Below are 1,067,980 nucleotides of genomic sequence, written 5' to 3' on the forward strand. Positions count from 1 at the left end.
AAGAGAGGATTGCCCTCTGGACCCATGAACACCCTGAGGGAGATACATGCTGAGGAGTCCATGATGTTCCTTGTAAAGTGTAGACGGATATTGAATTCTGTGTCCATTATCAGACTCCACATTTGTACAGAGTGATTGTGAAAGCGCCGCATACACCCAGTTCCAGGTATGGCTGGCTTATCAAGTATTCCCAGGGGAGAAAACCTTAGATTCGGATGCTACCTCTGCCTCCTGATTGAGATTCAGGGTAGCATTTTGTGTTCACAGGGCCATGGACTTGTGCCAACCTGATTTATTTCTGTCTACCCTTAGCAAAGGAGTTGGCTTAGCTTCTTCCGCTGGTAGGAACTGTCTAATCTTTGCTTCCTCTGAGAGCAATGGGAACCCTCCAGATGCAAGACTCCTAGGGCCTCTTCAGACATTATCTTTTCCATGTGTACACCTAACTAAGTGCAGTGTGAGCCCAGAACTGGCTGCAACTTTTTGTTGTGTGGCAGAGTTTATGGACATGTACTGTGTGAAACTATTGCTCGCCAAACACTTGGCTAGGTGGGAGGGCCTCTGCAAATAAATGTGCAAAAGCATAGCTATTCATATTTCCAGACTTCCTCCCTGCAATCCCTTGAACTATGTGAATTTGCTGCTTGTGATACATGCATGAAAAGAACAGGCTCTACGGCTGACCTACACCCATAAAACAGAGCAGACTCTAAAGTAAATATTTTACAATTTATATACTGCTTCTCTAGATAAACATATTCAAGGCAGCGCACAGCATACATTTCATCAAAACAAAATCACTTCACTACTCCTGGAATCTCGGATCTAATTGACATGTTTTTAGGGGGCTGCTTCTTTAATTTACAGGACCCTCTCATTGCCACTTTGTGCTCCTTTGCTGGAAAGGATGGAAGAGAAATTGAGTAAATAAATCAAAGAACCATAGAATGATAGAATTCTACAGTTAGAAGGGACTCTGAGGGTCATCTAGTCCAACCCCCTGCAATGCAGGAATCTCAACTAAGCATCCACAAAAGATGAACATCCAACCTCTGATTTAAAGCCTCAAATATCCACCACCTTTTAAGGAAGTCTGTTCCACTGTCGAACAGCTCCTACTTGTCAGAAAGTTATTCCTGATGTTTAGTCGGAATCTCCTTTCTTGTAAATTGAAACCATTGTTTGGGTCCTACCCTCCAGAGCAGGAGAAAATGAGCCCAGGACACCCCTATGGAACCCCACTTGTCACTTTTTTCCAGGATTACGAGGAAGCATTAGTGAATACTCTTTGGATTCAGTTAATCAACTAGCTACAAAGCTACCTCATCCCGTTGGCATCCCCTTTCTCCACAATAATATCATGGGGGATTTTGTCAAAAGCCTTGCTGAAATAAAGATGCACTACTTCCATAGTGGTCTAAACCACTGAGCCTAGGGCTTGCTGATCGGAAGGTTGGCGGTTCGAATCCCTGCAATGGGGTGAGCTCTTGTTGTTCGGTCCCTGCTCCTGCCAACCTAGCAGTTCGAAAGCACGTCACAGTGAAAGTAGATAAATAGATACCACTCCGGCAGGAAGGTAAACAATGTTTCCATGCGCTGCTCTGGTTTCACCAGAAGTGGCTTAGTCATGCTGGCCACATGACCCGGAAAAACTGTCTGTGGACAAACATTGGCTCCCTCGGTCAGTAGAGCGGGATGAGCATCGCAACCCCCGAGTCGTTTGTGACTGGACTTAACTGTCAAGGGTCCTTTTTTTTTAACTTCCATAGCATTCTTACTCTATCAAAAAGAAGAAGAAATGAAAGTCATCTGGCATGACTTGTTTTTGAGAAACCCATGCTGGGTATTAGTAATCACAGCATCCTTTTCTAAGTGCTCACAGACTGACCTTTGAATTATCTGTTCTAGGACCTTTCTTGGTATCGATGTCAGGCTGACTGGTCAGTAGTTACCTGGGACTTTTCTTCCCCCACCTTTTTGAAGACTGGGACATTTGCCTGCCTCCAGTATGCAGCGACCTCACCTGTTTTCCAAAAATTCTCAAAGATTATAAAAAAGGCTCTGTGATTACATCTGCAAGCTCCTTTAGTACCCTTGGATGCAGCTCATCAGGCCCTGGAGACCTGAATTCACTTAAAGTAGCTAGGTTTTCCATTACCACGTCATTTCCTATCTTGGGCTGCAGGGAGTGAGCTCCTTGCAACGTTTATTCTGTTATTACCAGGTTGGGCACTGCTCTGCTTTTGGGTGAAGACAGAGGAAAAGTAGGTGTTGAGCAGTAAACTAACGACGAGACGATTCTCCTCTTTGCAATTCTCAGCTGCAGCATCTCCTGTGTACCTTGAAGTTGCTGCACTAGAGGTTTATGGGCTCACACGATATTGCTCATCCAACTAAACAATGTATGTGGGTGGAATAAGAGCTATGTGAACTAGCTCATGGAAGTGTACCAATTCAACTGTGTTTGTTAAGGACTCCAGACATTATATGATCAGTGTGTTCTTAACAGCCCTGCCTTGCCAGGTCTTAAGTTTTACATCTCCTTTGTGAGATGCTCTGTTGCTCCAGGATATTAGATCAATATTGACTCAGGGGAAGACGTGTCAGCTTTTGAATCCCCAAACCAACATGCACTAATACTACGAGCTTTTCCTCCTGGCCTCATGCCAGTTTATTTCTGACACTTCCTGACCTTCCTCTCCCTGTGGGATTACACAATATTGTTGATGCTCAAAAGATTAAGACACAGAAGTCCAAATAGACATGCACTGACAACGTGGCCAATTTTGCTTAACCGAGCAGTAACTTCAAGTAACTTATTTGGTACAATAGGTTTGCTCATGAATAAAAAATATTAACCTCGATAGCTTGGAGCACAAACCACTCACTATTTTGCTATTCCCATGAGGTTTGCCTGATAGTTTCCCAATGAATTGTGTCTTTGGGAAAAGGTGTGCTATAGACCTCTATACCAATGAGCAATCTCTTAAGCTCTCTCTTAAGGAATCACTTCATTTCAGGAGTGATTTAAAACTGTTAATCAAGAAAGCTACTTTATGAATCTGTTTTATGGCAAAGCCACTGCATCTTTGTGAGATTAAGGAGGGGCACCAGTCATTAAACCCACAGTGTGGTGATGGGAAAGGAGCTAGATCACCTCTAGCATGTAGGAGTTTTCATCCACTGTAACATACTCACTTTCTTCTTAGGTATTGGTGAAGACAGTTCTTGTGATGAAGAAAAAAAGGTTTCAAAACTATACAGAATTCCTCCAGTTTTGAGCTGAAATTAGCAGGACATGTCGTATTTGTAATGTGCTTTGGACCAATTTACAGAAACAGCACCATTCTGCATCTGAATATATTCACCTCGGGGGGGGGGGGAGTGCTTTTGATGAGTGCATGGAAAAAGAGAAGGGCTTTTGGCTTACTTTTCAAAGTTGACAACAGGCTACTAACAGCTTACATGTCTGTGGAGCACCTGGAAAAAATGATTTATGGCAACTGGGGTGCATGGTCCCTCAAGTGGCCTCAATTAGACTTCAAAGTTACTGTGAAATCTTACCGGTTGTACTGAGCAACAATTCTGCCCTCTGGTAGAGAGCCTAGCTGATGCTGAAGTCTGACTCCAGTTTCTTGGTTCACAGGCCAAGGCTACTTTCCAACGTGCGTACAAAAACAGACAACATGAGATCAACTTCTTTGTATAAACCACACAAATTCTTAGGCTTAATTTTGTGCAGCATTTGGCCTAATTTTATTCAGGTGTGGGGGAAGGGAGGAAAGGCAAGTGGAAGGACTAAAATGGTGGTGGACTAGGAAGGGATGAAACAGGTAGGAGTGGTGGAAGGAGAAGGGGGAAGCTCTCCACAAGCAAGCAATTTAGACCTCTGGCAAGAGCAATCTGTCATTCCCTTGGTAGCCCACTGAGCAGGAAGAGGGAAAGAATCATAGAATCATAGAGTTGGAAGAGACCACAAAGGCCATCCAGTCCAACCCCCTGCCAAGCAGGAAACACCATCAAAGCATTCTTGACATATGCCTGTCAAGCCTCTGCTTAAAGACCTCCAAAGAAGGAGACTCCACCACACTCCTCGGCAGCAAATTCCACTGCCGAACAGCTCTTACTGGCAGGAAGTTCTTCCTAATGTTTAGGTGGAATCTTCTTTCTTGTAGTTTGAATCCATTGCTCCGTGTCCGCTTCTCTGGAGCAGTAGAAAACAACCTTTCTCCCTCCTTTATATGACATCCTTTCATATATTTGAACATGGCTATCATATCACCCCTTAACCTTCTCTTCTCCAGGCTAAACATACCCAGCTCCCTAAGCCATTCCTCATAAGACATCATTTCCAGGCCTTTGACCATTTTGGTTGCCCTCTTCTGGACACATTCCAGCTTGTCAGTATCCTTCTTGAACTGTGGTGCCCAGAACTGGACACAGTACTCCAGGTGAGGCCTGACCAGAGCAGAATACAATGGTACTATTACTTCCCTTGATCTAGATGCTATACTCTTATTAATGCAGCCCAGAATTGCATTGGCTTTTTGTAGCTGCTGCATCACACTGTTGACTCATGTCAAGTTCGTGGTCTACCAAGACCCTTTTCACATGTACTGCTCTCAAGCCAGGTGTCTCCAATCCTGTATTTGTGCCTTTCCTTTTTTTTTACCCAAGTGTAGTACTTTACATTTCTCCTTGTTAAAATTCATCTTGTTTGCTTTGGCCCAGTTGTCTAATCTGTTAAGGTCATTTTGAAGTGTGATCCTGTCCTCTGGGGTATTAGCCACCCCTCCCAATTTGGTGTCATCTGCAAACTTGCTCAGGATGCCCTCAAGCCCAAGAAAAAGAAAAAGAAAAGGTACTGGCCCTGCTCACACTGAAGTATCCAGTCCTGCCCACCAACAGCATGCAACCCTTGAGCAAATGCAACCCTTAAGAGAGAGAAAGTTATGCACCCCTGCAATGGAGGATGTCCCAATGTGAGCAAATGGGGAAATCAGTGCAAACATGGAATTCTAAGCATAAATTCTAAGCATGGAACTATATACAGTATTATCCAGTACTGGCAAAAACAGCTTGGTGGTGACAATTATCAGTGGATGAACAATCCAGGGGAAAATGCTTTGTTACCTCACACTAATCTCTTTAAAGTGCAATTTCAGAAGCTGCACTTTAGAAAAAGAAAAGCCATTTTTTTTAATATAAAAAAAGCACAATTCAATGTATTGCAACCAACAAATTTACCAGAAAGTTGGTCCAGATATGAACCCATCAACACAAAAGGACAAACTCCCATAGAACCTTCTCCCAGCCATTTGAGGGAATATGTTTGCCATTTCTATGTTACATTTTTAGGAGGGGTACTGCTGTTTTATTGTTAAACTTGGCGGACTTTTTTTTTTTTACTGCATATGTATATTGCCTAGAGATGTTTTCTATCAAGCAACAAATCAAATCAAATTAATAATAGAAAATAAATAGATGGCACCAACCATTTCCTTCAGGATTTTTACATGCTTCCTGTGCTAAAGATGATGAACAGACCAGCAGCCTTTATTCATAATGCAAGGAATAATACAAATGGCTTGCCATAAAGCTGATTTTCTATCGGAGACACAGAATAGATTCTATCTCTGTGCATCATTATCCTTTAATATAAAGCAAAATATTACATTTATATTAAAGCCCGCCATTGTCATCAATGAGCCTTGGATAAAATCCTAAATCTCCAGACTTTCCGGAACTGATAAATAAAAGCATACACAGAAAAATCCATCCACATCTTGATCACAGCTGCTGTCAAAACAGTCGGCTGCTCTGGAAGGGTTCCTCCGAACCAAACATAATTGAGCAAATTCCATAGTTATGATATTATTTTCTCAAAGTATAACACTCTCGCTCAATGGATTGGAAACATTCATGAGAGTATGTGGAATCCCGTTAATTACCATACTTCTGGAATGACCATAGAGGAGATAATTAGAACTTTCCACAACAGCTAGGGCTCCAATCCAGAACACTCTTACTAGGAAATAACTATAACTGAACTATGGTTTGAGCTTACACTTTCCTCCAACCCAATATATTACAATGCTGTATTCAGTATTTACACTTATTGCTTGTTTACAATTAAGTTGTGATAAAAAGAAGGAAATAGGAGAAAAGGGGGTGGGGAGTAAGAGAAGGGGAAAGGGGAAATGAAAGTGCAAACACAGCAGTTTGCTTATTCCATGTGTAGCTCAAGGGAGCTGTGACAAATTGTCTGAAATGTGACCCCCCCCCCTTTTAATCTTAATGCAGAATATAGCTGCTAATACTAGGTCGTGGATCCAGTTTTGCAATATTATCTATTTCAGGGGTGGCCAACTCCCAAGAGACTGTGATCTACTTTCAGAATCAAAATCTGGCGGTGATCTACCCCCATTTTTGGGGGTTCAGCTCAAAGTTGTTGAGCTTTTCTTAGGGAGCAGGAAAGGGGGGTGACCAGATTTGGTAACCTTTGGGGGGGAGCACTGTCCAAATACTTTTCTTATGGGGGACAACAGTAACTTTTAGAGATTTATTGGGAGAGAATTGCATAAAAGCACTCACAAAACTGTACACCGCACAAACTCCTTTACCCACTCCATTAACCTACCTATCGAGATTTCTATAAAAATGCATGCCTTCATCCATTGTTAGTGTGACACCTGCATCACCATTTTGGTAACCAACTGTTCAATATCAGATGAGTACTGTGTCAGGGCCAGCCTCAGGGAATCCTTAAAGTGCTCATCTGTCATGTTTGAATGTTGCTCTCTCTCTCTCCCCCCCCCCCTCAGCTAGGGGCACCCATCCACCTCTCTCTCTCTCTTTTTCTCCCCCACCCCCTCAGCTAGAGGCCCCCATCCACCTCTCTCTCTCTCTCTCTCTCTCTCTCTCTCTCTCTCTCTCTCTCTCTCCCCCCCCAGTGGCTCAAAGAAACAGGGACATGCCTAATCTATTTGATTCCTAACCATAGCTGCCAAGTTTTCCCTTTTCTCGCGAGGAAGCCTATTCAGCATAAGGGAAAATCCCTTAAAATAAGGGATAACTTGGCAGCTATGTTCCTAACCCACTCTTCATCATAATATCCCAGGGTGGATTACAACAATACAATCTTACAATGAAAAGAAAGTAAAACAGGTAAAGTGGTTTATACAATTATAAAAACAAGTAGAGGAAATACAAACAAAAGCAGTACAGTACAGCATAGTTTAAACAAAATAGTATTTGTCATGTCATTGTGATTCTGGTGAACCATTCCCTGTGTTCATCTATTAAGCTGAGCATTATCTTCTCTTCAGTGGTGTCACATCAGAGCAGGAGTTTGGGGCAGGTGTCCAGGGCCCCGAGTGCCTGGCTTACCATATTTTGCAGGCAGTGAAATAATACACATAACCATCTAAAGAGGCCTCCCCCAAGGCCGTTAAGTCCAGAATCTAAAAATTACCGAAGTACACCACTGTTTCCCTTCAGTCCCCTCACAACCATCTATCTAAACAATAATACATTACCAAATGTGTTTGAGCTGCATCCATTGTGAAATTAAACATTTTAAAAAGCATTAATCGGTTTCCTAAGAAGTCCTGCTTCTGTAGTCGGGGTTCTTGACTCCAGAGCTCCCAATGTGTATACAGTGATTCGTTCTGGAGCTCTCTATAGAGTTGTTGTTAATGCCTTGATACATTTTTCTTTTGTTTAAAGCATTTCTACTTTACTCTTTAGCTCAAAAGTAGCAACAGCCCTTGTTTTCAAGCTTACCATCTCAAAGACATGCCATGCAAGTATATTAGGTTTGTTCCAGAGTTTCCTCCAATATCTATTATTTAAACACATGCCTTGATTTTCAGCAAGATAATCCCTCAGTTTCTTGTTTATGAAATACATTTCATAAATATTTGGCTATAGTACATAGCACTAGATCATTAAAAAATAATAATATTGGGAGCCACAGCCATTAATCATGCACAAATTAAAGAGATGGAATCAGATACTGGTTTAGAATGGCTGCTAAGTACTAAAAACACATGATACAATGATGCTTATCTAATAAAGAACTTAGACCCTTTTGCAATCACAGGTACCACCAATTAAATGAATCAAAATAAGCTGTTGCACAATCACCCTCATCAGGCTAGGAATATATTTTAATAAATAGCACTATTGCCACATTTTAGACTACTTTAATGAATAGCTTAACTAGCAATGCATCAGAAGACTTAAAAATATGGTTATTATTTATTATTTTAAGCTATTTCCCATACTCATGTATAACTTCAAATCATTCAAACAAACTATCCGCAGCTCACGTCTGGATACAATTTCATTTTGCAGTGAATTGCTGCCAAGGCAAACGGTATTGCCCAACCCATTCTAAACCTACCCTAACTCCCTTTATGAGTTTATTATTTAATGCTGCTGCAGAGCTCTGAAGAGACCCAAACAGGAAGCGTCTGGGTGTTTTCTGCTCCTAGAGTGGGTGGGACAGAGTTCTTCAGAGAAAATAAGAATATGAGCTGCCTGCAGATCACATTGGGCCAGTTCCTCAATTTCCTCCAAGAGTTTAGTTTCCTTGGATACTGAAATGATTAGTCAACACTATAATACTATCCCTTTAGACCTGTGTTCCTTTAATTGTATTGGAAAGACCTTGGGTTCTACAAACACAAAAACATGGGGCAGAGGAACACGTACACATCCATGCACACAAAAGTCCTGTTTCTGGAGCCTGGTGCCTAATGCTGACAAGTTGCAGTTCAGCATTCAGCTCAGTGACTATATGCTGCATTTGCTCTTTCAACTCTCCATCTCCAGGAGACAAACAGGGCTCTGATAGTCCTTTGAGAATATGCCAGGGAAGAGACCATACTCACATAAAATGAATGTCCTATCACATTGCAAACTGTGGGATTTTGGGGTCCCATTAGTAGAATGTTCCTTCTAAGAGAAAACACTGGTGCATTTGTTTCTGAAGTGGTCTGCTTTGTGTGACTTTACCCACCTAATTTTCATGGGAGACATTTGTGGGAAGTAATATCTACATGAAAAAAAAACCTCAAAGCTTGTATCATGCCAAAGAATTATGAATGTTCTCATTTTTAACTGACAGGAGGACTCAAAACATTTCCTATATTTTCCACAGGTTGAATCCAGAGATATACACACCTAAGGGAACTAATGGAACCTGCCTTTTCCTGCTCCTCCAGACCCTTATGCCATAAGTCACTCCATTCAGCAATGTCCCCTGGATCTCATTAAAGTCTTTTTGGGAGAGTTGCTGGCAGGGAGGAAAGCTTGTTCTCAGCAGTCCAGTGCACTTATCTTTGGATCCAACCGCATGTATAATCTATTTTGAAAATCATTGATTCTTGCTTTCATTCACAGTGTTTTATACACATAGTCTTTTTATTATCTGCATTTTCAACATGGGTTGTTGTATACTTTTGAGCCCATTTGAACTTTTGCTGTAAGTTTCGCCTGAGCTGCTTTTAAAGAGACATTATTCACAGAGCAGTTTACAAAATACACATTAAAATATAACCATGCATTTATTGTCATGACACGGGGACTTTACCCCCATGGAATCAAAATGAACCTCATAATACAGATAAAAGGGCAGAAGTAAAGGTGTAAAGATAAGTGAATATGCTGTTCTTATTTGGAGCACAGAAGGGGCTCCTGAACCCTAATTCAGTTCAGTTCAATTCAGGTCTGTTCAAACATATCTAGTTATTTTCTAAAATGGACCCTGAGTCTACTGTGTCAATATGCACATGCTCATATTCTAATTTATTGTTTGGACGAGCAGAGAGCAACATAGCTTATGTGTACCTTGTGATAACCAGTTTACTGAACCTCTTAAAAGCTGTTTAAGGTAATAATTGACTTGTTGTTGTTGTTGTTGTTGTTGTTGTTGTTGTTGTTGTTGTGTAGTCATTGTTTAGTCGCATCCGACTCTTTGTGACACCATGGACCAGAGCACACCAGGCACTCCTATCTTCCACTGCCTCCCGCAATTTGGTCAGACTCATGTTCATAGCTTCGAGAACACTGTCCAACCATCTCGTCCTCTGTCGTCCCCTTCTCCTAGTGCCCTTCATCTTTCCCAACATCAGGGTCTTTTCCAGGGAGTCTTCTCTTCTCATGAGGTGGCCAAAGTGTTGGAGCCTCAGCTTCAGGATCTGTCCTTCCAGTGAGCACTCAGGGCTGATTTCCTCAAGAATGGATAGGTTTGATCTTCTTGCAGTCCATGGGACTCTCAAGAGTCTCCTCCAGCACCATAATTCAAAAGCACCAATTCTTCGGCGATCAGCCTTCTTTATGGTCCAGCTCTCACTTCCATACATCACTACTGGGAAAACCATAGCTTTAACTATATGGACCTTTGTCGGCAAGGTGATGTCTCTGCTTTTTAAGATGCTGTCTAGGTTTGTCATTGCTTTTCTCCCAAGAAGCAGGTGTCTTTTAATTTCGTGACTGCTGTCACCATCTGCAGTGATCATGGAACCCAAGAAATAATTGACTTATTAATTATCAATTCTGCATCTATCAAGTATCATCACAATTTGTCATCTTTCCGCAGGGCCTGCAAGACAGAGCTGTTCCGCCTGGCCTTTGGGTTAGACTCAGCTTGACCACTGTGTTTTCCTCCCTCATGGCTTGGATTTATGGAATACTTGAATTGAGGCTGCACTTTAAATTTTAATACTGTATTTTAATCTGTATTTTAATTAATTGTTTTTATGTTTTATTGTAATTCTGTTGGTGTCAGCCGCCCTGAGCCCGGTTTTTGACTGGGGAGGACGGGGTATAAATAAAAATTTATTTATTATTATTATTATTATTAATGTTGGCCTGCAGCAGCTCTATACTGAGGAATAAATATTCCAGCAAAGCAGGAAGATCGGTCAATTCATTTTATTGTTACTATTAAACATTTTGTAACTGATATGGAAAAATCAATGGAAATTTGCAGATATTTTTGCTTGCCTTTTGTAATCTGAGAGGAATTTCCTTTAACTCCAACTGTAAATGTCCCTTATACATACCCTCTCTGTTACTTATCTTTGTCTCAAAGCTTTGTGCAGCATTATATTTTCAAGAAGCAAAGTTCTTTCCTGCCATGTTGACAAACCTAATCTGGACTCAGATTAACAGCTGAGACAGCAAATGTAGTGATGAAACCATAACAGGGTACTTATTCTTTAGCACAAGGTCTACTTACAGGAAGCACATCAAAGAAATGTACCTGCTTCTGGATTCAATTCCTATTGCTGTGCTTCCCAGCAAGACAGCAAGCAAGAGGAGCAAGATGCCAGATCAAAGTGCTAAAAAAAATAAGGAACAGGTTGTAAGACAGTAAAAAATGATTGCATCAGAATATTAAACACTACTTTCTTAGGTCACTTCTACACAATTGGGACTCAATTGCACAGCATCACCATCAGATTCCACAATTAAAGTAGATTTGGTGCTTTTGCACAATAAACCCATTTTTTAAAAAAATAAATAAATTAAAAAAACACTTTTTGAAGCAAATAAATTAAAAAACACTTTTTGAAGCAAATAAATTAAAAAAACACTTTTTGAAGCAAAGAAATTGATGGGGAAATGCACTAGAAATTGTGCACTGAAATTGCTTGATGCAGTATCTTATAATTTCTCCCACAAATCAGAACGAATGGTCAATAAACAGGGACATTATATAACCCTCCCTGCAAACTTTGTGCAAACAAATCGGAATGCTAAATAAACAGCAGTCTGGAAGTGACCTTAGAATACACTGTCTTTGTAATGTAACAAATTAAAGCTTTTTGTAGTTGTTATTGTTGCAGCTACAGTGCCTCTCAAAAACAAAACAAAACTGGCAATGCTACAGTGTCACCCTATTTCGCTACAGGATGCAGGCGTCTGTGGCAGACTTTAGGCTTCAAAATTTCAGCTGTGCCCTGTGCGACACCAAAATTTGGCACCCCCACCCCCACTTGCTTTCCATTGCTAGTCATTGTTGCAGCAACCGGCCCAGCGCAGGCGAATGTAATGGAGATCAAGGTGTATTGGGATGTGCGGACCTACACCTGAGCACCCGCAATTAGTATGTGAAGAGTTAATTAACCTGAAGGTATAGGGCAGTTATTATTATCATTATTTATTGAATTTGCATACTAACGATGTCCTAAGTGTGAGTTCGTGTACAAATTGAATAAATAAGAAGAAAGTCCTGTCTTAAATCCTCGTCAATCGACAAGTGTGGATGAAGTCAGGTGAATTCCTTTGTTAGGTGATGCCTGGTGGGGGATTAACCATTAGCGCTTCAAACCCTCCAGATGTTTTGGGACTACAACTCCCATCATCCCTGACCACTGGTCCTGTTAGCTAGGGATGATGGGAGTTGTAGTCCCAAAACAGCTGGAGGGCCAAGTTTGCCTATGCCTGCACTAGCGCACCAAAAGAACTGCCTATTAGAATGCAAATAAATAAAGGAGGTGGAATCAGGAGAGATAGGCCCAGGAAATGATTGTATTTTTTTTTAATGTAGTATACACACTAACAATTGGGAAACACTTGCCTGCCAGCACTCCAACTGCAGAACAGCCTTTACCAACGGTGTTGTGGACTTTGAAGAAGCACGAACTCAGGAGGAAAGAAAGAAACGAGCTAAGAGGAAGGCACGTTTGGCAAACCATCACCGTGATCAACTCCCGCCCGGAAACCTATGTCCCCACTGTGGAAGGACATGTGGATCCAGAATTGGCCTCAACAGTCATTGTTAAAACCGTGTTTATGGAAGACAATCTTACTCAGCTACGAGTGATTCCCAAAGAAGTATGTATGTGCCTGGAAGGCCAGCGTGGGTGGCAGAACAAAAAGTGATGCTGCTGCTGCGCGCCCCTCCAAAGAAGACTGAAAAGTTGTTCAGGTGTGTCAGAGAAGCCGTCCCTCGCCTCCCTTGTGCCTAGTTTCCCGGGAGGAACCTGGGCAATCCCGCTGCAACCTCGCAGCAAGAAAGCGAGGGTGGCGGTAAACTTTCGTTAACGAGATACGGATCCGCCCCTAAACTAATGGGTCACTCGCTGCTGGCCTGGTTCGAGAAGCCGCAGAGCTCGCTTAACTCGCGCAGTTCATCGATCTACTTCCCACAGGTTGTTTGCCTAAACCGGTGGCGTAGGGAGCGCGCTGGCTGCGGCCTTGAAACTATCCCCAAAGGCCAGCGAGGAAAGACGCTCTCTCTCCTCCCCACCCACAATAAGTTGAACTTTCCCCTGAAGGAAAGAAGGGAGCGCCGGGCTAATATCCTCTCTGCTCTTTGCCGTGGGCTCGCGCCTCTCCTCAGGAGAGAGAGAGAGGGGGGAAAAGGCGGTCGGCGTCGTTGTCAGCAGCAGCTGCACAAACAAGGCGAGCGCAGCCAAGCTATGGCGGCTTCTTCGCCCGCCGCCCCTCAGCGGGCGCTCCCCGCCTCCCAGCAGCTCCGCGGCCTCTTCTACGCCCTCACGCCCAACGAGAGCTCCTTCCGCGCCGTCGAGGAGGTGCCCGATTACGTGGACAAGGTGAGCCAAGCGCAGCCCGGAGGAGAAGGCGGCGGCCTCGGCCTCGCTTGGCTTTTTTACCTGAGGGGGATTAACTGCTGCCCATCTCTTCCCCTCCCCCCACTACGCTCGAACCCCAAGGCAGCAACGGCGGTGGCCTGCTGTGTTTTGGGCTGTGGAACACACGTCCTGGAAACTGCTCTTGGGCTTCCTCCTCAGGGTTGAGGAGGAAAAAAGGCTTTTTTGGGGGGGAGTGCTGGCGGAACTGTTCTGTTTCGTGTGGGGCAGCCCTGGGGCCCTAGGAGCCAGGGGACCTATGTGTCTTTGCCCCCCCCAATAAAATATTTGAGCCCCCCACCCCAATTAATGGACATCGCCAGCACCATTTTCCTAGAAAAAGAGGGTCCAGATTTCTCCCTTGTTCCCTTAGAATGGCAATGGCGCCTTCCAGAAAAAAATGGTGCAGGGGGGGAGCCCTGGGCATTGCTGTTCACATGGTGTCTTATCTATTTTTCAGGGTGGGGATTACGTGCCCCCCCCCAGTATTTTATTCAAGTTGGCACCGGTGCCTATGGTACACACTTTGCATGTAAAAAGGCCCCAGGTTCAGTCCTCGGCATCTCCAGGTAGGGACTGGGAGAGACTCCCATGTCCGAAACCTTTGAACAGGGCAGACAATACTGATATACCGTAGGCAGCATGGGTGTAGCCAGGATTTTTGTTGAGGAAGACAGTCGGGTCACCCCCTAAAGTTGACGACGTTTTGTGGGGAAATCACAGGTAAAAAAATACCACCACCACCCCGTAATGTTTGGTTGGTTGGGGGGAAAACCTCAGTTATTTGAGTACTTTGAATGCTTTTCAATGGCTTCGCCCATGCTAGGCAACCCACTCTTCTGACTGGGCCTAAGGCAGCTTCCTGTGTTCCAGGCCCTGACTGTGGCCTGAAATGAATTGGAGCTTAACGTTGCAGAGAGCTGGTTGGCACCAGGTTTCAATAAGAATGATCTAGGAAATTCTGAGGAAGCCCAAATAAAATGGGGAAACAAACATGGACTGGCATTTTAATACCAAGTGTTGAGTGAATGCTGGGGAGAAAGTATTATTACTGTTTACCTCGCCTTCACCCCAAAGTCCCAGGATACAACATTAAAACACAACATTAAAAATACTTTAAAACAGGCACGTCCAACAGGTAGATCGTGATCTATTGGTAGATCATAGGGTGTTCCTGGTAGATCTCTGGCCACTCAGTGACCTACCCCCCCCAAAAAAAAGCTCTACAACTTGGGCTTTCCAAAAAAGCTCAGCAACTTTTGCTTCCTAGCAAAAAAAGTGGGCCATCAGATTAAGTTCCACTACCGGACTGGGGATTCAGGACCCTCAACTGTTTTATATAATCAACTTTTGATTATGTTCTGTGTATATCACAATGCTCATTTAGTTCCATTCATTCATATATTCAGTTCCATTCATTCATTTGCTCCCTAAAAAAAGCTCAACCACCTTGGCTTCCCCCAAAAAGCTCAACAACTTTGATCCATCCAACAACAATGGGTAGATCACTACCAGTTTTTTTACACTGTGAGTAGATCACAGTCTATTGGGAGTTGGATGTCCCTGCTTTAAAACAAATTACAAGCACAGAAATAAGGTAGGTCCTAAAATATTTATATCTCAAGTGTCAAAAGCCTGGGTAAAGTTAATCTTTACTTGGAGTAGACCCACTGAAATTAATGGGCATAAGTCATGACCATTAATTTCAGTGGGTCTGCTCTGAATAAAAGTTACAGTAGTTTAGGACTAGCCCACCGATAAGATTGGACTATTGGTTTGCAATTACATCCCCAGGTGGGAAGCAATGCTAATTGCTGTATATTCATATACAGTTGCACTTTTATGTACTGTTGTTGCCCTGAAATAGAAGCACTTTTCAGATTGAAACGGGCTATAGATAAGGTCCCATAGTAGTAGAACACATGATTTACATTAATGTCTCTAGATCCTGACATGGTTACTTAAAGTAGTAGTAGCTAACATTCTCTTGGCCCAAGAGATGTATGAGGAATGGAGGATATCTTTTTGAAGCGCTGCATGGGCAACACATGTGTGTGTACACATATGCACACTGCACTGCACACTGCACACACACAGGCAGGCACAGAGCAGAAAGGGTGGTCACATGCAGATGTTTTCTCTTTCATGCAACATGCAACATGCAGGCAGACTTCATCCACCTTACCACATCCCCCTGCAGGTTGATCTGATGAGTAGGAGAAGGTAGTGATCTTCCCATCCACCCCTGCTCACCAGATAGCTTGCTCTCTCATCTCACTATATCATTTATCTACACCAGTCCTAGTTCAGGAATGACATTCTGCAATGGGGATTCAGTTTCCCCATGAAAGGAGAAAAAAATGTTAAAGGGTAAGGGCTTGGGAAAGTTCCCTGTCTGAGATCTTGGGAAGCTGCTGCCAGTCATACGCCACCCAACAGTGGGTGAGCTGGATCAATGGCCTATTTGTAAATTCAAACCTGCTTTTCCAGGGTTCTTAGTCACTAGAAAACGTGAAATATATGAATAGTAGGATCTATACGCACATTGAGTTGAGAGTGTGGCCGTTGGGAGTGATAGCATCATGTATGATCCTCTCCTCTCCTAGAATGAGATTTGGATATGGGAACCTAAATTCTACATCTGCTATGAACTTTTGTGGAAAATTAGATCCCTGAGTCTACTCAGCCTCAGCAGTATAGCTTGCAGTGTGGAATAACTGAAGTACCTATGAACCACCAGCTCTAAATACAGTTGATTCAGAAACAATACACCGATAAAGTCTTTTGCTTCAGAGGAGTTTTTAACAGTGTAAAATATTGAAAGTTGACATGTTTTTAAAATACCATTTGCTTCATAAATGTCATGTTCAAGTTAGGATTGGTTTCACACATTCAGACACTCCACTTGATCTCCTGTCTCTAGATGACTCAGCTATATGTGTGAATTGTCTGTACTGAAAATACATTGTTACTGAGTTTTTGATGTAATACAAAATTTAAAAAAATCAACCAACAACAATATTCCTGCAAAACTACATGGCACAGAGGTAGCTTATATATGATCCTTTATGATGCTAACTTGAGCGTAAATTAGACCGAGTTGAATGGGATGTGTTCCTAAACAAAAGAGAACAGAATTGTGTTGTCATCATCACTTGTAAGAATGTGTAATGCTTATCCAAGCATGTCATTTTTACAATATGCAGATGCGATGATAGCAAAAATAATGTGTTTTCAAGTTTAAATCTTTACTAGAAAATAAGCACTCTGTTGTCTTTTATTATTGACTATCTTGTTTTTGTGTTTCTTTTTCATTTTAGGCAACTCCATGGTTCATTACCCTGATTCTTCTAGAGTTTATTGTTAAGTGGGCTCAGAAGGGATCATCAGCTCGGGTCAATGACAGCATAGCGTGTCTCTCTGCAGGGGTCCTGTCTCGACTTCCAGAGTGAGTCCTCTCAGTTGCGTTGTTTGGCTGATTCATGTTTAGGGGGAAATAATCCCCTATAGCAAATACTACCTTCACTAACACAAAAAAGCTAGTAGCTTGGGTTGGATGTGAAAGTACAGTGTGAAATTGTAGGCATTTAGCTTCTCCTGCTGCTGCCACTGCACTGCAAGGAAACAATCCAAAGCTAGGCTTGTGGTTTATTCTTCTCCACTTGTCGTACGCTAAAAACAGACCTTGACTACTGCTCATGTTTTGTTTGGACAGAAACAAACTATGAGCCTGTGTTTGGATGTAGTGTTAAGCCAGACCATAGTTTGCTTCTTGGCAGCGCAGCAGCGCCAGGAGTGTGGAAGGAGCGAAGCACCTACTGCTTAAGCAGTGAGCACATTAAACCAAAGTTTATTTTATTATGGGTTAATGTAACATACAGACTAGGCCATTGAGGCATGCAACTGTTAATACAATATGCAGTTTTGCAGGAACTGGTTTGCCACATCTGCATCTGAAAGTATTTGTAAACGACTAAATAGGCTAGACTAAATCAGGGGTTGATAACCTTTTTGGACCATTGGGCACATTTTGAATTTTGAGAAAGTGCTGTGATTGCCAGTCACAACATGGCTATCATGGAGGACATGGCATGACACAAAATGCCTGCCATGGGGGATCCATCGTTGTTGCTGGAAGCTCCTGTGGTTGCAATGGTGAGGGCTGCTTTTTATCAACTTTGGCTACAATGAACTGGCTGCATTGGTATCCTTGAGACTATATTACTGCAATAGTCTATGCGGGGCTTCCCTGAATATTTGAAGCTGCAGTTAGTGCAGAATGTAGCAGCTGGGTTGCTGAGTGATGTGTCTGGCCATGGCCATGTAACACCATTGTTAAAAGAACTGTACCAGTGTCCAGATTTGCAGCTGACCCTAGTTTAAGGTTTAAGGTTTTTACTTGTTTAAGATATTAACTTAAAAGACCCTAAATAACTAGGGCCCGGGTTATCTGAGCAAACACCTTCTTCCAACACATATCTGTCTAGTCACTAAGTTCATCTACAGAGGCCTCCTGTTGGGCCACAGCCTGCAGACATCCATCCGGCATTAATGAGGAAAAGGGATTTCTTTGTGATGGTATTGACTTCTGGAATGGTCTTGCTCTAGAAATAAATCATGCACCAACAGTAATGCAGTTCTGGCATGTGCTGAAAGCTTTCCGAAGGAATCCATTCCACTGTCGAACAGTCTTATTGTCAGAAAGTCCTGGTGGTTAGTCAGAATCTCCTTTCTTGTAACTGGAATCCATTGGTTTGGTTCCTAGTCTCCGGAGCAGGAGGAAACAAGCTTGTTGCCCCTTCCATGTGTGACAACTCTTTAGACATTTGAAGATGACTATAATTTCTCTTCTCAGTCTCCCCTTTTCCAGGTTAACATACCCAGCTCCCTCAACCATCCCTCCTAAGGCTTGATTTCCAGACCCTTGATCATCTTGGTTGCCTTCCTCTGCACACGTTCCATATGCTGCTTTCCTTGCATGCTTTGTTCAAATTAGGTACTACTACTTTAGTTCATAGTTGACCTTACATCTGAACCAGCAAATTGATTTGTGCTTGCTATGCACAAGTCATGGTTTGATACAGGGAGCCTATGGCCCTGCAGTTGTTTTTGGACTCCAGCTTCCTTCAGCCCCAGCCAGCTTGGCCAATGGTTAGGGATAACGGGAGTTGTAGTCCAGCAACATCTGGAGGACCAGAAGTTCCCCATCCCTGTATTAAACAGTTGACCAAACATTATCCCTTGTTCTAGATGAGTTATGAATACCAGAGGGGGAAAGCTAACAGGATTAAAAATTAAAACATTCCTTTGTCATTTTTTATCCTAAAAAGCAAGCAAACAAAAAATAGCAAGTTCCTTCCATTAGAGCTTCAGGCAGCCTCCTCCCCCCCCCCGCCCCCGGCAACAAATACATAGTAAGGAAGTTTGACAGAAACTGTTAAAATAATATTTCAGCAGAGTTCACTGTATCTGGGGAAATAGTAGTGTAAATCATTAACAGCTGAGGGTTAGATTAACGCACTATTGATGATATCCTCTCCTAGGGACTAATTTTCATCTTCTCGGCTAACAGGAGAAAGTTTCCCACTTCCTCGGAAAGCATGTGATTAGTATTAAAATGGTGACTTGCAATACATCAAAACTGTGGTTGGAACAGATCTTCAGACATATAATCAGAATACCTTTTTAGTTGCTGTGAAGAAACTTGAAGCCATGGATTTAAAATTTAAGTACTGTATGTAAGGCAACTTTTAAATTCTCTTAAAAGGGGGAAGAATATTGCGGCTGCAATCCTAAAAACTTATAGTAAGTAAGGTCTATTGGACACAGTGGGAATTGCTTCCAAGTAAGAATTGAACAAAAACAAAGAAGCATAGTAAATTGCTTAAGGATAATATAAGAGACATTTAAAATTCATGTAAATGTAAAACTTTAAAGTTTGTTAAAATCACTTTAGAAATGGAAACTTGGGATTGAAACCTTCAAGCTCAGTTCTTGTGAATAAGTCTCACTGAACTCGATGAAGCTGTTCCCTTCTGTAAGTAGAGGGTTGCCAATCATATCAAATTCTTGCTTGTAGATAGTTCTGAAAACCTAGACACTAAAAAAATTACAAATAAAACTTGCATTAAGTCTTGAAAAGTTTTCAGTGAACCAAGCAAAACAATAATCATTTCTCCTGAAATAACTACTGGTATATATATGCTAGATATGAATATCACCTACAGTTCATGCATTATTTCTTATATTGGTTAATTTCCCCCCCATGAAATTAAGAAGTACAATTAAATGTTCACAATAACTCCTAAACTCAAGTCTCATTTATTTGAAAGGAATGAACTTCCATGGAAAAATAAAGGATTGCAGCCTGCAATGAAGTGTCAGAAAATACTTTTCAGTTGGTTTGCCAATATACTTTTGTATATAGCCTGTACACTTAATATTGGTTTTTTTAGCCATGCCTGCAATGAAGATTTCCATTTCTAAAACCAGAACAAGATATAGTTAATGCTGTCAATTTAATATAACTCTCCACACTGTATTGACTACAGAAAGAGGGGAGATTCCTATTGGAATTTTTATTATGTGTGATTCTACATCTTCCTTTGTTGATAACCTTTAAAATTATGCAGCTGTTCCATATTCATTTTTTAAATAGCTGAAATTCATTTAACCTATAAGGGCTGCAATTCTTTATACACTTACTTTGGAGTATATCCCATTGAAAAAATTGGTACATACTTTTGTGCTGGTTGGAGCTTTTTTATTTTTAAGGGAAACAGCACAGATTTAAAATAACAATAAGGAAGCATTTACTAGGGTCTGCTAATAGTCTTCAAAACTGCAATTTTTGTGAATTGCTCTTAGCCTAAGGTTACTTTATAGCCAGTTTTGCATATTGAGGGTAGAAGTGGATCATATTTGTCTTCCTGAGCGAAGTCAGGGAATAGAACTCCCGCTCCTTCCTTCCCCTTTCCGCCACCTTGCGGAAAGTTTGGCTTTGTATTGGAGTGTGAAAAGGGAGAAAAAGCCCTGACTCTAGCATGTCAAGCATATTTCAACTCGATTTGTGTCAACTCTAATAAGTTGGTTGACAGAGTAATAAATTGGTTGTCAGCTCAAGAGCTGGCAACTTTCCAAAAAATAAAGAGGGGATTTTAGATTGCAGGCAAGCTCTTTTCCTTTTTCAACCTGAGGTTTCCAAAGGCTGCTGCTTCTCCCTCCTTTTTCGTAGAGAAAACATTAGGAAATCTTGTTATTTTACATTTTCTAGTCGTTTTCCCATGGAGAAATGTAAATTACAATTTTAAAGTAAGTCTGCAGACTTAATTATGGTGTGTGCTGGTGACTTCTAAGCAATTTCAATTGGTGTGGCCAGCTTGTATCTTTGTAAACCACATTGAGGGTTTTGTTTTGTTTTTACAATCAAGAGGTATATACATTTTATTAAATATTATATTTCCCTTGTGCTGAGGAATGCTGTCTGTTGTTATTAGACGAGAACAGTGTGTGTGTGTGTGTGAGAGAGAGAGAGAGAGAGAGAGTGCAAGAGCGAGATTTCGCTTCATAATCGGAACCAGCAGAACATACGTAAACATGGTAAGCATAATTTGTTAAAGGGCGGCTGTCTTTTTAATTCTGTGTTATGCCGTGCTCTCCATGGCAGCCGTTTTGTGCCCCACAGCAGACACAAGATTCACAATGTGCACACTTAATCGAAAAAGGTTGGCGCCCCCTTGTTATAAGTGGATTTCCTATCTCATATTTTATCTGTGTAATAAGGTATCTTCTGGATTTTAGTCTTTGAAGATCCAACGTTTCCTAGTAGCTCCCTTTCCTTTATTCCACAAAACTAGATAGCAATTTATGGATTTTTCAGACATTATTTATCTAAGCGTTTGCAGAATCACATATAAGGCTACATTACTCCGAAACAGGTAGAAATTAAAGCCAAGTTGGAATGTTAGTGAATTTCCTCCTATTTTGCAATGAAAATTTGTCAGAGCTTCTGATTTTAACCATCTTTCTTGGAGCAAGTGCCATTTACGTAAAAGAGTTTAGTTCCAGATAAATAATCAACTTAATTAGCCTCCATTTTTTTTCTTGAAACCCTTATCGAAGGGGGGAGTGGAAGGTTTTTTGTTTCTGGAAAAAAGAGAGTAGGCATTAAATAACTGCTAGGTTGTTGGCTTTCATAAAATATCCAAAAAGACATAAGTAACTGCTGATGCTTTTTGTGATACAATCAATTATTTTTACAATTCTAGCTATTATGTTTCATTTTTTTGTAATCCAATGATGAATGAAAAATATGCAGAATTTACTTGCGTGACTTTTAAAAATAAAACAAAATCATTTCTTTGCAGTTAGTCTGAATTTTACACTCTGGCTACAACCCATGGAAAAAAGGACTCAAGGGCAAAATGAAAGTTCATAAAAATGGAGGAAAAGTATCTGTTCATATTTCTGGATATGCTGCAAAAGCATTACATTTCTTTTATTAACAAGGCCAAAGTGAGAAAACAGTATCCAGTGGCCACAATCCAACACAGAGTCAGGCACTCTTAAGCCCTTTTGATTCAGTGGTGCTTAAGTCCATGTAACTATTCACTGGATAGTGGCCAATAAATGTTAACATTGTGTTGCTGGATCCCCTCCCCCCCCCCTTTTCATTTCCTGGGCAGTGAAATGATGTTGAAAATACTTTTTTTTTGTTCCCTTTAGACTAGCATTGGTTCTCTTCTCGCCAGTTGTCTGTATGATTAAGAATTTAAGCTAAGACTTGCGAATGCCTCATGCTATAAATTGTAAAAATATGGTTGGTCATATAAAATCATCTTTAACAATATCTGAAGAACAGGACTTTTATGAAAATTAAACATCTTCCAGGTGTTTTGCCTTAGAAAATGGCAGGTTCACCTACCATTGAAAGTTGCATGGAAATTCTCGGTCCATCAACTGCCAAAGTGAAGTTAAACAGATATCTTGAGTGGAAAATCAGGACAGCTGTTGGAGGGCTATGAGTGAGACACAGGTGGACTATGACAGCCAGAGGTGAAAGAGGGTCCTCTCATTCTCTTTCTGAATTCTTTTTGGCTTTTGGAATTGTAACCAGGAAACATTGCCAATGCATTTCCCAAACAATAGTTTAGTGTTAACACACTTTGATCATAGTGATTCTTTGTAGCTAGATGAATCAGGTGATTTGGGGTCAGTTTAAGACCCCAGAACCACAAGAGCAGCCATCTAATACTGCAGACTGCATTTATTTGTTTTGCTTGTCATTTTTTTACTCTTTAATATTGCCTCTGCTCATTGGGTCACTGCTTCTGTAGATTCAGTTTGATAGGGCCCTGTTGATTTGATTTTGAATAATTTATCTTCACTTTTTTTGCATTCCTCATGAATTTGTGTTTATTGCTTCAGCAAGTGTTCTTTCACTGCTTTTCTACAATATTTATATATTTACTGAATTTATATCCTGCCTTTCCTCCTGAAGGAGCCCAGGGTGGAAAACAGATGCACAAGTCAAAAACAAAAACACTCTTAGTCAGTTAAAACAGTCTAAAACAATTATAGTTTAAAAAGTACTCCATCAAATGATCTCAGGGAGGAACAGTATTCTTCAGCCACCAAATATTGGAATGTTTTCAAATTCCTCCTGCACATGAGTAATGATGCAGACCTACAACTCACTAGAGAGGGCATTCCACAAATGGGGAACCATCACTGAAAAAGTGGTGCAACTGAGTAATGCAGGTGGCAGCACTGCCAAAAAGGCCTCACTTGTTGATTGTGGGGTTTGAAATGGTTGAGAGGAATCTTTTAGGTTCTTGGGTCCCAAGCCATTTAGAGCTTTATCTGTCTCATTTGTCACTGCCTCCACATACTTGTCCAACACAGCCTTTTCTGATTCTGATGGAATGGAAAGATAGAGCTGTGTATCATAGGCATACTGATAACACCACCCTCCAAGTCCCCATATGACTGTGTCCAATAGTTTCATATGATGTTAAATAACACAGAAGACTGAATGCACCCTGAATGCATGGAGTCAAGCAACAATCTCCTAGTACTTGGGAGTAAGCCATATTCAACTTGCTTTAGAGTAACTTTCTTCTGAATAAATGTGCATAGAATTGGGCTGCATGTTGAACTCAGAAATTTTCTTCTGAACTATGCCTTCCAAATTTCAGAGCTTTGTCTAGAACCATTGAACTGGCAATGTACATCTATGTGTGGGACAACTATAGACTTCTGGAACTGCCATGGGACTCACCGTGGACATGGTATTTGACATTCCTAGGAGTAGATTTTGGTTACTACTGGTTCCACCGTATGGCTCATGGTAAGACTTGTTTTGTTTTTATTTCTTGTATATTTTTATTTGGTATCTCAAGGGATGCTGATGAAAGCATGCTCAGTTGATGCTGCCAGGAATGTATTAATCTTCTCTTTAACAAGTGCTCCACTGTGAATGCCATTTTGGCCCTGGGGACTGTCATCCTGTCACTCAGGACCAGAGTAATTGTAGGCAGAGTATTTATTATTATTATTTATTTATTTATACCCTGCCCATCAGGCTGGGTTTCCCCCCCACTCTGGGTGGCTTCCAACAAATATCAAAATACATTAAAATATCACAGATTAAAAACTTCCCTAAACAGGGCTGCCTTTAGGTGTTTTCTAAATGTCAGGTAGTTGTCTATCTCCTTGACCTCCAATGGCAGGGCAGTTCCACAGGGCGGGTGCCACTACCGAAAAGGCCCTCTGCCTGGTTCCCTATAGCTTTGCTTCTCGCAGTGAGGGAACCGCCAGAAGGCCCTCAGTGCTGGATCTCAGTGTCTGGGCTAAACGATGGGGGTGGAGACGCTCCTTCAGGGTGACTCTGTCGGGCAATAGACACTGGGGAGAAGTAGTGACAACAGTCTACCTCTGCTACGCCCCCTCAGCATGTTTGCAGGCTGTTTTCACTCTCCTGAACTGATAGTGATGCTGCTTGTCTTGCAGGCACCCCCAAACTCGGCCCTCCAGATGTTTTGGGTCTACACTTCCCATCATCCCTGACCACTGGTCCTGTTAGCTAGGTATGATGAAAGTTGTAATACCTAAACATCTGGAGGGCTGAGTTTGGGGGTGTCTGTTCCAATGCATTACAGACAGTACCATTGGAACAGGAAAGTTGAGAGGCAGGCAGCCCTGGCTACAAATGTCAGATGCCAGAAGGCATATGTGTGCATTGTTCTGCTCCTATTACACATGCTGGTCTTGCTGCTGCTGCATTTGTTTGAGGAATGGTGAAATGAAGTGAGATGTTCAAGGACAGAGCTTTGTGTCCCTCAGCTGTCTTCAGCTGCAGTAGAGGATGTTCTCCTTTCCATAGCGTTAGAAGTATGATTCACATACCAGTCCATTTCATGTTTCCATTTCAGTTCATGGAATGGAAGGGACATTAGTTTTTTTTAGGCAGCAAAATGTTTTGGGCTAGACATGACTGGATGTAGGCAAGTAGACTGAAACCTCAGAGGCAAGACACAGGCAGGCCAGAAGCTGCGAATTATAAGGTTTGTCTATGTGAGTGAACTACTGCGAAGAATAACCAAGTGTAGCTGTTCGCATCTAGGGCAATCCATCAGGTCAGGGGCTATCCTCCATTCAGAGGGGTTTGGTTCCCTTTACTCGGAGAGTTCGATTGGGTCTTTGATTTGGGGGAACACTGGGCCATCGCTGTAGGGGATAGTTCAAGGCCTTCTAGCGGGAGAAAGCGATTGTAGGTTTCCACCTCAGCATGGGCCACTGTGAAGATAAGGACTTCACTTGTATGGAAAATCACTATATTTTGTGAAACTCCCCTAAATTGTTGCATTATCTTTATTTACTTGATTAAAATGCACCAGTAAAAAGTTTCAAAAATGTATTGGCATTTCCCTAAGAGTGAAGCCAGATGTAATCTTATGAGAGCAGCGTGGCCTGTGTGGGAGTGTGTTCAATTTGAAGGTTTATTTCTTTTCTTGAGTTAGGTAGCTGGGGTGCCCATTATGCTTCTGGTTGCCTGGTACCCACGCTGTTGCCAAGAAATCTCTTCCCCTTACCTCCATTAATCTTTGGAGCAATTTTGCACTTAAATATTTTCCTCTTTTTAATTAGCAAGGCAAAGATGAATGAACATATATATATACACACACATGAAATTAATTTAAAAATGAGAAAGATTGGCAGCCTTCCTGGAGCATGAAAGGTAGGGGCTAAAACTGAATGGCCATATAAACATTTAATTTGCTGTTATATATGTTTGTATTTTAAATACTAGCAGTCACCTTTAAAGTCCAAAATGGCCTGGGGTGAGGTGGAACATATGAACTTGCATGTAGTTTAAGATTTGCTCTCTGGCTCATCCATTCACAAAGATCTGATTGGTAGTTATCAGAAATGGGGCATTCTCCTTGGTGACATCACAATTGTGAAATTCTCTTCTCATGAAGATCTGACAAACTTTTTGGGGGGGGGAATCAGGCATTATTTGCTTTTTTTTACCTTGCTTTTTAATACCTCTGTGCATTTCTACTGTCTTATTTGATTTCCAGCATTGTTTAACATGTTTCTTTAAATGTAAGCCATTCCAGAACATTGGTTTGAAAAGGAGGGTATACATTATTTAATAATTTTAGGCCAACATGCCTAAAAAACGGGACCCAGGTGGCGCTGTGGTTAAACCACTGAGCCTAGGGCTTGCTGATCAGAAGGTCGGCGGTTCGAATCCCTGTGACGGGGTGAGCTCCCGTTGCTTGGTCCCAGCTCCTGCCAACCTAGCAGTTCGAAAGCACGTCAAAATGCAAGTAGATAAATAGGAACCGCTACAGCGGGAAGGTAAACGGCGTTTCCGTGTGCTGCTCTGGTTTCCCAGAAGCGGCTTTGTCATGCTGGCCACATGACCTGGAAGCTATACACCGGCTCCCTCGGCCAATAATGCGAGATGAGCGTGCAACCCCAGAGTTGGTCACGACTGGACCTATGGTCAGGGGACCCTTTACCTTTTTATTTGATTTCCAGCATTGTTTAACATGTTTCTTTAAATGTAAGCCATTCCAGAACATTGGTTTGAAAAGGAGGGTATAAATTATTTAATAATTTTAGGCCAACATGCCTAAAATTTATAGGTGAACCCTTCTGGAGTTAGCGTGAACTTTTGTATTTCCTTCAAATGATAGGAAATAGAGATTTCTATTCAAAGGGGAAACATTATGAAATCCTCAGATGTGTGGAAAACATTGCTGCAGACTTTAAAACCATAAGGACAGGTAGGAAATTATGATGGGCTGTTGAACTGAGTGGAAGGGTGGGGTGGCTCTTGCCGCGGATGAGAACGCTTTTGATGGAAAAAGGAATGGGGTCAGAATCAGGCTAGAACAATGCTGGGAGGGTTTTTGAATTAAGCAGCAGAGGAAGGAGGTGATCGGACATACAGCAATCCTATGGGGAGGAACTCCAGACTTCATTTAGAGAGAGGGGTGGGTGGGAGACGAGGAAGTGCATGGGAGATGAGACAATGCTAAGGGGAGGGAATATTCATCATAAGGGGTAGCCAAATTCTTTGTGTGGGTGTGAGAGAGATGGGGAATATTTTTCATCAACAACAACATTAACTGTATTGGCAGCACTAAGATGTCCATGACTTCCATTATGAAAAGCTATTAAAGTACGTCTCATACTGAGCACATAATCCTATCCACCAAATTTGCATTGACAGAGAGGAAAAGAAAATCTGTTCACTTTTGTTGGGGGCGGGGGAACAACTGCCCTTGAAGAGAACACTGTTGAACTCCTATTTTAAAATTATAATTAGACCATTTCATTGCAAGCAATACGATTTTTAAGGTTCAAACTACATGTGACACTCGGTTGCATGATTCTTTCCCCAGATGATTTGTTTCTTTAATGCAAAGCAGCCTTGGAGGAGGCTGCGATCAAGAGCAGGGAGAACAGTAGGGGGGTTGTTTTAACTCCTATCCTTCCTGCCATTAGTCTGCTGAAAATCCTCCCCCCAGCTGCTTTCCCACCTGTGGGGAGAAAAGAGATTAGGTCCTGTCAGGGAAAGAAGCACACAACTATGCAGTGACAGGATGCATGCATGGTTCATTCTGAAACAGCCTGCTCACTACTACACTGGATGGGTGCCAATTCAGCAAGGTACAAGAATCTCGTGCCGTAATAGCCACACAGAATAGAGAATTGTCATATTTACACTATGGCTGAGGAAACTCTCCAGTTATGTTCTCCAGAAGTGTTCTATTTTGGGCAGTTGTATAGGTAGAGGACCACTGTCTTGCTAGTGATTAAACTAGCAAGCAAAGTGGGAAAACAGCAGTGAAAAGGAGGTTTTTAGTCAGTTTGGGGCATCCAGCACCATGTGAGATTGGCAAGATACAGTAATGGCTACTTGTGTTTTGCAAACTTTCAAAGGACGCAGGAGAGCAATGCCCTTTAATGACAAGCCATTCCATGTGAAGCTGTTGAAGAGCAGCAATGTAAACTAAAATTAATGTTACACTAAACGGAACTTTTTTTTGTAATTTGCTTTCAGCTAAAAAACCCCCAAACAAACCAGAAAAGAGACTTTGAACATGTGAGCCATTGTGAAAAACCTTAATGTGCAACCCTACACCCTAAACCTTAATAGATGGCTTTTCAAATTTTAGCAGACCCAACTATTTTAACTTTCCTAATTCTGAGGCTTTTAAAAAAGGTGGGAAAGCTTTCTGTAGAGGGTGGCAGTATAAGGTTTCTCATCTACTGTAGTTACCTTGTTAGTCTTGCGTAACTTTTGCTTGGTTAGATACAAATACAGTATGTGATGCCTTTCCCCAGTGACTAAACATTTTTATTTTAAAGGTGCCAAAATGCTTTTTAGTTCAAGAATGGCAGTGTTTTCCCCAGGATACTGGAGTGTTTGTTAGGTGATACAAAAATAAAAATGGATAAAACAGATTTATTCCTCTGCACTATTCACTTTTTTTTTTAAAAAAAATAGCCAGTAGAATGAATAGACCCATTCTGGTGTTTTCAGAATTGGTCTAAGGCCTATTGTTATGTTTCACCATATGAATTGGATGAACTAATCTTCCCCCAGTTGCCTGTGAGCAAATAAACTTTTGCAACATTACTGAGGAAAATTTCTAACCCGTATGTGATGCTGTTAAAAGTCAACTTTTATTTGGGTATATCTGAATTTCCCAACCTGTAAGCCTCCTGATTTGTTAGGCTGCATTCATAGGTCACATTTTCTGATCCTCTAATGTTCAGAAATTTAAACCATAGTTTGAAAGATTGGGAACAAGCACTGTACTTATGTGCTTCCCCCCCTTCCCTCCTTTTATGTGCTAAGCTTGATAGAATACTTTCTGGTTTGATCAAACCTCAATCTGTCATTATGTCTGGCAAGTTGCGATAAGAGTGAGTCTTCCAAACTAGGGTTGCACATGAGAAGCTCCATGTTGGGCAAAAGATTCTTGCATTGCAGAGCGCTGGACTAAATGACCCTTGTGGTCCCTCCTAACTCTAAAAAGGTAAAGGACCCCTGGCAGTTAACTCCAGTCGTGAACAACTCTGGGGTTGCGGCGCTCATCTCGTTTTACTGGCCGAGGGAGCCGACGTTTGTCTACAGACAGTTTTTTCCGGGTCATGTGGCCAGCGTGACTAAGCCACTTCTGGCGCAATGGAACACCGAAACCAGAGCAGCGCACAGAAATGCCGTTTACCTTCCCGCCAGAGCGTTACCTATTTATCTACTTACACTTTGACGTGCTTTCGAACTGCTAGATTGGCAGGAGCTGGGACCGAACAATGGGAGCTCACCCTGTCGCGGGGATTTGAACCGCTGACCTTCCGATCGGCAATCCCAAGGCTCAGTGTTTTACACCACAGTGCCACCCGCGTCCCCCTCTCTACAGTTCTATAATTCTGTGATTTGGAGAGAAACACTCAAACCGTGAGGGCAGCATAAGCTGCTGTTTCAAGTGGTGGCAAAGTCGGCCTCCCACTTGGTATTTTTGGTTCTGCTTTGTTTTTAAATAAAATAAATTCTTGGCCATTTAATCTTCCCCCACCAGAACATTTGGAAAATTCACTCTGCTAAAGTTGTGCTTTACAGGGGAATGGTGGACCCCAGAAGTGTGTGTTTGAGGGAGGAGATAATTTAAGCCTGATTTAAAATAATGTAACCTTTATTTTAAAAAGTGGCATTAGTATCTGAATTGTCTGTGCTGGACTTTAAAACTTAGCTACATAATAAAATCAAATGCATCAGTTGTATGGCCCTTGTAGTTTAAATGCATCAAGTTAAACCACAATAAGAAGACTTCAGACTACTTATATTTATACTTACTGGCATCCTAGGGAAAAAGGTAAAGTTCAGTTTATAAAACCTGGGCAAATAAGGATGTAACTTTTTCTTTTCTCCCTTGGGCTGAATCTCAGCTGAAATAACTGACAATTTCTGGACTTGCAGGAGGAAATGATGAGCTAAGATAAATATCCAGATGTTTTCTGGCCAGATGGATAATGTTACATTGTGGAAGACAATGGTATACCTGTGTCTCCTGACAGGAAGTTGTAAACACACACAACCTTTTTTTTATCTCTGTAGTCTTGATGAAAGTTTGTCTCACTTTTTTAAAATATAGGTGTGCAAATTTTTATAACTGAACCTACCATGGTTCCAAATAAGAAATCCTTGCAGTATGGAGGCACAGTCTTGAAATGGTGATTGCATCCGTCGAAGCTAATTTAACGCTCTCTGTGCATTGTTTTCAGTTCACTGGAGACTTGGCTTCCAGAAGTGCTTTTCCAGCATTAGGAAATAGGTGTGCCATCTCTCCCCTTGCTTCCTAGGGTCTATTCTCATGTTTCAGGTTATTTATGTCCCAAACTGCAAACCTTGACTTCTCACCTGTCCATGCCAATTCAGCCCCCCCCCCATTTGTTTGGTTACATTTCAATCAAATTATTGGAAGTAATATTAAAAAGTAATGGTTTGTATCCAAAATTAGTCATACTCATCATAGACCCATTGAAATGAATGAGCATAACTAATTTAGGTCCATTGATTTCAGTAGGTCTACTATAAGGTAATAGTGGACTACAACCCTATGTAAATTATTCAGCAGTGTAAACTCATATTAACTATAGCTTCTCAACTCCTAGAGAGCCACATATCCTGGTTTTTCATGTAGATTGGATGCATCCAGAAGGTAGAAAATAGTGTTGAGGTGAAATGGAGGGTGTTTTTAACAAAAAACAATCACTTTAGACCAGGCATCCCCAAACTGCGGCCCTCCAGATGTTTTGGCCTACAACTCCCTTGATCCCTAGCTAACAGGACCAGTGGTTGGGGAGGATGGGAACTGTAGTCCAAAACATCTGGAGGGCCGAAGTTTGGGGGTGCCTGCTTTAGACCCTTAAACAAGCACCCATTTTTAGTTAATTTCATGAAGTGGCTATGAATAGGATGAAGGTGTATGTCTGTGCAGATTAAGGGCTCTGTTTTCTGCCATCAGTCTGTCTTGATTTTCTGACATCAGGGATAGCCTTAGCTCAGTTGCAGAGCCATCTGCTCTGCCCGTCTTTAGCAAAGATCCACCCAGCGACCCCAAATTAACTTTTATTGAGCTTTGTTTGGTAGGGGGAAGCTGTTGACCTTTTTTTTAGGGGGGGGGGCGAACTCAAAGCTGTTGAGCTTTTTTGGAGAGAGGAAATCCCGCACCTGTAACAATGACACAGTTTTTGTTTCCTGACACATCGGCAATATTTGATGCTACAGAGTAACAGAGGAGGGGGCGGGGACTTTCACTCCATTGCTTTTCACTGCCACCGAATGAGAGGTATACAGAATTTGCTGCCCAGGTGCCGCACACCCCTTGCACCCCCAGGTAAAGATGGCCCTGGCAGAAGGTCCCAGATTCAATCCCTGGTATCATCAGGTAGGGCTGGGAGAGACCGCCGTTTGAAATATCACTGCTAGTCAGAACTCAGCTAGATGGACCAGTGGTCCAATTCAGTACAAGGCATCTGCCTGTGTTGCTATGGTTACACGATTTAGTGATGTCATGCTGGGTATGATAACCCTGATTGACTGGAATTGCATAGTCAGCAAGGAGGAGGAGGGGATTTTAAATATTGGTGCCAAAACAGCGGCTGATTGAGGCTGTAGATGACAAGGAGCAAGGGATAGATGGAATGGTGCTATTTAAAATTGAATTATGTTTATAAACCACTTAGAGATTTATTTTTGTTACAACTTAGCAGTATCCAATTTCTGTTAAATAAATATAAATAAATAAATAGGAAAAAAACCAAACAAACTTAGTACAGCGCTGAAGAAGCTTAAAAATCCTAGGGACAGAATTTTCATGTCCCCCTCTAAATTGTTTTATGGATAGGTCTGTAGAAAGCTTTTTTTAAAAAATAGGGAGTTTCCAGCTCTTTAAAATGTGGAGCTATTTAGCTATTTTAATGGTTAAAGGCATGAGCACTTGCAATTGTGCAAAGTGGCCTGTTTGCTCCATTTGTCCTGTCACTTTGTATTCAACCATCTCTCCCATGGGATTGAAGAGATATATCATCCTAAATCAAATTAAAAGGTGTTTCAGTTTGCTATTCTGAGCCACGTAGAAAAGTGTTGTTCATCTGTTGCTAGTGAATGAGCATTGTGCCTCCAAAATGCTGATGCAAATACGATGCTGCACCATTGAAAGAAAAGAGATGGGGAAATTCAAGAGGAGGGGAAGGAAGAGAGAAGGTGTAGGAACCTAAACAGTGCTTCTGATTCCCTTATCAGAATTAGATTGGGCAACATTATGCCTGCAGTAGTCCTGGGTCACTGATTCCTACTACGGTAGTTTCACATCCTCCATTTTCTTCTTTTTATCCCATTCTTCTTTTCCTGTAATCACAGGAGGATTGCAACATGTAGTCTAGGAAATCTTGACTCTTGAATTGTTATCTGCTAACCAATAAAACAAGCACTATTTTGTGTCTGGTTTCCCACCACCTGTATTCTTGGAAGAGAAGCTAGGTATCATAAAAGCAGAATATGTATTATAGTTGTATATACAGTGCATTGGATTTTGAGATTCTTTGCAGATTCCCTGATGCTTCTGTTAAACATGTTAAAAGTTGGGGGGGGGGATTGAGTCTCCCCACTCCCACAAAGCTACATTCTAGACAATATCTGTAGATCAAAACGTATTTTAAAAATAATAAATCATACATAAAATTGGTACTTGGTCAATAGAAGGTTATTATTCATATTACTTTTGTTTATCCCACATTTTGATAATACGGTATCTTGACTGATACCATCTTACTTGATAGTATACTATATTTCACCCATCTAACAGAAGACATTTCCATATTAAGTATGGAATCACAGGATCATTTGTTTGTATGAATGTATGTATGCACTACTCATATGTCCTTTCCCAAGACTAGCATGTACCAATGTAAAAATATTTTTTTAACCTGCACTTTCATTACAGCAGATAACTGTGTTTTTAAACCCATTATAAATTGGTGGAAACAATGTTTCCCATTGAGTAAAGCATTTAGATTAGTTCTGAGCTCTAATTATGGGCATACACTTTACTTCCTTTGACTTCCTTAGGATTGTATAAAGTACAAAAGTTGATCTAGCAACTGATTACAGTATGAAACATAGATGGTGTAATTCACAGAATCATATCAACACACAATAATAAAGGTCTCCCTTTATAGAGAGCCCCTCAAGATCTACATATGATTCTATCCTAAACAGCCATGTTATTAGAGCTTATTATTAAAAGAGATGCATATAAGGCATCTGGCAGTATCGATTTTAAGGCTTTAGTGCACAATAGCACCAGGAATCTAAAATTAAAACTGTTATTAGAAGCAGTTGAAAGGATGCACTGAGCTGAAGCTGTGCCTTGCAATCTTGGCTATTGTTATATTATTGCAGAGTCCCACAGGCAAGCCTAACATGAACAGTACAGAAACTTCACATCCTGGCTCTTTTGATTCTTTTGTCCGCCCTCCAACCTGCACGGCCAGGAACCTTCAGTTGAGAAAGATTTATGAAGCCCTCACTAACAGGGTCAACCCTGTTATATCATCAGAGGGATCCTTCTTAAAAATAATAACATCCATCCACAGCTCTGTAGGGTGGCCTTTCTTGGCATCAGCATTTTGTGTTTGTCTTAACAATCTGTGCACACAAAAGCTCACCCCCCACTCCCTTAACTCCAGTGAGAATGTCTATCAATTCTGTTAGGCACAGTAGCTCAGGTTCTTGTTATCTGTCAGCCCTGTGTCATCTGAGGTAACTGATATGTCGGAGAGGTGCTGTAAACTTCAAAGGGGTAGAATTGTGCATTCTGAGGAGACATGCTTAGATTTAGAGGTTTCCACATCAGAAAATATAAACAGAAGGAACCAACCACTTAAGAAAAGAATTTATCTCTCACACTTAAAAACCACTCCTGCAAATAAGCATGTTATAGTTAGCGTACATTGCAGACATTCCAAATTGCCGAACAAGCTTAAATATTCACAGATGTACTACAAGACAGAAGTATTTTTAAGATAGATAATATGTAAATGATGGATCATCTCTCTCACAGTGACCTTTCTTGCAGTTCAAGCTTAATCGTTCAGCTGAACTAATCAAAATGCGTTGTTGTTCATAAGAATGACAAAATAAATGAGGATATTATGTTTTCGTATTGCTCCCTCATAGACAATGGCCTTTTATTTACTGTGATTTCATAAACTGCTTCTTTGCAGTCAGCCTTTCAAACTAATTATGTCTCCTGTGTTGGGAGTTTAAACAAAAGAGAATATATTCCTGGGTACTTAGCCAGGGATTTTTGGAGAGTTAATACTCCCACTCTTCTTTGTCAAGTGCCATGGGGATTTCTAACATCCGCACAAAAGACAGGAACTTGGTTTTATGCCTTAAAAAGTGGATGGATTTTTTTCCACCACATAATCTGTACTGCAATTACCAATAAAAAAAGTAATATTTAAGTACTATAAACTGAACAATCTGCAAGCAGGTCTCTCTTTTTTTAAGTAAGACATAAACCCTGAAGTAAAAAAAATGAAGAAGAAAAAAGACACAGGGAATTTACATCAAGTTTCACAGTGAATATAGAAATCACCAGAATGGGTAGATGGCCAGGTCCTAAAGGCTATAAGAAAGGGCAGGGGAAGTGTATATGTTTTTGAAGCCCAATCCCTTAAGCATTGTAGGCCATGTTATGTTCTTTCTGCTGTGTGTTCTGTGGCTTCTGCAGAGTGTGCACCTGAATGAAAGCTCAATGGGTGTTCTGGGGCACATACCTTATTGGCAAGTATATCATGCCAGTCACGCTGATCTGTGAGCTGGGCCCCATGAACTTTAGCCTTTAGCTTGCCAAAAGGACACTAGTCCTTTGTGATGGGTGTGAGTGCATTTTGTGGTAATTGTCGATTTCTGTCCTCCTTTCCTACCGTAATTCAGTTTGTCTTTATGCAGGTCTTTCGTATTACTCTTCATGTTCTCAACTGAGAAACCAACTTCTGGAAATGCACCAAAGTTTTAACAATGTATCAGGAAGGATTCTGTAATCCATTTGCTTTTGTTTTTATTTTTGACTCTTCACTCACTTTGCAAATGTGTGAATGTGAAGAGCATTTTATGTATGCAAGTATAATGACAGTTTAATTTATTTAGCTTTTTCTTTTTCTTTTTAGTCCTGGTGGTTGTCTTTTGAATGACTTAGGACCAAACTAGATAAAAAGTGATGTGGAATCGCATGTTGTGTATCTTGGTGGGTTTTTTAAAGTGTTTTTTCTTCTTCATTTATACAGGTGAGCTATTAGGTGCCAATAAAAGCTCGAGGAGCTATTTTCATTGGGAATCTGTTGTGGGGAAAGAATTAAATTTCCGTACCCTGCATATCAAAGTGCTGATCATGCTCCTCTATTGCTGCCATTTAACAGCAGATATGTGAAAAGCATATTTGACATGGTGTCAGGGCACCCCCGCAATATGTGGGGGCAGGGGGCTGTGCGCGCCCCCAATATTGAGGGGGTCTCCAGGCACCCTCCTCGTGCCCCAGTCTCCACCCGGCAGCCCAGGAACTGGGTCAGGGCTGGGAAGAGTGAGGGAGATATTTGCATTCACTCGTCCCAGCCTCTTCCCAGCAGCCCAGGAGCTGCCAAACTGTATTTATGCTTGAAATTTTTAAAGCAGGGATCTGCAGCAGTAAAAATTAAATATAGATGCAAGAAATAATAATAATTACCATACTGAAAAGACCCAATAAATATGTGCTACTGAGTGTCTACATTAAGGCTGTTGCATAAGAGCTAGAGCATAAGTTGTGTTTACTATGGGGAAACCGCTGAAAACTCTCGATGGAGAGTTTACTGTCAACTTCTAGTGGGGACCTTGAGATTCTCTATGGTACTACTCTGCAGCCTAGGGAGGTGGAATGGAGAACTTTCTCTGAGGAGGACCTCTTAGATGACATTCCTTTTGCATATGTAATGATTAAAACTGACTCCTAAAATGGTTCTTGCTAGTTGCAGTTTTTATAAGTTACTGGTATTAAATTTGCTGTCCAATTAATTTACTTGATAAAAATGTTTTAAAGTCAGTCAATTTTACCAATGAATCAACTAAGCATTTCAGCCCTAATAGGAAGCTATATGTCCACAGGGTTTTTCTGCTGTGTTGCTCATCTTTTAAACAATTAAGCAACCAAGAAGAGCCCTTTATGTTATTTATGCATCTTGTAATCAGACAGACCAGTTAAGCCAAACTGCTTGGATTCATGCTGGTTAGTCCTCTGAAGCCAAAGGGATTAAATCCATTTTTAAACAGATCAGTTTGACTGTGCTAGTAGACTAGATTATGAAACATTAAGTTCTTAAAGCATACCATCTTAGCATAAAGGAAACAATTGAGACTTAAGTAAATAAAATTTTAAAAAACTGATCTCGTGAACCTGGCTTTTAAAATTGGCACAGGACACCAAGCAGCATTGCCATTTGTGTTGACAGTCTGTGATGTGACCAGAGTCCCAAAATCCAGTGGTTGTTTTGCTTGGCTCAGTTGAAGCATCACATTCCTCAGGCTTTTGCACCCCATTGACTGTACTGGTGACAAGATCTTTAAGTCACTCAGCAGACTGAAAGTCAACAGCTATTACACATATTGCTCACATGTGCAAAACTTTACAGTCTGTTTTGTCAAGCATTTCTTTTTTTTCAAGAGCATTTTATTTTTTTAAAAAATAGATAGCAATAAGCAACTTCTTTTATTTCGTGCTTGTTTGTGTCTTTGTTTTAAAATTCATTGTCAGCTAAATAGTTACATCTTGCACTTCTAAAAAAACATTCCAAAGGTGTCTGCTGAGAGAACTCTACTGCTGGAGGAGTCTACTGCTGTATCAATCCAGTTTTAGTATATGTGCTGCTGGAGTGAACATGGACTGCCTTCTTTGGAGTCAACGTCCCTCTCTCAACTCAAAATTCAGGAAGCATGTAACATTTACAATATTCATGTCAGCAGCAGAAAAATATATATAAGAACAATTAACTTGAATTATTTCTTAGCTCTGGAGTAATGTTAAAATTATACAATACTATTAATTTGATGAACATCTCAATTATTTACAAACCATTGTTTGTATGAAAGGAGTTGACAATAATCAGGCCATGACTGCCTTAAATAGGTGGTATTATCTTTGGCAGTGCCAACTACAGTATATGTGAATTACATAATCCAGACATATAATACCAAGTGATGGACTCATCTCCTTCATCTCATAGCATACTTCAAATCACCTAGGTCACGGGTGTCAAACACAAGGCCCGGGGGCCAAATCCGGCCCGCCAGACCTCGTCATGTGGCCCGCCGAGCGCCCCAGCCAGCGGGACCCAGCAGCGGGACCTTGCTGCTGAAGCGCCGCACCGACAAAGCGCCGACAAACAGCTGGGGCCGGGGGGGTAGAAAGGCGGCCAGAGCAGCGCTGCGTGGCGCGCCCCGAGCCACAGCAGGAGAAGGAGTGCCGCACGGAGAGTCCCGAGCCTCTGCGACACAGCAGTGCTCTGTAGCACTTTGAATCCTCCTCCTCCTGCCACGGCTCGGCGCCTGGAAACGGCTGCTGCTGCTGCTGCTGCTGAAGCACAGACAAAGCACCTAGCAGCGCCGTGTGGAGGAGGAGGAGGATTCAAAGTGCTACAGAGCACTGCTGCGTCCCAGAGGCTCGGGACTCTCTGCACGGCGCTGCCGGGCACCGACCCGGCAAGCCGCCACCTCCTCCTCCTCTTGCCTCACCTCCTCCTCCTCCTGCCGCGGCTCAGCCTCATGAACGTGAGCTCAGCAACGGCTCAGCCTCACGAACGTGCAACTCTGAGGCTTTACGCACTTCTCCTAAAACGGACACCCGCTGCCTCACGCTGCACGGGAAATGCTTTTTGCCCCTGGGTCCCTTCGCGCTCTTTTCTGGCGCTGAATCAAGGCGGCAACCCCCCCTTCCCTTTCTTTCTTCCTCTCTCTTGTTCTTATTCTTTCTTTCCCTCTCCTTCCTTCCTTCTTTATCTCTGTCTTCTCTCCTCTTTCTTTTTCTTTCCTTCCTTATTCCTTCTTTCCTACTCTTCTTTCTCTCACCTCTTTCCTTCCTCTCTCCCTCCTGCTGCCTCTTTTCTTTCTTTGTTTCTTCCTTACTTCCTTCCTTCCGTCCTTCCCATCTTTCTTCCTCTCCCTCATTCTTATTCTTTCTTTCCCTCTACTTCCTTCCTTCTTTCTCCCTTTCCGTTTTCTCTCCCTCTTTCTTTTTCTTTTATTCTTTATTCCCTTCCTTATCCCCTACTCTTCTTTCTCTCCCCTCTTTCCTTCCTTCCTCTCACCCTACCACTCCCTCTTTTCTTCCTTCCTCCCTCCCTCCCTCCCCTCCCTCTCCTCAGAAACATAGGATGCTGCTTTATACTTCTGGCCCTTAAACCCTGGAACCAGGAGAGGAGCTCCAGTGAGTCAACCTCAGTCAGTCCCTTTGGTGAAGGGTGGTGGCTCACTGGCAGAACATCTGTCCTGCATGCAGAAGGACCCCAGCATCTCCAGGTACTAGTAGCTCTGCAAAGGTCCTGCATGAAACCCTAGCAAGCCTCCACCACCCAGTGCAGTTACCAAAAATCATTTTTCAATAAATTGTACAATAATTTTACATTTGAATATCTACTTGCCATTATTCTGACTATGTTTCTGCTTTCAGAGCTAGTTATTACTTACATTATTACAAAAAACAGTAATAATTGAATGCAGTGACAATAATTTATGATAATAAAGAGTGGACACATAGTCCTACAGATACAACCGGCCCTTTGAGGGTGACCAAACTGCTGATGCGGCCCCCAATGAATTTGAGTTTGACACCCCTGACCTAGGTGATGATTTGCACCTCTATGTAGAAACTTGTTTGAATGAATAAATTATTCTTACTAGACTGAGACACTTGACAACACAGCTGCTTTTAGAAAACACATGTGTGTACTATATGTACATTACTAATTGCATATTATAATTATAATTATTACTATTTGTTAAATTTGTATACCGCCCTTCATCAGAAGATGAACCAGGGTGGTTCACAACAGATAAATACAAAATGAGAATACAAAATACATAATAAAAACAAAAACAAGAAGAAACCAATAACACCTCTTCAATGAACACTTTATAAAAGCCATATAATGTTAATCAGCCAAACGCCTGGTTGAAGAGAAACATTCTCACCTGGCACCTAAATATGTGTAATGAAGGCAGCAGGCCTCTCCCTGGGGAGAGCATTCCACAAATGGGGAGCCACTACAGAAGAGGCCGTTCTCATGTTGCTACTCTCTGACTTCTTGTGGAGCAGGCACACAAAGAAGGGATGATGATTGCAAAGTCCAGGTTGGTGTCTATGGGAAGAGGCAGTCCTTGATGTATTGTGGTCCTGAGCCACTTAGGGGTTTATAGGTCAAAACCAGCACTTTGAATTGGGCCTGGAAACTAAGTTGCAGCCAGTGCAGTTGGGCAAGGATCGGTGCAATATGCTCAAATCACCTTGCTCTGGTGGGAAACCAGACAGCCTAATTCTGCACCAGCTGAAGATTCCAAACCATCTTCAGAGGCAGCCCTACGTGAGGTTATCAGAGCATAGACAACACAACAGTAGTTAGGCTATCCTTGCTCAGAGAGCAACACAGCTGAGCGACCAGTCGAAGCTGATGGATGCATAGTCTTGGCAAAAAGAGTCATATGATGACTTTTTTCCTCATAGGTGAAAAAGGTATTTGTGGTAGAACAGTTAATATTAAAACCTTTGACCATTAATCAAAGTGAAGGCAGTAGAACTTCCTATGGTAAATCTAGGGCAATTGTTTATTTGCCTACCTGAATGTTCAATATTATTTGTATATGTTTTTCCAAAAGGCACGTGCTGGCAAAGTGCCAATTTACCAGCTTTTCTCTTGTGACAAGTAATTAAACATTATACTGGTTATTACTAGGTATATTTATCTTTCCTTCACTAGAATTGGGCCATTTGTCTTCTGAAAGGGGCAGCGCCTGCACATTTTTCTAAGTGACATTTTTTAATTACCAGTCCAACATTTTCCACCCCACCCTGGGTGTTGTCCCCCCCCCCCCAGAAGTATGTTCTGTGACTTTAGTGGCATTCCTTTTCAAGAAAAGTGAGCATCATATTGCAGACTGAATATGAACTCTGAGCAAGGAGGTTTATGCTTCAAATCTTTCATCAGCTGTGAATTTGCTGAATGCCCCTAGACAGTTTTGACATCATGTCAAACAATAGTTAAGGAAGATTAACTATGGTTTTGTGTGTTACCTGAATTGACAAAACATAATTTAAAATCACTGCCGCTGCTGCTCCTTCAGGGACCACTGCACCTAAATTGCTGACCAGACAGAAAGTGATAACTAACTAGCAGCTTCCATGGTCTACCTTAGAAGTTCACACCGTGGTTTGGGTTGTAAGCTATGGTTAGTACAAACTATGGCTTGGTGTGATACCTGAATTGAGCCACTGTCTCTGACTGTCAGGAACTGTCAGGGTTCTGTGGAGTGGGTGGAAGAGGTAGTGGGGTCAGAGGCTGATACAGGCACACCGACAACTTCAGTGTAGGAGAAGTTGCAGGTTGATTGCACTCACACTACCAGACAAGCATACTTAAGTTTGGGGTGTAGGCATGGCCACCTGTTGCTCCTAAAGTCCAGCTCAGCGCACAAGCCTAAGGAGGGGTGGCAGCTACCTAGCCACTAGAAGCATGTATGCGTGTCTTCAGTGCATCTCAGGAGCTGCTGTAAGTTCATACATTGTCAATAAGGAATTAAACCGCTGGTCATTTTACCTCCATGGGCTTGGTGTGCTCAGTACACTGGCTCAGTCTTAATACATTTAAATTTAGTAATGGAGATAATAATACTTACCTACCTCACCGGGTTGTTGCGGAGATTTTGAAGTCTGTGTCTGTGTCTGTGATTCTCTCTTGGACATTCACAAACAATAATAAAAATATAGGATGATTAATGGTAACAGGATAGATTATACTGTTAATTGTTTTAGCTGCAATGCTAGACAGCTGTAGCAAGGTAGGGGTGTGTCTTCATAAAGTGAGAAATAACTATTGAAAATCTCTGACTGTCATCAATCACCTTGTGGAGTGGGGAAAGGGCTTTTTCAAACTAGCATGCTGGTTCAGCTGGCTTGTCTGCTTGCGTACCTGTTTTTCCCTAGTCTGCCTTATACCTATCTAAAACCTGTTTCTTGAAGCACTCTGTGCCTGCTGTGTGCTAACTGTCTTACGCTGCTATCTGATTAGCATTCTAGGAATGGCCATGGAACAGGAGGGATAGAAAATGTGAGGGGTGACAGGGGATGAAACAGACATAGGAAAGATTTCTTGAAAACTTGGCATTTTGTTTTCATTTGGGAGTAGAGCAAACTTGGCATTTTGTTTTCTTTTGGGAGTAGAGCAATCCCTTATTTGCCTTTAAAATTATGAGAGATTATAAGCCTCCCTTCAGTTTAAGGCCACTGGCCAGCATACACTTTTTAAAAAATGCAGCGCAGGAAACTTCAGCGATAAAATAGCAACATCCATTTGGTAAACCTTGACATGAACCATAGAACAATTAAAATGAACTAATTTTCTTGAAATGCTGGGGATTTGTTTGTTTTTTAAGACTTTGTCCAGTGCCAAGTGGGTATCAAAGCAGAAACTGGGCAAGCTTCTCAGGAAGGTAATTCCGAATGAGTGCACCACAAGCAAGGAAGTCCTCATAACACCAGTTAATTTTCTTGGTGGAACAATAAAATGCATTTAAATATTTTGCAAGAAAAAAGTGAACTGAAGGGTTGTCTGGGCTGTCTCATTGTCCCCAAATTTTTCTCAGCTGTTCTCTTCTTATATGCTTGGCTGTTATTTTCAGCAAGATGCACAATAGTGAAAGGCACAGAGACTCTTCTGTGAATGTTTTTCTTTTTTCCTCTTAAAATTTTGATGCCTCAGCATCATCTCTTTCTTCTTGGCAGTGCACCACGAGCACCAATCTGTTTATACTCTTCTTCCCAGCCAGTGTAATCGAACCCCCATTATTTTCTTCCTCTGAGAATTGTTAAGTTCATTTGTTTTAACTATTTTTGAATTGGCCTCACTTAGGAACTCACTCTTCTGGGTTGCCCTTGAAGTCTTAAATCCTACTTGAAAGCACCACAAATGAGGCAACCTTCCTGCTTACTTCTTCATCATAGCTGAGAGTTTTGGCTGGACAAAGAATTAAAATGAAGGGGAGCAGGAACATTCTGTGGTATGTGCACTGCAAATATTTTCCTAGCATATTTTATGAACTATTGGCTCCTTAATTTCAACTCTTCTCTCAGCAAGGTAGCCTGAATAGCTCGGCAGGGACATTGCAGTCCTACTAACACATTTAGGTTTGTGTTTTGTGTATCTCGGATCTCCACGTCTCAGCCCAAGAGCCCAGGAATGTTCTTAACCCTAAAATGCATGTTCAGTACTAGACTGTGATTTGAAAATGAAAAGTGTGTGTGTGGAGTGCCTTTCCTACCACTAACACCCATCATTCACCATCTTATTTGTTTAAAACTTATTTATTTAAAACTTTTATAAAATGCTCAATGTTTAAAAAAACTGATTGTTGCTGAACACAGAAACGTAAAATAGTATCGTTAAAACAAAAATATGCATAAAACGCCTGTTTTCAGTATGGTACCACAAGTATAATTTCCCCAGATGACTTAAGTGATCTTACAGGTTTATATAGGGACATGGCAGTCTTTAAGGGCATGATTTCCAAGCATGGCCGATTTAGCACCTGTTACTTTAGAAACTAATACAGTGGCACCTCGCAAGAGGAATGCCCTGCAAGACCAATTTTTTGCAAGACGAATGCGTCTTGCGATCTGATGGTGACTTGCAAGACGAATTCGTTTTGCAAAAAATTCATCTTGCAAATCGTGGTTTCCCATAGGAATTAATTGAAATGTAATTAATGCATTCCCATGGGCAAAAAAAGAAATTTCAATGCATTCCTATGGGAAACTGTGATTCGCAAGACAATTTTTTTGCAAAACGAATTGACTCACAGAACGAATTAAATTCGACTTGCGAGGCATCACTGTAGTTGTTTCTGTGATGTGATGCTGTGTTATGAAGTACAGGCAGCGATCATTTTACGTGGGTCCAATGTGTCCATATTGCGCATGCATACATCACCATGGACCTGGAAGTGGCCCAAAAATGTGGTGGGGCAGGTTTACACACAGTCTATGTATGCGATGACTCTGAATGCACCCCCCCCCACAGAAACAGGGAGTTGCCTGTACTAATAATGCTGCTTTGTATATCATGGATATTCACATACAGGTCTTTTCTTCTTCTTCTTCTTTTTACCACCGCGGAGGCTCATGGTCTTTTTGGTTAATGGATTGTCTCTTTAATAGTGATGATATTTCAGTTTGCATAGGAAATGTAGTCATTCTGAAATATGAATAAATATTCAGAATGACACATTCCCATGACTTTGATTTGTATTATAAATGTGCTAATAATATTCTGCTATGGACCAAGGTTCATACAAATTGCTGTGGAATTTTTCCCACACTTGGAAAATGTTGGCCACAGTATTCTTCTAGTATATTAAGCTTTTGGAATTCACTTCTGTTTCCTATTTCACAAACATTAGTCAAGTTTTAAAAGAGATAAGAGTGGAAATAGTGTGCAAAGATTCAGTTGAAGCAGCCACGAGAAAATGATGGATAGATACTGTGTAAGGTTATTATTTTGTGTGCTGCATGGTACACCAAACAAGGTAAAGGTAAAGGACCCCTGGACAGTTACTGTAAGTCCAGTCAAAGGTGACTATGGGGTGTAGCGCTCATCTCTCTCTTCAGGCCAAGGGAGCAGCGTTTGTTCACAGACAGCTTTCCGGGTCATGTGGCCAGCATGACTAAACCACTACTGGCACATGGAGGACTGTGACGAGTGTCAGAGTGCACAGAAATGAAATTTACCTTCCTGCCACAGCGGTACCTATTTATCTACTTGCACTGGTATGCTTTTGAACTGCTAGGTTAGTAGAAGCTGGGACAGAGCAACAGGAGCTCATCCCATTGCGCAGATTCAAACTGCCAACCTTCCAATTGGCAAGCCTAAGAGGCTCAGTGGTTTGGACCACAGCACCACCCATGTCCCACACCAAACAACACTGATACAGCTTGAGGAAATAAAGTTGTAAATGCATGATGCCTTTGCGTTCATGATGGAATGGTGTTTCCAAAGAAGTGTTATTTTGAGTGGATAGGGAAATGTACAGTACTGAAAATAATAGGTCTCCGAAATAATCATTGCAATTTCTTCATAGCATGGGTTAGTCCCAGATGCATTACAAGCCATCCTTATAAGTACAGATGTGTGGTGAATATGCAGAGCAGTTCTAACCTCCAATTCAGCCCACTGGAGGGAGTTAGGATGTGGCAGAGGCTTCGCTTTGCAAATAGGGGATCTCACTTTTCCAGTGATGGGTGCTCAGCTTCTTCAGCTTCTAGAAATTAGCCTGATCAGTCCTCTCTCCTGTACCAGCCTGTACTGGCATGCTGAAAATCAGCAGTTTCACTGCCCCTTCTCCCAGAGGCATACATAGGCTTTCCAGCACCCTTGGCAAGGAGCTGTATTGGTGATTCTGAAGAATCTATGGACAAGAAACTCAAAAAGTTAGCTTTTTGTTTATTTTCACAGGCTCCTAGGCACTAAGAGCCACAGTGGTGGTGCAATTTTTCTGCCCCCCCCCTGGGTCTGCACCCTTCACTGGGGTCAACCTAGCCAACCCATAAATTCACCCCTGTCTTTCTCCTCCTACCCTGGCTGATATGAGTGGTAGGACTGGCTCTGTCACTCTGCTCAGTTCCACTGCTCCTGGCCAGAAATAAGGATTCTAAGATAGCAATGCAATCCTATGCATGCTTACTTGGAAGTAAATCACACTGTTTTCAGTGGGGCTTAGTCCCAGGGAAGTATGCACAGGATTGCATTCCTAACGGTTGGATCAAATAGCTTATAATAAGCTGTTTAAGGAGGGTATTTTCTATTTTCTGTCTTTAGGTAATGCCTATAGAATGACTAGAACTAAAATCTGCCAAATATCCTACCAATTACAGTAATTGATTGTGTATGTGGTCAAAATCAATGGGGGGTTGTACCCTCACTTTCCCCTCCAGAAACAGGGCATCCCGTTAAAGGGATCCATGAAGGAGTTGCTTCTGTTCATTTGCCCAGATGATGGCTTGGGCTTCAGCGCTTATAGAGGTGGCAATCCCTGCGGGGATTCCCCTATTTGATGTAAGTCATAGGAATCCCTGCTGCTGGGTTGAACCTGATGTCATTGCCAGCAGGCGGACAAGAAATAAATGATTACCTATTGCCTATGCCAAACCTCTTCATCTGTAGTCAATAAAGTTGTGGCCTGATTTGATCCCATTCAATGGCATGGTGTCTTATTGGTAGCTCATCTGAGTGGAGGGGTGGGGTGGGACAATGACTAGAACTAAAATCTGCTAAATATCCCACCCAATAATTGATTGTGTATGTGGTCAAAATCAGAGTAGCATCAGATTTATGTGTTGAATGGGAATAAGAGGGAAAAAAGAAACCAGGGAAGCAGGAGGAAGAGGGTTGGATCTGGCACCAATATAGGAAATAAAAAAGGAAGAAAAATACAATTAAAAATCAAAATGAATATTTATTTTTTATTTTTTTGGGTTTTGTAAACAAGAATAATGCTATACAAATAGGTATACCAAGTTTTCTCATGTCGTATGTATATCACAAAAATAGCATAATGTGGAAAAAAATCTACAACATATGTTTCATTATTTAATGTGATAGCTGTGGCATCTCCTGTCTTCAGCCACATATTCAGATCTGTCGCGGACCACCTGAATAAAGTCCACAGACCACTGGTGGTCCACGGACAATACAGTCTGGGAACCCCTGACTTAGACAAATGTGAAATAATCCTGATACACTTTGTCTGTTGCCTTTTGAAAGATGTTTGGGAGCATATTTTCCTACAGATTTGAAATTGTGACACTTAAGTTAAATTTGCAGCCTTTGTCATCAGTACCCATGACAGATGGACAAATTTCAGCTTGATGGGTAAAGTTGGAGAGTTATGTTTCATGACATTTCTGTGACTCATGTTAGTCATGACTTAATATATTGTATTGAAGAAGCAAAATCCTTTTTATTTTTCATTGCGGAGATATAGTTTGTCTTTGTGTCATATGCAACCTCACCTAAAAAATAAATAAATCGAAGAACACAACCATTTGTGTTATAAGTGTAAGGTTTCTTCTTTCTCTTTTGCAGTGGTGCATTATTTATGTTTTAACTAGAGTACACTTGATAGGAAGTGGAAGTCAGAGCACTGATCTCTTGTAATTTGAGTCAAAAATTGTCAACAGATAAATTAGTTGTAACTTTTCGCAGCTGAATAAGAACATTAAAAATATTGGTAACAGCGAAAGGCCATTTACTATACTTGCCAGTATTATTTCATGTTATTCTAATCTCAAACACCTGCATAGGCTACCTCTTTCCATCTCCACCCCTAGATCCAAAGCACTCAGGTCATCTTTCCTGAACACATTTATAATCATTGGCTTATTCTTGCTGTCTAGGTTGATACTTTAGATGTCATGAGATTTATTGTCATCTGTTAATGGCAATAAAAGTATTCTCAATGCTTCAGGTCTAGTATTTTCTAGGGCAGGACCTGACACACAGTAAGTTAGAGTCCGTAGTCAAAGGATTTATAGGACGGGTTAACAAGATGCAAAAAGGAAACTAGAGAATTCCAATGTGGGAGTAGAAAAGAGAAGAAGTTGAAAACAATAGTGCATTATTTGCCAGGGTTCTCAACGCCCCACTCCCCCCCCCCTAAAAAAAAGTTATACACAGGCACACAGAATTTACCATTAAGTAGAAGACTCCATTGGTATATCAGTGCCATTACTTTCATTAGCAGCTGATTATAAAAATGATGGCATTTATGTACATAATGTACAAAATTGGGGAAGGACCACAGTTCACTGGTAGAGCATCTGCTGTCCCAGGTTCATTCCTGGCATCTCCAGGTAGAGACTGGAAAGACTCCTCACCGAAACCATGGAGAGCCACTGCTAGTCAGTGTAGACATTACTGGGCATGATGGATCAATGGTCTGATTCAGGTTAGCCAGAAATCCCTTGCTATCCCTGTCTACTCAGCCATAAAAACTCAGCCATACATCCTGACCATTCGGTCCAGTCGTGACCGACTCTGGGTTTGCGGCGTTCATCTCGCATTATTGGCCGAGGGAGCCGGCGTACAGCTTCTAGGTCATGTGGCCAGCATGCCAAAGCTGCTTCTGGCGAACCAGAGCAGCACATAGAAACACCGTTTACCTTCCCGTTTACCTATTTATCTACTTGCACTTTGACGTGCTTTTGAACTGCTAGGTTGGCAGGAGCAGGGACCCAACAACGGGAGCTCACCCCGTCGCAGGGATTTGAACCACTGACCTTCTGATCGGCAAGCCCTAGGCTCTGTAGTTTAACCCACAGCGCCACTTGCGTCCCCTGCTCAGCCATACATCCCATATAAATCAATGATGCTTCCTTCCAGGTAATTTGGGTTAGGATTCCACCCTTACTGTAACTTCTCTATCAACTTTCCTTTTACCCTCATTTTTGGGAAGTTCTCTCTTTTGAAGTCAAATGTAACTGTCAGACTTCTTGGCAATTGTTCATTTTCATATATACTGAATATAATAGAACTAATTGATTCAATAGCATTTACGTCCCCTACCAGGTCCTGTGTTCCACTCGATATTACCGTAGGTTAAAGGTCACCAGCTGTTTTAGGGCACATCTACAAATTTTGTTATGACCGGAATGCACCCAGTCTATGTTAGCATGACTGAAGTCACCAATTACTAAAACATTTCCTCAATTGGAAACCTCCTTGATTTAATTATCCATCTCATATTCGTTTTTCAGAACTTTACTATGAATATTCAGAATAGACTGTGTTGAAACAAAATTAAAAAATTCCTTCCAGTAGCACCTTAGAGACCAACTAAGTTTGTCATTGGTATGAGCTTTTGTGTGCATGCACACTTCTTCAGAAAGCTCATACCAATGACAAACTTAGTTGGTCTCTAAGGTCCTACTGGAAGGAATTTTTTATTTTGTTTTGACTATGGCAGACCAACACGGCTACCTACCTGTAAATAGACTGTGTGTTTGCCATGTGCCAGATTTCCCCCCCATGCAATATGTCCTTTAACACAATGAGTTCCCTTGGCTTAAATTGTGGAAAATTGTGGAAAAAGCATAAGTAGTTCTCTCCTCCCCAGCCCCATATTAAAATTCAGGGGATTGAGGGGGCTGGATCTCCTACAAAATAAGCTTGTCTGTTTTTTCTATCCATACATACTCTTGAAGTGAAATTTCTATACAAAGAAAGTGGTATGTAAATAGCCTTTCTTTTTTAAAATACATGTAAACTAAACACACACACACAATTTTAAACACACAAGCCAAGATTTGAAGAGTTGCATTAGGTGTGTCCATCAGCTTAGGCATTTGCAATGGGACTTAACACAACCTTTCAAATAGTGGGCCCTTGACCCAAATTGCAAACGACTTTTGAAAGCCCCTTTCCCCATGATATGTGGGGATGATGTTCAAAGTAGATATGGGAACCCAGATGGTAGTGTTAGAAACAGAGATATGAAAGCTAGAAGTTAAATGGCACCTTAAACCTAGGTTATGGGCGCCACAATGGAGTGTCTAGGCACACTTTCTATAACAAAAATACAAAACTGAAAATGAATGAACTGCAGCTAAAATCTTATGTTCATTTTTCACATAGTCTAGTCCTCATCTGAAGAATGCAAAAAACAAACCCATACTTACCGTACCCTGCCCGCCCCCCCTAATATTCTTATGAGGGACCCTTCTCTAGTCTTCAGGGAGTGGCTGGAAGTGGGGAGGCAGAAAAAAGCGCCTCCTTTTCTTCCAGCGGTGGCAGTTTTAATCTGAAATCTTAGGCTCAGTACTGCACCCAGAGCTCAGAAACTGCTCACATTAATGAAATTCCCTGTCGCAAAATGCATCTAGAACAATGGGAGTTTCGAACACTGCCAGTTGGGATGTAGAACTAGGTGAGATGGTTTTCTAGATCCTGACCAAAACTTATAAAGTGTATGGCTGACCAATTGTATTTTATTTTGATTCTCTTTTTGAGTTTGTAGAAGTAATATCAACATACCTTAGTTAATATCTGCATTTTATTTATTTTGTTTACTCTTGGCGTACTCTAACTTTAATGTTCCCCTTTAATGTGTGCACATTCAAAATTTTGGACATTGTGGGAAAAGGTTTCACTGGCAACCATTCTTGCCATTAAAAGTGTTTCCCATCTGAATATCAGCTGCCAAAGTATGTGGTATCCAGCAGAGCAGGAGGATGAGGACATAGTTTGCAATGAAGCTGAACAGTTTGCACTTCCTAGCAGTGACACCAAACATCAATCTTTATAGAGACAGCCCAGAACACAGGAAAATAAGAACCCTTTACAAAAAGAAAAGAACAAAAGGAGAATTATCTTCTCCCTTTCATTCTCATTCCAGTTGTTTCCTCTTCAGATCCTTTCAGAACGAAATATATTCTCCCAGTGACATTTCAGATTTTTATTAACGCAACTTGAGTTATAAATGTATGCACTCCACAATGTAAAAAATGCTTTGATTTCTTTAAATGTTGGCTTTGCTGTTGATATTAGTCTATGGAAATGTATTCTTGGACTAGTAGAGGAGGAGGAGCCCAGCTGCAAAAGTGCCATCAGAGTGCTATTGTGTCTACATGGGCTTCTGATTTCACAGCATCTGAGGCTGCTACTTTAAACTTTTAGTAAGGGTTTGAGGTGTTGCAGGGAAGCTCATCTCCTGTTTGTTTGTTTGTTTAGTTTGGTTTCATTCAATTTTGTCCGGTAATGGGAACAGTGTTCTTCTCAGCATGTGAGTAACCTATTTTGAAGTGGATTCTCCCAGAAGGGAGAAGCTGCATGCTTTGCCTGCAGTTGTTCAATCATAGGAAATTAAAACAGATTCCTTCATCAGTTGCTGTCTGGTTATGTGTTTTTAATTTTAAGTGCTTGTGATCTTTGTAAAATACATGTGTAGGTTAGGGACTTTTGTGTGGGAGGGACCCTATTCCTGCCTTGTCTCTGTTCTTCTCCACTTCAATTCAGGGACATAGGAAGCAGCTGCATATTGAGTGGTACCATTGGTGCTTTTAGCTCAGTATTTGCTGGCTGGGATTTGGGATTCTCCTTGTCCTGTTCCTTCTGCTCCAAGAATGTGTTTCATCTTTCCTTGTGCATGCCAGGGATAATGTGTTGAACTTGGTTCAGGAGTAGGAAGATGTCATCATGCACTGTCCAAAACCACCTTTCTTATTTCCCTTTCCTAGCTGCCACCTGGGTTAGAGCTTCTTTAATAATATGCCCTTACCTTGAGCAAGAAAGGAGGTATTGGCAGAGAGAAGGCTACATGGCTCTCTGTGCTCTGTCACTGCACAAAGCTGCCTGCCTGCCCCCTTTCCAAGGGGTGGGGCTGTAACTCAGTGGCAGGACATCTCATTTGCATGAAGGAGGTCCTAGTTTCAACCCCCAGCATCTTCAAATAAAGCTGACAGAGACCCCCCCCCCTAGTCTGAAACCCTGGAGAGCCACTGCCCACCAATATGGATAGTACTGAGTTAGAGGGACCAGTGGTCTGACTCACTATAACAGCTTCCTGTGTTCCTACTTCTCAATTGCTCCGTGCTTCAGTATTATAAAACAAAATGTTGGAGTGTGATAGAAGAATTGATGTTTGTGAAGATGGATGGACAGACGGGCCAGAGATGCTACCAAAATTCTTCAGAAATTTTTGGTGGAAATTTTGGTGGCTTTGGTGATGTTTGTCTCAAAGAAGAGGAGATCATTAGAATTCCTGAAATTATTTGCTCATTTTTATTAAATGCCAAATAAGAGAAGGCTTTCTGACTTACCAGCGCTAAAGAACTGTCACTAGGAACATGGCCCATGGAAGACACGTGGTAAAAGAGGGTTCCCAAACAGAGGTTTGCCCCCAAGCCCAGTTTTCACAGGGGTAGCTATGAAAGGTAATCACCTAGCAAAGCGGTGGATGAAATCTTTGTGAAGAAAGGTCTGAGCTGCCCACCATTTCTCTAAGTCAGGATGTCACATGTCTCCTGCCAAGTCTCTTCATATGCAAGATGGGTACTTAAAATGCCTACATGAAGAACATGAGGAGAAAGAGCCAAGGTTCTCCAGCCCATGAGAGGGGAACGTACCTCCCAACACCAGGGTATCCAGGTCCCTTTCGAGAACCAGGGTTCCAAGCTGAGATCTTCTATGAAGCTGACCAGCCTTGGTGATTCTTTGTGAGTAAAATTGAACAAGGAGTGTAGTGAATAAGCAAGTTCAGTTTTAGAGCCACAGTGCTCAGGTTTATTTTATATTATGTTTTGACCTTCTGCTTCCCCCCTAAAAGGTTTCTTAATTTGGCTGTGTTGGTTGCCAGTCTCAGCGTTTTGGGATCCCTACATGCCTAAACACTTGGCATTCATGCTACTGGGAGTTTAGGATTGGAATTACAATCACACTCTTCTGAGGTCTGGGAGTGACTCGGAGAGAAGTGAATGTTGCCACTACACTCCAAGTAAACCACAAAGGTGCAAGTTGAACTGAGTGCTAGGGCACTGGTTCAGAACTTTTTGAAAAGTAATTGCTTTAGAGTTCATCCAAGGTTCCCTTCCATCTGGGGCTGAAAGAGTAATTGGGAGGGTGGTGGCAGTAATGCCAGAGAGTAAGGCCCACTGGCAGCACTGCAGGGCTGTTGTGTTACAGTTGGGCAATGAAGTGGGTGGGGAAAGCTCTCTTGGGCACTTCTGTCTTCATCACAGTCTTGACTTTGCTAGATGGGTGCTTATTAGAGCCTTGCATTGGATAGGAAAAGGAAGTGAGTTATTTCCAATTGTGCAAAAAAGAATTTGTTTCATTTCCAAATTTGTCTACAGTGGTATCTAGTCAAGCTCACCCATCACTAATACCACCACCACCCCCCAAGCCTCAATATGATGCTTACTAACTAATACAAACAAATCAAAAATCCTATTGAAATAATGTGGCTTTTTGGACATGATTCAACTTAAAAAGCATGAATATGTATTACTTAAAAAATAAAGCTGTTGTAGACTTGAAGGGCAAAATCAATATGGATTACATCCTCTTAACATAGGCTGTGTACAAGATACCTTCAGATTTTACTGCAGGAGGGCTTGGCTGTCTCTATTTTTCCTGGACGAGGCCTGCACTACTTTTTGCTTTGGAGATTTCTTCCCACATTGCCTCAGATCAATGGTTTTTGTTTTGAATTTCTAGAATGCTTGTGGATCTTCTCTGTGGGAGTGATTGCTTTGCTATTCAGATGGTATGGCAGAAGACCAGGCAGGGGTTTCTGGCACACGTACATATCTTTGAGGCAGGTTTTGCACTAGCTTGCTATAGTTCTTGGCATGTATATCCTGGGAACATTTTCACTGATTTTTCTATTTGATCCTAAGTTAGCCCACTCACTGAATCATTTACAGACCACACAAGGTTATAAATTTTTGAGTGATGGGAATGAGAATGAATGGAAAAATCATATTAGAGAAAGAAAAATCAGTAAATTGCCAGTTTCCCCTAAAATAGTTCATATATTAATACATTTTTCCTTCAACATTATGCAGTTGTGTTAAAAGCATTTAAGGGCAAGCTATGTCACAGAGCCTATGGCTTGCCGATCAGAAAATCGGTGGTTCGAATCCCTGTGATGGGGTGAGCTCCTGTTGTTTGGTCCCAGCTCCTGCCCACCTAGCAGTTTGAAAGCACGAAGTGCAAGTAGATAAATAGGTACCGCTTTGGCAGAAAGGTAAACAGCATTTCCATGTGCTCCTCTGGTTCGCCAGAAGCGGCTTTGTCATGCTGCCCACATGACCCGGAAGCTGTACGCTAGCTCCCTTGGCCAGTAAAGCAAGATGAGTGCCGCAACCCCAGAGTCATCCGTGACTGGACCTAACGGTCATGGGTCCCTTTACCCTTTACCTTTTGTCAATATGATACATTTACGTGCAGCTCCAGACCTTAAAATGAGGATATGGGGAGAAGCCAACAATTGGCATTGGATCACAATGGATTTCAACCCTTATCCTTTACTACAGCCAGCCTCCTACCTGAACCCACCAAATGCCTTACTCTAGCAGTCCTTAACACAAAAGCTTGGTAGTGGAATATCTTGGCAAGCTCTCCCATAACATTTTTCTTTTATTGCAACAAAAAAGGAGGAGCAGCTTTGGTGTGTTCTGCTTCAAGTTACCCTATGGGGTTGACTGCTGGCTACTTGTTTCAGTTGATTAGAGGGCTGGAAGAAAATATTAACACACTGGATACTGAAGGAGCAGAAATGAAAAACAAGGAAGTTTAAGTTATTTGGTTTTTTTATTATTTAAGAATGTATCAGTTGATTTTTGATACTACATCGCAATAATGACATACTTAGCAACATTTTAATACAAGGAATGGAAGGGGCACTCTTCAAGGTAGTATACCAAAGGCTCTTTCAAACCTTGTGCCACTCTCATCTCTGAAAGTTGGGACACCTAGAGAAGTGCTCTAGTAGCAGATCTTGGAGTTTGGGCAGGTTTTTATAGAAGAAGGCAGCTCTTTAAATACGCTGGTTCCAAGTTATTTAGGCTCTGGTGCATGCCAGTAATTTATTTTTCAATGACTGGCTGACCATTATTAAGGGGAGAGAGAGAGAGAGAAGAGAAGAGAAGAAGAGAAGAGATGAGATTTATGCGGCTAGTGTATCTGGATTTTGCATGTGACTTTTTAGTTCATTTGTTAAAGGAAGACTATTACGGAAAAATTGTATTTGAAATTGAGTCTTTAACCACGTGTAACATTTGTAAATGTGGAAAGTTGAAAATAGTAGAATGAAATGTTAATGAAATTACGTTGTAGTTTGCAGTGGTGTAACTATTTCCTTTGTCTTGCTGGAAGAAAGTGTGTTTGTAATTTGCTTAAATTCCCCTTCCCTAGATTCAATGTTTTTATTTTTGTTTTTGATCATGGGGAGAATAAGTTATGTTAGTTGATTGACACTGGTGTGCTTTCTATCCTTGTAGAGACACCTTTTGTATTTTACAATGTGTTGGCTACAGCTGTGTATTTTGTAGTAATAGATAAAACAGGCTGCCACCTGTGTCTAGGGCTGTCCAGGAATGAGTGTGACTGTTAAAATTCTTCTAGGCGTGATCACTGCTCTTCATTCATTACTTAATCTTAACTGTTTCTTTTTAGAAAGGAATTCTATATTGCAAATACATAGCAGAGTGAAACTTTGGTTTAGCGCACATTGTCAATATATTTGATTAACATCAGTATTTATCCTGCCAGTTAGAGCCTGATGGATTTTTTTTATTTCATTTTTCAAATAGGACACGGTATATATTCCTCAGGCTAATCATTAGTGTTTCTGTATACATATACAGCTCGACACTTGGCATATATTTCAAAATGAAAATAGATCTAATATATATGTATAGACAACAATATAAAGTACTACTATTTTCCATGAAACCACATCTGCTCCCAACGTAATTAAATTGTTCATCTTAAAATAAGAGCTTGTATTACAGTTAACTTTCTAAACTCAAGAGAGTTATACTGGCCTTTATTGGTTGCTTTTGCAAATTCTTCTCTCAGAAATAGGTCTTTAAAATGAGCTTTTAAAAGACAAGTCCACCTTGGTATATATTTTAATCAAATAATCAAACAATATATGTTTTTAAGGTGGAAATATGTTTATAAGGTACAGCAGTGGAAGTTTTGATGGCTATTCTCATTGATCAGTGGGTTTCCTCTTAAGCAGTAGGAACCTTTTTCTGTAAAAATAGCAATCAGAGGCTCAGTGTGAACATAGTTCTGTCCCACCTGTGCAAGAATTCTGGGCTATGTTTTTTAAATTACTCATTTCCACAACCAACTGTTTGATGTATTTAAGACAAAGAACACGATTTGGCATTGTTCTCACTGGTTTCTTACTCTTTAATTGAATACTTGAGCTAGTAATAAAATGGACTTCTAGTAATTATTTTTGAATACCATTTAACCTTAAGTTAAATGAATGTAGAATGTAAAAATCATCATGGATTCTCTTCCTTGAACTTTTCACAATGACTGAGGGAAAGAAGCAAGATCCAGTTACTGTACTGTGTTTGTACAGCTGTATCTCATTGAGTCAAGGTTTGTGTTACACACAGTTTGTGATAGGAAGTATATGCTTTTAAAACAACTAAGGAGACAGATCTTTAACCTCCACCCTTTTTAGATTTTTTTGTTCGCTCATTTAGCTTCTGTCATGGTCCTAGGAAGTATTTCAAATACAAATTATTGCACAGTATTGTAGTTTGCACGAATAACTCATCCCCTAGTGCACTCATTAGGAAGGGTGGATTAAGATACTCATTTCCCTGAAGAATTGGTTTAAGATACTGTGTGCTTCAAGAGAAGATGAATTTTCAGAAACGATTTCTCAGGTTGCATGTTAGGGATATTTTCCTGATGGGCCAGTTAAATAATAGTTTTTCAGTACTGCTGATGTAAGGATTTTGAGAAGCTGTGAACACAGTCTGGGATAATTTAAGTTGCATCCTATATTATTAGCAGGTCATAATTTGTTGGCTGTCATATGCTAATATCTAACTTACAAGTAGTTTGCAATTTCTCTGGTGTCTTGGAATGAATGACCTGAAGATTCATTAACATATTGGATTTGGTAAATTTGATCTTACGGGTTAATCATCAGTCCTAAAATACTTTTGGCAGTAGAAGATACCACAGCATTGATGTTCATAATCATATACTTATATAGTGAACAAGATCCCAATTTTTGCCAAATGTAACTTAATTGTTTAAACAAAAGTTTACCTTCCCATTGTTACTAAGTAGAGTTCATCTGGCTGCCATCCAGTCAACTTTCACATTATCAGCAGATTTATGTAAACTTCATTCTTTGAAACACAGGTGACCTAAGATTTGTTTAATTTTAACAAGACAACTACTAGACTCCACCACCCACTTTCACTTTATGATGCATTCAAGACACTCCAAAGAGCCTCAGGCTATACATCTGATGGCCATGAAAGAATTTGTCTTTTCAGTTCTTCTTGCCAAATTCCTTCTCAAAACTGTCCCAAAATAGACATAGATATCTAAAATTCATAGCAACCAGGCTACCTAGACTATTTTAAAGAAGACAGGGTCCTGATATATTTTGGCTATTGATAGTGAGGCAAGGGGCATAGATGCAATCAGTATGCATATGGATGGCTGCTGATTGGTGGGTGCCTGCTTCTCCATCTCCTTAGTAGAATTGTAGGAGTGGAGGCCTTGATCAGCCAACCAGGCACTTAATCATCAGCTGAGGGCTTCTGACCTCATTCACCATTACACTTAAGAATGGAAATAAACAAAACAAAATGAACAACCCCCATAATTCAGCCTGGACACTAAGGTCCACCTCCTAGGTTCTTCTGGAAGTTCCCTCACTGTGAGAAGTGAAGTTACAGGGAACCACACAGAGGGCCTTCTTGGTGGTAGCGCCCTCCCTGTGGAATGCCCTCCCATCAGATGTCAAGGAGATAAAGAACTACACAACTTTTAGAAGACATCTGAAGGCGGCCCTGTATTGGAAGGTTTTTGTCGTTTGACATTTTATTATGTTTTTATATTCTGCTGGAAGCCTCCCAGAGTGGCTGAGGAAACCCAGCCAGATGGGCGGGATATAAATAAAATTATAATTATAATTATAATTTTAATAATAATAATAATAATAATAATAATAATAATAGTAAATTATTTATACCCCGCCCATCTGGCTGGGTTTCCCCAGCCACTCTGGGTGGCTTACAACAGAAAAATGAAGTAAAATAATCTATTAGACATTAAAAGCCTCCCTAAACAATTATAAAAATTATTATTAATTATGCAAAATGTGTAAAATTCTCATGATATCCCTTGACAGCAATATTATGTTCAGGGAATGATATAGAAAAAAAGATTACAAGTAATCAATCAATAAGATTTTATTCGACCGTCAGTCAGAAATAAACATTTATTCATACAAAAATTAAAACATCTAAAGATTACAAGTAAAGCATTACTACATAATAATACACTTACTCTAATTTAGCTTATATTTACTGATAAATAAGATTATATCTAATTGTGCACACAATCTCCCAATTTCTCTTAAAATATGTCCTAAAAACCCTCCCAATCCAATTTCCTCCCTTTACAGTTTATTTCTGTACGTATTACTTCAGCTCTTTATATAGGTAACCTTTCTCACTTATATTAACCCCACTGAGGGGTCCATTAGATATTCTCTCAATCATGTGGGAGCCACTTAATTTCGAGCAGTACCTACATAAGTAATTTGAATTATCAAGGCACTTGGGCAGGGTGATTGCTTCTTTCTTAAGAACCAATGAGACCTAGAGTGTTCAGGTCATTTCTAGTGCAATTATATGAGCATTTCCTCAAAAGTAAATATTGCTTTATTCAATGGGTGTTCAGTGCATAGGATTGTAGCCTCAATCATTTTCCTAGCTGATATCCTATGATCCTGAGAGAATGTCTAAAGGGATTCTAGAATTAGCTGATTTTGATGTATAAAAGGGGACCAGGACAGAGACACCGAGTTCTGCCCAACATTGGGGGAAGGGTTCATTGTTTGCATGTGACATTAGATTTGCGACACACACATGTGACATCATGTGCATCGTGAGGAGGCTGTGAGGCTCGCTGCCACTACCCACCCCCTCGCTGCCCACCCCCTCAAGATTGGAAGGAGCTTAGCTCTGTTCCCACATAATTTGGGGGCGAGATTGAGGTGTCCTCAGCTCCATGGAGTTTGCACCTATGGACTATGATAACTGATAATATGTTCTCAAATCTTACATATCCAATCAATCACTGTCCTCTGCAGGTGAGCACCCCCTGCAGATACCACCTTCTCAGGAGGTCAGTTCCATAATATGTCCTTTGTTTACTGGTCTTGGCTCCTTTGAGAAGAAGGGTGGGATATAAATTTAATTAATCACCATCATCATAATTTCTGAAATATGTGTATCACATGCTAATTTTTTATTAATTGTGATAGTTACTTGATTATAGGAACAAAATGCTTTCTTCTCTATTCCAGGGCTCACATGAATTATTTGTCTTTTCAGAAATTAATTTATTGTGGGCAGGACACCAAGTTCATCACAGTTCTGAGGACTATAATTTATTCACAGCATTAAGGCAATCCATCCTGCAGAAGTATGCATCTTGGGTATGTTGCATAAAAGTTACACTGTTGTGCAATAAAATAATGGCTAAACACGTGCGTCAGCCATCAACTTTAGGGATATCAAATCTATGACTTAAGCTTTTTTCAAAAAGTAATTATTTATTAAAATGCTTTATTTACTTTAAACTTCCATTTAGATTCTGCTTTCTCTATATCTTAAAGATTAATATATTTGACATAAGTAAATAAAATGAATTCGATACTTAAGTGCAATTGTAACATTTCTATTAACTAAAATTATAAATGTTGAATTAACAATGAATTAATTGATTTGTACATAAAGAGAATTGTTTTAAATCATCTTGAAAGCCTATATATATATATAGTGTGTGTGTGTGTTCTAAATAAAATGTCCCAAAACTACTTTGACAGGCAAGCAAAATTCTTACATTTTGCCCCAGTCTAGGAAGTGATATCTACATGTAGGAAGGCAGGAGGCTTTGCTCTTAAGTTCCTTTGCTCTAAAGTCCCTTTGGTTGATTGGGACATTTATAATGTGTGGTGCTTCTGTGTTAATAGCATGGGTGGATGCCCATAACAAATAGTCAGGGCTGTGCACGTGGGTCCTAGCACTGGATTAGGGGCTGTAGTTGCTACACTGTTCAGGTGCTTGGTGCTTCCAATTCACACACCGTAAGTCACCTAAAGTTAGGAAGTGAACCTTCCTTTTAAAATGTAACTAAAAATGTACTAATACATAGCCATAAAACCTGACTAGCCTTGATCACCAGCCAAAATTTATGGTTGTCACTGACCATGTGCAGTGGAAGGATCTTTGCTGTGATGTCACAGTATTCAGAATGCATTTGAACGTGCGAAGTGATTGTAAATGCAAGTATCTGTTCTCCTCACCTGGCTCTGAGTTTCTGATGGTGGGGTTGCCCCTGTGAAAAGGCTCAGAAAGCAGTAAGTTGAGGTGGGGGGGGGCTTTGATCCTCTCTGAGGTTAAAGACATATGGAGCCCAATCCTATGCATGTTTACTCTGAGGTAACTTCCCCACTAAGTACAGATGAATTTATTTCCATATATAATTCCCAGGCTGCAAAGAATTGCAACTTGAGTTTCATTTCTTTGTCCTACATTAATGTGCATAATTTCTCTTAACTATTTAACATGATTTACTACTTACTTTGAAAATTCTGCCATTCAGATTCTATTCATAAGAAAAAGAATTAACTGCCTTGTGGTAATTATATATGAGCAAATAGTATGTAACAGCACTGCTGAGTCATAGCTGCCAAGTTTTCCCTTTTCTCGCGAGGAAGCCTATTCAGCATAAGGGAAAATCCCTTAAAAAAAGGGATAACTCGGCAGCTATGTGCTGAGTATTTACTTGCAGTCAAACTAATGAAGAATGACATTAGATGATTTTACAAAATAATACTAGTTAAGAAGCGAACATATGACTAATAGGAGATCTCTGGCTTCTGTTTCATAGCAAATGTTTGTGGTCTCCAGAGATGGGTAGCCTGCCATGTTCAAACAATTCCAGTTGAGATGCAACAGTGGGTCTTGTTTTGGATAAATTTGGCCATCCCAGAATGGAAACTAATTAGAATTGCCACAGCCTTTCCCGTGCTTTTGGGGAAAAAAGCAACGTGCTGTAATTTAAGCATTTTGCATCTCACTAGAATACCTTCCTAAATTCTTTACTTAGAACCTCTTTGTGTTACAAGTGCAGTGAAATAAGACTTGGTTGGATACAAACCCAACTGCTGACTTTTCTGTCATTGAACGTTTCAGATTTTCACCTGATGACATTAATTGAGTGGAGACACATGAATAGTTGGAAAAATATTATGGACATTTCCAATCCACTAGGAATTCATCCTTAGAATTTTGGCTGGTTAGCAGTTCCATGGCAGAACAGCAGTGAAGGGAACAATTGAGTTAAGCAATTTAAAATAATGAAACGTGGCAACCATTTTAGTTATAGCACATCTTTATCCATACTAAGTTTCAAGAAAACATATTTCAGAGTATGATGGTATGTATCTAATAACCAGAATAGCAACCAAGGGAATTGCAATGGGTACATTTTCTCTTTGCTGGCTTCTTCCATCTTTGTTATCTCAGGCATGTCTTGAATGTGGAGTTTCCCATAATTCTTTTATTAGATGAATAAAATTATGTCTATTATAATTTGGTTGATCCATTTGTGAACTTGTCTTCCTTAATTTTCAGATATTCTACTTGCCCATGGCTCTTTTTATTCCTCCCTCAGTGTATGCTGTTCATCTCCAGTTTAATCTGCTTTACCAATTCTGGATACATACAGAGGTAATTTAGGATCTTAAGCAATGCCTAAACTCTTAGTCTGGAACTGTGTCTTGGAAATCTACTGGTAGCTGATTTATTGTGTAACAGAAGTATTTTTCTGATTTCTTTAAAGAGAAACATATGCTCCCTTTATTCCTTATTCTCTCTCTCTCTCTCTCTCTCTCTCTCTCTCTCTCTCTCTCTCTCTCACACACACACACACACACACACACACACACACACACAGAGGCCATTTGGTCCCAATTAGTTTAAAATATTTTAACTTCAGCATATCAAAACAACGTACTATTTTATTACTATATTTTTACACTTTTTAATTTAATTGCTGCAGCACAGATAGGCTTTATATCTGAGAAAGACATATCAATGAAAAGATTTTCAATGATAATCAGATCATTTAACAATTAAAATCATGACCAAATTTTGTTGTTGGCCTCCATTGTCCTAATGATTAACTGCTCATGAAAGTTTCGTGTGAACATTGTGTGCATTTGAGCACATATTTGTTAGTCTCCTGTGTTGATAACTAATTACTCATCATGCTGTTTTGTAAACTTTGTTTCAAGGATGTATGTGCTGATCAGAGCCAGCCTGATGTAGTGGTTAAGAGCAGTAGACCCATAATCTGGGGAACCGGGTTTGTGTCTCCGCTCATCCACATGCAGCTGCTGGGTGACCTTGGGCTAGCCACACTTCTTTGAAGTCTCTCAGCCCCACTCACCTCACAGAGCGTTTGTTGTGGGGGAGGAAGGGAAAGGATATTGTTAGCCGCTTTGATACTCCTTCGGGTAGTGATAAAGCGGGATATCAAATCCAAAACTCTTCTCTTCTGCTGCTGCATGCAACAAACTATTTTGAATAGCCGTCACCCCATTAATCCTAGAATAAATAATTATCCTATACCACAACTGTAGCATATTACATTACAAAGCACTTAGTTATTTTCAGTTACGTAGCTCACAGATTGCTGTGAGGAGGCCATACATAGTTATACAAACGCTTTCTCATCCTGTTTTCAGGTTTCCTGTGCATATTGCTTTGGCTTACTTGCTGTGCAGTTACACTTGGCCTTTTATGTATAATATAGCCTCAGCTTTTAAAATATTATAAATCTGAAGGTTATACTACACTGGTCTGCTAGTTATAATAAAATACCAAAATCACAATGGGCTGTTAGGACAAATAAAGCAGTCCTGCTTTTTATAAAGAAAAGGGTCCAGGTGTTATTGTGACAGAACTAAATGTAATTTTGTTCAGATGTTGCTGTTTGACAGATGTGAATTCTACATTATATTTAATTAAGTGTTCTTCCATTACAAAATGCCTCTCTCATCTCAAGGCTACCTCTATTGCAACATTAAATTATGCGTTGCTGCCCTGCATGAAATTCCCCCAAAGAAAATATTTAGTTTAGATAAAAGATGCTCCTAAATTTCTAAAATAAATGGTATAGTTGTTTCTCTCAAAATTACTGATATAATAAACAGAAGGGGGCTTTGAAATACAATACTTTAGGAGCTGAATCAGATGCTTAAAAGGCTGAGGGAAAGTGTTTATTGATAGTCATTTGAAAAAGACAACATGATAGTGCTTTTGTAACAACCAAAAAGAGGAAGATGTAGGAGGGAATTGCATAAGGCTCAATTGAACCTTTCAACTTGGTTTCTGTTGCTGGTTTTTGGCAAGGTACATACATTCTGCAACCTGCTAACTAATACTTGGTATAGGAGGCCCATGCATGCCTTCCATAGCAGCATCCAAACATCATGCATGCGTGCATATGGCTAGTTCTTCTTGAATCAATTGTCAAAAGGTTGTTTTGATTTGGCATGGGAAATTTATATAAATGCATCAAAAGCAGAATAACAGATTCCTGGTGCAGAAATATTCATTTTAATATAATTTCATTTCATTTATAGAGCCTTCCACAGGCATAGGCAAAATAAAAACCAATACATTTATGTTTAAAGAATAATATAGACTGTAACAAATAATGCTTTATGGATGGTGTGCACCTACATAATATTTGCTTCAGATCCCAATTTGGCACATAATGGAACAGCATAGAATTGAGGTCTGACGTAATTTTTGTGGTCATTGCTCAAGCATCAAAATTTTGTTAATTGAACTTCAGCCCACTGCTATGCATGTAAATAGTTTATTGGGGGTGGGAAAAAATGAAGGAATTCACTTTCTAATTGAAATAATTCCCTCCAATTGTAAACTTGACCTTTTGATCACAATGGAGCTGTCCCTCAGCACTTTCTCCCCTCCTCACTCTAGCAGCCTCCTTAAGTTTAAATATAAAAGCTTCGCTTTCACAAAGCTGCTCCATTCCCTAAAGCACTGGGTTTGGAGAATGCTGATAAAATCCTTCCCTATGATTGCAAGCTAGACCTGTCAATCACAATACTCCTACACCCACCCACAATCTCCTCACCAAGTTTAATAATTTGGCCATGACAAACTGTGAATAAAATAATTCAGATAATCCTGAATTATATAGTGTTCTTTATATAATTAGGTATGAAATGCTAATGAAATATGCCTATTTCTTTCTAAAAGCCATTGATTAGTTTAAAATAGTTCTAATTCAGTTTCTTTGTAATTGCACACTTTCCCCACCAAGTATGTCGAAAGGTTTGTTTTTTATTCAATTAAAATCCGTATCTAGTTATGTATCACCTGTCTAAAGAAAAGCTTGTCCAATGGGAATTAGAACCTTTCACTGAAAATTATTGGTGAGATGTGTGTGTGTGGGGGGGGAATTGAGTGACAACATTTTGCCTTCAAGATAATTTATTATAAACAGATTTCTTGAAACCCTTGTATTTATTATATAAACAGTTTCTAAGCCTGACTGTCCATTAAAGCTAGGCTTTCACTTCTTCATTCCTATAGTGCAGTTATATCAGAAATTCAGCCTCCCCCCCCCCAATTGCTTTATGATCCCTACAGGCCTGATTCCTTTAGCTTGTTTTAGTTCCAAACCAAAAATATTATTGTTTCACTTCTCAATGTGGAAATTTGGAAACCTCCATATTACATGCTTACTGGAGTAGAAAACTGCCTAATCAGATAGGAAAACAGTTGGCGATGAATAAATCAGGGTTTGCCGAAAAATTCAAAGTGCTAAGGCGGGCAGACGAGCGCAAATCCTAGGGGTTCTGCCTTTCGCCAGCTTCCCTGTAGAGAATTCACATGACATATATGGCCACCATGCCCATCTGTATAAATACATGGGTGGGTTGTCTTGAATTAACACAACAACTTTAGTAGAAAAAGCAAATCATGCTTTTATTTTTATGTTTCCTTGCCAGATGGTCTCAAATATGGATTCATATTCCACCTTGCCTTTGGTGTAGTAGTTTATAGTATTAAGGAAGAACAAAATAGTTGGCTCGGTTCAACCGAATACAGCAGACCATGGCCCTAACCCCACCTGGCATTTTCATTTGTTTTTATATGTTAAGTTCCTGAACAATTCCATTGTTGGTTACATTGCAGGCTACAGATATATTATGAAGAACCAAAGTTTAGGTAATAATATGCGTCACAGGTAACACCGTAGCTACTTTACATATGCAGCCAAGAGTAGCACGGGTTGTCTTTACCAACAGGTGGGCTATTATTCAGGCCCAGTAAAGTTGGCAGTATAAGTGGTGCCACATAGACTCCTCTTATCTGACCCAAGTTCTGGGCACCACAATTTAATAAGGGTATTGACAAGAAGGATATTGACGGGAGTTGATCATGGTGTGGATTTGGCAAGTGTGCCTTCCTCTTAGCACGTTTCTCCCTTGCGTCCTGAGATCGAGTTGCTTCAAAGCCCATGACACCTTTGGTAAAGGCTGTTCTCCAACTGGAGCGCTCGCAGGCCAATGTTTCCCAGTTGTCAGTGTTTATGCTACATTTTTTTAAAGATTTGCCTTGTGACAGTCTTTAAACCTCTTTTGTTGACCACCAGCATTATGCTTTTCATTTTTAAGTTCGGAATAGAGTATTGCTTTGGAAGACAATAATCAGGCATCCACACAACATCACGAGTCCAATGAAGTTGATGTTGAAGAATCATTGATTCTGGTGATCTTTGCTTCTTCCAGTACACGGATATTAGTTCGCCTGTCTTCCAAATGATGTGTAGAATTTTTCAGAGACACCGTTGATTGAATCTTACGAGGAGTTGGAGATGGCGTTTATAAGTGGTCCATGTTTCACAAGCATATAGTAAGGTTGGTAGTACAATAACTTTGTAAACAAGCATTTTGGTTTCCCTGCAAATGTCCCGGTCCTCAAACACTCTGCACTTCAATCGGGAGAAAGCTGCACTTGCAGAGCTCAGGCGATGCTGGATTTCAGCATCAATGTTGGCCCTTGTGGAAAGGTAACTGCCTAGGTAGGAGAAGTGATTGACATTTTCCAACGTTACACCACTGAGTTGGATTTGTGGTGCTGCAACGTTATTTTGTACTTGTTAGTGCAGCACTTTGGTTTCTTGGATGTTGAGTGATAATCCAAGCTTTTCGTAAGCTTCTGCAAAGATATTTAGGATGGTTTGGAGGTCATCCTCTGAGTGTGTGCACACTACGTTGTCATCAGCATACTGAAGCTCTATGACGGAAGTTACGGTAACCTTAATTTTTGCTTTAGTGCAATACTAGTAGTTACTACATGAGTATTCATAACTGAAGATGCATCTTTTTGAAGAACTATGAAGAACTTTTGTAGCTTTTGGAATTGTAAGTTTTAAGGTTGATAAATAGCTCATTGTTACCATTTGAGTGTCAAAGCATCAGTATTACATTTCCTTTCCCTGTGTACGAATTGGGGATACCATAGTCCCAGTGCAGCAACGAGTGACTTGTACATAGGAACAAACTTCTGAACACGTCTGTCCATCATGGAAACTACCTTGCAAATGCAAAATGGTGCTGCTGTGGGGAGAGGATGCATATCCTTCACCCAAGGGTATGTGAGAGCTCACTGCCAAACAGATGTTCAGCATTTTCAGTTCTGACAATATCAGTCACCTGTTTGGGTGGGATGGATTCCAGCTTTCCCAACCACCACCACCACCTCCAGCAGGTGGTCAGGGCTGACAGCATCAAAATTTTGTTCGTTGGCAATGAACTGCAGCCCACTGCTATGCATGAAAATCTCTGGATTAGGGCCAAAACATAATATGACCCTCTTCAAAGGATTAATATTGCAAGCAGTGATGTTAGCAGGGATGGGGGAAAAAATCATTTAAAAAATCTACTTAGATCAAAATGTGCAGTTCTAGCCCACTTCTAAGCTTACCCAAAACATATAACTTGGTTCATAGTACTCCTCACGTTGGGAACCCAAATATGATATATTTTTACAAAACTGTTTCAATATTTATTTTAAAAACAAACCAAAACTAAGCGGTTGAAGGTTAGGTGTGGTCTTTTAGAGAAACCACTATGAATCAAGCAATGCCTCTATTATTTTATCATGGCTTCAATCTTGTTCTCACCTGAGAGTATGCCCGGTTGAATTCAATAGGACTTAATTCTGAGTAGACTTTTATGGGACGTACAGTGAATCTAACTAGCTGTCGCCTTGTTTATAGCTGTAGAACTCTCTTGCTGGACAAATGATGGAAGTTGAGCTAGCCTGAAATATTAACATTTTTCTTAGGTGGCCTCTTAGGTGGCCTTTTGGGGCTTGGAGATATTTGCTGGCAGTTTTTGTGGAATTCAAATGTGAAAGCTTGTGCTGTTTTTGGCTTTAGAATAAAAATTAATAGTCTGTATTCTATTGTCAGTCTTTTTGGAGTCATTTTATACAAATCTGTTGTCTCTAAATAAGCATATTCATTCAACATATATAATATGTGCATAACTAAGATGCATCTGGAAAAATGAGCAATTGTCTCATACAGTAGCTGCTTTACTGATGGAGCAAATTGCATTTAGAAATTACTGATCACATCTTCAAATTAGAGGGGGGGGAAACACCCATGTATAAAACATCTCTTCTGCTGCATTAAAGCATATCTTTGAGATCAAAAGTTCCATTCATGATGGAAATGATCACATTCTTATTATTTCTTTTTAACAAGGTGATAGTTTTCAAAGGAGTCCTTTGTTTCTATGGTTTTTTAAATGTGTGTTGGGTTTTGAGCATGGCTGACACCGAACATAAACTGAAAATGTGAGAGCGGTGGAGATGACCTAGGGCCAGGGAGATGCAGCTTCTCACTCAGCCATGAAGCTTGCTGGATTACCTTGGACAAGTTACCATCCCTCAGCCTAGTTTACCATACAGCAGGGATGGGAAATCTATTGTTCGGGTGCAAAATACAGCCACCCAGTCTTTTCTACCAGGCCCTCAAAGCTGCCTCCTGGCCACACCCCTCTCCAGCTCTGCTTTATACCACAAATATTTTGCATGGCTGGAATGTGTCATTGAACTCTGATAAGCCTCTTGTCTAGGTAGAGGATATTGAAGCATGTGCACAGAAACTAGTCTACTGTACAAAGGCAAACTTTACATTTGTTGCCTTTCCCACCATTGGCAAGTGGCCCTTGGGAGGTTGCCCTAAAGGGAATGTGTGGCCTATGGGCTGAAAAAAAATTACCCACTCCTGCCTTACAGGGTCATTGTGAGAGTAAAATGGTTTGGGTCACACATACATTGCCCTCTGCTCCCTGGAGAGTAGGATGAAATGAAAATGTAAGATTAAATTGCAATAATAAGATAAAACCCTGTCTTATGTGAATACAGGTTGTACTCAGTGAATCTTACACATCATAGCAGCTTTCTCATCTTCTCTTATGAATATTTTGTTCAGCATGGCCATTGACATTCAAATTATCCCTCTGCTCTGAATTTCTCCTATGGCATCGTCTACCTTTTCCCCCATTAACAAGATCATTGTTTTTTTCAAAGGTTATTAAGAATCTCGGTCCTTTGGAGTTTCTTCTCAACACACCTAGTCACCACAGAGTACATCATGGTAGGCAATATTAGTTATGTGTTCGTGTTTGTACTATTTTTTAAAATGTTGTTTATATGAAGGAATGGAATAGCAGGAGCAGTTGTAAATGAGAATTTTTCTATTACTATCTTAATAGCAGTTCTATATCATTTTAGATTCCCCCCCCAACTTGTATTTTTACATCTCACATAGTAAGTCAGGGTTATCCTTGATATTACTTACCGGTAGATGTTTGTGCCCCATTAACTTCTGCCATAAATATATCAACAAGCTTGTACTCAAATTGTTCTCTTGTTCCTCAGCCCTAACCGCATGTGACAATGTCAGTGCTATTGTAACATCATATTTTGTGATGTGGTGCTATCACAGTTTTATTTTGAACTTTTAATATTTGATTAATAATATATAAAGGCATTTCAGAAAGTCACTCCATTTTATTACATGGTATGTGAATAGCCATTTTGTTACTTTCCAAAACATTTCCTGCTTCAAAGACTGAAGAAAAATAAAGGAAATATCTTGCACGTTATTTAACTTACCATAAATCTTACAAAACAGCTTAAATAATTTTTTACAGTGCAACACTACTATTCAACAGTTCCCCCCCAACAAATGTATCAAAAAGTAACCCCAAATGTATTTCTATTATTTTTGTAAGCATGTTTGAAAAATGTCTTAAGCAGCTTGCAGTATATAACCCAGAGAGATGTTGTTAGAAGGGAAATGACACAAGAGGTTTTAAAGAAATGCTCAGAATCATGGCCATGTTATAATGAGTTTTGAGTGTAAGGAAATTTGTTTATGAGGAAATGTATGTCTAGAAGCTTATTTAAAGGGGAAAAAAAGATAAACACAATGTATTCTTCAAAGGCAGAGACAAAGTTTGTTTCAACATTTCTCCCCAAATAGGAAGAAATCCATACTGCATTGATAAGAACTATGGTGGCACACTGATTATTTGGGACAGAATTTTTGGTACGTGTAGTTAATTATTTTTCTTAACATTCGCTTTGCAAGTGGTGATTTTATTCTCAGCTTTTTTTCCTTCCCTGCAGGGACATTTGCTGCAGAAAATGATAAAGTTGTATATGGCCTAACACATGCAATAAACAGCTTCGAACCTTTCAAGATTCAGGTAGTCCTTCTGTTTTTCTAACCTGCTTGTATGCTTTAATATTAAATTTTTTTGTGTGGGTTGAATTCAGTGTGTTTCCTATTGTTCCTTTGCTTTTATTTGATTGTTTTTGGTTCATTGACATACATAAGAATTAAGCTAGTTTTAGTCAGCCTCTAGTAGGGTGGGGAATTTTAAGCTTCAAGTATTCTCATTAACAAAAGAAAGTGCCCCTGCACAGAAATGTCACACTGATTATTCTATCATTACAGTTCCATCATTGTATTTATATATGGAAAACATTTTGGAATACTCCTGGATTCTGCAATAAGCTTTCTGTCCTGTTCAAGGGCCCAGGATGGGGCCCAGGCAAGCCAAGACTTGGTCTTCTGGAGGACATCCCAGAGGTAAGTATAGCATGAATTTCACTTCTTGGTTCTGTAAATTCTGTTTCCATAAGGGTTCAGTCTTATGCATGCTTACCTAAACACAAGCCTCATATTTGTGGGATAGAAGCGGGATCCTGAGCAAACCTACACAGGAACACTCCTTAAACCCAACTGAGTTAAAAAAAAAAAGGATCTCCCATATTGCCATACTGCACCCAGGTAGGACTACCACCACCTCATGCTCAAGGTAAGACCTTAGTCAGCTTCTAGGAACTTTCAACTGTCCCCGCCTCTGGTTTGAGCAGCAGCCCAACAGTTTAGTCCATCAAGACAACACAAAGCCCTTTCAGCCTTACTAAAAGCTCATTGCAACCCCTTGTGTACAATCTTTTTCTAAGCACTTGATTACACAAGGTTCTGATCTTCATGGAAAGTCGGTTTGCCTTCCTTGGGCTGGTGGCTTTGCAGGCAGGCACCGTGTCTTCCCTATGAACCAGCCTATTGCTGGCTGGATTGTACTCCTGCTGCCAAATTGGCTAGCGGCAGCAGGTATGCAGGGGGCATTACCTGGGCATGGTGCCAACTGACCAACACCCAGGGGAAGGATAAATACCCAGGTGGCCAGGCTGTTTGGCCTCTACCTCTGCAAGAAGGATCTCAGAATGGAATGCTGCTTCAGTGGCCAACCACATCTGTACTTACAAGGACAGGGTGGTCCTAAGAACAGACCCCTCCTTCATTCCAAAGACCTTTCCACAGGCATCAAGAGACCTTTTGCCCATCACTCTCTCTAACCCCACTGAAAAGGTGTGGCACCCCCTAAATATGTGCAGGGCCCAAAGACTCATTATTTCCAATATTTCCAAGACTCATTCATTAGACAAACCAATTCCCTATTTGTATCCTTCTAATCCTCAGGTTGGGCCAGAGGGTATAATCTTCCACCCTTTCTAGTTGGATTAAGCTTCCATTTCTACAGCCTATGAAGTCACCAGCATCAAATTACCCCTCATTCATCTAGAGTGGTGGCAGCATTGGCAACCTTCTCTAGGAATGGCCCCCATTCTTGAAGCTTGCTGGGCATCCACATGTGCTGACCCTAGTTCCTGTACCCCTCACTACAAACCAGCCTGTAGTAGGCAAGTACTATGTAGTGTGCTCCCTTCATCCTTGGCTGCCAGGCCCTACCTTACTAGTCATGCTCAGCTTTTGAACATCCCACCTGCGTCCAGTACACCAGCACAGGATATAGGTCTATTGGACTCACCTGAGTGGTGTATCTCTGTGCTGGTATCCTGGACACAGGACCACACCCTAGGTTTTATCTGTTTGTCTGCCTTAGATTTAATTACATTTTTTTCCACACACACTGCATTAAAGTTATATTCTTCAGAGACCTTCTTAATATTTTCCCCTGACTTCTGTCCCTATTGTAAAATGATGAAGTGCTTCTGGGAACATCAATAGTGTTTTTTTAATGTATTTTTTATTAGAGATTTCTTGGTTTACAAAAGTATGTGCAATGTCTCTTTTTTCAAGTTACATTTTCTACAGATCAGTTTCATTTGTTGAGACATTAGTGCAGGGGTCAGCAAACTTTTTCAGCAGGAGGCCGGTCCACTGTCCCTCAGACCTTGTGGGGGGCCGGACTGTATTTTGAAAAAAAATATGAATGAATTCCTATGCCCCACAAATAACCCAGAGATGCATTTTAAATAAAAGGACACATTCTACTAAAGTAAAAACACCAGGCAGGCCCCACAAATAACCCAGAGATGCATTTTAAATAAAAGGACACATTCTACTCTTGTAAAAACATGCTGGCCGGGTTTAGAACGCGATTGGGCCGCATCCGGCCCCCGGGCCTTAGTTTGGGAACCCCTGCATTAGTGTTACATTAGGAATAAAAGGGGTAAAGAGGTGGAGTTAAATGTTCCTTCCTGCTTTGAGCACTAGGCAGTGCTAATCAAAGCTGGGCCGCCCATGATCTCCTTAGTCCTAATAATTGGCATTTTAGACCTCAACACCTTTATTCAATTGATTTCGGTGGAAAAGATTTTAAAATATGTGTTTGTAGTATCTGGTTTTTTTAGACAACAGTTTTGAAACTCTGGGAGAAGTTAGAAATCTGAAATGTTCATCTGTGAAGAAATTTTGCATATGTTCTATATGGAAAATAAATATGTTACCAAAAAGTGAGGGAAAGGGAGAGTAGAACCTAATGAGCTAGTATGTGTGCAAATATTGCATTCCATTAAAAGAACAATGGGGAAAAATGACCATCTAGATGTAATAATAATAATAATAATAATAATAATAATAATAATAATATATTGTACCCCACCCATCTGGCTGGGTTTCTCCAGCCGCTCTGGGCAGCTTCCAACAAAGATTAAAATACATTAAAAATGTATATATTGAATTCCAGTTTCCATCAGTCACTCCTAACATTGCCGATAGTCAAAGATGATAGGAATTATAGTCCAGCAACATTTGGATAGCAACAGGTTGCCCACTCCAGCCTATAAAATAAATAATTTGCGCAGATTAAAGGTTTCAGCTGCACTTCTATTTAAAATAACAATAACAATAAAACACGATGAATAGTGAATTTTAACTACTAAATGCAAAAATGGAAGAAAAGTTAATTTGTGATTGAATAAAGACTCTGATTTGTTTGTTTCATTTTTAATGTAGGTTACTGGAAAGGAAGTTCCCTTCAGCCCCACATTACCAAGCTACCTTTCTGTCTATGCAGTTACACATTTCATCTTAATGCTGGGATTTTATATTGATTTGTTTGCTACAAAATCTGTAAGTATAATTTACACTTATTTAAATAAACTGTTTTGTGATACTTGAAGATGGTGCAGATACACTGCAAATAAAGTATGTTTCTGTTAAAACTGGATGCATGAAACTAAAAACACTGGCGAATAGTATAATTATTTTTATGGTTATCTATTTTGTGGGTCAAGATGGATTTACCATATCTTAATGTGAACATAATTTTAATGTGGTAAGAGATTTCTCATTTTTACTGATAGCTCCATCCTGACATCCCCCCCATCTTCTGTTTTATCCTTTACTCATTCCTTAAACAGTGTAACCCCCTCCCCCCACAGTTTCCACAATGGACTGCATAAAAGTTATCGTTTCAAGACCCCTGTCCTAGGCATGATACAGAAAGTCAAGCTAAACTGAAGGCTGAGCTCCAGGAGCACTCTAAAACTCCAGAAGGAACTATCATAAGAAGAAAGCATTTATGTGAATAATATAACTTGGCATTTAACTTCAATATCAATTTTCCACTACACGGAGTTATGAAATGCCCATAGACAGAACTGGAACCATTTTTACTTGGCTATGTCACAAATGTGGCATTGATCCATAAATAGACACAACTGTTTTCCTCATTTTTAGTCATATGTTCCATTCCATAATAGCAATAATGCACTTGAGATTGTGCAGAATTTTTCTCAAATTATTATGTTTGGTCTGATATACATGTGTACACAAAGTTTTAATGCATTAGCTTTGTTTTCTCAGTCTGAAATTATTTAATTATAGGAGATAAGAAATAACAAAAAAAGCTTTTTCCCCATAATAAAATATTTGGTTAGATCATTCTTTCACTAAGAGGTTTAACCTGAACCCCAGCAAAATGAACTTGATTGATTTACATATTAATGAGAGGTGCATTTTGCTGTTGGTGTCTGAGACAGTGACAGCTTTGTACCTTAATGTTCACTCTGACCAGTTTTATTGTTTTTCCAAATTCTTTTTCACACCTCCAATTTGTTTCCCCAAGGCAATACTAAGTATCAGTTGGTTGGCTTGAAAATTTCTCAACTATGTTGTATTTTTTAAAATCACTGTCTTTAATAAGATTATAGCGCTGCAACATAGATAAATCCATGAGGTTAAATAAAAATATCTATTCATAACTCTTTAGACCGGGAGAAAGAACCTCTACCTATAGGCCAATCCGGGCCCACCAGTGGGTCCAGTTTGGCCTGTGAAGCCATTTCCCCCAAACCACTCACATCAATGCATATGGGGTTAAATAAAATGTTGGCTGTGCATGCAGTCAAGGCATCACTGCCAATAGGAAATAATACGATTGGTATTTAGCTGAAGCATAGGTCTATATGATGTCATTGGGTCACCGGAGCCTCTCCCTAATATGGACCACAGTATAATTTTATTCCAGTTTTATTTTAATTATTTATTTTGTGGCCGTATTGGCCATTAGATAGGCTGACGGTTTATAGGGAAACTAGTATTTTCTTACTCCTTGAAACTCCTATGACTGTTTGAACTTGGCAAGTCTGCAAAACTGATTCGTGGGCTGCCCCCTTTCCCAAAGAGTCTTTGCTCCTGATTATGGTGGAGTCATAGCCCAACATAGTGACCCCATGATGCCATATAGATCTATGCTTCTTCAAAGATTCCAACTAAACATCAGGAATAACTTTCTGACCGTAAGAGCTGTTGGACAGTGGTGGACTGTTGTTCCTTGGAGGTTTTTAAGCAGAAGTTGGATGACCCTCTGTCATATATGATCTGTCAGAAGTCCCTACCAGCATTAATGAGTGACTCTCAACCCTTCAAATAAAGCTCACCAAAAACCAACAGGCTACTATTATAAGCGTTTATGCACCAACACCGATGCCGATGAAGACATTAAAGAAATTTTTAACTCTCAGCTGGATACCGTCCTATCAGAGATGCCTAAGGAAGATAAAATTATCCTCCTGGGTGATTTTAATGCAAGAGTTGGGCAAGATTTCAATCTGTGGCCTGGGACTATTGGGAAAGAAGGAGTTGGCAACAGCAACCAGAACAGAATCTTACTTTTGACGGTATGTGCACCGCACAACCTTGTTATTATGGTACCAACACACTCTTTCGACAGAAAAATAAATTTAAAACTTCATGGAGGCATCCTCGGTCAAACCACCGTCACCTCTTAGACTATGTTATTGTCCCTGCTAAAGATCGATGTGATGTGCTCCTTACCAGAGCTATGACAAGCGCTGACGACTACTGGACAGATCACCAACTAATACACTCCACGATGGCTATCAAGATTATACCTCAACGCAGGCTTCAAGGAAGGAAACCAAGGCGCAAAATGAGCACTCAAGCTCTTCAAGATCCCATTAAGTGGGATTGCTTCTAAATGACTCTTAAGGACCATCTGTTTTCAGAATTTCCTGATAACATCGAGGAACACTGGACCAAGCTAAAAACATCCATTATTGCAGCCTGTGAACAAACTATTGGATACCAAACCAAGAAACACCAGGATTGGTTTGAAGAGAATGACAGTGAGATTAAACACATGATTGACAAGAAAAGGAAGGCCTTTCAGATCTGGCAAAGAGATCGAAACTGTGCCACTAAGAAAAAAAACCTATGCCAACGCTAGAAGAACCAGAGAACTAAAAAACACCTGATGGATAAATAAAGCTCAAGAGATCCAGCACATAGCTGACACTCATGATGCACAGAGTTTCTTTAAAGCCACAAAGACCATCTATGGGCCAATAAATCGTGGCATATGCCCCCTACGCTCAGCAGATAGTACCACACATCTAAAAGATGAAGAAACTATTGCACTGCGCTGGAAAGAACACTACCAACATCTCCTTAACCGCAACTCCCCCGTAGCTGCTGAGGTCCTTTCACGAATTCCACAAAAACAAGTTAGAGATGAGCTTGCAGTATCTCCAAATCTGGGAGAATTGTGTACAGCTATTAACCAAATGAAAAATAACAAAGCCAGTGGACCTGATGGGATACCTGCTGAAATCTTCAAAGTGGGTGGAATTTAATGAGAAGTGGTCCCAGCAGACTTTAGGAATGCCAAAATTATAAATCTCTTTTAAAAAGGTGACAGAACTGATTGCAGAAACTATTGAAACATCTCTCTATTAGCTGCGGCTGGCAAAATCTTGCAAGGATCTTAACAAACTGTCTCTTAACGATATCCAAGGTGACCCTTCCTGAATCCCAAAATCTTCAATCTGAGCAGGCGGAAAGCAAAGAGTAAGGTTACCGTAACTTCCATCATAGAGCGTCAGTATGCTGATGACAACACAGTGTGTGCATGCTCAGAGGATGACCTCCAAACCATTCTAAATATCTTCGTAGAAGCTTACAAAAAGCTTGGCCTGTCGCTCAACATCCAAAAAACCAAATTGCTGCACCAATAAGTACAAAATAACCCCTCTGCAGCACCACAAATCCAACTCAGTGGTGTAACGTTGGAAAATGTCGATCACTTCTCCTACCTAGGCAGTTATCTTTCCACAAGGGTCAACACTGATGCCGAAATCCAGCATCGCCCGAGCTCTGTGAGTAGGGCTTTCTTCCGATTGAAGTGCAGAGTGTTTGAGGACTGGGACTTTCACAGGGAAAATAAAATGCTTGTTTACAAAGCTGTTGTACTACCAACCTTACTGTATGCTTGTGAAACATGGGCCACTTAAAAATGCCATCTCCAACTTCTTGAAGGATTCCATCAACGGTGTCTCTGAAAAATCATGCACATCACTTGGGAAGACAGGTGAACTAATATCAGTGTACTGGATGAAGCAAAGGTCACCAGTGTTAAAGCAATGATTCTTCAACATCAATTTCTTTGGACTGGTCATGTTGTGTGGATGCCTGATGATCGTCTTCCAAAGCATCTACTCTATTCCGAACTTAAATTGGAAAGCATAATGCTGGTGGTCAACAAAAGAGGTTTAAAGACTGTCTCAAGGCAAATCTTTAAAAAAATGTAGTATAAACACCAGAAACTGGGAAACACTGGCCTGTGAGAGCTCCAGTTGGAGAACAGCCTTTACCAAAGGTGTCATGGACTTTGAAGACACTCGAACTCAGAACGCAAGGGAGAAATGTGCTAAGAGGAAGGCATGCTTGGCAAATTCACACTGTGATCAACTCCCGCCTGGGAACCAATGTCCCAACTGTGGAAGTATGTATGTATCCAGAATTGGCCTCCACAGTCACTTACGGACTCATTGTTAAAACCGTGTTTATGGAAGACAATCTTACTCGGCTATGAGTGATCACAGAAGAAGAAGAAGAAGAAGAAGAAGAAGAAGAAGAAGAAGAAGAAGAAGAAGAAGAAGAAGAAGAAGAAGAAGAAGAAGAAGAAGAGTTGAAATCCCTTCATTGCAGGGGGGTGGAGTAAATGACCCTTGAGGTCCCACCCAACTCAGCAATTCTATGAATTCTTTATTTGCATTTAGTCTTTGGAATTTGTCATTCTATCATTTCTTTCCATCTTTGAGTATAGCTAGGGTCTCATTTCTCCTTCACCATAAAATAAAATTGTATAAGAGACAGCTTTTTTGACAACCTTTACTCTTTTTGCCTATATTAGTATTTCAGAAAATCATGTTATTAATGCATCCCTTTGAAGTTTAAGCCAGTTATTTTTAAAATCCCTTAACTGGAAATACTCAAATATGAAAAAGAATGTTTTCATCATAAGGGCAAGTTGTTTAACATGGTTGTCCTCAAGCTAGTCAATATATTTAGTTAACCCTGCTTGCTGCCAGTTGACGAACATCATTTTAAAAAAACCCACCATTTTTATTAATTTGAAGATCAAATAATACTGAGGCCATTGGGAATTGTGGCAGGCCTAAGTGATTTTTACATTTGGCTCATATTTTCCACAACACTGGGATAATACAACTTACCCTTTTGCCTGACTTCCTGTCTTTAGTTTCCTTCCACATAGAAGCCTTTGGATTTAAACACATCTGCTCCAAATCTTTTATATTTCCTTGTCCCATTTCTTGATACCAGTCCATTTTTTTTTCAAACTAGCAATTTGTATGCAAATGTATTTTAAAACCTGGATTTAATTTTTGTATGAATACTCTACCAAATTTAAATGTGTGTGGGCTATAGGTCAGTGGTAAAGCACATGCTGTGCAACTGAAATGTTCCAGGGTCAATCTGTGGCTTCTCCAGGTAGGCCTTTGAGAGAGCTCTGCCTAGAATCCTGAAAGCAGCTGCCAGGTAGTATCAGCGGTACTGGATAAAGTCGACTAGTATCAAGCAACTTCCTGCATTTCTATATACAGTAGCCTGGATCCACAGAAGCTTCCTTCAGAGGAAATACCCACATGCTGTCTGGATCCCATCGAGTATGTTAAGGAAGCTGCAAGAGTTTAGAACATTATTATTACTTTCCTGATTTATAACATTTATTGATCTCCTTTTTTTACTATGGTAATTCAAAGTGATGTGCACTATATGAATAGTCAAAGGCAAACCTTGAAATGCACATAAAAAGACAAGCCCATTTTTTAAAGTTACGATTCAATAGGAATATGCATCAATAGGAGTATAGCATCTAGATCAAGGGAAGTAATAGTACCACTGTATTCCACTCTGGTCAGGCCTCACCGGGAATACTGTGTCCAGTTCTGGGCACCACAGTTCAAGAAGGATACTGACAAGCTGGAACGTGTCCAGAGGAGGGCAACCAAAATGGTCAAAGGCCTTATGAGGAATGGCTTAGGGAGCTGGGTATGTTTAGCCTGGAGAAGAGAAGATTAAGGGGTGATATGATAGCTATGTTCAAATATATAAAATGATGTCATATGGAAGAGGGTGAAAGGTTGTTTTTCTCCAGAGAAGTGGACACGGAGCAATGGATTCAAGCTACAAGAAAGAAGATTCCACCTAAACATTAGGAAGAACTTCCTGACAGTAAGAGCTGTTCAACAGTGGAATTTGCTGCCAAGGAGTGTGGTGGAGTCTCCTTCTTTGGAGGTCTTTAAGCAGAGGCTTGACATCCATCTGTCAGGAATGCTTTGATGGTGTTTCCTGCTTGGCAGGGGGTTGGACTGGATGGCCCTTGTGATCTCTTCCAACTCTATGATTCTATGATTTAAAACATTCCACTCACTTGAGGCCACAGATAATTAAGAGCCTGGTGAAAAAGAAATGTTTTTGCCAAGCAGTGATGTAAACATAACTACCACTCATGAAAAGGGAACTGCTGATGCTCTGGGATATCATATTTATGAGAGAAGTACTTTTGCTTTAAAATCACAGAATACAGTAGTTTAAAGTTTATTTGAATTAGTATGTAAATTTGAAAGCTTTCTCCCTTTTCGACACAACAAAAATCCCACTTTTTGTTCAGTTTCTGTCAATAATCACACTTCAAAAGCTGTGCCTAATTTATAACTGGGGATCCTGCTGTGGTTCCAGAGATCATCCCCTTCCCCTGGTTAAATACAAATACTGCAGTATATAAATTCTCGTTTATTTTATATGTTCATGCTTCATGTGTATTTTGTTTGGATTGGAGAGAGAGGATTCTTACACTGCCATTAAAGTGTAACAGTCACATTCCTTTCCCACTGCAACTTGCAAACGCTTAGATTAGTGATCTAAGTTGTTTATTTTATTTATTTTATTTTATTGGCGCAGCACCTAGAAAATTAACACAACAACTGCCAAGTTCCACTTTGCGGTTTGTACATTTCAAATATAAAAGCGGAACGTAAATACAGGAACAACTCTAGTGTGTGTCTCCTGTATGATTAGATTGTAAATAGAAAACTATACGTTATAGATGCACATTTATATAACACAATGTTTAAAATTTATATACATCTACCATGTATTTTGCTTTGATATTAACTAGAAATGCACAGGCTATTCCTGCTGCTCCTGACTTCTAGATCTCCTTGCTCTATCTAACTGTCACCCCTTCTCCATATCATGCTTCTCGTTTCTTGAACTTTTTCCCTCCCAACAGCACTTGGCCTATTCAGTCTTCAGGGCACATTGTGTAAGATGTCAGGTGTTCACATATCTTTAATTTGCAAACACTTGATAATATCTACAAATGACTCCCATGACTGAATATATGTGCAAACATATTGTAGTTGAAAAATTGTCTGTATGAGCTATTGCGTGTTTAGACCCCACAACCACCCCCTCAGGGAGGAATAAAAACACTACGACACGTGATATAAGGTTAATGTTATTGGACAAATTTAGGCCACAACTTTATTGGTTACAGAATGTGAGGAGTACTGGCTTAGGCATTGAGTAGACCAGGCTATATCTGACCCCTGTGTGCAGGAAGTCTGGTAGGGTAAACCACTGATAGGAGGAGCCCCGTCGATGCAAACCAACTCAAGCTCCCCCCTTGGTTCCCGGAAGGGTTGTGGCATGGCCATAGTCCCGCCCCGGGCTTTGGACAAGATCCACACCCCCGGATTCCTTTAACGGAATACACCTAAGCATAGAGGGGCAGGCGATGGCCAGGCCTCCCCTCCCCCATCAGAAGGTCACCCAATGCCTACCCACCACAACGTCCCCACCCCCCGGAGGGGAGTGGGTGGTCATGTGGTCCACTGCAACCCCACCCCAACGGGAAGTGGAGTGGGCTTCACATTACACATCTTTATACTTAAGATTTCAATTAGTATATTGACTTAAGAGTATGAGCTGTGAGCCAAAATGTCCCTGATTCAGATCTTGCACTATTTCCCAGTGTCAATCTCCTCTTGCATCGTAATGGGATAAATAAGGATGACACATCCTCACAAATCACCCTGTTAGGGTTAGCAGCTGAAACATTCATTATTATTTATTTAAGCCAACAAAGTGTATCATTCCAGTGTTGTTACTGAGAAAAAGAGAGGTTTCATATTTGCATAGTATTTCAATGTATATTAAAAACTCTAAATGCTATTTACAGTAATAACAATTTATCAATGGGATTTACTCACCCTGTGTCTGGAAACAACATGGTTTATGGGTCACCAGTGAGAGATAATATAGTACTGTATCTTTAAATCAGTTGCTGTTCAGATGTGTAGGTGCTGTTCAGATAAACACATGGAGCCTGGGAGTGGGGACAGTGAGTATGATCTCTATCTCTCCCTCCATGTGTCACCAAGCCACTCCACAGGGCTGCTGTACCTTTCTTTTCTCAGGACGTTTTCATATCTGTTTTATTTTAAACCAGAACGTTGTTGCTTAGGTTGCAGGTCAGAGTAACTCTGCTTTCATTAAATGGGAGTTTGCATGGTAATTTACTAGCCACAGGATTTCAGTTTTACATAGGGAGGTGATTATATTGGCTTTGAAATTGGCTGGCTGCAACCAGAGTCCACTAAAGTCCAGAGCCAGTTCTAGCACATTCTTTAGCTGTATTCAGCACTCCTAAATGAAATAAGCCATTGGGGAGAAAGAGGCAAGACAAGAATGGCTGGGGGGCGGGGGGAGCGAGCGCTGAGCACAGTACTCTTTCATTCTATGTTTTAAACAAGTAGATAGTTTCTCTAGAAAATGTATTTTTTTTATGTTGTAACCTGCCCTTCCAAAGGACCACATGGTTCCTTACAGCAATAGGTAAAGGTAAACGTACCCCTGACCGTTGGGTCCAGTCGCGGACGACTCTGGGGTTGCGGTGCTCATCTCGCTCTATATGCCAAGGGAGCCGGCATTTTTCCACAGACAGCTTCCAGGTCATGTGGCCAGGCCAGCATGACTATGGCCAGCTTCTGGCAAACCAGAGCAGTGCACGGAAACACTGTTTACCTTCCTGCTGCTAGGTTGGCAGGAGCTGGGACAGAACAACTGGAGCTCACCCTGTCGCGGGGATTTGAACTGGGAACCTCCTGATTAGCAAGCCCTAGGCTCTGTGGTTTAGACCACAGTGCTACCCATGTAAAAACCACAAAAGTAATGCAAGAAATTATGAAATTGCATTAAAAACAACTTGGCAGCACCTCCCAAAATTGAGCTTAAAATATCTCACACAATCTTTTTTGCTTCATGGGAAAAAGCTATACATTGAGATTTAACTTGAACACATTTCTCTTTTTTATTTTTATACAAAATGATGAGTTATTGGGGAGGTTTGCCTACTGGCCAAAATGCTTTTTGAGAAAACAACAAAAAACAAAAAACAACAAAAACAACAATGTGAAGTACTGTTACATTAAATTTCCCTCATTTTTCTATCTTGAAGTGAAGCAGTAAATCTGCGGTTTGATAGTTTGTCCTGGGAAGAAACTGGTTAGATTGTGTTTTGGTTTTTTTTAAAGGCAGTGAATCTGTTTTCTAGGTTTAAAAGGAGTTAAAACTTTTGGTTAAAAATCCCTGGGGGTGCCTTTTGACTCTTCAGTAAAACAAAACCCACTCAGAAATAGCCTGGATCTTGTGGTTTGATGTGTTCTCCAAACATGGACAAAAGGACTTCTCACTGCTATTAAATTTGAGAATCCTGTCCAACAGCATCCTTCCCTCAGATGCCTTTGAGGGGAAGGGATCACTGTGAAGGCTGTGGTATTCTTTCAGGAAAACTTTTTATTGAGCTCAAAAAGCTCCTAGTACAGCTTCATGCATTTCCATCTACTATTGAGCCCTGCAGTCTGAATTAGAAATCTCAGGCTCTACTATGAAGACTAACATTATAGGACTCTTCCATTGCAGTTTATGCTTCTTCTTTTATTTTTATTTTTTAAGGTAAATGTATTTAAGTTTCGGGTGGAATCACCCTTGGTCAATAGATTGGTTATCCCGTGCTTTTCCTCCTTAAAAATAATATCAAAAGCAACTGCTTTTGTTTTCATATATCTTTCCCCTTCGTTTTACATGTGGCAGAATTAGAAACAGAGAAATCGGCACAAGTGGCACTTCCACAGGTGAAGATTCCTGATTTTTACCGAGGATTGGGGGGCCCTCTAGTGGAATGGCACTGGATGTGGCACAAAAATCAAAGGCAGCATATTGCACGATATCACTGTGCGAATTTCTAGGGAAATAAAAGCCTTGGGTGCTGTTGCTACTAAAGTCAGCAGGAAGAAGTAGATATATAGCAAGCACGAGCAGTGAGTGTGGTGAGGCAGAGCCACTTTTCTGGCACTGGAGTTGCTGCAGTTTACTACCGTAGGACCGGGTTGATGGCAAGGCACTGGCAGAGCGAATCTGACATCCCCTCTTGTTCATCCGCACAGCAGCAGTCTCCAGTTGAACAGCAGCAATGCTGGTGTTATGAGGGTGGATTTGCAGCTCTGCCCTACGCCACCAACTGCTGATGGGAAGCGAGGAGCAGAAATGAAGCAGAGATTGAGTCTGAGCGAGGAAAAAGTAAACTGAAACATAAGCACGCAGAGAGAGTGCTGCAGGGTGTATAGGAAAAATGGAAACATGGTAAAAAGACTTGTGGCAAAACAAAGTGGGAGTAAGAAATGGGGGGTGCAGAAAATTTGATGGCATGTGGGAACAGAGAAAAAGGAGGTTAGGTAGAGGCAAAGAGAGAAAGAGAAATGGAAGAATATACACTGAGCTTTATAGAAAGAAGAGAGAGGGGACAGTCTAACTGTGAAACCTGTGGTGGCCATCCATGGATGGGCCAGTACCTCCTGTGGCTCCTGCAAACCAGCACCTCTAAAACCCAAGAGGCTGTTTGCTCTTCTTGCTTAACATGAGAACCTAAAAAGAGCCTGCTAGATCACGCCAATGGCCCATCTAGTCCAGCATCCTGTTTTCACAGTGGCCAATCAGATGCTTGTGGGAAACCCTCATGCACTCTCCCTTCCTGTGCCTTCCAGCAACTGACATTCAGTCGCACTGCTGCCCCAAACTGTGGAGGCAGAGCATAGCCATCATAGCTGGTAGCCACTGATAACCATTTCCCTCCACGTTTTTGCCTATTCCTCTTTTAAAGCCTATCTAGGTTGGTGGTCATCACCGCCTCCTGTGGGAGCGAATCTCATAGTTTAACTATGCACTGCTTCCACTTTCCCTTCTGTTCTGAACAGAAGAGAGATGCAAAGAGCTTGGCTCAACATTCCAATGACGCTTGCTAATCTAAGGTTGAAGACCACTGTGTGGTGGTCTGTAGAGAACAGAGCGTTCTATGGGGTTACAGGGGTGTTAACCAAATGAGTTGAAATGTAAGAAAATATCATTGTGTAGGTAACCTTTTGGTGTGGCCCTCTCCAATTAATGTAAATGTCGTTCTCAAAGTCATGAGTTGAGCAGTCCTGTCTGAAAACATCAGGGCATTACAAAAGAATTGTGTGTGTCTCTGTTCCCTTCCTTGATGTAATCCTTATACCATTATTTGCTGGCAAACTGTTGCTGCTGCTGTTCCTAGTCTGACTGGGGAGGCAGAAAAATGTGCCACTATATATACATCAGGGCCCTAAGCCAGTAGTAACCCTGTCACCTTACCCTATTTGCTTAATCTCTGTTGAGAATTCAAGTCCTGAATCTTTATATCTATATTGAATGGAATATATCTAAACAAATGTTCCATTGAAATCAGATATTTATGCTCCCCTGATTCTAGGTCAATATATTGAATTGTTAAGAAGCAAAGGCATAAATGTGAGTTCATGAAACTGTGATAAATTATCTAACTGGCTTCATTTTTCTTTTCTGTTTTTCTTTCCCCCCCTTTTTATAGGATAGTGTTTTCAGTTGCCACTGCTCTCTAGGGAGCCAAGATTGGAAAATACAAAGATGTAATGCTATTAACAGTTTGCAGGGGGCGGGGAGCAGATATGTGATACAGTATTTATTTAGAAAACAGGTCTACTTCTTTGGTTCAGGTCGTTGAGGGTTCAAATAATTTCAGGAGAGGAAACAATAATAATGGTGAAGGAGTTATTTTCAAGGCTAACATTGTGTGAAGAACAATTTGGGAGAAAATATCAAATTTTTGTAACCTTCAGCCTTGAAACATAATGACATTAAGAGGGAATGGAGAATCTGTAGTCGATTTTTAGTTGTAAGATTCAAAGTATCAAACTACTCTAAAAGCAGACAGTAACAAAGTAATATAATTGAGAGTGAAAGTTCAGACTGCCTCACTGGTAAGTTTAGAATTCAATATTCCTCCAGAGAGTTAACCTAAATGAGTAATTTGTCTGCTTGTTGGTTTAACAGACGTTATCACAGGTAACTATTCTCATGAGAGTTGGCTACATTATCCTGACACTAACCTCCATTGGATTCCTTATAGAGCAAAGGTAAGTAATTGTGCATTTCTGTATGTTTTATATTGCAAATGCAGCCTCTTGGGTTGGATTCAGAGTGTCACTTCAGTGAAAAGAAAGAGGATCCTGCTGGAAGGGAGGAAGTTTTTGCCAGTTTTCCCTGTTCTCCTTATGGGAACTCTAGTGTCCCCAACCCTTTGGAGCAGCTTTTCAGGTTGAAAGAGAAGTCAGTGAAGATAATCTCCCTAGCCCTTTTCTCCAGGAGGAGTGCTCCATGGGTGGAAATCCATTTATAGAAACCGTGGATTGCCAAAATTGTTTCTTACAATACAAAAATGTGACAATGGTGGAGGTTTAGAATTCCTTTACAAAATGTGCATTAGTGCAGCCTAGCCAATGTGTGGCTCTCCAACCACTCCCAGCCAGCTTTAACAGCACTCTATTCTCTTTGTTCACAGTTTAACCTTATTTTGCTTCCCGTATATCTCCTGACCTTGCTGTGGTTGGAATTGGTTGTCGTATTCAGAGCCAGGAAAGAATTTCCCTGTATTGGCCAGTCTAGAGGTTTTACCTTCCACCTAGGAAAATGTCACGACTTTTGGTGGTTAAAGGCATAGGGTGGAATCCTAGTCTTCAAGCATAGGGTGAAGTGGTGCATCACCCAGTATTGATCCAGTGGTGTTTTCAGGGTACCCTGAAAAGGGGTCTCGGTGGCTGTCCTTGTCCTGAAGTCAAGTGTGGAGCAGACAGGCCATAGGACTTCCAGCAGCGGCCATAGATCAGTAGATCAGTTTCTTGGGAATGCCATAATCCTGGCACATCCTCTAGCAGGAGGCTAGAATGCATATGCACCCAATGCTTGAGCTAAAATTCCACCTACATTTGTAATCAATAAAGTTGTGACCATTTTTAACTCGGGCCATTGTTGTTTGCCTGAGTTTTTAATCGTATATTATGACACTGACCCTGGGGGAGGGTGACACTGTGACTGGGCCCACAATTGATGTTTTAGAAGGGTAATTGAAATTCTTCTTTACTTCAAGGATACATGCCAACCAAACCCTGAGCTGGTGAACTAAAAATAGACCTTACAAATTTCAGTTCTTTATTTTTAGACCTGAAGCTCCCTTCTTGGAATCTGTCCGCTGTTCCACTTTCCTTGTCCTGCACAAACTTGGTTACTTGAAAACTTACATTGCACTTCTGTCAATGACATATGAGGTAAGGCAACGTAATTTATCATATAGTACATATATTTATTTTAAGAATAAACTTTATATGTTTCTGGACCTCAGAGGTTTGCAATATTTAAAAAGTGCTTGCAAGCATAACAGAGTGTAGTGAGCACCATGAACCAGATATGATCCTATTTATTTTATTTTATATCCCACCTTTCTTCTGGTGCAGGCTCAAGCCAGCTCACAACATAATTTAAAGCAGCTACAACTAAAAACACAACACATACAAAGGTTAAAAAAAGTAAGTAACCGCATTGAAAACACTTTAAACCATTTAAAAGCACACACATACAGGCACACAAAAGCACCAAACCCACCCTCTGAAGACACTTCCACAACAGCCAGTTAGTAGCCAAATGCCTGTTGGGTGTTGCGGGGGGGGAGCCTTTGCCTGATGACAAAGGGAGAACGGAGAGAGACCCAGGCTGGCCTCCCAAGAAAGAGGGTTCCACCAAATGTGTCCTCACCAAATGTGTCTAAAGGTGGCAGGATGGAGAGAAAGGCCTTGTCAGAATACAGCAGTTGTATTTTGCTTTGGCTTTAGCAGTAAGCACTCAAATGGTGTACAGATAACACTACTTACGAGATTTGTATGCAATACGATAGAGTCATAATTGCTCACGGTACATGTTGATCTTTTTCAACCTGCTGATTGATTTTGTTGGTTTGTATGATAACGCTTCAAAAATACATTTGACCACACATCATTTGCAAGACAGGAAAGCTGATTGTGTAGCTTGGACAGTAATGATTTTTATCATTCAAATATTAGTATCATCTGTGTATATATGCTATTCTGTAGCCTTACTCATCTCTGTAGTAGGAAAGACTTTCATACCCTGGGTATTGGTTGGGATGTACAGCTGTGCTCTCCTGTCAAATGTAAGAACTGCAAGCCACTCCATAGCCAAGCCTACTCCCATGCTGTATAAGATGTTGGAGGAAGGAAGTGAAGGAAGGAAGCTCCCATGAAGCTTCATGATAAAAAGCCTTGTCAGCACACCTAGATCTAAATAAATTCAAGTTGAGCTTGTAATATTAATTCTCTCTGTTATCTTTGCTAAAGAGAAAATCCAGCCATTGTGGACTAGTAAGATGGACTTTCTTGACAAGACAAGAGCCCTGGGGGTAATAATGCCCCTTGGAGAAAAGAAATCATAGTTGAACCTTACATTCAGTAGATTAAGTTAGTTTCCACTTAGGTGTGACAGAGTCATTACTGACTTTAGCCTTAGCTGGTGTGTGAGCTGGCTTCACCACCATCAACTAAAGATGATGATGTATGGTTCCAGATGCTCTGGCCAATTGACCGTAAAATTGCTCTGCATTTCTGGCAGGGCAGCCAAGTTAGAGCTTTTAAAATCTCCATGCCTGAAGCTCAGCGCCCACTGTTTGGAAGCTGCTCATTATTCTTCTCCTGCCCCCGATCTGAGCAAAAGAGAGACTTCTGGAATCAATTAGAAATGTCTGCCCTTGATGAGATTTGCACGTGAGTTTGGAATTGTGAGGCTTTGATAGTGTCAGCCAACAGCTGCAGTTTCAGGTGGTAAAATCAAGAGAAGAATTTTTTACAGGGCTTAATTACAATCACTATATATTTATAACTAGTTGAGGGACACTAAAAAAAAGTCAAGTTTGAAACTGTCAAGCATATTGTTGAAGATGAGACTTCATTACTTCCATCACAGGAAAGTAAACAAAATGTTTGTTGGAAACTTGTGGTTGTAAGACTGTGTTGTGGCTGCAAGAAACTGGAAATGATGTTTTCTGCAGTTCTTGCTGAAAAAGAAACATCTGGCAGTATTTATGTCATTCCTATTTGACAAGTTGAGGCAATAATAAGCGGTGATACACATTTGTGTACAAGTGTAAAGTACAGTCTTTCTCAGATAAATATAATCGGAAAGTAACCCTTTCCCATCCAAGAATCTATGTATTAAATGTAAATATTTTAAACATGTTATATTTACAGGGTTGTATCCAATGCTGTCCATGTACTCCTCCTGCAGAACCCTTCATCCCCTCAAAATTTGCTCTGGAGGGTAGGGAACCTGCTGGAGCAGATTTTGCAGTGTGTGTTGGGGGCTGCAGGGGGAAGGACCAGAAAGTTGAAGTTCTGTTGCTTGGGTGGAAGCCCACTTGCGCAATGTTGAATTTTGCCCACAGTAAGTAACAATTCATAGAAGCTGTTACTAATCATCTTGATTATATTTACCTTTGTCTTCTATTGTGCTTGCATTTACTAAAATAAAAAGGAAATTATATCTGTATTTTGGAATACATTTTTCATCTATTTAAAATATGCAATCTTGACTTTGCTCAAGTGGTGCTTTCATGTCCTGAAAAATTAACACCCACACTTCACATAACATTTTTAACTAGTAGTGAAAATTCTGCAAATATGATCTGATTGTCAGATAACAACTGCATTTATTAGGCAAGAGCTTTATATTTGCCCTGGTGGGTGGCCACCTTCTGTCTTAAATAGAATGGAACCAAACTTCTGTATAATTGTTTTAACTTCTATCCTTCTTACCAGCTGAAAACAAAATGTTTTTCTAAAATAATAATAATAAAAAATCACTGAAGCAAGCTAGTTAAGTTTCACCGAATGTCTATCTCAGGCACCCCCAAACTTCTGCCCTCCAGATGTTTTGGACTACAATTTCCATCATCCATGACCACTGGTCCTGTCAGCTAGGGATCATGGGAGTTGTAGGCCAAAACATCTGAAGGGCCGCAGTTTGGGGATGCCTGGTCTATCTGAACAACAACTAGAAAAATATGGTGCTCATTCAAGAAGGCTAGCAGGGATGGTTTTTTGTTGTGGGGACCACTACAGAAAAGACAATGCTTCTCAACTGCAGTTTTTCCTTCTGTGGAGAAAAGGATTGGGTATTTTTATCTGCAGCTTAAATTCACTGTATTTTTACATATGACTGTGGTACCCATTACAAATGACAGGCATGGGAGGTTCATACCCAAGGGTCTTATAATCTAAAATAGACACAGGTAAGCAACTGGTGGATGTGTGTGCGAGAGAGGGGAGAGGGAGAGGAAGGTATGGGTAGTCCAGGGAATAATATATACTTATTTTAATTGCATGTGTTTTGCTTTGTACAATAAGATATAGGGACCAGCAGTTTCTCAAGTTCATGCTGAATAAAGGAGAATCCAGGGTTCTTAGCTTGATTGTAGAAACTAGCAATGCAGGGGGCCAAAAATACATGGCAGAGATCATAGGAGAATTTGTGATCCTAAAGGTCAGTATTTCCTTTGGTGTTTCAGTGAGTACATTGTCCCAACTTTCTGTTTGCCCTCAACTATGTGTATCAGTGGGGCTGGGCTGAATGTTCCATCGCATATTCCTGTTAGCATCCTATCATTCTGACTTGCAAATGCCCTGGATAAAGATGGTCTGTAGGTCCAGTTCCATTGTACTATTGATGTGGTAGAGCAGGCATCCCCAAACTGCGGCCCTCCAGATGTTTTGGCCTACAACTCCCATGATCCCTAGCTAACAGGACCAGTGGTCAGGGAAGATGGGAATTGTAGTCCAAAACATCTGGAGGGCCGAAGTTTGGGGATGCCTGTGGTAGAGTAACAGGTTATTTTAACTCATCAGCTTCATATGGTGACTATTATAGGTGCTTCTCCATGTGATGACAGGTAGAATCTATCATTTCAGTCACCTTGTCTGTTATCATGATGTAGAAAGTACCACCTATCACCACATAGGGATGCTTGGTTGAGAGTATTCACACTTGCCTTGTGATGGCTTTACAAATGTGAACTGGACCATAGAGTGTAGTTCTGGATCATAGAGGGTTGTGAAACAAACCTTAATCAGATCTAATGTGCTCATTACAAATTAAGGTTTGTAATATAAAAAATGTAAAATGTCGTTGCTGAATCAGTGGGAACCTGAATATTATTATTATTATTATTGTTATTATTATTATTATTAATCTTTATTTAGATTCTTTAAAATATTACAAAATACGAACACAAAAAATACAGAAAAGTAGGAAATAATAACAAAAACATATAAGAACAATAGCAATAATGAAATTCATAAAATTTCAGTCAAATAACATTAACAATATAAATGGCGGAAAACCCACCAAAGCAAAAATTTACAAAACGGACAAATATAACAAGAAAAAATAAAAAGATAATAATTTTGGCTTTAATTTCATGATACCTGCTTTCCCCCTCTTTTCTGCTTTAGAACACTTTCCTAGAATGTTGGTTCCAAGCTGTTTTTTTTAAATTTTGGTTCCTTAAACTTTTTTTATTAAAAAAATGTTTATTTTACTAGCACCACTAAGAAGTTTTAATTCAGCATTCTAATAGTTTTTGAGACCTTAAGACCATTATATCTAAACAGAAAGTTTTATTGCTTCCCTCCTTTAAGTTGATCCCTAAGTATAAATTGTGGCACGACTCCTTTCTTTATGCAGATCCCATGAAATAGATAACTTATGCCTCTTCTTCATCCTATTACTTCTTGACTAAAAGATTCATCATTTGTGAGGCTTTCAAGAGCTATTAATATCCTCCAGTATGTGCTATTACTGCCATCAAGTGTAATTATATCATTTTGCACATATAACTTTTCACATACTGTAATTTCCCAGGTATGACATCTCCCTTACGATTTCATCTTATGTGTGGTATTCAACTCATGCTATTAAAACAATCCAGACTTTTAAGTATTCTTGCTCTGTAGTATGTGGGAGGGTGTACATGTGTATTGGATAGGAAAAATAGAGGTTGTACATATTTTAAAATAGGGAAATCTGGTTACTTTAATTCTGTTTTCCCCCAGCGAAAACATCCTACCTTAGTAATGAAGAACACAAAATTGTCCGTTGGGGGGGGGGAACATCCTGAAAAACTAAAAATATTATCCAAAGACATTTTAAATCACTGTTAAGTCAGGGTGAGCTCCCATTGCTCGGCCCCTGATCCTGCCAACCTAGCAGTTCGAAAGCATGACAAAGTGCAAGTAGATAAATAGGTACCGCTACAGCGGGAAGGTAAACGATGTTTCCATCTGCTGCTCTGGATCGCCAGAAGCGGCTTTGTCATGCTGGACACATGCCCTGGAAGCTGTACACCGGCTCCCTCGGCCAATAGAGTGAGATGAGTGTCGCAACCCCAGAGTCGGTCACGACGGGACCTAATGGTCAGGGGTCCCTTTTACCTTTAACTTTAAGTCAGGCATGGAAAGAACGCAAGAGTAGAAATGGACATCAAGGCAAATCATAATAAAGGAAACCAAGTTCATCTTACTAACCAATCCCTTTAAAAATGCCTATTTTGTTTGCAACTTAGTTCTCTAAAAAAATTACAAATTCTCACTTATGCCTTCTGTCATAACCTTCTATCATACTCTTACTCACCTTTTATCTGAACCAAAAAGCCCCAGGTTTTGTAACCTTTCCTTGTAGTTTCTCCATCGCCTTGATTGCTTTGGTTGCCCTTTTCTGGGATGTTCCCAAGGAGGACATAACTGCAATCTCTCCTTTAGAGGTATATTCGTTTTGAGGTAATAATACTGTATAGCTATCAAGACTATAGAGTTGTTAGATATGGGGATAAGTGACAAACTCGCCTAGCTCAGTTGGTAGAGTGTGACACTCGTAATCTCAGAGCCATGGGTTTGAGCCTCAGTTTGGGCAAATAATTCCTACTAGATTGGGCTAGTTTATCCTTGTGGTATCTTCATAGTCAACCAAACCTGAATGGAAAGGTATTGGGTGCATTAACCCTTAGTAAATAAGAGTCAATAAGAGTCAATAATTATTTTTCTAATAGTGCTGCAGACTAGGATGTATGTTATAGGCTACTATAATGATTGCCTATTGGACACCAACAGAAATTTAATAAAATAATGCTTTGCATTTTATTTCCCTCAGATCTGCATTCTCCATGGCTGTAACAGCCCAATAGAATTTGTAATGTAGCTTGTTTTTTATTTGTATTTATGAAAGTTCATAATACAGGGAATTTCAGACTTTTTTGCATTTGCATGCAGATATATGCAAAATAATACAAGTTGATTTAATCTGGATAAGCTAGTTTTTTTATTAAAAAAGTTAATTTATTAGCTACTTATTAGACATTGAAGCACCACCAGATGCATTGGGTTATTTTAAACATTTATTATAATGTTTTTCCTATGATGTGGACCCATTAAAATAGCTGTAGCGGTTTCTCTGTGGATTAGTAAAAAATATTTTGGAAATTCTTGCATTCAGTGTAGCCATCTATTTTAAGTAAAGAAAAGAAGGTTGTTAAGCTACCAGTGAGAAGTGTGAATATTGTGATTGGCCACTGTGCCTAAACCTGTGGACAGGTATAATGCAGAGTGTAAATGAATTGCTACTGTATAACCTTAAAACTGCAGATGTGGAAGCTAAAATAATATTTAACTATTCATGGTATAATGAATTCTTGCTTGGCGGCTGGCATTCAAAGTCTATTTGAAAGGTACTGTTGGCCTGAGATGCAAGTGATTTGGCAGAGGTCTTGCCTAATATATATTCTCAGAGCCTGTCTGCGCAAGGATGCTGGCAGTTTTAGTGTGATTTCTATTCCAGGAGACAAGTTTCTGTCCAAGGCAACATTTGAGTGACCAAATACTTTCCAGTGGAATCTGGGCACTGCAAAATTTCCGGAACTAAGCCGAAAGATTGCAGAGCTTGCTAAACTCTCCCCCCACCCCTTTGCATACCAGTGTGATGGTGAAATATTTCCAGCTGGAGTACACTGTGGTGAAAGGCTGTAAATTGAACAGACTATTTATCTTGTTATATTTTACTGGTGTTTTAAATAGCACTGTATCATTACTAATCAACTATAGTTTATTATGATTATGATTATCATTATCATAATTATTATTATCATTACAACACTATGACAAAAGGCATCTACAATACCATAAAACACATCTTACCTCTCAATCTTTTGTAGAAAATCATCATATAGGTAAAGGCAATAGGCATCAAATCACTTCTCATCAAACCAGCAATCCTCAGACTAAACCAGATGTAAATGGAAAAATTTCCTTAAGAAATCAATTAAGAAAGGGATGGTTTTTGCTAGTTTACTTATCTTCCCCCAAGCATTTTCAAATCTGTTTTACAAATGCAGAGTCTACCCTTTTTGACAGGCTGTTTAAATGTAAAAGCAACTATATTTCCATCTCCATTTAAAAAAACACCAAAAAACCAAAACAAAACAGACTTTTCATTATGATTCATGACACTTTGGGCTAAATTAGAGCCAGCAGTTACTGTCAGGCTGTTCTTGCCCTACGTGAGTTTTGAGTAAATTAGGGTTCTATAAATTATAGCCGTTTTGTACCATTGTTTAACAAAGCACACATGGAAAACACAGCACGGTTGAGTTGTAATTCAGCTTTAATGATGCAACACTTGGTTCCAGTCAATTGTTAGAAGGCTGTGGTAGTGTTACTTTAGTGCTTCAGACGTTGCATGTTCCATAACAATTACAGCCCAGCTTTCAGTAATGGCTGCTGGCGGATTATCCACATGTGAAGTCATAGCAATTTTGAAAAAAGAAGTAATAAAAATGCACCTGCCTTGTAGTGGAAAATGAGACTTTAACATCTTTGCTTTGAAGTTGGGTGAAGTCTGTGGTATTAACTAACAGATACTGGTATTATGATGCAGTAATCCAGCCCCTCAGGGGAGTGCAGGGATTTGTAACACAAAAAAGCTGCTATTTTCTAGTCGCCATGACAATCTGAACGAAGAATGGAAATAATGAGGTGATGATAAAAACTAGAAGGGTGTTAGATATAAAGTTGGGACTATGTGGAAAAATCACTGTACATTTTAGTTTATCTGGCTAGTCCAGGGCCAGTCCAATTTTTGTCAGTAATATACGTTGAGCCCGTTTGCTTATCTGAAACTAGAAAACATACGATGTGGCAGTCTTGCTGAAGGTAAGCAGCTCTTTGCCTGGTAGGTGCCTGGACGGCAGACTGACTTGGAACCCCATGTTCACTTCATTGAGCTCAGTAGGGAGGGGAACCAGGATATTAATGTAATAAATAAGCATAGTTGCAAATACATAAATTGGGAACCTCTTTAAGACAAGCTTCTTTTTATACAATGAATAGTATTGCAATAGGCTGCTTTACACGATTAAAGGCTATTTTGTTTGTTAATGTGTACCAAATTCTTGGGCCTTAATCTACAGTATCTTCATGCAGAGTAGTTCATCACAGGCCTAGGGGGCACTGAGACCATGGGGGCCAAGACATGAGAACAGGCAATAATCGCAGGACAAACATCTTGGGATCATTGATTACAGATGTCAGTAGATTTTGGAATACGCATTGGGTGTATATCCTGATTCCTGAATCATCCAGCATGTCTGATGGTTGAAGGTTTGGCAGGTCAGTCTTGGGTTAAGGATTGCCCCATAATGTACATCATATTGGGGTGACCCCCTCCAAGAATACAATTTTTTGAGAGTACTATGCCCCATCAGCCCCCACCTGAGTATCTAGGCAGAAGCACCTTGCCCTGGACCCAATTCCTTGAAGTTGTGTGTGGGGCTCTCAACACGCACCCACCCACTCCACCTTGACTGATGATCCAACCCAATGCTTTATATGCCAACGAGTTGTGACAATTGCTATGAGGTAGTCAAAAAACCCAGACTGGCCCAATTTGTCTGGATCCAGGGAAATGAAGTATTCCCTCTGGTCTGCTCCCTAAACCACGCCCCCAGTCACCCATAATTGTCTGCAACTGCAGGCAAGCCCCAGCAGCCCGTGGAGGAGGAAGAGACATTCTCCCCCTTTCACAGAGGGACTAGAAAACCACCGTGGCTCGGCCACGCCAGACCACAATTGCCACCCCCTGCCAGGCAGATGGTAAGTGGTTCTTATAATTCAGTAGTAATTCTCTGTAGTAAATGTATGGTGCTGCTTCTAATGTAGAATGGCTTGCTTCATTTTGAATTCCGCATATTATATCTACCGACCTGTGAATTCTCCCTTATCAAGAGACTTCACTGATCTCCTTTTCTCCCAATTTTAAGTATTCTCTCCCATGTTTACTTTACTTTGAATTTCATATTGACATTTCCTAAGTGATATTATTATTAGTGAAGTCAGACCTAGAGCTGAACTTAAGAGATCACAATATAAAACACCACTATTTTTTCCTGTGAAGTCTGGCACAGTAACAACTCCTTCTTCCTAGTTTGTCTAGTTAGGATTTATATATATCACCTTTTCCTCCAAGTACTGGTAGGTATTCACATACAAATCCCATATTGTAATGCCCTTAGCTCTGCAACAGTTGATACATTCACAATACCTAATTCAGCATGTGTTGTAGCACCTGGTATAGCTCTTATTCAGCGCCAGAAGTTTTCAGACGAAAACATTTGGCCATATTCCAAAAGTGTATCGATAACTTTAGGTCTATAATTCTGCTCCATTTGATAAATAAACTACTGCAGCTTTGAAAGTGTTCTTAATTCTGGGTATGTCTTCTCTCCTTTAAAACAAGTATTGCTTAAATAATCACATAGGTCATGCATTGATAAAGATAAGCATGCATTGAAGGAAAGAATGTAACTTTAAAAAGCAGACTGAAATCACCCTCTCTGCATTTTATGCTAAGTTATGTTGATGTGTAAAATTCTCTGGAAACAATTTTTCCTTCTGCTATAGAAGGATCTTTTGGCTCAGAAATGTCTTTCCAGTCTTTTAATACTAACAACAACAAGAAAAAAACCATATTGAAGTAGTGGTTGTCCTGTTTGTATAATGTTCTCCATTTCTGGCAGCATCGGGGTGGGGAGGTGGGAGTAAAAGTATTAAACTTTAACTTTTCTTAACTGACTCTCACATTTTTTCAGTCAACATATATCTTCAGCTGTATAGTCACAATTGTAAAATAATAATGTTATACATACAGATAAGCCATTTTGTCAAAATTCCAAATCTCTACTTCAAACCCACCTTCTTGAAGAGACATAGTCCTGTCTATGAAGTGTTAGGCCAGTTGTAAGAAATAAGAAAATGGCTGTGTGTGCACTTTTAATTTACAAACAATAACATTTGATTAACAAATTACTGTAATGTTTTCTTTTTTGTGTTAATTGATTTATGCTTGAGAAGCTAAAGGGCAGAAAGCAAATGACAAAACAGTCTTCACAATCTATTCTGGAGCTGCATAAATTGAAATCCACTTTCACACACACACCAAACATTGGAATACTATTTTTTCCTAATTATTGCAACCTTCAATCATAACTATATTTTTTCCATTACCTCTTTGTATTTAATTTTTGCAACTTCAGTCTCTTATTTCCTGTTTCTATTTTTCCCCCCATCTCAATTTCCTCTTAATAAGAAACAATTTCTTATGGGATTGTATTCTCCAGGCTTCCTTAACAGTTATTTCTTTCTGCTTAGTAGTATTCCTCAAAGTCTGTAGTCTGGTGTTAAGCTCAATTAATTTCTTCCCATGTCTGTTTCCCAGCTGGAATTCTTGTACTTCTATACTGCACTTCCCCTTCCTACTATTAATTTTTTTAAAATCATTGTGACATTACAGCAGAATGATTATAGTACCGTCAGGTTAGGGGGTCAACTCATTTTACATAATGCTTCGATTTGCTTTGTTACCTTCTGCATATCCTGTAATTTCGTTATGTTGAAGTAGTATTCAATGGTACCTTGAGTTACAGACGCTTCAGGTTACAGACTCCGCTAACCCAGAAATAGTACCTCGGGTTAAGAACTTGCTTCAGGATGAGAACAGAAATCGTGTGGCGGCAGTGGGAGGCCCCATTAGCTAAAGTGGTACCTCAGGTTAAGAACAGTTTCAGGTTAACAACGGACCTCTGGAACGAATTAAGTTCTTAACCTGAGGTACCACTGTAGTTAATCTTCATTTCAGGCTAGTCTGATACTGGTTCATACTTCTTCCCAATCTCTTATTTAACACACTTTCTTCCATTTTTGTATTACAGTCCCTCAAGTTCTTTCAGTACTTGGCACTTAAGTCTGCCTATTTCCATCAGTGTTACCTCTCAGCTAAAGTCTGATTATAATTAATCACTACTGTCAGGCTTGTGAGATGAAATAACATCAGCACACTTTACATTTCATATATACGAGCCAATGGAAATCCTGCTTCCTCTCAAGTGCTGCTTTGCATGACACCACTATGGACTTGGGACATAGCCCTCATCATGGTAGTGGTGGTGTTTAGTCATTAGTTAAAAAGTTAAAGGGAACACTGACCATTAGGTCCCGTCGTAACCGACTCTGGGGTTGCGGCGCTCATCTCGCTCTATTGGCCAAAGGAGCCGGCGTACAGGTTCCAGCTCATGTGGCCAGCATGACTAAGCCACTTCTGGCAAACCAGAGCAACGCACAAAAAAGCCGTTTACCTTCCTGCCAGAGTGGTACCTATTTATCTACTTGCACTTTGACGTGCTTTAGAACTGCTAGGTGGGCAGGAGCTGGGACCAAGCAACGGGAGCTCACCCCGTCACGGGATTCGAGCTGCTGACCTTCTGATTGGCAAGCCCTAGGCTCTGTGGTTTAATCCACCATGCTAAATAGATATTGGACTAGAAAGGCCTATAGTGCATTCCAGTGGGATTCTTCTAATGCTCTCTCTTATTCAGCATCCACAGGGTACCAGCACAACCGCTGATCATGTTGAAGTGGCAGCTCAGTAGTTAGTTCTTATCAGCAATGGGGAACATCCAACCTGCAGCCTTATTAGGTCTGTGAGGCTGCTTTCACCAAACCACACCTATCTGCCCCACACTGTGTGTGTGTGTGAGAGAGAGAGAGAGAGAGAGAGAGAGAGAGAGAGAGAGAGTGAGAGTGAGAGTGAGAGAGAGAGAGAGAGAGAGAGAGAGAGATGTCAGGTGTTGGGACAGGTGAATACATGACTGCAAATGAACAATCAAGTTTTCTGATTGCGCCTTGGCAAATGGGACTTGCTCTCAGCTCTTTGGCGCTAACAGAGAGTCCATTTGCGGTTGTTTGCTTGTAGGTGTGGCTTGGATTCAAACTGTCTCTGCAGGCAGACATTTCCCCCTGCGAAATAGCTTTGCAGACAGCTTTGCTAGTTTGCAGAGGGAAAATGTCACTTGGTGGCTTTGTTTGACTACAAATCGTGCCTGGAAATACACAATACAGGGTTCGTTGACAACCCCCAATCAGCTGATCGGCGCTGACAGCAAGCCCCTTTGAAGTTGTCACCTGACATTACAATGTCAGGTGAATGACTGTGTACCTGTCAAAGTGATCCCTGAGGAGTGGGAGAGGTCAGGATCCAACCCACCCCCTGGATCCAGTTCCCCACCTCTTTCCTAAACTCCTAATTGCTAGCATATCAGTTCACAGGCAGTTGGCGACCCTGTTTAAACATTTTAGTAAGTGGTCCGCAAGGGCAACTTCAGGGTGACAGACACTATTATTACAGGAATACAGATTTAATACTTGCTATATGGCACCTTAATATACTGTGACCTTGAAGCTTTGGTGTAATCTCAAATGGTCAACAGAAAAACCCTTTAAATAGGTTTTGTTTCTGCAGCAAGCCAGCTGTGGATCCTGGTATTTCTCTCTCTCCTCAATGCATTATCTGTTGGCTGGATGACAAGAAGGTGTAGACAAAATTTATGGGAATTAAAGAGTGAAATAAAAGTCTAATTGGAAGGCTGACCCAAAGTAGTTCCATAGTGTATTGCACACTTGTACAGCTGTCCAAGATAGGTGTATAAATAAAATTTTACACTACATTTTGGCAATATATAAGTAAATTGTCACAATAAATTATACTCTCATTAGCATAAGTGTAGAAATCTATTGATAATTGAGATAAATTTAATGTGTACACTGGGTGCTGTGTTAACAAGTTAGCTACCAACAATTTCTTTGTTTTTTTTCTGTTCACCTTAATAAAGGAAAATAATTTTCGGTCTGAACTTTATTATACATAACCGCTTACCAGCCCAAGGGGAAAGAATTCCTGCATTAAAGCTGGAGCCTAAAATTCCGCTGCCTCAGCTCTTAGGAGGATTTGAGAATATGAAGAACTCCGCCTGGAAGGGAGGTTGGAGAAGGGGAAAACAACCATTATATGAGTCCTGCGGGATTAATAAATCTTCCTGTATTCCTTGGAATCCTTTGAACTAAACTTCGAGAGAAGCAATGGAGACAAAGGTCTTCTGGAGCTTTGTTTCCAGGTTGCATCCCTAACACAGAAATTCACTTGGACAATTTTTATCTGTAAACTCTAAAATGCTTTGTGTGTTAACTTCTGAACTTTTAAAGTCTGGAGACAACAATTATATGAACTCTTTTTGAAAAAAAAATGCAGCTCATTAGTAATTTAATACTTCAGTGATATTGCTGAATGTTATCCGATTGGCAAGAATCAGACTGTTCCCTCTGACCATAAAGAAACACACACAATGAGAGGCTGTTTTGCATGCAGCCCAAACAACGGACTGTAAGTATGTGAATAGTGCACCCGGTGGCATCATGGGCAGCCAAGACTGTAGATCAGGCATAGGCAAACTCGGCGCCCCAGATGTTTTGGGACTACAATTCCCATCGTCCCTGACTACTGGTCCTGTTAGCTAGGGATGATGGGAGTTGTAGTCCCAAAACATCTGGAGGGCCAAGTTTGCCTATGCCTGCTTTAGATCCTGTGCCCTGCAAAATGATAGATTAGGCTGATTTTGATACCAGAGTTTTACAAACTTAGTTAAGGTTTATGTTATTATCCCACCCTAAAGTTGAGAATTTGATACATGCATGTGTGTGCACTGTCCTGTTTTTGTTTTTTTTAAAACAAATGTGTACCTTAGCAGGCTATTCTACAGCTATAACTGAAAAATTCATTTTTTTAACCTTGAAATGTATGAAATGTTCTCATTTTTTTCCAGGCATCATAGGGTTACTGGCTTGGGTTTAAGCTCCTCCCGTGATTATGAAGGGAGGGGGGGTGATCTCCCACCCTCTCAGCCAGCACTCCCAACTAGGTCAAGTCAGACAATCCTTAGAATTGCGTGTGTTAAAGAGCAGCCTAGAGGAGCTCTCATAGCAATGTAAAAAAGCCTTACTAATATAATCTGTGCAACCTGTCCAAGGTGTGGTTCGTGAATGTCTGGCGAGCAAAGTGGCTCATAAGAATGCAGAAGATGGCCATCCCTAGTCTAAATAAAAAAGGACCATTTGAATCTGTGTTGACGGAAATAATTTAATTTGTGAAATTATTACTATGGTGGAAAAGTCAAAAGAAATATTGGTAATGTCCATTAGCTTTGGAAAGTTCATTGTACAGTGGTACCTTGGGTTACAAACGCTTCAGGTTACAGACTCTGCTAACCCAGAAGTAGTACCTCGGGTTAAGAACTTTGCTTCAGGATGAGAACAGAAATCGCACAGCGGCAGCGGGAGACCCCATTAGCTAAAGTGGTACCTCAGGTTAAGAACAGTTCCAGGTTAAGAATGGACTCTGGAATGAATTAAGTTCTTAACCAGGGGTACCACTGTAAATCTAAATTAATGATAATGAAAATACTTTTTTAAAAGTAGCAGGTGATTTTGTTTAAGCTACTTCTTTGAGCAGATTTCTGCTGCTGCTTCTTTTTCTGTAATGCAATAAATTAGCAGGAAACCATCTCTTTATTCATAGAATTGTAGAGTTGGAAGGGACCACAAGGTAATTTAGTTCAACTCCCTGCAATGCAGGAATCTTTTATCCAGGGTGGGGCTCATTGCTAAAGATTATTATTGCACTGCATTTCTGTGTAGAAACCAAAATAGAGAAAAGCAGCAATGAGGATGTGTGTTAGATTTGTTAAAATTTGTAGCTACAAATTCAAAAATGGAATTTTGGATAAAAACTCATCCCAGCAGCTCAGACTCTTGTAGTAAGTCAGCTGCTTGTACAAAAAACTCCCTTTGCTTCAGCAAATTTTCCACATGTTCCTCTAAATATTTGTTGTTGTCATTCTTAGATTAACAATGTGAATGAGAACTTGTGAGAATATATAACTGTATCCCTACAAACAAAAACATATGTTAAGGATGACTGTGTTTACCCAGCTTTAAAATAACAAACATATTCTGCCTATGAGCAACAACACATATTTGAAAGCACTGTTGAGCTGAAATGTAGGAATGGAAACCAAACAAGAACTGGCCCAAGTTTGAATCGGTTGATGGAAATTTTGTAGAAATTCTAGCTTTGAGCCAAGAAAATTAAAATTCTCGTGTGGGTATTGTATATGACTGTTTTGATTAGCCTTCTTCTCATTACTTGGGTGGTTAACAGCAAAAAAAATTTTGTGAGATAACTTACTATGTATTAGCAATAAAATCCCAAAGTTTTAATCTCCACCCTTTAAATGTTCAACTCTTTATTCATTGCTAAATATTGTTGCGCTGCATTTCTGAGTAGAAACCAAAACAGAGAAAATCAGGAATAGTGTTGTGTGTATTTCATGGTATTGGACTAGATGACCCTCAGAGTCCAATTCCATGATCCTATGAAAAAGGGATTGTGAGGCCTTTATACAAAATACTCCTTTTAAATTTGGAAGATCTACCTACAGCAGGCATAGGCAAACTTGGCCCTACAGATGTTTTGGGACTACAATTCCCATCATCCCTGACCACTGGTCCTGTTAGCTAGGGATGATGGGAGTTGTAGTCCCAAAACATCTGGAGGGCCAAGTTTGCCTATGCCTGACCTACAGCATATGAAGCTGCCATATACGGAATCAGGCTGTGAGTCCACAGCCCAGCGTTGTGTGTTGAGTGATTGGTGATGTTGCTCCAGGGTGTCAAGCAAAGGTCTTGCCCACCCATCTGACATCTTTTTAACTGGGACTTGGATTGCAAGGCATGTATTCATTCTCTTACTATGAGCTTTCCACATATATTTCAACATGTGTTGAGGTTACCAAAATATAGCTGATAATTTCTCCGTCCAAATCTGATAAGAAAATTTGCAGCTTCCTCAACATATGGAAATGATGAAAAGTCATTTTTTACTATTGTTGTAACCATGTTATTTATTCACTATTGGGCACTGTAAGTATAAATGTCCACAGTGCGTATGAAGAGCTACTTAGCTTTTTTGAATGCACAATGTGATTGCCTGCACTCATGGGAAATGAAAGATAACAGAAGAAAGTGCCTATGAGACAGCTGCCAAGGGTACTAGGAGACATTTGTTTTTAGAGTGAGTGGTTGATGGATTCACCAATTTCCTGATAATTGCCAATAGAATGTCAATACACAAGGAGTTGTAATAAAACTAATCAGGATTATAGTTTTTCCAAGGTAGATGTTGTGGCAATGGGCATGTCGCATTTCACACAACTTACGTCACATATGCCAGAAAAGTGTCATGCTTTGAAAAGAGCACGTGGGAGACTGAACTGACTCCTTTCCCCTTATTTCAATACCATCTCACTCCTGTAATGGAGACAGAAATGGAGAAAAATATATGAAAAAGTGACTGTAAGGCACAGGAGTGGGGAGGGTTCAGTTACCCCCCCCCACTCATGTTAAAAAGATCACACCCTCATATATGAAAAGGAACACATATCCATTATTGCCACCATCTTGCCCCTCCCTTTAGGGTACAAAATTATGGGGCCCATACCCATTTCAGAGATTTTCAGGATGTTGTTACAATGGATTAAGCTTTCAAAAATCCTATTGCCAATGCTGTTATTCCCCCCCACACACACCCTCAGGGGTGCCAAGAATGGGGGCAGAAACTAGTGCTATCACCCTTGTTGGCTTCATAATGATGGGACATAATGTTATATATTACAAAGCTCTAAAATTCATGAGGGATTAAAAGCTCTTTCTTACCCTAGATTAAAATATGCCCTTAGTGAGTATTCAATAAGTCTGTGCATCTTATTTTCTGAATTAGTGTGAGGCAGTATTTGACATAAGCATTTGTGGAAATAAATCGTTGTCACTACTCTGATGGTCAGAGCTGGAACACAAGGCTCATGGGAAGGAATATTAGGACTTGGTTCAGTCTACCTCCTCTGACTCATGACACATGTAGTTCTTAAGGAATCTGGCTGATCCAAGACTCAAACTTGTGCTTTACATGAGTATAGGATGTTTTCTGGCTGTGAGCTCATCCCTCACAGGTGTGCATGGTTGGCCAAGAGAATTTGTTTATTATTTGTTAGCATTTTTCAGTTGCAAGTTCTCTCCCCCCCCCACAAGTTTTCTACTGCAGAGCCAATTGCTATGTGCTAGCTGTACTGCATCAAATGCATATATATGAATGTTTGCCCCAGAGAGGGAAAGGGGAGAAAATTGTGTGGCTTGCATTTTAATGTAAACCTACCAAATTCACACTTCCTGAAGCAATATATGAACCTTTTTCAAAATTTGAATTTCTCTGAATTTTACAAGGCAGTTCTCCAGCCCAAGAATGTGTACAAAAATGCAACAAGTGACTGTAAGGCACGTGAGAGCCATAGATAATCTCAGGAACAACCCAGACATTATAATTAAAGAGGTGGACAAGGGTGGATCTGTCATCATCATGAACAAAACAGATTACATCCAGGAGGCTCACAGACAACTTTCCAATACTGCCTTTTACATAAAATTGGACTCAGACTCCACACAAGAATACAAAAAAGAACTGTACAATATTGTTAAGGAGCTACCCCCACACATACAAGAACAGATCCTCACAAACACACCAGCGGAACCTCGACCAGGAACTTTCTATCTTCTACCTAAAATACACAAACACAAATGGACATAAATCTGACATCAGGAATCACAAGACAGAGAAACCAGTAGGAGAACACTTCAATCTCCCAAGACATTCTATACAAGATCTCAAAGTAGCTGTCTTATTACAAAAGAATTTCAGAAATAGATTGGAAAGAGAAGTCCCTGAATTTCAACTTATTACCAAACTTAAAACCATGGAGAGACCTGGTCTGAATCAAGACATCAGATTCTTATCTCATTATACATGATAAATATATTTTTAGCCATCTCACCCTTGCTTTTTCCTGTAAGACCAATTGCAGTCATTAACAGTCATCAACAGGTTTACCACTCCTATCAGCCAATCACCCATTCCCACCACCCTTCTGAGTAATACCCCTCCCCACCCTCCCACTATATATATGGGTCTGGTGACTTCTGTTTCAGTGTATCTGAAGAAGTGTGCATGCACATGAAAGCTCATACCAATGACAAACTTAGTTGGTCTCTAAGGTGCTACTGGAAGGAATTTTTCTATTTTATTTTTATTTTACAAAAATGCAGTTTGTGAAGCACACACAAGAACGCATATATTAAGGAAAGTAATGTACAGAAATCATCCTATTAAAGAAAGATTGCTTGCAAAAATGCATGTGCTAACCATAATTGCATCAAAAGTGCATATGTTAACAGAAAAGTGTATGAAACTGTGTATGAACTTTCATATGGACTTTTTAATATATGCAGGAATGAGGTGAACTGGACATAAATTTTGAAAAATGAGGAACTGAGATTAGCAGATTATGCAATCCTTAGCAGTGGAGCAACTTCTTTAAAAATGGCAGGTTTTCCCTTCTTGACTATATGATCCCAGCTAAACGGGGATCACATTGTCAGTATAATGACATCATAGTAATTGGTCTCTACAGCCACAGCAGGCACTGTAACCTTCCAACAGTTTGACTTCAACCCAAGACAGATGCCAACAACAGCAACACCTAAAGTACTCAATTTGGTGACACAATGATGTCACAAGAACAAGTTAGACAAAGGGCAACATTTCTTGCCTTTACTCTGAATTGGCTTCATGCTAATGCTGTATAGTGAATCAAATCTGGTTACATAATGGTGTACAAGCCATTGACAGCAAAATCGTTTTTTTACTCTGAACAGGCAAGCACATTTGTTCCTGTTGAAGTCCTCCCCACTCACTGAAAAGGAGAGAATAACTTTTAGCAGCTTTCCTACAAAAAAACCATATGTGTGTATGGTACACACACACACACACACACACACACACACACACACACAGCATTTTGGGGCTCAGCTCTAATCTATAAAGTATCTGTCATTTGTAAGAGATAGTTCTTACACTCCTAGCTTAATGCCAAGGTAACTGCCATCTATATATGATTTAAAAACTCAGGCAGTACAGTAAGCTTAATTCAGTGCAAATGACAGCATTGTGAGAAGGCCTCACTTTTTAACACTTAATTTGTTACCCTATTGTGTGTTTTGATATCCAATGTACATACTGAAGAAAGATGTGATTACTCAGTAACAAAGCTGCCAAAATGCTGGACCTTTTGCTTACTGATGGAAAAGAATTGTATTCAGTGGAACCAAGCCACTGAGTTATTTTTGCCAGGAAATAGCTAGCTGAAAGTTAACTAACACAGAATAAAACAGAATTCGGGAACTGAATAATAATAATAATAATAATAATAATAATAATAATAATAATAATAAATTTGTTAGTAAAGACTGGGTTCTTTTCTATTTTCTGAAGATGTTTTACAGCATCAATAGTATATTTTTTTCTAGTTTAATATTCTATTTTAGATGTTTAGGGGTGTTAGAGGAGAGGGGGTGCTCCTTCTGGGATGGTTTATGTTGGAGATTCATTCCCCATGTCTTCTGTCATGGGATTGTTGTCTATCACATGACGGTATATGTTTTCATTCTACAGTGGGAAGTGACGAAGACAGGATGTTTGTGTTACTGTGTTTCCTGAAGTGGGACTGATGTCCTTTGTTCTTTTTCTTTGCTGCCTGATGCTAGAGAGAGAGGGAGCCATGTTGCAGTGCTCTGAGTGTATTTTATGTAAATAAAAGTAGATTAGCCAAAATGCTGTGCTACTGAGTTTTGTTATGCAATTGTGAACCCTCTGCAGATCCCTGAGTGTGCTGATGTCAGTTGGCATCAGTCTCTGTCATGGGCGTACCCAGGATCAAAACTAGGGGGGGCAAGGGGAGGGGCCAAGGCACGGAAGGGGAGGGGCCACAAAGTGGGCGGGAACGGCGAACTCGCGTGCCGCCGGGCTGTGCCCCTCCCTAGAAGCAGGGCTGGTGGGCGGAGGCGGAGCCCAGCCCAGCGGAGTGCGAGTTCAGCGTTCCCGCCCGCCGCGCCGCGCTCTCTGGTTCCCCGCCGCGCTTGGCCTTGCCAGAGGGCGCGACGGGGAGCTGGAGGGAGGGCGCAGCGCGGCGGGTGGGAACGGCGAACTCGCGCTCCGCCGGGCTGTGCCCCTCCCTAGCAGCAGGGCTGGTAGGCGGAGGCGGAGCCCAGCCCAGCGGAGCGCGAGTTCAGCGTTCCCGCCCGCCGCGCCGCGCTCTCTGGTTCCCCGCCGCGCTTGGCCTTGCCAGAGGGCGCGACGGGGAGCTGGAGGGAGGGCGCAGCGCGGCGGGCGGGAACGGCGAACTCGCGCTCCGCCGGGCTGTGCCCCTCCCTAGCAGCAGGGCTGGTGGGCGGAGGTGGAGCCCAGCCCAGCGGAGCGCGAGTTCGGCGTTCCCGCCCACCGCGCCGCGCTCCCTGGTTCCCCGCCGCGCTTGGCCTTGCCTGAGGGCGCGCCGGGGAGCTGGAGGGAGGGTGCGGCGCGGTGCGGCGGGAATGGCGAACTCGTGCTCCGCCGGGCTGTGCTCCGCCTCTGCCCACCAGCCCTGCTTCTAGAGTAGGGCAGCTGCCCTAACTTGCCGCATGGTGGGTACGCCCTTGGTCTCTGTGATGTTCGGGCTGGAGAAACCTTTTGAAGCTCCTGAACGATCTACCGGGAGGGAGAGAGCATGCCAGTCAGGCATGTGTCTCTGCCAGGGTCCTACTCATGAGTAAGACATCCTAACAGTTTATCCACCTTTGGTCACCACCCTGCACTCAGCTCTCACCTGTGGCTCCTAGAAACTGTCAGCACATAACATCAACCACATTTGGGGAACGGCTTCAACTGGCTGACTAACCCATGTGAGAATAGCCAATGGGTCTCAAACCCTCAGTGAGTTAGGGACTTCCCCGGTATGTGACAACAGGCTCTGGTGGGTTGAGCAGATGAGAGACTAATAGTGAGTCCAATGGTCAAGAAGATGCTTCTGCATGTATTGTACAGGGAAGTGAGGGGCAGATAGGGATCATCAACCTGGGAAGGTAGCCCATATAGGAGAATGAAAACTCTTATCATAAACATCCTCCACCTTGCAGAATATCTTCAGGAGAAGAAAAGGCTAAGGAGTAAACCCTATACAAATCCAGTGTGGAGTCCCTGAGATAGTCCCTGAGACAGCCAAGCATATTGGAGCACATCAGTGAGGCCATGAGAGGAGTCTTTTGTCATCTGGGCAGCCCAGGACCTCCATGCACACTACGCAGGGAGATCACTTTGGTGCTGTTAATATAGTGGGTTGACTGTTCTGTTTTTATCTCACCTTTCTTCACCAAGTGTGCTCAGGGCAATTTGCAGTGAAACAATAAACAATTTATAAACTGCAAAATCATAAATACAACCCAGCAGTAAAAGCAGCAGTTAAAAGCAGCAGTTAAAACATCAGATGGTCTCTCTCCTCTACCTAGCTTCATCTTCAGTGGGTGGTGAAGTCATAAACCTTTCATAGAGGTAGTAGTCCTGAGTTTTTACAAATCAGACTTGCCTTATAATGTGGCAGTCTATATCAAGAAACTTTGAATGACAGTACCAATATATTTGGCTCTTCCCCTTTGCTTTCTTACATGGAAGTCTTTAGAAACTGATAATACCACATTTCTGTTTTGCATGATGAAATAAGATATTCTCACGCTCCTTGCCTCCAAAAGACTGATAGTCCTAAATTAGAAATCAACAGTCATGAGTCACTACAAATATATCTGGAAAGTTGGGGAGAAATGGTTTTTCTTCAGAACTTGATCTTTCATCAACTGGAAGTATCCAGAGTTGATAACAAAAGAGAAGGGATAACAAGTTTCAAAGGTGGACAGCAGAATTTTGAAAGCATTAATCGACCTGTCAGCCATATACAGTTGACAGCTCTGCATATGCCTCCTCATTTTAAAAGAGCAGTAAGTTGTCCATACTCGTGGGTCTAGATTTTGATTAACAAAATTTACAAATTAGGTGAGCAAGGAATAAAAGCACAATAAAAACATAAAATTATTAATTGCAATCTGAATAGCTTTCTAAAGTGACATATAAGTAATTGTGATCATGTTGATGTTTGTTGTTGAAAATTGTGGCATTTTGAGCATTACTCAAATTTAAAGAAGTACTCCAATGTCAGCAATGTCCCATCTTCGAACAAGTAAAAGATGAGTTAGTTGGTGAGGGATCCACCAAACCACTTGTGTAAACAGAAGGTACTGTTGCACAAGATAGTATCTGATTTCCCTCTCCATCTTGCATTGTGTCTCACACTATTTTCACAATGTTCCAGATAAGCCCCCAACCCTGAGGATCAGTGTTTATGGTTTAGCATGAAGGAAGAGTAAGGAAGGTCCTCTTGTTTGTGCAGACCTTCTCTCACAGTTCTCTGCATTCCTTGACTTGGTCTTTCCTTCCAAGGTGAGGTTAGCCCCAGAAAATATTAGCCGAGGCAATGCACCTCCTCTTGCCCCCTGTAATGGAAGTGCCAAACTGCTTTTTACACGTATGATAAGCCTTGACTAATCAGTTTCAAGCCTTGCTTCAGCTGACTCTTTGAAAGCTCGACATTTGTTTAAATGAAAGCACTGTTCTAAAAACTTTCTTTAAATGAAAACCAAGCCCGGCTAAATTCACGTGAGCCAAGTTGCTCAGCTACATGCCTGCATATCATATCTCAGCAGCTGTTACTCCTGAGCAGATTACCCAGAGAGAGTGCAATGATAGCATTAGTATGAAATGTAGCTGATGAGTGATGACTTATTTCACAGCAGTACATGATTTATGTTTTAGACCCAAAAGGCTACATATGGCTCTTTAAGTTTCTAGGTGCACTCAAACCTAAGATTCGGTTGTTCACTGTAACCATGCTGGCAGTCATGACTTATATGGAAATTATTTTTAACCTGTGGTGGAAATATCGACCCGTTCCCCCGGGTGTGCATGTGTTGTGTTATGTCTGTTGATGGCTTGCCAGTGCATAGTTTCACTAGTACTGTACTCTCTGATGTGCTGTTAAGGGAAGCAGTTGTGCAAGATGATTATATTTATATGATGCACATGTTGCTCCCGCTGCTGCTTTTTGAATACAGTTCTCTAAACAATTTCTTTGGCGCTGTGGTCTAAACCACAGAGCCTAAGGCTTGCCTATTGGAAGGTTGGCGGTTCGAATCCCCGCGACAGGGTGAGCTGTTGTTCGGTCCCAGCTCCTGCCCACCTAGCAGTTCAAAAGCACGTCAAAGTGCAAGTAGATAAATAGGTACCGCTCTGGCGGGAAGGTGAACACGATTTCTGTGCGCTGCTCTGGTTTGCCAGAAGCAGCTTAGTCATGCTGGGCACATGACCCAGAAGCTGTCTGTGGACAAACGCCGGCTCCCTCGGCCTGTAGAGCGAGATGAGCGCCGCAACCCCAGAGTCGTCCGCGACTGGACCTAATGGTCAGGGGTCCCTTTGCCTTTACCTTTAAGGAGTTTGAGGATTGCACTAGAGAGGTTGTCGCACAGTCTGTTATAGCAATCGTTATATGCCCATGTAGTAAAATGTATATTACCCATGAAAGCATGCCATCTTATCTAGAGCAAATTAACATAAGAGATTTCATAAGCAGACTTGCTCATTATGGATAAAGCAGCCTAGTTATTGTTTGAAACAAAAACTGAAATAATGGGCTAATGCTGCCAATTTCTACAAAAGTCCAAAAAGAAAACAATAAGAGAACCATATACAAACGCTGACACAGAAGCCAAAACCAAACGTTTCTTTTTGTACTAATAATACTCGATTGAAACTTGATTGAATCTTGTGCCCTTGCGTGCTGCTTGTATTGTATTGGACTATTAGTTATTGTTTGAGGCATTAGGGTGCCTTGAGCAAGTCCTGCTGGCAGTTCTGTTCCTTAAAAAACAAGACAAAACGGTTCCAGACTGCAATTTTAAGGTTGAAGCTTTTTCTAGCAAGCAGAAACTTCCAAATAGGGTCTTATTGGGTCAGTTTCAAATTCCCTCCATAGAAAGATTGCACTCTTCTCTAGCATCGTTTTTCTTCGAAATGGAATTGACGACCTGACACTTTGCCGTTGCAAGAGTAGTTCCAGCCTGTATTGATTAGAGGACTCTGAAGCCTGATGCAGTCAACTTCAGCAACAGCAGTCTTTTGTCAAGGAGAGGATGCAAGAACTGGATCTAGTCACACATCCCTTCTTCATCCTAATAGTTGATAATGGTTTTGAATACTCTTGACTCCACGGTATGAATGCCAGTTGCCAGAAACCATAGGAGAGAGGACTGCTGCTGTGCTCAGGTACTGCTTGCAGGCTTCCCATGGATATCTGGTTGGTCACTGTGAGAACAAGATGCCGGACTACATGGACCACTGCCCTGATCCAACAGGGCTGTTCTTATGTTCTTAGTTAACACACATAAGCACTAAACAACTAGGACATGTTATATGCAGAAACATGAATCCAGGCCACTATTGCGGCTTGAGACCCTCGTACCTACGGGACCGCCTCTCCTGGTATGCCCCGCGGAGGACCTTAAGGTCCATAAACAACAATATTCTGGAGATCCCGAGCCGTAAGGTGGCTAGATTGGCCTCAACTAGGGCCAGGGCCTTTTCAGTATTGGCCCCAACTTGGTGGAATGCTCTTTCAAAGGAGACCAGGGCCCTGTGGGATTTGTCATCTTTCCGTAGGGCCTGCAAGACAGAGCTGTGCCACCTGGCCTTTGGGTTGGATTCAATCTGACCCCTGTGTTTTCCTCCCTCATGGTTTGGATTTATGGACTACTTAAAATGAGGCTGCATTTTAAATTTTAATATTGTATTTTAATCTGTATTTTAATTGTTTTCTTTTCTTTTATGTCTTATTGTAATTTTATTGGTGTTAGCCACCCTGAGCCTGGTTTTGACTGGGAAGGGTGGGGTATAAATAAATAAATTATTATTATTATTATTATTATTATTATTATTATTACTTGCACATGTGGAAGGCTGGTTGTAGCTCAGTAGCTGATAACATGCTTTGCGCAACAAATGCTCCAGTTTCTCTTTCCATTATTATTATATCCTCACAACAACCCTTACAGGTAGGTTAGGCTGAGAGACAGTGACTGTCTCAAGGTTACTCAGTGAGCTTCATGGCTGAGTGGAGATTTGAACCCTGATTTTGCAGGTCCCAGTCCAACACTTTAACACTAAACCACATTAGATCCTGTAGATTGTATTGGGTGCACTTTCAAATGAATAGTGTATATGGACTTTTCAGTTTTTAAGGTGTTGTTTTTCATATACATTTCTCCCCCCAAAAAAACCTTTAACTACTTAGGACATGCTTTTCTGAATGGCTGATGGATATCACTAATTTGTAATGACAGACAGTAATTATAAAAGGAACAGGGGTAAAATTGTTATAGAACTGATAGGAATTTATTTAGTTGGTGACAGAGAAGAATTTCTTGTACAAATAAATTTATTCAGATGAATTAGAATACAAGCTAAATAGAAATGAATAAATCCATAGTATTTTGCCATTTAAGATTTATCATTAATGAATCATGGAAATATGAAAATTTACCATTGTAAACTGACCACTTAACTGTATTACGGATCAAGTCAGGCTTTCAGCCTTGTAGTGATTTTGTTGATCACACTATATTTTTTATTCCACAGTTCAGTTTTAGGATAACAATAAGAGTTTTCAGTGTTTTTCATTCTGGGAGTGAATCTCCACAGCTGGATAGCTCTCCAATGTGAAATGATCCCAGAAGGGTATGTTTCCCATTAACCAAGTCTCCTGTTCCAATTCTTCTGAATAATTAATATTTCAAGAATCCCCTTGTGGTCTTTTTTAATCCATCCTCAGTTTTGATATCTAAAACCTGACTCCATCTTAGCTACTTGAAACCCAAACCCTTGTCAACATGGCATAAAAAGAATATTCAAAAATGTCAAAGTCTTTCAACTTCACCATATTGAACTGAAATAGGTGTCAAAAAAAATTAACTATGCTTATTTGACATCACGCTCCAGCATGCGTATAAAATCTGGATGCAAAAGAATTAATTTCTGGAATAATGTGATGAGAAACACACATTATGATGGATACAGATATTTGAATAAGATTTAATTAGGACAGGGCAAATCAAAGTCACCAGGTGCTTTAAATTTACTACTACTTGTATGGTCTTTATATTCCCACATGGATTTTGGATAGGACTGAGCCAAAAAAGTTAATGTCTCTTTGCAAAACACCCACCCATGAAAAAGGGGAGCCATTTCATTGATCTTTCAGGAGGACACATGCACAGAGATGAAAATATTTACCTCCTTGAAAGTAGCAGCCAAACTGATGTCAAGGTCACCATAATTCTCTGCTTCTGTCATGTGTCTTGCTAAGAGATGGAGAGGTGTTGCATTTTCACAGCTAAGAGTGATTTTCCTCTCCCCCAGGAGAGTGCTGCTCATCAGAAAAAATATTAATGCCTCCTGAAATGACTTTTTATATAAAAGCCAAACACCAAATACATTTGGTTCAGTTCTAATTTTGAGCACATTAAGCTGAATTCACCAGAAAATACTGAAAGGGTAAGGAAGAGGTCCCCCTCTCAACCCAGAATAAATACCATTTGGGGAATCTCTTTAAAAAATTGAGACATTGTGTGCTTTCTGTTATTGCCAAAATACTGCTGCATAGACTCTATAAAGGGTAAGACACACATATCAGTGTCAGGCACAAACACATTTTTGTAGGAGCCTTCATGCCTCCAGCTGAGGGACAGATGGAAATATGGTAGCTCTCACTGATCTCTTGTTTATATAGTAAGCCCCCCTCTTCTAAATTATTTTAAAACTTTTGTCTTGGCCCTGACATTTTTTGGGGTTTCTTCCACTTTCACTCAACCTCAATCCTTTTCCAAAATACCAAAACATAAAGGCTGAACGTTTCAGCTCAACACTAAGCCTCAGTGAACTTCAATTTACAGTGGTACCTCGGTTTAAGTACACAATTGGTTCCAGAAGTCTGTACTTAACCTGAAGCGTACGAACTTTCCCATTGAAAGTAATGGAAAGTGGATTAATTCATTCCAGACGGGTCCGCAGAGGACTCAACCTGAAACATACTTAACCCGAAGTATGAGTGTAATTGGTTCTGGAAGTCCGTACTTAACCTGAAGCGAACTTTCCCATTGAAAGTAATGGAAAGTGGATTAATCCGTTCCAGACGGGTCCTAGGAGTACTTAAACTGAAAGTACTCAAACCGAGGCATACTTAAACCAAAATATGACTGTACTAGTGAATCACCATCAGCCTTCCTTTGTGTTAACATACAGCTTGTCCTAGCCTGAGCTCTCCTGAGCTCCACTTGGAGCTGTCCGAGGTTCTACTCATGTTTGCACACCTGCCTATGTTGAAACCTCTGCTGGGACCTGAACTTAGGATCAATCTCTGGCTTGGGTTTTACCCAAACCTGGCCATCTTTGCTCCCTGGACCTAAATAATCTGTTGCAATAAGGGCCTTTTGCAATTATTTCCCACAAACTCATAAGCAGTTTCTCTTAGCTAGCAAAGGTTGTTGTTGTTGTTTAGTCATGTCCGACTCTTCGTGACCCCATGGACCATAGCACGCCAGGCACTCCTGTCATGCACTGCCTCCCGCAGTTTGGTCAAACTCATGTTTGTAGCTTCAAGAACACTGTCCAACCATCTCGTCCTCTGTCGTCCCCTTCTCCTAGTGCCCTCAATCTTTCCCAACATCAGGGTCTTTTCCAGGGAGTCTTCTCTTCTCATGAGGTGGCCAGAGTATTGGAGCCTCAGCTTCACAATCTGTCTTTCCAGTGAGAACTCAGGGCTGATTTCCTTCAGAATGGATAGGTTTGATCTTCTTGCAGTCCATGGGACTCTCAAGAGTCTCCTCCAGCACCATAATTCAAAAGCATCAATTCTTTGGCGATCAGCCTTCTTCATGGTCCAGCTCTCACTTCCATACATCACTACTGGGAAAACCATAGCTTTAACTATACGGCGTCTTTTAATTTCATGACTGCTGTCACCATCTGCAGTGATCAAAGAGCCCAATAAAGTAAAATCTCTCACTGCCTCCCTTTCTTCCCCTTCCTATTTGCCATGAGGTGATGGGACCAGTGGCCATGATCTTGGTTTTTTTGATGTTGAGCTTCAGACCATATTTTGAGCTCTCCTCTTTCACCCTCATTAAAAGGTTCTTTAATTCCTCCTCACTTTCTGCCATTAAAGTTGTGTCATCTACATATCTGAGGTTGGTGATATTTCTTCCAGCAATCTTAATTCCTGCTTGGGATTCATCTAGTCCAGCCTTTCGCATGATGAATTCTGCATATAAGTTTAATAAGCAGGGAGACAATATACAACCTTGTCGTTCTCCTTTCCCAATTTTGAACCAATCAGTTGTTCCATATCCAGTTCTAACTGTAGCTTCTTGTCCCACATAGAGATTTCTCAGGAGACAGATGAGGTGATCAGGCACTCCCATTTCTTTTAGAACTTGCCATAGTTTGCTGTGGTCAACACAGTCAAAGGCTTTTGCATAGTCAATGAAGCAGAAGTAGATGTTTTTCTGGAACTCTCTAGCTTTCTCCATAATCCAGCGCATGTTTGCTATTTGGTCTCTGGTTCCTCTGCCCCTTCGAAATCCAGCTTGCACTTCTGGGAGTTCTCGGTCCACATACTGCCTAAGCCTGCCTTGTAGAATTTTAAGCATAACCTTGCTAGCGTGTGAAATGAGCGCAATTGTGCGCTAGTTGGAGCATTCTTTGGCACTGCCCTTCTTTGGGATTGGGATGTAGACTGATCTTCTCCAATCCTCTGGCCATTGCTGAGTTTTCCAAACTTGCTGGCATATTGGGTGTAGCAAAGGTACAAAGTGACAATACAGAAGTTCTCTGGGAGAGGCATTAAGCAGGGCATCTGATGGATATGTAGTATGATGTTTGCCATGTGAATAAAACCAGAAAGCACATGGGTAAATGATTTTAGTAATCACCATATGATGGCTTTTCAAATAATCTCGGCTCAACAATGGCCAACGATGATCAGGTTTCAGCGTTGGGTTGCAGATGGAACACAAAATGAGAACACTGTAGCAGTATGATTTAGCAAAAACTGTTTTCTATATAGTAGAAGGGAAATAGTCAGTTGCTCATGTCTGCTATTGAATTGGGTAGGCCATAGATGTGATTGGCTTGAAATTATTTATGTGGTAGAGAAGCTTGTAGACCATTTCTCAAGAATGTTTGTTTGTCACATTTGAAAAGAATCATAAAATTGTAGAGCTAGAAGGGACCATGAGGGTCATTTAGTCCAACCCCCTGCAATGCAGGAATCTTTCACCCAGCATGTGGCTTGAACCCACAACCCTGAGATTAATAAGACTCTGAGCTATTCCAGCTGCAAATGAAGGTTAAAACACCCCTGAGAACAATGCTATTGGGGTGTGTGAAATAGTTGCCCCCATGCCCCCTTAGCTTTTTTAAAGTTTAAAGGAAAGGCGGAAACACCATTGCCACGTCATTGAAAGTAAGCACCACCTTTCAAAGTCATGCAACTTCTGCCACCTGAAAGTGGTAAAAAGTTGCAATACCTTACGCCTACCTTCGTAGGGAATGAATGGTACCACAAAGAGTGGGGGCATTATACTTAGTCCTAACTGTAACTAGTATAGAAGTTTATAATCCTTTTCAGAAGAGTGTTGTCTGGGTGTGGGGGGGTAATTTTAAAAAACAGCTGTGAACCCATACATAATTTAACATCTACTTGTTTTCTTTCGATGTGAAACATTTGGTGCAATAAAGTGGTAATGCATTGATTTCATCGTACACTGATTTTTCCAAGTTTCACTTTCTGACTTTTAGCACTGCTACTGGCGTTCATATCTGTATAGCTCTAGGCAATCTCTGCATGCTCCCTAACAAGAAACACACATTATGGTTAAGTAGCAGAGGTGAGCAACATACTTACAATGCAGGTCAGGCACGATCACTTGAATTTTTTACGAGGGTCACATCTGCTCCCTGGGTGGGATGTGACCTTTCCTGTTAGAAAAGGAATGACCACAGATGTTTGCCACCTCTTGTCTAAATGGCTTAGTTCTCAGTCCCCTTTCAATATTCCTTAAAAGCATTCAGAACAACAGAAGCTGGAAAAAGTGGCCAGCATGTAGAGATCTAAATATGGGTATTTTAAAGCCATAGATAACCTATTCTGAAATTAAATTTTTGCTCAGGGTTTAAGGATGGGATTGAGCAAGTAATGTCACCAGATAGTTTTGCTAAATTGTTTTTATTCATTCTGTTAGACACCTGAGGATTTCACTGAAGAGTGTAGTATAAATATTTTAACCTAAATAACCCAAATTGATTTAAAATCCATAAGGCGAATGGCCCATTTACTCCAGCATCCTGTTTTCACAGTGGCTAACCAGAAGCCTATGGGAAGCCCAGAAGCAACACCCAAGCTCAAGAACACCCTCTCCTCCTACATTCTTCAGCAGCTAGTATTCAGCAGCACACTGCCTTGACCATAGAGGCAGAGCATAGCCATTGTTGCTGGCAGCCATTGAGAGCCTTGATTTCATGTTTATATTAGCGGTATGTTAATATATCTGCTGTCTTGCAGGACATCTTCAAGGGAAGGAAAAAAACTGGAGTGGTGTCTCTAAGATGGTTGGATGGTGTCTTGTACACCTCCTTCTGGCAATTCCTGAAGCCAAGCTGGTGCCAAATGTATTGCTCTGCTTTCCTTTGGGCCACATCAGCAAGGCTGAGAGACAGGTCTTGTCGTCTGGGCAGCCCAGGACCTCCATACACACTGTCCAGGCTTGCACCTGGAGAGGTCACTTCAGTGCTGTTAGCATAGTAAAAACAATGCAGAAGGTGGCAGTTATGAGTTCATCAGTCTTTGCAGCCACAGCAGGCTCTGTGATTCACCCCTGGAGGCACACTCCATTGTATCTTGAGACAGACAGCTGCCAGCAGTGACAGTAACTTAATACTGTATTTTTATAAACCACACCTCTGCTGGAGGAGGTGCACTGGTTGCCAGTATGGTAGCAGGTACAGTTTAAAGTTTCACCTTTAGCATTTGAAACCTAAACAAGTTTGGGCTAGGTTACATAAGGCATCTTACTGGCCACTATGGGAGCATCATAGGCCTTTGGCATGATCCATCAGTGTTCTCCTTCTGCTCTTATGTTCATAGTGCTGGGGGGAAATGGTTTTCTATATGGTAAAGCTGAGATGTCATTCCTCTATTCCAAAACTTCTTTTCAGTGGTTTCTACAATTCTTTTCTTTTGTATTTCCTTAGTCCAAAATGTTGAGGAGCTTCTTCAGCGTCCATACATTTTAATAATTTTCTGAACAACTAAACAAGTTGTTCCTTTCCATTTATACTGAGCATCAATTTTCTCCTTTCTTTTTCGTTTCTTTTTTTTTAAAAGTTTCCATCAGTTTGGCAAAGTAAAGGTTAGTTTCATCCAACTTTTCAAACTGGGAGCTGGTCCAAAAAACTGAGTAGTCAAAAATCTGTTAAGTGTGTTGATGCCGTATTACCTGATACTTTTGGCCTTAATTTAAACAGTTTATGCAGTCGTTTACAAATTCTCTCTGTTGTTTTGTTTAAGTTAAAGTTAAAATTTTTACTTGACATATTATCCACACAACTGAATGGATTCTGTCATAGTCCCTTTCCTACAGACCATATATCTTTAGGCACTGAAGCCAAACAAATAAGTACAGTTGGCTCTTATATCCCCAATATGAATGTTCTCCATTCTCTCGAAGATTTCAAGTTAATTAATAAAGCAATCCTGAACATTTCCAGAATCCTCATCCTCTGCAAAGAATAGCCTTTATTTCACCTCATCTGTTTTCAAGTTACCTGAAAGTGAGCGGGTGGAAAAAGTGAATCATAAAGACATCAGACATGCATATGAGCATTAATAATACAACTGGAACTGATCAAAAGTAGAAATCGTCAAAATAGTCTTTGAAGAAAAGCCGCTCCAACTTAAGACTCTCTTTGCACTTGTGAATAAACATTTTCATGGATTGATTAATTAGTCCTGACCAAATAACAAATGAGATGTAATGTTAACATTTTTTAAATGAATATTCTCTTCTGTATTTTAAACAGGAAAAGTTAAATATGCCACACTCATTGTCTATGATCCAAAGAACTGCAGTTAGGTTTCTTTGTGGAGTGTCGAAAGCAAGGAATTGTGAACAAAAATTATTCCGTAGCTTACAATGAGATATCCCTTGACTGTGCTTGGGAAACTCAGACTGTAGTTTGGAAGCACTGTGTGCAAATTCATGAATTCATCATGGGTTAGAGCTCTGAACAGAAGCAGTCCATGGGCTACAGTGAATTGTTTTGGTAGTGTGGTTCCCTATTTACTCATTAAAATATCAAATTTGGATAGTCTTATACCTTTTATATCTTAGGGCTTATCCACAACTCCATTTGCCACTCCAGGGAAACATGATCTTTAGGGCTGAATCCGAACAAATGTCTATCAGTGGATTGCTGTTGTAAGAGTGGGTTTTTCATGGGAAAGTGGCAGGGCATAGGCAAAGCTCTGAAACTGCTCAGACCTGTGCTTTCTAGGCACAGGACAAGTAGCAATGTGGACGAGCCCTCAGTGGAACAAGAAATAAACAGGTTTTCTGACTGTGGGAGAGACAAGTATGGAGGAAAATATCAGTCTGTTTTAAAACGGCCCTAACAAGTACTGAGTATCAGAATGCCAGGAGGCGTTGAGCGTCATGTCCTTCCAGGAGGTATCGTGGTGGACTAGTTCTCTTGCCGAGTGTGTTGCTTAATGATAGCCAAGACATAAACCTTGGTTATCACATTCATTCTTGTACACAACTCAACTCATTCACTGAACAGTGCCACTCTTGTTCACAGATACCGGTACTGTGATTCAGCAAAGCCCCTTACTCGTGAAAGTATAACTCTAGTTAGCTATTGTTATTGTCTGCACAATTTGCTGTGCTCAACTCCTATTGATGTTAAGTGATGAAAATGTTGCCTTCCTTTAAAAACAACAACAAAGAGACAGGATTCCTACTCATTCCAAGATTAAAATTTCTGCTGCGTTCTCTGCCTTACCCCCCAATCTACTTTAACAGGAGGTGGAGTGATTTGCAGGAACATCAACTGCAGAATAGTTACCTTTTTGTATTGAAGATATTACAATAGCAAACCAAAGTAACTCTCATTCCCACCAGTCAACTAATTAACGTTTAACAGCAGGGACAGGAAGTCTGTTGGCATCTAGATGTTGAACTACAATTTTCATTGTCTCCGACCATTGGCCATGATGGCTCCGGCCGAAGGAGTCCATCATCACCTGGAGCTCCCTGGTTTATAGCCTGCATTCACTGTGAGTCACATATGTAAAGATGCCGAAGTGGCTCACTCAATGAGGGAGAGCAGCAACACCTTGCTTCCCTGCAGGTGTGCCACTGCTGCTTGGCAAATCCACACCGTGATCAACTCCCACCTGGAAACTAATGTCCCCACTGTGGAAGGATGTGTGGATCCAGAATTGGCCTCCACAGTCACTTACGGACTCATTGTTAAAACCGTGTTTATGGAAGACAATCTTACTCAGCTACGAGTGATCGCCAAAGAAAGAACTAGGTGGAGGGGGGATTAGGTGATGGGCAGGGCACTAGTAGGAGCACCTGATTTGCTCTGCCATGAGGAGACCACATTGATCTCCCTGCTGACCTAGCTCTCCTCATTAAAGTGGCAGCAACACACCTTTCAATAAACTAGGTTGAGGGTCCATTCCTCCAGGTGAGCCACTTATGTACAAATGTACACATCCTTTTAAAACAGCACACTTGAAAATGCCACACTGCCCCAGTGCTCCCCAAATCGAAGATTGCTAGCCTCTCAAAAGGCTAGCCATAGTTGTAGGCAATTATTCACAGAACAACTCCCACCAAGCATACTAGAAATCTCTTAATCAAAGGACCCCTGAAGAGATCTCTAATGCATACTAAAACGAAATGCACAAAAAATAAAAATAAATCAGGAGGAATGCAACATCATTCCTTGCCACTAGAATAGATGGATTATGGAATTATTCTACAAATGGGCCTTGGCAAGCAGCCAGGTCAAAAATAAATGTCAGTTATCTTGAATGAGCAGAAATCCAAATCCTGCTCAAGCTGCTCTGCCATAGGGTTTCCCTAAATGCACAGTGTAACTGTGAGATGACTGCATCTATAAAATGACAGATGAGCACATAATCCAGGAGTTATTTCTCATTTCCACTTGCTAGCTGTATTAAAATCCACCCCAAATAAATTATGTTTTCTCCAGCTTGAAGTCTTAAGGGATCACTGCAACGAAGCTAAGTGTATGAGATTAAGGGAGAAAGTGTTGGTGACAAAATGTCCTGGGAAAGCGAGAAACAGTTTCTTTCCTCGCTAAGAATTTGAGCCCGTATAGAAAGACTAGACTCCCTAGAACAAATTTTGAAGCCATGCTAGGTCAGAAGGAACTCTTCTGCACTATAGGGTAGTGTTGTTCCATGTAAACAACCTTTGTGAGCAACATTCCATTTTCCTGGGCTCAAAATGACTTCATGCTAAACCAAAATCCCAGACCTGATTTGAGCAGATGCTACCACTCAGTCCACTTCAGAAAGGTTTTTGGTGGATCCACAGTCTATATTGGGGATGGGGTCCTCTGCTCCTCCAGATGTGTACGAGTTCAATGTCCATCAGCATCAGCCAGCATGGCCAATGGTCAGGGATATTGAGAGTTTTATTCCTACAACATCTGGAGGGCTACAGGTTCTCCATTTCAGCACTGCATGCTCATGATGAAGTATACACAATCTCTTAGCATATTTTAACCCAGTTTTCTAAACAAGTATATTGATTGTCACAAAAGGAGGGTCATGTGAACTGGCCCTTGGCCTTACTGGAAGGAATGGGTTGCTGGCTGGCACTGGCTTTGTTTACTTTGATTAGCTCAAATTAGCTTTCAGGCTTTTAAAAGAGTTTTCCTTTTAGATATTAAATGAGTTTTCTGTTTTAAGTCTGAAGGAAAAGAGGATTGGAAGGGGTAACTGAGGGTGAAGGGAACCTTTGAACCATTATTTAAAAGCAGAGTAAGGGAAATAAATCTATGTGTGTAGCTATGCCAATTTCTTGCAAATGTTTTCAGCCCAGTCTCTGTAGGATTCCTCTTGACACCAGTATAACCTCCCACCTACTTCATTCCCTCTTCCTTAGGAGAATAATTGTTGTTTATCATCTGGGTAAGATTCAGATTTATAGGTCATGGAAAGTATAAACTAGGGTTTCACCTTCCACTGCCCTTCTCCTTTACTTCCTCCTTCAAATATTGGCCATTGCAACTAAAAACTGTTTTTGCATATAATGAAATTCGCAAGTGCACTGGAGGAAGTGTACGTTTTCAACCCCCAAAGTTTCAATAGCAGCTTATTCCTTTAAAAGACAAATTTCAGAAGGCATATGTTTGAAAGAAAACTGGAAATATAAATACAGGAAATGAGTGTGTGACTGTATGACTGAGTTCATAAATGGGCCCCCTTTTCTTATTAAAGTGGACTTTTACAGTAGGGGGGGGAAACAAACCCACCTACTTAACTGCTCATTGCTACTATGAAATAAATCCATAGTTTATATCCAAAGTTCTACTTTTGATAATTCATTTTTCAAGCATACCCTGTGAGAGGTATGTCCGTTCTTGTCAAAATAATGTGATCCATTCAAAAACTACCTTGATTCTCACTCATTAAGAACCTTTTAAATAGAGCAGTACAGGTACTCAAACAACATACTGTTTCAGAAAGAAATGTTGGCGACGCCAGAAGATATTGTTGTTGCAAATGTGACTTTTTTTGAGGAAAAGTGCACAATGGCATTTGGTTCAGTTTGGGGGAAGGAAGCATCTGAACAGAAATGCAAAGAAAAATGAACTGTTAGCAGTTTTCAATCAGCTAAAATTATATATATATATATATATATATATATATATATATATATATATATATATATATAAAATCATAATATCAGTCAAGCATCAGCAACCATGCGTAGTTAGAACATAGGAAGCTGCCTTATCTAACTCAATATTGTCTACACTAACTGGCAGCAGCTCTCCAGGATTTCAGGCAGGAATCCCTCCCAGCCCTATCTGCACAGTTATAACAACGGCCAAAATGACTTCACTGTTCCCTGAAGTGTAGCTACCAGTTACAGTGGTACCTCGGGTTAAGAACTTAATTTGTTCTGGAGGTCCATTCTTAACCTGGAACTGTTCTTAACCTGAGGTATCACTTTAGCTAATGGGGCCTCCCGCTGCCGCCATGCCACCGCCGCATGATTTCTGTTCTCATCCTGAAGCAAAGTTATTGACCCGAGGTACTATTTCTGGGTTAGCAAAGTCTGTAACCTGAAGCGTCTGTAACCCAAGGTATAACTGTATTTCAAGAACATGTGAATCATAAAATAACTTTTTATATAAGCATGCCTTTTGTGTTTGTGCACTATGACCACAATACAATCATGCCTTTTTCATCTCTAAGAGCCGCAAACAAATGCACTGACTAGAAGGAGAGTGGTGTGGGAATAAAATCACTGGGCTAGATCTATAGGAGTGGCAAAACGGTATCTGCAAGGCTATGTGTCTTGTGGTTCTTGGGTAATGGGAAGATCTGGACATGTGGCTCAAAAGCTGCCATGTGGTTGATAGCCTGCTCACGCTGCAGTCACAAGTCAGATAATTGGCAATGGTGCTAATCAGTGGTGCCCAGGAGCAGGAGATCAGGTTCAGACTTCGGTCTGAATGACTGGTTGGTTCTGTCATACATAACCTCACTAGGATCACAGTGAAGTAGCAGCGAGTTCTTCTGAAATAAAAGCGGCATAAGCTCTTTTCAGTTTTGACTCCCTAGTATTCATTGAATGTGTTTAGGCATGAATGAGGCTATGTTGCAGGCAGGATTTCCATTCTCTGCACATTCAGCTGAACATATGCAAGGGACTCTTATGGAAGTGACAGCTCAGGGCCGCAATATCTCAGGGCCACTTCTCCCCATGACTCTGCAAACTGCCCCAGTGCAGTCATTGTCTGAGGCCCTTCTTTGTGTGCCCCCTCCACTGCGGTGGGCCTTTTCTGCAGTGACTCCCCACATATATTTGCATATCTTTAGGCGCCAGGCAAAAATGCTTCACTATAACCAGGCTTTGGCTGATTAAACATTGTATGGCCTTTTGAATGTGTTTGTGGGAGGGAAGTTAGTGGTTTGTTTTATGATGTAGTTTTTGTTCTCATTTAGTATTTTTTATGTTGTGAACAACCGTTTGCTCTTCAGATGAAGAGTGGTATGTCAACAAAAATAAAATTGACTGACGGGTGTCTCTCAAAATCTTAAAACCCAGGCAGGCTTGTATGGGAGAATGTGGTCTCTTAAATAACCTGATCTCAAGTTCTGTTTCTTCCTCTGAGGCAGGAATTGCAACCTCTCAGTGACCCTTGATCTCCTGGCCAATAGCATAGGCCAGAGTATTTGCTCCTTCTGCCCTGCACTTCCAGCACAAGTGGTGATCAGAGCAGAGTCTCCCTTGAACTGTTAGTGTTCATGTCTTTCAAAGTATCATTATTCAAAGTGTGTTGTGAAAATTAAATGCATAATTTGGTACAAATTGCAATGAACTTATCATCTACCCTGTTTCTCCGAAAATAAGCCGTAGCCATAAAATAAGCCGTAGCAGGATTTTAAAGCATTCAAGGAATATAAGCCATACCCCGAAAATAAGACATAGTGATAGGCGCAGCAGCAATGCCGGCCACGGCAGGAGGAGGAGGAAAAAATAAGACATCCCCTGAAAAGAAGTCATAGTGGGGGTTTTTTTGAGGAAAAATAAATATAAGACAGTGTCTTATTTTCGGAGAAACACGGTGTTGATTACTGTTGGAAAATATATACTGTGCTCTATTTCTTTCTTTCTGTTTTGGAACAAATTTATTATAAAATGAGAGAATACTGAAAAAAAAAGAAAAAAAATTGTTAGGTAAAACAAAAGAAAAGCCTTCTTTCCAAATCAGCTGCAAAAGTATTGCCTGAAATACTAATTTTATCATATGTAGATAACACCGAATCAGCTGTATTGTGGAGAGCACTTTTTTGAATGTGTTCCATTTTCCCGTATCTCTAGTTGTGGCACATGATAAAATTATCAATGAAGCATCCTAATTGGATCCTGAAGCAAAGGGATGTTGCCCTATGAATCATTTTATGTTTGTGGGAGGCAACTTTGGAACTAACAGAGTAGGAATGAGAGCCAGATGTTTTCTGGGAACCTGGCTGGACTGTAGACTGTGTGCATTTCCTAACATAGGCAGCCATATGGAAGAAAAGGTTGGAAACATCCCATTACAAGTCATATATCACCCATTTGACAGCAAGGATTTCAGCTTGTTTTTATTTAAATCATGAAAGCAGCTGTTCAGCTGTCCAGCTGTATTAAATTTAACCCCTTTCCCCTAGCAGAATGAATGTAGTAATTTATGCAATAGTAGCCAAACAATTTGGTGGGTGCAGAACAAAAAACATGTTAGGAGGACCCCACATTTACTCATGCTCTATGACAGTGTTTCTCAACCTTTTTTGGGCCAAGGCACACTTGTTCCATGAAAAAAATCACGAGGCACACCACCATTAAAAAAGTTAAAAAATTTAACTCTGTGCCGCCCTATATTGACTATATAATTATGACTGTAAGAAACACTTGCCAATTGCTGTGTTGGTTGCAATCTCCTGTAATAAGGCTTCACAAGCCACTGATTTCTCTGCCAGCACAATCCTTTGCTCAGCAAGTTTCAGGTTGAGCTCATCCAGCCACCTTCTTTAAGTTTGTCTAAAACCACCCTCCCGTGGTGGTGGCTGTTGAGAGCTGCGCTCGCCCCGCGTCGTGACCTGGCTGGCTTCCTTTCCGGCGGGTCAGCGCTGCCTATTGGCAGCCGCCAGGCACGTGACAATGCAAATCGCCCTTCTTGTCCCCGCACGTCGCGGCACACCAGCCAGCGTCCCGCGGCACACTAGTGTGCCGCGGAACAGCGGTTGAGAAATGCTGCTCTATGAACTCACCTAAAATTGTTGTGATTGGTTATGTCTGTTGCCAAGTTATGCTGAAGACCAATAGGAATCATCTTTATATCAAGAATACCACCAAATATTAATGCCATATATGGTAAATATAAATAATTATAATGAAAACAAAGATTTAAAACCATCTTTTCTTGAAAACTGGAATCGTGAATAATTTTCAGCTTGATGTCAGTTGGAAAACCCTGTGCTTTATACATGTTCTGTTTATCAACTGCACTTACTCAGCTGCCAATACTATTTTTTAAGGCACGTTTTTCTTTTTCTCTTTATCTGTGTGCTCTTGCTCATGCAATGTTATCTTTGTGATTTGATTATCTTTCTTTACATATTTCTGTTTCCTTATACTGTGTGTTCCTTTCTGTCCTTTTCATGACCTGTTTTTGCTTCTGGCCATTTGGTTTGTTGGCTTTCATTGTAGAGTAGTACCATATTTCTCGCTCCATAAGACACACTTTTCCCCTCCTAAAAACGAAGGGAAAATGTGCATCTTAAGGAGCGAAGGCACTGGACGGCAGCGGGATCCCTCAAGCGGAGGGATGCCTCTGCCGCCGGAGCCATGGCTCCCAGCGGAGGGATGAGCAGCCCGAAAGCGTGCTGCTCCCTCTAACACCGCCACTGCTGCCAGCAGCATTGATTCAGAATATTTTTTTTCTTGTTTTCCTCCTCTAAAAACTAAGTGTGTCTTATGGTCGGGTGCGTCTTATGGAGCAAAAAAATGTGGCACTTCGCAGTGCAGTCCTATGCAAGTGTTCAGTGGGGCTTTTCTCATGAGTAAGTTTTAAGTGTGTCCCTGCCTTCACCACTAAGAAGGAGACAACAGTGTGTGCAGCTTCCCTGTCAATGAAGGGTTGTTGTTTTTAATTGGCATATCAGACTTACGTGTACTTCTAATGGTTTCTTTCAAATGTGTTACCTTATTAGTTTGCTAACAAATAAGAAATGTTGTGTGATACATAGAGTAGATACGGACTTTAATTTCCTATGCGGGAAAAGTATTTAAGTGAGATCCCAAAGAATAGTATGCTAGAGTGATAGTTCTGGCATACTAAATGTCACCCCCCCACACACACACACACAACTGATGCTGTGAAGTATGTGTTTTATCTCTTTTGCCACAGTATTTACCTTTAGAGATCAAAGGTTTTGTGTTGTGGTTGCAGATTGAGGCTAGGCTGCGTTTCCTTTGTAACACCATTTTTTATGAAGTATCATGAGGGGGCATTGTGCTTCCCTTTCAGGATCCTTCGTAAAATATTTGGCCTTGAAAGCAATAGGGAATGAGCTGATCTCATACTTGTCTCTGCTACTTCCAGCTGCTAAGTTCACTAAGTGAGCAGGCAGGCAATCTCCTTATTAAGAGGTATTCCAAGCTATGAACAATTTAAATCTGCAGTTGAGATTGCTATTACAGATGACATTCTGCCGTCTCAGTTCTTTGCTGCTCAGTGCTAGGCACCATCTTCAAATACACAAGAGTTGCAGTGGCTAACCCTTTTTTGGGGTTCACCATTCACCATTGGCCAACCTTCTGTGGGAGTGGGAGTGGCCACCCCACACTGTGTATGCCATAGCTGCCAAGTACCCTGTTTTTCCCGGGAAATCCCCATATTTTCTTACCGTTTCCCCCTGGTCTCCCGAATGGATTTATATCCCGTAAATCCCCCGGAAAGCAGTTCCTGCCGGCGGCCATGTTTCTGGTGCTGCTCTGACCATGTATGGGCACCGGAAATCAGGTGGCGCCGGCATCGAAAGTCGCTTCTACGCATGTCTGGAAGTGCGTAGAAGCGACTTCTGGTGCTGCAGACATTTTGGAAATGGGCACAGCGGCGCCGGAAGTCACTTCTACGCACTTCCGGACATGCGTAGAAGCGACTTCTGGCGCCGGGGCCATTTTGGAAATGGGCAGAGCAGCACCAGAAGTTGCTTCTACGCATGTCCGGAAGTCGCGTAGAAGCAACTTCCGGTGCCACGCCGCTGCTGGTCCCGGAATTTTCAATCCGGAACTTGGCAGCTATGGTGTATGCACACTTTAGCATTCATGGAGTTACACAGGGTACTTTTTAGCAAAATCATTGTTCATAGCCTACAGATCCTTTGACTGTAACAGGTTTACGCTGTTTGCTAAAGTAGATATGGAGATGAACATTGTGCCTGGTTCAGCAGTAGCAGAGCCCTAGAAAACATAAAACCGATCTGTTCCAAACTTAGCTTTTTTACACATGAAAATTTTGTTCAGAAATAGTTCGTGTACAATAGTATTTTTCTGGAATTCTGTATGAGTTTTCTCTCCCACCTCCAGCCACTGGCTCAGATTTATTCACTGTTTCTTGATGTTTTTGGTCCAAGCTACTTCCCCCTCAACACCCCCCCTCTCTCACACACACACCCTTTTGCATGGAATTTTGGTCTGGGCTCAATCCCACCCATACACAGGTTAAAAAACATTGCAAAAAATAAAATCATATCAAGATGTTTTTAAAATAAAATATATTAAAAGTGAAGAAATTATTTATGTATAAGCACCTTTATATATGTAACATTGATTAGTGGTATATGCTTGCAAGTCTCAAGTAGTAATGAAATTTCTTTTAATCTATGAGACAAAAATCTCATAATTCCTCTATTGAAACTTGTGTTACCATTGTATGGATTAATTATAATGTGGCATTGAAGTGGTTCAGATTACATCTTCATGCATTTATTGTACACAGCCACTTAAAAGAAGTTCGAGTGTTTTAAAATTCTTCAAAAAGAAACATGCTGGTTTTTTAAACAAACCCCCCCCCCCCAATAAACAATATCATTTCTGTAAGCATAGGTGACAGAGGAGTAGCCGTACTTGTATTTATGCCATTTAAGCTTGAAAATGTACCTGCATGTTAATAAATGTTCTAAATTGATATCAGTAATGCTTTTAAAACCAAGAATTTGATTGTAGCGGCTGCAAATCAGTTATGGACTGAAAAGAACAGAAAAGGGTCCTATCTCAAATGTACTTTTCGTTAACATACAAAGCAGTATTATAGTGAGCAGAGCTAATTGCTTTGGCAGACAACAGCTATCCAGGTATCCCACAGAGATCTTTGACATTGCCGTTGCCCGATGCCTAACCTTTTTTTTTTTGGTACAGACGCCAGAAATAAGGCATGGGACCTTCTGCAAGGAGAGCATATACTCTACCACTGAGTTACATCCCATCTCCTATTTTTTGATCCTACACCCTAGAATCCCAGAATTGTAGAGTTGGGAGGTTCTCCAAGGGTCATCTTGTCCAACAACCTGCAATGAAGGAATCCATGACCTTAATACTAGACATTAAAAAAATAAATAAATAAAAAATGGCTTGATCTTTCCTGGTAGAGTCAGAATTCTGAAGAGGAAAGATAAGCAGCTGTGGTGGTTCCTTCATGTGGTATTGAGGCAGGCTCTGAATGTTGAGCCCAACCGCTGTAAATGCTTGATGTGAATGCACTGATTTTGCAAATGTGGTTTCCAGCCACTTTCATTGATAGAATAGTTGAAATTTATTGAATTTTCTAATAATATATTTTTGCTGTTGCTTGTTGTAGTGGCAGGGGAATAAAACACCTGAAGAAATAAGAAACTAGTTGTCCTATTGAGTCCTCTGCTCCATCAATAAAATGTTGGAGAATTTCTTCTCCCCCTGTATGAATTTAGTGACCTGATCTCTGTCTTCCCATCTCTCTATACAGAAATAGGGTGGGTAATTTCAGGAAGTCACTTGTCCAGCTGTCTTTGTTGTTATGCTTTGCAGTGAGTGGTTTACAATGTATGGTGAAAGAGTTTGGCAAGCAGTGGATCTGCATGGTAGACAGCTATAGACGCAGCTCCTTACAAATTGGAACCGTTTCTACATTACTGAGATTTCAAGCAGCTCTTAAATGCTTATTAGCGTGAATTGGGCCTGATTTTATAATCAAAGGCTTTAGCCTGGTTGCAAAATTTCTGCTTGAGAATGGGAATGTTTGTGCATACTTACACCTTTTTAAACAATAGCTTTAAGTGCCGGGGTGGGGTGGGATGCTTTTGACTCCCCCCCCCAGTGTTTATGCAACCATTACCTGTGTTTTCAAGGCTTATTTAAAGCAGCTGGGCGCCTGGTGTTTTCTTTGCCCTTTATTGGAACTCTTGCCAGAACAGGTAGTCAAAAAACGGAAAGTGGGGGGGGGAATTCCGGCATCTGCCTGTTTTCTCTCCCTCTCCTCTCTCCCTCTCTCAGGAACACAGCTGTAGCTTCCATAGGAAGCACTCATTTTTCCCATCAGCCAAGTCTCTGCGTACCCTTGGGTCTACTTTTTGGCACAGCTCGTCAAGTAGGATGCAGTTTATGGCTTAGAACTTATGAGAGAAAGCATTCGGGCGGTCCCTTTCCCTGGCAGAACACCGAGAGCAATTCCCCAAGCTGCAACACACATGTGAGCATCTGACCTCTTGTTAGCACACCATGGGAGAGGTTAACAATTGTTGAGACTTCAGGCATCCCTTTGACATAGAAGCAAAACAATAACAAGCTTTGCCAGGATACAACTATATGCTTGGGGGGAGAGAGAGCTGTGCTTGGTTCAGTTTGGTTATAATGTAAGTGGGGGTGGGGGTGGGGAGGACCCAGATTGATCATTTTAAGCTAGTGGGTAGAGACGCAAAAGTATCACAAGAAAAAGAAGGGGCCAGCGTACTACTTTCAAACCACCCCTCTTATTTATATAATTTGTTTCAGGCAAAAACTGCAGTTGGCTTGTCCGTATGTTACTGTGGTTCATTGTTTCCGATAGGTTGGCCAACGTGAGAACAAGATGCGGGGAGAGATGGGCCTGATCCAGCAAGGCTCTTATTACACTTGTACAGTCACCTCTTTACAAAGTATCATATTTTAATAAGGTGTTATCCCATAGCTGTTGAATTCACCAATGCTGCTACCACAACATCCTGCATAAAACAAACACGAATAGCTGGCTAGCTTCGAGAGATGAGCTGAAATTTATCAGAAAGATAATCTTCTGAGAAATCTTTTGAAAACCTGCTTCCTTGGAAGATGAACATTTAGCTAAATATTCTGCATTTTGTGTGCATGATGGCCACCATTTTTCATAATGCCCTGCAACAATGCTGCTTCAAAGGCACTGGGAGCTGGTGTGTGTGTGTGTGTGTGTGTGTGTGTGTGTGTGCACGCACAAAATGGTGGCTATTCTGCCAACATAGGAACTCCACAAAAAGAAATGAATAAAGAATGGGGGGGACTTTCTGGTGCTGCTATTTATTGTGACCCCCTTTCCCAGAAACTTTTGGATAATTTGCTGCATATTCACCAAAATGTCCTGACTCAATTTTGCTGTCCAGGTATACTGTGGATGCTGTGGATATTTTTGACTGCTGACCTCTCCCTATTTTCATCTAATATGATCTCCGTTCTAGCACAGGTGTATGGTACTTTAAGTGAGTCATAGGTTGGGGCACTAAGGGATGGCAATGCCTTCCTTTCTTTGACTTTTGTATTAACCTTGAAAAATCCATTGCAATAGAACACAGGTTAATGGTCTCAAAATTGTATCCAATGGTGTTTTTTCTTCAATATATAATGCATTAATGATTTTTCACATTAAATATGTTTGCCATTGGACTATATTAACATTGGACTATAGGGCATTGAGAGCCAGTGTGGTGTAGTGGTTAAGAGCGGTAGACTCGTAATCTGGGGAACCAGGTTCACATCTCCGCTCCTCCACATGCAGCTGCTGGGTGACCTTCGGCTAGTCAGACTTCTTTGAAGTCTCTCAGCCCTACTAACCTCACAGAGTGTTTGTTGTGGGAGAGGAAGGGAAAGGAGAATGTTAGCCGCTTTGAGACTCCTTAGGGATATCAAATCCAAACCCTTCTACTCTTCTTCTTCTATATTGCTGATATTGCTGACAGGTGCCAAAAAATGAGAAGAAAATATGTTGTTGGATGTGTATTCCATGGACTTATGTATGTTTTCTTATTGAAGGTTGTGATAACAATAGCCAGTGTGATAATCAGTTACGATTGATGTAATTGTATTTAAATGTTTTTGATAGCAGTGTCAAAACATGCAAAAAGTTGAAACATGAATTGCATATTAAGGCCACCTTTCTGAAAGATAAAATACTTTCACAAGAAGCAGTGTTTGGGGTTTAACCACTCAAATTGCTGTTAGCACATATTAGCTTCCACCTATTTCTAAACTGTACATGATATAAGAAGCCTTGTTTCCCCATCCCGCATTATGATATTGAACAGATTTTCCCTGTTTAAACTATGCTAGAGCTTGGAATCAAATCAAATGGTTGGCAGATTTTTATGTTAGAACATGTATTCAGGTGGAGAGCATTTTGTCCTTGTGTGTTATGTAAGAGCTCGTGCCTTAATAAAAATAGTGGAGAAACTATATTTTACAGTTGATAGGAAAGTGTTAGCTAGTTCATCTTTTCCAGGACCACCAGAGGGCAGTGTTTAACATTGCAGGAATAAGAGTCTCCTTTTATTTTCCCCCCTCCTTGAAGTTTGGTTTTAGGATAAGAGGCTTTTGCGAAAACTAAGGCTGTGTGTATTCAACCATTAGTTTTAAGTGCACAGTGACTGTGGGCAGCTACAGACTATGAACTGGTTACAAACTATGTACTACTACTATAAATAGCTTCGGATCATTTGAAAGAACTATTTGTGCTAGTATAGAGTTGGGGGCAGGTTTATTGCGCAGCGGGGATATTTGTATGGCTATTTCTGCATTGCCAGCCTGATTCAGAACTTTGCTGGTGCTTCTGTGCTCACACAGAGTTCTGAGGTATCAAGGAGGTATCAATAGGTACCCTATTCACTGTAATCTTGGTGACAGCTCTGCGTGACTAGAATATGACAGCAGGGCTGACATTTTTATAAAAGAGAATTCCCTATGTGTGTAGCAGCTTTGCCTGTGCATTGGCACTCCTCAACCAACATCTTCTGTATGAACATGCAAGCATGCTAAGATATTTGGAGATACCATAGGCCTGTGTTGAGTTTCCATCTTTAGAAGATTCTTTTCTTCTGCAAACCTTAGGTATGATATCAGGTATGATGGGTGTTGTATTCCAACAAGATCTGGCACACAGCAAGTTGGGGAAGACAGGCCTACAGTGGCTGGCATTGGTTCTTGGGGTTTCAGATAGGAGTCATTCCCAGCCCCTGGGATTGAACCTGGGATGGGCATGTGCTCTATCACTGACAACCATACCTGCCAAGTTGCTGTCAGAGAAATAAGGGACCGGGCCAGAAATAGCAGACCGGAAGTAGCGCTGCTGCCATTTTGGAACTGGGCGGAGCATGTTCAGAAGTGACTTTTGATGCTGCTTTGCCCAATTCCAAAATGGCCACCGTGCCAGAAGTCGCACTGCAGCCATTTTGGAACTGGGCAGAGCAGCATCAAAAGTCGCTTCTGAGCATGCTCCGCCCAGTTCCAAAATGGCCGCCACGCCAGAATAACAAAATCCATTTTTTCAGCTAGGAACAGCTGGAAAAACGGGGATTTCCCAGGAAAAACAGGAGACTTGGCAGCTATGCTGACAACAGAACATTCATAGAGGCTTTTAACTATCATGTTGGGAACGTAGAGCAGGAGGCAATTAATATGTATAAATTATGCAAGGTTGCCCACTAAGTCCATGATTTAACCAAGACTTGATTCCAGACACAGGCTGCCCTGTTTTGAAGAACACATGTGGCAGAGGATTGAGTGCTTGTTGGGCCAAGCTATGGAAAGCTACGTGAGCCAAAACCAGTACTTCAAATCGAGCCTGCAAAATCAGTGTTGATCTGGGGCATGTGCATAATACACTCCAGCAGCCTACTCCGTTCCAAGGGGTTAGTGGTTGTGTTCTGCTTCAGCTGCAGCCCGCTAACCAACCTTGAAGGGCAGTCTTGAGGTTACGAAGGCATGAGCAATGGGTGGATGTTTGCATTCCATCACCCTTTCTCCTGGCTGTGCTGTCAAGTTTCTTCAGGATTGTCATGCTAAATTAGACCCAGAATCCATCTTAAAAACTGGAAAGCAAATCTTACTTTGCAGTATGATCTCGACTCATTACTAGTGTAGCGCGCCTTCTGTACTGAAGTCATAAAACCTTGAATGTGCTCGGCTTTGAATACGACATGCTTTTGTTTTCCTTTTTAGATGAAAATCAAACAGATTCCATGACACGAGGCATCTCATTCTTTTATTTAACACGCTCCCCCTCTAAACGCTCGTCACATTTAGAAACACACAATAAAGATGGTAATTCTTTTGCATCACCACATTTGGGGGGGGGGCACAAATGCACACTTTTAAAGGATTTCCCCTTCACATAATAATAGCTATCAGAATCTCAACTGAGAACACTTCTTGGGATTTAACAACCCACAGTTGTGCCTTAGGACCATGACCATCCAGTCATTACTCCCCTTAAAGAACACTGTGGTTTCGGCACCATTGTAGAAATGTTCTTTTTAAAATGAAGCCTATATTTAAAACCGCCTTATATTTAATGCATATTTCAGAAATGTGGTGGGATCTTTCTTTGATAAATAGTTGCAGGAGCATATGCAATTATAGCTACATAAAGAGATTTAAGCACTATGAACAGCTTTGATTTTTATTTTTTTTGCACATAGCCTTTCTCTGGATAAAGACAAGCACAGAAAATTGTGTGTTGAAGTGTGTGTGCATGGAAAATTTTCCACCCTTGCAGTGAAATAGGAGTGGCACTTTTGCAACTGAGAGAGAGTAGGAACTCACTGGATTGCAAAAGTGGCCCCTTCATTTTGCTGCACACACGAGCCGTTCCCATAGCTGCCAAGTTATCCCTTTTTTAAAGGGAAATTCCCTTATGCTGAATAGGCTTCCTCGCGAGAAAAGGGAAAACTTGGCAGCTATGGCCGTTCCAGCCAACTGCTGTTTGTTAAAGATTAACAGAGCTGGAAGGCATCTCAAAGGTCATCTAGTGCAGCCTTCTCCAACCTGATGATGTTTTCAACTTCAGCTTCCATCATGTCTTACCATTAGCCAAGCTGGTTGGAGCTGATGGGAGATGTCATACAAAACATCTGGAGGATGAAGGTTGGAGGAGACTGCTCTAGTAGAAACCTCTGCTGTGATACTGCAGCAGCCATCATAGGTGGCCTTTCAGTCTCTGCTTAAAAACCTCTAGTCTAACGTAATAAACAATTATGTCTAATGTCATAAATTGACAGCATGCCTTATTCTATTCCTTGGTTTAATTTGTAATAAAAAAAATTGAAATGGAGTTCTATCTCTCTCCCTCTCTCATATACTACAGGTGTTGTTTTCACTCTGCATTGCTTTTTGGGGAATACAAATGATGAAGAAACTCACCTCAAGCGTAGCAAAGCAGCACTGAAAAGAAATATATCCGAATCTCCACATTAGGAACGCAAGAGCCTTTCTAGATCAAACCCAGAGGTCCACCTGGTCCAACATTCAACAGTGGCCTATCAGATGCCTATGGGAACCCTTCTGACTTATCATCCCCAGCAACAAGTATTCAAAAACTAATACTTGGGGTAGTGCATGGCTATTGTGATTAGTAGCCATTTAGAGCATTTTCCTCCATGAATTTGTCTAATCTCCTTTTAATGTGTCCATGTTGCTGGCCATCATTACATCATATGGCTGTGAATTTCCATAATTTAACTGCACTGTGTGAAGAGGTACACAAAAGTTTATATACCTCTACCATGCCTGCCTTTCTCACCTCCCCCCCCCCAAACTAAAAAGGCTCACTTGTTGTAACCTTAATCCATAGAGGAGTTATTCCAGACCTTTGCTCATTGTAATGGCTCCTTTTCCAGCTCTCTGTGATCTGGTGACAATTATTGCATGTTGTATCCCAAGTGTGGTCGCATCATAGATTTTTCTCTCTCAAGCCTTTATTGGCATATGTACAACATTCCAGTAGATTTCTATAATGATTTAATAGATTTCTATAATGATATCATGATTATGAGAGTATTATTTTCCTAATGATCCCTGACATGAAATTCGCATTTTTCACAGCTTTTTCCACACTGTTCCAACATTCTCATCAAGCTATTCTCATCAAGCTACGTTCTCATCAACCCAAGATCCCTTGTCACCCAGTTTGGAAAGATATTTCTGGAGCTCTTTTGCAATCCCTTTTTGTCTGACCACCCTGAAAAAAATTGGTGTCCTCAGCAAACTTGGCCAACTCGCTGCTCGCCCCTTACTCAAGGTCATACCGGTAATTATAACTAAAGTACATTCCAGAGGTGTGGTAGAAATCTATGGAGTTGGGGTTTTTTTAATGTTCACTTACTGCAGTTTTATTTTTTGAAACAGTTAAGAAGCCTTGAATTGTTTTTTTTTAAAAAAATTCAGGGTGTTGCAAACCTTCTCATACATAATGTAAAAGGAGTACTTTGCATCAATTCCACTCATGTGCAACCATATGTGTAAAACTTTTGAACAATTGATGAAACTCATAAATGGCCTGCCTGGGGGAAAAAACCTAACTATTTTTCTTCTGACATAGTACAGTCACTACACCGGTAGTAAGTCATAGATGGACAAATTCCACTGATTTTTTTTTATTATTATTCATTATTACGGTCGAGGACCAGCTCTTAGAAGTAAAATAAAATAAAAATAAAAATAAAACGGATCCCTTTGAAAAAAAACAGTTTCCGGGAGCATAACGTATAAAAGTCGCTTTGAACAAGATTTAAAAGAAAATTAGTAATTATATAACAATGCTAAAAGTTTAACCCTTAAAATAGTGGCTGCAGAAAGCTGAGCCTAGCTCGCTCAAGGTGCCATTGAGGGAAAAATCAGATGGGCTGGGAAGAAAGTCTGTGTCTGCATATTTGGGCACAGAATCTGGCGACCGCCCTGGTTATTTTCAGGTCTTTGCCTAGCAAGAGCAGGTTGTATAATTGCTTTTCCGGGAGGCTTGCTAAGCTCACCAGTATGGGATCCAAGATCTCCCTTCGAGCTTCTTCATATAGGGGGCATCTGAAGAACAAATGCTCAGGGCTTCCTATTTCCCCTAATGGGCATACACAGAGTCTTTGGGCGTATGGGATTCTTTTGTAAAGCCCCTCCAGCACAGGCGTGGGCAATGCCGCGCTTCTGGCAATTCCACTGATTTAAGTTGACCTTATGTATTAATAAACCTATTCCCAGCCAAATTACATTACCCATGCAATGGATTGCGCCTTAAAGCCCATTAAATCCCATAGGGCTTACTTCTGAGTAGTCAGACATAGGAGCATGGCCAGCTTTACCATTTGGCACAGTGAAGAAGCTGTCTCGGGCCTCAAATGCTGGAGGGAACTAAGTTGTGTCCATCATGTGGTGTGCCCTACACCCACCAAATTAGCCTGGTTCTTTGATGGGCGGTATCCTTTTGCCCATGTTGAAGATCCAACTTTTGTTTGAATTGCCTTTTGTACATGGCAGAGGGAAGGTTTTGCCTCGTCCTTTGCCTCAGGAAGCAAAATGTCTTGGGCTGGACCTTGATAGGGTTACACAGTTAAATATTTTTATTTCTACCTGCGTTGCTGAATAAATGCTTCTCCAATATCAACCTGCCCATACACCAGAAGTCTCTTTGGAGATCCACAGTTCTACCCAAAGACACCTCCTATCTGAAAGGGACCCTAAATAACCACAACCCCTCCACTAGGTCCAACCCTGTAAACCAGATGCAGCCAATGTGATGCCTTCCAGATATTGTTGGAACACAATTGACATAATCCCTGACCATTGTCCTTGATGGCTGGGACTGATAGAAGTTGGAGTTTATCAACATCTGGAGGGTACCATGTTAGCTACCTCTGCTTTAAGCAGTCTTGCTGCACCATTCAGACACCAATTCCTGCTCCACACTTCTACCTTCCTCATAGCCCTGTCCCTGATGACCTCCTCTGAGTGCCTAGGGCCTGCGTCAATTTCTTTTTGGCACCAGCAAGTACTTTAAATATATATATATATCCCAGACCTTTTAATATCTGATGTGATTTTAATGCTGCCACTTTATCGGTTGCTTTGATAGCTGCTCTGTTTGTGTGTTGATATGATTCTATTGTTTTAATTAATTTTAAAAACTGTATTAATTTATACAAAAAGTTGTTTGAGTGTATAAATAAAATTACTGAATTATGCTGGAACATCATAGACTTTTCCAGTTGTTTAGCTTCCTTCTCATGAAAACAAATAGTTGTAACTGGAAAACATCATGCAACTCAAACTATTAAGATTCCCCCTCTCTCTAGAAATATGCATGCTTTCCAATGTAAATTAGGAGCTAAGAATAAGCTGGCAAAGAAGGAATTTTCCAGGAGTGCTTATTGAGTCTTTTCAGGACTGTTCGTACCAATCTTCATCCACTGAATGGACATGTCAGAGTGATTTTGGTGGTTTGATCTGCCTTGTTTCAAAACAACCATCTTCCATTGGAAAGATGCCCTTAGTAGTTAATAGCATTTATTCTCCTCAAGAATGGTGTAATTTCTATTGCCAGGCTTAAGGATAAGTGCTAGTTCACCGTGGTTCTAGATATGATCTGTAATATACTTTCATATGCTCTCTTATCATCCTTGCTTGGATGTCCCTTTTCTTACAGGTCTGAAATGTGGCCAGTTAAATCCTGATGCACAAACTGCGCTTCCTGGACTTTATATTACACACCATAATGGATGGAGGGAAATGTGGTTAATGCAAGCCTCCCTAATTCACACTTCCCCAAACAACACACAAACTGAAACATAGCTAAATATGTACAGAGATGTGTATGTATGGGGAAAGTGTGTGTAGAAGTGCACGTATTCATGAAAATAACATGCAAAAAATTATCACATTTGAGGGAATTTATTGCAATAAATTGTGCAAATTGAGAGAAATCCATAACAAGCATGCACTGAGAGAGCGAGATAGAAGGAAGGTTGGCCTGCTGCTTTGCCCATGGAAAAATGCTTATGGGTTTTTTTTTTTTGTGCTGATATATAAAAATTACAATCAACTGATTTTGGTGAAGTGAGATTGGAAAAATGAGAAACTGAAAAGAAACTGAAATAGACAGATTTTGTCTATTTATACAGTAATGGCGCTCACAGTAGGGAGCAACCATTGAGCTAATCTCATCATTGCTGCAGCTAATCTGGATGGGCCAGGGTGACATGGAGTTCAGGGCTTCATGGGTAAACTGGCAGACCAGCCCTTCTGATGTGCCAGCGCAGCCCTGACCTCACTGCCACCCAGCCTCTGTCTTGTCCAGGTAAGTTGGAGTGATCCTGGTGTCAGGGTTGCCCCATGACTCGACTCCATGACACCAGATGCTACAGATACCATAGTTAAAAAGGTAAAGGGACCCCTGACCATTAGGTCCAGTCGCAGATGACTCTGGGGTTGCAGTGCTCATCTCGCTTTACTGGCCGAGGGAGCCAGCATACAGCTTCCGGGTCATGTGGCCAGGATGACTAACCTGCTCCTGGCGAAACCAGAGCAGCGCACGGAAATGCCGTTTACCTGCCTGCCAGAACAGTACCTATTTATCTACTTGCGCTTTGATGTGCTTTCGAACTGCTAGGTTGGCAGGAGCTGGGACCGAGCAACGGGAGCTCATCCCATCGCAGGGATTCGAACCGCCGACCTTCTGATCGGCAAGCCCTAGGCTCTGTGGTTTAACCCACAGCGCCACCCGCGTCCCATACCATAGTTAGGAGGACCAAATTTTGCTTTTACAGTTCTGGCATATCTGGGTAGTGAAAGGTGGCGGATAGAAAACAATTGTATGAAATAAAACCGCACTTGAGTCATGTTTAAGTCAGATATGAGAGCAGCTACATAGCTTTCCTCAAGCCACAGACTGCATTTTTGCACATTTTGTGCCATCTTCATGGGCAACTGTAGGAAACATGTCATGTTTTGACATGTCTTGGACTGACACTTAAGCTGTTCTGTAAGGAAGTGAATAAGAAAGAGCCTGCATTCACTATTTCTGCAGGAAGAATAAAACTCATGACAAAAGTGCAAAGGCAAACCCTAAAATAAGACATCTTAATTTACTGGTATTTTTTATAATCAGTGGAAAGCTTGGCTCAGCCTTTTGTCGTCTATACTCAGCAGGGAAACATGGAAGCAGACTGCAAACTGATGACAGGCCTTGTGCAGTTAACTTACGATTTTGAGCCATACTGAAAAGTGCTAGACAATTAGCTTGCTGTCTCACCCATCCACAGCCCACATGAACCTCCATGCTGACTTTAAGATTGCTTATTTTATTTTCCTTTTTTTGCCCTTGGGCCTTTCTCTTTTCTTCACCTAGGGAAAGTGTTATATTTTGCATTGAGATCCTGGCTTAAGACTCAACTCTTTCTCTGCATTTCCTCCAAGCAAAAGCAGAACATATGATACTTCCGACTGAAAGGGTGTGCTTGTTTTTCTCACCAGGAAAGGTGCTGGGAGAAAAATCTGCAGCAATCAAGAGAGAAAGTAGCTTCCTGAAGTAATACATCTTTCTTACTTCATTAGTTGCAAAATCATCAGAGCTAAGATCAGCATGGCAAGGGAAAAGAAAGACTCGAGTCTAGGTAATGATTTTCACAATGCATTTTCTGTCCATGTGAACGAGTCAAAAGAGTCCCATGATATATACTCATCTGTACAACTGTAACATATGACAGCCACAGATGCAGAAAGCAATTATTGTGATTGCATGACATGCAGATGTTCTTAAGTGTCAAAACAGTGGAATGTGTCCAGAGAAGCCTATTCCTGGCCTCAGAACCGGTTGAGACCTCCTTGCAAGAGCAGGACCTCAGACCAACATTATTGTTTGCCCTAGCACCTGGCAATTGGCAGTATAATGGTTCTGAGCATGTAGGTTCCGAGCATGTAGCATGTAGTATACTGTTTGTTTAATATACATAACCTCCATCAGTATATATTTAATAGATTGTTAAAGCCATAAATGCTAGTAGCCTTCTCCACAGCTTGTGTCAAAGAACGTTAAAAGTTAATTGCGTGCCGAGGTACCAAGAAGACCCCCCAATAACTCACACCAAACACCATCATTTTAGTTTAAGGTTTTTTGGCATTAAATTTGGCCACAACTTTATTAAATTACAAATCAATTGTGAGTGGTTGCTTAGTTATCCAATATCCGTACCCCTTGAGCAATTTATTTGAACCAATGACTAACCGCCGCAACCTTACAAGTTGTGACTAATTGCAGCATGGTAGGCAAAAACCACCTGGTACCAGCCAATCAACCAGGTGACAAAATTCCTACCAGGCCCCTGAATACAGGCGACCCCATGACAGGCACTGCAAGTTCAAAGCAAAGGGCCTAAACATAGCGGAGGGCGGGTGGGAGATTCAATGTGAGCAGCAAAGAGGTGGCACAAACTGCTCCATAGCATTATATACCATCTTGGCTGTCAATCAAGCAATTGCAACAAGCAAATTCCCCCAGCAACAGCCATTCCCACCAATCACATCCCAGAGGTCATCAAGACTGACCCGCCTCCAACAGCCCTGGGTCTTCGTGTTAACCCTTCCGCAACCCATGTTCTCTCCTATGGTGAGAACCTGCTTTACATGATTGAAGAAGTACTTGCTTTTTCTCTGCCCTGAACCTACTGTGTATCAATCAACTCCCAAGTTCTAGAATTCAGACAGAAAGTAAAATTTCATCTGCATTATTCATGATTCTGTAAACCTCTATCCATCTTACTTTTCCCCTACGTTAAAAGCCCTTATTTGTAGCATTTTGCTTTTGTTGTTGTTGCCAAAATGACTCTCGTTCCCGATGCATTTGAAAATCACAATGGCCACTTCCCAAACAAACAATACTTTGGCTGCCATGATAAACAAGTACAACTCTCTTTTGTAGGTTAAACTCCAGTATCGATATCAACAAAGTACATTTCTAAAAACAGTCCATAAGAAGTACTGAAGTTAATTAACAGGGACAGTTGAAGGTTGAATAATTGGTCTGTGCCTGGTTTTATGCCAGTTTCAGATGTTTTCAGTCACATGTTTGTTCTACCCCATTTGAACATAAATCTACCAAAAATATAATATTAAATCTGCATGAAAAATATAAAAATGAAAATATATTTTTACTGTACTTTTTTGTCAAAATAGACATTTCTTAATATACTCAAGTATAAGCCTACTTTTTGAGCACCAAAAATGTGCTGAAAAAGCCGCCCTCGGCTTATATTCAAGTGAGGCAGGCGGCGGCGGAGAAAGGCACAGGACCGGGGGTTCAGAGAAGCGCTGTGCTGTGACTCTCCAAACCCCCATCCTACGCCTGCTCTGTGCAAAGCGGTGGGGAGGGAGAAGCAGCGAGGAAGGGATCCTTCCTCGCCGTTTCACCCCCCCACCCTGCTGCCGACAGCTGAGAAAGGCATAGGATGGTATTTATTTTTAATTTTGAAATTTACCAGTAGCTGCTGCTGGTATAAGCCCACCCTTGGCTTATACTCGAGTAAATAAGTTTACCCAGTTTTTTGAGGTCAAATTAGGTGCCTCGGCTTATATTCAGGTCGGCTTATACTCGAGGATATACGGTACCTTTTCTCCCAAAATATCTATTTTTGTATGTGTTCTGATTTTTTTTAAAAACAAACAGACAAACAAAACCCCACACTTTTGAGCTGAAAACTGTGATAACCTTTGGGAAAGTGTGTGTTCCAATTTTCTGATCCATATATCATCCAGGAAGTGGGTATCAGGTAAGTTCATATCAGAATATGCAACAATTTGGTTTTCTCAAGCATCCCTAGTAGGAAGTTAAAGTTAACAGTGACCAACTAACAATGTTGCTAAGATGTTATATTTCTGAATGCATCATATTATCATATACGGGACCAGCATGTGAAAAGGAAAACTTAGGGTACACATTAAACACATTATTCCTTTCATGTGTATCCATCCTCTGTATTTCATTATTTCAGCACTGTCCTTCGGTCCCTTTCATGTTTCTCCCAACTTAATCCTGCTTGCCTTTCTGCTAGTTTCTTCCATCAATCATTCTCCCTCTGCTTACATCTCAAGAAGTGCCTTTGCTCATTTCAGAAGATGCTTTCTGGCTGTGCTCACTGAGGACAGAGGCGACAGACATCCCCAAAAAGCAGTAACATCAGATTAGTTTAGACCAGGCATGTCAAACCTGCGGCCCTCCAGATGATTTGGACTACAATTCCCATCTTCCCCAACCACTGGTCCTGCTAGCTAGGGATCATGGGAGTTGTAGGCCAAAACATCTGGAGGGCCGCAGGTTTGACATGCCTGGTTTAGACTAAAAGGAGGAGGAGGAAGGGGAAAGGAAACCTGCCATGGATCATTTCAAAATCAGGACTTTGACATGTGTGATTTTATTACCGCAGGGTTTCACACATACTCGTACCCTTTCAATAGGAGTATTGTGTCAGTATATAAATTGCCAAAAGTGTTGACCAGGAATGTGAAGAAAGTTGAGGTATAATTTGACACTGACCCTCGGGCTAACTTGTATCTCCTTGTATGTCATCATATCTCCCTCTGGTCTCTGACTTGTGCAGAGGAAAAGAGCTTGCTAGAATCACAGACACTATCAATCATACTGTGCTGTTGCCCCGCTGTAGACTTCTGCTTCTCAGTCTTACTGAACAATATTCCCTCTTTGACCATGATTTAATAGGATTCCTATAGCAAACTCAGCTCTTCTCTTTTATCGTGCCTGGAACAACAAGGGAGGGCTGAAAAAAGAGCTGTACACCAGCCCAAGATTGTGGGGGGACGACAACCATAACTTTATTTCAAATGGCAAACTGTTTAGTAACCCCATTGCAGAAGCAGGATATGAAGAAGAAGAAGAAGAAGAGGAAGAAGAAGAAGAAGAAGAAGAAGAAGAAGAAGAAGAAGAAGAAGAAGAAGAAGAAGAAGAAGAAGAAGAAGAAAACACTGATACAGAGACCGTTCTAGTACACCCATGAAAATTACTGAACCTTGGTCATTCCTGTAAACTTTAATAGGCCTACTCTGTGTAGGACTAGCATTGGATGTGACCTTGATTCAGTCTACCAGTTGGTTATCTACCTAGAGAAGCAGAATGGCATTGGAATGAGGCCAATGCACATTGGGCATGGCTCTCCTTTGCCAGTTCCCGTAGAGAAGCATCTGGTCTGAGCCAATGTCAGGATTTGACATATCTTGACACTTGCCAAGGACCACTGCCATCATGGCTGGGGGGGGGGGCACAGCCAATCTGCGGAGCTGGCTCCTCCTCCTTTCCATTGCTTCCTGTTCACCTGTCTGCTTCCCAATGAAATGAGCAAGGAGAAGCAGGAATAAACTCTGAGCACCTTGCTTTCACTTTGAGAGGTGTCACTAATGGGCCTAAAGAGTAGCAGTTCTCACCTCTTAGGGGAAGAGGGGCCACATAAGAAAGGGAATCCAGTGAGAACATCTTCCCCAGTGGACCCCCCCCCCCAAAAAAAATCTTGAACCAGTGCTGCTTCTGACTCCATCTCCAGACACTCAATGCATCTGGTTACGGTACTTGTAGCACTGGGTATCTTTGACATCAGTTGTGCTCCTCTAACTTATTCTTAAATGCCCTGGGCCCTGCCTCCTACAATGTGTCACCATACTGAGCAGCTCCTGGCATGCACAGCCAAATTAGAAGAATATCCAATGTTCCTATCAAGCCTGCCCAATGTTGCCAGCCAGATATGTCCCAAGACAAGCAAGCAATGCTTCTGAATACATCTGGGTGGCCACCGTGAGATGCTGGACTAGATGAACCATTGGCCCGATCCAGCAGACTCTTCTGATGTGCTAATAATAATAATAATAATAATAATAATAATAATAATAATAATTTATTATTTATACCCCGCCCATTTGGCTGGGTTTCCCCAGCCACTCTGGGCGACTTCCAACAGAAAAATAAAACACAATAATCTATTAAATGTTAAAAGCCTCCCTGAACAGGGCTGCCTTCAGATGTCTTCTAAAAGTCTGGTAGTTGTTTTCCTTTTTGACATCTGTTGGGAGGGCATTCCACAGGGTAGGCACCACCACCGAGAAGGCCCTCTGCCTAGTTCCCTGCAACTTGGCTTCTCACAACGAGGGAACCGCCAGAAGGCCCTCAGTGCTGGACCTCAGTGTCCGAGCAGAATGATGGAGGTGGAGACGCTTATGATAACATCCAATGACCACATCAGCAATTAAACCACACACCTCTACCAGTTCAATTGTAACTTACTAAATTGGCAGAGCTATGTAAGTATTGAAGGAAAAACATACTTAGATGGTTGAACTGAATTTAAGATAAGCACCTGGCAGAAGGAGATGTCAGACGTTGTGAGCATACATTAACTAGACAGTAGTAACACAGGAGTGCTGTTCTCTGATCTCCTGCCTGGTCAGAAAAACCAATTAGGAGATCAGTGTCAAATGCTACCTGGAGAAAATTGGGAAGGTGGGGTATTATCGGTGTGATACTGAGAAGTTTTCATACTGTGAAGAAAGTAGAGCCACCTATTATTACTATCCAGAAAATGATCCAATTTGAAATTTTCAATTATGCCTCCCTGCTGGGATTCCTTGATTCCTATAACAACATGATGGTCTGGGCAACTTCTGTGTTTTTAACTGTTCCTCAGCTGTCCACACAGCAGTTCCCATGATCAAAGTTGTACAAGAAGCTTTAAAAGAGAAGAAGGGAGAGTAATTTGAGAAGAAACACTTTTTTGTGACTGCAGTATTGGCTTTAGGAGATTTTCAGAATTAGACATTTCCTGCAACTTATGCAGATTATGCAGCTGGTATGCATTGAGTTTTGCTTTTATCAGCTATTGTTGCAAACCATAATTTTAAATACAATTCCAAATAAATGGAAAGTATGATCCCAACTTAGGAGGAGGAGGAGGAAGAGGAGGTGGCTTTGGAAAAGAGGAGAGGATTTCGGTGCAGTGTGGGAGAAACAGCTGCATCATGTACAGCAGAGACCACCAGTAGTGCCCTTGGAGAGTGCCTTGTGTGAAAAGGGCATGTGGGAGGATGACAGCTGCAAGAGAAGGACTGGGTGTAGATTGTGGGTTTGGGAAGCCAAATACATAAACAGTTCAGGATGGGAACACACCTCTAGCTTCTCCACTGGAATCTATCTGGGTGTCATCACGAGACAGCTTTGAGCTGTAAATTATCAGGCAAAAGGAACACTCTGCTCCTGGTTTACCTTGCCAAATCCATCTTTGTGTAAACATGGAAAATATCCCCAAAATATTTGCTGTAATATTTTGTGCAGCGTCGGCAGTGGGAAATAATTGTGTAAGCTGACAATTCAGGTTTCAGCAGAAAGGTGGTCCTTTAGGATTTCTCCCATGTACAGTGGCAGAAGGATCTTGGAAGGAGAAATCACCCCCATTCCACATGTGGCTGAGTCGCTCCTCCATTGCCAGACATGACCTCCAATGCTCCAAGCTCATTGAGCAAAGGGCCTGGATGCAGAAATGCCCTCTCCCCTCCTCCTGACCAACAGGAAAGTAATAGCTAATTGGATATCTGGATCTTGTGTTTGCATCTCATCCACTGTCTGTTTATTTTATTGAACTATCTATCAATCTATCTTGCTCTGGAATATAGATCCTGACCCGTTTTTGACACATACACAAAGCAACATTGTCCCCTCCCCCCAAAATTAAAAGTAACTAGGTTTTTCTGAAAAGCAGCAATCAAATATATATTACAAACAAAACAAGAGTATGGAAAACTATGGTAGTATGGTGTGTATTGGCCATTTGCATTTTTGAAAAATGTTTTGGTTTCCCCCCTTTTTTACTTACATCTGTAATGGACTGCCACCAAATCATTATCAAGCCTTTATTTGGGTCTGAATTACCTAATGCAGACAAGGCTCTTTGATTGGCTTCCTTCCTGACAATATTCTTCTGGGTTCTTTTTTATTTCCATACTGACATCTATTGGAGCTTTTAAGAACATTCCTTTGCAATGTAAGCAATTATTCAGTGCAGGAGATGTAGTCTCCAGTTTAATAAAAGTCTCAGGCAGAGCAATTATGTTTGAAAACAAATGGAAAGATTACTTTTCAGGCAACTGTCGCTCCCCAAATATGAATACAAAGTAACACGAAGGCCATTCTGCTTATTGAGCTTCTAAATATACAACTAATATTAACACCTCGAAGCATTTTTAGTACTGTACATGCATTTTTAAAATATATATAACAAAGTCCTATGGTGTTGATGGCATGGTGTATCTGAATTATATCATATTGCTATGGTTCCCAAATTTTTGAGAGCTGAGGCACCATCCTTCTACAAATTTAAACTGGACAGATAACATGCTTCACTACCTAGTGCTTTTGCATGAATCATTGATATGAACATGACTCCTCTGACACAACAGGTAACATGAGGACAGGAGTTCTTGTGCTGTCTAACAGGGATTCCCATCATGATGTCTGTGGGCAAAGGTGCACCCATAGAGGTCTTCCCAGGATCTTCTCTCACCCCTCATCCCACTGAAAATAGCATTGAAAGTAGCCAATAGAATAGGCTGCAATGTGTGCTTGCTTGTGGTGTGTAGTGCCCACAACAGTTCACAAACATGCACAGTGCCTACTCTTATGACATTTCAACACCAGACACAACTTTTATTTTTTTTTATTCTCCCACAGTGATCCCAGGAACTCTTTCCAGTAGGTCTTGCCCCAGTGAGGCAGTTGTGAGAACTGAAGTTTCCTGTTTTCCCACCACTCTCTAAGGCTCCTCCTCCAGCAGCCTAAGGCTCCTTCGCCTTGTTTCTCTTTGCTTTGCCCTCTTCATTCCTCTTTGTGGTCGCAGGTGAAGAGGGAGATTCCTTGGCTTCTTCAGCAGCCTGTTTCTTGACCCCCACTCTGCTTCTACCTCTGCTTCTGGACTACTCTCTGCCACAGCCTCTTCCTGCTCACTAAACCCTGTTACCTCTTCAGCTTCCGATACCTCCCCCTGCCAGTCTGCTCCTTCTTCCTCTGACCACTCCTCGTCATCCCAACACCAATCCCCAAGTTCTGAGCCTTGTTCCTCTTGGGGTTCCCCAACTGGTGCCTCCCACCACCACTTGGCAATCCATCCAGTCTATGCCAGCCTCCTTGGTGAGCTCACATGAGCCTTTAATTTTTTAAAAAAATTTTTTACAGCATACAAGCATACCCCAGCATGTGGCTGGCAAAATCTTGTCTCAGTAATATAACATAATGGTCAAGTTCCTGCTTTTCTCCTGCCAGCAGCCATCCTGGCTCTAAACAGATATTAAACGATAATAAGATCTTTTACCATTGCCTAATTCAATATCGTTCCCAACTACTTGATTTTGATATTGTTCAGAACTACATTCATCATGGGGCATTATTTCTATTCAAATCCTTTGCTTTTCATTATATTGAATTAATACTCATTACATAGCCTATTCCTCTGTCGATCCCACTTGCCAAATCTGTCAAGATTAGTGCATAAAATAGTGACAGTCCTCTGAGCCTTAAGAACTCCCCCTATTTTTGTACCATTTGCAAATTTAATGATCCTGCATGTAGGAGCTTTGTCTAAATCCTTGTATAAAATATTCAAGAGTGTCAGAGCTAATCACGAGCCCAGTGGGACATCACTCCTCACTGACTCACTGTGCTTCACCGCAAACTCCCGTTCTTGTTCTTTTTCCTACAGTGTATGCTAAGTGGCACCTCATTTCTCCTACTGACATTTCACAAGCAAACAACTGAAGTCACAGGATTACAGAAAGCGAAAATATCCTAGTGTGACAAATATTAGTAACAGGAACCAAAGCGGCTCCTAATAATTTTTTTTAAGCACCAAATTCTCAGCCTCAGGTGTATTTCACAGGTACAATTTAACTGTCTTCAGAATTTATATCCTGTCACATGTTACTCCTTGGGGTGCATTCCATTGTCTCTCAAGACAGACAGATTCCAACAACAACAACAACAACAACAACAACAACAACAACAACAACAACAACAACAACAACATGTTACTCGCTTAGGGCAGGGGTAACCAAGCTAGTGCCTTACTGATGTTCCTTGAGTACAGCTCCCATCAGCCCCAGTCAGGGATAATGGGAGTTGTAATCCAGGAACTTCTGCAGTAGGGGGTTGTTGCAACTAGTGCTGGGCCAAAACCACAAGAGCACTGAGGGTTTTCTTGTCCTTTCTTCTCATTTTACTTTTTTTAAAAGGATTGCCATCACTTAACTAGGTGTCTCATCCACAGCTGTTTAAAAAAAATAAAAGGAGGGAAGAAACCTAGTCTTGTCTCATTTTTTTTAAAGAAAAAAATCGAATCCCCTCCCCAAAGGTCTTAGAACTTCACACTCTGAAACACAAAGCAGGTTATCCCATAAAGGAGAGCATGGGTTGTGGAAGGGTTAACAAGACATCCCAGGGTAGGAGAGGTGGGTCAGTTTGGATGGCCGCATGTGTGATTGGTGGGTGTGCTGTTGCTGGGGAGATTTGCTTGTAGCAAGTGATTGATTGACAGCCTTACCCTATATATGCTTAGAGAGCAGCTTTCAGTTCTACTTTTGCTGCTCGCAACGAATCTCCCGCCTGCCCTCCTCTAATTTTAGGTGTTTTTGCATTGACCTTGCTGTGCCTCTCATGGGGTCGCCTGTTTTGGATCAGGGGCCTGGTAGGAATTTTGCCACTTGGCTGATTGGCTGGTGCCAGGTGGTTTTTTCCTACTACGCTGCAATAAGTCACAACTTGTAAGGTTAGCGGTTAGGCATTGGTTCAAATTGGATGGTTGAGGGGTACGGATTTGGTTGGGCCTGCCCCTCATGGTTGCTGCTGCCTTTAGGGGTATTCCTTTAAAGGAATCCTGGGGCTATACATGTAGTCCGTGTATCCCCGCCAGGGGCCAGGGCCACGCATGAGCCTCAGGGAACATCTGAGGGATGAGGTCAAGGGCGTGGCCCCTGCCCAGATCTCTCCTGGTAAGGATGCTTACCTACTTGCTCCCCTACTAGGCTAGTGGGAGTCAGATCTGTCCCAGGCGGGGGACAGACGGCAAGAACCAATGCCTAAGCAACCACTCACATTCAGTTGTATTTAAAGAAAGTTGTGGCCAAATTAATGCCAAAAACCTTAAACTTAAAATATTGTGTGAGGTGTGTGTTGTTGGGGGGATGTCTTGGTACCTCGGCATGCAACAGATATCTCACTCTAAAGTTTCCTTTGTGAAGGATTCCCTTTTACCTCCAAGGCATTTTAGCTTTCATTGTGGAAGATCCTGTTGCAATCCCACCACTACCACCCAATTGTGCAGATGTGGATTTCCTTCCACTGCCTTATCTTTTGCTGCCACCAGCCATTCCTGCTTGGTCTCCTTCTGAGCCAGGAAGTCTCTCCTCCCTCCTCTGTAGGGAAAGGACTAGAGGGGTCATAGAAGGAAATGAGAACGATTTGTAAAGATAATATTTTTTAAAGCAATAATAATAAACTGGGAACATGGAGAGGGAGAGGCTAAGGCAAGAAAGATGTTAAAGGAGGAAGTGAATATAAAAAATAGGACAGTGAGATGAACAAAACTCAGTTTGGGAGTTGGCAAAGGTACAAGTTAAGTGTAAAAGGAGAGAGGGAGAAGAAATGGCAGGAGATGAGTGAAATATTTTTAGAAGCATGTGGGGAGAGGAAAAACATAAAAAGTTTTTGTCTCTTAAAGTGTTTGGTGCCACAAATTCTGCCTAAAATGAGGAACCTGGATTATAATTCTTCCAGAACCAGTGTCTGTACTTGGTTTGAGGAAAGCTGAACTATGGATCCTCCTGCTATAAACAAATCACTGTTACAATTAATTTAGCCATTTCCAAAGAAGGGTTGGGCATCAATAGGAAATGATGTCAGTAATTGCCTGCTAATTATGTCAGTCTCCATTTCCACTTCCCTTGGCTGTGCTGCTGGCTCCACCCGTGCACTATTTTGTGAATGATGTGAATGATGGACCTCAGACATTTTTAGGCCTCTCAAGTGGGTCCCAAGGGTAGAAGGTTTTGGAATCCCATGTCTGTTTGACCACCTGTTACTTTCTGACATACTGTATACCAGTCATCTTTAAATAATAGACAATGAGTAAAGACAGTATGCTCCCACTTGGAAATAAGTGCCTGACCACTGTCCCCTTTTTATTTCACTGTCCAGTATAAAAACAGTTAATGTTACAATGGCACAACTGCAAACCTGCTAGGCAATACTTCCTTTTCTACAACTGTATCAGCTCCCCTCTTTCTTGGCAGATCACAAACTGTAGGCTGGTGAATTCCTGTGGTGCCAGAAGGACGGCAACACAGGAGCCAACTCCTTGGAGCTGAGGGGTCTTTGCCCCCTCTATTAAAATATTTGAGGGGGCCACCCCCCAGAGTTGATGGGCATTGCCATTCAAAGTGTCTTGTGATTGATTATGCAATTGGGGGGGGCCTTGCCTGCCCCCCATATTTTATTTAAGTTAACACCCCTGGATAGTAACATTTGTGTCAGTTGCTTTAGAAAGTTTAAGGTTATTCCTTCAAAGGGACATTCAGTTCTGAAACACATTGAGCTACACTAAATGCCAATAGTTGGCACTATGAAGGGCACGCATTGACTTTCTGCGTGTACCCCAAATAATCAGGGTGATTTGGGTCAAGATCTCACATTTCTGACTCAGATCGTGCCATTAACAAGGTGTGCCAAGACAGGTCAGGGAGTCCCTATACTTTTGAGTAGCTCTGTTGCCTGGGCTTTTCCAAAACTTTAAAAACACAACCTTTTATTTTCTGAGTAATAAAACCAAGCGAACTGGGGAAACACCCAGAGCTTGAGAAAGGAGGAGGTGGGATCTTTAACTTTGTCAAAAATGGTCTAGCTATTAATCACAGTGAATTATTTCCCCAGTGCACTCCAGTCACAGTGATTTCAGGGGGGGGGGATGTTGAAGTAAAGAGAGTTGTCCTTCAGATGGGTTATCATTCCCCTCAGAGTTTTGGCTGTATATATTTCATTTTAAATATGAATCACATTTGAATGCCCATATGCATGAGCAGTCACAACTATTAAACTATGCACACATGCCTGTCCTTTCAAAACCTTTTCCTTGGTTTCAGTGACATTTCTGTGAGATTCTCAAGAACACTTCTATCAGGGAGCAATAGTTAAATCTGCTCATGAGTAATCAGCTAATATCAGAGACCAATCACCATTGCTTTACTCTTTATTTGTATTAATGGAACTAATTAATTAATTAATTAATGAAATTTATATACCACCCTTCATCAAGAGATCCAAGGACAGTTCACAGAATAAAATACAAGATAAAACACAAGTAAACAATTAACCCCAAACAACAAACAATAACCCACCCTCCCTTCCTACAGACACATTTAAAAGGCTATTAAGCAGCAAAAAGGTCTCGTTTAAAGGCCTGCATTAGACTTCTAGCCATTCCTCCACCAATAACTTCTTCATTTCCTTATCAACAGCATTCAAATATTATTAAATAAGAGAGCCGGGCAAGCTGTGCCAGTTATATGCTCTGAAACAAAATGGATGAGCTGTAGTTTCAAGGGTTTTGCCCTTGCCAACATGATACAAGGTTTTGTATTAAAGGGTAGTTAAAAACGCATTCAGTCATCATGACCAAAATGACCTCTAAAATATACAGAGGCCAGCACAAGAAAAAAATGTGTGCTACCCAAACTTTTATCTGGTGAATGGAAGCAGCCGGGAGCTTGTATGACTCTTGTATTGCAGTTGTACAAAGGTAATTGGGGTCATCCAGCAGTGATGTATCTTCTCCACAAATCTGGGTGATTGTAATTGAAGATTAAATAATGCACTGTGGAGGGATTACTCATGTCTGTGGCAGATAATTATACTGGCTGAAGTAAATAGCCTGATACATCAAACTGAGGAATTGATTAGTAATAAGGAATTAGCCTGGGTCTATCACGCTTTGAAGCAGTAGCATCTATACCTAGCCTGAATAAGTATTTTCAATCTTTCTTCCGTAACCTTTAGGTGTGAAGTTCCTAGAAATAGACCTGTACTTTATGAATGATTCTGAGCAACAAACACACACTTAATTATGCAGCATACTCGGACATGTCAGGATAGTTTATTGGTCTAGTCTAACAATTAATATGTCTTGGGCACTGCTTGTATTTTCCCCCATTCAGTTGCAAATGCCATTTTTGGCATAAAAAATAATAATTAATACAGTGTATTTCAAAGGTCAGGTTGATAAAATCAATAAATTATACGGCTAGGATGGTAAACTGAAAATATTCCTAGCAGCAAACGGATTTATTGAGTTTTTTCAATGGCAAAATTTGTCAGTCACAAGTTACTATTATGTCCAGATAATAGGACTCATTCTCACATGCAGGTATATTATATGCAATCTCCTTCCTCAGTCTAACATATAGTATAGCTGAATGTGTCATCTCCTTCCCTTGACTAATATTGTGTGGAAGAAAATTTGAAGGCTATGCAAACAGACTTTAATTATATTAGCTCATGTACCTTGTATTCCCCCCCCCCCTGTACAGTGGTGCCTCGCTAGATGAATTTAATTCATTCCATGGGTCAATTCATATAACGAAAAATTCATCTAGCGAATCCCATAGGAATGCATTGAAATTTTTTTTAATTATTTTTTGCCCATAGGAACACATTAATTGAATTTCAATGCATTCCTATGGGAAACCACAATTAGCTAGATGAATTTTTCACAAAATGAATTCGTCTAGCGAGACAACCTCTGCTAGAAAAATCTATTCGTTAGGTGAAAAATTAGTCTTACAGGGCATTCGTCTAGCAAGGCACCACTGTAAGGACATATTGTTGCATGCCACCCCAATCTCCGAGTGCTGCGAGATTTCAGGGGTTCCAGGCACTTCCCCAGGGCTTGTGTTTCCTTTTGGAAATGAGGCACGGGGGAGACTGTGGTGTCTTTAGTATGTATGGTTTATGTAGACATATATACAACCTGAGTCTGTTATGTCTGTTCACAGCATCAACACCCCCAAAAGGTCTTGCTTTTCCCATAGCTGCAGCCTTGGGATTCCAGCAGAGACTCAGCATGGCTCTTTGTCTCTCAGTTTGCAGATTCGCTTCTAGGTCAATTCACCCTTAACTCTCCACCTTTAACTCTGGCTTTTGTCCTTCTCATTACCTGTGAGTTGAAGGAGGGACCCCAGCCATTCATATCTCCCACAGAGCCCCTTCCTTTGTTCCCCTTACACTTCACCAGGAGGCTAGCCTGGTTTGATTAACCTTTAACACTTGCTGGATCCAAGGATTAAAAGTCTGGCACCCATCTTAACACCTTATGCCTTGACTGAATTCTAACCCTTGCTGGATACAGGGCACTAAAATAAGAAAATCAAACGAATAAAACAATTCCAAAAATGCATGAAAGTAACAAGTTGGGCCTGGGCTGTAGGAAGGTTTCTCCTTCAAGTTTTACATTTACACATAATCTATTAATGCTAATTTCTTATCATGGCCTAGCACACACAAGGAGCTTAGTAAAAATTGGCATTCATGTCTTCTTCCAATAAATCTCTTAAGGATTGTCTAACAATCTTCCCTTCAAAGGTGAGGACTATGTCTCAGGAGCTTAGAGTGTGATGTGCAAAGAAGCGGGGAGCCACCATTTTGGGCAGAACTAATTGTTATCCATTTACTCTGGAGCATGGGTAGGCAAACTAAGGCCCAGGGGCTGGATCCGGCCCAATTGCCTTCTAAATCCAGCCCGCGGATGTTCTGGGAATCAGCATGTTTTCACATGAGTAGAATGTGTGATTTTTTAAAAAATGCATCTCTGGGTTATTTTTGGGACATAGGAATTCATTCATTCATTCCCCTCCCCCCCCAAAAATAGTCCGGCCCCCCACAAGGTCTGAGGGACAGTAGATCGGCCCCCTGCTGAAAAAGTTTGCTGACTCCTGCTCTGGAGAGTTATTTTGAAAGCAATTTCAAGCTCTCATTGTTTTTTTTAACCATCCCATATTCGTCGATGTCATCTACAAATGTCTAGCTATCGATTTTATAGGTATTTGCAAGATCAGTACCTTTATCTACCATAATTGTACCTTGGATTTGATGGAATATTTCCTACCCATAATGACATGGTTAAATTTCTGTTTTCTGTCTCAACAAAATCAAGAAGACATCTTTTTTAAAACCAAAATGTCACAAACTACCCTCCTGAAAAAGATATTAACGGGCCAAATTGAAAAAGAAGTGCTACTTTAGATGTTCTGTTTCTTTCTAGCCAACCAATTAAAACATGGCCTGAGGCTGAAAGTCTGTATGAATATAAGGCACTTGGAAAATAGCTTCTACCTTTGATGTCAGTCAGATTCAACAACATGCTGAACTTCTGCCAAAAGAGTAAAGAACAACAAGATGTACAGCAAAACACCATGTCTAGCAAAATAACACCAACAAAGGAATGGCATATACAGCTGGCCTTTTTGTTGAATATGGAGGACCTTCTCTGCACCTTCTAAAGCTATTTGCACCTTTGTGCAGTGTGTAATCAGAATGGTGGCACTTTTCATCTGCTTGGCTCAAGTGTAAATAGTCTACTTTGAAAAGTAATCAAGAACCAGATCCCAGAAGCAAAGGTCTGCTAAGTCTATTGTAAACAAAAAAACAAACAAAATCAGACATTTTGTTCCAAGATTGCTGGAACAAGCCCTATTCAGACATTAATTATCTACCTGAGCAGGGTTTAAGAGTGGAAAGAAAGCACCTGTCATATCTCAAATATATTTGCACCATGTTTGACATTTGCACAAATAGTTAACATACTTTAAGCACTAACAGAAGTGTCATACTTCAGTCGATCAATTGTACTTACAAGAAATGGTTTCTGCTTTCAAAAAAAAGAAAAGATAGAAAAAAGATGTCAATCACAGAGGAGATTTTAATTACTGAGCCGAAATAAAACCCTATGTCGCCATTCCATCATTTGAATGGGGATTGTGTTTGAAGATCCTGGTGGATTGCGCCATTTAGTATTACTTGCAGAAACCTCAGAACTATTCTAGCAAGACGAATGATCAACATATGAATTAGCCTATTTGTTTTGCACTATAACCATCTGCAGAATAATCTGGGATTATTCAGTCTGTCTCAGAGGACTGCATGAAAGGATATCATGTTTAGATTTGCATTGAAGTTGGTGTACTTTTATGCAAACCAGAGCGCAGCAACATACATTTGGAGATTGATTTTAGCTAGAGCTGAGTCAACACTATCCCTCATTTTGTGTTTGTTTTTCAGTAATTTTTTGGTAATTTTTAAAAATGTGAACACATTTTGTTTCAGTGCTGTTCTTCTTGGAGCTATTTTCCTCCTTTGTTATCCTTGTCCCCATTTGTCCACAGTTCCCTGGGATACTCCAGTTCCACCATCCTGCTAAGCCACTTACACAATCCCTTCTCTCAGCCCTGCAGAGCCTGAATTCTGCTACCTGCTCCTCCGCCCATCAGAGCACCTCCTCTCAACCCTAATAGCTAAATGCAAACTCCATGTTCTGAAGCAGTCTGTCTCACGTTAGCAGTTGTTGGGAACAAACAGCAAAAGGGTTGGGGATGTTGCAAATTCCCCAGAGAAGTTTGGTTGCCAACACTTCTTGTACTATTTTGCTCATGTAGTTGAAGTTGAAGTCGATCTGGCTCAGAATTCAGTTTTTCATCTCCCATAATGCTTGGAGGCATTCTAGATTGAGTGACATTTGCCTTCTGAATAGTGACATGATAATCTAGCAGCTCCATGTTTAGAATGTTTATTTACCCCATTTATTGGTTTCCCAATAATACAACAGTATGAAGCAGCACTAAAATAGCTGTAATAAAATGGAAAGGGGGAAAAAACTTAGCAAGCAAAAGACAATGCAACCCTCTGCAAAAACAAACAACCCCCAAAGAGTAAACAAGCCAAATTAAACAACAAAATGCAGAATTAAAAGCAGTCCAGTTGGTCAGCAATAATGGGAATTTTAATCCAGCAATATCTATAGGGCACCACATTGTCTACCATTATTTGACAATGGTCTTAAGGTTCAGCATCTCACATTGGTTTATATGGAGGTCCATCATTCAGATTTCTCTATAGCAGAGAATAATCCCTAGAAGCAGAATAGGTCTTTACTCTAGTAGGAGAGTGCATGCATTGCATTCAAGAGGTCTCAAGGTTCGTCTACAGGTTTGTTTGCTGAGGCTCTAGAGATCCATTCTCAATCAGTGTTGAATATCTAGCAAAGCATCAGCAGCATTCCAGCCATTTGGTAGAACTGTTAAATATAGTCACTGTTCAAAAATATTGCTGGTGTTTATAATACTTCCATGTAATTAAATTATCAAGGTTGAACTCTCCAATAAATTATGTGTGCTGCTGTTTATTAAGGGAAGCGTTGAGACCACAGGTGCTTGGTCGTGCAGCCAACAGTGTAGCATATTTGTAAGGACATGGTTGGTTGGCATCTGTCTGTCTCGGGAACAATGCAAGGGTGCGTCTTCGGGGGTGAAGTCAAATCATTAGACAGTTACAGCATGGCTATGACTGTAGAGACTGATATGGGAAATATGTCTTTTGCTGCAGGTGGGGCAGATGAAGGTGTCCAATTGTGCTGATGCAGGTGTTTCCTCTTTCTGCTCTCCTCCCAGCGGTCATTCTCTATGCAAAGAAATGGTTAAAAGGTAAAGGGGCCGCTGGCCATTAGGGTTGTGGTGCTCATCTCACGTTATTGGCTGAGGGAGCCAGCGTACAGCTTCCAGGCCATGTGGCCAGCATGACTAAGCCACTTCTGGCGAACCAAAGCAGCACATGGAAAAGCCGTTTACCTTCCCACTTGGAGCGGTACCTATTTATCTACTTGCACTTTGATGTGCTTTCGAACTGCTAGGTTGGCAGGAGCTGGGACCGAGCAACGGGAGCTCACCCCATTGCGGGGATACGAACCGCCGGCCTTCTGATCGACAAGCCCTAGGCTCTGTGGTTTAACCCACAGCACCACCCGCGTCCCAAAGAAATGGTAGGCAATGATTTATTGACACTATATGTAATTCAGTTTTGCAACTAGCTACCACAAACTGTGGTGGTCTCTGGTTTAAATGGTTTTAAAAATGAACAATGCAAATTCAATCAGTATAGTTCTAGAGGGCTGCATAGCTGTCAAGTTTTCCCTTTTCTTGCGAGGAAGCCTATTCAGCATAAGGGAATTTCCCTTAAAAAAAGGGAGAACTTGACAGCTATGGAGGGCTGGAACTGTGCAATAAACATGCTGTGAATGGGCTTAGTTGGGAACCAGAGAGGGGCTGGTTTTGTCCTCCTGCTTCTTGTACTTAGGTTCTGCATTCCCTAACACAGAGATAGAGCCAGATGTCATGAAAATACAACTCCTATTAGGCCCAGCAAGTATGACCGATGGTTGGTGTGATGGAAGTTGTAGTCAAATACCTGAAGGTCACCACATTGGCTGTTCCTGGCCTAAGGCATTTGTGGCGGAGCTATGCAAGGAAGAGAATGGGTCTATCAATGTCTATTAGCCATGTGAACAAAAACAAAAAACAAACCCCTCCAGACGCACCATCTCTTTGAATATCGCTGTTTCAGGGGCAAACAACAGATGGTGTATGAGTTGCAATTTATATTAATCAGCCTTCCCCAAATTGATGACTTCTAGATGTTCTGGATTACAAATCCCATGACCCCTGGCCATTGGCCACACTGACGGTGGCTGATGGGAATTCAAATCTTAACATTAGGTGAACAGCATAGTGGAGATGGGGAAGGTTGCATATGTTCCAAATGGCATGGGCAATTTTTAAAGGACAAATGGGAAGTTTTTCTAGGAGAGGTTTGGGCTGAATGGTTGAAAGCACCGCTTAAAGTGAAAAGTACAAAGCAGGCTTTTATTTTTTAGCTGCATGAAGTATGTGTGGAACAAATAAAGAAAAGTGCTTTTCAGCCTTGGCTGTTACATTTTACTGAGAGGGGATTAACCACCCACTACCTACAGTTTCTTCTGAGAATAATGCAATGTGAGGATTGGCTTAAATATAATCACATCAAGGGCTTCTGAAGGCCTGGTTATATTCCGATAATGAACAGATCACCTGGAAGTGTTTCATCTGCAGATAAGTATCTGCAGATAATGTTTTCAAGTGTCTTGTGATTTGTACCCACTTCCCTTTGGTTTTTAGTAGGTGCCTGGAGTGACCTGTGCTTCTGCAGCTAGGTTGGTATCCTTTCTGTACTGGGTGTGTAAAGTATCCCCTTTCTCTTATCAGGAAATCGCACAGTAGCTTCTGCAGCTCCAGTGAATCTAAAACACATATAGGATGCCATTCAAGAAGCCCCGAGAGTCCCTACCGTCTCTTTTATACATATGCTTTCCCACAATGCTGCTATACTGTACTGGAAGCATGTAGCAGAACAGTACCATCTGGGTTATATTTCCTAGTGCCAGCATAAGGTCAACAGACATGCGTTTTGGCTGACGTCAGTATCTTACTGCCTGAGCCTGTGAATCATTTGAAACAGTTTGGGAAAACATTTGCAAAATAGGAATTGCATCACAGACTTCAGAAAGTCCCTCACCAATCCACTTGCACACCTTAAGCCAGTGGTTCTCAAAGGGTGTGGCAGGAGAGGATGGAAACTGTGGCAGTAACATTCAAGGACAATCAAATAAACATTTGAACATTTCAGTGGAGTATAGAATAATATTGAGCCTGATTTGTTTGCAGCAAAGCTTGTCTGGAAGTTATACAATGTCTGATCTGTTTATTGAGCATTCATAGCAATTTATTTGCACAGAGGTTATGTGAGTCCCACTTTTTATTGAGCATTTGTCCAGATTTGTTCATGCAAAGGTTTTATGGCTGATCAACCAATTTAACGCTTTCTGGTGCATTTTCTCATCACTTTCCTTACTGCGAAAAGCCTGGTTGCTTTGAAGTGGGTTTTTTTGTGTGTGTAAGTGCTTTAATCTACTTTAATTGCACATATCTAAATTTGTTGGAATGCAATCGATTCCCTCCTGCAAAATAGAAACAGGCTGGAGGTGACCTGAGTCATCAGTTTCAGCAGGTTTTACACTTTTGTGCTTTTTCTGCAGTTAAATATAATAGTTGTGGCCGTGCAGTTAAATAGAAACACCCTTCAGCTATTCTAAACTCGAAATAGCAGAGATCACAAATGTTTTAAATGAGGTCTACTTTTCCTACCCAAAATATTCAAACTGTGAGAAGTGTCCTATTTTCACAGTGCCTGTTAAGAACAAAATATGAGACAAGGAAAAGAAGTGACTAGAAACCTCCAGAATACATACCACCAGTGGTATCCGGTCCCCAATAAATTAACCCCTTGACAGGGGAGGTTACTCCCTTCTGGTGTGTACCATTGTGCTGCTAATGTCAGATTTTAAAGCCCTGTTCATGCATTACTCTTGTGTAGACAATTTATAGTTTCAAGCTAGAGGGGTGCTGTGCTTCTCGCCTTCCACATCACTACTTTAGCTTGACCCTCTGAGCTTTCTTGTCTGTAAGGGGATCCCTTTGCTCGAGCTGCTACTCCTCGTTATCTGGGGCACACAGTTATTTGTGATTCCTGAATGCATGGAGTCCTTAAGTGTGAGCAATTGCATGGGCAAAGGGTTTCATTTGCAGATGGCCATGCTCAAGGCATGGTTGTTGAAGGGCAGAGCTAGTGTGGCAGCAATGGTAACTGGACAAGGAAAGGAAGAAGAAGAAGAAGAAGAAGAAGAAGAAGAAGAAGAAGAAGAAGAAGAAGAAGAAGAAGAAGAAGAAGAAGAAGAAGAAGAAGAAGAAGAGGAGTAGTAGTAGTAGTAGTAGTTTGGATTTGATATCCTGCTTTATCACTACCCAAAGGAGTCTCAAAGCGGCTAACATTCTCCTTTCCCCTTCCCCATAACAAACACTCTGTGAAGTGGGTGGGGCTGAGAGACTTCAAAGAAGTGTGACTAGCCCAAGGTCACCCAGCAGCTGCATGTGGAGGAGTGGAGACGAGAACCCGGTTCCCCAGATTACGAGTCTACTGCTCTTAACCACTACACCACACTGGCTCTGCATGGAAATAATGCATGGATGGGACTCTATGGTCTGCCATTAACACCATAGCTGCCAAGTTATCCCTTTTTTACAGGGATTTTCCCTTATGCTGAATAGGCTTCCTCGCGAGAAAAGCGAAAACTTGGCAGCTATGATTAACACTACAATACTATACATGTCCACTTGGAAGTGAGCTTCATCCTAGGTTAGCAACTATAGGATTACAAACTTGACCTTGAAGACCAATACTATGTTGTTTTAGGACCCCACCACCACCACCACTGAATTTTTTATTTATTTCAGCAGTCCAACCCAGACATACAATTTAGTTACTTATATATTCATTTTAGCAGTTTTACTGAGTGTTTCAATGATGATTATTTTGTGCATAGTGGTTTTTAATAGTTGAGAGTGGCATTCAGCTGTGTTTTAGCTACTATTTTATGATGTACACCAGATTGAGAGCTCTCTGATTAAGCAGTTTGGAAATCTTTCTAAAGAAATACAATAAAAAAATAATACTGGAAGCTGTACATCCACAAGTATTTGCAAATTCTCAAGTTGATCTTCTGCTGAAGACAAAGGAGAGGTGGGAAGGAAGTTGAAATATGTGTTTTTTTCTTTTGTTCGATATTGAAGACATTGGTTGTAGTTAAATAGCGATGAGGGTTCAGGCTCTTGAAGCAAAGCTCACCTGTGCACATAAATGTTGTGAAATCCAAAGAAGCCGTTTCTAATTCTTTTTGGTTCGAGGCTGAATTTACAGTTCTCTTATTCCCAAGTCATGCACAAGAGTTATTGCATGCATGACAAACATTCAAAGTCACTGTGCTTTCCACTTGTTTGTTGTTATTATTATCCCCCCTCCTCACATCTTGCACTTCTGGGGATGTCTGGCCCACTTTAGGCTAAAAATAACTCTGCTGCTGCTGAACGTGACTGAGTCATCGCCCACGAGTTCTCAGCTTTGCAACACAACCTCTCATCTTTCAGCATTTCTCTGCAATTGCAAGAAGGAAGAAGCTGGTTGCAGGGAGAGCACTGCTTCAGTGAGATTTCATGTGTAGAGGCACTTTATACAGAGAAAACAGAATTGCATCTGCCTTCTTCTGTGGCCCTGGATACAGCAGATACACACTTAAGTGTGCTGTGCAGACAGTTACTTCTAAGCGGTATTGATTAAGGGCTGTCAAAATGCCTGTCACTATGATGAATGGAATGCATGTGGAGGGCTGCCTTATATGCTGCAGGGATCCAGAGTGTGCGAGGTGTGTGTGTTTGTGCACTCTGTACACTCACGATGTAATGCACTCCTCTGTGGGGCCCCAGTACAAAGAACTGATGATGGGCAGCAATGCAGCGATTGTGGCAGAATTTGCTACCGCTTCAGTGGGGAAGCCCCCATATGCAGTCCTTCCAACCCATTGTCAGAGAGGGAGGCAGCAGCATCCCATGGTTCTTCAGATGCCCTCCCATGTTGTTCAGGGTTTCTCCGGACAAGAATTACAGTTTCAAATGGCTCATCCTGAAGACTTGGGGAAGAAATAAACTTCCTGATATAGCTCTGCTAACCACTTTGGCTTTTTGTTTTAGCCCCTGCTAAATATAACCACCATTCAAAATTGGGAAAGGAGTACGACAAGGCTGTATATTTTCTACCTGCCTATTTAACTTATATGCAGAATTCATAACGCGAAAGGCTGGACTGACTGAATGAATCCCAAACCAGAATTAAGATGGCAGAAAGTGAGGAGAAATTAAGGAACCTTTTAATGAGGGTGAAAGAGGAGAGCGCAAAATATGGTCTGAAGCTCAACATCAAAAAAAAAAAACAACAACCAAAAAAACCCCTAAGATCATGGCCACTGGTTCCATCACCTCCTGGCAAATAGAAGAGGAAGGAATGGAGGCAGCGAGAGGTTTTACTTTCTTTGGTTCCATGCTCACTGCAGATGGTGACAGCAGTCACGAAATTAAAAGATGCCTGCTTTTTGGGAGAAAAGCAATGACAAACCTAGACAGCATCTTAAAAAGCAGAGACATCACCTTGCCTACAAAGGTCCGTATAGTTAAAGCTATGGTTTCCCCAGTAGTGATGTATGGAGGTGAGAGCTGGACCATCAAGAAGGCTGATCTCCGAAGAATTGATGCTTTTGAATTATGGTGCTGGAGGAGACTCTTGAGAGTCCCATGGACTGCAAGAAGATAAAACCTATCCATTCTGAAGGAAATCAGCCCCGAGTGCTCACTGGAAGGACAGATCTGAAGCTGAGGCTCCAATACTTTGATCACCTCATGAGAAGAAAAGACTACCTGGAAAAGACCCTGATGTTGGGAAAGATGGAGGGCACAAGGAGAAGGGGACGATCCAGGGAATGAGATGGTTGAACAGTGTTCTCGAAGCTACCAACATGAGTCTTACCAAACTGCGGGAGGCAGTGGAAGACAAGAGTGCCTGTCGTGGTCTGGTCCATGGGGTCACGAAGAGTTGCACATGACTAAATGGCTAAACAACAACATCAAAATGTAAGCACGGGCTTGTGGAAGCATTATTTTACATGTTCGTTGTTTTTAAAAACACATGTGCAATTTTATGGATTTTGATTTGAACTCTTCCAGATTTATGTTGGCACAGTAGAAATTCCAGGGCTCCAAGTCCATAAACAGTTAAGGGAGAACAGTAAAAACTATATTCATATTGGCCTGGTCCACATATACTCAAACAATGGTTTGCTGAGACTGCACTGCACTCCTGATCTTTTGTACTCCTGTGACATGCTGAGCTAATCCAACGTTTGGCTTAGCATGTTATCCTAACCTGAGTTTGCGCTTAGGAACCAACTTGGCTGCAGCTCATGGTTAGCAAGGACAGATATTAACCGTGAGCTTGAGTTTGGGCAACCTGCTAAGCCAAACCTTGACTTAGCACAGTCTGGCTTAGGAATCAAATAAAGACGAAGGAGGAACAAAGCAGCTGCAAGCTCCTCTCTGGGAGTCTGTATATTTGTGCAGCCCTGGTAAGCCATAGTTTGGCTAAGCAAGTTATGTGAATAAATTCATTGTTTTATTTCAAATAAAAAGGAACTAAAAAAAAGAGAGAGTCAGTTGGGTGGCATTTGTGTCAAATGTATTGTTTGCTCCTAAAGTAGCTTCATAGGATCAGATGATTGATTCTTTTTATTTTCCAGCTCCAGTTCTTCCTTGCACATATCTGCAATGTGAGTCTAGGGAATACAGCTTGGTAGAATAAATGAAAAAGCCTGATGCTTCAGTATTGGTGCTGAAAAATTAATTTTTATTGCTGGTACAGTTGTATCACTGCAGAAAGTTACGCTCTAGCAAAGCCAGTCCTCCTGCAATATATGGTTCTACATGAACAAATCCTATTATAGGGATGGGTAAATTGCCCAGAAGGAGATTTCTCTGTGTTCAGGATTCCTGCTATTGGAATTTTGCAACTACTACCCAAAGTTGACCATGGAAACAAGCATACACCATCATCTTGGCAAGTTCTGCAAGCAACTTGAGGCCAAGCAACTGAATGTGGGCTTCTAGTCCACTCTGTCTGACCTTTGTAACAATCCCCAGGCCACATCCTTCACAAGCCCTGCTTTGCTCTCTCTTTACTGGAACATGTCTTTGAACTCCAATAATAAACACCATCTTCAACTCCTCGGAAGATTCCATCAACGGTGTCTCCAAAAATTTTTACACATCACTTGGGAAGACAGGCAAACTAATGCCAATGTACTGGAAGCAAAGATCACCAGTGTCAAAGCAATGGTTCTTCAACATCAACTTCATTGGACTGATCATGTTGTGCGGGTGCCTGATTTTCGTCTACCAAAGCAACTACTCTATTCCAAACTTAAAAATGGAAAGCGTAATGCTGGTGGTCAACAAAAGAGGTTTAAAGACTCTCTCAAGGCAAATCTAAGAAAGTGTAGTATAAACACCAACAAATGGGAAACACTGGCCTGCGAGAACAGCCTTTATGGAAGACAATCTTACTCAGCTACCAGTGATCGCCAAAGGAGGAGGAGGAGAAGGTCCCTTGCTTGTCTGGATGGAGGACAGAGATTGGTGTGTGAACATGTGTAGATGCTAACCTAGTGTACAAAGATAAAATTTGCATTTGTTGCTCTACTGCCATGCACATGGTACTCTGAAGGTTGCCCAGAAAGGAATGTGGGCGGAAAAGGTTCCCCACCCTTGTCTTTAAGCTTTTTTTTTTTCACTTCAGCAAGTCTTTGGTGAGCAGTTCAAAGTGTCCCTTAAGCATTCTGATGGTTTGCAATGTCAGAAAACACAACCGACTGTCCAGATATTTGTCAAAGCCCCATATAGAAACAGACACTGAGAGAGAGATCCATTAGTTTCCATGTGGAAACTGCTGCATATGCGTGCTTTGGAGAGGGGACAGTAGGCTGCATAAATATTCACAGGCACATCAAGGTGTATGCAACTCTCTGCAGTTCTCTGAACTGGGGTGGCAACACATGTTTTTCACTGCAGCCAGTCAAAATATCCCTGTGTTGTTTGTCTTCTAATCAGCAGAGTGTATTTGCAGTTGACCGAGGCATTTTAAACCTGACAAAATTACACTGCTGAACTCGCAGAAGATTTACTCTCATTAACAATGTAAGCTCTACAGAGGAATTTCACTGGGAAATTCTGTCGGTGGGAAGAACAGAGGATAATTTAAGAAGATGAGTTTTTAATGAGTTGCAGCTAAGCTGTGCACCAAAGCCAAATTTGAACACGTTTTGTAATTATTTCCATTCTGTTCTTTAAACCCAGGGAAAAGAAACTAGTTATGAGGTGAAACCTCCAGAAAAAAAAATGTTGTCTCAGCAGGGAAACATGAGCTTATTGGACTCCAAAGCACAACCCTTAATACATCGAATTTATCTCCTTTGTTACTGTCCATGGTACTGCTTCTATTTTTCCCTTCTGCACCTAAGGTCACATCCACACCACTGCCATTTGTTAAGCATGCTGGGAAGTGTAACTCTCTGAGGGGTAAACTACAGTTCCCAGAATTCTTTGGGGGATGCCATTTTCATTCAATGTGCATTCAGTGAACTTTAAATGTATGGTGTGGATGTTGACCTCAGAGCAATTTTTTTTGGGGGGGGCACTGTGGAGGAGCCACTACCACTTCCTACCTACACCCTGCCAACTTTTTGCAGCTGCAGTAGCAAGTGTGTACAGCAAGGTGGCTGTTTCCCCCCCCCCTTCATTTTCTTTAAATAACATAAAATCCCTCCCATTGATGTCAATGGAAATTAACTCTGCCATAGATTCCTTTTTACCCTTCCAAATTTAATATTCAAATTCTGTCTGAGGTTTCCTGTTTTGCAACTGGAGCTGTCTGCTTTACAAGATCTTGGAAATATGCAATTGAAGATGTGCAAAGTGCCATGTCTTTAAAGACAGCAGGATGAGACATTAGTGAGATTTCTCATTTCTCTGTAATAAGCTCAATTTTTATTAGATTGCACAAAGCACTGAGGCACTTGTATGGTAGTATAATGGAAATTGAATTAAATCAGTAGGATGAATTGATTTGGTTTCAAATGTTACAAGTGAAATCCTGGTTTCATATCGTTTTATTCCACTTGTTTTGCTGTAGGGCACAGGATAAAACTAGAGTCATGTGCAAACGAATACTAACAGGAATTGTAGCATGATACCTTTCTAGAAATCTTGGCTTTCTGTTCTTCCTAGTTAACACCAAGCATCAGTTTTAGAATTTGTTCTAGCCACAACTGAAGTAAACTATAGAGCACAGGTAGTGAAGGTGGTGCCCTTCAGGTGTTGCTGGACTACAACTACCATTAAGTTTTACCATTAACTTCTTCTGAAGAAGTGTGCATGCACACGAAAGCTCATACCAAAATAAAAACTTAGTTGGTCTTTAAGGTGCTACTGAAGGATTTTTTTTATTTTGTTTCGACTCAGACCAACACGGCTACCTACCTGTAATTAAGTTTTGTTGTTACTGTTTTTAGATTTCATTTTGACTCCATATGGGGCCCAGTCCATGAAGAAATGGCTCCTACTGTACTAATCTCTCTGTGCACGTCTTCGTGTTCCATTTTTAGAAGTACATTATGTGTATACAAAATAGAAAGCCTTCACTGAGTGAGGAATGCCTTCGTGATGAAGGTATATCTGGCCCCAACTCTGTTTTTGAAGCCTTTATTCTTTGCTCGGACATTTTAGATATTTTTCGTTAGCTGAATGGTTATATTCTCCTTCGTTTTAATATGTTGTTGGTTTGTATGTTTCCTTCACCCAGCTCAAATTCTCTCTTAATCTGTTCAAACACTGCCCCTGCTCTCTGCTTAACAGAGGTTAGCCCACATGAGATTAATAAATGGATGATCTTGCACTGAGAAAGAGCAATTGCACCTTATATCCATCATCTGACCTCAGGTGGTATCATTTTACACTAATAAGGAGCATCTTATGAAATACTTTGTACAATATATAATATTTGCATTGTCTATCATTCATATGACCCATTTGGGGGAAAGGGTTCAGTTGCAATCTCTGTATGTTTGTTGAAATTGTGAAAAACAGACTTAACATTAATATATATGAGATCAAGACAAGGACTAGGGAGCTGCTGCAGAGACTGCAATAGAAATTCAATTCTCTGTACAGTGGAATTGAGAGCAAAGCCTGGTCCTCGAGCAAAACGGATTGCTGTTCTGCATTCACAGGGCAAAGCTTGTAAGGGTCTAGTGCATTTCAAATTGCATTGCAATTTATTTATGCTTCAGGGCAGTGCGTTGTCTCAGAAAACAAATCGTTTACTTGTATTGCTGAAAGTTATCTTGAGAAGCAACTGCAAGTTATACAACTTGACTGATTCTAGTCTAAGCTGTTTAATGGTACATTTAATGTCCTGGTTTGTAGAAACTGCATATCTAATATTTTTTCCAGATCAATTAATTCTCTGAGCAAATGAGAATTAAATTATCTAGTCAAGCAGCACATCTTCTTAAAACTTATAGTTCTTATGCTCATGTATCCTGCCTCACAGCCAACACATGCAAACAGTGGCTCTTACAATTAAGTAAGAAAGACATCATTAGATAGATAGTTTATTACGGCCATAGACCCATATTCAATACCGATATACATCATACAACAAAGCAGTAGAAAGACATCATTATTCAAGCAAGTAATTGTGTCTGCTGCAAGTTTGCACCAAGTTCAGGATTTGCAGAGTTCATTTTTTTCAAAATTGTTTGCAAAATGTCACACAAGTGATCATTTTCTGTGAATATTCATTGGACCATGATGCACTACTAGGCTGTTTCAAAAAAACTTTTTCATAATAGCAAATCCTGCTATGTTTGTTTCAATTTAGGCAAGTAATCTCCTTAATAAAACAAGTTCATTTATTTAGAGTCAATATCTTCTGCCTTTTGATTTCTTTGAGTTAAAATGGCACCAATTTCTAGGGAAAGTTTGTGTTTATTCATGAAAGATCACTGTGTCGGGGGTGCATGTCTGAAAGCATGCACTGTACCTTTCCCCTCCTTGAGAACATCTGTTCAATGAGAGGGGGGCAGTAATTCTAATAGAAATATAATTGAGGATTCCCTTCCACTGGTTAACACAACATTGCAGGCCTGCTTTAAGGTTTGCCATCCACTGACACAGTCAGCCACTCTACATTGCATGTAAACAATGTTTCCGTGTGCTCTGGTTTCCGTCATGGTGTTCCATTGTGCCAGAAGTGCTTTAGCCATGCTGGCCACATGACCCATAAAGCTGTCTGCAGACAAATGCCAGCTCCCTCAGCCTGAAAGCGACATGAACACCACAACCCCATTGTCGCCTTTGACTGTACTTAACCATCCAGGAGTCCTTTACCTTTTTTTTTTTAACCTTTATTGCATGTGAAAGGGGCTTCCTGCATTTGCAGAGAGGTGGAGAGAAAGAAGCTTCACTACCCTATGCCAGTGTTGTGCAGGATCCAAGATGGATCAGCTGCACAAACCATCTCCATTGCTCTTCTTGCCACCTGTGCTCCCCCAATAAAGTAATGACTTTTTCCTTTTCTCTCCAATCAGCACTGCCGTACCCTGAAAGTCGAACGGAATCCGCTCCAGAAGTCCATTTGACTTCCAAAACATTCAGAAACCAAAGAGTGGTTTCTGATTGGCTACAGGAAGCTCCTGCAGCCTATCAGAGGCCACGGAAGCCCCATCAGACGTTCGGGTTCCAAAGATTGTTTGCAAACTGGAACAGTCCCTTCTGGGTTTGTGGCGTTCGGGAGCCAAAACGTTCGAGAACTAAGCTGTTCAAAAACCAAAGTACGATTGTACCTGTATTTGGAATCTGGACATCTCCACCAGGGTTCTTCTAGCCCCCTCCTTCCTTTCCTGCCTTGCAGTTCCTTCTATGTACCCACCCCTGCAGTGGTAACCATTATATGGCCAGAATTCAAGTTATGAAACCCATGTCGAGGTTCTTGGAAACAATTATGAAATTTTACACAGGGACAGTGCGAAGGGCATCAAAATTACAAAAGAGAAAGAGCTGCAAAGAAGGATGGGCTCAATAATTCAGGAAAAACCAACAAAGCAAGATGATATCTCAAATTACTTTCCTATTCAGGAGCCATGAATCAGGAGTTCAGGGATCAGGCAAGACATTCAGAACTGGACAGAAGCAATGAAGATGTCCCAATAGTTTCCATGCCCTGCCCACCAAGCTTTGAAAGATGAGGCGTGGCAAGCTCACTTGCAAAAATACATTCACTTTGTGGGAATGTTGAGGTTGCAAATACGTGCTACTTCAGGGTGGGCAACTCTGCTCCCATCTGTGAAGCTGGTGCCTGGTTCTAGGCAACAATTCTGCCTCTCTCTGTTCAGGCAGCTGATCATTTTTTGCCACCTCCTCAGTTGCCTCCCTGCTTAGTTGCCCACAGCCCTTCCCAGCCTCCACTGAGACTTTCCTCTCTGCTAGAAAATCAGGGGAGGAGCTGGAATCACTGCGCCTCCTTCTGATATTGCTGAGGTCAAGGTGCAGGTGGGAGAGTCCCCTCCAACAACCTCAGTTCCTATCAGTCAGCACTCCATTTGCTGCTTTCTCCTCCTGTATCACAGTCTCCCAATGCAAGCCTGATCCTGACAGTACTACAGGGCTTCTGACACTCAGCTGTATCGATCATGACTCAAGCATATTAAGTTTTGCTTGATAAAATTAGTGCAATGTCCATATTATTCCATTTCACCTGAAGGCTATGGAGGACTTCATAAAGAATTTAGATGATAATAATAATAATAATAATAATAATAATAATAATAATAATAATAATAATAATTTTTATTTATACCCCGCCCTCCCCAGTCAAAACCGGGCTCAGGGTGGCTAACACCAATAAAATTACAATAAAAGAAAAGAAAACAATTAAAATACAGATTAAAATACAATATTAAAATTTAAAATGCAGCCTCATTTTAAGTAGTCCATAAATCCACCACAAAAGAGGAAAACACAGGGGTTAGACTGAATTCAACCCAAAGGCCAGGCGGAACAGCTCTGTCTTGCAGGCCCTGCGGAAAGATGACAAATCCCGCAGGCCCCTGGTCTCCTGTGAAAGAGCGTTCCACCAAGTTGGGGCCAATACTGAAAAGGCCCTGGCCCTAGCTGAGGCCAATCGAGCCACCTTATGGCTTGGGATCTCAGAATATTGTTGTTTGTGGACCTCAAGGTCCTCTGCGGGGCATACCAGGAGAGGCGGTCCTGTAGGTACGAGGGTCCCAAGCCGCATAGGGCTTTAAAGGTCAAAACCAGCACCTTAAACCTGATCCTGTACTCCACCAGGAGCCAGTGCAGCTGGTAAAGCACTGGATGAATGTGATCCTGCGGCCGGGACCCCGTAAGGAGGATCACATTCATCCAGTGAAATGGAGCAATTCAGAACATGTAGTCTACCTTTTCAATCCTGCAAAAATTGTCTATTTTGTTCTTTAGAAAATTTTGTTTGTTGGTTTGTTGCCCACTGTGTCCAAACAACTCTATAGCTTTTGACATGAGACAAACTAGGCATCTTACCTTTTATTTAATTTAATCTTGTGCCCTGCGGAAGATTTTATTTATAGACAGCAGAAGGTGAAACAAAATTGCTTATGTGCATTTCCCTTAATGGATCAGTGACACCCTAGGTTAAAAAAAGCCCAGTGAAACCAAGTTCACAAATCTGATTAAAACTCAATGAGCATTTAATGCCACATAAAATGCTTTGATTTATTCTCAAATCAGAATTAGTTTCAATCCTTGGCTAGATATGATAGGTTAAAATTTGAAAAAAGAAAGCTTGCTGTGACACGCGTGATGAAGTGTTAATCCTGAAATCTGATCCATATTTTTATTTTAATTCATTTTGCTTCCCTGAGGAAACAAGGTTTCTAGACCCTTACCACAGTTTTTTAAATGCCTTATTAGTGAAAACACAAACATCCGGGAAAAGCCATGAACTCCACAGTTGCTTCATCTCAACGTAATGACTGTGCTCGGTTACAAGATGGCTGTATACCAAGAAAGACTGAAATGAAATTACACGACTTAACACTTAGAATACAACTAGAGGGTTTTTAAGAGGGTTATTTTGTTATCTTTTGTTATCTACCCTAACCCTAACCCTTTCAAGCCGAGGAGGGGAGGTATGTGACAAAGATGCCCTTCAAAATACTACAGCAATTTATCAATTCCTTCCCTGTGTGTAGGCAGGCCTTTCTGGTTCAGAATGTAAGGACAGACATAGCAGTCCGTTCCATGTCAGTTTCACATGTACTCAATCATATGTCTGTTTTGTCCCGGTTTTTGAGATTATTATTATTTTAAATACCAATATATTGTGGCACATTTTTTATGCATTCTTCCCCCAAAATATGCATTTTTGAATTGGTTGCCAATGCATTTTCCTCTAAAATATTCATACAGTGGTACCTCGACTTACGAATAACTCGACTTACGAATGTTTCTACTTACGAATGGAGCTCCGTCCGCCATCTTGGATGCGGTTTAGATAGGATTTTTTCGACTTACGAATTTTTAGATAGGGTTGCTTCAACTTACAAATTTTTCCTCCCAGTGCATTCCTATGGGATTCGACTTACAATTTTTTTCGACTTACGAATGTGCGTTTGGAACACATTAAATTCGTAAGTCGAGGTACCACTGTATTTGTATTTGGCCTGTGCATAGCTGCCCCATTCTGCCCCATGGTCCTGAGCCAGGGGTCCCTAATCAGGCTGACCCATCCTAAGCTGGCCCATGGACCACCATCTCTGCCCAAATTGAACATACATAACTACATAATCGCATGAGCACTGTTCCAGAGTATTTTTCATTCGCATGTATTGGTTAATGAAGAAATTACATATCTTTTTACTTATGAGTGTTGAACTAATTGGCTGATGAAGAATTCAGCGAAACAGTAGTTGTTATCCGGAAACACTGTTTAGCAGAGATCAGAATTGGACATTTGCTGATTATACAAAGCTTCACGGGTTGTTTTCCACCGGGTAAAGTCTGGCACCGTGATTCATTTAAGGACTTTCAGAGACTTCAGTTTGTTAGTTTTGATGTTTTGAATCATTCCATGAAGTTTTTTACATTGTAATTGTTTCTGGCCACCGTGTTGCTTTTGATATTGCTAATTGAACATACAGCTGGCAGGGGAAGTAGACTGAGGTGTCAGTAGAGTTTAGGAGGAACCCCAAAGTTCGCAGAAGTACAAAAAACCTTTAGGGGTGGGAAAACACTAAGGGGGACAGATTTCCCCCATATAGTCCAATCAGGACTGAGCATACTCAGTGAACATGGAATGCTGTCTTACTGTTGAGGAGGGAGAATAGAAACATAGGATGCTGTTCATGTGCTGTGTCAGACCATTGGCCCTTCTAGCTTGGTACTGTCTCCATTTACTGGTACCAACTCTCCAGGGTTTCAGGCAGGGTTCTCTCCCAGCCCTACCTAGGGTTGTGAGAGATCAAACCTAGGATCTTTTGCTGCTCTGCCACCATTCCCAAAGGAAAACTTGGGTAGGGGGATAAAATGTAGTATCCTGGGAAAGGACATAGATAGCTGGCTGGAAACCTGAATGAGAAGCCTCTATGCTGCAACATTTTGCTTCAGCCCCCACTTTTGGGGGTCTTTTTTTAACCCCCTGCTTCACAAAGCTGAGTGCCTGGATCTGTGTTCCTCCCTGCAGCCCATTCCACACACTCTCTGTATGCTAGAAATGACAATTCCATTGTTGCGAGTTATCCCAGGGTGAAATGTGAATCAAGAGTCCCTAATTTTGCTCTCTCTCACACTTTTGATTCACCACTTGAGCATGTAAACAAGTCAGAAACTGAAGTGCATCAGAGGTGGCCACCCCAGGATAAAGGATTATGTAAACAAGCCCTTCAAGAAACCATGTACGACATCAGCCTCTGGGCAAGCCTTTGGTGTTTATGTTCCCTGAATCAATCTTCCTTGCTCTCTGAATAAGCGATTTGAAATAGACTTTAACAATAATATGTAATTTGTAAGCTCAGTAAAATTGCTGCCTCCTGTAATGAGTTCTTCTCAGTAGAAATTCTATTTCCCAGGAAGCAATTTTATTCTTTTTATATAACACTTCGCCAGTGATAAAAAAGGGGTATAATTACAGAATTGAGAGTACTTGAAGTTCTGGCTGTATAAAAGTGACAAAGCTTGTAAGATGGTGAGAGTGCATGCTCTGCTTTGATGGAGTTTGAAAATAATGACGAGGAGGACAAGAATTATACAAAAGGCCATTGGCTAGATTTGTCCTTGTTTGGCTTATTTTTAATGCACCAAATCTAGTATTCATTTGGGATACACATGTGGTAGATAATCTTGTTTCTAAGGTATTCTCTATTTGAATTTCCTATGTCTTTGGGTTGTTTACGTATCAATTAGTGAACAAATGCATCAGTTCACACCTTCAGGACCATGGTCCCCAGGAAAGGGTCCAATAGTGCAAGATGTAATTATCTTGCTTAAAGGAACCAGGTTTGAGTCTGGTCAGTTCTAGGTAGGAAATCACCTTGATTTCCTACATGATACTGAGTTCCATGATGGAAGAAAGGCAGGCGGGTAGGTGGGTGTCTCTTTGTGTGTGTTACCTTTTAATTAGGTCCTCAGTGAAAAACAAGTTCTAAATTCAGAGTATAAGTAATATGCTCCAGTAAGCCAGAACAGTAAGCCAAAGAGCCAGAACTGAACCAAAAAGAAAGTGAATTTGAAGATATATTAAGCAAAACTGACAAATACTGAACAATTGTAAATACGCACATTCAAAATAAATAGTAAATGATGTAGAACTAATAAAACAGCAAGAGCACAATGCAAAATAAACAGTACATGAAAAGGTTTACATAAATAAATGAAATAATTGCAACGGAGCCTACTACATGCACTAAAAAATAAAATAAAGCCGATTGCACTTGCTGCTTAAGGTATATAATAAATTATAAATGGAAAATGAAATATAAGAAAGCAATTATTTTCCTAGCACCCTCCTTCCAGTCCAGCTAACTTAAAGAGCAAACGCAAGTAATGGGTACCACTATATTTTGTAAAATCCTTCTAAAGCATGATGGGAAAACTTGCTGGTACTTAAGATGTTAAAGCAAAATACTGACATAAGGACTTTGTGCAGTAATGAGTCAAAGATTGTTGGAGAGAGGTTTCCACTGGAAGATTATAGATGGGGGGGGGAGATATCCAGTTCATGTCCTACGTCCTCATTTTACCTTATCATTAAATAGGGGGGGGGTTTCCCCTTGAACAGCTGCTTCCCAGTTTACTCAGAGACATAAACTCTGAACAGGAAGCATGTAATATGAAAAGATATCCCAACATATAAACTCATCAAATTAATGGAATGTTTCATACCTAATTTTTAAAAAATATTCTGTGTTGTTCCAGCACAGGCTCAGACAAGTCACAGAGATAAATTCTTTCATTTTCATTGCTTTTAATTAGACTAGGGAGTAAGCAAAAGTCACAGATCTGGGGAACCCTTTGGTGCTGCTATGAGAGAATTGTCAACTACTTAGTTGCCCAACTTCAAAGGATGATATACGGAAGTAGTTCCTTCCATTATTATAGGAAGTTACTTTTGTCAGAAGAAGGAAACCCCTGGCTCCATCCAACCTAACAGAAAAAAATTTGATATAAGAAGAGCATAAGAAGAGCTAGCTTTATTAGACCAATGACCCATCTAAGCCAGCATCTTGTTTTCACAGTGCCCAACTAGATGCCTGCAAATGGGATAGTGTTTTGCATTATTAGTGTTTTACGTTAGTGTTTGATGTGATATTTATAGTATATGTCAGGCTTCAGGAAATCCGATCCCTTCCCCTCACGGCAGGCTGCCAGCAATAGATAGACAAGAAGCTCTTACCAATGTCTTTTATTCAATGTTCACAGAGAGAGGCTTAGAAATGCTGCCTCTTTGGGTAATGGAGTTGCTCCGAGTAATCTCTCCCCCCCCCCATTCCCTTTCTCAGTCATCAACAGCACCACCACCCTTACAGTGGTTCCTTAAGGCCATTTGCCTCTTCGCTTTCTGCTCTCCCACTTTCTCTGCCCGCTGGGTTCTGGGAGAAGGGGGGGGGTCTGGAATGCTTTCCAATGATAACGTGTCAGCCAGCTGCTCTGGCTCTGCTCCTCCCACCTCCTCTACTTCCATTATTTCCCAGCTTTCTCCCTCTTCTATATCTGAGGCATGACCTTCTACAAACCACTGTTGTAAATCTATACTGTCTTCCTCACCTCTGGAAGGTTCAGGAGGAGGGGGGGTGGTCTCCACCATTCCTCCTCAGTCCAGTCCCTAACATCATACTGCATTAGGGGTCTACTTTTAGTAACTACCTGTGAACAGAGCTCACTGTAACTTGCATGCAACAGTTTCTCTATATGATGTGACTGCAGTCTTTATCGACATGTGTTTGTCCCAGGGTATAGTCTGAAGGCATAGGAGACCACCACTTTGCCCAAGCTAAGGAGGTTTGTGTCTGATCTCTGCTTGGGTGGGTGACCACCTAGGAACCACATTCGACTCTGTGGTAGAACAAAGGCAGGGTGGAAATGTAAGCAAATAAATCAATATGATTTCACTGTTTCCCTTGAAGAAAAAATTGTTGTGAAAGCCATGTTCATGTAATAACAGCCTGCTGGATGAGACCAATAGCCCATCTAGTCCAGCATCCTGTTCTCACAGTGGCCAGCCGGATGCCTGCGGGAAACCAGGGAGCAGAGCATAAACACAAGAGCAGCCTCCCCTCCCATGGTTTCCAGGAAGTGGTATTCGGAAGCATTACTGCCTCCAACTGTTCTCTCACTTTTTCACGTTGACACATATACCCCTGTGATCCCAGGCAAGGCAACCACATTTGCTATGGGATGGGGCCACCACCACACTTAATAATACGGTGGTATGTATTGTGAGGCATGTTGCTAGGAAAAGAAAGGGGGAAAGACACACACTTAATTTGATGCCTTTCCATAGCATGCACCACATGTATCACATTCACATTCAGTTTGCACTTTAAAAGGAAATGTCAGCCAGTAGGGGCTGCTTGTGATGACCCAGATTTATAGCAGGTTCATGCGTAGCTACACTGAAGACCACAGCTTAGTTTTCCTCTATTTGCCCGTCTTTACAGTATCATGCAATTGAACAAGAAAGTCTTTTATTCTACTTCCCACTGTGCACTATAATATATGCAACCTGAATTACATAGGTTACATCACAGAGATTACTGATAGTTTGCTTTTGAAAAAATAATGTCACCAAAGATTGCAGAGACAAATATGCAGCCCGGGGGGGGGGGGGGAGCACAAAATAGCAATATGCTGGTTAGTTGTCAGATAATTCCCTCCTCACTGTATTGATCTTTGGCACTATCCACGCATCTCATCTCTTTACACTTAAGCAATCCCAGATGGGCTTTCAGCTGAAAAACCTGTGAAGCATTAACTTGCTTAGCTACAAGAAAGCGTTCTTGCCCAAATCCATTAGTCTCATATGGAACAGAGATTAACCTGTGATTTACTTTGACTATGGCTGCAAAGGTGTGGTCAGTTTGACATTATTGGCTTCCATTTTCAAAGGGCATAGGGCAAAACTTCATTTTAGGTGCCAGCAAAGCGTGTCTTTCTAACATCATCATCATCATTATCACCATCATTGTTATTTTATTTTATTATTATTTATGTATCACGTCCTATGCAGCATCTTGAAGCAATTTCACAATACTACTACTTCTTCTTTCTTTGGCGATCACTCGTAGCCGAGTAAGATTGTCTTTCATAAACACGGTTTTAACAATGGGTCTCTGTAAGTGACTGTGGAGGCCAATTCTGGATCTACACATTCTTCCACAGTGAGGACATTGGTTTCCAGGCGGGAGTTGATCGAGTTGATCACGGTGTGGATCAGCTCATACAATACACAAATGTATGTGTGTATATTTTTCACCTAGATAACAAGTTACACTCTTTTCTTTTGCTTAGTCTATGGGTATTTATTCATTTGTGCTTTGGCCTTGCCAGTGAGCTGCCACATGGGAGCATTTCTATTTATTTATTTCATAAAATTTATACACTGCTTGATTGTAAAAACAAAGCAGAATATAAAACAAGAAAATCAGGAGTCCCCACACAGATTCTTAGTTGTATTGTTCAATAGGCACCAATGTTGCTATTTCCAAACGGTATTCAATCAAATACTGGAAAATTCATGTTTCACAATTATAGTTCATTGGGAGGTCATGTGCAAAATGACCCCAAAACTGGATTTTTTGCAGTAAGGAAAGTGACAGGAAAAGACACTTGATGTATGGGATAACACTTGCTTGGAAATAATGTCATCTAACTCTCCCACAAACGAAGCAGAATTAAATAGCTAACACTGTCTACTCAATAAACTGGTCATCTGCAAGTACCTATAGTGTCTTACCCAGGTGATATTTGCTTCTTAGAATGGGAGAGAGCCTGTCATCTAGTCTATCCTCTTCCCATTCCCACTCAGCTTATGCCAACCCATCATTATCTATTAATCAATTTACCCTTGGCGGTAAAAGGGCACTGAACTGGCTACGTGCCCAAACATTTGTGGCAGCAATGACCTTATTGATTTTTCTGAGTGACTCACTTTCATGGAGGCATCCCGTACAGGAAGTTCTTGATGCCATAGATCCTTCCCCTTGGCCTTGGAGAATTCTGGACAGAAAAGGCTAGTGACAGAGGCCAATAGGTTCTTCTGTTAGTCATCTCCAGGGAGGCAGCTAAATGCCAAAACACACATTTGGAGAAGCCATGAGGTATGCCTTTTTTGGAACAATAATATTATAAACAACAAGTGATATTTGCAGATACTAATGCCCCTTAAAAATATATCTCTCCCTGTACATAAAAAATGGAGAATAACAACTTAGATGTTTTATTCTGAGATGCTGATAAGGAATTTCTAATTTACTTTTTGAAAACTTGGCCAGTATGATAGTGAATTTGTCTTTCCTTTTAATCAGGCATCCCCAAACTTCGGCCCTCCAGATGTTTTGGACTACAATTCCCATAATCCCTGACCACTGGTCCTGTTAGCTAGAGATCATGGGAGTTGTAGGCCAAAATATCTGGAGGGCCGCAGTTTGGGGATGCCTGCTTTTAATGTATCCAGTGTCCCTGATATTTGTGCAGTGGTTTTTTAGAGAAGAGAAATCTAAAGAATTACCAATTTCCCTTTCTTGGGCATGATTCTTGCATGACCAGTCACAGATCATATCCAGGACCTCTTGGAGGAAACTGGTTTTCTAGATCCATCTCAGTCAGGGTTTTGGCCCAGTTTTGGCACAGAAACTGCTTTGGTTGCCCTATATGCTGACCTCTGTTGGGAAAGGGACAAGCAAAATGTTTCCCTGTTAATTCTCCTTGACCTCTCAGTGGCTTTTGATACCATCAACCATAGTAACCTTCTGGAATGGCTGCCTTGAATTATGGGTAGGGGCACAGCTTTGCGGTGGTTCTGGTCTTACTTGGATTGTCCTGTCCAGAGGGTGATGCTTGGGGAGTGCTCTTCGGTCCCATGGAGCCTTCAATGTGGGGTTCCTCAGTTTTATCCTGTACTGTTTAACATATAATGAAACTGCTGGGTGGGATTATCTGGAGTTTTGGAGTACTTTGCCAGAAATATGCTGATGACATACAGCTCTTCTTATCCTTTACATCTGCTGGTGAGGCAGTGGGTGTGCTGGACTTATTTTGCCTTAGTAATGGACTGGATGAGAGCTGAGAAACTGATAAGACTGAGGCACTGTTAGTGAGTGGTTCCCTCAACTGGATAGATGGGATGTTGCCTGCTCTTGATGTGGTTACACTCCCTCTGAAGTAGTGGGTACGTGGTTTGAGGGTACTTCTGAATCCTTTGCTATCGTTTGAGGCTTAGTTGGCATCAGTGGCACAGAATGCCTTTCATCAGCTTTGGCTGGTCGCTCAGTTGCACCCCTATCTGGACAGGGATATCCAAACTTATGCTGTCTATGCTCTGGTAACCCAGAGGTTAGATTACTGCAACATGTTATACATGGGGCTACCTCTGAAGTCAGTTTTGGAACTTCAGCTGGTGCAGAATTCAGAGGCTAGGTTGCTCACCAAGGTAAGACAGTTTGAGCATATTACACCGATCCTAGTCTTACTGCACTGACTTCCGATAAGTTTGCAGGCCCAATTCAAAGTGCTGGTTTTTACCTATAAAGCCTTAAATTGCTCAGGACCACAATACCTCAAGGATTGCTTCTTCCCATATGAACCACCTCAGACCTTGCGATCATCATCTGAGTCCCGTTTTTGTTTGCCTCTTCCATGAGAGGTCCAGAGGCTCACTGTTTGTGAAGTTTTCTCCTAAGGGAGGCTTTCCCGGTGCTTTCATTACATATCTTTTGGCACCAGGTGAAAATGTTTCTTTATAACTAGGCCCTTGGCCAGTTCTACGGTCTTTTAAATGTGCTTGGGGGGGTTATTGTTTTATTTTTGTTTTATTTTATTGTTTTATTTTTGTTTTTGTTTTATTATGTATTTTGTGTTCTCATATTGTATTTTTATGATGTGAACTGTCTTGTATTCAGATGAATGGCGGTATAGAAAGTTAATAAACCATCATCATCATCATCATCATCATCATTATCATCTTGGGTCTGGTTAGCCAAACAGTATTTCAACATATTTCTAATACCCCCACTTTTTTTAAAAAAAGTATTTGTACGTTGCAGTGTTGGGGTTCTGATCTTGGGTTGAGATCCATACAGGAAACTGACACTTCCTAAAGATGGTGTGATTGTTTTCAGTACATTGGTACCTCGGTTTGCAAACACAATTGCTTCTGGAAGTCTGTACTTAACCTAAAGCGGAAAGTGGATTAATCCATTCCAGATGGGTCCGTGGAGTACTCAACCTGAAGCATACTTAACCCGAGGTATGAGTGTAATTGGTTCCGGAAGTCTGTACTTAACCTGAAGCGTACTTAACCTGAAGCGACCTTTCCCATTGAAAGTAATGGAAAGTGGATTAATCCGTTCCAGACGGGTCCGCAGAGTACTTAAACTGAAAATACTCAAACCGAGGCGTACCTAAATCGTGGTATGACTGTACTTGTACACAATCCCAGCCATCAAGCTACATGCAGAAGCAGCAGAATTGTAAGTCAGCCTTAACACTCTTAGAAGTTTTCCTTCCTGTCTTGACTTCTGTGAGTTTCTCTGTGGCTTTATAGCAAGCGGTGACCTTCCTGTCTCAATGTCATGTATAAGTGCTTATATTGCAAAGACAATAAAATACTCCCATGTTGACAGAAGCAGAGGCAACCCATTGCGTTCTACAGAGATGGCTTGTATTCACTAGGAAAATGTAGCTATTTTTAGATGCTGATGTATTCTTTTATGAGCATTGTTGTTTATTCTTTGATAAAAGAATCTCTTCATTATGAAGAGAAATAAATAATCAGAAACATTAAATAAGTTAGAATTAAGAGTCAGGGCTTTAGTATTCACTATTTTCATATTGCTTCCTAAATGCAGCACACCATAATTCAGAATTAACTTACCAAGGTTGTTTACGTTTTCTCTGTGCCACTTTGCAAACCCTGAACCATCTTGCTTTGGTACAACCTTCCTCCTTGAATTGGGAGAACCAACACTGTATCATTACTGAAGATAAAATGCATCATTAGCCTATGCAGAGCTATTACGATGATTTATGAATTACTCCCTGCAACTTTCCTAATTGTCACAACATTATTTTTCTTTTTGATGGCTACAGCAGGCAGAGCACTTATTTGTAAGCCTGATTCATAACAATTCCTAGATCTTTACTGAGTGCATATATGCATTTGAAACTCAGTGAGAGCAACTTAGAGTGAAGAAATCATGGGGAAATGGGAACCACCCATTTCAGTGTTGGGTGGTGGTGAGCACCTGGTCCTTCAGGCTCAGAGAACGGTGTCCATGAGGATGCAGGCTCTGTCCTTATAGGCCATGGTGATCTGCGAGTTTCTTCTGAGAGTTCTTGTCCAACCACTTCAGGTGCAATGGTCTCTCCATCTTCTGCACTCAGCTCTGAGCCCTGACCCAGACCTAGCTCCCCAACTGTTGCCCCCACAGTATCCCTGCTTTGGTGTCCAGATCACTACTAGATACAGGAGTCATGACTTTATCTTAATTTCTTCCCTGTTACATTATGGCAGAACCGTGGAAATGTAGGCCAAATGCAGCCCTCTAGGCCTCTCTGTCTGACTGTTAGGGCGCCAACAGGTTGGCATGCTGAAGGTGGCAGTCAGATGCAGATGGAGCCTAGGTCCAACAGTCCGAGCCAGGAACCAGCCGAGGTCGAGTATCAGTACCGGGGGTCAGGAGAAGCTAAAGTCAGGAGCAGTCTACGTCAGGAACCAGCCGAGGTGGGTATCAGTACCAAGGGCCAGGAGAAGCCAAAGTCAGGAACAGAAGTCAGGAACACTGGAATCAGGAACAGGATGAGAAAGGACAACTACGCACTACAGCACAGCAGTTGCAGGTGCTGGCAAGGGAAGCAGCCGGCCTTCCTTAAGTAGCCGACTCATCACCACACCTTTTACGAGCTGCAGTTGCCTCCCCAATTGTTCCCTCTGTTTCTCAGCTCTACGCTCTACAGCTGTGAAGGGAGGAGGGGAGGGGGCCCGCCAGCTCCTCTCCTCACAAGGGCCTGATTCTGCCTCAACTCCTTCCTCCTCCTGCTCTGGTCTTCCCTCTTCCCTATCTCGTTCTTTCTCTTCTGAGGAGTGCTGCCACCAGTCTTCTCCAGGTATGAATTCGTCCATTTCCCCAGACTCTTCCTTGGTTGCTGCTTCACCTAGGGGAGCTTGCCACCACTCCTGCTCATCTGGCGCAACTGGCCCTTGGGATTCTCCCGAGGCCACACCTCTCAGAAGCCCTGCTCTGCGCCCTCCTGGAGTACGTAATTACCCCTGCTGGAATGTGCCCTTGAGCTGTAACAATTGCATCTCTTGCTTGTCTGGGGGATGGAAAGATACAATTGCGTGTGCAAAAAGTTCTGGCTTTTGTGTGGCTGGGATAGAGGCTACTGCACAAAGATAAGAGTAATAAACATTTCTTTTCTGTCCACTTGTATCTGTGTTCTTTGCCGCATTGCACAGCACATAGTTAAACTATGGAATCCACTCCCACAGGAGGCAGTGATAACCACCAACTTGAGTGGCTTTAAAAGAGGATTAGACAAATTCATGGAGGACAGCTCCTAGCCACAATGGCTGTGCTCTACTTCCACTGTCAGAGGCAGTGCGCCTCTGAATACCAGTTGCTGGGAACTGCAGGTGGGCAGAGCGCTGTTGTGAGCTCCTGTCCAGCTTGCAGGCTTCCTACAGGCATCTAATTGGCCACTATGGGAACAGGATGCTGGACTAGATGGGCCATTGGCCATTGACTAGATGGGTCATTGGCACTTCTTATGTTCTTATGCCTTTTGCCCTGTCCACCACCGGCATGTGTCCCGTGAAAGCTTCCTGATAAAGACATTTGACCCATGGGAAGAAAAAGGCCCCTGACCCCTTGCAACTCCATCTCACCTCTCCATCCCTAAGTAATGTTTCAGTCCACATCATTTTCGTCCTGCACTCCTGATAGCTTGCTCTTTCTCCCCATCAACTAATGTAACTGGTCTCATTATATAAGGTTGCAATACTGTATACCACTTCATTGATTGATCATGTTCTGCACCTCAGTGTTTGAAAAGCCCTCAAGATTCAACATGAATCAGTAAAGGTTGTTCAAATCATACATAAATGTATGAATGATTCAGCAGGGATTCCAGGTAAGAACTGTTGATAAATAATCATTAACTTCGCCTGGAATTAATTAACTGAATTTATGCATATGACTGAGCAGCCATTGCTTCTGTAATTCCTCTATATGTTGGCTTGATCTGTGAAAACATTTACCTGTGTTCCTCCCTGCATCCCAAATCCCTAGAGGGAAGGGAAGGGGAACACCACAATAAATTACTGGAGAGCAGAATATAAAAATAACACACTTATTGAAAAAGCTCAATGGCAAAAGAAAGGATTTCAATAGCTTCCAAAATATCCTTTTGAATAATTTGTTGTTATTTAGTTGTTTAGTCGTATCCGACTCTTCGTGACCCCATGGACCATAGCATGCCAGGCACTCCTGTCTTCCACTGCCTCCCGCAGTTTGGTCAAACTCATGTTCGTAGCTTCGAGAACACTGTCCAACCATCTTGTCCTCTGTCGTCCCCTTCTCCTAGTGCCCTCAATCTTTCCCAACATCAGGGTCTTTTCCAGGGAGTCTTCTCTTCTCATGAGGTAGCCAAAGTATTGGAGCCTCAGCTTCAGGATCTGTCCTTCCAGTGAGCACTCAGGGCTGATTTCCTTCAGAATGGATAGGTTTGATCTTCTTGCAGTCCATGGGACTCTCAAGTGTCTCCTCCAGCACCATAATTCAAAAGCATAAATTCTTCGGCGATCAGCCTTCTTTATGGTCCAGCTCTCACTTCCATACATCACTACTGGGAAAACCATAGCTTTAACTATACGGACCTTTGTTGACAAGGTGATGTGTCTGCTTTTTAAGATGCTGTCTAGGTGTGTCATTGCTTTTCTCCCAAGAAGCAGGCGTCTTTTAATTTTGTGACTGCTGTCACCATCTGCAGTGATCAAGGAGCCCAAGAAAGTAATAATACAGTACTGCATATCTGTTTTAATGATGTGATTGAGGGCAGGGAATTAATGTCCATACACTAGTTCCTCTTGGCTCATAGGAACAGAAGCAGGCCATTCCTGGATCAGTCCATAGGCCCATCTAGTCTAGCATCCTGTTCTCTCAGTGGCCAAATAGGCATCTATAGGCAGTCCAGGAGTAGGACCTGAATGCCACACTGCTCTCCTCACACGTGATTGCCAGCAACTGGCACTGAGAAGCATAATGGCATCCAAGAATCAAGCTAAGTTAGCTTCCTCTGGAAAGAGGATTTACAGGATAGGGGCACCTCTCTTTGGGTTCAAAGTTTGTGGGGTGTTTAGAAGAGCTTCATCTTTGCTGCCCTTAACTAGAAAAGAGGAAAGGACAGTCAGTCAGTCATGCTGGTACAGAATACCTTTGAACTGGAGTAAGTTTGGGATTTTCTCTCCCGCCAACTCCCAGCCTTTACTCTTGTAATAATGACACGTGTACAGTTTTTGTATCCAATTTCACCCCCTCCTCCCATGCTTGTGATGAGTAAGGATGGGGGAGCAATTTGGTTCAATCTGCATTTAATGAGAACCTACCTAATCTGCACTTCTTAAAAAGAAAAAGTGAACTGAAACATAGCCAATTTGAAATTTGCAGTTATGCGTCGATGTACATATGAATGCCCCCACCCCCAAACCCCCAAAGTTTATAGAAATGCATATGTCAGGGAATAGTGTGTATACAAAGGCATATATTTATGAAAATGTATTCTATTAAGGGAACTTCCTTACAGAAATGTGCCTATTAGGAAAAATGCACAATACTGATAAATGTTTATGAGGGCTTTGAAAAGAAAATAGAATGTTGGTGTGGAAATGTGGCAAACTGAACTAGAAAAATGTGAAACTAAAGTGGGCGGATTCTTCCATCCGCAATCCTAAACATACACATACATTATCTGCCCATGTAATTGTTGCTTACAGTTTTTTTACATGTTATAAACTGCTCTAAGAAGCTGGGGGGGGGGTGGATTTGTGACTGACACAAAAGCCAGCCAGTTGTAGATGGAACTGTTGCTTTAAAGCAAATTCCCAGAGGAACTCTGGCCAAGGAATATTGGTCATATGCCTAGAGCCTGGGAGGTTAGTTCGCTGTAGCCTAGGCTTAGGAGAGACCTACTAACACTGGTTAGGCAGTTGTTGTTTTATTCAATAAATAGTTGACATTCTCCATATCACTGCTGCAACTGTTTCCTGACCGAAAAATACTACACAGCCCATCTTTCAATAACGTAGAGGTGGCTTTGGGATTGGGGTGAGATCTGACCAACTAGCATTGTATAAATCCAGCTTCAGTTGAGAATCACAACGACTTTTTTTTTCTTTTTGCTGGAGCCTGATCTACATAAGAAAGCTGGTGTATGCCCAAAATGTACTGAGTGCACCTCATTCATTGGCTCAGAAGACTGAAAGAGCATCATGAGCATCTTTTGGATTGTGGTTAAGCATCTCGTGTGACGGCTATTTTGTAGTGATGTACTTGCATCTCTCTCAAGGTTAAAGTGTTTTTTGTACCCAAGGTTCACTCACAGAAACCCCATTTTCTCATCCTCACTGCCACATCTTTCTGCCTGTTCTTAAAGGTAAAGGGACCCCTGACCATTAGGTCCAGTCGTGACCGACTCTGGGGTTGCGGCGCTCATCTCGCTTTATTGGCCGAGGGAGCCGGCGTACAGGTTCCAAGTCATGTGGCCAGCATGACAAAGCCGCTTCTGGCGAACCAGAGCAGCACATGGAAAAGCCGTCTACCTTCCTGCTGTAGCGGTACCTATTTATCTACTTGCACTTTGACGTGCTTTCGAACTGCTAGGTTGGCAGGAGCTGGGACTGAGCAACGGGAGCTCACCCCGTCGCAGGGATTCGAATCGCCGACCTTCTGTTTGGCAAGCCCTAGGCTCTGTGGTTTAACCCTGTTCTTACCCAGCAGTTAAACCTGGGCACATTCTCTGTTGTGTTCTGCCTATAGGTCTTTTTCAAAAACAACAACACATTATTAACATCTTTCCATATTTTTGTTTCATATGAGATTCCCATTCTTACTAAAGACAGTTAAAGACGCATATGTGTTTCAAACTGTCAGTTTTTGAATTTAAACTGTCAAGAATTTTGCTATGCCAGCATTCCGTCATCACTGCGCCACTCAGGCTGCACATTGTGTGGGTGTGTGGGAGACATTTTGTCAAACTGGGGAAGTGCACAAACAGTGGAGATGGGTGGTATGAATTGGAATTCTGGAAGCGACAAAGAAATTGAGTAGTGAGAGATTTAGTGAAACCATCTGTTGATGCTTGTCTCTTAAATTGTTTTTTCCCCCTAGCCTGAAACTCTTGAGTATCTCCAGGATGTCAGGCTCTCTAGATCACATTTTAATTTCTCACAAATGCCTCCCCCCCAATGTCAAGCATCACCCTGAGGAATTATAGGAAATTTAGAGAATGGCTAGATGTACCCTGCTTGGGCTGCTGTAAACACAGCTTGGTAGGCCCCATTCACAGAAGGGGACACCCATTGTAGGACTATTTGGCTATCTTCTCAAAACTGAATAGATACCACTTAAATAATTAAGGTAACAGACTTGTGAGAAATATGTTTACTAAAAAAGTCCATGGCCACAGATGGAGCAGGTAAATGAACAAGGCAGTGTAAGCAGCAGAGTTGAAACTCACGGAGGACATCCTGTCCAGAAGTCCAGCAAAATTGAGAGATGGTCATGTTCTAATGATACCCATAAGGGAAAAGGCAAGCTGTTTTACTTGAATCATTTAGATAGGTTTTGGTGATAACCTCTTTTTTTGCCCATTATAGCTTGCATGGGAGGATCCCCTGCTAAGCATCTGAACTATCTCAGAAGCACAGTGCAAAATTCTAGTTGCGTATAAGACGACTGGGCGTATAAGACGACCCCCAACTTTTCAAGTTAAAACATAGAGTTTGGGATATACTCGCTGTATAAGAAATACGACCCGGAGTATAAGACGACCCCCGACCTTTGAGAAGATTTTCCTGGGTTAAAAAGTAGTCTTATACGCAGGAATATACTACATTTTTATGTCGTTTTGTCTCAACTCTGCCCCTCACTCGCTAACTTGCTTTTCCAGCCACTAACTTGCTCTCACTCAAGTGTTCTCTAGAGATCACATTCCTCACTAACATAATGTTTAGCTCAGCCTTGCTGTCTTGGTCTCACTGATTATAACTAGCTCTCCCAACATTTCAGTTCCCTCCAGGTTTATCTCCTTACAAAGCCCTAGTTTCCACAAAGGCCTCTGGCATGTCAGCCAGGAGAGAACATGTCACAATGGACTGCATGTCCCTGTTACTTGAGGAACCTTGCTTGACAATTGACATTGATCTTTATATCAAGCTTAGATGTTTATGGCTTTTAAACTACTCAGCCTGTTATGTGTTGCAGACATATTTTATCAAGCTGTATGATATTTGTCTGCCCCTGCTAGCTAAGCCCACAATTAAAGGTAAAGGGACCCCTAACCATTAGGTCCAGTCGTGACTGACTCTGGGGTTGTGGTGCTCATCTTGCTTTATTGGCCAAGGGAGCCGGCGTATAGCTTCCAGATCATGTGGCCAGCATGACAAAGCCACTTCTGGCAAAGCAGAGCAGCACACGGAAATGCCGTTTACCTTCCCGCTGTAGCGGTACTTATTTATCTACTTGCACTTTGACGTGCTTTCAAACTGCTAGGTTGGCAGGAGCTGGGACTGAGCAACGGGAGCTCACCCCGTCGCAGGGATTTGAATCGCCGAACTTCTGTTCGGCAAGCCCTAGGCTCCACAGTGCCACCCACGTCCCTAGAAGCCCACAATTACAGCTGCCCAAATTCTATCCCACCCCTCCATAGAAGCCCTCCTGCACCAACGTGTGGGAAAGGCAGTGTGGTTGCTCAGAAGGGAGCCTTGCTAGGCTCAAATCCCCAAGCAGCCATGAATGCATCATGGGTACCTTCCTTACAGCAAGGGTAGTTGGGAAAACTTGCTGGTTTGATCAGTCACGGCTGAGGGATATGGAAACACCACAGGTGCATTTCTTGCAGTTGAAGCTGACTGGGATCTTGGCATTTTGGAGATGAGGTATGCTGGAATGGAGATGAGGTATGCCTTCCTACTATAAAACAGACACACAGAGACCCCTTCCTCTCAGTCTTGGGGTTCTTGGCTTCCAGGCAGAATTCAGGTTGTTGGTGTTGACTTTTAAAGCCGTAAAATGTCCAAGATACCTAGGAGACCACTTTCTTGAACAAGGAAGGGGCCCTTTTCTGTGTCTCCTTTGTGGGGAAGGCTCCTTTGACTGGGACCAGAGTGAGCACCTTCTCACTGGCCACACCCAGTATGGAGCGCTGTGCCCCATGGAGCCCAGGGTTTCCCCTTCTCTCTTCTTGTTGTTCAGTCTCTTGTTTTAAAAAGAGGGCAAGAACACCAAGTAACTGTACTTCCATTTTCTTTACATCTAATTATTTTAGAGGTTTTTGGCCTTGATGTTTCGTCTGAAAGAGATTGTTTTATCTGTGCCTGCCTGTCTCTGTTCTCTTAGATTCTGTTGCTAAATTTCTGCCCAGGGTGTCTCTTTCATGACCAGCGTTCAGGTTTTCAGAGCTGTGGGCAGTGTCAATGGAGGCCTCAGATTCTAGAGTTGCTCTTGGGTCTAGTACTAGCATCTCAACTGTTAAGTTTCCATTTTCTTTTTGGTTTTCAATTTGTTCTGCCAAAAACCCTCTCTTCTTCCTCCATGGCTACTTTTTGCTGCTCAGAGACCTCCACCTCCATGGCCTTTTTGCCACTCAGGGCCTCTTCAGGAGTATCAGAGGCAGATGGCAACTGGGGAACAATTGAAGATGAAGGACTTGGGCAGGTCCCTTGATGTAACCGACCTTTACCCATAGGTCTTCTGAACATTGAGAGCCAGCTCTTGGCCTTATTTTCTGCATGTTCTGCATTTGGGTTTGATATTGGGGTTTTCTTGAGAAATGGTGATCTAAGCCGCTTTGAGTACATGTCAGAAAGGCAGGGTGGAGATCTATCTATCTATCTATCTATCTATCTATCTATCTATCTATCTAAATGTAAAATGTCCATGTTTGTGTGTCTCCACTTTTCTCCAAAACTGCTTGACCGATTGCATTGAAATTTGAACACAATGTCACATGCGAATACGCGAGTGTTTGTATATACTTAGATTGGACAGCTGTCACACCTGTGACAAGTTAGTACATGTTTTCTAGAAAAACATGTCAAAGCAGCTGAGGATGCCTCAGCTGCTGCCATTGGCTGCAGACTATCTGTGACATCACAAAAGCTTGGCATTGCACAGCATAGCACAGCATAGCACAGCCAGGGGAGCAGGCCAGGCCCAAGATGCACATTGGGTGTGCGGGTGGAAGAGACAGAGGGGTCAGGTTGACGAGTGCCATCACACGGGTGGAAGATGACCAGAGATGACCAGAGAGACGGGAGGGACCACAGAGAGAGAGGTGTCATGATGTCTGGGGTGTGGTATGGGGCTGGGGTGAGAAACGGGGGCACTGAGTGGAGGTGGGCCGTGCCTTTGGGGAGGAGGAATGTGTTGGGGTGGCGGGTGCCCTCATGTGGAAGGAAGATGACGTCATGCGACGGGAGGATCAGAGACAGGGGTGTGCAGCTGGGGTGGGGAACGGGAACACTGAGTGGAGGAGGCCCATGACTGAGCCACAGCAACGCGTGGCCGGGTACAGCTAGTTCTTATATATATAAACAAGAGGAGTAACTGCCTCTTTCTGTGAACCATTAAGATGCGTCTTGAATTCTGATTTGCACCCGAATTGGCAGTTTCTAACAAAGCTCTTTTCTGTGAGACTTTAGGCCAGGCTGGGGTGGGGGGTGGAGGTGGAATCGGCCTTGTTAGCTTATGAAATAATTGGTCATGCTGTCAGTAGAGCCTTATTTAATATCAAAGCAGAGGTTGTCTTTGGTGGATTCATAAGATAGCAATTTGTGGTCGTAGTCAAGGGGAAACTGCCAGATGCAATCTACTTGGTCATATGTCTTGTGAAACATAATGGATTTCAGGGGGAGGAGGAAGCGTGGAAATAAAAGGGGAAACTTTGGCCAAGGAAGTGCTTTGCTATTTTTGTTTGCCAAAAAAGTAAAATTGTGGCGTGTCTTTCTTTATGGCCAATAATGCATGCTTCCCTTCTCTAATAGCAGCTGCTCAGATGTGGTTATTTCCAAGGCTCTGCCTGGGACTCGTTTTAGACACCATCTCCGGCATGGTCCTTTTTCTGAACAGCGTGGCTGTAGGTTTATCTTGGCAGTTTTAAAGTCTGTCGGAGAAGTTTTCATACAGAGCAATTGAGTTTGCCTGCAGACTTGAACATGGCTTGAATGAGAATGACTTACTCTCAGCGCCTGTACTTTATAATCCTTAGAGGTCAAAAAGTATCATTTCTCTGCTTCACATCAAAACCGCTTATTGTTTAGAGGATGGGGCAGGTCTGATTTATTCCTTGTTGAGTGTGAAAAACTTCAAGATGACTACAAGAAATGAAAAGTCTAGAGGGAAAATATTTAGCAAGCCTTTATTCTCAAGTCTGAGTGTCAACGGATTCCCTGTCATGGAAAAAATTATTATTATTATTATTATTATTGCTTGTGCTTCACACAAATTCACACAAAGGTATAATAACAGTGCCGGCTGAAAGTTGAGATCAAAGCAGATGTTGAAGCCCTATCCCACTGAGCCCACTAAGGTTTTGACAACCATTTTGAAGATTATTGTTTTTTTATGGAAGAGGTTGCATTTCTGCTCATAGGTAAGGCATGTACCCTGTTTGACTTTCGGATTCTGATTAACCTTTCCCGCTCGGTTGGTGTGAATGTCAGTGCTGCTGTCTTCACCTTGAAGTAGATGATTTGCAAACAAATTCAAACAGGGATCCACCTTCCATTTGTATTTCAATCTGTCCCCTCACCTCTTCCACTCTCATCCTGTAAAACGAGATACAAAGCCATCACTGGGGAGCTTTCTGACAACTTTTACTACTTTCCAATTGTTAAATTTTATTAATTACACAAAATGTAAGCATTTAGTACAATTTATACCTAAGTAATTAAGTATAATGTGATGTTTTGACGCAACACATAATATGAGTGGTGTTTTATTGTTTATTGTTTATGTTTACTTGTTTAGTACACCGTTTGCTTAATTGTTCCATATAATTTGTTCAAAACCATTGGTTTTTCATGTAAATTATCAACATGTTTTATCTTAAATAAATAAATATTGCAGAAAATAATAGTATGCAACTATTATTGCTCTACATAAAACCTAAAATTTATGTTTATTAGTTCACAATTTAACATACTGAGAATAAATGAGTCAAATTCCTATGTTTTCATCACTTGTAGTGAGGCAAAAATTCAATCTGTAGGAGCAGGGTCTAAATATTAACTGATTTGTCCCAAATTTGAAATTTGACTATGTTTATACCATACGCCTGATATAAGATGAAGGGAGGAAACATTTTCCAAAAAAAGTTTTTTTATGACCCACCCTAACCCTGATGCCTATTATCTCTCATACATACATTTAAATGTTTTATTTATTTATCTAATTGTATGGGAGACTGGTAAATTGGGGCTCGAAATGAAACATTTGATTGAAATGCCCTTTTGTAATAATATTGAGTCTAGATCTGGCAGAGGAGTGTCCAAATCGGAGCAAAACACAAAATGTACACTTCTCCATCCTTTTAAAGCACACACGTTGATAGTTCCCTTTAATTAATGTATGCCCACAAGCTCTGCTTGCGGGTTTTTCTTCTTCTGCCCTGTGATCTCTCCTCTGCTTTGTGTAGCCAGCGCTAATGCTGCTAATCTGTATTCAGTGAGATCCATTTTCTTACATAATCACTTCTGGCCTTTTTTATATGGCATACCACAGAGATTATTCTTTTCTTGGAACAATTCTAAGTATCTGTAATGTGGAGATGTAATTTTGCCACCCCCACAAACTCCCACTTCCTGATTCCCACCTCTTGGGCTTCAGTACCAATAATTACAAATAATTTGCCCTGAATTCTAGGGAAGACTGCCAAAACGACCCCAGAATGGGCAATACAATACCTCGAAGATTAATTCAAGGACAAGCCTTCAGAATTTTCTTACCTATTCAGCTTGCCGATTTTCGCCTCAAACCTTTTCTTGTTTGGCACTTCAAGGCCATTGTGAACGTTATTACAGTGTCATCCTTCCTGAGAAGTAAAATATGTGCACACAAAAATACAATATAAATTGAATGAAATCTGTTAAGTTAATGAAATAAATATTTCCAACTAGAAAAACCCATTTTCATCAATAATTAAGAAATCAAACAGCAATTGAGAAATCACATAGACCCTTTAAGAGCTGCTGAAGAATTATGTTCTCACGTGGCATTTCTACAATTAAAACTGAGGACAGAGGTGGATTTAAGGCAGTGTGACCAGTTCTGCTGCACTAGGGGGCAACACAGTGTGTCACAACAATGATGTGGTGAATTGAGCAGAACGGAAGGTAAGAGGCAGGAGGTATGATGGAAACGTTTGTTTTGCTGGGCAGGTTGGGTCTCCAAGTGTTTTCTTTTTCCCTGCCAGCAAACGGTTAACGAATGGCAGCCTCTGATTGGCTGGGGTTCCAGGAGAGGGAGTTGAAAAGGAGAGGATTTTGAAAGACAGTTGGTAGGTTGGGATAGAGGTTGGCAGAATAGGTTGGGAGCTATGTAGGGAGAGAGAGGAGAGAGAGTTGGTTCTGGGTAGAAACATCTACTCTGAGGAATATATCACAAGCTAGAGAAAGGAGACTCTGAGCTTAGTGTGAAGGAAAGTGTGTGGTGTCCCATAAGAGTAATTAGGCCAGGAATTAACTGAGAGGCTGGCTGAGCCAGGAGAAGTAGAAGTTGTGAAAATAAAGTCTACTTATGACTTATTCCCATCAGGAGAGGAGAGATTCTTCTACAAAAAGAGAAGACTCCCAGTTAAGAGGGGTGTGGATATCCCTTGGGTCTGTTACTTGGAGTACCTCTAAGGAGGGTGTAACTGACAGGAAGTGCCACCTTGTTTGAGAACCAAAGTATTAAGTGGCAACAGCTGTGCAACAACTGAGAAAGAACTGAAGTGAAATAACATTATAATCTGAAGTATCCTATGTTTTGCCCATTTTGTGTCATAAACTTCCTTTGTTAAATAAAATCTCTCTTGTTTATTTGATCAAATCCCACCCGAGACTCCAAATTATTAAGTTTTCCCTCACACAAGTCCCCCACAAGAAAATCTGGGGTAGTTTGTAGGAATTTGTGGGATTGGTGTTCTGTGAGGTGGGTGCACTATATTTAAGTGAGGGCGGGCCCAACCCCACCAGGCAGGGCCGGCCCTATGGCCAGGCTGGGTGGTGCAGGGCGCCAGGGGGGGGGGGCGCTGTGCAGCTGCGCCCGGCCGCCCGCCACGTTGGGAAACGGGGCAGGGTGGGGGCGCCGGAGGGATCCGTCGCACCACGGCGCCAGGGCGCCAAATATACTTAAGACGGCCCTGCCACCAGGGGAAAAAATGCTCTCCGGGGGGGGGGCACCAAATGTTTGCCTCTCACACGCTGAAATTTGAAAGACAAAAGTCCACCCTTGCTGGGGATTGTTTCATTTGCAAAACATTTACTTCAACGGTTCTTACAGGATTACTGTACCAGAGTGAGCCTAGCCCCTGTTCTGTTGTGCTGGAGGCGGTTTGGATGGCATGGAAGAAGCCCAGCTGGCAAGGAACATCCCAACACTCTTATCCAAATGGCAGGTGGAAATGACCACCAGTGACACCCCTGCTGGTTGTAGCATTTTAAAGGTGGGGAGGGGCTGGGCTGGGCTGGTTCAGCAGGATCCTCAGCAGACTCTGCTGCTGGGAATGGGCCCAATCCAGGCATCTCCACTGCACCAGCCTGCCAGACATTTCCCCTCCCTCCTTACTCTACCACCTTCCATTCTGACTGGCACTAGGGCTAGGCTCTGAATGCAGCATTGGCTGCCATTCACTACCATGGCTGGCCAAGATGACATCTTCGGTAATATTTGGGGCAGTGTGCCTTCAAATTATTTCTTTACTCTGTGTGTGTGTGTGTGTGTGTGTGTGTGTGTGTGTGTGTGTGTGTGTAACATAGATAGCATATTAAAGAAAGTGAGCATTATCTCATTCTCAAGGATGGGTAATTTGTGATCATCTACAACTCCCAACCTCCCTGTTCATTAGCCATGCTAATAACTGGCCACAGGTTCTTCATCTCCCGAGTATAGTACTGAGGTATGGCTCCTATCTTTATTGTGTGGGTATTTTGTATGTTGACATATCACACTGTTTGCAGTTGTGTTGTTGTTTTCTGATTAACAGCTAGCGACCATGCATAGTGTTATGGGAGGTGGGGATTTAATCCTTTACCCCTGTGAGAGCCTGATTGGAATTGTGTACACACACACGTGGGATGGAGGAGAAATAGGATCCAGCATGCATTTAAAGGTGAATGCATCACATCTGCACTTATGTGAACTGAAAAACAGCTATCTTTCACATTTTGCACTTACTTGAATTTTGCAACACTTTTCCAACCAGTCTGAAAAATGTATATACTGTAACAGGGAAAACTGCATTAAAATAACTGTGCTAGTGAAAATAACATACAAAAATCCATTATATTATGGGAAATTGCTTGCTATCTTTCTCTGTCTCTCTCCTTTCTTGCTTCTTTTTCTTTTTTATCTCTTTTTCCTTTCTCTTGTTTCTTGGCGTCATATGTTTGGTGTCTTTGTTAAGGTCTAGGGATTGAGCTCATAGGGGTGGTAGATAGTTGAAGGAGAGTGAGAGGCTGGGAAGAGAAAGGAAGGACTTCAGTTGAGAGCTGGGAAGGGCTGCTACCTTCTGTGGGTGGTGGGGGCTGAGAATTGCCTTTAGGAGAGGACTTGTTCTCTTTGTATATTTTGTAGCTCTTATCATATTGTATTGTGAAAAACTTTAATAAGAATCCTTTTTTTAAAAAAAGGAATTTGCTTGCAAAAATGTGTACAACATAAAAACAGGTAAAATGTGTTTATTAGGAGAAATTTGTATGAAAATGCTGATGAATATTCATGAGGGTTTTTAAATTTTAAAAATTTGCAACTCGCTGCAAAATTGGAAAACTGAATTCAAGATAACCTCCCCTCCCATCCTTCACTGACTATTTCTTAACCAGGAATCTGTGCAGTCCATTTATTTTATTTCATGAAACATTGTATGCCACCTGCTCAAATCTAAGACCTGCACGTGGTCTACGAAAACAAATATTAAAAACAATTTTCATGCTTTTTCAAAAAAATAAAAAATAAAATCTGTAATTTTAAAACAATTATACTTACCGAAATAAAATGTTTTAAATTGTATGCTAAAATTACATGGCTGCTAAAATTGCTTGCCTGGGTAGGCTGGCGCGCGCGCACACACACACACACACAAAAATTAGCATGAGCTAAAGACAATACAGGTGGCGCTGTGGTTAAACCACTAAGCCTAGGGCTTGCTGATCAGAAGGTCGGCGGTTCGAATCCCTGTGACGGGGTGAGCTCCCGTTGCTTGGTCCCAGCTCCTGCCAACCTTGCAGTTCAAAAGTACATCAAAGTGCAAGTAGATAAATAGGAACCACTACAGCGGGAAGGTAAACAGCGTTTCCATGTGCTGCTCTGGTTTGCCAGAAGCGGCTTTGTCATGCTGGCCACATGACCTGCTCGGCCAATAATGCAAGATGAGCGTGCAACCCCAGAGTCGGTCACGACTGGACCTAATGGTCAGGGGTCCCTTTACCTTTTTTTAAAGACAATACAGTGAAGGCTGTAATGAAAGCTATTTGACAAAAGTCATATCTAGTTTGACTCTAAGTTGAATGTAACTTTCTCCCCTGCAAGTATAAATAAGACATCTTTACTTTAAAGCAAGTCTCAGTGTTTGGAGTTTTTTTTAACCAGGTAATCTTCAATGCAATCCCGTAAGGTCTACAAAGATAAGTCCCATTGAGTTTAATGGGGCTTATTTCCTAGTAAATGGGTTTGGGATTACAGTCTAGATATATATACCATAGGAGTGCAGCCTTAATGTAGGATTGCTCCCTGTTGGCTCGCCAAAATAAAGCACTCATGAGATTCGGCTGTTCTTAAAAGTGCTTAATTTGGGCTTGATCTGGGCAATATTTGCATTTTAGTGGGGTTATGCGGGATTAGTTTCATTTTGCACTATTCTAGTTATACTTGCGGCTGTCAACTGTTAGCAGAGCTATATGGTTTCATTAGGTGTGATAATAAACCCCTGGGTAGAAATAGCAGTGCTGTTACCTTCTAGCCGCCACAATCAAAGCAATGCTTAATATTTCCCAGTGCAAACACTGTGCAAAGAGTATAACTTTGGCCCTGGGCTAGGCTTTCTGTGTATGTGGATGATATTAATAGAATCTACAGTAACAGAATATAAATTTTGGGGCTATACCAGCAGCATGTTCTTGATAATATTATTGAGTATGAGTTAGACTTTTGACTGCTGTGGGATTTGCAACCCTGTAATAGCCCTGGAACTACTGCCTTTGGGATTCTAAGGGTCCAAAGCTTGATCATATTTATAACTATGTCACCTCTGCACTGCCACTGCTCTGGGGATTCATTGACTCTGGAACAAACTGGATGTGACAAAAATATGTCTTTGCATCTAACTTGCAGGGTTTTGTGTCCGTCCGTCCCCCACAAATTGTACCATGGTGTGGGTGTGGCTAACAAATAACAGAACCAGGGTCATCATGAAGAAGGAGTTTAACTCTCCCCCCCCCCCTGCTTCAATCTGGAGAAAAATCTCTTCTCTGAAGGTGCTGTTTGTCTGGGTGATTTCTCAATAAAGCCAAGAGCAGATTCTTCTCCCCACAATACAGTACAAGCTTCAGAAAAATGATTTTCCTCAGAGAAGGACAGGCTTAAATTCCCCCTCTAGGCTTGCTACAATCGCATTCATTCTCTCTCTCTCTCTCTCTCTCTCTCTCTCTCTCTCTCTCTCTCTCACACACACACACACACACACACACACACACACACTCCAATGATGCAGTTTGCCTTTTAAAAATGTGTCTTCCATGTGCATTTTAGCACATTTATACCCTTCTGTTTTCAAAGTGATTTACAGTGCAAGCCTATAATGTCTACTCAGAAGCAAGCCCTATTGAGTTCTACAGGGCTTGCTCCCAGATAAATGCATCTATGAATGCATCTTGGTTGTTTGTTAATGTTTCAAATGGCTATTGGTCTAGTTGGAAGCACGTTCTAGATGGCTAAGAAAATGAGTGACTTGCAGTGTGCTGGACTTGGAACACGTGAGTATGAAATCACATGGTAATATAAATTAACAGATATCTACACATAAAGAGGAAGCAGCTGGACTCTTTCGAGCCATGAGGAATGTACAGCGGTTCCACAAGTATGACCTTCTTCACCTGTGTCAGGGGAAGGGGTGGGCAGTCACGAGGTACGGGAGAATCCTACACTGTCTGGACTATGCCTCAATAGTTTAAAAAGTTGTGAAACAAACAAAAAACAGCAACAACCACCCCCCTCTGTAACCAACACATTGGTTGCTTTATAAATTCAAATTAAGGTTCCTTCCTTTGGGGCATACTTTATCAGGAAGCTACTACAGAATATCTTTTTTCCATTGAATACCTGTCAGTCTCTGATGACTGCAAAGTGATATAGACTCGTTTACCACATTTCACAAACTCCTGCCTTGTGACTGGATGCAACAGACAAAGCAGAGAGGAAGAGCCTTTCAGTATTAGCTTACCTACATGGTTGTTTATCATAATGAAGAAGGGTTGCCATGCCAACATGAAGCACAATGCTGCCACTCCTTTAAGTTCTCCCCTCTCCTGAACTCTTGCCCACACATTTGTTCACGCTGAATAGTGAGTACTAGTCATAATAGCTGTAATTACCTCCAGCACTAGACCCAGTGACTCTAAATGCCAGTTGGAGTGGAGCACAGGACATAAAGTAACGTGCTCATGTCCTGCTCCCCATAGACATCTAATTGGCTGCTGTCAGAGCAGAATGCTGGACAGAATAGTCATTTGGTCTTTTCCAGCAGGGTTTTTCTGACAATTAGATGCATATTTGCCTACTTTCCCTTGTCATTGCTATGTCTTTTAAAAACACAACTTATTAAAGAGCAGAGGCGGTCTTCTGGGATAGTCTGTTTAGATCCAAGACTGGCCCAACCTGACTTGGGGTCTGATTTTCTACTGTCTACCCACCCTTCTCTTAAATTTTTTGTAACATAACATATAACATATATAACATATAACACAACACATATCACATCACATCACATAAAACATAACATGGTGATGGTGCTATCTGGACAACAACTCTTAGGTAACAGTATGATAATAATCCACCAGCTGAAGACCAATGTTCTAGGAGAAATCTGGGCCAATGGACATGAAGTGTTCAGAAGAATCTGCTTGAACAGGTCTTCCAGCACAGAACACACAACTAGATTGCTTCCATGGATATGAAAAACAATCGAAAATGGAACCACCTATAAACTTATTGTTGTTGCAAAATTGGGTGAAATTTGCAGGCATAGTAGATCCTTCAGAATGCATGAATGCTGCCAAATTTCAGAAGTACAGCAGAAGTGGTTTTCCTGTTAAGGACACCTTTACAGTTTGAGTTGCTTAAAAAAGGATTCACGTATTCTGCCCCATTGTTTCATAGGCAATTTGTATGAAAATATAATGCATGAGAGAAGTCTCCTTAACTCAGAAATCTGCCAAATTATAGAGGGTTTTTTTATTTAAAAAATGTGCTAGGCATCTTTAAGGTTGATTTGTGGGGTGGGGGAGAATTTATAGTTTTGAGGGCAACAATTTTATTATGAAAAGGACATGCAGCATAGAGTTCCTTCAGAAAGTAACTCGCAGAAATTTCAGAAGGATGTGTGCCAGGGACTAGGGAGTCACAATGAATGGGAGGAAAAGAGCTTCAAGCTCCTATCCTGTGCAGCTGGCACCAGAAGTCACAGAAATTAAGTGCAGAGTTGATTTCACAGACATGAATGTCTGGGCATATGTCACAGAAGCAGAAGAACTTTAATGCCCCTCATTTTCCAAGTGTGCATCACTTGCAGAACTAACAGAGAACAGAACAGTCAAGAATAAGGTGATAAATTACTTCAGCATTCCTTTTCCCTTTAATAGAAGACTGTCGGTCACAAAAGAGTTCTCCCTGCCTTCTCTCCCCACCCTAGTGTATATGGCAAGCTTGGGGGGAAATTCAATTTTTGCAAACCTGCCATCTGCAGGGGCTTTTAAACATCTGAATCACCCTGAAGCACTTCAGAAATCCTGAAGTTAGTGCAGCAGGCTTCAGAGAGATTCTGCTTCTGCTCAAAAAAACCACATATTTGTTCAAAATGGCCCTGCTCCAGTTCTTGATTTGGGATTTGTCCAAATCTTTTGTAAAGCCATAATATATCATGGATCAATGTGGCTGCCTGCATTTTCCAACTCTCTCTGACAGCATAGATCTGGACTTCAAAAATGTTACCACCACACCACTGATGTCCATGCCCAACCTCTGGAATCACCATGTGGAAGACCATCTGGTTCATTCACATTTCCAGTGTGCCATGAAGATGACGTTGTTTAAATAGGTTTCTAAGGGTATGTCGAATGTACCCGGATGCTGTTGATTCCAATGTTCTCTTTGCAATATCTGCTCATTAGGATTTCTGCTGTTTTTATTATTACATTTTTTCCCACTGTTGTGATACTGCATCTCATTTTTTAAATATTCTGTTTGCAACCTTGGATGCCTAAATGACAGAAAGGCAAGGTGGAAATATTTTAATCAACTGAATGAGTGAATAAACAAACAAACAATCCTGTAATCCTCATTGCTTTTCTAGTGTACGAGACTGATCTGTGATGAAGCAATGAACAGCCTTCACTAGACTACCTAATTAAAGTGTCTAATGAAGATGGAAAGGAGAAGCTAAGATATATGACCTTCAGTTTTTATCCCCTTAAATCAAAACAAAGTCCTACAATCGTGTGCAATTACTGCACAGTTATAAATTCCAGCCAGATGAGATATTGTTTTCAGTTAGTTTCTCAGGATCTGGGTACCTGGTGTGTAACCTTTTCCCGTCTCAAAAATTAATATTAGCACAATGTAACAATAGCTAGAGCTCCTCAATGAAATTGTATAAAAATAGAAATTAGAGATGGGTGAGCTTTTAAAAGCTTGTCTTGGATTAGTTTGCAATTTACCTGAGATCTCCACCCCCCCAGAACACACACACACGCACACACACACACACACACACACACAGTCTCAAGAAATTTGTACCAGTCAATCCAAGGATTTAGCAAATCCCGCCCGGCAATCCCATTTCCTTTGATCTTTCTCCTTATCCATCATATAAACTAACACAGTGCAGTTGCATTGGGGAGGGGGGGTCCTATTGGAACAAAATATAAGAAGGGGAGTGATCATCCTCTTGCTGAGGATCAGTGAGGAGCAGGTCCCTTGACTCCTCAGATTTCACCCCTGCTTTGTTTTCTCACTGTGCAAGTAGAACATATTTGATCTATGGGAGGACATAACTTTGCAAGAGCAAAGCTGGCAGTTCTATAGTTTAGGTTTCAGCTTGAGCTGGAGAAGACTGTGAGGGCTTGTGAAGATTGCCTTTTCTATGAGATACATTTTAATGACCAAATTGAGTACTTTTCTGAGTCGGAGTCAGGAGAGCATCTCAAGTAGTTAGCATCCTTTGGAGTAGATTTTGAAATGTTTTGGTTCATGAAAGGTTTATTTGGGTATAAATTCAGACATGGGGGTGGGGGTAGAAATATGTGGTGATTCAGTTTCCTTATTTAATTTTATATAAGGAAAGAAATAATACAATACAAGTATGGTATTACACTTTAAAATTGTCTGTAATTATTATTTTTTATGCCAAATAGGTGGGATTTCCAAAAGGGATGCGGGTGGTGCTGTGGGTTAAACAACAGAGCCTAGGGCTTGCCGATCAGAAGGTCAGCGGTTCGAATCCCCGTGACGGGGTGAGCTCCCATTGCACGGTCCCTGCTCCTGCCAACCTAGCAGTTCGAAAGCACAACAAAGTGCAAGTAGATAAATAGGTAGGAACGTAAACGACGTTTCTGTGCGCTGCTCTGGTTCGCCAGAAGCGGCTTAGTCATGATGGCCACATGACCTGTGTTATGTACTGAGCTGAATCCTAGAACAATAGGATTCAGAATCAGCGGGAGCTACCCAATCCAACTCCAGGTGGAAGTGAATCCGCAACCTGATTGGCCTGCTGGAGCAGCCAATCAGGCGGCTGGCAGAAGTGAATCTGCTACCTGATTGGCCTGTAGGAGCAGCCAATCAGGCTGCAGGCAGAAGTCAATCCACAATATAATTGGCCCACAGGTGTAGCCCTGAAGTAGCCAATCACGCAAGGCCCATTGTGTAAATAATGTATATAAGCAGATGGTTTTGGGAAAAGAGCCATTTTCGTCTTCTCTTCTTCTCCTTGATGAATATGAGCTGAATAAAGAGCATGAAATTCACTCTCGACTCCGAGTATATTTCACTGGCGACGAAGGTGGGATCCTGCTGAGCTGACCGCCACCACGCACTGCACCGCAGCACCGCCACCTGCTGCACCGCTGCATCGCACCGTGCATCCAGGCTTCAGCTCCAGGACCCAAGGAACCCAGAATGGCAACCGACAGCAGCTTCTTGCCATTCAAACCAGCATCAGGAGACTGGGAAGGGTACGCCGCCCGTTTCAACTTCCTCCTGCAAGCGAAAGAAGTCACCAACGATGCCATGAAGAGGGCGACATTCTTCAGCGTCTGTGGAGAGGAGACGTTTGAAATCGCCCGGGCTCTCCTTGCACCTAGAGATGTCGCTACCGTCTCTTACAAAACAATAATGGAACGGCTGAAGGAGCACTTTTCACCACAGCCCTCGGTGGTAGCTTGCCGAAATGCCTTCTACGCAAAGCGGCAAGCCCCGGGGGAAACCATAACTGGGTTTGTGACCTCCCTCCGCCAAGCCGCCCGGTTATGCAACTTCTCAGAGTTGGAGAACATGCTTCGTGACCGCCTCGTCGGTGGCCTGAGGGACGAGATGTTGCAACGACGCCTCTACGCCAAAAAAGACCTCACGTTCCAGATTGCTCTGGAGGAAGCCCTGGCAACCGAAGCCGCCGAGAGGTCAACGCAAGAGGCACGACCGGCCCCGCCATCCCAACCGAGGGTCTACCACGAAGACCTCACCGACGAATCCGAATCTGACAGGGAGGAAGTACACCGAGTACAGCGGCGCACTCAAGCAGCACACACACCACAGCAGCCTCGACGAGAAGGAGGGAACTGTGCAAGCTGCGGGGAGAACCACGAGAGGAGGACCTGTCGTTTCCGCAACGCAGAGTGCAGGCAGTGCAGAAAATTGGGACACATCGCCCGGGTGTGTCGGGCTCGACTCACCCGTCGACAAGCATCAGATGACCGACCCAGGAGCCCCAGGTCACACGGCACCATGCACCAAGGCAACTCGACGGAGATCACGGACTACCAGGTATTCCAGTTGCCCCATCCCAGCACAGAGAAAATTTATATAGAGGTACAGATAGAGGGAGCCCCATGCCGCATGGAGCTGGACACGGGTTCAACTCTATCCATAATCTCGGCCCGAACATTAAGGGAACTGTGCCCTAATGGGGGTCCCAAACTAAGGCCGGCCCCATTCACCCTCCGGGACTTCCAGAAACGTAAGGTCCCTACAATGGGGGTGGGGACCTTCAGGGTGCAATATCGAGGGCGAAAGCAACAATTGGACTTGCTGGTAGTTAAGGGCCCCTACGTTAGCTTACTGGGACTGGCATGGTTTGGACCTCTGGGGCTAGCCGTTACCGGGGTGAACCGCACTAGCTTACAAGTGGACGTGGACGCCATATGCAAAGAGTTTCCAGGGGTTTTCGATGGGGCATTGGGACGATATACAGGACCCCCCATTGCCCTACAGCTAGACCCCGCTGTACGACCCATCAGGCACAAGGCCCGCCGGGTCCCGTTCGCCCTGAAACCCCGCATAGACGAGGAATTGGACCGGCTCGTGGAGCAAGGAGTGCTGGAGCCGGTGCCCAACGCCCCCTGGGAAACTCCAATTGTCACACCTGTCAAGCCTAACGGTTCGGTCCGCATCTGTGCAGACTACAAATGCACCATAAACAAGGCTCTCACGGCCCATGCATACCCAGTGCCAGTGGTCAGCCATGTCCTCGCCACCCTGGCTGGGTCAAAAATCTTTGGCAAACTGGACTTGGCCCAAGCGTATCAACAGTTGCCTGTGGACGAAGCCACAGCAGAGGCTCAGACGATTGTGACGCACAGAGGGGCATTCAGAGTTAAGCGGCTGCAATTTGGCATTAGCGCGGCACCAGGCATATTCCAGAATCTAATGGACTCTCTCCTTAAAGGGATTCCTGGCGTCACCCCCTTCTTCGATGATGTACTGATCGCCGGGCCCACACCAGAGGAATTTGAGGACCGCCTCCGCTCCGTCCTGCACCGTTTCCAGACGGCGGGCCTCAAGGTGAAGCGGGAAAAGTGTTTACTGGGAGTGCCGCAGGTGGACTTTCTGGGATTTAAGGTGGACGCAGAAGGGGTCCATCCAACCGGTGACAAGGTACGGGCCATTTGTGAGGCCCCAGCGCCCAAGAGCAAGCCCGAACTTCAGTCATTCTTGGGACTATTGAACTTTTACCATGCCTTCCTTCCCCATAAGGCAGCGGTAGCGGAGCCCCTACACAGACTCCTAGATAAAAGGGCCCCTTGGGTGTGGGGCCAGCGACAAAGGGCCGCATTCCAGGCAGTCAAGGACTTGCTCGTCTCAAACTCGGTCTTGGCACACTTCGACGAGAGGCTGCCAGTGGTGCTGGCATGCGACGCCTCTCCCTATGGCATCGGCGCTGTCCTGGGACACCAACTCCCGGATGGAAGAGAGGTGCCGGTGGCATACTTCTCCCAGACGCTTGCTGCAGCCGAACGAAACTACTCACAGATTGACAAGGAGGGTCTGGCAATTGTGAAGGGCGTAAAAAAATTCCATGATTTCTTGTACGGGCGGCCCTTTACCATAGTGACTGACCACAAGCCGTTGCTTGGCCTGTTTGCCCCCGAGAAGCAGACCCCCCAAGTGTTGTCTCCACGTGTCCTCAGGTGGTCAATTTTCCTTGCCGGCTACCAGTATGCACTAATCCACCGCCCTGGGAAGGCGATGGGCCACGCAGACGCACTCAGCAGGCTACCACTACCAGAAACAGGCCCCGACCCAGCGCCTGCGCAAGAGGTTATGACCCTGGAGCTGCTTCCCGACCGACCCATTCAGGCACAAGAAGTTGCGCACCATTCCACAAAAGATAGGGTCATCTCCCGGGTCCTGGACTGGGTGTGGCGAGGATGGCCCAGCAGCAGCCCCGGGCCAGAATTCACTGGCTACACAAACCGCAAACATGAACTGTCGGCCCACAAGGGGTGCCTGTTATGGGGAAGCAGGGTTGTTGTTCCCCAGCCCCTCCGCAAAAGGGTCCTCACAGCCCTACACGAGACACACCCAGGGTTAGTGAGGATGAAGGCCCTTGCCAGGAGTTATGTGTGGTGGCCGGGGATTGACAGAGAGATAGAGGCCTGGGTCCAACACTGCCAGACCTGCCAAGAATCCCGCCCGGATCCCCCAAGGGCCCCAGTCCAGCCCTGGGAGTCCGCCCGACATCCATGGTCACGCTTGCACGTGGACTTCGCTGGCCCCTTCCAGGGAAAAACATTCTTCATAGTGGTGGATTCCTACACCAAATGGCTGGAGGTCGCACTGGTACCATCCACTTCTACGGCGGCAGCCATCCGGGTACTACGTAAGCTGTTTGCGACCCACGGGCTCCCTGACACCCTCGTCTCGGACAATGGAACCGCATTCACGTCAGAGGAGTTCCAGACCTTCACAGCGCAGAACGCCATCCGCCACATCCGCTCAGCACCATTCCACCCTGCCACCAATGGCCAAGCGGAGCGCATGGTGCGGACCACCAAGGACAGCCTCCGCCGCATAACACAAGGGGACTGGGAATACCGCCTTGCCGCATTTCTTCTAGCACAGCACAGCACCCCAAGCACAACGACGGGCCGGAGCCCAGCTGAACTACTCATGGGCCGGCGCCTTGCAACTAGACTGGACCGACTTCACCCCGACAGAGCTCAGGATGAGGTAGTGGTGGGGAAAGGCAGGAACCCCCGGACATTTGTGGCCCAGGACCCAGTGTATGCAAAGAATTTTGGGGCAGGCCCAGCATGGGTACCCGCCACAGTCACCAAGGTGACCGGTCCCGTGTCGTACGAGGTACTAACGGAAGGGGGGCAATGTTGGCGCCGCCACTGCGACCAGCTACGGCGACGATTCCCAGGAGGAACCCGGGAGGAGAGCGGGACAGAGGGGTCCCAAGGGGACAGCAGGGCAGTGAGGCCTGTAGAGCGAGAGGGGTGGGCAGGGGAAGCAGAAGCAGTAGGCACAGAGGGGCGCCCCGAGGCTGGAAGGACACCGGAACCAGAGTCACAACCTAGTGGTTCAGTGGCGCCAGACCAGACAGCCCCGGCACAGCCAGCAGCCTCGGAACACGAGCCAGAACCAGAACCCCTGACCAAGGAACACCCCAGGCCACAACGCACACGGAGGCGGCCAGCAGACCTTGGGGACTACGAATGCAACTTCCCGGGCAGGACTGGAACTTAGAGGGGAGGGGTGTTATGTACTGAGCTGAATCCTAGAACAATAGGATTCAGAATCAGCGGGAGCTACCCAATCCAACTCCAGGTGGAAGTGAATCCGCAACCTGATTGGCCTGCTGGAGCAGCCAATCAGGCGGCTGGCAGAAGTGAATCTGCTACCTGATTGGCCTGTAGGAGCAGCCAATCAGGCTGCAGGCAGAAGTCAATCCACAATATAATTGGCCCACAGGTGTAGCCCTGAAGTAGCCAATCACGCAAGGCCCATTGTGTAAATAATGTATATAAGCAGATGGTTTTGGGAAAAGAGCCATTTTCGTCTTCTCTTCTTCTCCTTGATGAATATGAGCTGAATAAAGAGCATGAAATTCACTCTCGACTCCGAGTATATTTCAACCTGGAAGCTGTGCACCGGCTCCCTTGGCCAATAAAGTGAGATGAGCGCCGCAGAGTCATCCACGATTGGACCTAATGGTCAGGGGTCCCTTTACCCTTTAGGTGGGATTTCCATGAATGGAAATAAGTCTGTTTATTCATGGAATAGCCGCTTCTATGAATGGAAGGGGCACCGATCTTGCAGAGTCTTCCATGAACAAAAGCTGAGGCAGGGATAGGTTTTACTGCTTCTTCTTGCAGCTGCCTGTGCCATCTTCCACATTGTTCCAAAGGATTCCCCCAACATATTTTTTTCAGGAGATGGTCGAGGTCTGTGTGCGGAGACGAAGCAGAGTCCTTGTTCCTTGAGCAATACTCTGAATCCAACCCAATGGGCAAAAGGTTGGTAGGTGAAGCCAGCAGGGACAGTGTGGGGAGGGGCTTGCTTGCAGGGCCCCACCCTTCCCTCCATGCATTCTGAGAATGAATGAAGGGAAATGCCTGAACAGGCATGCAATGGCAATGAGCCAAAAACACAGACACTTTTTTTCTTTTTTTTTACTCCAGAACAAGCAGAAAATTTATGTTTTACCCATTATCTCACTTTTGGTCTTGACCTTGTCTGAGACCACTTTTGTTGTTTTCATCATTAAAATAGGCTTTGTTCATTCTCTTAATGCCAACAGCCCATCTACAGAGTGCCCTCTATGTATCCTAGCGAGGAGAGCAAAGGGATGACAGCTAATGTAATGCCCAGTTTGGTGACTTTTGACTGCTGAGCACATAAATTTAGCCTCTTGCAGTCAGATCAAGCAAACACAGGGGGAAGCAGTTTCAGGGTAATTTACAGCCAATAGGACAGGGGAAGGAATGTCTTTTACCATTTAGAGAGAGAGTAAAAGATAGAGATTTATGGTTTTGGTCTTCAGTGTCAAGGGAAGTGAGTCATGAATTCTCCATCATGCTGAATTGCTTTGAGATCAAACTTGCTTTAGGAGACTGTGTCCATCTGTGGGGCCAGGTGGAATTTATACACCTAATGACTCTGAACAGGTATGCACCTTGTTTGCATTTTTTAAAATCATTGTTATATCAGGAGTCACAACTACACCAGGATGAAAAAGTTGGCTATATGATTATTCTTCCTTTTGTAAAATTTCTCCTCTACTGAAACCAATGGCACTGCTTGGAGATAATTAACCACAGTAGTGCCAAGCTGTCGCTGTCATAGTCAAGGAGCCCGATCCTGGGACCTCTTAGAGCAGGCATGTCCAACAGGTAGATCATGATCTACCAGTAGATCACTGGATGTCTGTGGTAGATCACTGGTAGATCATTGGCTCTCCCCAAAGATGCTGAATAACTGTGGCTCCCCTAACAAAAAGCTCAACATTTTACTTCCTGAAAAAAACTCAACAACTTTGATCCAAACCACCCCAAAATGGGCCTTCCTGCTTCCTAAATAAAGCTTAACAACTTTGACCTGAACCCCCCAAAAGGGGGTAGATCACTGCCAGTTTTTAACTCTGTGAGTAGATTTTGGGAGTTGGCCACCCCTGTCTTAGAGGAATGAAGAGACTCCAGAGTCAAAGGACCCAGGGCTACCTCTGACCAGTATCTGCTCCTTGCCCCACCAGAAGTCTCAGTTTGGGAGCTTATCATTATATATCACCAGCAAAAGAAATATCCCAAGTAGCCATTGGAGACTAGCCCATTAGAGTGAATGGGGCATTGCCTCACCAGCCTCACGTTGCCCTGGTCTCAGCCAGGGGCGAACGAAGGCTAACCGACACCCAGGGCAGGGCAAACTGCCAGCTGTGCACGCGTTGCACCGCTACGTAGGGTGCATGTGTGGCGTCGCTATGTACAGTGCATGCGTGTGACAACGTGCATGCGTTGTACGTAGTGGTTTGCCGCTGGTGCCACCCAAGCGCCGTACAGACAGTGGCGGGATCCTCCACTTGCAGCTGCAGCGACGATGGAGGGATCCCACCGCCGTCTGTATGGCGCTCGGGCACCGCCAGTGGCAAACCACTATGTACAGTGCATGTGCAGCATCGCTGCCTACAGCACATGCGTGTGACACTGCACATGTGTTGTATGTAGCAGTTTGCTGCTGCCTCTGCTTGAGCACCATATGGACAGTGGCGGGATTCTCAGCTCGTGGCTGCAGACACAAACAGCGGATCCTCCACATGTGGCGGCGGTGGCGCAATGACTGCTCGCACCGCCGTGCCCGAGGCGGCGAGGTGAGCACCCCGCAGGGTGTCTTCTTGTCACTTTCCCAGACATGTCACCCAGGACGCACTGCCCCCACCCACCCCTTTGCAACACCACTGGTCTCAGCTGCCTGCCTTTTAAAAAAAATTTAATCAGTTGGGGTGGCTCTGCCTTTTCATTTGACTCTAGTTTCCACCTACTGTTGAAGGGGCCTTCTAAGAACATTTGCCTGAACATGCTTAGAAGTCTCCTTGCAATTGGAATCCCTGATAACACCAGATCCCCAATTATAAGAAGGCTTCTAACAGGGCTCTCCCCCACCAGAATTTGTTTTTGGCACTTCTCAGGTGGGTGCCATTGCCATTATAAGAGAACAAGGTGAGCTCCAGCACCTCTTTTTCTAGAAAAACAGCACTGGATTCTAAGCACATTCAGACAAATGTGCACAATACTGGAAAGTTGAGGGGGGAGGTGGAGGGAGATAAGGACACTTGACGTGGGGCTGGTTTGCTCGCATCTCCTCCCTGGGCTTACCAACTTTACATCCACATTCCTGTATATGCATAAAAAGGCTTCTATCTGATGATGGAGCCCAAGAAATTATTCTCCTCAAGTTCAGGAAGACGAAAAAGTATCAGTCAACATGCTGTTACCAAAGGTCTCTCGCTTATTAGTACCTTGAAGATGGCTGCTGACAATTAATTAAATTAATCAGATACTGTTTTGCCTTTGTCCCTCAAAGCGCATACTGTCTTTCAATAAAGTTTCACTGTATTTCCCTTCTGTGACACTTTTATTGATTGCCGTCCTTAGGTACAACACTCGCTTTTCATCACCAGTCGTTCTTTTAAGGTTCTCTCACCCCCCCACCACCAGTTTAGCTTTTTAATTGATTCAAGATCTTCTGTTATGCCTCAGAATACAAAACATATTTTAATTACTCCTTTTCTCTACATAATAATACTGAAAAAGCAACTTGCCTGAATAGAATTACTTTTTTTTTGAAATAATTTTTATTTGATTTTGCAAGTGTACCAAATACATATCCATATTTAGAGATTTCTCCGAATCTAGACTTCCCACCTTCCCCTTCATGGGTCCTATTATAAACCTTTTCAACTGTGTATTATTCCATCATCCAAGTTTTATGTCTCACCATTTTGTCCATAGTAATTTCTACATTACATTACTGTTATTGCAATCCTGCTAATGTTTTCATCTGCTTACAGTGGTCTATCAAGCAAATTGTAAGTTTCCCCATTCTTTATTAAAGTTATGGTCTTCTTGGTTCCTGAGCTTTATGGATAGTTTGGCCAATTCAGCATACGGTAGTCTAACAGCTTGGTTTGCCATTCTTCTCTGGTAGGGAGAAGGAAACAAAAACAAATATTTTAATCAGTTTTTGAAACATAAAAGCTAACCTTTCTGCTGTGATTGTCGAAGCAATGCTGTATTTATTCATAAGAACGTAAGTTGTGCCTGCTTGATCATCAAGTTCCACAACCTGTTTTCATAGTGGCCACTCAAATGCCTTTAGGAAATTGGCAAGCAGGGCTTGAGCACAACAGCATTTTCCCCTTCTGTGGTTTCCAGGAACTGGTATTCACTGGTATGACTATGGAGGCCATTGATAGCGTTCTCCTCCATTATTTTCTCTAAGCCATCTAAGTTGGCAGTCATCATTGCCTCCTGTGGGTGTGAGTTCCATAGTTCAGCTATGCACTGTCCTTTTTATGTGTCTCGACTCTCCCAGCACTTAGCTTCATTGGATTCCCATGTGTTCTAGTGTTACAAGAGGGAGGGAAACTTTTTGCTGTCGGCTTTCTCCAGGTGAGTCCCACCTCGTTCAATGGGGTTTCCTCCCAGGTGCATGGGCAGGTGTGCAGCCTACAACACAATGCAAACTCTGGCTTTATAGTTCATTCGTTCAATGGGGTTTCCTCCCAGGTGCATGGGCAGGTGTGCAGCCTACAACACAATGCAAACTCTGGCTTTATAGTTCATTTTCGTTTCTGTACGGGAATTATTAATATAACCCTAAGTGATATACTTAACTCTAATACTTAAATAAGTTCCGTTTTTGTTTATCGTTAACCGTCATTCAACAACACATTTAAAATGATTGATTTTCTTATCTTCAATCAAGCTTCTGCTTCAGTAACCTTGAAGTCAAGACAAGTTTCCCCAAGGTTGTGTCCAGTGAAAGATTCATTCCCCAGCCTCTCTGGGCAGCTCCCAACAGAATATTAAAAACAGGATAAAACATCAAACATTAAAAACTTCCCTAAACAGGGTGGCCTTCAGGTGTCTTCTAAAAGTCAGATAGTTATTTATTTCCTTAGCATCTGAGGGGAGGGTGTTGCACAGGGTGGGCACCACTACTGCCTTGTTCCCTGTAACATCACTTCTCACAGGGATGGAACCGCCAGAAGGCCATCGGCGCTGGACCTCAGTGTCCAGGCTGAACAATGGGGGTGGAGACGCTCCTTCAGGTATACTGGGCTGAGGCCGTTTAGGGCTTTAAAGGTCAACACCAACACTTTGAATTGTGCTCAGAAACATAGACTGAACCATGCATGTCTAGTGTATACCACAAGATGCAAACACAGCCCAAGAGCCAATTCACAGGAGACTTGGTACATGGGGAGCTGCCTTATATTGCGTAAGACCATCAGTCCATCTAGCTAAGTAGTGTCTGCATTGATTGCAATGGCTCTCCAGGGTTTTAGACAAGTTTCTCTCCCAGCCCTATCTGGGGATTGAACCTCAGAGCTTCTGCATGAAAAGTGGAGCCTCTACCACTGAGCTGCAGTCCTTCCCCTTTTCAAACCAGCATTTCCAGGGCCTGCACAAGACATTTTTCTGTCTGATGCAGAACAAAAAATGACACTTCCAAGACAAAATGCATGATAGCCAAGGCTGGCCAGGTTGTTGTGTTCTTGAGACAGAAAATCCCACAGACGCTTTTATCCAGGGAGTAAAAATCACAACAACTGTAAATGAAAGAATTCACCATGTGCTGCCCTTTCACGACACCCAAATTCGTCTGCCTGAGGCACCTGTCTCAGTCTGCCTAATGGTGAAGCTGGTCCTGAGTGTTTCCCTGTTTCTCCGAAAATAAGACACAGCCATAAAATAAGCCATGGCAGGATTTTTAAGCATTCAAGGAATATAAGCCATACCCGGAAAATAAGCCATAGTGATAGGCAGTTTAGCCTTGTAGGTTAAACTGTACCATACTTAATAAAAATAAGACATCCCTTGAAAATAAGCCATAGTGTGGTTTTTTGAGGAAAAATAAATATAAGACGGTGTCTTATTTTCGGAGAAACACGGTTCCTATTTGTGATGTCACATTGACGCACATTACTTCCATTCAACGGTCAATATCTTCATTCTCCGAGAAATTCTGTGCCCACCACCTTCTAGTAGTTTGAAAGAGGCCAAATCCCAGGAGGAGAATTGTAATGAGATCATATTTGGGTGTGGGAAATTAGAAATGGCAAACAATAATGTCCGTACTCAGGATCACGAATGTTCAAAGGAACAGGAAAACACACTCAGTTTCTGTTAAGAAATTATGCAGTTGTTTCTTTCAAATTCCTTCCGGCTTCCATGTTCCACTGTATCACTGCAAAGGTTTCTCTCCTGTGATAGGCTAAATTTATGTTTAAATCCCCTGAGTCATTAAGGAAGTTAAGATGCCATTAGGAAAGGTCCCCCACCACCACCAAGCACATTTAAACATCAGATTTAAGCAACACTACAGAGGCAATTAGACCTGGCCTACAGCGCGTTAATTAGTTGCCATAAAATGAAAACAAGCAAATAAGAACTATGAGCCAGAGACTAGTTGGCATTTTGTATCTCTCTCTCTCCACCCAGCTCCACCTTCCCAGCCATGGAACTCCCCAGATGCCCCTAAAACTCAGAGCTGTTTAAAGAGAAAGTGAACCTGATGAATGCACACAATTTCTCACAAGTTTCTCCTTCTGTAGCATTCATAGCAAATGTCTGCACTTTCTAAAGGCTTAATTGAGCTTTTAAAAGAGAGGTCTACAGTGATGGCGATATTGTAGAGTTTGGAAAGTTTGGAAAAGGGAAACCCAAATGATCAAGGGGATGGAGCAATTGCCCTTTGATGAAATGTTGCAGTATTTGGGGCTTTTTAGTTTGGAGGAAAGGCAAGCAGGAGACAACGTGGAATAAGTTTATGTAAAATTATGTACGGCATGGGGAAAGGAGATACAGAAAAGTTTTCCTCCTCCTTTGAACATGTACCAAACAGTGGAGGTTTCAGAACAGACAGAGCAAAGCACTTCGTCACACAGCGTTGTTAAAATATGGAATTTGCTCTCACGGGAGACAGTGGAGACTACCAGCTTGGATGGTTTTAGAAGAGAATTAGACAGATTCTTGAAGGATAAGGTGATCAATGGGCACTAGCCATGATAGCTATATTCTGCCTTCAAGGTTGGAGACAGTCTGTTTCTGAATACCAGTTGTTGGAGACTGGAGGATGGAGTGGTGCTCTTGTGCTCAGGTGCTGCTTGTGGGCTTCCAGTGGTCATCTGGTTGGCCACTGTGAGAACAGAATGCTAGACTGGATGGACCATTTTTTATGCTCTTGAATGAAATAGGAACATGCACACACAAGTAGCCTCTTCTAAGTTGGTGTGATCTTCCAGTGGTATTGCCATTACAGTAGACCATGGCATGGATGCAGAAGCAGCATTGTAGCAGGAGAGGAGAAGTGGCAGTGGCAAGGATGGGTGACAAATGGTTGTCTGAAAGTTGTTTAACTTTAGATTTCTGAATATAATCTTGATTGGCATAATTAACAAGTTTCTCCTTCACAGTAACCATATGTTGTTACTTCAGTTTCTATTTCTGTAGCTAAGTGGCCTGTTGATTTGCAAGCAATTCTTGATTGCTTACTTCCTTTCCTGTCCCTGTCTATAAGTGAACATAAAATAAACAGTTAACAACATCCTAGGTAGCATAACGTTTTTTGCTTCACAAGGAATTGATATATAGATAGACGGGCCATTGCACACATAGCAGCTAACGCCCAAATCCATTTTGTGCTGCAAATGCCAGACATAGTAAACATACGGTATTCTATGGGCCAGTACCCTCATGCAACAATCCCTTGTCGGCTTTTGGACTCTAGTGCTTGGATGGAGCATCTATGCTTGCATAGGCTTGCTCAATGACTTTAATAGGAGAAGCAGCTCTGCTTTGCCAAAAGGTTGCTGCCATCTCAGCAGCAAGCAACATGGAAGCCTAAATGGAGGACATCAGGGGGAGGAAGACTTGAGGAAGTTGATTTGGCCATTGATTCTCATACCTACAAGGCTGCCTGCATGGCCTGATGAAGACCACAGTTTCCACCTCTATCACTGCTGACAGCACTGCTAGATAAGTGTCAGGAGGAAAGGGTGTGAACTTTCTATGGTCTGAGCCAAACTTCTAAGAGCAGACATCCCCAAACTGCAGCCCTCCAGATGTTTTGGCCTACAGCTCCCATGATCCCTAGCTAACAGGACCAGTGGTCGGGGAAGATGGGAATTGTAGTCCAAAACATCTGGAGGGCCGAAGTTTGGGGATGCCTGTTCTAAGAGGCTTGAATTCTGCTCATAATTAACCTAGACATTCTCAGCTGGAAAAGTTTTATGTTCCTGTTTTTCAAAGAAGTATCTGTGCAGAATCTGTTAACATCTCCACAGGGTAAACAGTAGCATCTCCTTGTTTGTCAGGGAATTATTCTTAGGTCAAATCTCTTCACCACAGATGAATAGGAAAACATTGCTCCCTAATAGGTTTCCTCTTCGCACATGCCATGCAATTTCTGCTCTTTTTAAAATTCATTGTCTGCTGTATTGTCCAGGCATAGTCTAATAAATGGATTCATACCCACAAAAAACTGCAATAAGTGATTTAGTAAATGGATTCATATCCACAAAATACCATTTGTGCAATGTAAGATTTATGGCAGCTGTGATGTAAAATATCTCAACTGTATTTTATGGAGTTGTAAGTTGCTTTGAACATTTCTCACACTTCTCTGAATTTTGCAATGCAGTTCTTTAACCAAATAATGTGCACAGAAAGCCATGCACTAGGTGTGTGCAAGAATGCGTGCATTCCTGAAAAATAACAGACAAAGGTGCATTTAGGGAAATTGCTTTACAAAAATGTGTATGGTCAGCAAAATCACATACAAAGATGTTTATATTAGGAGAAATTCACATTAAAATTATTACAAATATTCATGAGCATTTTTTAAAATGAAGATGGAAATGTGGAAAACTGGATTTAATGCTGAGAAAATGAGAAATTAAGAGAAACTGAAATTGACAGATTTGTCTCACCCAGCCTCAATATTATCAGTTTTGGACTTGAATGCAATTCTGGCTACTTTCTTTCTCCCTTTCTCCTGCAGCTCTTCCAGTTACTGCTGTCATAGCCATTTTAAAATCATATGCACTGTAACTACCATAGGTCGATTGTACTGAAGCTGAACTTTCAGCTAGTGATGGGGAGGCTCGTGAAATCACTAATTATCTTGTCCAAATGCAAATCTGCCCACATTCTAAGACCAAAGACATTTTGCCTACTGAAGCAGATCCCAAATGCCTCACACCAGAGCCAACACGTTAAAGAATCTTGATGCCTCATTCAGACACACTGGCGCCTGCTTTCATCTGTCTCTCCCTCATGGTGCCTTTTGAATCTGATTGCTTCACTCTGCCAAATGCCATCTTGTCAAGCTCAAAAAGCAAAACGAATGGCACATTATTTCCCACAAAGGTCTTTTTTCACTTGGAATGACGAATGAGATGTGTTTGCTTGTTTATTCATATATATATATTTTAAAATTGAATACCATCAATTCATATGAAATATTAAGGAAGTGTACCACAAGTACAATATCACATAAAACGCCACAAAGGCAATACAAAATCATCATTAAGATGACTGACTAATCAAGAAAATTCAAACAGTTACATAGGCTTGTTGGTATAAAAGGGTTTCCAAGGGAAGCATGGTTCTGCACATGCGCTGAACTCTTTAGCTCAAGTCGCATTTCAGCCAAAATGCTGACCTCCAAATGCTGCTCACACAGCTACAAATACCAGAGTGGTTTAAGGATCAATCCCTCTTCCCAGCAAACTCTGGGAATTGTAGCTCTGTGAGGGGAATAGGCACCTTGTAATAACTTTCAGCACCCTTAACAAACTACATTTCCCAGAATTCTTCCATGCCTGTTTAAAGTGGTATCATAGTACACGCTCGGGTTGCAGACGTGATCCATGCGGGAGGCACGTTCACAACCCGCAGCGCTCGCAACCTGCGCCTGCGCATGCGCAGGTCCCGATTTGGTGCTTTGTGCATGCGCAAAGCGCGATTTAGTGTTTTTTGCACATGCGCGTGCACACCGAAACCCAGAAGTAACCCGTTCCGGTACTTCTGGGTTTGGCACAGAGTGCAACCTGAAAGACGCAACCTGAAGCAGCTGTAACCCGAGGTGCCGGATGACTGTATTTTAAATCAGTGGTTTTCAACCAGTATGTCATGGCACCCTGGGGTGCTTTGAATGATGGTCAGGTGTGCCACAGGCAACACGGGCCTCTGTCCCTCTTCCTTTCCCTTCTCTGATGCCCTCTCGCATCTCTGCCTCCCAAAGGCTTGGGTAGCTGTTTGTTACAAGCTCCCCAGGCGAATGGTGCCTTTAGGGCTGGTGAGGTAGCTTCAGAGTGAGGGAGCCCAGCCAGCCAGTCCACCAGACCCTGCTGTTGGGAATGCACGGGCAAGTGGGAGTCCAGGCCGGCCGGCGCTGCGCTGGCCTTTATTGTGTTTGCTTTGTGGAAGGCCTGTCTGGGAGTTGAGAGCCCGGTGCTGATGGGGAGCCTTTCTGCCCTTCAGACAGAGGACAATTCTATGACAGGCCTTCAAATGGAGGACTGTCCTTGTTAAATGGCAAATTCAGCCACCCTGGCATTCAATACGTATTGCATTTCATTTGCCTCACACCCACACACCCACACACACCCATTTCTTACTTTCCTGTGGAAGTTAAACAAAAAAAAATTTCATAATATTCATCGTTTCATAAAGAGCACACCCCTTTAAAAAGAAAAAAAGAAAAGAGATCACAATATTTGTATCAAAAGCAAGCAAAAGCAAATCTGCTCGTGCTTTCCAGTTCCTTTCTAACCAGAAGACAATGGGATGAGGTCAAGGTGCATTTCTTCCTGCTTCTGTTCTCAGGTGGTGTCTTCTGGGTAGACCAGAATTAGGGAGAATTGGGGAAACTGTTCTTAGCAAGTTGAGAGCATAAATCACATTACAGCTTGGACCATGCTCACAGGTGGGAACTGCTGCAAGTAAGGTGAGAAGAATGTGATTTCCTGGAACCTGACCTCCTGCAAAGTCGCCAGCTTTAAACAGGATGGGAAGCATTTTAGTGGGTCTTAAGGCAAGTCTAATATTATCTTGATTTGGTCCCTCGACTTGGCTCTTTCATATTACATATTGCTCCTTAAAACACCCTTGCAGTAATTCTTAACCTGGAGGCTCTGTCACCTCTCATTTGTGAATATGGTTGTGCTGCCAGACATTAAACTAATGATATCTTTAGGCATTTATTTAAGCTGGCAGGTAACAAACTCCACTTGCATACACAGTTAGCAGGTTTAAAAGAGCCATGCAAGGAATTTCTCCACTTTGTCTTCCTCCTGTGCTTCCCTCTACTCTTTACAGACCCCTCCCCTCTGTCAAAAGAGACTCCTAGAAGTTAGAGAATTTTTTTATACTAATAATTATTATTATTATTATTATTATTGGCGGGGAATGGGGGCTGTGAAGCAATGTGACAACCTGCACATCCATCCATTTGCTGTCTTGGATAAACAAACTTGGAGAGAGCAGGCAAAAGTATACTAGTTCCATCCACATCCACAGTTCCCTGATTCTAGAGTTCTACATCATACAGTAGTCTTGGACTCTTGAGGAGGCTTCCCCTGTGCTGACGGCCTTGATTTTGTGCGGGGTAATGAGGGTATGAGCTGCAGTTACTCTACATGGCTTCTTTCTTTAACCAAGATTATTGTTGGCATCCCTCTGTCGCAAGAGACAATGGAGTGTGCCTCTGAGGGTGAAGTCAAACCGCTGGAGAATCACAGTGCCTGTTATGGCTGCAGAGACCAGTAACTCATAATAGCTGCCTCCCATGTTGCTTTTCCTGCATTAGCAGCAGCAAAGTGACTTCTCTGAGGCGTTAGCCCTGGGCAGTGTATATGGAGGTCTTGGGCTGCCTGAGCAGCAAGACCTCCCCTCTCAACCACACTGATGTGGTCCAAAGGAAAGCAGAGCAATGCATTTGGCACCAACTTGGCTGCAGGAGTTGCTGGAAGGAGGCATCTTAGGGACTCCACTTCAGATTTGTGTAGGCTTTACTCCTTAGCCTTTTCTTCTTCTGAAGTTGTCCCACAAGGCAGCAGGTATGAATTTAATCCCAAAGCCTTTCTGGTGAATGAGAAGGCAGCAGAGGTTTAGGATTAGAGTTTTCCTCCCCCTAGTTGAGCTAAACTCCCAGGTTGATGAGCCCCATTTGCCCTCATTTCCCTCTACAGCATCTGCGATAACTGCCTTCTTGACTGTTGGACCTACTATTTTTCTCATCTGCTCAATTCACCAGAGCCTGTCTTTGCATACTGGGGACGTCCCTAATTCACTGAGGGTTTGAGCCCCACCTGGTTTAGCTGACCAGTTGAAGCTGTTTCCTGGGGTGTGGCCGCTGTTGGATGCTGACAGTTTCTAGGAACTGAGTGCAGGATAGGGACCAAAAGTGGACAAACTACCCCAGAAGGAACACAACATGTCCCCTTCCAGAGGTGTTAGGTAAAGGTAAAGGGACCCCTGACCGTTAGGTCCACTCACGGACAACTCTGGGGTTGCGGTGCTCATCTCGCTTTACTGGCCGAGGGAGCCGCCGTACAGCTTCCAAGTCATGTGGCCAGCATGCCAAACCAGAGCAGCGCACAGAAACGCAGTTTACCTTCCTGCTGGAGCGGTACCTATTTATCTACTTGCACTTTGATGTGCTTTCGAACTGCTGGGTTGGCAGGAGCAGGGACCGAACAACGGGAGCTCACCCCGTTGCGGGGATTTGAACCACCGACCTTCTGATCAACAAACCCTAGGCTCTGTGGTTTAGACCACAGCACCACCCACGTTCCTCCCTTAATACCGTATACACCCTTTAGCCAATATGGTGAGTGCCTAATTGGGCATTCAAAAAGGAAATCTGGTAAGGGTGTGTGTGTGTGTGTGTGTGTGTGTGTGTGTGTGTGTGTGTGTGTGTTTATAATAGAAAGATAGGTACATATATAAGACTTTTTTGAACCCACCAACCCCAAACTATACACTCTAAAATTCAAATCATATATTGTATAGCTTGATAAATCACCAAATCATGACACACTGCTTTATAAACATTGCAAAAAATCTATTACATTTTCACACCTTTCTTTTGCATTGTAAATATATTAAGGCTCAAAGTAGGCACTATAAAATGCCTCTTTGTACTTAACATGCAAAGTTGGAGAAGAGGAATTATCAGGATCACAGCAGGCAGAAAGGCAACCCTTTTCTCCCTTGCTGAGTCTGGTTTGGCCTTAATTCTGGCTCTCTTCCCCCACCCAACAAAAAAAAGAAACACCTCTTGTGGAATTGCTACTTTTATTGTGTTTGCATCTTTTGGTATCAAAGCAGAAGTAGGCAGGGAATTGGAAGACTCGGACCCACATCTAAATGCATATACTTTGAAGCCAGCCCTTTTGATTTGTAAGGTCCTCTTCCAAGGATCACAGCCCGAGGTTTGAACTCATTAACGTTTACTTGGTGCTTTCAAGTGAATTTTGTTCTGCTCGGCAATGCAGAAAGATGCTGCTGCAGAAAGCACAGGGCTGAGTTATTATTTTTAAATCATGAAACAGCAATAAGCCAACCTCTCTTAATTGAGGAACACATCTCTATCATTGAGCAAATAGTCATCTCTCTTTTGTAGTCTTGCCAACCAGACATGTCATTAAGCATTTTTTTATTATTATCTCAGCCTGCTCATCCTGTGAGAATTTTCTTCTTGCACTATCATGAATGTCTAACATATGCTAGGTCCAACACAGCTGAGATTTTTTCTTTGATAGATAAGTGTTGGGGAAAGATCTCTCTCTCTTTAAGAAGCATACTAGATGGCCAGTGATGAAACTGCTTTTTAAGCATTATTTTTGAATTGGCTAGCTTTGTGAATAGGCTTAACAAAATTAATTTATCCTGGGAAGCAAGTGGGGTGATGGGTGAGAATACATGCATGGCAAGGAATTGTGCAGCAAGGATGACTCAGCATTTGGGGAAGATGTCAAGTGGACAGGACTGGATTAACCAGTAAGCAAAATAAGCATTTGCTTAGGACATCGAGAGAAGGAAGGGGGCACCACAGACCTCTAGTAGGACCAAGTAGCTGGAGATGAGAACAACCTCTGCCTAAGAGTCCCTGGTCTGGATGGGCACTAAAGGACTAGATCAGGCATCCCCAAACTGCGGCCCTCCAGATGTTTTGGCTTACAACTCCCATGATCCCTAGCTAACAGGACCAGTGGTCAGGGATGATGGGAATTGTAGTCCAAAACATCTGGAGGGCCAAAGTTTGGGGATGCCTGGACTAGATGGACAAACAGGAACACAGAGAGCTGCCTTGTACCAAGTCAGACCATTGGTCCATTTATCTTAGTGCTGCCCATGCTGAATGGCAGCAGCTTTCTAGTGATTCAGAGAAAGGATATTCCCTGACCTAACTGAATGTACTGGGAGATCAAACCGGGGGGTCTTCTGCATGCCTAGTAGCTGATCTATCACTGAGCTATGTGTCTTCTCCATAGCCTGACTAGTATAAAGAATCTCCCTACTTCTTTGTACTATTTTGGGATGTTGCACCATGTGTTGCGGTGAAGTCTACGCAGCTGTCGAACCAGCTTAATGTCACGGGATGTTTTTAAACATTCTACCTTCAAGAGAAACCCTCTCTGCAACATTCATTCACAATTCTAGTTTCTGTGAAGGGTGCAAGGGGTGGCTTTATTGGTGAAAGAGCCTGTGCGCAGGTGGTCAAGAACAGAGATGGGAAGGGAACCTGTAGCCTTCAATATGTGGCCCGCATGGGGTGAAGCTAGCAAGCAATTGCTTCACTAAAAACTCAGCTCAGCACAGAGCCATTCAACTGACTGAATCAGGTTGGTTGTGTGAAGCGGTTTTTACTTGCAGGCCTTTGTCTACCATACTTCTTTTAATTTTTTTTAAAAAAATCTAATATGTTTGTAAATAGGCTTTTATGCCAATGGTCTAATGAGGAGTTTGGTTGATTGCAAACTAAAACTTATATTATGTAGTCACTGATGTGAGTGATGTTGCAGCCATAGGTATAAATTAATTTATTTTAATTATTTTGTGTCCCAGCACAGAGACAAATTCATCTCAAGTAGTGATCAAGCAGAAGGGTGTTACCACATTTCTTCATCAGAGGGCAAATGGACAAATTGAGCAGGGGATCAAATACTTCCCCCCCTCACTGTATATGAATGAATACAGTCATACCTCGGTTTAAGTACGCCTCGGTTTGAGTATTTTCAGTTTAAGTACTCCGCGGACCGCCTGGAACGGATTAATCCACTTTCCATTACTTTCAATGGGAAAGTTCGCTTCAGGTTAAGTACAGACTTCCGGAACCAATTACACTCATACCTCGGGTTAAGTACGCTTCAGGTTGAGTACTCCGGGGACCCATCTGGAACAGATTAATCCACTTTCCATTACTTTCAATGGGAAAGTTCGCTTCAGGTTAAGTACGCTTCAGTTTAAGTACTCCGTGGACCGCCTGGAACGGATTAATCCACTTTCCATTACTTTCAATGGGAAAGTTCGCTTCAGGTTAAGTACGCTTCAGGTTAAGTACAGACTTCCGGAACCAATTGTGTTTGTAAACCGAGGTACCACTGTAATTGCATACAAGCCTAGATATATGGATGCAATCCTGCTCATTCCCAATGGAGGATCAGGTGTAGCAATCTGCTCCATCCGTTGGTGCATCCAGAAATCCTTAATTTAATCCTGGTGAGAGGCAGGGATGTGCTGTGCATTCATATAACAGGGCCATGGCTTTATGCTGCCTCATAAGAAGCAACAAAGGTCTGAAAATGGAAATTCTAATGAGCAGGATGAGGAAAGGGGAAAGGGGCCAGACTAGGCTGGCCTATGCCTCCCTCACCACAAATGTAGAGGGACACTTCTCACCATCTGCCACTGACTGGGCAACAAAGGGACGTATTGGGGAAGAGAGAGGACTCTACTTCCTCCTCCCATGCCTGTTGCATCTTCATTGCTCTCATGTGCGGACATTCACTCCCTGCCCTCAGCAGAGAAAGAGCAGGACTTCAGCCTGTGAGAAGTGAGTTGATTTACAAATGTTGAATCTTGTAGTCAGAGTCAGGCACTTAGATCTGACCACATGACCTCGCTGAGTGCAAATGAAGCCACTTCTGAGCGAGGGCGGGCCTTTCTGCATTAGTCCCATGGATCATTCCAGCCAGTCGGCAAACATATTGTGAGCGGGATGATGTCATAAAGCTACATCACTGAGTAAAAACAAAGCCAGTGCAGGAAGCATTGCCCTCATTCTGAATAGGTAAATATTTACGTTCCTTTGAAGGAATCACTAAAAATTTGTGGAAAAGGCGGTGTTTTCTGGCATTGCCACAAAAAAAATGTGGCCTCCATTTTGACTTAGATCTAGTTATAGTTCTGGAATGCCAATTATGTGTTTTTTTCTTTGTTGTTGTTGTTTTGGGTTTTTTGTTAAAAAAAAACTGGCTGGGCATGTATTCATGAATGAGGGCCACTAGTTATTTGCGGGAAATCACATACAGAACGCTGGTGATAAGGCCATGTGGTGAAGTCTAATTAGCATTTTTGTCATCCATTGGTAATCTAGTTTTCTGTAAGGAAATGTATCTGCAATAGTCACCGCTGATAGCTTACTATCACACATCAAATGAAATTATCAGCCTCACCTCTTTCCCACAGAAAATGTGTTTTTTTTTATAAAAAAAACTGCTAAAGGGGGATGGGAGTGGAAATGCTACTTGCTACTTGTACAATTCCCTTACCACTGGTGATTTTCAATGCAAGCATCAGTGCTCTAGAACTTCCCATTATATTTTTATGTAGAACTACAGCCTTATGTTCAGTAAGGAGAGAGAAAGCCGAAATACAAGGAAGATCCATACAGTGCTTCTTAATGCGGATATTTATAGAGATATGAATTTCCCCACATTTGAATGAGATAAAGAAAAGCTTGTAAATATTTAATTGGGTTAGTAATAAACACTCTTCTTCTATTCCATAGAGCTTTTGTTCTTAAAATGAGGATTCCTCCCCACACACAATTTGTTCTGCATCCATATGCAATAAGGGGAAGGCAGTTTGCATGTGAAACTGTTACTACACCCGTCTGTTGGTAGAGTACAAACCCCGTCTCCCCACGTCCCTAACAGAATCACATTTTTTTTTCCACCAGCAACTTCTGAACAGATGCCAAACCAGCATGTTTGTAGACTACAGTGATACACATGCCATCGAAATCACAAGTGCTTCTCTCTCCACCATCCCACTGCTGCCAGGAAACAAGCCAAGATCTGTCTTAGGGTTATGTCAAAATCCAAGATTGTGCTTTGTTCCTCTCCAAACCATGACCCCTCTTGGCTTGCCGCTCATGGCTTTTTTTTTGAGAGAAACAAGCCATCGGGCACAGGATCAGATATAATGCTCAGCCAGACAATAGTTTATTTTCAAGCAGCACAACAGTAGCAGGAATAGAGATGAGTGAAGCTCCTGCAGTTTCAGATAAGTACACCAGCATGCACTTAAGCTTAGCTTAACAGTCGTTTAAGCAGATGTACTATTGAGGCCATACTCATTCTAGTGTGTTTTCCAGAATATTAGAAAGTAGAATGATAGTGGTTCCAAGGAGAGCATCTCAAATACACTTCAGTAAAACAACAGCAACCCCAAAACTCTCAGTATTCTCAGTATTATGATAGAAATGTTCAAGTAAAGAAGCTGGGGGAAAGTAGGTTAGTATACCCTTTATGCAGCCATTAGGAATGAAAAACTAGTTCTCATTCAGTCCTCGTAATGAATAAAGGCAGACGAGCACTGACTAAATAAGTATTTGAGATGTCTTTGATAGAAAGCAGGAGATGGGGGGAAATCTAGTTAGTCATGGCAAAGAAATAAAGACTCTGAGGGGAAAAAACAAAAAAGACAGTGGGAATAAAGAGCACTGGGGCAAGCTGGAAAAAGCCTGAGAGGAAACGTCAATGTACGGAGCAGGATTGAGAAGATGGGGTCAAGGGGTTGAGTAACCAATCCAGTTTATATTTAGCTACCCTTGATTTGCATTTAAATATACAAAGCATACAAATGTGGTTTTCTTTCCCAGTTCAGACATTTTGACACCCCCCAACTGGCTGTGACACGCACTGTGATGTGGTAGAGCATAGTCGGGCAACCTGTGGCCTTTCACAAGTCATTGAATTTCATCTCACATCAGCCCCAGCCAGCATGGTCAGTGATAAGGGATGGTGAGACTTGCAGTCCAACAGACTGATGGAAGGTCACAGGTTTCCTACCCTGTGTTAGGGGATGTGGCGGCACAAAGTTGAGTTGTGGTGGCGGCACCAATGTTTGGACAAAGGGGAAGCCATGATTGAAAACGTAGCTGCTTACTCCTTGAGACCTTTCTTGACAGGCTAAAACTGCGGTGGAACCAGTCCCTTTTGATTTAGAGAATCTTATTCAAAGGAACACAACTTCACGCTTGGTGCTTTCAAATGCATTTTGTAATGCAGAAAAAGATGACTAAAGAAAGGCTCCAACTCTCTTATAAAGCTAAGATAATACTTAAATGAATGAATGAATGAATAACCCATCTATTAGTTGAGGAACACATCACTATCAATGAATAAAAGGTTTATTTTATCATCATGCCAAACTTGTTATTAGGGATGAAAGAAGGCAGCAACTTCCATTCCAATCCATATTGGTTATAATCAACACTGTTTCCATTCTGCTGCAGTTTGGTTTCCATCAAATACCACCTTATTTGACTGTCTGCTATGACAGCATTTCCCACAATTTCTGCCGTATTTCTGTTTTACCATACTGCATAGATCAGTGTACTCACAAGCTCATCTGATAAACCCTGCAGAAAGCAGTTGCTGCAATGTAAATGAAACATCAAAACAATCTGAAAAACATCATTAATTAGATAGTGTTTGTAGATATCTTTTGGATGAAACATTGTGAGCAAATACTGATTTGTATTCATTTGACCAATTTTTGTTCCTGACCATAGATGAACACATAAACCACGGCATTTTCTGCTTCTGTTTACAGCTGAATTTCCTGACATCCCTATGTGTCATTAACTTTTTTTTTCTCAGCCTGCTCCTCCAATGAGTTTTTTCTATCTATCCCAATATTTTGAATGAATAACATATGTTTGGTCTAACACATCTGAAATTGTTCTTGTGGCAGATAACCAAGATGAGTTAAGACAGAAATATTTTTTTTCTGAACAGATAAATGGTGAAACCAGTTCATGGAACATGACATATAACTAGTGATGGCGCCAACATTTGAAAGAGACTCATCATTGTGAAGTTACAAGCTCATCTCTTGGTGTCACTCATGCCTAGCCTTGACCCCACTACCAGACACTGAGTCGTACACAGGACAAACCTGATAGCCTACAGACCAAGGACTTTGGAGAGCAAGCAGGATCCCCTGGAACCAGTGCTGATGATTCTTTTGTGGGATCTTCCTGGGTGATACCCATTGAAGAAGCATTGTGACTGCTGGAAGAAGAGACAGAGCCACCTCTCAGCTCTCAAGAATGCCAACACCACAAGATCCAGGATGAAGAGTGATGAGGTAGTACGCAACTCAACAGTAGGGATGTAAGAAGGCATTGTTTTCCATTTGGCTCTTCATTTGTCGCATGCAGGACCGTTTCCATTCTGCTGCGGTTCATCTTCCACCAAAAGCTACATTATTTGTCTCACTGTCGTGAAATTACATAATTTACATAATTCGTTGCATAAGTTACATTGTCAAGCTGTTATTCCACTCCATTCATTTCGGTGCAAAGGAAACGCAACACAAAGAGTATGTGCGCGTGCAATCAATCATATATCATTTACGAATGGAAAGCAACAAAAGCAGTGAATACTTATCATATTCACTGCATTGATTTCTATTCCAGACACTGGGGATCTGGGCACCCACAAAAAATTGTTGAAGGTGCTTGGCACCCACACCGTGGGGCCTCCGGCGCAACTTATGGGGCTCCCAGGCACTACTGTGTCACATGCGACGTAAGGTGACATCATGATGTCACGTTACATTGCACGCACCACTGGGCACCCATAATTTGGGGCCCAAGTTGGCACCCCTGATTCCAGACCTAGGACGTATAAGCAATCACCAGCAGTTTCCACTCTTGTTTCAGTCAGAATTCTCTGACAATGCTATTCACCACCCATGGAGGTCTCTGTGAGACTTGGGGTTCACCATGAGAACAAGCAATAATTCCTGGAACAAATTCAGCACCAGTAGCTGTGACTAGGATGTGGTATAGGAGGCCATAATACAGGTCCTTGACTTCTTGAATCTGAACCTAGTTCCTCTATTTAGAGTCCTTTTGGCATTGACCTTGGATGGTCGCTTGTCCTTGCCTTGGGATTATGCTCTGGACTTGGACTGATTCCCTGTGCTTGACTTGGGTTGTTTTAAACACACCTGTGCCTTCATCCCAGCTCTCATTGGTGAGTGTTTTGGGTAGGAGGCTCAAACCACCATGGACTGGAATTCTGGTCCCTGAAGGTAGCTGCTGGAGTATGACAGCTGAGCCACTTCTTGGCTGATCCAAACTCCAATGAAATTAAGGCCCCCTCAGGAAAAGCTTACGTATGTCATAATTTCACCACTACAATTATATTCTCTTGTAGCTGTGGCAACAGGAAGGTCTCAGTTGCATATATAAGCCTCGTAGGCAGAAATGCTGCATTTTAAAATGTTTAAGCCTGGGGGATTCATAGAATTCTAGAGTTGGAAGGAACCCCGAGGATCATCTAGTCCAACCCCCTGCAATGTAGGAATATGCAGCTGTCCTACATGGGGTTCAAACCTGCAACCTTGGCATTAGCAGCACCACTCTCTAACCAACTGAGCTATCCAGGTGCAAATATGCAATGTTTTCCATGTTGTGAGGGACAGGGGATATCGCGAAGTCCCTCCCCTCCTGAGTTCAAGCCCGTCCCCGAGCAAAGGGGAAAGCAGGGAGAGTTCCGATTCCAGTGGGGAAGCAGGAAGTCGTGTCCGAGGCTCAGGCAAGGTAGAGGAGCCAAGGTCCCAGGTGGGACAGGAAGGGGCAAGCAAGGGGGGAAGACCCATCCCCCCAACTCCAGAATTACGCAGGAAGAGGAGGGGCAAGAGGATGGGTCTGCCAAAGCTTTTGTGTTGGAGAAAGACGCGCCAAAAGCCATTAGGAGGTTCTGAAACCGACTGACAACATCGCTCCGTGTAAATAGCAATGACTTGAGCACTGTAAATACGCAGCACCAATAAAAGAATGAAATGCAGAGCTGCGTAGCGTCGTTACTCTGAAGTAGTCCACTCCGGCCACTGTGACAGCAACCTCCTAATCATTTTTGGGCTACTTTGGAGTTGCCGGGATGAGCGTGTCAGAGGCGGAGAAGTGGCGGCAGATCGCTGAGCAAGCCCAGCTAGAACTGCAACAGCTGTCGCTGCAGGCGCAGGGAGAATTGAAGGCAGCTAAAGAGGAGACTAAGAAGGTCCAGGACGACCGGCTACAACTTGCGGAACAGGTGAGAGAGCTTCAGGAAAAAGAGCAGCATTTAAGGGCGGTGGCGGTAGACCTCCAAAACAAGCTGGATGCAGAGAAAAACAAGGCGGGAGGGGCACCCCAAGTCCAAGTGCTGCCAGGAAGGAGAGCCGGGACCCTAGTAAGCAAGTTCAACGGAGACCCGAAGGAGTTTCAGGGCTTTGAGACTGAGATTGTGTATGCTCTTGAGCTGCACCACGATGAGTTCCCTGATGATGAGCACAGAGTAGCGTTTATTGTGGAGCACCTTACAGGGGCGGCCAGGGAGTGGCTAAGACCGTTAATTGCAACAAGGAATCCTTGCATGAAGAATGTCAAACTGTTTCTAGAAGGTTTGAAAACGATGTATTCGTCCGATAGTCATATGGACCAGACTAAGGAGGAACTTCATAATTTACGCCAAGGAAATATGACAGTTCGCGCGTATTGGGCGAAATTCACCATGCTGGTGCACAGATTGGGGTGGGATCTGGAGTCGGCCCCGATGCAAGCGGCGTTCTACTTGGGGTTGCATGAGGAGGTGAAGGATGAGCTCTCGAGAGGTCCAAAGCCCAGTAATATGGATCAACTGAGCAAAGCGGCTCTGGCGGTGGGGGTGAGGCAGGAATCCAGGTGGAGCGACAAGCAAGCAACGCGCGCAAAGCGGGCTTGGTTCCCACGGTCGCAGGAGAAGCCACTCCCTCAACAACCCTTTCAAGCCACGCCTGGGGCCAGTCAGGACCAGGAACCCATGCAGATTGATAGCGCGCGCGCGCGGGCTTTTCAAACCCCAGCGGCGCCAAGGCGCAAGGAGGGAAGGGGTGGGAATTGCTTTCTCTGCAACTCCCCCCAGCATCTCGTCAGAGACTGCCCACATCGCAGGGAGTGGCAAGGAAAGGCGGGAACGGTTGTGCCCTCCCCCACTGACGCAGCACCACAGCAGGGAAACGGGAAAGCCTGGCTGCAGGAGACAAGGGGCGGCAGCCAGGCACAGTCAGCAGACAACAGCCCCAGCCCACCCACCCGCACAGAGAGGAGCAGAGCCAGCCCACCCCTCCCAGAGCAGGAGTGGTTCTAGAAGTGACGCTCACGCTCCCAAATGGCTATCCCCTGACAGTCCTCGCCTTAATTGACAGTGGGGCGTCAGCGAACTTCTTCTCGAGGAACTTTGCAGAAGAGCACCAGATCCAGCTTCTGCAGCTGGATTTTCCTCTGCACGTGGCAACCATTGACGGCAGAGAGCTGCTGGGAGGGGCCATCACTCATCAAACCCCCCCCATGAGAATGACGGTTGGAAGGCACTCAGAGACACTGGCATTCAACGTCACCACCATCTCAGACCCCCCAATCGTTTTGGGCATGAGCTGGCTGGCGCGCCACGACCCCTCCATAAGTTGGCATCAGAGATGCATCACTTTTGGATCGGACTTTTGCCTGGAACATTGCATGCAGCACCAACCAGGGGAGGGGCCTCCGATAGCCACGGTGGCCACCATGCACGTCAAAGGGGGTGAGGCGATACCCAAACCATACTGGGACCTGCAGGAGGTCTTTAGCGAAGCGGAGTCCGACCACCTGCCCCCACACCGGCCTTTTGACTGCCAGATCAACCTGGTGCCAGGGGCAACTATACCCCCAGCCAAGCTGTACGCCATGTCAGACCAGGAACTGGAGGATCTGCGCGCTTTCATCGACAAGAACCTCAAGCGGGGGTTCATCAGAGAAAGCAAGGCAGCAGGGGGCAGCCCGGTCTTCTGGGTGGACAAGAAAGACACGCAACAGCGCCGTCTTGTGGTGGATTTTAGACGGCTGAATTCGGTGACAGAGCCAGTGGCTTTCCCCATGCCCAGAGTGGATGATCTCCTGACAGCGGCACGCAGGGGCAAGATTTTCACCAAGCTAGACCTGAGGGGGGCGTACAACTTGATCAGGATCCGGGAGGGCGATGAGTGGAAAACCACGATGTTCACGCCTCTGGGCTCTTTTGAATATCTGGTGATGCCCTTCGGGTTGCAAGGGGGCTCAGCATGCTTCCAGGCCTTCATGCACCACGTCCTGGGGTCCCTACTCTTCAGGAAATGCTTGGTCTTTCTGGATGACATCCTTATTTACTCCAACGACCCAGTGCAGCACGTGAAGGACGTCAGGGAGGTGTTACAGCGCCTGAAGGAGAACCACCTGTATGTGAAGCTGGAGAAGTGCAAGTTTCACACCAAGGAGGTGGACTTCCTGGGCTACAAGCTGTCAGACAAGGGGCTAGCGATGGACAAGGACAAGGTGCAGACCATCCTGGACTGGCACAGCCCCAGGACGCGCAAAGATGCCCAACGCCTACTAGGCTTTGCCAACTTCTACAGGAAGTTCATCAAGAACTTCTCTCGAGTTACGGCTCCCATCACTGACTGCCTGAGAGGCAAGCAGAAGTTCAGGTGGACACCAGAGGCGCAAGCAGCGTTCGAAAGCCTCAAGAGGGTGTTCGCCTCAGACCAGAACCTGTTCCACGTGGTTCAGGACGCGCCCCTACGCATTGAGACAGATGCTTCTGATAAGGCTGTGGGCGCCATTTTGTTGCAACTGGACGCCAACAGAGAGTGGAGACCCTGTGCCTTCTTCTCCAGGAAGTTGACCCAGCCCGAGCGAAACTACACAGTTTTCGATCGGGAACTTCTTGCGATCCACGCGGCGTTCCAGCACTGGAGGCACTTCCTGGTGGGCGCCAAGCACCCCATCCAGGTGTGCACAGACCACAAGAACCTGGAGTTCTGGAGAACTGCCAGGGTGCTCAACCAGCGGCAGATACGGTGGGCAGAGTTCTTCTCGAACTTCAACTTCTCCATACACTACATCCCGGGAGAGCAGAATGTCAGGGCGGATGCCCTCTCCCGCAAGCCAGAGTACATGGAGGAGGAGGCGCCACCAGCCCCGAGGCACATTTTCCCCCCGTCGGCATGGTCCTGCGGAGCAGCAGTGGTGAGCGAGGCAGAACTCACAGCACTGACGGCAGCGGATGAATTTGCCAACCGCATCTTCAGAGAACTGAGAGGGGGGAGGGAGCAGGCAAAAGACTTTGCAGAACGCAGAGGGCTGCTTTTCTACAAGGGTGCGCTGTACCTACCCACCACCCAGCTTCGACGTACGGTCCTCAAGCAGATGCACGACAACCCAACAGCGGGGCATTTTGGAAGGGACAAGACCACTCACCTAGTCATGAGACACTTCTGGTGGCCAGGGGTGAGGGAAGATGTTCGAGACTATGTAAGGGGCTGTAACACCTGCCAGCGGGCGAAGGTGGTCAGAGCAGCGCCGCCAGGGTTGCTGGAGCCCTTAGCCACGCCACACAGGCCGTGGGAAGTGGTGTCCATGGACTTCATCACAGATCTGCCTTCGTCCAGGGGTAAGACTGCAGTGTTGGTGGTGGTGGACCTCATGTCCAAAATGTGTCACTTTATACCGTGTGCCAGGGCAGTCTCGGCAGAAGAGACAGCCAAACTGTTTGTTGATCACGTTTTCAGACTGCATGGATTACCTTTAAGGGTTATTTCGGATCGTGGCCGCCAATTTGTTTCCAGGTTCTGGCGGCGGCTCATGAACCTCCTGCAGGTGGAGGTCAGCTTGTCAACGGCTAGACACCCGCAGACCAACGGACAAGCGGAGAGGGTCAACGCCATTCTGCAGCAGTACCTGAGATGCTACGTCAGCCAGCGGCACACGGACTGGGTGGATCGCCTGCCACTAGCAGAATTTGCCTACAACAATGCAGTGCACGTCTCCACAGGGGTGTCGCCCTTTAAGGCCAATTACGGGCGCGACCTCAGATCTTTCCCAGAGAGGGAGGGGGAGGAGGAGGAGGAGGGCCCGCAGGCTGAGGATTGGGCAAAGGAACTGGAGACGGTGCACCAGCAGCTCAGAGAACACTTGGAGAGGGCCAAGGAAGCGTACAAAAAGGGGGCAGATCGCCACAGGCGACAAGGGGAGGTCATCAGGGTGGGGGACAAGGTGTGGTTGTCCTCGGAGGGCCTTCCCACCAGAGGGAGGTGCAAAAAGCTGGCACCCAAATGGCTGGGCCCCTTCACGGTCACGCAACAGGTCAACCCGGTGGCATACAGGCTGGCACTGCCAGAGGACATGAGGGTGCATCCAGTGTTTCATAGATCGCTGCTGTCGCCGTACAGGGAAAGCAGCAGGCTCCGAGACAGCGAACAAACCCCCGAGGGAGGGGGGGAGAGGGAAGGCAGGGAGCAACTCAATGAGGCCACGGCCATCCTGGATTCAAGGTGGGGGGTGGGGGGCCTGGAGTACCTCATGGCATGGGAGGATGCTCCACTGTCCCAGAATGAATGGGTCCCCGCCACTCAGATACAGGAGGAATTCTTGGTGGAAGAATTTCACGCCCTCTTTCCCCACAGACCCAAGCCCTGGCACATGGAAAGGGAGGGGGAGGAGGAGGAGGCACGGGAGAACAGCTCACCATGGCGCTGGGAAGCGGAGTTTGAGGAACCAGAGGATGAGGTATGGGTGTCGCCAAGATCCACCCAGTCAGAGGAAGGAGCAGATTGGCAAAACATTTTTACCCCCACCAGCTCTGACGCCACGGACTTTTTGGGATTCCCGTCCTCCCAGGCGGAAGGGGGGGGCTCGCAGGACTGGGGGGAGGTGTTCACACCAACGGGCTCGGAGAGCACCGAGTTTTTAGGCTTCCAGTCGTCACCGACACCTGGGGGGGGCCTGGGGAGGGGTGAAGGAGAGCTTGGGAGGGGGGTGGATGTGAGGGACAGGGGATATCGCGAAGTCCCTCCCCTCCTGAGTTCAAGCCCGTCCCCGAGCAAAGGGGAAAGCAGGGAGAGTTCCGATTCCAGTGGGGAAGCAGGAAGTCGTGTCCGAGGCTCAGGCAAGGTAGAGGAGCCAAGGTCCCAGGTGGGACAGGAAGGGGCAAGCAAGGGGGGAAGACCCATCCCCCCAACTCCAGAATTACGCAGGAAGAGGAGGGGCAAGAGGATGGGTCTGCCAAAGCTTTTGTGTTGGAGAAAGACGCGCCAAAAGCCATTAGGAGGTTCTGAAACCGACTGACAACATCGCTCCGTGTAAATAGCAATGACTTGAGCACTGTAAATACGCAGCACCAATAAAAGAATGAAATGCAGAGCTGCGTAGCGTCGTTACTCTGAAGTAGTCCACTCCGGCCACTGTGACACATGTGAAACAAGAATAAAATCTGCATAAATTAGCAACTTATTTCTGGACTGGAATATGGCTAGCACCCCTAACTGTACATGCATTTCCCCCTTTATATTCAGGTACCTTTTCTTGACTTGAAATTGTCAGAATTTAGCTTTTGTAGGTAAGTGAATAATAGGCATCCATTACTAACTACCATATTATGTACAGTGAAAATAATGGTGACAGAAAGAAGAAAAAGGTATTGCCAGCAATATATTATTCCTTCAGGAAGAAATACCAAATACAATAATTAGTCTACTCCCTTGAAAAATTGCCTACTTGTGCTTCTGGTCTCTCCCCAATCCTTTTTATTAGCTTGATGCAAGAATTATTTAGTGGTATTCTATAAATCATGCTCTGCAATATTATCCAGAAGACAGAACCACAGCACAGATGTTGATCATATTGTAGAGAGGCTTCTCTTAAGATCGATAGCTGCTCAAAACAGAATATTTTAGAGTACAGTGATTCAGCTGTACTTCTATTGATGCCTCTGAATATAGCTCTATTTGCCACTTGCTCAGAAGGCTCTTAAATTGGGCTTGGTTCTTGAGGTGGATGACAAATTGCAAATATGGAAATGAAAGTACTGAATAGGACTTTGAGAAAAGGTGAAATTTGATTTAAATTGGGAAACAACTTCAACTGGTACTTTAATACAAAAGACTTTCTATGGAATTATCTAGCAACCGACAATAAGCTCTGTGTTGTTTATCCCTCAACAGCTCTCTGGCTCAGAAAGAGAATAAGCTCATAAAGATTCTCTCCTCCCAACTTTAGCTTTTTATAGACCCAGGATTCTTTTAGATGACTTTGCAGAAGGCTGCTAGGGGTACTTCTGCTAGTTTCAACGGGACATGGTTAGTTCTAGTTCTCCTTTCATACGCCAGATCAAGCAACGCAGAAGTGTAGTAAGTCTCCCAGTGGCATGGACCATTCTGGCTGGAGCTGATGGGAGTTGGGAGCATACGAATGCCCACAGGTTTCCCCATCCCTGTGTTACAATTCTAATCATCTGCTAGTAAGATACAAGAAACACACAGCCAATTATGCCTTTGAAAATCTCTTTAAAATACATCCACTGAATAATATTTTTCTTGTGCCATTGCAAATATACTTCTGCATTGCCAACATGCCTATTAACTTTTGTTGCTTAGGGAAGGCAATGTGATTAGGATTACAGGGAAGAGCAGTCACCCACGGTGGGATATTTTTATTTGCTGTATATATACGGTTTGTATTTTGCAAGTGCCACGTGTTGTTCTCTCTCTCTCTCTCTCTCTCTCTCTCTCTCTCTCTCTCTCACACACACACACACACACACACAAAGTTGAGTCCAAGACATTTCATTGCCTTGGATAAAAGAGAAGCTGGCATCCCCATTTGACATACACAAGCTGATCAATCTGTAGGCAGCATTTTCCACCACACCTAAATGGCTGTAAGTTACACAAAGCAGATCTCCCTTTCCCTTTCTCTGTGGCTTCAAAATTTCCAGAGATGCTACATCTCTCCAAGGGATGTATAAGAAACAGCATTCCTATACGTGAGCAGGGATCAGATCCTGCAGCACTCTACGATTCCCACAGGCTCAAGTAAGATACCTCCTTGCACTGCTTCATCAAACTTTCCTGACCCATAAGACAAGAATCTCTACAAGGCAATGCACCTCCTTTCCACTTCTTCCCAGCAATTCAGGAGGATTTCATGGCTGATGGTACTTGGAGGCTGTTGAGAAACGGAGGAAATTCAAAAGGGGCATACATCTGCTGTCTCCCATTTAGGGTTATTCACCAGTATAGCCAAGAAAGCTTTGTACAAAAATCGGGTCTGAAGCCAGATTGAAATGGGACCATATAATCAATGAAAACTTGAGCTGGCCAGCCATAAGAATCAAAGATCAGAAAACATGTGGCTCTTTTACAGTCTGTGCCAAATATCTGATCCGCATCATCAGAGGGCAATAACTGAAACTAATCCTAGCAATGAGCCAAGGCCTTGGTACAGACTCTGTCACCAAACAGGAATTTTAAGTGTGAATGTATGTGAGAGATTTCATCTGCAATGTGTTTTAGCAAACATGTCCGCACAAGTTGCTGAGCCATCGGGATTCTCTGCAGAAGGCCTAGGCATCACTAGGCCGTGAAATATTTGGGGAAATTCTGCTGGATGACACTATGCAGACGCAATTGTACTAAGTCTTCGTACAATAGATTAAGGCTGTGCACACACCATACCCTTCAAAGCACATTCAAAGCACATTATTTTCTTCAAAGAATTCCAGGCACTGCGGTTTACCCCTCACAGAGTTATAATTCCCAGCAATTCTTAACAAACATTAGTGCGGATAATTCTTTGACCAGCGAAATGTGCTTTGAACATTCTTTAAAGGGATACTACGTCAGACACTTCTTAGAGCAAGTTTTTAGATTTCGGGTATCTAACAATTAAAGTTTGGCAACTTTTATTTAAAAAAAAAACCCTGAATATCAATTACTGGGGAGCAAAAGCATGCTTTGGTTGTGGGTTTCCTGGAACTATGTAGCTGGCTACCGTGAGAAGCAGAGGGTTGGATGAGATGGCCGCTTGGGGTGCATTCAGATGTTAGTTTTCTTATCTATAAGGCTAGTGCTCCTGAACCAGTAATGTTACTTTTACTTTGCATGACCTGCTACATTATCGAACTGCGGCTTGATAGTAATGCACTGCCGTGCTGTGCTGAATTTTATTCACACCAGTGGGTGTGGTGTGAGACGACAGCAGATGTCATTGGACACATGTCACCACCCTTTATGAAAACGGCAGGAAAGAACTGTATGATGCAATAACACCCCACATTTCATCACATGGCATGATCCATGAAAATGGCGGGAAAATTTTGCATGATTTTCCAGCATCTCATGGTTGCAAATGGATACCCCACCCCACCCCAGAAGCAGTTGATACGGAAATGAGTGTTAAACTTCCACTAGATTCCACTCAATTTTATGTTGTGTGAAAGATCACATAAATTGTGGAAGTGAGCTGATCAGGAAACACAGGGGAAATGGAAAAAAGTGCTCTCGGAATGAAGCCTTGGTGTTACCCAGCAGCCTTCCTATGTTCTTATTTTTCATTTTAACAGAAAACTTTAAAAGGTTCGCTAATAATTGTAGTATCTAATCTGAACAAAGATGTGAGGAGCAATGCAGAAATGTCTAAACACTGAAGGAACATTGTGTAGCATTCCTTTTGGAATCAACAATTTTATTTACTTATTTTTAGCCAAATTGACGTGCTCCTTGATGTCACTGTCACTATGACAACATTATGATAAGAAAGGACTAGTCACTCTAGGCTACCTAGAAAAAAAGATTTGTCATCTACATTTTTGCATAAAAGAATAAGAGCTACTGTGTGAGCGTTTATTGACTACAATGCTGGGTGCCTCGTGGTGAACTGCAGCAGTGACTGCTCGGAATAAAAACAAACAAACCTGCTTTTTGTGAGAGGTAAAAATCTATTCAACCTAACTGTTGTTATTATTTTTACTCCAAAGCAATCACAAGGGAAGTCAAGGACAAATATTGCCATTCTGTTGGATGCTTGGTTTTCATTCCCCAAAATGCAATTTCTACATTACTGTTCAAGCTAATATTCTGTAGAGCAAGGTTGGGGAACTGAATGCGGCCCTCCAGAACTCTTTATCTGGCCCTTAGTACAATCCCCAGCTACACAACCTCTCTTAAGGCCGTGCTCTTCACTGGCCCTGCTCAGTGTCCTCCTTGAATGTTTTTGCTTGGCTGGAAGATGTCCTTGAATGCTTACTTGCCTAGATGGAAGGTGTGTGCGAGTGCATGGGGAAACTAACTGTACAAAAGCAAACTTTGCATGCATTGCTCCACCAATTTTTTCTCCTTCCCTGCCCACCACTCACATGTGCCCCCCTGGAATGTTTCCAATAAGGGGATGTGGCTGTCAACGTGAAAAAGGTTCCTCAGCCCTGGTGTAGAAGATGTTTGAGGAGATCTAAAGCCTGCTTTTGTAACAACTGTGGAACTGAACATTGATGATCTTAGCTCAGGTATTTTTATTCCTTTTTTAAAAAAAAAAAACCCTGCACTTCAACCTCTAATTTCCTTTTTATTTTATTTATAGCAGGTTACAATATTAACTTTTAATGTGTGGAATCAGAGTCATTAAAGTTCTAATTTAAATTCAATTTTGCAACCTCAGGTTCTTTCCCCCTCTTTTTAAGTCACATCCCCCCCCCCGTGTTAAAAATATTATAATTGCGCTGGCAAAAGTATATTCCACTTCAACTGCAGAATCATCCTGCTCCTATTCTGCTTTCCTACGGTGGCCTGCCAACATTATGACACTTGCTTTTTAGGAATATGCAATGTGATTGTGGCATGGGAGTATGATTATATACATGCTGTTTTCCCTGGCACTGTTTGAATTCTTACTGAATCTAAGCTGAGTCCCAGCCAGCATTGTTGGAGGGACTGTTTATGTCTCTGCATCGGCTGTCTCTTACTGCACAAGCCTAATTAGTTAAATATATCCACAGTGTGCTGACTTGCTTTATCTTCTTGACTTACTTGTTACAGAAAGGAGATAAATTATCAATGAAGGGGAGGGGGGAACCTGACCCTCTTGTTGCCATTAAAAAATACTTTAATGGCAAATATATTTAGCTGGTGGGAAGCACATTATGGTCCCATCTGTTGGCAAGAGGCCACTGGGAGATTGCACCTGCTTCCTCCCAAGGAGACATCATGGCAAGGAGAGAACCATTTGACTCTAGCTCTTGGTCAAAGAAGGAGCAGCTGCAGGGGGTTTACTTCCCTCCTCCCTGCCAGAAAGAATGCTTCCCATTGCCATATGGTTGGCCCGTGTGTGAACAAGAATGCTGGACTGGATAGGTTTTTGGTACGATCCCGCAGGGCTGCTCTTAAGCACTCGGGGACCTTGGACCATTGGTCCATCTGTTGCAGTATTGTCAACATTGACTAGCAGCAGCTTGCCAAGATTTCAGACAAGGTTCTCTTCCAGCCCTAACTGGAGATGCTAGGGACTGAACATAGAATCCTAGAATGATTGGATCGTAGAGTTGGAAGGGACCTCGGAACCTTCTGCATGCAAAGCAGATGATCTACCGCTGAGTTACGTCCCTTCCCACTCTCTGCAAAGTGTCATTTGACCTGGGACTGCTGACTCAAAAGGAAGTGTAGTTTGTCCTCGTTGATTAGCCTGTCGACTAAGGCCCTCCAAAACAACACACATGTGTGGGGTTTTGTTTTGACTATTGCTGTTGTGAGGATCACTTTGAGGATCATTCAACTGAAAGGCAGGCTATAATTCAAAATAATAAATTAACTGTGCAGTCCTATATGAATATATAGGAGACCATATAACACTGGTCCTGAAAGACCTACATTGGCTCCCAGTACGTTTCTGAGCACAATTCAAAGTGTTGGTGCTGACCTTTAAAGCCCTAAACAGCCTCGACCCAGTATAAGTGAAGGAGTGTCTCCATCCCCATCGTTCAGCCCAGACACTGAGGTCCAGCTCCGAGGGCCTTCTGGCAGTTCCCTCACTGTGGTAAGTCAGGTTGCAGGGAGCCAGGCAGAGGGCCTTCTTGTTAGTGGCCCTGTGGAATGCCCTCCCATCAGATGTCAAGGAAATAAACAACTATCTGACTTTTAGAAGACATCTGAAGGCAGCCCTGTTTAGGGACATTTTCAATGTTTGATGTTTTACCATGTTTTTAATATTCTGTTGGGAGCCACCCAGAGTGACTAGGGAAACCCAGCCAGAGGGGCAGGTTATAAATAATAATTTATTTATTTATTTGAGCCTGCTGGATCAGGCCAGTGGCCCATCTAGTCCAGCACTCTGTTCTCACAGTGGCGATCCAGTTACCTGTAGGGAAACCCACAAGCAGGATTTGGGCCCTTGAATACTGTCCCCCTCCTGTAGTTTCCAATAACTGGTTTCCAACATGTTTGCTTAGACCTGCCTGTTCCCAGTTGAGTGCTGACAACGTTGCAGGGGAAATAATTCAATTGTCAATGAAAGATGAAATACTTTATCTCATATGGAATCAAGTGATGTTTTTGCCCAATCTGAGCTTGCTTTATTTATTTCACCTTTGCGGAGAGATTATTTTGAGTGAGAAATAAACATGCTCTCTAGGGCTTGTCATTTCTTGTACGTTCCTCCTTATTAAACAAGCAATGGAGTCATTTCAAAACTACAACTAAAAATAACAATATACTATAAACTTCAGGTGGTTTGTAAAGATTGGATTACGGTGAAGATTCAGACAGTACCAAGTGCTGTTTCAGCAGAGCTGGGGAAACTAGAAAAACAAAAAACAACTAGGTTGCAATCCTAAACTGCTTTCCTGGAAGTAAGTCTTACTGAACTCAATGAGGTTTATTTCTGAATAGGCGTGCATAGGATTGCACTGTTAATGTATATTCTCTCTAGAGTGAAATGCTGCGTCGGCAATAGGAGTATCAATGCAAGCTAGTTGTCATACGCTGGTCAGTATTTCAAATGATTGCTGTTGCTACAAATTGAACCTATAAGTAAGCCGCAGCTTACCATGAGGGCTAGGTTACTTTCTATATGCTGCGACAAAGAACATGCAGAACTCCTCCTTGCTGTTGTTCTCACACAACTTTCTCCAGAGTGACCCTTGGAGCCAATCCTCAGTGGCTGAATCGCTTCCTTTCACTCTGATTGGCCCCAATCAGCATAAAAGATGAGAAGGCTTCCCTGTGGTTGAAACTCTTCCCTTTCATGTTGATTGGGCAGCTTTAAGATGCTGGAGACAAGGACCTTGCTAGGACTCTGCTGCAAAAACACTAAAGGGTCTTTCACCTCCCCATGACCCTGGATCATTGCACCTCTTATGTTTTGTCATTGCATCCATCCTCTAAAAGCAATAGGGAGGAGGAGGACCATCCGTGCTTACAATGTACTTTGGAGAGTCCCCACTTTTTGCTGCTGGCGAGGAAGGTGGGAAGTCCCTGAGATCATGCAGAATGCTGTGTGCAGTGCCTTGGATTTTGGCTTACTCCTTCCCAGTGTGTGGGGTACAATTGTATAAATAAATGTCTTGAGATTGGTGGTATCACGCCTGCTCATATTTCTCAACCCCTCATCACCTCAGGACTTGAAAAACAAGTGAGACATTGCCAAATGCAAGAGGTCTATCATCATATGGTTATTGGGTCCCTTAGGTGGAAGATATAGAAATTCAACAACAGTTGGAACCTTGCATAGTAAATTCCTAGAAGCAGAGAAATGCAGAAGGCAAATTCTCAACTGAAGGGATCTTGAGATGGCTTGGTCTCAGAGATAAATTCCTCAGTATGGCTTGGAATGTTACCTTGCCAGTCACAAAGTAGTTGCCAGAAATTGTTGATAGAAATAACTAATTATCGTACTTTTCCGACTATAAGATGAGGGTTTTTAATTTTAAAAATTGCTTTAAAATTAGCCCTCGTCTTATGGGTAGTGCAGAGGGGGGTTGGGCGATTGGTCTTAGCCGTGAGCAGGAGATTCTCAATGGCGATACTGTGGGGGATTGGTGGCTGTGAGAAGGGCTGCAGGCTGTGAGAAGGGCTGTCACTGCATCAATAGGGCAGCCGTTTTGCAGGTACATGTCTTCGGCAACGTGTGCAATTGTCAGCAGCGGGTTAATAATTTTTGGCATTCCCCTCTCCCCCCAAAAAAGCTCAGCAACTCTGGGAAATCCACATCCTCCCCCAAAAAAGCTCAACAACTTTGGGCAATCCTCCCAATTTTCTTAATTTTGAGTCCCCCAAAATAGGGGGCGTCTGATACATGGGGGCATCCTATATACAGAAAACTACGGTAACCCCCCCCCACAGAGCGATCATAAATTTGCATTCCCATTTACCGACTGATATGGGCATGGGGGCCCTGATGCATGTACAGGACACCTCATCTCCTAGGACAGGTTGTTGGACTTCAACTTCCGTCATCTCCAGCCAGCATGGCCAATGGTAAATGATGATAGGAGTTAGATGATAGGTTGTCTAAAAGCATCTGGAAGGACTCGGGTTCCCCATCCATGCACTAGTAAAAACACATCTCTAAGTGCATTCCTTCATTGTATGCAGAAGCTCTATATGTCTGTCACACAGGTTGGCTCAAAAAGCGCCTTCAGGTTGTTTGTGTCCGCCATTTTTGTTGGATGTCTATTGTAGCACCCCTGCTGAGTGCTGAAAGTTCCTTACCAACTGCATGATGGAGATAAGCATTGAGTTGAATTAATTAGCTATTTCGTGTACAGTACTTGAAAACATTGAAATAACAATGTTTAATTAATGGGGGAATCAGAACACTGTGGGGGAGTCTCAAATGTACTGATTGTTAAATCTAAAGAAAGAACACCATTTAATTTTAGACTTTAAGCAATTATGTGGACCATGAAGCAATGCTGGAGTTTCTAGGTTGCTGCTTGCTAACATGTTTTAGATAAACACAGATATCAGGTGTTGAAGTCATCTGGCAAGTTCTTAGCTTTAACAAAAGTTGGTGTCAGCTGTTGGGGACAATTAAATAAGGAATCACAAATTATAAATGGAATTAGAATAGGGTAAAAAAAACAGCCTGTTTATTTTGAAGATCAAGAATGAATGAAGAAAGACCCAACTTAAGCTTCTTCTAAGTCAATTCATTGAATTATTATTATTATTATTATTATCATTATTATTATTATTATTATTATTATTAGCTACAGGTTTGGGGCTTTTTTGATGCTTGAGAGTCCCATGGACTGCAAGAAGATCAAACCTATCCATTCTTGAGGAAATCAGCCCTGAGTGCTCACTGGAAGGACAGATCCTGAAGCTGAGGCTCCAATACTTTGGCCACCTCATGAGAAGAGAAGACTCCCTGGAAAAGACCCTGATGTTGGGAAAGATTGAGGGCACTAGGAGAAGGGGACGACAGAGGACGACATGGTTGGACAGTGTTCTCGAAGCCACCAACATGAGTCTGACCAAACTGTGGGAGGCAGTGGAAGACAGGAGGGCCTGGCATGCTCTGGTCATGGGGTCATGATGAGTCATACACGACTAAACAACAACAACAACAACAACAAAGTTTACAATTAAGCACATTTAAAAGCAAAGGGCAGTTTGTGCTTCATGTGGGTATTGCAAAGCAGAACAGTTAAAATTTGTAAAAGCATTTTTCATATTAAAAGTGCTGTTGGAATACTCTCATGGTTCATTTGTTTGGCTGATCTGCTGTCACCTGTGTCTATTGGGAGGGCAGGGGGCGGGGAGGCCAATGATAGGTGGAGCCAGAATGAATAACAGGCAGAACCAACTCATTCTCATTTTGACCCTGTCTTTGTCTCTCTGCGGGCTTTTACAAAATCAACACTGAGTTTAAGGAGGAGGGAGCCAGCAGCCAGGGCCACTCCCTGGGCAGCTTGTGAGAATGAAGGGTGGTTGAAAGCACATTGAGGATGGTGGGGCCGTGTCTCATTCCTCCTGACAGAACAAGCTCCGCCGTCCATAAAGAAGGAATATTTCAGAAAATTAAAGAAGTAAATCTCATCTCAATAGACATGGTACACCATTCTAGGGAAAAGGGGATGGTTTGAACAATATTTTTTTTAATGGGTTGATGCACAAATTAGTTTCCCGTTGGGAGAATGAACCAACCTTCCTTTCTGCCAAGGCCTTTTCTGAGCAAAATATCTGTAATGGAAGAATTACCACCACCCCCTTTTTAAAAGGAGCTACAGAGAAAAGGGGGGGAATATGACACCCACTCACAGACTAGCTCAGTTAAGTGCTAAGCATTCTTATTTTCAGAGACGCTAAAAAGAAATCCATTCCCCCCCAGAATTGATTATTTGATCTGTCACTTCCTTGACAAAAGTGACAGGAGATTTAAAAACTATTGATTTCTCTCTTTTTTTATCATCTAAGCATAATTAGAAAGAAAAATGTATGATGTGGAATTTTCCCATATTTGTGTCTAACTAAAAAAGGCCGAGGGCTTCTTTTCCTGCTGCTTAAATATCTCATTGGAGATGGACAAGGTGCTTGAAACACGTCCAGCAGTTCTTTACTGTCGACACTGGCACCAGCTGTCTAGGATTTCAGTTGTGTTAAGTATAATTGGTTTAATTCATACAGAAATTGTGAATGCCTGTGTATTTCTGAAAGAGCTTTAATATGAGGATTTCCCATGGGCTATATTAAAGCCAAGAGAGGGTCTCTGAACTCCTTGATAATTAACTATTGTTTTCTGCTAGCTAACATATGAATGTTTAACCTTAGATTACATGAGAGGTATTGAATTGAAATTTTGCCAACTCGGAATGGTGGTGGCTGGGGTCATTATTCTGACTCAATGAGAGTGAGGACATAAATGAAGCTCTCCAGGTAAACTGCTTAAGGCAGAAGAGACAGACCTTTGCTTTTGAGTCTGTTTGGAGTATTTCATATGGAGTGGCATATTATCTTATGGAAATGTTTGGATGCATCATTCTGTTTTGTTCTGAAGAAAGTTCTGCAAGTAAAGTTTTGAATAATACCTAATGGGTCTGGGCACTGCTTCATTTCCAAAATGAGTCAGTTTTCATTTATCCAGTCACTTCAAAATGCACAATATTAATATCTGGTTGAACCTGAAGATGCCACGAATTGAACCTGGGGGGCTTCCTACATGCAAAGCTGTAGCTCTACCAGTGAGCTTTGGTCCTTACTCAGCCAGCATTTGTCAAAATGTTGTTGAAATGCACTGTAGTGTCGTAACAGCTGAGCAGCCAATTGCCTGTGTTAAAGTACACCAACACCACCTCGTTTGTGGTAGTAGTGACTCACTGAAAGGCTTTTGCTGATTCTCTCTGATCATTAAAATGCAAGAAGAGCACAAAAATACTATAATTTGAAGCTTAAATGTATGACACTGCACTGCCTTTTTTTGCTTGCCTGTATTTGGGGCTAAAAAGGTTAGATTTCTATAAATAGCACACAATCCAATAATCGGTAGAGTTGTCTGTCTTTTGCTCCTGGGAATCTTCGGCATTTTCTTTTCTTGATACCAAGCTCAGGAGCTTTAGTTAACAACAATTTGGAAGGAAGAAAATAAATCCTGGATTGATTGCCTGCCACTTTGCATTTCTTTCTTAAATTTGCCAAGCATTTGCAGCATTGTTCCATACCAAAGAATACCCAGTTCCCTTGGAGAGGGTCTTGGGGTCTTGCATTAAATCATGTGTGTGTGTTTCATTGTATGCAAATTATCCTTACAGGCAAATCTGTGGCCTTTCCACATGCCCAAGAAAGGGCTCTACGGAGCTTTCCTAGCTTATAGGTTATTGCTTTGATCCTCAATGTGCTTATGTAGAAACGAATTCCACTGAAATAATTTGACCTCTGATAGTAAGTGGCCAAAACGGATGGCTGGCAGGTACTGGCATATGTGACACCAGAATATGTGCTGGCTGATGAACCTTTGCTGTCTCTCTCATTAAGGTCTTTGTGGCTGGGTTGTTCTGAAACCAGTCACCTCTTTGAATCTGAAAAGAGAATTTGGTAGCACATTTGGTGCCTATGGGAGCTTTCCTACTGGAGCTTATAGCAATTTATGAAGGCTGTGACTTAGTGGTAGCTCTGCATGCAAAACACCCCAGTTTCAATCTACTGGTAGTGCCGGTAGACCCGTTTCTGAAATTCAGGAGAGCTGCTGCCAGCCAGTGTAGGTAATGCTGAGCAGGATGGCCAATGGGTCTGACTTGAAATAAGGCAGCTCCCCTTGTTCAAGGAGGTGGATTCTTGTGAGGTCCACAGCAGAAGAGGACCAGGCAAACCACCCTTCCTGCAGTGGTCCAGCTGGCCACCCCTCAGTGCATTAATTATCATTTTTGTTAAAAGAAAAGAAAAGAAAGAAACACTGTCATGATTCCAAGTGATATATCTTGCCTTGTTTGTTCCTGATAGTGCTATACTTGCTGTTTGAAAATAGAGTGAATTGGTTCTTAGCCTCTGGGTGTTGGTCGAAGGCTCTTAGATGTCCTGTGACAGATGGGTGTTCCTAGGAAGACATTCTTCTCTTTCTGCCAGGACATGTCTATCTCTACTACTGGTTTGCCTTTTGGACAGCTATAAATAAGACTTCTAAGACTCGTGTGGCTAGTGAATAAGTCTCAACGATCTTGAAAGCAGCCATATAATGAAAAGCAATTAGAGATGACTAATGTGTGTGCATCAGAGATGGTATGCTATAAAGGCTTTACAAAATTGTGCTTTTTCTTTTTAGTTGAGAACTATTGTGCAGTCTGCAATGAAGAACATTCCCTCCCCCCCCTAATGTTAATTGCTGTACTGGGCAGGGGGCATTATTTTTATTGAGTACTGGTGAGGAGTTAAACCTCCTTTTCTTGGCATGTTGTGGTGCTGATGAACACACACTTTGTGTTAAAGAACACAAAAGCAAGCACAGACAAAGCTCCATGCTGACCATTTAATGTAATGTGTAGTTGGGCCCTAACCTAACCTTGAAAACCAAACCCTAAAAACTAACATTAAGCCAAGCAAACAGGATACAGTGGTACCTCTACTTACGAATAACTCTACTTACGAATGTTTCTACTTATGAACGGAGCTCCGTCCGCCATCTTGGATGCGGTTTAGATAGGATTTTTTCTACTTACGAATTTTTAGATAGGGTTGCTTCGAGTTATGATTTTTTCTCCCAATGCATTCCTATGGGATTTGACTTTTTTTCGACTTACGAATGTGCGTTCGGAACACATTAAATTTGTAAGTAGAGGTACCACTGTAAATGGGTGCATGTTAAAATGCTAATAAACATACAAGTGAGGTCACTGCCAAATGCCCTATTCTTCTGTGATAATTAAAGTCTAAAGGCTGTTGTGCCCCTTTCAGACTTTCAGATCCCATCTATAAATGCATATAACAGGAGTCATGTCTGCTGTCCCCACTTTGGACCCCAATGTGTTGATCAGCTTTGTGTACATTTTGTACCTGTGAAGACTCAATTCAAGCAAGGTCCCTGCTCCCCCCCTTTTGCTTTGCATGCTGATTGCAGCATCTGGGCTTGATGAGGTATGTGGACCTCACCTGTTCTGAACCTACTCGAGCTGAGGAATCACACACCTCCCAGAGCTAGCCACTCCCACCCCTCACCTGGCCAGCTAGAGCTGGGCTGATGCTCTTGCCTGTCTCAGCCCCCTAGAGCAGGCATCCCCAAACTTTGGCCCTCCAGATGTTTTGGACTACAATTCCCATCATCCCTGACCACTGGTCCTGTTAGCTAGGAATCATGGGAGTTGTAGGCCAAAACATCTGGAGGGCTGCAGTTTGGGGATGCTTGCCCTAGAGCAGGCATGTCAAACATGCGGCCCTCCAGATGTTTTGGCCTACAACTCCCATGATCCCTAGCTAGCAGGACCAGTGGTTGGGGAAGATGGGAATTGTAGTCCAAAACATCTGGAGGGCCGCATGTTTGACATGCCTGCCCTAGAGCATCCCTTCCAGTGCTCCCTATGCCTCAGAGCCTGCCATGTTCATGGAGACAAGGGCCGTCTGGCACTGGTGGTGGGTCCTGCTTCTCTAGTTCCTGTCCACTGACTCCCATCCCCTCACCATCCTGCATCACCCTGTAAGTACTTCCTACAGTACACCAGCCCTTTCACTCCCATCCCCAGCTTGCCCCAGTATGTCCCAGTCCTGGCTACACCCCTCTCTGGGATCTTCCTCCCACCCACCACCCACCCCATTGTTCTGACAGTTCATGGCAAATAGACCAATCTTTGATCAGTTTGAGTCAATGGAGCAACAGCCAATGGCCTTCCCCAACCTGGTGCCTTCCCACCATCAACTCCCACCATCCCTGGTCATTGGCCAGGCTAGCTGAGTGCACATTTCAAAGGACAGCTACATTTCATTTTGCGTATTGTTCAAAAAATGCAAATTAGTTAGGTTCACATTAAAATGCAAACCAAACTGAATTTCTGCCCCATTGCTACTTCCAGCTGAGCCTATGCTTGTACAAACTGTCTGTCCCATTTGTACCTTACAACATGTAGGGCACACATTGCATGGAAAGAGACTACATGGATCCAGCTTGCACCCATGTATGATCTATTCAAAAATCCTAATGAAGGTTAGAGTCAGGGGCAGCAGCTGCAATCTTGCTCTGTCCCCCTAAGCCTGATTTGTATGTACCATGTCATGTAGGCCTTATGTTATGGGCTAATCGTCCATACTAATGAACAATGCACAATAATCTATATCTTTTATACATATTTGGCTGCTCCTGTACTTAAAAAAAATGTTTCAAAGAGTCTTTGTGGGGCATTGTTGTTCTTAAATGTACTTTTATTTTAAGGGAACTCTCTGAACAGTACTGGCCTTTCTGATTTGATTTGTGATATCAATAGGTTTTTAAGCACAGAGATTGACATTAGTGCATTTGAAGAAAGGTTAGTACATGTTGGAGGGCTAGAAAAGCTATTGCACTCTCTGTTTTCATTTTTAGGATATCAGCTTACAAATTGTTGTCCAACAAACCTGCCTTTACTGCACATAAGTAGGCTATAAATAGTCCTCCAACTTAGAACAGTTTTAAAAATGCTATTGATTTGCATAGAATGGTGATATTGGTGGGTGCTCCAATTTGATATACAGTGGTACCTCAGGTTACAAACACTTCGGGTTACAGACGCTTCAGGTTACAGACTCCGCTAACCCAGAAATAGTACCTCGGGTTAAGAACTTTGCTTCAGGATGAGAACAGAAATCGCGTGGCGGCAGCGGGAGGCCCCATTAGCTAAAGTCGTACCTCAGGTTAAGAGCAGTTTCAGGTTAAGAACGGACCTCTGGAACGAATTAAGTTCTTAACCAGAGGTACCACTGTATTTCATAGGGTGATCCTTAACCTTGATGAACCCTGCCAAATAATTAACCAGCAGATGGGTTGATGCAAGATTATTTGGCAGTGTTCATCAAGGTTAAGGATCACCCTATGACATATATCAAATTGGGGCAGCCCTCCCTTCGATCACCATTTTTTTGGGGGGGGATCTATGGCCCATCAGCTGCAATCTGGGCATCCTGACAGAAGCACTTTCCCCTGGATCCCTTTAATGGGGTACCCTGATTCCTTGGAGTGGAGATCATATGTAATTGGCTTCCTGGTGTCTGGGTCTGGAGGGTGGTGGTGCCTATGGTAGCCCTCCAGCAGGTTGCATACATGGAAGTAATAACAGGGGTTGGGGAACCCCCCTGGGGAAAGAATGTGGTTGCAGCTACATGCAAGGACATGGTCTTGGCGGCTAACCCCCATTTCTTACGGGACATGGAGTGCTGCAGGACATCTTTCTCCCATTCATGAGGTGCGAGCCCACCCCAACCTGTGACCTAAAGGCTTCACAAAAATTCCATGTCCCTAGAGTATGCTGGGAATGTGGAAGGAATAACGGGACAGTAATACTCTCTGCATCACGGTGCGCCTCCAAGTGCCCACAGGATCTCGGGAAAGGGCTCTGGCTGAGCCCCGGGTGCCAGAGCTTGAAAGCGATCATCCTGAAATCAGGGCAGAGCTTATGCTCTGCTGCCATTGGAACAAAACAGCAGTTTTGGAACAAAACTGGCTGAAAATAATATACTAGACTGCAAATACCGGAGCATCAACTGAAACGGAGGCCTGAGTGTGGCTCACTTTTATAGCTAGGGAGTGGACCAGAGGGAAGAAGTTCCCCCTCTGGTCCAAGCATGGCTGCTGGAGAAGGCTGCGCCAAAGTTGGAAGGTCACCTACCTGCCATAGGCTGTGTCAGCCTGCAACTGGCAGTAAACACCCACTATTTCTTTAAAGTCACTATGTTCTTATATTTATATTAAACCTGGAGAAGGGATAATTATGAGCTACGTATTTGCAAATATGCTTCCTCTAGGTGGGAAAAAAAACACCTCCTGAAATAATTATGGCGGGAGAAACATTATTATTTTTAGAAGCGACAAATCATTAGTGTACTTAATTATATACTTGATTATTGTGAATTTTAGTCCAGAAATTGGATTTAAGTTCATACATCTGTTAATGGGCATTTAATCAACATGCAGTTCATGTTGGGTTTTGACAGGGTCCTAAAGTCCTCCTCTTTCCCAAAGCCTAACTGATGCTTCCTCAGCTTTGGGAGAGCTTTAGGACCCTGCCAGAGCCTCCTGCCTCCTGCCCAGTGCCTCCCTTAGCTGACTTTGGGAAGGCAGTGCAAAAACTGAGGGGGCGTCAAATTTTGGCCTTGCTCACCCTATGTGTGACAAGGCAGTGTGCGGCCTGTGGGTTCCATGATGAAGTACTCTTGCGGCCCACTTGATATGAAAACGTTGGACCTCCCTGGGTTAGATGGTTGAGTAATATCCCGGCAAGACCCAGTATCCCACTCCTGTCTGACTCATACACCATGGCAGCCACACTTCATCCAACTTGGGCATCCTGAAGGGCTTCCCCCCTCCATTTACCTTCCACTCAGCGCTTGAGAAAAGTGTCAAGGGGCAACAGTCCTGAGTTCTGGTAGCACCGAACTCTCTACCTTGTAAGAGTTCCATCCTGAGGCTAGCTAAAGCCAAATTGTATTAAGGCGAGGGAAAAGATCCCTATGTACCATCCTAACAACCAAGAAACAGGATTTTTATGTATTTTATTGAATGGTCTCATCTTGATAAGAAAAGAGACATATGGGGTTGCCGAACAGTGTCTTAGCACCATGGACAGCGATTAGACAACAGCAGGGGTGGTGTCTTCTATGGTATTATTAATTAAATTAAATTAATTAAATTTGTATCCTGGCCTTCATCCAAGGATCACAGGGTAGTTTAGAACATTAAACCACACAAATACATAACATAGTAACAAACAAAAACGAATACCCCCACCAGTTTAAAAGGCCAGCTATTGTTCAATTAGCGAAAGGCCTGGGAGAAGAGAAATGTTTTGCCTGGTGCTTGAAGATACATAATGAACATAATGATGAATGCTCCAGGTGAGCCTTCCTTGGGAAGAGCATTCCACAAGCTGGGAGCCACCACAAAAGGCCCACTCTCATGTTGCCACCTTCCATACCTCTTGTGGAGGAGGCACACAAAGAAGGGCCTCAGATGATGATTGCAGGGTCTGGGTTGGTTCATATGGGGTAGGGGTATCATCACTTGTTGGATGGCTTACCACCTGTTGTGGAGCTTACTACAATACAGGAGCTTCCCTGGGAAAAGGAGGTGGCCATAAGGTGCAACTCCATGCATCTTGGTGTATATTTCATGGTGTGTCTCATGTTGTGTTGGCAGGTGGGAGCTTCTACCATAAATATATAGCCCCCTCAACGGTTGTATTTTCAGTACTGGTTTGGACCCTCAAGTACTTTTTATAACTTGGTACAAGTAAGCCATAATGTGGCAGGTGGCCTAGTTTTTTTAATGTTATGCAATTGTTTTCCATATTACCATGATATCTGAGAACAAAATAGAACCTTTTATCAATGTTCTGTAATACATTTTAATCAGCTTCTAGAATAGTGTTTAGCTTTCTTAATCTTTTTTAACAAGGCTCTTCATGTCAGAGTGCTCACATTTTTATTTCTAAAAGCATGGTACAGAGTCTTTAAATTGGGATAGCAAATATGTGAAACGCTAATTACAGTTAACGAGAATTGCAGAGCATGTAAATAAAAGTGTTTTCCATTTAGACATCTTGAATGCAGATTCCATAAGCCTATTTTGCAGCCTTAAGAATATCTGTGGCAAATGTTTGTTTATTTATTTATTTAAGCATCCCATTCATCAGTCCCCAATAACAATCAATTTCTCCCAAAAAGGAAAACAGATTAAACATCACGATTCCAATGAAGCAGGAATCAATAAAGCTGCAAACAAAAGAACTCTAAAAACAAAACAATCATCCCGAAACAGAGAACTAAAGAATAAAGCATTACAATAATAAATTAATAAAGAAAGAAAGAAAGAAAGAAAGAAAGAAAGAAAGAAAGAAAGAAAGAAAGAAAGCCAAAGGGGTAAATTTCATAGAACTAAACCACTGTGTGAAAACCCCAATATAATGAACAATATCTTAAAAGAGAGAGAGAGAGATTATTTTAAAGAAGTCAGAGAAAACAAAATGGGGTTTGCCTGATGCTGAAAATACATTTAGGTAGATGCCAGACTGGTCTGTCAGGGGGGAAAGCTAATCACTCTATGACCAAGAGGGCAGTGTTTGTGTCTGTTTAAGTAATCAGAGGCTTGGTAGGTGCGTGCAAAAGATTTCAAGGACAGTTTGATGTCCATAGGCACCACGTTGGCATCCCCAAGATTCCCTGCAACTTCCTAGAGACTGAACTAGGTGGCCTGCATTCCTTACTTTCCAATGCTCCTTCCCAGAGTTAGCTCCACTGAAGATAATAAACCTTTCTTCTGAACAGACATTAGGATTGCACTGGTTATGGAGAACAAGGCTCTCAACTGCTACTAGCCACAATGGCTATATGTTCTTCCTCCACTGCCAGGGACATTAGGCTTCTGAATGCCAGTCTGCTGGGTACTGCAAGTGGGAAAAGTGCTCTTGGGCTCACATCCTGCCTGCTAGGGTTGATCTACTATGAAACTAATGAAAATTAAGCTTCAGGGCCCCTAAACCTGGAGGGGCCCCAGAAGCGATTTTAGTCCACTATGGGTCTAGTTCACCTAATGTGAGTTGCATGACTCACATGGATTTTTGTTGTTGCCTAAAGTCTGGGGATGTGGGTGGCGCTGTGGGTTAAACCACAGAGCCTAGGGCTTGCCGATCAGAAGGTCGGCGGTTCAAATCCCCGCGACAGGGTGAGCTCCCGTTGCTCGGTCCCAGCTCCTGCCAACCTAGCAGTTCGAAAACACCTCAAAGTGCAAGTAGATAAATAGGTACCGCTCTGGCGGTAAGGTAAACGGTGTTTCCATGTGTTGCTCTGGTTCGCCAGAAGCGGTTTAGTCATGCTGGCCACATGACCTGGAAGCTGTACGCTGGCTCCCTCGGCCAATAACACGAGATGAGCGCCAGAGTCAGTCACAACCCCAGAGTCAGTCACAACTGGACCTAATGGTCAGGGCCGGGGTCCCTTTACCTTTAAAGTCTAAGAGTCAGCAGCGGAGAAGTTGTAAAGTTTGGTGATCTATCATGGAACAACCCCCATTGAAGAAAGGGTTACCCAGACCTTGTTGCTGGTTGCAAAGGGGGGGCATAACGGTTCACCCCCCCATGTAGCTCTGCCACTGTGCCTTGCTTCCCACACAAGGGTGCCAACTTGAATAAAATATTGGAGCGGGGAGGTACACCCTGTCCCACATAATCACTTGACACAACACACACACACACACACACACACACACACTTGAATGCCCATCAACTCGAATATTGGGGGGGGGATGCAAAGGGACCTTGACCCCTAGGAGCTATCAGGCATAGGCAACCTTGGCTCTCCAGATGTTTTGGAACTACAACTCCCATGAGTTAGCTAGGGATCATGGGAGTTGTAGTTCCAAAACATCTGGAGAGCCAAGGTTGCCTATGCCTGACTGTTGGCTCATATGCGAACAGGATGCCTGCTTAGAAGGCTCCAGATGATTCCATCATCTCCAGGTGAGGAGGCTGCGGCGAGCACGCGGCGTTTCCTCGCAGCACCTGGCGGAGGAGCAGCAACAGTGGCGACCATTCGGCGCCTGCCTCCGCCGCCCCGCGCCTCGCAGGCGGCAGCCCCTTCCGCGCCGCCCGCGGGAGACCCGGCGGCCACACGGCGCGGGAGACTCCGGGGCCCGCGTCAGCCCTGCTCCGCCGCCTCCGTGTCCTCGCGAGGGAGACGGCGGGCGCGCGGGCGCGGGCACACACACACGCGCTCTCCCTCTCGCTGCCCGGAGGAAAAGCGCCTCATAAGAAGCCGAGGCAGTGGTGAGAGGGGAGGAGATCTTCTGCGGCTGGCGGCCAACAGGTAAGGAAGGCAGTGGCGGCGGCTGCGTTTTGGCGCGCTGGGCTGAGAGAGGAGAGCGTGGTGGTGGAGGCGTCCGCTTGGCTGTTCCCCAGCCCGGCTGCCCCCGAGCGAGGGGGAGGCTGCGGCGGGGCGTCCTGCTCCCTCGACGAGGACAGCCTGTGGCGCTGCCCCTCATTGGAGGCTTCCTGCGCCGAAGCGGCGGCGGCGAGGCTAGCAAGTGCCTGCTAAGTAGGACTTGGGGTGCAGATACATGTATGTATGTGTTTGTTTGTTTGTGTGTGAGAGTGAGAGAGATACGGTCGGGGCGCGCGCGCTATGGGCGCGTGAGACTCTGCTGCTGCAAAGCCGGAGCTTGGATGCTTGCTGTGTTTCTGCCTAGTTGGTATTATCTCCTGTCTTCGCCATCCCCACCCGCACCCCAAAATAACAACCCGCGCTATCCTGTAAGCGAGGCGCATGCAATATCCTCGGTCTGCATTGCACCTGCAGCAAGTTAGCAAAATCCCTGCCTAGGTGGCTGGATCGATTGCAGCGTCAGGGAGGCTTGGGGACAGTCTTTATTTATCTCTCTGTGTGTATCCGTGGCTGTTTGTTAGGCTTTTGTTTTTCCCCCTTCTTCAGTGTATGCATGTAAACATGCCAAGGGAACCTTAGGAAGAAAGTTGTAGCGAGCAGCCTTGATGCTCTTCCATTCATATCTTCCTAAGTTCTGCCCTTTTTTCCAGCTCAGTGAGTCTACTCTATTTTTTTCTGTGACGTTGCGGGTGATGTCATACGTGTCATGTTGGTTTATACTGGGTTTATATATGCTGCATTGGTGATACAAGCATTTTTTAAAAAAAATATAAAAATGTGTTTTGTCTGCAGACAGAAAGTTCTGCAGTGGCTGGTCACTAGAAACTTTACTTCATTTAAGGTGGCAGATTCTCCTCCTCCAAATGACTTGGGGAAATGTGATGCTTGCTCAAAGTTATATGGCTGCTGTATACAGTCCTATGCCAAAGCGAGCCTCACTGGGTTCATTGGAGCTTACTCCCAGGTAGCTATGCATAGCACTGGAGCCTAGCATTACAATCTGCACAATTCAACTTTGATTGTACATCTTCCAGAGGACCTAGGCTATTAGGTGACTAACAAATATATTTAAAAATGAGAATTGGTCTGCAGCCCTATACAGACTAATCTAGGAGCATGTATAAATGAACTCAGTGGGACTTGCAGTGTGAATCAGAAGTATATCCATTTATGGGCAATTTGTGTTTTGTGCTAGTAAAAAAAATAAGAAAATGAAGGATCCTTATTTAAGATATTTAATTTGTTGGTTTCTAAAAGGTGATGCACCTGCTAGGCTTTCTTTGCACTGTTAAAATTCTGCGAGGTTGAGTTCTGTGTTGGTTTTTATGTGTTATTGAAAACAACTAAGAAAACAAACAATGGGTTTGAATTCAGACTAATGGTGTAATACTGACCCCATTTATCTGAGGGTAAGCCCCATTGAATTCATTTGGTGAGCATGCTTTAGGCTCCGCTGGAAGTAGTCCTATTTTGGGCCCTGTTGACAATGAGACCTAAGCGCAACAGAGGTAGGGTTTATAGCAGGCATCCCCAAACTTCGGCCCTCCAGATGTTTTGGACTACAATTCCCATCATCCCTGACCACTGGTCCTGTTAACTAGGGATCATGGGAGTTGTAGGCCAAAACATCTGGAGGGCCGCAGTTTGGGGATGCCTGATTTATAGGGTTTCCTGTAGCTTTCACTATTTCCTGTAGCTTTCAATATTTACTTTGAAGTAAGGCCTGTGGATTTCACTCAAGCTTATTTCCAAAGAAGTGTACGTAGAACTGCAGACCAGGTCTGGTTTTCACTTAATATTTCAGTCATCTTTTAAGTAGAAGTTACCTATGAAAACGTGCAATTGGAATGTGTTGTGAAGCCATGAAGCAGAGGACAGTGCTGTTTCTGAAGGACACAGAAACAGATTTTCTGCTCATGGGTTCTGGGACTGCGAAGGATTTAAACAACTGGTGTTTCCTCTCCTGCCTCCTGTGTACTGGTCCATGTCCATCTAACTCATTATAGTAGAAAATGACTTGCAGTGGCTCCTCCAAGATTTTGGATAAGATCTCTCAGCTGTACCCGGAGAAGCCATGGGTTGGATCTGGGACCTTTTGCATGCAAAGCAGATGTTCTACCACCGAGCTATGCTCCTTACCCTAAAAGAAGGTGGGCATTTATCAGTATCTTAAATTCTTGTTTAATTACATTTTGTAAAAATGTGCTTTTACATACAGTAAACCCACCTCACAATGGCCTCAGTTGTGTGTTTTAAAAATCAGTATCTGCCCAGTGTGAGCTTAGAATAATAGAATTGTAGAGGTGGAAGGGACCCCAAGGTTCATCTAGTCCAGGCATCCCCAAACTTCAGCCCTCCAGATGTTTTGGACTACAATTCCCATTATCCCTGACCACTGGTCCTGTTAGCTAGGGATCATGGGAGTTGTAGGCCAAAACATCTGGAGGGCTGCAGTTTGGGGATGCCTGATCTAGTCCAACCCCCTGCAAAATGGTCATGCACTTTGCATTTTGTGAAATGCCAACTCAGAAATTCTGGTGTGCCTAGCCCTCCAAAAATAGCATATGTAAACTGACAGCACCCCTGAGCAATATTTTTATTCTTTAAAAATATTTCTGAGCTTCATAGTGTTGGTGACTCCAAGCACGGGCAATTAAAATGAGGTGCTTTTAACTTTCCATAGCCAGTATGGAACACATTGTGATAACTCTGTGTGATGCGTGGTTCCTCTTTAAATTGTCTGAAGATTTTATAATTGTGTGATGTGTTAAACACATGTGCTCCAAGTTAGTAACATACAAAATTTTAATACAGCTGTATTTAACAGGTATTTATTTCTGTGTCTCCTTGCTTTAATTAATGCAAATTGCCACAGTCTGGTGAAAGGCATCAATACTTCCATAGCCATTTCACATGAACCAATGCATGTGAAGATTTTTACCCTCTTAGTTCATGCTTATAGTGTGTTCCCTGATGGAAGCGTTTACTGAAATACTTGCTTAGTCAGAAGCAACTGAACTGTACATTTCTCCATTTACCAGTAATGGTTAATATTGTACAACTCTTACATCTCAAGCCTATGAATGTCTACTCTGAAGTAAGCTCTGCTGAGTTCAATGGGGCTTACCCCCAGGAAAGTTTGCATCGGATTGTACTGTAGCCTTTAAAATCCAGTCTTCAGCAATACTTTTTCCATATGTTGTCTGAAACAATGGCAGCATTCCAGTATGGCTCCTGAACTCTCCTAAGGACATAAAAACAGTCATGCTGGCAAAGACCAAACAGTCATATAGTACAGCATCCTGTTTCTCAAACACCCTGTTCCAACTCTGGCCCTAAAGCAGGCTACCAGAACAATGGCACTCTCCTGCTGTTCCCCAGCAAATGGTATTCACAGGCATACTATACTGCCTCTGATCTTGACTGGTATCCAATGATACTATTATCATCCACACTGTTTTCTAATTTCTTTTTGAAGCCATCTAGGTTAAACATGAATCATAAAGCTTGAAGGGACCAGGAGGATCATCTAGTCCAACCTCCCTGCAATGCAGGAAACTTTCATCCAATGTGGGGCTCGAACCCACGACCCTGAGATTAAAGTGTCTCATGCTCTGTGGTTGATGGCCATCATCATATCTTGTGGTACTAAACTCCATAGTTGAACTATGCACTGTGTACATGGTCTTTCATTTTGTCTGTCCAGCAATTACAGGTTCACTGGTTGACCATGGGTTCTTGTGTCATGAGAGAGGGATAATTTTCTCTATCTGCTGGATCCACACCCTGCATAATTCTATTGTTGTTTCCTCCACCCTGTTTGCTTGCCTTTTTTCTCAGCTCCAAATATAACCATGCCCTTTGGAGAGTTCTTTGGTCCTCTAATCACTTTTGGTTTCCTATTTCTGCCCATTTCCCAGCTCTACAATATTACTTTTGAAATGCAATGTCCAGAACACAATACACTGAGCGTGGTCCCAGCATAGATTTGTTGGCCCTTTCCTAATTATCCCCAGTACGGAATTCACCTTTTTTCACAGCAGTTGCACACAGGGTTGACATTTTTATTGTGCCCATGAGATGTCTTTCCTGGTCGCTTACAGCAAGCTCAGATCCTATCTGTATATAGAGAGAGCGTTAGGATTTTTATTTTTATTTTTTTGGCTCCAGTTTCTCCATTGGCTGCTTGGAACAACATTTGCTGTTTTAATGCCGTTCACCCAATTTGGATGCTGCTTTTGAAGCTGCTCAAAATCTTTCTCTTTTCACCACCCTAAATAATTTGGGCTGTGTATGCATGAACATTTACTCTGCCTCCAGTGTGCTCCCACCACTAATCTTTGAAGCTGTGAATACAGAGCCGGCCGGCCTATGAGGCAGAGTGAAGCAGCTGCCTCAGGCGGCAGAAGCACAAGAAGCAGCGCCCCATCTGTCCCACCACTATTGCCAGTGGCGGAACACTCTTTGGGAACACTCTTTGCTTCTCCCCCCCCGCCCCCATTCTGCGTCAAAGCACTGCAGAATACTCCCCCAGGAAGCCTAAACGGGGTCAGGGCTTGGGGGGCAGGGAGCAGCACAATCAGGTAGTGAAGGATGGTGGGCTGCTTCTCTATGTACACATACATGAAATATCCTGTCGTTTCCTGAGAAATACTACTGTTTGATGCATTCCCCCTCAAAACAGTTTCCATCCAATATTAAAATGTATGCCACTTTGACTTCATAGTTAACCTGAAGTGTGTACATTTGAGGGATCCCATTGCACATGTGCAGATGACAGTGAATGGACAGGCAGCCCATAAATCTCTCTCTGTGTTGCTGGTACCGGGAAACCAAAAGGGTAATAATATGCATTGGGTGAAGACATCCTTGCGTCCTCTCTGGTTTGTACAGCAATGTGCAACAGTGGTTTGAAGTGCAGCAGGGAAAAGCAACCTTGCTGTGTTTCAAGCTGCTAAAGTGTACCTAGGCTTAGTGTTATTAGTAAGCTTGGCGCATCTCAGTGCTCACATGATCTCATCTCATTTACAAAAAAGTTTGGGAAAACCAGGGGGTATTCAGAGACAGTTTGTGAAAAGGCATGAGGGTGTGCTGCTTAAATCAGAGAATCAGAGAGGTGGAACAGACCACAAGGGCCATCCAGTCCACCCCCTGCCAAGCAGGAAACACCATTAAAGCATTCCTGACATTTGGCTGTCAAGCCTCTGCTTAAAGACCTCCAAAGAGGGAGAGTTCACCACACTCCTTGGCAGCAAATCCCGCTAGGCACACCCAAGTTTTTGGACATGCTTGAGGTATATTTTTACAAAGGTTGCATGCTATGCCCAATCTCTGCTGAGTGATGCATTAGATTCCAGGGGGTTCCAGGCGCTCACATGGGGGCTGTGTTCCCGTTGAGAAGCAAGATGCAGCAGAGTCTGTAGTGTCCTTAAGAAATATGGTTTAATTACACATATTTGTGCCTGAGTTTAGAAGAAGGAGGTGCAGATATTACAGCATTGTCATCTCAAGAGCAGCTTGTTCTTCATAGCAGCCCAGCACTGGAGACAGAACCATTCTAAGCATCATTCCTTGTTCCTGCTTCCCGGCCAGCTCTAATGTTCTGCCCTTCAGCCCCTGCATTATGTTCTCCCTTTTCATTCCTTCTCCTTCCCAGAACACCTAGCCAAGCCCAACACCCCCCCTTTCTGCCTGCTCACCCCTTTTTCTAAGCCTTGAGTCCAAGAGGCAAACTTTCCTGAATGGCCTCAGGCCCCTGCCCATCACATTGCCATCCCTTGTTTTGCACAGACCCAAACACCTTTCTGGATGAGTAGATGCCTGGCCATTGTTTCACAGTGACTTACGTTCAACCACCCCAGCCAGGCTAGTTTGCATAAGCTAAACCTGGGAATTTCCATGGCACAGTTCAGGAGAACTGCGACAGCCTGTATCTTCTCTTCAATGTTCCAAATATGAGCTAAATCCTACCACTGATTAATTCCTAACATTCACTAACAGACTCTTGTACCCTAGCTATTGCACTATCCCCTTCTGAAAAAGGCATCCGACCAACGATGCAATACAAGAAATAAAGGACAGAAGAAATCAGATTTCTGCGAAGACACATACGGAACAGTTAGTAAGGCATTTGAAAAGAAACCTAGTTTCAGCACAACCTTAGCTCATTTCCAGGCAATTCCCAGCTCCCCTGGAATTTTTCAGGCTTTCCCCTTGGAGTACACTCTGGTCAATTCAGCATCCTAATACAGCTTACCTATTCACCCACATTGCCCTAATGGTGGGTTTCATAAGCCAGGATGCAAGCCTTGTTGCCAGTTGTCTCACCCAAAAGCCCTTCTCCATTGTTATCATCATTTCTTATCAGAACAATTCCTAAACTCCTGTATCCCAAAGCACTTTTTAAAAAACACACACTGGAAAAGCCCCTAAATATCCATCGCTATTCAGTTCTCCGTTCCCCATGTCAAAATGTTTACCGCCAGGGAGGAAGAAAGGGCAGTGGTGGAGTTCTCCCATAGATGTATGAAATCCCAGGAAATTTGGTGGTAAAAGAAGGTCCACGTAACATTTGCAATCAAGGAAGGGGCTCCAAAGGAAGACATATGTGGGAGTGTCTGCCACCACCTGTCATTTCTCCTTCCCCAACGTAAGGTTTCTATGGGTTGTTGTTTTTGTTTTACATTGGGAAAGGGAGAGGAAATGAATGGAAAAGATCAGGGAGGCCTGCTCATTGTGGGCTGTGCTTGCCACAGTTCAGCTCTCAAGAAATGATTCAAGAGTGCTTGACTGTTATGGGAACTCCTCAATATGTAAAGGTCTTTACACACCAAGTTTATACCCAGTGCCCAAACTTTACATCTGATGTCAGAATTGTTGAGAGGGTCAAAGATGAAGGAGCTGCTGCAAACATCTTTTTAAATTTTTTATTTCTGTAATACCATCTACTGTTAGAAAAAGGTGTTGCTAGGTTTTCATTTCATAATGTATGAAGATGAAATGGCAACTGTAAAATAAAAAAGAATTGCTAAATTGGCAGTTGCCCAGATTATTGACTTTTTTTAGTAGTTTCTAATAGATCAATACAAACAAAAGAATTAATGAAGGCATTCCACAAGCAGGCAATTTTGTTAAGAGAGAAATAGAGTTGCATTTTTAGTCCATAAAATGTCTCTGTTCTGCAAATCTATCTAAAATGGTTTTGCAGGACTTATTTTAATAATAAATTATTATTATTATTATTATTATTATTATTATTATTATTATTTGTACCCCGCCCATCCAGCTGGGTTTCCCCAGCCACTCTGGGTGGTTCCCAACAAAGATTAAAATACACTAAAATGTCACACATTAAAAACTTCCCTAAACAGGGCTGGTTTCAGATATTTTCTAAATAGTATTTTGCAGTTCAGTTGGGGGGGGGCGTACTTAGGTTTAAGATAAAGTATGTGAGCATTTTTAGTAATGGGTCCATATATATGTAATTACTCTATTCACACACACACACACACACACACACACACACACACACACACACACACACGTAGGTGATGCATAATATGTAATTGAGAATAAAAGGGAACTTATTACCGGTAATAGTTTGTCCTCATTAGTGCTGCTATTCAGTGTCAGTTGTTGGCACATTGTAACTCTCTTTATTATGCTGGACATGAATGTCCCCATTCCATTTTTAATTAGAGAAAATCCTGTTCTGTTTGGACAAGTTTAAAGGCCCTGTTTTCATATAGTGTTTGTTTTTTTCCAAAATGTACAGTGTTTTGTAGAAAGTTCTGTTGCTGTGCATTGGCAAACTGGTGTGGTTTTTTTTTGCTTTTAAAATCTGTGCATGTTTACCCAGAAGTAAGTCCTACAGATACTTGGAAAAAGTAAGAATAACCACAGTGACCTGCATTTTATCTTTTTCTGCAGGGGTTTTTTGTTTTTTTAAAGCTGAAATTAGAAACTGCAAATTACATTGCGGGAGGGAGAATCTGTGACTTGCTGTAAATGTACAAGAGTGAATGTGACAAATTTCATTCAGGGTTTCCAGCAGCCCAGACTGTTGTTTTAATATTTCACTTCTACAGCTGTACTGACAGAATGTTGACTACATAAGCAAACTTTGAAATAATTAAAGCTGTTATGTTGACAGCTAAGCAGCCAACGTGATATGTATCCCGTGTCCCTAAAGCTGGTCCTGATGTATTTGCGAATATATTATTAAAAATTGGCTTCCAGCATTTTGATACTATTCATTTCTGATAGCTCTCGTTCTGTTGCAGAGTCAATGGAACATGGTTTCAAAGAGAGCTGAGTCAACACTGTGGCCTGGGTCGGTCATGCATCTGGCATCCTTGTGGACCGTATGAGGCTGTTGACAGGCTCATGATCTGGGGCCCATGTGGAGAGCCATGTGGTTGATGTAAAAATGAATAATAATGATGCAAACATGCAGATCCAGGGCACCATGTTTCATACAAACATACTGTTCTAACTAGCCCTGTATTTTGTGATGTTGTACCAATATCACCATGGGACGTGGGTGGTGCTGTGGGTTATACCACAGAGCCTAGGGCTTGCCGATCAGAAGGTTGGCGGTTCGAATCCCCGGGACGGGGTGAGCTCCCGTTGCTCGGTGCCGGCTCCTGCCAACCTAGCAGTTCAAAAGCACATCAAAGTGCAAGTAGATAAATAGGTATCGCTCCGGTGGGAAGGTAAACGGCATTTCCGTGTGCTGCTCTGGTTCACCAGAAGCGGCTTAGTCATGCTGGCCACATGACCCGGAAGCTGTACGCCGGCTCCCTCAGCCAGTAAAGCAAGATGAGTGCCGCAACCCCAGAATTGTCCACGACTGGACCTAACGGTCAGGGGTCCCTTTACCTTTACCAATATCACCACAAGCCAGGCAGGCACAGAAAGCCTTCTGAACACTTTTTTTAAAAGTATTTGAGGCTTTTCTGGGCTATTTTTTTAAAGCACATTGGTTGTGCAATTCTTGTATGAGGCCACAACATCTTTCCTCAAGACAGTTCTCTTGTACTATAAATATCTTACCTTCTGAGCACATAAATTGCAATATTCTCTTACTGGTAAAAGGTGATCAGTTATTTTCCCCTCAGCTGTTCATTCTCTTGTGATCATGGGTATTGTGTGGAAGGAGGTAAGTTAAAGATGTTTGTCAATGAGTGCCCAAAACATAACTAGTGATGAATGACACAACTCCCTCCACCCCCCCCCCCATATCCTTGTCATTTTAGTTGTACATCAGCAAGGGATGGGAGTGCTGATTCCATATGAAATACCTACATGATTATTTAACTGCAACCAGGCCACGTAGAAGTCATACTCAGAAAATAATAATAATAATAATAATAATAATAATAATAATAATAATAATAATAATAAATAAATAAATAATTTATTACTTATACCCTACCCATCCGGCTGGGTCTCCCCAGCCACTCTGGGTGGCTCCCAACAGGGGATTTAAAATACATTAAAACAACAGTTAAAAAACTTCCCTAAGCCTTCAGATGTCTTCTAAATGTCAGATGTAGTTGTTTATTCCTTTGACATCTGATGGGAGGGCATTCCACAGGGCGGGAGCCACTACCGAGAAGGCGCTCTGCCTGGTTCCCTGTAACTTTGCTTTTAGTAGTGAGGGAACTGCCAGAAGGCCCTTAGCACTGGACCTCAGTGTCCGGACTGAATGATGGGGGTGGAGACTGGATTAATTGTAGTTTCTGGGTCACCTTCAAAGGTAGCCCCACATAGAGCGTGTTGCAGTAGTCCAAGCGGGAGATAACTAGCGCATGCACCCCTCTCATGAGACGGTCCGCAGGCAGGTAGAGTCTCAGCCTGCGTACCAGATGGAGCTGATAGACAGCTGCCCTGGATACAGAACTGACCTGTGCCTCCATGGACAGCTGTGAGTCCAAAATGACTCCCAGGCTGCGCACCTGGTCCTTCAGGAGCACAGTTGCCCCATTCGGGACCAGTGTGAGTCCCCACACCTGCCCTTCTCCTGTCCCCCCAAAACAGTACTTCTGTCTTGTCAGGATTCAACCTCAATCTGTTAGCCACCATCCATCCTCCAACCACCTCCAGGCACTCACACAGGACCTTCACCACCTTCACTGGTTCCGATTTGAAAGAGAGGTAGAGCTCTCTTTCCGATTAGAAAGAGGGGTAAAGTGTTTCTTGCCAATGGAAAGTTTCTTCTAAAGAATTATTTCAACAGAGGAAGAAAACTGGTTGGAGTCTGTTACTTTGTGAGTTTTTTGTGATACAGTGGTATATAAATATATGTATAAATAAATAAATAAATAAATCACTGTTACATAGTAAGTGTTTGAGGAATTAAATCTTTCCTAAGTCATGTACACAATGGTTTGAGCCACATTTCTTGGATGAATGCATGGGTTGCAAATTAGTTGTCCACTTGATTTTGCACTTCTTTGAATGCCGTGACAGTTCTTGGCGGTTTAAATAAGCATTTACATATGTAATTTGAGGGGGAAAACCTTATATTTAAGTAAGTACATATTTAATTTGTATCACATATGTATATGTATTTTAAAAATCAGAAAGCAAATACTTATGGGTAAAACCATGCGCAATGAAAACACAAATATTGTCCATTCCTAAACCATCTACACAGGAAAGCTAATTCCTTATTGAGTTTCCTGGCAGAAGGAGAGGATGTAAGGCCACTTTCCTCTCAAATTATCTGGGTTAGCTTTTCTCCTAAGCTTCCTTGAGCAGTCAGCCCGTGTAAAATTACCATTCCCCAATCATCTCTCCTGTTTTATCTGAGAGTAAAATACTCTACTACAGTTCTTATTTTTGCAAAGAAATGGTTGCCATGGGGAAATAGTCAAGGTGCTCTCCTGATCCTTTATTGTATATCACATGAATAGCTTAATGCAGTAGAAAGTGACTAATCCTAGTCATTTTTCTTCTCCGCCTAGTGCATAAGAGCTGGAATACAGTCTGTGATCTTAACAGTTGCATGTTGGAACTTCTCCTGGATAGCATACCATACCTGCCAAGTTCCGGCCTGAGAAATAAGGGACTGGACTGGAAGTAGCAGACAGGAAGTAGTGCTGCCGCCATTTTGGAACTGGGCGGAGCATGCTCAGAAGTGACTTTTGATGCTGCTCTACCCTGTTCCAAAATGGCCGGCGCACCAGAAGTCACGCTGCAGCCATTTTGGAACTGGGCAAAGCAGCATCAAAAGCCGCTTCTGAGCATGCTCCGCCCAGTTCCACAATGGCCGCTGCGCCAGAATGAACCGGGAAAAAACCAAAAAATCCGTTTTTTCGGCTGGGGACAGCAGGAAAAACGGGGGTTTCCCGGGGAATACGGGAGACTTGGCAGCTATGTAGCATACTGCATTTTGCATTGAAGGTGAGGGATTGCCTGTTTGAGTGCATGTGCAAAATATAAGTTGCCCGTTCACACAAAACAGCATGTTTAAGAGAAGGGTTCTAGTTTGCGATATGAAGGAATAATTTTAATGGGAGGAAAAGAAAATTTCTAAGCTGACACAGGGTCAATGTCGTAAGCGAGCTTGTTTCTATTATATACAGGACTTTTCAAGTGGCATTTGTCTTGAATTGTGATGAAGCAGACTCTGCAACACAGTTTCCCATGATGCCTAGCTAAGAGGACCAGTGGTCAGGGATGATGGGAATTGTAGTCCAAAACATCTGGAGGGCTGGTTTGGGGGTGCCTGGTTTAGAGACAATAGGGCTAGTGCTTAAAACGCTCTGACTGTACAGAGCTAGTAGCACAAAGATAGCACCCCCAGGGAAGCTGTAGACCAGGCACCCCCAAACTTCGGCCCTCCAGATGTTTTGGACTACAATTCCCATCTCCCCCGACCTCTGGTCCTGTTAGCCAGGGATCATGGGAGTTGTAGGCCAAAACATCTGGAGGGCCACAGTTTGGGGATGCCTGTTCTAGAGCAAGTGAGCGTTGCCCCACCTTAAATCACAGTCCCATAGTGTCTGGACTGGAGTAAGTCCCATTGAATTCAGCGGGTATAGGACTGAAGCCCTCATCAGTTTGTTTTAGCTTTGTGAAATTTGAACTGTCCATCATTAAATGTTCCATATTGCACCAAAGGCTGGAAGCACAAAATCTCATATTGGGCTTGCAAAAACTACTAAAGCATCACATGAAGTTATCATGATGGATCAGTATGAATTTCTTTCTTGGTTAATATTGCTCCAGATACCATTACCGTTTGGTGAGCTTTTCTTGTCTCTGTGATGAGAAAAATAAACTTGACGGATGATCCAGTATTTGAATTGCACAAGATTGAATTCTTTCTTCAGAGTGGATGAACATAAGGTCGCAGGCATGCTTTTTGTCAGTGACAACACAGGAAGAAAATCTGAAAGCTCTCCAAACAGAATTTTGTGGCTCTTAAAATTGCAGTGATAATTCTTTTAGACTAAATATTCCTGATGGTCACATACAAAATGGACATATAAATGAAAAATGGTGAATATAACCAGGATATAATAGCAGTATGCGTCTATGGGAATTGTTATCTTTTCTATATTCAGGGATTAGAGACTTAACAAGCGATTAAAGTTTTAAATTAGAACCAGCTATTAACAGTGACTGCATTTTTACATGTTCTACATTTGTTTTGACAAGGGGTTGTTGTATAACTCTGATAGGATAGTCCATGTAAAGGAATGAAACTCGGGGATTAAGAGAGAGTTCTTATTTTTGCATTCCCCACCCCACCCCACTCCACAAGATAGTTGAGTTTCCCAAATATATGCTGCATGTACTGTTGCTGCCAATATCTTTTAGTTTGGTACCTAGCTTGCCTTATTAGTCAAACCATACACCTACACCAATCCTGCAGTCATGCAAAGTTTCTGTTAAAACTGTTCTATGCAGCTGAACAGAAAGTATTCACCTCCTTAACTTGTTTGATGGAAGAGAGGCAGGGCCCATCTAAGACAGTCTGCTAAAAAGTTGCAAGACGTTCTGAAGGAAAGGACAAATGATGTCTCCTGCCCCATTTGCCACATACAGAAGCTGACTGGAATGGCTGTGAAATGCTTGGAAATTAAACAAAGGGTCTGCTGGTTTCTCTTTAAGGTTTCCAGACTCAAAAGAGAGCAGGGCAATTAAAGGCACAGAAGTCCTGTCCTCTATTGAGTCTGGCAACCCTAGTTGTGTGTGTGTGGTTGTTGTTGTTTTTTTAAAACACACCATAGTCCAGGTGAAACAAATATAATGCAGGAACAGGTTAAAAGACTCAAGGTGGTGGTGGGGAAATATTTGCTTGGAGTTGAAATGACATCAAGCTAGGCTCCAGATAAGTCGTTTTGAAATGACATCAAGCTAGGCTCTAGATAAGGGCATTTTGTAGCCACCACTCGAAGGGCTGCCTCCCTAGTTGCCATTTCTCACACTTCACCTGCCAGGGGCACTCTTGGAACTCCTTCTTGCTTGCTTTGAAAAGAAGGTCTCTGGTTTTGTCCCAGATTTTGTATCTACACCAGTCCTAATTATGGTTAATGCTAACCATCTTAACCAGGCATAGGCAAATTCGGCCTTCCAACTGTTTTGGGACCACAACTCCCATCATCCCTAGCTAACAGGGCCAATGGTCAGGGATGATGGGAACTGTAGTCCCAAAACAGCTGGAGGGCTGAGTTTTCCTATGCCTTATCTTAACCATGGTTTGCACACCCTGATGACTGTTAACAATGGTTAGTTTTGATGCAGATGTAATGTGAGAATCCAGGGGTAGCCAACACACAGTATCCTCCAAATGCTCACAGAATCACAGACTGTAGAGTTGGAAGGGACCACAAGAGTCCAACCCAGTGCAATGCAGGAATCTTTCACCCAATGTAGGGGCTTGAACCCACAACCCTGAGATTAAGAGTCTCACAATCCACCGCCTGAGGACTACAGTTCCTGTCAGCCCCAGGCTGTAAGATCGGGGATTATGGATGCTGCAATTCACAACATCTGCAGGGTAGCACATTTGTTACCTTTGTACAAGACTAGGAGATTGTGCACTATTTATAATGGTGGCAGCATATTGTACGGTACGGAGTGAGTCACATCCATGTTATTCAGAATGCCATTTTATGGACACGTTATGGATATACTCTTTGAATTTCTGGAAACGGATTGTCATATAAGTGACTCATGGCACTTATAAGAGAGGGATTTGATTACAAAGAACACTGATTCTTTCTATATGCCCAAGTGATCTTTGGACTTGTGTTTTCAAAGAGCAATCTCCCATGTTGCATGGAAAACTTTGATTGACACTAATGAAGTTTTCAAAAGCATTTTTAGTTATGGCCTAGGAGCCTGCTGTTCCAAAAGAAGAGTAAATCAGAAATTATGCTTGGCACATTCAAACACATCTCTTGGATCCTGGCCATTATGTATTATCAGAATTGTAGCAGAATTTTATTTAGCTAGTTTAATACTTACAGCATAATAACCTGCAAGATTTCTTTAGAACTGGAAAGTATTGTAAAACTATAGTAATGCATAAACCCCAGTTTCCTACTGAAATCATTGTAAAAATATTTTATGTCCTTATTTAACTTCTGAATAACTTTTTTCCTGTATTTATAGTTCAGCTGCAAATGTAATGAAGTTTGAAGTAATATAAGCTGTTAAATGTTTTCATGATGAGTGCAGTGTTTATTGCTTGATAGATTAATGTCAGCTAGGCTGACATTAGGGCTGTAATCCATGAATAAAATCTACAACTTCCAGAAAAATATATATCTACTTTGTTTCTTAGGGACCGAAGCTGAACTGTTTCACAAGATCTGTATAAATTTTGAAGGAGCTAATGCAGTCATTTATTTTTTGACAATTAAAAAGGGGCATATCTTTAATCAAGCAAAACTATAAATTGAAGCCTGGCAGTTTTTGTTTGGAACTTGCCTGGAGTTTTGTTTCTTAGCCACAAGTAATTATAATTTTCGGGGTTGAAGTTTGGACATATACTTTTTTCTTATAGAATACTTTAAACATATCAACATAATTTTGGCTTGAATTAAATTAAGTAGTCTAAAACCCCATGTCAGCAATGAAAGAGCATGTGCTACAATTCCCTTCCTGAATTCAAATGGTGTCAAATATGCTCACATTTGGTTGGAATGTTTCCAACGACCAGGATCTAAAGAGCTCCTTTAGATCCTGGCATGCCCAGTGGGCTTTTTCTTCTTCTTTCTAACCTTGGCATTCATAGACTCCTGCGCTGTATCACAACCTGCTTTTGAAGTTCCAGGTGAGGTTTGCTGCTGCTGGTCAGACTTCCATTCAAGAAAAAGAAATCCAAATCTTCCTTGGGCACATGCAACTAGTCACACAGTCCTCTGGATTTAGTCCAATGTTTTTTTAGCATTAGCCTGCCAGTAAACTGTTTTGTTTCATTCCTAGAAAGCACAATAAGGGGGGGGGGGTGTTTTCCTATGGTGTGCAATGAACCTCATAATTTCTTGGGCAAATGAAAATGATTCATGGTGCTGCTGCTGCATCTGCACTGCGCGTCTTATCTGGCTGTTTACCATTTTCGCATTGGCTTCCCTTTGTTCTAATGGAGTAGATGTCTGGGAAAAAAAACTGATAAGTGGAGGCCGGGCTTCATGCCTTTTTAACACGCCCAGGCTGTGCCGAAAATTAAATGAGTCATCACTGAAATATCAATAGCTGTAGCAATGTGAGTTGGAAAATGATATATACTGTTTTGGTGGTCAGTTGGCAGGTGTTGCGGGCAAATGGGTGGTACAGATATTAGGATGGGGATCTTCCTATTTATTTTGTTAGTTCATTTAAAGGATTTTCATCGCGCTCTTCAGCTGCATAAGGCTCCCAGGGTGACTTAAAGGTAAAAGTAAAGGGATCCCTGACCATTAGGTCCAGTCGTGACCGACTCTGGGGTTGCGCGCTCATCTCGCATTATTGGCCGAGGGAGCCGGCGTATAGCTTCCAGGTCATGTGGCCAGCATGACAAAGCCGCTTCTGGCAAACCAGAGCAGCACATAGCACAAACCAGAGCAGCTGTAGCGGTTCCTATTTATCTACTTGCATTTTGACGTGCTTTTGAACTGCTAGGTCGGCAGGAGCTGGGACCTAGCAACGGGAGCTCACCCCGTCACAGGGATTCGAACCGCCGACCTTCTGATCAGCAAGCCCTAGGCTCAGTGGTTTAACCACAGCGCCACCTGGGTCCCACAGTCTAAATGGCATGACACAAAGGGAAAAGGGATTGTGAGGGGCTTCACCAGGGTGAAGGCCCCAGCTGTAACCTGGTGGGTGGGAAGATACCACTGGCCGTAATCAGTTCAGGTAACGAATCAAACCTGCAAGGTGCTTTGGGGATGAGGGCAGGGCACTGGCCGCTTTGGATCTGCTGCATCCAAACCCCTTGTGGATCCCTCAACGGGCCTGATCCTCGGACTCCTTGGCTTTGCTAGCCTGGTGCTAGCATACCAAAAGCTAGCAAAACAACTGCTATCCCCCATCATCCACTTTGGCTGGCGTGAGCGAAGCTTAATATTTGGCAGTGGGGGGTCTGCCTCTCTGCTCCTCCCTATGGGCTGTCCAGTTAATCAGTTTAAAAATGCCACTGGGAACAGATAATTGACGCTGGAAGTGCTAATGAGGAAGAGGGGATGGTTTTGTATTGATGGGTGGTTAAGTGCACCACCCAGTGAAGGCAACCAGTGCTGTTCTCTTTGCTGTAAAGTTACAAACCCGCTCCCAGCAGCTGTAACAGTACACTGCATTGAATCTTTTTTTTTCTTTTCTAAAGGCATAAGCATAAAATTTCCCACCTACTGCATGACTAATGAAGCTGTAGGTTTATACAAAGAAGTGTGTTCACAGCTAATAAAGCTGAAGACCTTTATTCGGAGCACCCCAGTATTGGACGTTTCATTTTCAATGTTTTCCAAATGAAAAAGCGGAATAAAAACAAACATTTTTTTGATGTCAACTGATATTTCATACAATGCATCTTTTTATGTGTGTAATATGAAGATGCACACTCTCTTGGGAGATCTCAGCCCTTGATGCCCTGTTTTCCCCTAACCCTTTTCATGCTACTGTGAACCAGTTAGCTCCCAGCATTCAAACTGTAAAGAGCATTGACATAATTTGTAATAAAAGCATAGAGAAGGTGAAAGAGAATTGCCAGAATCTGTAGCTATTCTGATCTGGTGGGTAACCTCTTCCAAATGTGATATTGAGCAGCCAAAACAAACCAACTGAAGGTTCTCCTTTTGGATTGTGTTTTTCCTTTGCTTTGTTGTTTCAGTTCATGTTAAGGTTGTGCATCCCTGTCCTAAGCATTGCTGCCACCAAGGCTGCAATCCTGTGTCCACTTCCCTGAGAGTAAGCTCTATTGGATTCAGCAGGACTTTCTTTTGAAATGCGTAGGATTGTGTTGTAAATCTACTTGCAATGCTGTAGCATTGTTGTGTGATCGCAGCCCTGTAAAGTTGGCCATTACTGTTATCCCCACATTCTAGGTTCCTGGCTAAGAGACAGTGACTTCTTTAAGACCTCCTGGTGTTTTTTTATGACTGAGTTGACATTTGAACCAGTCATCTTTGGATTGTTGCTATTTCTCTTAGCCACTGTGCAACACCATCTCTCTGTCTAAATCAGGCATCCCCAAACTGCGGCCCTCCAGATGTTTTGGCCTACAACTCCCATGATCCCTAGCTAACAGGACCAGTGGTCGGGGAAAATGGGAATTGTAGTCCAAAACATCTGGAGGGCCGAAGTTTGGGGGTGCCTGATCTAAATCAACTCTGGTCACTCTGAGATCAGTGGTTTAAGAATGTTTTTCACTATTTTAGATTTTTTTAAAAAAATAAATAAATCATGTGCTTGCCACGCTTGGAATCCTTTGGGAGGAAGGGCAAGGTACAAACTAAATAAATAAATTGTAAGGATGGATTCCTTGCTCACATGAGTGAGATCAGCAGAGTGCCCGCCTTTGCAGCTTTAAACTTGGAAGCTAAGACAATGTTGATTTAAGCTTCTAGAAACAATAATCCATGATGCTTTAAGGCAGACTGGATTTCTCCTGGTATTACCCCTTTTCTCCCCCTTAAAAACAACAGCCACACACTCACTGTTGTGAAGAAGTAAAAGTAGTATTTACTTACATAAAATGTAAAGCAGCAGTTACAGTAGCAAAATGAAGGCAGGTTTATAACTAATATCTAAGTTAGAAAAGTACAGAATCTGAGTTCAGAATGGTGCCTGAGCTGCAGAGCTCAGACATGCATGTGTGGTCAGCTTCAATGCATGGTGAAGAAAAAGAGAGGTGCCCAGGCCCAGCTTCCTGTCAACACAAACAAAGGAAGTGATCTCAGAGTTCTCTCCAGCAAATTTTATAGGGAAGCTCTGAGTGCCTCAGCCCTTTCATGTGCCTATCTAGCAAAACGTGAATGGTTGGTTTGACTGCAATAATGTCCCACATAAATAATACCGTAAATAGTGAATGTCAGAGTTTTCCTCTGTTGTAGTTGTTGGGGGCCTTATGCCTGTGATGGAGTAAAAACTGGTTGAGGCCACCCACCACTCTCTATCATTTTCCCTTCTTACTCTCCATCCAGACAATTGACAAGAGGTCTGAACCGATAACTTGCAGATACTTTTTGTCCTCCTTTCATCACTTTACAGTATTTTTTTTCAGCCGAGGGCCTTACACTGTTGCCCTCAGCACTTGAAGCTTGTTTATTATAATTCTACAAGATTAATTAGTGTCTAAGTAATCTTGTGGAAGAATAATAAACAGGACTATGATGCTGGGAGCAACAGTTGATTAATTCCCATTCCTTCTTCCAGAACACACACACACACACACACAAGAACAAGTGTTCTCCGACAAATGGTTCTTTATGTTAGGGTAAGACCCCCGCCCCCCAATCCCATGTGCATTGCATAGTGAAAGCAAGTCCTTTCATAGAGATCCCTTTATTGCTCCAGAAGTGCACATGCTTTGAGGCAGTGGTGGGGAATTTGTTTCTATTTGAGGGCCACATTCCCTTCTGTCCAACTTTATGGGGGCCACATGGCATTAGTGGGTGAGGCCAGTGGACGGAACAATGAATGTAACTTAAGCAAGAGATTTTGTCGGAGTTCAATGACACTAGGCCAAAAAAAGAAAAGAAAAGAAAAGGTGTGTGAATCAGAGCCAGTGAGGGGGGTGACCTGGGGAAGAATTGCATTGGAAAAATGCCAAATGCCAACCAAAGGGCTATGGAGGGGGCAAATTTGGGCCTGAGGTTCTTCAACTCTGATGCAATATGATCCCATGGGTGAGTGCCCACCAACATCTTTGTTGCTGATTTCTGCCAACTGAAGTTTCCAAAGGATCTTCAGAAGTTTGTCCATGCACAGTGCATTACAGTAAGAGTTTGAGGAAACAGTATGTAATGTGCAGGGTTAGAGCTTGTTATGGCCAATATCAGGCATCCCCAAACTGCGGCCCTCCAGATGTTTTGGCCTACAACTCCCATGATCCCTAGCTAACAGGACTAGTGGTCGGAGAAGATGGGAGTTGTAGTCCAAAACATCTGGAGGGCCGAAGTTTGGGGATGCCTGGCCTATATGAAAGGAAAGAGGATCCCAACAAACAAGCTGTCATCAATCCAAGCAGAAGTGCCGGTGTAAAGGCAGCTTGTCTTATCGCTGGTTAAGGAAGGAAAAGGTCCCTGGATGCACGCATTGCACTGTGCTTCCCATGCCAAACATTGTGAACCCCAAATCCACGCAGGCATAGGCAACCTTTGGCTCCCAGATGTTTTGGAACTACGACTCCCATGATCCCTAGCTAACAGGGCCAGTGGTCAGGGATCATGGGAGTTGTAGTTCCAAAACATCTGGGAGCCAAAGGTTGCCTATGCCTGCTTGACTAGGGTCTCTAGTCTGTGGTTGCCAGAAGCGATGAGCAGTGGCACATATCCCTATTTCACCTTTTCTGCCTTCAGTCTGTTCTGTCTATTCTTTTCAGTGGCATTTTCTCTTACAATAGATACACTAAAAGTTACAGCCAGTATCTGAAGTATATTATTGTTCCAGTTATAAATGTTATGTATAATGAGTGGATCCGAGAAGAGAGATCGTATCTGAGAGAAAACATTTTTCTTACAATAGCAGAATTAAAAAGATACAGAATATGTTTTCATTACTATGCAGGGGCACGTATACAGATTACAATGGAAGACTTTTTGCTGCTTTATATTTTAAATCAGACATTCTTTCAGATTAAAATAAAGCATTTAGAATTCTGAAAACAAGGTCCTTGAGATTTCTTGTAGAAAGCTCTTGAATTAAGTATTCACTTGTATGACTCAAAGTAATATCAAGTCTGAAAGATAATTCGATTTAGCTTTGTCACCCAAAAGGCACTCCCAACTGGAAAAGGAAGGAGCTTTTGTGTGTCCAGAATTTTAACTAGCACATCTTAAACATTTTTAAAATAATTAGCATGGGTGCGGGGTTTTTTTAGAGTGAGAGAGAGACCAAAAATGTAAAACATGAATTAAAATATCCACTGCAGTGTTTAAAACATAATATTAAATATTGTCTTTTTAAACTACCGAAAATATACTAATGGTTTGGATCCCAACTTAATCATACTCAAGCATACAGGTGAAACTCGGAAAATTAGAATATCTTCAAAAAGTGCATTTATTTCAGTAATGCAACTTATTTTTTATTTTTATTTTAATTTTTACAAATGCTTTCTTTTGGAAATTCCACAGTAATAAAATAAATAGTTACAATAATACAAAAATAAACATTGCTATGACATTTCATTAATTACATTCCATTTATAATTGACCCGCCTATTGACAAATAATTACAATTACAACAAATAAAGGCTTGACATATCTTGCTTTTCATGTCATGCATCTATCTCATATATTTGCTTCACCTTTTAAGTTGCATTACTGAAATAAATGCACTTTTCGACGATATTCTAATTTTCCGAGTTTCACCTGTATATTCATTGAAATAGGTGAGTAAAATCTCATTGCTTTCAGTGGGTTTGGCTTCAACCCAAAGCTCTTATTGAATCTTCCTTTCATGTACTCTAGTGGATCAGCTTTCTTAAACAGATGAATAAAATGAATGTGTGGCTGTCAGGCGGTCTTAGGATTGTCCATTCTCTCCATGAAAAACATCTGAAAGGAGCTTTATGTTTGTTGAGTTGACTCCTGAAAAACTTTTGCGGGTGTGTAAGAGTTTTAAATATTTTTTCACCTCTCCCCATTCCTACTAAAAATCTGTCAAAAGTTCCTTCCTTCCTTCCTTCCTGCTTCATGTTGGGATCTCTCAGTCATAAAATGTTCTTCCAACGTTCTAAGACCTTTTCTCCTTTGCAGTTAATTCGCCAGATTTATGATTTAAGCTTCTAATGGTTCTATTGTTCTCTACATCATTGACCCGTTGTTAGACAAAGTAGTACATGTAGCTTGAATACTCCCTGCTGTGCTGCTTCCTTCCTTGAGCAGGAAGACAAATTATATAGGCGCTGGCTTACCGTTGTGTCCTAACACGCACCTGTGGTCCTTCTTCCCACTGAACGAACTTTGATTGAGAAGCCAAATTTAAGGTAATACAAAGTCAGCTGCTCAGTGGTTTGTTTTCTTGCTCAAGGATGGGAGGAACAAAGTGAGGAGGGATTGAGAGGGGTGCACAACCAAGCAGCATGCTCACCGACTAATTTGGCTAATAACATGCTTTATGGTCAGTGGTATGTGTAAATCATTTATATCTAAATATGTTTATGGTCTGTGATGACTTAAAGTGATGACTGGTTTACACACAGCATCATCATCATTTTACCAGACAAGAGCGTCTGTCCTATTCCTTTTTCTTTCTCTGGGCTTACAATAGCTTCTTGATCAGCTATTGGCATGAATGTTGATGCTGATTTGTTCAAATGAAATCTCTTTTATTAAATTGCTGAAGCAGGCTGTCACTGAACTCCGCACGCTGACATTAAAGCTCTGGAATGTAATAGAATTAGCAATCCCAGTAGTAGCTTTAATAGCATTAAGTGTTAAGACAACAATAAATTACATGGGACATCTATTTAAAAATAAGCTGGTTTTCAGAAAAATAATTCACCGTAACCTGAAATGAAACCTGCATGATTTTATTGAAAGTTCCATTGTGAACTTTTCCTCCTTTGACATATTAATTAACCAGAAACCATCCTCAAATTTTAACTGTAGACGATTGGCAGAATGAGCTGCACTGACTGTAGATCTTTCTTTTTCCTTTTTCTATGGCTTGCTATAATCAGAGGAGAAGAGGTTTGGGGCACCAGCAGGCATCCCCAAACTGCAGCCCTCCAGATGTTTTGGCCTATAACTCCCATGATCCCTAGCTAACAGGACCAGCGGTCGGGGAAGATGAGAATTGTAGTCCAAAACATCTGGAGGGCCGAAGTTTGGGGGTGCCTGGTCTACAGCTTCCCAGGGGTGCTATCTTTGTGCTACTAGCTCTGTACAGTCAGTGCGACGTGTCTCTTTGTTGTGTACATGCCTGGCATAGGAGAACATTCTGTCATAACTCAGCATAGTTACGTTCAGTGCATACCTGCCTTCCCATTGTGGAGGTTGCTGGTGGTAACAGAGGGGGATAAGGCGGCAGAGAGGGAGCCACAGTGTGATGATAATAGAATCCTAGAATTTGAAAGGATCCTGAGCATCATCTAGTCCAACCCTATGTAATGCAGGAATATGCAGTTATCCCATGCAGGGATTGAACCTGCAACCTTGGCATTATCAGCACCATGCTCTAACCAACCGAGCTATCCAGGTGTGTTAGATTGATTCTGCCACTGTGTCTGTCCCACACTGACCTCCCTACCCCACTCCCCCTTGGCTGCTGGCAGTGAAAAATAAATAAATGAGAAAATGCACATTAGAAAGGCAGGTGAGCAGTCAGTGCCTCCCCATCATGCTCTGCGCAGCTGACTGCTTTGAGTTAGTATTAGTGCCAACTTTAAGTAAATACAGACGGAGACCAGCAATAAAGCATTGCAGTGAATCACCAGGTCCATTTCTATTAAGGACTCCAGCCAGCCCAGGAATTTTGTAGCAGGGAAAGGGAGGCGTTCGTAAACGGAGCCATTCGCTCCTCGAAGGCACGCTTTTGCGCGTGTGCAGAGTGCCGATAGAGCGCTTCTGCATACACACATGCTTCGCAGAAGCGATCTGCGCATCTGACACCATGCAACCCGGATGTAAACACTTCCGGGTCCGCAGCGTTCATAAACGGAGGCGTTCGTAAACAGATAGTTGTAAACCGAGGTTCCACTGTATCCTTTTTTTTTTATTTCCTTCCTCTTGAAAGAAGTGCAGGGCAGGAAGCAGTGTTTTTCATAAACTCATGTTGCATATCGCTCTCCAGACCGTGGCTACAGCTGCAAGTGTCCTTGCTTGTTCTCTTTCCACCAACTCGCAATATGTACTCATCATTCCACAGGTCCTTGAAGCAAGTGAGCTTGCCGGGTCATTAAAAAAAATTATAGCAATTTGCAGGCTAATATCCTTTTGTGTACTTGAGTCCCTCGAGTGCGCAGAAACCATGACCTTATGATTAGGTGGCGCTGTTTCACCAGCAAAATGATAGGCACGGGATCACACAAGTTCATTGTTAGAAGGATGATGATTCTTACCTTGCTGACATTTTTGTGGCTTATTTGCAGTGCTAGTTATGTAGTTTGTATGTGCAATTTTCTATTGTAACCTTTCAGGTTCTATGTTTTTTTATGCTACCTTGGGCAATGTTCTATTTGAAAAACGAAAGATAAATCCAGTAATAAGATCCCTACATCCACTTTTGGGAGACAACTAGACCACTGGTGAGTTTCAGCAAAAGAACTACCATCATGCAAATTTAGGTCCCTCAATTCATGTTTGGGTTAAAATTGGGTCTTGGGTTTGAAACGGTTGAGGATTGCTGACCCTGACTACTGAACACTGGGCAATTGTATTATGTGCGAGTATGCATGGGACTGTTGCCATAGCTGTGGATTCCCTGCAACGGTTACCAGATGCTCTTCCGTAAACTAACTTTCTTCATTTTTATGACAGAGCTCTTGTGCCTTTGTAACAGCAGCATGGTTGACGGAAATCCAGTGGGTGAAGCTTCCTTAAAGATGCATCTCTATGGGACAGAAAGCACCACAGATTGAATTTCTGCCTATTATGTGACTTTTGCAAAGGCTCAAGAGTCCTCCTAAAGACTTCACTCATACTCTGTCCCTTGTCTCCAGCCCTGCGGCGGATGACATGCAACATCATGCTTTAGAATGGGGAAATCTTTTGACCATTATTGTTCACCAGAATCCCTTTCCTCTGAAACTATTACAGTTCATTTGTTCGTTTACTGCAATTTTTTTTACATTTCAAAATAATTAACAACTTGTCATATGAGGGGGAAATATGATTTAGGAAGCAAAGGTGCCAGCTGAGCTGAGAGAGTGCTTTATTCTGCTTGCCAACTAATTAATGCCAGGTTTAGATGCTGAATCCAGAAAATAAAAGTCTCCAAGGGAACTCCTTCAGTAATTATTGACTTAGGTGCAGTAGGATCCTTGTTTTAATAAAACAATTGGGGGAAAGTCTAGGATAAGAGAGGATGAAAGCTTCTATTGAAATGCATCCGTATTACACCTTGAGGGTGAAATGCTCTAAAATAGTTTATTATAACAGGGAGTATTAGGTGGGGTGCTTGGCATAAGGGGCATGAATTCCACTGGGACGCAGTCCTGGAAAAGTAGCACAGAGATTTGAAGAAAGTTCCTATCACAACATGTACCGTTCTAATTCTTAATCATCCTTGTCTGGTTTATAGGTTATGTAAGCTTTTACTTCTGCTCTGCAAGTTATTGAGCAGTATGTCATGGATATTTTCCAGCTCACATTTTTGTATATAAAAATACCTTCCTATCCTTGTTGAAAGTGTGTTTCCTCCTAACACATTGCAGATTTAACTTGCATTCTTAAACCTTTTTGAATCTTAACGGTTGTATCTGAAGTAGCACTGCCTGAATGTTCTGTTAGTGCAAGGATTACTGTGTGTGCAATCAAGTTTCTATATAGGTTTAAAATGTATATTTGAAGTTGTGGATATAAGAAGCCATCGGTTTCCATTCCATCCTGTTTGCTGCATGTACCATTGCTTCTGTTCCGCTGCACTTCAGTTTCTGAAAAGCTATGTCATTCATCTCACTGGCTGCTGTGGTGGAATTTTACATAATTATAGGGAACCCAATGCAAATGGGGGGGGAATGTCATGTATTGCTTGCAGACTGACAACAATGAATGCCAATCATAGTTGCTGGATTGATTTCTCTTCTATATATGGGATGAGTCAGAGAACACAGGCAGTTTCTGTTTGAATTCTTCAACATCTGTAATTTGAAGCCCCAAGTAAATTGTTACGTCATTTGATGAGTATATAGCAGGGTCCAGTCTTACTCTTGTCCAGAGATCCTAGTTTCTTCTCATGCAGTGTGTGAAACTTGTTTGGCAGTCATGACATTAGGGTAAAAATTTCAGCCCTGATCTTCAGCAGTGTTGACTTCTGAAAAGTGTAACTTAAAAGTGTACCTAATAAAGCATAAAACTTTGCAGGGCAACTAGCTGCATAAAGTCTGGCAGTTTCCCTTGTCTAAAGCTGTTGGTGGTTGTGGCAGACAAAAATGATTTGCAATACTTGTGGAAAGTTTAGGAATATTTTAGCATATATCATCAAAAGCAGCACATGCACATTTCTGTATCTCCTAATTGTGGCTTTTATTTTTCTTTTAACAGTGTTTTCATATACCATCAGTGCCAGAAGCTTCAGAAAATTGGCACCATCTAAAAGTTAGTGCAGATTGATTTTCTTCTTCCTGGATATCTGATAATTTGAGAAACTAAACTGTAAAAACTGCTTGGGGGGGTATTTTGATTACCTCCACTTGAAGCAGACAACAAGACTGGTATGTGAACTGCACTTTGTCATCATTATGATGAACACGGAGAAATGGGCAAACCTCAGTCCTTCGGAATTCTCTCAGCTTCAGAAGTATGCAGAATGTAAGTACTCAATTTTTTAAAACTTTTATACTTCTGTATATTTGTATCAAATGTTCAGCTATGTGAAAATGTAAGACATAAAAGTGTCCAGATGCACTTTGCTGACATAACAATTTTTTTGTAAGTAAACATATTTATCTATCTATATATATATATATATATATATATATGCAGAGAGAGAGAGAAATTATTCAGGTGTGTGTGTGTGTGTGTGTGTGTGTGTCTGTGTGTACTTGGTTTTTGAACAGCTTAGTTATCGAACATTTTGGCTCCCGAATGCCGCAAACCAGGAAGTGACTGTTCCGGTTAGCAAACTATTTTGGAAGCCGAACGTCCGACGGGGCTTCTGCAGCTTCAGATTGGCTGCAGGAACTTCCTGAAGCCAATCAGAAGCCACGCTTTGGTTTCCGAACATTTTGGAAGTTGAATGGACTTCCGGAACTGATTCCCTTCAACAGGGCCTTCTTAACCATATCTGGCGCCCTGGTGCCAAGATCCCTCCGGCGCCCCCCGTGAGTGGGGCGGGCAGGAGGGGCGTGCGGGGAGCTGAGAGGTGCAGAGGAGGCAGCCCCAGGCTCACGCTCCCTGCGTGCCTCTGGAGAGCGACCTGAAGCCTCTCAACAGCAGAGGCGCGCGGAGGCAGACACCAGTGTTTGGCGCCCCTTCCGCGCCCCTGATGGCCCTAGTGACGGCCCATAGAGGCCCAGATCTGTTTTCTGTGCCTACATTTTGGTTAGGTTGTTGTTTCACTGCAAGTGGCCATTGATCCAGTGATGATTGGCCTTCCTTGAGCTCAAGAGGCTATGTGCTGAGTCTGAAAATGATAGGTAGAGTAGCTCATGCATTCATACCTTTGTGCTTTTCCAGGGCGAGATAAAAAGAAATCTTAAATTTTCTACGATCTCTCTGCTGCCTGATTAAAGTTTTCAATAAAACCACCAGCTACCATACTAGGGGCCAGGATATTTTGTACTCTGGCAAGTAAGTATGCCCAGAGGGTAGATGACTGTGTATCCAGAGGCTTTGCAGCTTAATATGAAGCAGAAAGAAAGAAAATCTGGAGTAGAATTTCTTTGTTGAGAGACTGCTGAAAATAGAGTCCTGCAAGTCCGCTGGTTAGAAACCTGTGGCTAGAGGTCATATCATTGGGGTGTGTGTGTGTGTGTGTGTGTGTGCGCGTGAGAGAGAGAGAGAGAGAGAGAGAGAGAGAGAGAGAGAGAGAGAGAGAGAGGAATAGAATGGCAGTCTTGGGGGGAAATAAAGAAGATGGTTCTTTATGCTACGACATTGGTAGCTGCCTAGAAACCTAATGGGGAAACAGGATCTGTTGGGTTTTAAATGTTGCAAATTTCTATCTTATATTCAGCCTCCATGCATATGTAAATAAAACCATACATCATAGAAATGCTATAAACCTGTCCTCTTCATTTCAAGGAAACCAATTTTGGGGCACAATGTGGAATCCCAGAATCATCTTGATGGCTTTCTTTAAAAAAAAAAAGTGTTCTGTTTCTAAAATTTGGTTTGACTAGGATAAAGTTGGCTCTTTGACATTTTGTTCAGAACACTGGTCAAAATTTGATCCAGCCTTGAAATTCAATTCAAGACCAGCTAATGTAAATGGAAAAGAAACTGCTATTAAAGTGACTGAATGACGTATTCTAGGTGCAGTATATGCAAAACCTTTTAGCTCTTTCTCACTGGAAACTTTTGAAGCTATTTTTCTCCCTCTCTCCTAACAAATTTGACATCACACTTCATTCTGATCTAACCATTGTGGTTGCAGCATATTAACGACCCTCGGAAACAAGGAAAGATATATGAACCCAGCACTATTGTTTATTGCAAGCAGCCTGTTAACTCTTTTTGTATAATATAAGAAATTTCTGAGATGCAACTGATATAAATCCCACCAAAGTGATTTGTTTTCAGCCCACATCCTCTCACTTTGGGTTAGCACTTTTCATACCTTGCATCTATCCAGTTTGCTGTGTAGACATTTTCGCATGGCATACACATAAATGAAAGTACATAATAAAAACTCTGCTTTCAGAAAATGCAATAGTCAGACTAGTTTACGGCAGAGAAAAAAACACTTTCTTTTTTTATGTCTTGTATTAGGAAGGTTTGAGGTTCATTTTGCAATTTTTTTGCTTACCTCTCCATCCCCACTCTTGTTAATTAAGTGAGGGGGCTGCTTGCAAATACAGCCATTAACTGGAAGAATTCTTATTTCTCCCTTTCCTTCAGTATTTTAGAGTTCCACTTGATGTGGGTGGGATTAGAATTCAGATTCTTAATTCAATAAATTGAAGTCATAGCAGTGGCAACCTTTTTGCTTTTAAAGAGAACTTGTTACCTTTTGTGCACTGGGGTGGGGGCATATTTTGATGGACACTTGCTTTTTCTGTACTGTACATCCAGAAAGTACCAGCACATACATCACAGCACAGTCCCAACTGTGTCTACTCAGAATTAAGTCCTCTTGAATTCAGTGAGGCTTACTCCCAGATAAAGGGTGCGGTGCGGTGGGGGGGAGGTTAGGATTGCAGCATAAATCATTTTGAAAATAATATTGGAAAATTAGATTGCAAACCTGTCAAAAAAATAAAAACAAACGTTATGCCCTCACAAAACCCCATAGGTTTGGAAACGGGATATAGATTATATAAGAAGGGAGTAAATTTAAAACTACTTACTTGATTTTTGTTGGTTTATGAATAATTGATACTTAGATTGTCACAATCCCTGATTTTCTGAAACTTGTACTTCTACTCAGTAAATTGGTGGTGTTTATATCAACAGAATACAAAGCAATTTGTAATATTAGGTGTCTCCTGGTATTGGCTGCTATGTCCCCCAAAAGTTGTGAAGTCCTTTGAAGCAGCATCCTATGAAGTACAAGGAAGGTAAAATCAGGCATTGTGTGTACACAGTTGTACATTTGCATCCTTGTGGACACACACTGCATTTGAAAACTAGATAGCATAATTTATTTAAATTCCTATGCATCGTACAGACTTATGGTGTCCATGTTTTACAAACCAGTTCTAGATTTGTAAGGTGCCATTGATAGGGAGTGTTTATTTAGGTTATGAGACTTCATGGTTCTGTATACTGAATCAAGAATGGAGTTCATTTTTAGTTTAAACGAGCCTTCCCCAGCCTGGTGGCTTTTGTGTATTTTGGACTACAACAACACCCATGGTGGTTGAGGCTGATGGGGGTTGTAATCTATAACATCAGGAGGGTAGCAGGCTGGAGAAGGCTGACCCTGATCAATTTCTTTCACACGTGTAAGACTCACAAAAACCCCTACCTGGGACTTTGACCTGCATGCTGTGCGCAAGTTTCCCCTAACGCAGCAAGCCGCAGCACTCTGTGTCTGCAATTTTCATTGAGAACATGGAACAGAGAGGAAATGTTCTTTTCTCCCCCAGCACCACAGTCTCCGTCTGAACTGCTTTTGCTGTGGCTGCCGTTTGCCTCGGCCACTGGCCTTTGAGTATAAAATGCAAACACGTCTAAACAACTAAGCATTGAAACTAAGAATTAAAACACCAGCTGTTGCAATTTGTGTACAAGTATAAACACAAGAACACTATGAAGCAGATAACTGAGAAATATTGCAAGTCATGAAAATATTCATGCTCTAGTACAGTATTATGATTCTAGGGCATTGTCACCAAATACTTAGAAAATCTGTTCCAAACAATTCCACTCATGACTTCTGTGATCCATTTTACATTTTCATGTACAGGTAGCTCATGAATTTTATGTTCCAGTTTACATTTCCCACCACCTATTAGTAACTATATATTGCTCTTCTTTTTAGATTATAAACTCATTGGCCTCTTCTTCTTCTAAGCTTGCTATTCCTCATTTGTGGTTCTGAAATCTTAATAGTTTCCTATAGGGTCATGATGCTAGGCTCCTTGTGATCCCCATGCCTCCTGACCTTGCTTTTCTACCAGACAACTCTGATGAAGGATGGGACTGAGAACTGCTATTTTTTTCTGGCTGTTCTTGGAAAAACCTATTTTTCTTTCCAGGACTTAAAAGGGTTTTGCTTCAATATTGGATATCATTCTGTTGGTACTCTATATTGTGCATAGTATTGTAGTAGTATGATTTAGGCAGCAATAAGTAGCCTTTAACTGCTGGGAGAAGCATTAATGTTTATAATTCAGCCTATTCATGTGTTGTTACTCATTAATGTTTATCTAATCTTCTGCTAGTCTGCTGGTTTTCCTTCTGTTCATTTGGAGGATTGAAATTTTGACTGTTTGTTGAAAACAGGCTTTGGTTTGGGGGTGCACGACTGATTTAAATATACTTTGTATTCCTTGTTTTGTACAAGATGAATAAATTGGTGGCATCCGTCATTGTTTCTGCAGATTCTACAAAGAAAATTAAGGATGTTTTGGAAGAATTCCATGGTAATGGTGTGCTAGCAAAGTACAATCCTGAAGGGGTAACTTTGTCTTTCTTATCTAACTTTTAGATATTTGCAGTAGTTGATTGAAATTAATGTTTTGCATTCTGCAGGATTACTTTTTCTGCTCTCTTTTCAATTTCTAAAGTTGCCTGACACTTTGTACTCCAGTTGATGTAAAGTTGATGACTCTGGCAAATCAATAGCCCTGTGCAAAGAGCTGCAGTCTGGGTTTTGGCAGCTGGTCTCTACCCGCCATGCATGATTTTTGCTTTGTGAACTGAATAAACCTATGTGGATTCTGTGCCCACGATTTTGGCAAGACCATGCAGCGAGGCCACATGCATATAACTTATAGGCAGGTGGTGTCTTGCATACAGAACCTAAATGTGGCTGTGTGGCAGTTTTGAGCCATATCCTGATTGTGGCCATGTGTGCAATATTTCATTCAATTCCTTACATGTAAAATGGGAATGAAATCAATGGATGGTTGTAATGATGAGTGTGAGATGCTGCTGAATCCCCATCCCCTTTAGAACTATAGAGAGAGATTCACCTTTGTCAAGTGAGAGAAATTGGGCAGAGCTGGGTGTAATGAGATCATTAAAGGTAGCCTGTTCACTGGGAAATTTCAGTACAAATATAGCAGTTCCTTGCACACCTACATTAAAAATGGTGGAAACAAGCAATCAGAACTTACCCATTTGGGGTCTTGTTTCAGTTGGACCCTTCAATCGTACTCCTGCAACATTAGCGATTTTCAGACCCACACCAGACATGGTAACTTGTGTCTTCCTGATATGCTAATTCATATGCAAATGAAGTGACATTGCTACGTGGCCAAAAAGGGGGCTACCCAAAGTTTATACCATTTGTTAGTTTGTGCTAGAACGATTTCTTTGTGCTTATTACTAACTACATATAAAGAGACTTATTATCACTTAACACATTATTATTTTCTGATCTTCATAGTTGTAAAAACACTTTCAGCTAAAAATGCTTTTTTTTAAGAACAGAAATTCAGAATTGCTGGACGGTATTACTATTATTTATATATTTTTCTTTTCTTTCATGCACTCCAGAAGCAAGATATTCTTAAACAAGTAAGCATCGGTGGTGGTTTTTTTGTTTGCTTATAATGTATCTGGCATGTTACTGATTTTATGGAGCTTTGCAGAAGCACTCAGACTTCAATGGCAACCTTCATTTTAATAAAACTCTTGATACTTTTTTTCTAGTTGCATGCACCTCTGCAAAAATGATACAGTTACAGAAAATGTAGAATATTGACTTAATGGTTACTTCACTTTCATACTGTTCCACCCCACCCCCACCGTTGTTTGTTGGGAAACTAATTAATAGACTTTATTGCCACTGTTTTCTGAGAAAGATGAAGACACACACGTTTTGTTGGACTCTGCAAAGACAGGGTCTCAGTTGTGCTGTCATATACATGAACTTTCATATACATGAATCCTGTTAAGATTGCATCCTTGTGGTATGTACAGAACAGCTCTAACAACAACAACAACAACAACAACAACAACAACAACAACAACAACAACAACATATTTATTTATTTATACCCTGCCCATCTGGCTGGGTTTCCCCTGCCACTCTGGGCGGCTTCCAACAAAAGGTTAAAATACAATAGTCTGTCAAACATTAAAAGCTTCCCTAAACAGTGCTGCCTTCAGATGTCTTCTAAAAGTCTGGTGGTTGTTTTTCTCTTTGACATGGGGTGTGAGGGCGTTCCACAGGGTGGGTGCCACTACTGAAAAGGCCCTCTGCCTGGTTCCCTGTAGCTTGGCTTCTCACAGCGAGGGAACCACCAGAAGACCCTCGGCACTGGACTTCAGTGTTATATAGAATAAGTAAACCTATTCTTAAAATAGCATTCTGTGCACATTGGAATACTCATGGAGACCAGGATTGGACTGTGTGTTATTTATTTTACAAAAGAGGTGGATATTATGTATATGAGCAATCAGATTTTCAGAATTTGCATGAAATGCATTATCATCTACTTGCCTAATTATCCTTATAAACTCCAGTCACAGAATAGCAGGAGAAGCTTAATTCATGACACTGGGTCATATAGATATTGTTGGAACTATAGACTAGTGATTCATTGTCTTGGTCCATATTTTGTAAAACTGTGGCTTTAAGCTGGTGTGTCTGACCTGTTTTTGTCAAAGTCCTTATCTGTAGAATGAGATGTTCTTCTATCCTGTCACCTGTGAACTTCCTTGTTCATAATTACCCCCTAACTTAGAAAGGTCTCTTGATAGTAAGAGAGATTGGCTCCTATTTTTGGGTCCCAAATTTGAGGAGTACGAACTGAGCTACACAGCTGCAAATAAAACATTTCAAATGTGTTGTAAAGTGAAATATACAAATGTGACACTAGATGGTGAAAGTGAGCTATGCAAAATTCAATGTATGTTTTGAAACTTTTTTAAAAAAGCATTTTCACAAGCTTTTTTTATATGTGTGTAGATTCCACCTAAGAGTGTGGGAAAGAATAGACTAAGTTAGAGCAATAGAAATATATTTCTTTGTATACAGTCTTGCATGTTTTTGAACCTCCTCTGGCTATTTTCACATTGTACGCCTCCAGAATGAGGGGCTATGTCCTTTGTATTTGTATACATACTAGACATCAGCCTCTTGGATGGAGTAGACACATGCTTAAAGGAACTTTATAAGGATGCTTCAACAAAATATATTGTGCATCCTGAAAGTCATTGTGCATATATCACTCTTATTGACATGCTTAATAATCTCTAAATTATTCCAGACATGATTTTTTGTTATGGGTGTCGTAAATGATTTCAGTATGATACACCACCCCTCTCTTCTCATACTGTTTTCATTTATGATGATGGTGGCTATGCATTTGTCGGACTATGTAGGGCAAAAGCATCTTGCTTGCTTTCCCTTGCAATTAGGGAAAAGAGGTATCCCATTATTTGTAGCTGTTTGCATATAGATATTGCAATTTATTTTCAGTGTGTTTGCCATGACACATAGAGCAGAAGTGTGCGGGTGTGTTTAGAGGACAGTGTGGACTAATAATTCTTACCTCACATGGTTCCCACAAGCTTGGTGACGCAGGGACATAATAAAGTATTCTTGACCACCAGCTGTAAAAATGAATAAGCTTACCTCTCCCATTAATACTACTCTCAGGATATTTCTTCTAAGACATCACAGATGCAGAGTCTGCCATTTCATTAGTTTTGTATTCTGGTGTTGTGTACTGCATTCTTTGCCTTCATACAAATAAGAAGTTGCTCCTTCCCAGACTGGAAGAACTTGCACTTTTAATCTAAATGTATGTAAAACAGATTGCTCTTTTCTAATACTGTTGTCTAGAAGACCAGGGATGAAATTTGTGTGATGGAGAAGTGCTGCACTTTTAGCATCAGTACTTAATAAGTTTCCCTCCCTCCACAAATCAGCATCAACAGTGTTGATCCATAGACAGTTAGGAGTTTGACTATTGCTGGAGAGGCAGGATGTGTGTGTCTAGAATTACATCCTTGTCATTGAGTTGTGTGAGTCAACAGTGATGCAGGTGGCGCTGTGGTCTAAACCACTGAGCCCCTTGGGCTTGCCGATCAGAAGGTTGGCAGTTTGAATCCCCACAACGGGTAAGCTCCCATTGCTCTGTCCCAGCTCCTGCCTAGCGGTTCGAAAGCATGCCAGTGCAAGTAGATAAATAGGTACCGCTGTGGCGGGAAGGTAAACGGCATTTCCATGCACTCTGGCTTCTGTCACAGTGTTCTGTTGTGCCAGAAGCGGTTTAGTCATGCTGGCGACATGACCCAGAAAGTTGTCTGTGGACAAACGCCAGCTCCCTTGGCCTGAAAACGAGATGAGCCCTGCAACCTCATTGTCACCTTTGACTTGGACTTAACTGTCCAGGGGTCAAAAATTCCTTCAGTAGCACCTTAAAGACCAACTAAGTTTTTATTTTGGTATGAGCTTTCGTGTGCATGCACACTTCTTCAGATACAGTGAAATGGAAGTTTCCAGGCACTTATGTAGAGAAGGGGTGGGGAGGGGTGGGGATGGGGAGGGGGGATCACTCAGAAGGGTGGTGGAAATGGGTGATTGACTGACTGATAGCTGTTGATGACCGCAAACGACTGCAAATGGTTTTGCATGAAAAAGCAAGGGTTGAGATGGCTGAACAATCCATCGTATACAGCCAGGCCTTACGTTACAACCGCATCTGTTCCAACTCTACAGACAGAGAATCTCACCTAAGAGATCTACAGCAAACCTTTTTAGAACTAAAATATCCACCTGATGAAGTTAAACAACAGATCAACAGAGCCAGACAGATACCTAGAGAGAACCTGCTGCAAGACAGACCCAAAAAAGAAAATAACAGAACACCACTAGTCATCACATACAGCTCCCAAGCTAAAACAGTACAACGCATCATCAGAGATCTACAGCCTCTCCTGGACAATGACAGCTCCCTCTCTCAAGCTCTGGGAGGAAGACCTTTCATTGCCTACAGACAGCCACCCAATCTTAAACAACTCCTCACCCACAATAATACAACCACCAGACTTAACATGGACACTGGTACCAGAGCCTGCAATAAACCCAGATGCCAACTTTGCTGCCACATACACCCAGACAACACCATTACTGGCCCCAACAACATCCAACATACCATCTCAGGACTATTTAATTGCTCATCCTCTAACATTGTGTATGCCATCAAATGCCAACAGTGCCCTTCAGCTCTCTATATTGGACAAACAGGCCAAACCCTACGCCAAAGGATAAATGGACATAAATCTGACATCAGGAACCAGAAGACAGAAAAACCAGTAGGAGAACACTTCAATCTCCCAGGACATTCTATACAAGATCTCAAAGTAGCTGTCTTACTACAAAAGAATTTCAGAAATAGACTGGAAAGAGAAGTTGCTGAATTGCAACTTATCACCAAGCTCAAAACCATGGAGGGACCTGGTTTGAACAGAGATATCGGGTTCTTATCTCATTATACATGATAAGCGATCTTCAGCCATCTCAACCCTTGCTTTTTCATGCAAAACCATTTGCAGTCGTTTGCGGTCATCAACAGCTATCAGTCAGTCAATCACCCATTTCCACCACCCTTCTGAGTGATCCCCCCTCCCCATCCCCACCCCTCCCCACCCCTTCTCTACATAAGTGCCTGGAAACTTCCATTTCACTGTATCTGAAGAAGTGTGCATGCACACGAAAGCTCATACCAAAATAAAAACTTAGTTGGTCTTTAAGGTGCTACTGAAGGAATTTTTTTATTTTACTTCGATCCAGACCAACACGGCTACCTACCTGTGTCCAGGGGTCCTTTACCTTTTACCCTTTGCAATAGCAAAAAAGGCTAATGCTACCCCAGGCGGCAGCAGCCAAAGTATACTGTCCAGAGCAAGGGACGTAATGATACCGCTCTATTCTGCCTTGCTCAGACCACACGTGGAATACTGTTTCCAGTTCTGGGCACCACAATTTAAGAAGGATATTGACAAGCTGGAACATGTGCAGAGGAGGGCAACCAAGATGACCAAGGGTCTGGAAACCAAGCCTTAGGAGGAACAGTTGAGGGAGCTAGGTATGTTTAGCCTGGAAAAGAGGAGACTGAGAGGAGATGTGATGATAATCTTTAAATATTTAAAGGGCTGTCTCATGGAAAATGGAGCAAGCTTGTTTTCTCCTGCTCCAGGTGGTAGGGCTCAAACCAATGGATTCTAGTTACAAGAAAGGAGATTCCGACTAGACATCAGGAAGAACTTTCTTTCAGTAAGAGCTGTGTGACAGTGGAAGGTTGGGAGTTTGTGGACTCTCCTTCATTGGAAGTTTTTAAACATATGACCATCTGTAATGGATGCTTTAGTTGTGATTCCTGCATTGCATGGTGCTGGAGTGAAACAACTGTTATCTCTGGTTTAGACATAACATTAAGGCCAGGGATCATGGTTTGTCTTGTCCTCACTAGTATGTGGAGGAAACAGACAGCTCAGATAGCTGTGTTCACTGTGAATCATTAAGTCTGGTTTGCTGTGACATGAAACTGGGTCAATAAAAGAAATATAGAATTCAGTGTCAGTTGAAAAATGGTCATATGTGTGCACAACCCATGTGTAATAGAGGCCTTGTGCCTGCAATGATCTTCATATATTTTTAGAAATTTATGTGCCACCTTTCAAAACAAAATATTACGTTTCATCCTAAAATACTCAGATATAGATAATTCCCCGTCTTCTTCCACAGACAATTGACTTAGAAGGATTCAAGTTATTTATGAAGACTTTCCTGGAGGCTGACCTCCCAGAAGAATTTTGTGAGCACCTATTTACCTCATTTGGCAGCAAAATCCCTTATAGTAGTCCTATGGTAAAGACTAAGCCTCCGCTCCTTCCAGGAGGTAAGTAAATAGATAAAATGTGGTTTTCGGCTGTCTTTGCTATTGTTATTACTGGACCTATCATTATAGTTTTGGTTAAGGTCAAGGATTTAATGAAAAGGCTTTAATACTCCTTAGTGACTCACATCTTTTAGGAATGACTCAGCCTTCAGCTAGTGGGAGAGGGAGAAAAACAGCAGTCACAACTTTCATTTGGGCAGAGAGGGATAAAGGGTCAAGTCAGGAGCTTTGCTGGAGTTAGCCGTACTGAATGTAGTCTTTAACAAATACATGTTTGAAATGTTGTAAGAGGAAAAGCCATTGTTCGGGGAACAATTTGACAAGGGAATGGTTAATACCCCCAGCTGATTCTCCAATCCAAACCACTCTCCTTAAAGCAATGTTTTCAGTGGAACCAGGACATGTGGTTCAACCCGCAAGATGCTCAGTGGACAACCTTAGGTCCAAGTTTCATAGGTGCTTCCCAGTATTTTATTCATCTACTCTCCTAATATTTTTACATGCGGCCCCAATCTCCATGAGCGGTGCGGGATTCCAGAGGCTGCAGGCACGCTTACCAGGGTCTGTGTTCCCTTTTGGGACAATGAGGCACAGCAGAGACTGTGATGTCTTTATGTTATATGGGTTTTATTTAGACATATGTACAACCTGACCCTAGATGCCGGGATTGCAGAGCATTCACATCCTATGAAGGCCTGGCTGCCCTCTCGAGGGCAGCGTTGGATCCAAAGGACAGTGAAAGGCCTTCCTCTGTGTCTCTTCGCTCCAGTCTGTTTTCCCCTGTTCACATGGAGTTCTGCCCCTCCTCCTCCTCCCTGCTAACCGACACTAGGAGCCCCCCCCCACAGCCTACACAGCTCAAAGTTGAAATGCTAAACCTGTGCTTTGCATCTGTCCACTCCCCCTTGCCTGGCACTCTTGCCCTCTAATGGTTTCCTTGATGGGCCACCACTGGCCTTTCCAGCTAATGGGCCATCCAGCTGGCATGACAAGTTGGCTTGGCTTGTCAGCATAACAATCCAGAGGGGGTTCTGTATTTAGCAACGTTTAATCAGAACTTGATTAGATCTGGCGTTTACTACATCCAGGTATTATGGGGTGAATCTGGCACCCAGGAATTTAGGTGAATCTGGCCCCACACAAACACACAACGTTATTCATTAAGCACTGAAGGTTACATGGATAGAAGGCCTCTGCATTTTCTATTGAAGCACAAGGGCTTCAGTATACAGCTTAGTTCTTATTTAGGCTCCCCCCCTCCACTTCTAGCACTCAATGCCTATTGAAATTACTGTGACCAGATTGTATTTGTATTCCTGCCGTGGTTTGTACAAGGACATTAATTGTCTTGTTTTTGTTTGGATAATGTGCTCTTCGGGGGATTGCTGTTAATTAATATGTACTAGGTTTTGTTCCTTGTACTAAGCAAATAAATGGTGTGTTCTAAAAGGGCTTTTTGTGTCCAAATTGCCTTCAAAGACAAAAGTTGCACATTCAAATTACACTATGCTGTTTTTTTAGAAAAGTAACAGCAGGTAAGTTTCCATGAAGGTGCAAATATTCTCAGAGTTAACCTGAGGAGCAAAGAACCAGTAGTATAGTACCGTTAATTAAAAACATTTGGACACCTAACAAAATAAGTGAGAAAGCTTTTGATTCATTTAAGCAAATCTCTCTCTCTCTCTCTCTCTCTCTCTCTCTCTCTCTCTCTCTCTCTCTCTCTCTCTGTGTGTGTGTGTGCGCGCGCGCGCTTATGAGCATGGTGAAAGGCTCTAGTTTGCAGTTTTTATAATGGGGAAACCTAGCCTTCTAACAGCTCTCAGTTCCCAGGATTATTGGGGAGAAGTAATGACTGTTTACAATTGTATCAGTGGACTCGGGTCTTTCTGACTCTCCTCTCCATCCATCTACACTTGCACTTAACCCAGCCTTCCAGAACTATCCCTGTTCCTTCTAAGGAGTTTAATGGCAGGTTACTTTCAACTGATGCTTTCCACCAGGCTAAGGAGTTAAGGCATCTTTGGTGTTTGGGGCAGCTGCTATTCTCTTCCTCACATTTGTATCTGAAAAACTGGTGGGAATAGCAGAACACAGAATACCGCATTGTCTGTACTCCCTTTTTGTTATCCTAGCAGAACTTTATCCTCTTGTTCTCCAACCTCCCTCCACTCTTCTGCCACTTTCTCAGTGTCTAACAAGAAAGAAAAGCAGCTACTGAAAAGATTGCTCTGTTGCTGTTTTCCTTCCTTCTAATGGAAATGCTGGCAGTTCACTTGGGTAGTGGGGGTGAAGAGGGGGCTGGACTGTGGAGGAGAGGCCCAGATCTGTCCCAAGGAGGCAGTGGTTCTCCACTCTAGGTTTTGCCCATCGTTGGTACAAAAAAAGGTAACAAGTTTCACAGATGCTACAGGGAGAAATAAGTTTTTCTGAGCAGGAAATCCAATGTGGGAAGTCGTTTTTTAAAAGTTCTGTTTTATTGGTAAGCATTTGTTATTTTATTTTTTAAAAATGTGAATATTATTTCAGGCTTGCGAATTACTAAAAGCATGACACCATCTCGCCCACCACCTTCCACTTTGCACATACCAGAAGTTATCCAGTTGAAAGATATTGTTTGTTATCTTTCCCTTCTTGAAAGAGGAAGACCTGAAGACAAACTAGAATGTATGTAGTACATGTAAAGTATATAAATGCTGGTTGTGTGTGTGTGTGTGTGTGTGTGTGTGTGTGTGTGTGTGTGTGTTTTAAATTCAGTTAACCAATGGCAGTTATATCTAATTGTTGCAAATTTGAGGTGTAAAAGATGTTTATGACAATTTGTTACAATCTCCTTTCAAGGTTTATTGACCGATATATGAGGATACAGTATCTATAATGTGACTATATACAGTAAATTGATTTTCTGAAGCTTTGCTTTCAGCTTTCTCTCTTAGGTTTTATAAACTCAAGTGTGTACCTATTTATTTGGATCATAGAGGAGGTAAATAGAGAGGTTTTACTCAGAGTACACCCATTGGACCCATTTCAGTGGGTCTACTCCGAGTAAAAGTTAATTGAATTCAATCAGTTATGAAAATTCAAATGCCAGAATGTCACAAATTTCCCACTTTTTTAAAATAAAAAATGTAACATCAGTATTTGATCGTGGCCCATACTCATCAATGTGATCAACTTTAACATGAAAATGACGTGACACATTTTCACAAACCCTGCATCAGCTGATGGTAACTGTGTGTTTGTTTGTTTTCAGATTTTTCAGATTTTGGCAGTTAACATACTTAAAAGATGTGGGATTAATAAAACCGATTTCAGCTCATTTTGTAGAAAAACTCTCAGAGGCAAGGGCTCGACCATTAGCACCTGTGCTATTTATTGTGAGATATCCAATGCATGTCATATTCATAGTAAAGGGACCCCTGACCATAGGTCCAGTTGTGACCGACTCTGGGATTGTGGCACTCAGTTCACGTTATTGGCCGAGGAAGCCGCCATACAGCTTCCAGGTCATGTGGCCAGCATGACAAAGCCGCTTCTGGCAAACCAGAGCAGCACACGGAAACACCGTTTACCTTCCTGCTGTAGCGGTACCTATTTATCTACTTGCACTTTGATGTGCTTTCGATCTGCTAGGTTGGCAGGAGCTGGGACCGAGCAACGGGAGCTCACCCCATCGTGGGGATTCAAACCACCGACCTTCTGATTGGCAAGCCCTAGGCTCTGTGGTTTAACCCACAGTGCCACCTGTGTCCCAGTCATATTCATAGTGGACCCATTTAAATCAGTTGACTTAAATCCATTGGTTTCAATGAATCTCCTCTGATTACAACTTGTTGGGTATCACTCATTATCTGTGGCTGTTGAAGCAGTTTGTTTTCCAGGTGATGTTTTCCAGATTTGCTACCTGTAGAATGGAAATGATCCAAACTCAGTTGGAACCCAAAGATGGATCATTGTTCCATTAGACTGCAAGTACGGTTGAGCTCATAATGTCATTTAAATGCAGAAAGCAACTCAAAGAGAGAGGTGGCCGTACCTGCAAAATAAACCCATTATGCAAATCTGTGGACCAAAACGTTCAGTCTATCTAGTTAAGCCCTTTGGGGTCTCGACCTTCTCCACCTTTAAGAGTGTGTAATATTGATTGATTTGCTCTCCTTTCATTAAAAATCTTGAATGTTTTCAGGTCTTTGATGCACTTTGCAGCAGTATGAGTTGTTAATAACATTTGCTGTGAAATTGTAGACAGTAGGCTCTATCTGCTGGAGATTCAGGTTCACTGCAAGCTGAGAGATAAGAGTCCCCCCCCCCCACTCTTGTCCGGTTTGTAAACTACATAACCTGCCTAAGGATGTCATGTGAAGCACTTTATTTTCTGAAGATCATGACGACTATTTCATTCATATGGATCCAACTGTATAGTCTTCTTAGTGTGATCCTTTCTGTTATATTTTATTAAAATGCGTGGTGTACGTGTACATGAATGAGAGGTGGGTGGATGGATTTCTAAGGCCTGGTTTGCATGCCCTGCGGTTTAATGTGCATGAGTGCTTCCCTTCTCCCACCTGACACATTGGCTGTGCCACGCAGGGGAAGAACAAACCAAAGTTTGGCTTGTGTTGTTGTCTGAACCTAGGCTGCTGGTTTGCTTCTCTCTAAATATAACATGAGTGGCAAGCCAAGGTTTGTGTTTGCCTTATGCTACTTCTGACTTGTTTGTTTGTGGCTGCCTGTGCGGCCCAGTAGGAGTGGGAGAGAAGCAAAGCACCTGTGCATGTTAAGCCAATGTTTATTTTATTTTATTTTATTATTTATTTTATTATTTATTTCATGTTTGTTATGTTATGTTGTGTTGTGTTGTGTTGTGTTGTGTTGTGTTGTGTTATTTTACAAGGGTTTTAACATAGAATGCAAACCGGGCCTAAGACTGGTTCACAGAAACGGCTTTCCTTCTGCACACATGGACCCCACGCTGTCCCCTGGTTATGGATTTATGGAAATCAAAGAATGTGTGTGCTAACCACTCTCAGATACAACTGGCCCATGAAGCCATGTGATATTCGAATGTGGATATTGGCTATACCTGTAAATTACCCAGTTCACATGTGATCCACATAAATTCATTTTCTGTACAAAAATATGATTTTTTTTAAAAAAAGAAATAAGTTGTGAGGGGAAGTAAGATGCGCACACGTCTCCAGCATACATACGATAGGTGATTGCAATGATTGATCTAGTCTGGTTTTTCAAGGAGAGGGTATAGCAGGCATCCCCAAACTTCGGCCCTCCAGATGTTTTGGATTACATTTCCCATCATCCTTGACCACTGGTCCTCTTAGCTAGGGATCATGGGAGTTGTAGGCCAAAACATCTGGAGGGTCGCAGTTTGGGGATGCCTGGGGTATAGGGTGGGGAAGGGAATTGATACCTCTAGTGAATATTTCCCAGGTTGGGCATTTGCTGTTTCATTACAGATTCTTGCTTTTAAAATATTTAATATTTAAATATTGCTGAAAACGGAGTTGAAATATATGTGGTTGCCCTCAATCAGAAAAAGATGATTGGTTGATTCGGGTGAAACCTTAAATCAGGGCTGTGGAAACTGTGGTCATTCAGATGTGTTGGACTGCAGCTCCCTTCGCCAAATGTTGCTGCAAATGGTGGCAGTATGTGGGAGGAGGGTAAATTCTACCATTGGTTTTAGTATAGCTTAATTCTGAGTAGCGTTCTGATCTATTGATGATGTAAATTAAAAATACGAGCTCATTGCTTTCTTACATAATGGTTTTAATATTTTCTTTCTCCTTAGTTATGTTTCGCTTGTATGACACAGATGGGAATGGTTTCCTGGATAGCTCGGTAATTTTATTAATTCATAGCAGCATTTGTTAATGTTGTAATGTGACAGAAACGGAAAACTTGTAAGAATTTGCAGGTGTTTGTGTTAAATACACAGCAGATAGTTTCATCGAAATTGCAGCTGTAGAGTTTGATCCCGACTAAGCTGTTTGCACTTTGTGGGTCTTGCTGAGTCATAACTGATGTCAGTGGGAACTAAGTCTCGCTGAGCAAATCACTGAAGTGATCTCACAAGATCACTTTGTGAGGAAGTTCTTTCCACTTGCTGAACCTTTTAAATTTAAAACAATGTAAGAAATCCATGTAAATGAAACAGGGATTTGTATAAGCAAGGCAAGAAAATAAACAATTTGGTCCATTAACCAACAATAGTTGGTTTTCTAGTGGCAGCTTGGAATGAAGCACTTAAGTTGTATGTAGTTGTGCAGAAAAAAATAAATATTTGCTTCCATGACTCCACAGAGACAGCCATGTTTATTTGCACAGTTGTTTTTTTCCTGAGAGCAACAGTACATGATGTTACTGTTGGTATATAAAGCTCTCAACAGCTTGAAACTAGTTTACTTGAAGGATTACCTCACCCCATATATGCTTAGATCTATGGAACTGGCTTTTAAACAAGAAATGGATCTTTCTGTGTGGTACCATCAATACTTGCCAATCCTGCTTGATTCTGTAGTCCCTTTCTGCTTTCAGTCGTGTTCCAGCATGAAAATTCTAAAATGTTATTTCTACAAGATGAGTTAAAACATTTTCAATTAAATTTTAAAATACTTGTTTAGTTTGTGTTAAAACAATTCAATTCACTTCATTAAATTTAAGGAGAGATGTGCATAAATTAGCAAGTATTTTTGTAAGTATGTTTAACAAGGATCATGTATCTTTCTTTCATGCCTAGGAACTGGAAAACATTATCGCTCAGATGATGCACGTTGCAGAATATCTTGAATGGGATGTCACTGAACTCAGTCCAGTAAGCATTCCTTCAGGTCAATGATTTAATTAATAATGAAAGTATCTAAGGACTGCTTTGAATAATTTTATTTAAGGTTAACGTTTTGTTTGCTTGCTTATTTAAATCATTGCCATAGCACTTGTTATATAAAAAATATGTAGAAGAAGAGTTTGGATTTGATATCCCACTTTATCACTACCCAAAGGAGTCTCAAAGCGGCTAACAATCTCCTTTCCCTTCCTCCCCCACAATAGTTTTATGCACATAAAACTAAAACTGCAATGCACATATTGCAAAATATTTATAATAAATTGTTATTTATTTTAAAAAGTCATTAATACAAGTTGCTAACGTATACTGAAATGAGTGCCTTATCACGACACACTTCTCCGCTCAATGCCACTCATTCTCTTGACTCTTACCATGAGTCCACCCAACCACCTATCTCACGAGGGTTCCTGGAACCTGCTGACCTAGTCTCTAACTCAAGGCTTGCTTTTATGGGTAGGCACCAAGGGGGATGCAGCTGCCTCAGGATGACCACAGCTGTTTCTCATTTAGCCACTCTAGGATGCATCACATTTAGTTTTATGAGTTTCCCATGAGGACCAAAGAAGGGCAAATAGGACACCTCTCTGCTCGCAGTCCTTTCTCTGACCTCTGCTTACCTCTCCTTCTCCAGCTGCTGTACTGTTACAGCAGAGTGGCTTGAAGTTAAACCTCTTGGCTTAATGTTGCCACAGACGGCAAAGTAATGGGAACTTAATTCAGCATCATTTATGACTGGAGAATGGTCCTGAGTGGTTGAAGCAGCAGCTTCTGCCTGCTGCTGTCATATTAAAATGTGGTTAACTTTGCCATGGACAAAGGTTTACCCCATTTGAGGTCTTAAAATAAGATGCAAGGTATTTTTTAATCGCACAAACACTTTATCTCTGAACTTGACAAGTGCCTTCTGTTGCATTTAAGTTTTAGAATCTCCTGATGAAAAGACTGCCTGGGTAGAAAACAAAACCCTTGCTTACTTATCAAACCTTTATTAGGCATTTTACAAATAAAACCATAAAAGAGAAAATCACATATAAGAGCCTTGATATATATATATATATATATATATATATATATATATATATAGGCAGCAGTTGGCTACATAGACTGATTATATATATATATATATATATATATATATATATATATATATATGTGTGTGTGTGTGTGTGTGTGTGTGTGTGTATATATATATAGAGAGAGAGAGAGAGAGAGAGAGAGAATCTGTGGTTTTCCCTGTTAACCTGCTCCTTGGAGGACTGCTACTAAAAACTCGGCTACCCCCGCCGTTACCCTTTGGTCAACGTCAGATAGGCAGAATCCCACACTTTCATCTTGCTGGGGTTCCAGACCAACCCAAAGAGGGGACAGCACATGTTGACGGAGCGTATTATACAATGGACAATGAAAGAGAATATACTCTACAGTGTCCGGGACATTCATAGAACATCTGCAGAATCTCTTGTTTCTAGGAATGTTTTGATATCTTCCCCTGACAAATGCCGAGGGAAAAACATTTAGACGGGCCAACATAAAAGCCCTACGTTGGGCCAAAACCCTTGCAAGGCCTGCTCAGGGAATAGGTACAGCAAGTGACTCATTAAGTGTGGCAAAATATACAGGTATATTTTTAGTTACAGGTAGGTAGCCGTGTTGGTCTGAGTCGAAACAAAATAAAAAAATTCCTTCAGTAGCACCTTAAAGGCCAACTAAGTTTTTATTTTGGTATGAGCTTTCGTGTGCATGCACACTTCGTCAGACTTCAGACTTCCAGTCTGTTTCCCTAACTACACCCTTTTTATACAGTTGATAGTTAAACTGTAAAGAGCTGTGATTCAAAAGGGAAGAGGAAAATAATTATATTTGAATTTGAGTTCCTTTGTGCTATTACATAATGATGAAGTGCAGTGGTCATGACTGTAGGGAAGAATCCACTGGCAACTGGGTTTAGCTGAGCTAATGGAGTGGAGACCACACTATCATACCTCCCCTTTAGATGCAGCCTGATGGAAAGGGATCATGCCCTTTGTAGAGATCTGATGCTCTCAGATGACAGCAGGCCATAATTTTCACAAAAGCACACCTTAACTGTGTCTAGGTTTTATCTCCCCTTTTCCTTTTTTTTTTACTATTATAAGGAAATTAGGAGTAAATTTACTATTATAAACAAATATTTACTATTATAAACAAATCAGTTTTTTTTAAAGCGATTTTTCAAAACTTCCCTCTTTGCTACTCAGAATTTCAGCGATAGAATTGAAGGAAGCACTACTGGGAGATGTAAACGACGCTAACGTTGTTTTTAAAAATGGAGAAACAAAACAAAGCAAATATAGGTTAAAAGGCTATACTGTTCCATATTCTAATGTAAAATTGTCTCAAGTGAGAAAAGACATTTTCGCTTTATGAGCTATGTCACTTTCTATTTCCATGTGTAGTAAGTGGCTCTCAGCTTTAATGCATTCTTCCTTGGTGCCATTTACTTTAATATTTGGTTTCCTTCCTTTATTCTATCAGATTCTTCATGAGATGATGGAAGAAATTGACTATGACCATGATGGCACCGTTTCCTTGGAAGAATGGATCCAGGGCGGGATGACTACAATCCCACTCTTAGTGTTGCTTGGACTGGAGAGTGTAAGAGCCACCAAAAAGATAAATCAAAGGATGATTGAACCACAGCCCATCATATCATTTCTCTCGTGTCAGTTGGTGTAAACCCAGCATGTGATTGCTTTTTTTTGTTTGATTGTTTAAGCCAAACCCTTAGTGGGCACCTCCGGGAACGTTTTAAGGGACTAGGTATTCCTTTTATCCTGGAAATCTGAAAATAATGCATGATAGGGTGGCTATAAAAAAAGAAGGGCTCTACTCTCTCCCTCTTCTATAGAGCATTAAAACAAATAATAGGATGCTTTGTATGGCAGCAGTCTATGCCTAACTGACAAGTGTTGTTGTGGGTGGGGTTTCATCACTCTTTCTGACACAGAATTTTATTGTTGTGAACTGCTTTGGAAGCTGAAAGAGTGTCTGGATATGGGAGCTAGATGCAAACACTCATGAAGAATTGCCCAGTTTGGATAGGCAAAGGGTTAAAACCTGCCTTCCCCAAGCCCATGGTCCTGGTGTCAATCATTCCCCATGGTAGTTCTCTTTAACAGGAAAAAGGAAGAATGCAAAAGCCAGTCATGTGACTAATGTATTTCTGGATTGCTTCCTCGATCTCTTACCTTGGCCACTGAAGCTTCTTTTAGCCCCTCTCATTTTTTTCTTTTGAAAATACTACCTTAAAGTGTTGGCCATGCTTAGCTTTGGAACCACTGGCTGTATAAATTAATACAGCCCTCAAAAAAGTTGGCATTCTATAATTTCTATTTGTTGTTGTTGTTGTTTAGTTGTTTAGTCGTGTCCGACTCTTCGTGACCCCATGGACCAGAGCACGCCAGGCACTCCTGTCTTCCACTGCCTCCCGCAGTTTGGTCAAACTCATGTTCGTAGCTTCGAGAACACTGTCCAACCATCTCATCCTCTGTCATCCCCTTCTCCTTGTGCCCTCAATCTTTCCCAATATCAGGGTCTTTTCCAGGGAGTCTTCTCTTCCCATGAGGTGGCCAAAGTATTGGAGCCTCAGCTTCAGGATCTGTCCTTCCAGGGAGCACTCAGGGCTGATTTCCTTCAGAATGGATAGGTTTGATCTTCTTGCAGTCTATGGGACTCAAGAGTCTCCTCCAGCACCATATTTCAAAAGCATCAATTCTTCGGCGATCACCCTTCTTTATGGTCCAGCTCTCACTTCCATACATCACTACTGGGAAAACCATAGCTTTTACTATACGGACCTTTGTTAGCAAGGTGATGTCTCTGCTTTTTAAGATGCTGTCTAGGTTTGTCATTGCTTTTCTCCCAAGAAGCAGGCATATATAATTTCTATATAATCCATTAAAAATGCAGCTCTCTTACTGAATTAACAACTGTTTTAGTTTGGAAAAACCATATAAGTAGAAGGAAGTAAATATTTTTAAATGCCTTGAAGAAAAATAATGTTATTGTGAAATAATTATCCCTACCTTATTTTTCATTCACTTTTTTATTATTTCCCTTATTTAGTTCATGCTCTTGCAGCTTCTCTGCAGGCATAGTTCTTACTGGGATAAATGGGAGATTTGCCTGCAGAGCAGCTGCAAAATTGACTAATAATAGTAATAATTATTATTATAATTGCATTTTTATGCCACCTTTGGTACTACAATTAGGATGCTGAACAAAACAATTAAGATACAATGCCATTACATGGATTGATTAACTAGATCATATTTACATAATGCAACTATCAAAAGTTGTTTTCTTTAATGTGCTATTTGTAAAAGTCATTAGAAAACAAAATTCACAAAAACTTAATAATTAATTTCTGTTATACTAACCCAAGAAGTCTTTGATGCCTTCTAGTTTCAATGAACCAAGTCTGCACTTCCCTTTTGGTATCTTTAGCATTATGAAATATACTTATTCTTTACTTAGATTGCCTTATACCAAGGGCTACAGCCCAGAGGGTGGGATGCAGGAGGCGCTATGGGTTAAACCACAGAGCCTAGGACTTGCCGATCAGAAGGTCGGCGGTTCGAATCCCTGTGACGGGGTGAGCTCTCATTGCTCTGTCCCAGCTCCTGCCAACCTAGCAGTTTGAAAGCACATCAAAGTGCAAGTAGATAAATAGGTACTGCTCCGGTGGGAAGGTAAACAGCGTTTCCGTGCGCTGCTCTGGTTCGCCAGAAGCAGCTTAGTTATGCTGGTCACATGACCCGGAAGCTGTACGCCAGCTCCCTCAGCTAGTAAAGCGAGATGAGCGCCACAACCCCAGAGTCATCCGCGACTGGACCTAATGGCCAGGGGTCTCTTTACCTTTACCTTACAGCCCAGAGGTAGAGCATATGTATGCTTTGCATGGGAAAGGTGTCAGGTTCAATTCCTACCAAAACCAGTTAGGTAGAGTTGCCATATTTCAAAAAGTAAAAACTAGGACACCCCAAAGGTTGCTGAGGTTTTTTTTGTTTGTTTTTAGCACTTTTAAGGAAAACCCAAAGGTTGGTGAGCTTTTCTTTTTACAAAAACACATTCTTTTGGTTTGCTTCCCTAAGACTGAGGACAAAGCGCCGCCTTTCGGAAATTCCCCCTGGACATCAATTCCGCCTTTGAAATCCCTATAATGTCCAGAAAAATCTGGACATATGGCAGCCCTACATGGTAGGGAATGGTAAGACTTCTGTTGAAAAGTCTGTGTAGGTCAAGGGATGGGGAACCTGTTGCCCTCAATTAATTTTGGTCTATAATTTTCATGAATTCCACTGGTGGGAACTTGCAGCCCTGCAGATGTTGTTCAACTCCAATTTATAATAACATAATAATAATAATAATAATAATAATAATAATAATTTATTATTTATACCCCGCCCATCTGGCTGGGTTTCCCCAGCCACTCTGGGTGGCTTCCAACAGAATATTAAAATAATCTATTAAATATTAAAAGCTTCCCTAAACAGGGCTGCCTTCAGATGTCTTCTAAAAGTCTGGTAGTTGTTTGTCTCTTTGACATCTGATGGGACGGCGTTCCACAGGGCGGGCGCCACTACCGAGAAGGCCCTCTGCCTGGTTCCCTGTAATTTGGCTTCTCGCAACGAGGGAACCACCAGAAGGCCCTCGGCGCTGGACCTCAGTGCCCCAACCAGCATGGTCAGAGATGATCTGAAGGGCTGCATGGGTCTCCTCTCATTTTTGTAGTGCTATGATTCTCAGTTCTCAACCTGAATTACAGCTGGGGGGGTATGAACCCCTAATGTTTTGCTGATGGGCACCACTCTGTCTTCAAAACAACCCCTTTGCGTTTGCCTAAAGCTCCCGCTCCTGATTTTTTATTTTTTAACTTTGTGTTTGTGTTTGGCAGGGGGACATTGCCTACTTTCTGCTCATGTTTTACTTGCTTCTTGCGGAGTTTATTTCTTTAGTGCCACTCAGAACCTCTCCCAATCTATCTTCAGTGAAATGGGTATTTTGTGGTGCCCATGACAGCTTCTTAGATTTCCCAAGTGCCCCTAGAGCAAAAGGCTGGAGACCTCAGATGTACGTCAATCATTTTCTCAGTGTACCTCCTCCTCCTCCTTGTTATTACTATTACAGTGGTACCTCGGTTTACAACCACAATTGGTTCCGCAAGTCTGTACTTAAACTGAAGTATAGTTAACCTGAAGTGAACTTTCCCATTGAAAGTAATTGAAAGTGGATTAATCTGTTCCAGACGATGAAAAACACCCCCTAAAACAGCAATTTAACATGAAATTTACTGCCTAATGAGGCAATTGATCCATAAAATGAAATCAATATAACAGTACAAAATGAAAATGTGATTTTTTTTCTTACCTGGGCTGATGATAGTAATTGTTTGGATGGGGGCTCAGGGTCCTCTTCTACTTCGGAGTGCTTCCGTGGCTGCGGCCCAGTCGTGGACACTCCGATGCCTTCCGGAAGGCCGGTCTTTCGCTCTGATGCCTCCCGGAGGCTGGGCCTTCGCAAAGCCATGGGAGTGCTTCTGTGGTTGCAGCCCAGTCACGGACGCTCTGATGCCTCCGCAAAGGCCCACTCTCCCGGAAGGCATCAGAGTGTCCGCGACTGGGCCGCAGCTACGGAAGCACTCTGATGCCTCCACGGAGGCCCGGCCTCCCAGAAGGCATTGGAGCGCTTCCGTGGCTGCGGCCCAGTCTCAGACGCTCCAATGCCTTCTGGGAGGCCGGGACTTCACCCCGGGCCTTCACGGAGCCATGGGAGCGCTTCCGTGGCTGCGGCCCCGATGCCTTCGCGGAGGCCGGGCCTTCACACCGATGCCTCCTTTGCGGAGCCATGGGAGTGCCTCCGCAGCTGCAGCCCAGTCTTCAGACCTTTGCGGAGGCCTCCATAGGCCTCGGACACCTCGGTTTACTTACTTCCGGGTTACAGTAGTTCGTAAATCGAAAATTCGTAAACAGAGGTGTTCGTAAACCGAGGTTCCACTGTATTGTTAATTTATTACCTGCCCTTCTCCACATCGGTGACAGGTCATTTTTCAGAAATGACTCTCCTTTGTCCCTGTTCACAATTTTTTCACTATGCATATTTTTTAAAAGAAAGGTATATACTATATGGCTGGATGATTTCTACCCGGTTCACCTTACTCAGGCCATTTTTCAGAGCTCTGAATCCTCCTCCTCCTCCTCCTCCCTTGAAAACACATATAAAAATATATCAATGTGAGATACAAAATCTCAGTTAAAACGTAACAAATAAAACTGCACAAGAGACATGAAACAAACAAGTGCAGAATGGGTCGTGTGACAAGAAGGTTATGAAAAAGCTAAATCAGTTTAATAACGCTTGCTGAAATATCCAAGTTGGTGTACAAAACACATTATAGATGGTGCCAGCTTGATTTCATTAGGGAAAGAGTTCCTTTACCCCTGGTGCAACTAAATGCCTAATTTCTTGTTGAAGACGCCAGGCCTAGTCACACTCGCTTCAGCAGCAGATTGCAATGAGGGCAGGGGTGTGAGAAATAAGGCTGTTTTTAAAATACTCTGGCCCCAGGTTCTTTAGGACCTTAGTAAGACCCTGAAAATCCGGCTGCATACCTTCAATAAGGGCCGTTCTCCCTGTTAGGATCTCCTACTCTCAAGTAGGACCCTGGCAGACACACATGCCCAACTGGCATGTTCCCTCCCTCCAGCCGATCGTTTGGGATCTTCAAAAGCTTTCTTCAGCCCGAACATAACAGCGACTAATGCCAAGAAGCATTAGCACACTTAGGGATCTGCAGAATTTGCACAGTTGCATAACAGAACTCAGCAACTCAGCATTTTGGCTAATCTACTTTTATTTACATATAAACACACAGAGAGCACTGCAACATGCCTCCCTCTCTCTCTAGCATGAGGCAGCAAAGAGGCAAGAATAAAGGACAATAGTCCCACTTCACGGCACACAGTAACACAAACACCCTGTCTTCGTCACATCCCACTCTGTGGAATGAAAAACATACACAGCCATGTGATAGACAACAATCCCATGACTGCAGACACGGGGAATGAATCTTCAACACTCCCAACAAAGGTGGTGTTGGTTGCTAACACCCGAAAAACAGGCTGCAAACCTTCCAAACCAGTCTTGAAAGGCAATTCCACAGAACGGATTACAATAGCATATCTGTGAGGTTACGCATGTTTGAGCCACTGCAGCCAAGCTTATTCTGACCAAGGAACACTTGCAGCTGATGCACCAGCCAAGGCTGGTTAAAGGCACTCCTTTGCCACTGAAGTCGCCTGAGCCTCGAGTGAAAAATTATTCCCCCCCCCATCCCTGCTGGTCCTCTTCCTCCTCAAAAGGCCATTCAGCCAGCCCTCACAACACTGTTGCTCTCTCTGTGTTGATTAACTGGTGCAGGAGCAGCAGTGGTGGGAGAGGGGGCAAACTCTCCTTTTGGCAACCCATCACTGCTGCCACGTAAGCCTAACTCTACCCATCTGCACCCATCAGAGGGCAACTCTGCTTCCAAGGCCATTATGTGGGACTAGCCATACATTAGAACTGGCAATCTACTAAATTTTGTTTTCAAGAAGGTTGAATGTACTTATGAGATTTCAGCTACTTTGTCACTTTTTCAAACGATGGGTTCTGCATATCTTAAAAGCTTGCACACTCTAATATGCATGCAAGGTTTTGTTTGTATGTTGCCTTTCAAGCCAGGGTTTTTTCTTCCCCTAGAAAAATGGGTACTGCTACTCACCTTGAAGTTGTTACAATAAGTGCCACACTTAAATAACAACAAAAGAGGTGCCAGTACTGCCTATTGTAATGATTGCTGAACGTTACATTATTTGATTGCTTATTTTAAAGCTATGTTTTATTATCATATTTTTGTATTGCATTAGATTGTTATAAGGTTGTTTTGTATTTCATTAGATTCTGTTTCTTCAGCTTGTAAACCGCTTTGAGTATTGTATGATAGAAAGGCGGTATACAAATTAAAAGTGATGATGATGATGATGATGATGATGATGATGCCTACCCCCTGAGTACCCCCTTGAAAAAAACCACTGGTTCAAGCCATGCTTTTAAGGCTGCTTAAAACATGAAAAAATACTTTATTCCACCACAATAAAAGTAGTCATAAACAATAAATAAAATACCCAAAAATCCACAACCAAACTGAACAATATCCACATTAATCATAAGATCTATAATAAAGGTGCAAAAATAATATCAATAAAAGCAACAATTTCTGCCCAACAAAACTCTCTAAACAAATACTCGAGCCCAACCATTTGTTCAGCTTTTGTAGCTGGCGTAGGTCAGGACCCTACCCTCCCAGGTCAGGCGGGAAAATGTCTGCAAGGCAGGGAGCAGGTCTTCCAGGACTTGCAGCCAAGATGAATTGGCTTAGTAGAAAAACGACACCATGCCTTTCCCCCTAACTATAAAAGCACTGCTTTTTGGAGTGTGCTCAGCCATTGTAATTTGTGTTCCCTTTCCCTGGCACTAGATGTCAGAGTTGCACTGCAATTGCTTTTTCTATGTAATCCAAGATGTGATTTTTAAAAGCTTCATAACACTTGTCCTTGTAACTTGCAATACTATAAGTCCTATGAACCTACTGAGTTTTAAAATTAACCTTTAAAACAAAATATATGAATGAATAAGTAAATATGTAGCTGATGAAAGTTTACATTCAATGTACAGTATAGAGAGTTGTTGCGGAATTGGTCCGCAAGCAGATGAAGCAGATATGTAAGATTGATGCCAGAGTGATTATCTCAATGCATTTCTCCTTTGTACCTCCACTGGTACACTTTGGGCTTGTTTTGCAGGGTATATATGCAAATTAATACAAGAATGCACAATTTATCTGATGCTTATAAACAATATTGAAAACTTCAAAATCCCTCATTCAGCTTAGGCAGAATGTGTGTTTTTTATTCCAGTTTTAAAACGAGTGTAAAATGGAAAATGATCTATGACGATCTTAAAAGTCTGGAGAGTATGTCAACAAACTGTAGGATATTTCTGCACACAGTGAGATTTAGTGAGGTTTCAGTATGAAATCCTGTTTTCTGGAGAAAGATTTGCTTGAAGGCAGCTTTATTGCTGTTCTTTGGATTTCCACAGGAGGGAGTAGCTTTAATTCTTTCTGGAAACTATTACAGAAACCGCTTTGGGGAGCTGTTGCAAAGTTCCCACTCTTGAGCAAACATGGAACTTTGTGAGTGCTAAGAGTTTCTGTATTACGTTAGAATGGTTTTCCCCACCCTGTTGGCTTTTGATTTTTCTCTTAATATGGGACATTGCTAAAAGGATTTTCTCATTCCCTTTTCTCTGATGCATACACACTAAATAAGAATAAAATAAGGGCGGTGAGAGGGGAAACTGCCTTACCAATTCCACAGCACACATGCCAAGTTTATTTTATTTTATTTTTTACATGCCTCCTTTCATTGCCGCCTTCATTGGTAATTATGCCAAGGTAGGGTACAACATAAAATAACCATCAGTAAAACAAAAAGCAGTTCTCAAAAACAACAGCAAAAAGAAGCAACTGAAAACAGTGCAGCAAGAAGGCTAAATATTCTGAAGCAACCAGAAGCCAGTGAAAATTGTTTTAGCTGTCCAACCTCTTTGCAGAATTCAGTCAGCTTTGCAGACAGTGAGGCACACAACTAGTGAAATAGTGTAACCCATTTTTCTTCCATTTGTACCCATCTTTACTGTTAGTACTGATAGTACTGAAGTCCATGGGAAGTGTGTTTTTCCCTTCCTTGTTCGCCACCTGCAGTCCATGCACAGATACCTTAGCACTTTGATCCAAGCTGGTGTTTATGACACAGAAACCATAGTTAAGACCGTGATTAAGTAAAGATACAAAAACCAGCATTATTGCATATGGAAAATTGGAAAGAGGGAGAGAGAGCTGACAACCAGAAATAGAAATACGGAAAAGAAAAATGGGTGAAATCTTCTTTTTTTAAAAAAAAATCTTACTTATTATTTTTTCACAAAGAAAAAAAAACTTTTCAAATTTTAACATAAACCATGAGTTACTTTATCAATTCACTTCCTGTCCTCCCCTTCCATGGTTTCCATATTGACCCTTAAATGCTGCATATTTTGCCTATACTATTTAACACATTCCATTTAACCTATTTATCTTAATAATTCCATGCTGTTGCTCATATTTCAAATCCTGCTCTTGCTATAGTATTTCTTTAAATACTCGATAAAAAGTTTCCAGTCCTCAATGAAATTTTCATCATTTTGTTTTCTAATCTTTGCTGTTAATCTTGCCAGTTCAACATACTCCATCATTTTCCAAAGCCAGCCTACTTTTGTTGTAACCTCTCCTTCTGAGTGAAATCTTAACTGTTGCTAAGTCTTCTTTCTCCCCCCCTTTTTTTGCCTGTCACCATGAGGTTCAAGGGTGGACTACAACAACTGAAAGCACAATATTAAAAATAAGTTAAAACAAATGACAGTCAAGAGGATAGGGTGGGTCCTAAGAATTTGGTATGGGTAAAAGGAAGTTGGTGGGTGACTTGTGAGAATTGCTCAACGTAGTCCTACGTATTTTATTTTAAAACTCATTTATGGTGGTGATATAACAACATGACTTTTCCATTCTAGAAATTATTTAAGTTACAATTACACATAATTATATGTTAACAGCTAAGGTGGCTGATATTTGGCAGCTAACCAGAGCAAAAATCGAATATGTTATTTTCCGAAAGTGCACTGTATTTATGTAATGGGATCTGTGGATCAGTTGCAGGCTGTAACTGAAGTATTTTAATTGGCAGAACACCCACATTCAAGACTTGTTTGTTTCTCTGATAAGGAAAATGCCAGCTAAGTCGCTCCATATGTTCTGTTCCAATGGAGGCGAAATCACATGTAATGACCATTCTTTTGAATAAATGGCAAAAATTAAAACTACTGTGCAACTATAAATATATCTTGATTATGCATTTTATGTTATTTTTTAAATAAATATATTTGAGATATCTGTTCCCCTTTCCTTTGGGGGGAGGGGGGGCTTCTTGCTGATGAATTTGAATTCAGGTGCATTCATCTAGTGATAATCTTTCATGAACCAAAAGCCAAGCATAGGAAAAGATGATTAAAGGAAAATGCCTTGGCATAGCAAGGGCTATATGTGTTCACAGCCCTAGCTGGAGAAGAAATCTATGCATGCAAAAATATATATAAAGAAATGCATGTCATTCCAGACACAATAACAATGCAGGAAAGGTTGCATACATGTTGCTTGGGCAGATATTCATTTTATGAACTTGAAAGGATGGTATTACAGTCTTAGCCATAGGTAAAAAGGTTCTGGAAATGCAACTCTGAGCTTAAAACCCAACCCCCAAACATGCCTGTTTGAAAGAATTGTGTTTTGATCTCTTGCAAATTAATAAATGAAGAAGCAGATTGTCTTTTATGTTCTTGAGTCAATTTCAATTTTTTATTGGCACTTATGGGTTTCACTGTTTATGCCATTAAATGAAATCCATTTCTTTTTATGTCTTCTGCAGAATGTGAAGGATGATGGGCAGCATGTATGGAGGCTGAAACACTTCAACAAACCTGCCTATTGCAATCTTTGCTTGAACATGCTTATAGGAGTAGGCAAACAGGGCCTCTCCTGCTCATGTGAGTATACGTCCCGTTTAGCTCTGATCGTGCTCTAAACGAGATCCAGCCCTGTTCATCATCCTAATCAGGACACAGATTTTCATTAGACCAAGAATTTTCAGGTGTTGCCCTGCTTTTATGCCAAAGTGTAGAAAAAGAGGCAAACATATGAGACTCTTCTTTAGACGGTGGCATCTATTTTTACTTTCCAAAAATTCAAGGTAACTTTTGAGACAACAAACTGAATAAAATTGATACAAATCATGGCGTGGGTGTCCTAGGATCCTTGAGAATGAGTGACTACAGTCCTTAGGCACCTCCCTTTGTCGCGGCTGCAATGAGAAGTTTGGAAACTTTTGCTTCCATTTTGTATTAATTTTATAATATAAAATATTATGCATACAGTGGTACCTCGGTTTATGAACACAATTGGTTCCAGAAGTCTGTTCATAAACTGAAGCGTTCATAAACTGAAGCAAACTTTCCCATTGAAAGTAATGGAAAGTGGATTAATCTGTTCCAGACGGTCTGCGGAGTACTCAAACTGAAGTGTACTTAACCTGAAGCATGGGTGTAATTGGTTCCGGAAGTCTGTTCATAAACTGAAGCGTTCATAAACTGAAGCAAACTTTCCCATTGAAAGTAATGGAAAGTGAATTAATCTGTTCCAGATGGGTCCGCGGCGTTCGTAAACCGAAAATTCGTAAACCGAGGTGTTCATAAACCGAGGTTCCACTGTAGAATATAAAATACTGTCATGTTGTCTGAACGTGGACAAACTGTAGTTTATATTAGCTATGGTTTGCTGAAACAAGACATCTTAAAACCATAGTGTATGAAGTTGGCTTGATTAAACTACCCTCAGTTAAGATAACCTATAATTTCCCCCCGGTATGGATGACATACTAACTGGCAGTTAATAGAAGCAGAAAATGGGTAATATAGAGAAGGATGTGTGCTCTATACTTGCAGTGGCTAGTTCTTGTAATCTTAACCCATGACGTAGTATTATGTTAGAAAATGGCTTCTCTGCTCCAAGGAGAATTTTGCATCTGGAGAAGATGATTTGCCAGTCACTCCCAAAGGATTAAACTCACAACTGCTTCCTGCTTTATTTTACAGTTTATGCCAGTGCTTCTGCTAAGAGAGGATTGCTCTAGTCTGGGGCAAGTCAAAAAAGAGCATGTGCCTCTGATAGCAACGACCCATGCCTTTCTTTGGGAAACTCAAGCCCAACATAGAAAATAATGTCAGTATAGTTAAAATCATTCAGCTTGGATTTTGAGTCCCTCAACTTGATAGTACGGCACATAAGACGACAGGGCGTATAAGACGACCCCCAGCTCTTCCAGTTAAAATATAAAGTTTGGGATATACTCGCCATATATGAAATACGACCCGGTGTATAAGATGACCCCCGACTTTTGAGAAGATTTTCCTGGGTTAAAAAGTAGTCTTATACGCAAGAATATACAGTATTTTGTAGATGCACATGCTTGTCTGCAATCCATACTGTTTGCCTTGATTTACCTTTGTTGATTATCCCTCATTTATTCTAGCTATAAGGTTTTTTGTCCTCCCCTTTTCTGTTCTGTTCTTTGCAGAAGGGGGGAATAGGGTTCTGGAGGATACATTTGGGGCCGCACAACCCTCTGTGGCCAATCAAGTTGCTCCCTGCAGTATATTTGATTTATAGCTGGCCCTCCCATTGGATGTACATAATAAGTGCAAAAGCGTGGTCAGAAAGCCTTGTACATGGCTACCCTTGAAGATAAAACCTGGGAGAAATGGTGCTTTTGTTTTGAATGTGGGTGAGCTTTTGACTACTGAAGTTAGCATTAGTCCTCCTCATAGCAGTAATGTTATCTGCTGAGTCACCAGAAAAATATCAAGTTTGGAATCCATCTGATGCCCTTGTGCTCACAAGATGACTGCTGCTAACAAAAGGAGAAGGAAGGTTCCCTCTCCCCCCGGAGCCCCCAGAGCCCCTGAGATTGGCTCCAGAGGGTTGGGAGGCCTTCCAGAACTAATTGTTGGGTGGTATGGGAGCTCCAGTGGGTAGCAGGGAATCTCCTGATTTAGCAGAAACATCGACTGGATCAAAATGCTTCCATGAGCACAAGAGCATCAATTGGATTCCACTCTTGAGTCAGTATTCCATGAAACCATTTAAGCTTTATTGTACCAATAAAGGCTACAAAGTGCAGAAAAGCGATGAAGGGCAAGAGGGGAGAAGCTTTTCTGGGGAATGGAAATTGGCAAGGTGAATGATAATTGAACCTTGTGCATGATAAAATGAACAGATTTATAATGATTTCTATCTGGAAAGAAGACTACCCGAGGTTGATAAATCAATAGAGGGAATAACATAAACTTGCTGCTTTTTGCATTTGGGTTTGCCAGCTGCTCTCATGCCTATAGTTGGTAAAATATAGATATTTCCTTCTTGGCAATGACACAAACGCATTTGGCAGGCATCAATTTGTCTTCAGTATCTGCCCCTCCTTCAATTTAGGAACTATTGTTGACAAGGCAAGGGCTGATTCAGTTAAGCATTTCCTGCTCAGCCATTGAGTAGTCTTAGATTCTTACATTGACCATACTTGTTATTCGTTCATTTGTTTTATTTGTATGCTGCTTTTACACACACACACACAAAAAACACCAACAAAAACCGCTCATTCCTGCTCACAACAAGCAGGGATGAATTTCGTACAAACACTACAAAAACAAAGTATCACATCTCAATACTATAAATATTGAATTACAAGATTACATAAACAACATATAGCATCCAACAGCAAAAAATAGCCATTTCACCTTAGTCCTAGAAACACTCCTCCCATGATGTTGCTGATATTAAGCAATATTTCCTTTATTTTATGGGCTTTTGTGCTTCAGTGCAAATTGCTAGATTTGGATTTCCATGCTCCTGATACAAATAATGAATTGCCTTTTGATAACCTTAGTTATTCAAAATGTTGTTGTTGTTTAGTCGTTTAGTCATGTCCGACTCTTCGTGACCCCATGGACCATAGCATATTTTGAATAGTTATTCAAAATAGGTTTCTATAAAATTGTGTCAATAACTACATTGTTGCATTTTCAGTTTGTAAGTATACAGTCCATGAACGTTGCGTTTCGAGAGCACCAGCTTCTTGCATCAAAACATATGTGAAATCCAAAAAGAATACTGAGGTGAGCCACCATTATTGTCTTCACTGTGTTTTGGTGGGTTTCCAACGTCAATTCAAAGTGCTGGTTTTCATGTTAACACCCTAAGCAACATAGGAACCCAAGGTACAAACCTGCCTGATCTTATAAGGTAATCTTCTAAGCCTGTTGTTGGGTACTCCCTCACCCTGTGAGGACAGTTGGAGGACTAGTAGCGAGGCCTATTCAGTGATAGCATCTCCTATGTGGAATACCTTCCCCAAGCAGTTTTTTGGAGGGTGATTTCATCAAAGCTATTTAGGTGTCAGGTCAAAACCTTAAAATTTTACAAGACTTTTGATTGATAGCTTTGTTGTTGTTTTATTGTTTTTGTGGCCTGCTTGCTTGTTCTTCAATATTTGTTGACTTAAGGGTATTAACTGTTCAGTTTTATCAGTACTTTATGTGGTTCCTCTTAATAGTTTAATGTTGCTTTGCATGCTTTGGTAGAGATGTGGCTCTTTGGAAAGTGTCTTTTTTAAAAAGTAAAGAAAGGAAAGATTTTACTCCTGGCTGCACTTTTCTTTCCTAGGTCATGCATCACTTCTGGGTAGAAGGGAATTGTCCATCCAAATGTGATAAGTGCCACAAAACTGTAAAATGTTACCAAGGATTGACTGGGTTGCATTGCGTCTGGTGCCAAGTCACAGTGAGTGCCTTCGATTGATAATAATGGTTGTGATTATGCAGGCTGATGTACCACAGCATTTCCTACTGGTGCACATGTGCTCCCTGAGGCTGTGGCTAAGGGGCTGGGGGGAAAAGCTAGCACCAAAGAGTGGGGTCCTTATTCTAACCTGGGTCTGCCTTTGTGTGCATTCGAGAATTTTAAACGCTTAAAATGCACAAATGGTCTGCATGGAAGTCAATAGAGTGTGAATGCTGAATTGGGCCTCAGAAGAGGTTGGGGGAGAACCGATTCAAGTAGATTGGTTGGGAATCCAAATCAACCTTATTGGTTGTAGAATGGCTTAAGTGTGCATTAATTATGGTAAAGTGGCCTTGCCACTAAGGCGGTGAATTAGTGTGACAAGTTTTAGATTGTGGGGTGAGCAAAAGACACCCACAATAAAGCTTCAGTACTTGGAGGAAATTGAAAATTGATACATTTTTATTTTGTTGCTAGGAAACTGCCAGAAAAAAGTATTACTATTATTATTTTTTACAGTAATGATTAATATGGACAGGGTTTCAATAAAATGCCAGTCACTTTTAAATTCAGAAATGCCATGGCCAAATTATCCTTTGCTAAAGGGTATGTAACTGGCAAAAGGTATGTCTTACATACAGTGGTACCTCGGTTTATGAACACAATTGGTTCCGGAAGTCTGTTCATAAACGGAAGCGTTCATAAACTGAAGCAAACTTTCCCATTGAAAGTAATGGAAAGTGAATTAATCCGTTCCAGATGGGTCCGCGGCATTCATAAACCGAAAATTCATAAACCGAGGTGTTCGTAAACCGAGGTTCCACTGTACTTTAAAAAGATAGATTGTACCTTTATTAGTACTTACAAAAATAAGGATATGAATTACCTAAAGAAAAAAAGAATACAGACAAGGGAACAGTGATAGGGAAGATACTCTGCCCAGGGAATGAGACCACCTGTTGAACCAAATATTCGTGCACTGCCTATAAAGTCATGTTATATAACAACATAATCTTATGTAAGTGCACTCAGAAGTTAAAAAAAAACCATCAAATTCAATGGGGTTTATTCCTAGATAGCTAGGATTATAGCCTAAATTAAAAACCTCTAATCTGAAAGCTTAATTGGCTAGGACATTGCCTATAAAACAGGTAAATCTGATAACAAAAATGTTGACATGAAACAGTGCTGATTGGAAAGGAATGTACCAACTAAATTATCTTCCCCATGTTGGTGTAGTAGTTTAAGAAATGTAACCTGTAATTCTACCACATTTAACCAGGGAGTCAGTCCCATTGAACCCAGTGGAATTTTATTTTGACCAAGCTTTTTAAGGATTGCACTGATAGTACTTGTTTGCTTAGACTGCGATCCTAATCTCTGGGAGTAAGCTCTGTTGAATCCAATAGGATTTATTTCTGAGTAGACATGGTTAGGATTGTTCAGTAAAAGCCTAATTTCCAGAGACCTAGCTGTGTTAGTTCGTTGCAGCAAAAACACGTCATACCTGCAATTTGGGATAACACTTCATGTATCCGATGAAGGAGGACTTTAGTCCATGAAAGTTTATGCCATAAAAAAACTTGTTAGACTTTAAAGTGGCATAAGATTCTCTGTTACCAAGTTTCAAAGGTTATTTGATGTTAATAGATCATTGTTGTTTTGCTATTACTTTGTAAGTATCATCTTTTTCAGTTGGTCAACTTTGTAAAAGTTAGTAACATGACTTTTACATACATATTTACTAAGTAATGCTTTCTGTGTGAAATCAATCCCAGTGCTACTTATTCATGTTATATTTGAGTTTTGTACTTTCATCTAAAATTGGTCACCTTCAAAGTTTAATTATTATTGTTTTTTTACATCGTAACAGCTCAGTGTATTTCAGCACACTCACATTGGCCGACTCCTGTGACATTTATATTCTTAATGATATTTTTTTTTCCCCTCTCTCTCTCATTATAGCTGCATAACAAATGTGCATCACACCTCAAACCTGAATGTGATTGTGGCGTTCTGAAGGATCATATTCTACCACCCACATCTATCTGCCCTGTAGTATTGGTAAGTTCTTGTTCATCCATTTCAAAAGAGCTCTTCTGCATTAAAGGCATCTTAAGGCTACAGGAGAGCTTCAAGGCTGCTGTTACTACAGCCTTGTGCTGACAGCACAATCTAAACAAAATGCTAACTCACTAACGATAGTATGTTGTATTTCCCTCTTCCTTTATGTAACTGAATGTCTTCTAGAATGGATGCTGTAATTGAAACTGATTCTGGTTTTATCACTTAGTCATGCTGAATTTACCAGAAATTGTATAGGTCGAATACTTGCACATCCTACTTCTTTTATAGATCTAGCTTCCTAGAATGATGAAGTTATTCTTATGGGCACATTTTGCTTGGGATGCATGTTATATATCTGCAATGCTAAGGGCTCTGATCTCCACCGGAGGTTACCTGGAATGATGGCCTTGGCCTTGCAGCAAGCAATGCATCAACATTATATGTTTTATGCTGCTAGACTGAGCAGTAAATTTACCCGTCTACAAATATAATTACTCAATGAAAAGGGCAATACAGATGCTCTGTGAAGAGCGCTACGAAGAGCTTTTGAGACGGACCTTCAAAGCTTATATGTCAATAGAGTTGTGCAACCCTGTCGCAATCCTCTCCACCCGGAGGGGGAAAAAAGCTTGTTTGATTTGAGCGATGATGTCTATTGAACACTTCTGGAAAAATACAGGTATTTGTAGGATAGGGGGCCTTGGGAGTAGTGCCGTGTTTCTCCAAAAATAAGACACTGTCTTATATTTATTTTTCCTTAAAAAAAACACATGGTGGCTTATTTTCAGGGGATGTCTTTTTTTTATTAAGTATGGTACAGTTTAACCTACAAGGTTGAACTGTCTATCACTATGGCTTATTTTCGGGGTATGGCTTATTTTCGGAGCATGCCTTATTTTTTGGGGGGGGTATGGCTTATTTTCTGGGTATGGTTTATTTTCGGAGAAACACGGTAGTAACAGAAGAAGCAAAATAATCTTGTAGGACTCTGGTGCTCATAATTCCATATAACTGGGGATCTGTCAATGCCCTAGCCTGACTCTGACTTCTGAAATTTGTGCAGGCATCAGCCTTTGATTTTGCACTCCAGAGCCATGTTAGGTGTGATCATGTTTTTTTAAAATACTACAATAAACTGAAAAATCGTGTACTCTACTAAATAGGGTACATTCTCAGAATTTAAAAAACTACAGTGGCACACATCTTAAGCTGATATGCCCAGCTCAGCATTTCTTTAACCATAAATTATGTTAATGGTGGTCTTTCTGAATACAATTGTTTTTCTTTAAATAGGCTTCAAAATTTAAAAATCGTGATGTTGCGAAACTACACTAATGAGAAATGTAAAATTTGCAAAATTCAAACTTTATGCCACTATTTTCTCTAAACAATGGCTTTTCCTTTACTGTTGTTGTTTTTTTTTTAATGAAAATTGGGTGGTAAATTAGAATGGGTAGCATTCTTGGGCTGTTTTTTTCTGTTGATAACCTGCAGCAGTCACTTCTATAAGTTAACACTGGGTAAAGAAGTACTGTAATGTGTGCCCCCCCCCAATTGCTTTGTTGATGATACACTTACAATTGCTTTTCTCCCTTTAGGGCTGGTTTAGATGTAACACTAAATGTTACATCTGTAGCATTATGAGAATAAGCCACAGAGAGCCTTAGTCTCATGTGCTCCCCTGCCCCCCCATCCTTCTCTGGCAAAGCCATGATGAGTTTAGAAGCTTCTACTTTAGATTAACTACAACTTTCCACTTCATCCACACCTGGACAAGCTGTGGTTAATCTTTACTATGATTTGTTAATCCAACTTCAAACCATGGCTCATGTTGCTGTATTCTTTCAGCTATAGTTCACCTTAAAGTTTAAGGTTTAGATGACCACTAAATACAATGGAAGGCGGGGGGGGGGGACATGCAAAACTTAAGTTTCGCTGTAGCTCATTCTCGTAATACTAAACCTGGGTGGTCGATGTGGTTTCCGCTAAGTGTTGCTGGACTCCAACTACCATCAGCATGAGCCAGCCTGGCCAGTGGTCAGGAATGATAGGAGTTGTAGTCCAAGAACCTCTACATTGGTGGAGGAAAGGATTTGAGAGAGTTGGCATTTGGGGCTTCTGACTCCACTTCTGCCTGGTTTTTGGATGTGGGCAGGTCACTCGCTTCTGCCTCATTCAGCAGTCTGTTTCCAATAAAGACCAACAAAATTACTCTGGGAACCTTACAAGCAGAACATGAGAGAATGCAGTTTCTTTGTTTGTCCCCAGCGAACTGATATCCAGAGCTATACTGCCTCTTGTAGGTCTCAAGGATTTTGAGTTGGGCATCTGTGGTTGGAACTTAATGGATGAAACCTTTTGGAGGCACTATGCAATTCTGAATGCCTGTTAAGAGTTATCTGTATTTGGGGCAGCATTTAATATGCCTTTACAGTGACATCATAATTCTGTTCATCATTGTGGAAAAGGATCCATTCACCAGCTTGGATCTATGAATTTGAACAAATGGCCAAATCTGCACAATATGTTTTTTCACAGTAGGAAATTCAGCTTTTAATCTTGGTTTTATCCCACACACATTTTGTTGAATAAGCAGTATGTGTTTGTTTGGTTCAAGTATGAAGGGGATTCTTCCCCCCCCCCCCACAATAATGTAGGAGATAATACTTTTACATTGTTGCTGTGGAACTCTTTCTTGATCTTAGGATCTTTCATTCACAGCCTAGTAACATTGTGAGTGTCTACAGATAAGATAACTTGAAGTAATGATCTTAATGGTCAGTTTTCTATGTGAATAAAATTCTGCTAATGAAGAGGCTAAACAACTGAGTTCCAATATACCTTTAATATTGTGGCTTATCCCATAGCATCATAACTTACTACATTGTTTGTCCCATGTATGTAGACATGTGTAGATACTCATCTAGAACTCTTCAAGAATAAATGCAATAACAGTACTAGGTAAACTTGTATCCCATAATAAATATCACTCTCAGAAAATAGGATTTCATGCTGGATTGTCTGGTGCACTTTGCCATGACAAATTATTGTCGCTTTCCTCACCCCCCACTTTTTAAGGACACCACGTTATCATGAATAGCCTCACCTCAACACATGGTGGGCCCAGGTCCTTCCAAATTTGGATGTGCCCTTTTATTGGCTTAGATTGCTGACTGTCACGACGCATCCCAGATAAGGAAGGCATACGTGTAATAGTTAACTTTCTATTGGCAAGAGAAACACTGACAGCAGCTTCCATTGTGTTCCACACGCTTCTAACATCTAGACACCTGCCCACAGGTCTGGGCCCAATGGAGCAGTTGCAACAACAGGGGGGGCCCTCCCCTCTTCCAGCTTATATATCCTCCTCTGATGGGTTGCATGCCTGCGACCTGAGACTTCTCCTGCATGGAAGTCTTCGCTGCTGCTCCTCCTTTTCAAGCCTGTCCTGGTTCTAGGAGACAGTGGTGCAGGGGAAGGTGGGGAAACTACTGACCCATCCCACTCCCTCCTTCCCCAGCTCTTGCCTTGCAGGTGGTGTGACACCCCATAAATCACTGCTCCCCTCTCCTGGGTTACTCCCCTTGTCCCTTGCCTTTGCCACAGACTCTTCGGATCCCTGCCCTCCTTTTTTCCTGCCACTCTCTTCCTTCTCCAAAATGTACTCATGTTGGGAGATGAATGGCACCAGTAAGGTGTCTGTCTATCTGCCTGCCTAAGTTTGCCTCTCTCCCTGTCTCCTTCCTCTCTTTGTCAAAGAAAACGCTGCAACAGCAGTATTTCAGGCCTCTTAGAAGTCTTGGGAAACATTGTTCTCTAAAGCTCCTGAGTCCATGGAAATTTTTTAATACTTCCTGGCAGTTATTGTGTGGCCAGTTACTAATGCATCTCATTTTTGTGCATTTGGATTTTCATTTTAGGTTTGTTCTTGCTGCATTTTATTGTATTATCTGTCCATTGCTCATGTTAATGAACAGTGTTTAACTTTTAGTCTGTGTGATCTCCAATTTGTATTGCTTTTTGGAGCATGGAGTGAAGATATAGTCCAGGAATTTTTTGATATTTCTCTTTTCTTGACTTTCCTGTCTTATCCAGAATGTTGTTGTCTTCCATATAAAATAAAGTTTAATAGACTCTGGAGTGCATCTTAGCCTTGTTCATTGTTCTCATCTTCACTCCAACCATCGAAAACAGAGTAATACTTCTGAGTCTCCCAGAAGGAATACTAAAACAGGGAAACTTTTACCTTTGCAGAAGTTATTCAAGAGGAACTCTGTACCTATGTGCATTGATATATTTTATGGTGATGTTTGTGACTGAAATTAAATGATTTCGGTTACAATCTGTGCATGTAGATCTCATGGTACTCTTAATAGATGCCAGAATCAGTTTATAGCTGCCCTCTTATTTCTGTAACATGTTAATTAATTCACACTGATCAAATAAATGTACATTGAGATTTGTTTCCTAATGAGGGTGCATTTAGAAGAAAGGGTTTTGCATCCTTCTGATATCCTGTGGGTAATTATATTCTAATTATATGGTATGGAGGATACTATAACTCAGTTCTGAAATTGTTCATTGGATCCAATTAATTGCATGCACATAATGAAAGTTCACGATGAGGTTGACGGGCAGTGAGTTTAAGGAAACCTTTAACTCAATTTAATCCTAGCTTTTGTATTACAATAGAATTAGATTATAACAAGGTTAGAAGCAGAGTATTGGCATGAGGTGGTTGCATGCAAGAAGAAAAAATATCTCTGCCCCTTACTATGGCTTATTTTATATGATTCTGCATATGCAACATAAATGCATGCAGTTTCAGTATTTAGATACATACTTGCTCAACTTTTTACCAGTTTGTAACAGTACTATTTTGTGAATAGAATCAGTAACAGATTACTAATACTTTCCTGCTCTGTATTATAAATGGCAGATGTCCATTTAACAAACGACAAAGATGGGGACCTCTCTCTCCACCTGCAAATAATAATGTAATAATAGGACAACTGTACTCCTGATTACTGGAGGCTTGGGCAGTACTCCCGCCCCCGTTGTTGTTGTTGTTGTTGTTGTTGTTGTTGTTTGTTTTACTATCATTTAAATATTTTAAAAGTTGGGTTTTTTGTTTCTGTAAGCCTGCAATTTAGGATCGCACCTAAAGCCAAAATCTCATATAGTCAGAACAGATTGGGTGCAATAGCAGGTGGGATTGCAAAACTCATTTTCCCCAGAGGCCAGCCTCCTTTCCAAATTTGCCAAGCGCATGAAGCTGAATGTGTACAAGTTAAATGTAAGCTGTGAGCTTACTAGGTAGACAGATAGACGGAAGGATAGATGGACCGTTTTTTTAAAAAAACAACAACCCTGTACTATGCTTCCAAATATTACTTCAGATTTGCTGTGAACCAGTGCCTCTGCACTGAAAAGAGCTCACTTTGAGGACTCAACCTCTATCTAAGCAGACTAAATATACAATTGTAGTGTTGTATAACACACAATGGATGCAAGATTGAAACCAGACACAAAATCCTTTTCTCCTTCATCCCATGGTGTTCAGAGTATAGTTCCTTTCCAAGCAAAAACTTCAAAAACTGAAGTATAAGAGTGTTCTTATCTGCAGCAAGAGCTATTTTTTTGTTTCTTTTTCATGTCAGATTGAAATTAATAACTGCCCCCCAGAGGAAGATGCATTTTTCAATTAACTACCATTCTCAGCTCCATGTTGGGCATGAAGAGGATGATAAATTGTAACTGGCACTATTCACTCATCCTAAATTTTACCTAGGGTTGTCAACTCTGTAAGTATCAAGTTTCCTGGGCAAAGGGGAACCAACACTTTGACAGAGATTGTGATATAATGATCTGTGCTGCACATGTAGCTGGTATGCTGTCAGAGCACTGACTCGATGGTAGAAGGGTTAACTGCTTTGAGGCCTTGAGGTGAGGGCTGATTCATAAGTCACTGAAGAGATGTGGGAACTGCATTCCCTGTGGTTTGGTCATGCAAACTTCTGTGAGTACCATGGGCATGGTTCTTTGCTCGTCCTGAGTCTCCTAGTAGCTCTTTCCAGCTTAAGCAGATATGATGGCGCCTCATAAATAACTTCCATGACAATTCGTGTTTGAGGATGATGAGCCTTTACATCAACAAATGCAATTTGATAGAAGTTGATATGCAGGTTCATGAATCATCATGTTTGCTAACTCTTACTCTTGGGTTCTCCAGAACTTTCACATTACACAACAGTGCAGCGAATAAAAAAGTTCCCCAAAATTATGTACAGCAGTCAGTGATGTAGCCAGGGGCCAAAGTCTAGGGCCCCCAATGACTATCCTGAAACCAGATATGACGAGGCAAGCGGGTTCAGTGTCAGCAGCTGGTGCCATGTGGGCATGCTGGGTTCTACTGGGGCCTAGGATCTAAAATTTGCTAGATGTACAACGCATCCCAATGTGCGGCAGATGCTGCCCATGTGGATCTGGGGAAGTGGAAACTATTGGCCACATACTTCTGCGATTCAGCTGCTACGAGGAGGTGTGAGGCAAGCTCATCCACATGACGCTGGCTGAGCGTCCTGGACGCTCAGACAATTTCTATATAGAGTGGCTTCTTTCAGATGCTAACTCTAATGTGACAGCAAAGGTAGCCAAGTTCTGTGCTAGAGCCATAAAAATCCGAGCCAACCTAGTTAGTAGTGCCCAAAAATTTCAGGACACAGCCAAAGATGATCAATTGCTACCATTGCTCCCAAGCAGTGATACCTTCTTTTATCTAATTTTTTTTGTAATGGTTAAAGTGGTTTGTATTTATTGTTTATATTTTGGATTGTATTTTGGATTGTTTTATGTATATATGTGTATGCTGGTCGAGAACCGTAACAATAAACTAAACTAAACTAAAATCCTAGATGTACCTCTGACGACAGAACACTATTTGGAAAGAACAAAAAGGAAGCAAAGGGTTGTGAGCTGTGTTGCTAAAGGTTGAAAGAAGAATGGGAAGTTATTAGAGTCCATGAGGAACTATAAAAATAGAGTTTGGTCACTTGCTAGGAATATGCTTTAGCTTATACTACCTGAGGATGTGGACAGATTGTTTGAGAGCCTGAAATAATATAGCAGCACCCTTGACCCTTGACCTTCTGTGCAATGAAAGGTGCAACAGGAGGGAATCTTTGTGCTTGAATCTTGGAAGTGGCTAATCACTCTTCAGGCTTGGTATAATTGCTTTAACGGAAGCAGTGTTACTATCCCTTATGAAAAAATGCATTTTATACACAGGGTATTCAAAGACAACTGGTTCAATGTTCCATTTAAAGTATTAGTGTAAACCGTCCATGTAAACATTACTGAGCCTTATGATCATTTTGAGATCCCCTCTGGTTAGTCACTAGCAAGGATTCAGTTACTAGTAGCGATGCTTGAGGAATTCATTTGTTTGCGAGTTTCAGTATAGATTGACTTGATTTCCACATAAATTTTTGTGTGGATTATTATTATTATTATTATTATTATTATTATTATTATTATTATTTGAATTTATATACCACCCTATGCCCGGAGGTCTCAGCTTTAATAATAGATTAATGCAGTAAGAGGATGGAAAGGACTTATGCATGAACCTATGCAAAGCCAACACAGACTAGAAATAGACTGACCAAACCATCCTCAGTTGTCTGATATAAGAGGCAGGGCATTTTCAGTGGTGGCACCAACCTTCCTACCTGGGGGTATCTGCCAACCACCATCTCTTCCCATTTTCAAGTGAGCAGTGAAAATATTTTTGTTCTGGAAGCCATTTTATGATGAGTTTTTGCTTTATGCTGATGTTTTGGATTGTATGGTGCTGTTTTTTTATTGCTTTTAAGATTTGATTTTTGTTAATTATCTTTATCTTATTTGTGAAAATTTTTATATAAACACAATGCATCCACATTACTTTCCTGTAATGACTTGACTTGTAATGGAAACTGCTTTACTAGCTCAACAAAATGGACACACATTCAAATTTTCTTTGCAGGAATTGTCTTTAATTAATATTAATATTGTAGCTGAAACTGTTTTTCTCCAACAGACTCTACCTCCTTTAGGAGTTTCGCTTCCTGAGGTGCGTAACATAAAAGTGTTAACAGATGCAAATAAAAGTTGTTTGGTGTTTTGACTTCCTGCCATAAAGTACATTTTGGGGCTGGCATAGTAGTTATGGCAGTCTGTATTTCTTGCAGCACTCCAAAAAGCAGAAGACCTGCACATTACATATTAAAAGAAGACTTTTTTTTATCAAAGGATAGACTACCCTAGACTGATCCTAAATTACTCACAGTTGAGATTAGATCGGAACTGTTGAAGTTTTAAAGGTCGTCCAGGGTTGATAACAGGGATAAGCAAGCCAGTAAGTTCTGCTTTGTACAGTTTTGGCAAGGACTCCATTCTGTTCCACCAAAGCTCAAGTAGAGTGTGATATCTGTAATGAATTCTGCTATCAGTGTGTGCAGAGACAGGTCTCTGCCCATGCTTGGAGACAACAGAGTGGCAGTACTGACATTCCCTGAGCGTGATGGAGCCTTCACAGCAAACAAGGTGTGAACAAGTGTGGTCCTTTGAACCACTCTGGACTGTTCCATATCTATTCTGAGACCACCCTAGTGGGTGGTCTTTTTTGGTACTCCGGGAGCTCTTCACAGACTAGGGTAGAGCTTGAGCAGCCACAATAATGTCCTCCAACCATATTAGACCTTGCCTTGTGAATACTGAACATGAGATATGGGTACAGCATGACATAGCAACTCACTTGGTTGTGCCATGCCTCATACGTTTCTGGAACTGGTTTAGGTCCTGGTACGTGAAGAATGCCCTGGATCCACTCAATGAATTCTGTCCCAGCCAAAAATCGTAGTTCCGATGTGGATTCTGGTTTGGGTGGAGCTCTGCTCTATTTCTAGGCAATTTCATAGAATCATAGAGTTGGAAGGAACTCTGGGGATCATCTCGTTTAACCCTCTGTGATGTAGGAATATGCAACTGTCCCATACAGGGATTGAACCTGCAACCACGCTCTAACCAACTGAGCTGTCCAGGTTGAGCTATTGATAGCTAATAGGTGCATGAAGATCCTGTTCTTCAGAACTTTGCCTTCAGCATATTATAGAGGACCTTTGTTCTCATTTCTGGGACTTTATGAGTTGCATCACAAATGTTCCTGTGGTTTTTAGAGAATTTGAAATGGTGATGTTTAGATAATATGGTGGAGGAGAGGGGCAGAAACAGATTTCCCCTCATGTCTGTGTGAAATGGATTTTTTAAGCCAGCAGAGAAGACGTATACAGTCTTCCTGAACAAAATTCACTGGAAGTTTACACCATCAGCTAAACATCACTTTGGAAGAGCATCATCTGATTCTTCTGCCTTAACAAGATGAACACAACATTGTCATAGCAGTAAGAGGGCTGAACAACCTCTACTCCTTGAACATAAACAACATAAAATAGAGATCCGGTATAATGGTACAATAGAATCTTTGTGTTGTAATGTCATTGTGCAAACTGGGACAGACCTAGAGCAACTCAGTGTATGTTTTTATAATTCCTATAAGGCCTATAAGGCCTTTTCTTGTCTGCATCAACGTCCATTTTATGCCCATGGGTAGAAGATCAACAGTTGATTGGACTTGTGAATGGGAGAATCCCGAGCAAGGAGAAGTTGTACTGGTGCATTCTCTTAATCTCTAACACTATATAGAATAACAGGAATAGGATATTGCTACCTAATCAGCCTCTAAGGGTGGCAATCAGGAATCCAATGTCCTGTTGCAATACTTTTTGGATTTTCCCCCCTAGTCTAGAAGTTCATGGAGGAAACAGAATACCTTCACGTTGCGAGCCGTCAAAATGTGCATTAGTGTTTTATTGAGTAACTTTCACTCAGCATTGCCTGTGTCCATGAGACAAAATGATTACAGCCGCATCAATCATTTTGTATACCCTAATAAAATAGTCATAACTAGAACATATATGCTACCCAGAAAATAAATATCTGCATTTTGCAGTGTCATTTATTTTCAATAAGTGTCAGCTTCACCTCCATTTTTATATAAGAATATCGCACAATCGCCCTGGGATTTTACATAGCTGTTGTTTTTGAAGGACATGCCAAATGTTGTTTGATCTCCTTATTTCAAGGTTTTAATATTTCAGTCCTGTAGTTCTACTGAAGAATTCTAACTGCAAAAGACAAACAAAAACCCTTTACTTAGGCAATGTTTACATCATCCCTTCTATTGAGATACTTGCCATTTCAGGCAAGTAAGATGAAAAGAATCTACAGGTAGAAATAACCTAGGATAAACAGATAAGGATTTAGCCAGCCAGCAATTATGCAAGTTATATGGAAAAGTGAAACAATGATCTAGGAGTTCAATGAGGAGGAATAAACATTGATTTTTGTATTTGAAAACTGATTTGCAAATGTCACCTTTTATAAAAATAGTTGACACCCATTGCAAAGTATCACACCCCTAGGAAAATCAGCAAGATAAGCAGTGCTGGAGATGTGATAATGTTAAGGGTGACTTCCTCCGTGGTGCCCATTCTAATCCCATTCTAAACATTTTCCTAAGAAACCTTTGAATAGGAATGTGCTAGGAATTGCTTTACCTTTTGGATTCTGTAGTGATCTTGATTTGATTCTTGGGAGAGATAAGAAACAGATTTTATTTTTTAAAAAATAAAGCTCCCAAGGCAGCTTACGAAAGTTAAGAAACAATAAAATTATATACAATAAAGAACCTGAATACATATTTTACTTAAAGATATATTTCAGTGGCCAAAAACCTAGTAGCTGAAAATTGGCTTCAGAACAAATCGACCTTAGGCTGCAATCCTAAATGCATTTATTGGGGGGGAAGCCCCATTGAACAAATTGGAGTTCACTGCCAAGCAAACATGCACGAGATTGTATTGCACATTAAGTTAAGTTAGCTTGTTAAATCATAAACACTTAAGGAACCTTCCACTGCATGAAAAAATAAATATTTATGAATTATCAGTCAGAATGCTATACACATGTACAGTATGTACAAAACTATCTGTCCTCTGTGTTACATTTAGAAGGAATATAATATTCTCCTGAGATTTCAGGTGCCTTTGGTTTCTCTATTTGTAATTTGTTCTGTGCTTCATTTGTAGTTTCTGAACATTGGAATAGAGGGGCGGCAAAGCGCATACTTGCAGATAGCGCTTCTTGTTAGCAGGCACACCTGATTTCCCTTTAACATAATAGGGGCCCAACTTAAAGTGAACTTATTCAGACTGAAGCGACCACCATAGGTGATTAAAAAATGTCACAGCCTACCATTTTAAAAGACAACATAGCAAAAGATGACATACCTTTTTGTGATGTTTATCTAGACCTGCATGGATTCTGGGGGGGCCTCAATATGATCTATATATTACTATTTTTTTTTTTTTTTGCAATTTTACCACCAGACTTGGTTCTTTTCTTTCTCTCTGCAGCAGCAGCAGCAGGAAAAAAAATCTGTCAGTGTTCCTTACTTTGCAACATTAGTTCTTTTTCTTTCTCTCCCCTCCCTCCCACCCCATCCCCGTTTTAAAAGCTGTAAATTGATCACGACAATTACGAATATTATTTCTGGCAGTCTGCATTTTTTTTCTGTGTTTATATGTGTTTTGTTACTATGAAGCACAACACCTGCACAATTAATTTAGTTTAACTTAACGACAACAACAAGAAGCCAGTAGCATTACTGCCTACATCTGCATACTTTCCTCATGAATGTGCCTGTAGGAATATTTTTAGCAGCACAAAGTAGAGGTGTTTAATTAGTAGAGCAGGGGTAGCCAACATGGTGCCCTCTAGATGTCATTGGACTCTCAACTTCCATCATACCTGACCATACGTCAGGCTGGCTTTGACTTATGTGAGTTTGCACCCAGCAGTTTCTGAAGGGCAGCATATTGGATTCCCCTGCTCTCCTCATTGGAGCAGTTAGCTCTTGAATTGTCACTTCTTCCTTTAGGATATATATAGTCAAAGGAGGGACGCAGGTGACGCTGTGGTCCAAACCACTGAGCCTCTTGGGCTTGCCAATCGGAAGGTCAGTGGTTCAGATCCCTGCAACGGAGTGAGCTCCTGTTGTTGCTCTGTCCCAGCTCCTGCCAACCCAGCAGTTTGAAAGCATGACAGTGCAAGTAGATAAATAGATACCACTGTGGTGGGAAGGTAAACAGCATTTCCGTGCACTCTGGCTTCCATCACAGTGCCCCATTGCACCAGAAGCGGTTTAGTCATGCTGGCCACATGACCCAGAAAGCTGTCTGTGGACAAACACCGGCTCCCTCGGCCTGAAAGCGAGGTGAGCGCCGCAACCCCATAGTCGCCTTTGACTCATAGCTGCCAAGTCCGGATCGTAAAGATCCGGGATCGGCAATGCGCGCACGACCGGAAGTTGCGTGACGCAACTTCCGGTGGCACTTCGCCCTTCTATGGGCACCAGAAAATGGTGGCGCCAGCGCCGGAAGTCGCTTCCGCGCATGACCGGAAACACGTAAAAGCGACTTCCGGCGCAGGCGCCGCCATTTTCTGATGCCCATAGAAGGGCGAAGCGCCACCGGAAGTCGCGTCACGCAACTTCCGGTCATGCGCGGAAGCGACTTCAGGCGCCGGCGCCGGCATTTTCTGGTGCCCATAGAAGGGCAAAGCGGCACCAGAAAAATGGCCGCCAGGAAGAATCGAATTTAAGGGACAATGCCGGGATTCTCTGCCAAACGGGAGACCGCCGGGAAACGGTGAGAAAAAAGGGGGTTTCCCGGCGGATACGGGATACTTGGCAGCTATGCTTTGACTGGACTTAACTTTCCAGGGGTCCTTTACCTTTACCTTTCATATAGTGAAAGACGATCTGCAAAAGCTTTCAAGTCTAATTGGGATTGGGAGACTGGGATTGAATGGCACAGAATATTGACTAGGCTATTTATTTTTTTCTGTTTGTCGAATTAATCCTCAAAGAACAGTGAGGGTAAGGAAGGTGACAGAAAAGGTGCTCCTGGTCTTGAGTTCCTTCGGCAGACTTGATGCCCAGCATTCTTGTCTCCTATTGTGCCTGCCAAATTCCTTCAGCCGTTATGGGAATAGGACCTAGGCTTCAAATGTAAGCCTTTGAAAACTCGGGGAAGTGAAATCTGGTTGTCCGATCTGCTACCCATCTGCCTGGACCACCATCTGCTCAAATATTGCTGAAGACCAGAATGTACTGGTCACAAGGGGGTGGGAAAAACCAAGGGATATATAGGGTAGCTCTGTGGACTTTGCAGTGTAGGAGGCATTTTTTTGGCTTTTGCAACTGAGGAATGAAATTCCTGAGGTGCACACTTCCTTACTGTGGTTCCATGCTGGCTTCAGCAGTGCTCCATGCTTTCCTGCCAGTTGTGTGGCTGTAAACACTGGAAGATTGTGTAGCTATGATTCCAAGTCTTTTCCTGTATACGGTAGTGCCTTTCTCCTAAGCCTCTTTATCCACAGTTGCTGAGGAGGTGACATATTTTCACCTGGGAAAATGCTTCTTAAAAGCATTTGTATGTAAGAAATAAAAAAGATTCACCACTTGGAGAATGTTTTCCTGCTTTTTGCATGCATTCAGTCTTAACTTTGTATTATCCAGATAGTCCAAATTTGGTTTTAGGGCTGAAATCCTGTACACACATAGCAACTTTGTATTAACTTTGTATTAGCCAGATAGTCCAAATTTGGTTTTAGGGCTGAAATCCCATACCCACATAGCAAGGACTAAGTCCCATTGAGGTCAATGGCACTTACTTCTGAGTAGACATACAGTGTAACCTCGGTTTATGAACACCTCGGTTTATGAATTTTCGGTTTACGAACGCCGCGGACCCATCTGGAACGGATTAATTCACTTTCCATTACTTTCAATGGGAAAGTTCGCTTCAGTTTACGAATGCTTCAGTTTATGAACAGACTTCCAGAACCAATTACACCCATGCTTCGGGTTAAGTACACTTCAGGTTGAGTACTCCACGGACCCGTTTTTAACGGATTAATCCACTTTCCATTACTTTCAATGGGAAAGTTCGCTTCAGTTTATGAACGCTTCAGTTTAAGTACTCTGTGGACCGTCTGGAACAGATTAATCCACTTTCCATTACTTTCAATGGGAAAGTTTGCTTCAGTTTATGAACGCTTCAGTTTATGAACAGACTTCGAGAACCAATTGTGTTCATAAACCGAGGTACCACTGTACATAGGATTGTGTTGTAGCTAACTCAGATTAGTGAGGTTGTAATGTAACAAACCCTTTTGAAAACTTCAGATTTTGGGTAAAGCAGATTGCAAAAACAATTGTGCCTTTTAGTAGTTGTTCGGTTTTGTTTTTTTAAAAAAAGAGACTGGGGCAAAAACGCTATTTATATATCTCCTTTTTCAATAAGAATCATACCGCTTAGATGACCTCATTATTATTACCAACTTCATACCATTGCATTAGCCCTTATTGTGACAAAATACAATATCACCTATCTATTTATTATGCTTAGATACATAAATAGATGTATATGAAGTTGGGCTTCATTTAATGCTTTGATTGCAATCACTAAAGCAGTATTTGAATGTATAGGGCTAGAATGAGAGTCTTCAATTTCCACCATAGTAAGATACTATAATGCACTAATCTGCTGCTTCCAACCTCCCTTTTAGGAACGCCAGGCAACTGTGAAAAAAGAAAATGATGGTTCTCAACAAACAAACAAACTAGGTGATCGGAACAAGATGCAGAGAGCAAATTCTGTCACTGTAGAAGGGCAAGGCCTTCAGGTGTGATTACTTCTGTTGTGTTTAAAATTGTGTACAGCTACTCTTCCAACATTTTCCCATGTCGCAGAATGAGTTTGGCCCAATACAGGGGCCCCAGCATAAAACTGTAGCATCCGGTTGCACATTTCAGATTACCCAATTACAGGGCAAAATTTAGAACAGGGGTGGAGAGTCTGAGTGAACGCTCTTATATAATGATAAGATGCGCCAGGATCTCTACCTGCAACATGGTTTATGAAATCATACCATTGTCTTGCTCTGCCTTTACACAGAACAAAATCGCCTCCAGGTGTCTCCATGTTATCTTCCGTTAGGAGTGAAGAAGGCACTAGACTGGTAACATTGAAGAGAACATTTTCTGCAATGGAATATAAACGCACAGTGAAACTCTTGGCAGATTCTCCAGTTCCTTTCTAGGAATGCCATCTGCACAGGACTTTCAAGCCTGCTTTTCAAAATTGGTAGAACATTTTGCTTTTAAAAGCCCAGTAGGTGAGAAGGCAAGTCATTTTCTGGCTGTCATTCACATCTGCATTAGCATATATCCTGATCAGTTATATTTCATTCCAGTTGCGTGATTGGGTTTGGAACATTTAACAAAAACTCAGCTGTTATATTTAACACGAATAAGTTCAATTGCATGGGTTATTCCCTACACACACAATAATTTGTAAAGACCTGCACTCTGCGTGGCTGAATCATATACAATACAGGGGTGACATCTTAAAAAAAAATATCCGTACAAGAACTCCCTCTCCTACCTCAGACACCTCTCTTAAGATATACTAGAAGCCAGCAGGTTGCAATATGTTTGTATGGGATTAAAACGTATACTGTATCCACATAGCTGTTTATTATTATCTGAGATATCAGTAATGATTCCCTGTGTAACTAGTACATGATTTAAAGCCAACATGTGGGAGCAAACAGAAAGGATCTCCGAGCAAAAAAGGGAAGTGGATTTAGCATTACACATAATCCTATAATGGCTTGTGTTTTAATACATGAAATATAACAATATAACTAGATGTTCAGTTTAAAGTGGATTCCGTGCTCCTGTGGCAGTGTAAGGACTGGTGAATTCGAGTAGTTTCTTAAATGTGTTTCTAAGCTTATCCTGGCATCAGAGTAAGGAAAAGATAACATTTCCCAGATTTGCTGCAATTTTTTAAATTAAAAAAAACCAGTATGTATTACAGAAAGAAAAGTTTTAGAATATTCATTAAGATTTTTATGCTGTTAAAAACATAGTCATATAAGACTATGCAGGCAACTCAGTGGCAGAGGAGATTGCTACTTAGGTACAACTATTATTAATCATAGTTAAGCACATTCATCTTATTTCTTTCTAGCTTAACCAGCATAATGATCAGGATTATTATTTCTAATTAGAGGAAGTAATATATCATGTATAACCTTAGGATGAGCCTCATTAATTAACCTGAATCCATAGAGACTTTTAAGAGGCATTCCATCTTTGTCACAATGAGAACCATTGGTTTATCCTTCATTCACAGGAACAAACACCCCTGGAATTGGACTAAATAAGTAGAATTGATTAAAGCTCTAGATGAGCATTAAAGATATGACAGCTTTTGATAACAGGCTGTAATGTTATGCTATCCATGCAGAAACATATGAGACTCAATTCATAGGCGTTCCCACCCCCCACCCCCCGGTTCAAACAGATAATTGCCTGGGGAGCTGAACAAGGTCCTGAACAGTCTTTCCTTAATAGCAGAGAAGTGGAAGTTACAGATGTTGTAGGGCTTAAACCCTGTTAAAAATTTAAACTTTATTAAAAATTTACACCCGTCAGCCAAGAGTGCTAGGGTTAATAACCTAACAGAATTGCAGCCATGAACAATGGCTTGGATCCTGAGAACCATCTGAAGGGCCAAGATGCATTCTCCCTTCAGAACCCCACATCCCATCCCATAGTGATCAGAAAGGTTCCTTGGTGCTATGCAGAAGCTTTCTAGGGGGGTATAGGGGCAGTGGTAGGAGGGAATGAGAAGAGGGAGTGCAAGAGATGTGGGGCCCTAACCGATTGTTCCTGAGGAGCCACAAGAAATTATTGACTAGACTATGTAGGCACCACTCTAAATCAAGGGGACGGGCAGCTCAGGAATAGGGGACCTGTGTTGTTGGCAATCATTCTGAATTAAATATTATTATTTATCTGAATTAAATATTATTTATCTGAATTATTTATTATTTATCTGAATTAAATATTAGTATTAGTATTATTAAATATATACCAGACTTTAATATCTTTAGAGCAAATCATCATAAAAATTTTCAGAATGTACAAACACTTTAATTGAGGTCACAGGTGAATATAAGTTCCCTGAAACACAGAAAGGAGAAGAAGAAATAATAATAATAATAATAATAATAATAATAATAATAATAATAATAATAATAATAATATATTTTTCTCCCAGCCATCTGGCTGGTTTTCCCAGTTGTATTTACAGCCAAACCAGGCAATGAAAATTCTAAGCCTATCCTAGACCGATAGCACTATTATGCTAGAAAAATTAAATACATTTTGATGGATATACACACGGTATACATATTACTGGGTGTGAGTTATGAAGGGATCTTCAAGTGCACTGTTTGGATTTTTTTTTAAAAAAAAAACTATATCTCATGGATGCTTATAAATTACAGTCTATTAGTTAACAATGACTGTATGACTGGCAATATGTCAAGTTTGGGGTGGTGGGAGCCCGGTCTACCTACAGTAGCCATTTGGTCAACAAGAATATAAGCAATAGCATGTGATTAAACTAACAAAGGCAATAAGGGTTAGAGGAAGAAGGCAGCAGGATAATAGATTTTTCAAAAGATGTAGTTCAGTGGAAATACATTACTGGGGGAAGTATAGATATGGTAAGTATTAAACTAAGTGTTAGTTTGATAGGGTGGATTGAGAGCATAACTCAACATAGTTACAAGGTAACAACATGAGTATTATGAATAAAGTATTTAGGATCATTTTGAATAGTTATTAAAATTGGGAATCAATGGTGTTAAAGTTGCACTAAAGAGCTGATTTAATATTATCCCGTCATTACATTAAACTCTTACTATATTAAAAACCATTACATGGTGATGTGTCGGATGAAGTAGGGATTTTTTAAAATAAAACATATATTTATTAATATTATTGTAAATTAAATGTCTATATTGCCCTTCATCTGAAGATTACAGGGAGCTTTACAGTACACAAACAAAAAAATACATAATAACAAAAACAAAAACCAACCTCACCAGAAACATTTAAAAGTCTCAACTAGTGTAACCTTGTGTTAGGTTACATTTCACTTACATTTTAACAAATGTTTTAGCGATGAGATAGTGTCTCTCTCTCCTCTCTCTCTCTCTCTCTTAAACACACACAAACACGAGTCGATATAAGGAGAATCAGAATTGAAAACTCGAGATTAATGGGTTTCTGTGGTAATTCTCTCAACTTAGATTACACCTTCTCGGGGTACTCATCCGCTTCTAGTTTTCGTCAACCCTAAGAGCGGTGGAAAACAAGGAGAAAGGTATGTATTTATTGCTCATGATAATGTTTTTCTGTGAGGAAGTCAATTATTTGTGTTAATACTTGAGGGGAAAAAACCGTGTCTTACATTTCATCCTCCCCTTCCACCTACCACTGATTATGTGACCCAGTGTATACATTACTAGCAATAAAAATGAACAAGGACAGTATCAAATATATAGATTTTTTTGTGATTATTTTGCTAAAGACAAGTCTTCATTCACAGTCCTACTGAAGTCTTCCTCCCTGCCCTACTGAACAAGAAGGTGGGATGGTGACCAAGGAAATAATCTGCTACCGTTTCAAAGCCAAATAGTTTCCTAAGTAAAATGACATGATTCAGTATTTTAGGTTTTATTGCAGTCAAGCAGTATATCAACCTTAAAAAGTAACAAAGAGAAATGAAAGGAACCTATTAAGACTAAATGTTGCTGGTGGAAGTCCTGGAAATCATAAACTTCGACTGCGTACATACATTTAAAGCACGTGTCTCCCCACAAGAACTCCTAGGGTCTGTTGTTTGCCCTTCACATAGCTACAATTCCCAGCACCCTTAACAGACTACAGTTCCCATGATTCGTTGGGGTGTGGAAATTTGCTTTAAATTCCTGGAGTGCACACAGCCTTGATTTCCTTAGAACCAGGAAGCATAAGCTTAGAAAGCTGCAAGGGTATCAAAAAAGGTCTACGTGGAACCACAAAGAAGCATCTCTCACACCCTGGAAATGCAGGGTGGGCATCTTATTTGCATTTAATTCTGAATTCTGGATGTGGTTCCTGGGAGGAATTTTGGCCTTGCCCAAGGCAGAGCAAGATCGGTACAAGGGTGAATGAGTTAAAGCACTTTTTGGTGCTTTAGTGATCCAGACTTTTTTTTAAAAAAAAATGCTGTAGACAAGCATGTGCTAAAAATAAAATAATGCCTATATACTTATCATATAAGGAAAATGTCACCATGTGTGGGGAAGGGAAACCAGCTTTACAAAAACAAAACATATCTCTAAGGGAAATGCATGGAGTGGGATGATGAGGGTTTTTATGACTAACAGGTTTAAATTGTAATGAAGGGTCGTGATTTTACCAGTGCTCTCCAACTCCAGTGTTTAGTGAAAGGAGGACAGCTTTGTAAGAGTTAAATTTATGTCTCCAAACTCTAAGGTAGATGCCAGCTTGGGGGGAGGGCAGAGAGAGAGAGAGAGAGAGAGAGAGAGAGAGAGAGAGAGAGAGAGAGAGAGAGAGAGAGAGAGTTATGTTGTGACTGACAGGTCAAGGTTGTAATGCCACAAAAATGGCAGGTTGCATAAGAATCGGGATGGACCTTCCACTCTAGTTGTCTTGCAGGTACTTCCAAATAAATGTTTCTCTCTTTGGAAGACTTTATTAAATAGATTAGCTTAGCATAGCAACCCTTTTCTTACTCCAATAGAAGACAGGGAAAGCACTGATTATTTGTGGAAAAGTTCAGTCCTGTTAAAACCCCAAGCATATCCACCTGTCAGAAGTCTAGTTTAGTCATCGTCATTGTAGTATTTCATCCATCCACGAGACAAACCCAGTCACCCTGCACTGACTTCCCCCTTCCTTTGGATCACGTCCAGGCCAAGAATAGTGCAAGAGTTTGGTTTCCCAAGGATTTGACTGGCATTAATAAACATTTGATAAATGATCAGGCTGTTCGGATGTGGCCAACTTACAAGAGGGTGCGACTTAAATAAGGCATGCAGCTACGTATCTTTTTTCTGTTTTCATGCATTATAATATTCTTATATGCAATCATAAAGGTTAAACAAACACACACTAGTTGATGCAGCTCAGGTGGGCAAGATTTTGTTTAACTCAAATATCTTGGTTTAATTTAGGATTACCAATTGACTAGCTAATAGGGCTTGCTAAATATTTCTCTTCTCTCCCCCCCCCATGCAGAATTTACAGAAAATTCCAGTATCTTTTGAATCCTCGTCAAGTTTACAGCCTTGCTGGAAATGGGCCAATGCCAGGGTAAGTGTCATCCTAAATGTCATCAAATCAAACATTAGCTTTTTTTGCGGGGGGGGGGGGGGGGGATAAATGCAGCATATTATTTTCAGTGTATTGGCAGCATAAATTTAACTGCAGAAGCAATGCATGGAGAGCGATGACACCCATAACTTGTGTGAAAGTTGCAATTTGTCCTTAAATTTCACTAACTCATAGTTCCTTTCCCTGTCTAATTCTTTTACTTTATCAGCATGCAGATCACCTTTTTCCTGTACCCTGAATTCCCCCCCCCCCATCAGTCGATTGGCTCTTTTTGAAATCTATGCCTTCTACCCCTCTATTCTTCTTGCTTCTCTATTCCTTCTCCTTCCATTACCCTGCCTCTCATTGTTTCTTAGCATCTTACTTCCTGGGCAAATGTCTCTTTTATTGACTGAGTTTCCCTGATTCCCATTGATGGAAGGTGAGTGGTCCTATAGCTGGGGAGGTGACTGAGTTATAGTCCATTGAAGAACCATGTCTCCTGGCTTCTCTAGTGAGGGCTGCTGTGGGCATGAGCACCTCTTCTCAGGCTCATCTGCATCTTTCCTAGAAAACAGAGATCTTGCCGCTGTGGTGCTTCCCCTGATGGCTACTTGTCTGGACTACGGTACTGTGTTACAGGCAGAGCTGCCCTTGAAAGCAGTTCAGAAACATTAAGTGGCCCAACATCTAGTTTGATGGGCAGGTGTTAGCTCCCAGGGGCATATAAGTCCCAACATGACAAAATACTGCATAATAATAATAATAATAATAATACTTTATTATTTATACCCTGCCCATCTAGCTGGATTTCCCCAGCTACTCTGGGCGGCTTCCAACCGAATATTAAAAACAGTACAGCATCAAACATTAAAAACTTCCCTAAACAGGGCCGCCTTCAGTTGTCTTTTAAAATTAAAATAGTTGCTTATTGCCTTGACATCTGCTGGGAGGGCGTTCCACAGGGCGGGTGCCACTACCAAGAAGGCCCTCTGTCTGGTTCCCTGTAACCTCACTCATTACTGTTTTCTAATTTACTTCAAGGCTAAATTGAAGATATTGGTTCTTGCTCTTTAAAACACCAACACCCACCCACACACCATACAGCATGTCTGAAGCTCTTACTATAAAATGACAGCCCCACAGAAGCCAAAGAAATTCCTCAGGATTACTGAGATGCATTACGTGGAATAAGTTTATGTTGTGGAGTGGCAACCACATGAAATAGCAGCTTGTTCTGTCACCCAGGTGACTTAAGTATACTCCCCACTGCACTTTGTGGGCCTTACTTCTGAGTAGATGTGTGCAGGATTACACTGTGAATATATTTTTTAAAAGGTTTGCAAGGATAAGGTGTAGCGTACAGCCACAAGAGGGCAGTGTGCAGCGAAGACTAAAATTTGAAGCACTTTCCCATTCTCGGTTTCTGCATTTAAGAAACTGTGTTTAAAGTCCAACTTGTCTTAGAAAAGTTAGGGAAGTGACTTCAAGAAATTTCTGACTAATTATCTAGCCAATATTTCATGGGTTGTTGTTTTTTTTAAAAAAAAATCTTACAAAAATTAATATAATTCTCAGTTTCCAATAAATATCCATATCTGCAATTCTGTTGTTCTTCTAGCTGTACACAAATATCTTTTTGCAGGATGTGTTGCAAATCTGCTCAGTTCAGTGGGAACCATCTTGCAAATAATAAGTCAAAGGGTGGGTGCCACTTTCATACACAACTGTGCCTTTGCCCTACACCTGCTAGCTGCTTCCCTGCCAGTAAAAGTGCTGTCCCTTTGGAGCCTGGCTGAGAAACACAGTTTGGTGTTTTGGCAGCTCCAAACAATGCCTGTCATGGGACCACCCTCAGAGACCTCTCGGAGACATCTTCAGCACACACAAGCATTGGCTGCAATGATCACGTCTTTTTCTTGTGTTGAAACAGCTCTGCTGGATTCCCGTAAGTTTCCAAAGGTAATTCAAGGTGCTAATTCTAACCTTCAAAGTGTGTCAGTCCAGATGACCAAGCAAATCTGTGGCTAGAAACACTTCCACTAGATGAGTTGATTGTCAGTATTTGGCCAGCATGTCTCAGAAATTATTATCAATGATCCAGAGTGTAACTTGCATGGCACAGAGGCAGGGCTGTCTTAAGCATGTCGGGCGCCCGGGCGCCGTGGTGCGACGATCCCTCTGGCGCCCCCCCCTGCCACATTTCTCTGCACGGCTGGCGGGTGAGCGCAGAACAGCGCCCCCCTGGCGGCCTGGCGGCCTGCACCACCCAGCCTGGCCGTAGGGCCGGCCCTGCACAGAGGAGGAGTTACAGTGTGGTATACTGAGAGCTATAGCAAGTGCGTGGCACTGTGGTCTAAACTACCGAGCCTCTTGGGCTTGCTGATTGGAAGGTTGGCGGTTCAAATCTGCACGACGGGGTGAGCTCCCATTGCTCTGTCCCAGCTCCTGCCAGCCTAGCAGTTTGAAAGCACAGTAGGGCAAGAAGATAAATAGGTACTGCTGTGGCAGGAAGGTAAACAGTGTTTCCGTGTGCTCTGGTTTCTGTCGTGGTGTCCCGTTGCACTAGAAGCGGTTTAGTCATGCTGGCCACATGACCCGGAAAGCTGTCTGCCAGCTCCCTCAGCCCGAAAAGTGAGGTGAGTGCCACACCGCATAGTTGTCTTTGATTGGACTATGGGTCCTTTACCTTTACCCTTTTTACCTATAGTGAGAACTAGTGTGGTATAATGATTAGAATGTTGGGCAAGGACCAAGAGAGCAGAGTTCAAATCCCCACTGTGCTATGAAGCTTACTGGATGGCCTTGGGCCAGTCACTCCTCTCAGCCTGACCTACCTCACAGGGTTGTTATGGGGAATAAATGAGGAGGCAGAACCATTTAAGCCACCTTGAGCTCCTTGGACAAAAAGGTGGCATATAAAGGCAGCAAATAAATAAATAAGTGTGCTGCCAGTGGAGGTGAGTGAGGTTTGTCTTCTGCATCTTGCTGTTGAGCAGGTCATGTGTATTAAACTCTCTTTGGGGGGCTTATTAATGCTTTGCCTAAGACAGAAAGGCTAGTAGGTCTCTACTTTCCTGGGTCATTCAGGGAAAATAAAGGGCAATGCATTCAGTACTTTCCAGTCTTCCAGTAAAAAGAAAAAAGAAAAAGCCATGCTTTTAGTATGCACACTTTGTAAGTTTGAGAATTTGTGAGGCCAAAATGAACCCTTCAGTTAATATTCTGAGTTGATATTTGAAAATTAGTAATGAGAAAAGTAGTGTAAATTGGAGAAACAATGCAGGCTCAACAGCTGAGCCTAAATATGAAAAGTGCAGTATATTTATAAAGAGCCACAGTTAACAAGGTGATGTGAAAATTGCCATTCTGATACACTGCACAATTTGTAATGAGCACTTGTTTTTACCCTGAAACGAGTTTCACTGTTCAGTGGTTATGTCTCTCTATAGGAGCCATCCAGCTCTGTCAACAACTGCTACTGTAGATTTAATTATGCTGAAGCATCTGAAATTCAGTCATTATTCGCCTTCTAAGTAAACAACAGTTGTGCAACTGGTGGAGAGGCCACCATTTTTCCTAGAAAGATTCCATAGTCCGCTCTTGAAATGTCTATGCTTGAAATGTCTAAATCATGCCGCTTTAAAATCTGGCAATTGGATCCTTCGTTGTTGCATCTGTGTTAACTTATTAAGAATGCTATATTTGTGCAAATTAAGTTTTATCATTCAAAGCTTATTTCTGTCCACTGGGAAAGATACACAAGATTGCAACATTAAGTTGCTTATTTGGGTCCTGTCTTTTCCTTTGTGAATCTACTGACCTTTTCATGCTGTGTATTGCCTTGGATGAAGAATGGTTACTCTTGACACCATTTCTGCTCAAGGCTTTAATGCATATGTCAGAGTGGTACATAAATCAGGTTACAAAGCACAGGTTCAACACGTGCACTAGAGGTTAGCACATGTGGCTAAGCAACCAACCAACCATTTCCTTATTATGAACAAGTATAACTGCTACTTTTAAATTAAATATCTCTTTTCTTCATTGCTTGTAAAATGTTCTCCTTATTCAGGGGTTGGCAACCTATGGCCCATGGGGGTTATTTAACCAGCCCATGGACCCCCGCCGCCTGCTCGGTCAGCTCCCGTGTGCCGTGCTAAACCAGCGCTGAGCAGAGCGAGGACCATCTTCCGCGACGCTGGCCAGCTTCCCATTGGCTGCAGGAAGCTCCTGCAGCCAATGGGAAGCTGCACACACCTCCTCCGTGCCAGAAACAGTGTTTGTGCATACACACACACACACACACTCTCTCTCTCTCTCACTCTCTCCAGCCCACTGTGGCGTCTGCAGGACCATGAACCAGCCCAAGCTACAAAAAATTTGCTGACCCCTGTCCTTATTCAACCAGGGATGAACTTCCCTGAAAATTGGAATTCAAGTATTGATTAGGGCCCATATTATAAAAATTGTTCACAGTCCACCTCACTACTACTATTTCAACAATTATCTTCTTAAGCCTGCGACATGCATTTCTTCATAAATTTGTAAGCTATGGCCAGTATAAATACATTTGTCCTTGAAATGTATCTATTTCTAGTTTATGCCTGCAAAAATATTGTCAGTAAATTATGGCTGAGCAGGTGCTGGCCTATATCATGTTCATAGCTAGTTTCTCTCTTCAGAATGAGTAGTGATGTTACCTCTCATTATTCCTCCTGTCATTGATACTGATTTCTTTCCATGTTCTATTGTGTTTGTCATTAACAGATAATAAATGGTGCAGAACTGGAAACTTATGTAACTTATCAAGTGTGTTTCACTTAGAATGTGTACAGCCCAAGTAATTTCACCCAAAAAACCAACAGTTTATTTAACAGAAGTAATTTATTTTTCTTTCACTGTATCTGTCATCTCTATTTTATGAGCATACTAGGCACTCGTGAAATTTATTGATGGAAACACACAATATACCAGTAGTTCAGATATATATACATGTGTGTATCTTGTGTGGTTACACATGTGCATTTTTGAATAACAAATGAATTGCTGATCTACATTTCAGCTTGGAACTTTATCATCCAAGTAATCTGCTGTAATAATTCTTTTAATTAGTTTTTATTAAAGATTTTCTCATGTTACAATACAACCAAATGAACAAGGAAAAGTGCATATAGCATCTCCATTTTTGATTCATAAGAGTCTTTTTCACAGTTTGCTTATGTTTTGTATGAAACACTATTGTCAAAGACATCATGCAATTGGGGAATAGAGATGGGAGGGTAATGTTCTTTTGTTCTAGTGCATTGTGTTTGTGTAGGGTATCATGTCAGCATCAGGTGGGCATGCCCTTTATTGCACATTTATTCATTTACATTGGCATTGCAATAGTTTGGAGGGCCCAGTGCCTGGCTGGTTGCAGTGTGGTTTGTTTGCATGCATGAGGTGGTGGTGCTTGGGTCAGATTAGCAATATTGATTCATATTCTGTTGGGGGGGGTAGGTCATTGCCTTCTTGTGCTCTGTGTGTGATAAAGGGGGAACCACAATGAGTTGAAGACATCCTTTGTCCTCGTGCAAATTAAATTTTGTTGATTAACTTTTCTAGTGCGGCTATTTCCCATACATTTTAAGCATTTTTGAAAGCATTGCTCATTTTGTTAATTAAGTTAATGTAACTTCACTATATAGCCCACAAAGGCCCCTATGTTCCTAATGTGGAGACAAAATGGTTATGACTCAGAAGCAGGATAATGTTCCATTGCATGCACTGCCTGGTCCAGTCTACAGATCTCCAAGTACAGTGGTACCTTGGAAGTCGAACAGAATCCGTTCCGGAAGTCCGTTCGACTTCCAAAACGGTCAAAAACCAAAGCGTGGCTTCTGACTGGCTGGCAGGAAGCTCCTGCAGCCAATCAGAAGCCGCAGAAGCCGTCGGATGTTTGACTTCCAAAAATAGTTCGCAAACCGGAACAGTCATTTGCGTGTCAAGATCCCGCAACCACCCCCTCAAGGAGGAATAAAACACTAGGACACAGGAGATAAGGTTAATGTTATGGGGCAAATTTAGGCCACAACTTTTTTGATTACTGAATGTGAGCGGTATTGGCTTAGGCATTGAGTAAAGGTAAAGAGGCCCCTGACCATCGGGTCCAGTCGTGTCTGACTCTGGGGTTGCGGCGCTCATCTCGCTCTATAGGCCGAGGGAGCCGGCGTTTGTCCTCAGACAGCTTCCGGATCATGTGGCCAGCATGACAAAGCTGCTTCTGGCGAACCAGAGCAGCACACAGAAATGCTGTTTACCTCCCCGCCGGAGCGGTCCCTATTTATCTACTTGCACTTTGATGTGCTTTCGAACTGCTAGGTGGGCAGGAGCTGGGACCGAGCAACGGGAGTTCACCCCGTTGCAGGGATTCAAACTGCCGACCTTCTGATCAGCAAGCCCTAGACTCTGTGGTTTAACCCACAGCGCCACCTGGGTCCCTATAGGCATTGAGTAGACCGGGCTATATCTAACTCCTGCCCGTTGTGCAGGTAGTCTGGTAGGGTAAACCACTGGTAGGGTGAGCCCCATCGATGCAAACCAACTCGAGCTCACCCCAGGATTTCCGGAAGGGTTGTGGCATGGCCCTAGCCCCGCCCTGGCTTCGGACAAGATCCACACCCCCAGATTCCTTTAATGGAATACACCTACACATGGAGGGGCAGGCGATGGCCAGGCCTCCCCTCCCCACCAGGAGGTCACCCAATGCCTAACCGCAAAACCTTATAAAGTTGTGATGATTGCTACGCGGTAGGTGAAAACTAAATGGCCTGAGCCAATTTGCCAAGTGGAAAAATTCCTACCAGGCCCCTCGACGGCGACCAACCGAGGTCCATAGCAAGGTCAATAAAGACAAAACCTGCAAGAGGGTGGGAGATCAAGAGCGCGAGCCAAGAGGGAGCCTCTCGGCTCGCGCGGCTGATTAAACGGGGCCCGGCCACGCCCCCGGCCAGCAGATTGGCTGACGGATGACGTGGCTGGGACCCCCCCCCGGGCGGCGTGGAACAAGTCCCCGCCCCCCGGAGGGGAGGGGGCGGTCACGCGATCCACCGCAACTCCTCCCCACCGTGCGGTGGAGCGGATTTCTGGGTTTGCGATGTTCGGGAGCCAAAACGTTTGGGAACTAAGCTGTTCAACTTCCAAGGTACGACTGTATTAGCATATAGTTGTATGCTGAAAAAAAGCCTTCGGGTGAGTATCTGCTTGCATGTAGACTTCCATGTTTTCAGAGCACTGAGTCATGTTGGTGTTCTGGTTACTTGGAAGCCTACACCCAGGGTGCTGCTTGTGCCAGGCTCAGGGCCAGGAGCTCCTAAGTTGAGGACAACAGCACAGCTTGTGAGTAACGTGAAGGGGGCTTGTGTTCCATTTGTTTTTATTTGGCTTTAGAAATCATTTGAAAACTCTTGCAAGTCAGCCATAGGTTGCATAGATCCCTCTCTGAAAAACGATGTTCTTTACAGCTACTTGGCATCTACATGCTAGTTAATCTTCATACATTAAAATATAGTTCCCAGGAGATGAATATTTTACTGCTCACCATAATAAACTGCATGTTATAATGAAACTAATTTTATTGGATCACTTTGCAGTAATTAGCATCTTATGACTGGTTCCCTTATAGCATAGCCCGTTGTATCTGAGAATTATATTCATCATGAAGCCAGTGCTTGCAAGCTGAGCAGAGGTAACTGCTGTGCAAGTATTCTGTCCACAGAGCATTGAGAGAACAAGGTTGTGGGTCATAACTTCACACACGTCCTTTCTCTTTCAGGTTGAATTTTTTCCGAGATGTGGCTGACTTTCGAGTATTAGCATGTGGTGGAGATGGAACTGTGGGGTGGATTTTGGACTGCATAGGTAACGTGCCATTTTTGAGCGATGAACTATATTTTTTGAACCTTTATCAAAGGTCTGCGATTTGAGCTTTATGTACCCTTGAGTCTTGGGATTCATCAGAGGTAGGGAAACTTCCTCTGCTCCTTGCTAAAGTAATCAAAAGAGGGGAGGCTGCAGAAAGGAAGTTGGTTAGGAGTGTTTGGGGAATTTTTGAAAGAGGCAGTTGAAGTTCTAACTTAAGCTCTCTAACCATTTTCACATATTGTTTATAGAGAATATCTCATTTTAGTGCTGATCCTCTTTCATTACACTGGACTTTGGGCAGTATTAGAGCATATGCCTCATTAAAATTGGCTCTCTTAATATGAAGAAGTATAGGAGTACTCTTTTTCTATGTCACAGGAACACTGGAAGCTGGCTCATAATCAGTAAGACCATTAGGGTCAGTTATTTGTGTCCTGTTGTGGGAACCATCAATACAGCTTTCCCGACAGGTCTGAAAGTCCCCATTTTAGCCAGAATCTTGAATGCCTCCCCCTCCACACACAGAGAGATTAATTTTATTGAGCTGTTCATTTCAGGGTTTCTGATGCTGCCACTGACCTTCTATATAAAGTTTTTGTAGAGAAGGTCCACCTATGGAATGTTCTAAGAAAGCAGATTCTTGAAGCAACTTAGAACTCCCATTCAATCACTTTGACCTTTGGAATAGACAGTAGGTTGTAGCCAACTTGAGTAGCCAACTTGGCACAGACCTATTGAAATGAATGAACCCAAGTTAGCCATGTCATTCACTTCAATGGGTCTACTCTGAGTAGGAGTAGTATTCGCTGCAACCCCATGAAAGCACACCTGAACAGTGTGTATAGGCGGGGGGGGGGGATACTCTCTAATTACTCACTTCAGAAAGGAAGCGTTTTCTTTTTAAAGTTGGATATGGAACATATATGGAACAGTTTAGAGGTGTTTTTCTTTAACAATCAAATGGTATATAGATTTTATGAAATATAAAATAAACATATTGGGTTGATCTGTTCAATAATTACCTTATAGAGAATAGCAATTATCAAAAGATGGCCACTTTGAACAAAAAAGTTGAAATATTATCTTCTTTGCTTCTTTTCGAATATGAGTCAGAAAGTGCCAGAGCTCTAGAACTGTTTGATTCTCCCACTGAAATATGAAGCACTGGCAGCTAGTCAGTGGCTAATAGGCTATATGCCAAAAGTGTCTAAAATAATAAATAATGGAATAATGTATGAGAATGGCAGTTGCAGGAAAAATGATAACTCATTTAATTTGGAAGGCTGCTTTTTTCCTTCAGTAATACGGCCTAATGGTTGAGTCAAAACATTATCTGACCACAATATTTATGCAATTAAATACTTGCTTGATCTATACATTGGCTCATCTGCTTTTTACCATTTAACAGTATCTACTTCTTTTATCCACAGAAAAAGCAAATTTGATTAAGCACCCTCCAGTTGCTATTCTTCCCCTTGGAACTGGGAATGACTTAGCCAGGTGTCTGAGATGGGGAGGAGGTAAATAAAACATTATTTCACTTGCTAATATGTAGAATGAATTTCCTTTGTAAAGGTATCTTGCATGCAGTTCTTTAACCACCGTTTGTGTTTTAAGGGTATGGAATATATATTTTTTCCTCCAAAGCAATGCAATCAGGCAGTGGCTCATTGGTTTAAACATGGCAGTTCTGGTTGCATTTAGCATTGTCACCTTGATGTTTCCTTCTCAGTGCCTGAACATCACAGTCATGTCAGCCAATAAACATTGTTCTACTCTGGTAGGAGGGGTAGGGAAAGCTAGGAATAGACAGATCCGCCAATTTCGGTTTCTCTCACTTTTCAGTCTCAAGTTCAGTCCTCCCTTTTTCCACATCAGTTTGATTTTTTGTTAACGAAAAAGCTCCATGTGAAAGTTCATGTGTCTTTTTCTGTGAATTTAGCCCACTGTACGCTCCTTTTGGTTTGCCAGTTTGCCTAATATGCACGCTTTTAAAGATCACCTTTCTCTAATGTAATGCATTTTATTTTTTGTACATGGTTTTCAGTGATAGAATCATTTTGGCCACACCTTTGCTTTTGCGTAAGCGTTTTTTTGCTTGCAAAGTTGCATTGCGATATTTGGAGTAGTGTCAATTTCAAAAGATAACTTGTGTTTCACTTCATGTAGTGGTCCAGAATGTGGCAGTCAGCTACCAAACCAAGCCAATTTCTCCATCCTTTTAACATACAGCCAACAATGCCTTGCATCTTCTTCTGCAGTCATTGTTAGAAGTTTGGGAGTGGAGTGTCCCCGGGAACTGGAATAAAAGTAACCTGACTTTGCCCCACTTTCTGAGCACAAGATCTCACTTGGTTTCACAGCTGCATGTCAGCACTTATACTACTGCATGTAAGACAAACCCATAAAATCAGAATGGCAGAGGAATGAGTGATATTATTCTGTAGTGATGTCAGTGCAACCTGTGCTGATAACATATTAGGGAGAGTGAACTTGTGGACCAAGGCTTTTGGTTCCGTCTCTGTATATTCATCCAATCTTCTGTACAGGCTCCGTACTATACTGGATGAATATGGAGAGGTCAGGGATTGAGCTGGCGGCTCCAAACCTTCACAGGGCTAACAGGAAGTTAGCAATTTCTATGAGTTTATAATCATGAAACTTCTAAATAGCAATTATTTTTTACCTTTTAAAGCAGGATTGAACATAATATAAAGCATTGTTTCCCCCCGTGCCCCACAATTTAGAAACAAAAGCTTGTTTCTTTGCTCCTGGCCTTCCTGAAAAAAATGATCCAAAGTTTAGTGCTATTTTTTGTTCATGAATGTTAAATACCAAGTCTCAAATCATGCAATGCTAATATATTGGATGTTTGTTTGTTGTTTAGTTCTTTCCTTCTTTTCTCATCCTGCAGTAGATTTCAGACAATCAGTCTTCTGGTGCTATCTACCAGGATTCCTGGAGGCAAAGAATAAATAAAACCCACACATTTCTTTCTAGATCCAGCACTGTATAAAGGGGAGGACAGTAGAAACTTACACAAGATGCCATGAGAAAGATATTGTCAAGGAAACAGGAGGCCTTGTGATTATGTAAGTTATACCGCTTTAAGGTGTCAAAGCAGTCTGTAAATGGCCTTAATTGAGCTTGCCTACATTTCAGTCTCCAGAAGACTCTTCTGGATCCCTTAGATTTGAAATTTGGTGTCTAGTATTACAAAGGGAGCACCTGACACTCTTACATTGCTGAAGTTAAGCCGGTGAGAATATGATCAGTTCCTGCATGGAAGATTTATGAAAGCTGCTCTGAGCTTCCTAAACAAATGAGGATAAAAAAAATACAGTCATCGATAAATGAAAATTATTTCACCCATATCTCTTTCTCTAACTATGTCTTCAATGCCAACTTCCAAAAAGTCTTCAGCTTTTTGTTCGTTCTCCCACCTTCACTCTTCCGCTGCAAGTTCATAGCTTTAACTAAGTGGTGTCTTTTACATTTGGACTGTTTCCTCTTCCTCTGGTTCCTTTGTCCAAGGCTTGAAAGTCCCGCATACTAGCTTTGTTTGGTTGTAGCTTTTTGACACTCTTGGTTAGCGTTCACACTTTCACACCATGAACTTTGTACTCAATGTGATCCCGCCAGCCTATGCACATATATTTTGGTCTTTTTCTAGCTTCACTAGTATTGGTATTGAGAATCTTTGCTGCAATGCAAAGAAAGCCCCCACCAATAAGGTTTATCCAATTTTGTGGTAACTTTTTGATCACGGATATATCCAGTTTGAATGGGAAAAATATATTTCTCTCTTGGTTATCTTCAGCTGGTCTTGAACTCATATCTTAGAGCCTGAATGATTCTTCTTAGTCTGTCTTGTTCCAAATATCTTTCTTCCACATCTTGCTGTTTTACTTGTGTAATGTTATAGATCGTGTTCTAGGAAATTATATGAATATCTCAAAAAAGAATTCTTTTCAGAATCTGCTGGTTAGCATGAAAGGCTTAATCACAAACTATTGCAGTTGTAGTACAATCAAATTATTCAAAAAAATGTGTATTATTATTATCATTATCATTATTTAAAAATAATAATAACTGGAGTTTTCATCAGAGGTCCTAGCATTAAGCTTAGAGTTGGATCAGATTTTAGCTATGTCTTTCATGTTGCTGTCTTAAATACCTTTTCTTTAATGATTTTCCTTTTGGAAATGTAGGCTATGTAAACTTTTGGTCCCAATCCAAGAAAAGCTGGTTGTGTTAAGCCATTCTGAAAGCATTGGTACATTAGTCAAAATAATCTTGTCTCACCGATTGCAATCGGCCTTAAATATGACTAGATTTCTGTCGTAATTAGGATCATCACCTGTCTGTGTAGTTGATCCACATTTTCTTTCTTTCTTTCTGAAACTCACTACAACAGCAGCAAAGAGCTCTTGTATATTGATGATGATGATATTATTATTAATTAATTAATTAATTAATTATACCCCGCCCACCTGGCTGGGTTTCCCCAGCCACTCTGGGTGGCTTCCAACAGAAAAATAAAATAAAATAATCTATTAAACATTCAAAGCCTCCCTAAACAGGGCTGCCTTCAGATGTCTTCTACTGTATTGAGTTAACAGTTAACCTGAAAGTCTCATAGGTGTAGCCCTCTGGGTTTTTTTGTACTCCACAGGCAGACTGACTCAAAATTATGAAAGCTAACCTTTCTGGGACTTTGATATGACTTCAAAAATACCCACCCAATCTCACCTGAAGTATCTCTTATCTTGACAGGCATTCTCTGCATGTAAAAAGAATATTTAATTTCTATATCAGCTATAAACATCCTTCTATGTGTGAGTGATGAAAGCTCACATGTGCCACTTGTATTTCTTAATCTCTTATTTACAGAAGCCCATTGTAATCCAAACTGTAAATATTTCACCTTCTTCCACAAAAGAATGGACTTTGTAAGAAGAACCCTACTGCATCAAGCCCATCTAGGGCAGCATCCTGTTCTCATGTTGGCCAGCCAGATCCCTGTGGGAAGCCTGCAAGCAGGATCTGAATGCAACAGCACTCTTTGCACATGCCATTCCAAGCAACTGGTATTGAGAGGCTTCCTGCCTTGAACTGTGCAGGGAGAACATAGCCATCGTGGCTGGTAGCCGCTGAAAGCCTTAATCCTCCCTTATCCAGAGGGGAGATAATCTGCCTGTATATATGCATAGCCACTTCATGCAAGGACTATGTTTTCAGGCTTTATGTGAAAGCCGGTATGCTGATCAAGCTGCTCTGCCAGACAGGTAGATATGCCAGCAAGAGGAGAAAACATTTATCAGTGTATTTCATAGGCTGCCTAACTGGCAGACTCCTTCCTTTTGGAGCTTCTTTCCGCTTCCTCTGATTGTCTGGAATGTTCTGCAGAATGGGAGAAAGTAGGGGTGTGCCTAACAATGCAAGTCTGCACAATGGTGATTCATTTTGTCACCGTCCCTCTTCTTGGACCTCCATCATTGAACTCTGTTACTTCTTTCTTTATGGACTGTCCACTCTGGACTCGCACTTAACCACTTAGAAAGCCGTCTGTTTAGGAGGGAAGAATACAATTAGCCCTCAAGTTCTCTTCTTTTCACTATTCTTTGCCTCCTTTTCCCTGGTAGCTGATGCCACAACACTGATTTTTCCCCCCCTCCTGAAACTTTTCCATAGGATTGGAGAACAGAAGGGAGGCCAACAAATTTGTTTGCTGGTGAGTAATTTTCCCTTCTCAATGGTGCAAACTCCTGGCATGGATTATGAATTATTAAACAAATAAACCTGTAACAATTTTACAGAATCAACTTCATTGCTACTGGATGCATTGCTCCGCAGTACTAATTTATTAGCTTATAGTAAGACGATAAGATCTCATTATCTTTGAATGGAAAAGGATTGATTCCCCCCCCTCCTGTTTATCAAACAAGCATGTGTCATTTTATTTATTAGATTTATGTATATGCCGCCCTTCATCATCTCAGGGCGGTTCACAGAATAAAACAGTACAGCTTTGTGCCCTCATAGTAAAAGAAAAAAGAAAAAGGCAACCTTTCAAACGCTATAGACATATGATGGTTATCACATAGTTGCAGCCATAAATTTTGTAACAAATCTCAACTGATGAAGGACTTTTAAGTAGCGTGATTACTGACACAATAAAATCTATATGGAAAGATCTTCCTCAGGTTAGACTTCTCAGCTTTCTCTGATCTTATTAAATAAGGCGTTTCTGCTTAATAGTGACATGCATTTGCTCCTTTTGAAAGCTAGCTACAACTAATAAAGGCAATTTATTTAATATATTTATACCCTGCCTTCCTCCCAAGTTGGGAATTAAGGTGGCTTATGTTTGAAAATACCAATTATAAAATACAAAACAGTAAAAACAAACTTTGCTTAAAAACAAAACAAAATGCCCAATGAAAACACATTGCACCGTGTTTAAAACCAGCTGTTGAAATGCAATTTACCAAGACAGCAACCCAGTGATCAACTCTGCCTGCATGTTGGCTTCCAAAGGCCTGTCTTTGGAAGGACTTAGTAGGAAGGACTTAGCCTGCTAGCAGAAAGATAACAAATCTCACCTCTCTCGGGAAGGAATTCCACAATATGGGAGCAGCCACAGAGAAGAATGAAATATTATGGGCTACGGAGAAGATGGCGCGTAGTGCTACCTTACCTCTGTGCTGAGCCCATGAGACTGCTTCAAGGGGGTTTAGGCTGTTCTGGGGAATGTGCAGGAAGGGTAAAACCACCCATGAACTTACCCTCAAGCCTTTATTTGATTCCCTCTCACCTCCTCTAATCGCACACCTCAGTACCTTATCAGAAACCCACTCTTATTTTTTAAAAGTGTTTTTCCATGTGACATGCAGGAGCTGATATGTAGGATGTAGAAAGCCCCAAATCCCTTTTGGTGCTTTAGGAAAGAAATAGTCTACTTGGCAGGCATGTATATCCAATGACAGGATGAACTAGACTGTTCTCGGCTATGCTATTGGGCACCTTGACGAATAGTCACATATAAAGGCAATAAATAGAAATTGTAAGTGATTGTTAATTTAGGTTCCACGAAAGAAGGGTGAGCCATTTTACATTAGTTTGGTGGAAAGCTGAAGTTGTTTTTGTAGTTCCTTGGCCTGGAGCAAAACCATCACCAGGTTTGAGTTGGGTTTTTGTATAGTGTTGCTGATAGCAACTGCTCTGTTATAGCTTTCAGCAGCTGCTGTCACTTCTACACTCACACACCATGGCTGTCGGGCACTGTAATAGTCAAGAAAACTAGGAGCCACTGTCTCCAAACTGTGCTGGGTGGCTGTCATGTGCTGTGTTTTATGTTATGCAGGCAGCGCTTGGATCCCAGGCCATTATAATACCACAGGTAAGGTTGTGAGGAGGAAAGGGTGGCTGGTGGCTCCATTACTACAAGAGCTGGACCCACGTGGCCACGTGACAATGGACGTTGGCACCAGTTCTGTAAGGAAATGGTAGCTCGGGCATGGTATCAGCCCTGCAGGGCTGAAGAAACTTCCATATTATGCTAAAACTGACCCGGGTTTCCACGATTTAAATGCATTTTTTTTCTCTTGTGAAATGCTGCATGGTGAGATTGTGGTGCTTAAACTTGTGTGAGGAAATAAAACGAGCAGGGCAAAGGCAGTCCTGTTTAAAAGTCGGTGTGTATGCATTTTTGCAGGGTATGAAGGCGAGAATCTTCTGAAGATCCTAAAAGATATTGAGAACAGTACAGAGATCTTGCTTGACAGGTGGAAATTTGAAGTCATACCTAACGATAAAGATGAAAAAGGAGACCCAGTGCCTTACAGCATCATCAATAATTACTTTTCCATTGGAGTGGTAAGAATTGTGCTTATTCTTCTGTGGTTTTTGTTGTGTTTTGTTTTTTTTTCTGTTCTAAGTCACTGTTCAGAATTGATGCTCAGAGTGAGGGATGGCTGCACAGATAATTTATTTTATATACAGTTTTGTCTAGAAAAAGGAATACATAAATGAAACAATTTGCATAAATTTATTTACATAGTCAAAATAGAATTATTTTCTCAAGCTCTTCCACCTGTTCATGTATGGGCAATATAATCACACAGTTCCTAATGGCTCATATGAAGAGCTGTAGCTCTAAATTAGTGGTGCCTATACAAATATAAACTATGAATCATTCATTAACACCTCTTAACTGTCATGTTAGTAAATATTCAGACTTTCAAAGGCACACTGCTGAAAAAGATTTCTTAAATATATTCTTTTGTTTTAATGGACAGAATTAGGCTTGCTTCCATACGTTACTTGATAAAAAAGCTGCAATCTATTTATCGCTTCCCTGAATCCATTACTGATCTTCTGGATGACACAGAAACCAAATAAATAGGGTTAGCACTGGGGGAGGGCCATAACTCGGTGGTGGAGCTCATACTTTGCATGTAGACGGTCTCGGGGTTCAATTCCAGATAAAACTGGGGGAAAGTCCTGTTTGAAACCTTGAAGAGTTGCTCCTGACAGTCAGCATAGACTGGGCTTCCCAAATGGTGGTGCACAGACCACCCGTGGTCCACAAGATTCATTCAGGTGTTCCACAGCATCCCTGTAAAATTGCAATTAAAAATCACGCAGCTCCTAGCTCCATGCATTACAATTGCGACAACAGGCAGAAAAAGAATTAAGTGGTTTGCCGGTTTGCCTCAGCAAATTTCAAGTGGTCTATGGGGCAGGGGGAAGTGTGGTGACCACTGAAGTCAACAGTGCTAAAGTAGATTGATCAATGAGGTATCTTGTTAGAATTATATTGATGAGTGAAGAATACAGAATACATTTAACACAGAACCACTTTTGTTTGGGATGAAATTATAGCTATGGGATTCTCAGCCATTCATAGAGCTATACTACTTACTCATTCTTTTGAATTTGCATTTTGAATTTGCATTTGTAATATCTTGCTAATCTATCCAGTACTCAACCCAGAGTGTACTAGTTACACCAGCTCCCTCTTGTTTGTTCCTAGCAGTTTTGTAACCAGAGGTACACAGCCTGTGAAAACTCTCATAATTTTGATAGCTGAAATCCATTGACAAACTTATTTCCGCAACCCTTAAAATCCTTTCTCCAAGCCACTTAAGCTAGTGACTATTGCCATGCCTTGTAACAATTAATTACAAAAGTCAGTTTTGGGCTGAACTTAAAAAGTTCAGCTGGTGCAGAATGTGGTGACCCAACTCGTCCAAAGGCGGGGAGCAGTTTCCCATACATACAAATGGGCACCTGCAATTCCTTGTCTATTTGTGAGGAGGGGAGGCAGCAACCCCACCCCACCCCACGTGAAGAGACACTTTATTTCAGATCATGTATGAACAGGGGTTAGATAATACGGCGGCAGAACAGCTTATAAATCAAGATAAACCAACCATAGAAACAATTCAGTGAGAAAAACTAGAGTTAACAAGAAATGTTCTCTGGATTCTTTGAGAAGCATGCCTTAAGTCTTAACATATATATTTTTATTTTTTAAAAAAACTGGTCTAGCATATTGAGAAAAAAATCATTGTAGTACTGCTGATGAATAGAAATTTGTATGTATTCTCTTAAAAGTTATTATCATATGGTAGCAAAGGTCTACGGCAAAGACAAGTGTACTTTTACAACACCTAATATATTACCATCCAAATGCACTATCAAATAGAAATTTGCATGGTCCTGATTTAATATCCTTCAACTATAGCCAGTCACTAAGAGCCTCTTATTCTGCCAATAGGGAAAAAAATGACTGCTTAGTTCACATAATCATAAATTTGGCGTTGTTATGGGTCTAGCTCCCCTTCACAATCCTCTTAAGTTTTTAGCCTCATGTTTCATTCCATAACTTTAATATATTCTTCCAGAATGGGAAAAGAATCTGAGCTACAACAACTTAGGATCATAACTTAATCTTATATTAGATGAGGATTTATTACCATCACCCACATGTACTACAAGCAAATACACTGGTGTTTCTGACACTAAGATGGCAATGCAGACTTGTAATTGATGCTCATCTAAACGTGAAGGCAGTAAATCAAAGTGATACCCAGAACAAACAAGAAATACAAGGCAAGGAAGAGGAAACCTTTTAGTACACCTAGTCCTTAAAAAAAAATCAGCCTATATCTAAAATATAATTAAAAATTATATTTCAGCCTATTTTTATGTACTTGTTCAAAATACTTATATCCTGCTTTGAACATCAGAATACCATCAAAGGGACTAATAATAATAATAATATATAAATTATAACAAAATTTGCATCTGCAACACTTAAAAGCATTGAAAAATGTATTGGAAGTCTAAACTTAAGCAACAAAAACAGCTTAACATATATTTGCAGGCCTGTGTCCCCAAACCCTGTTGTAATCACCAAGTTTTCAGTCCTCACAGAAAAACAAACTATGATAGAAGCTGGTCCTTGATCATTTTGTTTATTCCATACATTTAAATACTCCCCGTAAGCTAAATGACTCCCAAGCTGAAGTGTAAAGTAAGGGTAGAATCTGCAGTGTCAGCGCACATGATTGCATCTCATCTTCAGACTTTTCTGTCCGAAACTGGTTGTTTAGAGCTGTTCCGGTCTGGTTTTAGGCCGGGTTTTGGAATGGAAGCTGCCATGGACTGTGAAATGAATAGTAGGAGCCCTACCTTGCTGACTCTCCTTGTTCTCTAGTGTTTTCAATATCATAGACCAAGGTATTCTTCTAAGCCCAAGATGGCTAGAGAGCCAGTGGTAGAGCATCTTCTTTATGTGCAGAACGCCGAAGGTTCAACCCCAAGCATCTCCAGGTAGAGCAGGGAGAGAACCCTGTGTGGAACCAGGCAGCAGGCAGAGTCTTATCTCCAGTCATAGCCATGCAAATGTTTACCACTAAAACAGCAAACGGAGGCTTATTTCCAGTGTTAGTGCTGTGGTCCATCAAGGGTTTGCTCCTTGCAAATACTCCTGTGGTTTTGTTTTTTTGCATATGGGCTTTGCTTCAGAATGAAATCAGCCACATTCTTAGAGCTCTCCTGAGCTTGTTGACTTAGAGAGCCCTGGGGTCACCCTGTGCTCATCTTTGCATTCTGCATAGATCATAGGAACAAGATCTAAGCAGTTGAATATTTTATTTAAACAGCACTACAGAATACTGCTTTGGAGTGCCTCTGCATTTTTTGTGGGGGAGGGGGATACTGAAGCTACATGAAGAAAAGCAAATGTTCAACTGCAAATTCAGAATTATACAGAGACCTAAAAGCTTGGATGAATGTAACTGTCAGCTAGGCGGTGTATAATTAGCTTATAGTTATGTTAGTCCATATATACTGTTAATTATTTATGGCATTATTTTCTCTATACGAGATTTGTAATTCACTAAGTAATGATTAACAGTTCATCATGGTGCTGTATTAATAATAATCTACCATAACTGTGATACATTCTCATATTGATAATATTATTTCTAACACTCACTGAAGTATAACACTGTGAAGTATTTCCTCCCATGAATGTCTTGTTAAGGATTTTCTGTTTAAATATTGGACAATACTGTATAGGTTAATTCCAGAATGTCTGTATTGTGTGTCGCTTTGTTTTTGATTGCATATAACCTTTGATGGTAGATTTTATTTGGCACATAATGTAGTGATAAAAAAGGTAAACGTACCGCTGACCAGTAGGTCCAATCGGATGACTCTGGGGTTGCGGTGCTCATCTCGCTCTATAGGCCAAGGGAGCCGGCGTTTGACTGCAGACAGCTTCCGGGTCATGTGGCCAGCATGACTAAGCCACTTCTGGCGAACTAGAGCAGTGCACAGAAATGCTGTTTACCTTCCCACCAGTGCGGTACCTATTTATCTACTTGCACTTGACGTGCTTTCAAACTCATAGGTGGGCAGAAGCTGGGACTGAAAAATGGGAGCTCACCCTGTCATGGGGATTCGAACTGCCAACCTTCGGATCGGCAAGCCCTAGGCTATGTGGTTTAGACCACAGCGCCACCCGTGTCCCTTAATGTACTGATAGACACAGTATAAATAAGGAATTCTACAGCTCCTCATGTCAGATATTGTATTCCTGTTGTAAGAGCAAAACACAAGTAAAGGTAAAGGGTAAAGGGACCCCTGACCGTTAGATCCATTTGCGGACGACTCTGGGGTTGTAGTGCTCATCTCGCTTTACTGGCCGAGGGAGCCAGCGTACAGCTTCCGGGTCATGTGGCCAGCATGACTCTGGCGAACCAGAGCAGCATATGGAAATGCCATTTACCTTCCCGCCGGAGCGGTACCTATTTATCTACTTGCACTTGACGTGCTTTCAAACTGCTAGGTTGACAGGAGCTGGGACCAAGCAACGGGCGCTCACCCCATCACAGGGATTCGAACCGCCAGCCTTCTGATTGGCAAGCCCTAGGCTCTGTAGCTTAGACCACAGCGCCACCTGTGTCCTGATAACACAAGTAGTAGAGCCCTATTCTGGATCAGACCAAAATCCAGCATAGTCCAGCATCTTATTAGTCCTCAGCAGCTGGTACTCGGAGGCATAGTGGCTCTGATCATGGAGGTATTTTAAAGCCAATATGGCAATTAAATGAACATGGGTATTTCTTTATTTCGTCATGAGTTTGTGATTCCAGAGATTTTTCTTATTGTCAGTTTGAGGTATTTTCTCCCCTTGCGACACTATACATATATTGGGAAAACTTGCCGTCAATATTTGATGCTGGTTTCAATTGATCAGGGTGCACCCATGTCATAGTACCTGACCCAAATTTAAAAATATGGTTTTTGTGTCAGTTATTTGAAAGGAAGATGAAAAGAATGAATGAAGATCATTCCATGTGCACATCTGGTCCATTATGATGGTGCAATACCAAGGCATCTTTTGTTTCCCCTGAATGTATGAAAGGACAGACTTCTTCCTTTGATGGGAATTTGATTCCCTTGATGGGAATTTGCTCAAGAGCTCTGGGTGAGTGTGGGAGCACATATGAAGCCTGATGGGTGAGTGTGGGAGCACATATGAAGCCTTGTATCTTAGCTTGGTATTTTAGATTATCCATTTATGAACTACAGCAGTAACTGTTGAATACATGTCTGTCCAAAAGGAAGCACTTACCCACTAAGCCCAACCATTTCTATTCTGAGAAAGAAACAACCCAGCTTTTGATCCTCATTTTCATTTTATAGTTCATATTTTATTATTTGTTTCAAAAAAATATATAGTGAGAGAAAAGAAAATATGAGCTGGCGATGTGATGTTAAAAAGCTATAGGGAACCCCCCCCCCAATGTATTATATAACTCTTTGAGATATTTTCTGGAACCAACTATTTACATTCTCCTTTCATTATCTACCTTTGAAGAATGGGTGCTGATTTTTTAAGAGAGAGAAAAAAACCAAAAACTTGACAATGGGGATCTAATGAGAAGAAATTATTTTCTGAAAGGCAACTGTGATCATTTTTGAAGTTATTAGATTAATAAGTACAGGCTTAGTCAATGACATTTCTTATCTTAGGAGGGTTATTGACATTTTGATATGAGACAGAGAGACCTTTAATGAGATCTCAATCAAATGTAATATTTAGATAATGATACATGAATTCATAAATACTAGTCAAATAAAAATGCTGTAGTCCATTTTGGCCTTCACCTTATGGGAATCAGCACAGGCCACAAGATTAACAAGATCATGATTGACTATTATACCCTCTCACTTTAACGCCTAATTATGTCTGGCTAATTGTATGAGATAATGTTTGAAGCTGAATTTAACAATGTAACTTAATCCATCATCCAGACAGATTCCCTGGGAAAAGATACTTACCACACCAGGTATTAATAATTGCTGCCAGTGTTAAATGTATAGTGTTCGATAGTGTGGTTATATTCAGTACACTTTCAACCCAGGCCAAGTGATTTCAAAATCTCTGAAGACAAAACCCTCTCCTGGAGTTAGCTGAATGATACAGAGTGATAAAATAAAGTTATCTTTGCACCTTTACTGATTTGCATTCTGGGAGAGGAGGCAATATCTGGATGTGAAAAGCAACAATACATGATTGGCACCACCAACATGGTTGTGGTATTCCCTTTGGTACAGCATAGCGCAGTGATGGCAAACCTATGACACGCGTGTCAGACGTGACACGCAGAGCCCTCACTGCTAGCACGCGCCTCATTCGTGCTGTTGTTGTTGTTGTTTTTCCCCATTTGTTCTCCCGCTCCTCCTACAGCTTGTCTCCGCTAGAGCTTGTCTCCGCTGTTAAAACCCAGATCCCTTTTTGTTGTTGTTTTTGGGAGCCAGAGATTGGCTTTTTAACCCCTTCTGTGCTGTTTTTTCTGCCGCTTTGGCAGACTATGATTGGGTGTAACAGCGTTCATTTGTATCGCTGATGGAGGTGAGTAGGTTTTTTGGGGTTTAGGGGTTGTCTTCCTATCACCTAAGGCATTTGAGAGGGGAGTATCATTTTCCATAATGGAGTGTAGATTGTTGACAATATGTTGTCAATTCAGAACATTATGTGTCACAACAGAAATTAAATTCTACTAGATATTATGGAGTGGGATGTTGGGGTTTTTGTTTTCTTTTGTTTTGTTTGAAGGAGCTTCATGTTTGCTTTTGAAGTCTTAATTCGACCCTCTGATTTACCTTGAGATAAGTTGCTGTTCCTTTAAAAGGAAAAGAAGTACTGCAATAAGGAATAATAAAAATAAACCATTTCTCACTCCCACAGCAAGTGGTTACAAGTACTACCACCTGGCATCTTAGAGAAATATGATAATAATAATAAGCATGCTTTCTTGAAAAAAATATCAGTGATTTGATGCATGTCAAGAATAAGCAAATCCATACAAGTCAATCTTGACTTGATTATATACAGAAACAAAAAGAAGACGCGTTTTTGCCCCATGTTCAGAGGACAGTTTTTAAAAATATGATAAAAAAACCATTGTTTTGCAATCATTCTTTCAAAAGGATTCATCTTATTTGGCTCTAAATGCCATTTCTAGTGAATATTCTCTCTTTCTCTTCCCTTGACCAGGGTTTCGTTCCAGTGATTTTTTGCATGCTGAGGAAAAAAAGTTGATTGAAGCCAATTAGCTTCATGTTGTATTTTCCCCATTGCAATCTCACTCTTGTTTAGAAGTAAGCTTCAGATCTGGTAGTTTTTCACCTACCCTCCTGGTTTTTACGATCTGCTTTGGTGCCTTTGCACCAGGTTTCCTCTCTCTTTGGGAAGAATTATCTGATGGGGATAAGAGCCCAGCCTTCTTTCTGATTTTCCTGACCCTATGAGTCTCACTCCTCAGGGACATCTGCTTTTTGTCATTAGTGAGTGCATGGACACATCAACGTATAATCAGAAAATTGAGTTGCGAGTGAGAGTTGCCCAGTAAAATTAGTTGGTTCCACACTTCAGTAGGGCCCAAGCATGGAAGAAAGAAATAGGGGGCATTTTGGTGGGGATGCCCAGGCTGCAAGTCTGCTATGATGAGGAGAAAATGTTAAACCAAGATTGTAGAATTGACACAAACCCAAAATCCTCTATGTGACACTATGTTCCAGTAGGATCATGACAGAATCTCAGGCAGATATACAATTGGAAATAGTTTAGTAATGGGTTGCCAGGCTAAACCAATAAAAGACATTCATGTTCACAATTAATTTATGTTTTTGCATAACTCCTTGTATATGGATTGCATCTCAACCCTTAAGCAGCAGGCCTCTAGTGATTAGTACTGTATGAAACTAAAGCAAACAGTATTTAGTTACCAAGAAGATCTCCTGTCATTCCTCCTCATTCCTTCTTCATTTAGTTTGATCATTCCTCTTTCTCACTACATCTTTTGCCCTCAGTTTTGCTCATACCTATGCCCATATGGGTTCCTACAAAATCAGCAATACTGATTTAAATTAGACTTTCAAATTTGTTCAAAATAGTTAAGATGCATTAAGTTATAATGTTAACTGCTAATGTAATTCAGGTTGTGCAAACTAGACTGAATTGGTTCTGAATCAAATTAATACATCTCCTTGGTGTGGATATGGTTCCAATTCACACTCACACTGCTAGTTCTATTCAGACTTTTTTTTTTGCTGACAGTTCACATGAATGCAATAACTAAACAATGGCCTGCCATGCTTGCATGAATCGCCAGCAAAGAGTGTGTGCCTGTATTCATCAATGAACTTGGTGAAATGTGAATTTCTTTGATGCGGCTGCATTCAATAGTCTTCTCCATGTGGAAAAGTTTCAAATGCCTGAACTATTTCTTCCTGTTTGGTACATCAGAAAAAGGGTACCACAATCTGACAAGTTTGAGGAATTTATGTGTACTAAATAGAAATGACTATACAGTATGCAACTTTCCTTGTTCTCCATGCAAGAACACTCTTTGTATATTCATTAAAATTAGGACGGAACCTGAATAAATTATAGAGAGGCTGTGGTGTAACGATGATGACTTTGGCTTGCCAAACTCTGAGGCATCTCAGGAATTTGCAGCTTGCATAGTAAAGAATATATCTTCAGCATGCCCCTCCAAGTCATGACAGAGGGGAGCGTTCAAACACTGTAGCCTGCCTGTTCAGGTTTCTTGGATTGCTCTCTGAAGGCTTGCATACATGGTGCAATTCATGGCTTCAAGTCATTGGCTTGAACCTGCCAGATTTATGAACCCTGTAAGAATTTGCTGTGGTGGTCCAGTACTTAACTGCACCAGCCACAACATTCCCCAATGATATATTTCCTCTTTATACCTGGACACCCTAGTATCTGACTTAGATGATAAGATTTCTAGCAGTGGTTCCACTAACTTGTTTCTTCCCCAAATAAAGGTTTAGCTGCTACTTTATATGTAAGTTGTTGGAGACTAGCTACTTTCATAGATGGCACATAACTGGTGGGGACATATGGCTTTAATTAAGTACCCTATTCTAGCTCCTTCTTAGGCAGCTATCCACATGGCAAACGATATTTGTTGAACACAAATCAAGTTTCACAGCTGTCTCTTAAAAGAAACTGATTTAATGACATAGGTTGCTTTTAAACACTCTGTTGGGTTACGTTTTAGAACCTTAGGAGATGAAGCCAACAGAAAAAGATGGGTAGGACACATACATTAAATATCATATGGTTCTCTTCCCCCCTCCTTCTTTTTCTTACATTTTAGTCTCCTTGAAGTATTATTTTCGAAGAAACAATTATGCAACAGTAAATGTTGGCGGGCAGCACTATGAAACCGATATGATTTTTAAAAAAATGTTCTTGTATTTTCTTAATTGATCAACCCAAATGTGGCTTTCACAAATAGATAAATTACAGTTCTTTGGAGCTGCTTGTTAGAAATTTGTTGAAATTATTTTTAACGTGTGGAACTCAAGCAATAAGATTGCTTTAGCAAGATTGGCCAATGCTGTGACTTGTAAGTAGAATTTGACTCTTGAATTCAAAGGGAATAGTATTAAAAGAAGGGTCAGGTATTGCTGTCCAGCAGAAAAGTAAACATGAGGAAGGTAAAGATAGGAATGCCTTTGTAGGTTGTTCATCATAATTATTGGGCACATGCAGAAGGTTGGCTGAACTGAGCTGCTTGGTAACAAAAAATGACTCCTTGATAATTCCTATTTCAGCTTCTGAAAGTCAGGTTAAATGACACTGCATAAAAGTACATTCAGAACAATATGTCTAAAGTAAGTAATTCAGTATAATGCTCTATAATATATTTTATGCATGGTTTTTTGAAGGGGGTTGAAGAACACTGCCTTAAAGTGACATGGTAGCAAATCTACCTTCCAGATTATAGAAGTCTTTGATACATTTAGCAGGCATTATTTTTATAAATTATAAACAAATTTACCTGGAAGCTGTGAGCTCCCCCCCCCCGCTCCCAAATCGCTCCACTGTGTATCATCTCAAGTGATTTATAGTTTGACAGAAACCAAATTCAGTGTCACATCTGACATAGCAAAAAACAATAATTTGTATGTATTTTCAAATTGGAAATTATAAATCTGTGAGATAATGTAATTTTTAATTGGTGTGAAAAATGCAGTAATTTAACTGTGAGCACCAAAGTGATTTTGTGTCAAAACATGCCTCCATTGAGACTTCTTCTGAGGCTGTTGCTCTTAGAAGTATCATGGTTTCTTGCCACCTTCTTTCCTGTTATTTCTGTTTTTAATATTAATTTTGTTTAAAAGATTAATATTGCACATGCCAGCAGAGCTTCCAGGGTGATTTACAAAAAACAAGACAAAATTACCCAAATAAAATATGATAACATGTTTAAAAATAGGAAAAATATATATTGTAAAGCTGGTGTGTGTGTGTGTGTGTGTGTGTGTGTGTGTGTGTGTAAATGTTTTTATCTACTGTTACTGTGATCCTTCCTTTGTTATTGCAGTCAGACCCAGTTCAAGCAATATTAATGTGGGCATTGTTGCTGTCCACTGTCACCTCCCATGCCACCTTGGTAATGTCCCAACTTCTGCTTTTCATGGGCCACCAGATGTACAGGGATACACCTTGTCAGAACCGGGGATGAAAAGCCAGCTGGCTTTTCTCCCCTCTCAGCCTCTCTCAGCCTTGCTACTGCGGAGATCCATCAGTCATCCTCCTCTGACATGCGTCTGTGGCTCAAGCTGCTGTGCATGCAATAGCACACATTACTCAGCAGAGTAAACACACAACAGATCAGGCTCAAGGTGTGGATACTGTACTAAACTATGCATTTATTCTACATAAATCAGGACAAAGAAAAGCATGGCCTCTCTCCTTGTCGTTCTTCTCGGAGAGAGAGAAAACAATAGCAATACAGAGCGGGTGTTCCTCTCAAGAGACTCCAGCAATCTGTGCTGGAATGAAACAGACATGTGACAATGTAACAATCCTACATATCTGCAGCAAAGGGTGGAATGGAATTCCCAACACACCTGACACCACTGTTATAAACCCAAGGGAGAGGATACTCTGTCATTGGAAGTATCTACACTACAGTGGTACCTCAGGTTATAGACCAGGCACCCCCAAACTTAGGCCCTCCAGATGTTTTGGACTACAATTCCCATCTTCCCCGACCACTGGTCCTGTTAGTTAGGGATCATGGGAGTTGTAGGCCAAAACATCTGGAGGGCCGCAGTTTGGGGATGCCTGTTATAGACGCTTCAGGGTTACAGGCACTTCAGGTTACAGACTCCACAAACTCAGAAATAGTACCTCAGGTTGAGAACTTTGCTTCAGGATGAGAACAGAAATTGCACGGCGGTGGCGTGACGGCAGCAGGAAGCCCCATTAGCTAAAGTGGTACCTCAGGTTAAGAACAGTTTCAGGTTGAGAATGGACCTCTAGAACGAATTAAGTTCTTAACCCGAGGTACCACTGTATTCCAATAATCTTCCTAATGCAGACACACAGAGAGAGGGGGGGATAGGACAATAACCAGTAGGCTCAAATTACAGGAAAATGGGCTTGGACTAAACATTAGAAAGAGCTGTACAACAGTGAAAAAGGTGAGCTCAAAGTGGTGGATTTCCCTCCATTTTTAAGTCATTTTAAAGAAGAGGCTGGATGGCTACCTCTCAAGGATGCTGTAAAAGTGGATTTCTTTAATCTGCCAGAGGTTAGACATGGGGCCTTTGAGGTTCCTTCCAGTTCTGTGATTCTATAGTCTGACACATATTTACAGTCTTTAGAGTGTTCTTACACAGCGGAACACAATGTCTATATAACTTCCAGAAAGATAGCTGACTGTTCTTTTCTTTTTTTGTAACCAGAACAATGGAGTCTCACGGCACCTTAAAGACTAACAGATTTATTGTGAGAGTGGGCCTTAGTCCACGAACGTCTGCGTAGTTTAAGTGTAGTCATTCCTCATAGTGTGTGGAAGATACAGCTCATAATCTTGGCAATCCCTTTCAGCCCTGGGATTCTATAGATGTACGTTCTGTGTTCAAAGACCATCTGTGGGTTTAAAATTATGACTGCACTATTTCTTGATAATATTATGTCATCTTGGCTCTTTGTCATATGACCATTTCATTTGTTAGCCTTTTTATGTACAGAATCTTTAATGTGAGCCCTGTCTCATTCAGCAATTTGGATACTGTTGATTTTTACAGGCGGTAATTGCTCTGTTTCTGCAAAGCTCACAGCACCGCAGAGGCTGCTGCAACCGTTGCTAGAGAAACATTCCTGCATAGAAGTGGTCAAGATTGGCGTTAAGGATCCAAAAACATTAATAAACAGGAGCAATTTCCTGATGAATATGCTGAATATTACTGGGAAATATCTTTTAAATGTTTCAGAAATGAATTGTGATTTAAGCGTTCGTGTAAACAGGTTTATCTTATATTGAAAACAGATGTTGGTTCTTGATCACTCTTTTGTTCAGTTTTAGCCAGATGTACTTGTAGAGCCAGATGTACTTGTAGAGGGACCCAGGTGGCAACCACAGAGCCTAAGGCTTGCCTATTGGAAGGTTGGCGGTTCGAATCCCTGCAACGGGGTGAGCTCCCGTTGCTTGGTCCCAGTTCCTGCCCACCTAGCAGTTCAAAAGCACATCAAAGTGCAAGTAGATAAATAGGGAACGCTCCGGCGGGAAGGTAAACGGCGTTTCTGTGCGCTGCTCTGATTCGCCAGAAGCAGCTTTGTCATGCTGGCCACATGACCCGGAAGCTGTCTGCGGACAAACGCCGGCTCCCTCGGCCTAAAGAGCGAGATGAGCGCTGCAACCCCAGAGTCGGACACGACTGGACCTGATGGTCAGGGGCCCCTTTACCTTTACCTTTTACTTGTAGAGCTTAGGGAACAAAATTACAGTGAACTGTTGCAGGTTGTTGTTTTTTAAGGACCTTTCTAAGAATTTTACTATGATCTTTATCTACACTTGATTATAGATGAGAGAAAAGGTACTTTCCCTTGAATATATTGCAAAAAAATATGTTCAAACCATTTTGGCATGTGTAGTAGGATAATAAAGTGCAGACTGTCTTAATCACCAGGCTTTATTTAATATTAATATGCTGTCATTAGCTGTACCTGTTAAAATACATGTCATTTTATGCCATTCAGGAGATTTGCTATCAAATACTAGACCTTAAGCAGATGCAGAAGGTCCTTAATTAACCATTAGATTGCTGGGCTGAGCTCTGAGCATTTCTTTGAGCACAGTATGCAGACTCATAGGGTATTGTAACTCTAAACAGAAGCATGCTTACTCTTGCAAAAATAAGGTGCTTATTGTGTACATATTCCTTTTAATTTGCTTCATCAAGAATATTGCTTTGGAAGCTACAATATCCTATTTGTATAGTAAATCAATATGTGCCTGATTTCTTTTATGGGGTATACAAATTTATTATCATGTGCATACAGAGTGGATGATATTCAACACTAGTTATGCTTCAAGTAGACCCACTGAAATAAATGAGTCTACTTTTAGTCTTTTATATGACTTGGTTGGATATCACCCTGTGAAACTTAAATGGCATATCAGGCCCAAGCTTATAAAGATCAAAATTTTAAGGCTTATTGTGCTGAAGGATGGCATGTATTTGCATGAAAACCACACTTTTCCTCACCATATCTGCACCAGGTATTTGGTAAAATGTTTAACTACTTGGGTATCATGGTCATCTGTGGGACCCCTGTAGGCATATGTATCAGTGCAATGGTTCAGAATTAAGTTGTAAATTTCTAAACATGATATAACTCGTAAATCACATGCAGTATTTCTTAAATTTTGTTCAGTTAAGTTACATAGGCATCACCAAGTGCAACCTGAGCAGCAGTGATTGACAAGGCACTACAAACTAATCTTATACTAATGTGATTGCTAAATATATCAAACCTTAGCAATGGAGCCTTGTGCACAAGGGGGACAGATATTTGTGTTGCTACCCTAATACCATTGCTGAGAGGCCCATGTTTTTGAGTAAGCACCAGTTCATGTAATGCCAAACCATAGTTTAATGTGATGTACATGAACAGGCTCAAACTTCTGGCTCACACACTTCCTCCTCTTCTTGTTGTTTCTCAACATATTTATGAGTTATTGGCAAACAATAGCTTGCTATTTTCTCTGAACGGGACAAACCGTGATTTGACTAAACTGTGGCTTGCCGAGAACTGAAAAGTAAGTTTAGAAATGTAACTATGTAGGGGGAAGGTGGGAACCTGAGACTTGTGTACCATTATGTTTATAGCTTTGGCATTGCATATGAATTGGCATTCTTTCTCTGGCAACCTGCCAATGATCATTATTCAAGGTAGAGAGAAAGAGAGAGGGGTGTTATTCTGCATCTTGTGTAGCTAAAGTCTTCTAAGTATCATTATATTTGAGAGGGGACCCTCCTAAACGCTGGAAATTAATAAATTGTAGGATTTTGATTATTTGGGATATGAAGGGAAAATACCAGTTTGCATTCGTAGGATTTTGATTATTTGGGATATGAAGGGAAAATACCAGTTTGCATATGCAAAATGACCTGGCCCAAGCTAGAGCCATTAAGAAACAATACAGGGCCATTGAAGGCCATTGGCAATGCAAGGAAATTGTCCTTCCCCCTCTGCCCTGAGGCAGGAGATTTGGAAGGTTGCTGGGGTAACTCATAGCTGCCAAGTCTCCTGTTTTCCCCGGGAAATCCCCGTTTTTCCAGCTGTTCCTAGCTGAAAAAACAGATTTTTTTGTTTCCCCCTGGGTTATTCTGGCGCGGCGGCTATTTTGGAACTGGGCAAAGCAGCATCAAAAGTCACTTCTGAGCATGCTCCTCCCAGTTCCAAAATGGCGGCAGCGCTACTTCCGGTCTGCTATTTCCGGCCCGGTCCCTTATTTCTCTGACAGCAACTTGGCAGGTATGGGGTAACTGAGCATGATGTCACAGGAAGAGTTTGGGACCTTTGTCATGAGGCTTAGGATAGCTGAGAAAAAGGGCAGATCCTTTGTGGGCAGGCTGAATGAAGGCAGCTTGGTGCTGTGGGGAACAAGACCCTCTTGGGTTGACCATGTTGTAAGATCTAGATTCCCTCCATTTAAATTCAGGTGTAAATATGTGAATGAATCATATATCTTAAAGCTACAACAGTCACGTCTTGCTTCTCAAAGGAACACAGACCCTGTATGAGCTTCTGGAGCTCCCCCAGAATCTTACCACGACTTGGAAACTATTGTGGGTGGTGTCCAGCTTATGTAACAGTATTGTACATATGCCGAAAGATAAGATAGTCCCAGCTCAAAGGTTCATAATCATGATACAAAAGGAAATAAGAATGAAGTGGAAGAAGCAAGCAATGGAGCAGCTATTCCTTCACTGATGTTCTTGGGAGGTAAGAGTGTAACCTCCTAGTGAAACCAGGTTATGTCTCTCTTGGCCTCTGTAGTCCTTCTTCTTTGGTGACCTGGCTGTTGCATCTGTGGAATGTTGGATGTCTGGGACCTTGGGAGATATCTTCCCTAGAGGTATCCAGGGACTACCTGAAGCAAAAAACATGTGCTTCAGGTAGTCCCTGAAGCACATGTTTTTGATCAGCCAAGGTGGATATTCCTCATCAGGGCTCAGGTGACAATGCAGTGCCTCATTCTCATTCTTAGAATTATCCCCTTCTTATACTGCTTAAATCCCCATTACTCCAGGAGTCAGGAAACAGAAGGAAGGAAGCATGCAGAGCTAGTTATTCAGGTCTTGAGTAGAGCTATTCTCAGGTGACTGGCCCCGATAAGTTTTTGCTGACTTTATTGTTCTGAAGGGTATTACAAAGTGAGGCTGACGATCTGCTACAGAAAACTGCAAGCGATAAAAGTTAATTATAATCTTCATTTTTTACAAGGAAATATCCCACACACAGAAACATATTTTATATATAATTTGAAAGTTAATCCAGTTTATAATGATTATTCATTATAAGCATAAGCCTGATAGATTAGGATGGACAACTGTTTAGAACTTCATGGCTGGGAATAGTGCCATCTCTACCCACAATTGATGCACATACGTGGCTATTTGGCGGTCTACCTCATCCCATCTGCTCACATGGCATAGTGCCGGCTTACAAATTGGTTAGACCTGTGCCAACAGTAATTGATGTAGTTATAAATACAAAAGATTGCATGTGCCATCTTCTGGAACAAGGTTCTCTTGTGGCCCCTGCAGTAACGTGGCTCTGAACTTGGTGGTATCTTCAACCCATCATATGAAAACTTCATAGATGTATGATATTTAAAATCTGAATATTCACATTGTGAATCCTTAGGATGAACATGCATGTAATATAAACAGGGAGGCCACGACTGTATAAATGCATGGTCAACAATGCTAATACTAACATCTGCCTGTGGCGAATCAGGTTTTTTTTTTTAATTCACTGGCATGTCATTCTCGCCACTCCCTGTATCCTGTCCTGACTCCTTTGCTGCTATGATTTCAAATAGTGTGCTCATGTAGTTTTCTCTTTTGCTGAAGGAGTAGGGATGTTTCCTCTTGTAGGAGCTCTGTATGTGTTTTGGAGTGAGCACACAGCTCTGGATTGGGATCATGCCTTTAATAGAAAACACACACACACACACACACAGAGAGAGAGAGAGAGAGAGAGAGAGAGAGAGAGAGAGAGAGAGAGAGAGAGGGAGAGAGAGAGAGAAACTCACCTGCAAGATTTGTATCAGGAAAAACGAATCTTTTTTTCTACCTAGCTGATCTAGACATTGTGGGTGTCTTTGGTTGACTGATTAGGAAATAATGAAATCGGACAATTGGACTAACCACCAAAAGTTCACAACGATCTGTTTCTCCGCTCAGAGGCTTAGAACCGAATTGGCATGTAGAATAAATTTGATTTCTTTTCCTGTGTTTCCTGCCCCCCCTGCAAGTAAAATCTTAGTGGATGTGGTAGAAATTTGTGCTCTTGCGTAAATGTTCGGCTGCAGCCAGAAAGATCCTGGATGTTATCCCAGAATGCAGACTAACACAGGCTGTATTGACTTCGACACTAAGGGGTTAATAACCATGGAATTACTTTCCTTTAGGAAACTCCCCCCCCCCCCGAATGTGAATGTTCAGTCTGAGCATGCTTAGTTGAGTCAGTGTGACATCACTTATGTGGGTGGATTTTTCATATTTTGGTTTTGTGGGAGGCATGATATTTATCTCACTGTTAGGAGAGATGTTGCCAATGTCCTTTATTTTAAGATATGAAGAAGCAGCGCTGATCGTCTTTCTTTTCCTCAAAGGATTTGTAGATTCAGTTAGGAAGTTGTAAGGAAATATCTTTTTAAAGAAAAAGGGAGGGGGAATAATCTGATGAATTATCATACATCTGACCGTGTGGATAGTGTCATTTATATAGTTTGGTCACTGGACTTCGTTGCATCGGGGTGGAATGAGAAGTTACTTGTTGGTGTTCTGCCGTGTTTAAGAGAGAGAGAGCTGGACAACAAGCCATCAGCACCACACAGCTATGTCCCTACCTGATTCCACACTAATATCAGATATGGTGTTAGATGTGGGGCAGGTAGGCATGGCTCTGAGAAATAGACCTTGTAGGCCAAATTGGGACCTGTGCCAGGTTGAATTTGGCCTTTTGAGTCAGAGGGTTCTACCTTTGATATATAGTCAGGATATGAATGCATGTAATATCATGAATAGTAATGTTTCAACAGTGATGAAGCAGACCATGGATATTACCCTAGTGCAGCAATGTGGATATTGAGTGGGTCTGCTGATATTTGCAAAATGTTTATTTAATACTCGATGGAGAAAATGATAGTTAATGTTTTGTACCAATTTTTAAAAGTAAATTTATTTCAGGTTTATTTAAAGGGGTCATTTTGTGAATTTGGTTCTTCCTGGCCAAGTATGCCAGTTTTTACCAATACTGTTCCAACTTCACATATGCACGCTGAGCATTAAAAGAGGGGTTTGGGGGTAGATGGCCCCAACCTTTTCCCCAAGCCCCTTATTCATAAGAAAATGTGAATAGCGCTATTCTTCAGAGGTCCCTTAAACATTGGGGGGCTGATCTGTGTTGCCTCATTCGAAGGAATAAAAGTTTGCTTTTCATCTTTTCATCCTTTAGTCTCCTTCTTCTTTTTGAAAAGAGAATGGGATTCTTCATAAATCGATTAGCACAAAGTATCATTTATAAGCTAGAAAGGGTGGCTTTTCTGAGCTCTACTAAATTCATTTTTAAAAGTCACTTTGCTGTAACCATGTAAACCTATCTAACCCTACACTGTTGTTAAAACCAACTTAAATGGTCCCTGATAAGAAAACAGTCAGGACTATCCATTCAGCCAGAGATGATCTGAACTCCAGCTGATTGTCCTAGCAGCTGTGTGACTTCATTACCATTAGAAAGGCATACAGCCAAGCCAGCTGGTACCCAGAGAGGCTGTTCAATATACATAGCATGTCGGGTTTGTTGGTTTACGTATCAGCATTATAAGAGGAGCTCATGGAAAATAAAAGAGAGTGGAAAACACTATTCCCATCAAGGCATATTCTGAATCTGGCACAGAGTCTCATTGGGACATTTTACAGTACTGTATATTATGTTTCAGCCCTTCGTTAAATGGAGACAATGTTAAAATTTGCATTTATGTAGATTCCTGATACAGATACATACTATCTCAGTTAATAAAAAGTCTTTGCTCTATATTAGACCATTAAGTTACCGCTTCTGCTGATGTGAACTTAGATACAATCAGTCAATGCTTAATTTATAAAAAGTGATCTTTGCCATGTTTTTCTGGACAGCCCAATCCTTAATTGTAAATATCTGGCTACAGGATATGATTATTCAGTGGCGAGAATGAGGCACACATGCTCAGAAGCTCTTATTTTTCATATTTATTCCCATTTTCCATGGATTGCTCCATTATCTTTCATTGAGTGCAGAGTAAAGATTCTGCATGGGGCCAATTTGGGGAATAGGAGGAAGCCATACCCAGACCTCATAAAGGTGGTCCTCATTCTGATTTATCTTCTTCAGTGTAAGCTGATGTAGTAAAATAGCTACAGAAATTGGCATGGTGTCAGAGAAATGCCAAATTTGATTCTGCCATGGCGGAATGCTGTGGGTTTTCTGTAAGTTGTAGGCTTTTTCACCCAGTTCAATATTATTCCTGTCCCAGAGTGGTGTACTGGTTAAGAGCGGTGGACTCGTAATCTGGTGAACCGGGTTCATGTCCCCGCTCCTCTACATGCAACTGCTGGGTGACCTTGGGCTAGTCACACTTCTCTGAAGTCTCTCAGCCTCACTCACCTCACAGAGTGTTTGTTGTGGGGGAGGAAGGGAAAGGAGATTGTTAGCCGCTTTGAGACGCCTTAAGGGGAGTGAAAGGCAGTATATCAATCAAGTCCAAACTCTTCTTCTTCTTCTTAACTGAGACTTCACTAATGGAGCTGTTTAATTACATTGTATGTAAACAGAAAGAAGTGGTAATTTTTGTAACCACTACCAGAAGACTTGAGTATTTTTCCAACTTACAAAGAAAGCTTTGCAGGACTCACCCATCTCTACTTTTTCACTGGACATCTAGGTGATGCCACCGAATCACTATACAACTATGCTTTCCTTATACTTCAGAAAATTCAGTTTTGTGTACAACCAAAGGTCCTTGGGCAGCTGTCGGTAGGCTGCATGTGGCCATGGCTGGTGCTGGTGTTTGGGCCATTCAGTATCTCTTATTCTTTCCCTCCCTCTCTCATACTCTTGAGCAGGCATGTCAAACCTGCGGCCCTCCAGATGTTTTGGCCTACAACTCCCATGATCCCTAGCTAGCAGGACCAGTGGTTGGGGAAGATGGGAATTGTAGTCCAAAACATCTGGAGGGCCGCAGGTTTGACATGCCTGCTCTTGAGGAAGGAGTGAATGGGGAGGTCTGGGTGGAGTATGGTTTACATGGGGATGCGGTGTGGGGATTACACCCCCACACCCCCACACACTTTATCCTCTTCATCAGTCATGTTCTCCCCAGTCTGCCAAACAGCAATTTTCTGGACTGGGGGAGTTCAGTTTACATGGGTAAGGTACTGTGTGTGGAATGTCCTGTCCCCCGTCCCATCCCCCCACACCACCCTTGCCATGTAAATTGAACTCCCCTCCCCCTGTATGGTGGACAGAATCCCAGTTTTTGCAAGGGAGAAGTTTGTAGGATGGAAAGGTGTTTAACTCTTTCCACCCAGCCACAGCTAATCATTTCCCACTCCTTCTCCTGTGCCCTGACTTACTTCCCAGGTGGGGGGTTCTAAGGTGTGTTTGCCAGTTAACTGGTGGTGGTTGGAGGAAGTTGTGGAAGTGGCATGATTAAGCACAGATCCAATTGGGCTGTCAATTTGCCCCTCAAATGTTGCTTTGTGTACACACAGGACTGATAATCCGAGGTTTGCTGTAGCTCAACTCCAAAATGTTCTGTCTTTTTTGGGGGGGGGATCCAAGAATTTAGTTGGATGCATTAACTAATGACTTTACTGTATAAACTTTGTAAAATAATAATAGTAAAAACAGTTTATATGAAGTAAATAATAATAATCCTGCATATAGCATCAATTCAACTTACTTCATTACCATCATTAGAGCCAAACCCACATACCAAATTACATTAAAAAATAATTAAATATCTCTGTGTGCTTTGTTGGGCTTTAAATGTTTAAATTTATTCCTCCTAAACCGAATGATATTAGGAGCGGGGACTTATGGCTCTTGTAGTTGATAATAAGCAGAACATTTAATTGTGAAAGTTGAAGTTGAAAATGCTGATTCAGTAGTTGGGAAAAATACATTTAGGTTAAATATTAATTTAAATGTCCTCAATAATGGGTACCTATGCTATTTAAGGAAGTAATTATGCCACAGTGTAGTCAACAAGAGTATTGATTAGAATTTAATTCACTGCAAGAAGACTCCAATCATTCTTAAGAGAAGTTTTTTCCTCCTCTTTAGCAGTATACTGAAGCTTGTCTCTTTTTTGGTTCTTTTTTTTCCCTTCGGTGGTCAATTTAGTAACAAGTTTGCAATTAATCATTTGCTGATTGCAATGAATGGTCTGTCAATAATATGCAGCTCACGCTGCTAAAAGGGTTATACAGTGCTTTATTGTTTTCCTTTTGTCTTGGGAACACTTTGTCTAGCTCTGTTTCCTAGAATGGATTTTGAATAGATGTTTTGAAGTAATGCATGCCAGTTTTAAAGAGACACCATGGACTGATTCGGCGTATTAATCAAAATAGGCACTAACTTTTTATTTTGGCAATTCAGTATACGGACATCTGTTGACTCCTAATACGTGAAGTTGGACACTCTGGCATTACTGAAGAGTTTCATTATCTTAAATGTCATAACATTTGTTTGAATTACTCTGTGTAGGTTTCAGATGCTGAAATTATAATCTTGAATTGCTCAACAGATTTCAGTATCCTTTGAAAAATGCATAAATGGGAGCTTGTTAAGGGTGCCACCTCTCTAATTTTTAATTTATGCAACAATAGCAAAATTACTGCAAACAAGTAATATCCCTAGATTTTAAAATAGTTAAAGGGAGCTCTACAGCACTTTTATACTAACTAAAACCATTGGTTTTGAAAGGAAGAAACTAATGCTAGTAATATTTTAGACAATAAACAGATGAAGAACACATTATGCTCAATTTCCAGTTCATAATTCATAAATTATAGTCATTCCAACCCTTTCCGTGATATTGCTTGGGGAAAGATTAGAACTTATTTTGCTCCAGCATGCTGTGGTTCTTACACTTACGATGTCCCTCCAAGGAACATAGTTAACAAAGAACTTACACACTGTCTTGGGAAACTTAATTTTATCCTTCTCTGTCTATAGCAGCCAGGTTCTGACCTTGACAGAACCACACTATCAGTTTAACCATTGATTCATGACCTCTTATGTCAGGGTTTCCGAAACTTGAGCCTCTGGCTGTTTCTGTACTACAACTCCCATTATCCCTAGGTAACCAGGACTAGTGATCAGAGATGATGGGAGTTGTAGTCCAAAAACAGCCAGAGACTCAAGTTTGAGAAACCCCGTCTTAAAAGGAATGTTTATAAAAATGTTTTTGACAGTTTTTTGAATTAAAAAAAAAGACTTCACCAGGGCTGAGAGAGTTTGGTTTGACTTGTAATTGGTGTGGCTTTTCCAGAGAGAGATTCCATTTCCACAGTTCAGTGACCTCCCTATTTAAAGTCATAGCCATCCCTATTTCAGGCTGTGGGCATTATTGTTGCAATTTGGAGGGGCTCGGGAGTGGATTCACTTAGCAGGATTACAGTACGGGTTCCATCATGGCATGGTCTGAGATCACCTGCATCACTGCTTCAGCAGACTTTGCCAGGCTGATCCACAGGCACAAAACCAGGCCGTTGCGGATAATCTTCCAGCTTTATTTGCCCTCCTGAGACCTGATAATAACTGCAATCTACCTCACAGAGTTGGTGTGAGGATATTAAAAAGATATAGATTGCAAAGCAATCTGAGTGCTAAAATAACTATATACATTATTTACTTCTGGTTATGTTAATAGAACAAGCGTTGAGATCAGAATTTCACCTCCGTTCTCCAGAAGTTATTGTGTTTTTATAGGCCAGGCCTGTCACACAGCAAGAATAACATGGTGTCCAAAGTATATCTGCTATGAATTATTTGTGCTTATAGCACAACACTTTGTTATCATAATTGAAACCCTACATGGCTATTAATATTATATAGCACTTCGAGCATGTAAAGTGGTTTACAGCCCTTATTTCATTCATCAATGTAAGGGATAGGGTGATTATGATGATGAAATTAAAGTGACTATAAAGCCGTGGGAAAACACTGCTTAAGGCCAGCCGGTGAATATGACCCAACATAGATTTAACCATGGAAGCCAGTCTTCCCCAGAACGACGAAATTCCTGCTCACTTCCCTTGTTGATGAAGAGTTAATGTGTACCCATGTTAACTTACAAACACCAATCAGGTTTCCTTGGAAACCATTATTTGCATTATTTGTGTAACTCTAAATAGGAATGTCAATTTTTGTTCTATCTGCTTCTGATTTTAATAATAATAATAATAATAATAATTTATTTGTACCCTGCCCATCTGGCTGGGTTTCCCCAGCCACTCTGGGCAGCTTCCAACAAAAATTTAAAATACATTAAAATGTCCCTAGTGGGCGGGTGCAGCGCGCAGCACTGCTTCCACATGGCCTTGCCGTGCAGCGCCCTCCTGCCAGCCCGGCGCCCTGGCGCCCCGCATCACCAAGACTACCCCTAGAGTCGGGCCTGCACAGATTAAAAACTTCCCTGCACAGGGCTGCCTTCCCCACATTCCTTTTATTTTTGGTAATCCTCATGAAAATTCTTCAGCGTTTTAGACTATCTCCTAATATACACAGTTTTGTGTTTAGTTTTGACTAACATACACTTTTTGTGAGAAATTTGGCTTTGAATGTGATCTAAATCAAGTTTCTCCCCCATCCCTGCTCTAAAGTAGAGCTACCAAAAGAAGCCTTGGACCCATGGAGTATCACCAAGGAGTGGGCTGGGAGGCTCCTAAAGATATTCAGGCGTGGGCAAGTCTGTATGGGATATGTTCCCTCAGGTATTCTGTCCCCAGGTTGTCAAGGCTTTAAACGTTTGCATTTACACATTGAATTGTGTTTGGCAATCCTTGGGTGAGATCATCTGAAGATTTGAACAGAAAATGTAATCCGTGTGTCTCAGCGCCACTACCTCGGTTTAATACCTCGGTTTAAGTATGCCTCGGTTCGAGTATTTTCAGTTTAAGTACTCCGCGGACCCGTCTGGAACGGATTAATCCACTTTCCATTACTTTCAATGGGAAAGTTTGCTGCAGGTTAAGTACGCTTCAGGTTAAGTACGGACTTCCGGAACCAATTACACTCATACCTCGGATTAAGTATGCTTCAGGTTGAGTACAGACCTCCGGAACCAATTGTGTTTGTAAACCGAGGTACCACTGTACAAGATAGGCTGAGGATTTTGCTAATATAAGTTGGCTCTTTGCACTGCAAGTGCAAACCCAGATTTACCTGCTGATTTTGATACAATACATCAAAATACTCTATTTTAAAACCCCTATTAATTCATTTGGCAGTAATAAATAAATAAATACAGGCCTAGCTTATTGAAACTATCTTTTTTCCCTTTTGAGCAATCTTGTCATTGAAGGCAATAGATTCTACTGTTAATGCTTTAAAATCACATTATTTTCAGGATTCAGGAATGGAAAGCTTTTGTGAATATATGTTTGAAATGTTTTTTCAAATAACTTGTGAATTAATGTCTTTACATGACATAATAGAACGTGCCAGCTAAATAAATAGAAGTAACATTTTACTTCAAAATATTCCACTGTCAAGATGACAAAAATAATAAGTGTCTCTTTTGAATACTGTAAGCTGGGTATTAAGTCAGTGGGAAATGTTTTTGCCTATCTAAATCATTTAGTCAAAACAGATATTCAGAAAAGTGTTTCAGCAGGAAGATGCATGCAAATCATTTGTGTGGTATAACACTTATTACAAAGTGCAGGTATTTTCACAACTTAAGTGCTCGACTTTAACCCTTCACCCATCCTCTCTATTCAACAATTTTTATTTATATACCCAGACCCATAAATTATTCTCTCTCTGTGGTCTAGCTAATTTAGCCAATCCAGGTATTGAGAAGCCATCACAAAGTTTAATCCTCCCCATCTTTAGAATCGGCAGCAAATATTTGCTAGTGATATACTGTACACAAAACCTTTTGCCTTCTGCAAAAAACAGATCTCCATTTCAGGGAACTTGCGGGTCATGCAGAATAAAAGTGAAAATCGTTTCCATCTTCAAAGTGGCAGTTTCTGATGCATGGCATGGCTCTATCACACCTCCCACTTTTGGCAGAACAATTTAAAGGGAACAATGCCTCATACAATTCCTACTGCAGGGGTGGGTAAACCTGTGCCCCTTCAACACCCATTATCCCCAGACAGCATGGCTTATGGTCAAGGACGATGATAGTTGTAGTCCTGCAACTATCTGGGAGGCCACATGTCCCCCACCCTTAGCAAGCACTTTGCCAACAATAGCACTCCCATCACCATGTTAGAAACCCTACACAGGTAGTAATGCCCCTTTTCAGACTGATGGTGCTCATACGTCAGCTGGGGTGTGTTTCCAGAACCTTACTTTAACAGTTGTGAAGGGATACTTTCATCCATTGTATCTGAGGCAGCAGGGAGACCATAACCGTTTGTCTAACATATACAGCGGTGTCCTCCCGCAGAGGGGATTGGCCTGTGTTTCTCCCCAGTCTCTGCCGCCTGAGCTGATAATCTCACTTTGCCCAATAGTAGGGCAGGCCCTGTCTGTCACAACAGGTGCATCTGAATACTATATACAAATAAGCCATCCTTTGAAACTTGCTAAGTGTCTACTTGAGTGGATCGAAAGCATTCCACTTCCTGTAAAAGCTATACAATGGGTACGTTCCCCAGTCGAAGCAAAGTCTCTGATTCTTTCTTGAGTTCTATTCTTATGAATGCACATTCTTCTTTGTCAGAGGCTTGGCAAGACAGCCTGGTTTTTAATTTTATGTATATTTATTTTACAAATGTTGCCATAGCAAATATTTGTTTTAAAAAAGAAAGTTATTGGAACGGATTTTAACAGTTTCCACTTTGAGGATAAAGGCAAGAAGATAGCATATTAGCTAAATTCACTGGAGGGGAAGGGGAAAGAGCAGAAATCTTCTGCTGCTACATTTTCTAGGAAATATTCAAAACTGGTTGAAGAACTTACAATATAGGCATTAAGGCAGAAATTATGTGTGATTACACTTCAGTCTTAATCTACATCTGGCAGCTAAGTGAGTCCATTGAAACTTAATATTTTGGCACAGTTTGCACATCATAGTAAACTCACTCCCCCTCTAGTGTTGGTGGGAGCCATAAACCACAATCCCTGATTTAGCAGTCTAGCCAAACCAAAGATTGTGGTTAGTAATAGCAATAGTTTTTAATTTTCTAGTTTAGCTGTAACACAACAAAAACAAAAAGAACATTCAGAATTGAGCCACCAATTTAGCTCTAAATTTCCTGGCTGCCAGCACAGATAAAGAAACATGCAAACTAACAGTTTTCATTGTCAGATGGCGAAAAAAACATACAAACTTGCTAGGTGTAAGAAAATTCTTTCTGAGACTAAACACAGACAGATACTTTTCATGATGATCCTTATAAACATAGCTGCCAAGTTTTCCCTTTTCTCGCGAGGAAGCCTATTCAGCATAAGGGAAAATCCCTTAAAAAAGGGATAACTTGGCAGCTATGCTTATAAACAACATTTGAAGCCACGTGCTTGAAATGTTTGGTGTGGGTATGACCAGAGACAAGTTAAAATGTCTTTATTTTCCCAAGCTTTAAAATAAAATATCACTTTTACTTCTGATTATTTTTAATAAATAATTTGCATTTTACTGATTTTTGCTTTTATTGGTTTAAGGGTTTTTAATACTATGTTAGTGTTGCTGTGAGTTCTCTTGAAGTTCTTTTATATTGAAAGATGGGATATAAACATTATGAACACGTGTAGTTTGCTTAGATACCAGCTACTTCTGTTATAAATTAAATTTTACTAATTCATTTAATTACCTGTGCCAAGCCATTTTGTCATTACTGATCTAATTTAAGTATCCCTTTGACAATAGAGTATATTTATGCACATATATTATCTTAGAACAGGTATCAGGAAGTTAGCAATGACAGTAAAATTATATAAAGAATCATTTTAGTTAATACATTACTCTCAAGCCCACCTTTTAAATGCAGAGTCAATAGTTCTGCAATCCATTCTCTAAGCTCTTACTGCACAACTTAGTAACGGAATAATGCTTTGTAATTTACATTGTTCAGAAACATTTCACTCTGTTACTAAAGGGTTTTATTTAAATGCTCACAGATCTAGGCTAAGGCTTTTTGCTTTTGTTGTCAGTACCTATTGTTACATTTATTGATGCTGCTGCTTACAAAATTATAGGTTGTAATGCTGTATAGAGGGGATCTGGGTGGCGCTGTGGGTTAAACCACTGAGCCTAGGGCTTGCTGATCAGAAGGTCGGAGGTTCGAATCCCTGTGACGGGGTGAGCTCCCGTTGCTTGGTCCCAGCTCCTGCCAACCTAGCAGTTCGAAAGCACGTCAAAATGCAAGTAGATAAATAGGAACCGCTACAGCGGGAAGGTAAATGGTGTTTCCGTGTGCTGCTCTGGTTCACCAGAAGTGGCTTTGTCATGCTGGCCACATGACCTGGAAGCTATACGCCAGCTCCCTCAGCCAGTAATGCGAGATGAGCGCCACAACCCCAGAGTCGGTCACGACTGGACCTAATGGTCAGGGGTCTCTTTAACTTTACCTTTAAAGCTGTATAGGCTCCCAACCCCATTTATGAAGCCCTATCTCTGTTGTGCTCTGAAGCCCCACTTTGCACCTATTTTCATCTTGACACCTAGCGATGCCACTGGGCAACAGGATGATTGATGGATCAGCAGCACCCCCAAGATCAAGAGGTTTTCTGGTAAAGGAGATGGTGCTTCTGTGGACAATAGCAACACACACACACACACACACACACACACACACAACCTCTTGGTCTAGCCTGGTACTGGACCGGGCATCCATGATGGGCACAACCATGCGCCTAGTTCCAATTAATCTGCCAACTGCGCTTTGCAAAAATGGAGGTTTCTGCTGATCCAAGTGTTCCCCATCTCTGCTATAGAAGAAACCTTGCTTCCTTATGAACCATCATCAGAGGTCCTCCTCCTGGTGCCACCAGCTTGAGGGTCAAGCAGGAATAAAGCTTTCTTAGGGGTGGCAGCCCGATTCTGGATCTCCTTCCTGAGGGATATTTGCATAGTACCAATCCGGTTATATTTTAGGCACCAGGTTGAAACAAGTTCATTTGTTTCTCTCCTATCCCTCTACCTAGGAGGCTTCTTGCGCCTTCATAACGTGCCCTGGGATTTAACAGTGGTTTGAATTTCGTTACCACTTAAGAGTTTTAGTGTGATTCATTATATTCTTATGGCGCACTTTTTTATTTTTATATGCAGAGAAGTTTTTGCGGTGTACATTTTGGCGACTTTCTTTTTGGAAGCTATTTTTCTTGCAGTTTCGCTAATTTCAAAGGTGGCGCGTAAATTCCCTAACTAAATTGTGCCCAGAGAGTCTTTTGTCTCGTGTGGTTAAAAGAACCTCAAGAATATTTCGCAATATTTTGCATTTCAACAACAAACGAGACGTCTGCTCTTCTTTTTCTCCCCTAGGATGCTTCGATCGCTCACAGGTTTCATATCATGCGAGAAAAACACCCAGAGAAGTTCAACAGCAGGTGAGACCTCATACACATAAACCTTACCTAGCAAGAGTGGCTGGTTTGTTTGTTTGTTTTCAGATGGCGAAGAAGCATTTGCCATGACAAAGAAGGTTATGATTTTATCATGAATGGAATAGTCTCACTGGCCGCAACATCAGTACACCTTTCATTAAGGTGTGTCCTCACCAGCATTCTTGTCACTTTTCATTTCAGTTTCCTCCTCACTTCCCTGGAACAGATCTTTGCATGTACCCATTCACAAATATTGGCTTGTTTCCTCCCCCCCCTTCTGGAAATGTTGAATTGGATTCTAATTCTTTTTAGTCCTTACAAATTGTATTGTGCCCATGCACAGCGCATGAGAAATGAGAGCCAACTTGGGAGGGGGAAAGAGAAGGATGGGATTTGAGTTAGGATTGTGAAATATCTAAGCTCCAGGATCTTGAAATGATTGTGATTAGCTTCTTCTATAGAAATATGTATAGCTGACCAGCAAGACATCTCGGTGGATGCTGAGCTGCAATGACACAGGGTCTTTATAAAGGGGTTGGGGGAGAGATTCAAGTCAGCAAGGGGACCAGCAGGTGAAGTGTGTCCTTAGCGAGCAGGTACCTCTGTAAGAAAAAGGTACAGCATTGTGTGTGGAATAGAGAACTCTGAGGATGTGAAGCACAAACAATGACAGATCCAGCATGCTTTCTTTGTGTCAGTATCAGTAGCAGATTGCGTCAAACGCTTTCTGTCCATATGAACGTTTCACATATAGGGTCCCCCCCCCTCTAGTAAAATCAGTTGTTTCCCAATATTGTAACCGAAGTAGGTACCATTCTAAATAACAAACTGCTCTGGCATATAAAACGCTTGCCTCTCAAGACCAGCATGATAGAGATGATGATGCACTGTGTGGTATTTGAAGATCTCTGAGTTGACACTTTGCCATTAGGCATTGCAGAACACTTATTAGGCAGCTGCAGCTGTGAATCCTTATGCTTTGCTTCTACTCACATACTTGTGTGCTGACAGGAGCCTCTTTCATACTCATCGCAAGAGCCACTGAATGCCGATTTACAAATATAGTCCTGTCGTTAGGAATCCTAAAAAAATAAAAATTGTAAAATCTGCAAAAACGAAGCTTTACACATGTTCCTCGGGAGGGGTTGGGAGAGTTGTTCACATGAACTGTGCTCCAAAGGTTATTTATATAAATATAATATGAATTATATTAAAATTAAATAATAATAATAATTTATTATTTATACCCCACACATCTGGCTGGGTTTCCCCATTTGGGATCGGAGGTAGGTAGGAAGTGTTAATAAATACACATAGAGTTTCTCATTTGGTTATTTTTTTCTTTTCCCTGTTTTTCTTTGGGAAGTGGGTGGGGATTTTGTAACAGAAAGCATGATCTTAAAAAGCAGACTTGGCAGACTAGCCTACCCCCCCCCCAGTTGTCCAAAATGCTGTGGTGAATGAGGCTAGCACTCATGGGAATGATGTCTTAAATCAGGCATCCCCAAACTGCGGCCCTCCAGATGTTTTGGCCTACAACTCCCATGATCCCTAGCTAACAGAACCAGTGGTCGGGGAAGACGGGAATTGTAGTCCAAAACATCTGGAGGGCTGAAGTCTGGGGATGCCTGTCTTAAATTAAGGGAAAAACACAGGGGAGACAAACCTCAAGGCCCAGAAGACAAATGCACCTCACCAGGGGCACCAGCTCTTAGGAGCTGAGCCCTTTTGCCCTGCCCCATATTGGGGGGAGGGCCGGGGGCCCTGATGTTCAAATAGCACAGAGGCGAAGCATGGAGCCAGCCATGGCACAGCTCCAGTGGCCACCTCCTTCCCCCAGGTTCGAATCAGCCTCCCACCAGCGGCAGTGCCAAGAGGAGGCGGAAGAAACCCATTGAAACCCCACAGTTGCCATGTTCTTGGCTCCAGGGCCGGCTCTTCGTAGACCCCCGGTGGCGCAGTGCACCATGGCGCGGGGCTGGTAAGGTGGGCGCCGGCCTGGCAAAGAGGGCGCCGCGTGAAAACCAATTGCGCCCTGCGAGGGCGGAGCGGGCGGCGAAGCGATCTCCGCCCCTCAGCACCAGGGCGCGCGATCTGCTCAAGACGGCCCTGCTTGGCTCCTTCTGACATCCTGTTGTCCTGTGTGAGACGCTGCTCCCCCCATAGCACCTCTGCACCTCGTACCCCTGCCAGCCTCTCTATCTGGCTTTCAGCGCTGTCTGCCCGTCATCCTGCTCTCCACACTCCTTCCTGGCACTGCTCCAGGCTCTCTTTAAGAGCTTCTGTCTGGTTGGAATGTATCTTTGAACTGTGACAATAACCCCCTTGCTTGCATGGCTGGATGTGTGTTTGTGGAATCCCTTTCTGTGGCCCTGCCCACTTTCGCCATGCTCTTCCCGGGACATTTCCTGTGAGAGAATGCCATCCTTAGGCTGAAAGGGGCTCCCCATCTCTGCTCTAAAGTAATGCTGTAACATATTCACTATTTTAATATTCCAGTGGTTGCTCTTTTTACTATTTTCACTGAGTTTTCATTGTTTTTATTGTTAACCACCTGGGAGGCCTACATTCAAGCAGTGTATAATGACATTAGATAAATAAATAGATGTTTTATGAGATACATGAAGAAGCCAGATGGACAAAGAATCTGAAGTAGGGCAAATGGGTGTGGTTTCTTCAGCAGATGTAGACGAAGCTGGAATTGTGGCAATACAAGGTTTTCGGGACTATGGGAACATGTTCCTTGAAGTCTAGCACCACCCATGTGCAACTGTATACTGTTAGAAGTTCCTGTTTTACAATGGCACATCTCCAAAATGGTTATCTCAAGAATTATTCTATAACCAGAATGCAGCTTTGGGCTAGCCAAGGTCAGCCTAAGTGCCTGCAGAGACAAATGGCAGAAGCTATCAAACACTTGGCAAATGCTGGATTTCTAGCCTCTTAATAGTGAAGCTGGTTTATTAGGGTCCTGCTGCATATTTTCAGCAGTTGGCAATTATAAGTTATAAAAAGCTCAGCTAATCATATGGTTTCAGCTCAGATTCCATGTCACAATAAATCATATGCCATTAATAACATCTGCTAGCCGTCTCACCTTGAAATTCATCTATATTTCAAAGAACCTGATGCCTCTAACATTATCTTAAGGAAATTAATTGCAAAAATATATAGTCTTACTGCATATACTCTTTGCTGTATAGCTACTGGGAGAATTTGAGTGTGAAATTATCTAGTACTGGGATAATTCCCATAATGAAAGGTTGTGCAAAATAACTGTCAAAGTTTAATTTGCTGTGGAACGACTACATTATGTTTGCCTATTGTGAAGACACTTCTTATGTAAAAACACTTTAAAGAGGAGAGCAGGGTTTACGCACTCTCTGGCTTGGTTCTCACATCAGGCCAAACCAAACCATGGCTTAGTGTGAATGTGCAAAAAATCTGGGCTCTGGGAGAGGAGTTTGCAGTTGCCTTATTCCTCACCTATCATTTTGCTACTGTGCTTTGTTGAGCCAAACCACAGGCTGGCATGGCATGTCATCTGAACACAGGCTTGTGGTTAAGGTCTCCTGGACAAACCATGAGCCAGAAACCAAACCTTGGTTACAGCTTGTGGTTTGTCTGGAGAGCCATGAGCTTTGGTTTGGATGACATGCTAAGCCAAACTATGCCTTCGCTTAGCACAGTGTAGCAGCAGAACAACAAGGGTGGAGTGAAGCGGCTCAGTTCTTTTCTCTGGAAACCTGCATACTTGTGCATTTGTGCTAAGCTATGGTTTAGCTTAGTGTGATGTGTGAACCAGGCCTCTGTCGTGGATGAACATTCCCATCAGGTAAAGCCCATCCTGTTCCTCATGCTGAAAGACCCAAAACATTTTATAGAAACAAATGTCACCTTCTGAACTCTTGTTGTGATGAAGAAATACAGCACCCCAAATGTAAATGCATCATCTTGGAAGTAATCGAACTTGCTTCTAAGTTAGTAAGATGGCAGGCAGAGTCCGAAACTCTTTGCGTTCTGATTTTTCTCCTATGTAGCTGATTGTTGTGGTCTTGACATTTTCTGTCTGTCAGTGATTATGGCCCTGTCTGGTGCCAATATCTGCCACTTAACATCTGCTGACAGTCTCATTTAATAACACCATTTACTTAACCATCTTGGAGGCCACATGCATCAAGTCATCGACTAAAATATACATAAAGTATGATAAAGTCTCTGAGCCACAAGTATGGAATTTAACTTTTGAGGAGAAGAAAAAGATAAGACAAACGGTACCTACATCATCATCCTGACCAGGTTCCATGTTTTGAAGTAAACCTTATTTTGTGTTATATATTCTTTTAGTACTAAGGTAGATGAGGCCTTGGACTTAATAGTGTTGCTTCAGAGTTTAGGGCTGGCCTGTGCAGCAATAAGCGCAATTAATGCCTGTGATCCTATAGGATATGCATCTTGCATTTTATAGTGTTTCTAAGATGTTGCCGTCTTAGTTTGTGATTTTAACAGGAAAATGTCAACCATTCTTCATTTCCATGAATAGCGCCAATCCAGTTGTATGCATGAACCACCATGGTACAAGTTCAGTCCGGTTTCCACTTTTGGCATGTCACTTGACTAGAATTAACTTTTTTTTCCTCCCCCCCCCCCAAAAAAGTTTGTAGCAGCATAACAAACTCTGTATTGTGCTTGTGCTGGGCCATGAACACATTGTGAACCCTGACTTAAGGAAAATGGTGTTGTCTATTTCCTCTGTTTCTTTAAAAAAACCACATATCTAGCTGTTTGGTTTTGTTAAAGGCTTAAAAACAAACAAAAAACAGTAGTGGTAGATACTCAGTAGTGGTAGGTAGGTACAGTAGATCTGTACTCATAACACCATGGCCCATTGTTTAGCTTTGCAAAGAATGTGAAGGGTGAACATGGCCCACAAATATTTGTGCACCAGTCAATTATATTTAAATTGTCTAGAGAACATAAATAGCACGCAGGCCTGTACTCACCCATTCCAAACCACTCATACATATTCGAGGACATTAATGCAGTTTCTGTTGAATTCAGCTGAAGTTTTTAATGCAGTTGGAGACTCACCTGTTTGTCCACCTTAACTTTAGGGGTTACTTATGAAAAAAAATCTAAGAAGGGATAGAAAATTAAACCTATAGCTTTAAGCTATTCTTACTTGGGAGAATGGTGATGCTTCCTAATCTCTAGAAGAGGACCAGAATTATTGTGTCGGTGACTGCCTTTCAGTGTACCCTTGAAATAATAGATGTCAGCTTGACAGGGCTCTGCTGTCAGCATAGGAGAATCACAGTCTGCACCACAGGCTGACAAATCCAGGCACTCTTTAATGTTAAGCATCTTTCCCTGCTGAGTTGAAAAATTGCCCAGCATACACTCTGCAAGTACAAACTGTTGATTCAAAACAGATCCATATGCTATAGGCCAATGTCAATAAAATCTAATTTTCTTCAAAAGATGTCAGGCAGGCAACATATTTTCATTACATGGATTACTTTGAGTACTTCAGAGTCACTGTCCCCATACCCTTCACAGTTAACCCAGGATGTTGAAGTGTCAACTGTGTATCATTTTATTCATTAAATCAATGGCTGTTCAGTAGTCATTAGTTTCTAAGTCCAATTTAAGTGGCATTTGATAATCTTGAGTAAGAAGGAACAGCTCATACAAGTATGCAGAAACCTGTTGTTGTCGCTCTCTTTTTAATGAACTTTGCCTGTATCACCCCCTATGGTTAGGTTGATGTTAAAAGGGTGTTAAAGGATGACAGAATTAACCTGCTCTAAAAGGAAATCATGAGGCTTGGAAGATCGCGGTGCTGGCACAGTATACATACTGACAACTTAATAAGTCCAACAGCTATTATTGTGCTGATAACTTATATATAAAGGTAAAGGGGCCCCTGACCATCAGGTCCAGTCGTGTCCGACTCTGGGGTTGCGGCGCTCATCTCGCTCTATGGGCTGAGGGAGCCGGCGTTTGTCCTCAGACAGCTTCCGGGTCATGTGGCCAGCATGACAAAGCTGCTTCTGGCAAACCAGAGCAGCACACGGAAACGCCATTTACCTCCCCGCCGGAGCAGTCCCTATTCATCAGAGTAAATAGATCAGAAGGTCCGCCAATCAGAAGGTCGACGGTTTGAATTCCCATGACATGGTGAGCTCCTGTTGTTCGGTCCCAGCTCCTGCCAACCTACCGGTAGCAGTTCGAAAGCACCTCAAAGTGCAAGTAGACAAATAAGTACCACTCTGTGTGCTGCTCTGGACCAGAAGCTACTTTGTCATGCTGGGCACATGACCCGAAAGCTGTCTGCAAACAAACGCCAGCTCCCTCGGCCAGTAAAGTGAGATGAGCACCGCAACCCCAGAATCGTCCGCGACTGGACTTAACGGTCAGGGGTCCCTTTAACTTTACCTAAATAAAAGGGCAGAAGCACCATCAGTGGACCACAAAGGACAAGCACTTCCCATCCATTTGCATCAACAGAGCACTTTTTCAGTCTACTGATCTTTAGCTTATATGCAGCCTGTAGAAATCTGGAATCTGAAAAACTGGGGAAACCTTAAGTTTACTTTATTTTCCACGGTCCTCCTTATACAGACAGATCAGAGCCTCATTTTAACATGTAAATTCCTGCTTTTTGCAAAGCATTCTTGTTTATAGAGCTGTCCACAGAGGCAAAAACACATTATCTAGCATGTCATCATTCTTATACTCTTCCCCCTTGCCTTTAAGCAGAAGAATGAAGTGGAGGCGGCTAATGCATAGCCTTTTAGAAAGTGTATCTTCAACATTTTAGAAACCATTTTTCAGTTCCTGCTTGTGACAATTCATTTGAATTGCTTGTGTTGTTTCTTAACATGTATCACTTTTATGCAAATAAAACTTTGTTTTGACTTGATCACAGTTTGCATTTTTAGAAGTAGCATCATTCAGTCATATTGTTTTTCATGCCTTTGCATTAGGATGCTCGCATAACTAAACACATTTACATCTCATTCTTCAAAGTAGAGGATTGTGTTTGTGATACAGAACATTATCAAGATTGCAGACTTCCAGTGTAATTCACCGTCTCCTTAAACAATTGTACTAGTATTTAAACTGGCTTATTCCCATTGAACTGTTTAGTCTGCTGCTGCTGCTGTTACAACTGCTGTGGCACAAATAAAGCATTTTCTTATCCCTGACAAGCATGATGAAGCTGCCCCTCTTGTCTCCAAACACATCTATCATACCTTGTTACTGTGTTTTGCCATTGCAATCTTGTCAGGTACTAATTAAAGGGACATAGCTAGTCTAAGGAATCCTGGGCTGAGATACAATAGGTCAGGGGCAGGCAACCTAAGACCTGTGGGCTGGATGCGGCCCAATCGCCTTCTAAATCCAGCCCATCTTCGGTCCAGGAATCAGTGTGTTTTTACATGAGTAGAATGTGTCCTTTTATTTAAAGTGCATCTCTGGGTTATTTGGGGGGCCTGCCTGGTGTTTTTACATGAGTAGAATGTGTGCTTTTATTTAAAATGCATCTCTGGGTTATTTGTGGGGCATAGGAATTCATTCATTTTTTTCCTTCAAAATATAGTCCACATGGTCTGAGGGACAGTGGACTGGCCCACGGCTGAAAAAGGTTGCTGACCCCTGCAATAGGTCATCTTCTGACCTTCTGAAATCTTTGTCACCTCAACCACCACCACCCTGCCGCCACCGCCAAAAATAAATAAATCTGTGCCATGTTGGCTTCTTCCTCAGTCTGCGGACATCAAAGCTGAATCACAGACCTGGCACATGCAGTTCGCCACAAGTTTTTTATCCTCTCTAACTTCATGATGCACTTGCACATATATTATTGGGGATTAACTCATACATATTGTGAACTCATGTGAACTATTGTGAACTCATGTGAACTCAATATGAACTCATACATATTGTGATTCATCAGCGCTAGCCCATGCACATCACTGAGGCAGAATAAAAGACAAAAACATTGGTGAAACACAGTGCAAGTGGATTGCATGTTAAGACTTATTTTTGTATTGTGTTTTATCAATACAGTGGTACCTCGGTTTATGAACACAATTGGTTCCGGAAGTCTGTTCATAAACTGAAGTGTTCATAAACTGAAGCGAACTTTCCCATTGAAAGTAATGGAAAGTGGATTAATCCGTTCCAGACGGTCCGCGGAGTAACCGTTCATAAACTGAAGCGAACTTTTCCATTGAAAGTAATGGAAAGTGGATTAATCCGTTCCAGACGGGTCCGCGAAGTACTTAAACTGAAGCGTTCATAAACTGAAACATGGGTGTAATTGGTTCCGGAAGTCTGTTCATAAACTGAAGCGTTCATAAACTGAAGCGAACTTTCCCATTAAAAGTAATGGAAAGTGAATTAATCCGTTCCAGATGGGTCCGCGGCGTTCATAAACCGAAAATTCATAAACTGAGGTGTTCATAAACCGAGGTTCCACTGTACATACACACGTACATTAGGCAGAAGGGTGGAAAGATGAGAACGCATAGTTTCCATAAGAATGGAATATTCGGCACAAAGTCTTGCTAAGAAGAGTAATTCAAGGCTGTGACAGAATATATCTTCTTTTCCCATAGTCTCAAAAATTGGCTTTGCGAAAAACTTCAGACATCAGTTTTAATAACAAAATCTCTTGTCTGGTTATAATATCCGGGCTCCATTATAAGTGACATATTGCTTCCATTTTATGACTTTCTGAAGAGTTTGCAACTACTGTACAGGTACTCGGAGATAGCAGACTGTTAAATAGTTTCAATGTTGTCCAAATAGTTACCATTTTTTTGTATTCAAGAAGTATTACTTGTGTCATTTACTATCGTATCCTGTCATTCACTGCTTGGTAAACTGCTTTCTTCCTTTTGTTTTACATGCTAAAAGAAGCTTGTGGTCATCTCATTTATTTTTTTAAAAAATGCTTGCTTTAGAAGACTGATAATTAGCTATGCTAGATTTGACAAATCTGCCATTCAGTCTTTTCTAGAGTAATCATAGTTTCTCTAAGTAACTTCAGATTGAGAAGCAAAGTATACTGCTTCTACTGTATATTTATTGAAAAGATTAGGGAGCTTGAGGAATTTGAACTTTGTAGATTCCTGTGCAAAATAACCTGATTCACACTTATTGAACCAAGGTGTGGATAAACTTAACTCTCCACATTCCACTCCAGATTTTGCACTTCTCTTAAAAGGTGCATTTAAATAAAGAGGTGTTAACTGCAAAATAAAAAAATTCCTTCAGTAGCACCTTAAAGACCAACTAAGTTTATATTTTGGTATGAGCTTTCGTGTGCATGCACACTTCTTCAGATACACTAGAAACAGGAAGGTGTTAACTGTTTTTCAGCAGGATGGAATTATGCAAAGGTGTCACAGACAGGAAGTAGATGTGTTCATTCTTCAGTAAAATGTTCTTTCCTGAATACAGCACTGTTGACCTTCTTAACATGCAGAATTGTGTTTTGCCATGGTTCTTCTGGAGTGGATCCCACATATACTAAACCATGTGCAGAGGAATAAATGCATTTCACGGTGGGATATACACAGCATTCATGCATTACATGTGCCACCTGCATCAAAATTACTCATTCAAGGACTGCCCCTAATTAAACCTGCTCTATCTTTTGCAGAGATCAAAACATCATTCACATCATTTAGGATATTTGAGTTAATCAGTCTTCATCTGTTGAAATGAATATGATCTGCAGAAGTTAGTAGAGCTTCCATCTTTGCTGGTTCTAATTTGACTAGACACACAACCTCAAAGGAAATTACTTCTGTTTCTCAGCCTCCACATTTGATCATAGTGATACTTCACAAACATTTCCTCTCTAACCCTAAGAAGAAGAGTTCTGGAATTGTTGCCAGGTTCCAGACTATTTGTGTGTTGAAGCTAGAAAGCTATTCCCCCCTCCCCAATTTAAATAACCATTAGGTATATTAGTTTTACTTGGCCTAATTTTTTATGGTTTCTTTGGTCTTGTTAAATTTTATCTGCTATTTATTTTTGCCCAGTGTCCCTTATTATATCCTCATGTGCATAATTCCAGTTCACAGGCCTGGTGAAAACAGCAAGCCTTCCCAGCAGATCTTGCCCCAGTGAGGCAGTTGCAAGGACTGAAGGTCCCCACCCTCCCCTGGTTCCTCCCCAAGCAATCTGAGCTTCCTTTCTCTTGCCTGCCTCTGCGGTGCCTTCTTCATACCTCTGTGGGTTCTGAGCAACTGGGGGGAGGGTCGCAGCAGAAGAGGCCTCATATCTGCCTCTTGCCCCCCCTCTTCTTCAGCCTCCTCTTCTGCCTCTGATTCTGGACTGCAGTCTGCCACAGACTCTTCCTGCTCACTAAACCCTGTTACTACTTCAGCTTCCGGCACCACCTCCTCCCAGTTTGCTCCCTCTGGCCACTCATCATCATCTCACCACCAATCTCCTGGCTCTGAAGCTTTTTCCCTTGGGGGTTGCCTAGCTGATTGCCCCCCCCCACTCCTCTGCATCCAGCCAGTCCATGACAGCTCCTTAACTTCCTTGAACTCCCCTTTTGTTCTGACTTCTCTCCCCCTCCTCATTCCTCTCACTTCTTCTGCTCCTTTAACAGACTTTAGTGTCATGCGAAATAATAAAGCTGAAGGTTTCAAGTACGAGCCAGGATTTCAGTTTTTATTATAAAGTTAAATCAATAGCTACTTAATGCCCTTGGTTTAGTGTTTTAATAAAATAAAATAAAAACTGACAAGCTGACAGACCTGCAGGAAAATGCTGTTAAACCATGTCTGTTGCATGAAATTTAAAGTCTCTCTCTATTTGAGTAGTATTTTCTTCAATACATTATGTCCTTTGACAACTTAGAACAGAGAGCCACCCCCTATAAACTTTGAAGAAATTCCACTGAAGTCAGTGAGCTTGAGGATCCTGAAGTTCATTTTTTAGTGTGTATTCTTTAGCATTTGTCTATGAACCAACAAAAGCTTGCTTCACGGTTGAAAAAAACTCTGACACATGTCAGTAACCGATATGACCATATACGGTCTAAGGGTACACCAAGGAACAAGGGACATATATCTCTTTTGGAGACAATATTAGATTTTCTCATGGAGGTAATTTTAGAGAAATGCCTTTGCACATAAATGAGAATGTAAACTTGCCATTTGCAGGCTTTTGCCATCTCAAAAGTAAAGGTATTGAGCAGTCCGTAGCATGCTATTTGCAATTCAATATAGAACATGTCTGCCTCTCTGGCCGTATAGGAGGAATATTTGTATTTGTCAGACAGGTTTTGTGGTTGGGTATGTCTCTAGTTAGAGCAAGATTGGGGGACCTGTAAATTGTGTTGGTCTCCAACTCTCAAGAGCCCTGAACCTTGATGACAGTGGCTGGGGTCGATGGAAGTTGAAGTCCAGCAACATTCAGAGGACCACAGGTTCTCTATCCCTGAGCTAGAGCTACTTAGGCATGTGGCCAACAGACTTTATTATTATGGCCAAGGAAGGAAAGGGTGACACCCGTCAGTGGGTATCTAGTTTTCAGCAATCAGGTTTCAATGGCAGAGTCCTCTTTGTTTAGAATCACAAAGTAGTCATTTGGGCATCAGTAGATACCTCAGTTAGAGCACTACACAATTACCCATTTGCTTGTCTATCTGTCTCTTCTGAAAAGTAGTAGGCCATTAGAGGGTAAACCAAGACCAGCCCAAGCCATTTTGGCACCACAAAATGGTGCGTCCCCCCACCACCAGGGAATAAGGGGTGAGTAAAAACATCCGGAATGAGCAGCAAATAAATATCCATATCAGGAACAAGAGTGGGAGGAGGAAATCAGCAGTGCCTCCTATTCACCAAGAGACTGCTGTAGAGGCAGCATAGGGAGGGGTGCTGAGGAGGAGGCAGATCTGGCTTCAGGGAATGTGCCACAGCCATTGCTGTCACTGTGCCAGCGGCAGGGAGCAAGACATTCCTTGGATTCCATTGCTCCTGTGGATCTTGCTGCCCAGCATGGTCGCCTCATCTTCCCTTATGGGTGGGCCAGCCCTCAGGTAAACTTACTCCTGTCCTTATTGTCACTTAGAAGAACATCTCCATTCAGATCATTCTACACACACTGGAAGAGAAAAGGAAATGGGGGTTTGCAGCCTGTTTTTGTTCTGGTCAATATTTATTTATTCCTTCTATTCCTTAACCTGCCCTTCATTCACCTTAAGTTACCAGGGTGGGTTGCACAGGCTAAAAATATGATAGAAAATAAGAATCAAGTCATAAACAGCAAACAATAAAAAGGATAACAATTAACAATAACATTTAGAGGAAGAACAATTAAGAAGGTATATTTCACATCCAAGGGCCAGAGTAAGTAGGTGCCTCTTAATTAACCTACAAAAGGTGTAAAACATCAGTGCCAAATGCACATCTGTGAAAAAGCAGTTTAACAGTTTTGGAGCCAAAACTGAGCAAGAGTGTAGTGGAAGGAGAGCTGCCCTCCTCTTCTTCTTCTTTTCCTCCAAGGAGGCTGATATGGGACTAAAGGCATCAGTGTACCTCTTTAGGCTTCCTGGGGGTCTTCCCACCTCCCTTATTTACTTTTGGCATTGCATATTGATGTCTGTTCACATTCACTGGTTGCAATTAACATGACAGGTCACAATTTGGGTTAAAGGAGCGCTTCTCCCTCCCCTGTTGCTCTATTAGATCAACATTTGAGTTAGATGAGAATTCTTCCTTCTATTTTCCTGTTTATCATAATTTTAAAATGTGTTATGTTGCCCATTCTGGCTGCAAGCCCTCCAAGGCCACACCTTCCTCCTCCCTCCCTCCTCCTCCTCCTCCTCGAAGGGATGGGGCAGGAGAGGTGGACAATCAACCCTGCACCCTGTGTTATACTTGGTTGGGTCATTTCTAGCATGTGGAGACAGAAGAAGCTGGGAGAAAGTGTGCTGGAAATCTGCTGACTGACAGACGCGTAAATTACGCCTCTTGGGAGATCACTTTTTTACTACTATGTTAGGCATAGAGGATTGGGATTCTGCCTTCTGTCCCTGTTATACCTATGTGGCCTTAATATTACGGTGTGAAGGCTGGTGCTGGGGATAGCAAGGATCAGAGAGCGCTCTCTGTTGCCCCATTTTCACACAATGAGATATTTTTTGAGAATTTCATTTACAAAGGGATAATGGTTATTCTCTCTGTAAGCATAACTTTTAGGAATGTGCCTACACCTGTTGTAAAGCAATTGGCTCTAATGAAACATCCTTCACATTCAATGGAATTTCCTGATTCCTTTGAGCTTTGTGTTTTTTACCTTTTTTGTAAGACATGGCAATAATCCTCACTTTTAAAACAACAAAGAAGTGTAACCAGCAAAAAAAAACCCCACCTATTTTAAAATGTGCTTCCTTGCGGGCAAGTCTGATCTCGTCGGCATCTACAAGTAACATTTGAATCTAAACAAATTTTTGATTTTGCAAACTAGGTTCACTTTGCATTTTACACATTATGGTGTTCCAGAAGCTTCATATTGACATAATGAATAAATGAGAACGACAGACAATATTCTGATGTCCTGAAAAAATATATGTTTACTCATGCACATTTACATTATTATATTACTTTGTTTTTTTTTTCCTGTGGGGAGGGGAGGAATCTAGAAATGATGAAGAGTCGGCTTCTTGTGGTTCTGAGCAATAGAGCAGTCATATATTACATTATAATAGAAAACTTTGGAGAGGTTTTATGTAGCCTAACAAACATAGAATCATAGAGTTGGAAGAGACCACAAGGGCCATCCAGTCCAAACCCCTGCCAAGTAGGAAACGCCATCAAAGCATTATTGACAGATGGCTGTCAAGCCTCTGCTTAAAGACCTCCAAAGAAGGAGACTCCACCACACTCCTTGGCAGCAAATTCCACTGCCGAACAGCTCTTACTGTCAGGAAGTTCTTCCTAATGTTTAGGTGGAATCTTCTTTCTTGTAGCTTGAATCCATTGCTCCGTGTCCGCTTCTCTGGAGCAGCAGAAAACAACCTTTCTCCCTCTTCTATATGACATCCTTTTATCTATTTGAACACGGCTATCATATCACCCCTTAACCTTCTCTTCTCCAGGCTAAACATACCCAGCTCCCTAAGCCGTTCCTCATAAGGGATTGTTTCCAGGCCTTTGACCATTTTGGTTGCCCTCCTCTGGACACGTGGTTTAAGCTGATTAAAGCAGAGATAAATGTCTTAAAATGAATACCATTATATGTAGTGGTGCCATTTGATGTAACATGGAGATGAGATGAAGTTGTTTGAAAGTGCAATATTCAGTTTGATCTCCAAAGCTCATTAGAATACCTGGAAGAAAGACCACCCAGGATTCTCTGCTCATAAATGTGAAATGTTTGGGGGAAACTGAGAAGATTAACATCTCAATATATGTTCACACTTGGTTATAATTACCTTTATATAATAGCTTAATGCACCATATTTGACAGGATTTCACATATATTTTATAATTGGGTACGAAGCTATCTTAAAGTGATAAGTGTAGCCTATCATGAATGTACCTTGAAAGGTTACTCACCAGATCTCCAAAAAGGTTTCACTCTTGGACTTTTATACTGTTCTTCTTTCAAGGACCAAAGAACTTGTACTGGGATCTGCCTCTATTGTAAAGTCTTTTAAAGGGGCATGTTCCAAAATTATATGTGTACTCTTAACTCTTGAAGTGGTGTTGACATATAATGTGCTCTAGCATCTCTGAGGCCAAAATGTATCATGTGGTGCCAACTGAAGCTTAAATGTCAGCCAGGGGCCATTGTTGTAGACTGGATACAATTGGGTGTAGATCAGGCATCCCCAAACTTCGGCCCTCCAAATGTTTTGGACTACAATTCCCATCTTCCCCGACCACTGGTCCTGTTAGCTAAGGATCATGGGAGTTGCAGGCCAAAACATCTGGAGGGCCGCAGTTTGGGGATGCCTGGTGTAGATGAAGCTCACAGAATGGCCTTTTCTCCCCATCATTGTGAGGCAATATGAGAAGAACTGTGCTGTGGAAATGTTTTGTAGATTATTAGTAATTATATATTGTTTAGAATCGCCATTAGCACTAATGTTGCATCAGTTAAGTTCAAGAGAAGAGTTTTAGCCCTCAAGTCTATAGCCAATTTTTCTTCGCTCACCGTTTTAAAAATGCATTATCCACTGAATAGTGCTGAGTACACACTACAGAAAGAAATACTTTTAGCACGTGCTAAATTGCAGTTAAATGTAATGTAAAATACATACAGAACATTTTCTCCTTTACAGGTTTAGGAGGAAAATAGCCTTAATTAGTACTTAATGGTTAATACTTAATAAACCATTAAAATGTTGCAATATTAATTGTAAGATGCAGTGGTAGTGAGGACCTTCAAAGACATGGGGTGAAGGGAACTGGTAGCGTCCTTAATATAATGAAACTTAACCATTTTATTTGTAAAGAAAAACATTATTTAATAAAATGACAAGCTGTCCCACTGTAGGATACACTAATTTGCTTTTAAAACTCTGCCTTGTACTCCATAAGAAGGTGATAATTAGGTTTGCAGATTAGAATAGCTTAATCAGACCACTTGTCTAGATGCTTGTTAAAGTACATTTTCCCCTTCATATAAGCCTCCTAATAATTAAAACCAATGTTTAAAAGTCACTCGTTTTCAGCATCATTTTTAGAACACAAAAAAATCCCCTAATAATATGCTGTGCCATTCTTAAGCTTATAAAACTCTTTAAAAGGTTAATATTTGAAAAAGAATATGAGAAGTGATTAAGTGAGAAGTTTAGGCATTGCAATTAGATTGGTAAAGCACCTATAATATAAAGCAGTACTCATTCATATCCTGATTTAATTTCTTTCACTGCCATTATTAGTTGTTCCACTTAACCTTTTTTATATAAAAAAATCACATAAAATTATCTCGCATGAGTAAATTAACACTCATTTTTTGATGTCTCTGCACATGTGAAATGTTGTGCCAGTATATATGTACGTAACACCAATTTTCTAATTTTAAACAAAGCTGAAAGGGACAGTCGGTGAATCATTGCATGTTAAGTCAGTGCAGGCAGTGTACCTGATTGCAGTACAAATAAAGCCAATAGATAAAATAACAATGAATGTGCAATGAATAGTTCAAAGTCTAAACAATTTTAGGTTTCTCTGGTTGTCACAGGATTAGAGCCGCATCTAAGGGTTTCTGAGTTTCTTCTTAAAAAGAAACCCAAGTCAATTTCCTATACTTTGTGTTTTCACAGCATTAAATACTTCTTTACTTGAGTCCAGGAAGGTTGTTGTTGTCGTTTTTAAATGTGCAGTAGACTGACTCAGTTCACTTCAGTGAATAGTTGTGTGTACTCTGAGCACCTACAGACAAGTTTTGCTGCTGCTTCTTCTTTTTGGACAAGACACAAAATTGGTTTCCCACAAAAGGAAATCTGTCAACAGGAAATACTTTATAGTGAAGACTTCCTAGTATGCCAGAGTTTCTTTTATAAAGTCACCATGTTTCTATTCTGATGTTTGATGTTAGATTCGTAACACATTCCTGGGAGACCAAGAAAGGTCTTGAATCAGTGTCTGAGAGTGGTGATGGATTGGATGTCGGCTAACAAATTGAGGCTTCATCCGGACAAGACAAAACTGTTCTTGCTCAGTAGAACTGCTTTGTTTTGATCAAAAATCAGGTGTACAGTTTGTTTGTGTGTGTGTGGGGGTGTGTGAGTGTGTTTACTCCCAGTCTTGCTTCTGAATGATCAGGGCACACCTGTGGCCAGGAGTTCTTTTGTACACCTCAAGCTGGTGTGCTAACTTCCTCCAGTCCTAGAGGAAGCATATTTCGCCACAATTATATTTTGCCTTAGTTTCACCAGGATTCAATTGCTTAGCGTGCTTGAAATGGCCGCCGGGCATGTGTAGAAGTAACTTCCGGTGCCACTCTGCCCGATTTCCGGTGCCCACACATGGGAAGAGGCTCCCAAAATGGAGGCTCCCTGGCAGGTAGGAAATCTGGGGGATTTCCAGGATTTTTCTCCATTCAGGAGAACAGCGGGAAACAGATTAAAATCTGGGGGTTTCTCGCGAAAAACTGGACACTTGGCAGCTAGGGGGTGGGGTGCCTTTGAGTATTACAGTGGTATCTTGAGTTACAAACGCTTTGGGTTACAAACTCCGCTAACCCAGAAGTAGTATCTCAGGTTGAGAACTTTTCACAGCCTACTTCCATCAGAGCTATTGTTAGTGGGAACACAGGCAAGGACAGCTTCTCTGCCCCAGGAGATTTCTAAAAACTTTTTGAAACAAACAAAGAAAGAAACCATAAGTAACAAACACATGTAAAGAATTACAGTACACAGAAGTCTTGTTTTGTTTGGTGTGCAACACTATGTTTTGAGTCTTTATTCTGTTTTTCAAAGAAGGAATGCGAATAGCAATACATTACTACATCTCAAGATATCAAGTGAAGCTGGTCTTGAGGTCCCCAGTTTCACTGGTGATTGACCATAGAATGAACCCATACCACTGTCCTACGAAATCACATTCCATGTTTGTTTGTCTTGTTGCTTGCATTTGCTATGTCAGTATTTCCATTAAGGCATATGCCCCAGGAGATCTGGCTGACCCCTTCCTTAATGGCATGTCAGGTGAAAACTTCACTGCTTGTTCTGGCAGGCCGGTTGGCCTGACCAGTTCCTGAACTGCTATCCACCAGCTTTTTAAAAAGTAGGTTTATCTGCTCTTCTTGTTCAGCTTAATATTATATCTGAAGAAGTGTGCATGCACACGAAAGCTCATACCAAAATAAAAAACTTAGTTGGTCTTTAAGGTGCTACTGAAGGAATTTTTTTATTTTGCTTCGACTCAGACCAACATGGCTACCTACCTGTAATTAATATTATATGGTGTTTTTAGACTTCCGGTTTGTCGCCCGATCTGGCCGGCGGGGTTTGTCTCGAGCTCCGAGACAGCCTGGCTTCGCTGAGGGGGGGGGGGGAAGGCTGCGAAAGCGCCGCAGCGCCCCAAAAGAGTTCCAGATCGAGAGTTCTGGAAACAAAGCTCCGGCGGTGCCCCATTTTTCAGCGACTCCCCGATCCTCTGGTGAGCTCTAATAAGAGTCCCGGAGAGAAAGGGTTGCAGTCGCGGGGGCCATTTTGGAGAACAGCGTTACCTCAGCGAAGTGAAGCTTCGAGTCCGGTGGTGGTGAGCGGCAGATTCTTCTAAATTTTTGATTTGGAAAAACCCGTGAGTAAAGTTTGAATATATAATATTGGACTGTAATTCGGTAACGGGAGCAAGGGGAAAAGAACGGAAGTCACCTTCTCCCACTGATTGATGCAAGAAGCAGTGCAATTGAAATGATGACCAGTCTCAGCGAAAAGCAGCTTATTATATGAACTCCTTCAGAGATTAAATGTAAAGAATTACCTCCGGTGGCAGGGTGAAGGAGAGAGACTTATTTTAAAGTTGATATTCCCTGCACCTTAGGAAAGGGAGAGCTTCTCCCTGCCCTGAAATCGGCAGCCCGGAGAGGACGGTAAGCTGACTGTGAAGATGGATGCCAATAAGGATTTGATACTTAAAAACCTTTTGATTGAATGTTTGAAACAATTTTAAAGTTGAAGTTATATACTACGGACAATATACAGTTTCCAGTTTGGATTTGCAATAATACATCTTTTTTGTAAACACCCCCTGGCTCTCAAGCCTCGCGCCATTCTCAGCAAGCTGGAACAATGGCAACAAAAGACTGCACATCTGCGTTCAAGGACAGAGTGATAAAACTCTTATGGGAATTTAGAATAGAAACGTACAAGACTCAGCAACAATTGTTGGAAATAAATCAAGATCTACAGGAGCTCAGAGAACGGGACTTACCAGAGGAAAAGGAGCAAGATTTGCAAAAAGAGGACTTGGTTAAAGAAGGAACACAAGAATTACAGGAAAAGGTTTCAACCGAAAAAAAGGCACAAGACGACGAGCGGCGGTATGAACTGAGCGATGGGGAAAAGGAAAACTTAAAGAACAAAGATGGATCACAGGAGTCAATAATGCAAGAGCTACAGGAGAGACAGAACACCCATGAGAAAAATGGCCAGCAAAGAAGAAAAGAAGACTGGGGATGGGGAGACAGAGGGGGTTGGTTTTTGAAACAGGTTAAAAAGGGGGTGGGTTGAAGGAAGATTGAATATCAATTTTTGAGGACAGATAAAAAGGACTGATAACTGGACTGACGACTTTGGAACTTACTGGACTGGAAGGGAAAGGCCGTGATCGGGGCGGGGAGGGGGAAAATTATGATTTTTAATCTGTGCAAATAAGAATAATAAAGAGAAGCTTTGGAGGATAAAAATAGGCAGGTCAAAAATAAAAGTAATGAGCAGATTTGTTTATGAAAAAGATTTAGAAAGATCAAGCTAGTTTGATTAAAGAGGATTTAAAAAGTGGGACAGTTTTTTATAATATAAGGTTAATTTTTTCTTGTAGAAATAGAATGGGAATAAGAATAAGAATACTGTTAAATAAGAATTGAAAATGGAAATCGGGATAGGGGGGAGGTTGGGGAAGTCATTTTTCTTTCATTTTTCCTTTTTTTCTTCTTCTTTTTTGTTTTGCTTTTTTCAGTTTGGAAATTGGCTGGATGGATGCCCTCCTCTTCGTTCCCTCTCTTGGAGTCTCCTGGTGGCAGGGGGGGGATTCTGGGGTGGGAGGGAGGGGTGGGGGAGAAACCCAGCCATAAAAGGAAACACTGCCGGCTGCCTGCCTTTCGGGGGTCCCTCTGGTGGGAGAAGAGGGCCCTGGGAGGGTGGGTGGAAGCCAGTGGTAAACATGTAATGTTGTATCTTTTGTTTTTGTTTTTGTTTTGTATAAAATCAATAAAATATAATTTTTTAAAAAAATATTATATGGTGTTTTTAATGTTGTCAGCTGCCTTGGGCATCTCAGAAATGGGACAGAAAGGTGAGAGACAAATATATTTAAATAAATAAACTCTATTCAGGTGAAATTTGTTTGTCGAAATTTGTTTGCATGCAGCTGCAGAAGTTTCCACTTCTGCCTTTAGACAGAAGGAGAAGGAAAAAATGTCATAGAATTATTTAAATGCTTGAACAATAGGTTCAGGAATAGTAAAGGTTAGAGGCTCTATCAGGTCACTATATCTTTTTTTTTTTTTTGACTGCCTGAATTCTAAAGCATTCTCAATATTAACCTTTTGAAAAGGCAGAAAGAAGTGGTAGATGATTAGGAGATACTTAATTATCTGTTTCTTTAAGGTAGCTACGTTCTTGCCCGACCTCTTAAAGCTGCCAACATTTTCATAAAGCTGCCAGGGAGAGAGAGAGGGAGAGTTCTTATAACTATCCGATTGCACAGCCATAATTTGAGATAAAATAATGCATCTAGCTATGCTGTCATCTATAATTCATGGGCACTTATGAGTGTAATTCATTGAAATTTCACCTCTGGCCCAACCTCTGCAGCTCCAGGAAGCAAGATTCATAACACATTTCTTTATGGTTTTATCCAAATCATTATATGAGCCTTATAGGGGGTATAGGCAGTAAATCATACAAAACAAACAGAGGGCAGGTGTCTGGCATAAACCCTGAGTCTTTTAATAATGGAATCCGTGTCTATTTATTTATATATATTTTCTTCTCTCTCTTTTTGGAATACGGGGGAGGGGAACGAGAAACAATTGAGTTGGCCTCCTGCTAGGCCTAAGGTCTCCTTCAAATGTCAGCTGTTTTCTAGGGCTCTGAAAAATTGAAGAGCCTTCTCCTCTTGACCTACTAATACATCTCAGTCATAGTTCGCTGAGAAGCTGTGACAACATGCACACTGATAACAAGGCATGCTGTTTGATCCCTATATTCCTAATATCTACCTGTACAAGCATCTCATGGAGCAAGTCTGGTCGGCAATTGGAACTAACGTGAATTAACCCAGGCCACGTGGGCCATTTGTCCGATTTTTACCATCCACCTGCATAATTCACCAAAAGTGGGATCCATTAACCAAAGCCCGGACTATATTCGCATGTTGCGTTTACAGGGTTTTGGCTCTTACTCTGGAGGAAACCCAAACTCTGCTCGCCCTCGTCAAAGTGCATCACAGACCCATCAGGACCATCAACAGCAGCATAACCGGATACCATTGAAAGATAGAGGACATTTCTGTTGAACTTACCTCTCCATCTTAAGGCCAAACTTCCACCTGATGCTAAACAGGTTACAGCAAACTTTATTTTACTCTTAAAAGCAGGTATGGCAGCACACACACACACACCACTGGATGAGGGTCAGGAATACAACATGTTGGAAGGGAAGGCAGCTAATCCTTTCCTCTCCTGCCATGGCCATAACCCTGAAGCTACTATTGGGGGGGGGGGGTGCGCAACACAAAAACCCTGAGTTATCCGTGTCACACACATACCTTTTCTCTGTGTTCCAGAGATGCTCTTTCAGGATGCAAATTATGACAATTATCTAGCTGGGAAACATATTTAGCAGGTATGCAATCAACATAATAAAGCTAGTCAAATAAAGATTGCCTGTGGAATCATATTTGACAAATTAATTACAATTTCCTAATGAATATATATTTTTAAAGAATTTGTTGTGCGTTTAATTCATTTGGTTGACTACCGGTACCTTCTACTGCCGTCTGTCCATCTCTTCACATTGTTTGCTACCCTGCTAAATCTTGATTCCCATCTTCTTTTTATTTCCATTTTTCCCTTTCAGCAATCCAAGCCTTTCATCTTGATCAGACTTAATGCTAGACCATAGTTTAGTGATAATAGTTAGTCTGCTTTTGCATCACCGCTTCCTTTCCCCAACAGCGCCTCAGCTACATTAGTAAAAAAGCAACTGTTTGAATGTGTGATGAACATGCAACACCAGGTGGCTCCAGAGAGCAGAAAAAAAATCTACTCAATTTTCCATAGTGTTTTTTTCCCTTTTTGTTATAACGATCTAATTTCTGACTTATTTATAGCATTTTGTTGATGTATGTCGATCCACCCCAGGTGTGAAGAGGCAGTTGGAAGCAGTTGCTTTCCTTTCTAATTAACCACAGTTTGTATTTGGCTTGTTTATGCAAACTGTAGCTCAAACTAATCACAGTTTGTCCTTCTAACAGGAACAGTTTTTTCCCTTGTGCCATTAAATTGTTAAATTTGTAGATGTATAGCTGAAGGGGAGGTCAATTATGGGTGGGTTTCTTTGCTTATTTGTATTGTGAGTGGAACAGTGTGTGTAAGTCTACATTGCAATGTAGCCGAAACAAATCCTAGTATGTTCGAAAATGTACTTGGCCAATAATAAATTATTATTATTATTATTATTATTATTATTATTATTAACTCAGGCTTCCTAAACCTCAGCCCTCCAGATGTTTTGAGACTACAATTCCCATCATCCCTGACCACTGGTCCTGCTAGCTAGGGATCATGGGAGTTGTAAGCCAAAAACATCTGGATGGCCGAGGTTGAGGAAGCCTACTCTAACTGTAGCTAGAGGGGGCTGCTAGAAGGGGCAAAGAAAAATGGGGAGCGTTCAAGCCCATTGCTTATTCATGTAGCACTGAACTCTGCAGTTTAACATTATCTCCAAATGGAACCATTTTCTTTCTCTATCCTCTTTTCCACTCCCCCCCTTTGGTTTTAAATAGCAAAAATATATATGAAGGGCCACACCATGTACATGATCATTTTTATGTATAGCCTCATAAATAAATTTGTTGAAGAAACACTACTGAATTACAGTTCATCTGCTGCCATTGCTAATCACTGTTCTATGTGTTTTCTGGAACAACAAACAATGCCTTTCTTTTGCTGTTCAGTATTGCTATGCTAAGCTCCTTACATCAGATGTCTTTTGCTTGTAATCATTGTTTCATCAACTCAGCTGACAGTCACCATTGTCTTTCCGCATCCCATTTGAAACAGCAAAACATCTCCTCTTACTGCCATTCAGCTACTGATTAAATCAAATCTCCGCTTATATATGTGAAAGCAAATATGGACCGCATTTCTTCTGTCCATGTTTCATGCATATACAATATAAAAACTAGAAAGAGTGTGCGAGAAAGGATTTAATTTTCACTTTATCCAGTTCATACAATGAATTTGATAGGTATTTCTTAGTACAAGATAAACTTTTGTAAGCTAAGCCCATTAATCATGATTGGGCCCGCTCTACCTACAGCTGTGCAGACAAGGCGAGAACTACTGTGGTATAGTGACTGGGATGTTGGATTTGGATAAGAAGAACCGCTCCACACTCAGCCATGAATGGTCTTTGACAAATTACAATTTCTTGCCCTAATCAACTGCACAAGGGACTCCTTTTCATGGAAGCTGAGTTCTGCTTGCAGGAGGGCTGTTTCTACTCCTGGAGGAGAACATGGGACACAAGCAGGGGCAGCCATAGCTGCCAAGTTTTCACTTTTCTCGCGAGGAAGCCTATTCAGCATAAGGGAAAATCCCTGTAAAAAAGGGATAACTTGGCAGCTATGGGGGCAGCCTTGCACATAGCTGTCAACCCTCCCCTTTTTTGTGTGGGAAACTCCCTTATTCCAAGCCACAGCTGTCAGCCTTCCCTTTTATTGCTGGAAATTCCCTTATTCCAGCGCCTTGCTATCCTGGATTGTTAGATATACTGTAGACTGTCCCCGGGACAGGTGAGGCTGCTGATCCCTTATTTTCAAATCTGAAAGTTGACAGCTATGGCCTTGCATGAGGCAAGGTGAAGCTATTTGTCTCAGATCTTACCCCCACCGCTGCACCGCTGCCAGTCTCTGCCAGGGCTTCAAGCACTGCTGAAACATTGTCCTCACTGCTGCACCCACTGCACCTCACTTAGGGCCGTCTTGAGCAGATCGTGCGCCCTGGTGCTGAGGGGCGGAGATCGCTCCGCCGCCCGCCCCGCCCTCGCAGGGCGCAATTGGTTTCCGCACGGCTTCGCCGCATGGCGCCCTCCTTGCCAGGTCGGCACCCAGCTTACCAGCCCCCCGCCATGGTGCACTGCGCCACTGGGGGGCTACGTAGAGCCGGCCCTGACCTTACTGCTGCATTGTGGTTGCAGCATGGGTGCGGCTGCAGGTGAAGATACAGTTGCAGTGACGGGTGGCAGTAGTTTGGGTGCAATGGTGGGGCAGGGAGGGGGCGCGGTGGGAACCAATTTATGGGGTGGGGCAGAGGCAGTGTTGTTGGGTTTTGCCTACAGCAGCAAAATATCTCAGACCGGCCTTGAATGCAAGGTGAGTACAGTGGTACCTCGAGTTACAAACGCCCCAGGTTACCAACTCCGCTAACCTGGAAGAGTTACCTCGAGTTGAGAACTTTGCCCCAGGATGGGAACGGAAATTAGTGAAAGCATGCCTCTAGTTAAGAACAGTTTCAGTTTAATAACGGGCCTCTGGAATGAATTAAGTTCGTAACTGTATTGGTATTAGTTGGGGATCTGAAGATCTCCATCATGTATGGGGAAGTTGCTAATTTACCCCCCTCTTCCCAGAGTCATAGGATACTCCAGAGCCATGCTTAGTATAGAATGAGGGACTGCAGTCTAGGGAGAAAATCATTGTAAGATCAGGAAGACCTCTGCCAGAGAGAGCTGCCTTGACTCTGCATGAATGGTGTACTGGACTATATGGACCAATAGGGACGTGGGTGGCGCTTGGGCTTGTTGATCGGAAGGTCGGAGGTTCGAATCCCCGCGACGGGGTGAGCTCCCATTGCTCTGTCCCAGCTCCTGCCAACCTAGCAGTTCAAAAGCACGCCAGTGCAAGTAGATAAATAGGTACTGCTGTGGCGGGAAGGTAAACAGCATTTCTGTGTGCTCTGGCACTCATCACGGTGTCCCGTTGCACCGGAAGTGGTTTAGTCATGCTGGCCACATGACCTGGAAAGCTGTCGGTGGACAAATACTGGCTGCCTCGGCCTGAAAGCAAGATGAGCACCGCAACTCCATGGTTGCCTTTGACTGGATTTAACCGTCCAGGGGTCCTTTACCTTTACCTATTATGGACCAATGCCTAGAATTCACTGAAGGAAGCTTCATGTGATAAACTGTTCAATTTTGTTCTAAAGCAAAGGCGGACCCAACAAAAGAATATTCTGCAAATCTCTCAGGCTGCAGTCCTGCACAAATAATTTGTGCATAAGTTCCATTTGAGTTTTAAGTATACTTAACTGTAAAGGAAACTGCATCCTTAATGAGTAGATTAGACTTTGCAAAGCCAAGGAGGTTTGGAAAATGGAACCAAATGTAAGATGCCCCTTATCTATAAAAGGATGTTTGAATGCTAACTTATAAAAGACCTGTTGATTTGACCGAGCAATAGATGTGACCCTTAGGGCCTATTTTCCACTTATACAAATGGAATGTGTATACAGCCCCTGAGCAGCTGAAAAATATTTTGCCTGTAAGTTTCCTAAAGCTGTTGCATTCATTTCGGTGGCTCAGGAGTAAGTGCTTTTATTACTCACTGAAGCATAGCTGCCATAGCCCTTAGAATCTGTCAAATGTCAAGATGATGCAAAATATAACATTTGTAAATAATGCATCCAGTCATAGTGTGCATTTATAGGGACTCATTCATTCTTTATTATGACTATAAATACTCTATTATATGTATTGTACTTGCATTAAAACAAAATATGTATGCCTTCATGGCATTAGGGTAAATGTGTCCCTATGTAAATTTACTAAGTTGCAGTGCAAATGCAGAAATAGATTCTGCTGGTATTAATAATGTTAATTATTTTATTGTTATTAAAATGTTTATAATACTTCAATGTTTAAAAAAATCCTCAAAGCTGATTATAATGATTTTTTTTTTTTTACAATAAGCCCGAGCATGAATAATCCTAGGCAGATCAGAAGATGACACATTTCCCCCCAGAAAGCATGGATATGGGAGAGCAGATTTAATAACAGCACTTGGTGCTTCAAAAGGTTGTGATTCCATAAGAAAATTCTATCTATAAGCCAACTCCAGCAGCAAATTTGATGTAGAATGCAATCACATCCAGAACTGATTTAATACCATGTACTATTTCTTATGACTCTCAAATCTTTCCATTACCAGCGAGTTTATTTTGGATCAGAACATGCACATTTGTATTTGATTTTTCAAACACAAAATCAGCAAAAAGCTGGCTCCAGCAAATGACTGGTTGCTGTTGCATAATGGCTAACATCCAGACAGTCATCTGTTTGCCTGCAAAATGCTTTCCTTCACACACAAGTAGCAGCTACTATTTTCCTTCTGGTGGCAACTCTTCGTGGTTCATGGGGTCCTGCTTAGGACTCTTCTTCCTTAAGGGCCACAGCTCAGTGGCAGACCACCTGCTTTGTAGGTTTAATCTTTAGGAGCCTCCGGGTAGGGCTGAAAGAGCCCTGTCTGTAAACCTGGAGAGCTGCTGTCAGTCAGTGTAGACAACACTGAACTAGATAGATCAATGGCCTGGCTTCGTGCAAGGCAGCTTCCTATGTTCCTAACCTTGGTGTGGGGCTCAAGATGTTGCCCCTGGGGGTGAAAAGCTGAACAATTCTAAAGAGAGCAACATGCATATTTAGAGAGTCTCTAGGCCCACGATAATCCTAACACAATGTTTTTTTGTAAGTCATATAGCTCAATTTAGACAGCAGTGTAATACAGGTGATTCGATCTATAATGAAGCAGTTTATGCCAGTAAATACATTATCAAGTAATGGCATTGACAATCAGCATTCTTGTCAACCCAATCTGTCATAAACAAACCACTAATGAGACAATGAAAATAATTAATATGGTGTTAATGGGCAGAAATGTTTGTAATTATTTCCTAGATATAGTCAGTGAGCTGGATGAGTGCAAGCAGTTCATATATTGTTATGTAGTTGTTGCCTATTTGATGTAAAGCCTAATTTATCCCAAATGGCTCAGGGTAAGTAAGAAGTGCAAATTACAATATACAATATACAAATTTACCATTCTTGGGCAAGGTGATTGAGCGAGTGGTGGCTGAACAACTCCAGGCACGCCTGGAAGAAGCGGACCATTTGGATCCCTTCCACTCAGGATTCAGGCCTCATCATGGGAATGAAACTGCCTTGTCACACTGGTCGATGATCTCCGGCGGGCTAGGGACAAAGGTGAGAGTTGTTTCCTAGTTCCTAGTTCTCAGCGGCTTTTGACACCATCAACCATAACATCCTTCTGGACCATCCAGAGGGGTTGGGAGCTGGGGGCACTGTCATACAGTGGTTCCGCTCCTTCCTCCTGGGCCGTGTTCAGAAAGTGGTGGTGGGGGATGAGTACTCAGACCCCTGGGCTCTCACTTGTGCGATGCCTCAGGGTTCTGTCCTCTACCCCATGCTTTTTAACATCTACATGCGGCCACTGGGAGAGATCATCAGGGGGTTTGGGCGGGGTGTTCATCAGTATGCGGATGATACCCAGCTCTACCTCTCTTTCAAATCAGAACCAGTGAAGGCAGTGAAGGTCCTGTGTGAGTGCCTGGAGGCAGTTGGAGGATGGATGGCGGCTAACAGATTGAGATTGAATCTTGACAAGACAGAAGTACTGTTCATGGGGGACAGGAGGCGGGCAGGTGTGGAGGACTCCCTGGTCCTAAACGGGGTAACTGTGCCCCTGAAAGACCAGGTGCGCAGCCAGGGAGTCATTTTGGACTCACAGCTGTTGATGGAGGCACAGGTTAATTCTGTGTCCAGGGCAGCTGTCTATCAGCTCCATCTGGTACGCAGGCTGAGACTCTACCTGCCTGCGGACTGCCTCGCCAGAGTGGTGCATGCTCTGGTTATCTCCTGCTTGGATTACTGCAATGCGCTCTATGTGGGGCTACCTTTGAACGTGACCCGGAAACTACAACTATTCCAGAATGCGGCAGCTAGACTGGTGACTGGGATCGGCTGCCAAGACCACATAACACCAGTTTTGAAAGACCTACATTGGCTCCCAGTACGTTTCCGAGCACAATTTAAAGTGTTGGTGCTGACCTTTAAAACCCTAAACGGCCTCGGTCCAGTATACCTGAAGGAGTGTCTCCACCCCCATCGTTCTGCCCGGACACTGAGGGCCTTCTGGCGGTTCCCTCACTGCGAGAAGCAAAGCTACAGGGAACCAGGCAGAGGGCCTTCTCGGTAGTGGCACCCGCCCTGTGGAACACCCTCCCACCAGAGGTCAGAGAGATAAACAACTACCTGACATTTAGAAAATACCTAAAGGCAGCCGTGTTTAGGGAAGTTTTTTATCTGTCATGTTTGATGTATTTTAACGTTTGTTGGAAGCCGCCCAGAGTGGCAGGGGAAACCCAGCCAGATGGGCGGGGTATAAATAATAAATTATTATTATTATTATTATTATTATTATTATTATTATTATTACAGTACTTTTTTGTTTGGGGATCTAAGTAAGAAGTGCAAATTACAATATACAGTACTTTTTTTGTTTTACAGTATTAGCTAGCTTATTTTCAACTATTTCAAACTGTAGATCAGTTCTTCATATCATTGGGTTAAAATGCTTGCTTTTAAGTGAACACCAATTTTAAAATACCATTAAACTTTGCATGGTTTTTATAAACCCTACAGTTTTGAGGGTTTTTTAAAAGCTATTTTAAGTTGAGTCTGTTTTGAACTTTTATGACACATGATATGATCCAGTCTAATGGCTATATCCTGTGTTTCTGTTCTGCTAGCGCAGCAGAGTTGCTTTCTCTGCCTCTCTCCTCTCCTGCAGCCTCCCGCACACCTTCAAAACTGGAGGGTATTTCTCTAAACCAGGCATCCCCAAACTGCAGCCCTCCAGATGTTTTGGCCTACAACTCCCATGATCCCTAGCTAACAGGACCAGTGGTCAGGGATGATGGGGATTGTAGTCCAAAACATCTGGAGGGCCGGAGTCTGGGGATGCCTGCTCTAGGAGTACAAGGTACATAACACATAGTAGGATTCAGTCCAGGCCTATGTTGAAAACACTAATATTTAAACCACAGATAAATTACCCATATAATTGTCAAATTTGACATTGGGGAAAAGGATGCCTGAATTCAGGTTTTTTTCTACCCTGCTCAAAAAATCAAGTTTAAAACTCTTAGTTCCTTCTGATAATATTTTTGGCCAGCATTCATGGATGGAGTGCCCATATGTATGTCCAACTATAGGAAATTTAGGTTTTTCCATACTACAGGACCACAAAAGTTCATCCAGGCACAGAGGCCTTCTACGTGTACAGCTTTTTGGTCCAATGGCCCAGATCTCTATCTCCTCACAGAGCCTTATGGGCCAACTTCAAGTGATGGGCAGGAATTCCCTGTCCATTATCTGACATAACCTGTCAAAGCTGGCCCTAGGAGTGGGGGGTGGGGGAGGAGATAGTTTGAAGGGCTTGCTCAGACTAGTACTTTCCAAATGCCTAACAAACAGCTGATTGTCATGTGCTTGGGGAGCACTATGCACAGGGTTGAGCAAGCATTGCAAGCCTTGGGAAGTGTTGAGCACAGGGTTTGCCAAGTGTATTGCACAGTGCTTCCCAAGAGCCTAACAACAACTGGTTGTTAGGTGCTTGGTAAGTTCTTTGCAAAGGTCTTTGCAGCAAAGCTCCAGACTTACCTGCCCCACAGGTAGCGCAGGTAGTCATGGCTTGCCGCAAACAGGCTCCTGAACTAAATGGGGAAGTCTGGTGGGCCAGCTTTGGCCCATGGGCCAGAGGATCACCATCCCTGATATACAGATTGCCCTTGCAGGAATGAGGCATGAAACTTTTTGAAATACGTTTTGGAAGGATTTCATGCAAGTCTTTCAAGAAAGGAGTCTGGGGAGTGACTGATGGACTTGTTATTACTTGAATGTACCTCATAAACCGCTTTTAGATGGATTCAGTTTCCAAAGAGGCTATTATGTGATGATCTCTTCGGTCCTTTTCTCAAAATACTACAGAAATCCTATTTACACAACCTTCTAAAGGGCGGGGGGGGGGTTTAAAACCTCCTTCTATAAGGAAAGCACAGTATGCCTCCAAGGTTAAACGTATTCCCTGGACAAGATCACAACTACACTGTACTAATTTAACTTTTATACAAGTACAGCATAAAGGTTTGGGGGCTAATGAGAAAACAGTTGCAGTAGCCATTTGTGCTATCTGATTAAATCTTTGCACAATTTAATTATAATTTGATTGCTGTGAGAATGAATTTCCATCAGCCAACTGATAGCCACCATCAGAGAAAGGTTCACAAAGATTTAATACCAGTTGTTTCTTCTGGTATTTAAGTCTATTTAAAGTATCACTTAAGCATTAAATGCTTTTAACTGAGGTTTAACACTTTAAACTCAGATTTATTTATTTTTTAAAAAGTTTATGTTCTGGTGGTAAGCAAAATGAAAAAGAAAAGCTGTATGTTTGCCAGAAAATGGTTCAATTCTTTAGATAAATAATGCAAGATAATTTTATGGTTTCAGGCTTTTTTACTAATACTGGAATTATTTTCAAAGAAGGTTTTGCCTCTCCACTTAAGGCACCTTAGGGACAGTAGATAATGATGTTTTCCTTTTACGTGCAACAAAAGAGAGTATTTCTCTGCAATCAAAAGGCCAAGGCAGAGGTTAATACTTATTGTTCTATGGAGAGGCACATGCAACTCTTAGGAGCATATTATCACTCGTCATGTTGGCAGGGAAAAATATGTAATTATTGCTTTATTAGGAGACTCCAAAGAGAGTTGCTGAAAATCTCATTTCATTCAAAGTTTCCAGTTTTCCGTGCAACTTAGGAGGAGCAGCACGCAGGCACACAGAACTATACACAATTCATTTGTCCGTGCTAATTGCTAACCCTGCCTCTCCAGAGTGGAGTGGAAATGGGAAGAGATTTGAGATGGCCTTCATTAAATTGCAACCTGTAGCACTACCTTTTAATGGCAAGTTACTATTTGTCTACAGAAGCCTATAAAAGTGAAAACCTGCCTTTGCCATGCCACCCCAATGTACATTCTTGTAGGCTTACAATGGCATTGCAAAATAAAAAAAATCCTTCAGTAGCACTGCAATGGCATTGCAGTAAAACACAAGGTTTCTTTTCACATGACATGGATAATTATCCATGATGTGAATAAATAAGAATATAAGAAGAATTCTGCCTACCAGTTTGGTTCTCACAGTGGTCAATGCGGTGCAAATGGGATGCCTACAAGAAGGAACATGAGCAAACACGAGGTAACAAATAGCCAACATGACTAACAGCCATTGATAGCTGTGAAGGTATGCTGATGGGTGATGTTGCACCCTATGCGGCTGACCAATGCACAGCTGAGGCTAAGGCATTGGAGCCGGAATACTGGGTGAAGCAGAGTTGTTGAGAGCATCCAGAAGATTGAAGGCCAGTGCCAGAGAGCTTCCTCTCTTGGTACCAGTGGGAAGCAGGAGGAGAAGGGGGCCAGGGTGAAGATGAAGAAGACAGAGGAGACAAAGGAAAAGTGTGAGAGAAGAAAGAGACACGAGCGGTTATGACCAAGGAGGGAGAGGGGCCATAGCTGCCAAGTTTTCCCTTTTCTCACGAGGAAGCCTATTCAGCATAAGGGAATTTCCCTTAAAAAAAGGGAGAACTTGGCAGCTATGGAGAGGGGCACAGATTACAAAGGGAACGAAGGCTGCCACAAAGAGCATCCTGAAAGTGAGGAAAGATAAGAGAAGTAGAAAAGAGGGTCTGTAGGCTGCCAACCACAGGGATGGGTTAGTGAGAAGGGAGGGAGGGCAGATAGAAGCAGAAACTGTGCAGGGGAAAGGAGGAGTGAGATGCTGAACTGGTCAGAAACATGAAATGAAAACAAAGAAAATGGTATCCAGTGATAGAAAGGGTAACCAAACTCTTGGTGTAAGGTCCCCACAAGCTGCTTCTCTGAAGAGAAAAGATCACCTGGGGTTCTGAGGATTCATGGGACCTTAGGTAGGTAGGTAGGTAGGTAGGTAGGTAGGTAGGTAGGTAGGTAGGTAGGAGCTGACGATAGTATTGTACTTCCTGAATTTGTCCAATTCTCTTTTCAAAGCCATCCAAACTGGTTGTCATTGCTTCTTCTTGTAGCAAATTCCATTTAACTATGTACTTCATGAAGAAGTTCTTCCTTTTGCCTGTCCTGAATCTCCCAACATCCAGCTTCCTTGAATATTGTTATTATTATTATTATTATTATTATTATTAACATTATTAACATTATTATTAACATTATTATTGACAGTAACAAACAAAACCAATACCCCTCACAGTTTAAAAGTTTAAAATTAATTGTTTAATTAGCCAAAGTCACTCATTAATGACCCGGGTTCTAGTATTATAGATTGTAGGTTGTAGTATTATAGATTGCAGGTTGTTCTAATTGATTGTGTATGAGTCACTCTCGGAGCCTTTCTGGCCGAAGAGTGGGGTACAGATGCTCAAAATAAATAAATGGGAGAGGGAGAGGAAAAAAAAACCTCTTACTTACTTTTACCACATCATTTTCTCACATGCATAATTCTGTAGGCCTCCAGTCCATCCCTTTTCATTTGCCTTTTTTTTCCCCCTAAACTGAAAAATCTCCAATCATTGTAACCTCTCCACGTAGGGGAGCCACTCCAGGCTCTTGATTGGTTTGGTTGCCAAACTGAGGAAACTGTCACACAGTTCAATTAAAAGTGACTGCCAGGTGACAGCTGTTTACATGTGGCTTCCCTAAATAGGAAGATAGTATGCAGTGGCTACTACATTGGGGTGGAGATTAAAAATAGACCGTAAGGATGGATAATCTAAATCATAAAGTTCTTTTGCTTGAATGACGCAGCTTTTAATGGTCAGGTGCAAGGTGCCTGAAGGATAGGCATGCAGTAGTTTTTGGGAGGAACACTCTAGTCACAGTAATGCCCTTCTCCCTACCGCTGAAATGGACAGTTTTACAGCATATGCTTAAACTTCAAAATAAAACAAGCAGCACGCAAAGGCACCAAATTCAATCCAGTTTCAATCAAGTATTATTAATCCAAAGAGAAAACAATAAGAGAACCATATACAAGTGCTGACACAAGAGCCAAAATCAAACGTTAAACAGATAGCATGTACAAATTAAAGGCAAACCAGTCTTTATAGTCTTTGAGGCTATCTAGCGGTCAGCAAGTGGCAGCAGGTCGAACGAGGTGTCAATGGTAGTAGACAGGCTGCCGGCGTTTTTTTGCCTGTTTCGCCCATATGACGGGCTTCTTCAGTAGTTCTCCTTGTACTTTTATGTTTAGTGCATTCACTGGTGGTATAAACCAGGTCTTATTAGTATTCGAATTAAGACACTAATATACATATAAACAGAACAAATATCAAAAACAGTACTTACAATTTGTATGAAACCACTTATCTTGGCTTAGGCCACAATGCTCAGGTGTTTTTTCAAAAGGTTCTCTCATTTACATATTCACTGGTAATACAAATCAAATTCTAATTATTGTTTGAAATAATACAGTAATACAATTTCTAAAATACATGTACACAAAAAGAGATACTTACATTTCTTGTATTCAGAGTATTTTTGGTTTGAGCATGTATTGACTAAGCAAATATCCTGTGTTTGGAGCACACTTATATACAAAAAGTTGGTTCACAGGTGATAATAATTAAAGATGACAATTAGGAGGGGGCAGAAGAATGTGAGTACTGATAACACTTACAGTATCTCTATGATTACTGTATGTTATACTGCTAGTGTGTTCGTTTAAATGAATACAGAAAGGTCAAGATCTGAGTTTAAACCGTCCGGTTGTAATGTCTTAAACATAAAAATCAATTTAGTTTCTTGTTGTCTCAATATTTTTAGGATATCCTGCTTGTGGTATTTCTTGGGTGTGTACTGCCATAAGCCAAAAAACATTAAATCGGAGTCACTGTGTTTCATTTGTAAAAAATGAGGTGTAAGAGGGGCTTCCATCACTTTATTGCGGATGCGTGATCTGTGTTCTCCTATACGTACCTTTAGTGCCCGCGTGGTGCTGCCTATATACAGTTTGTTGCAAGGGCACCGTATGCAATAAACTACGTTCTTGGAGTTGCATGTGGTCATGGAGTTGATTTTAAAAGTGAACTGCATATGTTCACTTTTTATTTCTTTTACTTGTAAACTGTAGGGGCACATATTGCATATGTTCACTTTTTATTTCTTTTACTTGTAAACTGTAGGGGCACATATTGCATGAGCCGCATCTATAGAGATACTGTAAGTGTTATCAGTACTCACATTCTTCTGCCCCCTCCTAATTGTCATCTTTAATTATTATCACCTGTGAACCAACTTTTTGTATATAAGTGTGCTCCAAACACAGGATATTTGCTTAGTCAATACATGCTCAAACCAAAAATACTCTGAATACAAGAAATGTAAGTATCTCTTTTTGTGTACATGTATTTTAGAAATTGTATTACTGTATTATTTCAAACAATAATTAGAATTTGATTTGTATTACCAGTGAATATGTAAATGAGAGAACCTTTTGAAAAAACACCTGAGCATTGTGGCCTAAGCCAAGATAAGTGGTTTCATACAAATTGTAAGTACTGTTTTTGATATTTGTTCTGTTTATATGTATATTAGTGTCTTAATTCGAATACTAATAAGACCTGGTTTATACCACCAGTGAATGCACTAAACATAAAAGTACAAGGAGAACTACTGAAGAAGCCCGTCATATGGGCGAAACAGGCAAAAAAACGCCGGCAGCCTGTCTACTACCATTGACACCTCGTTCGACCTGCTGCCACTTGCTGACCGCTAGATAGCCTCAAAGACTATAAAGACTGGTTTGCCTTTAATTTGTACATGCTATCTGTTTAACGTTTGATTTTGGCTCTTGTGTCAGCACTTGTATATGGTTCTCTTATTGTTTTCTCTTTGGATTAATAATACTTGATTGAAACTGGATTGAATTTGGTGCCTTTGCGTGCTGCTTGTTTTATTTTGGACTTTTGAAGAAATTGGCAGCATTAGCCCATCATCTTTGTTTTTGTTATGCTTAAACTTCAGCTATTGAAATTGAAGGGTCGTTAAAGTACTTAACACGGTCAGGATCATGCCAGTGATTAATTGTTGATATTGTTGAAATGTCCTTTGCAAACAGCAATCTTCTACCTATATTAAGACAATCAAGGAGAGCTATACAAGCTGTAGGGTGGAAACCCTATAGACAGGTGCCTCTCTTTGCTGGCAGCCTCGGAGTAATATGACAGTCAATCTAAATGCTTGCAAGATTGACATGACATTAAGATGGCAGTTCTGCACCATAAAGCTTTTGATGGAAAAGATGAGTACTGCCCTTTCTGGAGTTGCTTGGGAAATGACAGATTGTCAGAATTAAGTGCCATGTCATTCAGGTAACAACAAAGCAAACACTGTGAAAGCTTTTCATGATAGCGAGGTCTTCGGTTCAGGACCTGTTGCTACACCTTGCAAATGTATGTTAATAGCATGCTCTCCAAATAATTGTCCGGGGAGAAGGGTGTACAAAAGTGTTAGATTTTAGCCTTTGCTGACACAAACAGGTCAGCTTGCAGCATACTTTAAAAATATGTGTCTATTTTGATGGGCTTTTTGCTAGGAAATAGGAATAGTTATTGCCCTTGCTGCTTCTAATCCAAAGGAAAATAAACCGCAAGAACCTGCATGTTGTTACCATTGAATATGGGTAGAAATCTGTAAGATGGTAATGTGATCTTTGCTGCTTGGATTGCAAGGAATGGAAGAACTTTGGGGGGGGGGATGTGAAGAAGCCACATAATTAGGTTCTTCTAGCCAGTCATTTCCAAGAGTGGCAATCACACTCTTGCTGTACTGCAACATTTTTGATCATTACACACAGAGAGAGAGAGAAATTACTAAAATCATAGAATTGTTGAATTGGAAGGGACCACCAAGGTCATCTAGTCCATAGATTGTATCTGATTTTCCCTGGAAGGATTTAATGTGTTCCCTTGCTTTGATGTAAGTGGCCTATTTCGAAGAGGGGGGGGGGCAATAGCCTTAGCCAATAAGCACTTGTTTTTCATGCAGCAATCCCTAGCATCTCAAGTTTTTTTTTTAAAAAAAACTTCAGGTGGCAGGTGAAGGGGCATAACTCAGTAGTAGAGGTGTGCTTTGCTTGCAAAATGGCTCAGACTCACTCCTTGGTACCTCCAGGTAGAGGTGTCTGAAATCCTGGAGAGCTGTGGCCAGTCTGTGTACATAATAATCAGTGGTGAACGGTGCCGCTTGGCTGCCCAGGGCGACACCCCCTGGGGGCGGGGCATTGCTCCGCAGCACGCGGACATCATGATGTCACGACACACGCACCAGGACGAACTGCACATGTCCACACATGCACATGTCCGGGTGGCCGACGTGCTCTGAAGCAAAGTGCGCTACAGAGCAGTTTGCCGGCGCTGCCGCCTGGCAACCCGCTCCGTAGCGCGCTCTTTTTCTTCCTGCTTGGGTGGAGGAGGCGAAGGGCAGGCCAGGGGCACTGCCCCCATGCGAGTGGAGCTAGTATGGAGCTAGGGGTTGCCTGCCCCCTATGCCCCTCCGTTGTTATGCACCTGATAATAATACTGAGTTGGACAGACCCAATTGTTTGATTTAGTATAGTACATTACGATTCCAGGATAAAGTGAGCAATATATTAATGTACTAGGGTTTACGCATGCAGAGAGAGAAAAGGACAAGAAAGGGTTAATTATGATGTGCTGGTTAATTTTAGGTGTGTTTGTCCTGCACCTGCAACTAGTTAAGTGTGAGAGTGACTCAGCACAATCTACCCTTGTGTTTGAGGCAAGTTTGCTCTTGCCTGGAGCCTAATCTGTGTTGGAGTGCTTCAGGGAGACTGTATGCTGCGGGGAAGGCTGTACTGTATACTGCAAGTGTATGTAACTGGTAAGCTGAGGAACTGCATTATACTATCAGTAAAGGAACTGCCCAGCCCCAAACTGTCTAGTGCTTTTCTGTTCCATTGGCACATCCTGCTGGTGTTTTGCATGGGCACTCTGCACACGCCCCAACAGTTTGTGCTAGATCCTTCTCATGCTTAGATGATCACTACGTGCAGCTACATGATGACAAGATAGATGTCTTGATTAGGCATGGAGGAGAATTTCTTTTGGTCCTTAAGTAGGAGTCATGCGCAGGTTTACCTGCTTATACAGAGGAGCTCACGTTTCAGTTAAAATGCATAGGAATGCATTTGCAACCGATTGAAATGAATGCTTTTAAGAAGTGAATCTTTGTCTAGACTTTAGCCTTGTATACCTGAAGAAGCGTCTCCGCTCTCATTGTTCTGAAGGTCTTCTGGCTGTTCCCTCATTGTGAGAAGTGAGGTTACAGGGAACCAGGCAGGGGCCTTCTTGGTAGTGGCGCCCGTCCTGTGGAATGCCCTCCTATCAGATGTCAAAGAGAGAACCTTCCATAGACATCTGAAGGGAGCCCTGTATTGGGAAGCTTTTCATGTGTGATGTTCTGTTGTGTTTCTGTATAGTCTGCTAGAAGCTGCCCAGAGTAGCTGGGGCAACCCAATCAGATGGGTGTGGTACAAAAATATTATTATTAATTTCCTATTAATTTTGGCAAATAAAAGAAACATAGAGTAGCAACAAAAGGCTAGTTTAAATTTCAGGACTATTTTTATACTGTTCTTGTGTTAAGTACATTTTCTTAAAAGTTAAGTTTTGTGTATATGCTACATGTGCCTTCGAAGCTGTGTTATTAGCCTAACTTGAATGAGGGGCTGTTGAAAATTGCATATGTTTTATCATTATAATTATCACCATAAATCAAGGACAACACAAGATTTGCCTTTGTGTTTAAGAGAATCAGCTTTTTATTGACTGTCTTCCATAATTAATAGCATTTTACTCTGTTTTTCTCTAAAGGTTTAGTGTGAGATCATTTTTTAAGACACTAAATGACCTTGACAAAAATGAGGAATCGATAATGCGTTGATTAGCAGTCTGTTTGCTGTAATATTGGATGTTTCCCCTGTCGTTACTTTTTCCTGTTGCAATTCTTACAGAGGTTGAAGGTCACTGCTACCTCCTGGTTATTCTGCTTTCCATAAATGGTTGATCCTGCTCAGTTTAACACTGATGGATTCACTCAGCTATCTGTATGGATTTTCTTAGTGCATCTTTAATCTATTGTCTTTTTGCTCTCAAGGTTATCCTGTAGGAATATTCATCAAGCCTGTTATCAAGAGGAAATAAATTGTTGGGCATCATGAAACATGTTCTGATGCCAGTCTCACCTGTCGATCTAGAGTTAATAAGATAACTGCACTTCAGATTTAGGACCGAGAAAGGTTGATTCTATCATAAGCCCAACTAAGGTGCAGACCTCAGAAGGGGCACAGGAGATAACTAGAGCATGCATCACTCTGGCGAGACAGTCTGCAGGCAGGTAGGGTCTCAGCCTGCGTACTAGATGGAGCTGATAGACAGCTGCCCTGGACACAGAATTGACCTGTGCCTCCATGGACAGCTGTGAGTCCAGAATGGGGCACAGTTACCCCATTCAGGACCAGGGAGTCCTACACACCTGCCCGCCTCCTGTCCCCCACAAAGAGTACTTCTGTCTTGTCAGGAATCAACCTCAGTCTGTTAGCCGCCATCCATCCTCCAACCACCTCTGGGCACTCACACAGGACCTTCACCACCTTCACTGGTTCTGATTTGAAAGAGAGGTAGAGCTGGGTATCATCCGCATACTGATGAACACCCAGCCCAACCCCCCTGATGATCTCTCCCATCGGCCGCATGTAGATGTTAAAAAGCATGGGGGAGAGGACAGAGCCCTGAGGCACCCCACAAGTGAGAGCCCAGGGGTCCGAACACTCATCCCCCAATCACCACTTTCTGAACATGGCCCAGGAGGAACGAGCGGAACCACTGTATGACAGTGCCCCCAGCTCCCAACCCCTCTAGACGGTCCAGAAGGATGTTATGGTCGATGGTGTCAAAAGCTGCTGAGAGATCCAGCAGAACTAGGAAACAGTTCCCCCGGATTTCAGTACCTACCAGGGAGGCTCCTTCTGCACATGTCTGGACATGCGCAGAACCGATTTTGGGTGCTCTGCCCATGTCTGGGCACCGGAAATCGGGCAGAGCGGCACCGGAAGTCACTTCTGAGCACGTCTGGACATGCGTAGAAGTGACTTCCAGTGCTGCTCTGCCCTTGTCTGGGCACCAGAAATCGGGCAGCGCCGTCACTGGACGTTGCTTCTACACATGTCTGGAAGCGACTTCCGGTGCCGCGCTGCTGATCCCAGATTTTTCTAACCGGGAGTTGGAGGGTATGGTCTGTACAGGAGTCTGACTGATGCTGAAAGAGAAGGAGACACAGAGAGGATCGACTTCCTCTCTGTGTTGAATCCAAAGCTATGAAACCTAATAGGGAGGCAAGATCTGTGGGCGAGTTAATGCTGTGAGCCCTTCTATCGTGTGCTCATGTTGTATATATGGGTAAATAAAACCATACAGCTGAAAGACACCACAGGCTCCATAGGCTTTCATTTCGAGGAAACCAAACTGGTTAAGCGCTGATACTCTTGCCACTACGAGATTGGGGTGCACACAACAATATGTTCTCCCTGATCCAGTCATCCATTCCAGGCACAGAAGCCCATAATAAACTTCTTTCCCTTCACTGCTCTCACACAGAGATCTTCCCTTCTAATTTCAGTATATCCAAGTATATCCATGTGTTGAAATTAATGCATGCAAGTGATAGATTTGCATCTGACCACACACACACACGTCTGGATGTGGGCAACTTTTTTTTTTTTTTTTTAGGGATATAACTCATTTCATTTTTGCTAAAGAACACATGACCTTAGAATCAGGGTTTGCTTTCTGTTGTTTACTTATACATAAACTTATCTATAAGAACGTAATAATTTATCGTCTTAAAAGTGTTTAAGTAAAAACATTAGATCATACCAGCTGCACACATCTTAACAGCAGTGGCAATATAATTATGCTGAGACTGAAGAAAATGGGAAAGTTTTATCTGCTTTTGCACAGAACAAAACTTTGCATGTGGTGAAAATATTCTTTAAAATACGATATTCAAATGAGATCAGAAACAGAAGATTGGATCCATGCTTTTGAGGCAGGGGACAAGTCCTGAATTTTATTTAAGTACCTCAGGATTTTAGCCTCCATCTGAAGCTATTTTATGAAACTTGGAAAGATAATAGATACACATTGTATTATATAGTTTTCAGCAAGTCTGTGTTTTTTTTTGGGGGGGTGACAGTACTCACTGATACAGAATATCGGTACCTCTTTTATCCCCTGCCCATGGAAGCCATTTTGTGCTGGCACCCACAGCACTTTTTTAAAATAATAATAATAATTGACCTTTTTACAGGATCAGTTACATTTGATCAATACGGTATATGAATACTCCCCCCCCCTTTTTTTTACCATCAGGCATGCTATAGTCAGTGTGGAAAACCATTTAAGTGGAGATATTAAATACTTAGCCATTAATTTGCTGGTTCCATTAGCTAGTCTATTAATTCACATTATTTATTAACAATATGCATATGCTGCCCAGAAACAAAGTTCTCTGCCTCTGTTAGGCCTTGTAAGGGAGTGCAATCTTGAGCTGTGATCCCAGCAGCCAAGCTTAACTTCAGAAAAGCCTGGCAAACTGAGCTACCTTCTTCGAGGGTACATGGCAGTATTTAATGGGTCACCTGACTGACTGCTCTTATCAGCTGATCCCTATAAAGCCCTAGCCTTCAAATGTGTTCCGTATTCTGATTGATTAGTCTCACTGGAGAAAGCTCAGGCTCCCTTGCCCTGTAATGCTGCCTTTTAAAGCCCAGGCCCATGCGTTCCTTGCCTCACGCTAACTTCTTCTGGGCCTTCAGTGGTAGCTTCTGCACTGTTACCTCTTGCAATTTGCAACCCCAGCCTGACTGCTTGAGGGCCTGACCCTGATAATTCTTCAAGGAGCCCAAGAGAAAAGATGTTTGAGGCATTCTCATCAGATTAGTACCTCAAAGAAGAAAAAGGCACCAGGGGGCTACAATGCAGATGAGACATACTGATGTTTGGAATATTTTTGTGACCATTCTACCTAGTTCCAGGTAAGGAAAAGATGAAACATTGCCGTGCAACTTCCTTGCAAGTTTTAAATAGAAGAAGCAGCGATTTCTCACTGCTAAGCTGCTACTTCTTTTCTTCTTCTTTTTTAAGGGAGGTGCAGATCTCCTAGAGCAGGGGTGGCTAACCTATGCCCATCCAGAGTTCATTTGACTACAGCTCTGATCATTCCTGAGCATTGACCACGCTGGGTGGGTCTGATGCGAGTTGGAGGCAAACAAGCTCTATCCACACCAGCAGAACTTTGTAGGAGACCTGGAGGTGCAGAAGTCATTTTGCCCGTAATAAATCCGGCCATGTCAAAGTGCCCTAAAAGTTTGCAGAACTAAGGGGGGGGATGACTGATTAACAACTACCACTGAGCCTAGGGCTTGCTGATCAGAAGGTTGGCGGTTTGAATCCCTGTGACGGGCTGAGCTCCCATGGTTCGGTCCCTGCTCCTGCCAACCTAGCAGTTCGAAAGCACGTCAAAGTGCAAGTAGATAAATAGGTACCGCTACAGCAGGAAGGTAAACGCCATTTCCGTGCGCTACTCTGGTTTGCCAGAAGCGGCTTAGTCATGCTGGCCACATGACCCGGAAGCTGTACGCTGGCTCCCTTGGCCAATAACGTGAGATGAGCACCGCAACTCCAGAGTCGTCCACGACTGGACCTAATGGTCAGGGGTCCCTTTACCTTTACCCTTTACAACAGGCATCCCCTAACTGCAGCCCTCCAGATGTTTTGGCCTACAACTCCCATGATCCCTAGCTAACAGGACCAGTGGTCGGGGGAGATGGGAATTGTAGTCCAAAACATCTGGAGGCCCGAAGTTTGGGGATGCCTGCTTTACAATAAAGAGAAGCTATTGACAGTAAAAGCACTCAATGGCTTTGTCAACTGGTACTGAACTCCTTCTGCTTACATAGAGAATGTATATGCACAGTGAACGTAAGTACTCAGTGTCACGGCCTATAACTATCTCTGGCTAAGAGCACAGGGTGTCTAACCATATGAGGGCTTTCTTCTCTGTCCTAGGCAAGGGGGAGGGGAAATCATTTTGGTCCAGCAAACATCTGGTAGCTAAACTTAAAAAGCACTGATTGGTTCTGACAGCTGTCTGCTTCACAGCAGTATTTAACCGGAAATATTTGAAACAGATTGATATGAATAATGAACAAATTGTGTGATGTATGCGTGACAGAAATAAACAGCGCCACGATTTAGCTCATTAATGTAGAAGTAATCCTGTATAGAAAATCGGGGATTTAAACCCCTGACACCCCCCCCCACACACACACACTACATTTGCCCATTTCAATAATCCACCAGCAAACGGGACTTTAAAACAGTTCCTTCTGCAATATATTGCAACTGTTTCATTATGAAATAAGTTGAATGGGATGTCATCATCTCTTAACTTCAACAAGTGCAGCTGATGGATGTGGCCCATTTAAATGTACAACAAAGAGCTGAACTAGATAACGAACTTATTATTACTCTCTGTGGATTATAGGTTAGTCCCAAAGGAGTGTAGTAAGCCGGTGAAAATCCATATTTACTGGCTAAACAATGGCCAGAAGGCTGACTGGAGATATTGATTTACTTTCTAGGCCTTTTAGGCCTTAATGGTAGAGAAAAGCTGAAGTGCTGTTTACTTTTCTGCCAGAATCGACCAAACAACTAGCCCATTTTTTTACAGACTTTTGATTGATTTCGCTTAGAGGAATTAGAGGTGATTTATTTTTAAGCTGAAAGCAACTCATAAATATCTCCCACTGCACAGGTTTCCTAAGAGTAAATGTTAAAGAGAAAGACTTACTGAGAAATTCTTTTGTCGCAAATCAATGTCAGCAGGTAGTATTCTTTGCTCACTTCGGTACGGTGGTGGACACCTATTTCCAAGGAGCAGTCAAGAGTGCAATTGCGCTACATGAGATTCCATGCTGTTGAAAAGTTTTGTGAACTATTTGTTTGGATTTGAGGTAACAGCATCCTGCTGCTTTTTGAAAGAAATGTAAACTGTGGCAGTATAAATACATGCGCCAGTGAAGAGCAGTTTATCAGATGCATACATTTTTTTAAGAAATGTGACAGTCATACTTGGAGCATCAGAAATTTGATGTGGCTCCCACACAAACACAAACATTTCTTGACAGAAAGGGAACTGAGTTGTGGAAGGAAACAGGGTTATAGGATCCCCATCCCGCCCCCCTTAGAACTTCTCAAGAAGGAGAGTTGATCTCATGGTACAAAGCCAGTGTCCCAGATATTTTGCTTTGACCACAGACAGGTAAACCTGGAAGGAGGATTGCCTGTGACATTAATTGAGAGCAATCAAATTTAACATCCAATATTTGTTCTATTGTTTTGTAACAATGTTTTGAAACGTGGTTTTTAGACTATATCTGAACTAAATATCACTTTGTAACTTTAATTTCTAGGAAGAGTTAAATATTGCCTAGGTCAGAAGTAGACTAATGAATTCCATGTGGCCCTGCCTTACAGAGAGGCAATTCATAAAAATGCTTTGTACATTTTTGATTCTGAAATACAGTAAGAATTATGCAGTCGGATCCGGCAGCCAGGATTTTCTTCATAGAAACCTGATCATAGCCCTATGGAGAATTATAATAATAGCTTCATTAATTTAAGTAAAAGTCTGTGTCAGGTCTGCGTTAGCATAGCAGGATATTAGAGGTAAAGACAAGGAAAATTGTTTTATTCCTCTGACATAATTTAAAAATGAAGTGTGAAGTTCTATGACCTTGCTATAAAGTTAATAAGGTTCTCTGTTATAAGTCACACAATTACATAGATTTTATACTGTGCTTCATTGATTTCCCCCAAATGCATCAGAGCTAGTAGTTCCAAAGCTGTGTACGGATTTTTCAGTACAACCCTGTGCATGTTTACTCACAAGTCCCACTGTAGTTTGGATTGTGCTTTAGGAATGCAGCCTTCATTATTTAATGTACAGTGGTACCTCGCAAGACGAATGCCCTGCAAGACGAATTTTTCGCAAGACGAATGCGTCTTGCGATCTGATGGTGACTCGCAAGACAAATTTATTTTGCAAAAAAATCATCTTGCGAATCGCAGTTTCCCAAAGGAATGCATTGAAATTTAATTAATGTGTTCCTATGGGCAAAAAAAGAAATTTCAATGCATTCCTATGGGAAACCGCGATTTGCAAGACAAATTTTTCGTAAAATGAATTGACTCGCGGAACGAATTAAATTCGTCTTGCGAGGCACCACTGTATATGTTGCAATGGATTTGAGCTAAAAAGAGAATGTCCAAAAGCATTCACATGAAGGCATGAAGACCATGCCAATAGTAATAGCAAGAATTTGTGATTCCGTACATCGGCTGGTCAGTATGAATAATCTCCAAGAGAATGGGGAATCTGCACAAACTGACCATGTCAACCTGGTTGCATTTGCCCTGGCTGGCTGCTATAGCTGCTCTCTACTTTGAAACTAAAAAATACCTTGCCCAGACAATACACAAAATTTGTATGGAATCGATGTAGATTAACGAGATCTGTAATCAATTCACATTGTTAACTATGTTCAATATTAATGAGGCAATGATCAATATTAAGAAGGCAATTGAGTGGTCTGTTTTGTTCAGATTATCCGTGCATTCATTTGGTGCACAATTGCCAGTTGCACAGATGCACAACTTCTATTAAGCCATATATAATCGCAACTCTCGTATTAATATACCACTGCTATGTCAGCAGCTGCTTATAGAACTGTGAAGCCGAGAAAATAAGCAAAAACTGTCAGGAAAAATATAAATGTATATTTAGTGCAGAAATCTACACAATCAAATGCGAAAGGCAAAAACATTTTTATTCTTTATTTTTTTTTTTTGGTATCACCCCTCCACACCCGCCCGATGTCTAGCATTTTCATCTACCGTGCGGATAACATTTTTTTCCACAAGACACTAATAAGCATCTGACTGTGATTATGAATAGTGGCATTTGCTTTTGAAGATAAAGCATCACGGATCAGAAAGTCTGTTCACTTAGGCGGGAAGTCTCTTGTAAATTATTATCATTCAGATATCACACTGCTGTGTAATTGCTGGTTTTATACCAGGTGCTGGTTTTATACCAGGTGCTTGAGGTAACCTCTTGTTAATTTATGCCACTTGAGAGTATCACGTTTATATAATCCTGATAAAAGATATAACCTTCGGGGAGTTTAACAAAGCAGCAGAGTGCAGGTGCATCCTAAATTGTATTTTTTCAATGTAATCTTTAACTTCAAGGCACATTCTAGTTCTTAGTTATCTTCTTTTTTTAAAGAGTAATAGGGATAAATTGGAAGAGTAAAAGTTTATGCCAGAAGGATTTACAGGTTTCTTCCTAGGCCGACAAAACAGGGATGGAGAGCATGTGGGCTGGTCAGTTTTGTAAGACTAGGGAGCAGGCAGCTAAAAGAAGTTTTATTGGAACATTTGAGAGGGTCGGCAAACTTGAATTCCCGTCTCCCTTTTTCTTTTGGATCCTATCTTTCAGGTTATATGCCTGCACAGTAGCATATGTATGAACAGGCAACTAAGATTATGGAGAGCAGGATCCAAACTAAATTGATGTGAAACTTTAGGAATCATCAGCATAAGCAGGGTTTTTTGTGATAGTATTGGCATGTCTGGAATACTGGCATGTCTTCTTCTTCTTCTTCTTCTTCTTCTTCTTCTTCTTCTTCTTCTTCTTCTTCTTCTTCTTCGCTGCCCATGGCAGCCATTTTGTGCTGGCAACCTCGGCACTTTTTCAGTATATGAGTACTGGTGCCTCATTTTTTACTATAAAAAGGAAAAGTAAAGCGCCAAGCGTAAGTGCCATCAAATGCAGTTGGACACAAAGTTTAAGGAACGTGGTCAATATGGTGCTCTGTGTCTAGAGGGAGGCCAACATAAGCTAGAGACAGTTGCCTGGGCGAGTTTTCTTTTATGGCCAAACATTTGCTTTTCAGCAGACAAAGATACTTTACTTAGCGAAGTTCTGTCAGACTCCTTCCCTTCCCCGGGGCTACAACTGTTTTGCACAAAGATACAGCAACTTGGGCTTTCAGAGGATCTCTTCGGTGCTGTGGCTTTTCCAATCGCCAAGGCCATGTTAAAATCTAGGCTGTGGGACATAGAGCGCCAGGAACTAATTTCAGCTGCGGAAAAAAACATGTTCCCCTCTTTATTTTCCACTCTCGGGCGCAGGAATTTAACCTCAATTATGTACAATTTTTGTTTAACCCGCAAGAAAGAAGGGCTTTTTCGCTGGCTAGGTTCAATCCTTCCAACCTCCTCTGGGGTAGGTTCGCGGGTATGGCAGAAGGAGATAGGATCTGCCCATGTGATGCCCACCTGGTGGAAACTCCAGCTCACATGGTCCTTAAATGTAAAATGTATGATGATCTCTGCCAACAATTCCTAGACCAACTATGTATCCCAATATGGAAACCAGAGACAGAGGTCATACGCTTCTTATTACAGGGGAGAGACCAGAAGCTCACCAAGACAGTAGCTAAGTTCCTCTACAGTGGTACCTCTACTTACGAATTTAATGCGTTCCGAACACACATTTGTAAGTCAAAAAAATTTGTAAGTCGAATCCCATAGGAATGCATTGGGAGAAAAAATTCATAAGTCGAAGCAACCCTATCTAAAAATTCGTAAGTAGAAAAAATCCTATCTAAACCGCATCCAAGATGGCGGACGGAGCTCCATTTGTAAGTAGAAAAATTTGTAAGTAGAGTTATTTGTAAGTAGAGGTACCACTTATTTGATTTTTTTTTTTTAAGGACCAAGTACGTTACAGGACCCTGCCATTGCTGGAGACCCACAGAGGTGAAATAGATTGCTTGCCTCTTCTTCCCTTTGGCAAGTGACTGTACAGTGGTACCTCTACTTACGAATAACTCTACTTACGAATGTTTCTACTTACAAATGGAGCTCGGTCCGCCATCTTGGATGCAGTTCAGATAGGATTTTTTCTACTTACGAATTTTTAGATAGGGTTGCTTCGACTTATGAATTTTTTCTCCCAATGCATTCCTATGGGATTCAACTTACAATTTTTTTCTACTTACAAATGTGCATTTGGAACGCATTAAATTCGTAAGTAGAGGTACCACTGTACTGTTGAAATGGCAACAAGATTGCACTGGCCTATTTATTTTGAATGTTTGTAAGTGATGCCAATAAAGGTTTGATGATGAATGATGAATATGGTGCTCTGCACATCCATAGGGGCACAGGTGGGGCTGCAACGTGACACCATTAATAAACATACAGTGACCTTCGTCATGCACAGATCTCTAGTTCTCTGCAACACATTTGCATGAGCACCACGCTACAACCGGTATGTTTGGATCCCAGCCGTCTCTTTGCCCAATTTTTATGATGGTTCTTAGTAAAGCTGTAGCCTAGTTTCAACGTAATGTATGTATTAGTCTCTTTTTCTTCCTTTCTGCACACAGTTTGAATTTATGCTTGCTACACAGAGAATACCAACAAGACAGTCAGCCATTGACTGGCCACAGAGAGCTTTAGCTACATGCTTTAAAGTATGCAAGTACCGGGGTTTTTGGTGTAGCATTCAGAAAGAGGTGTTTAAACCAGTATGCAGAAAGATACTACTACCTCTGATGTGCCATTCCTAGAGTTAGTTATTGGAAATAAAAAATGTCAAAGATGAGCCTGTTATAAATCTTTCTACCGACATATAAAATTCTTCTGGATATGCATTGCCACTGACCATTTCCTTATCTTTTCATTTGATTCATTAAAAAGCAAAATGGGGATTATATGATAGCCAAGACAGGACTGAAAAGAAAAGGAGAACATTAAAAAAAGTCATACAATCTTATTAATATATATTATGTGCCACAATGAAATCATTTTACCTAAGTACAAAATTACCTAGGTAATAGATTTATGAGCAATGAGAAAAGGCTGTTTTTCAATGGAAAGTATTATTTTTTAAAAGCATTAAAATAAATTAATACTAATTTATCCTTATTGTCTAAACATTTGTTGTGCCTAACTGCAGGGGTGTTGCCTGATTTTATTCGGATTTTTAAAATGTTACTGCAATTGCTTTTATCAGGGATGGGTGGATTTGGTCCCAGACAATGAACTTTTCCAGACAATTTTTAAATCACACCGTTTGGTTTAATGTAGGCCCGTGATGATGATGAAGAAGAAGCACTATGTTTTAACATATAGTTGCACTGCCTTTCCTGTTTTGTACTGATCACCTGTGCAAAAAGCTGTCCTTCGGTATATTTCGCTCAAGGGTAGACTGCATCGTGGATCTGCAGTTTTAAACTTTCTGATCATACTTGGAATAATATCAGTGATTTGAGGAACAAACATCAAAATAAACAAACAAATGAGTCATCTTGACACACAAAAATTACTGTTCTCCCCAGCATAGGTAAATAATACTTACAGAAAAGTCAACCCTGGATGACTTTGCAAAAATTGGTTTAGGTGTGAAAGCCGGTGGCATAGGAAGGGGTGTGTGGTGGGTGCGGGCCGCCCCGGGTGTCATCACTGAGGGGGGGGTGACTGCCTGGCCTGCAGCTCGCCCAAGCCACAAGTCTCTCCTGGGGAGTGATGCGGTGGCTCGGGCACCTGCAGGCTCTGCGCTGCCTGAAATGGCAGTGTGGGCTTGCGGACTCCATGGACGTTCAACTCAGCATGCTCTGGCCCGGCTTGACCCGCTCCTGGGTGCATGGTATTTGCGCCGCCCCGGGCACCCGAGCAGCTAGCTCCGTTGCTGGTGAAAGCATATTTCATGAGAACAGATGTCATGGGAATAAACGATACTTTGCCCTGTCCTTTAAAAGGCTAACGCTAGATATGTGTGAATTGGTGAATATGCCACTTTTGCGCTGGTGATAGGATGAATATAAAAGCTTAGTTGATCCAGGTGGACCTGTTTTTCTGCTGTAGACTAGAAGCAAAAGGGGGGGAATTAAAGGGGCTATAATGCTACTGAACCAAAGCTTTAAAAACTTAGTGGTGCCAGTTAAGTTTGAGCAGAGAGGCTTGAGATGTGAACTCACCTGAAAAGTGGTGCCCCATTGTGGGGTTACCCCAAACTAAGTCTGGGATGGACTTGAAACAGTGTTCCCCCATTGAAGGGCTGGGGAGTCGATCTGTTCCTCTGCCACAGGCAGTAAAATGTATTGGGCTGGCCTTGATTTTAGGCATCTTTTCACCTACCCTGCTCTTCTCTAATCCCTTAGAAGAATCCCTAGATCAAGGTCCAAGTGTGCAAAAGTGTGAAGAATTATAAATACACTTGACAGTTCTTTAAATACTGATAAAGTTGGGGCACTATACAGTGGGCATCTATGCATTGCCTGTGTGTACTATCTTTAAGATGGAAAGGGCTTAATCTTTCAAAATTATTTTACACCTACCCATTTGATTCCTTTCTATTAATAAATGAAATTCATCGTTGTTCACTTTTCAAAAAAAAGTTTAGCTGTGCCCACTGTGATGCCATGTTCACGTGCTCATCTAGTGTATAATAAAACATTTATTATTTCCATATTTAGACTCAGGGCAATTTTTTCTGATAATATGCCATCTAATTGCTTAATCAGAAAGGTTATATAAAATAGTTTTAACAGTAGGGGGCTTTTTAATTAACATCATAATGCAGAGCTGCACTGCAGCCTATTTTAGTATTGATAACCAAACTGGCTCCACTAAACCTACAAGAAACTTTGGTGGCTGTAGTTCTCCATACTCTTTTATGCTGCATTCAGAGAGCTAGGTACTCACGCTTGTTGGGGTCATGACAAAACACTGCTCTTATTTGTAGTGGGGGGAATGGAGTATACAGATCTCAAATTAGGTAGCCATGGGCTGTGGCAAAGTCTTAGAGAACATGCTTTGCAGGAAGAGATTCAATCTCTGGCACCTCTGGGTAGGGCTGGGAAAGAAGATGCTGCCAGTCAGTGTATAGATCAATGGATTTGGTATAACATGGCTTCCTAATAACTGGGATGAAGTGTTTATTTTTATTTTTATTATTATTATTATTATTATTATTATTATTATTATTATTTATACCCCGCCCATCTGGCTGGGTTTCCCCAGCCACTCTGGGCAGCTTCCAACAGAAAAATAAAATAATCAATTAAACATTAAAAGCATCCCTAAACAGGGCTGCCTTCAGATGTCTTCTAAAAATCTGGTAGCTGTTTATTCTCTTTGACATCTGATGGGAGGGCGTTCCACAGGGGGGGCGCCACTACCAAGAAGGCCCTCTGCCTGGTTCCCTGCAACTTGGCTTCTCGCAACAAGGGAACCGCCAGAAGGCCCTCGGTACTGGACCTCAGTGTCCGGGCAGAACAATGGGGGTGGAGACGCAATCTTTCGGGCTGTTACTGCCTCGTAGGGAACGTATTCCATGTCATTCATCAGTCCCAATTTGGTCTACACTGACTGGCAGCAGCTGTCCAGGGTTTCAGGCAGGAGTCCTTCCCAACCGCACCTGGAGATCCCAAGGGTCGAACCAATGACTTTTTGCATTGCCAGTCAGGGTAGACAGCACTGGGCTACCCAACGATGGTTCAACGTAGTACCAGGCATTATTTGGGCTGTATCCAAAGTAGTGCTGAGTAATGCATCCCATCAATGCAGGATTCCCCCTCCCCCCCCCAAGTCTGTTCTAGTGGCTTCCCCAGCCCTCCGGAGCTGGTTGGGGTAGTAGTGGTGGGGAGTTGCATTGCAGAAATGAAAATTCCTATACTGATGGGGCATGTGAGGTCTGTATCATCATCATCATCATCACTTTTAATTTGTATACCGCCTTTCTATCATACAATACTCAAAGCGGTTTACAAGCTGAAGAAACAGAATCTCATAAAATACAAAACAACCTTATAACAATATAATGCAATACACAAATATGATAATAAAACATAGCTTTAAAATAAGCAATCAAATAATGTAACGTTCAACAATCATTAAAATAGTATAGAATAATATCAGCATATGAAAATTAAACAGAAACCCACTCTTGACATTTACAATAAATAATTTCAAAACAATAATCAATAAAACAACAGCAAGCCACAGTGCATAAAACAATACAATACAAATTGAAAAATAGAGACTGGAGGGTGAGGCAAGGTAGGTGGAAGGAGGCCTTGCCTGATGGAGTCTCTCCCCTCACAGTTCTTCCTCCAGGCACAGCTTCCTTATGAGGAGTCCCAGGGCCGGAGGGGGCGAGGCAAGGCAGGTGGAAGGAGGCCTTGCCTGATGGAGTCTCTCCCCTCACAGTTCTTCCTCCAGTTAGTATCCAACTAACTTTGGGACATATGGGCCTGATGTGTAGCTTATGAGCTTCTTATAAATCATAACTCATTGGTTAGGCAAGAATGATACAACAGCTTATGTGTGGAGGCAAAAACCAGAAGGTTGAAAAGAGTTGCTTCTCTGTGACAAATAATGTAGTTTAGTGCAGACCGAATGTTTTGTTGCTTGGCTTTATAAATAAAAGTTATATAAAAGAGGGAGTGAGATCTCAGCATGAAATCCTCCACATTACAGCTTTTGCCCCTGGGAAGAACAAAAATTCTTATTAGTCAGTATCTCATCTGAATTGTCTCTCTTGCATGTATATATATATCTTTCCGAGTTTGCATAAGGTTGGCATCACTATAGTACTGTATAACCGAGATATGGCCACATGCAGAAATAAATGTGTAGTCGGCTAATGGTTCATTTTTTAAAGTTCTAGCCAGCTATGTCAGAGGAGGCCCATGGAAGTCGGATACAACCATATTTTGGATGTGGGAAATAAAAATCCTATGTTTAAAATGAATCACAGTAACTATTGCTAAAACTTGATGTCACTTAACAATAGACTCTCATTCCTGCTTAGCTTTGTTTTTTGAAGTTTATGTCAGAGTCCAGTGGCAGAAAGATTGCAGTCCTATGGTGCTGAAGAAATGCTATCTAAGCATTTGATATAATGTGAAAGAGACCTTTCTGTTATGTCGTGAGTGCGATTTCAGCTCTTCGTGAAGTCAGCTCAGAATAGTGATTCAGCATACTAGCAAGGAACTGCTAGGAGTCAAGTATAACAAGAACAGTCTTCTTTATTGCAGTAGGAATCTTGACTGACTGGGGGGAAAGGGTGAGCTCCTTTTATACTCTCAGGAGCAGGGGTTGGGGAAAGGATACATTTAGATTTTGGCGGGACCCTATCAGAGTGAGGATCCAAATTGTGCTAACAAGTTAACCAATAGCAACTGTCACTGCACCCATTTGAATCGCCCTGGAGCGGGAAAAGTAGTTACAGGACTAGCAGAGAAACTCATGTACACAAATTAAACCAATACATAACACTTTCCATAAGGACAATATGGTACTCCAGATTAAGTTCTGTTTTTCTGGGAACCCAGTTCATAGCTGCCAAGTTATCCCTTTTTTAAAGGGATTTCCCCTTATGCTGAATAGGCTTCCTTGCGAGAAAAGGGAAAACTTGGCAGCTATGACCCAGTTTAGCCATTCCTGAAGACTATTGAGCATCCCTTAATTGCATGCAGTTCCTATTGATGCAGTGCTTTCTGTATCATTCGGAAATATCCTGAATTCAGGAGCATAAAGTTTAAATTTAGAGCAACAGGCTGGCAGGCCGTTGCAAATCCTGTAACTTGAGAGGAACAGGATTTGGGCCAGTTACTCAAGGACCACAAGGTGGGGGAAGAGGGCTCATTTTGTACTATTGAGAGTAACTCTGCTAGAAATATTGTGGCAATATGTACTTTCCCATGGCTGCAATGTACTGCACACGTTAAAATGATAACATAGGAAATGGTCCTAATTCAACATCGGAAGGCTACAGGCTAACAAAGTGCATCAAAAGCCCTCTGTTTGTCATCAGCAGCCTGCAAAAAGTGCTTCTGTCTTCACTGCCATGCACAGTGGTGGTGTTGTAGCACTGTTTATGCATGCCCAGAGGGCTGTTTATGAATGCGGATGTTTAGACCACATTCGCATCATACATTTACAGCACTATGATACCGCTTTAAACAGTCATGGATTCCCCCCAAGAACCCTGGTAGATATAGTTTGTTAAAGGTGCCGAGAATTGTTAAGAGAGCCCTATTCCCCTCGCAGAGCTACATTTCTTGCAGTAGTTTAACAATCAGTCCCTCTTCACAGTGAAATGAGTAGTGAATAGTAAGTACCGTGTTTCCCCTTTTTTAAGCCGTAGTCATAAAGTAAGCCATGGCAGGATTTTTAAGATTTTTAAAATATAAGACATACCCCGAAAATAAGACATAGGTCTACCTGCAGGGTCGGCGCCCAGCAGCGAAGGTGGGAACGGGGCCGAGGACGCCTCTGGCCAAAAGTTATGGGGGGGTGTCGAGAAGTTCCATTTGGCGGGGGGGGGAGTTGGAGGGAGGGAGGCACTGCTGACTGGGCTTGTTGCTTCTGTTTTCTTTTCACGTTGTTTGTTCCTGTAAAATGGCAACCCCTGGGCCAAAGCAATTGATCCTCGCCTATGTTGCTTCCCAGGGTGGTGGGAGGGGGGAAAGAAAGAGGGCAAAGATGTCGGCGGGGAGAGAAAACGCGTGAGTCCTCTCCCTTTCTTTCCTGCTTAGCCAGCTTGTGGGCAGGCCGAAGCAATCGAGCCAACGTCTCTAATAACAGAAGCTGTTCTGTCATTAGAGACGTCGGCTCGATTGCTTCGGCCTGCCCACAAGCTGGCTAAGCAGGAAAGAAAGGGAGAGGACTCACGCGTTTTCTCTCCCCGCCGACATCTTTCCCCTCTTTCTTTCCCACCACCCTGGGAAGCTTCCAGGCTGCTTACCGTACTTGATCCGGCGGCCTGCCGGGTCAGCACTGATCAGCGCTGCACAGAGCACCAGATCGAGGATCCGGTCTGCAGAGTCAGCGCTCAGCAGCGCCGTGCTGGATTGAGGAGGCGATGCTCCGTGCGGCGTTGCTGGGCGCTAACTCTGCAGACCGGATCCTTGATCCGGTGCTCCGCGCGGCGCAGCAATAGCCAAGCGCAGCGCGCCGAGCCGGCCAGCACCCTCACCCTCGCCACTGCTGCGGGCACAGGCACGGGCATGTCCCCCACCGGCGCCAGCCTCAGCAGCAACGCCAGCAGCGATGCCTGCATGGTGCAGCTCAGCCCCACGGCAGCCCCTGCGCTCCCGCTCCAGCCACCTGCGTGAGCCATGCTCTACGGCCTCGGCCCCCCGCTCAGCACCGCCAGCAGGTCCACCGCAACGTCGGGGGAGGAGGGGAGGAGGGACTTTTCTGCCTATGCCATCCGTTCTCGGCTTGGTTTGCTTAGCGTCGCCTTTGTCATATGCCACCATTGTCGATGATGTCCTCCGGTTTCACAGAATTGTGGAATTGGAAGGGACCGCGAAGGCCCTGCTATGGAGGACTATTGTGCCTCCAACTCCCCCCTGCCAAATGGAACTTCCCGACACGCCCCCCTTAAACTTTGGTCAGAGGCGTCCTCCTTGCTGTGCACCCTGAGCTAGCGGGACCCAGCAGCAGCAATGCTGGCCGCGGTAAGAAGGGGTACTTACAGTAATATTTTTTTAAAAAAAAGACACCCCCCGAAAATAAGCCATAGGCGTATTTTCTTGAGTAAAATTAATATAAGACGGTGTCTTAAAATGTGGGAAACACGGTAACTGAGTAGTGCAGATGGAACCATGGAGCCATTTTTTATACAACAGATTTCTCCCCACCCCAAAGTACATTTTAAAGTTAAGTAGAAAGGGGAGGGGGGATGCAATAAATTAGCCTAAATTATACATCTTCAGCATAGCTTTATTTAGATCTGCTTGCAACACTTAATATTAAAGTATGGCCCAGGAAAATTGTAATGTATGTTTCAGTCTGAAATACTATGTAAATATTAGTGTATTTTCTGTTTTATGGGGCAACTGCATCAGCTAACTTTTTCCGCTCGCTTCTTAAATATTAGTAACTTGTTAGTGTATTCCATTTTCCTGTCAATACGTCTGCCTTACAGCCGATTAATTTAAAGATCTGGAATACATTGAATGGTTGTGTTTTTATTTTTTAAATACCTGTCATAATGAACAATAAGCCACTGAATTAGCTTGGGGAAAGACTCCTTCTTTACTTTACTTTGCCCACCTCACTTCATTATGATGGCATACCCTAGAACTGGATTTTGGACAGCATCAGGAATCAAATTAGCAAGTATGACACATAAAATGGGACTCAGTAAGCTTTCAAGACATGTCTCTGGTTAAGTGGCAATTGCCAAAACTCCCTAAGAGTTAGCTAATCTATCTCTGTTACAGAACTTTCCTGTTATAGCTGTAGGGGATATTATATCTCTTGACAGCTGCATTTAAGTTTTTGAAAATTATGAGATCATCTATTTCAACCTGGATGTCAGATCTTAGCATCTCTTATGATGAAAGTCAGGATGCTAACTTTTTTCTTTAAAAAAAGAAATGTGCAGATATTGATGTTTCTTTTCTTTTGTCTTCGTGTTTCAGAATGAAGAATAAATTTTGGTATTTCGAATTTGGCACTTCAGAAACTTTTTCAGCAACCTGCAAGAAGCTTCACGAATCCCTAGAAATAGAAGTAAGGAACTAATTGCTACATGTTGTTCTAGCAACTGGAGGGTTATACATGAAGCCAAATGTTTATTTTAATCTATTTATTTATTTATTTTAATTTATTTGCATAATGTGTGTCCCACAACTTCAGATTTATGTTCCCAGGGCAGGTAAGGGACTAGCTAGAAACAAAAAGTGCAATTTGAAATAAATAATAAACATATACATGAACCATTTCTTCAAAGACACATTAGGGAAGGTCTATGTACAAATAAAAAAGTGGGAGAGATGCTGAGTTCAAAAGAGATGCAGTTAGGCAACAAAATGCATTCTACTTTGAAGCCATGATGACATTCTTTTGTTATCATAGAATCATAGAGTTGGAAGAGACCACAAGGGCCATCCAGTCCAACCCCCTGCCAAGCAGGAAACACCATCAAAGCATTCTTGACATATGCCTGTCAAGCCTCTGCTTAAAGACCTCCAAAGAAGGAGACTCCACCACACTCCTTGGTAGCAAATTCCACTGCCAAACAGCTCTTACTGTCAGGAATTTCTTCCTAATGTTTAGGTGGAATCTTCTTTCTTGTAGTTTGAATCCATTGCTCCGTTATCGCCCTGAGCATTTATTTATTTATGAATATTTATAAACTGCTTAAATTCCAAGGCAGTGTACAGAATTTTTCTAAATTTACAGTGTGACAATCCAGAAAAAAACAACCTAAAACAATTTCCCAAATCTGCACTGGCCAGTGAAATAAAGGGACTGTTGATGGAACTTGAACATTGGAATAAGATTCAGTTTTGTTATTAGGCAAGTGTTATTACAGTAGCAAAGGGAGAGAAGTTTGACCTCATTTCATGTCACTTTATGCCTTGCCTTGCCAGTCACCTCTCATTCCACATAAGAAGACCTCTGCTGGATTAGACTGGAGGTCCAATGCCTATGGGGAATCTGCAAACAGGATCTCAGAACAAGCACCACTTTTCCTTTCTGCAGTTTCTAGCACCTGTTATTCAGAAGCAAACAACCTCCAGCTATGGAGGTACAATGTAGCAGCTAACAGCTGCAAAAGCAGGGTATAAAACCACCCTGAAATACAGTACAGTGGAACCTCGGTTTATGAACACCTCGGTTTACGAATTTTCGGTTCATGAACGCCGCGGACCCATCTGGAACGGATTAATTCACTTTCCATTACTTTCAATGGGAAAGTTCGCTTCAGTTTATGAACGCTTCAGTTTATGAACAGACTTCCGGAACCAATTACACCCATGCTTTGGGTTAAGTACGCTTCAGGTTGAGGACTCCGCGGACCCGTCTGGAACGGATTAATCCACTTTCCATTACTTTCAATGGGAAAGTTCGCTTCAGTTTATGAACGCTTCAGTTTATGAACAGATTTCCAGAACCAATTGTGTTCATAAACTGAGGTACCACTGTACAGTGTATTCTTAAAACAGCTGAAAAAGCAGGAAATCGAAACTTAGCCACTTAGCATCAGGAACCAACTGGAAAGTTTACGATCTCTATAGCACAGGTTGTTGTTTTTTTTATAATAATAAAAATAGAGGGGGGAAAGTTGTGAAGGCAGGAATAGCTTTGGGAATGTAAATTTGAAAAACTGATTTCTATATATTCCATCTAAATTTTATAACCTTTAAAGATGAGTTCACGAAAACTGTACTCGCTTTCCTTAATTAAAGGTTAAAGAATGCATTTTGGGGTGTAAGGGAACCATTCTTTTCATAAAGTAACTTTTGTCCGTGCACAGAACACCAGTTTGCGATTAGGTGATGAAGAATTTGAAAAGTGAGGTGAGCATAACTAGCATTCATAAGCGGTTGCCAATATTTTGGGACCATGTATTGTAGCCTCTTTATCCTGTCTTGCTTCTTATTGACTGTGGGTTTACAGCAGCAGGGTTTTCACCTATGCCATATGGGCAAACGGTGCAGGTGATTTAAGGGGTGTAGTCTTAGGCAGGTGCAATGCAGCTCAGACTCACAAAGGGGCACGCACTCAGCTCAGGAACTATAGTGAGCAACCTGAAGCAGCTTTTTACCATGAAGAGAAGAACCTGCAAACCCTAACCTAGAAAGCTTTCCAGTAGCACCTTAGAGACCAACCAAGTTTGTCATAGCTATGAGCTTTCGTGTGCATGCACACTTCTTCAGATACACTGAAACAGAAGTCACCAGTGTATCTGAAGAAGTGTGCATGCACACGAAAGCTCATACCTGTGACAAACTTGGTTGGTCTCTAAGGTGCTACTGGAAGGATTTTGTTATTTTGTTTTGACTGCGTCAGACCAACACGGCTACCTACCTGTAACAAGAAAGCTTTGCGACTCGGGGGACAGGGATACTACTTGAGGCTGCTCATTCAGACAAAGTGCACAGAGGGGCTGACATGCTCAGAATCCACTCAGTACAGCAAAGGGCTATGAAGGACTATGAGTAGGAAGAAAGCTATTCCTGGTCCATAAAATGGTTAAGCCATAAGGAGGAATATTCCTGAACCTTAAAGCAGCAGAGGCCCACAATCTAAGGAGGAATTTTAGTACCTATTATTCCATTCAGGGGCAGAGCCTTTTAAAAGTTGTGATTTAGAAGTGGTTGTCCATTTGAAATCCAGATCGGTGCTCAGCAATTTATTGTGGGCGTCTAGCGGTGAAAGGAAAGGCCCAGCGACTTAACTAACACTATAGAGAGATTTAGAAAGTTAAGCTTGGTGTGAAGAAAGATTCGGAACAAACAACATATTTCTTCACACGACAAACTATTAATTTATGGAATTGACCAATGCAGGATGTGACACCTGACACTGAATTGGGGGTTAGGGACTTGTAGCCCTCCATATGCTGCTGCACCAAAATTACTGTCATCCATGACTGTTGGCTATGCTGGCTGGAGATGATGGGAGAGTGACAACATCTGGAGAGCCATGGACTCTCTGCCACTGCTTTTAATAGAGATGTGATAAACCCATGGAGATCAGGGTTATCAATGGCTATTGGCCATGATAGCTAGATGGGATGTTAGTGTTCAGATGTAGCTGCTTGCTGAGCACCAATTGCTAAGGAAAGCTATCAGCAATAAATATGACACAGAGACTTCCTGGAACCCCTGACAATTGTGCAAAACAGGATTCTGGGCTGGTTTCAGTCAGATCCAGCAGGGCTTTCCTTAGGATAGTGTGCAGCCACATGCTATATTTCACTTGTTAAGAAGTCATTTTCTTCATTCTTTATCAATATCTATTTATGCCACTTTTATACATGACGCTGTGTACTAAATACCATCATTTTATCTGACAAACACAATACCAAATAAAATATATTTGTCTTTCTTAATTCAACTTTGATATGTTAGCACAATAGAAATGGACATGTACCGAAAATTCCTCTGTCTGAACAAAAGAATTTCTCCTTTAGTAATTCTGAAAGTAACTCATCACAGCAGGACTCCGAGGCCTAGTGAAATAATTGTCTTAGTATACTGCCTGCTGTGTTCAATATTGAGTGAATATGTTCCCTGCACCATCTTATATCACAATTCTCTCTTTATTTAAATAATTTTAGTCAGTTTGGGGGGCACAAGACCTTTATAAATTAACAGCAGGGAAATACCAAAGGTGTCAGATTGCATATTTATCATCTTTTTCGTGTAATACTTAAATATGTATTAAGAAGTGACTGACATAAATTAGGCAGATTTCAGAAGCCACAGGCTGTGGCTTGTAGAGGACCCCCTTCTGCTTGACATTTCATCCTTGTCAAAGATCAAATTATTTTAATTTAGGCTGCAAATTATAAGGAATGAAGACTTCTTTGTGGGAATTCCCTGTGGTAATCTGACTTTTGTTGTTACTGCTGCTTGTCAGTGTGCAAAAGATATAATATGCATGCAAATAAGGTTAAAAAATATGTACTATCTAATTATCCAGCCAGTACATTCCACTTGAAGACAGTGGGAGGCCTGACACACAGTATGTGTTTGATTCACTGAGGCCTGCAGGGTATTTACACAAGATTACTTTTAATTATGAAATTAATATCTGTTTATCGAGAATGTATAGCAGTAAGTGAGTATACACATGAGCAGAATTTTTAGTAAAAGAAAGAATTCGTCTTTATGTTTAACATGTATGTGAGGTGTAAAAGCAAAACCCAAAAGTTTGATTCCAGTACAAAACTTAAAAACACTTTCTCACCCCTCACTGAAAAGGAAGTCAATAAAAATGCAAGTTTTTCCCCCCATCCCAGCTGCCAAGCGATTCCAGGATGTGTTACTGGAGGTTTTAGGCTGCCTTTCATTAATATTATATGCAGATTTTAACTTTTGATCCGGAAAAGCAAATTTCGGAATGGAAACCTAATGGCTCCAATTCCTCTTTCTTCCTCCCACTTTCAAACATTGTGTATGGCAACACATAGAGCATATACAAATGGCTACATTTCAGAGAGCCTGAGATCTAGAATGGGCAAGTAAGAAAGGAAATAAATATATACCAAGTAGAAGGGACAGGTTAGGAAAAAGCAAGATAGGATAAGATGAGATTTCAGTGGTCCAGAGGTTTTTTTTTTTTTTAAAGTAAACCTTGGGAAGGGAACTGAAGGCAACAGTGACTACCTGCAGGTGAACTTGAACCATTTGGAACATTATTTGCACCAGCACAGCCTATTGGGCACACTGCTCTGAGCTCATTGGACACTGTGCATTAAGCACCTGGATTCCACAAACCTTCTCATTGGACAGTCATGTTGGCCTGGAGGTAGACATGTCTGGTCAGTGAGGTCCCATTACCTCCATTTTGTATGATCCATATAAGAGTTCATTCATGTGGAATAGAGTAGGACTAGGCTAGCCAAGGAATAACAGAGAACCCTTTACTGTATTGTCCAGTAGGACCTGTTCCTTTTGTTCCTAAAATTTGTTGGCCACATTTTCTACAGTAATATCTCCTCAAGTTGACATATGAAGGCAGTTAATGATAAAAGGCCGTAAAACTAAGAAAGCACCATTAAATAACACATCGTTAATAATATTAATCACAAACCAGGGTCTTGGGATCTGCCTGGAGTTCGATTTCCCTGCCCTAAAACTGAACAATTAAAAACATGATGAATTGAAGGGACAACAGCAAAGTACAAAACCAAGTTACTATCTCAGCAACAGAAAGCTAAAAATAAAAGAAAACAAAAGCCCAAGAGATTGGATAAGCCTTTTATTTAGATGATTTTAAAATTAGATTCAAATCATCATGATGTTAGTACACATAAGCAATTGTTTAGTATCTCACCCTTTTTGGCAGTGAGATGAATGATAGATCGACACCCTAATTTAGCAACAAATAATGGTTGGGGTTCAAATGGTGAATTAAAGAACTTTGAAAATATTAATACTTGGACCTGGAAGGATAGTTCTTCTGTCTACATTACTGTTTGATGTCTAGGTTGCACGTGGGGACAGAATTAATGTATTATAATAACTCAATACCCTACTGTAGTTAAATGTCAACTTGGTAACCATATGGTACAATTTAAGTCTGTATCATTACCCTTGCCCCAAAAGGTGGCTTTCAACACAATTCATCACAAGTCAGCATTTTAGTGTGGATTTTCTGAATAAATACATTTTTATATGTAATTTTTAATTAATCTGCAGGTTTTGCCAGAAATGTCCCATAATAATATAATACAACTTTTGTATTTTTTTTAAGTAATATATGCAGTTTTCCCCTAACATATATAACACTTTTGTACACATTGTTTAGTCAGAGAACTGTATCATAAAATTTGAAGTTGTGCCAATTTGGAAAGAGAGCTATTTTTGTTGTTGTTTGCATATTGATTCAGGAAGTGTGTGTGATGAACAGGTGTAGCTCCACACTTAAACTTCAATCATAAGATGTGCTGTGGTGACATGTGAAGGCCTATGACACAATTAGGTGCCATTACTATTTCCCATCTATGTGCAACTTCTCATCTGCCATCCATTTCTTTCTTCTAGTCCTCTGTCAACAGAGAGCCACCCTGCACTGCCCTCCATAGGTCATTACTTAATAATAAAGCATAATAATAATAACAATAATAATAATAATAATAAAAAGAATTGGGAGACCAATTGGGAGTTATATGCCTGTCACAAAGAAACGTGGAGTGTTGTCGTGATTCTTACCCTAGATTACTAGGTGAATACAGTGGAACCTCGGTTTATGAACACCTCGGTTTACGAATTTTCGGTTTACGAACACCGCAGACCCATCTGGAACGGATTAATTCACTTTCCATTACTTTCAACGGGAAAGTTCGCTTCAGTTTATGAACGCTTCAGTTTATGAACAGACTTCCGGAACCAATTACACCCATGCTTCGGGTTAAGTATGCTTCAGGTTGAGTACTCTGCGGACCCGTCTGGAATGGATTAATCCACTTTCCATTACTTTCAATGGGAAATTCGCTTCAGTTTATGAACACTTCAGTTTAAGTACTCTGCGGACCGTCTGGAACAGATAAATCCACTTTCCATTACTTTCAATGGGAAAGTTCGCTTCAGTTTATGAACGCTTCAGTTTATGAACAGACTTCCGGAACCAAATGTGTTCATAAACCGAGGTACCACTGTATTGCTTTCAACACTTATTATGAATTAAGGTGATGTCGGAATTAGAGCCATATTATGTAAAAAAGCAACATAACAATACTTTACTAATGAGGTGTGAGATGTCACAGTAGATCAAAGTGGAATCCAAAAGGCATTTGAAACCTGAAAGGAATCATAGCTTGACTCAAGAGGCTAGGTGTTGCAGTTCTACTTCGACTTGGGCCACTTTCACAAAGGAGATTTCAAGTTTTCACTATCTGAAGAAACCAGATTGAGCAGGTAGCTGTTCCTAAAACAAAACATGAGCACAATATTACCATATGCTGAGGCATTATGTAAATGGCTGTGACTGTAGTTTGGACTGATTTTAACCATACCGTTGTAAACTTCCTATAATCATACCAGTGCAAGCCTCCCGCAAGAGATATGGCTGGTTAAAATGGTCTAGGAAAACTATACAGAAAAGCAATATATCAAAACAGCTTAAACTTGGTTGAATGAATACAAGCAAGTTTGAAGACTGATGATGTAGCAAACCATTTAAGTGAGCACCTCCCCTTCTGGATTTGGGCTGGTTCTATATTGTTGTTTTTCCCCAGAAGCTCATCCAATATTACAGAAGGTAGAACTCCTGACCTTTTCTTTTTAGTGCCACGGGTAAATGAAACCTTTGACAGAGAGAGCTAAAGGGCCCATTGTTGCTGATTGTGAAGATAGCTTGAACAAATACCAGTATTTGCCCACTAAGCTCTGTGATGTCATCACAAGTGCCTTCAAAACTGGTGACTATCGGGGACTAGATTTGAGGGCATTAGTTCTTTTGCTATCACATTGTTTCATTTTCCATTTCGCAGGTGCCCTACAGTCAGGGCCGGTGCTAGGGTTTTTTGCGCCCTAGGGAAGATCACCTTCTGCCCCCCCCCCCCATTTCCCAGAGCTGTTGACCTTTTTTTGAAAAAAATAAAAGTGGAATAAAAAATAAAAATAAAATAAAAAAATAGAAAATAGAAAAAGTAGAAAAATAAAAAATAAAAATAAAATAAAAAACAGCTGAGAGGCGCGGCGAGGTGGCCCCAGGCTCGCGCTCCCCGCGTGCCCCCGGAGCTTCGCGCGGGGAGTGCAAGCCTGGGGCCGCCTCCACTGCGCCTGTCAGCTGTTGAGCGGCTTCAGCCCACTCTCCGGAGGCATGCGCGCGCCTCAGGATAGCGGCCTGAAGCCGCTCAACAGATGACAGGCGCAGTGGAGGCGGCCCCAGGCAGCACTGGGCAGCGGGCAGGCTGGCCAGCGCCCCCTCCATTTTGGCGCCCTAGGCAGCTGCCTAGTTTGCCTTAATGGATGCGCCGGCCCTGCCTACAGTTCAGGGCTGGGGTGTGGAGAAAATGTTATGGGTGGGGTCCAGACACTGGCCTCTATGCTTACTCATATTGTGTCAGAAACTAAAAGACAGAAAATAAGGATGTATGGAACGGAGCTCATGTAGCAGGTTAATTCTGACATCACTGATTTCTCCCTTTATTTCTCTCTTCTTCTTTTCCTGGCAAGTGTGATGGATTTCAGATAGACTTAAACAATATTTCCCTGGAAGGGATTGCCATTTTGAACATCCCAAGCATGCATGGAGGATCAAATCTTTGGGGTGAGACCAGGAAAAGGCGAAGCCATCGTCTATTCGAAAAGAACAGGTCAGATAAAAGAAGCACTGTTACGGATGCTAAGGAGCTGAAGTTTGCATGCCAAGGTGAGAGTCCAAATAGAAATAAATAAAACTTCAAGATTTTATGTATACTTTTACAAATAGCTGATGACTGTTCAGTGTATGAGAGAGCATTTGGCAGCAAATCCTAAAGGTGAGGATTTATACCATAATTCTAACTAGGTCAAGTGAAAAGTTTAGATCTTTCAGCTATCTAAACAGCATGCTTCCTGTCTGGGCTCAGATTTGGTGATTTCTTGACAGTTTCAGAAAAGGATTTCTGTTTTCAGATTAATGTCTTTATATATATATATATATATAGTTATTTTAATATGTTTGTGTATCCCTAGTTTTGCATTAGTCTTGCGCTAACGTCTGTTATGCTGGGTTGAGAACTGAGACACAAATATTAGCTTACTTGTTAATATCTCTTCCATTATTTCTTTATACTGAATGAATATCCTGTCAGATGTTTTTATTTCCAGAGTGAAGCAATAATCGTTAGCCCTGACAAAGCCACAGATTTGAGAGAACATCCAGGAGTTTTCTCAAGTTCTATCCCCCCCCTAATATTTTAGTTTTCTTAATAGGACTTGGCAATTCATCTGTAAATTAGGGTTCCATTATGTCTACAGGTACCTACATGTCAAAGGGAGTGTAGCCTTATTTTGCAGCACTTCATGTAATCCAAAATCAACCAAATAGATGTGTTACAATTTGGCTAGGGTTAGAATGCCATGCAGGTAGGGTTGGGGGATAAATCTGTTTGGTTTGCACTATATTGAGAACCTTCCTAAATTTACACTTTCTCAACCAATATGCAAGCCAAAACATAGCTGTCCTTCAAATCTGCACTTCTCCGAATTTTGCAATGTTCTCCAATCAAAAATAGTGTGTAATAATAATACTTTATTTATAACCCCCCCCCCACTCTGGGCGGCTTCCAACAGAACATTAAAATGCAAACATCTATTAAACATTAAAAGCTTCCCTAAGCAGGGCTGCCTTCAGATGTCTTCTAAAAGTCTGGTAGTTGTTTTTTCTCCTTGACATCTGGTGGGAGGGAGTTCCACAGGGCGGGTGCCACTACCGAGAAGGCCCTCTGCCTGGTTCCCTGTAACTTGGCTTCTCGCCATGAGGGAACTGCCAGAAAGCCCTCAGCACTGGACCTCAGTGTCCGGGCAGAATGATGGAGGTGGAGACGCTCCATCAGGTATACTGGACCGAGGCCGTTTAGGGCGTAAAAGGCAAGGAAGCAAGTATTAGGGAAAGTGCGGAGGAAATTCATATGTTAGAGCAAATAATATGCAAGCTGAAGGATAAGAAATTGGAAGAAAAACTGAGATTGACAGATTCATCCACCCCTGCATGCAGGTTCTGAAGTCCATCAGAGTCTAAGGACTGAATGAGCTGTGTGTAGGCAAGCAGGGAAAACAGGGGATAGCACATAACGGAAGCAAGGAGGGGCCATGAGGAGAATGGTGCCATAGAAACTTTCACCCAGAGCCTAAATGCAGGAGAGTGTATGAGCTGCTGTTAGGCAGAATAGAAGGAGCAGAGATTTGTGGTGGAGAGATACAGTCAGGGCCATCTTAAGCGCCCCTGGTGCCGTGGTGTGCCGGATCCCTCCGGCGCCCTCCCGCCCCGTTTCCCAGCGCGGTGGGCGCCGCGTGCAGCACGGCTGCCACAGGTGCTGCTGCGCGGCGGGTGGGCAGGCAGGCGCAGCGCGGTTGCCGTGGGCGCAGCTGCGCGGCGGACCGGCCGGCCATCGGGTGGGCGCAGCTCGCGGCGCCCTCCTGGCGGGCTGGCGCCATGGTGCCCTGCACCACCCAGCCTGCACGTAGGGCCGGCCCTGGATACAGTGGCCAGGGTTGAGGGGTTTAACACCACCTCTTTCCCTCTGCAAGCCCTTTGACTGCTGTTCCTCTCAGACAAGGTTTCCCAGTGAGAGAAAGAAGCTGGAGGAAAGGCTGCAGAGGAAAAGTGTTAGGCACACATCACCCCTACCCCCCAACTCCTTTCCCCTGAGAATGCCCTCTCTTCCCTCCCCTTGTTTGACACAACATACTTTGTTCCAGTCTGAGGGGCTTTCTATACCATTAAGAGAAAAGTATGTCAGGCATAACTTTTTTATATACGGTATATTATTTCTGCAGCACTGTGGTGGGGAAAGTTAAAGGGACCCCTGTCCATTAGGTCAAGTCGTGACCGACTCTGGGGTTGCGCGCTCATCTCGCGTTATTGGCCAAGGGAGCTGGCGTATAGCTTCCAGGTCATGTGGCCAGCATGACTAAGCCGCTTCTGGTGAACCAGAGCAGCGCATGGAAACGCCGTTTACCTTCCCCCTGGAGCGGTATCTATTTAACTACTTGCACTTTGACGTGCTTTTGAACTGCTAGGTTGGCAGGAGCTGGGACTGAGCAACGGGAGCTCACCCCGTCGCGGGGATTCGAACCACTGAACTTCTGATTGGCAAGCCCTAGGCTCTGTGGTTTAACCAAAGTTACGCTGTGTAAAATTGCCTTTTGTGCAGCTTAAAAAACACAGTGGTACATCAGAGTGTATTTGAAAATCTTAAGGTGGAAACAAATAGGGCAGACTAAATTACACAGCTCCCTCAAATGTGACCTGGGTCTTGGAGCCCCATCTATCCCAGAGCCTCAGACTGTATAACAATTGCAACAAATGGAGGAAGTCACACCATCTTTTCCCCTCTCCCAATACAACCAAAGCAATTGTGATGAGCAGCAGATTCCAAAAGGAATACAACTTTCCTGTCTTTGGTTTGAACCTCTGTTCTTTTCCCCACCCGTTCTCCTTTTAAAAATGCGAGCTCTAGTCCAAAGCGGGGAGTTTCATTTTCACATAACATGTGAGAATGCCTAAAGCTAACACTCCCAGGCACATTCCCCCGCACATTAAATTCTTTCAAATATTAATTATAATATGCTCATGCTACTGTGAAGTGATGAAGTCAAATGTCTGGTAGAGCCTATGCCAGCCTGGTGCATCCCCATCAGCTAGAGAGCATCAGGATGGGGAATGATGGTCCAGGATCTGTGTGGCCTTTGCGGTTTGTAAGAATTATTCAGTTTCCTAAAGAAGCTGCATGTTTCCAAACAATTGTTCAGAGACTTCACAGCAGTTGCCAGCTAGATTGGCTCTAACCACTGTCATACCCTTTACTATAACTACTGACATTCCACTTTTGTCTTCAAACCAGATGTCATCCATTACGGAGAACATTCTCTCTGCAGGTGCATTAAAGTCTCTGCATGCCAAAACAAATTCAGCAAACAGCAGAAGATTTTTTCTGATGTGCTTTTAAAAAAGTGATTTAGAAATTTCACCCATCTAACAGTCAGTTCTCACCAGCAATTTTAAAAAAGAAACTGTGTGTGCACGGGCACGCATGGGCACGCAAGAGAGAGAAAGCATTATAAGTCACATGAATGTGAACCATGTTCATAGCTTTGGGCAAGAGTCTGAATAAGGATGCAGATCTTCACACAACTTTTATTTCAAATATTTGGTGACATTCAAATACTGCCAGTGTAATACAGGTACTGAGAAATATGAGGTTGTGTAATACTGAGAAACATGTGGTTGTGCAAGCTTCTATATATCCTAGCCATCATTATAGGATGGGTAGAGTGAGACTACTCCTTAAGAAACCCTCACTGGATTCAGAAAACTAAAGAATTACTCTCCTCCTTGGGCAAGGTTATTGAGCGAATGGTTGCAGGCCACATCCAGGCCCTCTTGGATGAAGCCAGTTTTCTAGATTCCATTTCAATCAAGGTTTAGGCCCAGTTTGGGCATGGAAGCTGCTTTGGTTGTCCAACCCTCCGACTCCAACTCAGTCAGCTCTGGCCAGCTGCTTCTTCAGCTACTCTGGCCCAGCTAACTCCCCCTCTCTTACAGAGGTGTCCAACAACAGTGGAGTGGGAATCTCTTATCCATCACTACTTGAACTCCCCGCTGTCGCTGCCACTAATCTTGGGCTCCTAGTCCTCTTGGTCCTCTGACAGAGCCTGTCCAGGCTGGCACCACATTCCTAAGTCAGCTATAGGGGGAAATATTTATAATTTAACTTTCCATACAAGAGTGCATTACTCCATATTGCTGAAATTATTTAAAAAATAAATGTTTGGCTTTTGTGATCAGCCATATGCTCAAGAGTGACAGTTCAAGAGGGTTTGAAGAACAAATGTAAGATGTTCAAAGGTGTATTTGTGTATTAACAGCTAGAATAATCAACCCTCAAATTTATACTTTTTATTGTCAATAATTTGCACGTCAATATCGGTGCATTTTTACGTATTGAGAGAAGTGTTAATTGGCAAATTTTAAATATACAAAAGTCTTCATTGTTAGGGGGAAAGACCATCCTCAGTACCTTTTATTTTAATTCTCTTTTAGAGGAACACACCAGAACCAAAATTACCTCAAAAATAAGCATGTGCCTTCAACCCTCAGATTTGCTGCTTAAATTTGACCCCTATCAATTAACCTACCCAAGACTTTTGTCCCGTGACCTACAGATTTAGCCAATAAAAGCTTGAAAACCTAGTTAAAACAAGTAAGTTCAATAACAGCAAAAATACTGTTAATTCATTTGTGAATTACCTCTTTACACCACAGATTTTGAGGTTTACAGCTCAACATTTTCCACCGTGACCCTAATGTAAATCAACAGTAGAATACAGGTAGCATTTACCATTTTGTTGTAGCCTTCATGACTACAATACATGAAGTTTTTTTAAAATACATATTTGAAGGACAAGAGCATAAACTTGTTTGACTCCTTATCGGTCTAACAAAAGCAAGTTCCAGCATTTTACACCATTCAGCTTTCTTTCTTTCTTTTTTTTGACAGCTGTATAACAATGTCATTCTCCATGCTGTTCATGCTAGTTAAATGGGTTCTTTCTTTTTCAATTATCTAGCAACATTTTTGTCAATTATCTAGCAGCTCACATTATCAAAACTTGCCATAAACTGGATAGTTCAGTCACATTCCTATAATGATGGAACATATGTTTAAAAGGCACCCGTGTCCCGACAGAAATCAAACATGTGGCTTAAGCTAAAAGAGATCTGATGTAGGTGCTATTAAAGGAATCTAGTTTCTGGATTCAGCGCTTCTGAATTCAGTGGCCACAGTGTCACCCTTCCTTTCAAGTTGTTGCAAATAGTTCCTTCTTTTTTTTAAAGGAAACCTTTCCTATTATCTTTTGTTTTAGCAGAATCAATTCATTTTCCAGAGGAGAGATCTGCCTTTCCCATGCGCCAGTTTGCTAAGTGAAAGGTTTTTACCTGCTCAGCTATGAACCCAGGCCAGAGCTGAGAGCGCTACTCTAAAGAAGCATTTGAGAAATGTGGGGTTTTTGAAAAGACATGCTATTCTGAGGCTCAGCTTAGAAGAATTAAAAACAGATTTCACACAGCCCTTTATATCCCTTTACGTGGGAACAAGTGTGCCATCCATACCCCTAACAAAAAAAAGCATAAAACCAAAGCAATTTAAACCAGTGTTGGGGACACTTTGGTTAGAAATATCATAAACATTTGCGCAAAGGTACTTTCAGGCTTTCAACAAGTTTGGGTAGGTTTGTTGCAGAAAAAAAACCTTTAAATAAATTCCTACATCAGCAGGTAGCAGTTTCTCAGTGCCAGTATAGTAGAAAACGTTACTCATGTACTGTATCAGACCTATTAATTTTTATCCCCAAACCAATATACAAGACCCTTCATTGATATGGCATGGAAATTGAAAATCATAACCTTGTTGGATTCGAAAGGTTAGAATACAGAAAAGCACCTGACAGATATTCAGATGTAATTGCAGGGGGCGGGGTGTATGTGTTTCTTTGTTTCCTAAACAGCAACTCCCAGGCACACATTGTTGCAAGTGCTTTTGAAACTCCAGGGAGGTTTTAAGGCAGACTCACTGGTTAATGATATTGGCTCATTAACCATTGTATGCCACTGTGGTTGAGATGTCATTGATTTTATCCAGATGCCACTACTAGCATTTAGAAAACTCTTTACCATAGGAGCCATCTCCTAGGGGCCAAGGGAGCTTTGGCTCCCCATAAAATATTTGGGGACCCTCCCAGTAGGGACGCGGGTGGCACTTTGGGTTAAACCACAGAGCCTAGGGCTTGCCGATCAGAAGGTCGGCAGTTCGAATCCCCGCGATGGGGTGAGCTCCCGTTGCTTGGTCCCAGCTCCTGCCAACCTAGCATTTCGAAAGCACGTCAAAGTGCAAGTAGATAAATAGGTACCGCTACAGCGGGAAGGTAAACGGCGTTTCAGTGCGCTGCTCTGGTTCGCAAGAAGCGGCTTTGTCATGCTGGCCACATGACCTGGAAGCTATACGCTAGCTCCCTCGGCCAATAACGCGAGATGAGCGCTGCAACCCCAGAGTCGGTCACGACTGGACCTAATGGTCAGAGGTCCCTTTTCCTTTACCTCCCCCCCAGTAGAAGGGCATTGCCATTGAAATGGTGTGCATGCCCTGCTTCATGTAATCAATCATGTATTTTATTCAAGTTGGCACCCCTGCTTTACTATCAATGAAGCAGGTAGATATTCTTCTATGGGTCCAGAATTGAAATGATAAATAGGGTCCTTGCCTGCAGTGGCTCAGATAATTGTTTCATCGGTCTCCTGATTCCTCAGATATCCACAGCAGCTCAAAACAATTTGCCTACGCTACCTATCACCATTCACTAAGCAGCAACAGAAAGATGTAAATCTCCAGATGTCATTGATCTACAACTCCCAGAGGGATGTGGGGGGCAGATGAGGCTAGTCCACCTAGGAAGGTAGCCCATCTAGGAGAAGGAAAACTCTGGTCCTAAACCCCCACTGCCTTGTGGGATATCTTCAGGAGAAGCAAAGGCTAAGGAGTAAACCCTACCCCAAACTGGAATGCAGGCCCTAAGGTGGTTGGATGGCACCTTGTACGCCTCCTTCTGGCAACTCCTGAAGCCAATCTGGTTCCAAACATATTGCTCTGATTTTCTTTGGACCACATCAGTGAGGCCAAGGGGGGGGGGAGGTCTTGTTATCTCAGCAGCCCAGAAACTCCATACACACTGCACAGGCTTGAACACCAAGGAAGGTCACTTCGGTGCTGCTAATGCAATGATTTGACTTCGCCCCCGGAGGTGCACTCCATTGTCTCTCGAGACAGATGGATGCCAGCAACTCCCAGAATCCCTCCCCATTGGCTGTGCTCCCTGGGCCTGGTAGGTGATTCCCACTGGTTTCGCCCATCCCTGTTGTAAATGAAGCAGCTCTCGTTAGCACAGCACCCAGAGTTCAATTAGGGCAACCAGAGTTGGTGGGATTCATGACAGATGGCAAGATATACCCTTGCTGGAATTCTGTTCTGCAAACATATGCCTCGATAATGCCGCAAAGATTCTAAAAACATGCTTCAAGGGCTTGTGATAACCAAGGACTAAAAAAAAAGAAAAAAGAGTGCTTTAGCAACACACATGAATGACAGCCAGTGTGTTTGTGACCCAGTTACTTGGAAATAGCTGGTACAGAAACAGTTGGCACTCAACTTTAAATAAAACTATAGAACTCTCTCAGCCTCTCCACTCTTGCTGTGTAAATGTGAAAGTACTGTAAATCCTGTTGACAGTTATTGCCATATCTATTGGCACACAGTCAACACCAGCTATTTGAAAAGTGTTGTGCCGCAGAGCTAGTGCCCATTACCTGTCTCCCTATATTTTCTTACAATTTATTTTCACCCCAGCAGGCAGCACCTCACAATGCCATTAATTTGTAAGGCAGCTTGTTCTTTCCAGTGCAGCCTGTTTACAATATGCTCATGTAAACAACCCAGGAGTTTACTGGCAATGCTTTACCGTGTCAGAAGGGACACCACAATTTTAAAAGCAGTAGAGGGGGAAAAGAACGGGTCAGGCGGGTCACCCACACCCCAAGCTCACCTCCTAAACCCTGGGTCAGTCTTCCTCCTCTACAAAATCTGTCAGTGCCTAAATCATGGGTAGGCAAACTAAGGCCTGGGGGCCAAATCCGGCCCAATCGCCTTCTGCATCCGGCCCGCGAACGGTCCGGGAATCAGCATGTTTTTACATGAGTAGAATGTGTCCTTTTATTTAAAATGTATTTCTGGGTTATTTGTGGGGCCTGCCTGGTGTTTTTACATGAGTAGAATGTGTGCTTTTATTTAAAATGCATATCTGGGTTATTTGTGGGGCATAGGAATTCATTCTTCTTCTTCTTTTCAAACTATCGTCCCCCACCCCAAAGTCTGAGGGACAGTGGACCGGCCCCCAGCTGAAAACGTTTGCTGACCCCTAGCCTAAATAATCCATTGGACTGAGCTAGATGGTGGATATAATTTAAAATACAGAAACTACAATCCAGCTGCACACTAGATTTGAGTACACAGATTGGATGGCAAGAGAAGAGTGTCTGGAGCAGATGATAGAATGTAAGCATGTGTGGCAATGATATTGGGAAGACAGGTGAAGTGGAGGAAAACAGATCAATCAGCAGCCAGCAGAGATAAAGAACCTGTGTCCCTCTAGGTGAGGGATAGCCAGCCGTCTTAGAGACGTCTTTTCAGTTTTGGGGGGAGACAGGTGAATTTTATGGGGCAGTGGTTGGTTTCGTCTCTAAAGATGAGGTGACATCATTATGTATTATCATTGCCAGGGGGCATTCTGTCCCAAGAGGACAGGAGGTCACAGCTTGAAGGACCAGCAAGGCTTTTGTATGTTCGTAGCTTTCAGTCTCCTTTTAAATGTAAGATGAACATTCTTAGGGTTCAATTGTACACTGAAAATTGACAAATATCCCCCCCCTTTTGTGGGGGACAAATGGCCCTGCAGAAGGGGCAGATAGTCATAAACCCAAGTATCTCCAACTGAAGGAGAATTGTCTCAGCTACAGGATGTTATTTAAATCTTGTTTTTAACATGCACCATAACCATCTATAAGTGAAATGTGTTACATTGAATAGAACTCCTTTGCAAAATAGCTTAAGGAATTGAACATTTCTATATTCAAGGGATAAGGAATAAGCTTTTCTTCTGAAGCAGGTTATTTTCCACAACATCCAGTGAAGAATAAGCAGGAATGTCTCGTTTGTATTTTGGAAAATTATTAATCTGAAGATCCAGGTGTCCAGGGCAGGGTTAAATGGATAATATAGTGTCAGGCGTCTCTAGGGAACATGTGTCTGCAGTTAAACAAATTGAATAGCGATGACAGATTTTCCTGCCTCCTCATATAAAGGTCAGCAGGAGAAACCATCTATTTGGCATTACAAGATATAAGTGTGACTCTTAACCAAACCCAAATTCAAACACCTTATCATACTAAAGTCAATTATTTTAATGTAATCTTTTTTTATTACAATTATTCACCATCTTGAAAGATCCCCTAATACAGAAGAGCCTCAGAATTATCCGGCTCTTGAATGAGTCCAATTTTTCCACCTCAGACTGAATTTTTATCTGTTACTGAAATGTTTTCATAGCACATAGTGCTGTTTTAAATCACTATGCTAAATTACAATAACAATGTGGATTATTTTCCCTGCAAAGGAAGCACCTGTAATCGTATGTTGTTAATTACCCCTCCTCCAACCCGCAGTATTTAAAGGGGGGGAAATCCACTTACAATTGCAAATAATTTATACCTGGAACATTTTCGGAGAGGTGGCTAACAAACAGGGCAACACAAATCAAAGAACGAAACAGATGTTCTGAATCTGTCGATTAAAGAGATCTTTTTTTAAAACAACAACAACAACAACAACAACAACAACAACAACAACTGGAAGTATTTTATTAGAGGCTATTTAGCCACCCACTTTTCTTCTTCTCCAAAAATACCTCACAAAAACATTGGATATAAACAGTGGGTCAGAGCCAGAGTTCCTGTGAGTGGGGCTCCAACCATAGAACTTTCTGCTCTGAGAAGCAAGAACGTAATTTTCACTCATTTCCCCTGTCCCCTCTGAAAATCTACTTTAAAAGGCCCTCACTTGTGTGAGTTACAGGCTCCACAACATCCCGAGTTCTTCCACAAAGAGGAGGAGTCCTTCCACTTGCAGATGAGCTACTCTGGAGCCAAGCCTGTCAGGCGCTTGCGAACCACAGCGCATGCCGCTTTGCCAGCCCTGTGCACAAAGCTTTGAGAAGCCCCAAGCATAGCACTGGCAAAGCATTTTTTTCCCCATTTCGTCAATCAGTTGATGGGGGTGAAGAAACAAACCTGCACTTCAAAGGCATCCACTGCGCAAATGGGAACAGCCAATGCAGAAATGTAGGACTTATGGTGCTTCAGATCTCATTGAACTGCAGCTCCCATCATCCCAAAAAACAGGGGCGGCTTGCCCATTGACTCTAGTGGTGTGGGGCGCCAGGGCGCCGGGTTGGCAGGGGGGCACTGCACGCTGCACCCGCCCACCAGCCGCGGGAAGAAATGGGGCAGGGGCGCCAGAGCGATCTGCGCACCAGGGCGCCCGACCTGCTTAAGACGGCCCTGCCAAAAAACATTGACCTTGCTGACTGGAGTTCATGCGAGTTGGTGTCCAACAATATCTGGAGGGCTACATATTACCCACCTCTGACTTACAGAAACTCGCATCCTTTGGGCTTTGTTGGGTGGGCATTTTTTGCTGATTTCTTGAAATGGAGAGTTGTTGCGTTGTTAATTCATCAGCCTTTTTACGACGGACTAAGGTTAGGTTACATCTTTCCCACACCTGGCTCTACAGCTGCCCACATCCTTTTAAATGAGAGTTAGATGCACTCCTGGGTAATGCCTCTGCAGCACAGGAGAAGATTAAACATTAAATCTAGTAAGGCCGGAGTAGAAAGATTTATGACAGCACTTAATGAAAGCTAGTATCTTTACATTTTACAGACTTGAAGTGAGGTTTAATCATAACCTTACAAGTTGTAGGTGCCAGCGTTTGGCTAGTGAGCCCCCGCTAAAATTGAAATGGCGTAATAACAAAGTACAATGTTGCCTGCACATAGATGGCAACATTACAGAAATTAACAGGGCACTTGCATAAATTTCAAACACGCTTTTTATTAATAGTGATTGCCAAATATATATAACTGAAATGTATATGCACACACCGTTAAATTTTCTAATATATTGTGATTAGTTTTTTGTACTCTACACTTAAGCAGCTGCCAAAGCAAACAGAAAAACCTGAAATCACAGTCAGAATACCTGCTTCGTTTCCAATAGGACAATTATTGAATCATGTAGCCACTGTAGCAATTTTAAATTTGAAAGTTGAAAGCAAGAGGCAGTGGCTAAGAGCATAAAATCACGATTCACCTGGGAAAATCCAGATTCACTCTGTAAGTGAAAAGGCACACTTAAAAAGAAATGGTAATAATATAGTTTACAAATTACTAAGCACAGCCCTGTGCATATCTGCTTGGAAGCAAGAGCCACTGAGTTCTTGGGGACTTACTTACAAGTAACTGTGCCTAGGACTGCAGCCAGCCAGTGTGTGCTCTCTAAATGCCAACCATCTGTTGGCAGGCAGCTTTTAAAAGACTAGAATTCAGACACTCCAAACCTAAATTATTAATTTTGTAATCTCCCCCCTCCCTTCCCGGCGAAGCATAGTGTTTTCATTAGGGTTTTTTAAAAAATAAAAAATTGAAGTTTCAAAGTTGAGGCATCAATAGGAATAACAGTTGCTTTGAAATGGCATGTGATGTTTTGGAAAGTAACAGCCTAATCTAAAATAGTTTGAAGTGTTGTAACGATGTATTGTGATTTAAAGACGTTTTATCATTTCCCACCCTGTGCACATAACATATACACACACACACACTCAGGGCCATCGTGCTCACCTCTCCTTAAGTTGATTTTGAAATCAAGGACAGAAAAAGATTTCTTTCTCGCTATAATCATCTGAATGATGGTCCCTAGCTATGTTATATATACAGCACAATTCAATAATAACTACCATCAGTGTGTATGATATTGGTAAGAAAGTGGGGTGGGGGGACGTTTGCGACTTGGGATAGCATGCGATATAGACCTTCTAAGGGAAATTAAGCTTTGAAGGCTCTTTTCTGGGCATGTCGTATATTTGGTGATGCTTGCTAGCAGCTGAGATTCTGCATGGCGTTAAGTCTCACCACCCTATTTACAGTGTGGGATTCAAAGCTGTTGACGGAATAAAGTGACAAGTACCGTTCTATTTATTTGCACTGTGTTGCTTTTTTGTTGTGGCTGATTTATTCTGCCCAAAATTCACATCTGTATTGCTCAGTGAGTCCTATGATGGATGAATTGAGAGCTGGCTTTGGAAGAAAGAGTGAACAGTGAGCTGGAACAGTGAAGAAAAGTTCTGTCAGCTTTCAGGCTGATAATTTGACTGGCTGAATTAAGATAGCTGCATGCCACACAAATATGAACAAAGCAATCTAGATAGGCCCTATAGTTGTTGTTTTTTTAATGTAGATGTCTGTTTAAATATACAAATTACAATAATTTGATACCCTGTTCAGTTCATTATATCTCCCTATCTAGTTTCATAGTGCATCTGCTTCTAGTAAAATAGTACACAGCATGTTTCCTATTCTTTTTCTGGGCTTTCCTTCTTTCCTTTCCTTTGATTGGGGCATGCAGGGCCAACTTGTAAGGACAATTTTATCTCCTTGCAATGTTCCCAAGGGAGCATTCATGCAGAGAATGCCTTGTGTGAAGCCAGCTCTCCCTCTCCCTCTCCCTCCCTCCCTCCCTCCCTCCCTCCACACACACACACACACACACACACACACACACACAGTGCTATGGCTTTTGAGGAGAGATCCTCGTGACTCTGTTAACTGGAGACAAAATGTGCAACCGCAACCATAGAAAATGCTTTCAAGGACTCACACCTGCAACTGCAGATATCCCAGGTCTTACAAAATACACTCTGCACCATTACATTCCTAGGGGAAACTTAGGGAGCACTGTGTAGAAACAAAGTTTGCAAGCTTGAACCAGCTCATGGTTGGCTTTAATTGTCTGCATTATTGAGGAGAGAGTACTTGGTCCAGGTGCAGACACATCATGGAAACGCTTCAGTTAAACACGCTGTGAATTTTGTATGAGAAGTCGGGTTGGCAACAACAGAACTCCACAGCGCCATCAGGTGTCACAGTGTTATGATGCATATACAGTGGTACCTTAGTTTACGAACTTAATCCGTTCCTGAAGTCCGTTCTTAAACCAAAGCGTTCTTAAACCAAGGCGTGCTTTCCCATAGCAGCGGGGGACTCAATTTACAAATGGAACACACTCAACAGGAAACGGAACATGTTCTTATTCCAAGGCAAAGTTCACAAACCAAAACACCTACTTCCGGGTTTGCAGCCTTCTTAATTCCAGTTGTTCATAAGCTAAGCTGTTCTTAAACCAAGCTACCCCTGTACAACGCTTTTTCTTCACCGATCTAGCTGAGTCCCTAATCTAGGATAATGGAGTTGTTTAGAGAGAGGTTGAGCAAGGAGCACAATAATAACACGGGAACTTAGGGCCACCCAGTGAAGGTGAACGTTCAAAGATTTAGAACAGACAAAAGAAAGTACTTCTTTGTCGGAACTACAAATTCACAAAAAGTAGGAGTTGCCACCATCTTGGATAGCTTTGACAGAGGATTAGACAAATCCATGGAGGATAAGGTTATCAATGGCTACCAGCTCCACTGTTGGGGACATTGTGTTTCTGATTGCTGGAAAGCACACGAGAGAAGAGTCCTGTTGCACTCAGATCCTGCTTGCAAGCTTCCCTTGCGTGTATAGTTGGACACAGAGAGCAGGGTGCCAGACTAGAATGGCCACTGACCTGATCCAGCAGACTTCTTATGTTCTTACGTTGCAGCTTACCCTTTCCATAAATGTAGGAAATGTTATCTTTGGAACAGCTGGCACTATAGCATAATGGCTAAGTGTGTGAGATAAGAACTGGAAATTGTTGATCCCAGTGTAGACTGGAACTCCCAGAGGCATTGTGACAAATGCAGGCTCAATTATGTGGCTCTATTTCCCCGCCTACTTTCTTCCCAATAACATTGAGTATGTATGGTGGATTGTTTATTGAATCAGAATATTAAAACCAAAACAGTACATTCTATAAAATGTAACTGCTCCAGCTGCAAAAGGAAGAGAAAGAGATTTTTCACAATCCTTAAAAGCTGAAGTGTCTGTAGCATGTATGAGTTTCACTCACAGCAAGTATAATAATCCTTGGCTCAGATGTGGGGGAGCTTGTGGCCATCTAGATGATGTTGGGCTCCCAGATCCCACCATCACCAGCCAGTGTGGTCAGTGGTTTAGGAAGTTGGAAGTTGTCATCTATTAACATCTGGAAGCAGTGGCGGAGCTTCATGCTCCGGCACAGGGGACGGTGAGCAAGCAGGGGTGGGGCTGGTGCGCGTCCTGGGGGCATGGCGCACCACCTGTGGGGGTGGGGTGCCCAGGGCGGGTGGGCCGCGATGGTACCCCACCGGGATCATGCTGCCGGGGGCGGTCCACTCCCCCCACACTCCTCTTCCTCTGCCACTGTCTGGGAGGCCTTGGGTTCCCCAGACTTGTTGTAGTTATGGGGGGGGATCACAGAGAAGGTGCAAGTAAGAGAAAATGCTTATAAAAAGCAGCTTGGTTTCAGCTAATGATTCCAACCATTGGGGGTAAGCTCCACTTGCTGAAAGCCTTGCACTGCTGTCCAATTAAAATGTATGCAAATCAATCTTTCGGTGACAAACACTCTGAAATCCCCAATTCCATGTTTGCAATCCAGAAAATGCTGAACAAGTAGTGCTTCAGTGACAGGAATTCAATAGTGCACTATGAGAGGAGACATGAAAAGGAATGGATCCATTGGACACAGTTTCTTGTGGTTGAAATAATCTCATAGGAACTACCATTCACAGAGCAATCCCATGCATATTTATTCAGAAGTAAATCCTATTATGTGCAACAGGATTTACGACAATATGGCAACATGCTTTGTTATATGTGGGCAGAACCATATAAGCTACATAGGATAGTGGAACACAAAAGTAAAACTAGGCAGACATCACTAGTTCAGCATGGGATTTGGGGTTTTAGAGGGTTTGCTTTAGAAAAGATAGAACTAAGATTAGGTGGATTGATTGAGTTTAAAGTAATTTTAGCAGTAAAATTCTGCATATGCAATACTGGATAGCAGAACACAAATAAAACATTTTTAAATTTATTAGGAAAGATTGGAGCTCAATGATAATGTTGGTGTGCCAACTCTAGAGGCCAAGGCATCTTCAGCCTCCTCAATATTTGTTGTGGGCCAGGCGCCCTCTCCTGGGTTCACCTCTGCCCCCCTGCCTCCGCCACATACTTGCCAGAGTCCTTCCAGTCCCTGACATATTAGATGTAATGAACAATGTTCTGATACTATTTTTCCCATTCTTTGAGTCTACCATTGACCTGTTTTTTCCTCACAATGAAAGGACTGGCAGCTGATTCTTTTCCTGACCGGAGCAAAACAATATTCAGTGCATCATTATATTATTTCCTTGCTCCAATTTGTAGAGAAGTGTTTGAGAGATGCAAGGAGCCATTTTAAATGCATTACTCTGCATCAAGCGAACATGTGAAGACATTTCAGTGATGTCTTGCTGTCATTACTGGCCACTTAAATTATGTCTCCAGGTGTATCAGCACTATGCCAAAGCATTTGTACCGATCAAATATCTAAATCAGATACTGCATAGATAAAAGAGTCAGGTAGTTGGAATAGCTGGCTCAGCACATGTATCCCCGTAATTTCTTTTCTTTTCTTTTTTTAAAAAGGCTTTGTGTAAAATTAGACATTGTGAAATACAGTATTTCACATTGTGAAATGTAATAGCACTGATACCAAATATAACAAGAAAGTAGTCTAATAACATTCCATTGTAATTTAGGCACATCTCTCATGTTTACTGTCATAAAATTTTATGGTTGCACATAGCAGCCAAATTAGCTACAGGAAGTTAAACATTAATAAAGTCCTCTTTAAGTATGCAAGAACAGATTAAGTCTTTTCAAAGGACTATCTAGACAAGCAGAATTCGAGAATTGAAAGTAGATGGTCTGTGCAGGCATGTTTTAATTCATAGGACATAATCTTTTTCTTACGGAACTCAATGGGAGTCTTGTAATTATTTCAGGAAGAGCACAATTAGGCCTACCCATTTCAGCTAATCAGTAATTCATTTTAAATCTCAACTGTGCACTATTTTGAGTATTGAGAATTGTGGATATTTAGGAGTAGTATCACTACCTTTAATATGCTAAGGCATTGACATTGACATCCTGCAATGGCAGCATGAGTCTCATTCTGAATGGAAGGCTCAAGTATATGACCCTTATTATTTAGTCAAGTGTAAGTCTGAAGATTTTCTAATATAGCTTCTTCGGATGTAAAGAATTATTTGATGTCAACACCTATTGTGCTTGTATCCGAATAGTTTTAAGTTTCTGGAAGGCTTGTGGCCTTCACTCTTTGGAAGAGAGAGTTTAAATACATGGCCTTTTGGCCGGGGCCCCCTTCTAGCAGCGGAAGTAGAACATAGCCTCCAATTTGGATGGTTTTAAAAGAGAATTAGATTAGGATATCAATAGCTATTATGTGTGTCATGTGAAATAGTACTTCCTTTTGCCTTTCATCACAAGTAGAGCCATTTTTTTTAAAAAAAAGTGTGTGTGTGTGTGTATTAACGTTCATTTTATCATATGATCTGCTACCTTTGTTTGCAAATGTATAGTTGTAACAACAAGAGGCAGAAATATTTAGAGAGGCTTTCTTAGAGAAAGCTACCTTCCAAATAAATGGTCGAGATTGTTTGAGAACTTCCTATTCCTGCAGTGTCAAATTTTGATTTGTTTGTGGGACATGTGCATGATTGATGGAAGCAGAGAACGTCCCCTAGTTAAAGCAGTCTCCTCCTTTCACCAAATTATTCTAGTTCATTTATTTAAAATATTTTAACCTGCCCTGTGAATCCACAGTGGATGAAAGGGTGACTTACAACACAGTTTTAAGCATCAAATGTAAAACAAAAAACCCATATAATGAAAGACAGCATCTGTGCAGGACAACCCAGGAACAAACAAAACAAGCAGGAGCAATATATTAGTCTTACAAACATCGCAAAAAGGTAGTCTTAGCTTTACTCAAGAAAGCCGGTAGGAAGGGCACTAGGCAGACCTTCTATGGTAGAGGGTTCCATACACTATGGTAACAGCCACATCCCTTGTGGCCACTGCCCCACCTCTAGGTGGGAGGGGGCATGCAGAAGGGTCTATTGGAGATTATGTAAGTACCTGGTAGACCCCAGAGGAAAAAAATGTGGTGTATGGGCTAGAACTGGGGAGACCCAGGTTGAATAACCAGTCAGCCAGAAGCACCCTGGGTGACCTTGTGCAAGTTAATGTCTCTCAGCCTATCTTACTCCACTCTCAGTACACCCCATATTCTGCCCTTTGTCCTTGGAGGAAAAGGTGGGATATAAACGTAATAAATAAAGCAATAACACTCATAACGTAGTAAGCTGTCTTACACAGTGGAACCTCGTGTTACGTACCATCCTCCTTGTGAACACTTCGGGCTACGAGCTCTGCGAACCCGGAAGTAGATGCTCCCAGTTGCGAGCGGAAGTCACACGGCGGCAGCAGCGGGAGGCCCCATTAGTGAAAGCGTGTCTCATGTTACAAGCGGTTTGGGCTTAAGAACGGACCTCCGGAACGAATTAAGTTTGTAACCAGAAGTACCACTGTATCAAGTCAGACGGTTGATCTATCTAGCTCAATATTGTCTACAGTGACTGGAAACAGCTCTTGAGGGTTTTAGACAGGTCCCTACTGTATGTGGAGATGCCTCGGAATGACCCTGGGATACTCTGCATGCAAAGTAGATGTTCTACCACTTAGCTAAAGGTAAAGGGGCCCCTGACCATCAGGTCCAGTCGTGTCCGACTCTGGGGTTGCGGCGCTCATCTCGCTCTATAGGCCGAGGGAGCCGGCGTTTGTCCGCAGACAGCATCCGGGTCATGTGGCCAGCATGACAAAGCTGCTTCTGGCGAAGCAGAGCAGCGCACGGAAACGCCGTTTACCTTCCCGCCGGAGCGGTCCCTATTCATCTACTTGCACTTTGATGTGCTTTCGAACTGCTAGGTGGGCAGGAGCTGGGACCAAGCAACGGGAGCTCACCCCGTTGCAGGGATTCGAACCGCCGACCTTCTGATCAGCAAGCCCTAGACTCTGTGATTTAACCCACAGCGCCACCTGGGTCCACTTAGCTAGGTATAGCCTTTTCCTTGTGTAACAAAAATGAATAATAAAAGTGACGGGCTACAAGAAGATGCTGGTGGAACTTGAGCATTGTTTGAGTCAAGTGTAGATAAAGGAAATACAACTGAACCTTCAGTTCTGCTTTGAACTCAGTCCCACCAGCTTCCTCTAAAGCGTACAGTAAACCACGAATCTTAAGATAATGAATCCTGGAGATAGCATCCTTACACTGACGCTGTGAAGGATGGTCACAACTGAATGCTGTTTGGTTACCAGAGAACCTGTGATGAGCAAGGTGCCACATACAGCACTTTACAGATAAGTGTAACTTGGGAAGGTTTAGGGTTACTTGTAGCTTTTGCATGGCCGGCAAATTAGGTCTGCTCGTCGCTTTGATTTGCTTTTAGCATGCAAATCTGTATTTGGAGCTCTTAGTAACAGAAAACAGTGAAGCATAGGAGGGAAATTAAAGAGCCATGACAGAAACAACAAGCATAATTTGTTTTTAAGTTTGCATAAGTCTCCTGTCTTGATTTGATTATTTTGTCCTGCTTCTCGGCAAATAAATTATGGCAATCTTGCATAGTCTTCAAACAATTTGATGAGTACTCACACTTCTGTTTCTATGGGCCGGATGTCTCTTGGTTTGAGACTATGAGCTACTGGAAAGTTATTTTTACGAGCTGATAAATGTTTAGTTGTGCAGTGCCATCAGTGTTCATTGGCACTTCATGTTGGGTTCAGTGTCTTTTCTGTCTACAATTCTCTGGCTTTATTAAAATGATAAACGCTACGTTCCCATCACAGCAGGCAAGTCATTAAGACTTCTACACAACCCTCAAACATTACAGTGATAATGGGTCCCTTCTCTGAATTAATTCACTGCATGGTATAGTGACCAGAGGCTTGCTATGCCAGAGATGAAAAGGAACAACTTAGCCTTTGTCCTCCCATGTTGTTAGTCTCTGGTTTGCTTCCTTCAAATTGAGGAAATAATCAATAATACCAGCTGCAGCCGTTTCTGTCCCTTTGTCTGGCAGTCAGTCATTTTCAGCTGCAAAATCAAATCGGCAAAGCAGCTTGCAGTAACTGGAATTAGCAAGACACAGATGCCTATGACACTTAAACAATGTCATTTTAGAATCCGAAAGTCTCCAAGACCTGGAAGGTAAGTGTTTGCATGCCTTTCTTTAGGCTTTGTTTGCATGCTCCAAATTACTGATGGTCCTACCTGAGATAAATGAGTGATTTTATCCCAAGTTAATAACCATTTATAGGTCCTTCAGGCTTTCCTGCTGCTTCCTATCACAGGTCAGTTTTGGGTCACATTGAGCTTGCTGTAAATGTGCCCAGCTTTACTTATATGACATTTCTGGTCCTGATATTGTTGATAAAGACACTTAACAGAGGTGGATGCTAAATTAATCTGGGGTCCTGTAATATGCGTCACTCACTTGAACCTGAAGGCAGAAAGTAATTGGGTGGTTGTTACCATGCTATAATTGGCAGCAGAGAAAATTCACGTATCAAGCAAACTAGACTGACTCTTCCTGGAGCACTTAAGTAGTTATGTAAAGTAAGAGACTGTAATAAAGGAATCGTAAGAGAATTTGCTTTCCTGAACATACAATGTTGAAGTTAACTAGCAAATATGAAAATATCCTGCTTTGGGGCATATTTTTTATATTAGCATTGGCTGCAGTTCTTTCACATGACTTGTCTCATTCATAGCCATCACTATCCTTTCTGCACCATGACATTTCAAGGCCATTTTAGATATTACAATTTGGGGGGGCATAAGGCAACAGTACCATGTTGTTTACCCACTGAAACTCTAAAGTTTGAAGTCACTTTGGATACCTACAACCTTCCAGGATGCAACCAAGATAGTGACTTCTTCTTCTTCTTCTTCTTCTTCTTCTTCTTCTTCTTCTTCTTCTTCTTCTTCTTCTTCTTCTTCTTCTTCTTCTTCTTCTTCTTCTTCCATAAATCTGGGGTGTTTCTTTTTAACCACAGCTCTGTAATACTCACCCATAAAAACTGTGATATCCCCAGCAGCTTTTCTTGAACTTCTCAAGTGTAGAGACCACCTCTAAAACCTGTTTACCTTCTGGAGGAGTGGGGAATAACACATATCTTCGGTAACCTACTCACTGGAGATCAATTCGGAGTCTTTTTCTACATTTATTCCCCATACTGTTTTGTTTTGTTTTTAAAAGGACTTGATTGTGTCATATTTACCTTAGCAAGAGTTTTATAGAGCAGCCTGTAGTTTCAAATATATGCAAAAAATCCAAATTAAAAGCCTTAATTTTCCAGGATTAATTTACCGGTACCTTGATTTAGGAAAGAAAGGGGATAATGAAATTGTACAATTGACAACGTATCATTATTAAACATGTCCATACAACATTCCTGCATTTATTAGTATGAGGTAATAATAAAATGAGCAGAGAGGCTAAAATGCTCATTATTGCAGGGGGAAAGGCGATTTCATGAGGCAGCAGCATGAAATTCCAAGCAGAGCAGGTTTGTGATATGTTAATAGTGCACTCCATTGTGGGGAGGGGGAAACTATTTCCTGTCCTGTCCTGTTCCCACTGAGTCACTGAGTAGTATTTTTTTAACATGAACATTTACCAAAGAAGTGCTTTTTTAAATGAATAGTGAGTGACATTCTCAGTCTTTAAGGCATTACAGTATCACTGTCTTCAGTCAATAAGAGCTTGCAATGTAGTGAAGCATACATAGCTAAATGACAAAGGCATGTATTTGATGGCAGACTGTGGGTTTGTATATATACTCCCGTAAGAGGTTCATATTATCTGGGTGTACAGCAGCGAAGCCCAGATACATTGATTTTCTTTTTCTAATGAGACATCCAAGACCATTATCATTTTGATTATTTGGGACCTAAACTAATTCTGAGCTAAAAACCATGCATGCAGAGTTTTTCTCGAAGGAGGGGTTAAGAAGGCTGGACCAAAAAGTTCAAAACTTTTCAAATGATATTAGAGGATACACAAGTGGACTTATATATATTTACAGATAAATTACTCACAAGAGCCAGATTATGCCCAGGCATGACTTCTTAGGAGTTTCCAAGGAAAAATCTATAGACCCAGAAACAAGATGTCTGGCTGTTCGTTAAGAACAGTTGATGCATCACAGGACAAAACAATGACAACAGGTGTCATCAGTTTGGCCTGTTTGTGGATTGAACCATTCTGCCCTTCCAACATTTGTTTGGCAAAAAGAGATTGTCTTCTGGGATTTGAACACTATCTCTTTTAAGAAAGAAGCGTAATAAAAGCAAAAGCAGAAGAAGCAATGGTTACTCACAAGCTCATATACCAAGTTGTGATTTAAGGTAAAGGGTAAAGGGACCCCTGACCATTAGATCCAGTCGCAGACGACTCTGGAGTTGCGGCGCTCATCTCGCATTATTGGCCGAGGGAGCCTACAGCTTCCAGGTCATGTGGCCAGCATGACAAAGCCACTTCTGGCGAACCAGAGCAGGGCACAGATACACTGTTTACCTTCCCGCTGGAGCGGTACCTATTTATCTACTTGCACTTTAACGTGCTTTCAAACTGCTAGGTTGGCAGGAGCTGGGACCAAGCAACAGAAGCTCACACTGTCACGGGGATTCGAACCTCTGACCTTCTGATCAGCAAGCCCTACCAACATGTGTTTTTTTGTAATGCCTCAGATTATTTTACAGATTGGAATTCAGATTTATTTTTCTTTCCTTGTGAGCTATTCTGTTCAGATTCTTTAAAAGTCACTCCTGGGTGTTAATATTAATTGCATGTAATTTATACCCTTCCCACGAGGGGATATATTCACTTGACTTGAAATCTAAGGGGAAGAGTTACCTCATTGGGTCTTTTCCATCTCCAAATGGCAATGTTAATTGGCCCTGAGTCATGATACAGATGACAAAACTATGACTTGGCGTTCACCTCTGTGGGGTTATTCTAAGAGGCTATTCACACAGCTCCAAAGGCAGGAGCGGGGAGTATTTTACGCTGAAATTAAGCCATGGTGAAGCAATTGTTTGATTAGTTTACCACATGCCCGCATTCCAAATTTATCAGGTTGGGCTGACATTCTATCATGCTTCTGCTGTCTGGCTTTCAAAAGCTTTTACACAGCTTGGTTAAATGTGCCAAGGAGGGCACTAAGATTAATCAATGGCATGGCCACTTAATTGCATACTGAACTGTACTTTGGGATCATGATCCATTGGCCCTGGATCAACAGAACTAGTAGGAAAGGAAGATGAACGAGCTATGAAAGTGAGACTATACAGAATTGTTTTGTGAGCATTATGCAGCAATTAGATGGTATTTTTTGTTGTAGCTTTTTTTTTTAAAGGAAAACTACAGGCATCAATGGCATCAAGGCTCTGTCTTGGCTACCTGCCTAGAATTTCAACATTCATCACAAAATAAAGAACACCAAGTTCCCCAGATGGAAGAAGCAATAGATTTGTTAACATTGTTATTACTGTTGCTACTCCCTTATGAAGTAAGGACAAATTGAAGCCTATTTTAAACTAGAGTGATACAATTGCCCATTAATGACCAACTTTTCTACTCCGTTCCAGAGGAGTTGCCATTTTAGGCTGCTGAAGTAAACACAACACAGTCCCACAAAGCACCTTAAAAGACTGAGTAATTGCAGTACGAGTGTTTGTAGGCAAGAGGCGCAATGCATTCATGCAGGACAGTACAATGCAACCAATGAAACATCAGCTGTTACCACAACACAATATACCCAGTCTCACATACCACCACAAACCCCTATGATTTTGTGTGCATTGCGCAGCAGCACAAGCACGAGACAATCCTGAAATTAATCTGTGTCCTCCATAAGACCAAGGCTTCATGTGTTTCATGTATAGCACAGCAGCAGGTACTGTTTTGTGGTTATTTTTGTATGTGCAAAAATACAGTCTGTTCATACATACTTAAAAGCACCTGAAACCATTCATTTTTATCTCACTCTTGCTCCAAGAAGATCAAGGCACCAGCATTGCTGTGCTTTTGATTAAACCGGCCTTCCCCAAACTTGGTACCCTCCTGATGCTGTTGGAGTCCAAAAAATCTGGAGGGCAGCAATTTGGGAAAGATTGGTTAGGTCTGGAGTAGACAGCATGGTCCCAGTCTGCCCCCCCCCAGATGTTGTTGGGCCCTATCCCATCAGCCCCAGCCAGCATGGCCAATAGTCAGGGATCATGGAGTTGTAGTCTAACAACTTCTGGGCAACTCATTGGCTACCACTGGATTAGTCAGAGATTTAGTGGCTGACCTAAGATAACCCAATGAGCATCAGGGCTGAATGGTGCTTTGAACCCAGGTTTCCTTAGCCCATGCATCCCCAAACTGCGGCCCTCCAGGTGTTTTGGCCTACAACTCCCGTGATCCCTAGCTAACAGGACCAGTGGTCGGGGAAGATGGGAATTGTAGTCCAAAACATCTGGAAGGCCCAAGTTTGGGGATGCCTGCCTTAGCCTAAGTACAACTCTATACCATGCTGGCTTTCAGTGGATTTAGGTGTGGCACATTTCACATAATATAGGGCAGATAACATAGATGCATTGATACTCCCAGTCCCAACTTAAATTTAGAGTTCAGATTTCTGGAATTGAAATATTAAAGAGGTTAATGGCATATCATTCTGATTATGGGAACTTGCCTTATTTCTTAAACTGCAGCATATTTGTTAAAAGAAAAGCATTTAAAAAAATTTAAAAAAGTTAATTGAATACCTATATGTTTTAAAGCCTTATCAAGAGAAAACAGCTACATTTCATTTACGTCGAATCTCAACATGCTCACACCAGATGGTGCTTCATTTCAGGTCAGAAAATAATGAAGGAGTCTGGCTTTAAAAATGGAAGTAACAAGAAAAAAAGATGAAAAACAAGGAATTAAAATTTGCAAGAGTATTTTTCATTTTAAACCAGCCTTTCATAATTTTTCATATATCATTATTTAGCATTTATGAACTTCCTTTAATATGGATGTATTGCCTTTAAAATATTAAATATTTAGATTATTTGGGTCAGTTATTTCATTCATAAATATATACTTTTTCTGCATAGCATTCAGCTGTGTTTTCCCCCCCCATTTAATTAATTAATTGTGTAAGTGCTTCTGATTCTTATCAGGAATGCAGCATGTGGGGAGAAGAAATTCGTCCTTTCCCTCCCCAGCCTAAATCCAAATAATCACCCCCCCCCCCAGTGCACATGGCTACATGTGTTGGTGTCAATGGGAACCTCTCTCTCTCTCTCTCTCTCTCTCTCTCTCTCTCTCTCTCTCTCTCTCTCTCTCTCTCTCTGAATTGATAACTCTTTCTTCCCCCATTTGCCCTGGCAATGTAATTAATAAAGGAAAAACTGAAGATTTAACAGCACATTCCTCAATGTGTAGTTTTGCTCTGTGATATTCATGTGGGGGGGGGGGGATGTAGGAGGGTTGGAGGATGGGCAGTTGAAAACTCAGTTGTCAAGAGAATAAAACTTTTTTACAGTGTAAACAATCATAATGCAACTTTTACACAAACACAGCAATAGAATCATTTGGGTCTCTTCATGTATGTATGTATGTATGTATGTATGTATGTATGTATGTATGTATGTACAGTGGTACCTCGGTTTACGAACACAATTGGTTCCGGAAGTCTGTTCATAAACTGAAGCGAAGTTTCCCATTGAAAGTAATGGAAAGTGGATTAATCTGTTCCAGACGGTCCACAGAGTACTTAAACTGAAGCGTTCATAAACTGAAGCGAACTTTCCCATTGAAAGTAATGGAAAGTGGATTAATCCATTCCAGACGGGTCCGCGGAGTACTCAACCTGAAGCGTACTTAACCCGAAGCATGGGTGTAATTGGTTCCGGAAGTCTGTTCATAAACTGAAGCGTTCATAAACTGAAGCGAACTTTCCTGTTGAAAGTAATGGAAAGTGAATTAATCCGTTCCAGATGGGTCTGCGGCGTTCGTAAACCGAAAATTCGTAAACCGAGGTGTTCATAAACCGAGGTTCCACTGTATTCACCTAGTAATCTAGGGTAAGAATCACGACAAGGTCTGTTCATAAACTGAAGCGTTCATAAACTGAAGCGAACTTTCCCATTGAAAGTAATGGGAAAGTAATGGAAAGTGAATTAATCCATTCCAGATGGGTCCGCAGCGTTCGTAAACTGAAAATTCGTAAACCAATGTGTCCATAAACCATAAACAGTGGTACCTCGACTTACGAACAACTCGGCAACCAAATTTTTCAACTTACGAATGGGGCAAATGGCCGCACGCTTACGAATTTCTCAACATCCGAACGGAAACTGTTAGGGTTTTTTCGACTTGCGAATTTTTAGATGGGGTTGCTTTGACTTACAATTTTTTCCCGTTTCCAATGCATTCCTATGGGAAATTGCGTTTCCAATGGAGCTTTTCGACTTACGAATTTTTCGACCTACAAAGGTGTGTTCGGAACGGATTAAATTCGTAAGTCGAGGCACCACTGTATACACACACACACATATATATATATGTTGTTGTTTAGTCGTTTAGTCATGTCCAACTCTTCGTGACACGAATATATATTTCTGACACTGAACTTGATAGTTATTTAATGGTTTCTGTGGTGTAGTTGGCACAGATGAAAGTTTCTTACCCCATCATTCTAATGAATCAGGCACTCTGGTAATAAACCTGAAGGAAGTGTGTGGAAGCAAGGCCTTACTTCGCCTACGAGTGTCTAACATGCCACTGATAGCAGTAGGAACCTTTCATGGGTGTTAGTGGAAATGGACATACGGATCTTATAGATCCAACGATCTATAAAGGATCGTTTTTTGCATATTATTAGCAAAACCTTGTCACTTTTGAATCCAGCTGGGAGCAGGGTGCATTGTGGATTCCCTGTTCCATACAGGAACCCCTGATCCAGACCCTAATTTGGAGGACAGTAAGTTTTAATCCTTTGTTCCCTATTGTGGTCTCAGTCTGGATTGGGGGGGCATGCTTGCAACTTGCATTGCCCCCCCAAAATACTCCATTCCATTCTCTCTCTCTCTCTCTCTCTCTCTCTCTCTCTCTCTCTCTCTCTCTCTCTCTCTCTCTCTGCCCTCTCCATTTTCTATTTTCTTTTTATTCTCCATCATTCCATGGTTCTGAACATCCTTAGTCCTTTTAAAGGAGGAGGGAGAAATTCAATTCAGTTCATATTTTAAGGTGAACCTCCCTGATTTTTTTTGCTTTCCAAAGTGATACAAAAAGAAACACTCAAGTGTCCTTTGAAATTTTCACTTTTCTGAATTGGGAAGTGAAGTTATCCAACCAAGTAATTGTGCTAAAGTGTGCTTTAAAATGCATATATTCATGGAAATAACATACAAAAATGCATTATATTAGGGGAAATTGGTTTGTAAAAAATTGCAAATGAGACAAAATTGCATACAAATTTATGTAAATTAGGAGAAATCTGTCTAAAACACTGATTAATTTTTTTAAAAAAATATACCCAAACTGATGCAGAGAACTGAACTTAAGGTTGGAAAAATGAGAAATTAAGAGAAACTTCTGCAATCCTAAATAAGTTTACTAGTGGATCAATCCCATTGAAACTAGAGGGACTTAAAAGCATTCTTGTTCTACCAGCCAGTAGTGATTTTACTTGGGAAAGGCTTCTTAAATTTTGAATTTTAAATCTGCCATGTAAAACTCTAGTTCTAGAGCTCACTACAAAGAAGCCTCTGCAAACACAGCCTGTGATTTATTAACTGATAGCTGTATTGAAGGAGGCTGTTTGTTTATGCAAAGCTACCCTCTTTCAAGCAGATCAAAGATGATACAGATTGGGGGTGGGGAGGGGGGATTGTGTGACTTCCATCTTCAAACTAAGAGCCAGCACCGGGATGAATGAAATTTATCACATAATCCAGAGCCAGATGTATAAAATACTCCAATGCATAGTATGGGGCTAGGAGTGTAGGAGCTAATCTGATGTACACAGATGCTTGCTGTCAAGATTTCTCAAGCTGCCCTGACATTTCCTTTGCACCTGGCACTGGAGGTGTCAGCCATGCCAGTTCCGTCCCCCCAACACAGATGTTCTTGTTGTGCTACTTTGTATGTGTAACATTTAAGTTGATGTTTAGCTCAAACACAGCACACATAAATACTGTAATCCAGAGACCACCCATTTATTAGTGCACCTGCCTCATTCACTTCCTTTCATTCTTTTCAAAGTGTTGCAAGTTATCTCCTGCACTTCTGGACTTAGTGTCGAGACTAGGGGGCTTTTTTCTTTTTTTTGTAAGAAGGAAAGGTTAAAATGTTCCTGTTGCTTTCCTATGTATAGATGACTTATGCTTTTGGAAGGGAAAAATATTATACTGCGCACATCATACATAGTCGCAGTGTGAGCTGCAAAGCACCCTTTGGGTTTGCACTAAAGCCACTCTATCTGTTGTCTTGATTTACAAGAAGCATTATTTTAAAGGCCTCTATTTTCTCATCTGAGCCCTTGAAATACAAATACGGCCCAGAAAAGCACTCGTCCACATACTTAACTTTAAGCACATAAATAGCCCCATTGAAGCATGCATTTAAGCCTAAAGTACAGCCCTCCGTGTCAATTATTTCAATATTTTGTTTAAAAAGGATTCTTGCCAAATATGATCCAGCAATCTTTTCCATTCACACTTATCAGCAGGGGGCTACAGAATCCTGCCACCAGGTTTTCCCCCTCCCTCCTTCTGAACATAGATATGCAAATCAGACACTTTCATCCAAACTTTACTCGTTAGCATAATTTAGGGTGACTTCACATGGGTGTTGGATTTGCCCTATCTGCTGTTTTTCCTCTCTGTATGATACTTTTCTCCTCATGGAGGAAAAAATATTCTCCCCCCACTTTGTTATCCCAGTTTGGAGAAGTATGCCTCTTTGGTTATGTGCCCATGTGGCTTATTTCATATACAGTGGTACCTCGGGTTACAAACACCTCGGGTTACAGACTCCGCTAACCCGGAAGTAGTACCTCAAGTTAAGAACTTTACCTCAGGATGAGAACAGAAATTGCGCACTGGTGGCACAGCAGCAGTGGGAGGGCCCATTAAGCTAAAGTGGTACCTCAGGTTAAGAATGGTTTCAGGTTAAGAACGGACCTCCGGAATGAATTAAGTTCGTAACCAGAGGTACCACTGTATTTTTATTAAAGCTGAATTGTTGGAATAAAACCCCTGTTTTTGCCAATCAGATTTTGAGCCTTGCCAGGTTTCAGAATTATTTCCTATAGTTTCCCTCAAGCAGCTATTGGTGCTGCCAGAGTTTGTGATGCAATCTCAGAGAGGTCTTAGAAAGTTTTGGTCAGCATCTCGTCCCCCACCTTGCTTGAATGTTCACACATTTGTAACAACTTGCACAGATTTTGATCCCTAGCTAACAGGACCAGTGATCGGGGAAGATGGGAATTGTAGTCCAAAACATCTGGAGGGCCGAATTTTGGGGATGCCTGCTGTAGCTTATGAAAGTGTTTCTCAGATGTGGGGTCTGCTTCTCTGTGAAGCACAAAGGAAGCGTTCCATATGCATGTGAAAGACCACCATCTTGACCATTAATGGCCTGTTTGTTTGTTGCATTTATATCTCAACTTTTTCTCCAAGGAGCCGAAGGTAGTGTGCATGGATCTCTCCCTGCTCAATTAACCCCCACAACAACCCTCACTAATTAGTTTAGTGAGCTTCAGGGCCCAGTGGGAATTTGAACCCTGGTATTTCAGGTCCTAGTCCAACATGCCATATCACTATGGGCTGTCCAACAGAAGCTTTCTGAACAGTCAGGGTGGGGAAACCACAGTCCTGGGAGATGAATGAAGCCCTCCAGGCTTTCCGTTGGCATCACAAGACTCTCCCCAGCTCCCACAGTCACTGTCCTGTCACATGTTCACCTCAAGTGTATTTGCCTGACTATAATGTGCGTCTGAACAAAACGAATGCATCTGGCTTGCTCCGACAGAAAGATGCAAGTTGGTATATGTGTGCTTAGAAATCTCTGCATTTTACATGCCTCCTGGACAGAGTACGTGTCAGAGCAGATCCCGAAGGGTTCCTTGATACTCTATAGCAGCCTTTCTCAATCTTGGGGCCCCAGTTCTTGGACTCCACCCTGTTATTTCTAACAAGGTTTCACAATTGGGAGTAGTGGAGTCACTGTGCGGTTAGCACCCTCAAAATTCAGGAACCCACATGTTGGAAGTCTAAGACCAGAGAGGGTAAAGCCAGGAATTTGCCCTGTTCTCCAGGAGAAGAAGAGGGCTGGAGAGCTGGCTTTATGCTATGTGTCAATTGCAAGGGATTGGCTGGAGGGAGGTGTGATGATCTGGGGTCTCAGGATTTAACAATTAACTGGCTGCCTCCCCCCAGTTTCCCCATTTACCTTTGAGGCTGAACATGACCCCCCACACACACACACCTATTTCAACTGGCAGCACTGCAGGGCTGTTGTTGGTCAAGGAAGGGGGGCTAAGAGGCTCTCCCCTCTTCTCCATATGAGATGCTCTGGAAACATTTATATTGAAGAGCAGCATATATTATACCAGTTGTTGGGAATCGCAGGTGAGAAGAGTGCTATTGCCTTCATGTCTTACTTGCATGCTTCCCACAAGTATCCAACTGCCCATTGTGAGAATAGGATGCTGGACCAGATGAGTCATTAGCCTCATCCATCAGGCCTGGCTTAAAAATTTAAAACAGTTGCCTTGTTGAGGGATGGGTAGTGTTTAGTGCACTTACAGAACATAAGCCACCTACATGCATCTAATTGTCTAGTCCATGCATCTAATTGTCTGAGGGGAGAGGAAGATAAGAGACCTGCAGGTATAGGGTGGTATAGAAATTTAATAATAATAATAATAATAATAATAATAATAATAATAATAATAATATGTATGGACATAGGTGCCAACTCCCAGATTAAAAAATCCGGGATCTGCACCGGAAGTCGTGCTGCGGCCATTTTGGAACTGGGCAGAGCAGCACCGGAAGTCACTTCTACGCATGCTCTGCCCATTTCCAAAATGGCCACAGCACCAGAAATCGCTTCTGCACATGTCCAGAGACTCCCCAGGCAGGTAAGAATCCGGGGGATTCACAGGTTTTTTTTAAAAAAAATCTGGGCTGCCAGTGGGAAACGGCTAGAAAAACGGGGGTTTCCCAGGGAATACGGGAGACTTGGCGGCTATGTTTATGGAGAATCTGACTTTTCATGTCTTTTCTATATCGTATGTAGAATTGTGTCGCGGTAGCATCATTAAGGTTCAGAAATGTATATTGTGCACTTTTTAAGTTTCTCCATCTGCCTGTTCTCCGTGGGGATACTAATCCCCATGACAAGTGCAACATGTGACCTTAGTTTCCATTTAACGAAATGCTTGAGAACCGAAACATGTTTATTTGTGCACTCCAGTTTTTATTACTCTGGTTCATCTCAGATTTATAATTACCTATCAGCAGTCCGTCCCTCTAATAGCAAATGCCGGCGTTGAGTGCCGACAGAAATTCAGCCAAACTGGAGCTGCTGAGAAACCGGAGGGAGGGTAGCAGTATGCTGGATTTGCAAAAGTACAAAAAAATCCTTCAGAAAGGAAAACCTAGCAGGGATAGCCGCCCCCAAGGAGTCATGGAATGTTGCGTCTAAGTTGAAAAAGGGGCAAATGGAAAGCTGGTGAAAGGGGGAGTAAAATGCTGTCCTTTAGTTTCTAACAGTGTATACTGTATGGTATCTTGGAGGGGGAAGGCATGACTGACTAGCTGGCTAGAACTCTAAACAGGAGCACTCCTGTTCGGCGGTGAAGAGGATGCTCACTGCCAAATTTTGATGCCAGCGCCACTTGTTTCTCTCCATTAAGAAGAAGAAGAGTTTGGATTTGATATCCTGCTTTATCACTACCCAAAGGAGTCCCAAAGTGGCTAACATTCTCCTTTCCCTTCCTCCCCCACAACAAACACTCTGTGAGGTGAGTGAGGCTGAGAGACTTCAAAGGAGTGTGACTAGCCCAAGGTCACCCAGCAGCTGCATGTGGAGGCATGGAGACACGAAGCCAGTTCCCCAGATTACGAGTCTACCACTCTAAACCACTATACCACACTGGCTCTCATTAACAATCTCTCCTTGCCATTAACCCCTGCTGTCACCTTGATGAAGGTGCAAGCATATGAACTCCTTTGAAAACAGTAAGTGGTCCTGGATTGTAGGGTTGAAAAGATCTAAGCCAGGGGTCCCCAAACTAAGGCCCGGGGGCCGGATGTGGCCCAATTACCTTCTAAATCCAGCCCGCGGACGGTCCAGGAATCAGCATGTTTTTACATGAATAGAATGTGTCCTTTTATTTAAAATGCATCTCTGGGTTATTTGTGGGGCCTGCCTGGTGTTTTTACATGATGTGAATGTGTGCTTTTATTTAAATTGCATCTCTGGGTTATTTGTGGGGCATAGGAATTCGTTCATATTTTTTCCCCAAAATATAGTCTGGCCCCCCACAAGGTCTGAGGGACAGTGGACCGGCCCCCTGCTGAAAAAGTTTGCTGACCCCTGATCTAAGCCAATAAGGGTGCCTCCACCCTTGCCTACAGCAGGAATGGGTACAATTTTTCTTCTTCCCCTAGGAAGCAACGCCTTTGCTTGGCTTGACCAGGGAGAACAGTCCAAGGAAATATGGGTAAAAACACAAAAGCATAAGACACCAAGATGTCTTCACATACTTAAATGTTTTCCTTGGTGGGAAAGGGTAGGGAAATAACATTGATAAATGGAGTATTTATGGGTGGCGAGTGGGGGAGGGGGGCTTAATAATTGTGGTTTGTCTTTTATTCATACAAACACTGTGAGAGAGGTGCAATTTAACAAGATGCACAACTCCGATGCAGATTGCATTGATTCAACTTTCTCAGTTCCAGTATCTTTTCTTTTCTAGGTAAGGGCATGTTTATAGACCACTGAAATGTATAATGTTACTAGAAACCATTTGAAGTAAATGCCAAAACTGTTAGAAGTAATCTGAGAACAAGATCTATTTCTGTTAGTGGAAACGGCCCTGATTTGTTCATATTGTTTGTGCATGATGTGCAGCAATCTGATATCGCCCGGACAAACAGGAAGGTATCAGGTTTGAATTTCTTAAATATCCAGCTAAAAGCAGCGAATGGTCTGAGCACATTAAAATTCCATTTTCCCTTTACAAGTGTTTGCTTCAGATGACCCCCACTGATCTTAAATATATTTCTGTATCTGTAACTGAATAGAGGTTTTTCTGTACATCATGTTCTAATGATACTCTGGCCTTTAGCCAACAAGGCACTGAATAAGGCTATTTTTAAAATACAGAAACTGGGAACAGCTGCAGCAATCAAATTTGATAAAAACAGAGAAGAACTTTGCTTCCCCCTCCCAGTGGTTTTTTTTTTTTAAAAAAAAAATACAGTTTGTCCAAGTTCAGAATCCTTTCATAGAATGGCTTTTGTTCCATTGCATGAAGGGAACCATAAAACTAATATGGTGAACATCCTTTTAAAACAAATAACTTTTTAAAACATATGGCTTAAAATAATAGGGACCTTTTTGTGTGCATGGCCAGCTTCAAAGCAGAATTATGCTTCCAACTATTAAAAGAATAACTGTCAAAAGAGAATACATTTTCCCCAAGGTATACCAAAGGTTTTCCATAATGATCTCCTGAAAGTGCAAGATGAAACCCCTTGTTTCAAAATGTTAGAACCCTAGAAGTTGGTATTTGTTCTTAATGCTATATTCACAGAGGGAAAGAGAATAGTGCTTTCAATGCCCAAGTTCTTTTTTCCCCCATTTTATGTTTTACTATTAATCAGGAAGTGTGCTTGTTTAAAGGGGACACACATACACTTAAGGGAAATGCTTCTTAAAATTTCTCACAATTAATTAGGTCTTCTGTTTTTCTTATTTTTCTCCCCTTACTTTCTAGTTATAATAGATGATTATATTTAGAATCTACATCTGCCACTTTAAGCACATTTTGAATCGCCTTTTACCAATGTTATATGCATGTGTGGAAGACAGAATGGAAGATCATTATTATAATTATATAAAAAAAATTGGACTCCACCTTTTTCTCTGACATGACTCAAGGCAGCTTAAAAATAAAAATAAAAACTGCTAGAAACATCGGGGCGGGCAATAATTAAGAAACAAATAAACACTTATAAAATTAAAACTATGTACATATATGAAATCTATTAAAACCATACCAATAATAGCAATAATAAAGAGCATGGCACCTGCCCTTTCATTAAAAGTAGCCAATTCCCAATACCCTGTTGGAACAAAACTGTATTCACCTGCTGACGGAAAGTTAACATGGAGGAACCCAGGCTAGCTTCTCTTGCGAGGGAGTTCCAAAGTCTGGGAGCAGCCACCGAGAAGGCTCTCTCCTGCCTCCCTAAGGTTGGCTGTGAGGGTGGCAGGATGTCCCTCAAAGCTCTCAAAACCCAGGCAAGTTTGAGGGAATATAGTCTTTCAGAGGGGATATGGTCTTTCAGATACAATGTGATAGTATCGATATATTGTATATTGTTTATTGTTTAGGTCAGGACAGCACAGTTGGGGCTCTTACAGAGGCCTACTCCCAACAGTTCATTTTGTAGGAGAAAAATGCCAGTACTAAGCATTTGCCGTAGACTCCAGGATCAAATAATACTTATTATACCCGGGATGAGGAACCTTCAGCCCATGGGCCAGTTCTTTTAATCTCGCTTTTGAATTCACTCCTTGAGTGTATTGTAGGCATTTTGGTAATTCTTATCCAGAAACGGGGAGACTGTGCCTTCCCCAGGTTCTGTTGGACCACAACTCCCAACATCTCTAATCCTGGCAATGCTGGTACAGTGTCTGCATGCCGTTGTATGTCAGGTTGCAGTTCACGACCCAGAGGTGATTCGCGCATGTACGCACCACCTCGACGTCTCATCAGTCAGTTACTCAAGAGCCGGTGTCTCTTGGCTCACTATATGAGCCGCCCACAGTGTTGTGCACCAGTGAGGATGAGGCAATGTCAAGTGACTGTGGGCATCATGTCATGCAGTCATCAAGTGGCAAACTCAACCTTCACCTTATTTGGGGGTGAGTGTGGAAAACATCTCTGTGTACACCAGATGCTGTGTAAGTGCCTGCAAAATGACTTGAAAACTTTCCTTTCTGAAATTGGACCGCTGACAATGCAACATCATTTGGTCATTTATTTTTATATCCAAGCATTGAGACATTTTGTTACGGTTAAAGCATACAAACCTTTGACGTTAAGCATGCCTTTGGCACTCGCTGCGGCAGCAGTTCCTGTCTCTGTGTATGAAAACGTCTCTACCTTCCTGCATATTGCAAAACTGTGTTGTTTTGGTTGGGCTGCTTTTTGGTTTCTTTCTTTCTTTTTAATGCAGCACTCAAAGCAGACACTGGTGAACAGGAGAGCCTTCAACTCAGCACGTTTCCAAGGGCTCTGGCAGTAAGCCAGATCTCAAAAGCCCATGCTATATTTTAGCTAGAACCCAAACTTTCTTTCCTCCCCCCCCCCAGTGTGATGATTACCATGCTTTAATTACATTTAGGAAGCCTTGTATCCTCAACTCTCTAAAGACAAACTGCCAACAGGGAGAGATTTACCACCAACCGTTGATGTTTTTTATGTAAATGTACTTGACTAAGTGCAGTAACCCCAAATTCTAATAGAGACTTTCAATCTCTTGCCAGGTCTGCAAGTGTTTATATATGGCCAAGATAAATTGGATATTTACAAAACAGCTTTATTATAGAGGAACAATCCTCCATGTGTAAATCACCACTTCTAATCATAACACTACTGGGTTCCTTTCCACCCCAGCTCTTGTTTATGTCCCTTGATTTATATTCACCGAGAAATGTTGAAATGTAGTCTTTGAGGCATGGCCTGGTATTGCCTTGTAGCACAGTCTTCTCAAAAGCCCTCGAAGGCTCTTCAGTATATTATCATCACCTTGGTTTGGGCAGTGCAATAAGGGAACAAGCATTCACAAACACAGCATTGCTTAGATTTCACTTTGTCACTTTAATTGTTCAGACAGCCTGATGGGAGGAAATGGAAGGGAAATCTCCCTGGTGACTTTGTCCTCTCCCCCCCCCCCCCGCCCAATCTACCCCATCCCCACACTTTGGGAAGGAGGGCAAAGGGTCAGATGCCCCTCTCCACATGCCATTCGCATGCTGCTGACATCAGCAGTCACTCATGAGAGCTAGCTTTGTTTACCAACCTGCTAATCTGAAGAGAGGCGTGAAGTAGTTTGGTTTGTGGAAGAGGGCAGAAGCGGCATGGTGCTGTGCAAACATTCCCACACAGTCTGATAGGTCATTCGCACAGAAAACAAGTGAAAGTCTTCATGTCGTGGGCAAAGTTCAGCGTAAAGCCAACAGGCTCTCAAGGATGCAAGGCCATCGTAAAATAATACTCAGTGGGTGTCTGTATTGAGCCATTGCCTCTGGACTTACACAAACAATGGAGTGTGGGCACACATTGTAGGAGTACATTGTGCTAAGTTTTGCTCTCTGCTTGTTTTGTCTTTTACATTTTTAAGAATGAAAATACCTTTTTTAAAAAAAATCTCAGCAAAAAGAAGATATGCAATAGTTTTGTGGAAGGTTATGACCCTCTGAACACATCGCCCATTTATCTGTATATATCAGTCTCTCACTCCTTTTCTGGAACTGATTATATTGCCTAATCTTGCCCCACTCTCTTAAGACAGGGAAGTTTATAGTCTAAAGCAGGATTGGGGAACCTTTTTAAGCCCAAAGGCTACATTTCTTAATGGGCAACCTTCTTGCCCAAGGAGTGTTGGTGTGTGTGCCAGTGTTGGGCAGGGCTAGAGGCATAACTGCATGGAGCAACAGCTGTGATTCTTACTTTTGTACAGTAGGCTGTATTTCAGCTGCATAAAAGTCAGAGGTTTCGCCCATCCACACCCCACTCACATCTCTCCATCGAGGCAAGCAACCTTGAACATAATGGTTTAAGGATGCTAGGCAAATGCACTTGGGGCAAGTGAGGAACAGAGGCATTGAGGAGTGTGGCGTGGATATAGGGGGCATGAGAGGAGTCGCAAGATGGTGCTCAGTTTGGATAGCACCAATCACCTGTTGGAGGAAAGTGGGCTTGACTTACTACTCTCCCGCTCTCGCAAGCAGGTGATCAGTGCAGTAAAATATACTGGGAATGCTAATCTCTTTGGACCTGTGCAGTAGGAACTGTGTGTGTGTGAGAGAGAGACTCCTGCATATGGGAACAAATTTTGGGTGCAATTAGCACATGGAACTCTGTTTCTATGTGCGCAACTTGGTCCTGAGAAGGCTCAAGGCATATTTAATTTGCACTTTTGGTAAGTTCTTCCATTGCTGTGCTAAATAGATATGCTTTAATGACCTCATTAAAGAGTGGATAGTGCTTGTTCAGAAGAAGTTCCAAGTTCCTTAGGTCTACTGATTTCCATTCATCAGTCACACAGTGAACTTTATCCAGATCCCACTAGCACTGCAGGGTTGGAGGAAGTGAAATACTGCCACTGAACTAGCATAGATCTTTCACACATTAAAGATATAAGAAAGTGTATTAGTATTTACATGTCATATGTTTTTATGACTTATATATGTATTTGACTAAGTGCAGTCACCCCAAATTCGCACTTGTGTGTGACACGTGTGTGGTTGGATCTTTGTTCTATCATTCCTGGAAATAACATTTCCCATGAAAATTGGTACAGTATTAACTACTAATCTATGAAGCAGGGGCATTTAGGCATCTAGAACTGAAGTAAAATGTTCCTGCTCCTTGTCCATCTGTTCCTGGCAACAAATTTGAGTAATCAATGATGTCTGCTTGCTTTTTTAAAAAAGAAAAAGTTAATACTTTTCAAATTCTGTGAGAGCATCTCTCTCTCTCTCTCTCTCTCTCTCTCTCTCTCTCTCTCTCTCTCTCTCTCTCTGTGTGTGTGTGTGTGTGTGTGTGTGTTACCAAAATAGACAAAGAGCACCTTAAATGATCAGGCTGTCAGACTGCATTCGTAAGTCCACTTGCACTCAGTGGGACTTCATCCAGAATAAATGTATTTGACATTGCAATGTACAGCTGCAATACTATGCATACTTGGGAGTTAATCCCACTGAATTCAGTGGGACTTGCTTTTGAGCAAACATGCATAGGACTGAACCGTAAGACCATGTTCTACTTCCTCCACATACAGAGAACAGAGTGCAGTGAGGCTCATTATAGTGTACTGTGATCATTCCACGGCGTTTCCGTGCACTTTGGTTCCCGTCACGGTGTCCCGTTGCACCAGTAGTGGTTTAGTCATGCTGGCCACATGACCCGGAAAGCTGTCTGTGGACAAACGCCAGCTCCCTCGACCTGAAAGCGAGATGAGCGCCGCAATCCCAGTCGCCTTTGACTGGACTTGACCGTCCAGGGGTCGTTTACCTTTTTTATCCTTACCAGCCTAATGTTGGGCTCATCATCCAGTCTTTTCGTGGAAAAGGCTGCACGGTTGCATGAGTTCCCAGAGGATAGTGCCTTCCTCATCCAATGCATCAACATTTGGGGCCCATTTTGGATGTAGTGATCGTGCTTTAATAAACCATAGTGCATTAATGCAACAATAAATTGCAGGCCTACACTCTCTGCCACCCCATATCTCCTTCCCTTGCAAATTTGGCACTTTAATCTTGGTTTCTTTGAAGCAGGTGTAGAGAACTTTGGGCCCTCCAGATGTGGATGAACTGCAACTCTCATAATCCCTGGGCATTGATCGTGCTTGCTGGCACTGATGGGAGTTGTAGTTCAACAACATCAGGAGGGCCAAAGGTTCTCCACACCTAGTTTAAACCACAATTCCCATTATATCTCAAATGAGGAACTGGGGTTTAATGTCCGTTTACTAACCAGAATCTGAAACTCTGGCTTATTCTGACTTCAGATCCTCATTGGAAAACTGACATTAACACAGTTGCATTAAGCCAAAAATGACTGACTGTCTCTTACTCCCACTTCAGGCAGTTTCCCAGACTAGGATATTGTATTAATGTTTAAACTTTACACCTACTTTGAAAAGTCTGCACATATTTTCTCTCTCTTATGGTTTCTTATGATCGGTGGAAATAGCTTTTCTAAAAGCTGCTTTTGCCCTTAGTTTTTCCAGGGTTTTCCCTTTCAGTTGACATGTTCCAAGACAAAATATTTCTAATAAAATAATCACACATGTGACGATGGATCATTCCTCCATCCTGGTCTTATTGAGAAACAATGTGCCATAAAATTGTGGCAAGAAGTTATTAAGATCTGATATTGTCACAAGCTTGTGTCTCCACTTAGCAAAAATAATCCTGTCTTTCGTAGTTGCTTTTTGACAAAAATGGAAAAATAGGAACTTTACCTTTATTTATTATTTTTTTAAAGCGTACAATTGAGAACTCTGCATAACAATGTGAACACAGCTGTTTCCATCACCGGGCGGGGGGGGGGGGGGAGGGAATAAGAGTTTTCTATGCAGAGGCCATAAGAACATGGAGCCATTATCTTGTGGATAGCGCATAGACATTAATAGTTTTAGTTAGTTTTACATATATTAAAGAACTTGAGAGTATGTAAGAACTTTTACTCAATGCAGGGGCCTGGGCATGAGATTACAGAAAACATGGTCTCCAAAACCTAGAAGCATTCTCTCTTTCCTGCAACATTAGTAGTACAAAACAATGTTTTCAACTGCACATTTTTAGGGATCGCTGGTGAGAGGGGAAGAACAAGACGAGGAGCTGCTGTTCTCAGCAGCAGCCATGCTTATCCTCCATGGCTTCTTCCTCTGTTCTAAGAGTTATGCTTTTGTTTTCAGATCTGAGTGATCAGCTGATGGAAGTAGTTGGTCTGGAGGGAGCCATGGAGATGGGTCAAATATACACTGGGCTGAAAAGTGCTGGGAGACGTCTTGCTCAATGCTCATCTGTTATCATCAGGTAGGAACTACATTTTCCTCTGCAAAAGTAGGGTTGTGAATTTACTGGTTGGACAGAACAATATTAAAGCAGGGATCGCCATCTTTTTTGGACCAGTGGTTACATTTTAATGGGGGCACTAGTCATAAAGGAACTGCTATGGGGCACGGGGTGTGGCTTAATGCAAAATGGCTGTGATGAGGTCCCATCATTCCATCCACTGCTGGAAATTAGGAAGCAATGGTTGGATTTCCCTCTTGAAACCCTATTTGCTTCTGGGCCAGTATGCTTGTCTGCTCAGCCCAATCCTTCATCGTTAGCACAATAATAATTTGCTCACTCCAGACAACAAAGAGATCAGCCTGTAATTTGTTGCGTCAGTCTTCTCACTTTTCTTATACAGTATATTGGAAGCACAGTTCCTTCACTCCAACCTTGCATAATTGTCCTGTCTAGATTGTCACTTGGAACAGGTTGGGGGGGTGGTATTCAGACCACTACCTAGCACAGTGATGGCGAACCTATGACACGCGTGTCAGACGTGACACGCAGAGCCCTCACTGCTGGCACGCGCCCCATCGGCCCATTCGCGCTGTTGGTGGTGGGTTTTTCCCATTTGTTCTCCTGCTCCTCCCACAGCTTGTCTCCACTAGAGCTTGTCTCCGCTACAGCTTGTCTCCGCTGTTAAAACCCGGATCCTTTTTTGTTGTTGTTCTTGCTGGTAGCCAGAGATTGGTCTTTTAACCCTTTCTGTGCTGTTTTTTCTGGCGCTTTGGCAGACTATGATTGGGTGTAATAGTGTTCGTTTTTTAACCTGTTCTGTTTTGGGGGGTTTGGTGCTTTGGCAGACTATGTCGGTGCTGCATGTTAGTTCCAGCGAAGGTATTATTCGTCATTTATTTCTGTTCTCTTTCCCCCCCAAAAAAGCAAAGCAACTTTTGCACCCCCCCCAAAAAAAAACCTCCAAAACTTTGGTCAGCAGCTCCCCCCAAAAAGCTCAACAACTCTGGGCACTTTGTGATAAATAAGGGGTTTTTGGTTTGGTTAAATAATTAGTTTTTGGTTTATTAAATACAGTTATATATTACAATTATACATTTTACATTTTACATTATACATAAACTATAAATATCACAAAATTATGGGGTTTTTCTTGAAGTGACACACCACTGAGTTATGCTCGGTTTTTTGGCAAATTTTGACACACCAAGCTCAAAAGGTTGCCCATCACTGACCTAGCATAAGTCTTCAGAAACTCTGGTGGTATAAAACCATTTCTCAGACCATTTGCATTTACTTTATCAGTGGGCTAAACACTGTATTTTGCTTCTGTGCCATTTTTTAATCTTAGCGAGCACATAGATAAAATGGCCCCATCCATGCATTTGGAGGTTTGCATTTGGGGGAACTAGCAAGTATTTGGACATAAATCATAATAAAATATCAACTACAGTGGATGCTTGGGTTGCGAACGTGATCCATGCGAGAGGCACGTTCGCAACCTGCGTCTGCACATGCGATTTAGCACTTCTGCGCATGCGTGCACACCGAAACCCAGAAGTAACCCGTTCTGGTACTTCCGGGTTCGACATGGAGCGCAACTCGAAAAGACGCAACCTGAAGCGGCTGTAACCCAAGGTATGACTGTACAGTCATACCTTGGTTTACAACCACCACGGACCCATCTGGAATGGATTAATCCACTTTCCATTACTTTCCATGGGAAAGTTCGCTTCAGGTTAAGTACACTTCAGGTTAAGTACAGACTTCCAGAACCAATTACACTCATACTTCAGGTTAAGTACGCTTCTGGTTAAGTAGTCCGCGGACCGTCTGGAACGGATTAATCCACTTTCCATTACTTTCAATGGGAAAGTTCGCTTCAGGTTAAGTATGCTTCAGGTTAAGTACAGACTTCCGGAACCAATTGTGGTTGTAAACCAAGGTACCACTGTACTTGTATATCCTCCTAGGTCAATACTCTACTAGTCATAATATAGGATACATAATAAATTGCTATTGCCCATGTTTTACTGCATGAAGTATGCCATGAATTTCCACCCACAATTTCAGCAGTCTTAATTTGATTTGGGTTTTTCTTGTACGGCACCCAGGCTATCCATTCTGACTCACTTTTGATATAGTGAAATCAGCTTAGGTAAGGTAGCAAAGTGGGTGAGATGATTATCTCATCATGTCTGGAAATTGTGAGCCCAATGTATGTTTTTAGCTCACTTCTGGAATGCTCTCGAGGGTATGCCAGCTTGCAGTATGGAGACCTCTTGAAACAATCAGATGGCCAATTCGCCCCCATGCCACATACACACCTTAGAGTGCCTCTGGGTGGAATATGGGGACATGCTGTCTGTTTAGAACACACACTGTATTTTCTGAAGACACTGTACTTCCTGCAACTGTTTTGCTCTAGGACTAGCAAGTCTCTGCCTATGCAGATTGATGGGGAGCCATGGATGCAAACACCTTGTACGGTAAGTGTGCCTTGATCAGTATATGTAGTAAAGCATAAAAATAAAAGTATCACAATGACAATCTGTAATATTGTACGAAATGAAAGATTGCTTTATTTCCTCAGTCTTGTAGTGTAACCAACCCTAGATTATTTCATCAAAGAACTTGGATGTGATCCTGCAGTCTTACACACAGATTTCAGTATATCTCCCTTCCTCGCTTCCTCTCTCTGCCTCTCTCCCCCACACCCACCCATATATGCATTACTTCCTTATGTATGAACTCACTATACATATGTTTTTGGTTTTGCTCTTTCTAACAAGAGTATGTTCAAATAAGTTGAATATTGCTGGCCCATCAACCTTTTTATTGATTTTATGCAGACCCATTCAAAGCACTGGAAAGACTTCAACAGGCACTAATTAAATAATTGAGGAAATTTAATTATAGCGCAGAGGAAAATAGGACGAGATGCTTCACTTTCTTAGTGTGCTTACTTGGGAAGAAATGGGGGAAGTGGTTTAGATACCTCACAGAGGAATCCTATACATGTTTACTTGGAAGCCAAACCCCCATTGAGTTCAGTGAGGCTTATTTCAGGTAACCAGATGCAGGATTGCAGCCTTATAGCCATTCCACATATTATACCGTACCTGAGTTCTTCTTTGTATCATCATCATCATCATCATCATAATTAAAATTACCATGGCCAACATTGCTAATAAAATAAAAATATCAAACCAAGTAATTATGTTAAGTTTGAGTTTTGAAATTGATATTTTATTCTCGCTGGTGTTTAGGCTGTTTGGTATGCTTTAATTTCTTTATTATTCATTTCTTTCCGTAAAGTTCTTTAGCCACAGTTTTAAAAGCCGCACTGAGGTGGTCCTCCTTTCTCCCTTCCTCGTGCTTCTGTTTTTGGCATAAACAATAGATCCCTTTGTTGAGACCCATGACTACGCGCAGCTTTTGGAGTAGACAATTAGTGGGGTGGCAACAAGCCAAGTTAAACAGAGTACAGTGGTACCTCTACTTACGAATAACCCTACTTACGAATGTTTCTACTTATGAACGGAGCTCCATCCGCCATCTTGGATGCGGTTTAGATAGGATTTTTTCTACTCACGAATTTTTAGATAGGGTTGCTTCGACTTACGAATTTTTTCTCCCAATGCATTCCTATGGGATTCGACTTAAATTTTTTTTGACTTACGAATGCGCATTCGGAACACATTAAATTCGTAAGTAGAGGTACCACTGTATGTGAGAAAGTCTGCTTGGAGACAGGGAAGCATAGCAACAGCATAGTGCTGATCCTGCCACCGCCACGCGCAAGAGCGGGGGGGGGGTGGTAGCCGTGGTTGTCCCTGCGAGAGCCGGCGGCAGGATCAACGCCCCGAAAGGGCTCCTTTTGGGGCACTGATTCTGCCACTGCTTCTTGCAAGAGCAGGCTTGGTAGGTCCTTCCTTCCTTCTCTCTCTCTCTCTTCTCTCTCTTTCTCTCTCTTTCTCACTCACCCCTTCCACCCTTCCTTCCTTCACTCTCTCTCACCCCTTCCTTCCTTCCTTCTTGAGGCTGTCCTCAAGGTCTGCTTGCTTTACAGCAAGGCAAGAGGAGGGATGGACGGGAGCCCCTTCTGCCCCTCCTCCCAGCTCACTGTAAAGCAAGCAAAGGGAGAGAACGCTTACACACTCTGCACAGCTCTTGCTAGAAAAGAATATATTTTTTCTTGTTTTCCTCTTTAACAAACTAGGTGCGTCTTATGGTCAGGTGTGTCTTATGTAGCAAAAAAATACATTACTTTAAATGAATTCAAATCTCCGGGGCCTGATGAGCTGCATCCAAGGGTATGAAAGGAGCTTGCAAATGTAATTTCAGAACCTTTGTCTATTATCTTTGAGAAAACCTGGAGAACAGGTGAGGTTCCAACAGATTGGAGGCAGGCAAATATTGTCCCCATCTTCAAAAGGGGGGGGGGAGGAAGACCCAGGTAACTACTGACCAGTGAGCTTGACACAGATACCAGGGAAGATCCTGTACCTAGAATAGATTCATCAGTCTGTCTGTGAGCATTTAGAAAAGGATGCTGTGATCATTTAGACCCATCACGGGTTTCTCAAAAATAAGTCATTCTATCTAGACCAATCTTTAGCTGATGCTTTAGCTGAGATTCCTGCATTGCAGGGGGTTGGACTAGATGACCTTTGGGGTCCCTTCCAACTCTATGATTCTATGACAGGCATCCCCAAACTTCAACCCTCCAGATGTTTTGGACTACAATTCCCATCATCCCTGACCACTGGTCCTGTTAGCTAGGGATCATGGGAGTTGTAGGCCAAAACATCTGGAGGACTGCAGTTTGGGGATGCCTGTTCTATGAGGTAATTCCTCCCATGGGGCTTTTTCATGTCAGGAAGAATGGGCAGTCAGGAAGCCTGCAGAGAGCACTGGAGGAATATTTACCTGTAAGGATGGGGGAAACACCCACACCCACACCCTGGGTGCTTTGTAGTCATAGAATAATCTCAAAATCTCTGAGTGGCTGAAATTCTGCAGTACCCTGAGAATTAGGCAGAAAATGGAAACTTGTTTCACAGAGGAAGAAAAACCACTGAGAAACCAGAGGACATTTTCCAGCCCAACACCTGTTAATATTCAAACTTGTCTATCTTCTTTAGGTAGGAACTTCTCTAATCTGCATACATTTGAGGGCTGGTGCTCTCTGCTGTATGGTTGGGTATTATTTTTGTGTTGTCGTCGTCCCACACTGCACAATGCATACATTATTTTTCTTTACCTAGGCATAATTTTTTTTTTAGTTTCACAACAGGTTCTTCCTCCCCTCCCCCTTCATATAATTGACAATGCAATTTACTGCATGTGTGCTTTCTGCACCTTAGACAACTATGCTGAGATGTAATGCACCTCCCTCCCCCATTCAGATTGTTCAGAAGAGAATTAGTTGTGACTAATTGCCAATTAATTTGTAGTGGTTTAAAGGTGGGGGGGGAGTGGTGAAACAATTGCACCTACTAATTAAAATTTAAAATATTCCAAAGTGTCATCTGTGGGTGTCTGTGGAATACATAATTTCCATTTTGGTTCTGTGCTGGATCCTGTAACAACCCTGAGGTTGACAGCTTTATTAATTTAAAACCTCAGCAATACCTATTAGTATAAAACATGAAAAAAATGTCATTAATCATTTATTTTAATTTTGCAGCTCTGTCATTTTCCCAGTGTGTTTAAAAATTATGATGACACTACCATGTTTTCCAATTTACCTGTGTGAAGGGGAAACGGATCACACTACTTAGGAGTGATACTAGAGTATATTATTAGAGCTTAATTAATGCCAAACTAATTAGATTTAATTTCAGTGGGTGCAATGCTATTCCTGAGAAATTGTTTTAAGAGAACAACCATATATATATATATATATATATATATATATATATATATATATATATATATATATATAAAACCATTGAGGCGGTTCATAGGGCAAGACCAACATTATGCAGAGTGCAAAGCAAGATATGCTGGTGTGATTTGAAAACTTACTGTTCACTTGGTCTATATTTAAGTCTACTACTAATCCCAGACTCCTGGAACTGTTGATTCAGAATGCAGTGGCCAGATTGTTAAAAAGAGCCACATATAAAAGCATATTAAAGCTGTGCTGGCTTCCTTTTTTTTTTCCTGGGACCAATTCACCTTTTGAAGGTGATGAGCTTTAAAACGCAAAGATTGTTTAGGACCAGGTTATCTGAAGGACTGAGTATGGAGGTGATCCAATCGCAATATCGCTTGGTTGAGAGCAGGGAGAAGACATTTTCCATTGGCTGTGCCTATGCTTCTGGGACTCCTTCCAGAGGGAGGCATATCTTGCCCCTCTTTCACAGGGAAGTTGGTCCAAAACCTTCCTTTAAAGTAGACCTCTTAGCATTAGCTTTGATCTGCTACTGTTGGTGCATTGTTGTGTTTCGTGGAACTCCTAGATCAGGCATCCCCAAACTGCGGCCCTCCAGATGTTTTGGCCTACAACTCCCATGATCCCTAGCTAACAGGACCAGTGCTCAGGGATGATGGGAATTGTAGTCCAAAAACATCTGGAGGGCCGAAGTTTGGGGATGCCTGTCCTAGATTCAAGATTGTCTAGGGAGAATACATCTCCATGGGTTTAACAGCGGGTACAAAAAGTAATTTTGGCAACGTCAGCTTTTTACTCTTCTTTCCTCTAAGCTCTGGAAGCAGACACAGATCCTCATTAGGTCTCTTGCGTGACGAGGTACCAAGATATCCCCCCAATAACTCACACATCACACAATATTTAAGTTTGAGGTTTTTGGCATTAATTTTGGCCACAACTTTATTTAAATACAACTGAATGCGAGTGGTTGCTTAGGCACTGGTTCCTGCCATCTGTCCCCTGCCTGGGACAGATCTGACTCCCACTAGTCTAGTAGGGGAGCCAGTAGGGGAGCGCCCTCTGGGAGATGTTGAGGCCGGGGCCCAAGCCCTTGACTTTATCCCTCAGATGCTCCCCGAGGCTCATGCCCTGGCCCCTAGCGGGGATAAACGGACAAACATGTGGAGCCCCAGGATTCCTTTAAGGGAATACCCCTAAAGGCAGCAGCAACCATGAGGGTCAGGCCCAGCCAAAATCCTTCCCCTCGACCATTTTATTTGAACGAATGCCTAAGCGCCAACCTTAAAAGTTGTGACTTATTGCAGCGTAGTAGGCAAAATGCACCTGGCACCAGCCAATCAGGCAAGTGGCAAAAATTCCCACCAGGCCCCTGATCCAAAAACAGACGACCCCATGACAGGCGCAGCAAGGTCAATGCAAAACCCCTAAAATTAGAGGAGGGCGGGTGGGAGATTTGTTGCGAGCAGCAAAAGTGGGATAGATGCTGCTCGCTAGGCTTATATAAGGCAGAGGCTGTCGGTCAATCATTTGCTACATGCTAAATTCCTCAGCAACAGCACAACCCACGAATCACACATGCGGCCATCCAAACTGACCCGTCCCACCAACCTGGGGATATCTTGTTAACCCTCCACAACCCATGTTCTCCTCTAAGGGGAGAGCCTGCTTTCCCACTATGCTCCTCTCGGGACCTCTGCTTAGTGAGAGAAGCAACTACTGTGCAGATGTATTCAAACAGGAGTGGGGAACCTATAGCCTTCCATATCTTGTTGGATATCAACTGCCCTAGCCAGCATGGCCAATGGTCAGGGATAACGCAACTCTGTTTTTCCATAACACCAGCATAGGCAAACTCGGCCCTCCAGATGTTTTGGGACTACAACTCCCATCATTCCTAGCTAACAGGACCAGTGGTCAGGGATGATGGGAACTGTAGTCCCAAAACATCTGGATGGCAGGTTTGGCCATGCCTGCCATAGCATCTGAATCAGGAGAGGCTGTGAAAGCTCTGGAAGGGTATCTGAGCACAATGATGGATTGGATGGACTTGAATCCTGGAGAGATGGAGGATCTTGGGGTGGGGTGGCTCCCATGCTCAGGCGATAGGCAAGTTGATTTGCATAGCTCAACTAATTAGGTACACAAATTGTACACTCATTGAAGGTAATGTGTTTATGCTCCTGCTTTGAAATGTGTTGCATAAAAGTCTTCTCTTTTAGTCTGTACTGGTAAGAACTGTTGACTTCCCTTAGAGTTTCTTGTTGCTATATAGACAGGTGCACCATTTCCAGTTTAAGGGTGTTACGAATCTCTTAATAGCTCACAACTTGGAACAACAGGCTAGAAGTTTGGTTTTATTTTTATTTTATTTTATCATTCTTGGTATGGGAAGAATTATTAATATACCTAGTAGTTTTGATACACTAAGGTTCCAGAAGCTGGTGGTGTCAGTTTCTAATACCAAATCCATTATGTGTTGTACCTTGATGGCTACTTTCTGCTTCGTATATTGTGAGGAAATATGTAGCCACTAATACTCTAAAGGGTTCTTAATTTGGTGAATTTGCAGGAATTACAAATGAATGTTGCCTGAAGCCTTTTTTATTTTAGCAATCCTGGTAGAGTTATGCATACAATTTCACATATGTTACCATAGGGAAGAGTAAGCTAGGATTCTGGGAGAGTTTTTTTTAAAAAGAACCCACTTATCCTGTTGAATTTTTTACATTTCTGTCTCTTTTGATTGTAAAGTAAATTTCCACCCCAAGAAGCGGTCTGTTCCCTATTTTAATGAGCCTGTCCTCTCAGTATACTCCCACCACCACCACACACACATTACTATTAGTGAATGACAAGTGAAGGATATTCATTTTAGCTTGAAAATGTCAGGTATGCACTTTAAGAGATATATTTTTTGCCAGTTTTAATGAGGCGGTGTTTCTTTTTGAAAGAAATACTCATTTGTGATGTGGATACTGTGCAGATGACAACTGATATTTAATAAGTGATGGTTCTTGTATTAGTCGTAGTTCACTAAAGAAAATGTCCCAGATAGCTTTTGAAAAACTGTTAGCGTCACTAGCCCAAAGGCAAGATGTGACCTTTTTATTACATAATGAGAATCATTTATTATCTTACAATGTATCTTAAAGTCACAGACAAAATGCCACTTTGATAATTGCTTTCAATTAGCTTTGAGCATAGCATACATTCATAAAATGTCTCCTCTAATTTAGACTTGAATTAGAGAAAATTGGAGACATAATCTACGTTAAGGTTGTCTCATTTAAGGTGATTTCTAGTTTTATATCAAAGAAATCAAAATGAGTAGCTATAAAGCAGTCTTTCATGGTGTTTTAAACAGGCCTTTCAATATTTGATTTGATTTTACTATCAATTAATTAACAAATTAGAATGCTACTCCATCATTTTTGACCTTTTTAGTAAGTTGGCTTTTGACTTTAATTCCTAATGGTTATTTTCAAATTCAGCATTGAAGTTCATGTTAAGAGCAATGAACAATGTGATTAGGAGAAGTATAAATAAGGCATGCTACTGTAATCAAGTGTCTATTTTTAATACGTGATGTGTACAAAAAATCATTATCAGTCTGATCTAGTGGCAGAGCAAAGCACAGTAGAAATGGCTTCTGCTCATACAGCTGCCATACGGGGGGTGGCAGAAACGGCAGGCTGTGGAGGGAATTATCTCCTATATCCAGCGGTAGGTAGGATAAAATATGGAGCTGGACCCATTACCCTAGTCAGTGTTGCCATGAACACAGCAGCAGATATGTAGCCTTCTGCAGCATTTACATTTCCTTGGATCAGAACCCCCTGGTCCCTTATATCCCTACCTGATCCCTGATATCTTCAAGGGAATCACTGCTAGTCTCCCCCATTGGCTTTGATGCACAGTTTGCATCAACCAGAAATCAAGTCTTCACAGTATTGTGGACCAAATATATAGAACTCCCTTCTAGTTGAGGTCAGACATGGCCCATCCCTGTTGAACGTCTAGGGCAATGCTGATAAAACAACCCCTGTGTTGCAAATTAAAGTCAAAATGCTGAGAAAAGGAGGCAACACGTCGACCAGTTCTTGGGCAAAATATAACTGTTTAAATCTGTAGTTAACCATATATATTTTTCGTACACTTTATTGGTGTATCTTCCTGTATTTTTGCATTGTGAAAATAATATGGACTGTATAGATTCGTGTCCATGCCGGCTATTGACCTAATTATAATGTATGATTTAATAGTATGTATGACATGATTATTGACTTATATTTATTTGATTTATTTTAGTTATAGAACGTCTAGGGCAGGCATCCCCAAACTTCGGCCGTCCAGATGTTTTGGACTACAATTCCCATCTTCCCCGACCATTGGTCCTGTTAGCTAGGGATCATGGGAGTTGTAGGCCAAAACATCTGGAGGGCTGCAGTTTGGGGATGCCTGTTCTAGGGCCTACTGAAGACATTTTATAATTTTAGTTGATTGACTGGTATTCTATGCTGCTTTCCATTCAGATGAATCCCAAATCGGCTAGCAAACAATAAATAAGAATAGCATAATAGAAACCCCACAAATCATGTGACAGCAAAAATCATGTGACGTAAATGAACAAATCATCAGTAAAACAACTGTGATCTATAAAAATACTATTAACAAAAAAGCAACTAAAAAAGATGCTGAACATCACAGTTATAAATCATATTCTATGATTAACAAATCAGCATAGCATAATCTACAAAACAATAGTAACAAAATAGCAACTAAAAATAAGTCACTATTAAATACATACATGCACTTCCCCCCCCCCAACCCAAATGACTCAGGATATTTCACTCTAACCAGTTCATCAAAATACACATAAACTTCTATTATATAGTAGGATTGTGATCTAATAGAAATACCTACAAGATAGCTTTACTTACTTACTTATTTATTTATTTTAAAAAACCCATTTTATTTTCATTGTATAGAATTTCTTGTACACCACTTAAAGACCTTAGTAATTAAGTATTAAATAGATTGTCTAAATGAAATGAAATAGGTACTTAATACTATTTTTAAAAACAAACATGCCAATCAGATCAATAATCAGTTACAGCTGTGCAGATAAATATTATATATATATATATATATATATATATATATATATATATATATATATATATATATGGAAAATTGTTTTTACAACACCTTACGATGTTAATTTGTATAATTAGAATTATGTCTGATGAGTGAGATTCTGCCCAACCATATGAATGTGATTTTTTTCATACACTGATAATTGCCTAGGCAATGGTCTCAAAATTCATTCCTTCATTCACCTCCCCTATTTTTTTAACACAGCATTGTTCAATTGCTTCTTTTAAAATAGCAAACATTATTTGTGAACTTGAATGTATAATAGAACTAGATTGTGAACAAGAATAAGAACAAGAAATTATAATAAAATTGCTGTTTGATGTGTAACTAATAAGAAAACTTAAAATAATCATTTTTTGTGATCTATTGCTATCACCTCTTTTGATTAGGTAATAATTCTTTTCTTTCTCAACAGATAAAAATCACCCACAAGAACCAAGCTCCAATCCTGATGGGACCACCTCCCAAAACTGGGCTCTTCTCTTCCATCATTAAGAGAACAAGGAACTGCAGCAAAGAATAAGCTTCTTTTTAGTTAAATCCTTACAAAATCAAATTAGCAGGGATTTGGAATATGTACGCTGGAAACCTTTCAAGGGTTTTCAAATGTTCTCTACTGCATAATCATGGAATCTGGAATAACAGTTTCTGTGACTGAGCTAATGTAAAACGATGCTATTAGAATAATTTATTGCCACAGTTTTGTAGGCATTTTGCATGAAGAAAGATAAAGCATATTTTTGTCGCATGCATTGCGATTACTAATTTGCAGGATAAATATGCTGTGGGACCGGGGGGGGGGGGCGGTGCAACACTGTTGGAAATGTGATTTTTTTTCCCCCGCAGGATGTGATCCTCAGATTAGTCTTTCAGATGGCATACTTAACTCATTGGACTATTCCGGCACCTTCTGAAGAAAGTGCCATGAGACTTATTGCAGCCTTGGTTGGCTTCCTTTCCTGATTAATGCTGAGGAATAACTAACGTTCATCCTAGTATTTGCCCGGCCGTCCCTCTTAAATCTCACCCAGATCTGATCATTTAAAGTCTGGCACATGAACTATTTGTGCTATCTTGTTCTGTTAGACTTCACACAGAAGAGGAAGTAACCAGCCTCATTTCCAGTGTTTGGAGGGCCCTTGGGGGAGGCAGGCACCTTGCAGGAGGGTTCCCTCTCTCAGAAAGGAAACAGGTTTGAGCTTTTCACGTCTGTGTCTGAGCACTCTTCTCTTTGCCCTGCCCATATCCACATGCAACCCCACTTTCCCTGTTGAATCGGAGCAAACTGCAATCCGCAGGAAAACCCAAATTGCCATTTGCTCCGATTCAGTGGTAAAGAGCAGCTTTTCCTGGGGAAAGAAAGAAAAAAGTGCTTGGACATAGACCAGGAAAGTGAGGACCATTGCCTAGAAAGCTCAGGGCAAAAGGTAAGCAGGGATAAGTCCCGAGTCCAGCAGCGGAGCACATGCCCACGCTGCCCAGGGTGGGCGTGCTCCGGAGGGGTAGGCTTGGGAGTCATGGGCGGGCCGCGGGCCGAATGTCACCCCCTCAGCAAAAACATCTGGGGCAGTCTGCCCTCACTACATCCCTCTTCCTCCTCCCCTGCCTGAGTCTCCATCAATGCAGCAAGTCCAGGAAGCTGTTGCCACTGGTCAATGGGCCCTGCGTAAATGCCCACCGATGCTGGTCCATGGAAGGAAGTCCTCCCAGTACCCAAAGGGAGGCCTCCCCCACCAAAAAAAAGCACATTGCATAATAGGCTGTTTAGTTTCACATGCTCAAACTTCAGAAATATTTCCATCGCAAATGCGGGCCCACACTATAGTGTTAGAATAAAAGGAATATTGCTAACATGTATCTGAGCTGGAGAACCATTACACATAATAGGAGACAAAATCCTGGGTTTGTCACTGCGCATTGACTCAACATGGAGACTCAGCCAATCCTCTCTCTCTGACAGGTGTTATTTGTATGATACATTTGTCTGTTTGCCACATCCATACTTTAATATTTTAAGTGTACATCTAAACATATAAGAGCATATCTGGAAAAGAAATGCAGTGGTTGAAACCAAGCCAAACATTACTCCACATTAAATCCAAGCAGCCTTGCATATTAGCCTAGGAAGCAGTAGGTGTGCCACATCACAACCAAGCCACATGCCTGATAAACCACATTTCCACCAAAGATTTAGCAAAGCGAGGTTTCAAGGAAAATCGGCTGGTGCAAAAGTAAGCCATTTGGGATCAAAACCCTCATTTGAAAGCTTTTGATCACTTTGGCAGTGCCTGTACCAAGAAAGGGGACTGAAATTCACTAATTACAATTAATTCTTACTAAGTATTTATTTATTGTGTTTATAAAAATAGTCCATGAATCAACTGGTCCCCCGAATCGGATGGGCGTGATCACGTGTGTGCCCATTGACCTTAGTACTTGGGGAGGTTTCGTATCTTGTATTTCAGAATGCTCGTGTGAACAAATGGGGAGCAAGTTTAGAAGCTGCCTCTAAGGGTCCTGTTACTGCATGCGCAGCAGAAACACTGGATCGGAAGACTCAGAGTTATGGCCATCATAGTAGTGTCACTGGCTTGGTTCCTTTATAAATGCAAAACAACTGATGATATTGCTGCCTTTTTTGTGTTCTCGGTTCCAAGAATTTCTGCTGTGATGACTTTGTGCTCAGTACCTTACTTCCCACCCACGGTCCCCTGGGAAATGTATTAACAGCTTGGAAAATGGCAAAGCAGCTTGTTTTGTGCAATATAAGTGCCGCTGTCTTATGGTCAAGGCCAGGCCAGCCAACAATTTCTATGTTAAGTATACACTTATACATCTATAGCAAACTGCTTTGGGGAAAAGCCACTGTGATTTTCAACCCATTCCCCTTTTAGTTTGAGTTCCATCCTTGCATGCTTTGCTTTCAGGCATTCCACCAAGAAGAGCCACTTGCTTGAAATGCATGATTTATTAATGCCCTCACACCTTCTAATCTATCTCATACTTTGCTAATGATCCATCAAATCTCTTTTCCTATTGATTCGTTCATCCTTATGAAATGCAAACAACATGAAATCTTTCTGTTGTGCACGGTATTGTGCATGGATGTAAGTACATTAGATACAGTTTGAGTACATTATAGGATTTGGTAGATTTCGCCTGTGTATAATTGAAGAACACAGAAGCAGTATATTGCTGGCAAAGACAATGTGCAGTATGTGAAAAATACTCTTAATGTTCAGTAAATGTTAGCAAACTAATGCCACTTAACATAACATTCAGCATTAGGCTAAGAAATATTATTATCATTATTATTATTATTATTATTATTAAAATTTGTATACCGCCCTTCATCCAAAGAGCCCAGGGTGGTTCACAATAGATATGTCTGTCTCCAAACCTAAGGCTGTACAGTTCAACATGTATGGGTCCAGTGATGTTGTTAACTATAGTGTCAGAATTATAATTCTCTTGTAAGCTACAAACAAATGTACACCTATATCTGATGCAATGGCTACTTCAGATATCCATGACTCAAAGGCAAAATCCACCTTGCACATACTGTATCACATGACATGTTCATTGATTTTATGAAATTATGGCTATAGGTAATAAATATTTTCACATTATGAGTACAGTTTTCTACAAGTGATATTCAACTTCTTTGTAACCACACTCCCCCCCCCTTTAACAGTCCCAGCTCCTTGATGTAACTGTGTGATAATCTTACAGGCATAGTTTCTCCAAAAAACTAAAATCCAAGCATAATTTTAGTGGTGTGAGATCTGCTTCCCTATGGTTTCTCCTCATGCTGCTCTGGTATCTTGTGCATGAAGTTACTACACGGGTGGGACCACTGAGCTAGTTCTTTGCCCTGCACCTATTGTCCTTGTACAATGCTCTTGAAGGAAAGTCCTGCTCACGTCATTGCTTTCTGCACAGACTTCTTGAGCAACAGACTTCTTGAGGAAGCCACAAGAAGTATTGCAGTTGCCACAGTGGGGGAATGTGGGGCATAAACTATAGGATGCAAGAAAGGGCAATTGCTGCTTAATTGTGGTACAAATATTTGTCGGTAGCTAGCTGTTTCAACAGATCCTTGACAGAAGACTCTGCAGTGGAAGGACCAGTCGATTTCAGTATTGTCCATTTATTATTTTTCCAATCTTAAATTCACTTCTCCATATTTCTGCAGCAATTTGCAGAATTAAAAAAAAAAGTCCTCCTAGAAATGCATCAGCATTTAATGTCAACTTTTCCTACTAGGCACATTTTTGTACGCAGTTTTGACCAAGGTACACAATTTTGCCAGCAATTTCCCTAATATGATGCATATTTATATTTTGTTTTCACTAATTTATTCATGTTTGTGCACACTTTCCCTTAATATATGCATTTTTTCAAACATTGGTTGGAGAATCGCGTTGCAAAATTTGGATGAGCACAAATTTGGGTGGATGGTTTTGTTTTGGTTCTTCTATTTCTTCAGAAAGTGCGAAATTGATATTCATCTTTAGGTGTGAAGCAAATCCAATTTCTCCCTCATCCCTAACCCTCCATTGGTGGATACTACACTAAGGCCTGTTGGGAAATATGTCCAAATATAAGATTAAGTCATTTGCTGTGTTGTGTGGGAGAATTATATAGAAAAGAAAGCAGTTTGTTGCAGAGGCTCTCTGTGGACAAACAAACCCAGTGATTGTTTCCAGGGCAAACCTGTTTAAAGGGCTCTTTGACCTGTGCTGAGGGATTATTTGAATGAATCACAGAGGTCTGTACTGCTGCACCCTTGATGGAGCTGCGTAGGGTGAGAGATAGTTATAATGCAAGCATCTCTGAGCAGCAATGGATCAACTTAGATCAGGCATCCCCAAACTGCGGCCCTCCAGATGTTTTGGCCTGTGACTCCCACGATCCCTAGCTAACAGGACCAGTGGTCAGGGATGATGGGAATTGTTGTCCAAAACATCTGGAGGGCCGAAGTTTGGGGATGCCTGACTTAGATCTAGGTTGAAGGTATTCAGACGTTTAGTCCTTAGCCTGTAAGTCGAGGGTGAGGAATCCTTGGCCTCCAGTTCCCCTCAACCCCAACCAATTCCCATCAACTCCAGTACAACCAGTAACAAGGATGATGGGAGTTGTCATTCAACAAAATCTGGAATACCACAGATTCCCCATCACTAAGTAAAGAAAAATGCCATGGATTGTTGTGCAATGAAGATGAATATATTTGTTATTTACTCTTCTAATTTGGGCTACGTACACCTGGGAATAAGGCACTGAATACAGTGCAACGTCTTTCTGAGTTAACATGGTTAAGATTCTGCTGTAAGCCTAGCCTGGGGACAAACTTCTGAAACTGGGACATAGAGGCAGGTGGTGTTATTTAGAACCATTTGGTTGCTTCAGACATTTTATGAATCTGGGCTTCAGCTAGTAAGTAAAAAAGCCAAAAATCATCACACAGGGCTGGCGCTGGTGGAGAAAGTCGAGCTTCCAGAAAGTAAATCTTCCTCCTATTTTATTGGGAATGGGATGTTTCTAAAACTCCGATCGTGTTTTATTAAAAACCACACCTTGCTGAAGACTAGTTGTGGGTGGGCAGCGTCCACCTTCTAAGAAAAAGACAGTGTTCATGGCACTTGCCTCTTTTTCAAAAATGCCTGATGCTATGGACTTGAATCCTTCCCTCCCTTTTCTTCAGTGAATCTCCTCGCATCTCCAAGGCTCTTCCAGCATGGAGCCATTTCACATGTTTCCTAGCTATGATTCAGAGTTTGCTGAAGAAGCACCTTGGGAAGGCTTGCAAAGAGTGAGTCATACGAAAGAGTAAGCAGTCACTGCAGCGTTTGGGTATTTACAGAAAAAACAACACCTGTGTTGATGATAGACTAGCACAATTCAATATTTACCGAGTGCTGCTTTCAAATAAACACAGAGTGTCATTCACAGAGATTGCCAGCCCCAGGGACTGAGATCAGAATGTAGACTAGCTAGCGTGCCTTTAGCTGCCTAAGAGTTCGTGCCTGTGCTCTGCTGCACATAGCACGGGCCAAGAGAGCAAACTCGAGCTTATATCGCTACATTCACACAATCGTACACTGCTCAGGAGTTGCAGAAAGTGGCGTTTCTCTCTTGTGTAGCAACAAATGGGGTGCAGTTGCTCTAGTCTCGCCTTTTGACTTGCATGTTTTAAAATATCGGCAACCCAGGCCACTACTGCCATTGGGCTTATTTCAGACCTGAAGTAGGCTTGGTTAGGTCATTCCACATTTGGTGCTAGGTAGCACTTTTATAGATGGCTTCAATTGTACATACAGTATTAACAGATAAGAGCATTCATTTCTCACAGTTAAGAAACTTTCAGTTGCCACTTAGCTAGTCTGGTAAGAAATTGAATGCTTGAGTTTAGTCTTGTCATTCTTGTTGCCCATCTCTTTACTTGTACAGTACCATTATGATGCTTTGCACCATGATGCTTACGCAACTTGATGCCCTCCAGGTTATGCTCTACTACAACTCCAATCAGACTCAGCCAGCATGACCAGTGAATCATGGGGGTTCAAAATATCTCTAGGATGGAGAAGGCTGTTTTACACCAGGGATCCCCAAACTTGCCCGGCTTTGGGCCTGATGCCCGCCGCACCGATTGCGTGGTGGGCCGGAGGGTGGGAGAGCGCACGCAGGGGCACGGGAGCACACGGCTGTGCTCGCCCATGCGCAAACACTATTTCTGGCACACTCCTGACCTGGAAAGCGCCGGAAATAGCTCGTGCGCATATGCAGAAGCCTCTTCTGACCCGGAAGTACACTGGAAATGACACTTGCCCGTGCGCACAAGCTATTTCCGTCACTTTTCTGGGTCAGAAGTCGGCAGCTGTGCAGCACGGTGCCGGTAAGAGCGGGTGGCGGGGGTCCCCAGGGGGGCCGCATAAAAGAGCCTTGGGGGCCGTATGTGGCCCCCAGGCCATAGTCTGGGGACCCCTGGTTTACACAGTTGAAAAAGTTATACCTCCCTAACTTGAGAAAACAGTGATCAACAGATGCATGAAAGGGAGAGGGAGGGAGAGCACAGATTAGCAAGGACTGGAACAGATGTTTAGATATCCATTATTATAGCTTCCAACATCATTTTTTCTTTATCCAGAAGCAAAACTGGAGGCAATTTGGATTTGGCCTGAGATGCATGGAGGGTTAACTACTAACAGCAATCCCATAATGCAAATCAATCCCTCTAGACGCTACTGATATGCTGTTTCTATGCTAGCCAGGATGGCTGTACACTATCTCCCAATATCTGAAGCATTAGGCCTGTGAATACCAGTTGTCAATCACAAGTAGGGGGAACCCTGTTGCACTCAGATTCTCCTTCCAGTCTTTCTATGGATTGGCCACTGTGAAACCAGGATGCTGGATTTTCCAGCAGGATTTTTTTTTTAATGGCCAGGCACTATTATTTACTTTTCATCTATTTAGCACATTTATCACCTCCCCCGCTTATAGTTATGCAGTTAAAACAGCAACCAATGAATAAAGTTACCTGCAGGACATAAGCAACCATTAACACCTCTCTCCAAAAAAGCCTGGATAAAAAGATAAACCTTTGCATTCCCCCCCCCTCATGATTCGATCACAGATCTTCCCCGCAATGTGCTGTTTGCCCTTAACTTACTATGAATGCCATTCATGTCCCTGTGAGCTATTTACAGTTTTAGGAACCAAGACGAATCACTGGGGGTGTTGCATTGCTGTTGTTTTAGTAGGAACATGGATATGAACACTTGGAAGGGTACTAGCGTGAAAAGGGGACTGGAGGAATGCTCTAAGAATAAGAGGAAGTTAGGAATTATGAGGTGGGAGACCTTGGAAGTGAATAAAGGTACAGTAATGTGTTGAGAGAGAGTGGTGGTCTGCACTAGGGATATAGGGACAGATGAAAGGCAGAAGATAAGCGTTCGGCAAGGCCATGAAGAAGATGCAAACCGTATGTTTACATTGGAAGTGAATTAAGATGTTGGCAAAAACTGTACTTCCTTAGCCTGGATATGAGGGGGGGTTGGGGGGGTTATAATGTTTATGCAACAGAAAAGGTGAGTATTGGAACCTCCAAATCTTGGATTAAATTGTGATCTGAAGAATAATTATTCTCCAAGCGGCCTCCCAACCAATAATACCCCAACCCTCCTTCCCTCCAAACCAGGAGTCCCCAAACTAAGGCCTGGGGGGCCGGATGCGGCCCAATCGCCTTCTCAATCCGGCCCGTGGACGGTCCAGGAATCAGCATGTTTTTACATGAGTAGAATGTGTCCTTTTATTTAAAATGCATCTCTGGGTTATTTGTGGGGCATAGGAATTTGTTCATTTAAAAAAAAAAAAAAGTCCGCCCCCCCCACAAGGTCTGAGGGACAGTGGACTGGCCCCCTGCTGAAAAAGTTTGCTGACCCCTGCTCCAAACAATTCATCCCCTAATCTCCCACTTACATGGCTGGTTTGGCTGCTGGTGACTAGCATCTGTGAGGAAAAGAAAGACAGAAGTCTTTCCCTCTCCGTTTAGGACAGCATGCCAAGGCACAAGGAACCCATAGTGCTTGAGGAAAACTACATTTCCCAGGGGTTGACCAGAACCTTTGGTTCTCTTGGCACACCATTCTGCAGCGTCCATAGCTGCCAAGTTTTCCCTTTTCTCACAAGGAAGCCTATTCAGCATAAGGGAATTTCCCTTTTAAAAAGGGATAACTTGGCAGCTATGGCAGTGTATCAGGCACCAGGTGGAAGAGTTAGAGAGAGACCCCCCCCCTCTTTGCTGTTTACTGCAGCAGCCAGGTAAAGGGGGCTTGGGAGATCAGGGTGTTTGAGGTCTCTGGGAGCTTTTGGCCAGGCCAAATTGCTCACACATCTGAATTGCGGGACAACAGCTTGTTTCCTGGCCAATCCATTGCAAGCCATGCATAGCTCATCCACTTGTATCAGCAGGATAGCGAGTATTGTCTATGCAGTCAGTAAGAAAACAATAATTCTGGCCATGGAATAGTAATAAACAATGCACCAGGGATACCCAACATGGTGACCTCCAGATATTGTTGAACTACAATTGCCATCAGCCTCATCCAGCATTGTCAGTGGACAAGGAGAATGGGAGCTGTAGTTCAGTAACATCCGGAGGGCACTAACTACATTGGCTAAAGCTTTAGGGCAGAAAACTGTTTTCCTATATAGGGTTGCCATATAACCAGAATTTCTGGGGCATATCCGTAACCCTGCAGTTGGTAGCAGTGTCCTGGCAGAAATTGGGCAAATATTTTTTTGGGGGGGGATTTGGATGTATGGCAGCCCATCTCAGCAGTGCCTTTTTTGTCTATTTTCCATAAAATAGTTCAAAAAAGCCCAACAACTTTGGCCAACAATAACAAAAATCTGGAGGGCAAAAAAGAGAAAAAAGCTCTGTCCAGATTTTCACTGTTTGAAATATGGCAACCCTATCTTGTATTTGTTTCAGACGGCTGCTTGAGCTGAATGTATGGTATCAGGCGAATTGCACAAAAGCAAACAAACAAAAACCCTGAACTATTTGTCCTTAAGAAAACAAATGTCAATCACCACCATCGACATCAGCCATTATCTATGTAACTCTCCTCCAGTAACTACTAAAATTGTAACTTCATTCATCACCAACAAAAATAATCTCATCAGCAATGACATACTATAATAACAGTTCCTTGCATTTCTAGTATTGTGAAGCAATTGTGCAATGCAGAAAATAAATACAATCACCCACGGTAGAGGTATATATACTGAATTTGATAGGGGAAATATATACAATTTAAGAACATGCTATCTATGCAAACTGAACAGATTTTGAAACGATGTAGAGTAATGCAGAACTGATGAATAAATCCAAAATATGAGAAATTTCTTTTTTACCCAGACAGAATCTGGCAGTGTTTCTGTTGCTTTCTGGGCAGAATTTACAGTAGGGATATCAAGGAGAAGAAAGACTTGAGAGTCTAAAGCTGCTATCCTGTAACCAACTTACCTGGAAGTAAGTCCCCTTGGACTCACTTCTGAGTCAATATTTAGAGAACTGCACTGTAAATACCCTCTTGGATTTTTGAAATTGGCAGGTATACATCAAATATTTTGATATACATTCCTCATTAAACAAAGTGTTGCATTCCACTTTATTACATGTTGTTGTTGTTGTTGTTATGTCCCAGCCACTCTGGGTGGCTCCCAACAGAATATTAAAAACACAATAAAACATCAAACATTAAAAACTTCCCTTATAATAGGCAGGGAAGTTGATATTGTTGGATCACAAAACCCATAATCCCTGACCATTGGCCATGCTGACTGTGTCTGATGGGCACCACACTGAGATAGGCAACAGAGAAATATACCAGACAATTCAGTAGCCTTGTATTTACCGATGAGAAAGTAAAACTACTGCAAGACATAGTTCTGTTCTTTCTGCTAACAATTATGCCTCTTGCAAAAGGTGCAGACTGTTTGTCAGTGTAGAGAGCCCTACAGCATCCCTTGGCAAAATGACTCTTTGGCAAAAAACAAAACCAGGCACCTGCTGGTAGCTTCCTGTTAGTCTGAACATTGAAACATCTGTCCTGTAGCCCGTGAGTAGCGCACACTTGCATTCAGCTCCTCTACTTAAAGGCAATGAGAGCATACCAAAGGCTAAATCCTTCACCACATTTAAATGATGCATCTTTTAATTGCCACTTGATGGAGTCTTTACGTTCACATCCCTGGAGCGAAGGCACAGTAAAGGGTTTAAATCAGAGGCCATAACTTTATAAATGTACATATCTGATCCAGATCGTTAGCATTTTTAACTTGTGAAAGCCTGCTTTACCCAACTCACCCACTCAACTTCACTATGCCAGGGTCCCAAGACCAGCAGATGGCTCAACACCCTAACAGTGCTACTATTTGAACTTTGCACTAAATATCCGAGGAGATTAGATGCAGCCTCAGAGTGCATTGTCCTGCTTTTCCAAGCTACGGGGACCGACTGAAGGTGCCATGCCCAAGGCCGCTCCCCCCCCCAAGAGTCTAGAGCTAGCGCCATAGGCACCATTATTTCAGAATAAGTCCTGCTGAAAACAAAGAGACTTATTTCCAAGCAAATTTGCCTAGGAACATGTTGTTTACGTGTTAGGCAGCATACCCAGTGGTCACAACTGCTTTTCATAAAGTAACAGCATCACTGAGCATGTGCTCTGCAATGAGGAGGTCCGGTGGGAGAACAACTGCTACGCTTCAGGGTAAACATGAAAGAAAGGAAGGTGGGAAGGAAGCTTGAATCCTGAAACAAGCTAGTTGGGAAGACCTGGTTAACGCCAAATGCGACTGTTTTTCCAAGTTAAAACACAACAAGCAGCAAACATGTTGATGTGGCTGCGTTACATGCTACAGGCAAAACTGAACGACAACAGGCATATTTTCAAGTGCGGAGCATTGATGCATCTCTATCATTACAGCCTTTGGTGCAACTTCAGATCTTGCTGCACCAAGTGCAGCCAAACCAAACAGAATACATATTTCATTTTTGGCCACCCAACTCCTCCATCCAATTGGCTCTGGCTTTCCCCTCTGCATGTTAGGTCCATGGCAAGAAAGAGCACTTGCATATGGCAACTAGATGACCTTCACAGTCCTTTCCAACTCTGCAATTCTGTGATTCTAACTATGTGTGTGTGCAATCAATAAATCTGGTTGTACCTGTAGAGCCTTTTCTCACCTTTGGCATGATGTATGGAGGTCAATGGCAGCAAATCTACAGACGGAAGAGAGGAAGGTCAGCTTGTGTGATATACCCTTGTCACATGTCGCCCAAATGCCTAGAATAGAATGGGAGACCAGTTGGTGTTTGAAAACAGAATGCTCTACAGCAGGCACCCCCAAACTTCGGCCCTCCAGATGTTTTGGACTACAATTCCCATCTTCCCCGACCACTGGTCCTGTTAGCTAGGGATCATGGGAGTTGTAGGCCAAAACATCTGGAGGGCCACTGTTTGGGGGTGCCTGCTCTACAGGGGTGGGGAACCTATGACCCTACAGATGTTAAACTACATCTCCACAACTCCAGTCATCCTTGACACTTGACCATGCTGGCTGGTGTTGATGGGAGTTGTATTCCGGCAACATCTGGAGACCACAAGTTTCCCATCTCTGGAATAGACAATATTGGGCTGAATGGGACACTGGCTTGCCTTGGTATAAGGCAGTTCCATGTCTTAATCACCGCTATGCAATAGCAAAAGTAAGTTTCCGAGTCTAAGGTGAGATGTCCAAGAAACCTGATCCCTAAAATCTCATTCTCCATCTCCATCATCATCATCATCATCATCATCACCATCATCATCATCATCATCCAAGGTCAGCTATTTCTTGCTGAAACAAAACCAAGAGAAAAACAAAACAATAATTTGGACTCCTTGGCTGAATATGATGTGAAGAACTTGCGGGACCACCCCTACAATCAGGCAGATGTGACAGTAAGGTGTGGAGAACAGAGCTCTGTGTGTCACATAGACTGTCCTGCACCATTTAAGTTTGCATGTTGTCCTCATATATAAGATTCAACTGCCTGTTGGATAGGTTTCTGTACATCTTCACCTTGGGGAGCAAAATGTATTGGGCCAATCCTGTGAGGAAGCTAGAATGCCTTCAAAATAAGAGGGCATTTGTCTTTTTCTACCCAGCCTCTGCATAATGTATCTTACATTTACTTCCTTTAATGGATTTCAAGTGGTCTCCCATCCAAGTAATGACAAGGCCCCAATTTGCTTAGCTTCAGCCCTCAACCTAGTCAGTCGCTGCCATTTCTTTTTCCTGACAGAGACTTTCTGATATTTCTCAGCTGTGTGACAGGCAGAAATTCAACACGTGCTGCTTCTGAAATCTCTATGCCAGGAAAAGCTATGGCCGTGGTTATTCTGCCCATCATGCAGCTGCTGATGACATGGAGCGTCTGTGAGGAGGAAGACATTCCAGTCGAAAACACCCCTCTTTGGCGTAGCTCTGAATGACTTCATGCAGAACCTAGCTGTATGGAGAGGGGTCCATCACGATCCAAGACAGAAAGTTTTCCAAGAAAAACCCAAATATTAAAAAAAAAGCGGAAAAGAAGGCGATCACTTTCATTAACTCCCACTAACCCTCTTCTGTATTGCTTCTCTGCTAGCACCTGTTATTTCCCACCGGTGTTTGCCAGAACAAGATGTTAACAGGATAAAACAGAGTAAGATTACTAGGAGTCAGGGGAAATTAATGTGTTATTTGCTACACAGCTGAAGTGTAGCACATTGTACGGAGGGCAGCTTTAATTAAAACTTATTTCGGAAATAATGACAGCTGAAGTCCACGTGGAAGCAGAGAAAAAGGCAATTTGTCGTTCCCTTGTTTTAAAAGAGCCTCAGAGGGGCCTCGTGTCACAGACCTTGCGTAACCATATCTGTCTCCTAGGAATCGGGGGAAAGGGAGGGGAGTCTACTATTAGTAGAGTGGATTTGTTACTGTTAGGCTTCCATTCCCTGTCGCCAGCTAACTGAGAAGAGGGTCTGCCAAAGGTCCACAGCTGGGGTCCTGTGGCTTTAAAAAGGGGAAAGGTGGGAACAGAAATAGCTGGGGGAACAGATTCTTGGCCCACATTCACTCCATACACTTAAAGCGCTGTGATACCACTTTAAACAGGCTTCCCCCAAAGGATGCTGGGAGCTGCAGTTGGTTAAGGATGCCAAGAGTTCTTATTCCCTTCCCATAGCCATAATCCCATGGAAGAGGGATTAACAGCCAAGACCCCTCCAAGTGCCTCTTTGGTCTCGTTGGATGGCAACAGTTGAAACTCATTCTACAAAGCCACACTATAAATGGTACACTGGACATTTCTCAGGACTGACTCGTTGACGTCTAAGCAACGCTGTCCTCAAAAAGCCTAGCGTACACGTCACAGCAGATTTCCAGCGGCTATCTCCATGCCTATCAAGTTGGCCTGGAGCCAACCAGAGAAGCTCTGCAGGACAACACTATGAGGTTGCAGCTGGGGTGGAGAAGGCTTGCATCTTTGCAACCATCACTGTTGCAACCATCTCCCTTATGTCCAGGTTTTTTCTGGTTCCAAATATATTTCTGGTTGCACTCATCTCCCTATCTTCTTCATTATCCTTTGCTCTCTAGTAAACCAAGGAGCTGCTTCAAAGAAGTTGCTTCAGAATAATGATGTCCATCGCTTTGGTCATTTCCACCTTCCACAAAATGGCCATGCCGAAGCTTTGGCAGGGGTGCCACCCCTGCCAAACCCCCTAAGGGCATGTAAGAATCCATTGGATTTTCTCTAATACTCTCTAGGGTTCTAGGTTAATCGCTTGCTACATAACCCTGTTTTACTAGAAATGCCAGGAACTGAAATTGGATTTTCTGCTCAAAAAGTAGGTGGTCTACAACTGAGCTATTGTCCACACTCCTAAATGACTAGTTTAATTGTGAGGCTGGATGTGGTTCCTTCTTCCCAGTTTATTTGATGCACAGCTGTAGGAGCAGCCTAAATTAGAAACTCGTTATATGTCCCTACACCCAATCATAAGTGAGGGATGGTGGGGAGGCTACCCTCTATGATGGTAATGTGCTATTATTTTAATTATTGCAGTTATATCCCCCCCTTTTTCTCTAAGGAGCAAGAGTACATAGTTCTCCCTCTTCTCAATTAATTCCTGCAACAACACTGTAGGCAGATTAATCTGAATTAAGGCAGTGACCTGCCCAAGGTCATCCAGTGGCCAACTGGGGGTTCAAACCTTGGTCTCTTAGATCTTAGTTCAACAGTCTAAACAACACAACACACCAGCTCTCAGTGTCCAGGATATTGTCCTTTTGAAGTACACCAGTATTCTTCCTAGTAATTCCTGTCACCTCCATTTTATTTACTTTATTTATTTATTTATTTATACATAGAAACCCCACCTTTTCACCTGATGGGGCTCAAGGCGGCTGACAGGTAAAAACAAGAACCGCTAAGAACATAGAAAACAATTCAACACTGATAGAACTGAAACGAAATATATTTATGAAATCTGTTTTAAATATACAAATAATTACAATAAAAACAGCATGGCACCTGCCCTTTAATTAAAATTTACTTTATTTGAATATATATATATATATATATATATATATATATATATATATATATATACCACACAAACACACGCACATACCCTGTTTCTCCGAAAATAAGACGTAGCCATAAAATAAGCCATAGCAGGATTTTTAAGCAAGGAACATAAGACATCCCCTGATAATAAGCCATAGTGTTATTTTTTTAGGAAAAATAAATATAAGACAGTGTCTTATTTTCGGAGAATTATGCATAATGGTGGTGAAAAGTATGAAATCGACAATAAAAGTACATTCATAAAACAAGCATAAAATACAAACTCAGAATTCTAGGAAGTCCCAACAAACTAACATTCTTAGAAGCCTTTGTAGGAAATCATTACAATTAAGATGCTATAAAAACGGGTTGTGCAACTGTGTACAGAATGTGGAAGATGTTGTTGTTTGTGTGGGGTGAGTGGCAAACTTGGCTCACTCATCTATTTTTAGGCAAACAAATCCATTCCTATTAACTTTGGGTTGCCGCCTGGGATTACTTTGAAGAGAAGGTTCATTTTTATATGAAGAGATTGGAAGGGAAGGGCAGGACTCGAACATAAACGAATGCTTTCAGTGCAAGCTGGCCTCCCGGAAGATCTACACTTCCAATGCAGTGGAGGGGGGGATCTACAATGTATGGTTAAACATGGTAAGTTATGCAGAGTTTTTTTGGAATTGCACATAAGTGTTTTGACACTGGTATCAAAAAGAAGCTAAATATTTGCAGAGTGCTACTCTGAGTGCTATTTGCACAGTGCTCTGTGTTGGAGGGAGAGGAAGCGGCGTCCAAAGGTTTTTCTGAAGCCAGTCAGAGAGAGAGAGGGAGGGAGGGAAAGAGAACGAGAGAGACACCCCGAATCCAATCCTCACTCTGCTGTTATTTGAGTCAAATCAATGAGGTTAAGGATTAATGAGATGGTGCTTTTCTTTGGCAGATTCTTGTACTTCTGCTGCATTTCAGAGCACCATGTATATCGCGGTGCTCACATGGAAGTCTTCATGGGTCCAGGCCCCATTCATTTCAATGGAGGGAGCATCACACTGAATCCAGGGAAGCACAAATGAGATCTGCTGCCTCCATTTAACAAGAAAGGGGGAAGTTTGTGGTAGTGTAAACTCTCCCCCCCCCAAAAAAACAACCTCAGCTGTCAGAGAGGTTTCTGGCTACCCTCGAGCAACGACACTCCAAATCATCTTGTTTGCCAACACTGACCTCTCTACCTGCAATACACTTGTAAGCCAAGTAAATCTGTACTCTGTGTGTCTCTCTGCCTGCCTGCCTACCCCCCCTCTCTGTGTGTGTGTGTGTGGAAAGGCTCCCCCCCCCAAAAAAAACCCTTCATGGTACATGGATTCCCCAAACAATCCTGGGAATTATAGGTTAAGGTTGCTGGAAATTATAGAACTGTGAGGGGTAAACTACAGGTCCAAGGATGCTTTGGGGAAGGCATGCGCTTTAAATGTGTTTTAACCATGCTTTTCAGGTATGTCACAATTCAAGGTGTTGCGCTGACCTTTAAGGCCCTAAACAGCCTCAGCCCAGTATTCCTGAAGGAGCGTCTCCATCGGTCAGCCCAGACACTGAGGTCCAGCTCCAAGGGTCTTGGATTCCTCACTGTGAGAAATCCAGGCAGAGGGCCTTCTCAGTGGTAGTGCCCTCCCTGTGGAACACCCTCCCACCAGATGTCAAGGAGGTAAAGAACTACACAACTTTCAGTAGACATCTGAAGGCAGCTCTGTATCAGGGAGTTTTTAATGTTTGACATTCTACTATGTTTTTATATGTACTGTAAGCTGCCCAGAGTGGCTGGGGAAACCCAGGCAGATGGACGGGGTATTATTATTATTATTACCTGTATGGGGGCAGAGTTACAGAGAACAGCCCCCCATCATAAAGTCCAGCTCCTCAACCAGTCAGAGCTCCAGCAGCGGGTCCAGTGAAGGGCAGGAGGAAGTGAGCAAGTTGGTACAAGAGCCGCGACTGCAGCCTAGAGCTCCTATACAGGCAATGGCCAGCGGTGGAGCATCGGACAGACGCCCTTTTCCCCCAACGCCTGATTTGAGGCATGCCAGCTCCCGTAGGAGCAAGGGAACGGCGCTTTGGGGTCCCCAAACTACTTTGCTGGGTGCGTAGCCGGAAAGCGCCATTGCGAGATTCTGATGAAGACTGAACAGTCATGTTTCCTCTATCTCTTGCACTGTAAATAAGTATGCACCAATAAAAGCCTTAAAGACACAACGGTGTGGAGCGTTGTTACTCGAGGGTAGCCACCAGCATCCCTGACAATTACCAAAATGATAGGATTGCATGAGAGAAGTTTTGTCATGTTACTCGTATGGCTGCTTTCCTTGTTTCCACCTTCTGACAACACGAATGTGACTGATTTTTCAAGGCAGGAGTCTAAGTGTGCTAGTTGTGTATTTGCTTGTTTTAAAAAGGAACCCTTGTCTTACACCCTGCCCACCCACCCACCCCCCAATCTAAGTACAAGTGAAGCAAATCTTCATCACAAGAAATGGAGAAAGCATTGCAGGCAACTTGGACGGTTGTGTGTGCCTGCCTGTGTCTCAATCCCAGTTAACATTCAGATCCAAAGCCTCTTCTAGATTTGCTATGCCAATCATATCCCACTCGACAGAAAGACATGAAGGAGGGAGGGAGGGAGAGAGAACACCAGTCTGCTAGATTGGAACCAATTCCTTACTCATCTCATGGCAAAGAAGCTTCATTTATCTGTAGCAGTGCCAACAGATACGGCAAGTGACAGATGCAGCAGTTTGTAACAGTTTGGATAAGAAGTTTAAGACACGCTTATTTCTCCACGATGAAATGACCTTTGGGATTGGCAAGGAATCAGGATGAGATTTCTATGAGGAACATTCATGCCGAACAGGCTCTTAAAAATATCCTCGGTGCTTAAAGACATTTTGATGATTTGGGTAGAATGATTCTGCACAGAAGACACACACACACCCTTTGAGGACCATTCTCTCTCACTCACTCACTTTCTCTCTATATATATTAGTTATTATATATATTTTCCAAACAAAACACAACATCTCCTCTCATCTTATACATCATTTTGGCTGTAAGCCTGGGACTTCCATCAACCACATCTAATGATTTTCAACCTTTCTCACTTAGCCTTACATTTCATTATTTTCACTATTACTTTTAATAGTTCATATTACAATTGTTTTTCACCATTCTTCCCCTCTGGAGGGAAAACAGTTCCGCCTACAAAGGCAATAAGATCTTAGCCCTGTGGTCCATAGATTCACAGGTCGATGGAGTTGGAGGGGACCTCAAATGCCATCTAGTCTAACCCCACCACAACACTTAGCGAAAACCACTACTATTGCATCCCTGCTAGGTGGACATCCTGGCTCTACTTAAAAACATATGCTTCCACCAACTTCTGGGTCCCTTCACTGTCAAAAAACTCATACTGCCAGGAAATTCTTCATGAAGTTCAGTCAAAGAAGTTTAGCCTTTTAATTTGAACCTCTTGGGTTCACATCCTGCCCTCTGGATTTGCTCCATCTATAGGGCAGCCCTTCAGACTGATGAAGATTGCTCTCATATTACTTCCTAATAATCTCCAGGCTAAACATAACTCTCTCCTTCTACCTTTCCTCATAGGTCTGTTCAGGCTCTAGTCTGTCACCAGCCCACATCATTCTTTCTCCTGCTGCCACAATTATCAACCTTCTCTCCCTCCCTCCCCGCTCAACTGCCAGTATTTAGCAGGAAGGAATCATGGACCTACTGGGAGATTTGGTTTGTATAGAGGCAGACTAGGAGAGTCCAACTGGTTTGGTTGCACTGTGTGTGGAGCCTAGGGGGTGCCGCTGGTATGCCACAAATATGATTTACAATGGAACCTGAGAGGTGGAGGGGTGCCAAAATTGGGTCTCGCACAGTGCGCTGCTGAATTTTGAGACCCCAAGATCCACCACCGATTTGTACAATTAAAGTGGATTTAAAAGGTCTCTATCCTACTTCTAAAAAGGAAAGTGTTGGGTAAGTGCATTCAGATATGTAGGTGGAAGGGATGATTATCAGTAAGATATGTAAATACTCCTCCAGCAAATCCAGATGACTGTCCATTGTTGTATAACCTCTCCACAGACAAATCAGAACACATATACAGTAAAGATCAGGTTCAGCCTAAGCTTTGGATATATTATTATTATTATTATTATTATTATTATTATTATTATTACCACTACTACTGCTGCTGTTTTATTATTTATTGCACGTTATTTATTGCAAGAGATCTGGGTTCAAATCTCTGCTGAACTATGAAGTTTACCAAGTGATCCTCTCCTAGTTAGTCATTCCATCTGTCAGGCTACTTTTCCTTCAAAGAGCGGTCGGTGGAGTTTAAGTAGGAGTAACTCCATGTTGAAGAAAGGTGGGATACAACTTTGAAAAATAAGCAAATGTTGTAAATTCTATCTGCCAACACAAATCCTTAGCAAAGGTAAGATGCAACCTGTATAACCAGTAGAGCTGATAAATGGTATTGCATTAGCTTTGTCAAGTCCAACATAATTAAATCTGCAACCTTTTCTTTTTTAAAAAAGAGAATCCATATTAAAATAGGATAAATCCTACATATTGTCAGCAGCCCAAGAATGTTAGTGTTGCTCATTTACTGAATTGTGCCCAGATCTTTCAGTTGGCACATTTATATCGTTGGCTTTTGAGGAAACAAATACAGGAGTCTCACACTCTTGTGTGTTGTTCCATTTTCACCTTAACAGTTGTTTCCCCCAGAAAAGTGTGATTGATCTCTTGGGATAATACAAAGATGGTGCCCCCACCCTGTTCAATTGTATTGAAAAAGAATACAGTGTTTGAGGACAAGAGCTGACTCTGCAGATGTCAACCAAAGCCAGTTTTGATTTGTGACCCACAAGATACACAGACCTTGTGGGTGAGCTTTTCCATACAGCCCTGAACTTTGGAAACAGCCTTCATGCGACAACACTGCTGTTATCATCCACAGGTGAGAAGATGCTTCATTCCTGTTGGTTTCAAAGGTGGTTCAACAGGTTCAGCCTTTTTTTTAATGAGAAAGTTAAAGATGAAAAAAAAAGAACAAATAATATTGTCTGAGTGTTGCAGAGCCAGAAATAATGTTTACAAGCCAAGATTTGGAAGAATAGCACCTTTCATGCGAAGTGTATAATGGCATGCTTAAGACTAAGCAGATATAGTTTTAAAAAACTGCATTTTATTGAAAAATATTTCACAAAGAAACAAAAAAGAGCAGCAGAGCAAACGTGTGTACTCAAACATCAGCACAGAAAATTCAAATAGCACTGAAGAACCCAGAAAAAATGAAAGCTTTACATAGTACATCTGTCCAAAGGAATCTTTGCTAACATGTGAAATGAATGGGTACCATCATTCCAAGAAGAAATCTGACTGCGCAAAACCATGTGATTAAAAACTAATTGTGGTGTTCTCCATGATATCACAACCCTCAGGTTCCTAACACCAAGAGTTGCTCTTGGTTCTGCTCTAAGAGCCTCATCTATTTCTTCCCACTCCCTGTTACAAGCACATTAATCAGTCACGCAATTGTCTCTGGATCCCTTGGAAGATGTCCTTCTGTGTCGCTCTTCACTCCCATACCTCCGCTCTTCCAGCTGCATGCTCCTGCAGTATACCTGAGTTTGATGCCAAACAGCTGGCATGGTTGAGGAGCTAAGCAGTCTCAATATATTTTTCTCGCTGAGGTTAAGAACAAGATGGCAATGCCATGTACAGAAGCGAACTGGATCAGCTGCCAAATCTTACTGGGTGGCCCAAAGAGGCCATGTGGCAACAGAGAAGAATGGCTGGAGGCTCAAGAGAAAATAGCCAGAATAACTTGAGCATTTGCTGTCTGAGATGGTTGCATCACTTTGTCTAATGCTAGGGTCGGCCCTGAGCCTCAGCCTTATCACAATAATACATGCATGCATGAAGAAGCATTCTCCACCATATCTGGGTCTTGCTGGGTCATTGCATGCACTAAGAGTTATCATGAGCATTGCTGTTAGATACTCTTGATATCACCACTCAGGATGTGCTGGGTTGAACAGTGCCAGCAGCATCCTTACCTGGCATTCTTGAGGTCTTGTCCTGAGGCCTGCACTGCTACCAGGACCGGTTTTGGATTGGTAGGTTTTGTTGCAGGAGAAGGAAGAAACAGAAGGAGAGATGAATGATAGGAACCTGGGTTGGAGGGGAGGCAGATCTCTCCTTTCTGCCCAGCTTCAGCTGCTATGGAAGGCAGGAGCAGGGATGCTATCTGAGTGAAGAACCAGATGCCACATTTGCAGGTGGGAAAAGACGCACCCCACAGGAGCGCACATTTGCAATCCCAACATTCCTGCAAGGTGAGCGAGTCTTGCAAGTGAGTGTGCCACAAATTGTCTTTAAAAGCTTGGTGGGTGGGGGCATGGAAACCTTTTGGGACATCTTTGTTGTTCATGTCAACTTCTGAACTTCTTGCCCTGCTCTTGAACTCCTGAGCCATGGTTCCTGAGCTCTGTGTCTGCAGTTCAGCTTGTACCATAATTCAGTACCTCTACTTAATAATTGCAAGTAAGATCTACTGCTTGTGTGTTTGGGGGTTGGAGCCAGAATGGGACCATCACCGAAGCTTGCACTTCTAAAGCAGCACTGGGTAGCACTACCTAACTGCATACCTTCCAACACTTCTCCAATGAAAATAGGGACGTTCCATTCCATAATGATAATTTCACTATTTATACCCCACAAATCTTACTGGGTTGCATCAGCCACTCTGGGCAGATTCCAACATATATAAAAACATAATAAAACAAACATTCAATAAAAAACTTCCCTATAAAGAATTGCCTTCAGGCGGCTTGGGAGGGGGGGTCGGATGCCATTTTCATTTCTCACAGTGCCCTGGAGCAATGCTATATATTGGAGCATTGTGGGAAGTTAAAATGGTGACCAGACTAGATCCAGCTGCTTGGTGTTGCTTGAAACATTGCCCCCTCAAGCCGAGAGCTGGTTCTGGGTTTGAATCAGCGCCATGATGTGCTGGCAGCTACTTTTTGGACAAGGAGAGGACATAACAGAACAACAACAACTATTTTAGTCATCTGTGGAGACAGAAAGCTGGAACCAAGATTTTTAAATGGGTGTGTGCTTCTTTTAAACTGCAAGTGCCCAATTTGGAGTGTATGTACTTTGTCTCTTCAACCTTTAGCACCTCATAAAAACTGGAAGATTTTTCTCATCAGCAATATTCAGACATTTATTTCATTTCTGTTCGTTAGTCCTTTGTTTAAAATACCAATTACATCTTTCCCCCAACTTTTTCTCTCTCAGCAACCTTTATGAAATATGTTAATCAGTTTGTTTATAGTATGAATCACTCTTGCGTCTGCTGTAAATGTCTTCTTCCCTCTTTGCTAGAAACCAAACTCCAAAGTCCGTTTTGCTTTTTTAGACTAAATGCTGCATGCTTGTTTCGTGTAAAAACCCAGATCAGAAAGATTTATCTTAACCAATATATGGATAGAATGATGAGCACCCACTCAGCTCAGCTGACAGGTAGTTTCTATGTTAAACTTCTTCCACGTGAAAAGATTTAGTTTGAGGGTTTAAAAAATAAATAAAAACATTACTTTGAAACCAGTGTTTTACTTTGTATGGTTATTCCACAGTTCAAGAATGGAACTTTATTGGAACAAGGGATTCTAAGACTATATGGATTTTAGAATTACAATTGTATAATTTATAATTAATTTTATTTTTTAAAATATTTTTGGTAATGTGGTGTAGTGGGTACCATAATAGATTAGAACAGGGGTGACCCAGGTTCAAATCTCCACTCAGTCCTGAAGCCCACAGTCCTTATACTAGCTATTCCCTCTCAGCCTAACCTGCCTCATAGGGTCATCGTAAGGATAAACATGGTGAGTGGGAACCTGGAACAACGTATCCTGCCTTAGAGCTAAGGTAAAAAATGCAATAGATAAATAAAATCTAAAAACTCCAGCTATTATTTGTAAACACAGTGGTACATGCTCTACTGAACTAAATCCTCCACCTTTGCAGCATGTTTTAGTGTGGGGCGAGAAGGCAAAGGTATAACCCAACTGTAAACTGCCTTCAGGATTAAGCATAACCTTAACTGTAACATATAATTTGACCCTTAATTCTCTCCAATATGGAGCTATTCAAGGGCACAGTAGGGACACGGAGGTGCTGAGGTCTAAACCACTGAGCCTCTTGGTCTTGCTGATCAGAAGGTCCGTGGTTCAAATCCCCGCAACGGAGTGAGCTCCCATTGCTCTGTCCCAGCTCCTGCCAACCCAGCAGTTTGAAAGCATGCCAGTGCAACTAGATAAATAGGTACTGCTGTGGTGGGAAAGTAAATGGCGTTTCCCTGCACTCTGGCACTCATCACGGTTCTCCGTGTGCCAGTTTAGTCCTGCTGGCCACATGACCTGGAAAGCTGTCTATGGACAAATGCCGGCTCCCTCGGCCTGAAAGCGAGATGAGTGCCACAACCCCCATAATCGCCTTTGACTGGACCTAACCATCCAGGGGTCCTTTACCTTCTTTTTACCTATTCAAGGGCACACAACAGCCTGATCTTTGCTTCCTTTTATGTAGAAACCCCTCTAAATGTCTATTTATACTCAAAATATCACTTAGACTAGACCATTCAGGTAAATGAGGCTTTGCCCCCACACCTATTTCACCATTTTAGACACTAAAACATAGCACAAGTGGGCATCTATTCATGCAACAAGGCCTCTCCTTCCTGCTCTTCCCTGTGTGGCCCTTCATGTCTCCCCCAAAGCAGAATTTTGGGGTGTATTGGATGGGCTGGGGGTGGGAGATGAGGAACCAGAACTCTCATTGCACAAGTGTTATTTTCACTGCACAAACAAGCAGACATCACTGAGCGCCGCCCGTAGGCATTTACAACGAAGCTCAACATATTCAGAGAGTCTACTAAATTTCCCAGTATTCTAAATCATAATATCAAAACTTTTGAACATATGTACTCTTAGTCTCCGAAAGCACCTCTGCCATTCTCAAAGGGAACATTTTGCTGTGTTTTCTTCAGCTGCTCATAAGCAGCACACTTTTGTACTTGGCCTAATATCAAACACTGCGAATGGAGAGAGTGGGATTGTTTTGTTGCGTTTCGAGTGTCCTCAGCATGTTGGTAGCTTGCAAATGCCATCTCTTGGAAATGGTGCCACAGGCAAATGAATGGAAGACGTGGCAGCACAGCCATAAATACCAGCAAGTTTATTGGGGTGATCTTTGAGTTTTAGTAAGACGGGGGAAAGCAAGGATTCAGTATTCCATGTAACGTGCACATAAATATTAGGGTTTAATAAAAAAAAACCACTCAGGTTTCTCATTGTTTTAGACTGGCAATCCACAGGCACATAACAATTAGGTTTGTTTTAGTTTTTCTGTTTAAAATTACTGTTAACTGCAATATACCTTGCTTGAATACTGTGGAGCTGTATGCTAAGGAAATGTCATTTAGAAGGGAATCACATATTCCTTAAAAAATTCCTTGCTGTTACAATAAGGATTTTGGAACTTTTTTGTCTTTATTTTCATTGTACCAAAAGATGAAGATGGGCACCTGAAGTTAGAGTGAACTGCTATTTTTTTTCCAAAATGGGATACTGGGAAGAGGATAGCTTCTTTTAGAAATCATTGCTTATAGAAAGATGTGTCGAGGCACGTTGAAGGGAAGGGTTAAGCCTAGTCTTTAGTCAATGTGCACTCATTTGTACCCGCATCCTTGAATGTGAAAGTCTTATCTCTGAAACTTGGAAGCAAGGATCAAGTGGGAAGACTCCTCTGCTAACAATGAAATGACATGCCTTGTAAGCAAACATTTCATTCATTTGCAGAGACTTTGACCCATGCATTAACTCAGGAGGATGTTTTTGTGTGTGTGACCTTTCCATCATCCTGACCTCGCATTTCCCTTAAGTGTATGGTGGGAATCTTGAGACAAGAAACAAAGCTGGTTCCAGATACCCACCTCCCAAGTGCAGAAGCTGGCATGGCACAGAATGCCACTGCGCAGAGACAAAGTGATGAAGAGGTATGGCTGCTACAAAACAGATGCAGATGGCATCGTGCACGCAACAAGTCCAGTGTGAGCCTGTGATGCAAAATGACTGGGATTCTACAGTTTGATAACAGCACTTTGACTTAAAGGATCCAGTCTCAGCTAGCCTGTTGGGTTATATTGGTGTAGGCTCAGTTTCCTGTGTAAGTAGGAAGTCGCTCACACACAAGGTGTCCCCAACTGTGGACTCACCCTGCATTTACGCGAGATGTACAGACTTTATTTGCTTATTCTTAGAAACATAGGAAGCTGCCTTGTACCAGTTCAGACCATTGGCCCACGTAGCTCAGAACCATCTGTACAGATTCGAAACTGCTCTCCAGTGTTTCAGACGGGTTTTCTTTCCCCAGTCCTTCCGGAGAGGTCAGAGATTGACCCTGGGACCTTCTGCATGCAAAGGACCGAGTGGGATCCTTTTGAGCTATGGCCTTTCCACAGTCTTCTACAACCAGATAGTTTATCAGCTCTTTCACTAAAGAGTGCTTTCTGCCTATTCTCATTGGCTGTGTTTTCCAAACCAGGGGGGAGACACAAGAAACATATCTTTGCAAATCCAAGTAGCTCTTGGGAAGAAGGCAGCCAGCAATTTTCACGACAACTACCGGTCTGCATTTAGCAAATGGTTACCTGGGTCTGCTTAGAAGCCCAGATCCCATGTGACTGGCTCCATTTGGAAAAGGCTTGAAAACCAAATAGGTTTTGCAAACTATCCACTAGACAAGGCTAGCTGATTTTGTTACTCATTGAGATCAATGGGAATTAAATCTGTCTTACTTTTCACATACAGGTCAATGGGATCTGAAGGGGCTTCCAGTTGCTATTTTTGGACAGTATGGATTCCGTCACATTACTGCCCTATTCAGGTTGCACCATTAAAGCACACTCTTGCACAATGAATCCACTTCTCCACCAAAACTGGACTGTCTGAGATAAACAAAATGGGGAAAATGTATTGGAAAGTGTGGGATGGCAATTCTTGACACAACATTGTATAACCTCCCCACAATCAAATCACAGTGAAGGTTCAATCAAAGCTGATGTCATCTAACACTCCCACAAACTCTGTGCAAACAAATCAAGACAAAGGCTCAATCAACAGGGCGTCTGAAAGCGAGGTAAATGTGGCTATCTTATTAGAAATCTATCCATCTCAAGGTAAACAGTCTATTAGCTATAAATTGTTGCATAAAGGGGCTATTTTGCCTAAGAACCCTTACATTTGCCTGCTTTTTATGTTTCTTGTGATTTTATGAGGTTTTCTTCATCATGTAAACTTCAATTTCCTTTTAACGATGTGCCGTAAATGCTGGAAACCATTGGGATTAACCAATAAATTGGAACTACCAGTCTGATCCACTGATAACATTGAGGTTCTGTTCCTAAAAGGATTTGAATGAGGTCCTCCAGTGGTTGGATCAATCTACTGGGATCCACTTTGGAGAGCAGATTACACAAATATATGCACACACATATTATATGCAAATATAAAATTACTTAGCTGAATGCAGTTCTCATATACAGTGGTACCTCTGGTTATGAACTTAATTTGTTCCGGAGGTCCGTTCTTAACCTGAAACTGTTCTTAATCTGAGGTACCACTTTAGCTAATAGGGCCTGCTGCTGCCCTATCGGCGTGCGATTTCTGTTCTCAACCTGAGGCAAAGTTCTTAACCCGAGGTACTACTTCCAGGTTAGCAGAGTCTGTAACCTGAAGTCTTTGTAACCCGAGGTACCACAGTACTATGAAATGCCAGTGAAGATGTCTTATACAGAGGCAAAACATTGTTCCATCAGGCTGAATATTGTCTACACTGACTGGTAGCCGCTCTGCAGAATTTTACAGGGGTCCCTTCCATCCCGACCTGGAGATGCTGAGGATTGAACCTGGGACCTTCTTGCAAAACATGCTCTACCACTGTCCTACAGTCACTGACCACAACTGTCTGTCTATGACTTAGATCCCTGTGTGTTGGTTATTACCAGCTAGTGAGGAAAAGAAAAGAAAAACAGGGTAGGGGGCATAGATGACACAGAAGTAAGGGGTAAATTATGAGGGGTGGGACAGAGAGAAGAAAAATCCACCCAAAAGCATAAACAATTCTTTGCTAAACCATTTCTCTTTTAAATTGTGAAACTAGGGTTTGCTTTTTGTTTGGGGCTTTTGCAAGAATTCATTTAACCATTCTTCAGGGTACCATTTCCAGCTCTGATACGGAGTACAAATACCTAAGTGATGTTTTATCTCTTGGTGCTAGAGCAGAATTCTCATTTGAGCTGTTAGTGTGCCCATATTTCCTGATCTTTCAACCCTTTCTTAACAGAAAACCTTGTTTTCTCCCTGGTACAAACAGCTCCTGAGGCCTCGGCTTTGGCAACATTCAACCCCACACCGCTTGCTGGCTGAAGGATGCCTGCCCAGACAGGAAACAATTTAGGGAACCCTTTTCACTGGAAATGTCAGATGCCTTTGGCTTAGTAGGCTAGTGATAGAGGAATAGTGTGATCCATGTGGGAAGAAGTCTTGTAGCCTCTCCTAATGAAAGATATTTTGTTTGCTTTCATTGTATTTTTGAAAATTACATGAAATCTGTACAACCCCAAAGATCATTCAAGTACCGTGTTTCTCATATTATAAGACATGTCTTATATTTATTTTTTCCTCAAAAAAACACACTATGGCTTATTTTCAAGGGATGTCTTATTTTTTCCTCCTCCTCCTGCCGCGGCCAGCATTGCTGCTGCGCCTATCACTATGTCTTATTTTCGGGGTATGGCTTATATTCCTTGAATGCTTAAAAATCCTGCTATGGCTTATTTTATGGGTATGTCTTAAAATATGAGAAACAGGGTACAGTATTAAAGCACACGCGTTGGAGCCAGTCTACGTTTGCAGTACTTCATTCCCTTTGAAATCAATGGGACCTAATTACAATCAATGACTTTAGTTGCTGGGCAATCCCTCACAGAGCTATAATTCACAGAGTGGTTTATCAATCCACCCCTCTCCCCAGGGAATTAATTCTGGGAAGTGGAGCTCTGCAAGGGGTATTAGGGCTTCTGAACAACTCGCGGCACCCTTAACAAACTACAGCTCCCAGGATGCTTTGCGGGAAGGCACGACTGTTCAGAGTGGTATGATACTGCTTTAAATGTATAGTGTAGATGGGACCATAAACAATGGGTCTTCGGATATACCCCATGGAAGCACAGCAGGGATGCTGTAGCAATGGATTTCTTACATCAACAGGGGGTTGGAGTAGTTTACCTTTGATATGCCTTCCAATTCCATAATTCTGTGAGCTAACAGCCATGCTGGTGGCATCGAGAATAGAATCATAGAACTGAAGAGTTGGAAGGGACCGCAAAAGGGTCACCTAGAATTTCTCAACCAAGGGGCATATGCCCCCCGTGAGCCCCCAGGTGAAATTTTATATTATTAAATTATTACTAAAACATGTTCTATTTACAAACAAAATAGCTACCTTTCTACCAGTAGGACAGGGGGCACATAGGAAGGAATCGAGGTCAGAAGGGGTTGGGAAAAGGTTGAGAAACACTGCAATGCAGGAATCTCAACTAAAGTCAACTGTAGATCAGCAGAAGAGCCAGGTGGGTTGTTCAGGAACCGGGGTGAACCCAACCCCTCCAGCTGCGGCCTTCTGGGAATGGTAAACACACTTTGTGAGGCGTGCCATATGGCTAGAGTGTTTGACACATTTGGGGAGAGACCAATTGGCCTCTTACAATGACTGGAAAGGAATATAGGAATCTACCCTCTACTGACTCAGACCATTGGTCCATCTAGCTCAACATTATCGCCACTGATTGGCAGCAGCTCTGCAGAATTTCAAACAGAATTCTCTCCCACACTTACCTGGAGATGCTGGAGATGGAACCGGCAGCCTTCTGCATGCGAGGCAGTATCCTGGCGACCAGTCTCACTGGTGTATACAGTCCCAAGGGCAAACAGCAACATGTCAGGAAACACAGCCCAGGTTCAATACAGCAAGTCCAAAGTCCAACAGTCAGGCCAGGTCCCTGCCTCTGCAGCCGGTCCAAGGTCAGAAAACCTGAAAAGCACAGCCTAGGACACCCAAGCCACAATCCACAGTTGAGCAGACACAGCACCTCAGCTCTGCTTCCCTGTTGTACTTTGCCTGCTGATTGCAGCACCTGGGCTTGATGGGGCAGGTGACCCTCACCTGTTCCAAGCCTCCTCCAGCTGAGGAATCACACACCTCCTCCCAGAGCTAGCCAGCCCCACCTGGCCAGCTAGGGAGCTGGGCTGTGGGCCCTGGCCTGCCTCAGCCTCCTTCCTACTGCTTCCTACACCTCAAAGCCTGCCATGTTGCTCATGGAGACGGGGGACCCTCTGGCTCTGAGTCCTGCTCCTCGGGTTCCTGTGAACAGTCCCCCACCCCCTTGCCATTCTCTGTCGCCCTGTGAGTACTTTCTACACCCCCAACCTCTCCTTCTCCCCCCCCTGCTTGCCCTGGTGTGTACCAGGCATGGCTACACCCCTCTCTGGGATCATTTTTCTCCTCCCCATTGTCCTGCCAGTTCATGACAGGCAGGTGCTCTATGTCAGGCCCTCCAGATGTTTTGGCCTACAACTCCCATGATCCCTAGCTAACAGGACCAGTGGTCAGGGAAGATGGGAACTGTAGTCCAAAACATCTGGAGGGCCAAAGTTTGGGGATGCCTGCTCTATGTCCCTTCCCCCTGTTGCTTTATGGAAACTTTGGCTTTATTACCTGTTGACTTCAAAGTATCATTTGAGGTATTATTTTTTTTAAAGAACTGAGCGAGATTGTTGCTTACAGCTCAGGTTTACGTGTGACTTAGATGCTAACAGGCCCGCCTTGCCGACATCTCGATTGCCACTTGCCTGAAGCACTTTGGGGTAACATGACCACATACATGGAGACAGAGGTCGGACTGAAACCTGACCTGAGGCATAGATCTGTCTGCTTCTTCCCTTGTTGTGAGTTTCTGTGTCTTTCTTTTCTCCTGTACGGGCTCGTTGGTTCGTGCTACACTTGTTCTTTGCTTTGTATTGATGGGACTTTCAAAACCCAAAACCACCATAAAGGCAGGAAATGCAAAGTGTGGTCACTTTCTGAAATCTATTATAAAAGAAAATGGCTTGCTCTCCTTTGTGTAACATGAGGTTTTAGTTATTGATTGAGAATATGCCTCCCCATCCCAGGAAATATTTTATATGTTTTGACTCTGCGCAGAGATAGAAAGAAAGAGCGAGAGAGAAATGACGGGGCTTTTGTTTTACCCTCACCAGTCACCTGCTATCTAGAAGTAGTAACTATTTTATTTATCTAAAAAATAGATATTCAAGGCAGATAACATTCCCCCCCTAAAGCAATGATTATTAATAAGTTGTTGTTGTTGTTGTTTAGTCGTTTAGTCGTGTCCGACTCTTCGTGACCCCATGGACCATAGCACGCCAGGCACTCCTGTCTTGCACTGCCTCCCGCAGTTTGGTCAAACTCATGTTCGTAGCTTCGAGAACACTGTCCAACCATCCTTCTGACCTCATTTCCTTCCTATGTGCCCCCTGTCCTACTGGTAGAAAGGTAGCTATTAATAAGTAGTAGTAGTTAATTACTTATATCCCGCCCATCTGACTGGGTTGCCCCAGTTAACTCCAATGAACACTTATGCTTCATTATATATAAAAATGCAACATATAATCCACCATAATTGCATGCCCTGAATTTGTCAGGATTCCACCCCATGGTAGCAAGTCTGGAAGTGTCCACAGCAAATGTCATCTGAATTATTGCTCACCATACTGTAGTCTTTGCACCTTAGAATCACAGAATTGTAGGGTTCAAAGGGACTCTGAGGACCATCTAGTCCAGAGCTTTCCAAACTTTTCAAGTTGGTGACATGCTTTTTGGACATGCATCATTTCACCCTACAGAACCGTAATTCAGTTTGACTAGCAAACCAGAAGTTAAACTAACCCGTTTCCAGCCCAGGAGAAGTATGGGGAACGTTTGTGCGACACACCTACACACTAATGTGTGCCAGAGAGAGAGAGAGAGAGAGAGAGAGAGAGAGAGAGAGAGAGAGAGAGAGAGAGAGAGAGAGAGAGAGGAGAGAGAGAGAGATGTGATCTATTCCAACCCCCTGCAATGCATCTTGATCATGTGATGTTCATTTCTGGTCTTACTTGCAGTGGATCTACAGAACCATCTACAGTGATACCTCGCAAGACAGAAATAATTCATTCCGCGGGTTGTGCCATCTTACGGAAATTTTCGTCTTGTGGAAACAAACGGCAGACGGCAAAAAAAAGCAGCAAAAAAAATCGTCTTGCGAGATGCGGCCATAGAAAGCTTCGTCTTGCGAGGCAACAAAGAATCACTAGACGCTTTCGTCCAGCGAGCTTTTTGTTGCGTGAGGCATTTGTCTTGCGAGGTACCACTGTAATGGAAACAAACCCAGGCTGGGCTTTGTACATTGGCCTATATTCAGCCCCCCCTGTTTTATTTTAAAGAAGACTCAGGCAAGCTAACAATCAACCTAACTCTATAATGACATCCTACCTAAATTTTTATTGTGAACACCTCTCCTGGACAATGACAGCTCCCTTTCTCAAGCTCTGGGAGGAAGACCTTTCATTGCCTACAGACAGCCACCCAATCTTAAACAACTCCTCACCCACAATAATACAACCACCAGACTTAACATGGACACTGGTACCAGAGCCTGCAATAAACCCAGATGCCAACTTTGCTGCCACATACACCCGGACAACATCATTACTGGCCCCAACAACATCCAACATACCATCTCAGGACTATTTAATTGCTCATCTTCTAACATTGTGTATGCCATCAAATGCCAACAGTGCCCTTCAGCTCTCTATATTGGACAAACAGGCCAAACCCTACGCCAAAGGATAAATGGACATAAATCTGACATCAGAAACCACAAGACAGAGAAACCAGTAGGAGAACACTTCAATCTCCCAGGACATTCTATGCAAGATCTCAAAGCAGCTGTTTTATTACAGAAAAATTTCAGGAACAAACTGGAAAGAGAAGTTGCTGAATTGGAACTCATTACCCAGCTTAAAACCATGGAGCCACCTGGGATGAATAAAGACATCGGATTCTTATCTCATTATGCATGATCAAGCTTTCTTTAGCGCCTCAGCCCTTGTTTTTTCCCCCCAGGACCAATTGCAGTCATCAGCAGTCGTTAACAGCCATCTACAGGTTTACCACTCCCATCAGCCCATCACCCATTCCCATCACCCCCACCCCCACCCTCTGAATATACATAAGGGTTTGGTGGATTCTGTTTCAGTGTATCTGATGAAGTGTGCATGCACATGAAAGCTCATACCAAAATAAAAACTTAGTTGGTCTTTAAGGTGCTACTGAAGGAATTTTTTTTATTTTTCTTCGACTCAGACCAACACGGCTACCTCCCTGTAACCATTAAGCATGTAATTCAAAAACGAGTGCACACTGTTTTAAGGGACAACCCAGTACTATAAAAGTGTGTCATCCTGTTGTGTAGTAGGATGAATCCAGAACATGATTCAGCCACTTTTCAGATCACATCCAATTGATTTCAAAGTTAATATTCAGGAGCTTACATAGCATTCATCATCGTAAAGGGAGCTTAAAAGTTCTCAGTGGAATTAGACACATATTTACTAAGTAATTAGTCTTGCTCACTTCTCAGGGGTATGTTCCCAGCTGCATGGGCACAGGATCACACCCTAAACGCAGCTAGACTACACCCCTCAGTCCTGATAAGCCGGTGTCAGAGTCTTGTTACCGGATTGGCCTGACAATGGATTTAGAGGTGGCAATATTTGGGTTATTGGTCACCAGCAGCCCTGTGGACATAATAATAATAGTAATAGTAAAAATAATTTTTATTTGCACCCCGCCCATCTGACTAGGTTGCCCCAGAGCAATTAGCAGAATCCCATACATAATGATCGTATTATACATGTGTTATTAAAGGGCACGTTCCACCAGCAATGTCCCTAATGCAAGTCCCATTGAATTGAATGAGTGTTCTTTCCAGGAACTGAATGCTCTTCTGGAATGTGCACTTACTTGCTGGCTTTGTGAGTAACCCCCGAACGGTTTTGCGTTTCAGCTTAAAATAAGTTGCAAACTGTCAATAGCTAAAGGAGTGTGTGTGTGTGTGTGTGTGTGTGTGTAATATAATATATTGGGGTGATGAGAGCATTAGCATCACTGCATATATAAATCTAAAATATGGGTGTTAAAGTGTCATCTTTGAGTGGGAGAATTTGTATAAGACTTTTTCCATTGACATCATAATGGCTCAGAAGTCAGAGGAAGTACAGGAGACACTAATCCATTATACTATCAATGGAAGGGTATGAAATGCTGCAATTGGCAGGGCTGAATGGAAGTTGAGAAGTCACTTTATGCAAGTGTGAGATACATTCATTGACATGTATGGGATACTTCTAGAGATGGCCTTGAGCCAGTGTCATTGTTCCTTTATGTCTTTGGCAAGGGAAGAATCTATGGAAGGGTAATAAAAAGTGCATGTGTCGTAGTTATGCAATGCCTTGGCTGTCTCTCAAGATTTTTGTTTTTAATTACTGGTGGCTGAGTCCTGGAAACACTTAGGCAGACAAGCAACTTGGCTCTCAAACGCCATCCTAGTGAACCAAAATGTGCTACTCATTTGAGCACAGCTACTTCTGTACACAAGGGGCTACAGGGTCAAATCCAGAGGCACGAAGCCACAGTAGGATACACGGCATTAAATGAATGTAAAAATGAAAAATGGAAAGGGAGCAGAGAGAAAGGAAGATTGCGCCGGGGGGGGGGGATAAAGGATAAAATATGCAGCTGATACTTTTTTTTATTTGTAACTGCTGCTAGTCACAAAATTCACATTTGGCTGTTCCGCAATTAAACAATCCAAATTACACCATAAGGGAAAAATCCATTTTGGCTCGCAATCCGTACGTTATCTCTTGGTTTAAGCAGTTTTAGTTTGAAAGGAGACATTTCAGGGGTGTTTAAAAGGGGAGGGTGGAAATTCTATGGCAGGCTGAAGGTATTATTAGAACATTTATATCCCACCGGAGATCAAGGTGGCAAACACAAATCTCCCTCTCCCTATTTTATACTCACAACAACCCTGTGAGGGAGGTTAAGCTGAAATATGGTGACTGAGCCAGGGTCATTCAGTGACTTTCCTGATGGCTGAGTGGTGATCTGAACCCAGTCTAGTGCTCTAACCATTAGACCACACTGGCTCTCTACAAGTCCTGTCTAAAGTTCCTGATTGATACCGTTGAAGAAGCTTTACTCTGTTGTGTATGAACAAGATGTATTCTTTGTATTGAAAAATGCTTTCTAATCTCTATTTTCTGCTTCAAAATTAACAGGCTTTCTGCTTCTTTTGATTTCAGTTCAGTTTTCTTTTGTTGGATGATGCCAGATGCAACAAAATATAGTTGTAAGGAGTAGGAGTCCCCCAAGACCTTGCGTTGGCATGATAATAGCTTGGCAATTAAAGGAAGACCAATCCCTTTATAATATTAATGGAACTTAAGTCAGCACTACAGGCTGGCTCCAGAGGCTATGCATTGTCTTGTCAACGAGGCAAGATATCTTAGTGGACTATATCTGGCTTTTCAATACAATTGATATTGTCCTTCTGGAAATTACATCTATTTGGGTAATTAAAATCACAAGCAGTTTTTCTACCATGCGCAACATTAAGGAAGTGGTTTAAAAGAAGCTGTGTGGCTCTTGTTGAGATATCACTGACCTGCAGGTAGCTGAGTTGGGTTTTTTTCCCTACCAAAAAGACCTTTTTAAGGGATTAAACAGGGGTTCCCAAACTAAGGCACGGGGGGCCGGATGCGGCCCAATCGCCTTCTAAATCCGGCCCACGGACGGTCCGGAAATCAGCATGTTTTTACATGAGTAGAATGTGTGCTTTTATTTAAAATGCACCTCTGGGTTATATGTGGGGCATAGGAATTTGTTCATATTTTTTTTCAAAACATAGTCCGGCCCCCCATAAAGTCTGAGGAACACTGGACCGGCCTCCCTGCTGAAAAAGTTTGCTGACCCCTGGATTAAAGTGTCATGATAACAACACAATGGGATTTCTATGGTTCACAGTGTTTCACATTCATTGTCCCGGCAAACCTTCAACAGCCTTCTAAGGCAGGACAGCATCACTAGCTCCATACTGCAGCAAGTGAATTGAGGCTGAACATATACAGCTGAGAAGAGCATTGAATGTTAACAGCTGAAACTCTTGCTCAGCGTATTCAGCCCTTCTTAAATCTACATTACTAGTGACTTCATTGGGACCAACATGGTTTTATTTCTTATTTATTTATCACATCTATATCCCTTCTTTCTCCCAAGGAGTCATGCATGGTTCTCCCTCTTCCCATTTCATTTCCTCCTCCCAACAGCCCTGTGAGGTAGGTTAGGCTAAGAGGCAGTGTGATTTGCTCAAGGTCACCCAGTGAGCTTCAGGGCTGAATGGGGATCCAAACCCATGTCTCCCAGGAGCTGGTCCAGAATTCTACCGACTACAACCACACCTGCGTTCTCTGAGTATGTGAGTATTATAGCTCAGAATTGGCAAGGGACGGTCATTTGATTACCTACAATAAAGAGATCTGTTGTTTCCATTTCAAATGTCTTGTTTCTTTAGAATATGAATCACTGGCTAGGACTCCTCACAAAAAAAATTAAGTACTGAATAAATAAAATATAATGGGTTAAACATTAGAAAACCTACATTGTTGTCAAGGGCGCTTCCAGCCCAAGGAATGCACATGGCAGAGTTGTTATTCTTTATTGTTAAAGGTAACACTTGCAGCAGCTTCTACAGCTCTGAATACCTACACACACCGATCTTAATGGGTAGGCAGCTACAATTTAATTCTGAGCATGATTGGCTCACCAATGGCATGGTACAAAGGTGAGATTCAGGGTCATAAGATGGTTATGTAAACTGGTCTCCAGTTACCAATTAATTCAATAAATTTCAGATTATGAATTTGGCTACTTGTGGAAAACACATCTATGGAACATGACTTTGTTTCTGCTTTCTTCTTCTTCTTCTTCTTCCTCTTCTTCTTCTTCTTCTTCTTCTTCTTCTTCTTCTTCTTCTTCTTCTTCTTCTTCTTCTTCTTCTTCTTCTTCTTCGTTTTGACTTCCTTCAAATAGCCAGGATTAGGAAACCAGCGCAAGGCCTTTGCACACAGAATTCAAAGCAAGGGGTGTCATCTTGAGCTGCAGGCAAGTTGGTGCTCCCTGTTGTCTTCCATAAGGAGAAAATACTTGATATGTACAGAATTTCCTTTTTCTGTTCAAAGCCCACTGAGGCAAATGCAAGAGCTACTCGATGTGGAACCAGGAAGCCACTGGACTGCAGTCAAGGTGTCCCATCCTAATTAACTGTACAGATACAGTTCAGAACTCTGTGCCAGGAGTAAGCAGGAGCAAAGCTGTTGCCAATGGGATCGTTTGAGCCAGAAATCTTTCGGGACAGCCCGAGTGATGTTGAAGAGCTAATCAGACCTGACAAACCAAAGAAGCTGCCAAACTTACAGAAATGGCATAATTCTTACCTTTGGTTCCAAAATGATTAGGCTGTGGGAAAAGCACCTGATTTAATGAGGAACTCAAAGGCCTGCTATGACTATCTTATAGACGACCTCTTTGAATACTGCATTAAATGGGCACACTGAGTTGTACTTGGAATGTGGAATTGCTTACCTTACCGAAGGCATGTCACAAATCTTATCTATATCATTGTATATGGAACACACATCATGCCGTATGAATACGCCTGAGGCATGACGGGCATGACTAGGATCTTTGCCACAGATGCAATTAAAGACTGCATGTGTAGCTTGGAAAAGAAGTGCTTGAAAGCTATTTTATTAGCCACTGCATTGCACTTGCTGGCATGAATCAAAGGGCAGCGTGTCTTTCTTCACCACTGCTGGATTTCCAAACAGGAACGCTAGAAAGTAAACTTCCTATCAAAAACGAGACACAGTGTAAACAAGAACAAATGTAAGCAGCTGAATAAGGGAAGCTTCTGATTCTATAGCAATGCCTAGGGATGTTATCGTTCCACAAGTGACTTGAGCCGATATAGCCACAGGGCAATCTCACACTTGGCATATGGACGTGTGGGTTCTGCTGTTGATTTTTTGGTTGCTCTCCATTTTTAAAAATTGATTAGCAGACAGCAAGGCATATATCAGGGGTGGCTAACCCGTGGCCTTCCAGATGTTGTGGAATTTCAACTCCCATCAGCCCCCAACAGCATGGCCAATGACCAGGAATGATGAGAGTTGTTGTTCAACAACGCCTACAGTGCAGAGATATCAGTCAGAGGGCTTTCGCAAGACCTGAGACTTGATATTCTCTACCTTGAGAAAGAAGAACTTGTGGCGCTCTAGGTATTGTCTGACTCCAGCTGCCATCATTTCTAGCCGAGACAGCAGAGGGCCAGAGATAACGAGAGCTGTTGTGAATCAATGTCTGAAGGGCCACAGACATTGAAATCCCTGAAATCCCTGTATAAGCCATGTGAAACCAACTGGGAAGCACTTCACTCAAAGTATGTGCTTCTTCGCTGGAGACCTCTCTCCCTCTCTTCCCAAGGGGAAGGCTACTTTGAGAATTGCATCTAGAAGCTGTTTTTAATTGTAGGTTGTCGGCGACTTTTCACCAAAATGGTCCCAAAAGGGTTCAGAGAGCAAGTTCTAGCAAACATTGGATAAGAAGCATAACTCAGTTCAAACAAACTGGCTAGATCAGGGCTAGCCAGCGTGGTCACCCCTGGATGTTGCTGGATCCCAACTGACCATTGGTCATGTTGAATGGGATGGATGCAAGTTGGAGTCCAAGAACATGACTACGACGGGTCCCCTGGAGTAGATGGTTTACTATGGAATGTGTTGGGTCGATCATGGACTCTCTGAAAAACAAAGGGAATATATAAAAACTCAGAATCTCAATGGGGTTCTTTCATGAGCATTATCTGATCCTTCCCCCCCCCCCCTGCAGCTTTGTACTTTTAAATCGAATGCTTCAGCATAACGATGGAGACTTATTTTATGATTATTTCATTATTTATAAAGCACCCCAGCTATTAAGACGGCGCTGTCCAGATATAAAAATAGCGGTTAGGAATCTGACTGAAGAGAGAGAGGGAAATCAAAACCAGTTGAGAGGCGGGGAGGGAAGTCAACTGTTATAGGGCTAAGCTTGTTATCATCCCCGCCATTCTTGAGGTTTTATTGGTTTCCTTTTTGGCAGTTTGTACAGACAAGTGCAGGCTTAAATAGCTACGGAGGCTGAACTTCTTCTCACCCTTACAGGACTTCCAGAAGTGAGGCACAGTTGCAGCCCATAAAGGGGCTACATCATGAATTGACTTTCCCCTTGACTCTTTGGATCAATTCTTGAAGGTCTGAGACTGATTGTCAAAAGAATAGTACTTTTAAAAAGCAGCTCACAGGAATAGGTGTATGTGCTGCCGAAGCGAGCACAGCTCACAGGAATAGGTGAAAAACAACAGAAAAATTGGTGCTTTACTTGCTAACAGAAGCAGCAGATACATTTGTTTATTTATCCCACCTTTCCTCCAAGGAGTTCAAGGTGCCTGTGGTTCTGCCCTTCCACATTTCATCCTCACAGTAACCCTGTGAAGTAGGTTAGGCTGAGAGACAGTGACCGGCCCAAGGTCACCCAATGGGCTTCATAGGCTGAGTGGGGATTTGAACCCTGGTCTCCCAGGTCCTGGTCCAACAGTCTAACCACTGCATCATGCCAGCTATATGGCCAATGTATTTACGATGTTTCTATGCCTTTGCTTATTCGGTTGCTATCCTGCTTCCTTATCCCGAAGGACCCCCCCAAGGTGGCTTACAGAGAAAGCCGTTTCCAGGTCTTGTGGGTAAAATCAACATGCACGAGGGAGGAGAAGGATGCACCAAGTGACCTGCTCCCCCACCCCATGGCATAGTGGATCATGCATAACACCATGTGTCAGAGGTGGTTAAGAGCAGCATTAAAGGAACAGCATTTTTAACTTTTTGGGTCTGATATGCACATCCAGGAATTACTCTCCTGTGTGAAATTGGTATGCAAGGGGGGCAGTGAAGCCACACCCAATTGGCTTGTGGGATTTTTTTCAACTGGAACTCACAGGAACTCAGTCCCGACACCTCTCAGGTGGGCGCCATTGCCATTCTAAGAGAACAAGAGAGGTGTCCATGGTGGGTTCTGGCACCTTCTTTAGTAAACACTGCCCAACACCATCCCTGCTGAGCAGCTCCTTCTCCTGGCACCCATGTCTACAGTGTGCGCACCTGCAGGCTGTCTGGGGCTGATGGGAACTGTAGCCTAAAACATCTGTAGGGCCCCAGATTGAGGAAGAAGGCTGTCCGAAACCACCCCCTGGTACTTCTGCCTGCCCTCTTTTCTTTCACACAGGAACCATTGTTTGTAGCAGCAAGGCACTCTTGCATGACTTTGGAAGTAGGAATGGTAAGTGCTTCTAATACAGAAGCCTAGGATATTGTGGTAAGCACTGTGAAACAATATAATTGCTCTTGAGTGCTCATTTCCATTGAATCAGCAGTGACTTTCAATCTCCAGCAAAGAGACAGTATTGATTTTTGGTCTCTGCAAGAGTCGAGAAGATGAGGAAACTCATGCTTGCCAACGGCAAGTTACTGTACTCTGTTATTTTACTCAAGTTCTTGGTGCGCCAATATCGAGAAAGCTACCGATGTGACATGACAAGTGCACCAAAATTGGAAAAAAAAAACTTTGGCTAATGAAGGACCTATCGTTTCAGCCTGGGCCACATCGGATCTGATCAAACACTCTTTGCCAGTGCAAGTAGATTGCAGATTAATTTACTCTTCCATGCAACGAATCCAGCTAGTTTATGAGGGGAAAGCAAAGCTTTATGTTTGGAAATACTAAGAAAAAGAAGGCAAAGGTGTGGGGCGGGGCGGGGGGAGCAGGGGCGAGAAAACCACATGCCTTTTCTTTCTGAAACTCAACTTTTTAAATATATATATTTGGAATGGCGGATAACAGGTGCTGCTAATAACTTTACTGATTTAGAATGACGAAGGAGAAGTGGATTGGCAGCGGCAGAAATCTTGTATGTACCGCCTGCCACGGGTCTACATCACTCTTTGAAATGTAGACGGTGTTCTCGGCTTGTTTGTACACCATGTTCTAATGCTCAGCGTGTCTGCTGGCACAATTCTAATAAAAGAACAAGAGGGGGAAATGTGATTTGCTGAAAAGCAGGAGGCATCCCCCCCCCACCTTCCCCTAGAAGTTGTGAGAAAAGAGTGAGGGGAAAGCGGATGCAACTGGTAGCCACCAGTATAGTTTCAAATGTTAGAAGGGATGTCCATATTCAGATTCCAGATGAGCAATCACATTGCTCTGCTGCAGCAAAAGACAAGAGGGGATCTAGTGGCTCCTCAAAGTGTGTGTTTTGGACTACAATTCCCATCAGCCCCAGCCAACGAAGGCTGACTACGAAGACTAGCATTGTAAGACAACTTATAAGGGAATAAGCTGATCCCCCCCCCCGATAACAGTGTACAAAGGTGTGGTATAGAATTGCTCTAATTAAACCTGTCTACTGGAACAATCCTAACTACAGAAAGCTGGCATAAATTACGCTGGCATAAATGAACCCTATTCTAAATTTTCGTTCTGGAGGAATCAGACTGGCAAGTATTCAAACTGCCTTGCAGCTTAGTCACGTGTCTGAGCAACCCAGTGGAATTAATATATTAATCAATATATTAAGTTAATAGATAATATTAAATAATAATAATAATAATAATAATAATAATAATAATAATAGTTGTAGTCCAACAATGTCCAGAGAGTGCCAATGCTGGCCTTTCCTATGCTAGGGCCTGCTTTAAACTTTTTTCCTGTAATCTTTCTGGAGCGTTGCAGTTTCTGAAGTGTATGTTTTTCTTCCTTCCCTCCTGACCCAGGACCTCGGGGTGGGGGGTGGGGACTCTAGTGGTGGTAGCAGTTGCAGGGAAAGAAGAATTCAGAAAAGAAGCATCCATATGTGCAAAAGAATTACTATATGGGTTGGTTACCCTGCTGGAATGCTCAGGGGAGCTGTACCAGTTAAGGGGGCACTGCAAACCCTGGAGCTGCGGCACCTGAATCTGAAATCGGGGCATCAGAAGCATCCTGCCGGATGAGAGCAAAGGACCGTCTAGTCCTGCATCTTCCTTCCTCTGGGATGCTTCTGGGAAGGTTACAAGCAGAGGCATGAGAGCATTAGCTCTCTCCCATTGGTCCTTCCCAGCAATTGGGATTCAGTGGCAATCTATGCATACTGACTGCTGCAAATATTCTCTACAGGTTTTAGAATGTTGCAATGTGCAAACACGGCAACAGGCCCCAAACCTAGGAGTCTCTGAAGCTGTAACTTCACCTTGAGACCGTTGCTCTTATAGGGAATGTTTCTTTCCTTTAATTCTCTTTCTCAATCAAGATGTGATTTCGAAACACAAGCAAACAAACGTCAAGCCCTTGCTTTCTCGCTTCTTCCGTTCCCATTCTGAAATTGGGCCAAATTGTAAATTTCCATTCAGAGTGACTGCCGTTTGCAGATTATCTTTATAACTAACAGGCACGTGCACACTTCCTAAATTAGTGGAAGTCTTGTAGTTCTTTGTTTGGCGTTTGGAGACCAGCTGCCTTTGTAGACCTCCCTAATCCAGAAAATAAAAATTGGCAATAGCTTGACCACAGTCATTCAGCACTACTGACCTCCCAACTGGATTACTTTAATTTGCTCTTTGTGGGGTGGCCCTTGAGGTCTGTCCAGAAACTGCAGAAATGAGGAGAGGTAGAATATAATTTCTATAAATAAATAATTGGGGGGGGGGCAAACCCCAGCCTATTAGTACCAACTCCTAAAACAGAGACCTACTATCAACAGTAGGGGCTTTACGTTAATATATTTACCCTTTGACTCATTTATTTATAAAAGTGTTTATTGGGCCACAGCCTAACCAAGGTGATCAATGATATTGATCACATTATCATAACCAATAACAGTAACAACAGCAGTGCAGCGAAAAAAACTATGGCAGCAATATGGCCAATTATTTAGAACTTTTGTTTGAAGTCTTTCTCAAACGGTATCTTTTATATGTATGTAGAATGTAGAGGGGGGGAGTGCATTAACCTGTACACAAACTCCCACAGGGAATCAGCTGCGACACGGGTGCCAGGATGAAGTGCCTTCACAGAAATGAGCAAGGACTGGATTTGCAAGAGTTTTGGCTGCACCCGTCTGACCATCTTGATAGCTGCTGGCAGGAGCATGCTCAGAGAAGAGCTGCGGTGCGCCTGCTGCCCAGCTAGGTCCCACCCTTATGCCCTTGAAAGTGGGAGGAGGAACGCAGCAACTAGTGCTACTGGTGAAACGCTTCCCCTTCTTTTCTGCAAATGCAAAGTAGCAGGTGAGCAAGCAGCAGATCCAGGCAATGACTGCAGGCCAGAACCATAGCTACAGGGGGGCTAGCCAATTGGTTTGTATTTTGGCCCGGGTGATGTGAAGTCTCCAGGGGCGCCATTGAGGCTCCCAGCCTCTGTGTGTGTACACAAATACGTGTGTGTGTGTGTGTGTGTGTGTGTGTGTGTGTGTGTGAAGCTGTGTCTTTGACGGGTGAAATAAAGCCTAGCTTCACCAGAGTCAGTTCCACGGTTTTTTGGGGGGGGGGGACTCAGACAATAGACTAGACCCGTGGTGGGTCGTGTTTGTGTGTACAGTGGTACCTCTGGTTACAAACTTAATTCGTTCCGGATGTCCGTTCTTAACCTGAAACTGTTCTTAATCTGAGGTACAACTTTAGCTAACAGGGCTTCCTGCTGCTCCAGAGGCACAATTTCCGTTCTCATCCTGAAGCAAAGTTCTTAACCCGAGGTACTACTTCCGGGTTAGCGGAGTCTGTAACCCGAGGTGTTTGTAACCCGAGGTGCCACTGTGTGTGTGTGTGTGTGTGTGTGTGTGTGTGTGTGTATAAAATTTGATATCATTGTCAAAGTTTATTTCTTGTTTCAACTATCCCGGTCATTTCAACCAAAAAGGAAATAAAAGTATTCTATGCACACTGTGCAGAATTGCATAGATACATTGTTAAAATACAGTATGTCATATAAATTACAGTATACTATATAATTTGATATAGTAATTCTGTAATTTAAATGGAAATACAGGTGACCTCTCCATAGTGGAGAAGTCTGTGACCAAGTGACCAGTGTACCTGCTAATTCTGCTCCAAACCCCTTCCTGCTCTCCCTTCTTGTGACTCTTTATCTTTAAGCAGGACTTAAATCCGGCCTCCCTTCAAGCAGAGGACTGTAAAGTTGGAAGATAAGGCCACTTTTTGAACAGTTCAACTCAGGAAGCACCAGCAGGGGAAGCAGATCACCCGAATATACACTCAGTGGGGGAGGGGATGCACCCTAGGATGTGGGTTTTCTTTTTTGGGGGGGGTGCGAATTTGGAAAAAAATAAATCCAGAAAATTTCCCTTTATGCAAATTAAGCTGATTTCCTTAGGGCGCTTTGCATCAGGAAATTTTCCCGATGCCCTAGAGGGTGATCTAACTTAGCATGTTTGCCTTACTTGTATTCAGCCAACAAAACAAAACAAAAGTCAAAACTGTCAAGCTTGCCTAATGCTATATTTGCAGAGTTGACATCCCTTCGTTGTTACTAATGAACTTACGAAACATTGAGTTTCCCGTGGGAAAAATATAAAACACTGGAAAACTTTCCACCTTGCTTCACTGGGTGCATGCAGTGCTTGGGCTGGTGGAGAGGGGAGATGTGAAACCATGCTGTTTCCACCTTAACATGTGCTCCTAGTGGACCCCTGGCACACTATTGTCACCATGCAAATCCTTTCTCACAGGCTGGAATCTGTTCTCTCAATGCAGAAGTGTTCAGATTTCAGGCATGTGGGATCTACTTGGTCCACGATTAATCAATCTTAGCCAACCCACGAAACAGTGGCTTAAACTGTTGGAATTACATTAAGGTACACATGCTCAAGCCTAGGGATTTGCAATCAGTACCAAAACCAAGCCACACAAGTCCTTTCACATAAAAAAAACTACTCCTGGTTTCTCCCAAAGCAGTCATTTTTCAGCAGTCATTTTTTTCAGTCATTTTTCGGTTACGGGGTCCTTTTACCTTTACCTATTGTGAAACAACTAAGTCAGAAACTTTTGCTGATCTTGTACAAATCACCCAGAGTAGCCCCCTTTTAAAGAAACAAGGCCAGGGGCCAGAAAGTTCTTTTGAGCCCAGTTCTCTTTTATATTTCATTCATTTTTATGAATTGGTTCCTGTGAAACATCTCAAAGTGATGTAGCAATACTTGTATGTACTAATTGCACTGCATGTCAATGTCATTTTTCTCTGCCCTGGAAGCCCCCCCCCCAATCATATAATCATTTATTTTATTTTAAGATCTAGATTTGATATCAGAAGCAGTACGTTAGGATTCCTGATCTCAAAAACGCAAAGAAAAAAAATTACAAGGGTTTCACTTGCATTGTATTCAAGGGTGTATCCAGAAAATTTTGCTTTGCAATTATACACACATAATTTGTGTGCATATTGCTATAACACACCTGGGCATTTTCTCTCTCTCTCTGTGTGTGTGCATGTATGCTTTGTTGCTTGGACAAATTAGAAGCCTACACTGAGTTGCAGAAAATCGGGCATCCATGACAATTAGAAGCCTACATTGAGTTGCAGAAAATCGGGCATCTGAAAGCACTAATGCAGAAAACATGGGCACACACACAAACAAAAGACGAAACTAATATAAAATAGGGAAAGAAGCTGTGGACAGAAAGAAAGAAGGTTCACTCACTCGCATGCATACCCACCAGTCAGTAATCTTTCTCCTTTTTATCTTAGGGGCAACTCACTGTGTGCTCCACAGCACAGCTGCCTCTTTTGCTGTACTGCTGCTGACAGTAAGGAGAGGGCGGGGACTAAGCAGCTGGGCAGCCTCTAGAATCAAAGGGAGGGAAAAGGAAGGCCCTCCCACATTCCTTTCCAAGTGTGCAGGAAAGCAGATGGAATCTTCTCTACCCAGCCAGCTGCTTTCTTCTTGCAAAGCAGCTCACCCCCTTAGTTGGTAGAGCATGAGACGCTTAATCTCAGGGTTGTGGGTTCGAGACCCATGTGGGGTGAAATATTCCTGCATTGCAGGGGGTTGGACTAGATGACCCTCACGATCCCTTCCAACTTTGCAATTCTATGATTCTAGTGTGGCCAGCAGATGAGGCCAAGAGGCTTTCTCTTTCTATGGCCAGTGCTCCCCATTGCCATTCAAAAGGGTGTGTCCCAAAGATCTACCAGTACCAATACACATTTTGACGTCACCAAAAATGTTTACACATACTGGTGAAAAAAATTGCATGAAAGTTGTTGATGATATTTTTTTTTAAAATGAAATGTATATACCATACTTATTGATCAACAAAAAACCCACTTCTAAGCAGTTTGCATAAAAAAGAATATAAAATATTGATGAAAAATAACAAATGAAAGCAAACTTTGGAAACAAGTAGGTGTAATTGGTATCAAAATATAGATAAGATGAGCAAATTGAAGAACAAATATAATAGAATTACATGTCTGGGTAGGCTTGCCTCAACAACAATGCCTTTTTTTTTTAAAGCAAACCCTGAAAACAAGGCAGCAAAGTTGCCTGCCTATTATTGATAGTTCCAGAAAATAGACCGGGAAGCATCATGCAGAAGGGCCACGTCCAAACCATGGCATCACCAAGGAGGGCTGGGAATGTCCCCTGCTGGAGAGCTGTTGCCAGTCAGTGTAGGTAATACTGACCTAGATGGGCCAGTGGTCTGACTTGGAATATGAGGCAGCTTCCTATGTTCCGACGACACGCTGGTGAAACAATCCTAAACCCAACTAGTATGTTAATTTCACATTGCTTGTGTGCAACGGCCTTTGCAGTGTGGTCTAAAGTAGGAAATCAGTTGGCATTCGACTTGTCTCCCCCACAAGCAAGTTCTTCATATTAGGCTGGGGACCTGGTGGCGAGCTTTGGGCCGGAATCTGGCCACCGGCTGGGGTTGTATCTGGACACACAATTGATAACACACAAAACAAATCGCACTTGTTACGTTTAGTGCGTGCATTTGATGGCACTGTGGGTGGGTGGGGGGTCCCTCCAAGTTGTTTAACAGAATCATTTCGTGCTGGGGTCGGGGGCGAAAATTACGCGATCTGGGGGCCCCGTCTGTCTAGAAGAGGTGCTATGAATCCGAGAGCCGCACAGATCCTTTGCGTAAAGGAGAGTTTATTTTGGAGGACCTGTCTTTTTTATTTTTGTCCTTTACCTTTTATATACACACACACATACACACACACGATCAAATGACGAAGTAAACGACCCGTCGAATCCCCTGTAGAAATCCGTGAGGATCCGTCTTTTCCCTTTTTCCCTGAGGGGGTGAGAGGCAGTCGGATTGACAGGCAGAAATCTGATCCTGTGAAAGACGCGGAGAGCCAATGGGATGCGGAGATCCATCAGTTTGGATTGGAGGCCCCTGGAGGAGAAACAGAGGAAAAACCACCGAATAAGAAACCCTGTCAGTGGCGCTTTTCGCTTCCAAGGGGGAAGCTGCTGGGAAATAATTAATGTTTTTTTTAATTAAATTTGGAGGGACTTCTTTTGGGGCGTGCGTGTGCGCGTGTGCGCGCAGCCGATCGTCCGGCGGTACCTTCAGGTGGGTCTTTGCAGCAACTTTGTTGTTCGTAGCTTCGGCTGATTACGTGGTTGTGGTTTGCAAAAAAAAAAAAGGTAGCTCAGCCTTCTCTCTCTCTCTCTCTCTCTCTCTCTCTCTCTCTCTCTCTCTCTCTCTCTCTCTCTCTCTCTCTCTCTCTCTCTCTCTCTCTCTCTCTCTCTCTCTCTCTCTCTCTCTCTCTCTCTCTCCCGTTAGGTGCAACGCGAGTTTTGTCGTGCGCCATTGCTAGTTCTGCACACGTTTACGAATGAGCGGGGTTAATTTTCTCCCCAGCGCGCTTCAAGGGACGAAACGGGCATGCCAATAAACAGCTTTCCTTCTCCATTTGATTTCTTGTATTAAAAAGTCCTTTCCTTCTTTCTGGCTGTCTTTTTCCGGCTCTTGCTTGTAGCCCAGCAGAAGGCAGCGCAGGGAGGGAGGGAGGGAGGGAGGGGTGTGTGTGTTTTATGAATGGGACTCTGGGAGGATCATTAGCTATGCAAATTCAAGCGTTTCATTCATGAGTCTGTGCGTGTTGTTTTTTTAAAAAAATAAACCTAAAAGCCATTTTGTGTTCTTGTTTTTAGGCTGCTGGAAGACTACATCTGGAGAAAGCCTCTTTTAAGCCCAATGTCCAGAAAATAGTAACAATAACAACAGCAAAAAAAAAAAAAACTCGGCAAAAGTCTGCAGAATGGATGGATTTTATGACCAGCAAGTGCCTTACATGGTCACCAATGTGAGTGATCAGTTCCAAAGTTGTTTAAACTTGGATTTCTTGGGGGGTTAGGGGGAAATAAAGGGGAGTGGGGAGGAAAAGCTTTTCAGAGGGAAAAATATATATATTTGCAGTGAGAGGAGGATGCCATTTCTGTGAGGTAGACTTTTATTTCTATATATTCTGTTTTTTTCTACAAAAGACCATCTCAGACTGGATAAAAACAAAAACACCACCCCCTGCCTGCCCCACAGTATTAGTGGAAGAAAAGAAAAGCAGCAAGGGATGATCCTGCTTTCAAAGTTTCTGCCAGAGGGAACAAACTTACATTTTATTAAAAAACTTGTCTATTATTATTATTATTTATTTTAAAAAAGGGACTTTGATGACAAATAAGCCTTGAAAACAAAGCAGCCTCTTGTTATCAGCTCCCTCTTCTCTCAACTAGCTTTAGTGAATGGTTGACATTTTTTAAAAAAATACTTTTATGTAGGTGTTGATGTTGTAAATTTCTAAAAATATGTCATATGCTTAATGCAGGGTTTCTCTGTACAGATGTGTGCTTTGAGTAGGTGGGCTGAGACATAAAATATTCCCCTGAAGGAGAAGAACAAGGATGGTGATCCGATCACAAAATTCTAGTTTGCAATTTAGCTTTTGAGCCATTTTAAAGCAGTTTTACCACCTATCTCTTTCAGCTCTGAATATTTTTTTTAAAAAAAATATACTGCTAGTGTGAGTTGTTGCCTCTCCTCCCCCCCCTTCCTTTCCTTTATTCTTTCAAAGTAACCAATCTTTTCTATTTGTAGAATCCCTGTGGGAGAAACTGTAATGAGAGACCAACAAATGTCAGGAAAAGAAAATTCATTAACAGAGATCTGGCTCATGACTCAGAAGGTGAGGATATGTGCTGGGGGAGGGAGGGTGAATAAATTGTATTGGCTCCCCCCCCCCGCCATGCCACCCTTGACAACATGTTGCCCCTATGGTGTTTTTCCCCCCTGAATATTTTGGTGTTTTTATTCTCCCCCACCTCCCCAAGCTTGGATTCTTGTCTACCTCTATTTATAGAAATGAGACAAGAAAACCACATTTAATGATGTGACACAAGATGACAAAAGCAATTCACCGCTAAGCTGCTGTATCTCTCCATGAGTCACCCTTCTCTGTGTTAGGTATTGCTGCACAGAAGGGACATAAATAATGTCATACACCTGAAGTGAGAATTAGGTGAGGGTTGGCATGATGGACCCTAGAAGCTTGGAGGCTTCGCTGGCTCCCCATCGCAATGAAGTTTCTTTGTGCTGATGACCCTATTGCTCTTCGGAGAGATATCGAACTCGTGACGTAGACTGCCTGCCCAACCAGGGTGTTGCCCACATCGGTGATAACAGGGCAAAAGGACCTGTGGCACTGTTAAATCCCTGGTGTGAGCTACCCTTAGCATCCTGCTCTCTTAATTTGGCCAGTAGCACTGACAATACCATGAAACACAAAGAGGTTATACCTTAACCTTAAAAAAAACACCAGCTCATACCAGTAAGTCCCCCAAAACTAACTTCTTAGGAGTTCATAGCAGTGTCACTGCAATCCTATTTCAGGTTGCTTCAGCCAGGAAGGAGATTCCTGCGCATGCAGTGAACAGCTTTTTCTGCAGTGGCATTTCTTGTACAGATTGTTCTGTGTGATGACAATCCCTTGGGCGAGGTGGGTATATGGAGAACCACACAACTTTTTCTCACGTTGCAAGTGAGGCGCTGCAGCCTTTTTGTGAAGTTGGGAGCCTTAAGACTTCCGTTTAGAAACCTTCACAACGTCCACACAGTCTGGACACTTGCAACAACAGACTCCCTCTCTCCCCCAAGCTTGGATTTAGCGAACAAATTTCAAAAGCATTCAACATCCACCTGCAAAGACTGATCTGTAGGAACTTGGGAAGTGGTTAAGTATTTGTGAATATTCTGTTAAAACTCTCTCTCTCTCTCTCTCTCTCTCTCTCTCTCTCTCTCTCTCCAATAAGAACATTTTGATCATTCTGAATCAGTTTTCCAAACTGAGGACTGCTGCAGTCCTGCAAGTAACTAAATGTAAACCAGAATGACTTAAGTCTGGAAAATGCAGACATTGGGTTCAAATTCTGCTCAGGTTTGGATTTGAGACTGTAGTATAATAAACATAGAGTCCTTGCTTTACTCTGACATAGAAAAGCGGAAAAAATAGTGCTACATATCTAACATGGGTGCAGATCACTGCAGCTGTTCGCGCAAAGCTTTATGGAACAGGTCTTCAATTGTTTTAGGGAGAAACGAGATTATTTTAAATGAAAACGAAGCTAGGATACTGTGCTTGGTTACCTAGGAGTAAGTCCCGGTGAAATCAGTGAGACTTCTGTACAAACATGCAAACAGCCATGCTGGGCATTTGTCTTTTGAGTGACTAACAGCGCAATCCTATGCGCATCTACTCAGAAATAAGCCCCACTGACTTCAGCAGGACTCACTCAGAAATAAGTGTGCCGGGGGAGCAGACATGCTGTGCCATGTGTGCAAGTTAGCTGAAAAGGGTATTGATTATTCTTGCCTGGGTTGATAGTGAAATAAAAGCGCTCGGTTACATGTGTTTTTTGTCTAATCAAAATCATAATAAAGCAGCACGATGGGGGTATTTCCAGTTTGAATCTAGGCAAAATGAGCTAACAAGTATTTGTCTTTACGGGGTTGGGGGTTGGGGAGTGAAGTGCATGGAAGCACTTTATGTATAAATTGAAAGGTCCTTTATCCATCTCTTCCTCTTTTCCTAGAACTGTTTCAAGATCTGAGCCAATTACAGGAGACATGGCTTGCAGAAGGTAAGGGGGGAAAGTCCTTTTGCAAAAAAAAAATGAAAAAGGGAAAAACAACTCTGGATGAAAAAAAAGGGGAGGGTGGGTTGGTGGAGCGGGGGGGGGGGGGAGAGGAAAAAGTCCTGAACTTGCTGTCTTAATGTTCAGCCCAATTAATTGAGCTCTAAAAAAGCCACCTCATGTGTCATGCATACATTAGAGCCTCTGATGAGTTTGTCTTTAGGGACTCTGGGGCTGCTCTACCCAATGTCATCACAAATTACCAGGAGAAATTGCTTCCAGCTCACAATCACATCTGCTTTTGGCAAGAACTAATGCTCCAAGACTTCAAGTTCCAAGCCTCTGTTCAGATTTTAATTGCAATTGATCAGGTTTATATTATTGTACCTCAAGAGACTGCATACAGCCAGATCTGGGCTTGCTCTTTCCTTTAGAGCAGTGCATACAACTGTTTGGTCTTCTGGTGGAAGTACTTTTCTGATGGCAAAATATAGTTTCTCTGGGTTCATCAGGACGGGATGCTTCAAGATTTAGGTGCAAGTGTCTTCTTCCCACCTTGCTCACAACACAGAACATTAGGTGTGTATCGAAATGCTGAAGGGGCAATGCGGTTTATTTGTTTTTTTTTTTGTTATTTTGCAATCCGTTTTTTTCTTTTAAAAAGAGAAACTGTATTTCCTCCCCCCCTCGTTTCTTTTATTTGTGATCATTTGAAATCTGATGCCTTTGCTGCAGCACTGCTGGCAGTTTTAAAGAAAATAAGTCGTAATACTGAAGTTGAATAGCTGTGAATTTTTGACTTGAACAGAATGAGATGTTAGAAGTTTTGCAAAGGCAAGGGAAGTTGTTCCTAGCTGACTTATATTTTGATTCTGTTTTCTGTGACGCATTCGGCTATTTTACATCTTGTTTATTTGCACCATGAAGATGACTCAATATAGATTATCTTGTGTTCTTTTTGATATATATTGCCTTTAACTAGAAACATCCCATCTCATTCGGGTGTAACTAGTACTGTACATATATTCTGACTTGCTTGTACACATTGAGAATTCAGGGTTTTATTTATATATATATATTTAAAATCTCTTGCTGAATGTGCATTATTGTTTGTTTGAATGGACATTCTGTTTCTTTCGGATGGGAGAACCAGAAGGGAGGGTTGAATGTGATTGCTTAACATAGAAAGGAGGAAATGCTGTAATGGTATACAGACTGACTAGCTTTTTGATATTCCTCCATATAGTTTTGCCAAATTGTTAGCACATATATATAGCGTAAGCTTTTCCGTCCTTTTTTCTAATCTTTTATTCTTAGTCATGCTTTTTATATCCAGCATTAGTTATGGAGAAACCAGGTGCCTTGTGTACGTAAGAGATGGTTAAACTTTAAATTGGAAGAGCACTTGAAATAGGACCTGCTCATTGAAATCCTCCTTAAATGCTACAGGGACTCATTATGTTAAGGTAACTTTACTAAACATCTCTGAACAACTTCTTACTCAGCTTAATAAACCAGAACATTATCAAAACTGCAAAAGCTGGAATGAGGCTATTAATTCCCAACTGAGTGATGCAAGTTTTTGGTTTTTTTAAAAAAACATTACAGTTTGTTTGAATCTATGTTGGATTTGGGCTAAGTTGATAGTACCTAGGTATTGGCAGTCATGTGAGAAATTATTATTGGAGTTAGTATTCTTGCTGTTGAATCACTCTTTTTGAAAAGTGATTGAGTATTTTCATACCTTCCATAAGAAAGTTTCTGTTGCCTGTTATGTTCAGGATGAAAGGATTTGAAACCAGTCATCAATTTGTATGTGTAAACATCCATGCTGGTGAACTTAGAATTTAAACTGCAATCTTGTGCATTTACCTTGGATCCAACCCAATGGAAGACAATGGGGCTATCTTCTTGGTAGACATGTATCCCATATCCGCTTTCCTGGGAGTAAGCCAGAAAACTCGGTGACACTTATTTCTTGAGTAGACATGTGTAGGCTTGCACTTTTAGTGAAGCTAAGTAAAATAAGATAGTATTACTGAAGTATGCTATTTGAAATGAAGGGCTGCACAGAAATATGTATATATATTGTGAACTGATTCAACCACTAAATAAACTTTTAAAGGTGACACTGATCTAGTTACTTCCACATTACTTGGAAATAACTGCAGTTTAAAGTTTGTGTGTTTGTGCGTTGGAAGAAGAGGACTTCTTTTTTTAAAACAAACAAACTACACCATCACAATTTCTTAAATCGCTTTTTGCATGTTGAAGGGGGTGAAAGGATGGGATGTAGTGCCAATGTTCAAGAAAATACATCAGGGAGGCGGTGCCAACTGCAATTTGACCAGCGATGACTTTTTAATCTCTAAACAGCTCTTTAAACTAATCTCTCTCTCTCTCTCTCTCTCTCTCTCTCTCTCTCTCTCTCTCTCTCTCTTTTTTTTTTTTACCTTTCCCTCAATTTTGTCAATTGATGTCCTCCTGGTTCTTTATAAAGTTGCAGCCCTGCCAAATTGGCCACCTTGCTACATGTTCACATAATTATTTTCATGAGGCTCTGTAGCCAGGAAAGTGACCGTGACTTTTTGATTCTCTCTCCCCCCCCCACTTTCTTTCTTTTTTTAAAAAAACTTGGAGCAATAGCAATTGACAAGATTCCCCTATGAGTTCGGAACTCCCACTGGGTAGTAACCAGGTCAGGGGAAAAACAACAACACTCTATTGCACTGCAACATACTTAACTCTGTGGATATGGAGTATTGAGGGGGTGGGGATGAGAAAGAATTGCCCTTAATAGTTGAGACGCTTCAGCTGCATATTTATCAGCATCCCTATTCTTCTGCAGAGAATGTTGCTTAAAATGAGTAATCATAAACAGTCTATTCTCTTTTCAGTGTAGGCACAAAAAAGTGCCATTGGTAACAATGGGATTTACATATGTATTGGAGGAAGAATATAATTCAAAGTGTTGAATGGAAGCAGGCCATCTTATTTTGTCGCTGTTGTGTGATGTTGTACACTGTGCCAAACCCAGAATGTCACATTCAAAAATTTGTGGCATCTTGTAGTGCAAGGACGCTGCAGAGTGTTTGACAGAATTTGTTCCTGCTTTACATGGGAGGAACAGAATTAAATCACTGGCCCCCTTAGTGGGGGGGACGAAACAAAACTCCTGTTCCTTTTTGTAGTGGTGCTGAGCCTTTTGGAATAAGCAATCAATATCAGGGTACTAAGAAATAATAATGAAAGCCTGTTAATAATTTCTTCATTTTGTCAAACATCGATATTGTCTCCTCATAGTGAAATACTACTCGGCGGGCTCTTTTTATGCATACATGTAAAAGTTCCCTTAAATTGGGGGAACTTGCTGTCAGGTGATAAAAGGATTTTAATACCCCTGTGTGTGATTTCTTCCCCTGCACTCTCCATACCGTCGCTGCCCAGGGTGAAGTCATGGCGGCCCCATTCTTGACCCAGCATACTGTAGAACCCTTGTACTGAATCTGTAGCTATTGCATAAGTTTGCCTTGACAAATCGAAGTTAAGTATTGACTTGAAATAATCAGCTCAAATATGAACATAATGCATTTTTTCCTCCCATTATGGGAAGCTCCAGCTGTTTGTTCTGTAACAACAACAACAAAGTAGAAGAAAAAGAAAAAGGGGGGGGGAAGTAACTGGGGCTGAAAGCCTGCTGTGTTATGTTGGAAACACTTTTGTGGTTGAAAGAAAAATAAGCTAAAAGGGAAGTATGCTTTTAAATCCTTCTTGAAAACATTAAAAAAAAAGATGAATGGAATAACCATAATGTAAACATTATAGGAGGGACTATGAAGCCTCTGTTAACGTTAGTATTGATTTGGCAAAATGTCATCCGGAATTTTTATGTAGGCTAATCGGTTAATCAGAAGGGTAGGTGAAGGAATTGCTTCTCTCTACAAGGTGGCGCCCAGGTAATAAGGTCTTGATTTCTTTAAAATATATTGGTCCTACTGAATATTGGTCAGCTTTGGTGAGTAAACTTTTTAAGAAAGGGTATGCATCAGGTCACTTTCTACTGCCAACACCTGTATATTATGAGCATCTTTGCCAGCTTTGACTCTTGCCTCTCTATTTTTAAAATGAAACTAAAAGTTGCCAGTAGAAGCCGGTGCCCCCTCCCATAACGCTCAAATTCTCATTTCAATAGCAATGCAAAATGTGCAACATTGTGTGTTTTTTCAGGTGGTGTAAATCAGACCAACTTCCATCTCCACCCCACCTGTCCCAGTCAAGAGAGTTGAAATAACTTTGTAACTGCAGTCCTATAGTTGTTTACTCAAAAGAGAGTCTCACCGACTTCAATGGGACTTGCTCCATGTTAATTGGATATAGGACTGCAGCCTTAAGTCTAAGGACCTTGCTAAATAAAAAAACCACGTCTTCTCTTTCTTTTTAAGACCACATAATCCCATGCAGGAAATAATGTCGAGAAATCAATCAATGGGATTTTGGAACGAACCCAGTACAGTAAAAGTCTAGAAGTATTTGAAAAAAAAAGATATTGAAATCTAGCATACATGATTTTTCTTCGTTCGGGGACAGAGGTGGACTTTGGAAACAGCAGCTTCCTGATGTTGGGGGGTGGGGGTGGGATAAGCTTTTAAGTGTCACAAATGATGTTCCAAATGGGCAATTCTGAGCTTTATGAGGATCAGCGAACTATTTTGTGCCATTGAGGATTTCTAGCTTGCAGTTTACCAGCTTCACAACCTTTGGGGGCTGTTTTAAAAATGCTTGTAACTTTATATTAAGTCTGAGCCTCACTTTTAAAATCGCCTCAAATTTTATACACTGTTCATATTTCATGCAAAGGTGTGGGCTCTTAAAAGTTGTTTGCACAAAACCTTCAGCACTGTTCACAATTTTAGTACACCCAGAAGATGCAGAAATGCCCTGGCGTTTCTTCAGATGGTCTCGTACTCTCTTGTATACGGTAGTTCATTTTTGAATATTCACTGGTCACGTAGAAGAGAGCAAGGTCCAACTGATTTGCTAAATTTTAGCCACTCAATAACTTGCTTCCAAAATTATCAAACTAATATTTCTTCCTGGTTTGTGTTCTATATCCTCTCCCAAGGTGTCTTCGCAGGGCGGGTGGGAGACACCTTTAAGGAAATATCTAATCCCTTCATAACCCGAAATTACTGATATCAAAAGAGAAAGTGCTACCATACTCAGAAGAAAGTTATTTAGACAAGCAAGGGGATAGAAATAGGAGTCTCCCCTCTAATCCACCCCTCTAATCCACTTGATCCACTCCTCTCTTTTCCAACCCCTCTGCTCCTATGTATGTCCTATAACCCTCTTCCTTCAGAGAGCACCTTTATAGGTTTTTCCTTGATTTCCCATTTGTATTAAGTTTGCCTGTCCTTGTAGAGCCTGTGCCGTATGTGAGACGAAGCAGGGAAATGGATGTGTTTATGTAAAAAGTTCAAGTTTACTCTGTTTTCTCTCTCTCTCTTACTTCTTTTTTTTTCCCCTACCGGGGTGTGACAAGAAAAGATTGTGGTTGAGGCCAGATGTTTCTTGCTGGATTCTGTTTTTTGTGAATGGAGGCAGCGCTCCAGTTTTGACTGCTTGTCTTGAAGAATTGCTTAGGAGATCAGCTGTCTCATTCACTGGCAGAAAGAATGACTCCTACGTCTTCTGCCTTGTTTGGCTCCAGGTCATTGTTACAGTGCGTAGAGCTGGTTTTAATTAAATAGCAGCTTCTCTTTTTTTGTATGGGCTGGTTCCTAGTTTTCCATCCTCTTCTCCCCCTCCTACCCTTCAGTGCACATGCTTACTTTTTTTTGTATACTTTCCAAGAGAAGAAAGTAAATTGATCCTCGGCTTTTGGCTTTTCTTTTCCAGCCTGCTTCTGGCTTGCTTCATGCGCTAAAATGCTGGTGTCTCTGCTCTCCTCACCCCGCTCCAGCTAACGATGTTCAGATTTCTCCTTCTCCTTATTACAAAGGGGTCTAAGGTTCATTTCAGTACTTGTAATAATAATAGCAACAACAATTCGTTATTTATATGTCGCCCATCTGAGTGGGTTGCCCCAGCTGCTCTGGGCAGCTTCCAACAAATCAAAACACAACAAGACACCAAACGTTAAAAACTTCCCTAAACAGGGCTGCCTTCATATGTCTTCTAAAAGTCAAATAGTTGTTTATTTCCTTGACCGTTGATGGGAGGGTGTTCCACAGGTAGGACGATGGCTACTGGTCTTTAAAATGCCATGAGATCAAGCTGCACGGTCCTGTGCAAACCTGTGCCCATCCCATTAAGCTCAGGTTGGAAAAACATCCTGTGTTGGAGATTGGGCTAGAAGGAGCTCATGATTTTTAACTAAGCAAGCGATTTCTAGGGAAGTTGGGGGGGGGGGCGCCCATCCGAACCAATAAAGCTCCCCTGGAAGATCTTAATTAATACGGTGTTGCCTTGATTTCTACCTGTGGGAAATGGCGAGAATTTCTGAGGGGAGGCAGGAGAAGGAGGAGGATTTGGCAACGATCAGTCTTAACCAAAGAACAGATGTTGGGTCTCTCAAGTCGGTGGCAACTTGTCTATTACCTTAATGCAGAACGAACCTGGCAGAGCTGTTCCCAATATTGCCACATGTTTGAGCTCCTCAAAAACGCTTCTGGTGTTTTATTTTCCCCTCGGTCTTGCTTTATTAAATAGAGTGGGGAGATAGTCTCCATCGTGGTTTTTGTTTTTGTTTTAAAGGTGTAACCGTTACATGGATCTAAATGTTTTTTCGTCTCCTTATCTGTGTTCGGCAAACACTTATGTTGACATGCCCTCTTTCTCCCCCCCTCCTGTAGCCCCCCCCCACACTGTCACTGTATTCAAAACCACTGTAGCTTTTATGACAGCCTCACAGAATTGCAGCGTCGGCACTGACAAGAAAAGAGGAAATGAATGATATATAAATGTGCCTGCAGTTATAGCACTCCAAAGTCATATTTTTCCTTTCAGGCATCCATGTTTTTAGCCCTAGTTAACCGCCTGCTTGCTGGTCTGACTTGTAAGTCCTTCAAGGCTGAGGTATATTTTTTTTGGGGGGGGGGGTGTATTGTGAAGGGATTCTTGACAAGTAAGGGCCTTGATACACACTTACCTGGGAGTCCCCCATTGAACCCCATTGAACATATGTAGGATTGTGCTGTAAATCACTAATGTCCGTCACCAGCCCCCATTTCAGAGGGAGGTTTTGTGGTGTTGCGGGACATGAGCATTTAGTACTCATTCTGATTCCTTCTCTGCATTTCATCAACATTTTCATTTCTGTTGTTAAGAAGAGGTGTGAATATTTGCTCGCATTCATCAATATGGGATTGAGAACATCTCCAAGGAAAAGCACCCAAGGAAAAGCAAAGAATGTCAGAGCAGGGGCTCAGTCACAATTTTATTTACTCCCCAAGAGAGGCAAAGCTGCTACATTTCAGACCTTCTTTCCGCAGAGTTTTGTAAAGTTCTTTCTTAAAAAATAATATAGCTTCTTCTCCCCCCCCCAACAGTCTTTATAAAACTGTGTGTGCTTGTTTCCCTCCCTCCCTTGTATATTTTCTGTGAAAGGCAACTGTGGGTGTCCCTTTATTGTGAAGCTGACACATAAAAAGGCAAGGCAGATGTAAAGCCAGTGATAAAAATGAATGGTAATGGAGGATTTGTGCTGCAGATTTTCATTCCTTTGAAAGGGGAACCTAAAGCTTGGTTCCGGTTTGTTTGTACTGTAATACTACGAAAACATACTCAACTGGTGTGTTGCAAAGTATAACTTCTATACAAATGGATGTCAAGACCACATTCTGCAGCTATCATACGTAGTTTTTGCTCCATGTGTCTGGATTCTATAATAGAAGGGTGTGTGCTGATTTACGTAGATTTGGGTTTTTTTGCTTTTAAAACAACTTTTAAAATGAATGCCGGACTTTTCATCCCTGGGCCTTAAATATATTTCCTACTTCCAGTACAGAGCGACTGAAACCATAGGTGCTGTTTCATTGTACCAGTTTCTGAAACACATGATGCTGCTCAAAAAGTTTATCCTTTTTATAGGCTTTTAAAGAAATGATTTGAACAATTTTAATAGTTTTTAACCGGAAGGGTGGCAAGTTAGTTTGGGTACTTTCATTTATACAGTATGTCAGTTTCCCCTCCACAATATGCAATGCATATTCTGTTGGATCTGAATAAAACAATTTGTGCTTTTTCTCTTGGCCTTGAGAACCAGCATAGTACAGTAGCTATGTGTTTAGCTTTGATGTAGGAAATCTGGCTTCAAATCTGTCCCAAATCAACCTCACAGGGTTGCTGTAACACTAAAATGCTTTCAATAAAGAAAAGAAAAGAAAAGTAGGACAACTTCTGTTTTAGCACATTGCGATTTATTTTGATGTGAAAGGAAAAGGAAGGTTAAGTTGTCATATGTACTACTGGAATTCAAATCGTTTTAAAAATCCAGTCCGTGTGGCCTCTTCATAGTAGTTAGTCTTCTGTGGGAATAAGGGAGAGCAATGGAAAGGATTCCAAGCTGTAACCCGCAGTTTGTCAGCTGTTTTTTCTATGGCCATAGCTTCCTCAGAAACATTGAAAAGCGTGGTGGTTATTCTGACACCTTTTCTCCGTAGCGTGTAAACAGGAGGTGCTAACTTGGTTTTATAAATTAAGTTGTATAGATAACGATGGCTTTGTCTCAGATATGCCTTGAGTCTAATGATGTCCAGTTAATAAAAAGATGATCAAGTGGTGTTGGGACAGGTGTGATCTCGAAAACCAGGCCAAGATCTAGACAAAGGGGGGGGGAACTTAATTCCAAGAGCCAAAGGAATCCTTACACAAGGCTTGCTCTCAGAGAAGTCATTGTGCTGTTCGACAATCTGTCATTGGAACCCCGGGGGCGATTCAAAAGGAGCTCATCTTAGGATGTGGGGCCCCGTTATTCAAAGAAAAACTGGGTTGGCGCAAGCCACATGCTTGAGTCTAAGCAGCTATTTGGATCACAGCCTTAATAAACTTTTTTTTTATTGTTGCCTGTATGAACTCATCTCGTAGTGCTCTATTCATTCTTCTTAACTCATCAACATAATTTCACGATAGCCTTAATAGGAGCGGTACAAATGGATCTCTCTTGTGTGCTAAGATAGGAAGCCTGTTTGAAAGTGTGAGTAACATTATCTTCATCTATTAGGGCTGGAAGGGTCCAGTAGTAAGTTTTTGTTCTGCTCACTCTTTTACATAATGGCACACTGTATATAAAATCTCTCTGTGTGTGTCATAGAAGGGTTGGAAGGGACCCAGAGGTTCATCTAGTCCAACACCACACTCTAACCAACTGAGCTATCCATGTGTATATGGGTATAGATATTGGAAAGCGTGCGAGACAGAAACAGTGTCAACTTCTGTTGCTTGACGTGAAAATGACAGCGTTTGGTGGTATCTTAAAAGCAAGCTCCCAACTAATCTTGATTTTAGATGTATGTTAATATCAATAAGGGCACGACTTGTAATGCTCATTGCTGATTAATTTACCCATATGCATTTCATTAAGTGACCCCAACGATGGTTCTGATCACAAAGCAAACTAACCCGTATTGATCAGCATGAATGTCTGGTTGGGCGATAAGCCTCTTGGTGAAGATGGGAAAAAAAAAAACCTTCTGAACTAAGATTCATAGGATTAGCTGGCAGAGCTGTAAATCTAATTTTGCTAGGGAGTAAATTGGATTGAGCTCAATGGGCCTCATTTCTCAGTATCCATGCATAAAGAGAAGCCTTGAGTTATATGCGGCTCACTTAGAATATGGAGATGTGAAACTTTGCTATATAATAGACATTTATGTAGCACCATGTGTCCTTTAAGCACACCAGTAGATGCGTCGTGGATCCCTGCTAATCTTAGCACTGATCTTAGGGTTCTTTGCAGTGATGCTCTTAATCTCTAATCTAAATTGTGAATGTGTAAAATATATTCCTGTCTTTAGAAGCATTGAGCCAAGTTCCCAGCTGTGCTTGAATTGTGTGTGTGTGTGTGTGTGTGTGTGTGTGTATGTGTGTGTGTGTGTGTGAATGAGCAGTTTGGAGTTCTTGGTACAATTAACAATGTTTTAGATGGATCATAGAATTTCATTGAATTCACTAGGAAATGCATCTTTTTTCATCTCTTATTAGCAACTATTCTGTTCCCACTCCCACTGTGGCTTTTCTCTTTCCCATAAACTGCTACGGTTGTTCAAAGGCAACAGCCTAAAATGCTTCCATGGACTTCTGCATATATTATATTTGACCCCCCCCCCCTTGCTGCTTTCTCTAGTGGTACCAGCTTGATTTATTACTACAGAGATGCAGTTCTACCTCCTCAATGCTGGTCAGATGCAAGCATAAATCTAAGGTGGGCAACTACTGCCTACCACTAGTTTTACTGTCGGGGGTACTTGGCAACTAGCGCATCGCCTGATTTACAGGTGTACATACCACCATTTTCTAAAATGGCTGTAAATGTTCAGCGGTAACAGCAAGTGCAGAATCCCCACACTTAGAGTTCATTTTGGGTTGTTTCTTGTACATATGCCAACGTTTTGTTCATGCTAAATCATCTTCTCGATTTTGGCGCTGGCTAGTGCTAAGAATTAGGATCACTTCAATGTTTTGCTGGCTTGTGGATGTTAATTCCTTTCTTTCTGTTTCCCCCCACCCCCACCCTATCTTCAGCTCAGGTACCTGACAATGATGAGCAGTTTGTGCCAGACTACCAGGCTGAGAGTTGTAAGTATTGTATGACTCACCACTTTTGCTTCACTTAAGAAAATGTCTTACCTTTCTTGATTTGGTTAGCCGGTGCTCAAGTTGTGGTTATCACCATAAATACATGTGAGGAAAGAAATTGCCGAATTGCAGCCGGGGTGGTTTTGGTGGCGTGGAATGGTTTCGCTGAAGGCAGTGATATAATTTTTCCTTTTGTGGAGGGGCTGGTGGGTTATTGCAAAGAGTGCATTTTTCTAATATAGGCATGAGCAAGCTCTGGGCCTACAGATGTTGCGGGACTACGGCACCCATCCCCCATGAGCACTGGCTATTTGAGCTAGGGCTGATGGGAGTTGGAGTCCAGTGAGGCCCAGAAGGCCACAAATTGCCTATCCTAGTTCTAACACTATGAACAGCGTAGTTTTCATTTTGTTCTCCAGCGCATAGATGAGGAACCTGTGACTCTACCGAAACTGTCGGACTCCCAACTCCCACAGGTTCTCCCGGCACATAGGTTGTGCAGCATTTTGCCTTTTGAATTTCCTTCCACAATTTTACCTTCCTTACAAAATGCAGTTCGCTTCTGTTGAAATGAGATGTGAAAGTTGCCTTGCTTCTCCCTAAGATGGAATTTGACCCTGAGAGTGTGCTTATCAGAAGGGGAAAATGTGGCACCGAGGCTAATAAGCCACCTAAGAGTTTATGTCAGGTGTCGGGTGGGCAGTTCAGAGCTTCCTGCATTGTATTGCTGAAAAGAGATTCACACGCGTGCACATAACTGAGGCGAAAGGGGGTCCCTTGAGAGTTCATGGCTGCCCCCCAAATTCTTGAGAACCGTTTTTAGTGGTAGGTCTGTTGTTGTTTTTCTTAAGCTGCAATGCAATATACCAGGGATGAGGAACCTCAAGTAGAGGGGCTGGATGTGTCCCTTCATGCCTCTCTGTTTGGCCCTTGGGCCTCTGCCTAGGCCACAACCCTTCACTGACCCTGCTCCATGTCTCCAATGATTTTACCCGACTGGAATGTGTCATTGAACCTCTTGCTTGCCTGGATGGAGACTGGTCTGTCTCTGGCAACACTTGACCACACCTGCCGTTGGATGGCTGCCCGCGATAGAATGTGACCCTCAAGCTGCTTTGCACATTCAACCTGGGAGTCAAGTGAGCTTGCTTCTGAGTAGACAGCAATAGGCTGCTCTTCTGGAACCACTGGCAGTTCTGCCAGCAGCTTTATTTAAAGAGTAAACCTCTTTTCCCCATGACTGATTCTGTGGCCAAAGAGTCGCCACTGGTGATTTTCCTCTCTTATTTTATGTGATAAAGAGGTTTTGTGAAAGAGCTCCCCACCGCCCTGTCATTCGCAAATCATAGATACTGAAAATAACATCAAATGTTCCTTTCAGAATATGGTAATGTGGTATTTTGCCATGATCTTGTGTGTGTGTTCCACCTCAACAACTGGCGTTCTAAAAAGAGAGAGAGAGAAAGACCCATCTTCCTTGAAATAAAGTGACAGAGCTTCAAGAGAGGCCCATAACACAGATCCTTCCCCTTTACACATTTAAACAGCTGTAAACACATTTAAACAGACTGGATTCTAATCCATAATTCCCCCTGAGGTAAATATAACAATTCCAGTCAGCTTGGAATTGTTTTCTCAAATTTGACTTCCTTGGCAACCCTTCCGTATTCCAGCAGACTGTATAACTAATTTTTCGCTTGCTTAAGTAAGTTATTGATTGTGGGGGTGGCGGTGGCGGTGGGAAATGTAACCTTTGAAATCAAGTACCTGTTAATTTTAACATCAAGATGACATTAAACAGATACAAGTGAAAGAAACATGTTGTGCCATGTTTAGCGATATGAGTAAAACCGTGAAATAATAGCCTGTGAGCCCCATGTCAAATGGTATCTCTCTCTCCCCCCCCCCCCCGGCATGAAACGAAACCAGCTGTGTTGCCTTGAAATGGAGTTTGGACAAAATAGTTGGGAGTTCGAAGACAGTCTGTTAAACTTACATTTTCAAACCAAGACTCTCATCTGCACAATACATTTGTGGAGCAGTATGATGCCACTTTAACAGTCCCGCCTTCCCCTCAGGAATCCTGGAAACTGTTCTTCTCACAGAGCTGCAATTCCCACAGTAGTATAACAATTAATCCCTCCTCCCAGGGAATAGTAGCTCTGAGGGGAACAGGAGTCTCCCAAATACTTTCAGCACTTTTAACAAACTACAGTTCCCCAGATTCATTGGGGGAAGCCATGGCTGCTTGAAGCAGTATCATAGAGCTTTAAATGACCCATGTTTTCATTGCCACTTCCAGGGCCGTCTTGAAGGTATCCAGCGCCGTGGTGCAAAAAAATTATCCGGCGCCCCCCTTTCCCCCCGGCCTGCGCGGCTCCCGGCTCCAAGTCAGAGTGCAGGGGCGGGAACTCACCTCCGGGAGGGATCACCTGCTGTGCCCTGGCCGCAATGAGGAAGGGCGGGCAGTCTCATGCCCTGGGCTTGCTCAGGATCCCAAGGATGGGAAGGAGTTTGGCTCTCCTACCCCCCCCCCCCGCCAGCAGGGAGAGCTCCAGACTGCCGGAGGGCTTACAAAGGCCCTCGTGTAGTCCGGAGCCCTCCCGCCGGCAGTGGAGGCCAGATGGGCGCCACAGAGCCTTCCCGCCAGCAGGGATGACCCTGGCGTGCGTTTCATTGGTAGAGCTGCTGCCATGTGGCGTTGCCTCTACCAATGAAACACAGCGCCGCGATGAGGGATGACCCTGGCGCTGCAGGGCAGAACAGGGTCCTAGTGCCTGCTCCGCCTCGCTTACCTCCCTGCTCTCCCCTGAGCCGCACAGCTGGCGGGCGTGCAGGAGGGAAAATGGAGGCCACCACACAGCTCCCTCACTTGCTGGGGCGCCCCTGAGCACCCAGCGCCCTGGCGGGTGCACCGTACCGGTAGACCCAATGGGCAAGATGGGCCTGGCCACTTCATATATTATGTAATACATGAGCCCCTTTAAAGGACCAGATGACCCTCAGGGTCCCTGCCAACTCTACAGTACTATGTGCAAAAACGATAGTGGAGAACACAGTTCATATATTTTGAATCTGTGACCCTTTGGGCTCCTTTGGAGGAAATTGTGGGCTGGAAAACTAATCCTACAATATCTTTAAAAAATAAAATAGCAGGTGTGTGTGACTTGTGACCCTCTAGATATTGTTGCATTCCAGTTCCCATGAGCCCATCCACCATAACGTCAGAGATTTCCCACCGCACTAAATTGGGTGTCTGTACTGAGGTCAAGGGCTGTTTCTAGGTATCGCCCAAATTCTTTCTCTGGGAGTGCAAAGTTCTGCTGATTGTTTCACCGACTATTGTACAAAATAAATCAATGATTCATGGAGAAGGGCTATGAGCTGTGAATGAGAAACCCTGTCAAATATTGTCAGGGTTTCTTGGGTAAGCACTTCCCCCTCGGGCATTAATGCCCTAATCCAGTTAGAGGCTCTCTGCAGGCATAACCAGAACTGTGCCCAGCCAAATAATAATAGTAATAATAATAATAATAATAATAATAATAATAATAATAATAATAATGTAATAATAATGTAGAAATGGATTCTGCCTGCATAGTTCTCATATCTGATCCAGTTGTTAGAGCTGTGCCTTTCAATCTGCCATTGGTTTGGTGAGGAATCTGGAGCAGGCAGGGAACGTGAACCCAACTCTCACTTCCCCTGTTTGGGTTGCATTTTAAATGGCTTGAAAGGAGTTCCTATGCATGACTTTGGCTGTCCTGAGCACACACAACTTTCGGATTGGGGCAGGCATCCCCGATCTTGGCCCTCCAGATGTTTTGGGACTACAACGGCCATCATCCCTAGCTAACAGGACCAGTGGTCAGGGATGGTGGGAATTGTAGTCCCAAAACATCTGGAGGGCTGAGTTTGGGGATGCCTGGATTGGGGCATAGGTGTTTTCTTAATGTTCTTTGTTAAATGGAACCACCTCAGCTCCAATTTACACAATCCTATCAAAAGAGCATTTGTTTGTTTTGTTTTTCCCTTGCTTTCCCTTTCCAAAGGAAAGGTCAGGAAGCTTCCCGGGGAGTTAATCCGGCAAAGGTTGCAGAGTTTCCAACACAGATTTAGCTATGTAAGTTACATTCATGAGCTGCGTAAAATATTGGAGTAAGCAAAGCTGTTGGGTGATTTAAAGAGGTGAGCTGGGAATCTCTTAGAGGTACATTATATACATTTGCTATGTATAGCGCTATAAATGAAAGCATACGGTTTTGATTTTCGCAACAGAGAACTTTGCAGAAGTAACAAAGGTTATGCTCTGCAAGAATTGTGAAGATGTCACAGAGAAACTGCAAATCTATCTAGAGCTGAAAACAAGAACTATTTGGGGCAGAGGGGGGCAGAGAATGGGGGTGATGGGCTTATACATAGGTGATTCTCATAAATTTCAAAACTGATGGGAGTGAGAAGGTGTGTGTGTGTGGGGGGGGAATCAATGCCAAGCCAGTAGCAGATTCGAACTGGATACAAATCCTTATCAGCAGTGCAAAGTGACACAGGCTTCAGCAAATTGCAAGGAAGGAGAGGTCCATTAATGTGTCTTGCACTGTCATACAGACCAACAAATTTATTATGGCACACGATTTAGTGGACTGGAGTCCCCTTCATCAGTTAACATGCAGTCTTTAGTCCATGAAAGTTTATACCACAATTAATCCGTTAGTCTTTAAGGTGCCACAAATCTCTTTGCAACAGGGTACGATGGGTAACTGCGTTGAAGACCACGAGTGCGGTGTGTTCAAGCATGCTTGGGAAGTAAGCTACAATATATTTTCTTTTCTGTGAATGTGCCTTAACTCCAGATATTTCCATCTCCTTCGGTCAGGGACGTATAGTAAGTTTCTGCATTGTCGTAGGGAGCGAAACAGGGATAGTTGGTGCATATGTAGAATTGGCTGCAGCAACAGGTTGAAAGTTCCCTGAGGCTCCTTTGTGTCTCATGCAGTCACCAGGCAGGTGGCTTTCTTCGTTCTTGGGTGCGCCAGTTTGCTTGGAAGAACAGATTCAATCTGGAATAGTGCCTGAGGGCTCATTCACTCATGCACTAGTGTGTTCCACTCAAATATCTTTCTTAATCAACACTCCAGTGCTGAATTGCCTCTTTTAAAGTATTATAATTTGAGATAATGTTGAGTGATGTGAAAACTTTGTTTTCAGGCATACAATCTACTACATTTGTTTCTTACATGCAGGGCATCACTTAATGCTACCGTGTTTCTCCTAAAATAAGACGTGCCTCTAAAATAAGCCATGGCACGATCTTTTAAAGGCAAAAATATATAAGACATCCCCCCAAAATAAGACATGTTGGGGGTACCGGTACCTACCCGACCCAGCGGGAGCCGGCAAACGCAGCAGCGTGCGCCGAGCCCCAGCCCAGCGGGAGCCCCAGCACAGAGACGCGCCGAGCTCCGACTGAACGGGCCCCAGGACCCGGCAGCGGGCGGCGCACGAAGCCGCAGGACCTGGCAGGAGCCGGGAGCAGCCCCAGCCGCGCCGCGCCGCACCGCGCGTAGCCCAGGAACCCGGCAGCGGGCTCAGCGGGCGGCGCGCGAAGTCGCAGGAGCCGGCAGGAGCCGGCAGCAGCCCCAGCCGCGACGCGCCGCACCGCACGAAGCCCGGGGACCCGGCAGCGGGCGGTGCGCGAAGTCGCAGGAGCCGGCAGGAGCCGGCAGCAGCCCCAGCCGCGACGCGCCGCACCGCACGAAGCCCAGGGACCCGGCAGCGGGCTCAGCGGGCGGCGCGCAAAGTCGCAGGAGCCGGCAGGAGCCGGCAGCAGCCCCAGCCGCGACGCGCCGCACCGCACGAAGCCCAGGGACCCGGCAGCGGGCTCAGCGGGCGGCGCGCAAAGTCGCAGGAGCCGGCAGGAGCCGGCAGCAGCCCCAGCCGCGACGCGCCGCACCGCACGTAGCCCAGGGACCCGGCAGCGGGCTCAGCGGGCGGCGCGCAAAGTCACAGGAGCCGGCAGGAGCCGGCAGCAGCCCCAGCCGCGCTGCGCCGCACCGCACGAAGCCCGGGGACCCGGCAGCGGGCTCAGAGGGCGGCGCGCAAAGTCGCAGGAGCCGGCAGCAGCCCCAGCCGCGACGCGCCGCACCGCACGAAGCCCGGGGACCCGGCAGCGGGCTCAGCGGGCGGCGCAAGAAAGCCCTGTACCATACTTAACAATGCTGTACCATGCTCAATAAAAAAATAAGACATCCCCCGAAAATAAGCCGCAATGTGGTTTTTTTGGGAAAAAATAAATATAAGACGTGTCTTATTTTAGGAGAAACATGGTACTATGATGGAGTAATTCTTTTTGTGTGTGAATTTGACTCAAATTAGGTGATATTTAAAAAGAAAAAGCGGGGGAATAGATTGAGTAGAAGAAGCAAATTTTCTTTGCAAATGCTGCTGAGGGCCTTTAAAAAAATTGATGTAAAGATACTCTTATCAACAGCCTTGCTTAATAGTTCCCTTTGAATTTAGAAAAAAAAAATCCCATCTCATCTCAAGGTTTTTGCTTTCTTGGGAATGTTTCTTAGCAAATACAGCATTGGTGTTGTTAGAAGTGAAAATATGATGGTAGAGATTGCAAAAGTAGCTTCTGGCTTTAAAAGAAAAGAAAAGAAAAAGTCTTGAAAATATTTTTAACCTGTATTTGGAAGGAGCATCTGATTAAAGCAATGATGGAACCCTCCCTGTGACCCTCCAGATGTTATTGGACTTCAAGTCCCATCGGTCCTAGGCAGCATGGCCAATGCTCAGGGGTGATGGGGGTTGTAGCTCAGAGTTATCTGGAAGGCCAGAGATTCCCACCCCGATCTAAAGCCACCATCAGGCATTCCTCTTGGGGGGGGGCTGTGGGGGACAAGCATGCTAGCTCCATCTCGTTTTTGCTGATTTGATCATCACCGTCCCCAAGTTGGAGGGAAATGACTGGAGCAGCACTGGGGGACAAATCTAGCTTTTTGTTGTTGTTGCAAATCCCTTCCCCATGAAGAATGTCTAAAGAGGGTCTCTCTCTCTCTCTCTCTCTCTCTCTCTCTCTCTCTCTCTGTCTCTGTCTCTGTCTCTGTCTCTGTCTCTGTCTCTGTCTCTGTCTCCTCTGTCTCTGTCTCTCTCCCCTCTCTCTCCAAAGCAGTCATCACCCCAAAGATTTTTTAGCAATATCTTGTCTGCCTATTGCACTGAAATAATGCACACTTTAATTTTGCAATATGTCAAGCTCCTCTAGTAGTGTAAAATCTCCCTTACTCATACCCCTTGGGATTCTTACTTGAGAATCTTTCGTTTATGCTGGGCTCCCTGCCTACTGATTCTAGAGCCTTGCAGTTCATTGTCTGTTATTGCTTTGTGTGCTTTGGACTTGTGTACAGATAACTGCTACAACATCCTAGGAATGCTAGAAGAGCCTTTCTAAGTCCAAGCAAAGGACTTAACATAGTCCAGCATGCTGCTGATAATTCCTAAGGGCACTTCTAGGCAGGCGTTTTCCACTGGGGCTGTTGCTGCGTTGACTTTGCAGTCACCTCAGGCCGTCGACTATGTTGTCACTCTGAGCTGGAGCCATCTTAGGGAGTTGCAGGTGGCATTTACGCATGACTGCTGTTATACTGCTGTGATCTCATTGCTGCCATCTGCAGAGGACCATAGTAGCACTGGCCTAGGTTCCCCGTGTTGCTACTCTCTTCTGTTCTTGAGGTTTTAAGATCTGTGACAGCCTCCTGCATGCTATGTTGAAGCAGTAGTACTTCCTCTTTCTTTCGAGCCTGCTTTTGTGTAAAGACTAACGATGATGATGATGATGATGATGATGATGATGATTTTGCATTTATAGCCCACTTTTTATCCATGGAGCTCAAGGTGGCATATATGGTTTTCTCCCTCCCCATTTTATGCCCATGATGACAACCTTGTGAGGTAGGTTAGGCTGAGAGATGGTTGCTGCCCAAGGTTACCCAGTGAGTTTCATAGCTGAGTGGGGGATTTGAAAGGGATGTTTTAGGAGCAGGTAGTTCAGTAATGCTTGTTCTGGATCACAGTGGCTCTTCAGGGTCTCAGGCAATGGTTTTTCACATCACCTGATGACCCATCCTCTTTAGAAAAAAACGGATCACCCTGCAATGTTAAAAAACAAAACAAATATTATGCATCTTTATCTAGAATCTATCCAAGTCAGAAATGTTTACTAGCGATCTGCCATTTTTTAAATAATAATAATCCTGACCATATATTCAAGAACTATAAAATGCAGGAGAAATTTTCACAGGCGAGGTGTTGCTGTGCTTAACCTTTCCAGTAGTGATGTGGGTTTTCTGGGACATATTCAATTGGAAAACTTCCCTATGCAAATAATTTGCATTGGAGTATAGTCTGCGTCGGGTAACTTGCATCAGAAAATTCACTGATGCCCAAGAGAGTGCTCTAATTTGGCATGTTTATGTCACTTTTATTTAGTAAACAATGCTAGAAAAAATGCTGGATATTTATTTGCAATCGGCATCCATTCATTTTTACTAATGAACTTAGGAAGTAGAAGATTTTCCGCAGGAAAAAATAAAGCACTCGGGGAAAAAAATTCTGCCCCATATTCCAAGGGGGCCCAGGGGTGATTGTGAGTGTCCTTTCTTCCCATACCATCTCTCTGGTTTTCTGCAACTGCAGCTACCTTGGGTGCCTGCAATCTATGTCTTCCAATGGGCTTTCCTATAAGTAGGGGAAGTTGGGAAGGCTGCCTACTACCGGTATGCATCTGACAGCTATTTGCAATTTAAAGAACAAACTTCTCTCATGGGGCCTTTTCAGATCGAAGAAATTCAGGCAGTTGGGGAAGCTGCAAAAATCGGGAGGAATGTATAATTCTGGGCAGAATGGAAATTGATGCCTTCTTCTATCCATATTTGTAGGGCAAGGGAAGATTCCCGAAATTGGAGGGCAGGTTTTGTCCCAGCATTAGCTTTTACAGATGAGAGTAAAGTAGTCTTCCTTGACTACTTCTCCTCTCACTTCAGCTGAGTGAAATAATTTTAATAATATAGTTGACTGCTTTCCTTTGCACCTGACCTCTATGGTTTCATTTTGTGGTTAGCCCCAAGCATTAGTCTGTATTTAGCCGTATTCCTCCCCCCCCCTTATATATAAGGGTGGAAGACTTACTTAAATTTGAGGAAGGCTATTCTTCATGAATATAGCAAGAGAAAGAAGGCTTGCCACTGGGCTCCTAGTCAATAATGCCTTTAATCTGTGGTTGTAGTAGCAACTTGAAAGCTTTATTTTGGTTTTAATAAGTAGTTCTTGTTTTTCTGCAGACTGTGGAGATTTTTTATTAATATGTAACTCCTAACTCTGAAGGGTACAAAGACCTTGATATATTTAGCCTCAGTATTGATCTGATACACAACTGGCACAATATTACTATAAAATAAATGGCTGCTCGCTGCCAATGTATATAGACAGTATTGATGTTTAATCCTTTTGGAAACCTTTTTTGTTTTTTTAATGACCTTGCTGCTATGAGGTGAACACGCTTTGCTTACTGAAACTTCCCTCTTGCCATACAGGGAAGTTGGCACGTATTGGGCCCTATTCCTTTGACTTACTTTTTGACACATAAGGCACATGCGTGAGATTTAATTACCTGTCTTTTCTTTAACCTTCTTAATTTTTAAAACTGTAAGTATGTTATCATTGTTGAGGGTTTTTTTCCCCTCTTCGCTTCTCAGGCCAAAGTTTTATTTCGCTAAGCTCTGTTGTTCACTCTTTTATTAGGGGTTTACATCTTGGTTTGCATTAAGAAGGTTAAATCTCCTATTCTTAGGTCCATCAGATTCCTTCTACATGGCCTCAGATACCTAACCACCATTTTCCTTTCTTTCTTTTCCAAATTGTGACATTTATTTATATTTTCAAATGTTTCCTTCCAAGGGCTATAATCAGGGCAGCTTATCTGAAAACAATACACGGGGAACTTTGTGGCATATTCTGTCTGTCTTTTGTTCCTGCGATTTCTCTAAACAAGTCCTGTGTGCTTAGCTTTTGATTTAAGAAAAACTTGCTCACCTGTGTTTGTGCTTGCAAACACACATCTTGCCTTCACATTTACTTACCACTGAAAATGCAGGTTTATATGCAGTAAAGTTGGTGTCCATTTAAAAGTGTGAATGGCGCTCAGCTTTGATTTCATGTAAATAAGCTTTTTGCTTGATAAACATATGATTTTGCATACTGTATGTGATGGTTCAGTTCAGACGCTTACAACTGCAAATCAGGGGGTTTTATTCTTCAGGATTTGAAATGGTTATGGGGGCCTTGGATATAAAAGGTAATTCAAGCTCTTTCTCCCTTTCTGTCTGATCCCATGCACTCTGTCTGATCGCCCTGTCCAGCATTTGGTCTTGCTCAATGCCATCTTTACATGTCGTGTTGGTGTGCTTAGGCTGGAAAGACACAATAGCTTTTTTCAGAGAGTTCGATGCAGTTTTAAGGGGTAGGAGTTGCTTGCTTGTAAGCTCATTCAACTTTCACCTCTAGTAAATCAGGTTTTGTAGGCATTTGTTCAATAACCTCCAAAGCCCACTTGACCAAAAGAGAGCCCTTCTCTCAACTGGGAGAACAATCATGTACCCCAGGACTCTCCATAGAGGCACCACCCAATAGATGACACCAAACAGTGCAATGTAAGAAAAGCCGCACATAAATAGGTGGAAGGAACCAAGAAGAACCTGCCCGTGCATTAAGCATTTGCAACTGCTGGTTATCTCCCACTTGGATTACTGCAATGCGCTCTACGTGGGGCTACCTTTGAAGGTGACCCGGAAACTACAACTAATCCAGAATGTGGCAGCCAGACCGGTGACTGGGAGTGGCCACTGAGACCATATAACACTGTCCTGAAAGACCTCCATTGGCTCCCAGTATGTTTCCGAGCACAGTTCAGAGTGTTGGTGTTGACCTTTAAAGCCCTAAACGGCCTCAACTCAGTATACCTGAAGGAGCATCTTCACCCCCATCGTTCAGCCCGACACTGAGGTCCAGTGCCAAGGGCCTTCTAGTGGTTCCCTCACTGCAAGAAGTGAGGTTACAGGGAGCCAGTGCCTTCTTGGTGGTGGCGCCTGCCCTGTGGAACGCCCTCCCACCACATGTCAAGGAAATAAACAACTATTTGATTTTTTAGAAGACATCTGAAGGCAGCCCGGTTTAGGGAAGTTTTTAATGTTTGAAGTTTTATTCTCTTTTTAGTGTTCTGTTGGGAGCTGCCCAGAGTGGCTGGGGAAACCCAGCCAGATGGGCGGGGCATAAATAATGAAATTATTATTATTATTATTATTATTATTATTATTATTATTATTATTACAGGTTTATGTTTTTGAAAAGTGCTTAATCAAGAATCTGATGTGGTAGACTTTTTAAGAAGGATCAGGCAGTGTGCTCCTCTTTGCCTGTAATAAAACAAGAGAAGGAGTCATTGCTCCGCGACTACGAGATATTTGTGTCTGCTCCAAAGTTTTAAATTTAGACCCTGAAATGTCTGTGTAATAGAGAATGTACACTGTAGGTGTCCATCTTAATAAAAAACAGCTTTTTAATCCTCTGTCTTGCCTCTTCACAAACTTGATACCTGCCCCATAGTCAACCTGTTCTAGATCATGAGAAGTGATACATAGGGATGAATGGCAGTCCTTAGATCTATCTAATTCGATACCTTGGGAAAGAGATGGATCATGCAAACTTGGCTTTGGAAATCAGCCTTTTAATAGCTTCATTGTATGCCCTTATGTGAACAGCAGATTGCTTTTCCTTTTTAATAATCTTCATAGTCTTCAGCATCCTTTAATTGGAGCATTTTCCTGTCCCCTATTACAGCTGAGGGAAGTGTATGCAGTTTATCGACATAAGTAATGGCTCTGTCATAACATGAAATAAGCATATGCTGTTCATTAGATTAGACATGGTTACTACTTACATTTGGAAGAGCAGTGTAATTAATTGAGGTTTGACTTCGGGAATCAGGGCTGCTTTTAAATAAAATAATCTACGGTTTGATTGCAATTCTGCCTAAAGGTGAAGACTGAAATGTTATTTTACATTTGGCAGGTGGAAGTTTGCCTGAGAGAACTGAAGATTGCACACACACACACACACACATACACACACACAGTATTTTCCATTCACTTGATACATATATTATACAAAGGATTTGGTATGCAACTGGACAGATAAACGGTGGCTAACTGGAAAAAAAAAGTTGAAGGAACTAATAATGACCCCCTACAGATCTAATAACATCCATCCTCAATGGGAAAGCTATTCCTGTTCTTTCACACTATGACATGATATTTGTTCTCAGGCCTGGCACTGTCAGGTAAAGGTCAGGTCCCAAGAAGGTCCATAGGGGATGGATGCCGTATTTCTCTGGGGTTTTGTCCAGCAGTTTGCTTTTCTGTGTGCCCAATGCTGTGGTAAAAATGTAAAAGGGGGACTCGTGCCACTCACTTCTGCCTTGTAAGATTACTGAGGGGTCCCCCGTGATGATGATGCATATGGTTCCCCGAGAGCATTTTGCCCAGGGCCTTCTTGAAGATGACACCAGCCTTGATGCTTCTGAATTAGGAAAGCGTTGACCCAATATTCTTACTGTTACCTTTCTGGTCACTGGAATAGCCTCTGGCATTTATCAGACACAGCCAGGGCTTTTTTTCCCCAGCCAGAGCTCAGGTCCGGCACCTCTCAGGTGGGCGCCATTGCCACTCTTAAGAGAACAAGGGAGGCATTCACGGTGAGTTCCAGCACCTCTTTTTCGAGAAAAATAGCACTAGACACACCCAGTTAGTTGTGGTAAGGCTACGAATCTTTCCATTGATGAAATTGATGATTATTAATGAAAATGTCACTTGGCCCTCTATTCATGGGCTACTTTTCTATCCTCAGGTAATGCAATTTTTTAAAAAAAGGATCTGGAGGGCGGATCTTGGAAACTACTGGCTAGTAAGCATAACTGGAAAACTGTTGGAAAGTATTGTCAAAGATAAAATAACCAAGCATATAGATTCTAGAAGAATAGGTCTTGCTGAAGCAGAGCCAGCATGGCTTCATGAACCAGCTAAGACATCTTTGAGAGTATCAACAAGCATATAGACATGGTTGACATAACACTTGACGTTCAAAAAGCCTTTGACAAGGTTCCTCACCAAAGACTTTGGGGTAAGTTTAGCAGTCATGTAATAAGAGGAGATGTCTTGTGAGTCAGGAATTGATAAAGTAGCTGGAAGTGGAGAGTACTAATAAATGGATAGAATTCTATACAATTCTCCAAATGGAGAGATTTAGAAAGGGGAATCCCTCAAACATCAATAAAATATAGAATGGGGCTTCTTGGTTTTGAGAAAACGTGAGCAAGATGTGACATGGTAGAAGTTTATAGAAATTATGTATAGCATGGAGAAAGTGGATAGATAAAAGTTTTTCTCCCTCTTCCATAACATTAGAACTTGTGGACACAGACCCGGGCTGGGTGGCGCAAGGCGTCAGGGCGCCTGGCCATCAGAGGTGCGGAACGCTGGTGTCTGCCTCCGCGCGCCTCTGCTGCTGAGCAGCTTCAGGCAGCTCTCCAGAGGCACGCGGGGAGCACTGGCCTGGGGCCACCTGAACAGCTGAGAGGTGTGGTGCGGCGGCCCCAGGCTCGCACTCCCTGCGGGGAGCGGGAGCCTGGGGCCTCCTCCACGCCTCTCAGTTTTTGAGCGGTTTCAGGCCGCTTTCCGGAGGCGCACAGGGAGTGTGAGCCTGGGGCTGCCTCCTCCATGCCTCTCAGCTCCCTGCGCGCCCCTCCTGCCCGCCTCACGGGGGGCGCCGGAGGGATCTTGGCACCAGGGCGCCAGATATGGTTAAGACGGCCCTGTGTGGACATCAGTGAAGCTGAATGTTAGAACATTCAGGACAGATAAAAGGAAGTATTTCTATACTCAGTACACACAGTTAAGCAATGGAACTTGCTCCCACAAGAAGCAGAGGGACAAATTAATGGAGGACAAGGCTGTCTATGGTTACTAGTCATGATGTCTGTTTTCTGTCTCTACTGCCAGAGGCTGTATGCTTCTGAATACCATTTGCTGGGAGTCAAAGGTGGGCAGAGTGCTGTAGTCAGCACCACAACGGACACCCTCCTTGTGAGTTTATAATGGCAGAATTACTGTACTATAAACTCATCCCATCCCATTAATTGAGGGCTCCGGGAAGGGACTGTGCTTTTCATGGAATGTTGGTGCTCTTTCAATTCTGTCAGCAACTTGGTAGCTTAATTTTGCACGTTATTCCTCAGTCCCATCTCGCTTGGCACAGTCAGGTTGGAAAGGTTTGTTCCACCACGTGCTCCAGATTGATCGGATGGAGGGCAGAGAACAGGAACAGACACCTGTAGTTGGAATGCTGACCTGAGAAATGTGTGGTGGTGGCAAATATGGGCAGCATCATTCTTGGTCGTAACTTTGTGGCCTACAGAGAATTAAACAACTTGCTTGGCAAATCATGCCATGAATGATTTTGAGAATAACAAATGTTAGATGGGTTGAACAGAAAACCTGCTCAGTGGAAGAAGTCTGGTGATCTGCTCTGAATATATACTTTGCAATGTTTACACGTGGACTTTTGGGTTGTGGTGGCACTTTTTAGCCGTGTTGTGGAAGCGTTCCTTTCAACTTTAGATTGTCTTTCCCCTTTAATTTTTTTTAATTGCTGGCAAACCAAGGAGCAGCTCTGAAGTTAGGAGTCCAGATTTGTAAGTGTTTGAAGTTAGGATATCTGAAGAGGGTAAGGGAAAGAATGAGTGCCTGAGACTCTCTCCAACCTTCTTTTGTGAGATGCCTGGGGATTGTGGGACTGGAGGTTTTCAGGTTTAATTTAATTTTAAAGCTCTCTTCAGGTGTCAGAACCAGGGACAGGCAATGCAAATAGAAAAGCACTACATTTTCAAACCTGAAACCCTTTAACATGTACCTCCTTCCAGCTTCCTGTGTTCTAGTGTTACTTCTGTAACCCTACATCTTTTGCTTCCTTGGCAGAGTCGCTATCTTATGCTTTGTAACTGTGAGGCGTTGGAACTTTTAGCAACATCAGCCTTGTATTGCGCTTATATCTATTTTCCACCTACAACTTCCTTTGCTACCGGAACAACCAGGCACTTTAAAGGGGGGGAGTGTGCCCAATGCTCCTTGATTGCCCAAAGTGGGTGATAAAAAGGTAAAGGTAAAGGACCCCTGACAAGTCCAGTCACAAACGACTCTGGGGTTGCGGTGCTCATCTCACTTTACTGGCCGAGGGAGCTGGTGTTCGTCTGCAGAGAGTTTTTCTGTGTCATGTGGCCAACATGACTAAGCCACTTCTGGCGAAACCAGAGCAGTACACGGAAACGCCATTTACCTTCCCGCCGGAGCGGTACCTATTTATCTACTTGCACTTTGACATGCTTTCGAACTGCTAGGTTGGCAGGAGCTGGGACCAAACAACAGGAGCTCACCCGTTGCGGGGATTTGGACCACAGACCTTCTGATCGGCAAGCCCTAGGCTCAGTGGTTTACACCACAGCTCCACCCGCGTCCCAAAAAGTGGGTGATGCTCATTTCTTAATGCTGTCTTTGCATGTGAAGGGGTGGGTTTCTGCACAGAGGTAAGATAATGATGGATCTATATGCTATTCACCTATTTGATGTGAATTGCTTCATTTTGGAGTTAAAATTCTGTCTGGTTGGTACGTCCATCATCAGGGGTAAGGACAGTATCTCAGTTCCTTTTTTTTTAGCAATGTGCTTCTATTTAAGCATCCTGCGAACTTGTTGGCTTAAGATAAGGAACACGTGCAAGGTCTGATAGCAACTTGGCTTACATTTTCATGACACTGTCATTGCGAAATTCAAAAGACTGTGTTCCAAATGGCAGTGCTATCCCAGGGTGTTTGCACTTAGAATATTTTGATGTACTGGAGGATCTTGTAGCTTCTCAATATTTGAGCAACCTCTTATATACAGAGTCCATGTTAACAAATGTGATTTTGCCGTAACAGAACTTGTAGTGGTGTAGATAATACTTGCATATTTCTTGGCTCGGAAATATGAAATGTGGGGGTTGTAATGTTCGCTTCAAATATAAGGTGATCATTACGTCACGATAATTCTTCTCTGGCTTGGATTTTAACCTCATGAGAAGAATAAAACTCCCTCTCCCCCACTTCCCACCCACTTCCCGGGCAGCAGTAGAGAGGGAGGACAAAAATGGGGAAATGGTATTTCTTCCCTGTGGTTCCTGGCACTGATGCAACACACCACAGTGTGTATGAATAGACCTGGAAGATGTATTTCTCCAAACTTTGGAAAACTACATTTCCCAGGTTTACCTTCATGGTGTTCCTGCACCTGCAGGGGGAAAAACCTCTTTGCAGTTGCAGGTAGTCAGAGGGGATGGATGAAGATACAGGAAAGTGAAGGAGAGAGACTTGCAAGGATGGGAGAATGATTGGATCCCATTGTGTCCCCAACTGGGGACATGATGGGGTCTGAATAAATTCATTATTTGGACATAAACTAAACAATTTCTTGATTTATTTATTTCTTTTTGAGGTGAGGAAAATAGGTCACTCTAATCCAAATCGAGAGTGCGGGGGGGGGGGGTTCTCGTCATTACTTGAATATGTTAGATATTGCACCTAGAATATATTGCAGAGGAAGCCCATACTTTCCCATTTTGCTGCGGGCTTTTCCCATATGATATCTGGACCTGTACGATAGCTCAGTCGGTAGAGTATGAGGCTCTTAATTTCATGGTTGTGGGTTCGATCACCACGTTGGGCAAAATATTCCTGTATTTTAGGGGGTTGGATTAGATGACCCTTCTGATTCTATGATTCTGTATAATGGCAAATGCCTTGTCCCTGTGGTTTCTCTGAACTCAGTCGCTATTTTGCTGCAGTATGCCTATTAATAAATCAGTATTGTTGAGCATCTTATTGTTCTTTTATTTCTGGTGGGTGTTTGGAGAGAGCAGGCACTTGAAGTACACACAGACACACACACACACACAGAGAGAGAGAGAGAGAGAGAGAGCGCGCACTTGCTTATATAAGAGGCAAAGCAGAACCTGAATGGCAGTCAACAGGCTCCAGTGTTTTTTGGCAATTTTTTTTTTTAAAGGAACTGCATACCAATTAAATGAGGTATGAAATGTTTCAGGAATTCTCATTCTTGGAAGGGCAGTGTATGATTGAGCAAGGTTAAGTGAGTTGAAAACTTAATCTGTGACTCTCTACCGTTCCACATGAAACTGTACTTCATGATTTATGTGCACTGCATCTCCATTGCTTTGAAAACTTTTACAAACTTGGTTCGGTGATCCATAATACACCTCTACTTCTGTATTAAATTGTTAAGGCTGATGGGTGAAAATATAATAATAATAATACATTTGATTGGATCCAACAACTCTGAAGGAATAATGTGTAAATAAAGATAGCAGAGAAATCTTTTATGTTTTCTGTTGGAATACTTCTAATCAAGGGCGTACCCACCATGCGGCAAGTTAGGGCAGCTGCCCTACTCTAGAAGCAGGGCTGGTGGGCAGAGGCGGAGCACAGCCCGGCGGAGCGCGAGTTCGCCATTCCCGCCGCACCGCGCCGCACCCTCCCTCCAGCTCCCTGGCGCGCCCTCAGGCAAGGCCAAGCGCGGCGGGGAACCAGGGAGCGCGGCGCGGTGGGCGGGAATGCCGAACGCGCGCTCCGCTGGGCTGGGCTCCGCCTCCGCCCACCAGCCCTGCTGCTAGGGAGGGGCACAGCCCGGCGGAGCGCGAGTTTGCCGTTCCCGCCCACTTTGTGGCCCCTCCCCTTCCGTGCCTTGCCCCCTCCCCTTGCCCCCCCCTAGTTTTGATCCTGGGTACGCCCATGCTTCTAATTGCTCTATTATGGTGGAGATGGACATATAATGGCATCATCCCTGACCATTGACCATGCTGCCTAGGGCTGGTAAAAGCTGGAAGGCCAAGATTCTCCATCCTTGTCTTCGTTTGGTATAAAATGGATCTGCATCGCTTGGTTATTCTTAGCCTATCCTTTTGTCTCTCCCTCCCCCTAGTCAGATATGCATACTCCTCAAAACGGTTGGCTAATCTGTAACCTTCCAAATGTTGCTAGACCTACAGCACACCTCATACCTGACCATTGACCATGCTGGCTGGTGGGGGGTGGAGTCCAGCAACAGCTGGAGGAGCATAGAAAGCTGCCAAATACTGACTTGTTCATCTCTGGTATTCAAGGGGACAACTCCAGCATACACTTGTGACTCTCTGCTAGCATTCACATCTGAATGAGGCTCCAAAACTAGCCAGGAGTAGACTGAAGGTTTGTGGCCAGAACACAGACCACTTGTTTAACTCTTTCTGACTCCTTTACAATAAAGTGCAATAGCTGAGAAACAGTTGTGCCGTGTGCAATAGGTATGGTGGCTGTTTTTCTAGTGCTTTTGAGAAATGGAGTAATGCAACCAAAAGAACGGTCCCTATTCTAAGGAGCTTCATGTTCAGACTTAATCTTGCTGGGGTTATGGATGGAAAAAGAACAGCAGCACAAACTGCAAGTAGAAAGGAGAGAATGTGAAATATACATCTATATATTTAAGATAGCTACTGCCCTGAGTACAAATGGATGCAGGCTTCTAAATTACTGCATTCGACAGGTTTTCAAACACCCCTTTGTTTTCTTTAAGATGGACCATTTCCATAAGAGACAGGAGGAATTTCCTTTTGGGAGGAATATTCCAGGGCAGGGAAGGAGGCGGATGGGATTCTGACAGTTTTCTATTCATCCCTTTTCGCCCACCATTATTATGCAAGTATCTTCTTATGATTTTGTTTTTGATTGTTTATGTCTCTTTGGTGTTTTATCACCACATCAGTTATTGCTTTGGGATGCTTCTTTTGTCTTTCTCTGTTTGCATTTGATGAGGAGACATATAGTTAGGGCCATTTCCAGAGGCAAACAGGCAAATGTCTAGAGTGAAATTAAAGCATTACCATACTACAACTAATACAGGGGAAGGCTCAGAGTAGGTTTAACTTTAAAATAACTGTTTTGAGATTGTATTTCTGCACCAAGTTTTCTTTTGGAACCTAGTGAGACTGTTTGCATTGTAGCCACTGAACTAGTGTAAAATATTCCAAGGCACTGAGAGAAAGAGGATTCGGAAGCTTTCACCAGCAGTAGAGGATAGGGTGTTCATGAATGAGCTGGCAAAATGTGTACTATAATTTGGTATGTATGTCCTCTCCCCACCCCTGCTTTTTATAATTTCTTTCCCCCTACCCTCCTCCTACTGTTGACAGAATCTTCTCAGCTATTAACAGCTGAAACAGTTTAGGACACTATCAGTCATTTGGCCTAACAAGGCGTTTACTGGCAGTGTATTGAAAAGTTTTCTTCGTAATTGCTTTGTCTCTGCTGTTTTGGAAGCAGGTTATATCCTTGGCATTTAGTGGAAGCTTCTCTTTGACTGCAGCAAACTGTCTTTCCTTGTCTCTCTCTTTCTTTCTTTCTTTCTTTCTTTCTTTCTTTTCTTTGGTGTGTAATGTGCACAGGAGGGGGTGGGAATATCCTTCATTTGATATTTAGAGCATATTTGCAATTGTTAATCAGTGGGGTGTCTCCCCCCCTTCAAAAAATAAATAAAGAACTAATAATGCTTGGTTAGGCTTTAATCATGTATTCACTGGAATCATCAGCACTCTGCAAATGTAAGTCTAGTTAATTGGCAGACCACCTCATCCTTCCCTAATGTCACAATGACTCTGAGTAGTTCTAAAAAAAGTGCTTCCTTTTTAGGTTTCGGGCAAGATGCATGGCTTATTAACCAAAGATGGCTTGGAAATATTTTCCTTACAATAGTTCCCACCCCCAAACTAGAGGAGAGGCACTGGGGATCAGCAGTTTCCAAGACCAGCAGATTCCCAACTGGGATTCCCACCAGTGGGCAATGAGTGTCTTACTGGTCATTTTCCTGACTATCTGTTGTTGTTGTTGTTGTTGTTGTTGTTGTTGTTGTTGTTGTTGTTGTAGTATTTAAATTTAATAATAATAGTAATATATATCCATCATAATATTTCAGGGTGGTTCACAGAATAACAGAATATTGGAACTTGGGAGTCAACATTCCTGATTGAAACCAAGGCATGCCATTGGTTAGCACCAGGTTTTTCCATGTTTAGTCAAAAGAAAAGGAGTTAGGAAACCCTTTTCAGCTTGAGGGCCACATTCCTTTATGGGCAACTTTCCAAGGGCTGCATTCCAGGGGTGGGCGGAACCAGGGGCAAAAGTAGGCCGAACAACAGATGTTCACCCTACCTTTGGTATATTAGAATGGTTTCTTCTACACGCTCTCTATCCTTTGTCCAGGCAAGCAAGTGGCATGACCAAAGTTCAAGAGCATATTCCAGGTGGCCAAACTCTCCAGGAGGGCGCGAAGCAGGGCCAGTGAGGGGTGTGGCCTAGCAAGAAAGGGTGTGGCTGGGGAGGTGATGGGCTCTGAGGAGAGGCTCAAGAACCAGATACAGGTGTGGACCTGAGGGAGTGAGCAATGTGAGTGGAAGCAGCCTACTCTTCTCCTTGTTCTTCGCTCTCTGAGCATTCTCAGTGACAGTGACAACAAATAGGAAGAACGTCATGGCCATGGGACACTGGAGGTTGATTGTGGGCCTTGGCAGGTGTGTGATAATGCCGATCCTTGCTTGGCGCAAGCACAAAGCCTCACAGGCATTGCAAACTCACGTTCCAGTACAGTCACATCTTTCCTTGGAAATATACCTGTGACAGGAGGGTTAACGTTCAGTTGCCATATGTTACCAACTGGGATACAGCACCCATGCTTTACATTGGAAACATTTGGGCAACGTCTTGATTGGGAGCCTTCCCATTTTCAAAGGACTTGAGCTAAAGCAAGGTCAGCAGCACAACTTATTCATAACTCTTGCCAGTGCATGACTTTGGCTTGACTTGGGTGGCCTCTTGCCTATCCTTGCTTCCTCATCTGTGTGATAGCTCTTTGGTGCTAGCGTTATGTTCGTTTCAGAGTGGTGAAATATAGTGAAATGAACTGTTTTGCTACTGAATGGTGTAGCATCCATAAGATAGATTTCTTTTATGATCTTAATATGTGCTGCTTTTATAGAGGGGGAGGGGGAGAATTGTTGGCTGGGTAATGGATTTGGACAGATGATATTCTTAAATTTACTTGTCTACTTTTCTGAGTCTTTATTTTCCAGGAAAGGTAGCAACTTTTTCTGTATAGCTGTACTTTCCTTCTTTTTTCTTTCTTTTTTCTTTTGGGTTAGATAAATGTCCCACATGGCTTCATTTTGCCCACATGGTCCATTATTGCCAGTTGGCTCAGTCATCCAGTGCTTGGGCTCATCATACTGAATTAGTTTCCAAAAAAGAGATGCCATGCTGTTTCCATCCACTAATCTAGTGTGGGTTAGAAGGATCTAATCTGAAGCCAAAGCAGAACCAGATAGGATTGGATTACATCTAATATCCTTGCCAAAGTATTGTCAAGTTTTGCAACTTTGCTTTCTGGGAAAAGGCTGCTTTCAGTATTAATGTTTTTGTTCACATAAGTGATTTTGCAAGTAAATTCCATGATGCAAATTGTAATGTGGGAAGGGCTTATGCTATAATTAAGCCATTCAGCAAAGTGCCATATGTATTACTCAAGAGTAATGGCTACTGTGCACAGGTATAAGTGGTTTGTAGGAGCATAAAGGATAAGCCCACGATGTTGTCCAAATTGACAGCTAGTGCAAAAGCATGGGCAGGTTGAGGGAGGGAGGTTTGGGCACTTCAAAAGAATGGCAACCGTTCATAATCTACTGGAATAATGTACAGGAATAATACATTCACAAATGTTAATGTTTCACTGTAGTTTACTTTCCTTCTGACACATATAACTGGCTATCGCAAAAGTGTTGCATGCAATTTGCTTTCTTCCATTTTGCATTTGATATTTCCAATGGATGCGTTTGTGTAATTGTGATTTCACCGACAGAGGAAAGGCCAGCTGTATGGATGCTGTTGAATTTCTCCACAGATGCAGCTCATGAGGGCTGGATTTTTGGGGCCAGCAACACCATATGCATAGATTGATGCACCACAGCAGTTCACACTTAATGGTCCAGGCTAGAGCCAGGCCATCCCACAGCTGGAACCAAGTTGTGCTCAGGGGGCCCAGAAAGAGAAAGGCTTCTGGTGAAGAGGAGAAGGACGTTTTGAGAAGCGTGTTGGGGATGTAACCGGGGGTTGAAGGGTTACAAGGTTTGCCAGCGGCCCTGGAGTTCCCAAACTATGTCCTGGAGGCTTTTTGAGGAGGATGGTCCAGGATCATGTGCACATTTCTGGGTCCTGGAAACTAGGTTTTGGCTGATGGAACAGGGTGATGTCCATACTGCCCTCTACTCCAGTCATGCTGCCATTTTCTCAAAGCCTCCAGGATATGTCAAGGGGCCTGTGCCCTTTCCGTCTGACTTGGCCAAAGCTACAGCTCAGTGCCTGTTGCTTCTGTGTCTGATGTGGATTCTTGTGTTAGTGGCAAAAAGGCTGAATACTGGGGAGTTTCTGAGAGGGAAGTACTCGAGGAAAGACGGTCATAGGGTCTAAGTAGTTTTTCGTACTAAAATAATACTTGAAAACCATGTTTTGAAACCTGTTAAGTCTTTGTGGTCTTAGTCGTCCTGTAATCGGGATTTGTACCTGCATAGGTAAAAGGCTAGAGGATTGTTTTTGGAGCATGAGGTCATTGTTCCCCTTCCCTTTAGTAGTGTATTTTGGGTGCCAAGTTCATTGATGATGGAGCAAAGCCAGGACCTCACACACTCGGTTCCTTTTCTCTTTTGCTACCATGGCTGTAGGAGAGAGGGCTCAACAGGGAGGTTCTAGTACACAGTCTACCCCATCAGTTTCTAAAAAGCTTAACATTGGATTAAATGAAGCTTCCCGTAAATTATCTGAAGAAGCTAAAGTGGTATCCCTGCCAAAAATGCTGGATTCCTTGAAACAAAAGGGAGACAGTGCACCAAAACAATATTGTGTCCAAACAAAGAGGCCAATGGATTCAGTAAGTGGATTTTTTTAAAAAATAAATAAATCTTATGTATACTTGGAAAAGTTATCCCAACCTGTCTTGGGCTGATGGGAGTTGCAGTCCGTTGTAGGGCACCAGGTTGCGGAAAAGAAGGGAACTATCTGGATCAGAGTGTCATGACATTTGTACAATTCTAAACTAAAGTGCTCCTGGAAAATATCTAATATCATTCTGCATCTCTGTTTCCAGCACACTTCTGTGGTGGGACTCATGGGGACTCTATGGTTCCAAGATCAGGCAAGAATTCCACTTCTGCTCCTCATAGATATTAAACCCACAAGCTTCCGGTGAAGTCTGAACTGGAGACATTTCCATGGTACACATAGTGAAAGATGATAGGGCTAATAAAAATTCATAATAATTAGATTTGGAGTTTGATGTTTATTTAGTGATGCCTCTGTATGCCTTCTATAAAACAGGTGCACATGTATAAGTGAACAAATCCTGTTAGCAGGGACTATAGCTGCAAGGGTGAGTCCCTACAGGGAGCCAGACCCCATCATCCTAACATCCACCTCGCCAAGCACAGGAAGCAGCAGTGGGTCTGAAGCAGCCAGGGGGGAAGGGAGAGACTCGGAGGGAGAGAGCAGCCAGAGTGCGGAACGATGGGAAAGCTCAGGAGAGGAGAGATGTAGGCAAGGGCTCCAAGATGCTGGAGAGCCATTGCACCACTTTGACCAGGAGGAGGCTGAGAGGGCATTGCTCCTTCCGGTGCAAGAGTTAAGGAGAGCGCCGCGACACAGGTCAAGGGGGAGGCGTTTTGGGGTGCCCCGATTACTTTGCTGGCATAGGAACAGACGTACGCTATTGCCAAATTCTGGTTCGGACTGAGAGGTCATGTTTTAAGCTATCTCTGCACTATAAATACTATGCACAATAAAAGTCTTTAAAGACAAACTGGACTCAAGTGGAGTTACTCTAGAGTAGTCACGACCCTCTGACAGCAGCTTTTAATTTTTCAGCATTGTGAGACTCAGTCCTGATTCTTTGGAAGCTTAACTTCAAATTCAATGGGCAGGTGTGTCTGTAACCTTTGATAACATGCCCTATGGTCAATGAGCATCCTTATATTTCCAGCTTGGAGAAGACAATTGTGGAATCCTCTCCTGCTGGCTCTTGCAAGAGTTCATGCCCTTCATTCCAGATATTTTAACACACAGAGTGCACCCATCTTTTGGGGATCTTTGCAGTCTCCATTTAAGAGCATTGAAGGTCCAGGTTTTGGGGTGGGGGTGGGATTGAGTATTTTCTTTCCATGTCTATAAAAGTGCCACACACAGGATGGGCGTAAATGGATTGCTCATGTTCTTTCCCCCAAAGCCCTCCGATCCTTTCCCCTTTGTCTTGTGGTACATTAAAAAAAAAAATCTCTAGAACAGGAGTGATGTAGAAGCTCATTTAAAGTTTACTTGGATGCTGTCTCAGCTAATATATCCCAGTTTAAAGGACAGTATCTTCTCTCATCCAAAGAGAAGTTTCTGAAAGGCATATTTCACAAGATTCTAGTCCACACTGCAGCACCACACTTTTAACTGATGTGAAGTCCTCTGAACCGCTTGTAAAATGTTCATTGTCTTTTCTTCAGCATTGTGCTTTTGTAGCGTTTTAGTTACTAGTCTAGGAGAATTGGTAAGCAGAAGCTTAACATGGCAACACTTGGTTTCCAAAAATGGATGCAGATGAATTTTTTCACAACCCAGTTAAAAATGTCTCTCTTCCCCTCTGTCCTGGTTACAGGTAGGTAGCCGTGTTGGTCTGGGTCGAAGTAAAATAAAAAAAAATCCTTCAGTAGCACCTTAAAGACCAACTAAGTTTTTATTTTGGTATGAGCTTTCGTGTGCATGCACACTTTGTATCTGAAGAAGTGTGCATGCACACGAAAGCTCATACCAAAATAAAAACTTAGTTGGTCTTTAAGGTGCTACTGAAGGAATTTTTTTTATTTTATTCCCCTCTGTCCTGTGTTTCCTGGTAACCAGGACATAGATCTGCTTTTAATTCTGAATCCACCTTGCACTCTTTGTGTTCACAGAGCTCTTACCTTTTATCTGTACACATGGGACTTCTTATTCCCCAGGCAACACCTAGATGGATTATATCCGCAACTTAACTGCAAAGTCAGCAGATTTGTCCTTTCACTTTGAAGGTGGATGTTCACTCAACACAGGCCCAAGATGCTGCAACAGTACTTTGAAGGGGGGGGGGTCAGGAACTGTGCAGAATGAATGCTTGGTTGTTCATCCGTACTCAACTTTGTGAAGTGTACAGACCCATTGATATTGATGGCAGAAAATAAGTCGATGTGAGCAGGGCAGTCTTCAAGAGCATTGGTGTGAATGAGTCTCTACGGTTCCCTCCTGGACAACTTGAGAGCTAAACGCCAATGATGGGTGAGGTCACAGGCAAAAGTGGATGTAGTAACCCGTGTCGGCTGGTTTCTTCACACACCCCTCTAGCTTCCATTTGGAGAAGGAAGAGGCATTATCAGAGTCCAGAGATACATTCCAGGCAGCCTGAAAGTGAGGGGTGGTGGTAGCCTGGGGAGGGTTCTGAGGGCCAGATACAGAAGCTTTGAGGGCTGTATTTGGCCCTCAGGCCTGAGGTTTCCCACCCTTGCTTGGCCCTCTTCTCCAGGTCCAACATGAAAAATCTCCCAATTGTGGGACTGCACTGAGGCTTTGAAAGACAAAACAGAATCATACTTGGCAATAAGTGTTGCTTTTGCAAAGACACCAGTCAAACAAGGGAGGGTAGGAAGAGTGATTCAGACTCCAAAAGGTCTGGGAGTTTCCATGTAGACCTCAACTGTTGGCCTGCAGAGCCATTTGAAGAGCAGCAGATGAATGCAGCTATTTTTTTTTAAAGCTGCATCTTCAGCATTTTCACGTAAATACGTCAGACTAGAATGCACCTTGAAAGTCGTGAGTCTTGCATCCATCTCTTTGGCAAATCTATATAACTAGGACTCTAGTTTGCAGAATGCATAAATGAATTCAAACAGCGTGGGTAGGGCAGTATCATTGCTATTGTATTGTAAGCATCTCTTTCCATCAGAAATTCTTGATTCCTCTTGGGAAAAAAAATAGTATTGATCGGTTCAGTTTGTCAAGAGCACTTATTGGTAGTAGCAGAGTCTATGGAGGCAATCCTTTAACATTTTTTAATATTTTTGCAAAGGGGGGGGTTACATTTCTGAGTGATAACCTTTTTGTATTAACTAAAGATACTTGAGATGATAAGCATATCTTGCCTTGAGTAGTTACAGGTAGGTAGCCATGTTGGTCTGCTGTAGTCGAAACAAAATAAAATTCCTTCCGGTAGCACCTTAGAGACCAACTAAGTTTGTCATTGGTATGAGCTTTCTTGTGCATGAAGAAGTGTGTCTCTAAGGTGCTACTGGAAGGAATTTTAAAATTTTGTTTTGCCTTGTGTAAAACACCCACCCACAGGAGTCGCACCATTCCCTGTAAGACCTGCTGTGTGTTTGTGTGTGTACAGGATCTGTTTGCCCAACTTGGAGCAGGTAGAGAAAACTGCAAAAATAAAATCAGGGCCCCTGTCCTTTAAATGTATTTCAGTTTGCATTTTGATTGCAGTTTAGAAACGTTATCACCCACTTTGTCACAGACATAATTCACATCTTTCTTCAGGCACTGTAAACAAGAGAAATGGTTTAATGGCTCCCTAAAAGGCACTCTGCACTGATAGCTGAGATTAGACCCTTTAGTAATGGATTTTTGCGTGCTGGAGAAAGAGGGGGGAGGGAGGGCTTGGCAGAGGGAAATGTACTGGAAAAGAATCTTTGAGAGGCGGTGATGATGTATCTGAAGTGCCTTCTGCTCTAAGTCTTATGCATGGGCAGGTAGATGGGTTTAACGAGTCTTCGACACTGTGGGTTTTATGAGTACCCTTTTTGCCTCTGGAATTTAACTGCATATTAATTGAGGTCATCTCAATCAGTTCATCACCTGGAGACAGAGTGAGATCAGCCGAGATAGAGGAGTATGGCTGGCCCATCTTTTCTGCTCGCTCTCATGAAAAAGCATGTGCCCTGTGCACATTGCTTCGTTATGAGACTCTTCATTCCAGAGCACTTCTAAAAATTCCTTGATTGGGCCGAAAGTGAGTAAAGCTTTCTTGAAGGCGCAGCTTTTGCTTTGTGTTAGAACCAACCCACACACCCATTTCTGGTATATGTTTCTGTGGCGAGTTTTGTGTCTTCCGTTGCTTCCTTTTCTGGCAGAGTGCAAAGTTTCTCTGGTGTGCATTTTTGGGATCTGGCACAGATAAGTTGCATGAAGCTTTGCAGAAGCCAATGATTTGTATCTGGCAGCGGTTTGCTCCAATCTCTGCATTGAATGTGTCTGTACTTGGATTGGTTTTTTAATATACAGATACCTTTTGCTCTGAATTCTACACAGTGCAGAATCTCAGTGTCTAGGGTGTGAGCTTGTCAAAAATTGAATACAGGGTCGTGTGTGTGTGTGTGTGTGTGTATGCAAATATGGAAGTCCTACTCCAGGCTTAATCTCTTTCTCATTCTGATCAGGCCAGGCATTTTAGTTGAAAAGACTTTTAAATTTGATGTATTTTCCAGCCTTTTACTGAGAAGTATCCAGCAGGATTTGCCTTTGCTCAAGCTTCTCCCATCATTCATGAGTTGTTCTGTTTGAAAGTCATTGTGATTCACATCTAGTACCAGCATTCATATGACTTGTGTGCACTTGACTCCTTGAGATGATGAGGCCTTCTCTGCATGTATGTGTTGCCTTTTTTAAAAAAAAATGTTCTCAGAGATTTGAAAAGTGGTTTGCAGGAACTTTCCTTGGACTTGTTCTCTCTGTGGGGGATTCATTTCTTGTCACCCTGCTTCGTACAAGCATCCTAGGTGAAGATCAAGATTCAGGAGGTTAGCCAAGGAAGCAAAAATGAAGGGAAAATCTGGGTTTCATGAAATCCGTACGGAGACCTGCATGTAAATACAAGCTTCTGCCCACTGTAAGTGCTTGTGTTTGTTAATGTGTGATTTGTGGAAGGGGCATTTCACTAAAACTTCCTGGACTATTGGATTTAAGAAGATGTCCTGAGGGTCATGTCAAAGGATTTGGGGATCAGCAAATGGCGCTCCCCATTGGTGCAATAATCCACTTCTAAATGCAACAGTTCATTCTGATCTTCCAAGGAGTAATACTTTGTGTAATCCAGCTCACAGTGCTCAATCTCATTTTTCCTACTTTCCTCCTACGGCTTAGTTTTATACTAGATGATATGTGGTCTTAACGCTGAAATACTTAGTTGTAGAGAACTGAATGACAGAATTATTTCTCCAAATCAGCAACAACAATCTGTACAACTTGTAGTGTTATAATCTTTCATAGAGGATATTGGTACAGTATGTTTGAAATCTAGAAATGCTCCCCAGAAGCAATTGGGGGGAGGAAAAGTTCCTTTTTCCCCTGGATCCAAGGAATTGAGAACCAGGCAGCTGAATTGCTTAGCTTATTTATAGTTGTGTTACTCTTTCAGTATAGATGCTGATAGAAGGTAGGTACTTTATCCAAAGTCCTGCCCCAATTTTAAATACAGTTTTGAAGATTCCAATATAGCATGTAATTGTAATATTACATCAACAGTGAAAGCGGGCGACACTGGAAGTTTGGCACTAAGAGTCAGGTCCCTAGCACCTGGTTAATATGCTAATATAATTCATTGAAATTGTAAATATGGTCAAACAGCAAAAGTCTACCTCTTGCTTCAGAAGCAAGCTGGACCGTTTTTAAATGACAGTGCATAAAAGTTTTGCATAGTAAACATACCTGCGGAACACCTGAGGATTTATTTAAATTTTATAACCATGTTATCCACTTTGGCAGCAGTGAAGATCAAAATCTTTGGAAGACCATCTGCCAAACACTACTTCTTTGACCTCACTGCCCTCTCTTAATGAAGATTGTACAGAAACAATGCTTGGTGAATTGCCTCTTGAGAGTTTTTGAGGGTCCTGTTCCCCTAAAGAGGGGAGGGGGGAATGACATGAAAGAATTAACCTCCCTAATCCGCGATGCTGCAGTTTAGAGAACTCAAAATAGTGGGGGTGATCTTAAATTAAAACTCCAGTACAGCAGCATCCTAGCTCTGCACTGTGGACCTAGCTAGTCCCTTTTCTGTGAAGCAAAATAAAATGTACCTTGCAGCCGAAGCAGAAGGCAGGAGCCGTGTTCAGTGAAAGTAATTTAATTAGTGTTGATCATGACTCCAGATGATGGTGATTTGATAAGGAATAATTTAGTACTTAACAGCCTTTTACATCTACCAACTCCATGTGGGAAGGTAAAGCAAATTGCACAAAATGAATGTGCTGCTTTTGCTTGTCTCAGTGCCAGTGAGCTGGAAAACTGCCTGTTAGCAGCCGCTCAGGTTCTCCATGCTGTGGGTGAAAACACTCCAGCATTTCTCCACATCGGAGTGTGATGTGGGAGTTTCTGTGCCCCCCCCCATTTGGAAATAAAAACGGGAAGCTATTTTTACATACAGTAAAATTCACTGCGGGGAAGGAAACAAAAATGCAGAAAGTTCAGAAAGTAAAGTGGTTTTGTGCTGGGGTATGGGGTATACCAGTTTCTGGAAACCACAGGAGGGGAGAGGGCTCTTGGTCTTGGGTGTTGCTCCCGACAAGCATCTGGCGGGCCGCTGTGAGAACAGGATGCTAGACTTTGATGGGCCATTGGCCTGATCCAGCAGGCTCACCGTATTTTCTTATGCTTTAAATGGGAAAGGAATGCTCTGAAAATTATTTGTCTAAAAGGTCTGGTTCTCTTACTACTCCTTTAAAAAACATGAAGAATGGAATGTAGGCCTTTAGATCCTGATAAGATGCTCGATGACCATAGCACTCATATCTTGGAAGCTCAAGGATGACCGCTTGATATCAGCACATCCAAATACATCATAAGGCATTGAGGAACAGTCGTGCCATCACTCCTGGGCTTTTCGAATTATTGTTTATTATATTGATATCCCACCTTTCCTTCAAGGAACTCAGTATGATATACTCTGTTCTCCCCCGAGGCCATAGTTTATCTTCACAACAAGACTGTGATACAGGCTTGAGGGGAGCGGTTAAGCTGGGAAACGGTCACCCACTGAGCACCATGGCAATCTTGGTCTCCCAATTCTAGCCAAAGGATGGAGAAACCTGTGACCCGTTAAGATGCTGCTGGAATACAGCTCCCCTTATCCCCGACCATTTGCCATGGTGACTGGAATTGGTGGGATCTGGAGTCCAAAGCCACTTGAGGGCCACGGGTTCATCTCTCCACTCCCCTCCAGCTACACTATACTGGCTCTTCATTAGACAGCAGACTTGGACCACGATGGTGAATATTAAAACCTAAGAAGAGCTTGAAAACATATGTTTCCTTGTCTATTGGGTTCTTTTTCTAGAATAAAGCTGTTGAGGACTTCTGGGTAGTTTGAAAGTTGCCAGTAGAGGTTGGTCTAGTGAAAGAGATGCCTTTTCACCTATTTTGCATCTTATTTTCTAGAGCCAATATAACAATTGTCGGCACCGAAACCAACTAAGTTGGTGGCTTATAAACATGGGTGTTGGTGGCCTCCTTCACATGTCATGCTAAGCGAAACCACTGGGCTGTACGTGCAGTTCAGGTGGCAGCAGAGAGTTGAGAGAAGTATTTTAAAAGTTTCACCACCATATTAGTCTTAAGTAAAATATCAAAACTGAAGTGGTAGTCTACTTTCCCATTCTTCTACACGTTTAAAATGTGAACCTGTAAGAGTGAATGTGTTTTGGCCCCCTGGCAGTGGGCAGCTTCTGCCCAATGGGGCAAACAGGGCAAAAGACAGGGAAGAGGGGGCAGGGAAGTTTAAGGGGGGCAGGTGGTACTAGGGTAGGCAAAGCCAGAGTTCTCAGTACGTAGAGCACACACTGACACACGCAGAGAGAGATGCAGACAGAGTTTAATTGAGGGATGGACAGAGGGAGAAAGAGAGCAAGGCCGGTGGCTGGGAGAAGGGAAGAACCAGAGGCTTTCAGGGATAGCCAAAATGAAGCCCCCCAGATGTTGTGGGATTGCTGTTCCCAACATCCATGTCGTTGGCCATGCTGACTTGGCAAAGAGTGAGTAATTACATTGTGGAGAAAGAAAGTGGGAGAGGGAACTCTGGGGTTAAGAGCTGTAGTGCTATAGGTCGATATCTGTCCCTTTTGCCATTATGGTCTGCAGCCCAAGTCTTGGGCCATAATGTGTTTTGCACAGGTACATTTGCTCCAAGTCTAGAGCAGCTGTCCCCAACATTGTGTCTTCCACATGTTTTGAACTACAACTCCCATCTGTCCAGTGGAGCAGGGCCAATGATCACAGAAAACTGGTGCTGTAGTCCAACAACACTGAGTTAGGGAAGGCTGCTCTTTACGTTCGTGGGTCATTTGTGCGGCTTAGAATTATTTAAATGATTTTTTAAAGCAGCTGTAAATATAAGTCATAATGAACAAAATTTTAGTGTGTTTTTATTTATAATCTTTTTATTTATAACACCTTTGTTTCCTAGTTAATATAGCTGATTGAAGAGACACACCCTGCCCCAGGGATTAAAAAAAAAACAACTGCAGAAAATATTCTGCGGTAGAATTGGCCACATAATGGATTGCATCCAGCCTAATTTTGGCTGTGTTCACATTACACATTACACAGGTCCTCCTTTTTCTCAATTTGGATTGAAGCTGGATTGGGAAAACACATAAAAAGAATGGTAGGGTGGAAATGGATTGTGGGTGTCATGTGAATGCTGCTTCTCAAAGCAGTGGTGGGAGAGCACGAGATGCAGAATAAGCAGGAGTGTGTACACAGGTAGGTCTCATTGACATAAATGTGAATAGTCAGTCATATTTTTGTCCCACTTTATTTCAATGTGACTCAATGCTTAGGCTGCAATCCTAGTATACACATTTACTATATAATCTTGCGTTCAAGACTACTTTTTAACCCAGGAAAATCTTCTCAAAAGTCAGGGGTCGTCTTATACAGCGGGTTGTATTTCTTATACGGCGAGTATATCCCAAACTCTATATTTTAAGTGGAAAAGTTGGGGGTCGTCTTATACGCCCAGTCGTCTTATACGCTGGAATATACGGTATTTGTTGAGTATTGTAGGACTTACATTTGCGTAAACATGCAGCGGGTTGTTCTTGATCCAGCTGCACGTGTTCTTGAACATGTGAACAAGCACAAAGAATGCCGAAGAGCACATGGTTTGCAACAATCATATATTGTTTGTTTTATAGTGGTAGTTATGCAGTACGATGCCCCTGCATGTGATTTTGATAACTTGTGAACAGTTATCAGAAACTGAGATATGAAAGCTAAGAGCTAAATGGCACATACAAGCATACAAAGCTGAAAATGAGTAAACTGTAGCTAAAATAGTATGTTAGTTTTTTACATGGTATAGTCGTTCCCATGCCTACCCCCCTACTCTTCTTAAGAGGGTCTCTTCTCCAGTTTTCAGAGAGCAGCTGGAAGTAGAGAGGCAGAAAAAGGTCCTCCCTCCCTTCCACTCTGCAGTTTTAATCTGAAATCTTAGGCGCAGCACTGTGCCCAGAGCTCAGAAAGGGCTCACGCTAATGAAATTCCCTGTCGCAAAATGCGCCTAGAACAATGGGAGTTTTGAACACAGGTGGTGAAAGCTTTCTGCTGTTAGGCTCTGAATTCATTGGATCAGCATTGCATTCTGCAACCAAAAGTTACTCTTCTCTTCTGTACTCCGACTCCCCAGCCCAATGATATTTTGAAGCCCTTTCTCGTAGTAAGTACAATACCTCTGACATAAATTATAGTAGCTAAAAACAAATGCAAATGGGTCATTGTTTGTTTGCTTGCTAATGAGCTGGAATCTTGGCCATGCTTCAGTTTTAAAGGCTAAAAGCACTAATAACACAAAGGATCCCTGGTCCCTCCAGTGTCTATTGACACCCGAAGATGTTCCTGATAATTCATTCTCTCTCTCTCTCACTGCATTTTTACTCCAGTGATTTAATTAATTATGCATTTTGTTAGTCGTGCTAAACCAAGGGGAAAGGGGTGGTTTCCTTGTCCCACATTGAAGGCAAAATTGGAAATACGATGAGCTACTGGGCTGCAGCTCATTTGCTTACTTTAGATATGTTGAGTTAATAGAAGCACTGGATTTGCATATCATTTGCATGAATCCTGGAAGGTGCCAAACTGGAGTTGATGGACATGTGGTGTTGATGCACCTGTTCTTTCCTTTGAATGTTCTATGCTTCTAATAGGCATTCACCATTTGCGTATACAGTATAGCCTTTGTAGAGGAGAACAGGAAGCACTTGTATACATGGTTGGGGTGCTAGATTGTGTCAGTTATCATCAAACATGGAACAAAAAATTGGCATCCTAGAGTGGGAAACTTAATAGGTTGCTTGGAGCATTGTGAGAATTGCAGGTTGTGTGTGTGTGGGGGGGGGAATACATTTTAATGTGTGTCTTTCGTTTTGCTACAATCATGATCCTTAAGCATTTTTTACCATACAGTGGTGCCTCGACTTAAGAATTTAATCCGTTCCAAAGGCACCTTCGTAGGTGGAAAAATTCGTAAGTTGGAAAACGCCATTGGTAACACGATTTCCCATAGGAATGCATTGGAAACAGAAAAATTCATAAGCCGAAGCAACCCCATCTAAAAATTTGTAAGTCGAAAAATCCCTATCTAAAACCGCCGCGGTTTCCTTTCGGATGTCGAGACATTCGTAAGCGCGCGGCCATTACGCCCATTCGTAAGTCAAAAAAATTGGTTGTCAAGTCGTTCGTAAGTCGAGGTACCACTGTATTTTCATGAGGGCTAGAAATGTGTTTTACGCCTTTAAATTCTGAAATCCAGCTTTACGTATTTAAGGATCTGCAGATGACAACAACATGCTTTTTGATGCCTGTTTTTAATGTGAGACTACGCACGCTGAAATATGCGTGTTTGTGACGCAGCCAGGTTCATGCTGAAATTCAGCCAGCACATGATGCACTGTGCAGTGATGAACAAATCAGGATGGTGCTGACTGAGGCTACAGTATCATAGGCTGAGCCATACAGTTTTGAAGTTCTGATGGGTGGCAGAAAGTCTCGTCAATATGGTGCACTTCAGATGTGCAGCTCTCATCATCCCTGATTGGTGGGGGCTGATGGGAATTGTAGTCCAACCACATCCAGAAAGCATCACATTTGTTACCCCTAATCCAGAGTCTTCTCCTGTTGTCCCGATGCACACCAGTAGAAACCTGATTTTAGACAGAAGGGGAGAGCAGTATAGGAGAGCAATTTCATTCCGCTCAGTGCCAGGTTTAAAATGGAGCTGAACCCTCTTGATTCTCTTATCTGATTGTTATTGCTTGAAATTGCTTAGTTTCTGTTCTCTGTCTTCTTTCTTTCCAGTGGCTTTCCATGGTCTCCCAGTGAAAATCAAGAAAGAACCGCACAGTCCATGTTCTGAACTCAGCTCGGCTTGTAGTCAAGAGCAACCATTCAAATTCAGTTATGGGGAAAAGTGCCTGTACAGTGTCAGGTAAAGTAGCAGGTGTATTTTTGTAGTAAAACTAGCACAAAACCACTGATAGGCATGGGGGGGGGACGGGGACAGAACTGTATCTGGCTGGAGAAAGAGATTTTTTCAGACCTGTCACATTTTAGAATAATCCTTCTTCTTTAAGGAACTTTTTTGTTGGAAGTAACAATTCTCGTCCAGTGCATCAAATTGTATAGTGACTAAGAAAGGGTATTCCAAAATGCATGCAGCCTAAAATATATCAGACTTCAAGCATCGGGGGTTCATTCCTAACTCCCCCCCCCCTCCGTATTTTGTGGTAGCATTTTCAGTCACAAGCTGTAGTATTAAAGCTATGATAGTAATTGAGCTGTAAAAGTTCCCCTTCACCTGGTCTAAATGCACAGCAGAATAAAGTTGAAAAATACTGAGGCGTTAGAATGGACTATACAGTACTACTCCAGATTGAAAGGGGGGTAAACAAATATTTTAACAATCTCCTCTGCAGAAAACTAGCATAGCAGGAGAGTGGGCTAGGTTAGAACCATTTTCTCTGAAATATATATATTTTTTTGGGGGGGGTTGTTGTTGTTTCTTGCTTTCATTTTAAAGTGGTACAGTCCACTCTACTGCCTCAGGATTTTTCCCACATCGAAAAATAAATAAACAAAACCACCTAAAAATACAAGTATTCTCTTCCTTATTTTTGCTGTTTTTCACTTTTTGTGTATTGGAAAACAAAAATGAAAATTATAAAAACAAACAAACCAATATTACGAAGCTTTAGACAAGGCACCCCCCAAACTCGGCCCCCCAGATGTTTTGGGACTACAACTCCCTTGATCCCTAGCTAACAGGGCCAGTGGTCAGGGATGATGGGAATTGTAGTCCCAAAACATCTGAAGGGCCAAGTTTGGGGGTGCCTGCTTTAGACTGATGAGAAGAAATTTCCTGAAGAGTGAGGGATATATTTACATCTTTACCCAACACTTTCTAAATGTGGGTGCCTGCTGAATTTTTTCTGGTGTGGTTGGGGGAATCAAAACACTGAAAAGCAGGGTGGGAAGCAAGCTAGTTTTGCTCACACTTTGCTTCACAGTTCAAATTCTGCAAGTACTAAAAACTTTTTTTAAAAAAAAAAGCTAGGGAGTTGGAGTTTATGATTAATCGGAGGGGAGGCACCCCATGATTCTAAAAGGCACCCCATGATTCTAAACTCATTTTAAAGTAATAATATTGTTACATATAGCCACTATGCATTTGCCTTCCCTTAGAATTTGAATTCCCAAAGGAAGGTTCTTGATTGCCCCACGGTTGGTAGGTAAGGGTGTGTTTGTGTGTGTGTGTGTGTGTGTGTGTGTGTGTGTGTAAGTACTTTTAAAAAAGGCATTACATGCATTAGGTTGAAAGAGTCCTTCCTGCGTAGAAGACAAGCCTGGGCAAAATGCATTAGGTGTTCTGTTAACTTTTGCAGATGATATGTGTGTTCATTCATGGATGATTACTAAAATTTCATTTCATTTGGCTTTACAGATACTATTATCTCTTCAGAAACAGGTTTCTTCCCTTTGGGGAACGGAGGGTGGAGAGCAAGACTTTTTAAATGGCTTGTAGAATAATTTTTAATTGGTCTGATAGCATTATGCTCTTTAATAGCTTTCGCTTTTGGAAGCTTTAGTTTGCCGGCACAAAGTTTCTCCATGCATTGCTTCTCCAAAATCTCAGAAGTAGGATTTATAAGTTGACTGCATAGACAGACTTATTTCTCCGTAGGGACTTTCTACAAAATGGTCAGCAAATCTTTGCACCACCAAAGGACGACAGTCCTCTTATAACCCGCAGTAAGAACACGGATCCAATTCTTGCTCATTATATTTCCCCAAAAAATGTTGTAGATAAAACCTCAGTTAACAAAACATATATTTGGCATACAAATATGCTGTCCCACTTGAGTTAATTCCGTAACCTACTGAAGACCTTTTTGTAGTCAGAGGTTGGCTCTAGTATTTTGAAATGCCACCTGTGTCTACATTGTGGATACTATTCCTACCAGTTGGTAGGACGGTTTCCTTTTGGCAGTATTTGGGCTTTTTCAAGAGCTTGTCTTCGGGATGGTATTTGGATTTCTCATGTTTATAAATTAAAAAGGAACCTAGTTTGCGCATCACATTAAACCATAGTTAAACACAAATAAGAGTCTGTGGGTGCGCGTGGCTTAAAATTCTTCACTTTGCTCCTTGTAGTGCTGGTAGCAACAAACCATAAGCCTTAAAATGTGTTGTTTGAACCAAACAAACCATATGCAATAACAGAGACTTGTTTGGGCTTGCCACTCGGGGAAACAAACCACAAGCCTAGATGACACACCAAGCCTTGCTCTTGTTAAACCATACTTAAACATTGACTGTGGCTTAATTGGGCATAAAGGTCCATGTTGCTGGAAAGTTTCATCCTGTTTTTAGAGTGGGTTTCTTCTGCTTTATGATGGGGCACAGAGCGCTTTCTGCTTGCAAGACACCTTGGTCGTTTCTCGAAGAGAATGAAAAGCTTCTGGAGGAGCCTCCTCTAAAAACATAGCTATTGGTTTGAAAAAAGCTGGGCATGGATTGAGGAAAGTGCTTTTGCACAATGTTTTAATACATGCAAGTGTAGGCCTGAGGGTAGACTGGTTCATTCATAACGGTCCTGGTCTAATAAAGTCATCATTAGACTGTGAATGAGTATTGTGCTTGCTAACTCACCTCTCCCTTTGCTCACATTCTTCAATAAGAGACTACCTGGCTTCATTAAAGCATAGTTCTTTGTTGCATCTGAACCAGAATATCTGTGCATCAGTTCCTGGTTTCATACACTGAATTGCAGAATGTTTTGTATACTAGTTTGTAGCCCCAAGATTAAGCCACAGTTTATTGGTTCAGCTGCACTCTGCAAGAACGGACAGTCAGGTGATCCTTGGGTCTTGCACAGTCTGTTGCAAAGTGTTCCACAAGACTCTTCTGTTGCACAGCCAGTTCACAATGGGCTTCTTAAGACAATCAGCTGATTGTTGGGTCTTGCAAAAAACTCATTTTTGGGGTCCTGTGGGATACTTTGCAGCTGACATTTCTAGTCAACATTTCCTTGTTAGGTATATTACACCTCCAACCGTTCTTCCCCTAACTTTCAAATGGAGACAGGAAATGATGGATAGAGAATGTTTTGTCCATTGATGAGGTGTTAGTAAAACTCAGGTTTTCCATGTCTATGACCAATGCCAGTCAGGGCTGCTTTATACCAAGTCACACTACTGGCCTATCTAGTTCAGTATTATCTGCACTGACTGGCAGCAGCAGTCTAGAGATGTTGGTGATTGAACTGAGGACCTTTTCGCATGCAAATCCATGCGTTCTGCCACTGAGTTTGTGACTCTGTACTGGCTATATGGCACTGCGTATATGAGGCTAACGTGTCAATTATTTGCAACCCTTTATTTAACTGGCAGTGCCTATGATCAGAAGCCACAAGTGGGAATGAGGCCCTCCAATCCACCAACTCCATCCAGCACTCCAGTCTCACCACTGCACCATGCATCCCCAAACTCAGCTCAGAATCCTAAACCTGACCGGGTTTTTTCTGCTCACCTGCCTCCATCCCAGCCCATCCCAGACAACAGCTTCCCCATGGACCACAGGTAAGAGATTGCTTTTCCTTACTTCTTCCACAACAGGTGCTGTTTTCAGTGAGCATAGTTTGTTGGTATCACTGTTCCTCGCAAATTTGGCCGTCGCCATTCGCCATGTTTGCAGTTTTGGAAAGAAAACGGTGAAGCTAAGTGTCCTTGGGCAGTCTTACTACATTTTACCCAATTGCCAGGAAGATGATGTATGTGAAAGTAATATCATATAAGGGAAAGTAAAGGGTAAGGCTATAGCTGTATATTCTACTATTCTTGTTGTTTATTCATATTTATTAAATGTTATATACCACCCTTCATCCAAAGATCTCAGGGAGGTTAACAAGATAGAAATACGGGATAAAAGCACAAAACAAATACAGTGGTACCTTGGTTTGTGACCACAATTGGTTCCGGGGAGCCGGTCGCTCCCCGAGTTGGTCGCTTCCCACGGCACGCTTCTGCGTGTGTGCGAAGCGCCGATAGAGCACTTCTGCACACACACACACTGCGTAGATCGCTTCTGCGCATCCGAGCACCACGGAACCCGGATGTAAACACTTCCAGGTCCACGGTGGTCGGAAACCGAAGTGGTCGCTCCCCGAGGCAGTCGCAACCCGAGGTATCACTGTAGTCAAAACGAAACAACAACCCCCCTCCCCAAGGCCATAGAATATTAATCGGCCAAAGGCCTGGTTGAAGACTGCCTTTCAACAATTGTGCTGTCTTCTATACTTGAAGCTTTTATAGAGGAACAGGGAACTTGTGATTCTCCATATTCTTTGGAACTACAAGTCCTATCAGCCTCAGTCAGCATGATCAATGGTAATGGATGATGGTTGTTATAGTAGTTAACAACAACAGGAGGGCCACAAGTTTTCCATTCTTGCCCTAGTACCTGCTTGTGTCTCTGGGTATCAACAAGCAAAAGGCAAACAGGAACGTCTTTAAGAAATGCGAAAGTTAGGCGTTATTCAGAAGTAGAGGATGTTTTAAACTGACAGCTCTAGGCCCATATTGGTACTAACTCTGAAATTCCACTGTAGCAAATATGATCAAATGTAGCATAATATTTCTGTAGATCATACCCACTGTATGGGAGTAGGAATGGAAGCATAGAGTATATGTACATCTATTCATTTGTTTTTGTGGAGCCAGGTTGATGGGTAATGCTGTGTATCAGGGTTTCCCAAACTTGGGTCTCCAGCTGTTGTTGGACACCAACTCCCATCAGCCTTAACTAGCAGGACCAGTGGTCAGGGATGATGGGAATTATAGTCCAAAAACAGCTGGAAACCCAAGTTTGGGAAACACTGTTGTATATCATTCAGTTCAGGAGGATGTGGCTTTTCAATACAGCAGGTTACTAGAGTTTTTTTTTTAAAATAATAATAATTCTGAATTAAATTCTTTATAGCCTAGGACTACAGGCATTACTGCTTGTTGTAACAATTTGCATAGTATCCATTGAAAGGGTGTGGGTTTTTCCCCCTTTGAGCTTTTTGAAATGCAACAGCTTAGGAAAAGGAAGTTAAGCTGCCAAAACAAACTACGTTCAAATAACTCTAGGCTGAGCAAAACCACAAAAGCTAAAAAACTGAATTGAAGCTTCATCTCTACGTCCCTAAATCACCCTGCTTAGTCTTTGTATTTGAAGCTCCTAAGGCAAAGCATTCATTGACTGAGCTAAATCTATTTTGCTTAGATTTTGCTGTGGCTATGTATGAATTGTGATTGTAATTGTTTATGCAAGTCTGATCAAACATTTACTTATTTGGTTATGTTCTAACCTGCTCAGAACACACTCAAGGAGCCAGCTCTGATGTCATGTGTCTCTACTTCCCCAGCCCCTGTGAAGTAATGTAAAGACCCACAAATGGCATCATATTTAATGGATTTTTCCCATTGTGGCACAATTTTGCCATGATGGCCCATATAATTTGATGGTGGTTCCCTGTGTCGTTTTGACTTATGTATCCTGGTAGCATGATCATTCCAACACCATGTAACTGTAGCTTTAGGCTATAGGAGTCATCAATGGGTTCAATATTGTTGCCTGTGCCCTGCTTATGTAATACAGTACTTGATCATTGAACTTGATCTTGCCTTATAAATAGCCTCTGTTAAATCACACATTTCAAGAGCACGGCCCAATTTCATGTACGCTTGCTTAGAAGTAGACCCATTGAGCTCAGTGGGGTCTTACTTCCAAGTACCTGTTCAGAAGATTACATAGCCATGCTGCTCTATAGATGATGTTATTGCAGCAGCCTTCTTGGCAAATTCCTTTTTTATCCATGATGATGATGATCTCCCTTGGCATCCTGGCTCTCCTGTAATTGTATGGTGGCAGGGCGCAGCGAGGTTTGGGGTGGGTGGGAAACAGTGCTGTATGGAAGAAAGAAAACTCCCAAGAAGAGTTGAGTGACCCTCTGGCTTAGCATACCTGCTGCTTCAATAACACAGTTCATAAAAAGGAACAAGTATGTGGAATATAAATGGTCCTAACAAGCACCAACAGGAATCGAAGCCACTTGTATAAACACATGGCTTGATTCCATACAAAACTTCCAGTGCAAGTATTATTAACTTCCTTTGAGGCTTCATAAGTGAGACTGTTTCTTATTTTAAGTTCACTCCTTGGCAGTTTTTAATGATGATTTCTGCTTCTTTTCTTTACTAAAGGGGAAAGGGTGGGGGCAGAACATGAGCATAGTGCCAGTCAACTTAGCTATTTTCTTGTGCTTTGAGGTTAATACTTTATTTTCTGAATGTGTGGGCAGGCAGCAGAGGGACCACTCCTTTCACCATGGCACAGAATATTTTTAGCGGTGTGAAACAGACCTGCTTCCACACCATGTCTTTTTTCATCTCTCTTTGGAATGAATGAGTTCAGCATTACTTTGAATGAATCTGTAAATTTAAATTAATCCGAGCACAGGTTTTTATTTCTGATCATACTTTTGGCCCAATCCTGTTGTTGCTGTAGACAACGCTGATATAGCTTGAACATGGCGCAAGGAAAGATGCACTGTGTTATATAAATAATAATACCCATCCGTGTTGGGGGTGCTCTGCCTACCGTAACTGCTCCAACTTCATTTAATTCTGCTTGTCTGGGTCAGTACAATTGCCCAAATAAATTAATATTTCCAGTTTCACTTTTAAAAATAACTTTAATTAATTGCTTTGAATCTCTGGAGTTAAAATAATAAGAGAGCTGACATGCAACACATGTCAATTTGTGGTTGACATGTAAGGGTCAAACTATGGCTTTGCCATTGGGACTGTGTTTCAGGCTTGCTGAAACAATAAAACATTCAGCGGGTTCCATGGAGTGTCTAGTGCAGAGGTTTTCAACCTTTTTGGGTCCACGGCTCCTTTGACCAACTACATTCTTTCTGCGGCACCCCCTGGGGCACAGAAGCCCACTTATGACAGCCCCTTGTTGTTGTTTATTCGTTTAGTCGTGTCCGACTCTTCGTGACCCCATGGACCAGAGCACGCCAGGCACTCCTGTCTTCCACTGCCTCCCGCAGTTTGGTCAAACTCATGTTCGTAGCTTCGAGAACACTGTCCAACCATCTCGTCCTCTGTCGGCCCCTTAGCCCTCCCTTGTGGAGGGTTCCCTCAGCCTCCTCTCTCTTTTCTCTCTCTTTGGGAGTCCTCTGGACAGCTGCAGCTACCGCCCCTGATCTCTGAGCTGTTCCACCTGCCCCAAAGAGAGGCGCCTCCTCACACTGCCCCGCAGGGGCCTGGGAAGCACCCCCTGGCCAGCCCCAGAGGAACAATTCACCTGGGGAGCTTGTAGCCAAGGCAGTTGCAACAAGCAGTTGTGCAAGCCTTTGGGAGGCAGAGATGCGAGAGGGCATTAGAGGAGGGAAGGAAAGAGGGACAGAGGCCAGTGTTTCCCACAGCACCCCTGGCCATCATTCAAGGCGCCCCAGGGTGCCACGACACACTGGTTGAAAACCACTGGTCTAGTGAATCATCACCTTTGTCTTCTAGGACTTACCACTTTCGCCTTTACTTATATGCGTCAATTCTCTCCCTCAATTCCTGGTTCCATAGTTTACCAAAACTTATCCACGTGCAGTAAACTGTAGTTTGTACAAACAATAGTTTGCTTCAATAAACCATAGTTAATATTAACCATAGTTAGGGGTTTTGACATTACACTAAAATACAATAGAATTAGTTGACTAAATTCAAGCAAAAACTGCCAATCTCCTTATGGCCAAGCTGCAGTAGGTTGGGGTGGGAGGGATGGGTGAGCCTTGAGGACGCTGCTTCTTATCCCCACTATTGTTGAGCATGTTTTCTGAACCAACTCATAGTTTGCTGTTTAACATCAAGGAAAATATGGTTTATTAGAGACTCCCTGGCCTATCAAGGTGGACAACAAAGTGGCTGAGCGTCATCTAGTCCCAACCCCCTGCAATGCAGGAATCTCAGCTAGATCATATATTGCAGATGGTCATCCAACCTCTACTTAAAAACCTCCAAAGAAAGAGAGCCTACCGCCTTCCGAGAGAGTCCATTCCACTGTCAAACAGCTCTTACCGTCAGGAAGTTCTTCTTGATGTTTAGTTGGAATCTCCTTTCTTTTAAGTTGAATCCATTGTTTTGGGTCCTACCCTCTGGAGCAGGAGAAGACAAGCTTGCTCCAACTTCCGTGTGACAGCCCTTTAGATAGTTGCCTATTAGTCTCCTCTTTACCAGGCTAATTGTACCCAGCTCTCAAAACCATTCCTCATAAGGCTTTGTTTCCAGACCCTTGATCATCTCTGCCATTCTCCTCTGCACACGTTCTAGCTTGTCAGTGTCCTTCGTAATTTGTGGCACCCCGAACTGGACACGGTACTCCAGGTGTGGTCTGACCATATCTCTGCTCCAACAAAACTACATAACTGGGTGTTTTCCTTTTTTTTTTTTGCTAGAGCAGGAACATGTGCAGAAGCGGGAATTTACAAAGTACATTATAATATGTTAGAGATGGGAATATCACTTTAGCAGAAACCAGTGTTTAAACAATTATCTTCTGAGCATTTGGAAGTGGAAGTGGAGAAAGTAAAAACTTGAATGATATGTGTGTTTGATTTTTCCCCTCATATCTCAAGTGACCAAAAATATTCAATATTGTAGTTTCTAATAGTTGGTTTTTTAAAACAACAACAACAACAACAACAACAAAACACCCACCTAATTTCTATCACTTATGAGTGATAGAAGAGAGCTCTCCATTGGTGGTGCTAGGAAAACAACTTTATTATGAAACCCTTCTCTGGGGCAACTCTCCTTATCTAATTCTTGCAGATAGATGCCTCTTGCGCTGTCTCATAGACAGGTCAGTCAAGGCATTACTCGGCAAAAAAATTATATAAGCCATGTTTACCTTGTAGAAGGATTTCCTTCCCAGAAAGCATGCCTCCACAAATTGTTTTCCTAGCACCGCACCTGTTGTGAGAGATTTCCCCATTTCTCAAATTTTTCATGCTGACTCCCCCTCCCACCTTTCCCCCACTCCTGGACTAATAGTAGTAACATCGCTCTGTATTGCGAACTGAACTCTCTCTGTGTTTATATCCTAGATTTCGCCGTCAGCTCTCAGAACCTTGCAATTCATTCCCTCCTTTGCCTACCATGCCAAGGGAAGGACGCCCGATGTACCAACGGCAGATGTCTGAGCCAAACATCCCTTTCCCACCTCAAGGGTTTAAGCAGGAGTACCATGATCCAGTGTATGAACACAATGCCATGGTTGGCAATTCAGTCAATCAAAACTTCCCCCCTCCTCTGATGATTAAACAAGAACCTAGAGATTTTGCGTATGATTCAGGTAGGTAGAAGGTTATTCTCTTTCCTCTTTTGTTTGGTAGGCTTTTCTTTATTCAACGATTTGCCTCCTCGGTAAGTCTCATAGGAGAGCATAACTTTCCTGATAAATGAGAACACTGTACTCCTTTGAGTTTCCATGTTGAGATTATTGTGGTAGAAAAGGCTTTATTGGACTAGACACCAGACTAGCAGCCCTATCTCATCAGAACAGATAAAGCTGCGTTCAAATTGCCTTGCCATACTTTCTCTCTCTCTCTCTTGAATACTTTCCTGTTAAATTGCAAAGGAAAGAAATCATTTCAGCTGTTGAGGAAGAGAACTGGTTGTTGAACTTGATGCTGTAGCTCGTAATACAGTTATACATCTGTCTATGTAGTGATGCCTGAGCTTCTCCTTCAATATTTTAGGAACAGAATTTAAACCTTTACATTCACGCAGCCATATCAAAGAATTGATTCTTCATCTTGAGTGCACTGGGAATTCAGTAGGCCAATCAAAACAGGAATTGGGTGTCTATGGCTCTCCATCTCCCATCAGCTCCAACCAGCATGGTCAGTAGTCACCAGTGATGAAAATAAGTCGTCCTCCAGCAACATCTGGAGAACCACATGCTCCCCACCCCCTCCTCAGACCCCCACCCCCCTCCTCAGATATCATTGTATCTCTCCATAAACACCACTTCTATTGATCTCTTAAGAATTCTCCAGAGATTTTGATATTGAATATTCAATTCAGATGAATTGCGTTTGGATTGTGACTTATATCCTGGCTTTCACCTGATACTGGTATTTTCTTTTAAAGTAATTATGAGTACAGTGGTACCTCGGTTTAAGTACACAATTGGTTCCGGAAGTCTGTACTTAACCTGAAGCGTACTTAACCTGAAACAAACTTTCCCATTGAAAATAATGGAAAGTGGATTAATCTGTTCCAGATGGGTCCGCGGAGTACTCAACCTGAAGTGTACTTAACCCGAAGTATGAGTGTAATTGGTTCTAGAAGTCCGTACTTAACCTGAAGCATACTTAACCTGAAGTGAGCTTTCCCATTGAAAGTAATGGAAAGTGGATTAATCTGTTCCAGACGGGTCTGCGGAGTACTTAAACTGAAAGTTCTCAAACCGAAGCGTACTTAAACCAACGTATGACTGTACAATACATTTTGCCTCTTCGGGAGACACATCATGAATGCACTCGCTTTTTTTGGTGCAAGGAGTAGGCAGCCTATTTCAGGTTAAAGTTCCCATGGTATGTTATTGCCTTGTATGGTTATAAGATAATTTTCCATGTCTGGGAAGCAAGGTCCACAGCATCAGAGCCTGCTGTTCAGAGAACCCTTGTCCTTTGCTTAGCAAAAGGCTGATGCTATCGGCCACCTATTAAGTTGCTCAGGAGGGGCTAGTTAAGGTTCCAATCGATAAAGCTTGAGCACTTTCCTCTTAGAATTGATTCCACCCCCACCCCCTCCACACCTTACAGTAGGATTAAATCTGGAAAGATTTGTCCACGATTTAAGAGTTGCTCAAAGCCTTGAAACTGTTTCCTTTTAGCAGAGCATAGCAGATGTTGCTCCAGACACAGAAATAAAAGGGCCTACAGTCCTAGTCACCATGTTATGATCTTTACAAGTGCACTTATTCAGCCTACTAAATTTCAAGGGCAACAAGGCTCTATTGTCAATGTGCTTTTTTATGTTTAGGCAAGTAGTTTGTGCAATTTCCCCCCACCCTTTGTTTCCATGGGAGTTCCTACTCATTCTTTCTCATTTATCCATCAAATGATTTCTCCCCCCTAACCCCCTTACCTTTCACAAAGATTATCATCTGGTGCAGTAGTCTGCAAACTTCTGTTTTCCATTGCTGGTCGGGAAAACTTTCCCTTCTCCCCCTACAAGTACGGCGGTACCTCTGGTTACAAACTTAATTTGTTCCGGAGGTCCGTTCTTAAGCTGAAACCGTTCTTATCCTGAGGTGCGCTTTTGCTAATGGGGCTTCCTACTGCGCACGTGCCTGTGGCGCACAATTTCCGTTCGCATTCTGGGGCAAAGTTTGCAACCTGGAGCAACTACTTCTGAGTTAGCGGAGCTCGTAACCTGAAGTGTTCGTAACCAGAAGCATTCATAACCAGAGGTACCACTGTACAGTTTTGGACAAATAGGGAGGCCACCTCCATACTGTCAGTATTTTGCAGGAGGTGTTGAAGCATATCCTGGAAATGTTAGATTTGCCCAAGTAAAGTTAACTAAAACACTCTGTTACTGTGATACAACAAATCCACCACCCTGCCTGGACTCTTTGCAGTTAGGAAAGTAACAGAGAAACGTGTGGGCTGAACGATGCATAGCTACCACACAAGCATATGAGGATGATTTCGTGGGGAATGATCGTTGTCATATAACTTCCCCACAAACAAATTGGAACGAATGACCAATTCTAACCTCTGTGCTATTTGAAGGTGAATGCTCAATATACAGCTTGGTTGGAGGAGCCTGAAATATCCCTGATAGTCAGAAATAGCCTTGCTGAACAGGGGTTTAATGTCTTAAATGCTTCTTTCCCCTGCCATCTCCTTTATATTCGAAAACTAAAGTCCTTGATTATCGCTTTATGAAGATGGAAATATGTATTCTTAATCTCGCCCTTCCTTCAAGAAAGTCAGGGTGGTGTACAAGGTTCTCCGTCCCCTATTTTCTCCTTGCATCAGCCCTATGAAGTAGGTTAGGCTGAGAGAGTGTGATGGGCCCATGGTTACCCAGTGAGCTTCATAGCTGAGTGGGAATTTGGAAGTGGGTCTTCCCAGTGCTAGCCCAACACTCTAAGACAGGCATGGACAAACTTGGCCCTCCAGCTGTTTTGGGACTACAATTCCCACCATCCCTGACCACTGGTCCTGTTAGCTAGGGATGATGGGAGTTGTAGTCCCCAAAACAGCTGGAGGGACAAGTTTGGCCATGCCTGCTCCAAGTGCTCCACCACACATACACTATGTGCCTGTGTCTATTAGATGCCTTCCGCACAACGTTCTTCCCAAAGTCGTCACCATTGCAACTTGACAAAAAATGCATTGGGCAACCCCTCCATCCACTTGTGCACTTACAGTTCAAAACTGGGCCCAATAAAACCTCCTCTCCAAGGCATGTGCAGATCACATTGTACCAGCCATTAATCTAGTCCCCCCATCACTCTCATTTATTTATTTAAAGCACTGTTATCCCATTCTTCAGCCAGAAAAAAAGCTCTTGGAGTGGCTTAGAAATGCCAGTGATAAAGACTATCCCTACTCTCAGGCTTATAATATAAACACATGACATGAAAAGAAAAGGGAGGAGGGAAACCCGAACACACAGGTTACTATTTCTCACCCACCTATGGTGTGACTCGGAATTTGCATAGAGTGTTGAATTAGAGTACAGTCATACCTTGGGTTACAGCTGCTTCAGGTTGCGCTCTGCGCCGAACCCGGAAGTACCGAAACAGGTTACTTCCGGTTTTGGCGTGCACATGCGCAGAAGCACCGAATCATGACCTAGGTTGCGAACTCTGCAGGTTGCAAACATGCCTCCCACACAGATCATGTTCGCAACCCGAGCGTCCACTGTATATTCTTTGGTTGCCTGAAACGTTGACTGTGCTGTTCTCCCATTCTAGGTAATGGATAGTTTGGACACACAATGAGGAATGTGGTGGCTGGCTCTGGTGGGGCATTATTCTGACTCCTCAATGCACTTTTATTTTTAGTACTCAGTACGGAGCGCACTCCCCCCCCCTTTATTCCAATATGTTTGTTTCTGATTCCTTTCTGCCCATCACTATAAACTTCAGGAGTTGGTCTCTTTCCTCTTGCAGCAGAAGAATTGGTTCTAAAAATGAACCAACAGTGTAACTAGTGGCCATTAAAAATTGATTTGTGGCCTCAGAGTACTTCTTATTGACTAAAAAAAAACCCCACATTTAAGTTGACACATCTGTACACAACATAAATTGCAGTCAACAACTAGGGTCTGATGATATTTTGTCGTGTTGCCATCTGTTCTCCAGAAACCATCGTTTTCCCTTTCCTTGCTCTAAGGGTACATTAAATAACCCTTTTGGAGACATAATGCACTTGCCATTGAATCATTGATTTTATTATGCTTATGGATGTTTGGGTATAAGTCGCTCTGAGAAAGAGCTTGCATAATATTACTTTGCTGTCCAGATAAAAAAAAAAATCAAAAATCTGTTTTGCAAGATTATTATACTAAGATGTTCCTTCTGGGATATTTTGAAAGAGCCTCATAACTGCTGATTGCTTTTGAGCACTGTATTCTTCCCCATTTTGGAAATCTGGTGAATGAAAACCATTATTATGGAATGATTATAACTCTATTAAAACATGACATTAATTATGACATCGGAAATGGCAGATCAATTAGTTGTAATTGTAATTGCAGGTATGCAATTTCTATTGCAGAATGTTGAGATAATGGAACATGGAAAAAAGAGAAATGTCAACAGAATAGAAGCTGTTTTATTTTTCCACCCATCCTAGGAGCCGGGCTGAGGGGGAAATCAAGTAACATAAAATAAGGCAGCGCCTTTGATTTGACTAATTTCTATTGGAGGAAGAATACACAAGCTTTTCAGTTACGCAGAATTCTGCACAGTAAAGTATTCTAGGTAATTCAATAGCTTGTATACTCGAATAGCCAAATGAAGTTAGTCGATTTAAAATGGGAATTTGCTTCTATCATGATTTGTTGTTTTTAACAACCATGAGTACCCCAGTTAACTATCACCCTAGCCCCAATTTTTCATTCTGGGGAATTGTTTCAAGTGTGCCTGGATACCTGCCAGCTTTTTTTTTTTTTAAAGCTCTTTTAGCCTGAATATAGCACCAGGACTGCTCTTGTGGCTTAGATTATCTGTGCTTAGACAACATTAGGATAAATTGTACCCTATTGTTATGATTAGGCTTGATAATAAGTTGAAGTGCAGATTTCCCTGGGACTTACCTCAAGCTGATCTGTTCATTTTTCTGAGGGGAGGCATCCCAAAGTTTGGTGTTGAGCAACGGCTTATCCAACCCCTCACTTATCTATAGGGCTCTGCAGGGTTTATACTTGCTTCCCATCAACCTCGGAATATGGGTGCAATCCTATAAATTGCACAGCGTACCATCTGGTGTGGTGATGCCATACAGCTGTACGTACAGCTCATTTTCATTCAACCCACTTCCTGCCAATTTATCATTTTTCTTATTGACAAAGTGGACTATTAAGTATCTTCTGCTTTAAAGTGGTTTTGCATATTACAAACTAGCAGTGATAGCAAAAGTTGCGAGACACTTGCGTAGGTTTTTTTGGTTTTTTTTTTTGCAGTCCTGGTTTAATATGTCAAGTGGATGGTGCTGCGAACAATATCTGGTTTTCAACATCGCGATATATCACCAGCTAAACATCACAACATATTGATATATCACGATGAAATAAGGATGAAACTTTGTAGAGACATTGGCTGTCTTCATGTTTTTCCCACATTGTGATTTTTGCATCGCACACACACACGCACACACACACCAATGATTCACAATATATTGCCAGGTCAAAAACTGAAACCGATATCACAATGTGGACTTCAATCCGGTTTTGGGCAATACATCGCCCAGCCCTACTGTACACACATGCATGTACCAGTCCTAAAAGACCCACATTGTCTCGCAGTACGTTTCTGAGCAGAATTCAAAGTGTTGCTGCTGACCTTTAAAGCCCTAAATGGCCTCAGCCCAGTATACCTGATGGAGCGTCCCCACCCCCATCATTCTGCCCGGACACTGAGGTCCAGCTCCGAGGGCCTTCTGGCAGTTTCCCCACTGTGAACCAGGTAGAAGGCCTTCTCGGTGGTGGCGCCTGCCCTGTGGAATGCCCTGCCATCAGATGTCAAGGAAATAAACAACTATCTGACTTTTAGGAGACATCTGAAGGTAGCCCTGTTTAGGGAAGTTTTTAATGTTTGATGTTTTATTCTGTTTTTAATCTGTTGGGAAGCCTCCCAGAGTGGCTGGGGAAACCCAGCCGGATGGGCAGGGTATGTATGTATGTATGTATTTTATACCCCACATTATGCTCTGTATGCAGACATTTTGTGTTTCCTCCGTTGACATCATATCTGTAATATCAGATGTAATCTAATATCTCAGTGTTATGTTGGGAGGCTGAATGTGGGTGAGCTTGTTGAGGCTAAACCATAGTGAAATAAACAAGTCTTTCACTTTTACTTTATTTGAGAGTGTGGGGAAGACTGAGAGAGTAGTAGAGGGTGCCTCATATTTAATGGGTTCAGCTTGTAATGGTGAATACGTTCCACAGCCTTGAACAGTTCTGAATCCATTACTTCACCTGGATCATAATTGTGACACAAAGTATAACTCCCCCTGCAGTTACCACCAGCTTTTCAGTCAGCCTTTACATTTATTAACTTTGTTGCCTCATAACATTGATTCTTTAAAAATACTTGACTGTCCTTTGACAATATTCAACAGATCAGTTGACCAAGCCTAAGCTTATGCAGCCTGTTGCTAAACTGTTGAGTTTCATAAAGAAAATGTAGCCTACAATGGCAGTGCCTTGCCGAAACTGAACTACAGGGAAAGCTCTATGTCTGGAACAGAAATTCCTCTGTCAAAATATTCTCTCTTCGTAGTTTGGGAATGCTGTTTATTTTCTTCTGTTTGAAATATTCAGAGAAAACAAGGCACAAGCATGACAGCAGTCTGTCACTTGTAAACTTAGTGTGCAGTAGGGAATTGGCATGGGAGTTGAAGGAAGGATAACCAGAGCAACAAAACTCTTTCATAGACAAATGACAGGATTCAAACTCCATGGTATTATCACCATACAATGCAAGATTACCATAGCATACAAATTCTTTTTTTTTCTTCTTTTGGTCATTGCAAAGATGAGTAAAAATCTGGTGTTTATGCTGTTTACTATATATAGGAGTCAGAATGAAAATATTTAAAAAATGGGGCGAGAAGAGTGCCAGTAGTGGCGAGGGCAGGGAGAGTGACATCATTAAATCAATACACTATCTTGCCGCAATAATATTAATTGCCACAAATTGGAGAGAAGAGAAAATCCTAACAAAGCTGGAGTGGCAAACTAAGTTGTTAGAGTACTCTGAGTTGGCAAAAATGACAGACAAACTGAGAGGTAATACTGACCAAGCATTTATTAGGAAATGGGACATGTATAAAATATATTATTAAATACTGCCATAATATGATGTCAGTGGCAGGATTTGAATGACTTCTGTGGTAGGATGAACAACCATGGGACACAGTAACATTGATGAAAATTAACAAAAAGAAAATGGAAGTTAACAGTGCGCTAGATAGATTAAGTCAGGCACCCCCAAACTTCGGCCCTCCAGATGTTTTGGACTACAATTCCCATTTTCCCCGACTACTGGTCCTGTTAGCTATGGATCATGTAAGTTGTATGCCAAAACATCTGGAGGGCCGCAGTTTGGGGATGCCTGGATTAAGTGCTAAATACACAATGAGGTAACGGGAAGTTGTTAGAAACTCCAGAAGAATGTACAGTGATATGATGTAACAAATTGTATCATTTCCTTTTCCTTTTCTTCTTTTTAGCCTTTATGTTTGTTACTTCTTTTTAATCTCAATGAAGCATTTAAAAACAAACAAACACACAAATCGATACACTATCTCTAGAAACTGTAGGTTCGGTGCAAGGACCATAACTCAGGGACAATCATATGTTTTAGCTGCAGAAGATCAAAGGCAACTCAAAGGGGAAAGAACATTTAGTAGGCAACATGAAAGATATCTGCTGTAGAGTGGTGTTTTCCATCCTGAGGGCCACATTCTTTTGTGGGTAGCCTTGGGGGGGGGTGGCGGGCCAGTGATGGGGAAGGCCATTGTCAAAAGTGAGTGTGCAAGCAAGTGGAGTATGTGGAGCAATGAAGGTTGTTGCTTGCTGAGGGGGTCAGGCAAGTTCTGAGGACCAGGTGGACCTGAGCCATTGCCATTAGGAAGGTCGACAAATAAACTGGGTTGGGAGGCTGGATGACTTGTCCATCTCATCCAGTATTATCTACTCTGACCAGTAGAGGTTATCCAGAGTCTGAGGAATAGGTCCATCACATCCTAACCCTTGCTACTTGGTACAGTGGTACCTCTACTTACGAATTTAATGCGTTCCGAACACACATTTGTAAGTTGAAAAAATTTGTAAGTCGAATCCCATAGGAATGCATTGGGAGAACCCTATCTAAAAATTCGTAAGTAGAAAAAATCCTATCTAAACCGCATCCAAGATGGCGGACGGAGCTCCATTTGTAAGTAGAAAAATTCGTAAGTAGAGTTATTTGTAAGTAGAGGTACCACTGTACTATTAAAAAAAAACCCTGAAACCTGGAGGTGCCTGGGATTGAACTTCTCTGTGCAAAGCATATCCTCTGCTACTGAGCTACAGCCCCTGCCTGGGATACACAAAGTCTGTACTGGCATTGTGCATATCTGAAACTCAAGGCTGCTTAAACAGCGGGAGGGCTGTTGGGTAGAGTGCCGTGAGGAGCACTTTCTTCCCACCCTTTATGGCCAAGTTTGATGCCCCAGGAATTTTGTGTCTGGTTTCATCCACTGCTTTTGTACAGCAAAATGTTGAATGCAGCCTCCCCCCTGAATTTGCCTCGCTTAACCAGACTGGTTAAAAGACTTCAACAACAAAACTTTGAAAAACTTTTATGGTGATTTGGCTGGTTGTGTCCCAGGTTGTTTCTTCAGTGTAATATTTTAAGTGAACAGTTTCTGTATCTTACCAGCTGGATGTCTCTGTAGCAAGAGCAAATGAGGCCAAGGTGAAATATTCTTCTTAATTTGAAGATTTGAAGAGCTGACCTTCTAATATTTATGCCTTTAGATTGCCTATCTCCCCCACCCCTGCCCCGTTTCTTATGTTTCAAATCTTTTATAAACACCTTTTTATCTTTGATATTCCATTCCACTCTGTAAAAGAACCCTTAGACTGTGATGTACACTTTTTAGGAAGTAAAATTCATTGAACATAGTAGGGACTTCTGAGTAAAATACATATGTTAGTGCTTTTAATGATGAGATATACCTTAACATAACACAATTATTTTCCATTTGCTTAGTAGGTTAACATTAGGGACAAGTACTGTACAAATTCATGTAACTATCCTCTGCTCTACTACTGCCTATATATATATAGTCCTTAGTATTTCTTGTCTGGAGTTTTCTAGGGTTTTGTTTTGGTTTTAAGTTCACGCTAGTTTTGAAGTTCCCATCAATACAGAAGAAGTAGTTTCCGATGAATTTCTAAATTCCTTATAATGTGGAAACAACTTTTCTGTTAGTTTATACGGCAGGTGGCAGCTACAATTTATTGTCCTGTTTTATCCAATACAAAGAGTTGAAGGGTCAAATATTCAGTGCATTTTGCTTCACAACATTCAAGATTGTTGTGTATAGTTGTTTCTCCCAGACAAAAAATGGTAACCGCTTGCCATACGTATACTGTATAGTAATGGCAGCGATTGTCCTTGATACATCCTTGGAAACAAGTTTATATTGATGGCCCTGATAGCTTTCGTTTTTGAGCCCCTTCAAATAGCATAGCTATATTGCAGTAGGCTGCCGCACTTGTTAATTGTTCCACAGCCTCTATAAAGCTGAATGTATTGAATCAAGCTGTTTGGAAAGTTTATTTTTGTGATCAGCAAATGTTCCTTTAAAAAAACCCGGACAGTAAACCCTTGTGGTGGTTGCGTGTGCAACACAGACTTGTTAACTTTGCCCTTATGAGTCACTAGGACAGCCTGATCTGGCAGGGAAACGTCTCTTGAACCACAATCCTGTGCTGTACAAACAGATAAAGCCACTGAACTCTGGCTTGCCTTGCACTGAAAAGACTTAATCTCCTCTCATTGCTAATTCTTTTGCTGCAATAACACAACCACACAAGGACTGCTCAATTAGGCCCTAGCATGGGGATAAGTTTTGTTCCGTTTTAAGAATTTATACGTCAGGCTGTTGCCTCATAGTATGAATGAATGAAAGAAATGATAGATTGGCTGGCTGTTACTACTTTCTTATTTCTCATCGGTAAAGAAAAAAGAAGAATGGAGGGAGGGAGGGAGAGGGAGCAGGCCCACAGGTGTTTGTAATGGAGACAGGGACAGACATCCTGTTGGCTTTCAGCCCATGCAGCTGTAGTGTTGTTAACATATTTGCAACCCCGCCGTTCATCTGTACAGATACTAGGGGAGAATGCAAGACACAAAAAACATATTTATTTATTTATAGCAAGCTTTATGTATTGCTTAATCAGGAAAAAAAAATCAAAGCCGTTTAAATGGTGTAAACTATTAATTAAAGATAGAAAAAAGCAGACTTTAAAAACAAAAGACACAATAGAATTATCAAAATATAAATAAAAAGAGTTTACAAAAACCAAATGTACATAGTAAAACTCTGTGGGTAGGCTATCTCAAGCAAAGTTTATAGCAGGCATCAAAAACATTACAACAGCATCTGCCTGATATTAATAGTACATAAATAAATTATATATGCACAGTTCCTAATATCACATTCATACCCAATGCTAAAACAATAAAATACCTCCCACCCAGTGGGGAAGCTAAAACCATAGAGCAGGATTAATCCAATACCAATCAGCTAAACTACTAAAAGTGCCTGTGAAAACAGATGGGTCTTAACTTGGTGCCAGAATAATGTGGTGTCACCATCAACACTAATAATAATAATAATAATAATAATAATAATAATAATATTTATTTATTTATTTATTTATACGCCGCCCTCCCCAGTCAAAACCGGGCTCAGGGAGGCTAACACCAATAAAATTACAATAAAACATAAAAAGCAATTAATTAAAATACAGATTAAAATACAATATTAAAATTTAAAATGCAGCCTCATTTTAAGTAGTCCATAAATCCAAACCATGAGGGAGGAAAAACACAGGGGTCAGACTAAGTCCAGCCCAAAGGCCAGGCGGAACAGCTCTGTCTTGCAGGCCCTGCGGAAAGATGACAAATCCCGCAGGGCCCTGGTCTCCTGTGAAAGAGTGTTCCACCAAGTTGGGGCCAATACTGAAAAGGCCCTGGCCCTAGTAGAGGCCAATCTAGCCACCTTATGGCTCGGGATCTCCAGAATATTGTTGTTTGTGGACCTTAAGGTCCTCCGCGGGGCATACCAGGAGAGGCGGTCCCGTAGGTACAAGGGTCCCAAGCCGCATAGGGCTTTAAAGGTCAAAACCAGCACCTTAAACCTGATCCTGTACTCCACCGGGAGCCAGTGCAGCTGGCAAAGCACTGGATGAATGTGATCCCGCGGCCGGGACCCCGTAAGGAGCCTTGCCGCGGTATTCTGCACCCGCTGGAGTTTCTGGGTTAGCTTCAAGGGCAGCCCCGCATAGAGCGAGTTACAATAATCAAGCCTGGAGGTGACCGTCGCATGCATCACTGTGGCCAGATCAGGCCAGTAAGGGGAGGGTATTCTGCATAACACACTTCGCTCGATAATGGAATGTGGAGAAACCTTTCATCTGAACTTCATTGGAATGGGCAGGATAGGGGGCGATGATCTATCAGGTATTAGGGTCCCAAGTCACTTAGGGCTTTATAGTTAAACGCCGGCACTTTTGCAAATCAACACAAATTGGAGTTGGGAAACAGCTCACACCAAGGAACTTGTGGCTCGCATAGGAACTACTTGCGCCCATCTAGAAAGGCTTGCCACATGCTTTGAAGGCCAATATCACGTGGTCTCAGTACATCACTAAGGAAATCATGTGAATATAGAATCTAGCAATTTCAATTATTAGTCTGTCGGCTGGGTGATCTTGCCTGTTGGCCATCGGCACTCCTCTCACACCAAGCATTTTGATAGAGGTTCACTCTGACCGCTGTAAGAAGAAAATGGCATAAACAGACAGTTTTCATCATGGCTGTCGCAACAAACATAAAAATGGTGCATATTATGGATAGAGCATTGTGCATTTTGAAACTGTTTGTTCCCATTCAAAATTGCCTACCCTAGATAGTATTCTTCCTTCACTTCCCCCATGACAATTTTCCACATGTACACAAAGTTTAAAAAGTTAACATTGCCAAGATTATTATTTTCTTATTTAGAGGTATAACCCCATAAAATCCATAGCTCTCTTGCAGTGAGTGCTGCATCAATTCAAACAGGCAATATCTATAAAGATTTGTCTCGCCCCTCCCTCCCTTTTCAAAGAAACGGATAAAATATCCTCTGAATCTACGGTTACAGTAAGTGGCACTGGCTAATGATTTGATTTGAGAATTGAGAATACAGTCTGGATTTACTCTCTATGCATTAACGCAGGTCAAATGGACACGGGCTGCATTTTAAATCAGTAATGGAAGGCTGGAGCTTTTCTTAAACCAATCACATCGGCCTTTCCAAGACTGACTGATCCCTAGAGGCCGAGCCTAGTAAGCAAAGCTTTTATATGAATGGACTCTGTGCAGCCTGGAGTTTCATTCATAAAATGGATGCTGAAGGGGGGAAAAGGGAGAGGGAGGAGGCGGCGGGAGGAGTGCACACATTGGAATGTCCATTTATAGAGAGCTGAAGGGTGTAGTGTTCCATCAGCTGCTTCTCTTGCCCGTTGACTTAAAGTAATGATTAATGCTTGCTGGCCTCCTCTTCTTGTAACTTGACACCATTTATGGCCTTGGTGCGTTCTTAATGTATGGTGAATGAGAAGGCTACATAATCCAATCAGAAACATAAACAGGAATTGGTTGGTCTGAATTCCATTCAAATATGTCACTTCAGCCAGGCAGTGTTTGTAGAGCTTAAATTTTATAGACTGAGAATGGGATGGAGGAGGAGCCATGCAGATGTGTGTTCTTGCAGCCAAGGCTCACAAAAGAGAGAGGGGTCTCTCTCTCTCTCTCTCTCTCTCTCTCTCTCTCTCTCTCTCTCTCTGTGTGTGTGTGTGTGTGTGTGTGTGTGTGTGTTTTCTTTCTTTCTTGTAAATAGCAACTTAACATACACATAGTTTGAAAGTGATCCCGTATGACTGAAATAAATATAGAGTTTTGGTTCTGCTGTCAATAACAAGTAGCCTTTTGTTGAAGGAGGCTGCTGTTGCCTAATGTGTTTTCTGAAAACCGGATGTCGTGATGATGCCAGAGTAAATCAGCAGTTCTCTATAGAAAGCAATCTGGTGTATTTCAGGGAGGAAAACTGTGGATTTTATTTTGCATGTGTTTTGGTTTCTTTTGGAATTGCTTTAGCCAAATTAGATTACAACTTGGAGGTTGTTTGCCAGATGAGAGGTAGGGATTACATTCCCTCTCTATGAAGCCTGGCTTTTGAATTTATTGGCATCTGCCGTAATGCGATGTTTCTGTTACTCCGAATTAATTTTTAACTTGATTTTTCAGAGACATCCTCCTTTTCAGAGACATCCTCCTTTAGGATAACCCTGATGTCCTTACCCCAAGTATTGGGAATGTTACTGACAGTACTTGTGTGCATAAATAGAATACTTTAAACTAAATATTACCTTTATTCAGCAATGCTTGGTGAATGTTGGTACCCCTGTCTGCATGGACTCTGCTCAGCTAAGCGAGGTAGGAAGTCCTCAATGCAAATTATCCTAGTTATTAGTAGACAGTTCTCTTTCTCATTCACACACATCCAGCGCCTGATTACGAAATAGGCAGAGTAGGCACTGGCCTATGAGCCCCACACCTTAGAGGATCAAAATAATATTGATGTGATCTTGAAAGAAAATTACAAAAACGTATTAAGCAGTGCTTTTTCCTTTAAAAAAATGTTTAGGGGTACAGTGGAACCTCGGTTTATGAACACCTCGGTTTATGAATTTTCGGTTTATGAACGCTGCGTACCCATCTGGAACGGATTAATTCATTTTCCATTACTTTCAATGGGAAAGCTTGCTTCAGTTTATGAACGCTTCAGTTTATGAACAGACTTCCGGAACCAATTACATACACCCATGCTTCAGTTTATGAACGCTTCAGTTTAAGTACTCCGCGGACCCGTCTGGAACGGATTAATCCACTTTCCATTACTTTCAATGTGAAAGTTTGCTTCAGTTTATGAACGCTTACTCCGCGGACCGTCTGGAACGGATTAATTCACTTTCCATTACTTTCAATGGGAAAGTTCGCTTCAGTTTATGAACACTTCAGTTTATGAACAGACTTCCGGAACCAATTGTGTTCATAAACCGAGGTACCACTGTACTCTCATTTTCCTACTCCTACTTAAATACTGCCCCTCAATGAGGCCAAACTTATATTCACAAAATGTTTAGGGGTATGTGTACCCCCGAGTCCTCCCAGAAAAAAGCACTGGTATCAGGAGATATTTTGTGATGGGCTCCCCAATATTTCAACCACCTAGGGGCCTCCACAGGGTTCAATCCAGCGCTGCACACATCCCAGTATGCAATATGGGAATAATAATGGCCCAATTAACAAAGATTACTGAGTGAAGGTTACTATATGGAGTGCTTTGAACCTTAAAATAACTATGTGGGTGTATTGATACTTCATAGTGGATCAGAGCTCTCTCTCTCTCTCTCTCTCTCTCTCTCTCTCTCCCTCTCACTCACCCACACATCAATCAATCAATCAATCAATCAATCTCTCTACTATATATTTTGGAAAGTTGTTTGTTTGTCTGTCTGTTCTATATGGGTTTGTGCACCAATTGAGAGATCACCACCCCAACAGGTGGGGTTAAACTTGCCTGCTCTCTGCAGTGCAGTTGGGAGGAGAGGCAAAGAAGGTGTGCTGTCTCCTTCTCCACCCTCTCTCTTGACAATATACAGTTTTAAAATCCTAATTATGAACGGGTCCTAAAACTAACAAATTACACTGTCCATTTAAAAACTCCAGTATTTGCGGGTTTCTTAGATTTCATGGACAATGCTTTAATCTAGCAGCCTATAAAAGAAAGGTGTTCATTGTCTTCATTTGAATCCCAAATGAAAATTAAGATCGTCTTGTTTTTCTTTCCACTTTCTTTCCGCTTTCTAGAGTCATAGCTCAGTTATATCATCCACTGTATTTGATTCTTAAATCCTCGAGTGTTTCGCATGAGAACATAGGGAAATGCCTTATTTCTTTGGCAAGGTGGATTTGATTTAAATCAAATCGATTTAAATCACGATTTGAATCACAAGTCAGTAAGACTTGATTTAAATCATGTTTTTAACAGAAAGACTCATTCTTGCTGGTATCATCTTAATATTGACAACCAGAGGAAGGTTTCATTTTGGAATCATAAATTTTCAGTCGTTTTTACAGTTATGTCAAAAATTACTGATTTGGTTATACTATTAGAAATACATAGACCAATAATTATGAAATCATTGTAAGGTTTAATAAGTTAACTGTTTATATTTGGACAAGTTTTCTGCTGTACTTATTGGAAGGAGGAAAATAATCATTTCCTTAATAACAATTTAAACAATTTATTTAACTAAAACAATAACATTATAGAATATCTATCCATGTTTGTTAACTGATGTGGTTAAACATTTTTTTTTTAGTAAAAACAACAACCTTAGACTGAGTTTTAGCACACATGAAAAACTTAAAACAAACCCTTATTTCCTGATGAATAACCTTTGAACTATAATGTAACCTAAATAGAAAACTATCTTTGGAAAGATTTTTCCTCCAAAAGCATTTTATTTTAAAATCCAATTTAATTTTTTTTTAAAAAATCTGATATATTTTTTTTTGTTTCTTAAAAAATCATTACATGCAAAACAGGTGGTCTTGGAGAATAAGGAATATTTTCCCCATCCGAAAGCTAGGGTTCTCCCCCTAGTGCACTAGTGTCATCCTTCTGAAACTATATCTCATTGCTATCTATCACATCTGTGTCCCTATTAGACAAACATGTGTTGTGTAGCAGAAACCATCAATTACGTAGCGACTATAATAGAACAAGCTGGCGGGATTTGCAAGGGGAGCCATCAGTGCAAAAGGCAACGGCATCTGTGGAACAATTGCCAAACCAGCTTTCCATTTAATATATTTAACAACTTGGAGTCAATAAGCTGTATCCCTGATAAATACATCCTATGGATTTTCCTCCTGTTTTCAATATTCAAAGGCTATTGCTGATGCCAAGATATGGTCACTGGTTTAAAATTGCACTGTACTGTACCAGTCAGGTAATGTAAAAACTGAAGGTCTTTGTCATAATTATGCAGGCTGGAAATAGAACAAGTCTGTGTTTTTAGACAAATTTCTTGAGACGGGGAGAAAAATTGACAAAAAAATTCCACATCCCTCTCGACCTATGCTTAGGATTAACAGGAAATACATATTGCTGCCATCATGCCATCCTTGTTTACCTCCCTAAAATAGTTATCTAGCCCCTGTAGGGGAAAAGGGCTGTGATCTAAAACGGACACCCCCCCCGCTCCGATTCAGATGTGATTCTTGAATTACGAACATAAGTTGAGCCCAATTCCAGCTCCTCTTCTCATGGCTGCCAACCAGATTCCTGTGGGAAGCCTGCAAGCAGGACCTGGATTCAATAGGGCTCTCCTTGCCCTTCAAGTTGTGATTCCTAGCAGCTGGCATTCAGAAGCATTCTGCCTCCCATCCGTGGCTAGAAGTCATTGGTGTACTTATTCTCCATTCATTTGTCTAATGCTGTGCACATTCGAAGCACATTTTCCCCCCTCAAAGGATTCTGGGTACTGTAATTTACCCCCCCCCAACAGAATTAAAATTCCCAGGACCTGAATTAAATTTCCCAGTGTGAGTGGCACTGTGGTCTAAACCACGGAGCCTCCTGGGGTGAGCTCTCGTTTCTCTGTCCCAGCTCCTACCAAGTTTGAAAGCACGCCGGTGCAAGTAGATAAATAGGTACCGCTGTGGCGGGAAGGTAAACGGCATTTCCGTGCGCTCTGGTTTCCGTCACACTGTCCTGTTGCGCCAGAAGCGGTTTAGTCACACTGTCCACATGACCCGGAAAGCTGTCTGTGGACAAACACCGGCTCCCTTGGCTTGAAAGCGAGATGAGCGCCGCAACCCCATAGTCGCCTTTGACTGGACTTAACCTTTACAAACCAGAGTTCTTTGATAAGGGGGAACACTGCTTTAAATGGTGTATTGTGTTCACCACTTTATCCTCTTTTAAAGCTCTAATCCTAAATGCTGTGGTGGTAGGAGACATTTAGCATCCTCTCTCTCTCTCTCTCTCTCTCTCTCTCTCTCTCTCTCTCATACAATGCGAGTTGGTTCCATTGCCCTATTTACTTGTTGCATCTTGCTGCTGCTACATGATTCAATTTACTTCCTCCAACTTTGTGAGGAGTACGGTTGTGAGTGATTTGTCGCGTCTCCATTTATATTATGCTCTCCCTTTACGCAAGATTGCTTCTTACACTCCTGCAAGTTTATGGTCTGGAAGGGCTGCTATGGTTCAGCTCTGCTTAACACGAGCCATATATTTGACGATGACGTGTCAATTTCTGCATCTAACTTAACAATTTGTGGCTCAAGTAAAGCAACAGAGCACAATTGCTAAACTGAAAACGTTGTAGGGATGGCTGTTGTCTAGAGTTCGGCTGCCTGATAAGTCCTCCTCGTCTCTTCCCCTGTTCATTTCCACTTACGACTACAAGGATAGCCCCTATTAGTATGGCAGGCACCCAAAATTCCCCCAACACCCAAACAAGAAGGAGAGGGCCAGAGTATCTTGCATTTGGGGGGGATCTCACACCTACCCTCCAGTGTATGGCACTGAAAAGGTGGGATATAAATGGTATGAATACATAAATTAAGCCCTGGCCAGAGTTGGGAGGATTTAATTGTGTTGGCCAAACCATGGTCAACTGGCACAGTTTTGCTCTGAGACAGAACACATTTTTACCATGCTGGTCTCAGAGCTCAAAATTACAAAAGAATGCAGCAAACTGCCTTGCACAGATTCAGAATATTTGTCCATTCAGCTCAGTGCAGCAGATCTGCCCTACGGTTTCAGACTGAACATTTGAAGGCCAACCTGGAGGTGCCAAGGATTGAACCTGGGGCCTGCCACAAACAAGGCAGATGGAACAGTTGTTTCAGAGGCAAAAGTGGCCATAAAATATGGCTTACAGACAAACTATATACTGCATCCCATAGGGAGATATCAGGGGTAGGCAGGGAAATGGGTTTAGAGACAGCGTGATCTTAGGCACAGTGTCTCTGAGCTCACCTCTTTCCCCCCAGTGCTTCAGGGCCAAAGTTTCAAAACAGGGCTATTGGTTTCAAAACCTGGTGGAAGGAATTTCCCCTGTGAATGTTGTCGGGTGGACACATTTGTATTTCCTTCTTATGGATTCTCTTAAGTCAGCTGACTGCTTTCCTCTTTATTTTCTAGGCAACAAACTTCATTTAACACAACACTTTCCTCTTTAGACATCTCAGGTTACCAGATGACTAATACTTCATCTTCTCTTGTCTCGGGCAAGGGGTGTTAAAACTGCCAGGGCCATGAATAAACAGAGGTTTTGATTGACCACATCCCCTCGCGGATGCCTATGTTATCTGTTACCCACGTGGCAATGGGATAGGAGTGGCAACTTCCTGCATAGAAACCGGTCTCAGGATTTAGGCTCATTGAATAAAATGTGTCCTTTGGGAAGTCCTTTGGGTTAAAAAATTACAATGGGAAAATAGTGTTCTGTTCATAGATCACGCATATGGCTCAAAATGGCAACTTGTTTTGCAGTCTGAATACTACTGCTGTGGAATTCCCCCCCGCCCCGCCCCGCATTTGTTGCTCTAATTCCTGCTCTGCTTAAACTCATATGTAGGGCTATGAGACACTGACGTTTACCATGTACAGTCTACCTAGGTCAGCATTACCAACACAGACCGGCCATAGCTTTGCAAGGTTTTGAAAATAACCATTTCCTTGCACTACCCGGAGATGCTGGTGACTGAATCCAGGACCCCTGCACACAAACAAAGTGGATTGGCAGCCCTTCCATTGTGGAGTTTAATCTGGCATAGGGTAGCAGGTCTTGTGAACAACAAATTCTTGCAAAATATAGAAGGTGAACTGCTGAATTATGCTTTGGGGGGGGGGACATGTGCATTTTTCAAAAAATAAAATAAAATCTAAAAAGTTATTGCCTCTGTTCTGCCAACAGATTCATTCCATCCTGAAGCCAGTACCTAAACTTTGCTGCATGGCATCTTTCCTTTCCTCCTTTTTCTCTTTTAAAGGCCATCTTGGAAACAAGAAGTAAACATACAGTTTCTGTTCTTCATTTGCTGCTCTATAATGTAACCCCAGTTAGGTAGTTAAACCTATTCCTGGGTCTTAGTCAAGCATTTAGCACAATTTAAAACTGCAATGTTAAATTTCATTGGTTGGCCTTTTTATTAGATAAAGTAGAAATGAAAGCAGAAGGCAATTTAATTGGCAGTAATTTTTCTGGGCAAGTCATTACTTTGATGAACTTCAGAGCAATGTTTATGGCTCCTAATTAACCATGTTAGTCATTTGATTGAATAATCACTTTGGAAATGTTTCTACAATTTGATTAGAGTTTGACCCATTCTGATAGCCATAAATTAACCAATAGCACTTTAGAATAATAAGACTTTAGGTACTTTGCAAGGAACAAAGTCTTCTCAGACATATCCCCCCCCCCAGTCCTCTGTGGATTATTTAATCATATGCTTATGCTGTAGTTAACGTTGCTAAATACAAGTTGCCTCTTCACAATTGTTGGTTTTTTCCCAGGCATGAGGATCCTGTGACTCTCCATGTATTGCTAGACCACAGCTCCCATAATCCTTGATCATTGACTATGCTGACAGGGCCTGATGGGAGTTGGAGTCCAGCTACATTTTGAGGCCGCGGGTTCCCAAACCCTGTCTTATCCTAACCAGACATGCACAACATGGTCTAATGCAGTGGTTTTCAACCAGTGTGCCATGGCACCCTGGGGTGCCTTGAATGAAGGTCAGAGGTGCCGTAGGCAATACTGGCCTCTTTCCTTCCTTCCTTCCTTCCTTCCTTCCTTCCTTCCTTCCTTCCTTCCTTCCTTCCTTCCTTCCTTCCTTCCTCTGATGCCCTCTTGCATCTCTGCCTCCCCAAGACTTGTACAGTCAAACCTCAGTTTACACCTACCTCTGTTTGCGACTGCTTCGGCAAGCGACCGCCACAGACTCGGAAGTGTTCACATCCGGGTTCCGCAGCGTCGGATGCACAGACACGATCTGCGCAGCTCACGCACGCGCAGAAGCGTGCCTTCGGGGAGCGACCGCCTCTGTGGAACGGATTGCAGTCACAAACCGAGGTACCACTGTACAGCTGTTTGTTGCAGCAGCCCTGGCTCCCCTCTCCATGAGTTTTTTTGCTTCCCCACTACTGGGAATTTCAGAGTCGCATGGTGGAATTCAGGCAGAATGATTTTGGTTGAGTAAACCATGGCTTGTCAGACCCATGATTCTGAGCATTTTGTTTGTGCCTTCATTCCTCCATTTCTAATGTCAACGTGCATTCCTGTTGCAATGTTGCATCCCTACCAGGAAGCTAGGGCTAAATGCCACAATCGTAAATCAAGACCTGTTAGATAAAACGTTGACTGTCTTATCCTGCAAACACACACACCTATCAAACTTATCTATTTTATTATGCAGCTATTTTTTTTACTGGTGGCTTTGCCTTTTTTCCACCAAAGCTGCATATCTCTAAGAGAAATAGAGGTGATACTTAACAAGTTCACCCCATACTTTTGCTAATGTTCAGGTGGACTTACCAATGTGATTTCTCTGTAAGCAATAACCATTAACTTGGTGTTGATGTAGGGGAAATGCAAAACATGAGGTTGTAATACAAGTAAGTCAGCCTAAACATTTACAGGAAGAATTTTGCCCAAGGCCCTCATTTTTGGTGGCAGCCTCCTGTCAATCATTGCATCGGGTTCTGTCTTGAGTTTTTAAAAAAGGGATTCTGAAACACAGGAGGTCCCAAGTGATAGAGACACTTCATAGTGAAAAAGAGTAATGAAAATTTGTGGAATGAGACTATGGGTAGATGAACTTTCATTGTAAAAAGAGCACTTGCTTAGTGAATTCAGTGTAAAATCTCATTTTCTTCTCCTTCCAAGTCCTTGATACTCATCCCTAGTCAGTGAACAGTGAAATTCAGGATTGCGTTTTGGAAAAGACTTGCACACAACACTGGGCAAATTATGTTTGGTCCTGTTGCGGGTTTTATGTGAGTGCTTTTCCAGTGGCTGATTGAAGAACAGAATGCAATGGTGTACTAAACAATGTTTTAGCTTTCAAATAGTTAAGGTTCAAATGCTGGCTACATGGGAATAAGCCTCGTTGAACTCGACAGGACGTTATTCCAAGTAAACTTCCATAGGCTTGTGCTATACGTGCGATGCATGTTTTTAACATGAATACCTTTATTAACAATGCAGGTGTACTCAGAGTTAAGTCTCAATTCCTAGGTTTACTGCTGGCCTACGAGTACAGAGAATTGCAGTGTACGAGAAGAAAAGGTTTTCATGTATAGTGGTACCTCGGTTTACAAACACAATTGGTTCTAGAAGTCTGTACTTAACCTGAAGCAAACTTTCCCATTGAAAGTAATGGAAAGTGGATTAATCCGTTCCAGACGGTCCACGGAGTACTCAACCTGAAGCGTACTTAACCTGAGGTATGAGTGTAATTGGTTCCGGAAGTCCGTACTTAACCCGAAGCGTACTTAACCTGAAGCGAACTTTCCCATTGAAAGTAATGGAAAGTGGATTAATCCGTTCCAGACGGTCCACGGAGTACTCAACCTGAAGCGTACTTAACCTGAGGTATGAGTGTAATTGGTTCCGGAAGTCCGTACTTAACCCGAAGCGTACTTAACCTGAAGCGAACTTTCCCATTGAAAGTAATGGAAAGTGGATTAATCCGTTCCAGACGGGTCCACGGAGTACTTAAACTGAAAATACTCAAACCGAGGCGTACTTAAACCGAGGTATGACTGTATGTGTAGATACTTACATTGTAGCAAGAGTGTGAGATTTAACAGTTAATACAGTTTTAAACAGCTCATTTAATATTTCAACTGAAGAGTTAAATTCCTTTTTTAAAAAATTTAAATTTAATTTTTTTAAAAAAATAAAACCCTACAATGTAAGTTCAGAACGTGTCCCTGTTCACATGTAATGTTAAAATGTCATTTATTTTAAATCATGGTTTAAAGCTGTTGCAAACTACTCAGAAGTTCCCACTTTACTTCTCCGCTGCTCATATATGTGCCATACCAGGAGGAAAACAAACCAGAAGCTGGCTTAATGTTAAATCTGAACCAGCACTCGTGGTTTGTTTCTCTCCAAACAAACCGTGAGCAGAAGCCAGTGTTTGTTCTTGGCTTTCCGTGTGTGGTTTCTTTAGAGGAAACAAACCACGAGTGCTGGCCCCCTTGTCATGCTAAGTCAGTCTCTGACTTGCTTCCCTCCTGCCCCACCCGCATAATCGATCACAGGACACGACACACACATCCCATTTGAATGGCAACTGGTGGAGGGGCTGAAATATTTTATTAAGGGGGCCTAAGAGACCTCGGCCCCTAGGAGTTGCCTCCTACGGTCAGTACCCAACAAGACTTGAGCCTCCAAGTGTTCAGGTTTTAGGACCTGCAAAGTAGGGTTAATGGTTGAAGAGGAACAGGCATGGTTTGAGTGGCCAGGTGGCAAATAATGTACAGTGGTACCTTGGTTCTCAAACTTAATCCGTTCCGGAAGTCCATTCCAAAACCAAGGCGTGCTTTCCCATAGAAAGTAATGCAAAATGGATTAATCCGTTCCAGATTTTCAAAAACAACCCCTAAAACAGCAATTTAACATGAATTTTACTATCGGGGTATCTAACAAGACCATTGATCCATAAAATGAAAGCAATAATCAATGTACTGTACCGGAATATAAATTAGACAGTATTGTAGAGGATAAACAATTAAATTAATCTCACCCCCCCCCCGATGATAGTCATTATTTGGATGGGGGGGGGGCTTTTATCCCTTTCCACAGTCACATAATCGATCAATCAGTAGCTGAACTGGGTTCCACACAGTCACAAAAACAACTTAACCGAAAAAGCCTCAAAAACAAAAACGTAAAATAAATAGCAAAAACAAAAGCACCAAACTTAATTTGTTCCGGAAGTCCGTTTGACTTCCAAAATGTTCGCAAACCAAGGCACAGCTTCTGATTGGTGCAGGCACCCTGGAAACAATAGGTGACAACCACAAAAACAGGAACACTTACTTCCAGGTTTTCGACGTTTGAGAACCAAGGTACCACTGTAGTCCAAGTTAAGTTAAAAAAGCCAGGTTCTGCAGGTGGTAAGAGGCAGGGGCTGGGCTCCAAAAGCAAAGTTGGCGAGGTCTTCACTAATAGTTGAGCTGCTCCTACTGCACAGCCCAGTACTGTGGCTAGTGCTTTATCGGGCCATCTGGACAGCCTCTGCATAGAGCTGAAACAATACTGCAATAGCTGACAGGACCAGAACCTCGGCAAATATGGTAGCATTCTGGGGGTTCAGAGCTACGTCTGCCAGGCTGGGCTGTTGTGGCACAGGAAGTTAAGGTGCCAGACTCTTGTCTACTGGAATCCTGGGTTGCAGCAGTTGCGTGGCACTTTAATGTGGATGAATTGATCTCTTGTTACAGGTGGAAATTCTGTGGATGAATGCCTTCCCCTTCCCCTGCTTAGCCAGCACATGGCAGAGCAAGGCTATCACCTAGGCGGAGCTGCATTCGTAAATTGCAGCCTGGGTATGGCAGCTGTATTGATTTTGGTAGAACCTACTCCCACTTAGGGGATGCGGGTTAAACCACAAAGCCTAGGGCTTGCCAATCAGAAGGTCAGCGGTTTGAATCCCCGTGACGGGGTGAGCTCCCGTTGCTCGGTCCCAGCTCCTGCCAACCTAGCAGTTCGAAAGCACGTCAAAGTGCAAGTAGATAAATAGGTACCGCTACAGCGGGAAGGTAAACGGTGCTTCCGTGTGCTGCTCTGGTTTGCCAGAAGTGGCTTTGTCATGTTGGCCACATGACCTGGAAGCTGTACGCCGGCTCCCTCGGCCAATAACACAAGATGAGCGCCGCAACCCCAGTCGGTCACGACTGGACCTAATGGTCAGGGGTCCCTTTACCTTTACCTTACTCCCACTTAAGGGTGTTTTTGGAATCCAGTGCTATTGCTGATCACTTCCCTTTTGTATATGTTGAATCATTAGAATATCATATGTTTATATGTTCTGGGTATACAGGTTCAACTTGGTTGGCATGGAAACGGACCATGTGTAACCTGTAGCCTTTTTCACTGGGCAGGTCAAAAGTTTTATTGAAACTTGACTCTGAGGCTGATTGTGACGATCAGTTTGCTTATGAATTTGAGCTTCTGTTCCACCTAGCCACCGTCCTTCATAAGCATGTCAGCTGCATTTTCAATAAGGAGGATTCTGAATTATTATACCAAATTTGACATACAATTACATCTTTATACGGACTTTATTAGTTTCTGCTAATTGTAATGAGCTTTACCAAAAGCTCCAGTGACGATTTAAATACTTTGTTTAATGATATGTGTTGGGTATGATTTATATTAATCACATTATAGTTTTTCTTTCCTTTATTTTGCCTACCACATGCTATTCTAAACTCCTAAATGTTGACAGGTTGCCATTCCCTGTAGCTTCATTTGTGCTCCTTTTCTCTCTACAGCTTACCTTATTCTAACTAGCTTTGGGTGATACCAAATTGTGGCAGTCCTCCTCACGCAAGCAGCATTCCACAAGTGGGAGCTTCATTCTTAGTGCAAATCTCATGGGCGCCTTACATTTGCTCAAGGTCTCTTACCGCAACAGCTATTATTATTGTTCTTTTCAGTAACAATTAAGGTTATGCATTGCTGCTTACACAATGTCACTCTCAGACTTTACGTTGAAATCACACCCATTGCCTTCTCTTTCCAGAAGTGCCTAGCTGCCATTCCATTTACATGAGGCAAGAAGGCTTCTTGGCTCACCAAAACAGAACAGAAGGTATGTAAGTGTGTGTGAGTGTGCAGTTCTGTTTTGTCCAGAAGCAAAATTTTGGTATCCACATAATAAAAAAAGAGGAACATGGTGCTGCTTTTGAAACCCTATTCTCATAAAGGTTATAAATAAGGCTGGTTATAATAATGCATTTATTTATTTATTTTCCTTTTGCAGAACAGGCACCTGAAAGCTCTAGGAGAAATTCTGGAGCTTGCATGTCTTTTCTAACATAGGAAAAATATGTTTAAATTGCAACACACTTTCCTTTATGTCGAGGCATGTTGTGATTACCCGAAGGGACACATCTGAATTGGTAATTTAAGACTATCCCTTAAGGCAGGCACCCCCAAACTCTGCCCTCCAGCTGTTTTGGGACTACAACCCCCATCATCTCTAGCTAACAGGACCAGTGTTGGGAATTGTAGTCCCAACACAGCTGGAGGGCTGAGTTTGGGGGTGCCTGCCTTAAGGTATAGCCTCGATACAGCAATAGACGAGTGCCTCTTTGAAGCTGTAAACCAGGCATAGGCAACCTTGGCTCTCCAGATGTTTTGGAACCACAACTCCCATCATCCCCAGCTAACAGGGCCCAGTGGTCAGGGATCATGGGAGTTGTAGTTCCAAAACATCTGGAGAGCCAAGTTTGCCTATGCCTGCTATAAACCCATCAACAAGGGGTACTGATTTTCATTTTCATTTTTATTTTGAAGTGACCACTTCTCTCTGTGTGGAGAAGCACCGTACACTGTATAGAGTACATGCAAATTCTCACCCATGGTGATTTCCTCAAGGAACCACCTTGGCAAAGCAAACATGTGACCGTGGGTTTTCTGGTTTTAAAGACCATGAGCAGCTATACTGTGTCTCTCCTCCCTCCCACTCCCCCCCCCTCTCTCTTGTATGCTTCTTCGTCTGAGCCTCTTCTGGTAACTTCTCATGGCAAGGCCATATGAGGTGGATGACAGTACCGGACAGAGTGATGGGGCCGTGCTGCTCACCTGACCTCCCTGCAACTGTGATTTGGCTGCATACCAGGATGGGCCAGCGAGGTCTGGTGCTCCTGCCAGCAGATTTGCATAGCTGCCACCTGCTACTGTTCCTCCTGGTATGCAACAGCAACACAACCAGAGGGTGGTGTGGCGAGCAGCTACGCTTGTGGGCGATGGCTTGGAAGATTCAGTTGATGCACGAAGCTTCCCATTTCTGCCTTTTTAACCGCGCAAAACCACCGCTTTAAGAATATGCACCAGGAGGGGATTCTCTAATGGTGGAGGCTGGCATTCTGTGCAGGACTTTCCATTACTAATGCATTCTCTCGTTTGGAACAACAACAAGACATCTTGTTAGAAGACATCGGAAGGCAGCCCTGTTTAGGGAGGCTTTTAATGCTTAATAGATTACTGTATTTTATTTTTCTGTTGGAAGCCGCCCAGAGTGGCTGGGGAAACCCAGCCAGATGGGCGGGGTATAAACAATATTATTATTATTATTATTATTATTATTATTATTATTATTATTACAGTAGTGCCTCGATTTACGAATTTAATCCATTCCGAAGGCACCTTCGTAAGTTGAAAAATTCGTAAGTCGAAAAACGCCATTGGAAACGTGATTTCCCATAGGAATGCATTGGAAACAGGAAAAAATTGTAAGTCGAAGCAACCCTATCTAAAAATTCGCAAGTCGAAAAATCCCTATCTAAAACCGCCGTGGGTTTTTCCTGGATGTCGAGACATTCGTAAGCGCGCGGCCATTACCCCCATTCGTAAGTTGAAAAATTCAGTTGTCGAGTCGTTCGTAAGTCGAGGTACCACTGTATTATTATTATTATTATTATTATTATTATTATTATTATTATTATTATTACAACAAAATAAGACCCTTCCCTCCCCCCCCCAATTCTGCTTGGTAAATACATTTCTCTTTTTCCTAAAAAATTCCAGGTTGTATGTATGAAAAGGGGCCGAGACAGTTTTACGACGACACCTGTGTTGTTCCAGAGAAATTTGACGGTATGTTAGATGCCTGGGTGTTTGTGTTTCTTCGCGCAGAGAGCTGGGACAGTAAACGAGTCGTTTCTTTTTACTTGATAGTAAAAATGAAATGAAAGGTTAGCAGCATTCTGACTCCAGGCCATTTAATAGACCATTTGTTGCATGTCCAACCAAAGACTGACCTTTCCCTCCAGAAACCAAAGGCTGCTTTTCAATAGGATGTCGTTCTATTTTTGCTAGCAAGAGATTCTATACGCAGAGACATGATAAAGCACCGACGTTCTGGCTGTTCTGAGAAGTAATAGGAGGATTTCCATTGCACTGATGATCACATACAGCTTGTTATTAGAGATTTATTGAAAGCTGATCCTTTAATTAACGAAGCAGAACAGAAAGCAGCTACTTTGGATTTACTGATGACTAATGCAAACTCTTGTCTTTTTTTATCCATGAAGAGATGAATTATGGAACACAAGTGCCACCGAGCTATTCAGGGGTTTCTGTGTGTTTAAAAAGAAAGCTGTGCTTTGTTGAACGTTGCATTAGTTTGCTTAATGAAGCTGATGCCAAAAGAGCAGAATGTAAAATATCCGTTTATTTTTCTGAGAAAACGTTCTTGGGGATGGCTAACTAGTATCAAATGGCTTATGAAACAAAACATAGCCTCCTCATTATTAGCTATAAATCCAGCGTGTATTCTGTGGGGAGAAGCGCTAATGAGGTTAATGTTGCTTTTGTAGCCAAAGGAATTTGGACCGGTGTTCCATCTCACAGTAATTGTGCCGCTCTCCGGCTTTTGGGGGAGTTTGATTTGCAAAACAAACAGCTAATTGATTTAGGTTGCAGGTATGGTGTCATCTCCATACTGGTACAGAGCTAAAAATAATTTAGGCAGTGTTAGTTATTGGTGCCAAAGGGTGAAGACAGGCATAAAATGAAAAAGGGGCTTACAGCTGGAAAGATGTGTGTGTATGCCCTTTCAGAACTGAGCTCAGCTGTCAGGCTCGCTCCCGCCTGCCAGTCCACTGCTACCATCTTCAGCTGAGGACAGTGAAAAAAGCACTCTGCAGCCAGGTGCCTGAGATGCGAAAAGGTCATTCCACTCCCTCCCTCCCTCCCTCTCTCCATTCCTTCCTTCCCTTTGCACAGGGGTCGCCTTTCACCCTTCCGCCCATTCTGCTGGGGAGTGAATTTCCACCAAGCTCTGAAGGAAAGGGAGGAAGTGATGCAACATTCCCGCATCCTAGCCATCCAATTGCAGGGTTCTCAGCTACCGTATTTTCTTCGTGCCATAAGATGCACCTAACCATAAGACGCACTTAGTTTTCAGATGAGGAAAGGGGGGAAGCCCTGTTTTGGGGGGAATCAGCTCACAGTTGTGCAGCTTTTTTTGCACCGAGGAAAAGCCCCATTTTTAAAAGGATCAGCTCAAAGTTGTTGTGTTTACTTTGCAAAGGGAAAAAATCTTGTTCAACTCACAGTTCTGCAGCTTCTGATAATCTAATCAGCCTGATAATCCAATCAGCCAGTCACATGTTGCTGGGGAAACAAACAGCCTGCCTCTGCAGAACATTCAACAATGGAGGCCTGGGCAAGGGGCTGGGGCGGGAAGGGAGCTAGAGTCCCTTATCTCCCTCCCCAATCTCTTGCAATCAGCTGCTGAGCAGCTTCTTTTCAACACCCCTCTTTCTCTCTTGTTAGCCGTTAGCTCTTTCTCAAAAAAAAAAAAAGCACGATATGCTTTTCGGCTCCAGGGACCACACATTCGCTCCATAAGACGCACAGACTTTTTAAGGAGGAAAAAAGTGTGTCTTATGGAGTGAAAAATACGGTAATTTTTCCCTGCTAGAACAGGTGGAAGAGGTGGTTAGCAGGAGGAGGCAAGACCAATGGCTGAATTCATGTATTATTTATTTCAATGGTGGGCACCACCTGTCTTACGGTATTTGTTTTGATTGGTTTCTATTTCATTTATTTTATTTATATACTGCCCTTCATCCAAAGATCACAGGGTGGTTTGCAGCATGAAAATACAAAATGAAAACACAAAACACATAACGTAATGAGACAGACAAACAAAAACCCAATAACACCCCCCCCCAAAAAAGGCCATAGATTGTTTAATCGGCCAATGGCCTGGTTATATTTATTAAATTTATATGGTGCAGCTATGGAGTGCACTGGGGGGGAGTCTTCTTTTTCTGCTATTATAGTTATTGTTATAATAAGCTTGACATAAGCTCTTCCGTGCAAGGGGGGCAAACTGAGCCTTCCTCTGTAGGCTGGAGATTATTCCACATCTTCATGATGCCCAGAGTTGGAAAATTTACTTATTTTATTTTCATGCAATTTTGTTACCTATTAGTGGCAGGATTTGAATGCCAGAGTTCAACATGTACTACCCTTTTTTGATACTGATCTGCTTTATCTAAAAGACGGTATTCCCTCATAAGAACCTGCTCAGGTTTCCCCCCCTTGAATACTCACAGTTCACACAATAAGCTATCCAGCTGGAGAAATGCAGGGGTTTGCCTGCAGTGGGGTCCAAACTTTTTTCAAAGAGGGCCAGATTTGATGAAGTGAAGGGCCATGGGGGCCGACCAGAGGGCCAACCAAAGTTGTTGACCTTTTCTTAGGATTGAAGTTGTTAAGCTTTTTTTAGGGTTGAGCTTCTTTTATGATTGAAGTTGTTTGTTGAGGTTTTTTTATTTAGGATCTTACCCCAGGAAATAAACCGCCACAGGGGCCAGATTAAACCAACCAGGGGGCCGGATTAGGCCCCTGAAACGGACTTTGAACATGCCTGTACTGTGCTATTTGCACACTGTTTTCAGATGAATTTATAATTCAGGGCTTAGAAACCTGGAATAATGACAGCAGCACATTGCATGGCCCCAACAGTGAGATGCATAGCTGATCAGCACAATATATTATTATTATTATTATTATTATTATTATTATTATTATTGCCCTATCTTTTCCCTGACAAGGTCTCAAGGTGGCTTACAAATGAAATAAGAACAGCTGAAAACATAGGGGTGGGGGGAAACAGGGACCTCTTAACATTTGTCTTTGATTCACTAATGTTAATGAAGAGATTTTACTCACAGCTTGGAAGCGTTCCGACATGAAATATTAGTTGGGGTGGGGCATGCCTGCTTCTGAATCATATTCTGGATTCTCTTCACCCAGTGGAGGTGGCACTTCTCTGCACAATGTAAAAATTAGTTTCCCTATCCATTTTAGAACTGATTTTGTTAACATAAGGCTGACACATCTATATACGCAGATGACTTTCCTGAAAGTCAGCCTGGTACTCTGGGAATTCAACATATGCTAACTATGGTGTTTTTTTTTAGCAGCTCATATTGCCTGTGGTTTTTTTTTCCTGGAGTGCCAGACCCTGGAGTCCTAGTTTTTTGTTTTCTTTTGGCTTCTACTGCAAATTTCCCATTTAGCAATGAGGACATGTCTGGCTCTTGCATATATGGTTAAATATCACCAGATACCATGTAAAGTAGGGGTGGGGAACTGGATCCAACTAACAGTCTGGGTCCTTCTTTTTTCTTCCCGCACCATAAACTGAGGGAAGAGTTGAGCTGGGTTGCCCATCAGCCAATCACAGTAGTCTTGGGTGACCCATTTTTGCATAGTGCTGTCCACAGGTTCATGAGCCACAGATATGCTGATTGGTGCCTGCAAGCCTCCTTTTGGCCCAGATACACATTTACCTGCCACATAAAGGTGTAGGGCAGGCTTGGTCAAAACAGCAACAGAGGCCTATCTGGGCTGCAAGCTGTTCTAAAATAATGTAAGTTGGCGAGACAGAAGAATTAATTTAGCTTTCAGAAATATTCATTCTCTCCACCTGTACTCTATCCTGCGTGTGCAGGAGTTATGTATATCTGTGTCCCTCTCAAGACATATCACAACACTTTGTGGAATGCTTAGATGTGAAGACATAAAGTAAATTAATCAATCAATCGGTCATAAAGTATAGTTTATCATCAACCCTTTGCGCTACCCAATGGGTGGGTCAAAGAACAGCAGACGATAGCTTAATAACATTTGGCACATTGAATTCTACTCCTCTACTTAAGAATCAGGTTTTCTGTCACTTATTTATCTTTTTACAGATTCCTCAGCTGTAAACAGCACTAAGGATCTAATTGAAAGAAGGGTGCTTAAATAGCAATATTTCTGTTTGGTTCAAAATGATAGGGGTGCTAGCATGTTTGTAAGCGTATTGTTGTGAATAGCCTTCTTTTGCCTATACTGTATGAACAGGATTACTGTAAAGTTGTTATGTACCATAGCACAGGGCTTCAGGATGCTTTTTATATAGATTCTGTACTTTGCATCAAAGTGGGAAATAATGCATTTTTGCTCGAAGATCAGGCATTGCAGTCATCATTAGCGGGCAGGAGGAGGATTGTAATCTTACTTCTGAGCTTTTCAGCTGACAATTCTGTGAGCTTCTCAGTGAGATTATATTAAAAACTGTCTTCTGTTGAGCATTTGAGTTTTGTTGGCTTTTTTCCCCCTGGGGACAACTTATGATAAATTTTCAGATTGCTCTTGTTTTGCCTTTGCAATTGATATAGTGTTTTTGAGAAGAATTGCTAATGCACAGCTAAACCGTGCTAAATATGAACCCGTTTTTGCATGCAAGTCCAATATGCCAAAGAGGAACTTGTCTATCCGCAGGATTTGCATACCCATACCCACACGTACATAAAGCTCACGCTGTTTAAGTCCTAGTCAAATACTCTGTCAAATTTTCCTTAGAAGAATTTGCATGCTAAAGGCACTTCAGTCATAGGGTTTTGCAGATATATAAATCATACATTGCGTTTCCAAATGAGGGATTGTGCAAAGTACTGTATACAAATGGAGTCCCTCAAATACTCAAGCTGTTATAAAAGCGGGTCACGGTCTTTCAAAGCTAAGTCTTGCGTGATGTTTTCAAGTTGGTTTTGCATGGATCGGGAATGGGACAAACAAGTGAGACAGCAATTAATTTTGCCGCTTTTGGAAGACTCGTATTTGGCTAAGTTGGTAGTGATTTATTAATTGCTTTGTGTACCCTGTACCCATATCGTGTGTGCTGGACCATTGCCAAAAGGATACTGAGTACTGTAGGCTAGAGGAACATGGATTCCTTTCCTGCAGTTGTTGGCTTGTGTTGATACTTGATGTGACAAATTGTGTCTCATTAAGCTCTGTTTCGTGTTGTGTAGGTGATATCAAGCAGGAGCCAGGAATGTACCGCGAGGGGCCCACATACCAGCGACGGGGCTCCCTTCAGCTGTGGCAGTTTTTGGTCGCCCTCCTTGATGATCCATCAAACTCACACTTCATTGCTTGGACTGGCCGAGGGATGGAATTCAAGCTGATCGAACCGGAAGAGGTGAGCAGGATCTCTGTTGGAATGCGTGTGAAGGTTTTGGCCAAAGAGCATTGATGCCTTGTTCTGTCGAATTGTACTTTTGCTTCCATAATGGTTTCTGCAACATAGAGGCTAGTACATATATGCCGCAGTGGACTTTGAATACAGTGGTACCTCGCAAGACGAATGCCTTGTGCAATGGAAAACTTGCTAGACGAAAGCGTCTAGCGATTCTTTGTTGCCTCGCAAGACAAAGCTTTCTATGGCTTTCTCGTGTCTCGCAAGACGGAATTTTTTTCCCATCTGCCATTTGTTTCTGCAAGACGAAAATCTCGCTAGACGAAGCGACCCGCGGAACGAATTATATTCGTCTTGCGAGGTACCACTGTATAGGTTTCCATGGGAGAGCTGGAAAAAGAGCAGCCAAAACGATGAAGGGGCTGGAGCAATTCCCCTATGCACCTCTTTACCTGGGCCCTTGGCACCTGAGATATGTGTTTTCAGGACCCAACCTGTTCTTTTGAATGTAACATTTTAACTGCTTACATTCTGAATTTTATATTGTTGTACCGCATTGCGGGACCTGCTGGTGAAGGGCAGGCAATAAATTGATGGTGATGGGGCTTTTAGTTTAGAAAAAAAAAGTGACAGGCATAATTTATTATGCACAGTGGGGAGAAATTTTGTCTCCGTGCTATTCAAGGCCAACTCTGGAACTCACTGCCATAAGACGTCACAATGGCTACCAACTTGGGTAGCTTTAAATTTCTTCTAGTTTCAAAAGCAGCATGCACCTGAAGACCATTTCCTGAGGGTCATGAGTGGGAGGAGGATTTAGTCCTCCTGTTTTCTTGCAAGCTCCCCATAAGTGGTTTCTGGTTGGCCACTGGAAACAGGACACTGGACTAGATGGGCCTTTGGTTTTATTCAACAGAGCTTTTCACATATTCCTACAATATGGTTTGTTGAGAAATGCTTGCCTGTCATTAGAGTAGAGCCTCGTAATCTGGTGGGGCCCTGGCCTTGGGAGCATGCATGCCTGCCCCCCCCCCAGATTAGTGAATTGGAATATGCTTTCTATTTTAAGATGCATTTCCTTCCCCCTTGCCAGAAAGGCAGACCAGACCGATCATGTGAAGATCAAATATGTCCTTAAGCGTATTTGTAGGCTCAGCTGCATTGCTGGATCTGGCCAAAGACCCCATCTAGTCCAGCATGAAACAGTCAAATTTATTATTTAAATTCAACACCTTCATTGGCATATATAAAACAATAAAAACCATATAAACCGTCCATATGTGTTATAATTCTAAAACATACAGTAAAGAGGGAATCCTCGGCAATCACTATTACACAGGCCAAACTACCCCAGATATAACTTCAAAGATCCTGGTCAAAAATGGTACCATAACTCTAGTGAGAACAGGAGAGTCATCTCTCAGTAGAGACTGCATCACGTGTTGTTTATTAAATTTATTATTGGTGTTATGTATTAAATTAACTGCAGTACTCCTTCTGGCCACCGTGGCTGCAGTTCTCACTCAGGTCCACAATGGGTGTTATGTATTAAGTTAACTGCAGTACTCCTCCTGGCCACTGTGGCTGCAGTTCTTACCCTGCCCACTGTGGCTGCAGTTCTCACTCAGGTCCACAACATGCAAATGAAGGTTTGAGAGTGCTGTTCACGGATTGGGTAGCTAGGGGAAGTTCGTTACTGTTGCAAGTTACTGAGTACTATATAAGCCAGTTGGCTAAGCTACTGTTCAGTCTGGACTCAGAGCTAGAATAAAGAGCTGGTTGTTTTGAGAGCTGTGTCTTCATCCTTCTTACCCACTATTCTACAATTTGTACCCCGCCCATCTGGGTCTCCACTTGTGAATTTCAGCAGCTGGTATACAGAGGTTCACTGCCTTCAACAATGGATAAAGATTTCAAAAATCTAAACTAAAGTTAGAGAGATTCATGTTATATATAGAAACAGCAAGCTGGTCTTTAGGAATGAAAATGTCCCCATTCACACAGAAGGGGCAAAGTATCAAGGTTTGCCAAAAGTGTGTGTGTGTGTACAGTATATAACTAGAGGGGGGGGAAGGACTCTGTGAGGGCTGAGTATGTTCCACGGGTATGGCATCTGGACTGACTACTGGAAAGCAGGAAAATGGAATGGAGTATCCTGGAATAAGGCAGAGCTGGAACCTTGTTGCCAGTTCCACTTGTGTTCTGGAATGAATTGCATACTTGAACCCTGAGTCTTCTGTATTAGAAAACCTTTGGTTTATATTTTTGACCCCTTGGTTGCCTTTCCTTTTGTAAAATGCAGCTGCAGGTAAGGCCTGCTTGTTAAATACATTTTAACAAATCGGCGCTAATCTCTTTCCGTGACAGGTGGCACGTCGCTGGGGGATTCAGAAAAACAGGCCAGCCATGAACTACGATAAACTTAGCCGTTCTCTTCGTTATTATTATGAGAAGGGAATCATGCAAAAGGTGAGCGGTTAATGTGGTGTTAAATATTTCATTGGAATGTTGCATCTATAAACTGGGTTTATAAGGGCAAAGCTGTTGTAAATTGCCTTGTTCTGAAATGGTTTGTTACCAATATTAGGGAAGTGCTACAAACCTTTTAAGATTTTTATCTGCTTATGAAATGGAGGTTTTTCTTTCTTTTAACGCAGAATCCATGGGCCCACATTTAGAATTTCACCACCACACTGGTGAAAATCCAAAAACTGCACATTCTGGATTGGATTTCAAATCTACCCGTTTGTATCTTCTTAAACACCCTGGCAGATTACCCACATTATTTATTTATAGTATTCTTTATTATTAATATTTTCATCCTATCCTTCCTCCAAGGAGCTCAGGGTTACATGTTGCCCCTTACCCACCAAAGATCCTGTTCTATCCCCATAACAACCTTGTGGGGTAGGCTAGGCTTAGAGAAACAATAAGCAGGACAAGAAAAAAACCACCTTTGTTCAACACATTTATTTGCATTTCTTAATTTAAAAACATTTGAACTGATTTTCTTTAAGCCAGTCCCAGCTCAAAACCTGTTTAACAACAATCAGTATAGAGAACAAGACCTTGCCTACATGTTAACAAGTATATTATTATTATTATTAAATTTCATTCCTATGCTGCTTCATATTTTTAAGAGAAAAAAATCTCAAAGCAGTTTATATTAAAACATCAAATAAAACATTCCAAAAGAAAACACTACAGAAAGAAAATCAAATATAAAACTTACATTTGAAGCAACATAATTAACAGGAAACTAAAATATCTTAAAGATTTTCAAAACAAGACATTACAAAGGAGGGACAAGTATAGAATACACATTTAATGCAGGAAAGTGAACAACAAAAAATACCTTAAGCTTGTCAAAATAAAACATTACTAAAGGAGGTCAGTTATAGAATGCACATTTAAAACAGCATAATTAGCAGGAGAGAACATTGCATTAAACCCAGAGCATTTCTGCAGCTGTTTCCGACAGTGGTGGTTTGTGGTGGGTGGCGGCTCACGCTTGATTACCCGGTGGTTTGTGGTGGGTGGCGGCTCACGCTTGATTACCCGGGTCTGCAATAAGAGACCTGCAGGGGTGGAGGAAGGGGTGTGGTGGGTGTGCCCCCCGGGTGTCACCACTGAGGGGGGTGACAAAATGTTGGGCGGCACTCACCGTGGGGCCTGCAGCACACCCGAGCTACGCGTCTTTCCTGGGAGAGACGCGGTGGCTTGGGTGCGCGCAGGCTCTGTGCTGCCCAAACGGTCCGCCCATGCCTCCCCCCCCAGCTGTAGGGCGGCTGAATGGGAGGAGGCAGGCAGACTCCAGAGGCCCTGCAGTGCACCCTGCCCCTATGGGGCCCAGGTGCCTGAGCGGCTTCCTCCGCCCCTGGAGACCTGGTGCTTGGCAGAGAAGCAGGAGACTCCGTGACCCTGAGGTGCTCCCCCTGGCAGCTCTTCACTTCTGTATACCGGATGGAAAAGCAGATTGAGGGCAGTTTGCCTGGAGCAGAGTGCATCCACGCCTCCTTTCCATTCGATCCGCACACCCTCATGAACGGTACTTGTATGCAATACAGAAAGTTAGCTGCTGCACAAGCCCTTGGGCAGAGGACATCTTCCCCTCCCTCAAGGCTATGGTTTGGATTGTTCAAGCGGCATTGTGTATAAAATATCCCAGGCATCTCCAGGAAGATTCCTGGCTGTGTTTCACCCCTGAATTTGGTCTCCGCCGTCCTTATACCAGATCAGACAATCGGGCCATCCGGCACGGTTCTGTCTACGGACAGCAGCTCTTTGGGGTTTCAGCCAGGAATCTTTCTGGAGATGCAAAAGCACTCAAGGAGGGATCAGGACCGTTGAAGGGTGTGGCCTGGGAAGGGTCCCAAGAGAGGCCTGGGCCTGTGGTTACTTATTCCAGTTTGATCATGCCATTGCTGCCCGAATAAGGACTGGGATGTGTCCTTGAACTCCAGTAATGTTTCTTGCTTGCCTGGATGGATGGACGATAGAGAGAGGTGCATGAGTGTAAACAGAGGCCTGTGACTTTTCTATACAAAAGTAAGACTCACACCTGCTGCCTTGTTCACTCTTGCCTCTGGCCTTGACCACCAGAAGTCTGCCCATGAGGGAATGTGGGATTGAGAAAGGTGATAAAGTGATCATTGCAAAGTGTTGCATTTCAACAGTGCAATCGGTCGATCTCTCATTCCTCTTAACTGCAGTCTTCTGCTTTTCTTGTTCATGAGGATGAAACAGTGCACGATCTTGTCGCTGGAAGGAGATTCCACGTCTTCCTCTTACACGCTTTCCCCACCTTTTCCCTCTTCTCTGACCTTGCCCCCTAAGGTTGCTGGAGAAAGATACGTCTACAAATTTGTGTGCGACCCCGAAGCCCTCTTCTCTATGGCCTTCCCGGACAACCAGCGCCCGTTGCTGAAGACCGACATGGAGCGCCATATTAACGAAGAGGACACCGTGCCTCTGTCCCACTTTGACGAGAGCATGGTCTACATGCAGGAAGGAGGCTGCTGCAACACCCACCCTTACAACGAAGGCTATGTATATTAACTGCAGTGACACTGAAGAATCCCCCCACCCACCCCAAGCTTCTCCTCTTTCATGAGACCAGGAGGAAACCCGAAGCCCCTTAAGTTGGTTTTGTAAAAAAACAAACAAACATACAAAAAATAATTAAAAAGAATAAAATAGTACTATAAAGGGGCTTTTCCTGTTGCATCACTCCTATGGTCTCCCATGGACAGTGCACTTTATTTGAAAGGGGGGAGATTGGGAATCTATTGATTTTATTCTGTGGAACAAGAAGAAAAGGGTGGGTTTGTTCCCCCACCACCACCTTAAGGTTGGGAATAGAACATACAGGTTTTAAGTACAACGAAGCTGTATCATGTCTTGTTTTCTGTTTCATATTGGCTTCAAGATATTGTACAAGTTCTCTGGGTATCCATAGTACAGTTAATTCTAGATGTGATCAATAGCCATTTTTGTACACGACTTGGGAAATTCCATTAACCACAGACATGGCCCTGACCGGCTACACCCTTTTCCCCACACCCTAGTCTATTTTCTACATTTGAATTAAGAAAGAAAAAAACAAAACCCCGAACCAGACCAGCTTAGTCTGGTTCAGCTTAGTTCAGTACTGCATGCGCACTGACTTGAGCAGATCTCCAAGGTTTCAGACCGGAGTCCTTCCCAGTCCTACAAGAAAGGGCTTAGGGATGGGACCTGGAACATAGTGCATGCAAAGTGTGGGCTCTGCTGCTGAGCTGCGGACCAGTTTCGGAAGCTGCAGAATTAGATAGGAGCTAGGAGGGCCAGTGTACCTTTCTGGTTTTGTTTTTCAAAAGGCCTTTTTTTGTTTGTTTTGTTTTTCCCCTCTGTTGTTTTTTTTTAAAAAAAATGTTTCTACATATCGTTTCTGTTGCCTTGTGAGCTCGTTAATGGCTCATTAAGGAAGGCATTCAGGGTGGATTGGAGAGCACTATTCCTGGCTTGAAGCGGATTGTGGTTTCGCTCCTTGTATCTGGTGCCATCTCGCTATGCAAGTACAGCGAATGTAAAGCCTTTTAGCCCTTTCCAGAGCCACCCGAGTACAGCAATGCCATGTGCTGAGCCGTTCTGGATATTATTTCAAGACTGAAAACAGAATTGTGGTCACAGAGGAAGAAGTCGCAGTGTGTCCTTCCATTCACTTTTATTCATAAATAAGTTATTTAATCGATAGGAATTAACTGTACTAGGTCACATATCTCATGCTGTTTAGACCACAGCAAGCACTCCTTGAGCAAAATATCCAATACACGAAAATAGGTACTCTAGTAATGTTTTTTTTTTAGACATGGTACCCATTAATATGCATTTAAACCTTTTACTGCTGTGTTACGTTGATAACCTATATACATACTAGATAATGCTAATGCTTCTGCTGCTGTCTTTTTTTTCTGTAATATTCTCTTTGCTGAATTTACTATGCCCATTTATAAGCAATGCTGTAACTACAGGTAGCATTTCAGGACAAAATAGATGACTTGAACCATTTATTGCTTAGGGGGGGAAATAGCTTATGCCACAGCTGTTCTATAAGCAGCTTTTACGCGTGTTGAGAAATGAATAGTAAGCTTCAGCTTGCTAAGAGAGCTCTGCAGAACATTTCATACCTTTCAGTGGAGCCGAGACTTATACAAACCGTCAAAGAATACAATGACTTTGCTGTATGATGTTGTAGTGCTGGCACTGATGCTATCAATCAAACTTTTGTTTTTTTGGACACTAAATGTAAATGTGATCAGATACGTTTGGGAGACGATTTAAAGGTTTTTCTGATTTTTTTTACAATGTTTATTTTTATTTTTTTAATTTGGAGAAGGGCAATAGTGAAAGCAAGAAACACCTTATTCTACATATAAAAAGAGAGAGAGAGAGAGAGAAAGTTTTAAATATTTATGAACACCTTTTCTGAAACGTTGAGTTTCCTAGTTTGAAAAGGATAGAAATGAGATTTGAGCTGTCCAGTGAGTATTTTAGGCGGTGACTCTTCCAAGTACCTTCCCCGCTCCCTGCCCCCCCCTCCCACATGCCCATCTTTCCCAGATGCTAACAACTTTGGAGAAAAAAGGAAATTGGGAATAGGACTCCATAATCGTTAGCCGCAGAAATAACGTTTCATTGTAAATGACATGATATCAAAGATGCCTTGAGGTAGTGATTTACTTTGCACTGTGTGTCGGTCAGGAAACCAGTGCAGTTCTACATGATTTATTATGCAATTCATTTCAAAGTAACAAGTGTTCGCCACTATAAACCACAGTTATGGAAAAGCACACTGGATATGCGTCTTAATACACCTAGAAGCATAAGATACCTTAATAGCTGCATGTGTACAAATCCAGGGCATGCAACCCCCTAGAGAAACCTCAGTAGGAAGCCTTTTACCTTATTCCCGCAAATAATCAATAGCCCTAATGCTCCAAATGACGAATAAGAGAACAGACAAAAAGCACCCATTGGTGCAGATTAGAATCTTTAAACCAGGGGTATGGAGCCCTGTAGCTCTTCAGATGATGTCGGATTCCAACTCCCATCAGCTCCAGCCACTTTGGCCAATAGTCAACTTGTCTATAGGCCAAACCTAGCTATAATACAGGAGGGGCCAATTTTTAAGCTGCTTTCCTCTGTGGGTTTACTTCCAGTATCGGAGCTGTTCCCAAGGGCAAGTGGCTTAAAGCAGTAGAACATGGGTTGGGTTTTGCCCTCCTTCCTTGCCTAAAGCATTGACAACACCCACCTTGCATTATTAGCTCATAAGCAAGCATTTAGTGTGGGCCTAGGCAGGGCTTTTTCCCGCAGCCAGAACTTGGCAGAACTCTCAGGTGGGTGCCATTGCGATTATAAGAGAACAAGGGAGGTGTTCATGGTGAGTTCTGGCACCTCTTTTTTTCTAGAAAAATAGTCCTAGGCCTGTGACGGGTGGGGAACCTGCATATGTTGGATCACAACCTCCAGCACCCCTGATATTTGGGCATACTGGCTGGGGCTCACAGAGACTGAGGAAGTATAGTGTGGGGTAGGGAACTCCTGAGGTAGACGTTATTTTCAGTGAAATAGTACCCCTTTGAATGAAAAGTTATTTGAATGCTTTCGATTCCATCAATATTGGCATGCAGCATTTATTGTCAGGAAGAGATGTATATTTGGTGATGGGGCGGGTGGTTTAAAAGAAAAAGAAGCCTAACATTAATTCAAATGTCTAATACTATTTTTTACAAAATTATATATACTGTATAAGGTAGTGATTCACTGAAGAAAATAGGCACTTCACCCACCATTGAGTGAGTTCGTGGGTTGGGTGGGTGGGTGGGGAAGTGGATACAAAAAGATGTTATATGGAATTGATTAACCCTTTTGAAACTGTACCTTTTAAAAGAGTTTATTTTAAGTTCTGTTTTTATTCCACATTTTCCAGGTAGATTAATAAATCTGGCAGCTGATTTCTGAAAGGTGGTGGTTTGGATTTCTCGTGGTGTTTATGTATGTTCATTCACTCTTTCATCGATTCAAGACAACTAAACCATTTTCTGGAGCAGCATAAGGAAAAACATATTCCATTGTTGCATCCGGAACAGCAGTACCACTTACTGACTCAGGAACAATGGGAGCCAATCAGATCATGTGCACCTGAATGTCAAAAAATGCACCTCTTGAGCACACCCTGGCACAACTAGCCATGCATAAATACCATTTCAAGCACAGTGTTGGACCAGGGCAAGAAAATAAGAAATAGTGAATTTGATGAACATCAGAAATGATCTAATCATGGTGCTTAAATGATCTGTACAGTGCCTTTCCTTTAGATGGGTGAAATAGTGTTTAGATGGGTGAAATAGTGTAGGGTTGCCATATTTTAAAAAGTGAAAATCCAGACACAAAAAACTGAACCCTGTAATAGAGTTCTCTAGTAAGACCTTTAGACCTAGAAGAAAAGCATTTTACAGAGGAGCAGCCCGTATTAAAAAGAAAGCAGGTTAAATATTTAAAAATGTATTATGTAAAACGTATAATATAAAACTGCATAAAGCATGTTCAAAGGAGGCAAAGAGCAGTATACTCTGAAGTCAATAGGACAAAGTAATGGCACTCTTATCTGGAGTACAGCTTTGGGTCTACAGATGACATATCGGCAACCCCATAAGTTCTCATTTCACCACATCAACATCCTGTCTTTGCTTACTAAGAAGTACTACTTTGTAGAACCTTGGGACAATCAGTTTAGAAAAGTGCTTTGTTTCTTTAAACATCTATGTATGCATAGTTTTGGGGGGAAAGATGTTCAGATAATTAAAGCTTTGTGCTAATTAAGAAGAAATACTGCAATGAAAAAGGAAGAATAAAGAAAGACTGGTAGATAAACAGCTATAAGGTGAATAAGCAGAGGACAAGGCTTGAAGTGGGCAGATAGAGAAATGAGGGCTGGGCTGTAATGCAGGGAAGATTTAAAAAAAATCGGGAGAGGTCAGGCTACAAGTTGAATGTATAAATAACTCAGAGGACTTAGCCACTGAAAGATAGTTTGCTTCCCTGTGGCATGGAAAGGTAATGACTCTAGAGTCAAGCCCAGAGGGGAATAAGGAAGTTGGATAGCACTGGTTTATCATCTAAAACTGTTGGCTGTCAGAGTCAAATAGGGGTATAATTTTATAGTCTCATTCTAAGAGCTCCTGATAATGAAGATCAGCCCTCAGGTGGTCAGTGTTCATTACCTGGAATAGGAAGAGGCTTTTGAGAAATATCTGATAGAAGATAATCCCACATTGATGTATAAGGCTAACTGCAAGAAACAAGATCTGATCTATGATATTTATCCTTCCATCCAGTTATTTCACTTCCATTGCATTTTGTGCTTTGGGTCCTGCAGGACCTCACTTATCCCCCATGGTTTTCAACATCTACATGCTGTGGGAGGTCATCTTTGGGATTTTGGAGGGGAGGGAAAGGTGACATCACTATACCCAACTCTAATTCTTATCAGGTGAGGAAGTAGGAAGACTGAATTGATGCCTGGAATGGGCTGGATGAGGGCCAAAAAACAAGCTCAGCCTTGACAAGACAAGGGTTTCGTGGGCAGACAGTGTTTCAGTTCAAGGAGATTGTGTCTGCAACCTGTGGGGTAGGAGTGGGGGAGAGCTATTAGATCCAGCTTTAGAATTTGAGTTCCATGTGAACTAAGTTGCGAGAAGTGCCTTTTGCCAGGTCAGGTTGACACACCAGAGCCAACCTCTCCTAGAAGAGAAGAGGAGTAGTTTGGATTTGATATCCCGCTTTATCACTACCCGAAGGAGTCTCCAAGCGGCTAACAATATCCTTTCCCCTCCTCTCCCACAACAAACACTCTGTGAGGTGAGTGGGGCTGAGAGACTTCAGAGAAGTGTGACTAGCCCAAGGTCACTCAGCAGCTGCATGTGGAGGAGTGGGGAAGCGAACCCGGTTCCCCAGATTACGAGTCTACCGCTCTTAACCACTACACCACACTGGCTAGGAGTTAGTAGTCTAGTCTAGTTACAGTTATCTATGCTTATGCAACACTCATGAAGGAAGGCTTGCTTTGATCCTCTCAGGCCTTTTGCATTGTTTCCTTGCCACTTTTAATGCCATTTTATTTGCCATGTTACCATTGCCTTGTGATGGGATTTTATTTTTGGTTACCCCACCACCACATACATTTGTGACATTGCGATTCCATGAAGGCACTGGCACCGCAGTCCTCCTCCATTCACAATAATAGCAAATTATTCTTCTGGAAACAGTGACTGGCATTCCTGAGTAGGAGACAGAAAAGAAAGCCCAATTGCTCTTCTGGAATGTAAAACTCAGCCTGTCCAAACAGGAGCTTGAAATGTGACACTTGATTGCATGGTAGTAAAAGGGCACCTCGGAAGGAGTCAGGAATCGGGATGGAGCGGAAGACAATTATTTTAATTGCAGCACAGATGAAATAAATATTTTAAGGGAAAATAAAATAAAAATCTTAGATTAAAAATGCACAACATCCTTCCACACGTCCCCCACTTACACACACACAGAGGGGAGGGGAGTGAGAGAGTGAGAATCAAGGACAAAGTAAAACAGAAAATCTGAGCAATCGAGAAGGAGAACACAAAATAATAGAGTTGGAAACTGCCAGCCACCTGTTCTGGCTCCTTACGAATCGGTCCATGAGTAAAGAGCAGGTACACTTTGGAATGAGTGAGAGCAAGGTTGTCCCAGCAGCTTGGGACTGATTCATTTGTAGATGACATAAAGGAGGTCTGGTTTAGCACACTGGGAGATTGCCGAGAGCGTCGTCATACATTATATGTATGGGAAGGAGGAGCAATAGCACAAGCTTGTCCAACTTGGCCTTTCACAAATGGCACGGGAAAGAGTCACGATGCACTTGATATCCATGCTCAAACATGGATGAGTGTGCCAAATCTTCTCCAGAAACAGAGGACTTCTGGGTGGTTGTGGCTTGCTATGGTTCTTGGGCTTGTCACAGGAGGATCAAGAAGCAAATATCCCAAGGAAGAAGAAGGACCATAAAGCAAACATGACAAGTGCCAAATAACACTTCCTTAGCCCTAAATTTGGTTGCTGAGCTGAATACAAATCAGGTTAAATAACACTTAGAGGCAGGTGGGTTTTTTTAAACCATCAAGGAATGTGTGAGATTAGAATTTGCACACAAAAAATGTGTCACACTGGTGCATTCTGCTTGTGTAAGCATAGATGCTTTCTTGCTTAAGCCCCATCTGCACTAGGCATTTAAAGCACTATGGTACCACTTAATACAGCCATGGCTTTCCCCAAGAAATACTGAGAACTGCACTTTGTTCAAGATGCTGAGAGGTGATGGGAGTCCCTTGTACCCCTCTCCGAGTGTGGCTCTGTCAGCAGATTTCCCTGTACCTCTTGTCAGAAGGCAGAATGACTCCAATTAGAGGTCACCCATCTCTGAGAAGATTAGTGTGAACAAGACCAAGGGCTCCATTTCTACTCCAGAAACCTTCACTCTTCTGGTTGCAGGATCCTATTGTCTATGGCTTCAGCAGTCAGGCCAAGACTTCCCCTTCCATAAAATTACACTTCATTCAGAATAATGCAAAATACTACCGAAACCCGCATTCATAAGTTAAAACTCACAACGCTGCTATTCCTTGTAATGCCTTCTGCTATTAATATTGAGACCTTACCCCTTATGTGATGTTATGTTCATTTCAATAAATAATCTATAAATGGCTGCCAGCTGTGCTGCCTCCATATCTCCACATTTCCTCTTTTCAACTATACTGTTGCTTAGTCATTAGCATTCTGTACCAATCCTTCCTTTACCATGCCCATAGCTGATATCTTTTTATCGTACCATATGTATTTATTTTAATTCTTTCTATACCCCCTTTTTCTTCCATCATGATGTACGACTTGGTCAACCGCCGATAATATTTTCCTCTTAAAACGTCTTGAAGAACCTTAAAACTCCCACAGGAGTGATACAGCTGCTAGCACAGTATACAAAAATGAAATAAAAATAACACTGGACTTGCCTGTGGGAACACAATACAGGTTGAAGGATCCCAGGTAGGGCTGGGGATGTTTCTTGGCTGTAGCTACCAGTCAGGATGGGCAATAATAGACGGACCAATGCTCCAGTATACAGCAGTTTCCTATGTTCTTAAAGACTAGAGGCACTGAGGAGGAAAGTAAAAGTGGAGAAGATTCAGTCATAAAGAGCCAGGAGAATAGATGTGTCTTAAAGAAACACCTGGATTTAAAAACAGAGTTAGGAGATGGAAGAAAGGTGTTTCAGTGATGGGAAACGGCAACAGAAATGAAGCAAGGTAGAAAGTAGGGACGTGATCTTTACTACAAATACAGAACATGGTTTGAGAAGCAGCATGTAGAGAAAGCGGAAAAGATAACATACTTTTGGGTGCAAAGTTCCACTGGTATGGTATATTACAACAATTCTCTTTAAAAAAAATGATGTTCCTACTTTACGAATGCATTTCCACTGGTTTGTTGATACACATCCCCTATGATCATTTACCTATTTATTTTTTACTTTTAGGCAACACCTGAGCACACTGTGAACTTATAAAAATATAAACCATATACAGTCTTACCTTGGGTTAAGTACACTTCAGGTTTGAGTACTTTCAGTTTAAGTACTCTGCAGACATGTCTGGAACGGATTAATCCACTTTCCATTACTTTCAATGGGAAAGTTCGCTTTAGGTTAAGTATGGACTGCCAGAACCAATTAAGTACTTAACCTGAGGTACCACTGTAAAATATGGTGTTCTATAGCAACACTGTTTTGTCTTCCTCGCTTCCCTTCTCTTCCTTCCTTTTGCCTATTCCTTTTAAGCCAGTGCGGGGAACCACTGGCCCTCCAGATGTTGCCAAATTACAACTCCCAGCAGCCCCAGCAATTGGAGGGCCCCAATCCTGATTTAAAGGCTTTGGGATAGAAACCACTGCAGAGAAACCACTCTGAGTATGTGTAGCAAGATAGCTTCAGTTCCACTTGTGGTCATTGGCCCCTATATGTGTTCAGCATGATATCTGAAAACACTTGCGCATGCACATATTGTGTGCCTATTGTCAACGCATGTTTATTTGGAGAGTCCTGGACATTTTCTTCACACATTGTTACTCTTTCAGGCCTCACGAATGCCTTGTACAGGAGGCAAGGTGTGATCTCGCTTCTCCTTCCACATACTCTTCATGCTACATCTAATCGAATCTCTTGTTCAAGATGTCTCGAACAAGGGGCATAGGACATCCAGGGAAAGGGTAGAGCATCTGAGTTGCATGCAGGTTCAATATTTCCAGGTAGGGTCAGGGGAGACTAAACCAGGTGGGCCTGTGGTTTAACTCAGCATACGGCAGCTTCCTGTATGCCGACCAACTTTAATTGTTTCCTACCGCTCCTATTTGTTTCTGGCCAACGTTACCACTAATGCAGTATAATGCTTGTAACAGTCGGTGCTGCCAAGCTATGCATTTTTGTTGCACAACCCCATCCTTGGTGGTTTGCTGGCATCGGATCTAGACATAATCATGACGGGAGTAGACCCATTGAAATCAATGAGACTTCAGTTAGTTGGGAAAATCTGTAGCTGTGCTTGAGGTCCCTCACCTACAAGGGATCCTGAGGTCACAGTGCCAGCCAATGAGATACAGAACTCTTATAGTGACTAAACAGCCACCGCTTTTATAACTTCAGTTTTCATTAGGGATACAATTACATAGCCCTTTAAAAACAAGTTTAAATTTGTCACATAGCAGCTGGATGCAAGACTCTTTAAAACATATTCTAGTAGAGCAAAGGAACTAATTTGGGGAAACACTGATGATACACTTTTATGCTGATTAGATCATATAATTTCAGGGATGATTAAGGCTTCACAGCAAAGTTTAAGACTTTTTGTCTGATGTAACTACTGATTTTAATTGTGGAAACTGTAATAGGTTTATTCCTCTGACAGAGACCAGCAAAACAAATACCTCAGGCTACCTGTATGAGCTTTCTTTCTTTCTTTCTTTCTTTCTTTCTTTCTTTCTTTCTTTCTTTCTTTCTTTCTTTCTCTCTTTCTTTCTCTCTCTCTCTCTCTCTCTCCCTCTCTCTCTCGTAGGCATAACAACCTCTGATAATGCTGCTCATTTTTTAGACGTCATGTCAAATTTAGGGGAAATGATGCTAAAAAGAATACATTGTAGTGTGGTGTACAGTACAATCAAATGATCGCAGCGGGTTCCCCCCTCCCTCCCTTTCTTCATCCAAGCAGATGGCTTTAATGATTTTTGCAAGCCATCGTTAATTCATCTGCAAATAACAGAGATCGGCTTGCAAATGCGTAGGGCAAGAGAGAGACATTACTGTTCATAAATGCTCCCGAAGTTTGCTTTGCCCTGTCATTAGCGACAAATGGTGTTTGCTTAAGGTAAATTATTTGTGTGAACCACCTCGGAGTCAGTGTTGCTGGCACAATAAATTACCTGTAAAGTGAAATGAACATCACCTGGTTAATGTAGTTAGTGCAATTCGCTGTGTGGAAGATGTGAACATCAACTATTTCCTTTTAGATTAAAATGGCACGGTCCACACAGTTTACATCTTTGCTGAATGCAACCTGCTTAAGGTTGTGCCTTCCTTTTACCCCTCTCTCCTTTCCCCCCTCATTCCTCTTTTTTACCAGTTTAATTAATGTAATACTAATGTTGCTGATGAGATGTAAGGACACGCAGGCAATGCCACATGCTTATTCCCTGTACTAATAAGCTAATAATGGCATTAAATTGATTTGGACTGAAATAAGTTCAGAGCAGATCTAATTACAAAAATGTGATGTACAGTAGGACTCCAATTATCTGAATCTCATTTAGCAGGATCATTTTTTTAATACAAATTAACAGTTTGTATCCTATGCATCCCAGTGCTAAACCTGTTAATAGCACTCTCTTCTAATTATTTGTTTGTTCCCCAGACAATGTAGATCAAAGAAGGATGGGTTCCCATGAACATATCAATTAGTGCTGCGATAAACTTTTCACATGCAAGATGCTTTCTTTCCTCCTTGAAGAGCAGCTGCTTTCATGACCAAAAGGCTGTATCCCTGAGAGGCAGCACATGCTAGAAGTTTCAGATAACCAGTTGATTGCATGCCAAAGACACTCATCACACACGAAGGCACAGGACATAAGGACCCATGAGTTGTTCCATCTTTGATACCTTCTTACCCCATTCTTGTTTGGGGCTGGACTGAGGAGGAATGGTGGAAACCTTCTTCCTGCACCTTCCCAAGAAGAGGAATTTTTTACTTCCTCGAACAGCCATTTGTCACTTATAGATGTGAGTAATGTATCCAATTAGGCCATCCAAGACTTGCTTTCTTTCCAAAAGCGATCTTACTTGAAGTTAAAAGATGCCTCTTGATTTATGATTGATGGTTTGCCAGTTATGCCATTTAAAATTTTGCAGGCATATAGACAAAGGTGTTTGGATGACACTGACTATAATAAATAACATGAGATATGTGTTAAGAAAACTGTGAAATTAGATATTGAAGAGCATTGATGCTTGGGGTTGTCTTGATTTTCAACAGAAATTATAAACAACAAAAAAAGAAAGTTGTATTAGATTAAGCCAAAAAAGTTGCTTTGGCATTCCTGATAGACAGGGCCAATATTCACTCTCTCTAGGATAGCAGAACAATATTGGCAATGTATCGGTTTAGCCAGGTAGTGATTCTAATCCCACATTGGCAGCCATAGGAAGACATAGTAGGGACAGGAGTGCCATATGATTGCAAGGAACTTGTTCCTTTCTAGTAAATGCAGAAATGCCTTAATTTTTCATCTTTCATGTGTATCATCTGCTACAGGCTAGCTGCAATGAATGGTATTTAGACACGATGATACAGAAGGACTCTGTGTTTCTGCTTGAAGATCAGTCCAGAACATCACTTGTAAAAACTTATTTATTCACGCTGATTTGCGATGTAGTATCTCATCCTGCCAATTGTCATGAAAGAACAGCAGCAAGCCAGTGCTTGCACAGTGCTGAAATTCCCAAATAACAGCAATCATGTCAGCTATCTGGCATGTCGCAAGACACAACAGCAGAGGTGGATATGCGAAGAAGGTATAGATAAGTAATGATTTTCGAACTGAGATCCAATTTCATATGGGAGGAAATATATGAACATTGTGTTAATGATAAGATATCATGATTAGAATAAAGTAACCTTCCCTTCCACGCCTCCTGATGCTAAGATGGCAGTGGGCATTGTGAATAGAATGCACATTAGTGGAATATTTGGGATCTTTGAATCTCTTGGAAATATATTGTGCACCACCCTTGGAGATCCAAAGCACACATGGAGAGGGGATTCAAGCCTTGCACATGCAAAGTGAATGAAAATGACCAGATAAGTCAGCTTCTAAAGCAGAGGTGTGAAACCTCAGGCTGGGGCATGCTCTCCACTTCTATCTATCTATCTATCTATCTATCTATCTATCTATCTATCATCTATCTATCTATCTATCTATCTATCTATCTATCTATCATCTATCTATCCATACTTGTTAGTGGCTGCTTGGCCAGAAAACCTGGAAGCTGGCAGTCAACTTAACTTTTGAGCAATGGCCCAAGTTCAGTAAAGTTTGTAAATTGATACAAGGACTTTCTTGATTTGGTAGTAGATGGTCAGCCAGTGTAGATATTTTAACAATGGTGCCACATGTTGCTGGCCATGTACCCTCAACAGCAGCCTGACCACTGCAGACTGCCCCCTATAGTACTTCTGGACCAAGAGCAATGCATTTCAGTAAACCAACCTCAACATTGCCAATGCATGGACCACAGTGATCAGGCTACTCCTGTCTGGGAATGGCTATAGTTGGTGAACCAAATGAAGCTGCTAAAAAAAAGGGCATTCCGAGTCACAGAGGACGCTTGGACCACCAGATGTAGGGAAGAATACCTTCACGTTGCATGCCTGTTCCTTCAGAGGGAATGTGACCCCCATCTAGAATGTGTAACTTGCCTATCTGCTAGACGTGGAAACCCAAAAGAGCCTCCATCTTCCCACAATTTGAACACAGCTTATTGACCCTCATCCCATCTAGCACTGCCGTTGTACACCAAGCCAGAGCTTGCACAGCCACTCCTGGTTCAGCTGTTATGACCGTCTGGCCCTTGGGACCTTCCCTGGGCTACACCCATCACAGTCCCTGCCCTGTCACCTCCTTGAGCGCTTTTGCCTAGCTGGAACCTGCCATCCCGATAATGCCTCTTGTTTACCTGGATGGAGAGATGCATGTATGTGCATGGCAATACCTCTCACTTTTTCATGGCTGGAATGACCACCTTCACTGCTCTGTTCACTTTGGCCTCTGGCCATCCCACTAACATGCATTTCCTGGATGGATGGTTGCCTACAAGGAAGGGTGCCCCTTGGGCTCAAAAAGGTTCCCTGCCCCTGCTCTGATGTGATACAGAGGCCCACTAATACCCCTAATACTTTAGTGAGCAGATGAGAAAGAGGAAAGAAAACCGATGCAGGGATTGGATCAATGGGCAGGTAAGTTCTCTCGAGTTAAACTGAACTTTTTATCTTGGGTAAATGTGCATATAAATGCCACCTCGATGTATTCAATTTTTCCACCACCACCTTTTAAACATATATGTCTCCTTGAATTTATGCTGTTCAAAATTAAAATAATTCAGAAAGAAATGCCTGCTTCCGTGGATTCTGAGATATGGCACTCCCGTTGAGTGCTTCCTGCCTTCAGTCAGATGGCTTGCACTACAGATGACAGATCCCGTAGCCAAAGTAGATCTAGGATGACAACTTTTTTGGGTGGGAGGAGGTTTCACCCCGTCATTTTGCAGGGATGCCTTGGAAATGGAAATGCCTACCAACAAGGCATCTCAGAAAGCTCTTGAGCTGCTGGGATCGCGGTTTAGTCGGGATCACAGTTTAAATCTTGACTTTGCTAGTTAGGTTGTCAGAATTGAATGGGGACTTGCCAACTCTGTTTATTGGGGAATAATGAAGGAAAGCAGCCAAACATCAGAAACATGAGCTTGGGATGAGCTTGTCATTGGATCTTAGCAGCAGGAGACCTGCAGTCAGTAATCGTTACAACTGTCTAATCTATTGCATGTTTACTTAGTCAGTGGGGGATTAGGGTAATGGTGCTAAAGAAAGCTGTTGAGAATATGACTAAAGAGGCGTAATGAGAATTATGTGTAAAAATAATATGCATGGGACAATGTGTCAACCTTTCTGTATTAGACATCATTGGCCTAATAAAACTGTCATTTGCAGCAAGGTAGAAATCCCCTTTAGGGGGACCTAAATTCACATTGGCGATAGTTTTGGTGTAGCACTATCAGAAGACTATTTTAACAATTCAGAACCATTAAAATGCAGAATAGGTTTAAATTAGTTTAAGTCTAGGAAGGAAGGAATAAGTTATATTATTCAGTAATGCGTACACTCCGATCATAATTATTGCAACTAGAAGTCATTACTAATGCTCTACCAATATGATAAGATGAGATGAGTTAGCTGCTCTGCTTTTCAGAGGAACAATGTCTGTCATTGAGCAATGCTGAGGAGACACACATAAAAATATGGCCCTCTCTATTATGTCCTGCATGGGCTTCCAAGAAACATCTGACTGGCCATTGTTGCAAAACTTAGAGAAGGGTGTCTGATCTGGATGGACCTTGGGCTTTGGTCCAGCAAGGCAATTAGAGCCTTATGATGTCTTTGCCTTGCCTTTAACAAACAACAAGAACAGGGATCTAGCATTTCAAAGGAACCCTACAATGCCATACATTTCATATGTAGTCCATTTTAAGAACTATTTTGAAATACGCACCATCCATAAAGGCAGTCTCACAAGAGTTACTAGAGGAAGAAAAGTTAGAGGAGACATATTGAGGGAACATATATGGAAGGATTATACATGGCAGATCCTGTTGGGTCCATCAGGACAGTCAGCCAAAACCACAAAGACTAGAGAATAGTTCATTACTGCACTAAATGGACTGTCCACCTACCAGTAATCTCAGTGGTTCCCCTAATTCAGGTGTATGGAACCTTTAGCCCGCCAGATGTTCTTCAACCCCAACTCCCATCATCCCTGGCCATACTTGCTAGAGGTAATGGGAATTGTAGTTCACAAACACACACAACGTGCCTGGCTGCACGTAAATGATACTCTTCAACGTATATTTCACAATATCAAAAGTTTTTCTCATACATGATCAGCATGTAAAGATCAACGAAATAAATAAAAGTACCAATAAACCAGTTCATTCATCAAGTTCCAAAATAGAGCTGTTTCTATGCCTCTGTGTAGCCAAAAGGCTACAGTTCCACAACAAGGATTTCCAGAATAATCATACTGTTTCGCCCACCTGGGCTTCATCAGTGGTACATGTTCCTACACAATATAAACGAATACAATATAGCATTTTAACATCTTTTAAACAAATATTACAAACAATCTGGACAACAGCATCAAAGTGTACATACCATATATAATGTGTATCGAGATCATAGCTCTCATGGCATAGTGGTTGCTTGCATAGAGTAACAATGCTGTAGTGTCAGGTTATATTGATAGGTACATCATTGATTTTAATACAGGTGATGGCAATCTACAGATCCAAAGTTGCCTTCTTAAAGTGACCCATTCAGCACAACTGATATAAAACAAACTGTATCCATGCACAAGTATTAAACATTTGAACATTACTGATAACTCATAAAAAACAGCTGTAATCAATTTCGGTATTCAAACTTGAGGGATGTAGGGAATCAAGTAGGAAAATAAAAACGTAACCAAGGTTTGGTGTTGGTTTGGGAATTGTAGTTCAGCAACATCTGGAGGGAAAGGGTTCCCACACCTGACTTAATTATTAAATTCTTAAACAAATTTTCAAGAGCACAATTATCTTTTTGTTTCAGCACCATTTTGATTATCCAGGTACTTTGCACCAGGGCTGGGGTTCTGGTTGCCAGAATCAGAATGGTCATGAATAGCCCTGCCTTTGTAACAAAATCTTGCAAAGGAACTTCCTAAACTTTTATTCAGAAAAAAATAGTATGTATCAGAGATGTGACAAGAACATGAGGGGGCTATTATACAAATGGGATAGTTTTTATTTAAAGCAAAGCGAAATGTTAAGGCTTGTTCTTTGCAGACTATGCTATAGTGTGGGAAAGATACCAAACAGCTGACTGGATATGTCTACCTATGACAATTACCCAACTGCCTTTTGGCAAGTCTGGTCTGCTCAGTGTTTAACCTCTAAGCAGATATGTGCAAATTGCTTTGCAGTGGTAATAAATGCATTCTTGATCAGAAAAAGGGGAGACATAAATGAATTTGCATCTGAGTGTTGAGGTTAGTGATTGAGCGAGCTGAAGTGATGGAACAGTTTTGTGAACATTGTTGTTTCCAGGAAGATGATTTACGAACTGTGAACCCACCCTTGATCCACTTATATGCCTTTAATATCTTTAGGTTTTCTGTAGGAAAAAAGTGAAGGCAGTGCGTCATTATTCATTAGCCACTTTCACAGCTCGGAAATCGCACACAACCAGGCTATAATAAGGTGTGTTGAAAATGCATTCACTTATTTGCGATTTTAAAAATTAAACTCTTGCATTTGTGAATGTGCCTATTGTGCAGTAAAGTGTTCCTCAATTCCCAGAGGTCCAGTGGTAGTACTATAGGATTTGGGTCCCTTTGGATGACAGAGCACTGAGTGGAGGCTTATAGTGCATTTGTAATTTCTGGTTTATTTACAAATGTAGAGGTAGAGCATATTGGAAGCAGTCTTTTGCAGCAACAGAGAGGTTTATTAAATATAGCGCAAACATGAAGCGTTCGTTCTCGTCGTGCAGGTGCTTCCAATTGAGTTCCTACCACTTCCCTCTAGTTACTTCTGTCTTCCCATCTCCTCACCACATGATCCCTCCACCACTGAGCCTTCTGAGAGGCTACCCTATTCAGACGCCTGGCTCTAGGGCTCATGGACTGCACACTTTCTAGTGAGGGAGATTCAACCAGCTCTCTCTCTCCCTGTTCCTCTATCCTTGGTTGCTCTTCTCCCAGCTCAGCCCAGCTGTCAGTTCCCAAATTGTGTCATTCCGCAACAATTGCTCTAGGTCGATACTATCCTCCTGCTCCAGAGGAGCTTCAGGATTAGGCCCTTGAACAGGGGGAGAGGGGGGCTCCCACCCTTCTTCCTCAGTCTGGTTCCTGACAGCACTGCATTGGTCAGAAACCTGCTCTGAAGATTGTTATTAGGCTGGGTTTCACAATCCCTCCTGTCCAGGAAAAAAAAATTCAAAACATTTGCTTCCTTTCAGTATGTCTAACTTAGCTTCTTCTCCAGCCAAGTCAAAGATTATATACAATTTCATTCATGGGGTGGGGTAGGGGGGTGGGGACTGGAACTATTGTCTTTCTCTTGCCTGATCAGTTCTGTCAAACTGGCTAAAGCCTTCCCTCTGCTAAGCTACATGACTTGTTCATTCAAAAACTCAATTGAGCATGGAATCATTTATTGCATGCTGTCTTTGTTACTGAAATTCAATACCATGAAAAGGGGCATCATAAACAACTGGTGTAACAGAAGGCTTTCATTTAAGGCCCAAAGCTGAATGCTTAGCATCGCTTAGTTGCAGTAAACCAGGAGGTAGTGGTGTGTCCCTCCAGATTTTGTTGGTCTCCATTGACTATCAGCCCCAAACACCATGGCCAATGGCCAGGGATGATGAAAGTTGTAGGACAATACAAATGGACCACTGTAGGTTCCACTTCCCTGGATTAGATTGTCTTGGCTAGAGGGACCACTACTCCTCTGTCAAGAAAAAACACTGCAGGGAGAATAAGCAGCAGAAGAAAAACACACAGCTGCAGGGCATTCATTTTGTCTTCTTTCTTGCCACCCCCTTTCCCTCCTGCAGCTGCCTCCAGGAAAGAAAAGTCCCCTGCAGCCGAGTGCCCGAACCTGAAGCCAACTGTCCATCCCCTGCATTTTCACAGCTGCGTTGCATTTTGTTCTCCAGCCAGAAGAGGAAGAGGTGGTGTCAAAGACAGATCAGCCAGCGAATGGAGGAAGAGCATATTTACTTAGCCATTTCTTCAACCACACTGCCCCAACAAGAGACCCCAGGGCAGTTTGCAAAATACAACTGTCATCATAAAAATGCAGGGAAGCATGAAAAATACAATATGCCAGTGTTCAATTTGCTTATAAGCAACAGCTGCTCATGTTTGGGGGAAAAGAGGAGAGAACTCAAAGTGCATTCGCAGCCCTTTGAACTTGTTTTTAATGGATACCTGTGTGCATCCAAAGAATCTCATAAGCACTTCTTTTCGGGCTTCGGTTCTCAGGCCTGAACTTCTAACACTGGGAAATCAAAGTCAAACTAACCCCCCCCCCCAATTCCTTCCCTCTCTCCTTTTCGATTTCTTTTTCTCTGACTTTCTCTCTTCGCCGCGATGACTGTATCATACTGTGTGCTGGTTACTGAGGTGCTGCTTCACCTTCTGCAATGTTGCTTGATCTTTGATTTCCTGTGAAGCACAATGAATCTTACATTAGACTGTTCAAAGTCAGGTGGTGAACACCATCTGTTCCCAGGCTTGGAAAACACTGAGTAACAGAGATCAACAGAAAGCAACAGCTCTACCAGTTTCATCGGAATATTCATATTCACACGGTGACAAGGAGGCAGATGACTCTTGTCTTCCAGCAGTAGAGAGGGTGGCTTTCTCCGTTGCAACCCACCCCCTCTACAAAAAACAAAACCCTGATGTGCTTTACTGTGGCTTGAGGTTTTTAAACGAAATAAAAACTTTATTTAAAACGCATCAATAATATTGATGAATATGAACTGCACGGGAAAAAATGGTGTTTGTGAATGTATGGGGTTATTGGGGGCTGATGCTACGCAGACGGTGTAAAGCACAGCACAAAGGATGTTTAAAACAAATGGCACTTAACGACAGTTGTTCGTAGGAGCTGCCAAGGCAGAAATAGCTGATGAGCGCTACTAAGAAGTCACAGATACAGCAGAAGATATAACAAACGGAGAGACTGATGAGCTCCTGGTTGGCTGCATTGAAACATCCCATTTAAAATCGCAGCAACTACTCTGTCCTCCCCTCTGAATTTATTCCTTCCCTTACGCACTGTAGTCTTCATACACACCCTTTCTTAGTAATTAAGCTGTACTAGTTCTTCCTCATGAGCAGTTTATTGCTAGAAGGATTTATTTATTAGTCTATCCAACCTCATAGGCAGGGCCCTGAAGGCAGCCCACAGAGCTATCATGATAAAAGGAATAAGCTCAGTTCAGTACAGGGACTTCTGAAGATAGTGTCTCATCTCCATTTGTTTCAACTGGTTTTAATATTGTGTTTTTTTTTCAAACCCACCCTTTGTATTTATAACCCACTCTGGAACCTCATGGTGAAGGATGGGCAAGAAATGTTACTACTACAAGTATTATTATACTATTTACTTTGAGGAGTTGATTTCCAGGCATAGAAACGCCTCTTAAGATATCATAACTGAGATCAGGGAGTGGTTTTTTGTCTATGTTTGAATACAACTGGATACTATTTTGAATCAAGATGGTATACCCTCCCGCATTTCTCCAATGAAAATAATAATTTTACTATTTATACCCTGCCCATTTGACTGGGTTGCCCCAGCCACTCTGAGGGGCTTCCAACATATATATAAACATAATAAAACATTTAAAAGACCTTCCCTATACAGGGCTGCCTTCAACTGGCTCAGTTGTTGGATAACTCCATAACCTGCAACATCTCTCTGACGAAAATAGAGACATCCTAAGGAAAAGTGGGACATTCTGGGATTAAATCAGAAACTGGGATGGCTTCTGTAAACCCCTGGAAAATAGGGACACTTTGGGGGGGGGCGGTGAGATAGTGAGCTGAAGCTTTCAAAACTGCCCGGATTTAATCACTAATTTTGAAACTGCCCTGATTTTTGGGATTTCTTAGAATTCCCAAGCAACATTGCCACCACTAACATCAAATGGTCAATTAATGGAGTCACTTCTGCATGCAGTGTTTCATTGAATATGGATGCCCAATGCAGCTAAGGAGTTTTCTATGCCGGACTTCACTCACTGCACTAGGACCCATAGGCAGAATTCTGATATGCATTCAGATGTGCATTCAAGTGCTGACATCGTTGGTCCCTATTGCGTTGTGTCTAATGGAACATGCATACAACCATGCATTCTTGAGCCGCATTCTGTTGCAACTTGACACACATAAATACTTTTTGAAAGGCTCATGGAACTGGACTGGGATGCTTCTGTGTACAATTTAATCCCACAGATCTGTAGGGTGTGGAATATACTGACTGACTGAGAAGAATAATTCAAATAACAGGGATCAAAGTTTCTAAGACAGATAACCCATAATGGTTTAATGTTCCACCCCACGCTAAGTCAGATTTACAGGAACCTGAAATTGCTTTAACTGCTATGCTAAATATTGTGCCTATTATAGAACAAACTGGAGGAAAGATTTATCACATTTTTAGCAACCGTCTAAAAAGGCTTCATTGATCTCCTCCCTGCACTTTAGCTTTCCAGCACTAGTTTTCAGGCATTATAATACAGAAAGCTAGAAATTAAGAACTGCCAAAAACAAAATGAGGAAATTAGGTGTGTGTGTGTGTGTGTGTGTGTGTGTGTGAGAGAGAGAGAGAGAGAGAGAGAGAGCATTGGATCCTTTATGCCTCTCCTCAGGATTCTGCTTTTGGATAATTTCAAAAACTTGCTGCAATTTTCAGTCCATCTCTGCTAGCACAAGCTTTCCTGGGAAAATTCTCTGCTCTGCTTTCATTGGTCCTTATAGCTCCCATGAAAACAAACAAGAGGCTGAGGCTCATGGTAGCTATTTGGCTTCATCTTCTTTTGTTTTGTATCTATTGGGTACAAACAACCTTGCAGGCCTCCAGCCAGAAGAGGGCATGTTTAAGACTAACAGATAGTCCAGGAAAATACATTTTGTGGTATTTCCTGTCAAACTCCCAAACTCTATCCTTCCGCTTCCTTGCTCTCTCTATCTTCCCTCATGCAAGAGGCAGCTCTGGGAAACTAGCTCTCAACCATGTAGGGAGCAGCATGCAATGATTGAAAAAGAACGATTAAATAAAACATAAGTTCAAACATTCATGAAAACCATACTTAAATCTTTCCAATCAGCATACACTACTGCAGAAGGAGAGTTGATCTAATATGTTGCTCATTGATCCCTGAAAGCCAGGCCAAAGAGGAATTTCTTAATCTGCAGTTGAAAAGCAGAAAGCTTTGATGCATCTTGGAAGGGAGGGAATCCCATAACCTGGTGGCCACCATAGGTGTCACCAGTGCTGAAATACTCGCTGGATCATCACCTTGTCGTGGTGAGTGGGCTTGCATGTTCCTATGACCATTGTGTGCGAAGCTGTCAGGAATCTCGTACTCCCAGCAGGGTCACCCAAGGCGGTAAGGTCAAAGGGAAGGAGCTAGACAAAGAATGATCCAAGAAGTCCTCAATGGCAGAACAGGCGGATGATAACAAATGGTAATGTTACAAGGGCTGTGAAGGCGGATGAATGCTGCAGCAGATAGGAATCTACCGGTTTGTCGTGACTACCTCATGCCATCGGAACAGAGCCCTACTGTGAAGACTGTGCGTTGGTCAGCATGCTCTGATCTACACACACAAAAGAAAATCACGCACAGGCGTCTTCCAAAAACCCAACCCAAACACTGTGGAAGGACGTGTGGATCCAGAATTGGCCTCCACAGTCACTTATGGACCCATTGTTAAAATCGTGTTTATGGAAGACAATCTTACTTGGCTACAAGTGATCGCCAAAGAAGAAGACACCAGTTCTGGATTTACATATAAGCTAAACAAGCTATAGCTTAGGGCCCCACTCTCTTGCGGGACACCCCCCAAAAAACCCCAAAAAACCTGGAAATGGCTTTAGATACCTGTTAGGTCCATAAATTACAATATAGCATATATTCAACTGTAAAAAACAGTGACAATTTGTTGTTGACAAATGACAGCTGGACATATAAAGGGCCCCATTACCTTCAGTAGCTTAGGGCCGCATCAAACCTAAAAACGGCCCTGGGTGTCACAGATAGATTTTGTTGTCCAGGAGTGCTACACTTGGGGGAATGGCACATTCTAAACTGGGTCGATGCCCTCCTCTTAGCATGCAAAACAAATTGTAATATTCACCCACATTTTGACTTGCGGAGGAGGAGGACAGCTCCTGACAGACATTGCTCTGTACTGTATATGCAAGCATAACATACGCCCCCAGATTGACAAGTGAAGATTCAAAATAAGCTTCAAGCACTTCCCTCTGGGCTGCCTTGTCTATTTCGCTCCCTGGGATAGATGAACACTGCCAGAACTGGCAGCCTCGGCTTGGCACCTTCCAGTGTAGTAACAGCGAAAATGTTACAATTCACAAAACAAACTCCACACATCTCAAACTGATATTGTATAACTCAGCACATCACCAGCAGCATGTGCAGCCGAGAGGTGTTATGTATCATGCTGTAGATGCCTAGAAAAGCTGTCTCTCCCCTCTTCTTATTCTCCCCCAACCCAACAAGAAAGCCCTTGGGGAAAAATATTGCAACTGATTTGGTAGACCTGGGCCTTTGCTTATCTCATTCTGCACTTAGTGAAGGGCAAGGTACAGGTGCACTTTTAGGGGACTTTTTCAGTTCTTCAAGGAATTCTAACTATTACTATTACTATTACTTGATAGCCTGCATTGAGTTGGAAAGTGGTGAGCAACGGAAATGACTGCATCTGTCAATTTTGTTTCCTCTCTGCTTCTTGTTTTTCCAACCTTCAGTTCACTTCATCACATCACTTTGTCATCATCTTAATATGTCTTTCTCCTTAAAGTCCCATTTTTGTACGCAGTTTGCCCCAATACATACATTTTTATGCACACTTTCCCTTAATATTTTGGGATTTACTTCTGCCTGGAGAACTGCATCTCCGAATTCAGAGAAGTGTGAATTTGGAAAGGTAGCTCTTTTTTGGTTTGTGCATTGTTTGAGGGTGTGTGGATTAGGTAGGGTCCTATTCAGATGCAAACAATTTCTCCCTCTCCCCTAGTGAGCCATGGGCTCGCCTGTAAACTAGATACTTACATTCCAGCTCCACTACTGAGATCATCTAGTGCAGGCTTCCCCAAACTTCGGCCCTCCAAATGTTTTGGACTACAATTCCCATCATCCCTGACCACTGGTCCTGTTAGCTAGGGATCATGGGAGTTGTAGGCCAAAACATCTGGAGGGCCGCAGTTTGGGGATGCCTGATCTAGTGGAATGCTGTCAGTTGCCCCATGCCAATTTATAGAGGCCTAACTGGTCTGAAACAGAATTGGGTGGGGATTTAGGGCAGATCCGCACCATACAGTTAAAACATCCACAACACATATTTAAATCATCTCCCCCACAGAATTGTGGGAATTGTGGTTTGTTAAGGGTACTGGAAACTAACTCTGTGAGAGGGAACTACAGTTCCTTTTTATTAAAAGAATTAGTGTTTATAGAGAAAAATACAAAACTTAATATCAAATATATTTCCCTTCTTTTTTGTCGAAACTAAGACTTTGATCTCAAGACAATAAAAACATAAAGAGAAGTGGGTGGGAGAGAAAGGAATAAAGAAAGAGAAATAGAGAAATAAAGAAATCGAAATGGAAAACAGGTTAAAAGAGAAAAAGATATACTGTAAAAGGTAAGGGACTTCCGATTCTTCACCTGCCCGCTACATATAAACAATATTCAGTTCATCCACTCCAAAATAACGCCCAACAAAGCCACTTTCTATGCACAGACTATCTTCAATCCTCAAATCCAATTGTCATTATTATTATTTTTTTCAAGCAAAATATCTACGAGAGGTTTCCAATCTTTAGCACATGTTAACAATGACTTTTCTCTGACTAAACATGTCAATTTCGCCATCTTAGCTATGCCTGTTAGTTTTAACAGCCATTCTTCCATTGTTGGTCATAATGCGTCCTTCCATCTTTGTGCATACAAAAGTCTTGCAGCCATAAACTATGGTTCCCAGAATTCTTTGCAGGAAGTCATGTGCTTTAAAAGTGTGGCGTGGATCTGCCCATAGCCTCATGCTGGTCCCATGCTGTGGAACGCTCTTCTAGCAGAAATTCGGTGGGCATCTCTTGAAGGCCTATGTAGTTGTTAAAAAATTTTTCTGGAGCAAGCATTCATTTTTAAGTATTGGTCCATACGCTTTCTAGTGGGTTTGTAAATACAGTGGTACCTCGGTTTATGAACAGTCCTGTTAACGAACTATTCAATTTATGAACTGCGCAAAACCAGAAGTAGTGTTCCGGTTTGCGAACTTTACTTCGGTCTATGAATGGAAGCCGCAGTGGTGGAATGGCACCGGCGGCAGGAGGCCTCATTAGGGAAAGCACATCTTGGTTTAAGAATGGATTTGGTTTAAGAATGGACTTCAGGAACGGATTCAGTTCGTAAACCGAGGTACCACTGATCTTAACCAACAGCTGTGGAAGGTCCTTCAGCAAAAGGAGGTGGGGAAGGGTGTGCCGGAGGAGAGGGAAGGCTCCTGGCTCCGGGAGGAACAACTACCAGACTTTTAGGAGACATCGGAAGGCAGCCCTGTTTAGGGAAGCTTTTAATGTTTAATAGATTATTGTATTTTAATGTCTGTTGGAAGCCGCCCAGAGTGGTTGGGGAAACCCAGCCAGATGGGCGGGGTATAAATAATTATTGTATATTATTATTACCACTGTAATGTTTTCTTTTGCTTTACACTGACCCGATATTTTATGAGAGAGCAGTATATTGACAATTCTATAAACAAATAAGTAGACCAATGATCTGAAGATCTAAACCAACACGCTGGGTGGAGAGAGTTCTTAATGCCCTTTATCTATTGAAAATGTGTGCGGTTCAATTCATAAGCTTCCCCTGTGTCAAAGGGGCAAACGCGACCTTGCGAGGTAAGTCACTCCTGCATCACACATCCGAGACCAAGGTTAATGAGAGAGTTGCACTAGAGAAAGCGCTACATGAGTACTTCAGTCAGGTTTGATGAAAAAAGCAGCCAGCCAAACCCCTGCCACTATCCTCTCCTCTGCTTTGTACCAGCCCACTTCCAAGTCTGGCTTGGATTTTTAATGCCTCTCAGCATACGCATGCCATGCAACTTCTTCTGGTTTAATTAGAGATCTGTGAGGAGTAGATTCTCTAGAGATGAAAATCCCTCGCTCACCCCAACCACTAATTATCCGCCTTTACTTTGAACAGGTATTTGATATTAGAAGCTACTGTTCTTGGGGAGGGAGGGGGATATATATATATATATATATATATATATATATATATATATATATATATGTGGTGACCTTTGATGAAACGTAACACAAAGTGAATGAATGTAGTAGGAGCTGGTGAAAATGCGATTAGCTTGGTCCCGGCAACACTGATCCACAAACTAGTCAGAAAAATAAAAAGAAATGGGGAAGGAAATTGTTCTCGTAAGCCCCAATATCAATTATATTTATAAGCCAGGAGAAGCTGTTGTTCATAAACAACGGGGGTTCATAGCTTAGTATGTTTCTGCTAATGAATTAAATGCTGATTGCACTGTTGGTTTAATGGAGTTTCTGAATCAGGCTGAGATTGAACCACTGCATACAACAAATATATTTAATCTTTCTTTTTTCTTTTTAAAAAGGCATATGCTCCAAGACGATAACAACTTTAAGGGCTTCCAAAAGAGCAAAAACAATAGTGTAAAGATGAGTGTGGTATTAAAAATGGTTTCTGCCCATGTTTATTTTGAATATATGCAAGTATATTAATGTGTTTGCCACAATGTATATTCTTTGTATAGAAAGAAGGTCTTGTTTTATGTATGCGACTGCAATAATAACATACCCTACAACATTTCTCTGATGAAAATAGAGATGTCCCATTCCATAATGATAATTTTACTATTTATACCCCACACCTTTTACTGGTTTGCACCAGCCACTCTGGGCAGCTTCCAACATATATAAAAACATAATAAAATATGATTTTTTTAAAACAACAACAACAACAACAACCTTACCTATACAGGATTGCCTTCAGATGGCTCGGGGGTCAGATAGCTCCATAGTCTCCAACATTTCTCCAATGAAAACAGGGACATCCTAAGGAATGGGTCTACTCTGGGACATTCCAGGATCAATTCTGAAACCGAGACTGCTTCTCTAAATCAGGGACGTCCCTGGAAAATAGAGATACTTGGAGGGTCTGTAATAAGTTGTATCCACGGTTAGTTTTATTCAGAGTAGGCCCATTGAAATTAACAGACATGAGTAACTTAGATTCATTAATGTTGGATAATGCTTTTCGTTTGCAACCCACCTTAACTAAAGGGGCATTGATGTACGCCTTTAATATGGGACACCAAGTGATGTATACAGCTTGGTCAGTTCTGTGTATCATTACAGTTTCCACAATGCCACATGGCTTTGAATAAACCACAGGTGTGTAGCAGGGGTGGGGAGCTAGGGCCAGGTTACATGAGAGACCACCAAATCCTTTATATACCCAGTAAGTCACTGTATGTGGAAGAGTTTCTCCTAAAGGTTCCAAAGAGTTCAGAAGCTCTCTTCACAGTAACTCAGAGCAGGGTTTTTAGTGTGGCTGCCCCTGTTCCTGTTGGGGATAGGACAGTGGTGTCCAAACTTTTTTCAAAGAGGACCAGATTTGAAGAAGTGAAGGGCCGTGAGGGCCGACCAAAGGGCCAACAAAAGTTGTTGACCCTTTTTTTAAGGATTGAGGTTGTTGGGCTCTTCTTAAGATTTTACCCCAGGAAATAAACTGCCATAGGGGCTGGATTAAACTGACCGGTGGGCCGGATTAGGTCCCCGGAACAGATTTTGGACATGCCTGGGATAGGACAAGCACCCACTGTCTGCACTTTCTGGAAACAGCTGAAGACAATTCTGTTCTGACAAGATTTCCCACAGGATGAACATGTTTCTGCCATGGGTGACTCTTTTTACTGTTTTTCAGTACATCTGCTCTTATTTTTCTGTGCTGTTTTAACTGGGTGTTGTTGTTGTTTAAAAAGGCTGTTTTTGTAACTTTGTGTACATTGCCTTGGGACATATATTTAGAAGGAGATTAATTAATTAATAATATACAACCCAATGAACCATGTTCTCTGGGCAGGTCACAAATTGAAAATTCAGTCAAATAAAAATAGGCTCACCATAGGGGGAGTGGGGAAACCAACTCAAAAGATTGATTTATAGGGTGCCCACAGCTGAATTTGTACGTTTGTACGCAATGCTTGTTGCTGATCTTTATTCTGTAGTTAAGAAAGCTGTGACTTTTCATGCTTAACTCATGTAATGCCTTATATCTTCATTCTGGTTGGGAGTGTGGATGGCAATGGGTTTATCTCTGCAGTTTCAACAATGCCTTTTCCTACAACCATTGAAGATTAAGAAAGAGACAAAAGAGTATTCTTCAGTTGTTGTTTTTTCCAATACATGGAAGGAAACCCATCTTCTTTTAACATTGCACCTTTGCTCAAGGGCCTAATGTCTAAACAGGCAGGATGCCAACGGGGTCTGCACTGCTATACTCTTTCTATATAAACAAGGAACAAAGAAACAATGGTCCCACTGTAGACAGGGCCAAGGCTGCGAGAATCAGAGTTTAGACAGTGACTTTGGTGCGTTGAAAGGCATAATCCTCTCCGGTGGTCAAGTCAGTGCCAAGATGCCAAGCAAGTCAGGCTTGCAGAGACAGGCTTACAGATGGACCAGTTGACGAAGCAGCAGAACAGACAGTGAGCAGGGAAGCAGATGTCCTATGGGTTCTATAGAACACGTAGGGAATGCATGCAGGGTGAAGAACAGAATTAAAAGCTGAAACCAAGGGAAGTACTTCTAAGTAGGGGAAGGAAGGATAAAGCAGGTAAGACCAGTCTCCTAACTAAGGTGATTAAGATGGTCCCCTACCTGAAGAGCTGTCAGAGGACAGCTGTCTTATCTGAAAAACCCCTCTGCTCGAAGGGCTGTTGGGTCCAGGTTTGGTTAAAAGGCCATAAGAAGGGAGAGGAAGGGCCTTGAAATTGCACAGCGACAGTTATCACCTGAAGAGCAGCTGAGCAGCAACACATCTTCCCTATGTTGTATTTCTATTTAAATTACAGTAATTATTACTTAGGGACCCAGGTGGCGCTGTGGTTAAACCACTGAGCCTAGGGCTTGCCGATCAGAAGGTCGGCGGTTCGAATCCCTGTGACGGGGTGAGCTCCCGTTGCTTGGTCCCAGCTCCTGCCAACCTAGCAGTTCGAAAGCATGTCAAAATGCAAGTAGATAAACAGGAACCGCTACAGCGGGAAGGTAAACGGCGTTTCCATGTGCTGCTCTGGTTTGCCAGAAGCGGCTTTGTCATGCTGGCCACATGACCTGGAAGCTATACGCCGGCTCCCTCGGCCAATAATGCGAGATGAGCGCGCAACCCCAGAGTCGGTCACGACTGGACCTAATGGTCAGGGGTCCCTTTACCTTTACCTTTAATTATTACTTAAGTGTGAATATGTATAGATGCATGTATAGATGCAAATTATATACATTTTTTGTGCAAATCTCCTTTTATAACAACTGTGGTCATCGTATATCTGACTGTCGTCTTGTTAGGCCTAGGTTTGATTCTAATTCTTTTTGCTAGCCTGGACCATTATTAATTTTCTTCCTATTCTGGATACACAGCATTAACAGCATAGGGATGACTTGCTTTTTTCTTAATAACTGGATTATTATATATAGTTCATACGATAATATAGTTCATACGAAACTGCTCTAGACGTGGTCACATTCCTTCTCAAAGTCTGGGTTCCAGGTTTGGGGGTCCTCCTGGATCCATGGCTGGCTTTTGAGGTGCAAGGTCTCTTCCATCAGCTTTGGCTGGTCTTCAGCTGGTCTGGATAAAATGAAAGGTGTTTTTTAAAAAATAAAAATATTTCACCCCTTACAAAATGTGTTCCTGCTTTTAGTAATTTTTGTACTCCTTGGAGGTTTAGAAGAACAGAAAAATATTACCAACAGCCCTCCCTATGTTCAAGTAGAAACAACTGAACAGTCCCTATCTGAGCAACTATTTAAGATGCTGGTAAAAACAAACAACCTCCTCCAAATACAGTCGTACCTTGGTTTTCAAGCAGCTTAGTTCTTGAACGTTTTGGCTCCTGAACATTGCAAACCCAGAAGTGACTGTTCCGGTTTGAGAACTATTTTTGGAAGCCGAACGTCTGATGGGGCTTAAGAGTGGGAAGGGGAAAATTTAGCTTTGGTTGTTGAACTAGTCTGACCCATTCCAAAGAGCCAAGTAGGCATGTTGGCCTCTTATACTGGGCAAAAGTACCTCGTTCTTCAACCCATATGGAAGTTTTAAAGCCATGCAGAACTTTTCACCAGTTAATGTGCTGGCCAGAGCAAAGAAAGTTAATTCCTTGATAATGTTTCACCCAAATTTCCATCTCTTCTCTGAGGTGGAAAAACTCTCGATAAGAAGCTGCAATGAATTTCCAATATTGGTTAGGGGTGGGCTTCTCCCCCTCCCCCCCACAGAAACACACCAAAAAATGGAAAGCTTGATCAATATTGAAATAGCTTCTTCCAAAACAATGCAGATGTTCTGAATAACTTATCCTTATTTAACCAATCTGCTTTTATTTTCCAAAAGGTTTACCATTCTGAAACCCCCCACTGCCCATGTGTAAATGAATTAGCCATAATGCTAAAGCAAATGCCTTAGCTCAGTTTGTGAAAATAGCGAATGGTGGGTTGATGAGTCCCCTCGCAGAGGATGGAGATGTTTGCTAGACATTTGGTTAGATCAGTTATTTGCCTTCATGCAGAGTTGCCATTTCTCTCTTCATGTTCTCACTGGGCAGGTCCATTGAAAGCACACATTGAAAGCACGCAATATCCTCCAATGAATCCTGGGAATTGTAGTTTGTTAAGGGTGCTGGGAATCATAGGTTTGTGAGGGGGACTACAGTTGCCTGTGAAGAGGGATTGTTAAACTATCTGAGATATGTAGCTCTGGGAGGACAATAGAAATCTTCTAACAGCTCCCAGTACCATTAGCACACTGCAGCTCCCAGAATTCTCTGGGGGAAGCCATGACTGTTTGAAGTGGCATCCTAGTGCTTTAAACGCATGATGTGATTGTGACCTGATTCTCTTCCCTCCCTCCCCCAGCTGCACCTTCCACTTGTATACAGGAGACAACAAAGCAGGCATATTCCTCAGCCGGCATCTCTTCACAATAAGTTTTGGTTTAAAATATTGCATGATACTGAATGTTAGTCAGAGTAGACTGAAACAAATGGAGTTTAAGAACTAAATCCCACTGATTTTAGTCAGTGTCCCCTGAATGTGACCTACCGTAGCTTGATCTCACCCAGTGGTTGACTAAGCCTAGCCACCATTAATGGATCTGAAGGTGGATTTTTGCTGTTTGCTTTGGGTAAACAGGATCATTCACTCCTAGCTTGTTCCCTGCCTGCTTCCAATTCATGTTATATTTCATATATTGTCTATTTTTCAAGCACTTACTGTTTTTAATATTTGATTAATCTGGAAGAGTGCATCTATGTTAATGGAATGTTGTGAGTTTGACCCGAGTTCCGATTAGTTTATGGAGTCTAACTTCATTAGCGAAACTTTCAAGGGCAAGTATGGGATCTGGCCTAATTGAAAGAGAAACTCAAGCTTTTCCAAAAGGACCTTGATATTTCCTTCTGCCTTAATTCTAAACCTAAACGAAATGCCATTTTTTAAATATGCAGAGTGTCCCATCCAACACGCTCTCTTTCTCTGCCTTGACAATGAACCTTGATTAAAGATCAGACCAAACAATCTTTAAGATGCAACGGGCTTCGGTGATAGACAGATGGTGGCTTTCGTGATGTCAGGAAGTGTCAAATATTATGGTTGGCTGTACAGCGATGGCTACTTTCCAAGCAGATTGAGCAACAGACAGAAAGAGCAAGAATACCATTTGCTGTAGCTAGAACCATTGTGAACAGAAGGAACCGAAGGCATAGCACACTTTGACACATCCCCCCCCCCGCCCCATATGCAAAAACAGTTTAGGGTTTGTTATGTTACATTAGCCCTTTCATTATTCAAAAAAACATGTGAAAACTATAGAAGCTGGTTATTTTTTGTTGATGATGTTGTTGCTTTGTTTTGCTTAAGGAAAAGGTTTCTGTTGTGACTCTCTGAAAGAAATGTGTCTGTTTGCATTGCAGAGAGTAATTAGACTGGCTGGATGGCCCTAGCAAGCTGCTCTTAATTCAACATGAAAACTTTCTTTAGTTGAATGTTAAGACAGTTTCCTTAACACTGGTTCTCTTTGGCCAAGCAGGGAGATATCGTGGATATGGACAGAGGTGGATTTAGGGAGTGGGGAGACAGAATCATAGAACTGTCGAGTTTGAAGGGACCCCAAAGATCACCTAGTCCAACCCCCTGCCATGCAGGAATTTCAGCTAAAGCATCCAGAACAGATGGCCATCTATTCTCTGCTTAAAACCTCCAAGGAAGGAGAGTCCACAACTGCCCGAGGGAGCCCGTTCCACTGTTGAACAGCTCTTACTGTCAGAATGTTTTTTTCTGATGTTTAATTGGAATCTCCTTTCTTGTAATTTGAAGCCATTGGTTCGAGTCCTACCCTCCAGATATGCACAACAGGTGATGTTGGAAACAGGGTGTTTTGTTCTGATCCAGTGAGGTTCTTTTTAAAAACATTCTTAAAGCCAGCTTTGGCGTTATTGCTTTCCTTGTTGTGAACACATGGCAAATAATCAAATGAAAGAGGAAAAAGTAATGTAAAGAAGGGGGGAAATGAGAGAATCTCTGGGAGGTAAGAAGCTGGAAACTAGGGCAGATGTCTTGCGATATATATATATATATATATATATATATATATATATATATATATATTGTACTCATCTCCGCAATCTACATATAGATTTGCACTCCCCTCACTGCTCAGTTGCCATGCCTATTTGTTTTCCCAAAGTATTGTCTGCGCTCCCCAAATAGTCTGAGGAAAAGTAATTGTTTACATTTACATCAAATAAACCTCTTTCCATGAGAATGAATGTCTATATCTAGTAAAATTCTTTTCTTCTCTCTTGTCTCTGTCAACTCAATTATGGATTAGCTGGAAGCTTAAACCCACCACGTGAGAGCTATTTACACTTCTAAAGCAAAGCAGCATTTGTAACCAGGACACCATTTTCAGACCACAAGGAAGTTTTGAAACTAACTCCTTTTGCTGTAGGATGAAGTACCGTCTTGAATTACTGAAATGCATGACTTGAGAAATGGCGCATGCATACATATACACAAATTTGCTAGTCCATTGCTTTTCCTGTGGCTGCTGAATTCTCGCGGAAAGAGCTGGCTCTTTTTATTGTCCGTCTTTCATCTAGAGTGGCTATGTGTCCACATGCGCAGACGCAGTCCTCTATTGGAAAGGGGATAGTCTGTTGTTTGAAGGTGTCCCTTATTGGAAGGACTGCCTGGTCAAGGTCCGGTTTAAAGGTCACATCCACACAATAGATTTGAAACACATTCAAAGCATATGGTGAATCATGGGAATGGTAGTTTACCTCTCACAGAGCTGCAGTTCCCAGCACCCTTAACAAACTACAATTCCCAGGTCCCTCCATGACTGTTTAAGTGGAATAATAGTGTTTTAAATGTATGGTGTGGATGTGACCATAGTGGGAGGTGAAAAAAAAATGCAATTTTCCCCTTTTACGGTTGTCTAGTTTCCACACACACACACACACACACACACACTGCTGTCTATCTTCCATTCAGACAAGCAAGAGGCAGGATCAAAGTTCACGGACACATTCCAGTGAGAGGAAAATGCTATAAATGTGAAACAGGGCAAGGCCTGGGTCCTAGGTAAAAAAAAAAGGTAAAGGTAAAGGATCCCTGGATGGTTAAGTCCAGTCAAAGGCGACTATGGGGTGTGGTGCTCATCTTGCTTTTCAGGCTGAGGGAGCCAGCGTTTGTTCACAGACAGCTTTCCGGGTCATGCCGCCAGCATGCTAAACCACTACTGGTGCATGGAGGATGGTGGCAGAGGCTGGTGGGGGGCTTGGGAGTTGCGGGCAGGTGGCATGCCGAATGTCCGCCATTGGCGGCTCGCTCCGCTCCCAGCTGCAGGGCACGCGTGTCGCTCCGTGCACCCGAGCGGCTATCCTGCGCCTGGGAGGGCACCCTCTGTGCCCCGCCGCCCTCGGGAGTGCGCCTGCCCTGGGCAGCCTGGGCATACGTTCCGCCACTGTCTAGAGATAAGATATAAAGCTAAAGCTGTGTAAGAAAATCCTGCCAATTGCTTCCCCACTCCTATTCCATTACTAAAACCAGGTTCTCGTTCTTAACTCCATTCCCCTAGCTGCAACTCACACGACACTGTCATGGGGTTGGTTAAGAAGGTCGATCCCTTCGGATCCACCCATGTGACTCCTTCTGGGTCATCACCAATTGACACATCCCAGTACAGAAAATTTGGTTGTGGGGAGATGTTCCCAGTGATGCTTTGCTTGGAATTACTCTATGTCATGGACATTGCTTATGCCTAGGGTGTGACCGTTTGCCATGCATGGGCTCAGTATTAAATTTCGTTCTAGGTCATATTGGCGAGTTCTCCCACTTTCATTTCTACCTGAAATGTGTACATTGGTTCCCCTTTCATGAGTCATACCTAGCAAGCTGTTTATGCTCTGGTCCTCTGTTATTGGGACACTGCAGTTTTCATTGGTGTGGGGGTTAGCAACACAAACTCAATCCAGCTCACAGCTTAAAGTTTATCTCAATTTGTTCTATCGTCTACAACACTTCTGAGATGGCCTCTCTGAAGAAAGCATACTACTTCATGACTTTTTCCTAGTCATCCTTTCATTTAATTTTATTGCTCTTAATGAAATTAGTTCCACTGCATACTGCTATATTGCTTACGCTAACCCAATCCACTGACTCACGCTAATTCCCATCATTTGTGAATATGTGTTACAACAACATGGACATCACGAAGTCCCAGATGCTCTTGACAGCCATGAGAATAGTCTGACCTTCAACCTGAAGAGAACTGCTGCATACAATTTTGATTTGTGCTGGTGGTGATGATGGAGGAATAAGAACTGGGGGGTGGGCGTGGGAAGACCAATATTAAGATAAGCTTACAGGGCTGGTACCTAGAAAGCTCTGAGAAATAAATTAACCATGTCAAAATTATTAGGTTGTGATTTTGGGCTGCAATCCTTAAACACACATTGGGGGAGGAAGCTCTGTGGGACATAGTGGGAGATACTTCCAAGAAAGCAAGCATTGGATTGCATAGCATAGCATACATATGTACCTTAGTGTGTGTACATATGTGAATACTTTATTGGGGTACGTTATGCAGGACAAATGGCAGATTGGCTTTTGTGGCTGCCACCCACAATTTCTTTCCACTAGTTTCATTCAAGATGAATGCCTTTCTTTCTTTCCCCCCATTATGTGGAAAATCACTGTTGCAGAAGCAATGGCCAGATTCTCTTGCAGTCTCTTGCGATGCATTTTTGGATGTTTGCTCCCTTTACACCCCCAACACAAGAACCCCAAAACTATCTTTTAGCAGTGCTTTGCCCTTCCAAAGGATCACTTGTCACTGTTGAATTCCCATTATTTTAGAATGAAAAGCATAGCTTCTAGAAAGTGCTGAACTTACAGGAAAATGCTTTCTGATCTTTCAAAGGAAAAATATAAGGTTTTCTTTGGTATAGCTTCATTTTAGTTGGGTGAACTTAATCCTGGATGGGCACCTTTAGTGAAGAGACCAAGAATCATTTTGTTATACATTATACATTAGAAAACATATACTGGAAATTATTATTCTATGCTTGGAAAGTACTGGACATTTTTTCAATGATGAATATATCTGACATTTTCAAAGATGATTTAAAGCAAAGTTTACTTGCAAGCTGTAACCTGAGACCACCAGGAGCGATAACACAGTTTTATTATTCTTAATAGCACCGAGTCAGTCCACAGATACTTCATCCCACAAATTTTCTCTGTTATGAAAATGCATAATGTTAATCTCTGCAATCCGTTATAAACTGACCATAAACCAATGTTTATGGTCAGTTAATCATTGTATTACTTTGCTTTAGGTAATTTAGTACATTACCATAATGCAACAATCTACTTAATATAAATTTTAAAGTGAGCCCAGTGAAAGTTGCAGGGCATTAATATATTATGTCTTCTAACCAGAAGCTCAAAAGCACAAACTGAAGTTTGAGTGGAGCTCAGCTCTTCTTTGATGGAACTTTATTTTATTATGATGGGCACAGAGCCAAAGCACTGGGGTTATTTATCATCTGTATTGCAGTACAGCCTACTGGCGTCAACCTGAATTGGATCCCCATTGGATCTGTCCCACTTTAACTTGGTCTGAGCAAGGATGCATCTTTAAATCGCAGCACTGAAGTTTGGGAATGGCAGGATCTGGCCCGCAAAAATATTAGTGTGTAAGATACTGGGCAAAGTTGTAAAGGTAAAAGGTAAAGGACCCCTGGACGGTTAAGTCCAGTCAAAGGAGACTATGGGGTAGGGTACTTATCTCACTTCCAGGCTGAGGGAGCTGCTATTTGTCCACAGACAGCTTTCTGTGGCCAGCATGAATAAACCGCTTCTTGTGCAACAGAATACCATGACGGAAGCCAGAGTGCACAGAAACGCCGTTTTCCTTCCTGCCACAGCAGTACCTATTTATCTACTTGCACTGGCGTGCTTTCGAACTGCTAGGTTGGCAGGAGCTGGGACAGAGCAATGGGAGCTCACCCTGTTGCAGGGATTTAAACCGCCGATCTTCTGATTGGCAAGCCCAAGAGGCTCAGTGGTTTAAAATACATACAAAGAGAAAAAAAGCCTGCTGGATCAGGCCAATGGCTCATCTAGTCCTGCCTCCTGTTCTCAGAGTGGCAAAACAGATGCCCGTGGGAAGCCCAGAAGAAGAACCAAAACACAACAGCACTCTCTCCACCTGAGACTCCCAGAAAGTGGTATTCAGCGGCATATTGCTTTGAAGAGTGGCGATGGGAACATAGCCATTATGGTGAGCATCCATTGATGGTCTTTAACTCCATGAAATTGTTTAGTTGTCTTTGGAAGTCAAGTTGGCAGCTGGCAGCTATCACTACTTCTTCCACTGAAAGTTGGAGATGGGATGTTACTCAGGTGACTCCATGCATTATAAAGCTGAAGCCCAAATGATGTACAGTGCCATGAAATTTTCCCAACTTGAGATATTGATATTGGTCTGAATGGGGAAGGAATTACAAATGTCAAGAGATCCACCCTAGACACGTTAACAGCACATGGCCCCGGCCTGGAATATAGTTCTTGGTTTCAGCGAATGAAGCACTTCTGAGCATTTCATCCCCAAAGTTTTGTAAACCTCTTAGAGTTGTTTTTCCTTTAACAACCAAGTGGTATATAAATATTGTTAAATAATTTTTTAAAAAACCCTAAAAAGATCTATAACTGCCACCTTGATTTCCTTTTTTTTACCAGAGCAACTTATGAAGGTGGAAGCTGAATCCTTTTCCTGTATTTTTAAAAAATTGTTCTGTTAATCATGTGTGTGTATGTACATGTGCACAGTGTATGTACACACACACACACACACACACACACACACACACACACATCTTGAAAATAAGTAAAATAAATGAATACAACTCTGTTTTCCTCCCTGAGACCCCTTTTCTTTTTCTAACTGGCCTTGTTAGTCCAAAATGTGCCTTTTGGGGTCTTCAAAAAATAAAAATAAAAAGCTGGAAGAACCAAAAATGTGCAGACAAGGTTTCTGTCCATACGGTTTTATTTGTGTTCTGCTGGTGAGGTTATAGTCATACAGTAACTAACATAATTTTTTAGTTTTATTATCACCTCTAAAAAGAGTCAGAAATGTGAAAATTGAAGCCAGAAGGTTTGTATCACAGGATTAATTAGGCAAGGCCAAGTGGAGTCACACTCCCTCTGGCAGTGAGTGCCTCAAGAAGGTGCCTGCCTTCAATTATAGAGCACACAAAGCAATTAAAAACCCTGTTTCTTTTTCCTGAGGTGTTACTTGTTACTTGATAAATCTTCCTTTTTTTTAACCATTCTCTGGAGATCTGAACTGGCTGGAGGTGCAATCTTGGAGGGTAGATATTCATGAAAAATTGATTCGGTGGTAGCCTAAATGCAGTCGGTTCAAAATCAGCTTGAAAGGAATGCACACCATAATCCTTGACTGACATTTTACTGGCCATTTTTTTTATTTAAAAAAATGGTGCACACAGAGAGTCGAAAGGACTGGGCAATCAAAAGTCCAGATATTGTAGCTGTCCAGAAAAAGATTTTATTTATTTTTTTGCAGTATTTGTACCTTTTGCTTAACCTACACAAAACTAGTCTCTTAGTATCTTGGGAAGAGCTGCCTGTCAGTGGCAGAGCATGTGTTTTGCATGCAGAAGGCCCCAGCTTCAATCCCTGGCATCTCCAGATAGGGCTGTCTGAAACCCTGCTGTGTTGCTGCCTGTCAGTGTACAGTGTACAGTGTACAAAATACTGTACTAAGTTAGATGCACCAATGACATGAAGCACTATAAGGCAGAGGAGACTGAAAGGCAATATGATACTGTGATGATTGACTGGGCAAAAGATGCAGGACATAATATAATGATAGAAGATTAGGAAAGGTTGTGGAAGAAGAATATGAAGTTTACCGCGTGTAATGTATTGAAAGAAAATATGATGAAGATGATGTATAGATGGTATCTTACACCGGTAAAGCTAGCTAAGATTTATCGTAAACAGAATAACAAATGTTGGAAATGTAAGAATGTGGAAGGAACATTTTACCATATGTGGTGGACATGCCCCCAAGTAAAGAGCTTCCGGGATAAGATTTATAATGAATTGAAGAAAGAGTTGAAAAAAACATTTGTTAAGAAACCAGAAGTTTTTTTACTTGGGATAATTTGAGAGCAATTACCCAAGAAAGATATGTTTGTTTGTTTTTTGTATGCCACAACAGCAGCTAGAATTGTATTAGCAAGGAATTGAAAAACTGAAGATTTACCCACGGTGGACGACTGGCAGATGAAGCTGATAGAATTCATGGAACTGTCTGAGCTGACTGGGAGACTCCGGGACCAGGGGGAAGAATCGGTGGAAGAAGATTGGAAGAAATTTAAAGTCTATTTAGAAAAGAATTGTAAGATCAGTAGTTTTTAGCAAGAGACTTGGAAGTAAAAGGAGGTTGTAGAAGAGTTTATTGTGTATTAAGATTTAGTTAAGTGTTATTATCATATTGAATGTTAAGATTTATTAGAATAGAATTGCATTTTGAGATAAGTATAAGAGATTTATAGTATTGACAAGTCATTAAGAGTATTAATAGGTTTAGAAAAGTATTAAAAAGATTGGAATCAAGATTTGGTAAGTACTAAGGAAGTAATATAAAGAAACACAGTTGGGAGGGAATGGAGGAAGTTGATAAAGATTTATGTTAGAAGATTGATTTGATATCTTTTTTATTGTAGTGTTTGTATTTTGTTCTGTTGTGTAAATTGTGTGTTTTTTGTGTTGTATGTTTTGTTTTATAAAACCAATAAATATATATTTTTTAAAAAGAGAGAGGCAATATGATAGCCATCTTCAAATACAGTGGTACCTCTACTTACAAATTTAATGCGTTCCGAACGCACATTCGTAAATCGAAAAAGATTGTAAGTCAAATCCCATAGGAATGCATTGGGAGAAAAAATTCGTAAGTTGAAGCAACCCTATCTAAAAATTCGTAAGTAGAAAAAATCATATCTAAACAGCATCCAAGATGGCGGACGGAGCTCCATTCGTAAGTAGAAACATTCGTAAGTCGAGTCATTCGTAAGTAGAGGTACCACTGTATATCAAGAGCTGTCACATGGATGATAGAACAAGCTTTTTCCCCTCCTGCTCTAGAAGGTAGGACCCGAACCAACGGATTCAAGTTACAGTACTTTCTGAAAGTAAGAGCTGTTCAACAGTGGGACAGGCTTCCTCAGGAGGTAGTGGACTCTCTTTCCTGGGATATTTTAAAGCAGAGGTTAGATGGGCATCTGTCATGGATGCTTTAACTGGGATTCCTGCATTGCAGAGTTGATGACTTTGAATCGTGCTTGGAAATGTACTGGGAGCCAATGTAGATCCTTTAGGGCCAGTGTTATATGGTCCCGGCAGCTGCTCCCACTGGCAGCCACATTCTGGATTAGTTGTCGTTTCTGAGTAATCTTCAAAGGTAGCCCCATGTAGAGCCAATTGTAGTAGTCCAATGCTTAAAGATATGAAAGGAAACTATAGTATAACACTAAAATACAAAGCTTCATTTTCTAGAAGACATTATGGATGCTATCCAAAGTTATTCATACCCAAGAGTAGACCCCTTGGAATTGACATGCTGTTCTGAGTATGAATAATGATGGGTATAGCCATATATCTCCTGCAAATGAGACAATATGTAACATAATAATGGTATCATAAGAATAAAGGGGGGGGAATCAATTGAACGAAATTACACTTATGTGTGAATAACTGTATTTCTGACTGCCACTATTGAGATCTATTAGAAATGCATTGTGACATTTGAAGAATATTCTCAGGTTATTGATGCTATATTATTAGAAAAAGAAACTAATAATACAATCTTATACATTTTTTTAGAGAGATAGAGAGAAATGTGAATAAACACAGCTATACTTTGAAATTTCTGCTTACCTGAATTTTGCAAAGCAGTTCTCTAGCCAACTAGTGTTTACAAAAATTCATATATTAACGTGTGCATAAAAAGAAATATATATTAGTGAAGATAACATTAAAAAATGGAGCCTTGAGTCTGACAACCCTTTCAATAGAAGACTCCTTCAAATAGAGGACTGCCTTCTGATAGCCGTTGTAATACAGGACTACCTTTTGTAGAATTAGGACACATAGAAACTCTTACCAGCAGAGATGCAGTTTACCTCAAGCTTGGGGTCAATAAAGACTTGTCGCTGAGCTGTCTTGCATATAGCTTTAAATGGCTAGGTCAGAAAAGGCAAATGTTAAATTTACAGCAACAGAACGGCTTCCAAACAGTTGATTTCGACAATTATTGTAACCAACTGCAAGATATGTTGCTGTACAAACATCTCATTCTCCATCCTTAATTCTAGCTGATTAATTAAAGAGGATGGAGGAGCACAGTTAATCATGGCCCTTTTGACACTCTTAATCACATTAGAAAAGAGTTTGACCGAATTGTTGAGCAAACTATTCAGATTGTTACATTCTGTATTTTGCTTGGGAGTATTTCCTGTACTATTTTGTGGGTGGGATGAAGTATCAGTTCTGTCCGCCTGCTCTTAAAGCTTTCGGGGAAGATGACTCAATCAGTGCTATTATTGACAGTATTCTTAATATAACTGGGTAAAGAATAATTTAAATCAAACTTTTGAGTATTATTTTTAAGTCAAATTCAACAACAAATAATATGTAATACATAGCAATCTGGTTGTGCAAGCATCTCAATGCACTCATGACCTCTTATTTCCTTCTCAAGTAGATTTCTATTTCTCCCATTGGAACACATGCTTAGGTCAAACAGTGAAGCCAAGTCCCAATGCATTGATTTACAGTAGAAGTTTGTCCCTTTGGTTTTAATAGCCCTAACTTCAAACTTGGTATGTGTAGTTTTGCGGCTCTTGACTTAGAAGAAGTCCATTAAAAGGAAGAACTTTTACCAAAGAAACGGCAGTACTTTTTTTTTCCACCCAAGACAGCTTTTGGGGACTCTGCTGATTAACAAAGCTGTCTGTGAAATTCATGTTGCCACTGCAGAATCAGCTCGGAAAAAGAGAGGAAAAAGTCAATTTGGAGTTCAGAAAATGGACATTTTTGGCTAAAGGGATCCTTCCCTCCAATAAAAGGGAAGACATTATGAAATCTATTAGAAGTGAGTTATGTTCTGCAGACACTAGCTTTTCTTGTAACAATTAGTATTTCATTTTAATAGCATGTTTTACATTTTACTCCTTGAGAAACCATAATTCATGGAACGGCCAGGCACATTCACGAAAAAATAATGTCTTGCAGAAATGCTCTCCTCAGACCGAGGGCCTAACTACACTAATATAATGTGCAAACACATGTCATGGAAGGAGAATCAATTTTAGGAGTGTCAATTTAAAAAGAGAAGTAGCAAAGGATAGGGATACCTAACCCCTTTCCTCCTTGCCATTTTGATGTTCCAAATGTAGGAATGGTGCTATCTGTTATCTTGTCCTTACTTTTTGCCCTTGACTCACCATTTGTGCCAGTTCACCACTAGGTACTTATTCTTTGCAGACTCAAATCAAATAATATTCACCAAGCCATTTTAGACTGCCTATATCGGAGTACTCTTCTCTGCAGTATAGTTTAATTTCATTGGGAACCCCACATGATTGACAGATGAGAAAACGAAAGGCACAACCTTTTATAGATGATCCTAGCAATTTTGAACCATAGTCACAGTTAGTGTAGAGTTTTGCACACTAGAAGTTCATTGGTATCCATAAATTTCTGTGTACTTCATCCTGGCCAGTGCCTACAAAGAAAAGGCTTACAATCTTGTATGTGTACATTCAAAGTTGATGAAGATGGCTTTATTCAAGGAACCAATGCCCAATTCATCATGCAGGAAAGAATAATGAGTTAGGCCACATTCACACAATACATTTTAAGCGTTAGGACACATACCACTTTTAAAAATTATGGTCTCCCTCAAAGGCCATGTTAAGGGTCCTGGAAATCATTAGCAGACCCCTGTTCCCTTCATAGAGCTACAGTTCTCAGAGTTTCCTGTGAAGGGAAATTGATTGTTAAACCACTCTGAGAATTGTAGCTCTGGGAGGAGAACGTTGTTGTTGTTGTTTAGTCGTGTCCGACTCTTCGTGACCCCATGGACCATAGCACGCCAGGCACTCCTGTCTTGCACTGTCTCCTGCAGTTTGGTCAAACTCATGTTCGTAGCTTCGAGAACACTGTCCAAGCATCTCGTCCTCTGTTGTCCCCTTCTCCCTGTGCCCTCCATCTTTCCCAGCATCAGGGTCTTTTCCAGGGAGTCTTCTCTTCTCATGAGGTGGCCAAAGTATTGGAGCCTCAGCTTCAGGATCTGTCCTTCCAGTGAGCACTCAGGGCTGATTTCCTTCAGAATGGAGAGGTTTGATCTTCTTGCAGTCCATTGGACTCTCAAGAGTCTCCTCCAGCACCATAAAGAGAGGAGGAGAATAGGGGCCTTGTAAATACTCTTTACAAGGGATGCAGGTGGCGCTGTGGTCTAAACCACTGAGCCTTGGGTTTGCCAGTCGGAAGGTGAGCAGTTTGAATCCCCGTGACGGGGTGAGCTCCCTTTGCTCGGTCCCAGCTCCTGCCCACCTAGCATTTGGAAAGCACATCAAAGTGCAAGTAGATAAATGGTACCGCTCTGGCAGGAAGGTAAATGGTGTTTCCATGCCCTGCTCTGGTTCGCCAGAAGCGTCTTAGTCATGCTGGCCACATGACCCGGAAGCTGTATGCCAGCTCCCTCGGCCAGTAAAGCAAGATGAGCGCCGCAACCCCAGAGTTGTCTCTGACTGGACCTAATGGTCAGGGGTCCCTTTACCTTTTAAATCCTCTTACCACCTTTAGCAAATCACAGCTCTCAGAATTCTTTGCGGGAAGCCATGACAGTTTAAAGTGGCATCATAGTGCCAGATAAATGTGAACTGTAACATCACTTATTTTGAGAACTGGAGCCACAAAATGAAAACCCTGATGTGAACCTTCTCTCTAGGGAGTTGTGTTTTTGTCTTGACTTTTCTAGTAATTCCATAAGCAGTATGAGTCCTCACCATGGCTCAAACAAGAATAGTTAAAATATATTTGATTTCATGACAATGTCTGTTCCACAGAATTTTATTTTATTTGATCAACATGGAAAGGATAAAATTGCAGAACTATTATTCTCGATTAAACTCTATCTGGAGATGTCATTAACTGTGAACTTCACTAAATGCCTTGGGACTGGTGGGCAGACATTGTGGGGGCGGGAGTGGAGAGAAGCCAGAAGGTGCAGCCACCTATATACTATCAATAAAAGTCAACAGTAGAAACAGTAGGAAAGAGGCTCAATTTGTTTGAAATTTTAATGCTGATATTATATTCAAAAATGAAGAGGATATTTTGTAGTTTTAAATTTTTTCCCCTCCATGCATAAGTGTGAATGTCTGGCTTGCCACAATTCTAGCTGCAAATCCCAGGAAATGCAGAATATGAAAATTTAATTAGGAAGAGCTCACTGGATTACAGGGTAGCAAATTTTATTCAATTTCTTTACAAAATAACATTTAGACACTAATTCAATAGGCTGCTGTATGTGCTTTGCTAAGTATTGCCGAGACAGGTTTGAAACTCTTTTTGATGTGTGCAGAATATTTTTCCTGTGTTCTAATGCACATGTCTTAATCCAACTCCTGTTCAAGTCAACAAGTTGGGTTGCATTACTTTTTAACAAATGTCCACAGTTATATTGGTGTCTCTAATGGGTTCACAATTAAAAGCACACTAGTAATAACAACTGTCTATACATATCCCATGGATCACAGCAGAAAATTGGATTCTTTACAAATGAGCTATGACCCTTTCATTATGTAAGGTGGTGTCATCTCCTGACAGCTGGGCCACAATAGCAGTAGAATCATGTGATGATCTCTTCCTGGATTGCACCACTGCAGGTGAGGGTTTCATGTTTGAATGCTCTCCGATGATGAAAATAAAAAATAGCATGTGCCATGTCAGATAAATGAGTTATAGCTTTATAAGACTGCAGTTAAATGTATGATCCCCCCACCCCTGCATTCTGATGATACAGTCCAGAAGGAACTACTCCACCCAGTGGGAAAGAAGATCGACAGATGCCCAGGGTTCCTACATCACCTCCTTCCTCCTTTCCAGGTGAGATACCAGAGTAAACAGACCTTGGATATTCTCCCATCCATGCCTTGATGCCCACAAGTTTCAACCTCAACTTTTAAAATGAGTTATTACTGGTAGTAATGAACCCACCATCAGTGCTAGGAATTTGGCAAGCCTTACACATGCCAACTCTTTCATTGCCCTCCCCCCCCAAAAAAAATAGCCCATCACACTGCATACCTCAGATCATCCATAACAAGATGTACACAGGAACACAAAGAAGAGCCCTGCTGGATTCCATCTAAAACGGCATCCTATTCTCACAGTGGCCAATCAGATGCCTTTGGGAAGCCTGCAAACAGGGCCTGAGCACAACCGGGCGTGCCCCACTTGGGATTCCCAGTAACCGGTATTCTGAAACGTATTGCCTCTTATAGTGGGCATAGAACTTAGCCGTTGGGCTAATAGAGATCCAGAAGAATGGCATTAGCTTCTTTGGAATCTACAGAACCAGACAGCACACTGTGTAATCAGTACTGGACCTCAGAAGCCTACATTTTTGGACAGTCTTGTTGCTGAATGTGTGGTATCAAAAAGCCCAAGCTGTGCGAATTTTGAACACCACTTCCAATAGTACTTTTCATTGGCCTCGTTCACGACAGAGTGTCATACAAAGGACCAGGGTTTCCTCCCCCCTCCCTCCCAGTGTCTGTCTTAATGCCTGGATGCTCTTTTGCAATACATCGAATTGCCTAACATTCACGAGGATCAGTAGAGAGTGCAGGAAAGCTTTTATTTCATGCCTCATTTCCCTCAATATCCTTGGACTGACTTACCACATTCGTGTTCCCTTGACTGTTACTGAAAGAGAAGCTTACTTAATAAATTAGTATTTTTCACCCAGTGGACACACATGCTAATATAACTCTATTATTGTAATGCCGATCTTCAGCCCTCCTCCCCATGTTCTGCAATGCACGGGATTTAACAGCGGACGAAGAGTTGGGCAGCCAATGAATTTGTATGCTGTGTATGTTGCAGTGGAAGCTGAAGCAGTCCTGATGTTCTCCAGAGGAAGCAAACAAACAAAACCTATTGATTTAATTACAAATAATTGATGGGTCATCTAAAGAGAAAACTTCCCTGACTCTCTGGTGCCCTACATAATGCCCAGATGCACATACAGTCAGTCTGAGAGCCTGTCATGCTGACTCTTCCCATTTTGTCAATATCCATATAACACTTGACCTGGATTGGTCAGGAAGTTATGAATGAAGATGTCAGACTTCATTCCTGGAAGGCAGACGCAAGCAAGATGAAGCACTGCAAGGTGAGGTACAGCAGACACAACAACAACAAATAAGTTGTCAGGTGGTATAGGGTAAGCTTGAGGTGGAACTTGTCATATAAATCTTTCCGGCCAATCAGCAGTTACTAGCTGTAGTTCGGAAATGCCTCTTTCTTCCGTAATTCTCAGCAAATTCAACCAGTCTTGCTTTTGCTTGACCCAGGGACTGATTTCTGAATATTTACAGGGAGGCATTATCAGAATGTTTGCCATTTTAACACAATCTTCGAAATGCTTGCAGGGCAATTATGTACACACACAAACAGGATGTTCTATGTAAATAGCAAATGCTTTGTCTCGAACTGCTGGGTTTACTGTCACAATTGGGGTTTACAGTTCATGGGGTAAGTTTCTCAAAACCAAGCATATGAAAAAATGGTTCAAGCAGCACCTCTGCCAGACATTGGATGGTCCATCAGCCCACTGCAATGCACCCCATGCTGTACAAGATAATCTCTCTGACCTCTGCGAGAGACTTCTTTGGGGACACGGGGGAAAGATCAGTTGCATGAGCTTCATTCTGTAAATGCAACCATTGGAAGCAATTTTGCGAAACAGCAACAGCAAGAATCTGATGCCTGATTAATTGGGGGGAATTTTAGAGTTGGTTGAAGCTTTTAAAACTTTTTAATTTAGGCAAGTAACAGATTAAACACAGCACCCCTATATATATGTACACACACATACACTTACTTGTGCCTTTCTAATACAAATATTGGATATATTGACAGGGGCAAACCCTCAAGGTACTGTAAGTTACAATCTCTCCTGAGAAATAAGGACCAACCTTATGAATAGAATGACCTTTTTTGCAGGAAATGGAGAGGAGACTCTCTCAAACATTGAAATGAACCTCTGCCATCAAGCAAATTCCACCCTCTGTACACGCACTGAGCAAAAATTGTGTTGGCCAATGAGAAAACAGGAGAACACCCAAAATGAACCCGCAAAGGATATTGTATTGCAAGATCCCGGGGAGGGGGGGGATTTTATTTTCAAAACAGCCTAGGACATTTCAGTCAATTAATGTTCAAAGGTCTTCTTCAGGGGTTATAAAAACAAAGACAATACATCAAACGAATACTCAGCATTTAAAAACAAACACGATTGTATATGAAGTGCATATAAGCCTATGTATACTTGTTAAAGGGGGGAAACAGCCTGCAGATTATTTCAGTTACATATATCTCCCATTTCTATTAACTGATGACTGAAATTATTGTCTGAAGGCAACAAATTATATATTTTTAAAAGAATTATACATTTTTAAAGAAGAATACATAAATGTCGTCAATATGTGATAGGTAATCAAAGACTTTCCCTCGAACTTCTCCATAAGTCCACATGGGGCCACAGTTTTTAACCTCAACATCCAATCCATATTGTTTCCATAACAATAACTCACCATCATTTGCACACAGCTTTCCCAATGCCCCAAACCTTAAACCTGTTACAGGATTATCTTGTTCCACAAAGTGACTGATCAAAGGTGTATCATTTTTTTAAATAAAGAAAATCTGATATTACAAAGATGTTCCCCTACTCATTTTTTTTAAAAGAACCCTAGCTGTTTTCCCCACATTGATTATTTAGCAATTGTACTGAATGGCATAAAAACACAGGCAAGGTTACAGGTTGTGAAGTGCCTCAAAACATATATTTTGTAGTCTATGCTCTCTAAACTCACTTTTCACCAACTTGTCCCTCATGTTCCTGGTGACTTTGAATGAAATCATTGGTGTATCCTGATATGTGCTTTCTGTGTTCCTAGTTCTTTCAGTATCACTTTGTGTATTCTTAAAAGTCAGATCTACCTTGCATCCTCACTTTGACTGGCAGGCTCTAAGTATGTTCTTTGAATCCTTACTGAATCCAAATTGCAAATATCTAGCTTCGGACAGCAGCGTTTTCTTAAGCAGAGTGGTGGTGGTGGGGGACAGCCTTACATATTCTGACATTTATACACTCACCTTATGATTCTCTTTTGTTTCTTATCATTCATCCCTTTTCTATTTTGGGCTTCTACTTGAATCAAATGCTTAGTGTTTATGGAACGATGCTATTCTGCTGATAAAGTATTACAGAATGCTGTGGCAACAATCTAGGACTCAGCGGGGAAGCTGTAAAGAGAGCTATTTTTGTAATGTTTAAAATTATACTAAATTAATAAAAAATAAAAGCTCCTGCTGGGCTTCCAGCTTTAAAATAGCATATTGTCGTTGTGTATAATTGATCAGAAAATCAGGACTCTGTTAATTTGCTACGCACATAATGGCGGAGATCATAGCATTTTTCATTACAGGTAGTTTGGGGAATTTAGCAAACAGTTTTCAGCAGTGCGTGAGAGGAGTTGGTAAATGAAGGAAACTCTGAAGTGTATTTTTCTTAAGATTTTAGAAGAACTTTGCACACATTCGACGTGATGTAATATTACAAGCATGCTAATGTATTGCTTCCCAAAACTATAACCTTTACCACAAGTATTTCTACTGGTGAAGAGTTGAGTGTTTGTTTGAGTGAGAAGAGGGTTCTTTCACTCCAAACAAGTGTCGTTGACAGTTTCTTAACTGTGTTGATTGTCTGCTGGGATGCTGGATGTGGGGCCTCACTCTTACAGGCAGTGGCGGGCCTACATTTTGGGGGCCCTGAAGCCTGAACTGTTATAGGGGCCCATTCACAACCAGAATAGCCACTGTTATCTTCTTCAATGAGGTTGTTTGCAACAACCTTTGCAGCAGCTGTGCTATTGACTCTCAAACGTTGGGATTGTCGAAATACAGACAACAACAAAATTAACCAATTTGGGTCGTGCGACTCAAATTGTGTCTACTAGCCCCGTTTTTTAAATATATATAAAAAGGAATGTGGACTAAAATTGCTTCCGGGGCCCCTTCAGGATTAAGGGCCCTGAAGCTTAAACTTCATTTGTTTCATAGCAGACCCTCCCCTGCTTATAACACCCTTTTTGTGGGCTTGATCTGGAAGAGTGATTAAACTTACCCAGCATTTTTTCAAAAAACAAATAGGAACTCAAAACAACTTAAGACAATAAATTATGCATACAATGAAACCAAGATAAAACGAAAACAATAAAACCTAAGACCTGCGTCATGTGACAGCTCAAATATAATGCTGAAAGGTCAGGGAAATGGAATAAACTGCTGTGCAAATGCAGCCCAAATATACCATTCATGCAGCTTTCTCTGGCTTATTAAAGTCTGGTTGATGCAGCCTGACCTTCCTGTGCACCTTCAGTTTGCCCCCAAACATTCTGAAAGGGTCATCATCCTGATTTTTCAGAACACTCTCCATCTTTTCCTCTGGGAGCTGGAGTGCACCCATATGTATTTCTTTTCATGGTTATTAATTACAGATGAACTTCCTTCACACTTGACTGCAGAACCCAGACTAAAATGGGCATTTATTGAATAACAGCTCATGTGCTGTTTAGGCATATTCTGATGCCTTCCCTCCCACTTTGCTGTGTCCGTCATCCTTTAACTCCTCAGCCTTGTCAAAAGACAACAACAAAGCTATAGCCAGCTTCACTAATTGCCAGTTCCATCCCTAAATCAGCAGTTCATGCTCTCTCTATGCAAACTACCCAACAGAATGGCAAGGCAGGCAGGCAGACAAAAGGATCTCGAACTCTTGCAGGCAATAATAACATGGCTTCTGCTGCTAACAATCAATCTTCGACAGAAACAAAGATGCAGATCTTTGAGGGTAGATACCATCCATCAGCCCAAGAAATTTTCAAAGGGGTCCTGCTGGCATATGAAGCTGGAGTTCAGATAAATGATGTTCTTCCTTCCATGCCCAAAGCAGCTTACAAACCAGAAATACATTAAAATAACAGCACTAACAACTGCCTTTTGTAAGAGACAAAACCAACGAAAAAGAGCAAGTACATACTCACTCGTACATCTCACACATGCACGAGGCTCAGAGAACAATAAAAAAGACTGTGCTGCTATTTAAGCTAAACCACAGCCTGATCTTCATGTTATTCAACTCCCATCAGCCCCAGCAAGTATGACCAATGATCAGGGGTGATGGAACTTCTGGAAAGGACAATATTGGCTGACGTGGATCCTGGTGGATTGGACAAAATGTCTACTAGTCCAACTTCTTGTTTCTTATAGTGGCCAACTAGATGTCTCTATGAAACCCATAACCAGAGCAACAGGTGCTACTGAAGGAGCTTGCAGATGTAATCTCAGAGCTTCTGTGTATAATCTTTAGGAATTCTTGGAGAACAGGTGAGGTCCCTGAAGGACTGGAGGTGAGAAAATCTTGTCCCCATCTTCAAAAGTGGGGGAAAGAAGATCCAGGTAACTGCCGACCGATCAGCTTGACTAAGTACCAGGAACAGATAATTCAACAGTCATTCTGTGAGAAGTTAAAAATGGAAACTGTGATTACTAAGACCTAGCATGGGTTTCTCAATAACAAGCCATACCAGATGAATCTCATTTCTTTTTTGTGTTAGAGTTACAAGTTTGATGGACTGGGAGGGGGGAACTTAGTTTTTTCTCTATCTTTCTTTCTACACACACAGCCCCAGCCCCACTGGCAGGGCCGGTGCTAGGGCTTTTTGCGCCCTAGGCAAAACACCTCTTGGCGCCCCAGCACATGCATCATGGCGCATGCGTCATGCGTCATGACGTCATGGTGCTGTGGGAGGGCGGCAGTGGCGCGGGGGTTTTGCGGGGCAGGCTGCCCAGCGCCCCCTCTATTTACGCACTCTAGGCAGCTGCCTAGTTCGCCTAAATGGATGCACCGGCCCTGCCCACTGGTATTATTTCACTCTTCCAGAAGAATTGGTGGCCTTATGTTTCTTACCCACCACAAAGGAATTCTGTAGTTACCTCTAGCACTGCAAGCTTTGTGTCAATATCTTTTCTGCTCTTCCAGGAAAATGTGACATCTTGATCCGCAATGAAGAGGGTGTTGCAGAAACTTTCCTGCTTAACTGTTTCCAGAATCGCGCCCCAGCTGAAGCTTGTTTATGAGGCAACTTCAACTGTTTAAGATATGAAAAGCCAGCCTTGACGGGAGTGAATATGACACAGTATAAAGGCTGAATTTATCAGAGCAAATGTGCCTAAGAGTGATAAATAAAACACTACTTAAATTTCAAACACATCCTTAAACAGCACAGATATAAAACTAATATGACAGTTCTTCGTCTTTTGTCAAGACAGCTGCATTCAAAAGATCCTTTTTTCAAAGAAAGGAACAGAAGTGAAATCTCTGGAAATTGTATAATGATTGTATCTCAGAATGATGGCAGCAGGGGGGGGGAGATAAAGTCTCTTGGAGCAAAACCTGTTTTTACATTAGGAAGGCGCTTTATACCTAGTCAGGTGATTGGCTCACCCAGTTCAGTCTTGAAAATGGGACCTACTGAATGCAGAGCAGGTGCTCTATCACTGTGTTACAGCCCTTCCCATGGTATTCATTATTATTAACATCATCAGTTGCTTTACACCATAAAGAGTCCCAAGGTGACTTGACAAGATATAATACAACATATGAAATCTCACTACCATACTACCCACTGAGCACACTCCAGGTTATGCAGCTAGCTCTAGCAAGAGAAGTGTTGCTACCAGTACAAGAAACCGCAACAGAATAGGCCACCCATAGATAGGGCTACAGAACACTCATTTAGTCATTTGAAATATGCATCTATTTGGCACAGCCCCTCTAGAGAAATACACATGCAAAATATATGTCACTTTTCTCCCAAAGCCACACAACTCTTGGCAATAGGCTCCCCCACCCCCTAGGACCTTCGCAGTTTTCTATTGCTCCTCGTGACAGATAAATTATAACTACTTCCCCAAACTCTTACTATTAAAAGGTTAGATTTACTATTATTATTGCAAGCATAGATGCCTACTCTTTGGTTTTGGTCTTTAACGAGAGACCACTGAGAGGCAGGCAGCAGCTTTTCAGTGAACTGCTGAGACCTGTGAGCCATTAATAAGGGGGACAGAAGCACGTTCTGCACACATACTACCATAGATACATCTACCCATTGTTAAGATCGCAGAAGGGAAGGACGTCTCTTGCAAAGACCTGTTTTTTGTTGCCTGGTGCAGAGAGGTATATATCCTTTTAGAACATCCAAATTTCTTGCCAAGGCTTTGCAAATTTGTGTAAAGGGGGGGAATGGAAAATGATTTATCCTGTAAAGGCCAGGGAGTAGAAATGTAAACCACTATTATGAGCAGTATTCTTGTTGTTATTATTTTTAATGTGTGTAATGGCTGCTCGCTAATCACAATAAATCGAACTAAAGGACCATGGATAGTTCAATTTTCCTTTTAGGTCAAGGAAATGCTATGGTGGAGAAGCAGCAGAAGTTGTTGATTGACTTTAGTGGGATTTCCTTCTTGAAACCTTTAGGTCACCGCTTCAAAGGCTCGGACAGCCTCCCGAAGCTTTGACAGCAACTCCATGCTGGAGCTAAAATTCAGATCAAGGGTGGGGAACCTGCGCCCCTCTTAGATGTTTCTGGGTTCACAACTCCAATCATCACTGATCATTTACCATGTTGGTTGGGGCTTCTAAGAACACAAGAAGAGCCCTGAGCTGGTTCAGGCCAATGACCTGTTCAGCATCCTGTTCTCCCAGTGGCCAACCAGATGCACCTGGGAAACACTCAAGCACCTTCCCCTCCTGTGGTCTGGTATGCAACTGGCCTTCAGAACCACTGTTGGCTTCAGCTGTGGAGGCAGAGCACAGCTCACATAACTAGGAGTCACTGATAGACTTCTCCTCCATGAATTTGCCCAGTCCTCTTTTAAAGCCATCTAAGTTGGTGGCCGTCACTGCCTCCTGTGGGAGGAAGTTCTATAGTTCACCTATGTCAGGGACGTCCAACCCCCAATAGACTGTGTAGATCTACTCACAGTATATTAAAAAAAAACCCGGCAGTGATCTACCCACTTGCATAGCTGCCAAGTTATCCCTTTTTTTTAAGGGTTTTTCCCTTATGCTGAATAGGCTTCCTCGCGAGAAAAGGGAAAACTTGGCAGCTATGCACTTGTCATTGGATGGAACACAGTTGTTGAGCTTTTTTGGGAAAGCCAGAGTTGGTGAGCTTTATTGGGGGGAGGAGATCACTGAGGGGCCAATGATCTACTAGGATATACCAGAAACACCCCGTGATCTACCAGTAGATCATGATCTACCTGTTGGACATGCCTGAATTATGTCATGGGTAGGCAAACTAAGACCCACGGCCCGGATCCGGCCCAATCGCTTCTAAATCCAGCCCGCGGACGGTCCAGGAATCAGTGTGTTTTTACATGAGTAGAATGTGTCCTTTTATTTAAAATGCATATCTGGGTTCTTTGTGGGGCCTGCCTGGTGTTGATACATGAGTAGAATGTGTGTTTTTCTTTAAAATGCATCTCTGGGTTCTTTGTGGGGCATAGGAATTCGTTCATTTGTCCCCCCTTCGAAATATAGTCAGGCCCCCCCACAAGGTCTGAGGGACAGTGGACCGGCCCCCTGCTGAAAAAGTTTGCTAACCCCTGAACTATGTGCTCCGTGAAAAAGTACTTTCTTTTATCTGTCCTTAATTTTTCAACATTAAGCTTCATGGGAGAAGGAGAAAAAACTTTTCTCTATGCACTTTCTCCATGCCACGCATAATTTTATAAAATTCCACCATCTTGCATCTTACATTTTTTTCTAAGCTAAAAAGTCCTAAATGCTGCAACCTTTCTTCATCAGGGAGCTGCTCCTTGATCATTTTGGTTGCCTTTACCAAACATTTTCCAGCAAGGCGATATCCTTTTTGAGGTGAGGCCACCAGAATGTAATTGCACCACAGATTTATATAATGACATTATGATGCTGGCAATTTTATTTTCAATTTCTTTACTGATGATCCCTAGCATGGAATTTGCCTTTTCCATGGCTGCAATACACTGGGTCAACATATTCACTGAGCTATCTACAATGACTCCAAAGTCTCCAGGTCAATCACCAGTTTAGACCACATGAACATACGTTTTCCTTGCATCACTTTACACATGTTTACACTGAATTGCATTTGTCATTTTACCACCCAGTCACTCTGTTTGGAGATCTTCACCATCACTTTTTGTTTTAATGACCCTAACATTTTCACTTGCTGTACACATCAGAGAGAGGGCGAGGACAACTTCATCCAATATCCATTGAGTGATTTGTTTTTCCATGCCTGCAAACCCTTGAACTCCTATTCAATGACTCAGGACCGCAATACCTCAAGGACCGCCTCTTTCCATATGAACCTACCTGGACCCAGAGATCATCTTCTGAGGCCCTTCTTCGTGTGCCTCTTCCTCGAGAGGTCTGGAGGGTGGCAACATGAGAATGGGCCTTTTCTGCAGTGGCTCCCCATCTGTGGAATGCTCTCCCCAGGGAATATCGCCTGGTGCCTTCATTATAAACCTTTAGGTGCCAAGCAAAATTGTTCCTTTTTAACCATGGCCTTTGGTTGATTCAATTTACATCCTATGCCCTTTTAACATGTGGGGTTTTTTTTGGTGGTGGTAGTGTTTATTGGGTTGTTGTTTTTATTTTGATTATGCATTTTGTGCTTTTATATTTTGAATAATAATAATAATAATAATAATAATAATAATAATAATAATAATAATGCTGTCGTCTGCACATGCACTGACACCTGTGCATGTGTAATGGGATATCTCAAATGTTCACACTTCAGCTTACGTTTTCAAATCCGATGGAAGCTGGTTTGAGGGTAAACTTATCAGACAGCAGTATTTCTCAAGAAACGACAGGATACATATGGATTGTGCCTAATGTCATGTGTACTCAGCTTCAAACACCAGCTGTGGGAGCACACTGGAGCCAGAGTAAATGGTAATGTGTACACAACCTAAGTCTGGGGGTGTTTTCAAACTTTTCTGCTGCTGCTTCTCTTTGCGAAAGCAGGGAGACCTTATGGAACGCAAGAGAAGCTGATCTGGACATAACGATTCCTTGCTTATAATAATGACTGCATTGACTTGTATTATTTATGCTTAATGACTGCTTTAAGCTGTTTATTTCTTTGGTGGGGTGGGGCAGAACAGCGAGGGGCTTGCCTTTCCCTTTCAGGTAAACAGGACTTTATGACAGGAAACCAGAGCAGGCTAATGTAAACACCGTATTTTGCCTACCTTTGTGTTTCAGCTCAGCAGCTCGATACAACCACATTTCTCCACAGACACATCTTCCCTTATTGAAAGGTAATGGTGGGAACCAACCTAAGGACATGCAAAATGCAAGATTTTTTAATCAATGAGAAGCTATTAATTTAACCAACTCTTCCTGTAATAATATTGAGACAGACTGTCTGCCTGTTTTTACATTATAGCTTGCTTTGCAATCTGTGTGGAACGTAATGAGGTGTGTAATTTTTGTGAATTTATTGATTGTGAATAAGTAGTAAGAATTTAAAGCTGACAGATTGTAGCACTTTTCTCACTTAGTTCTTTAAAAATTAGCTCGTTTAGTATCAGCTGTTGACTTTTGCCACCGCATATGGAATTCATTTTGATGGGGTTTGGGGTTTTTTTGGCGGCGGGGGGTGGGGGAGATAAGTTATATTTGAATAGAGTCTTGTTCTTATTCAACGAATCAGGGAAAAGCTTGAAATGTATGTAAAATCTTCAAGTGCTCCACTTAACAGCATGATCCTATGCTAGGCATGCCTTCTAAAAAGTATGTCCCATTGTGCTTACTCCCAGGAAAACCAATGCAGGATTGCCACTTAAATAATGGAATATAGAGGTACAGTCTGGTGGCATTACAAGTGTTGGCTTAATAGTGTATAAAATAATGGATGAGCTCATCTGTACATAGAGAACATAAGATGAGTCTGTTGGATCAGGCCAATGGCCCATCTAGTCTAGCATCTCACAGTGGCCAACCAGATGTCTGTGGGAAGTTTGCAAGCTGAACATAAGCAACAGCACTCTACTCTTCGAGCAACAGACCCTTGCTCCAAATCTCTTATTTATGTCACATTAGGCTGACAGAGATGAGGAATAAAACCATTTTTGCGGCTGCAACCTCGTCATGAAACTCTCTTTCCTGGGGAGCCTTTCCAGACAGACGCCTTGTGATTTTATTGATTTATTTTGACAAATATTGGCAGTCTATTAGCAATGTTCCGTGGCTGGTTCAGTTCTCTGAATAGGGAGTTAGCTACCTCTGGTCTAGTTGTAGTGGTCTAGTTGTTGCCTTCTGTCAGGGATTGGGCTCAAGAGGGGGAGATGGAGGAGTAGTGGTAGTGATCACCCCCTCCCTTCTCCTGACGCTGCAGGAGAGGGGGAAGGCAGCGTTGAATTACAGCAGGGCTTTGAGGAGTTTGTGGAAGGTAACAGCTCAGAGATAGACAAACAGAGAAGTTGGGCAGTGTTGGAAGAAGAAGAGGGGGGACTGCAGAGGGGCAGCTAAATGAGACTTTGTCACTGGGGAGCATTTCTGATCCCCCTTCTCCCAGAATGTGACATTTGTTAAGAGTGCAGGAACAAAGGACTCACGAGACATTTGGACACGAATGGCCGCCGCAAGGGAAGATGCTGTTGCTAGGATGGAGGGAGGAGGAGCCCAGTTTGGAGCAACACCATTGTTGAGGCTTGTTGCGTTCTTTTGACTCTCACTATTCAGATTGAATAAAATTCATTAAAAAGAACTCTACTTGTTTTCTCTGCTCTTGCTGCAATTGGGGAAGGAATAGCTTTTCCAAAGCCTTGGCAGAGCCTTGACACCTGCTTTACCCCTTTAGGCAGGGAAACCTGAAGAAGGACCTCTGGTCAAAATGTGGGCAGGTGGAGGTGATCCTTCAGGAAACTTGGCTCCAAGTCATTTAGAAAATGGGCCAGCAGGAACAATTCACAGAAGCTGCCAGCCTCAAATTTGTGTAGGAATGGGTGAATCTGTCCATTTTGGTTTCTCTCGTTTTTACATCGTTCCAGTCTTAACATTCAGTTCTCCATATTTCCACCTTGGTCTGAGTTTTCTATTTTTAAAGTCCTCATGAAAGTTCACCAACAAATTTCTTCTAATATGCACATTTTTTTTGTATGTGTTTTTGCCTAATACGAACATTTTTGCAAAACGTTTTCCCTAATATAATGCATTCACTGTACTCTTTTCAGCACACGCTAAAAACATTCGTGTTTAGATAAGCCTACCCAGACACTTAGAAAGCTGAGGTAATTTTAATCTGTTTTTGTACTTTAGCTTTTGTACGTTTTGAAGTAGGGTTGTGGGTTTTTCTCCATTTCAATATTTTTGCTCTCAAAAAAATTCTTTGAGATTTATTTATTTTTTACATTCAAGCAGTGTGTACATTCTATGAACAAACAAACAAACAAACAAATAAATGTTTGAATGTCATTTTCACAAATATATGCATTTTTATGCATACTTTACCACAGTATACGGATCTTTGTACACATTACTTGTCTGGAGAACTGCATTGCAAAATTCAGAGAAGTGTGGATTTGGAAGGATGGTTCCGTTTCACCTCTTTTACAGTTTCAGAAAGCATGAGTTGCGTAGATTTGCCTTTAAAAGTGAATCAAATTTCTCTCCTTCATTGCTAGGTATGACACACAAGGCAATATCAGCAAGCCAGCTCCAGTTTAGAGCATAAAATGATTCCAACTAATAGCTGAAAAGCAGACTTTAAGGAAAAATATGAGCACATACCTAATGTATAACTACATCATTGGATTTTTAAGAAGAAGATTTTCTAAATCAGTTTAAACTGCTCCCCACCCCCATGCTAAGTTATGGCATATTTCTACAATAAACTTAAAAATAAGTATTCAAAGAAGGAACCTGCTGTCGGCAGATGGTTACAGGATTTTGCAGTTCTTGATTGATCTATTATCTCTGCAATATTTCTCTGATCTTTTCATCTGCATTCTGCACACCAACTAACACCTTATGACATTATGTGTGATAGCTGTGGTACTTCTATAGCTAGCACTTATATTTTCTGACAGGTACAGATCTGTCTCGAAACAATTTTTGCAAAGTCTTGAACATTTTAATGTATTTTTGTCAGGATTTTCAAACCTGATATTAAGTGAGTAGTCAACAGCTGTTGATTCATATTGTGTGTGTGTGTGTTTTAAAATACACACACACACACACTTTTCTTTTCTTGCTTTTTGATGTATATCTCAGATATCAAGGAATGCCAGCACAGCTTTGCAATTAACTCATATATTACTTTCTGCATAATGCACTTGAAGTCCTAATTAAGGAGTTTAATCAGATAGAGTTAGCTCTGCTTATGTCCGTTGAAATCGTGCACTCTGTTGGTAGCTGAGTGGTACATCGTGTGTTTATTTAAGCACCACATGTATGCCTAGTATATTTTCATTTGTGTAAGGGACATACATGCAGAAGTATGTTGTCATGATTTATTAAAAACACTTATATGCTGTCTTTTATCATGATGAAAGAAGGGCTGTAACTCATTTGTAGAGTATCTGCTTTGCCTGAAAAAAGGTCCTAGTTTAAATCTCTGGCACCTCCAAGCAGGGTTTGGAGAGACCGCAATCCAAAATCCTGGAGAACCACTGGGTCTGACTTTGTATAAGGCAGCTAGGGTTTTAGCGCATTTGCCTGAAAGCAGAGCTGTTCAAAAGACATAATCTGCAGATCAAGATGATGGACTATGCCGAAATGGCAAAATTAACTGGGAAGCTCAGGAACCAAGAAGACAAGAAATTAAAAAAAAGAAAGAATGGGAAATGTTTATAATGTATATACAAAATCATTGCAAACAGGTCAAAACATTAGCAGGATTTTAAATACACTTGCAATGTAATAGAAACTACAGATAATTTAGGAAGATGAAAAATTTGGAGAAGTATTGATATGCAGATGAAAACAGAATTAAGAGGACCCATGGATAGGATGGGGGGAAATCTGGAGATTCAGAGTAATCTCGATACGTGAATGTGTATGACATTTTGATGTAACTTTATCCTTTTTCTTTTTTGTTCTTCTTTCTTTCTTTTTGAAAATCAAAATTAATTTTTTTTTAAAAAAAGACATAATCAAACTTTGTATTTTTATCTCTAGTTGTTCTAAAATAAAAGTGAGGTCAGAGTTGCTGAAATGCTTTTTTGTGAAATCGCTGGTGCTTCCCCTTTTTTCATGATGGGTTATTATTTTCTAATAAACATATACAAGTGCAGATCACTTAATATCAGTAGACAGAGGAATAACATGGTGGAAATTGTACCATTGATGAGCTAATCAAAAAGATTTAACAAGGTCGCCACTGAGTCATAGATTCGAGGTTGCCTGTTTACATGACAAATTAAAACTGAACAGGCTACTGTGCAATGCTGACCTGATATATTTAAAAGAGCACTAAAAGTATAAGCAGGTAAAACTATTATGAGATGAACAAGAGTTAATGTGACTAGGCATATAATAAACTACATCTAAAAAAAATTACTGGATATAAATCAATGGGTCATGAAAATTTAAGGAAATTTAACTTGCCTAACTCCCTTTCCGATTTAATAGGATCCATTAAATAGGAAACAGTATAGCTAGCTAATGAAAAGAACACCAAAGTTATCACGTTCTGTTGTGTCCTCCCTGGGTCCTTTTGTCCTTTGATTGCACTGGTAGATAATATTATTTTGTTCCCAAGGAAATTTGTCCCTTTGATTAGGTTGTAGATATTCTCTCATTTGTCATTGTTCTATCAAGCTCTGCCATATAACAGCAGGAACCCTTGATTATTTAATTGCTTGTAAGAACTCATTAAATCTTACTATCAATCATGGGACATATGGTAAATATCACCCAATGGTACAAGAGATTGTTACAGAGACCTGTCACTAGGGCATACCATTTGCTTTTATATTATGAGTCTATTGTTTGGTTGCCCGGCCACAATTATTTTTAATTACTAATGATTTACAGAGAATAGTTCATCTACTGATATGAGCATGTTCTTAGAAAGAACACGAAAAACACTGACAATTTAAAAAGCGGGCGTTTCTGGACAGCTGATACATTATAGCAGCTAAGAGAATTAACTTTGATCCATGAACTTGGTGGTTCAAGGCTCACCTCAACCATGACCTCACTAGGTAGGGCTTCTTCTGCAATGCAGGAATGATGAATCTGGCCAACTTTGCAGGCCTATTTTTAAATATTACTGTGTTAGCATATGTAATGTGTCTTGAGCATGCTAAAGTTATTGCACATTTTCATTTGCTTTACAGATGCTGGGCCAGTGAATTTCTGATCTCTATACCAACTTGCTGGCCTGAATGTGGATGGAGAGTTGAATAAAAAGTAAAGCCAAAGAGGTCACAATGACAGGCCAAATGTTTCCACCTTCCAGGAAGATAATTGCCAATAATGTATTGGCCTGAATATAAACCACACTCACAAATAATCCACACCTTTAAAATTCAAAGAGGGGTGAAGACAATACCCGAATATAAGCTGCTCCCTTAAAATTACGCAGGCACTCACACCCGTAAATGGCAAATGTAGAAGAAAATCCTACAGCGATATTGTAAAAGCCAATTTTTGTAAGAACACAAATTTAAGCCGCACTTTAACTTTTCACGGTTGGAATTTGGGGAGGGGGGGGGGAAATGTAGCTTATATTCGGAGCAATACGGTACTTCATCTAATTGAACATATTAATATTATTATTATTTATTCGACTTATACATCGCCCTATAACCTTACCCAGAGGTCTCAAGGCGGTTCACAACAAGACCACAACATATAAAATCAAACCAAAAGCAATAACCCAATAACTCCTCCCCCCCCCCAAGCCACATTTTAAAAGGGTGTTGGATGTCAATAAGATCAACCAAAGGCCTGGTTAAAAAGGAACATTTCTGCCTGGTGCCTAAAGGTGTATATGTGATTTCTGAACATGAAGGAAATCTAGAGGGTTCCGAGGAAAGAGATCGGGTTGTACAGAGGGCCCCCCCCCTCCCAAATCCAGGACTGGAATGAGTAGCTTAATTTTATGCCAATGATATTTACTTTGAAATAAGAAATAAATAGAAATCGGTGACACTCTGGTTAAACATTAAATTTTATCTATTTCAAAGGCAGTTAAGCAATGCAGTCATCCTAGATCGAACCTTTTGCCTTCTGTTGGGACATGCTAGGCATGATGGGTGGTTTTTATTGATAATTTGAAAGTAGTTACCAGATCACTTGGCTTCTTTTCTCTGGTACCAAATGGAGTGCTTCAAAAGTGGGTTGAGGACTATTGTTTCAACTACGTTTAAGATCATTGTGTGAGAGATTTATCACAAACAACCATTTTGAAAAAGGGTGCCCACTAATAAGATATCATCCAATATAATATTATACCGTAGTATTATGTTAACCTCAAATGTAACTTTAATCACAGATTGATACTATGTCTAAGACATCAAAATATTTTATACAGTGTGAAATGCTTTCAAATTTATGGATGGCATCACTACTTAGGAGGCAATCATACGACAGAGCTGATGTATATGCTTCACTCAACAGTCAAATGGCTTTAACTAAAGGGACTCCTACCATCATCTATTGATGAGAACTTCTTTACATTACAGTAACATTATTACTTTATAGAGTTGGGCCAAGGAGGTCAACTCAGGAGTAATGAATAATGCCTTTCAGTAAAACCAAAGAGAATGATTGTTGGCGTGGCAATCTCTCGGTGAAAGTTTTCCAAAGAGGCTGTGAGCTTATGCCACAAAGTACAGAAAGTCTTCCAGGAAGCAAGTGCTGAAGCTGAGATCAGTGAGCAGAACCCATTAAAAGCCATTAAAGAAACCCAAACTATAGTCTGAAGGTAAAAAATGGATTGATCTCCTGTAGCTGTAAAAGCAATAGAATTTCCATTTATTAATTAAAAGTGCATTTTATGTAGTTTGATGTGATAAATTGTTTGACTGTTTAGATTAATTCTTTCAGAAATGCCCCCAAAGGCTATTAACATTGATAAATTATGCACTACTCCTTGTTAGGTTTGATAGACAGCTTTCACAGGTAGGCTGCATTTTTCTTTGGGGATATAGGAGGTTATCTGTAGTTGGCAGCAGTGTGAACTGCAGCTGGTCCTGCTTTGTCAGTTAGAAAGAAACAAAAGATTCCAAGCCACATCAACACTCTTTTTGGGTGCGATTTAATTTTTTCTCGTTTCATCCTTTGAGGATGAAAGGTCCTTAGTCTTAGGCTATCTCATCTGGAATCTCCCATCTTGCCCAGTAATGTATTCTGAAGAACAAATGGATGATTTGGTACAAATCTCATAGGAGCCCTGTTCACATATTACTCACAAAGAGATTAGTCATGATTCATCTTCAACCCTGATATCATGGAATGCACCTAGACCAGGCATCCCCAAACTTCAGCCCTCCAGATGTTTTGGACTACAATTCCCATCTTCCCCAAACACTGGTCTTGTTAGCTAGGGATCATGGGAGTTGTAGGCCAAAACATCTGGAGGGCTGCAGTTTGGGGGTGCCTGACCTAGACGATGCTAGAGAACTTGCAATCCTCTAGATCAGGCATCCCCAAACTGCAGCCCTCCAGATGTTTTGGCCTACAACTCCCATGATCCCTAGCTAACAGGACCAGTGGTCAGGGATGATGGGAATTGCAGTCCAAAACATCTGGAGGGCTGAAGTTTGGGGATGCCTGCTCTAGATGCTATTGGACTCCAACTCCCATCATCCATAACTATTGACAATGTTGGCTCATAGAATCATGGGATTTGGAGTCCAACATCATCTGGAGGGCCACAGGTTCTCAATCCTTCCATTAGAGCATCAAGGCAAATGTTGCTGCATTAGGATAACATGCTCTTTGAGGCCCCACTCAGTAAGGTATCAAATGCTGGGTGAGTATTTGGCAAATATTAAAGAGCAAAAATCTGCATTTCTGAGAATTTTGGGGAGCAAATTCATTTCAGCTCCAGTTGGAACTGATAATTTCAAATCAACCCGTGAAGTGTAGCTGTATTCACTGCCATCTTTTAGATGCCCATTCAAAACGATGTTTATGCAGGTAGTTATGCAGGTATTGAAATGCAATTTTTCAGGTATGCCAGTGTAATTTCAGGAGGGACGGTGCCACAAAGATCTTGAGTGCGGCTGTACAATGCATCATTTATCAAACAATCCATCCAAAATTGGTTTGGAAAATGCCATATTTAGGGCTTTCATGTTTAATGTACTGTCTCTTATTGTTTACATTGTTGATTTTAACCAACGGGTTGTACATCCCCCTGTGTACAGTTTAGTATCTGGCATCCACTGTCATTTGAGGCCAAATGTACCAATGGCAAATGTACCATTTTGGCAGCAGCACATGGCTGCCTATTGATTCTGAATTGTTAGCTGTTGCTGGCTTGTTGGCACAATTGAATACTAGTCCCAAATGAGTATTTTGTGCTGTCGAATGCGTTCCAGTACACAAAGCAGCCAGCCAAGAAGAGAATAATAATTCTGGAACCTTTTCCTCATGTTTTGTGCTGCTTTTTAAAGTTCAGCATGAGTTGGACCAGTGTAAAGCTATACTTTCATAATACAGTGTATATTTCTAATTGTCAAGTGTCTGTGCTTCCCAGAAACCTTTATATGTTTTATATTGTAATAGATACTATTGGGGGAGGGGGGAACATGCTTTGTCTTGTCCTTCTAGTTAGCTAACCAAGCTGAAACAAAGAGCAATGGATGAGTGTTATAATAGCCTAATTCATCCTTGCATCACACATATCAACACATTGCTACTGACATTTCTATGAACTGAAGCCCCATTGAGCGAAATAGTTTTGTATGTATATTTAAGGTGAAAATTTCAGAAGGCCCTATGTTGTCTACTCTTAGAGAATCTCTTTTTTAAAAAAATATATTTTTATTAATTTTCCAATTAAAACCAATTATATCACATTCATTATTTCAAATTATACACATATATATCAATCAAACCGAATGTTATGCCAAATCATCTAGAAATTTTTTTGGGGGTTCCCATGCTTCAAGAAATTGGGGATTCCTCGCAACCGTCCACTGCCGTCTTTTTTCTAAAGTTCAAATCGTCTCTCCGAGTTCATAATAATCCAGTTCATAATAATTCCTCTTTCAACCGATTATTTCCCAGCTGCTGAGATAAATGTCAAACAAAGTTTCACAAATGTTCTTTCTCCTGTGTGAGTTAATCAGTCCAGCCTCCCCATAAATCTTCTTGGTCTGGAGCGTCCCTATTGCGTCGACTCTCAACACGAAGCAGCGCCATCTTAAAAAAACTCAAATCACTTTCGTTTTCTCTCATAGATTAACGATCTTTATAAAATTTACAGCTTTTCCAGGCAGAAGAACCAGACCTCACACCATGCATAGACTCTTGGTAAATTAATGGATCTCCTTGCCCTATAGCTGAACTTAGCTTCAGGTCGCTGCTCCAATTCAAAGTGCGTCACAACTCATAAATCCTCCGAACGCGTCCAGGCACTCCTCCCATCCAACTAGAGGGGGGCTTTTCTCGTCAGCAACTCCTCATCTTCAAAAAATATACTCAATAACAACAGTTTATAAAGTTCAACTCACACAGTCTTTTGCTTCTCTTTCACTCCAAACAAGCCAGGACATCACGTCTGGGAAGGTACGAAGTAACTCATATGAAAAAAAATAAAAAAGAAAGACTCGCTTCCCTTATCGCTCCGTCCCCATCAATCCTTCTTCCAGATGAAATACAGCCTTTAACTCCTCACCCTCAGCAGCATAGATTTCTCGGCAGTAAACAGCGCTTCTGCCCCTCCTTCTGAAGTATGTCCATAGATTTAAGCCTAATTATCTTCTTTAATCATGGAAATCCCCGCCATGCAGATTAGCGTCCGGGAGTCCTGGCCCTCGTAAGTGCTTCAGCCCAAGCTCCCCCCACTCCATAAACAGTCGGAGTGGGTCTGGGGGCATCGCGGGCCAGCGGCCCCTCTCCGTAACCCCCGGAGAGGGTAGGGGGTTGCCATTTACTCCCCTAGCAACCGCCAAATTCCTTACGAAGGTCAGAGGGATGGAAAACAGGTCCGCCATTCCTGCAGGCGGAAACCGGAACCTACTCTTAGAGAATCTCAATGCACTATGTCTCACTTTGTCCTCAAAACAGCCCTGTGAAGTTTGTTAATGATTCTGTCTATTTTGTTTTTAAAACGAGTCTATCATGAAGGCTGAATTGTTCTAGAGCTTCTGCTTTTTAAAAATTTCATTATCCCTTCAAAAGAGCACTTTGGGGATTTGCTGGGCTCTTTAGTTATTGCAGTTAACTTCTAGAAATTTTCTCCCTTTCAGCTTTGAGATTGGCATGTTTAGTTGTGGACTGAGGGCTGGATTAGATGGATCTTGGTTTGAAAGCAGTCCCTTTGTTTTTCTCTTCCTTGGATAAAAAAGGTAAAGGACCCCTGACAGTTAAGTCTAGTCGCGAACGACTCTGGGGTTGCAGCGCTCATCTCGTTTTACTGGCAGAGGGAGCTGACGTTCGTCCACAGACAGTTTTTCCAGGTCATGTGGCCAGCATAACTAAGCTGCTTCTGGCGAAACCAGAGCAGCGCACGGAAACGTCATTTATCTACTTGCACTTTGACGTGCTTTTGAACTGCTAGGTTGGCAGGAGCTGGGGAGCTCATCGCGTCGTGGGGATTCGAGCTGCCGACCTTCCGATCAGCAAGCCCTAGGCTCAGTGGTTTAGACCACAGTGGCACCCGCATCCTTGGATACCAACCCAATATTGGCTAGCATTTTAACTTACTAGAAGTTGGATGGGTTGTTGTTTATTTATTTATTGGAAATTAGCTCTCCTTTCGAAAGCCAATAGACGAACCAGTTCTTCTTAATATGGAAGTCTACCTATAAAGACTGAAAGAGTCAGATAAATGCATCCTTCAAATCTCTCAGGGTTTTTTTTACATGTAAAAACTGTGACACAGAAAGCATGTGAGTTTGGAGTTGCATCATTTTTCCCATCAGGCATGAATGATAAAAGATAAGAACAGAGGTGGAGTCAGCACTTGGAAACTTTGGACAACAGCCACGGTCCCATCACCTCACCCTTGACCTTCCCTTTTTGATCAAAATTCTTCCTGACACTACATGATCTGAAAGGTAGATAGATCTAGCCACCATTTAAATTTTCCCCAGTGCCTCAGAGTGCCATGACATCACAAGCATCAGATGATATTTATATTGCAGCTAGACTGCCCAGGACTGCTTAGAGCAGGATGGGGAATCTTAGATATAAGGTCTGAATTTGGCTTTCTCGTTTTCCCTATCCAGCTCTGGGGATTCTCTTCCAGCCAACCTCCCCAGACCACACTCTCCCTTCTGTAGACCCTGATCAAGTGACCCTGCCTGTCTGGAATGTGTCCTTAACATACCCCACAAGTGTCCTGGAAGAGCTTTGACATCCCGTTTTTTATCGCAAGAGAACAGTGGCCATTTTGGCTGCTGTGATCTCGTGTGATTTTGCAGTGTGATTCCCCCCCCATGCTTTCTTTGGAGCCACTATCTCACACACACCCCAAAACACCTGGGTTGTTTTTTTGCCACTGTGTCTGGAAAAGTGCTTTATATGTTTGTGAGGGGGAGGGAAACGTGGTGTGAAATCGCACGGGGTCACAGCAACCGAAATGGCCGCCATGCTCTCGCGATAAAAAAAAATGGGCAGATGGTGCCTGGGAATATGGCATCCAGGATTTTGGCTTCAAAGTGGAGAACGGAAAGTGTTCACGTGTTTGTGTAACCCTTTGGCTTTGGTATTGGTAGAATCCAGCCCAGGACAAAGACTAAAGGCGCATCCATCGTTTTGTTTACTTATGCATCTGGTTCTGCCTACCACAGACATGTGGCCCCAGAAGGTTTTCCCCCAGAGAACGCGGCCCTTCGACAGAAAAGGTTCCCCCACCTTTGGCTTAGTGTGCCCCTGCCAATTCTGCTGTCTGTCACCAAGACCACATTTACGTCATACATTTAAAGCACCATGGCACCACAATAAACAGTCATGGCTTCCCCAGAAGAATTCTAAGACCGGTGGTTTGTTAAAGGTGCTGAGAGTTCTTAGGTTATCCCTGGGACCCTCACAGAGCTGCAATTCTCAGAGTTCCCTGCAAAGAAAGATTGATTGCTGAACCACTCAGGGAATTGTAGGGGTCTCCTAACAACTCTCAGCACCATTTGCTCCCGGGGTTCTTCGGAGGAAGCCATAACTTTTTAAGTGGTAACATCATGCTTTAAATGTATAGTGTGAATGTAAGTCTGCCAGAGCTCACCAACAGAGGAGGAGGGGGGCAATCAGGAGGCCTTTACTCAAGGCTCCCTAAAACCTGGAGCTAGCTTTGGATAAAACTCCTGGATAAGTGTGGGCAGCTGAAGAGCGGCATCCCTAACCGGCAGCTGACATTTTCCAAAACTTCAACTGCAAGGTGCGATCCAGGGGACAATCAAGTGTCCTGAAGCCCTGTTGGTTTCAGCGGGACTTGCCTTCATTTACTTCCTTGTGCTGGATGAGGACCTTCATGAAGGTGTTTTGTGTTGTGATGGTATGTGCCCAATGACACAACTTGCCTTTCCACACTCCACACTTTCTCCTAATACGTGCACCGGCACTTCAAAAGTCACCCTAGTTGCTCAAAAGTCTCTAATTGAAAAACTCCGTAACTCTCTGTGACCCCCTTTTAAAGAATGTATCAACAAACAACACAAACAGGACTTGTCAGCGCAGCAGAAAATAAAGCTGCCTGTTACATGCACAGTGTATCTTTAATGATGTTTAAAAAGGAGTTAAACATCTCCATGGGAATTCTAAAAACACTTATCTCTGAGGCAGTTATTTAGCTTCACAAGGCTTTGTTGTTTAACAAGCTGGAGAAATGGGTCACCTAATGTTATATTAATCAGTAAATTAATATTTTAATTTGATTTTCTTTATAGTTGAGATGCTTGCAGCATCTCCAGTGTTTTCTCTCTGTATGTGCTGGTGTTAAGTGGTATCATTATCATATTGTACCTTGGGGTGGTGAGATAACAGGGTCCAGTGATAGCTCTATTCTTGGGAGAAAAGGAGGCTCATCATAACACATGTGCGCTTTTTAATGGTGTGGGAGGACTCTTACAAATCAAAGTTCTTTCAGATGACTCATGAGCCTTCTAGCCTAGGGATGGGGTAATAATTTAGAAGGGTGCTAGAATGTGCTCGAATTACAGCGATCTATAAGGGTGACCATTTACATACTGCTATTTATATATTGCCCCCAAGAGGACCTGCATGACCAAAAAAAGTGGACATAGTTTTGCATAAAATTTGCATGTGCTAATTTATATGCATCGGTGAAATAATTACCACAATTCACACTGAAATACAGTATATCTCACTGTAGACGGGATGATGGTGTCTGTTGGGCCTGACTCAGTCTACTGTCCAGGAGCTAACAGCTGACGGGCAACTTCAAGGCCCCTGCTGTCCTGTCTTAATGTCCTGTATCTTTATCATTGGACCAGAGAGCCCTTCCAATCAAGGATTGTCTTCTCTAGAATAGGACTCATTGCCATACTAAGTGGGTAGAGGTCCTATCAAACATGCCTGCCTGGAATTCATTCATCTCCCACTCGTTTCCTCTCTCTTTCTCTCTGCTGACCTATTCCTTTTGTGCTTTCCTTTAGAGGACGAGGGGGGAGAGAAATTGGCTGCAAAGAAAGCCACCTCATTGGACATAGAGCCCCTCCACAGGCAGAAAATGAAACTCTTAGTATGTTTTCCATCAATGCAGGGAATGGCATTTTAAATGCAATCCAAACCCAGGATGCACCAGAAAGAAAGAGTTTACATTTGGTGGGTCTTGGGTTTTCCCGAGACTGAGCTATGTTAAATCTCTTGTTTCTGGATCAGCCAGGCCTCAGCCACCAGAATTTGAGACTTATCCTGGCATAAGTCCCCCAAAAGGGACATTGCAGGGGTGTGGCAGGATAGGACAAGGGGGTATTTTCTGCCTATTGCAAGAGTCCTTTCAGTTCAGCCATGTGACCTGGCAATGCAGTGAAACTTAGGGAGTGTAAGTAAAATTCCTCCAAATTTCTCCTAAACAGATTCTGGAATAAGGGTAATATGAGCTGGCGTGATTTATGCCAGCTTTCTATGGTTAGCATCGCTCTGTCTGTATGTAACTGGTGACCAAGAAGGAAGCCACATGGGACCTTTCCGTGACTGCAAAGAACATGCAGCTTTGTGCTGGGAACCACACTGTACAGCATTAGTGTTCTGCCAGGATTTCTGGGATATGTAGTGCTAGAACCCAGCAGGAAATGATGCTTTGCTGGGGTGTGGGTTGAACACACGGTCAATGTTTTGTCCCAGCACCAAAAGGGATTTGTAAAGAGGGAGGAGGTGTCAGCAGTAGATACTCCTCAAGACTCACTCAAGGCTTCACACCCATTTGCTTGGAAGGTACACAAAGCCTTGACACACACACACACACACCCTTGGGGAGAAGTTGTGAGATACTCATGCATCCCTACTAAAAAGTAGACAAATTAGCATCATTTGAAGAAAGAAACTGCACATCATTTCCTTTCTTTTTAAATTTTTTTATTGAATTATTATGCAGATACAAATGAAACAAAGTATACAAACATTTCAACTGAATACAAAAGAAAAAAACAGAGCAAACGCAAAAAGTAATAACATAAGTATAATACAAGGTAACTATAATAGACACCCCAAAATTTCATTTCTCTACCGAGATGCTGACCCTCCTGGGGTGAATCTCTTTTTATTATACTTTTGGTTTTTTGACTTCCACCGACCTCACGGTGGTTCATTTCCTATAACTAAAACAATTCCTCTGTATTTCAATATATTCCTCATCTTGGTATAAGGAGACATTTTCCCACGTACGGGTTTATTCTAAAGACAACCAAATCTGCACGTCATTTCTATGCCTCAGCACAGCCCCATTTTGTTATCACTTCATTATCAATCCCCTTTAGTCTAAACGATCCCAAATAAGATTAAAATATCTTTGCAGTAAAGATTTAAGCTCCTTAACATATCAATGCCATTGCATTGTTCTCCCCATTGATATTTTTTGGATACTGAAGGTAAATCAATATTATTAATATGAACCCCAAATTGATTCATTTTTTCCTATTAAAAACGTTAAGGCTGAAAAAAAGTCAGGAGCTAATGATTTCTCTTAAATCTGCAGCAACCCTTTAATTAAATCGGAAGTTGGGGGGAAATACATTTGAAGAAATATCTAAGCCCCACTTAGGTCAACCAATTTTTAGAAGTGATTGTTCTATCATTAATAAACTGGAGGAAGATCAGAGTAATAAAAGAACAAAGAAGATGGAAGTGCATTGAAATGATTAGGAAGGATTTGATAAAACAATATGTAATCCCCAGCTTTCAGTGTCATTGAGATTCTAGCATTTCATTACTTCAACAGTATTGACATTTTCATAATCTATTTAAATTATGCAGGGATCAAGAACCTTCAACACCCACCAGCCCCAGCCAACATGGCCACTGAACAGGGATGGTGGGAGTTGTAGTCCCGCAACAACTCAAAGCTCTCCTGTTCCCCTCCCTTGTAATAAAGCAGGTTCTACCCTTAAAGTAGAACATGGGTTGCGGAAGGGTTAACAAGATACCCCAGGGTTGGTGGGGTGGGGCAGTTTGGATGGCCACGTGTGTGATTGGGGGGTTGTGCTGTTGCTGGGGAATTTAGCATGTAGCAAATGATTGATTGACAGCCTCTGCCCTATAAATATGCTTAGCGAGCAGCTTTATCCCACTTTTGGTGCTCGCATCAAATCTCCCGCCCGCCCTCCTCTAATTTTTAAGTGTTCTTGCATTGACCTTGCTGCGCCTGTCATGGGGTCGCTTGTTTTGGATCAGGGGCCTGGTAGGAATTTTGCCACTTGGCTGATTGGCTGGTGCCAGGTGGTTTTTGCCTACTACGCTGCAATAAGTCACAACTTGTAAGGTTGGCGGTTAGGCATTGGTTCAAATAAAATGGTCGAGGGGAAGGATTTTGGTTGGGCCTGGTTGCTGCTGCCCTTAGGGGTATTCCGTTAAAGGAATCCTGGGGCTCTACATGTTTGTCCATTTATCCCCATTAGGGGCCAGGGCGTGCATGAGCTTCGGGGAGCATCTGAGGGATGCGGTCAAGGGCTTGGGCCCCTGCCCCGACCTCTCCCAGAGGGTGCTCCCCTACTGGCTCCCCTACTAGGCTAGTGGGAGTCAGATCTGTCCCAGGTGGGGGACAGATGGCAGGAACCAATGCCTAAGCAACCACTCACATTCAGTTGTAGTTAAATAAAGTTGTGGCCAAAATTAATGCCAAAACCCTCAAACTTAAATATCGTGTGATGTGTAAGTTATTGGGGGGGGGATATCTTGGTACCTCGCCACGCAACAGCATTTGTGCAACAATCCTTACCTGTCTTAACCCATCCAAGTACCAACCTTACCTTCCAAGTCTCGGACTGCAGAATCCAGAACCGGCAGCCGTGTCACACCGGAAGTTGCGTCAACGTAACTTCCGGTGTCGCTTTGCCTTTCTATGGGCACCAAAAATGGCTGCCGCCGGCTTCAAAAGTCGCTTGTACGCATGTCAGGAAGTGCGTCAGCGCAACTTTCGGTGTCGCTCCGCCCATCTATGGGCACCAAAAATGGCCGCCGCCGACACCGGAAGTCGCGTCTATGCACTTCTGGACATGTGTAGATGCAACTTTTGAAGCCGGCGGCGGCCATTTTTGGTGCCCATAGAAGGGCAAATCGGAAAGAGAAAAAATGGCCAGCGGCAGGAGAAAATAACGGAGAAAAACGGGAGACGTAGTGATACGGGGGACCACCGGGAAAAGGTAAGTAAAAACGGGGGTTTCCCGGGGAAAACGGGGTACTTGGCAGCTATGGTACCAACCTTGACTGAGCCCACTTCTGACCCCTAAGCAGAAAGATGAGAAGCTAACATGGATAGAGCACTTAGAAGTAGCAACAGAGGTGGCAACCAGTTGTTTGCTAGATAACACTAATTACAGCGTATATGCAGAACTGAACTAAGGCCTCAGCCTTTCTGAGGGCCATATTTAATAAATCAGGCTGATCGATGAATAATTTTGCACAGCTGTCTTCACAAATTCTAAGCTATCCCTCCCCAACATCCTTATAGGCATTGATTGTGAGCTGTTGAAGCAGCACTTCATGTTCATTTCCTTTGATGTACTTTTATTTTACACGGGGGAGCATTTGCACCAGTCTTGCATTGTTGCGTTCCTGCCTTAAGCCATGTGAAAAACATTTTACATATATATAAAAACTCATACCTTCTTGAACGCAGCAGTAACTTCTGCATCCAGCCTTCAGCAACTTTGTGCTATGTTTCCAGAAATGTGGGCCAAAAAGGAAGGGACGCAAAATCCAGTATTTATTTTAATTGATATTTTAAAACTGTTCTAGTCGAAGCAGTATGGTACAGTATTCATTTATAAAAATGCCAGGTGTAAAATGATGGCAAGCATGTATATTAAATTAATCACTTAAGTGTTGAGGAGGGGGGAAAGGATCAGAATTACTACACAGAGCTGAAAGCCTCTAAGTCAATCCTTACTGTCAAGCTTAATGTGATACAATATACTTGTACAGAGGAATAGGAAGGAAATGTCTACACCGCATGCTAAAATAAAGAGAACCAACTAGCCATTTACACTCATTTATTTAGTAACCTTCGGGATGAGATCATCGAATATCATCTCCCTTTTGGAATCGTATAACACACATTCCACTATAACAGTGTTCCAACTCATTACTCTGTACAGCTCAGTGTCTCCAGCAGGTTCCTGTACTCATCAGACCTTTATGTGGAAACTGTAGAAAGTAGTTCAGCCATGATTTGTACAGTCCCAAAGAACAATATTATAGAGGGTGCACTGCATTTTAACTCTTGCTAAGGGCCAAGTTTAAACAATGCTATGTTCATCCACAGATAGACAAATACGGTATAGACTTGGGGTATCCAACATGGGGCCCATGAATTGCTGTGGACCAGAACTCCCACCAGCCCCAGTCAGCATGGTCAATGGATGGGGATGATTAGAGCTGTAGGGTACCATTTTGGCTACCCTATGTCTAGATGGACTTGGGATAAGGCAGCTTCCTTATCTAAAAAAAATCAATGAAACTAGAGCTGAGCCAATATTTCCCAGAAGACACTCCCCCCCCCCGATAATTTCCTTTTCTTTTTCTCAGCGCTCTAGAAAAATAAAGCCACTAGGCAGAATTTTCTCCACCATGCTTTTTTTTTTAAGTGGCAGGTGTCATTTTCTTCCCCAATGCCCCAGAATGGATATCATGGAAGATGCCCACTGATGGCTGCCAATACAGTTCCTGCTACTGCTACTTGCAGAAATGATGCAAAAAGGTCCTCCCAATTTCTCTGCCCACAAGTAGGGTGAAGATGACACCAAATTGGGAGGGGTGGCTAATACCCCAGAGGACAGGATCACACGTCAAAATGACCTTAACAGATTAGACAACTGGGCCAAAGCAAACAAGATGAATTTTAACAAGGAGAAATGTAAAGTACATTTACAGGCACAAATACAGGATGGGTGACACCTGGCTTGAGAGCAGTACATGTGAAAAGGATCTAGGAGTCTTGGTAGACCACAAACTTGATATGAGTCAACAGTGTGATGCAGCAGCTAAAAAAGCCAATGCAATTCTGGGCTGCATCAATAGGAGTATAGCATCTAGATCAAGGGAAGTAATAGTACCACTGTATTCTGCTCTGGTCAGACCTCACCTGGAGTACTGTGTCCAGTTCTGGGCACCACAGTTCAAGAAGGATACTGACAAGCTGGAACGTGTCCAGAGGAGGGCAACCAAAATGGTCAAAGGCCTGGAAACGATGCCTTATGAGGAACGGCTTAGGGAGCTGGGTATGTTTAGCCTGGAGAAGAGAAGGTTAAGGGGTGATATGATAGCCATGTTCAAATATATAAAAGGATGTCATATAAAGGAGGGAGAAAGGTTGTTTTCTGCTGCTCCAGAGAAGCGGACACGGAGCAATGGCTTCAAACTACAAGAAAGAAGATTCCACCTAAACATTAGGAAGAACTTTCTGACAGTAAGAGCTGTTCGGCAGTGGAATTTGCTGCCAAGGAGTGTGGTGGAGTCTCCTTCTTTGGAGGTCTTTAAGCAGAGGCTTGACAATCATATGCCAAGAATGCTTTGATGGTGTTTCCTGCTTGGCAGGGGGTTGGACTGGATGGCCCTTGTGGTCTCTTCCAATTCTATGATTCTATGATTCTAAGAATTTTGAGTGCTTATTTGTGCACAACGGTAACCAAGCAAGCATTGCTACACATACATTGGGAGTGAATTTACACTGAAAGCTGAATGCAACTTGATTTGGGTGAACACTTTTTCGTGTTCACCTCTCAGTCTAATATCTCTGAGAGCCTCTTTCGCATATATTCGTCGTTGCATGCATCCCTGTGTTGCAATCGTACACAACCATGCTCCACAAGTCATAGAGCTAGCTGTTCTTGTGGTTCTTTCCCATCACTGCCCATCTTGGTGAGGTGCTGACTGAGAGGGAAAGGTCTAGGGCAGCTTTCCTCAATTTGGTGCCCTACAACTTCTGTAATCCCTGACCATTAGCCGTGCTGGCTGGGGTTGATGGGACTTGTAGTCCAAAACTTCTGGAGGGCACCTAGTTAAGGAAGGTTGGCTTATGATGGACCCAAACAATGTGGTTATGGCAATTCACAAACATAGTGCAGCTGAGTAGGAATCACAACATGAGGAACTGCTTCCTAATCTCTGAATTCTCCCCTCCACAAATAATAACCTATAGCCAGCCACAGTAACTCTGGATAATAGTACAAGGAAGGAGTAAAACCCATTTGCCTATTGGAATGACTTAGGTTGTTTTGCAGTGCAAAGAGGCTTTTGCAGAGCTTTGTAGATTGCACATGGTTGTAACTGGTCTTCGTATCTCAGGATAATTGTGAGGGACAGGGGATATCGCGAAGTCCCTCCCCTCCTGAGTTCAAGCCCGTCCCCGAGCAAAGGGGAAAGCAGGGAGAGTTCCGATTCCAGTGGGGAAGCAGGAAGTCGTGTCCGAGGCTCAGGCAGGGTAGAGGAGCCAGGGTCCCAGGTGGGACAGGAAGGGGCAAGTAAGGGGGGAAGACCCATCCCCCCAACTCCAGAATTACGCAGGAAGAGGAGGGGCAAGAGGATGGGTCTGCCAAAGCTTTTGTGTTGGAGAAAGACGCGCCAAAAGCCATTAGGAGGTTCTGAAACCGACTGACAACATCGCTCCGTGTAAATAGCAATGACTTGAGCACTGTAAATACGCAGCACCAATAAAAGAATAAAATGCAGAGCTGCGTAGCGTCGTTACTCTGAAGTAGTCCACTCCGGCCACTGTGACAGCAACCTCCTAATCATTTTTGGGCTACTTCGGAGTTGCCGGGATGAGCGTGTCCGAGGCGGAGAAGTGGCGGCAGATCGCTGAGCAAGCCCAGCTAGAACTGCAACAGCTGTCGCTGCAGGCGCAGGGAGAATTGAAGGCAGCTAAAGAGGAGACTAAGAAGGTCCAGGACGACCGGCTACAACTTGCGGAACAGGTGAGAGAGCTCCAGGAAAAAGAGCAGCATTTAAGGGCGGTGGCGGTAGACCTCCAAAACAAGCTGGATGCAGAGAAAAACAAGGCGGGAGGGGCTCCCCAAGTCCAAGTGCTGCCAGGAAGGAGAGCAGGGACCCTTGTAAGCAAGTTCAATGGAGACCCGAAGGAGTTTCAGGGCTTTGAGACTGAGATCGTGTATGCTCTTGAGCTGCACCAGAATGAGTTCCCCGATGATGAGCACAGAGTAGCGTTTATTGTGGAACATCTCACCGGAGCAGCCAGGGAGTGGCTAAGACCATTAATCGCAACCAAGAATCCTTGCATGAAAAATGTCCAACAATTTCTAGAAGGTTTGAGGACGATGTATTCGTCCGATAGTCATTTGGACCAGACTAAGGAGGAACTGCATAATTTACGCCAAGGAAATATGACAGTTCGCGCATATTGGGCGAAATTCACCATGCTGGTGCACAGACTGGGGTGGGTTTTGGATTCGCCTCCCATGCAAGCTGCGTTTTACTTGGGTTTGAGCGAGGAGGTGAAGGATGAACTCTCGAGAGGTCCAAAGCCCAGTACTATGGATCAGCTGAGCAAAGCAGCTCTGGCGGTGGGGGTGAGGCAGGAATCCCGGTGGAACGACAAGCAAGCGACGCGCGCAAAGCGGGCTTGGTTCCCACGGTCGCAGGAGAAGCCACTCCCTCAACAACCCTTTCAAGCCACGCCTGGAGCCAGCCAGGACCAGGAGCCCATGCAGATTGATAGCGCGCGCGCGCGGGCTTTTCAAACCCCAGCGGCGCCAAGACGCAAGGAGGGAAGGGGCGGGAATTGCTTTCTCTGCAACTCACCCCAGCATCTCGTCAGAGACTGCCCACATCGCAGGGAGTGGCAAGGAAAGGCGGGAACGGTGGTGCCCTCCCCCACTGACGCAGCACCACAGCAGGGAAACGGGAAAGCCTGGCTGCAGGAGACAAGGGGCAGCAGCCAGGCACAGTCAGCAGACAACAGCCCCAGCCCGCCCACCCGCACAGAGAGGTGCAGAGCCAGCCCACCCCTCCCAGAGCAGGAGTGGTTCTAGAAGTGACGCTAACGCTCCCAAATGGCTATCCCCTGACGGTCCTCGCCTTAATTGACAGTGGGGCGTCCGCCAACTTCTTCTCGAGAAGCTTTGCAGAAGAGCACCAAATCCAGCTTTTGCAGTTGGATTTTCCTCTGCACGTGGCAACCATTGACGGCAGGGAGCTGCTGGGAGGGGCCATCACACATCAAACCCCCCCCATGAGAATGACGGTGGGAAGGCACTCAGAGACACTGGCGTTCAACGTCACCACCATCTCAGACCCCCCCATCGTCTTGGGCATGAGCTGGCTGGCGCGCCACGACCCCTCCATCAGTTGGCACCAGAGGTGCATCACGTTTGGGTCGGACTTTTGTCTGGAACATTGCATGCAGCACCAACCAGGGGAGGGGCCTCCGATAGCCACGGTGGCCACCATGCATATCAAAGGGGGTGAGGCAATACCCAAGCAGTACTGGGACCTGCAGGAGGTCTTCAGCGAAGCGGAGTCCGACCACCTACCCCCGCACAGGCCTTTTGACTGCCAGATCAACCTGGTGCCAGGGGCGACGATACCCCCAGCCAAGCTGTACGCCATGTCAGACCAGGAGCTGGAGGATCTGCGCGCTTTCATCGACAAGAACCTCAAGCGGGGGTTCATAAGGGAAAGCAAGGCAGCAGGGGGCAGCCCGGTCTTCTGGGTGGACAAGAAAGACACGCAACAGCGCCGTCTTGTGGTGGACTTTAGACGGCTGAATTCGGTGACAGAGCCAGTGGCTTTCCCCATGCCCAGAGTGGATGATCTCCTGACAGCGGCACGCAGGGGCAAGATTTTCACCAAGCTGGACCTAAGGGGGGCGTACAACTTGATCAGGATCCGGGAAGGAGATGAATGGAAAACCACGATGTTCACGCCTCTGGGCTCTTTTGAATATCTGGTGATGCCCTTCGGTTTGCAAGGGGGCTCAGCATGCTTCCAGGCCTTCATGCACCACGTCCTGGGGTCCCTCCTCTTCAGGAAATGCTTGGTCTTCCTAGATGACATCCTTATCTACTCGAATGACCCAGTGCAGCACGTGAAAGATGTCAGAGAGGTGTTGCAACGCCTGAAGGAGAACCACCTGTATGTGAAGCTGGAGAAGTGCAAGTTTCACACCAAAGAGGTGGACTTCCTGGGCTACAAGCTGTCAGACAAGGGGCTGGCGATGGACAAGGACAAGGTGCAGGCCATCCTGGACTGGCACAGCCCCAGGACGCGCAAAGATGCCCAACGCCTACTAGGCTTCGCTAACTTCTACAGGAAGTTCATCAAGAACTTCTCTCGCGTTACGGCTCCCATCACGGACTGCCTGAGAGGCAAGCAGAAGTTCAAGTGGACACCAGAGGCGCAAGCAGCGTTCGAAAGCCTCAAGAGAGTGTTCGCCTCAGACCAAAACCTGTTCCATGTGGTGCAGGACGCGCCCCTACGCATTGAGACAGATGCTTCTGAGAAAGCTGTGGGCGCAATTTTGTTGCAACTGGACGCCAACAGGGAGTGGAGACCCTGTGCCTTCTTCTCCAGGAAGCTGACACAGCCTGAACGCAACTACACAGTGTTTGATAGGGAACTTCTTGCGATCTACGCTGCGTTCCAGCACTGGCGACACTTCCTGGTGGGCGCAAAGCACCCCATCCAGGTGTGCACAGACCACAAGAACCTGGAGTTCTGGAGAACTGCCAGGGTGCTCAACCAGCGGCAGATACGGTGGGCAGAGTTCTTCTCGAACTTCAACTTCTCCATCCACTACATCCCGGGGGAGCAGAATGTCAGGGCGGATGCCCTCTCCCGCAAGCCAGAGTACATGGAGGAGGAGGCGCCACCAGCCCCAAGGCACATTTTCCCCCCGTCGGCATGGTCCTGCGGAGCAGCTGTGGTGAGCGAGGCAGAACTCACAGCACTGACGGCAGCGGATGAATTTGCCAACCGCATCTTCAGAGAACTGAGAGGGGGGAGGGAGCAGGCAAAAGACTTTGCAGAACGCAGAGGGCTGCTTTTCTACAAGGGTGCGCTGTACCTACCCACCACCCAGCTTCGACGTACGGTCCTCAAGCAGATGCACGACAACCCTACAGCGGGGCATTTTGGAAGGGACAAAACCGCTCACCTAGTCATGAGACACTTCTGGTGGCCAGGGGTGCGGGAAGATGTTCGAGACTATGTAAGGGGCTGTACCACCTGCCAGCGGGCGAAGGTGGTCAGAGCAGCGCCACCAGGGTGGCTGGAGCCCTTAGCCACACCACACAGGCCGTGGGAAGTGGTGTCCATGGACTTCATCACAGATCTGCCTTCGTCCAGGGGTAAGACTGCAGTGTTGGTGGTGGTGGACCTCATGTCCAAAATGTGTCACTTTATACCGTGTGCCAGGGCAGTCTCGGCAGAAGAGACAGCCAAACTGTTTGTTGATCACATTTTCAGACTGCATGGATTACCTTTAAGGGTTATTTCGGATCGTGGCCGCCAATTTGTTTCCAGGTTCTGGCGGCGGCTCATGAACCTCCTGCAGGTGGAGGTCAGCTTGTCGACGGCTAGACACCCGCAGACCAACGGACAAGCGGAGAGGGTCAACGCCATTCTGCAGCAGTACCTGAGATGCTACGTCAGCCAGCGGCAAACGGACTGGGTGGATCGCTTGCCACTAGCAGAATTTGCCTACAACAATGCAGTGCACGTCTCCACAGGGGTGTCGCCCTTTAAGGCCAATTACGGGCGCGACCTCAGATCTTTCCCAGAGAGGGAGAGGGAGGAGGAGGAGGAGGAGGGCCCACAGGCTGAGGATTGGGCAGAGGAACTGGAGACGGTGCACCAGCAGCTCAGAGAACACTTGGAGAGGGCCAAGGAAGCGTACAAAAAGGGGGCAGATCGCCACAGGCGACAAGGGGAGGTCATCAGGGTGGGGGACAAGGTGTGGTTGTCCTCGGAGGGCCTTCCCACCAGAGGGAGGTGCAAGAAGCTGGCACCCAAATGGCTGGGCCCCTTCACGGTCACGCAACAGGTCAACCCGGTGGCATACAGGCTGGCACTGCCAGAGGACATGAGGGTGCATCCAGTGTTTCATAGATCGCTGCTGTCGCCGTACAGGGAAAGCAGCAGGCTCAGGGACAGCGAACAAACCCCCGAGGGAGGGGGGGAGAGGGAAAACAGGGAGCAACTCAATGAGGCCACGGCCATCCTGGATTCAAGGTGGGGGGTGGGGGGCCTGGAGTACCTCATGGCATGGGAGGATGCCCCACCGTCCCAGAATGAATGGGTTCCCGCCACTCAGATACAGGAGGAATTCTTGGTGGAAGAATTTCACGCCCTCTTTCCCCACAGACCCAAGCCCTGGCACATGGAAAGGGAGGGGGAGGAGGAGGAGGCACGGGAGAACAGCTCACCATGGCGCTGGGAAGCGGAGTTTGAGGAACCAGAGGATGAGGTATGGGTGTCGCCAAGATCCACCCAGTCAGAGGAAGGAGCAGATTGGCAAAACATTTTTACCCCCACCAGCTCAGACGCCACGGACTTTTTGGGATTCCCGTCCTCCCAGGCGGAAGGGGGGGGCTCGCAGGACTGGGGGGAGGTGTTCACACCAACGGGATCGGAGAGCACCGAGTTTTTAGGCTTCCAGTCGTCACCGACACATGGGGGGGGCCTGGGGAGGGGTGAAGGAGAGCTTGGGAGGGGGGTGGATGTGAGGGACAGGGGATATCGCGAAGTCCCTCCCCTCCTGAGTTCAAGCCCGTCCCCGAGCAAAGGGGAAAGCAGGGAGAGTTCCGATTCCAGTGGGGAAGCAGGAAGTCGTGTCCGAGGCTCAGGCAGGGTAGAGGAGCCAGGGTCCCAGGTGGGACAGGAAGGGGCAAGTAAGGGGGGAAGACCCATCCCCCCAACTCCAGAATTACGCAGGAAGAGGAGGGGCAAGAGGATGGGTCTGCCAAAGCTTTTGTGTTGGAGAAAGACGCGCCAAAAGCCATTAGGAGGTTCTGAAACCGACTGACAACATCGCTCCGTGTAAATAGCAATGACTTGAGCACTGTAAATACGCAGCACCAATAAAAGAATAAAATGCAGAGCTGCGTAGCGTCGTTACTCTGAAGTAGTCCACTCCGGCCACTGTGACAATAATGCTTAATTTTATGCAGCATCCGTGCAATTAGAGATGGGTGAATAATTCATAGTGAATAAATTATTCCCCCCCCCAACGTATTCATTTTTCTTTGTTTATAAAATCTTTGTGCAAACTCTTGTATCTTGATTAAATGTGTTCAGTACAAACAACTTTTCATATGAACAGTTTGGGAGGTTCGTTTTCTTGCAAGCACTGTTTTGTTATAGTCACAGTGTCATTTCTGTGGCTGCCAATTATAGCGTACTTATTTTACTTCATTTAAATTACTTACCTGCTACTTATTGGACAGCAATTTCAGAGCAGGTTAGAACTAAAACGGTTCCAAGTTCACAATGCATTTGCTAGAAACAAGCCAGGAAAGTCACAACCAACTAACTACAAACATCACTGCTGGTATAAAGAGTCCACTAAAAACCCAGGCAACTAATGATGTCTTCAGCTGGCGTCTAAAACTTTGAAAAGTAGGCAACAGCCATGCCACAAATGGGAAAGAGTTCAAAAACTGGGGCACCACCACCAAGAAGGTTCTCCTTGCATTGCCATTTAACAGACTGATCAGGGATTAGACTGAAAAAATATTTGACTAGCCGAACAAAATAGTTAATGTGTGTACCGTATATATATCAGGGATTGGGCCTCTTGGCCCTCCAGAGATGTTGATAGGAGGACTCTGCCTCCTATCAGCTCCAGCCAGCATTGCCAGTGGTCAAGGATAATGGGACTTGTAGTCCAACAACATCTATAGGAAAATTCCTTCCAGCAGCGCCTTAGAGACCAACTAAGTTTGTCATTGGTATGAACTTTCGTGTGCATGCCCACTTCTTCAGATACACTGAAACAGAAGCCACCAGATGCTTATATATAGTGAGAGGGTGGGGAGGGGTATTGCTCCCTCCTTGTGGTGGGAGTGGGTGATTGGCCGACTGATGGCTGTTGACGACTGCTAACTACTGCAATTGGTCTTACAGGAAAAAGCAAGGGGTGAGATGGCTAAAGATAGCTTTATCATGTAGATAAGAATCCAATGTCTTTATTCAGACCTGGTCTCTCCATGGTTTTAAGCTTGGTAATAAGTTGCCAACAACACGGCCACCTACCTGTAACTAGAACATCGATAGGGTCACTGTTTTCCCATGCACGTGACCCAGAGCTTCCTCTTTCAGTGCATGCATTTGGAACAAGCTAACAGCATGTCCTCTGTGCAGTGAGATTTTCCTTTGACGGATCATCCTGGTGACCTCTTTCCAGTATCCCTTCTTTCCCTTAATTCCTTCCAATTGTTTTCTCCCCCTCCTTTGTTAGTAATTATTCCTTTCCCTTCCTTTCCCTTCCCCCTAGAGGGGCTTTCGCCCCACGGGGCTTCTGCCCGCTGAGTGCTCCCGGTTTGCGGAGCTTGCCACTGCCCGCTTAACTTTGCCTTCAGGCTCTTTGCGCAGCGGCTTTTTATCCTCAGTTATGGCTGCAGCTGCAACTTTGGGGCTTTGAATTTATCTGTCCAGCTGATCACTTTGGTATCATTTGAGAGTTCCTTCTCTGATAGATTACTGAATTTTTTCACCGCCCGTTCTGCTTAAGTGAGGTCTTATTGACCCTAGCTCGTACTCCTGCCTTGAGGGCATTGGCTACGCAGGTACCCTGACGTGGCTGCTGCTTCGTATTTGTGGTTTGGATTTTCTGAAGGCTTTCATATCCCAGTGGTTCCCTCCTAGGGCTTTGAAAATCAGAAATCAGAAATCAGTAAGAGAGATGCCTGATGTTGCAACGCAAAAGATCAGGAAGGAACTGGCTTTGAGTAGGATAGCTGGCCCACTTGAGCACCTTCCTTACCCGGATTTCCACCTTTCCCCCTTTGGGCGTGGTGCCCAAAAAGCCCCCCGGGCAATTTCACTTAATTCGTAATTCATCTTACCCACAGGGTTCATCAGTAAATGATGCTATCCCTCCTGAGTTGTGTTGTGTCAAGTATGCCACCTTTGACCAAGCAGTTAAATTGATCAGGAGTTTTGGGAAAGGTGCACTTTTGGCAAAGTGTGATGTGGAAGCTGCCTTCAGCTTACTTCCTGTTCATCCACATGGCTTTAAGTTGCTTGGGTTCCAGTTGGATGGAGCTTATTATGTGGATAATAAGCTCCATCTATGCCTATGGGCTGCTCTATATCCTTTGCAGCCTTTGAAACCTTCAGTACATTTTTGGACTGGGCTTTGCTTGCAAAGTGCCGAGGTGCGACTATTGTGGGGTAGTCAAGGCGGCTTTGTCGGAGGCACGGTGATCTGCGCCCTGAGGAGCGTGCGGCATCGGGCAGCTGGGCTGGGCAGCTCTGCCGCCGCCACCGTTGCCGCCTCGCTTCAGGCACCACCGCTGGGAAAGGAGCAAAGCAGGTGAGGCCGGCACGCAGGCTGCTCTGTGTGCCTCCTCGATGCGCCCCTGCTGGGCGGGCACCGTGGCGCAGGGCGCCACTGAGTCCAACGGGAAAGATGCCCCTGGTCGCAGCTGTTGCAGCAATGTGCATGGCGAGGAAGCCGATGCCCAGCTGCCACCGAGAGGGCCAGGACATCTGGGTAGTGGACATGGTCTGTTCCCAGCTTTTTTGCCTATCCAGCTGTTCACCCTTGGCTGACCTATGCTGGTGCCCTGGGTCAGCGCTGCCTGCAAGGGTGCAGGGAGCTAGTCGAACCAGAACCTAGGCAACCACTCACTTTCTGTAATAAAGTTGTGGCCTAAATTCTGCCTAAAACCAAACTAAAATTTGAGTCGTGTGAATTTATTTAAGGGGGAGGTCTCTGGGTCTGAACATGCAAAACAAGAAGGCACAAGAAACTTAGATCCAACTTCCCTGAATGGACTAATTGAAGGTCAGGCTGCAACAAAGACAAAGTCTTTGTGTTGTTGTTTAGTCGTTTAGTCGTGTCCGACTCTTCGTGACCCCATGGACCATAGCACGCCAGGCACTCCTGTCTTGCACTGCCTCCCGCAGTTTGGTCAAACTCATGTTCGTAGCTTCGAGAACACTGTCCAACCATCTTGTCTTCTGACGTCCCCTTCTCCTAGTGCCCTCAATCTTTCCCAACATCAGGGTCTTTTCCAAGGATTCTTCTCTTCTCATGAGGTGGCCAAAGTATTGGAGCCTCAGCTTCACGATCTGTCCTTCCAGGGAGCACTCAGGGCTGATTTCCTTAAGAATGGATAGGTTTGATTTTCTTGCAGTCCATGGGACTCTCAAGAGTCTCCTCCAGCACCACAATTCAAAAGCATCAATTCTTCGGCGATCAGCCTTCTTTATGGTCCAGCTCTCACTTCCATACATCACTACTGGGAAAACCATAGCTTTAACAAAAGTCTTTGTATGTAAAGTCATTTTATGTATAAACATACACACCTCAAGCAGCTTTAGCCTGAAAACAAACCCACTTGATGTATTAAATCACCATGCCTTTAGTACATTAAAAAAAAGAAAGGATGGAATTGGTGTTAGCAGATTTCTTCACCATCTTTGAGTCCGATTGGAATCACTTGTTCTTAAAATGCATCCTTAATTACTTCTACACATAATGCATTTGTCAGAAGACTAATTGGAAAAATGACTTCACTGAATGAGTCATACCATGACCTCTGAGGTCCTCATTAGACTTCCTGAAAAGTCTAAAGGCCAAGGCAGTCATTTTAAGCACAGCTATTTGCTGGTAAAGATCTTCCACTAGTAATGCTGATAACTAACTATGAACAGTGGTGGTGTGTGAATTAATGCCTGGAATGTTGTTTGTTTGTTTGTTTGTGTTTTATTTTTTAGGAAACTGAAGCACACATGATATCCTTACACAGAATATGTTCTTGTTGAGAACCCTTCCCACCTTGGTAGATGTGGTTGATGGGAGCTCTTATGCTTAAGGATTGTCTTCAAATTAGTAAATCTATTTAGGAATGGCATCTATCAGTCTTCAAACAGGTTGTTAGTGAGCTTCCTGTTACAGATGGGTGAATATGTCAATTTACGCTTCACGCAGTTTCTCATTTTTCCAATCATAACTTCAGTTCTCGACATTTCTACATCAGTTTGCTTTTTTAAAAAAGTTTTCTTGGAAAGTAGTCAGCATATTTGTACGAATTTCACCTGCTGTACACAGTGTTATATGCAATTTCCCCTAAAATACAAATATTTTTGCAAAGCAATTTTCTCCACTATAATGCATTTTGTATGTTATTTTCGGATGCATTTATCTGCACACTTTACCATGGTATACGGATTTTTGCATATTGTATAATAATAATAATAATAATAATAATAATAATAATAATAATTTGTACCCCACCCATCTGGCTGGGTTTCCCCAGCCACTCTGGGTGGTTTCCAACAATGATTTAAAATACATTAAAATATCACACATTAAAAATTTCCCTGAACAGGGCTGCCTTCAGATGATATTGTACATTACTTGGTTCCCCCCCCCCTTTCTCTCTCTCTCTCTCTCCAGGCTTCCACCACCAGCAGATTTATTTTCATAAGCCTCAGAGGCAATATGGACATGATTCTTAATTTTATCCAGAAAGCTCACCAGTTTGACCTTTTATGAAGGTCCACTAAATATTTATCTGCATCTGAAACTTGGAAGGACTGCACATTTCACTTCTCTGTGTCTCTTGTTGCTCAACACACCTCATAAAATGTTTGACCTTGAAGTATGGATGGATGAAGGGAACAGTTATACAGTTGACAGGTTACTACAGACATGCAGGAATGAAATAGGAGGCTGGGCGGAGGGGAGAACACAACACTCTCTCGCACAATCTTTAACCAAACATTAGTCTGGGAGAAAAGATGAAGTGAGGCTACTGACAACAAGCTGTAGAATGTTGACATTCTCATCACCACAGAGCAGGCAGAATTGCATCTACACAATGCCTCTTGCTTACATGATGAAAAGAGGAGGTGGGGGGAAACAGATTTTTTTGCTGAAGAAAATGGATGGAAGTAAACCGTTTTCCAGCATCTTTAACTGCCAGAGCAGTTTTTGACAACTTTGAATTGCCTCAAAATTTTGGATTAAGAGAAGGATAACTCCCCAAATGGATTAAAAGAAAGATAACATCTCCAAACTCCGCAGTTGTTCAAGAATGTACACTGCTACACAAGGCATTTTGTAGAATTCAGACAATTTATTTAAGCTATTTTTTAATGTATTTATTTTAACTACCTTGAAAGCTACTTTGCATGCTACTTTTCAGATAAACTTAGTCCAAAATGTCTGGGGGTTGGTGAAGACTGGTGCCGTAGATCTGAATATAGATTATATTTCTGCAACGAAGAACTTCGGCTGTAAATAGTTTGAATGTGGGACTTCGGTTTGGATGATAAATTGTGCAGGCTGTTGGGTCAAACCTTTCACTTTTTGAAATGAGATGCCCCATAAGTGAAACTTAAGCAGCAAGTGTTAATATTGCAGGAACCTGTTTTGTCTTACAAAATAAAACCACGTGAGATAAGAACCTAGTGTTTTGTATTCCCCAGTTTCCTGTATTTTTTACCCTTCTCTTTCATTTTTGTTTTCAAAAGTCCTTTTGTTGGTTTTGTCTGTTTATAACCAGTATCTATATTTTAGTATTTTACCCCCTTTGAATTTTGTTTTATTTTAAGTGACAAGATTTCATCTCAGTTTGTTAAAGAGAACCAGCTGTTTTCCTCCAAGATAATTTTCTGGAGCTGTGTTGTTTGCCATAATTACACTGCAATTACACAGTCATATCCATAAAAGCAGATGAGGGTTTTCTATGTGTCCTTCTAAGTCATTGGAAGTCACAAAAATGATAGATGTGGGTTTGTCGTAGCTTGACTGTTGCCCTCTGTTGGCAAGATGTCAAATCTTTTTCTTGAGCGTGTGTTTTAAGGAGAGAGGGGGGAAAACAAGAAGAAATAACTTTTCAAACATATTCACATATCCTGCCTTAGTCATGGGCTCTTCCTGATGGCAATGGAAACTTATGTGGTTAGACTATCTCCAGTCTTCATTGAGCATCCATTCTGATTTGTTTATGTTAAGTTAAATGAAAACGAACATTTTTTCCTGATTTGCTTGCATGTGTTGCATGTCAACTTGTTAATCATTCATTCATCCCACACCTTTCAGTGCATTTTTTCCCATCACTTTCCTAATCAGAAAACTTTCTTTGTTAGAAAAAGAAGAAGAGTGGATTTGTTGTGACAGGGAGACAGAGCACTGCAATCCACTTTAAGTACTTCCTTCCTTCCTTTCTTTGGCGACCACTCGTAGCTGAGTAAGATTGTCTTCCATAAACACGGTTTTAACAATGAGTCCGTAAGTGATTGTGGAGGCCAATTCTGGATCCACAAGTCCTTCCACAGTGGGGACATAGGTTTCCGGGCAGGAGTTGATCACGGTGTGGATTTGCCAAGCAAATATACTACTACTACTACTACTACTAATTTATTATTTGTACCCCGCCCATCTGGCTGAGTCTCCCCAGCCACTCTGGGCAGCTCCCAATTGAGTGTTAAAACAATACAGCATTAAATATTAAAAACTTCCCTAAACAGGGCTGCCTTCAGATGCCTTTTAAAAATAGGATAGCTGCTTATTTCCTTGATATCTGTTTATTTTCTTGACATCTGATGGAAGGGTGTTCCACAGAGCAGGTGCCACTACCGAGGTTCCCTGTAACCTCACTTCTCGCAATGAGGGAACCGCCAGAAGGCCCTCGGCGCTGGATCTCTTAGCACGTTTCTCCCTTGAGTCCTGAGTTTGAGTGTCTTCAAAGCCCATGATACCTTTGGTAAAGGCTGTTCTCCAATTGGAGCACTTGCAGGCAAGTGTTTCCCAAGCTAAGGGCCATAGTCAAATGACTTACGGTAGAGTGGGATGTCCGTGGTCGATCCTGGTTGATCTTGAGTAGATCTCAGTCTCTCAGAAGTTGGACAGCCTTGTGCTAGAGGAACCCAGTGTAAGGATACCTGATTGCACAGTGGGAATTCTCTATGCACAGATATGGAAGGAGGCGAGAAGACCCTCAAAGGAAGAATGGTTGATGAAAATCTTGAAATCTACAAAAATTGTTAGGTCAAATACTGTCTGTCTGTCTGTATTTACATATTGCTTAATATCAAAATAGGCTGCTAAGCAGTTTACAGGTATACAAACTAATTACAAAAACAATAAAATATAAACATTCATAATTACAATTACACAATAAAACAATTAAGTCTACTTTGCATTGCCACTTTCCTGTAATAATAATAATAATAATAATAATAATAATAATAATAATAATAATTTATACCCCGTCCTCCCAGCCCAAAACCGGCCTCAGAGCGGCTAACATCAAATGTATAATACATTAACATAAAATCAGGCAATAAATAAAATGAATCCAAAAATCAGATCAGGATCAGAATAAAATCCAATCAGATGGCAACTCGCAGATTAGGGTTGGGGACCTTAAATGCTCACCATTTATACTGAGATTATATACTGATTTTATATATATATAAACAAAACAAAACAAACCTCTGATAGTAATATTTAAAATTTAAGGTTATGAAGAAATGCACTTTGTCTAAATCTCTCCTACCAGGTCTTCAAAGGCTGGGAAGGTGCCTGAAAAAGCCTTAAAATATTACACTCTCATTTTAAAAAGTGTATTTGTGGGTTTTCACCGAACAGCAGCTGCTCTGGTGGTAACTGACAGTCAAAATTAACAATTTTTAGATCTTTTTAGAAAGCAGCCTTTCACATAATGGAACATCATGTTAAATCTGCTACAGAAGCTTAGATCTGAGGGAAGAAACATGGCATTTGTTATGTTCTCCTATTCTCTATCTTAATGCTCGTACTTTCTCTACACCCCATCTTGCCGCATAAATTGTTATAGGTTGCTGCGTCATTTTTTTGAGTTTTATTTTTTTAAAAAAAATGTTATGGGTAGTGTGAGAGATTTTACTTTCTTGGGTTCCATGATCACTGCAGATGGTGACAGCAGTCACAAAATTAAAAGACGCCTGCTTATTGGGAGAAAAGCAATGACAAACCTAGACAGCATCTTAAAAAGCAGAGACATCACCTTGCCAAAAAAGGTCCGCAAGGAGAAGGGGACGACAGAGAACGAGATGGCTGGACAGTGTTCTTGAAGCTACCAACATGAGTCGTCTGACCAAACTGCGGGAGGCAGTGCCTGGCGTGCTCTGGTCCATGGGGTCACAAAGAGTCGGACATGACTAAACCACTAAATAACAACAACATGGGTTGTGTTAGTCTATTTTTGTGCTGCCTTAAAAAAAAAAAACCCTTGCTTGATTTTGATGATAACCACCTTGTGGCTTGTGCAAAGGGTGCTATGTAAGTATGGTAATCGAAAAGATAAACAATTCTATGTAAACTGTGCTGGGTGCAAGCTCCACTGAGCACAGTGGGACTAACTTCTGATTAAAAATGCACAACATTTCACTGTTGATGGAACAGGGAGATTAGCACTCACAAAAAGGAGTAAACCAGCATTGCACCATCAGCTGAAATGCATTCAGAAATCCATGGACACAGTTAGGCATTGCAGAACCACACAGGTCTTTGGAGTGAATGGGAGAAATGAGGGCATTTGTTTTATTTTCTGTGCAAGAGCATGCCCTTCGATAGTATATTTAGGTAATTTTAGAGCAGGCGTCGGCAACGTTTTCTGCCTGTGGGCCGGAGGATTCCCATGGACTATCGTCCGTGGGCCAGACATGGGCCGCACAGGCGCAGAAGTGATTTCTGGTGCCGTGCTGCCCATGTCCCAAACACCGGAAATGGCTTCTGTGCATGCCCACGGCTGTACACAAGCAAATTCTGGTGCTGGCTGCCCATTTCCAAAATGTCCACAGCGCCAGAAATCGCTTCTGCAGCTGCATAGATGTGATTTCCGGTGCTGCTCGGTGAGTCCCCGTGCTGCGCTGTGCCGGTTTACCGCAGTGTGCGGGGGACTTGCCGAGCGGGCGGCTCGGTTCACGGGCGGCCCATGGGCCGGAGGTTGCCGATGCCTGTTTTAGAGTCTGGACTCGATGGTCTTCGGGTTGGGCTCCCTCTTTAGATGTTAATGTGTACAGGGGAAGTCCTAGCCATTTTCCTGGCTGAGGAAAAGGACAAGGCACCATCCTCCCATTTCACGTACTAAAGTGAGCAGTCTTTGGGTTCAGTCAGTCAACCAGCTTCAAATCCACCTGATAGTTTTCTCATCCAGCCCACATGTTACCAGCTTCTCCACAAAACTATCGCAGGGGAATTTGTCAAAAGCCTTACTAATATGTCTTGCTGCTGTTGAGGGTGGGAGATCATTGTTTGCCAGGAACCCAAAGAAAGGACTGAGAGATTTCCATGAGCTAGATGTTTAATTTTTTGCACACAATAAATCAACTGCTTAACAAAAATGTGTTGGTCTGTCGTCCAAGCCAACACCATGACACTCGAACCCTGAAATCCCACCCCACCAACTTCATGGTTTCCATTCCTTCACCCCAGGTATCCTGAGAGTGCCGTGCAATTGTTTCAGCCACTGAATCAGGTTATACACTACAGCAACAATTTAATCATCTTCTAAGCATTTTTTACTTCTCTTTTCAGGAACCACTCCAAGTTAATCAGAACAATGATTTTAATGACTTCTCCAGAGTTCCAAGGTGGATGACCCTTTGCTATTTTATCTGGAAAAGTCAAGGATTCCGTGGTATTTACCTCCCTGATTAACATTGAAGGACCAAAAGTGTCCAGATTTGCCATAAACCTCAGGACCTTAACAATACAATTTAGGCATCTACATCTGTTCTGTTTAGAAAATCTGGCCCCACAGCCATATTATTAGAGACCTGTTGCCATGACTCATCCTCTTCAGAACATACTTCTTGAAAGGTCATGGCATAGAATAAGTTAAGATGAGGATAGAGGTCAATTGCTAAACAATTGGTCATGGTAGAGGGTAAGACAAAGACAAGCCGAGGCTTTAATTTATAGATATAAAGACAAGATAGGGTAATTGGTTCTTAATAATGTCATCGCTAGCTCTTATTAAGATAATTGTTCCAAAACCTTTTATTAATAAGGCCCTCTAAAAGGGAGATCAGTAGATCCAATGTTTCACTTGCTTGAAGGTATTCTAAGAAACATTCTAAGAAACATGGGGAACTATCTTATACCAAGTCCTTCTACCCACCAAGCTCAGCTACAGCTTTTCAAGGGGGTGGAACTGGCTGTCAGCTCCCTGCTCCTTAGTAAAATTCAACAGGGAGAAGGGTGGCGCAGAAACAGGCTCAGACAGCCATTGGTAGGGTTGCAAAATCTCAGTTTTTGAGCTGTTAAGGACAGCCAATTCCTAGCTATATCTGGATGTATGGCAACCCTAGGTGACTTCGGTTCCACCTACTATTGGTTTCACTGACTACTGCCCTGTGAATAATAATAATAAGTTGTAGTAGTACCCCACCCATCTGACTGGGTTGCCTCAGCTACTCTGGGAAACTTCCAGCAGATATAAGAACACAAGATCAAATATCAAACATCAAACATGAAAAAAATTAATTACACAATGCTTCCTTCAGATGTCTTCTAAGAGTTGTATATTTATTTATCGCCTTAACATCTGATGGGAGGGCGTTCCACAGGGCGGGCGCCCCAACCAAGGAGGCTTGGTACCCCGTTTTCCCCGGAAAACCCCCGTATTTTCTTACCGTTTCCCGCAGGTGTCCCGAATGGCAAAATACCCCGTATTCCCCCGGACTACGGAGCTCCTGCCAGCGGCCATGTTCTTCTGGTGCTGTGCCAGACATGCGTAGAAGCGACTTCTGATGCCGCTGTGCCCATTTCCAAAATGTCCGCAGCGCCAGAAGTCGCTTCTACCATAGCTGCCAAGTACCCCATTTTGCCCGGGAAACCCCCGTATTTTCTTACCGTTTCCCACTGGTCTCCCGAATGGATTTTTCTCCCGTAAATCTCCCGGTAAGCAGCTCCTGCTGGCGGCCAGGTTTCTGGTGCCGCTCTGCCCATTTCCAAAATGTCTGCAGCACCAGAAGTCACTTCTACGCATGCCCAGACACGCCCAGACATGCGTAGAAGTGACTTTTGGCGCCGCGGCCATTTTGGAAATGGGCAGAGTGCCAGAAGTTGCTTCTACGCATGTCCAGAAGTCCCGTAGAAGCGACTTCCGGTGCCACGCCGCTGCTGGTCCTGGATTTTTCAATCCGGAACTTGGCAGCTATGCTTCTACGCATGTCTGGAAGTGCGTAGAAGCGACTTCCGGTGTTGCAGCACTGCTGATCCTGGATTTTTCAATCTGGAACTTGGCACCTATGATACAACTAGATGAGATGATAAGAGATCCATGATTTCATTCACAGTGGGTTATTTAGATGGTAATTGCAGCTGCAGGTGGTGGTGAGATTTGGATCAGGACCTCAGCACTGAGAAAAGTGTGTGTGTGTGTGTGTGTGTGTGTGTGTGTGTGTGTGTGTGTGTGTGTAGTTAACTCCCCCTTCTCAAGCAGCCACAGTCCTGATCTGAATTGCTCCTGTGGAGAATTAATCACAGATCTCCCACCAACACATCAGGTAAAGATGTGACCTCAATTGTTGTCCATTAATGGCAAGAGAGAGATGCAGAGTTTATCTCTGCAGAGCTTGCACAGCCAGGTTATTTAAGGCATAATAGTTCCCTTCCCTGGGTTGGGAAGACCTAACACATTTACTTCAGGGCAAGGGAGATAACCAGTGTTATCCTACTTCAACTCTAGGAACAAGAATATTGTTCTAGCCAGGTGACATTTCATCACAAAACTCATATCAGTCTGACCATTTGGTAACATATATAACATTTACTTTTCAGTTTCAAATGGAGGCCATTGAGAAGCATTAGAGAAGAAATTATTACGACCACTTGATGACTCATTAGTTCAAGATAGGTACATTTTTAAATTAAAGGTAAAAAGAGATCAAGTGAAATCTGTTGGTTTAATTAAAGCCATAGCATGATCATTAGATGGATTGAATTCTGGTGTTTTCTATGCAGGAAAAAGGTTTCTTTAGAATTTAGAAATTTTCTTCATTGCCATTTGAGCAGGAAAAAAATGGTGTTCTGTTCTGTTTATATATTTTAATCAGTAACAGTATTTCTAGGCTGGGCTGTAACAAAATGAGCAAGGAATAACACACCTTTAAATGCAATAAACAATAGAAGCAAAATTCAGCATAAAATCACAAGATGAGGCTAAACACAAATTTGGAAATTAATCTAAAAGCTGATAAGGGTTATAAAACAATATGCAGTGAAATCTTAAGAATGTTTAGGAAGTAGACATGTCCTAGATGAGGGCAAAATCAAACCAAATTGTTTCTGTGAATAGAGGAACAGAATTGCGAGGGCTTCTGTAACGGTAAAGGGGGCAAAGAAACATAATAGCTGCTAAGTCTGGATAGCCTATGATGAGAAGAATCACAGAATTGTAGAGTTGGAAAGGGACCCTGGGGATCATCTAGTCCACCCCCTGCAATGCAGGAATATGCAGTTGTCCCATACAGGGATTGAACCTGCAACCTTGGCGTTATCAACACCATGCTCTAGCCCAGTGTTTCTCAACCAGTGTGCCTCCAGATGTTTTGGGACTACAACTCCCATCATCCCTAGCTAGCAAGACCAGTGGTCAGGAATGATGGGAGTTGTAGTCCCAAAACATCTGGAGGCACACTGGTTGAGAAACACTGCTCTAGCCAACTGAGCTATCCAGACTCACTAGAACCCCTTCTGTGAACATCAGAGGGTTTGGTAGGCTCTGAGGGCATTCTGAGCCTAAACAATGCCCTAAGCAGAGGGTTGAATAATCTCACACCCCAAGCAGAAGAACTCGTGGCAAATGAAGAAATAATTTTTAATGGCCTACATTTTAGGACGAACTTCCTGTCCGTGCATATCGAAGACATAAATACACAGTGCTCCAGGCAGCTTGACTGATATTGAGCATTATATTACAGCCTGCACTTTAGAGGAAGTACTGCCACTTATTAAAATGTATTCTTCGGTTTAGTCATAGCTTAGGAGTTAATAGTGAATTAATCATCCATGCACCAGGGGAGAGTGTTGTGATCAATACTCAAAATATATCCTCACTAACACATTTGATGGGTACCTCTTGGATGCAACTGCTTTATGCCAAGTCCTCTTCCTCTGCCCCCGGTAAAAGAGCAAACCAATAAGCATTAGACTCTTACATGTCATAAAAGGGTAGTCTCAGCAGCAGCTTTGACTGGTCTAGCCAAAGTGTGCCCACCTATTCCATCCGCAGCCAGGCTGTTTGCACATCTAATCCATTATTAACACAGCGCACAAATAATAATGGATCTCGGATTAATTTTTCATGAGCCGCACGAAGCTCTGGAGATGTGCCTACCACAAAGAAACAACTGCATTTATGTAAATTAGTAAAGAGACAGGAAAAGCGAAACGGCACCCTTAGCAAAGCTGGGGCAAAGAAGCAACAGCATCACTTTAATATGTTTAAACATTGACAGTAACTCTGTAAAGGACCCCCCCCCCCCGCTTTCTGGTTTGCTACTAACACGCAAATTGCAACAGCAATGTGGACAACCCTCAGGGTATAGGGTGGTATATAAATTCAATAAATAAATAAAAATAAAAATAAATAAATAAATGTGCCAATATTCACAAGTGGTGCTTTCAGGTGAGAGTTAGTTGGCAGCTGTTTCTGCACACCCCGGCATCCTTGCATAGAATACAGGACTTTTTGGTTTTATTTCTTCTGAATTGAGTTCCGGGATCTCCAAGGTCCCTTCTAGCTATGATTCTTATTCTCTGCATACATAAATGCCTGATGGGGCGAGGGGCTCAGTACACTCCCCCAGTAAGGAGATCCATCCTCCTTACAACTTCATTGCTGGGTCTCCATTCGTACTTGAAGGGCACTTTCCCCATATACCATACTTTTCCGTGTATAAGACAAGGGATATATATATATATATAATAAGGTTAAAAAATATGGGGCTGTCTTATACATGGATAATGCATAGGGGGGATGTGTGATTGGCTGCTGCCGTGAGCCTGAGATTGTCATTGGCTATTGGGCATGTTATTGGTGGCTGTGGCAAGGGCTGTTGTTGATTGGCTGTTTCTGCGTAAATTGGACAGGTGATTGGCGGCTTCTGCCGGTGAGGGGACAGACAATAAGCAGCCATCGCGATGTTCATGCAGGTGAGCGATTTTCATCAACCCCCCCCCAAAAAAGCTCAACAGCTCTGGGCAACTCTCCCCAAAAACAACTGAGCGTTTTCTTAATTTTGAGTCCCCCAAAATAAGGGGTGTCTTATACATGGGGAAATATGGTGTGGGTGTGTGTAAAAAATAGAATCCCAAACAGGAAATTTAAAATAAGGGTGGAATCCTAAGCACTTTGAAAAGGTGAACACAATCAAAATAAATTGGGCTAATATCAGCTAAAAAATATTTAGAGTTGAAGTATTAATTTGAAATGCCCTGTTATTTCTTTTTTCGGAAATCTAACATGTAGGACAAAGACATACATGTCTACATGTGCTTTCCCTTTTCTGAATCCTCTGCTCCAATATTTTTTTCTGATGCCACCACAATCTGTACTTGGGTGACATGAGTGTCTGATTGAAACTTGGGAGTCGGCTTTGCATCCAAAGATAAGATTACATTTCCCACATTCTATTTTAGCCTTTATGTTCTGGTTTTGGTTGTGAAGCACTGGAACTTTAGCGGGAGACTGGATGGCAGAGCGGGGTGCAGATCCCACACCAAGTGAGCGCACGGCGCCATGTGGCACCGAGCCTGATGTGTCATCCATTTGTTTGGGAGGCTTTGTGCAAATAATTAAGCGTTGCTATGCCAAAAAAACTGTGCTGAAGCAGAGCAGGGCAATAATTGCAAACTTGTGATTATCAATTGTCAGGACTCTGTCAAAGGCAAGACTAAAAAAAATGATTGTTCACCTAAGGACTTTAGACTGTAACTTATCATTTAAGAGTGTGTAGCATTATCTTAACGTGTTGGGAGCTGTTAATGCTGCTCAGAGTGAGCAGCAAAGTTACCTATTCCCACCCTATTCAGTTTCACTGTTTTAGAAAGCTTTATTTGACTTGTTTCCCCATCCCTGACCACCCCCAAGTTATGCAATCTGGGATGGAGTGCTCAGCTTATTTGATTCAAAGTGAAAGAAAATTCTATGACCATCAGTTTAAGAGGATCTGCAGCTCAGTGGTGGAGTACTTGCTCTGAATACAAAAGATCCCAGTCCCTGGCATCTCTACTAAAGGCTGGGAAAGACATCTGTCTACAAACTTGGAGAGCTATTTTCAATCTGTGTAGATCAGGGTAGTCAACACAATGTCCTCAAGATGTTGTGGACTGCAGGTCCCATCATCCTATACCATTGGCTAAACTGACTAGGGCTAGGGTTGCCAGACTCAATAGTGGACAGGACTTCTGTGCCTTTAATTGCCCTGCTCTCTTTTGAGTCTGGAAACCTTAAAGAGAAACCAGCAGACCCTTTGTTTAATTTCCAAGCAAAGCATCTGCTGGTTTCTCTTTAAGGTTTCCAGACTTAAAAGAGAGCAGGGCCTCTCCTGTCCACTATTGAGCCTAACTAGGGTTGATGGGAACAACACCGGGTAGCAGGGCCGGATTTAGGTTTGATGAGGCCCTAAGCTACTGAAGGTAATGGGGTCCTTTATATGTCCAGCTGTCCTTTGTCAACAACAAATTGTCACAGTTTTTTTTTTTGGTTGAACATAGCCTATGTGATAATTTATGGACCTAATAGGTATCTAAAGCCATTTGCACATAACGAAATATGTGTTTTATCAAAATAATTGTTGAACTGAAATATAATTAAGAAGTATATTAATAGTGAAATAATGATTAAGCTCTAACTTAAAATGATTGGGGGCCCATTACTTACATCATAGGAGTCTACACAACACAAAACACTGTTGCTGTATGTAGGTTTTATTTTATTTGTTTTTTTATCTTATATTTTGAAAATGTACATCCAGTTTTTTTCTCCTTTGATTTTTTTTTGGGAGGGGGGCAATTGAGTGGGGCCCTATGCTATAGCTTGTTTAGCTTATACATAAATCCAGCACTGCCTGGTAGGCACCACATAGGGTACCCGTCATTCAGACCATACTGAGCTAGGAAGAGGTTGTGGTTTGGGATTGCAGGGGGGTTAAATCCCATTACTATTTCTGCAGCAGAATCCCAGCAGCGCCTGCGTTTTCAGCATCCCAGAGCTGCCCAATCGGAATGAACGGGGAGCTTGTTAGCTGATTAGAGCCAATCAGAGTGAACGGAGGTGAGTCAGCCAATGAGGATTGGCTCCTAGGGTTGCTCTGGAGAAGGCATGCAGGAAGAATAACAAGGAGGAGTTGCTCTGTATGCTCCAACATTTAGGAATATGGAAAACACAAGGTTCTGAGAGAACGCCGCGCGAGTTCTGTTACGTACCATGTAACGTAAAGGAAAGGCAAACTTTAGCCACTCTGAAAGAAGATAATGGAGCACTCCAAATCATTTGCTCATGTATGTGCTCAGAAAATAGCAGCTCTAGCTGAAAGGCAACACATGGAGGTCTGCATTGATTGTTACCATGCATCCTAATTATTACTGTATGCTTGTATGGTTTTTGCAGCAAGACTATGAGACACTGTGGCAGAACGGCTGCCCCTTTAATCCATTGGGAGGGGAAAAATATATTACAGTCATACCTCGGGTTACAGATGCTTCGGGTTGCGCATTTTCTGGTTGCGCACCGCGCCGAACCCGGAAATACCGGAATGGGTTACTTCTGGGTTTCGGCACGCATGCATGCGCAGAATCACCAAATCACGACCGTGCGTGCACAGATGCGGCGCTGTGGGTTGCGAACGCTGCGGGTTGCAAACATGCCATCCGCACGGATCACGTTCGCAACCCGAGCGTCCATTGTACAATGCTGGAGCTACTAGGAATAACAGCATGTAGGATTCTCTGAAAAGGGCCCGATCCTACTTGTTCTGATCCTATTCATGTACTTCTTAAAACCCCAGTCATGTTAATAATGGAACATAATATTTCCCTTGCTTAAATATTTGTTCATGTGTCCAATCTCTTCCATGAAATCTCTGGGAAAGGACCACAGCTACGGTAAGTAGGAGGTCCCTCTGCCTTGCACATAGACATCCCTAGGTTCAATTCCTGGTGTCTATAGGTAAGGCTGGGAAAATCTTGAAACCTCAGAGAGGTGCTGCCAGTCAGAGAAGTCAACACAGAGCTACATGGATCAATGGTCTGACTTGGCACGATGCAGCTTCCAATGTTCCCATGTTCTAGAAGCTTGTTGGTTACATTCTGCTGGTTTGGGAACCGAAGACCTGGCAATGTCTCTGCTAAGTTCTCGTCTCCCTCCGCCTCATTTCTCTTCTCCCTCCTTCCATCCCCACCTCTTCCCTTTGATTCTCAACACAGAGAAAGAGACGTGCAACGGGCAATTCCTAGTAATTAAAAATGTCTTTAGAAGCATAACATTTTCCCACAGTTAACTTTCCGAGTTTGTACTTCCTAAGCGCAGATAAATACCCCCTGGAGCTCTGCCAACGTTTACAATCTTGTGCCATCATCATCAGCCAGCTGACTTTGCTTGAGCTACTTTAAACTTGCCTTCACGTACGTGCGTTTGCAAATTTGGAGGAAAGAAAGAAAATGTCACCTGTAATTTCTTTGTGTCATCAGAACTTTGATGTTGCAGACCTATAGAGTTCCATTACAACAGGAAGGTTGCGGGTGTGTGTGTGAATGGGGCGAGGGAATTTCTAGGATCACTTAGTGAAGTACATCCAGCCTCATCCTCTGACACGGTTCTTTATCAGTAGGTAATAAGACAGATAATTTAACTGTACAAGCTCTAATTGGTCTAATTCACTAACTGACCTCTCACCACTTGATTCACTAGTACAATTGAGCTCTGATAAAGCCTTTAATTGTAAATTGCACACAGCTGTGAGCTGCTTCTCATGCTGGCACAAAAACACTATCATCGACTGTTTCATCTCTGCGACCTGCTAATTTGGAGCATATGTAACTGTTTTTAATGCTGAAGGCTTGACATACCACAAACAGCAGATGTTGCAGCTGCCCCTGAGACGCTTTATTTAATTCAATTACGTCTTTTGGAGATATGTTTTTTTATATATAAAAAAAAAGGAGGAGGAGGAGAGAGAGAAAAATGAGGCGAGATGTGAGAGGGCAAGAGAATGTTAAAAAATGGGGAGCCCCTGGTTGAGGCCCAGGTGGCTCGATAGGCAAATGATTGGGTGAATGTCTAAATGATCTTTTTAATTGAGTAGACTGACGGCTAATCAGGGTCATGAAGTGTTATCACACTGATGAGCAGAGTGGAGCCCTGGGCTGCTCTGCAATTAATGCTGCTTTTGTGAAAGAAGAGTGGGGAGAGGGGGAAGAGGAAAGATAATGTTATACCATCTGGCAATTGTTTATGATAAAAGCAGCAGTTTGCTACAAATTCAAGTTAAATGCTATTCATAAGACTGTTTCTGCTGCTCATGCTATGACTGTGGCTCAGGGCGAGGGCGTGCAGAGCCCAGGCCTTTGTCTAATGCACCCTCTCTCACACTATCTCCCAACATTTGGGTCTGTATGGGTTAATTCATCATGGCATTGCTTGTGGAGGTCCCCCGGGAGGCCAGTAGACTATAGTTTGGCCTAGACCTTAGGACTGGAAGCACAATCGTCACACCAACATGCTGGGATGAGAAAACACCCAACATAGTTACTGTTGTCAAGGAGAGAATGGCCTCTTCCAGTGCCATGATGATGCAAACTTAGGCAGCATCAGCAAAGAGGAAATGCACCACCAAAAAAAGGTACTTGATAACAGTGTGTGAGTAGGCACTGACCTATGGGCACCAGGAGGAATAGTGGGAGCCACCCCCTCCCACTGCTCCTGCTCCTGAATCTTCCCAGGAGCAGGAGGGCAGTATAGATTTGGAACAGTGGTTTGCAGAGTGACATAGTTCAGAAGGCAGAAACTGGGAAAAAATGGATGGGGAACAGCTAGGAGAAGCAGCACTGGGGGAGAGAGGGTTAACAGATTCACAGTCTCTGGAAAGCATTCACCACCACCCTTCTCCAAAGTCATGGAGAGCACAGAAAGCACAGAGGGTACAAGCTCAGATTACAAGAGGTAGAAGTGACCTAGATTAATAGGGACGGAAGGGGGTGCGATCCTTAATTGGGAGCGCCGCCATTTTTAGGAGATGTGTTCTTTGTTCTCTCGCTGTGATTATTAAAGTTTCTAAATGGTAAGAGGGCTCCTTTTCCTTTGTTCTGCTTATCTACTTGTTGGTGTATCGCGCTGGTCTTCGTAACCAACTTTGGAAAACAACAGGCAGCAGTGTTCGTCCCCCTCAAGTGAAGAGCCCCTCGGGATGATCCATAACTTCTCTGTCCCAATGCGCTTCTGCGACACATAGTGAGTTAGTGTGAGTTTCCGCCAACTCCAGCTCCTAGTAGAATATTTTGGAGTATTAGGAGATAATTTGTGAGGTGCCCCCCCCCAAGATTTTGACTGTCTAGAGGCCTGATAATGTTAATGGAATGCACCAATGCCAGGGGTGTGGCCAGATGAATGTGCTCAGTGGTAGGTATCTGCCTTGTATGCAGAAGGTTGCAGGTTAAATCCACAGGATCTCCAGATACAGCTGGGAATGTCTCCTGTCTGAAATCCTGGACAGCCACTGTCAGTCAGTAATAGATAATAATGAGCTAGATGGACCATTGGCCTCACTTAGCATCAGACAGCTTTCTATGCTCCTATGGGGTATTGCCGCTCAGCACAGTCCCAGCTCACCTCTCCTTCTCCCCAATAAGAGGTTGGAACACATGAAAGGGGCTACAATTTATATTGCGTTTCTATCCGAAAATTTCACTTTCTGCTTCTTTCTTATGTGTTAAGTGTACGGAAGCAAAATCATATTGGCATGGGAAAAGTTTTGCGTCCGTCAGCCTTGAAAGGGAAGTAAAATAACATTAGAAGTTGAAGAAATGTGTTGTTTTTATTGCATCTAAGAGACATATTTCATTAAAATAAAGTCGAGATGTATTCATGTGCAAGCCTGGGCTTAATACAGAGATTTTAGCATGATGCAAAGAGTATCTAGGTATTATTTTGCATTATCGCATGAAGTATGGGTGTTAAGTCAGAGTCTTCTTTCCAGCTCTGTGGTCTTACCACATAGCTGATAGGCTGCCTGTGTTGTCAAAGAATACTTAACAAGCCTTCCTTCCCTTAAATTACAACTCTAATGTTTATATTAATTCGTGTTTTGTGTCTATATATATCACAGGAAATTCTAGATACTATTGTAAAACACGTAAGAGTTTCTTTTAGGGGGGAAACCCAGGAGTATGCTAATGTTTGTTACAATAAACAAATTAGTTTAGAAAGTACACAACTGTTTTTTCTTGCGAGATGACAATGGCCCAAATGGTCGCCGTGATTTCACAATTTTGGGCAGCATGTTTTTCAGGCATGGTACTTTGGGGGGGATAGCAGTCTTGTGTGGCACCCCAAAACTTGCATTTTTGGGTGCTGTGCCCAAAGAAAGCACTTTGGGGGGGCCCACAATTTCACGTGGGTCACATGACACATGGTGGTGCAGACCTGGAAGATGGCGTCCTGGATTTGGGCTGTGTCGTGTAGCTAGATTTCTTCAGAGCCCAGTTCCAAATCTAACCCCACTGAGTTCCTGACAATAGAACTGAGGGTGTAGTGAGATCTGATCCCACTTTCAAGCTCTCCAAACACATTTGCTTCACCTGCCTATCCAGGACTGTCTCCAGGCACCCCCATTTAGCAGCACCGGATCCACAAGACTGGATTCCCTGTACAATACAAAATCCTTAAAATGCTCATACCATAACACAATTAGGGCAAGTCCTACCCCACCCCACCCCACTGAAAGATGAGCACCCGAACAAAGGCTAGCTTAACTAACAAAGACCTGAGTAAATAGAAATGTCAGTCTGGAGCTTTAAAAAATGGCAGTGATGGCAACAGGTGCATTTTCCTGATGAGAGCATTCCACAAACAGGGAGCCACCACTGAAAAGGCCCATCCTCCTGTGGCTTTCCCCCTAAACACCTCCCTTGGATGAGGCACAAAGAGAAAAATAACCATGATGGAATGAAGCAGGTGGAATCCTGAACAGAAGCACTCTGCTGTGCAACAGTTTGTAGCAGCTCCTTCTTGTTCCCTGTAATGCTATCTGTAACAGATTAATAACTTTGCAACATAACTTGTTCAAGCTGATTCCAGAGAAGAAGGCCCCGTCTGTTGTTATTATATGAATTTCAGAGATTATAAGAAGCAGTTTTCACACTAATTAAGCCAACACATTATTTGGAGTGGCTTTTGTGCTCATTTGCCCCGTAAAATGAAACAGGGATCATGTTTCTTAAAGCTGAATTGGATGCAGATCTGTCTACTTAGTGAGCTGTCCACAACAACAGGCCACTATCAAATAGAGGGGGGACGGACCTCGGTCACACATGGCCATATAAGGCTCAGCACTGGAATAAATCTTCAAATATAAATGAAATCCGGATGGGAACATAATACCAAATGGATTAACTCAATACTTTGCAATAATTTTTCATAGTTCTTGGAAACTTGAAGTCTAAGATATATGTAAATTCTGTCAAAGTGATAAAAAACATATACTCAGAGGAATGTATCTACTGAATGAGCATTTTAAGTTTGCATCAAAGTGAATGGTGGGATTTTCCATTAGCACAAAAGCCTGAAAGGCAAAGGCCTGTCTCCCCCCCCCCCAGATGTTGTTGGGAGTCCAACTCCCAACATTTATTTAGATAATTTGCATACGTCTAAACGTTTGTAGGGGAGAGGATGCTAAATGGTTTACAAGTATCCCAAGATGATATAAGCAATTTTTTTAAAAAAATAAACCAGAAAATGATGAATACATTATAAAAACTTCACAATCTGCAGCTGAACAGGAAAACAATTCCTAAACATAAGAAAAGACCTGAGTTGGGGTGGGGTGGCAGATGCTTAAAACAGGTGGGTAGCTGCGTTCAGTCTGAGAGCCCCATTCATCTTGTCCAGCCTTCTAGGCACTATACCCCACAGGTGGGTGTGGCTACCCCACACTCTCTCAGGGCACAGAGCCACCCCCCTTCCACTTCTCAACTGATTTCTGCAAATAAGTGGAAGGTGGTGTAACTGCCTGCTCTCTAGCAGACAATCAGTCTAAAACAGGCATCCCCAAACTTCGGCCCTCCAGATGTTTTGGACTACAGTTCCCATCTTCCCCGACCACTGGTCCTGTTAGCTAGGGATCATGGGAGTTGTAGGCCAAAACATCTGGAGGGCCGCGGTTTGGGGATGCCTGGTCTAAAAGCAGGAAAGGGTTGATGTGCACCCTCATCAGGGTGTTGGCGTAATGGAATTCTACTCAATATTGATCCCAAATAGAACCTCAACGTAAAGTTAGCAGAGTAAAAACTTAAACACGTCATAGAATTCCCCCAAAATAGGCCAGAGACAACTTTATTTCATCCAGCGGAGCTTTATTGCTACTGAAGGCAAATGGTCATAATGGTCACAAATCCAATACATTCAGGATTGGCACTGTCCATAAGAAATTCAGTTGCAGCAGACTCAACTTAAACTTGCAATAACTTTTATTTTAAGTCTAAATCTTAACACTAAGCATACTACGTACAGAACACCACACAAGAAGGAAAAGAGAAAGTGATACCCAGGCTCCTTCTAGGCTTACTTTTATAGTCACCGAGACGTTTACAGAAAGAGATAACAGCTTCTCTGAAGGAATAGCCCAAATGTCATGAAGATTCTTTCACACAGAGAGGCTTCCAGAACCCTCCTGAATTAAGTAGAAGAGGAAAGATCTCTACACATCAGATCAATACTTTCTGCACTGAGAAAATCAAATGGGCAGTTGGGATGAGCAGTGAAGATTAAATTTATATGCCCACCTTAGCATGATGTCTACTTTAATTTATTTTTGTCGCTGCTATGAAAACAAGTGGGGACCACTGGAAGCCAGAAACATTTGCTCAGGGAGAGAAACCCGGCCCTCTGGGTCAGTAGAAAATATCCAACCAGTTATCCTCCTGGCTGTTGGCCATGCTAGTTGGGGTTTATGGGAGTTTGAGTCAAACAACTAGAGAGCCACAGTTTCCCCACGCCAGCAGTAATGATTTAAGATCCAGTGGGAGTCTTTGAAACTCTATCTGATTACCTCACTGGTTTAAGGGGCCAATGTGTTTCCTTCAGTGTGTACCCACAGGGGTATCCTTACTGATTAAGGGTTTTTTTCTTCTTCCCCAGAATAGAGTACTGCAGAACCTAATCTTTCAATGTGGGTTGGTAGCTATTGCATAAGTTGAGCGCACTGCATTTTTACTACAATCTCCTACAGAATTATTGGATTGTTTTCCATCCATTTTGGTGCGGCAATGGGTGTTGGATTAAAAAAAAAAAAGTATGAAAGGCCACAGGTTCACGGATGGTGTAATTGCCACAGGGAGTGGTGGCCCAAACTGTAGCATGACTACAGCTTCACATTTTTATGCTTATAGGAAGACAAATGGGTGCACAGCAAAGCAATCTCACAGCTAGCATCTGAAGAAGTGTGCATGCACACGAAAGCTCATACCAAAATAAAAACTTAGTTGGTCTTTAAGGTGCTACTGAAGGAATTTTTTTATTTAGCTAGCTTCTCAGATTCATATCTTTGCATAGGACCACTCAACCCTATCCTTGTTAGGGTATGGACACTGGGTACATGCTGTGGCCTCAATCCCTGCTCTTGAATTGTGTAGCTCAAGGCCTGGGGGGGGGGTGTTCAGTGGCCCTTTAAATCTCATTTTTGGAGCCTCATGCCTCTAGCTCTCCTGCAATATATCGCTTCAAATTAAACCACAACGTTAAAAAGGAGAGAGAAAGAGATCTTAAGGTCTTTTCATCTGTGCTAATCCCCGCTTGCCACTCAGCGAAAGGTCACAGAGGAAACAGATCTCAGCTCAGCTGCAGCACAGCCAACTTGGCAGAGAAGCCTGGCTGGCCCCCAGAAGTCCTCTGTACCCTTTGGGCAAAGAGTATGTTGAGGGATACATAGATCTCGTGTGTGTGTGTGTGTGTGTGTGTGTGTGTGTGTTGGCAGGGAGTGCATGTTAATAAGCCCTGCTCATCATGCCGATCTTGATGCCTAATTCATCAGGCACTTTCAAGTGTGATCAGATCATCAACAGCCCCACACTGAATTTTTTAGCTCCAGGCTTCCACATGTTAATCTTCCCTGCCTGGCAGTGGTGAACAGAGTTCAGTAGTCCATGTATGTTTAGCAAATACAACAGAAATCCTGCTCCAGTCATACACGTTCTCGCTCTCATTTGCTTCTTTTAAATGGTTAACATTTTTAATTCCTTTATTGACGTAAATTAGTAATTAATAAATCAAATGATCCCCAGCTGCTCTTCAGCCAAGTGCTCCAAATGCTCTTCATCTGACTGCGGTCCCATTATGCCCGGGCACAGCCGGCTTTTATGGCCAGGAGGTGGACCAGAGTGAAGACTTCTCCACTCCAGTCCGGCACCCAGACTCTGCCCACTAGCTTGCCCCTGACAGGGCATTTGCATTTGTGGATGGTAGGCTATCCCATCATCCCTAGTGGCCAGCCAGGGAATGCCCAAACAGCTGGTCACAATGGAGGAGGTCTACACCGCCCAGGGGAGTGAGGGGCCACCGCACCTTACCGTAACTGGGCTGGGTAAGCGGCCATTCTATCAAAAATTTAATCATCTTCATTTTGTTTGACTCTTTAAGAAAATGGTTTCAAGTAATGTTATCATTTGAGCTATCATATACTGATTTTAGAATAGAATGTGTGTTCGCAACCACACTTGCCCTCAATCTATGCACTGCTGTGCACGTTTTGGGGCTGGAGATCTGCAACACAAAATCCAGGGAACTCAAAAATTTAAATGCAAACTGCCCTGAATTTCTCTCCTTCCTCTATTTTCAGTCAGGTGCTTTCCCCTCTCACCTGCTACCAGATGCTTCTAACTGGAGATGGCAGGGATTGAACCTGGGAATTTCTGGGGGCAACACTGAGTTGTGATCTCCCTGGAATCTGTCTCTTCATGTACTGGATAAATAGAACCTTTGTTGATGGAAAGGCCTTCTTAGACCCTGGGCAGGCAAATCCCTCTATTTGTTTTCCATTAAAAATGCCTATTTGCTAAGCTGGTTGGAGCACTGAATAGAATGTACTAGTTAAGAGTCCCCTAAATAGATTGTAAATTTTGCAGCTAGCAAAATCATCATATTAAAAAAAATGAATTGAATTATGAACTCTCCCATTAAATCTAGCAAAAAAAAAATACATCAGCTCCTAAGATAATGGAAAATTCTATAAATGTGAGTTTCACTGACTGGGTTCATGATTTTTCAATTATGCCTTTAAGAGTCAGTATATCTTAAGATATCCTTATTTTATTGAGCTGCAATCAAGCATAGCACAGCACAGCGCTGAGGACACTGTAGAGTCATTACACTTTAAGCTAGACCTACAAAAATATTTTGATGCAGGAACCGTATTCTTAAGAATCCTGAAAACCAGACTTTCCTACCTTGGTGGTTTTTCAGCTCGTGTGCCATGCAAAAAGAAGGCAGAGTCAAAACCTTTTGCCTCTTCATTTGGATTTTAGTCCAGAAGTAGACAACATAGTCCCCTCCTCATGTCGTTGGATTCAACTCCCCTCATTCATTTTGCCTAATGTATACACTTTTGAAAATGAATTTTCCCTAATATAATGCATTTTTGCATTTTACTTCTACTAATATATGCACTCTATATCTGAGTAAGAGCGTTTTTGTACACATTACTTAGCTGGAAAACTGCACTGCAACATTTGGAGAAATACAAATTTCAAACAATGGCTGTGTGGTGTAGTGGTTAAGAGCGGTAGACTCGTAATCTGGGGAACCAGGTTCGTGTCTCCACTCCTCCACATGCAGCTGCTGGGTGACCTTGGGCTAGTCACACTTCTCTGAAGTCTCTCAGCCCCACCCACCTAACAGGGTGTTTGTTGTGGGGGAGGAGGGGAAAGGAGACTCCTTTCTGCTGCTTTGAGACTCCTTCGGGTGATAGAGCGGGATATCAAATCCAAACTCTTCTTCTTCTTCTTCTTCTTCTTCTTCTTCTTCTTCTTCTTCTTCTTCTTCTTCTTCTTCTTCTTCTTCTTCTTCTTCTTCTTCTGTTCTTGGAGGACACCACATTGGCTACCCCAGGTCTAGCCCACTGGCTCCATCAGCCTCAGAGGGCAGACCAGTCTAATAGGCACTCTACCTCTGCAGGGGAGGGGGAGGTGCTGAAAGCCTAAACCTCAACAGGAAGTGTTCTGACCATGACAAAGGACTGGTGTCAATATCCCCCACTTTCAGAGCACCCTCTTCCTGCCCAGTTAAGAAAACAAGGTCCAAAGTTGGGCCAGCCACATGGGTTGGGCCAGTGACATGTTGGGATGTCATGGCAGCCAGCCGTCTGGGAACCCTCAATACTGCCCCCGAGACCAGCTCTATCAGGGAGACTGCTGGGCAGCTAGGTTGTAAGCCAGCAGAATCTGTAATGTGTTCCTATTTCCCAACACTAGGAACACACACTCCCCCACCAACTGGACAGACAGCCTGGAGAGAGAGAATTTATGTAGACCACAGCAATCTCTTCCCCCCCCCCCAATAGTTCAATATATGTGTGGAATGTTTCTGTATAATTTTCCAACCAATCAGCCATGCCTTCATTCATTCATTCATTCATTCATTCATTCCATTCTCCCACTCTTGGATTTTTCAACTTTTTTTGCCCCCTGTCCCCTAAACATAGCTGTCAACCCTCCCTTTTTTTGCAGGAAACTCCCTTATTCCAGCGCTGTTTCCCGCTGCTATCCTGGATTGTTAGATATACCATAGACTGTCCCCGGGACAGGTAAGACTGCTGATCCTTTATTTTCAAATCTGAAAGTTGACAGCTATGCCCCTAAATATCTCCCCCAAACCTTGGAGTTTCCCCAGGTCAGCTGAAACCTTCATCCTACATGTGTATTCTACATACAGATTGGCTTTTGGAGAATTAGTTCACAGAAAACATAGGATGCTAGTCAACAGAAAATAGCTATTATAAGCATATATATATATATATATATATATATATATATATATATATATATATTATAGCTTTCCTGTCCAGATCCAGGGGCTCTGGTGTGCAGATGGAGCTCGGAAATGCACAAGGAGATTCCACAAGCATGTTCTGCAACGTTGTCAGATAATTGCACCTTGTCAGATAACATTGTGTCAGACAATGTTTTATGTATACAATTAGAATACATGCATGGACAGAGTACTCCCTGATGTTAAAGGGGATGGAGAAAAAAAATATGCTTGTGTGAAAATCTGGGCACCCTGAGAGACCCTGGATGCTTTTGGATGGAGATGGAGATGCTTTGGACTGCTAATGTGGACCAGGTGCTTGAACATTCTGATCAATGGCTGAGCTGAAGATAGTTTTCAGATGCAAAGCACTTTCATAAAGGGAGATTCAAAAGCCAGTGAGCTTTGTTAGTACACTTAGCTAGAGTGCTAGTTGAAAGACCTGGATTTTTATTGACTTGTGCTGTATTTATGATGTTCTTTGTTTTACAGGCTACCTTTTCTGTTTATTGTTTTTAGTTTTGATTGGATTTTTGTTGTTGATGATGATGATTTTTAATTTGTGACCCACCCAGAGGATATGCTTACTTAGATTGCACATAGGTAAAGGTAAAGGTAAAGGGACCCCTGACCATTAGGTCCAGTCGTGATCAACTCTGGGGTTGCGGCGCTCATCTCGCATTATTGGCCGAGGAAGCTGGCATACAGCTTCTAGGTCATGTGGCCAGCATGACAAAGCCGCTTCTGGCGAACCAGAGCAGCACACAGAAACGCTGTTTACCTTCCCGCCGGAGTGGTACCTATTTATCTACTTGCACTTTGATGTGCTTTCGAACTGCTAGGTTGGCAGGAGCTGGGACCAAGCAACAGGAGCTCACCCCATCACGGGGATTTGAACCGCTGACCTTCTGGTTTAACCCACAGCGCCATCCGCTACACATATCTGCCGATAAATAAACAAAATTCCCATTTAGTTCATGTGCTGGCTAGAGCACTGAACTTATTGGGTAACCTTATGGTGTTGTCTGGCCCAAGGCAAGGATGGTTCTTTTAAAATGAGATTCAGAAGCAATACAAAATACACAAGTGAGTGAGAAGATTAAATATTTTATTCTATAACAGCAAGCATTGTATACATACCAAGCAAGCACTTCAATCTGCCACTTGGAAGCCCTCAAGATGCAGCAAAACGACTCCCCCAGTAGCCTCAGTTTGCACAGCCCTAAGACCTATCAGTCCATGCATGAGCTTCAAAGAAACTCTGCCCAAACCATCCGATTTTATAGATAACCTATGTAGCTTGCCAGACTGGCTACATGCAGCTCATCCATTAGCTACCCCCTCCCGATGCCTCACTTTCTCAAAGCAATGTCCAACATGAAAGAAGGTACCCAGCACTATCCTCCCAAACTGATTAAGGCAGCTGCATGTGGGGCTTCATCTCCTCCCAACCTTCTCAGAACATCAAAGACTGTTCTCGAACCATCAAAAAACTTAACAAGAGCGAGGGAGGGGGAAGGAACAGAGGCAGGAAGGGCCCCGTGTCAGACCACTAACTCCTCGAAACTTTTTGTCTTTCAGATGCATTTCCCATAAAGGTGGTCACAACATCACAGGGCAGCTACTGTATTCCAGTGCTACTCTTGGAAGGGGGACTTGCAGACTAAAGCTTACTAGATGCAGACATGGGTGGCTTGCTTGACACCAACAGCCTTTTCCCCTCCCCACCCAGATTGCTTTGTTTACTATCTAGCCTCATGAAGAGTTTGGGGAAACTCAAAAGCTTGCATACTATTTTGTGATATTTTGGCTGTCTAATGAAGGTATTGTTCTAATATGGTGGAGAAGGGTAAGATACAAAATACACAATAGTGTATTTTAAACCAGAAGTGGGAAATCTATGGTTCTCCAGGTGATTGGCTACATCTCCCATCATCGCCGACCATTGATCATGAAGGATTGAGAGCACCATGGGACCTCCTTGGGGACAGCAATCCAAACTTTGGATCCACCATAATGAAAGGAGTTTAGATGGAGCAAGGTGCTCCTCCATTGAGTCCTGCCCTGCTAGACCACTCTTCGCTAGTGGGGGGAGGGGGGCTCATGGTGGGGAAAGCCCCAGAGGTGAGGAGTGCCCCAATGCACCTATCCCAATGGCAGATGAAAGCTACAGCAGCAACCAGCAACCCAGTGGGACATTTCAGGGGAGGGAACAGACATGTGTTGACCCTGCTACTGTCATGTGATGGCAACAGGTCCAATCCAGGCCTCTTCTCTTCACTAGCCTGCCTCCCCACTTTATGACATAAGTGTAACTCAGAATCAACTCAGTTTGCAATTCTGACTTTTAGTGTTCGATCTGATGCTGTGCATGTCTACTCAAAAGAAAGGCCCATTGGATTGAGTGGGACTTATGATCAAGTGAGTGTGCATGAGATTGCAATGTTAAGGAATTTATTCTCTGACCCAAAAGTGGAAGAAAATGTGTGTCTTATAAACATCCCAGATTTTGACTTTGCAGGAAGGAAGTCAGCCCCCCCCATCTCTCTCTCCTCCTCCTTTCTTGCCAACAGTGTAAAATATCCTGAAGATCAGATTTCATATGAAAATCTCTTTTGAGTTCCCTCCTTAGTATCTTTCCTGTTTACAGTTCTGAGGAAGAGTAAGAAACTCTCTCTTTAAAAGTGAACTCTCTCTATCAAGCATACAAATGTTCCGCTTAGAACTGTCAAGCCACACATAAAATATTGATACCTCACATTGGCAGGGTTAATATAGTGCTATTTTAATTGCAAACACACTGTGGGTGATTAGTCAAACTTAGTGTGTCTTGAATTCTAAGATAAAAAGATCCTTCTGGCTGGACCACCTATGTAATTACTATTATGACCCTTCTCTGTTAAGAAGATTGGTCTAGCAAGAGTATTAGAGATCTTTCATTAACCTATTCTGAACCATTCTGCAAACTGTTATTGAATAAAATACTCTAGCATCTGAGAGCAGACAGGGGAAAGAATTCTTCTTTTGCTGAACGGGAGAATGATGGGCGAGAACGCTAAAGATCTGTATGAAATGAAGTGATAAAACAAGCCTTCTAATACTTTGCCGTAATTTATTTTTAACCTAGCTCATCCACGATGAATAGCATCCTTTTTTTAGGATGCCTTTCCACAGTTGGAAAGAGGAGTACAGTATTATGTTAACTGATACAGCTGGAAAATGAAAGCAAATCACATCTGGAAGTGGTTTTTTTTTGTCTTTTATTAGTAATCTGCTTTTGTGGTGATGTTGGGGAGATCAGAACGGGAAGGAAGAGGGAAGAGAGGAACCTGAGTGGTTTTCTTTGCATTTAAGCAAATTTTGTTCTGAGAGCGAGATCATTCTAGACTTCCAGAAAACTGTGTGAATGAATGGGAGAAGCATCTTTGTATTGCAAATGTGCCAGGAAGTCAGGAGGACATCGACAGGCACATTTGCTACCTATTAACACCCTTTAAACACCTTTGCCTGTTGTACAGTCAGGATGGTTACAGGGTAGATTGTTTTTCAAAGAATCTTTTTTTAAGAGTGATGCTAATCAATGTTAATGATTGTGAGAACACTCCAGGTGAACTCATCTGAAAAGTGCATACATTAACATAGTGATATGTGAATACGCCTATAAACCTGACACTGTAAGTAAGGGAGTAAATTCTTCCCTTTCTTCTTACCAGCTGCTATCCCAAAAGAAGAAAAACACATCTGAATCACACTGAGGTCCATTTAGCTCAACTTCCAAGTATCCCACAATGGCGGCGGTTTACCCCGCTGTTGTTAATACAACATTAGGCTTCTCAGACAATTATCCTATCTATGAAAGCGAAGGCAGGTGGACTAAGTGTTAGAAAGAAGAGAAACATCTCTCCTTTCACCCCAGGCTAAACCACCCCGGCTGAATGCCATCACAACTAGTGAATGATGGAAGGCAATCTCCCCACTCTTAGTTAGGGAAGCTGTGAGGTTGGATACTTGACCTGTCCCTACCAGCTCCACTCTGTTCAGCCTACAACACAGGTGAGGGAATGTTGATATTCAGCAAGGTGGTGATATCATGTGCATCTAGACCAAGAATGGAGAACCTATGGCCTTCCATGGGTTGTTGGACAACAACTCCCATCAACATTAGTTGTGCTGGCTGAGGATAATGGGAACGGGAGTCCAATAATGTCTGGAGGACCATAGATTCCCCAGCCCTGTTCTAGACAACACAGAGAAGTCTACTACAACTACTAAACAGAAGCTTCCTTCTGCTTCCGCTAGATTGAAACTTGAACGTATATTGGCTTGGCAGCTCCGAAAGACCCCATTGATCATTTAGAGTTATAATGTAGGGCAACGCAACTCATTCTACATGTCTTATCATCAGCACTTATTCTTGGATAGCGTCTGACGGCGCAACAAACTTCTGTGCCCGAAGATTTACAGGCCATGTTTCATCATAGATAGATGTTCCACCTCCTTCTTCAATAATACACCATACCTTATGTTACCTCTAGAGAGGTCCGTCAGTAAAAACTTAAAGCTATTGTTAATCATCCGCTAATACCCCCGAAGGGCAATTCAATTGTTAGGAATTCTAGAGATGTGATGATTACTGTTGTGCTGAATTATTAACAGGTTTGTATCAAAGCACAAGCTTAAGTTGCTTTGGTCTTGTGTAAAAATTTCTCTGATCTTTGGCAATCATAATTTATTTACAGCTTCCATACGTTCTACCCTTTGCAAAGGAATAGGGACATCTTTTAACTATGGCCAAGAGGCATTGCATTTTTATACTCAGCACTGTCTCCATGTTGGGAAGTGCAGCCAGCTTTCCTATGTGAAAGGCAGGTTATCTAAACATGTTCTTCCCCCGAGAGAGACAGATTCATAATATTTATTCTGAAATACAAATACTGGGGCTCTTTGCTCCATGAGAATTGTCCTTAGGTATAGTAAATACAGTTCAGGTTAAAATGAAATCAGTGCACAGCGATTGCTAATGTTTACATTTGCAGGGAGGACATGTGAGAGAGGGAATATGTTATAGAATTAAATCAGAGTCTCTTTCATGGAGAAAAAGCGCCTTCTGGCATTTGGGTTGCAGCGAAAAAATTGGCTGTAAAGCGTAAGCTTATACAGAACACATTTGTGTTTGTTGTGAAGGCTTTCCCAAAAGCTGAGTTTGGTTCAGAAGAGCAAATTAATACCAAAAACCATACACACACACACACACACACACACACACACACACACAACATCTTAGGAGAGCGCATTAGGTCAGTTCTATCAAACTGCACCTTGGTTTTTGTTCCCCTGTTTGAACAGGCAGGATATGGTGTGTGGGAAGGGCCAAATAACACCACGGTAGGTCAGGTCAAGGGGGAGGCATTTTGGGGTGCCCTGACTTCTTTGCTGGCGTAGGAACAGACGTATACCATTGCTGGATTCTGATTCGGACTGAGAGGTCATATTTTAAGCTATCTCTGCACTGTAAATAATATGCACAATAAAAGTCTTTAAAGACAAACTGGACTCAAGCGGAGTTACTCTAGAGTAGCCACAACGACCCTCTGACGTCTGACGACCCTCTGACATTGGGTACTCCTAAACGCCTTTTTGGGTCCAACCAATAAATTTTGTAGGAAAGGTGAGATATAACAGTAATGTAAAACAATAAAAGTAAACCATTTTACTTTTATACATGTGACCAGTTAGCATGCTAAGGAATGAAGCCAGCCTTATTTACTAGATGGGGCTGCTGCATTTTCTGGTGGGACTTCAAAGAAACAAATGGACAAGCACTGAATTCCTCATGGCCAACACAAATTTGTAAAGCCCAGTTGCCATTGCCGAGCTCTAGTGCTCACTGGTCCCGAAAGGTTAATAGCCTCTGCTCTAAGAACCCTCCAAGTAGCTGTGTCTTTCTCAATCTAGCACAAGCCTGGCCTAACAAAATACAATAAGGGGTTCTTAAAGCATCGCCCCATTTTCTTAATACAATCTTCACCAACCTGGTGTCCTCTGGATGTTCTGGCTGGCCCTGGCTTGAGTTGTAGCCCAAAACATTCAGAGGGCACCGTGTTGGGAGGCTAAAGATGTGGAATCAGTTTAGTGGATTCCGTTGTTACCTCTGTAGCTAACACAACAGCAGCATCCCAAGTTCAAGCTGTTATGTCCTATTAACTTCAGAGGGATTCAGCCAGCAGAATGTAGATACTTTGATTTAGCAGCTTTGCGATCAAGCTGTTATTAACTTAGCAGAAAGTTTAAATGGTCTTTTAATGTAAAAAATAATCAACAACCTTGTGCAGCTCTGAAGTGATGTTCCTCTGCTGATAACCTGTTAAAGATTGCAGAAGGCACCCAAAGAGAACAGATGCCTGTTCCAAATGGGAGCATGGATCAGATCAGTTCCACCTTCCAGGCACAATGTTAGTCTCATAACCACACTGTAGATCTCACTTCAAGTTTGCCTCATTTAATTAAACTATTTACACGACTAAGCAATAACATCACTGCAGTTCTCCTGATATTTGGGTTATCACCCAAATTAAATTATATCACTTCATGTTTCTCACATTTTACGACTATGTTTACTTGCTGTTACAGGATTCTCTACTCAGCTTTGAGCTGAGTTTCAATCTCAGTCTACATTAGTATTAATAAGCAGCAACACCTGTAGAACTCAGGTGTGTTCTATTGGACCTGGACTATGGAATTCAGGTTTCACAAATGTGTTAGTACCGGTAATTTAAAGCAGAGATATGGAATTGATTGCCCCTCCAGATGTTGTTCGCTCCCATCATTCCTCACCATTAGCCATGCTGGTGAGGCTGGTGGAAGTTTGAATTCAACAATATTTGCTAGGGGTAGGCTGTGGGGGGGGGGGGTGGCTAATGTTGGGATAAATATGTATTTCCAGCACTAAGGATATGTATTTAAAACCCGGCTTGTATAAAGCTGGATCTAGACTAGGGGGGTAGACCAATCTCTCAATTATGGTTTTCCTCAGTTTATAATTTTTCCAATCTTCAGTTCTCCCCATTTCTGCATAATTTTGCAATTTTCTAAACTAAAAAGTTGGCATGAACATTCACATGTGCTTTCATGCACATTTCTGCCAATATTTGAATGTTCGGATACAATTTTGCCTAGTATATGCATATTTTACCAGCTATTTCCCCTTAACAGAATGCACCGTACTTTCCCATCTATAAGATGTCCCCATGTATAAGACCCCCCCCCCCCTATTTTGGCAGAATCAGTTTTAAGAGAATGAGGGGAGATGGCCCAAAGTTGTTGAGCTTCTCCCTCCACACAGCTAAGGGCAGGAAACACTCCATAGATTGTTTCCCATGCGCAGCGGCATCGGGGGAAGTTGCACTCCCTCCAGCCAGCTGGTTGGCTGGAGCGCAACTTCCCCGATGCTGCTGTGCATGGGAGATGATCTAGGGAGTGTTTCCTGCCAACCAGCTCGCTGGTGGATGTGCCGCTCTCCCTCCCATGCCACTATCCATGTATTGGACGACCCCAGTTTTTTTACTCGATTTTTGAATAAAAAAAACCTCATCTAATACATGGAAAAATATGATTTTTTTGTACATTATTTTATTTAATATGTGCATTTTTGTATGCACTTTTCACTAATATACACTAATACACTATTATACACTCTTGTTGTTGGAGAACTGCACCAGAGAAGTCTGTTTCAATTCATGTATTATTTCTGGAAGTGCGAATTTGGTGGGTATGCTTTAAAATGTGAACCAAACCAGTTTCTCCCCAATCCCCAGTTGCACCCACCTAATTCCATTAATTTCAATGGTAATGAAGTTCCATGAGCTTAGTTTGCATGCAATCAGCAGTTCCTTTTGCTCACCTGCAACTAACTTGATATGAAGTCTATAAACTGGAACTCTGGAATTTTTGTTACAGACAGACAAAATTTTCTTCTAGAAATTAGCTCTGGAAATTCCTTAAAGCTTCATGATGGGAATGTTATTTAAGTTTTTATCAGTTCAAGTTCCCATGTTCTTAGGTAATGTGATTTTATCTGTGTTGACACATGATTATGCTGAGCCGTATCGATTTGATTTTGTTTTATAAATATGCCTATATTTATTCTAAACTGTTCTCAGCTAATTCCACCCCACCCCCTCTAACTGAGGCTTTGAAAGAACGATTTATATTTTGCAGGCGTCTTCAATTTTCGTTGTTATGTCTGATCCCAATTCACTTTGCTTGCAAGGATTGGTACATGAAATATGAGGAAGTCCCCTTCAACACAGTGCAGTGTGAAGGCACCATTTGCTGCCCTGAGCCTTTCTATTGCCTTTCAATGGAAACATGTCTTTTCTGAACTAATAGGCTGGCTGTACTGAAGTTGCTTTTTCATTCAAACCTGGAGTTTCTCTATTGGGGGGGGGGGCAGGACGATTAAAACTCACACAGGAGAAAGAATATATGTGAACTCTCGTTTGATACTTATTTCAGCAGCTGTGAAAAAATCGGATGAAAGAAGAAAATATTTTAGTGACTGGTGGGGAATGATCGGGATTATTTTGGATTTTGAGAGAAGATTTGGACTTTAGAAGAAGACGGCAGTAGACGGGTGCGAGGAATCCCCAAATTTTTGAAGCATGGGAACTCCAGAAAATATTATATGATTTGGCATAATATTCGGTTTAATTGATATGTATTTGTATAATTTGAAATAATGAATGTGATATAATCGTGTTTTAATTGGAAAATTAATAAAAATAGATTATAAAACAAACAAACCTGGAGTTTCTCAGGAGTTCCTATAAACAGATAACATCTGCTAGGTGCCTCTGCTTTTGGCTCACTATCATTCATACATTTCAAGCAGGCGTTTGTTTCAAGTATGAGTACCTGAACTTTATTCTGCTGTGCCATCAAAATTAGATTGACTGCAAAGTTAGAAATCAAATACGATCTAGAAATGAAATAGTAGCTGGAGGTCAAGATTGATTTAATATTTGAGACTTCAGGACAATATATATATATGATTTATTGGTACCTGTAGTACTGTTGATTGTAATGAGATTATAAATTTCACTGATAAGAGCACAGTCTGAGGCAATCCTCAGATGAACCAGTATTACAAATTAATAAATGTGGGTTTTTATTTGAAGCTCATTCAGCTGTTAATGGATAGATCAGTGTCATTCAACAGAGCACTTTGACCTCTATAGTCATGCAAGTCTGTTTAGCACAACTGGTTGAATTCCATAAGGACATAAGAAAGGTGCTGCTAGATGAGGCCAAAGCCTCATCCAGTACAACATCCTGTTTCCACAGTAGCCAGTCAGATGCCTCTGGAAGCCATCAAGCATCACATGAAGGCGAAAGCTTTCACCAAGCATGGCTCCACAGAACACGTCAATCTGAGGCATACTGCCTTTAATCTGGAAGGTAGCATACAGTCACCATAACTAGAACTCATTGATAGGCTTATCTTCCATGAATTGATTCAGACATCCTTTAAAGTCATCTAAGATGGAGATCAAGGCCGTCCCACTTTCTTTTCTTTTTTCCAAATAATATTTATTCATTTAAAAACAATACAGAATACAAAAAAATCACAAAAATAAAAACAAAAAGACAAAAACAAAAATAAAACATAAAAAATAAATATCAATTACAGCAAATCCTTCATTTTTTACTTAACATTGTAGACTTCCTCAATTCCCCCCTCACTGGGTCCATTTTTAAATCCAACTTAGCCGTCCCACTTTCTTCACAGCATGCAGATTTTTTCTACACCTCAACCATGTTTTCATTTACCGTATACACTACTACTACTACTACTAATAATAATAATAATAATATTTTTTATTATTTATAGCCCACCCTTCTAGATTTGAAAACCGGGCTCAGGGCGGCTAACAGTAAATATGAAACATTAATTAAAAGCAACTTTTTTTAAAAAAAAAAAAGCTTAAAAACAGCATAAAACACAACATAAGTATGGCATCCATGTCAATAAAATTAAAAAAAAATCAGGGTCATTTTTTTGGGGGGAAACCCAGTTTAGTAAATATCAAGTAATCACCAGGGCTAACTGACCAGGTTTGGTCCTGCTAGAGCCAGCAATGAGACCAGGGAAGAGTTTAAGTATATTTGTGTATAAGCTGAGTTTTTCAGCTTATACTCAACTTATACACGAGTATATACGGTAAATGAAAACATGGTTGAGGTGTATACTCAGCTTATACTCGAGTGAGGCTGGGGCAGACGAAGCATGAACAGTACCCGGGGCGGGTACCCGGGGCGCCAGCGGGGCAAACCGGCCATACGGTGCATGCACAGTGCCGCTACATACGGCACATGCGTGCACCATCCATACGGTGGCAGGATCACCTGCTCACGGCTGCAGCCGCCGCCCATACGGGCAGTTTGCTGACGGCACCACAAACATCTGCGCAGCTCTGCTCGCTCCCTCTGCCTCACGCGCCCAGCCCTTTGCCCTGCTCCATCAGAAGAGTCAGGCATTGGGTGTGTAAGAGAGGGAGAGCCGGGCAGGTCGCTCTCTCTTTCCCTGTCTCTGCCCACACGCACCTCCTGCATGCCGGCAGCCTCTGTGTTATCCATGGCGTACTGGGCAAGAACCTGACTGCTTCTGTGTTTATTTACAGTACTTAGTCTGCTGTATTTTATTTTTTATTTTCTTATTAACCCCTATCTGGACCCAATGTTTCCCACCCTAGGCTTATACTCGAGTCAATAAGTTTCCCCAGTTTGTTGTGGTAAAATTAGGTGCCTCGGCTTATATTCGGGTCAGCTTATACTCGAGTATATACGGCACTTGCTTTTTTTTTCTAATCTAAAAAGCCCACAAGCTGTAAACATTCCTCAAAGGGAAGTTGTTTCAGTACTCAATTTTGCCTAATATATACCTTTTTTTGGCGATGCAATTTCCCCCCAAATAATGTGCTTCATTATATGCATTTTCTTTTGCCCACATTACCTGGCTAGAGAATCCCATTGCAAAATTTGGAGAAGTGTGTGGATTTCGAGGGATGGGTGTGTTTCAGTTCGTGTATTGTTTCAGGTTGTGCAAATTAGGTAGGTTCACCTCTAAATGTGAAGTGAAGTGAATTTCTCCGCTATCCCTAAATCCAAGACCCTTTCCCAAAGACTTTCCTCAATCTTTCAATCAACACTGTAGCCACTGTGTCAACTTCAAGACGCAACATGAAGCCCTGCTCTTGGAAATGGTGAAAAGTATGAACAGGAAAATACCAAGAAAGAGCAACTGTTTGAGGGATCAACACGCATACGATACGTGGTAGTGATGTCTGAAGGAATCATTTGTGTGGCAATAGCCCTCCTTCCCATGTAATAAAGACTCATGACACAGTGATTAAGATTTAATTGGGTGGTTAAGGCCACAACTTTATTAATTATGCATGTTGAGCGGAATTGGCTTAGGCGTTGGAACCTAACAGACTATATCCGACTCCAACCCGTGTGTTGAAGTCTGTGAGAAGTTAACCACCAGAAAGGAGCCCCGCGACGTAGATCTACTAGAGCTCCTCCTGTGGCCACCGAAGGGGCGTGCCTTACGGCCCAGGCAACTCCAGGCTCAGGACCAAGCCTCGCCCCCGGAATCCTTTAACGGAATTACTTCTCCAAATTTGGGCAGCTGATGACGTAGCCTGCCCCTCCTCCATCTAATTGTTATGCAAATTTCCAACGCCTAACCGCCTAACCTAAGTTGTGACGACATGCTACGAGGTAGGCGAAAAACCCATCATGGCTAGCCCAGTATGGGAAAAATCCTACCCAGCCCCCTGGCCAACCAGGGCGACCAACTGACGTCCACAGCAGCGTCCCCTTACCTCTTTTTAAGGGGTGGGCGGGCGGGTGAATTGTTCGCTCCGGCGAAGAGGGACGAAAGAGGGAGCTTTTCCCGCCTGCAGAGTGCTTAAAGTTGGTGGCCCCGCCCCGACCGACCTCATTGGCTGGTCGGGGGGTGACGCAGGCGGGAACCTACCATTGCGTAGGGGCTGAGCTTGCAGCCCCTACGCGATGATACAGTCGGGCAGCCCACAACCCCACCTCCGTCGCAGGCGCGGAAGTGGCTTTGTGTGGCAATAGCCCTCCTTCCCATGTAATAAAGACTCATGACACAGTGATTAAGATTTAATTGGGTGGTTAAGGCCACAACTTTATTAATTATGCATGTTGAGCGGAATTGGCTTAGGCGTTGGAACCTAACAGACTATATCCGACTCCAACCCGTGTGTTGAAGTCTGTGAGAAGTTAACCACCAGAAAGGAGCCCCGCGACGTAGATCTACTAGAGCTCCTCCTGTGGCCACCGAAGGGGCGTGCCTTACAGCCCAGGCAACTCCAGGCTCAGGACCAAGCCTCGCCCCCGGAATCCTTTAACGGAATTACTTCTCCAAATTTGGGCAGCTGATGACGTAGCCTGCCCCTCCTCCATCTAATTGTTATGCAAATTTCCAACGCCTAACCGCCACTCGAGCCCCCCCAGGCTCGCCGCCAATCCGCTCACATGTAATCCCACCCTAATTTCCTAATTCGAAAATTAATTATTTAATTATTCAAGCACTTCTAAATTATTAAGGGGCCGTGATCCTAATCTCTTATTCGCCTAGTTAAGCTCTCTAACACGTAACCAATCTGTCATTCCCGTAATTACGTTCTCCAGCCAGATATCATTCCCCATAGGCGACAGATGTACACCGTCATAGCGATAAAGGGCTGCTTCACTCTGTTTCAAACTGGGATGCGAGATAACTTGGCCGTTCAAAGATAACACTCTGTGGATCACAAAGGAATTCAGGAGCCGCCTGGTTCTGTTCAAAGCGATAGGGTAACGTCCATCGCGCCAAGAGCGCCTCTCCAGCAAGGAGGACCAAAGCAGCGTCATCCCCGGGCAGGTGTCCATGAGGATATCAAAGTCACTGAATATTTTCAACTTTAAATCCACTGCATTACGGCAAGCAAGGTCATTCTCACCGAGCTGCACCACCAGCAGGTCAGGGTAGCCGAGTGAAGCAGCCCGGTTTTGGATGGTCGGCAGCAACATCATGCCTCTCCTTGCAATCCAAGACACTTTCACAGATTCTGGGAGGCCCCAGACTGCTCCCCAGGCCCGCCACTATCGCCCTTTCCCGGGCCCAATGGACTATGCTGTGCCCGGATGGTCGGCAGCAACATCATGCCTCTCCTTGCGATCCAAGACACTTTCACAGATTCTGGGAGGCCCCAGACTGCTCCCCAGGCCCGCCACTATCGCCCTTTCCTGGGCCTAATGGACTATGCTGTGCCTGGCTATTCAAACGCGCACAATCTGGCCACCTGGAAAACAAAGAATGACAACCGGGGATCAGCGATGGTGACCCGGTCGACGCTACGCACGGATGTACTTATTTGTACGCGTTCAATTTCCACCTCCCCAAGTCCTGAATTCTCTCGGATGAAAGGCTCAAGTGCATGGCTGAAGTAGCTGCGCCAAACCTGAAAGAGTGGGCAGAGAATTCGCTGGGGCTATAACCGCAGGAGGCAATGGCCTTGCGCAGGACCATGGCGAATTGGTGGCGGGTAAGCCTAGCCTTGTCCAAATGAATAAGCAGGGGACCCAGGCCAGCCGGACGCAGGTAGAGGAACCTCCTGGTATCTTTTACTGGACATGGACCTGCAGTGCCTGTTGCCGGGAGGCGTATAATAATGCCTTTTCCTTTCTGGTCAGTCTTAGAGCATCGGATGTGCACCATAGCTTGGGAGTCGGACAGTGGCACATCCCCTATTATAATGCCCCGTGTGATGCCATCAGGGTGGTCCTCGCAGACCACTTCACCTACTCTGAGCGCCCTAAAGTAGGCTATCGAGAACGCTGCTGAAAATAAACGCGCTTTGAACTTTGTCCAGCAAAGGGTCCTCAGCTGCTTGTGTATCTGAACCAACATGTCAAACGTAATAGGCCGCCTAGTATCACTGGCAGGTGGCTGGAGCCGACGCCAGCCCTCCATAGCACTGCGTAAGTGGAAGTTATCACGCGGGTCTGTGAAATAGAGTGATTTAGAGAAAAAGGTTATGGCTGCTGGGTGGATGTTAAGGGTCTTTGCGGCTCGCCCAAGATTCCTTAAATGCACTATGTATTGCATGACCTCTTCCTGAGTAGGCAGGCCAGGGACGAGTCAGCAGCTCCTTTTTTCTGAAGTTAGTGAAATCCGACCAAGCCCGTTTATAAGAGCTAAGGGTGGAAGGGGCAACCGACGCAAATACTCCCTTTAGGATTTCATGCTCCCAAGGCTCCATAGGTGTTCCGGGAACGGCTCTGGCCACTGGCGCGCCTCTGGTGCCAACAAGCGGAAGTGGTCCATCTGGAAGCGAGACAAAGCATCTGCGATGTTATTATTAAACCCCAGCACAAATTTGGTCGAAAAATGCATGTTGAATTGCAAGCTCAGTAAGACAAAATGGCGTAAGAGGGTGACACTCTTGCAGATCTTGAAGATTGCAGAGTTAGGACGCTGACCACCGCTTGATTGTCGGTTCTGAAGCAGACTCGTTGATTCCTGAATTCCTCGGACCACAAATGCACGGTTACCACTATAGGGAAGAATTCTAAGAATGTTAAGTCGCGTGTAATGTCTGTACCCTCCTAGCTGGCCGGCCAACGCTGTGCACACCATTTTTCTTTGAAATAGACTCCAAAACCCAACGTACTTGCCGCGTCCGACTGCACCTGAAAGTCGGAACGCAAGACCACGTTGTCCTGCCACAGAGATACCCCATTGTAATTTGCCAGGATTCTAGGTCGGCCTTTACCCCGTGAGGGAGTCGCTTCCTGTGGAACGGTTTAGTTAGACCTACCGTGAGTCTGGCTAATCGCAGGCAGAAAGGGCGGCCCAGTGATATTACCCTACAAGCGAAATTCAGGTGACCCAGGAGTGATTGGATTTGTCTAAGGGTGAGTTTTTACAGGGGATGAGCTGTCTAATAGTCTCCTTGAGGCCGTTAAGTTTGTCCACAGGCAAACGTCAGCACATGCTCCAGGAAGCCATACTAGCCATCAACACTTCATTGTTTTGGAACATTGTATGGTAGTAGCAGCCAGGCTCTTTTTTTTTTTTTGGAACTCAAATGTTTCCTGATTAATCTGGTATGCATGTGCATGAAATGGCATACAGGCATTCTAGCCATCAACTGGGTGCCATAAGAATGATGCATAATAGCCTACTATGCTAACCTAATCAGGGATCTCATACTGATAAGCTGGAGAGGTCGTACCGTATAACCGAGGCCAATACCTGACTCTTTCAGGAAACCCCAGAGATTGAAAATACCTAAGAGTTGAAGTATTATTATAATTATTATAGCAGTTATTATCATTATAGTTAATATTATACTTGTTGTATATATTATTCTTATTATTGCTATTATTATTAGTGTGTGTGGGGGAAATAAAGCCCCCTGCCACCTTGAAAGGACTGCTTACCCCTAAAACAAGAGGACGCCGGATGGTTCCCTAAATGCTTCTCACAATCATGCACATTCTGATATACTATACAAGATAAATTTCATACCTCAATAAGCTGCTAGTGGTACCGGAACCTTTATAACTGATACCTCTGGTCACCTAGCTTTTGAAGCAGCATGAAATATGATGTCCCAGTTACAAATATATACTGTTAGAGAGCACTTAGAAACAAAAGGCATAGCTTGGAAACAAAAAACAAAAAACATTAGACCCCCTAGGATATGCAGCTGCCCCGCATGGGGATCAAATTGCAACCTTGGCATTATAGGCACCATGCAACAGAGCATTCAAGATGGGGGGGGTCTGGTACAGTACAGTGTACACTGGCCTAGGCAAGCCTGACTGAGGGCCTTCTCGGTAGTGGCACCCGCCCTGTGGAACGCCCTCGCAGCAGATGTCAAGGCAATAAGCAATTATTATACTTTTGGAGTGGAAGACAGGAGTGCCTGGCGCGCTATGGTCCATGGGGTCACGAAGAGTCAGACACGACTAAACGACTAAACAATAACAACATACTTTTGGAAGACAACTGAAGGCGGCCCTGTTTAGGGAAGTTTGTAATGTTTGATGCTGTACTGTTTTTAATATTTGGTCGGAAGCCGCCCAGAGTGGCTGGGGAAACCCGGACAGATGGGCGGGGTATAAATAATAAATTATTAATATTATTATTATATAAATTATGCAAATATTACCACAATAGCAATGCATTAAAGGGCGGCGCCCTAACTCAGTATTGTTTATACTGAACCGCAGCCGAAAATAGGGAAGCGTACATATAAGCAAAAGAGAACGTATGATTAAAATTAATGCCATTAGGACAATTAAGCTAAAGTGAATTTCATTTAAATATTCATTTATTATTATTAGTATATGTCAATATGGATAGTAGTGGATCCGAAAATGTATCCCACAGGAGCAACAAACGCTTAAATAAATTCAGTTATTTTAAAGAAAGCGACACTAATGAATGCAATGAGAGTGTCAGGCTTAATGCTAAAACAGGCCGAAACAGTTAATGCAATTAGGACAATTTAAACTAGAGTGAGTTTTATTTAAGTATTCATTCATTTATTTTATTTTATTATTATTGTTATTATTGTTATTATTATTATTATTATTATTATTATTATTATGTCAGGAACAATATAGGTAGTAGTGGATCCGAAAAATGTATCCCACCGAAGCAATGAAAGCTTAAATTCAGTTATTTGAAAAAGCAAATAGATAGCCTTCAACTGAACGTAATGAATTCCATGTAAATTAAGTTGTGGAAAATTGGTTCCACCAGCCCCTTTCAAAATGTCTATTAACTTATAGTAACTGCAGAAAAATCAAACGGAATAATGCCCACTGTGTGAACAGGCAACACCAATTAGCCAAAACATAATTGAAGTAATAAAGGTATTTATCCCAAGGTCATGAGTTCGGATAGGCAGCAGGTGAACAGGATGACTCAAGATTAAATGGCATGGTCACCAGTAGAATAGAATATTTCACTCACGCACCTCCTGCGCTGGCTAGGCTAGCCCTTAAGTGTTAAAAATTAAAAAACCCTGACCCTGTACCATTAAATTCTTTCACCAAAAATATATTTCTTTAATTACAAAGAGGACAATACAGACCTCCAGCATAGTTCAGTATTGTTTATATTCCCTATAATCAGGACTGAAATGATTTCAGAGTGTCCTACTTAAAGACACAGTTACAGTTATTTAGTTTCCACATAAAGACAATCCAATAAATTAAATACACCTATTATAAATCTGGTTATTGTAAGATCAAATTATGTTAGTTTAATCTTAAGGTTGGCAGATCTAGGCTACATGTGCAGGTCACCGTGGTAAAGCAGCACCAATAAATGCAATATTTAAATCTTATGAAGTAAATTTGAAGGTATCCCCCCCCCTTTTTTTTAATGCAAGGGACAACTAAAGATAATGAATGGTTATACGTAAGGATGCTAGCTATAAATCTATAGCAGCCTGCTGTCTACGTTTCACAACCACAGCTTGCAAACTTTCAGCAACATAACACTTGTAGCAGTCACAGATATGAGAAACACAAAGTAGCAATGAAGTAGCCTGCTGAGTTACGGGGACAATGTAACATTGTTACAACTACCGCTGCTGGCTCGGAAAATGCCCAGAGAGAAAAGGCATCCTCTGGTGCAGCAACAAGGTTGCAGCCCTCGAAAATAGAGCAATTAAAGGCTCACGAAGCCACCAGAAAGGCAGAGTGGAAAGTGCCGGTCCTAACGACCCCTCTGCCTCAAAGTTATAGCTGCAGAAAATGCGGGGGTGGGGGTTGTGAGATAAGTGTAAAGATAGTAAAGGGGAACATGAAAATAAATCCCTTCTTACTTCCAACGGGCATGCAAAACTTGCCAATAAGCAAATGAACTGAAGGCAAAGCCCGCTTGTAGATTGCAGCTTCTTTAATTGCAATTTGTTATTAGTAATCCCCAAACAGCCCTGCAGTACTGGAGGGACAGTGCGTGCCTCTCCTAAGATGGCCGCTGCTGCCAGGCCACGTGGCCACACTTAAAATGGAGACCGGCAAGGAGTTGTAACCATGACAACGATACAAACGCCAGGAACCATGCTCCAGCGCCCGGGAGTAAATAAACTGAACGCAGGAATTAAAGGAAACGATGGGGGAATTAAGAAGAGGGCTCCCAAAGAGGCTGAAAGGCAGCAGCGGATGAATGAGTTGGGGGGAAAGGTGGGTTAGGAAGGGAAGCTATGGGCAGCGAGCACAGGCAGGAGCTAGCTGCAGCGCTCAGTAATGCTGAAAAAATATAAACCAAGCATTAAAGATAATCAAGCACAATCATGCAATTAAAGGGAGCTTGGGGGGAGGGAAAGAAGCTGAAATCTCAGCAGCCCAGTCAGACACTCTGCAGGAAAGGGAAGGGGAGCACTGTCGGAGGGGATTAACAGCCGATCGGAAAGGTTAGATAAGAGAACGAGCCTGTAAACAACAGAACTTTTACCCGAGCACTGCAATATAAAAAAGGGGCAGCCACCAAGCCTGCACACCCACAGAGGGGAGAGCTCTGAAATTCGCCCCCCACTCACGCTCCATGCAGAACACGCTCCCCTACAGTAACGAGCACCCGCCTCCCAGCTGATTGGGGGTAACCATCGCGGCCCTTTTAAAAACCCAGCAAAAATGCCCCTTTTCCAAAACTTTGCAACCCGTTTCCCAGGTGGGCAGTGGAGAGCGCACAGCCACATAACAATACGATACCGCGAATTGTTCGCTCCGGCGAAGAGGGACGAAAGAGGGAGCTTTTCCCGCCTGCAGAGTGCTTAAAGTTGGTGGCCCCGCCCCGACCGACCTCATTGGCTGGTCGGGGGGTGACGCAGGCGGGAACCTACCATTGCGTAGGGGCTGAGCTTGCAGCCCCTACGCGATGATACAGTCGGGCAGCCCACAACCCCACCTCCGTCGCAGGCGCGGAAGTGGCTTTCCTGTTCCACTTTGTATTCATCCCATGTAGCGCTATAATAGTTCAGCTGCAATTAATCTTCTGCACAAAACTACTTTGTCTGTCTCACTGGTCGCTGAGATGAAATTATGTAACTTACATAGTTTACATAATTAATTACGTGAATTACATTACCACTATGTTATCCCACCCCCATTCATTTCAATGGAAAGGGAAATGCAAGTCATATGCAGGGGTTGGAGGGCAGGTGGAAATGTAATCAGTCACTTATTTCTTGCTGACTGGAGGCAACAACAACAGTGAATATCGATTGTATTCACTGGATCTGTTTCCATTCAGGACATGGGACGAATAAGCAAACTGGCCACTTCTGTCCCCCTCTCTGTTTTCGTTGGAATCTTCCAAAATCCCTAGGAGCAAGTACCTCAGAATTCACAGGTACTCTTTGCCATAAGAAAGAGCAAGTCATGAGATCAGAGCAATCCAGTGATGAACCTGACAAATTAAGAAAGAATACTTTATTGAATTTACCTGTTTGTGTACATCACTTTTCAATTCCAATCAGCAAGTGCCAAAATGGTGTTCCTCTGCCCTCAAAGATGGTTTTTATTTTCCATTTTAGAAACACAAGTTTCTAGACCTCATCATTATGGAGAAAGGTTCCAAATTTAATGCACAGGACTAACATCCCTCCCCCCCCCAATAAACATTCATGTTTTCTAAACATCTCATCTGAATTGCCTGCGCCCCCCCCCCAATATCCTACCCTGGCAAACTTGTGAGAATAACAAAAACTGTGTGTTTACATCAAATCTGAATTTTCTAGATTCCTAATGGAAATTACTTTTGTTGTTTGAAAAATATCAAGAGGGACATCCATTTTAATATATGCTTGCAGTTTAGGCTGTTTAAAGCGATTAAAACCACATTTACAAACACACTCTGGTTGTATAGCTTACTGAGAGGGAATCATCAGCTTGTCTGGTGAGATTTTAATCATTTCATTTTTAATGTAAATATTTGGCTAATAGATATAAAAAGGTATTTATTCTCTCTACAGTTGGCTCTCCTCCCCAGGATTAGTATAACGTGACAGATGGCTGATGTCATCTTTGCTTGGAAGAACTCAGCTGGCAATAATAGCATGGTACATTTCTAGGGATTTGTGGTACTGTGAGCATAAAGCAAGATTTTTAACAAAAAAAAAGCCCAAAAGGGAATTCCCAAAAGTAAATATCTGCCTGCGCTAGCCTACTGTTCCTTGTTGGAATCTATATAAAACTCCATCAATATTGACACTATTCTTGAAGATGAATTGCAAATGCTACATATTGCAATGCTGCGGGTCTTTTGGCTCAGCGTCTTTGCTTCCCCTCCTGCTTTTGAGTGAGAATAACAAAAACTGGTGTTTCTGTATGGAAGAAAATCTGTTATGTATATTTGGGAAGTTTATTCATTCATTCATTTCAGTTATTTAGATCTCCTCTTCCAGGATACAAATCTTTACAAGGCGGCTTACAGGAAACTGATATTTTGAAAACACAATAAATTATGTCAGCATATAAAACAGGGGTGGTGAAACTTTTCCAGCCTGAGGGCCACTTCCCCTCATGGGTAACCTTCCAGGGGCCACATATCAGTGGTGGGAGTGGCAAAAGTGGGCCTGTCCAGGTAGGTACCACTCTCCATCCGCCGTCAAGGTATGCAAGAGGTATTCTCACAATTCAAGGAAATGTTCTGGCCAGGTAAAATCACGAGAGGTTGTGAGGAGTGTGGCTCGGGAAGAGGCCTGAGGGCCTGATAGAGAGGTCTGGAGGGCCAGTTATGCGCTCCTTTATGTGAAACGGCATCTACTTCACCCTGCATGGTGCTTCTGTGCTCATGCGCACTCATTACATATCCGTGTACTAGAAACAAGATTAGACCATTACGCCACTTAGAAAGTTAACTTTTAGACACACTGTGGAGGACGTCTCAATCATTAAACCCACTTTGGGAACTGCAGCTTTGTGAAGGGAGGAGGGGTCTCTTATCGTGCTTTAAATGTATATTGCAGACGGGACCTGTGACTTGTCGGAGTTGATAACCTAACAACATTTAAACAAGGCGTGGGCAGAAAAGGGGCACAGATGTGCAAAAAAATAGGAACAGCTGGAATCTACGACAAACAATCAACATTATTGGGACCTGATACCGGAAAAGTATTTTTAAAGGTAGCTTCTGACTTTTTTCAAATTTTTCCATTTTCTGCATCAGGTGAAACATATAATCTGCAAAGTGTTTGAAAATGCACACAATTGAGGAATGCACTAAAATTTGAAAGAGTTGGGACGCTTTTTTCAGTTCAGGAAAACCTTCCGTTTCCTGTAGCCAAGCTGGTGCCAAACGTATTGCTCTGCTTTCCATTGGACCACAACAGTGAAGGCAAGAAATAGGGTCTTGTCATTTGGGCATGCCAGGACCGAGCACACACACTGCTCAGACTTGGTGCAGCTAACACAGCGGGTTGAATTCACCCCCAGAGGCGCACTCCATTGTCTCTTGAGATGCATAGGTGCCAGCATAAGACAAGGATTTAAAGTTCAGGCCTAGAAGCTGTGGATCTTTCAGACATCATCTTCAAAGAGGGATGGTTTTCTGAAATGGGAGGATATAAATATGGCTCCAATATAGTTAATATCCCAACACTTGCAGCCTGGTCCAATACATATTTACTCATTGTCAGGCTTCAGGGAGTCGGCTTCCTCCCCCCCCCCCGGTGGCAGTAGCTAAGAAGATCAAAGAAAGGAATTTCTTACCAGTTAGAAACTTTAATAATCACAGCGAGAGAACAAATAACATATCTCCTAGAAATGATGGTGTTCCCAATTAAGAATCCCACCCCCTTCCGTCCCTATTAAACTACGTTGCTCCTATGTCATGTAATCTGAGCTTGTACCTTCTGGGCTTTCTGTTTTGAGACTTTCTGAGCTCTTCTTGACCTTGGGCTGAGCGAAGGAATGCTGTCCAGAGACTGTGAATTTGTTAACCCCCCCTCTCTTTCAGTGTTTTTCTCCTAGCTGTTCCCCATCCAGTATTTCCCAACTTCTGCCTTCTGAACCATGTCCCTCTGCAAACCACTGTTCCAAATCTATACTGTCCTTCTACTCCTGGGAAGATTCAGGATCCAGATCAGGAGCAGGGGGAAGGGGTGGCTCCCACCATTCCTTCTCAAAGGGGCTTATGACAAAGATAGCAGCAATATCTCCCCAAAATCAACCATCGTGGCCACCAGCTTCTGCCAACCTGCCCAAAATGTGGTGTGGATATTGAGGAGGCCAGGTGCTCCATTCCTTTAATTTCCAGGTGGAAATGGTTGAGGTGGAACAGTGAAGTGGCAGGAATTTCCATACAAGGAAACAACTAAGGCAGTTACTAACGAGGCAGTTATCAATGAGGCAGTTACCAGCTCTGATAAGCTTCTGCGTGAGGCCTGTGTATTCATGCAAACATTTGGGTGGCTAATAGCATTAAAATAATTCATCTGGCTGCTGTAAGTGGAAACTGATGAAACTCTACTGTGATGATTATATTTTATTTGATCTCCTGTAGTGATGTGCATTTGTTGTGAACTGCCCGGGGATCGTAGTGACGAAGGGGGGGGGGTAATAGAAATAACCACAAAAATAGGCAAAAGTGCAAACACATTTCCACTTCTCATGGTGTGTAACTGGTGACACTACCACTGCCCTATAGGGCAGGAGGATGAGCAGGCCGTGCAGGTCTGTGTCCCCTCTTCCCTTTGCCGCCACTTCACTAATCTGCTTCTTCCTGTACTGCCTGGACAATGGGAAGGAGAGGAGGACATGGACAGAACAGCATAATACTGCCAACTAGATGAAGGGATGAAACATTACAGTGTGGGGCTGTCTTGTATTCCTTCCTCTCAGTGTTCTGTAGCACCCAGGCCCTGTAGATTTGGTGACCCAGGCCCACTAAAACAAGGCACTATCTAGAGATCCGACAAACCTACTCTAGGAACATAGGAAGCTGCCTTCTACTGAGTCCATTAGTCCATGGATGAGCAGATTCTTCAGGGTTTCAGAAAAGAGATCTTTCACAGCCCTGCTTGGAGATGTAAGGGATGGAACCTGGAACTTCCTGCATGTCGAGCAAATGCTCTATGACTGAGCTGCCTGCTCTCTTTCTATTATGTGAGACAAGTCTAGGGCTGGGGGAGACTTTGGTTTTAGTTGGCATTCAAAAGTGAACCTACCTAATTCATACTTCCCAAAACAATGTGTTTTGGACACTACTATCCTTCAAAATTCGCATGTCTCTGAATTTTGCAATTCTGTTTTCTATCCAAGTCATCTGTGCAAAAATGCATGCACCGAGGTAAAATGTCCAGAAAAATGCATATATATTAGCAAAAAAAGCATATAAAATACTTTGTATTGGGGGGGAAATGCTTTGGAAGTGCCTATCAGACAAAATCGCAAACCAAAATGCATATATATTAAGACCTGCTGGGATCCATCTGTCTTGGGAGACAATAGAGGACTGAACATTTAGGAGTGAAGTCAAACAGTTACAAGGCTACAGTGCCTGGTGTGGCTATGGAGACCAATATGGAGAGACATGTTTTGTTGCAGTTGGGGCAGATGAAGGTTTCCAGTTGTGCTCTCGAGGTGCACCATAGTGTTTCTTCTCTCTGGGCTTCTTCCAGCACTCCTTCCTCCTCTGGTCACTGCTATGGATGAATGTCCTGACTGCTTGTCTCCAGGCACTGCGGTCATCAGCAAGGGATTCCCATATGATGGGGTTAATGTTGCCAGTCTTCATGTCACGTTTGCAGAGACCTTTGTAATGCAGAGATTGGTCTGCCAACAGGCCTGCTGCTTGAAGCTAATCCTCATAGAGTAAGTCCTTGGGGATCCTGCCATCCTTCCATTATGTGCACATGACCAAGCCAGCATAGATGTCGCTCTGACAGGAGTGCTGACATGCTGGGAATGTGGAATTTGTGCTAAAATACTGATGAATTTTCATGAGAATGTTTTTTTTTAAAAAAAAACAAAACAAAAAGAAAACACAAATTGATGTGGAAATGTGGGGAACCAAATTTAAGGTTGGAAAAATGAGAAACTGAAATTGACAAATTCGTGCATGCCTAGTCAAGCCAGACCTCCAGCTTCATGAGAGCTAATTACTTCTTGCTCTAAAGAACTTGGCCTTCTGGTATTCCCTCTCGTCATTCTTGCAATCCCTTCACACTCTATCAACTAGTGTCTGTCAGATGGCTGTAAGCAACTCCTACAGCCAGTTGCCAGGAACATACAAAGACAAAGAAAAGTTCTTACCATCCACTTTTTATTCAGTATTTACAGAGAGAGGCTATAGAACCCAGCCTCTCGTATAATGTCATTGTCCCGAGTAAATATCCACCCCCATTCTCTCCCACTTCCTCATTCGTCATCAGCATCACCTTCTCTATGGTTGCCGCTTACGGTTGCCACCTGCCTTTGATCTCTTTGCTCTCCTACTTTTAAGGCTCGCCAGGTTCTGGGAGATGGTGGGTCTGGAATGCTTTCTAGTGATAACATGTCAGCCAGCTGCTGCTCCGGCTCTGCCTGCTCCTCCTCTCCCATTATCTCCCAGCTTTCCCCCTCATCTTCCTCTGAGCTGTGACCTCCCTCAAACCCCTGTTGTAATTCTGAACTGTCTTCCTCTTCTCTGGAAAGGTCAGGCTGGGGAGGTGTTCTCCACCATTCCTCCTCTGCCCAGTCCCTGACATCTGTCCTTCGGCAGCGAAGATGGAATGATGTTGTTATTTGCAACATTAGCCCAGATCAAATCTCGACTGCTGAAACACACCTTGAGGTCTGTGCTAGATTTAAGATTAACACCACTGACATTTTCATGCCAGTTATGAACTAAAATAACAGAGGAATCTGGGGCAGCATCTGACAAAACCACAAAGTTCTGTTCCGGCCAATATCTATTGCTCCACAGTCTATTCCCAAATTAATAACAGCCGTGAGTGTATTGCTGAAGGAAAAAGGTATCTTTAAAACATTAAATCCTTTCAAAACATCATTGTGATAAATGAAATGCATGCATTGTTTTTGCAGTACATTTATTCTGATGTTTCAAAGTCTATGTTTTGTTCCAAAGGGTATCATATTACAGTGATATATGTGGCAGGCAGGGTGTGAAAGAGACTAATGCCCTGAGACAAATGCTTTTGCTTGTCATATTAAGCTCTCTTTTATATACCTGAGAAATTCACAAATAAAACATGGCCATGACATTTATTTGATGATTTTTTTATTTCTTTTTCTTTCTTTTTTTAAAAAAGCACCCTAAAATGAAAACCCTGCACATGCCTCCCTTAAGAAACATTTCACCCGAGAGGTAAAAAAAATAAAAATTATAAACTAATCAACAATCACTGACCTTATTAGGACTTGTTCAAATTCTGGTCATCATGCTAGCAAATTTTAATCAGGTCAGCTTTATAAAAATGGAGTGCCCTTCCCAAAGAGGTGCCTCTGGTACCCTCACGTAGTTTTCCTCTTATGCTGAAGACACAACTCTTTACTCTGGCCTTTGACTCCTGAGGCATATTTTTCAGGACCCTGACTGTAAACTAGCATTTTTTTAATGGTTCTAACCCACCCAGGGACCATATGGTTAAGGGCAGATAAGAAATCTAGCAGGAGAAGTAATAGTAAAAGTAAAAATAAAGTGGTCGTCACACTCTGTCTTTGTTGCATTCAGGGATAGCTCTTTGAAGAAACCAACACACAAAAAGAGAATTCAGTTAGGCAGACTTTTTTTCCCCCCAGCGGCACTGTGTAGTTCTTTTCTAAGTGTGATTAAATAATCATAAGAACGCCTCTGAGGGCTAATCTGCTTTATTTCCCAGATTTTCACCTTGGGGACATATTGTCCCTTGTCACTGAAACCTCAGGGACAGAAGGGGACTCCACAGGATGCCTCAGCAGGAAGCCGCGATCCTGATGAAACAGTGTTCAGCTAATGAAGGCATGGCCCATGGCCTCTGCTGGTATGCCATATGTTTGAAGAAATGCTAATGACTACAATTCAAATACCTTTTTCATCCTAACTATATGTAAATGTGTTTATAAATGCTTGCTTATAAATATACTATCACATTTTAAAAAGCTAAGTGCTAATGTTGCTTTCAACATCTATAATACACAATAATTAAAACTTTAGCAATTCTGCCTAATTATACCTTATGGGAAACTGTACAGTAATTTATAGAAATTAAGCTGAAAACAACAACAAAAGATCAACAAACAACAACAAAAGAAAGCGGAGGAGAACCTGAATAATAAATCTCTCAGATCATTAATATACAAGGGGAGAGGGGAGCCTGCGACAAAATTGCTGAGAATAAGAAAAAATATGACAGAGGGCCTATTTCTCAAAGAACAGGGATCCGAAAGGAGAAGATTGGCGAGAGACTGAAAGTCATCTGTTGAAGAACAGTGTGAATTATGTCAGTTTATAGAGACCCCGATGTGTCGGGAGAATGTGTGTGCGTGTATAAGAGTTCCCCACAAAGCAAAACAAGTGTTTGGTAACTGGAGAACTTTGTTTCAGGACAGAGTGCTTATTCATCATCCCTCCCTCCCGCCAAAACTTTATTTTTGTATCCTCCACTACAGGTGATCCTTAGGAGCAAATGGTACTTTGCGATGAATCATCTCCTACACATCATTGGCCAAAACTGACATCTCCATTGCAGCAACAGAAACATAATTTTGGCAAAGCAGTTGGTTACTATTTTGGTACACACAGTATGCTCAGCTCCCCTCCTCTCAACCACACACATACAAACCCTGCACACTAGATAATCCATAAGTGGCCAGAGAAATAAGAACCTCTATTTATGTATTACTGGTTATCATGTGTTGTGTGTGTAGCATTACACACTTAATCCTTTGGCTCCCTGCACACAAAACTTATTTAGGAATACCGATCATATATTTGGCTAAACTACTGGCCACAGATGATGTTATTCACAACTACTTTTTAGGAATATCTACTTCACAAGAAAGTTCTGTCACTGGCAGGCATAAATGTGGTTTGGAATCTCTGCCAAAATGTTATTGTACATATTAGCTCCCCAAAAGAAGGGATACATTTTAGAAGATGAGCAATTTTAGATGCTAAAAATAAATGAAAGGAAGGCATTTGGTCCAGAGAACAAATTATAAGCAAAGTCTTTGCCTGCAAACAAAAATCCAAGAGATAGAGGACTAAACAGACCTCTGTACGAGCAGAGGCCCAAAAGGTAAAAGTAAAAGGCAAAGGACCTGTGGACAGTTAAGTCCAGTCAAAAGCAACTATGGGGTTATGGTGCTCATCACGCTTTCAGGCCGAGGGAGACAGCTTTCCGGGTCATGTGGCCAGCATGACTAAACTGCTTCTGGCGCAACGGAACACCGTGATGGAAATAAGAGTGCATGGAAATGCCACTTACCTTCCCGCCGCAGTGGTACCTACTTATCTACTTGCACTGACGTGCTTTCAAACTACTAGTCAGGCATAGGCAAACTCGGCCCTTCAGATGTTTTTTTAGACTCCAATTCCCATCATCCCTGACCACTGGTCCTGCTAGTTAGGGTTGATGGGAGTTGTAGTCCCAAAACATCTGGAGGACCGAGTTTGCCTATGCCTGTCTAGGTTGGCAGGAGCTGGGACAGAGCAACGGGAGCTCACCCCGTCCCAGGGATGCAAACCGCCAACCTTCTGATTGGCAAGCCCAAGAGGCTCAGTGGTTTAGACCACAGCGCCACCTGCGTCCAAAGATTAGGTGCAGGCCCTGAAAGGCCCACTCTCATGTTCTTCCCACCTCAGATATTGGTTGGATGCAGAGAAAGAGAACATAAGACTATATGAAGAACCCTGCTGGATCAGTCTAAAGGCCTATCTTCTCCAAAATCATGTTTCCCATAGTGGCCAAACAGATGTCTACAGGAAGCATGAAGGCAGGACAGGAGTGCATTAGTTCTCTCCTGCTACCCTTCCCTAGGGACTGGCATTCAGAGTGATGCTACATAATTAAGAACATAAGAAAAGCCTTGCAGGTTCAGGCCAAAGACCCATCTGGCCCAGCATTCTGTTCTCACACAGGCCAACCAACACTCTCCCCACATGTGCTTCCCAGCAGCTAGTATACAGAGACATATTGCTGCCAATTGTGTAAGCAGAACTTAGCCATTGTGGACAGTAGCCCTTGATAGACTCGTCCTCCGTGAATTTTTCAATTCCCTTTTGAAAGCCACCTGCACAGGGGCGTAGCCAGGATGAAAATCGGGGGGGCAAGGGGTGGGGCAAGGGGCGAGGCCAATGGGAGGGGGAGGGGCCACGGCGGGGCAAGGAAAGCTTCCTTTTCCCTTGCCAGCTTTCCCTCCTCCCGCCCCGGCGATGGCGGAGGGGGAGGAGGGGATCAGAGCAGCCCGATTTCGGGCTGCTCCGACTCCCTCCTCCCCCTCCGCGATCGGCAGGGGTGAGGGGGAGCCAGGATCAGCCCGATTTCGGGCTGCTCCGACTCCCTCCTCCCCCTCCGCAATCGGCAGGGGGGAGGGGGAGCCAGGATCAGCCCGATTTCGGGCTGCTCCGACTCCCTCCTCCCCCTCCGCGATCGGCAGGGGGGAGGGGGAGCCAGGATCAGCCCGATTTCGGGCTGCTCCGACTCCCTCCTCCCCCTCCGCGATCGGCAGGGGCGAGGGGGAGCCAGGATCAGCCCGAAATTGGGCTGCTCCGATCCCCTCCTCCCCCTCTGCAATCGCCGGGGCAGGTGGAGGGAAAGCCCCAGAGCCGCGCAAAGCGGTTGCCTGGCTTTCCCTCCGCCCGCTCCACAGCCATCCAGGGAGAAGGGAGACGGCACCGGGCGGGCAGCGGGGCAGGCTGGCCAGCGGCCCTGCTTCTAGGGGGGGCAATTGCCCCCCGCCCCCTGCCTACGCCCATGCACCTGCAAGCAATAATAAATGTGTTTATTTGGTTGCAAGGGTGAATTCAAGTAATGCAATAATGGGCAGGGCAGGGTCTCCAAGCAACTTTTTGTATCTTAACCCCCCCCCCCACAAATAAATGTGTGCTTCCCAAAGCACTTACATGCCGCCATTCCTCCCAGTCACAACATTCGGTGCTAAGCATCAGGGAGCCAGAGTTCATTTCAGTGGAGGAACCCTGAAAGCTAATTATCTCCCGAGAACTTGCTAGAATCTTAAGGGTTATGCGCAAGATGTTAACTAATCACACAGCTCCCAGATATTTGTAACATGCAGTGTGAGGTTGCATTTAAATGAGAGCTAGGCATGATTACTGATGTGTTGTTTGTTAGTGCTGCACAGCAAGCAAAATGCTACATTACACAGTGCCAAATTCACAATACTTGCTAGTTTATGCTTCAGAGAGAAAAGAAAGCATGCAACGATTAATCAGGGTGCAGTGTTCCACAGGCGGTATTCAATAATAAGAATAATAAACTAAGAAGTACTTGGGGGAGAAAATAGACTACAAAATTAATTACAAATTGAAAATATCATGCAAATGAATGCAAGGCAAAGAGGTGAGATATGAATATTTTTGTACAAAATATGATTCCAATTATTATCTTATTCTTTTGACTCAGAAGAGCATCAAGAATAGTAGGGAAAGGACCTACAAACTGCATATTGCATTAGTTTAATACTAACAGGTAAAAATCACGTTGTGAGTGGGTGGCCAAACAAGTGCATTTTATGATCGTGTTAGCCATAGACCATTGCCTTCATTGTATGCTAAGAGTAGCGTGAAAAGCTTTATTTGTGTTACATGAAAACAGGATTGATCTCATAGTAAAATAAATAATAAGCATAGATAAAACCTTAAGAGGTCATTGTGGCAAGCCTAAGCTTTTTTTTATCAAAGTCCTTTCAGTTTCAATAGAGAAGTTACACATGACCATTATTCAGTTCCTTGTATTTTGTTTTCTGAAAGCTAGTGAGCATTAGCTGTTTGCAGAAGTATTGAGTGTGCATGCTCTGCACATGAGGAAGCTGCATGTACAACACCAGGGCTTTCCTTCAGCCAAAATTCACAGGAACTCGGTTCCAGCACCTCTCAGGTGGGCGCCATTGCCATTGTAAGAGAACGAGGGTGAGTTCAAGGGTGAATTCATGGTGAGTTCTGGCACCTCTTTTTCTGAAAAATAACAGTGTGCAACACCTTTTGTGGACCCATACCTTGGTGTGTAAGTCATGGCTGCCCCCAAAGAATAGTTCTAAGAGTGCAGGGAATTGTTAAGAGACCGTATTTCTCTTGAAGAGCTACAGTACTCAGAGTGGTTAAAAAATCATTCCCTAGCTGTGAGGGGAATATGGGTCTCTCCTAACAACTTTCAACACCCTTAGCTGTTATTTTTTACCTATGTCATTTTAAACTGTGTTATTAATGCTGTATTCTTAGTTTTAGTTTTTGATTTATGTGGAAATTATTTTCCATTTGGTTTTGTATTTTTTGATGTGGTTTATTTATTGTTTACAGGGACGTGGGTGGCGCTGTGGGTTAAACCACAGAGCCTAGGGCTTGCCGATCAGAAGGTCGGCGGTTCGAATCCCTGCGACGGGGTGAGCTCCCGTTGCTTTGTCCCAGCTCCTGCCAACCAAGCAGTTCGAAAGCACGTCAAAGTGCAAGTAGATAAATAGGTACCGCTCCATTGGGAAGGTAAAATATAGAGTTTGGGATATACTCACTGTATAAGAAATACGACCTGGGGTATAAGACGACCCCCGACTTTTGAGAAGATTTTCCTGGGTTAAAAAGTAGTCTTATACGCAGGAATTATACTGTAAATGGTGTTTCCATGCACTGCTTTGGTTTTGCCAGAAGCGGCTTTGTCATGCTGGCCAAATGACCCGGAAGCTGTACGCCGGCTCCCTCGGCCAATAAAGCGAGATGAGCACCGCAGCCCCAGAGTCATCCGCGACTGGACCTAATGGTCAGGGGTCCCTTTACCTTTTTATTATTGTTTATTACTTTTTTAATTATGTAAATCTTGTCATGTTGTAAGCTGCCTTGAGCATTGTTTTTAACTGTGTAATGGCAGCATACAGTAAAATGGTGGTGGTGATGATGATGATGATGATGAAATACTGCTTTAAATATATAGTGCAGATGGGCCTTAGTGAAGTTGGTGGGTTCAACCCTGATTTTAACCTTGAGAGCCCCAGATGGCTTGGAACCACCTGCCTGCCTATTAAAAGTCACTTTCAAAGGCCCTGCTTAGAGCTCCCCTCCTTCTGAAGCAATGTCCCCCCACCCCCGCAACTTTGTTCATCGGACTCCATCCCCAATGACTTTCAGAAAGAGATGAACTTTACCTCAGCTTTTTACACAAGTTGATTCTGTTTCCCTCAGTTTTTGAACCACTTATGGTGGTTTTTACTTTGCCATATTTTGTTGCCTATAGTTGCTCACTTTTATTATGGCGTCTTTATATTGTTAGCCCCTTCGTGAACCAGCTTTGATTGAGAGGTGGAATTTAAATATTTTCAATAAATGCATAAACAAATAAGGATTTTGAAAGGGATGAAATCATATGAAAACCTGCCAAATATATGACGAACTATTATCTGGCCAACATTTCTGAGTAGATATTTGGTCAACACTTGCATGTTCCAAATTATTCTGTCCTTCTGAAACGTGATTTGAATAATCATGCCCTTTCAGAGAGCTAGTTTAGACTTTTGCAAGTTGGAAACTTAGAGAGCGGTAGGATTGTGGGGGGGGGGAGCTAATTTAAGTAAGCCAAAAAGTCAACAATACCTGTTCTGAATAGCCAGAGAACATGGTTAGATCAGTAAATAAAGACTGTGGTTACATTAAAACTTGGCAAATGCTTCCAGAGAAGATGAAGTATGGGGTACTAGTCCATTGATCAACAAAGCAGCATCTCTTCTGAATGGAGAGCTAAGGCTGTGTTACTGTGACTCAACCCATTGCTATAAAAATCAAATAAAAATCAAATCAATCAATAAGCACACTACTTAGTGGCAGAGCACACAGCAGAAGAAGAGAAATCCAACAGACTGATTTACCTTTACTCCTGTGTCAACTTGTCAACCTTTTAATCCCAGAAGGGTAAATCAGACGATGTATAAATTATCCTCAGCCGTGCTGCCCCTTGTCTCCCGATCTAGGCAAAATTCACAGATTCAGTTTCATTATTATTTAAACAACAAACAAAACACACACTGTTCTTTGCGGGAAAGATGCGGGGGGCTGCCGCTTTATGTAAATATATGCTATATATTGGGAAGAGCCCGCTCATCTGCCTCTGGTTCTCTCCATCCCCTCTCCTGCTTTAGGATTGCAGTCTTAAACTGAGGATGCCCATACCCTCAAACAGAGTGTTAAGGCTCAGCAAGGTCTCTTGCCCCAGGCTGTTGGACTAAGGAATGTTGGCAGCTGTATTACCTAACAGTTATGTTTCAGCTCTGGGCTTTTAGCACTGTCTGAACCAACAAGGACACTGACCCGGGGGTTTGGAGGTCAGGTCCCTGACACTGACTTTGAGGTTCATAATTGTGACATGGTGAATCTGACGGACATAGAGTGCTGCTGGATAGCAGTGGGAAAGCAACATCAATGAAAGTAATTCAAAGGCAGCCGGCAAGCATAGATGAAAAGTGCATCAATAGTGAGATGCTGCAGCAAAACTTTACAAAGTGTGAACAATTTGTAGAAAAAGATAGTGGCCGGGATTCAACTAACACATTCCTTCAGTCGAAGTCATAAACAAGGACTTCTGCCTGAGTCGTGGGGTTTCCACTACTCTACTCTCCCTGGCTGCTTGGAAGGAAACCAAGGCGCAAAATGAATACTCAAGCCCTTCAAGATCCCATTGCTTCCAAATGACTCTTAAGGACCATCTGCTTTCAGAATTCCCTGATAACATCGAGGAACACTGGACCAAGCTTAAAACATCCATTATTGCAGCCTGTGAACTAACTATTGGATACCAAACCAAGAAACACCAGGATTGGTTTGATGAGAATGACAGTGAGATTGAATGCATGATTGACAAGAAAAGGCCTTTCAGATGTGGCAAAGAGATAGAAACTGTGCCACTAAGAAAAAAACCCTATGCCAACGCTAAGGCTGAGGTTCAAAGAAGAACTAGAGAACTAAAAAACACCTGGTGGATAAAAAAAGCTCTAGAGATCCAGCACTTAGCTGACACTCATGATGCACAGAGTTACTTTAAAGCCACGAAGACCATCTATGGGCCAATAAATCATGGCATATGCCCCCTACACTCACCAGATGGTACCACACTTCTAAAAGATAAAGAAGCTATTGCACTGCGCTGGAAAGAACTTAACCACACACACACACACCCCTGTAGCTGCTGAGGTCCTCTCACAAATTCCACAAAATCAAGTTAGAGATGAGCTTGCAGTATCTCCAAATCTCGGAGAGTTGTGTACAGCTATTAACCAAATGAAAAGCAACAAAGCCAGTGGACCTGATGGGATACCTGCTGAAATCTTCAAAGTGGGCGGAATTGAACTTACACAACAACTTCACAAGCTCATCGAAAAAATCTTGGAAAGAGAAGAAATCCCAGCAGACTTTAGAGATGCCAAAATTATCAATCTCACAAAAAAGGTGACAGAACTGATTGTGGAAACTATTGAGGCATCTCTCTATTAGCTGCGGCTGGCAAAATTCTTGCAAGGATCTTAGCAAACCATCTCATAACAACATCCGAGGTGACCCTTCCTGAATCCCAAAATGGTTTTTGGCCTTCTAGGGGGACAGTGGACATGATTTTACACTGTTTGACAGCTTCAAGAAAAACGCAGAGAGCAAAACCAACTCCTGTGTATGGTGTTTATTGACCTGACTAAGGCTTTTGACACTGTAAATTGCAATGCCCTGTGGACTGTCCTTCTGATAACTGGCTGCCCAGATAAATTTGTAAACATCATTCGGCTCTTCCATGATAATATGACAGCAACAATCGCAGATAACAATGGCTCTCAAAGTAAACCTTTCACAGTGGGATCAGGTGTTAAATAGGGTTGTGTTATTGCCCCAACTCTATTCATTATTTTCATTGCCATGATCCTACACTTTGTCAAAGGGAAACTCCCCACCGGAGTAGAAATCATATATCAAACAGACGGAAAGCTGTTCAATTTGGGCAGGCTGAAAGCAAAGAGTAAGGTTAACGTACTTTCCATCATAGAGTATGTTGATGGCAACGTAGTGTGCGCACACTCAGAGGATGACCTCCAAACCATCGTAAATATCTTTGCAGAAGCTAACGAAAAGCTTGGCCTATCACTCAACATCCAAAAAACCAAAGTGCTACACCAACAAGTACAAAATAACCCCTCTGCAGCACCACAAATCCAACTCAATGGTGTAATGTTGGAAAATGTTGATCACTTCTCCTACCTAGGCAGTTACCTTTCCACAAGGACCAACATTGATGCCCAAACCCAGCATCTCCTGAGCTCTGCGAGTGTGGCTTTCTCCTGATTGAAGTACAGAGTGTTTGAGGACCAGGACATTCTCAGGGAAACCAAAATGCTTGTTTACAAAGCTACAGTATTGTACTACCAACCTTACTATATGCTTGTGAAACACGGACCACTTATAAACGCCATCTCCAACTCCTCGAAAGATTCAATTAACGGTGTCTCCGAAAAAATTTACACATCACTTGGGAAGACAGGCAAACTAAAATCAGTGTACTGGAAGAAGCAAATATCACCAGTGTTGAAGCAATGATTCTTCAACATCAACTTTGTTGGACTGGTCATGTTGTGCAGATGCCTGATGATCGTCTTCCAGAGCAACTACTCTATTTCAAACTTTAAAATGGAAAGCGTAATGCTGGTGGTCAACAAAAGAGGTTTAAAGACTGTCTCAAGGGAATTTTTTTTAAAAAAATGTAGTATAAATACTGACAACTGGGAAACACTGGCCTGCGAGCACTCCAGTTGGAGAACAGCCTTTACCAAAGGTGTCATGGGCTTTGAAGACACTCAAACTCAGGACACAAGGGAGAAACGTGCTAAGAGGAAGGCACACTTGGCAAATCCACACCATGATCAACTTCTGCCTGGAAACCAATGTCCCCACTGTGGAAGGATGTGTGGATCCAGAATTGGCCTTTACAGTCACTTACGGACTCATTGTTAAAACCGTGTTTATAGAAGACAATCTTACTCGGCTACGAGTGATCGCCAAAGAAGAAGACGAAGATAACAGGAAGACAAAACTCCTTGCACTACTGGGCCTTTTTGAATAACCTAAACCATTTCAGTATGGACAGTCTTATGTAGATACAACTCAGTATTCTCCCTGCCACCACTATCACTTTGTACATTCCCCACTTTCCACAATTGCTGAAGTCTTCATTTACACTGCACAAATTATCCTTAGCAGCAGGTAGGAAGCAATCAGCAAGGTGCAGCTGGCAATAGGTCTATTTTCATTAGTGGAGGAATAGAGCCAGGGGACATGACATTTGTCCAGTATAGTATGGGAGGACTCTATTAGGAAAACCGAGCCCGGAGAATGGTTAGGCTTGCTGAGGTAAATGAAAAACAGGAATGCATATAATAGATTGTAAATGTTGGTTTTGGTTTTGTGCATGTTTATGATTATAGTGTGGGGGGTTGATAGGAACTCTGAGGTATTGTAAAATGCTCTGTAAGAAGTTGCCCACTTTCAAGCTGTTTTGTATTCAGTTTTCCACCTTGAAGAAACACGGGGCTCAGTCCAATCCCATCATGGATGCAGCCCTCATGGGGAGGGAACAAACTCCTCTGTTTTCTATTTCAGCTGTCTGCTGAACTTCTTGTGCTTTCTATTGGACATTTACTAACTGCTGCAGAAACTGTTGGAGCACACAGATCAAGCAAGCAGATCATCAGCTGATGACTGGCTTCTCAGCAACGTAACTCACATGTCACATAGCAACACAGGAAGATGCATTGCACTGAGTTTAGACCATTGGTCCATCCGGTATAGCACTGTCTATACTGACTAATTGTGGCTGTCCAGGGTTTCAGACAGAGGACATTCCAAGCCCTTTGTGGAGGTGCCAAGGAGTGAACTTGGGACTTTTTGCATGCAAAGCAGGTGCTCTACCACCGAGCCACGGTACTTCAGTGGGTTGTCTTGTATGTAGCTGCTGAGTCTGTTTTCTGTCCATCAGTTTGTGATGCAGCAAGCTGGCACTGAAGGGCATCGAGACAAGCCACTATTGGTTTTGAGGTGGATGAAATGGCCCCTTCTCACAGTTCCCCTCACAAGAGTTGCTCAGGGCATGGGGATGAGTGTGAGCAGCTGTGAAACTCCTTGCATGGGTGGCTACAACTTTGATGACCTTCCACCACCAACTTAAAACATTTTTGTTTATCCAGGCTTACAGCTGGCTCAGTTAAGCCTACTCTGGGTCACGGGAGTGTGTTGTCACCATTTTATATGTGTTCTACTGTTTTGCTGTAAATACTGAGCTTCCCCCCCCCATTGTTTTATTGATTCAGTTGGAAACAATTTTGTGACCAACCAGTGGTGAAAAGAGATCTTGTCCTTCAGCGTAACTGAAATATAGTAATTTTTGGTACAAACATATCATATGTAAGCGGAGAGACATCAAAACAAGTAAAATAAATGCTCCTCATGTATAAAGAAGAGGGGGGCAGGTAAAGTGGCATAAACTTTATACGTGGTAAGAAACTGCTTTTTAAAAGTTCCTTTTCACCGGTGAAATGAGCTCTTTACATATAAATTATATTGTAATAACGGAGCTCCCTGGTGTAAAAGAGTTCCTTCTCCTGCTGGCAAAAATTAAAATAATCACAGATGGCTAATGATCAAAAATACTGACTGACAGCTCTGAAGTGCAAGGGGTGCAAAATATTCTCAAAGCTGCCGTTTGGTTATGGGCTGGGCTGGCTTTAGGCAGTCACAAAATCTGGGGATGTGTGTGATGCTGCTCCAAAACTTTTATTCTTCACAGTAATAGGTTATTATGATAGCATGTTCTCATGAATGCACAGCATCATTGCATACATCTTCGATTGCACTGGTGGTTTTTGTGTTTGTAATATCAGAGCAAAAAGGTTGATTTCTCTGTGTGTAATGTATTGCCTTATGCATAAATTGCCTTATGCATAAATCTGGAATCCAACAATGCAAATGGCAAACAATCTATGCCTTGGTTGGTCTGAGATTCAGAACCAAGCCAGAGTCCCAATGACTGTGTCTGGGACATAATTGTTTGTACAGCGAATGAGATGCTTAGGGAATGAAACTATGGTATTTGAACACATTCCAATTAATGTAAGGAGACAGATAACAGTTGAGTGAATGGGGCACTTGAAAAGTTTACTGCGCTCTTAAATCTAGGAGCATGGGATTGCTTGTGGACCTGGCATTGCTCCTGGGGCAGAGAGTGGTGAGTTTAAACCCTACTCAGGGCTTAGAAATGTGTGAGGGGAGAGCAAGGAAGTCTTCTTCATCACTTCCTCATTGCCCTGCTATGTGAAGGTGATGGTCTATGGCCAGGAACCTCATGGAATGATAGGGTAGACATCCTGCATGCTGTAGAATCCAACAGTGCCTAAGTCACCACGTCACTCCTAAAAAGTTCTGTGAGCCCATTTAAAAAAAAAACAACCTCATTGCGTCACACACGCACCCCTCAGTGATGACACTCAGGGTGGACTGCACCCCCTCACCCCCTTCCTCTACCACTGGAAGGAGGGCACAATGGTGGGGGCATCTCCACTCTTTCCTCATCGCATGAGCTCAGGAGGAGGAGGAGTAGTAGTAGTTTGGATTTGATATCCCACTTTATCACTACCCTATAGAGTCTTAAAGCGGCTAACACTCTCCTTTCCCTTCCTCTCCCACAACAAACACTCTGTGAGGTGGGTGGGGCTGAGAGACTTCAAAGAAGTATGGCTAGCCGAAGGTCACCCAGCAGCTACATGTGGAGGAGCAGGGAAGCAAACCCAGTTCACCAGATTATGAGTCTACCGCTCTTAACCACTATACCACACTGGCTCTCTTTAGGTGAAAAACCTTTAGGTTTTTTAAAAAATGAATGAACCCCCTTTCTCCCTATTAGGAACCTGTCTTATACTGAGTCGAACTACTTGTCCATCTGCCTCAGGGCTGTCTGCACTGGCTAGTAACAGCTCTCAAGGGTTTCAGTCTGTGGCCTCTCCAAGCCCTATCTGCAGATACCAGGGATTGAATCTGAGACCTTCTGCATGCAAAGCAGATGCTCTACCATTGAGCTACAGCCCTTCCCCAATTATTCTTCTCTTCCCAGAGATGTATTGAAATAATTTCAAAACCTGTATTTGATGTATATTAGTATTACTGTATTTGCTCAAATCTAGTGCTCACCTTTTTCGGCCAACTTACGTTGCAAAAATTAAGGTGCATATTAGATTCGATGGCACATTTACATTCACCAGCAAATGCTTTTTTTTGTTTTTGCTTCAAGGTTCTGAAAGTTGGGGACGCGGGTGGCACTGTGGGTTAAACCAGAAGGTCGGCAGTTCGAATCCTCGAGACAGGGTGAGCTCCCGTTGCTTGGTCCCAGCTCCTGCCAACCTAGCGGGAAGGTAAACGGTGTTTCCGTGTGCTGCTCTGGTTCTCCAGAAGTAGCTTTGTCATGCTGGCCACATGACCTGGAAGCTGTACGCCCGCTCCCTCGGCCAGTAACGCGAGATGAGCGCCGCAACCCCAGAGATGGTCACGACCCTAATGGTCAGGGGTCTTGAGTGCGCATTAGATTCGATGGTGCATTAGACTTGAGTAAATATGGTAGTAATATTAGCATTCCACTCTCTCTGTGGCGTTACAACACATTTTAGGTTGCAAATACTCTAGCTTTGCATTTGGGAGTGAAATAAGTTTCCATCGTGCTTGGGAAATTGTTCTGTGTAACTCGAAAGACTGCATAGCTTTCAAGCGATATTTGCATGAGAAAAGATGGACTTGTCATGGGGCATTTCATAGCATAGGGGCAACAGCAGAAATGCCCATTTTGAGGTTGCCGAAATTCCATTTTCCCCTTCAAGGTATAGAAAATCTGTTCTCCTTCTTTTCTAAGGTAAATGTGAGAGAGCAAAAAGGCACAGGCCAGCCTCTACAATTCATTGTTTAAAAAGATCAGCAGGGTACAGATTTCCAAATTTGCAAGGAAACCCACGAGAAGAAATGTTACCTGTTTACAGGGATGCTGAAAGGTGCCAGTTAGCAACCCGAGCAAAACAACGCTTCTAAAGCATGTGTGCTGTGCCTGTTCATTTTATAAATAAATAAATGAAAGCTAAATGAATCCTCACAAGCAAAACCATTTCGCTGAACCGAACAACAATAAATAAGTATTTAAAAAGCGTGCCAGAGGCAACAGAGAACTTTGGTGTTCATTTCCATTTCTTTCAAGTGCTTTGGATGAAGGGTGTGACAATAGAATCCTAATTAAAGTCAAAATCCTGAATACTAAATAAATTAGAAGTGCCACTACATTCATCTTCCCTCGATGATAATGCCGCCACTTCTGATTCCTTGTGATGCTCCCTCACTGTAATCGCCCTTAGCGAAAGGCTTCACCACCTCCAGGCAAGGAGCAGAGATAATTTGCCCTAACAAACAGAAAATGAGAGGCAAAACATCCTAGCGGCCCCCGTGTCCTGCTCTCAGTTCATTTCTTAGAAAGCTGCAAATCTGGAGCATTTGACATTTTTCTCTCTTTCTGGAAAGCAATGAATAAATGCATGCCTGTTCACAAAGGGCTGACGACCAAGGTCAGAAATGATCAAATCTGGGTTCTTATAATTGGGTACTAACATCCATAAGACTCGCATAAGTGAAACTGGCCAGGTTTTCTGAGGTGCCAATCACCTTCCGTTGATTTTATGAGAAGCATGCATGGATTGAACAGTTGGTTACATAATGTTTTGGTGTATAACATCAGGCAAGCAACCCAGCTTTAAAATGTTTTTCCTCCCCCTAAGTGATGCAACACTCTGCAGTCCAACTTTGACCTTCCACCCTCTTCAGAGAGAGTCTCACTTGCCTGCATCAATTAGCAAAAGGGGGGTGGGGACACAGATTATGAGAACATCTGCAACCTTGCATGGGGAGAGAAGGGGTTTAGGTTTATTCTCAGCCTATTATAAAATTGGCAGGTGGAGCTGTGTTTCAAGATATTATTAAAGATTTTCTCACTTCTTAGAAGCTACAGACTTCTCTTTCTCTCTTCCCTCCCATTTTCAGGGCAAGTGCAAACCACAGTTGAAGAACATACAAATCCTTTGGTTCCCTGGGAAGCCATCTATTATTATTATTATTATTATTATTATTATTATTATTATTATTAATTATTATTATTATTATTTATACCCCGCCCATCTGGCTGTGTTTCCCCAGCCACTCTGGGCGGCTTCCAACCGAATATTAAAAACACAATACAGCATCAAACATTAAAAACTTCCCCAAACAGGGCCGCCTTCAGATGTCTTTTAAAAGTCAGGTAGTTGTTTATTTCCTTGACATCTGATGGGAGGGCATTCCACAGGGCAGGCGCCACTACCGAGAAGGCCCTCTGTCTGGTTCCCTGTAACTTTGCTTTTAGCAGGGGGGGAACTGCCAGAAGGCTCTTGGCTCTGGACCTCAGTGAACGATGGGGGTGGAGACGCTCCTTCAGGTATACAGGACCGAGGCAATTTAGGGCTTTAAAGGTCAGCACCAACACTTTGAATTGTGCTCAGAAACATACTGGGAGCCAATGCAGATCTCTCAGGACCGGTGTTATATGGTGTTGGCGGCCACTCCCAGTCACCAGTCTAGCTGCCGCATTCTGAATTAATTGCAGTTTCCGAGTCACCTTCAAAGGTAGCCCCACATAGAGCGGATTGCAGTAATACAAGTGGGAGATAACTAGAGCATGCACCACTCTGGCAAGATGGTCTGCGGGCAGGTAGGGTCTCAGCCTGCGTACCAGATGGAGCTGGTAGACAGCTGCCCTGGAACCAAAATTAACCTGTGCCTCCATGGACAGTTGTGAGTCCAAAATGACTCCCAGGTTGCGCACCTGCTCCTTCAGGGGCACAGTTACCCAATTGGATTTTCTGCTCCAAGCCTGGAGAGAGAGGTCCAACCCCATAGGGTCCTCCCAGCTCCCGCAGAACCTTCAAGAACCTTTGCTTGACTGATGTCAGAGATCCAACATTAGTAGAGGCCAAGACGGGGCATTCTGTGGGTCAATTGGAAGTGTGTTGGGGTTGGGTATTAGAAAGCTTGATTTGGAGGATCCTAAGCTTTCCATTTCCCTGACATCCCCCCCCCCCCAAATGGGAAAATCTATACCATATATACTGTCTCCCCCATTGAAAACAACTGGAGGGCAATCAGATCCAAAGCCTGTCAGGGTTCTAGATCTGGTTGTTCAACTGCCTTCTGTTCTCCCCTCCCCACCCAAAAGAGGATGCAGATTTGCACAATTTCATGCGCCAATTTATATGATGTTGCTTTTGTTGGGAGATTCATTCTCCGTGTGCAGCCGTAGGTTTTTTGTGTATCATATGACTGTATGTGTTTTCATTCCACAAAGTGGAAGTGACGTAGACAGGATGTTTGTCTTACGTGTTCCTGAAGTGGAACTATTGTTCCTTTGTGGTTTTTTCTTGCGGGATGATACTAGAGAGAGAGGGAGCCATGTTCCATGCTCCGTGTCTCTTTATGTGTAAATAAACTAGCTTAGCCAGAATGCTGTGGTCTGTTATGCAACTGTGCAAGTATCTGCAGATGCTAAGAGTGTGTTGATATACTCCCGCATCAATCACTGGAAGTCTGGGGGCTGAGGAAGGCTCAGAAGCTCCCGAACGATTGCCCAGGAAACAGGGAACATGCCAGTCGGGCATGTGTCTCTGCCAGGGGTCTCCTTGTGAGTAGGACCTTTTCCTGACAGTTTTTTGCATCCGTCTGTCTTGAGAGACAATGGTGTATACCTCCTTGGATGAATTCAAACTGCTCCAGCAGCACTTAAGTGACCTCTCTGGAGCACAAGCCTGGGCAGTGTATGGAGGTCCTAGGCTGCCAAGATGACAAAACCCGTCCTCTCAGCCTCGCTGATGTGGTCCAAAGGACAGCAGTGCAAAATGTTTGGCACCAGCTTGGCTGCAGAAGTTGCTGGAAGAAGGTATACAGGACACCATCTAACCGTCTTAGGGACTCCACTCTGGATTTATGTAGGGTGTTTTGAGACTACAATTCCCATCATCTCTGACCACTGGTACTGCTAGCTAGGGATCATGGGAGTTGTAGGCCAAAAACATCTGGAGGGTCGAGTTTGAGGAAGCCTGGTATAGGGTTTACTCTTTAGCCTTTTCTTTTCCCAAAGATGTCCCACAAGGCAGTGGAGGTTTAAGATCAGAGTTTTCCTCCTCCTAGTTGGGCTTCCTTCCCAGGTTGCCCCTAATGTACACCTGTAATTTTAGAAACTGTAATTTGAGAAGAAACACAGTCTGTGCCGCTAGTAAGGAAGACTGTAACTTGTATGCCTGCTCAGTTAGATATCCAGCTGCTAACTGATGGTGGGCAACCGTTGAAGGCCCTTGCTGTCCTATCTTATGGTTCTTTCTTTTAAAACTAGATTTGGACCGGACGGCAATTTAACTTGAGGGCTCCTGTGGCCCTCCAGATGCTGTTGGGCATCTTCACTGGCCAGTGGTCAAAGAAGTTCAGAGTTGGAATTAAAAAAAATCTGGAGGGCCACAAGTTCCCAACACCAAAATAAAGGGTTGACTTTTGACATGGAGAAATGTCATTTGTAATGTAGGACACAGGGCCACCTTATGATTAAGAGCAATCATCAAGATGGTATAGTTTGAGCATGGCTCTATCCTTAGAGAACCTTTTGAGCAAAGCTTACTTCTTGCAGCAAGATGATCCCATGGCACTATCCTAATAATGAAGCCTGAGGCTGGTGGGTAGAGCCAGGGGGTCTGTGTAAGGGATCCCTGAGGTTGTCGTCAAACGCTTCACACTCTGGCAGGAAAGCGACACCCTCTATGTATTTTTGTGGTGTTTAATATTTATGCGACACATTGCATGCTATTTATCAACACAGATAAGTCAGCTTTCTTTATCATTTAGCTTAACAGAGCAAAAAAGCATTTAAATAATGTGTCTGCAATTGTATTCTATGGAGATAATCAGTAGCTTATTAACCTTAATCATAACAACACATTATCGCTATTTGGTTTCATGTCACCTAATTTGCAGAACAATGGTGAAGAGCATACTCAACACATATGAATATATTCTCAAGATACTGGCACTGCATAAATTCAGTGACCCTCACTTGAAATGTCAGGGACTTAAGAATAAGCTATATCACACAATAAATGGAGAGACAAGGAAACAGAGGAGGGGGAGAGGAAGAAATCAAGTAATCAGAGAGTTCGTAAAGAGCAAACACTTGATAAGAGTCAGAACAAAGTGGGATCGTAATCAGAAAGTCAACCGGAATGCAGAGCAAAGGTCAGCAACTCTTAAACATGTTTGTGTAGCTTCAATTAAACTAACAAGCAATAGTATCTGCTTAGGTCAGGTTTAAACACTGGAGGGTTGGTAAATGAGCTGCATACTCACTCCTGGCTTTAGGGTAGGATTTTGAACATTTATTTGTGAAATGATAGAAAAGAAAAGTTGGCGCGCATTGATGACAAAGAATGCATCGTCTTCAACTCTTTGCAAAAGAGGGCCATGGTAGCACATCAGTTGGGGCCATGGTAGTTGGGGCCACATTCAAGGCCACACACTTGAAGCACTGCAATTCCACAAAAGAATTCTGGGAGCTGCAGGTTGCTAAGGATGCTGAGAGTTGTTAGGAGACTCCACTGCCCTCCCAGAGCTAAAGTTTCCGGAGTGGTTTGACAAACAATCCCTCTTCAGAAGGAACTTTGGGAATCACAGCTCTGGGACAGCAGTAGGGGTATCCTAACCACTTTAGCACCCTTAGCAAACTGCCTTTCTCAGTATTCTTTGGCAGAAGCCAGGTCTGTTCAAAGCGGCCTCATATGCTTTAAATGTATGGTGTGGATGTGGCCTCAACGTTCTTTTGGCGACGAAATTCCATCATGGAGTTTCATCCATGAAACTCTGCAGTCCATTAGGAAACAGAGTCCTAAGTGGTGGTGATATGTATGTGAGGAAGGAAGAACCCCAATGAAATCAGATTGTAAAAGGAGCCCTTGTGGGAAGAGGGCAGGTGTAGTGAAAGGGTCTGAGGTATTGTGTGTTTAGCCCAGGGGTGAGGAACCTCAGGCTATGGGGTCAAAGCTGCACCCCCCCCCCAACCTCTCTATCTGGTCCTTGGAACTCTGCATAGCCTAAACTACCTATCCACAAACCACACACCTCAATAATAATAATAATAATAATAATAATAATAATAATAATAATACAATAATAATTTATTATTTGTACCTCACCCATCTGACTGGGTTGCCCCAGCAACTCTGGTCAGCTTACAGCACATATAAAAACATAGTAAAACATTAAACCTTAAAAAGCTTCCCAATACAGGGTTGCCTTCAGATGTTTCCTAAATGTTATATAATTACTCATCTCCTTAACATCTGATGGAAGGGCATTCCACAGGGTGGGTGCCATTACTGAGAAGGCCCTCTGCCTGGTTCCCTGTAGCTTAACGTCTCGCAGTGCGAGAACTGCCAGAATTGAACAGTGCAATTCAAGCAACTTGTTTATTCAGCACTCACCCCAATAATAATGATAATAATTTTATCATTTATACCCAGCCCATCTGGCTGGGTTGCCCCAGACACACATCCAACACATATAAAAACATAATAAAACATCAAACATTAAAAACTTCCCAATACACGGCTGCCTTCAGTTGAGTAGTTCTTTATCTCCTTGACATTTGATGGGAGGGCATTCCACAAGGAGGGTGCCACTGCCAAAATGGCCCTCTGCCTGGTTCCCTGTAACTTCACTTTTCTTGCAGTGAGGGAACTGCCAGAAGGCCTTCAGAGCTGGACCTCGGTGTCCAGGCTGAATGATAGGAGTGGAGATGCTCTTTCAGGTATACTGGGCCAAGTCCGTTTAGTGCTTTAAGGGTCAGCACAAACACTTTGACTTGTGCTCAGAAAAGTACTGGGAGCCAGCATAGATCCTTTAGGACCGGGGTTACATGGTCCCAGCAGCCACTCCCAGTCACCAGTCTAGCTGCCACATCCTGCATTAGTTGTAGCTTCTGAGTCACCTTCAAAGGTAGCCCCACGTAGAGCACATTGCAGTAGTCCAAGTGGGAGATAACCAGAGCATGTGCCACTCTGGAGAGACAGTGCACAGGCAGGTCTCAGCCGGCATACCAGATGCAGCCTGTTTCATACACCTCATGGTTTTGCCTGGCTGCAATGTCTCCTTGAATTCTGATATCTTGCCACACTAAAGGCTTGGTTCCTGGTAAAGTCTGACTGAATCTCAGCAGTGTGAGGGATCACCGAAAGTACACCATGAAATTGCAAGGCACACACAACCAATGCACTGTCCTGCCCATCACCTGACTACAGGTGGGTGTGGTTTTGGAAAAATGGCCTCCTGGGCCAATGTGGACCCCCTAGTGGACTAACTTTGGTCCACAGGTTTGGCCCCTGCCATAGAATGTTTCCACTGGTGCAGACGGTGGTTGTAGAGCAAAATACATTCCCTTTAGGATTTATGATTCCCCTTAGAAACCGAGCATAAAATTCAAGACTGTATATCAAGTTGAATTTTCTCTTCGAAACGCTGACACCTGTCCCACATTACGAATTATGTTATGTCGCTCACTCATTTGAATAATAAAGTTGGTTTCTTATCAAATTTCAACATGTTTCAGCTTAATAAAGAAATTATGTTTTTATTCAGTGTTTCTGTTGATATCTTAAGTATCACATGCACTGCTATGTAGTGACAAAACCAAATGCAGTTTGGCGGCGATTCAATATAAAAAAAGTGGAGGTGTTGATTTTATTACCACTCTGGCAATACATTTGAAAGTGTGCTAATGACTATTAATGGCCTCGTGCACAGCCAAAAGAATTCTTGAAGTCAGTTTTCTCTCTCTGATCTTCTACATTAGAAACAGAGTCTGATATATTTCTAATAAGTATCAAGGGGGCTTTTTTTTGCTTCATAAACAAACACAAGTCCTAATTAATTAAGCTTTCATTTAACGTGTAATTAAAAACAGAAGAAAACTGCACTCAGCGAATGAACAAAGCTTAGTATTTGTTTCACAAAGTGTCACTCTGAGGTCAAACCACAGCCATTGTTGAATTAAAAATAGAGCCATTCCAACTGATTCATTTGGGTAGCTTTTCATTGTAACACAGGAACACAGAAAGCTGCCAAGTTAGGCCACTGGGCAATCTAGTTCAGTATTGTCTACACTGACAGTGGCTTTCCAGGACTTTGGACTGGGGCCTCTCCAAGCCCCACCAGGAGATGAACCTGGGACCTTTTATGTACAAAGGAGATGCTTTACCCCTGAACCACAATCCTTCCCCAAAATGCAATATTAACACTTAGAAGCAAGAGAAATGACTTCTTAAGACGTTCCAGACAGTGACATTCCAAGGCTTGCAAGAGCTGTATGTCCACTTCCCGTGTTGTTTTTGGGCTCAACTTAGAGCATTGATGTTGGCTTCTAAAACCCCTAAGACCAGATGAAATCCACCTTCAAATATCTAAAAGGCTGACGCATGAAAGATGGAGCAAGCTTCTTTTCTCCTACTCTGGAGGGCAGGACCTGAACCAATGGATTCAAGTTACAAGAAAAGAGGTTCCAACTAAACACCAGGAAGAACTTTCTGGTGGTAACAGCTGTTCGACAGTGGAACAGACTCCATCGAGAGGTTGTGGGCTCTCCTTGGAGGTTTTGAAGCAGAGGAACAATCTGGACATTGAGGAGTGGTGGCTGGCTTCTGATGCATGGGCACCAGTAAAGAGAGGGATGGAGACTGACTCGGAAGAAGGGATCAGTGAACTGGGGAAACGAGTCAGGAGATGCGAGTCAGAGGCAGGAGAAGCTGCAGGATTGGAGGGTGAAGAGCAGGTCCAGGAGGAGGAAGAGATAGGTCAGGCTGGTGTGGAGTTAAGGGCTTCCACACCTCCTCCCCTTGCTCTGACCTCTCCTGCTCCACTGTCCCCCAGGAACAGAAGAGGATTGAAGAGGGAGGAGCAGAAGGTTACACACAGGCAGAGTCTTCACCTACTTGCACACAACTCAGGTGGGGGAGACACATAAGCTGAGGTTGTGGGGTGGGGCCTCTCTGTTGCGGTCATTGCCTCATTGGGTGCACACCTAGAAGTAGCTGAGAGACGTAGGGTTGATGGACTTGGCTTTTTCTAAAGTATACTTTTGACAATAAAGAGTTAATTCCTCACTTTGGACATTCTTGCCTGACAGGTTGGGTGGCCATCTGTCACTGGCGTCCAGTGAAAAGTGGGCATGGTTAAGTATGTATCAATGCAGATCAGGCCAAGATTGCCCAAGCCGAATCTAGGCAGGAAGAGCAAATTGTCTCTCATGAATTTTTGAGGGGCGTTTACAGAGAACTATTACAGGTGCCATAGGCAATAGCGGGCACATTGGCACCTGCACTGTGACCTCCATTTTCATTAGCAACCTCCTGATTTATAATGCATTCATCAAGTTTTAGTAATGCTACCTCTTAATGCTTTGTTGTTTTCCTTATTGTTGTGCATTGCTCCTAATGAATGCATATTTTATTGTCTTGTTCAGTATTGCATTCTCTCTTATAAGCCTTTTGGTAGCTATTTTGATAGAATAGCAAGATATGTATAAAAATTATATATTTATAAATAGACAAATACTAAGCTAATGCTAGGATCTTTCCACCTCACCCCCACTCCATATTCTGAACAGCAACATGTTTCTGATATTTTTCCTCCCTTGAAGAAGTTTTTCTGATTCCCCACGGGACCTAGATCAACAAGGAAATAATTGAGAAAATGGAAGCTTCTGTTTTGAAAAAGCGCAACTGCAGCAAGACAACAGAAAACAGATGCCAGTTATTTGCCAATGGCTGCTGAAGAACAGAGTAGTTTATGACATTTACTTTGCCTTAGCAGAGCTGAAGTTCATGTCAGAGAAACACAGTCCATTATAAATGAGTCACCAGCAGCTTCTGAAATGGACAAACCCAGAAAAGTTGTAACATACACGACGGGCTTCTTTTACATGGTCAGGGGACTATCTGAGTAGGTAGCCAATTCAAAGCACGGATGTCAACTCAGAAAGAATTGGGGAGTACGGTAATTAGCAAAGATGGTGTTGATGTTTGCAAGAACCTGTTTTGGTTTTAAAAATTCTCCAGCTCGTAATGCTCAGATGTATTTTCAGGCACGCTACATTTCCTACCAGAAATTCTTCTCTGGCACAGGGCATAAAGCAAGAGACTACATCTGTGCAGCCTGCATTAATTACACTGTATTATTTAAAAGGAAGTGCATGTTCAGACATTGTTTAGTGCTAATGCTTTACTTTCCATTAAACTTATTATTATTGCATTTACATTTGCTTTATACCAAAGAAAAAGTCTCACAGTGACTTGATAGATTAAAAGACGACGAACGAAGAGTGTTTGAAAACCAGAAAAACTTTAAAACAATGAACAAAACAAAATGTGTAAAATGCTCATCTAGTGAAATATTAATAAGGGCAAGTCTTAACCCCTCACAAAAAGATGAACACCACTGTAAAAACTTGGAATTGCAGAGCTGGAAAAGACCACGAGGGTCATCTCGTCCAACTCCCTGCAATGGAAGAATCTTTTGCCATACGTGGGGCTCGAACCCATGGCCCTGAGATTAAGAGTCTCGTGCTCTACTGATTGAGCTATCCCAGGGAGACACTCAGAAAGGCATCTTACTTACCAAATACCTGGGTAAGCAAAGAAATCTTAGACTTGTACCTAAAGACTGACCAAAATAGTTCCAGGTGCATCTCCTTGGGGAGAACATTCCATAAATGGGGGCCACTGCTGAAAATGTTGGTTCTCGTCTGGCCATCTTTTGTATCTTCCTCAGGTAGAACACATGCAGGAGTCTCCAAAGAAGACCATAATGATTAATATATAATTGGGATGGCTGAAGATCCCCCAGTCACACTACCATTTATTTCCGATTCCCAGAAATTTGGTACCTGTCAGAGACTTGGCAGAGGAGGAATGGTGGAGACTGACCCTTCCAGGGAAGAGGAAGTGGAAGACAGTTTAGATTCACAACAGGAGTTTGAGGGAGGTCACAGCTTAGAGACAGTTGAGGAGGAAAGTTGGGAAATAATCGGAGAGGAGGAGGAGGAGGAGGAGGAGGAGGAGGAGGAGGAGGAGGAGGAGGAGGAGGAGGAAGCAGGGGGTGACAGCTGATGGACACAGTGTCTTTAAAAAGCATTCCAGACCCAGCCCTCTCTCCCAGAACCTGGCAAGCCTTGAAAGTAGGAGAGCAAAGAGCTCAAAGACAGAAGGCATGTAGAAGTGACGAATGAGGAAGTGGGAGAGAGGGGGGGTGGAGATTCACTTGGGACAATGCCATTATCCAAGAGGCTGGGTTCTATAGCCTCTCTCTGTAAATACTGAATAAAAAGAGGACGGTAAGAAACATTCCCTTGTCTTTGTATGTTCCTGGCAACCAGCCGGCAGTCGCTGACAGCAGCCTAACAGTACCAAATGCAAGCTCCTGACTGGAGGCTCCCGAGTGCACCACCACCCCGCCTTGAAAATGGGACATGCAGTCAGCACTGAGCAGCTGATCGGTGCTGATCTCAAACCCCACTGGGTTCAGCTGCATGGGAGCTCCCTACTGCAGCCTATTCCTACCAAAACCAAGCACTGAATTTAAATTCAGCACTAACAGCAAGACCAGCTAGCAGCAGGTCTTTGCAGCCTGGCTTGAGTTACAGTAATTCATTTCTATAAGACAGATCCTTATAAAAATATATATCAACCTGGCTTAAAGAATCCCAGCTAAAATAATATAACAAAGAGAAACAAACCCATGAAGTCTAAATTATAACTTGTTCTTTCAGAAATGTCCCAGATGTTTACGTAATTCCTGACGTTGCAGGTGAGAAGCCTGTATGGAAGGGTAATAAACTGGTGCTAATTTTGCACTCAATAAAAACTGGAAAGCCTATTTCAGCCTTAAGATACCCTAAACTTCCACTACAATATAAGGTGATATAAGGCCCTCCCCCACCAAAGGTTCCCCCCCTCTTTCTCTTCTTTTCAGGAAAAATAACACAGCTTATCAAATTACATCACCATGTCCTCCAAGGGACGCAAAAGGACATGTTAACTCCAAAAGGCAGGTAGGATCGTGGGATGCCCATATACTAAATTATGGTGAAGGCTGACCATTGTTTTGAATCATTATGGCTCTAAAGTACACTATTTTGTGATTCAATTGACTTGTAAGTGGATACCTGTCATCTCTTGTCAGCTCAAGAGTAATGTTCAACTTGGGAACAGAGCAGAGTGAAGCAAAGAGAGCGAGGGGGAGAGAGAGGAATGCTTATAAAGCTTTAATAGAAGGTTTTTCTCTTTATAGCAATGAAGAACTAGCAGACTGGAAAGCTCAGAGGATTGATTGTTGGCTGTAGGAATGTTCACTTCTAGATAAACATTCTGAATATGCCCCATATCTACACTAACATGACAGTTCTTTTTCTTGGCCTAGGGGGGGAAATATGATAGTAATCTTTTTTTCTACATGAATGATTGCAAAAAAAAAAAAACCCTTTAAAAAACCCAACTATTACAATTGCCATTCATGTTAACAGGCTACCATGGAGAATTAGGACAAAACTCACAAACCACAGCTGGAAATGAGAGTAGGGAATATGTGGTCCTCCAGGTGTTGAAGAACCACACTTCCCTTCACCCATGATCATTGGCTATGCCGACTGGGACTGATAGGAGTCCAGCAACATCTAGGAACATTTGAAGAGTACTGCTGCATCTGGCCAAAGGCCCATCTAATCCATCGCTCTGTTCTTACAGTAGCCCATGGGGAGCCTGCAGGCGGGACCTGCACACAACAACACTTTCCCTACTTGCAATTCCAAGCAACCAGCATTCAAAAGCTTAGAGACAGTGGATGTGGGACATAGAATTTGGGAATTCCCAAAGTTTCATTATGAGCTGTATCTGTCCTGATAAGATCTGGAAGGCCACAGGTTCCCTGTTCCTGCTTAATAATAATAATAATAATAATAATAATAATAATAATAATAATTTATTAATACGCCCGTCCCCCCATCTGGCTGAGTCTCCCCAGCCACTCTGGGTGGCTCCCAATTGTGTTAAAAACAATACAGCATTAAATATTAAAAACTTCAGATGTCTTTTAAAAATAGGATAGCTGCTTATTTCCTTGACATCGGAGGGGAGGGCGTTCCACAGGGCGGGTGCCACTACCGAGAAGGCCCTCTGTCTGGTTCCCTGTAACCTCACTTCTCGCAATGAGGGAACTGCCAGAAGGCCCTCGGCGCTGGACCTCAGTGTCTGGGCTGAACGATGGGGGTGGAGACACTCCTTCAGGTATACAGGCCCTATATAATTGTCATAAAATTCTACTCAGTATTGATCCAGAGTAGAACCTCAGCATATAGTTAGCAGAGTAACAATTCAAGCACGTTGCGGGATTCCCCAAAAATAGGAACAGGAACAGAAATGCAGCCATCCTTTGACATTCACACTTTTCTGAATTTTGCAATGCTTCTCTTTAGCCAAGTAATGTGTTAGAAAATGCAAATACTACAGAAAAATGTGTATATTAGTGAAAATAACATCCAAGGTGCATTTATTTTAGGGGAATTTGCTCTGCAAAAAAAATTGTGTATTGGGCAAAAGTGCATGAAAATATGTGTATATTAAGAGAAAATCACAACCTAATGCTGTTGAATTTTTAAAAAACCCCAAACACAAACAGATTTGGAAATATGAAGAATTTAATACCTGAAAAATGAGAAACGGGGAAAACCAAAATTATCAATTTCACCCATCAGTCTGGCTGCATGATATAAGAAGAGGAGAAGGAGGAGGAGGAGGAGGAGTTTGGATTTGATATCCTGCTTTATCACTACCCTAAGGAGTCTCAAAGCGGCTAACATTCTCCTTTCCCAGGACCACATCACACACCAATCAACCATAGAAGGCAGAGGCCAATAAGTGCAGAGAATAGTTAAGTTGTCTAGCAGAACATTTCTGGAGGAAGTGGTGCCATCAAAGGAACATGCAATAGAACAGCATTCTCCTCTGGTTTTCCTTTTCACAGGAAAGGTAGTTCCTCCAAACATGGCTAGCATACAGACTGGGGCAGGGGGCAATCAGGCTTACTGGCTGCTCTCAATGTCAATTGAACTTGCACCCATGATGAATGAAATGCAGTTGTGGTCTTTGTAGAACGAATGACCTACGTTTCTCTCTTTTTAGTTTTCTTGCAAAAGGATGTCCTTGCACTTCTCTTTCCTCCTTTCCCTGAAATTAAATTATGATAGTAAATGGTGAAATCATTGATTGGAAGTGCCAGATCCCAAACATTGTCTCCCACTTCTTTAATTTACACCCCCCAAACCCCTCTTAGTGGAATCGATCTAGCATTTTTTTGCTTGCTCAGAATGGAGAAATTAACGCAGGCAGCTACTTTATGGCACGTGAGAAGATTGGCCGGTTCTCTCTTGATTGGCAATGGTGCTCTAGGCTCCGAGGGCAGAACCATGCCATACATCTAAAACACATCCAACACACATTTAAAGCACATGCCTTCACCCAAGTAATCCTGGCAACTGTTGTTTCGCCTTCACAAAGCTACAGTCCTCTTAGCTACAGTCCTTAAACTACAGTTATCATTATATGTTTGGGCAGTGCTACTTTTCTAGAAAAAGAGGTGCCAGAACTCACCTGGTTCTCTTATAATGGCAATGGTGCCCACTGGAGAGGTGCCGGAACTGGGTTCCGGAGAGTTCTGGCTGAAAAAAATCCCTGCTTTTGGCCAAGGTATGTACTTTAAATGTCTGTTGGATGTGCTTCAAATTGTGAGGTGTGCACCTGTCCTTAAGAATGAGGTCTTTCCCAACCATATTACCTCACCTTATTTTAAATAGAGATGTGAGGGATTCAAATTGAGGTAGGGAGAGCAAATGCTCTGCCACTGAGCTGAGCCTTCTGGTTACCTTTGGAGGCAAGAGAAGGCTTCTGCTTGTGAAAGAAATCCATACCACACAATGGAGTGATGGCCAGCAACTTGGATGGCTTGAAAAGAGGATTCGTGGAGAATTACCCTGTCCGAGTAGTGATGTATGGAAGTGAGAGCTGGACCATAAAGAAGGCTGATCGCCGAAGAATTGATGCTTCTGAATTATGGTGCTGGAGGAGACTCTTGAGAGTCCCATGGACTGCAAGAAGATCAAACCTATCCATTCTGAAGGAAATCAGCCCTGAGTGCTCACTGGAAGGACAGACCGTGAAGACGAGGCTCCAATACTTTGGCCACCTCATGAGAAGAGAAGAATCCTTGGGAAAGACCCTGATGTTGGGAAAGATTGCGGGCACAAGGAGAAGGGGATGACAGAGGACGCGGGGGTGGGACAGTGTTCTCAAAGCTACGAACATGAGTCTAACCAAACTGCGGGAGGCAGTGGAAGACAGGAGTGCCTGGCGTGCTCTGGTCCATGGGGTCACGAAGAGTCGGACACGACTAAACGACTAAACAACAACAACGTTTCTGATTACCAGTTGCTGGGAATCACAAACTGGGGGAAGCACTAGTGCCCTCAAGTCTTGGCTTGTGGGCTCCCCAGAAAGGGTGGCCATTGTGAGAAGAGGATGCAAGGCAAAATGGGCCGCTGGCCTGATCCTGCAGGGCCCTTTGTAACTTTCTCCTTCTGACACAACTGTCAAATTCATCTACTGGATCCAATTGAGCCTTGTTTGCAGGGATGTCGCAAATTTGCTCCTCTTGTATTCACAGCTCTGTTGGCACCACACAGGTTTTTGTGTTAATTAAAGAATTGGTATTAAGAGCTATCGCTTTTGGCACTTTCCTTCTGTGCCACTGTTTTATTTATAGCTCTCTTCCTAGACCATGCCACTATTTTATTTATGCTATAAATATATAAATATTAATGCAAGGAAAAAGTTTCCATTGTGCTATTTAAAAAAGGAGGGAAAACGAAATAAAAGGACGCTCTGTGTGATCCATGCTTATGAATGCCAAAAGTCATATTTAGCAGCAGCTGAAACCCAGGATAGCTGAATGCATTTGCTCTTTGCCATCTCCATCATAACTATGTTACAAACTGGGTAAAAAAAGGGGGGGTGTCTTCATTTTCACCATTTTCCTGAGATTTATCCTTCCTTGGTTGCCTCCAGAGTATCACTATTTTGTGGGGAGGATTTAACTGCCTCCCAGAAATTAAATTCAAGCGAGGGCTGTGCACAGCTCCTTGATTCCATTTTGGGGTCCAATGTGGTAATTTGAATTAGCCTTGGCCCAGGTTAGGAAAGCCATCCGGAAATGCACTAAAAGGTGTGGGGCTTTAATTGATTGATGGAGATATGTATAACTTCTGTGCAACAAAGCAGGCTGAATACTTCTTGCAATATAACCTTCCCCACAAACAAATGCTCCACACAGAGCTGGTATTATACAGCCTCTACACAAGCTTCCTGCAGGCAAATCAGGGTCCAGGCTCAATATTCAGATTATCTAGAAGAGCCAGTTTTTTTCGTTAGCCCCTTCAAACTGTAGTTTGCCAACACTTCTCTGCCCTCCCCATGGAGGGAAAATAGGCAGCAGATAAGCAATGTTGACCCAGATTGATTATTAATCAACAATATATTGCCCCCACAATGGAGATTGTAGAAGGTTGAGGTCTTCATTCTGCTTCATTGGATATCTACCAGTTCTAGTGCTATGAGAGAGGGAGGAAGAACTTTTCTTTCTCCGTTTTCTCCACATTTCTAATATGCAACTATTCCCTGCATGCAGCCTGCATGTGCCTCACGACTGAAAATTATTTCTAATTTCTACCCCCCTACCCCCCCCCCACCACCATTTTAAGGCTTTAATGTCGCACATTCAAAATGTAATATGCGAAGCAACCATCATCTACAAAACTCCTCTGGAGCACACATAATTGAGAAGAGGAGGGATCTTGCAGGAAAATGGCTGCAAACAAAACAAATGCTGATGTCTCAAGCAAGTAACTCAAGCTACGTGAGATGGGAAACGCCTCCAAGGTCTCTAGCCAAATAAACATGGGGGGGGGCGGGGAATGCTTTGAGAACTTTAAATATGGAAACGGGTGCATTTGGTGAAGGAAGTTTCTCTACTTTTTAAAGAAATGTATCCACCTTTGTATCTAGGTTGATTATTCTGGGTGGAATAGGTTTACTAACTGAGGCTTTTTTGTTTAGTTATGAAAATACGTATCAGACTCTTCCTCTCAAAGGAGCTCAGGGTGGCAAACAAAAAAAAATGACAAAACAATTAACCTATCAAAAAAACAATTTCAGATAGATCCTGAAGCTGAGGCTCCAATACTTTGGCCACCACATGAGAAGAGAAGACTCCCTGGAAAAGACCCTGATGTTGGTGAAAGATTGAGGGCACAAGGAGAAGGGGACGACAGAGGATGAGATGGTTGGACAGTGTTCTCGAAGCCACCAACATGAGTCTGACCAAACTGCGGGAGGCAGTGGAAGACAGGAGTGCCTGCCGTGCTGTGGTCCATGGGGTCACAAAGAGTCGGACACGACTAAACGACTAAACAAAACAACAACAACAACAATTCCAGTTCAGACAAAGACTGGGAAAGACCTTTACTTATTAGAAGAGGAAGGTCTTCCATAGGCGTTGCAGGAGGGGGGAGATGATTCCCAAGGGGCATTGCCACAACATAAAAGCCCCAAATCCTGTTTGTGTGGAATGGATCTCCTGGTAACATGGTATTTTGCAGGAGGCCCTCACTTGCAGAAGGTAAGATGATCTTTCAGGGATCCTGGTCTCAAGCTGCATAGCGCTCTGTAAAGTAGGGCTAAGGGCCAACTTCTTACTAGGGCCAACATTTAGAACAGTCTCGCTGCACCATTCAGATACCGATTCCTGCCTTCATTTATCACCACCTCGCATCCTGCTCCATGACAGGGCTTCCCATGGACTTATTTCTGAGTAAAGTGCAGAGGCTCACACTGTGATTTTTGGGCATGTGACATGAGGTCGCCCTCAATACCTATCGCTTTCCATTCCTTTTGCATTTATCTATTACATCTCTCATCTCCCTATCATCTACATGCAATCTGTCTATCATCTTTGCATTTATATTCAATTACTTCTCCTCAGAAAATGGAATGTGCTGTCAACCTTCGCTAATTTGGAGTGTGTGCGGCTATGATCAGTTTTAGTAGGTAAGGGAAACTCTCCAGCTTGACTTTTATTTTATGTTTCCTATACCTTGACTGAATGGAAGTACATTAGCTGAGTCTCAAAGCATTTGGCACACACGTTTTTATCTAATGGTTGTAAATAATACATAAATACTCCAATTTTATCTTAGCTTAGGACCACATTTAGTACTGAGCCCGGTTTTATTAACACTTTTTATTGGATCTCTTAATAAATTAAACACACCATTTCTCTATAAAGTGGTCAGCTCCCCCTAGCTGTCAGTGGGGGGAAAGCAGCCCTGACTCATAAGACTTCGCCACACTTCTCTTTCCAACCAAGCACAGTCAGTGCTTTAAAGCTCTGTCCCCAAGTGCCCTTCTTTTTGTCCCAGTGCTTTCCCCGTGAAAACCTGCTCTGCAACCTGCAGAAAATTCAGATTGACTGAGCGCTAAAGAGAGTGTTTTTCACAGGGAAAGTTCTGGGGCAAAAACAGAACAAAAATCCAACACTCAACAAAGAGCTTATATGTGTGGACTTGTAGCTGGAAAGAGCTGGGCAAAGATAAATGCGGCTAAGCCCATAGACCAAATATTTTCATCATAGGAGTTCCATCCCTAGCCCATTCAGTATTCCCAGTGAGAAGTCTGGTAGGCCTCTTAACATTTGCACCAGGGAATCGCCCCCCAATTGGAGCAGTGTAGGTTGAGACTGGTGTTTTGAAAAAGAAGGGGGGAAGAGATGCCCCTTCTGAATTGCAGATTTCCCCCAACTCATTGCTCCAAATTGCAACCTAAAAATGTTCTATAAACCAATCATTTTCAAGTAGCCCCTTTAATGCCAGAATAATCAAACTAATTTCAAAAGTGTGCAGGAAAAAGTTTTTGTTTTGTGAGAAAAGGGAGTGGTTTGCAGCCCTTTGAAAGAGGAGGAATAGAGAAGTGTGTGTGTTGTGGGGGGAGGGTGTCTCAAGTTTTGATGATACGCTTTATAGCCAGGTGTTCAGAAGGACTCGTCTCTCCGTTAGTTGCCAAATTGCAGGAGAGGTCTTCCAAATTGCTGAGGTTCTGGCAGTTCTCAGCAACTATCTTCACCTGCAACCTCTTGCTAGACAAGCTCAGTAGATGGAGAGCTGATTCATACGGACTCCTGCCAGGAGCATGGTTTTGTCTACTCGGGAGTTTCAGGGTTAGTACCCCAGGTACTTCACATGGTTCAACACAAATGTAGAAATAATTGCTGTAATTTGAATAGAAATACAATATAACTCACCATGGTGGTGAAAACTGTGACCAGGCAGTGCCGGATTACCAAACAGGCCCCACACCTTTTGGGGAACCTGTGACAAACTGATCAAAATAGTATTGAAATCAAAAATTACAATCAAGCTATCTTAGTTCAATGTTATCCCATCAGAGAGAGTGCATGAGAAACCTCCAGATAAAAAGCTTTCTGTGAGTTGGCCTGTCGTAAGTTCAAAAACATATGAGGAGATAATTTTTGAAGCCTGCCCCCCCCCCCGAAACTGACTGTCATGGGACCTGCACTGGGTTTAATCCGGCACTGGAACCAAGTGACCTGCTTCCTTGATCAGTGTGCTGTCCAGGTGCTGATCAGAGTTCCCTGGAAAGAGGGCTTGATGGTTAAACCACTCTAGGAATTGTTGCTCTAAGAGGAAAATAGGAATCTCCCAACAGCTCTCAGCACCCATAGCCAACTACAGGTCCCAGAATTCCTTGGCAGAAGCCATGGCTATTTAAAGTAGTACCATAGTGCTTTAAATATAGATTGTGAATGTGGCCTTTAATGCATAGGAACAGAGGAGCTTAATGGGGTTAGAATCTCTCTTAATAATAATGATAATGATAATAATTTATTTGTACCCCACCCATCCAACTGGGTTTCCCCAGCCACTCTGGGCGGCTTCCAACAAAGATTAAAATACATTAAAATGTCACACATTAAAAACTTCCCTAAACAGGGCTGCCTTCAGATGTCCTCCCAAAACTGTGTGGTTCTTTATGTCCTTGACATCTGACTGGAGGATATTCCACAGGGTGGGCGTGACTACCGAGAAGGCCCTCTGCCTTGTTCCCTGTAGCTTTGCTTCTCGCAATGAGGGAACCTCCAGAAGGCCCTCGGCACTGGATCTCAGTGTCTGGGCAGAACGATGGGGGTGAAGACGCTCCTTCAGGTATACTGGGCCGAGGCTACACACAGGGGCATTGGTGGTGTCAGTGCAACATAATGCCTCTCCTTTGAGCTTTGAGCCCTCATATGTTCTTTTGAATTTCCAAACAGGGCTCATATATTTCTCGGAAACTAGGACAAGACAAGGATAAGTTCCATGAAAAGGCAGCAATCACTATTTCGACTGCAACAGGCTGGTTTTATTTTAGCACCTGCAGACTTACTATTTGGAGTTAGACTGCATAAGGTGGATGGATTTGATTTAAAGGATATCCAGAATATTTAAAGTGTGCGGGGAACTAAATTACAATGAGGTGGAAAAAAGGAAAGGAGCAAGTCACAGGGGCCCCCTCAAGCCACATAACAGTCAAAACACAGTTTAAGTTCTTAATGCTGCCTGTTCCAACTTTGAATACACTCCAATCATAATTAATTTTGATGATCTTAAGCTAAATTAAAACCAATAGGTAGCCCTGCATGGGGGACAGGTATGAGGGCGCCATAATTGAGCCACCCAACATCGTGCCCTGTAGGTAACCCGAACTTAATTTAAAAGCACCCTTGCTCTACAGCAATAGAAGCAAAATGGCAGGTGATCACCCAGAATCAGAAGTAGCTGTTGTACTCATGCCCAGTCACAGCAAATTTGAGTGAACATGGTGCTTTTCATTAGGCAATCAATAATATATTTTATTAGTTCCAGAACACTGCACACAGCCCACTTGAGCTCATCTCACTGCACTGTTTTGAGTGTGAATACCACAATTAACCCAAGGAAAAAAATAAATTAGTTTTTCTGAAATCGGGAGGTTTTCAAGTTGCAAAAGTCCAATTACAAATTAGCAAGCTGTGAATAATCAGATTTTTTTTTAAAAAAAAAAAGTCCCCTCAGCCTCAAATCTGCAAGTGCTTGAGTTGAAAAGTCCCCTAAGATTTAGAAAGTTAGAAGTTGTGCAGTAATTGATGGCAAATGGATGGGCAACAGAAATGTTATTTCGCCCCAGCTATTGTTGCATGCTGCACCAGATCCTCTTTGAACATCTATGCTGCCTGTAAAATGCATGGGATTAGCATCCGCCACCAAGATCAAGGACTTCCACCACCATCAGTAACTACCCGCAGATGCGAGCGCTTAAAGATTGGGATGGTTGAGTCCCAACACTTCTCCAAGAGGCAGTGGAGAGACATTGTAGGAGACATTTCCCCATGGCTTCTCTCAATGCCACCCTGGAAATATCTGGAAATAACCAGGGCAAGGGCTGGAGACTACAGGATTCACAATGGCTCCTCTGTTCTTTGCCATGTTACAGAATCCGGGTGTGACCAACAGCCAGCCTGCACCACAGTGACGTCTCTATACATACAATGCCTTCGAAATGCATGCATGCAAAAATATTGCTAGTTCACTGCAAAAATATCAGTTGTACAGAGAGGCAAAAGAGAGAGAGAGAAAAGAACCGGGAGCCCATGCAGGGCAAATTAAGAAAAGCTCTCTGCATGTCTTTTATTTCTGGGATAGTAAAACTTTAAAATTGAGTGCATTTTGGTGTATAAATAGACGAGAATATACACATAAAGGATTTTAGACAACAGCTCAACATGGGAACTGTGAAATACCATGCATTAGCGTTTACTAGCGTAGAATCACACTATTATGTTTCTGAATAACCACCCAGTCAGTCACTGAACAAAGGACTCTGTATTTGGAAACTGTAGTTTGATTTGATCCATTCGCAAAACTTGCCAAATGCTGCTATTTTTAATGATGTAATTGTTGCACTTGTGAGTTAAAATGGCAAGGATTGGGGGGAGGGGATGGATTCAGTTTTAAATGATGCAAACATCATCATCACCCCGCCCCACCCCACCAAAAAAAACCCTACACATTTAAAAGCATTTTATTGCTTTTGTACCAGGGTTGGTATAACGTATAAGAATAAAGAGGTTAATCATTCTAAGCCAGTATATGTCTCTAGAAGTACTTGCATTCAGGCCCTGGGATTTGCCCAAGTTTGTGATGTGCTGAGTTTCCATAATGAATTTTTCGTAAAACGAATTCGTCTAGCGAGGCAACCTCTGCTAGAAAAAACCTTTCGCTAAGCGGAAATTTCGTTAAGCAGGGCATTTGTTAAGCGAGGCACCACTGTAATTCTATAATATTTAATATTCAGAATATATAACTTCCAAAGTGCACCTTTACTGCTAAATTGTTTTACATTGTTATGGGTTTGTGGGTGCCAGACCCCTCTAATTAATCCCTGGATCCAGCAAGTGTTCTACTTTTAGCTAGGCTAAGGGGGTTAAACCGGGTGCCCGACCCCTTTGATACCTGGATCCAGCAATACTAGAATCCAATCTAGCCAATATAGCTTCCTTGAGGTCATTGCCTGGGTGATGGTCCATTAAGTGAGATTAAGGGGCTCAGCGAGAGATGGCCAATGGGTGGGGGGCCCTTCCTCAACATATAAAGCCAGAGATTAGAGCTGAGAGAGTGTGATGTAACTGTCAGGAGTATGGGCAGGAGTCAGGCTCTGGGGCCTGTAGTGCTTTGCAGGACTGGGGCATGCCTCAGCTTGTGCTGGAGAAGCAAGGCGCGGCCACACAGGTGAAGTCCTCAGCTTGTGTTGGAGAGGCAAGGAGTAGTCACCCAGGTGAGGCCACTTGAGATCCCACTGCACCTGGTGGCAGGAGCTGGGAGGGATAAAAGCCCAGCATTTCCCTTCAGCTCTTTGCCACAGCAACGCTATCCCTGCCTGGTTACATCTGGCCTCCTGCTCCTTGGACCCTTGCCTTGCTGCCGCCGTGCTCCTTGTTCCTGGATCCTGCTCCTTGCTCCTTGCTCCTTGGACCCTTGCCTTGCTGCCGCCGTGCTTCTTGTTCCTGGATCCTTCGCCTTGCTCCTTGCTCCTTAGACCCTTGCCTTGCTGCCGCCGTGCTTCTTGTTCCTGGATCCTTTGCCTTGCTCCTTGCTCCTTGCTCCTTGGACCCTTGCTTCGCCTTCGCCTTCGCCTTGCTCCTCGACCGTCGGACCTTCGCCTTGCTTCTTGTTCCTGGATCCTTCGCCTTGCTCCTTGCTCCTTGGACCCTTGCTCCGCCTTCGCCTTGCTTCGTGCCCCGTGGACCTTCGCCTCTGCCTTGCTCCTTGACCCTGCTTCTTCACCACCATCTTGCCTCTGGTCCTGACGCCCGCCGACCGGACCGTGACAGTAACCTGGAAGAAAAGCAACAAGCTGGAGAGAGGGTCTGTTCTTTGCTTGAATCGAAGGCTGTGCCTATGGGACGCGGGTGGTGCTGTGGTCTAAACCACTGATCCTTGAGCTTGCCGATCGGAAGGTCGGCGGTTTGAATCCCCGTGACAGGGTGAGCTCCCATTGCTCGGTCCCTGCTCGTGCCAACCTAGCAGTTTGAAAGCACGTCAAAGTGCAAGTAGATAAATAGGTACCACTCCGGCGGGAAGGTAAACGGCGTTTCCATGCGCTGCTCTGGTTCACCAGAAGCAGCTTAGTCATGCTGGCCACATGACCTGGAAAAACTATCTGCGGTCAAACACCGGCTCCCTCAGCCTGTAAAGGGAGATGAGTGCCGCAACCCCAGAGTCGTTCGCCACTGGACTTAACTGTCAGGGGTCCTTTACCTTTTATGGGAGAAACAAGACACTTTGGTGGTGTTAATGTTGTGAACCTCTCCACTGCAGGCTCAGGTTGTATATATGTGCAAATAAGCAAGATATCAAAAAGACACCACAGTCTCCACTGGGCCTCGTTCCCAAAAGGAAACACAAACCCTGGCTAATCGTCTGAAACCCCTGGAATCTCGCACCACTCAGATCGGGCTTGCCTGCAACATTATGGAAGCTTTCCGGTAGAATATACTGTTAACTTTCAAGTTTTTGTCCAAGAGTAGTATCTTATAGCACATGGATGAGAATGCACAGAATTACAATGAGTTATATGTGCAATGGTTTTCTGGGGGCCTGAACTTAAACATTCTTTCCCCATTGTTACTTCTCTTAGTATCTGATTTTATTTTAATTTCCTACCTTCCGACTTTATAGCTTGCTTGAAGGTGAAATATTAATGGTACAGAGCCCTGCGGTTGTCACCAGTCAGTTAGTTAACATATACGACTTAATACTAATTTAATTTACGTTTTGTCATATCGGCAGCCTTTATTTTTAAAAAAAAAGAACCAAAAAAAGACCCACCAGAGTGATGTTATAAAGAGCAAGAGCATATCCTGGAAACAAAAAAAGAAATGGAAATTGCCTCCATTCTCACACACACACACACACGCGTTATAAATTAGGATATTGTTAGCACTGATGGTTTGTATCAAATTCAGTGACCTACTTAGTGGTTATTCTTTCATTGTTTTAAAGGCGTTGTGAATTAGAGCAGTATAGTCCTCTTTGCACCACCAGATCCTTGGAACGATGTCTGAGCTGTTAACCTTAAGTTTCTAAATGAAAGGCACAGAGATTTAATGGATATGATGTCATTCCTCTATATCACATATGCCAGAACTCTGGACAGAATGTATTGGAAAATCAGACTCCATATGAAAACCATTTTTTAGCTACTTAAAGTTGCAAAAGACCAAACCATACCTGGATAGGAGAATCTGGAATGAAGTTAAACTTTTTCCATACTACTTATTGTCCTGAAGCTGTATTAAAACATTAAACTTATAATTTTCATCAGCCTCTGATTTGCTTAATTTAACACAGGGGATGAATCAGTGAGTAAAGCAGGTTAAAAGTGAAGAAAACGGGACCTGATCTCATTTAGGTGCTCATCTCATTTAGGCTACAGTCCTAAACAATGCTATCCTATTCTCCTCTGGTGTTGATACTGGGTGGCTAAGGTTAAGATAATTCATATGCCATCAAGCGAATTTTTTTATGCCTGCCAATTCAACCTCCATTGTGGTATAGACAGTTGCTGTGAAAGCTTTTCACATTAGTTCTCTACAACCAACTTTTTAGCATGCATGCATGATATATATATACTGTAAATAGATACGCCAATTGCTTTGCAGTATATGTTATTTACATATTCATTAATTTAGGTGCCTCTTTACTTGTTTCTGAAGTGCTGTTTGTTGTCAAAGGCACCCTCTATGTACTAAGATTGCCATTCTAACCATGTTTACTCAGAAGTCGATGCCAGTGAATTTAAAGAGGCTTATTCTCTGGTTAGTGGGGTTAGGATTTCAGCCTTAATCTGCTTCTTATTGTGAATTTTAAAAACTAATGGGATGCCTCGCTCATTGTTGGTCTTTTCATAAGGAAAAAGTGGTCTCTTTTGTTGACTGTGGATTTTATTTGTACGCCCAAATTAAAGACCTAGCCTCTTCATTAAAGTGGGGACAACCAACTGGATTTGACTGCACATTTTTTAGCACCCCATATTTTCCTTTTAAAAGTAAGATGAAATTTAAAATTCATTTCTCCCCCAGAAGTTGATTTATAACTAAATTGTCCCTCCCTGGTCCAAATCACTTTAAAGATAAAGAAATGTAGAAAGCAGGGGCCTTGAAGTTTCCACGCTTTGGAGTGGAAATTGCACTTTATGCAAATTCATTTCCCCTTTTCTTGACAATGCATAAATGGCCACACTACCTGCTCTACACCTTCAAGGGGTTGATTTGTGCCTTTAAACTGTGGTTAGGTCTCTTGGTTGACTGGATTGAGGACAGAGAGGGGTGAGTATCTTTCGAAACCTCTGGCTTTTGGATAGCAAGAATGGCTCCACCCACTTTCCCCCCCTGGCCCTGCCCACCAGAGGCATGAACCCCGGGAATATCGCCTACAAGGGAATATAGCATTCAGGCAGAAAAGTGTTCCCCGTTGCTGAGGTATAGAATGGGGAACCGTAGAGTTTCATCAAAACTTCTTGCCCTCTGCCTCCATTCATTTTATATATTAAGAGGTCCAACCACCTCCCACCCATCATTACACTGCTGCCATTAACCTGTTCCAGCTGCAAGAATGCCCTCAAATCCTCTTCTAAAAGAGCAGTATTCTTTCTTGATACCTGTATTATCTTAGTTATCAAGCCATGTAGTGTCATGGAGGAAGAAGCGATGGAAAACCCCAAGGCACAGTAAGCAATTAAAAAGGTAAAATTGAATTTGTATTAAAGAAAGGCAGAGCCTATATGGCATTGAAACATTTAAAAAAAAATGGGGAGGGTGGCTCTAAATTGGCAAAGGGTGTAAAAAGTAGAAAAACATACAGATGCAAAAGTGTTTCCACCACTTGTTGAAAAGTCAACTTAGTTATTCAGGCTTTGGGGGCCCATTAGTTTGACGTGCTCCATTTTAGTTGCCCCTGCAGTTTTTAAAATTGCTACCTATTGTATTGCTTTGAATGAACCTGCATTACAAGAAGTTAGGCTGTGTATACACTATACCTTTCAGTCACATTTGAAGCCCATTTGAAGCACATTTGAAGGATTCAACACAGGAGTGTCGGGAGAATGTTACCTGATTTGGTAAAACACCTGGAAGATTTATCCACATTTATTTCTATTTGTTTAACTGGCCGGGGGGGGGTGGGGTTCAGAGAAAATCAGAACCCATAAGATAAGTGAGGCTAAAAAGCTAAAAGGCCTTCTAAAGGCTAATCTTTTAAAGACAGTGTCTATTCTAAGCAGTGACATCTTTGGAGAATACACAGTAGCAAATGTCACCAACCCACGAGAAGTCCCCTTTAGATTTTATTGTCATTTCAATTATAGAGTCATCCCCATTTTGACAAGAGGGAGCTCTTTATTGATTCAGATGTTGACAGCTTACCTGCTACTCACTATGCAAGAAATGAAAACGTGATTTACGTTAGAATCATAGAGTTGGAAGAGACCACAAGGGCCATCCAGTCCAACCCCCTGCCAAGCAGGAAACACCATCAAAGCATTCCGGACAGGTGACTGTCAAGCCTCTGCTTAAAGACCTCCAAAGAAGGAGACTCCACCACACTTCTTGGCAGCAAATTCCACTGTCGAGCAGCTCTTACTGTCAGGAAGTTCTTCCTAATATTTAGGTGGAAGCTTCTTTCTTGTAGTTTGAATCCATTGCTCCGTGTCCGCTTCTCTGGAGCAGCAGAAAAACAACCTTTCACCCTCCTCTATATAACATCCTTTTATATATTTGAATATGGCTATCATATCACCCCTTAACCTTCTCTTTTCCAGGCTAAACATACCCAGCTCCCTAAGCCGTTCCTCATAAGGCATCATTTCCAGGCCTTTGACCATTTTGGTTGCCCTCTTCTGGACACGTTCCAGCTTGTCAGTATCCTTCTTGAACTGTGGTGCCCAGAACTGGACACAGTACTCCAGGTGAGGTCTGACCAGAGCAGAATACAGTGGTACTATTACTTCCCTTGATCTAGACACTATACTGTACTCCTATTGATGCAGCCCAGAATTGCATTGGCTTTTTTAGCTGCTGCATCACACTGTTGACTCATGTCATGGCTTCTATTTAAAACTGCAGGAGCCATGGCGGCGAAGAAGCTAATGAAGAAGAAGCTAATGAAGAAGACTGCTGGTCTGCAACAGCGGAGTGGTGGTGCTGTGTTCTTTCTGATATGCCAAGGTGCATTATAGGTGTGGCACATATCTGGAATCTCGAGTGACTGTTATTCTGAAAGGGGAAACCAGTGAGCACGGTGCTCTTTCCGTTCTCATAGGAGCCAATAGGAAAGCCCCGTTGTGCACGAAGGCATCTCAGGACAGCAGCCATAAATAAAGTAGATATTGTTGACTCATTGCAGTCCTGAAGCTCTGATCTTCAGGCAAAGGTTTGTGAGCCTGGCAACTCCTCCCATGTCTTCTTCCACACGATCAAGATGTATTTGGCATGCTTTGTTGGGGAATCCATTTGCAAGAGTGTTTCTTTTTATAGAAAAAGGCATGGAAGCTCTACATCAGCTATGAGGACCCTATGCAGCCTTCCAGACGTCTCTATCAAGCCTTATAAAGGGGGCTAGGTGCATCACCGTCAGCGCCTTAGAGTAAACATTGGTTGGAGGGGTAGTAAATGAAATACAATGCTGAGCAACACAGATATCTTTATTCAAAACTTTCGAAATCAACCCATTATGCTAAAGGCTTGCCAGGCAGAACTACATGGGCCATAGGTATTCTGCCATCTATGTGTTATACCCTTCCCCGAGGGGGGGAAAAGGACTGATCGGTTCTCAGTTTCCAAGGTCAAAATCCAGTTTATTTTCATTTGTGTTGGAAACTAACCTAATTGAGTTTCATGAGCATGGGTCCCTGTATTCAGAAGACTACTTCAACCAGATTCCCTCTACCAGATCCTTGGATAACCTTAACAGTGTTCTTTGCTTTGGGCATTTCAATGGAGCACCGCCCATTTGCACCAGCTCAATATGCCAGACATGTGCCAGGCAGTCAGAATGTAGAAATGATCGGACATCTATGAATAATCCTTATCAATCTTTTCCTTAAAATACATATTTACAGAAATGTGAAAGTTAAATATAGAAATCCAGAAAGTCATAGGTCATCCCTCCCCCCCAAAAAAACCCACAAAAGCTGAGGCAAAACCATCTGGAAAATGTCAGCTGGCAAAACTTTTGTTCTTCCTACATTCTGAAAATTCAGAAAGGGAGGGGGGTATTAATCCTTCCAAGAATCTGCACTTCAGAATGATGCCTGGAGAATGAGCATAATCACTGCCCCAGAAATAATATTACAAGAAAGTTGGGACTGTTTCGAAAAGTTAATGGCTTCTGCGCCAATAAGTGATAGACTGTATGACAGAATGGATTTGGGGCTGTAAGTGCATATTGTATATATATATTGATGTGTATGTATTATACACATACACACGCGGAAGTACATCCTGTTTATCTGGAACTGAAGAAGAGAACATTATTGTTGTTTTAATCATTTTTGATTACCCTGAGGCAGAGTGACATTTGGTGCATTTTTAAAAAGTTAAAGAGATGATTTTTTAACACCTTGTAGCAGGTGGAGGCAAAACACAGCCAAGTGCTTATGAGATTACAACTGCACACGCGTGAGAGATGGTGCTGATGGTAGCTGTCTAGCAACAGGTTTCAGGGGAGGAGGCAATCACTCATCCTCTGTTTCTTTCTGGGTTTCTGTCAGTCAGGGCCACCCCGAGACACTTAGCTGCCTGATTGTCAGGGCCTGGTTGGCTGAGGAGGAGAGCTGGGAGCCGCCAGTCCAAGAGCCCCCCAGGGAGGACTCTGAATAAGACACCTTAGGTTTCACATGATTTTCCCAAAGACTCAAAAGAAGAAGAAGAAGATTTTCTCCTATACACTACAAGAGGAGATTAGCAAATGGTGAAAAAGAATCCCATCAGTTTGTTGTTGTTGTTGTTGTTAAACGACTTCTTCTTCTTCCTCTTCCTCTTCATCTTCTTCTGTTATCATCACAACATAAAATCACAATTTAAAACACAAAATACATAATAAAAGATACCCAATAATCCCCCCCTTAAAACACATCTTAAAAGAGCAGAGAGTTTTGCTGACCATTTCCATTCCATCCACAACGATAGATTGAGGTAACAAATTGCATTGAACTTTAACTTTCCACTCCACTGTATTCGGATAACAGGTGTGTGTGTGTGTGTCTATCTTAATTGTCTATCTTAATGTTTTCAATAATAATTTAAGAAACAAAGATGTACTGATTTTCCCGCAGACTTTTCAAAAAATTCAATCTTATGTAGAAATGGGGAGAACTGAACTTAAATCTGGGGGGGGGGGATGAGAAATGGAGAAAAACCAAAGCTGACAAATAAACCACAGAGCCTAGGGCTTGCTGATCAGAAGGTCGGCGGTTCGAATCCCTGCAACGGGGTGAGCTCCCGTTGCTCGGTCCCAGCTCCTGCCCACCTAGCAGTTCGAAAGCACATCAAAGTGCAAGTAGATAAATAGGTACCGCTACAGCGGGAAGGTAAACGGCGTTTCCATGCACTGCTCTGGTTCGCCAGAAGCAGCTTTGTCATGCTGGCCACATGACCTGGAAGCTGTCTGCGGACAAACGCCGGATCCCTTGGCCTATAGAGCGAGATGAGCGCCGCAACCCCAGATTCGGACACGACTGGACCTGATGGTCAGGGGCCCTTAACCTTTACCTTTTAATCTATCTATATTGGACCAAATCTGAAAACATAAGCGTATGAAAATAATTTATCATAGACTTCATCTTCTTATGTTCTCTCTACCACGACATTGCTCACCAATTTGGTTTGGGGAGTTCTTCTCTGCCAACAGATATGCCTGTAACAAATGTGCTTCATTTCTAATGAACTTGAATGTGACTTGGCGAGATGTTAGTTAAGTAAGCCATATCATGCTCTTTGGTTGATCACCAGGTTATTGCTCGAATTTTGACCTTGCTGAAAACTGAACTGTATTGGTCATGGGAAAAGAAAACTCTAATATATCTTCTGCAATGGCAAGTTCTGCCTCGCCAGGACAGTTGAGTTGAATGGCTTTATTCCCTACTTTATTTTGACAATTTGTAAGGCAAGTTCTCCACCCAGTGGCTACAATATGCTTTGAACGCACAATCCAGTATCTGACAGGCCTGAGTTCCTTTCTGGCTAGGGAAAACCATTAAGAAGTAGAAGCAATGGGGTGGTGGGTGGACAGAATATAGCCTAGCTTTTTTAATCATGAAAGACTGCATAAATTCATCACAGATCTATGAAGATTCAGAGCTGCATTTGAGGGAGAAAATACAGACATCAACTAGATTCAGCATCTAGGTTTTACATCTGCTGCATTCATCTGCATTTTCCTATAGTGGCATAAGAATCTACCTTATTTACTCTCCAGCATTTTCGGAGAACAGTCTTCCCAGTCTGTACATGGAAGTGCCAGGGGTTGAACCGGCCACCTTCTGCATTCAAAGCAGATGTCCTACCATCATGCTACAACCTTCCTCTGTATGTAGAATCGTATACAGTGGAACCTCTGTTGTCAAACACCTCCATAGTCAAACGTTTTGACTTTCGAACACCAAAAACCCGGAAGTAACTGCTCCAGTTTTCAAACGATTTTTGGAAGTCAAATGTGCTGCATGGCTTCCATTTTGAGTTTCCCTATTTTATTGAGGCTTCCATATTGAATTTTTGGTTTTTGAACATTTCGGAAGTCAAACGTCTTCCAGAGCAGATTACGTTCAAAAACCGAGGTTCCACAGTATTTCCGAGCTGAAAAAGGATCAAAACACTTCTGACATCTTTATCTAATTTCTTAAACTTGGATTAGAGTATTGAGTTTATACATGCTGTGCTATGCATGGGTGTGGCCAGGATTTATGTTGCAGGACACCCATTTTTCATCATCCTCTGACTCCGTCTAGCAGATTTGGAGTGAAATGTCTCAACAACAGTTGTTTTAAATTACTTTCTTTTGACCCCAAGTGCGCAGAAAAACCTGTCAAAATCTTTCTACAACTTCTACTTTTAGTTAAGCATTTTTATTTATTTGCTTGATTTAGGGGGGGAGGGACAGTTGCCCCCCCTGCCTACATCCATGCCACATATTACTTTTCTGTCCTTAGGAACAATGTACCCTCTGTATAGGCCAACAGAAGTACGACCTTCCATATTTTGGCTGCAAGAATTGAAGGAGGCAACCGGGCTCAGAGGTAGGGAATTTGCTCTGCGCGTAAAAGGTTCCAGGTTCAATCCCAGGCACCTCATGGGAGGGCTGGAAAAGAAAGCTGTGTGTAACCCTGGATAGCCACTGTTGGTTAAGGCCAGAACTTGCCGTAGCTATATTTTCTTATTTAATTAGTTGGCCAGTCGAGTCCAGCCCCCTGCTCTTACAGTGACCAGCCAGGTATCCCAATGGGAAGCCAACAAGCAGAAACTGAGTTCAACAGTACTCTGTTCCCTGGGTGGTTTCCAGAAACTGGTATTCAGAAAGATACTGCCTCCCTTAGTGGAACCAGGATGTATCCACCAGGCAGGGTGGATATGTCCACCCTGTCCACCCTCAGTCAGGCTCTGAGCTTTGTAGCTAAGTAGGGGTCAGGATTTGAACCACAATCTTTTGCCTACACTGCCTTCCTTATGCACCGTGCAAAATCTCTTTTCAGCATAAGCAGCTAAACCAGGCATCCCCAAACTGCGGCCCTCCAGATGTTTTGGCCTACAACTCCCATGATCCCTAGCTAACAGGACTAGTGTTTGGGGAAGATGGGAATTGTAGTCCAAAACATCTGGAGGGCCGAAATTTGAGGATGCCTGAGCTAAACTTACCAGGAGCTGAGCAACTCTTGGCTGCAACTCTTGCCTTCTGTAGAAGTTCTGCTCTGTTTGCTGAAGAAACTGTGACCTGTGAGGCAGCTCTGCCACCTAGTGGCTGTATGATGGAAGTTACCAAACTAACTTTTTCTGAAAATGCAAACCTCTTGGGGTTTGGGGGTGGTGGGGTGGTGGTAATGTTTTTATTGGCTTTTAATACAAAAATAACAATAACAAATAACAATGGGGAGAATTGCATAAAGCAGTTTTGCAGCTGGCAAATGGTTTAATTATAATTATAAATGATTTATTACCCACCAATATAGATTAAAGAAAATTATTCATTATCCAACACTTTATGCATGGTGTCACCTCTGAGGGGGCTCTTAGTGTTGTTGTTATTATTACTACTACAATCATTAACCTTTCAATCCCAGCTTTCTTTCAAGGTGCCCTACCTGGCTCCCTCCTCCTGATTTTATCCTCCCAACATGGTTTTGAAGTGGGTTCAGCTGAGAGACACTGACTGACCCGAGGTCACCCAGTGGGGATTTGAGAACAGTCCTAGTCCAACACTCTAACCACTACACTACACTGATTCTGGTACTACACCAAGTGGGGGGGGCATTTATTTATTTTATCAGCTTTTCCTCTAGAATCACTTACGAGCCGACAGTGCGCACCTGTCTCCTTTGATTGCATCCATTAATTCCCTGGAATTAATAGGGGCTTTCCATCCACCCAAGGTAGTCAAATGTGCAACGGAAGACATCGATAATGCATCGCAGGGAGGAAGCGGCTGGTGTTGGTCTGCAGAGCAGGATTAGAAGCACCAGGTGAAAATTGCCAGGAAGCACAAACCTCCTACAACTAGGAAGGATCTGTTGGACTGGGGAACAGACTGTCTTGGGAGGTGATCGTCTGTCCCCTCATTTAATCCCCACAACAACCCTGTGAAGTAGGTTAAGGTGCGTTCTAGGAAAATCCTGGGGCTCACTTGAATTACCAAACAAAAACACCAGCCAGGAATACAAGAGCAAAACAGCAGCTAGTAGGCCTGGTCTTTATTCAAACGACTGTTGCAACACCACCCACTGCATGGGAGAAGCAAGAAGAAGAAGCCCAGAACAAAGGATGGCTCCCACTTTTATCAGTTTTGCAAAGATACCCACAACGCCCCTAAAATTACAGCACGCATACATCACAAATACATCACAAATTGGGAGGGTCTGATGACAGAAACCTGAGCATCATGTTTGTCTCCATCCTTCCCTTGACCTCCATCTCACACCCATCAAGTAAGACAAAAGTAGTTCCTGGTTTTCTAGGCCAAGTTAATCACACTTCTTTGTCCTGACCAAGAACCTAATCCATTCCTGGATGGTTTGCCATTGTCCATGGGGTGGACTGCCTGTCTGGCACCCATTTGCCAGGAAGCCAGTGATTACCTCTTGTGCAAGAGGCTGCTGTGTACATGATCCCAGGTTTCAGGGATTATGGCTGCCCACATCCCAGACTCCCCCCTTGGTAGCCATTCCTTTCCTGAACAGAACAAAGTTGGAAAGGGGCAAATCCATACTGGAGCGATTTTATATAACTTCCTAAAGTTTCCCCAATGAGCCAGTACATAGCTATATTTATCAGTGAATTTGCTAATGTGCAGCAGAGGCCCGTTGAACAGAGATAGGAAAAACTGTGATGAAGTGTTTTGTAGGGACATTTGCCAAAGTGATTGTGTTGATTTTGGTAGTCGGGCTGTGTATGTATGATATCTGCTGGAGGGGCAACCCCCACCCCAACTTTTACATAAATTCCTGAAACTGGTGAGAGACTGGCCACCCAGGATCACCCAGTGAGCTTCATGGCCAGGTCTCCCAGGTCCTGGTTCCTCTAACCACTATACCGCATTGTCCCTCTATGAGATTAAAAGGGGGTTCTGTGCCATTGAAATCATTGGGATATGTTAGTCAGGACCAGGGACAGGGAAGAAATTCATTTGGTTCTCATTTAAATGTGAAACCTACCAAATTCACGTTTCCTGAAGCAATACATTAATGAAACACTGCTCTCCTTTGAAGTTTGCACTTCTCTGAATTTGGCAATGCCGTTCTCCGGTCAGAGAATGTATACAAAATATTAGTGAGAAGGTAAAGGTAGGTCAAGGACCCCTGAAAAATTAAGTCCCATTGAATTTTACTATGGGGTGCAGTGCTCATCTCTGCTTTCAAGCTGAGGTAGCCACTGTTTGTCCACAGACAGCTTTCCGGGTCATGTGGCCAGGATGACTAAACAACCTCTGGCACAACGGAGCACCGTGACGGAAGCCAGAGCACACAGAAATGCCATTTGCCTGCTAAAATGCATCACATGATTGTGCAGAAGTGTGTTCTGTTATGGGAAAATGGCTTGCACAAAGCTCTGGTGGAACTAATCTATTATGAGCAAGATACATACTGTAATGTAATTCTGGCAAAACTAGGCGGGGGGAGGAGAGAGAGAGAGAGAGAGAGAGAGAGAGAGAGAGAGAGAGAGAGAGAGAGAGAGAGAGAGAGAGAGAGAAATAAGTGACCTGCCCTTTGGAGACAAAGTCTTGCCAAAACAGCTCTGAAATTGTTATGGGTGAGCAAGCCCGCTCACGTTGCTCTTAGCAAAAATGAGGCTTAAGCTACAGAGAAGTTGTTTAAGTTTGTGACACCAAATAAAAATATTTCCCTCCATCTGTTCCTCAATGCTCTAGGTGGCAGTATAGCTCTATTCTGTATTGTTCCTTATTACAAGACAACATGGCTGAGACTGATGCAGCACCGGGAAGGAGGAGAGCAGCAAACAGGTTAACTATGCCTACCGTGGTTGGGGGGAAGCAGACACTTTGTAATGTACAGTTGATTATATTCTCGCTTTAAATGAAATAGTGCTTTCTTACCTGCATAGTCCCGTGGATGCAGAGCATTATTATTCCATTTCTATTGGGGGAAAGCGAGTGCTGAAAGTGTTGTGCTGAAGGAGCACATTGTTGTGCTGAGCTTGGGTCATCCTGGTTTTTCCAGCCCATGGGATGAATGAGGCAAGTCTCCCCATTTGGCCTGCAAAGCAGCTTTTGCTAAGCCAGGCCCACCTGCTTTACCTGTGTGACAGGTGAAAACACAGAAAAGGCTGACAACCTGTAGGTGTGCTTTGAGTGCAATCAGTGCCTGAAAGCAGACTTCAAGGAGGGCCTTTGAAGATGTGCTGTCAGTACCCATCTGCCGCCCAGTGCGGAGAGCGAGTCCCTTTGAAGTTATTGCTTGATATCATTATCACATTAGATGACTGATAGGTGCCATCTGCCAAGATTGGCCCATGGGGCGTGGGGGAGGAAAGGATCTGGGCCCACTTCTGATCTAAACCATGACATTATCCAACACGTGGTTTTATGTGTTGTCATTTTATAAAACACCCAAAAGCTGAATCAATGGATGGCCCCCAGTTGGTTTTTGTAATACCCCCCTTTTACTCAGACCTCTAAGCCCCAATAGGTCCTGCTATCAGGCTTCTGGGAATCTGATCTCCCTCCCTCACAACAGGCTGCCACTAATGAAAAGACAAGAAGCTCTTACCAAGGTCTTTTATTCAATATTCACAGAGAGAGATGTAGAAATGCCGTCTCTTGGATAATGGCGTTGCTCCGAGTAATCTCTTCCCCCCTTCCCTTCTCAGTCACCAACAGCCCCACCCCCCGTACGGTGTCTGCTTAGGGACAATTACCTCCGGGCTTTCTGTTCTCCTTTCATTGCTCTCCGTGTTCTGGGAGAAGGGGGGGTCTGGAATGATTTATAGTGATAACGTGTCAGCCAGCTGCTCTGGCTCTGCTTCTGCCATTATTCCCAAGCTTTTCCCCTCTTCTCTCTCTGAGCTGTGACCCTCTGCAAACCACCATTGTAAATCTATACTGCCCTCCTCTTCTTGGGAAGATTCAGGAGAAGGGGGAGGCAATCTTCACCATTCCTCCTCTGATGTCCAGTCCCTAACATCTGCCCTCAGCTTAGCAAACACATGCATATTGATAAACAGCCTAGTAGTAGTAGTAGGGTGCCCTAGCCACTCTGGGCAGCTTCTAACACATATAAAATCAAATCAGATTGTTCCTCTGTGGGCAGCTCTTCCCACTGTCTTTTCACTGGTGCATGTTTTGCTGAGAAACTGTTTCCAGGGCCAAAGTTCAATTGAAATCTCTCTTTATTAGATTCAACATCTAATAACTATTTACACAGCCTTCCACGTGCACCAATCAGTGGCAGAGGAAGTGAGTGCGGTGGGTGCGGACCAGGTGTCATCCCTGAGGGGGGGTGACATCACCACGCTGACTCCCGGGATGCTTGTCACAGGCGGCATCCCCCCTGGGATGCTCACCCTGCCCCCGCAGGATGTTCGTCCCACCCCTCTGGGTGGCTAGCCCCGCCCCCGGGTGCACAGTGCGACGTAAGAAGTCCCCACCTTACGCCTTTTGTTTTCAAACCTCTCAAATGATAAAAAGCACTAATAGGGATTTCTGAGGTAACACTAAACCTCTCCACTCTTCCCTATAGCCTTATTGTAACACCCCCCCCCCCTTATCCCTTGTGGGTTTTACAAATAAAATGAGAGTACTTTTCCAGCCCAAATGTGGCCCGGTATCTTTTTAAGCTCTGGGGTGAATATGAGACTATTCTTAGTGTACACACCAGCAAGGGGTTCTCCTCACTTGAGCTTTCCCCACTGTGAAGCTTTCCTCCCTCCCAAGGAAACTTTGTGTCACCTTTGAACCAGTCTCCCTCTTCCTCCCCCTCTCGGTGCACTCAAGGGACAACAAACTATCCTTTCTGCCTTAGATAGGGGCTTTGTCCTTTTATTGAGTATCCCCACCAGATGAGCAATAGATACCTCTGCTGGAAAGATCACACCCACAATAGTTTAAATGGCACTTTAACTTAACATTTAATGTCTTAAAATCTTAACGGTTGCATTCAAGTTTCATGTGTACAAGCATGTGGTTTCAATAGAACTGTTCTTGTTAATCATATAATTGCAAACCTAACCAATTCCTCATCTACACCTACTCTAGTTACCTACTCCACAACCTCCCACACGCTCCCGCTCCCAAAACCCTCTCTCTTGAATTAACAGCTACCCATCCTCTTTAAACCCGTGGCTGTCCCGCCCCTCATGGAATGGAATGCCGTCAGTCAACTAAGAGGCTGGGTTTAACACTTAACACCCTGGAATTCTACTCAAGCCAGCCCAATCCATCACACACAGCATGTGCGCCTCTCCGGGTGTCAGAGCAGCCAGCTCCACCTCTGGCACCAAGATGCCTATATGGAGCAAGCAAGATCTGAGCCCAGTGGGACCAAACCACACCGAGCCAGTCTCAGAGGGGAAACTGGGCTGTTCCATCTGGGCCTCTTAAACTTACATTCGATACGCCACAGTTTCCTTTAAAATTTAAATGGATGCAAACAAACGTGAACGACATTTCAGAGAGTCAGCATAGTTAAATGTGGAAGGGGAAACGAAGCTTTCCATCTGTCCTCATCTCACTTACTGATGTTGAATTTTCTTCTTCTGGGTTTGGAATACCCTAGTTTTCTTAGGAAAGCTCTCTTTCGGGAGCTGGGGGCAATCTCAAAAAGATGCATCTGCTCAGCAAAGCCTTGCACCATTGACATGAAGGTGTATTTTCCGCCTTCCTAGTCTCCTGTGGCCACTGCAGAGATACAGTGCAAAAGCAAAGAGGTTATTGAAATGAAGATGTTATCGCGCAGCTCATGCCTCAGGGCCTGCTCTGCCCTCTCCATTGTGGACTGGAGGTGCTATAAATAAGTCAGCTTTTGCCACAGGAATCTTTCTTGCAAAGTGCATAGGGAGCTCCTGGGAAGCCTTCATCTCTGCTCGGCTGTGCTCACCAAAGCTCTGGTGCAGAATTCAACATGAGTAATATCAGGATAATTAATCCACCAGGGACTGCTCTATGTGGAACCAGGGGGCTTGTGGATATCCAAGAATAAAAGAAAAACCATCTCTATAGAATATTCAAAGCTAGCATAAACCAATTTTCTTCCCCCACCCAATTCCTCCTTTACAGGCAAAGAACCGATAAACTGGCCAAAAGAAAGAACACACAACACCTCTTGCATCGTAAGGACTTGGGTTTTTTTGGGAGGGGGATGCCTTTGAATTAAGATTTATTAAATCTTATTATCACCATTCATCTGAAGATCACAGCAGCAAAAATACAAAACGACAATACAAGATACATAATAAAATAAAAACAAACCAAGAATGCCCCTCCGGCAAACATATCTTAACAAAGCAAGGAATGTGAATCAGCCCAATGCCTGGCTGAAGAGGAACATTTTCACCTGGTGCCTAATGAAGGTACCAGGCAAGCCTTCCAAGGGAGAGCATTCCACAAGTGGGGAGCCACTGTAGAAAAGGCCCGTTCTCGTGTTGCCACCCTCTGGACTTCTCATGGAGAAGGTGCATGAAGAAAGCTCTCAGAGGATGACTGCAGGGTCATGGTCCGGGGAGAGGCGAGCCTTGGGGTATTGCCACCCCAAACTGTTTAAGGCTTTATTGGTCAGAACAGGATTGGTATAATATGCTCAAACAATCTTGCCTAGTGAGCAGCCTGGCTGCCAAAATACTACACCAGTTATTGTGACTGATTTATGTTGCTTATATTTTACATGGTTTTAGGTCAGGGGTCAGCAAACTTTTTCAGCAAAGGGCCGGTCCACTGTCCCTCAGACCTTGTGGGGGGCCGGACTATATATATTTTTTGAGGGGGGATGAACGAATTCCTATGCCCCACAAATAAGCCAGAGGTGCATTTTAAATAAAAGCACACATTCTACTCATGTAAAAACACGCTGATTCCTGGGCCGTCTGCGGGCCAGATTTAGAAGGCGATTGGGCCCCCAGGCCTTAGTTTGCCGACCCATGTTTTAGATTGTTTAAAATGCTGTCAGCTGCTGTGGGAAAACAGCAGACACACACAATCACAATTAAAAGCTTTCATCACAAAATACCACCACGGAGATGGAACATTTATGTAAAACTGTTTCCATTAATCCAGTGTCTTGCCTTTTGATTTTGCGACCCAAGCTCTGGCTTACACAAAGGCATGCTTGAAACATAATCTGATTTCTAGAAATGACCCACCCCAGTTATTCCTCCTGTCTGACCCCCTTGACCTCCCTCTTGAACCTCATTAATACAGCAAGAACAAATTTATTCTATCCCAGAGGCATTTGGTGCCTCTCCATAACTGAGAATTTCATCCTTCCCTGCGGTTGCTGAATCCAGTGTGGTGGTGTGTGTTTGTTTGTGTTTGTTTTTCAGGAAACACACGCACAAATCCATCTTTCTCCTTGTCAGATTTGTGCACTGCAATTCTAAATATGAATGCAAGAGAAATCAATAACAGACTCCCCCTCTATCTTTTTAAAAGAAAAATAATATTTGCTAACGAAACTGCCACTGAAACAATGTTCATCTTCTTAAGCAAGAATGTTCCACAGAAAACACAACACATTCATCAAGCACCACAAATTTATCATATAAACTCCATAGGTACAGTTGGTGATAATTTAAACACTCTGGAGTCTACAGACTCATGTGGGTCCATGCTTATTTTCAATCAATAACGATAATAGATGGGATTTGCTACAGATTCCTACAAACACTGACTTTGGTAAAAAATCCATGAGAAATTATCATAATATAGCCTGTTGTTCAATCCCCCTTAGAGATATCTAATGTCTTGTAAAAGCTAATGGAGTCTATGAATTACAGGCCTGAGGCAAAGGGAAGCCTAAAGATAATCTATTTGACTGCCTAGATCCAGAGAGATGCACGAATTCCTTTGCAAAAGGATAGCTCCGTAAGCTACACGAGGACCTCCAATGCAGAAATCTGCTATTAAGACCAAATGGTACCATGAAACGGCAGCTTGAAGTCATCCTCTCTCTCTCTCTCTCTCTCTCACACACACACACACACACACACGAGAGAGAGAGAGAGAGAGAGAGAGAGAGAGAGAGAGAGAGAGAGAGAGAGAGAGAGAGAGACGCGGTACGTTTGAAATTTCCCAAGCAATCTCAAACTGTGCCTGCACACCTTTGACCTCTTGTTCTGCTCTTCTCATTAAACTGCAAGTTCTTGGAGACTGGCGGGTGGGGGGAGTAGGGCTTGTTACAGACTTCCTGGATTCTTCGGCAGTCCCTTGACGCAACCCCCTTCTCTGCTTCAGCCTCGAAGTCCCTGGGCGGCTCCCAACAGAATATTAAAACACGATAAAACATCAAACATTAAAAACTTCCCTAAACAGGGTTGCCTTCAGATGTTTTCTATAAGTCAGACAGTTGTTTATTTCCTTGACATCTGATGGAAGGGCGTTCCACAGGGCAGGCGCCACCACCGAGAAGTCCCTCTGCCTGGTTCCCTGTAACTTTGCTTTTAGCAGTGAGGGAACCGCCAGAAGGCCCTCGGCGCTGGACCTGTGTCCGGACTGAACAATGGGGGTGGAGACGCTCCTTCAGGTATACTGGACCGAGGCTGTTTAGGGCTTTAAAGGTCAGCACCAACATTTGAATCATGCTCGGAAACGTACCAGGAGCCAATGTAGGTCTTTCAGGACTGGTGTTATGTGGTCTCGGCGGCTGCCCCCAGTAACCAGCCTAGCTGGCGCCTTCTTTCTCTGGGGTTTTCTTTTGGGGATTCCCTGGCTGGTGCCTCCCACCACCACTCTTTGTCTAGCCAGATAGATAGAGAGGTGATGAATAATGGCAACAGGGCTAGGATTGCTGAAGGAAATTTTAATATGGAATTGTGCTGAAGCTTTGAAAAACTAGGAGAAAGGTGGTGTTAACAGGATCACTGATTGACAGGTTGTACAGCACATCTGCTCTGTGTGCGCTTCTGCATGACTGATATATTTATATGGTCTCCAGGTCCACACTCTGAAGTATGGCAACTCGGGAAAGAGCTCTCTTTAGTGGTGCACCATTTGAATTCACTGGGGCTTGAGTGAACATCCCTGTGGTATTGGCCTCCTGTAAATAAGATCTTTAAAATAAAATTTAAAAAACCAGAGGGGGGAGGACAAAGTAACAAAAATGTGCTAAAACTTTGGCCAGAACCAACAGCAAGCTGACAAGCTTGATATTTCTGAGTGCCTGTTAAAATAATGCCGTGTGTACTTTGCTAGATGACATGTTTGCACACGATTAAACTTCTATGAGTAAATCATCAGGTCTGGTAGTTAAGAGGAAGTATGGCTTTGAATTTTTCTTTTTCCCCAAGTGAGTTTTGGAGAATGAATTCTGTCATTTCTTCCATGCCTCACCTGGAGAAATAACAATATTGTCACCAAGCAGAATACAGGCTGGAGAAATATGAAGGTGTTTCTTCTGCTAAAACAGGGTAGGCACTGTTGAGAACCAAGGCTGTTGAATATATTTGCTTGTTTCCCATGAGAATTCAGAAATATGATGGCATAGCTGGGAAGATGCTAGTTCTCGGTAGGGGAAGGTGCCTTTTTCTGTCCTATTTTATTCTACTTTATTTGGTCTCTTCCAACTCTATGATTCTACCTTGCCTTTAAAAATGTAATGTATCTGAAGTAGCTTACACAATGAATAATCAAATAATCTCTAGCAGACCACAGTGCCAAAGACCCAGGTGACATTCATGGGTGTAGCCAGGAATTTTGTTAGGGGGCAGGGTTTTTTAGGGGGGCAGAACCTCAGATTTGTATTGGTTTTTATTGGTTTGGGGGGGCAACTGTCCCCCCCTGCCCCCCTCGGCTACGCCCATGCTGACATTGTGCTCTCTGTCGCACACATACACAAACAAACAAATAAACAAATGCATGGAACAAAAGCTTTTTCAGAGAGGAGGCTTGAAGGAGGTACCAAGAAAGAGAATTTCAAAGCTATGGAGTGGAAAAGCCCTGTTCCAGGTACTCATCAGTGCAGACAGGAGAAACTGTCAATTTGGGTTTGTCTCAGTTTCTCATTTTTCCAATTCCAAATTCAGTTCTCTGCATTTTATCATCATTTCGCAATTTTTTAAAAAAAGTTCTCAGGAAAATTCACCAGCCGTTTAGTTCTAATTTCTCCCTAATGTGCACCTTTTTGCAAAGCAATTTCCCCTAATATAATGCATGCCTGTGTGTTATTTTCACTAAAATACATAGATTTATGCACACTTTAGCGCAGCAAATGCATTTTTGTACACATTACATGGTTGGAGAACTGCCCTGCAAAATTCAGAGAGATGCAAATTTCAATTCACATTTGTGCTTCAGTTCATGTAAGTGAAAGTGTGAATTACGCAGGTCCACTATTAAATGCAAAGTGTGTCAAGTTTCTCCTCCATCTCCACTTCAGTCTGATCTTCACTAGAAAAAGCCTAGAGAGCAAGGACTCTTGATTCCAACCCAAGCTAAGATGGTCCTGTTCAAGAACAGAAGCTTACTTACGCTCATGGACAGCTGAGGGAATGGGCTTCAGTTTCAGTTTCTTGCAAACCACCAGGTACAATGCAATCTGTTGTTTGGCGACAAAAATATCAGCCTTCTCCAGGCCAAACAAGCTCAGTACCCTTCAACCTTTCCTCATAGGACTTGCTTTCCATGTTGCTGAAGATACTAATTCCCATAAAAAATGAGCCCAACATCCCACCTCAAACAAAAAAGGTATTTGCCTGGCAATAGAAAAATATCTGGGCAAGGAGTTTCACATTTAGGCATTGTCACAGAGATGTCCTGTGTTTGAGAAAGTGGTGGATACTACATGCCTAAGGGTGCAGTGTAGTGGTTTGGGAACCACTGCTCACTCTATTCCACTGCACTCCCAAGCAGCAAATAGTTACCAATTAAAGCTCTTTGAAAGCCTAATTGCTGCATGGGAATGAGGCAGAAGGGAGTGAGAATGCAGATTGGATGGAGAGGTCCTCCAGGTAGCCTCTGGTACACAGGGTAGAAGTTTGCCATTCCTGCTTTAAGGGATCACCTGACACACTGTTAATTCAAGAAGATGTCTTTGGCTGGAGTGGCTGATGTTCCTGCAACATTCTCTTTTGTTCAACATTGTTTTCTTAGCACACAGACTGAATCCTTGTCTGATATCCCTCAGGTCACCAAATGATGACAGGCTTTGGGCATGTTGTGACCTTCATAGAAGATAAGCTTGAGGGAAAGGGATAACTCTAATGGCTCTCCTACTTAATTTTAGAACAATTCAGCCATCACAAGGCCTTTTTAATGTGTGGGTAGGTGGGTGCCCCCATGTTCTATGATTTAAATATCTTAGATAATAGGGTCAACTATATTACAAAGCTAATAATCCCAGCCCAACGTAGGGCATTTATGCTAGCCCGACTGAATGTCTTTCCCTCGGCATTTGTTCAGGGGTAGATATCGGAACACTCCCAGAGACAAGAGATACTGTAGATGTTCTCTGAATGTGCCGGATACTGTAGAGCATATTCTCTTTCATTGTCCACTCCACAGCATGCTGCGTGAACGTGTGCTGTCCCCCCTTCTGGGTGCTCTGACACCGCAGCATGGTGGAAATGTTGGATTCTGCCTGTCTGACATTGATCATAATTAGCATATGCAGTTTACTGTTGCCTCTTTGTATGCATTTTAAATACTTTTGTATGTGATTCTTTTTCTCGCGATTCTATTTGTAAAATGCCTAATAAAGGTTTGATAGTAATAATAATGGGTGGGTGTATGTGGAATTACATCTTCATCCACACTTGCTTGAGGCAAAATGCCGGGATAGACATGGATTTACCCCTGTTGGATTGACTCAACTGAGTAGTGTGGATCCAGAACAGGGGCATGCAAAAAGGAGGGTGGCTCATTCTATTGCATTCTCTGATGCTTCCTTCATAAGGGAACAGGGGTCAAGTTATCTGAGGGCAGGCAGATATATTCACAGCCCAGGCAGGACATTGATTGCTTTCTGCTCTTTCAAGAGAAAGGGGGAAGGCCCATTCTCAGCTCTTCCAAACAAATTTTGTCCCAGCTGAATTCATTATAGAGTGCAAATTGCCTCAAAATGAAATATATATTTCCTGCTGGAGTTGGGAGGGGAGGACAAGAAACCCTAATAACTCTGATTTAAAACTGTGTTCCACATCCAGAAACTCTTGGTTTCAGTAAGTTTTCATACCAGTAGAGGACACAGTTGACAAATCGTGTTCACGATGCTCTCAGTTACATTTCTGAGGCATGCTCTGTCCATCAAAGAGATAGAGTGCCACGCTTCATCTTAGTGATAGAACACCCACATAGAGGTTTCTTTTTTTCTTATTCCAGTACCTTAAGATTACAATCTACAAACCAATTTTACTCAAAGAATTCCACTGCTGGTGTGTTGCATACCATCAACAGAATTGCCAGTCCTTGGTTTCTTTGTTTTGAAAAAGAGCAGACCCTTTTCTGACTAGCATCTCTGTCTCATACTCCATCTGATCTCAGATGCGAAGAAGATTTCTTGGGCAAGAGCAATAATTCAGTATTAGGGCACAAGTGTTACAAGTCACAGAATTCATCTCCAGCTTCTCCAGAGAAGGCTCAGAAAGGATCCCTGCCTGGAACCCTAACTAGCTGCAGCTAGTTGGTGTGCGCTAGGGCTGTGAGATCTGTGGCCCAGGAGATGTGGTTGGACTCCAACTCCCATTAGAACCAGTCAGCATGGCCAATGTTCAGGGCTAAAAGGAGCTGTAGTCCAGCAAACATCTTAGCAGGTGGTGCCCCATTCCTGGTGTAGACAATATTGAGCTAGATGGACCAGTGGAAAGGGTGGATGTGATTGCTCTCTGATAAAAAGCAAAGGGAATCGGAGAAAAATCAAGGCCATACTCACACCATACATTCAAAGTGCCACAATGCCACTTTAAATAGAGATTCCAGTGCCTACAAGGAATCACTTGACCAGAGCAAATAAACGAAGCACGCAAATAAGACCATGGGGAAAACAGTATGTGGAAGATAGCACAATGCTTATTTTTTCAACCCCTGTTGCTTCAAATGGGTCACATCATCAGCTGCTAGAAACCACGGCTGAGAGTCTTGTCTTTAAACTTTTACTTGCCACGCACACTTCTTCTGAATTTTAAACTTACGACAGTGTTCAGTCAGAAGACCATACAGGCACAAGCCACTTGAATGTCTCCTTTTTCTTGTTGTTGTTCTTCATAAAAGCCCCCCAGCAGGATGCAAATGACATTTTGCGAGGCTACAAGAGGTAGCAGAGTAGCACCCGGTTGCTGTTCTGATTGGCTCCAAAATGTCATTACACTGTGTGATACGGGAACAGAAATTACTTAGCCAGTCAAACAGCACAGCGGGCTTCTCTAGGAGGGTTTCAAAAGAGAGTTTAAATAAAGCACACACTTACGGACGCACACATGCTCACACAAACGTGATGTAAATGCAAAAAATCCACAGCACCAAATGGATCCCTCCGAGTTTACTTACTCAGCACATCTTTTGTCAAGGGTATTGTGTGTGTACGCATAATAAACTTGATTGCATGCTTGAACAGCATCACTTATTGGTTCCACCCCATGAGCACATTATGCAGTAATTTTAGCATCCTTCTTTGTATGTATTCATAGAATGGAAAGAGGTTTTTAAAAAGGAAGGGACGTGTTGAGAAGCAGCACACATCCACTAGCAGTGCTCAAATCCATATGGGCACTAGTTTGTGAAAATAGAATGAACGGAATTAGAAAAATACATTTCCATCATTAAAATTATTCTTGATGGGGACCAAAGCCTGAAATATAGTTTCCTTCCCAACCCCTTGCTAGTTTTCAAGCACACGAACCTCTTCTTCTTTTTAAGTTACTATTTGACCCTCCCACGCGTTGCTGTGGGTTATCCCTGTGGCTGCCCCCACCCTGTGACAATCCATGAGGCGTTGCTGTGCCTGACTCAGGGTCATAGCTGTCAACTTCTCCCTTTTTTAAAGGGAAATTCCCTTATGCTGAATAGGCTTCCTCGCAAGAAAAGGGAAAACTTGACAGCTATGCTCAGGGTCAATGTTTCCCAGGAAAGGGGGAGGATGTGTCCGTTTCTCCCTGGATTATGTGTTTTTTTCTCTCCCCCCCCCCCGTGGTTGTGTCTCATCCCTGTGTTTACTCCCATCCTGTAGCGACCCATGAGGTTTCCCATCCCCCCTCCCCCCACCCTGTGGCTCCCCCCCCTACATCAGCTCCTGACCTATTTGGGCCCCTCCTCCCCCCACCCAGGGATCCATTCGGGATAGTATTTAAAGGGCTGTAGAGCTGAGACCTAGTCTTTAGGCTGTAAAGTAGAGGTGAGGCCTAGTCCATGAAGTAGAGTCAAGGCCTAGTCTGTAGGCTGTAAATGAGAGCTGAGGCCTAGTCTGTGGGCTGTAAAGTAGAGCTGAGGCCTGTTTTGTTAAGTAGAGCAGAGCCCTAATTTGTAGGCTTTAAAGTAGAGGCGAGGCCTAGTTTGTCAGCCTTGGCTTGGGCTAGTATTTAAATGCGAGCTGATGCCTCCGTCCTGTATCTCCATTCCTTGGCCTGACTCTGTGGGTTGTCTGGTAATGGCCGCCTTGGTGGTTTCAGTTGCTCGGTTGATGACATCATTATTTGGTGCCGCCCTTCAGAGCTTTTGCTGGTGACAGTGCGCAACCTGCCTTTCTGTTAGATGCTGCTGGAGTCTTCAGAGCTTCTGCTGGTGATGTATAATTTGTGTGGCACCTTTTTGTGTTTAATCATTATTTTAGGTATGAAAGGTGTGCTTTTTTGGAATTTTTTTAATGCCAGATCCCTCCTTGATGGGCAAGGTACGCTTTGCCCTGATTTGATGCAATTCAGTTCAGCGGTTACGGTGAAAGGGTGTTACCTCTGTGCACGCAGTGTCTATTTTTTATATATATATAGACTAGCAGAAGTATGTTCTTCTTTCTTTTCCTTTTATAAAAGAGAAACATTCCAGTTCATACTCTGAATCTTCACCTTGGCGATTCTTATGATTAAGAGTGGGGTGCTATTTCTTTTCTTTTTCTTTTTGTATTTTCCTTGCAGCTGCTATAGATTTCTTAATAGTTTGTGGCATAGAACACAGTGTGAAAAGAACCTGTATTATTATTTTTTATGTGAGAAAGCAAGAAAATCATGGCCATTTTGTTTTTTTAATAATTATTGAAAAACAGCAACAAATTTTAAATGTAGCACCAAAAACAAAACAAAACATGGACATACCTGTCTACAAATTGGTATGCTTACACCCCTGAGGAATTACAATGTTTCCAAATTTAATGAACCTATGTGTGGAGGGGGGGGACAATACACTATAGCCATTTTGGTTTCCAATGCAAGTGAGTGGGAGTCCCAAAGATTCTGATATCTGAAACTTGATTTGGATTTTGGTCCAAATTCATCTGAACCTAATTGGGACCAAATCTGAATTGCTGAATTGGGTCCAAACCAAATGGATGGTTCTTGCACAGAGGAGCGCTCTACCCCACCTTTGAGTGGACTTAACCATCCAGGGGTCCTTTACCTTTTTAAACAAATAATGTGTTACAATAGTATTGTTGTTGTTTAGTCATTTAGTTGTGTCCGACTCTTTGTGACCCCATGGACCAGAGCACGCCAGGCACTCCTGTCTTCCACTGCCTCCCGCAGTTTGGTCAAATTCATGTTGGTGGCTTCGAGAACACTGTCCAACCATCTCGTCCTCTGTTGTCTCCTTCTCCTTGTGCCCTCAATCTTTCCCAACATCAGGATCTTTTCCAGGGAGTCTTCTCTTCTCATGAGGTGGCCAAAGTATTGGAGCCTCAGCTTCACAATCTGTCCTTCCAATGAGCACTCAGGGCTGATTTCCTTCAGAATGGATAGGTTTGATTTCTTGCAGTCCATGGGACTCTCAAGAGTCTCCTCCAGCACAATAATTCAAAAGCATCAATTCTTTGGCAATCCGCCTTTTTTATGGTCCAGCTCTCACTTCCATACATCACTACTGAGAAAACCATACCCTGTTTCTCATATTTTAAGACATACCCATAAAATAAGCCATACAGGATTTTTAAGCATTCAAGGAATATAAGCCATACCCCGAAAATAAGACATAGTGATAGGCGCAGCAGCAATGCCGGCCGCGGCAGGAGGAGGAGGAAAAAAATAAGACATCCCTTGAAAATAAGCCATAGTGTGTGTTTTTTGAGGAAAAAATAAATATAAGACGTGTCTTATAATATGAGAAACACGGTAGCTTTAACTATATGGACCTTTGTCAACAAGGTGTTGTCTCTGCTTTTTCATGTAGCCTTAGTATATTTTGGAAGGAAAGAATGCAGAAAAGATACTTTGGGGGCGCATTTGTGATGGAGACCAAATTAAACTCTATAGAAAAGGAAATATGGAACTGTTCGTCCTCCTTGCTCAAGTCACATGTAGAGCTGGCTTCAATGGGATGAACTATGTTTTCAAACTTTCTTGATTTTTGGGAGGTGCATGAATTTTGAAGTAGAACTGCAACTAATAAGCAGATGTGTGGATGAAGGGAGAAATTATGACCTCAAACATATATATTAGGATGGGGGGGGAGAGATTTACTCCCAAGTAAATGTGTGCAGGATTGCAAGCTTAGTATTAATGATGGGGAAAACATGGCAGCCTTAAACTCTAACATGCTCATTTGTTCTATCAGGCCCTACAAAATCTGAAAACATGATTAATTATTGCATTATATTCTTCCATCACTAATAGTGATTAAAGTGCTGCTTTTGGTATAGTTCATTAATTGCCGGGATTAAAATGGAAAAGTGTCCTTGTGCATTAATAGAAATAATTGCCTTTGAGAAGACTAGGTGCTGTTCTTGAATGCACTTGCTGAAATCCTCATAGAATCCTTCCCTATTTGCAAGATAATCAAAGAGCTTTGCTCATTTTACCATGCTAATAATAGACATTGTTGAAGAGTTTAATTTCTTTCTGCTAAAACATCAATTTTATTTTTTTTAAAAAAAGATGCGGTGCTTTTCAATTGTTATAAATTGTCTCCTTTGAAAACAACAAATGCAACTAAGGGCCCAATCCTGTGATCTTGTGATGGCATCACACGGGCTGTAGGATTTTGTCCAATGTGTGTGTTTCAGGGACATGATGTGGGGAGGAGGTTTCAGATTTATTTCCATTCCTCTCAACATGCCCTGGGAATGGGGAAGGGGTGAGCTCAACAGCATTGGGGCTGGCATACTTTTTTTCCTCACATTGCAACCCCAAGAGGTAGCCTGTGGTGTTTTGATGCCTGAGGGGGAAACACCTCACTGCTGCGCCTGCAATGTTTCCCCGCGAGAAAAAGCCCCTGCAATTCCTCGCCACCGGGTGCACAGGGAAGGAATTCGACAAGGGTGAGAGTGGGGCATTCCAGAAGCGGCAGAAGCAGTGGGGTGCCACCTCTTGTGTTTCTGCTGCCTGAGGCAGCTGCTTCATCCTACCTCATCTATGGGCCAGCTATGGCAACCCCAAAACCTGCCATGAAGGCAGAGAATATGGTAAAATGTCATGCCCTCCCACCAGTATCTCCTGCCCTGTTGGCATAAGCTCAGTAGGGTTTTTCATCCAGTGGCTTTTCTACCTGTTGTTGTTGTTGTTGTGATTATATTTATTTATACTCCACTTTTTCCGCAGACAGGGGCTCGAGGTGGCTTACAGATAAAATGGCCACTCCTATGAAAAGGTAGTGTGAGAAAACTGCCTTATTATTTCCACATTTCAAGCAATTATCCTTACAAGCAGTATAAATCTCTGATAACCTTTAGCATGTTGAATGCCATTGTCATAAAAGTTCATAAGCCATTTCTGTTAATGAAAAGGCAAGGGCCAAGGGTCTACCGCACTGCAGAACTTCGGTGTTTACATCTGTGTATTTCCCCCTCCTATACTTTTGTAAAATAAACTGCCTTCAGACTGCAGTTCCCTTCCATTATGTCTGAAATCTCTGCAGAACATCACGTCAGAGTAAATGGCATTTTCTGTATTAAATTATGCTGCTGCAATTAACATGAGACGCTGTTTCTAACGGGGGTGATTAGGTGCAATTTTTAAGGGAAATTATTGATCGGCCACCTAATTTAAGCATTGGGAAATGGGTGTATATTTGCACAAACAATCTGAGCATCTCACCCACGTGGCACAAAATAAATAACATCAAGCATTAAATGCAAGACTTGGGGCAAGATATTTCCAGATGTGGCAGCAAGTTGCTAGCAAACAACAGGTTTAACTATCGCTCTTGGAACAAGCACAATGTAATTATTTTTAAAAGTTACCTGGGGCTTCTTTCTTCCTTCCCTTACGCTTCTCACTTTAATGTGATGCCCCGATGCCTGGTATTCTATTACATGAGTCACATCGTTTTTTCTCAAATAGGTCCTTTGTGTCTTCTTGACACAGTGTTTCATAAAAGGGGCAGCAGAAAAATAACCCACAGCAGACAATCAGGGAAGGAAAACAGCACTGTCCTTCATGGTGTTTATAAATGGAAACTAGGAAACAACAGTTAGTGGGCTCGGTCGGACTGACCATAATCAGCTCCTGGGGCAAGGTTAATTCATCTGACACTGAACAGCTGGTGAACCAGACTTGCAAAAAAAGGAAGAAGGGGCGGGGCTAAGGTTTGGAAGAGGAAACAGGAAAAAGCAAAGGGGAGTCAAGTGAGCAACTAGAGCTCTCAATCTAAGCCTGCCTTTTTAGCTTGGTGATCTAAGCCTGCCTTTTTAGCTGCCACTTGCAAAATAAGAGCCAGTGTGGTGTAGTGGTTAGAATAATAATAATAATAATAATAATAATAATAATAATAATAATAATAATAATATATTTATTCCCCTAACATCTGGCTGGGTTTCCCCAGCCACTCTGAGCGGCTTCCAACAAAAGATTAAAAATACATTAAAACATCAGTCATTAAAAACTTCCCTAAGCAGGGCTGCCTTCAGATGTCTTCTAAACGTCAGATAGTTGTTTATTTCTTTGACATCCGATGGGAGGACGGTCCACATGGCGAGTGCCGCTACCGAGAAGGCCCTCTACCTGCCCTCTGCTGGACAAAGATGAGACAGATGGATCCAGTAGTCAGCCACAAAACTCCCTGGGTGACCTTGAGTCTATCACTGTCTGTCAGCCTAATGTCCCTCATAGGGTTGTTTGTGGGAATAAAGCGGGAGACAGGAAAGAACCATGGGTACTGCCCAAAGCTCACTGGAAAAAGGCTGGGATCTAAATTATAAAATCATAGAGTTGGAAGGGATAAGTTTCACCTAGTCCAACCCAGTTATATATTCCCCCGTTAGCAGTACTGTAACTCAGACTTCAACCCAGATAAGTTGTTTGGCTTTCTAGAACACATCTGCCAATAACTTCCTTTCTTTGCACTTCAGAAACATAAGAACCAGTCTCCAGTGCTATTGTGATGATACCTTTGCATGGTGTGAATGTGGCCTAACTCTGAGGGCCTTCTGGCAGTTCCTTCACTGCAAGAAATGAAGTGACAGGGAACTGGGCAGAGGGCCTTCTCAGCAGTGGTGCCCTCCCTGTGGAATGCCCTCCCATCAGATGTCAAGGAGATAAAGAACTACACAACTTTTAGAAGACATCTGTATCGGGAAATTTTAAAAGTTTGATGTTTTATTATGTTTGGATATGTGTTGGAAGCTGACCAGAATGGCTGGGGCAACCCAGCCAGATAGGCGGGTTATAAATGATTAAATTCTTATTACAGTGTACCCTCCGGATATGAATTAAATTAGTTCCGGGGGTCTGTCTGCAACCCAAATAGTCCATAGGCAGAGGCGCCGTTTCTGCGCATGCATGCGGCGTGCAGAGCGCTTTTGCGTATGCGCGCGCACGAAACCTGGAAGTATACACAGGTTTGCCGCATTCGTAACCTGAAAGTTACGTATCCAGAGCGGTACGTTACTAGAGGGTCCACTGTATTAACTTGCGGCAAGTAACTGTGTGAAGCAGGAGGGCTTCTTGCATCCACAGAGGTCTACAATTCATTTTGGAACTCTGATTTCCCAGCATCCCCCATGGAGCCTCCACTTGATACGAAATGCACGCTGTCACCTTCCAAAGGCAGCCGAGCCAGCGATGGAGGGAGAGGAGCTAACATGCTCAGCTCCACTGCCTGCCCCCCGCATGTAGTTACTTTGCAGGATGCTGAGGAGGGCTCGTGTGTTGCTGCTGTCCCACGGGGCTGTTACGGAGGGAAATGCAGTAAAAGCCATAAAGGACATGGCGAAATTAGAATGGCCATACAGGTGATAAATATTAATGGCAGCTGCATGACTGAATTAAAAAGAAACGATTGAAAAGAACAGATGGCTTTTGTTAGATTTAGCATGGCTTTTTTTGTAGCTCCAGAAAGATACGGTTGTGGTTTCATACTTCCATTCTGTGCATGATTTTAATTTGAGCAATCTAAAAAGCCTCCTCCTTTTCCAGGAGTGGTATAATTATATCTGCTGAGAAGTTAAAATTGGCAGTATATATTCAGAGGGAAAGACTAATTGCAAGAGCATTAACAAAGGCTATTATGTAGGGGAATGATAAGTTAGTAGGAATTACTTTGATAAAGCAGTTGAAACGTTCCTGCCCTAACTCTAATAATATGGTGCGGAACTAGCAATATTGTATTTGCAAGATGTGTGTTTTTCACCATAGGGAACCTCTGAAGTAATTTTTGCTCGGTTGCTACCACCGGGCCTTCTGCACTTGCATGTTAAATGACGGACCAATTACAAACTAGACCTGAGCCAACACTGTGTGTGTTTTATGAGAGCACAAAATGGCCTTACTTTGCAGGCATTCGTTAAAAATAGGTTTTGCAGTGGGCATCAGTTGCATCCAAGCCCAAAGGAAACTGTTGTCATCAGTATGTTCTTGGGCCATTTTCACACTACAGTCTAATGATCCTAGGCAAGCTTACTTGAACCTAAGTCCCCTTATACTCAATGCTATTTACTTCAATTTCTAAGATTGCTGGCTTAAACTGCTTTATTACTGGTTCTGTCTTCTAAAGGAGCCCTGGGAATCACAGATATGTGAGGCTGGGAGCAAAGATGTCAAGGGATTTTTTTAACCAAACCAGTCAGGATAGATGGGTAGGGATGGACAAATCTTGCCAATTTCTGCTTCTCTCCATCTATCGTTTTACCAGTCCTGAATTCACTCCTCCACATTTCTACATCAGGTTGTGATTCTTTTTAAGTCCTCATAAAAATGACTCCTAGTACACACATTTTATATGCAGTTTTGCACAACTTGCACGTTTTTGCAAAGCAATTTGAAGACTGCAACCTTCAGGTCTGCTCCCCAAGCCCCACCCCCACCCCCCAGGCTGCTGCAGATTGGCATTAGAACAGAGGGCCTGGTGGTGCCCACAATGCTCTGTGGCAGCTCGTGGGGGGGGGGAAGCGGCAATGGCTACAACAATGTGGCAAGGCTCCATGGGTGCCTGGAGGCGCCAGGGTGGGTTGCAACAGCTACTCGCCCCGGAATCAGGCAAGCAGCCATTCTGTGTGCTATTTTTAGAAATAGGTGCATTTATATGCACACCTTACCCTAGTATACTGCAAAATTTGGAGAAGTGCGCATTTTGAAGGCTGACTGGTGTTGGTCCACGGGTTGCTTCTGAAAGTGCAAATTTGATAGTTTCACCTTTCAATATGAACCAACAGTGGACAGGGATAATGTTGTTTGTTGCTCGAAGTTGCTGAGACCATCCAGGATCAGTCCGAGATTAACAAGGAGGGAAGCACATTTCGGTTCAGTTTACAGGTTGCTGTGGTATTTAATAGCACAGAAATTAATCCTTTTGCATTTTTATCTTGGAGAATATCCTGCTTGTAGTCAAAAACATGCCAGACAGATGGCAATAGAGGCTGAGCATAACTTCACATTTCTGCAACTGCATGTCCTTCAGCCTCTGCCGGTGCTTAAATTGTAAGCATTTTGAGAATGCTGTGAAAAGGATTCAGTTATGTGGGTGGGTTTTGCATTCTAATGTGGAGTTAAAACCTCTGCTTTGGCACATTAGTTGCTTGGGGCTTTTCAACTCACAAATGTTCACCATCCTTCATAGCAACCCAAGCTTTAAAGGCACAGTATTCTCTTTTAATCAAAAAATCTCACATCCTCCTCCATCTCTTCCAGAGTGGTGATGGAGGAGGATACAGGCCGTTTGAGGTTTTTTATGAAAAAAATTGTGCTCATGTCTGTGACACGAAAGCACAATTTCAATGTTACATTTTTGTAGTTTCCAGCTGCCTGTTCTTTCTTAAAGGAAAATAAAACACCACTGATATTAAGCTCCATTAGGTAAATAGTCTAAATTGCCTCGCTGCTGTTCACAGGAGGGGAAATAAGGGGGAGAATTAAAAGTGACATAGTACTCACATAAGGGGGGAAAACAGATCAATATTCACTGGGAGCTTGGGCCAATTACTATCTCTTAGCCTAACCTGCCTCACAGGGACGTTGTGAGGATAAAATAGGAGGGGACAGAACCTTTTTGACAGAAGTGAAATAAAGAAATACACTTCCTATAGCTAGGTGCTGATTTCTTATATAACAAACTTAAAACTAGCCATCTTGTGTCACCTACTGGGATGCCCCTAGTAATCTTGGTTGAAGTGCTACAATGACACAGACTGCTTCTGTGAGTGACACAACAGATTCTTTTTTCAAAGCAGAAAGTTTGGTCATGGAATGCAAATAACCAGCACAGCTTCTGTGAGGGATATGCAAGGTCAAATTAGAAGGAGGGGGGGAAATCACACAAGGCCCAAAGATTGGGGTGTACAGAGATGAGGCAGACGACTAAAAGAGAAACAGACTTTTTGACTAAAGAAATGACTTTGAATAGCTATGGCTCCCCCCCCCCCAAGAATCCTGGGTAGCTGCAGAATTGTTGCTGGGAATTGTTAGGAGATCCCTCTTCCCCTCCCATAGCTCCAATTCCCAAAGTGGTTCAAGCCGTCTTCACAGGGGACTCTGGAAATTGTTGCACCATGTGGGGAATCACATGCAGATGCAATACCTTTACAGAAAGTGGTACCTTTCACTTTTCCTGGCATACCATTTATGTAAGACCATTTTATGACATGGGAAATGTGGCAAAACGTAGTTTTGCGAATCCTCTTCTGCCTCCCATCTGTTCAGTGGCATGAGGTTGGATGTGAACTGAGCAAGGAATGTGGATTGTAATGCTCTGATGCAAAGGAGATCAGTATGAAATATGGCTGTGAAATCAAATCACCAGTTTCATGAACTGAGAGAGTTCTCCGCCCCCCGTCAGCTTAGATTGAACTACAATAATAATTGGTACTAATAAAACAGCTGTTGAATGATGAAAGGGAAGAGTTGTTTTTCTTTGTCCTTCTCAAATGATTTTTTGTTTTCTGAATACGGTTATTCAGAAATGTGTGGTTCCCCTCGCTCCCTGTTAGCTCTACTGAACATCAATGACAACTTGTTTTCTATAAGGACATTAGCTTATTTTTTGAAGGTGGGGAAAACCACATTTCCTCCTGTGCTCAAATTTCAGTTGGATCAAGTCTGATATTTGTTCATCTGCACACATGCTCCTGGCAATCCTGAGCTCACTGGAGGAAATAATGTTTTTAAGTGGAGTTGTTTTTAGATTTTTAAAAAAAGACATTTTAACTGTAATTATTTTTAGATTGTTTTAACTGTTTCAGAATGCTTTTTAAAAGCTCAGCGATAAAAGCACATGATGCCCAGGCAGAATATTATAAATGAAATGACCAGGTATAAGATAATGGGAAAGACTTTCCTTTTCCTTAGACTTTGAACAACTGCTGCCAGCCATAGTAGACCATTTGCTTTCAGTACTAGGACAAATCTGTTTTTTTTTGTTTTCTCCTCGTTTTCCCACTCTTAAGTTCAGCTCTCTGTGTTTCTACATCAGCTTAGAAATTGTTACTGACCTCCAGGGGTCTTGGCACTCAACCAGGATTTGTGCTACCTTCAGAAATCAGGCACAGTGGAGACTGCAGTGTCTTTATGAACTATGGTCTACTTGCACATATTTACACCTGAGCCTACTGTGGAGAGAGTTCAGAGCATCTACATCTCAAGAAGGGCTTGCCAGAAATTGAAAGCGGGACATCTGCACCACAACATCACCGTTGGCGCTTCTTATGGTTAGGCTTTATCCTTGAAGTGTTGAAAACGTTTAACAGAAATGACTAAGTGGCAGGATTGAAGAAAAATAAGAATATAGCTGAACTATTTTGTTTAAATGTGACTCAAAGGGACAAATGCTTCCTTAGCAATGCAGTTTTCTTTATGGAAACCCATTTTAAATTTTGAGGGATCAATGTTTCTTTAAAAATTGCTGAGTTGGTTAAACATAGCTAAGGAATTGGGAAGGATAGAGTAGCTGGATAGAGTAACAGCTGTTAAAAAGATGGCCTTGCCAAAAAATAATAATTTCCTTTTTCAAGTTCTTCTGGTAATATTTCATCTTGCTTAGTTGTAAGAGAAATTCACACACAAAAGAGGGTGGGGATCAAGGTCACCTAGAAACACATTATATAGGAATGTGAGACATAGATGTATTGTGATTCATAATTCAAAATATTAGTTTGATGCATTTCAACTAAGGTAGTTTGTGCACATATTGCAAGGCAACAGCTCTCAGCTGTGGGTTTCTATGGAGATTGAAGTTCATTAACAGGGCTCAGTGAAAGCTCCTTTATTTATATTAGGGATGGATAGATCAGTCTGTTTCTGGTATATGTCAGTTTTGCATTGGTTCATTCATAAGTCTGTGTTTTTCTATTTGTACATTAATATGTCAGCACAAGAATACTACTTTTTCACTAAATGTATATTTAAATACTACGTATGCGTTTAAATACATCGTTTATTTCAGTCCATGCATTTCTAAACATATTTTATCATAAAATAAACATTTTTTGCAGCATTTGGGTACTTTTTTGAGGAAAGAACTGCGCTGCAGATTTTGGAGAGGAGCAAAACCTGAAGAGTACTTAGGTTCCAATCTGTACTTGACTCTAGGAGGTGCAGATCAGGACCTGTACACATGGTAATTCCCAGAAATCCATTTCCTCCTCCACCTTTAATTCATGCCACCAGCTCTCCATAATACAGTGGTACCTTGGGTTACAAACACCTCGGGTTACAAACACTTAGGGTTACAGACTCCGCTAACCCGGAAGTAGTACCTCTGGTTAAGAACTTTGCCCCAGGATGTGAACAGAAATTGCGTGCAAGCAGCACGGCAGCAGCGGGAGGCCCAGTTACCTAAAGTGGTACCTCAGGTTAAGAATGGTTTCAGGTTAAGAATGGACCTCCGGAACGAATAAAGTTCGTAACCAGAGGTACCACTGTATACACAAAGTAGATTATACATTAGGGGGGGATCTGGATGATATAAAAAGCTTGCTTTAATTTTTTTTGGGGGGAGGCACATTTTATTTCTCCAGTTATTGAATTTGTGGGACACTTTTAAAAAACTGATGCACAAAACTAGGGTCATTTTCATCCATGACAATTTTCAATGTTATACGCATATTGAAGGAGCGCATGAGAGAGGATAAGGAAGTTGTATTTCATCAAGTCAGGCCAATGGTCCATGCTACACTTCCTAGCCATGGTTCTTCTGGGTGCCAGACATGAGTAATTTGCAGCCACATCTGGAGAGGCTGGAGACTGAACCTGGAGATTCCAGAAACTCTGGAGAGCCACTGGTCTGACTCAGTATAAAGCAGATTCCTATGTTCCCTGAAAAGGGACACAGGTGGCGCTGTGGGTTAAACCACAGAACCTAGGGCTTGCTGATCAGAAGGTTGGCGGTTCGAATCCCTGCAACGGGGTGAGCTCCCGTTGCTCGGTCCCAGCTCCTGCCTATCTAGCAGTTCGAAAGCACATCAAAAGTACAAGTAGATAAGTAGGGACCGCTCCGGCGGGAAGGTAAATGGTGTTTCCGTGTGCTGCTCTGGTTCGCCAGAAGCAGCTTTGTCATGCTGGCCACATGACCTGGAAGCTGTCTGCGGACAAACGCCGGCTCCCTTGGCCTATAGAGCGAGATGAGCGCCGCAACCCCAGAGTCGGACACGACTGGACCTGATGGTCAGGGGCCCCTTTACCTTTACCTTGTGTTCCCTGAATGGATACAACCCAGATACAAGTTTGATATGAAAAGTCAATCTCCTTTTTGAATACAGAGTTTAAAAACTACCTTATCTATCCTGACATCTGTAAAGACTGGGGATTTATACATAATAAATCTTGAGATTCTCAGCATTCTGCCAAGACCTTTGTGGTGCACATTGAAATATTTTGGGGGGTGCTTTCAACCCATGTGCAGCCCATTCCAGCACTAGGATATCCTTCAGGGCTTTGGGCAAGTTAATTCTGAAGATGGAAAGAATGTACTGAATGGTACAAACTCATCTATTGCTGTGATCTTCATCCAGATGAATGAATGATGAGATTTTTGTCTTAACATTCCAGCCTAATGGCATACTTTACTATGTAAGCTCCCCAGTTGGTTATGGGAATTTCTGGTGAGAACCACCCCTTCAGTGCTTTAAACCACTATGTAAAATTTCATGCATTCGTGAACTAATTCAATAATCAATCTTGAAAGGCTTTAAGCCAGAATTATCTGTCACTGGGTAGATCAAATCTCCTCTGAACTGCAATTAAATACAGTCACATGTAAATTTCCCTACACGTCCAAGCCCCAGTCGCTATGAATTATTGGAAGTGTTGATTTGTTGAAATGCACTGAATCTCACCACCAGCCTCTAGGGATTACATATTATATTCCTGCCTATCTATTGATAATTAATCCCCCTCCCTGCTTGAGAAATGTAGGCTTTCGAACCAAACAAGCACATCTGAGAATCTGAATCCCTGGTTACTTGTAGCCATTGAATTAAACAAATGAAAGAGGCCTTTATTGAAGAGGCACCAGAAAGGGACATGTGATCGAAAATCTAATCCTATTACTTAAATTTCCTCACCTGAAAGATAAGTTATTTCGAACCTCTGTGAAAGTCATTATTGAGAAAATGCTTGATGCTGGAGAAAGTTAGGGAAATAAATTGGATGCTGACCTAGTTAAACTCTCCAGAATGAAGCGGCAATAGGGGGGGATCAATATGCTTTGTATAGGTTAAGGTACTTTGGAGGTTCTCTTCCCAAAGTATATACTTCGCTAAGAGCTGAGCACAGATTAGCACTGTCTCTTTCCTATTGTTCCCTACCAGGGTCACATTTGCACAAAGCACCTTGGTGGCGAGTCCACATTCTGTTTGCATCTGTAGACGGAAACATAATGCCAAATGTCTTGTGTGCTGCTTGGCTGCATCTCTCCCAAACTGCACATTCCATGGAAGCTTTTACTTTTTTCAGAGCTTCTCTCTAGGCATCACCGTAAAAGCGAAAGGACATTGAGAGAGAGAGAGAGAGAGAGAGAGAGAGAGAGAGAGAATGAAAGAGGGTGCAGATTTTCATATCATTTGCCTAGGCTAATATAGTCCCTTGAGAGTCCATGGACTGCAAGAAGATCAAACCTATCCATTCTGAAGGAAATCAGCCCTGAGTGCTCACTGGAAGGACAGATCGTGAAGCTGAGGCTCCAATACTTTGGCCACCTCATGAGAAGAGAAGAATCCTTGGAAAAGACCCTGATGTTGGGAAAGATGGAGGGCACAAGGAGAAGGGGACGACAGAGGATGAGATGGTTGGACAGTGTTCTCGAAGCTACGGACATGAGTTTGACCAAACTGCGGGAGGCAGTGCAAGACAGGAGTGCCTGGCGTGCTATGGTCCATGGGGTCACGAAGAGTCGGACACGACTAAACGACTAAACAACAACAGGCTAATATATATGTATAGGTGCAGATTTAGAAATAATTACTGCAATTTGAGTAGAGCTGCAAGACATCTCGTCATAGTGGGAAACAAGAGTGTGGCCCACTTTGTGGCTGCTCCTCAGCCTCCTCTCCTAGCATTCACTGTTGATGGGCAACTTCAAGGCCTTCTGCTCTTCCTTCTTTTGGTTCTTTGTCTTTAAACCAACCAGACATCCCTTTAGATAGAGGACACCTTTAGATAGAGAGTTATTTCCCAAAAGACCACCTTAGCGTAAGTCAGAGATGGGAACCATTGCTGTTGGACTCCAACTACCACCATCTCAAGCCACCGTGATCAGTGCTAAGAGATTATAGGAACTGTAGCTCAAGAACTTCTGAAGGGATTTCCGTCCATGATGTAAGCCAGGCATCCCCAAACTGCGGCCCTCCAGATGTTTTGGCCTACAACTCCCATGATCCCTAGCTAACAGGACCAATGGTCAGGGATGATGGGAATTGTAGTCCAAAACATCTGGAGGGCCGAAGTTTGGGGATGCCTGATGTAAGCTATGCTGCTTCAAACTGCAGGTGGAGACTCACATATATTCCTTGCACCAAGAAAATTAACATGCCAGAGGAAAATAACTAGGCCAAGCCCTTCTCCCTGAAACCTAGGTTTCTGCATGGTGACTTGTCTTTTTTTAAAAAAAATGGTGGAGCATTTTCTCAAACACACAGGAAGGCTTAACAAGTGCAGCAGGCTTCTTGCTATAGTGAGGCAATTGTACTCCGTTGAGTTTGTAGGCAAAGGAAAAAATGGTGATGGGAAAATGATGCTCGCCCTCATGTCACATATTTTCTAAACTGTTAATTGGAGTGTCTGAGGAGGGGTTATATTCAGCTTAAACTGCAAGAGATTTCTTTTTTTTTTTGCCCCAAAAGGAATCTAATTGTACTCAGAACATGAAGGTACTGTCCAAAGAATTTCACAGATCATCTGAGAAATAAGGACAAACGGTAACCATAGGAGGCAATGCTCAAAGGGCCATGTGACCTTAACTGAGCTCAGTTCATTTTGCCTCTTTCCACAGGGCAAGCATACTCGCCTCAGATTCCTAGCATATTCTTATTCTTATTAACTACCTTCTCCCTAAGGTCCCAGGGCAGGTTACAACATTGAAAACAAATTAAAACAACTTACAGCTGCAAAATAAGGTGGCTTGAACCCATAGAAAACAGAGTTTCTCTGGGAAAATGCCTAAAAGGGGAGAAAATGTTAGCCGTGCATGTGCATATGAGTGTGTGCCCATGTATGTGTGCAGAATATTTCCATTTGCTTCCTCTGCAGTCTGTATCTTGTCTTGACCGTTTCTAATCTGATAACCTTTTCATTCCCTTGTACTGCAGACAGACATGTAGAAGACTAATGAGATGGTATCCTGAGACTGCTAAGCAAAAAATTAAATTATTACAAAGCCATGTTTCTAAATTATGAGATTGAGAACAAAATAAAATGTTGACGCAAAGGAGCTTTGAATTCACGAATAAGCCAGGCAGAATGCTAGTGTGGCAATTAAAGACAAAACAAAAAGAAAAAAAATAATTGTGAAACTTGTAGAAGAAGGGAAAGTAATATTTAAAAGTTTTACAAAATACTTTAAAGACTTATATCGGAGAAGACCAGAAGATGAAGAAGAAATAACAAAATATCTTAATCAGAGGAAAATTCCGAAAGTAACAAACGAGAAAATTGAACAACTTAATTCACCCATAACAATGGTGGAATTACAGCAGGTATAGGCAAACTCGGCCCTCCATATGTTTTTGGCCTACAACTCCCATGAGCCCTAGCTAACAGACCAGTGGTCAGGGATGATGGGAATTGCAGTCCCAAAACATCTGGAGGGCCAAGATTGAGGAAGCCTGAATTACAGTAAGCAATTATGAAAGCTAAGTCAGGAAAATCTCCAGGCTCAGATGGTTTGACAACAATATACTGTATTATAAGAAACTAAAAGAGGTTTTATCATTACCACTTAAGATGTTAATGCATAAGATATTAAAACAGGGGAAATTACTGGACACATGGCAAGAACCACACATAACACTGATTCTAAAACAAGGAACAGACCAAGCATCTTTAAGCAGGTTTAGAGTGGCTGGGAGAAGAAGAAGAAGAAGAAGAAGAAGAAGAAGAAGAAGAAGAAGAAGAAGAAGAAGAAGAAGAAGAAGAAGAAGAAGAAGAAGAAGAAGATTACTGACCAATATCACTTCTTAATAACGATTACAAATTATTCACAAAAATAATGGCCAATAGATTAAAACATATACAGTGGTACCTCGGGTTAAGAACTTAATTTGTTCTGGAGGTCCATTCTTAACCTGAAACTGTTCTTAACCTGAGGTACCACTTTAGCTAATGGAGCCTCCTGCTGCCGCCGCGCTGCCACTGCGCTGCCACCGCATGATTTCTGTTCTCATCCTGAAGCAAAGTTCTTAACCTGTGGTACTATTGCTGAGTTAGCGGAGTCTGTAACCTGAAGCATCTGTAACCTGAAGTGTCTGTAACCCGAGGTACCACTGTACTGAAAGAAATCATCAATGAGGATCAGGCAGGATTCCTGCCAGGAAGGCAAATGAAAGATAATATGAGAATGGTGATTAATGTCCATAGCTGCCAAGTTTTCCATTTTCTCGCGAGGAAGCCTATTCAGCATAAGGGAAAATCCCTTTAAAAAAGGGATAACTTGGCAGCTATGTTAATGTCATTGAATACTTAGAGTTGAGACCGGACAAACAAGCAGCCCTGATGTTTGTCAACACAGAAAAGGCGTTTGACAATGTCTCCTAGAAGTTTATGGCTAAAGTCATAGATATGATGGGATTAGGGGAGTCATTTAGCAGGGGAATAAAAGCAATATAGTGGTGCCACGATTTACTAATTTAATCCGTTCCGAAGGCACCTTCGTAAGTCGAAAAATTCGTAAGTTGAAAACGTCATTGGAAACGTGATTTCCCATAGGAATGCATTGGAAAAAAGAAAAATTCGTAAGTCGAAGCAACCCTATCTAAAAATTTGTAAGTCGAAAAATCCCTATCTAAAACTGCGCGGGTTTTTTCCAGATGTCGAGACATTCGTAAGCATGCGGCCATTACCCCCATTCGTAAGTTGAAAAATTCGGTTGTCGAGTCATTTGTAAGTCGAGGTACCACTGTATATAAAAACCAAAAAGCAAAACTAATTGTTAACAATGAATTAACAGAGACCTTTCAAAGAGAAAAAGGAAGCAGGCAAGAGTGTCTGCTCTCCCCCCTACTGTTTATCTTGGTCTTGGAGGTACACAATACAAATATAAGAAATGACCAAGAAATAAAAGGAATTTCATTAGGGAGCAAATCCTTCAAATTAAAGGCTTTTACAGATGACTTGGTAATAATGGTGGAAAACCCACAGGAAATGTCGGACACCCAATCCATATGGATGAATGGGGGAAATTGTGGGGAAAGGATATAAGGTGCACAGCTTGCTACACAATAAGGGAAAACCTAAGGAAGATGATGTATAGGTGCTACATGATCCCAAGAAAGCTATCTAAAATCTATAAATTAAAATCTAATACTTGCTGGAGGTTCAACATAGGTGAAGGAACTATGTTTCACATGTGGTGGGGGTATGAGAAAATAAAAAAGTTTTGGAACACTGTATATTACTTTGGCCACCTCATGAGAAGAGGCGAATCCTTGGAAAAGACCCTGATGTTGGGAAAGATTGAGGGCACAAGGAGAAGGGGACGACAGAGGACGAGATAGTTGGACAGTGTTCTCGAAGCTACGAACATGAGTTTGACCAAACTGTGGGAGGCAGTGGAAGACAGGAGTGCCTGGCGTGCTCTGGTCCATGGGGCCACGAAGAGTCGGACGAAGAGTCGGACACGACTAAACGACTAAACAACAACAACAATATTACAAACTCAAAAAGATGCTTAAGGTCACATTTGAGAAAAAGCCATAAACTTTCTTATTAGGAATCTTGTCAATTGGTATTCCTAATAAGAAAAGGGTATTACTTTACGCCACAGCTGCTGCCAGAATGTTAATTGCCAGGAATTGGAAAGGGGACATAGTCCCCTCAAAGGCGGACTGGCAAAACAAGGTATGCAAGTATGTTGAACTGGCTAAGATGACAGCAGTAATTAGAAAGCAATCAAACCAGAAACTTAGAAAAGAATGGGAAAACGTAGAAGAATATATAATAAAACATTGTTCCAAATTCAAACCCTTGGTATGTATTGACTAAACTTCGCAAAGTAAAAACTCAGATAGACAAGCTATTTATCTGGAGCAAAAGTGATAACAAGATATACAACACAATAGAAAACGGAATGTAAATATAAGAAGTTGCAATGCGGTGGTGGGAAGTCATTGGGGAAGAAAAAGTAAGCAGGGTATGGATTGTTATACATTAAATATAAGTGAAAATATGGATGTGAATCTGTAACTGTATAATGAAAGAAAACTCAAATAAAAAGCAAATAACAAAGAGAGATGGTATCCTGAGAACGAAGCAACACAACTCTGAATGTGTTTTGGGTTCAAAATCCTTTTCAGTGCCAATTTGTTGGAGTTTTTGCTTGTTGCATTTCAGAATAAGGGGCATTACTGTGAAGCCTGTGATTGAAAGACCTGAAGACATCCTTTGCACAGCAGAAGGCAGGAAGATTACCCACCAAGTACAACTTTGTATATTACTTTATGTAACGAAACCTCATTCGCCTTTGATTTCCTGTTGTTCTTCTGCTTTTTATGTAACCAAAGCTTTAGGAGGTAATCCCAGACAATTTTGTTTTCATCTAAAACTTGCATTGTTGCTGGAATGTTAGCATGTCAGTATTCTTTTGTTGCTGTTATATAAATGTTTCTGGCTTATCCATATCTATATATATCCTTTTTAAAAAAATCACACACCAGGGAGATTCTAGAGCCAGCACACCTATTTATCAGTATTCATTTTGTTAACTGAATGTATACCTCATAGCAGGTATTCTCTGGGCTGCTCAGAAAACAAATACAATCTACAACCCTAAAAACTATTTTTTTAAAAAAAACTAAAGGGGGGAATTTTAAAACTGCTGCATCTTACAAAAATTACATGATTAGGTACATTTCACTGGTGTTGCGCAAGTCCAAAAGCAGGAATAGCATAGCTGCTTGAACTTTCAGAAGATGTTGGACTCCACCTCCTATCAGCCCCAGCCAGTATGGCCAATGGTCAGGGATGGTGGGAGTCGGAGTCTATAGCAAACATCTGGATACCACTGGTTCTTCACTCCAGTAATTTTAGCTCAGCTCATGGCTAAAGAAAGACTAAGTAGTGCAGTGAGGCAGCTGGTAGCAACTGGTCATTGCCGCTGGCAGGCTTTCCATGCCTGTAGCAGATGCAGAAGCAACATCATGCAGGCAGGGGCGTCACAAGTGGGTGCTGGGGGTGGGGCCTGCCCCGGGTGTCATGCCTACGGGGGTGTGACAAAATCCCCCCCAGATGGATCGGCGTGGCACTCGTAGCCCAGCAGGCGGTTTTTCGCAATTGGTGTGGTTGTCGGCATGAAAATCCGCCTGCTGATTGCACAAATACGCCTGGTGATCAGCCTGGCACCCTCTGACTGGTGGCGTTCACACACACCCCCGGGCGGGTGACACTTGCATCTCTGGTGGGCGTTATGCAATCTGCGGGCGGATTTTCATGATTGGCAGACAGTGCTGGCACACCCAAGGGGCGGTGCTTGCACCCCCGGCTGGCGGCGCGGCTTCATGACATAGTTTCATGTGATCGCCGGTAGGATTTGCGCGATCCACGAGCGTATGTTTCATGCCCAACCCTCCCTAAAAAAAGCTCAACAACTTTGGGGTACTCCCCCCCCCCAAAAAAAAATCTCAACAACTTGACGATTTTAAGCCAGGATCTGTCCACGCCTTGGATCCCTTTTCTGCCCCAGTTGGGCTAGCAGGACGACTGGAACACCTTCAGCTTAAATCTGGAATCCATGGACCCACAACTGGACATTGTGAGCACCAACTTCAACTTCAATAAACGATGGATGTGGCAGTAGAGGTTTTTAATCCTCTTTTTATTTCTACAAGCTACAGCATATTTACAGAATTTACAGGCTGTGTGAGTGTTACAAATCTTCACTCAGCCACTCAGTCGTCTTATCTTCCAGCACAGAGATAAAGCATACACTCTGACTGCAGACTGAGAACTCAGAGACAGACTAACTCCTAACTCCCCAAGCAGCAGAGTCACCGCCCCTTTTCTCTCTTAACATCAGACCATCCGATTCTCACAGTGGGAGGGGTGAAAATGCTAACACAACTCTGTGCAACGTTCCCAAAAATTGCAATGGGGGGTCTGACAAAAATATTTTCGCACCGGGTACCACCTGACCTTGCTACACCTCTGCATGCAGGCACATGATTGTCCGAGTGGCAGCCTGCATCCAGTGTGACTGACATGTGCTGAGCACTGCTGGTCATTCAACAGTTGCGCAGAAGCAACCAGGCTGCTCTTATATCCCATTAGCATGCAATCCCCACTGGGAATTTAAGGCCAGATAGACCTCTTGGCTGACATCCAGCAGTGGTGCCCATTTACTACTACCTGCCTCAGCCCATCAATCACTGCCACGGGAGAGAATTGCCATTCAAATGTTGAAATGCTGATGTGACATTTTTCTCAGACACTTCTGTCATGCAAACATAGCTAAAAGGATGGAGTCTAAAATATTGCTTAGCGGGGGCCACCCACCCTCCTGACAGTGGCGTCGCTGGGCATGGCCATGCATTTGAAGCACACCCAACGCACATGTAAAGCACATGGCTTCCGCCAAACAATCCTGGGAACTGTAGGTTTGTTGAGGGGAATGGTAGCTCCCAGGGGAATTACAGTTCCCAGGATTCTTTGGGAGAAGTCGTGTGCAATGGATGTGCTTGAAATGTATAGTGCAGATCTTCCCACTAGCTCACTGGGGTGCTGCAAGTGTGGGGCAGGGTGGGAACAAGTTCAGGTCTGTGTGGGTGCAGCAGCAGAGTCAATCCAGTGCTCCACTTGGTGTGACTTTGCAGCCCTGACCTGGACACCACACTGAAAAGCTGTCATGGTACCACTTTGCAAGTAGCTCCTGAGGAAGGAAGGGAGGGAGGGAGGGAGGGAGGGAGGGAGGGAGGGAGGGAGGGAGGGAGGGAGGAAGGAAGGAAGGAAGGAAGGAAGGAAGGAAGGAAGGAAGGAAGGAAGGAAGGAAGGAAGGAAGGAAGGAAGGAAGGAAGGAAGGAAGGAAGGAAGGAAGGAAGGAAGACTGGCCTTAACTGCATAAACACAACTGCTCATTTGCAGCCTAATCTTAAGCATGTTTATTCAGAAGTAAGCCCTGCAGAGTACAGTGGGATTTGCTGACCCATAATTAGGCTCAGAGCAGCAACAGAGTTTAAAGTTATGCCATAGAGTAACTTCGCACATTCATGATATGCATGAATACAATGAGCATGGGTGAGTCATGCAGGCTTCCAGTATTCATGGGGTATCAATGTCCAAAGTAGGAATTTGCACAGTTGCTCAACAGGGAGATGCATGTGGACTGCTTGCATTAGGAGTAAATGATGTCTACAAAAAGAAGAACCACAAATAAATTGTGGGTGCCCATCGTACTGATGAGGCACACTGGGTTTCCGTAAAGATCCCCTACTACAGTATTAGTGATAATGCTGCTCACATTCTGGACAGCCAATAAAAGGGAAGATAATAATAATAATAATAATAATAATAATAATAATAATAATAATAATAAATTATTTATACTCCGCCCATCTGGCTGGGTTTCTCCAGCCACTCTGGGCGGCTTCCAACAGACATTAAAATACAATAATCTATTAAACCTTTAAAGCTTCCCTAAACAGGGCTGCCAAGTTCCCTAAATAGGGCTACCAAGTTACTGGTAATGTTTCATATACGGTATTATACAAATGTAACAAATGTTAGCTACTAACATGAGTTTGACCAAACTGTGGGAGGCAGTGGAAGACAGGAGTGCCTGGTGTGCTCTGGTACATGGGGTCAGACATGACTAAATGACTAAACAAACAAACAAACAACAACAACAACAAATGTTAGCACACCCATGGCTACTCAATGTCAAATGCATCCTTTCAGCAAGACCCACTCGGCACACTGGCTCCGAAAGGCTATGGAACTTGGAGAGCCCCACAAGGTACCATGAGGGCATCCCAGAGATGGCTTGCTGACAGCCAAGCAAGGCAAAAAGCTTAAAAGTTCTTTTCATGCTGGGAAAACCTGGTTCAAAAGGAGCATTTAAGCTCTCTGCCATCCTTGCATTTAACTCGCCAGCCTTCAACTTTATGACTGAAATCGCGAGAGTTTAATGCGCATAAGATGAGATTGTACTGTATAACTCCCACAATTCTTTTGGAGAAAGCCATGACAGTTTAAAGTGGCACCAGAGCGCTCTTAATGTACGGTGTGAATGTGGCGGTTGAAGTAATGTTGCTTTAACTGATTCAGGATTCTGTCTTTCTTTTCGTAGGGTTGACTCCCTTATTCTTATTCTTTTCCTTGCCATGAGGGACTTGGCAGTCATTACAAAATGCAGGTGCTCATCGCAGTTTTATTCTCTCTGTCTCTCTCTCTCTCTCTCTCTCTCTCTCTCTCTCTCTCTCTCTCTCTCTCTCTGTGTGTGTGTGTGTGTGTGTGTGTGTGTGTGTGTGTGTATGTGTTGACTGTTGCCACATTCTGGCAGGTGCACAATTCCCAGCACAACACACCTGTCCATAATTAATGAGCACATCCCGTAACACCACAGCTTTAGCCACAGAGAAGTGGTGACATCACCTCTGTAGGTCGGCACCAAACCAGCAGGGTTTGTTTACAGATACTGTACTTGATAATCATCCTTCCATCACTAACAGTTTTTCAATTCAACATGAAGGCAGTGGGAAACTTTACCTGGTGTGAAGCACACACAGAGAGACTGAGAGAGTTAAGAGCTTTACACTAAATGCCTCGTGGCATCAAGGATTCTTGCATGCTGAATAATCTGAGAGTTTTGCTTCTTCTTTTTACTAGGGAAGGGGAAAGTGAAATATTTAAATAGGATTGTGCCCAGCTGGGCAACTTACCTCTTCCTCTCTCACATTCTTTTCAGTAGCCCTCCTATAAATGGACGGCTGTGCTCAAAGCCAGCCTGAGCATGTGTAACAGAATGATGAAGGGAACACCTGGATCATCTCCACTAAGAATGCAAAGGAAGGTGCCATGTATGGTTCAAATACTTTTGGTTTTGCGGCATTGTATATCAAGGCATCCTTTCGTTAAGTTTCACTGGAGGGATTGAGTTCTATCAAACTCCCAGATATAAAAAATAGTAGCACATAGAAGGCTTTCCGGGAGTTTTATTCCCTGTTGTGCTTCTGTAATTTCGTGGCATTTTAAAATGAGTGAGAAAAACAAAAATCAATGTGCCCACCAGAGCTTATTCTTCAGGTAGGTTCTTCCTGAATTACACTGAAGAGTTAATAAATGGTTAAAGGCAACTTCTCACAAATTAGTGTGGAGACAGCCCAAAGCGTCTGGGGCCTACTTTCAAAAGAGTTTCTCATTTGTGAGCCTATCATCAGCTCACCATGAACTTTTCATTATCGCTGTGAATTTATCACTAGCTTTAATCAGAGAAAGGCAGGCAGGATTCGTTTGCACAGGAGGCTGGGGAAAAACAAGGCCTGCCAAACTGGTGGTGCTTAAAATGGTGTTTCCCTTCAGTCGCCTGCCAGAGGGAGCTATTGCAACATGGCTTCAATTCACAAAAATCCACAAAAAGGAAACCCCCAGGATCAGATTCACGGTGATTTCAAAAAGGCACACAGGTACGTATGTTTGCAAGTGCCTCGCCCAGGCCTGGAGATGTGTGGAAGTGGGGCATCTGAAGTGTTCTACAAACACCTGTTCCAGAGAGAAACTCAGGAATGGTTTCAAGAGCTTTTTCCCTAGACAGCTTTTCTGCACTACCAGAAAAAACCATTGCCCAATCTGCTCCCTACCGCTGTGATGTTCATACTTGATGATAAATATATATATATATGCTGTTTTCCCCAAGATGCTTGAAAGGTCAGCTCCAAAGTAAAGTGTAGCTACATTGAGCTATCCTGAGCACAAATACCTGGGCAATCACTTTTATAGGATCTAATGACAATATGGGATTCTTTATTTATTAGTGTCCTACTTTACAGAGGACAGGTGTCTGCTGGAAGGACTGCCGGAAGATAGTTCTCTATTTGATGGCACCTCCTGTGCAAAGGTAAGAGCTGCATTTGTTTCCCTGTCCATTTTTGTCTCTGACCCCATTCACCACCGCTGGCATGTGACTTTCAGAAGGTTTTCCACAGGGGAATGTGCCCCTTGGGTGGAAAGCAGTTTCCCCACCCTCGGTTTAATAGCACAGATACTCTGTATTTCCCTGACCTATTGCTCAACTGATCTTTTTGCCACCCTGGGAAATCTCTGCATCACCCTAACTCTCCACTCCAAATTACTGCAGCCCAGACAGATTTTCACTATTAAAGAGGAGTTGAGAAACTAGACTTTGAGTGGATCTACACACAGAAAAAAAACCTGCTATAAATAAGTCAGAAATTAGATCGTTACAACAACAACAAACACCCTATGGGAAAACATGTATAAAAATTTCCTGCTCTCTGTCTCCATCTGGTGTTGCATGTTTAGAGTGCATTCACACATGGGAAAACCATGGAGGCAATGGGGTCCACTCTGAACATTATACACACTGCTGGACACCCCCCTGACCTTGGTTTGTGCAGACGAAGGTCTGTAAAGGGGGTACCTTTCTGTGCGCAGCAGTGGTGGTGTGTGCCCATTGATACTGGTAGAACCAACAGTGGTGCAGCCAGACCCATTGAAAGACAATGCAAGACTGGCCACGCTAACTATTTATTATTTTGCCCCTATCCTCCTTCCTGCTGATATCTAAGAAGACAACACTGAGACTACGGAGGAGGAAGCTAATAGAGACAGTGGTAGAATTTACGCACCTATAAAAAAAAACATCGTGGAAATGCTTTTTTAAAAAAATGTTTTGAAAAATACATTGAATTTTGCATAGCTCACTGTCACCATCTGGTGTCACGTTTGTATATTGCACTGTACAACACATTTAAAGTGTTTGATTTGCAGCTGTATAGCTGAGTCCAGTATCACTGTGTAAGCATCATCACCTGTACTGGATGCAAGTAAAAAGCCACGCAGATGGGGGCTGACTGAGGGAAGGCTGAGGTTGGTGGGGCAGTGCCCCACTTTCATTAATGGACCAGCCTTCACTGGTGTAGCTATCTGTGCATAGCTGGTCCACAAGCTGTACATGTATATGTGCTGTTTGTAGAACACTAGGTACATAAGTGATGATAAGTGTCTGGAACCAGTGGTTCCTGCCATCATCATATCTTTAATTTATGTATGGAGAATGTCAAAAGGGTCTACAATGAGTGGAGAATTGAAAAGAAAAAAGGGCCAGCCCTTAAAAAACCAGATCTCTGAAAGTCTTCCTCTAAATTGATTTCAAATTTCCTCCTTTCAAACGTGTTTGCTGAAATCCTAATGACTTTGACCCCTCTTCTCCAACTCGTTAAATAAATGCATTGGCTCTTCCACACTGACACAGGAGGAAAACTGAGTGGGTGAAAAAGGTGCTTGGAGTTTAAAAAATTGTTATTAGCATCTAAGAGAAAGTGTTGTCAGATTTGGTTAGGATCATCACATTCCCGCCTTGATTCCAGCTGTCATACATACAAGATGAGAATGCAAATGGGCTTCCATTATATACACTGGGCTCCATCATAGCGGCTTCGTCAACTTGGTTAAAATCATAACAGTGCAAATGCAAATTCGATCCGCAGTAACAGTAATGAGTAAAAGGGCTACATGGAACTAAAAATAAAAAAAAATCTCCCAAATGTCCAGAAAATTACAAAAAAAAGTCTGCTACCAGGGAGTTTCATTTCACTTCTGAACTTGGCTACTTTATTCATATTACCCTAGTATTCACAATACACCGGCATATAGTGGCTGGAGCACTGGTTTGTGCTTAGGAAAATGTGACTTCCAATCTCCTCTTAGCCAACCAGTGAAAGTCAATGGATGGACTTGAACCAGTCAATCTAAGCTTAAAACTATCTCACATGGTTGCTATCCACCAGTTGCTGGAAACCACAGGAGCAGGGGGGGGGTGGATCTCATGCTCTGTTTCTCTTTGTGCTTTTCCCACAGGTTGGCCACTGGGAGAATGCTGAGCTAGATCTGTCATTGGCCTGATCCAGCAGGCCCTTCTTCTCGTGTTCAAATGAGGCAAATATGAGAGCCACATGTTCTGAGCTCCTTTAAAAGAAGGGTAGATTAAAAAAAGGAATGACATATGTATAAGATGTAGCCCTTCAAAAATGAAGATTACAATTTCTTGCAGAACTGTAGGTATACCAACTGAATGGAGGCGTCTTTTTAAATTTCTCTTCCACATCATAACTTTGTTCAATTTCACACCAAAAGCGGTCGGTTGTGATGCTAATCTGCATAACATGATGGGCTCTTAGACTCACTGTGATTTGATATTCTAGCATTCCTTACTTGTATGTTTCGAATTGGATTTTCACATTGTTTCCTTTCGGTGTATACACATTGTGAATTAGCTGGCCGTTCATTATATTTGTGCTTCTGAACCTGTATACTGCAGATGATTCCAGACAAGAGCCGGACATTACTGGAACCCCAGCTTTGAAGTCTCTTTTTCTTCACCCCCTCTTCCAGTGGACTCTGTCTAGTAGATAGAGAAAGGGTTGAGTGTTTTGAGGGAGCAGGAGATGTTTGGATGGCTGTAGGTGCTGGAGCTGGAGGAGCAAAGAGATATTGGGATATTAAAGTGGAGAAATAACGGAGGCAAGGCCACAGAAGTCTTTTCAATAAGGAGCATGCGGTGGATCTGGGAGCAGGGAGGAAGTCAATCACATGATCCAGAGGGAAGGAAGAAATACAGGATGTTGGCAGCATAATGCTCACAGTGGTGCCTGGACCAAGCAGAGCAGCTCTTACTGGTGTTCTGGCATAAGCCACTCATCTCCTTATGCTGGGGCGATGACATTTTCAGCCACATTATTTTGTGGGCAACCTTCTGGGGTCCAGATCTTATAAGCTACTGCCTCAGTATAACACTTCCAGTTTAAGTAGTTGTCATGGGTACAAGATGGCTTGGCATCTCTCTTTTTTAGAAGACCTATTGCTTCACATTTCTTTCTCAGTTAAGCAGGGTGTATTATAGAAGCATTACAGCTGACAGAACACTTTGCCAAGTACACTTGCCTTTTCTTTCTGTCACCTAGCCTTATTAAATTCTGCCAGCTACTCCCAGCTGCTAGCTAGAGAAAGTGTTTATTTAATCTAATTAGTGATTAAAAGGATGTGTCTCCTTGTCATTATTCAGTGGTTCCCTGTCAGGACTGTAAACACCTGTATATGGAGAGCATCATGTTATGTTTCTAAAATGGGAGACTGTCAATGGAAGATCTGATATATACAAACAGAATTAGAGTAGTCAAGCATCCCACTTTCACAGCGGCCAATCAGATCCCTATGGGAAGCTTACAATCAGGTAAGCTTCATTTTCCCCGCTTGTGATACCCAACAAGTCATATTTATCATCATCATCATCATCATCATCATCATCATCATCATCAATTTATGTTTCCCTAGCCACTCAGGGCGGCTCCCAAAAGAATATAAAAAATACGATAAAACATCAAACATTAAAAACTTCCCTAAACAGGGCTGCCTTCAGATGTCTTCTAAAAGTCAGATTGTTGTTTATTTCCTTGAAATCTGATGGGAGGGCGTTCCACAGGGCAGGTACTGCTACCAAGAAGGCCCTCTGCCTGGTTCCCTGTAACTTTGCTTTTAGCAGGGAGGGAACCGCCAGAAGGCCCTCGTGACTGGACTTCAGTGTCCGGGCAGAACGATGGGGTGGAGACACTCCTTCAGGTACACTGGACCGAGGTCATCTAGGGCTTTAAAGGTCAGCACCAACACTTTGAATTGTACTTGGAAACGTACTGGGAGCCAATGTACGTAGGTCTTTCAGGACCGCTGTTATGTGGTCTCAGTGGCCGCTCCCAGTCACCAGTCTAGCTGCCACAGGGCAGCAGTGGTGTCACAACAAGGGGGCTGGCGGGGGCGTGGCACCCCGGGTGCCATGTATGGTGGGGGTGACTAGAAGGTGGTGGCGCCAGCGCAAGCAGCCATCGCGGCGCCGCAGCCGCATGAGGAGGACCCTCTGTTCGCTGCTGCAGCCGCAAGCAGAGGATCCTGGCGCTGGCGGCAAACCGCTATGTACAGTTCATGTGTGGCATCGCACACATCCACTGTACATAGCGACGCCATACATGTGCTGTACATAGCAGTTTGCTGCCAGCGCTGCTCCAGCACCTTGCGGATGGCGGTGGGATCCCTCTGTCACCGCTACAGCCGCATGTAGAGGATCCTCTGTTCGCAACTGCAGCTGTGAGCAGACGATCCTGGCACCGTCCGTATGGCGCTGGAGTACCAGCGCCGGCAAACTGCTATGTACAGTGCACATGTGCCGCACGTAGTGATGCCGCACTTGCGCCCTACGTAGCGATGCCCCATGCCAGGTGTCACGGTGCCTTCATTCGCCCCTGCAGGGCGGGCGCCACTACCAAGAAGCTTCCCTGTAACCTCACTTCTTGCAGTGAGGGAACCGCTAGAAGGCCCTTGGAGCTGGACCTCAGTGTCCAGGGTGAACGATGGGGGTGGAGACGCTCCTTCATATAGCCTCCAACACTCGAGGTGGAACATATCGATCACAGCTAGTAACAAATGATAGTCTTATCCTCCGTGAATTTTTCCAGTCCTCTTTTAAAGACATCAAAGCTACCAACAATCTCTGCCTCTTGTGGGGAAAAAGTTTCCTGGACAATTGGGGTCTAAAAAGAAGATGATAAGGATCTAATGCGAAAGAACCTTCACTCATCTGCCTAGAAAACAATCTGGTCAGCATGAGCACTTATCACACATGTGCAAGAGCTTATTTCGCATTCCAAGCCAGACAATCAATTTTCATGAAAACGAAGCTCAGTTCCAAACAAGTCATACACTGACTCATATTTGAAACCTCAGTGACATCACCAGCACAGTACTGAAAATTGATTCGGTAGAGGAAGGATTTGAACTCAGCTATCCTCCTAAGTACAACCCCTTGTGTCTCCAAACTACACTGAGGCCTGGTTAACATCAAGGGATGGCTGCTTTTTCTTCCAGCATCTATTTTTCTTGATGAATGTATCATTTGAAAGCACACTCAAATGACAAGGGTTAATAGTTCTGGTTCCCACATTAAGATGTCCTTTGGAAGACTCAAGTTTGTTTTGAGCAAAATAAAAAAGAGGACATTCGCCAACATGAAACATACACAATGAAATAAATCATTTCATTGCCAGCCATAAATCCAGTACAGACTCAAGTATGCAACTCAAAGCACTGTGTTCTATCCATCACAATTAAATATCAATATGATCTCATGGTAGTATTAAAACAAAATAACCATGTAGGATAATGATGATGATTACTATTCTTAGTAATATTATTAAATTTATTACCTGCCCTTCATCAGCAGATCCCAGGACAGGTTACAACCATTTACAATTAAGTATTAAAAACAGTTAAAACCAATTACAGTTGAAGGAATAGGGTGGTTCTTGAAAACACACATATCAGGCATCAAAGGTCAGGAGAAAGAGATGTGTCTTCAGCATTTGCACGAGAAGATTTATTAATGAAAAGACAAGCAAATCTATACAATATCCCTTGAGTGGCATAAGGATAGCAGATGTGTCAGTGAGAAAACAATTCTGGGAAATTGTGGCTCAAACCACATTTCCTATTATGCTATAAAAGGTGCAATTATCAATAAATTAATTGGTTTAAAGGGGCCACAAAAGCAAAGTAATTTCAGCTGCAGGAATGCCTTTATTTTTTAAAGGCATATAAAACTTATAGCACAATTTATGCATTTTCTTCTACCATCACAAATGTTGCACACGGTGGAGATGGTGTCAGGAACACATTAAGAAACAGCAATGACAAAAAGCAAACTCATTTATACACCTCTGCTCTGAACTGCTGTTTCTCATAACCAAAGCTGGCTCAGGAACAAAACAGACTAGATGTGCAAAATAATTCCATTATGGAACGTGTCTAAAATCCATCCTGCCCTGATTCTGCCTACAAATAGGACAGGCATGGATGACTGCCATGATGAAATCTCAAAATGATCTTGGGGTAGCAGCAAAACAAAATCAACACAAGGAGCAATGCTATACAAACATTGCTGAATGGTAATGACTGGCCAGTTTATTTCCTGAAATAACTGAAGCTTGAGACAAAAGAATATTGATCTGTAAGAAGGCAACACCAGGGCACTCATTGATGCTTGCAGACTGGAAGGAGTGTCCTCTCTTGTGGCAGAGCAGACCCTTGTTTTCATTTCTCTGTATGTTGTGCTACTGTGGTTGTTGTTAATTATACTGCACCATTAGTGTGCATATCACAGGAGCAGGGCAAATTGTACCACTAGGCTAAATGAGGCAGATGCTAGAAGCAGCGCGCAAAAGTTTGTGTGCCATGCAACCTGCCCTGTGCGCCCCCCCTCCAGGACATGGGTGGGGCTGTGGTCTAAACCACTGAGCCTCTTGTATTTGCCAATCAAAAGGTTGGCAGTTCAAATCCCCGAGATGGGGTGAGTTCCCATTGCTCTGTCCCAGTTCCTGCCAACCTAGCAGTTCAAAAGCATGCTAGTGCAAGTAGATAAATAGGTACCACTGCGGGGGGAAGGTAGAGGCATTTCTGTGCACTCTGGCTTCCGTCATGGTATTCTGTTGCACCAAAAGCGGTTTATTCATGCTGGCCACACGACCCGGAAAGCTGTCTGTGGACAAATGCCGGCTGCCTCGGCCTGAAAGCGAGATGAGCACCACAACCCCATAGTCACCACCTTTGACTGGACCTAACTGTCCAGGGGTCCTTTATCTTTTTACCATTTTACCTGTGCACTCTAAGCTAGCCTGCTACTCTCAGGTGCAGTTGAAGGTGTTGTCCCATCACCCGTGTTGGGTTTCTATTCCTCTCACTGTGCAGATATCATGTCTGTGTTATGCATTCCAGCACCGACTGTTGGAATCACAGGAGTGGATGTTTACTGTACTCTGTTTCCGTGTTTTGCTTTCACTTCTGACTTCTCTCCGAGGAAGGCGAGAGAGGAGACATGTTTTATTTTGTTCTGCCTTATGCTTAATCAACGTAGCTTAGTGCTTACAACCCCAGCCTAGCTCTTACTGCGTTTTATCTCTGCTGGACTCTGCTGGACTCTGGATGTGTGCTCAGTGTCTCCAAGGCATGAATCATCAGGGAAGGCTGTCGGAACTCCCTAGAGCTGCACGCCAGTGGGAGGGACAGGCTGGAAACGTTCCTGTCGTTTGCCTGGGGGTTGTCCTAGCCCCCGGGCAACCCGACAACCAGTGCTGGTGAACGATGCAACTGCCGGTCCAGTCAACTTCTGTACACAGAATGGAGAGTCAGTGTGGTATAGTGGTTAGGGAATCAGACTGGGAGACCAGGGCTTGAAGTTTTCTGGGTGACCCTGGGGCAGGGGACACACTCTCTCCCAGCTTAATCTACCTTGCGGAATTGTTGCAAAGATTAAGTGAGGAGAACCATGTACATCACCTTGGACTTCAAGGAGGAAAGGTGAGATACCAAATAAGCAAGCAAGCAAGCAAGGAGTGACATTCTGTCCTTTGTCTCAGGAAGGAAAATGTTTTGGGTCAACCTTGTATGTCTCTCAGGACAAGCCCAGGCAGTTGCTTCCCAGAATCTAAGTTCAGCACTTATGTTCTATATCACTGGTGAGAAATGGATGGATGGATGGCCAAAATACAGTGGTACCTTGGGTTAAGAACTTAATTTGTTCTGGAGGTCCTTTCTTAACCGGAAACTGTTCTTAACCTGAGGTACCACTTTAGCTAATGGGGCCTCACGCTGCCGCCGTGCTGCCGCTGCGCGATTTCTATTCTCATCCTGAAGCAAAGTTCTTAACCCGAGGTACTATTTCTGGGTTAGCGGAGTCTGTAACCAGAAGCGTCCGTAACCTGAAGCATCTGTAACCTGAGGTACCACTGTATAGGAACGTTAACAAAAAAATAAAGCGGATTTTTGGTGGCACCCCATTTGCCCTAATGGACCAACATCCATTGCTGTAGCCCACAAAAGCTTTTTCCATAATAAAAATGTGCTTGCCACTAAGGTGCCATGGGGCACTTTGGTTATCCGGCGCTGTGCCCCAGCATTTATTTGGTTATTCTAACCCCCTTTTTCATAGAGAGATAAGAGTTCAGTGGAAAGGTCACTTCATATTCAGGCAATGAAACAGCCATTCCAATGAGCAGCCTAACAGTCTGTTGCTTACAGCTGCAACATATGTCATTCAACGATTTCATCTTTCCTCATAAGCCTTCTGGCCTTTCTTGTTTTTGTAAAGGTGAAGGGTGAGACAGTCAGGAATCTAATCTCTTGCTTGCTACTGGTCACTGGAAGGGCATGAAACATGGAAAATTACTGGCTATCAGTCTACTTTCTGATATAAAGAGCTGCACAGAAAAATGCAATGTCTCTGGAATTTTGTAAGTCCTAAGTTGCGCTTATTTACTGCTCTGTGAAGGGATTATTTGGACCTCCTAACAGCTCTGAGCACGCTTAAGACACTACATCTCCCAGAATGGTTTCCTTTGGAGGAAACCATAACAGTTTAAAGTGGTATCATAATGCTATAAACGTATGGTGTGTATGTGACCATAAAGAGGATAATCGGGATGGCTGCTAATAGAGTCATTGACATAGGATGCTGCCTTGCACCCAATCAAACAATTGGGCCATCTCATTCAGTCCTAACCAACAGCAGCTTTTCGGGGTTTCATTAAAGGGTCTCTTTCAGCCCTACCTAGAGATGCTTGGGATTCAACCAGGGATTCACCCTGGAAATGCAGGGCAGATGCTCGGTAACTGAGCTATGGTCCTTCCAAGAACTGTTGTATTTCACAGCAAGATAGGTGGGCTATGTCTTCAGAACCACAGACCGGTTAAAAAGCTGGTGCTCTTTTTGAACAGCTGCTGATTCATTAATAAACATTGCACTGCAGAGCAGACTGTAACCTGCTTCCTGTTTTGCACAATGCTTCTCTTTGACCTAAGAAGTATCATGGGGTTCTCTGTTTCGTGGCAGAAAAATGTTGGAGCGAAACAGGTCAGTAACTGAGCTGCTTGAATGATAAATGTACCCAGCTATTCTAATCTTCTGTGGATTTGAAGTGTAGCACCAAAGACACAGAAGCTGGTGCAGATTAAAGAACCACTGCCCCATGGTTTGCATCATAACTTCATTATTAGGTAGGAACTTATTTGCAGATTTCATTTCACTGGTCTACTTGATATTTGCAATGCATTTAGCATTTGCAATATTTCACAAATGTATTCAGTATTTGCAACCCAACAACCGTTTTCTTTTCAGAGTGGCTTTCCCTTTGGGATATGTCAGACATTTGGCAGGGTTGGCCCTACCATTAGGCAGAGTGTGAAAACTGCCTCAGGTGGCAGATGCCCCAGATTCCCTAAGCTAGCCTGCTGTCTTCAGGCATGGTGGAAGATGTTATCCCATCGCCAGTGCTGAAACAAGTTCCAACGGCAAGCCCAGTCAAATTCTGTATGTGGAATGGCGGGGATAAAATTTGCCCTTCTCCTCAAGCTACAAAAAGGCCTTGGACCGGTGCCTTGACATTTGGGATGGATCTAGAGTGAATAAAGGCAACTTATGCATGTCCTGATTTTCCCGATTACTGACTAAATGAACATGTACTATCTAATTCTGCTCATCATATGGCAGGATTCACAGATGACCGGCTTACTGAGACTCTCTTCAGCTAAGCGACCATAGTCTGGCACTCACTTTATCATGTGGTGTTCCCTTGTGATTGCAGGGCTGCCAAGAGGCAGATTTAGGAGGGACATGTGTCCCAGGCCTGGAAGCCAAAGGGACCTCCTGCTGCTGCCCTTGCTGCTACTGAAGGCTGCTGCCCCAGCCTCAGTCCACTGCTTCCATTCCCAGGCCACATCTGCTCCATAAATCCATCATCGCATTGGCTGCTTTCTCCTGCCATTGCTGAAAGTGAGAGTCCTCTTGCATGCATGAGATTTCATTGCTATATTCACTGACATGTTTTACGGAGAAGCAGAGCCAGTTGCATCATTATGCAAAACTGGGCTGCCTCTCTGGTCCCCAGTGCCACCCAGTCACCACTTCCCATCCAGCCACCCCAATCATATATGGCTTTCCAGACACCCCCTCCTGTCCTCCTGTCTGCCACCATCCTTCTGCACTGCCCAGTTTTCTCCCTGTCAATTTATTTGCCACTGCTAGTGCAGCAGTAGACAACCAGCCATGTCACACAGTCTCTGGCTCCTCCTCCTTTCTGTTTCATGCTGAGAAGTGTCAGGGATCCTTCAGAGACAGGCGCTCTAGATAAGGAGGTCCAGAATATTGCCTGCACCACTTCAGCCTTGCTGCTTTGGCTAGAAATTCTCTTTTACATTTAATTTAAAGTTACTGAAGTGTTTTTAAATACTTAAAGGACTTTTTTTTAAAAGAATAATTTCTATTTTTAAAAGAATATTGATGCAATCTCCTGGGCTATGTTACCCATAATGCCTTGTTCTGAAGGACCCCAGTCCTTCCTCAGTGCAAGACAGAAGGGGGGGGGGCGACTGGGGTCTAAGACATAAAGCAGTTGGAAAGGGGAATGAGGAAGGAAGTGGCAGCATCTGCAAACACACACACACACACACACACACACACACACACACACATAATTGGACCATTTGCACAGGGACATAAAAATATTCCTTTAAAAAAATATAACATGCTGGGAGTTTTACCAACTTTCAGAAACTGGCATTCTTTGCCTGGCCTTTTCTGCGCACAGAGACCAAAAGGCATAATGGAAAAACAAGATCAAAGATACCGCTGTTTTCTTTTCACTCCAAAGGATTGCTTGGCTAAGCTGTGCGACTCAAGGTTATGTAACAATTCTGTCAGTGCAAGTCAGTGACTCTTGCTCTTTTAAAATCCCAGTAGAAGAATTAGGCTATAAAGCTGCACTTTATTTGAAGGAGCACATTTTCAAGATTCCCATAGTCAAGTAAACATTGAGCGGATTCCTGAGACTGATTCATTTTCACTTGGACAGGAGTCAAGAACAGTTACCTAACAATCTTAAACGAAAAACAAATCTATCTTCCAAATCTTTCCCCCCTTTCAATGGCTAAAGTTAACGCAGTGCATAATTAAGCATAATCATGTTGTATCCTTCTCCATCCTATCTCATTGTAGGGTTTTGGTGCAGTACAATGAGGTGGGCAGACTTCAGGTTTTCAGGATCTACTTTGATTTTTTTGTTTTAATGAGAGAGAGAGAGAGAGAGAGAGAGAGAGAGAGAGAGAGAGAGAGAGAGAGAGAATAATAATAATAATAATAATTAATAATAATTAATAATAATTTATTATTTATACCCCGCCCATCTGGCCGGGTCTCCCCAGCCACTCTGGGCGGCTTCCAACAGAAAAATACAACACAATAATCTATTAAACATTAAAAGCCTCCCTGAACAGGGCTGCCTTCAGATGTCTTCTAAAAGTCTGGTAGTTGTTTTCCTTTTTGACATCTGTTGGGAGGGCATTCCACAGGGCAGGCGCCACCACCGAGAAGGCCCTCTGCCTAGTTCACTGCAACTTGGCTTCTCGCAACGAGGGAACCGCCAGAAGGCCCTCGGTGCTGGACCTCAGTGTCCGGGCAGAATGATGGAGGTGGAGACGCTCCTTCAGGTACACTGGACCGAGGCCATTTAGGGCTTTAAAGGTCAGCACCAACACTTTGAACTGGCTCGGAAACGTACTGGGAGCCAATGTAGATCTTTCAAGACCGGTGTTATGTGGTCTCGGCGGCCGCCCCCAGTAACCAGCCTAGCTGCCGCCTTCTTCCTCTGGGGTTTTCTTTTGGGGATTCCCCGGCTGGTGCCTCCCACCACCACTCTTTGTCTAGCCAGATAGAAACAGATAGAGAGGTGATGAATAACGGCAACAGGGTTAGGATTGCTGAAGGAAATTTCAGCAGTCACCAGTCTAGCTACCGCATTCTGGATTAGTTGTAGTTTCTGGGTCACCTTCAAAGGTAGTCCCACGTAGAGCGCATTGCAGTAGTCCAAGCAGGAGATAACTAGAGCATGCACCACTCTGGCAAGACAGTCCGCGGGCAGGTAGGGTCTCAGCCTGTGTACCAGATGGAGAGAGAGAGAGAGAAAGAATCCTGCGACCATTCAGCTGGAGCTGAGTGGAAAACTTGTTTCATTAGGGGCAACAAATAATGAAGGAGAGGATACCTCTGAACAGGTGCTCAGCCCTGGGATTCCTTATCAATGCTAGAACTGAGCTCACAGTCCCATCACACAAAAACCAACTTCTGGGTGTATGCATATTTATGCACACTTTCCCCAATATATGCCTTTTGTACACATTATTGGTTAGACAACTGCATGGCAAAATTCAGAGGAGTGTGAATTACAGTACAAAGGAGTTACATAACTTGTCATTGAAATGCAAACAAAACAAATTTCTCTTCCATCTCAACAACCTAAAATGGCAGTACCCCCTGCCTCACCTCACAATTCTACTACTTCATTCCATTGTATACATTGACCAGATCTATTTCTGCCCTTTTAATGGCTTAAAAAAACACAGAAAAAATATATAAATCCATGGAGGCGACACCTATGATTGGTTGTTAGTTGTGATTATTGTTAAAACAGAACCTCCACTTTCAAAGGCTGTGTACCAGATCCTAGGAAGAAAACTGAGGTGATGGCTTTGTCTCTAGCCTTTTATTTATTTTATTTATTTTTCTGAAATAAATAAAATAACCTGCCTGACTGGGAGGATTTGTATATGAATGAACAACTCAGTGTTGTTGTTGTTGTTGTTGTTGTTGTTGTTGTTGTTGTTGTTGTTATTGTTGTTTTGCAGAGGAGCATTCAAGCAGCCAGTGCAAGGTGGACATAATCTGACAAGAGACACATCACACAGGTCTGCTGATCATATATATCCTCTGTAAACAAGTTGCTGCCATTGCAATGGTATCAATGCATTTTAGAAGCTGTTATGCTTGGAAGAATTTGTTGCCTCTCATCCAAATCTATTCCTCATTGTTGTGCTGATTAAAATTAGATAAGACTGTATATTTGGTGAGAGCTGTACAAACCCAAAGAAAGCTAGGATGATCTGTCAGCTGAGGCCACTGCAAACAGTAAACTAATGACAGGTTGAGATTAGAGTTGCAATTCCATTGTCTGCAGAGTAGACTTTCTGATTACTCCTGATGCCGTTTTTTATTTCTGCCCTGCTGCGTAAATGTGATAAGCGCCCATAGGAAACAATGAAGAAATCCAGGAACGTAGAATAGTTGCGATCAAGCAGCAGCTTCTCTTTCCCTACTCTCCCCAGAAAGATATAAGTAAAGACTGGGTGTTCATGGTCTTCCCAATTCAGGTCTTATTTGGTGTTGTAAATCAGAATAAATTTGCGAACGGACAAATGGGAAAGGAAGATTCTAGTCAAACTGGAAGCAAAAAAAGAGTGTGCCCTGAAAGAACCTTTCCTTACTCCCAGAGAATCAGCAAGCTTTAGTGCAGTTTGCACCAGCTGAGATTAAATCCATGTTGCATGGGTGTTCTGCAATGGCACTCCCACCCCCAGAGAGATCACACTGTTCTCGTATGTGTTGTTTATCATCTGTTGCATCTTTTGGTTGTTTTGCTGAATCTGCAGCTGCAGGTTGGGAAACGATGTTGTTTTTCTTCACCTAAATGACCTCCAAACATATGCCTCATCATTTCTGACCTATGTGTTAGGAATCTGGCAGATGTGAACACATAAATGCTTTCAGCGAGCAAACCATGATCCAAAGCAGGCGAACACACACCCCACACACAAACACACCTTTCTTGGAGAGCTTGACCAATGCCAAAGTTCAATGAAAGTTTTGTTCAGTTGCAAAAGATTAAAAATAAAAATTGAGATCACCTCAAACATTTTAGATGGAAAAAATTAATGCAGGAAGGTGTAAGGTGTTTCCTGTATCTCATGAACAGATGCAATGCTTTCTTGTTGATCATTCTTATCTGCCACGAATACTTCCACACACAGAAGCACACTCAGAGGCCTGTTGTTTGAAATGCACTTGCATTCAATGGCAATCATAAACCTGACCTTGGACAAACTATTGAAGATTTCTTCTCACTAGTTGTGTGTGTGCATGCGCACAACATTCCATTTGTGCAATGGAAATCTGCTTGCCCAGCGAGGCTTCTGGTTTCTCTTCCCCACCCTGCAGCCCATCTGTGTGCCCTCAGAATCTGCTCTGGAGGGTCCCCCAATGCTTTGAAACAGATTTCGGATGTGTGCAGGAGCCTTCATTGGGGAGGAGGAGAAGGAAAAGCTCCATTGCACAAGCAGGGACCCATTCATGATACGCTGAATCTCACCAGTGGAATTTTGTAATTTTAATTTTAATATAATAATGAATACACAGAAACAAGTACACTGAAGGAGAAATTGCATCAGGATTACAAGCATTATTGCATGCAAATTTAGACTCTATTAAGCTCTACAGTACAGTATTAGCAATGACAAACCTAGACAGCATCTTAAAAAGCAGAGGCATCACTTTGCCGATAAAGGTCCGTACAGTGGTACCTCGGTTTATGAACACATTTGGTTCCGGAAGTCAGTTCATAAACTGAAGCGTTCATAAACTGAAGCGAACTTTCCCATTGAAAGTAATGGAAAGTGGATTAATCTGTTCCAGACGGTCCACGGGGTACTTAAACTGAAGCGTTCATAAACTGAAGCATGGGTGTAATTGGTTCCAGAAGTCTGTTCATAAACTGAAGCGTTCATAAACTGAAGCGAACTTTCCCATTGAAAGTAATGGAAAATGAATTAATCCGTTCCAGATGGGTCTGCGGTGTTCATAAACCGAAAATTCATAAACCGAGGTGTTCATAAACCGAGGTTCCACTGTATAGTTAAAGCTATGGTTTCCCCAGTAGTGATGTATGGAAGTGAGAGCTGGACCATAAAGATGGCTGACGGCCAAAGAATTGATGCTTTTGTTTTGTTTTGTTTTTTAAACAATCTTTATTTAAATTCTTTAAAATGTTACAAAAACCGGAAAAAATAGATACAAAAAAGAGAGATAATAACAGAAACATATGAAAACATATAAGAACAGTAACAAAAACAATAATGAAATTCCTCAAATTTCAATCAGATAACATTAACAAATAATATAAACACTTACAAATAATGAAAAAGCAAAACAACGCAAAGACAAAACAATTTTTTAAAAAAAATTCACTTCCTATTGTTTGCACACCGCTTCCCTTTATTAAATTTTTCTCTTGTCTTGTTTTATCTAAGTTACTATTTACATATATTTAATATTTACATATTAAAACACCTACTACTGAGCCAGGTTCAAGGTCCTTGTATTAATTTACAAAGCCCTGAATAGCTTAGGTCCAGGGTACCTTAGGGACCACCTGAATCCTTATATCCCAGCTTGTATCACTGAGATTATCAGTGTTGATATATGAATTTTTGTATCCATTACTTGCCTAGAAAATAGCATTGCAAAATCAAGTGTATATTTCAAAGGATAGTTTTGTTCTGGTTCTCATATTGTTTTGGAAAGCGGAAATTGGCGAAGGTTTGCCTCTAGATATGAACTGAGTTAAATTTCTCCACCATCCCTACATGAGGATGTAGCAGCAAAAGCCACTTAAGGGGAAATAAGGGCCAGTTGGGTGTGGTTGCCCATCAATGAGACAGAAGGATCTGTGTAAGGAGAGAGGTGGAGTCTTCTCGGGAGCTGCCTGGATTGAAGCAGCCATCTCCTGCTTAAGCAGAATCAGGATGGGGGTGGAAGGGAGAGGACTGCTGTCATCTTTGCACAATGCATAATTGGCTTGTGGGACTGAGTGGAATTCAGTCTCACAAGATGTAGTGATGACCTTTGCCTTATATGGCTTTCGATGGAGATTAGACAAAATCAGGTGCATCAGTGGCAATTACTCACCATACCTAAATGGAACATTCATGTTTAGAGGCAACATATCTCTGGATTCCAGATGCTCCGGCAAACAACAGGGGGAGGGCAGCTGCCTTTTTGACCTCATTGTGGACAATTCAGAGCAGAGGCAGCCAATGCGTTGTTGGACTCGATCTCCTATCAGCCCTAGCCAGTGTGATCAGTGTTCAAGGTTGATGGGAGTTGTAGTCCAACAACATCTGGAGGGCACCTACCCCTTGTTTAGGATGCTGAACTGGATGGGCTTTTAGCCAGACCTAGCAAAACTCTTCAGTACAGGGCCGTCATAAGCATATCTGGTGCCCTGGCGCCGTGGTGCGAAGATCCCTCCGGTGCCCCACCCCCCGCCCTGTTCCCCAGTAACCGCCATGCGGCGCCACCCTGGCGGCCTGGCAGCCTGCGCCACCCAGCCTTGCTGTAGGGCCGGCCCTGCTTCAGTATTTATTTATTTTTAAAAAAACATTTTTTATCCTGCTTTATCAGGACACACTGTTCTCCCAGGGAGGTTCATAGCACAACAACTCCTGCTACAAGCAAACATCCTATCCATACACTCACCCACTAATATATAAGCAGCAGCAATCAAGATACCTTAAAAAACATTTAAAGTGCATGGCTTCTCCCAAAGAACCCTGGGAAACTACAGTTCCCGTGACTCCATGTGCTTTAAATGTACGGACGTAACAAAATGTTGAAAAGCACATCACATTGAAATTAACCAAACACATCCTGGAATAAAAATGTCTTGAAAACAAGCAATGATGTGGTCGTGCTTATTGTCCTGGAAAGGGAGATCCAAAGAGGTAGGTTCACTCTCTATTTTTTCTGTTCCCTGCGATGCAGTCAGGTCCTTTTACAGTTTGGAATTAACAGTCTTACGTGGGGCTCTCCTCTTTAGATGGTAATGCATAATTATTCACTTTATTCAGCAGAATGACCAGGAGTGAGTGAGCCTCCCTCCTCATTCTGCTGAGGCAGAGGGGCTAAATGTCTGGCCCCCCCAGCCCTGCCCTGATGGAAGCCCCATCTTGCTCTCCATCCTCTGACCCTGTCGCAATTTGTGCTCGAGCAAAGCCGGCCTTTCTCAAAGAGGATGGCTATGAAATCAGTGCCCCCCTTCTTCCTTCCTTCCTTCCTTCCTTCCTTCCTTCCTTCCTTCCTTCCTTCCTTCCTTCCTTCCTTCCTTCCTTCCTTCCTAAAAATGGGCATGGATCAGTTTCAAGGCTTAGGTTCGCTTGAACGCAAGCAGACACATTTTTGTAAAGCTTCCATATCTATGAATCAAAAATCAATTCCTTTTGCCTCTGACAGGTTTCTCCCGAAAGAAAGTGCAGCGGTGCACAAGAAGAGATATGGATCTGTTTTTACAAGGCTCTTCGGGTATTTTATTGTGGTCGTATCTTGGCAGGCACAAGGATTTAAGACAAAGGAACAGGGCTCTGGAAAAGGATCACTGGCAGCTGCAGAAAGACCAGAAGGAATTTCAAGCCCTGCACTGAGCATTCTGGGAAAATGGCAAGAGCAGCTCAGAAACATATGAATCTGCTTTTATACGGAGTTAAACCATGGGTTCATCTAGCTCAGTAAAGTCAACCCTGACTGGCAGAAGCTCTCCAGGATTTCAACAGGGAGATGTCTGGAGGTGCCAGGGGTTGAACCTGGGACATTCTGGCATGCAAAGAAGATGCTCTAACACTGAGCTGTGGCCCTTCACTTTATGGTTGGTCTCTTGGCACAATAAACTATGGCAATTTCACTGGAAATTAGGAAATGAAGAAAAAATGAAAGTATACATCCCATACAACCTAAGGATTGCCTTTGTCTTCACTCTTCGTGGCAATGATGTACTATTTAAGCAACCCCTAGTGGGCTTTCATAAAAAAGAGGACCATAAAGAAGGCTGATCGCCGAAGAATTGATGCTTTTGAATTATGGTGCTGGAGGAGACTCTTGAGAGTCCCATGGACTGCTAGAAGATCAAACCTATCCATTCTTAAGGAAATCAGCCCTGAGTGCTCACTGGAAGGACAGATCGTGAAGCTGAGGCTCCAATACTTTGGCCACCTCATGAGAAGAGAAGAATCCTTGGAAAAGACCCTGATGTTGGGAAAGATGGAGGGCACTAGGAGAAGGGGACGACAGAGGACAAGATGGTTGGACAGTGTTCTCGAAGCTACGAACATGAGTTTGACCAAACTGCGGGAGGCAGTGGAAGACAGGAGTGCCTGGCGTGCTATGGTCCATGGGGTCACGAAGAGTCGGACACGACTAAATGACTAAACAACAATAACAAAGTGGGTTTTCATACTGTGGATCCTGTAGATCGAAATGCGGCCAAATCTTTGTTCACAGAAATCACTGAGAGGGGCAAGATGATTGGGAGGTTAGTGCAGTGCAAACTTAGCAGCAGGAGCAGCAGCTTGGCTCCGCCGGTGCATTTGTACTACAATGGCCCCTCTGCTGCCTCGCCTCGCTCTGGCAGGAAAACTCTCCCTCACCTTAAAAGCCATTTCTGGCTCTGGTGGACCTCCACCATAGACTATCCTCCTTTCCATTAGATTGCCGTGCCTGATCAGGGATGATGGCATCCAAAAACAAAGCCATAATTTCACCACCTCTGCAGTACTAGGATCAGGGCTTTTTTCAGCCGGAACCCACCGGAACTCTGTTCCGGCACCTCTCAGATGAGTGTCATTGCCATTATAAGAGAACAAGAGAGGTTCGTGGTGGGTTCCAGCACCTCTTTTTCTAGAAAAATAGCACTGACTAGGACTATGGGGCTGTTCCAAACACTTTATGGAGCAGGTGGTTTTTGAGGAGAGTTCTTGCAGGAAGTAAGGTCACATCAAGCCATTCCAGTAGGTAGGTCCAGGCATAAGAGGCAGTAGGAGAGAAAAGGTGGACTCATTTCAGAAACCAGAAGACCTTTGTACCATAGCTGCCAAGTTTTCCCTTTTCTCGCGAGGAAGCCTATTCAGCATAAGGGAAAATCCCTTTAAAAAAGGGATAACTTGGCAGCTATGCTTTGGACAGCTGGATATTTATACTTTCTTTCCACGAACCTGCAATTTAATACAAAGCACCACAGATAGTTTATGCACCAGAAGTTTTATCTCACACCAAGATCTCATAAAAAAGGCTTTTACCAACATGAAAGGAAATCCTCACGCAAAAGACATGCATTAGTCCAGAATCAAGGTAACAATAAAATGCAGAGCGCCCAACTCATAAACACTCGGCACCCTCATTAACTATGCATGCGCTTCCTGCAAATATACAATTGAATTGCCATATAAAACGGGAGACTTATGTGTTGGTGAGTTTATAGGTCGTTGGGATGCTATGAATAAATAATGGCTTAAGGTTCCTTTGGAGAATTCATGAACATTTAAATCTTGGACCTTTAAATTATGAAGCTACGCTAATTGTGCTTCCCCCAAATTTAATTTTTCACTCGCTGACACGTTGCCCAGAGCCCTGTAGCTGCACAACCTCACTGCAGCGGAATCCTGCTCAGCCCATTGCTCCTGCACCATGTCTACTCATTCTGACAGAGTAGGACAGTCAAATGGAGCCACCAAGCTGTAGATGGCCCACTAGCCAGATACCTGATCATCCCCGCCATTGCTTTTTCAGCCCTTAATCAAAACCTAGGAGGATGAGCACCTATTGGGTCATAATATGTGTAGTTGGAGGATGGATGGTGGGCTAATAGATTGAGGTTGAATCCTGACAGGACAGAAGTACTGTTTTGGGGGGGACGGGGTGGGTGGGGGTGGAGGACTCACTGGTCCTGAATGGGGTAACTGTGCCTCTGAAGGACCAGGTGTGCAGCCTGGAAATCATTGGGAGCCTGGGACCTGTATGGAGGTACAGGTCAATTCTGGGACCTGCATGGAGGTGCAGGTCAATTCTGTGTTCAGGGCAGCTGTCTACCAGCTCCATCTGGTACGCAGGCTGAGACCCTACCTGCCCACGGACTGTCTTCCCAGAGTGGTGGGTTATCTCCCTCTTGGACTACTGCAATGCGCTCTACGTGGGGCTACCTTTGAAGGTGACCCAGAAACTACAACTAATCCAGAATGCGGCAGCTAGACTAGTGACTGGGAGTGGCCGCCGACACCACATAACACTGGTCCTGAAAGACCTACATTGGCTCCCAGTACGTTTCTGGGCACAATTCAAAGTGTTGGTGCTGGCTGACCTTGAAAGCCCTAAACGGCCTTGGCCCAGTATACCTGAAGGAGCATCTCCACTCCTAGCCCGGACACTGAGGTTCAGCTCTCAGGGCCTTCTGGCAGTTCCCTCACTGCGAGAAGCGAAGTTACAGGGAACCAGGCAGAGTGGCGTTCGCCCTGTAGAATGCCCTCCCATCAGATGTCAAGGAAATAAACAACTATCTGACTTTTGGAAGACATTTGAAGGCAACCCTGTTTAGGGAAGCTTTTAATATTTGATGAATCATTGTATTTTAATATTTTGCTTGAAGCCGCCCAGAGTGTCTGGGGAAAGCCAGCAAGATGGGCAGGGTATAAATAAATACATTATTATTATTATTATTATTATTATTATTATTATTATTATTAGAAATACCACAGAGCTTAACAGGCCTGGAGTGGAGATTGCTCAGTGCTCCCATACAAGCCCAGTCAAAATGAATGGAGTTTGTGCAACTGAAGTGCAATTGTTGAAGGAGGGCTGCTTTGGGGTTGCCCCATTTTCAAGGGTTCTGTGGTTGATTAAACTCCTCAAGGCGATACACATGGCTCTATTACCTTCTTCATTTTATCCTTACAACCCTGTGAGGTAAATTAGGCTCAGAGACAGTGACTGGCCCAAGGTCACTCACAGGGCAGTTTCGAGCAGGTCGCGCACCCTGGTGCTGAGGGGCTGAGATCGCTCCGGCGCCCCCGCCCTCGCAGGGCGCAGTATGGTTTCTGTGCGGCTTTGCCGCGCAGCGCCCTGCCTACCAGCCTGGCGCTCTAGCGCACCGCACCACCGGGGGTCTACCTAGAGCCAGCCCTGGTCACTCAGTAAGTCTCATATCTGAGCAGGCAATTTAATGCTGGTCTCCCAAGTCCTAACACACCACTCTGACCACTACACCAAGGTGGTTGAACTCTCCGAGAAGGCCATATTTTTGTGATGTTTTCCTTTTCTGCCATGACAGCCAAAAAAAAAAGTAGTTAAAATTCCAGAATGCAGCCACATGTAAATGTTTTCTTGTACAGCAGCAAGGATATGGAATTGCTACTTCCAGAAGCGACTCCTGCTGACCTGCTATGGTTTTATATCCACAGGAAGCAAACACAAAGTGGACTTTGGAAACCATTAAAAGAAGAAAAAAGAAGAAGAAAATCTTCCAGATGAGCCACTTTGCTGGAATAGATTCCTCCCGGCACATTATCTTCCAATTTACAAAACACAGGCATTAGATTCTTTGAGCATATTCAAGGAAGCATGAAAAATACAAGACGAATGTCTGCCGTAACACAGAAGCATCTTAACAGGTAGAAGATGCTGACATCAAAGGGAGTTAAAGATGTGAAACAGAAATGTAGACAAGGCTCCTTGTAAATATTTTGTGTCGCTTCCCTTGATGCTGACAAGGTAGCTGACTTTTTGCGCTGTTCTGGCTTTCCTGTCTCTCTGGTCCTGTGTGTTAGTCAGGGGATGCCCTGCAAGCTGCAGATGCTGAAATTTCCTCTTCTATACAACTATTATAGGTGTGGAAATCTTGGGGTAAGACCAGGGCTCCGTGGTAGAGCATCTCTTTTGCATGTAGAAGCTTCCATGTCCAATCCCTGGAGTCCCCAGGTAAGGAGCTCATCTAATATCCTGTAGATCTGCTGCCAGTCAAGGTAGACAATACTTAGCTAAGTGGACTAATGGTCCGAATCAATACGCAACAGCCTCCCAGGCTCCTATGCCCCCTTCACATAGGGTCACCCTAATGGCACCTCTTCTTCTTAATTAGCTGGCATGAGATTTATGGCACAAGACCTTGGGATTTGGGGCAGACAACTGTAATGTTGGGAGCAGAAGGACGGTTACATCAAGCAAAGCTCAGACAAATAGGCTCATTCACAAGACAACAGGAACATAGGAAGCTGCCTCATACCGAGTCAGACCACTGGTCCATCTATCTCAGTATTGTCTTCTGCTTTTAAATTTTTATTTATGCTTTTCAGGTTTATACATTTCACTAATTTGACAATCATTTTAACATTTCAAAACTTGACTTCCATCCCCCCTTTTCCTGCGGTTCCTTAAATTTCTTTTAAATATCTTCTGCATACCCAAATTAACTTAATTTGCTCATTTATTCATCTACTTTAAATATATACTCTTATAAAACTGCAGGTTATTACAATAACCCTGCCAGTGTTTACAATTTATCTGTAAATATTCAATAAACCATTTCCATTCTTTTATTTAAAAGTTTGTTATCTTGATTTCTTATTCTTCCGGTAAGTCTCGCCATGTCTGCATATTCCATAAGTTTTTGTATCCATTCTTCCTTTGTTGTGCCTTCTGCTTCTTTCCGTTTTTGGGAAAGTAACATTCTTGCCGCTGTAGTTGCATACATGAATAAGTTTCTATACAGTTTAAGTAGTTCTGTCCCTATAATTCCCAAAAGATAAGCTTCTGGGAATTTTTTTTAACAAATATTATCTTAAACATCCTTTTCAACTATCTTAGTATTGTCTACACTGACTGGAAGCAGCTCACAAGGGTTTCAGGCAGGGATTTCTCCCAGCTCTACCTGGGAGAAGTCGGGGGCTGAACTTGAGACCTTCTGCATGCAAAGTAGATGTTCTACCACTGAACAACAGCCTTTGCCCTGTCATGTTAAACGTGGCCTTCGGAAAATGGAAAGGACTGGCAGAAAGTTAAGACTGACATGAAGTGAACATGACTGCAGATGTTGCTGTCTTTGATTTGAAAAGGAATAAGTGTTCTTCAGTGGGTTAGTTGTTTCGTTTTGTGAATCATCTTTAACAAAGGAAACCATTTTGTACCATACTTCATATCAGAAAGGTTCTGTGTTCATTGTTTCCAGATGTATTTTGAGGTTGTGTCTAGGCATGGCATTGAGAGATCCATGATCAAATCTCCCCCTCTTTTATACAAGTTTAACAGAAGGCACAGAAAAGCCTGAATATTAGTGGTATGGTGGTGGTGGTGGGGTTAACTTGTTCCATGTTGCCAGTTTCCAAGTGCAATTTGCCCAGCCAATCAAAATATGCAAGCACTGTATGTTTTGCTAAGCACTAGAGTAATTTTCACTGGGAAAACCATGCAGGACCAAAATGGATCCTTTCCCTGGCACTATTGTCCTGAACCACAGGAGCCAAATCCTAGGGGTTGAGGGGTCTTCGTCCCCCCCCAATAAAATATTTGAGGAGGCCAGGCCCCCCCCAAAAAGTTGATGGGCATTGCCATTCAAATGGTGTGTACACACCGCATCAAGTGATCAATTATGTGGGGTGGGGTTTAGTTGCTCCCCCCAATATTTTATTCAAGTTGGCACACATGTCTTAATCAGATTTTCCTCATGCTGCAACTGTCATGAAAAATATTTTAAAATAATGGAAGGAGCAAGCAAGCAGCTCTCCTAATCTCACATTTAGTTTGTCCCCAATGAGATGTTCATGCAATATACAGTGGTACCTCGGGTTAAGTACTTAATTGGTTCTGGAAGTCCGTACTTAACCTGAAGAGTACTTAACCTGAAGCGAGCTTTCCCATTGAAAGTAATGGAAAGTGGATTAATCTGTTCCAGACAGGTCCGTGGAGTACTTAAATTGAAAGTACTCAACCTGAAGCGTACTTAACCCAAGGTATGACTGTACATGTTTATCTGTTCCAGATTTCTCCCCAACGATGAGAAATCCTCCAAACCTCTTGATGCCTTATGAAGAAGTTGGACAAATAATTCTACCATCTCTACCAAAGGCTTCTTTTTCAAAAGATGCACTTAAACATTTTAATACAAATGTTCATAATTAGGATCAAGCAAGTAACTTCTCTGTTTTCCCCTACACAAATAGCAGCCGCTTTGTAAATCTAAAATGTAAAATCTTCAGATGTTCCTTGCTTCTGAGGCTTTTCCTGGCTCAGTTAGAAAGCTGGATGTTTGATAGATCTCTTTGATCTCTCTGCCAGGATATAGGAATTGTGATGGAATGCAGAAACACATACATTAAAAAAGAAATAATATCAAAGTCTCTCGGTTACATTTAATGATCCTGAGCAGTGGAAACAGAACGAGTTTGAAAAAGGGCCTTCCCTGTGAAAAAAAAATATGATGCCCCATACATAGCTGGTGCCCATTTCAGACGGCTAGGGGCAAATTCAGAGTATGTGGAGATAGAGGAAATGAGAGGCAGAACCAAGTACAGTAATCCTAGGTTTATCCCCATCCTCCCTTCTGCTGAGTTCTACAAGGGCAACACTGAGACTCAGCTATACAGCTGCCAATAAAACATTCTAAGTGTGTTTTAAGTGCAATGTACAATGTGACACTAGGTGGTGATGGTGAGTCTTATGGAAAATCCAATGTGTTTTTAAAAACACTTTTAAAAAAAAGCATTTTTAGAACGGTTTTTATATGTGTGTAGATTCCACCTAAGACCACATTCACATCATACATTTAAAGCATTGTGGTGCCATTTTAAACAGTTATGGTTTTCCCCCCAGGAATTTTAGGAGTTGTTCAGGGTTCTGGAGGCCGCTGTCCTCCACAGAGATCTGGAATTGATAGAGTTGCCCGTAAAGAGGGATTGACCACTGAACCACTCTGAGAACTGTAGCCCTGTGAGGGGAATAGGGATCGCCTAACAATTCTCAGCATCCTGAACAAACTACAGTTCCCATGATTCTTTGGGGGAAGCCGTGACTGTTTAAAGTGGTATCATAGTGCTTTAAATGTGTGTATGTGACCTTAAGTGTATTCTGTTATTGTAGGCCAGGCATCCCCAAACTTCAGCCCTCCAGATGTTTTGGACTACAATTCCCATCCTCCCTGACCACTGGTCCTCTTAGCTAGGGATCATGGGAGTTGTAGGCCAAAACATCTGGAGGGCTGCAGTTTGGGGGTGCCTGTTGTAGGCAGAGTAAGCACCACTCTCTCAGCTAGTTGGAAGTAAGAAGGCAGGCAGGTGAGGGCTGACTGACAGCAGACTGAGATGAGCCGGGCTGTCCCCCATCTGCCATAACAGACCAGTCTCCACTGTGTGGGTGGGAAACTCTGGGAGAGAAAAGGAGGCAACTGGAGGTTTGTCAGCAAATAAGATGTTATTCTCTCCATCTGCATCTGAGGGAGGGGGGACAGCCAGGAAATCTTTGCTAGTATATTTCAACAATGCTGACAAACCTCCCAAATATTTGCTTTGGGTACACTTGGCTGCTTTTCACAGATAAGGGTTTGTTTTCCTTACTAGGTACATCATGTTCTGCTTGCTGAAAATGGCACCTTACTCCTTGCACCTTTGGATTTCGCCGTTCTAGTGCGCAATATGATGGCATTTATTTGTTTAAAAGCCCTGAGAACATGCAAGGGGAAAGAGGAAGAAAGAAAGAAAGAAAGGAGTGCCTTCTCTCAAGAATACCGTGTTCCCTGCCTGCTCAAATAGATGGGAAGTAGCCCACAACTTTAGACAGTGAAGAAAACCATTTTGAAAAATGTCTCGTTCAATCAAAGCTAGAAAGGTGAACTGGGGTGAGAATAATTTTCTCACCAAGCTTCCTGTTAATTATTGACTGGTAACTAAATACCCATAATTGACTGGGAATTCTAACAAACCCCAAAAAATCAATACAGTTTTAGAATCAGTGCAGTTTTGAAAGGTTCGGTCCACCATCTCGACTCAAAGTGGTGCCCAGTTGTAGCCAATCACAAACAAAAATCTATGCAAAGGATTATGGGAGCTGCAGTTTGTTAAGGGTATAGAGAGTTGACAGGTGGCCCATTATTCCCCTCACAGAGCTACAAGTCTCAGCGTTCCCTGTGAAAAGGATTTGATTTAAACCACTCTGGGAATTGCAGCTCTGTAAGGGGAATAGGGGGTCTCCTAACAACTCCCTTTGGGCAGTAGGCTACTTTCTACCATCTGGCCAACCGAGTATCCTTATCACCATTCAAGCACACATCCCAGCCAAGCAAAAAATAATCGAGAAGGGTTTGAAGTAAAGCAAGTGTGGGTGTGGCCTGGAGAGTGAGGGTGTGACCATAAAGGGGTGTGGCCTGGGGAGACTCCCAAGGACCAGGTAGAAGGACTTGGAGGGCCACACACTGATGGGATATGAATTACAGATCCAACATAGATGCAAGCACTCAGCAAATGCATTTCTCCTTCAGCAGATCCCATATCCTCAGCATTACCCACATTATAATTCAAACTGCTGTCCAAGGTAGGACTCACACCCTAGTTCCCCACATCAAATTCTACCTATCTAGTGGATTGTGCTGGCCAGATAGGAAGCCATCAAATGAACATGTCTGCAGAATGAATAACAGCCACCCTTTCCAGTATAATATTCAGTCAGATTTCTACATGACTCTTCCCCATAAGAGCTGGAGCCCTTCTTAACCTGCCACCTACCCTCTGTGTTTGTGAAACAGCATTTTAATTCGTATCCCTAATTAGGTTTTGATTTGCAGATGGTGGCAATCAGAATCACGTAAGGATGGGAGTGGTGCTGAGCAGGACCGAATGGTATTGATTATGGTAATCGTTTTAAAGATGCCATTAGCTACTTCTGAACCAATCTGTACTTGCTGGAACACTTGAGAGTCCATATGGCACCCACATTGAATGTCAATGAGTGAATTATAATTCCGGCTGTGAATCTGAATGCAAAATTAGCTGGGATTCTTTGATCTGCATTTTTTCTGGCAAGCAATGGTAATAATGCAGTCACATGAAAGAAAAGGGGGAGCTGTTTGATTTTTCTTTAATGTTGGCTCCGTTGGTGTTGGTGAATCTTTTTTTTTTAATCATTTGGGCTCCCAGTATATGCAAAAAACCTTTATCAAACCTTTTATAATTTCATAATATGTAATTTAAATTTATAATTTAATGTGAATCCATACCTTTTAGTTCAGGAGGAAGAAGCCTGGTGGCTTCCAGATGTTGCAGGACTACAACTCCCATCATCCCCCTGGCCATGGACCATGATGGCTGGTGCTGAATGGAAGGAGAAGTGCAGTAACACCTGGAGCAGGCTTCCTCAAACTCAGCCCTCCATATTTTTTGGCCTACAACTCCCACGATCCCTAGCTAGCAGGACTAGTGGTCAGGGATGATGGGAATTGTAGTCTCAAAATATCTGGAGGGCTGAGTTTGAGGAAGCCTGACCTGGCGGTTCCCTGCCCCTGTTTCAGGGCACAGAAAAGGCACCTTGCTCAAAGCTGCAGGGATTCACATGAGTTATTTTTTTAAGGTTTTTGTGCAAAACAAATTATTTCTACAAAAACCATCTAAAGCTCCCATCATCCCTTACCATTGGGTGATGCTGGCAGTCATGTTCTGACTGTGGCTCCACTCCACTCTCCAAGCTATAAATCTCTATGCTCTGGAATACTTCCTCTTATATTCGAGTGAAACGGTGTCAAAATAAGGGCTGGGGTTCAGGCAATTTGTATGTGACAGGGCAAAGCACTTGCCCAAGTGGACATTCCAGGCGATCCCTTCTTTTTACAGACCAATAACATTCCTATATAGGGTTGTCAGGTTGCGACCCATAAAACCTGTAGGTTGTGTTTACCTTTAACTATGCAGATAAAGCTGGATATTAGATGTTCTGCCTTTCCTGGTGCATTCCTCAGCCAAAGTTGCCTACCTCCTGCATTAGTCAGCAGGACTCCGCATTTGCCCGGTTGCAAATAAAGATGGAAGGGAGGGGAATCCACCTTACTCGGATTTCAAAGAAGACCTGTTTCAATCCAGATGGATCATGACCTGCATCAGATCAATGCTTCAGTTCAGAATCTGCTCTCCAGGGGATTCCTTTATGAGGTGGTCTGAGGGTTGAGTGCTATTTCCAGTCCACATTTGTACCTTAGTCACTGTGTGCACATGCAGCAAGTCCCCTGTGGCTGCAGCCATGCCTTTTCCCATACTGTCAGGGGACCTCCCTACAAGGAGCCTCCCCCCATCATCCTGACCAGCACTTCGCCCAGCGAGAGCATAAGAGCAGCAGCAGCGGGTCAGGGGGAGGAAATGAGGATGGGAGCGGAGTGGAGGAGGCACGGCTCAGCGATGTATCAGAGCCCCTGCACCACTCCAGCCAACAAGTAGGAGAGGGAGCACAGCCGCTTCCGGCGCCCGAATTGAGGCGCACACCCAAACGCAAGAGGGCGGCATTTCGGGGTGCCCAAGCTATTATGCTGGCCCCGGAGCAGAAGGGCGCCATTGCCGGATTCAGCGAGTGACTAGGAGGTCATGTTTTCCGCTATCTCTGCACTGTAAATACTATGCACAATAAAAACCGTTAAAGACAGAACGGACTTGGGCATGTTTACTCGGGAGTAGCCGCAACAATCCCCTGACACACACAATTCCCCCGGAAAGCGACAGGATGTCATCTAGACTTGCCGCTCCCAGGTAGTCTTGCTGCATGTGCATTTAAGGTGTGAAGTGGCAAGCAGACCCCATGTACCACAGGCTGTGTGGGTGGCTAGATGCCCTGTTTTAAAAGTTTAAAACAGGCATCCCCAAACCTCAGCCCTCCAGATGTTTTGGACTACAATTCCCATCTTCCCCGACCACTGGTCCTGTTAGCTAGGGATCATGGGAGTTGTAGGCCAAAACATCTGGAGGGCCGCAGTTTGGGGATGCCTGGATTAAAATGAAAAATGGGAGCAGCATGGGGGAGGCAGATGCAGTGTGCACCCCTAGAACCACCACATGTCTGTTAATTTACAAGGCCCATAACAACTTGGGTCCAGGATACTTCGGAGACTGCCTGACCCCTTATGTCCTTGCTCCATCACTGAGGACTGAAGAACATAAGGAAGAGCTTGTTGGATCAGGCCAATGGCCCAGCTGGTCCAGCAATCAATGGCCAGCCTGATGCCTGAGAGCAACAGCACTCTTCCCAACTAAGATTTCTAGCAACTGAGTGTAGAGGTGGAACATGGCCACTGTGGCTAATAGCCATTGATAGCCTTGTCCTCCATTAATTTGTCTAATCCTTGTTTAAAGCCATTCAAGCTGATGGCCATCACTAACACCCGTGGGAGCAACTTTTATAGCTTAACTATGCAGTGAGTAGGGGACCCAGGTGGCGCTGTGGGTTAAACCACTGAGCCTAGGGCTTGCTGATCAGAAGGTCAGCAGTTCGAATCCCTGTGACGGGGTGAGCTCCTGTTGCTCTGTCCCAGCTCCTGCCAACCTAGCAGTTCAAAAGCACGTCAAAGTGCAAGTAGATAAATAGGAACCGCTACAGCGGGAAGGTAAACGGCGTTTCCATGTGCTGCTCTGGTTTGCCAGAAGCGGCTTTGTCATGCTGGCCACATGACCTGGAAGCTATACACCGGCTCCCTCGGCCAATAATGCGAGATGAGCGCGCAACCCCAGAGTCGGTCACGACAGGATCTAATGGTCAGGGTCCCTTTACCTTTTTATGCAGTGAGTGAAGAAGTACGTTCTTTTATCTATCCTGAATGTCCCATAATTCAGTCTCATTCCATGCTCACAAGTTCTTCTGTCATGACAGAGGGAGAGAAACTTACCTTTAGCCACTTTCCCCATCCCTTGCATAGTTTTACATACTTCTGCCATGTCCTTTCTCACTTGCCCTTTCTCTAAATCAGGGTTTCCCAAACTTGGGTCTCCAGCTGTTTTTGGACTACAAATCTCATCAACCCTGACCTAAACCCCAAAGTCTCAAATGCTGCAAACACAAAATGAAGTCAGTTGAGCTGAACAAAAGGGAAGGAAGAGCCGGGAGTAGCCGTGGTTTCCGCACCGCTGGCTTTATTAGTCTGCTTAAAGGTAAATTCTCATTTTCCAGCTTGCAGCTTGGCAACTACACAGGAGCCTTTACTGTGTCTACTCAATAGGACTTCCATCTTAATCGATCAACTCAATTATGAGATTGACAGCACTATGGCGCCATCTTGCTTGAACTTTAAAATTATTTCCTCAGTTAGGAACGGCTAATTAAAACCCTACTTTGCTGCATTAGATTGCTAGACCTATAACCTGTGAACTCGCCCCACCCCAAATTCCAAATTTGTATCTCTCAGTCCAGACCAGCACTTCTGTAGCACAAAGCACCTGCCTTCCTTTGATCTCTCCCTGTGACATTATAAATCATTATAAATCAAAGGTGTAACGTTTCCAGGGTGATTTAATGACTTCCTTCAGTGCCCTTCGGTACTCTCCCACAAGAAACCTTCTGAAAGTTTCAACCTGAAAGTAATTGTCTGCCATGCTGGAGTGATTTGAAGTGATGAAGTCTTTGTGATGTGGATTATTACAGTAATACCATACAGAGGTCAACCATACACTTGTTCATAATACAAGGGTGGGTTGTTGCTGTTTTTTAAAATGCCATTTTCCTTCGGTTAGTAACCACTAAGTTCATTCTGCAGATACTTTTGTTTAAACAATTTTTGACTAAATGAAACAAATGCTGTCACAGAGAGTTGGTGAATAAGTCACATCTTTCAAAGATGCCAATTTCCATTTTTCAATGCATGAAAATTCCTTCCCCCAAGGAAGGAATTGTGCCCTGGAGAGGTCACATAGGTGCACACTGTCAGATCAATTTATCCATAGCAGTGACCAGAGGAGGAATGACCACTGGGAGGAGCACAAAGAGAAGAAATGTCATGGTGCATCTGCAACAGCACAACTAACTGGACACCTTCATCTGCCCCAGCTGCAACAAAACATGTTGCATGTTTTGGTCTCTGCAGCCTGTATTGGTTCCTGTATTGGTCTCTGCAGCCAACAGCAGGTTCCAAAAGTTTAACTTCACCCCCGAAGGGCACTCTTTCATTGTCTCCTGAGACAGATGGAGGCCTGCCAGTTGAGATTCTTCGTCATCTTGTCACATTCTTCATATGAGCAATTCCGCAGAACTCCACATCTCAAGCTGAAATAAAATTGCTACTCGTTGCATTCAGTCTTCACACTGTCATAGTAATTGTCATTAAATTACTTGATAATCCTTTGTATTAAGGTTTAATTTGACTATGACTCACTACCAATCAGAGCAGAGGTATAAAATGGTTTGTAATGTGCAAATACAGGAATTAAAGACTAACAGATTTCACTTGTTGTTAGGTGAGCGTTCCTTGGGATTTATAAGGGTAGGACCTACACCTTACAAAAATGACACATTTTTCCATTGCTTGCCCAGTGCTGAGTTCTCCTCCTCTTCATCTGCAATGTGCCATTCAAATTCTTGCCCTGTTTACCACCCCCAGCACTAAAGAAGAGCAGCAAGAGCTGTGGAATGGGGTGAGGAAGCAGAGTCACCAGGTCTTCAGGATGCAAGGCAAGTTGAACAACACTTTACAACAGAACAGAAGGAATTCAACAGGGGGCTGCTGTTTGCATTGGCAGCACCAACAGTTTTGCAACGTTTTAATTCTTTCTGTTTGATTTATATCCCATCTTCCCTCCAAGGAACTCAGCGTTGTGTACATGGCTCCATGTTTTATCCTCACAACTCTGTGATTAGACTACTGATTAGACTGGGCAGTCTTAAGCATATGCAGTGCCAGGGTGCAAAGACCCCCCCCCCCAGGTTGCTCAGAGTTGTCAACCTTTTTTTAGGGGGGGAACCCCACAGTTGTTTGCCTTTTTTTAGGGAGCTGACACCACACTTATCTCCACCTCGTGGTGTAAGCAGCGTGCACTGGGCGGGCCTCTCCACAGCCCTATGCCAATCCCAGGCGCGCAGGAGGGCGGAGTCGGCCGGCTGCCTCAGCACCTCACTGACTCGCATGCCCCCGAACTTGTGGTGCAGAGCTGCCCACAGCAGAAGAGCCCGCTGCGGCGCTGCGACCGATGGGTGGGCTCTTCCCCGGACTCAAACTCTCAGGCCCCAGACTCTTGGTCTGGCGCCCCTGAGAACCCAGTGGCCGGGTGCCCTGCACCCCTGGCGCCTATGGTTAAGACGGCCCTGTTGACAGACCCAAAGTCACCCAGTGGGCTTCATAGCTGAGTGGGATTTGAACTCTGGTCTCCCAGGTTCTAGTCCAGCACATGGTTGTCAAGTCAAGCGGCTACATATCCAGTCCTCACAGGACACAGCAGGGACACTTGCTTTCAAGTAATCTATAAATAACAAAGGGCCAGTCCTCACTGGTGGTCTTTTCATGGGTGCTTCTGCGACATGTTGTTGAGATAATAATAGTGCATTAGCATTTCTTATTGTTCTGCAATGCTATCTCAACATTATCACCTCATCGCTGTCTGGGCTGTCTTGCACAGCATCGCAACAAAAGCAGGAGAGAAAACAGCAACCTTAGAACATTTGCGGTATGAAACCTTACATGATTTCAGCAGGAAGTGACAGGACAGGAACTGATAGGAAATGAAGCATTCTATACCAAAATTCTTGCAGGCACAAACAGTATAGAATGTGGGGTTGTATGTAACCACTCTGATACCAGCACATACCCTTCAACATTTCTCCAGTGAAAATAGGGATGTCCCACTCCAGAATGATAATTTTACTATTTATATCCCACCCATATGACTGGGTTTCCCCAGCCACTCTGGGCAGCTTCCAACATATATAAAAGCATAAGAAAACATTAAACCTTTTTTTTTAAAAAAAACCTTCCCTATACAGGGCTGTTTTCAGATGTCTTCTAAAGTTTGCATAGTTAATTCTTTGCTCAGGGGGTGTCATACATCCATATCCTCCAACATTTCTCCAATGAAAATAGGGACATCCTAAGGAAAAGTGGGACATTTCGGGACCAAATCAGAAACTAGGACAGTTTCACTAAATCAGGGACGTCCCTGGAAAATAGAGACACTTGGAGTGTCTGCTACTACTTCTATTACTATCACTATTTTACAATTTATTTTACAATTTACAATCTGACTAGATTGCCCCAGCCACTCTGGGCAGCTTCCAGCATATATAAATACATAATAAAACATGAAGCATTAAAAAACTGCCTTCAGGTGGCTCAGATGTTGGATATCTCCATACCCTCCAAAATTTCTCTGATGAAAATTGGGGTGTCCCATGGAAAAGTGGGACATTCTGGGATCAAATCAGAAACCAGGATGGCTTCTGTAAATCTGGGACTGTCCCTGGAAAATAGGGACACTTGGCGGGCCTGCCATCATGAGCACAAATGATCATGAATGAACAATTTAAAAAAATGTCTGGAGGGGCCCAAAAGGATTGTGACTGTGGTTAAAGTTTTTCCAAGCAAACATCATTCAAGCATACCATGATTGGCCATGATTGGTGGCCACACCCACCAATAGCATTTGGCCCCCAGAAACTTGCCCAGCCCTCAGACGGCAAAAGGTCTCCCATCCTGGTGATACTATGTGCCTTCCTAGATAGATAACTAAGGTTGTACACACGGTACTTGGGGAAATCTCAGGCATGGAATGAAAGCTTAGTGAAAACCTCTCTATTTCCCAATTTCTCTTACACTCCCACCCAGAAGAGAAAATAAACGATCACAGCTGTTGTTCCTGCTGTGGCCGCAATCTATGCAGACAAACTCCAGCATAATCTCTTTTAAAATTATTCATAGCCTCATAAATCCAGACCCAATCGGGTGACCTTTCGCAAATGCAAGTTGTTCAAATGCCTTTTAAAGATACCATTGTCTATGTAATCATTCCATGGCCTCCACACATTCTTTCCCGGTAACCTTTCCTGAGATCTGAAACTATAAACTTGCCACATTGCATTTAGGGACAGAGGAGAAATCCATTCAGTCCACTTCTTAAAGTGAGCCAACCTGATGTACCTGTTCTGGACTTACATGCAGCTTAGAATACGACTATCGATTCTCTGAATTTTGTAATGCAGTTTTGGTACAAAAACACATATTTTATGTAATTAAAAAAAGGATACAAAAAAGGTATATTATATAGAGGGAGGTGCACTGAAAAGCATATAAAAATGTGTGCCTCAAGAGGGAAATGTGTATAAAGGGCATACAATAAAATGCAATATTTTGCGAGACATGATCAACATACACCAGCCAGGAGCAACTCCTCAATGCCTCACATGGCAGGACAGCATCTGAAACAAAAGATGCACTTTCCCAAGTCGACATTCCCAGCATGTTCACACTCCTGTCTTAGCAACATCTACACTGGCTTGGTCATGTGCACAGAATGGAAGATGGCAGGATCCCCAAGGTCAATTTCTATGGGGAGTTGATCAACTCTGTGTTATGAGGCACCAGGGCCCTTGGCAGACCAACTCTGTGTTATAAATATGTCTGCAAGGGTGACATGAAGGCTGGCAACATCAATGTGGGAATCCCTTGCAGATTCCCTTGCAGTGTCTGGAGACAATCAGTCAGGTTGTGTATCTGCAGCGGGGACCAGAGGAGGAATGACTGCTAGGAGGAGCTCAGAAAGAAGAAATGCCCTGGTATACCTGCATCAGCACAACCAGGTGCCTTCATCTGCCCCAGCTGCAACAAAACATGTCTCTCCTATATTGGTTCTTCAGCCACTGCAGGTGCTGTAACTCTCCAATGGTTTGAGATCACCCCCCAAAAGCACACTCTTCCATTGTCTCCTGAGACAGATGGGTGCCAACCAATTTTGTTCTTTTAAAAACAAACCCACAGAAAAGGAGACAGAACCTATGATTAAACGCAGGTGAAACTGACGTGGAACATAAGTAGACTGATCTGTCCATCTTTAATTGCAATTATCCTTTAGATTTGTGATTTAAGCAGGTAGTTCTCTTGCAGAGGAAGCACCATTTGCACCATAATGGTCTTTTCCCTTTTCCTGTTGATCAGATGTGCCTTTGAGCGGGAGATTGTCATGAATAAGAATGTTTAGCTTATTCTTTAAGGTTCTCAAGAGCACTCAAACAACATAAGCTTCCTAAGCGGAGCCATTTGGGTAAATGAATCCTTCCTGCTACTGAAGACGCCTATTTGTATGGCCAACGGTATTGCTAAGGGTCCACCCTGGAGCAACTAATTTAGGAACCAACTTGGTCCTTGAGAGGCCAGGCAAGAAGAATGATGGTGGGATGCAAACACCTGACTCAATCTCCAAGAGGGAAGCAACAGATGCTGTTTATTGTTAGGAGGCTGCTTGATGACCTGTGGGGAGCAACAGCACTATAAATGATTGAGTAGACTTGCTTCCTGGGGAGGTAGCAAAAAGCCCTTGAAACCAGCATGTAAAGGAAAAGGAAACATTGACAGTCGCTCGGCTCCACACCAATTCTCCATCTCTCAAATGCACAGACACTATTAGTCTGATGAAGTAGGCTGTTGACTACCACACAATAATCTATTTAGTCTCCAAGGGACCATGGAGTTGGAGCATCTTAGTTTCAAGGTACTGTGGAAAGAATCCTTGAAAGTCATTGAAAGTGTCTTTATAAGCTAGGGTGAATTTCAAACTGAGGCCATAAACAAAGAAAGTGCAGGAAGGCAGATGGCCAGTATTTCTGCTTACTTGCTCTAGGACATGTTTTCTTTCTTGCTGTTCCTTCTTGAGGTAATATTTGACTTTGTTTCTTCATATTCTGAGGTTAATTCTTGCTCTTTTCCTTTGGGTATTAGCTTCCATCTTACGCAAAGTTTCCCTTCCTTCCAACTCCCTACTTTGATTGCATCTTTATTTTAGATTGTAAAACTAAAGGCAAGGACTTGTGTCTTCTCTGTTTTACATACAGTGCCTAGCACATAGATTGCTAACCTTTTGGGGTGTGTGGGTACATCTGCAAACCAGAGAAACAGTGACAACAAACGAATGCTGCTTTCCTTTTATCAGAGAAGGAAGAAGTGGGGAAGAGACCCTGTGGGCACCAGGGAAGAGCTCTGCAGGAGCATGAGTGCCTATGGGTGCCATGTTGACCATTGACTTAATGCATTTTACATATATCAGTCCATTTAGGTATGCTAAAAACATAATTAAAAGCACATTGAATTGTGCTTGGAAGGCTTTAGGGAGTAATCTCATAGATGGGGGTTGGTACAACTTTATCCAAATGCAAGATTGCTTAAGAGCTGGCTTAAGATCACGGCCACCGCCCCATCATCTTCATCTTTACCACTTATGTCTAGTGCTAAAAACTGGTGTGCCAAATGTAACAAGCTGAGTGACACTGAACTACACTTAGGCTGACCATCGCCTAAGAAGTCAGTGGTTTCCATTCTGACTGTATTTGTTGCAATCAGCAATGCTTCTATTCTGCTGCAGTTTGCATTCCACCAAACTATGTTATTTGTCTCACTGTCTGCTATTTATAGCTGCTTATAAAAATTTACGTAACTTGTTTCAATGTGAAGGAAATGTTAAAACGATCTTATTTGCAGACTTAGAAACAACATTGGTATGAATGGATATCAATAGTATTTGCTTGACTGGTTTCTGTTCCTGTCCACAGAAGACACAAACTCCAGTAATGTCCACTACCTATCCTGTCTTCATCCCTGTTCTCTGACATCCCTACACAGGAAACTATTTTCTAACACAATCTACTTTGGTGTTGGCAACCTTCAGCTTCCATTGGATCACCAGCAATCAGACACAAAAAGATAAACAGCGAGCAGTTGTCCTGTTTGGTTTCCAGCGAGGGATCTTAGGTTTGTAGCACCCACACACAAGGTTTGTTTTTCTTTCCACCCAGCTATAGTCAGAAGAAAGCTGATGAAGAGAGAAATGGGAATGACATCTGGTGACCGATACTTGTCTGATACTTGACAGACTTTTTCTTCCTAAAGACAAAAAAAAGAAAGACCTTATCAGTCTGTTAAAGACTTGTCAATATGCAGTGCTTCACAATGCCTGTTTTTTAGATTCCCCAACCAACCTCTTGGCTTTCACACTCTGCAGCTCACACCTGCTGTTTCGAAATCATTCTGTTATTGCCAAGCCATTGTCCTTATTCCAGGACGCCAGCCAAATCTTAATAACGGGATCATTAACAGAGAGCTACTGCAACGTTGCGCGTTGTACTACTTCACTCGTTGGATAGTGAGGTCAACAATATCCTGTGCTTTTGGGCAGCCTAATTTAATTCTTCGATTCAAATCACCACCGTTTGTGATTCCAGCCACTTTGCAAAAACACAGCCATCCTTTGTCAGCCAGCTGTGAGAATGACAGAATCTGCCCCTTCACATCCTCAAGTGGGGGAAAGTTCATGTCACACTTAGCACATTCATATCTGGGGTACATGCCTCATTCTGGCCTCTTGTATTTTTCATATTGAAACAAAAGCTGTGTCCGGGATCTAATCAAGTAATTTGCACATGAAATAACTGGTTGGCTGAGTCTAATAACAAGTAGACCCTGTTCTTGCCTGGTAATAAATGGTGGTACCATCAGAGCAGGACTTTGGGCCAGATGCCCAGTCGAGGGCCACTCCCAAGTTCCTGGGAAAGAGGGATTGATCTCTGGGTGAGTGGGGGAGGGGAATGGGAATCTTTTAACAACTCTTTACACCCTTAAGAAACTACAGTTCCCAGGATTCTTTGAGGAAAAGCCATGACTGTTTAGAGTGGCATGATGTTACTTTAAATGCATAGTGGAAATGTGACCTTATAGATTTTGTAATGGGCATCAATTCAGCAAAATTGCATACATTAAATCTGAAGATTGTTGGATATTTTGGCTAGCACTAAATAATTAGAGAGAGATGCGTGCACACACATTGATACCACACCCTTCTAATCAACATATGCTACATAATGTGGCTTGCATCAATTAAAATCCACAATAGAAAAATACAACCATGATATCAGTAATATAACAAAAAGCACCAAAAAATTTAATGCATTGAAAGTGCAATAGTAATGAGAACTTCCTAATGGGGGAAGGTTAATATTGTAAAGGGTCATTCATTTGTCACAAATAGGCCATGGCACTATGGTTGTTGTTTTTTATTATTATTATTGGATTTTTCCTAGAAAAGGTAAATCTGGCTTAAATGAGAGACTGGCGCTTTGATAACAATATCATCATGTGGACACTGCAGAAAATATATATGCGTACATGAGAAGCACCCATCAAATAAACACTAATTTTTAAACACCCAATATCAGCAAACTTGACAAGGCACACAATTTCACACTAAAACCACCTATTGACAGATTGATGTTGGTTATTTGAAATGTGCCGCTCATTTCAGCAGCTGCCAGAGATGCCATTTATATGATTGAGGGGCGAAGGAGAAAAATCATCCTTGCTGATAATTATTGGGAGGTAAGCAGCATTTGAATCAGAACCACCGAAGCACTTGGTAGCTCAGGGGCTAGCATTTCTCCCTGCACATAGATATCAATGGAGGGTGCTAGCCAGTTAGCAAGCAATTTCTTCAAGCGTTCTTTCATGCTTTGTATAATCTTTACGAAAAATTTCACGCAGACACACATACGCCATGGATTGCAAGTTTTCGTTTGAAGAACCTGCCAAAAATGGTAGAACATGTTTCAGTATGAAAACCTAAAGGTACTGGCCTTTAAGTTGTAAGTGGCAAGCTTGAGGTCATAGGATGTAAACCACACATCCACTTAATTATGACCAAAGTTTTATGCAAGCATGTGATCAATGAAAAAGCTGATTTGGGAACAAGTTCAAGTTACAATATTTCTTTTTTAAAAAAACAATAACTCACATTTCTCTTAAGACAAAGGTTTTGAATTTTTGCTTTTTTATTTGTTGCTCATATCAGTGCAGCAAGCAGCATGGATTATGCTTTAAAATGTGATTTCATCCAGTGGTGCCCATGGGGATTGAAGAAGAGTAGTAGTTTGGATTTGATATCCCGCTTTATCACTACCCTAAGGAGTCTCAAAGCGGCTAACAATCTCCTTTCCCCTCCTCCCCCACAACAGACACACTGTGAGGTGGGTGGGGCTGAGAGACTTCAAAGAAGTGTGACTAGCCCAAGGTCACCCAGCAGCTGCATGTGGAGGAGCGGAGACGCGAACCGGGTTCCCCAGATTACAAGTCTACCGCTCTTAACCGCTACACCACACTGGCACCACACTGAAGGGCAGAGGGTTGGCAGGCCGACAGCAGGTGGAGCCAGAGCTAATGGCAGTCAGAGGCAACTAATTCTAGTTTTGCCCCCTCCCTGCTGCGTTCTACAAGGTCAAAATTGAGAATAAGGAGGAGGAATCAGACAGCCAGGGCCACTATCCAGACTGAATTCCTTGGAGCAATCAAGACTGAGAGTGGTGCACTATTTGCACACCAAAACTATACACTAGATCAGGAATCCCCAAACTTTGGCCCGCCAGATGTTTTGGCCTACAATTCCCATGATCCCTAGCTAACAGGACCAGTGGTCAGGGATGATGGGAATTGTAGTCCAAAACATCTGGAGGGCCAAAGTTTGGGGATGCCTGCACTAGATCCACAACTTATGCAGGGGTTGTTTTTCAGTGGCCCTGTTTTGGCTTCAATCCTGTTGGCACTCTGCATCTGAGTATATCATCAGAGGAAACCTTGCATGCAGTCCCACCTGGTTGGCACCCATTTCAGACTTGTTCATCTCAACACAGCCAAGAAGGTGATCATTATTCCAAGTCAGGCATGTCACTGCTACTTTGAGCCGAAGGCGATGTTATGAAATTGCAAAACAATTCAGGGAACAAGCCTTGATTCAGCAGCTTCAAAGTGCAGTGTGAGAAACCCACTGAAAAGCAAAGCAAGCAAGGAAGAAAGAAACAATTCCACCCCTAGGGATGAGTGATAAATTTGTTCAGCTCTCTTGAAATTCGTGCTTCTCAAAATTTTGCGGTGCATTTCTCCAACCAAAGAGTGTGTACAAATATGAGTGAAAAGCACATTAAAAAGTGTGTGCTGGTGAAAATAACATATGGAAATACATTTTATTCCTTGAAAATTACTTGCAAAAGTTGACTTGGCAAAAACGTATCTAAAAATGCACACAAAGAAATGAGCATGAATTTTCATGCAAAATTAAGACTGGAAAAATGAGGAAAAGAAGAGAAACCAAACTTTGCAGATGCATCCAATCCCTACTAGGTACACTATGCACTGTGATTTCAGTGCAACAATCCTGAGAGTTGGCAAAAGCAAACTGTTATCTTTGGTGCCTTTCAACTCTAGAATATATTTGGATTTCGTGAGACAGATTGAGTCCTGTGATAAAAGCCAATCTCACCCCAGCGGTGGAAGAACGCCATGATTTCCCATTGCATTTTTATTGGGAGCTATCAAAGCAGAAGGGATGAGCCTAGCCAGCCATAAAACAATTATTTACTTTTAAGTACCAAAATCCCTATTGGAGTTGTGTTGGTTAATTAGCACCTGAGAGGGACAGACATTTCCTTGGATTAAATTCAAAATCAGGCCCCAAAAATGGTTTGTTCAAACACAGCAAGTCAACTGTGAATGAATGGAAAGAAAGAAACCCCCCCCCCTCGCCTCCCCACCTTCCCTTGCAACAAAATCAACAGCAAGTTGGTATTTCTGGATTTCTGGAAAGACCCCTGCCTCCCATTTAAAACACCACAATTACTTTTTTTCTCTTTTTTTTACTATGCATAGAAAATGAGGCATTGTTGTTCAGTAAATCAAAACAAATTCAGATGCCCTTCTTTTCATTTTGCTGGAGCTGCTCTTGCACCTGCTTTGTTTTTCTTTTGATTGCCGGGATTACGCACGCCACACTTAATGATACTAATGGGCTCGCTCTTATTAGAAAGGGAGAGGCGGACCTCCGTGAAAAGGCATTTGTTGCAAACTGTATATCAGAGGAGCCAGATGTTTTCCTTTGGCGCATGCAATAACAATATATAGGGAGGAATCTCATCTTTGATGTACAGAGTTTTACTGCTGCAAGCTTTCACGCTGATGGTCTTTGCAAATCTGAGCCCCCCTCCCCTTTCTTTCTTTCTTTCTTTCTTTCTTTCTTTTTTTTTCTTTCTTTCTCTCTCTCTCTCTCTCTCTCTCTCTCTCTCTCTCTCTCTCACACACACACACACACACACACACACCGCCTGGGAATAGAACTATTGCAAATATTTAGAAAGATCATAACTCCCTTTGTTGTATAAGCCATACATTCCCATTGATTGTCAGTGGCTGTTCATCCTGTATTTGTGCCAAGGAGGGCTCTGCAATCTACAGCTTTTGTCTCTGAGGGTGGTAAATCAGGCCTTGAAGAGTTGTCAGCAATCTGCCAACTTGGGAGGGAAAGGGGAACTGGCCAGACTGTTTCTTTTGATCTGGTCTACTCAACTGGAATGGCTCCTTTCCTCCCTTTCAAACTAAACCTTGCTTGAGCACCGCTCTCCCCTTGACAACAATTGCATGGAACCACAAAGGTGCTCCAGGAAATGGACTGGATCTCCTCCCCAACATGACATGGACCAAAATGGAATTGGATGGAGCTGAGCAGTAGAGCTCTCCATGCAAAGCTTGTGGGTTTGCACCCTGACATCTCCAGTGATCCCTGGGGAAGCCCCATGTCTGCAATCCCGCAGAACCTATGCCAGTCAGAGTGGGAGACAAATAGGGTGCATTCAGACGTGTGTAATATTGCGTTAGTTTTCCTGATTATAATATCAGGGCTTCTGTCCCATTTTCTAATGTGGTTTTTTTCACACTGCAGTACCTGATGTCTTATGTTGCACAAAACTTCATTCAAACCAGTGGATGTGGTCTGACACAACAACCAATGTCACAGAACAATGTGGCTACTGGCCCAACCTTTCCACACATGAACATTTCTGCTCTCCTATGACAACAACAGGAAAGAACTGTATGCTGGCATACTGGCTCACATTTCATCACTTTATTCCCACAATTTTTGAGGTTGCATCCCCCCCCTCCCCCTGGAATCAAGTAACGTGGAAATGGATGCTATACATGCTTTCTTTTTTCTGGAAGTGGCTTTTATATGGTGCGACAGGTCACATATAATGCAGACATTAACAGTTAGGGAAATGTTGGGGATATGGAATGAACTGGGATGTGAATGCAGCCAACCAGATTGCCTAACCCTCTGACTTTTAATCTTTAAGAAATTAGTGTATTTTAATATTTCTGTTGGAAGCCGCCCAGAGTGGTTGGGGAAACCCAGCCAGATGGACGGGGTATAAATATATTATTATTATTATTATTATTATTATTATTATTATTATTATTGGTAGTGGTTCTCCAGAATGGCCTCTGATGGTTTTTAGGTGTTCTTGGACTATAACCCTCATCATCCCAATCACTGGCCATACTGGCTGAGAACAACATCTGGATAGCACTTTGCTGCTGACTCAGTATAAGGCAGTCTCTCGTGTTTTTAGTGCATCGGACTACCATTCAATGCAATCATGGAGAGATTCAGCTTTCCTTAGTCTCCTGGCCACCCACAATTCTGATCAGGTTGACTGCAGGACCAAGGCAGGCTCATGCTTCCATTGCAGGCTAGCACCACTGAGTTTCCTAGCAGACAATGTATCTTCTTTTTTTCCAAGCTTAAACCAAGCTTGGTGCTATTGTGCTGAAGCAGAAGCAGGGAAAGCTATTATTGGATGTCCGCTACATACTTAAAAAACAACACCCAACAACCAGTAGATGGGACAGTGGGTGAACTAAAATATGCTTCACCCCCAAGGCAAACTGATGGAATGCACTTAAATATTTTGTACACCGCCTGCAGTGTTCCTCATAATATGCAATGGTCCTCTCTATTTTGCTATCTACTCGTGCAATCATCGATAGTGATTCTGTGTAAAATGGCAGTGGGTGGTACATCTCAACAGAGCAAATCCCCCATGCAGATATTTCCCACCATTGCAAAGCATTTTATTTGGGTTTGCAGCAACCCATCCCAAACACAAACTCCTTATTCTCTCCTGCTTCTCCTCCCTGACTCTGCCGCACTGTATGCATAGCTATGGGCTGTATCATTAGGCTTTGATTTACAAATTTTAATTAGCAGTGGGGGGAAAACATTAAAGTAGAAAAAGTTCTAGTAAAAGCTGCGTTACATAAGAAAGCCAAAAGCATTGAAAGTTTGAGCTAGTCATATTGGGTTATCTACCAGGTGGGGGAAGAGTGGAGAGGGCTGAGAACATTTCTTCTTCTTCTTGCAAAATGCCTTCGTCTCCATAAAAATAGATTAAACAGATTAAATTGCATAAATATTATGAAAGCACTGAAATGCAGCGGCATTGTAAACAGACTCCACACGTTTATCTTAGATGCTGTGTTAAATCTTTGTTTCAGCTAAAGCCAAAGATTGAAACATCTCTGGCTTTGTAAGGATCCTAATTTCACCTGTCTTTCATGCCACACGCAGATAGGTAGGTTAAAAATTGCTAGCAAAATAACAGACTTGGATCCATGCAACATGCCTGAGCTTCCATAGCAAGGATTGTTTTGAAGCCCATAATTGCTTAGCTTAGAAAGGTGATGCAATCAAGTGGGGTCATAGAATGATAAACAAAACAATGAATTGCACACAGAATGCAAAGCATATGCTGGCTTGGCAATAAAATAACCTAATCAAGTTCTATTCCATTGCATGTATTGCTCAGTTGCTTAGAGCGTGGTGCTGATAACACCAAGGGTTGCAGGTTTGATCCCTGTATGGGACAGCTGCATAGGAGGTTGGTCGAGATGATCCTAAGGGTCCTTTTCCAACTCTGCAATTCTATTATTCCAGAGGAGTAGCTGTGTTGCACTTGTTTTCTGTGGCAACAGATAATAAATTGTTCTATGGCACTCTGGTGACTGATGGTGCTTTTGCTGGTAGCCAACAATGGATGGCTGGTGCTTGTTAACTCACTGCCACAAAGTATTGGTCATATACAGGGACACGGATGGCCTTGTGGTCTAAACCATTGAGCCTCTTGGGCTTGCCAATTGGAAGGTCGGCGGTTCGAATCCCCGTGACGGGGTGAGCTCCCATTGCTCTGTTCCAGCTCCTGCCAACCTAGCACTGTGAAAGCATGCCAAAAAGTGCAAGTAGATAAATAGGTACCGCTGTGGCGGGAAGGTAAAGGTAAACAATGTTTCCATGCTCTCTGGCACTCATCACGGTCCTCTGTGCGCCAGAAGCGGTTTAGCCATGCTGGCCACATGACCCGGAAAGCTGTCTGTGGACAAATGCCAGCTCCCTCAGCCTGAAAGCGAGATAAGCGCCGCAACCCCATAGTTGCCTTTGACTGGACTTAATTGTCCAGGGGTCCTTTACCTTCTACCTAGTCATAATACACAGAAATTTTAGCATATAGGTGCAAGCTGAAGTTAGTATGGTAGAGGCATCATTTTCATGGTCACATATGATGGGGAGTCAGTGTCTTGTAGCCCTCTGCTGCAGTCTGGCTATGTCTCTGCTGCTCTGGCCAGCCAGCCAAGGCATTCAAGCTCCTTGGTGAACCTTGGCAGAGAAATCTAGTTGCTGAGTGGAGTACATGGGCGTAGGCAGGGGGGCAGGAGGGGGCAATTGCCCCCCCCCGAAGCAAAGGCTGAGGGGCGCAGTGTGGCAGCCCCAGGCTCCCGCTCCCAGCGCGAAGCTCCAGAGTCGCGCAGGGAACGTGAGCCTGGGGCCGCCTCCTCCGAAGACCTGGGAGGCGCAGGCCACGTGGCCCTGCCCACATTTCCGCTGTGGCCCCTCCCCTCCCGCCCCTTGCCCCACCCCTTGCCCCCCCCTAATTTTGATCCTGGCTACGCCCCTGGTGGAGTACCCAGCAGAGTTCAGAGGGAAGAAACCCCAACACCATACCATTTTCTCTGGGTGTAACATGCCTCAAGCTGTACTAATAGAAATCAGCCAGGAAGCTTGTCAATGAAGGGAAAGGAAGTGTAAGAAGATTCCTGGTGCCGAACTGCTTTCCCTCAAACAACAGAACAGAGCGAGGTGCCCCCTGGTCTGCCGAGACAATAAGCTCTTTGTTAGTGCTTATTTATATGTTTCTTTGATTTAGCGATGGCACATCCTTCATTATCCGGAGATCTGTTTCCCAGGTGTAGCGCTTTCACGAATTGCATTGCGATCCCAGAACACAGAATGGCTATTTCTGGAGAGAAGGGTGTGACCGACCATTTAGGAGCTCTATTTCCATTGCAGTGGGGAATGGAAAACAGGAAAGGGTTCAGCAAGCCCACACATGCAGTGTGTGCTAGGATGCATTAACAAAGTCTTTAGAGTTTTGCTTCCTCTTCCCTCCTAAAAAAAACACCACAAAAACCCCACCTCATTTAATTACTCATATCTGTATTGGCAGAAATGTAGCCCTCATTATTCTGAAAATGGAACACTTATTATTTATCAGCAGACCACTCCCATGGGAGGGTTAAAAGAAAAATCATTATAGGACTTCTCCAAATTCTGTTGGCAAGGCAGAGTTTAAGATTGCCAGATCTACTTGGCAGGGTATTTTTTTTAATGAGAACCGCAGGATCCACCAATCAGAACCAGGTGCAAAAGAGACAGGGGATAGATCTTTCCCTCCATTTAAAGCATACACACTGCATGTTTAAAGCACGTGACTTCCCCCTAAATGATGCTGGGAGCTGTAGTTTGTTAAGGATGTTGGAAGCGTTACAAACAAACGAAAAGGAAAGGGGCTTCTGTTATAAATAAAGGAGGGCAGGCCTGTGGTTGAGAAACTGAGCCCGTTCCTTCCCATTTAGTACAGTACAATCTACAGTAGACAAACAAAACAAGAGTGAAACGAAAGGTCGATTGCCAAATGAGTTGTGTCATCATTAGGAACAGGGAGTCGGGTTTTAGTGGAGGGTCAGGTAAGGTGAGGTTAAGATGATTTAGGAAAGTCATAGGAAAGGAGTCTTTGGGAACAGAGGAAGGCTTGTGCAAGCTTGGGGGCAGGTGTGGAAAACCATGCTTGGAACGGCAAACCTTTTTAGTTGATCTGTAGTTAAACTATGAAATTTGCTCCCACAAGATGTAGTGATGTAAGTCCTGCTTGCGGGGTTCCCATAGGCATCTGGTTGAGCGCTGTGAGAACAGGATGCTGAACTAGGTGGGCCATTGACCCGAATTTCTGTCGAGTTTCGTCCTACAGTTAGGCAGATTGAGGTAGCTGCCTCAGACAGTTGGTTTTGCGTGTCATTGCCTCACGGTCCTCCCAGAGTTGTGAGGGAAAACAGACAGAGAGAGAGACATGTGCACCACTTAGAACTCCTTTGAGGAAAAGTGGCATATAAATGTAATAATGACTAAAATAAAGACAATTCCTGGTGGGGCCGCATTGATGACAAGGGAGTTACTTGGATCTGATGCCAGTGTCTCTGTGGGGAGAAGTTAGTGTTTCAGACTAGAACTGTAGAGACCTGTACTAAAATCCCCATTCGGACATCATTGAAGCTCCCTTGGTTTACCTACCTTGGGCCGCCACCGACTCGGAGCCTAACCTGCCTCGCAGGGTTGTTGTGGGAATAAAACTTGGAACTACATGGAGGAAGGGTTGGTAATAAATGTAATAAATGTAACAAATAAATGAAAACAATCTATTTTCAGGCCACAAGGGGACTGGCTGCTTTCTGGCAATGAAGAAGTGCAGCAGTACCCTCTAACTCCCCAGAGAAGCTGAACCACAATGGCTGCCACATCTCAGCCTCTCATGACCTGCAGAGGCTCTCCAGAACTTGTGCAGACAGAGTTCATTCCCAGCACTGCTCCCATATCCTTTTCATTCAGGGGTAGCCAGCATAGGTTCCTCCAGATACTGCTGTGCCATAACTCGCATAATCCCTGACCATTAGCCATGTAGGCTGGGACTGATGAGAATTGTAGTCCAACAAAATTTGGAGGGCACCACGTTGCCTACTGCTGCTTTAACTGGATATGCTCTGGGCTAGCCCTGCCATTAGGCAGAGGGGAGCAGCGGCCTCGGGCGGCAGAGGTTGTGTGGAGGGTTTCAAGGCACTAGAGGAGAGAATTCCGTAGTGCAACTTGCCCTGTGCCTCCCAAACCAGCCTGCTGCCCACCAGTTGTGGTGGAGGCTGTCACTAGCATCCAAGTAAAATTCATCTACCAGTTTGATTGGCTTCTGTGCATGGACATGGGCATCTTGTCCTGCTTCCCAAGCATTTTGGATTTGCTAGCAATTGAGCCCCGGATCTTCTGCATTCAAAGCATGTGTCTTGCCACTGAGTTATTATGACACACACACACCCCATCCCACCTCCTGAGACATGCCTGCATCGGAAGTTTTCATGGTCTATGAATCACATTTGCAAATTTGCCCTTCATTTTTAATACTTCCAGCAAAACCCAAAAAAAACCAACACATGCTGAGCTTTTGACAGAAGTTTCGCACCAAGTCTCTGCAACTTGTTTACCTGCCTTCCCCCTCTTTTAATGTGCCCAAGTGGTTTGATGAGTCAATGCCTGTGTGAATCACCTGTGAAAACCGTTTTTGACATCTGCAAACTTGTTAAGGCCAAGGGAAGCCTCAAACGCCTCACTATTCTTTTCTGAGCCTATTTGTTCTCTCCCCCCAAAGAGCTCAGAAATTAAAAGCAAGTTTCTACCCGCATTGTCTGTTCACCTGAGCACCACAACAAACTACTTTTGAAAACAATGTAACAGGAAATAATAGATAGGTGGACACATAGATGGGGTGGGGGTTAATTTAAGGTGGGGTGAATAGCGGTGAGATCTTGTAGAAATGAATAAAATTATGCACGGCATGGGAACATGGATAGAGGCTTTCCTCCATCTCTCATAATACTAAACCCCAAGGCCGTGCAATGAATGTGAATTGTGGGAGATTCAGGACTAACTAAAGGAAGCTCTTCTTCACACGTCACACAGTTAAACTATGGAACTCACCGCCACAATATGTAGTGAGGGCTACCAAGTTGAACAGCTTTAAAAGGGAATTAGACAAATCCATGAAGGATAAAGGTCACAATGGCTATACAGTGGTACCTCGGTTTAAGTACACAATTGGTTCCGAAAGTCTGTACTTAACCTGAAGCGTACTTAACCTGAAGCGAACTTTCCCATTGAAAGTAATGGAAAGTGGATTAATCCGTTCCAGACGGGCCTGCAGAGTACTCAACCTGAAGCGTACTTAACCCGAAGTATGAGTGTAATTGGTTCTGGAAGTCTGTACTTAACCTGAAGCGAACTTTCCCATTGAAAGTAATGGAAAGTGGATTAATCTGTTCCAGACGGGTCCGTGGAGTACTTAAACTGAAAGTACTCAAACCAAAGCATACTTAAACCGAAGTATGACTGTATTACCTCCAGTATCAGAGGCAGTCTGCCAATTGCTTAGCTATGGTATACTGAGGCTTGTAAACTGGGCCAATGGCTGATTCTGCCATTTTTTAAACTCTTAACACCCAGCAGTTACCCAGATCTGTTTCTCGCCTTAAATGAACTGCATAGGTTCTTTATTAGGAAGAAAGCACCAGAAAAGAAAAACATGGCAGTTTTCAAATGAGCAAAGTGGGATATTGATTTTAGGAGGTGTATTAGATATAGATATATTAGATATAGATATAGATATAGATGATATAGATATAGAACCAGAAAAACCATAGACCTTTGATAACTCAAAACAAAACACACAAACCACAATCATGCAGACAAGCCTCCTAGGTGATGCTTCACTCGTAACTTTCAATTTCCCCTGTAGCTATAAAGAGACCACATCACAGTCCATTATTCATGCACATGTTGATGCTCATGTTGGTGGTTTCAAATGGAGGCATAAAACTGGACCTACTCATGCACCTGACATGGAATATTCCCTTTCCCAATTTTACAGACTCAGCACTTTACAAAAGAAGCAGTGCCAAAACGTGGTTTAATAAACCTGTCTTAGCGTTGCAAAAATTCCGAGCCAACACCGTATACACTTTGATCATGCAGTTCAGAAATGTTCCAAAGCACATTAACTCGCCAGGGGAAATGACCTGCTGCTTTAATGAATACCCACTAAACAGGGTCCATGCAACTGGATATTAATATCAGCAAGGGGCTACATGTCTCTCAGGTTGGAATTTAATATCAGCTACTAAAAGGATTCCCCAGTTGAGCGACTCAAGCCAGACTATTGCCTCGGGATTGTGGCCAAACCTACCACGTTTAGTTATTCTCCTTCCCAACAGCGCTAGGGGCAAAGTCAACAGCAAAACCAACATTTGTCTTGGGAAGCAAAATAATCAGTCAACAGCAGCTGATTAGGGAGCACTGTGAGCACATTGTGATTCTTCCCTCCGCCCTCCCTTACCCTGGATCTCCAGAAAAACAAAGCTGATTTATTTGCTTAGGAAATGTGTGCCAGTTTCACACGGGTATGCTGAACAGAAGAGGACTGGATTGTACCGGGCACAGGGCAAACAGGCCAGCTGAGCCACTTGCCACTAGCACAAATTTTGTACACCACCAGTTAAGTCATAAACTCTTATGTTGATGTGCCATATCAGGCTTTGGCACCAGCAGAGGTTTATTTGGGGAGGGGCATACATCACAGCTGGAACCACATTTTGCATACAGCAGGTGATAGGTCTAAATGCCACTGTCTTGCCCAAAGGTGGAAGGAAGAAGCAAGCCCAACCAGAGAAGAATGCCAGGCTAAGGCTAAGGCAAGTTGATGGACTATGCCGAAATGGCAAAACTAACTGGGAAGCTCAGGAATCAAGAAGACCAGATTTAAAAGGAAAAGGGGGGTGGGTGGGAAATGTTTATAATGTATATACAAAATTATTGTAAACAGGTCAAAACATTAGCAGGATTTTAAACACACTTGTAATGTAGCAGAATGTAGAGATAATTTAGGAAGCTGAAAAATTGATACGCAGTTGAAAATTGAATCAATAGGACCTATGGAAGGGATGGGGGAAAGTCAGGAGATTCAGAGTAATCTCGATAATTACATTTGGAATTGTTTTGGTTGTATGTTTATATTTTAGAAAATCAAATAAAACTTTATTTCATTTTTTTAAAATGCCACTGTCCCCATTCGGGAGCATGGGAAGGTGCTTTTATAGCAGGTCATGCTCTTTGGGTGCCTCCACGATGTTTCCTTTTTGCAGGAGGGATTCAGGCATAATGTAGGTGTGTGCTGTCAAAGTGGAGTAAAGCACTCTGTTGCTCTAGAGCAGCAAATTCACTCTTTAAATAAAAGAAAATGGGCTTTCTGTGCTTAGGAAGTTGGCAGGGAAATGCCCTAAGAAAGGAGGTATAAATGACTGTTAGATGGGAATACAGCAGGATGGATGTAAATAAATCAGAATGAATACTCAATAAAGATCAATAATAATAATAATAATAATAATTTTTTATTTGTACCCCGCCCATCTGGCTGAGTCTCCCCAGCCACTCTGGGCGGCTTCCAGTCGAATATCAAAACAATACAGCAATAGCACAATTACAAAAGTCACAAACAATACATAAACCACATCAAAAAATACACAACCGAATAGAAAACAATTTCAACATAAATCAATATCTAAAACTAAGAATACATCCTTAATACAGTTTAAATAACATAGGTAAAAAATAACAGGAATTTAAACAAACAAAACAAAACAAAATGGAGCCCTCTCTGCTCAGCAGCAGCGGCGGCAACAGTCCTTTATAAAGCCCATCAGGCCCTGCCCTGGGCCAGGTGGTGAGTGGCAGGACTGGGGCCTTCAGGTGCTGAGCAGGGGAGTCCTCCTGGCTGGCAGCAGCAGCAGCAGCAGTTCTTATAGGCCTCAGGCCCCGCCCAGGCCAGGTGGTGAGTGGCAGGACTGGGGCCTTCAGGCGCTGAGCAGGGGAGTCCTCCTGGCTGGCAGCAGCAGCAGCAGCAGCAGTTCTTATAGGCCTCAGGCCCCGCCCAGGCCAGGTGGTGAGTGGCAGGACTGGGGCCTTCAGGTGCTGAGCAGGGGAGTCCTCCTGGCTGGCAGCAGCAGCAGCAGCAGTTCTTATAGGCCTCAGGCCCCGCCCAGGCCAGGTGGTGAGTGGCAGGACTGGGGCCTTCAGGCGCTGAGCAGGGGAGTCCTCCTGGCTGGCAGCAGCAGCAGCAGCAGCAGTTCTTATAGGCCTCAGGCCCCGCCCAGGCCAGGTGGTGAGTGGCAGGACTGGGGCCTTCAGGTGCTGAGCAGGGGAGTCCTCCTGGCTGGCAGCAGCAGCAGCAGCAGTTCTTATAGGCCTCAGGCCCCGCCCAGGCCAGGTGGTGAGTGGCAGGACTGGGGCCTTCAGGTGCTGAGCAGGGGAGTCCTCCTGGCTGGCAGCAGCAGCAGCAGCAGTTCTTATAGGCCTCAGGCCCCGCCCAGGCCAGGTGGTGAGTGGCAGGACTGGGGCCTTCAGGCGCTGAGCAGGGGAGTCCTCCTGGCTGGCAGCAGCAGCAGCAGCAGCAGTTCTTATAGGCCTCAGGCCCCGCCCAGGCCAGGTGGTGAGTGGCAGGACTGGGGCCTTCAGGCGCTGAGCAGGGGAGTCCTCCTGGCTGGCAGCAGCAGCAGCAGCAGTTCTTATAGGCCTCAGGCCCCGCCCAGGCCAGGTGGTGAGTGGCAGGACTGGGGCCACTCAAACATTGTCAAACCACTGTATGAGCTTTGTGCAAGTGGATCAGGATGGATGCTGAAGGAACAGGTTGCCTGGAGGAGCCCTTTGTTCATCTAGCTCAGTACTGTCTACTCTGACCGGCAGTGGCTTGCTAGGGTTGGGGGGGGGGGAGGTAGTTCTCATTACCTCCTTCCAGATCTTTTTAACCTTGGACATTCTGCATACAGGACACGGGCTCCACCACTGATTTATGGTCCCACCTGAACAGGGTATTAGGTAGAAAGAGCTAAGCAAGACCTTACCCTTTGGGAAACTGCAATACTGGAGAGGAAAATGCAATGCAAAGCGGGTTCATATCCATGTGGCTGCTCTCTTGCTTGTATTCTAAGGTGCTATGTACAAACACTAATATCTAGGGTCACATCTGCCTCATTACCTTTCAAGCACTATTATACCCTATTATAGGCTTCCCCTAAGGAATCTAGGGAATGGTAGTTTGCTAAGGGTGTTCAGAGTTGTTATGGGGCCCCTATTCCTCTCACAAAACTACAATTCCCAGAGTGGATTAACAATAAATTTGTTAGCAATAAACTCTGTTCAAGTGATATAATGGTGCCTGAAATGTGTGGTGTGAATGTGGTCTAGGACTAGGTTTCCTGGCTCTTAGAGGACTCCTGTACCTTTAAGTGTTGCAACTGAATTTGATCCAGTGCAGCTTCTTCCACCACGATGGTACAAGCCACATCTGTAAAGATGTTCTTTTCTGAAAATGTAGACAAGCCTTCTGTGGTAGCAGAAATGACCATAGAGTGACCATCAGTGCACCCAAAGGGCTTCCCCGCCCTGAATTGCAATGGGAGAGCAGATGATTTTTGACTGTGTGTGAACCTGCCTTTAAGAGTCTGGACTTGGCAACATACCCCGCTGCTGCCACCCCCCCTCCCCAGAAGATTTAAGTTGCCAGCAAGTCAGAGCAAGTAAACCATTTCATCTTGAATAAATTACTTAGACAGTTAAAACAGATATCATTGCATTAGCAAACTTGGAAAAGGCGGCTTTTCTGCAGGAAATGAGAGAATAGGTTGGGAGGAAATTCCCTGAAAACGTGTATGAACAGAACTTGCCCAGAGACTGGGGGGGGGGGAGGAATGAGGGCATGAATGGTCTTCAGTGGATATTGTCTTCTTCTTTTTCCTATGTCTCGTTACTGTAATGTCATTCCTAAGTAGCAGTTCCCTTTTACTGGGCCAGACCCAGAGAAACATGAGCTCAGTTCCACTCCCAGTCCGCAAACCCAGGAGCGGAGGAAGAGGGGTGCAGTGGGTGCGGTCCACCCCAGGTGTCACCACTGAGGGGGGTGACAAAATGCCGGGCAGCACTAACCGCAGGGACTGCAGCGCCCCCAAGCCACGTGTCTCTCCTGGGAGAGATGCGCGGTGGCATGGGCATGCACAGCCTCCACACTGCCCAAATGGTCTACCCACTGCCTCCCCCCCCCAGCTGTAGGGGGGAGGCAGGCAGACTCCAGAGGCCCCACGGTGCGCCCTGCCCCTATGGGCGCCTCGAGCGGCTTCCTTTGCCGCTGCCCAAACTATCTCTAGTAGTGATGTGAGCCTTCAAGGTTGGCATGGTATATGTGGCATGTGTGGCTGTAGCTGCTTAGGGCATAGCTGCCAAGTCTCCCGTTTTCCCCGGGAAATCCCCATTTTTTCCAGCTGTTCCTAGCTGAAAAAACAGATTTTTTTGTTTTCCCCCGGTTTATTCTGGTGCGGTGGCCATTTTGGAACTGGGCGGAGCATGCTTAGGGGACAGAGGGGACACCAGCAGAAATCTAAGTCCCGACATGTAAACGTAATTGCCTTCTTCTCGGCCAAGTGGTCTCCAGATTTGACAATTCGGCCCCAATGCTATTAGGAACTTTGTGCTGAGAGCACAAAATCATTCTCACTTTGACATTAAAGTAAATAAATTCATTTGGGAAAGGTGCACAGCTCATTGGATTTGAATGCAAACATTCCCAGGTTCAGTATTCAGCATCTCCATGTAAGGATCTGCCAAAGTTCTGGTCCTCTCGGTTTCTCGTTTTTCTAATCTTAAATTGAGTTCCCCACATTTCTGCAGCAATTTGAGTTGCCTTTTGTTTTATCCTTGTGAAAATTTATCAGCAATTTAGTGCAAACTTCTCCCAATAAACACTTTTTAAATTATGCCTAATAAAGTATACACACTTTTTCTGCAGAGAAATTTTTCCTAGTATAATGCAAATTTGCACCAAAGCCATAGAATTCCCAGGCAACACTTTTTGCTACTATTTTATATTTAAGTTCATACCCTGCCTTTTTTATCCTCTAGTGCAAGGTTGGGTAGAAAACAAACTGGCATCTTCTGGAAGATCTCTGGGTCATTTGCAGTAGATCAGCAAGGGGGTTTGGCTGCCAATTGTTTAACAACAATAACAACAACAACAACAACAACAACAACAACATAACCCTCCCCTCAAAAAAAAAATCTGGTTGCTTAATAACGTGTTCAATAACGCCTGCCGGTATATTCTACTCAACGATTGAGGTTGTTTGTGTGCAGCTTGAAGGTTGATCAGCTAAGCCCTCTGTGATGTCACCCAAGTAAACTCCCCTCCCCAGAGCAGTTCTTTGTGGATTTATTAATAAGGTGACGAAAGATCTGATAAACACATTGACATTCATGCCACACTTTTTTCTTTTTCTTTTTTTAAAGGCAGGCATCCTGCTTAAAAGTACCGGGGAATAGATGGGCAAGGCTGACAGCTGATCCAGCATTTGACTCACATCTCTCATTTCGCTTTCAGAACTGGGAGGAAGCCAGGCTGAGTGGCGCACTGAGAGCACCCTTTTCATGTGGCATCTGTCTTCACCCATAGTTTACATTCTGAAATGTTAGTTCCATCATCACATGATCGCCTATTACACTACTCTTCTAATTCACAGATTATTCTGCTTTCTGTAGATTGTGTATCCAATGTTAGTCATACTTAGAGTAGACCCACTGAAAGTAATGAACATTACGAACTTAGGCTGTTCATTTTAATAGGTCTCCTCTGAGTAGATCTTATTTGGATGCAGCCCTAGTATTTTCCCCTAACTCCAAACTCTCATTAGCACAACGTTAAGTAGACAAATTTAAAGCAGAGCAAAATCAAAACAAATATTTAACAATGGATATGATCCTGCAAAATTTAAGCACATACCAATGCGACTGAAAAGTGCTAGTTACAGGTAGGTAGCTGTGTTGGTCTGACATAGTCGAAACAAAATTTAAAAAATCCTTCCAGCAGCACCTTAAAGACCTACTAAGTTTTTATTTTGGTATGAGCTTTCGTGTGCATGGACACTTCTTCAGATACACTGAAATAGAAGTCCCCAGACGCTTATGTAGAGAAAGGGTGGGGAGGGGGTATCACTCAGAAGGATGGTGGAAACTGAATGATAGCTAAGCTGTTGACAACTGCAAATGACTGCAAATGGTCTTGCATGAAAAAGCAAGGGTTGAGATGACTGAAGATCGCTTATTATGTATAATGAGATAAGAATCCAATGTCTCTGTTCAAACCTGGGTGCCATCAAATGCCAACAGTGCCCTTCAGCTCTCTATATTGGACAAACAGGCCAAACCCTACGCCAAAGGATAAATGGACATAAATCTGACATCAGGAATTACAAGACAGAGAAACTAGTAGGAGAACACTTCAATCTCCCAGGACATTCTATACAAGATCTCAAAGTAGCTGTCTTACTACAAAAGAATTTCAGAAATAGACTGGAAAGAGAAGTTGCTGAATTGCAACTTATCACCAAGCTCAAAACCATGGAGGGGCCTGGTTTGAACAGAGACATTGGATTCTTATCTCATTATACATAATAAGTGATCTTCAGTCATCTCAACCCTTGCTTTTTCATGCAAGACCATTTGCAGTCGTTTACAGTCGTCAACAGCTATCAGTCAGTCAATCACCCATTTCCACCACCCTTCTGAATGATACCCCCTCCCCACCCTTTCTCTACATAAGCGTCTGGGGACTTCTATTTCAGTGTATCTGAAGAAGTGTGCATGCACACGAAAGCCCATACCAAAATAAAAACTTAGTTGGTCTTTAAGGTGCTGCTGCAAGGAATTTTTTTTATTTTGAAAAGTGCTAAACTTTGATGGGACCATAAGCAATATTCTCAATTAATGTGTTGCTGGACACCTTTTCATCTTGCACTTTCCAACTTAGAATCATATTCCTGGCAAAATAAACAACACCATGCTCAGAGGTTTAAGAACATAAGAAGCACGTAGCATCAGCCCCAAAGCTCACCTAGTCCAGCATCCTGTTTTAACAGTGGTCGATCAGACCTGCGGGAACCCCACAAGCCGGACCTGAGCAACAGAGAGCTCTCTGCATCTGCAATTCCCAGTAACTGGCATTCAGAGGCATATAGCCTCTGAAAGCACAGAACAGCACCATACAGTGCAGCATAATGCAACACAAATTGCATTGTATTGTCGAACGGTCTACTCTGCTAAGTGCAAAAATTTTATATTTTTAGAAGGTTCTTGGATGGTTTATTGCTTTAAAATAGAATAGACAAGGCCCTGGAACAAAACACAGTAGTCCACTTGCAAAGATCAAACAGCGATCAGCTCTGTGTCTGCCCTGGGGAAGCCGCTACTTCACTTATGACCTGAGACTCTGTAACCAATTTTGGGGATTCTTCTTTTGCAGAATGTTGTTATATTTTATTGTTTATGTCCCTGGTAGCCTTAGGCTATGAAGGACATAAGGATGCTTTTGTGTTTTATTCTTCAGAAATCAGCTGTACTACAGGTATTAGAACACTTTCCCCCCTTCTTTGGCATTTTATAAGCTTGTCTGCTTGTAAAACATTTGGTGGACGAGGGGGTTCAAGAAAAGAAAAGTAATATCCTCCTGAAGCAGTATATAGTATACACATGCATTCCCCTGGGACGAACTCTTATTTTATTGTTCTAACTCTTTTGATTGTTATTATTTGTGTTTGTTTTATTGTACATTCAGGATGTTTTAAAGACTCAATGTATTTGTTATTGTGCATTTTAACTATGTATAGTTTTCATAGTTGTAAATGGCTTTGAAGCCATTATTTGCCATGTAGGCTGCAAATAAAATAACATGCCGATATAAATAACAAAATATAAATAAAATAAAACCAGCATTCATGATATTCATGAATATTGAAATTCATTCTACAAAACAGCAATGCTGCAATTAAACTCAGCCTTTAAAATGTCAACAAGGGGGGGAAACCCAATACCAAACACCTTCAGCTGATACAAAATGCCACCCTAAAAAGCCAGGTTTCAAAAGTGAAATATACCGTATATTCTGGCGTATAAGACGACTGGGCGTATAAGACGACCCCCAACTTTTCCAGTTAAAATATAGAGTTTGGGATATACTCACTGTATAAGAAATATGACCCGGCGTATAAGACGACCCCTGACTTTTGAGAAGATTTTCCTGGGTTAAAAAGTAGTCTTATACGCAGGAATATACTGTACTTGGAGACGTACAGTGATTTCATGCTCTTTATTGCAGCTCGGAAAACAGTGAATGAATTTCCCCCCAAACCTCAGGCTTTATATACATTATTACAATGAATCCCATCTGATTGGTTGATTGTGTTTCCCTCCTGGAGACTGATTGGGCTGCTACTGCAGGCCAATCAGTTGTTGTATTCTAGCGTCTTATCGGCCTAATAGGCTGATTAACTTCCTCCTGGGGTCTGATTGGGCTGCTCCTGCAAGCCAATCAGGTTGTTGTGTTCTAGGATCCTACCTGCCTATTGTTCCAGGATCCAAGCTTAGTACATAACAAATAGGAAAGCAGTCCATTTGACACATCAAAGTGCAGGTAGATAAATAGGTACAGCTCCGGCGGGAAGGTAAACAGCGTTTCCATGCGCTGCTCAGGTTCGCCAGAAGCGGCTTAATCATGCTGGCCACATGACCTGGAAGCTGTCTGCGGACAAACGTCAGCTCCCTCGGCCTATAGAGCGAGATGAACGTGCAACCCCAGAGTCATCTGCAATTGGACCGAACGATCAGAGGTCCCTTTACCTTTATGACTACTATGTTCCTAACGGCATGTTCCACTCAAATGATGAGCCACAACATTCTGTACCACCTGAGGTTTCTGAACTGTCTTCAAGGGCAGCCCTACGTAAAACACATCATCACAGTTCATGTCAATGTTGCATTATGACAGGATGGTCTTCCCTTTTCCATAGATATATTCTTGTTTGCCTAATGTTCAGCAATCATGTTTACTCAGAAGTGAATTGTATTGACTTCCATGAGGCTTCTTAGTAGCATTGCTTTTTGGACAGCCTGATCCTATGCAGGCTGACTCAGACATAAGTCTCACTGGGTTCAATATGTATACTTCTTTCAGTGTTTGCTAAGCCTTCTTCAAGGTCATGAAAGTGTATGGAAGACTAGGGCCTAAATCCAATACTGACCCATTGAACGCAGTGTGACTTACCTCTGAGAAGAAACAAAGGATTGCACTCCTCAAAACTTAGCTTCAAAACTGCTGAATCCACAGACCACAACATTTCCCATATCTGTCAGAAAAACATGTTTTATTCCTTTTCTTTTACAAGCATTCTCAACTGAATGCTTCTAAAAGAAATTTTTGCTTGGGCCCAGTTATCAAGAGCACACACACAAAAAAACTTGCACAGCCTGTTCTTGTGCCTCTAACAGCAGTATAATCTGACTAAATCAGAAGGTGGAAGCCTTTCAGAGCATAAAGATCCTGTTTGCTACTGATTGACAATTGTAGAGCATGCTGATGTTAAAAAGTAGAAGAACAGGGGCTGGTGAAAACATGGGGGGGGGACCTTCCATTCTTCTTTTAATGTGCAGCACCTGCCTAGAACTATTGTCAATAGCCACCATAGAGACATTGATATGATTCACACACAAACCATGGGTTTAGCATTATGGGAAATGAACCATAAGTCAAGGTTTGGAGATGGTTTTGTTGAAACAAGTCATAAGCTATAGTTTTAAAATAGCGTTTTTCAACAAACTACCGTATGTTTACCATGCAGCACAGCTCATTGAGTTTGGACAACATGGCAACTGGTGGTGTACCTAAAAAATGAAGCAAAACATACTCCTCTTCATGGCTGTGTTGCATAGGGAGTGTACAAGGCCCAAGGAAGCTTGGCTCTTTCTCAAAACACTAAACTATAGCTTACTTTGAAGCAGCCCATACATAGTGTTACCTAGGGTTGTTGTTTTTTTGGCAAGCCTAGCCCCAGTCAACAATTTATTCAGGCTTCTCTCAGGTCCCCTTAGTCAGCCCCCAAGTTCAATACCTCTTCTGTCAAGGAAGTAATTTCCCATTGTTTAGTCAACAGCTTTGCAATTTCCCTCCATTATTTCTCCATCTTTGTGCTGTGGTCTCTCTTTTAACCATTCCCCACTCCTTTCCCTCAAATGAGTGCTTCTAACTTCTGCAGCCCAGCCTACCTCACCTTGCCTCAGCCTTCAATCCCATCAGAAGTTTCCTGCTTCCATATCTCCATGCAGTCCCTTCTCATGCACATAGGCCAAGCCAGAGTAGGCAGGCATCAGCCTGGCCTAGTTTCCCCAGCTATGCCATAGACACTATTTAATATAGGCTAACTGACGCCAATGGTATGGAACACATGCTTTTCTTTCAGTGTGTGCCAAGCATTCTGCAAGGTCATGAAATGCTCAGCACTTTTCAAAATCGAGTTGAGAGGCGGGGAGAGAAACTGGGATCAAATTTGCTAGTGGATCAGCAACCGAAATACCACCTAACCTGTTCCATATTTGGCCAGAAAGCAAGAAACAGTTAATAATTGCCTTGCTGATTCAAACAGGAATGTGCAAATCCACCATTTTAGGTTTCTCTCTGTTGCTCATTTTCCAAGTCTTAAATTCTTCACATTTCCATGTCAATTTGCATTATAAAAAAAAGTCTTCATGAAAAGTCATTAGCATTCTAATGTGGATTTCTCCTAATATACACACCTTTGCAAAGCAATTTCCCCTATATATTCATGAATACATGCATATTTATGCATACTTCACATTATATTTGTGATGTGTTATTATTACCCTTGTTTCACAAGCGGGTTACACAACTTAAAGTTCAGCATTGAAAACAGTTGAAACAAAATCCAGTCACAGGAATAGAAATATATGCATTTTGGTACACCTTACTTCGCTGGCAAAGGCACTGAATAATTCTGAGAAGTGTGAATTTCGGAAGGTGGCTGCATTTTTGGTTCATGCCTTGTTTCAGTAAGTGTGGATTGGGTAATGCGACTAAATTAAAATTCTCCCCCAGCCCTAGACTCAAACCAAGCTGCATCTAGTCCAGCATTCTGCTTTCAAAAGCAGCTAGCCAGATATCGAGTCTGGCACATTTAATCTCTTCAGATGAGGTAACTCTAAGCACTGTTTATGAGATCAAGAATCTAGTCAAGGAAACCTGAAAAGAAAACCAAAACATCGACTCAGTACTAACGGAAAGTAAGATTTAATTATCTCAGCTCTCACACACCTACGCCTGAGAGAATGTATTTAGGATTATACACCCTGATCATGTTTGTTTGTGGGCTTTTTAAAGTTGTTTTTTTTTTGTAACCAGGCCTCTTTAGGGCTTATGTCACACAGCCTTCTCCTGTTTCATCTCATATCCAAAGGTAGATGCTGCACGGAAAAGAACATAGGGTATCTGGCACTGGAGAGGTTGTGTAACCTGCAGGGATGACTCAGGATTATTTTGGAGAAGCTTCAAGACTGCAAGGCTTCCCTGGCACTTGTGGTGAGAATCCCCCGGAGCTCAAACCACTTGACAGTCAACAGAGAGGTGGATCTCCCTGCTGTTTCAAAATAGACAAGTTAGAATAGAAACACCTAAGGAATGTGTGCACACCAATATAAAGCACAAGCCCTTCACACAAAGAATCCTTTAAACTGTAGTTTGTTAAGGGTACTGGGAGCTACAGCTCTGTGGTGGATAAACTACAGTTCCCAGGAGGAGTGTTCTTTAAACATGCTTTAAATGGATGGTGTGTATACAGCCAAGAAAAGCATGGAAAAGGAGAATGTACAATTTAGGCTGTGTGTGTGTGTGTGTGCAATGGAATTCAGATTTTGTTGTTGTTGTTGTTTAGCCGTTTAGTCGTGTCCGACTAAAAATTCAGATAAAAGAGTTAACTAAGAAAAATAGCTCAAAGGGTAAATTCATATCCATATTATTACATATCTGTTTGCCGTAACTTTCATGTTAACCGGATGTCCTTCAATTTGTCTTCTTGAGCAGAACAATTTCTTAGATTACTTCAATGTCTCTCTCCCCCAGTAATTTGAAATTTTGTGCTCTGTTCAGTCAGAGTCTAAGGGGAAGACATTTTCATAACAGGGTGCTGGGGAGGCTGCTGGGGAAATGCTTGCCAAAAAGGAAAACACAAATACAGTCCAGATTCAATTGCCTCACCAAGTTAAGGCATAGCTGTCAAGTCTCCCGCTGAAAAATGTGGGATCAGCAGCAGCGCAACACCGGAAGTTGCATAGAAGCAACTTCCGGTGCCGGCACCACCTGATTTCCGATGCCCACACATGGGCAGAGCGACACCCGAAATGGAGCCTCCCTCAGGTAGGAAATCTGGGAGATTTCCGGGATTTTTTTCCATTCAGGAGAACAGCGGGAAACGGATTAAAATCCGGGGGTTTCCCGTGAAAAATGGGAGACTTGGCAGCTATAAGATAAGGAAAGCTAAAAGCTTGCACCAACTGAAATTCTAAAGACATTCTCAACTGCCCATAAGGCAGAAAATGGGAATAAAACTTTTGAGGCATTAGACGATAGGGTTGGGCACAGCACTAATCTTGTGCATGGAGTTGTGAGGGTGGGTGCAAAAGGTCTACACCTATGCTCTTGCAGAGCCAGTCAGTATACAAGAGACAGAACTCAAAGAAAGCAAAACATTTTTTAATCAGAAAAGTATCTTGGGCACCTCAAAGTCAAGCAGGTTTACAGTGAGATAGACCTTCATGGATTAGAGCTCCCTTCATCAGATGAAGTGCAGATCTTCATACACAAGAACTCACCATTGCCCAGCAGCTCGATATAATCCCTTTGAGATCTCCAGAGACAGGCAAAAAAACATTGTGCCTTTGCTTGCGTCAATAGATGACTTTGTTTTTTCTATGAATACCTCCAGTCTCAAAAAATGCCAGCAAGGCAGATTATATATGTTTTTTTGCTTCTCTAAATATGCTCCCTCCAAAACTGGTGAGAATGGTTCAAAGCAGCACCTGTGATAAGTAACATTATCTCCTTGTAAAATGAATAAACATTTGTGATGGAAAAGAAATATAACATCTGCGAAAAAGAGTGCATTGTAGCTTCATCTATTCTGTGCCTTCATCTATTCAGTGTCCAATCTTTGTTCTTTTATTCGGTTCTGTTGTTGTTGTTGTTGTTGTTGTTGTTGTTGTTGTTGTTGTTATATTCAAATTTGAATCAGTTCACAGCAGGCCTGCCAACTTGAATAAAATATTGTAGGGGCCCAGATAAGCCCCGCCCCACATAATTGATCACATGGTACAGTGCACACACACCATTGGAATGGGAATGACCATCAACTTTGTAGGGGGCCCCAACTCCCTCAAATATTTTATTGTGGGGGTTGAAGCCCCCCACAGCCCTTAGGAGTTAGCTGCTATGGTTCACAGCATAAAACACAAGATACTGTGCTCTCTCTTCCTATCTGGCAAATTTAGCATTGATGTTCTCAGGCAATACCTAAAACAGTCATCTCCAACCAGTTGCCTTCTGACCATTGGCCATAGAGGCTGAGGCCAATGGGAGATGCAGTCCAAACCATCTGTAGGCACCAGCCTGGGGCAGCCAGGAACTTCTTTGCATCCTCTGCTGAAAGAGTTATGGATCAAAGCAAAGGTCCATCTCATTCCAGCAATCTGCTTCCCACAGTGGCCACCTTGATGCCTTTGGAAGCCCACAAGAAGATTGTGAAGGCAACAGCCTCTCACACAGCATTCAATGGCATATTGACTCCAGAACATAAAAAAAACTTTCTTCTAGTGTGTGAGACAATTGAACCATCTACTTGTATGTGGTTGTTAAACCACTCTGGGAATTTTAGCTCTGTGAGGTGAATAGCACCCTTAGCAAACTACAGCTCCCACCACTCTTTGGGGGGCTGCCATGACTGTTTATATAGTGGTATCATAGTCATTTAAATGTAGGACGTGAATGTGGTCTAAGCCCCCTACTTGTACTTAAAAAGAAAGAAAGAAAATGGATGCAAGACCAAAAAAAAAGCAGGGATGGATTCTGAGTTGGTGATGTTCTCAACCCCCCTGTTTTTGCACACACACACACACACACACACACCAAACAAAGGACTTGTGTTACTAGTAGTAATACAATAATCTGGCAGGTAATAGAAAACTCTTGAATAGAAGGAAAACGAATGGTTGTGGAACAGGAAGACAATCACCGATTCAAGCACAGCACAAAGGAAGCACTGTGCAGGCATGTTCTGTAACCTTGACAGACGAGTTTTATATATCTTATGCCTTCAACACAGAGGTTTATGATTTATCTGTGCTCTGAAATGAAGACAATGTTAGCACTTATTCCTAGTAAAAAGAAAGGAAGAAATGTGTACGGGGAAGGAAAGGGACTGTTCGGCTTTGTACAAAGAGGGAAATTTAAGGACCAAGGATGGGTGACCTGTCTTTTCTGGGTTCTCTCATTTTCTCGTTCACCCCCCCCCCCATCTTAAGTTCGCTTCATAGTTCCATATCAGTTTTATTTTTAAGTCTTAATGAAAATTCATCAGCATTTCCATGTAAATTTATAATATACATGTGTTTGTAGGCAATTTTGTCTAATGTGCACACTTCTCGCCTAAAAGAATATGTTTTTGATTATGATTTTATTGACTATTTGCATTTTATGGACAATTGGCCTTAGTTATTTTGTACACATTACTGGACAATTGGCCTTAGTTATTTTGTACACATTCAGAGAACTGAACATTTCAAAAGATAAGTTTGTCTTTTGGTTCTCCTATTGTTTTGTAAAGTGTGGGTTAGGTAGGTTAATCTCTAAATGTAAATAGAATTGAATTTTTCTCTCATCCTAACCTGGAAGTGAGAAACACAGAAAGATGTGCATTTGAGCAAGGATGTGCTGTTATTCTATTAAGCTGTGATACTGCTGCAAAAATCTTAACTAATTACAATAAACACATTTAACAATCTAAAACACAAATAAAGGCATATATGCAAATCAAAGACAGGTCAAGCAGCTCCTGCCCCACCAAAAGAGGCCACAAATACTTAAAAAAACCTCTTCAAATTAAGGGCCAGAGGGCCCAGACAAAACTGTACCCTTTTCTGGAACTATAGAGAGTACAGGCTACTCTGAACACGGCGGCCAGGATGCTGTTATCCCAAAGATGGAAGGACGACACAATACCTAGAAGAGAAGAGTGGACAGTAAAATTGATGGACTATGCTGAGATAGCCAAAATGACTGGAAAAATCAGGAATAATAAATGTAATAATAAATGTAAAGCAACCAGGGAGGAGGGATGAAAGAAACTGACAGTTTAGCTGAGGGTGGGAGAAAATAAAGTACAAGTTATGTGTGAAAGCGGAATAGGAGAAGAAATTACAGGAGAAGAGTAAAAATACTTTGAGAGGTATGTGGAGGTGGAAGGGGGAAACTGTGTGTGTGCGTGCGCGCGTGCACGTGCCTGCGTGCGTGCGTGTGTGTGTCTGCTTAAAGACACAGGATCAGCAAATTCTGTGTGAGGAAAAAAAATGTCTGCGCCTAACTCAGGACTCAGTAATTTTCAGACATCTCAGGTGGGTCCTAAGGGTACGGGGTTTGAGAGGCTCTAGTCTACACTGACTGGCCCTCCCAAGCTTCAGGCAGGGGATATTCCCAGGCCTACACGATGATACTAGAGAATGAATCTAGGACCTTTGACATGAAAAGCAGGCTTTCTACTACTGCGCTGTCCCTTTCCTTTCGCACAACACACACTCCTTTGACCCAGCCCTTTTCTTCTAGTTCAGCTCTGATACTGAAAGTGAGCTGGGTTGGGAGCATGTGTCTGAAGCGGCAGACCAAGATGGGGGGAGGGTTCAGCTCCCCTTACCCACACATTCTTCTGATCTAAGAAATCAGTTTCCACCACACATCCCTCCCTCATAGACAAATAAACAAACATGGCTTCCTCCATTGCTTCGCATCTGGCCCCATGCAACTGTCAGGGATGTCAAAATAATCAGACTAAACACTTCTGCCACCACAGAGAATGCAGCTCATTTCAAGTCAGTCCCTCCTTGGTATTCATGTTTCCCATTTAATGTCTCATTAATGTTAAGACTAAGTGGCAAGGCAACCCCATCAGAATTCAGATCTTGCAGCCGGCTCTTGTTCATAAAATTTTAAAAACACTTTTAAGAGAGTATTGTCCAGCCAGATGCTGTTGCAAATTAATTTGTGCTCTGGGAATTTCACTTGCTATATGAGCACATCCACCACTGCACAAAATACAGCTATTTTTCTAACATGTATGAAGCTGACTTTCTTTCTTCTTGAATGTTGAGGATAAATAATTTTTATCTTAGGACATGAATTTCTTTCAAGGGTAGTCCAATGCATGGCCCCTGACACCTTTTTCAGTGGCCTTTGACAACATTTGATTCCCTCCCCCTGGCCTCATGCTGCCTTCCCAAAGAAGGAGGCATGAGAACTCTGACAGGGTCCTAGAGTCCTCCCGCCTTCTTCCCAAAGCCTAGTTATTGCTTTCCCAGCTTTGTGAAGGAGGTGGGAGGACCCTGCCAGAGCCTCACGCCTCCCTCCCAAAGCCCTTAGCCAGCACTGGGGAAACAGCATGAGGGCTGGGCTGTGGTGCTCCTTCCTTTCCTCCTCCCGTCCCATGACCACAGGTTCTCTGTCAAAGTACTCTTGTGGCCCACGTGGCATGAAAAGTTGGGCCACCCTATTTTAAATCAATCTATATATAAAAAAATGTAGGCATTGCGCACGCGGATGAAACAGCCTTTCTCCATAACCACTGAACCGTAATGTAACAAATTTGGCCACAACATTTCATGCGCACCAGGGAGGGATCTGGCGTAATTCCCCCCCCCAAAAAAACACACACCTTTCACACCTAAAATAATGATTGCACACAAAAAAGTGGCGTGCAAATTATACATCATCAGCAGAAGCTCTGAAGACTCCAGCAGCATCCAATAGCCGCGCCACCAGATGACATCACAAAATTCCACATCAACCAACTGAAAACAGGCCTTTTGTAGCAACAAGGCCCAGCTTTTTCAATAGGCCGCAGCATTGCCAAGCAGGGGGAAACAAACCAGAATAGGGCCTTCCACAATGGGGGGGAGGGGGTTTGGCACAGGTATGAGGCACAACAAAGGGAGGGGGAAAACACATAACCATGGGGGGAGGACCCTGAGTCAGCCAAAGCAGTGGGGGGTGGGGTGGGACAGGGAAAACTGAGTAGGCCGCAACATAGCCATTGGGGGGAGGTAGGACCCTGAGTTAGCCAAAGCAGTGGGGGGGGGACATTTTCAGGAACACGCATGGGTGGGGGAGTCTTATTTTTGAAACTTACCGTAGGGGAGTCAGGGTTGGGACAGGGCAGGTGAGGGGACTCTAAAGGGAGACTGTGAAGGTCCATTTAACAGGAAAGGGTCCATTTAACACAAAAACCCTCAGCAACGCGTGGCCGGGCCAGCTAGTAAATAATAAAAAGACGCAACATTTTGGCCTGGTGAGATCCTCCATTGTCTAGTTCATGTCCCCCTTTGCGTCAGCATTGGATGTGTTCTTTGATGACATTTTCCCTTCTACAAATAAGGAAAGATAAGGTCTACGTTTATTAGAATTATTGATGCTGGTGGGTGTTGCATCATTGGCTGATTCTTCCGAACCTATTCAGACTCATCTTTATTTTCACAGGGGTGAATGTTATCATCCAGCCTTGCATGCAGGCATAGACCTAGGCACAATACCGTCCATTCCAGGAGCCACATAATGGCTACTAAGGGAGTCCAGCCTGACTTTCCCCTTACAAGAGGAGGACGGTTTTTTGCCCTCCAGATAGCACTCTGCCTGCATTCATCTTTGGTATGAATTATGCATATGCAGGACTGCTTGAAGAGATAATAAGGTGCTTTGGGCTGCAGAAGCCTCTGCCTGATATTTTTGTACAGCTCAGACAGTCAGCTACTTAGAATTGTTTGTCAGGGGAAGGATCAATGTATGTCAAAAAGTTTCACTAACATACGGCACTCCAATATAATGTTACAAAGTTACCTACTTAGCATCCCTCATTCTCAAAGACCTACAGATCCATAATATTGAACACAACTGAAGCAAAAGTTAAGCACCTCTAAGTTTCATTTATTTCAGTGGGAGTTACTAAAGCTGGTTTTCAATTAAGTGTCGTCTCCTGCAATATGCCAAGGAAGACAGCATGATAACAGCTATTTGATAATATCCGTCATGTCCCTATGGCGCAAAATTGCTTGCTGTTGACTTTTTGTTTCTGTTTGCAGAGAGGGAGCAATGTTAGTCTCTGTTTCAGAATACATAACAAAGCAAAAAGTCATGCTGCACCTTACTTGTCCCCTGGGTACCAGTATTCCTGGGTGCCAGTATGGCCCCGATAATCTGCTTCTTCATTTCACTAGGAATTGTAATATTGTTTGCAGAGAGCTAGCTGGGCTCACGGGGCCATAGTGCCACCACTGCTTCCTTTAACATGCTGTTGTTTTACAGCCCCCCAAACAAGGTGAGTGAAGGGGACAGAACATAGGGAATGCATGCCCATACATTTTGCAATTGCCGCTACATTCCCATACACATATGGACATCATCATCTTCATCATCTATTATTTATACCCCACCCATCTGGCTGGGTTTCCCCAGCCACTCCAACCGAATATTAAAAAACAATAATCTATTAAACACCAAAAACTTCCCTAAACAGGGCTGCCTTCAGATGTCTTCTAAAAGTCTGGTAGTTGTTTTTCTCTTTGATATCTGGTGGGAGAGCGTTCCACAGGGCAGGTGCCACTACCGAGAAGGCCCTCTGCCTGGTCCCCTGTAACTTGGTTTCTTGCAGCGAGGGAACCGCCAGAAGGCCCTTGGCGCTGGACCTCAGTGTCCGGGCAGAATGATGGGGGTGTAGATGCTCCTTCAGGTATACTGGACCGAGGCCGTTTAGGGCTTTAAAGGTCAGCACCAACACTCTGAACTGTGCTCAGAAATGTACTGGGAGCCAATGTAGGTCTTTCAAGACTGGTGATATGTGGTCTCGGCAGCCGCTTCCAGTCACCAGTCTAGCTGCCGCATTCTGGATTAGTTGTAATTTCCAGGTCACCTTCAAAGGTAGCCCCACATAGAGCGCATTGCAGTAGTCCAGGCAGGTGGGCAAAGTGTGTGCCAACTGGAATGGTCAAGCCAAAAGGAGAAGGGCACAGGATGGGAGCATTTGCAGAGGGCAATGGTTTCCCAGCTCCTACCCCCTCAAAGCCCTACCAGGCATCACTTGCTTCCCAGCTAAGCTATGAAGGGAACATGCTATCAACAGTGCTGGATTTATGTATAGGCTATGTAGGCTAAAGCCTAGGGCCTCTAAATCTAGGGGGCCTCGCCAGCTCGCCAGCCCGCTCCCCAGCGGGCAGTCTCCCCTCTCCCAAAATTGCAAACCCAAGACTTCATGTGAGGGCAAGGAAACTCGGGCCTCTAAATTCTTTTTTTTTCACAGCCAAAGTCTGCAAAATCTTATACAGTGGTACCTCAGGTTACAAACAGCTCAGGTTACAAACACTTCGGGTTTCAGACTCCGCTAACCCAGAAGTAGTACCTCAAGTTAAGAATGTTACCTCAGGATGAGAACAGAATTCGTGTGCAGGCAGCGCAGCGGCAGCAGGAGGCCCCATTAGCTAAAGTGGTACCTCAAATTAAGAACGGTTTTAGATTAAAAACGGACCTCTGGAATGAATTAAGTTTGCAACTAGAGGTACCACTGTAGATATAAATGAAATCCATCTAGATTGCCCTGGTGCGGGGGGGCCCTTAGGAGTGGCACACGGGGCCCAATTTGGCCAAATTGCTCCAATTGCCTTAAGGTCAGTCCTTCTAGGTCCCTGGTGTCACTATTCAGAGTATAGACTCAAGGACTTGTTCTGGAAATAAAGGGGGGCACTTATTGGAAATCAAAACCCCGAGACAATGAGCCCAACCACCTTTTATTCATAGTCGCATAAGCACCACAGCATGGCCATAAACCTGTACGTTCAACCACTGAAACATACACCCAGTAAGTGCCCAATCTTGTTTTTGTACAATTTTGTTTGTTCTCAGCAACCAAAATTATATTAACAGTAATCCTTCTAGATGGTTAATTGGTTTGGCAACTTCCATGCACATGACGTGTGATGCTAATTATTTCCCCAAAGAGTTGAAAACTAATCAGAGGCAGCTACAGTTGCAAATGGCAACAAAATATCTGTGAAAGGAAGAGGAGCAGGTTTGCTCAAGTGTGTTGCAGGTAGAAATACTGTTTGTAATGAAGTAAGAGCAGTAGTTTACTTGCTCGAATTAACAAATAAGAAAGTTTTGAGAATTAAAATTCTAGATTAAAATTGATTACTTAATTGAGAAGGGGATTGTAATAAAAACACTGTGGCCTAATTTGAATAGTAGAGTGCCTGGTATCTGGTGGGCAATCTCATCCTTTATTTCCACACTGTGGCTGCAGACCAAATCACCTGTCAGGAGAGTTATGAGATTCAGGTGAGGGTCAGATGCCCTGTCAATCCCAGCAGGTATATAAGAGGATGACCGCCTTGGCCAGACCTTTGCCCTGGCCTACTCTATTACACTGGTGTAAACCCTGGTGTGGGACACGGTTGCCGCCATTGGTTAAACCATAGAGCCTAGAGCTTGCCGATCAGAAGGTCAGCAATTTGAATCCCCGTGAATCGTCCTAGCTCCTGCCAAATTAGCAGTTCGAAAGCACGTCAAAGTGCAAGTAGATAAATAGGTACCGCTCTGGCAGGAAGGTAAACAGTGTTTCTGTGTGCTGCTCTGGTTTGCCAGAAGCGGCTTAGTCATGCTGGCCACATGACCTGGAAGCTGTATGCCGGCTCCCTCGGCCAATAACGCAAGATGAGCACCGCAACCCCAGAGTCGGTCACGACTGGACTTAATGGTCAGGGGTCCCTTTACCTTTAACCCTGGTGCACCGGAAGCCTAGAATAGCAGCAAATAAAATCCGCTCATTCGTGAGTGACTGATAAGACTTGTCATTCCAAAGCTCCAAAATAGAGGCCTCTCTCCAGCCAGGCCTTTCGCGGTTTTTTAAAGAACTTCATTCCCCCCCCCCAAAAAAGCTTATTCCACAAAAGGTTTACAAAGTTCAGTTATTGCTGAAAGGGGTAAGGACAGTGAGGTGATGTAAGCAGGAAGCAAGACCACAGTTCCTCTAGTTGGCCCTCTTGCTGTGAAACAAGCGAGTGGTACTGTGGTCTAAACCATAGAGCCTCTTGGGCTTGCTGATCAGAAGGTCAGCAGTTCAAATCCCCATGACAGGGTGAGTTCCCATTGCTCTGTTCCAGCTCCTGCCAACCTAGCAGTTTGAAAGCACACCAGTGCAAGTAGATAAATAGGTACCATTGAAGTGGGAAGGTAAACGGTATTTCCGTGTGCTCTGGTTTCTGTCACAGTGTTGTCCGTGGTGTAGGAAGAGGGGTGCGGGGTGTATGGGCTGCCCCGGGTGTCATCACTGAGGGAGGTGACCACGGGGCCTGGCCTGGCCTGCAGCACGCCCAAACCACATGTCTCTCCTCGGGAGTGACGCGGTGGCTCAGGCACATACAGGCTCCGCGCTGCCCAAAATGGCAACATGGGGCTTTCGGACTCCGTAGAGGTTCCACACAGTGTGTGCTGCTCCGGCTTGCCCCAGCCCCGGGTGCAGGGCATTTGCACCGCCCCGGGTGCCCAAGCAGCTAGCTACACCACTGGGTGTCCCACTGCACCAGAAGCAGTTTAGTCATCCTGACCGCATGACCTGAATAGCTGTCTGTGGACAAATGCCAGCTCCCTTGGTCAGAAAGCAAGATGAGCGCTACAACCCCAGAGTCGCCTTTGACTAGACTTAACCATCCAGCGGTCCTTTACCTTTACCTTTGTGAAACAAGCACATGTATAGAGATGGAAACATAAGCCATGTGGCCTGATCTAGCATCTCTTTGTGATTAAGACCTAAATAAAAAGCCATTACCTGGGAGATAGCTCAGTTGGTAAAGCATGAGAGTCTCAATCTCGGGGTGTGTTTCTGAGCCCCACATTTGGCAATGGGTTGCTGAATTGCAGGTTGTTGAACTAGATGGCCCTCATGGTCCCTTCCAACTCTACAATTCCATGATTCTATTATTCTAAGACTTGGCTCCTTGCAAATATAAAATGGCACCACCATTCATTACAATGGACGGGATAGATCAGTGAGCATGGCTAGATGGACATAACAGACCAGGCAAAGTTCTGGTTCGGAGCATAAGCCAAATGAACTGCCTGCCATATGAAGGACTTCTATCAAGGAAGAAGGAGGAAGAATAATACAAAACATGTGTAAAGTGCACAGCTTTGGATTTGACAGGTGCTTCTGCAGATCCTTTAGATCTGACAAACACTTGCGCCATGCACTTCGCCAAGCTCTGTGGGAGCATTTCTACAAACAAGAACAATGTACAATTCAACAGGCGCTGCTTAGGGCATCGATTTGTCTCTCTCTCTTCCCCATCTCTCTCTCCAACTAAAAATGTTTCTGAATATTGAAGAGTCCCACTTCAATAAGAGGGGGGCGGGGGGGGCGGAGAGATGTAATAGACTTGTACTATTCTTGAAAGCAATTTCAAGGTCACAGAGGTCTTAATCAATATATTCTTCTCGTTCATAAACACATTAATTGATTGAATAGCACATGCTGGGCAAAGAGGCGAAATGTGTGCCATTGAAAGGTCTGCTAGAAAAGGAGTTGTTGTTCCCTTTTTCTTTTCATTTTGTTCACATTATAAATAGCAAATAATAGCAGCTCCCCACTTTCCCCAGTTAACAGATGGGGGGGGTTGTTGTAAAAGGTAGCTTTTTCTTTGCCTGCAGTAACGCCAATTATTTCCTATGGCTAAATACTTTTTAAAGATGCAAGATTATCAACAAGTGCTGCATTTAACTGATGTGTGGAAATGTATATGTATGAGCATATTTCTATATTATTATTATTTTAAAAAATACAATCTGAAATGAAGTCAGATAAATGTTACCTGCCAACAGCTTGTAGAAGTGGTCAGATTGCTTTATTAAAATTCTTTTTTGGGTAAATTAAACACTTGCTCAGTATAAGAATATATAGCAGCCCACACGGGCAAGAACAAGAATTTGGGTTCTCCTCTCTTCTTAATCTGAAAAACCAGGGGATTGTCTAGCTCCTGGCAAGTCACGCTACACATTGGTGGACTGAGTTTGGGTAGATTGTGTTGCATTGACCTGGTAGGTAATCTAAGAAGTAATCCAAATATGTTTGTATATACTTATTAGAATTCTACCTTACCCTTCACCAGTTTTGTTATCCAGAGAAGGCAGATAACATGAACAAACACGCATTTGGGCGATGTCTATGATCAAAGAGCAGAGTGGGTGGGAACATCTATGCAAGACCACCTCAATGCTCCACCATAGACTGGCTACACTGCCAGCGGAGGAGCTTCATGCTCTGCCACCAGGGGCAGAGAGCAGGTGCAATGCCCCCAATGACGTGGCGCATGTTCTGGGGGCAGGGCGTGTGGCACGTTTTGGGGGCAGGGCGCACTGTGTGCAATGACATGGCACACGTTTTGGGACGGGGGTGCCGCATTTTGGGGTGGGGTGTGCCTTTGGGGGGCAGGGCGGGCAGCAGCAATGGCACCCCTGGGATCGCGTCGCTCGGGGCGATCCACCCCCCTGCCCCTATCTTCCTATGCCCCTGTACACTGCAGACCTTGGGTGGTGTGCAGGGTGGTCTCAACCACCAAACCTCTCGAGCTTGTTGATTGTAAGGTCAGCAGCTCGAATCTGCATGACAGGGCAAGCTCCTGTTGCTTTGTCCCAGCTCCTGCCAACCTAGCAGTTCGAAAGCATACCAGCTCAAGTAGATAAACAGGTACCACTGTGGCAGAAAGGTAAACTCGTCACAGTGCTCCGTTGCGCCAGAAGCTGTTTAGTCATGTTGGCCACATGACCCAGAAAGCTGTCTGCGGACAAATGTCAGCTCCCTTGGCCTGAAAGCAGAGATGAGTGCCACACCCTAACTGAACCGTCCAGGGGTCCTTTACCTTTTTACCCTACTCAGAGTAGGTTCATTGGTGCTGATAAGTCTAATGAAATTTGGTTCATTGATTTCAGCACATCTACTCTGAATAGAACTTAGTTGAATACAACAGCCCCTTCTGAGAATCTTTAGATAAACACAGTTCTACAACCTTGGCACTCAATGCATGAAGGTTGGAAATAGAGCCAGTGCATCTTGGATTGTTTGGGTTGGAGCTTCAGCACGAGTCCTCTCCCCAAGTTAAGTCCAGTCATCCACCCAAATGCATGAATGTTTTGACTGCTGTCTGTCTGTTTCACAAGCCCAGCCAATAATGTCATTCCCACCAGAGAATTTATCTGAGTAGCAGTCTCAGATCAAGTGCAAACTGCAAATGCTTTGATTAAAAACGCATAATGGAAACCCTTGCAGGATGGCTGTTTGCGAACATGTTCATCATCCTCAGTTTGAATCAGAAAGATGTTTTCAGGCTAAACCTCGCACTTGCTAGGACTTGAAGCCAAACCATAAATCTAATCCACGGGATCATCCAGTTCATATTACCACAGCATCTGAGTGCTTTATAATCTTTGCTGAATTTATCCTTCCATGTCTGTCAGGAGCACACAGACACAAACAAAGTCATATTCATCTTGATACCCAAATTGCTCAGTTGGCTCTGGTCCAATAAAATGAACAGGGGTTGTATCGGTGATGACATTCCAGGGCAGCAATGTTTGTTCATTATGCTTGTTTCTAAGCTCTAGATTTGCATTGTCTCTCAAGACGTATGGACTCTTTAGTTTATGATTACTGAAATATGCATGAACTAGCAGCCTCAGTTCCAGCATTGCACAGGAATCATATAAAATAAAAATATGTGCAGCTTTAAAATCAGTGGTTAAAATCAACGCAGTTTTGAAAAGTTCCATCCACCATCTTGATTCAGAATGGTGTCCAGTTGTATCCAAACAAGGGCAAAAACTTGCCCTCTGACCTCAGGGACCATGGTGCACAATTTGGTTGCAATAGCATAAAAGGAATCCAAATGCAACTTTTCAAAGTGTATTGTAGCTGAAGAGTGGCTGAAGAATGTGGAATTTTGCAGTGGTTGGGTTATTCATGCAGAAGAGACTACAGAAGATCAAGCTCTAAGACACACTGTCCCTGTTCAGATGTTCCTCCTCCTCCTTCCCCTCCTCCTCCTCTTCCTCCTTAACAAGCCTTTTGGCCACACATGCAAGACCCTTTGCTCATTCATGTGAGAAAGTAAACAAACCAGAATGTCTTCCATTAATTACAATTTTGTGTTTTGTTTAACAGCTTTGGAACAACCCAGGATTTTAAGCCCATGGCTCACAGTTCACTTCCTTTCCTGGCTTGGTTTGATGTTCTTAACCACAGTTTGGGTGAAATGGGGGACAATGGTTAAAGAGAAATTTCCTGATTTGCTTGCCCCCACCACAAAGGGTGCTGTGAAGGGACTGTAAACATGGCTGAAAGGCTAATTCACATCATTAAGATGAGATGCGATCATCTGAGCTTTCCCACTAACCATCACTTAGTTCTCTTTTGCAGCACACTTTCAGGACCATAACAAAATCCTACCCCTTTTACAAATCTGCACAAAGTTAACTTCTCGTAGACTAATTTAGCTGGCAGGTTACCATCAAAGGTCACGACCCACAGATCTCATTGCTGCCATAGCAGAAGATGATGATCCTCGAGTGTATAGGGCTCTTTCTCCTTCCACAAGTAATAGTGGCAAAACTCAACTGGCTCATGGCAGCTTTCCTACTGTGTCACACCCAGTGATTATGATATACTGCAATTGGTTCGACAGCAGGGGTGTGTGGAACCCTTTCAGCTAGAGGTCTGCATTCCATCATGGGAGACCATCCAGGGGTTGCTTGCTAGTTGTGGGTGGAGCCCGAGATATAAAAAGCAGGTAATGCCAGATATAAAGTGGGTGGAGCAACAGATTTGACTCTCTCTTTCTTATATAATTTTTATTAAATTTTCTGTTTTACAGTTTAAAATACTCATTTACACATCCTTAAGATATCAATGACTTCCCTTCTTCTCTTTCCATGGTTCATTTTACATATCATTAACCCCCCCTTTTTTACAGAAACTATACCTTTCAGTATTCCATTATTACATCCATCATAACTTATTTACACTGTTGAATTTATCTTAATGCTGCCAGAGTTTTCAGCTGTACACAGTTATTTCCCATACATTCAATAAACGTTTTCCAATCTTCTCTAAACGTATGTTCTTCTTGTTCTCTTATTCTGTATGTTAAGTCTGCAAGCTGAACATATTCTGTCAACTTAAATTGCCACTCTTCTTTAGTTGGGACCTCACTCATTTTCCATTTTGGGGCTAACAAAACATGGGCCACAATAGCGGCATAAATAAATAACCTTTTTTAGACACCTGGGAATTTCAGTCTGAATTATCCCCAACAGAAAGGACTGGGTTTTTTTTGGGGGGGGGAGTACTTTTAAACTTTTTTTTCAATTTGTTATGGATCATTTCCCAATACTCTTTTACCCTTTGCAACAGATTTGACTCTCATCTTTGTACTGTAGCCTCATGCAGCCATGCACAAGTCACAGGTTTCAGACCCAGAAACATATCTCTCCCTCCTGATGCAAGAGGCACTGTCTCACTTCAAGGATGTACCCAGTCAGGCAAAAGGACCCAAGGGAGACATGGAGCAGGAACATGATCTGGGGAGAGTCTCAAGGGCCAGATGGAAAATCTGGAGGACCACATTCAGCTCCCAGGCCAAAGGTTCCTCACCTCTCTTCTACAGAAGAAGAATAATAATCTATAAGCCTTTTGAACCTTCTGTGTATCTTTTCAGTGGTCATTTCAATGAAGATTGTAACCTGCTGGCAAGAATCCACCCAGCATGTCCGCTAAGATCCATTTCAATTTGGCTTGCCTGGGATCCTTCTACCTGGAAGTTTCCTTTGTTGTCACAGCAAACTGGTGGCAAGTCAACAAACTTGAACATGTAAGAACACAGACCCATTCTGCCTTATTTTTTGCTCTGAAGACCTATATGCCAGACAAAAACCTTCCAGAAATCCGAAAGCCTCAGCCTGCAGAACATTTCTGAAAAGAAGAAGAGTTGATTAGATATCATCTGTACTTATTCCATGTCCTTCAGCAGATGCTGGCACACATGTATCTCTCCATAATTATAAGCTTTGCAAAGCTGAGAGAAGAATTATAATTAAAAACAGTCACGACACACTGAAAGAATAAGTTCTAGAAGATCTATTGCACACATCATGTAATTAATTATACCATACTGTTCTTGGCTTAAATGCTCTGATGGGTTCTTTTTTTAAAGGGGGAAGGAACTGAAGACAAGAATAATTGGGCCATTTGGTGGGTGCACCCCCCCCCCACACACACACAGCAAATCAGCAGCAGCATTGATGCTCTTAATAGACCAGTTCTTGAAGTGATGCATTGGCAGAAGCCTCAGTGAAATGAATGAAGACAGTGTTGCTGGCAGAGTTATTTAAGAGCTGTGCCACAGACATACATTAATTCCTATTGCTTCTTAGCTCGAGCCTAACTGAAGGCCGCTAAGACAAAATGCTTACAATGGTAGTAATCATAACTCTCCTGCAAAGGAGAAGCGAAACTGTGGAAGTGTGCCTAGTGCTCATTGAAAGATCTAGGGTTGGTTTTCTGCAACTCCCTTTGGCCATGACCCTGATGGAGATACCACCTTAACAACTAGACTGTGTATTTGCTGGAAGGGCAACAGTAGGGATCATTCAGTCTGTAACTTAAGGGTTAATTCTGTTATCAGTAAGTCAGCTAACCAAGGTGTGTGTGTGTGTGTGTGTGTGTGTTGCTTAGCAACCAAGCAGAGTTGCATGGTTTCTAGTGAGGAAACACATGCAGTGATCCTGTGTGGCTCTGAAAGAGTTTTCCACTGTATCTATAAGGCCTAAAGAAGGAATGACAAAACTTCTCTGTTTATTTCTTCACAAACTGCTGTTGAGCAGTGGTTCTTTCCTGACATAGACACTCAGATTCCCCTTTCACTTCCATGGAACATGCAAAGATGTTGTTGTTGTTGTTGTTGTTGTTGTTGTTGTTGTTGTTGTTGTTTACATCTGTTAGTTGCTTTATAAAAAAAGAAGATATGTCTCAAAGTGATTTAGCAACAAAATAAAACAAATAAAGTAAATGAAAAGCCAAATTTAAAGTGGTGTGCAATACAATGTTCTTAAAAGTGCTTGTCCACAAATGCAATGCCCCACCCCTTCTAAAAGAAGATTACCACAGGATGTCTAACATCTCAGTATGTCAACGAAGCACAAAGTACATTATCACCATAGAGATTAGCTGACTTTTGCATGTTGTGTGACGAGAGCCGGAAACAGTCTCCCCTATATTGTTGATAGACTACAGCTCTCACTTTTGCCATGTTGGGTGGAGTTGATGGTGCTTGCTCCTAGACATCTGGAGGGTACCAGGTTGGGGAAGGAGGCCAATCCAAATAACTTCATCAGAGGAAATTTAATGTTGGGCTGCTCCCAGGAATGAGAAGGGTTTGGGGTATTTAAGTTCTCTTGAGTGGGTAGAAATTAGCTGTGGCACTGAGCTATCCAATGCATGCAGGATGTGCAGCCACACATTCAAGTCCCTGCAAACAGACTCCCAAGATTTCGTGTGTGAGAGAGAGCTATGCAGGCAGCTGTTGCAAAAGCATGTGGCATCGCTGTGGAATCTGCAACAAGTGATGTACGAGGAGGGAGTTTTTCCAGAAGGAAATATAAATACCAGAGGTGCATATATAGACTATTCAGTTACCACTTTGAGATTTTTTCATGTCTTATTTTGTTAATTTGCTTCAGATAACTCGGAAAACAACAAAAGTATGTCAAATACTGTTGTTAACTGAATTTCAAAAATTTATAGAGACAACTCTACACACACACACACACACACACACACACACACAAATCTGCACTATACAATATAAATAGGTACCACTCCGGTGGGAAGGTAAACGGCATTTCCATGCACTGTTCTGGTTTTGCCAGAAGCGGCTTAGTCCTGCTGGCCACATGACCCAGAAAAACTGTCTGCAGACAAATGTCGGCTCCCTCAGCCAGCAAAGCGAGATGAGCGCCACAACCCCAGAGTCGTTCGCGACTGGACTTAACTGTCAGGGGTCCTTTACCTTTACCTTTATCTACCACATTAAACAGCCGTTGCTTCCCCCAAAGATTAATGGGAAATGCAGTTTTTCAAAAGTGCTGAGAGCTGTTACGAGATCCCTATTCCCCTCACAGAGCTACAATTCCCTGAGTGGTTTAGCAATCAGGCCCTCTTCCCAGGGAACTCTGGGAATTATAGTTTTGAAATGGAAATAGGGGTTTCCTAGCAATTCTCAGAATTCATCATGCGAAAGGCTGGACTAGATGAATCCCAAACCGGAATTAAGATTGCCGGAAGAAATATCAACAACCTCAGATATGCAGATGACACAACCTTGATGGCAGAAAGTGAGGAGGAATTAAAGAACCTTTTAATGAGGGTGAAAGAGGAGAGCGCAAAATATGGTCTGAAGCTCAACATCAAAAAAACCAAGATCATGGCCACTGGTCCCATCACCTCCTGGCAAATAGAAGGGGAAGAAATGGAGGCAGTGAGAGATTTTACTTTCTTGGGCTCCTTGATCACTGCAGATGGTGACAGCAGTCACGAAATTAAAAGACGCCTGCTTCTTGGGAGAAAAGCAATGACAAACCTACAGAGCATCTTAAAAAGCAGAGGTCCGTATAGTTAAAGCTATGGTTTTCCCAGTAGTGATGTATGGAAGTGAGAGCTGGACCATAAAGAAGGCTGATCGCCGAAGAATTGATGCTTTTGAATTATGGTGCCGGAGGAGACTCTTGAGAGTCCCATGGACTGCAAGAAGATCAAACCTATCAATTCTGAAGGAAATCAGCCCTGAGTGCTCACTGGAAGGACAGATCGTGAAGCTGAGGCTCCAATACTTTGGCCACCTCATGAGAAGAGAAGAATCCTTGGAAAAGACCTTGATGTTGGGAAAGATGGAGGGCACTAGGAGAAGGGGACGACAGAGGACGAGATGGTTGGACAGTGTTCTCGAAGCTACGAACATGAGTTTGACCAAACTGCGGGAGGCAGTGGAAGACAGGAGTGCCTGGCCTGCTATGGTCCATGGGGTCACGAAGAGTCAGACACGACTAAACGACTAAACAACAACAGCAATTCTCAGCAACTTTAACAAACTACAGCTGAAGAAGGGTGTGAGAGTGTGTGAAGAAACTAGCCCATTGCACAAAGTTAACTTACATTTGTTGCTCTGCCAATTTTTGCCTCTCAACCCCCCACCCCCGGCATTTGGCCCTCAAGTTTAAGATTCCTACATTGCAAGGGGTTGGGCTAGATGACCCTTGGGGTACCTTCCCACTCTACAATTTTATGATTCTAAGCTAAGGTTATCAGACGTCCCTGTTTCCATTGAAGTTGAAGAGTGTCCCCGGACTCATCGAAAAAAACCTTGTAACCTTTTTCTAAGCTGAAAGGGGTTCTCTAACCCTGGTCTATAATGAGAAGCCACATAGGAAGTGCATACCGTGTTTCCCACATTTTAAGACACCGTCTTATAATTTTTTTACTCAAGAAAATAAGCCTATGGCTTATTTTCGGGGGGTGTCTTAGTATGGTTCCTGCCTCCTCCTGCCGCGACCGGCGTTGCTGCTGCTGGGCTGGCAGCACTCTGCGAAGGCAGGAGAAGCCGGCCAGACCGCTGGGGGGGTGGGGTAGAAAAAAGTTCGGAGCGCGTCCCAATGGCAGCACTCCTCATGCGCCACAAAAGCTACCAAACAACTGGGGGGGGGGAGGTTAGAAAGGTGGCCGGAGCGCAGCCTTATGGCAGCGCTCCTCACACACCACAAAAAAGACGCAGAAAACTGGCAAACAGCTGGAGGGGGCTAAAAAGCAGCGGCGGCCACAGCTTTAAATGGCTGGATCGCGCCTTCCGTCCCGCGCCTGCGCTGCGCGCCAGGTTTTGCCCGATCCGTCGGGGAGCAGGGAGCGCTCAGAATCTGGTGAGGGGGGTCTTTCTTCCCATTTGGGCGTCCGAGCATCGCCGCTCGAGAGGCCGGAGGCTCTCGGCGGAGTGGTCTGGAGGAGCGATCGCAAGCTCTTGGCTGGCTGGCTCGCTTTCTTTTTGTTGCTCACGGAAGGCGGAAGGGGCCAGCAGGGCTCCCGCCACCATCAGTCGCCCCGCCACCCCTCTGCCTTGGGCCATGCAGCCCACAACGTTCCGGCAGCGCGGCTCCCGCTGCCGTCAGTCGCCCCGGCGGCGCGGAAGGGCCAGCGGACCTCCGGCCGCCGCTCTGCCGTGGGCCATGCAGCCCACAATGTTCTGGCGGCGCGGAAGGGGCCAGCAGGGCTCCCGCCACCATCAGTCGCCCCGCCACCCCTCTGCCTTGGGCCATGCAGCCCACAACGTTCCGGCAGCGCGGCTCCCGCTGCCGTCAGTCGCCCCGGCGGCGCGGAAGGGCCAGCGGACCTCCGGCCGCCGCTCTGCCGTGGGCCATGCAGCCCACAATGTTCTGGCGGCGCGGAAGGGGCCAGCAGGGCTCTCACCGCCGTCAGTCGCCCCGGTGGCGCGGAAGGGCCAGCGGACCTCCGGCCGCTGCTCTGCCTTGGGCCATGCGGCCCCAGAACGTTTCGGCGGCGCGGCTCCTGCCGCCGCCTGTCACCCGCCGCTGCTCTGCCTTGGGCCATGCGGCCCCAGAACGTTTCGGCGGCGCGGCTCCTGCCGCCGCTTGTCACCCGCCGCTGCTCTGCTTCGGGCCATGCGGCCCCACAACATTCCGGCAGCGCGGAAGGGGCCAGCAGGGCTCCCGACACCGAGGGGTTTCCCCGTCCGGGCACTCGAGTGTAAAAAAGTTCTGGGAAGAGTGGGGAGGCTCCCAGCGCGGCTCGCCTGGCGACGCCGAAAGAGGGCCGAGCGCACGGTGCTTGTGCCTCCTCCTGCTTCTCCCCCCCCCGCCCGTGTGTGAGGGAGAAATTAGCAGTTGAGGGCGAGGACGGATAGAGAGCTGCACGGCGCTTCAGCAGCAGCAACAGCAGCAACCAGTTCCAGGTGGCTCGGGGTATGGCTTATTTTCAGGGTATGGCTTAATTCCGCAAAAGTGTAAAAATCCTGCTACGTCTTATAAAATGACTACGTCTTAAAATAGGGGAAACACGGTATTAGCTGTGAGGTGGAGCTTCCTTTTCTTGCTTTCTCAAACTCCACACATTCTGATCTCTACCTGACAGGGGTGCCAACTTGAATAAAATATTGAGGGGCCCAAGTAAGCCCCACCCTGCATAATCAGTCACATAATGTGGTGCGCACACCCCATTTGAATGGCAATGCCCACAAACTTTGGGGGAGGCCCAGCCTCCTCAAATATTTTATTGGGGGGGCAAAGAACCTTGGCCCCTAGGAGTTGGCTCCTATGCTACCTAATAAGTGAAGATTGATCTGTGTGGAGCATAGCTGCCAAGTACCCCGTTTTCCCCGGGAAACCCCCGTTTTTACGTACCATTTCCCAGTAGGCCCCCATTTCTCTTCGTCTAATGTTTTTCTCCCTAAAAGTCTCCTGCCGGTGGCCATTCCCCCCCCCCTGCTTTGGCCATCTATGGGCACCGAAAATGGCCGGCGCCGGCGCCGAAAGTCGCGTCTACACATGTCCGGAAGTGCGTAGACGCAACTTCCGGTGTCAGCGGTGGCCATTTTTGGTGCCCATAGATGGGCAGAGCGACACCGTAAGTTGCGTCTATGCACTTCCGGACATGTGTAGATGCGACTTCCGGTGTCGGCGGCGGCCATTTTTGGTGCCCATAAATGGGCAAAGCGACACCGGAAGTTGCGTCTACGCAACTTCCGGTGTTGCGCGGCTGCCGGTCTAGGATTCTGCAGTCCGGGACTTGGCAGGTATGGTGTGGAGTGTTTCAGAGGTATCCTCTGTGTGTGAAGTTACCTTTGCTTTCTCTGAGTAAAGCGAAGTGCCTGTTCCCCACCCCTCTCTCCTGCCAACAACGAAGCATCAGTTGACATGGAATTCAAAGTGCCAAAATCTGCTGGATGTGCACAGACATGACAGGCTTAAAAGCCCTCTTAAGTGCCAGCAAAAGCAGCCTGACAAATTTACATCCAGCAGATGATTAACACTGCGCTGTCTGGCTTCTGCCTGGTGTGCAGAATTAATTCTTGTTGCATTCTGCCTGTTCATGCAAGTACGCGTCATTACCAGGCAGATCTTCTGGCATCGGTCAGGAGAAAAGTACAGTATGTTAGCAATGCTAAATGTGCCAACACGATAGCTTCTCATATTAATATGGCAAAGAAAATACAGCTGCTCTCTCAACAAATGGTTTCCCCAAGCTCGAGATACAGAAAAGCAGGCACCACTGTTATTTCACTTTTGGTTGTTCCATAGGCCCATTTAAATATCACATCTCCATTCTTACTGACTCAGCTAAACCAAGACAGTTGGCAGGTAAGTTACAGTGGTAGGTGCAAAGTTAGTGCAAAACAAACCAACGTAGGAGTATATTGAGAAATAAGATACTGTCCCTAGACTCTAGATATTGTGCCCATGGAAATGAGTGTAGTTGTAGGGCATGATACCTATTGCACTCCAACACAAACCGCTTGCTTGTTTGTCGTCCAAAGTGCCCTAACATTATGGAATTATGTAAAGGGGGAATCATAGGGATGCCACAAGATTGCACTTCTCCCTGTTTGCGTATAGGATGAAAAGGCTTAATAGCCCATGACTCAGCTGGATCAAAACAAATCTGATGATCTGCTTGGTGGATAAGAGAGTATCATGGGCAAAATCCACCCAACAAGCAGGAAGCAGATTTCTGACTCTTATTGAATGATTCAGAGCTCTTTGGCTCCAGAACAGGTCCTGCCTGCAGAAGGAAGTGTTGCAACCAGGCAAACTTTCATGAGATGCTATCCTTTTTCGCTAAGGGTGTACCCACTCAGGAGTCCCATGCTCTTCCCACTGTGACCCCCTGCACCCTGGTGATGCAACGATGGTTGAGGGTGGATTATTGTGTTTACAATAATGCAGAACTTCTCCTGAAGGGAGGGAGGGATTCTGTATATTCGTTATGCAAAACTAAATCACCATGCAGAAAGGTGCTGATTCAGATGTTCATATGCAAAAACAGCCCTCGAAGCCCCTTGATGGGTGAGATTCCAGGAGGGGGTGGCAACTATAGGGAGCCGTTAAAAAACAATAGCACAAATCTGAATCCAGTCAAACATTCAGGAAACCATGTTATTCTGGAAAGAAGAAGCAAGTTGTTTATTTTGGTGAGTTTGGCTTTGAAAAATTCATTAGATCATTCCTAGAGGACAGTTTCTGAAACTGATTCAATGTAGGAAAAACACTACTAATTGTGTCTAATCCTGAGAACCCAGATGGTGTAAAATTATGTGGTTCCCTTGAAATCAGTGGATTTACATCCATTTTAACAACGGCTGCTCTGGCCTATTTTGAATTCTACTTTTTTGAGAACGGGAAGTTAGATTGACAGGTGAAATGGCTTGGATATAATGAGAGCCACAGCCTTCCCATTGGCAATCCTTCTGCCTTTGCCAAAACAAAAAAAACAAAAAAAACTCCTAAAATCAACTCAGGCTAATCTATTTTTCTTAGGTTCCAAAGCAGGACAGATGGGTCCCGAAGCAGAACTGCCAACATTTAGTGTGAAAGTCTGTTCTTGTGATATTCTCAGCCCTAAGTAGTAAGGGAAGAAAATGCAAAAGCAATAGAAGCCTGTTTCTTTGGAAAGAGGGAAAAAAGGGGAGGGACCCTTCAGTGCGCTGACTGACCATCATTTCAATTTAGTTCTCTGTGGGTTCCTATCAGCATGTTAAATTTATTGTTCCAGCGCATTGAGGATCCAACTGAGCATCCATTATGTTGAGTTACTTGTTGGCAATTGGAAAACTTGCTCCGCTTATCCAGTGTGTTGGTCAGGTTGATTCTGAGCCTTTCTGGATAAATAAATTCTTTCTTTTCACCCCAAAGAAAAGGGAAACCGCAATCTTGTCTGAAAAGTAGTAGGAACATAGATCAGCATTGGTACAGTAGTACCAAACCAGGAAATATTTGCACTGCTTGACTGAATTTAAGGTTTGTGCTGCTGGGTTGTTGTTGTTTTTTGGTGGGGGTTTTTTGGACTCCATATATAGCTTGAGACCCACTCCTGCAATCTCATCCTGCTGGAGATCAGGGCTCAACAGTTTTTTTGGTGACCATGCCATTATGTCTTAAATCAATCAGTCTCCAGGACTTTGATGGCACAGACTTTGCCCCTCTACTTTACTCTGCATTGTACTGCTATGGGGAGAAGAGCTCCAGGATCAGCTTTCTCCAGCCATATTATCAAAGACTGTGATTTTGTTTAACATATTTATGCCTTTCCCCCTTTTCGGTAACCAAGTCAGCATTTAAATCACAAAATCAAAGTGACAATAAAGGACTCAATAGACATGCATGCAAAACCCTACAGTTTGCCCCTCCCATCAGCGGCAGAGCAAGCCAATCGGGCTGCCATGGGGTGGGGCGAGCCGGGGCAGGACACTCCATGGGGCCTGCCTCCTCCCACTTAGCCGCCCTACAGCTGAGGGGGTGGCGGCGGATGGACCATTTGGGGCAGCACGGAGTCTGCGAGATGCGTTGCTGAGGTGCACTGCAGGCCCCATGGTGATTGCCGCCTGGCATTTTGTCGTCCCCCCTCAGTGGTGACATCTGGGGCGGACCGCCCCCACTGACCCCTCTTCCTCCGCCCCTGCCTCCCGTTTGCTTTCTCCATCTAGACCAGGGATGGGAAACCAGATCTTGCTGAACCACAACTCACATCAGCCCTAGACAGCATGGTCAGTGGTGAGGAATGACAAGAGTTGTAGCTCAGCAAAATCTGGAGGGCCACAAGTTCCCCACCCCTAACCCTTCCACACTGCAGTGCATGAGGGGTATTTTTGTACCTCACAGTAAGATGTTCCACTAGTCGCACTCTATCCAATGGATAAAAATGATATGCGGGATATGTTAATAACAGTGCATTAATCCATGCAGATGAGCAGAGCCCTTTGGCGCATGGTGTATTCCCCGTTTGGTCCATAATGCCCTGTTCAGAAGGAGGCTTAAGTTATTCCTATTTAAATCACCAAAGCCTTTCTGCAATTAGCAGTGTTTTCACAGTTGTTCAAATTAGGCTGGGCCGTTAGAGACATTTAATACATATTCCCATTACAAGTGCTGTGATTAGAGGGAAGGTCAAAGAGTTTATGCCTTTGACACTGCCTAACAGAATACAAATTCTCGGCTGCACGTTGCCTTGGAAACCTTGCACATGGACATTCGCACGACGCTTTCCTTCTAAAGGCCAATCTCTATCTAGGCCCTTGAAGATTTTGTACAGTCCGCGAAGTGCAAGTGTTTGTGTTTTTTTCCTAGCACGCTTCCTTCAGCTAATAAAACAAAGCGCAGAGCAACCAGGCATAGCTGAGGTAAGGTGTCTGCCACTTATGTGCCTTATTTAGTGCTTCAGCCTGATGCTCAGGGCTAGCTTTGAAAAAAACATTAACAGTTTAAGCAGCACGAGATATTTTGATTGGCCCAGTGACCCACACATTAAGCACCACTCACACTTGGTCATCCTGCACATTGCGAAAACAGTTTTTGTAGCACAAGAGGAAACATCACTTGCGTGGTGAAAATAAATCATCCTGGTCCTTGTCTTCTTTAAACAGGAATGAGATGGATGTAGTACAGTAAATCCCCTCTTGAATGGACCTCTGGGGAAAGGCGTCAACACAGTGGATTTGTCAGTGATTGGTGCCTCTTTTCTGCAGCTCAGGGGTGTCTAACCTGCGTCCTTCAATCCAGCATGTGGAGACTACACTTTTTAAAGAAACTAGTTCCAGTTCAGGTCCATTATTGTGCAAAGAGAGGAGCCCAGGGCAAGATCAGGGCAAGGAGTTCATAACTGCACAGAAGCAATGGAGTTGTCCCAATTGGTGGGCATGCCCACCAGCCAAGCTGTTAAAAGACAGGGCAAGGCATGCTTACTTGTGAGACTCCTGAGCCCTGTGGGATTGTGGAGCATCCAGGTTAGGCTTGCCTGACATGTCCTTGTTTCCGTGTGTAAAAATGGCACCAGGGGGGAATTTTGCCGAATCGGCAAAATATCTTGGAACTTTGCGGGTGTCGGGAAATTTGCTTTTTGAAATAGGGCAACCCTAATGCAGGTGCTTATTGTGTCATGGAGGATGTATCGGCTCCCAGCTATGGGGCCGCCACTGGGTCCTGGGTGACCAAGCTGTGGATTCCTCCACTCTTAGTGGTGGGCTAACACCATCCCTGGATTCCGCTGTAGCACACAGGAGAGAAGAGGGGAGACGGGAATCTTGCTTCCCTAGCCAGCCAACTGCCTCTTAGGAGGGGGAAACACACACACCCTCCAGCCTCCCCCCACCACTTCCATCACAGTCTGCCACTCCACTCCTGAGCCCAGGAGTGGCTCAGGACTCATGACAGATGTTGGTTTTCTCTATTTCATTTTATTACTTTGAAAATATTTGATGAAGAGCAGGCTCCGAATACTGTTAATAAAAGAATTTCACACTAAAATGCTGGCAAATCTTCATGCAGATTTCTTTCTTTTTTTAATGCTAACTCCTGTATAAATCAGGAGAAAGGAATTTAAGATTAGAGAAATGAAATAAATGAGAAAGTGAAATTGACCGGATTCTGCCATGCCTGCTTCTGGATGACCACTTTATTGAGCATTCATCCTGCTTTGTCTGCACAATTTTTTCAGAGAGGTCAGATGACATTGTTCTAAGCCACCCAAAGTGGCTGGGGAAACCCAGCCAGATGGGCGGGGTATAAAATTTATTATTATTATTATTATTATTATTATTATTATTATTATTATTATTATTACAATGACTGCCTGTTGGTTTATTTGCAGGAAATTTCTACAGCGTTGCTCCAAGCCATTGTCATCTGACATTTTGGAGTGCATTTTCCCATCCCTCTCCCATCTCAAGTCCAATTTGGGGAGTGGGGGAAAACTAATCAAGTTGAATTGTGCAACCTGAATTTGCCAGTACAGTGGTGCCTCGCAAGACGAATTTAATTCCTTCTGCGAGTCAATTCATTTTGTGAAAAATTTGTCTTGCGAATCGCGGTTTCCCATAGGAATGCGTTGAAATTTCTTTTTCTTTTTTTGCTCATAGGATCGCATTAATTAAATTTCAATGCATTCTTATGGGAAACCGCAATTTGCAAGACGAATTTTTCGCAAAATGAATTTGTCTTGCGAGTCACCATCAGATCGCAAGACGCATTCGTCTTGCAAAAAATTGGTCTTGCAGGGCATTCGTCTTGCAAGGTACCACTGTACATGATTGAATCACACCTAAAAATAGCAAGAGTCTGGAGGTGCCCATAAAGGTAAAGGTAAAGGGACCCCTGACCGTTAGGTCCAGTCGCGGACAACTCTGGGGTTGCGGCGCTCATCTCGCCTTACTGCCCAAGGGAGCCAGTGTACAGCTTCCAGGTCATGTGGCCAGCATGACTAAGCCGCTTCTGGCGAACCAGAGCAGCACACGGAAATGCCGTTTACCTTCCCGCCAGAGCGGTACCTAGTTATCTACTTGCACTTTGCTGTGCTTTCGAACTGCTAGGAGCTCACCCCGTCGCGGGGATTCGAACCGCCAACCTTCTGATCAGCAAGCCCTAGGCTCTGTGATTTAGACCACAGCTCCCATATTCTCATTTAAAAGTTATCCCTGATTTATTTCTTGGAGAAATGAGCCTCAGTTCATTGCTGACATATTCAGGTCTGAGACCGATTGAGACTTCTTAGCTGGGCTTGACACTTAAAACCTGAAGCATTGATGGGGTTCCTGCTGTCTTCCACTACATTAGAGTGGAAATTCATTTAGACAAAACATTAATTTATTATTATTATTTTCAGGGAGGAAATGACTGACTTAAGAAATGCGGGAGAGGGAGAGAGGACTATGGAACTGCCTGACTTTTCCCTCATTGAATAATCCTCTTTTCAAAATATAATGTCTCGACCACTATCACCACACCATAAAATGTTCTCTTTGAAGAATATCTGTGCTTTTTCCTAATGGCTAAGAGAAAATCCTCCTTGCTTAAGACTTCTGGGAATGATTTGCTTTGCAAGCATCTTTCTGCTTGCAAAATCTCCTACCTAGTTTCTGCCTGGACCCTCTTCAGGTCTAGGTTGGGGAGGCTGATATGTGGGTGGCAGGGAGATTGAGGTCCCAATTACAGGACAGAGGATATACAGAACTTGAAATAAGGCAGCTAGTGCCCTATGTTCCTGTATTATTTTGGGTTATTATTAGTCAGAACTGTACACAGCATTCCAAATGTGGTTGCACCATAGATGACTAATTCACAATACTAATAGATTTGCATGACCGTGGCACTACTTACATTGGCATGAAAAAGAAAATAATGCAAGGTAAATAAAAGACAGCAGGTAATGGGGATGAGTTGGCAAGTGGGGTAGAGAGGTTTTGGGGGTTTTTAAGGCTTGGGTGTGTTACCTTTAGGAAGCCTTTGCTCAGAGCAGAAACTAGCCTTGGCACACATGCCCCATGTGGGTTTGCGTACACACACACCTCAACGCATTTGTTCATAAAGGGCATAGAGAAAGTAGTTTGAAAGAGGCTGGAGAAGAGATAGCCTTTCCAAATAGTAAAATTGTCTGTGTATGTATCTGGCTTTCATTCAACCTTAAAGTAGATCTCCTCAAAGAGTAACAGATCATTTGAGGAATTCTAAGAAGTATTATGACCGGGTGATGACCAAAGGGAAAATGAAAAAGTAAAAGTAAATTGTTTGTTAAAAGTAGAGCTTCCATGTGCAGCAATTGTCTATCTGAGGTCAGGTTTTGAATTGGATTTCTTTGGTTACAAGGCTTCATTTCCATAAGAGCAGCCAAGATCTTCTGGTGTGTGTGTGTGTGTGTGTGTGTGTGTGTGTGTGTGTGTGTGCGTGTGTGCGTGTGGTCTTTTTGAGGCTTTTACCACCCCTCTTTTTGTTTCCTGACAAATACAGTTCCCTGGCAAGCACTGGTCAGCCAGGCTGAATCGAAAGGGTTTGCACAGAAAAGCATGGCATTAAAATACCTGGGTGTGTTTGTCTAACTTATCTTGTTTTCCTAAGATCCTGTTGCATATCTAGGATAACTGGGAAATAAATAACACTTATTAAATTCATATACTGCCCGATACCTGCAGGTCTCAGGCTGGTTCACAAAATAAAATCACAATATAAAAACACAAAATACATAATCAAAATAAAAGCAAAAGCTACACAATAACCCCCTCCAACGCATTTTAAAATGGCATTGGATTATTTTTTAGAGATTAGTTAAAGTCTTTAAAAGTTCTTACACACTGCAAGTCTCAAGTCCTTCCCCATTAATATAAAGAATTGTAAATAACATGGTTAAAGCAGAAGGGGGAGTGAGATCTGAATCTGAAAAAGCCAATGCACATATTTACAACAAGCTTATCACAGGTTTTCATGACTCTAAAGAGAGAGGGGAGAGTGCAAATATATAAATATAATAGATAACAACAGATGTAAGATTAAAGTGGGGGGAATTCTGGCCAATGCAAATTCTCCCCACACTCATAGAACTCACCGCTCAATTAGATCTCTCCTTGAGTCATCCGTTGGCCGGAAATGATGAAGGTGGCTGTAAAGCCTAGTGGTCTTGTCTTTCCCATGCCCTCCCACAGTGCCAGACCCACATAATGACCCACATCAGAAATGTGAGGCATAGGTTTGCCTGAGGGTCTCTTGATGGTGTTAGTCACAGGATGGGGTAGTTATAGATATGCTGAGATGTGTGTGCCTGGCCCTTGACCCCTTGTTGATTGGGTGTTCTCTTGCAGGTGTGGGGAAAGAGGTTCTGCATGAGGAGGGACACTGAACTGGGGAGTTCTGAGGCATTGCAAGGAAAGTTTCATACACTAATTATTATTATTATTATTATTTCTACCCTGCCCATCAGGCTGGGTTTCCCCAGCCACTCTGGGCAGCTTTCAACAGAACATTAAAAACGGAATAGAACAGAACATGGAAAACTTCCCCAAACAGGGCTGCCTTCAGATATCTTCTAACAGTCGGATAGTTGTTTATTTCCTTGACATCTGATGGGAGGGCATTCCACAGGGCAGGCGCCACTACCGAGAAGGCCCTCTGCTTGGTTCCCTGTAACCTCACTTCTCAAGACACACTTCTAGATACGAAAATATCCGGTCTTCTGCCCAGATACATTTTTACCTTCAGAAATCAAGAGTGTTACAGTGGCGAAATAAAGCTGAGTTTAGAATCAAAACGAGGACTACGTTTCTCTTTATCAGGCTGGCAACAGGCACCTGTCTTTTGACTCACTGAATGCTCTGTAAATGAAGGATTAAGATGGGAGAGAGAGAGGAGAGAAATGGTTATCTGATCTACGGTATCTAGGAGCATGGGTGCAAGCAAAGGTCCACTCCCCACCCCTTGCTGACACGCTGAAAGACTGGTGCCCTCTGGAAAGTGTCACCCGGGGCAGAGATACTGACTGCCCACCCCCCACGCCGCTAAGGGTCCTGCCTTTGCTAAATACTCTGTTTTAAGGAACAGCATAAAAGACAGCGGGGAAATGCCTTGACAAATAGAGGGGCATTTCCTCTCAAGCTCTGTTGCTGCACACACAGAACATTTTGGACACATGAAAGAATGAGAACTCCTCTCTTTCTCTGCAGGCTCTGCGACACTGTTATGAAGACAGAGGCAGTTCGACATCTGGAGGCCTCCTTTACAAACAGTCCTCTGTGATTGACTTATTTTTTGAAATATGTATTGAAATCATCTTTATTTGGATCTTCCATACCTTATACCAGACTGAGAGAGGACTGACATAGACAGACAATGCCAAGCAGAATCACATCTAGACACTCCACACGGCTTTGATTTGTTTTATTTTCGCAGATAAAGTCTCTGGCACTGAAACCGGAGGAAGGATAGTAAAGTATTTGGATTCACTTCACACAGCTCTGTTGTCATGCCTCAGCTTCAAAGGCTTTTTGTTTTTAACAAGATCAGGGTGACTCAGCAGCTCTGGTAGGAAGATATTAAAATCTGATGGTCAAAGTAGAATAAACAGAGATACCGGGAGATACCGAAATTAAGAGACAGTTTATCAAGGAATCTGCCTGAGCCTGCCATCTTGATTTATCACCTTAAAATAGTTTGTGTGTTCTTAATCAGATGTGCCCACAAAGTGAGTCAGTAGCGGATGGGGACACGGGTGGCGGTCTAAACCACCGAGCCTCTTGGGCTTGCCAATCAAAAGGTCCGCAGTTCGAATTCATGTGACGGAGTAAGCTCCTGTTGCTCTGTCCCAGCTCCTGCCAGCCAAGCAGTTCGAAAGCACACCAGTGCAAGTAGATAAATAGGTACCGCTGTGGTGGGAAGGTAAAAAGCGTTTCCGTGCCCGTGTCCTGTTGAGCCAGAAGCGGTTTAGTCATGCTGGCCACATGACCCAGAAAGCTGTCTGTGGACAAACGTCAGCTCCCTTGGCCCGAAAGCGAGATGAGCGCTGCAACCCCAGTCGCCTTTGACTGGACTTAACCGTCCAGGGGTCCTTTACCTTTACCATTACCTGGTGTGACAGAGGCACACCACTGACCTCCAATTGGTTGTGATGCTGCTGCTTACTGGGAGGTAGAGGGAGCAGGGAGAGAGGGCAAGGTCATTTCAGAAGGAGAAAGGGCTGCTTCACAGCTGCAGGAAGAAATGCCTAGTTACGACATAGTGGAGGAGGAGGGGGGAGTGAGAGAGCAGCCAGCAGAGACCTCCCTGGAGAGTCTGGAAAATCCTCATGTCCCTACGCATTCAAGAACAAAGAATGCGAAGGACCATTACTCCCGGGACTTCCCATAAACTTTCAGGATGTTGTTGGGGACGGAAGAGGAGGGGCTCAGAGTAGCCAACTTCTCTTCATGTGTGGAGATATGGATTCTTTGTCTCACAGCCAGATGACTGAATAAAGGCACTCTAAATTACAAACTGCTCTTAATTTTCACCTCTGACGCTACCAGTGGAGGAGAGAGTTCTCCACACCTGACAGGTGCAAACACATTGCGTGCAATCTGCCAGTGCATTTGCACACCATCAGCCTCACTGCCATCACACCCCTCTCTCTCTACCTCCCAGGAAGCAGCAGCAACGTGACCAATTGGAGGTCAGATGAGAGGCACTGACAACCCACCATGCTGCCAGCTACCGAAGCCAGTGTACTATATACCCTGTGCTTATGCTGTGGTGATTGATTGCTCTCCTACGCTCTTGAGTGCCAGTCTGCGTCTGAGGATTCCATACGTGTAAATGTTTCTAAACCACCAACATCAAGGGTGGATGGGGGTTGGGCAACAATGACATTCGTAAAACAAATACAAAATACAGCCAACATAATGAATTCATTTTCTTATATTTATACCCTGCCTTTCATCCATCATGGAACCTGAGGCTGCATACAGTACTTCTGATTACTCCATCCAGGCACTGAAGCTTTTTGAGGTTTAAGGTTTTATTATGTTTTTTATATACAGTATGTTGGAAGCCACCCAGGCAGGGTACAAATAATAATTTTTTATTATTATAGCTTCAGCAAAGCGGTGGCCTCATACGGTGGCCTTAAAACCATTGGAACCAGAATCCAATATGGAAATTATTCTGCTATGGTGACATATACGGTATCAGTTACATAGGCATTGTCTCTTTTCGACACATTTTCAGTGCCTTCTTTTTCAACAAACCTTTTACGCTGAGATCTTTCTCCCAATCAGTATGTATATTGAGTTCATATACATATGGGCTCATACATTTCCACATAGGAGATTGCTTTTGATTCTCTTTATACATAGAATTTATTTTTAATTCTTTTTTTACATAAGGATCTCCCCCCCCCAAAAAAAAAAAACCACCTGTTTTTATTGTTGATGTGTGGTTTGGTTTTGGTTTGTTTGGGTTTTTTTTAACTGTAAAACCACTTTGAGATCTTTTATGGGAAGTGACTCACAAATGGAATCAAATCAAGGAACAACAGAAAATATATGAAATTTGCTGGAGGAAGGAATGCAAAAAACAGAATCTCTGCCCGAACACCTACTCCTGTCAAAAACTTGCAAGAGATGCTTTTTCCCTGGGGTTTCTATGCTTCTTCTTTTTTGTGTGTCTCCAGGCAGCATTTCAGTCCCATAATAGCTTACTGAGATTTTACTTCTTCCCCCAGCAGAATGCACTGCCTAGACAGCTTTCAGGGCTATAAGTGGGTCTCAAAGTCTGGATACACTCCGCCTTCCTTCTCTGGGACTGCCTTCCCTGTGGTTTTATGTAAAAGTGCTGTCAGTTTGGGAGCATTTTGGAACTGAGGGGTATGGAAAAGTAGGGCAATGATTTCTAATGAGATGCCTGAATTAGCAAAATGCTCTTCTGTATGCACAGGGCGCAGCAGAGACCAAGGCTGCCTTCACTATCCTCCTCTTTCCGGCAGCTGAGCTGGGTGTATTTGTGACACAATCCCCTTCTCAGAGGTAAATATGTCCTCCTTGTGCAATCAGACACCTTGTGGCGCGATTGTCTCATCAGGTCATCACTTTCTATTCATTTCTATTAGAGCTTTTCTTCTTCTCCCACACTTGAACGGGGAGGAAAGCACCACTTCATCACACTTCGCCGCCGACTGATTTAGGTATTCAGCCCATATCAATTCATATGTCATTCTTGAGGGATTTGGGTTAAGCAAATCTCCAGTTTCCGCGTGAGCCGCCCTTCGGATTATTTGCCTGTTCCTCCCCTGTTGAAAGAATCAACAGAAAGAGACGAGCTCAACGTAAAGGCATAAGTACACATTGCAGGCACTACTGACCCACATCTCTCGCTAGTAACGTCATGCAATTGGGAGGAAAGTCTGATACGACATCGTGGCATACACATTCTCTCACCTTCCACAAGCAATATTGAAGGAAACAGAGCAGGGAGCGGAAAAATGCCAACATGAGGACATCAGATCAAGGAGTGTGGGTTTTCTTTTTTCTTTTCCAGAAAGGCAAGAGGTGAGACACAAGTTGGTAGCACAAATGCATCTTACTGTAATGTACAGAGGAGAACTCAGGGTATGTTTGTTAGATGGCATTCTGAACAAAACCCATTGCAACTACAAAATAATAATAATAATAATAATAATAATAATAATAATAATAATAATTTTATTATTTATCTCCCAACTAAATATTTCTTTTAAAAAAACAAAACACAACACTAAACTTTAAAAACTTCCCTAATATACCAGGAGTGGAGGAACAACCTACCAGCTGAATCCTTTCCCCACCCTCCATGGGTGAATCTTGACAGGTGGATGGGGCCGCCCACCTGTCAATCACCTGTTGCAGTTATGATCTGAGGTGACAACTTGAAAGGGGTTCGCTGTCAGTGCCAACCAGCTGATTTGTGCAAGAACTCACTTTCAAAGGGGGATAGTTCTTGGTGCAAGCAAACAGACCTCAGGTCGGTGGCTCTCAGCACCCATCAGCTGATTAGAGCTAAAGTCTGTTGGCAAGTGGTTTGAAAAGAAGTCACTTGCAAACAGACTTCAAAGGGATGGGTCTCAGTGACCCATCATCTGATAGGCCAGCCCCATTTAAAAGCAAGCTCTTGCAATCATCAACACTATATTGCACATTATACTTCATTCTTGGCCAGGCTAGATGAGATAGTATGGGGGTGAGTGATTCAGATTGGGACAGTGGCACTGGAAAAGGTGCAGCAAATTTGTACCCACCACCACCATGTCATTTTCATTTTGAAAATTATCGCTCAAAGCTTCTATTTGCACTGCTAGGGAAAACGTATGTGTTCTCCCTTCCCAGTGTTTCGGTTCTGATCCAAACATCTCCCACCATCACCCAGTTGCTTATACATACACCCACACACACACCCCAACACACACACCAGGATATTCTATCCTGAATCTCCACTGTAACTATCAGCCCCTGAACACTGACTTGTTCACTTCCCATCTGATCTAATCAATATCTGGTTGGCACTTTCAATCTACTTCCACTGTGCTGTAGACGTCGTAATGGCTTTTCAGCGTTGGCTTTCAACACATTTCCTCTCTGCTTCAGTCCATAGTCCACATCTCTCAACTTCTCCTAATCCAGGACAAAGGAGTTTTTTGCTCTCCAGATGTTGCTTATCAACCATTGACTATGCTGGGCTTATTTATTCTGTGATAACAGATACTAACTATAGGCACATGTTTGAGTGTCATCCACCTAGGCGCTCATATAAAATTGCAACCTGATTCCTAAAGCACTTGGCAGATAGAAGGCCCAATGCAATTGTCCAAGACTCCATTCCCTTGTCTTGAAACAAGCTTCAAGAATAGATTGACACAGATGGGCTCTCTGTGTGAGCATGCAAGCAGCACTGGGGGGGGGGGTTGGACTTCTAATTTAGTTTTCACATACTTAACCAATATTGAGCTAGACATGTTAAAAGCACCTGCTATTTATGCTAGCTTTATAAATACTATTTACAGATCTCTCGCCCACACTCTAATCCTTGGGAGAAATGTACTTCCAAAACGGCTTTGGATTCACATTAAAACCGCCTAATCCTACAGGCTTGAAAATATCTGAAAGCAGAACGAATGTCATTCCTAGAGGCCACCAACTCCCACAAGATGAAGGGGAAGTTCTGCTGTTTCCATCTTCCCCAGTGGTAATGCTATTGAAAGCTGCCACCTGCCGTGGAATTACCATATTTAGTTAATTCGGGTCCTGGGAAGATCCATGAGATTTGAAGGGATGCTGTGTGCATATTATGGTTTTCTCTGTGCAGAAGAAATATCTCTCTTATTTTAATAACGCCATTTAAGATCAATTCAAGACAAAGTGTTCCATCAAAGAGTTGGCGCACGAAAAGGCAAAAATTCAGTGAACGGAGGAACGGATTTATCTAGAGGAGATTCATCCTGCTGCCTATTTCTAAAGATCTTTCATACTATACAATATAACAGAACTTGGAGGGGTTGCCAGCATCGTGCCCATAGGCAGAAATGCAGCCACAAAGGCCTCCTCCTGGTGCCTGCAGGGGACTTCCCCTTGTCTGCTCACCATCACGCTTGAAATTAGGCCTTAAAGAAGCATACTCAAAAACTGTAGCTAGTAAAAGGGAGAACTTTGCAATCTCATTCTTTCACCCTTGAGCAATAAGCGTCTAGTCCTGCTCTACGCATTATAATAACCGCAGATTAAACAAACTCTTGCTTCTGACTGCAGGCAAACAAACATAATTCTTTCTTGCTGGCTGGGTAGAGAACACAACTGAAACTGTAAAGCAGTGGGGAGTCCAAAGGCCAGGGTCTCTAACTGTAGCCCATAATGCAAGGTTCTAATGTTTAACTCTTTATGGGTCACGTTCCCATATGGACTGTTCCCCCCCACACACACACACACACAAGATCTCTTAAGAAACAGCAGGTTGATTGTGATCATGGAAAACCCACCCACTCTCAGGGTTCACTGGGTAGATTTGTGGGGCAAGTGGGCTCTTCCAGGTACAGTTTTTTGGGGTCCCTTTACCTTTACACCCTGCCTTATTTGCTGATTTTTTATATTTTTTTAGGGTTCTAGTCTTAAACTGCTCCAGTGTTTACTTTAAAACAAGCTGTTGTTCTTGAAATATAGGCTGTCATTGTTTGTCATACCACAAATTAAAAATATAATTATCTCCTTCCCTCCCCCCCCCCAAAAAAAAATGGAGTGGGGGCAATGCACAGCTCTTTAGAGGGGATGGTGCACCCTTTAAAAGGAAAAAAAGATAAAGGACCCCTGGAGAGTTAAGTCCAGGCCAAAGTGATTATGGGGTTGAGGTGCTCATCTTCCTCCCAGGCCAAGGGAGCCGGCGTTTGTCCGCAGAGAGCTTTCTGGGTCATGTGGCCAGCATGACTAAACCATTTCTGGCACAACAGAACACCGTGACGGAAACCAGAGCACACGGAAATGCCATTTACCTTCCTGCCGCAGTGGTGCCTATTTATCTACTTGCACTGGTGTGCTTTCAAATTGCTAGGTTGGCAAGAGCTGGGACAGAGCAATGGGGGCTCACTCTGTTGTGTGGATTTGAACCACCAACCTTCTGATCGGCAAACCCAAGAGGCTCAGTGGTTTAGACTGAGTCCCAGTGCACCCTTTAGCCTCACCCTGGCTACAGGGCTGAGCCCCCAGAAATTTGGTCATGTTCAGCCTCCTTTTGCCTCTCATTTCACCTGATAAAATCTTTTGCACAGAGATCCTTCAAGGTATATCCCCTGAATGCCAATTCTGATAATCAGGTTTTCTGTTCCATTAACACTGTTAAGGAAAGTATAAACTGATATCTTGTGGTTAGGCGGGAACCCCACACATTTCTAGTGAGGTTCTGTTAAAAAAAAAATGATTTGTGAAGTTTCTTCTTCTTCCTCTTCTTCTTCTTCCTCTTCTTCTTCTTCTTCTTCTTCTTCTTCTTCTTCTTCTTCTCCTCCTCCTCCTCCTCCTCCTCCTCCTCCTCCTCCTCCTCCTCCTCCTCCTCTCCAGGATTGGTCTTATACTGTAGTTTTCCTGCTGGGAGATTCTACTGGAGTTCTTTTTTTTAAAAAAAAAAAAACCAAAACGTGTCTTTCCCCCTCCTCTCCAGAAGTAGAGTACACCCACGGCTCTCCAACTGTGAGGCAGGCCTCCCCAAGGAAGTGTGGGCAGCAGTTGCTAAGAGAAGTTTGAAGCAGTAGCAGAAAGGGAGGAAAGCATAAGAGAAATTCAGATTAAATATAGAAATGCAGAAAGAGATGATAAGAGAGAGCGAGGGAGCCGTGGAGGAGGTGGGAGGCAAATCTTTCCAATTGCTTTAGCAAATGTTAACCTTGAAATCTAGACACTTGTGTGTTCTCAACGAGATCCTTCTTTTGATGAATATATTATTTTAAGTTTTCGTTATATATAAGTGCATTGTTTTGGTTCGATCGTTTCAATATTATATGAAGAGGCTCTCTGGAGAAATAGCCATGCTAGTCTCTTGCAGGAAGAGTCTTGCTATAGCTTTTGGGGAGCACAGTGCACCCCCAAAGCTTATGCCATAATATACATTTGTTGTTCTTGAAGTTCTCACAAGATGCTTTCTTAATTTAAAAGCTTGTAAATATCATGGGTTCAGCAGCAACTCCTTGATCAGGGATAGGAAATCTGCAGCCCTCCTTATGTTCTTGGACTCCAACTCCCATCAGCTCCAGCTAGCATGGCCAATAGTCAGGGATAATAGGAGTTGTAGTCCAGCAACTAGGGATGTAAGAAGGCAGCAATTTCCATCCCTTCTGTAGTCTTCACAATCAGTGCTGTTTCCTTTCCACTGCAGTTACATACTATGTTGTGCATCTCCATTTAATGTAGGCTACGTAAGTTATGTAACTATTTCTGTAACTTACATTCATTTAATTGTAAATGAAACATCCAAACAATACTTTAAAAAGCTATTTGTTATGTATCATTTGTGGACTTTTGGGGGTAGGGATGCCAGGTCTGCTTCCAAAAAATAGCAGACAAGCAGGGGGGGTTAAATTAAATTAAATTTTATATTTTCTTATTTGCTGCTGCGTCTTTTTCTTTCGCGCCTCTCCCTTTTGTTCTCCCCGCGAGTCAGGAACAGGCGGGGCAGAACTCTGGCAAGAGGCGCCTCCCACCCCCAATTTTTTAAATGTCTTGTGAAACAATTGAGTATGATTAATAATTTTTTTGGAGAATCGAGTTATGGATATTCAATCTTTATCTCATTCTTACTTATGAAAAAAAAAAGACAAAACGTGATTCTCCTATCCTTATTCTCTTAGACTGTACAGCTTTAGATTAGGTACCATTTCATCATAAAGCTTTTGAATTAAAAAAAGTCCCCTATTTTGTGGGGGAAAATAGTGAACATAATGTGAAAAAAGCGGACTGTCCGCTCAAATAGTGAACACCTGGCAACCTTATTTGGGGGTGGGAACAGGATATGAATACCAATGGCATTTGCATGCCTGATTTCCTATTCTTGACCACAGACAGAAAGCAACAGTTTCTGCTTCCTTTCTCTAACATCCCTACCAGTGACACCAAGGCCACAGGTTAGTCACCCCTGTCCCACGGATGGTTCTGAGTAGTAGCTACACATTCCCACTGATTTTAACACACACACACACACACACACACACACACTCACACTAGAAGCAACAAGACAGATTGTGGATAATGATCTTCCAGCACTATTTGTGTTACACAACTTAAATAGAAAACATGTGTATGCACAGCATCAGACAAAACAAAACAAAGTTTCCCAAGTGATGAGTTCCAAGCACGAGATTGAGGTCAACTTTTAATAGATGGGCTGGAAGAAACAACCAGAAATAGATTAGGAGTGAAGGGATAAGGCCAACTGCACACGGTGGGAGAAAACAAGCTGGAATGTTAACCATTAAAACCATTACAAGAGGCTAAAGAGGTAGGAGAGATGGGAAACAGAACTATTTCACCAGCTCCTCTGAATGGCCAACACCAGTGCCAGATTTACGTAGCTTTAGCTTAGGGCCCCATTCTCTTGGGGGCTCCAAAAAAAAAAATTAAAGGAAAAAGACCTGGATATACATTTCCAAAATATAAGATAAAAAACTAATAAAATAAAACCTACATACAGTGTTTTGTGTTGTGTATGGACCTATTAGGTCCATAAATTACCAATAGCATATATTCAACACAAAAACAGTTGACAAAGGACAGCTGGACATATAAAGGGCCCCATTACCTTCAGTAGCTTAGGGCTTCATCAAACCTAAATCCAGCCCTGGCCAACACCTTCAGGCTCTGAAGGTCCCTGAACTGTTTTCACTCCAGCTAGTAAAGATAAGAGCTTTAAGAACTGGTACCCAATCTTGCTTTTCACCTCCTCTTCCCTGCCCATCACTCTTTCCTTTTGTGTCATGGGATAAGCCTATGGGACCCCTGACCATTAGGTCCAGTCGTGACCGACTCTGGGGTTGCGCGCTCATCTGCATTATTGGCCGAGGGAGCCGGCGTATAGTTTCCAGGTCATGTGGCCAGCATGACAAAGCCACTTCTGGCGAACCAGAGCAGCACACGGAAACGCCATTTACCTTCCCGCTGTAGCGGTTCCTATTTATCTACTTGCATTTTGATGTGCTTTCGAACTGCTAGGTTGGCAGGAGCTGGGACCGAGCAACGGGAGCTCACCCCGCCACAGGGATTCGAACCGCCGACCTTCTGATCGACAAGCCCTAGGCTCAGCGGTTTAACCCACAGAGCCACCTGGGTCCCATGGGCAAGGGCTACCTTGCTTCAATTCATTGTGAGTAAGCCAGCATGGGAGCCTCTTCAGTGGAGCCGGTTGAAATAGCCAATAAATAACCAAGAAGGAAGTGCATTTGTATGAAAGCACACACAAAAAGTTTATTAGGATTAACTTCTAGCAGCTTCCAGCATCACTTCATAATTCATAATTCAGAAAACAGCACACCAAGGCTAGGGTTTCCTATTGTCTCTCCTATCTTTTCTGTGTGCATAGCACAAACGGATCACTAGGGGGGAGCAGAGCTGCTACTCTAGCTTCCCGGCAGGTGGGGCGCTGCAGAGAAAGGCAGAGAGGCAAGATGGTGGCAGGGTTGGTGCAGTGCAAAGACACCTATGAAGTATTGGGAACTGCTGTCTGGATCACACATTTTCTCATTGCTCTTCATCTGTTGAGGTCCTTGAAGTCCGTATACAGGAAAGAACCTCATCCATAGCTGAAGGCTTCTTATTGTATAACTAGTGTCATTCAGCCCGTTTAGAAAACGGGCGCTAGAAGATATGTGGCGACGGCCTCCTCCACCTCCCTGCTGCGGCGGAGTGACGCGGGGCGGCGAGGCGGGAGAGCGAGGGGCGGTGCGTGGCTGGTCACTGTGCTCCAAGTCTCTTATATTATTATATAGGATAATAAATTACCTGCTCTTTAAGGTAGAATTAATTAGTGGGGTCCCCCCCGGTGACTCCCTGGCGCTTTCCCCCCGAGTTGATGTTCCGCCAGGCCGGGGGGGGGGGAGGAGTGAGAAGTGACCCCTCTTCTCTGACACGACGGGAAGAGAGAGGGCCGGGTGCCTGCCAGCCTTTACCTCCCCGTTGGTGATATTGATGGCCAAGTATATGCCCCCGAAGGAGCCTGAGCCATCTTCCGCACCAGCTTGTATTTTTCCCCAATGATGAACTCGGCCTTGGAGCCTCTGCTGCTCACCATGGCGACTGAGGGAGAGAGGGGCTTATTCACATGTTGAGCGCCCGACTGCCGAGTTTCTCCTCAAGGAGCTCCCGGTATGAAAAAGCCAGGATTTCGAGGGGTCGGTGGGAGGAGGAAGAAGAAGAGGACGACGGGGGAAGTATGGAAGATGGGGGGAGGTAGGGAGGACTCCAGTCCCCGGGGCTCCACTTGCAACCAGGCCCCTTTGTAGGAAGCGGACGTCCCCCTCCACACGCTTATGCCTGAACCTTTCAGGCTCTCTCTGCCCTCTCAGGAAAGGTAGCCCTGAGGGCTGGGAAGGGAGGGAGAAGCTCGAGCGGATCCAGCCGCCGCCTGGCGCTTCATTCGGCTGCCGCCGCCATCTTATCTGTCTCTCTCTCGCTCTCGTGCGCTCCAAGTGTCTCTTCATCCAATCCCTGTGTCCCTGGGGCACATGCACATTAGCGTGGAAAACGGGACACACGGAATCTGGACGCAGAGACACTTGCACTTTATTATATAGGATAGTTACGACCATCCCTAGGTTAGGGGGCATGGTCTGTTAATATCCTGATTAATTCCCAACTAAAGAAGAATGGCAACTTAAGCTGACAGAAGATGCACAGTTTGCAAATTTAACATATAGAATTAGAGAACAAGAAGAACATACGGTACATTTAGAGAAGATTGGAAAATGTTTATTTAATATATGGGGGGGTTGTGTACTCCTGAAAACGTTGGCAGCATTAAGATAACTTCAACAGTGTAAATAAGGTTTGGTGGGTGTATTAATGGAATATTGAATGGTTTAGTTTTTGTAAAATATGCAGAAATCTATGATATGCAAAACGAACCATGGAAAGAGAAGAAGGGAAGTCATTGATATTTTAAGGATGTTAAAGTAAGTATTTTAAATTGTATAACAGAAAATTTAGTTAAAATTATTAAATAAATAAATATCCTGATTAATAAAATGTTTTCTGGCATTGAGCCTCGGGGAACATTCGAGGTGAGGACAAGGGAAGGGCCTGTGTTACACAGCTCCGTCCTCCCTCAGTGAATGTTTACCTAGTGACTTCCACAAATGGCTAGAAGAATTCAGTGGAGATCTGACCCAGGGCGGGGGACAGATGGATTAACCAATGCCTAAGCAACCACTCACATTTTAAATAAAGTTGTGGCCAAAATAATGCCAAAAACGTTAAACTTAAATTATGTGTATTGTGTGAATTTATTGGGGAGGGACATCCTGTGACCTCGACGCACAATCTTATTCTCACAACTACCGTGTGAGGTAGACTAGGCTGAGAGGTTGAGCCCAAGGTCACCTAGTGAGCATCGTAGCTGAATAGGGATTTGAACCCTGGCCTTCTAGGCCCCAGTCCAACACACTAACCCCTACACCATGGTGCTATAATGAAGTAATAAAGCATTTTCCGGCATTGCTAAATCATGCAGCATCTTGAAGAAGCAGAAAATAAATAAGGTTTTGCTCAAAAGAAATTCGGGGAAGGGTAAATGCAAAACAGGCTATTGGAAAATAGTCAGGACTCGATTAAAATTCAAAAATAGTTAATGGATTATGAAGAAAAGTACACATGGTAATAATCAACAGGCTGTTGCGAGACGTTCACAGCGCAATAAATAAAACGTACAGTCGTGCAGCACAACTTTTTATGTTAGCATCTGTAAAGCAGCTGCAGATTATTTGTTCTTAACTTGTTCTTAAAGGACCCCAGATGCTTAAGTCCAATCCAAGGCGAATATGGGGTTGCAGCCAGTGCCGGATTTATGTATAGGCTAAGTAGGCTGAAGCCTAGGGCCTCTAAATCTAGGGGGCCTCACCAGCCAGCCCACTCCCCAGTGGGCAGTCTCCCCTCTCCCCAAATTGCAAACCCAAGACTTCATGCAAGGGCAGGGCAACTCAGGCCCAGCAGCTATGAGACTCAGAGCTAGCCAGTAGAGATGTAAAATTTCTGGAAATGAAGTGAGAGCAGTAGTTTACTTGCTCGAATTAACAAATAAGAAAGTTTTAAGAATTTAAATTCTATATTAAAATTGATTACTTAATTGAGAAGGGGATTGTAACAAAAACACTGTGGCCTAATTTGAATAGTAGAATGGCTCCCATACTAACTCATGGCTGGCAGCAATGGGGCTTGATGGGACAGAGGCAAGAAAAAATGCCCTCTGCTTGCAGCAAATATAGCATCAATGTACAATGTAGTCCCTAATTTAGTCAGATGTAACTGAGTGCTGTTCTGTCTGGTTTAAAAGAGACAATAAAGTTCTTGTCCAGCATCCTGGCTGGTATGTTCTCCAAGCCTTTGTTCTCGCTGAACTGGAGAATCTCTTTACACACGTACTTCAAGGCATGTCACTGTGTTGTCTCTTCCCTGCCACAGTTGACCAAGGTTTCATTTTTACAGGTCACCCAGATGACTGCTGTCTTATCAGCCCAACAGCTGCATTGCTGTTACAATTAACTCATCATGCTATTAAGCCGCCACTCCAAATACGCTCTGTGGACAAAGCATTATAATGGCACCCTGCTATTTCATCTTTTCATCCCTAATTTCTGTAAGCATTCAACCCAAGACAGGCATTAATAACTTTTGAGATGGAGAGGATTATTTCAAAATTGCACAATGATAGGTTCCTTTCACGAGATTTCTTAAGGCTAAAAGGAGCATGAGTGGGAATAAACAAAAGACCTTGAAAGGTGAAGCAAAAGAAACTTGGAATGGATTGTTCTTCTTATGTCCCCTCTCGGAATGCCATGGTAACACGAACAAATATGGGGTCATTATATGACATGCTAGTCCTCTGGAATGAAAGACAATGGCTGTTTGTGTCCTTGCACGCACATGGGCTTTCATGCTACAGCATGGTTTAGGGGTTTGAATGTCTGACAAGGACCTGGGAGACCAGGGTTCGAATCTCCACCCAGCCATCAAGCTCACTTGGGTGACCTTGGGCCAGTCATTGCCTCTCAAACCAACATACCTCACAGTGTATTGAACCATGTACATCACCTTGAGATCCTTGGAGGAAAAGGTGAGATACAAATGCAATAAATAAACCATAAGCTATCCTTGTAAAGTGAAGACACAGTTTAAAAGTCTTCTGCCTGTTACTCTCCAAATACGGTTGGACACTGGCTCTCATCAGCCCCAGCCAGCATGGCTTCTGGTCGGATGGGGAGGGGTGGTGCATGTGGCTCCATTGCTCCCCTGGCTTACCAAAACTGGATGTCATTGCCTCTTACCAAAAAGGGGAGGGGGAACGCACACAGTGCTTGGTGCATGTTGGCAAGAGCAATGGATTGGCTCTGCTTCCACACTGGGCTCCTCAATAAGTAGTAGTAGTAACCTGCAGTTTTCGGAAGTCAGGGGAGCAACAGAGCCCCGTTCCCAGAGCTCCTCTTGCACCACACTGTCATCCACTGCTGCTTCTCATCTTCCCATGATCTGGTTGATTTTTTGGGGCAGACATCCCCAAACTTCGGCCCTCCAGATGTTTTGGACTACAATTCCCATCTTCCCTGACCACTGGCCCTGTTAGCTAGGGATCATGGGAGTTGTAGGCCAAAACATCTGGAGGGCCGCAGTTTGGGGGTGCCTGTTTTTGGGTGTGTGTGTATGTGTTCAGGGCCAGATTTAGGTTTGATGAGGCCCTAAGCTACTGAAGCGAATGCAGCCCTTTATATGTCCAGTTGTCCTTTGTCAACAACAAATTGCTGCTGTTTTTTCTGTTGAATATATGCTATATGGTAATTTATGGGCCTAATTTTGCACATAACAAAATATGTATTTTATCAAAGTAATTGTTGAACTGGAATACAATTAAGAAGAAGTAAAATGATAGTGAAATAATTATTAAGCTCTAACTGTACGTAGGTTTTTTTAAATTTGTTTTTTATCTTATATTTTGGAAATGTACATCTAGTTTTTTTTCCTTTAAATTTTTTGGGGGCCCCCAAGAGAGTTGGGCCCTAAGCTATAGGCTGTTCAGCTCATATGTAAATCTGGCACTGGGGATGTTTCTAGTTAAACCAGAATCCAGTGAGAAGGGAATGCGGGTCAGAACAAACCCACAGAAGAATAATGGAACAAAATGGGAGGAAATTCCTATCTAGCAGCTAATCGGGAGTTGCTCACCCTGTGGAGCAGAGCTGCAGCAATAAGATCAAGGAAACAGATAGATTTTACAACATTATATTTAGACACCAAGTGAACTGGGTGAAATAGGAATGTTGTTCCTTTTTTGACACACTATCCAATCTTCTAACAGTTCAAGCAGAGTCATCTATTTTCTATGGATCAAATCTAAAAGAAAATATTTACACCCTGCCATCAGCACACCACCAATTTGGGGAGTAGAATAGTTCACAAAACCTGTGAATGTGAATGTTATGGGGCTTGAAGAGGAACTCATTTCAGAATTATTATTATTTTCCCAGATATTGCTCTGATTTTAAAGAAAAAGTCAATCTCAACACTAGCGCAGTGAACCTTGAGCTGATTTTTTCTTTTAATCTGCCAACCGTAGCTGGTTGAAAAAAGTACGTCCTAAATTTAGACTGCGAGTAGATTGCTGGAAGAATAATTAGGTATTGTTACACAGTTTTTAAAGAAAGAAAAGCTGTCAGAGACTTGTCCTACTCGTAGTAGCAATATGGTTAATTATATGCTCTTTTCAAAGTAATTGAGTCTGATCAGTCCATCATTCTTCCTCTATGGCATGCTAGAATAAAGTGATCACATTTTAAGGAGAGTTATAGCACAAATAAAGAGCTCGGCGTTTGAAATAAACTCTTGTACCCTTTGCAAAAGGGCCTGGAGTAAATTGCCTCCAGGCAGCAATTTACTGCAGGCGACAACAAAGCTTCAGCACACAGATATGCTCAGTGTTACCACCCCTTAGTGTTTCCCCCTTTCACCTCAGCAAAGGATACAGCTCTCTACAGACATCACGCAAAAATTGTGGAGCCATCTTTTCCACTGAAATTAATGGGGCAGCTCACCATCCAAGCACATAAGGGGCATGGAAAGATGCAATCGGTTGGCATCCGTCTGTGTTGGGAGACATTGGAGGAGTGTCCCTTTGTAGGCGAAGTCAAACTGTTGGGAGCTTACAGCACCTGCTGTGGCTGTATGGGAGAGACATGTTTTGTTGCAGCTGGGGCAGATGAAGGTGTCTGGTTGTGCTGATGGAGATGTACCATGTCGTTTCTTGCACCCCTCCCAGCAGTCATTCTTCCTCTGGTCACTGTACACAACCTGACTGTCTCCAGGTTGTCTGCAAGGGATTTGCTCACTGCGGAGTTGATGTTGCAGCCTTTATGTCACATTTGAAGACATCTTTATAACACAGAGTTGGTCTGCCAACAGGACTGGTGCCTTAATACAGCTTCCCATAGAGCCACATCCTTGGGGATCCTGCCACCTTCCATTCTGTGGACATAACTAAGCCAACCTAGATGTTGCTGAGCCTGAGACAGTTTCTCCCACTACTGTGACAATCTCCCCTCCCCCCCCCCCCGATCTCCCAGAACCAGGAGAGGCATGAAGAGGGTAGAGGAGAAGTCTCAGATTACTTAGGGAAACTCTGGAGAGGAAGGGACTTAGGCACCTGTGGGGAGACAGGGACCTTCAGCCTCAGCAACTGCTTCATGGGGGGAAACCTGCTGAAAATGAGTTGATGTGCTTATTAGGCCTGACACTCCTGTGCAGATCCTATTCTTGCTAATAAAGAGTTAACTCCAACCAAGTTGGTGTGATTTACTGCTAGCTCGACCCTGTCAAAGGCTATCTCATTGCTTCTGTTGAGCTGCCAGCCTAGTTGGCTCTTCTATGTGGAGTGCAAGGGGACATCATTTCCTTTGCCTCAAATGTATTTGGCCAACCATGGTTTCCTGTTTCATTTGAACCAGGAAACTGACTATAGCACCTTCTGAACAATCCAGGATATTGGACTGTCTTCGAACTATGGTTTGATGTTGCAGCTTGGGGACCACTGTTTCGCAGTTTAGATGAAATATTAAATTGGGGTTGATTGGAAGACTCCTGGCTAGTTCACCTGCTCGTGCAAAAGGAGTATTGAAGGGGCCATGGGCACATTTATTCATGTATTAGCCTATTAAGCAAAGTTATGATTACCCATGCCAGTAGCTCTCTTTAAGTAGTTGCCTACATTCCACTTTAATAAAAGTATTGAGAAAGACTAGCTTTTATAAGCCCTGAAAGGTCAATAAAAGGGAAACTGATTTCACCATGTATTTATGACCTAGTATATTTTCTGGGGCCTGTTGAGCTGCAATTTGGTTAGCTGGGCATGCTAGGTCAGATGCTATTACCCTTTTTATACTAATTTACATGCTCTTAGGTAACTTTTAATTACAGAGTCCTGACTGCTTGTAAAATCGATGACTCCTGGCTCCACCTAAAGCCATTGTTAAATGGACATATTTAGATGGCTCATGTGCACCACGGTTTTATTTTGCTGTCTTTCCCTCTCCTCTTTCTCCTACCATTAAAATGCCCCCCCCCCGGAAAGTACAATCAAAGGAAGCACACACATGTGCTGCCAGTAATGCCATAGGTTTCCAGCACTGTAATAGAATCTAGGGGCAGAATGACCTGGTTCACACACAATGGTAAGGCATTGTGTGTTTTTTAATCCATGGCTTAGCATGGTGTGTGAAACCAGCCAAATGGTTTATGTACTACCATCATCTGGAACTCACCAACACTGAGATCTGGCACCGCTTTGTTGTGTTCCAACACCTCTGTGTTGTGGTGTTGTTCCCCTGAGCGCTCAGGGCTGTATGGCGGAGATGGTGAGCAGCAAGGTGATTTGGGTTGTGCGGAGGTTGGTGGTTTATAAAAAGGTCAACAAGTTCTGGCACCTCTTTTCCTAGAAGAAGAAAAAAAGCCCTGACTACCATGAACCCTCAATTTGAACCTTGGTTTGTTTTAACTATGGTTCAGCATCACATGCAACTCCAGCTCCCTTCATTTACCATAGTTTGGTTTTGCCACCCCAATGCAGACATCACCAAACTTCTTGTTGTTGTTGTTGTTGCTGCTGCTGCTGCTGCTGCTGCTGCTGCTGTAGTTGTTTAGTCATTTAGTCGTGTCCAACTCTTCGTGACCCCATGGACCAGAGCACGCCAGGCACTACTGTCTTCCACTGCCTCCCGCAGTTTGGTCAGACTCATGTTGGTAGATTCGAAAACACTGTCCCACCATCTCGTCCTCTGTCATCTCCTTCTCCTTGTACCCTCAACCTTTCCCAACATCAGGGTCTTTTTCCAGGGAGTTTTCTCTTCTCATGAGGTGGCCAAAGTATTGGAGCCTCAGCTTCACGATCTGTCCTTCCAGTGAGCACTCAGGGCTGAATTCCTTCAGAATGGATAGGTTTGATCTTCTTGCAGTCTATGGGACTCTCAAGAGTCTCCTCCAGCACCATAATTCAAAAGCATCAATTCTTCGGCAATCAGCCTTCTTTATGGTCCAGCTCTCACTTCCATACATCACTGCTGGGAAAACCATAGCGTTAACTACACAGACCTTTGTCGGCAAGGTGATGTCTCTGCTTTTTAAGATGCTGTCTAGGTTTGTCATTGCTTTTCTCACTGCAGATGCTGTCACCATCTGCAGTGATCATGGAACCCAATAAAGTAAAATCTCTCATTTCTTCCCCTTCTATTTGCCAGGAGATGACAGCGGCCATGATCTTGGTTTTTTTTTTTGATGTTGAGCTTCAGACCATATTTTGCGCTCTCCTCTTTCGCCCTTATTAAAAGGTTCTTTAATTCCTCCTCGCTTTCTGCCATCAAGGTTGTGTCATCTGCATATCTGAGGTTGTTGATATTTCTTCCGGCAATCTTAATTCCAGCTTGGGATTCATCCAGTCACCAAACTACAAAGGCACAAGGCAAGAAAACAAGCTAATCCTTGGAGACACAAACCATGGTTTGTTTGATCATCTGTTTCAAGGTTTTCTTGCAGACAGGAACAGGAACAGGATACCTAGCAGACCTCCTTACCGAATATACCTCAGATTGATATCTGGGATCAGGAGCAGGGAAGCATCTTGAGCCCAAGGGCCAGATTCCCTTCTGGGCAACCTCCCAATGGTCGCATTCCAGTAGTGAATGGAACTAGAGATAAAAGTGGGCAAGAAAACAAATATAATTATTACCTTTCTACAGAAGGCTAGTTTCCAGGGAGGTCTTGCTGATGGAATGCTGATGATTGGTGGAATGCTATTTTATGAAATCTTATGAAATCTTATGAGAGTAGATCTTCTCAGTAATGGCACCCATATCCTGGAACACCATCCCACATGCAGTCAGAAATGCTAACAGCTTCTAAATGCCTTCTGAAGACTCGTCTGTTTATGCAGGCTTTTCCTGGCTTCCCATCGCACTGTTATTTTACTGATGGGTTGCATGCCAAGTTCTTTCCCTAATTTCTCAAATTAGTAAAAGTGGGGTTTAACCAATGGATTTAGCAAAGCCTTAAAAAAATAACTCAAGCTAGCTTCCTCAGGAGCTTAGCTTACAGAGATGCCATCAAAGACCAAAAGCAGGTGATGATGGAGTCATTACCCTGACCAAAAGGTGAGACATTCAGTGTCAGACATGAAAGGGGGTGGAGTTTACACACACACACACACCAACTGTGTGTTGGTTAGCAAAGGACAATGGCAGAGTTGGGAGGGGAAGGTTGCCAGCTAACAGGGGGCATGATGTGACCACAGGAAGAAATGTTGCCTTTAAAACTGAGGTTTTTGAGCAAGGGTTTGGGGGAAGGAGGAAGGAGGGGCCAGAACTCCATGTGTGCTGGCACCAAGTGGGGGGTGGCCGCTAGCTGCTGCTTTTTGGCTCAAGCTTGTTGAAGCTATGAGAGGAGCAATGAGAGACATCAAGACCCCAGGTTTTAAATAGGTGTAAAATAAAGCGTATTTCTTAAAGACATTGGTCTCTGCTGGGCCTCATTCCAAAGGAACACAAAACTTTGTTAAGTGCCAAGACCTCTGGAATTTTGCTAATGCTTGGCAGAGATTGGGGTGGTCCATATTTTGGGGGGGGGGGCACCAACCAGCATGCCACTCATTCCTTTATGTATGCAAAACAATTGCTCTGTTTGAATGAGACAGCCCCCCTCCCAATTAAAGGAAGATCCATCTGGGCAAGCATGAATCTCTGGCCTGGAGCAGCTTTTTTGAAAAATAATAATGATTGTTTAGAAGTGTCCAATTATTATATTACCTAGGGACAAAGAAACTCTTTCTTTAAAAGATAATGACAACGTGAAACTTTGATTACCCATTTCACTCCTTGCTCTCGCTGGCATCCAGGGAATGCCTGTGACCCAAGCAATAAAATTTCTAAACATGCTTTGTGGTGGCAGCAATTTGTTTCCTAATTGGGGCATCACTTGCAAAGTTCTCATTAAAGAGATTAAAAGACCCTGTACCAATGGCATTCCCAGCTTTAAGAAATCTTTCACCTCTCATTTATTGCAACGCTTTATTGCCTCTCTAATGAGCCCCCAATGATAACAGATATGCAATGTGCTACATTCAGTCAGACACCTAAATGGCTTTTTAGGTAATCAGAGCAATGGCTAGGAACCTGATTTCTTATATTGGCTTTCGCAAGTGGAGCTCCTCTGAAAACAATACTTTGCTCAGATGGCTCAGGTGAATTCCCACAATCCGAAAACACAAGCACAGCCCCCTGCTTCACTTCGCATGGGAAAACATATTTGGTCAAACTATTTCGCTAGTTAGCACAAAATACACGGGCTTCCTAACATCTCTCTGTACCCTCAACAAACTACAGCTCCCAGAATTATTTGGGGGAAGCCATGATTGGTTGAAGCGACATCAATAGGGCTTTTAAATGGATGTCGTAAATGTGGCCTTAGCCTGCTATGCAGTACTAGAGTTGCCATACATCCAGAATTTTCCAGAGATATCCAGCAGTGCCTGGATGGAAATTGGCAAAAAAAATGTCCAGGAAAATCTGGACATATGGGAGCCCATGTCGGCAAGCTCAACAACTTTCTGTCCAGATTTTCACTGCTTGAAATATGGCAACTCTGTGCGGTACAATCCTATATATGTTTACTTGAAAATAAAGCTAGCTAGCTATGTCCAATGAGGTTCACTTTCTTGCAAAATGTGCTCATGATTGTAGCCTTTGAGTCTTCCACCACATTTCCACACACAGCTCATTTTGGCTGGTTCAAGAATCAACTGTATTAACTTGCTGCATCCAAATGTCTCAGCTGGTTCATAATTGTCACTAAATTTTGGCGCAGACTTCCACTTCATTTGCTCATATTTGTATTGGTCTATTGGTTTCTCCCACCCACCCCCTCTACTTTATGTGCCAGAGTTGCAGCTTAGTTTTTATTCCTGCCAGATATATTTGGGATTCAATATATTTCTTTGCAGAGAGTGCTTGTCAGGAGACGCAGTAAATAACATGATGGATGCTGTTCTTTATATAAAGGAAAATGTGGCTTTTTCCATTATAAAGCATGAAACACAAGTGTGGAAAGCATGCAACAGTGTCTTCTCAACCTCTATTCTTATACAGAGTGGCCCAATGAATTCTTACTTGTTTAAACTGGTCATGGTTTGCTATTTAGAACAAGTTAAATTTAACACAATTGTGGCTACTGCACAAGCGAATGGAAAATATTTTTTCCTCGTTTAACGTATGTTTTATTGGCTGTACCGTGAACTCTGTAAACAAGCTGGAGTTTTCAAATGCACCATGCATGCTTGTTTGGAATGCCCTTAAGCAATCATTTTTGCTTTTGTGATTTACTTCAAGAAAATGATTATCCTGTAGTAATTTACTGTGGAATGAAGCTTGTTAAATGGGAAGATGATTTTCCACTGCCAGACAGAGGCAGCTCAAATACCACTCCCCCCCCACCACCACCTCTAATAGTCCGGATTATTAAAGCATGCTGTCATTATAATGTTAACAGCATTTGTAAGAAGTGATATGTTGGCTGTAGATTTAGTAGATTGCTAATCTGTATTTTGGATGGCTTGCAGCACAAGTGGCAGATAAAGTGTTTCAGAGTCGCGGTTAACCTCTGTTGCGGGCAGTGTTGATTTTGCGAGGAGAAATTGCTTCCAACATCAAACTCTAAATCCAGAGTTTCAGCAATACAGGTGAGCAACATCATAGGATAGCGCAGCTGATGGAGCTGGTTTCATTACCAGACACAGGCAATAAGCGATAGCAAGGCTGGATAACCTCTTCCTCGCCACAAGGGAATGGCAGCTTTCTAGCATCCCAGATCCCAAGCCAAAACAGGGTGCTTTGGAAATATTTGGTGCTTCCCAGAGGTGAAGTGGGAACTGTATGAGGCAGCAGGAATCAAAGCAGGAATCCTTGAAGGACTTTGCTGCAACTCAGATAAACAGACATTTAAAAAAATGGCTATAGACCAGTGTCTCCAGAAAGCATAAGTAATGGGTCTAGGCAAGGTAAAAGGTAAAGGTAAAGGACCCCTGGCTGGTTAAGTCCAGTCGAAGGTGACTATGGGGTTGCGGTGCTCATCTCGCTTTCAGGCCGAGGGAGCTGGCGTTTGTCCACAGACAGCTTTCCAGGTCATGTGGCCAGCATGACTAAACTGCTTCTGGCACAACAGAACACCGTGACGGAAACCAGAGCACATGGAAACACCATTTACCTTCCCGCTGCAGCGCTACCTGTTTATCTACTTGCACTAGCATGCTTTCGGACTGCTAGGATGGCAGAAGTTAGGACAGAGCAACAGGAGCTCACCCTGTCATGGAGATTCGAACCACCGACTTTCCAATCGGCAAGCGCAGTGGTTTAGACCACAGCGCCACCCACATCCTTGGTTCTAAGATTACTATGATGCCATAATGCCAGGGTGGGTTGATGGTCTATCTTGTAATCAGAGGAAATGGTTTTACCAGCACTTTCCATTTCCAGCAGCTTTGAAAGAGTGAAATGTATACCTATATGCTTCTGGGTTTGCCGTGTTCACATCCCAAAGTTTACATATCCAGAGGGATACGTAAGCGGAGGTACGACTGTACAGTATGTATTTCAGAGATGATTTGCTGCATTTCCAGTTTGGCATTAAAGCACTGAACTGGGAATGCAGAAGCTTCCCATGCTTACTACTGAAAGTGCAGCTAGTGGGACATGGATTTTCACGTTTGTGCTTTTCAAATGTTCACCAAAACCTTTCATCTTGCATTTTAGTAACAGTCACCTGAATCCAAAGGCATAATCCATTGTGGAAACAGCCATCCCACCAAAATCTGCAACAGTTTAAGTTTCAGGAGGAGGCAATAAATAAGAGCTCGGTTAATTTACTGAGAGTGTAATTGAAAAGGCTTCCAATGTGTTAAAATGAAAGCACTCAAAATCTTAACAAGGCAGATTTAAGTATTTGCACCTAGAATAATCTCTTCACACTACACAGGAGGTTAATGTAAGAAACAAATGGTGAGAATTAAAATAGTAATTTGAAGGGAACCGAGAACGAGAATGATAGTGAGCTTTGTTTTAATCCACACAATTAGAGAACTTGCACATCACAGATAGATGCAAGGTAAATAAAATAAAGGAATCCCCTCAGGGTGCCATATAGTACACCAAGGGGCTATAATAGGATTTAGCTTCTTGATCACTTGTTTGTTTTGCTGCAGAGTGTTTGGCAACGCTCTTAAGTCAATTTTGCATCGTTAAAAACCAAGAGAAATACAATAAGAAATAATCAAATGCAATACAACACGGTCCTGAGCATAAAGGACACTCTGCAGGGCAGACCAACCATAGTAATTATTTGAAAAGGCAACCTAATGTTTGCCTTACACCTGAGGAATAACAACATCTCTGATGACCACTAAAAGTAACTGAACACTTCTCCCAGGATCACACTACACTTTCACCTTTGCCCTTTAGGAAAAATGGGGGTGAACAATTAATCTGCCTTCACTCATCTGTGGTCCTCCAAATGTCATAATTCAGAGACATAAAAGCAAAAGAAGAGCCCTGACGAGCACATCTGAAGATACTGCTGGATCAGGCCAATGGCCCGGCAATTCCAGAACTCTGTTCTCACAGTGGCCTGTTCTCACAGAGAAGCCTGTAAGCAGGATCTGAGTGCAAAAGCACTTTAGTGCAGGCACCCCCAAACTTCGGCCCTCCAGATGTTTTGGACTACAATTCCCATCTTCTCCGATCACTGGTCCTGTTAGCTAGGGATCATGGGAGTTGTAGGCCAAAACCATCTGGAGGGCTGCAGTTTGGGGATGCCTGCTTTAGTGGTTTCTAGCAGCTGGCATTCAGAAACTTTAATTGCTGCCTTCAACCGTGGAGGCACAGCATAGCCACCATCACTATTATTATTATTTATTATTATTTATTAAATTTCTATGCTGCCATTCATCCAAGGATCCCAGGGCAGTTTGCTATATGCAAACGCAAAAATACATAACATAATAACAAACAAAAAAAACACACACTAGTTTAAAAGGCCATAGATTGATTAATTAGCCAAAAGCCTGGGAGAAGAGGAATGTTTTTGCCTGGTGCCTAAAGACACGTAATGAAGGTGCTAGGTGAGCCTCCCTGGGGAGAGGATTCCTCTGCTCATGGAGGAGGCACACGAAGAAGGGCCTCAGGTGATGATCTCAGGGTCCAGGTCAGAGAGAGGCAGTCCTTGAGGTATTGCGGTCTAGTGTCAGGCTTCTTGGAATCCGATCCCTCCCACGATGGCAGCCAAGAAGCAGATAAACAATAAAAGTTCTTACCAAGCCCTATATTCAATAATTCACAGAGAGCGACAAAGGGTGCAGTCTCCCTAAAATAATGGTGTTGCTCTGAGTAAAGTCCCACCCCTTCCATCTCTCCCATTCTACATCACCCCTGTCTCAGCTAATCTGAGCTTTCAGCCTCTGAGCTTTCTGTTCTATATGCTCAATGCTTGCCTGGTCCTGGGAGAGGTGGAGGGGAGGGGTCAGGAATGCTTTCAAAGGACACTGAGTCTGTCAGCTGTCTCTCCCCTGGTGCTTCTTCTTCCTGCTGCTCCTCACCCAATATTTCCCAGCTTCTCCCCTCTGCAGCCTCTGAACTATGACCTTCTGCAAACCACTGTTCTAAATCTATACTATCCTCCTGTTCTCGGGAAGGTGCAGGAGAAGGGGTGGCAGTCCCCATCATTCCTCCTCAGCCCCAGCCCCTGACATATAGTAGCCATTGATAGTCTTGTCCTCTATCAGTTTGTCCAATCCTCTTTTAAACCATCCAAGTTGGTGACCAACAACATCCCTCTGGAGGGCACCAAGTTGACTGCTGCTGCTTTTAAAGTATTTAAGCATAGAGTGCTATTTTTCTAGAAAAAGAGGTAACAGAACTCACCATGAACACCTCCCTTGTTCTCTTATAATGACAGTAGCAATGGTGCCCACTTGAGAGGTGCTGGAACTGAGGTCCAGTGAGTTCTGGCTGGGGGGAAAAGCCCTGGTTGTATTAATATTAAACATATTAGATAGTTCTGATTTCTGTCAGAGGCAATGCCATATACTGTAACTGCAGAAACAAGATTGTTTGGGCAGACAATCCAGAAAATCTAGAAGTAAAAATAGGTCATTTCTGGCATAATTCTCATACTTTCCATGTTGCAGCCCAGCACACACACACTTATCCTTGCCATTTTGCGGGGAAATTCAGGCCGCAGATCTTCAGCAATGGCCATAATTAGCATGCATGCCACACATCACTTCAAATGAGAGGCATGTGGTTTTGACCAAAATAGATTGCATTTCTTACTTGCCATAGATGAGTGGTGAAAGGTATTCCTAAGAAAGATAGTTTTGATTACACTTGGTGTCCCTTTATCATATACATAAATAAAATATGTGCATTTTTCCACCTCCAGCCACTCAAACTGGCTTATGGAGGGCCTATCTTGAATAATGAACTTTGTCTAATCATACTGCTCTTCTCTCTGAGCTGTATATGTATTTTACAGAAACTAATATAATGTGCAACTGGACTCATTATTGTTTTTATATTATCATTACATTCTATTAAAATGACAATAAAAAATTATTGGGAGGGGAATAACTAACCCAAAATGAGCGGTGGGCCACTACATGCAAATCATTGCCCTCTTAATGCATACAGACATTTTGGCAATGGGGGAAGGGGCTGCAATATGAAGCTAAAATGCTCATTATTTGCAGGAAACATTTCCCTCGCTCTGAATTGTCTTCATGATGCTGTCATGTAGCCAAATCTAATTGGCTACATTTGCGTTGTCAGGCAGATTAAGAACAATGCTTCTTGACCTTCCTCCAATTTGACTTAATGATGTCACAGCACTTGTGTGGTTCCCAATTGGCTGAGATTGCCTAAAGAATCAGCTCTTGATGGGGTGGGGGTCATAGCTGCCAAGTTATCCCTTTTTTAAAGGGATTTTCCCTTATGCTGAATAGGCTTCCTCACGAGAAAAGGGAAAACTTGGCAGCTATGGTGGGGTTTTTTTGGGTGGGTGGGTGGTCTGCATTGCCTTCAGATCATAAAAAGAAGCCACTACAGGACAGATAGGCCACAAACACATCATGTCAAAAATTTAAGGAAGGAAGTTTCTGGAAACTTTCCCTCCCAAACCTTTTGCTCCAAAATAATTTGTGAGCAAATATTTGATGTAATACAAAAAAAGAGAGGAGTGGGTGGGAAAGCAGTATTCCAGAGTGCTGAGTTTCTTGTTCTGATATCTGTATCCAACCTATTTGTCCTTCTGGAAGTTTTTAGATGTTTAGACTGGTTTATTAATCTTTTCCTAATGAAAGGCAGCTAGTCCAACTTGCATTAAAATTTCACCACAACTGACTATTGTATGATGGATGGCCACCATTTCCACACAAATGGAGTAGATCCCTTAGCTAATGAAAGCAAACAGAAACTGCTCCTCATTATGCTACCTCCCAGACTTTTCTAACTGCCTTTATCTCAGTGTCCTTGATGTATTACATTAGTGTTGTGTGCCTGTCCTCCAAACTCTCAAAAAGTTTTCTCTCCCCGATCTCCCAAGACAATAGTGTTTTTCTGACACATTCCACAGGACACCTTAAAATTTATTTTAAATGCCTCTATAATTTTGGTGGGGGTGGAGTTGGGTAGCCAAGGGTAGTGCATGTGATTTTCATTCCAGTAAACATTTTTCCAATAGGGCCCGGGCTGGGTGGCGCAATGCGCCAGGGTGCCTGGCTACCAGAGGCGCCGAAGGGGCACCGAACGGCTGGTGTCCGGTTGAGCGCGGCAGCCAGGAGCTCCATGTGAGGCGGCAAAAGCTTCCTCTCCTCCTCTTCTTGCAGAACCAGCGAGACTCCTGCCTAGAGTGGCACCACGCACCTGCTGCCACTCTAGGCAGTGGTCTCACTGGTTCTACAAGAAGAGGAGGAGAGGAAGCTTTTGCCACCTCGCATGGCCGCACGTAGTTAGGCAGCCCCAACAGCGCCCTCCGCCCCAGGTTAAATTTTGGGAAAGGGGGGGGCGCCGGAGGGACCTTTGTGCCATGGTGCTGGATGTGCTTAAGACGGCCCTGTTTTCCAGCGCCCTCTGCAGCCTCCCTGGATGCCCCCACTTCCTGACCTGAAAAAGCCACAAGGGAGGAGTTACCTCATGATTTCTTCCCTTGAAGTTTGAGAAGGCTGGAGATTTCGCCCATGACGCTCCTGTGAGCAGTGCACTCACTTATTTTGTTTTTAAGGGAAGTGATCCCTTATTGATTCCATACTGATTTCTCTAAAATTAAAAAAGACTTAATTAAAAAAAAACTAATTAACATCTTTCAGGGAAAGGTGGGTGCTCAGTATAAAAAGGTAAAGGTAAAGGCCCCCTGGACGGTTAAGGTCAGTCAAAGGCAACTAGGGGGGTGCGGCGCTCATCTTGCTTTCAGGCCAAGGGAGCTGGCGTTTTTCCACAGGCAGCTTTCCAGGTCATGTGGCCAGCATGACTAAACCGCTTCTGGCACAATGGGACACCGTGATGGAAGCCAGAGTGCACGGAAACACTGTTTACCTTCCCATCACAGCAGTACCTATTTATCTACTTGCACTGGTATGCTTTTGAACTGCTGGGTTGGCAGGAGCTGGGACAGAGCAATGGGAGCTCACCTCATTTTGGGGAGCCCAAGAGGCTCAGTGGTTTATTTTATTTTTTTCATGGTCTACATAAAAATAGATTTTATTTTATATTTGTTTTTTATTTGTTTTTTTCAAATAATATTTATTCATTTTTAACATGAAAAAGGCTCAGTGGTTTAGACCACAGCGCCACCTGCTTCCCATATAAGAGTTGATCTGTAGTGCACAAAGCTCAAACAATCAGATCCATCAAATTCCACAGATAAATTCATATAAAACAGATGTGTCTTCTATCCCTAGTCATGCTTAAGTCCTGTTAACATCAAGGCCTACATTAGTGGTTATTAACTCGTCCCCTGGATTTCAGTGAGGCTTAAGCATCACTACTTTCAACTAGCCTGGTGCCAATGGTAATATTAACTAGCAATTCACATATCCCATTAATCAAAGGCGAGCATAATATTTATTGATTTATCATATTTACAGGCCACATTTTCTTCTGCGACCATGAGGTGGGATGTAGGTTTCTTTCCCTCCCTATTTTGTCCTCCTAACAACGCTGTGAGGTAGCAGAGGAGAGCTAGCCTGAATTTGACAGATTAGTTGGGCTATAATAGAAAATTCTGATAGGAACAAGTAAGTAATAAGTGGGGGGGGGATAAAAAGCAGGCATTTGCTACAATATGTTAATAAGTTTCTAGCAGCATTTTTTAAAAAAGCATTAAAATAAATATTCTTTTGGTGTTTCATGAACATTCGGATGACAGAAGTCGAAGGGTCCGACTGCAATGTGCTCCAATTATTTTAATTCTGCCTGCTTTAATCACAAGGTGATAACAAACGCAGCTGCATAGGCTTCCTTTTCCAAAAATCTCGTGCCACATTCCATGATCTCAGAAATTTGGAAGCCGATCAAAAATGGCAGGCCATCTGCCTCTCAGACAATTTATCTTCTCCTTCAAAGCTGTGCATGTTCACCAGGAAAGATTTGTGGAGACAAAGCTATTTCGCTCCGGAGACAGACCCTTCCTTTCCTCAGCAAAACACTGCCCCTTTCTCGCAGCCTTGACAGTAATTGCTCGAGTGCCTCCGAGCCACACAAAGATGAGAACATTAACCACCTGATTATTTTTATAAGGTCACCACCGCACCACTGAGTTAACCACCAAGTTAAGAAGTGCCGTCCCTGACAGATAAAATGAGCAGCCTTGATTTCCCCCAAGTTTAGCCGCCATAATCTTCATTTCTGACTTGCGAGGCTGCCAATTACATCAGCCTGTCCTTCATCACAGTGACCACCCAAAAAAAGGACAGGAATTCTTTCTTCTTCTTCTCCTTCTTCTTCAGGCTTCTCATTCCCTGTTTCAATTAAGAGCTAAGAACCTTTAAATAAAGGTTAGTGAAGGAATAATAGTCAAAAGGTTCAGAGCTCAAAGGAAAAAAATGCAATTACATTTAATTAGTTTGATGACTAATGCTCACCCAGATTAATGGGGCAGTCGAAAGTTCAGCTCACTCCATCTGTCCCAATTTGTGTGGCAATTACTTGTTCTGTGGTCTGACTCCACGAGGTCTTGACCTGCCTTATTTGGGTCTTCAGCACAAAGAATCCCTAGATCATCATCATCTGGATGGCGTGCAATTTCAAGCTAAGGATGTACACTTGTAATGAAAACATTATTAAGCATTCATTTGGCTTCGTGAAAAGGCTTTTGACTATCAACAGAAAGGCAGTGAGTGAGGACTGTGATATAGTGGTTCGGTTCACTGAAATTCATAGTTAACAGGAAGCTTAGCTGTGGTTTGGAACATTGACTGAATTGGCAATCCATGGTTTGTAATCAGCCAGCAAACCAGAATGGGAAACCACGATTTCAAATGGTTTTGTTTTATTTATAAAGCACTTTATAACAAAATGTGGACTGTGCAGGGTGGGACCAGATTGCCCCCCTGAAATAAGCCAAAATCTCAACCCAGTTGGATTCTACAAAGCTGTATCAAATATGGAAATTAATCAGATCTTGTCTTATATTCAGTGTGTGTGTGTGTGTGTGCGCGCGCGCACGTGCCTTTTCAATACAGGGCAGACTGCGCCTATTGAATAATAATTTTAAAAAAACAGATGGATTGTGATGGATGATATGAATGAAGGATCTGTGCTTTGAGGAAGTTTGGCAGTGTGTTTTTCTCCCATTCATCCTCTGGACTATTGAAGATCCACAACTACAGTAAATTCTAGATTCTACGTTACACCATATCGGTCCACATCAAGACCAGTTCCAGCTTTGTGAATACAGCAAGACATAACTTCATTTTAGGATACATCTGTCACAACAATTTTGACCATCATGGCTGTGAGTCCTGGAAGACCTGTTCCTTGCCTTGCAGGCCTTTCCCCACTTGACCTGGGAAGGTGAGGCCCTGACTGAGTCCAGCTACAAAATCTGAGGCTGCTGAAAAGACTATTGGGTTAGAGCTTGGGGGTGGGGGTGGGGTTGTTGCTGCTATTGATATTCTTTTTTCTATATTTTTAGATCTTCTTATGATTTATGTGGAAATTGTTTAATTTGGTTGTGTACTTTTAGATGTGTTTTATTTATTGTTCATGACTACTTTTGTTACATTTGTGATTATATGATTTTATTTCATGTTGTAAGCCGCCTTGAGCATGGTTTAACTATGGAAGGGTGGCATACAAAGAAAATGATGTATGCATGTAATTTTGACTTGCGGGATTTATATGACAATGACCATGAGTTCCTGTCATACATAGTGGAGGAACTGCTGTTTTCTTTGTCATGGTGGAACTTGGTATTGAGGAGGGACAGTCGTTGCACTGTCATGGAAAATTCAATGCAGCAGAAATCCCTTAGGATGTATTTGCTCCCAGCCAGCAGGTGTCACAAGTTATTACATTTTTATTGTTTCACATCTCACTATCAAAATACTATACCCCAGCCACTGGAATTATTAGCTCTGCTTCCCAAGGAAGACACATGATATTCGGTCAGCTTAACGATCAAGAATTTATATGCCTGGGAGGAATTCTGCCATTTGTGCTTTCAAAAATATATTGAAGTTAATTAGAACAGTGTTAATAAATTAGAGGTTCCATTTCTGACCATCATGCCCCTCTTGATTCAAGACAGTCACCACTGAAACTTCATGTTACCCAACCCTCCTTTAAGCCTGCTCTCACCATCTACGGTTTCAAACATTACTGAAAACCAAACCAAAATGAATGCCTACTTGACACTTAAAAAACTATATGCAATAGGGTTAAACGTTCCCTCAATGCCTTTAGTTCGTTGTTAGGGTCGGGGTGCTAAAATGAGTACCTGAAACATAAACCCCCAACCGTCCCAATTTGAACATCCTAGAATTACAGAAGTCATCCCAGCTTCTGATTGGATCCCGGAATGTCCTGTTTGGGCTCCCATGACAGCGCAGCCTCGAAAGAGGCACCCTTTGGGGGGGCATGCACCCCAGTTTTCCTCTGTGGCATGTTGGGGGGTATGCTGAAATTGCGAGCAGGCAGCTGTTGTTTTAATGTTAGTGTGCATTATTTCTTATTGAACATATACCTAGCTTTCTTCTATTATATCATGGGGTCAAATGCAGCCCACCAGTCCTCACCTGGCCCTTGGACATCTCTCCAGGCCACACCCCCTCCTGCTAGGCCACACCTCTTACCGGCCCTGCTTCACACCCCGAGCATTTTTGACGGGCTGCAATGTGTCCTTGCACTCTGATTGTGTCTCATGCTTGCCTGGACAGAAGATAGGGAGATGGATGTGTGAGTACAGAAACTAGTGTGCTGTACAAAGGTAACATTTTCATTTGTTGCCCTGCCTACCACCAGCGTGTGGAACCCGGAAGATTACCCAGAAGGCCCATATTCACCACTCCCATGTTATGTAATTCAAAGGGATTTTCAAAGAGGCCCCAGGAAGTCTCTCATCAAGGTGCTGGCTAGAATCAGATCTGCTCAGCCTCAGCAATGTTGCTGCATCGTGGACCTTAATATAGATGTTCTTGCATATTGCCTTTCATCTGCCTACAACCTCTTGAAACACTCTGCAATTATCAATTTTAAGTGGCATTAGGGTTTCAGCTACTGCCTCACAGATTGTTATTTTTCAAATATATTACAAGTGAGTCAATAATTTTTATGGGAACTAGTCATTTTATTTAAAAAGTCCATGCAAGCTTTCACACTGAAGTTCAACCTCAGGCATAGGTGTTCAGAGCCAAAAGAGGATAAAATTATAAGTTACTACAGATACATAATGAGTTCTGCACCTCTTTAGAACAAATATAGGTAATGATAATTGCAGAAGTCTTAAGTAACAAAACCCAGTAGTGATTTGTGAAGGCAAGAAAGAGAGAACATTTTTATCAGGTTTGGTGCCATTGTGTTTTTGTTTTGTTTTTCTTTCTTCTTTGTAATATTTTAAGAAGATCATGTATTTTTCACACAGAGAGGAACACGGCCAAAGAGCTAATTAGCAGTGTGTGAATTGAATGGGAAAGGTCAGTTTATTTTGAAGGGTATACGTTTTGCATGCAAAAAGGTCCACATTCTGTTTCCAACATCTCCAAGTAAGACAGGGGCTAGGACCTGACTGAAACCCTGGAGAGCTGCTGCCAACCAGTGGAGACCAAATGGAGACCAAATGGACCGATGGTCTTTTCTCGGTGTAAGGTAGCTTCCTATGAGTCTGGGGTGAAGCCACGCTGTTCCATAATGCAAGGCCAAGCAATTGTTTTTCTTTCCAGTCAATCTGGTTCTAGATAAGTGGTGATTAATGGATAATCAGCTGCATCAGAATCTTTGCCTTTTGGGGAGGTTAGCCACTAGAGTGCATGGGACTTCCTTGGAAGATGAAAGACCCAGTTGCCTAGGCTTAGTGTATCGATGAGGGAGCAGAGGTGCTGGGGCACTACTGCTGAATTAGCACATCTTGTGTATATACATCAGGCTGTCAGGCCACTGTTGATGTTTTAATAATGAAATGGATTATTAGAAAGATGCCACAAGTTCCCATTCCTCTGCCTTCCAAAGGAGTCTGATCAGTATAGGCTGTCCATGAGAAGATGGAAAGAATCAAAACTTTGCGACTGATTGGATAATTTGTTCTCTGACCCTCTCACAACCAAGATAAATCCACAGGCCTTCTCAGAGCTTGGGGACAATCATTCTTCCATCAGACTTTCATCTTCCTTGGGTTCATAACTAATGTAGGACTGACCTCTACAATGTATTTTCTTTGGTTTGCTTTAGTGTGCAGGAATGATGGATAAGCAGCCATTTTACAGCAGAAATGTGGGCTACCCCTTCACAGGAAGCCTGTCCTTGATATATCTCCTCCTGCCACTTCATGGCCTTCTCTGAGAACTGGAAAGACCCAGAATCCATTTGTTATCCCATATGTGCTCCCTTCATACTTGACTATGACAACTGTAAGTAATATAATAACATGTGGAGTAAAGGTAAAGGGACCCCTGACCATTAGGTCCAGTCGTGAACGACTCTGGGGTTGCGGCGCTCATCTCGCTCTATTGGCCGAGGGAGCCGGCGTACAGCTTCCAGGTCATGTGGCCAGCATGACAAAGCCGCTTCTGGCGAACCAGAGCAGCACACGGAAACGCCGTTTACCTTCCCACCTATTTATCTACTTGCACTTTGATGTGCTTTCGAACTGCTAGGTTGCCTAGGTTGCCAGGAGCTGGGACTGAGCAACGGGAGCTCACGGGATTCAAACCGCCAACCTTCTGATCGGCAAGCCCTAGGCTCTGTGGTTTAACCCACAGCGCCACCCATAAGTCAATAAAGCAAGGAGAGGAAAACCCAGTAGGATGATCGTGATATTTCAGCCCTCTTACAAGCAGACACCAATATTAGCCTTAGAGGACAGAAAAGTAAATGTTTCGGATTGAAATGGTGTGGTTTCGTTAGAGGGCAGAAGAAAGTCTCAGCCAACCTAGCTCTATGGAAAGGAAAAGGAAACTCTCATCAAATGCACTAAGCCAAGCATTCCTTAAAACATAATGAAGTAATATTTCTTCATTAGTATCATCACTATATAATATACAACTACGGGGCAAAAATAAAAACAAAACAAAATGATGGCTTCTTGTTTAGAAAAGGTGGGTTTCCACACGCTAAGATAAAGGAAATCACAGTGTTTTCCTAAAATGAGGGGGGAGGGGAGGAAGGGAAGGGAAGCAAATGATTGATTGCTAAAGCTGTAATTCAATCACAGGATAATATGATGGTATCTCAACCTGCACAAGATTTCCTCTGGAAGTTTATGATATTATCGGTATCCTTCAGCTGAATAATAGCTTGGTCATTAATCTCTTCTACCCATTATTCTACACCGATATAATGACAAATGCATTAATATGCATAGCCCCCTTGACAAGTTACTTGTGTGGAGGGGCATTGTGTGATTAAAGGGGCTGTGGGGCCATGCCTCTGCACTCACCTGTGACATGTGGCTTCCCCACACAGACACCCTCCCATCACCACCCACACATCAGCATGATTGTCTGGGGCAGGAAATCCAATGAGTGAAGAATTCTCCAGATCATGGAATTGTGGCTGTGCAAGGTTCAAGGATGAAGTTAGGTTTCCCCATCTCAAATCTCCAAACTAATGTCTGGGCAGAGGAAACAAAGCTCATCACCACATCCCCTTTAATTCTGCAATGCCCCTTCACATGAATACCACAGCTCCTAGTCCCTGGTGAGATTCCACTGTCTTTCTCTTGTCTTTTGGAGATAAATTGAAATCATTTTTTTAAAATCTCAGCATGCTTTTAGCATGTAATTATGCTGCTGTTTTTAGACGAATTCAATCGACTGCTGTTTTTGATTGCATTGCTTTTATTGGCATTGTTTAATAAATTCCTTGCTGCAGTTATTGCCCTGTATATTTCTACTGATGCAACAACTTGGGGGGGGGACAGAGAGAGGTGATGCTTTATGTCCGCTGTCCCCCAAATACTATGGACTACAACTCCCATAAGCCCCTGGTAACATGGCCGGTGCCAAGGGACCATGGGAATTGGTATGCAACAACATTCACAGAGAGCCAACTTGGGGGGAGGCTCTTATAGGTTGTAATTTGAAGACTCAGCTAGCTTCCAGGTGTTCAGAAATGGATGAATGAAATATGTGTGTACCTAGGCGAACTTTGGGTAATTATTTCATTCGCATTTAAAGCAAATGTCAAAGCGGGATAAGCAATTAATGAGTGACTGCTTGCTCTTAGCTAATAAAACAGCAAACGCCAATGAACTATTCCTATTGTGATGAGTTTGTGGGTGCCAGACCTCTAATCCCTAAAATTATAGTAAGGTACCATTAAGAGAACGGAAGAAAGGGGGCTCTGTGCCAGAGGTCAAATGGGTGGGGTCCCTCCTCCAGCTCTCTGGTGGTTAGAAGGACAAAACCTATGTTTTTTAGGGCGGAGAAAAAAGCCATGGCTAATTTCTGCTGGAGTCCAAGGCTGTGGCTATGGGAGAAACAGTACCCTTTTGAGGTGTTAATGCTGTGAACCCCTCCATCATAAAGACTTCACTGTCTCCGATGTGCCTCATTCCCAAAAGAAAACACAAACCCTGGGATCCCTGGAGTCTTGCAGCATTTGAAGATTAGGGTGGCGTGTAGCACTATATAACATTTATCACCCAAGCAGAACTTCTTTAATTTTCGTTTTTAGACAATTGTTGGAATACAAATCCCATCATCTTAGCTTTTTATCGATGTTGGCTGGGACTGATAGGAAGAAGAATCTGTAGGGTACCACACTGGCTTACCTTAACTGTATAAGAGAAATTGCTCTGCAAAAATGTGCATTTAGCAAAATTGCTTACAAATGTGTATCAGGAGAAATTTGCAGTAAAATGCTGGTGAATTTACACGATAACTTTTTTAAAAAAATAAAGAATCACAAACCTATGCAGAAATGTAGAGAACTCTAACTTAAAATTGGAAAACTGAAAAACCAAAATGGACAGGTTTGCCCATCCCTAGCTTAGAGTGTATATAGGTTTGGATTAAGCAGACACCAAATGACCCTGGCACTAGTTTTCAGAGCCTGATTCTGGAGATCTGCATACACAGATGGCAATATGATTAATGCTGTGATGATGTTCTAAAGTGCAATCTGGCAATGTGGTGCCACAACCACCCCTTTCACATGTTTTGAACTGTGCTTAAAGCCACTCTGGTTTCAACCTGCCAGTATAGCAGGGTGCCTTATCACTTAGCCAAGACATGCATCTGTGGCTAGGCGAGAGAAACCTTACATAAAAACGAGCCCATTACAACAAATCTATATTCAGTAAAGTCAGAATTAATGAGGTTGCTAGGATGGGGAAAGAAAGGAGTCCAGCTAATGAACCCTTTCTGATATGTATATGTAAAAAAACAAAACCACAATTAAATATAACTCTACTGGGCAGACTCCCATTAATGTTTCACCTTCAAGACTTTCAATCCCTTCTAATTACTATTAACATTAAAAATTAATTAGATAGTCAGGAATATTAATGAAAGATTAAGTAGCTTTTCTTTTAACATAGATCTCAAAAAAAGAGAGGCGGGGAACAATAACAAATGACTTCTCCCTCCAGCACCGTCAAATAGCTTCTTATAGCTGAGATAGCTCAGTCAGTAGAGCATGAGGTTCTTAATCTTAGGGTTGTGGGTTTGAGCCCCAAGTTGGGCAAAAGATTCTGCATTGCAGGGGGTTGGACTAGATGACCCTTGTGGTCACTTCCATCTCTACAATGATTCTATGAAAGTACCCACCTTAGAGCTTTCAATTAAATTCATCTCAGAGACGACAGCTTTTCTCGCACTTTTTGATTAAAAACCTTCGCTTTCAGTCATATATACATCACATAGCCAGAGAAACGAATGAGTGGGAAATAAGCATTGATCGGAATTTGCATAATCAATTGGAAGGGCTCGCTGGTAGAGCAGCTGCTTTGCATGCAGAAGGTCTCAGGATCAGGCCCAGCCCATTGGTGATGCAGGATTCAGCAGATGATTCAGCAGTAGAAGCCCAAGAGGTGTCACCCACATCACCTGCGCTGCCTGCCCCCTGCCATCTCCAGAAGCAGCAGAGCAGCTGCAATGGTTTCCAGTGAGATTTCAGTGAAATCTGACAAAATCTTGTGAGTTATCACCAGAAACGCTGCCACTGCTAGCACTTCACGGATGCCAATGCCAGTGCTTTGCAGGTGCCACCATTGGCGCACAACACAGGTAAGAGAGGCACCAAGGGAGCAGGGCAGCAGTGGGGTGGAGCAAAACAGGCCACAACTCCCCTACTCAGGATCAATCCCTGGTCAGGGGAGGAGGAAGGGTGTCACCACTGAGGGTGGGTGACAAAATTATTATTATTATTTATTTATTTATTTATTTATTTATTTATTTATACCCCACCCATCTGGCTGGGTTTCCCCAGCCACTCTGGGCGGCTTCCAACTGAATATTAAAAACAATACAGCATCAATGTCAGGCAGCACTCACCGTGGGGCCTCCAACACGCCCAAGCCACACGTCTCCCCTGGGAGTGACATGGTGGCTTGGGTGCCTACAGGCTCCACGCTGCCCCAAACGGTCTGCCCGCCACCTCCCCCTCAGCTGTAGGGTGGCTGAGTGGGAGGAGGCAGGCAGGCTCCTCGGAGACCCCACAGAATGTCCTGCCCTGGCTTGCCCTGCCCCGGGTGCAGGGCACACACACACACACACACACACACCAGGCTCCCAATCCCTTGGTGTCTCTTGGTAGGGCTGGAAATGCCCCACATCTGGAAACCCTTAAAAGTTGCTGCGACTCAGCGTAGACAATGCTAAGTTGATTGAGCAGTGGTCTGCCATACCAAAGACTGACAGGGGCAGGGCCGGCTCTAGGGGTAGGCTCGCGGCAAAGCGAGGGCGCCAGGGTGCTGGGCCAGCAGGGGGGTGCCTCGTGGCAAAGCCACGCAGAAGCTGTGCTATGCGCTGCACCCGCCCACTAGGGTGGGGGCGCCGGAGCGATCTCCGCACCACGGCGCCAGGGCGCCCAATCTGCTTGAGACGGCCCTGGACAAGGGACAGGAACAGAGGTAGGAAGCGCTCAGTTAGCACCATAGAAGCTGCAATGAGTAAGTTAAAACAGCAGAATTCAAACCTGGAGAAACAGCGACGTTAATTTAGATCTCCTGTAACAACTATGTAATGTCTGCACATTTTAGGACTAAAAATAATTCATCGTCAGCCCACTTCCACTCCCAGGTCTCTGCAAGACAAGCGTGCATGTTTTGAGACTTTCTTATTTTAAAGGCATAGCTATCTTTCTCCACTTTTTAAAAAAAGTCTTGCCTTCAGAAACATTATCTGTCTTGTGATTTATGCCTTACATTATATGACATTTAAAATCTGGCAGACATTTTTGGCGTTTTAGAGGTGGCTGCAATTTTTGCAGTTGCTCTATAGCAAAGAGTGCAAGCGGTGTCATGCAATAACCAAACAAACAGTGCCACGGGTGTGAACTCCAACTTCCCAATTCTTACCCTTTTGCCTTCCCACCACCCAAGAAGTACCTCCCAATACCTTCTGTTAAAATTATTTTTGAAACATGCTAAGCCTGAACACAGGAAAGATAGCAATTTCAAAGCATACCACCCAATGCTTAGACGTAAAGATTCTAATTGGCTTGGGTTGCTCACCTTTTCATTACCCAAATCCTTCAAATGCTCTTGACAAATGTTTTTCTCCTTCGTCTTTAGCAAGTTCAGAAAATTGTTACAGCAGCAAAAGAGAGAACAAGAGAGCAGGGAGAGGCAGAGTGAAGTGTATGATCTCCCACATGGAGGGAGGTATGTGTCCCTATTGCTGATCATATTTTCTTCAAGTTCAGTCTAATCTCATGGGGTTGAAATTATAGGAGTGACTCAAGTTAATTGCACATGCTCATAAAACCACATAATCACACAAATGCAGGAAGGTCATCCAGGTCACACTCTTTTCCTAGAGCAGGATCTGTCCCGCATCCCCACGCATCCCTAAGGGATAATTAATATTATGGTGCAATGTGACCTGTAATCAACCACAGCACTGCCACAACCAAACGATTGCCTAGGTGTGAGGTCATACAAATGAGAAGCCATGAGGGTGAAGGAAAACCTTCCTAATCCCAGTACGCCACTGCCAAGCCACATCGTACAACTGATAGTCGCATATGTACTTGAGGAGGTGAACTTTTCACCTGGCCGGTACGTTTCATTGCCTAAAACAGGGCTGGTGAAGTTGTGGCACTCCCATTGTTGTTGAACTACAATTCCCATCATCCGCGGCCATTGCCCGTGCTAGCTGGGGCTGATGGGACTTGGAGTCCAGCAACATCTGAAGGGATACGGCTTCCTTGCCCCTGGTCTAAACAGAGTGCCTGTCAAAGCTGGCCTATCCGTGAGGCAAGGTGAGCTGCCTCAGGTGACAGGATGCACAGGGGCAGCGGATCCAGTCTCCAGGGAATGCAGCATCCCCCTGCCACTGCTACTGTGGCAGTGACAGCAGTGGCACTCTCTTTGGAGGCCAGATCTGCCGCCTCATTGGTCCCTGCGATGCCACCTCTACAGTGGGTTCTTGGCAAATGGAAAGCGCTTCTGATTTTCTCCTTCACCCTTGTTCCTGATATAGATGTTTATTCCCCCCTTCCTCCTGGTGTATATCTTCACTCCTCCTCCTCCTCCTCCTCCTCCTCCTCCTCCTCCTCCTCCTCCTTCTCCTTCTCCTTCTCCTTCTCCTTCTCCTTCTTCCCTGGTGAGAGGGGGACAGGCAGCACCATTTTGTGGCTCACCTCAGGTGCCAAAATGCCCATTAAGCTGTACATGTGGGAGCTATGTCCAGGCACCCAGTGAATGTATATGGACTGAGGCCTGCCGCATCACTGCTGTGTTCATTTCATGCACTTCTGGACATCTGAAAAGTCTTCAGCATTGTAATGGTGTTGTTGCGGCTACTCTCAAGTAAGGACGCCCAAGTCCGTACTTCTCTTTAAAGGTTTTATTGTGCATAGTATTTACAGTGCAGAGATAGCAGGAAACATGGCCGCTTAGTCACTCACAGAATCCGGGAGCAGATATTTCCTGTTGTGTGACCAGCATAAGAGCTTGGGCACCCTGAAACGCCTCCTCCCGACCTTACGTTTAGTGGCGCGCCTTAATTCGGGCGCCGGAGGGGGCTGCCTGTTCCCCTCCACCTCTTGGTCAAGACGGTGCAAGGGCTCTCTCCCACATCACTGATCTTTGCCTCCTCCATCCTGCTAACTTCGTCATTCCTCCCACCTGACCCACTGCTGCTGCTCTCACTGGGCAAAGTGCTGGTCAGCAGAAAAGGGGGAGGTTCCCTGCCGACTATGCTCTGGTAAGCTCTAGGTTAGATTACTGCAACGTGTTATACATAGGGCTGCCTCTGAAGACGGTTTAGAAACTTCAGCTGCTGCAGAAATCAATGGCCAGGTTGCTCACCCGGGCAAGATGATTTGAGCATATATAACACCAATCCTGGCCTGAGTGCAGTGGCTGCCTATGAGTTTCCAGCCCCAATTCAAAGTGATGGTTTCGACCTAGAAAGCTTATTGTGCCCCAGAACCACAATACCTCAAGGACCACCTCTCCCCATATGAACCGACCTTGTGATCATCACCTGAGGCCCTTCTTCGTGTGCCCCCTCCATGAAACATCCGGAGGGCGGCAACACAAGAATGGGCCTTTTCTGCAGTGGCTCCCCAGTTGTGGAATGGTCTCCCCAGGGAGGTTCTCCTGGTGCCTTTGTTACATATCTTTAGGTGCCAGATGAAAACATTCCTCTCCAACCAGGCCTTCAGCTATTAATCAATCTATGGTATTTTAAACCGGGGGTGGGGGGATTATCTTTCTCCAGTTTCACTGTTATTGTATTATGTCTTTTGTGTCTTACGTTGTAAAGCACCCTGTGGTTTCTTGATGAAGGGCAGCATATACATTTAATAAATAATAATCGTCATCTGTTCGGTGTACATGCGTTCAGTGTATCTACTCATGCGATCAGTCCATTTAATTATTCCTGCTGGTGTAAGTTAGCTTTTGGATGGAATCCCACTTGGCAGCACAAAGAGGATGATGTAGGTAACAGACCTGGAGAAACTCATCTTGAACTCCTATAGATCAGCAACATGTGCTGGGTAGAGAAATTGCACTACTCTACACTGACACCTTTACAAAAGTATGGAGGACCACTTTGTACATGTAGTCACCAGGGGATCAACTACTCACACAGTGATATGTTAGGGTTGCCATATGTCCAGAATTTCCCGGACATAGCTGGAATATGGCAGTCAGAAGCTGTGTCTGGGTGGAAACCGCTGAGATGTCCAGAAGAATCCGGACATATGGCAACCCATGTTGGAAGTCTAGATTTTGCTGATTTCCCTTAAAAACAGCTCAAAAATGCAAAGGGTTTTAAAAAAAATATTTTGCAAAACAAAAAATAAATAAATCCACAAAAACTCAACAACTTTGTGCAAAACTAAAAGAAGCTCAACAACTTCGGAGGAAAAAAAAACACCCACAACAACTTTCACTTTTTTAAATACGGGAACCCTATGAAATGTGCTTACAATGAACATTTGCACAGGTAAAATGCATGATTGTCACGCCAACTTTATTGGGGTTCTTCTGTGCACATGCGCTCACTCTGATGTTCACTTGCACACAAATAGCATGAACATCTATGAACAGATGGAACAGGTAGGGCAGAAGGCAGAAAGGAGGTGGAGCCAAAGCCAAAGGCAGGCAACTCCAACGAATTCTGGCATTGCCCCTATCCTCTCACCTCTTGAGTTCCACAAGAGCAATCCTAAGACAGACGAGGAGGAAAATGACAGGCTGTTCCACCTCCTGGGATAGATGTCAGTAAGGAGGTTAGCAGGTGTGGGCTGGCTGAGGGCAGACTTTGGCTGATGGGGCAGAGTCCCCTTTGCCTTAATGGACCAGCCTCCATCTACCCAGGATGGAATTTACCATCAGTGGTATATGCATGAAACTCATGAAGCTTGAGCTTTGGGACCTGAAAATTTAAGTCCGCCACAGGATATATGTATTAGGCTGTGGTTCTTGTGGGAGCACAAAAGAGGCAAGGAATGTTGTGTCGGTCACAGAATTCACCTTCCTGAAAATGTCAGGTTTCATTAGAAAAGGCAGCTGTGTACTGATCTTGGTTAAAATTCCAAGATAGATTCAAATGTGTACAATGGTGTGATGGAAAGCACATGGGGAATGACTTCTGGAACCTAAGGGAGAAAGGGATTGTAAACTAAGGCACTCAAGGTTTTAAAACATTACAACCAATGAATGCTGCAGACTGTAGAACAACAGAGTTTTCAGGCTGTTGAGGGCCAATTGAGGAGATGATGTTATCTGCTCCCTGACCTGGGCTTCTCCTGTTCTTGATATAAGAATGTTGACTCTTTCCCCTTTCCTAGGATTAGCAAAATAAAAATAAGTTAGACGAATTAAAACATCACAGAAGGCTATATTACTTTAGGATGAAGACAGACAGACAATAGGAAGTGCAATATACATTGTTTCAACCAACATTCATTAATTTGGGTGAATGGCTTTTCAGACCACCACCATCACATTTACACTGCGTGACTGTATGCATGTGTTTTTTTTTTGTCTAAGCACAAATCAGCCAGCATGGTGTAGTGGTTAGTGTGTTGGACTAGGACCTGGGAGACCAGGGTTCTAATCCTTGGGAAACTCACCGGGTGACTTTGGGCCAGTCGCTGCCTCTCAGCCTATCTCACAGGGTTCTGGTAGGGATTAAATGAGAGGGGTTAAATGTGCCACCTTGAGCTCCTTGGAGAAAAAGGCAGGGTATAAATGCAATTTTAAAATATATACACAGTCTCAGGTGCATGCAGGGAATGTGCATAGAACAGAACAGGACTGTGGCAGCAAACTTCCATTTAACCATCAATATGTTCTCTTTGTTGGTCCAAAATGTTCTGTGTATAAGGTCTCTTTGTGCAGTCCCAAGCCTGGTGAAAGCACTGCCCACAACTGTAGGTACAGCAGCCATGTGGGCCTAAGCAGCATCTACAAGGCCACAGCTTTGGGTGGAATTTGTTACCTAGGTGCAGAATCCTGTTTTGTTTGTTTGTTAACTCAGAGTTTACTCTCAAGACTATGACAAACCTTAATCTTTGGAAGGCAATTTGGAAATTTTCGCAAAAGGCAGAAAGAGACAAGAGAATTCTCTAACACAGTGGTTCCCAACAGGTGGTCCGGGGACCCCCAGGGGTCCGCGAGCTATGCCAGAGGGGTCCTCAAGATGCTATTAGATGCCAAGCCTCTGGCCCGCTGGAACCGGCGGAACTGCCGCTGCTGGTCCGCTGAGTGCGCCCGGCCGGAGACTCGGCGGAACCCCTGGGCCTAGAGGCCCGAAACCGCCTTCCAGGCCGCGGACCCCGCGGCGACCGCGTGGGCGTCGGAAACGTCCGGCGGAGCAAGCGAGGAGCCGCTGAGGCCCCCCACAGGCCCGCCAGGCCGAAGCCGAGGGCGCCCGGCCGACGGCTGAGCGGAGCTCCGTGGCCCGAGACCTCCCACCGCGCAACGATCCTGGGGGGCCTGCTTCGCGACTGCAGTCGCCACCACCCCTAGCTGCCCAAGAGGGGGAAGGAGCCCCCCAAGCGAAGGCCCCCGATCCCGCAGCTCCTGCGCGCCACATGGGGAGCCTCGTGGGGACCCGAAGAACAAAGGCCGCACCAAACCTGCTGGCGCTGCTACCGCCGCAAATACAGCCACCCCCAGAGTAGGAGAAAAGAAGAGGGGACGACAGGGAAGAGAGGGCCCCACCACCACCCTCAACCCAGGTGAAAGGGTAGAAACCTCCCCCCCCTCCAGAGGGAAACCCCCTGACCCCCAGACGGCCATCACACCGCCGCCACCACAGCCACCACCACACCAATGCCCCCCCCCAAGAAGGATAAAGAAAAGAGGAAAACAACTGAAAAATAAATAAAACCACTTTTTAATTTTAGGATTAGGAATTAATGGGGGTCCTTGTCACAATAGCGGCTCGATAAGGGGTCCTCGAGAAAATTTTGTTGGGAACCCCTGCTCTAACATTTGGGGCTATTGCATCCTCTGTTCTAATGCCTACACACCCAGTTCTTTTTGTTTGCTAAGAGCAGGAACTAAATCCATCTGTGCATGCCCACTGGGAGTTAGTTGCTGGCTCTTTTTCATGGCGCACAAAAGAGCAGAAAGCTCAGAGCTCCTCCACTAGATGAAAGAGATGGTCTGAATTGCAAAAGGGAAAGGAAAAAAGACCAGTTTCAGATCTTGTGTGCCACTGTGACACGTTCATCTTCTCCTCCAGAACAAGTGGTAGACAAAGGACCTTTAAAAGTGTAACTGGTTGACAAGAAAAATATTACCCCCTCCCTTTCTCCAGAGTGGTCTCAGGCGCCATCTTTATTAACAAAGTTAAACAAAGTTCTTCCAGGAGCTCAAGACATGCTCCTTCTGAATATCTCTGGTTCAGCTGCAGTAAAATGCATATACTGTAGATATTGATCAAAAGAAATCAATAGACCTGCACGACCAAGTTTTACACATTCTGTAAAAATATGTATTTTCTTCTGATTTCAGTGGAACAATGACTTTGGGGCGTTATTGTGAGGATTAACTGGGATAACCCCATTTGCACCACACTGATCTAACACTGCTGTTTGAGGTGGGATTTTGCTTCCTCTCCAGATTTTCCCAGTCCTGATGTTCATGGCAGGATTTCTGTAGCTAAAACATAGTGTCTTGTTCCTCCCCTTCTTCCAGATTTCCCCCCTTTTGTATCATGCCACTTAAACAGTGGACCTGAAGGCAGGGACTGTATTTTCCCTGAAATAAGCGTCTTTGGGAGCCTTTATCAGCTGAAGAGCAGGATTAAAATGCCAACATTTACTCAAATTTATCTCCTCTTACTCTCAACTAGGGATGGCCAAATCTGTCCATTTTGGGTTCGCTCAGTTTCTCACATGTCCAGGGACATGCTATTTTACTAGAAAAAGAGGTGCCAGAACTCACCATGAATGCCTCCCTTGTTCTTCTATAATGGCAATGGTGCCCACCTGAGAGGTGCTGGAACTGAGTTCCGGCGAGTTCCAGCTGAAAGAAACACCCTGCGTCCAGCCTTAAGTTTAATTTGCTATTCCTCTCCCAGAGCTACAATTTCCAAGAGTGCAGTCCCGCTTCACAGGGAACTCGAGGAATTGTACCTCTGGGGGGAGAATCGGGGTCTCCTAACAACTTGTAGCACCTTTATGAAACTACAGCTCCCAGGATTCTGTGGGGGAAGCCATGACAGTTTAAAGTGGTATTGCAGCATTTTAAATATATGGTGTGACTGAGTCCAGCAACGTCAGAAGGCCAACCAAGGGTACCCCATCCCAGACACAGGGCTTTTGCTGCTTATTATCCTTGCCTCTTCCTTCCTCCCCTTCTGCTTCTCAAATACATTTCTGCATCTTTTCCCAACGTCATTTTATGAAGCTGCACACTTATGGTCCTGCATAACTTTCTTCCTTCATGAAATAATCAAATTGTATTGCTTGGTTCTTTTGTCTCTGAGTTATAATAGAATTAAAAGTGTTGGATAGCTACAACTAAAATTAAATGAAAAACAAGAGGGGAAGCTAAGAGCTGCCCCCAGAGAACTGGCTGTACCGTGCAGCCTTTTCCTGTCTGGAGAATCAAAAGATTTTCAGTAAAGTGTTTGTGTGCTCAATGTTTTGGCAAGTTTGCCAATAAAAGCAGGGAGTCAACATGGATCACCAGCAGGTCTTTCCCCCCTCCTGTGTGGCTTTTAGCAAATGTTATTTGCTCGGGAGCTGGATAACATACCCTCCAACATTTCTCCAATGAAAATAGGGACGTCCGTCCCATTCCATAATGATAATTTTACTATTTATAGCCCACACATCTTACTAGGTTGCTTCGGCCACTCTGAGCAGCTTCCAACATATATAAAACATAATAAAACATTTAAACATAAAAAACCCTTCCGTATACAGTATTGCCTTCAGAAAGCTCGGGGGTCGGATAACTCCATACTCTCCAAAATTTCTCCAATGAAAATAGAGACATCCTAAGGAAAAGTGGGACATTCTGGGTTCATATCAGAAATCGACATGGCTTCTCTAAATCAGGGACGTCCCTGGAAAAGAGGGAAACTTGCACAGTCTGGAATAAGGGTGTCTTTTCCTACAGAAATAGGCTGTGTGTTGTTTTTTTAAGTTGACAAAATTGCCTGTAGTGATTGGTGCCCATTGGAACTTGGTAGGGCAGAAGACAGGAAGACCAACAGTAGATGGCGCCAGAGACAGGTGTCCCAATCCTCCTTACAAGAAGTAACTCTGAGCTTAAGGAGGAGGATAGGTAGGCCATCCTCTGATCTGGTTGTAAGTAAGAAGGCAGGCAGGTGTGGTCACTGTCCCACAACACAACACACTTGACCAAACAAAGCAAATATGTGTACAAATTTCAAGCAGCTTCTATAGAAGACACACAGACAGGGCATAATGTCCTCCATTTTGATCCAGCCAGCTACAAAGGTCCCTGGATGACAAACTATTATCTCTCAACCTAAGGTAAAGGTAAAGGGACCCCTGACCATTGGGTCCAGTCGTGACCGACTCTGGGGTTGCGCGCTCATCTCGCATTATTGGCCGAGGGAGCCGGCGTACAGCTTCCAGGTCATGTGGCCAGCATGACAAAGCCGCTTCTGGTGAAACAGAGCAGCACATGGAAACGCCGTTTACCTTCCCGCTGTAGCGGTTCCTATTTATCTACTTGCATTTTTGACGTGCTTTCGAACTGCTAGGTTGGCAGGAGCTGGGACCAAGCAACAGGAGCTCACCCCGTCACAGGGATTCGAACAGCCGACCTTCTGATCAGCAAGCCCTAGGCTCAGTGGTTTAACCACAGCGCCACCTGTCAACCTAATATACCTTTAAAAAATTGCTGAATGAATAGTAAGCCTAGCCGAAATGGGGAGCACCTGCAGCTCACTGATAGAACATCTGCTTTGCATGCAGAAGGTCCCAGGTTCAATCCCTGACATCTCCAGGTAATACTAGGAACATCCCCTGCATAGGCGCCATCTCTGGGCGGCCCTGCATGTCGAGCCAACCACAAAAAAATCACTCTGGGTGTCTGATTGGGCCACCAAATGTGATGCCCAATGAGGCTTGTCGCAGCTGCAGGAGCGTGCAGCAGGCCCCACCAGATCCCGTCACACTGTGTGACGTCATGCACTGCATTGGGTTGCATCGTGCCCTGTGACACCATGCATGCAGCACACATGACATCACACATGTGCGCCAAGCACCCCCAATGTGGGGCGGAAACTAGTGCACCGGATCACTCAGTGTAGACAATATTAAGCTGGAGTGACCAGTGTTCTGGCCCAGAATAAGGCCTGCTTCCTGTGTTCCCATAACGTGATATACACTGCCATGAGTTATCTGAGGAACAAGGCGTGCAATTAAAAACAAACTGGCTCTTCTGCACTGCTAGTTGCAATTCCTGCCAGCTCCTTTTGTCCAAATTCCCCCACCTTCTCCAAGAAGGTGGGGAAATTACAGATAGTTTAACGGAGCCAAGCATTCAAATAGCTTTTTTCATGGTATACTTTCCAGGGGCAGAATAAGGGGCATTATACCACCCAGGAATTGGCGGGGGAAACCACTTGAACAGTTTTAGCACAGAGAGCTTTTTTCCACGACTCACAGGTGAAAGGACAATGTGAGATCGGCTCAAATTACATGAGGAAGCAGATCCTGTCAGCAGGACTTCATTATGCCATGATGTTCCTGATTCACATGTGGAAGAGCACTTATGCAGAGCACTGGTGACAAGCACAATGCAGATATTGCCTTGAGCTTTGGCATTATATTTTCCCCTCCATCTCTTAGCCTCTATTGGCATGCTTTCTTTTGCTTTTAAAAAGAAGAGAGTTATATTTGCCACAGCGCTGCTTGTTTCAAGGCAGAGCTAGCCTGGAATCTTTGTGTGGTTCCCAAAGTCACATTTGCTTACCATCATCTATTCTTACTGCACCTGAAACGGCTTTTGGAAAAGAGGGGCTGAGACATGGAAAAGCAGATGGGACACGGTGATTCACAGAGAGAATGCTAGACCAGAACTACAAACCTTAAGGGAGCAAGATTTGCAAACATTAAAAAATAAATAAAAAGTCAGTATACATATCCCACCACTTGTGGAGAGAGAGAGACAGAAGACACTCAGTTGGTGCCCCATTCCTGGAAGACACTAATTCTGCTCTATCCAGGTTGAACAAATAGTGTGAGGCCATTTCCTCAACCCATCTGTGTTCAGTTAATTATAATAATATATCTTCTGCATGTACAAACTGGTCATGTGACTGAGAACCCTGAAAAAAGCAGGTTTCGTCCCCTCAGAAGCAGTGCTTTCGCTGCATTTTGCATCCAAGTTAAGGGACTTCTTTCTTTTTTAAGGAAAGGAAATACATTTTTAAAGGTTCCCTACCTGGAAAACCCCTAGACTGATGTGCCTGAAACTTGGTAGACTTCATCCACCCTGGAAGAGCTCGTTTGCCTGCAAATTTCATCTACTTATGTAAACAGTACAGAAAATCATCACAGCTGGTTTTAGATTCCCCATTATAGTCAACTGAGTGAAGACAGGACTTTGGTTTTAACAAATCAGATTCGGACCCAAATAACTAACTGAAATTGAATGAAACTGAGCAGATCTGAAAAAGATTGGGATTCTTCCAAATGTTACATATACAAGCTGAATCTTGTGGTTAGCTGAACCCCTCATTTACAACAATCATTGCTATAGCTTTATCCTCCATGATTTATCTAATCCCCCTTTAAAATCACCTAACCTGATAATTGTCACAACTTGTGAGCTTCATAGTTTAACTATGTTGATGCACGAACAACTACTTCCCTTTGTCTTTCCTGAATCATCCACATTGGATGGGCCCTGGGTTCTGGCATTAATGTTGCACAATTGTTTCATCACAACTTGTGGGCTGAATTGGTCCAATGGGTTCTTTTTTCAGCAAGGATTATCAAGGCACTGGGACAGTTTGGGACAGGAGCGAACGGCTCCCCGGAACCAATTGCGTCCTTAAACCAAGGTACCACTGTAATGCTATATCAGCACAGGCAATGGACTACACTGCAAACATAGGACTGGGGTGTCCAAATGCATCCCCACTGTTTAAAGCTGCCTTCTCCAACCTGGTCCCCTCCAGCTGATTTTGACTAGAACTGCCTTCCGACATCCATGACCATTGGCCAGGAACCAATAGGAACTTAGTCCAAAACCTCTAGAGGGCACTAGGCTATGGAAAACTGACATTTAGACAAACTGATTTAGAGCTGCGGATGAAAGATGGAAAACCTGTAGTCCTCCAGGTATTGCTAGACTACAATTCCCACCATCCCTGACTTTTGGTCATGCTGGCAAGGGCTGAGGGGCATTGGAGGCCACCAGTGCGCCATCCCTGCTATAGATGGCATGGCGTCTTTCCCCCTTCCCTTGTATTCATATATGGGCAGATTCATGTTGATGCTCCCGAAGCATATCGATGAAAGAGCGGAGCTAATAATTATAATCTAATTATCTGAGAAAACGTTCTCCTCACCGCAGGCTCCCTCCCCTTCTGTTAAATGACTTTCTTTCCCCTAAAGTGGCAATCATGAACAGAACAAGCACAGCATGGGATGTCACAGGTACAAAAAAAAGACGGCAGCGTGAAACGGCAGAATCTCCCAGCATCTTCGATAATTGCATTCAGCGCCCCATTGATTATTCTGCAATTAGCAACTGTGTCTCTCCTGCCTCCCGGACGTCAGCCAAACCCTTGAAGGATGCTGGATGTGGCACAATCACTACAAGTCACAAAAAAAAACTATAGTGACCTTTAAAAATAACAAAGTTTTGATGTGCAGAAAAATTACAGTGCCACAGCCTACTCCAGCCAGTAAAATCAGCACACACAGCGCTTGTGATTCTAGAAAAACTGTGATAATATTTTGGTTCTGGCTATCTTGCAGTCAGAATATTTGTGTTCTTAGTAGCAGCAGGAAGCTCTGGGATGGGTAACTAGTATCTTTCCAATATGTTCCCACACATACCCGGACATCTCGGCTTCAGTTTTGCTGGTAAACATGGACACGGGCACAGAGCCCAATGCTTTTTTTTATAAAAAAAATTTTTAAAAGAAAGATCCAAAATATAATCTGCTAAGAAAGGCACTCAGATATAGCCTTGATTGTTCGCAAACTGGCAAGATAACCATCCCGATTTCACCGGAATTAAAGAATCCATCCTGGCTTCTGATTGGATGTCCTGTTTTCGATTCCAAGCTCCTACACATTTCAGCTGGCTCCCACAAGAACTCAACACCCAAATACGCATGTCTTGCATGCGAAAGGAGGCGCCTGAGATGGAGCCCATGGAGGAGGTAGAGGGAGAGCTGCTGCTGGTCCAGGCCAGGCTGCCCCCACCGAGCCCAGAGACTGCGCCTCCTCCACCCCACCAGAGGAGGAGAAGGTGACGAAGAGGAGGAGGATGACAATGGAGAAGAGGAGGAGGAGGAGGAGCTGGTGCAGAGCTGCTGCTGGTAACAGAGACAGGGGGCTGGGGCTGGCTCACATGGGAGGCAGCAAAAGACGCACGTCCCGGTTTTAACCAGCAGAATGCTAGATGGGATGGCTAGAAACTAGCATTGTTAGCCTTAAAGATTTGAAGATAAATAGTGCAAGACAGAGAATGTTAGCACAGGGATAGTGTGTAGAACTTGGCACCAAAGTTTCCAAGTGCACTGGCTATCCTAACATTAGTTTTTCTCAGGCATTTTCCTCTCAAGCACCTGAGAGAGAAAGGGGAGTCACGGCACCCACCCCGTTGGTGAGAAGGGCCTGAGGCAGGGAGCCTGCTGTGCTCACATAGGCTCCCCATGCATTTTATAATCCCATTCTGATTCACACAGGGAGCATGCTGGACCAGATGGGCCATTGGCCTGATCCCGCAGACTCTTCTTATGTTTTTATGTACTAATTCAGTCCCAATGGTCCATCTAGCTCAGTATTATCTAGCTGGTATCGACTATCCAGTAGCCTTTCTCTGCCAGGCCTATTTGGAGATGCTGGAGATCAAGCTTGAGACATTCTGCATGCAAGGCAGATGTTCTCCTCCTGAGTTACAGGCCCTTGCACTCTGAACTGTAGAACTGAGTTATAAGTCTTCCTAGCGTGGGTTTGGAAATGCAGACAGGTGCCCACACACTCCTGTAGGGTTTAATTTCCTCTTGATTCAAAGCAAGCATCACCCAGGGCTAGCATCCGCTATAGTCCCGCTCATAGGAAAGCATATGTGGGTCACTTGAGCTATTATCTAACCTTCTCAAGGCGCTGCGATTTATTATGGTTGTTATTTTTTTATTTTAAAAAAATCAGTTTACGTTATTCTGCCCCAAGGCACTCATCATCACTTGTGGAACAGATAGGGAGCAAGTGGCAAATGGGATTAATGACCAGGATTAAGGTCTGAGTCACTGTGGGGGTTGTTTGCTGACGTTGGCAGGCAGGCAGGCAGTAGCCGCCACTCTGTGGGGAATCTAAAGCAAACATTTCAAGGTAAATGTGCAATCAAGCGAGCTTCTGTTTTGTTTCATCTTGCTTTAGATCTTGGAACACCAGGCTGTTTATTCAGGTTTCTGCGTTTACCTGTTGCTGCCATGACTACACTTCCCTCAGCACACCTTAGCTTAGTGCTGGTTGAAGGCACCGGGAAAATGATGGCCGCCTTCCAAATCCACCTGCCTACGTCAATATCCCATCGTTTAATGGTGCATTGCACCGTGTGAACTCTTTGGCAGTGTATCCTAATGTTTAGAGGAGCTGGAGAACAATTGCAGCTTGTCTCTTCCGTCAGGCTTGCTGACACACAATAAACCTGACAGAGAAGCTCCAAACAGAACATTCCTCGCAGCTCAACTTGCCCACCTGTTTAATGCCGAGGCTCTGAGTTTTCTCAGACTTGATTTCTGAGGCTCAAGTATGTAAATAGTACTTCAAGGGAACCACAAGTCAAGCTCAGCAGCCCATTTTTTCCTGATCATCTAGGGAAGGAAATGTACTCATAAATTGCTTTCATGTGAAAAGGACTAAACCCTTCTGAGTAATACCCCTCCCCGCCCTCTGACTATACATAAGGGTCTGGTGACTTCTGTTTCAGTGTATCTGAAGAAGCGTGCATGCACACGAAAGCTCATACCTATGACAAACTTAGTTGGTCTCTAAGGTGCTACTGGAAGGAATTTTTTAATTTTGTTTTTTTTCTGATTTGGGTTTGTTTTTAGCCATGGTAATTTATTTCTTGCACTTGCACCATGGCTTTCCTCTAAGGTGCTCAGGGTGGTGTTCATGGTAGGGCTACGCACCAGATTCTATTGAGGCCCAAATCCCAAGCCAAATCTGGTGGCACCCGGGCCTCAATTGAGTTGGTTGGAGAAAGCGCCAGATCGCTACAGGTTGGGTTGAGTAGATCAGAGCCATCCAGGGCTGTCAGAAGGCAGGAAGGAAAGAGAGGCATGATTGAGAAGAAGGCTAAAAAAACTGCAAAAAGAAACCTACGAGGCGGCTACATCTTTAGAGTAGAAGATTAGGCAGGCCTCTCCTCCTTGCCCCCAGAAGCAACACAGCTGTTAAGTAGGACCATGAGAGCCAATTCCTAGAGGTCAAGGGTTCTTTGCCTTCCCCCCCCCCCCAAATAAAATGTTTGAGGGGACCAGGGCCCCCCCAAAAAAGTTAATGGGCATTGCCATTCAAATGGTGTCCGTGCACTGCATCACAGGAGTGATTTTTGGGGTGGGGCTTACCTGCCCCCCCCCACCAATATTTTATACAAGTTGGTACCCCTGAGTAGGAGGATCTGTTCCTGGACACATTCCCTCATGACTGTATTTTAAAATGAGGTTTTGAAAACTCTTTTAAAATCCTTAGCCCCACCACCCTCAAATTGCTTCAGGGTTGGATGTGTGGCCCCCCAGGGCAACACTGGGTGAATCGGGCCAATCCAAGGTCTACAGATCAGGGCTATATAAGGCAGATCAGGGGTCTCCACACAGTCCTAGTTCATGGAAGTTCTTCCTACAAACACACCCATTTTATAATTACAGTGGTAGTAAGAACTTAATTTGTTCTGGAGGTCCATTCTTAACCAGAAACAGTTCTTAACCTGAGGTACCACTTTAGCCAATGCATACCTGCCAAGTCTCTCGTGGAGAAATCCGGGATCGGCAGCCCGTGCCGTTTGTTAGGATTCATTCCCCGTCTGCAGTCATAGGGTTATTGTGTATCATATGACTGTATGTGTTTTCATTCCCACAGAGTGGAAGTGACGTAGACAGGATGTTTACGTGGGACTGTTGTTCCTTTGTTCTTTCTCTTTACTGGCTGTTATGCCAGAGAGAGGGAGCCATGATGTAGAGCTCCCAGTTTGTTTATATGTAAATAAAGCAGTTTAGCCTTATTTACTGACTTGTGTGTTGTTCATCATGTTTGTGAGAGCAATCACATATTTGGCCTGTGGGACCAGTCTGACAACTGGCCCCCGGGACGGCTAAATTATTGACACCGCTTTGCCCATCTATGAGCACCGAAAATGGCCGGGGCCGGCACCGGAAGTCACGTCTACGCATGCCCGGAAGTGTGTAGACGCAATTTCCGGTGCTGGCACCGGCCATTTTCGGTGCCCATAGATGGGCAAAGCGACACTGGAAGTTGCGTCTATGCACTTCCAGACATGTGTAGATGCGACTTCCGGTGCCGGCGCCGGCCATTTTCTGGTGCCCATAGATGTGCAAAGCGGCACCAGAAAAATGGCCGCCGACAGGAGCCAAAATAAGGGAGATTAACGGGAGAGGAGCTAAAACGGGAGACTGCCGGGAAACAGTAAGGAAAAACGGGGGTTTCCCGGGAAATACGAGGTACTTGGCAGCTATGGCTAATGGGGCATTCCGCTGCGGCCGCGCGATTTCTGTACTCATCCTGAAGCAAAGATCTTAACCCGAGGTACTATCTCTGGGTTAGCGGAGTCTGTAACCTGAAGCGTCTGTAACCTGAAGTCTCTGTAACCCGAGGTACCACTGTACAACAAGGTGGTTGAGAGTAAGTACTATGGTGGCCAACGTGGTGATGACCTCCAGGTGTTTTGGGGCAACACCCATCAACCCCAGCCAGCAGGGTCAGTGGTCAGGGATGATGTGAGTGGCAGTCCAACAACATCCAGAGGCCAACATTATACCCCGCCCATCTGGCTGGGTTTCCCCAACCACTCTGGGCGGTTCCCAACAGAATATTAAAAACGCGATAAAACATCAAACATTAAAAACTTCCCTAAACAGGGTTGGCATCAGATGTCTTCCAAAAGTCAGATAGTTGTTTATTTCCTTGACATCTGATGGGAGGGTGTTCCACAGGGCAGGCGCCACTACTGAGAAGGTCCTCTGCCTGGTTCCCTGTAACCTCACCTCTTGCAGTGAGGGAACCGCCAGAAAGCCCTCGGAGCTGCACCTCAGTGTCCGGGCTGAACGATGGGGGTGGAGATGCTCCTTCAGGTATACTGGGCTGAGGCCGTTTAGGGCTTTAAAGGTCAACAGCAACACTTTGAATTGTGCTAAGAAATGTACTTGGAGCCAATGTATGTCTTTCAGGACCAGTCAGTGGCCACTCCCAGGCACCAGTCTAGCTGACGCATTCTGGATTAGTTGTAGTTTCTGGGTCACTTTCAAAGGTAGCCCCACGTAGAGCACATTGCCTTAGTCCAAGTTCAAGGTGAGCCGGGTGGGGATTTGAAGCTAGGTTTCCTCAGTGCTCCCAGTCCAAAATTCTAAACGCCACACCACATCTCATCTCTGTGTGAGGCGTTTAGCTGTATCAAAATTATTTCATAGTATCTTTTGAGAGAAAATGCATCACTCTGTTTACCTTTTTGCACCATTATCTTCTATTTACATATCTGTTGATGCCTGGGCCGATTCACAAAACTACGTTTTGCAGAAGGGATTTTCCCCATGTGCGAAAGTGCCTGTGGTTGAGAAATGTTTGCCTGTATGGAATGCGAAGCATGTGGTGGACATGCATTTTTGCTGTGATCCTGATTTAATGTGCCCATCGTAAATACTTCCTTGGAATTTGGGTGAGGTGGAGCACACAGACGTCAAAGTTACTACAATCTATCCAGGTTACGACACACACACTTTCTGGACGTGGGCAAATAAAAACACCATAGAGTAGCAAAAGGAAGGGGGGGGGGCGAAGCTGGTTGTGTGCACTGTCTTAGTCAACCATGCTTAGTGTTTTAAACTTAAATGCTCACGCAGAAAAACCTTTTAAAAAGCAAGAGATGAAACAGAATACAGTAGACTGAGACAGAACAGTACCAGATTGCATTGTTCTATTCCTTTTGCAAAACGCATCATCCATAAGTCTGGTCCTTGAGTACAGTATGTATCGTTTTATTTAGAACAGGGACGAGCTAGTCTAAAAACAGCATGCGTCTGCACACACACAAGAGAGAGACAAATGTCTTAAAGGCTGGGCACAGCTTACCCTCCCTGAGCCCCTCTTCAGGGCTCTTCTGGCTAAAAATTCTTCAGATGTTCTTGGCTGACTGAAGCTATTTTCCTTGCCTGCCGCTTCCCTGTCTTAACGCACAGATCTATGGAAGCTAATGAATGCCCTGTATCCCAGTGAGCTGCTCTGACCTAGCTATAAAATGCTTTTAGTCAGCTAACTGGATAAAAGAGCTTAAAATAGTGTGGCCTTTACTTTTTTATCAGCTTGAAATTTTCCAGCCAACCGATCCTCTTTATTTATAGGTTGCTCCACTGTTGCAAATGGGCGGTTTTAATTCTAGGCTGATCCTCAGGAGGAGGAGGAGGAGGAGGGGAAACCCACAAGATTTAACTCTGTACGATTCTTATTCCAAGGGCTGCCCCCGAACACCATGGCAGTGTCCAAAGGATGAGCTGTTAACTAGCTTGTTGGCACAGATCCTGGAGGGTGGGCCATAGCAAAGGGATAGAGCCTCTCCTTTATATACACAATGTATCGAGTCCAGTCCTTGACATCTCCAGAAGATTGCTGCTGCCTGAAACCCTGGAGAGCTGCTGCCAGCCAGTGTACACACTATTTAGCTCTTATATTTATTGGTGTTCATATCCCACCTTTTGTCCAAGGTGCTGGCAGAGCTCTCCCTTAACCCCATCCCCTATCCTAATAACAACCCTGTGGGGTAGGTCAGCCTAAGAGACAGTGACTGGTTGAAAGCCATGGCCAAGTGGGGATTTGAACCCTAGTCTTCTGGGGCCAAGTCCAGGACTCTAACCACTACATCACACTGCCATAAGTCAGGTTCCTATGTTCCGAGGAGGACGTTTTTTGTGGCTGTGGGTCTTTGAGCAATGCCAGTTGCTGTTTTCTAGTCCCATTGTGAGCATAAGAAATGCCTTATTGTTTGTTTTTGTTTACACTGTAAAAGCTCTTTAATAAACGTGATAATGAGAATCCCATGTCTAGAATTTGCCACAGTCTCGCACAGCCATCTCCTCCTCAGCAGCATACTTCCCAGATGGCGCAGAGGAACGCTTTCCCATGGGAATTATCGCTTCGGCCCCGAGAAGGCACACCACTCTCATGCGCTTGCCCTCGGTGACGTCACACGTCAGCTTCTGCCTGGTACTCTGCAGCATGGCAATGGATGCTAAGGGGGTGTGTGTGTGTGCGTGTTTGTGCGTGTGTGTGTGTTGCATTTCTCACATCTGTAATTCAAATGTAAAACTCAAACCAGCTAAAACATACCTGTGATTGCAGAATGCCATTGTTCAGCTTCCCAACTCTCAGGGACAGCATTCACATGTACACATGCACAGAGTGCTACAGAGGCTGAGAGATGTATTTAGTGTGTGAAAATCACGAGGGTTGTTTGTTTGGTTTTTTTTCAGCTATTCCTCTCTTTGCCCTTGGAAGCCTTGTAAGAAGCGGCTGCAGGAGAGGGACTGTGAACAATATCATGAAAGGGGTGTTTCCAGGATTAAAGTGAAACTGTGAAGCTCCCTTTTTATTGGATACTGTCACAGTGGCCGGAGCGGGCTACTTCAGAGTAACGACTCTACACAGCTCTGCATTTTATCTTTTATTGGTGCTGCGTATTTACAGTGCTGAAGGCAATGCTATTTACAAGAACACATCTTCTCAGCTTGAATCAAAACCTCCGAATGGCGTTTGGCGCGTTTTTCTCCAACATAACAACTTGGGGAGACCCATCCTCTTCCCTCTCCGCTTTCTGCGCAATTCCGGAGTTGGGGGGATGGGTCTGCCCCCCTTGCTTGCCCCTTCCTGTCCCACCTGGGACCCTGGCTCCGCTACCTTGTCTGAGCCTCGGACATGACTTCCTGCTTCCCCACTGGAATCGGAACTCTCCCTGCTTTCCCCTGCGCTCGGGGATGGGCTTGAACTCAGGAGGGGAGGGACTTCGCGATATCCCCTGTCCCTCACAGATACTGCATGTTGTTTAAATAAACTTGTTATATTCATAGTATTGGTATTGGGGTTTGGGGTTTTTTGGTATGTTATTGGATTTGATATTTTTTGCTATGATGTTGTGAAATTGTTCCTACGTTATTGTTTTGCTATGCTATTACAATTTCTTTGGTAGCGTTTGTCTGAAATGTATTCCTGATTTCTTTGTTGTAAGCAGCTTTGAGGTGATTTTTTTTCCGTGGGAAAACAGCATACAAATGGATGGGTGGATGAAAATTACCCTGGTAGACTGTTTCTTCCATGCCTGGAATTTCCACCCTTTTGTTGCTTACTTTTTACACTCCATTCAAGCATTTCCCCCAATTTACGTCTGCTTCCCAACCCCAGACCTGATCTGAGGAAGTTGCCCCATACGTACACTACTTGCAGTGTCAGCCTGTCCAGTGTAGGCCACTAACCCACGATTCAGGTTTTTCAGGGTCACTGTGCCTTTGATTAGAAGCTTCCTTCTTTGTGGATTCTAACTGCTCTAATTGCTTCCTGTTCAGCCATGCCAGCATATTATTGATGAATTGCCCCTTAATTCCTTATAAATTAGTCAGTGCCTGTTCCCCATGGGAAGCAGCTTTAAACCCCTGGTATCTTTTATTTATTTTTTCCTTCTCCATTTTCATTCCACGCTTTTTAATTCCTCTTCCACTTGGCTGCAGAAAAGCAATCTGTAACAACACTCAAGGGCCTTCATGTGGAAACAACCTGCCTTTGCAACTGCCCACTCAGGCCTACAGTTGTCTTTATAAACTAGGGACAATTTCCATAGAATCTGATACAATAGTCATTTCCAGAAGACATATACCAGTTTGGGGCAGGAGAAGGGGAGCTTATTATTGTAACAGTGTGAGTTGTCCTTCGCTTCTGCTTCTCTTGTCCTTTGACCATTTCTAGCATCACTCCTTTTACCCTTGTTACCTAAGATTCCTGTGCTGCAGAGGGTTGGACTAGATGCCTCTCGGGGTCCCTTCCAACTCTACAATTCTATGATCTTTAAAGGAACAAAAAGGCTAGGAAAGCCTGCTTGTGTCCTTCCTTGCACAACAGCCTTGCAAAGTAGGGCAGTTGTGTCCCAAACTATATGGCAATCACTGCTATCACCCTCCTCCCTTTAACACTTACAGCCCCCGTTTGGGAGGGAATTCTGGGGGAGGGGGGTCAAAGTGGAGCATGCCCTGCACTTCTCAGCCAAATTCTCCACATAATTCATCAGAAACAACATACCCTCCAACATTTCTCTGATGAAATTAGGGATGTTCTGTAGCATGCAACTGGCTTTCCCACCCTGGAGGTTCAGCCCAACCTGCCCTGTGAAATGATATTTCTTTTTACATTTCTTGCACTGCTCATTCTTGCCCCTGGCTCCACCCACTCCCAGCAGGCACTCCTTGGAAGGTTGCCCAGAAAGGAACCTTGGTCCGCAGCTGGAAAAGGTTGTCCAGATACCATACCCTGGGCATCACATTTTCCTCTGTGCAACCCACTAAGAAGTAAAAGTGGTAAGTGCAAATTAAAGCATGGCACTTGGTTTAATTTAATGTGGTTGTTAACCAATGTCTAGCTAATAAGTGCACGCAGTGCTCTTTAAATCATAACTAACTTTTGGTACAGTGGTACCTTGGTTTTCGAACAGCTTTGTTCCCGAACAACTTGGAATGCTGCAAACCCGGAAGTGGGTGTTCCGGTTTTCAGACTTTGCCTCGGAGGCCGAACGTGCTCCTGAGCTTCCGTTTTCACTGTTGCTCTGCTCATTTGAGTCCTCTGCATAGTAATTAAGCCTTTTCCCCTCCTGTTTCTGCCCTTGCACCACTCATTTGAGCCCCCCCCCCCCATCATAATTAAAACCTTCCGTTTCTGATTGCAGTGTTCTGAGGTGATATTTGATGCTTTTGGTTCTGCTATTTTTTGCATTTTTCTTTGTGTGGCTTTTTCATTTTTGTGTCTGTGGCTTGTTTTTCATTTTATGAATGATTGGTTGATTGATTGTGTGACTGTGGAAATGGATAAAAGCCCCCCATCCAAACAATGATTATAATCAGTGCAGGTTTATCATCTGCAATACTGTCTTATTTATTTAATAGTACAGAGCATTGATTATTGCTTTCATTTCATGGATCAATGGTCATAGAATCATAGAACCGCAGAGTTGGAAGAGACCACAAGGGCCATCCAGTCCAACCCCCTGCCAAGCAGGAAACACCATCAAAGCATTCCTGACATATGGCCATCAAGCCTCTGCTTAAAGACCTCCAAAGAAGGAGACTCCACCACGCTCCTTGTCAGCAAATTCCACTGTCGAACAACTCTTACTGTCAGGAAGTTCTTCCTAATGTTTAGGTGGAATCTTCTTTCTTGTGGTTTGAATCCATTGCTCCTTGTCCGCTTCTCTGGAGCAGCAGAAAACAACCTTTCACCCTCCTCTATATGACATCCTTTTATATATTTGAACATGGCTATCATATCACCCCTTAACCGTCTCTTCTCCAGGTTAAACATACCCAGCTCCCTAAGTCGTTCCTCATAAGGCATCGTTTCCAGGCCTTTGACCATTTTGGTTGCCCTCCTCTGGACACGTTCCAGCTTGTCAGTATCCTTCTTGAACTGTGGTGCCCAGAACTGGACACAGTACTGGTCTTGTTAGATAGTAAAATTCACGTTAAATTGCTTTTTTAGGGGTTGTTTTTAAAAGTCTGGAAAGGACTAATCCATTTTGCATTACTTTCTATGGGAAAGTGTGCCTTGGTTTTGGAACGCTTTGGTTTTGGAACAGACTTCCGGAACAGATTAATTTGAGAACCAAGGTACCACTGTATATGAATACATGATATTATCAAATTATAGTTTATAGGTTGTATCCAATGTTAGTCATACTCAGATACATCTACTCTGAGTAGAACTCCCATGTATACATATGTGGATGTCCTATTTTATTTATTCAATGATTTTTTGCAATTAAAAAAAAGCTAAAGAAAGGAAATATAGTTCTTGATTTTGCATTGAAGAGAATGCTGAGGGATAGCTCAGTTGTCAGAGCATGAGACACTTAATCTCAGGGTCATGGGTTCAAGCCCCTCAGTGGGTGAAAGATTCCTGCATTGCTGGGGGTTGGACTAGATTATCCTTGTGGTCCCTTCCAACTCTACAGTTTCATACTGTACCTTTCCCTTATCCGTGATCACCTTCAGTCAGAGATTGATTTTTTTAAAGAGCTTTTAAAAATGGGGCCATTGGAAGTCTCTTTTTAAATGGGAGAAATGTTTCATAGGTCTGGAAGCTTTGTCAATTCTAGCTGTTATTCTTGCCAAAAGGAGTGTACTGCAATACTATCATTAGTTTTCTGTTTTGTTTTTTTTATGTCCCTGCGATGCCTTCGGATCCAGCACTGGTGGCAAACTTCAATGACAAAAAAGAAGGAAAGCTAGCTGTTGTCCCTGATGCCAGGTATTCTCAAGCCAAGAACAGCAACCTTGGGAACTTAGCCATGCGGCCTTTTGATACTCAGAACTTCGACAATGTGTTGGCTGCCACATGTGATCTCTGGGAAAGAGGCTGCAACTACAGTTTGTTTCCAGCTGGCTTTGCCAGGAGCCAGAGAAGGCGTTGACAGCCGAGAGATGACAGGCAGCAAGCGCTCAGCAAGCCTGCCTTGCCACACAGATGTTGTCTTAATATAAACCATTGTGAGGCAGGAGTTACAGTTTTGGGGGTGGGCTTGGGAGGCACAGTCTCTACAACACAATGCTCATGCAGCAACCTTGAAACAAGTCACAAAGTTTTAGGCTGGCCTTCGCCACAGAGTCATGGTAAGGCTCATGTCCCCAATCCTGGTTTTCTTGACAAAAAGGTGGGGTTAGAATGTAATGTGTGTGCATTTACACTGACTAGCCTTTCAGACCCTATTGTCCCTATTTTCCAGGGCCAGTCCCAGATTTAAAGGAGCCATCCCAGTTTCTGATTTGATCCAGAAATGTCCCTCTTTTCCTTAGGACGTCCCTCTTTTCATCAGATAAAATGTTTGAGAGTATAGGATTATGTGACACGCCGCTTGGGTGCCTGGAGTGGGGGCGTGTCCTGTACCCGGGGGGTGGGGCAATCCGCGCCCATTGGGGCAGGGCGATCTGCCCATGGGGGCGGAGCGAGCCTCTTCGATGCTTGGAGCCTCTCCGCTGCCTCCCCCTCAGCTGTAGGATGGCTGAGGGAGAGGCAGTAAGCAGATGCAAGTCCCACGCTACCGTTTCAGGCGGTGCGGAACCTGCAGGCACCTAAGCCACCACATCACTCCTAAAAAGTTTCGTGAGCCCAATTTATTTTTTATTTTTTAAAAACCCTCATTTTGTCAATACGCCCCCAGGGATGACACCCGGGGCGGACCGCACCCCCCCACACACACCCTCCTTCCTCCCCCACTGGTGACACCCCAAGCCAAGGAAATAAGCAACTATACAACCTTTGGAAGACATCTGAAGGCAGCCCTGTATAGGGAAGTCTTTGAATGTTTTATTATGTTATTATATATGTTGGAAACCTCCCAGAGTGGCTGGGGCAACACAGTCAGATGGAAGGGTTATAAATAATGAAAAGATGATGGTGACGATGATGATGATGATGATGATGATGATGATGATGATGATGATGATGATGGAATGACCTACCAAGCCAGGCAATTGGTCCATCTAGCTCAGTAATGTCTGTGCTGACCAGAAGTAGCTCTCCAGGGTTTGAGGAAGGGGACACACCCCATCCTGCTGGGAAATGCTAGGGATTATATCTGGGACTTTCTGCATTCCAAACAGGCCAGCTCAATTGCTATGTACACAAGTGCACAGATTGTGCCCTCGTTGGATGTGATGTGTGGACACCCTTAGATAATGTCCTTGGTGGGGAGGTGGTGGACAGGACAGAATAAAGTAAAGCACGAATCCTTGGAATATCTTGCTTATCTCCGTGTGGCCGCGTGATCAAAGCACTGACCTGAGTGTCCCATACAATAAAGACCTCCAAAACTTGGCAGGCTTCTTTCAGGCGTCTGGGAAGCAACTGGCTGCTGCTGCTGAGATTTCCTTCCTGATCCAAGTGACACTTCTGTGAGGAAGAAAACATTTTGAAATGCAAAGCAAAGGCTATGAATCATCAGGAATGTGATTTCACCCGCCTCCTGTTAGAGCAAAAACAAATATGATTGCCTCAGAATCAAATCAGAGCCAACTATAAGAAGGTGGCGGCAAGGGTCATTTAGGGTCATTGCTATTTTTTAAATATTTTTTAAGCGTAGCTGTGTTTCTTCAGACTACAAGTACATTACAGGTATAGAAGCAACTGTATTGATAAGTGACGGTGTATTGATAGTGGACTACCTTCATGGTTAGAGGTAGCAATATTTCTGGATACCAGTTGCTGGAAACTGCAGGAAGGGTGAGGGCCCTTGTGCTCAGGTCCTGTTTGTGGGCTTCCCACAAGCATCTGGTTGCAGAAGGCTTTTCTCATGTGAGCCATAGGTGTGGTGTTGTGTTCAGTCCAGGGACCACATCTATGGCTCACATGAGAAAAGCCTTCTGGAACCAGATTTGTAGATTTGTAGCCCTCTGTTTGAAAGAGTCTCCTATTTGAAGGGCTGGTCTGTTTAAACATAAAGAAACTAAATCTGCAGTCCTGACCCCACGAATAAGCCTGTTGAATTCAATAGGACTTGCTTATTGAATGGTAAGGATTGTGTTGGAAGACGAGACGGGAGGGTTCCTGAAGCTGCCCATTTGGTACCTGGACAGCACACTGAGCAGGCACACAGATCACCTGGCTGTATTTCTATTTAAACAATGGGTTTTTGTTTTACAACTTGCCTCTATGCAACTTTGCCTATATAGATGTGTGTCCTCTATTTGGGAGGCGGGGGGATGCATAAGCTGCCACTGTAATTCAAGAAGTGAATCAACTTTGTGGTGTCCCCTTTTGTACATTCCGGCATCTCCTCTCCTTGGGTTGGATCAAGAGCAACGGCTTGTTCACACACACTACACTGAATACAAGTACAAGCTGTCCCTAGGCAGGTACAAATGCTTGTCTGAAACAGTGTGCATTTGTTGATTTGCACAGCTCCATCATAGTGTACGCAGGTACACAGACTATACACTTGTTGAACATTGTTTGTGAATAACCGTATGACTGTCCAGCTCAGTTACTTTTCCGGAATGTAGTGTCCACTGTGTGAGCACTCCTCAAATCACCCACACTGAGGTCCCATGAAATCTATATGAAAGTATACACAGGCTTAAGTGTGACTGATTTGCTCTGGATCCAGCCCCCTCTCAGCTAGCAAGCCTTCCAAGTAGCTGTATATATGAATCTGTTGAGTTATCAGCACCAAGTTGAGCCTATCAGGGTTCAGAAGGCACACTAAGCCATGAAGAGCTGTAACCAGAATTCCCTCCCTCTCTTCCTCCCCTGCAAAGAACCCTTGGAATTGTGGTCCTGTGAAGACAACTGGTTATCTCTAATCAAATAATACTAACCTTTCCTTAGAACATATCTGACGATCATCAAGGATGATGCCTTATGGATTTTATTTCCAATTCGTGCTTTAAGGTCATGCTTCTATCAAGCCCCACTTATTGGAACCAGAACTTCCTCTGATCATATAAGAGTTTTAGAATCATCTTTCTGAGCCAATCCTTTTAACACTGCCAGAATTGGCGACAGCTTTGTATGCTGTCTGAAAGGGCTCCAAGCCGGGAATTAGCTGTGTTTTGTCCGCACGCTGCTCTGCAACGAACCTTGGAAGGTCCCAGTGGTGGAGCACTTTATATTCATTAAGTATACTTTTATCCAGCCCTTCATCTTACAATTTCAGAGCAAGCTACAATTCAGTTTAAACAGAACGATTGACAGTAGATAATAACACCCCTGAAGTCGATCTTAAGAGCAGTCATAAAACGCCCCATGGAGTTGTACTTTTCCTCAGAACAACCTGACTAGTCAACTAATCCTAACATCCCAAAACATAGGTGCACAAAAGTTTCCAGTATCACGTATCTGGTTGGGAAAGATCACTGTCTGAAACCCTGGAGAGATGTTGCCAAGCAATGGCAATATTAAACTAAATGGGCCAATGGTCTGATTCATTGTCAGACAGTTCCCTGAGTTCCTGTGTGTCCTAAGCTGTCCACGTAGATCACAGTACTGTATCCTTCACTGCAGATGCCTATGACTGCATGTGCTGTATCGATGCTGGCATTATGATCGCAGCACGGTGTGATGGAGGAGAGCTGGTACAATGTCTGCCAGAGTGCCACATCACTCATGGTTCAATGTACCATGCTGTCTGCCCCATCACCCCTCTTCCCACATCAGCCTTCTGGCTATTGATAGACGAGACAAGGCCTCTGAAAATTGCCCAGGAGAATGCGACTCAAATAGCTACTTATGTTATGAAAATCAACACATAGCGGTTTTATTCCTTAACAATGTGATCCTCTCAAAAAAAGGGGGGGGAGCTCGCAGTTTGGAAGTAGCCTCATCCAAAAGCACTTATTTCTGGCTTCCTAAGTAAACATGGCCAATCTGAGTCAAAATGATGAAGTGTCATTAGAGAACCACATTCTGGGGAAAACCTGGGATTTGTGGACTTCAGAATATCCATAAGTATAGCACTGTCTACAAGTGCCATTTAAGTGAAGCCCAGTTCAGAATTACTGTACATCCCGCACTCCATTCTCAAGGCAGAGATGCAAACGCAATTCCATTGTGTCTGTAAAGATGGCAATTATACCTGGGGGAGGGCATGTTTCAGAGGAACACGAAAGGGTGTAAAAAGTCTGTTTTGCTATTATTTAAATCAGGGGTGACCAACCTGGTGCCCCCTGGTGCTGCTGGACTACAACTCCCATCATCACTGTGCTGGCTGAGGCTGATGGGAGTTGGAGTCTGCCAGCTTTCGGAGGGCCATAGCTTAGCTATCCTTGTACCGGTATCTCAGGTTTGTTTTGTATACAGAACTGCACATACTGGAGGAGGAAGGGGGGCAGGGGGAGTGCACCACCCCCAGCAGCGTGATCCGGGTAAGGTGCCATTGTGGCTGCCCCCCCCGCCCACGCTGGGCACCACGCCCCCATAGATGGTGCGTCACACCCCCAGGACACGCACCACACCCCTGCGAGCAGCACGTCACACACCCAGGACATGCGCCACACCCCAGGACACATGCCACGCCCCCGGGGTGTGCACCACGCCCCCCAGGATGTGCACCAGCCACGCCCCCACCTGCTCTCTGTCCCCCAGTGCCAGAGCATGAAGCTCTGCCACCGACTGCAGATACATTTGGCTAGAGAATGAAAAGGTAAGAAATACATCATGTTTCAATAGTAGATTTTATTAATTCCATAAGTGCTAGGGTTTATTATTATTATTATTATAGGAGATTACAAAGAATACAAAAAGCCACCCCAGTACACCATATCTCTTGTGTGCCCCATTCTGAAGTTGTCATCAATGCATAGCTTTTTAGCTTGATATATGTGGGAACAGGACTGGTACTAAAATGGCGTCCGAGGCTGGACTTAACTCAAGCCATTGATTGGTTTAGAACCATCGTAAATATTGCAATATGGGGAGGGGCAGCATCTGCAAATTGCTACAGTGGTGATAGCGCGGCAAAGCAGCAACTGCATGCACATGAAGCCAATCGCTAAGCTGTGTGCAGGGCGAGTTAATCACTGGTGGTCAGTGGAACATAACATTGGTTCCTCAACAGAGATGGCAATGGTGTAGGCAGGCTGATAAAATGTGCTATGGAGGCTGGTGTAAAAAGCTAAGCGCAAGATCTCCACAGAGTTCAGGTTTTCTGGGAAGAGGACATGAGCAATGGGCATAGCACTCTCCTTGGTCATTCCTATCTCCAGCTCCACGCCTGTATAATTGACACCCTTGCAGAATATATCCTCTTGCTTGTAGAAACGCAGAGTTTCCAGAGGTTCCGAGTCAGGAAGGCTGGTGACGGAGGCGATTTTGTCGATCAGATGGACGGCCTTTTTGAAATCCTCCTTGGTGGGAGGGAGCATCCTATCCCTCCTTTCTCGGCGGAAGAGAATCTTGCCTTCGTTCTGAGAGATGGGAAGTTTGCAAATCTCCACCAGGGAGGAATTGGTCTCAGAGTACTCCCATACACACTTATTCTGGGCCCTGCGTCCACAGTGATCCCAGAGGCCATGGTCGTTATCCATGTGGCATCGGTATTTATTGGTTCCATATTTTGCACAACGGTAGTTGTTGTGGCAGGGCAAACCAGTGGGGGTCACATCGTGGAACGGAGAGCAACGTTGCCTGCCATGGCCTGTATCGCAGTGAAACCCCTCTTCAGTTGCTCGGCATCTATCAAAACACATTTTGTTGTCCTGAGCATATTCGGCGAAGCCCTTCTCGCTGATCAATCCACAGTAGTTCCATTTTCCATTTTTTAAGTAGCAGTAGTGGTAGGAGCCCCCCCAGAGATCACACAATGTGGCACATTTTTCACCTGTGCTTCCCAAGCCTTCTTCTAAGGAACAGTAGTCCCAATCTTTCCCGTTGCCACCACTTTGCTTGCACCAGGTATAACTATAGCCGTGAAAGTCACAAGCGTTTGTACATATCCCCTCGGAGCTTGTATGATGAACAACAACTTGGGAGAGAGTGGAAGGCAGAACAGAAAAGAAAAAGAGTAAAGTCACAGGAACACCCATGATGTTCTTCAGACTCTAAAATGAAAAGACAAAAAAATTAAAGTAACTATATGCATCCAATAACATGTTACATCTCTGTAGGGTCCCCCACCCATCTTTTATGCCTGTCTCTTTCATTACAAATCCATACACTCCAACATTTATCCAATGAAAATAGGGCTGTCCTATTCAATGAAGATGATGATGATGATCAAGGTTATATAGTAACTCATCTCCTTGGCTTGGGAGTCACGTAACTCCATACCTTCCAACATTTTTCTAATAAAAGAGGGGTGTCCTAAGGAAAAGAGGGACATTCCGGATCAAATCAGAAACCAGGACAGCTTCTGTAAATCCGGGATGGTCCCTGGAAAATAGGGACACTTGGAGGGTCTGCAAATCTCTTCTAATAAGTTTCTTTTGTAATGCTTTATACTGCTTACACCTTAAAGAAGCGGAGCATTACAACATATTTTTTTTGTCAAGAGCCATCCTGAGAAAGTTATGAAAGAGTGGTCTATATAAAGGTGTTATATAAATATCAATCAATCAGTGACTTGAAATGCATTCCCAGCAGAAAAACTTAACAGGGAGCCCTCATTAGAGACATTGCCTAATATCAGAGTCAAACGGCACCAGCTATTTCTGGGTTATATCCAGGGGGAAACAGCTGCTGCTGTCCTATGCTGTCTTGCACTGTCCATATCTAAGGCTGTTAGAGGAGCAGGGGCAATAACCCCCCTGGAGGCTCCACAGGAGCAATGGATTGCCCCATACCACAAACTTTTCTGCTTGCTGCAGACGGGAGCAGCAGCAGGGAAAGATGTAGAATAAGCCTAACACAGCCTTCTCCAATCTGGTGCTCTCCAAAGATTTTGACTAAAACTCCCATCAGCCTCAGCCAGCATGGCCAATGGTCTGGGACAATGGAAGTCATTGTTGAACAACACCCAGAGAACACCAACTGACCCAACAACCAAAACATATCACATACTAAGAGTGCCTTGAAAGACCTTTCCAAAAAATGATCTTCAGGGCCCAGGAAATTTGAACTTGGATTGGAATGCTTTCTCTTACAAGATTCTACACCCATTACAGCTGGGGCAGCCAGCATAGTGCCTTCAGGATGATCAGCCCAGCCATCATGGCCAGGAATCTTCATCAGAGGTCCTACTTCACATCCAATTGCCAACATTTGGCTGAGACATGGGACAGGGCCTTTTCAGTTGTGGAACCCAGGCTCTTGAGCTCTCTAGGAAGTCCCTTTGGCCCTCTCTTCATTGCCATCTCAGCAGGCTGCCAAACCTGTTCTTCTTTCTTCAGGTCTTTGGTATAATTTCTGTCTTCCACCCTGTCCTGTGAGTTCATTACTGAACTCATAGTTTATAGCTTATTATTATTATTATTATTATTATTATTATTATTATTATTTACTCATCTCTTTTATTAACACCCTCTTTAGCACTCTAACCATTGCAGCATCCTTCTCTTCTGTTTTGTGAACCATGTGATTACATGATCACTAAGAGTTAATGCTGAGCGAATCCATGATGATTATGGACTTGAATCTAGGTCTCGTAAGTCAAATGTGACCCTTTGGAGATCACTGGTTCCAACAATGAATAACAATGAGATAAATTATCTGTGTTACAGGCAGTGAATTCAGAAAAGCTAACTCAGCAATGAATTCCCTGGGCAGGGGAGTAAAGTGCAATCAGTCAGCCAATAGGTTTCCAAATTTAACAGAAGACTATGGAATTCCTTACCACAGTCTAAGCATCTTCCAGGAAAAACAAATCATTTTTTAAAAAAATGCATAAGCATGGAAGGCAAGGGAGTCCAGTCTGTCATTCCTGGAGGTCCTACAGGCACTATCAAGTTGGGGCCCATGATATCTATGTAACCACTTTGCACATAGGACATGAAATAGCAAGGCACAACAACTGGGGAAAGGACCATGTTTTCCTAGAAATAAAGGGTTGTAGGCAATGTTAGTCCCACTCAGAGCAGACCCATTGAAATGAAGGTGTGTGACTAACGTAGGTCCATTCTTTTCATTGTGTCTGCTCTGAGTTGAATTTAGTTGAATCCAACCCAAAAATTTTGTAGTGCTGGAAGTATGCAATTTCTTTGCAATATAGGAATCTTCCTTAAAGGAAGACATCTGGATTGCCCAGAACAACTTAATAACTGCACTTTTTACCATGGGGGCAGGAGGGATGACTCAACCTCTCTCATTCACAGTCTCATGTTTTGCATTTGTTCTGAATTTTAGCAAAACACGAAAAAAACCTGAAACCAACTCAGGGGTGGTGCTGGTGGGAGCAGAATGTTTGCTGCTTTGAAACTTTCCCTTCCCTTCCCTTATGCACACAGGTTATATCTAATATTACTCAGACTCAGAGTAGACCCATTGAAAATAATGGACCTAAGTTGTCATGTCCATTAATTTCTACTCTGAGTAATACTGGATACAACCCACATGACATAATGTCCCTTAAAGACTATTGTCCAGCATATCAAATTTTGACAGTGAAAAGACTTTATAAGTCTTGGCCAGTATCTCTTCACAATAAAGTTGTGGTGTAGATTACTCAAATGCCCATTTTATACCCAGGGAACAGATCCTGAGAAAGTTAAATTGTTCCTTTTTAAAAAAAAATTTAAAATTAACTTTATTGAAATTCAAATTAAAATACAATCACATAATCACATACACATTCAAAAAAACAAAACAAACCATAATATAAATAATATAGAAATAATAACATACAAAATCATATATAAATAATAATGAAAACATATCATATAATGAAATAATGATGAAAATGTAATGTAAAAATTAATATCATATAGCGTCAAACAGAAATAATTATACTCATAATCATAAAGAAAATACAGATTAAAGAAACAAAATCCATACATTCAAATATTCATACCCAAAATCATAATAATCAAAATAATCCAGATACATTTCAGCTATATTCACCTCAAATTATTCCCCTATATCTCCTCCTTTCCTGTCAGACTTCCACTCATCTCTCTCTCAGGTTCTTTAAATACTGTATTTCGGTACTGCTTCCCCTCATTCCTACAAATATATATCCTATAGTTCTCGAATATAATCATAATTCACAAAAAAGAAAAAAAGGATTTATCATATTTCAATTTTATCAACATAAATTAAATCAAATCAAATCAGCTCAATACGAGACTTTAGAAATAAACCCAGGATTTTATCGTGGGGCACTGTCCCTTCATGTATTCTCCAAATTTTTCCCAATTATGATGAAATTTCCAACATGTTCAAGCAGGTTCAAGGTTGAATGAGTTGTTTTCTACCCATGTTTTTAAAGTTTAAAGTCCAAGTGGTCAAACTGACCCAGCCCTTTCCCAATTCTGCTGAAATCCTTTCCAATTCTGACCAGTGGTGCTCCCTGGTAGGCACTGAATTGATCAGTGGCACAGACCAGTCCTATGTAAACATGGGGCAAATCTATCAAATTCACACTTCGAAAGCAGTATGAAAAATGAAACGCAGCTATCTTTTGAAATTCATCACACATATCCAAATTTTGCAATGCAGTTCTTCAACTAACGAAAGTTTACAAAAATGCATACATTTGGGGAACTCGCTAGCAAAAAAGCAATGTGTACATTAGCTGCATACCCACATGTGATTATTAGGAGAAATTCATGCCAAAATACGGATTAATTTTCATGGGGATTTTTTTTATTTAAAAATCATATATTGCTGCAGAAATGAGGAGAACTGATTAGCAAAATGAGACATGGAAAGGACCAAGCTGCCAGATTCTTCCACCCCTAGTCATACAGAGAGCATACACCATCAATATGTTAATTTTTCCCCAGCTAATGAAGAAGCTGCAGGAAGCATTTCTGATAAAACCGTACACAGGAATAGGAAAACACAGATCTCCACCATGGCGTTTTAATTCAACAGCCTCATTTCTGGGGATAATCGTTCAAACTAAGAATGGCTATTTCCACAGTTACAATCCTGCTAACTGTACTTGGAAGTGCAAAAAGAAAAAGAAGCCCAACAAAGCAGAAATCAATGGGGGGGGGGAATTGTTAGGCACTTCCCACAGAAATACAGAGCTGTGGTGATGGAGGAAATGCTCAAAATTATATTGTCCCAAATGCCACCAGCAAAACAAGATACGTATATCAGACTAAAATTGCAACTGGATAAATAATATATACAGCACCATCCTTGTGCTTGCTCAGAAGAAAGCCCAACAGATGTCAATGGGAATTGCAGCATGTTCCCAACCATGTCTCCTCAGAGGTATGTTTTGTTGAATTCAATGGAGCTCACTCCCTAGAAATGGAGGCTAGGTTTGCAGCCTTATTTTCAAGTATGCTTATCCAAGCATTGCTTTCCCTCATCCCCACTGCGTATTCCTTCTGTTCCTGAGAAGTGAAACACCCATTTCTCCTCCTCATTGTGTTTCTAACCAAATAAGCAATTTGGTTTTGCCTTGAAATGGGCATAACATGAAGCTCAAAAATAGGACTTTATGAGTTTCATTTCTGAAGGAAAGAAACCTGACTAATGCGATAAATCGTCATCATTATCCTTGTCCCACTCTTATTTATCCTAATTAGCCAGAGCTCTGCTAAACAAGTTGTCTCGGATACTTACTTTTGTCCTCTCTAAACTCTCTCCTTGCTCGCTTGCTCTCTGCTGAACCCCCAGGAGCAATAATGAACAGGCAATACTTTTTGCTGTTTATATGCTGAGGAAATTCAAGCCTTTGACCTAATTCAAAGCAAAAAAAAAAAAAGTTGGGGAGGGAGAAACGAAAGGAAAACCTTACATGAGGCGGCTTGGACACAGATAGAAAACTTCTCTCCAACTCTTCATCTAACTTAAACAGATATCCAGGCAAGGGGTTGATGGAGCAGAGTAAATGGTACAAAAAGTTTCTGCCTACCCGCTACTCCCGCTAAACTTTACCCTAACCCTCCCTAACACCCTCCGTTCTTCAAAGAACTTACCTCAGTTCTCTTGCAGGCTGATTGCCATTATTTGAGATATTTTTTTCCTGCATCTGTTCAACAAATATGTGCAAACCTTAAAGGTAAAGGGACCCCTGACCATTAGGTCCAGTCGTGGATGACTCTGGGGTTGCGGCGCTCATCTCGCTTTACTGGCCGAGGGAGCCGACGTACAGCTTCTAGGTCATGTGGCCAGCATGACTAAGCCGCTTCTGGCGAACCAGAGCAGCACACGGAAACGCCATTTACCTTCCCCACTGGAAAGTACAATGAACACAATTGGTTGTGGATGTCTGTTCGTAAACTGAAGCGAACTTTCCCATTGAAAGTAATGGAAAGTGGATTAATCTGTTCCAGACGGTCCGTGGAATACTTAAACTGAAGCGTTCATAAACTGAAGCGAACTTTCCCATTGAAAGTAATGGAAAGTGGATTAATCCGTTCCAGACGGGTCCGCGGAGTACTCAACCTGAAGCGTACTTAACCCGAAGCATGGGTGTAATTGGTTCCGGAAGTCTGTTCATAAACTGAAGCGTTCATAAATTGAAGCAAACTTTCCCATTGAAAGTAATTGAAAGTGAATTATTCCATTGCAGATGGGTCCGCGGCGTTCGTAAACTGAAAATTTGTAAACCGAGGTGTTCATAAACCGAGGTTCCACTGTATTTGCACTTTGATGTGCTTTCAAACTGCTAGGTTGGCAGGAGCAGGGACCGAACAATGGGAGCTCATCCCATCACAGGGATTTGAACCGTCAACCTTCTGATCAGCAAGCCCTAGGATCTGTGGTTTAACCCACAGCGCCACCCGTGTCCCACGTGCAAAACTTACTACACCTAAATTAAACTGGCTCAGTTTTCATCGAATTTATAGTTTTCTAACTAAGCCCCAGCCAAGTTTGTGCCCACATAACCAAGTCTTTACCCTCAAGGAAGTTGTATTTTTCATGGCCACTATTCACTTGTGGCACACGCGAGTGAGGTGAGCACGTTGGGCGGCAGCTGCCGTGGAATGTCGAGGGGGCCCAGACCCCTCCTTGAAATTTTGGGGTGCCCTCGGCCCCCCACTTCCCCAGATGGTCCCCTTCAGTAGCATGTGCTTAGAAAATCAGCAAAGCAGGGGAACCCCAAAAATTAGATTTTTGATTTTTTTTAAAAAAGGATCAAAGTAGTCATTGAGAAAGAAGCTATTTTGATTTCAGCGTGCATGTAACTTTTGTGCCATTTTGAAAAAAAATAAAATGTACTGTATTTATTTTGAATCAAATATGAGGGAGGTTCATAATATGTTCAGTGCTTCAGGCCCCTGCAGGTCTTAATCCGGCTCCGCTTACTCTCAGTTCCCCTTTGGCTCTTTAAAATCATCGAGGATTCTGACATTTCTCATCTTACTGTCATAAACCACCTCCACATTTCCAGAGAAGTTCATGCTCTTTTCAAAGCCTTATTATCTGTTTAGAAAAGCATGACTTATTGGGGGGGGGGGGGAGACGACCACTGAAAGTGAACTGGTTGCACCCTGTTCCTGAGAACTCTTTGGCTATGAGAGTGCATTTTTTAAATGGCATACCTTATTTTTCATTTTCGTTTTCATCCCTTAGAATGACCTGCGGACAAGAAACTTAATCTTACTGTGGCTGGTGAAAGGAACGGCAATCTGCCCTGCTTATCCGAAAGAAAGACCAAGTGGGAACTTCACTGTTCTAGATATAAGCACCTTTATGTGGTGAAATGGTTACATTTAGGAATGAAGGGCAGGATGTGTGGGTGGGTGGGTGTGTGGGTGGGTGGGTGTGTGTGTGTGTGTGTGTGTGTGTGTGAGAGAGAGAGAGAGAGAGAGAGAGAGAGAGAGAGAGAGAGAGAGAGAGAGAGAGAAGCACTGGGCCCAGGATTCTTTGGGGAGAGGCCATGTTTATTTGGGGAGAGGGCATATGTTTAAATATGCTTTAGATGTGTGGTGTAGATGTGCCCAAAACGTCCAATGTTAAAAATTCTGGACATATTTACTAGGGGCATGCATTGGTTATGTGTGGGGATGATCTGGGGGTGCATTTCCCCCAACTTGAATTTAAAACAGGGGTCCCACAAACCTTGTGTTTCTTTGCCACTCTTTCAGTAATACACAGTTTTCCTATACAGTCGAACCTTGGATTCTGAACGCCTTGGTACTCAGACGTTTTGGCTCCCAAACGCCGCAAACCCGGAAGTGTGTGTTCCAGTTTGTGAACAATCTTTGGAACCCGAACGTCCAACTGGGCTTCCGCAATTGGCTGCAGGAGCTTTCTGCAGCCAATCGGAAGCCGCACTTTGGTTTCTTAATGTTTTGGAAGTCAAATGGACTTCCAGAACGGATTCCGTTCAACTTCCAAGGTACAACTGTATCTCTGTTTCTCTAGGCTCATAGGCTTTGCGAGAAGTGAGGAGCTCTAGATTAGTTTTGGCTGAAGTACAACAGTGGATTTTTAAAAAAATGTAAGTTAAATAAGTTGCTCTTTTTTAACAAATAGAAAAGGTGTTTCCGGCAATTTTTTAATTCTTTTAATCCCTGTATGGTTTGTACACCACTGAGGGATACTAATGATTAAACAGAATATACCGAGGGTTGCCAGGTCAGGAGCATCCTCAGACACGGAGATTTCAGGGCTCAAACTAAAGCCAGGTCCAGTGATGTCATGGCATGGGGCTCAAGAACATATCATTCAACTTAAAAAACAGAAAGTCTAACAAATGAGCAAATATGTCACCAGTTGGAAAATTAAAATAAAATCCTTAACTACTGTGGGTGTTCCCAGGTCCAGCTGAAGTGTGGGGATCATTCCTTGTCACATGCTTAGGTAAAAGTAAAGGTAAAGGACCCCTGGATGGTTAAGTGCAGTCAAAGGTGACTATGGGGTGCAGCGCTCATCTCTCTTTTCAGGCCAAGGGATCTGGTATTTGTCCACAGACAGCTTTCCAGGTCATGCGGTCAGCATGACTAAACCGCTTCTGGTGCAACGGGACACCGTGACAGAAACCAGAGCGCACGGAAATGTCATTTACCTTCCCACCACAGCAGCACCTATTTATCTACTTGCACTGGCATGCTTTCGAACTGCTAGGTTGGCAGGAGCTGGGACAGAGCAACAGGAGCTCACCCCGTCAGGCGGATTCAAACCGCCAACTTTCTGATTGGCAAGCCCAAGAGGTTCAGTGGTTTAGACCACAGCGTCACCCTTGTCACATGCTTTGGGAGCTTGAGTAGGGAACATTTAAGGTAGCGTACGTGCTTCTCACCCAAAGGGTTTAATTGAGCTCAGGCCAGGCTGCTCATGAGAAGGCTGTTTTAAGAAGAGCAGAAGCTTGCCTGGTGGTTTTAGATTGGGACACTCACAATGAGGAGGACAGAGCACAGGCAGGTGCCCCTGAAGGCTGCAATCTGAAACCCACTTTCTAAGGACTAAGCCCCACAGAACTCTATAGGACATTCTTCCACAAAGCTATCCATAGCCTACTGAAGTTCATTTGTCTTTCAAAAAAATCCAACCGTTCTTTTCAGAAGGAGCCATACATTACACCCAGCTACAACATGACTGCATTTGTAACACATGTGCAGGGCCGGCCCTACGGCAAGGCTGGGTGCTGCGGGCTCTGGGAAACGGGGCGGGGGGGGGGGGCGCCGGATATGCTTAAGACGGCCCTGCACATGTGTAATAATCATAATAGAACTGCAGTATTTCTCCCCCCCCCCCAATATATTACATCCTACAGCAGTGGGAAATTTACATTGTTTCCACCACCATCGAAACACACCAGGTGTGAGATCTACACAGTGGTCCCTGGACCATGATGAAAGGAGTCCATAGCAAGAAATTGCACTTTTCTGTAGGTAACACTGTTTGAAGACAGTTCACATTCTTAAAATGGACAGAAAAAGGATGATCAGTCTCCTCCTTGCACTGAGCATAGTTGATGCTCCTGACCGGCAGTGAGGTTATTGCTGCCTTGCCTTGCCAGGAATTTCTAGTGCATACTTTCTGTTGACTAGACAATCACAATTTCAACATTACAGCTAGCACTAAGGTAAAAAGGTAGAGAAAATGAAGAGAGAAAAGGAGAACCAACAGCAGCAGGTAAGGTTAGAAACCATTTCTTTTAATTAATGGACACTATGTCTGTTAAAGAACAAAAACAGGTTGCATCAGCAATCATTCAATTGCTCAAACAAAAATTGGTTAAAAAATAAACCAAATATCCCATTGCTAGAACAAAAGCAGATTTCATCACCGATCCAATTGCTAGTCCCAACTAGAGCAGACCTATTAAAGGAATGGAACTTACATAAGTGTTGACTTAAAGGTAAAGGTAAAGGGACCCCTAACCATTAGGTCCAGTCGTGACCGACTCTGGGGTTGCGCGCTCATCTCGCATTATTGGCCGAGGGAGCCGGCGTATAGCTTCCAGGTCATGTGGCCAGCATGACAAAGCCGCTTCTGGCAAACCAGAGCAGCACATACCAAGCACCAATTAATGGGTCTACTCAACTTGAGAGTTTCAGGTGCATTTAGTCCAGTATCTCCCTTACAGCAGGGGGTTATTCTGCTGCTATTATGTGGCAAGAAACGCTGTAGATCTCGAATACTAAAGGCAGAACAAGCAACACGTTTCTTTGTTTTAAAGCAGCAGGTTTTGACAGAAGAGAACAGAAGTGTCAGAAGAACTGGATTTAAATAAAGAACAAAAATACAAGTGTTCAGAATACGTACTTTGTATTAGAAATACAAGTCATAAGCAACAGTGGTCTCTGTCTTACACATTTGAAGAACTGTCTACAGTTCTTAAATTTTGCACAATGCTCTGCTTTCACAAGAGGAGTCAACACAGAATTCCTATTGTCAGTCCATGTGTTGCCCATATGTGAAAGCACCCTCTCGACATGAGCATTGCTTACCAGGATAGCGAGTGCAGCACTGACAACTTGCAGCTGAAATCTGCAACTCAGTAACTAGCCATTTCTGATCTAGAGGAAGATGTGATTTTCTCACCACTGGCAGAAGCTTCTGAACCAAGCTTGAGCTCAACAAATAGCTCATCTGCCTTGACTTCAACACCCTGGTCTGTAGCCACAAACATGGTCTAGGCATAGCAGCAGTGATGGGAGTTCTCAGGGTCCTACCATTTCTCAAGGTACGGTATGTTATTGCCTGATTAAAATCTGGCGGGTACCTTTCGTAATACATGCATGTTGAAAATCAGATCGCTGTTTCAGACTTAAGGACAATTTTCCTCCAAAAAATACTTGGTACCTGGAATTTATCAGTTTCTCTGGCATGTTGCACATTGAACTGTGGAGCTGTGCGTGCTTACTGAGCACTTTGCTTCCAAAACAATAAGAAAAAATTGCATAGAATGATGCCCCAAATAGAGGTAGCACTCTGGGAGAGAAATCTGAGAAGCGGTGTCGCTGGTTGCCTCATCAGCCTGTTCCCCAATAAACTGCCACATAGTATCACTTGTCTGCTCCTCCCCAGGCTCATGGAAATTTGCTTTTATGGCAGGCCACAACTGAAGTAGCCACTCAACATCTGGGAAGAGAGAGAGAGAAAGAGCCACCATAGGATTCTTTCAGTTTCTTGTTTCGAATCTCTTGGAGAACTCGATGTATGCTTTATGACCAAGGCCTCCACATCGTTTTTACTTTTCAAACAGGCACGTCTGGCAGAATTGTGAAGAACGTGGCAATAGCCGTTTGCCATTACAAGATAACTTTTGTGTGCCTTTAGTATTTGACTAAACATACGAGAGCCCTACCCAGCAAATGAGACTCAGATGACTTTCTAGAAACGTGGTACCCTTTTGTAGCACATTCTGTCGAGAAACTTTACCATCCACCACAATCACATCTGGGATCCACAATATATTTCTGTAATATGTTTGTCTGTACTTCCTGGGGAGTGTGGAGGGATGGGTTCTACTGTAATGGTTCATCATCATCGTAATTTTTTAAAATCAGTAAAATACATTTAAAAAGATTGCGGCTGGGAAAAGCTGGATAAATTCATATCAGAACTGTGACCCAGTTTTTAACAGGAAGGGTGAAATCGTTTTTTTTGTCTGCCAAGGGTGTTAGGTTTTTCAACACATGCAGTCGTCAAATCAAGACTAGCCACCTTTTTAAAAAAGTTAATCCTTAGCCATACAATAATTATTCCAATTTAGCAGTATAGGAGAAAATTCAGTGGCACATATATTTACAACTCTCTCTTTTCTCTTATGGACATGCATTATTAATTAGGCAAAGAAAAATGTAGGATCCAATTCAAATCAAATGGCAGCTTTTCTGCAGGGTCTCCAAGGAGTTTTTCAGCTGGATGAGCAAAGAATTGCTCTCCCATTAACATTAATGAGAGCTGTGCTTCTGATCCCGTCTCAGCATAAAGACAAAAGCCCACAGTTGGGCAATACTTTTATTGGAACCAATCAAAACGTCACAAAATAGAGAGGAAACTTTGGGGTTTTCCAGAATTCTTCTTCCTCATATTAGAATGTTACACAAAGTTGGGGGAGAGGTACAATAATTAAACCGGATGTTGTAGCCATGAGAACTCAGGGTCCCTCCATATGACCAATTTGTTGAGCATTCACCATCTTGATTTCCTGGCACAAAGTTCATGTGGAGGTTAGATTATATCTAGTCTTAATTTATTTGTGGGGCAGTTATATGACAATAGGCATTCATCCTGTATCTATACTGATTTACTTGACAAATGTTTATAAGTCTTCCTGTTAGTTTCACAGCCACATCACTGCTGGTGTGGAAGCCAGTAATGCATTTTTAAAAATGAGTGGTCTCTCACATGTGTGAATATGTTTTGGCGGGTGGTATCTATTGCCACACCAGTCCATCCATTTGCACCTCACCTGAGCACAACCTGTTTTTTTTGTTTCCAGCGACCCAATCAGTATGAGTGCACCTATTTCCACTTATTGCCTCATGCTAAAGGCACAACAGTCCAGCTTCGAAGGGTCTATTCTCAAAATCTCAACACATGTAGGATATTGTCTTGGGTAGTGCATCAGAGCTTTAATGTTTCTTGTGCCAACTTCTCTTGGGGTAAGCTGCAGAAATAACCCCAGCAAATACTTGAAAAGCATCAAGCCACTTCTCAAAGGTTCTCACCACATTAAGGGAGCTGGCGTTGCCCTTGCCCGATGTAACCTGCTTATCCTTGTCTGTGCATTCATTCATTCATTGGGGGGAAGGAGTTTGAAACGTACACACAATAATAAAAGGACCCTGGAATCAAAATGGTGCTCCCGCCAAATTAACTGGGGCTAAAACCTCCCCCAAATCGAAAAGGAGGATAAAATGGCAATCGGGCTAACAAAGGGGGGGGGTTTCCGGCCCTAGGAAATTCCCCACCAGCCCCCAAGCAGAACGGTAATGAAAAATTAGCTAATCGCTCAGAGAGGGAACTCTCAAAGATGCCCAAAGCGATTGGCTGGACAGAACAGTCCAGACAACGAAATGCACAAATCGCCCGATAAATTCAAAGCCCCGAAGCTGCAGCCACAGCTGGAACCGAGAACAAAAAAGCCGCTGCGCAAAGAGCCCAAGGGAAAATTACCGTAAGCGGGCAGTGGCAAGCTCCACAGACCGGGAGTGCTCAGGGGGCAGAAGCCCCATGGGGCGAAAGCCCCTCTAGGGGGAAGGGGAGGGAAAGGAAGGAAAGGGAATAATTGGTTGAGGGGAAGAAAACAATTGGAAGGAATTAAAGGGAAAGAAGGGATAACGGAAAGAAATCACCAGGACAATCCGTCAAAGGTAAATCTCTCTCGGCTGCACAAAGAACACGCTGTTAACTTTTTCCGAATGCACGCACCAACAGAGGAAGCTCTGAGTCACGTGCATGGGTATATATAGGTCCCTCAATCCCATTGGCCAGATTGAACCCAACATTGAGGGACCTACCAATCTGGTGTTGTGGCTGACCAATCTTACCCACCCACAACACAGGAGGTCGGTCTCCAGGTCTCACCGCAACACGTGCCCACCATTTTATATCTAAATGAGCACCAAGCTGCAAGGAGGCTGATGTAATTTTTTTTTATAAAAAAAGCTACATCATCATGGTCATTTTGAAATCCTTCTGTGGGCCCTGCATATGTCCTAGAAACAGGAGCACTAAAGTGCATGTCAACAGCAACAGCCTGAACCTTGTTTGTCACTAGATTAACTAGAGAGCCCACGAGGACAATGATTCAACCCTTCGTGCCCATTAGACCTGTTGTGAAAGGTTTCATTCACTTACCAGCTGGCAGGGTGGAACACAATCTAAAGATGGGAACAAGCGCAATGTTGAGAGCCAGACTGGCCTCCCTGCAATCTAAAACCAAAGTGGCAATTAATTATGGATGGAATGTGGCCAGGCGCTCCGGCATTAGAATCCAATGAGACCACACAGAGGAAAAGGCAGCCCTGCATCACGTCCTGGGCACTCAAAGGGAGAGTGGGGTTTCCAGAACTCCCAGAATAGTAAGAAAACTGACCCGCAGACCATTATCTGTCTTGGATTAAGGCAGCATGGTCATAATTTGGTGTGTTTTCTTCTATGTCTTGGATTTATGTGACTGTTTTTCATTCACCCGGTAATTTTCTTCCTTCGAGCAGCCAAAAGTTGACCTCTACACAGACCCACAGGGGAAAGTCTCACAAATTTAGTATGGCATAAAGGTAAAGGGACCCCTGACTATTAGGTCCAGTCGTGACCGACTCTGGGGTTGCGGTGCTCATCTCGCGTTATTGGCCGAGGGAGCCGGCATACGGTTTCCAGGTCATGTGGCCAGCATACACCAGTATGGCATACACTTCTGTAATAATACATTTGTTACTTTTTAAGGCTCTTGTTTTTTGCTGCAACTGACTAACACGGCTGGAAATGGGCATAAAGAGTCCGAGAAGACTGGAGAAGAGGAGATTAAGGAGTGACATGAGAGCTATTTTCAATATATGAAGGGTTATCGAGCAGAAGAAGGAGCAGGCTTGCTCTTTATTGCTCTGGGGCAGGACTTAGGGGCTCCTCCAGATGACTTGTTTATTGAGTATTCATCCCAGTTGACTTGCACAAAGTTTACATGGGGATTAGATTATATCCGGTCTTTATTGAGCATCCATTCTGATTTGTTTGCAGAAAGTTTATATGTATTGAGGAATGTGCAGCCCAAAGTGAGGTGGTTCAGGGCTGCGATGTTAGACAAAGAGGTGAGTCTAGAGGGTGCATATTTATCCTGTTCTGTTCATTTCCTCCACTTAATTCAAGGAGCTCGGAGCAGTATGCTAGCTTCGCAACGTCACTTGCCCAGCACCTGCTCCCGCAAACAGAGCTTTTTTTTTATTATGATGCTGCTGGTGATGATGATGATGAATGTTAATCTTTATTAGTCGCTTGTTACCAAGGCAAGTGCGTCAACTCTATGGGGCTGAAACCTCTAGAACCTCCCCCCCCCTGGCAATATCCACTGGAATGAGGCTTAAAGGTAAAGGTAAAGGGACCCCTGACCATTAGGTCCAGTCGTGACCGACTCTGGGGTTGCGGTGCTCATCTCGTGTTATTGGCCAAAGGGAGCCAGCGTATAGCTTCCGAGTCATGTGGCCAGCATGACAAAGCCGCTTCTGGCGAACCAGAGCAGCACCCGGAAACGCTGTTTACCTTCCCGCCAGAGCAGTACCTATTTATCTACTTGCACTTTGTCAGGCTTTCGAACTGCTAGGTTGGCAGGAGCTGGGGCCGAGCAATGGGAGCTCACCCCGTCGCAGGGATTCGAACCACCGACCTTCCGACCGGCAAGCTCTAGGCTCTGTGGTCCCACGTCCCACTGGAATGAAGCTTAGCCCCCCCAAAAAAATAATAATCTTGAGGAAGCCTGGCAGGAAGTCATCCCAGGCTGCACAGCGGTGGGAAACACTGCACAGACCATGGCGGCCTGGCAGAAAATGTCACATCAAGAAGAGGTCCGACTGGCCTCTCCCAATACGACAGTCATCACACACAGAACGCACAACACACATCACATGTGTGATGTCAGCCCCCCCCCCCATGTCGGGCACAAGTCAGTGCCTGTAACTGACTTACATTTAAAAGCATAAACATAAATATATTACACCCTTACAAAATTATATAAAACCTTTACATTCTCATAGAGACACCTACAATTCATTTATACACCCACACAGATACACACAAAACACCCCACACTGGGAAACTTTGATAGCCAACTAACAGAAGATCCCTTCAAACCAAGGGCTTCTTCAAACAGAGCAGAGATGGGAAACATGTAGCCTCCCAAATACTGCTGACCAACAATTCCTATCATACTTTTTAAAAACATACATTTTTATTAAACAAATTTAACAAAAACATTGTCAATTAATATAGCTAATTACATTTCCCCCTTTTATACCCTCCCCCTCCCTTCAAAGACTTCCCTCAGCTCCCCCCTCTGATTTGTTTACCCATGTTATTCTCTGCATGTTATAAAATTGTACATATCATTACCTTATCCAGGCATCCCCAAACTGCAGCCCTCCAGATGTTTTGGCCTACAACTCCCATGATCCCTAGCTAACAGGACCAGTGGTCAGGGAATATGGGAACTGTAGTCCAAAACATCTGGAGGGCCGAGGTTTGGGGATGCCTGACCTTATCTATCCTATGTTCTACTAATAAATTGTGGATGTTTATTCAAAACCTGCCAAGGTGTTCAAGTCCTTTTGTTGTCTTTTTAAATAGTTTGTAAAAAGTTCCCATTCCTCCTTGAAGTCACGGTTATCCTTCTCTCATAGTTTGTATGTTAATTTTGCCAGTTCCGCATAACTCATCAATTTTTCTTGCCATTGTTCTTTCGTTGGGACCTCCTCATTCTTCCATCCTTGTGCCATCAAGACTCTTGCCGCTGTTGTAGCAACAATTCATATCATACTTGACTCTTGGGCCACACTGGCTGAGGCTGATGGGACATCTGGAGGACCACAGGATAGCCCGCCCCTCCCCCACCTTAGCCAAGCTGACATTCTTTCTATCCCAACACAAAGTCTCCATCCTTAAGCTGCACAATAACCACGCCACCTTCGCCACTCCTTTTTCACCCCCTTTCTTCACCCCCCAAGATCCTTCATTGTTGCAAATCTTAGGACAAGCAAGCTCTGCACAAGAAATACGTCTCCCCGTCTGCATTCACTCGTCCTGTTGACTTTTGGCATTTGCCAAACGCTGAACTGCTAACCAATGGGTTTATAATAGCTGCCAGAGAAGAAAAGAAGTGCTAATGAGCATTTGCTCCTTTGTCATCGCCGTGTGTTTTTTCCATGGATTCTGCTATTTGTCATTGGCTTCTATCTTTCGGCGGAGGACAATCGTGCCAGCTGCTATCTGAATGGGGACTTTCCAGCTACATTTAAAGAGAGTGTTTGTCTTCATTAGGGTTTTGTACAAATTCATTCAGAAGATACGGTCACACTGTTCCTTAGGCGGACCCTATCTCTGAGCTCTCACACTGCTTAGACCAAACATTACAACTCACTTTATGATTTTTGTGTCACTTTCTGCCTGTGTTAAAATCTGCCCATGATGCACTCAGACCATGTTATGCAAATAATAGATTCAAACTAATAATTTATTGGAAACATTTTTTTCTAGTTTTAATTTTTTTTGGTCCTAGCGCAGAGCTTATTTAGCCATAAAATCAAAACACTACGGCTTAGCAACATAATAGACATGACATAAACAGGATGATAGTACAGAACATCCACACATACGGTAGTCCTTGGAGAAAGAGGAAGGAAATAGGATAAGTGAAGAATAAAGGAAGTTCCATTAACCACTGTAAAGGGGAAGCAATCTAACTATTTGAAACCTTTGTGTTTTCAGCATTTTTCAATAAGCATCACTTCTTGGGTCAAAAAAAATATGCTCAAATCACAGTGCAATTTCTTGTTCACAACCATGTTCAAAGGGAGGACGACAACACAGTCCTATGCATGTCTACTCAGAAATAAGCCTTACAGTTACTTATTCCCTGTTTCTCTTCCACAATAGAACTCAAGGCAGTGTATTTGGAGTTCCAAAGTTGACTCCCACCCAGCCACCGCTTCTCTTCAATAAAGTTCAGTGGTTCAGCTAGGGCTGGACCTCATGGCCTCACAGTACAGGTTCCCACAAGGCAAGGGGCTTCAAATGACCACCCAGGGAGTAGCAGATAATACAAGCTTCAGCAAACAGGCCTGGCATTTGCTAGTCAGTCACCACAGCATCTTTTCTCTTAGCAAACATTTTAGGTATTTTGTATTGTACATTGCTTCACTTATTTCCCTGGTTATCCCTCATTTGTATTTTATCATGTTGAGTTCCTTTGAGATTCCTTTACATGAGGAGGAGGAGGAGGAGGAGGAGGAGGAGGAGGAGGAGGAGGAGGAAGAAGAAGAAGAAGAAGAAGAAGAAGAAGAAGAAGAAGAAGAAGAAGAAGAAGAAGAAGAAGAAGAAGAAGAAGAAGAAGAAGAAGAACTTATAGTCATCCAGCCTTATCCATGGTTACAGAAGTTGTTGTCTTTAAAATGTATTTTCCTTTTCTGCAGCAAATGGGACTTATATCCAAGTAAATGTGTTTAGCATCACAGCAACAGAAGCAAACTCCATTTTCTTCCTGAAGTCATGATTTAAGTACCGGTAAGTATAAAATGTAAAACTGCAAATTATCAGAGAATTTTTCTTATGCCAGTGTTGGCAGTCTTCTCCCCCCGCCCCAATGTATTGACAAGGTTGCTGGCTGCATCATTTGCAAACGGGATGCGGGTGGCACTGTGGGTTAAACCACAGAGTCTAGGCACTCTAGGGCTTACTGATCAGAAGGTCGGCAGTTCGAATCCTCGTGACAGGGTGAGCTCCCATTGCTCGGTCCCAGTTCCTGCCAGCCTAGCAGTTCAAAAGCACGTCAAAGTGCAAGTAGATAAATAGGTACCGCTCTGGCGGGAAGGTGAACGGCATTTCCGTGCACTGCTCTGGTTTGCCAGAAGTGGCTCAGTCATGCTGGCCACATGACCCGGAAGCTGTACACCGGCTGCCTCGGCCAGTAAAATGAGATGAGTGCCACAACCACAGAGTTGTCCACGACTGGACCTAATGGTCAGGGGTCCCTTTATCTTTACCTTTATACCTCTGGGAGCAGGCCCTAGAACATTTTTCTAGAAAATGGAAAATTCAATAAAGAGGCAACTCATAACTGAGAACATGTCATGTAATCCCTGCTGAGCAAATTGGGAAACGGAGACTGAATGGAGAAATGGTACGTACCAAAGTTGCAGCTGTGATTTTCATGAATGAAGTACTTTTAGAAGCTACATTGATCATGGAAATAGTAGCAGAAGGGTATCCTTAAAGATCAAAAATAAAAAAATTCCTTCAGTAGCACCTTAAAGACCAACTAAGTTTTTATTTTGGTATGAGCTTTCGTGTGCATGCATTTTTATTTTGTTTCGACTCAGACCAACACGGCTTCCTACCTGTAACTTAAAGACCCAGTTCTTAACATTACATTTCACCCAACTATCCCTGAATCCAGATATGATCAAGAACCTTATGGTGAAATCTTGATGAAAAAGCCCTAACAGTACATTCACTGTTCTATTCCATTTTTACTTAGAAATATTATTTTCCTTTGTTTCCCTCCCCCATTCAAAGTAAAAGGAAACCAGCAATGCAACTCAATTAGAATATGCACATTGCAAATAAAATTGAATCCAAAATAATCTGTCACTGGATAATTTAAATGTAGATTTAAAGCTCTACATAAAAATGTAACCACAAACCTCAAAACCGGAGGAACCTGTTTCACCAAAACCACATTGAGAGTGATGCACCAGCCTAATCTTCATCTGCATTTAAAATGCAGATCCCATTGAATTGATGGGACATAACATTGAAATGGAGATGCTCATCAGCATGATCTGGGGCCACTGGTAGTTGCATTAGTAGCTCACAACTTGAAATGGGTCTTGGTATTTGACAAAGAGGCATTGCCAGAGCAAATTTGAAACTCCACAGCTGTACCTTGCATGTATTAGAACAGGCACGTCCAACAGGAAGATCATGATCTACCGGTAGATCACTGGCTCCACCCAAAGAAGCTCAACAACTGTGGCTCCCCCCAAAAAAGCTCAACTTCTTTGCCCTGCAGCCCAGAAACCCGGGGCTCCCCCCCCCCAAAAAAAGCTCAACAACTGTGACCTGAACCCAAAAAAGGGGGTAGATCACTGCCAGTTTTTAACTCTTAGAGTAGATTGCAGTTTCTCAGGAGTTGGCCACCATTGTATTAGAACTTTAACTGAGATTGCCCAGTCCTAAATGCATTTGCCTTGAGGCATAGTTCTGGGCTCCAACATGTGAAAAGACCAGGTGTGGAGAAACTGTGTCAGCTGGAGGGCCACATTCCCTCAAAGGCAACTTTTTAGAGGGGAGTGGGCATCAGGCATTCCTACATGTAGAACTCTCTGTCAGACAACCAAGAGGCATTATCACAATTTAAGGGCACAATCAAGGAAAGCACAGGAGGTGAAGGGTGGAATTATTATTATTATTATTATTATTATTATTATTATTATTATTATTATTATTATTCCATGTGAATTAGCATATGCAGATCTGCATCCTCTTTCCCCTTCTTTCTTTCACGAGTTTAATTTTGGCAATGCACAAGTAGTCATCCTATCCAGCAGATCTCTGCGCCTCTTCTTATTCCTTCTTTAAAAATACCAGCCACAGGTTCTGATTGCTGAAATTTCCATTTACACATTGGAGCCCCTCTGAATGCAAGACGATAGACTGGAGCTATAATTTGAAATAAGCGCAGTTAGAAATAGTAGGATTGGCTCCAATATAAAGTGAAAACAACTAACAAAAAAAAACTTGGTGGGAAAGTTTTGTATGGTTATTTGGCGTATACCTGCGTTATCTAGCAGGTTGTTTCTTATGACAGTACTTCTGAATAGGCATTTACCAGTAAGTTTCTTAAAACAGATCCCGCACATATGTATACTATATATTGTGATGGGTTTCCTATCAGATTTCTGGGAACAGGGTTCTCAGTGTGGGTTGGCTTGAGACAGGGTTGGGTTGACATCCTTGAGATGTCATCACCTTGACTAAAGAGTGATCATTCAGGCAATGTGCTACTATGGGAAGGAAGATGGCCCCAAAAGGCAAGTCAAAGGAGATAACCCATCCAGATTCCACCACCATCTAGCTGGGGACTAGCAGCAGGGTAGGGTAGGGGAAGGTGTCTGCATGTGAAAAGAATAATAAATACTGAATATTCCTTTGGGAACCTTTCTCAACCCCAAGGGTGCATTCTCTTCTGTGCAGCCTTACAAGATCCACATGTCAATGCTGGGTGGAGCCAGGAGCAAAAGTGAGCAGAAATACAGATTCAGTTGTTACCCTGGGACAATAGGCCTTCACACTCTCATGCAGCCCTCTTTCCAGGCAGATTAGAGGCATGATCAGAGTTCAAGAATGCTTTCTAGTCAGGCAAAAGAAAAATTATATGACCATTTCATTTTATTGGTTTGGTTCTTCAGTTATCCCACTTATTTTTTGAACTACTGCATAATGTATTCTGATTTGGGCTGTAAAAAGATCCTCCTTGAGCAACCTCCTCTGGAACAAGCCTATTGATTTCCAAGTGTAAATGGTTTGAAAATGCCAATCAAAAACCATGCACTGCCACATATGGCATCTTTCAAGAGGTGGAAGTTTGTAATATTGAATATAACTCCTCATTAGCATTTTCTTTCAGTTCACTTTTCCTCATGTATTTAATCCCTTTATCTCCTTTATTTGCAATATGCCAAATATATTCTCATCTTTCAAAAGTGCAATTATAATTTCCTGTCAGGGGGAGAGAGAAGTGGGGGGTGGGGGGAAAGATTAGCAGTTTTGCACACCAGCTGAAGCAGATGCCTTTGGAAAAACAGCAGCTGTAATTTGAGGATACAAACTGTTTTTTCACATGTTAATGGCGTTCATAATACAAGCCAAATATGCCTGTTACAAAAAAAAGGCTTGCAGCTAGACTGGTGACTGGGAGCGGCCGCCGAGATCACATAACACCGGTCCTAAAAGACCTACATTGGCTCCCAGTACGTTTCCGAGCACAATTCAAAGTGTTGGTGTTGACCTTTAAAGCCCTAAACGGCCTCGGTCCGGTATACCTGAAGGAGCGTCTCCACCCCCATCGTTCTGCCCGGACACTGAGGTCCAGCTCCGAGGGCCTTCTGGCGGTTCCCTCATTACGAGAAGCCAAGTTACAGGGAACCAGGCAGAGGGCCTTCTCGGTAGTGGCACCCACCCTGTGGAATGCCCTCCCACTAGAGGTCAAAGAGAACAATTACCAGACCTTTAGAAGGCATCTCAAGGCAGCCCTGTTTAGGGAAGCTTTTAATGTTTGATGGATTTCTGTATTTTAGAATTTCTGTGTTTTTTTTTGGAAGCCGCCCAGAGTGGCTGGGGGAACCCGGCCAGATGGGCGGGGTATAAATAATAAATTATTATTATTATTATTATTATTATTATTATTATTATTATTCTCTTTCTTGTTATCTGGGCCGCTTTGTGCAGTTCTGGCCCTTCAACTAGAGAGAAGCAAACAGGGCTGGACTTACCAAACAGGAAAACATCAGGATACTTTACTTTGTTTCATTTCAAAAGGGTTACCATGGAAAAGGTTCCACAAAAGGCAACCAAAATGATTGAGGGCCTGCCCTGTGAGGAAAGGTTGCAGCCTTTGGGACTTCATAGTTTATAGAAAAATAGCAAGTAAGATGCTACATAACAGAAGCTTATAAAAATACACATTGCATAGAGGAAGTGGACAGAGACAGGTCTTTCTTATTTCATAGCGCTAGAACTCACAGACATTCAGTGCACCTGAATATTGAAAATTCAGGAAAGATAAAAGCAAATATGACTTCACATAGTGCAGAATTGAACTATGGAACTCACTCCCACAGGAGGCAGTGATGGGTTCCCACGAGGCAAGACATAGTGATAACAGCAAGAACCTTTATTGAACTAACAGAGCTGGACAATATGGGCAAAGCAACTGCATATATACATTTCTGAAGGCCTGGGCCACTCCCACTCCCAACATGATTGGCTGTCTAAACTTCCAAGCTGCGAATCATAACTCAGAGTTTAAGGGCCAATGGCAGAGGCCCAAATCCTGAAATGTTCTGTGATTGGATATCATGTATCAAATCAGAACACAGGAGCTCAGAACCCTTAGTCCAGACTCGACCTCAGACAGACACAGACCACTGAATACATAACAGCCACCAACTTGGAGGCCTTAAAAGAGGATGCATGGAGGATGAGGCTATCAGCAGCTATGAGCCACCATGGCTATATTCTACCTCCACTGTCAGAGGCAATATGCCAGCTGCTGGGAATTGCAGGTGGGCAGAGCGCTGTTGTGTTTGGGTCCTGCTTGTAGGCTTCCCACTGGTTGGCTGCTGTGAGAACAGGACGCTGAACTACTGTAATCATGAATGTGCAATATGGAGGAGCTCTGTGAAACTTCCTTTGAAGTCCTGAATGGAGTCACAACTTTTTTTTCAACTCTAAAGTTGTTGAGCTTCCTTCTTCAAAAACAGCAAAAAAAAACCAAACCCCCCGCAATTTTTCGATTGACATGCCTAAGGACAAAGTGCCACCTTTCGGACACTCCCCCCAGACATTGGTGGTGGTTGTTGTTGGGGAGGGAACCACTGTCCTAGAAAACCACAGAATAATCCTTTCCCTTATAGCATTTTCTCAGTTATAATCGCCTGCCTTGCGGCAATTTGCCTTGCACTGCAAAATGCAATCTTTACATTTTGCTGCCACACGGGGCAAAACAAGAGCAATTCTACCAATTTGACCACCCTAAATCCTCTCCCACCACATTAACATTAAGGAGAGGGGGGGAGAGATGGTGCCAACATCACATCCTATTTGGCCCAGAGATGCTTTTTTCATTATTTGTTTTTTTAATTTCCTTCTATTCTTCCTTTTGGGATATGCCTTTCTTAAAATGGCTTGGGGGGGGGGGACAACTGAGCCACACTCAAATAGTCCCATGTAGATCAAGCTGGGCTATGCATTTCATGTGAATCCTTTCTATGCTGGAGCCACATTCAGTGCCACGTTGCCCCATGAGTGAATCAGACCATTGCTTCATCTAGCTTAGTATTGTCTACACTGACTGGCAGTGCCTCTTCTAGATAGGATCTCTCCCAGCTCTCCCTGGAGATGCCGGGAATTGAACCTGTGACCTACTGCATGCAAAGATAACAACAACAACCACAACAACTGTCCTGAAATTTCAGCATCTCATTCAGAGCTGTTGTCAAAAACTCCATGGTTCTGGTGAGCTTCTGAGAAAAAGCTGTTTGATGCTCCCGAGCCAATCAGGCGACAGCATCAGATGTGCGTTTGTGCTGCGGTTGACAGATGTGTGGTCGGCTTCTGTAGCCTATTGTCAGACATAGCCTTGGAGCATTGCTCTGGCACAAGAACTATTAGGATGGACAGACCTTGCAGGGATGATGTAGTGGTTTATGCGGCTTCCCAGAAGATGAGAGGTCCATTTGCTTTCATCTCAATGGATTAACAAAAGCCTATACAGGCAAAGTCATCACCATATTCATACATAGAGCACCTCCTGTATTCTGTATAGACTTGTGCCCTGAGGAACCAAGCAAAGGCCAATAAATTACTTTGCCAGGACCAACAAGCATCTGTCAGTCAGCAAAAGCTATCAAAGTACTATCATCTCTTTTGTCATTTAGAAAAAACGGCTGCTTTTCCTTCCAGGGATACTGCACATAAAGACAAATTGCTAATTGGCTTCATTAATGCTATGATGAGCAAATTGGAAAAGACTTGAAGAAATGGCCCCTTCCACTTTATGGTTTTTATCTTATTTCTTTACAGGATGGAAGGCACAGTGGGTCAGTTTCCTATTCAAGTTTGAGTAGCAAGGTAAAAAAAAATGAATAAAATTGGGCTTATTTCTTTGACGCCTTCATAACAGAATAGAGACAGATAAGGGCGAATGGAGTGCATTTCTATTATTTTCTAAGTTAATGAATGGGAAAGGGAAATCATTCCAAAGAAGTTCTTATATTTTTTGGGGGGGGGCATGTTACCTATTAAAAGAACAGTTTTCAGAGGGCTGGAATCCCAAGCGCATTTTTAACCTCTTTGCAATTTGTCAAATCTTGAGCAGTTACCAAGTGAACTAGGATTTGCGATGGGGAAGTGTCTTTTCTAGCTGCCAAAATGATTTTTTTTTCCATCAAAAGATTGGAAGAATGGCCATTATATTCCAGGTGCATCCGTCTTAACAACCAGCAACCCAACTTTTTGAAAAGCTGGTGGCAGATAGTTAGATGCACTCAGAGACCCTCTGCAATCCAGCCAATCTAAAGATTATGGGAGAAATAATCCCAATCACTGCACAATGTGGAGAACTGGCATGGGAAATGTAATTATACGTAATCGTTGGCTATACTGAAAATTGTTATCTTTTAAAAAAAACCTAATATCCATCTGACACAAGCCATGTCACCAAGGGAAATGCGCAATTTCAGTGGAAACGTTATAAAAATAGCTAGCAGAGGCAGAGAAGAGACACTATAGAAGCGGCATCCCATTTTACCCTCACAAGAACTTTATGAGCTACATGAGATGCCCAATAGAAGGTTGTTCCCTAAGGCTAATTGCAGTGTGTGTGTGTGTGTGTGTGTGTGTGTGTGTGTGTAAGAGGGGTTATCTCCATCAGGATCCCAGTCAGGGAGAGGAGGGTTAAACCTCCCCCATGCACTGCGGTCCCAATTACATTACCCCATGCCTATTATTAAATGTTAAACCCTAAAGTGGTTTCTAATGGTACATCTAGACCAAGCATCCCCAAACTGCGGCCCTCCAGATGTTTTGGCCTACAACTCCCATGATCCCTAGCTAACAGGACCAGTGGTCAGGCATGATGGGAATTGTAGTCCAAAACATCTGGAGGGCCGAAGTTTGGGGGTGCCTGATCTAGACTGTATATCTATTCATCTATCGCTCTCATCTATACGCACACATACCTGGGAGGCAGTCCCATTGAACTCAGTGGGACTTAGTTCTGAGTATTCAAGTAAAGGATTGAACTTTTAGTGTCGTGTCTCATCTGACCTGCAGTTCTATCGAGGTGGGAATCCAAACTTTAGAAAAGTGTGAACTCCAGGCAGTGGTTTAGCAACTAAGGGCGCAATTGGGAGGGGGGGCAGGTAAGCCCCACCCCACATAATCAATCACATGATGCGGCGCAATGCCCATCAACCGCCTCAAATATTTTATTGGGGGATGAAGACGCCTTGGCCTCTGGGAGTTGGCTCCTATGTATCTGAAGGACTATCTTGCACTAAGAGGGTGGGGAGAGAGAAAGCAGTAGTCATTCTTTTCTATTAAAAAAAATACATAAACACCTAGCAAGCCATTCAGGATGAATGTGAGACGCGTGCTCATTGCCCTGTAACTGTCCCCACAAACAGATCAGAATGAATCCACAGTAAAGACTGGATGCAATCTAACCTCCACAAAAGCTTTGTGCAAGCAAATCGGACAAATACTAAATAAACAAAAAATAAACAAAATATTTTATTTTGTTTCGACTACTTCAGACCAACACGGCTACCTACCTGTAACTCAATAAACAGGTAATCTGAAAGGGCCTTAACCACATCAAATGATAAATAAGCAAGGCTGTTTGATGGAGGGTTCTTTAATGAAGAGGGCTAGATTCAAGAGCTTCTATTTTGTGTGAGTCAGCTTTGTGAAGAATTGCGCCTGGTTTGGTCCAAAGGTGACAGACATTTTAAGGTCTCTGGGAGACTTTTCACCACTGTGGGGACTTTTCCTCGGCAGAGCTCTTCCATTTCATGCAAAATCTGTCACTTGAAATGTTTGGTCAGTATGCTGCCTCTCACAGAGGCCTCCCATCTGCCCTTTCCCCTCCCTTTCCCGAGTCATTTATATGCAGGCAAGCAGAATTATTTAGCTGTTATGTATTATAAGATGATTGAGAGGCTTGGAGACCTGCATTTCAGCAGGTCAGACACCGCCTCCTGAGGGGCCCCCAAGCGGATTCACATGCAAATAGCGAAAGGTTTGAGTGCAAGTCACAAAGAGGCAGGAGTGGAATTGCTGTTGACGCGGCAGAGTCCCACATGTCTGCCTATCCAGGAGAATAAAGGAAGCGGGAACATTTACACAGGCGAGGCAGGCCTAAGCATTATTCATACCCATCACCTGTCTCCGCCGCAAGCCGGGCAAATCACAATCATTGATTGCTCAGGCACTCCTGCTGGAGGGAAACGCAACAAGCAGAGCAATAAATTTCAATTCCGCTTTGCATTTGTGAGTTTAAAGGACAGCGCTGGCTATTCCAATCACTGACTGTTAAGCAAAAATTCTCCTGCCATTGCCTGTCAGTCTGGTCAGTTCCAGCTCTGTCTTCCTGGACTTAAAGCAATCCTGGGGAGCCTTGGGGGCAGAAGTCCAGGGCGCCACTCAACACACTTACACCCCACTTTTCGGGGTAAAGACGTCCCCTTTTCCCCAGGCTTTCAAAGGACTGACATGATTTTGTTCTGCTGTTAGCCTGCCGGCAAATCTTCCTGTGGCTGCTATGGGAAGGGGTTGTGTGTGTGTGTGTGTGTGTGTGTGTGTGTGTGTGTGTTTTGCATGTGTCTGTCTGACAAATGGCCATCCAACCCCTGCTTAAAAACCTCCAAGAAAGAACAGTCCACCACCTTCTGAGACACTCCATTCCACTGTCAAACAGCTCTTGCTGTCAGAAAGTTCTTCCTAATGGTGATAATGGTATACAGTGTATTTTGGTTTATGTCAGGCACCCCAAAACTGCGGCCCTCCAGATGTTTTGCCCTACATCTCCCATGATCCCTAGCTAACAGGACCAGTGGTCAGGGAAGATGGGAATTGTAGTCCAAAGCATCTGGAGGGCCGAAGTTTGGGGATGCCTGGTTTATGTATTTAAATGCAAGTTGCTTGGAGACCTTGGTAACAAGTGATCAGAGGCGTAGCATGGGAGCAGGGGGAGCACACATTTTTGAGGGGCACAATCAGGCGCCCCCACAAGAGGCACAGAGCTCTGGCAGCAGGCGAGGAGCCTGTTGGAGGCGGGCTCCATTCACCCTCTGTGCAGGCCCTGCGTACGCCTCCCTGGTGTGCCCCACCCCAGCTGCCCAGTCCATCAGGGGCCGCAACCCACACTACACCACTGCAAGTGACTATACTACTGAATCTAACAACAAAATGAGCACCAGGGTCCCAAACACATCTGAGCTGCCTTACCAGTGGGAAGGCTCGTGGCTCATTTATGGCTATTAGCCATGATGGCTGTGCTCTGTCTCCATGGCCAGAGGCAGCAATGCTTCTGAATACCAGTTGCTGGAAACCACAGGAGGGGAGAGGGCTCTTATATTCAGGTCTTGCTTGGGCATCTGTGTGGCTAGGACAGGCGTAGGCAACCTTGGCTCTCCAGATGTTTTGGAACTACAACTCCCATGATCCCTGACCACTGGCCCTGTTAGCTAGGGATCATGAGAGTTGTAGTTCCAAAACATCTGGAGAGCCAAGGTTGCCTATGCCTGGGCTAGGAAATTGCCTTATCAGTCATTCCCTCTCGCTTAATGACAAGGATTTCAGGCAAAGGACATTGCCAGCTCAACCTGAAGATGCCTGGAATTGAAATTGGATCCTTTTGCATTTGACTCAGGTGTTCTACTGCATTAACTGCAGCCCTTCCATGGGGTAGGGAACCTGTTGTCCTTCAGAGGTTGCTGGATCACAACACTCATCATCCCTTACTGCTGGCCAGGCTACAGACCAAAAGTTTCCCCATCCCCTGCTCTTGAAGTACAGAGGAGTTTTGTAGGCACTTGCATGAGAGAATGGAAAAGGAAGTTGGGGGCTTCTCTCCTCTCTGAAGCTAGCCTACCTAGCCTTTATCTTCTGTGTTGATGCTTCCCTTCCACCTACTAGAAGCCTGGGTTTGTGCATACATGCACATGGGGAATAATTTCCACAATGATGACAGCCATAGGAAGAAGCTGCCTTATACTGAGTCAAACCATCGGTCCCTCTTTCAGCAACTGTCTACACTGAGTGGAAGCATCTCTTCAGGATCTCAGACAGGATTCTCATCCAGCCCTACCTGGAGATGCTACCGTAGGGATTGAACCTGAGACCTCCTGTATGAAAAGCAGGTGCTCAAAACCACTGAGCTCCGGCCCCAGCAGTCAAAGTTGCTGCTTGCAGACTACCAATTGGCCACATCAGATTTGGAGGTGATGGACAGAGGATGTGAGTTCGCTTTCCAGGAAGCTGGTGTTTACTGAGTCTGTTCATCGGCCAGTTAATTTGAATTTGACCAGTTAATTAATTTATGTCATTTGTGTGTGTGTGTGTGTGTGTGTGTCTATAAAGGGTGGAGGGGAGGAAATCTTTGGAATGATACTTTGGTCCAGTTCCAAACTAAGCTGGTGTAATGACAACTGCTTTTTCTTCGGGGAAATGGGATGCTTTATCAAAGGAGAACACATTCGAAAGGCACGCCCAGAGCAGTTACTGGAAGACCCCAGGGAGCAGGGAGTTGGAATTGAGAATGAACGATAATCTACAGAAATACAACATTTGGAGTTCATTTCTTTGACAACACTCAGACCATAAGTTCTCCTTTATATATATATATATTTTAAAAGCCAAAAAAGAAGGTGTGGTCTTTTCCCTTTTACATTACACTACCTGAAATCCTTGCATATCTTTTTGGGTTTTGTCCTTGATGTCAACTCAGAATGGATTGAATTGATTTCTTTTCTTTTTCTTTTTTATTACAGTTTGGATTTTTTATATATAAAAAAATGTACAGGAAGACCATTGCGAAATTGGCTTGTAAAACTGAAAGGGGTGGTGGAATGACCTGAAAGATGTTTAGCTTCTAGTCTTTCTTCAATATCTTTCGTCATAATTCCCTGAGATCATGAGAGCTGGGGACGGCATAGCACAGGTCACCCTTTCAATTCCACAGGAACCTTATTATGGAGTGTGAACAAAAAGTTGTAGGAAGCTGCCTTAGACCCGGTGGTCCATTTGGCTCAGAACTGCCAACTCTACACTGGCTGGTGGCAGCTCTCAAGGGTTTAGGATCGGACACTTTTCGAGCCCTTCCTGGAGATGCCAGGGATTGAACATGGAGCTTTTCCCTTGGAAACATATGCTTTACCACACGTACAATGAGGAAAGGCTCGTTACATAAATCCACCCTCAGCTTTACGCTAATATGACTACTGTACTTCCAATTTGAGAGGAGCTGATTATAAATTCTCTTCAGATAAGACTTTTAGAATCCCTGTAGTTGAATTCACCAAAGGATACACACCACTCGTCTTGAGTAGAATTCAATAGGAATTACCTGGGTCAGCCTTGGCAGGTAAGATGTTCATAGCAAATCACATTGTTGCCTCTGCCATTCCTTCTCTTCATGGCAATGGTAGTGGCAACCACTTCCTCAACACCACTAACCTGGGCTCACTTTCTGTTATAATAATAATATTTATTATTTATACCCCGCCCATCTGGCTGGGTTTCCCCAGCCACTCTGGGCGGCTTCCAACAGAAATATTAAAATACACTCATTCCTTTACGGCTGCCCTGCCTCCTCTATCCTGCCTGGTGGGTTTTTGCTTTTGATTTGGGGTTGGCAGTACCAGTGACACCCTGCAGTTCCTCCTTCCCTGCCTCCCTGTAGGGAAACAGGAGATGGAGAGCCTCCTTGGCTGGACAGGAGGCAGCAGGGCTGGCCAGACAGTGGGGCTGCTGGCTCCGACCCTCAGCGCACAAACACCCTAAAGCACAGGGCCTAAGGTGGGTGACCCTATTTGTCTCCCCCTGGGATGGCCCCAGGAACTCCAATAAGAACAGCCGAACCTCATCACTCATTTCTTTAACTACATTGGACCATGCTTCATAGTACCGTGGTACATTGGTTCTCAAACTTAATCTGTCCCGGAAGTCCGTTCCAAAACCAAGGTGCGCTTTCCTATAGAAAGTAATGCAAAATGGATTAATCCGTTCCAGACTTTTAAAAACAACCCCTAAAACAGCAATTTAACATGAGTTTTACTATCTAATGAGACCATTGATCCATAAAATGAAAGCAATACACAATGTACTGCAGTCACACAATCAATCAGTAGCTGAACTGGGTTCCACACAGTCACAAAAAGAAAGAAGAAAGAGCCGCAAAAACAGAAATGCAAAATAAATTGCAAAACAGACGGACCTTAGCGTAGCACTCAAAACGGAACTGTGGCACTCAAATCGGAAGCGTAACACTCAAAACGGAGCACGTTCAGCTTCCAAAAAAAGTTTGCAAACCGGAACACTTACTTCCGGGTTTGCAGTGTTTGGGTTCCAAGTTGTTTGAGTTCCAAGGCATTTGAGAACCAAGGTACCACTGTACATTAATTCCCATGCTTCTTTGCCATTCCAAAGGAAAAGCAGCAAGGCAACAGCCGGGGCAAAGGTTGTTCCAAAATGTCTATTCAAAGTTCAAAACAACAACAACAATCTTTATTACGGTCCATAGACCCATCAATTCGTTACCAAGCAATACACAGCTGGGACACCCCGCCCTCAAACCACTCAGACATCTTACTCAAATTCGGAATAGGAAACATTAGTTCTTGTGACCACCGATAAAAACTTTGCCACTGCTAGTGTTCTGGCATTTGACCGGTCTTCCAATAGGAACCTGATATAGAAATCCTCTGATTTTCCTGGGAGCAAGGCTAGCAGGGGTGAAATCACTTCAGCCCTAGCTTGCTCAAACTTCCCACAGTGCAGCACAATGTGTTTTATAGAATCTACATCATGGGTGCACGAGCACAGTCTTTCCTGGTAGGGTACTCCTCTCATCCTGCCCTCCAGCACTGCAGAGGGGAAAACATTCAGTCTTGCTTTTGTGAACAGCCTTCGGTAGTTTGGCACTGTCAAGTTAGTTCAAAACATGTATCATGAAGATTTCTCATATGAGCACAAGTTAACCCACTTAATGCAATGCGAACTTCCTTTGAACAGTAACAAAAACAAGCAAGGAACGGATTTGAGATGGTCATAGATTGCGCTGGTCATTCATGGTACATTTTCTTCCTCCTTTCAACCGCTTCTATCCCACCTGCTTCATTCAAACAGTATTGGAAGTGTTAACTAGTAATGCAATGCATCCAGGTACAAGTGAACCCAAAAGAAAAAAGAAAAGAAAGGGGGAAAGATGCTGGCCAGACATGTCCTAAGGAGATTAGTTTCACTACAATGGATATTAACCAAGTGATATAAATTGCATTGGGTCTTGCACACAGGTTAAGCTGGTTTGGCTGTCGAGGGCAGTTAAGATCAACCAGATGCAGGAGATTAGGTTTGCCTAGTAAACCCTCCAGCCTCTGAGACGGCAGAGCCCTTGCCTTTGACCCCTGCAGCACTATTTAAACAGCAGAGACATCCCAATCTGTTCTCTCTGACAATAGGCTTCCAGCCAGGCTCCTCATGCGCCTAACTCCCCTTTGTCCTGGATAACGTAATGCAGAAAGGAAGCCAAGGTTGCCGCCTGACTCGGGTTTTCTTTTTGTTTTCTGCTAGAAACCTCTCTTGGGGAACAAGACTTAGGTCGCCTCCAGACTCTCAGTGTTAGGGAGGGAGAGGTGTGAGAAATATGGTTCCATTTGCATTTAAAGGCGAACCTTCCTAATTAGCATTTTACAAATCAATGCGCCAGCTGGAATGCAGCCGTCCTTCGAAATTTGCATTTCTCCAAATTTTGCAATGTGGTTCTCCGGCCATGTAATGTGTACAGTTATTCAGTTTTTCTTTTCATACAAAGGCCTGGGTGTGCCGAAAACATGTTTTACTGTCAGGCAAATAAACAGGAGTAACTTTTTCATTTATTTATTTTATCTAAAAATGTGTAAAGAAGTCTTTACTCCTTCAGCAATTCCCTTTTGCCCTTTCGAAAGCGCCCTGTGCCAATTACAGTCTTGGGATAATGAATCCATGGGGGGGGTGCACCCCTACACCTCTATAGGCATCTACTGTGCCCACTTTTAAACGTCTGCTAAAACTTTTCTATTCCACCAGCCCTTTGGAGGCAATTAAGAACACATCTTTCCACCATGGTTAATTGATGTCTGTTTATAACTTTCTTTTACTGTATATGGTTTTTATTGTATGCTTTCTGTGTTCTCACTGTAAATCACTTTGATATATTTCTTCTTGTGATAAAGTGGTATATAAACATTTTTTTTATAAATAAATAACTAGTTTGGCAAATGGCTACTTAGGGATTGTTCTGTTTCCTGGCGCAGAAGAATTGCATTTTGAATTGGATGTTTCACTGTGGCCACAACCACAATGTATATTTAAAGCACTCTTACCCCAGAGTCATGGCTTTCCCCTCAAAGAATCCTAAGAACTGCAGTTTGTTAAGGGTGCTCAGAGTTGTTAGGAGGTCCTTAACAAACAACAGTTCCCAGGATCCTTTAGGAGAAAACGTGAGCCTTAAAGTGGTGCAACAGTGTTTTAGATGTACAGTGCAGGTGTGATTTAGGGATTCACTTTTTGTGAATCGGATTGTGTCCCTCGTTTTACATAAGTCAGGCATGTCCAACAGGTAGATCATGCTCTTCCAGTAGATCACTGGACGTCTGTGGTAGATCACTGGTAGATCACTGGCTCCCCCCCCCAAAGAAGCTCAACAACTTTGTCTCCCCTAAAAAAAGCTCAACATTTTTGCCCTGTGCCGCCCAAAAATGTGGCTTTCCTCCTCTCTAAATGAAGCTCAACAACTTTGACCTGAACCCCTAAAAACGGGGCTTTCCTCCTCCTCCCTAAAAGCTCAACAACCTTGACCTGAACCCCCAAAAAGGGGGTAGATCACTACCAGTTTTTAATTCTGTAAGTAGATCGCAGCCTCTTGGGACTTAGCCACCCCTGATATTTTTTTTAAAAAATGCTTCAAGGAAGTGAAGATTCTTCTTTGCAGCTGTAGGTGCTGGTGGAGACAAGTCTGCAATCGGAGTGGCTGGTGTTTTGACCCACAGAGTTTGCCGGCCGTGGTATTACCATAATTACAGATTGCTGTCCTACAGCTCTAAGCGGCTTCTGCTGCTTCTGACACAGATGCATGTTGACTTGCAGCTCCCACTGTAGTTAAGTTTCAGTTTCCAGGCAAGGATCAGTCTTCCACGCCATATTTCAAATCTTGCCATAGCGCTGGAAACAGCCAGACGCATACAGTAAGCGATTAGGCGGCAGCGACTGAGGCCACGCGCAGACTTAGCCCTCCCCGCAAAATCCAATTCCTCCAGCTCCAGCTCAGAGAAAGTGCCCTGGTTTCATTGCTTTGCTGCTCCGAGCTTCGTGCTAGGATTTAATATCTGCCTTGTGGCAAATCAGCTACTCAAATAGCTCTAGAGTTATCTAAAGGGAGCTAATCAGATGTGGTTCCCAGGCAAATGTGTCTTGTCGGGCAGTGCTCATGCTTCAGTTCCTCGCTGTGGCTTGGTGTGCAGAAGATTGAGCACGTAGCAGGGTTTATGGCTTCCTTGTACTTATTTGCACACCTGCAACGAAATGTTATTATGGGCAATCTGAACGAAAGAGGACAAAAAGCCTTTGCATGCACTCAGTCTTGACCTTTGGCACAGTGTTCGTCTTGCCAGCCAAAAACTCCACCTTTACCCTGTCAAGAACGGTTTGCCTTCAGAGGAGGGGCTGAACTTCTCTCCTTGATACCAAGAGGAATTCTGACTTCTCACTGATGGCAGAAAATGAATATATAGGTACACAGGAAGCTGTCTTATCAGACCATTGATCCATCTAGCTCAGGATGGCCTAACACCAGGTGTGGGAAATTGTTCATCCTGAGGGCCGCATTCCCCTCTGAGCAACTCTGTGAGGGCCATTTGCGATATCAGGATGTGTACATGCCATACATTTAAAGCCCATGGGTGGGGGGAATCTTGGGAACAGTAGTTTATCAAGGGTGCTGGGAATTGTAGCACCGTGAGTATAGTTCTGAAGATTCTTTGGGGAAAGACGTGTGGTGTGTACACAAACTCCAACCCTCACCTGGGAGCACCCTCTCTGACTCAGACTGCATTTTACACATAGGCACACACGCAGAAGCCTCAGATAAGGCCTCCCTCACCTTTAGCTGTGGTGAGGAGGAGGGATGAGTCACCTTCGAAAGCTGGCTGCTTTCACAGAACAGGGGTGTCCATCATTAACCAGGCGCATAGCAAGGGAGGGGCAAAGGGGACGGGCCGCTCCTAGCTCCACTCTGCCAGGGGCAGTGCGCTGGGGCAGCACTCCTGGCCCCTGGCCCGCCCCTCACCTCCTCTGCCCAAGCAGGAAGAAGCAGAGCGCCAGCCGAGCAGAGCAACAGCGCCAACCCAGACGGACTGTGCATGTGCGGACATGCACAGTCCGCCCTGGCTCGTCCTGGCACACGTGTCGTGCGCCGTGACATCACGACGCATGCGTCAGGATGCATGCACGCTGCAGAGCGATGCCCCACTCCCAGGGGGTGCCACCCCGGGCAGCCAAGCAATACTGTTTGCCACTGTCATTAACTTCTTTCAATGCTGATCCAGCTCTCTCCCTTACAGTAAGAAAACACAGCAAGGAATGACTAAAGAGATGTTCAAATCTCAACTCTCCCATGTAAAGTACCCCTGGACAGTTAAGTCCAGTCAAAGGCGACTATGGATTTATGGCATTCATCTCGCTTTCAGACCGAAAGAGCCGGCGTTTGTCCACAGACAGCTTTTGGGGTCGTGTGGACAGCATGACTAAACCGCTTCTGGCGCAGCAGGACACCATGAGGGAAACCAGAGCGCACAGAAATGCTGTTTACCTTCCCACCGCAGCAGTACCTATTTATCTACTTGCACTGGCGTGCTTTCAAACTGCTAGGTTAGCAGGAGCTGGGACAGAGCAACGGGAGCTCGCCCCGTCACGGGGATTCGAACCACCGACCTTCCGATCAGCAAGCCCAAGAGGCTCAGTGGTTTAGACCACAGCACCACCCGTGTCCCATTTTACCTTTTATCTCTCCCGTGTACTCGCTGGATGGCCTTAGCCAAGCTGTTCTCTCCCTCAGCCTCTCTCCTCTCTGTCTGTGATGGAGGTGGGTATTAATACTGATTTCATTTTTAGGGCGCTTGTAAGGATGACAATTTGTGTGAAGCAGTTTAAACACTTGAAAGTGCTCTACAGATGATAATGATTTCAGCAGCTCCAGTGTGGAAAATGGCAGAATGCACACTACCTGGTACCCTTAAAGGATACATGCATCTGTTCACAACTCTTGAGATTTAACTTCTGAAGCTTTAAACCCTGAAGACATGAGAAAGTCACACGTACATATGTTTAGCAATGCATCCCTAGCAAGCAAAATAAAAATAAAAATAGGGGGAAAGTAGGGACAGTGATTTACCAGGAGAAATAGGAATTGTTCTGGCAAACAGGGAAGCATATTGGAGTGTATGAGTTTGTAGTTGATGAGTGATGATAATGGGAATTATTTCTAGAGCACCCTTCATCTAACAATCAGAAAAAAACCCTACCTATTATAAGAAAATAAACACCATATAATTGTAACCCAGTCATTTTTTTCTTAGTCTTACCTACCTCACAAGGTTGTTGTGAGGATAAAATGGTGAGGGGTAGAACCATGTCCACCAACTTGAGATCCTTGGAATTATTATTATTATTATTATTATTATTATTAATATAATAATATACTTGTAGAGTTGGAAGGGACCTTGGGGGTCATTTAGGCCAACCCCCTCAAATGCAGGAATTCTACCAAAAGCCATCCATGGAGAGAGCTTGAACCCAACCTTCTGGTTAACAGCCAGACACATTGACCCATTGTGGCACTGGGATAATAATATCATCTGCCCTACCAGTTCCAGTAGGTATGAGTCACCATTCCCAAGGTCATGTCCAACCCTGAAATTCTCTGATTCAAGACTTGGCTTTGCATATTTTTGGACCTGAAGCTGCCTCCCTAAATGACACTTAGAGAGTAAACCTCACTGAATACAGCAGGATGTACTTCTGAGTTAAAACATATAGCAGTGTGTTTGAAGAACATTTGCCGTGATTACCTTTTTATACTTGATAATAACCAAAAATATAGAGGCCCAATTAGACATTATGCATTCAGATTCCTGTGGGTTAAAATACCAGCTGCATGCCTGAAAATTCATTTTAGTTACACCTCCCACCGCTCCATTTAATGACACCAAGTTTTGAATTATTTAGTCCATTGATAACCAAAACTGGCAATGCACCCAGAATGTTGGAATGCAGTTGATGCTGATTTTTACTCCAAGAAGGCAACATTTCCAATACAAATTATTATGTCACCTAGTGGTTGTCATGCAGGAAAGGCAACCTATTTAAGAAAATGAAAAGATTTCCTCCTGAAAGAAGCAAAAAGAAAAGAGGGGGGGGGTGATTGTTCAATGGAACAGGATAAAAACAAAAGAATCTCCTCCCCAACACCACAGGTCATAAAAAAGCTTCTGATTAGCAAGCCCTAGGCTCTGTGGTTTAACCCACAGCGCCACAGCCTTTGTCAAATGCTGAACATGCACCTCTGCACTTTGCACTCTGGCCTCAGTCTGCTCCTTGTAATGTGTGGAAGGATTATTGAGTTTGAGGTTATGAGTGGGGTGGTGGCTGTTTTACTGTTTTGGTTGTGTTTTGATATGCTGTAACCTTTCCTGGGGCCTTCTGGTGAAAGGCGAGCAAAAAAATAATAATAATGAAGTTGGTGATGTGACCGATCTTTGAGTCCACCAGAACTCTTATCCAGACTGGATATTAAGGGAAAGTGGGCATGGAAGACACCTGACTTGGTGCTGAAGCCACAAGTATCTGCACTGGTCAAAAGTTCATTTTTATAATTATGTGTTTGGGGGGTGGGGGGGGGTCAGTGTGAACGATGCCCTGAGTCCCTTCCAGGTGTTGGGATCCTGTATCTGTGGGCCTAGAATGTGTGTGAGCTGCTGAACCTGTTCCTTTGTCTAGGTAATGGCTTTGGCTGGCTACTTAATTGCCATGATTAGCATAACCAAAGAAGGTGCTCCGTGCTGTAGAACAAATGAGTGGGCCTCCCCCCACACCCTAGCTGCTAGGTAGCAGAATAATCCTCCGAGTGATGTGTGACCTGGGCTAAAAGATGGAGACACAACTTGCTCCGTGCTGAATCCAAAGCTGCAAAAAATGTCAAAATAAGATCTTTCAGGACGGCAATGCTGTGAGCCCCTCCATCCTATGCTCAGGTTGTATATACAGTCGTACCTCTTGAGAGTTGAACATTCCGGCTCCTGAACAATCAAAAACCAGAAGTGAGTGTTCCAGTTTTTGGACTTTTTTTGGAAGCCAAACATCCAGCGCAGCTTCCACTATTGTTTCCAGCGCGCCTGCGCAATCGGGAACCAATCAGAAGCCGGGCCTTGGTTTCCGAACTTTTTGGAAGTCAAACGGACTTTCGGAACTGATTTTGTTTGACTTCCAAGGTATGTCTATATGTGTCAATAAAACCATATATCCTAAAAACACTACAGTGTCCTCTGAACTTTATTCCATGGAAGCTGAACTTTGGGTGAGCACTGGAAACCCCTTTGAATGGTTTCTAACTATGGGATGGAATTCAACTTCATGCTGTTATTATTGCTTTATCAGCGCAAGAACTTCTGCTTGCCAGACAGAATGACACCCGACTTCCTCCTCCTGCTCCCACATGCTGTTCTGGGGATTCTCATGACACTCCCTCCTTGAACCAATTTGGAGGGGCATGGGCACAATGTGGAGAGGAAGTCCTGTTGAGCTAGCAGGAGTCTCGTGCTGTTTCCTACTAGCACAATTTAGCTGAATCTGTCCCCGGTGTCAAAGGCATCAACTCTATGGGGCTGAGGACAGCTCAGTCCCCCCAAAGTACGTAGGGATGGGGCTGACGCCCCCCTTCCCCAATCTTGAGGGGCTGAGCCCTGCTGGGCCTCCCCGCTGCAGCGGAGGGCGCATAATAATAGGTGACTCAGCTGTAAGTAAGCATCTATGAAATTGCGTTTGAGTGCAAAGGATTCTGCTCAAGGAGGATATCTTTTTAAAAATCTGTCCTTGGCAGAGTTTCATGCCCGATTTTCCCTATGACATACTCACCCCTTAACAGCAGCCCAGCTGTACTCCGCTTTCCACAGCAAAAGGAGGCATCCAGCATGGAGCAAAGGCTGACGCAAGGGTTCAGAGTACACAGAACTCCTAAGCAGATACAAAGTGTTCTGTTTATCTTGCGCCGAGGTGTGGCTTTCGCCAGTTGTAAAACATCTATGCACAGGGAGTTCACTTCCACCAGGAAAACCCTGCTACTATGCTCCCGGTGTGGAAAGTGGTGGGAAAGGAAATGTATTCTTAGACTCCGAGCCCCACCAAGCAAAGTTCAATGATGTCACAACTTAAAAGACTTTAGACAGAAAGGAACGATTGCAAGGGGGTGATTATTCCACATTTGCTGATCGTGGTGTTGTTTCCTTACCATCGTTTGCTATGGAACTTCATTTTGATATATTGGCTGTTGGCTACGCTGGAAGGAAACTAGGCAGAGATTTAGAATCAGCTTTAGTCCAATGAGCAGAGGATTTACGAGGACGAGCTTGCATGCTGCTACTCCTGTGCTTTGTACTGTTCCACTGTTGATGCGTTTATTGTAGTGTTTTATTTTTCAATAGAACATCACCCTGGGAGCTTATGCTGAAGGGTAGCTCATAAATGGTGTGTGTGCATGCACAGAGTTCAAATTCCAGAGGGATAGCTGTGTTAGCCCATTAAACTGGCAAAAAAGTCTTGAGTACCTTACACATTGCATATATGGTTCAGCTCACAAATATGGTGAGAACCAGAAGGAAGAGTCAGATAATGGCTTCACAGAGAAATTGATACTTTAAAATATAATTTATAGGAGCAGTAAGGTTCAGGGGAAGGACCATAGCTCAGGGGTAGAGCACCTGCCTTGCTTGTAAAAAGGTCTCAAGTTCAAAAGTCCCTCTGGTCTTTTAGTTGAAAGGAAGAAAGTCACATAGATCTCATTTGAGTTTTTTGTGCTTAGAATCACAAGGGAAGGACAGCAATTTTGGCTGCTGTTAAGCTGCTCACATTTTATCATTTTATTAAATTTTCTCATTTCACAACTATTAAACAATAATCAACAAGACTCTGCTCCAGGGGGTGGGAAAGGTACTCCATATCATATTATTCTACACAGAGATGTGAATTAACATACCATTACAATACTGTATTTATTTTAAAAGAATTCAAAACCTACTTGAATATGCTTTCACTGGAGGTACGGTAATTATTTTCATGGCAATACTGTATTGCGTAATGGGCAACCAGTTTGCCCAGAATTTATTTCCATATTCACTGGCGATACTCGCTCTTGGATGGTATTTTTTGTCGTTACAGCAAAGTCCTAAACTTTATTAAGCCATACATACCAAGGAGGGGGCAATGTGACTTTCTAGCCAAACAACATCCTTGCAGCTGTTAACAAAGAAACTGTAAGTTCCTTATGAGTTGACTTTACAACCGGTGGCATTTTATAATTTTAACCACAAACTCGAGATGGGGAAAATTGCTCCAACTTGGCATGGCAGCTGAATTTCATGAAACATTCATTGCTCTCTCTGTGTATATAAAGGTAGCAGGTTGCTTTAGAGGGCAGTTACCGTGATTTATGTTTTATAGGCACAAGCTTTCTCTCACATCCACAGTCTTGCAGCACATCAGACAACAGATGTTCCTTCTGGCACACTTTTCAGCAGGCTTAATCTCTGGATGTAGATCTGAATCTCCAAAGTTTGAGAATGGAACCTGCTGATCAGAGATCAGGTTAGCTATAAGCCATGCATTCACCTTGAGCAATATCTGGCCAGTTCTCCCCATTTTTATTAACACTGCCCCGTAATCGAACAAAGGTGCTGTAGATTTTCTTCTGGATCCAGCTCTCTTCATCATGAGACAGGGTGCTGTGCAAGTCAACCCTCTTCTGAATTCCCGTCTGAGGTTACAATTTTCTTTTCCTCATTGATCTCATTTTTGAGTCAACTCAGCCCAGCAGCATATTTCTTTTCCTTCTCCCCTTTTCTCGACCCTTCTGCAAGTTACCATAGCCCTCTATTCCATCCCGACTTGACAGGAGGAGAAAGGAGCTCTGGTCAACATTTCTTCCTATCAAAAGTGGCACTGCTTTGTCCATTTCATTTCTCTGCTTTTTGAAAGACAGCAAAATGGATTGTGCTTCAAAACAGTGTGATGTGTAGTTCGGGAAAGAGGCGAGAGGGAGCTGCACAGCTTTATAAGGTTCCAGGAATGATGGTGACATTTCTGAGGTGTGAGGCTGGTAGGTCAGACAGAAGTCTGTCCGGTTTAGCATTCTGCCTCCAAAGGTCAACAACCAGATCTATTATCTATCATTACATTTATATCCCACCTCTCCTCCAAGGAGCTCACGGTGACATAACTAGAACCCCACCCACCAATACATACTCCATTTTTTAATCTCACAACAACCCTGAGTGGTAGGTTTCATTGAGTGACCATGACTGGCCCAAGGTCACATAGTCAGCTTCATTGCTGAGTTAGGATTTGAACCCGAGTCTCCCAGCACGCTAACCAAACTGTCTCGTGGAAGCAGGTTGCACCTCCTTTAGTGTGCCTCCAGCTTATAGGACTCAAATGTATGCTGCATCAGAACACTGAGATTCTGTGTGGCTGCCATGCCTATCAATCATTAATAGCTCTGTCCTTCACAAATATTCTCCCTCATCAATGATTGACTACAACCGGTTCTGCCCACCCAGGATTTCAAAGACAGGTTTTCACTAGGCTTGTCAGCCAAGATAATTAGTCAATTAATTAAATCTGCATAAATCTGCAACTAAGAAAAATAATAGTTCTAAAAAAGAAATAATGTCTTGGGGTTGTTGTTTTTTGACATCGTCATAGTACTACAGCTTGTCTCTCACACTTTAGAGAATGTGGCTTTTAAGCCGGCGTTTTGCCATTTGCAGCTTTTACATAAAGGTAAAGGTAAAGGGACCCCTGACCATTAGGTCCAGTCGTGACCGACTCTGGGGTTGCGCGCTCATCTCGCATTATTGGCCGAGGGAGCCGACGTATAGCTTCCAGGTCATGTGGCCAGCATGACAAAGCCGCTTCTGGCGAACCAGAGCAGCACATGGAAACGCCGTTTACCTTCCCGCTGTAGCGGTTCCTATTTATCTACTTGCATTTTTGACGTGCTTTCAAACTGCTAGGTTGGCAGGAGCTGGGACCAAGCAACGGGAGCTCACCCCGTCACAGGGATTCGAACCGCCGACCTTCTGATCAGCAAGCCCTAGGCTCAGTGGTTTAACCCACAGCGCCACCTGGGTCCCTTGCATTAAAACTATTTGAGTGATTTGATCAAGGGCACTTTTTTAGTTCATTGGAATGTTTTAAAATCAGTTAATCTAAGTAAACTAAGGCTGCAGTCCTATGCCCACTTAGGAAGCCGCAATGGCTATGTTCTGCCTGTACCAAACCGAATACCAGTTTCTGGGAATCGCAGGTCCTGTTTGCAGGCTTTTCACAGACATTGGTTGGCCAGTATGAGGACAGGATGATGGACTGAATTGGCCTCACCCAGCAGTGCTGTTCTCATGTTTTTATCTTCTTAATTCCTCCGAACACAGTGGGGCTTAGTGCTGAACAAACACACATTAAACTGTGCTGCAACTAACTGAACACTGCAGCAGCTCGAGGTTTTGCATCAGAGAATATTTACAGGCAATCGGAAGGATCATCACCTACTTTAAATACATAATGTGAAAACATGGTACCCGTTGCATCATCATCATCATCACACATAAATATTCCAGCCTCTTAAAACCAACACACTAATAGAAGTCCAGGGGAAAGGCAGGGAAACAAGGAAGAGCTGTTGGGGCCTTTTGCATTGTTTTAAGTGGGTGGCCTTCGCTCTCTTCTCTAGACCCCAAACTTCTCTTTAAACAAACAATGACTTTTCCAGGCCTCTCTTGTATTACAATGGCAACTTTTTTAAAAAAAATCTTTTGTCGAAACAGATGCATTGTCTCCTCCTTCAAGGCTCCCTGGGAGGAAAATCCCTGACCCACCTAAAAAAACAAGGGCTGGGGTGGGGAAGAGAAGGGGAAGTCTGTGAACTCCCTTTATGTTAATAAAGACCCTTCAAAGCCACACAGAGATTTCTTTATGGGCAAGGCCACTCAATCAAACAGCTTACATTTCAGAGGAAAACCTATAGTTTTGGATTCCTCCCAGTCCCACCCCACCTCCTGTATTTATCTAGGGCGGTTCTCTTCTCCCCACCTGTTCTCTCCTGACTCCTTTCTTGCAAAATTGTTTAGGCTGCAAAAAGAGCTCCCTCCCCTGCCTCTATTGTGTGGGCTGCTCATTTCTCAATCTCTTCTTCCCTGAAGCAAGCCTCTCCTGAAAATTCGGCTATCTCCACACCACCTTTAAGTGCCCTGAAAAGGGAGGCTTCTCCTTGTTGTCACATTTACCACTGCTTCGAGCTGTCACTCAGGTGGCCCCGGGGAAATATTGTGGAATGCTGAACAACAGCAGACACCCCGTGCCTTCTCTGGCTGGACTCGACACAAAACATTTGCACGGGGCCTATGCAGAATAGCAGAAGCTTCACATTGATCTTCAGAATGCTTTCCTGACCTACTTTTGCTGCTGTGGAAGTGCTGCTTAGGGAACCTTTGTAGTCTATCTGAGAAGTCCACACAGGGATAGAGGGAAGACATTATAGTATGAAGCACACCAGTTAGAAAGCCTGCTATGTGAAACTTCAACAGTCTTTTAATAACATGGATCAGCGATGTCTACAATGGCTTGGCCATCGTCCACAGAATAGAAGATGGAAGGATAGAATAATAGAATTGAGGAGTTGGAAGGGTCATCAAATCCAATCCCCTGCAATGCAGGAATCTCAGCTAAAGCATCCATGACAGATGGCTGTCCAACCTCTGCTTAAAAACCTCCAAGCAAGAAGAGTCCACAACCTCCCGAGGGTGATCGTTTCAAGGACATGCCCTAGAACAGGCATAGGCAAACTCGGCCCTCCAGATGTTTTGGGACTACAACTCCCATGATCCCTAGCTAACAGAACCAGTGGTCACAGATGATGGTTTGGAGTCCCAAACCATCTGGAGTGTGCCTATGCCTGCCCTAGAAGGAGCTGACTTCAGGGACCAACTCTGTGTCACAAAGATGTATGCAAACATGACATGAAGGTTGGATATATCAACCCGACTATGTAGGAATATCTTGCAGATAACCACAGTGCCAGGGGACAGACAATCAGTGCTGGATACCTCAACTAGTTAGAGCGTGGTGCTGATAACACCAAGGTTGCAGGTTCAGTCCTCATAAGGGACAGCTGCCTATTCCTGATTTGCAGGGCCTTGGGCGAGATGATCCTCAGGGTCCCTTCCAACTCCTTGATTCTATGAGGTTGTATATCCACAGCAGTGACCAGAGGAACAACGACCGCTGGGAGGAGCGCAGAGTGGAGAAACACCATGGTGCATCTGCAGCAGTGCAACCAGATGCCTTTATCTGCCCCAGCTGCAACGAAGCATGTCTCTCCCGTATTGGTCTTTACAGTCACAGCAGACGCTGTAACCTTCCAACAGTTTGACCTCGCCCCCCCCCAAAGGCACACTCCTCCAGATGCCAACCAATCCTACACAACACACATGAGCATGTTACAGATGCGCTGGAGTTTGAAAGGGGTCAGTTAACTGTGGAATGATCAGGTGCAAATGTGAGATCGGCTGCTGAGTAGCTTTAACAGTTGTCCGTGCTGTCTGGTGCCCACTGGGACTGGTGAGGTGGCAGGCAGAGTGAGCCACAGGAAGCAGAGCCACAGCCAATGACAGATGGAGCCACCCCTTAGCTGGTTGAGGTCGATGGGACATAAGTGCAACCCACTGAGAAAGAGGTAGATCAACCAAAATTAATCGTCGCTACAGCAGTCGTGGTAGCAATTCACAGCTTGGGTTTCCATAAAAGGAGCCTGGGGTTGAGACAGCACTAAAAACATAAGCTGCTGACCCAAGTAATACTTCTTGGTATATCTTAGCTAGCAAAAAGCCATTCTTTTGAAGATCTGGCCGACTTTCCTTTATCAAAGGCAGCTAGGGAAAAGCCTTGTTGCTAACTGATATGAGAAAGGGACATTTCGAAAGATAATATAGGGATGCTATGAAGACTGCTGAGGTAATATTTGTGTCACACCTTGAGCTCTCTTAAGACTGAAAAGAATATTATTACAACTATTATTATTGTTATTCATTTATTTATACCCTGCCCCTTTTCCCTAACAGGGGACTCAAGGCAGCTTACAGATAAAAATAAGAACAGCTAAAATTACTACTATTATTATTATTTAGATTGGAGAAATGCTAGCCAATTAACCATGTGAGTTTTAACAGATTCGATATGCATAAATTTACATAGGAATAAAAGACTGCAGGGCAGGGAATGCCTTTGCTAAGAGGGCACCAGCTGCCTGCCCTTCTGATAAGTATTTTGTTGTTGTTTTTTTACGAAAAGCAGTTTTAAACAATCCATTGTCAAGTTTTTTAATGCATTGTTTGGGACGAAGCCTTGCAGCCCCAGTAACTGTTAATATTTTCAGCTGTCTGAAATCCTGGGATTTAACTGTGTCGCAGAGCATTCAACTGTAGTTTGTTAAGGTTGCTGAGAGAATTACACAGAATTACAATTCCCAGTACCCTTAACAAACTACAGTTCCCAGGATTCTTTTGGGGGAAGCCATAGCTGCTAAAGCAGGACGGGGTCCCTTACCAGTTACATTCCGCATTTTTCACATCCCCATTCTAAATTATGAATCTTTCGAGTCACAGAGTTCTGCCTGGTGCCTGAGTTATGCATAACCTCTGTCACTTTCATTAGCTTAAGTAGCATTCTCGGTATGATTTATAAGGCAACAAAACAATGCATCATTTGCCCCTCCTCGAAAGATCATGCCCCATCACCAGCAGTATTAATGGTAAAAATAAATCTTTCCTACCACAACGTGAGCATGTGGCATCCCTAAGTCCCAGCAAATGTCCTCGCTCTTCCTCCTCTGGGCAAGTTAGAGAATTCCTGAGGGCAATGCAATTATCATAGCTGGGGGGGAAACACAGACAAGAGGGTTTTAAACCATTCTGAGACGGTGTGAACATAGAAATTTGCCTTAGGTCACATCTGCACCACACATTTAAGCACTACTGTATACCACTTTAACAGTTGTTCTCCCCCCCCAAAAAAAGAATTATGGGAATTGTAGTTTGTTATGGGTGCTGGGAATTGTAGGACTGTGAGAGCTAAACAGTGGTACCCAGGATTCTTTGGGGCAAACCATGACTGTTAATGTGGTATAGACGTGCTTTCAATGTCTGGTATGGATGTGACCTCACACTGAGTCAAACCATTGGCCCGTCTAACTCAGTGTTGTCTACACTGACTGACAGCAGCTCTCCAGAACTTCAGCCAAGGGACACTCCCAACCCTAACTGGGGATGTCAAGGATTGAACCTGGGGCCTTTTGCATGCAAGCAGATGCTTGCACACTCAGTCATGGCCCTTCCTTAACATCTTGGCACATGGTGACATTCATGCATGCGCATAAACCATTCCTTGTTTGCATGTTAGATGATTAATGCGAAGGGAATTTTAATCTACAACATTTTAGGGCACACTTGTTTATTTTTATTTCTGGTTGATTTGGGTTCCAATATGTCAATGTCATAGGAAATGGAGAAGACGTTATTAAAGATTACCTTTCTTACCAATGAACTGCAGCTTTGTGCGTATGTTACCTCGTGCTTCCTCAGAGCAGGTGAAGCAAAATGGTGGACTGGCCTCCACTTCTATAACCTAACAGGAATCCAAACAGACAGAGGATAAGCGAAAGACAAAATCGCTGGGAGTTTCAAGAGCTTTGTGCATAGCTTTCTTGAAACACAGTGGATTGAGGCAAGTTGTTCAAACATTCCCAATGGTCTAGTGTTGTGTGGCCTTTCCATTGCCCTTGTTGCACATAATGATTGGGATCAGGCTCCTGGCTATAATCATCCCAACAAAACACATATTTGTCAAAATGGGATTCTTTCTGCCTCCAGAGGGTTCTGCTTAAACAGACATTTCCCTCTTCAAAAAGGGAAATAAAAGGTTTATATCCCATCCAGACAAAAAGAAACATTTTCATTAAAATAGCATTTTTCAAGTTGTTCTGTCACAGCGACAAGGTAGAGGTACTTTCCTCAGACTGAGGGTTTAATGACCAGAGATTATTCATAACTATTGCCCAATAGATAGGTCATGCAATCATACACCTCAGTAGTTCTCTCATACCTACAGTATATAATCTTCCACTTTAGGTACTTCTTGAGAGCTCTGACACAACCAGGGTTTCACGAGGTGGATAAATTCAGAATAGCACAAGATCCACAAGAACTCTTGACAAGTGCGAGACAGGTGTCTTTCCACAGAGTAATAAAAATGTTCCCAGTTAGCATGTAATAATTATCCCATTCTCAGATAATCCTTGTCTTCGTGCCCTTTCGATGGTAATTGGAGTCACTGCCTGTCTCATGGAAAATAATATAACCACTGGTGATAAGAAACATGCAGGGGTTGATTTATGGACTTATTAAAAACACATTAGGAATTATTGAGGGATTGGGGCTAAAGATAGTGGTGGCTTAATTGGCAGCCAAATCATTTGGGCTGACTGGCAGAGGAACTCTAGGGCTAGGACTCAGCTAGATAAAGTGTTTTATATGTGATATAATACTGTGACACCACATGGCTATTGGATTTCCCCATATGAGTTTACAATGTGTTTAACTGAAATGCTTCTAGATCTAGCCATAGACTGGCAATTCAGGGCAGGACAAGAAGCAGAGGCTGTCAAGCCTATCAAGTATTTCTTGCCCTCCTGGGCATCATTGTTGGCCCTTTTTTATTCACCCACTCACTGTTACAAGCTCTCAGGCATTTGTCCTGATTTGTTTGCAGGGAGGTTAGATGAAATTATATCAAATCAAGTGCTATTTCACATTTTACCAATGCAAATAGGAGAAAGTCTGCTCTTTGGGGGAAGCAGATTTGTTGTGTAAGTCAGCTAGATTTGTGTAACCTGAATTTTCCAGTATATGATCAAATTCCATCCCAAAATAGCCACAGCCTGGAAGCATCCAGAAATAAAAGGGCAAGAACAAGACATGTTCTAGAATTTTAGTAGCCCTTGTGCTGAATCCATGAGAGTTTCCCCCACTAAACAGAGGAGGGAACGTGAACCAATGGAGTCATTTAACACATTCTTCCATCACTTCTCCAGCCCCATCTCTCTTACAGTGCTTGTCTTCCGGTCCCTAAACCCAGCTGTTGAGAGAGATTTGTTTGTTTCTGAGGTCAGGGATGGGAAACATGTAACCCCCATTGATGTTGTTGGACAATTCTTATCATGCATGTCCATTGGCTGTGCTATTGGAACTTCTGGAAGCTGAAGGCCAACACCAGCTGGAGGACCCTAGTTGGTACTGATAGGGGATGCAGCAGGAGAGTGTTCATGTAAGGCTCCCAGAATAAATGGAAGCCAGGTACTGGTAGGTTATTTTGTATTATTTTAGGTGTCCAGGAGTCCAGCACTCTCTCATAGAAAGAAGAACAAGAGGAGGAGGAGGAGTTTGTATTTGATATCCCGCTTTATCACTACCCTAAGGAGTCTCAAAGTGGCTAACAATCTCCTTTTCCTTCCTCCCCCACAACAAACACTCTGTGAGGTGAGTGAGGCTGAGAGACTTCAGAGAAGTGTGACTAGCCCAAGGTCACCCAGCAGCTGCACGTGGAGGAGCGGGGACGCAAACCCCAGATTACGAGTCCACCACTCTTAAACACTACACCACACTGACATAGGAAGTCAAATAGAGTCAGAACATTGGCCCATCTAGCTCGATGTTATCTACACTGACTGGCAGTAACCTTCCTGTGGTTCAGGCAGGTATGTCTCCCAGCCCTACCTGGAGATGCCAGGGATTGAACACGTGACCTTCTGGATGCAGAGCAGATGCTACAACCCTTCTCTGTCACAGCGGCTCAGTGAGTAAGCTCCATGGGTTTGTTACAAGCCACTGAGCTCCAGCAATTTCCCTACCTGATCGGCATCGGGCAGCACCTGTGAAATGGAATGTGTTTGGCTTCTAAAGCCCAAGTGATACTTCCTTTTATGATGGACAGAAGAACTCAAAAATTCCGGAGCTTCTTGTTCTTAGCCCAATAAGCTTCTCGCGACACTAAACTTGTTTTCACTGGGCTGCTCCATCCAAGTGCCCCCAGAGCAAGACAAACTAGACTTGAAGCGAAATTGTATTTTTTAAAGAAAATAAAGGTAGAGTTTTGTTTTACTTTCTGTCATGTAACACAACTGAATATTGTGGTGTATAAACTTATTTTTATAGTACTTCTTACGCAACATACACAGCCAGGTGTTTTTTTTAAAAATCCAATCAAAACAAAGGTTGATGGGCAAGGTTCTGAGCTCACAGTTTTATATAACTAAATCACTGGTGCACCGCCTGACTTCAGAAAAGCGCACATAGCATAGGATTAAGTCTCTGCTTGGCAATAAATAGAGGCATGTTGGTACATATTTCAGCTCATATTGTCATTGGAGCTTGAAAGGATAATGGCAAAACACATTTAAGCCCTGAAACAATGAACCCTAACATGGAGACTGCAATTACCATGCTAAAGGTTACCTGCAGCACAAAAACAATTGTATTTCTGCGCTTTTCTGCTCTCTGCAGTGTATATATATCAAGGCAGTATGAAAAGGGCTTGGATTGACTCTCTTTTTAAAAACGCTGATCTTTAGCTTGGCATTTTGTGTTTGCGATTCAGGCTGGAGCAGCTTACGGCAGAGCTTAACAACGGGAGGGCTAAGACAACGCCGAGCCAACCACAAAAAAGAAGTCACGTGTGACACAGGGTGGTTGAACTTTTGGTCTTAGATATTAGACCAGCAACATCGAGAGAGGGTCCACACTTTCCCCACCCCTGGCACAACCACTTTTCAGGTGTATAAGGAATCTCCCTTAGTATCTAGATTCATTTGGGTCAACTCGCTGGTAGTTAGAAAAACAAAGGCCAGAGTGCAGACTTGAGTTATACTGAGCTAAAAGCTGGAAGCAAGGCAGCTTGCTGGGAAGGCAGAGGGTCAGAGCCATGCCTGCTTTTTGCTTGAATCCAAGGCCTGTGGCTATGGGAGAAGCAAGACCCTCTTGCGGTGCTAAGGCTCAGATTGTATATATGTGTAAATAAGCCATGTATCAAAAAGTCTCTGCTGTCCCTCACTCCAAAGGAGCCTGGGTAGACACATGGAAACCCTTGAATCTCACACCGCTTGGAAATTGGGGTGGCTTGCAACAGTATCATCTAGCATTTTCAGATAACTTGCTATTGAGTGCTCATAGTAGAGACCATGGGCGTAGGCAGGGGGGCAGGGGGTAGTTGCCCCCCCCCAGAAGCAAAAGGCTGAGGGGTGCAGTGTGGCGGCCCCAGGCTTACGCTCCCCACGCACCTCCGGAGCTTCGCGCGAGGAGCGGGAGCCTGGGGCCGCCTCCTCGGAAGAGCTGGGAGGCGCGGAGGAGGCAGCCACAGGCTCGCACTCCCCGTGCGCCTCCGGAGCTTCGCGCATGGAGTGGGAGCCTGGGGCCGCCTCCTCGGAAGAGCTGAAAGGCGCAGGCCTCCCCTCCCGTGCCTTGGCCCCGCCCCTTGCCCCCCCTAATTTTGATCCTGGGTATGCCCCTGGTAGAGACCATTCTCTTTCCCAGGTTGTATCTAGGGCCACATTCACACCATACATTTAAAGCACCATGATACCATTTTGAACAGTCAGGGCTTCCTCTAAAGACTTCTGGGAGCTGTAGTTTGTTAGGGTGCTGAGAGTTGTTAGGAAGCACCTAGTCCCCCTCACAGGGCTGCAGTTTCCAGAGTTTCCTCTGAAGCGGGATTGACTGCTAAACCATTCTGAGAATTGTAGCTCTGTGAGGGGAATAGGCGTCTGCTTAATGTTATGCTAGTCTACACCAAGTATTTTGTTTCCGGACAGCCGCATAGTACAGATACGCAGAAATGTGCAGAGTTACTTCATAACTGGCATGATACTTCTACTCTCTGAGAGGCTTTAATTAACTAAAGGTTATCAGCAGTTTGCCTACAATCAATTTCATTTCAAAGGTATCTTATCAGCAGGAGACGAGAGACAAGAGTCAGCAAACTACAGGTGAGGAAAGGGATCACTCTTGCTTCAAACCAGACCTACCGAGATCAGGGGCTTTCAAATTTTCTGCCTTCAGGGAACTCTTCCCTCATTGATATATGCCACAGAAGCCCTGCATATTGTAAAATATTGTATATCTTTTTTTGTGTATGCAGGCCCCCCCCTTTAGAATTTTTTAAATAATAATTTTAAAAAAACAGAACGACCTGGCCACCATTTTGTACTTGCCACAAGGCTCTGGAGAAACACTACATTAGGAGCATTATGGGAAATGAAAACAGAGACTGCCTGATGCTTCTCAGGGGAGTTTACCAATCCATCCATCCTCACAGGGAACTCTGTGAGAGGAATAGGGGTATTCTAACAATGCTCAGTGCCCTCAACAAAGTACAGCTCCCATAATTCTTTGGGGAAGGCCAATGACTGTTTAAAATGATATAAAAGCGCTTTAAATGTATGGTGTGAATGTGGCCAATGTCAAATAATGTCCACCTCATCCCTGGAGCCATCCCTGGAGCCAGTCCTCCACAGTCTTGTCATGGTCTTGACATTGCCGTGATGAATGCAAGACATCCACATTCTCCTGCAGTTGTATGTTACAGAGTTGTAATTGTGGGCAGCTGTAGGCAAGCCGTCTGTCAGGAATGTTTGCCCACTGCTGCTGATCTTCTTGCTGAAGAATCACAGAGCTCTCAGGAACCCACTTTGAAAACTATAAATCTCCAACCACCCAATAAAGATCTGGCCATTTGTCCCCATTTAAGTCCATTCGCTCACACACCAACATTTCAGCATAATGGCACCCCTCTCCTCTTTGCTAGACCTAGCTCTCCCCAATTAATATTCTTAATATTCTTAAATGAAAAATTATGAGCATCCCATGGCATTCAGTTCATGGATGCTTTTTTCTGAATTCCCTTCTATATGAAACACTGGAACAGGAAGCATCTCCCAGGCTTACCCTTTCCCCTAAACACTGCTGGCAAACTCAGTCCTCTTCAAATTTGAAAAGGCTTTTTAAAAAAGAAAAAGAGAAAAAGAAGTCTCCCAGTGTCTCCCTCTAATTTGTAGGTTGCTGACACTGTAAGGTTTGCTTGTATTAGCATGCCGATCAGATAGTCTCTTATTGAAATGGTTGTGTGAAAGAATCAATGCCAAGCCACCTTGAATGCTTTGATCTGTGACTTTGATCTCTTGTTTTCTAGCATTTTAAGCACTTCTGTCCTAGTACTTCTTCCGTCTAGTAGAGCAAGCGGAAATGTTGAACAAAGGGTTAATAGAGTTTAGGGGAGATTCACATCTTCCAAATTCGCAGATATTCTGTACCCACTGAACACTGGGTCCAGATCGGTCAGGATTGCCTCTGAATTGTACCCAAACAGCTCCTGGCTGTGGTGCATTCATCATGCCTAGTGGGGCCATTTCAATGTTTCTGAGAGCCCTTCTACATGACCAGGCTGAATGGCTTGAAGAAACTAGAGTAACTCTTTAAACAAAGGCCCTGGTACCAGCTAACGGCCTTTGTTAGTTAGAAAACTAAGAACAACAATCCCTTTCAGTCTGGGAGCTAATTATGGTTAGCGATACCTTTGCTCTTGCATTTTAGCTAACCGCAGTTGGTGCCAAACCATGCCACAGTTTGCAAACATGGTCCATGAAGCATGTTTTCAAACTGCAGTTGGAGACAACTATGATTAGCAAAAATGCCAGTGCAGACGTAGCACAAACCATAGTTAGGTCTCGGAGTCGCATAGTGATTTCATGCTCTTTATTGCAGCTCATAAATCCGTGAGTGAGTTCCCCCCCCCCCAAAAAAACCCCAGGCTTTATATACATTATTTACACAATGGGTTCCGTCTGACTGGCTGATTCTAGGGGTGCCAGACTCAATAGTGGACAGGACTTCTGTGCCTTTAATTGCCCTGCTCTCTTTTGAGTCTGGAAACCTTAAAGAGAAACCAGCAGACCCTTTGTTTAATTTCCAAGCAAAGGGTCTGCTGGTTTCTCTGGCAACCCTAGCTGATTCTGCTTCCCTCCTGGAGCCTGATTGGGCTGCTACTGCAGGCCAATCAGTTGTTGCATTCTAGGATCCTACCAGCCTAATAGGCTGATTAACTACCTCCTAGGATCTGCTCCTGCAGGCCAATCAGGTTGTTGCATTCTAGGATCCTACCTGCCTATTGTTCTAGGATCCAAGGCTCAGTACATACAGGTAACAGGTGTGAACAGGAAGCAAATGCCGATAGCAGAGGGGAGGTAGGAGAACAGAGAGGTGTCAGGAGCCCACAGGGGGCTTCCAGGATGTCAGGTAGCATTATGTCTGCACCAGGCCTCTAAGTCAGGGCTGAGGAACCTATGACTCTCCAATGTTGTTGGACTCCAACTCCCATCAGCCTCAAGCAATTGTCAGGGATGATGGGAATTCTAGTCCCAAAAAATCCGGAGGTCCAGTTTCCCCCCACAATGTTCTATGAAGATATCAAAATGCATAATCCAGCTCCCAGTGTGATCAGCAGATCAAGAATTATGTGGCAAGAGGAATCTTCTGCAATGTTCTTAGAGGAACAACATCTGGTGCTCTGTTATTTTCCTCTTCTTCTTATAAGAAGCAGCCGAACACTCATGTAACAGTGGACGATTCCTCATCAATCCACCCCCAGACCCTGAAGCAGGTTGCCTAATGAAAAAGTTGGAGAGCCCTAGGTGCAGAGACGCACTCTGAGAAGGGCTGGGAGCATATGGAGGCAACTTCTCTGAGCGGCTCACACCAAAGAAAAAACCAGGTGGCTTGCCTGGGGGATTCAGTCTTGCTTTTAACCTGGGGGGACTGTTCAGATCCCGCAGATCAAAAGGGATCTGAAAGGAGCGGGCCAACTGCCCCCAGATAATCATTTAATTTAATTTAATTCAGTCTCACCAGTCCTGGAGGCATGAGACCCATAACTACATATTAAAACCAAATAGGAATTAAAGTCAGAATATAACTCCAGATGAAAAGGTCTTACAGCTGGCTCCTTGGGCTCCCCACCTGGGACTGTTGTTGGCATCTATCTGTCTTGAGAGACAATGGAGTGTGCCTCTGAAGGTGAAGTTAAACCGCTGCATTAGCAGCACCGAAGTGACTTCTCCGGGGTGCAAGCCTGAGCAGTGTGCATGGAGGTCCTGGGCTCCCCAGACGACAAGTCTCCTCCCCTCAGCCTCACTGATGTGGTTCCAAAGGAAAGCAGAGCACCATTCAACTATCTTAGGGGCTTCATTCCGTATTATTATTATTACCCATCTGGCTGGGTTTCCCCAGCCACGTTTACTCCTTGGCCTTTTCTTCTCCTGTGGGGGAATACTAATTGTCAAGAGATACACAACAATATCAGCAGTACAAACAAAACACCTTATTCCCACATTAAAGTGGGTTCTTCCAGTCATTTTCACTGCAAATTTATGATTATATTTGCTCATGATGCTATTGGGTTTGTCCTATGCGATCCCACGTACAATAATGTTTGTGCCTACAAGTGTTTGGCTTTTCAAGAAAATTGCCATTTTTTAAATAATCCCTTAGTAGTCTACTACAATATGTCCACCTTTCTGATAAATCAATCTTCCAAACTCAGTTGACCACTTGTAGGACCAAACACTCTCCCCTGTGGGACCTGACTGTGAATTCAGTGTGAAGGAAAAGCTTCCAGACTTCAAATATACTGACCCTGTCTTGCTAATATTTTGACTTCAGTCTGGATGCTACACGCCCTCTTTCCTCAGCTGGACTTCCCACAGTACAACTTTCCCTTTTATCATTCTAATAGCTCTCTTCCAAATTGTTCCAGTCTATTATCATCTTCATTCAGCTATGACACAATGATCCAGTATAATATTCTACATGAATCTAAGCAAAACTGAACAGAGTAGTATTATTACAATCCATTTCTATGATTAATAAAAATGATTATTATTCATAATTAATATCATGAAATTTATTTTTTGATTTTTTTTTTACTGTGGGAAGTGATTTGTAGAAGAAAAATGAGCTACAACTTCCCAATTCTACAACCCCCTGCTTCTGTTTGTTTCTACATTCCAAAATGGCATTGACTTTTAACCCTTTTCCCACTTGTGATGCTTAAATTAGTGTGAGCAGAAGGGAGGGAAACTCTGATCAGACAGGGACTTAGCACGCTGAGGTACACACTGTACCTGATAAAAGGAGATATATATCTTCTTATGTTAATTCCTTTATAGAAGTGTGTGGTGATTGGATCACTATATGTTTATTGTTTTGGGGTTTGTGCTATCCATGACAAGGACACAGTTCTATCAGTCTATATTGGATGTTACAGAATGGTTTTGTTTACCTACCTGAATAGGAGCCACCTTTTCATACCATATGAATAAAAACTGAGCCATATGGAGAACATTTCATTATTTAGGGATTTATGTTGTTATTTGGATTTCTAAGATTTCTATTATTTCTAATTTGATTGTTAGTTGTATGAAGGCTCACCCTTTTCTGGAATATACTGTCTTGCAATATGCTGTGGGTATCAATATAAGAAGCAAAAACAAAACTTTCAAATCTAAAAAAAATGATTTTGCTTTGCATGCATTTCTAATATTTACAGGAATATACACATTTATGGTGAAACTGCCATGTTTTGTTCACTCTTTTGTTAATAAAAGGACATCTATCGGTGCCTTTATATTAGTGTTTTGCAAGGAGATTTTGAGTGCATTCCAGAACGTTAGGTTTCTGCAATGAAATGGATTGTTCTGTTGCCCTAGACGAGCAACAGATTCACTTTTTTCTTTTCAGGTCTGGGCCTGATCAGTGGTTGGATGAAAGACCACCTGGAACAACATGTACTTCACTTTGGGGTCCACGATAGAAGAAAAGGTGGCATTTCAATGTACAAAAAAATAAATAAATCTGCACCTGTGAATATTGTGACTCTACTCCGCTCTTTTCAAAGAAGCTGACCTCTGCGTGCTCTGCCCGCCTGCCATGTGGATGACTCTGAAGAGCAAGATGGGTACAAGACATCTTACAGTACTCTTCCTGATTGGCCAAGCCTCCTCGTAAAATTTTAAAAATTCATTGCATTCCTTGCATTGTAGCATTCAGGAAGGAAATCC

The 1,067,980-nt window shown here is 42.8% G+C and overlaps 4 protein-coding genes and 1 long non-coding RNA gene across 12 annotated transcripts; 3 read left to right on the forward strand and 2 right to left on the reverse strand.

Moving 5' to 3' along the window:
• Positions 1-13,160: 13,160 nt before the first annotated feature.
• AGMO (alkylglycerol monooxygenase) lies at positions 13,161-134,882 on the forward strand. Of its 2 annotated transcripts, XM_035130284.2 has the most exons (13): positions 13,161-13,571; positions 16,928-17,055; positions 23,804-23,955; positions 58,601-58,704; positions 60,908-61,003; positions 67,922-67,988; positions 68,880-68,945; positions 69,026-69,105; positions 69,357-69,491; positions 72,171-72,287; positions 84,432-84,514; positions 85,597-85,702; positions 134,439-134,882. In XM_035130284.2, exons 1-13 carry the CDS (start codon positions 13,437-13,439, stop codon positions 134,517-134,519), a joined length of 1,350 nt encoding a protein of 449 aa, XP_034986175.1. In that variant the 5' UTR covers positions 13,161-13,436; the 3' UTR covers positions 134,520-134,882. The 2 variants fall into 2 exon arrangements, with proteins under 2 accessions (XP_034986175.1, XP_034986174.1); XM_035130283.2 differs by lacking the exon at positions 134,439-134,882 and having other exon boundaries at positions 85,597-88,891.
• DGKB (diacylglycerol kinase beta) lies at positions 134,525-494,869 on the forward strand. 4 transcript variants are annotated; one of them, XM_060280745.1, is made up of 28 exons: positions 134,525-134,659; positions 135,176-135,380; positions 139,589-157,227; positions 278,243-278,509; positions 282,907-282,983; positions 284,027-284,047; positions 289,230-289,383; positions 291,910-292,047; positions 295,190-295,239; positions 296,138-296,212; positions 298,760-298,879; positions 308,845-308,962; positions 312,054-312,142; positions 312,690-312,806; positions 314,772-314,870; positions 322,954-322,986; positions 329,607-329,723; positions 333,210-333,283; positions 335,206-335,280; positions 343,097-343,182; positions 344,616-344,705; positions 350,903-351,063; positions 379,539-379,603; positions 435,327-435,417; positions 443,544-443,739; positions 482,986-483,106; positions 485,514-485,574; positions 494,560-494,869. In XM_060280745.1, the coding sequence occupies exons 4-28, from the start codon at positions 278,440-278,442 to the stop codon at positions 494,665-494,667; spliced, it is 2,406 nt and encodes an 801-aa protein (XP_060136728.1). In that variant the 5' UTR covers positions 134,525-134,659; positions 135,176-135,380; positions 139,589-157,227; positions 278,243-278,439; the 3' UTR covers positions 494,668-494,869. The 4 variants fall into 4 exon arrangements, with proteins under 4 accessions (XP_060136728.1, XP_060136727.1, XP_060136729.1 ...); XM_060280744.1 differs by lacking the exon at positions 134,525-134,659 and having other exon boundaries at positions 135,027-135,380; positions 139,589-139,728; positions 156,795-157,227; XM_060280746.1 differs by lacking the exons at positions 134,525-134,659; positions 322,954-322,986 and having other exon boundaries at positions 135,027-135,380.
• Positions 494,870-541,159: 46,290 nt separating this feature from the next.
• On the forward strand, positions 541,160-639,913 carry ETV1 (ETS variant transcription factor 1). Of its 2 annotated transcripts, XM_035130129.2 has the most exons (13): positions 541,160-541,334; positions 541,919-542,070; positions 542,859-542,946; positions 544,850-544,897; positions 555,635-555,688; positions 590,340-590,469; positions 593,930-594,118; positions 599,692-599,939; positions 625,002-625,070; positions 627,011-627,079; positions 632,302-632,471; positions 634,836-634,937; positions 637,305-639,913. In XM_035130129.2, exons 2-13 carry the CDS (start codon positions 542,026-542,028, stop codon positions 637,524-637,526), a joined length of 1,434 nt encoding a protein of 477 aa, XP_034986020.1. In that variant the 5' UTR covers positions 541,160-541,334; positions 541,919-542,025; the 3' UTR covers positions 637,527-639,913. The 2 variants fall into 2 exon arrangements, with proteins under 2 accessions (XP_034986020.1, XP_034986022.1); XM_035130131.2 differs by lacking the exons at positions 541,160-541,334; positions 541,919-542,070; positions 542,859-542,946; positions 544,850-544,897 and adding an exon at positions 545,010-545,470.
• Positions 639,914-1,010,902: 370,989 nt separating this feature from the next.
• On the reverse strand, positions 1,010,903-1,017,118 carry LOC118092250 (uncharacterized). Of its 3 annotated transcripts, none has more exons than XM_035130118.2 (2): positions 1,017,089-1,017,118; positions 1,010,903-1,012,280 (listed from the first exon to the last, which is right to left on the reverse strand). In XM_035130118.2, the coding sequence occupies exon 2, from the start codon at positions 1,012,263-1,012,265 to the stop codon at positions 1,011,258-1,011,260; it is 1,008 nt and encodes a 335-aa protein (XP_034986009.2). In that variant the 5' UTR covers positions 1,012,266-1,012,280; positions 1,017,089-1,017,118; the 3' UTR covers positions 1,010,903-1,011,257. The 3 variants fall into 3 exon arrangements, with proteins under 3 accessions (XP_034986009.2, XP_034986008.2, XP_034986007.2); XM_035130117.2 differs by lacking the exon at positions 1,017,089-1,017,118 and adding an exon at positions 1,015,234-1,015,386; XM_035130116.2 differs by lacking the exon at positions 1,017,089-1,017,118 and adding an exon at positions 1,016,914-1,017,042 and having other exon boundaries at positions 1,010,905-1,012,280.
• A 14,786-nt stretch (positions 1,017,119-1,031,904) lies between these two features.
• Positions 1,031,905-1,042,706, reverse strand: LOC118092253 (uncharacterized). Its single transcript, XR_004693489.2, has 3 exons — positions 1,041,812-1,042,706; positions 1,035,867-1,036,018; positions 1,031,905-1,032,123 (listed from the first exon to the last, which is right to left on the reverse strand). It is a non-coding gene; the product is annotated as an uncharacterized LOC118092253 (long non-coding RNA).
• Positions 1,042,707-1,067,980: the final 25,274 nt, after the last annotated feature.

The sequence above is a fragment of the Zootoca vivipara genome, chromosome 12, assembly GCF_963506605.1.
Source record: "Zootoca vivipara chromosome 12, rZooViv1.1, whole genome shotgun sequence".
Lineage (NCBI taxonomy): Eukaryota > Metazoa > Chordata > Lepidosauria > Squamata > Lacertidae > Zootoca > Zootoca vivipara.

Excerpts from the sequence above, each read along its gene's own strand:
- DGKB (XM_060280745.1), top strand. The coding sequence starts at position 278,440 with ATGATGAACACGGAGAAATGGGCAAACCTCAGTCCTTCGGAATTCTCT. Across the intron at positions 298,880-308,844 it reads TGTTGCTTGGACTGGAGAGT|AATGTGAAGGATGATGGGCA; the intron begins GTAAGAGCCACC and ends TGTCTTCTGCAG. Across the intron at positions 312,143-312,689 it reads AATCCAAAAAGAATACTGAG|GTCATGCATCACTTCTGGGT; the intron begins GTGAGCCACCAT and ends TTTCTTTCCTAG.
- AGMO (XM_035130283.2), top strand. The coding sequence starts at position 13,437 with ATGGCGGCTTCTTCGCCCGCCGCCCCTCAGCGGGCGCTCCCCGCCTCC. Across the intron at positions 23,956-58,600 it reads GTTCCACCGTATGGCTCATG|AAATTAATTTATTGTGGGCA; the intron begins GTAAGACTTGTT and ends TTGTCTTTTCAG. Across the intron at positions 58,705-60,907 it reads TGCAGAAGTATGCATCTTGG|ATATTCTACTTGCCCATGGC; the intron begins GTATGTTGCATA and ends CTTAATTTTCAG.
- ETV1 (XM_035130129.2), top strand. The coding sequence starts at position 542,026 with ATGGATGGATTTTATGACCAGCAAGTGCCTTACATGGTCACCAAT. Across the intron at positions 544,898-555,634 it reads GGAGACATGGCTTGCAGAAG|CTCAGGTACCTGACAATGAT; the intron begins GTAAGGGGGGAA and ends CCCTATCTTCAG. Across the intron at positions 627,080-632,301 it reads TGTTCCAGAGAAATTTGACG|GTGATATCAAGCAGGAGCCA; the intron begins GTATGTTAGATG and ends CGTGTTGTGTAG.
- LOC118092250 (XM_035130118.2), bottom strand. The coding sequence starts at position 1,012,265 with ATGGGTGTTCCTGTGACTTTACTCTTTTTCTTTTCTGTTCTGCCTTCC.